Source organism: Pithys albifrons, chromosome 23 (assembly GCF_047495875.1).
Source record: "Pithys albifrons albifrons isolate INPA30051 chromosome 23, PitAlb_v1, whole genome shotgun sequence".
Taxonomy (NCBI): domain Eukaryota; kingdom Metazoa; phylum Chordata; class Aves; order Passeriformes; family Thamnophilidae; genus Pithys; species Pithys albifrons.
Window position 1 is genome coordinate 4020340 of NC_092480.1, and position 1082371 is coordinate 5102710.

General features: G+C 49.8%; 10 protein-coding genes across 32 annotated transcripts; 5 read left to right on the forward strand and 5 right to left on the reverse strand.

Moving 5' to 3' along the window:
- The first annotated feature begins 13208 nt into the window (after nt 1-13208).
- Nucleotides 13209-48900, forward strand: B3GAT1 (beta-1,3-glucuronyltransferase 1). 5 transcript variants are annotated; one of them, XM_071576039.1, is made up of 7 exons: nt 13209-13691; nt 32898-33033; nt 33172-33318; nt 36018-36526; nt 38931-39227; nt 44946-45063; nt 46276-48900. In XM_071576039.1, the coding sequence occupies exons 3-6, from the start codon at nt 33207-33209 to the stop codon at nt 45030-45032; spliced, it is 1005 nt and encodes a 334-aa protein (XP_071432140.1). In that variant the 5' UTR covers nt 13209-13691; nt 32898-33033; nt 33172-33206; the 3' UTR covers nt 45033-45063; nt 46276-48900. The 5 variants fall into 5 exon arrangements, with proteins under 5 accessions (XP_071432140.1, XP_071432138.1, XP_071432139.1 ...); XM_071576037.1 differs by having other exon boundaries at nt 32898-33016; XM_071576038.1 differs by having other exon boundaries at nt 32898-33016; nt 36054-36526.
- Nucleotides 48901-49367: 467 nt separating this feature from the next.
- GLB1L2 (galactosidase beta 1 like 2) lies at nt 49368-70929 on the reverse strand. Of its 2 annotated transcripts, XM_071576035.1 has the most exons (20): nt 70715-70929; nt 67233-67292; nt 65839-66036; nt 65553-65621; nt 65141-65236; nt 63606-63714; nt 63234-63326; nt 61629-61710; nt 58938-59002; nt 57956-58040; nt 57245-57382; nt 56559-56639; nt 56248-56354; nt 55705-55851; nt 55253-55324; nt 54339-54417; nt 53103-53190; nt 51525-51639; nt 50527-50643; nt 49368-50105 (listed from the first exon to the last, which is right to left on the reverse strand). In XM_071576035.1, exons 1-20 carry the CDS (start codon nt 70795-70797, stop codon nt 50019-50021), a joined length of 1971 nt encoding a protein of 656 aa, XP_071432136.1. In that variant the 5' UTR covers nt 70798-70929; the 3' UTR covers nt 49368-50018. The 2 variants fall into 2 exon arrangements, with proteins under 2 accessions (XP_071432136.1, XP_071432137.1); XM_071576036.1 differs by lacking the exon at nt 67233-67292.
- Nucleotides 70930-72301: 1372 nt separating this feature from the next.
- ACAD8 (acyl-CoA dehydrogenase family member 8) lies at nt 72302-79967 on the reverse strand. 2 transcript variants are annotated; one of them, XR_011699613.1, is made up of 11 exons: nt 79834-79967; nt 78886-78986; nt 78336-78505; nt 77562-77671; nt 77222-77298; nt 76813-76950; nt 76035-76170; nt 75846-75943; nt 75467-75619; nt 73964-74098; nt 72302-73150 (listed from the first exon to the last, which is right to left on the reverse strand). XR_011699613.1 is itself a non-coding variant. In XM_071576293.1 (11 exons), exons 1-11 carry the CDS (start codon nt 79913-79915, stop codon nt 73098-73100), a joined length of 1221 nt encoding a protein of 406 aa, XP_071432394.1. In that variant the 5' UTR covers nt 79916-79965; the 3' UTR covers nt 72302-73097. The 2 variants fall into 2 exon arrangements, 1 of the variants encoding a protein (XP_071432394.1); XM_071576293.1 differs by having other exon boundaries at nt 73964-74066; nt 79834-79965.
- A 27-nt stretch (nt 79968-79994) lies between these two features.
- On the forward strand, nt 79995-85087 carry THYN1 (thymocyte nuclear protein 1). The gene is made up of 8 exons (XM_071576294.1): nt 79995-80122; nt 80737-80805; nt 81754-81983; nt 82434-82502; nt 83164-83256; nt 83884-83979; nt 84598-84748; nt 84855-85087. The coding sequence occupies exons 2-8, from the start codon at nt 80763-80765 to the stop codon at nt 84899-84901; spliced, it is 729 nt and encodes a 242-aa protein (XP_071432395.1). The 5' UTR covers nt 79995-80122; nt 80737-80762; the 3' UTR covers nt 84902-85087.
- Nucleotides 85088-85876: 789 nt separating this feature from the next.
- VPS26B (VPS26 retromer complex component B) lies at nt 85877-96586 on the reverse strand. Its single transcript, XM_071576249.1, has 6 exons — nt 96088-96586; nt 92240-92396; nt 91278-91442; nt 90343-90518; nt 89567-89709; nt 85877-88871 (listed from the first exon to the last, which is right to left on the reverse strand). Exons 1-6 carry the CDS (start codon nt 96308-96310, stop codon nt 88725-88727), a joined length of 1011 nt encoding a protein of 336 aa, XP_071432350.1. The 5' UTR covers nt 96311-96586; the 3' UTR covers nt 85877-88724.
- Nucleotides 96587-96659: 73 nt separating this feature from the next.
- NCAPD3 (non-SMC condensin II complex subunit D3) lies at nt 96660-126059 on the forward strand. The gene is made up of 35 exons (XM_071576358.1): nt 96660-96737; nt 97921-98075; nt 98738-98900; nt 99793-99968; nt 100056-100229; nt 100596-100657; nt 100919-101006; nt 102343-102476; nt 103210-103282; nt 103566-103688; nt 103845-104100; nt 104730-104792; nt 104967-105050; nt 107759-107832; nt 108741-108875; nt 109614-109834; nt 111342-111533; nt 111862-111959; nt 112075-112190; nt 114215-114322; nt 114844-114955; nt 115043-115150; nt 116473-116711; nt 117387-117466; nt 118704-118841; nt 119162-119295; nt 119443-119642; nt 120091-120201; nt 120616-120771; nt 121512-121681; nt 121892-122022; nt 122128-122205; nt 124906-124980; nt 125082-125142; nt 125224-126059. The coding sequence occupies exons 1-35, from the start codon at nt 96677-96679 to the stop codon at nt 125333-125335; spliced, it is 4461 nt and encodes a 1486-aa protein (XP_071432459.1). The 5' UTR covers nt 96660-96676; the 3' UTR covers nt 125336-126059.
- Nucleotides 126060-127097: 1038 nt separating this feature from the next.
- Nucleotides 127098-161137, reverse strand: JAM3 (junctional adhesion molecule 3). Of its 2 annotated transcripts, XM_071576379.1 has the most exons (9): nt 161059-161137; nt 134867-134932; nt 133937-134050; nt 132982-133134; nt 132568-132770; nt 132123-132222; nt 131646-131775; nt 130225-130279; nt 129494-129612 (listed from the first exon to the last, which is right to left on the reverse strand). In XM_071576379.1, the coding sequence occupies exons 1-9, from the start codon at nt 161108-161110 to the stop codon at nt 129577-129579; spliced, it is 909 nt and encodes a 302-aa protein (XP_071432480.1). In that variant the 5' UTR covers nt 161111-161137; the 3' UTR covers nt 129494-129576. The 2 variants fall into 2 exon arrangements, with proteins under 2 accessions (XP_071432481.1, XP_071432480.1); XM_071576380.1 differs by lacking the exon at nt 131646-131775 and having other exon boundaries at nt 127098-129612.
- A 34438-nt stretch (nt 161138-195575) lies between these two features.
- On the forward strand, nt 195576-243034 carry IGSF9B (immunoglobulin superfamily member 9B). Of its 8 annotated transcripts, XR_011699611.1 has the most exons (23): nt 195576-195852; nt 203466-203663; nt 204705-204851; nt 206351-206502; nt 207633-207750; nt 208523-208664; nt 208771-208916; nt 211241-211383; nt 212221-212361; nt 213608-213724; nt 215312-215404; nt 215508-215658; nt 216493-216616; nt 219362-219537; nt 220147-220373; nt 220564-220648; nt 221959-222120; nt 222865-222910; nt 224201-225832; nt 225942-226007; nt 226237-226549; nt 227348-227393; nt 233991-234023. XR_011699611.1 is itself a non-coding variant. In XM_071576207.1 (22 exons), exons 1-22 carry the CDS (start codon nt 195789-195791, stop codon nt 234741-234743), a joined length of 4344 nt encoding a protein of 1447 aa, XP_071432308.1. In that variant the 5' UTR covers nt 195576-195788; the 3' UTR covers nt 234744-243034. The 8 variants fall into 8 exon arrangements, 4 of the variants coding, with proteins under 4 accessions (XP_071432308.1, XP_071432305.1, XP_071432306.1 ...); XR_011699609.1 differs by lacking the exons at nt 225942-226007; nt 226237-226549; nt 227348-227393 and adding exons at nt 234520-237222; nt 237533-243034 and having other exon boundaries at nt 233991-234112; XR_011699610.1 differs by lacking the exons at nt 225942-226007; nt 226237-226549; nt 227348-227393 and adding exons at nt 234520-235174; nt 235267-243034 and having other exon boundaries at nt 233991-234112.
- A 67079-nt stretch (nt 243035-310113) lies between these two features.
- LOC139682186 (opioid-binding protein/cell adhesion molecule homolog) lies at nt 310114-606236 on the forward strand. 2 transcript variants are annotated; one of them, XM_071576261.1, is made up of 8 exons: nt 310114-310373; nt 497023-497107; nt 580024-580256; nt 589902-590027; nt 590260-590394; nt 590474-590594; nt 591266-591417; nt 603383-606236. In XM_071576261.1, exons 1-8 carry the CDS (start codon nt 310313-310315, stop codon nt 603481-603483), a joined length of 1014 nt encoding a protein of 337 aa, XP_071432362.1. In that variant the 5' UTR covers nt 310114-310312; the 3' UTR covers nt 603484-606236. The 2 variants fall into 2 exon arrangements, with proteins under 2 accessions (XP_071432362.1, XP_071432361.1); XM_071576260.1 differs by lacking the exon at nt 310114-310373 and having other exon boundaries at nt 496846-497107.
- Nucleotides 606237-608745: 2509 nt separating this feature from the next.
- On the reverse strand, nt 608746-974518 carry NTM (neurotrimin). Of its 8 annotated transcripts, none has more exons than XM_071576242.1 (9): nt 974236-974518; nt 747740-747824; nt 658078-658310; nt 636479-636604; nt 617437-617571; nt 616696-616816; nt 614985-615136; nt 612080-612112; nt 608746-610567 (listed from the first exon to the last, which is right to left on the reverse strand). In XM_071576242.1, exons 1-9 carry the CDS (start codon nt 974309-974311, stop codon nt 610467-610469), a joined length of 1062 nt encoding a protein of 353 aa, XP_071432343.1. In that variant the 5' UTR covers nt 974312-974518; the 3' UTR covers nt 608746-610466. The 8 variants fall into 8 exon arrangements, with proteins under 8 accessions (XP_071432343.1, XP_071432345.1, XP_071432349.1 ...); XM_071576244.1 differs by lacking the exon at nt 974236-974518 and adding an exon at nt 931648-931719; XM_071576248.1 differs by lacking the exon at nt 974236-974518 and adding an exon at nt 754822-754898.
- Between the last annotated feature and the right edge of the window lie 107853 nt (nt 974519-1082371).

Genomic DNA, 1082371 nt, shown 5'->3' on the forward strand with positions numbered 1-1082371 from the left:
GGTGTTTGAGGATGTGCCCAGGCCAAGGATGAGCCCAGGTCAAGGATGTGCCCAGGTGTTTGAGGATGTACCCAGGCCAAGGATGTGCCCAGGTCTGTGCCATGGGTTTCGTGCTCCAAACCCTGCAGTGTGCAAGGCTTCAGGAATGAAGTGCTGAGTGTGTGAGGGGGGTGACTTCTCCTGATTAGGGATGTGAACCCACTCCCCAACCCAAGATGATGTGGGAGAAGGGCTCTCAGTCCTGCTGCAGTAGGGGAAGGTGATCTGGTGCTGGGCTCTGGGTGGAACTGCCTCCACAGGGGGGATCATGTCCTACCCCTGCCACCAAGCGTGGCTGCAGTGGCCTTGTTGTCCAGCCACGGGCTTTGCCACAGCTCCTGGGCTCCCCAAAGTCTTGCTCTGCCTCTGGAGCTTGTAAAAATTGCCACTGTGCATCTTATGAGACATCCCATTTGGGACTTAGCTGATGCCACCAGTATTAATTGTGTAGATGTGATTTCTCTGCTGCAGGAATACATTTTTTGAGGAAAACTGGATCTTCAGCTGGTTCAGAGAGTTTTGGACTGTTTCCCACGGTGGTGATTAACACCAGCAGAGAGTGTGTGCTGTGCTCCTGCCTCTTTTAGAGCTCCTTCAGACTATCCTTTAGTTCCACATCCACCCAGGGCTCATCAGAGGGTACTTGGAGAGTGATTGTTGATCTAATTCTCAATTTCTGGTCTTTTCATGGTCTGATCTAAACAGCTTTTTGGAGAGCAAACAATATGCATATTTCATGCAACTCAGTTCAATATCTGTGTAATTGTGAACGCCCTCCATGGGGCTGTGAGATGCTGCTTCAGTGAATCATTTCAGCTGACAAACAGGGAAACTGAGAATGAATGTCTGAGCCTCCTTCAATCTCCTGCTCTTCTCCTTCTGCTCCTTTTCCCATGTCTGGGAGCAAAAGTTTGACAGTCAGATGATCTGATCTCTTCCCAGCAGAGTTTCAGGTCTGATTTTGGGCTTTGGGCAGTTTCTATGGGAAGGCCATTCCCAAGAAAAGGTTTCCTTTAGTCTCCATGATGCCTGCTGGAAAAGGTGACTGCTTTAGCAGGGACTGGAAACCAGGATGCAGGGATGGGCTTTGTGCTGAACCCAGGTAGGGAATCCTCGAGGCTGTAAATTCCTTAGGCATGCAGATGTTTAAGCATATGTATCCTATCACTGGGGCCAGCCTTAATGCTGGGGAAAATGTATGAGATGGTAAAACCCACATTATCTGGGATTTAGGATGTTTGCTTTGCAGAACAAGGGATTAGAGAATAGAAAGCTGAAATGACCATCTGTCTGCAGAAAAAGGATCCCATGAATTCAAATTTTCACGCTCATTTCCCCTAATCTGCTTGACTCTATTTGATATCTTCTATCAGAGCTGATGTCCTTGTGCCCCAAACAGGAACAGAGTTCATTTCTCACAAGTGAAAGTTTTCTCCCACTTAAGTGTTTCTCCAAGGAGTTGTGGGGTGTCTGTAGAACCCATTTACTGATCTGTCATTCCTGAGTTTTGTTCCCCTCTGTAATTTTAGTGCTTTCAGCACCTTCTGTCTCCAAAGAAAGAGAGCTGTGAGCATGATCCTGGGTTGGCATTGCAAATACATCTATTACTGAAATGCAGTTTTCTCTGGGGTGGAGTGACTCACACTGTTGAACCCCCTCACTGTACAACAGTTTAGTCAGCAATGTTGGGTGTTTTTCTACCACTGCTGTCAATTTTTGCCATGTGATTGTGAATCTGATGGCTTTTGATGTTCCTCTGTTCCTGGAAATGTAGGAACCTTGAAGTCTTGTTTTAAAATAAGCTTCCAGGCCTTGTGGCTAGAGAGATGAAATCTGGAAGTGGGTTTAAAGTGTAGCCTGTGGGTTCACAACTCAGAAAGCTTAAAGCCCCAAGCTTATTAATTTTAAATCTCATTATTTTTAAGAGCAAACTGTATTTCCCTTAAAATAGCAGAGTCATAATACCTGCAGGGAGCCAGCAGATCCTTGGTTCTGTGTGGGGCTGTGCACTGGGAAGCCTCTACTATCACAGCTCATACAGAGGTGTAATCAGGACCTGGCAGAAATAAAGTTCTTTGTTTTTAAACCTTTCCTTGCTCACTTTCTCGGTGGATTTAGTCCCCCTGCCTGGGGGAGTTTGATTCAGTGTATCTTCAGCAAGACAAAGAGGTTGCAGGGCATTAATCAGCCCTGGTGGAATGGTTTGTAGCTATGCTGGTATTAGCATGTGCTCCCCAGGGGCTCACAGGTGTCTTCAGAGTGAACCACCAAATAGATTGGGGTTCTCACCCCTGTGCAAGGCTCTCTTGCAGCACAGAAGCTGGAGAATTTTTTATTATTATTTATTGCTATGCTGTGTGCTCTCCCTTCCCTTCTTTTTTTAGCATTTCCTTGTTTACAGCAAGGTGAGCCGTATTTACAGTGCTGGGGAATCTGTCAGGAGCTGCATTCTGCTCATCATCTGTTTCTTCCCCATTTCAGAAAGCAATTAGCAGGCAGAGCATGAGAATAACAAACTGTGCTGGAAGGGGCTGCTCACCCAACTGTGCCGAGCAGAACAGCTCTGCCTGTCAGCTCTGGGGGCACTGGCAGCTCTGACACTGGGCACAGCCTGCAGACAGAGTGCCCTGCCCTGCCAGGGCAGCAGAGGAGGGAACAGATCCACTGCTGGGCTTTAGGGAGCTCGAGGAGGATGTTTAGGGGCAAAATTTGGCAATTAGGGGCACACAGTGCAGAGCTTGGTCCTTCTTTTTTCAGTATAAGCTGCTGAGTTGTGTGTGCAGACCTTGAGCGAGCTCTTTTCATCTTAGAATCAAGGCAATAAACTTTTGTGCTGACTTGTGCTATTTCAGATGCAGCCTGGGCTGAGGTAACATGTGTGACTGAGCTAGAAGATGTAGGACAACGGAGTAGTGTTTCAGAGACATTTAAAAAAAAGGCAGCTACAAATCTAAGTTAATATTTTACTTCATTTGCATGGGATGTTTCACTGCCCTTGGAGAACTGTGCTGAGTCTGGAGGCTGGATTCAATCAGGGAAGGGTGAAGCAAAGGGATTTTAGTCTGCTTTAAGTGCAAATGTCTGTGCAAACTCAAATGTGGAGCTGCTACAGACTTTTCCATTATTCATATAGGAGGTGTCTTGCTCTAAGAATGGACTTGGTATCTCCAAAACTCAGCCTTTCCTTTATCCACGTTCTAAAAGAGAAGATGCTGTCTGACCCCCAGGGATGAAGGACCAGAAGGAAAGGAGAGGAGAGAGAAGATGCTGTCTGACCCCCAGGGATGAAGGACCTGAAGGAAAGGAGAGGAGAGAGAAGATGCTGTCCGACCCCCAGAGATGAAGGACCTGAAGGAAAGGAGAGGAGAGAAAGAGCATCCTCTATCCCAGGCTTTTGGGTATTTCCTTCCTTCACAGGTTTATTGTGGTGCCCGTCCATTGAGCAGCTTGCCTGAAAAGCAGGCCCTCTTCATCAAGCTTTGCATCCAGCCAGCTCCCTATAAAATAATAATCACAGCATTTAGGATGTGAAACCCGTGAGTGTCGCCCGGGGGCAGACGGGCCCTGAAAGGGAGAGTTAAGAGTGTTTGTTCAGAGCAGGGAGGCAGCAGTGGATGGAGCTGAGCACAGGAGACAGCCCTGAGCCTGATGCTTCCTGACGGGCTGTGGCTGCTCCCTCCATCAGCTGCTGCCTGTGGGGATCCATCAGGAATCCCACCACGGTGTGAGAGTTGGGCTGTGAACCTCCAGTGCATTGTGTGTGTGCACCTTTGAGAGTGGATGCAGAGCTTGGTCTCAGATAGGGACTGAAAGGCAGAATTCCCTGGGATGGGGTGGGCAGAAGTGCCCTTTGGTTAATCCAGGAACATTTATGGAAGTAGTTTCCCTTGTGGGAATGGTGCTGTGCATCATAAGGATGAGAAACAATAGTCTTTTCCAGGCTGTTTCCCAGTGGAACCTGCACTTTGCTCCTTTCATGGCAAGGGAAGAATGTTCTTCCTGTCCTGTCAGTCTGTTTCTCAGCTGCTGGTGGGGGATGCTCTCATGGATCAGAAGTGATCAGGGCAATATTTTGTTTACCTGCACAGACAGGAGCTGCTGAGCTGTCACAAGCAGCAACACCACAGTGTGGTGTCTCACGCTGCAGCCTGACCTGCAGGGAAGTGTTGGGACCAACCAGACCCCCAAGCCCTTCTGGTTCGATTGCCTGTCTGGTGCTGGCACTGAACAGCTGCATTTCCTGGAGCAGAGAGGGGAGGAGAAACTGGCTCAGCATCGGACACAGCATTAAACTGGGTGTTTGGAAGGTCTGGGCACACTTTGGGCCAGTGAGAGATCGTTCTCTGCGCAGCCTGAGCAAGAGTTCAGCCCCTGTTCCTGCCTCTGCCTGTGAGAGAAGCACTGCAGCAGCTGTGCAAAAGGGCTTTGAGATTCAGCAACAAAGGGGTTATTTAGAAGTGAAATGTTCGTTGTTTTTGTGGTGGTGTGTTCCTTTCCCTGGCAGAGCAGCTGCTGGCTGTGACTGCCTGCACAGCCCTCACGTCCACGAGCACCATGGACAGAAACTCTCTACGTGCTGGAGCAGCGCGGCAGAAAAGCAAATCTCAGCTCTGCATTCCTGCAGAAAGAGAGCACGCAGGTGTGTCTGTGCCTGGGTCCAAATGCTGAGCCTTTTCCTGCCTGTGTGTATGTCATCAGTGTGTGGGGGGAATAAGGTTGCTCTGTGTGTTCCTGCAAGCACTGCAGTCCCCGGGGTTGCTCTCAGGCTTTGGGATGTTTCCTTGCTGCAAGGACTTGGACAGTCCCTCACAGGGACTGTGGTCTGTTCACGGATGGAGCAGGACATGAGCTCACTTTTGGCTGGTCTGAATTAGGAGATTTGTCTCTTTCTAGACAGGAATGAGTAGCTGGGGGACAGGGGAGGAAAGAAGAAAGGAGTGTTAATAATCAGAAAATGACAGAATGGCTTGGGTTGGAAGGCACCTGAAAGATCATCTTGTTCCAGCCCCGAGTGGGGGATCCACCAGCCCAGGTCCAGCCTGGCCTTGAACACTTCCAGGGATGGGACATCAACACAATTTAACAAATGTTACATTTCTGTGTATGAAAAGGCTCTTGGGTAAGCTGCTAGCCATTTGAACAGCACTCTTAATATAGTGCAGTGTCTCAGAAACACCAGCCATGGATTTGCAGTGCCTGAGATGGATGAGATGGCTCTTCCACTTCCACCAGAAACAATTTATTTGCAGGGTGAGGCTGTCAGACCTGCACGAATGCTGCCAGGATAAGCTTTTGTTTGGTTTGTATTTCCAGCTTCTTCAGCCAAAGCAGCCCTGCTTGAGCCACAGCTTTGTTCTGAAAAGAATGACATGGTCAAAAGGCAGATCCTGTTCTTGCCTGCCAGCTCTTCCTGCCTGGTGCTGCATGTGTTTGGCAGTGTGGGATGGCTTGGAGCAGAAAGGAGAGCTGCAAATTGTTGTTGCTTGTACCTCCATGGAGAATCCAAGCCTGATTTTTCTCTTTAGCTGGGAATTAGTTTGGGGAGTGACTCACTCTGCTGTCAAAGTAGCTAATGCTGCCTGCAGAATTATCCTGGCCACTGCAGCCTGGACTCCCCACTCACACTGTTCCAGTTATTCTTGGCCATATTTGTAATTTGTAATTGTAGTTGCTTTTGCTTTGCTGCTTGCTAAGCTAATGAGGTGATCAACAAGAGAGGTGGGAGAAATTGGGAAAAGTCAGAAATCTTTCATGGCATGGCCAGAATGCCAGAACTCATCCTGGTCCAGCTTGTGGCATCTTTTTTTTTTTGCCAGGAGAGATCAAACACCATGAGCTTTGTATCTGCTGTCTGTAGCAGATTAATGTTTCTGTTCCACTGGAGCCTATGGCTCAGAAATAGTGACCTGGTGAGACACATCAAAATAGTGCATGGAAAGGTCATGATAACAATTACAAGAGAGCAATAAAAGCAATTAAGTATTCACAGCAGCTTATTCCTTTGTAAGGGTGGAGATCTCCCATTTCAGAGAGGAGCAGAGGTCAGGCTGTAGAAAGGTGATGAGCAGATTTGATGTGGCAGGTGATGGATTCCCTGACTTGGGCAGGGTGAGTGTCCTTCTCGTATATGCTCAGGGTGGTGCAGGAGCAGCAGCAACACAGATTATGAAGAAGTCTTCCCCTCCACCTGCTCTGAAGGCTGTGAGGCAAAAAGCAGCTGGAATTCCTTGTGCAACAAGGGAATTCCCAGCGGTGGTAATCCCAGCTCTCTTTTGGGGAGCAGGAGCAGAGTCCTGGAGCTTCCAGCATCCTTAGTGGGAAGATTCACATCCTCTGTGGCTTCACCATCTCATTGTGGCACTGTGATGCCCCTCCATTCCTGGGCTGAAGAGAATTCCTCCCACCAGAGGCTTTATCTGCCGTGCTGCAGGCTCGTTCCTTCAGCTCTGCCAAAGGGTTTGTAGTCTTCATCCTCTGCTATGCAAAGGCAACGTTTTGCTGCCAAGGTGATGGTGTAACTGAGATTGAAGGCCTGTGTGTGTGCAAAACCCTGCAGTGTTTGAAATGGGAGTAGAAACAGTCGTCCTCAATCTGCTCCTTTGTATGATTCACAAGGGGACTTTGCGCCTTGAAAAGAAACCGCGAATCCTGTGCCAAAGGTAAATGTTGCAGCACTTCTGGGTGCAGTAAGAGTGTTTTCAGTGCAGGATTGATCCCTGAGCATTGGGTGAGTGTGTGTGCACAGCACATCACGTTCATCAATGCCAGCAATGGGGCTGTTGAAATGGGTGAGGGAGCAGCTCGGATTTAAGTGCCTCGCACATTTAGAGGCAGCGGCGGAGCTGGAAAGAGGACCCTGGTGCCTTGGCTCTCAATCCTCTGCTAATCACAGCTCTGGAGGTGAATGAAAGCTCTCTCCAATCTTCTGCTGCTGGTGCCCAAGGGCTGGGAGGCACACCTTGGAATGGAGACGGGGATGGAGGGCTGGCTGGGGCTGGAGAAGCCCCTTGTGCTGCCCATCTGCGATGCTGGCAGGGTATGGGCTGCTCTCGCTGAGCTGGAGGGACTGAGAGACACTCCCTGCTATTAACCCCGGGCTGCTTTGTTTACTGCTCTGATTCTCTCAGAAAGCAGCGCTGCCTCCCTTTGTGTTGCCACTGGTGGTGGGTTTTTGTTCAGCAGCAATTTCGCCTTTGTTGCCAAAGCTGCAAGTGGGGCTGGGTGAGAGGAAGTGTAATTAAAGTTTGCTCCGACAAAGGCGTTTGGTGACGAGATGCAGTGTTGCTGAATCCACAAGGGGCACAATTAACTGATAAGAGTAAACTAATTGTTATTCATATTAAATTAGGGCACAGGTGATTTGGAAAATCTATAGACACTCCCATATGCTTTGCAACTTTGCATTGCAGATTATGGTTTTATAAGGCCCTTCTGGGATTCAGATTATAGAGGCAAAGTGTGGAGCTGTATCTAAACTGAACATACTCTTTCCTGATTAACTACATGATAAAAACATAAATGTGCACATCAGAGGATTTATCACTGTTTGCATACTAATTTTTCTTTTCCAGGCACGAACACAAACGTTTTTTATAGGTCCAAGTGGTTCTGTTTAGTGGCAGCTGAGTAAACCCAGACAAGGTGATGCGATTCCTGAATTGTCACATAACAGTTTTGGGATGGGTGTTAGTAGCAGGGAATGGGGATGTGGCAGAGACACGACTTCCACAGGAGTGGCAGAAGCTGCTGAGATATTTGCTGCTGTTTTTTTTTTGTCATTGTCTGTGGATATTTGTAGGCAAGAGGCAGCAGGGCCCTTGGCAGGGCGAGGTGAGGGTTCAAAGAGGTATATTTTGCCTGCACACTCCATGGGAATGTCAGGCTGCTGGAGCTTTTGGAGCAAGTCTGCATCAGGCTCGGTTGGTTTAAAACATCTCTGAAATGAATATTTATAAATGGGACACGAAAAAAGAATCTAAATTGCTTGTGTGATCTTGGGACGTGAGATATTATGATTATTTATGCGCTTCTATGTCTCGCTTTATCAGTTCATTGTGTTGCAATCCCAGAGTGTCACAAGCTGCTCTTGAAGGAGGTTCTTTCTCAGAAAGAGCCAAAGCTGCCTGGAGAAGGAGTGGTAGCAAATGTGGGTTCAACAGGGCAGGAAATGGGGAGAGCATTTGCCAACAGCACAACTAAAGTATTGAGGGAGAGAGAGTTGCAGGCTTGGACTGGCTGCTAAGTCTGACCCCTAAAACAAAGGGCCTGTGACTTTTTGTCAAGTGGAAGTCCCCATTTTGGGATTGTCTCACCACACCCAGAGACCCAGCAACAATTTCAGCAGTGTGTTTGCTTCCTCTCCTCTCTTCTGGTCTCAAGCTGTGGTGTCCAGAGCAGAGGCAAGAGTTCCTGACCTGTATGATGGGTGTGCAGAGGGTTTGGAAACAGAGCTTGATTACAAAGCCCTGAGGATGGAGCTGGGTCGCTGGTTATGTTTATTTGCTAAGAGGGTGCTTCCCAATAAATTAAAACCCCTCGGAGAACCCTTTGGATGTCTGTGATTTAGCACCGTCTGGGCTGTGCTGGTCTCTGAACAATCTCTGCCTTGGATCCCGGCCAGGATAACGATCTGGGAATGGCTGGAGCTGGATGAGGAGTCGGGGGGTTATTGAATCACTCCTGCCAGCTCCCAGCAATGTGTTAAACCGTTTCCTTTTAGATGTTCCCCTGAGCTTGGTTCACCTACGATGGGTCTTTAACCCATGAAGAGTTCCTTCCAAGACGTTAAGGAGCACCACTGTCCATGGGGAGCTCCTGCAAACTGTGGCTCTGAACTGATGCAGGCTCTGTCTCTCAGCAGGGCAGAGAAGAGAGGGTTTCCTGTTAGACTGAGGTATCTTTAACTGGAGGAAATCCCAGTGGTAAAACACCAGGCTTGGGCTTCATTTGTCTGCCGATTTGAAGGGGAGAGCACCACCTGCTGATACAGCACCACAGCTCTTCTTCTGGTCTGCCCAACCCTTGCTCTGACCTGCTCCTAAATCTGTGAAGCATCCTGAGGACATGCTGAATCCACATCAGGGTGTTCAAATGCCCTCCATGCACCTTGATGGGGTGAGCAGCTCCTGACAGGCTGACAGGGAAGAGAGTATCTCCCCGCCTTGGCTTCAAGGTGAAAAGCAAAGCCTGTGGACTTCTTTGGCCCTTGGCAAACAACAGACTAGCAGGTGCTAGTACTGCTTGCTGGAGGATCTTTTTGCCCAGTATGGCTCATGTCAACCAAAGCAGAAACAAGGATCTGTTCCACAGAGTAGGATGGACTGTGGTACTGAAAGGGAGCACCAGCAATAGCTTGAGGGGTTTGATTGAATGGAGAGTTAACACAATTTGTTAATTTGATTTATGGGTATGAGCAACTACTGTGGGAAGAAGGAAGAAGGTCTTAGTTTGAAAAAGTGACCAGACTTTGACATTTTTTCTTCTCAGTAGCCCCTTCCACAGCCTTCAGTCCCTTTCACTCGCTTGACAAGGTGAGTGGGACCATCAAATGAGGTTCTCCTTTCCCAGTGTCAGCGTTGCTGTGAAGAGCTTAGGCCTGGCATTTCAATAACTGGCCCATCTCATCCCCATCCCATTTCTGCAGGGAGTCATATCTCAGGTCTGGCATCACAAGGTGATAATAATGTGGAGCCCAGCCTAGAGCTGAGGAAACTCTCAGAGAGCCCGAGGTGAGGCAGTTCCCATGTTCAGGCTGCCTGAGGCTGCAAAACGAGGCAGTGCTGGAAGAGGTGGCGGAGCTGTGACTGGGGCAGCAGGAGAGGTGACAGCCAGGTTAGATGGAATCGTGGGTCTCCCCAGCCCTGGAGCTGCTCCCAGCAGCCCAGCACCGTGTTTGTGTGAAATGGATCCTGCTATTTGCTGAGTATTTGCCCTTGTGCTGCTCCCTTTGCCCCGCACAGCCTCGGCTAATGAGGTGGTTGTTCATCCAGAGAGAGGCATCGGCTCCTGTCCGTGCGGGGCTGCAGCACGGAGCTCCTGGCCCTGCCAGATGGCAAGCACGGGGAAGAGGGGGAAAGGGAGCTGCAGCTCTGCCTCCTCCCGGGAAAATTGCCTGGTGGGAGTGTGTCTGCCCCGGCTCTGCCGCTGTGGAGTCGGGGAGGAGCAGACTGAGCGGGGTCAGGCAGGGCAGGCAGAGTGTGCCAGTCTGGGAGCATCTAGTTTAGGTTTTTCACGTGCCTCCAGCCCCGTGGTTACAACCCTTAAAATAAACCCAGCCTGAAGCACAGCGTTAATATTTTAAAAATGACATTTAAGGTATTGAATCTATGCTGTGTTCTCCGGGAGAGTATCTCTGTGTTTCTGTGTGCGTGCACACGCTCCGGGCTTTGTTTTCCTTTTCTAGTGGATTGTTGTGTGTATGTATTTTACTCGGGGTGTTTTGTGCTATAATAAGAAGAGGGAGGGAGCAGGGAAATGCTGCTCTGTTTATACACGCTGCTGTCAACAGCGATGCTGCTTGTTTCAGATTCCCATCCTCCGGGAAGCTCCGTGGATCCAGGCAAACAGCACCCTTCCCCCTTTATCCCGAGATCCTTCGGGAGGATTGAGCCTCTCCTCCCATACCCATCTTGCTGGCAGGCTTGCCCTCTCCTGGAATTTGGCTCTGGGGAACATGTTTCACACTCCTATTCAGCGTCCAGACAAGTCGATATGTCAAGGTTCAAAGGGACAACCTTGGAAAATGTCAGAGCAATGTCCCTGCATGGTTGTTCTGCTGCTCTGATCACAAAAAACAGCTCTGAGTGTGTCAGACTGTAATTCTGAGCCGGGGGGGCAGAGGAAGGATGCAGCAATGCCTGTGTGTGTGTGTCTGTGTGTGTGTTTTCCTCCTGAGCTTCCCTGATACTTATCCCAATGCCTTCCACCTTTGTGAGCCTTTGGAGACACAGATGCAGGGCTTGAAATGTTACTGCTCACCCATAATTTTTATAAATCTCAGGTGCAGCACATCTTTCCCTCCTCCCTGAATATTTATGTGCTTAGGCTTTGTGGCAGGAGCATTTTTATGACTTTCCTCCCTTATTTTCCCCACACCCAACCCTGAAACAGTCAATGAATGTGCCCTTTTCTTATTCCTGATATAGGCCTCAAGGGACAGCTCCTTCCTATCCATCTCCTGCATGCCATAACAGCAGCCAGGCTGGGACACGCTGGAAAAATGCTGGGTCTGAATCTACCCTTTTGATATAAGTGGACATTATACATTTTTAATAGACAAAGAGCTCAGTGAAACCCTTAGTACTAGCTGAATTGGCACAAAATTCCCAGGCAAGTAGTCTTTGGAGCTGATCTCTCCCCAAGGTACCTTGCAGAAAATGAGACCAAGGACAAAAAAAGGCCACGTTCCCTTCGATTGCAAGAACTGCCGTGTTTTGCAGAGGAGGTGGCTGAGCAGAAGCTCACCTGGCTGTGCATGAAGGGTTCTAGACTGGAACATCTTGTTCATCCACAGAGAAATGCAGCTTGTGGGAAGAGGCTGTTATAAAGCTCCTTCCTTCAAGCCTAACTGTGGACAGTCCTTCAGCACTGGCCTGGAGGCATCATGTCCCTGGTTCCAGGCTCAGCAAAGCTCATTTCCATCTGAGACAGTGGTGTGGAGTCCTTCACCTTGCCCTCGTTGAGGAGGAAAGACTATGGGAACCTCTGTCCCTGTGATGATGCAGTTGGGATCTGTCTGTGCCTCAATGGCTGTTAATTTTTGAGTAATATTTGGACTTCCAAACTACACAGCAGAAGTTTCTGCTCCCAGGTGCCCCTTGAGATGCACAAGTTAAAACCAGGGTCTGAATGCTGTAGAGTCAAAACAAAAAGGTGGAATCCCTGGTGAAGATCCCTGAGATTGCACCACACTGTGGCTCAGTCTCTGGGTACTGAAGCTTTCCACAGGAATTGGAACGTTGTGGTTTTTCCTTTATTCTTCCTCTTTTAGTAAAGCATAAGTAAATCTGTCTATATCTACAGGTTACCATGGCACTGTGACCTTACAGAGAGTCAGTACCAAGGGAGTAGATGTGGATTTGTGCATGTCCAGTGTGGAAGATGTAGCTGGGAAGAGATGGTGGTACACAGGGGGTTGACGTGGTTGGAAGCAGGTGAACAGGCAGCAGGTCAGGACAGGTAAAAGGTGACTCGGTCTTGAGCTCAGGAGTGACTTTTGGCTCATGTTAAAGTGTCCAGCTGTGACTGTGGCATTTGGAGCTGCAAGTACTGTGGTGTTCAGCCACCTCAGAGAAATCTGCTGCTGAGCATGAGTCAGCCCTGCCTGGGTTAGCTATTAAAGGGTAGGATCAGGAGATAAAACCTTGACTCTGCCCCTTCAAGCCCTGCATCCTCCAACTGGTCCCTATAAATGAAGGGAGCATTCCTTGGGTGCTGCTCCATGGTTAGTGCATAGCATAAGTGTCCTGTGTGCCTGCTGGACTTGGTGCAGTTGCCCCCAGATTAGGGGCAGTCCTGGTCACATCCAGAGCCTCCTTCCCATGGGAAATCATGTTCCTGCTGCCCTTTGCCCAGTGCCAGGGACCTGGGTCAGCTGCCAGGGTGAATATGGGGGTACCCTGCTGTTTGGGTGGGGATGGCTGAGTGGGGCCATGGAAAGATGTGGTGCTCAATAAAAGGGCAGTTGAATGAGATGTAGAATGTTACCCACTGCTTCCAAAGCCCAGGTGGGCTCAGTTGGGTGCCACCGGTCTGAGCACGGCCAGAGAGGAGTGGATGGTGCTCTGCTGAAGTGTGTGTGTGCTGAAAGTGGAGCAGAGCTCAGCCTGCCATCCTGGAGCTGGAGGAGGGAGCCTTGCAACCCCCCAGCAGATGGTCAGTGCTGAGCCTCCTCGCCAGGCACCCTTTCCCTGGCACCCAGCCCTTCCCATGCTCCGCTTCCTGCTCTCCTGCCGGGCTGGGAGAGCAACTCCCCGAGCCTGTGGCTGCGAACCCGGCGGGTGATGCCGCGGAGCGACGAGAGCAGGAACCAATTCCTTAAGGGGCCATCTCGGAGCCTTCCCTGGCTTTTCCTCCTGTCGCAGGGAGAAGTGCCCCTGCCTAAGTGGAATAAATTGGTACAGACCATTAGCAGGTCCTCCTCTGGCAGGGGGAGGCTGTCGGCAGCGCTCTGGATACAAAGCAGCCAGACACGCTCTGGCTCCTTCCTCCCGCATCCCGTTGGCCTCCTCCTCCTCCTCCTCCTCCCTGCTTGCCCGCTCCCTCCCTCTCTCCCTCTCTTTCTTTCCCTCCTCGCCACGCTGCAGAAGGCAGACCTGGGAACCAGAGGTCCACGGAGGCAAAAGGGGAGGAGGAAGGAGCTCTCCAAGGCTGTTTCTTTGCGAGTGACACAGACAGGCAGAAAGGCGATGAAGGAATGTCTTGGATGCTGCCTGGATTAAGAAAGAATACATTTTAAAACCCCACCACAAAACCGGACCCAACAAACGACGAAAAAGGGAGGAGAGAAGGAGGAGGAGGTCGCTGGGGGAGCCCACTCCGGTGGGTGAGCAGCCGCTTTGAATCGTGCCTCTGTTCCCAGGGATTAAAGCATGAATGGGAGCAGCTTCCCAGCCACGATGGAGAGAGAAGGCGGTTCAGGCTGTGGGAATAAGGTAACTCTTGCCTCTTGCAGGCTTTGCATGGCTGAGCCGAGCAGGACGGAGAGCCTTTATGCACAGGGCTGGGTGTGTGGCTGTGTGGATGCAGCGGGCAGGGAGTGGGAGGAAGCAGGAAAGACTCCAAGCGATATTTCCAGCCTTGCCCGTGTGTTTAAAGAACGCAGAATGGGTCCCGAGGGCTGCAGTGCTGGGGGTCACTATGTCCCCCCTTTTTCGGGCTGTGTGCCTGAGGACACCAAGCTGCTTTCCCTGGGGAGGGTTGGCAGGGTTATGGGGAAACACGCCCGTGTCTCGCCTCCAGGAGCTCTGCCCTCCCAGCCGTGCCCCGGGGCTCCCCTCGGGCTCTGGGAAGGTTTCCTGAGGACCACAATGGCCCCGCACCTTCCGAGCCCGACAGTGCATCCGTGCAGAAGGAGGGGAGGGAGGTGAGAGGCGACTCAGAGTTGCGTTTCTCTTCCCTTGGTCATCCTCTGCCTTTTCTTCGCAATAGAAAGGGATGGGATTCAGGAGGAGGGAGAACTGAAATCCCTTTCATTCCTGCCAGCAGCGGTGAGAGCCAACTTTGAGGCTCCTTAAAGGGAAAGGCTTTCCAAGTGCTATCTTTTGGAGGAATAGGAGATGGCTGAGCGATGCCAGAGTGATCTCTGTGTCGTGTTACATTGTAGGAATGGGTGGGGATGAAAAATAGTGACTATGGGAGAGAAAGTCTGTGGTAATCAATGAAGCTGTCCACAAATGATGCTTTTGGGCCTCTCTCTGACTCTGTTCCTGGCTCTCCAACCATGAAAGTCCAAATTTCTCAGTCAGACCAGAAAGCGCAACTTCAAATAGTGTTGGGAGGTGGCTTAGCCCAGATGTTTGGGAGAGCTCTGAGGAGACCCTGATGTTTACAGCTGTGGAGCCCAGATCCAGTTATTCCCAGCAAGCCTGGCCAGCCCTTACTATCTTTGGCAGGATCTTGCTGCTGCAATATCCATTTGTCCTGTGCTACCTGTCACATCTCCCCTCCTCTCCCTGCCTTCAGCAGCTTCTTGATGGGTCTTGGAATGGACTTAGGAAGCATTTGCTTTGGTTGCTTAAATAATGTGTCACAGAAGTCCCCACTTGTGTGCACACAGTGCAGAAAGCCACGAGCCCCAGTGTGCAGTCAATTGCTGTAAGAGCTTGTAGGAACATTTAAGGAACTCGTGGTCCAGCCTTATGGACTGGCAGACTCTGGAGTCTTTTCCATAGGTCTGTACATCCTTGCCTGAATTGTTAGTGTCCCTGCATGTCTGTCTCAATGAAGGAATCGACCAGGACTTGCCTGGAAGGTTACAGAGGTTGGGATTTCTTGTCTTACCTGAGAAAGATGGGATTAAAAAGGTGTGGGGAAAATGGAGGCACTCAGGAAAAGAGTGTAAAATACCTTTTTGTATGTAGCAGCCACACAACTCTGCTTTCTGTATCAGCCTCAAAGCATTGAGGAATAAAGAAGATGTTCTGGCAGAAACTGAATAATTGGTGAGAAAGAAGGATATTTCTCCCAGGGTAGTTAATTCTGTGAAAGGGACCAAGAGCTTTGGAAATGGCCAAAGCCAGCAGGACAGTGGGAGATACCAGAATGGGGAGGTAGCTGACCAGTATTTTAGTTTCCTGGTGGAATATTTCTGGGTGTAGGAAAGACAGAGATAAAAATGTGCAATCTGTGGCATTGGCTCTGAGTACTTTCATAAAGCAGAGTTATAAATCCCTCCATTCACCCCCCCCCCCCCCCCCAGAGCCATTCCTGGGGAAACACTGTTGGATTCTCTGGTGGAGGACGGGGAACTTTGAGTCAGTAGCAACACAGTCACAGCTTCAGGGAGAGCTCAGTCCTTCCAAACCAGGCTGGCCCGAGGAAGGTGCAGAAGAAGGGACCCAAGTCTTGTGGTATTTTGATTTTCTAGGACAGCAAAGTGACAGGTCATCCATAGAGATTCCCCTCCACATTCATGTGCCAGCAAGGAGGAGAAGGGGCAGAGCTTTCCCACTTGTGAGTTGGCTTCCCAAAGTTTCCTGACCCTTCAAGGTGGCCATAGTGGAGAGTGGACACAAAGCAGGGCTGGTGCCCCAACCCTGGAGGGGACTGTCACCTTGTATGTGTCACAGGCTGGCACAGTGCCACTGGGATCAGGACCCTGTTTGTCCTCATCAGGGCAGTGTCCACAGAGCTCCAGCCGCCCTCAGTGATGCTGGATTTGCTCTTTCCTCCCTTGACCTGTTGTGTTGTTCTGCATCTTTCTGGTTTTTCTGTGCAATTCTGCACCTTCTGAGGCAAGGAAAGCAGTGGGTGCCTCCAGGGTGCAGGGCTGGTTGGTTTTCAGCATGCTGACCCTTGTTGCATCCTCCTGGCAAACCACTGCTGTGGCTGGGAGAGCTGGTCTAAGCCCACCAGGAGACCCCCCAGCACCAAAGTGTGAGCACAGGCTCTCCCCTTGTGCAAAGCTGGCTGCTGCACATCAAAATAATGTTTTCAGATTCCAAAACAGGGTGTCTGCCCTTTTTAGCTGCTCCAGCACTCTGCTGTTGCCACAGCAGAAGCCTTGGGAGATGAAAAGAACTGTCTTTGAAGGGGCACCAGGGCAAAATTCATTTTTCACTGTTTTTTTGCAGACTTGTCTTTTGTGATGCTTTTGCTCTCTCCTGCCCTTGTTCTGTTTCAAAAAAGTTGTGCAAAAGCAGTTTTTCCTCCTTCAAACAAAACCCAGTGGGCAGATTTGAATCCAGAGGAGGACAGGGCATGGTCCTTTCTTGCATTGCTGTGCATTTTGTCTCACAGGGACAAGCAGTGCCAGAGGCTTCCAGGGCTGCTTCTCAGCAGGATCCCTGAGTTGTGGGGACACAGCAGGACTTGCTCAGCATCTGTCTCTGTGGGTCGTGCCCTATGTGGCTTTCTCACCCTTCACTTTTCCTGCAGCCCCCCACTGCATGCAAGGCCCTTGCAAGGTTAGGTGGGCTGTAGCTGTAAGTCTTGTTTGGTGCAGGTGCATTTGGTGTGGCTTCAACCCACCTGAAGGCAAAGCATCTTCTGGAAGCAATGTCAGTGCAAGGGCCTCTGCAGGGGCTGTTTCCTGGGTCCTTGTTCTCTGTAACGTGTTGCTCTTTATGCTTTGCTTGTGGAGATCCTGAATCAGTTACCTGCCATCTCCTGTTTCTCTGGTGGCAGGAGAAGTGAGCTCTGCCAAACACGAGGTCCAAAGAGGAAGGATGGATTCTCCCTTTTTCTCCTGCAATCCCCAGCTCTCTCTGGCAAGTTGACACCAGGGCTGGATTCACCTTCAGAAGCTAATGAGGGCTTTGCTGAGCAGAGATCACAGGGTGTGGCCCATAATTAATGTTCATATCCTGATTGAGACACATGGACCACCCCCAAGTGCTCCAAGTAATACAGCATATTAGTCACTGTGGAATAGATCCTCCTACAGTTTTAATGGGAACTCCAGACCTCCAGGGAACTGAGAGCTTGGGAAAAGAACTGAGAACAATCCACAGTGCTAGGGAGCAGATCCTGGTCTCTCACAGTGCTTTGTCCCACAAATTTAGCCCTCCCCCTGTTCTTGTCCCTCTCCCTCTGTGGGTATGTTGGGTTTACCAAATGGCACTTTCCAAGGCAGGTCATTTAGAAGCTCATAAAATGATTCTTGTGCAGGAGAACACCTTATGGGTACCTGTGCAGCTTTGCAGGGCTGTGTTTTCCATGCTGGCCACAGAGGTGTGTGTTCCACACTTCCATGGGACTGTGTGTTCTCCCTGTGTGAAGTTCCACACTCACTCTGTGTTTCTGTCCTGCCTGGATACCACAGAGCCTTTCAGCAATTTCCCAGCTGCTGTGGTCCCTCAGAAATCCCTCCAGCTCTCCTATCCATGGGGAACACCATGTGATATGCCTGCCAGTGACAGCAGAATAAATAGGAAATGCTCAAGATCCCCCTCCTGCCTGGATGTGAGCTGTTTTCCTAAAGCTGGGACAAGAGCTAAGCTTCTCTCTAAGGCTTTTTGTGCTGTTCCTTAAGAGCAGTGGATAGGGAATTGAAAGCTGTAGCTCAGAGAGAGAAGTCTGCTTACCCCCAAAATATGGGAAACTCTTTGCTTAAGTGTTCTGTTACTGTATAGGAAAGGAAAATAGGCATTTCCAGGGTACAACTCATCTTATCCAAAGGCATTTCTCAAAAAAAATTGGCAAAATAAACTCTCCCTGTTGATTGCAAACAGAATGTAGGAAGCAAACTCTGCTGGGAGGATCTACCTACCCCTATGGCCCTGCAGGAAACAGTGTGGGTGGCCAGAGCTCATGGATAATGAGACACTTCACTCTCTGACAGGAAAAAGGGCCATGGGGTTTATCTCAGATGCCCTGCTGGACATCATTCTGCAGGTTCCTGAAAGGCAGAAAAAAGGCTAATCCAGAAGCAAAGCCTTGAGTGTGCCTCACCTTCCATTCAGCTGGAAAGAGACCAGGAGCAAAAAGGATGGATGCTGAGGCTCTGCTCTGGATTTCATGAATGGATGGCTGTAGAGATGCAAGTGGGGATTTGGAGGGGATTTGGAAGCCTGCTCCAGGATTTGTCTGGCACACAGAGCATTTATAATGCTTCCAGCATTATCATAACATAATGCCAGCGTGATTTGGGGCCCACTTCAGCTTTCAGTGAATAAAAAGCATCACTCCTGTCACCATCAGCAGGGCAGGGATCCCCCTTTGCATGAGTTGCAGTTTTACAGCCCAAACTCTTGTCCTGGTGGCACAAAGCAAGGGCTGAGATGCCCTGGTGGCACAAAGCGAGGGCTGAGATGCCCTGGTGTGCTGCTGTGAGTGAGTGGGTCTGGCTGTGTGTGTGGGTGCTGAGCAAGTGTGACAGTGGGGTGGGTGTCTGGGTCACCTCCCCCTTGACTTGGCTGTAAACTCCCCCCTTGGTGCTGAAACATTCTGGTTGAACTCCTTAAATTTCATGCTTTGTGTTTTCCACCTGTTGAGCAGCCTCTATAGCTAAAGAAGAAATGTGTGACAATGGATTTATCTTACCAGATTCTCAGGGAATGAGAAAAAACCAGAAAATGCTGGGCAGTGACATTGCTCTGGCCACATGGGACCAAACTAGATGGTCTTGTGTGATTATTCCATTTGAATCCCATAGACTGTGACACAGAGTAAACCTGGAGCTGTGCAGGGACACTGATCACCCTGCAGTGCTTCTGCTGGTGCATCCAAGTGAGTCTTTTCCAACTTCAACTCATGTCACCCTCACCCAACCACAAAAACACGGGGCCACCCTGCAGTCCTGTGGTGGGAATCAGTGCTGTGGGGCCACTGTCCTGAGGCCTTCAGCCCATCCCTGCACAGGAGAAGCAATCAGAGCACTGTACAAGTTTTAGGTGTTCCAATGCAGGATTTTGGGCCTTTTTTGTGGTCTGCTCTGATGTGCTTTGCTCATTTTTGGAAGGGCTGTGGATGCTCTGAGTGGAACAAGAGATGCACTGAGCTTGGAATGTTCCCTCCTGCCTCCTGCTCTCGTGCCTGCCCAGCCAGTCTTTGTCATCAGCACAGGAGTAGCACTTCTGGAAGGAATTTCTTTGTGTGTAGATGAGGGGCAATGCTGAGAGAAATCATTCACACTGTTTTATTGGGCACAGGAGCCACCATCCAACACAGAGCAGAGATTACTGCCCTGCACAGTCCTCGCTGCCACGTTGGGATTCACTTAATGGAAGAGAAGCAGAACTTTCCTGGTTTGTGGGACCCTGCTGGGGCTGGATGTCTCCTTGGTGTGTGGATAACTCTGCTGGGGCCTCTGACAATGTGCTAAATGTCTCTGTCCTCCTGTGGGCACCATGTCAGTGCCCATGCCCTCCTTGCCCTGCCATCCCTCTGTCCTTGTGGGGAGCTGTAACCACAAGCCCAAGGGAAAGGTTGGAATTTGTGGAGTGTGCAGGAGGTGAACGATCCTGTGCCGTGGCCATTAACGAGGTACATTAAGCAGATGATGAGGGAGCGGCTTGACAAGGTTGTTAACTCCTGTCCCTCACCAGAACAAAGCTGTAAATCCCTCCAGAGGGATCCAGGGCAGATCTGCACTCCTTTCTGCCAAGTCCAGGCTGGGGAAAGAGCAACTTGCAGGAGGAATCCTGTCAGAGCCTGGGTGCGGTACCTGGAGCCTATTTTGGCTCATGAATAACTTGATATTTCTCCTGAATAATAGATGCACATGATGGATGCTGAGAGGCAGATCTGCGAGTGGGCTGGGGCTCTGAGGGAGGGAGGGAGACAGATGGAGAAATGCAGTCCTGGGCTGAACTGGGAGCTTGCTGGGTGCTGCAATACTGGCAGGGCCATGCAGGGATGATGTTTGGGTGTAAATCTGTGTGACTGAGGCAGAGAGGGTGCCTGTTTGGTCTTGCCTGTCTCCTGTGGTCAGCACCAGTATATTAAGTACATTATATATATTATATATAAGTGTAATATAACAATGTCCAACTCAAGCCCCAGGGCTGGGGAAGGTTAATATTTGTAATGATGCCATTTCTCTGCCTGCATGAGGTGCTTCCTGTGGCTGTGTCAGTGAGAGGGGAAAAATACTTTGATTAAATCCCAGCACAGTTCATGGTAGGGGTCAGCAACCCATGCCCTGTGTCTGACCTGGCCATCAGGCAGCTTTGGGACAGCACAGAGAGGCTGGCCCCTGAGAGCTGTGGCTTTTCTGGGAGGCACTGGCTGTGCTCAGATGAGCAGGATGCTCTCAGAGGCTGCCTCACACAGAGGTACCGAGAGGCAGCATCTTGCTTCCTTGAGAGGCAGCTTTCACCTGACTTTCTACTGGCACGTTTTGCTTCTAATTCGGGAGAGAGAAGTATCATCTGGCACAAGCCTGCCCCCCTTGAAGGGCTGCCAGCCACTCTGTGGCACTCTCTGTCTGCCTGCTCTCTCCAGCCCTGGGAGCTGCAGGAATATTCCCTCCTGCCATGCTCAGCTCCCGCAGAAGCTGCAGGGATGCAGCGCTCCAGGAGGGACTGCTTTGGCTGTGTGATGTGGGCTTGTAGGGACATCCAAAGGTTTATTCAGACAGGCTGTGATCCACTTGGATAAACGGCAGCTGGTTATGGAGATTAGAGCTACAGAAGTCACTGCTAATGAATAATTCCTCCACTGTCTTTCTTATAATAGTGGCACATTCACGAGGCGTGACTTCAACATATTCATCTTCCCAGAGCGTGCAGCTCCTGGAATGACCTTCTGTGAGGCTTTGAAGGCTCTGTTGCTGTTTGTCAGTTCGAGGAGCACCATGATTTTTCCAGGGGAAAAAATTGTGAGTGCTAAAATGGGGAGCTTTGAAAAGATTGTGTAGATTCTGAATGGGTGTGGGGACCAGGACAACTCTACCTGAAACTGGGAAGCAACATGGTGAGAGTTCAGCTCGTTCTTGGGTGGCTCAGATTGAAGTCTCATCTACCTCAGAGTTAGTTACTCTAAGTTATTAGTTACTTTATTCTCCCTAGTGCAAGCAGCCAGTGTTCAGAGAAGAGCATTGAGAAGGGGCCTGGCAGGCATAACTCTGAATAAAATTACTTTAAGCTGAATCCCTTGGCAGCAGGGTGGAGCTGGCTGAATCCTGGAGGTGGAGATGCCATCTCTGCCTTGAGCCTGGCAGACCAGCCTCAGGGAGAAGGAAAAATGGCAATAAAAGGTGCCTCTCTATAAATAAAGCCCAAAGGATGGTAGGAGGGGCGAGCTGCCTGTTTCTTCCCTTTGTGGAGGAGTGACTGTCTGTGGCATTGTGAGGATACTGGGATTATTGTTGGGTGCTGGGCTCAGGGGAACATGACACACCACAAACCTGTTGCTGCTGAACACTTTTGGGGTTTTGCACCAGCAGGACACGTTTGTGGAAGGGGAGCTTTGACCTGTGGAGCAGCAGGACCTGAGCTCTTTCCCTGCCACTGCCCTTTGGGAAATTTGACAGCTGTGAAGCCCCTGGTGGCAGAGGATTTGTGGCAAACCCCACACAAACACCTCCTTTCTTCCTCCAGTTTATCTGTTAATAATGCTGCCAACATTATGTCTTGTTGCCACCTCGTGCGTGCTGTGCCCTCCCTGGCAAGTCCTTTTTGTCTCACCCAGGCTGCTCATTCCAGAACTCTCTAAAGGGAAGAAGCTGAGGCTGCTGAAGTTATTAACTTCCCTGACAGCCTGAGTCATTGTGTGAAATGTGCAGCAGTTTGGGGCTGCAAGCCCAGGCTGGAGGGAAAGGGGGTGTGGAGTAGGTGAGTCCCAACATTCCAGTTGGGATCAGCACATGCCCCACTCTGCTGTTGGCTCCACAGTGAACTCTGGGCTTGCAAATCTTGGGATGTTTCCCAAAACAGTGTTGCACTGGGTGGATGTGGGAAAATGAAGGGTATGGGGGTCCAGGAATATCTCTTCAAAAGGGAACCTGTGGAGGAGGCAGAATGAAATTATGTCTCTGCTCTGCACTGAGAAACCAGCACGTTCAGAGAGGCTGAAAGAGAGGATTCTCCTTTTTTTTTTGGCAGTGTGACAGTGACTGGGAGGAACAGGTTTGCTGAGGTGTCCCCACTGATGTGCCACAGCCCCCATATTCATAGCCTGCATTCTGCATTTCTCATGGAGCCCCAGTCCCTCGAGCAGCAAAAGGGCTTTAGGACCACATGCAGCTCTGAGCCCTTCACAGTCCAGGCACCACGCTCTCTGTCTCAACCATCATTTCTCTTCTGGCTCGTTATCAACTGAGTCAATGACTTCAGTAACTCATGTTTTTAAAGATTAGTCATCTGTAGGAATGACATTTGAAAGACTGACAGCTCCAATCAAATCACGAGGGCTGCTCTTGTGCTTGAAGATATTTGTTTAATTAAAAAAAAAGGGTAAAATCAACCTGACTAATTAAGTGTTGTACCTTGAGATGCAGCCAAGGAAAGTACAGATGTGGTCCTAGTCACCTGAGGAAGCTGCCAGTCTGCCAGTGTGGGTTGGACAGGCCTGAAGGGAGTGTGGTGGGGCTGTGCTGTAGCAACGATGCTCTCCTTGGGCAAGGCATGGCCTGATCTCCCTCTCTGCCATGCAAGGTTGGTGACAGTCATAATAATAACGATGTAATTTGCCTGGTTGATTTGAGATGCGCCATAATTACCGCATGATTACAATATTCTTAGAGCAGCCATTACAAAACCCTCCAGTTTTTCTGAGCTCCTCAAGGGCTTGTCTTGCACCTCACCTTGCAAGTAAAACCTTGCAAGGGAGTCTGTGTGTCCGTCAGTCCCGTCTGCAGCTCTGTCTGTGTCAGATGACATGTGTGTGCTCTCACATGTAGATCAGAGCTCCTTGTTGCTGAGACACCCTGCAGATCCCAGGGAATGTTTCCCTGTGTCCCAGCTGGTTTGGTGGCAGGATGGTGCTTGGCCAAGCAGCTCAAGCTTTTTCAGGTGCTGAGGATGCTCTTGGGAAGGGCAGGGGCTGGGAAGTGATGCCTGCCTTTCTATGAGACCTCGTGTTCACTGCTTTTTTCAGCTGGACTTCATTCTGCCTCCAGGTTTTTTGGCTTCTCCATTTCTTATTTAGAAGATCTGGGATGGGTTTGGCCCTTGGGCGATTCTAAAATTAGGAGAAATGACCTTCCCCAGGCACGCACACCCGGCCATGGGATGTGAGTTGTGCTTTGCCAGCACCTCAGGCACCAGTGTTTGTGCCATTGCTGTATTTAATCTGGGAGCTACTTGGGCCCTGTGATTCCTGGCCAAAAGCAGGCAGCTATTTCCATCTCACCTCTAGAGTGAGCTGAGGTGCAGGTGAGCCAAAATAACTTAGCCCTGGGGAAGCCAGAGTCAGAACCAGGCTTGGATTGGAAGCTGGACAAACTGGAACATTTAGCCAGTGCCTTTCCCACTAAGAGCCAAGTCCCATTTCCTTGGGCAATGCTGGAATGGCTCTGGATTTATTGGATTGGCATATGGGATTTTTAGGCTCATAAAAGAAAAGAAATGGTTCCTTGGCAAATGCCTCTCATGCCATGTTATCCTGTCATGTCAAAGGTTCCCAGGCAGGCAAAAGCATCTGTGTTCCCTGAGGAGAGAAGGGGTGAGGGGAGAAGGATGAGAGCCCTGTGTGCATCCTTTGGGCAGGCACAGCAGGGTCAGGACACCCTGCCAGAATTTGGGAGTGACCAGAAATCAAAGGGAGATCATTTTTAAATGACCTTCCTGTTCCCAAGAAGGTTGTGTAGGTTTGTGGCTGCACTAATGGACTGCGGAACTGTGAGCACGAATTGATTGTGTTGCAACTGCTGAATTACAGCTGGGCATCTGCTTAATCATCCCAGATCCCCCCACTTCCCTTTCCACGCTACAGCATCAAAGAATCAATGTTAATTCCTCAGTCCCATTAGTGACTTTTGCAGAGGTCACAGGCTCTCAGGCTCTCTATGCCCTGTTTGACCACCCTGCACTGAGCAGGGATCAGGATTTGAGGCTCATCCCTTTAAAAAAGCCATTTAATAGGAATGGGAGCTGGGAATTTTTTCTGTAATGGTTGTGGCTGATTTCTGGACCAAGTATAACCAGGGAGCTGAGAGCTCTGAGTGCCATGCTGCAGCTTTGCAAGGTCTGTCCCGTGAAGCCACAAAACCTGCAGGAAATACTCCTGTGGCTCTGTGCATGGCACTGCTGCTGTGACATAAATCCTTTTCTGCAGCGCTGGGGAGTGCTGTGATGCTGGAGGGTCTGTTGCCTGGGCAGCAGCAAACAAGGGCTCTGGCTCAGGCTGCTTGAACAGGGTGCAGCAGTTAACCCCCAGCCCTGGCCCTGGCTGGCTTGTGTGCAGTGCAAAGGTGCTTTGCAATAAGGCAGGAATTTATATGTGAATTTATAGCCCAGAAGCTCCTCAGTTGAAATTCCCTGTGTGGCTGCTCTGAGTGCCTCTGAAATACAGAGCAACTCGTTTCAGGTTCCTCAGCTGCCTCGTGAGCAGCACGTGTTGGAAGTGGCGTTGGGAGGAGTGTGGAGGAGATGAGGGGTGTGAATTGAATTCACTCTAGGCAGGAGCTGCCTCAATGTGCTCCCACAGCACGGGATGCTCCTGGCTGCCTGTCCAGGGCACCTCACCCATGTACACACTGTCCAGCAGCTCTGACAGCAGCTCCTGCAAAGCAGTTTCTCCTTCAGCTCAGTCTTCAGGGACTTGTGCCTACAGCAGCTGTTGTTTTCAGAAGTAATGGAGAATTTGGATGCCTGCGTGTTTTTAACTCAGCCTTCAAAGAAAATACCTTAAGATACTTGATTTTTGCTATTGCAAAAAAGAAAAGTCGTGCTTTTGAAAACTAAATCTCTATTTAAGGTGTTTGGAGAGCTTGCTGTGGTGGGAGAGGGCAAGCTTGCTCATAGCTCTGCAAGGCTTCTTTTTTCCCCTTTCTTTTATGTGTTAGAATCAGGTTATTAATAACTCCTTTTAAATAGAGCAGGATTTATTTTCTTCCAGGGGTAGGCAAGAACTCAGTAATTAAAGTAAGTGCTGATGGCAGGTGTGGGGCTGGTGAGCTGCTCCCAGGTGATGCTGAAAGGTCTGTGCCCTGCCCTGCTGTGCTTCTCCAGCCTCGTGTCCCCAGTGAGTCAGGAGACAACAGTGTGTGGGAGGAGAGCAGCCTCATCTCCAGGTCTGGGATTGGGAACAGTGGGAATTGGGAGGCAAAATTAGGGCTTTTGTGTTGCTGGGCACAGCTCTTCTTGTTTGATGGTTGTGACCTTTCCCAGGGGCCAGTGGAAGGGAGGCAGCTCCCAGTGTATCCCACCAGCGCAGGGTTCCAGATGCACCCACAGAATTCTTCACCTGATTTCAGACAGTGTGAAAAAGCCTGAGTCTTCTCTCAGCCACCACCAAAAGCTGTAAAGTGGTGGTGATGTAAGACAGTGAACATCACAGTCTGCCTTCTACAGCCCTGTCCCTTCTTTCATCACCCTGCTCTGTTATACTTGTTTGGCTCATTCCGTGAATCCAGGGAGAAAGGAAAGTCCACAGGGGGCCTGGTGTTAGCTTGGCATGTCTGCCTGAATAACTCAGCCTTGCAGATCCTGAACCAGTGCTGTTTGCTTGACCTGCTGCTTGGAAAGGTGAGGGTTGGTCCTTTGGAAAAGTGAGGCTTGGTCGTTGTGACCTCTTCTAAGAAGTATCACATGGCAGCACGTGTCTTCAAACCCCTTGGACAAAGCATATGCAAAGCCTATTATGGAGCTGTGGAATTCAGTCCAATCATGTTGAAATTGGGTCATCCTTTGTTAATGTCACTTTTTAAAATCTCTGGAAGTCAGCGGTGCACGAAACACTCAGTGCAGTGCAGACCACAGAGGTGGAAATGGAGAGTCTGGAAATGTGTCTGATGCTGACAGTGCTGATGTGATGTGAGCTGAGCAGAGGGGATAACTCAAGGTATCGCTTTGTCACCACTTAAGGAGACTTGATGGAGAAGCTCTTGGATGAGCTAATTGTTGGAGCACTCTTTTCCCAGCACTCATTCAGCATTCACCCCCAAGCAACCTTAAAATCCACTAACTTTTCTCTAAGAAAAACAACTCCCAGTTGTCTTTCTATTTTGGAAGTGGGCTGTAAGTCAAACAGCTTTTCATCTTGATGGAGATGCTTTTTAAAAACCATGTGTGAAGTGCAGCCATTTATCAAGAAGGATTGGGTGCTGTAGATACTTTCTCATCCAAGACCTGAGTCAACCTCCAGCTTTCCTGGCTGGAGAAAGTCCTGCCAATCCTGACTGGCAGACCAGGGCATCCTCTGGAAGCAGAAAGGGCAGAGCCCCTGTGACTGACAGCATTCCATCGTACTCTCCCGGACATCAAGGATCCACATCAGCCTCTATTGCCAAGTGCTTGACACATTTTGTCCTTCTGCTTTGTTTAGCACAATAAGATTGCAAAGCCCTTTCCAAAGTAACTTAATAAAAGGGTACCTGCCTTTTCCATCCTTGGAAAAGACCCCTGTGTGTCTTTGGAGCAACGAGGAAAGGAAGTGCAGTGCCTGCAGCCAAGGATCTCAGAGAAACCCTTGGCAGCACTTGGGCACTGTGGAGATGATTGCAGTGTAAGAACCTGTACAGCAAAGCAAACACATTTAGGACAATGAATGAGACCTTTTAAGGCCTTAGCAGAGGATCTGCCTTGCCTTTGGAAGCAGAGAGATCTTGGGACTAGGCAGTGTAGCAGCCTAGGAGCAGAACCATCACATCTCCTGTCCTGTTGCTAGTATGGGGGCAAGATTAATCTGGAGAAGAGAAAGTTTCTGATGCTTATTAAAATTTGGCTGAAGCTCTGCAACTCAAGGGTTTATATGTTTTCCAAAGTGGTGGGTGGTTCATTCTAATTCTGGATATGCAGTTTATTCACATACACAACTAATCCTTTTTCGAATCCTGTTAAGTTCTTGTTCTTCTTAGTATCCTGTGGCAATAAGTTCCAGAAGCTAATTGTGCTTGTGTTGAGCTCCCTTGATCCACTTTACTCATGCTTGCTTTAAAATTTAAGTGTTGTTCTGAGAAGCTTGGTTAATATTATTTTTTTCTGTGCAATAATCTGTGTTCTTGATCCCATTTGTTGCAATGGGGCTCAGGGGCTCAGGCTGGAGTGGGGTGGCAGGACAGGTTTTGCCTCAGCTGTTGCAAGGTTGGGGTAATTTTGTGCCTCAGTTTCTGTAACAGCTTGGAAAATAGGAGGAGGGACCCTGTATATGTAGCCAAGGCAAGTGCAGTGACAGAAATGTGGTTTGTAGGTGAAGCTGGACAGAAGTATTGAGTGAACAAACAATCTCCTAAAACTCAGCTTCCTTACCAGGCTTTTCCAATATTTCTGAATTTCTAAAATTCTGGAGGAAAGAAAAAAAAAAGAAGGGATTATTTCTCTAATTCTTACCACAGGAATTATTTTCTTTATTTAAAAGAAGACAACAAACACTGAATGAAGAAATGATGCAAACTCTCACCCTCTGTCACAACCCTGGGCTGCACTGGCTCCACAGTTTTGATTCCAGGAATGAATCCAGGTCCCCTCTAGCTGGAGGATTGCTAAGAGTGGTCTGAAACATTTCTAGATCATTCTCCCTCCCTTTGTTGACTTGCAGTTCAGGCTTTGTGTTGCTCGAGCTCAAGGAGGGTCCTTTGGTCTGGGCTGCAAAGCCTGTCATGTCCCCTCAGCTGGGAGAATTTGAGGTTGAAGGCACCACCTCTTATTAAATCCTCGAAGAAGCAGCAATTCTGTGTGCTCATTACTCAGTTCTGGCTATGTTCTGCTTAATAACTAAACAGTAATTAGCTCCACAGTTTTGCTACTATACTTATAATAGCCCCCATTAAAGTTATGGGGTTTTTAGGCAGTAATGGCTTACAGAGTAATTAACGAGCAAGAGGCTTTTATTACTACCTTTATTTTTAGACTGTGTTTTACAAGTCTTTTCTGCCAAATACCAAAATCTTAGACAGAGGCTTGTTGTGCCCATCCCCTGGTGTGGAAAGGAGCAGGGATGTGTGTGGAGCCCTTGGAGCTGGCAGAGCCCTGGTTACAGAACCACAGAATCCCAAAGTGGAGTGGGGTGGGTTGGGAAGGACCTTAAATCTCATCCAGTCCCACCCCCTGTCATGGGCAGGGACACCTCCCACCAGGCCAGGTTGCTCCAAGCCCTGTCCAGCCTGTCCCCTTGTCCTGACCCAGCCCTGTCCCCTTGTCCTAACCCAGCCCTGTCCCCTTGTTCTGACCCAGCCCTGTCCCCTTGCCCTAACCCAGCCCTGTCCCCTTGTCCTGACCCAGCCCTGTCCTCTTGTCCTGACCCAGCCCTGTCCCCTTGTCCTGACCCAGCCCTGTCCCCGTGTCCTGACCCAGCCCTGTCCCCGTGTCCTGACCCAGCCCTGTCCCCGTGTCCTGACCCACCCCTGTCCCCTTGTCCTAACCCAGCCCTGTCCCCAGTGCTGTGCTGGGGGATTGCAGGGGAGGGCTGAGATCACTCCGTGCCCTCTGCTGAGCTCTGCCTGAGCCGGGATGTGAATTCAGCAGGTTTTTGGGTCGCAGGGGTTGTGCTCCAGCTGCTCAGTGGATTCAGGTGGGCAGAGCAAAGGGACCAGCTCTGGCTGGTGCTGCTCCAGCATCACTTTTCAGCAGGGATCAGAACCACTTCCTTTTACAAAAGCGAAATGAACCCTGTGTTAGACTTTTAGGCGATACTTTGCCCGAGGGGAAAAGCTATTGGTGAGAATATACTATGTATCCTGAAACGTGTTTATTTTCTTTGTAAAGCTTTTGTTGCAGGTTTTGGCTGTGTTTGTTATTTCCTGGCTGGTTTGCAACACAACTGTTTGATATGTTTGTTTGGGTTTTTTTCGCGTGTGTTTTCCTTACATCTAGACATTGTTTTTACTCCAGTGCCGTGTATATAGATCCGAATTCAAGTCAAGCCGTTCTCCAGTTTAACATTTTTTAAATCACTTCTGTTCAACGTGGGCAAACCAAGGATTAATGACACTGGGGCTGAGCAGCCCCAAAGGAGGGAAGAAGGTAAAACTGACTATAAAGGTTGCAGATCAAATTAGTGCTTCCTATGGCAAGTGTCAGAGCTGATGCCAATTAAGTTGATTTAAAAAAAAAGAATCTTCAGATTTAATAATCCAGCATGTTACTAGCACGTGCCTCCAGGATTTATTAGAGCTGTTTTATTAGATGAGTGCCCTTTCCATCCCGTCATGCCTCGACACCATTGCCCTCTGCCGGAGGATGGGGATCTCTTTCACCGTGTGGCATCTGATTCTTTCCAAACCGTGCAAAACACCTTTGTTTTAGAAGTATTTTAACCCCAAAATCACTGACTTTTGTGTCTTTACCCTTATTTTTTGAAAGTGGAGGGAAAAAAAAAAAGAAAGTGTACTTCTGTAGTGGGAAATACAGTTTGATTTTTTAAATTGATGTTTAAATGTGTTCCTCATCCTTCTTTTCCCTGTGGAGGAGGAGATAGCAGAAGCCTAAAACTGACAATCTGAACAAAGCATGTTTTGTTTTGAAGTTTCCAATGGGAAATGGAGGGTGTTATTATCTTGGGGAAGGGGTAGAGTGAATGCCTTGAAGAGGAGCATCATTTTTCCCAGCCCAATTTTTGGCTGGTGCCATAAACAACAACAAAAAGCATCATTTGGCTTTAGCAACAAGGGATTTTTGGGATGCAGGGCAATCCTTCTGCCATGGGCTGTGAAGCTGCAGCTTCTGTCAGCAGCAGTGAGAATTCACAGGCTACCATGTAATTCCTGACTGGTGCTGTTCCCAGGAGGAAAAGGATTTCACCTTTGGCAGCTTCAGCGGGTGGCAGTGAGGGGGGAATGTGGCTTTGGGACACTGGGGACTGGTGTCACCCCGCACCAAGGCCCTCGGTGGCGCTGATGTGCTGAGAGGGAACACGCTTGAAATACTTTGGATGAAGGTTCTACAGTGCTCCCAGCAGCCCCAGGGGAGTTCTTACCATGTCCTTCACTCAGGCTCCTCAGGGTCATCAATAAAACAAATCCCTTCAGGAATTAGCAGTGAGCAAATGCCTTTGCTGCGGGGCAGAGTCCGTGGTACTCTGTGGATGCTCCGTGGATGCCAATGGGCAGCTTGGGGTGCAGAGTGTGGGTCAGATGTGGGGTCAGGCTGGGAGCTGTGGCTCCACGTTCCCCCCATCTCCATCTCTAATTGGGCTCCACGCTGGGATCGTGTCCCTTTGGGCACAGAGGACATTAATCACGGCCACGGAGCGCAGGGGCTGTGACTCACATCTGCAGCTCATGGTGCAAGCAGAGCTCAGACAAACCCAGGGGGGCATGGAAGGGGCCCTCCCCTGTGCCCTGGAGCTCCCTGCTGCCAGCCTGAGCAGAGCTGTAGGGCAGAGCTGCCAGCTCTCTCTGGTGGGGCACGAGTGGGCTGTGCTGGCCCTTGGCAGCTGGAGCTCCACAGTGACAGCTGATTGACCAGGGAGCTGTTAAATGCTCCGCAGCAAATTAAAAGGAATCGATGCTGGAGAGACCAGTGCATAAATCGTTGGAGCCTGCTCATTTTCCCCTGCATTGAGGGACTGGAAATCAGAGCAGCACCCCAGCCCTAAGGTGCCCATTCTCCATCATACCAAGCCCAGGGTCAGCCTGTCCCATGGGAGGAGGCTGAACTGAGTCTGGATTGGCAGGAGGCAGGCAAAAGGCATCTTTAAGGTGGGAGTACTGTGTTTAGAGGAAGCTGCCCTTGACAAACAGGGCATTTGATGCGTGCCAGCCCACTGGGGCAGCTTGCCAGATGCTGGGAATGGACTCTGAATGGTTCTTTTAGCCTCCCATTTCCTCCTGCCCCTTTTCCAGCAGCACAGTCCTTTCCTTGGTGCACTTGTAGGGAAGGCACTTTACCAGGCGAGGTGTTGAGGCTTTTCAGCTGCCCCTCACAGCTCTGCCCTACAGGGATGCCCAAGGGATGTGTTCCAGCTTTATTAGAGGATGCAGAGGGTGCCAACACTCCGTGTCCTCTGTTCAGGCACCGACAGCACTGCAGGGACAGCAGTGATGAAGCCAGATGCTCTTTCCCGAGGGCACTTTGGCAGAGCTAGGCCAGTGGGATTTCTCTGGCCCTGAGAGCTCTGAGAGCTGGACAGGGATGCAGCAGAAGGCTGTTGTTTGCTGGAATAATTCTTTCTCTTCCTCCCTGGTTTATTTTGTCTGGATGAGGCTGCTTTCACCAATTCTGAAAAAAAAATTAAAAAAAATAGAGACCTCTGAATGGGGAACTGGCTGTTTGCTGGAGCTGACTGGAAATATTTTGAGTTCAGTTTTTGTATGTGTGGGAGAAAAATGGATTCACTGAAACTTTACTTGAGGGACATTTGGTGGTTTTTTAAGGACAAAGCCCAACCTGTGTTCTCTTTACCCCTTGTTTTCCCTGGTAAATTAATACTTCTGTGATTGAAGAGCTAATTTGGAAGAACCAGGTTCTATCCAGCAACTTGAATATAAATATTCCTTTAGAAGGACAACCTGTCAGTTCTTGGAGCCATTTCACTACAAGTCTTCCAGTGGGCTCAGTGCCGGAGCCTAATTGTACAGCCCAGTGGCCAAGGCATGGCCAAGGGAAATTCAGATCCATCCAATTTGGGCTAATCAGGGATTTGAACCTGGATTTCTCCATGACTGCCCCAAGCAACCCAGAAAAAGCAAGCTCAGGGAAAACATTTGCCAAGTAGCATCATATCTATAGCCCAAGCTCAGGAGCTCTCTGTGATTCAAGGAAGGGATCTGATAATTTCCAGGTCACTGGTGGTGACTGCCCAGGCAGTGGCTGTGCAGTGGGAGATCAGTGCTCTTCCCAAGGCATTCTGCTCCCTGCATCCCACAGCAGAATTCCTGGGCTCTCCCTTGCCTGCACTGCAGCCCTTTTAGCAGCTGACTAATGCGTTGCCCCACATGGGAGCAGTGGCACTAAACTGCTACCCATGTTTGCAAACTGCCCACCCTACATGGCCCTGCAAAGTGCTGTGCTTTGCTTGCCAAGATACTTGGATAAAACACAGTCTGCTTAAATCTTGTATGTGCTCGGGTGGAATCAAACTAAGCCATTGTGGCACTTTAATATACTCCAGCTGCAGCACCTCTGAGATGGAAGAAATGAACCTGAATAGGCCCTTGGAAGCCTGAGCTAAAATGCCAGTGGGATGGGCTGAGCTGAGGGTTAGTGATGGGCAAAATGTGGGATGACTGTGCTCCCAGGAGCAGAGGTGCAGTCACCCCGAGTGCTCTGCCCTGCTGAGGAACAGGGTCTGGAGGGTCACAGCCCTTGCTGATGTGTCAGCCAGTGATTTGGTCATGATGTCTCTGCTCTTTCCTTGGGCTTGGGCCTGGCAGGGGCCGTGTGACTTCTGGTGAAGCTCCTTTTCCACTGGGAATGGTTCAGACACTGTGGCACTGATCAGCTTTGGCTTGGCTGAAGCAAGGGCCTTGCTTGACAAGTGCATGCAAAGGAAAGCAAGGCTCAGGACACCCAGAATGCATCTCCCTGGAGGGGTGGGACACATTGCTGCTGCTCAGTGTCCCAGCTGGATTTGTTCTCCTTGAGGATCTTTGTGAACTCTGTGAAGCAGCTCCCCAGTGCTTTCCTCTGCCTACTCGCCTTTGCTCTGTGTTGCAGGTTTCCTTCCAAATGAATCCCTGAGGTTCCTGCTGGCAGCTCCAGCAGTGCCCTGCAGAAGTGCCCTCCTGCTCCTGGTCTCAGCAGCCGAGGCCCCTCCAAACCTGCTTCTGCAATGGGTGGGTTGTAAGCACTGGTAAGACCCATGAGTCGTGTCGCCTTCGCTGCTCTCTCCCTCTCTCGCGTTCTCTCTCTCTGTCCTTGTTCCTTCTTGCCCATTTATTTCTGTTCTCCATGTGCTCTGCTGTTCTGTCTCTGGGGTTTTCACTGTCAGGTAATGAGGAGCTGTGGGTCCAGTCAGTCTTGGAGATGCCGAAGAGACGAGACATCCTGGCTATCGTGCTGATAGTTCTGCCCTGGACACTACTAATCACCGTCTGGCACCAGAGCACCATTGCCCCACTGCTTACAGTGCACAAGGGTGAGAGAACTCAAACCAGCCCATGCCAAGTCTGTGCATCCCTCCCTCGCCCTCATCTCCTCTCTCATTTCATTTCTTCATGGCAGCCATGCTCATCTCAGCTCCCAGACCATGCTCATGCAGGAGCTTCCCCACTTCTGCTGTAGGGACAAGCCCAGAGCTCATAGCAGTTCTTCAGAGATATCAAACTCCAAGTCATGGGATGTGCTTACTGCACTTGGAGAGCTCTTTGTGGCCTAAATCCAGAGTACCGCTTTTCTTTGTTCCCTGACGACCCTTAAGAAAGGATTCCCTTCCCGCTGGCCTTTTCAGCACTCTGCACACAAGTTATTCCAGCAGGAAAGCTGCAAAAAAACAGAGCAGAGGGAACAAAGCTGCTACTTGAGACAGGAGGCAGAGAGCACTTTTTAAGGAAAGCAGCAAACTGGAGTCCTTGCGCTTGAAGGAGAAGGCAAGAGCCAGATCTCACCTGCCTGGAGTTGCAATGCTATGAGAAGTTGGCTTCCACATTACCTGTCCCACATTGCAGTTACCTGAGCCCTGGCCCAGATCAGGTGACTGAAGGAAGTTCGGAGGGAACATCAGAAGGGTCTTAGTTTTGATCCCATTTACAGTATCATTATCTAAGGGCTGGGGAGCTCGTGGGGGCTGGAAGAAGCCACGCTGCTTTCTGCCCTCTGCCTTCTTGGTTCTGCCCTTCTGCTGAGGGCAGGTGGGTCAGCTGGGGAAGGCTCCTTGGAGGGGAAGAAGGCTGGCTCATTGCCAGGTCCCTTTCATCCTCCCTGGCCCTTTTCTCTAGTGGATTCTCTTCCCTTTTCCTTTTAATGTTTGTCCCCATCTTTGTTGCTTGTCCCTTTGCTGGACAGTCTGATGTGCAGCTTGAATTGTAGGAAGTTCAGGGTCTGTCCCAGGCAGCTTTACCTGTCCCCTGACAGTCACCCATGAGGCTTTGGGTGGGGAAAAATAACTGTGATATCCCCTTTGAAAGGTGGACAGTGTTTTAGTGGATAAGGGAGCTACTGGGCTCTAAAACAGGACTTTAAAGACTACTAAGAATGTGCTGTCTGCCTGTATAGCATTTTGATTTACTGCCCTAAAAACTGGGAGCTGTTTTCTGTGAGTGGCCACTGAAGTTACAGCAGAGACTGCTCTGCTCTGACTCAGTCTGATGACCTTGCTAAGACAGTTCTCTGCTTCTCTGAGCCTCCAGTGGAAAGTGAGTGATGATAGAGACTGACCTGAAAGCTCTTGAGAGAAATCATTTTATTCCTGTGAAGCATTTCTGAGATCCTTTGGTAACAAGTGCTGGAAGGGATGTACATCTGGAGATGCCCAGAACAGCAGTGGTGCCACATGCCAGGGTTTGCAGCTGAGCGTTTGACCTGCAGGGGTTTGCAGGGACCGTCCTGGCTAATTACTTCTGTGTCTGTGTCCAATGCATTTTGCAGATTTATTTTTGATTTCATTCCAGTGCTTTCTGCTTTCAGAGAGCTCTGCTAGGTGATGCTGATGTGCTTTAAGATAGGGACTGTGCAGGACACCTCATCCCTGTTCCCTCCCCCAAATACCCACCTCCCTTTGCCAATGCTATGGAGTGTGAGACCTTCATTTGGTTCAGGATCAAAGTCAGTGGAGGTGGAAGAATAACATGCTAGGAAAAAACCATAGGTAGTACCCTGCTGGGTCAGATCTAATGGCTGTCTGTTCCTGTTCTTTCTCATCTGAGGTTCCTGGTAGTAGCTGGTTTTGCAAAATCTATGGCTCAAAGTGTTTGGTGCCCACTGGAGAGGCAGGCTTACATCCTGAATGGAGGTCCCCCTTCATCTCTGTAGACTGTGGCATTCCTGCTGCTTCTCAGTGGAAACTGTGGAAGTCGCACCCTGGAAAACCAAGGGGTGCAACAACATTATATTTTCCTTTGAGCTGATGGTGGACAAGTCTGTTTGCAAGGATTTTACATGTGTGGATCAATGTATCTGATCTATGTGGTGTTCACTGTTCACATCCACACTGCTGAATGGGCTGTTCTGTTCAGAGGCTGGTGGGATCTTTTTGAGGAGAGCTTAGTCAGAGGAAAGGGAAAGTCTCTGCAGGAAAAAGCCACAATTACAGGCTTTAATTTCTCCTCTCCGTTGCTGGATTTGAAGTGTGTCTTTCCCCACTTCTCTGTGCCACATCTGTGCCTCTCAGAGAGCAGGGGGGCTCTGCAGTGTCCTGCCCAGATGCTGCTGCTGGGGATCTTCACTCACTTGGTGTTTTCCACCACTTAGTTCCCTGCCTCCCAAACCAGGTGTTCCAGTGCCTGAGAGCAGAGTCCTGTCTCACTGTCCATGGTGCCCAGAGCACTGGAGCTCTTCAGGAGTGATGGACCATCAGTCCATGTGGCTGTGTTCTTCTCTAGATCTAACTGGTCTATGATCCTGTCTCTTGTGGGTGCTTTTTGAAGCTGTTTATTGTGAGCACTCAGCAGTGTTGTCCTGGGCTCTCCAACATCGTTCAGTTTTCTAACAGCAGAATCCTCTTCTCTCCTGTGTGTTTGTCCCTGAGTCCTTTATTTATTTATGTACTTATTTATTAAAGCCTCCATCCGAGCTTGTTTCCTTTCCTCTGACCCCACGAGGGTGACCTGCTGGCTCAGCTGGGGGGTGTCGCAGGCCTGAGTCCATGCAGCTTTTTCTTCTCTCCATGCCCTTGCCCAGATGATGGTGGTGACTCCCAGCGTGATCTCGCTGCAGGCTTGGACTCCAAGGAATACTGCCTGTCGGACCGGGACATTGTGGAGGTGGTGAGGACAGAGTACGTGTACACGCGCCCGCCGCCGTGGTCGGACACGCTGCCCACCATCCACGTCATCACACCCACCTACAGCCGGCCCGTGCAGAAGGCAGAGCTGACCCGGCTGGCCAACACCCTCCTGCACGTGCCCAACCTGCACTGGATCCTGGTGGAGGACTCGCAGCGCCGCACGCCGCTCATCACGCGGCTGCTGCGCGACACGGGGCTCAACTACACCCACCTCAACGTGGAGACCCCGCGCAACTACAAACTGCGGGGAGACATGAGGGACCCCCGCATCCCCCGCGGCACCATGCAGAGGAACCTCGCCCTGAGGTGGCTCAGAGAGACCTTCCACAGAAATAACAGCCAGCCTGGCATTGTTTACTTTGCTGATGATGATAACACCTACAGTCTGGAGCTCTTCGAGGAGGTAAGACCCTACTGAGGGAAGGTGAGCACTTGGGGGAGGTGGAAGATGTGCAGGTGATCACTGGGAGAAGGTGGAAGATGTGCAGGTGATCATTGGGAGGAGGTGGAAGATGCTGTGCAAGTGATCACTGTGGGAAGGTGGAAGATGCTGTGCAGGTGAGCACTGGGGGGAGGTGGAAGATGCTGTGCAGGTGAGCACTGGGGGAAGGTGGAAGATGCTGTGCAGGTGAGCACTGGGGGGAGGTGGAAGATGCTGTGCAGGTGAGCTCAGGACATGCTGTGCACATCGTCTTCTCAGCTTGGGGTTGGTCTTGTCTGGGCAGTGGTCCCACTGCACCCATCCTCAGGTTTTTTCTGGGGCTTCTCTACTCTGTGTGTGTTTCCCAGAATCAATGTGAAATAACAGGAAGCCCAGTTTACCTGTGGCAGCTCCCACTGTAAAGGAAGCTAATGGGGAGCTGCCTTCCCTGTGGGAAGCCTTGTTAGGGCTGGAACATCCCCTGCTGTCCAACATGTCCGTGCAGAAGCACGTGCCTAGCAAAGGAACATCAGCCATCCTCCTTTCATGCTGCACCCTGGAGGAGATTTCCAGCTGGTTCCTGATCTGATGTTATTCACCTTCCTTATCCAGCACTTGGCTGTCTCTTAATTCCTGTCAGTTCTTGTCCCTCCGCAGGACCTTCCCCAAGATTCACACCCTGTCCCTGAGAATGTCATCCTGATGTTTCTGGAGCTCTGGCAGCCTTGGGGCTCTGCCCACTGCCCTGGGGAGCCTGGTCAGTGCCCACCACCCTCTGGGGGAAGAATCTTTTCCTGAGATCCAACCTAACCCTGTCATGACACAACTTTAGGCCATTCCCTCAGGTTCTGTTACTGGTGCCCACAAAGAAGAGAGTTTCAGCATGTCCTGACATGTTGGGCTTGAGCAAGGGAAGGTTTCCATGTGCTTTCTCACCTTTGCTGTTTGTTCTATTCCATCTGGGACTTTAAATGAAGCATTTCCCTCTCTGCAGGTTTGAACAGTCTTACAGTGTCAGGTACACTGTTCCTCACCTGGCTTCCAGCTCAGAAATTGCTTGTTCCCTTGCTCTCCTAAGGCCACAGTATTGTATAGAGAGGCAGGGAAGGGGCATTGCTCCCATCCCCACCAGTTGCCAGTTTTCACACTAGGGATCTCCCACCTCATACATGCCTCTTTCCCTTCCCTAATGGCTCTCACTTTCGCTTGGACAGCCACAGGAATACACACGCTTTTAAAGCTGAAAGTGAATTCAGACTGAATTTCCTTCTTCCCCAGTTGCCTTTGAGGTTGCTCTGGCAGCATCTTGAGGCAGACTCCACACATGAATAAAGCAGAAAGGGTTCCTTCATTCACTTGTGTGCTTTGCTCGTAGAGGCTTCTCCTCTCTGATATGTGTCTGCAGTTAAGGTCACAGGGAGCCAAGGAAATGTGCTGTGAAATGCAGGAGACACACATTATTGTTCCCTGTGGACAGGCACTGCCGTGAGCATCTGTATAATGCAGAAGGGCAAGTGCCAGAGCTCTTCTGCTCTCCTTTGCAGTAATTAGCAGTGATGAGATTAGCTCTGGGAGATCCCTGATCTAAGAGACTGAGCTGAGAGCAGAACGGGAGGCTGAGCCTGCCAGAGAGCAGGGCAGGGTGCTGGGGGTGAGCTGAGCGGGCAGACTGGCATTCAGAGCATCTGCCTTGGCAAGGGCAGGCATCTGAAATGGCCTCTGGGGGCTCTCCCCTATTCCTGGAGACTCCAGGGACAGCAGAGGCATCCAGTGTTGTTCTGGTGGGTAGAAAGCACCGTCCTGCATGCTGGGAGTGTCTGGAGAGCTGTGCTTCCCAGCTGTCCCAGCTTTACTCGAAGGATGCCTTTAGCATTACTGTGGCCCACAGGCTGAGGCTGCAGCTTAAATAACTTAGTAGAGACCACCTTTCTTCCTAGATATGCCACTCCTGCCTTCCCAAGGTGCTTCCCTCCTGTGTCTTGATTTCCCCAGCTGCCCCATGTGAAGCCCCACAGCTCTAAAGACCTTTGCGCACAAAAAAAACAAACCTCTCATAAATCTGCAAGATGTTTGTTATGGCACCTTTGTCCTTAGTGCTGAGCTGAGTTCTGTGGCCACCCATTCCCAGTGCTGTTTTAGCTGCCACTTTGCTCCTCCAGCTCAGGGACGTTGTTATGGTTTAGCCTGGCAAAATGCCAACTGCTCAATGGAGTCAAAGGGTCTCCTCCCAGGGAAAGGGAGCCTTTTACAGGTGAGTGGTGATGTCCCAGCCCCAGGGGGTGTAACCCAAGCTCTTGGCTCCAGCTGTTCATTTCCAGATGTGGTGGATGTGACGCACAGCCCGTCCTTTGTACACCCACGTGCCCTTCTGTGCCCTTGCCCCCAGATGCGCAGCACCAGGAAGGTGTCGGTGTGGCCGGTGGCCTTTGTCGGGGGTCTCCGCTACGAGTCTCCCAAGGTGAACTCTGCAGGGAAGGTGTACGGCTGGAAAACCGTGTTCGACCCGCACCGGCCCTTCGCCATCGACATGGCAGGCTTTGCTGTGAACCTCAGGCTCATCCTGCAGCGATCTCAGGCTTACTTCAAGCTGCGAGGGGTCAAGGGGGGCTACCAGGAGAGCAGCCTGCTCCGGGAGCTGGTCACCCTCAACGACCTTGAGCCCAAGGCTGCCAATTGCACTAAGGTATGGCTTCTCCTCCATGTGTGGATTGGGGGTTGCAGGGGTGAGGAAAAGGCATTCAGTCCCATTATTCAGTCATTTCATAGAATTAAAGAATATCCTGAGTTGAAGGGGATTCAGAAGGATCATTGATCCAACTGAGATTAGCTCAGTTGGTTAAAACGTGGTTGTAATAATGCCAAGGTCATGGGTTCAATCCCCTGTATGGGCCATTGACTTGAGTTGGACTTGATGATCTCTGTGGGTCCCTTCCAACTCAGAATAGTCTGGGGTTCTCTGAACTGCTGGCTGTGCACTGGGCACCCCAACAATCCCACCCTGTGGTGTCCCATCACTCTGTGAGCCCTGTCAGCCTTGGTGCTGTGACCACTGCCCTGGGGAGCCTGTTCCAGTGCTCAACCACCCTCTGGGGGAAGAACCTTTTCCTAACATCCAACCTAACCCTCCTGACACAGATCCAGCCATTCCCTGGGTCCTGTCATTGGTCACAGAGAGCAGGAATCAGTGCCTGCCCTTTCAGATTTCTGCAATGTCTGTGCTGTGGTTGTCCACAACAACCTGGATCTTTCTGTGTCGGAGATAAAAATGTTTTAATGACTGGGACATTGCTCCAGGAGGCTTTCAGGAAGCTTCATTTTGGGAGGATTTTACTGCTGTCAATTGACTGGTAGTTCTTTGACTGTACACACTGCAGGAGCCACCAGGTCATGGAGCAGGACCCCTGTGCTAAAAAATGTAGGAACTCAGAACACAAGGATGGTCCTTGCCCTAAAGACTTTCCAGTCTCAGATGAGAGACAACAGATCCGTCTGGGATAACAGGGAACAGTGTGAGGCACAATGAGACAATGCTGATTTGTGTGACAGGCATCAATCAACTCTGTCAAGGGCTTTTGAAGCTTTGTGAGTGGGTCCTTTGAGTACTGAGGTGTGCAGGGGCTCCCTCTGAGGTCACAGTCCTCCATGTAGCATTTTTGTCTGAAATAGGCACCAGCAAGGCTGATTTAGGGAATCCTTGTTGCTTAATTATCCTCCCAGGATTATTCTTTTATTGCAAATAAGTTGTTCCTGCCAACAGTGCCACTGTTGGATCCTGGTCTCAATCCCTTTTTGGGATAGGAAAAAAATTGTGACTAATACTCTTTATCTCTGCTTTCCATCTGCACTGTTCCAGAGCCGAGGGAAAAAAACAAGGATCTCAGGGTTCAAGCAAGGAATCCAGGATTAAGGGAGAGGAGCTGAGGGGAAGGAGCAAATTTGTTTATTATCTGATACCTGCTGTGCATCCTCTTTTAATCCACCTGTCTGTGGTTATGGCTATCCAATGGTGGGACAATTAACACAATCAGTCTCCCAGGGGTGGGAAAAGAGATTGGATTAAAATTAGATCTCTGGGTTTGGGCACTGTGTGCCCTCCTAGTTAACAGGGAAGCACTGGCTGGAAATAAATGTGTTTCCAACAGGCCATGGGAGATGGACAGGTTGCTTTTAGTCCGGTGTACAGAAGATTAGGGGTGTTTACTCCCTGGCCTGTTATGCAGTCCTTGGTGTATTGTCCCTGCTGTAAGTAACTGTTGGAAAGAAGCTGTGTTAAAAAGCTGGGGAGAGGAAATGACGCTCCTGGAGGAACACAGGGAGGAAGGAGAGGAAGGAAAAGGTTGTTTCCAGGCAGGAGGAAACAAATGGTGCTGTCAGGCAGGCGGCCGTGGCCGAGCTGTGACACAGGAGCTGCAGGCCAGGGATGGGGAGGGAGCAGGGATTGCTGCCCAGCATCTGAAGCAGACTGTGTTTCTTTTCTTGGCTGGGCTGGGGAGATCTTAGAAGGGTCCTTGTTATGAACTGAATGCTGTGTGCTCCTGGCAAGCTCTGAGTGCAGCTTTGCAGGTCGGGCTGTGCCTCTGCCTTAGCTGGTGCCAGCAGCTTCCATTTCCCAGTTGCTGCTTTGCTCACCCATTTCAGCACGAGCAGAGTCCAGACAAGCAGCAGAAGTGGACAAAAGTCAGTTGTAGTCTGAGGTCCTCTCACCCTGGGTTAGAAGCACAGACTTCTCTCTTGCTGTGCTGTTGTGCTCCCGTCAGTTGTCATGGTTTGCTCCTGTTAAACACCTGTTTGCAGGGAGGTTTACATTAAAAATTATGATGTGCTTATATAGAGTCATTAAGGAGGGATCAGAGAAATATGGAAGATAAGCATAGACATCTGTTCTCCAAAAATGCTGCCTTTCCCAGTCTGCAGTGCTGCTACTTGTGTTAGTTATCAGAATTCAGCCCACAAATGCACTTTTCTGCAAAAAGCTTAAGCTTAGACCAAAGGCCATATATCCTGCTTTGGGAACTGCCCAAAATGAAGGAGAGAGTAAAGGACATCAGTATTAGTTGATGAGGAGAATGTTATCGCTCCTTATCAGGAAGGAAGGGTTGTAATGAAACAAGGCTTTGTTTTTCAGTGTATTTTAGTGTTCTGCTGCTTCTGCATTTCCCCCCACACACCCCCAAACAAACCATCCTCTTGTCAATCCACTGACACAGAAGAGAGGTCTGAAATTCTGTGTTCCCACCAGGCTGATGTAACTGGGGGACATTCTGCTCCCCATTTTCTATTAACACCTTGAGAAAACAATCTGCACTGTGCTCAGCCAGCATCAAAGGAGAGACACTGAGTGGCCCCAGCTATTGAAAAAGCCTCAGCTTGGGCTGGCACAGGAGGGCAGACCACAAAGTACAAGGTCATTGGAAATGAGGCATCTCATTCCAGCTGCTCCTGGAGCCACTTGTTTCTCCAGGGAGTCAGGCAAAGGTGGGTTTCCTTGGATGGGGCACCTTCTGTGCACTCAGGTGGTCTGGGCAGCAATTCCCTGGGATTGACATGGTGGTTAAAAGGAGTTGTTCCTGTTCTCTCCTTGTCTCTTGGCTGAGTAAAATCTGAGAGGAAATCTGTGGGCTGGCAGCTCAGTGTTTGGGTGGAGCTTGTGGAAGGGGTTTTCTGGCAGCTCTGCTCTGGCTGGGAATGGTCTGTGAGCTCAAGGCAGGTGTTGGTGGGCACTGTGAATGCCACAGGCAGAGGGACAGGTTGTTGTCATGCACAGGCTGGAGAACAGGGAACAAACCTGTCATTTCATCTTGCTCTTTTTCTTCACATTTCATCCATTCTCCCTTTCAAATAACAATCATTGAAACTTTCCACAGAGGGTCTGTGTGCCTGAAACTCTGTGATCCCTTCCCACTTCAACCGTACTGTTTGCTTTTTAATTTCCTGTTGGAAGACAATGAATTATTCTGTATGGAGATGAGGCTTTGTAATCTCCAAGATCTGTTTTGAGTCCTGTGATTCTGAATGGCAGGGTTGTAAATAATTGGAAGAGTTTCTCAGAAGTAGAGCTCTTTTAAAGTGGAGTCCTTTAGGTGACCTGTATGAAACCACTGCTCAGGGGAGCCACATACTTGGTCGCCCTCACTGTTTGCTCTCTTGGTGTACAAGCCAAAGCTTCCCTGAGGCATCAAACAGGCTGCTTGTGAAAAAATCAAGCACTGGCTGAGAGGAAAAGCAGGTGTTTCTGTGCTAAATGATGACCTCCCTCCCCCAGGAAAGTGCACAGCATGAAAAATGGCTAAAGCTGCTGTATCAAGCCTCAAACTCAAAAAATGGGCCCATTTTAGTTAATCTAATCTGTCTTTCCTGGCAGTTGGCTTTAACACTGCAAAAGTGGGATCCACTTTAAGGCAAAGCTGATAATGTGTCCTTGTGGTCTTGTTTATGGGGTGTGTGGTTGGAGTTGCTGAAGTGTGAGTCCCATCACTGGGCCATGAGGGTTTATGTGTCAGGAGGGGAAAGAGCTCTTCCCTGCTCCTGCTGGGAGGGAGAATGGGCTCCAGGAATTCTCTAGCACCTGGCCTGAGTCAGGGTTTATATATTCTGTTGTTGCATGAGGACTGTAACTGATGCCTGCAGAGCCCTGAGAGCCACTTGTGAGACCTGTTTGGTTTTGCCTTTTCATGGGGAAGCAGCGCAGTAATTGCAGCAGCGCTGCTGTGGTGGGTGAGCAGGGCTTGGAATAAAGGGAAACTTTGATGAGCAGGCTCAGAAGTGGTTGTGGGGAACGATGAAATGCTTTTTTGGACCCACTCCAGCCAGCAGTTGGTCTCTACTGCCTTAGCATTAGGCAAGATTTAAGCCTTGCACAGGAGGTGAGTGCTCACATCAGAGACAAATTTGGTCAAACAAGCTTCTTGGGAAGGTGGGGGGTGCTCCCCTTGAACCAGGAGGGTTTGAAAAGTGCTTTGTTCATCCTTTAGAAACAGAGCATGCCCTCGTTTTTCAGAAAAGCAGGGACTGGGTGGGAATGGTTTGCAGACACTTGGATTCGATGTGCAGAGCATTGTCATAGCAACCAGAGGGAAACCCCTGCAAGGCAGGAAATATCAAGGCACAGGTGAAGGGAAGCAGGAAACCTGCTCTGAGAGGATAAAGCTGCTCCCAGCAATCCAGGTTTTAGGAGCAAAGCAATAAGTATAATTGAGTCTAGTGAGGAGGAGAGTATTTTAAACAGCTTCCAGAACCATCTGAGCCAGCAGCATAGCACAGCAAGTAGAAACTATTTACCTGTAATAGCCCCCCTGAAATGTTCAAACACCTCATATTTTGCCAGTTCTCCTCCACAGATGTTGATCTTTATGAAATTTTGCTGCCAAGACTGAGGGAAGCTTTTAGGAGAAGTTTCAGTTATGTTTTAAGCAAGTTGGAGAGGGTCTTTAACTTGACACCTGGTACAGAATAGGGGGTGGCAGTATTCCAGAGGAATTTGGAGGGGCAATTTAGAGGGGATATAGTAGGGTAATGGGTTATGAAAGGGCTGTGCCAGCCCAGAGCTCATGGGAAGAAGGGATGATTCTGGAAGCAGCTCCTGCCTGGTGCAGCTCTGAGGCAGCAGCACTGCAGCAGCAGTAAGTCCTCAGCTCAGTGACACTCTCATAGCTTTTTAGGGTCTGGAAAGAACTGAAAAGTAAAATAGAAGTGACAGCAAGGTTAGGGAGTGGACTGATGTCTCCTCTCCAATAATGGACTTCCAGGGAAAGTGAAAAATTTGCAGTGAAAAATTCATTTTACTTTTCCCACAGCCAAAGGCAGTGGTGGTGATGGGAACAGCTGGTGCTGCCCCTACAGCTGCCTCTTCCCTCCCATTCACCCCCTCAACCTGACCTGAAGTGTCAGGAATTTGCATTTCCCTTCTGAGCCAAGCAAGTGGCTCCACTGGCCAAGGATGCAGCAAAATCCCCTGTGTGGGCCATTGACTTAAGAGTTGGACTCGATGATCCTTGTGGGCCCCTTCCAACTCAGAATAGTCTGGGATTCTGTGAACGTGATAACCAAGAACCCAAGCAAGGCTCTGTGGGGAAACATGGATGTGATTCCCTGGTTGTGAGGGAAGTGCCTTACACCATTGGAAGGTTGATGAGCCTGTTGAGGAGGGTGGTTGGTAACTACATGGAAGGAGCAGGTTAATGTCCCACGACAGCACTCTGTAAAATGGGTAATTTCTGTGCACTGTGCATCTTGCAGAGCAGCAGCTCTGCCTAAATGAAGGTTTATGCAAAGCCCCTCTCAGCGCTGAATGCACCATTAGGCTCCAGGGTGGCTGCTTAAATTGCACTATTGATTTAATGTGCAGGAATATTTGTTAGTGCAGTGCAGAGGTGCAGCTAATGACTCCTGCTGGCTTCTTCAGATTTTAGTCTGGCACACAAGGACAGAAAAGCCCGTGCTGGTGAACGAGGGGAAGAAAGGATTCACAGATCCCAATGTGGAAATCTGACTGTGCGTGGCTGAATGGAGACCAACACCAGGTAAGAACACGTGTTTTTTACAGTAATGAGAGGCTGGACAATGGCAGAAAAAAGATAACAGCTCTTTTTAAATGTGGTTTTTTGTTTCCATTTTTCACATCTTTGACCTTCCCTTACTGCTAAACTTCTCAAGACCATTAGTTAACCACTCTTTATTTAAGTTATTCTATCTTTTAAGATAAGCTGCCAAAGGGGAAATACGTGGTGAGAGGTTGAGAAAAAGAGGAATGCAGGGACTGGAATTTAGATAGAAGTTACACTGTTAAAAAAAAAGCCTTGTCTAAACAAAGAGGTTGCCTTATTAACTGTGCTAACACAGCTAAAGCACAGGGGTGAAGGGTGTGGATTCATCCACCCCTTAACACCTGAGGAAAGCTAAAGCAATATCAGAAAAGGATTTTTAAGTCAAACAGAAGCTTTCACTGAAGGAAGAGTCTAATGTTTGTCCATATAAAATCCACCTGGAGTCAGTGACAAGGTAGGGAAGGTGTGGATTAAACCCCACCTGAGGTGTTTGTTTATCTAAGGTGGGCATGGAGTCTGTTCCTCGGTGGAAAGGAGGAAAGAACACACACACTGATGGCTGACATGCATTTGTTCCTGCCCTGGCTCCTCACCCTCATTACCTGAGTTACCCCTGGTGCATTCAGCCTTCTGTATTTCCCACGGGCACGCTGCAAGTGGTTTGCAGGAGTGAAGGATGGGCTACTCACTTGTGTTTGCATCCAGGCTATGGAGCTGTGCTTCATTATCATGAGGAAAAAAATAAATGTACAACTCCCTTTAACTGGAGTGCAGAACAGGGCCTGGAGGGGAGAGGAGGTTGCTGCTCTCGAGTACAGAGAAAAGCAGCAAAGGGAGGGGGTAGATTTGCTCAGCAGTGGTGTATTTTTAAGAGTAATGAGCTCTCTTCTGGCCCATTCCCTGAGGGCAGCTGGATGGAGCCCTGGCCACTGCAGGGGCTGCTTTGTGGCCCTTGGCAGGGCAGCAGGAGAGCCTGCACCACGTTCTCTGAGCTATATATACACCAGCTTTGCAGAGAGGCCGTCGCTCTTCAGCGCTGTCACAACTGCTGCTCCCCAGCCCAGTTGCTTAGCAGCAGAACTCACAGATCTGCAGGCAGAGCTGGCTTTTGGGATGGTTCCAAGGGGTAGCAGCTAAATGCAGCGAGGCAGAAGGGCAATATTCATGCTGGTTGTGTCTCTGTTGCAGGAAATTTCTTCATGCACAGCCTGCAAGGTTCCTCTCCACAGCATCCCACCAGCCAGCCAGGCAGGAGCCAGGACCTCTGCTGACTTCCAAGAGTTTTAGTGTACTGAAACCAAGCAACACTGCATACATAGACCCCCTGGACCCCCCTGCCCTTCCTCCTGGACTTGGAGCAAACCCAGATGCTCCAGAGGTGGAGAAAAAGCACAGAAAAGCCAGGACTGACGTGAGCTCCAGGCCAGGAGCAGCTGCCTCGCGGGATGCTCGGTTTGGGAGAAGTGCACCTGCACTGGAGCCTGGCCCAGCTGCAATGGGGGGCTGCACTCAGGGGCTGTCTGACAGGACCTGAAGGCCAGGTGGGAATGTCCACAGGAGCGTGTTGGCCCCAGTGACTGGTTTTCCTGAGACACACAGAGCTTGTGTGCGACAGCCTAAGCAGCTCTCTGTTCGTGGAGGGGACAGCTGCCTTCTGAGATGGCACCTTAGCCCTTAATTTTAAACCTACTTTAACCAGTGTTTATTACGCTGCACAAGACAGGGGGAGGGGGGGAAGGCAAGGCAGGTTAGAACAAACCCAGTAAGTATCTCTGTTCTCTTTGTATTCCCTCTCCTTTTCCTTTATTAGTTCAATGGTTTGGAGGTCACTCTGACTTACCTTTGTGTTCATGGAATCACAGAAGTGTTTGAGTTGGAAAGGTCTTCTGCTCAAACCCCCCTGCCATGGGCAGGGACACCTTCAACTAGACCAGGTTGCTCAGAGCTCTGTCCAACCTGGTCTTGAATATTCCCAGGCATGAGGTATCCCAGACTTCTCTGGACAACTTGTGCCAGTGCTGCACCACCCTCCTGGTAAAAAAATTTCTTCCTTATATCCAGTCTATCCTTTTTAGTTTAAAACCATCACCCCTTTTCCTATCCCTGCTGAAAAGTTTGTCCCCATCTTTCTCACAAGTACTGAAGAGATGAGAGGGTCTCACCAGGGTGGGCAGAATCACTGAGCTGTTGATCATTACAATTCACCACCCTCCCTGGATGGAGTTGTGTTTACAGCACATGGCTCTTTATTCATCCATGCCAAAATAATTGGAAATGGGGTTTAATGAGATTGTTAGGGATGTACACCATAATATTCACCCAGATCTTGGTTCTGTTTACCCTGATTTGGTTCATGTCAGCATTAGGTGTGGGATTCTCTGGAGGGTGCTCCTACAAAAAGGCAAATTTCAACTCTTAAAAAATAAGGTTACCTGCTTAAAACTAGAGGTTGAATGCTGAAAGGGGATTTTAGTGCATTTCCCATTCAACTGGAATGTATCCTTCAGCCCAAGCCATGCTCCTGCAGAGCTACTGGCATGAAAATTTCCCAAGCCACCTTCTGATGGACAGAGCAGCACCCTTGGAAAGGGGATCCTGTACTTAGTGCTCTGTTTCTCCAGCACCTGGCCTGAGGTAGGGTCAAGCAGAACATTAGTTGCCTCTTCCGTGTCCTGTAATATCAAAGGAGCCAAGACAGAGTTGGCAACAAAGGGTGTTCTCTGATGAAATTGTGTTTTGCTTCTCAGTGTGAGACACAAGACTGGGCAGTGCAGAAGAGGGACTTGGGTGCTACCACCTTGGGTGACTCTGTTTGAGACTGACAAACTTTCTGAGAACAAATTGAGGTACAACATGTCCCTTTGCAAACCCCCCAGATACCCTCCCCCTTCATAGCTGTTGTCAAACCTTTGATCATCCCCCCCCTCCCTGCTGTCCCTATTCTATCAAAAAGGTCTGAAGCACAATTTTACCTTTGAACTGAGGGAAAATGTAATCCTGGAAATAGACTTGGTTATTTTTAGCCCTAACAGGTAGAACTATTCAAACACTCTGGGTTTGATTGTTGGCTTCAGGGTGCAGAAGTCTCCCCTTGGACTAATGACATTGTGTATTTCCTGATATTTCAAAGGAAAATATTTTTTGTAAGTTATTTTCTCCCACTGTATATCAGAACCATTGGGGAAAAGTTGCATTCTTTAGTTCCCAGCCACAGAAGCCTTTATAAAACTGTTCCTTTAGATGCAATGGCTGAAGCACTACTTGGATGGAAAGTGTTGGATGCTGCTGGCTGCTCTTTGGGAACGGGTGTTGTTATCCTGGATTAAAACAGTAGCTCTCTGCACTCAAGCAGATTTATCCTGTTGTTGTACTGGTTTTCCAAGCTCACCTCAGTCTGAAAACCCCACAGTGGAAAGAGACATTTTTCAAGGACTACCACGTTTTCATACCATTTAAATAGTTTCCAATTGATGTCATCTCCGAGCTGCACGTTTTGGTTCACTGATCTTAATTCCAGTCTCTGCTGGGTTGCAACCTGCCCTCCTTGGAAGGAAATAACTTTCAGAAAAATGCAAAGGATGGAGTCTTGAGCACAGCCCTGTACATTTGCTCTGGTCACACGAGCCTGGGCCCTTCCAGCTTTCCCAGAGGCTACTGGGAACAGAGATAGGTATGCCCAGTAGGACCAGACCTGGCCAGGATGGGGTGTGTTACAGCTGCACTGTCTGTTCTCAGTTTTAAACAAACTGTATTTAAATTTGTTAAATAAAATGATGGTTTCTAAGAGCCAGGACACCCTGCAACTCCATTACAGAGCCAGTGCTGTTGGTGTTTCTCTCAGAGCCTGAATCCTGTTCCTGGCACAGAGAGCAGGGGCTGAGCAACTCCCTGGAGGTTCTGAACAGATTCACAGCTTCAGTTTGATCTCTTGCTCTCCCCAGAGAGACTGTAGCTCCTCTGTGACCTGGAGCTGGTGAATTAAAAGAACTTGTCATGTTTACCTAAATCCTGAGTTTCTGTTTGAAGGAACAAAAAGAAACCAGGACCCAAGATCCCACAGCAGGTTTAAGTAGAAAATATGGATGTGTTCCCATTTGTAACTATGTACACAATCCCTTTGCTTCTATCCCAACCAAAATCTGATCCCTGCTTGTTTTACAAGAGAAATTTCATTTTCAGTGCTTCACAGTGTGAGCACGTGTGGAGAGAGGACTGGAAGACTCACATATCCTTTTCTCCTCCTTGGAATCTCTCATTCCTGCCTGGCCTCAAATGTAAGGATTTGACAGAAGACAAAACACGTTTCACTTTTTAAAACTTTTTTTTTCCCTTTTGAGAGAGAGACAACCTCCATAGTAAAACTTAGTGGAAAAAAGCTCAAATTAAAAGTCATTTGACAACCACCTTGGCTTCCAACAACTGAACAAATAATGGCCTCTTCACAGAGAGAGGTGCTAAAATCTGCCTGGAAGCACAACAAAATGGTTTTCCACACCTGATTCCCCACATGTCCACCAACTATCTTCTCCCTACCTAATTATGAAAACAAGGAGGCCAGTAATAAGACATCTTTAAAGTCACTGGAAAGCTGAGCTCAGCTTTCAACTCAGATGGCTTCAGTTCTTTCTCTCCCTCCCACCTGCCTCCAGCACCTTTTAACTCCCCCACATTCACCAGATGGTCCAAAACATGCACAGCCATCCAGGCTGTGGGTCCTCAGTAGTCCAGGGAGATGAGCTGCTGCATCCATCCATCCATCCATCCATGAGAAAACGGACCCTGCTTCCTTCGGGGCCCATTCCCTCCTCTGAACTTACTGCCAAAGAGCAAATCCTTTACCTGGGTCTAGTGGAGATTAGCATGCCCATCATGGCCCCAGACATGCAACCAGGAATGTTCAGGATGAACCAAACATGGGAAAGCAGCTCTCCTCAGTCCACATACTGGGTCCTTCCTAAATAAGGGATGTCCACAGACTGGATTATCCGTCCCGCCGTGCGCTCTTCGAAGATGACAATCTGCACGAGACAGGGAGAGGGAGATTCCTTCACACAGAGGCTGAGCTGCTCTGAGGATTTTTAGGAGGAAAAGGCACACAGCAGGGGAAGGAAGCATCATTTAAAGGGATCAATTAGTGTGAGTCTGAACAGTAATTTTGATTCTCCTTGGACACCACGTGATGCAGAAACAAACCAGCATCACAGCAGGTTTGTGTTGGTTTAGAACTTGATGCAGCGCTTTGAAGTTTAGCTGCCAACATCTTAAGGGTTGTCAGAGCCAGAGTTGCCTCTAGAGCAGCATCTTCCCGAATTTTTACAGCTCTGAGGAGGTAACCTTCTCCCTTTACTGTGCTGGCTTTCAGCTAGAGAAGGATAATCAATACCCTGGACATGTCTCTTTGGGGCAGGATCTTTAGCAACACAACCCATTTCCTCTCACCTCGTTGCCTCCTCTCCGTAACCAGGGCCCAGGAAGGTACAGAGTTTCCTGAGGTCCAATTTTCCAGTAGCGGCCCAGGTTCTGCCCATTGACAAACACCACTCCTTTTTCCCAGCCCTGGAATTGAGGCAGAACATGGAATTACTGATGCAGCTCTGCTGCCTCGTTAACATCCCCACAGGAAACTAAATCTGCTTTCACACTTGCATTCTTTCCAGCCACTTTCCACAGGTTTTCTGCTTGCTTTCCCTGCACAAATCCCTGAAGCCAGGAACATTTAAGTAAGCCCTGCTGAACAGGAGTTATCCTTAATGTACTAATTAAAGGGATAAGGCTTTCAAAAATGTGCACTTCGTGATTTGTGCTTGTACAGGAAACTTCATCCTTTTGAACAGACAGGCCTTTATTCCTTCCCAAGCATGGAATATCTCCCTTCACCTTTCCCAGGTGACAGAAATACTTTATTGCTGCTGACTGGCATAATTTACAACAAAGCCTAAATGGGAAAGTGAGCAGTACAATAATGATTGGTATAAACCTTGGCTCTAAAGGAGGGAAATCAGAGGAGAAAGTTTAATAATACTTAATATCTCATCTGAAGTTCAATGCAGGAGCAGAAATCTTCCACAGAAGGATGACAGGAATTCTAACTCCTGTGCCACGTCTCCAAAGAAGTGACTCTTTCTACATCAAGAAGACAGGGATAAAACTAGTCCCTCCTTTATTTTTTGTGCCCTTTACTCCTCTAGTAAATAGCAAATAGCATTTGTATGTCAATAAAAAAGACTAAGTGGTCTTTAGTGGCTCTGTAGGGTCAATATTGCACAGATGGAACAGAATTACCTGCCAGATGGACAAGACTTCTACACCCCCAGAATAATTCTCCAAGACCAGAGGAAGACTAAAGACTGGAGAACTACAGAGTTCAGTCAGACCTAGTGCACAAGTGTCTCTGACCAGCTTTTTTTAGATCTTCATCAAGAAAAAACAGGACTTGCCTGTAGCTTGAGGAAAGTGTCCTGTGGCTGTTGCTCTATCCACAGCCTTCCACGGAAAAAAGCTGGGCCAACAAAGTAATCTGGGACTGAGCTCCATCCAGCAACGTGCTGCAGGCTGAAAGAGAGGGACCCACTTCAGACAGGGCTGTGCTGGTGCTGCCTGGCTGTGTCTTCATGATCCACAGCACTGGGAGCCCAGCCTGGGGTACAAGGGAAGGGTATCTGGGGCTACCACCACCTCTGATACTTCCCAGCAACATAAAATGCTTTTTATAAGAGCAGGTAGTGCCAGGATTCAAAACAGAAATTGCTGCCCCTGCTCCTGTCCTGGAACATGAACACATCCTTGCAAGTTTGCAGTAATATGGGGGAATCTGACATTATTTCTTACCTGTGGCACCAATCTGGGAGGAGGGCACAAACAGAAGGGGAAATAAGGAGTGGAGAATCCCACAGAAGCCTTTGAGCTTCTGTCAGAACATGTTCCTGCCGACCCTTAGGAACTGCATCTCTCCAACTCAGGGAAGTTATTGATCCAGTGCAGCCTGACTGCTACTGAATTATTCAACTAAAAGCCTGTGACAGGTTCCTTTCACAACACCCCACTCCCTCCTCCCCCTCAGGGACTGAAAGCTGATTGTGTTGCAGTGCTGCTGGTCAACAGCCAGGAACTGAGGGCAGTGGTGACTAATCTTGCTTTTATTTGGCCATGGCAGCTCACTTGCTTTAAATGTTCCTCACTGGAAATAGTCCTCTAATACCCTGCAGTCCAAAGGTTGTGAGTTACCCCATCAATAAGAATCCTTCAGGAAGCCCACCAGCACCTGGTGAAACTGTCCTTGGAAATTTCAAAACATGGAGTTTTTTAATTTTAAAACCCATTTCAGTTTAATGTTGCCTCTCTCCTTCCTACACAAAATGGGGGAGCTGTGGAATCTTTGGGAGATGCACAGAATTTGATTTCTGGTATTAACAACATCACTGCAGAGTTTCTCAGGATTGTGGCCAGAGTCCACAGGGCTTAAATATGTGCTAAGATTATCTGTATCTGCTGTCAGAAACTCCTGGATGTCCCCCTGCTAAGATTTCCTTTCTTGAATTAAAGCACAATAACATAAAAGAGAGGAAGCCATCTGGGTTGTTAATGTACTATTAGTAGCTTTCCAGAATTAATCCATCCCTTGCAGTCTGAATTACTAAATATATCACCCATATAGGCAATTTCCAGAAAGACCCAACTTTTCCAACATGTGGGTGTGTGGGGACCCACTCCTGTGGGTAGGCCTTGCTTTTACTTCCCTGACCTAACCCTGTTGTACAAGCAAATCTTTAAATCCTGCACAGTGAGGATACATTTCATTCCAAATAATGGTATGGATAAACTAGCACTATTTTCTGGACTATTTCAGGCAAATCTATCAGGAAAGAACTTCTCAGTGGAAAAATCCACCTCCCTGCTGTTACCTCGTGTTGCCTTTCTCAAACATTTAGCTGCTCCCTATTAGATTTTGCACTGCTGGTAAACAGGTGGTTTCAAAGGGGAAAGAAAAAAACCATAAATGTTTAAATCCCACAAACCTTTTCATGAAGGCAGGTTTCATCTCCAAACTGTAAATCTTGAAGTTCCTCAAGGGGGTTTTATTCAAGAAGACATCCCCAATTAGGCCTGTGAGAGCAATGAGGGTAATGAAGAGTTGGAAAACAGCTAAAGCTGATGGATATTCCTATCTGAATGCAGGGAACAGCAGGGGATGGAAAGCAGCCACACTCTACAATGGAATTCGAGCCCATATGGTCCCATTGCTCATCCAGATTGAGTGGGGAACATTCCTATACTTTGGCCTCTCCCTTCTCCCCTTGGCTTCAACTCACAGAGTCATTCCTCACCCTCCAGGCAGAAAACACTGTTGGCACGTGCAGCAGGTGGGGATGTTGGTATTGTTGGGGTTTAGTTTATTTAGACTTTTTCAGAGCAGTGAATCAGTTACTTCTCCAATAGGCACAGCAAAACATGACATGGGCAAACACTGATGCCCAGTGCTGACCCAGTGCTTTCCATTCAAGGATCTTAAGGCACCTTCATTAGTAATTTACCTTTAATACTATCCTGTTAAAATTATTTTTCCTGTAGCAGGCAAAGCTTGGATCCTGCACTTGAGGTTGCCTAAGCAGCACAGAGGCTTTATGTACATCTCCTGCATTAAATAAAATCAATGCAGTCATGTGCTTAGCTCCATTAATCTATTTTAGAAAGCTTTTGCATATAGTTTCCTACTAAAATAGAATCCTGGGGTTTCAGCTCCACAGTGACAGACTTGAGCATTTCAGTACATTCTGCTCAACAGGATGCAGTTCACTCCTGATATTGTGTGAGTTTTTAAACAGTGTGATCCTCCAGTACCAACCCCCCAGGGGAAAAAACAGATTAAAAAAGGTATTTTCCATCTCTCCCTGTGAAGTAAAATGCTCACAGAACAAGAGAAAGGGAATCTGAACATCACCTAGGAAACCCAGAGCACAGTAAGATTCATTGATGGCCCTGGGTTTAGCTGTACCCCTATAAAATAAGAAGCTTTAATGCAAGGCATTAAGCAGCCACTGCTTTTCATCTGTGATCCTCCAGACAGCAGGGGATGAGATTTTTAAGCACATTCCCTCCATCACACCATTCCCCAGCAACTCCCAGTCATGTCCAGCACCACAAGAGCTGTACTGGGCCCTTAGCTGGTTCTGTGCAAAGCACACAGACAGTTCTGTAGTGTCTAAACTCAGAGAACTCTCCAGGACAGTTTGAGAACACAGAACTTAACCCACCTTTCCTCTGTTCATTCAGGGCCAGGCCATAATTGACACGGCCACGGTTCTCCACCAGGAGCCTCAGCTGCCTGAATCCCTGCAAAAGCAAAAGAAAGAGCATCAGCTGCACCAGCACTGCCTCAGCCTCAGTGCCTGCTTAGCAGAGGAGTTTCAGGGGGCAGGTGGCACCAACACCTTTGGCAGCTGCCATTTCTCAGTTTATTAAAGTTCTGCTACTGCGGTTACAGAACTGAGGAGATCTCAAACTTTGCATAGAAGTTTTCTGGGATTTTCTGTTGAATTTTGAAGTTCCATTTTGATATCACCCAGAGAGACAGAAATGGAGTCTGACACAGGACAGGCTCATGCCCTAAACCCTCCCACAAGCCTTAAGAACAATTAGAGCATCCACCCCTCACCTATTCCTGGAGCCACACACAGCTCTGTTGACATGTGGTCAGTCAATACATTGCCTTAGAGTCAGCTCTTGGTAAGACTAAACTTAGAGCCAAAGAGACATTCCCCTTAATTTAATTTGAGACTCAGAAAGTGCAAAAGTCTCTAAACCCTCCTTAAAACTTGCTTTGTGCCTACATGGACTTACTCTGCACAATGTCCAGGTACTCTATTGTCAACATTTGTGGCTGTGGCAGGAAGGCTGGAAAGTTTTGTGCAGAGAGACTACAATAATTTGAATTTTCTCCATGGAAAAGTATTCAAACCCCACTTTTCCTTCACAAATAGTACCTTGGTAGTGAAATCACATTGTATTTCACCAGTGAGATAGTGTGTAATTTGGGTATAACAACCAATCCTTGCTGTATCAGTCTGCCTGGGTGAGATGGGAGGTGCCTTCCAAAAAGAAATCCCTCTTTAGTCACCCTGGCTCTGTAATCCACACACTGGTGCTGTGAGGAACCCCAGTTAGTTACCTGTCCCTCAGGAATGGAGAGCTCCACTGTGTTGTAGTCCAGCTCACCCACATACACAGTGTTAACAAACACCTGCAGAACAGAGCACAGGACACAACAGCAACTGCTCATCAATTATATTATAACCATGTGTTGCATGTTATATTTGGGGAGGAAATTGTCTCTGCTTGAAACCAGAACTCAGTGTCCACAAATGTGTCACTGACTTAGTCCAGATGGGAAAAAAAATCTCAGTATTTCTCAGAATGTTCAACATTCTGATTTTTGAAGATATTAGTAAACTGCAAACTCAAATTTAATTATAAGGATTGGGGGTTAGGTGAGAACTGGAAAGAAAGAATCACACTCCTAATAATCTAGAAGTTCACATTTCCCCTCATTTCCTGCCTAGTTGTCCAGACCAAAGCATTTGCACCCACCCCAGGTGAGTCCCAGCTGGCTCTGCCCCTCACCTGTGCTCGGTCACGGACGTGGTCCCTCGTGTGCAGTTGGCCACCACCAAAAATGACACTCTCATAGAGCACATACCCATAGGACTGCCCAGTGCTGTCGTTTAGATGCAGATTCTCCATATTAACAGGTAATTCTGACTTAATGGGCTGCAAAGGAGAAGCAAATTTAATGTCAGGAGTGGTTTCTCAGCACTGACAGGCCACAGAGAGGCAGCTCCTTTCAGACAGGTTTCCACTCTGCCCCAGGGAACATTTCCCTGGGAGTCTCCTGGGATCTGGTCCAACCCCAATTCCCTCCTGGCTCTCTAAAAGCTACAGCAAAGTACCAGAAAAGGGAGCCAAGGACTTGCAAAACTGGAATTCCAAGAGAATAGAAACAGCAGTAAAAAAATTGAGATAAAAGATTTGCTGCCTTTGCATATCCTTGACAAAACATTCCCCAACTTTCTCCTCAGGGGATAACAAACCAGTGCCCTAATTGCCTTTAGCACCTAAGAGGTGATGCCTTTTAGGTCTGAGATGCAGTAAAACATGGGTTACTACCTGTAAAAGAGATGGCAACACATCCCAGAGAGAGATGTACTGATGCAACAGGATTGCACCATATGATGCCTTGCTCTCAATCATGGGAGGCAGAGGAAGAGGCTGGCCTGGGAGGCAAAGAGAGAGAGAAAGATGGAACAATCATTTCAGACAACACAGATTAAAGCCCCTTCAGACCTTTAGTCCTCCCTGCCATCTCCTGGAAATATCACCCAGCCAACCAACCAACTCCAGCAGAAGGACCAGTTTACACAATTCCCTCATTTAACAGTGTAAGTAGAACAGTATTTTGGTTCCTGATTTATAATTACCAATGATCATGCTGAAGAGTTGTCTGAGCTTGAAAAATTTGGATGTGTAGTCTCCAGCCTCTGTCAGCACAGCATCATAGTCTGGAAAAGCAGCACATGTGATTTAACAACAGACAGCAGCTCTGGGACAGCTTTGTGCAAGAAGTAAAAGCCCAAAACACAAGCAATGTCTATATTATGGAAATCTTTGCACTTTAATCTCAGTGAATGTCACTAAACAACCACTAATGTGGAGAGGAGCCATTCATGAAGGAGCAACATACTTTCAGAGACTTAATTTGCACATAATCCAGAATTTCACACAGGATAAAGTCAACAATTAACCACTTTTACAAAGGGCTGTTGGGATGAGGAGAGATTTATGGTACAATGTGACTGGGTAAAATCAAAAAAACAATGGTATCTTGGATCACCATCTCTCCCTAGAAAAAAGAGAAGAAAAATCATCATCTGTGATGCTTCTATTTACAACTGTGGGGATCCTCCACATCCTAGAATGGGTTTGGAAACAGGAAACACTAATGTAAACCCTCCTTTTAATCAGGTATTTGCTTCTGAGCTCATCTCTTTATGGCAAAGTGGTTCTAGTGACCATTTCCCAGGGTTTCTGTCTACTGTCCCTAGCCCGGGGTAGTCAGAGCTGCACTGCCACCACAGGAGAACAGGCAAAGCAGTGACAAACTCACCATAACTGGTGACATCTGACTTGTACTCATCAGCTTCCAGAGCCCCGTTCATGAAGCCGAAGTTGGTGCCTCCGTGGAACATGTAGAGGTTGATGGATGCTCCTGTTTTGAGGATGCTGGCCACAGTGTTCACCATTTCTGCAAAAGAAGGGCAGTGCCAGGGGGGCACAGACCACAAAGCTGGGCTGGGACACTGCCAGGAATTCAAGGCAGACACAAACGTTCTGGTCCCTGTCAGTCAGTCACGCCTGTGCAATTACAGTGATTTCTGTTGGGATTTCTATCTTGCCTTCAGTAAGGGCTGCACATCTACTAACACTTTGGGACACATTAATACATTCACATAATCCTCCTCTCTGAGTGAAAAAGGGTAAGGTTCATGGACTCAAGCTGGAATTTTGCTTTTAAGCAGAGGAGTTGTAAGGACTACTCAGCCAGACTCCTAAACTGAACACACTAATGACCCAATTACAAAGACAATTGCAGGAGCATAAGAGAGTCATTAAAACAGACTTATAAAGCTCTGTTTTCACTGCACTTTAGATGCCCTGGAGGTTCTGGAGCTGTTGGTTTATTTTTTTTAGTACTAGTCTTCCTAATGAGCCCTTAAACCACCAAGAAGGTGCTACATTTGGAAGAGGTTTAAATTCACCATATTCCCACAAAAGGTAAAATGTTCCCCTGTCTGCAAGAACAGAATTTGGAGCTCACCATCTGCATCAAAGACATAGTGAGGACCTCCCCAGTTATCAAACCACCCAGTCCAGTACTCCATCACCATCTTTGGCTGATCTCTCTGTGTCAAAAGAAAAAGAGAGTTAAAATGGATTCAGAGAAGTCTTGCACTCAGCCCTGTTTTCTGGAGAAGCATTAGTGAAATGGTTTACAAGAGTGTTCTCAATTGGCACAGAAAAAAAAAGGCAGCTAAGGAGCTCTGGACATGTGAGGAACAAGATGCTGTGGGACACCAATGCCCAGAAAGGCAAACAAAGCTTTGTGCCTCTGCACAAAGCAAAAACCACAGCACACAATCAGGTGATACCAAACAATTCTGGATGCTGTTATTTGGTAGAGCTGTAGCAAAATACACAAACCAACTGTCACTGTTTAGTTTCTGCTAGGAATACACATTTATTAATGTCTGCTTATCTGCCATGCCACTGCCAGCTGAGAGTTTGCAGGTGCAGGGCAGGCAGTGCCTGCCAAGGTAGAACAGCAGACCTTAGCTGTTAATGCCTTTTTAATGCTGCATATGGTGTTGGCAGGGAAGAATTAGCCTTTGCAGGAATTAGGTCTTCATTAAAGGCTCTGCACACAGAGCAATTGCTTCCCATTTGTCACCCCCTGCCAGCTCCCTTAGCTCCTGCAGCATTCCACCCAGACAGGACAACATGTGCTGCCACTCCAACCTCATGGTCTTCATTTCCTGGCAATTTTGCCTTTTATTTGATAGGAGCTTTATCTGATGCCACAGGATTTGGCCAAGGTAAGTGGCACTAAAGAAACTCGTGTTTCATTAGGAGAAAACAAGTGCCTGTAATCACCTAAATGTTCCAGGTACAGAGCAGCTCTTGAAAACACATTTAACCAATCTATCCCCAGTAAACCAGTCACAGAAGGAATTTTATCACCCTCTGGAACAAAAGCCCTTAATAAGGAAGATCTGGATGAACAAAGTGTTTCAGCATCTTACCTGTACTGTGTCCAGGTATTTCAGTAGCCCAGGTTCCAGTTTCTGAAAGTTAACAGTGGCCAGTGCTATTGGGAAAAGAAAAATGTATTAATTTAGACTCACACAAAACAGGTAGAGGACCCTCTCTTTAGGCATCAGCCCAGTACAAGCTCAGGGGGAACTGGAACATCTTCTGAACACCAAAATAACCTCCTTAGAAATTTCCCATCAAAGTCTTTGCTTGGTGTGCAGAATCCAACTGGACCACAGAACACGGTGGAATCCTTGCAGGCCATCATTTAGCTCTGATGTTCAGAGATACTAGAAAGAGAGAGCATCAGAGCAGCTCATGGGGTGTCACCAGCTTTAATTAGAGCCTGGAAAGGACTTGGAGATCCTCAGATAAAAGGCACCACATAAAGGCAAACTTATCTGGATGCCCCACTGATCTCTCAGGCTTTAGCTGCAGGAATTGCTACCCAGGCAATATCCCACAGCTTGTCATGTCTGTGGGAGTGAGTGACAGAAACCACAGGATAAGTGAACCAGAGAGAGAGTTTTCTGTGCTTCTGCACCATGCAGAGCAGGGGAACCAACTGTGTGTGCTGCAGGATCTCCAGGCCCTGGGGTGGGAATACCTGTCTGCAGGACAGAAGACACTAATCTGGGATCAGTGTCACAGCCTCTGGTACACATTTGAACCATTTTCCTGCTCTTCTAGCCTGTGGTCACATTGATATTTCTCCCAAAGAAACTTTGAAAATGCAGGAGCAATGATATGATTCTGTATTAAAAATTGACTTCTTACCAGAGAGCTGGGATCAAATCCAGCCCCAGTTGTGTCAGACAGAGAACTTCAAACAGAATATTTACAGAAGAAAAAGCTCACTTCTCACTATTTATACCTTGATTTTAATAGGCTGACCTATGTACTGTGCTGAGCTAAAGGAACTGGCACAGAAAACATGAAGGCAGAACAAAATAAAACGTGGATTTAGCACTGATGTAACACATTAATTGGCAAACCTGAAGGAGAACAAGCCCAACTCTGCTTTTCAAGCAGATTAACAGCACACCATGAAAATGGAGAGTCAAAGAGTTATTCCTCCTCCTCACAGGATGAACTTGCCACATACACACAGCTCCCCACTGTGGTCCTGGAGGGACACCAGAGGCTGGATTTTGTCACCAATAAGCCCCAGAGGAGCTGTCCCAGGTCAGATCAGAGCCACCCAGCTTGCAATCATAGAATGGGTTAGATGAGACCCTCATCTTGTCCCTGAACCATGGGCAGGGATGCCTACCACTAGCCCAGGTTGCTTCAAGCCCTGTCCAGCCTGGCCTTGGACACTTGCAGGGATGGGAAGTGTTTCTGACTCTCCTTTAGCCCCTTCCTAAACACCCACTTGGAGCCTGTTATTCCACACATCTCATCACTGACATGTTGACTCTGATGAGCAGATTGTTGTGACATCCAAGGGCCAAACTGGTAACAAAGAGCCCTCAGTATGAACATGCCAGAAAAGACAACTCCAAGCAAGCAGGTGCTCTGAGGCAGGAAATGTTCCCTCAGGAGATGAGGGCTAGGCAGGGATTTCCACCTCAGCCCTTCTCCTGCCAGCTCTCTGGCAGGGAGAGAGTGACTCTGTGTGGTCACAGCTGAAAACTGCTGCACACCCAAAAAAATCCAAATAAGAACATCACCCTCCTGGTGAAGGGCCATGGACTTCACTTACTGAGTTTGTCCCTCTCATACTGCCATATAAATAAACAAGAGAAGGGAAAAAAGGAGGGGAAAGTCTCTCCCTTTAATCATCTCCATGTTTGTGATTAGAAAATTAACATTATTTACAACTGAGAGATGACAGGAGCACTCAAAATCTGCACCCTGAAAACACTTCATTCAGAGAAGAAATACTCCCCAGGACCACAGGGGAGATCAGAGGCCAAGGACAGAGAAAATCTTGGCTGAAATAACCTGGAAATCTGGGAATCAGTGTCACACTGTGCCCCAAACAGCCAGATTTAGGGCTCAGTGAAACTCAAACATCTGCACCCCTATTTCCTCACAGGGGGAGGAGGAGAGTGCTAAGCAGCACTTTTAAACTTTATTAGAATTACATTTTTTAAAGAGAAAGTGGACACCCTTTTGCATTGTGCACATCCAATACCCTCCTTTTGTCTCCCTAAAGCTGTTCACCCCAAAACAAGCTTGCTGAGAAGACAAGGCTGCCCCACAAACTACTGCTAAACTTACAAAATGTACATTTCAGAATCAAGGTTTTGATGGATTCTTTTCTTCTCTTTTTAATTGCAAAGCAGCTATTTCAGGAATAAGTTATCACTGTTAGTAACTGCTGAGGTCCTTGTTTAATACATATTGAAATGGAGCACTAAGTGTATTTTCAGCCTTGTAACCTGGTGAAACAACAAGAAATGCTGAGTGCTGCCATCTCCTGAGTCAGTGGGAAGTGCAGATGTCCAATCCTGTGTTACACCTTCCATGGGAAAAAACCACCTGAGCCTTTCTGGGAAGGGACTGGGCTTGTTCTGGTGTGCACCATCCAGCCAAGGGGTCCCTCCTCTGGGGTGCAGCCCCTGCCACAGACAGAACACACTTGGTGGGTGTAGCTTAGGGGATGAATGTCCTGTTGTCCTTCAAAAGCCACATTCCAAGCATCACAGCCTTACCTTGTCTCTACAAGCACGTACCTCCTTCCACCAGGCCAAAGGACAGCCCATTCTTGTTGTCTGAGGTCATCAACAGCTCCACAATCCCTCTCTTCAGCAGGGCCTAAGTTAAAAAGGGGAAAAACCATTGTCTTAACAGCCTGAGGGATGTGTCAATACACCCTTTCATGGGACTGTTACCTAAAAGAGTGAGATAAGGACAGGGATTTGAGGTTTTGTGTGAGTTGTGGGTGTTTTTTAATGAGTATATTAATTCCAGGAAGATTGCAACTTGGCCATATATGCTAAATGTGAATTAATCACCTTGCCACATTCAAAGCCCGAGGCTCAAACCAGAACAAAGAATAGGAGCCCCACCTCACCTCAGATCCCACTCCAACAAAAAAGCAATCCCTGCAAATCCTGCTTTCCCAGTTTCATCTCTAACCACTGCACTACACTTCCTGAGATGCAAATTGCATACAAGCCCAGAATATGATGAAACAGCACTGTAAAAATACACCCACAGGCCTGGTGAGGGACTGTGTCCTGACAAGTCTGTGAAACAGCACAAGCTCCTTCCTCCCTGAGCCATGGAAAAACAGGGATGAATTTGCACTGTTCAGAACCCCCAGAGTCTCTGTAGCCCATTTAGGGCTCTGCAAAGCATTCTGGCATTATCTCTTTAACTTGTTTGTATACACACTTCATATTTAACGTTGTAAGCAAAGTTAAATTACTCCATGAGATGGAGTTAGTTCAGGAGCAGGCACAGCTCTAAGCAGATTAACACTCCTCCCACGGGATTTATTTGCTTGAAGAGCCTCTGTACACCTTGAGCAATAGGACAGCCTGAGCCTCAGGGTGCTCAGGGTGAAGCTGGAGCATCCAAAAAGTTTCACAAGGATCTGATAATGCTGGAGCAGGGAACATACATTTTATAGCATGTACACACCAGATGGGTGACCTCCCTCACGTGCAGGAGAACGTTTAAGCATTCAGAGAGAAGAAATTAAACAACAAACCCTGTAAGACACACTGCAGATCTTGTTATCTGCCTGCCTGCAGTTGGGGCAAATAACCAGGTCAGACTGCTGTGAGATCCACCAGGATAAGCTGCCCTTGTGGGCACAGGCCAACTCCTTATCTCCCAGTCAGAGGCAGGAGCCAGGGCACAATCTAATCTCTTTTTGACAGGGGTAAAGGAGGCATTAGGCAAATTAACCTGCCTGATGCTGAGCTCCAGATTGCACCAGTTTAGGAGTGTGCTCATGGCTTGTTCACCTCACCCTTCCTCCCACGAGAGTCAACAAAGAGAAAACTTTATCTATTGTCATCTAAGAGGAGCAAAGCAGGACTCCCAGGAGAAGCTTCTTCAAGACCAGCTGAGCACCACAAATACTCCCCATCTTCCTACCACCCTCCTCCCCAGAAGAACACAGCCTTATACGCCTGTGTTCTTATCAGCACTGAGAGGGTCACGTGCCTTCTCTTCCACTCCAGGCAGAAACATCAAGGAAATGCAGCTGGATTAAGCACTGAAGCTTTCAAGGATCACTGAAGTTATTCAGAAGAAAGAACACACTCTAAGGAAGGTGGTTTGTGGGAGAGGTTGAGCAAAGGGAGAAGTAAAAGTGGCACCATTACCATTTTGACATAGGTCATGTAGTTCGGGTCTTTGGCGTAGGAACCGTATTCATTCTCCACTTGCACTGCAATGATGGGACCTCCTCTCTTGTACTGTGGGCAACAAAAGGGACAAGTTGTTCACCATGATTTCTAATCCCAGGGATGAAAATCACAGTGACACTGGCTTGCAGGAAAGATGCACCAGTCCCAGATGGACTCAGCTCCACCCTCTCACGCTCCCAAACCAACACAGACAACCACAGCCCTTGCTGGTTCCTACAGAAAAACTGGTATTTTTGTTATTGCTTCAACCTGCTGCTGTTACACACAGCTCACACCCACCTGTGCAGCCAGGCCACGCTTATGGGGAGGCTAAAGGGTTGTACTTGCCTGGAGAGGGACAACAACAGGCATTAGGTGATCAAAATAGGCATCCACAGCTTCTGTGAAGCCTTTGTACGTTGTCCTCAGCTGCATCTCTGGGTCCTGCAGCAGCCAGCTATGGAAAGCAGCAAACAGAATGTGTTAGAGTGTCCTGTCCACTCCCAGAGATAACAGCACCACCACCATCACACCTGGGCAGGATTCAGTGGAGTTTCTGTGTCACTTGGCCACAGTGCAGGGTTGTGAATGACACCACGTGAGGCTGAGGCTGCCCATCACCTACTCACACCTTTAAAGAAGCCCAGGCTCCAGTGGCCAATCTCTTTCCCTCCTTTTTGTTCTGCATTTCAGGCCTAAACTATTTCATAAACTTACCCAAATATTTCAAGTGCTAACCTTATCTCTCTAAAGGTTACTTTGGAATTCCCTGCATTCCCAAGGGCACTCTACAACCAACTGTTCCTTCATAAAGATCCCAAACATTGCTCAAAACAAAGCTTCCAGTCATTGTTCCCATTGTTTCTACTTACAAGACTTAGTTCTGTTTGGGTTTAACACAGAAAAGGGCAATTTGTGGAAGAGCACAATATAGTGCTGTAACCATTAAGCAGAGTGAGCCTGTGCCTTCCTTGTCTCTGCAAAAGGAGGGATTAACTAATATCCTTCCAGAGGGCTGAAAGACCCAACTCCTGTCTGCTAAATGCAGCTCAGTGGGCTTACAAAATCATCAGCTCTTTATTTGCAAAATAGGAATAGTACTGTTGCCCCTTATCAGAATTTTTAATCTGCCTGCTAAAAAAATATATGGGTGATGTGACAACAGCTAACAAGAGATGCACTTCTCATAATCTAACACTCAGGTGGCTACTGGCTCTGGTCACAAGTAGCCCTGCTCTCAGTCCCTGGCACTCCTTGGCAGTTGTGATGCCCAAGGCAGGGCATTCTGAAATAATTCCCACTGAGGTTTATGTTCTGTGCAGGTAAGGAAAACAAGTGGTACATAACCTGGCACTGGCTCCACTGGGATCTAGAAACCAGACAAGTGCCAGTGCTGATGTTTTCACTTCATCTCTCAGAGCCTCTTACAGCAACCTGTTTGCTTTAGGGGGACACACAGTGTGTGCTTTAGGATGAAATACAACAGGAGGGTGGAAAACTTGTGGGTCTTTATCATTCCACCCATGTAATACAGATGTTCTAACAGGACTTTTTTAAAAGAGACCTGAGATGAAGCAAATTCTTGTATCAAGCTGCAAATACTGTTCATAACATAGTCAAGGTGAAACAGCAACAGAAGATGGGTTCCCCCAATTCTGTTTTCTTGCTGTAAGCATTATGCCATAACAGTTATTATTTTAAAGATAAACAAAAATAATAGAGGAACTCAGTAAGATAATGAGTATTCACCCACTTTAGGAACATAGAAAATAAATATCCCCATCCAGCAGCCAACCATTCCAAAACAATTCCTTTGGAGGAGGCTCAGCTGCATGATAAGGGGGTTGAGTTTGTCCCCTCAGCTGAATTCTTTCCACACTTACCTGGGCAGACCACCAAGGTCCCACTCTGAGCAGATGTAAGGTCCAGGACGCAGAATCACCCACAGCCCATTTTTGGCTGCCAGGGAAAGGAAGGCCCTAGAGATTCAGAGAGCAGCATTATTGTCTGCCTGCAGAATCCCTGCTCCACACACTCCTAATGCTCCAATCACCATGAAATTCAGGCACCAGAACCAGAAGGGAATTGCTTCATGAAGCACCTATGCTGGATTGGTGCTATACCCATTAAATTCCCAGGACTCCAGAAAGCAGTGGGAGGAATTAAAGTCCCCATTGCCTGATGGAGGTACAGCTTTCCTTCAGAAGCTGGAAATGACATCTTCAACCAGACCCCACGGGCACACCCTCCCACAAACCAGGAGTATTTAATAACAGAGCTGTCTGTACCACATACTCTAGATCCAGGTTTTGAGTGAAGTCAAACTTCCCTCTTTCTTTCTCATGAAGGTTCCACGGCACATACCTGAAAGGCAGAGTTAGGGCAGTGGAGGTGAAGGGCAGTGCAGTCTGGGATGCTTAAAAAGAAAACCTGAGAAAATCTTTTTTATGTTTTGTCTCCGAATAAGAAGTATGGAAATACAATGTTATGTTATGGCCCACTGGAATTAATGACAAAGGGTCACAGAGGAGGGGAGAGGCTGTGAAGGCCACAGGACAGAGGTGGGGAGGGGGACACTCACGTGGTGAGGGTGTTTAAGCCACAGGCTTTCATTTTGAGCATCCGATCCTCCCAGTATTCCCTGGGCACTCGGAAATAGTGCATTGAACCCCCAAATATGCGGAAGGGCATTCCTTCCAGCAGGAACTGGGAGTTCTCTGTCTGCAAGCCAAGGGTCCTGCCCCATAATCCCAGAGGGGTCAGCTCACTCCAGTTAAACCTGGAAGAGAGAGACACATGTGAGCACCTGGTGAAGAAATGTGTGCCCTAAGACGGGCTGCTCATTGCACCTCACCCAGCAGGATCAGCTCTGACCCTCCTGCTTCTTAAGTAAACCACTCTTTATCACACAGAGCACAGAGACTGTTCAGAGGACTATAAAGCAGCTGGAAGATCTTCCCAGGATGTGGACTTAATATTCATTTCACTAGCAGCTTCCATCCTGAATGCCACCCTCTACAGCTGAAATGCAGCCCTGCTCAGGCACACAGCATGGAACTCACTTGCTGAAAACAAAACACAGGATGAAGGAAGTTTTCACTCACAATACTTGCAAACACTTCCATAACTTATGCAATTTAAGATCTCCTTGTTTTTCAGTGGATGGCACATGATGGCTGACTTCCAGATCCTTATTCCAGCAGCAACACTGCCATCCTGAATGTCTTGTGGACTCTGATATCTTCCAACTCAATGCACAGGAAAAATAAAAACCCCTCACCTGCCCCCTGTGAACAGAGAACCTTTCCTTCAATTTAATGAACCACCCTGGATTATATTCATCACCAAGGAAGGACTAAGTCAGCTGTCACCACAGACTTACCTCTGCCCACATCGCTGCTATTAACTCCTAAATGTGTTTTTTGCCAGAAGAACTGGAGCAAAGGAGACACCAGTTCCTCAGCACTTACCAGGGTGAGCACTCAGTGCTGTCACAGCTCCACTCAGGTCAGTCCCTGCACCAAGAAACTCCTCCCCACTGCCTTACAGGCTCCCCAGCCCATTTTGGCAGAACCAAGAAAACATTTCATGCCCAAGTCCAGCTACAAGGCAGTTTCTCTGCCTCCCTCAGACCCCCCCAGCTGAATACACAGAGAGTCAGACAATAGCAGCTTGTTTGTTATCAGAGCCAGATGTGAGGAATGAATTCCAAGCTCGAGAAAGCAAGAGTGACCCACACATTTGGGAGACACATCACACTGAGAGAAGAGAGGAGCACCTAAGCCTTCAGCTGTTGGCTACACTATGTGTAAAGCAGTTATTAGCAGAGGGTGAGGGTGGCTCAGAGCTCGTGGGATTGCAAACCAGAAGCCTGCAGTGACTACCTGTCCTCTGACAAGACAAGGAGACTACAAAGGAACTAAATCTAAGATTTCCAGGGTACTGCATGGGCTGGCTGACAAGCTCAGAGGGTACCTGTGTAGCACAGCATTCTCACAGGGCTCTGAAACAACCGGCAGCAGGCAGGGGTAGTACCTGGAAAAGGAAGCCAGATTAGATATTCACTGCCTTCAGTCCATGAGCTCTCACATTTACTGCCAAAGCAGCCACAGAAATAGTGCTGAGCAAGAAGACAGGGATGTATCCACTCACAAGGTGGTGTAATAGTAACAGCTCAAGATAGTGCAGCTCAAAGCAGGAGAAATCAGTACAATATACCAATCTGCCATATTTAAAGGGTGACTGCCTGAGTAAGGTCAGGATAGGAAATACTCATCCACACAAGAAACTGGGTACAGCCAGAGAATAATGATGTGAGGCTGGGAAATGGCAGCAGTGCTCCCAAGGAATTACCAGGAATTTCAGGAGCAGGGGAGAAGGTTCTCAACCCACACACAGGACATCCTATGGCCACCTGCCCTTCTGTTCTGCTAGAACCATCTTGCACAGATTGTAACTTTTACACTTCAGATCCCAAACCAGCAGCTGTATCTACTTCTCTGTCTTGCTGACAAGTCTCAAGTGGAAAGCTCAAAGGGGTCTGGAGATGCAAAACTCCAATTTTTGAAGATTAGATTGGAAAAGATCTCAGTTTCCAAGTTGTTTCTGAGCTGGGTGGAGCCCTAAACTACCTCTGCACACAGAAGTACTGCAGACTGGTGTCAGAATGAAGGCTGTGCTCAGGAAGCACACACAGCCAGATAAAAATAAACCAATCACTTAAGCTCTTCTTAATCCTGGGCATAACTAACTTGGCACATTTCCATTAAGTTTCCTACCTTAAAACTCCCCAGCTCCAGTATTTTTTCTCACCAAGAAGGACTGGTGGGAAGTTCCCAGGCTCACAGTATTTTCAACATATTATCATAGATATCCTGAAGGCCATATCTCTTACAAGGATCTGTTCAAGTAACCTCAGAAAAAACACTTCTGTGACTCAGCAGAGCTTCATCCTGTTACCCTGAGCTGGATTGCCACAGTTTAAAGTCTACCTGGGCTCTGTGCTTCCTCCTGAGAGCAATTTATAGCTCCCAGTAGATGGGGTTTTTTCTCACTTCTATAATGACAGCACAGGCTGCAAAGAATCGTTTTACGCTTTGCTAAAGGTTTTTTTGCCTATTTTGTCCTCAGTAGCCATCCCTGGAAGTGTCCAAGGCCAGGTTGGACAGGGCTTGGGGCAACCTGGGCTACTGGAAGGTGACCCTGCCCATGGCAGGGGGTGGAACAAGATTATTTTTAAGGTCTATGTCAATCCAAACCATTCAGGGATTCAATGAGTCTATGATTTCATCTCTGCTTCAGGGAAGTCTCTTTTCTTTTTGCAAAAAAATTAGCACTCTATTCCCAAGTATCCCCAGAACAGAGACTCTGAAACTGGGAGGAACAATGAAACTATCTGTGTTTATTAGATGGAGTTTGAATGCAAAATACAATAGATGGAATAGAAAAGTCCCAGTTAACTTCTGAAGCAGAGAGCTAACACAAACCTAGCTGAAGTCCTCTCTGCAAGAGAGACTTAGCTTGATATCAAACCACCACATACCCAGAGCAGCTGGGAGAAAAAGCTAATGCAAAAGAAAAACGTCAAACCAGGGCAAAGAGCCTGGAGACCATTAACTCGCTTTGCTGATGCTACAGGATGTGCTTCAGAGAACAAGGGACTTTGCAGCTAATCCCTGAGCTCCACTGGGACCTGCTCACAGGGCTCTGCTGTTTACCCTGGGCTTCCTGTGGCCACAGGAAAGTGAAAGCTCTGAGCTGCCCTCGCTCCCACCTGGCTGTCCTGCCCCGTGTGGGGCACACAAGCCCCACTGGTGCTGGTCACCAAGCCTGGGGTAATAATCACAACATTCTGTTTATTCCCAGGTGACCTGGACAGTGGAGATAAACAGCATGTGCCAGAGGATACAGTGCTTTATGGATATGCTCTTACAGGACTCCACTGCCTTTATCAGGTACTGGTTTGCAATAATCCTCTCTAAGAACAAACCACAAACCCATGGCCAGCTGTTAAAACAATTCTGCTTCTAATTTATCAAGGCTTTTCAATAGGTCTGAGCAGCAGGCAACCTCTGACTGTGGATTTAAGAACCCATTATAAAATATCCAAGTGGCAACAAATAACTACACACTCCTTTGCCTGTGTATTCCACCTCCATGTATTTCCATGGATATTTGCATGTATATCTCCTGCATTTCACTGTCAAGGACTGAAGAGTTTCTGTCCCTTGGAAGCCACTGTGCCCCTCTGGCTGTGACATGGGACATGCTTGTCTAGGAAAGAGCATCACCCCCAGAATAAACATGATCTAAAACCCATGGGATCAAAGCTAGAATCATAGAGTTGACTGGGTTGGAAAAGACCTCCAAGATCATCAAGTCCAACCCTTGGTCCAACTCCAGTCCCTTTACCAGATCATGGCACTCAGTGCCACGGCCAAGCTCAGTTGAAAAACCTCCAGGGATGGGGAATCCACCCCCTCTCTGGGCAGCCCATTCCAATGCCTGAGCACTCTCTCTGCAAAGGATTTCTTTCTGATATCCAACCTAAACCTCCCCTGGCAGAGCTTGAGCCCATCGTGCCCCCGTGTCCTATTGCTGAGTGCCTGGGAGAAGAGACCAGCCCCCACCTGGCCAGAACTTCCCTTCAGACAGAACCTTGAACAACTTCTTGATATTACAGGTGGGTTACAGAGGAACAGCTGCTGGCCTGGAATGTACAGACATAACCAAAAGAAGGCAGAAAACAGGGTCAGACAGGAGAGGTGGGCACGGCCCCGGGTACCAAGTGCTCCATCCGTGCGGCCACCAGCGACATGGGGACACAGAATGGGCTGGAGAGAGGAGAGGGACACAACGCTGCGCCAGAGAGAGCTCCAGTCAGATCTGCCGCGGCGATTGATTTGCAAAGGGCATCATCCATCAGCGCTGCGATGATGTAAAGCCTCTCCGGAGCCAAGGTCGGCAGGAGAGCACTTGCCCAACAGAGAACCTGATTTATGGCGCTGGCAGCGGGTCTCCCCCCAGCCATTCCTTCTGCTGACGGGCAGGAGCCGTGGCCATCAGGTGCAGCCTTTATTTAAAGCCTCGGGTAATTCCTGCGCGGCCGCAGGTCCTTCCCACGCTCCCGATGGGCTGCAGGAATGCTGATGGGAGCAGGGGGTCTCTGATAACATGGGACGCGAGCACACCGAGTCCGGCCCCCCGCACGCTGATCCCCCAGCGGGGAGCGGGAGCCTTAATTACGTTAATTGCGTTGATAACCGTCTCCCCCTCCGCCGATCCCATCCGTCCCTCCATCCCTCCATCCATGCGCAGTCCTCCTGTAGCCAACCCCATTCCCGGCGGGCAGGGCCTGCGCCCAGCAGGGCCCCCCCACCCGCCCGGCCCCGCTGCCCGCGGGGACCTCCCGCCCTCCGCCGCCGGGCCGCGACCCCCGCGCCCCGCCGGGCTCTCACCTGCGCAGCAGCAGCCACAGCACGAAGAGGAGCAGCGCGGCGCCCCCGAGGCGGCGCTGCCGCCGCCCGCCGCACGGCCACATGGCCGGGGGGACACCCCGGGCACAGCAACCCCCGGCCCGCAGCGACTCCGCGGGCCCCGAACCCCCGACCCGCCGGGACCCCCCGCGGGCCCCGAACCCGCGACCCGTCGGGCGCGCTCCCGCCGCGCCGGCCCCGCCCACTGGGCACGCCCCTCGCACGCCATTGGCCGTCCCGCACGCCTCGCCCCGCCCGCCACGCCCCGCCCACCGCCTCCCGTTGGCCGAGGGCCCCGCGCGCGCGCGGGGAGGGGCGGGGCGTGCGGGGCAGAGGGGGCGGGAGCGCGGGAACGGCGGGGGGGGGGTGTCCGGGGGGAGACCCCCGGAGAGACCTTGGAGAGACCCCCAGTAGGGACCCCCGGAGAGACCCACGATAGAGAGAGACCTTGGAGAAACTTGCAATAAAGACCCTCGATAGAGGCCTTGGAGAAAGACCCTCAAGAGGGACCCATGAGAGAGACCCCCTGACAGAGATCCCTGGGAGAGACTCCCAAGCACAGACCCCCAGGGAGAGAGACCCCCGGGAGACACCCCTGGTAAAGACTCTGGAGACAGAGCCCAGGGAGAGACACCCAGACAGGCATCCAGAGGAGAGAGACACTTGATAGAGACCCTGGAGAGAAACTCTGGGGAGAGACCCCCAATAGAGACCTTGAAGAGAGACTCCAAAGAGCGACCCCCTGGATACAGACCCCCAATAGACACACTGGGGAGAGACCATGGCTGGAGATCCCAGAGAGAGACCCCCAACAGAGACCCCCAAAGAGAAACCCCTGGATACAAACCCCCAGGGGATAGACCCTGGCCGGAGATCCCAGAGGGAGACCCCCACCAGAGACCCCAAAGAGAAACCCCTGGCAGAGACCCCCAACAGAGATCCCTCAAAAAGACTCCAGACAGAAACCCCAGCTGGAGACCCCCAAGAGAGACCTTGACTGGAGACCCCCCAAGAGAGACCTTGACCAGAGACCCCAGAGAGAGACCCTGGTCAGAGCCCCCTCCCATGCCCCAGGGCAGCTCTCCTGCCCAGACAGGGGTTCTCCCCAGTGGGCAGGGGGCAGTTCCTGTCTCAGGCCCAGGTGTTCACACCCTAAACTGCCTTCACAGCCCTGCAAGAGAAATTCCCTTTGCACAATGTGCCATAAACCAAGGGAGGAGACTCCAGGGCCTGCCAGCAACAGCCTCGTGCTGGGTGGAAACTCTGAGATCAAAAAAGACCTTTGTCCAGACCTGGTCTATAATGGAAGGTGTCCCCAGATAGTCTTTAAGGTCTCTTCCAACCCAAACCACTTCATGATTCTGCTGCTAATGCTCAGTCCTCTCCCTTCCCTGCCAGGTACTGCTGAGAGAGAAGAGGAGCTGGTTGATTTAAAGTGATTAATAAAGATATTAACTAAAAAACCCTCAAGCAGAACTATTTTGCAACCCCTACATTGAAAATTCTCTGTTAGTTCTGTTTAATCACCTGAAATACCACAGAAAAAAATTATCACAACTGACACTCCAATAACATTTCCATCATTGCTTTATTGATTCCAAACCCGAGGGGAAAAATAGTTTAATTTACATATACTTTTACTCTCCTTACATGATTGACAGCACTGAGGCAACTGAGTTCAATATTTCTGTGCAGAACTTTAGTTTTTCAATTGCACTTTTGTGCTGCAAAGGCTTCTTTGAGATTAAGCACCAAGATGTGGTGGGAATATAGAAAAGAAACAGTGGTGGGGACATCAGGAAAGGTGTGCTGGGAAAAGAGGGAGAGGAGTGCTTCAACCTAAGCAAGAGGCATCCCAGTCCTGGGTTAAAAAGCCACTGCACTCTGCAGGTGGTTGGAGCTGCAGTACCTGTGCATCATCTGTTCCCAGGGCTGCTCTCAGCACCCAGGCTTGTAAGCAGAGCAATTAATTCCCTCAAACTAAAGATTTCACTCGTCCCATGGGGTCAGGCTGCTCCTCTGCCTGAGCTCCCATTCTAGTCCTGGCTCAGCAGAGGTGAGCAGCAGGTCTAGTGCTTCTGTTCCAAGGAGAATGGGTGGCAAGCAGGCCAGGAGCAAGATTTGGAGACAGAGACTTGTATTCACAGCTGTGATTTATGTCTCCAGGCTGGTGACAGCAGCTCTGCCAGGCACAGAGTGCAGCTGTGCCATCCAGCTGTGCTCCCGTCGGGATAAGGCAGGAAGACTGTTTCCACTGGGGGATCCCCCTCTCCACTCCTGGGGACAGAGTTGGTGAGCAGGGGAGGGAAACAGGCTGAGCTGTAACAGGCAAAAGAATTTTAAGGCTGGAGACTGGATCCTGGCATCATCCCTGCAGCAGATTCCTGGCCACAATCATCCTCATGACCTCGTTGGTACCTGCAGCAGGACAGGGGTGCAAAGGACAGACAGTTAAGAGATGGTCCAATATTTCCCCCCCCAAAAAAGGCCAAGAGCATTCTTCCCTGATCCAGCTTGATCCAGCTTGATCTGCAGTTTACAGCACAGAAAAGCTCTTCCCACCAGCTGAGGTGGCATTTAGGAGGTGCTGGGCCAAAACAGAGCTGCCAAGTACCAGCACATTGCTTGGGAAAGGCTTCAGATGCTGGTGCTGCTTTTTTGGGGGCACTGGGAGGGTGCAAGCACCAGGCATTGAGCAGAACTGGATTTATACCAACATCTGAGCTCTCTGCTTCACCATTTACACATGCAACACACACAAAGGCTGCAAACCCACTCAGTATTGGAAACATGTCCCTTATCAGACACCCTGGTTGTAGGTGAAGGAGGGGAAACAAAATGTCTGAGACCACACTGAGATTAGAGAAGGCCAGACACTGTTAGGGACATGATGTCAAAGAGTGCAGACAAACCACAATCACAGGAAAGGAATTGTTAGGGAGAATCATCACGTGACAAGGAGTTATGGGATGACACTGGACAGAGGCACTGCTAACAGGACAACTAAATATCTTCCTCTGCTGTAAGGCTCTTAAAATAGAGAGCAACTGCTCCAACACACCCAGAGCTCCCAGCCAGGGCACTCACACACAGGACATTCAGGGGCACCTCATGCTCAGAGCAAAACAGGACTCTGAAACCCAAGAATCAGAGTCATGTGGCAAGGAGGGGGCCTCCAGAGGGGGTTTTCTCTCCTGACTCCACTGTCAAGTCACTGATAGTGCCTCTCACCTTCCAGGATCTGGTGGACTCTGATGTCTCGCACAAACTGCTGCACTGCATAGTCCTTCAAGTAGCCGTAGCCCCCGTGCATCTGTAGAGCCTGGTTACAGATCTGAGAGGAGAATATCCCTGCTGAGGTGACTTCTGGAGGACACAGCAGTGACAGAAGCCCGGTAAGACCCCAGGAACCTGGGCTCATTGCTTTTTTGCCCCATCTCATCTCTTAAAAGCGTGATGTGACACCAAGGCTCTGCTCAGTCCCCACCTGCTCTCGCTGCTATCACGATACCCAAGTGCTGTCTCACATTAAGGGTGCGTTTGTGCGAAAAGAACTGCATGGAAACACCCAGGAACGGGTATAGAAATACCCAGGAATGGGTGTTTTTAGGGAATAAGGCGGTTTTTGCTGCATTTCTGTGGTTTGAGGATGCAAACCCGAACCACCCGATCGCCACCTGGCGCCCAGTCAGGGGAAGAGCTGAAGGACGCTGGTTTCCATGGAAACACGACTCCTATCTGTCAATTTGGGATATAAAAAATAATAATAGCAAAAACACAGAGTGCTGAGAAAATACAGTAGATTCGAAATGACACTGATCTAGGAAGTGTCAAGGGGCAGGTTTCCTTTTCCTTTTTCTTGCTTCCTGCTTTCTCTTTTAAGAGACCTTTTGATAAGGTATCAAAATGATAAAGTGTTTTTCAAAGTGATCACATATTTTTCAGTGGTCTGGGAAAGACCACACGCTACCTAGGAACGATCACTATATGCAACATGAACATTGTCCTTTGGAAATAGAAATGTTCTGCCCCCTGTCCTGTCTCCCTTCTTGGTCCCCTAGGAAGTAGTGCAGAAAGCACTGTGGAGAGACTGATCCTGCAGCATCCACAGGTGCAGAACTCTGTCTTGTAAAACACCCTGGTACTAAAATCATAGAATGGCTTGGGTTGGAAGGGACATTAAAGCTCATCTTGTTCCAATCCCCTGCCATGAGCAGGGACACCTTCCACTAGACCAGGATGCTCCAAGCTCCATCCAATCAACGCTCCAGGGATGGGGCAGCCACAGCTCCTCTGGGCAACCTATGCCAGGGCATCATCACCCTCACAGTAAGGAACTTCCTCCCAATATTTAATCTAAACCTGCTCTTTCAGTGTGAAGCCATTCCCCCTTGTCCTGTCACTACCTGCTCTTGTAAATATTCTCTTTCCAGTTTTCTTGTAGGCTTGCTCAGATCCCAGAGGGCTGCAATTAGGTCACCCCAAAGCCTTCTTTCTTCCAGGCTGAACAAACCCAATTCTTTCAGCCTTTACTCATATGAGAGGGACTCATCCCTCTGATGACCAGGGTGGTCATTGCTCCAACAGGTCCATGTCTTTCTCTCTAAATGAGACTCTGACTCAATGAACACACTTGGGTCTGGGTTGCTACAGCATCAAACTTCTTCCTACCACCCTGGGCACTCAGGAGGGGTCTCAGAGGTTATGCCACCATGTGCTGTTGGAGTGACCTACCAGGAAGCACTCGTCGGTGGCAAAGAGCTTGGCCATGGAGCAGAGCACGGCCGCGTCCTCCCGTCCCTCCTGCAGCGCCCGCGCCGCGTTGCGCACCATCAGCCGCGCTGCCACCAGCCTCGTGGCCATCTCTGCCAGTCTGAACTGCAGGTACTGCCAGCACCACAGGGAGCACGGTCAGCACCCTCAGAGGGGCCTGACCCGCAGCCCCACCGCCTTCAGGCAGCGCTCAGCCCTGAGGCGCTTCCTTGTGCAGGAAAAGCGTGTTCCTGACTTCTCCAGGGAAGACCCTGAGAAGGGAGTGATGGCACCTCTGGCTGTTTGCTCAGCAGGATCAGGCAGAGCACAGCTCTGGGGTGCAGAGCGGATGGAAGGTTACCTGGTTGTTTGCTAGAGGTTCCCCAAACTGTTTGCGGACAGTGAGGTGTTCCCGAGCCAGGAGGATGGAGGCATGGGCAGCTCCTAACGAACAAGAAGCTGGTGGGAGAAGCCAAGGACACAGGGTGAATATGAACCTAATTCAGATGAGCAGCAAGATGATCCTGCCCTCCTCCCCTGCCCCTCTCACCAATGTTTATCCTGCCTCCATTGAGCCCCTGCATGGCGATGCTGAAGCCCTGCCCTTCAGCTCCCAGCCGGTTGGCAACAGGAACAACACAGTCCTCGAAGATCACAGCACGAGTTGGCTGGGAATTCCAGCCTACCTGGGAAAAGCAGAGCACCTTCCACACTGCCTGAGGAGCAGCACCCCTCCAGCTCCTGCAGAGGACCATCCAGCCTGCACCCAACCCCTCGCTCTCACTGCCAAGCTGCCTCTGCATGGTTTGTCCTCAGTGTGGAAACTGGAATGTGTTTGAGAAGAGGCACAGATCCAATGAACCTTGGTGTTCATGAGACTAAAATCCTTCACTTAACAAAGGGATGGGTATTTGGCAAACTTCATCAAAGCTGGCCTTGGTTTGGTAAAGCCATGCCAGGCTTGGACTCCAGTTCCCTCCAAGAAGAGATCCCAAATGCTTTGCACAGACAATCTCATCAGGACAAGAGGACATGACCTCAGGCTGTGTCAGGGGAGGTTCAGGTTGTACAGGAGGAAGGATTTCTTCACTGAAAGGGTTGTCAAGGATTGGAAAGGGTTGCCCAGGGAGGTGGTGGAGTCTCCATCCCCGAAGATGTTCAAGAAACAACTGCACATGGCACTCAGTGCTCTGGTCTGGTTGACAAAGTGATGATTGGTCCAAGGTGGGACTTGATGATCCTGGAGGTATTTTCTAACCTAAATGCAACCTAAAACCTAAATGCTTCTGTGATTGATCTCTGTCCTGAACTTCCCTCAAGCCTCTTACCTTCCTCTCTTTCTTGCCAAAGCTGAGCCCTGGTGTCCCCTTCTCCAGCACCAGGCAGGAGATGCCCTTGGGGCCTGGCCCTCCTGTGCGACACATCACCACGTACACATCAGTGTCACCTCCCCCGCTGATGAAGGCCTGCAGAAGGGCACAAAAAGAAAATTTGTGTGGCTTTGGGGTGGTTTCATAAGCTAACCCTGACCCTGCAGCTGGGATACAGAGATGGAGGGGCAAAGACCCAACAGCCAGGATGAGTTTAGGGACACAGCTGTACTACGCTCTGGTGAAAGCTCTGCAGAGCACATCCTGCCTTGGGAGAATGCACAGAGAGGGAGAAAGCAGGGGATGGGCAGGACAGTGAGAGTCAGGCCCCAGCATGCAGGCAGCTTTAGGAGGAGCAAAGAGGTACCTTGGAGCCATTCAGGACATAGGTGTCCCCCTTCCTCTGAGCTGAGGTCAGCAGGGAAGCTGCATCACTTCCACTCCCTGTTGGCGAGGTAGGGAAGCAGACAGTGAAGCAGAGAGTCCAGAGCCTACAAATTCTCCTCAGGATGATACCCACTGACACCTGGGTTTGTACCATGAGAATCTCAGCAACCACCATATGCCCCTCCCCAGCTTCCCAAATGAACACAAAAAGGAACTTTTCACCTCCAGCTCCAAGCAAAGTTCATGTCCAGTTAAACTATGGGAAGTTTCCCATCTTAAAGTATGGGAAGGGAGAAGGTTTCCTGGTTGAGGATGCTCACCTGGCTCAGTCAGGCAGTAAGAGGCAAATTTTTCCATGCTACAGAGCGATGGGCAGAACCTGCTCCGCTGCTCCTCATTGCCAAAGGTGTCGATCATCCAAACACACATGCTGGAGTGGAGGGAAAGGGCAGCTTTACAGGGTGTGAACACAGCCCTGGGAGGAAGGCAGGTCACACAAGAACACCCCTGGATGGGGTGCAACCACAAGCCCTGAGGCCTGAGAGTGTATTGGGACAAAATGAGGTGTCATGGAAGCCAGGAAGAAGATCATCACCTGCCATTCACCACAGAACTGCATTAATGGCCTCAGGCTTTGCCTACTCTCTCCTAGGAAACTGCACCTGGAAGGAGGAGGCATCATCATTCCAGCTTCCTGTGCCAAGTGAGCCTGTCCCTGGACATGTCTGTACAAGCAGAACAGGGCCCTGGTATCAGCTGGTGCCTCTGGGCTCTGTCACAGCATGGCCAATGCACAAAGGCTTTTTCCAAGCAGGTTACTATCTATAGACAGCTTAAGTGGAAGGGCAGGGAACAAAATCCAGAACTTAATCCCAACTTGCATGCCACAAAGCTAAAATTACTTCTTGGTGGTATCCCAGTTCTTGTAGCCTATTTGTTTACTGCCATCCAGGGATCCTCACAGGGGTGTGTCTACTTGAGGTCACAATTTAAATATTTACATAATAAGCAGCACCGAGGGAACTGTCTCCAGCTGGATTTAGAGCCCACAGAACAGCTGTGTTTTCCATCCACCCCTCTGCAGACACACTCACTTGTGGATGCTCATGTAAGCAGTGGTGCTGGTACATCCTGTTGATAAAGCTTCAAAGATTATGGAGGTGTCAAGTCGTGACAATCCAGAGCCACCAACATCTGGTTTCACGTAGATGCCACCAAATCCCAGCTGGGCTGCCTTCCTCATGGTTTCCACAGGGAATATTTCCTGTTGGGGAAGGCATAGAGATCCCAAGTGAATATCCATCATCAGTTCAATCTTTTGGTACACCTGGGATACCAAGTCCAGTCCCACATTCCTGCAGAGTTTAAATTAGCTGAGTGGGTTAAAGAAGAGGTGGCTCCCTACACAGATACATTCCATCTTCCAGAGTAATCCAGGGTTCAGGTGACTGAAGAGCCTGGCTAGGAAAGCTTCAAGGTATTTCTGATGACTTCTCACTCCTGCTGCAGCAGCAGCTTCAATAAAAATCTCTACAGAGAAGATGACAGCCCCAAGGAGCTATCGCAGGAACCCCTTGGTGAGACCCAAGGAACACAACATGCTAAGAGAGGAAAAAGTGAGCAGTACAACCAAGGCTGTCATACCTTTTCATCCCACTCAGCCATGTAAGGAGCCATCTCCTTGGCAGCAAAATCCAGGGCAACTTTTTGGAATTCCTTCTGATCCTCAGTCAGTCCAACAGATGCTGGAAAAGCAGGAAGAGATCAGAACACGTGTCAGTTATGGGAAAGCAGCACAACCACCTCTTCCACACCTCAAAGGGCCCCTTAACTCATACAAACAGCTCAGGGTCTCTGCTGCAGAGATCACTTCTCTCTTTCTCAGGAACATCATGAACTGTGCTGAGAGCAGGGGGCTTTGGGAGGGGCTTTCTTATAATCCCCCTTTCTCTGACATATTCTTGGATTCACTGACAAGCCTGGAAAAACCGTGAAGGTCTAACAAAGGTAAGAGAAGTACAGGGGGGGAAGACCCTTATTTATGGGTTCTGTCCCACTGCTGAGCATGGTCTAACAAAGGTAAGAGAGGTACAAAGAGGGGGAAATACCTTTCCTTGCAGACATAGTCTAACAAAGCTAAGTGGGATACAGGGATGGCGAAAGATCTTTACGTGTGGGTTCTCTCCCACTGCTGGGCACTGTCCCATTGCCAGGCAGGGTCTAAAATAGTTAAGAGAGATACAAAGAGGGGAAAATACCTTTCCTTGCAGGCATAGTCTAACAAAGTTAAGAGGGATACAGGGATGGGGAACGACCTTCACCTGTGGGTTCTGTCACACTGCTGGGCACTGCCCCATTGCCGGGCAGGGTCTAAAAAAGGTAAGGGAGGTACAAGGAGTGTGAAGGACCTTTCCCTGCAAGCACAGCCCCATTGCCGGGCACCGCGTCCGAGCCCAGGTCCCTCTGAGCGGGAGCGGGGGCACAGGGAGTGGGGACAGGAGGTCTTGGACCACCGAGCCGCTCTCCATCTCCCCCCACACCGACTGCCCCAGCGGTGCCGGGGCCGGGCTCGGGGCATCCCCGGATCCTTACGGTCGATGCAGGATGCGATCCCGCGCCGCCCCAGCGCCAGCCGCGCCGCCAGCCGCGGGGCCGCTCGCCACGCCATGGCCATGGCCGGGGCCGCTCCCGGTTCCCGGCTCCCCGTTCCCGGCGGGGCAGGCTGGGAGCTGTAGTCCTGCCCCCGGCACCGCCCGCCCGAGCGGGGAGGGAGCGAGGGGAGCCGGCCCTGCCCCGGCGTTTGCATAGCGGGCACCGCTTCCGACATCTCTTCCTCCCGCACCCCGAGCATCCTCATCCCGAACCTGCGGCGGCGCGGCCGGTGAGCCGGGGCTTGGGGGGCGGCAGGCAGGGAGGGACGGAGGGAGCGGGAAAGCCTGGCATGGAAGGTGGAAAAGTTGATGCCAGCCGGCCTGGCAGGAGGAGGCCAGCTCAGAGCAGAGCACAGATGGGATGGGATGGGCCGCCCAGCTCGGCCCTTTGCACAGTTGTCCGGGTGGGGAGGGACCCCTGGGGAACACCCGCTCCAATCCCCCCTGCCACGGCAGGGTCACCTGGAGCAGGTGACACAGGAAGGCGTCCCGGTGGGTTTAATGCCTCCAGAGGGAGACATTCCCGAAGGGACTGTATCGAGCAATGCGCGGCGAGCAACAGGCTGAGCCCGACCCTCGGGGCTGGGAGGGGAGCGCTGCTCCCTCTGGCTGCTGCCCAGGGCTCTGGAGCTGCAGGAATCCAGCCCTGCTGCTGATGTCCATCAGCGCCCCAGGGTGCGGTCCCAGCCCCTGCCAGCGCTCACACCGAGAGAGGAAGTGGCAGCTCAAGGAAAGATTGATTCTCTTTCCACTCGCCCTCCAGCGCCTACACCTCCCTGCCCCAGCCAGCTGTACTTTTCTCAGCTTGCCTGAATAAACAGTAATTCCTCCTCTCGTTCGTCAGGTGAAGATAATCCAAAGAGACCAGAGATGCCTTGGCCGAGCAGGAAGAGAGACAAAGGAGCAGTAGCAGGTCTGTGCTGCCATCCTGACTGATTTAGCATCATCTCTCATTTGAGGTTCCAGCTGCAGTGAAACTACAGCCCAGCCGTGTTAACCGTCTGCCTTTCAGAGCCACATGGTTTACAGACAGCATTTCCTGTGCAGAAGGGGCTGAGCACCCATGCGAGGCCGAGATGAGGTGTATGATTAGCACAGTGATGTGTTCTGGTTGGGAATATTCATGCCCATTTATGAGGAGAATATCCAGTGCAGTTCCAGGAAGCTGATTTGGTACCATCTGAAAAAAAAAATTAAAAAAAAGAGGCAAAACCCTTGCACTTGGTGTTTAAAATATAAGATGAAAAAATTGTACAGTTGGCTCATCCATGCCAGTCATCTGCTTGATCCACTCTAGCATAAATAACCACCTTCATACCCTTTAATAATTTCTTAATAATTGTTTTTTTTCTTTTTTGTCTGGATCCTGAAGAAACAAGGGATATGAATCCCCTTCTGAACAGGTAGCTCAGTGGAGGCTTAAGATAAGGTTTCCAGCCACTGCAGTAATGGAAATAGCTTACTTTGCTGCTGAATGTTCCTGCTGCTCACCAGATCCACCTAAATCAACTTTGTAGCCTGCAGCTGATTTCTCAGCAATTAATTAAAAAAAATCAACTACCCTTCATGTGGGCAACGTGGTCTATTCTGTTTTTTTTTTTCTCCAACGACTAACTGTGACTGTTAAATTCCATTTGTGCATACTGCACACACACAAAAAATATACTTATTTCAGATGCAAACTAGAAATACTCAGAATCATTGGTGCATAATGCTGCTACCTTACCCTTAACACCTGGGGTGCACCAAACATCTGCTTCAGTCAGGTGAAACCAGCTTAAACAACTAAAAATATTTCAGCACCAGTCATTTTTCAGAAACAAAATGTGTTTTATCTGAGTGGTTTTTCTTTTCCTTTAAGATAAAAAAGAGCCTGATGCTAAAATTGCCAAAACCGAGGAGGAGACTTCAGATAATGAGGAAGAAGAGAAGTCTGCAAAACCTCCAGCTGGGAGTTCCAAGTCAGGATGGAAGAACTGGAAGAAGGCAAAGGAATCTGAGTCTGGTGGGGAGGAAAGCAAGATCACATATTGTCACTGGCTGCTGAAATCAGAACCAGAGAGCAGGCTGGAGAAGGGGGTGGATGTGAAAGTAAGCACTGACACCCCTCCCTGCTCAGCAAGGGACAGCAGCAGTGTCCCTCCTGCCCAGATGCTGAGTGACAGGATCAGACAACTCAGATTGTTTTTTCATCTCAAACCCCATTTGTCTTCCTGGAAATAGAAAGACATAATGTTGTGTTTTCCCAGGATGACAACCTTGGGGTTTCATATGTGTGATAAAAGAGGAAATCAGGTCCTCAGGATGCTTGGCTGTGGATCACAGGGGCAGCCTCTATTTCAGGCTCTGCCTTTACACCACTGCAGTGTTCCTCCTTTGTAAAGGCTTCTGCTTAGCCCCTGTGGGAAGAAAAAATTGTGTCAAGTTCATACTATAATAGAAGGAGCTACTAGCAGCAAATATTCAGGCTCAGTGTAGACAATGACACAGTGAAGCCCAGATACCTCCTGAATTAACCTGTATTTTCATTCCTTTTGGCAGTTCAGTGTTGATGACTTGAAAGCTCAGCCCAATCAGACAACCTGTTGGGATGGAGTGAGAAACTACCAGGTAAGCAGCACATGGAGAGTCACTGAAACAGCACTAGGAAAAGGGTGGCTGCCCTCACAGGTAACTGGTTCCCTCTGCCTGAAGCATTTCCTTTTGAGGCACTCTGCCTGTTTATACAGGTGCATTTTGGCAGGAGTCTCAAGTTTAAACTCCTGCCTAGTTGCCTCTAAATCAGGGGTATATTCAGGCTAGGGAGTATTAAGTCAAATCACCCAGTTTTTCTTTAGCTTAGACCAACCTTTGACACCTTTTAGCAAGTCTGTACTTACCCAAATATGCCCTGTCAGTGTAGGGCTTTCTCTTCCAAAGGAATTCCATGTGCTTCCCCTACTAAATATGATCTCTGTACTATATATGCTTCTCCCTATACAGGATCTGCTCTGCTGCCTGTTTGCTTACAGGAAATTAAGTCACTGGGAAAAAAAGTGGCTGAGCTGTTGAATTCCCAACACACTTTGTAACCAACAGGATCTTGCTCTTCAGCCTTGTTTTCACTTAATTTTATTCCAACACAAAAACATCTCTATGACAACTGTAGGAAATCTGAGTAGCTCTGCAGCACATCTACCTCTCTTGCTGTTCGTTCCTTTCCTGGCTGCTTTTAATGAAGCCCTGAGAGCTTGATAGAAAGAGCTGCAAGTCTCTTGTTTACTCCTGACAGGCAAGGAATTTCCTGAGAGCCATGAAACTTGGGCAGCAGGCTTTCTTCTACCACAGTAACTGCAAAGAGCCTGGCATCGTGGCCATTGTCAAGGTGAGTGTGCCTGTGTTCTCTTTTGGTGAAGCAATAATGGGTGGGTTATCAAACAGCTCAGTACTTGTGTCTCAGCACCAAAGGGGTGCAGGAGTTGTTCAGTCTGAGCAGGGAATGAGCCCAGGGCACCTCAGCTCAACAGTACACGCCGGACTCAAGCATCTGTCCCCAGAGAGATGGAACCACAGTGCTGTTTTCCTGCTGACATTTCAGGGCACTCCCAGCCAAGTCAAGTGTTGCTCCACACTCTGATTCAAATCTGACTCACTAAATTCTAGTCAGTTGAGCCCACAAGGCAGGAGTATAAAACCCTGGCACAGAAAAGCTCTAAGAGGAGAACTCTTTACAAAGACTGTCATCATGTACCCAATTTTCCTCTGTTGCATATTTTCCTTCCACACAGATTTCCAAAAGCTATACTGTTCTGCAGTGCTTCCACCCAAGAAATGTAAAGGAAACACATCTCACCATTAGAATGGAGTTCAGAGAAACCATGGCTGATTTTTGCACTAGGATTATTCCTTGTGTCTAGGCACAGCTTTTTCAAAGGGCATTTCATACCCTTTGCTGACAGTTGTTTTTAAACAGGTGGGACTTGTCTCACATTCTTCTCCTCTTCTGCTTCAGATTGTAAAGGAGGCCTACCCTGATCACACACAGTTTGATCAGAAGGATCCCCACTATGATTCCACCAGCAGAAAGGAGAACCCCAAATGGTCTATGGTAATGTACTGCACTAAATACAGCTGTTCCAAGCTCCGTGTGCAAGCTGAGTCATGGGAGAAGCCTCTTTGCATCATATTGCAAATCTTAAGCTTCCATCCTGGCCTGGCTGCCTTTTTCTCTCCCAAGAGAAAATCAATCCTGTTTTCTCTACCTTTACCCCTGTCCCTTCCAGGACGCTGCCAAAATATATCTCCCTGAATTTCCAGATCTTGTCTGGGAGCAGAGCTGGCCTCCATGAATGGCAGAGCTCTGGGTTAGGAAAATGAACATTTTTAAGCACCACTCTCAGTCCACAACAAACAAAGCTGTACTTTCGAGGCATGTTAAATTACAGGGAAGGGATTGATCACAGGCTGGCTACATCCCACATCTTGTCTGAGACAACATGAATGCACACTGCTATTGCACAGTGCTGATTTGTGGGACAAATCACCTGCCAGAGGTACCTGGAAGTTTTTAGCCTTGAGCAAGGAGAAGCTTCCAGGCTGCTATAAGGTGGTGCACATCAGTCATTTGCTTCAGTTTAAAATCTTTATCCCCTCCAAAGATGTTATGTGCCATCTGGAGGGTTTATCCCTGTCCAACCCTGCTCCTTTGCTGCCCATCCCTGCCCAGGTGGATGTGCAGTTTGTGCGGATGACCAAGCGTTTCATCCCCCTCTCTGAGATCAAGGCTCACCACCTGGCACATAAAGCAGATGGGGGGCCCCTGAAGGACATGATGCTCTTCACCAGACAACGTCTTTCCATCCAACCACTGACACAAGGTAAGAACCCCCTTGGACTCCGGATGCCATTCCCTCTGTGAGGGACAACTCTCACTCAGGGATCCTGGAAGTTCTACTTACAGCTTTTTCTATCTTTTTAATGCAGAGGAATTTGATTTTGTCTTGAGCCTGGAAGAGGAAAAGCCACATTAAGGACCTGAGAGCAGCACAGCTTCCCCCCAGCCTGCTGATGCCTCCTCCTCACCAGCACAGTTCTCAAGTTCACCTGCTCGGTTGCAGCACCACAATTGCACCTGCACATGGTTCTCTGACACACGTCCCTTCCTCTGACACACTTATTTTTGCTTATTTTTAAATAAATAAAGCCTTTTGGAATCAACTGCAGCAACTTGGTTTTTAATAGTGGAAAAATCTGCTATTTATTTCTTGAAGGAATAGGTACATCCTCTTTGAGATGTTTGGTTCTGGATCTTGTGCAGTTCCATGTACTGCAGAGGGACATTTTTATGCAGAAAGGTATCACTAAGTTCTGTCTAGAACAAGAAAATTTAGAATAATAGAATCATGGAGTGGACTGGGTTGGAAGGGACATTAAAGCTCATCCCATCACACCCCCTGCCTTGAGCAGGGACACCTTCCACTATCCCAGGTTGCTCCAAGCCCTGTCCAACCTGGCCTTGAACACTTCCAGGGATGAGGCAGCCACAGCTTCTCTGGACAACCTGTGCCAGGATCTCCCCATCCTCATAGGGAAGAATTCCTTCCATGTATCTATAAACCTACTCTTTTTCAGTTTGAAGCCATTCCCCATTGTTCTGCCACCACAGGCTCTTGTAAATATTCTCTCTAGGGAGGTGTATACAAAGCAGATCACAGTTAACTTCCTGCAGGTACAAATTTTCCCATGTTCTTTTAGTTCTGACATCAGGGAAATAGAGGAAAATAAAGTCAACTTGCTAATTTTTAAGCATGGGTTATCCACCAGCACATCTGCTAAGAAATGACTCAAGAAAGACCAAGGATTTCTAAGGATAGCAAAGGACCAACCCCTTGAGCATATCTGGAGAGCTGCACATTCTGGCACTACAGACAAATCTCTTAATACCCCAGAAAAAAAACCCAACCCAACTCAGCCCCAATATAAAGCATATCAGACAAACTCATGCACAGCATTTGACAGCCAGGGCTGGCTCTTTTTAATTGGAGAGACAAAAAACCCAAGTTTTAAAATACAGCCATTGAAAAGACAACGAATTAAGAAACATGTAAACACAGCAGAGGCTTAATTACAGGTTGCACTGCTTGGTTTAGTACTTGCCCACTCCCCTCTGCCTGGGAGAGAGGGAATGGCCCAAGTACAGCACAGAACCACCAGCTCAGGGGGTGCTCGAGCAGCACCTGCCCCTTAACATGCAAATGAAACACTCCTCTATAGTACCTTGTCCTGGAGTGACCTTATGCTCCAACTTCTCTCTAAGGATGCTCAGAACATCTGCTCCACCCCAGACAGAGGGCCTAGTGGGTAACAGGTTGAATGGTCCATTAGATTCAGTAAAAATGGGGATAATTTCTAAATTCTGGGAGAGAGGGGCACAAAGTAGGAAAAAAAAAACAACAACCCAAACCAATATCTAGGCTCATGCACCTTTTCCAAGAGAACCCTCCAGAAATGATGAGCAGATGTTTAACAGCAATCTCCTTACAGTACATTGTCTTGTCAATGATCTCATACCCAGCACTGATGCTGTTCAGCCAGGAAACACAACACCCCTGGGATGTGGAGATACCTTCCTCCACAGGGTTTCTGTAACACCACATGGCCTGCAATTCAGAGGAATAAGCAGGGTGGGAGCTGAGGGAAGGCCAGGGGGGTAGTTAGGGTGCTGCTGTGCTCAGCTCAGCCATGGAAAGATAGTCTGCTATCCCCAAAGGCTCCCGGTGGAGCTTCACTTGTCCCTAAAGGATTGTGTATTGCTGCCCCCAGGGAGGGAGAGAGGGAGGAGTGTCCAAAGTGACATCCAGGTTCCTCTGCCATGAGACACATGCAGCAGGTGGCCACCCCTTGCCCTGGCATAACAAGGTAGTTGTCTAGAGTGAGCTTTTGCTCCAGTCTTAGGAAGACAGGGCTCCAGCCCATGGCACAGACTCCTCGTGTAAAGAAAAGCAAGCCACAGTCCTCACTGGTACAGAGCAGAAACATGGTGTGACACAAGCATTCAGCAGAGATGAGATCATTAGTGTCCTCTACAACAGAGCAAGACTGGCCAGCTCTACTAAAAACCACAACCTTACACATGGTGAGTAAAAGATAACTTACTTTGGCAAGCAGAAACACACATTTATCACTGAAATACAGTAGCTGTCATTACATAAAGAGCTCCCCTTCCCACCCTGGCCCCATTGTCTCCACCAACACCACTCCTCTACACAAAGCAAAAACTTCCATTTCCCAGCTGCAAGACAACTGTTCTACATTCAGCTGTAGGACTGAAGCAAAGGAACCTGATTCCAGAGTCAAAAGGAGGCTGGACAAAACCCTGGCCAGCCACAAACTCAGGGGAAACCCAGGCAAATCCCACTTGATGGAGCTCATATCCTGGCACTTAGTGCAGGCTTGTCTCTCCCTCTGGTAGGAGGTCCAACCGGTTACCTGCTTGCTTAAGGGTAGCTAAGCACGATGGATGTTCTCCAGATTTGGTCAATCAAGCCTACAAAGCCACCTCTGATTTTTAATAGAGGAGCCACTTCCTTCTGGGAATGTTCTCATGAGCCTACTTAGCTGAAGACTAAAAGCAGCTTATTTTAGAAAAGAAAAACCCGCATTCAGGTTCTCAGTTCACAACACGCCCTCAGACCTCGCTGGTGACTACAGGAATGTGCCTCTGGAATCAGAGAGCTCTGCCATCCTTCCAGTTCCTGCCTGGCTTCACCAAGCAGCACACACAGGCCATGAGCTTCTCCAAACAATTGCATCCACCTTCGGTCCTCACGAATCCTCGTCCCAGAGACAACACACACATGTTCTGTACGGCTGTCTGTCAACACATAAAGCCTCCTCTGTCACAAGGACAGCATAAACCCACACTTAAGACAGCTCCAATTTCTGTCTCGCATTCCAAAAGTATTCTCTAGACCTCTCCAGGCTGGTCTGCCCCTGCTCTGCAGCAGCAACTGGGACCTGTATGAGTGCAGCAACCAGAGACTGGATCTTGGGGGCACTCAGGCAGCTGCCAGGACAAGACTAGGAAGGCACTGCTCTTGGCCAGAAGCCCTTTGCCCCCACTTCTTGCCCACCCAGCAGCATTGGGACCTTCACCGCTCTGCCCACCCTGTGCCATCTCCTCCTGCATCCACACACCTCACTCCCTCCTAACCAGCCACAGCTCCTGATGTGACACGGAGCAGGGACACAGCACAGCTGCTGCCCATGGAAGTCCCAGGGCTGAGTCACCTACAGCATCCAACTGTTTGTAGCGAAGAATCCGACACCAGCATGAAGAGAAAGAAGGGGAGGTATCAAGGGGACAACACTACACAATTCCAAGCAAGCCACGCCACAGTCTCTGAGTCCCTCCTCTCCCATCCAGCTGATCACCAAGTCATTCTCCCCTCGTGAAGATTTCAGAAAGGCAAGAAAATATCCATCCCACACAACCCCAAAGCAACCTCCACACCACTGGGAAGAAGCAGCAGATTTGGCCTTCACTTGCTCTCTCCTTCCCCACTGCCACAATGAAAGAGGAGATCAGGCAATCGGGGCAAAGAGGAGATCAGGCAGCTCCGCAGCCTCCGGACACTCCATGCAGCTGATCCCAGAGGAATGCAGTTGATTGGGAAGCACTGAGGCACCTCCAGCGCTCCAGCTTGCCTTGCCCTCCCGTCCCCTTCCCACCCTGCGAGTCCTTTGAAGAAAGGAATTAAGTCAAAAAACGGATATTTATTGTCATGAAGTCTCTGAAGTGTTGTCCTGCTCGGTGCTGCCGTGCCCGGGGGCTGCCCAGCACCTCCCTGTGCCTCACTGCCGCCCGTTGTTCTCGGCGGGCTGGCTGGGGGTCTTGGCCTCGCCGTGCGAGGACGTCCCCTCGAACCGCTGCGACGCGATGGCTGCCTGGTGGGACATGCTCTTCCGCACGATGTCTCCTTTCCTCCACAGCACCACCTCCTGCAGGGACACAGCCAAGGCTTGTCAGGGCTCGTGGGACCTTCCCCCAGCCCCACCTAGCCCCGGAGGCTGAACTGAGCTGAACTCAGCCCGTGCTGGCGTGTTCCACCCACCGCCGTGGACATGAGGCCACTTGTAGAGCCCTCACACTGTAGCCTGCTTGAAAATTTGGGCAGAACACACCTCCCTGGGGTCTGAACACACAGAGGACATCCAGGGCAGCTCTGTCCTAGTGTCACTGAATTGATAAGGTGAAGCCCAGAAACTCCACCACAAGGCAACAGAGCAGAAAAGAAGTCCCAGGTAGGCATGTTCCACACATCTCCTCACCACCACACACATCTGATCTGTGTGGACAGCCCTTGTAGACCATCTTTGCACATTCATCTCACCTGCATGGACATCCCTCCTAAACCACCTTTTCACACTCATCTCATCTGCATGGACAGCCCTTCCAGACCATCTTTGCACACTCTAATTTGTTCCACATGCCTCCCCATCACCACACACATCTGACCTGCATGGATATCCCTTCCAGACCATCTTTGCACACTCTCATTTGTCTAGTTCTTACAGATACTCAGTCAAGAACATGATTCTCCCACCATGGGAATCCCAAATTCCCAACAGGTCCTTGTAACAGTACTCAATCAACAGTCTAGAGGTCCAAGGAGAACAACAGCTTTGCTTCTCACCTGCTGTTTGAAGTAGCGTCTCTCTTCCTCATCAATCAGCACCAGATTGAGATAATAACGCACAGAGAACTTCTTATTGATGTCCCTCATCGTTGGAGTCAGCTCATAGCCAGCCAGGAAGAGTCTGATGGGGATGGACTCCCCTGCAAAGTGCACAGAGCCATCAGCATAGACAGGATGTGGATACAAACCCAGAGAGCACCAGCAGAACAGAAACTCACGAGGCCACAACTTTGTCACCGTTTCCACAAGTGGACTAACATGAGCTAGAAGACCTCAACTCCCTTCAAAACTCAGCATGCATGGTCCACAGCCAGATCCTGCCCTTGCTGACAGCTAGTCCATCTCCACTTTAACAGCACAGGAACCTGCATTGAGACAGCACTGCAGGAAAAAATGAGTGAGGTGACATTTTCTCTAGCAGGTGACTCTGCCGGGCAATAGAACTGGAAAACAGGTGGCAGAGGAGATTGGCACAGATCAAGAACATCACCTTTCTGCTCTGAGTTGCAGCAATGCCAGCTGGTGGCCCATGCCAAGAGTGAATTTATATCTGATTCTACCACTGCTTCATCAAAAGAACTGCAGCTCGTTGTGCCTCAATTCCTCCTCATAACACCAGAGAAGGAAGGGGATATTATCAATGATGTGTGAACTGCCCTGAGCCCACCAGCAGGACAAGACGCTACAACTGAGCAAACAGAAGATACTGCAAGATATTCCCAGGCCAAAAGCCTTCAGAAGAGGAGTTCTGAGGGGCTCCTGTGCCTTCTCACCTCTCACAGGTGCCCCATCCATGATCTCGTACTTCGCTATTGTGTCATTCTCGTGGTACACGTTGGGCCCAGTGCCCGTCGTTTCCCTCTTGATGATATCAATCTCCATGTGCTTGATCTTGATTCGCACCAGCAGGAAGTAGATCTTCCCCACAATCACATCTTTTAAGTGATACCTGCCATGGGAGGGAAGAAAGCACCAGGATCAAACCCTGTGCAGGGGTCCAGGGCTGGAGAGCCCCAGCTGTACATTGGAGATGGTACATCAATCACTTCCACCAGCAAACAGCCCCTCATTTTTCATCTTCTATTCCTCCAACAATCCATAAGAAGATTTAGCATCTTCAGATAAATGAAAAATGGATTTTCAGGCTGAATATCTGCAAAAAACCCCTGTGACAGCAAAGGCTCTGAAGTGAATTTTTAGGTCAATTAAAACTAACCCAAATCACAGAATAATTTAGGTTGGAAAAGACCTCTGAGATCATCGAGTCTACATTTTGACCAATCACCACCTTGTCAACTAAGGATACATTGCAGGGAGATTTGCCAGCATCAGCTGGGGCAGATGCATCAAGAGTAGTTGAAAAGTGCTGTTTCCAAATTTTGGGCCTGAGTTAAGGTCCCACTTCAGCTGTATTGCCTGGTAAGGAGCAAACACACTTTGGAGACACCTGGAAGTACTGATATGGCCAAGGATACAGGGAGTGGGAAGTTACTGCAAGAACTTCAAGCTGTGCTCTAAGCTCAGTAAGGCAGAGCTGCTGCTTCCCATTCCTTGGTCCAGAGGGCACAGCTGTGGGGCAAGAGAGGAGCCCATGGATCTGAGCTGTCTCCCAGCCTCACTGGAGCACATGGACACAGAATTCCTTTGAAGGTTCCAAACCTGCAGCAGATGTGTCCCCACACCCATCAGCTGCTCTTGAGACACTTACTTGGACTTGTTGTACTCGAACTCGATGTGCAGGCAATCCTCAATGCCCACCTCCATCTTGATGGAGGAGTTGAGCTCTGGGTAGGTGCTCAGGGTGTGCACAACGATGTCCATCTCCTTCACCACATCGTTCAGCCTGCGGCTCACAGTGGCCCGCAGGAAATACCTTTGAGGAGAGATCCCTTAGATTAGGGATGAGCAGGGAAGGACAAGGGGCTGAATGGGTTGTACTGGACTATCCAAGCAGTCTTACTGGTCCCCTGGCTTCTGGAGCAGCCAACAACCCACATTGGGAAAGACAGAAGGGAACTTTCAAATAGAAAAGCAGACTCTTCTAAGACTCCTCTCAGCTTTCATGCACTTGTGAGCCTGAGTTACCTAAGCCCAGTTTTAAGGATCTGAATAAAAGCCTGCACATGTTAAAAGTGCTGCCCTTTTTCAAGAGATTAGATCACTCCAGTCTCCACAGAAACACCTCTCTGTGCAGATCTCAGAATTTTCCAAACCCCACTTTGAAGCCAGTGACTGGATTTTAAGTCAATTGAGTGCCTTGATGGGAAATACAGTTTGCCACACAAACAAGTTACAAGCTCAGCATCTGTTTGCATACAGAGCACAATTAAAGTTGACAAGGCTGATTGCAGCAAAAATGTCCTTGTTGGAGACTAAACCAAACAATTTATTTTGATTTTTTGAATTATCAAATAAATTAGCAAGTATTTGATTGATTCAGAAGGGGCTGATTTCTCTTGTCACTCAAATGAGGCAAAACAAGTTCCATAAAACCTGATTCATGCTTATAAAATAAAGTCCTCAAAGGAAGCATTTTACAACTCAGCCACCCCAAATTCATTTGGAGTTCCATTGCAAGGATGTCTGGGAAGGGATGCTGCACTCCTGTACCATCCCAGTGAATACCAGCCCCTGCACACTGCACAGACCCAGCCAGGCAAGCAGACTCACCGGAGCTTCACGTTCTGCCCCGTGTAGGACTCGTAAGGTTTTTCCACATGTGTGAACTCGAAGTCAAATGTCTGTGATTGAGTGAATTCACCAGGGCGAGCCAGGTCCTTCACCAGAGACACGAACTCATGGTGGTTTCCTCGGTCATAGTAGAGTTCTAGGAATACAGAAGTCCAGGTTAAGCAGTGATGCTTAATCCCATGTGACACAGGTGGTTCCACAGCCACGAGCAACTCTCCTCTCCAGATCCCTACTCCTCCATCACCAATCACAGAACCTACCAAGGCTGTGGGTGCAAGGTACTGCACTTGTTCCCTGCTCTCCATCAGAGACAAGAGCAGGCCAAAACTTTCCTTGCTGAAACAGGAAGGAAAAGGTCCACACAGCCTCACCTACTACCACGAATTAGGAACTTGCCTTCTGGTGACACAGGGCACCTGTTATCAGTATTAAATATGGTCGGACTGACTGAGAAGAGGAGCTGAAGCTCACACAAACCTTTCCAAGAATTTTCTACACTGTATTCCAGTCCAAAGGCATTGCTACTGTGAGGAAAAACCACCTCTGCACCGCTGGAACAGCAGACAGTGACAGAGCAAAACAGAAGGACTAGGAGGCTTCCAACAGTTCCTGCTCATCCTTTTTCAACAAAGAGTTTGAGTGGTCTTGATTCGCATCAGGGACTAAACAGCGACTGCTGCTGCACGACTACCAAGTGTGTGGGGAGGCAGCTGAGTCAACTGCTCCACCAGCCCTGGATAATACATTAATGGCCCTGGGAGCAGGGTGAGGGAAGAGCATTCACCTTTGGAAGCACTGCTCAGACCAGCTCAAGTAACCAGCACGGTCACATTGCCTCAGCTTTTCCCACAACCTTCTTGCGTCACCAGGAAACTGCAGGTTTCCTCATTTAATGAAAGCAATCCTCCACACTTCCACCAAGTCTTCTCCCTGAAGTCAAAGCACCAAAACCTTAAAACTCTGCAATTTGCATTAACACAGCTTGGTATTACACATCACCATCAACGAAACTTGCCCTTCCCAGCCCTGCGTGTGAGCTGGTGCCTGCAGGACACCCACACAGTCCTTCTGCAAGGTGAAGCCTTTCTGGTTAGATGAGGAAACAAAAACCTCAGTCATCAGACAATCATATACACACAAGTTCAGTGTCAGCACTAAACTGTGCAGAGGAGGCTGCTGAGGGGTGTTAGTGGTGTTCAGGAACGGCAGCTCTTCCCTCCTTGAGATTCACGATGAGATTTCAGCTTTTAAGTGATGTCTGTTTCTTACAGCCCTTTGCTCACCTTATCTCTCTAATGGACATGTTGGCACTGGAAGTCCCCTCATTTACGCACAACAGCAAATGTCATCAAGCCCTTTAGGCTGGGCAGGCAGGTGACATAAATAACCAGCCCTCTCTGCACTGAATACGTGTGTCCACTGAGAGGAAAGTGCTCGCTGATGTGACAGGGAGAAGCCACGTGCCACAGAAAAAGAGGAATCAGCCTCTATCATCTTGCCATATGATGCAGAAAGCAAAAAACAAACTTGGAGCAAGGGGAAGCAAAGTCAGTGTACTGAGCTCTCTGCTACCTCAGAAGGTCATAGTTTGGCATTTTGCAGCCTTAAGCAGAGGAAGGATTGATGTGACCCACACTCAGCAGACATTAGCCTGTCAAACAGGCATAAATTATAATTTCAGGTTTTCAGAGCTATAATGTTTCCAGATTGAGAAAATAACCTGACAACATTTCAGTGTCATGGTCAGGCCACAGCAACCACAGGTGAAACGAGATCTTAGACAGGTTCTGTGCTCACCAGGGTGCAGGACCCAGAGCTCATTCTGGCCTCTGGTACCTGCTCTGGAATAGCATCTTCCCTGTGACACATCCCTTCAAATCCCGGTCTCCCTACCTGTTGAATTGTCTCACCTAGACACTGAGCTCATGGCAGGGAGAAGTCAGAACACAAGGCAAGAGATGGAGGTGAGATGGAAAGCACTAAGAAGTGCCATCAGTGGCACAAAAATCAGTGATTTATTAAAGTGGCCTGATGAGCAATAACAAAGGACTAATGTGCAGCCACAGCATAGGTATGGCTCAAAAGTTTTCCAAAACAGGGAATGAGGAGCAGGTGAGGCAGCAGAGAGGAGACAGTGGAGCAGGAACAAAGTTTGTGGTTAATTTCCACTGGCAATCATATCAATTAGGAAATCATAACCTGGGTTCTCGTGAACAGCCTCACCTACACTCCATCACTTACAGGACCCCGTTCTTTCCAAAAAGCAGAGCCAGGCACAAGCAAAGCCAGCAAAACTCTCAAACAGCAATATTGGGGTTGGGTGGGAAACCTCCAGCTCACGCTCCTTCACCACCCAATTTGCAATGCAAAGGCTGCAGGCCCATGGCTCTCAGGCAGTGATTTTGGGGGTTAAAGCCAAGCACAGAGAGCCACAGACGTGAGGCCTTGCATGCAGTCACACCACCAGGAACATCCTGAACTTATTTTGGCTTGTGGGACTCAGGCATGTCCACCAAGCATGGACAGCTCTGCTGCCATCGAGGGTGGGTGTGGCAGCTGCCTTTCCTCCACGAAAGCAGGAACTATTTAATCTCAATTGGTTACACGCACAGATAACCACAAGTTCTGAGCAACTTGAAGTCACCCAACTAACCGTGCAGGGGCGCTTGGGCACCCACTGAGAGTAAAGAGGGAATCAGCCAAGCTGAGCCCATAGTCCTTGGGAGAGGTGATGCCTCCAGGGAAAAGGTGGTGTGGGGTCAGGGCTGGGAAGGTGATTTGGGACACATGGACAAAACCCACCCACCACTGCCCTTGGCAGAGCCACTGCATCCCTAACAGAGCCATTAGGCACAGGAGAGATGCAGACAGACAGCTCATGGAGCAGAGGGCACAGCCAGGTTGGGGAACATGGCCTGGCAGCTGGAGCTGGCAGGAGGTCCAGGCTCAGCCCTGCAGCTGCAGGACAGAACCAAGTTTCACCCATTTCAGAGCTGAAATGGGTGACGGAGCAGAACTGAGAAATTAGGACAGGAGAACAATGACCTGGAAAAGGACTGGAATGCCCTTCCTTCCGCTGGGGCTTCAGCCTGGAGAACAGGCCAGGCTGCCCAGCACGGAGGGTGGAATAATGTCAGGCAGCTGTGGGAATGCTGCAGGCAGCAAAGCATCCCCTGGGAATGAGAGTAACCTACTTGGCACCAGCGAGGATCCCAGTACCACAGGGTGCAGTGATGCTCCCCAGACCCCTGGCACCAGCAAGGACCCCTCAATCCCTGGCACCACCAACTATTGTGGTACTGTGGGGTGTAGTGATGCTCCCTGGACCCTTAGTACCAGGGGGATCCCAGAGCAGTGATGCTCTCCTGATTCCTGGCAGCAGTGATGCTCCCTGGACTCTTGGAACCAGTGGATCCCAGTCCTATGGGGTGCAGTGATGCTCCCTGGATTCCTGGCACCAGTGATGCTCCCTGGACCCTTGGCACCAGCAAGCATTGTGGTGCTGAGGGATGCAGAGATGCTCCCCAGACTCCTGGCACCAGTGGGATCCCAGTACCATGGGGTGCAGTGATGCTCCCCAGACCCTTGGCACCATCAAGTATTGTGGTACTGTGGGATGCAGTGATGCTCCCCAGACCCTTGGCACCAGCAAGGATTCCTGGACCCTTGGCACTAGGGGGATGGATCCCAGTACCATGGGGTGCAGCGATGCTCCCCGAGCCCCTGTCACTGGCAAAGACCCCGGTACCGTGGGACACAGCAATGCTCCCCAGACCCACGAGAGGCACCGTGACGGGCCAACCGGGCCCGCAGGCCTCCCCACTCACCGATCTGCCCGATGAACTCCACCTTGATGCCCTGATGCTCCAGCCGCTTGTTGGGGTTCTTGAGGGTGAGCACCACCCGCCCGGACACGGTCTCCCCGTCGTAGAAGAGGAAGTATTTCTCCTTCTTGCCTTCCTCCGTCTTGTGCTCCACCCGCCGCCGGCTCTCGGCGTCGCTCAGCACCAGCTCCAGCTCCGCGCTCTGCCCGAACCCGAAGAAGCTCATGGCCCCGGGATGCGGCGCCGGGGCCGGGCGCGCCCGGACCGCGCGGCCCCGCAGTTGGATCGCGGCCGGCGCGGGGCTCGGCGGGGGATGACACCGGGGCGAGACGGGGCGGAGGGAGGTGCGGGGGGCCGCAGTGCGGCAGCGATGCCGGGGCGGCGGGAGGGACCACCGGGGCTGCGGGAGTGACCACTGCGGCACCGCCGCCCCAAACCCCGCGCTCCGACACGCCCGGCCCGGCCCGGCGCGGCCCCGCAGCGCCCGGTCCCGCCCCGCTCCCGCCCCGGTCCCGCCCCTCTCCTTCCGGGGCAGCTCCGCCCGCCACCATTGGCCGGGCCCGCCATTGGCGCGTTCGTAAATCCCGGCGGGATGGCGGCGGAGCGGCTGCGGGCCGCGCTGCGGGCCTGGCGGCTGCGGGACCTGGACACGGGTGGGGTATCTGTCTGTGTGCCTGTCTGGCTCTCTGTCCTGGTCTCTGACAGGGTCCCTCGGTCCCCGTCCCGTGCTCTGTGCCGGTCTCCCTGTCTCTGTCTTTCAGTGTCGGTCTCTGCCTCCATCTCTCTCTCGGTCTCCCGGTCCTGGACTCTCTCCCGGTCTCGGTCTCCCGGTCCCGGTTCTGGACTCTCCTCTCGGTCTCCCGGTCCTGGACTCTCCTGTCGCTCTCCTGGTCCTGGACTCTCTCCCGGTCTCGGTCTCCCGGTCCCGTACTCTCCTCTCGGTCTCCCGGTCCCGTACTCTCCTGTCGCTCTCCTGGTCCCGGTCCTGGACTCTCTTCCGGTTTCGGTCTCCCGGTCCTGGACTCTCCTCCGGGTCTCGGTGTCTCTCCCTGTCCCGGTTCCGGTCTAGGTCTCTGTCCCAGTTTAGATCCTGATCTCTTGCTCTTTCTATCTCTCCGTCTCTGACTCCCAGTTTCGGTCCCAGTCTGGGTCTAACAGGGTCTGTCAGTTTCCCGGCCTTGTGCTCTGTTCCTATTTCTCTGTCCCTGGCCTGGCCTCGGTCTCTGTCCCGGTCCCCGTGTTGGTCTCTGTCCCCATCTCTCTCCCGGTCCCGATCCTAGACTCTCCTGGGCTCGTTCTCTCTCTCTCTCTCCCGGTCCCGGTCTAGGTTTCTGTTTCAGTCCAGGTCTCTCTGTTTCCATCTCTGTGACTCCTGGTTTCGGTCCCGGTCTGGGTCTCACAGGGTCTCTCAGTTTCCCGGTCCCGTACTCTGTTCCTGGCTCCCCTTCCCAGTGTCAGTCCCTGTCCCCATCTCTCTGTTGGTCCCGGTCCTGGATTCTTTCCTGGTCTGTCTCCCTGTCTCGGTCCTGGTCTCTCTGTCCTGGCTCCAGTCTAGGTCTCTGTCCCAATCCCAGTTCTGTTCCCAGTCTCTCTGACTCCCGGTGTGTATTTCCATCTCTCAGTCCCGGTCTCTCTCTCTTAGTCCCGGTTCCCATCACTGTCCCGTCTCTTGGTCCCGCTTCTGAGCTGGGGGTCTCCCCCTGGGCACAGGATGTGCTCCCATCCCAAACTGCCCGCTGGAGTCTGTGTATTCCCTGTTTATTTCAGAGCCTTGTTTTGGCTGAAACGTTTTTGGAGAAAGGTTGCACCTAGTGCTTATTAATTTTTTTCCCTCAGTGTGGGTGTCCACGGTGTGGGATCTGGATTTCATGGACACAGAGCCTCTGGAATCCTGGATAGTAGAGGAGATCACAGCTGAGGGGCTGGACACCTTTACCAGCCTGTACTGTGCTCTGTCACCATTTGGTGCTGGGGACCCTGAGAACAGAGAGGTGAGACCACCCAATGCTCCCTCTTATTTTCTATTTGTCACTTTCATCCTGCCTCGAAATTCACAAAATATTCAAAGGCTGCCCCAAATACTTTGCCTCCATACTTGATGGAAGGCTTCAGAAGGAAGCTACTCTTGAGTTTTAATAATATATTGATAATTTAACATATTATTAAATATATGTGGTGTTAGATATTATAATTATTACAACATAGAATTGTAGAATCAGTTGGGTTGGAAGAGACCTCTGAGATCATCAAGTCCAACCCTTAATCCAACCCCACTGTGATCACCAGATCATGGTACTTAGTACCTCATTCAGTCTCACCTAAAAACCTCCAGGGTCGGAGAATCCACCACCTCCCTGGGCAGGCCATTCCAATGCCTGATCACTCTCTCTGCAAAGAACTTCTTCCTGATATCCAACCCAAACATCCCCTGGCAGAGCTTAAGCCCCTGCCCTCTTATCCTACTGTTGGTTGAGAGAAGAGACCAATCCCCACCTGGCTACAACATCCTTTCAGGTAGTTGTAGAGATATTTTAAAATATATAACTTAAAAAGGTTGGTTGCAGTGGTAGTTGTTAAAATCTGAATAATGGCTAATTTTGGACAGCTATGTTGTTATGGGGTTTCTCACTATTCCTTACCTGCTTTGACTCAGAATATCTGGACCGTGTTTGCCGAGAACAGCCTGTCCCCCCAGGCTCTGGTGGCTGTGCTGCATCACTTTGTGCACACTGGGCAGCACAAGAAAGCAGGTGCACAGCAGAGGGTGTATGGTCTGCACGCAGCTGGGCTGTACTTCCTGCTCCTGGAGATCCCAGGTGAGCCACAGGGTGTGCCTTTTTACTGCTGAATAAAGCATCCCTTGGGCAAGATCAGGCTTCCCTCATTTATAACAATTCCAGGTGGAGCTGGTGGTGGTGCTGGCACTGTTTGCTTGATGTCACTGAAATCCTTGGGGGCCCAGCTGAGCTGTGGTGTGAGTGTTGAGTATTATGGTCTGATGGCAGCTTGGCCTCTTGTCACAAAGGGGTTTGGTGACCTCAGTCCAGGTCTATCCTGTGACAAGGTTGACAGAGGAGTCTGCACAGTGCTCAGAGCTGGGACCACACAGATCCCTCTGGCTGGGCAATAATACACAGTGAAGGCAGGAGCCTATTCCTGTTCCTGCTCTGTAAATGGAGATGATTTCACTGTGCAGCACGTTTGGATGAGTTTGTTTGTGAAAACAAAAATATTAGTTTAAAATTATCAGCAGGTGGGGTTTTGCAGCAGGTTAGTTCACAGCAGAATCCTTTTGTATTCAAGGCTGAGACATGCTCTGAAGTTTTGCTGGTCTTCATAGTGCAGCTAGAAGGGGTCAGTCAGCTGGTGATCCTACTGGATAGTGTCAGCACTGGTGACACATCATCCTGGTGCAGTTGAGCTTTGTTCAAGCAGTTATTTATTCTTCTCTTGAACTTTTTTAGGCTCTAGGACAATATCTATGGAGGGATCATAGAGTCACAGACTGCTTTGGGTTGGAAGGGACCTTAAAGCTTATCCAGTCCCACCCTGCTGCCATGGGCAGGGACACCTTCCACTAGCCCAGGTTGTTCCATGCCGTGTTTAGCCTGGCCTGGGACACCTCCAGGGATGGGCCACGATACCCACATGATTTGGTTCTCTCTGTGTTTTGTCTGGAAGAGGACTGATGTTGTCTTTTCTGTGCAGGCAGCATCGCTAACTGGATGTTCCATCAAGTGATGTTTGATAAGTGTCTTTACACCCTGACAAAATGTTGGCCTCAAGAACTGAGGAAAAGAAAAAAGGTGCATGCTCAAAGCTCTCAGACCAAGGCAAAAAGAAATACAAAGAAGGAAAAACGAGCCAGGAATGACAACTCCAATGTAAGATGTTTGTTTGATCTCTTCAGATATAAATCACTATTAATTAGCAAATTGTTGACCAGATGTTTCTCTTTTCTACTTACATAGGTGGAAGAAATATTGGAAGAGGAGGAGGAAGAGGATGATGAAAATGTTTACTTATCAACAGGAGATCTTCTTCAAGTTCGCGATGCAATCTTTCTTCTTTTGAAAAACTTCTTGAGGCTTCTGCCCAAGTTCTCCCTAAAGGAAAAGCCTCAGTGTGTGCAGAACTGCCTGCAGGTAATAAAGATTCAACTCAAGGAACCTTGTGCCCCCTAACACAAACTTTGGGGGCTGCAAAGCACTCCACATGGAGGGCTGGCAGCCCTGCCTTTCTCTGACTGGTTTCTGATGAGAGTGTCAGTGGAAATGTGGCATGGGATGTGTGCTCAGGGTCTGTCTCCTTTGCTGGCTGGTGCCAGGTGTTTTGTCCGTAGAATCATAGAATGGTGTGGGTTGGAAGGGACCTTAAAGCTTATCCAGTTCCACCCCCTTGCCTTGGGCAGGGACAGCTTCCACTGGACCAGGTTGCTCCAAGCCCTGGCCAGCTTGGCCTTGAACACCTCCAGGGATGAATGAGCTCAGCTTGGCTTTGTTCCTTCGCAGGTCCTTGTTGAAATGACAAGCTTTGAGCCAGTGGTGCACGAGTTCCAGTTTTCATCAGCAATGTGAGCAAATAACTCTTAATGTTTATATGATGCTCTGAACAAGTAAAGCCCTCAGTGCTTGTGTTATTGTTCTATTTTTATGGCAATGAAAGCAATGAATTCTTTTTCTGAAGATAATTATAATGTGTTCCACCTACTAAGAGCAAACAGCATCTTGTGAATATAGAATATTTTCGAGTCAATGAGCTATTTTAATTGTAATAGTTGTAGTAACTGTTTCTCTGATGAGAGGTGAAGACATTTATGTGCCTTTTTTCTTAGGGATGTTAATAAAGCCAAGTACATTCCTGAGCTGGCCTATTATGGACTGCACTCACTGTGTTCTCCTTTCCATGGTGCAGAAGATAAGGTAAAAGTCAACAACATCTTTAATAGCCTTACAGCAGTATTGAGAAGGAGTAGTTGTTTCTTTCCTTCTCTGCATATTATTTTTGCTTGCATGGTTTCTTTACTTTTCACATTGGTTTTCCTTTTTGTGCATGTGCAGGTCTTTGCTGGGTCACAGGAAAGTTGGGGGGGGGTTTTCCACCCCAGTCCTTATTCCCTTTGGTTTGTTTGCTGGTCCATTTGTGTGCAGTGAATTCTGTGCTCTGGTGACTCCTGTGGCAAATGAATCGAAAACAGGGGATAGCTGCAGTGGCGTTAGAGCTCTGTGTCTTAAAAAAGAGAATTCCAGGTTCCTACATTCGCCTGGAATGTTGGCATTCCCTGCTAGATGGAGCTCCAGCACTGCCTGGCAGCGTGTGTGGGGTTGGGCTGTGCAGCTCTGGAGCATGATGGGCTGTGTTATGTGCAGGGATGGTGAGCAGGGCTGATTTTTGTTCAGGGCATAGTCTGTGCTCGTGGAACAGCCAGTTCTACCACAAATGTGTCTGCAGCTTTACATTTTTATTTGGTTAAATTCCAAGCAGTCTGGGTCATGTCCCACTTCTCTGAGTGCTGCTCCTGTGGATAGGACTTTGGAAGTGTGGGTTTGACCCTGCTGTGTCTGTGTGAACCCACCTGGGCCAGTTCTGAGCCAGCAAGGCTGGGTATTGGCAGCTGTCTGGTCAGGAAAGCCTTGAGCTTAGAACACACTAACGTGGTGTATTGCTGAGTGCCTGCCCAGCTTTAACAACAGCCTTAGGCCTCTATGCTTGTCCCTCTTTGGTTTCTCACTGTAGCAGGAGCTTTTCAGAACTGTTGGCATTTGTGGAACAGGAAGATGTAGTTTCTCCCCTTCCCAGACCTGCCTCCCCTTCCCTGCCTCTCCTGTTTGCTCAGAGTGTCAGGATGGTGAGGAAAGCTGTGTTCCCAGAAGTGTGGCAGGAAGGGAGCTCCAAAAGTTCAAGTGCACATGGTGGTAAAATCATGCTTTTCGTTTAAGATTCTTCTGTGCAAAACCTAGTGAATTTCACCAAATTCCACATGATTCTGGGGAATTAAGTCCACAGCTTTGGAGGGGATCTGTTGATGCTTTCAAGAAGCTCTTCTTAGGCTTTACTGAACTTATATGAGAACATCACAGCCAGGAAAGATGTTGTGTGTACTAATGAACAGGTTCTCTTGGAATTACACTGGTAGAAACCATACTTTAACATGTGCTGCTGTTTTGATCTAAGTTTGTTTGGTTTAGAAGTATTTCATTAATTATTTCAGAAGGCTTATCCATGGAAACAAACCTCAAAATTACCTTTCCTTCCCAGACCCTTCGGTGTGTCTTCCAACGACTCCTCAATGTCATTCTAATGGTGGAAAGTGGTGGGGGATCCAGACGTGAAGTCCTTCCCATCACCTCAGCTGTGACCAGTGCCAGGAATCAGGCTATAAAATTCATCAGGTGATGTACAGAGCTCTGGCACTGCCCTCCCTGGCTATGGCTGCTCTTTTCTTCTCTTGCCTCTGCTTTGCTGTGGAGTTGATAGAGGGATGAGACAAACCGGCACCAGCTTTGAAGTTGTTTGTGCAAATGAGGTTTAATTAACATGTCTGTAATGGGAATTTACTGAACTTGTTGGCAGAGGGGGAAGAAGATGCTGTTTGACAAGAAAGTGGCAGTGAGTGGGGAGACCCATCTTCTGTGTTTTAATGTGTGTCAGTTTTTTAGGGCTTATGTTTTATTACAGAGCACTGTAAAGGAAATGAAAGTTTAACATGGAGTTCATTTCTCTTTAGTTCTTTGCTTTCTCCTGTTAATGATATGTTTTGCCTAAGATTATCATCCCCCCTGTTGGAGAATCCATGTGGTTGTAAAGTGTAGTTCGTACAGAGATCCCCAGATAACATACAAAAGTAGATGGAGAACAAAGTAGCTTTTTTCTGTTGTTCTACTCAAAGAAAGGTATTGGAAGAAATGTTTTCTGCCTCCAAGGCCAGGGTAATGTGGATTGTAAGCAGGACTGTAAATATGGTTCTTTGGTCATATCCTGCTGCACTAACCCCTGTAATTCCAGAATTCCCACTTTCCTGACTTTACAAATGTATTCCAAATGGAATGTCCTTGTCTTGATTTTGTTTTTCTCCTTTGTTGTAAACCAGCCTTATTAAAATCTGCCTTTTTTTCTCCTGTGCAGTTCTCTAGTAGATGAACTGAAAGGAGCTGTATTTCCTGTTCTTCGGATATTGCTGCAACATATCTGTATCAAGGTATGCCAGGCTTTACTGCTTCTGGAGCTCAAGAACTCGTGTGGATGCACTGGAATATCTGTAATAGTCAGAAATCTGTTTCCACAATGTTTTGTAAGGAATGAAAAGATGTGATAGTGAAGTAGTGGCCAAGGGAGCTGTGATTGTTCTCCCAGCCAGTGCTGAATGTGACCATATCACCTCATTAAATAAAAAAATACTTAGCTTAAGTTCTGAAATGCCTTTCTGGCTTCCAGAGCAGAGCATTGAAATGTCACACCATGCACCTGCCCTTGTCTTTCAGGTCCCAGACAAGGCTGATTATCGCACCTATGCTGCCCAGGCCCTGGTGACTCTGCTGAATAAACTGCCTTGTGTGGAGTTCGCTGAATTCATCTCTTGGCTTTATAAATACTCACTTAACAAAGTAAGTGCATCTCCTTGATGCTTTGAAGATGAAGGGCTCCATATCAGCACTGAATAGCAGTGTTACTGCTGGCACCCAAAGGCAGGTGAGCTGAGTAGGCAGTGCCTGTGCCTTTGCTTACATTAACAGAGCACTCCTGTCCCTTTTTTCCAACAGATTTCCTCCTACAGAGTGTTTGCTCTTGATGTAGCCTTAGTTTTGCTGGATGTGCCAGAGAGGAACCCAGATAGCTCCTTGTCCCTGGATCAGCAGAAGTTCCTAAAGCACAAGTTTTTAGTGCAGGTCATGGTGTTTGGCCGGTGCTCAGACAAAGCCCCCATAGTCCGGAGCAAAGCTCTGAGCAGCTTTGCCCACTGCCTGGAAATAAAGGCTGCTGCTACCTTGGACAGCACACAGGACTTACTGCAGAGCTGTAAGTATTGGGGATGCATCACAGAGTGACAGAATCACAGAACATGCAGATTGGAAGGGACCCACAAGGATCAGCGAGTCCAACTGCTGACCCTGCAAAGGACCATCCCCAAGAGTCACATCAGATAGTGAAAATAATTCTTGAACTTTCTAGGGAATAATTGCTGTGAGGTAGGAGTTGTCAGGCACTTAAAAACTGGCACATAGTATTCTTATGTATTGTGCCATAATGAGAAGCAACAGATGAGTCTTTTTACTTGTGAAGCCTTATATGTGGAAGGGATTTATTCTTGTGTATCACTTCTGAAGAGATTCCTTCATGAGCTCTCTTTGAAGGATGTTTACAGACAACTGAAATTGCTCATTGGGAAGAAAAAAAAGGCAGTTCATTCTTGCCTGACAGCTGATTAAATCTTGAGTTGCCTTTTGCTTCTGCTAAGTTGTTCTGTTCGTGACTGGCATTCGCAGCTCCCTCAGGTGTGCTAAAGGCCAGATGGCACAGCTCAGAAGTATGCACAGAGCATCCTATGGTTAGATTACTTGCCTGAAAAAAATTTGGAATGACAGAATACCCAGAATTAAAACACTTGGTTTGATTTCCTTTTTTTTTCCCGTTTCTTTTTTTGGCAGCCTCTGTCCATACAGTGTTGGAAGCAAACACAAACACTGCGAGTGTGACAGTCACTGCTGAAGGTATAGTTGTTCTTTTCCAGTAAGTCTCAGGGCTTTTTTGCCATGCCATTTCCTAAAATTAGACCTAATATGTTAGAGCCTCATGCATGCTGTAGGTTTCAGTTTTAACACTGAACCATCTTGCTGGGTCAACATATGCCTTTATTAGTCTTAAACTTTTATCTTTCCTTTCAGCTGTGTCCAGCCATCCACTGAAGACCTTACCTACCTTCAGAACTATTGAGCTGACAGACAGCAGCAATACTTCTGGGCTTGATGGTATGTCAAAATTAAACCAGTCTCTTCAGATTAACCATCCAAAGCCTTAATTGAAATTAGGCTTTCTGAAATGTATGCCGTGTCCATTTCTCAAAGGAAGTGGAGAGAGGTTTCTGTAGAGCTGTTAAAAAACACTTATGGGTGATGAAGGGGGTAGAAGTGCCAGCCATAAAGAAATACTATTCCCACTCAAGTCTGAAAAACACATTTTAATCTTGAAATACTGATGTTCGTTTGTACTAATGTGGTGGCAACACTTGTTGAAAAGCAGGTAATTTATTCTTTCCAAAAAGGATGGTAAATGATGTGGGATATAATACTTGGAGCTCCATAAATTTCAGGGTAATTAAATCTCTTGCTCCAGTGCACAAAGAACTAATATATTTTGCTACATAAAGCACAGCACCTTTGAGTAGCAACGTTCTGTAGGGAAGGATTCATTTCTCTGCAGCATCAGGTATTGGCTGGAGTTGAAAGCAAAGTGTCACATTAAATGTCCTGATGCAGCTTGGCAAGCTGGTTCTAATTTGTTGATAGCATGAAATCAGCATGTAAGTTGGCTTTTGTGGCCACGATGTTCCTTCTTTAAATCTCTTCCTTTTTTTTCCTCTTGTGTGTAAAAGCTTTTCTTCCTAACCTTTAGGCCTCTGCCAGTATCTCTGCTCTCTGTTTATGCTGTTCACCTCCCTTGAACTGCTGACAATTCAATTCTCTGCTTGGTTCACATCCTGCAGTTGTGTCTTTGTTCCACGTCTCTCTCGCTGCTCTTCACATGGGATCTCCCTCCCTATCTCCAGGAGCCAGGCTCCAATCTTCTCCATTGAAAGCCTCCTTTTGAAAACATTCCACTGATAAATTTCCTTAATCTGCTCTCTCAGATAGAAAAGTCCTCCAGGCCACTCAAGGTATTGTGTATTCCCTGTTTAGTTGCAGACTCCTCGTGCCAGAGGATGCCTGGTTTTGTATCCAATACCCAGCTGAGCATACACTTGGCACTTGGCAAAACAAATTAAGAAAAGGCTTGAATGAAAAAAGACTGTCTGGAGCTCAAGAGGATTCTGGAATTCAGGGCTCTCCGAGTCAGTCAAGGTGCATTAGCAAAGCTGTCTGGCACACGCCTGTGCTTGGCTTATGCCTCTGCTAATTTTGCACTTCTCTGAAGACCAAACAGCTCATATTTTAAAAGAGAAATAAATCTTGGCTGAGGAGAGTCAGAACGTGCTAAATGCTCAAGGGCAAAGATAAGAAGGGCGGGGATAAACTGCAAGGTGAGGTGTGCACTGCAGAATTCCCTTTTTCCCTTGAGAGTTCTCAGCCCTTTAGAACTTGGGTTTTTGTTTGTTTCATTTGGGTTTTTTTTCTCCTCATTTCTAAGTCACTGTGAGTAAAATGAATGTCAAAGTGTGCTTATTTTAGCAGATTTGGTCACCTTCTGTGCTCTTTTTGTCCAGCTGCTCTCAAGACGAGGATGGAATTGCACCATTAAGACAGATCAAAGTCCTTTTGCTTCCTTTGATAAAAATGTATTTTTAAACTAGTTTTGATTAGTTCCCTGTGACTAATCCTATTTCTTAATGGCAATGAGATGGATGTCCACATGAATCTCTTTAACAGATCTCCAGATTTGGCATATGTTTGGGAAATCTAAATTTAATGCTGTGAGAAATCTAACAAATAGCAATAAATAGCAACCTTGAAAGCACTGGTGAAATGTTTTAAGTCATTATGACCAGTCAAATAGTCCAATGATTCAAAAGGTGAGAAGTAATTAATGGTGGCTCTGTGCATTCACTTGTGTGTCATTTAATAAACTATCACCTTGATGATGCATTTTTTCTGACAACATGCAGAAATAAATATGAACATGGTTTTGGAAAGTAAAATTTGAGCCCTGACTTGACATTCAGGAGAGAGAGATGTGTTCTGGTTTCCTTGTAGGCTCTTAAGTGGTTCTTTGCAGCTGCCATTCTGCAGCCTCAAGGAATTCATAAACAGAGTAATTTCCCCTCTGTGAAACACAGCAGTTCACATATGAATTCTTGGTATTGTGTGGAGCTCTGAGGCAAAACTCACAGAAGGTTGTGGGTGTTCTCAGCTCTGTATAAACCCATTTTGTCTCTGTGCTGGATCTGTTTGTCTGTGCTCTGCCCTCCACCTGCCCTTCCCACAGGTAGCAGAGTTACCTGTGCCACAGGCTTTTGTTAAAACTGTGCATGAATCATTTGAGGAGCTTTCAGCCTGTGATGGTAACCCAACATCTTTTATGTAGGCAAATAAAGAGGTCAGAAATTACAAATTCATAGGTTTTTTTGCTGTGTGCATGAAGTAATTCAGTTTATCCTTTTCTTTTGTGATATATTAAGATATATTTTCAAAAAAAAAGCACTTGGAAAATTTGGTTTGTTTTTCTTTCTGGTTTATACCTTGTTCTGGATTATTCTGGGGGGTTTTAATTGTGCTTTGTTCAATCTTTTTCTGTTGCCCTCTGGAAGTTTTGGGCAGCTGTCTGTGGCTGTCCCATCCCTGGAAGTGTCCAAGGCCAGGTTGGATGGGGCTTGGAGCAACCTGGTCTAATGGAAGGTGTCCCTGCCCATGGCAGGGGGTGGAACTGAGTGGTGTTTGTGGTTGTTCCCAACCCAAACCATTCTGGAATTCCATGTTTCTAAATGAAGATGTGGCTAATTTCTTTCTCTCCTGGTTTTGGGTAGGAAAAGAAGTCATGGCTGTGCTGAGAGTGAGAGCTGGAGATGAGAAAAGCAGTGTGAGAAAATCTGCTCTCCAGGTACAGTGAGCTTTGCATCCTTCCCTATTCTCAGTGATTACCCAAAATGTCACGTATATAAATAATCAAGCCACAGTTTTGTAGCAGCCTCTGTCACTTTACCCACTTGTAGCTTCCTGCTCCCTCTGCAGAGTTCCTCCAGGCCTTAAAGACCTTGTTTGCTGGTTCCTGATAAGTAAATAATGCAGGCATAATGATGGAAATTTTTCTGGTGCTCTTGCTGACAGTCTGTTATTTTGTCATTTGCAAAGAGAGGCTCTTGTCAAATGTCAATAGGCATTTCAATTAAGAGACTTCCTCATAAACTGAAGCATATTAGCTGCTTAGTTTGTTTTGACCTTGTTAGCAGAGGGATTAGGTTATATCCAGCCTCTTTTAGAGCTTTGTGTTGCTTTGCTTGTTGCTCATTTTTTTAATGAAGTCATAGCTTTTAAAGGGAGATGCTCCAATGGAAATTTCCCTATTTAAAAAAATAGGTGTCTGCTGCTGACTGCTTTCCTCTGTTAGTCCTCTTCATTCCAGCTCTTCCCCCTCAGTTCACACACTGATTCGAGCTTCCCATCAAGGCTTTACAATTCTTGTTTTTATGCTTTTTGATTAAAAATAAAAATAAATCCCGTCTTCCTTTTAAGCTGTAGCTCATACAAAGGGACACATTATTTTCAGGGGGAAATTGTGGCATTCACCTTACCCAAGTGCTATTACAGAACAGGAATGAGTGAAGTGATGTTTTCTGTTTCATTTTTACATCTGCCTGTGCCTGGTGCTCATGAATTGCTAATGTGCTGTTTCCCTCTGGGTGAGATGAATCTCTAGTTAAGGTTGGTAGGGGGTAGATTGTCTTTTTGATTTGCCACCCAGCACCCTTGGCCTGTGTTCCCAACCAAGCTCTGGTGTCTGACTCGCAGGTTTTTATGAACATCCTGAAGCACAAAGTGATCCCTTGCTCTGCAGAGGACTTGGCCACTCTCCAGGAGCGGTGCCGGGACCCGGCGGTGTCCGTTCGGAAACAGGCCCTGCAATCCCTCACAGAGCTCCTCCTGGTGAGGGAAAACTGGAACTCTGGGGCAGACCAACATGGGCAAACCGTGGGTTAAAAGGAGGAGGAACCAGAGCGACCAGTTACTCATTCAGTGAATCGCATTCCATGACTCTGTTCTAATTTTCTTCATTCCCTTTTGACTCGGAAGTCATGACTCATCCTGATACCTACTTGTGATTTATGGAGAATGCTTCCAACTGTTGGGAGCACTGATTTTTTTCTGGCTGTTGATTTATGTGTCATGAAGAAAATGTTTATGTTGCTGGCCTTCTCAAGTTTGAAAAAAAAAAAAGCAAAACCTGAATCACTTTCAGATGTAATGTGTAGATGATAGCACTGCTATATTTTTCTTTCTTTTCTATTTATTCACAGAGGGTCTGTAACTCAGGCTTGGAGCACAGGGTTTATATTAAGCAAAGCTCTTTTTTTTAAGTGTTAAATCATCTGCTGTAGAGCCTTATTGCAATACTGTTGATAATTCTTTATAGAGCTAAAAACAAAGTATTGCAGTACTTTAGCAGAAGCACCAGGTATTTATCATAGATATGATCAAGTATCTTGTGATGTCGAGGAGACACAAGTTCATCTGTCCCACCTGCTGTCACATTGCAGTGCTGGGGTTTATTAATATTCAATTTCAGAGTTAATAGCAGAGTCTGAAGGCCTTTGCTGGTCTAACCCACACATATAGGAACCTCTAATGATTTCAAAATGCTTCTAATACGTGTGTTTCTCTCAGTCTCAGGACAGCAATGTTCTAGTGCAGAAGGCATGGTTAAATGGAGTGGTGCCTGTTGTGATGGACGCAGAAAGCACCGTCCAAGAGACGGCCTTGCATTGCCTTGATCAGCTCATGTTAAAACAGATAAAGTCTTACAATAAATCCAGGAGGGATGATGGGAAGCAGGAGCTGGCATGGGGTCTGCTCACACTCTTGTCTTCAGAAAGCCAGGACCTGAAGTAAGTGCATTTTTCCTTCACTGATGGGCTCTGGCTTTTCTGAAATATCCCAATATATGGGATGCTTTTTTTGCCTTTATTGTGTTAACATTCAGGGATAAGATCCACATTTGTTTAACTTTTAATCCTGCTAGAATACACAACTTTTCCTTTACAGAAAGAAATTGCCTCTTGACTGGAGGACTAAGATAAGAATATGAGTTTGTGTTCTCATTCCCTGTGTGGCCACAGATTATTAGGTATCACAGTTGACATACTGTTAAAATGCACATGCTGTCTGTTGTGCAGGGACAAGAAACTCAATTTCTTGGGGATTTCTTTTAAGCTATTTAAATTCCCTGCTTGAAACAATCAGTGTAAGTTCACATTACTGCTAGGGATGGAAACTAGGGATGCTCTGTCAGTTCCTGGGGCAGAGTTGCTGTTGAGCATGGACAGGCTGGCAGGTGATGAGAAGAGTTCAGTTTTCCTTTGTGTCAAGTGTTTTCACTTGCTGCTCTTGTTACCTGTGCTCTCTCCCTGGACTCAAGTGTTGCAGCCTGTTCTGCATGCATTGATAGCACATGAATATTTAAGTCAAATGGAGGTGTTCCTCTGACAGAAGTGAGAGAGGATATATAAAGCAAGAACATCACCTTGTATTAATTCTTATGTACAATATGTTACTTGTCTTATGACAAATCGAATTATTCTGCCATTTGCAGAATGCTGTGGGAAGAAGCAGGAGAAATGGGATGACACACAGTATGACAAGGACACAACATTGATTAAAGACAGCTGTATGTTTATTAGTCAACAGGGCATAACAGCTCAGAAATAGAAAATGAGGTACTGGTGGTGCTGCTGTGCCAATCTGGGGGACTGTCAGTGCTCTAATTTGGGCTATTTTGTAACGGGATTTGTACATTCATGGCACCACCTTCTTCCTGACCTTAGAGTACCCTCAGCTTGATAAATCTCACAGCTCTTCCACTGTGAAGTAGATAATTAGGATTAAACAGAAAAATGACCAGGGTATGATGCCTTAACATGACTCTCCTGTCCCATTTTCCCTGGAAGTGTTCCAGACCAGGCTGATTGGGGCTTTGAGCAACCTGATCTAGGGGAAGATGTCCCTGTCCATGGTAGAGGGTTGGAATGAGATGATCTTTAAGGTCCCTTCTAACCCAGGCCATTCTGTGATTCTAGGTATTAAATAACTGCTGGAAAGTGTGTGTTACAGATTGCTGCAGTTATATTTTCTTGATGTGTTGTGGTACCGGTTGGACCTTCTTAGTGCCCCAGAGATGCAGAAATGCCAGGGCTGGAGTGGGTCAGGGTTATGAACTGGAAGACTGAAAATATGTAGCAAATGTGTAAATTTTGAGTGTGAATAGTGGCAATGCCAAGGGACAGCAGCTTTGTATTGTTGCCCAGCATTTCCTGGACAGGGATGCTGGATTTTCCTGGATTTTACCAAGTGTTTTGTTAATTCCTCCTTTAAATTCCTTTTCTTTCTTCCCTGTAGCCGTTACTTGAACAAAGCTTTCCATGTGTGGTCCAAGCAGAACAAGTTCACCTCCACTTTCATCCATGATGTCATGTCCCATGTGGAAACAGAGCATGCTGTGGCAGCTTGGATGCTGCTTGCCAAGGTGGCAGGTTCTTCACCCAAGCTGGATTATTCCAAGATTGTTGAGTCCTGGGACAGTGTCAGCAGGTTTGTGGGGGAACTTTATTCTGCAGGGAAGAGGTGGGAGTGAAGAAGAGGACCAAAGTAAGGGAGTACTTTGTGTTCTTCCACAGGCAGATTGCTGTTTAGCTGCTTAGATCACAGCTCTTTCTTCAGGCAGTGGGTTCTGCAGCTGGGAGGCAAGAAATGGCCTCAGATTTGTGCAGTAGCCAACTCTTCCCTTAAGCTTTTTGAGCTTTCATTGGCTTTGACAGCTCTGCCTTAATAATGCATGTCCCAGATGAAAGGATTTTTCAGCTGTGATTTGTTCCTCAGCTGTTGTTCATGTTGGCTTGGCTGCTCCACTGTTTTTCAGGCAGCAGAACATGAGCACTGGTACCATAGGACACATCCTGTGTGTCATCGGGCACGTGGCAAAGCACCTCCCAAAAAGCAGCTGTGAGAGGCTGACTGGTGAGTGGCCCTGAGGAGCTGCAGAGAGAAAGGCCTCATGCCTCTCCTCCCAGCAGTTATTTCTCCTCTGCAAGCACTTAGGAGATGCTCACTTTATGTGTGATCTCATTTCCAGATAATATCAAGTGCTGGCTGAAGGAGTCTCAGTGTCCCTTGGAGGTGATCAGCCCTGCTGTGGAGACCCTGCAGAAGCTCTGCCATGCATGTGCAGATGTGCCAGAGGAGGCACAGGTGGGACTTAAAATATGCCTTTTAAAATAGCTTGTTCCCCACCTAAGGGGGCTGTGTCTTGGAGACAGCTTCTCTTTCCAGTCTGTGGGTTGATTAGTTCTAAAAAAGAGGATCTGACTTCATCATCTCAAGCCTGTTCTGCTCAGCTCTGACTTGCTTTGCTGCAGTTGTGCTGGAGAACATCCTGTAGCTAGGGATGGACTTGTAAGGAATCTTCTTTCTTCAAAAGTATTTCCCCACACACCTCTGAAATATCTTGCATTTGCCTGCTGTCCAAGTTTACAGAACTCCTAAAGGAGACCTGTTGCTGTGTCTTTATCATAGCAACTATTTCTCAGTCTTGGCCTGGTTTGAAGCCATAGATTTCCACCCTAATCTCTTGACTATTCTGCAGCAGAGCTGCTGGACATACACATTTTCTAGACCTCTTTCATGGGACTGAGCAGCGGGTTAACTTCCACGTAGCTTTTTTCTGTGCCATTTGTTTTATGCCTCTCCTTTGCTCTACTCCCATGGTGGGAAGTTAGGCCATATTTTGCTGGTAGAACTGAGCACAGATCTCTGTCCCTAATGGTTTATCTGTGTATGTTTTATATTTCTCTTTGTAGTGGGTTGACCTTGGCTGGACACCAAGTGCCCACCCAGCAGCTCTTCCCTGCCAGAAAAGGGAAGAGAGAATAAGATGGAAAACAACTTGTGGGTTGAGATAAAGCAGTTTACTAAAGCAAAAAGCCAAAGCTTGAGCATGCAAAAGCAAAGTGGAAAATAACAAGGTGTATTCCCTGCTTGCCATCAGCAGCAATGTCCAGCAACATGTAATGATTTCTTAGCAGGCAGCCCTTGGAAACAAGGAATGTCTCCCTTCCTGCTCCTTTTCCTTGCTTTTATATCTGAGCTGATGTCGTATGGTCTGGAATATCTCTTTGGTTAGTTAGGGTCAGCCAGCCTGGCTGTGTCCCTCAGGGGTCAGTGCTGGGCCCAGTGTTTAATGTCTTTACTGATGATCTGGAGGAGGAGATTGAGTCCACCATCAGCAAATTTGCAGATGCCACCAAGCTGGGGGAGGGAATGTCAATGTCCTGGAGGGCTCTGCAGAGGGACCCAGACAGGCTGGAGAGATGGGCCCAGTGCAAGGGTTAAGGTTCAACAAGGCCAAGCTGGAGCTCTTCAACCTGAAGAAGAGGCTCAGGGGAGACCTTCTCACTCTCTACAACTCCTGGCAGGAGGTTGTATCCAGGTGGAGGTTGGTCTCTTCTCCCAGGCAACCAGCAGTAGGACCAGAGGGCAGAGTCTTAAGCTACACCAGGGGAGGTTTAGGTTGGACATTGGGAAGAGGTTGTTCATAGAAAGGGTGATTGGGCACTGGAATGGGCTGCCCAGGTTGGTGCTGGAGTCACTGTCCCTGGAGGTGTTTGGGAAGAGGCTGGATGTGGCACTTGGTACCATGGTCTAATAGACAAGGTGGTGTTGGTCATAGGTTGGACTTGATCTTTTCCAGCCTAGTTGATTCTGTGATATGTATTTGGTTTCTTAGTTACCACTTGTAGATGGTGGGGAAAACAGAAATGATGCTTTATATTCACCACAGTCTAGTAGATAATCAGCTCTTCCATTTCCCTTTCATCCCTTGGAATTCACATCATGTTTTCACTGTCATGGAACTGCACTTTCCAAGCAACATCTAAAAATTAACACAGACACCTCCAATGTGTTGGGTGTACATGAAACAGTCGCCTAAATCCTTTTTGGTTAAGTCTCTGTGATTTCTATAATGATGTAAACTTAGGCCTGTGGATCATTAAAAGCCAGATTTTCCAAGGTGTTTTAACACTTGCACACATCCCTTGATGTGCAGGAAGAATTTTAAAGCTGCAAGGCACTGTCAGATTGATCTTTAATGGGATCCAGATTATTAAAAGAATAGAAGGACTTTGATATTAGAGATTCATGTGTGGACAGATATTACAACTACCTTTTGTTTAATTAATAAAGTGCTGAATTAATTTTGTTTAATTATGGAACAGAAGCTGCTCAACCAGGTGTGTGGAGATTTAGTATCCACCTGTGAGAGGTATATTTCGAATATAGTCTTCAAAGAAGATGGAGCAGAGCAGTTGCAAGAAGATCTCTTGGTAAGTTTGGTTCCCCTTCACAGATTATTCCAAGGATGTAGGTGTGCTTGGAATTGGTGTTCCTGAGAGTTCATGCCCATAACTGGGATAATAGGAATGTGCCTGCCTTGTGTGTGTAATGAAGTCTTCTATTAATTGGCCTGGGAGCATACAACAGTTTTATACACCAGCAGTTGCTTTAAGGATATGATACCCCATGTATTTTTAATAAAATAACATGTTTTTTCTTTGCTTTTTCCACTCAGACTTCTTAGATGAGCTGTTTGGGGAACAAGTCTGTAAAAGGCATGGAATGCTTTGAGGAGTATTTCAGTATTATTAGAAGTGTGGGGGGTTAGAGCATATTAAACACACCCACCCAGAATTTCTGTTTCAAAGCCTCACCTTCTGTTCTCCAGCCACTGCCTTCTTGAAAGGACTGAGGGAATTTGAAGTTGTTTTTGGAGAAGTACCAACTCCTGCTGACTTAATTTGCAGCTCAGCCATTGCCTTTTGACTGCAGTGTTGCTTTATCTCTGCAGGTGAGACACCTCTTCCTCCTGGGTGAGACTGCCCAGCTGTGCCCAGCCAAAGTGGGGAAGCACATCTTTCTTCTGGTTCAGTCCATCCTGGCTTCTGTCAAAGAGGACCAATGTGAGGCATTCCCCTTCCTGCCTTCAGCTCTGTATTTACAGACACCTTCACCACGACATGTTTTCATTCCTACCTGTTCTTTTCCAGTGTCTAGTTCTGGAAATAGTGAGGAAGTTCCAGGTTCCCAGCCACTGTCCCAGTTTAGAGGCTCTGCCATGCCCCCCGTGGTCAGAGCTCATGCATTCATTACTCTTGGTAAGTGCCACCCTGTCTTCTTGTGTCTCAGCCTTTCTGATGAAGTTCTGCCCAAACTCCTGGAGAAAACGAGGCTCAGGGTGGACCTTACCACTCTACAACTCCCTGGAAGGAGCTGGAAGCTGAGTTGTGGTCAGGCTCTGCTCCCAGGTAAAAAGTACAGGATGAGAGGAAATGGCCTCAAGCTGTACCAGGGCAGGTTCAGGTTGGACTCAGAAAGAATTTCTTCATAGAAATGGTTGTTAAACATTGGCATGGGCTTCCCAGGGAGGTGGTGGAGTCCCCATCCTTGGAGGTGTTCAGGAAATGACTGGATGTGGCACTCAGTGCCCTGGACCAGTTGAAAAAGTGGTGATGGGTCACAGGTTGGACTAGATGATCTTAGAGGTCTTTTCCTAAATAATTCTGTGCAAAGCTGTGTCAGTTGTGACAGATAACCACAGCGCTCTGTTTGCATCACTTCAGCTCTCAGCTTTTAGCAATGCAAATATCCATGGTAACAAGTTGGGCAAGCCATAAAAACCCTGCCAGCTCTGTGACTGCTTCTCCAGGTGGTTAATGCATTAATAGTGATCAATAATTAGCAGTGTCCTTCAGAGCTGTGCTGTCCTTGTACTCAGACCTGGCTCCTGTCTGGCTGAAGGATCATCTTGCATATAAGATGCTCAGCTGAGGATGAAGAAAACTTGGTGCTTTTGATGTAGTTTAGAGCAGAATGACTGTACATAGTTACTTCTTCTCAGCATGAGTGAGGAGAAGCCTAGTCAATCTGTCTCCCCAGGATTATGAGGAGTACTAAGTGCAAGTTCTGGTTTTTAATACCTCTGTAGTTAGGAACAAGTTTCTTCTGTTGGAGATAGACAGCATTATTCTTTCCTTAACTGCTTTGGAAAGTTGAATACCTTTGTACAGAGCTTAGAAACAGGGAGAAGTGATGTTAGAACACAGGCTATTTTATTTTAAGTTGGTTCAGTGATGCTCTCAGAGGTGGGTGTCTCCCTGCTTATGCCTATGACAGCTGGGGCTGTTCTTTTTAGCTGCTTTGAATAATACCCTGTACACAGAAATAGTTTGCTGTGAAGGAGGGAATTTGGCATAGAGACCCACTCTATAGGTCTAAGGGGAGTTTGGAAGAACTTGAAGTACCATCTCTTTGAGAGATCGTGCAGATTGCTCATCAAGTTCCAGCATGAGTTTCTTGTTTATTCCCCTGTTTACTTCCTGATTCCTGTCTTGGCTCACAGTGGACTGGAAGGAGGCAGTAAGCTGGGCTGAGGTGGTTGGGATGGATCATGAATTCACAGTCTTGTCGTGTTTCACAGGTAAATTGTGTTTACAGCATGAGGATCTGGCAAAGAAATGCATTGCAGCTCTGGCTCGGGAGCTGGAGGTGTCACAGGATGTGGCTGTCAGGAACAATGTCATCATTGTGATGTGTGACCTGTGCATCCGTTACACATCCATGGTGGACAGATACATTCCCAACATCTCCTTGTGTCTGAAGGACCCAAATCCCTTCATTCGGAAGCAGACCCTGATCCTGCTCACCAACCTGCTGCAGGTACCTCTGTGCTGGATCCTGCAGCCTGTCCAGTGCCTGTGTTGCTCACACCTTGGTTAATGTGCACTCCAGAACACTTTAAACTCTGTATGTTGTTGCTGCTTGTTTTGCTAGCTAGGCAGAAACCATATCAGTGACATTCAACACAGCTGGGTAATGAGATTATTTTTAGTCAGTGGTTACCTCTTTTCTCGTTGTGGTTTCTTTGAAGTCCCTTCAATCTCACTTCTCTGTGAATGACTATAACAAGCACCACAGCACCTCTTTCTCCTGCTGTCTCTGCTTGTTGTTCTGGAGATGTGAATGTTGAGAGGCTCAAGATGTTTATCCTCACAATGTTCACATGAAGTCACTCAAGGCAGGCTTGGAGTACATTTGACTCTGAAAACAGTGTCTGCCTTTGGGTGGGAGAACAGATTATTAATTTTTCCATTTTTGGCTTGAAACCTGTGGTTAACCTGATGCTGTTGTGGCATTTATGCTGCTTAAAACATTCTCCCAAACACTGTTGTCTTGGGGTTTATTTTGTGCACCTCTGTCTGAGGTTTTACAGCTGATTCCTTTGCCTGATGCACATGTAGGCTCCATCAGATACTGTCTTGACTACAGTTTGAAAGGTCACACTAAGTTTTCCTGGTTCAGCTTGATAATTTGTTTTCTGCTGATTTCTGGCAGGAGGAGTTTGTGAAATGGAAGGACTGTCTCTTCTTCCGTTTTGTCAGTGTCTTGGTGGATCCAAACCCAGATCTTGCCAGGTAAAATCCTCACCTGGGAAATAATGGAGGAGTTGAAGGTCAGATGTGCTCAAAACCAGTCTCAGCCCTGCACCAACATGTGTGAAGAAAAACTCCAATGAGAGAGCAGATTATCCTGTTAATCTCTTCACTTCCTCTGTCATTCAAGCTTTAGGGTCTGCAGGGTGGGAGTGAATCTCTATCAAAGTAGGAAGTTGTGTGTTCTTGGCTGTCTTCAAAACATGCAGCTCTGCTCTATTTAGTTTAGTTATCCAGAAAAAAAGGGAATTTTTGAAACAAGCCTTTATGAAATCTTGTGGTTTTCTCACAGGCTCTGTCCCAAGTGCTGATTTTCTTTTAGGACTAGGATTAAATATCTTTTTTTTTTCTTATATGACATGCCCTAGCTTTTCAGCCTTCTGAAACGTTTTGTAATGCTTTGACATGTCAGAGGAATTATGCATCCTGGGTTTGAGTGCATGTTTATGGAATTTCTGTAGGTTTCAAAGTCTCCAGCTGCTCTGTTACCTGAGAAATGAGTGGGGCATCTCCAAGGATGGGAGATGATGCAGGGATGAGGGATGCCGGATGCAGAGGTGGTCTGCACACCTTGCTGCTTGTTTCTGCCTGGAACAATCAGTCTCAAGATGGATTTTTTTTTTTCAGGACCATCAACCTACTGTCACTTACTAGTGCATATTCACATTTTCTTTCCAGTGAGTTTTTAATATCTAAAAATGTCTTTCCAGTAGATGGTGACATTGCAGCATCATGTTTCTACAGAAACATGGTGCTGCTTCTTTGGGAGCCTTTTTCCTTGCATCTGCATTCAGTGACTGCATCCAGATAAAACCATGTTCTTCAAGTCTGGGGTTGACTTGCAGCTCTTGCAGGACCTTTGGTGATTACCTTTTTGCTAATTACTGTGTCTCAGCCACAGTGGAACTGAAGTTATTTAAATATTGGGAGTGTTGTGCCTGGATTCGGGTTCAGATTTATTTCTGACTGTTTGCTTTAACGGCCATGAAAATAAGTAGGATTATGGATGCTGGAAATGTCTGTCTGGATGAAAAAAGGCTGAAAGTCAGTGGGCTGATATCCTTGTTCAAGCCCAGATGGAGCTGGGCAAGAAATAAATGTGGTACTGAGGGACATTTGGCAGAGGAAAACCATCCTCCTGCCGTGAGAGCCCTGTGCTATGTTTCAGTGGTGGCTTTTAGAAACTCCCTGATAAGAGCTTTCTTTTCCTCCTTTCCAGGTTTGGAGAGTTCTGCCTGGTGCATCTCTTATTGAAGAGGAACCCTGTCATGTTCTCCCAACACTTCATTGAGTGCATCTTCCATTTTAACAGCTATGAGAAACATGGGAAGTACAACAGGTTCCCCCAGAGTGTACGGTCAGTTGAGCACATTTCTGTCTAATTTTTTGCTAAATTATGGCCTGTCTTGCCATGCAGCTTTCAGTGGCAGCAAAGCATTTGTGTCACTTCACAATTACATATGCAGCAGGGGGAAACAGTGTTAAATTGTGTCCTGCCTTCTCTGTGACACTTCTAGGAGGACTTGTGTGTAATTTGTGGGGCTGTGTGGTGTCCTAACAGGTTTATGGGTCTTAAAAGTGACATGCAAATATTCCTCTCTGATTTAAAGTCTTATTATTCCTGTGAGTTGGCATAATGTGGCCTGGGGCCTTGTAAAATGTCTTGCTCTGCCACAGGGCCAAGAATCTCTTCTCCCTGAAGGGGAAAGATAACAAAGAGAAGAGGATGCGAATCTACACGTTCCTGCTGGAGCATTTCACAGATGAGCAGAGGTTCAGCATTACAACCAAGATCAGCCACAACATCCTGGGTAAGGCCTGTCTTTAAAAACCTGGCAAACAAAGAACTAGTGCCTGTAAAAAAAAAACCCTTAAACTCATCCAGGTGTGTTATCCTGTCTGCCCCTTCACTGCTGTTTCTGATAAAATACTTCTTATTCCTTCCCTCTGTATTCCAGCTTGCTTTGTGGATGAGGTCCTTCCACTGGACATGGAAGCCAGTGAGCTGCTCTCAGATACATTTGCAGTCCTCAGCTGCAAAGAAATCAAGCTCTCAACTATGAGATCAAAACCTGAGGAAGACCTTCAGCCTGATGAAGATGAAATGGCCGTGGCCAATGCTGTCATGCAGGTGGCACAGAAAAAGCTCATCTCGCAGGTAAAGGGCACTTGGTCTGGTGTGGGAAGAGGGATGGGCACCTGTGGGAACTCTGTGTCTTGTAAAAACAAAACATTAAGGCAAAATTCGTGAAGAATGCTTGTCCTTGAGGTGGAGTGATGAGAAGTGCATTTCCTCAGAAGGCAGTGAAGCTGTGCTAAGCTAAATTTATCCCCCAGCTCTCTTGCTGGTAAAGCATTTGAGCACAACAACGTTTGGTGCACTCTTTGGGGTAATTTGGCTTCAGTGTGAGAACTGAGGGACTTGGTGATGTATCTGAAAAGACTCCTCTTAGGTTAAAAGCCTCTGTACATGAGTAAGAGCAGCCTTAATTACAGTAATTCCCTTGCTGTGGAGGGATAACTCCTCTCACTTAGGCCATTCATCTAACCAGAGTGGCTTCTCCTTTATTGCATTGTGTAACTGTTTGTGCTTTGTTAAAAAAAAGGTTCAAAAGAAGAATTTCATAGAAAACATCATCCCAACAATCATATCATTGAAGTCTTTGATGGAGCAGAAGAGGATCCCAGCTCTTAAGGACCTGATGAACTACCTACGGGTAAGGAGAAGTGTTTTCCTGCTGGTTTGGGGGTTTTAATCCTCTCTGGAGTTAATGTGTTGGATGTGCAACCAGTAACAGAACGAACAGCCTTCTCAGAGGGGTATTTAGCAGACATATGATGGTGTGCCACTGCCACTGTGTTAAATACTGTAGGAGGTGGAGGGATTTTAGATAAGGATCTCTGTGTGTTACGTGTGAGCCTCCTCAGTGGAACGTGGGTAGGAAGCCTGAACGCTGGAAAAGCTTTTTCATGCTCTGAAGTACAAATTGGAGTTGAAACTCTTAGTCTGTTAAAAACACCTCTGCTCCACCAACTGGTATTTCCTTTTGCGCTTAAGCAGCTGTGATCTGAATGGGGATGTGAATCAGGAGAGATTTCTGAAAGGGTTTAAACATTCCTTACTGCTCCAGGAAATGATGCAAGATTACAGAAATGAAATCAAAGACTTCTTTGCTGTGGACAAGCAGCTGGCAGCAGAGCTGGAGTATGATATGAAGAAATATGAAGAGCAGCTGGCGAGGGCAAAGGAGTCAGACCTCGAGCAGGTCCCGGCAGCACAGGCAGAGGTTGGTGTGCCATTAACTCTGTAAGTGTATGGTCTGCTCTGCTCAAATTTGTGTGCTCACAACAACCAGGCTCTCTCTGTGGACCCTCTTTCATCACTTACAGCAGAATGGTTATGGAATGTTCTCATATCTCTTCACATTTCCTGGCAGCAGCTTTGCTTTCAGAGTCACTGATACACTCAGAACATCAACAAACAACACGTGTTGGGCAAAGAGGAGCAGCAAATTATCAATGTGGAAAGAATTTAGTTTAAAGGGGAAACTAAGACTAATTTGGGTCTGGTTAATTACTCTGTTCCCACAGTGATAGACTGGTCAAAGGGTTCATTTTGTCTGACTTTTAAGTGTCTACAGAGTGGAAATTCACCCCTGTCCTAGTCATGCAGATTCTCTTTTAAAGTCAGTGTAAAGAAATAAGTGTGTGCTTTAGTCAATTGTCCTGAACTATTTTATATACCTACCTTAAGATGAGAACTTCTAGCCTGGAAGTGCATTTCTCTGCAGACTTTAGAAGAGCAGCTATATATAGACCTCTGAACTCGGACATATGTGTCCCAGCAAACCTTTCTGTTAACTTGTTAAAATTTTGGCCAATAAATTCTTCCTCCCTTGCACCCCTTTATATCCATCACACAAAGGGCAGTTCTATATCACACAGCATGCAGGTATAAGTGTCTTGTAGGATTTTCTACTCTTATATTCATTGATATATGTATGATCTTTTCTCCTGTTTTCCATAGCCATCTCAGTCTTTGGAGAGAGCTGCATCTCTTGGTGGCCAGAATAGTAACACTCAGTCTCCTGCAAGTAGGAGACAGTCCTCACCACCTGGAACCATCCCTTCCTCTGTGCCTTCTGAGCTGGCTTTACCTCGTGCTGGTGCTCTGAAGGAGCAGCTACTGGGTCACAGGTATGGGCTTCTCTTTGTTACCTGAGAGGATGCTCTGCAGGGCTGTTGCTTTGCTGAGTGGTTTGAAAGTCACCAGTGTTGCAGCATAATCTCCTTTACCTTTGGTGTTTAAGATAAGGGATCAGGAGGGATCAGGTCTCTTCATTGCAGGTATCTCATCTGGGCTTGCAGAAGGAAATCCCTGTTTCTGTCATGTTTTTTTGTCCTCAGGGCAGCATCCCTGAGCACATTGGCCATCCTGAACTCTGCCAGGAAGGCCATAGAGGACCGGAACAAGCAATGCAGCAAGAGTGTTGGAAGGAGTTTATCCTCTGTGTCAGGCACAGCAGGCAGCAAGCAGGGTAGGAACATTGCTGCAAACTGGACTGGGTCTAGTTCACACAGATCTAGTTAGAGCCTTGAGTCTTGAATACATTTCTGTGTTCAATTTTCCTTGCTGTTTTTAGTGTCCTTTCAGAGCCTGAACCAACAGTCCTCTGAAGACAACGTGGAAGTGGCAGGTCGTGCCATCAGCACTCCAGAGCGTGAGTAAAATCCCAGGGAGCCCTTCCCAGACTGGGCTGAGCACTCTGAGAGGGGTATCAATGCACAGCTCCTCTGCAGGGCTGAGAGAATCAGTCATTGATAGGAATCAGTCAGTGACAGCTTTGGATTATTTATCTAAGTAGTTGTAGTAAAGAAGAACCATTCGGAAATTGGTGGTTTCAGCTGAACGATGTCCATGGGGAAAGGACAGTCCAGTAGTCCCCATGTGCATGTCACAGGGTATTACAGCATTGAGTTGGGGCAGGAGAGAATTTATTTTGGGATGCTGAAGTAACAGCCACTGCCCTTTCTTCCTTCATCATTCTGGGGTGCTGAGGAGAAATGTTGTTATTCCTTACCAGCCTTCGCTGCTCAAAGTGTGCAAGACTTGCTCTCCTTAGCTCTGGAACCAGAGCTGAGCATTTTTAGACTGAATTACAGAACCTACTGCAAAGAGAAATAAATCCTCAGTCCCCTTTTCATCCCTCAAGGGGATTTCTATTCTCCAGAGAGGATCTGGGGTGAGCCACAGCCTGCTTCCAGAGCTGGCAATGGGCTGAGACAACTGCAGGAGAACAGAGATCTGCCCAAAGGCATTACCAACCTGCACAGTAATAAAGTGTGTGTGTTCCACACTAAACTAAACTGAGCTTTGGAAAAGGCATGATGTGGCTTTCTTACTGCTGTGGATTTTGAAGTAAAAATACACAGAGAAGAATCTCTGATAGACAAATTGGGATTGTCTGCTGTGCTTATGTCCAGCTGAACTGCCTTCTCACAAGCCCTGACCATCCAAAGGCAGGTTTTGTTGGAATGCTTTCTGACAGCCCTGCAAACACAAGAGGCAGTTGTAGTAAAACACAAATGGAGCTGAGTTCCAGCAGGAGATTCCCTTCCTTTCTGTCCATTTTAGGGCATCTCTGCTGTAGTGTGAGTTGTGTGATGGACACCCTCACGTGCTCTGCAGAGAGCTCCCCATAAACTGGGTGTGTGACAGGTCAGCTTTCATTAGGCTTTGGGGGTTGTTGTGGGGAGGGTCTGGTAAACCCAGACAGAACTGTCTGAGCTGTCTCTGCCTGTGTCTGCACCCCACTGCCCTGCCCACACACAGCAGAGCAGACATGGAGCCAATAAGGCAGTCTGGCAATACCTGACAGCCCTGAGCAGGCACAGTGGTGTGCACCCACTGGAAAACCTGATCCTGCTCTGAGTTGTCTGCCTCAATGTTTCTCTTTGCCCGAGCAACAAGCAGTGATCTTTGTGCAAAAAATATTGGGAATGTGTTTTTTGGAGAGCAGAAATCTTCAAGCACCATGTCTCTGGAAGCCTGCACGGCTGTTTCTCTTAAGCACCAGATGGTGAAAAAAAAAAAGAGGAAAAATGTTAATCTGCAGTGGTACTAGTGCTGAATTCCTGCTTTGCTTGGAGGCAGCATGTGTCCTTCAGCAGGGAGACAAACTGTACAGAGCAGGATCATCACTTCAGTTGGTGTGTGTTGAGCCATCTGTATGGTGGTCTCAGGCTGAGAGACAGTCAGAATAAAACATGTTTAATTCTCTGGTATATCATTCTAAAACTATTGGAGATGCAGTTCTTTGTGAACAGTTTTATACTTCAGAAGTTGGGAGCAGCTGTCCCTTCTTTTAGCCTTACTCAGCTGTTCTGGCTGTCTCTTCCCTTTGGGACTCCTCAATTCCTGCTTGTCACTTTGAGAGTGGTTTAAGTGGGTCTGGGTGAGTGGGGATTGTGCATAAACACCTGTTGTGAAGGTACCACCTTTCTGTACTACTTGATGACCCTTTCTTTTCCTTCCTCCCTCCTTCCTTTTCCTCCCTCCCTCATTACCCAGGTAACTTGTTCAGGCACACACTGCACAAAGTCAGGACACTGACACAGGTCAGCCCTGACCGATGCACAGAAGAGATAAGGCAGATGGATCAAGTTGGATTTCCACTCTAAGCTTCAGTGATTCCCTTCCAGGATAGGGCAGGAGTTAAACAGCAAATGCAGTTAAGCTGTAAAGAGAAGTCCTTTTAGCTGAGCTTCCAACTCCTGCCCTATAAAACACTTCCTACCTTAATTCCTTGTGAAAGGTTCTGGGAAACATGAGCATAAAACAGAGCGTTGAGTTAAGTAAAATCTGAATATTTTGACATCTCTCCTGAGATAAATGACAGGAAAGAGACAGCTGACAACTAGGGCCTATTCAGGCAAGCTAAATTCTACCCAGCTCCCTTGTCAAGTGATTCCTCTTGTCTGGCTGCAGGCATCTCATGGAATGGCTGCTCAGGCCCTTTGGCTGCTCTCAGGGGCCCCAAACTCTGCCCTGACCAGGCACAGCAACTGGCCTGGCTCAAAAATCTTGCTGTGAAAAGATGGCAAAGCTTCAGTGGAAGGTCTGGCTGTCCCTCCAGAGCAGGATAAGGAGGCACACAATTCCATTTTTAAGTAATTTCCTCAGCACAGGAAGGCTGGAGTGTGAGGCTGATGTGCACAGGGGCTGGGTGGGAGACACTGAGGTCTGCTGGGCTGGAAAAGATATATATAAATATATATGTGTGTGTGTGTTTGCAATTAACTGGATTTACTTACTCTGTGACACTTGAGTATCCCACAGCAGCATGCCTTGCCCTCTGGCTGTGTCACAAGCTGCCTGCTGATATGTGCTGTATTTTTTGGTTGTTTTTTTTTCTCCCCAGAGACAATTACTGACTTGACTTTTGGTGCTGGGGTCAGTTACATCAGCTCGATGCACACACCCGGTTCAGCTCCAGGCAAGTCATCTCTGGCATTCTAACTTGAGGTGGGGGGGGGGGGAAAGAACCCCAAATCTGTGGCATTCTGTAAAATATGAAAATATGTGTATTCTTTGCAGGGAATGAGGAGGCTGAGGATAAGCCAAGTGATATTATCTGTTTGACATCGCCAGAGAAACCGTAAGTTGAACACAGTAATTGCAGGGAGAAAGGCTGGTCGAGTGCTTGGAAACAAATGGTTGCTCTGCTTCCTTCTTGCAGCCCATCCCGACCTCAGGAGTGGAAAGTGGAATCCCCAGCCAGGAAAAGGAGCAGCCAGAAAGTCCCTCTGCGACGGTCCCAGCGCAGAACCCCCCTCAGAGCAGACAACTGAGCCTTTCACTGAGCTCTTGCACAGAATCCCCACACTGCCTGAGACCTTTCCCTGTGTAATTATAAATTGTGAATACATGTCCTTCCTTAGCTATCTATTCTTAGTTGGCTTTTCCACAAAACTGTCCAGAATATGGGCAGGCTAAGCCTGCATTAGCACATATATGGATTATAAGCTGCTGCTCTTGACAAAGCTCACTGGAGGGCTGGAAAGCTGCAGCACAAAGAGAAGTTTGCTCTTCACTCTCAGGATGTGTAATTTGTCCATTTGAAAATGTGAGGGCATAATGTTGCCACAATAATTGCATTTATCACAGCTTGCAGGGCAGTGAGTGGCTGGCCTTATTCACTTGATCCCTCATTGTCCCTCTGGGTTATATAATAGAGTTGCTTTAATTTGATAAAAAGGTAAACCAGCTTGTCACTGCCACACCTCTAAATCTGGTAATTGCACGCTACATCACCTCTTATTTGTTGTGCAAACTCCTGTGTGTATGAAACAGCCTTAATGTTCTTTTTATATGGAATATTTCCATTCTTGAGCTATGTTATTTCCAACTATTAGCATTTGATGAAAATAAATGGTTACAGAATTAATTCCGCCCACACTGTCTCCCCTCTTGTTGAGCTGACAGAGAAATGATTTTTTTTCTATAGATTTCTACAGCCTCTTAAGTCTCTTCTACCACATCATTGGTATCTGGGGCCCTCAGTTCAATTAATATTGGACCCAGGAGCTTTTAAATAGAGACTCTAATTTGACTGCAAGCAGGATATGACTCAAATGAAGGGGGGTAAATCAGAGCTGTGTGCCTTGTGCAGGTAACTCATAAATACACTGTGTAAATGTTGGAATCTGACCATTCCTGAGTCTCCCTGAAGTTTATCTGTGGTTAACTTCCATCACAGAGCTCATGCTGGGGAGAAATGTCCCAAGACTAGTCCTGCTATCATCACTCCTCTGTGTGAGTAGGAGCCCAAAGTGCTTTGCATCAGCCCTGGTCTTTCCTGAGGTGCTTTAAGGGAAGGGCCAAACCATCATTCATGACAACTTTTCAATGATGAAGAATCAGAAATAGAGAAATGTTCAAGAAAAAACTGATTAACAGCAACATACCTTGGACTTTGTCACAGAGCTCATGCCCTAGATGTCATTGACACCTGAAACACGAATCTGTTTTATTCATGCTGGTTTGTCTTCCTCAGGCACAGAGCAGACTTTGCTGCATGAGTGGAAACAAAGGCACGTCCCTCCTACCCTGGAATCCCATCATTTGCCCTCACTTTCCTTATTCTGTTTTGAAGATCAGAGAAACCTTCCACTGAGGTTAAACTTTATTCCCAAAATCAAAGTCAAAACCTGTGAACACAGGATTTGTGGAATGGTTTTGGCTTAAGTGATGGTCAATTATGGCCCCATCCATTTATTTTGTACCTTTTCTCCTGCCTTAAAATACTACTAAGCCCCTCAGAATGGTAACTTGTGATAGTTTATTTCCTACTTTGTGCTTCTGTTGTTTTTGTTCTGTCCTCAGGTATTTGAGATGAGCCCTGTGTGTATTAATGAATCTTCTCTAGAGAAGAATCAGGAATAGAGAAATGTCCAAGAAAAAACTGATTAACAGCAACATACCTTGGACTTTGTCACCTTCATCCCAATACAAATGAGTGCTCTTGACAGAAGAGACCTTCCCTTATTTCACTGAATTGAAAACAGAAACCTCCCATAATATGGCTGCTTAAACAACACAACCAAAACCAAATAAAAACCCCTACAAGAATGCTTTATAGCTTGGTATTTATGTAAAACATTCTTGGCAGAGTTAAATGTAATACATTAGTACAAACCTCAATATTATTCACAATGATACAATGAATTCCATCCATCAGCTCTCATGAGCTGTATAGGATGGGGGGATCATCTCCCCTTCTCTCGTTAGAGATGCCACTGTGCATTTTAGAACTGAGAAAAGTAAGTTTTGATTCTAAGCTTTGCTGGTTTTTCACAGGAAGGCTGCCTTTGGCTTCTGGTGAGACTGGATTGTGCTCCCATAGTACCCAGAGCTACCCTGATTCAACCCTTTCCTCTCTCTCCCTTATTAAAGGTATCCTTGAAGCAGCACAGAGAAGGAGCAGTGGATATCCAGAGGGTGCAAAGGAATGTCAGAATGATTAGAGGCAGCAATCAGCACTGGGTGGCTTGGCTGAAGAGCTTGTCTTAGGAAGGTAACCAGAATATAGTTGCAAAATAGCAGTGGTAATGTCTGAACTACACAGAGAACATCTGGTTATTGCTGCCCCATCCTTACTTTTACTTTCATTAGCAAAAGGACAAGTGGAAAAGCTTTGCTTAGGCAAAACAAATGCAGCAATGGCATGTCCAGCGAGGGCCTTAGGAACAAAGCAGAGTAATGCAGAACACTAAAAAATAACACTGACAGTCCAAATCGTCAAGTATCCAAAATACTGTATAGAGGAAAAGTTAAGACAATTCAATTTATATTGGAAATACAAGAACACTAAATTATGCTACATTAAAAAACTTCTTAAACCACAGCACAGTTCTAGTGTTGCATCCACATCTTGTATCACCCAATGCCGTTCAACACGATCAACGTGGATCTTTTCATGTGTTCCCAGCTATTTTCCCTCAAGCCAAGAGAACCAGATTCATTTTCTTTTTTTCTTTTACCATCCCTGGAGAAAAGTTTCAGCTGACACTATGAAAGTGCTTTGGTGTTGAGCTTTTGCTTTCCCAACTCCACAAACAGTGGCCTTGGCCCTGTAGCTTAAACCTGTCAGGTTGCTGTAGCTGTCACACTGTGTTAGTGCTTTAGGGAACTTGCAGAGGGGCAGCAAACATTGAAGTCACTCTGTCACCTCGTTGGAACTGAATCCAAAAGCCATCCCTGGGTATTTCTTGCAACAACAAAAACAAAGTGTTGGTCACTGGCAAGAGAAGTTTTCTATATAAAAAAGGTTGATAGCTCCTGCCATAAATTTACAAAAACTATCCCTGAGTGACTCTGTTCTGTGTCTGGTAAGACCTCTTGTGACAAGGAAATGACTGAAGCTGGTTTAAGAGGAAAGAGATGCTGTTCCACCTGCAGCTTTTTAAAACAGTTTGCACTAATACTGATATGCTCTGACAGTGCCATATTAGAGCAACATTTGAGCTCCTCTCTGTAGCTTCAACAGTAAAAAAATAGCTCCATTACTTAAACACTGCTGGCATCACGTATTTACACTTTAAATAGAAATGTTACCTTTTCTGAAGTAATCAAAATAGATCTTTGCAAAAAATTTAGAATGTGGGGTTTTACAAAAAGAAATTGAGAAGGTAAAAAAAGCTGGAAGATATCTCAGTACCTTTTATGGCAATCTTAGCCCAGGAAAAGTATTTGGCTTTAATTTTCCTGAAAGGGATGTCTTAGCACTTGTTCTCTGCCTCCCCTCTAAGCCTCTTTCAGCACAGAAAGACGCAGGAGGCAAGTCTGCTTTGTGCAGATTAGATGGAGGGGTTACCTGCGTGCAATGAGTTCTCTACAAAGCAGGGAACAGAAGCAATCCTGGCCTGGTGGGTCATGTTAAATAACAAGAATTAAGTTTACACAAGGGCTGAGAACATAAGTGGTGTTGGCTGTTCAGAGACACCCCCCCCCAAGCTGCACCTGAGCAGTCAGAGTCAAGCACAAGACAATCACAAATGCATAAAAGTCACCAGCCAGGCCTTGGGCATCAGCATCAATGAGCTGCTGAGAGGAAAACCCCTCCTTGCATGGATAAATCTCACTCTTTGAAGTCCATCTACTGCTGTATCAGCACCTTGTTTTGTCTACTAGTAACTCATACTAGTAATGTCTACTACACATTTACCTAATGCTGTTCCCCTGGGTGGTTTGCACATTGTGGCTATGTCCCTGCAGCACAAATAGAAGGCAATTCCACAAACTTCCACAGCCCAGTCTCTTGGGAAGTATTAAAATGCTTCCTCAGTCCCAGGACAGGTTTAGGTGATCCTGTTGGTATCTCCAGAGGAAGGGGAGACGCGAGTTGGGCAGTGAGGAGTTAACTTGAAACTTTGGCAAAGAAAAAAAAGATATACAGATAGCTAGCTATCGAGTTCTTGTGTGTTCCAAACTCTTCCAAGCGCACTTAATTCATCTTTTGCTCTTGCTTTGAGTTCCTGGAGGAGGTATTTTCACACTTGCTTTTGCTGGTTTGCAATATTCTTTTGGCGTCCTATATGACAAATGAAGACTTGTGTCTGAAGTCACCCTGCAACGAAACAGTTTGAGAGGGAGGAAGGATTGAGGAGCTTTCCAGGCAACTCTTTGTTCCTGCTGACCCCCAAAAGGTAGATCCAAGGTGTTTAAATAAAAGCATTCTCAGGGATCCCCATCTTCCAGCTGGGAAGGAGGAGGGCGGGACTGGTTATACTGGTGAGATGCTGCTCCTCCTCCCGCCCTCACACAGCAGGCAGGGGACTTTCCCATTCCATCATCAGTATCTCTGCTAATGGGAGAGGCTTTTTCTGGTCTTAAGCTTAATGATCTACTCAAATCCCAAAATACAACTTCTCTCGTAAAAGCATCATGTCCTGCCCACTTAATCCAATGAAACTCATCCCGAGGGGGTCAGGCCACGAGATAACTCGGAGCAGAGCTGCCTTTGATAGTTCCTGGCATCAGCCACTCCAGGCAACTTAAACTGTTCATCATTTCTAAGCAAATGACTCAGCCTTCACCCTTCTGTTTTCCCTGTGTTCTCCAGCCTTGCTTCGGAGTGGAGCCCACTCTGAAAAAGTCTGTAGGCCCTAAAAAAGCGAGTCCTCTGCCCACCCTCCTCCTCTCCCCAGCAGAGAGATGGTAAATGCAAATCATTTGTTACCTCATCATCTGTCCGGATATAGTTAACGCAGTCAGGTTTTGCTGGAGTCTTGTAGCTGAAATAAAGGGGGAAAAAATCTCATTTCTGGGACAGGAAGACTGCAGGATTTTAGAGGGGAGGTGCTGAGAAAGATGGAAATGAGGAGGAGCAGCTGAATGAAAAGCAAGCAGAGAGAAACCCAGTTTGTTTCTCAAATGAGAGGTTTATTCCATCATTTGCCATGACTGGGATTTTTTCTATCTCCCCTTCAGCACATGGTAAAAAGATTCCTGCATGTTCCCACAAGACTCTGCAAAGAAATTAACTCATTCTTTCCTGGGCTTGCCTGCTCTGGTCCCTATCACTACCTTTCTGTGCCTCCTGCTCTGTTTCCTGTGGCAATTATAAAGTTCATTTTAATCCTTCACTGCCAGATGCCTTCAGCATTTTTCTTAGTTATAAGGAAGCACCACTTGTTTGCAATCCCACTGGAATTCAGGATTTATATACAACTGTCAAGTCCAGTGCATGCCAACCCTCAGCTGCATTTAAATAGGATATTTGGAGCTTTTTCTGAAAAACAAACCAAACCAGAGAGAGGAAAAAAAGAGAGGACTTGTGCTGAAAAGCAACATTTAGCACAGAACAAATCTATCTGATGAGAATATGGGTTTACATTTGTTATCTCTTCTGCAGACTCTGTAAGGACATCGAGGCTTGTCTCTGATGCTAATGCTGTTGTTTTTAACATTTTAATGTGTGCTCTAAAATGGTTGTTTTTCATGCCAAATTTAGGTTCTCACAACTAGTGAGATTTCCTGTGGAGAGCCTGCTCTTCTGCATACATTCCCTGTGCATGTCTTGATGCTTCCAACTAATTGTCCAGTGTGCTTTGATCATTAAACTGAAGACCTCGTTATGCCAACAGCACATGATCTATTGGAAAAACACCTGTAGGCTTTTAATTGTGCTGGTCCCCTCTTTCCCATGCAAATTATGAGGCTATTACAGCACAGCTTTCATCCTCTGGCTGGTCTTGGCAGCAAGCACAAGGGGAGGAGCCACACCAAAATTCTCCCTTAGATAAATACTATCCATCCCTGGAAGTGTCCAAGGCCAGGCTGGATGGAGCTCTGAGCAACCTGGTCAAGTGGAAGGTGCCCCTGCCCATAACAGGGTGTTGGGACTAGATGATTTTTAAGGTCCCTTCCAAGCCAAACCACTCTGTGATAATTCTATAAAATAAAACCTGGATGGTGCAGCATTTACAGCAGGGAATTGGATGTCTCAAGAACTGGGTTGGCCCAGGGAATTAGGAAGAAAGGTATCTGAGTCAGGCACTTAAATACCTCTTAGCCCCCAAATTTTGGTGCCCTCCAGACTCCTCCATGCTGGCTGTGGGTGCAAGGACTTGTCCAAGAACACCTGAAATCCCAGCTTACCTCTCCCCGCTCTCTTTGCCATTTGCAAAGTATCCCCTCCTGTAGGCACAGCAGATCCCAAGAGTGATGAGCACCAAAACTGCCAGGACCACCAGGACTCCCACAATTATCCCACCAATATTGAGGTCATCTGGCAAAAAGAGAAGCCATCATCCAGTATTTCTTTAAGGCAGCAATAACATTCTAGCTTTACAGACACTAAAATGACATCTCTCAAACTTTTTAAGCAAACCCCAGTAATTCATAGGGAACTAGTGAGTCCCTGATTTCAAGATTAAATCTGTTCATGATCTGAACAATGTTTTACTGTTTCCCTGAATTTTTAGCTTATTTTTATATTCCTGTGCTTGGGGCTATAAGAATGCAGGAAAGACTTAATGCTCTGTGATGTCTCCCTTCATTCCTTATGGTGATGGCATTTCATTTATGGTGATACATCAACCAGCACTGATGAAAATTGTATGCAGAGCTACTCACAGACTTCCATCTCCTGCTCCTCACACTTGGCAAAGCCAGCATCATTTGTTGCTATGCAGGAGTAACGTCCTGTGTCCCCTTTGTGCACTGCATGGAAAACCTGCCGAGGAGAAGAGGACAAAGGGAAGGGAGTAGGATGTGAGAAACAAGGCACTGTGAGGGTATTAACATGTATATAGAAAAGTAGCCCTCCTGGCCTTCAAGGTGAGACATCTTCCCTCTTTCTAATCATGTATGTGGTATCACAGCAGTGATCAAAACCAAACTACTTGGATCTCCTTCCATCAAATCTTGCCTTTCTCAACCCACCCAGATCCTAAAACAGCTCACTTTATTCAAATTATTCCTTCTTGAAAGCCTGGCAGTGGTTTTTTTCTATTATAATCAACCTTAAAAATAACCTATCCATCAAACTAAGTCTGGATTATGTCTGTCAGAGCATTACCAGAGTGCCTGTGGCAGGGTTCAGGGTGTAGGAGGAGTTGTGGGGTTTGGCATTCGATTTCGTGTCGGGGGATAAAGGTTCGCTGTTGCGGTACCAGCTGTAAGTGGACTTTGGGAAACCTTCATTCTCGTGGCAGTGAAGAGAGGCTGACTTGCCAACAGGTACAGCTTTAGGCACAGTGCATCTGGGAGTCATGGGTTTCACTGTGGGAAGACACAAACCAGGTGAATTAACAGCACTGCTGAGCAGAACTAAATAATTTCTGACACGTTTTCTGTAACTACTAGGAAGGCATCAAAACTTTGCATTATTTGCAGCTGGTTTTAAACAGCCTCCAGACTGTTTGGATGCTGGAGGGGCCCACAGAGACCCTTCTGTGACCTCTTGCAGAGGTGTGTGGGTTTGCTGCAGTACCTTGGACTGTGAGCTGGATGTTTATCTCGTCGATGGTCTTGGTGTCGGAGGGGGCGGCCACTTCGCAGCGATACGTGGCCGTGTCCATCCTCGTGGTGTTCTTGATCACCAGGGATGTCCGGCTCAGGATCTCTGCCCGGGTCGCAAAGTCTCCTGATGTAGAGGAAAGAGAGGAAAAAAACAGGCTGGTCACACCTTTTGGGCATATAAATCAAGCAGTTGTTCTTGGACTCTCTGTGGAGTCAAGGGAACTACCTAAAAGGAACTTGATGCTTGAGAGCCACAAAGGAAAGCAATGCTGCCAGCCATGGAAGAGGATGAACTGGAAAGCACCGCTCCAAATGTCAAAAACTGTGGCAGAATCCAACTTCCAAGGCAGCCTCAGGCCTTGTCTCCTTTGGAAGATTGATTTGGATGTGGCTGTTGGTCCCATCTAAAGTGCTGGAGTATTTCCAAGTGGAGCCAAGCCCTACTGGCATTGAAGTTTTCCTATCAAGCCAAAGAGTTTGCCTCTAATCTCATGCTCCCAGGATGCTGCAGAGCCCTGTGACAGCTCAACATACACATCCCTTCTGAAGTGCAGGTGGAGCCCTCAGATCTCATGTGGAAAGACAGGAGGGGTCAGTGCCTGGTCCTGAGAGCCCAGACACCCAGAGACCATGCAGGGCCCAACAGGCTCTGCAGAAGGGAAGCTGGAGCATTGGCTTTCCTACCCAAGAAGTGTCTTTTACCTTCTCCAGCTCTCTGTGGCTCCCTACTGTGACCTGTCAGTAATGAGGGCAGGGAGGAAAGAACATCCTGCTTTCTCTCTCCATTCTGCACTTTGACTGCTGAACTCTGTTCCAGAAGAAAGCAGCAAGACAGCCAGAGCTCCTGCCTTTTGCAGACTTGTTTGTTCCCCACTGTATTGCTTCTGAGGCTGTTTTGGAAATCTAAGAACAAATAATCTTCATACCCTGCATTTTGTTGTCAAAAAACACGTAAGAGGTTTCGCCATCTCGGATTTTCTTCCACTCGATTCTGGGATCTGGTGTTACAGTGGATTTAATGATGCAGGACAGCTCAACACCTAGCAGGAAAAATAATGGGGATACAGATTAATAGGAAGCAGCTGTATTTTTGCTCTGCTTTAAGCAGTCTTGCTCAGTGTTTTATTAGGAGATTCTGCCCACAAAGCAGAGCCTTCTCTTTCATCTGACAAACAGAAACACTGCTGGGTTCCAGGAGCTATTGGGGAAGATGGATTTTGGCCAGCAAAAATAATAGTCCAGCAGCTATCAGCTATGGAGAGAAATGAACACACTGTTCTCTGCAGGCTGTGACTTATGGCAAACAAGCCCTCATGACAGGGATTGCCCACAGCACTGTCCTGCTGCTGCTCAGAGCTACAACGTGAGTCAGGGAGGCACAATCTCCCTGGGCAGTGGCTGGTGATGGACTGAGACCATGATTCCTGGGGACAAATCCAGCAAACCCTCTCCCCTTTAAAGCTGGCACTGGCATCTCATCTGTACAGAACAGGACATCACAGCAGGGCTGAGAGGTGGCTTCTCAATGTTCCAGTGCACATCTAAGAGGGCCAAGATAAAACAGAAATTTCCCAACTCCCTCTTCGGTATATTAATTGCAAGGCAACTGTTTTTCCTTCTTTTGGGATCCAGTTCAAAAAAGCACTTAGGCACACACTTTACAATGCCAATGGCTTACAGGGGACCTCAATAAACCACTTCAATCAGGGTGAAATACAGACATATTCTTAGGCTGTACTTCTCTGAATCCCAGGCTCTCATAATCCTGTCTCCCCCAGGAAACCAGATGCCAATAAAGAGAATTCTCCCCCAATTGTCTGGCCTGATGCAACTCCCCAGGCAGCACAGCCACTCACTTTGGAATTCCTGCACCACGGGCTTGGTGTTGCTGGATGTCAGCTCCACAGCCAAGAGTCTGCAGCCTGGAAAAACAAACAGAAGGTAATAAGAAATAGCACAGCTCATAAGTCACCCAGCCAGAAACACACTGCCTGCTGAGAAATCATCTCTGAGCACTGACTTCCCCAGATAAAACCCTTTCCTGGCTCCTAAAGCTGCTCCAGCAGGACTAAGTTTATTTAGGAGTTATGGTGTAAATACAGGAAAATATAATTGTTAGAAGTAGCAATTAAAAAGGAGGATTAACATAATGGCACAAAGGCAGTGCCAGCACAAGCCATTTCCTTGTGCCTTGTGTTTACTTAAATGGTAAAAGAACTCTGATAACACACAAGTGAAAGTCTTATTTTGCAAATTAATTTGATGGTCAGGAAAAGAGAGGAAGCAGAACAACCCCAAGAGATCCAGTCAGTTCCTGGAAATGGAAAGTGCCAGGCCTGGCCTCCAACACATGCTGATTACATCTGCAAGTATTTCAAGCATGGCAATGTAAAATGTGAGATGGGAACTCATGAAAGGACTGTGATTTGTGAGAAAACAGGAGTTCAGCTCTTTGAGCAGAGCCCCAGCCAGAGCCACCCTGGCACGAAAGCTCAGCCATGCAACACTGTGAGACATCCCCATACCACCAGCTTGCTTGTTCCCTTCTTGCTCTGAGCACCAACATGTTCCAAATTAATCCAGTCATTGTCCCTCCTTCATGTGCTATTTTATTTTGAAAAGTCTGCCTTCCATGTGCCTTCTGTTGTTCACTCCCCCAGAGCAGGTACCAACAACACTCACGCTCTTCTGGATACCCAACTCACCAACAGCTCCCAGCAGGGAGAAAGGAACAAGCAGGGAATTCCCAGCATGGCACAAGAGGAAGAAAGTGAACCAGACAGGAAAACCATGCCTTCATCACAGAGGGTATTTTGGAACTGCGTGTTCTGGTTGTTCCAAAGCCTCTCAGTCAGACTCTGGTGTTCACAAAACAGGCTGCTCCAAAGCCCTGTCTTACAGGAGGAGGCCACAGACTGTAATTAGTGCCAAAACAATCAGCTACATGGTCTGCTGTGGCCCCATGTGCAGCTTTGCTGTGGCAAATCCCATCAGAAGCTTGTGGAAAGCTAAGGGAGGATGGATGCCCACTGACCTCACTGGGCATCCATCAAACAGCAGGTTACAGATGATGGGAACCAGTGCCCTGGTGACATGGGAGACAGCTAAAGGTTAAGACTGTCTTAGTCAGAGTAAAACATCACAACAAACATGAGTAGAAAGCAGAAAAGGCAGCTGAAGGGAAATGTGGAGAAAGAAATGATTTGCAGCATCATGACAAATTCCATGAAATTCCTGTGCTGGCTTTCAGCTTTTGGAGAGAGAGTCTGACAATGCAGGGGGAAAATTCCTCTGGTGAAGAAATACCCAAGAGCTACAAAGTCACTCTCACTGAAAGCTCAAGGGCCTTCAACACCTAAAATCCTTCCAGCAATTTTGAAGTGTTCCCTGCTGGTTCCTGTCCCTCATTGTTTGTTAAATGCTGGCACTTCCCTCAGAGTCCTGGTGCTGATACCCCAAAGACCACCAGGGACAGCTGAAGTTTGGCAAGGTTTAGAAGCTGCCTTTGTGTACAAAATCATTGTTACTCACACAAAAGCCACTGGCTGATGCAAACTAATTGTTGGCCAAGCCAAAACTGCTCTTGGCAGGACCTTTTCACCCTTCCTCCTTCTGCACTGGAGACAGTCATGCAGATTTGGGAGAAATTTGATATCGAGCTCAGATGACTGGTCTGGGCTGTGGTCTGGACTTTAATGTGTATCTGGGAGAAGTCTCTGTTCATCATAGAATCATGGAATTGTTTGAGTTGGGAGGGACCTTAAAGCTCATTCAGTTCTACCCCTGCCATGGGCAGGGACACCTTTCACTAGCCCAGGTTGCTCCAACCTGGCCTTGGACACTGCCAGGGATGGGGCAGCCACTGCTTCTCTGCCCAACCTGTGCCAGGGGCTCCCCACCCTCCTTGGGAAGGATTTCTTCCTAATATCCAATCTAAACCTGTACTCTCTCAGTTTCAATCCATTCCCTCTTGTCCTGTCACTACATGCTCTTGTAAGGAGTCCTTTGATCCTCTCAGGTGTTCTGTTGTGATCCTTGCTTTGCTCCCTCCTGAGCACAAACAGGTTTCACCAATCCCAACAAACCCCCAGAGCACTGGAAGTAGTCCCAGAAGACTTTGGGGACTTTTCAACAATGGTGCAGGGACCTCCATACAAATAAGGCATTTGATGGCCTCTGCTGTGAGGTTCCTGCTCCTGGAATCAAGAGGAATTTAATGGAGAGCCAGGTCTGAGCACTGAGCTGATCTGAGGAGATGCTGGTTGGCCTCCTGCTCAGGCCAGGTGGCTCTGAGAAAGGATTTGGCTCAGCTTTCAAGAAGGGGGAAGCTGTGGGCTCTGCCTTCTTCACAGACAGCACCTGCTCCATCAGGGAACTGAGTTATGGAGACACTTCCCAAATGATGGGATGCTTCCAAAATCTGGAGAGCACCTGAAGAGCCACAAAAAGCAGCTTCCACAGCACCTACCTGGCCTGTGCAACCCTACAGAAAACTAGAGAAAGAAGGGAAGAGAAAGGGTTCCTCATTGCTTAAAGGAAACCTGTACCAGTTTGGGTTTTGTTATGCTCACAGAAGATATTTTATAGAAAAATGTTGCCCCATCAAAGAGACATCACAGTACCAGTCCTACTGAGGTACAGCTGCTGCAGCTACAATACCAGTTCAGTTGCAGGAGGGGACAGTAAAACCACAATGTTGTGATGCTCTGAGGGAGTGATGACTCTAGAAATATTCACTCCAAGCCAGTGGGACTCCATCAGTTCCAGCCCCATCTCATCTCTCAGAAATTGTTCACAGCAAGCTTTTTCTTCCCCACTAAACACAAGAGATTCAGGTCTATCCCTCAGGCACAAAGCAGGATGACAACAAATTTTAGACAGAAGCTGAGTCCTTGGAGACTGTGGGAGAGGTTCTGACATTATTACGTGTATTGACCGTGGGCAGAGATCAATGTGGCTGCTTAAATCACTGCTAAGACAGATTTATTCTTCTCTCTGTCGCAGAATGCTGCAAGTAGCATGTTCTAAATTACAAGAAGGTGACAGCAAACCAAAACAAAAACCTCAAGTGACCACACAAACTGTGGAGTAGGAGCAGAATGCCTTTCCAGCTCTTTTTAGCATTCCTTTTTCTCCAGCCTCCCTGGGGCTGCAGGACTCTGCAGCAAGATCCAGGGAGACTGGAGTGCTCCCCACATGTTTGTACATCAGTGCTGGGGTAACCTGTGCCCTGTCCCACTTCCCTGCTCTTGGCAAGGGTTGTCTCTTTGGTGAGCACACTTAAAGGTTGCTTTGTTTTGTGTGTTAAATCATCATTACTGCTTAAGCCAATACTCAAAAGGAGTATTCCAAAGTTGTTCCTTTAGGCCTCCTTCAGCCCAGTGTAAATAATCAGCAAAGGTTTTGTGTTATGTAAATCTCACTTCAAAGGCACCCAGGGTTTGGAGAACAGCAGGAACAGCCACGTATTCCCTTTCCAGAACAGCACATGTGCCACAGCAGAGGCACCTACCAGATCTGTATGTTCTGCATCCCTGAATTCCAACCGGATCTGTATGTTCTGCATCCCTGAATTTCTACCAGATCTCCATGTGCTGCATCTCCCAGTTCCTACCAGATCCCTGTGTGCTGCATCTCCCAAATCCTACCAGATCTGTATGTTCTACACCCCTGAATACCTACCAGATCTATATGTGCTACAGAATCAGCCAGACATATGGTTGAATCCCAAATGTCATCAGTCCTCCAAAATAGAATCCAGGACAAGGCAGTGAAGTCTATGGCATATTCTTATGGCACTTTTTTTCTTCAGCTAAAGAGATCCAGCCCATGCTTGTTACTGTGACTCATGTTATCTGAATCATTTTAAAATGCTATACTGAAGGGAAAAAAAAAAGCTTTATAGACAACTTGATGTGTTAGATCTCCTCTCTCTGTACTGTTCAAAGCCAAGCCTGACCTTCCTTCTCTTTCCATCCTTCTCTCTGTTTGAAAACTCTGGGCAGAAACTTGAAGAGGGGGTGAAATGTTCCTGAAGAACTGCAGGCAAAGTAAAAAGATGACCAGGAAACAGTTGGGATAAGTTGCTGCCAACAGTCTGTGCTGCAGCATCGCTCGATATCGCAGTTATCTGATACGGTAATTTTAGTTAATGCACTGTCAGGCACAAGCAGTACAAAACCACGCAGCTGTATTTAAACACCTGCCCACTAAACCAACAAAAATATGCCGTGCTTGAGGTGTCCATCATCACTAAGCCCTGGCTTGATTTGCAATTCAAAGCGTGTCTAAGCCATGTGGGAATGCTGCGATAAACCACATGCCTTGTTAAGCATCTTGGCTCTCCGGGTGGTTACTCGGTGTACCAGGAGTGCTACCGAGTCAGTGATACCTCGTTAGGTGTTAAAACATGTTAGCTGAACCCTCTGCATGTCAGCACGTTTGTGGCTGCCAGTTTGGAGGTGTCCCCGGAGCGTCCATCTTCATCCCAGGAGCGGCGGTGCCAAGGCCAGCCTGGGCATCAGCACAGGCAGGAGAGCTGTGGAGGGCAGAGCCCAGCACTGTCCCTGCCTCTCCAGGGTCTGTCTGTGCAGCTGGCTGTGAAATGTGGGGGGAAACCCCAGAGCAGGAGCAGAGGAAGCCACGCAGAGCTGGTCTGGATAAGACAAGGAAGGGGGAGGCTGGGTTTGTGCCCTCAGCTTATTTTGAGGAAATCACCATAAGCCCTTTCAGGAACATCTGACCATCTGCCTCGAAATATCCATCCTTTTGTCTCCCAGGGCTCCAGGCTCTTTATCCCCCCTCCTCTCTACCCTCAGTGTGTCTCGTTGTGATTCCACAATGCAACTTGTGCCAGGTGGTGTAGGACAGACAACTCAAAACAGCACAGGAATGAGAGACCAGAGTGTGTTTGGCATTTTTTGGTTATGTTTTTTGTTTGGTTTTTTTTTTGTCTGTCTCTGAAGTTTCAGGAATAGCTCAAGGGACTCAAAATATACTTGTGAAATGTGAAGACTGGACTTATAAAGGGTGCCTCAATCTTTTGTAGGACTCAGTCTTAACTTCCACCCCTTGCCTCCAGCCCAAGGAGCTGGTTCTGGGTTTGCTTTGGCATCCAAGTGGCAGGTTAAAAGCTGGTGGAAGGGAGCAGGCAAGTGGATGGACCATGCTGGGCTAAGGAAGCTGCATGCCTTTTTTATTCTATTTTTCCATGGTGTCTCCCCGAGATCTGCAAGCCAAGCCTTTTCTCTGCCCTGCTGGAGAACAATGTAGATGTGCAGCGAGTGATTAGTGAACAAAAGCTTAGGAGTGTCTCCGTTCAAATTAAGTAACAGATGGACCTGGTCTGTGTGGGAGCTGATAACAGTTATAAAAAGGCCATCACCAGACTGTGGCCAGCCCACCCTGGAAAAAACCCACTCAGTCGTAAATCCTCTGTGCTGTTATAGCTGCTTGTGCTGGTAAGGCTTTATTTTTACCAGCTATCATAAACCAGCAGGACTTATTTTAGATGCATGGCTTGTACTGCTCAGCTAAAAGGGTGCCAGCTCCAAACAGAGGAGATCTGCCCGCCTGGGCAGGGAGCAGGAGGCATAATTAACCCAGAGAAGGCAACTGCAACATTACAGAGCAGTCTCTGGCATTCCACATGGTCCTGGCTTTTGCTTTCCTCCTCTCTTAGGTAGCTCACTGGTGGCCCTCTCTTCTGAAATGCTGATCACAAGGGCCTGCTGGTCCCAGCAGGACCAGGACCCTACAGGATGGAGCTGTGTGGAAGACCATCGAGTATTTGTGTTCATCTGAAGATGTAAGAATTTGGGATTTTGCCCTTAATTCCCTCTCTTCCTGCTCACCAGCAGAGAAGGTGATGAGATGCCTGACTTTCAAATAGAGTGTGTGCAGTTCTGGAATGAAATTTTAACCTGTTTAAATCTCCTGATTTAAATCTTCTGACTTCAACTGGGACCTTAAAGACCTGACTGTATCTGCTGCAGAGAAGGCTCATTAGCACCCAGGCCATGCACACAGTCTTTTTCCCCTCCTTTCTTCTTTTTTCTTTTCTCTCTCCTTCTTTTCTCCTTTCTTTTTCTTTTTGTCTTTCCCCCTTTTTGGACAGGAGGATTTACTGTTCTCCCTCCTAATGAGACAGCAAAGCACACCCACCCTCAGGAGTGAAAAGGGTTTCTATCAAGGAGATATGGACCCCTCTCAGAACAAAAGCCTCTCTGCAAAGCAGCTCCTTCTGCCTCCAAACATTCCTCCTGTCTCCCATGCAGGGAGGGAAGCGTAGGAGTTGCCTGTGAAGACCACACAGAGCTTTCTGATGGTTTCCCCCAGCTTAGTTTCATCATGTTGGGATGCAGCTGCAGACAGACTGTCTCAAATCACCATCTGATCAGGGCTTCTGGAACTAAGAGTTTCACAATCTCTGCTTGCTGTTGTGCTCGTGGCAGTGCAGCGTGGTTGGAGATGAGATATTAAGGTCCTACACCTCTACACCTTCACAGAGATGAGACAGCCTGTTCTCAGGATCAGATCCACACGCCACCCACTCAGCAATCTTTAGGCCCATGTTAGGATGAGGCATCCTGAGCCATCCTGCAGAGCTGTACGAACAGGCAGAGCTCAAAGTTATGGTCTTAGCCTAAGCCTGAGCTCTTGGTTGGACCTGCCGAGCTTGGACCTCGTCCTCCAGCAGATTCTCACGCTCTTCTCTCCCTAAAGGAGCACAGATGCTTTAGGAGAGAGCAGAGGTGAGCTGGTGGCTGGAAACTGAAGAGAAAGCTCTCAGGCTGAAGGGCTTAGCACACTGATACCATTTCATTAAAACAGGTTTTCACCTGTCCCAAGAGACCAGTTCCACTGAGGGATCCACACACGGCTGCCATTCATGAGGACTGACACTTAACATTTTGCACATGTGGCTGTACAAGCCTTGCCCAACATCTTAATCTGTTAATATCTGGTCCTAGCCCTCCTGTTTTCCAAGCTCATCCCCTGGTTTCTGGCTCTTTTCCTGGAAAGGACTGACTGTACGTGTTAAGATGGGAAAGAAGCAAAATTTGTGTGGATGACTAATGCCTAATACTTAAAAGAGATTAAGATGGAAGCAGCAAGAGCTTGAGAGTTTCCAGCATGTCAGATTGCATCTCCTTCTGGAATATATTTCAGGCCATCTTCAGATCTAAGAGAAGATGGAAAGAGTTAGAATTTGCTCCTCAAAATCTGCCATGAAGAGCAATGGAAAGGGAACAGAAAGGAAACATGAATAGGAAAGCTGTGCATAGAAGAGGCTGTTACTACCAGCCCTTGCATTGCTGAGTTACTTCTCCCATTCAATAAAAAGCCATGAGGCTGAATTGAAAATCTTATTTTCCTTGTGTAAACAACAGGGAACAGGGCATGGCTTCTACCACTAACCAGAGGATTAAGTCCTGTCCAGCTCATTTCTTTTACCTTGCTGGCCTCTGAGGTCAAGCCCCTTACACAGATGCTTTGGGCTTCCAATGTTAGGCTGACTCTCCAGGAGGGACAAACAGGGGCAGGTGGCCTTGCTGTGAGGCTCTGAGGGATGGCCATCAGGCAGGAGAGCTTCTAACTACAGCTGCACCAAGGTTTTGGCAAAAACCAGAAGGGAAATACAGCTTACTTGACCAGGAACATACCAAACCAGTCACACTGTGCTGAGCACTGGTATGGCCATTTTAATTAACAAATGGACAGTGTAATTTACACCTTCAAACTGGGCTGGCTCCCAACCAATACAGACCATTAAAATCAGTGCAGTCACAGAAAATGGGACATGAGGGGATCCCAGGAGGTCATTTCATCCCCACCTCTGCTTTAGGGCATGAAAACCCATGGGATACAGCTGGATAGGCCCCTGGAGCCCTGAGGAACCTGAGGGTCTCACATGCAGGGCTTCCCCATGATCATCTTTATCTGTACAAGTGCTGTACATTTCTCACTTGAGCCTCAATCGCTTCACATTCAGTGTCCCCTATAACTCAGTAAGTTTGTACAGTTCCAGTTCACTGGAGGAAAAAACTGAGGAATGAAAGTCAGGAAGAGCAGGGAACACGTTATCTCAGCCAGCAGTGGATATGCCATTCTGTGTGACCTGTTTACCAGATGAGAGTGCCTTGCAACAGCAACTCCCAGGAACAAAGACAGTGAGCACTGAAGAGAAGTGGGAATTTTTTCAAAGGGCACATTTGAAACCAACCCTTCCTGCCTATTCCCACTTGCCTTCCATTGTTTCCCAGCCCCAAGAAGTGCCATGCAGGCACATCCTACGTTATTTCTCACTTCAGCAAGTCCCCTTCCTCCCCAAAGTGGCAGATGCTGATACCAAATTAGTGCAAAGTGGGAGGGAACCAGCAGATAACTGTCACAAGAGCCAGGGGCAATGGTCCTGCTCCTGTCCTCTCCCTTCCTCCCAGCAGGACTCTCCTTGCAGCACAAAGATGCTGAAGGATGTCTCCAGGACAGAGTGGGGTCAGCAAGACATGGCAGGGACCTATGGCCAGGATCAGGGAGACAGAATGAGCTGCCAGGGAAAAGGGGCAAGTTCCTTTATTTTTGTCTTGTGTGGGAATTTGACTCAGGGATTGCTGAGAAGCTCATAAGCCGGGGTGACGTTTTCCAGGCTCCGTGCCAGCCAACGCACAGACTTGATCTCAGCAGGTATTTGACTTCCACAGGAGCTGGGATGCTTGGTACCTGCCTGACCCTGGCTTTTGATGAGGACACACATCTCAAAAGCTGCCTGCACTGCAAAGACAGGGACTAAGCGGATATGCTATCAGCACCAGGCTTTGCACTACCCCTCAGCGTCTGGCTGTGTCCCAACCATCAATACAGAGACTTGCAGGGGTTTAGCCTCTAATCCTCTATTCCTCTGTCTGTGACTCTAATCTCCTGATCCTCCAGTCTCCTCCAGCTTGACCAGCAAAAAACAGGGCTGAAGTTCTGCTTATCAGAGACCAACCATGTCATGTTCCTGTGGAAAATGGGAGTTGGGAAGAGAGCAGCAGTCATCAGAGCCATGAGCTGAGAGTAGGCTGGAGAAGGGAACAGGAGAGGGCGTGAGCAAGCACACAGAGAAATCATTTATGACAAGACTGAAAGCAGCTCTCGTTTTAAGAGCATTTCCTCCAATTTTACAGTATAATTTTTGTCTTCTTTTGTGTATGTGTAATTCTAGCCCCGGGTCTAAACCACAATTGTCTCACTAATGCGCCGCACAAAACATGTACAAATGAACGTTGCAAGGGACTGGCTGCAGGCACTGAGGGAACATCCACATCTGCCTATGAGCGTGAGACCAAGAGCCTGTGATTCCACTGCCATCATTCCAGGCTGGAGAGGTGGGGCTGTGCCTCTCTGAGGCAGCTTTGAAGCTTTGCAGCGAATCTGTCAGAACAAAGGATGCAGCTCTACAAGGGGAAAAAGGCATCCAGGGGAAAGCTGTGTGAGCCATGTGCAGGCCTGGGGATGTGTGAGTTGGGGGAATGTGATTTTAGGGGCAGCACATCTGAGCAGACTTACCTTGTTAACATCAGGCTGTGCAAACCTGCACAGGGAGAAGCGCCGCAGGGTTCGGTGGAGATTATTTTCTTAGGAAGTGCATTGGGGAATTAAAGGGAGCCCAGATGAAGTCACAGACAGATAAAAGATGAAAAGCATGACACAGAGAGCTATTAGGGAGATGCTGGCATAAATGAGCAGGGGAAGAGGGAGGAGAGCAATGCTGTGTCAGAGCAAAGAGTGAGGACAAAACCCATCCTGGCTTGTCCCAGCCTGGATTCCAGACCAAGGCGAGCTCGTTTACCAGAGCAGAAACGAGCCTTGGCACGGAGGGGTTAAAAGAATACTTGTCCTGGGGGAGTTGAATTAGCCACATATCTGGGAACTAACTTCTCCCAGACCCTGTCTTGTTTTCCTCTTCAAACATCATCTGCTGCTATTTTTAGCAGAGAATTTTCTCAGCTGAACGCTCCCAGTTCAGTCCTGGTCAGAGGCCCTTTTCCCAGAGCCAGCCCCAGCAGCACGTGCTGGTCCCTGGTTAAGCTCAGCTCTGCTCCACTGTCCTGCCAGCCCTGGGGTTTTTGTGTCACATTGCCAGGTCTCTCCTGAGGAATGGGGGGCACCCCCATCCCAGCCTGGTGCAAACATGTTAAATGCCCTCACAGTCCCTAAAAAGCCAGGGGGGGCTGCAATCTGGGCTGCAGGGTCAGAAACAGCTAAAGAAGGGGTTAGGGGTTACACTAGACTTGGTAACTTGCCTGCAGGGTTTAGGAGTATGAATGGCAAAAAAGGTGGGAAGGAGATGGAAAGAAATGATTAGGCTGATATTAATAACAGGATCTGCTTCTCAGCACTAAAATCTATTTGGATTCATTCCAGTTCCTCCAAGGGAAACCATGGAAGCCTTTATTGTTCATAAAAGTTGCAACTAAATTCGGACTGTATAAAGCTTAAGGAAATACCTCTCAGAGGACAACCCTGCCTTGGCTGCTGGAAACAAATGAGGAAACTCCCTTCCTCTACTCTGCTTTTCTTGGAGCCTTTATTCCTCCTTAGCCAAAATCCCAACCTGTCCATCAGCCCATCCCTCCCTGCCCTGGCTCCTCGCTGCTCAGCCTCCAGCACAGGGAGTTATCTGTCTGCCTGGGTGCAATTAGGGATGTGTCAGTGGATGTCTGGGGTGGTTCTCACAGGGAAGCAACGCTTGCAACTGCTTTTATCTACAGCTTGATTTAATACCTGCCTGCCAGAGATCAGCATGTAAATCAAAAAGCCAGATCAGGGCACACGGATGGACAAATTGAGTAAAACACGAACAAACCTCTGGCTTGTCTGTGCTAATGTGCAGTTCAGGCTGGGATACCCGGGAGGACTGAGCACTCTGGATGCTGGGGATGAAGTCCAGCAGCGCTGGTACAGCAGAGCCACAGTCAGGAAGGTCCCTCTAACAATGGCCCCTTCTTGGTCAGTGTATCTGTTCCCTGTGTGTCTTGGAGTCATGTCAGCGAAGCAAACAGATTGGGAACATATTTGCACTCCCCACAGCAGTACAGAAGCCAACCCTGACACAGAAGAGCAAGCTGGGCTCTTTGCTGCTCCGTGCCTCGGTGCCAAGTTTCCAGCTCAGCTTGAAACCTGTGGCTGAGCCCTCCTTTGGCAGGGTCAGGAAACAGTCTCCTCTCAGCTCCTGCTTGCAGGAGTTGGCAGCTGGCTCCAGGAGAGGGGAGCCAGGCTGAGCTCACCTGAGCACCCCTGAGGGCCCCCAGGTGACACAAACCTGGCACGGTGTGGCTTTTCCTGGCCACGCTTGAACAAACAGGGCACAGGCCAGCAGGAACCCAGACAGATGCTGCACAAGGGCTTGTCCCAGTGGCAAGAGCTGCCTTCAAAAATCTCCTCCAAGCCCTGCAGGAATCCCAGGAGCCCCAGATTTCTCTCTTGACCTCCATGTGCACATTCCAACACATGGCACTTAACCTTTGAGGCTCCTTTGAAAATCCCAGTGCCAGCGTTTCACGGATGAGTATGTTCCCCCTCACATCTGCCCCCTGTATCAGATGCTGCCAGTGCTGCTCTCTCTGCTGGCTCTGCTCCCAGCTGAAGGACAGACAATAGGCATTTGAATCCAGTCTCCACTTCCCCTCCCAAACAGCCCGGGGGAGATGGCAGATCAGAGCTGAGACAGCACTGAGAGCAGGGCTTGCCAGCCAGCGACAACTCTCTCTAGATCCCAGCCTGCCTTTGCTTTCCCTCCCAGTGCCACTGAACCACTGGCTGCAGTTGTCACTGGGCACACAGGCCAGCTCTGCTGGGCAAGACCTGGCAGCCTCCAGCTTGCCAAACCAAGGGCATCTTTCCTCAGCAGTGCTGCTGCCAAAATCCATTGTCATGCTGGATATTCAACTCCCTGGCCACAGGACAGATCAATGGTCCTCTCCTGGACCTCCCTGCCGTGCCAACTCACCTGGAAACACAGCAGCCACCTCCTGGACCTCCCCTTGCTCGCTCTTAAGAGCATCTTCCTGCAATTAACTGCTGCAGGCAGTGTGAGGGGCACAGAGAGGAGCAGTTCCACCTGCAGGAGGTTCGACAAGGGTCCAGCTCGTTTGGATCCTCCTGAAAAACCACATTCTTCCATCTTTCTAGAAACAGCTCTGCTTCTGGAGCCATTCAGCTTGTTTGGCAACACTTCGGCTGCTTCAGAGATAACAGAGAGTGAGAAAAACCTGTCTGGACACCATTTGCCTTACATGGACTGCCACTGCCACATCAAAACAGCTCTTCAAACAAACCTGCAAACTGGCCAGGTAATAATCCCCAGCCATCCTGTGCCTGCTCCAGCCAGAGGCAAGGACCCATCCCATCTTGCTTCAGAGCTTTTATCTCTAATCCAGAGCCTTCTGACGATAAGAAGAGAGGTAGGATGAAAAAATCTCATTACAGGAATATCAACAGAAGTTACCTGAGTTCACACTACCCAAGTGGGGCTACATCCATCCTGCTCAGCACCCAGGCACCAGCACCTCACCTGAGCAAGCTGCAAACCTCCAGCTCCTTTCATACACACTTGTCTCTCTCTTACTCTTGTGCTGGATCCCTTCCCATTCCAAACGCATGTGCATGAACACTGAGCAAGCTGTGCTACAACCTGGAGATCAAAAAATATCTTCCCATGGCACCCAAGGAATAAAAGGTGGTCAGCTCAGGTAAATGCTCAAATACATTAAAACCAAGGCAGCTGGAGAGGGGTTTAGGTTTCTTGGCCAAGTTACTTGAAGTCACTGCTGTGGGGAAGCACCTGGCACTAGCATCAAGCACTGACCCCATACAGCCACCACAAGAGCAACATCTAGCTCATTATTTTAATAAGGGTCCTTTGAAATACCTTCTGTGTGAGAGACAGCTAAGAAAATCCCGTCTGGCTTTATTCTGTCTCAGGCAGAAACAGCCTTTATTTAGCAAACTGCTGCTAACAGCTCTGTCTCATTAGTCAGTGTTTAGGGAACCAGGCTGCAATTGTTCTGAAGCCTGGCATTGCAGAAAGAGCCTTGATAATGAGGTCTACGGGAGACGATTCCTCCTGACAGGCCCACAATGACCTAGAAATCCTACTTAATTCCCTGTCACAGAAAGTGCTGAGTAACAGCGAGGTGCAGAGGCTCTGGGGGCTGATGCGAGAGGGAGCTGCAGCCTCTGTTCACACTTCAGAGCCCTGGGGTGGGAAAGCCAGCCCTGCTGAGCTGCAGCATCCCAGAGAAGGCTGAGGGGAGGCTTGTGGGGCACAAAGATGGGGTTTGCAGGTGGAAGGTCTGTACCCTCATCTGCAGAAGACTTGGCACCACACAGAGGGCTGGGAGCAGAAGTCCCTGATAACACAACAGGAGTAGGCACTTGGAAAAGCCTGGCTCTGGGCAGGGTTCCCTTGAAGCCCACTCAACAGCAGCACCGGGATGTGGACCTGTGGACTTCTCAGTGCACCAGGCACTGTCTCCTCTGGATCTGCTTGCAAACTGTGCCAAAGCCCTGCCAGAGAACTGCCTGACTCAAACAGCACAACTTTCATAGAATCATAGAATCGATTGGGTTGGAAAAGCCCTCTGAGATCATCAAGTCCAACCCTTGGGCCAACTCCAGTCCCTTTACCAGATCATGGCACTCAGTGCCACAGCCAATCTCAGGTTAAAAACCTCCAGGGATGGGGAATCCACCCCCTCTCTGGGCAGCCCATTCCAATCCCTGAGCACTCTCTCTGCAAAGAAGTTTTTTCTGCTCTCCAACTTCAATTTCCCCTGGCAGAGCTTGAGCCCATCGTGCCCCCTTGTCCTATTGCTGAGTGCCTGGGAGAACCCAGCTCTGTTCCAAGGTCTGGCACAAACAGGAGCTCATCAACTCCACCTGCACAGCCACCACTGCCACCAGCAGAGATTGTGGAGTGTCCTACCATGGAAAAAGCCTCTCCTGCTACATATTGGAGTTGCACAAGGGCTGCCCCTTCTGCCAAGGACATGGGATGCACAGTGTGAGTGCTACGGAGGTGTTGGTGAATTTTTGACTTGTTCTGCCTCAACCACTTCCCCCCTTTCCCTCACGGGGACACACAACAGGCTTGGGTGGCAGAAACACCAATTTCAAGTGGTTTCTTTTCAACAATCAGCACATGTTCATGGCCAGGAACCTCTGGGCTGGGTGGCCCAGAGCCAGCTAGGCCAGAAGATGAGGTAGAGGGACCCAGCAGGAATGTGGGCAGGATACAGCTGACCTTGAAGACCACCCCCAACACAGACCCTCACAGGCATGTGCCTGCCACCTGTTTCAGCCAGCAGACGAGGGACTCAAGCAGGAATTCTGGAGCTGAATGCACAGTCTGTTCAGGAGTGATCTGAAGCCCCCCACCCACGTGAAGCTGATGGGTGCTGTCCCCAGCCCCTCGCACAGGAACGCATTTGGCACATCACGTGCCAGACTGCACAGGCAGCCCTGTTTAAAGCACAGCTTAAAACTGTCAAAAAAAGAAATGTGGGAATGAAATCACCAGCCGAAACAGTGTCTAGAGGCAAGCCAAGCCAAGTCCCTCGAATGTCAGCACCAGAAGGAGGGCTCAGAAATGGAGAACCCAGCTCTCTCTGCACCAGCTCTGCTGGCGCACACAGAGGATCTGCCTCAGAGACATGAGGAAAAGACATATGCTGAGAAGGGAAGGACCAGCTTTATTTTACCAGCCTGTGTTCCCACCAGAGATGTGCTTAAAAGACTGCCTTGCAAAGTAGGAATTAAATCCAAAGGTGCCTATGCATCTTCCTTGCTGTCATCCCCTTATCAGTTATCTCCAGCCTGCTCTGAGCCAGAAGATGAAAGGATCGTAACATCACTTATCTTCCCACTTAAGAACATGCTTAACAGCTTGTTCCTAAAGAGGAGGACACTCATGCCTGGGGAAGCAGCTGTAAATTCTGCAAATGGGCTTCCTTGCATTTCTTTGAAGGAGCTACTGCTTCTCAATGAGGGACACAGACACCAAAAGGAAACTCGAAAGAGGGAAGCCTTTGTAGCAAAGACAGACGTCCAGAACACGAAGCTGAGTGACAGATGTGAGACATGCCATGTGTGCCTCAGAAGTGACCGAGGATGAGCCAGGAATTGAAAAGCTCTCGGGAAATACGTAAGCAGCCAGAATTGTGGCATGTTTGTCACTCCAAAAACACGCTCTCCTCGGGACCGTGCAGTGCCACGGCCAAGAAGGAGATGCCCTTGCATGCTGCAGGCACAACTGCTGCATCCAACCCAGCTCCAGCTCCAAGAGTTGAGGCCAGCCCCCCTCCCACATGTCTGAATGTGACCCTCATCTCCCCTCTTTGTAGAGCTACTTGTAATCATATTGAACCTGGGTCCAACTTGCCTTTGTCATTGAATTGCTGAGTCAAACTGTCAGAACAGCCAAACAGGATCTGTTCCAAATATTTGCAGAAAGAGGAGGATCAAGGAGCCTGCAGCAGAACACCAGGAGCCTGCCCAGGCGAGGAGAACAATCCCTATTGAGGACCAGCAGCGGGATGCTGGTGGGCGATGATCACGCCTTGGCACCACATCGGGAAGAGACTCCAAATTCTCATGGAGCACCAAAGAAGAGCAATGAGGCTGGTGAAGGAACTGAAGCACAAGTGCTGTGGCAAGAGGCTGAGGGAGCTGGGGGTGTTCAGCCTGGAGAAGAGGAGGCTCAGAGGTGACCTCAGCACTGTCTAGAACTCCCTGAGGGGAAGTTCTGGCCAGGTGGGGGTTGGTCTCTCCTCCCAGGCACTCAGCAATAGGACAAGGGGGCACGATGGGCTCAAGCTCTGCCAGGGGAAATTGAAGTTGGAGAGCAGAAAAAACTTCTTTGCAGAGAGAGTGCTCAGGGATTGGAATGGGCTGCCCAGAGAGGGGGTGGATTCCCCATCCCTGGAGGTTTTTAAGCTGAGCTTGGCCGTGGCACTGAGTGCCATGATCTGGTAAAGGGACTGGAGTTGGCCCAAGGGTTGGACTTGATGATCTCAGAGGTCTTTTCCAAGCCAATCCGTTCTATGATTCTATGAAATAAACTGGAATCTGGAGTCCCTCTGTCCCCTGGCAAAGCCCCAGTGCTCCAGCCCTGCAGACTGATCAGCCCTGGTCATAGCTCAGCTGTTGGCTCAGGGAACTCAGGGAGCAGCTGAAAAAGGGGGGGTCCCCGAGTGCCTCCGAAGCTGCTGCCAGTCCCAGCACAGACTTCAAAGGGCTTATCCTGCCCTGTTGTGTGGGAGAGCATGTGGTGCCCGTGGCTGAGGACAGCTGTGTGTTGGCCAGGCCCACCAGGGGATTTCTGATGGGAGAGGAGCGAAGTTGGTACCTGGTTTAACCTCCTCCCCAGCACGCACAGGGCAGCTTTGCACTGCCCTGGTATTTATGGGATGTTGAAAACTGGCCAAAATGAAGGGAAAACACCAGCTCCATAAGGATGCTCACCAACTCCACCAGCCAGTTCTGCTTGAGGGAGAACCCATGAGGCTCAGGAGGTGATTGCAAGGCACTCTGCCCTTCATCTCTGTGATGAGCAAGATGAAATAAAATTTGCTTTTCAAATTAAGTTGCTAATAAAGCTTTGAATCAATTTGATAATTAAATAAAGATTATGCTTAAGTAGGGTTAAGTCGATTGTTAAAATTGTAAAATATTTGAATGCTTAACCACAAAGTCATGTCTGTATCTTATGACCAGTGGGGCTCTTTCCATCTGAGTACATCAGAAGACCTATAACAACAGGAGGTGGACATATATGGGAAAAGCTTGCTTAGAGATATGAACCACACATGCCCAAAGTACCTGAGGAAGACTGGCCATCTTCATCCCACGACCACCCAGGACCACCCAAAAGAGGGAAAGAGGAAGGACCTTCCTGGTTTCGTTCTTCAATTCTTGCAAGATCAGCAACTTTGTGCAGGGGTTGGGAAACGAACCCGGGGTGGGGGGACTGCTGAAAAAGGGAACTGGAAAAGTGTATAAGAAGGTGGCAAAGAACTTGTAACCCTTGAGGACCTGGCAGAGTAAGAAAGCCCCCGGATGCCCAGCGTGTCTGCAGCACACTGCTTTGCTCATTAGCCTATCTTAATAAATTACTAAAATCTAAATTCTAAAATGTTTCAGCTCAATGATTCAGGCTAATCACCTGTAACACTCTCCACATTGCCAGTTCAAAGGCAATCCCATCAGCTCCAGCCAAGCTGTAGCCACCTAAGAGTTGTTTGCTCCTGCACAAGAAAGGAGATAAGCCATTGCCTCTCTGCTCCCTGAGAAATCAGAGCAGCCCCTTCCATGTACACTGTGTGCAACCTCAGCAGAGCAGCCAAGACCAAAGAGGGAGGGAAAGCAACAATTCCTCTGCTGTAAGAGCCTCTACATCAAAAAGGAGATCCATGGGGGGTGAAGCCAACATGTTTTGTGGCATGTGTGTCCACATCACACTAATGGGGAGGTGAATCACACTACTAAGGGGTTCTATTACTCCTTCCACCTTGATTTGTGGTGCTAAAACATCTCAACAAGCCACTCTTCTAAGGACCAAGGACTTCCACAGGCTGTGGAAGTCAGGGCTGGTCCAGAGGTCCAGAGCACAGAGCTGGGACATCCTTTTCTGAGATGCCCTCACTACTACAGAGCGGATGTTTTCCAGGCTCTAAAAATAACCAACTCCAAACAATGTGGTGGGTCATAAAGAAATATTTATCTTGCAGCTTTTGCAGAGATCAATACAGGAGAAAAAGATTAAAGCAAAGATTTAAGTGTGCATTAAAAATAGCTGTTGATAAGTTCCTTTGAGGGGATAAAAGCTATTTCACAGAAGCAGCAAGAGCTGCAGGACTTTGCAACACCTTCCCTGCTGTGGAAGCTCCCGGAAATCATTCAGGAGAGGGTTGGCAGTCAGAGCCTCGGGAGGAAGTCCATTAGCAGGCAGCAATCTCCTTAATGGACCCTCGGGTCCATGGAAGAGCTGCTATGAACACTGGGGCTCTTTCCACTGCTGTGATTCAAGCTCACACAGCCATTATCATCCCACACCCCCAGGAATGCTCCTCATCTTTATGGCAGCCCAACAGCACCATGAATTAATCTTTTGGGGAGCTTACAGTGAGCGAAGGCACAAATTGGTCCAGAGTTTTTGCTTTTTTCTTTCTTTTCTTTGGTAGCACCCAGTGAACAGCTCTGTGAGCAGAAGCCACGCAGGCAGCAAGGGTAACATCCATCAAACCTTTGTTTTTCAAGGATAACATCCCAGCAAAACAAAAATACTGTCTCCATGGGTGATTTTGGGCTAAAAGATCAAGCAGAGCCTTGTACATTTACAAGCAGACAAAATCATTAAGTCCTCTGCTGTGCAACCAGCTCCACTCCAGGTCTGAGAGAACACGCAGCCACCCCGGAGAGATGAGAAGTGGCAGGAACTTTCTCCTGGGAATAAAAAGCAGGACTGCTGTGGAGAGCACTATTTCCCTGTTAAAAGGCAAGCTTGGCTCTCAAAACATCTCTCCTCTGTGACCTTGCTTGCCAGCCTTATTCTGTATTGCTAATGAAACCCAACTCCTGACTTACTTTGGATACGTGGAATTTTATGCTTCTCCTTCAGCAACCACTGAAGGACTTCATGGCTGTACATCTGGACAAGAGTGCCAAAAATGGCATGGAAATTAAGGGTCTCAGGTGGGGGAGTGAGCAGGGAAGTCAGATGCTTTCAACAGGCATGAATTTTTATAAGTATGACACTCCCACCCTTCAAAATAGGGCCTAAAAGTGTCCCAATTTACATCCTCTCTGCAAAATACTGGCCACTTACATAAGAAATTGCCCAAAGTTTATTAAGACAGGGATTTTCAGAAGAGGTCATGGGCATTAGAAACCCAGCCCAGTAATTGGAACAAATCCCCTTAGATTTCAGTGGATTTCTCCAGCTCAGCAGAAAATCTTACCTAGGCTACCAAAATATATTTTTAATAGTGTGATTAAAAAATCTCAAAATACTGTTGAACATTTGTCAACTGCTGCCTCTTCCCACATGCCAAAGACACAGTAAGTCCCTGGCATGTTGCAGTTTTAAAGCTCAGTGTCCTCACATGAGCCAGCTGTGCCCAAATGAATTCAGAGGACTCTTAAAAACCCGCTGATCTTACATTTGTGTTTAATAATCAGGTACATTGAAGGGAGTAGTTTTGAGCATGTTCTGGCTTTAACTCTGAAATCCCTCGGATTTATGACTTAAAAAAAAAAAGAAGAAAACCTTGAGCATTATCTGAACACAATTTAATTTCGCCTATTTCTGCTCTGAAAAACCTTCATTTCCCCTTGTACCTGACTCTGTGGTCCATCCCACGAGGACACCACAGGACCCAATACCTTGTATTATTTATACTGACAGGTGATTCTTGCATGACAGAACAATTCCCACTAATTTTTGGAGCTTATCTGAAGTACCTGTGGGCTGTCAGGTTACAACATGTCTGTGGCTTCGTTTCTTTGTAATTAATTAATGCCATGCCAGTGTTGACTGGACTCCCATTTGACAGCTCTCAGCAGTTTACAGGTGAGTTCCTGGGAATCTGACCCAACTGTGCTCAGTGCAAATTGCAGAGATGATTTTTTAAAATTTATTTTGGTTTTATTTTTTGCCAACTCCCATTTATAAATTTGGCTTCTGCTGCTCTTTCCTCTGCTGCTTTTCTGGTTTGGAACAGGCACCAAAAGCAAATTCCTTCAATACCCAACACAGCAGAGAAGGAGCTTGAAGATCTGCAGAGGAACAGCCTCTCTAAACCTCATGATTCAGGGACCCCTCAAGAAAAGGGATTTTATCCCTTCTCCATAAAATCACATGGTCTTTACTAATTTTTAATCACAACTTTGTATTTTATATTAATTTTTTATCTTGTAGCCAAGTTTGTCAGTGATCTTAACCATGCAGAGCTTTAGACAAAGAGGAATTTAACCCTGTAGCTGTAACATGAACTTTAAGAAACAACCCAAAAACCTTGTTTAGATTAGAAGCTGAGCAGTAAGAAGTAAATCAGAAAGCCTGTCTAGATTACAGGCCTGAAGCTGTAACATTATTTAGTTAAAAGGAAATATAGAGCTGCAGAGATAAGAGTAGCCCATTAGAGCTGTTAAGAGACACCCAAAATATATTGCTTAACTTTGGGGAGGAGCATTCAGCAAGTATATAAACCTGGAAACACAAAAGTCTCGTTGAAAATGTCTTTGGTGGAATTATCCCCCATGTTCCCAGCGCTGAATAAAAGGAAGAATTTTGTTCTATTCTATTGGATTTGATTGGTTCTTAATTCACTCACTTTTAGCAGGTTGGGGTTTTTTTCTAAGACATTTGAAGACATTGGACATTTGAATTAGACATTGGCCTGGAGAAGAGGAGGCTCAGAGGTGACCTCAGCACTGTCTGGAACTCCCTGAAGGGAAGTTCTGGCCAGGTGGGGGTTGGTCTCTTCTCTCAGGCACTCAGCAATAGGACAAGGGGGCACGATGGGCTAAAGCTCTGCCAGGGGAAATTTAAGTTGAAGATCAGAAAAAAATTCTTTGCAGAGAGAGTGCTCAGGCATTGGAATGGGCTGCCCAGAGAGGGGGTGGATTCCCCATCCCTGGAGGTTTTTAAGCTGAGCTTGGCCGTGGCACTGAGTGCCATGATCTGGTAAAGGGACTGGAGTTGGACCAAGGGTTGGACTTGATGATCTCGGAGGGCTTTTCCAACCCAATCCATTCTATGATTCTATGGGTGTGGCATTGAGTGAGAATCCACCACATCTTGATCCAACCTTACTGTGATCCACCACATCTTGATCCAACCCCACTGTGATCACCAGCCCAGGGCACTCTGTGCCCTGGGCTGGTGATCACAGTGGGGTTGGATCAAGGGTTGGACTTGATGATCTCAGAGAGCTTTTCCAACCCAACCCATTCTATGATTCTATGATTCTAAGGCCTGCCTTAGGATGCTGCTCTGAAGAAGAGGACACCAGCTCTGTTCTGCAGCTGTCCTGGTGCTGCCCTCCCAAGCCTTGTGCTGGACAGCTGAGCTCCTGCACAGGAGTCACACAAAGCTCCCTGACAGCAGCAAAGGCAGTCAGAGGGATAACAGGACCTCAGCTGGCCAGTCCTGTGCAGGAAACATCTTTAATATACACCTCCCTCCGTGCTTATCCCCCCAAAGAAGCTGCTTGACCTCTAAAATGAGAAACAAAAGTTTGTGAGGAGTTGGTTATCCCTGTGACCAACATTCTGCTGAAGTCCATGGAGTGCCTCAGTGTCTTGTTGCCCACAGATATATTTTGGGAAGTCTCTACAAAAAAAAAAAAAAAAAAAAAAGAACTAAACTCTCCAAACAACATCTCACATCTCACCTCAGGTTATTACTGTGGGTGTCAGTGCTCTGAAGGGTCATAAGCAAACAGAGACCTGAGCTTTCCAGCCAAAAAAAGGTCCAGTCTTTATGTTATTATTTATTTTTCTGAAACTGAAACCTCTCATTTCCAGCAGGGAGTTTGAGAACTGTGACCCAGCAAGTATTTTCTCTGCCCCAAGCCCAGCTATTGACAGAACTGCACCCAACAGCAACCCAGGCCCTTTGGGTGAAATTTCAGACTATGTCCAGAACATTCATTAGTGCAATTAAAGCCAATAACTGGTTGTTGGGCTATGTCTGACTCAGCAAAGGGCTGGGGTTTGTTGCACACACCCTCACTTCTCCACTGCAAGGATCTGATGTTTAGTGGTTGAATCTGGTTTAGATCCTGTGTCTCATAAAAACATGATACTCCCTGGGGGTTCAGAGGGATGGCAACCAGCCCTTATCAATCGGGAACAGATGATGCAGTTCATATTCCAGTCGATACAGAAGCCAGATTGAGAATGTAATTATCCTAATTAACTTTATATCTGGAAATCATCTCCTTTTTTTAAACACAAACAGCAGTTTCCAAGCAGGCCACCAGCTTTTTGCCAGAGCAGTGGTTTTATCTTGTTGAGGGGCATGTTGGCAACACACTCTCCTGTTTTGCAGACAAGAACTCTTGAGGATTCAGGATCCTGTTGGCCTGTGGAAATCTTTCCCTCTGGTAACTCCCTCCCACCACTCCAGGCTGGCTCTGCAAGGAGTTCACGAACCTTCTCCGGATCATCGGGGCTTGATGCAATCAACTGTGAAGCATTAGCTCTAAATATACAACTGGGAGGCCAGTTCTGCTTCAACACACAAACACTGATGGCAGAGGATGAGAAAGCAGCCAGCCCAATTTGCAAGAGAAACTTGAATAATAATCCAAGCAAGCCGGGAGGAAAGCAGGAGCAAGTGGGGGCTAATCATCACTTTACCCTTTGCAGGTGACTAAAGTTAGGGGCAAACTGGCAGCTGGTCACCCACAGCCATCACTTAGAGCAGCTTTTGCCCTTGTTTGTGGAGCTAAATGCAGCAGCTCATTCCACTGTATTTACTTGTTTAGGTGATTTTTTGGCAACTCAACACGTGTCCCTGGTGCAAACCCTCAGTGTGTGGACAGATAATTGAAGAACAGCTGCAGTGGGGCCAGGAGGCCCAGAATTCAACTTGTACAGTGAAAATAAACAGTAAAAGAACCCAAGTTCACCAGCAGAGCAACATCTCAGTCCACAACTCTTTCTCCTCCCTAAAAAAAACACATTTTACTCTGTGAATCCATTTCAACCAAGTAATTGCCAGAAGTATTCAGGCCAAGAGGGAATGTGCTGGTGTCACGTTCTTTATCAACAGCTGTAAAGGAGATGTGCATCCAACTACTCTTTGGTGGCCATGCCAGATCCTGCTTACCCAAATAGGAACACCAAGCCCTTCCCAGGAATTTTTTTGAAGATGTTTTTAAGCATCTGATTTTGGCAGGGCTCTCAAAGAGGTTTGTCCCAGTTTTTACTGCCTGTTGAAAAGAAAGCAATACTGCAAATACTTCCCATCAGAAAATACCAACAAGCAACTTGTCATCACTGCAAGAGAGCTAACAACATTTCCAGCAAGTGAGTCTTGGCACTGACAGCTGACTCGGAACAGTTGTTGGTGGCTGGGACAGATGGACTTCATATATTAAAAAAAAAAAAAAAAAAGGAAATGAGAACTACTACTCCATAGATTTTAAAAAGCCTTTTGCAAAATCCACCATATTACAGAACCCTCAGAATTAAATCAAAAGGAGATTTGAATATAATGAGCTTTACAACTGAAATGTGCCTTGGACTTGAGGTATCTCCCCATCAAGGGATATAAAGTGTCAGCATGTTTTGTTTTCAATAGGAAATACTTGAGAGTTTTGGGAAAGGTCTCTACAGCTCTGCCCTCGTGAAATCCTCAAAATCCAAATACTTGTTTCCACGAGAGACCTGAAGGTAGGACACAACACTGATACCAGTTGTAAGCCCCACTTCCATCACTGCCACTGAGAGTTTCCACTGCTTTAATTATGACCATGGCATTTCCCTGATGTGCAGAATCTTTAGATGCTCTTAGTGCCTAGAGCTGGGAATGCTCTGAGTGCTCCATCCATGCTTCACTGGCTCTGCTTCATGGCAATGTTTTAAGGCCACGATCAAGAACAGGGTTTGTTCTGGCAATAACAAGGCAGGAAGAGGCAACTCCAGCTCGCAGCGCTTGGAGTCAAAGCAGCACCTTATCATTTAGAGCAGGTCAGAGTTTGCCAGCTTGGGATCTCAACATCTTGTGAGCTTTGTCTGCTTCTCTTCACGCCTTTTTTTTTCTTTTCTCCAAGTAGTCAGCTGGCACAAGCACATCCCTCCAGTCACACTCCCATCCCACTATCCAGCACCAGCCCTGCAGACTTCAGTATATACATATTTAATTTTACATCCTGCTGACAGTGTACCCTGACTTCATGGGGTGCCCCCAGTACCAGTCGAGTGTAGTGGAACAAACCCTTTTATTCTCAGCCTCACTGCTGCCCACACTTCTGGGTTTATGAGCCCAAATTTAAAAATTACTGGAAATCAATACAGGATGAGGCAGTTTGATTTGGTCATAACCCTTTGAAATTAATGGAAAGTGAAGCCTGTTACCACTTGGTTTGCTCATCAGATAAATGTTTTCAGGCAGAGGTGTGAAACTAATGGTGTTTGGCTGTTTTTAGCAACTACTGAGTCTCTAAAGAAACGCAGAAATATCTGTAGCTTGTTTCCAGTCTTCCTATCTTTTAGTCTGGATTCAACAGGACACTGGGGCGCTGCCCATGAAACAGAGGAAGGAAATGGGGCACCTTTCGACCCTTCAACTGTGAGGAAAAGTTGTGCTAAGTCTGTTTTTCCCATTCAAAGGGAGCAAGTGAATCCAGAGTGAGCACCTGGAAGCCCGGGTGATGCTCCAGGATTAGGCATTCCCAACTTCTCCTGCTGAAACTGCTCCTGCTACAAACCACAGTAAAGCAAATGAGCAGCAGACCCTGGAGCGCGTGACAACCATCTCCTCATTGCAGACGAGTGTCAGAGTCATCTTCTCACCCCTCCACTGACTGTTTTGGTAAATAGTGCCCCAGCCTCACTTTATCTAAGGCTCTGTTTGGAGTCACGGGAGAATTGTTTTTTGTCCTTAGATAAACTGTTTGAAATATTTCAATACACTTCAGCCTTGACTTGACCCAAAACAGTTGCTGGTGAGTCTGTACTGCGTTCATGGGTGTATTTTGGTACTCAGGGGCTGGTTGTCAGCCCAACCCCACTCCATCCCATCTCCTGCTCCTGCCATCTGGGTGGATGGAGGGGAGGGACATGCGAGCCCACCGGCTGCTGTCCCCCTCCTCATCCCCCCTGCTATTAATAGCCAGACAACAAATGAGCCCAAATTCATTCCTGAGCGGAATTAGCAAATGTTTTTGCAATTAAAACTGCAAACATTCATGCGGGGCCCCCTGAACAATAGGCGCCTGTGCCTGGTCTTGAATAGGCACTAGTGTCCGTCCTGCCTGCCTGTCGAGCCTGCACATTCCTGGCACCCTCAGCCCTGGACCCGCTCCTTGCTGAGCTGGGTTTTGGGATGTTTCCCCCGGTATGTCGCGTGTGTGTATCCCACGTTCCCTGAAGCACCACGCTCCCGTCCAGCCCCGTCCCGTCTCCCATCCCGGCGGCTCCCACCGCGTCCCCGCATCCCCCCGGGGTCGGGGCATGGCATCCCTCCCCTCTCCGCGGCGAGAGTCGGGGCAGTGAATCCTTCCCCGCACTTAGCCTCGCACGGAGCCGGGACAGCGCATCCCTCCCCTTCCCCGGGATACTACCGGCACAACGCATCTCCCCCTTTCCCTGGAATACCCACACGGACAGCGCATCCCTTCCTTTTCCCGGGATGCTACCGGGACAACGCATCTTCCCCTGTCCCTGGGATATGCATCGGGACAGCGCATCCCTCCCCGACCCCGGGATGCTACCGGGACAACCCATCTCCCCCTTTCCCCGGGATGTCCACCGGAGCAGGGCATCCCTTTTCTTTTTCCGGGACCGCGACTGGGGCAGCGCATCCCTCCTCTCTCCATTCCCCAGGACCCTGACTGGGGCAACGCATCTATCCATTTCCTGGGCATCGCGACCGGGGCAGCGCATCCCTCCTCCCTCTGTTCCTCTGGGATCCGGACCGGGGCAGGGCATCCCTCCTCCCTGTTTCGCCGGGATCGGGACCGGGCATCCCTCCTCCCTCTGTTCCTCCGGGATCGGGACCGGGGCAGCGCATCCCTCCTCCCTCTGTTCCTCCGGGATGGGGACCGGGGCAGCGCATCCCTCCTCCCTGTTTCGCCGGGATCGGGACTGGACATCCCTCCTTCCTCTCTTTCTCCGGGATGAGGACCGGGACAGCGCATCCCTCCTCCCTCTGTTTCTCCGGGATGGGGACCGAGGCAGAGCATTCCCCCGGCCGGGGCGCGGGTGCGGCGGGGCGCGGGTGGCGGGGTGGGCACCGGGCGGTGCCGGGGGGTCTGTGCCGGCCGGGACTCACCGAACAGGGACAGGAGCAGGAGCCGGAGCAGCTCCGGCCGCCGCAGCGCCATGATGGGGTGTGCGGAGCGGAGCCGAGCCTGCGCAATGCCCGGGCGGCGGCGGCCCGGGGGCGGGGGGAGAGCCGAGCCGGGCCGGGCAGTGCGGAGGGACCGGCCCGGGGGGCGGGCCCGGGCTGGGAGGGGAGGGGGCACCCACCGCACCCATCCGCATCCCCGCACGGGGCGCGCCCCGGCAGCCGCAGGGTGGGGAGAGGGGCCAGTCCCGCCACCGGAGCTACTGGAGGGAGGGCTAGGCAGAGGGGATGATCCCGGCAGTGGGATCCCGGGAGAAGGGATGATCCCGGCAGTGGGACCCCCGGGAGAAAGGATGATCCCGTCAGTGGGACCCCCGGGAGAAAGGATGATCCCGGCAGTGGGACCCCCGGGAGAAAGGATGATCCCGTCAGTGGGACCCCCGGGAGAGAGGATGATCCCGGCAGTGGGACCCCTGGGAGAAGGGATGATCCCGGCAGTGGGATCCCGAGAGAAGGGATGATCCCGGCAGTGGGACCCCCGGGAGAAGGGATGATCCCGTCAGCGGGACCCCCGGAGAGTGCGAAGAGGGGCCGGTCGCGACCGCTGGTTAAGCGCCGTGGAGGGAAGGAAACTCGCCCCGAAAAAGGCCCTGAGAGGACTTAAAGTGCTTTTGAGCTGGGAAGTTAGCTTGAAGGCAAGGTTTTGGTTTTAAAATCCATCCAACTTTTGTCCAAAGAAGGTGTTTCCCTCATGCAGTTAACAAAAACTCCTAAAAAGAGTGATTTCTCTGATAGTTTTCACTAAAAAGCCAACTCATTGAACTGTGAATTTTACTATAAACTTTTAACAACTTAAAGTAAACAAGAAACACAAACAAACAGCTGGGCAGAGAGTGGTGCTCTTGAGGAGCTTTCTGAGTCACAGGATGGTTTGGGTTGGAAGGGACCTTAAAGATCATCTAGTTCTGACCCCCTGCCAAGGGCAGGGACACCTTTCCCAGTTCCAAACTCCCCGTAATGGGCACGAACACCTTCCCCCTGTCCTCATGATGGAACAAATTCTTTCTTACATAGCCAAGTGGTTCTGCCCTAAAAAATGGCTTTGCACAGAGAGCATTGGGAGCTGCCCTGTAGCCCTAAAAAGTGTTCCAGAACCTTTTCCTTTGATTAACAGAAAGGAACAAAAATTATCAGCATAATTGAGGGACAGTCGCCTCAAATTCAGCGAGTCTGCCTGGCTTAATGCTGGCTCATGCATCACTGACTGTCAGTAGTGTCTGATGAGGATGTAATTAAGAAGCTGTTGAAGATCAAGCAGCTGGAATGAAAGCCGAGTTCTCCTCTGGTCTGTAAACCAGCTCGGTAGAGCTGGCAGAAGTTAAGGGATGTAAAAATGTATTTAACTTGATAACGTAGCAGATCTAACTCAAGATGCTAATGAGTAGATTTAAAGGGCTGATCTGAGCCTGGTGAAATTAATGCGGGGAGTCTCATCAATTCTAATGGCCAGATGGGATGTTTCCCTGAGGATGAAGGGGAAGGAATCGCCTAATAAGACTATATGGATTAAAACCTGACTCTAGGGCTGACTGGGCTGGGCCACTGTTGAGTAAGGAATCATTTTAGCACAGTCCCTTTGGACTGCCCTGACAGGAGATGTAAAATGTGATGACAGAGAATATAATCAGCAATAAAGTGCAATCACTGAGGTGTCAGGATCCTTTTTAACTTCCAGCAGCAGCTTCATCAGGGAAGAGTGGAGATGTGACAGAGAAGATGAGAAAGGATGAGAGGTCTCTAGCTGGACTATTCTTCTCGTGCTACTGGAAAGAAGAGAATTATTTCAGTTTGGATGGTGCTTGGAGCAACCTGGTGTAGTGGAAGGTGTCCCTGCCCATGGCAGAGGGGTTGGAATTGGCTGAATTTGGGGTCCCTTCTGACCCAAAACATTCTGTGATGCTCTGAGTGGGGATGAGCCATGCTGGGAAAGCCACAGGAGGACTGTACTGTGGTGTGCTGGCTTCCCCAGGCCATCTGGGCCACTCGAGAGGGAGCTGGATCTGCACTGAGCAGCTTTTCTAAGCCTTGGTTTACCTCTCCAGGCTGCTGGAGCTTGGCCTAGGAATGTGTTGAGGGTATGTTTGTGAATAATTAATGCAGACAGAGGCCAAGTTTGGAGTCAACTGGCAAAGCAGATATAACCTTCATGGATAACACCAGGGCATGAAACCTTGAGCATCATCCTGGATATCCATTCCCCACCGGATGGACATGCCAATTGCTTGTCTCAGGCAGATACAACTTGTGCCAGCTCTTCTCTTTGTGCTGCCTCCGTGGTTTTATTGCAGCCAGGTTCTGTCTTTTAATCTGCCATCACCACTGAGGAGCCATTTGAAACGTGAAACTCAACAAGCTCAAGGAGTCACAGTAAATGTTATACAAGAATTGTAGTGCCCATCAAACTGGGACGGCAAAGCTCTGCACTGTAAAACATTGATTTTCACACACAAACGGAGCTCCCATTTCGTTATTTAATGTTGAAACGAGTAACTAGAATAGATTACACACTGAGAGCAGCCCTGTGTGGCTCAGGGGTGTATTCAGGCAGGAGGAGGGGCAGCACAAACCTACCACTTCTATGATTTCTTTGTTCTCTGAAGAGATTCCCATCCATGCTCAAAACCAGAAAACTCTGCAGGGTGACAGGAAGGGAGCACAGGTCCTGCCAGGGAGCCTTCCAAGCTCCAGGAAGGCCTGTGGTGGGCAGGGATGGAGAACAAAGTGCTGCATGGTCTGGCCCAAGCAGAGACAATGGAGAGGTGCAGGAAAATGCAGTGAGACCTCACTCTTGGCATTTGTAAGAACAAAGGAAAGGTAACCAAGAACTAAACTGGGGAAAAATAACACCTTAAGGATTTCTAAAAGTTCTATGGAGTGTGTTGTACACCAAGTATTTGGGATCTGGAAGCAGCTGAAGGCAACTCAGAGAAAATGGATTCTTTTGATGCTTGTAGTGCCTGGAGGCCCAAACTGAGGTTCAAGCCCTGCTGGGAAGAAGCTGCTCAAACTTGTAACAACAGGCTGTGCCTGTCACGATGAGTTTTCGATAGCAATCCACATGGCAGACAGGAATGTGATTATCTGAGGCATCAGGGCTCCAAGGACTCTGCCAGAGAGCTGTGCCATACCTTGTGTGTGGAGGAACAGCCTGTCTGAGTCCTCAGGGCTGTCCATCTGGACCTTTCCCAGCCATCAGGTTTGTTCCAGAACTCTTCAGCTTTGGTGCTGTGATTGTGGCAAGCTGGTCTGCTGGGCTGGGAAGAAGGAGGTCCTGGCAGAAACCTCCACTGGAGAGAGGATTTGGCTGCTCTCAGAGATGGGAGCTGGTTGTTGTACAGTGGTGGGGGACAGAAAAGGATGGTTCTGGGAAACTGTGTTTTCCCAGGGGGGAAATGCCAGCAGACACAGTTTTGTTAGATTACCTGAGTATCTCTGGAGCCACCTTTGTGCATGACAGAGGGAAGGTCATGGGTGATGTAGGTAATTGGTGACAGAATCAGCCGTCAGAGAGGGAAAGTCTCCCCAGAGCTGCATGGGATTAACAGGAGCTGTGTCCCACCCCTGACTGGTTCCCTTTTGTATGACAGGACCTCTGTCTAACCAAGTAGAACATTTGGAAGCAAAGTCCTGCCTTGTCTTGAAGAGTTTCTACAGTGACTTTAGGCTCTGCAGGTATGTATTTATACATATCACTCCTGATTTCAGGATCTCAAGGCCTTTTGCAGATATGCCATTTACCCAGATCATGCTCAGCAGCTCTGGGAAGAGATGCAGGTATCTGGCCTGTGTCCATCCCTCTTTCACACCACTCCTGCTGCTCGGGCAGCTTTTTATGGATGGCCTGATGCCACAGTGCCTCTCACTCCTAGCTGAAGACAGCATCTCTTTTTTTGTCTGCTGGAGTCTAGACAAGCTGTTGATTCCGTGGTGTCACAGACCATGACCCTACTCCTACACCAGTCCCATCATTTTCCCCTAGTTCATTGCTCAGGCATATGCTCATCTATTTTGAATCATTTGTATGTGTGAGCTGAGTTGCTCCTAATCTCGTCTCCCTCCCGGGGCGTCAGTCACACTGGCATGTGCCTTTTCCCTGTCTGCCTCCCCTGTTTATGGACTATGGATATTTTTAACTCTACCCTCTAATTAGAGGTAGTTTTCTCTGGGTATTTTGTGCACAAGGGCTCTCACGTCTGTGGTCAGCAGGGCAGGCAGTAAGCACTGGGGACTGGCCATGCAGAGAAACCTTCCTACTAAATAAATACATTCCCAGCAGCAGGGACTGGGAGCTGGGGAAGGCTGGCATTCCTCAGGGGTCTGCCTGCAGCGTGGGGGGGTAACAGCTATAAAGAGGAGCCAGCTAACCCCTTGAGACAGGGCCACAGCTGCCTTCTCGCCCTGCAGCCCACTGCTGAGCCTGCTCACAGCTCCCTGCAGCTGTCCCCGTGCTGCACTGGGAGTGCTCCTGACCTGGAGGAGCCACATCCCTGGGGATGGCCCTGAGCCGTGCTCATTTACCCTGTGCTGGTCCAGAGATGGAGAACAGAGCGATACTAATCAGAAAAGGCCTTGAACCAGGTGCTCCAGCCAGGAATCTGCTCTCCTTGGCTTCCCAACACCATCCTGCCCACCTGGTTCCAGCATCCTCCCGAGCCGCAGCCTGGGTGGAAGCTGTGATGCCACCAGCAGGCAGAGGCGTGAGGCAGCCGTGGTTGGTGCGAGCAGTGCTTTTCTCTCCCTGCCAAGCCAGCAGCATCTGGCTGGCCCACGGCAGCGAGCACCCCGTGCCGCACATCTCCCTCAGCTCAGTTCGCAGCCAAGTCCTCGCTGTGCTGCCCCATCCCCCAGCAAAGCCGAGCTGCAGATTCCCGGCCAGCTGGGCATTATCACGTTACACTGCGCTCTCCGGGGACATGGCACATGGCACCGGCCCCTGCAGTGGCAGGTTGGGCGCTCGGGCTGCTCACCCAGCTCAGGTCTTGGCGCTGCCGGACGTGTCGCTGGCAACAGCAAGCGCTGCTTCCCCCAGCCTGGGACTGCGGGAGGAGGTGGATACAACTCCCTTTTCCTCTGCCTGGGGTGTGGGAGTACGAGTGTACTGTCAGAGGGAAGGGGATGTTCCCCTCCTGATCCCACCTAGGTGCTGGTTCACAAACACACTAATCAGTGTTAGAGCTAATGCTTTGTTGAATTTATCTCGGTTCTTGTTATATAATGAGGGTTACAGAAGGAAAAACGTTTGTCTAAGGAGGGTGAGGATGTTCTGCAAAGCCCAGGGCTCACACAGTCCTGATCCCAGGCTGCTCATGCCCCGGGGCAGAAGGAGCTGCTCTGCTTCCATGGCAGGAGGGGATTCAGATCTCCAAATCCACCTTCCTTTCTCAGTGCCTCTCACAGCCTCCCAGCAGACCCATCCCCCTGTAATCCCCTTTGCTCCTTCCCTTCCTGAGTCACTGTTTATTCTGGCTCGGAGGGCTCATGCTGCTGTGGTGGAGCAGCCTTGTCTCCGGGCTGAATTTTCCAAGCCCTCCAAGATTGTTTTGACATGCCTGACTAGCAGTTAACATGTCAGCCAAGGGTCTCCCACTACCCAGGCAGCATCTTGCTCGCCAAACATCACAAGCCCCCGGGGCAAGCAGTTGGCCATGCAAACACCTCCCACACACCCACAGGCCTCTTGCACTGCTTTATTGTTTAATAAGTGCCTTGGGTTTCACCATCCCAGCTCTTTTCCATGTGGATCCCTGGCTAAAGCTGGTTTTCATGGCTCTTAATGGAAATCAGTCATGTTCTGGATTGGTAACTGTACTCAAGTGAAGTAGTTTCTTAAAGGAGTCAAGGATTTAATTCTTGGTCTCACAGGTACCTGTTAGTGCTGTTTTCTTGTCCCCATCTACCCGGTGACTTAACCAGGTGATGGGCATCCCATGCCTCTGGATCTGAAGCAGTGAGAGGGGAGGGCTTGTCTCATGAAATGAACTTCCAGGCTCCCGTTGTGGCTTACAGGAACAAAGATTTCTTGGTCTGAGGCCTGGCTGTGTCAGGACTTTGTCTTTCAGGAGGGCTGAGAGGAGGAAGGGGGACTTTCTTTGTGTCACTGAGTGCCATCCTTGGTGCCCTCTCTCCCACTGTCCCTGGGCAGCCTGGTGAGAGCAGTGTCCTGCTGCCTTGCAGTGGAGTGCAGTGCTTGCTTTGGAGGAGGAGCAGGGCCTTAATCTCTGCCAGTCGAGTGGTGCTTGCAAAGACGATTAGACATATGCCAGCTAATTCATAGTAAACAGGATGGAGGGAGAATTTGCCACTTATAAATGGCGGATGAGCAAGCCCATCATTCCTGTCACTCTTGGGTAATACATGCTGACATAAGCCCAGTTTAGCTGCAAGTTTATCATTGCTAATCTTACTGGTCCATGCCTCTCTTTTCCATCCTCCTGGCATCTTTCTTCCCCTTTCCCTGCTTTGCCTTTGTCTCCCTCACTCCTGGTACAGCATCTTGGGGGCAAATTTCCCAGCAACCCTCACCCTTCTCCCAGTACCTTAGTGTCAGCTTGTCTTCCAAGGAATGGCTTTTCTTCTCCTGAAAGTGTCCCTGTGCAGATTATAGCCACAGGGAAATCACAGGGTTTGGAGAGGCAAATTCCCAATGTCATTGTAACTTTCAGCCCCTCTATTTTCCTCTCTGCCCCTGTTGGTGCTACTGCTCCCTGTGATGCAGCATGACCCAGGTGCCTTCCAGATGTGCTTGGTGTCCTGTCTCTGATGTCACTGATGCCCCTGCATCACACCGATGTGGGGTTGGGGAGCTCAGACAAGTGGGGAGACCCCACGAGGTTTGGCCAGCTGTGCTTAGCACTGGAGCCAGCCCAGCCTGGAGTTTATCTGATACTTCCACCCAAAGAGACACTCCCGTGAGGTCCATGTGACCAGCACCACAGGCAGGTTTATGCTGGAACTGCCCTGGTGTTTGGAGAGCCACGTAGCCAAGCCAAACACCATCCTCTGCTGTGCAGGGGCTGGAGCCACAAAGCCTGACCTGGATGTGGGGATAGAAAGCTGGATGGCAGCAGCAGGACTGGGGACTATGCTCAGCTCTGGTGACTCTTATCTCTGCCCCACTGAAGGACTCTGGGCTCACTTCAGAGCGTAGCAAATTCAGCCAGGATGCATAGCCTGCTCCCAATATACCTGTCTGGATGCTACAGGACAGTAGCTTGAGCCAGGCCAGCTACATTTTTCCTGGAAGTCCAGTTGGCTTTCCTTCACAGTGATGATATGCTTGTCCAGGCTGTCCTTGCTTGACTGAGCCACCCACACAGAATTTGTGGCTTTTTGTTGTGGTACCTATCAGAGATGCCTGAGAAACGTTGCCCTGCTACACTGCCTTGTTCACACTGTGAGTGTTTCCCATGTCCTGCCTGGCACTCATCCCTTGAATTGGATCAGCTGGAAAAAGGAGGTCAGAGACAGGAATCACATGAACCAAAACCCTCCCCTGGGGCAGGGTGATGGGAGGTGCCTTCAGGTAGCTTGGGGCAAGAGAAGGAGTTCGAGGCCCTTGCTGTCGGGCTGAGGAGAGCAGAGCATCCTTCCCCGGCCGAAACACCTCCCTGGAAGCAGGGGCTGAGGGTGCAAAGCCAAAGAGCATCTCTGGGACGAACTTGTCCAGCCCAGGAGTTCCCCCTTGTGGCAGGAGGCTCGGACTGGTGTAGCGGGTATGGGCGTGCGGGGATCTGCCGGGAGAAGGTTATGGATGGACTGGTATCTTCCAGGAGATGATGGCAATGGGTGTGCGGGTACCATCTGCCAGGCTGCAGAGAACTGGCTCTGGGTTGGCTGTTCCTGTGGTCGCAGGGATGCCTGGCTGGGCTCAGCAGAGCTCCGAGCTGTGCATCTCCACCAGCTTGCCCTCCACCTCATAGCAGGTGATGCTCCAGTTTGAGTACCTGGCACTGGGCACCTGTGCATCCCATCCTTGCGGGAAGGCTCAGGGATGCTGGGGGACAGACCAGGGCAGGATGGATGAGTTACCCACAGCTTAGTGTGGGTAACTCCCAACATCCACATCTGTAATTGGGGCCTACAGCAGAGCTGTGTGCCACAGCCAGGACTCAAGACCCTGACTCCTCCACCCATACCCACCTCCAAGTTGGGCACAGCCTGGGCTTCCCTCTTAATGTAGGCAGTGAGATACTTTACAGCTGCTGGCTTATGTTTGTGGCTCCTACAGCAGCCAGGAATGAAGATGGGGCCACTGCAGGCTCCCCTGTGTCAGGTCAGGTGTCTGCACAGCCTCTCTGGGCCCCGTCCCTGCTTGCTGGAGCCGAAGGGAGCCGGTTCCTGTGATGAATCAGCACCTCCCTGCGATGCTGAGCAGGGCTCCGCGGAGGCGAGCAGTGCCCGGGCGGCATCGATGTTTATTAATGACTGTATTGTGGATGCTGTTTAGTCACTGCTCCCACGGAGCCCGAGAGGCAGCCCCAGGGTAGGAAGCTGCTCCACCATCCTCGGGAGACATCTGAGGCACCCAGGCACCGCTTAGCACGCTGATATCCAGGTCCCACGAGAGGCCTCCTGGTGCTGCTCCGCGCTGGCTGGCGCGTGGCTCTGCCACCTCCCCTCCCTGCAGAGCCACGGGATGATCCCTGCTCCAGACATGAGGAAACTGAGGCACGACCAGGGGTGACAGCAGGACACAGCCTGGCCGTGCTGATCTCCCAATGAGCAGCGGTGCTGCGGGCGCGCCGCCTGCATCTGGTGCATCCAGGGGATTTATTAACCTGAGAGGGATGCAGATTTAACCAGGAAAAATGTGAGCAAAATCATTAGAGGAGGAGGGGGGATAGTCCTTAAAGTGGGTTGCCCAGTGGGGACAGTGGTCAGCTGGCACAGCTCTCCACAGTGAGGATTTTAAGGCTTGGGTGCTGTTATTAAATTCCCCGACGGGCGTTTTCCCGCTCCACCATCTGCAGTGCCATGAAACTTGCATGAGATTTGAGATGAAAAGTCTATTTCTTTGAATGAAGTTTTAATAAGATCAAATTGGAAAAAGAAAATAGTGGCTCTTTTCCTTTCCCTCCTGCCCCCCTTCACTGATTGCTGTTGGATTTAGTCTTGTGGAGGCAAAAATCCTTATGTACTCGTGGGGGCCTGGGTTGGGTGGGTCTGGGGTTCTCTGCAGGAGTTGGTGAACTTGGGGACTATGAAAGCTGTGTGGTTGCCACAGAGGGGGCTGTCCTGACGTTCAGGGCGGTGGGGGCTTCACAGCCTAAAGCAGGGGTGCACACTGGCACGGGGTGCATGGACTAAGTGACCTTTAAAGGTCCCTTCCAACCCAAACTGCCGATTTGAGAAGCAGTCGGTGTGGGACCCTGCTGGTGTGGGATGCAGTTGGTGTGGGATCCTGCTGGTGTGGGATGCTGTTGGTGTGGGATCCTGCTGGTGTGGGATCCTGCTGGTGTGGGATGCAGTTGGTGTGGGATGCTACCGGTGTGATGCTGTCGTGTGGGATGCAGCCAATTTGGGAAGCAGCCAGTGTGGAATGCTGCCGGGGGGAATGCTGTCAGTGGGGGAAGCTGCCGCGGGGTGGGGGGATGCTGGTGGTGGGAATGCTGCTGATGGGGTTGCTGGTGCTGGGAATGCTGCTGACGTGTGATGCCATCCCTGCCCAAGGTCTCCGGGCGGGGCGGGGCCGCCAGGGGGAGCTCGCGGCCGCGGCGGGAGCTTCATCCACCTCTGAGCATCATCATCATCGTCATCATTGTCATCATCGTCATCATCATCATCACCATCATCCCCGCCGCCCCGGGGCTGGGACTCGCTGCCGCGCTCCCGCACCTCGACCCCGAGCTGCGGCTGATCCCGGGCATCCTCAGCACGGTGTGAGAGCCCCCCACGCCCCCCGAGTGCCTGGGACCTCACTGCATTCCCAGCATCCGGCAGCGGGGCCCCGGACGGATGCAGCGGAAAGGCCAGGGAACTGGAAAGAGCTGAGCTTCAGTCAAGTCTGATCCCGGGCGGTGGGGGAGCTGCGTGGCCCGGTTTGTTCTCAGACGGCCACGAAGCCCAGCTGGCATCTCCTAATTGCCTGGGTAATGGCTCGGAGCACATGGCTGCTCCCCACGTGCTGGCAGCGAGTGGCAGCGCCGTGTCACTGCTCTCGGTGCACGCCCTGGCCGAGCGCCGGGACGGGGCCAAACGCCCTGGGGCTGGAGCCCAGCCCCGCAGGAGCCTGCCGTCTGCTCCCTGCCCTCTGCTCCCTGCCCTCTGCTCCCGCTGTGCTCAGCACCTCCCGGGGTCTGCAGGTGGGTCGGGCTCCAGGAGCAGGGACGGAGATGTCTGACAGCAAGGGGAAACTGAGGCACATCCCAGCACCTGTGCTGGGAGGGAAGAGCAGGTGGACTCCAGCATGGGGAGGGCAGCCCGAGGGGCAGGATCAGGAGGGAGCAGTGCCCAGGTCTGCTGTTAGCCCTGAGTTGGTCTCAGTCCTGTGCCAGCCATGCAGGACAAGAGACTGTGTTGTTTCACAGTAGCCCCCAGCCACAAAAGCCTGTTCTCCTGCAGATCCTCTTGGCCACATGTGTCAGGAGCCAGTGTGTCCCTCTGGCACACAGGCTCTGGCATGACACTGACCAACTACAGCCTCACCAGAGTGTTAATAAACCAATGCCAGCTTGTGTTTTGATGCCAGAGGGCTGGTGCTGCCCTAGCTGGGAGGGGAGCACACAGGTACCTCCAACATCACCTCTTCCATCAGCTGGGAAGGCCAAGGAAGAAGTGAGAAGCTACCTGGAGCTCAGGAAGAGTGTTAGCATGAGTGGCAGCCCTGGAAAAGTAGGCACAGATTCAGTGCACTCAGCAGCGTGGGCTGGATCCTGCTGCTGGATCCTCCACTGTAGATCCTGAGTGCATGAAGTGCCCATGGAGATGGTGCTGCATCCATTTCCACTATTTTGGGCACGTGTCAGTGCCCTGCTCCTCACCATCCCTGCACCCCACGTGCCCTGGCATAACCAGTGGGTGGCTGAGGACTGGTGCAGTCCCAAGGAACAGGCTGAGAGCGTGATGCAGTGAGGTGAAAAGCTGTGAGGGATTGGGAGGTGCCCCCAGGACCAGCCCAGGGACCGAGCAGGGGGAATAATTGGTCAGTGGTATGGGGGCCCTCATCCAAACACCATGGGCATGGCTGGCCCTGCCCACTGGGGTGGCCCCTGTGGGTTCCCCTTCTCCATATGGCTGTGGATGTCTGGAAATGCATTTTATACCCTTGGATGGGTAATAAATAGAATCAGGCCCGTTGCCTTTTGTTTTGATTGATTCCATTTGTTCTGCATAAGCAGCTCCTTCTCCTTGCCAAGGCTCAGCTCCCGAGGAAGGAAGATGCTGAGAGATGAGGGGCAGAGAGATGGAGCTGAGCTGTGCTGGGAGGGTCCCCAGGGCTCTCAACTCTGACAGGGGGGAATCTGAGGCACCCAGCAGTGCCATGTCTGCCTCTGCAGTGGGTGATGCCTCTGGACAAGAAAGGAAACTGAGGCTGGGAAAGGTGATGTGCTGTGCCCTGGGGCACACAGCGAGGCTGGTGTGGGTCTCAGGTGTAGAAACTCCTTTGTCTGGTGCTGAGTGGGGACAAAGCCACCCAGACTGGCTAGCAAAGGGTGATCCAGCAACATCAGCCGCCCCACAGGTGACTGGCACTGCTCTGCCACCAGCACACAGGGAAAATTATAAATGAGCTTGGGATGAAAATGAGCACAGGAGCCAGGACTCCTGGTTTCCCTCACTGGCTTGGTCGCAAACAGCAGCCTCGGGCAAGTCTGGTGCCTCCCTGCCTCAGTTTCCCCAAGCAGGAGAGGCTGTTTATCCATCAGGAGCCGGGGAACAAGCAGGTTTGGCAGCAGGAGGGATGAAAGGCACTGCTCAAAGCCAGAGCAGCCTGTCCACGGGCTCCCTGTGGGGCGGCACGGCAGCGAGAGTGCGAGTGGGGGGCAGTGGGTGGAGGGCTGGATGGACCCCAGAGCACCTGATGGTGACCCAAGTGCAGCCCCACTCCCCTCCTTGCCTCGGGACTCCATCCCCGGCAGGAGGAGGGATGGGGTTAAAATTCCCCCCCCACCCCGGTGTTGCGGTGCCCCCCGGGATGAGTCAGAGGGGCCGGGGGTGCGTGTTCCTGTGCCCCAGCTGTGGTGCCACGTCAGGGGGAGAGGGTGTAGACCCGAAGGACACAGCTGCCTCCTCGCCACGTCCTCTCACTGCTCCTCTCCTCCTTCTGATTTGCCTCATTATCTCCTGAGTCATCGCTCCCACCCCCGCTGCAGCCACCGCCGCCCGCAGCCGGCACCGCGCAGGGCTGGGAGCTGCCGAAAGGCGAGGGAAGCTGCGGGCTCCTGTGTGTGACCTCTCGGTCTTCGAGGGTGTCCCGATGATTTGGAATGGGGGTAGCAAAGGTGGGCAGCGCTGCAGAGCATCTTCCCTACGCATCCCTCTGGATGCCCACATGGACATGGGGGAGTGTGGCTGCTCCTGCCCAGCAGGGTGAGATCCCTGGCATGGTGCTTGTCTTGCAGTGATGCTTTTGGGCTGAGATTGAGGCTTTGGCATGCCTGGCAAAGCTGCAAGCTGCTTCCCAAGCCCTGCACGGATCAGGAGCCAGAAATAGAGCTGGTCTGCTCGCTGCTGCCCAAATAGGTCCCGATCCAGCTGCTGGCGTTGCTGAGAACACACTGGCATGTTCCAGATCCTGGGTTTGGCATGAGCAGGCTGTGGTGGATGCAGGACATGGCTGTCCCCACCAGGGAGCCCAGGGGATGCTGCAGAGGTTCTGCCTCTGAAGGTGCTGGGATAAAGCAAGGCCAGGGCTGGCTCCATTTTGCTGCTGGGATGGGAAATACGGCTCTGAGCTGAGTGGAAATCCGAGGAGGTGCCTCTCTCTCCCCGTGGCCCTTTGGCAGCCTCTTCCCAGCATTAATTCCTCTTGCCACTACCAATTTGTGGCTTATTAATTCTAATTCGAGCTCTGCTGATTTCCTCTCCCAGCCACCGCTCCTCGTGCCGCCTTTTCCCAGCAGACCGAAGTGCCCACAGCGGATGCTTCAGGGGGATTGCAGCCCCCACGTCTCAGCTTGGTTGTGTGGGTGCAGCAGTTTAGGTCTCTTGTCGGAAGGTGTCTTCTCCCAGATCTTCAAGTGTCTCCGTGGCTCGTTGCCGGCTCAACATGACCGATGGCAGGACGAGCTGTGGTGGCTCAGAGCCAGGCTCTGTCTCGCAGACTATTTTGGAAGTGCCCTGGCCCTGGGCTAACCTGTCCATCACCCACTTATGTCTGGAAATCTGGGCCTGGGCTCTTCTCCCATCTCTTTCTGCTTTATGCTTTGCCTTTATAACTAGGTCAGAAGTCCTGGAGACCAGAGAGCAGCAGACTGGTGGGTGGTCATTTCCCATCTGCTTCCACTCCCTTCTTTCCTTTTCCTCCTGACTTCTTGGCAGGAAGATTCTCCAGCCCCCTCCTCTTCCTCAGGGCTGTGAAGGGGTGAGAGCCACCGTGTCCATGGGATGATCCAGGTCTGTTTTCTGCACAGGAAGGCACTTTCAGGCAGTAAATGGATTATGGCCCCACAGTCAGGGCTGTCAACTGCAGCCACGGTGTGCACTTGGGACAGTGGCTGAGGGAAGCCTGTCCTGGTATGAGAATCCCTGTGGTGCAGACATCCCTGAAGGTGTTCCCCACCCAAACATGGATGTGGGGATCTGGAGGGGCACTGCTGGGGTGCAAAGACAGTGGTGGCAGTGGCCACGGACATGGCAGGTGGGATAATGCTTCAACAATGCTGGAGTTGAGTGGGGAATGCTGAATCAGCCCAAGGGTAGTAGCAGCTGAGTGACAGCTACAGAGCTCCCCAGAGCCTGCCACACACTGCAGAGGGTCAGGAAACCAAAGCCTTGGAGATGCTGTGGCTTCAGGCTCCGAGCAGAAAGGCTGCTCTCAGGAGGAAGGACTTTAGTGGGGATGCAAAGGCCACCTGCTCACAGTGCCCCGTGCCAGCAAGGACTTGGTGATGTTGAAAGAGCGCTCAGTGATGGAGACAAATCCCTTGAAGCTCTTGGCCCCAGTGCCCCAGTTTCCCCTCAGGGGGATAGTTCTTGCCCCAGAGTGGCAGCCCCGGGGCAGTGCTGGGGTGTGGGGGTCCCACAGCATCCGGCTGTGCTGGCAGCCGTCGGGAAGGCGTCAGAATCCCTCCGGGAGCGCGGGTGCTCCAAACAGGCTTCCCTTGTGCAGCGAGGCCAGCGGGCAGCTCTGACCCTCCACCGGGGAGCAGGGAACAAGGGTGGCTGTGTGTGCCCACGGCACTGCCTGGCCCACTGCCCCGACACGCATTCCCGACACGGGCAGTGCTTTCCGGGCTGCCGGCGCTGGCATGCACCGAGTCAGGGGGGTTGCTGGCTACTGTAGGGAGCTTGTTGTGGGGTTGGTTTTTCTTTTGTCCTTTTTTCTCCTTTTTTTTTTTTAATTTTATTAGCTGCCTTTGGGTGTCTTTTTGAGCAATTAATCTGGGTCATGACATTCGCTGAGCAGATCGGAGAGCCCGGGGCTCATTAGCACCCGGCCGAATGTCGCTGGAGAGATGCTCTCGGCAGCTCCGCGGCGCTGCCTGCTTGTTATTCCGGGCGAGTCGGGGGCTGCGGCAGCTGAGAGTCCCCTCAGCAGAGACCCCACTGCACTGCTGCAGGCAGGGGGGGCAATGCAGGGTGGTCAGGGTCTCTCTCCTGCTGTGGTGGCGTGGCTGGTGCAGCCGGTGATGCTGTGCTGGCACTGGGGTACCTGATAATCATCAGGCTGCACGGTGCTGCAGGGCTCAAGGACTTTTGAGGGTCTCAGCCTCCCTACTTTGGCTTTAGATTGACTTCATTCCCTTTCCATCAGCTGCTGGAGTCCTCAGAAGTGACCTGCAGTCACTGCTGCGTCGGCACCAGGAGTGTGTTTGATCCTGACAGCCCTTTGTACGAGCTGATGCTGCTCTGGTCCCCTGTCCTGGCTGGGGAAACTGAGGCAGGAGATCTCACCTGGCCTCAGTCCCACCTCCTGCCCTGCCTGTCCCTGCCAACAAGGGAGGAACAATGTCTTCTTGGTCAAATCCACTCCAGCTGCTGTAGGGAACTGGTCTGCGATTCCCCAGCTAGGAGTCATGTCCGTCTCATGGATGCTTCTTCAGTGGGTTTGGCCAGATTTTTCTTTAGGTTTCCACAATGCATCATGACCATGAGCTGCGCTCACAAGCTGTCTTCAAACCTCCCTGGAATTTTCACCCCAAGGCTCAAACCTTCACCCCCATCCTGCTGCCGACCTCCTGCATGGCCCAGACCCCTCCATAGGCCTGGGGACCGGGGATGGCGAGGAACCTCCGCGCTCCTGGCTGGCTGCGGCACAGCATATGTGCTGGGATCTGCTCCCTGCCTGCTGTTTATCCGCTTCCTTCGAGTTAACTTATGTTTCCATCGCTGCCCATCTGTCTCCTTCTCTTCCTCTCTTCCCTCCGCTCCTTGCATGCTGGCAGGCGCCGGCAGAGCACGGGGTCCCCATCCCCAGCAACTCCAGGTGACCCTGGGGGGTGGCAGGCATTTCTCTTCCCTCCATCACTCCTGTATCCCTGCAGGGCACTTTCTGGGGGGGATCCCGGTTTGGGTGCACTCCAGGCTGGTCTCTGGCTGTTCCCACCATCCACTATTAACTCCAGTAGGAAATTCTGTCTGTAGGATCCCCCTCATCCTTTAAACCTGGAGCCACAGGGGTTGTGTTGGTGCCGGCAGCTCCTTCTCAGCCTTCCATTCCCTCCCTTCCTCCCTCTTCCTCGGCTTCCTCCACTCCTCAGCGACGTCTCTCCCATCCATTCTGCACAGTATTTGCTCTTCAGATGTCTGTGCCTCCCCAGCTCGCGGGAGGGAAGCCCGGCCCCGCTCCCACCCGGAGCCCGGTTATTAGGGATACCCAGGCTTCTTCGGGAAACACAAAGCCATCGAGAGCCGGAGCCAACATGCACCTGCTTTCCTTGCTGCTTCAGAAAGCCCTTGTGGCTGCTGCCTCCCACTTCTTCAGCTTTTATTTATAGTCTGTCTTGCTCGCGCTGGGGATTTTTTGTTTCTTTTCCTCTCCCCGGCGCAGCTGAGCTGCTGATCTTGTAGCGCTGAGGAAAGGCTTCTCCCTCGGCTTGGCTGCACAGCCATGGAAGAGGGACTGGAAAACAAATTGGGTGCCCACAGGAGCGTCCCAGAGCCTCCTTACAGTGCTCTCTGTCAGCGCTGGTCTCTCCCAGTGGGTGGCCAAGGGGGTTGTGCACCAGGTCAGTGCTGGTGGCCATGACCCACATTTGGGTGCTGTCAGCACAAGTGGCATCATCATCCTCACTGCAGCACAGGGATCTCGAGGCCCCTGCAAAGGACAGACCAGGCCCTGAGGAGGGACATGCCTCTGGCTGGCTGTGCTGCTTGTCACATCGGTTTGGTGACACCAGTCAATTGCCTGTTGGGAACTGGGCTGAGACCCAGCAAATTCATGCTGCCAGTGGCCCTTCAGGGAGTTGCTGGGCAGTGATGGGGCTGGTGTTTGTCCCTTTGCCAGCACTTCCAAGACCTGTCCTCTCACTGGGGCACTGCAGGATGTCCCTGTGTCCAGGGCTACCATTGGATGCTCTCAGACAGGAGACACCAACATCATCCTCCCTGTCTGGCAGTGCTGTTGGTTCTGTCAGAAACCTGGGGGCTGGCTGTTCCCAGTGCACCAGCCTGCCATGTCCCACAGGGAAGCCACCAAGGGCTGCAGGGAGTCACTAAAAGCCGGGCTCTGTTCCTTTGTGCAAAAATAAGCTCACCACGGCCACAGTCCCTGCTCCTCCCAGGGAGGAGGTGGCAAGGGGACACAGCAGGGGGAAGGGAAGGGGGAGAGAGGGAACGGGGGCCATGGACCGAAATAAGAGTCAAAAATTAAAAAATCAAATCAAATCACAAGGCAAGAGGCTTGCCATCTGCCATGTGGGTGCCGGAGCAGGAGCCACCCGCCAGCCCTGCACCGCTGCCACAGTCTGGGTACTGCCAGTGCCAAGTGACTCAGCACCGGGAGGGAAGGATGCTCTGGGGTCCTGCGGGGCTTGACCCTGGGCACCCCAAAACATGCCCTGGGTGGGATGGCCAGGGGTGAAACTGCCATCCCATGGGCACCTGCTGGCTGGAGCTTTGGGCAACCCGACACCACTGGGGTCAAACCCTTCACACCTCGGTGTTTCCTTGGGAAGGAGGAAAATCCAGGTGGAAGCAGAGGCTCCGTTTTTCAACAGGAGCCACGTTTCCATGGCACCCAGTGGGGAGGTGCTTCTCCATGGACCTAATGATTGGCGGGGTTCCCTCCAGGTGAGGGGAGCCCGGGGTGCCCCTCCACCACAGACACGGCAACCCGGGGTGTACAACCAGGAGATGGCCGGTCAGAGGGTTCACAGATGGGCACCGATGCCATGACTCCACGGGCAGAGGTGGCATCGCATGATGTGAACCCACTGAGTGTCACCCCCGGGACGCTGCCCCAGCTGAGGGGGCCACGGGTCTGTGCCGGGAGCGCCGTATTCCCGGCTAACGCTGCGTTCCCGTTTAACACACCCTGTTCCCGGCTAATGTGGTGCCGGCACGGGAGACAAAAACGGGATTACTCACTGCCGGGGAGGAGCGGCTCAGAGCATTACTCAGCCCCGCCAAAACCGGCTCTATTCTTTGTGCATCAACCTGGGGGACCAGCAAAAAGCAGGAGGGCAGGGGACGGGGATACTCATTTTTCCTACGAAGCAATGACTGCCCACCCCTCTCCAGCCCCCTCCTCCTCTCCTCTGTGTCACTGGAGGGACATCAGCCCGGAGGGATGCTCGGGCAAGGGGCTGTGCCAGCTCCGGAGGGGATGCTGCAGCCTCCAGTTCTCCACGTGCTGCTTCGTAAGGGCTAATTGGAGATATTAATACAAGAAGGAGATGTAGGAAGCTCATGTGGCCTTCTGCACTCCTCTCATCCCCCAGCTATCTCCAGGTGGCTCGCAGAGGATGTTCCCAAGCGCCCAGATGTGGAGTACAATTGAGGCTGGAGTTTTGCCAGAGTTGGTGGCTCTGGGCACAGCTCCGTGCAGGCGCCTGCGTCATTCCAGTGTGGAATTTTCTGGTGGGCCAGGTGCTCACATTGCCCCCTCCTGGGAAGAAGGAATTTACTCCTGGCTTAGAGGATTTTTTCAGGAGCTCTTGGTGAGGGCGATGCTAGGATGGATGGAGGCACTAACGGAAGAGCGCTGGAGAGGGGAGGCAGGGGAGAGGGATGAGCTGCTGGAGGATTTGCAGCCACGGATGCTGCTTCTTAATGGAGGAAAATAATCAATATGGGTTGAAGAGGGGAAGAGGATTTTAACGGGGGGAGCACATTTCTGCCTTGGGTTGGGAGCACAGGGATTCCCATGGATGAGGGGAATGAAGAGGGACAGTGTTCCCAAAGGCATGCCCAAAAACAGGAGGAGAATATGGGATGGGGAAGGCTGCAGGAGTGACAACAGCCCTGATGGGAGGCACCTGGAGCCTCCCAAACCCAGGAGAGCCACAGCTGCAGAGCATGAAGCTTTAAAGAGGGGAGGAGAAGCCATTCTACCTTTCCAACTTCTCTGACATGGTCCTGTCCGTTCTGGTGATTCCATGGCTCTCCTGGCCAGGTACTGGGATATGTGATGGGAGATGAGCTCACTGTATTTGGGGGGTGCTGGCTGCAAGACGGTGTTCCCTCCACTAGGAAGCCATCCTTGGTGTGTGCATTGGAATAGGAAGAGTGGGCAGAGTGGATCCTTCCCCCAGCAGGACTTGGATTTCAGGTGAGGAGTCTTCCTTGAGCTCCAGGAATGTGACACAGTGACCTCTGGGCATGGAGTGGCTCCTCCAGTCTGTTACAGGAGTCCTACTTTGACATGGCTTTAGTTATGGGCAGGAAAATGTGCTGGTGTTGCTCAGTATGCAGGGAAATTGTTTCTTACTCAGTTACCAGACACAAAGGGTAATTTTGGGCTGGACCAGACCTCCTCTGACTGGTTCAGCATTGCAGCTCCTGCTCGTGCCTCTCTGCAGGGTCATGCAGTGCCCTGGCAGCCGTGTGTGTCTCCACGTGGCTTTGCAGGCACTAACGAACATCCCTGAGCTGTGCTCCCCGCTCCTGGGGAGGAAAACCTCATTATCCAGAGAGATGGATGTGGTGGCGTGTTCTCAGCTGCCCCCTGGCAGAGCTAGGCACTAGGTCTGGATGCCTGGGTTACAGCGGTGCCTGGGGAGATGCTTTTGTTCAGAAATCAGCAGTGAATTTGGGGGATTCAAGTCCTACCACTCTGCTGCAGCACCCCGGGGGTCTCCTTACTCACTACATCACTAATATTGCTCCTGTAAATGCACCCTCAAGCACCTACAAAGCAATTAAAACTGCAGCTACCCATAAAAATTAATTGTGCAGTGTAACGTTGCTCTCTCATCAGTGAGCTTGTCCCTGCTTGACCCGGGCAGGGGGACCCCTTCCATATTGAAGCCCATCTGAGGGGAGAGCTGGGTACCTCTGCATCTGGTTGCCCCAGCAACTGCCACTCTCTCACAGCATCCATCACACCAAACATTCCAGAGCCATTATCATGCCTTGGGTGCAGCAGGGCCACGGTGATGGAGCGCTGCTGGGGGATAAGCGTCGCCCGCGTCACCTCGCTATTTATCTCACAGTGGTCATAAATATCCCCTGGCAGCTGCGTGTCCCACTGCTCTAATCCCCTCCTGGTGCTGCTCATGGGCAGAGTTACCCGAGCACAGACCTGTGTCCATCAGAGGCTTGGCAGAAAACCAATTAGAAATTTTTGAAGCGCAGTGCTGTTAATTGCCTCCATGCTTGAAAATTAATAAAGCATTGAGACTATTGTTTGACTCTGCCTGTGTGTGCATGGCCTCAGGTGTACCCTAGGAATGTTAGAGAGATTCTGAGGGATGGGAGGAGTTGTGGGGGTGATGGGGAGAGGAGAAATGTGGGTTGTGGAGCCAAGACCAAGGCTTGTGGGTGCCCAGTTACTCTGCCCATTCCTCATCAGTATATACTATTAAAGAAGAAAGTGGTTTGAAAACTGTCCCTACTTTTTCCTCTCTCCAAGATAATCTTTTTCCTGTCCCCTAACACCTAACTGGGCTCATAATGGGGGACTCCTGCTCCTTTTCTGAGTCTGCACCACTCTCAGTCTGGTACTTTGCATTGTTTAAGGACTTAATTTTAAGTGTAAAAACATGCTGTTAAAATAGATTGGATTTTTTGGTGCTGCCTAAAACTAAGCAGGGTCTGAGGGTCAGAGCTGCAGGTGTCTGGAGCTGGGCTGATTTATCCCAGGAATGCTTGGTTTTCCCTAATTCATAAGGCTTTTTTTCATGTTTTTACAAAAGATCCCCATGGTTTTGGCTCGAGCATCCCTCCCGAGGGGAAGCCCAGCATGGTGCTGTGGAAAACACCCGCTCAGCTTGGAGTCTTGTCCTCATCCAAGGTTTTGCAGGGAATGCCTGGAATAAGTGTGAATCAGCCGTTCTAAAGCAGAGTGAGCTCCAGCATCCCCCCCAGGGGCTGCCTGGGGTGGCTCCCTGTCTGGTGCAGGCAGCTTTCCTGCAAGGAATGGCTGGTTCTCTTGGACCCCCTCAGGCAACCAGCTGGGAATCTCCAGATTCACCAGTTTTAATGGCTTTGTGTGGAGTTTGGAAGCAGCATCTTCATGCCCTGTGTTATTGCTCTGATGATAAAAGGCAGGTGACAGTCCACGGGTATTTTAGGGGAGGAAAGGTGTGTAGGGCAGTGCTGCTGCAGGAAGGGGATTGCTGTGCCTTCCCTGTTCTCAAAGGATGCTCAGGTTCTGGGAGGCTTTTCCAGCTGACCAAATGTTGGTCATTTCCCTGCCATGGTTTACACTTTGGTGGGACTGATCCTGGGGGTGAGAAAGGGAGTCCCTACAGGTGTTTTCCTGCATCCTTGGCTTTGTGTTGCAGGGATGCTCTGACTGTGCCTGGTGCCACATCTCCCTGTCAGTGCTGCAAAGGATGTTCATATATTCCAATGCTTTTGCAACTCTGACAGGGTTCAAAGAATTGTGGCTGCATGTTTGTTTCCATTAAAATAAATAAATGAAATCTTGGGTTTTTCCTCCCTTTTTGCTGATGAGTAGTCAGGCCTGGGTGGGAGAGGGAAAAGCAAATGGTAGTGGAGGAAGGAGCACACGGGGATGGGGCCATCAGCTGAGGGTTCCTGCCCTCTGAACCATCACCTGGTGAGATCCAAGTGCGTGGAGCTCAGTGCAGCCCACAGAGCAGGAGCCCCCGGGACCGGAGCGATGCCCCTGCAGAGGCTGTGCTGCACAAAGCCTCGTGCAAGGCCACCGTGTCCTTGTCAGCCGGGGGTGACGCAGGTACGTGTGACTGCTGCTCCACAGCTGCTTCCCCTGTGGCTCCGAGCTCCGTCCCACCTTCCCCGGTGCCGGGAGCCGCGGAGCCGTGCCCGGAGCGCCGGCGGAGCTGCAGCACAGCAGGGAAGCGGCATTTATTTGCTGCGACAGCTTTGCAACAGATTCCTTGGCGAAGCTGACTGCAAACTGCAATCCTAAACTGTCGGACGGCTCCTTTTTCCAGCCTGGGAGTGTGAGAAACAAATTTGTTTGGGTTATAAAAACATATTAAAAAGCAACACATTTTGTTTTGCATTATACATAGTTCTTCATGCCAATTTTTTTTTAATGACTGCCATTCTAATCCCTTCCAGACAAAGACGTTTCTTAATAACTTTTTGTGGAGGTAATTGCTGGGGAGATGTTTTGGAGCGGCAGGCAGGGAGCTGTGGGTTGCACAGCTGCAAGTGATGGCTGTGCATTGCTCAGGTATGGAGGGAGGAAGGATGCAAAGCTCTTGAGTGTTTCTAGCCCTGAGAAGGATCCATACCTGGTGCCCAGAGAGGTGATGCCTGATCCTTGGGTGTTTGGAACAATGTGAGGATGTGACGTTTTGCTCATCATGTGTGCCCAGATAGTTGACACCTTGATGTACATATGTTTGATGTCTGTAGTTCTCCACTGGTTTGCTGACTGTTCCTTAGCTCTTGCCAGATTCTGGGAATGAGTGTCTGGCTTTGAGGAGCATCTTATGGGTACCACCACCAGCTTCTTTACCCCTGAGCTGGGGCATAGTCACCTCCTTTGGGTCCATGTGATGTTTAGGACCTCCAGCAATGGGTTTCCCTGGTAGGAAAAATGTGTTAGGTGGTGCAGGTGGATTTGGACCCCAAATCACTTGGGATCGATCAACTCCTCATTCTTGGTCTGAAGATATTTGTGGTCCATCCTGGTGTCCCTCCAAACCTTCTTTGCAAACAAGCAGGTCCAGACTTGTTTTTCCAACTCAATGTCAGCTGCTCTTCAAAACAAGGCAAATGCCTGTGGGTTATTTTTTTTCAAACGGCACTAAGTTTGATTTGTAATTAAAACACTCCATTTAATTAGGCAAATACCACAGAATCTTTAGAAACATGGCTATTTTTATATATTTACTCCCCTTGTGTTTTTCTTAGTGACTGGAGTTCCAATTAAAACAACCTCCTTATTAAACTGTTGGCTCTGAAAACCAGGAACTAAAAATACTGCAAGGCCACCAAGATACACTCCTTATCTCCACATCTTTACCTTGGACTGTTGCCTCTGCATTGGTTTGTTCCCTGTGAGTTTCTAGAGACACTCTCATGGAGTTGCTGTAATCCTGGTGCTTGACTTTGGCTTTCCTCCATGCCTTCTCCTACCCTGTGCTAAAAACTGGCTGGCTTTGGGCTCAAAGCAGCCTGATTGGGATGGAGGGATTGATTCCTATGGGGCTGGGAAGGGGTGTTGCAGAAGGTTTTATCCCCCACCATAATTTGGGGAGCCTTTTGAGGTAATTTCACCCCAAAAAGCCCTTCTTGTCATGCCTCCAGCTCTGAGACGATGCTTGCTGTAGCAGGGCTGGGGGAACAGCTTGCTTTCACTCAAAACATTTCTGTGTGATACATGCATTTGCAGTATAGGAACAATAGCCATCCTGCCAAGCTAAACACGAGCTGTTCCTGAAGTTGTTGGCATTTTGCTTTTTGCCAAAGGTCTGGAGAGGAGGTGGGTAAACAGCCATTAGCTCTGAGCTGCAGCTTGGAGTTTGGAGAGAGGGGCTCGGGGTTCGAGGAAACCCCCTCTGAGCACCCAAGTTGTGGCAACAGCAGCAGCTGTCGCTTTGGAGGTTGTGCTGGGGAAACTGAGGCACAGGACCTTGGTTTCAGTGCACAAAGTATGTCTGGAGAACCTTCCTGGCCTGGTCTGCCCCAGCTGCTGAGCTCACCCCCCCAGGCTCTGTGCTTGCTGTGAGCTCTGTTTAACGGGGAGGTAATTTCCCAGAGGTGCCTGAAGTTGCCTTAATACAAGCTGTCAAAATGATGTACAACTGCGCCAGGCTGCCTCGCTCCCCCTGCCTCTCCTGTGACAATTTTGTCAAAGATCCTTTTTGAGATGCTGTTTTGACGGGGTGCTGATGGCTCCTTCCTCATCAGGCACTTGCGAGCATCGGTGTCCCTAAACGTGCTGAGTGGAAGCCGCTTCTTTCTGTGATAATTAAGAAAAATGATAATAACAGGTTTAAAGGAGAGCAAGCAGGGGTCAGTCCCGCTGGGTATGTTGGCAGGTCATGATGCTCACAGCCTGCAAAGGCCAGAGGTAGCACCTCCTCCGTGGGTTGGGGTAAACCAGCTTTTTGGGAGCATTCGCCCTCATGTGTTACACCTCAAAGGGTCTGCTGTGGGCATGGGGATGGGGCTGCCACACTAGCAGGGAGCTCCCTTGGCTCATCTTAATAGCATGAGAGGTTAAAAATAAAAATCAATGAATGCCAGATTATTGAGATGGGATTAATATCAATTTTGAACACCCCCCAACATCAATAATGATCCAGCATAGCCCAGCTAATGAGATTGGGAGCTTCAGCAATCAAGGCAGAGGATTAGAGATGATCAGAATAAATCCCAAATGATGAGGGACGTTGCCAAAGTCTATCCTTGGAAGACCCCACTGCCATGGAGCTGATCCTGGGGGATACTTGGGGCTTGCTTTGCTCTACCCCAAGACTTGGTTGATTGACCTGGCTGTGGGTTTGGACATGGGCTGCAACATTTTATGCCTGGTTGGGTGTTGGAGCCCAAAACTCTGTGACACCTCAGTTTTGCACATCATGGTCAAATCCCACTTGTCCACCAGGATCCCATGGGTTCCCACCTCCACCTGCCTTGAGCTTCAAGCCTAGATCAGGACACTGGGACACTTAGACATTGCCTAAATGCCAAAGCCTGTTTACCCACAGCCCTTGGGTAGCCCCAACCATCTTCTCCCACAGCCACCCAAAGTCTCCAGCTGTGCTTTCCCTTCCCGGTTTCCAGCTTAATCCCCATGCGTGTTTTTAATGCCTCTGCATATCTCTAAGCTCCTCTGTACCCAGAAGCCAAATGCTCCTTGTAGGATTCAGATGTCTCCCCTGTGGATTAGATGGGATGGCTGCAAATTCCTTGTAATTTGCTCACACGGGGTCTATTATCTGCTCCTGGGAGGCACTGGAGGAGGGGGCTCAGGGTGGCCCCCCTCTGTTTCCCATCTGTGTAACGCTGGGCCAGTGAGGGTTTTAGCCAGTGATCCCTTATCGGGGCTCTGATTCAATTATTCCCCACTGCAGCTTTGCTGGTGGCTACTGGGCAGCACTGAGGTTTGTTCCTTGTGTGGTGTGATGGAGAGCAGCCTTCTCCTGGAGCACAGCATCCCCATCCCAGGCAGGGCTGGAGCACAGCATCCCCATCCCAGGCAGGGCTGGAGCACAGCATCCCCATCCCAGGCAGGGCTGGAGCACAGCATCCCCATCCCAGGCAGAGCTGCCCTGATAAGCTCTCCTGCCCAGGTTAGCTGGTTCATCAGACATCTGTGTTCTTAAATATTACTGGTACTTAACTGAGGTGACTGGGATGCAGGGATGCAGGCTGGGTTTGCTGATTCAGCAGGTTAAAGGAAAATCCTTTCTCTTGCAGCTGGGAGTGGGAGCTGGGCAGAAGCAAGGGAGTTTGTGGGAGGGAAGTCCTTTGCTGCCAGGGATTTCTGTCTGGTTGAGGCTGTATGGTCCAGGAGCTTGATCCCTGATTTTCTTGTATCCAGGGGTCAGAGAACAAGGTGGTGGTCCAGAAGTTTGATGCCAGGTTTTCTTGTATCCAGCTCTCAGAGAACAAGTGAGTTGGTGCTTTCAGGTCCTCAAAGGTGCTCACCTTCTCCACATGGCTCTAGGGATGGAGAGCATCAAGTGAGGGCATCCCTGTGCATCCCACGTCTCGCCATGTGTGGTGGCATCCCCCCTCCGAGACTGCCGCCGCCTTCCCGGGGAGGGGAGCCCGGATTTGTCTTTCTAATGCCTCAGTCAATGGCATCGATTGGGCTGGAGCAAAGGATCGATCGTAATTTGGTCGGAGGGCCCGGCGCCGGGTGCGAGGGAAGTAATTAGAGCAGCAGAGGAGGCGTGGACCGACTGCTGCGAGGTCGAGGCGGCCGCCGGAGCCCATCGCCTGAGGAGGGACAGCAGGGAGGGCGAGGGCCCGGCTTCTGCTTCCCCAGCAGCCAGGCTATCTTTTGGTACCCAAACCCTCTGCCAGGCTGGCAAGAACAACGGCGTTTACACTACTGAAGGCTGAATTCTGAAGCTGAGCGTTTTCCTGACGTGCTTTCCCTCCCTCTTACTGCTGGAGCAGCAACTACAGCCCCACAGAGTGATTTTCCTCAATTTGGGCAGAGGCGTGATGCTGGGAGGTACCTGCAAGGGAGGGGACCCACTGCACTCCCCAAGGAGTGAGTGATGGGGGTCCCTTCAGGAATCAGGTCTTGCTTAAGGTGGGGGAAAAGGGGGACAATTTCCTTGGAGACAAGGAAACCCACTAAGGAGCCCTGAGCTGGGCTGCAGTGCTGAAGCTTTCCCAGCTCTCCCTTGCCCTTCAAGCCTGCAACTCACTGGCAAATCCCACCCACACGGATGGAGCCTGCTGCTTTCCCCAGCCCTGCCTTTGCAGGGGGCTGCGGTGAAACAGCCTTTCTCCTCTTCCCCAGCAAGAATTATGGGCCATCTGGATTTCAAAGGCAGACGGGCAGCTGGTTTATTTGGAAGCTGTTCCTTGCAGAGGGAAAAGAGGGGGCTTGTGCCTGACAGACACCCCCAGCTTTGTCCTCCCATGCTGTCCGTGGGGATGTCGGGGAACCACATCCTGCCTGGGCATTGGGGGGATATCTACACATATCCAGGCTTGGGAGAAACCTGGGGCTGGTTCCCAAAGCTGGGTGGGTGGAAGGGAAGGGAGAGGAGGATGTAAACTTGGGGAAAAGGTCAGGCATGCTATAAATAAGTGGCATCCGGGGAAAGAAATGTCAGTGTGCGGCAGTAGAGACACACCAGTGCCCGGGATGGGGAGGGAAATGGTTGTTATCTAGGGGATCAAATCCATGGGAATCGGGGCCAGGGTGACAGTGGAGGGGGCTCTGCCTGAGTTTGGTGGATCAAGGCATGGCTGTCGTGCTGCCCTGGTTGTTATTGGTGGTACTCGTGTAGTTGAGTGGAATTGGGGCACCTGTCAAAGTCTCTCAGGGCTTGGAAAGTTGTCTTGCTGCTGCCTGATGGGGAGAACAGGCTGGAGCTGAGGATTTCCAGCTGCTCTGCTCCCAGAACCCATCCTCAGAATAAATAGTTTGATAGATAGATAGATAGATAGATAGATAGATAGATAGATAGATAGATAGATAGATAGATAGAAGAAAGAAAAGAAAGAAAATAAAGTTTTCTGGTCCTCCTGCCTGAGCTGGGAGCTCATGGGACAGGAGGATGCTAGAGGAGTAAGCAAGCATCCCAGGGAGGAGGTTGTTTTGGGGATGGGGGAGCATCAGCAAAGCAAAGTGTAGTGCTACCCACGCTCACATCCCTCTTCAGGGCATTCCCTGGAGCTGTGCCGACCCTTCCAGGGGAGCGAGGCTGCTCCTGGGACTGATTGCACATTTGTCCCCAAAGTGGTCTGACTCGCTGCCTAGTCATCTTCCCGCAGCCCTCTGAATGCAAGGCTGATTGCTGCCTGGCGGGAGGGAGCCCGGGGAGGGGGGAAGCTGACTGGGAGCCAAGCCCAGCTGCGGGAAACGATGCCGCCACGCTGCTCCCGGGCCGGGCTGGCTCGCCGGGCTGGTTTCAGCGGGAGCTGAGGACTGGCCAACTCGTCTCGCTTGAAGGGATCGTTTTGAGAGCTGTGCGTCCCGATTGTCCAGGACCCCCGTGTCCCCGGCAGAGCCCTGGGGGGCTGTCTCCTCTCCCTCTGATGGCTGATTGCCTCATATCCCCTGGGAAAGCCATGGCAGGGTAATAAGGAGTGACCTGGGGGGTCCCCGGAGCTGCAGATTGGTGTCCCTGGGTCTCTGATTTCTGGATGGAGATTTCTTCCCAATGGCTGGGGATTTTCTCCCTGTGGCTGGTTGCAGTGTCACCTGCTCATTGCACCTTGGTCCCCTGAGCCCCCAGATCCCACCTGATCCAGGGAGGGTTTGAGGCTGTTGTTGTGATGCCCTGAGCTTGTGGACACAGATTGCTGAGTTGGGAGCCTCCAGTGGAGCCAAGCTGGGATCTAAGTGGAGCACAACCCATCCTGGAATGGGCATACTGTCTCCTTCACCCCTTCATTGTGGCACCAGGGCTGTGGCTGGAGGGGACCATGGAAGACCAGTGGCCTGTTTTCACTCTTCCTGGGCTCATGTGCAGGAGCAGACAGCTTGGAGGGCTGTGGCCTCTGTCAATCCTGTTACAGGTTGTCAGGCTGTGGTTTGCAGGAGGTGAGGATTTGCCCACCTGCTGTGGGGCAGGGAGCAGCAGGGAGTTGTGACTGGAGGGCCATGGCTGGTCCCCCTGGCAGGTTGGACTCTGCTTCCCCCTCCGTGATGCACCCTGATTTGGGGGTTTACTTGGCATGGCCATGGGAAAAGCGATCCTGCAGGGTCTGGTCTCCGGCTGTTGAGTCTTCAGGGGCCCCAAAGATGACCACTTTGAGGGAGGAAAGTGCAGTGGCTGCTGCAGCTTGGGCAGGGAGGTGCATGGCTCCAGCCCCTCGCAGCCGCTGTCTGCTCCCCTCGAACAAAGGCGGCTCTGAGCCTCTCCTGCCTCTGGGCACTGCACAAGAGAGCCCTTCTCTCCAGCACCAAAAGCCTTTTCCAAGCCAGGCCCCCCTTTCTCGGGAGGGCTGCAACACTCTTCACTGCCCTCAGCCAGCCCAGCTTGGCACCTGCCTGCCTGTGCCCCTCCTGGGCTACTGTGGTGTCCAGCTATGGAGGGGACCCCAACAGGCTTGTCCCTTCCTGCGTGTCCTTGTTGGTGGCATTCTAGGGGACATTCTAGATTGCATAGTCCTGCATCATAGTGCTCCCTGCCTGTCCTTGGGGAGCAGGGCTCGGGGATGCACAGTGTGTACGGGGGTGATAACCAGACCCCAAAATTCGGGTGGTACCAGGCTGGGATGGGCATTCTGGCCACGGGCCCCAGGGGGCCCAGCACGGCCGGCAGCAGCAGAGAGCAGGAAAGGGGGAAGAGCTCCTGCGCTGGTAATTACGGACGAGGTTGATGCCACATGATCCAGGGACGTCAGCAGAGTGTGTCACAGCTGCTGACACGCTGCATGTGCAGGGGCTGGAAAGGATGCCAGGGCGAGAGGTTGGAGCACCGGCACAGCAGCTTGTGCCCTGCAGTGCTGAGCCAGCCTTGCTGCCCGACCTTCACTGAGTCACCTCTCCTGCCCAGCCTGCCATGGCACCTCTGGAGTGGCACAGCCTGTCCTCCTCCCTCTGGGAGTGCTGTGGCATGGCAGAATCCCCGTGCCTCAGTTTCCCCACTTTGCAGAGGGAGTTGGTAGCTGAGCAGCTGCTGTGGATCTGTGCCCCTCCCCAGCAAGGAGACATACACACTCTTTTTGGGGAACGTTCTAGGGGAAGCAAAGGCAAAGTGTGGTTACTCATGGCGATGACAGTGCCTATGACAAGTCCCCCAGCCCCCAGGAGCACGTGCTGTGCCTGTGCTCCTGCACGGGGAGGTGTGTTCCCAGTGCCAGAGAGGCCCAGTGAGTAATAGGGTGGGCGGCAGTGCTGGGCTGCAGTGGGGGGGTGGGAGCACTGGAGGGGGCTGCAGTTACTGGCACTGAGCAAAGAACACCCTGTCATCCTTTTAGGATTGAAGGGAAAACTTCACAAGCCCTAGGAGTGCTGGGGGGATGAATGTGCCCCACTGTGGGACAGGAGGATGTGGGGTTACTATCCCGGTGTGGGGACAACCTCCCTTGTATGAAGGGTGAGACTGATCTCTTGTCTGAGGGAGGAAACACCAGCTCATGGTGGCTGCTGTGGGTCTGGGGTCTCCAGCCCCACCTGGGCTGTATCTGCCTTAGCCAGAGTCCCACAGAGCAGCACAACAAGGCTGACACCCCCAGTGTTGGCTTTCCCTGGCTGGTGCTGGGACAGGGATGCCCTGCGCAGCAGAGAGATATATTTTGGCTGGAGAAACAGGTGATGAGATAAGGATGGGGTATCACATTACAGCAGTCGGATCCTTCTTTGAGGTTAATAAGACAAGACAGACAATTGCTGCTGCTTGATCCAGGGAGTGCTGTGTGAGTGAGTCTATTAGTGGGTTGATGAGTAATTAGCTACGTTGGAGACCTGCTAACAGGAGGAGAAAGTTGTTACCGTGACTCAACTGACCCCTCTCCACAGAAGTTAGTGTGTCTTTTCTGAAATACCACAGGTGGATTACTCCACGACTTGGATGTACAGCCGAGAAAGCATGGCAGGGTGTTCCTCCTTGCTTGCCAGCTGGAGTCACGCGGCGGTGATGAGCCACCGGCAATAGGAGAGGGGCAAGGAGGGAACGAGCCTAACCCCCTGGCTCGGCGTGAGTCGAGCCCATCTGCCTGCTTGTCCTTCACTCCTCCGTGGAGGGGGCTTTTTTTGATCTTCCCAAAAAGCAGCCTCGCTGTGTACACAGCGACACTGCAGGCTGGCTCAGCACTTCCATTCTCATCTCCCAAATTTTCAGAGTTTATGTGTGTCCCTGCCCTGCTGCTCTTCCTCTCTGTAGTGGCAGGGATAGGGTGGGCTCCCTTCTCCCGGTCCCAGCACAGAGAGGGGAGGAGGTGACAGCTGGGCGATGTGGGATGTTGTGAGACACCGAGTCCCACTTTTGGAATGTGGGCCGTTCCTTCCCAAAGTACAGGAGGCAGCTCTCCCAGGAGATCAGGTGTTGTGAGGCTCGTGACTCCACCATGCAAATGCTGGAGGCTGTGAATAATCATGTACTTGTGCAGGGAGACTCAGCCCTGCGTGGGCTGGAGCATCCCGCGGCCAGGTGGGAGGCAGTAGGGTCCAGATTCCCGCTCTCCTGGCTGGGGCACTGGCAGTGAGGGGTTAAGGGGAGAGAGGCAGTAACCCATATCCTCAGAAGTCCCATTTTCAGACCCTCTCCAGTGTCAAGTAGTTTTGCTGCCTTGTGTGAAGTCTGACCCAGAACCTCACAGCTGGATATCTCTGAATTTTCAGCCTGAGCTGCAGCTCGTTCCCACTTTTCTTGTGCTGATACTCAAACCTAAGCCTCTGTACTTCTTCCCTGTTCCCAAGAACCAAGTCCCAGAGATATGGCAGCAGGGCTCAACCAGGGCTGCATCTCTCCCAGATGACTGTGTGTGATGGAGAGAGCTGCATCCCCCAAGTCTCTTGCTCTTGTGCTAATCTGAGAACTCCCGCCTCATCTGTCAGAGGGTTGGGGTTTTTTCCTAAAAAAAGCAAAAAGCAATGACATGTTAGGCAAAGTGGTGAATTTATCACTGGGCAGTTGTGAAGTGACTCAGCTGTCTGTGGAAGGCTCTGCTCACTGTGGCTGTGTGGAGGTCAGGGGCAGCCCTGGGTCAGTAGCACAACAGACAGGTAAGGCCTAGGTCAGTGAAATGCTGCTGCCAGACCTGTTCCAGCCTGGAAAAAGAAGGGCTCACCTGTGGTTTGGGAAGGTGCCAGCCCCAGGGCTACCTGCAACCTGTGGGAACTGCAGGGATGGAGACAGGATGGGATATGTGTCAGTCTCGGGTGTTTGTGGCTGATTTAGTTCCAGCTTATCCCCTGGCATCTCCCATCTCAGCATGGAGGGCTCTCTGCCTGCCTCCCACGTGGCAGGCAGGAGGTGGCCATGTCCAAGGACTGGAGTGCTCCTTGCCTTGCCATGATTCCTTCACCCGCTTCTGACTCTGCCACCACAGACTGACGTGCAAGTACATGGAGTGCCCTGCTCATGTAAATAAACCCAGCTATAAATAGAGGGAGAGAAGTGTGAAAACAGTGGGGAATGGATTTCATAAAACCAGCAAATTAGTCTGGAGAAACAAGGGTGTGAACTGACAGCCATGCTCCAACCCAAGCTGATATTTCCAGTTTCCTGAGAGATGTTGGTGAGGCCCCTATGCTGGGCTTGGCTTGAGGATGAAGACACTGGGACCAGAGCTGGGTGCCCCCATCCACCAGGGCTGCTGATGCCCCCTGGGTTGGGCTGTACTGCTGTATGTGCCATCAATGCCCTTAATGGTTTTTTTTTCCTCTTTGAAGTTGTTGCAAAACCCAGCTAAAGGCATGGAGATGATCTGGCTGGTGACACAGACTCCAGCTGGCCCAGAATATATCAGCTATGTCCAGCTGGGCGAGGGTAGATGGAGCTCTGCCAGCCTTGAGCTTCCTCCTTTGAAGTCACTGGAGGATGGCTGGGATTTTTTGGGTGCTTTGAAGGTGACAGGTCTGGCAAGGGAAGGGTGCTGGCTGAGGGGCTCTGCCCTCCCAGGCTGCTGCAAACCAGACTTTCAGGAAACAGGAGAGCAGCTTGGAGAGCAGAACTGCCCCAGCACAAGGGTCAGCCTTGGCTGTGCCAACCCCCCGTGCAGATCTGCAAGCTTTCACTTCAGACCTCAGCACTAAGAGCTGAGTCAGGCTTTTATGAGGTCTTGGAATTTGCTAGGGAAGCAAACTGCCTGGGAGCTCTCGTGAGCTCAGGCTGGGTGGGGGAATGCTCCCGCCTCCTGCCCAGGGCATGCCAATGTCTGACCCTCACTGAAAGTAATTCCAGGCAGGAAGTGTGCGATGCTCCTCAAGCTCCCTTATCCTCTGCAAAGGTTGTGGGGTTTTGCCTGTTTACAGAACGCACGTGGGAAGAGCTGGGAAGACCAGCAGCTACTCAGACCTCTCCCCAGATACTCTCCCAAAGGTGTGGGCAAGGGCAAAATGGTGAGTGCTGGAGACAAAACCGTGTCCCCCCTCTCTGTGTGAGCCTGTCCCCTCCTGGGCTGGCTGTCATCTCCGGGGAAGTTCAGTGGCCCATTTCTGTGGCTGGCACGCTCCTCGGGGAGCCAGCCCGGCTGTTTGCCCATCTGGCATCACCAGGTTTTTGCAGGGAGGAGAGGTGGACTGAGCATGAGGGGACTTTCTGTTTTCTACCCATTTTCCATTGGAGTCAACTCCAATTCTCTTTTCAAATGGGCTGTGACCAGTAGGGGACAAAGGCGGAGGGGACAGGGTGACACAGAGCTGTCACAGGGGGTCAGGGATGGGGGCAAGTGGTGAGTGTAGAGCAGGAGCAGGAGAGGTGGCACAGGTGGTGCAGATGGTGCAAGGTGTGCCAGTGGCACTGAGCCAGTGCTGGGTGTGTGATGGCAGATGAATGTGACACCAAACTGTGGGGGGTGTCAAGGAGGTGACTGAGTGATGCAGGCCCTGGCAGAGGTGACAGCAAGCTGGTGCAAGGGACAGGTGTCATGTCCGTCCCAGGCTGGTGGTGATGACCCTGGACCTCTGCCAGGGCACAGATGGTGGCAGGTATGTTACCTTGAGCTGATGTGAGGGTACAAGGCTGTGGTGGCACCAAGGAGGTGGCAGGGAGGTGAGCCCAAGATGGTGCAGGGTGGCAGGGACAGATGGCACAGCTGATGTTGGTCAGGGCAACGTGGAGCTGGTGTGGGGGGCAGGTGGCTCAGCTTATGGTAGGGAGGTGACCCTGTACAGACACAAAGTGGCATCTGCGTGTCAGAGGGGTGGTGTGTGGCAGCAGGGGCTGGTGGCAGAGCTGGAAACAGGGAGGTGACACTGAGATGGCTCAGGGGGGCACTGGAGGTGACACTGAGTTAATGCAGGGGCACATATGGGGATGGGAAAGTGTCGCTGTGCTGGTCCAGGGGCACATCTGGGAGCAGGAAGGAGATGCTACACTGGGTGCCAGGACACATCTAGAAACAGGTAGGTGATATTGTACTGGTACAAGGGCACATTTGGGGAATGGGGAGGTGACCCTGAGCCAGTCCAGGGGCACATTTGGAGATAAGGAAGTGACACTGAGCCAATGCAGAGGCACATCTGGAGACAGGCAGGTGGTGTTGTACTGGTCCAGGGGCACATCTGGAGACAGGGAGGTGAAACTGCCCGTATGGTGGCACATCTGTGGACGGGAAGGTGATGCTGAGCTGATGCAGAGGCACATCTGGAGACAGGGCAGTGATGCTGTACTGGTGCAGGTGCACATTTGGGCATGGGGAGGTGACACTGAGCTGATGCAGAAGCACATCTGGAGACAGGCAGGTGACAGTGTACCTACTGGTGCAGGGGCACATTAGGGCATGGGGAGGTGACACTGAGCCGATGAGGTGACACATCGGGGACGGATAGGTGATGCTCTACCAATGCCGTGACATATCTGGAGGACAGGGAGGTGACACTGACCCGGTGTGGTGACACATCTGTGGACGGGTAAGTAAGTGATGCTCTACCGGTACAGGGCACACATCTGTGGACGAGGTGACACTGACCCGGTGTGGTGACACATCTGAGGACGGGTAAGTGATGCTCTACCGGTGCGGTGACATAACTGGAGGACAGGGAGGTGACACCGAGCCGGTGCGGTGACACACCGGAGGCAGGGCGGTGACACCGAGCCGGTGCGGTGACACACCGGAGGCAGGGCGGTGACACCGAGCCGGTGGCCTGGCACAGCCGGAGGCAGCGGGGTGTCGCGGTCCGGCGCAGGGCACACCTGTGCCGAGGTGGAGGTGCCCGCCGGTCCGGCGGAGGTGACCGCGCCGCTCCCGGCAGTGCGCATGATACTGCGGCGCGGGGGCCCCGTGCGCGCCAACCCACCTTGAACCGGCCCGGGCCGCGCCGGCGGCCAATCACCGCCCACTCCGCCGGGGCGCGGCCAATGGGCGGCGGGCGGGGGCGGTGCCGAGCCGCTAAAGGGCGCAGGCTTGGCTGCACCGCGCGGCGGAGCGCAGGTGCGGGGATGGGGATGGGGACGGGGATGGGCGCGGGCTCAGCGCAGGGCGGCCGGCCCTGAGCCGCCCCTGAGCCGCCCCTCCGGCCCCGAGCCACCCCGCCAGCCCCGCAGAGCCCTGCCCGGCCACGGCCGCCCCGGCCCGGCCCCGCCCCGCCCCGGCCGGGCCGCCCGGCGGGCGGAAGATGCTGCGCACCGGGGGCCGGTAGTACTATGATTTGGTATGTGGCCGCTTTGGTAGCAAGTGTGCTCGGCGCCCGCGGGCTGCCCGTCCAAGGTGAGTGGGGCCGCGGGGTGTGCTCCGCCGGGGTGACCCCGGCCGCCTGTGTGTGTCCCCCCCCGCGCCTTGCACCGGCTGCGGCGGGGGGATGCGCATCGACCGGGGGATGCGCATGGACCGGGAGGGATGCGCGCACCGCGGGGGGCATCACGTCCCGGGCAGAGGGGACCGGGAAAGGGTTGGAGGGAGGGGAATGCGGCTGCGGAGGGGCTTGGCGGGGTTCGCGTCCTCCCCGCTGCCGGTGCGGGGACCGAGCGCTTTCCGCTGCGGCGGGGCGCTGGCGATTCCTTCATCCCCCGCTGCCGGGGGGAGCCGGGAGCGCCCGGCGCATCCTCCTTCCGCAGGCGCTCGGCGGGGCTGGCCGTGACCTCCCCGAGGGCAGCGGCTGCAGCTGGGGAAGTTCGGGAAGCCGCGCTCTCGGTACGGCTGAGCCTTTGCCCAAGGGTTGGAAATTCCTTTCGGGAGAAGGCAAACGGGTGCGGGTCCTGGCGCGGGGCTCGGCTGGCTGAGTGTCCCCCGCGATCAGAGATGGACAAGGATTTCTCGCATCCATATTTTTTCTCTCATCCTGGGGAAGCGCTTGCGGCAGCGCCGGGGGTGCGGGCGGCGTTTGCCCTTCCCTGCAAGGGTAGCCCGGCTGGGCAAGGAGAAAAGCAGGAGGGATTCGTCGCGCTCTCCTGCAGTGCCCCGGCTGCGGGTTTGGGGGTGACTTTGCTCCCCCCTCGTCCAGGAGAGGCTGCCCTCCTTCCCCCCACTGCAGGCTGGCTGCTGTGCTGGGGTAAACTGAGGCACAGGGTTGTCCAAGGTCAGGAGGGAGACGGCGGTGGGGAATAACCCTGATTTTCCTGCTTCTTTTCCTCCAGCTGCCAGCCCCCTCCCACCTCCTTGAGCCATCCCTGCAGGTAGAGGGGAGCTGCCTGCCGCTGGTGCAGCACCGTCCTCCCTCTCTGCTGCTATTTCCTCGCTGGGCACGGGGTCATCCCTGCATCCTGGTGGTCCCTACTCGGGATAAGACCCAGGAGCTGTGCCCTGGGTGTCACTGTGCCCTGCCCATGGGGATGCAGTGGCTGCCGGCAGCAAGTGATGCCTGGCTGGCAGCCACTACCACTCCCCTCCCTGTGGCAGGGGGGAGTGCTGGCTCGGCGGGCATGGGTGGGCTGGGAGGGGGCACTGCCAGGGTGCTGCAGTCCCCTCCCCCCCCCAGTTCACAGCACTCCTTGAGCCCACAGGGTCACACCTGCACCCTGCCACAGTCCCTTGGCATCCTTGCCTGGCAGTCAGCTCCTTGGAGATGTGGGGGGTGTGTCAGGAGGGAGCTGTCCTTTTGGGGGCGATCAGAATGGGGGCTGCCCCATTTGGGGGTACATATCCCCTCTTACTGAGCCATGGCTGGCTGCTGCCTGCCTGAAATTCATGCTGCAGTGTGGTGAGGCAGTGGTTTGCAGCAGCGGTTTGTGGAGGGATGCTCTGCCTGGGAGAGGAGCAGAGCAGGCGAGTTCAGCGTTTGGGAACTTGGAAATACCCTGGAGCCGTTGGGATGGGGCTCTGGAACTGGTGCTGGGGTGGGAGTGTGCCGGGAACCCCCAGCACGGGGGTGCTGTGTGTGTGGAGCAGCATGTGCATGATGAATGAGCGCGCTGTGAGTAATGCGTGGGTAGATGCCTGATGAGGGGGTGCTGTGGGTCGGCGTGGTCCCTGTGCAGGGCTGTGGGGGGAGAGGAGCCCACAGGACTTGCCACAGCTGCTGCAACCCCTTAATCCTCTCGCTGTCTTCCCCTCGTGGGGAGGCTGGTACCCTGCATTGCTTTGGAGCAGAGCTGGTGCTCACCGTGTGCCGATGCCCTCTCCAGGGCTTTTGCCCCTGCTGTGGCCTTCCTCCCACACTGCCTTCTTGCCGAGCTGAGAAGGAGTAGCACTGTCCCTGGCCCCTCTCCGAGGGCTTTCCAGGCATTAATCGGCTCAGAGGAGGAAGGAGGGTGCGTTATCCCCTCTTATGGCATGGGGGAGGAGAGCCAGGACGTGACCGCACTGGGAGTGGGTGTCAGGGGAGGGATCTGGCCTCCTGGCATTCCCAGCAGTGCCGTCACACTGAGGGGCTTTTCCTCCCTCTCCCACGGGTGTGACGCTGTGGCACCACACGGTGAGTGGGGATGCTTGTGGATCCAGCAGGCGGGTTTGCAGAGGGAGGATTTGGCTTCACCAGCTCCAGGCAAGGGCTGCTGTGGAAGAGGTTCTCTGGACACCACGGCGGGCGACGTTCCTGGCACTGACCTTGGCCGATTGGAGTAATTCGGCGCGGTGGTGCCGGCGCTGCGTTCCCTACTTGCTCCCGGTGCAGAGCTGTTGCACACAAGGGATGGTGCCTCTTTGGCTGTGGAGGGGTCTGGACTGTCAGTTGCCGGATTTGGCATGTGCGGCTTTGGCTCCACTCTCTTCTGGCAAGGGGATGGTTTGGCAGCGGGAATGGCCAAGGGCGTTGGTCCAGCTCCCTTTCCATCCTTCCCTGGAGGATTTCTGCTCCTCTGGACCTGTTGGATGGGAGCGCTCAGGGCAGGGAGGGATGTGAGTGCCTTGGTCGATGACTTGGCTTGCCGGAGGGGTTTTGTGGTGATGCTTTCGCGACTCAGTTGCCTTTTGACTTGGAAGATGCTTCACCGGTGATGGGCAAACCCTTCAAGTTCCTCTCCAGAGCTGCATCAGGGTGGGACAGCTCCTGCTCACCTCCTGTCCTTCATCTTGGAGGTCATGCTGTCAGGCTGGAAGAGAAGCCCTGCACATGGGCGAGCAGCGGGTCCAGCCCTGTTTCGTGCCACTGGCGGAGTCCTTCCCTCTTCCTTTCCCTGCGGTAGGCATTTCCCGAGCTGGGAGCCCTGAGCGACCAGCTGGCCTTTGGAAAAACAACTCCCTTCCTCCTGCTTCATGATGGAGAGGCTGGCGTTGGTGGGAGGGCTGCCTGAGCCAGGAACAGTGTGATTCAGGAGCTGCTGGCGGGCAGCTCGGAGCGCTGCCTGCATCCCAGTTTCCCAGGAAGGCTGTGAAGTCACCAGGATGGTACATACTGCTCTGTGAGGAGGGCAACGGGCAGCCTGCCTGTGGGTCTTAGTGCCATGTGGGAGTGGGCTGGGGGGCACAGCACCCTGGCAGTGTTCTCCAGGTGAAGCAGGTCTCCTCTGGGATGAGTTTGGACTCCAGCCTCCCACTGCAGAGGCTTGTTCGGCCCCGTGGCACGCAGAGGGAGCTCACAGGGAGTGCACAGGTAGCTGCTGGTCGTTGCTGGGAGATGATGGCTCCTACGAGGCAGCTGCCGTGTGGCTCTTGAGGATGCTTTACACCAGGTGGTGTTTAGAGGGTGAGGGAATGCAGGAGACCCCCATGTGGGAGTAGGGTGACCACAGGGAAGTAATCTTCTCACTTGCCCATCTCTGTGCCTCTCTGCCAACGTGTGCTTACCACGTGCTCTCTGAGCTGCTGCCCAGCCAAGCATGCTCCCACCTGTGTCATTCCAGGGAACGTGGACCCACCATGGGCTGCTGTGGGGCAGCAGCCATGCATGTATGCTCCCCTGGGGTAGCTGCCAGCCTGTGCAGGGATGGCATTGGTGGTCCCACAGGATACCCCTCGTGCCCAGGAGCAGGGTTCAGAGTCACTGTCTTGCTGTGAATGGGGCACCGAGCCACCCCTCACAGCAGCTAATCCTTCTCCTCGGCTGGCCCCGCGTGACCTTGAGGCATGTCACTTGACCTGCGCGCTGCCCTCCATCCATCTGGAAAATCGGGTTTAAAATGCAGGAATCGCGCTGAAAGCCCAGATGCTGCTTTCCAGCTGGGGGAGGGGGCGAGGGCTGTGCTCCCAGCCCCTGGGGCTGCCTCCCATCAGGGGACAGGCAGATGCTTTTGGGGGGCTGTGGGTACCCCTGGCCATGGAGGGGCGGATGAGGTTTGCAGTGGTGGGGGGAACCCCCCAGAAATATTTGGGGGGGGCTGTTCAGGTGGGGGGCAGGTGCCCCATGCGTTGCTTCTTCAGTGGGATTCCTGCAGAGCGTTGTCCTGTCCCCTACCCTGGGCTGCAGTCACCCCCCTCCTCATCTCACAGCCATGGCTGCCTGCTCTCCTTCCCTGCTGGCCTCCATATGCCACGCTGGTGGCCTTGTCCTCAGAGATCCCTGCCATAGCCCGCCTCCACCGATGTGAGCGGGATGTGTCAGAGCAGATCTCGTCTCCGCGTGGCAGGAAGGAGAGGTCCACGGGCTTGGGGCCTCGTGCCTGGTCCCCCAGCCATCCCCATGGTGGGACAGGGATGGGGATGAGTGCCTGGGGTAGAGGGGCAACATTGGAAGCAGATAGTGGTGCCTTTGTGCCCATTAGCAGGCTGCAGGCAGATGGTAGGTCAGGACAGAATCACCTCTCTGACCTCAGAGCATGGGTTTCCCCTGTGCCAGGCAAGACAACCTTCCCAGGTTTCCTTTGGAAACCTCTCTGTCTTGGCCACAAAGCATTTACAGGAAGGATCCTGCTTTGGCGAGTGCACCTGAGATGCTGGATACCTTCAACTTCACTATGTCCTGTGGCACCATATATCTCTGCTCTTGGGATGAGAGGAACTGGCTGCCCAGATATCCAGGTGAGGGTCTCCCCATCCTTGGCATTGCCATCCTGGGGAGCCCCATGGTGGCACCGTCTCAGTGGTGGCATCCTTCCCTCCTCTCCCTTTGGGATGCTGTTCAACTCCACCTCCGCATCTTGTATTCTTGCCTCCTGGCACGCGGCATGCTTTTATTTTTCCTGGATCTGCTTGGATGACGAAGCCTGTTGATTACTTGTTTTTCTTTACGAGGCATCCCCCAGCTTCACGTGAGCTCCTGCAATGAGGGGGATGTGGGGTTTGCATCCCTGCAGCTGCTGCTGCTCCCTGATGTTGACCCTATTTCCAGACTTGAAGCCCCTCTGAACTTGGCTGGGAAAACCAAGTGGGTTTAAAAATACTCTGTCTATTTGTGCTCTGTTTCTTCTGGCGTCTGCGAGTTGTTTTCAGGCGTTTCCCTACAAACGTGGGGGTGAGAAACACTTGGAGTTTAGAGCTGCAGCTTCCGTCACTCGCGTGCCTTCTTGGCCTGGACTTGGGATGAAAACCTGGTCGGGGATGTGAGCGCAGGGTTGCGTTGGGGAGTTTTGGACACTCGAGGAAGGTCTGGGAAACATCTCCCCATTGCTTTCCTGCTGCTCTGGAAGCAGGGACAGGAGGGCACGGGGCCGGTAGCGGGGCGGGTGGCAGCTGGGGAGAGCCGGGGGCCGGTTATCTGTCGTGGCTGCCAGTCGGCCGTGTGCGTGGGGAGGTGATGCTCAGCCGTGCGTGCAATTCCCCACCGGCCTTGCGATCAGACACCGGCGCTCAGAGCTGCTGGGCCTGACCTATTTTCCTATGCCCGGGCAGCCCTGGCCAGCCGTGGGTCCAGTGGAGTGGCTGGCTCGTCCCATCCCCGGGGACGTCACCCACTGGTTTGCTGGGGAGCCAGTCAGGGAGGGGATCCTGGAGTCGTGTGATGCCTTGGCACCCATCCCCAGGGAGTCTGAGTGGCCTCTTGGGCAGGGAGCTGCTCCAGCTGGGCAAACATCAGCATCCCAGGCTCCATTTGGTGTTGAGGAGCTGGAAACCAAGAAGCTGCCTTGGTACCCCAGGAGCTGGTGGGCTGGAGCAGGCAGGGGACTTGGAAAAGGGCTGCAGTGCTGCCCTCTCCATCCTCTGCTGTCCGTGGCGTGAGGGCTGTGGCTCTGAAGGCTGCGAGGTGCTGGGGACCCGCTGGCTCGGGCAAGGCGGCCAGGGAAGCGCGTCCTTGGATGCTCTTGAGCAGCACGTGACAGCTGCTGTCCCCGATCGGCGCAGGAGGACCATGGGCAGGGAGGGGGGTTCCAGCCCTGCAGCGCAGCCCCCCGGGATGGGCGCAGCGGGGTCAGGACGGGCTCTCACAGCACTGTGCCGGGGCGGCAGGGGAGGGCTGACACCGTCCCTGCTGACAGGGTGCGAATGCGAGCTCATTGGCGATGCAGCGGTAACGAGGGATGGAGAGGTGTGAGAGTGTTGTCGGCGTGGTGCAAAGTGGGGTGCGTGTGTGCATGCACACTGCACGTGTGTGCTTAGCAATCCCCCCACCCCAGGGCGGTCTGGGGGTCCAGGCAGATCCGTGGCTGTGCAGGACCCCCTTGGCAGGGCCGGGTGCCTGCAGTGGGCGTGCAATGCAGCGTCTGCTCCTTGCAGATGGTTCGCAGCTTTGCACCCCGGCGTCACCCGCCCCGCTGCCACCAGCCAGCCCTCCCAGTGGAACAGCCACCAGTGCCCAGTTTTCCGGTGGTGTGGAGGCTGAGGACACTTGGATGACCGTCACTCTGTGACCCTCTGCGCTGGCACACTTGCGTGTGCCCTGCGTGAAGCCTGGCCAGCTCTGCCCGCTGCCCTTCCCACGGGGACACTCGGCTGGTGGGGCCCGTGGGGTGGCACATCACGGGCCTCTCGCCGGTACGCGCTTGTGCCAGAGCCAAAAATAGCCGGTGATGCTCGGCTCCCGCGGCGGGGAAGCGGTGATGTCACTCGCCGCCAATCACCGGCGGCCCCGAGGAGCAGCGCGGAGGAGTGGGAACGTGCTTCCCCGAGCATCCCTCCCCGAGCATCCCCCCGGAGCAGGCGGTAGCCGCGTGTGCCAGGAAAATGGGGGGCCCTTCCTTGATGGGAGAGGAGATGTGGGTCTGAACCTAGTTTTTTGGGGATCCCCCTCCCCTCCTTTTGGCTTCCCCCCAGCCCTGGGTTTCCCTCTCTTTCCCTTTCTGAACGCTGTGCTGAGGATGCAGCTTTGCTGCTGCTGGCAGAGCAGGATGACGCCAGGCTGCAGCGAGCACAGCCGGGGTGGAGCAGCCTGGGAGCTGAGACCGAAGTCCCCTGTAATTACCCAGCTGGGAGGAGCAGGGTGACAGACCTGATGTGCAGGTCGCAGCCGGGTTTCAGGCTCAGTGCTCTCAGGGATGCCCAAGGACATGTTGACTTGGCTGGGGCATTGCTGCTCCAGGGCCTCAGCCCACCCTGGCAGCTGCAGGAAAGCTGGATGGGTTGCTGGGCTGGTACAGCAGAGCTGTGGTCAGTTGTCCCTGTGTGCTCAGTCCTGCTCGCTGGAGGATGTGGGGGCACAAACAGGGCTGCTAAAAGCAGCTTTTTCCCTGCCACAAGGATGCAGGGTAGCCCTGGTGGTGCTGGTAGATGGGGAGCAGTGCTAGGCATGCTCTGTGCCTCCTCTATTGAGACCAGGGGGTTCCCCAAAACCCCTGCAGGGTCTCTGGGCAGCACCCCTGCCCTGGCACAGATGTTGAGAAGCTGTCCTGGAGCAGTGAGTGCTGATGGCCACTTTCATGAATCTTCTGATTGCTTAGGGTGGCCCTGGAACTGAGTGAAGGGGCTTGGGGACTCCCCCTTGGTCTGGGGGCAAGGAAGACTCAGGGGCTGCCCTCAGTGGAGACAGGCAGCTGGGGACAGGCATCTCCTCTGCTGTGGCTCTCCTGGGGGTCCCAGCCTGATGCTGGGATCCAGCGGTGGGATCAGCCACAGTTTGTTCCTTCACCTTCTCACAGGTGCCCTCGGCTCGAGGGAGGAGCCCGAGTTCGTGACCGCTCGCGCTGGCGAGAGCGTGATCCTGGGATGCGACGTGATCCACCCGCTCACGGGACAGCCCCCTCCTTATGTCGTGGAGTGGTTCAAGTTTGGCGTCCCTATCCCCATCTTCATCAAGTTTGGGTTTTACCCTCCCCATGTCGACCCAGAGTATGCTGGTGAGTCTTGGGGGTGCAGGGGGACAAGGGGGACGTGCCGGGTCCCGGCTGCGACACAGCCTGGGAAGTGCAGCTCCGCTCCATCCGTTCCTCTGTCGGAAACCAGGCGGGCTCTGCCTCTCGTTGCTCGCTTTCCACCCAGTTGGTTTTAATTAAGCAGCAGCGTTAGGAAGCCAGCTGGGCTGCGTGGGACGGGAGCAAGCGAGGCAGAGAAACCCAGGGTGACGTGTGGTGGCGGTGGCTGCTGCTGCTGCCGCTGTGCCCCGGAGCAGCTGTGAGCCTGGGGAGGGATCCTGCGGGGATGGAGCCAGGGCCACGTGCTGGGTGGAGGTGACAGGTTGAAGCTGCAGAGCCCATGTGGCCGCTTGCCAATGTGCTGGCTGTGACACGTGACTGGTGTCCTCTGATGGGGTCTGTGTGCTGGGGACCAGCCCTAAGGAGGCTGGTGTTCTGGGGCAAACCCATTTTGGTATCCCATTTGCTGGGGAGAGCTGTCCTGGGGTTCTTCCCTGGGTCTTGCAGGGCTCTCCACCCAGATTGTTCCCTGAGAAACGCTGCAGCAGGGAAAATATGCACCACTCAAGCCTGGGCTGAGCCCTGCTAAACTCAGCTCATGAATGAGTGATACGACAGCCCAGTGGTGGAGGTTTGGGCTGCTTTGCTCTTGACCCACTTTTTGAGTCTGAGCTGTGCACCAGGTCATCTCAGGGCTGCCCTTCCTTTTGGGAGTCTCCAAGGCTGGGAAAAGCTTTGGGGCACGCCTGCGTGCCGGCTGTACCACCGCCAGCCCCTGGCTGGGAGCAGAAGGCCGGTGTCACTGCAGGCAGACGCCGCTCGAGGCACCTTGCCTGGCCATGGCAGCTTGGCTCTGCCGTCCCCAGATGGGCGAGTGTGTCACCGGCTGGCCGTGAGCGTGCCGTGAGGCTCCACCAGCCCCAAACCGGGATGGGGTGGGATGGGATGGGGTGTCCCCTGTGGCCATGCCCTGGGGACTGCCCTTCTGTCAGGGGACTGTCATGCCAACGCTGTGCTCTCCCACAGGCCGGGCCAGCCTGCACGACAAAGCCTCCCTGCGCATTGAGCAGGTGCGCTCAGAGGACCAGGGCTGGTACGAGTGCAAAGTGCTCATGCTGGACCAGCAGTACGACACCTTCCACAACGGCAGCTGGGTCCACCTCACGGTCAACGGTGAGCAGGGCAGGGGGCTGTGGCATCCCCCCAGTGCCACAGTGGGATTCCTGATGGATGCGGGATTTCTGATGGATGTGGGATTCCTGATGGATGCAGGATTTCTGATAGATGCTGTACCTCAGTGTCATCTGGGCCTTGTAGACATGCAAGCCTGAAGCCATCCAGGCTGGCTGCTCCAGCCAGGGTGTGACTTCAAAAGGGACAAAGTTTTATTAGGGATTCCTTGGTTTAATTACACGAAGCTTGTTTAAAGGAGAGACATCAAGAACCAGGGCTGGGAACGAATCTCTTCTCAACAAACAGATCAGAAAATCAAATCTTTGTTTTCTTGAAATTCAGATTTGCTCAAATTACTTTTTCATTTTATTAAGGCCGTATATTAAACTAATTAGCAAATTGTCATTCTCCACATCAGGAGAGATATTTATTTTTAGCCCAGCAGCAGAGCTGTGTCTCTCCTGCTGCAGTGGGGTGGCTAGAGAGGAGATCTGGGCACCAGCAGCTCCTAGCTGGTCTTGCCTTGACCTTGAGCAATTAATTTAACCTTTGGGGGGACGGCATGGAGCAGAGCCACCTAATTGAGCCCAATTAGTGAGCAGGAGCTTTGCAAGCAGGGCTGTGCAGGCCACTGGCCCCATCCCTGCCTGCTGCCCTGCCTGCCGTTTCCTGCTTTCCCCCTGCCTGCTAATGAGCTCCGAGGGCTTGGGAAGGAGGATGAGAGGAGGAGGAGGAGGATAGTACATGGATCACCTCCACCACATGTGCAGATCCTGCAAACCACCAGCTCAGGAGACTGGAAGTGGCCCCAGATACCCTGTCCTTCCTCTTAGCAAAATGGGGGCAATTTTTGGGTTTTATACAGCACAGGGTGTGCAGGGGCTTAATAACAATATAATAACCATAATCCTTCCTGCTCGAGGAATTGCTTTCAGGGTGAAGGCTGTGGCTTTCCCCCAGCGCATTACAACACTTAATTTTCTTAGGGGGAAAATAAAAATCATTTGGGGAGAAACAGAATATAATTCTTTATTTTTCCTTTTTTCCCCGAGCAGATTAAATTGCCAACCTGTCTTCCTCTAAAGTGGGCTTTAACAACCGCGGGTAATTAGGGGCGGGCTGTAATCCTGCCAGCCTCTTTCATCAGGAAGGAGCCTTTCGATCTGCACTGCGGTGTTTTCCCATGTTTTGACAAGAGCGAGTTAATGTGCAGCAAGGGGGGGACTTTGTGCCATGCCCTGGAGCTGGTGGGGAGGAGAGGGGACAGGGCTGGGGTGCAGTGTGGCAGCTCTTGGTCGGTGTCCCCAGGGGCAGCTGCTGTGACAACCAGTGTCATCCCTGTCCCTGCAGCTCTGTTCGCCTTTGGGGTGGTCGCAGCCCCGCCGTGGAGATGTGCAGGGTGTCCCTGGTGTGCAGGCAGCAGCCTCCTCTCTCCCCCTGTGTCCCCCCCAGACCTATGGGTGAACCAGGGGGTCACGGTGGTCTCCTGTGCCCCACAGCTCCCCCCACCTTCACGGAGACACCTCCGCAGTACGTAGAGGCGAAGGAGGGCAGCAGTGTCACCTTGACCTGCATGGCGTTCGGGAACCCCAAGCCCATCGTCACCTGGCTGAGAGAGGGAGACCTTTTGGGTGCCAATGGCAAGTACCAGGTAGGTGGGGCACAGAGGCTGTGGTGGGGGCTGCTGTGGGGACTCCTGGGTTCGTCACTGGCAGGGACAGTATTGACAGGGCCACAGTGGCGGCAGTTCTGCCATGCCTAAAGCCAGAGGTGCTTTCTCAGCACTTTTCCATGCTGAGATGCCTGTTTCCCGCCTCCCCATCCCTGCTGGGCAGCAGTCTGTGACACTGCCTGCCCTTGGGGGAGAGCTGGAGGCCCCCCAGGTGCTTGGGACAGCCCTGCTCCTGAACCCAAGCTGTTCCCTGTAGACTCATCCCGGGGGCTGGGACCCCAGAGGTAGGATGGGGGCTGCAATTTGGGAATGTGTGTCCTGCAACAGGGATGGATGCAGCAGGGGTTTGAGCAGGGAGGATTTCCCCTCCTCCCCTCCCCTTCAGGACCCTTTTTGCATCCCAGAGGCTCCTAGGCAGAGATTCCCCCCTGAGCTGTAATTGGTAAATCAGGCATTGGAATCAGCGCAGGCACTAATGAGAGTAATTAGGAATCATTTGTTACTAATTGAAATAGAAGGATGAGGCAGAATGAGGTGGGGGGGGAAGCCTGGCTGGGAGGGCTTCTTGTGCATGGGGGTGCTGCAACCCTGAGGGTGATGGTCCCTTGTCCATCCATCCTCTGCTGTGTCCCTGAGGGGGAATCTGTCCAGTCCTCTTCCAGCTGTGAGGTGTCCCCTTGGTGGGAGGACAGTAACCAGGCTGGGGTCTCCACCTCATTCCCTACCCTAGCTGGTCCCTGAGGAGCAGGGAATGCTCCAGTGAGGCATCCTGCTCCTTGTGAAGCACCCTGAGGTGCTGGGCTGCTTGGCAGGAGCCGTTTGGATCCTGCTGCCTGCCAGTCTCGTCTCCAGGAGATAAATGCATTGCGATGGTTATTTATTTATTTTATGATTTATTTTTTTTCCCTTCCCCTTGGCGTCGAGCACAAACGCGTGTGTTGGTTTATTAATATCCGAAGCCTTGCTGAGCGGGGAAACCCGTTTCTCATCCGGCCCTAAAAGCCCCGGCAGCTCTCCGCCGTGGGAAGCAGGGAGGCAGGGAGGGTCTTCTCCCATCCCTCTGGGGGGCTCCCTGCCCACGCTCCAGGGTCTTCTCTTGTCATTCCCAGGTGAGCGACGGGAGCCTTACGGTGCTCTCCGTCAGCCGGGAGGACAGAGGTGCCTACACCTGCCGGGCGTACAGCATCCAGGGGGAGGCTGTGCACACCACGCGCCTGCTCGTTCAAGGTGAGACCTTCCAGCCCCTCCAGCATACCCCAGGAGCACTGGGAATGGGGACACATGGACCCACAGGGCTGCAGTGCCACCCCGGGGCAGCCCGCTTGGCATCGTGCTGGCTTGGCTGCCCTGTGGCTCCACATCCTGTTTGTGGGGTGGAGGAATCCGCTTAATTGGGACACAGCGGTGGCTGTCCTGATGAGCAGCCAGACCCTGATGGCAGCTTGGTTTTGTTGGGAAGCGGGGAAAAGATGGAGGCTGTCATGAAGCGCCTCGTCAGACAGTGGTGATGCATGACAGGCCTCCTGCTCCTCGCTCCCTCTCTTATTAAATAAATCTTTAATTAGGTCAACAGCTACCGGCAGAGAGGGGAGAGCAGGGTGTCCTCTGCTCTGCTTTTGTGGCGGTGGTGAACTGCTGGCTCCTGGCAGTTTGCTCTGTTCCCCCTGGATTTTTCCTGGGGGTGATGCTATCCTGGAAAAGTGCTCAGGATGAAGTGAGGCGTGTAGTTGAGTGCCCTGAGAGAAGCAGAGCCATGCACCACAGGCATGGACCCCCTCCTCAAAGCTGTAGAGATAAGGGAAAGGTTGGGAATAACAGGGGCACTGTGGCCCTCAGACAGTCCTTGCATGCTGTGATCTTGGGAAATTGGGTACAGCTCTGCCCCAGAGCCCTCCAACAGCTCCCACCAACAATGCTGTTGAGGAGCTGAGCCAGAGCAACCTTTTTGGAGATACCTGTAGTGGTGGGCATGACACTTTCCTCTTTCCCCCTGCTCCAGGACCTCCCTTTATCGTTTCCCCTCCGGAAAACATCACAGTCAACATCTCCCAGGATGCGCTCTTCACCTGCCAGGCCGAGGCGTACCCTGGGAACCTCACCTACCTGTGGTACTGGGAGGAGGAGAACGTCTACTTCAAGAAGTGAGTTGGCATCTGTCAGGGCAGCTGGGAGTTGTGCCAGGAGCTGGGATTGTGCTGGGCGTTGCCCTGGGTCTCCCAGTGATGGTTCTCTCCTCTTCTCTCGCAGCGACCTGAAGTTGAGGGTGCGGATCCTGATTGACGGAACGCTCATTATTTTCCGTGTCAAGCCAGAGGATGCTGGAAAATACACCTGTATCCCCAGCAACAGCCTGGGCCGCTCACCATCAGCCTCTGCCTACCTGACAGTGCAGTGTGAGTGCGGGGATGGGTCTGGGATCGGTAACACCTGTCTCTGAGGCAGCCTCAGAGGCTCTGTTGTCCTGGTATGATCCCAGGAGAATCAGGGTGATGTGACAGCAGCCTTTGGATGAGCGTGGAGTTACCTTCAGCAAAAAGCTGAGAGAATCCCACGTGGATTTGGGAGACAAGAAAGCAAATGAGCTGAACATCCTGGGACTGGTGTCCACCTTTGTGGTTTTTGTCTCAGTGAGCATCATCCGACTGTTGCTGCCAGCACACTGTCATCCTGCTGGGAAGCACCAGATCAGGGCTCTTGGTCTCAGCTTGTATATTTGGGTGCTTATTCTGGGGCTTTGCTCCTGTGGTGTGGTTGTTCTGTGAGCTCCATAGCTTTGCGTGTCACATTTTTCAGACGGTAACTGATCTAAACAAGCGGAGGAGAAAGGGCTGTAGCAGGAGCGCTGCTTCCCACGCCTGTTCTCCCGGAATCCCCGGGCGGTAATGGGTAGTGTGCCACCGGCGTCCTGTGGCATTCGACAGTAATGGCCTCAATTGCTGCCACTCACAATTGCAATATTGCTCTGCTGTAAAAGGCTGCGGCGCTTTTATTTTATAATGAAAGACAGGGCTGAGCAAAGTGGGCTCAAGACTCGGGTTTTCCAGGCTGAGGCAGAGCTGCTGCCTCTAAACCTGATACTGGTTAGGGGGGAGCTGCTGTGAGATGGGCTGGGAGGTCCCGTTGTTTCCCTGTGGGGATGGGTGAAGGGGCAGAGTGAGCAGAGGGTGGTGTGAGTGGTGCTGGGCGCAGGAAGAGGCGTGATTTGGGGCTTGGATGTGCCTGGCTGGGTGGCTCTTGGGAAAGCCTGTGGCCTCAGGCCATTAAATCTGCCTTGCTGCTAATCCAGGACCGCTTGTCAGGACTGATAACTGTTAAAAATAGCTCTAATGACAGGAAAAACAGCGTTTGGACAATCTGCTGTTCAGACGCACAAGGAAGAGTGGTTGGCTTTTGGTGCCACAAACCCTTTTCCCCCTGAGCAAACCTCATCCATATGGGGGCTGATGCTTTGGGAAGGAGCTTCCCACTCACCAAATTGGATGGGGCCACATCTCTGGGTCATTAGTGAGCAGGGCTGGCCCCCGGCCAGTGACCTAGTAGTGAAAGGCTCGATCCCATTACCCTCTCCCGCACTGCTGGAGTCCTTGATTACATTTCCTAAGAGATGGAGTTAAGCAGAGGGGGGTAAAGCCTGCTCCATATGTGGTGCTTGGCAATCTGGGTTACGGTGCCATTGCCGGGGGTGCACAGTTTGGGCGAGTGGATGGGGCAATGTGTTTCAGCAAGGAGGCAGCAGAGTTCCCAAACTTTGTCTTTTTTGCCCCAAGAAAGCAACAAGGAAAGGACACCCCCCCATCTTCCATCCTTTCCTACTAAGCACTTTGTCTTTGCCCCCCACTTGGTGTTACTGCATCAGCAGTGCAGAGATGCTGCACCCCCAAAACCCACATTCATCCCTTAACGCAGCGTAAACCCCGTCAGGATTTTCCCATAACCTTGCCCTGCTGGTGTCTAGACAAGATCGTAGAAATACTCACTCTTCTTATTAAAAGTAACCTTTTTTTTTTTTTCAAAAAGCTTCTTATTAAAGAAAGTCTAGATTCTCTCCAACCCACTCGCACTTAATTAAAAAGCTCTTAGAAGTGCTGTTAATGACACATTCTAGACTGGAGGATTGCGAGACGCCTCTCTGCGTGGGTGGTGCAGCATGGGAGGGGGGTTAAATGTGTGTTTTAAGGTTTTTGCATCTTGGAAAAGGTGGAGGTGGTTGGTGTTCAACATGACCCAGCCTCAATGAGGCACGAGCCATGAGTACGAGGAGATAAAGGAGGTAAAGAGCTTATGGCAGTCTGACATAGGTCCGTTTTATCATCTTGGTTGATGCTGATGGTGTGTTTTAAGGCTTGGGAGTTGAAATAGTTTTGATTGCTGGTGTGTCAATCCACAACAGCATCACACCTTGCACGTGTTTCACCATGATGGAGCAGCTTGGGCTTCAGCAGGACAGAAGTTGGTGTGGAATTTGGAACAGGCATATTCTCATATTTCTTCATAAATGCAACTTTTAATGAGCCCCAGGTAGGAACACCCTGGGCATAACTAAAGCTTCTCAGAAATGCCAGGTATTACAGTGGATTTGTGTGTAGAAAGCCTGTGGGAGCCAAGGTGGTGTTGGGTTTGGAATTCATTACAAAAGTGGTGTAAAATCCTCTGAAGCCAAACTGGGGGGAGACATGGGCTCTTTCCCTATGCTGACGTGGTGCTGCTGCTCTCCCAGATCCTGCCCGTGTGGTGAACATGCCCCCCATCATCTACGTTCCCATCGGGATACACGGATACATCCGCTGCCCAGTGGAGGCAGAGCCCCCGGTCACGCTGGTCAAGTGGAACAAAGACGGGCGTCCCCTGCGAATCGAGAAGGTAACAGAGCCCCCAGGGAGAGACAGAGGGGACTTTAAACCCTTGTGTCCTCAGGAAAGCACCGCCAGGCACCCTGTGGGTTCAGCTTGTCTGTCAAGAGAGAAGTCCCGCTGGTGGGATGACTCTGCTTTTCCTTATCAGCTGTGGGCAGAGTTAATTCAGGTTCTTGTGTGGAGCCCAGGGCACCTGTAGAAACACTGTGTTTCCCAGATCTAGTGTGTGCTTCCCCCAAAAGTCACCTCCTGATGGCCCTGGTTTATTTTTCCAATGGCAACTGATGTTAAAAGACCCTTTTAACAAGTCTCTGCCTTCCTCTAATCGTAATCTGAGCAAGGATATTAGACATTAAATATTTAAAGAAAGTACTCAATATTTTAATTTTTTTGCTTAAATGTTAACAATTTGAAGTTTTAATTCTATTTAAATCTGTTGCTGATTGTGGCTTCCTGGTCCTTGGTGCCCCCAGCCCCTAAGGTGGAGTTGTCTTGTCCACTCCAGGACCAGTTTTATTTAGGATTAGATTCTGATCTTAAATCTTTTGGGCTGCATGGAAAAACCTGGCTCTGTGTGGGGAGGAGCGTGGCTTCAAGATAAACCTGTTGAGTGCATATGGAGCAGGACAACCCTTCCCTGAAGGGGTATGTTTGGATGGGCTAATCTTGCCCAGGTGTCCTCTCTCTGCAGTTGAGGAGATGGCTTGGATGCTGGGAATGGGATTGGGTATCTCCCAGGGATGTGACAGCCACCCTGGGCGTAGGTGGGGGGCTTGGCTGAAGGGAAGAGAACAGGCTGTGGTGGGTGTAGGATCAGTCAGCTCCCTGGTTCTCACTGCTGCAGTATGCTGGCTGGAACCTGCTGGAAGACGGGTCGATCCGGATAGAGGAGGCAACTGAAGATGCTCTCGGCACTTACACCTGTGTGCCTTATAACGCCCTGGGTACGATGGGCCAGTCTCCCCCTGCCCGACTGGTACTGAAGGTAACTCACCTGCTCAAATCTGGTGTGTTTTCCATGAGTAGTGCCAAGAGCAGCTCCTGGGGTTGTGGGGGAAACAGCAGAGGCTTGAGGGTGAAGGTGTGTCTGTGCTGTGGATGGAGATGTGCTTCCCACCAGGACAGGCAAACCCTGAGGGCACCCTGTCTGGTGTAGCTGGAAATACCCCACTGGAGCAGCAGCACGGGTTTCAGCACGAGCTGGATCAGCTGGTGTAAGATAGTATAAATTATCAGCTGTGTAAGAATATAAGGCTCTGGTACTGCTGGACCAGGGTGCTTTGAGGAAACATCTCCCTGAGATGGCCTTTTTGCCAACAAAACACTTAGCCCTGCTGGCCTGGGCTTGAGTTCAGGAGGATTTTAATAAATGGATGATTTGAGCTCCACGTGCTCTGGCTGCGTGCGGAGCCTGGGGCGCACTGGGCTCCCAGTGCAGCTCCTGGTGCAGCTGGGGTGGGAGCTGCTGCCTCTTCCTTCCCTGAACAAGAAGTCCTGTGCCTGTGAGCGGCAGTGATTCATGGTGTCTCGCTGAGGTTCACACAAGCACGCCTTGTGTACCAGACACACACATCCGCTGGGGCGGCTGCCGAGGCGAGGAAACCAGGTTGATGTCTGATGTGATGTGGGTGGGTGTTTTCCTCCTTTAAGGAGGTAAAATCCCAGATGCTGTTCAGCCTAGGGAAGAGGAGGGGGTGTGGAGGCCTCACAGCAGGCTTCCAGTATCTGAAGGTGGCCTGCAAGGAAGCTGGAGAAGGAATCTTTGTCAGGAATTGTAGAGCTAGGAGAAGGAGAATGGGTTCAAACTGAAAGAAGGGAAATTTAGATTGGATAGATGGAAGACATTCTTCCCTGTGAGGGTGGGGAGGCCCTGGCACAGGTTGCCCAGAGAAGCTGTGGCTGTCCTATCTCTGGCTATGTCCAAGGTCAGGTTGAACAGTGCTTGAAGCAACCTGATCTAGTGGAAGATGTCCCTGCCCATGGCAGCAGTTTGGAACAAGATGAGCTCCAAGGTCCCTCCCAACCCAACCCATTCTGGGACCCTGATTCTAGGCCTTAGTGCAGTGGGTCTTTGGAAAGAAGGGGCACCTTAGCATGTATTTTCCACGCAGCTTTTGTTGCAGTGCCTCAAGATAACCCAAAGTGGGGATTTGGTTGATTTAGAAAAGGGCTGATTTTGACGATGAGAGTTGGGGTGGGCTGACACTCTTTGGTTTTCCCTTTGGCTGCAGGACCCCCCCTATTTCACGGTGCTACCAGGCTGGGAGTACAGACAGGAGGCAGGGAGGGAGCTGTTGATTCCTTGCGCTGCTGCCGGAGACCCCTTTCCCATCATCGCCTGGAGAAAGGTACCCCGGCCTGCCAGACAAATCTGCAGTGCCTTTGGCTTTTGGTGAATATTGCAGACAGAGAAGCCACACTCTGTCCCGGTAAGAACAAACTGCAGGTACAGCTGCTTCGCTTTGGGCTGAGCCACTGCCGTCCTGTCCCGCAGGTGGGTGGGGGAAGCCCGGCTTGTGACCACCGAGTACTGTAACCCCGTGAAACCATCACGGCAGCATCCACAAAGCTGAAACACTGCTCCCACCCCGGCCTCCCCCTCCTCTTCCTCGCCAGCACTGCCCACAGGGCACCTTCCTCCTTGTCTGGTCACCAGCAGGATGTGGCAGCCCCAGCAATGCCGTTCTCAGGCATGGATCTCTCATGGATGTGACACCAGAGCATGTCAGGGGCCTCTTGGTTGTGTTTTGGCAAAGGCCTGAACCAATCAGCAGCTGTTTTGCTGCACCATGACTTGAAAAAACCCTGGAAAGAGGCTGTTTTAATGCTGCTGGACTGGATATAATGATTGCAAGATGTCACTTTTCATAGAGCGAGGTGTGGCAGCACAGTCTAGTCCACCTGCAGCCTTCCCTTTACTTCCCACCTTTATTGCTCCCGTAGGAAAGTCACTGTACAGGAGACCTCCTGGGCTACTTGGCCCCCATCAAGATCTTATCTCAAAGTCTCCCATCCCCTTCTTAGGGCTCCTGAGAGTGAGCAAGGTCCCAGTGTCACCCAGTGGGCACCGTCCCCAATTCTGGTGGCATGAGATGCTGTATCTCTGAGTCCCTTTTACCACCTCAAGATGGACCATGACTTGCACAAGTTGCAAATGACCTGCCTGAAGCTTGTTGGCTGTTTAGTCTTTTTCTCCATCTTATTTTTCTCTCCCCCACTCATCAATCTCATTCAGGTTTCTTTCCAGTCCCACTTATGCCTTCTGGTGTTCCTCCTCATATTGCTGGGATGAGCCCAGAGCCACAAACTCCAGACAGGGCTGTCTTGGACTGGGCTTGGTTTCCCAGTGTGGCAGAAGCAAACTCCCTTGCTCCACATCAGCCCACCAGTGCTGACCAGTCTCTTGAAGGACTCCTGGGCTTAGCAATGGTAACCCCATGTGTCCATCAGCTCATCCTGCAAGGCATTGTTCTGTGGGCCCCAGTGTTCATCAGCAGAGACCCCCATGTGAAGAACAGCTGAAGAGGACTCAGGATTTGCACAACTGTGGCTGATGGGCATAGACAAGTTGTTACAAGATCTTTCTGCTCATCTTGAGAGACTCCAGCCACCTCCACACGCCATCCTCCCACATCCACATGGGGCCCTTGCTGCCCAGACCTCTGACACAAAGGGTCCTGCCTCTCATCTGCTGCTGACTGAAGCTGAGGTGCAATTTGAGCATCTCCTGGGGCAGACAATGCCTTTCCAAGCCTGGGAGGGTGTTTCCTGGGGTGGCCAGTGTGCCTTGTCCCCGCAGCCGTTTCAGCTTTGGATGCTGGAGGTTGAGCCCTGGCGCAGGGCTCAGTGTCCGTGCGAGTGCCGTGGGGTTTTCCGCTGGTGTGTGAGTGCTGGGCACAGCCTCCCTGACGCATGCCTCTCGCGTTGCCCCTCAGGTCCTCTCGGAAACGGGGGAACCGTCTGCCTTGCCACGACTGGAGAGACCAGATTCCCTGCCGGTGGCCGGCGGTGTCCCCTGGGCCGCGCAGGTAGCTTAGTGACCCCGCCGCCGCCTCGCCCTGCCCCACAACCTGCTTCTGAGTCATGTTTTTTCTCTCTTTGCCCGGCTCCCCATCCCACTCCTTGCCCAAGGTAGGGAAGCCCAGCAGGAGCAAGCACAACACGCTGCCCGGCGGCACCCTGCAGATCCGCTCCCTCGGCAAGGACGACCACGGAGAGTGGGAGTGTGTCGCCACCAACATCGTCGCAAGCATTACTGCCAGCACCCACCTTACCGTCGTAGGTACGGGCAGGGAGGGGAAGGGGCCCTGTGTACAGCCCCCCAGGCAGCCTGTTGGCAAGGCAGGAGGTGGGGATGCTCCCCATGGAGAGAACTGTAGTGACAGGACAAGGGGGAATGGCTTCAGACTGAATCATAGAAGCATAGAATCAATCGGTTGGAAGAGACCTCTGAGATCTTTAAGTCCAACCCTTGATCCAACACCACTGTGATTACCAGATCATGGCACTGAGTGCCACACCCAGTTTGATCTTAAAAACCTCCAGGGATGGAGAATCCACCACCTCTCTGGGCAGGCCATTCCAATGCCTGAGCACTCTCTCTGGAAAGAATTTCTAATATCCAACCTAAACCTCCCCTGGCAGAGCTTAAGCCTGTGCCATCTTGACAAAAGGTTTAGATGAGATATTGGGAAGACACTCCTTACTGTGAGGGGGGTGAAGCCCAGGAGCAGGCTGCCCAGAGAATCTGTGGCAACCCTATCCCTGGAAATGTCCACGGCTAGGTTGGATGAAGCTTGGAGCAACCTGCGGATAGTGGAAGGTGTCCCTTCCCATGGCAGGAGGGCTGGAGAAGATAACCTTTAAAGTTTCTTCCAATGTAAACCATTCTATGATTCTAAGAGCAATTTCTCCTTTAAATGTTACTTACTGGCAGAGCTGCCTTTTTCTTGGCAGCTTGTGGACACCGTTGTCTTGCTGCTATTTCCAGCAGAAATTCAGGTGGCCTTCGGTGTAAGAGGAGTCCTTTGGGGTCATGGCTTGTGAGCAGACCCCTTTCCAGCCCCCTTGCCTTTGTGATCCTGCTCCCCTTTAACCTGTCCCCTTGTCCCCACAGGCACAAGCCCTCACGCCCCGACCAGCGTGCACGTTGTGGCCGCCATGACCTCAGCCAACGTGTCCTGGGAGCCCGGCTACGACGGTGGATACGAGCAGACTTTCTCAGTTTGGTACGGCCCTCTGTGAGTCATCCTGGCATGCTTTGCTCTCTGCTTCTTTTCCTTTCCAGCCGACCCGAGCTTTGAGCAGCCGGGGGGGAGGAGGGTGGTGAGGGTGGCATGCCTGGCACTGTGCCCCTGGGCATTGGGTTCCTTGGAGATTTGGGTGGTGGTGGGATCATGTAGTTCTCATATTTCCTCTCCCTCCTGTCCTGGCCACTACCTGTCTGCCCCAGCAGGTTTTAGTCTCCTTGTGGTGCAAGGGAGGTGCTTTGCATTCCTGTAACTCTGCCTCTGGCATCTAATTTCAAGATAAACTGTTTGTGGGGCTTAGCAGCCAGGGAGAGAATGGAAAATGCAACCTTTAGAGAGTGTGTCCTGGAAGAGCTGTGACTAAGCAGAAATCATCTCTCCTTCCTCTGTGGCTCCCTGGAGGTGGTTAAATCCCAGCTGAGATCATGACCAGCCACTGTGAGATGCTGGCTTGATCTGAGCCCCTGGGGCATTGTTCCCAATGCCCCTGTGCCACCTGACACTCAAAGCTGGTGGGTGCATTCCACCTTCCTGCAGCTCAGCCCTGTGCCTTTCCCCTGGGGCAGGGGAGGGCAAAATGCAGCTGCAGCAAGATTGGGGTTTTCTTTGGGCTCTGTTCTTGTTTTCCTGTGAAGAGTCATCCTTGGAAATGTGGAGGGGGTGATCCCTTCCCTTCCCTTCCCAGGTGTGGGCTGCCATTCTTCAGCCTTTCCTCTTGCTTGCTCTCTCCTTCCTTGCCTTAATTTGCCCCGATGGAGAATGCTGATAGGAGAGAGCGAGACGCTGCCTGTAATGATTTCTGCTCTGCTCCAGCCTGAGGCTGGGCAGTCTGTCTGGCAATGGAAAGGAGGAATGGATTGAGCAGAGAGGGAAAACGAGGGAATGAGCTGAGTGGTGCAGACCTTGCTTTGATGAAAATGTCCTTGGGAAGGAGTGGTTAAACCTCTGTGCTCTGGAAATGTGGCTGCTTCTGCAGCTGCTGCCGCTCTTGCTCTACAACCTGCTGCCGAGTTCCTGCCTCCTCAAAGCAATTCCAGACCCCACACTGGGGAGAGCAGCCAGCAGGGAAAGGTGTTTACACCAAGCTTGCCTTAAGGATTTTATAGGAAGCTGTGGGGATTTTGGATAGGGAGGCATTGACCTGTCTTGCCCTGACTGTAGGGTGTGATACCTGGGGACTGTGCTGCTCCCTGGGACCAGGGATCTGTGACAGTGCTGGATCATGCAGTGCCACCCAGAGTGCTGCCCATCCATGTATTTTCCTCCCTGCTGTGGCTCTGGGATGCTGAAGCAAAACATGGCTTCATTTCCTGCAGATTCATCCTCCCCTCCTGCTGCTGTGGTTGTTGAGGCTGGAAAGGCAAACCATTCTCCCCAGGGCTGGCTGAGGCCACCACAGCATCCCACCTGCACATGTGCTGTCCCTCTGCAAGGGCTGTCTCCCATTCCCAGGAGGGATTAGTGTTGCGTTTCCCCTCCAGCCTCCCCACCCGCAGCCCCTTGCCCTTCTGTACGTGCCTGCACCAGCACTGGGGAGGAGAGATGCAAAGGCAGTGGGTTAAATGCTGCAGGGAAACCTGCTGAGGGGCTTCTCTGCTGCCCTCCTGCATCTGCTGCTGTGGCAGGGGATCCTGGGATTTGTAGTCTCAGCTGGAGCTCTGGTGATCCAGAGGCTTTCTGCTTGGTTTGGTGGAGGCACACTGCAGGTTCATGGCTCCCCACTGACTTGCTTCTTTCCATAGCTTGCTGCTGCTTCTTCTCCCGCCTCACCTTTTGCTCCCTCATCAGAGGCATTATTTCTCTTTACTTCATATTTTACCTCCTACTCGGTGGATTCCCCTGGCTGTGAGCTGGTGGCTGCAGATGTGTCCCCTTACCTACACAGAATAGACCATCTGCACTAATCTTTCCCAAATCCTCCTACTGAAACCTGCAGCTGAGGGCTCAGACTCCCTGAAGCGTCTCTCTAACACAAGCACCAATACTTACTGCTTTGGGATGTGGGCTCTTCCACCAAGATGCTTCCCAGCAAAGTTATGACTTGTGGAGGTGGCTGCATGCTTGTGGGTGCTGGGGTGGCACTGGAAGATTTTTTCACCCTGGGTTTGTTGTTTTAGACCCCAGCAGAATGGCTGTGTCCTGCTCTCCCTGCCAGCACCTCTGCTGCGCTGCCAAGCCCTGAGTGATGCCCCAGGCAGTGCTGGCAGCCCCAGACTTGTGCAAATGTGGCAAAGATGGGGATTGAGTTAAATGTCTCTTGTGGGATGACATGTACAGGGCTACAGCTGAGGGAAAATTTGGCTCTAACTCAGGAGCTGTCGAGGTATAAATGGGAACAGGGCCTGTCTCCTGCGTCAGCCGTCCCCTTTGCAGCTCTCATGGAGCCAAAACGCTTCAGCTTCCACTTTTGCCATGGGAATCTGAGTTCATCTCAGAGCAGGGCTGGTGGCACTGCTGTTGTCCCTGACCCTGCTCAGGGGTGCAGGTAGTGCACAGTAGAGGGGAGAGCTGGTGGCAATGTCCCTCTGAGCTGGGGGATGCTGGTGTGACATGATGGGAAGGTGGCCTGTGCCAGCTTGTGGGTGGCAGTGGCTGCCCCACGTCCATACACATCACTGCTGTCAAACCGAACCATCGCTCGGGAAAGCTCCATTTTTGCTCAAGAGATTAATGCTGCCTCTTTGTCCCCCCTGTCAAAGACACCTTCCCTGAGGATGCTCCCTTCTCTCTTGCCAGGATGAAGAGAGCCCAGTTTGGCCCCCACGACTGGCTGTCTCTTCCTGTGCCAGCTGGTTCCAGTTGGCTACTGGTGGATACCTTGGAACCAGAGACTGCTTACCAGTTCAGTGTCTTGGCTCAAAATAAGCTGGGCACCAGCTCCTTCAGTGAGGTGGTCACTGTGAACACTCTAGGTAGGTCCTCTGTGGGCACAAGGGGAGGGCAGGGGTGGGATTCAGGAGGTCTGTGGGGAGAAGTGCCCCATGTGTCCTGTCTGCTGGGGATGGAGATTATCATTTATCAGCAATAGTTTCCAGCCACGTAGAAGATAGTTTGTGAAGGGTCCTGGGTGAAGCTGGGTGCATGAGGCTCCTGAAAGCTTGTCCTGAGAGACAGCGTGGGAGGGCTGTACTGTATCAGTCACCTTTCAGATCTTCCTTAAGTTCAGCTGGGATCAGGAGGTATTAATAGAGCACAAAATCACTTGTACAGCTCAGAGCAGGAGAAATCACAAAGGACTCTGGGTCCTGCCTTGGGGCTGTCTCAGGTGGAGGTGGGAGGAAGCAGGAGGATTTTTAGCACTGTGCCTCTTTTCCTGGAGTCACGGCATTGTGAGTCCCTGCTTTTTGAAAAAGCCACTTACCTATTTCTATGATAAGAGACCAGACTCCTGAGATATGCCCTAAACTCCTGGAATGTGGGAACTGCTACAGTGGTCCTGCTGCTGATGGGGCACATGGGAGAACGTCTTCTGTGCTTCCCCTGCCCCATCTCAAAGGTGTCCCCATCTGCTCTGTCCCCAGCATTCCCTGTAACAACTCCAGAGCCTCTGGTGTTGGTTACCCCACCGAGGTGCCTAACAGCCAACCGGACACAGCAAGGCGTCCTCCTGTCATGGCTTCCTCCCGCTAACCACAGCTTCCCCATCGACCGCTACATCATGGAATTCCGCGTTGCGGAGAGGTGGGAGATCTTGGACGATGGCATCCCAGGGACTGAGGTCGAGTTTTTTGCCAAGGACTTGTCCCAGGTAAGCAAGGACTGCCCACACCATACCTAACTCAGTGACCTTTGACTTCTTTTCCAGCCTTAATGATTCTTTGATAAGAATCAAAGGGGAAGCTTTAGGGGTGGCTCTATCCCTGTGCTGGGGTCTTTGAGGAGCTGGGTGGGGCTGAAGGCTGCAGTGGGGGATCTGACAGATGTGTTTGGTGTTTCAGGACACCTGGTATGAGTTCCGCGTCCTGGCGGTCATGCAGGATCTCATCAGCGAACCCAGCAATGTTGCTGGGGTGTCCAGTACAGGTGAGGGGTGGCTCCTGCTTCTCTCCCCAGCTGTGGGGCTGGTGTGTGGGCACACGCTTCTGGTGGGTGTTCAGGCTGCCTCCTGATGCAACCAGAGCAGGCAAGGACAAACTGCCCCATTTAGCCCTTCCCAGGGAGCACGGTGCTGTCAGTATTTGCCGGCACATCCCAGCTCTGCGGCGAGCCTGGAGAACAAAGCTCGGGCCGGGCACTGCGCAGCCTGGAAATGGGAATGAAAGGTGGAGAGAGGGAAACGTAGCACTGCAGTGCAGGGTCCACAGGGAAAAGAGCTTTGCAACGGGAGACTGCAACACGCTGCAGCTCATGTGTGTACCCTGCGCCTGCTCCAGCTCGGGGGGTGCTCCTTGAGCCGAGGCACAGGCGAGGGGTGGTGGTGGCGATGGGAAAGGCGGGGGCAGCAGAAGGGGATGGAGATGCGGCGAGCCCTGGTTTTATGGCTCTGGTGGAAAACCCAGCTCTGCTGTGCTGTGATGCAGCGGTCTCTCTCTGCCCCCAAGTGGCGCCGGTGTGGTGTGATCTTGCTGCAGCCTCCCTGCCTGCTGCCCTTTCTCCTCATGCCCGATTTTGCTGATGGGGTTTGGCAGATGCCCTGGCCCCAGGCAGGTGCTGTCCCAGGCTGAAAGCCGGTGCTCCAGCTGATCCCATGAGCGAGCACACAGCAGGAGCACTGAGGTGTGGAGGGTTTGCATCTGCAGGGGCCTGCAGCTGAGGTCTGCTGAGGGTTTGGTTGTGCTCCTGGATAATGAAGGGGTATCACGTGGGTTTGGAGCCCAGTTTTCATTGTAAAGCTGAAATGAAGCGCTGACAAAGAGGTTCAAGTACCTTGTGCTGCGGCAGTGGAAATTTTTAGCCAGGAAATAGCTGCAGGTTTGCTTCATTTGTGTGTGTTTAGACATAAATCTGTATTTCTTTGGTTTGGTTTGGAGGCTTCTTCCGTGGGTGTCCCATCAGCTAAGGCAGAAAGTTTTGTCAGATTGACTTGGGCAGCCTGGTCTAGTTGAAGATGTTCCTGCTCATTGCAGGGGAGTTGGACTACATGGCCTGTAAAAGCCCTTTCCATTTCAAACTCTTTTATGATTCTATGATCTGGAGTGAGGTCACTAAAACCCTTGGCCCTGAAGCAGCACTGACTCCTCTCCCTGGGTGGGCTGGCTGGCTTGGAATCTCTTTACAGAGATTATCATCCTGACATACAGTATCATTCCTGGAGAATACCATTGCCTTCACACACTGTGGTAGGTCCCTGAGGAGGTCAGCAGGCCTAACACCCAATTGTGTTTGTCTCCCAGACGTATTCCCTCAGCCTGACCTGACGGACGAGGGTCTAGCCCGCCCGGTGCTGGCTGGCATCGTTGCCACCATCTGCTTCCTGGCTGCTGCCATCCTTTTCAGCACACTCGCCGCCTGCTTCGTCAACAAGCAACGCAAACGCAAGCTCAAGCGCAAGAAAGGTGAGTCCATTCCCAGTGTGCTTCCTTCCTCCTTCCCGTCTCCTCCTTTCTCCCGCTTGGTTGTGTTGTGGTCGTAACCTTCTTCCCTGTGTCTGTCTCTTCTTCGTCCGTGCGCGTCCTCAGGTGAAGCCCTGACTTGATCCCTCGGCGGTGCCTGAAAGCGCCCGTGGTCAGGAGCGGGAGAGGCAGGGTGGGTGAAGAGGCGCCAGAGAAACTAGCCTGGGAATTCCGAGGGAGCTCTCCCACGTGGTGATAACTCCTAGAGCCGGGGGTTTAGGGCTGGGCTGTCCTCTGGGACAGAGATGAGGGATATCGCTCGCCTCCTCGAGGTTCCTCCCCTCTGGAGCTGAGCTCTCCAGCTGCTCCCAGCCTGGAGCGGGCAGTGCCCGATGGCCGCGCTGGGCTAGAGAAGACCCCGCAAAGGAGACCCTGCTGCTCTACTTCCCAAAAACTGGGACTGCAGCCTCCATGCAGGAGCGGCCGGTAGGGAAAAGGGCAGCTGGGGAGCTGGAGAGGGCAGGGAATCGGCTCCTTCTCCTCCAGCCCCCAGGGCAGTGGCAGCAGGACGGGCAGGACCCTGTGACGGGAGCTGTTTGTTGTCAGCAACCATTAAAGCACTGGAGCAATGAAACCTTGGCCTCTTGTTGAGTGTCTTTTGTTGTCTTGATGTTGAGTCTGTCTTGTCTGTGTCGTCTTGCGCCTCCTTAGCGTTCTCTCTTCTTTCCCCTTTTTATTCTCTTCCAGACCCTCCTCTCTCGATAACCCACTGCAGGAAGAGTTTGGAGTCCCCGTAAGTATCTGCCTTAGATGTGGCACCAGGCTGTGGGTGTTCAAGGTGCCTCCTTCCTAAAGTTATTGCAATGCTCAAATGGAAATATCTCATCGTTATTTGGTTGCTTCTGACAAGTTGTTTTGGGTGTTCCCTGAACTTTTGGGAGCACAGCAGTTCACAAGAGACAAATGGGCTTTGGAGCACAAAGCAGCAGGGACAAATGCAGCAAACTAAGCTAAGAGATGACCCTGTTGGATCTGTAAACACTGACCAAAGCTGGAGTTGGCTGGTGGAACTCAATGACACACCAGCTTGCTCTTTAGGAGAAGGACTAGCTTGCTGCATAGAGTACTCCCTGCCAGCTCAGTGTTTTTGAGTCATTCTCTGTTGGCTGTGTTTTTTCTTGGGAAAGTCATCTTTTCTCATGAAGAGCACCTAGCTGAAGCCTCTTTCCACTTATGCCCAAAGGTGGTGGATCATGGTGCTGCAGTAGCCACAGCTCCTTGTGGAGTCCATCAAAAGCAGATGTGGCTGCAAATTAGTGGGAACATCTTCCTGATGGGAGTGTGAGATCCTGGGATGTGGACACCTCATGCTTTGGCTTCTGGACCATTGCAAAATGTCCTGGTGCTGGTGGATCTGAATCTTGTTTTTTGCTGGTTCATCCACTGCACTGAAATAACCTGCACTGTCTCTCTTGGATCTGCTACATTTTGCCTCACAACCCTGTTTGTCTAAGGCTTTCTGGCTAGGGATGAGGGAACTATTCTGATGCTCTCTCTCTTTCGAGGCTCTCAGCCCAAAGTCTGAGTGTTAAAGAGAAAAAAAGTTGGTCTGAAATGATCTGCAGCACCTCCAAGTGAGATGCTGAGTTCTGCAGGAGAGGACATTTGCTTGATGTCTCTCCTCTCAGGGCCTTTCCTGGGCATGAATAGCTCAGGTGAATATAGGAAACCTTTGAAGGAGTTGGACGTGAGCTCTGCAGCTGTCCTTTGTCCCACTGGGGCTGTGGAGCTTGTTGCAAGGTGTTGGTGGAGGTTATTGCAAGGTGTTGGTGTGAACTACCTACCCCAGGGGGAGATGCCAAGTGTCCCAAGCTCGCACCCAAGGAGCAGGGATGTCGTGTGCTGCTGCTGGCAAGACTCTGCCATCCTGGTTAGCCCTGCTCATTTCTCCCAGCGGTTCCTCTTTTAACAGCTGGTAGCACTTTGTTTTCCGGATACAGAGAGTGGTTCTTCTGGGCAAGAAGACCTCCTTTCCCCTTCAGGTGACCGTCCCCTTTCTCGGTTTTTCTCCCCTGTGGTCCAGGTTGTCTTCGGGAAAGGTGAGTCCCGAGAGCATCCGCACCCTCCGTCCCCCCTCGGAGTCCTCTGACGACCAGGGTCCACAGGCCAAGCGGATGCTGAGCCCTACCAAGGAGAAGGAGCTCTCCCTTTACAAGAAGACCAAACGAGCCATCAGCAGCAAGAAGTACAGCGTCTCCAAGGCGGAGGCCGAAGCTGAGGCCACCACCCCAATTGAGCTCATCAGCCGCGGGCCCGACGGCCGCTTTGTCATGGACCCAGCGGAGATGGAGCCCTCCCTGAAGACACGGCGGATCGAGGGCTTCCCCTTCGTGGAGGAGACGGACATGTACCCCGAGTTCAGGCAGTCGGACGAGGAGAACGACGACCCTGTCGTGCCCACCTCGGTCACCGCCCTGAAAGCGCAGCTCACCCCTCTGTCCTCCAGCCAGGAGTCCTACCTTCAGCCACCAGCATACAGCCCCCGGTTCCACCGGGCGCTGGAGGGTCCCGGCGCCCTGCAGGCCACTGGCCAGGCCCGCCCGCCGGCCCCCCGGGCTTTCCACCACCAATTTTACGGTTACCTCAGCAGCAGCAGCCCCGGGGAGGTGGACCCACCACCCTTCTACATGCCAGAAGTCAGCCCGCTGAGCTCGGTCATGTCCTCCCCACCGCTGCCCCCCGAGGGGCCCTTCGGACACCCCACCATCCCCGAGGAGAATGGGGAGAACGCCTCCAACAGCACGCTGCCCCTGGCCCAGACCCCCACGGGGGGCCGGTCCCCCGAGCCCTGGGGCAGGGCCGAGTTCCCTTTCGGCAGCCTGGAGCTGGCCCCCGCGCCGTTCCCCCACCAGCTCCAGCCCTGCGAGGCAGCTGAGGGCTCCCAGCCCACCGGCTGCCTTCCTCGGGGGCCGCCCCCCTCCTCCCTCCAGGTGGTCCCTGCGTCCTACTCGGGCATCCTGCCCCTGGAGGCACCAAAGAGCTGGACCGGCAAGTCACCGGGCAGGGGTCAATCCTCCGTGCCCGCTACCACCAAGTGGCAGGACAAACCTATGCAACCCATGGGATGTCAAGGGCAGCTAAGACATACCAGCCAAGGTATGGGCATACCCGTGTTGCCTTACCACGAACCGTCCGAGCCCGTCGGCCCCAGCGGCACAAGCACATTCAGTCTGGACACCAGGTGGTACGAGCCCCAACCCCGACCTCGGCCCAGCCCTCGGCAGGTCAGGAGGGCTGAGCCCAGTTTACATCAGGTGGTGCTACAACCTTCAAGGCTTTCTCCTCTGACCCAAAGCCCCCTCAGCTCCCGCAACAGCTCCCCGGAGCTGACCGCCCGCGCCCGGCCCCGGCCCGGCCTCATCCAGCAGACGGAGGTGTCGGAGATCACGCTGCAGCCCCCCGCGGCCGTCAGCTTCTCCCGCAAATCCACGCCGTCCTCGACGGGATCCCCCGCGCCGAGCAGCCGGGGGGACAGCCCCAGCTTCCGACCGACCACCGCCTTCACCCCCGTGACCCCCGGCTTCTCCAACTCCCAGGGCTCCTCCCTGCCCGTGGACACCATGGATGTTTTCGGAGACATCCCCTCTCCAAGGAGGGCTGGCGAGGAGATTCTCCAACCAGAACCGACATCCACCACCACGGTAGCCGCCACGGGGTAAGTGTGTGAGCCCCATGGTGCCCTTCTGGCCCCTTCCTGGCTTCCCCCACCCTGCCTCACCCGTTCCCTCTGATTCCCTCCCTGCCATCACCATCCCAACTTGTAGGGTCTCTCTGGGCACGCTGCAGCATCCCTTTTGGAGACGGCGTCCCGCGGGCTTTGCTAGGCAGAGGTTGGTGCCGTGGGCATGGGTTGCATGGCCGCTGCCCAAGAGTGCTGGGTTTTAGGGAGGCAACATTCCCAGTGCCGGTGGCACGTTTGCCTCCAGCCTGGCTGCTCCTTTGGGAATCTGGGAGCACTGTGACTCGGGCTATGGGCCGTCTACCAGGTGTGCAAAGACCTGGCTCCCGGCTCGCTTAGGTAAGTGTCCTGGTGTCACTGGAGGTTGTTTCCTCTTCTAGCTGCTGGCTCTTGGCTTTCTTCGAACGTTAGGGCCGCCGCCGCCGTGCCTCTTGTCTTCCTCCTCTTCCTTCCCGCGGAGTCTAGAGAGCTTTAATGCATGACAGAAACAGCTAATCACGGTCACCGCCCCACCTGCAAAAGGGATGCTGCAGCCCCAGGACGCGGGCAGGGAGAGATCAAGGACTTAGCCACACCAGCAGCATGTCAGGAGAGGAGGAAAAATAAAAATAAACTAAGCCCAGCGGAGATCGAGAGGCTGCCGGCACGTAAGAGGGATGTGGCTGCACTAGAGAGTAGCGGCTGGTTTTCCAGGTACCAGGGTTGCTCCAGGCAAAAGCGTCTCTCTCTCCTCTCTCTCTTTCTCTCTGTATTTATCCTCTTTCCTTCCGTCTTTCACAGCACCTTAGACCCCGTAGCCGTGCTTTCGTCCCATCCTTTCGTCTTGCTTCATTTTGGCTTGTTGTCTGGTGGGGTCGAGCCCCCTCCTCCAGCTTGTGGCAGAGAGGAGTCGGGGGCCGGGGCTCCGAGCCCCGTGGAGCCGGTGCGGTCGGAGGTGTATGGAGAAGAGGCGTGTGTTTTGGGGAGGGGGGAGGCAGCGTTTCACCCCGCAGTGCCCTCCGCATTTCACTCCCTCCCTCTGGTACCTGGAAGCGTTATGGCCTTAGAAAACCCCTCCGGCACTGCACGGAAGGCAGGAGGGCTCAGGGGAGAGAGGATGGGGAGGGAGAGGAGCTGAGCGAGCCTGAAATGACTTCTGTGTGCCTCTGGAAAACCCAGCTATGGAGTGATGCAATTAGGTGTGTAGCCATAGGTCCATGTCTCCTGCAGGGCACTCCAAGGAGACCCAGCTCCAGGACAGAGCCATGTTAGAGCAGCACTGTTGTCTGTGCTTTTATGCAGTGTATCCATTCGCTTCGTTGATTATCGTTTTCGTTTCTTCTTTTCCTTTCTCTTCTGTTTCTTTCCCCCTTTCTTCTCCAGCCTCGTTTCGTTTGTGTTTGTTTGGTTTCTTTCCCTCCTTTTTCCTTTGGAGTTGTTGACGTGCTGATGTGTTGCGGAGCTCGGCTCCTTGCGGGTGTTGATAACTGCTTTGTTTTTGATTAATCTCAGCTATCTGGGCAGTGTTGTCGAGACAAGCTTCTCCTCAGCTCAATAGGTAAGGGTGATCCATGTCCGAAAGGATGGTGTGGGTGCTGTGGAGGGTGGCTGGGAGCGGGGCATGAGAGGGAACACGGAAGGGGCTTTTCCAATACCATCTCTTCCTTTAAAGGGGAATAAGGAATCCGAAAACAGTAGGAAACACCTCTGGACGCACAGTCTCTGTGGCTTTTGGGTTTCCCCTCCCAGCAACAGGTTGCTGCTCCCCTGCTTTTGGGGTTTGGGGTTTGGGACGAGCCAAGCTGCTCTCTCTCCATGGCTATCCTTCCTTTCTTAGAGGACAGTGACACGTGGCACCTTTGGCCCTGGCAGGTATTAGGAAGGTGTGTGTGTTGAGGTAGGGTTGTCCTGGATGATCCAAGCCAGGAGAAGCCCACAGCCACCCCCTAGAACCAGGTAAAACAGCCATATCTGGAGCAAACACCTGCAGACAGCTCAGAGTGGGGCTTCAAAAATCAGTCTCCAACTGCAGTCCAGCACATGGAGAACTTTGTTTCCAGCAGTACCTGGCTCTGTTTTCTTTTTCTCCAGTCTCCTCCCATGGAGGATGAGAGAAGTCTTTCTCCCAGGACAGATTGTATGCTTGGCAGCAGCATAACTATGGCTTCAGGCTGCCAGAGAGGTGTGTTTTCTCCTTCCCCTCACAAGTGTAGTCATGACAAACCCCCTCCCTCTCTGAAATTCTCGTTGGAGAAATCTTTAAGACTTCTTCTAACCCAGCTATAATTAAACAGTCCTAAGCAGATCTTGAAAGACTCTCCCAAGAAAATTCCTCTTGGTCTGCCTTCATGAAGCTGGTTTCCTAGATGGCCATGGGCATCCCTGGATCTGGGATGGAGTAATTGGAGACAGTTTTCAGGCCTTAAAAGCAGAGAATGTCACTGAAAATGCTAATTCCAGATAGTAGTTTGTGACCTTAAGGATTGGGAACACTGACCTGTTTGGCTGTCAGCCAGGCTGGCTATGAAAGGAGAGGTGAGATTGCAGATAGGAACATTTTTAGGGCCTGACTATGCCCAAACTTCCTGGGGATGGGTCTTAAAAAACTTAAGCCTTGTTGCCTTGAATGGAAAGAGTCAAAGTCCTGCCCAGTGCTCTCCAACAGCCTGAGGAGCTGTTTTGGACTGGAAAAGAGGCTCATGAGAGAGAGATGGGATGCCTAGAGAAATCAGCTTGTGTCGTGATGATTCCAGGAGAGGGAAATTCCTCCAGCTGACCTGGAGGGTTGTCCTGGGGTGGGGAGAGTAGGAGAGGTGAGGAAGGAGTGTTGTGTCATGGCGATGAGAGCAGGGACAGGCTGTGTGCTCCGTGCAGGAGCTCAAACCCCTCCAGTCTGAGCCTTGCAGCCTCCAAAGCTCTTGAACACTTGGCCACTTTCTTCTGTTTTCCCCTGCTGATGCCAGAGCAGGGTATCCCCTGAGGAGCAAAACTGGCAGCAAGCCTTGGTGAGAGCTGGGCTGTGCCAGGCTTCTTGAGAAATAGGGAAGCCTTCTAGGAGGATCCAGCTGTTTATTCTTTTTTTTGTGGCACTTCCCCACTCTGGGAGCATCAGGGACATGAGTGAACATGGCTTTAGCACAGCAGAGGTGAGTCCAGGCTCGTGTCTGAGTTTGGTGTGGCTCTTGCACAGATCCTGGCTGGTTCCCATCTCCAGTGCTGGGTGCTGTGGGCTGATGGATTTTGAGGAGCAGGACACTTGCTAAGGAGCAGCCATGTGTCCTGCTCCGAGATGCTGCTGGGAGGTGGAGTTGCAGGAGCAGCTCCAGAGTCATTATCCCCAAAAATGAGAAGCCAGAAGAATAAATCTCAGCTAATAAGCGAGGAATCCCGTAAAGAGCCCAGCCAAGTAATTTCTTGATGGTTTGGGGTCATAAAATTGTCAGTGCGTGCTGAGCGCAGGGATTTTATACCACACCAGCCAGATTTCTGTGCTGCAGTAATAAAATCTGAGAGGAGGACAGGGAGAGGCAGCGTGTGGGCTCGGTGGTGGCTGCAGCGTGGTGGCTTTTGTTGGGTGAAGCTCAGGTAGTTTTTATGGGTGGGCAGGGATAAATAATGCCATTACTGAGCTGGCATGAGGAATTTTCCCATCTTCTTCTCTTAGGATGCAGCGTGCATCTCCTAACAGGGAAAAGGGGGCTGTTGTCTCCCTGCAGAGGGAAACCCAAAAACCACAGACCAGGCACCAAGCTCCCTTGCCCCTTGGCATTGCAGCCTGCCCTGGGTGGCCCCTCTGGCCTCCCCTGCCAGGACAGCACTGCCAGTGCTGGGAGTTGGGGGGCTTGGCCGTGGCGTAGAGTTGAGTGATGAAGGGACATCAGTGCCAGGAGTGCGGGAGGAGCAGCACCTCTCGCTCCCCGCTTGAAAGAACACAGGTTCCCCTTTAAAGACTGTCCATGTGCTGGTCCTCTGCATGTGTTTCATGCCTCCTTCCGCTTGGAGAAGTTGTGAGTCCGCTTGTCTGAGTGCGTTTTTCTTTTCTTTCTTAAGTATTATTATTATTATTACTATTATTTTACTTTTCTTTTCAGTCTCTTTAATTTACTTATCTATTTTCTCACTCCTGTTTTTCATTTATCTTCCTCTCTCCCCTCCCCTTCCCTGTGACTGTATCCCCCTCTTCCTCTCCAGTCCGGCCCCTTTTCCCTCGCCCTCTCTCCTCTCCGTCAGCATGGTGGTGAAGTCCGTTGTGTAGACGAGTTGTGGTGTCTGCAGACCTGTAGAAGGGACCCCCTTCTCTGGTGTGTTCCTTCCCTCAGCCACTTCCTCCATCATGGTGGTGCCTTGGCAGCAACAGCTCTGGGGCCAGGGGCTGTCACCACTGTGTTTCTCTGGCACCAATCTGAAGGATCTCAAGCATTCCGGGATGGAGGCAGCAGCCAGAGCTGCTTCAGAGCAAAGTGGGAATTCTGACTTGCAGGAGCCTTTTGTAGGAGGATTGAGCTCTTCATCTGAGGAGGATGAAGGGCTGAGACACAGTGGGGTCCTGTCCAAGTGGATGCTCTAACTGGTCCAAGTGGATGCTCTACCTCATCCCAAGTGGATACTTTAACATGCCCAAAGTATTTCTGGATGTCAGTGTCTTTACTCAAGGAGAGAAGGAGATAGGGAACGTGTGTTGAGACCTCCACAATATATGTATTGTGCCCTTTAATCTCCTGCACTCTTCCTTTATATGGATTCCCCTTTTGTGGGGAAAGAGGTCAGTGATGCTTTCAGGGGTCTTCTCCTTTACATCTTTGCTTGGTATGTGGAAGGACATTTGATGAAGAGCAGCTGAGATGTCTGTTGAGTTGGATACTTCTTCCCTGGGTACTTCCTCCTGTCCTGGGGTTCTCAGAAGTTCCTCCATACCTTTTCAGCCTCTCCAGTCCATGCAACTCAGACCCTGGCTCATGCAAGAGGGTTTTCCTTTGAAGACCTGAGGAAAACTGCTGCTCCAGGTGTTTGTGGCACCTCGCAGAAGGCTTGTGTCAGGAGTTCACATGGGCTTCTCAAAGTTCCTTTGTATGGCTCTGCACTGAAGTTTCTAGAAGAAGTTTGCCTGCCTCCTGAACCTTTCATCTGTTGGTATTCAAGGTCTCCCTCATCCATGGGCAGATGCCCAAAATGTTAACTCTGGGGACAGGAAGAGGCTTCTGGCTGAGCTTAAAATGAAAACTAATTTGAAATAATCAGAGCCCTTTGAAGAAATAAAGGGTGGGTAGAGCAGATAAAATTTGGCTGGTGAGTAGCATCGTTCTGTCCTCCTCTGTATCTCTTCCTTGCCAGAGGTCAGACAGTATTTATGGTGACACATGGGTTCAGCACACTCACTGTTTATGTTTGTGTGTATAAATACGAGTCCAATTACGGAGAACTAGTGGAAATGAGCTTCAGGCAATTTCCTCATAATCCCTCGCGTAAATCTGTCTAATTTTGTCAACATGCCACAGTAGCATCTTCTTAGAAAGAAAAAGGAGTGGGAAGAGGAAGAGACTTCTAAGAATTGAGCTTTAATAATATCAGCAAATATATGGGAAGAGATGGTAGAAATGAGGTGCTGATGGGCAGGATGGAGGCAGGATCACCGAGGTGATGGTGTTTACGGCTTGCACACGTGAGCTTCATGATGATGGACTGGAGTGGCTGAGGCCACCATTAGCCAAGTACCTGCACGAGTGTAACTCATGGAAATCATGGAAATGGTGGATATAAATGGGAAAAGCCTGTTATTGACCATTCAAGCAAGAATTGCTGCAGGGAATCCTGTGCTGTCAGACCTGTGGGTTGCTGTGGTCCTACTCAGAACCATCATGTGCGTGACTGTCCGTGTTGGTGCAGCTCAGTGACTAGAGTGGGTGTTGTGCCCTCTCATGAGAGGCTGGTTGCACTTGGGAAGAAGGTATTTATACCCTGCAAGTGTAAAAGTTTTCTTTCTGAGGAGGGAAAGCTCTTGCCTGGATCCAGCCAGTGGGACTACCGGCATGTCTAATGAGTTGCTTCATCTTCGGCTGATGTGCTGCTCTGCTGGGAGCTGGAACAGGGGATCTCTGGGAGCTGGAACACAGACTCTCTGGGAGCTCTCCACACATTCATGTCTGTTGCAATGGGAAATATGAAAAGTAGCTTTTCTATGCCCAGTGTTTGGGTTTCTGTTGCATCTGCTGTGCCTCAGCTGCTTTGTCACCTCACACTGCACTTCCCTGGGTGCTCTCCAACGCTTCCAGCAGAACTGAGGAGCTTTGCAATCACACGCATCTTCAAAAACAAAGCACACTTCTGCTCCCCAAGGGGAAAAATCCCTTGGGAGCTCTTGCCTGTGCACTCCAGCTGAAGTGTCACCGCTCTGGAGCTGCTTGGGTTGCTGGATGTGAAGTGTTGCTGTCCTGCTGTGCTCTGTGCTGGTGGCACAGCCTCTACCTGGAACCCAGGGGAGATGAGATGCTCCAGACTCCCTGTGGGTGGGTGTACTCTTATACCACAGCCTGGGAGTGCGGGTTCTGTGCTCCAGCCCATGTGTTTGCCCCTTCCCTGCCACTCCCACCAGCATCCACAATGTTTTTCAATGCTGGGTGGGTCACATCTTACTGAGAGACCAGTGACCTCATCCACAGAATTTTGGTGCCAAAGCAGGAATCTAAAGATGCTCATGTTGCCTCCTTGCAGCTGGTCAAGGCAGCTCCTCTGCCTGCTCATCCTGCTGCCCATGGCTTGCAGGGTTTGCTGGTCCTTGCCCCAGTCATGGACACCTGAAGATGTAGGAGCTGCCGTCAGCACTGTCCTCTGCGTGGCTGCTTTGAGGAGGTTTGGTGGCTGACCTGTGGTGACCGAGCTGTGAGAGCAGAAGAGAGTCATCTCCTTTGAAGATGAAGGCACACTGGTTTAAATTTCCTTTCCTCCCTGAAGCCTGGCTTCAAGCGTTGGCTTTCTCGCAATAAAAGATGCTTTGTGGATGGTTCCCCTGCCATCTCTGGACACCTTGTGTACAGATTGCTCGTGATGACTCAGGTTGACCTGTGGCCTCAAACTTGTCCTTCTGTGCCATTAGGACTTGGTGCAACTTGGAGAGTCATGGAACTAAAATGAAGAATGGGAAAGACATGGGAAAGCAGCAAGAGGGGGGGATGCTGTGATGTGTTATAGATAAGAGCTGGGCTGCCTGCTCTCCTAAGGAAAAGGTTTTCCTCTAATGCTCTGCTCTCTACAGCAGTCATGCTTTCCAGGTCTTGGATGGGAAAAAACAGGTACAGTGAAGGAAATAGAGCAAAAAATCCTTTTGCAAAGGGGAGACTGTTTCACCTTGAGCTGGTTCCTGTAGAAGAGTTCCTCAGGGGCTGAACCTGGGAAGCTATCCCTTGCAACTGCTGGCTCTCCTGCAGGAAGCACCCCTTTGCAAGTCCCCTCCTTGTCTTTGCGATGAAACCTTGTCAGTGTTTCCATCTCCAGCTCCCAGCCTCTCGGTGTTCCAGGGGCAGATGCTCCTGTGCTGTTGGCGTTTCTGTTGTCGCTTCTCACAGGGACCTGGGAACGAGGTGCCTCTCCCGGCTCTGTCGGTGTTTGCCCTTTACGTCCCTGTCTGTCATGTGGCCCCTGGTTTTTTTGGCTGTGGGAGCAGGGCCATCAGGATCCTGCTTCCCTGCTGTTTGTGGCGCCGGTGTTGTCTGCCACGGATGGCTCGTGGTGCCCATCTCGATGCTGCTGTGCCGCTTCTGCCTGTCTCTTTCTCTCTCTCCATCCCAAGGGGTTTCCTACCACTTCCCAGAAATACCTTATCGGACATAGGATCTGCCCCGTCCTGTTTTTGTTTAGCAGTGTTGGCATGGCAGGCAGGTGAGCTGGGCTGCCCATGTTGGACATGGCCGGTGGGACCGGCTGGGTCACGGCAATGCTCGGCAACATGGAGAAGACGTAGGGGCACAGCGGGGACGCCTCGCTCCCTTCATCCCGCGCTCCAGCACGCCTGGCTGGCCCTGCTCCCTCAGCCCTGGGTTTCTCACCTCTTCCTTTTCCATGGCACAGCTGGCTGGGGTTGACCAATCCCCCACCGGGGACGTCCAGAGCCCCGAGCATGGCTGAGAGCCGCTGACGGCGCCTGTCTGCTTTTCCTTCCTAGAAAACGTCCATCTCCGCCCGGGGACGCTGCTGCACCTGAGAGGCTCGAAGCTCTGAAATACCAGCGGATAAAGAAGCCCAAAAAGTCATCCAAGGGCTCCTCGAAATCCAGAAAACAACCCAGTGAGTGTGAGGACCCCACGGTCTCCAACAGCATCCCTTCTGTCCCACTGTGGGCAGAGCTTGGGCAGGTCCCTGCTGGCTCCAGCACTGGGGGTCTCCAAGCCCATTCCTGGATGCTGCCCTTGTTCCCTGCCTCCCAAAGGGATGGCTCCTGGCGCTGCTTGCCTGTGGGTTGTCCCTCCCTTGCTCCTCCAAACCGAGTTCCTTTTCCATGCATCTCCCTTCTCTAGTAATTTATTTTGGATTTGGAGTGTTAATTTCATTTTCCCTGATGCCTAAAACATGCTCCCTTCTTGCCAAGCGGCGGGTTCAGGGCCAGGCTTGCTGTAACCTCCGTTTTACAGCAAGCAAAGCGCTCTGCCCTGCTGCTGGCTCTGGTCCCATCTGCCTTCTCTCCCCCTTCCTAGACGGCTCTGCCTCCCAGGTTCAGCACCCTCCCAGCTCTCAGGTACTGTCTCCTGACGAAGCTGTCTGCCTCCGCAAGAAGAAGAGACACCCTCGTCAGGACCCCTTCGCCCGGCTCTCGGCGCTGAAGGACGACCTCTGCCACCGGCAGCTCCCCGAAGACCAGACAGCCATTCTCAACAGCGTGGACCACGATGACACCAGCGGGCACGCCACCCTACTTTAGCCTGTGCTGGCCCCAGGAGGTTGAACAGGAGCGGTGGAGGGAGCTGTTGGGGATGGAGGTGGTGGGAGAGAAGGGGGGACAGCCTTACGCTGCCGCCTCTGCCGGGGGGTTCGGTGGCTCGCGGCGGGGACGAGCTGGGGGGACCCTGGGGCAGACGGGGAGGATGCTTTGGGCTGGGTGCTCCTCAGATTTGCTTCTTCCCCCACCCCAAACAGCTTCAGTGGTGGGGTGGGAAGGGGGGCGTTGCACCTCGGGTTTGGTAAAGATCTCTAGGCTTCAAAGGCATAGATGGAGCTTTTGACATCTGCGTCCGCAGCGCGTGTTTAGGGAGAAAGTGTGGGATTGAGCAGCTGGCCCTCAATCGCCGGAAGAAATTAAATGACACAGGGTGTAATTAATTGACAAGAACCTAATGACCCAGACGGGAACTGGTAATCCCATGAATCTGATTGTGATAAAAACATGACAAAATAATCCCAGGAAAGCTGTAATTGTGAAAATCTCCCTGCCTCCCCCTTCCCAGCCTCCTTTGACGTGAAGATAACAGCAAAACCATGCGTGACATCTTTCCTTACCTATCTCTGAAAGGGAAAAGCCAGAAAGACCCCGAGCCTTCCAATCAGTCTGAGATGTGAGAAATCACCCTTTGTCTGTGTAAATGCATTCGAGCCTCGGTAATGCGTCCTCGGTGCTGTGCGAGCGTGCGGGTACGGGGCTGATCTCACACAGGGGTGTTTCCCCCTCCAGGTACAGTGTGTGCCAGCTTTGATGAGGGTGGGTTTGATTAATTCTTCCCGACGCTCTGTATGTCACAGGCAAATGTTCTTCGGTGCTGTGTAGCAATGTGATTCCTCACTATGTGATGTTTAATCTTTACTCGTAACTGCAAACCAGGGAGACGCAGGCATGTGAGCGGAGGGGGTTTGGCTGCGTGGCCCCAAAAGCCTCGGTCGGCAGGTGCTGAGCCCAGGCCAGAGCAGCTGGAAGTGCCAGCACTGCAGATGGACATGGATGGCCACGCAAAGCTAAGCCCGGCGTTTCGCGTCAGCTTGAAATCTGTTGCTGCTGGTTCTACCATTTTCCCCTCCTTCCCCCTGCTGTGACACCCGCCGGGGTTGTGTCCCTCCCTTTGTCCCCTCTCCCCCTTGGTAATGCTGTTCTACTCTTCACCAGAATGTATTTCCTCTTCAAAATACTTAGGGTAGATTTGGTGGCTGGTGGTTTTCTGGATTGCATAGGCCTTTTTTTTTTGGTTTGTTTTTAGCAGGAAAGGTGGAACCCGCTCCGAGAACAGCTGGGCTCGCTTTCCTGCTCTGCCTCCACTCTCTGACTGCGTGGCCTTGGGCAAGTCACTTAACCTCTCTGTGCCTCAGTTCTCCCATCTGTAAAATGGGGATAAGTCATATTTGAGCACTTTGGACAAGCACTTGGTGGCCTATAGACTGCAAGTGCTACATAAATGCTTAGTGCTGATACCAAGCAATCCCTACCTTTAAAATATTTAGAGTTGTTTTTTTTTTTTTAGTTTGAAGTGGTAAAATCAACCTCTGTATCCAGGTTTGCACAGTTCTTCCTCTGCGGTAAAGTGCTAAACCCTCCAGCCTGCCTGGGAATAAAACACCAAGTGTTTCATGTAGATATTCTTGCTTTGAGTGGATTCAGGCTGTAGAAAAAGTGTCAGGAGAACTGAAGAGCCTGCAGGCATGTTTTTGCCCCAGGCTCTCTATTTGCATATGAAACTTTTGTTTATTCCCAGGTAGAATTGCCAAGAGATTCTCTGCAATCTCGCCTTTAATTCTGCTTTGCCTTGGTTTTTGCTCTTGCTGCTGGTTGAACCTCTAAGGGCTGAGATGTTTGGAGAAAGACGTGAGCTCTCGGTTGTGATCCGGCACTCTGGCCACGCCACGCTCCCCAGGAGCTCTTAGGTCAGAGCCTATTTATTGCCCTGCCTCAAAATATCTGGTTCTAGAGGTTGTGCTTCCTCTCCCAGCAGGATGCTCGGGAATCTGCGACACCTAAAGCAGAGCACTGCGTCTTTTCCAGTCTCCAGGCCCTGAAAAAGGTTTGAACCACTGGACAATGAATCCTTTAAATCAATAATGAGATATTTCCAAGCTTTAACAACTTTATGTAGGTGGTCTTCAAACTGTCAGCAGGTTTGTCTCGGGAAGGAGGGAGGGTCTGGCAGAAATGTCCCTCTCTTTCCAGCCTGCACCAGGGCTTTTCATTGACGTGACGAGTGACCTGATGTAAGAACCTCAACTCTCAGAGTGAGAATTCAACTTTGCTAACAGTATGACTGCGAATTTCTTTTATTTGAGTGTGTTTTTAGGGTTTTCCCTAGAACCCTCTCGGATCTGAATTGATTTAATGCCATTCTCCCGCTCGGCAGCGGGGAAAACTCTGCCTGGCTCACTCCAGCTCGCCGGTAACTTCAGCTGGGCTGCTCCCGATGGGCCGGGCTGCTCCTGACGGACAGGTGACCATCAGGGCTGGGGGAGGTGTGGAGTCTTTGTGCTGGCCATGCTGTGGCCAACTTGCTCTTCCTTTCGCTCTCGTTGCCTCAACCTCTCTAACAGAGGGTTGCTTTTCCCTTTTGAGTGCTTTCCAAACTATTTACGACGCCCGTTCAGATGGGCAAGGCGCTGTCTTCAGGCTCTTGAGGTTGCTACCTCGGGACTGTGCCCCATCCTGTCTTTAGGAGCTTAGAGGACTTGGAGTGCAGGGAAGGTTGACGGAGCATGCTGGCTTGCTGGGTCCGTCTTTTGAGAGTTGTTTTCCTTTTGCAGGTGTTTTGAGCCACTGGGCTTTTCATGGTCTTCGACCTTTAGAGGCTGGAGCTGCAGCCCTCTCTCTTTCAGCCGTGTACCTGCCACGCTGCTGGAGTGGGAAATCCCGCCCGGGCGCCTCGTGGAAGCAGCTCTTCCTAAAACCATCCTTACCTCCTTTCCCTGCTAGACCAAGTTACCTTCCAATAGACTCGGGCCGTGCTTTGGCTGACTGGCTCACCTCTTGCTTTGGCAACCTCCTCGCTTCTCCCAGCCCTCTGGTTTCCATGCCCTTCAGGGGTCGCTCCTCTCTCCTCCCACGGACCTGGGACATCGAAGCCGTGTCAGACGATGCCAAATGCTTCCCCCATTTCATCCCCGTTTGAACTCCGTGTCGCTTTGGTGGTTTGCAAACACAGCTGCTGCTGCTGCTGCTGCTGTTGCTTCATTTTTTTTTCTTTCATGCTGCAAAATATATCTTGATTTTTATCTTCCTGGGCCAAACTCTCTTATTTTATAAGCTGGTCTGAGGTAGACGGCTCTTTCTTTACCAGTAACTGTACAATTCCTCCTTTTGCACATTGCAAACGCGATGTTTCATTAGGTACCTTGGCAAATCCTGGACCATGGTGAAAAAATGCCTCTGAATCAAAAGGATATTTGTCCCTGGGCACCTCTGAGGCATCAGTGCAGGGGAGCCAACCCATTTTTGGGGGGTCCTTGCTGGTGCTTCTGCTTGCAGGGTGGCCACTGTGGGGATGCTCCAGTGCCCTTTTCATGCTGCTATGGGGGTTACAGGATTTGGGCACCCCAAGCTGGGGGAGATGACATGGAGAGGTAGGTACAGGGTGTTGCTCAGATCCCTTGGAAAGAGAGGATGGTAATGGGATGTCATCCCTTGCAGCCTCTCCAAAAAAACCTCTGCATCCCAGAGCAGGTATAGAAAAAGGGCAGGGAAAGCGCTTTGCCTGCTTTTCCAGCAGGACTTGCTGAGCTCTCATCCACATGTTTTTAAGGTGACTTTGCCATGCAAACCCATCAGTGTTTCGGTTTCACAGTGTTGACATGAAGGAAAATGCAAGTTGCTGTAAGTGGGGGGAGAGGGAGCATTTAGGGCTTGTTCGTGGGGCCCTGTTTCTGTGCCTGGTGCTAACTGCATCCAGAGTCACTTGGAGCAATGGGTCTCTAGGATGGGGGGAGCTGGAGGGTCCCAAAGTCTCTTCCCAGTACAAACCTCAGCATGGTTTGTGGTCTGCCCCCCAAACAGAGGGGTCTCCGTGAGCTCCCAAGGTGGTGAGGGGTGTCTGTGAGCAGGTGATGCTTTCCCCAGGGGGATGTTCATTCCGGCTGCTTTGTGCCAGGCACCTGAGACTTGGAGACTGATTTTGGCCACTGCTGGGCTCCAGGTTGTTGATGTGGTGTTTATCACCTGGTCAGCTGGCTCGGTGCCACCAGCTGTACAGAAAGGCTGGAGGTGACTGTGTTTGGATATATAAATATAAAGGGAATATAAAGGGAATAACAACTTGCTGTACCTACCTCCAGGGGTGTTGAGGTCTCTGGATTTGGGCTCAGCAGCCCAGACACAGTCCCAGCAGGGCTTAGTCATGTCTCATGGCATCAGGGCATGACATGTGTTCCACACTTACTGCAGCTCACACCTTGCAGCCTGTGTTAGGACAAAACCCTCCTGGCATTTTGGTTTCTCCTCTTGCTCCAGGCAGTGACGTAGATTTGGGAGTTCTCAGAGTTTTGGGTTGGTTTGAGCTGTAGCTCTTGTCTGGGGGTATTTTTCCATGAGGCTGGACCTTCAGGGATTTCCACATGTCCCAGGTGGGCTCACTGCAGCCCTGGGCTGGCGGAGTTGATGCTTTTTGGTGGAAGGAATTCTTTTCAAGGAACTGGAGGAAAATGCACTGTATATATGAGATATAAATAGGTAGAGAAGTGTAGGACAAAGGTAGATAGGTTTGCAGAATTCAGTAGATTTGCATGTTGGGGGTATGTGTGTCTCTAGGGGAGAGTTTAGAGCTGTGCTGAAGTGGGGTTTATTGGGATGGGCAAAGAAGGGAAGGGGCTGGGAGCAGCCAGAGCCTGAGGGGGATTTGGGAATGGAGAGGCACACTGCAGGTGTGACCTGAGCTGCATCCCTGCTGCACACAACACATCGCTTTTTTTATCTCATTATTTCCCCCTTCCCCCCCATTCTTTTAGTTTTGCTTTGTTCATTGTCTGTGACTCACCCCTGGGCTGTGACATTGAGAAGCAGGAGGGACAGATCCTCTCCTCTGTGTGTCCGACGCACGTGGGGCGTGACATGGGATGTGACATGGGAGGAGGACGTAACGTTGTCTCATCTCTGGTGCCATCGTTTAAAGAAAAAGCTGCACCACGCAGAAACCTTTCCTTCAAGTCCCTCTAGATGCTGCTCTCTGGTTACTCATGTGAAAGCATTTTGCTTTGCATCTCTTCTTCCCAGGAAAGCATGAGTCAGAAAGGATGAGAGAGGGGTACAGCTAAATTTGTCCCTGAGCTGAGGAATGCAGCACTGGCTGTGCCAGCCGGCCCCAGCAGTGACTCCTTGGAGGGACAAGATGTTCTTCACAGTGTCTTTATTTTAGACTTCATTAGCAGGACTTTGAGGATCTGAGGCAGAGAGGGGATTTGGTCAGCAGTGATGCCAGAGCCAGTACTGGTACCAGGTACAGAGACAGCCAAATTGAGGCTGGATTCCCACCACTCTCCGGGAGCCCATCCCTGCGCTGTCTGGGCACAGGGTAACCTTTAAAGAAAGCAGGATGTTTACTCCTATATCCCAACTTCAGCTTAATTTTGGGGTTTTTTTTTCTGTTTCTATGGATCTTGACTCCTCTCTCCCTATGTTTGCTGGGGTGGAGAGCTGGGAAGCGTAGTTGTTCCTGTTGGAAGTCCATTGGGGAATGCATGATCCAGAAACTGGGGGCTGGGAAGCAGCAACCAGATTTGGCAGCGCTGGTGCCAGCAAAAGAAACTTAATACTGCACTTAATCCCCATCAGTTGGTACATCCCCATGTGGCAAGGACTGGGGCAGAGCTGCTGGTGCTGGGAAAGGGCTGCAGGTGGGAGCCTGTTCCCTTCCCCTGGTCACTGAGATGAGGAGGGGCTGCTGGTGCTGGGAAGGGGCTGTAGGTGGGAGCCTGTTCCCTTCCCCTGGTCATTGGGATGAGGAGGGGCTGCCCAATGCTGTGTTTCCCCCATTCATTTGTTTTTGACCTGGCAGGTTTGTGCTGCCTGAGCTGTGTGTTCCTCATCATTGTGTGGCATAGGCAACTTCCCGGTGGTACCTCAGGACATCCCCAGTCCCAGGGCTTTGGCTGATTTTTGATATGTGCATGGATGGAGGAAGGACCGTACCTGGGGAGGGGGTGGGCAAGAGAAAGGGGGGGCAGACAGGCTGGTCCAGGTTTTGGGGGGTTCAGATGCAGAAAGCATGTGCTGTAGTGGTAGCTAAGGATTTTTGTACTGGTTGCAGTGGGGTGGGAAACTGGCATCCCCCAGGGAGGAGAGTTTGCCCAGATTTTGGCTTTACTATAAAAATGACACTTTCTCTCCAAGAGGGGCTTTTATTCTTGTCCTCCTGAGGTTGCAGGGGACCAAGAGGGCTGCAAAAGGGGCTGCCCATCTTCCCAGAACTGAAAGCTCCTCTAATTTCCACTCACTCCCCACCCAGCACTTATATTAAAATAAAATTAAAAAAAAAAGACTTGAGAAATGAGCCCCAGTATCTCTGTCTAAAGAAATGATATTGGTGTATCAAAACCACATTGTACATAAAATTAAACAAATATATATTTACTTTCTATTTTAGAAGGGGGGGAGAATAAATATTTAAAATAATTCCTTAGTAATAGGTGTCAGAAACTTCTGTGCAGCATGAAAGAGGCTGTCAGAGGTGGGGAGAGTCTCAACAGCAGGAGCAGAGCGAGTATTTTTACATTATATTGCGCTTCAGCTTCTCTGCTTCTCCATCCACCTATAAATAGACAAAAATATATATACAAATATATATATATATAAAATTATATATATCTAAGTCACATAGCTGTTTTATTTTTGTATCCATGCCTAGTGCTGTTTGAGCAATATGGTGGCGAGGGAGAGGAGGGCTGGGCAAGGCTGGGGGGCTTTTAGGGCTCTGAGGGATCTGCCAGGTCCAGCTGCCATCCCGGTGTCGCTGCTGTTTGCTGTCACATTGCTGTTTCAATAGGGAAAAATACTGAAAAGGGAAAAAGTCTTGGGATGGGGAAGCCTGGGCCTGCTACCAGCCTGCCCAGGGCCATGGCGAGGTGGTGGTGTTTCCACCAAGGGCTGCCTTGGGCTTTTTTTCCAGAGAAAAAAGACAAATCTCAGCTCCAGGGGCGCTGCTTTCAGCAGGAAGGATGAGGCCAGCTGCGACCTGGGGAGTGGCACAGGATGGGGGACATGCTGTGGGATGGGGTGCCCACACCATTACCTCGCTGGGTGCTGTTGGTCACCCCTTCTCAGTGCCCTCATAAATCTTGAGCATTTCTGAAACCCTCCTGTGGTTTGTGTAGCCCCTCAGAGCCCCCTGGGTGTCCACATTGGGATTCTCCTGGTCCCCAGACCCGGCTGGAGCAGGGATTCTTCTCTATAGGCATGTCAATACCTCTACAACAGAGCATCTCTGGCCATCAGGGTTTACCTGTGCTGTGGAGGCTGCTGGTACCCACTGGGGCAGGATGGGGGGCTCTCCCTGCCCGGATGGGTGGCATGTGGGGCTCTCCCAGTCCCCATGGTGAAGTGGCATGGAGCCCTGACATGGTGAGGAATGTGCTGGGGATACTTGGGGCTTTTCCTGCAAGGACCCGCCGGACCCCCTTCCCTGTGTCCCCATGGGTGGCAGAGGGGTGAGGAGCCAGTTTTGGGCCTGAGCAATGCCAGGGATTGGCAAACCATTCCTTCTGCCTTTGTTGGGGCAGGATTTGGGGATGGGCTTTGGACAATGGCGACCAAGGTTTCTGCTCTCCTTGGGCTGTGTCCTGTAAAACGTGGCTCTGCAAGGATCCAGATTTTGGGCTCAGATGTCTCCAAGGGGATGGTGGCACAGACCCTACGTGCTTCCACCCCTCTGGAGCCAGGCAGAGATCCCTCACCGAGGTCATGCCATGTCCTGACAGGCTGAGGCACGAATGTAATCCCGGGAGCTGCCCCCTCACAGCGGCACCATGTCCTCCGTAGGTGTCACCTGTATTTTCCATGATATTTCTGTCTTCTTCGTCGGGTTGGGGAGGGTTGGGGGGGATGTTTCTAATATCAAGCCAAGATTTGTTCAGCACCAGTTCTTGATATCGAAGCAAAGCATGTTTGGTGGGACTAACTTGCATTTATTAGCGGTAAATACATAAGTGAGTATTTTATATGTTTAAAAAAAATAAGGATGTAAGGAGAAAGAGAAGGGATGAGATTTCTCACCTGGTTGGTGTCCAGGCTGGGGGGCTGCGTTTTCCCCCTGCTGGTGGGGCTTTGGGGTATTGCTGGGGGTGGGCAGGGGGGGGCGGGCAGCTTTCTCCTTTCCCCATCTCCCCTGGAATCACTTACAGAAAAAAAAACAGGAAAAGGAAAGATATAAATGTTTACAAAGCACACTTTCCACAGTAGCGTTAACCCTCTGGATGCCAAACAGACACATCAAGGGCTGCTCCCTCTCCCCCGTGTGCCGACGGGGGGATGAAGGGGTGGCTGCGCCCACAGCATCATCATCCTGCTTCCCGCCCTTTGATTTGGTTTGGTTTGGTTGTTCCTGCATCCCTGCCGCCTCCATCCACGCGCATCTGGCAGGAGCTTGCTTGCCTGGGGGTGTTTGCTGCCTGCCCCCTCCCAGGCTCTCCCTGCTCGCACGGTGGGAGCTGTGGGAAGCGCCTGTCTCCGCTCGGGGAGGTTTGGGCTCAGTGGGAGATGCTGGCACACTCTCCCTGCCCTCCCAGATGCACTTTAAGGCCACCTTCCCTTTTTACCCCTCTGTGGGGCTGGCAGAGAGCAGGCAGGGGATGCTCCTCTGGCCCCAGGGTGTGCAGGACCTTCCATATGGCTGTGCAGACTCCAATTCCTTGGCATTCCCATGTAGGAAAGTCCTATAGAAACCCTCCTGGAAATGCCTACGTTGCCGTAAGGTTTCCAAGCCATCCTTTGGGCATTTGGAGGTCACACCTGCACACCAGCTCCTAGGGGAGCATCCCTGCATCACACAGGGAGCATCCCCAAATACCCTGGGGAGCATCCCTGACTCTCCTGGGGAGCCCAGACTTTTTAATCCCCTTTTAATAGGTTTGTAGACTCTCTGAACCCTCGTAGACCTCCATAGGTAGCTCTTGATTTAATTCCCTTCTAACTCCATAGTGTTTTCCCCTAAGGCAGGATTTTCTTCCAGGCCCTACAGGTCTCTGGTTGTGTGGGACAACATTTTCCTCTTTTTAAGAAGAATTTCTTGCCTCTGGATATAAAGACTAGACCATCCAACCTCGTTTCCATCTCTTGAATGTCGAGTATTACAATGTATAACACACGTTAGGGTGCTCTTTGGTGCTGTTTCAATGGTAACCAGTGGAACTGACTTTTTTTAATAACAATAACAATAAAAGAAACTTTAGTACCGCTGGTTCCATAATGTTCGTTGTTGTGACTTTTTTTTTTTAAAGTTTTGTTAGGTTTGGTTTGGTTCTTTTTTAATTCTTTTTTAATTTTTACTAAACAGTGAGTAGCGATCAGCTGCCGAATCTCTGTGGTGTTGATTTTAGTGAGTGGTGGCTGCTGCGAGCCAGGTGGGCTGTGTCACACCTTAGTGGGATTTGGGATCGAGTCGCTTCGTTTTGGAACTGCACACAGCAAAACTAGTGTTTGATGGGAGCCCAGACGGCAACTAGAGGGTTAATTTTTGAACTTTCAGGTACGTTCCTCAGAAGAAAATAAAACTAAAAAAAAAAAAAAGGTACAAAAAAATAAGAGAAACAAAACACTATTTTTTCAGTAAGCTTTTTTTTTTTCTGTAAACGATTTACAAATAAATCTGACATGATGGTGCTGTACCAAAGCCTTATACGAAACTTATTCCGCGCTCTATATAATCTCTCTGTATCTGTATTGTTGCTCTGGGCCTTTGCCAGGGCCAGTAAATGCCAGCAGGAGGGACCGGTGGCCACGTGCTAGGCATCGGCATCCCCGGGAACAGCCCCAAAGCTGCTCCGGACCGTGGGGAGGGAAAGCCAAATCTCAGCATCTCTCCCCAGGGGTGTGATGAGGGGCACAAGTGGGGGTCCCTCACCCCAAACTCTCCTTCCGACTGGGTGCTATCCTGCCCTGGGCAGGGAACCGAGACCTCGCCGGGAGCGCTGCCCGCTGCTCCCGGCATTCCCACTGCAGGCAGCGGCCGGCGCGCTCCGAGCTGGTCTCCAAGGGGATAACAACCCACTGAGCCCCCTCATCTGGGGGGATTTTACATCTTCCAGATCAGCCCGACCTCTGCAGTGCTTAGCCAAGGCAGACCTCTGGCTCTTGCCCTGCGAGCCCTCTCCCTGCTGTTCCCCTGGGGCCGGCTGGGAGCTGGAGCTGCTTTGATAGCTCTAAGCAATAATCCCACTCTGCCAAGAAAGTTGGGTCCTTTTGGCTCTTGGACTGTTGTCAGTTAATGAGTAAATGCTAATAAGCCAACAAAAATTGGAAGAAGTGAGAGTTTGAAGCCCTGCCTTACTGGGAGTAGCTGGTCCCTCGGTCTCTGCCTGTTGGGATTTTAAGGCCTGCTGAGTACTTAATTTATCGCCAGTAACATTGCATGTTCATAGGTTGACTTTTTGGGTTGTTTTTTTTTTTTAATTATTTTAATGTGCCCACTATAAGAAATTCTGGCAGTGTTGCAATGTTACGTACAACTAGCCATGCTGTAGGAGAATGATGGGTTTTGGAATCGATTAACTTGCTCCTCATGTAACATTACCCTGCTTCAGAAATGTTTTGTATTTTGATATAAATAAACATTTGCTAAAAAAATATATCTATAAAAAGACTTCTTGCTGTCAGTGATTTGGGGAGAGGGGCTGTGGGGTGGGGTGGGCTGCCCCACAGGTGTTTGGGAGGGGGTGCTTTCCCCTTGGGATGTGCGAGGCTGCTGGGCTGTTCTTTGCTCTGAGCATCACATGGGGTGGAATGGAGCGCCCCAAATTATGTTTTCCCACTGGGATTTGCAGCATGGCCCAACTGGTGCTCCAAGCTGAGTTGGGTACCAGAACAAACACCCATGCTCAGATCCTGCTTTTTAAAAAGATTAGGAAGTGAGAGAGCCCAAATGCATCTGACAGGGTGATGCTGGGCTGTGAACCAGGTGCACTGCTCTCCCCTCAGAGTGCAGGGAAGCCACTCCCCCTGATGCCACAGCTTCCCTTTCTCATCCCCCTCCTCTAGCCAGGCTGACCCGCTCTCCCCTCCCCTTTGCCTGCTGCCTTTGGGGATTTTTTGCCACCTCTTTGTCACTGATTCATCCGGCAGCACCTCCCCTGGTAATAAAGTCCCTGTACAGCGATGGAGCGTGTCCAGGACTGTGCTGTGTGTGATGCCACATTGTCCCCAGCCTTGCCGGTGGCCGTGCCACGAGGTGGCAGTGCCGGCTCGGCAGTTCCCGGCGCTGGTGATGAGAATGGAAGAAGAGACTGCCTCGAACATCTCCAGCATCTCTGTCCTCTGTGTATCCACTCACAGGGCCGGGATGGAGGGGCCGCTTCTGTCTGTCTGTCCTCCTACTTGCCCTCAGCTGCCCCGAGTCCCTGCAAGGATGGGTTTTAGGGGCTGGCTGCTTCGGGAAGCTGTGCTGCCCTTGCACCCCTTGGTGTATGGGAGATAGAGCTCAGGGCTGTGCAGCATCCTTAGGTGCCAGCTCCAGGGCTTCCCAGTTAAACCCACAGTGAGCAGGGATGCAGCTCAGGGCAGTGTAGCATCTTTGAGTACCAGTTCCACGGCTTCCCAAATAAACCTCCTCCCTTGGGGGGACCAGGATTGCTCACTAAGGCCACTTGCACATCCTTTGCCACCCAGCTTCGCTCCAGCCTTGGTGAAGCCCTGTAGGAAGGAGGAGTGATCTGGTGTTACAGGAGAGCTGATCCCCACTGCGTTAGAGGAAACTAGAGGGCAAATAGGAAGTGGTTGGGCTGTGACTGAGGTGTTTGTGCAGCTGTATGGTGGTGCAGGATCTGACCCAGGGGTGTGCAGGTCACAGGCTGGAGGGGCAGGATGTCAGAGGGATGAGGTACCCCCATGCTCCCAGTGCAGGTGGGCAACCCAGCTGTGCTGATGGCCTGAGGCAGGGTCTCTTGTCAGTGCTTTTCAGCCTCACAAGCAGGGCTGGGGCTGTGAGAGTTTGGGCTCTCTCCAAGAGTGCAGGAACTGAGAAAACTACTTGAGCTGCAATCACCAAGCCAAGGTGTTTCCAGCGGTTTGAACATCCATGCCCAGGTAACAAATTTGTTTCACCTCCCACTTCCCACAACCAGGCAACATTCCTTCCTCTCCTGTGGGACTCTGGGTCTGACTCCTGGCTTTTTCCCATCCCAAACCTCTGCTGCCAGGGTGGGTGATGCTGGCAGGGAGGCAGGAGGTCACAGTGATGAGGGGATGTACCTCCTGCTCCAGGGGAAAGCTCTGTGCCCTCCAAGGCAGGAGGCACCGTTACTGCTATCAGTGAATTATTGATTGGATTTACCGCCATGGCTCTGACAACACCATTACTGGCTTTGACTTCATGTTTAAATCATCACTCCAATAGCTCTGGAAGATGCGATCTTTTATTTAAAACACACTCAGTGGCTCTTTTTGATCCCCTCGCTTGATGTACTGCTGTCAGAGGGAAGAGACCAGTGGGTGCATGGCCATGGGAACATGATCCCTGTGAAAGGGGATTTAAGGTCACTTCAGCAAGGGTGAAAGAGCAGAAAACAAACTTCCATCTCATGCTTGAGATGAAAGGCTGCAGGTAACAGGGAAGGTGAAGAGCTGCTGAGGCTGTGCCATCCCCTACATACTCCTGCCCCCTGCTCCACCTTCAGCCCCATCCCTGCTGCATCCACACACATCCCTGTGGCTGATGGAGCAGGCGGGGAACATCTCCAGTGCTTTGTGCTCCCAGCTTGCCCCACTTGCTCTCCCACACAGCCCCTGGCCATTGCTGTCCCTACTCCCCATTCCCAGTGCATCCCAAGCTCCCAGCCCAGCCTGGCTGGAGATACTGCGCCTGTGCCTCCTCTCTGCTGTGACCTGGCTCTGGGATGTGCAGGGCAGCCATGCTCTGGGGCTGCAGGTTTGGGGGCACAGCAATGGGGGCCAAAATTCCCTTCTCTTTGGGATGCTCTGTGCCATGCCCTGCCTGGGAAGCAGGAGGGTGGATGTGGGGCTCCCTCTGGCAGGACAGCAGGGCTGTCTGTCGAGGCAGTCTCCATGTGTCTTTTTATCAGCTTTACCATCCAATATTCCCTGGCTGCTTTGTCTTTGCTTTACATTTATCAATATTACCAGCTGATCCTCCAGTCCCCCTCTGTGGGTTTATTAATATTGCCCTCTGATCTGTGGGAAGCATCCGTGCTTTATATTCCTGCCCCATCCCCAGCTCCTCCAAGTCCTGATGCCATGTTTAATTAGATTTTCTCCTTGGCTCAAGCAAACACAAATTGAGCTCCTGCTATCTCTCTCCTGGGCTGAAGCTGGTGCCTGTCTGAGGTGGACAACGTCCTCCATCACATTAATATTCTGGTGCCAGAGCACATCTTGGGAAGGCACAGTCTGGGAGGGCTTTGCCTGGGGAAGGGTATTATTTTTAATCTTCCCCCATCCTGTTTTGGCATTTGACCTGGCAGAGAAATATCTTTTCCAACAGGATCAGGGTGGCCAGATTGAGGGCTTGTGATTATGAAGCAGCTGAGGGTCCCTGGATCAGAAATCAGAGATGCTGCTGTCCCCACTCCCTTAGAATTACCCCCATCCTGCTGCTCTTGGGCCATTAATGTAATTTTCCAAGGAATCTTTCTGGGCTTGGCTTTCTCCAAGTCAGTGGGGATTGGTTCTGGCCTCTCCTGCTGCTCCATGGCAGCCTTTCCACATCAGAGGGAAGGAAAATTGTTTATGCAAAGTTTGTCAGTCCCTCCAGGCACAAAGGCAAACGCTGATTGTTCTCCAGCTATCTCAAATCTTTTTGCCAGTTTTCAAAATTAAAAATTTTCCCTGCGTCTTGCAGACATATTTGACGTTTGTGCTTTGATTTCCAGCCTTGTTGTCCAGCAGGTATATTATTATTATTATTATTATTATTATTATTATTATTATTATTATTATTATTATTATTATTATTATTATTATTATTTCCCCCTCATGGATTTGTTCTCCTGCCACATTCTCACACTCTGTGTGTTTCTTTTCTCCTAGAGAATACAGGATGGAATTCGCTCAAGGGATGCTCATGTAGATGCTCATACAGGGACCAGAAACCCCTCCTGGGCCTGAATCTGCCCTTTCTCATCCAACCTATGATTCCATGGGGCAAAGACCTTTTTGTCTCTCCACCCTGGCAGTCTGTTGTGCTGCTGGGATGCAGGATCTGCTCCCTGGGTCTTTGCCTCTCCTCTCCCAGCTACTGCCCCCGGAGTGTGCTTGTCTGAGTCAATAGAGAGCTAATTAAGCTATTTATCTGGAAAAAGCAGCCACTCCTGGGGAGCACTGCTGTTGGGATGAAGGAGGAAGGGACACAGCAAAGGCAGGAGCCAGGGAAGGCTGCCAGCAGCCCCTGGGAGGGGAGGACTCTCAGCTGGGAGCTGAGCAAGGTGGGTACCATCCACAGGGTCCCCTGCCAGGATGCCCAGGCCAGATTCATGCCTTCTGTACCCTGCCTGAAGCAAGGCTTTGATGATGCTGTGCTGCTAAAATTGCTAATAAAGTAATTTTCCATCTGAGAAGTTGGTGTTGATTTATGTAACACCCATCATTCCCAGCCACAAGGAAGAACAGCCTTCGCTCCTGGGTGAGCAGAGCCATCCCACAGCTCTGTGCTACCATGTGCAGAAGACCCAGACCCCTTTTTACCCATCACAAATTCCCCTCTCCAGGCCTTTTCCTTCCTTGTGTTTGTCTGAAAGATGAGAAGGAAATTCCTCTGAAATCTTCCTTTTTAAAGACCTGGATCCTCAGGTCAAACCCATCCTGGGAGTATGGGGGGAGGAGATGGACTCCCTGGACCAGAGGGGTTGTCTCCTCCCTGATGTGATGGCACCAACGCCCCTGGTTCCATGAGCCCACAGCACCTGTGAAGATATTTTGCTGGATCATCCCCATATTGATCCACAATGAATGGAACAGCGTAAAAATTTAGGGGAAATATATTTCTCTAGACAAACAGCAGTAACCCCACAGTGAGAGGAGCTGGGGGTCTGTGCAGCTCAGCTCTGACCCCAAACAGAGTGCCCAGAGATGGGTGAGTTGGCTGATGTAGCATTAGACACATGCAGAGGGTTTTATCCATTGCTTTGTAGAAGTTTATTGGGTTCTGGCTGGAGTTTATTCTCTGAGGCAGCAATAGAAGTTACTTTCGTGAGGTAGGGATGTGTTCTCACCCCTGCAACATGTCAGAGTGTGGAGCATCTTTGAAAACCCCAAACCCTAAAGGAGCCTCACAGGTGACACTGCAGGTCAGAGCAGGGACAAGGCTGGATACCAATAGGGAGAGGGAATATTTACCCACCCCACACCCCAAAATTCTGTGAGTTGCAGGAAGTGATGGATCACAGCGCTGGTGCTGAAGCTGAACACACAGCTCTGCACCCCAAAAGCACATGGGAGGGGGGCTCAGCACTGCTCACCACTTTGCACAGCCACAGCTCCGGGTCTGTCTGGGCCAGCCTGGCAGGAGCTGCCCCATTTGCATATTACTGGAGAGTTTATGAATTATGCAGCCACCACGGCAGGTCCAGAGGAATCGGCTGCAACATGTGAGTGCTGGAAAGCATATTTATCTTTGTGTCTTATTGATTTATTTTTCCTCTCCTGTTTTTTCAAGCTTGAGCAGCTGCAGTGAGGAAGGGAAAACAGTCCAGACGACCAGGGGGCTGCAGTGGGACAGTGTCCCCTCCCCACAGGCATCAGTCCCATTGGGTTTCTCCACAAAGCTGAGAGCTGCTTTGTAGAGACCAACATATCCTGAGTACTCTGCTGCTTGTTTTGGTGGAGCAGGAACCTGGGAATGTCTCAAAACCAGTGGGGAATAATTTCTGGTGACAGCAATGCTCATGAAGTGTGACCTGAAATCTCGTGGTGAGAGGGATGGCGACCAAGAGCTGGTCTTCCATGGGAATCATCACAGGCTCCTAAACATGAGCCAGGCTGTGAGGACACGTCAGAAAATTCATCCTCATCTGGGTAGAAGCGCAACCATCCATTATCACATTGTCTACGCTGTCTTTTTGTCCATCCATCTACCCTTTCCACTCATTAACTCCACCATCTGCTCCTTCATTTGTCTCCTATCCTGGTCAGTAAATCATCCCTGCCTTCCATCTCCATCCATGCATGGGAGAAGTACTGCTTGGTCCCCTTCTCCACCCAGACCCCCACGGCCACCAGCCTGGTCTGAGCTTGAAATTCAGGGCTCCATCCATGAGGGAAGCTCCCAAATCCCTTGGGGCTTTATTTTGGCTTTATTTTACCTCTTATGATGGCTCCAAACACTCAGGAACTCAGGAAGGGAACAGGACCTGCTCTGTCCCAGGTGATGGGCTGTGAGTACCACTCACATCCATGCTCTACTTGCTTTCTCCTGATCCACTGAAGCTTCCTCTGCTCTCAGCTCTCCCAGCTCTGCCCTTCTCCCCCCGGGCAAGAAAGGTTAACTGAGATCACACAGCCAGCCGGCTGCCCAGATTCCTGCTCCCTGGGGCTAATTATGGAACAACATTAGATAAAAGTCAACATATGTTGTAAAAGGCACTATGTATCAGCGCCTGACAGCTCCTAACAATGTGCTCATGTAACAGCTGTCAGACTGCAATGCTTGAAAATGAGTAATATGTTGATTTATGGATATCAGACCTGCCCTTACGTTCACCAACAGCAGCACGCAGGGCCCGAGGAGCAGGACGGGCTGTTCCCTCACACCAGGGCATGAGGAGGCCTCGGCTTGGTGATGTTTCCTTTCCAGATGTGCCCATGTTTGTGGTGCTGTTCCCACCAGAGCTGTCTCTTCTTCTGCCTGGTGCTGCCAGAGGCAGGAGGAACTGGCTCCTCCTCATGGGCTCAGAGAGCAGTGAAGTTTTGCCCCTCCACTCTGGTGATATCCCACCTGCAGAGCTGCCTCCAGCTCCTGGGTCCCCAGCACAGGAAGGACATGGAGCTCTTGGAGCGAGTCCAGAGGAGGTACCAAGATGATCAGAGGGATGGAGCAGTTCTGCTATGGGGGAAGACTGAGAGAACTGGGATTGTTAAGCTTGGAGAAGAAAATACTTCAGAATGACCTGACTGTGGCCTTCCAGTACCTGAAGGGAGCTTACAAGAAAGATTCCTGCAGAGAGAGTATTTACAAGAGCTTGGAGTGACAGGACAAGGGGGAATGACTTCACACTGACAGAGAGTAGGATTAGATTAGATGTTATGAAAAAATCCTTCCCTGTGAGGGTGGTGAGGCCCTGGCACATTTCCCAGAGAAACTGTGGATTATGCCCCATACCTTGAAGTGTCCAAGGTGCCAGGTTGGACAGGGCTTGGAGTAACCTGGGACAGTGGAAGGTGTCCCTGCCCATGCCAGGGGGTGAAACTGGGTCATTGTTAAGGTCCCTTCCAACCCAGGCTATTCTCTGATTCTATGATTCGTTTCTATGCTATTTATAATATTTCATTTCAAATGCAATCAATAAATATGTGCAGGCTCCATGAAACCTTCTTCCCACCTCAGCCCCTCCGTGTTTCAGGGCTGTGCATGATCAGACCTCCATTTTCTTTAAACCAAGCCCTGGGTTGTTTCAAAGCCCTGGGCTCAGAGGGGAGATTTTGGCATCAGCTCTCAGCCCCAAATCACCCCTGGGAGAATTGGTACTGTGCCTGCAGCTGGGGTGACCTGGCAGGATGTACCCAGGCTCCAAACATGCTCCCAAAATCCTTGGATCTGAGAGAGCAAAGCCTGCACTGGGATCACTCATGGCTGGTGACACCCGTGCACTTCTCTGTCCCCATATGAGACCCCTGGACTGTGGCAATAGCCCAGACCTCATCACTTTATTCTCTGTGGTCCCCAAAGCTCTGTATTTTGGGGTGGAATAGAGTGGGATTAGGGCTTGGGCAGACTTTGGAATATGGGAGTTGTGGTGAGATGATGGAAGGGGAAAAATCTCCCCAAATCCTGTCCCCCATCCACTGCTCTCCTCCCACTTTTGGACTAAGACTCTGCTTTTTTACTGTCCTCTTCCCAGCTAGGATTTAGGGGGGGCCTGAACCATCGACATTCCCACTGCAGCAAAAGGCAGAGGTGCAATCCAGCTGCTGGCAGAGTTCATTAGTGGTTCACACTAATCAGTTTTGTTGGGGAATAGGGAGGGAAATTCCTCCTTGGCTTTATTAGGCACGCTTGGATGGATGCTCTCAGGTATGGCTGTGCCTGAGGGGGTCCTGCTTCTCGTTGCTGTGGTGATTCTGCTCAGATCTGTGGTCTTTTGGCAAGGAAAGAGCTTTTGGGAAGTGTTTCTTTGGGCACAGCCTGGCTCAGGTGGGGCTCTTGGGGAGGCAAGAGGGATGTGGGGTGTCCTGTGCTCCTGCTTGGCCTGATAAAAAAGCTCCAAACTCATGTAATGTAAAATATAGATGTGTATTCCTTTTTCCTTCTTGTTTTTAGCAAACCTTAAGTCTTGATGAGTTGTATAATGGAGATATTTTTTCCTGGGGATGGGATGGGACTGAGTGTTTCTGGTGGAAGGTGAGTTTTGCTCTCTTGTGTAGTGGGAAACATAGTCAGGGACACAGGGGGACTCCAGGGAATAGGATTCCTATTGGGAAGGCAGTGAATCCAAAATTAATTTGGGGTGGGGATGTATTTTCAGCTCTTAATGTCAAGAGATATCATTTTTAGCTTTTCCAAATGGTGATTCCAAGGAGGATTTGCATTGCTCTTTAATTTATTCCAGGCATGTTTTCTTGCATGTGCGTGTTGGTTTTCCAAGCTTTTCATGGAGCTGCTTTCCTGATTTTTGACAAGAATAAAGATATGATCCACACTTGTTCTGACTCTTTTTTTTTGGTGCTGGGGTCTCATACCCTGTAATAATACTGCAAAGTTTCCAGAGTTGCAGAGGGAATGTTTAAATCCCAGTCAAACTGCTCATTTCATTGAAATCTGAAAATATAATAAACTCAGTTATATCACTTTATAAAAAGTAATAAAAAAGAAGGTTAATGTCCTTCCTCAACTAGCAGCCTGTGTTTTTTAATCTGCAAAACAATAATGGAAAACTCCATTTATGGAGCTGCAGAGTGGGTTGGACTGAGCCTTTACAAAACCTCACATAAGACTAAATAAACTCTGGCTCCACTGCAATTTGCTCTTTATAGGCTGATATTTACCAGCCTAGCAACTACTCGACTTTCTAACTTGAATATATTTCATTTTTTTAATACATATTCATTATTTACAAACTTGTTTCCACTCTCCAATTTTTGCTGCTTTGTGTGATTTCTCGTGGGAATTCTTTTAATATGCAGATTTCATAGGAAATATTTTTATATATAGGTGTTTTGGCTATGCAATTATCTTGCTTCTATTGTGTTTAATTCCAAATATAACTTTTAAATTCCCCAGAGAATGTATCTATTTTGGGGTTTCACCCTCTTGGAGAGGTTGTATCAAGTGTAGCTCTGTGTGGGATGGTTTTGAGGGAGAGGGTGGATGGGGCAACCATCCCAACCTCCACATACAGGATGAGATGGGAAACAGCTCCAGGATGTCTCATTTTGCCCCTAGGAGAGAAATAAAACTCTGGGAATCTCTGCCTTGCCCCTCTTTGATGCTCAGATGGAGAACAGGATCTGGTGACCACTGGAGGTGTGAGAAGCTCTCACAAACTATATCAAAAACATGTGCATTAATGAGTTTATTTTTCTTTAATGGGCTTTGGACACTGAGCCTGGGATTCATCCAGGGCTGGACCAAGAGCCTTGTGGCATTTGGAATGCAAATCACCCAGCCATGCCTTAATCATTACCACCGGGAGACAATTAGGGTTAAAATATAGATTTTTTTTTCCATAACAAGGGCAAACTGTAGAGAAATAAAAAGAAGAAAGTCTACTCATTTCTATCAGCCTGTTGCTTTGAGGAGGAAACAGCCCCAGCCCAGAGATCTGCCCCAAAACAGGGGCTGATTAGGGGAGAAAAGTGGGGTTTGGGGGGCTCCCCCACCGGGGCTGGTCCAACAGAGATCCCCCCTGGCATGAGAGCCCAGCAGCAAAACGGGTTAGAAACAGGGAAACTCCTCAGCTGTGCTGGAATGTGAGCGAAGGTGCAAAGCAAAGGGCGAGGGAGGGGAACAGAAATGGCCTTTTCTGCGTTTTTATGATCTGGGGGGTTTATGGTCGAGGTAAATTAAATAAGGCAGGACTGGAGGCTCATTCAGCACTGCCCGGGGTGATGCAGGGAGGGAGGCAGCGGATGGGGCTGGGGGGGCTCCCAGCACTGGGGGGCCCCGGGAAGGGCAGCAGGGCTGGGCAGTGACCAGAGGAGGGCGCTCCTGCCTCGGAATTGCCCTGCCCAGCCCTTGCCCAGTCCTTGCCCAGTCCTTGCCCTGCCCAGCCCTTGCCCAGCCCTTACTCTGCCTCCCCTGCAGACCCTCCACCACCCCCAGGGGCAGAACAGCCTGCCCAGCCCACCTCTGCCCCCTGCACACCCCACAGTGGGCTCCTGCTTTACCCCCAGCTTTGGGGGTGTTGGGGGTGGCAAGGGGGGGTTCCCCCATCACATCCCCAGGGGTGGCTCTGCCCCTCCAGGGGTGCAGGGGACCCCAAGGCTCAGCCAGGGAGAGGACAAAGCCAGCACAGCGGGCTCCGTGCCAAGCTAGAAGACTGAGTATAATGAGGGGAAAAAAGGGGAAAATAAGGGAAACTAGGAAATCAACACAACAAAGTTGACTAAAGCAAATATTTCCCTCCCTGCAGGAGGGAGCTGGGCTGACTGGAATGCTAAAAACACCCCTATTTGCATCTTTTTAAATAGGAGCCGATAAAAGCAAATACTCCACTGCCAATAATTATAATATTTTAATTGCGTTTCTTCAGGGCTTTTGTTTTTTTGGAAAGACACAAAGGCTGTGTGTAAACTGGCAGGAATAAATATCCCTGTTGGGGTGGGCTTGGGTGAGTTTTAGGGGGTCCTTTATGTGCCCCCTGGGACCTGCAGCACCCCCGGGAGTCAGCTGTGACCTGGGGGAGAATCAGGGGGTGAATTTGCTCCCCTCTGCCAAATTCCTGATTGCACTTCCACATGCACCTGCTGGGATTTTACAGCACCTTTGCAGCAGGTGTGGCTTTAAGATCTCCTCCTCCCAACACCCTGAATCCCCAGGTTTGGGCCCAGGGTGGGGAGCTCAGACCATTTTTCTGCTGCCTGGCAGGGAATTGCTGCAGGGAAAAAAGAAAGGTAGGAATAAATGATCTTAGAGGTCTTTCCTAACCCAAATGATTCCTGAAACCCGCTCCCCAATTCCATTATGGTATGAAAAATGGAGCCTCTTGCTAATAAATGGGTGGTTTGGGGTTTGGGGTTGATATATCCATGCTTTTATTTATTTTTCCATGCTTTTATTCCGCAACATATTTTTCACTTGCTTATATGGGGAAAGTTAGAGAAAGGAAAAAGGGACTGAAGGGGAACAGGAGCAGCGTGGTCTGACCCAGGTTTAGTCTCCTGCTCAGTGTTGCTTGTGGACCAACTCCAATTTAACCAGGATTGGGGGATCCCAAAAGCACAGCTGTTGATACCCTTTGTGGGGCAAACTGCCCCTTCAGGCCAGTCCCAAGGGCTCTGTTCCCTCTGATTTGTTCAGCCAGGAGGCACAAATCCAGAGGGAAGCAGGGTTCATTAGCTCTGGCTCTCCTGGAATGGCTTGTTTTAATTAGGTTTTAATTTCAGAAAAGAAAATGAAACTTTTTCCTATTTTAGTGCTTTGGGCTGATATAATATGGAATTTCTTGCTGTTTTCTCTGTGTTTGGCCCCCAGGCAAGTGGTGGCTGGTGGGGTAGAAGTGGGGATGGAGCAAGAGGGGATTTTCCTTTCTTTCTCAGGTGTGCTTTCCCCTGTGCTCCCAGGACACAGAAACATCACCCAGAGCTGTTGAACCCCCTCCTGGCCCTTTCCCATCCCATTTCCAGCCTGTCCACCAAATCAAGGCGAGCTGAAACCTTCAGGTCTGGTGCAAACAAACCTCAAACTGGCCTTTGTGCTGAGGGGTATCAACAGGGTCTGTTTCTTTTGGGTTAAAATTAATTTATCACACCTGGGCCGAGGGCTCTGCTCACACCTGCAAATAAACCCAGGCACGTCTCATTTGTGTGCACCAGAGTCCATGTGCAACAAGATATTTGCAGGGTCAGGGACTAATAATTTAAACTGCTGAGCAAAATAAATAAGTGTAAAGCAAACCCAAACCCAGAGCACCGCAGGAACAGGCAATATTGTTTGCTTTTCAAATAGACACACAAAAAATACAAACAGTAGCAGGAGGGATACAGAGATTAAAATTTTTGTAAAAACAAAATAGCAGCAATCCCACCAGGAAGTGGTGTTTCCATTTTGTATGTGCATAAGATTAGCAACACTTTGCTGCTTGCTATGAGCATCCCTCTCTCCCTTCTCCTGGGAAACTTTAACAAAAAAAAAGGAGACCTTTTTGGATCAGGAAAAAAAAAAGATTTGAGATTTCGTGCAGAAAATATTGACTTTTTAAATTGGACACTGCCTCTGCTCTGGCCTGGGAGGCAGCCAGGAAACATCTTCTTTTTCACTTTTCCTGTCCAAAAATTGAATTAGATGCTTTCCTTGCAAATCTTCATGTGTCTAAACTTGGTATCCATATGGCCATGGAGGGAAAAGAGGGATGTCCTGGGTCCACAACAAGGAATTCCAAGCCAGAGGGGAGCAAGGTGTGCAGCTGGATGGACATTGTGCAGCCAATGCTGATGCTCCTGCTGGGCTTTGTGTCTTCCCCCCTAAATTGTGATTCCTGGAGTGTCACCACGGGGATTTTCAGTCCCAGGTCCCCAGGTAACATCTCAGGGAGCTCTGTCATCCTTGCAGGTGCTTCCCCTCGGCAGAGGAATATTTTCTGCCTGATGTGTTTTGAAGACCTGTGAGTGTTTGACTTTTGCAGTTTCAAAACAGAAAAAAAGGCTGAAATTGATGGTTTGGCTAAGAAAGAGCTCCAATCTATTTCCTTTTCAGTTTCCCTTTTGCCATTTAGTGACTGGATGTGGCACTCAGTGCTCTGGTCTAGTTGACAAGGTGGTGATTGGTCAAAGGTTGGACTCGATGATCTTGGAGATCTTTTCCAACCTGCATGATCCTGTGACTTGGTCAGTAACATCTTGTCCAGATTCTTGGAGTCACTCCTGAGTCCACAGGGCTTCTCTTTTTTGCTGTCATTTATCCAAAGTGAGCTTGGAAACAGGAAGAGCTGGAATTCAGGGGTTTTTTTGGATGTGGTGTGGATGATACTGATCTCAACCCCAGCCAGCCCCAGAACCCAGACACCAACTCTCCTCATCGCCCCAGCTTTGCTCCCCCTGGGCCCCCGCTTTCCCCTGGGACTGAACCTGAGCCAAGATGTGCTGGGTGGGATCGTCATGGAGCTGCAGCAGGGCGGCTTTGACAAGCAGATCCCACCACCATCCTCACCTTCCCCACGAGTGTTTGTCGCTGGTGGTGGCTGTGGGGGGCCGGCAGAGCCCGTGCCCGCCCCACCACAGGAGGCTGGAGCTGGCATTTGAATAATGAATTCTGTTTAAGACTGAAAGCTCCGAGATCCATCTGTAACAAGACTCAAAATAATTACAGCTGATGATTGCCTGGTACCTCAGCCAGAAAAAACAGAACAGATTTTGGCCGCCAGCAATTACAAGCAGCACCCGCTTGAGCACAGGGAGAACTTTCTGAACGAATTCATGAATACATTTGTGTGGATCAGGAGGGATAAGGATGGGGTTTGGGGTGCAGGAGTATGGGGAGGGGGTGTCTGCATTTCTGTGGCTCCCAGAGCTCTTTTCTGGCAGGATGATGGCACAGGTGTCCCACTGAGGTGTGTCTGCAGCATCATCTGGGGTTGGGAGGAGCAGAGCATCCATATCCAGATTGGTGCTTGCATGGGGTTGTTACAACATACCAAGATAAGAATTAGTGGACAAATGGGGAAATAGGATTAAAAAGGAAAAAGTGTGGCCAAAGCCATTCCCAGGACCAGAGGGGTACCTGGATGTGGCAGAGGGGGGATGAAGAATTTTGGATTCAACTCTGCCAAACACCTCCCCCCTGTTGCTTTGGGTTTGTCTTGTTGCTTTGCAGTTGAGGGCTGAGCAGACAAGGAAGGTTTGTCCATCCAACACAACAGTGGATGTTGGGCTGGATGGCTGCTGAAAATCCATGTGCTGTCCCCAGCACAGCCCCGCGTGTCTCCCGGGCTCAGATCTGCCTTTGGTATAATGGGGATAATTTATCAAATAGTGAATAATACGCTTTCCTTCTTCCATGTCTCTTCCACGTATCATTTCAACCGACTGAAAATTGTCAAATTAGACTATTTTCCTTGACTGTTCCATTTAGGAGCAGGGGGAGCTGAAGGCTTTGATAATTGCTGTGCGCTGCACTGACGTCTTGTAAAACACGCAGCGAGTAAAAATGTTTTTGCCCAAGCCGGTGAAAAATAGGCTTCCTCTCCCGAGATTAGATGCTGATGGTCTTTAAAAGTCTGTTTTCTTTGCCCCCTGGAGCGTGGCTGCCCGAGCCTGTCTGTGGCTGACGTGGGGAAGCCTTGGCCGCCAGCAATGCGCGTCGCTTGGGGACTGTAAGTACACGGCGCTATCGCCTTTTCCCATCCGCCAAAAATGCTTGTGCTTGGAATTGTCCCGCCGTGATGCGTCTGTATTAATCACTGCTCCCTTATCTTGTTCGGCTCCAATCTACAAGGATCTGCTTAGTTCTCCTCTGCACCTTAAATTCTCTTTTATCACAACTGGTGTCACCGCCGAGCCTGCAGACGGTTGTAGCGTCTTTCCTCCTGCGGTTGGAAAATGTATGTGGAGACTCCCTGCTCTGACCCCATCCCAGGGTTTTCCATGGGATGTGGGACTGTTGTACAGCCAGGCTGGACTGGTGTTGGCATTAAGGAGGATGTGATGGGCTGTTGTGCATGGGTGTCTCTACTCTGCAGCTGTCCTCGTGCTCATGTGTGACCATGGTGGGAGGGATGCTGCTGGTGGGAGGGATGCTGAGAGCCTTTGGGATGGTGGGGCAAGAGCCTCATGTCCAAAAATCCAACATGATGGGGGATCTGGGTGCCATTTCAAGCTGTTTCCTCACCCCCCTGACCAGAATGACCTCTCTGACTGCCCACTTGTGGTGCTGAGTCCACGTGGAAAGAGGAAAGACAAAGCTTGGAGACCTGATGCATCCCTGGATATTTCCATATCTGGGGCATAAAACATACAGCAAGGTCCTGGGGTGCTTTTCCTTGGGGAATCTCTTGCAGTTGTACTTCCCATCCAAGCTAAGGTGAATGCCAAACCAGAAAACCCTTTATTTTACACCAAAGCAGCATGCCAGCCCTGAGTAGATATGCAGGGACCTTTTGTTGGCTCTTCCTTATGTCTTGAGCTGATCTTCTATTGCCACTGGGTTTTTGCAGGCCCTTTATTTCTGTTGGTATTAAGATGTGATTAAGATTCTTCTTCAGTGATCCAAGTTATTTTTTCCCTTTCTATCTTTATCACTGGAGCTGCTTAAATAAAACAGGACCTACAAAATGACTCCAGGTGCCCAATTTGAATTATGATGATTCTGAATCAGAATCACTAAGGTATGAAAGAACCTCTAGGAGTCCAACCACCACCATGTTCACCATTAAACTATATCTTCAAGTGCCACATCCACAGGTGTTTTGAACACTTCCTGGGCTGGTTATTCCACCACTTCCTTGGGCAGCCTGTTCCAATGCTTTACAACCCTTTTGATGAAAAAAAATTTCATAATATCTAATCTAAACCTCCCCTTGTGCAACTTGAGGCCATCTCCTCTCACCCTGTCCCTCTGCACCATCATGTTTTGGGATGAAACACAGGGTGCTGAGTCTGCTGTCCTGATCTGATGGCTTCCCACAGCCTCTCCTAGAAATTTCTGTTTAAACCCTGCTCCTTCCCAGAATACAGGAGCTGCTTGGGCAATATAGACTGTGCAGCTTAATGGGGACCCAAATAAACGGAACAGCTGGTTAATCAGTTTGAGTGGCTGGGAACCAGTTTACCGTGCATTAAGTGTTCTTTGATTCTGTTTAATTGGGACATTGCAGAGACCCTGACGTCCAGTAATAAGGACAGTGGGAAGCTGATCAGACAGCTCGTTAACACTCAATTAATGCCGCTCAGTACGGCACAGCAGTAACTTTTAAAAAATGTATGTGCTCAGCCGAGGTGGAATGGGATTGCCAGGGCAATTTCCAGAGGGTCTGATCCGAGGCTGCCACGTGGAGCTGCGGTGCCTGTGCGCAATTGAAGTGGAATTAAAAGTTGAAGTGCAATTTTTTTAGGTGAATGCAGTCACTTTACACGCTGTGGAATCAGTTCATTTTTAATTTATAGGTGCAATTAAAGCGCACTAAGAATAAAAGTAATGAATCTTTAGCTAACTGACCGTGATTCTTCTGAAAACTCTTTTTGTTCCTCCTGATGTGGGTGATACAGGCACCTGGTGTGCACAGAATCATATTAATAGTCAGCTATTCCCCTCTGCCCTCCTTCCTGTCAGTCCTACACAGGCTGAATTCACCTCACCTGGATGTGCCCTTGCCATCCCAGCTTTGCACCCACAGTCACAGGAAACTTCAGCAGCAGGTTTGGGTTGAGTTTTGACCTGAGCCCCAAAGGTGATTTTCTGCCCGTGGTATTCGTTGAGATGCAGAAATAGAGCAAGGGATGACAGATTCCTTCCTTCACCCCGCTCCAGGGATCTGTCACCTCCACTGGGCATGTGTGATGAAAAGGGGCATGGCCCTGGGCATCTTGGGGTGGAGTGTGGTGGTGTGACTCTACTGGGAGCACTGGAAAGGATTTGTGTGGAGAACTGTTCACTGGCAAAGGTGAGAAGGAGCTTCAGCTGTCAGAAGAGGCATCTTGTTCTGCAGTAGCTCTGGAGGGTTTTCCTGTGTCATGGGTGGAGGAAGATCTCAGCTCTCTCTCCCAGTCGCTTTCCCCTCATTTCCCTCCAGCCAGACTATGTCCAGCATGGCTGGAGAGGTAATTGCCATCTCTGCATTTCCCTAATGAGCTCTGGGTCTACTAATGAGCCTATTGCTCCTCAGCAAAGCAGGTCTAACAGAGAACCTGTGCTCTGAGGGGGCCACGGCTTTAATCAGGGGATGGATCTTGTCCCCTGTGTGGCAGGAGGGGGACGACTCCCTGTTGGCCACTCAGTTCTCCAGCCATTCATGGCTGTCAATTGTGGATTCATTTAAGGGTCTGATTCCCCCTTCTTTATTTTCTTCCCTTTTTTTCCTTTCTTACATCTGCACAATCAGCCATGCAAAAAATTACATGATTTTAGAGATTCAGCTGACTCCAGTCTTGGATCACAGGGGCTGCTTAGTACCACTATCACCATTCAATTAGCCCTGTCACACAAAAGAGACATGCTGGAATAACACAGCCTTGGGAAGAAAAGGGGCTCTGTTCTGGGAATGCTCCATGGGGAGCATCAGTGCTTTCCCAGCTGTGCTGGTCCTCAGCACATCCTCTGCCCACATCCACTGGGACAGCAATGGGAACCGGGTTTGGGAGGTTGGGTTGAGCTGGACCATGCCAATAGATGCAACAGGTGAGGATTTAGCTGTTGAGTGCTGCTGTCTCCCAAACAGGTGCTTTGGTGTTGCTTTGTTTGCTGGTTGTGTGTCTGCTGCAAAATCCAGGGTGGATGCAGGGTGAGCCCATCCATTTGGAGCATCTTCATCCTCATGGGGGACAGACCAGCCCCCCTGCAGCAGCAGTCCCAGTGTGCTGGGGCTGGAGAAGCCCTGGCATCTCCTCAGCTCTTGGATGTGCCCTGGAGGATGCTGTTGGAAGGGCCCCCAGCCTGTAGCTGTATTTTTGTCCTGCCTTTGCAGCATTCACAGGTGGGCTGCTGAGACGGGGGTGAGATCAAACACATGGCTGGAGCCAACGTGGGGAGGCGGCGTGAGATTTTCCTTGCAGTTTATAGACTACAAAAACCTGCCTTTCCAACACTTTCCCTCCTTCACCACAGAAAGCTTCAATTATGATGTTAAAATGTGGTTTAAAGGAGAGGCAGGTGCTGCTGCTGAGCACACTCATCAGTCCCAGGACCAAAGTGGGGCCAACCCTGGACCTCTCTGGCCATCCCTTCTCCAGGTGGCTGAAATACCATGTCATCTATGTCAACTCTGTCATTCATGATCAAAAAAATCTGTCTTTTTAGTATGGTGATGACTGAAGATAAATCTGTTGCCTTGAAAGGAGAGGCAGAGGGTAAAAGAGAAGTTATTCTTTTCCTTCCACCTCTGCCCTTGAGCAGGAGCTGATAAAATCCTAAGGCAGGTCTCTGCTCTGCCAGGAGATCACACTCCACTCCAGCTTTGCCCAGGAGCCATGTGGATGAAATATTAAGCACTGGGGCTGGAGCAGGTAGCCCAGGAACAATCAGATGAGTAGTTAAAGGTCTGGTATCCTGTGGGGACAAGCATGATTGATCAGCCTTGCAAAAATAAATAACCCGGTCCTTTAGATCTATGTAGCAATTTTAAATTTTTAATAAATCTCTGTGTATAGTGAAGGATAAGTCGTCACCCTGCATTCTGTGCCTGTGATTCTCTGGCTGAATTTATCATGTACTGCCTTTTGGAGACTTCACATCCTGCTGATAGGCAGTTTAACTCCCATCCCACCTTTACCTTGCTGAGGTGTGACACATCTGGGCTGGATACTGGCCTGGCTGGGGATGCTCCACCTCTGAATGGGGAGAGGCAAGATCCCAAACCTTGTGCTTCTGGCTTTTGCAGCCCGTGGTGTCCCCAGGTTTGCAGCAGGAGGAGGGATAAGGCCTAAAATGCAGCAGAGGGGTGTGAAATCCTCCAAAGAGGGGCAGCATGTGGAGCAGAGGCAGCTGCTGGCTGTGGTGGGAGCAGGGATAACACTGCAGCCTTCCAGGCTCAGGGGAATGATGGCATGAGCTGAACAGCATCTGCAAACTAATCATGGCAGGGGCTTCAGTGCAGAGTCTGGGCTCCCTCCACCCATCTGCCTGTTTGTGGTCAGGGTGTGAGGGGTGGTGCAGCCCAGCAGAGCTGCTCTGTTTCTGCTGGGAAGAGCAACAGGGGTCCTGGGCAAAGGGTTTGCTCCTCTGGGAGAATGGAGGTGGATCAGAAGGATCCAGGTGCAGCTGAATTGCATGAGAGGGAAGGACAGGATGTATATGAAGGCAAAATGTGCCTTTCTTGTGGCTTGGTGTAGGACTCCAGGGAGGTGCTGTGGGGCAATAGGGCTCCCCTGGCATTTCCAAAGGTTTGCAAAAGTCTTATGTCACTTTTGTGCCATTTTTGTGCCACACAGCAGTAGTTACATCCTACTATGTCCCATGTGAACATAACTGGAGTCAAAGCTCCATCCCACCCTTAAGCATGCAGAGGGTCTGTCATCCTTCCCTTATGGAAGCAGTGCTTCCCAGGGCAGTGGATGAGGTTCCCCACTCTCTGCTGGGCTCTGGCAGCCCAGGGAACACAAGCACCACATTTGCAGGGCTCTGATATTTGCAACTTGAAGCCCAACTGTTGCTGGATGTGCATGTTCTCCCTGGGAAGAGATGCAGTTACAGAGCACATCCCAGCTTGGCAATACCAGCTCCATGCTTAGCAGGGAGGTGAATCCAAGCTAGGAATGCTTTTAGGTTTTATTTTTACCTTTGCTGTGGGAAAGCCTGTAAAATCTCCAGAGCCATGGCAACGTGGATGCTGCTGTTCCCCCACACTCGGCAGGGCTGACAGGTCTGTGTGTGTCACCTGCACAGGAACTTTGCTCCTGCTGGAAGCTCTTGGTGGCTGTAATTAACTTGTACTTAAGCCCAGATAACTACTGATTTTTGGAGCTTTTGGGAGGTTTTTTTTGTACAATGTGTCTAACAGCCATCAGTATTTTAAAAACTTGAGCTGGCAAAAAATTCCCATAGTTGTAGCAACCTCTGGAGTAGGAGATCTGTGCTGGGTACTTTGCTGATTCTCTCAGCAACTGCTGTTAAGAAGGGAGGAGGAGGTGAGACCTGAGGTCAGCTGGACATGAGCTGAAGGAAAACCTTCTTCTGCTCCTCTTGTAATGTGGCCTGTGCTCTGGGGCTTGGGTGGTGGATTTGGGATCTCCAGGGGGAGGCAGTGGGGATGCCTGCAGGTATGGTCTGGGTGCAAGCCCTCATTGGCAGCCCCAAATTTTTCCCTGCTCATGCACAAGAGCTCATCTCCTGCTGCTCTTCCCTGCAGAAGGACAGGCAGGGAGAGACCTCAGCTCCACAGAAGGTCCATCCTTCAGCCATGGCACAAATAGTAAAAGTGGCTCTTGCCAACAGCAAATGGAGCCCAATGCTGTTTGCAGAGACCCAGCCCAGGCGAGAGTGGACAGTGAGCACAGTGCGGTGACAGGCAGAGGGAGCCCCAGGCTAGAAAGCAAAGGGACGAGCAGGGAAAGGTGTCGGAGCCATCCAGGAGATGTGCATGGCCCTGGCACAGCAGTGGGAGCCGATGCTGCTGCCTCTGGGTGGTCCCAGCCTGGCAGAGCTGTGATATCCGACCCTTTTAAACACCTCTGCTCTTTAGGAAAACGTATTAAAAGCAAACATCTCCTGGCTCTGCAGCAATTGAGAGCTATCACTGGAGCACCAGGATGCTCTTTAAAGCCTTGTGGGGGAGGAGAGAAGCTAAAAGTCCAGGGATGAGGCCAGCCAGGCAGGATGAAATACCATTTAACAGTGAGCAGGTTTGCCTTGGGCATCCTGGCAGGCATGGCAGCTCCTTGGTGGGAGATGCTGACGCCCAGCTCTCATCTCCTTTTATTTCCTGATGGCATTTTTTAACCTTTCAGAGGCTGGGAAAGCCAGCCCTGCTATCAGCACCAGTGAGGATGGCTGGGGGGGCTTTGGGTGACCTACAGTTACTTTTTCCCCCCTGCATCTGAGGCAAGCCCTGGTAACATTCTTAGTGCCCCTTCCTCTGCCACAGCCAAACAAGGAGCCAGGGACCTTTTTTCTTGGGTGAATTTGGCCCTGTGAGAATTGCAAACCTTCCCATTTGTTTTTAAACACTCTCATCAGCAGGGCCCAGATCTGGCAGCCAGATTCTTTGCTCAGGTTTAAACGAGGGATGGCATCCCTCCTGTGCTCTGTTTGTTGTCTCACTTCCTCTGATCACCAGCAAAGATGATTTTTTTAGACATCCTGTTTCTTGCAGATAATATTCCTCCTTGAGCAGTCCTGCTTGGGCTTAAATAGGTGAGGTTTTGTGGGGTATGTGTGCAGATTTTCCTGAGCTGCAATGTGGTGAGGGTGTGGGGGGCCAAAATTCTGTTCCTGGGAGCAAAAAGGATTCACAAGGAACAGGGGGTGGAGGTGAGGAGGTGGAGCAGAGCTTGTAGGGAAGGTGATGACTGGGAAGGCAGCGTGGGGTGGGCGAAGGTGATAACATCAACCCCATGCAGGAGGCACGGGATTCCCAAGAATCCCGCGTGTTGTTCTCCCAGTTTTTTTGGAAGGCACAGTACTTTTGGGCATGGTTTTGCTCTGCTGAAGCTCCTGGAAGCTGCTGTCTGACTTGTCTCACTCCTGTATGGCCGAAAAAGTGGTGTGAGTGGTATCAAATGCTCTCTCCGCTCCTCTTTGCATCCTCCCTCTTGTGACTGTATGTAAAAAGCCCCTTTCATCTCCTGCTTCCTTTAGCATTTTCAATCCCATTCTTTTTTCCCTCCTTTTTTTTTTTCCATAAAACACAAAATTTTTGAAAACGAAATGAGAGAGAGAGAGAAAAAGAAAGCCCAGATGCAAGTTTTTTTTGCTCATGAAAAGGGAAGCATGGAATACAACAAATTAAATAGCCACCCACTGAGAAAAAAGGGATCGGAGCGAAAAATGGGCAGGGGGGGATAAAACCCAGATGAAAAAGGCAGGCTGGTGCTGGAAGATGCCAGACAGGTCTGGGAATAGAGGCATAGTGTGGTGGTAAAATAATTGTGCCCCTTCAGCTGCAGTCCACCACTCGCTTTCTACCTCGCTAACCCAAGCCTGCCATCCTCTGTTAGCTCCTGCAATATTTTATCCCCCAGCCCCAGCTCTGTTTCAGCAGCGATGGAGAGGACTGGATTAATTAGGAGAGATCTCTTTTACACAGCCAGCCCGGCTCTGCGGGGGGAAGGCTGGGAACTATTTAAAGGGATGAAGATGTACTGCAGCAGCTGCCATCTCTCTGGCTGGTAATGTGCTCACTCACCTGGCTGAAAATTCATCTCCTTTTGCCCTCTGCCAGTAATTCCCTGCAAATAAAAGCTGGTGAGCTCTGGGTTGAGCTCCAAGGCTGGGCCATGACGTGGCTGGGCAAGGGGGTTTGGTGAGAGCGGATGTATGGGAGGAAATGGGAGTGAGATTTCTCTGGATGAAGCCTGGGACCCTGCAGAAGTCCTGCACTTTCCTCATGTTTTTGGTAGGGGCTGCAGGTGTCCATCCCCACAGCCAGGATGGACCCAGCCCAACATCGCTCCCGCATCTTTCAGCTCATTAAGGCCCAGCCTTGCCTTCGAGTGACACAGGTAATGAATCCTCTGCAGGGTGCCTGCTGGCTTTAATAAACTGGAATGAACTGAGGATGAGAATTAACCTGGCAGGATTAGCTCGCTCTGCAGCGGGATGCTGGGGATGTCTCCTCCCGGGTCGTGACGGGAATTTCAACACCTCCCCTGCCCACGCCTGGCTCCCAGCTGCTCTTCCTAAAGCATCCAGCAGCTTAAACCCCTCTGTGAAGCTGGGGAGGAGCAGCCAGGGGGGCAGCACCCTGGTTTGGATGGTGCCTTCATGCCTGTTTTATCCCTGAGCATAGGGAGAGGAGCCCCATCCCAAGTTTGGCAGCTGCCAGATGTGCAGCATCCCAGGCAGGTTGGCTTCTGCCACCAGCCTCCCTCCTCCAGAGCAGGAGAGGAGCAGGTAGGATTTAAGAAGCTCTGTGTGTGTGTTTGGGAGGTGTTTCAGGCAGCACATAGGACTGGTTTTGGCGAGGGCTCCCAAAACCTGTTTTATTATGGCACTTGTATGCGGACTCAGAGAGCCTCATGCCTGAAAACCCTGTAATTACACTGCATTTGCTTGGGTCTTTTGGCGTTTTATTTTCAGAAAATGGCTTTGTAATGCAGCCCCCCTGCAGGGCACACTCCATGGGGTGGGATATGTGCTCCATGTCCTAAAAGCCAGTGGTATGGCTGTGGGGGAGCTGGTCAGGCGCTGCAGCTGTGCTGGAGCTCCCTGCACCACATCGGGGCCCTTGACCCCATCTTTGGTCTGCCAGGGGGCCAGAAAAAGGCTTTTGTTTAGCACAGATTTTGTGGGAAGCTTCCCTGCTGCCCTGGTTGTGGCTGGGATAGAGTTAATTTTCTTCCTGGCCACTGGTATAGAGAGGTGTTTTGGATTTAGGGTGAGACCTGCCAGGACACATCACCCTGCTCTGTGTCATCCTCCCTCCACACCACAGGTCTGTGGGCAGAGCTCATCCTGGAAGCTGGGAGAGCCCTTGGAGGTGCCTGGTTGCACAGATGATCCCTTGGGGCATGGGGAGAGATGCCATCTGATGCAGCCCATCCCCTTGGGAATGGTGGGAACAACTAATTGAATTGCACACCTGGCTCCCCAGGCAAAGGGATGTGGGAAAGGTGGTGAGGGGTGGCACCACTGCCAGCCTGGCACAGTGAGCATCCAGGGAGCCTTGCTTTTTGCCAGGCTGCTTCCCAGCCAGGCTGGGAGCTCTGGGAGCCCATGGTCTCTTCCATGTGCATACTAATGTGCTCTTCCTACCGTAGAGGAGCCTTTCCCTGGCTGAGCTTTTAAGAACAGACGTGAGTTTTGAGAAACCCTTGATGGCACTGCTTATAATTATAATGTGTAATGGAGAGTCCAGGGGCTCATTAGCTTGTTCTAAATGTTATATCAAAGCTTTTGGGGTTATTCCCCACTTTCCTCTACCTTTGTGTGGGTTTAGTGATGCTGCTGTGGCTTGGGTTGGGTCCTTCCTCCTGCCCACCCACTGGGGAGCAGGAGAAGAGAGGGACAAGGATTGTAGATGTGGAGCAAACAGCTCCTTGTGGCACCACAGCCTGGCTTGGAGGCCCACCAGAGCCATCCATAATTGATGTCACTCAGGCTGTAATGAGCTCCCAGTCCAGGCTAGGAAATCATTTGCAAGCTGATCTGGATTTCCATGGAATGGGCTTGTTCATTGAAGGGTTTTTTGGGTTTTGTGACTCTTATTAAAATGTGAATGTTTATATCTCTGCTTAGATGGTGGAGATGAGGTTTAGCAAGTGGGGAGTGGACACCTCATGCCCCGGTACCTTGTCACCAAGATGCTGAGGTGGGCACTGTGCTCCTGTCCCTTGGCATGGGGACAGATGTGGTGGCAGCCACCTGCTCCTGTGCTGGGGCTGCTGGGGACTTGCAGAAACAAACTCAAGTGTGAAGATGGAAGTGGAGGGAGCCTGGGTAGTTCAAAGAGTTTTGAAGAAGATAATTTGTGGTGGGAGGAGAGGGCTTTCAACCACTCCGAGTGCCAGTGTTCAGATTTTCCTAGGAAAAACCAGGATATCACAAGGCTACATCCCAAATGGCATGCAAGGCCAGGCAAGGTGGCTGTGCCTGCCCACTTTTAGCCTTAAAACAGAGGTGCAGTCTTTGATGAGAAACCAGCCAGGAAGGTTTTCATTCCAATGCTGGATTTCAGGGACTTGCAGGAAGGTGCCTGCTTTTCTCTCCCAACACTGTTTGTGAAAGGAGAAAAACAATCAAGAAAAGCAGGGAGGGTGATGTTCTTAAATCCACTGGGGGTTTGGGAGGATATTGTTTGTGCTTCTTGAATAATGGCTTTTGATATGTAATAATATATTGTGCAGGTTTTGATGGCCAATATTGCATTTATTTTAAATGATATAATCAGCTCTTGGCGTCTCAGTTGATTTAGTCAATTAAGTTTTTAACCTCATGTCTTCAATCTCATCTGTGAGTAATTTAAATGGGGTGGTTTTAATGAAAGTACAGCTACCTGTTCATTTATCCAGGCATATCACTGCCCTTTGGATGTGTGCTGGTAGGGACAGGAGATGCATTTTCTCTTCTGCATGGAAATGTTTACCAGTGCTAAGGAGACAATACAGTGATTGGCATTAAGGAGCTGTAGGGATATTTTTTTTGTTTCCAGCAATCCAAATATCTCAGATGCAGCAATTTCCAGAGCAAAGTGTCTGTGCATTAAGGCTTTTAGAAAGGACAGTGGGGTTGCCTCAACTTCTTAGTTGTGTTTAACCCCAAGAGAAGAGAATAATTAACCACACAAATCTGATGGATGTTCAGCATCTCAGTTACTGGTGCAAATGCCATGATTTGCTGTGGTAATTATGGCAGCTTGAGGAGACCAGGCACTGCTGGGGCTGAAATTCAGCCTCAATTCCCTTTGTGCTGTTTGGGAAACTCATCACAACGTGCCCTACAGGAGGTGGCACCAGGAGTCCCCTTCCCACCAGGACTGGGTGCAGGGTGGTCTTTTTTGAAGCCAAGCTTAGAAGCAGTATTGGCTTTTTGTTCCTATCTCATAGGCTGACAAACCTAAAATACTTTTTTATTTTGTTTGTTTTAAAAGTAAAAATACTCTGAAGGGGCGTTACATGAGGTTTTCTCACAGAAGGCAAACCTGCCTCCCCCTGAAAACATTTGTTTTAAAATTTTCAGTGGCAAATGCAAACAGTTTTTGATAAAAGCATTTCTATTCATGAGCAGTAGCTCAGAGAGATTTGCAAGAAATAAATAGGTTTTGGCAGCATAAAAGTCTCTGTTGAACAAGGGGATGGGGAAGGTGTGAAACTTGATTTTGTATAGTTTGCCCATGGAATTTCAGCGAAAGTTCCTCAACTGAAGTGTCAGGGGATATTTTTCCATCAAACTCAAGCTCAAATCTCCTGATGCTGGTGAGAGCTACAACACTCTTACGTTAATAATCATCATCTTGGCTCTTAGAGTGCTTTGCTCCTTGGAGATTTGTCTCCATCTCAGCCTGGGACATGTTTGCTGGGTGTGCTGGAGAGCTGGCCTTGAGCTCCATCCAGATTTTAGCAGGGAAGGTTGCTGTGCCTCTTTGAAAGGTGATTTCTCACTAAAGACTCCACTCTGTTAGTTCAGGTTTTTAACAAACTCTCTACATGTCATAAAGCAGAGAAAGCAGGGACATATGTTTGAAGCAACAGTGAGGTATTTATTGTGCAGTCCCATTGGTAATGCTGCATCTCCACTTGACCTGGGATGAAGGTCACTGGGGCAGGGTGGGTTGTTGTTCTCTTTCGTGGTACAAATGACTAGTAATTCCTAGCTGAGGGTAAATGAGTGAGTAGCATATCAGGAATTCACCAGAAATTCATCAGAAATCTCTTCCTTTCAGCATGGCCCCTGCTTACACTGAATTCTCAATTGCCCTGGGGAGTATCTCATCTCAGAGACATGTGGTGTGACCCCCAGGCCTCTTGTTTGGGTGGTCTCATGCCAGGTTTTCATGCTGGGACTGGCTCTGTGCTGCCCTGACTCTCCCAGCTGAAGTTTGGATCCCTTTCCCTTGCTAGTCTGAGGCTCTTTCTCTCCCTGCTGCTGTGGATGAGATGGAACTGATGATACTTGGAAGTGTGAGCTGAGCCGGCCGAGCAGCTGCCCTGCATGTCCACGCTGCTTCCCTCTGTGTTCCTTCAGTGCTCCTTATAAGAAAGCTCAAATTTCTTGAAGGCTGCATAAAAAAGAGTATTTCCATCTCTGGCAAGGAAGCAGAAGGATCCAGGGATGCTTGGAGCTGCCTTGCTACCTCCAGCTCCTCAGCTCTTCCCCCACATCCACATGGACACAGCTCTGTAAGGGAAACGGGAGGAGAGGCACCAGCACCACTTTTCTTTAAGCAGAGATTTGGCTGTGGCTCTGAAAGCAGAATTAGAGGTAGAGTTTAATCATACAAGCTCTGAAATATGGGAGATTAAATCTTTTTAAGGAGGGCAGCTAAGCACTTTATTTTCTGTGCAGGAATCTTCAGGGGGTCGGAGACCAGAGAACTGGATTTAAAGCTTTTAAATTACTTTTTTCTTCTTTTCTTTTTTTTTAACAAGTTGGGTTTTTTTTTTCCCCCACAATACACAGTTGGACAGGATAGACTTTAAAATGATGGTTAAAAAAGACAGAAGGAGAGAGAAGGATGACTGGAATGGAGATGCTTGTTTAAAACAGACATTAATAATGTTGTGTTGAGTAGTCCGGCCACATTTAATCCTTAAAGTGCAGGTCTGCTCTGGGAAGTGATTTTTTGGGAAGGAAGGAAGCCCTTTGAGGTGTTCCATGTAATTTCTTCATGTCATTTGATGACAAATTTACTGCCATGTAGTAATGGCAGAGATATTTGCAGCCCCATCCCCTTTCCTGCTGCAGCCTCCAGGGGGGCTGGAGATGGTTGTGGATCCCAGCATTGCTGGGTGCTGTGGACCCCCCTACCTGGGGGCCCAGGGCTGATGTTTCAGCTGAGATTGGCATTCTCTGTGGAACTGGGTTCTGTTTTTCCCAGCCAGGCTCTGCCTGCCAGCTCCCCAAGCCTTGCTCAGGGGAATTGGTCCTGTTTGGTTGCCTCTCACACAGGCTGCTCAGGGACGTTTGCTTGTGTTTGCCTTGCGTTTTTCTTAATTTCACGGAGCTGAGGAGATCGATGGGAAGGTAGGCCTGGGATTTAAGGCTGCCTATAGCATGACTCCGTGACTGATGACCCCAGCTCTGCTGCTACTCTCGAGGGTGGGAGCTTGCAGGGCTGCCGGTGCCAGGGACTTGGTGCTGCAGGACAGGTGACATCCACAGGAGGGATGTTGCGTCCCTCCCGCGTGTGCTTCTGTCTGGAGACTGAGGGATATCCATGCAGGTCATGATGGAGTGACAAGTCAGAGAGGCTGAGTTTTGCCCTGGGAGTCCTGCCTGGAGTTGCAGAGCATGGAGAGCTGATGGGACCATGGCCTCTGGTGTCAGCAGAACAGTGCTGGAGTCTCGGTACCGGCTGTATCGGAGATGCTTGTTGCCATAGAAACACCCTGTGGCACTCCATGCTTGGAAGGAGGTGGCATTGGTATGTTGGCAGGAGCCCAGTGTGGACAAGATGCACTCCAGCAGGTATTGCTGCACTTTTCCCACCTGAAGGGAGTGTCTTTGGTCACTGGGTGTTGTGGGTGCAGGAAAGAAGGGTTGGCGTGGGTGTCTATGCTGATGGGGCTCCAAAGCCAAGCACTGAAGATGGTGAAGGTGATGGAGAGAAGCTCGCTTTGGTGGTGCTCCATTGTCTTCCTTGGTACAGGCAGCAACAGTGCAGTGTGTTCCCATTCTCTGTGCCAAAAGCTGCTTCACCCTGGTAAAATGGTTTGTGTAGGCCCAGCTGTCCCCAAGGAGATCCCTCTCCATGCCTCAAGCTGCGTGGCAGCCTCTGCTGCCCCACCTCATCCCGAGCCTCCTCACCCTTCATTTTAATGGTGCAATTCCACCGACCAAATGAGGCGACTTCAAACCCTCCCCTCGATCTGCCAGCTAATTAACACTCCATTAACTTAACGAGGCTCTCCCAGCCACCCTGGACATGGATATAGTGTGCAGTGCTGCCAGGCGAGGGAGAGGTGGGAGCCAGGCTTGGCTGGACCTGGGGCTGCTGCAGAGCCCTCGTGGCTGGGCAGGGAGAGCTTTTCCCAGGGATCTTGGAGCTGCCGAGGCTTTGCTGTGCTTTTGAGTCCACAGTGGGAATGGCCATGGATGGGGAGGGGCTGGCACTGCCAAAGGAGCTGGGTGTAGTTGTGATGTTGTGTAGGCTGTGATGCTCCAGCATCCTGCACAGCCCTGTCTGTGCCACTGCCCCGTGGCCAAGGGGGATGGAGTGGGATGCACTGTCCCTGGGAAGAGATTCCCACCTTGCTGGGTGCCCAGGCAGCACAGCAAGCCCTGCCTCAGACAGCACCAGCTCCCTGCCAGGCTTTGTTTGTTGACTGAGTTAAATTTGCAATTTCATGGTTTGGTTACAATGAGTTTAGTTTACAAAATTCATGAGCTGTTAGGAAGTGTTGAGAGGAGGAGTGAAAAACACGACTGAGTCAGTGGGGATGTGGCTGCACATGACAGTGGGGTCCTGGCTTGGGCACAGCGTGGGATGGGCATGTGAGAGCCTCGTGCAGGGGTGCAGAAGGATGAGTCCCCACAGGAGGAGAGGTGCTGGCTTCTCCTGGTGACTCCTGCTGTGTCCTGACCTGCACAAGAAGGAAGGTTTGCAGAGCCCCATGCTTTCCTTGGGTGGCCTTCAGAGAGCCATTGGATAAACAGAAATCTTTGCAGGGATGGAGCTCAGATGCTGCAGCGATGGGGCTTGGGGACAGCAGGGCTCAGCCTGCTGGTGGAGAGACCCTAGTCCTGGTTCAGAATATGAATTGGTGGTTCTTTGGAGCTTTGGTGGGAATCCACAATGAGCTCCATTCTCTGGAACACAGAAGGGCTTGGACAGGGTGAGGCAGCTCATTCAAGGAGTCACTACATGGGGAGTGGGCTTGAGCCCATCACTTGTGCAATGAGCTGGTTTATGCCCTTGCATTTGACTTTTCCCAGAGATTTCAGCCTCTCTTGTGCATTTGGATGCTGCCTTGGAAGCAGTGCATCCCCCAATCCCACCCTGCTCTCCATGGCTGCTGCATCCTCCATCCCCCCAGCAAAGGCAATGCCCCTCCAGGATTCCATGCCAGAGCTGCTGATGTGCTGCAAAGGCAAAGTGTCAGGAATTATGTAAGCAAATAAAAGCTAATTAACACTGGATGCTGAGGAACTCAAGGGGAGGAGGAAGGGGAGGGCTCACCAAACAGTACAAAGCCATGGGGTGCTTGTCCTCCATGGCAATGGGTGCAAGTCCATGTGCTGCCATGGCTGGGGATGATGTTATTGTCACAGGAGGAGGCTGATGTACTTCCTTACCAGTCAGAAAACATTCCTGGGCTCCACTGGAAATGCCAAGCTGTTGAGTTTTGGTGTTTTACAAAAAGAAACTTGTTATTAGGCACTGCATGGTCTGTCACTCTGGGAGGTTATTCATAGACATGGGTCACAAATTGCCACCAAACCCCCATTTTCTTCCAGTGTTTGTTGCATTGTTGAGTCCTCAGCATCTCAGATCTCAAAGGCTTGGTAGCATCTGTGCCTCTCTCTATATGGATGTGCTTAACAAAGCCTAAAATTTATTGGTAGGACTGGTAGATCAAGGCAGGCAACTGGATCTGACCAGAACAATCCAAAAGCTGTGAAGGGGAGGTGACCCAGACAGAGCCCTGGGTTTCATTCTGGTAAACTCTCCAGCAACATTGTCCATGAAGAAAGCTTGCAGTTGCTCTGTCTGTTCTTTTACATCCCTTGGGCTGTAATTAGTATATCCTTAGCTTGCTGAACTCTCCATTTGCAGCCATTCAGCATGTAAATATTTGCCTGGGAATCCATTGGGCTTTTCTGGGAATCCTCATGGCTTAAATACAGGATTTCTCTTTCTCAGGAATATGACATATGTTGATATACAAGAGGCAGGACCTAAGTGGGGTTCGTGGTCCTTTGTCTTGGACATGGGGTCAACATGGCTGGAGCCTCTCTGGAGGAAGGTCCCCCCCTTGAACCTTGCTGTTGGGGCACATCTTTTCCATCCAAAGTTTTTAATCACCTAATTTGTGTTAAGGAGTATCAGTGCTTCGTTTCCAGCTGTGCTAGCACAGTAGACGTTTCCTTGTTAATGAATTCTGGACTTGAAACATCTTCTCTGAGTGTGTGGGGACATGAAAGCTCAGGGAGGGGATAAGACTTGAAGATACCTCAGGAAATTGGGGGTGAGGGCAGGACCAAGCACAGAGACAAGACCACCTGCAGATCACGCTGCATTGTGCTCAATCCAGTATCCAAATTTTAGTCTTTTAAGAGGATTATCAGGTGTCTGTTTGAATTACTCTGACATGAACAGTCACTCAGAAAATGTACATTCATTTGAAAGGTCAAGTACATCTGATTTCTGCGTTTGGTATGCAGGGGCTTATCCTTTCAACTTTCCCTTCCTTAATGAGATTCTTGTTTCAAAGAGCCACGCTGTGCCCAGGATTTGACGGAGTCAAGTGTGGTGGAGATAGTTTTTGTTATCATGTTTACCCTTTTATCTCCCTGTGCTTTGAAAGCTTCATGGCACACAATAGGGATGCAGCAGGATGCCCAACCAGGGCAGGAATGCCAGCAAAATGAGCTACTTTGGGGGAGGAGAGATGGAGATGTGCTAGTGGGGTGCTGCATCACCAGGAATTGTGATTTCCACACAGGAAGGCAGCCAAATGGAGAGGGCTCAGAGCCTTTGACGAGACCCCCAGTCCCCATGGAGGGCTGGGCAGGTGGTGGGGTGTCATCAGCTCCCACAGAAAGTGTGGAGGAAACACAGCCAAGTTTGGCCTGGTATGGCAGAATTGTGTTCCTTGATTAAATTAATGTGTATTGATATTTCTCCTGTTGTTTTGACTTCACAGGCTGTTTAAATTCAGGCTTGTCACAACAAAATACAAAGGAGGTTGCTCGGAGATTGATTATTTTTTCTTTAATCCTGTCTCTGAAGAAGAGTATTTTAAATTTTCTTTTTTTCCCCTACTTACTTCCAGGTTGACAGCCAGAGGAGGCTGCAAACATTAAAACTGTTGCGCAAATAATTATGTTAAAACACCCAGCACACGTTATGGAGGCAGGAGCTCCTTGATTGGAACGCACGAATCAATTTTCTGCGTCACAAAATTACTGACATTGGAGTTTGCTTTGGTGATTTATTCCCTCCAATGACGATGCTGTGACTGCCAGCCTACTTTCCCCTGAGAGGTTTTTTTTTTGATGGGTGAAGCTTTGGTCTCCTCTTTGCTGTCAGTGCTGTCTCCTCCCTGCCTGTGCGACGGTCCCCTCCGCTGCTTAAAAATAGAGAGGCTTTTATTCAAGCTGCGTCCCAAAACGCTCCGCCAAGTTAAATAATGTAGTCACAAAACCAAATATTGAATAATGACTGAGGGAAGGATTAAGGGAGACAGTCAAGGAACAAAAGAGAGATTCTCAAGTGTTTTGAACACAAAATTGAGAAGGCACAGATGCGCAGGAGGCTTTTCCTCTCTGCGGCCAGAGGACACAGATTAAAGGGGTCCCCCCAGGACTGTGCACCCCCAGGCAGCTTAAGATGCATAAATACCTCCTTAAATCCAACCTTTTCAACAAACCCGGCTGGTTGGAATTTCTGCTGGAAATAAATCTGTAGAATCATGGAATGGTTTGAGTTGGAAGGGATCTTAAAGCTCATCTCATTCCTACTCCCTGCCATGGCCAGGGACCCCTTCCACTAGAGACCCTTCCTCTAGAACTTTTCAAAAGAATGTCCAGGGAAAACTTCTTGTTGTTGTTGTTTGGTGGGGTTTTTGTTTGTTTCTTTGTGTGTGTTTGTTTGCTTGTTTTTGTTTGTTTGTTTTTTTTTTTTTTTTCCCAGTGGAAAGTCCCATGGAGTCTTTTCTGGGCTCACTTTTTGGAAAGAAAATTTCATTTTTCTCCTGTTCCTTTGGAAGGCTGCAGCCCAGACAGCACCATCAGCCCCAGTTCTTACTCAACTCTGGTTTTGCGGGATGATTTAAATACAAAATGCCAGGGATGGGGGGGGAAAAAAAATCACAGGCATTTAATTTCTCATGCAACTCGTGGGATTTTTCAGATCCACCTCTAAGCTGTTGCGTTGCAGTAACCATGGGGTGGGTAGTTGTTGGATACTCATGTGGTGAGAAAGAAATAGAGTGAAGGAATGAGATTTGATGCTGCACAGAAACTTATGTAAATGTCTTCTGTATAGCTCGGAGAAAATCCAGGACTCCTCTAAATCTAAGAGTTGGAAACTCAGCTGGGAAACCATAAATTCAGTAGATGTCTTTTCTTCAATAAAGTTGAAATATTGGCCAGGGAAGAAGCATCCATGTTTTGCAGGAGGAGTTACTGGACCTTCTGATTGTTTCTTTCTTTATTTTCCAGCAGGTTCAGAAGCGGTTGAAATGTAGCTCAGGATAAATTGCAAGGTGATGATTTACATGACAGGTGACACTAGAAAGCACATTATTCTAGGAAGAAGCATGAGATGGGATATATTTACTGTTACTGCCTGTCTGGGCAAATTATCCACTCTCAGATGTCTGGCATGTGCTTGTGTAGGAAATGCGTGTGTCCAAAATAGCTGATAAAGTGGATGGAGGGAATAACAGTTAATAAATGCAACCCCCCCAGGGCTATGGCTGCATCCCTCATCTGAACTCTCTTTAACTCCTTCTTTGGAGACAGTGGTGCTGGGCATGGTCTGAAGTGTAGAAGCTGGTTTGGAGTTAGGAAGCACACAGACAAATTCCTTGCTGCTGTAGGGGTGTGATCAACACAACTTTTCTCAGGAGAAGGAGAAGGATCTGTATCTGAGGGGACAGCAGTGTTTGCAACCCTGTGTGTTGTGATTTTGGAGCTACAGAGGCCAAGTTCTCATCTCACTTCTCTTACTTTCCCAGGCTATAATGCCACATCCCACCAGGGAAACTCCTCATCTGAGATCAAGCAAATTATGCTGCATTGGCTGCTACTCTTCTTCAGCCTTGTCAGGCTGGCTGTGATTTTATATTTATCCCTCTTCACTTTATATTTCTTACTGATGAGTAAAACAAAATAACGAAGTGGAGGTGGTAAACTTTAAGCTCATGCCATCCAAGGGGACTGCAGCTCACAAGCAGGGAAGGTTTGGGAATTGCAGTGCAGTTTTGGAGCCCTGACCCCCACTCTGGTATCTGGTTGTGACCCTCCACATCGGGACTGCTTTAGGCCATATCTATTATGCTTGGATTGCTTGTGTTTCCAGAAGGCTTTTTTTCCCTCCCCCTGGGGCTGTTTGCAGGATGATTGCTTTTTATTTGTGTGTGTGTGTGTGCCTACAGAGAGCTCAGGATCTCATCTGGCTTTTAAGGATATACTTCTGTTACCTAGCAGGTATTGTAGGTGGATGTGTAAATGAGTATCCTCCTGTTTACATAGAAATGGATATATAGTATAAAAACAATTTACTTGTAAAAGATTCATCCTGCCTGCAGAATATGTTTGAATCTTAACACAAGACAAAGTAATTTAATCCCTCCCAAACCCATATGTTGTTTGCTTCTCCTTTTTTCCAGCAAATTTTACCTTCATCAAAAGATAAATCAATTTGTAGCAGCTATCGGCAGCTCTTTAAGCTGGCAAATTGAACAGCTTAATTAGGGAAAATATATTAAAGGATCTGAGAGATGCTGACCTGTTCAGTGCCTCCTCTTGGGTACGTGTCTGCATGGTCTTGCACGTGTCTGGGGCTCTGTAGATCCCCTCCAGTTTGTGTTTTATTTGATATTGTGTGGTGTGGTGATGGCAGGTCTGGTTTCACTGCCCTGTAAAACCTGGTGCTGCTTTCCTAGGCCTGTCCAGTTTGAGGATTTGAAAGTTTATTCTATTACATTTAAAAAAAAAAACCCCAAACCAACAACCAATTTTTTTTTTAATATTTGGGGGATCTTCCTGAGGCACTTGGCTGCTGCCCAATGTCTGTGAGCATCCTCAGTCTGACCGCCTGGCAGTGCCTGCCTGGAGCACGAGATGCAGTGATGGTCTCATAGTTTACACACACAAACAGAATAGAAATGGTTTGGAGCACCATTTCCCAAAGATTCCCTCTCATTCAGTGCTGTTCATATGTTTTGTTTGCACTCAGGAGAGGGGGGATGGAAAGCAGCACCCGATAAAAGTGCAAACTGCATGAGTCAGCCTGAATCTGCTGTTGTGCCTCGCTCTTCCCATTAGCAAATACCAGGGATGAGTGTGTGGGGAGGTGGGTATCCCCTCAGTCCTAAATGACAGCTTGTTTCACTGCTAAATTCATTAGTAACGCTGCTCTGATGAACACTCCCAGCCCTCCAGGCTCAACCAATGCCAAGCACTCCTGCCCAGCATCCCTGTGTGTCCCAGAGATCCAGACAGTGGAGTGGCTGCTCTTGGTCTTTCCATGGGGATTTGTCTCTGCTGGTGGCAGAAAGCTGCTGGGGCCTCAGTCCTGCTAGGAAGTGGATTTTGGAAAGGAGTTTCCTGCTGCTGCTGTTGGGGAGGATGAGCTTGGCTATGATCTGGTTTTCCAGAGCTGTGCTTTGTAGCAGGGCTTGCAAACCCAACCTCTCCCTGAGGCTCTTCCCTTGGGTGGTGTGTGGACACTTGGAGATGAGCAGGCAGTGGATTGGCTTCAGCAAATCAGGTCTTCTTTTTGCAAATGCTGAGAATTCACTGATGTGAACTGCCCAAGGCTTGTAGGATGGCAACTTCAACTTGAGGTGCTGAGATAAAATAGAGCTGATACCAGGACAGCCTTGCTCAGAAGGAAGAGCATTGTCAATGCAGACTGAAGTGTTCTCCATCTGTTCCTGTGCCTGTTAAGAGCCAATATTAGATGGCTCTGCTGCAGTCTGGGAACTCATGGTGAGTGCTGAAGGCAAAAGCTCCATGTGGGAAGTTTTTCCCTCCTTTGCCTTGCTTTAGGTTAACTCACACCCAAACCAGCCAGGCCTTGCAACACTAAGTGTTCCTGGTGATGTCTAGTAGTCATTTAACATCCTCCAGCTCTCCCAGAAAGGACAGGGATGAAAGGGGAAGGTGAAACAACTGGAAGATCTCCTTGTCATCAGCTTGAAAGTCTCCTAATAGCACAAGAATTGGTTTTCTTGCTCTTGGAGCTTGTAACACATGACAGACCTTGAGGTTTCTCTTCTCCCAACTCTTTTCTTTTTCTTTTTTTTTTTTTTTTTCTCTGCAGCAACAGAGAGGAAGTTTTACTTCTGAGGAAAATGATGAAACTTAGAAAACGAGAAGAGGTCTTGTGACAGGCTAACACCTCAGATTGCTTTGAACTTGATATTGAAATATATATACACAATTTTATTTCTTCCTTGCAGGTGGCTTACTCTGTGGTAGCATGTGGGGATCTGTGCCCAGCACCACACGTGTGTGTACATGCACAGTTATTCTTGCCTCAGCACAACGATTTCCTAACGATCTCTTACCCATCCAAGACAGATTGCTTTTCATGGTTCAGTGGCCGCAGCTCAGGCATCCATTTTAATCAATAAAACAGTCAAAGGAGTGAATAGATTTACTTGTTTCTGGTTTTTTACATTTAATTGAAAATTTTCGAGTGATTACAAACAGAGCTATTGTATAGATTGTGGAGTTTAGAAGACAATAAGTGCCAAAAGAAAAATGTCCCTGGAGCCCAGACTCTTCCCATCGTGATGCACAATAGATGGTGGTGGTTTGTGCCTGGCCTTGTCCTTTCTTCTCCTTTCTCAAGGTTTGTAAAAAGCGGGATGGATTTAATGGGGTTTTATTCAGACATTGCAGGGAGTGTCTGCACCGGTCTGTGATGAACAACATTAAATCCTCTTTCCTGTGACGAGGGAGAATGTCCCTTCACACAGAACACAGAAGTTCGAAGTGAACCCTGGAGATGCATCATCCCATCAGCCACCTGGCCATCCAACACGTGTGAGAACAGGCTGGAAAAACTCTCTAGACCCAACAAAAAGGGTTTAATTGTAATGAGAGCTGATTGAAAAGCGGTATCAGGGAAAATGAGCTTTTGGTTATGAATAGGGGGAAATATATTTTATTTTCTGTTGTGTTTTCAGCAATCTTTCCAGCCTGAGTCTCTGAGATGACAAAACCATGTCCCTTCTTCAGTGGGAAACCATGGAGATAAACAATTGGTGAATAATACTTGCTAGTACACAAAGGTGGATGCTGCTCTGGTATTTATCCCTTACTATCATGCAGGTTGAGACTTCCCCACTGCACTGGAATATTACATTTAACTATTTAATCTGTTCAACTTGTGTATCTATAGGTGGGTCTCTTTGTGGAAGCACCACATATATAATAAGTCTCTTGAAATTTGAATAAACACGTGCATGTAACAACAACTACCTGATTTGTTTCATGGTCTTGGAGAAGGGGTCTCCTGGACCCCCATGGTTTCTGAGTTTGCAGCTTGGATTGATGCCTGAGGAGCTTTGCCCTATCTTCTGGGGATTCTTTGGGAAAAATAACAAGCCATCCTGTCTCTCTGCTTGTAAATTTAATAAACCTGGAAGCAGCACAGCAGCTGAACATATCAAAGCAATAGACTGTTAACTCCAATGCAGGAAAACTTTAAAAATAGTCATCAAGACCCCTGCACTCCCTGCAAAATGAGATCTGATTCCTCTTTAAGTTGTTTTTAATAGCTGGAATTACTGAAGATTGGTGTTACCAGCTAATAGTTTGGGGAGCAAGCTGCCTGTTTGGTGCCCATGGTGATATCATTTACACTGGTATTCCTGCGATCACCTCTTGAGCACACAGGTCTCCCTGCAAATTAAAGCTGAACCCTCTGTGCTGGGTGTGCTCTGCCTCCCAGACGGGCAATTTCCTCGATACTTTTATTGTCATCTCTGATTTACTCAGCTTCATTGCCTGCTGGAAGCATATTTGTTCCAGCATGGGCCAAGATGTGACTCCGGAGGAGCCGCTGTCATCCTCCATCTAGTCAAGGGCGATGCTGCTGTCAGTTCACACTAAGTGTGGCTTCCTCCCTCCAGCCCAAACCCAGGGTGCAGCTCTTAGGAAAGGCTGGTGGTTCCAAGCTTGGAGATGCCTTCAGAGAAGAAAAATGGGTCCTGGGTTGGTTTTGTTCACCTAATAAGTAATTTTTGTCTTGCTTGTCCCTTGTAGGACAGGGCGAGACGGAGAACCCTGATGAGATGAGGAGCAGTGAGCAAACACAGCCTGTAAAACAGTTTTGCTGCCACTAAAAAAGATTCATGGCAATTCCTCTCTTAGCAGCATTTTAACTCTTCATCCCCATAGCATTTTATAGATTTGGGGTGGCTTTTCCCCACTGCATATTCCTTGCCAAAAGGAAATGAAGGTTTTGAGGAAGAACAAATCCTTTCTGTGATTTTCTTTTCAAACACAAAATCAAATTCCCCTTGAGCAAAAGCTTCAAATGGAAAACTCTGACCAGCCCAAATTAGGGGGAGACTTAATTTACTATAGTAAAATACTTTGAGAGCTGTAGATGAAAACTGCAATTTAAGTGCCTAATATTATAATTATATACCGATGTGTTTTATTAATGGGATTGAATGCTCACAGCTTTGTAGTAATGAGCTTTTTTGAAGATCCATATAATAGAGTTTTCTGATGGGAAGGACCCCATCATGCTGTTCCCTCTAAAAAGCACCTTGAAACTCACAGAGTAGTCAGGGACAGGGTTAATTCATTGACATGAGTAGTAATTAGTTGTGTGTCTCCTGGAGGAGCCCTTCCTGGGGAGGAAGAGGAACCCAAAGCTCCACTCGCGGCGCCGTATGGATGATGTGGATCTTATTGTGGTGGGACAAGTGACTCTCCAGCAAATGAAGTGTTTTGGGAACCTTGGAGATGAAAGGTTTTGTGTTGACAAATTAGCACTTAGCAGATTGCAAATATTAAAGATCTGTGGGCTTGAACAGCATGTACGGTCGGTCCTTTCTAACACGGGGAAGAAATAATTTTCCTGTCCTCTAACAGTATTTTGAATCTACTTCTGATAATGAATGGGGAGAAAAAATGAAACCTTGAGTGTTTTTCTGGGCCAGAGCACTCCCTCCCTCCCCCAGGGTTAGGCTGGGTCAGTTAAAATGATGCTTATTTATAACTTGCATATTCCATGTGGAAAAAACCTGAACGATGCTAACCCACATTTTGAAATGAAGAAAGTCTTTAAGACAGATTTCAATTTTAAAGAAAGTATTGAAATGGGATGGTCTGATAATTTAATTTTTTTTCCTTATTATTAATTTATCACAATTCACTTTCCTGGGAATGAATTTTGACTTGGAAAAAGCAATGTGTCGTATTAATTATATTAATAGCCACATTAATTATATAACTGTTAGTGCATAAGAATTCTAGGACTGAATAGGGAGAGCATTGAAAATAAAGAAGCAAATTGTTGAGCTGTTATAGCGTGAACTGGATGTTCCTTACCAGGTATCTTTTGACAAGAAAAAGTAATTTTTCAAACCCCACCACAATGCTCTTTACAAATCCTGCTTTTCTCTAAACACTCTCCTTCTATGCGAGAGCGTAATTAGCTTTTGTTAACTTTTGTATGGGCAGTTTCCATTCTGCACTTTCTCTGGATACTGTGGCTGCTTTTCTAAAATAGCTGCAAGTTTTGTTTCTTTCCCTGGCATCTTTAGTCTGCAATTTTCATCAAGAGAAAAATTCATGTTTGGACTCCGCTCCCTGGTTAGGTGTCCTTGATGCATTTATTTAGGAAATGCAAAGCCAGGCTTGTGTTCACCCTTCTCCCTTTGTTAATTAACCCATTGTGTATAGTCATATTTTATTTGGCAGCTTGACTTGAGTGCCCAGCAGGGAGATGAGCCACGAGAGGAGAAACGGGAGCTTGGTTAATAGTTGGGGGTTTGTAGCTTGTTGATGTTCCCTAGAACATTTGCTCCTTGGCATCTCAACCTGGATCCTTCCAGGAATGATGGAACAAGGTCTAAGGAAGGAGAAGGTTGGAAAATGTGGGTGCAGACAGAAAAATGGGATGTAGAGTGAGAGACTTACCCTACTGTTGAGTGGGTAATGTGTCTGCATCAAAGAGAAAAATCTTTGGAACTTCTTCAGGGCAAAACCTACCTCTGTCCTCCCAAGGCCAAGAGACCATGCCTGGCTTTCAGCATTATCCTTAATCACTCGTGGCAAGCTGGGTTTCATATGGGTGGGATGGCAGGAGATGGGAAGATCCCTGTTCCATGCCTTCTCTGTCCTCGCCTGCATCCCTTCTGCTCTTCTCATCCATGGCCTCTGTCAGTAATGAGGTGGGAAGACTGGGCAAGGAGACAGCTCCAGTGCCACCCCGTCCACCCTCTTATTATCCGTACTTATTACATTGTAATAAATTGAACCATTCCACTTCATTATTTCATATTTGAGGAGATTTATAGATTGTCCTGGTGGCTGAAGAGGCAGTGATTAAAGGAGCAGTGTGCTAATGAATGAGCCTCAGCACAAAGCCTTTTTAATTAATGCACAGCCCAGGGGCTGTAAACGCCTTGCTGATAACAAGCCTGGCCCATTCAGGACATGAACTGACAACTTTGCACAGAATGAAGGCTTATGTGGAGACATGGGTATGGTATTGAAATGGCAATTAAGGCTAATAAAATGATTTGTCTGCCTATCCATCGCCCTCCTTCGGAACGCCCGGCCCTTTCTCTGCCTCGAAAGTAATGGCAGGTGGAGATCTCATTTGGCTCTTCCAACCTTCCTTCGGTGATTTAATTTACAGCCTGGCTGCTGCATCTGTTCCTTCACGTGGCTCTTTCAGTCACGTTAGAGATGGGTTTTCACTCCAGGGTATTCTGAACTAGCCTGAAATTTCCCTGAGTCAGATTATTTTGTCCAGTGTTTTCCATTGGTACTTTTTAAAAGCTTTTCTAATGGACTGTCTTGCTGGGAGAGGAGGCAGTGAACTTGCTGGCAGTTGTTGTCCATCTATCCATTCATCCTTGACTGTGGGCTGGTCAGAGTGCTCAGCTAAGCAGAGAGTGGGTTCAGACAGCTCTGGGATGGGAGGGAGCCTGCCAGGATGAAGTGTCAGCTTGCTGTAGGATGGCCTGAAACCTGTCCTGTTTTTTGATGGATTTTGTGTCCCCTTCCTGTGCCTGGGGGGGTCAGTACAGGCTGCTAAAGGCTCTGTGCTTCAGAAACAGTGACTTTGAAAAAGTGCATTAAGGAACAAGTCAATGCTTAAATAGTGTTGATAAAGTGGAAGTTCCTGTTGTCCTTGGAAAGTTCTGGGGCACATGAACAGCATTAGGCAGGCCACTGCTGCTCCACTCAACTTTGAGGAATTACCCTGGTTTGTGCCAGATCCTGTGTGGTGGTGCTTTGGTGGGTTTAATGCTGCGCTCTGGGTCAGCATTGCAGCAGAACTCCCTTGATGGGTTCAGTAACACACAGTTATCATGAGCTGAACCCCACCAGGCATCACTGATGCTGTACAAGGCCAGATAACTCTGGAGCATTTGGGAATGCTCTGCACCCTTGAGCATCCCCAGTGGCTGATGAGAGATGAGAACACAAAGCCCAGCACCATCTCTTCTTAGCGGGATTCAGCTTCTCCATTTCACCTCACTGAATCCCTGACAGGTGAAAGCACTATTTATCAGTAAGGGATGTGGGAAGAGGAGGCATCAAACTTTTGAAACAAAATAAAAAACACCCAAAAACCAAAGATATAAATGATGCTGCTTGTGGCCTGCAGATTTAATGATATTTGCCCACTTGATTGATGAAGATGATGAACGAGCCTTCGTGGCCTGTTGAGGGTGAAAAGTCTAAGTACCAGGATGGAGAGTAAATCAATCACTTCTCGCTCCCCTGCCAGATGGGTTCATCAGTTAACTGTGGCTCCCAACTGCGCCGTATATTACCCCTGGCACGTCGGCGGTGGCTGCCGACTCTTCTCTGCAGAGATCGATAACCCATGGCCAGTTGAAGGAACACAACCTAAATGAAACCACCAAAACTCCTCTCCAACTTTATTTTTGTGTCAGATTTTGTTTGCTAATACACATGTTCCCATAAAATGTCTCACAAGGGTTGGCCTGGATGGCTGGGCCATGCAGTGCTGTGATCTTCAGGGTCAGGTAGGAGACATGAGCTGGAGCATGTTCTGGAAAGTGCTGTTGGTTTGTTGAAGAATCATCTTCTCCGAGTGCTGGCAGTGAACTTGTTCTTTTTTCTATGTCTTTTTAAGGCCTTTATTTAGTATTTGAGCACTTGTTCATCATTTCCATGCTAAAGCCTAGAAGGTGGGGATGAAGAAGGGGTCTGTCCCTGCTTTGGGCAGAGGGATTTGGGGTGTAGGAGTTGAGGGTGGGATTGTCTCACCCAGATCAAGCCTGCAGTGCTGGACTCCTACAGCAATCAGAGGTCTCATCCCTTTGGCATCACAAGACATGTCCTCTACGTGTCATCACAATGTTACACTTTCTTTGGGCCAGGACTATATCTTTATTATTTTGAGAAATATGTACCTTACACTTGGCAGAAGTCCATGAATTATTTGAGGATGTGTTGGTAAACAGGGTTTGACAAACAGTTGCTCAGAACCGTGTAACAAGCTCAGGACTTGGGATGTTCATCAAAAGTTTTGGGGTTTTATATTTCCTGAGTTCCACCAACCTTGTAAGCAAAGCCAATGTGATTTATGGCTTTGTGTTATGTTCCTGTGAAACTCACAGGATTTTGATATAAAATTCTCCTGGCTTTAACTATCAGGTTTCACCTGAGTCCTGTTTTGGAGGCCGTTAATTCTTTATGTTGTCATTTCTGAAGACCCTTTTACAGCAGGAGCTCAGCATTATATAGCACTTAATAATGGGCATGTTACACTCCAGAGTAAAGATCGTTCCACCGTGTTCAACCCTCTCACAGTGCTCATTGCAACTGCTGATGGCCAGGACAGATGTGCACAGTGTTTTGCAACGTATTTGTGTAGGGAAGTGCCATTCTGCTCAAGTAGTTTTTGGGTTGTGATTTACAGCTTGGAGGTGTGGGGGATTTTCACACCATCTGAGCTCAGTTGTCTAATAAAGTCCCAGTTGTGTGAGTGGAGAAGGAGAAGCTGTGAGATGCCCTTGGGAGCAGTTCACCCCTCTGTTGACTTGGTCCATTGACCTTCCCAGTCTGTAATCAGGACTCATTGCAGATCTGCCCTTAATTACCTGGCCTTAATATTATGAGTTTAAGGTCTGACTCAGATAGAGATGCTGTCACATGCAAAGGTCCTTGCCAGCCATGAAGAGCACGATAGGAAGAAAAGGAAGGAGGATGTTGTGGTGATATAGGGAAGTGAGAGCTGAAGTTCTTGCCAAAGGCATGTCCAGACCCAGAGTTTTAAAAAGGGAGATGTTGTGGGCTGGGCTTGGTTCCTGTCAGAGCACATGCAGAACCCACACACTAAACTTTCAACCACAGGTGATGTAAAAACAGGAGGAGGGGTGAATTTCAGGCAGGGCTTGTGGACAGCACTGTTTTTTCCTCTGGATGTGCTGCAGACTCCCGTGACCTTGGAGATGTTTTCAAATCTCTCTTTTCTTCCTGTATCTGTGCTTCCTAGGGCAGAGAGCATCTCTTACAATGTGTACTTAATCGAGGTTTCCCTCTTGTTTGAAGTTTCTGGGCACTGGTTTTGCTATCAAGAACAATCATGATGGCAAGAGACCAAAGACAAAGGAATAATTCCCAGGAAAAATAGAGCAGTGCTGCTCTCCTGTATTGGTAATTCAGGGGTAAGGAATATAGATGAGTTTTAACAAGAAATAATAAGTACTGGAGAGCTTCAGACTGCAGTTGTAGTGTGGGTTCATAGCTGGTGTGTGATGAAACAAGCTTTGCTGATGCCCTTGTTGTCCTTTCCCTGGTTGGGAGGTATGAAGGGGAATACAAGTGTTTCCCAGGAGGTTCTGTTTGAATTCACAGGGATAGTGCTTAGAGCAGGATTGTGAAATGGGCCCTGAATCACAGGCAGGAGCAGAGGAGCTGGGGAGAGCCATCTCCTCAGTAAATCCACACAGTACCTAAGCTGCAAATACGTGAACTGGAGTTTTTCCAGGCTGGAATAGGTAGCTAAATCCAGGATTTCTATCCAGCCCACCACAGTCATTAGAGAGGGCCTTAAACTCATTCTCTCCTTTTCATTAGCATTGACCATTAGCTCTGGATAGCCGTGTTATTGATATAAATGTCTTTGAAACCTCCCGAGCTCCAGGCTTTGACGGATTTCATAGGCTGGTTGGGGAAAGTGTTTCTTTTCATCAGTTTTGAATTTGTCACTATTTCAGTGGAATCAAAGGGGACTTCTTGTGTTGCAAGGCAGGGAGGGTAGAAATACCAGATGTACTTTGTCTCTCTCATTCATTAATTCATATACATTTATCATAAGACTTCCTATTTGTCTCCTTTTTAAGATAAATAATCTCAGCCCTTCCAATCCCTTGTCATAGGGAGACAAGAATGATTTAGGGACCTGGGAAAGTTCCATATGACAAGGGATACAGAGACTGGTATGTTAAATCTGGCCCTTTCATTTTTGGAGGATTGAGAAGATGGGGATGACTGGGCTGAATTTCCTGGTTTCTCTCCAGGTGTCCCATGGCTAACACAGGGACAAGTAATTGGATACACATCTGTCCACCCCCTCTTTTCTGCTGCTAACACATTTCTGTGCTGTGTTAAGTGTGAATTTAGTATGGAATAAGATACATTTGATAGGAACTGTCTGAATGGCCTCTTAGGTCCCAAACGCAGAATGTTTGAGCCATTTACTCTGTAGGCATGTTTTATAACTTGGCTGAGGTTATAGCTGTGGTATTTGTCTAAGATCTGATCTAGATCTCCTGTAATTGCAAGGTGTCTTCTAGAGGATTTGGAAGAGCTGGGCTGCCTTATTCCTTTACTCCTAATTTGAAGGTTATGCATCACTGTTTTTCCCTGGAATACAATAGTCTTTCTTGGGATACTCAGGAGGATCAGAGGAGGAATTGCAGCAGCTCTGTTTTAGGGTACTAATCCTATTGTAAATCCCAGCATTTGTATATCTCTAATAATAATTCCTGGCACTTGAATGGTGGTTTACACACACCCGTAAAGAAATAGGGTAAACACTGAGCTAATCCTCTCAGTGCCCTGGGAGCAGCAAGGTGAACAACTAGTTAATGTTCGTGCAACATTTGGGGTGGGCTGGGGCTGCTTTTGCTGCCCTGAGCACAGCAAGGACCCTGAGAGCAGGAGGATGCCAGGAGGGGTGTCTGGACAAGGGCACAGCTCACCTGAGGGGTGTCTCTTGCAGCACCCTCAGTTTAGGAGCTGCCTGTGAGCTCAGACAGAACCAACTGTTTGAGAAATCTCTCCCTGCAGCCCAACCTAATCTGTCCTGTCAATCCAGTGCTCGCCTTCCTGCGCTTGTATTTAGCACCATTGATTTATTGGATTGCAGGAATATTAAGAACCTCAAACTATTAGTCCTGATTACAACTTCTTGGCGGCTTCATCATTCCATGTGTCTTGCTGTGCTCTGAGGGAGACACATCCTTTCACTGGCTCTTGGCAGCTCTTGAGCCTCAATTTACCTCTCTCCTCCTCTCTGTCTTCTCTTTGTCCTCCCAAGCTTTCCAGAATGTGCCTTTCTTGGTTTGGGGGGACACAGTGAAATGACACAACTTTCCCAATCTGAGATGAACTCCTCTGTAGCAGAGCCAGGGATATGAAGTTGGTTGTGTCTTTGCCCTGATGTTCCCAGTGCATTGGAACTTCCCTCATTTCAACTCTGCTGCTTCCCATCTCTTTGCTTTTTTGGCCATCACCAGCCCTCCTGCAGTTAGCACTGACTTTTCTCTCCTCCTTTGAACGTCCTCTTTGAAAAGCTTTTGTCTTAGAGCAGCCTGCAGAATGTTCTCCCTTCTCATCCCCTTTCTGAGTCCTGGATGCTTCCAAAAAGAAATGGGGTCATCCCAAATACAGATGGGAATGCATTTAGCTCCTCTGGAGAGATGTAAAATTGACTTGCAAGGAGGTGCTGCAGTGGCCCTGGTATTGAAGCTGGCCTGGATGAAGAGAAAAACAGTGAGGGAGGGAGGGAGCAGGAAATTTGGGGTGAGAAAAGTGCTGAAAGGAACAGTCTGTGCTCGAAGCTGTGCCAGGGGGGTGGTGTGTGCAGGTGGACTGGGCTCCCCCTGGGCTCCAGCTGGGGTGTGAGCACAGAGAGGCTGCTCAGAGCAGTGTGTGACCTTTCCCATCACCACCAGGATTTTGGGGGTGTGTGGAGGGGCTGCAGCTCCCAACCCTACACTCTGGCTGGGCTGTGTGGGGATGGAGCAGAGCTCGTCCCTGTTGGCTTTGCAACCCTTTGCTCAGTTTTCCCCTCCTGTAGGGAGCTGTGGGGTCACAAAGGAGCCTCCTGAGCCTTCAGGGGTCACTGGTGCTTATTCTCACTGATATGGGCTGGTGGGGTCCTGCAGCACCCTATCCCTCTGCTCAGCAGCTGTGCTTTGCAACAGGGGGCAAGACTTCATGGGCAGGGGGGGAAATGGCCTAAGAGGAGTTCATTATTTGAGGAAAGAAGAAAAAAAAAGACTTTCAGCTGAAAGCTCCACATTATTAAGATCAGAGTGGCTCCTACCTCTGCAGGTCCCCTCTAAATGATGCCAAGTACTGCAAAGGTCCCCCAAAATCTGAGTGGCTGGTATCCAGCTCCCTGCCTGGGGTTTCCAGCTGTGTGATGCGTTTCAGAGGATGTCCTGTCCCATGCTGACTGTCACAGGTCTGAAAAGAGAGGCAGCAGTGTCCCACCACCCCCATCCCTCCTCCTTCTCTTCACTGGGGAGAGAGCTGCATCCCAGCTACTGGGAAAGGGGTGTCTTCCTCCATCAGGACCCCATGTGTTGTCCTCATTCCTGAGCCTCCTTTCCTGCCCTCCAGAGGCTTCATGGTGAGATAAAGAGTTTCAGCTCCAGCCCTGTCCATCTTTCATCACTCACAGCCTCAGAAATATTCCTGAGGAAGGGTTTCCAGTCTGCTGGCTCGAGGCTGGAGAACTCGTCTGGGCGAGCTGCTGGTGAGTAATGGCTGGGGTGTGCTCCACAAGGACCTGGCCCTCTCCCTGTGAAAGGCTTTCCATCATGCTTCCCAGCCCCGTGGCCACGCACTGCTTTAGCCTAATTACAGCAGCACTGCTTAATACACTGCAGCCGCCAGCAGGAGGGGATTTCTGGGCTTCTACGGCATCTCCCGGCTTTTACTGCTCCCGGAGATGTCTGACATGTCGAGGGGCAGAGGGTACTAACTGCTGGATGTCACAGGGAGGTGTCATAGAATCATAGAATATTCTGAGTTGGAAGGGTCCCACAGGATCATTGAGTCCAACTCCTGGCCCTGCTCAGGAGTCCTCAAGAATCCCACAATGTACCAGTTGTGGAATTAGCATTGCTGAAATGCTTCTTGAGCTCTGTCAGGTTTGGGGTTGTGACCACTGCCCTGGGGAGCCTGTTTAGTGCTTGACCACCCTCTGGGGGAAAACCTTTTCCTAATCATCCTAAAAACCATCCTAACAGGACTGATCCTGTTTCCCATTCACCCCTTCCAGGGCAGGACAGCAGCGTCACCTAAAGCCGGAGTTTTGGGCACTGGCAAATGGGAGCAAAGGGCACTCTGGATGGATTTAGATGCATAAATTAGTACTGAACAACTCCTCCATCCACTTCCACCTGTTGTGCTGTCCTTTCTCTTTGCCCCCCTTGCTCCCTGCTCCTGCAGCTCAGTGCTGGTGCAAACACGTTACTCACGGAGCAGCCAGCCCGCTTAAGGACCTAAATTTATTTCATTTTCTAAACTGCAGCTGGGAAAAAATAAGGAGCCATTAGGCTGTCAGTTGTCAGAGCTTTACAGGAGCATCAACACATCGTGTTTTTCTTTACTGAGACATTAAATGTGTCAAGACCTGTGATGGACTGTCTGGATCAGATTCAGAGGGCAGATGGGATGGTGAGCGAGGGCAGGACGGATTTCTCTGCTCTCCCAGTACTGCTGGGCTCCAGAGTTGTAGGAGCTTCAGGAGTGCTGCTCTTTCCAGAATGTAAGGACAGTCCTTCAGCTGCTTCACCTTAATGGGACCAGTCAATCAGGTGTCTGCAGGGATGTTAGCAGGTAATGCTGAGGCTCGGGTGCTTGGTCCTGCTGGCATCACTACACGAAGCAGTTGGTGCAGCACTTGTGGGGAGAATTTGGATGCTGCCCCAGCCAGCAGACAGGAGCATTTCTCCCCATTTTCTCCCCTTCAGGAAAGGTTAATGACTGCCTGACCACAGCAATATGCTGGGGCAGAGAACTGACAGGGAGAGCAATGTGGAAATCGTGACTTAAGCTAAGGAGAATTCAATGTGAATGTAGGTTTTAGTATTTTTCCAAGTATAGCTGGACTTGGGGATTTAAACACAGATTGGACGTGGCGCTGGGTGCCATGATCTGGTAAATGGACTAGAGTTGGACCAAGGGTTGGACTCGATGATCTTGGAGGTCTTTTCCAACCCAATCCATTCTATGATTCTATGATTTTGTTTCTCATGAGTTTGTCGCATGCCCAGAAACCTCCCAAAGCCTTGAACACACAGGGCTCTCCAGAATGCAGTGTTTGGTCTACATGTACATGAGATGTGTGGCAAATATTTTACATCAGATGCTGGCATATTTGCACTGGCACTGACTGCATTATGTGTGAGTGATGAAAGGCCCTGTATAAATATGATGTTTCCATTGGTATTGATTGCATTATGATTGCAATTACATTTGCAGTGGAGCTGACTGTATTATGTGTGTCATTAGATTGGCACTCATCATTAGTGCTTGCCTCTGGCCACTTTGTTTGCCTCGAGTTGTGTCTGGAGGAGGAATTGGGCCATGGAGGCAGAGAGGCAGAGGCAAGGCTGGTTTGGGGATGCTGTGATTTCCCAGCAGCACTGACCTGGCCAAGGCAATGCCCTGTGTGGTTTCTGGACTTAAGCAGGTCTTCCCACTTGTGCAAGTGACTGGCTGTACTTTCCTGGTTATCACTTCTCAGGACCCTCAGCTGGATGTCCCCTCACAGATTGGGTGGCTGAGCAGCTCTGCTCTCCTGGCAGCTCCCACTGCTGCCACAGTCCCTTCCTGGGTCATGTGTGTTGTGACAGGGACCTCTAAAATTCCAAGATGCCATTTAAAAGTTCTTCTTGCTCCCTGTGCCAACTTCATTACAGAACAGAATTTCCTTGGATATTTTGTGTAGTAAAATATCTCCTCGTCTTTGATTCAACCTCTTTTTTGTGTGTGTGTGTTTTGTGAGGGGGTGCTGCGGGCTCAGAGGCAGTTTTGATATTTTCCAAGTCAATATCCTTTCCTACTAAGAACAAGATGTAATCTGTGTGTGTGCATGTTCTCAGGCTTGCACGGAGCAAGCATCGGGTTCCTGGAATAGGAAGAAAGGGATGTGCAGTCCCCAAATGCAGCAGGGAGCTCTGACATTGCCTTTTACTGGTCTCTGAAGCTGATGAGAGGATTGTCCTTTGCTCCCCTGCCCTGGAAATGTCATCGTGGATGGGGAGGGAGTTCTGTGCCTGCTCCTTGCCCGAGGCTGAGACAGGCTCCCTGGAAAATTGATTAGGAGCAGATGCTTTGAGCTCAGGAAGAGTTTTCCCTGCCTGGGCAGGTGTTAATGGGAAAGGTTACAGGTATGATGGGGAGTGAGGACTGGAGTGAGAAGGGCAGATGGATAAGGCAGAGAGTAGGAAGGATGGGAGAAGGTGAGAGGAACAGGGATGTCTGTGGGGACTTTCTTATCTGCTCACTTAATTAGAGGGGAGCTGAGATACCAGCATGGTGACCCCAACCTGACCACCCCTGAGCTTTGAAGAGTGCTGGAGGTTTGCTCTGGACTCTGCTTCTGACCTCAGCCACTGCCCCAGGGAGTTGGCCTAACATTTAAAGAAAGGCAAAATAATTTTAAAAACCCCATGAAGGGGGTGAAAATGGTGAGGGGGAGGCAGGAACGAGAGAGGGACACAAATACACTCCCTCCCTGACAATCCACATGAGTTTGAAGTCAAAACATTCTGTGCATGTCTGCTTTTTCTCTTCCCTCACCACCTGGTAACTATTATCAGATGACAATTTATTCCAGGCATCCTCCTGGGAAGAGATTTCACAAGCATCAAGATTTTAAATCCAGAGAGGGCCATGATTAACATGGTGTGTGCCTGAGCCAGAGCACGTTCCTCCTGGTTTCCCTCCTGGGCTCTGCACCTTGTTGCTGGCTTTGTGTGTGTCCCCCTGGCAAAACCTTAAGATTTGGCTCTGAAGTTTGAAGTCCAGAAGTCTCTGCTGGCCCTTGAACCAGCTGTCCAGGAAGAATCTCCAGCTACAGCTGGGAGGGGGAAGGACTCTTGCAGTTTAGCTGGGAGAAGGTGGTAAAGGTGTTCCTGGGAATTTTGTCTTTTGTAACCTCTGCAGGTTTGCAAGGCAGATGTGAATTGTTGCTGTAGAGGAGCAGGTACATGGAAGGAGCATCTGTGTTTTCCTGGAAGGAGAGAATTCCCTCACCAAGCCTCAGCAACCCTCAACATGGTTGTCTCTGATTCAGGAGTTTATCATCGGGATAAATTGATGCATCAGGCAGTACCTTTTGTCTTAGCTTTGCCTCAGAGGCTTATTAATCAAATTGTTAACTATTAGAATATTACTCTGCTGGTACTGACTCAGTAACAGGTTGCACTGGGGTATTGTAACTCCAAAACTTGTGTATCTTATCAGAAAGGACTGAATTTCCCTGTGTATTATGGCTTTCTTAACCTTCTGTCCTCAGGGAATTATTGTGCAACCTTCCCCTGGTGTAAAATCCCACCCCAGCTCCTCTTGCAGTCACGCTCTGCCCACCCTGCTTCCCATGCTCCCTAAAAGTGCCTTCCTGGTGCTGCACCCAGGCGTGACTCACAGGGCTGTGCACACCTCGGTGCTTTGCCGACGGTGAAAATAGACTTGTCATGTTTGGTTTGGTTTGGTTTCCAGCAGATGTATTCACAAATAACTTCATTTGATGGCAATGATGGGGAAAGAAAAGAAAATCATCCCGATGATTTTCTGAATGTTATCCAATGATCTACAGAGCTAGTCAGAAATTTAAAAAATAAAAAGGGAAAGAGAAAGATGGAATTGTGAAGAGTTTGACAAGTATGTCAGTATTTCTTGAACACATTACAGCACATAATTCAATTGGCTTGAGTTTCTAGTGAGCTTCAGTGCTGGCTCCTGAGTGCTGAGGCAGGGGCTGTGCTGTCCGTGTTCCCAACACACAGTAAAACACAGGAAAAATCATGGAGTCTTTAATATCACTCCTAGTGTTTCAGGAGGGAGGGATGTGATCAGATCAGTTCAGTCTTGGCAGCCCATGGATTGTCCCTTCTGCTCAGTGTCTGCTGCCACAGCTGCAAACCCCAAAGTTTACAGGGCTTGGCTTGGTGGCACCTGCAAAATCCGGTGAATGTCCACCTGGATTTTCTTCTGGCCTGCTCCCAGTGGGAACCCAAACCTCCCAAGTGGACTGAACCCAGCAGGAGGAGTGAGGGCAGGTGGGATGGGGGGTTAGTCTCCGCAAGCATCCCATGGCTCTGGTGCCTGGGATGTGCTGGAGCTCCTTTCCCCTGCACTGCAGCCGCATTGAAAACCTGCTCAGGTGCCTTTGGCCGCAGGAAGCCTTTGGAGTGCAGATCCCAACCTTCTGCAAGCAGGAGCCAGGCCAAAAGATCCATGCCTGGTGCATCCCACGGGAGTGATGCTGGTGGTGGTTTGTGTCTCATATAGAAAGCAGAGGTGCTGGGTAACTTCAGCCAAGGGGCTGCTGTTTGTGTCTCCATCAAACTGGATTTTAGTTTGCTGTTATTTAAAAGCTGGATTTGTTCTGCTGGCAGGCAGTGGGCGAGGGAGCAGTGCCTGTGCTGAGGGGCTGTGTCACTGCAATGCTGGATAAGGCAGCATGAAGCAAGGAGGTGGAAAATACAAGTAAATAATAATAATAATACAAGTGAAATAAAAAATGATGCCATAGGAAGATTTAATGCAAATTCCCTTCCTGTCCTGGCTGTTTGTTTGGTGACCAACTCCTGTGACATGGGGTTTGTTCACCAGGACTGGGGCTCTGAGATGGGACAAGGAACGTGGAGCTGGCTTGGGAAGAAACCTAATGCCCTGTCTGAGGGCTCATCTCCAGGTGCCTGGAGGCATAGTGTGAGACTTTGTCTCTTGTTTAGAGAGCTTTGGCTTTTATAAGTTCAAAAATGAGATGGCAAATTGAATTTATTCATGAGCATGGAGGCTCTCTAGGGTTTCCTCTTTAATTCAGTAGACTTGCTTTAAGGGACTCTGTTTTAGCAGAGAAAGGATGGAATTGGTGCTTTCATCTTTCAAGCTGCCTTTACTGGTGTTCCCCCCTTCCTCCTGACTCCTGCAGAGTCTGTCCCAGAGCAGAGATGTCCCTTTCTGTGGTTCCCATCCCTTGTCCTTGTGTGATGCTGTGTCTGTGTTTTTGGGCAAAGCTTCTCTCCCTGTACAGCAGTTTCAGTCTGGAGGGGCTGAAGCAAAGCCCACCAGAGTATTTGGCTCTGGTGGAGGATGCAGGACTATGTTTCTCCTTCCTCCCCACCCTCTTTGGAGCAAGAGCTGTCCTGGGGAAGCAGGGCTGGCTGGCAGCTGGCTCTTGCCACGTGCTGTCGGTGCCATCCGAGCAACAGGCTAATGGGTGCCATATGGGATGAGCAGCCAGGCTGGCAGTGGCTCCCACAGGGAGCCCCGAGGGGTTTCCAAGCAGTGACAGGAACAGTCACAGGCAGAGGGACCTGTGAGTTGCTCTTTCATGGTTCAGCAGACTCTGTTTCCACCTGGTGCTCTCCAGGGAGTTCCCGTGGGCTGCAAAGGGTGCTGTGGGCAGGGAAAACAGGGGCTTTTGTGGGATGTGGGGCATTTTTGGACAGGATGAGGGTGTAAGTCAGACTTGGAGCACAAATATCTTCTCTCCAGATTTTGGGAGATGCCCGTCCCTTTTTCTTTTGCATTGCTGCTGAAAACTGGAGGAGGGTGCAACTGAAGGAGGGGAGACAGAGGCTCCTTCAGCCTGTGAATGCAGTTTGGGTTGGTGGTGGTTTTGTCTCCTGTTTAACCCAAGGAAACACAGCGGTTTGTTAAGCTCAGAGGGCTGTGCAACAGTGCTTGTAAAAACCATGGAAATCAGCTGCATTTTGCTGTGCTTTGGGTTTTGTTATGAGCTGAATGTCAGCCTGGGTTTGTCGTCCCTCTGGGAGCATTGGGAACTGGCAGGCGAGAAGGTGCAACACTAAAATTCATTGCCTGCTGAGCTTGCTGCTGGCGTGTGTGCACACCTCGCACTCAGAGCAAATCTCTGGGGCTGTAAAACCCCCGTGGAAGGAGGTGATAAACCCCCCGAGACTCCTGGCAGAGCTGCACCTCCCCAGCTGCTCCTGCGGTAATGGGACTTCCTGACGCACGTCGAGATCTTTACTGGGAAGGTGCCATTGAAGGACAAAGTCTGATGGAGTTTGGATCTTAATGTTTTACAGCTCCCCTGCCTTCGAACAATGCCTAAAAATACAAGTGTATGCAAATTATAAACTAATTTAGATGATGGAGCATGGGAATATTGCTCATACTCCCCAAGCATGGCATTTCCAATCATATCTTCGTTTCATTTTTAAGCAAAGAAATCATAATCTTGACATGTTTATCATTCAGTGCCTGCACCAATTATCTCTTTGGGTTCATTCTATAGTTCATAGAACTGATAGATTATGATCATGTTGTTAGGAGAATTGTGCAGTCATTATTCCTCCAGCTGGAGGAGAAGTTGGAAAACAATTATGAAGAATGATTCTCCTTTGGATTGCTTTTGGAGTTCATGAAATAGGCGAGTTCCCATTACTGGGGCCATGAGCTGCAAGGCTCCAGCCACTGGTGGCTTTGAACTCTGATGATCCAAACAGGATGACTTGCAATGCTCATTTTCTCCTGCAAGCTCTGGTTGTAGCTATTCTTTTTTCATGGGGTGATATCAGAGAGATGGATGTTATTGGCTGCACAAGGGCTGAACCTCTGAATGATAATTTCCAGTTTAATTACAGCACAGGGTGGTGGTGATGCACCAGTGCTCACCTTTGGGGTTAGAAACTGAGACTCAAGGCTGTGCATCCAAATAACACAGTGTTGCCATCCACATGTAGTTTTGACTCAAAACCAGAAGAAGTGTGGTTCCCTCAAATTAAGCATTGTTTTCTTTCAAGGTCCTTAATGAGACTCAGGAGACTGAGACCCTCCCAAAGAAAATATTTGCAGGAGATGCTGCTAAAGGAGTCCTCTGGGAATTTGGGGGTTGAAGGAAGCAGGTTCCTGGGGGAGAGCTTTTCTTTGATCCCCAGAAGGAGCTCTCTAATCTCATCCATAAACACACTTGGGCAGCTCGAGGGTGATCTGGCAGCCTTTCTTCTGTGACTGATCCTCCCCAGAGGAACACGCTGCCTTTCCACTCCTCCCTTGCCCCAGTTCTCTGTGCACACCATTGAATTTTCAAGTTACTTGACCAGAAGGCAACAGAACCAGAAAAATGAATGTCTTGTCAAGGCATCATTCCTATGCAAGGATTTTGCTTCCTTGTCTCTCCAGGGCTTTCCTTTCCCTCCTCATTTCCCAGCTGGTGTTTAGGACATGAGCAAAGGGCTTTACCCAGAGCCTTGTCTGTATCTGTGCTTATCCAATTTGGGACTGGATGAAACTTCCTCTCCCCCAGGCCTCATTTTGCCTTCTCAAAGTGGTCAATACAAATGCTTGAGCAGAACTATTTATTTAGGACTGTACCTGTCAATATTTATGTAGCCTGTAGCTGGCTGGGTATTGCAGATCAGCGTGGGGAGTGACTGACGGGCAGAATTAACTCTCCAGATGTGAAGTGTTCTGTTCTGGGGAAGGAGGGAGCAGCATTTGAGGGCGTTTAGTGATTTTTCAAAGCCTTGGAACGACAACTTTCCTCCCTGCTCTGATCACACTTCCCTCCTCCTGCTTTGAACTTCTGGCTTTTTCCTATCCACTCCTGCTCTGGAGGCTCAGATTCTCCTTTGGGGCAGGGAGAGGACCATGACCAGAAGGTAATGTGCTTGCTATGACACCCTCAGTTCCATTTGGGAACAAATCTTGCTTCTGCTGTTAGTTATTTTCTTAGATTACACGGCCCATAGCAGAAAACCCTCAATACTAATGCAAAAAGGATTCATCTCCTTAAACTAAGCTCATGCTTTAATACAGAACCTGTTCTTATATTCTTGAGCTGGGTAGTGGTGCCAAGAGCCCTTAAAACTTTAGAGGAAAGATGGAGAAACCAGCATTAGTATTTATTATTTTCTAACACCTCCCACCCCAAGTTCCCTGAGTTAACAAGCTCCCCATAGCTCTCTGCTTGCTGGTATTTGGTAGACTGATAAACACATTTTATTTCTTTATAAAGGGGAAAGATTGTTTACAGGTTTTAAACCAGAATGGAAATGCTGTTTTCTGTCAAAAGTGTTTCATGAACAAAAACAAAATAATGTTTAAAAAGCAGTTTGAGAGTCTCTTTCAAATGAAAAACTGAAGGGCTGGGGATAATAATAAATGCATACAAACCTGAGGTATTAATGCTTATTAATGAACTTAGGGAAAAATAAAATGCAGCTGAAAGGAGAATTTTAGGCCTGGCACCAAAACCTTTGTAAAGATGGTGCCAGATCTCCATAGGAGATGGTCATATCTTCATGGAAAAACAAATAAAGCCACAAAATGTGCCTTTGCAGGGGAAAATAAGCCCTGGGCATTCCAGACCTAAAATGATGTCGTGTTAAGGTTGGTCAGGGGAAACTCCTTCTGGGTAGAAACCACCTGAAGTGTTGGCTCTGAGGTTCTTGCATCTTCCTCTGTGGTTGTTGTAAGCAATGTGACATGTCTGTGCTTAATTGCTGCTAATTGTGCTTTCCTTAAAGTGTGCTTGACTACTTTTTTAACATTAGACAGTAGCAAGGGAAACATTTCTGGTGACTTCTCCTTTTCCTTTCAATTATTGGTGCAAAGATACAAATAACTTTTAAAAACAGGTTCTCTGACAGCACATGATGAGTCAGGGCAAGACTTGCTTGTCTTGAAAAGCAGGTCCAAGGAGAACACTGGACATATTTCCGATTGCTTCATGGCCAAACCCATTACAAAATAAAAATATTTCCAAGTGCCAGAGGAGGGAGCCAGCAAAACATAGGAAATCAGAAGGTTTCTGCTTTTTTTAATGTCTCTTTTCCTAATGAAATCAGAATAAATTGAGCAGAGCAGCACTGAACTTCGCTGTCATTTCAGAAGGAGTTGATAAAAGTGGTGTCAGTGTCTGACTGATGAGTTGGAAGCACTCACTTTAAAAATCAAATGTTTGTGACTTTTTATCTTAGAGGACAGAGCTTTCCAATCTCTGCTCTGCCCATCTGCTTCAGTTAACTTTTTGCAATAACCTCAGGGGTTATTTTTGGTCTCTGGTCTTTTCCCTGCTCTTACAACATGGAGTTATCCATGAGGATAACGGGAATTTTGCCTGAATGATGCAAGTCAGGGCCTGTCACGGCTCACCCCACAAAACAGAGATGGTTTTTGCTGATGAACTCTCAAATGGGGTGCACAGTTATTCATGGCATCACAGAATTATTGGGGTTGGAAGGGATCTTAAAGCCCATCTCATTCCACTTCCTACCATGGACAGGGAAACCTTCCACTAGACCAGGCTGCTCCAAATCCTATCCAACCTGGCCTTGGACACTTCTAGGGATGGGTAGTCCACATGCCCCATGTTAGCTCCACCAACAGCTCTTCTTGCTACTGCTGCTCCCTGGAAAAAGGAATAAGGGAGGGGATAACCCTGGCATGGAGCTGCCCTGCTGCAGCCTCCCTTGTCAAGCAGATTTTGGGTTTCCATGGCAAGACGTGCTGGGGTGCAGCTCATTGCTGCCATGGGGAATGGGGGGACCACAGAGCTGCCTGGAAAAGCTGGGGGAGGCAGGGAAAAGGCCATCTGTGAGATGCCGGAGGCGTCTCTCCACCCCGCAGAGTTGCTGTTGGAGGCACGGACGCAACGGGAGAGACGGAGAGAGCCGCGCCCTGCCCCGCACAGTGCAGGCCTTGCTGGGAGGTGGTTCACCCAAAATGTTGGGGTGTGGCCCCAAAACTCCTTTCCAGTGTCTTGGGTGTGTGGGAGATGCCACTGCCACTCATTTTTGGGCCTTGCCTTTGGATTTACTTGTGCTCCATCCCTGCCGTGCAGATTCCCGTTCCCCCTTGCAAAATGCCTGCGCCGCATATGAAATGGAGGAGATAAAATTACAGGATCTGAAAATTGGCCGGGCTCTGTGCAATATATAACATAACAGATGGTACTCCATGATGCCTCTGAAATATCTGTGCAATAGCATTTTAAGAAACTGATATAACTGATCAGGCAGCATATGGAAAATCCTTTTTGTGCTGCACGAGGGTGCAGTGCCCCCTCTCCCGGCACCTGCTCTCCCTCCCTGAATTAGGGGTGATGAGCATCTCCCATCTTTAATGGGAGATGTTCTCACCACACATCTGGGACAGGGCTGCAGCTGTAGCATCATTCCAGCAGGAGTTAAAAAAACAAAACCCAAAAGGAAATAAAGTTGTTTTCATCCAGGAGCACAGTGAGAACACAGTGGTTTGATGGGTTCTTCACAACCTCCAGGATGTCCTTTCCATCCCAAGGATGGAGCTATTTGTACAGAGTTTGTCACAACCCAGCACCCCTTCTGCTGCTCCTGGTTGAAAAGGGGGTCTGGATCACATATTTCCCACCTCCCAGTGCCTTATGCAGAAGGCAGCGGGTTTGTGGGTGCAGCCTGGAGCAGACAGACCAGTGGAATGCTCCCAGAAGCTGCTCCTGGTTGAGGGGAAGGACCTCCCTCATCCCCTTGGTAGGGGGTGTCTCCATCTGGGCTTTGTGATGCTGCCTTCAGTCCTTTATGCCCCCCCCAATTCATCCAATTTCTGATGCACCTCATGTGCTTATCTTGCCCAAGCTGTCCGTGGGCTGCCTCCTGCTTTCTGCACATCTAAAGCTTCTCCTGCCTGTTTGCTTTTCCCTGCTCCTCTTGCTGGCCTGCTGCCCATCTTCCTGGCCTCATCTGTGAGCTGATCCTCTGTCTACCAGAGAGGACAATATTTTCTCTCCTCAAGGCTCAGCTCATATTCTTTAAGGTGCTTCAGGGTCATGGGATGAAAGGCTCCTTGCTGGTTCTGCAATGAGCCCAAGTTGAGCTAAGAATAGATCTATAAACAAGTCAGAGGGAAGGTTTCCTCAAAGAACCTCTTGGGACTCTTGGAGTATGTTATTGCTGGAGGAGTCATTTTCAAAGGATATGTGGATCCTGATGATCTCTCAGTCTGTGGGGTGCCTGGCTTTGCAGTGGGGTGCAGGCACATCTTCTCCCAGCTTGTAGGTGGGTTTTAGTCCCAAGGAGAAGCATTAGTGTTGGACATCTCACAGCCAAGGGAGCAGAGGGAATACTACACCCCATGGTGGGATGATGCAGGAAGCACCTGGTGGGCCCTTGTTGGGATCAGGAGGGATGAAACCAACTCCCTCTCCCAAACCATGTCTTGCTGGATGCCTTGGGAGAGGAGTGAGGGCCGGGATGAGCTGCATGCCTGGGATTTTTGCGGCACATGAGCCGCTCTGGCAGGAGCCACCACGCTTGGTTGCTGCCCACGCTCGTGCAGAGAGGTATTTAGAGCTGTCAGTCTAGCGTGCTGTCTGTCTGCTCACCCACCCAGGGATCTATAAAAATTCAGGGTGTATTAAATGTCTGTGAAGGCCCTGCTGATGAGACCATGGCTCCTGATGCAGTTTGCTGTCCTGGATCCCCATGTCCAGGTGGAGAGAGTTGGGATTAGAGTCTGAAATGTGCAGCTCGGTCCCTGTTTCTGGAGTAATCTACATAAAAGCTGAAAGTGGGAATCTTGCAGAAAGCAGACTTCCCTCCTTTGTCTTTCCTGACTTTGTCCTCTGTTATCTTGACGGCTTCTGCTTGCTGCTGTGTTGCTCTTTAATCTGGAGCCCTCTGTTCTTACCTGAGCTACAGAGGCTTGACGAGGAAAGCCACTGAACTCAGAGAAAAATGAAAAGAAGCAAATCTTAAAAAAATGTTTTCTTTCTCTCTCACTCTTAAAAAAATAAAAAGAAGAGAAAACCCAGCCCCCAGCAGCACACAGCCAGTGAGCAATGCCTGAGTTTATCCTTGAACCGTCTCCTGCTTGTGGATCAGGGCTGCATCATTTCTGCACTGTTTTATTTTCTTTTCCTCTGCTCTTTCCCTGACGTTCAGTCATTTTGATCAAAGGTAGGCAGACGAAAAACTCTTCATTCTCAACCTATTGACTGGGAGAAGGGAATCCTGCCCTGGTGCTGGTGGGAGTGTGTTCAGAGCTGATGGGATGGGGAGCCTGGAGCAACGGGATGTGTGGAGATTGAGGGTGGTACAGAAGGAATTTGATGTCTGTGTGGAGATAATGTTTTGTACACGACAACAACGGATAATTACTATGATCAAAGATTTGTGTGAGGGTATCTTGTGTTTCATCACTCTCTGGCACAGGCCCATCCTCCTGACGGCTGAGGAGGGGAGAAAACTCCTTTGCTGGCTTTTCCCACCATCCTCCTTCCCACAAGGATTTCTCCAGGAGAGAGGGAGCTCTGGGCGTGGGTGTTTGGGCTGTGGTCTGGGAGTACCTGGGGGTGTAGAGAGGGCCAGCTTTTTCTAAGGAGTGCCCACAGAGGACACGAGGCAATGGACACAAATTAAAGTACAAGAAATTCTTTTTAAATGTAAAAAAGCTGTTTAGGGAAGTGGTTTTCAAACACTGGAACAGGTTGCCCAGGGATGCTGGGGGGGTCCCGACCTCATGGTGCTGTCACGTTTGCCACTGCTCACGGGGTGTCGTTGGAGGTGCCTCATCCAGCACACGGCTGGTAATGATTCTTGACGGGAATTAGTACCCTGTCCATCTGGCCCCGTTCTGCCATCTAACAAGAGGAGATAAGTGCACTTAACAACACACCAGCTCTTGTTCAGGCCCCTTCTTCCCAAGCCAGAATCAATAGCAGGTCTCTCCAGCTTTTAGAGACTTAGATCCCATCTTTTCATCTCTCTCTCACTCATTTTTTCCAAGCAGCATGAGCTTGATTTTTCTTTTTTTTCCACACTGCGGAAATTTTCCCATTCTCCCTTTCATGTGAACCTGCGTGGTGTTTGCCCAGCCAGGGCTGCAGCTTGTACACCAGATAAGAAACCACACTGTGCCTGGGTTCCCCAATCCCCACCTCCATCTCATTCCCAGTTACGAGCTCTCCCGCAGCCGCCTTTATCTTCAAAGTGCTTTACAAACACTAATTAATCCCCCCAGCACCCTGCTGTGGTAGGTGATGGAGAGCTGTTCACCCTCACCCACTCCTGCCAGCACCCCAATTTCTCTCCCTGGGTTTCCCTCCCCTGGAGCATCCCTGTTTGCTGCCCTGGTTTTGAGGACCAGGATGCTCTCCCCAAGGAAGGGGTAGCAGGACAGTTGGTGTCTGTGTCACCAGGACTGGGGACCTGGGTGGAATGAGCCTGACTGATGGCAGTGCAAACAAACCTCAAGAGATGAACAATGCTGGTTGCTCCATCTCCTCCCAGGGGAGGTTGGTCGGGAGGGTCCTTGTAATCTCCATGCAGAGGCTGGGGAGGCTGGTGTTTGATTCACGGAATCTCTGAACAGTTTGGGTTGGAAGGGGCCTTAAATATCTCATTCTAACTCCCTGCCATGAACAGGGACACCTTCCGACACCAGGTTGTTCCAAGCCCCATGCTGCCTGCTTACTCCTGAAAAAAAAAAAACCCAAAGAAAATAAGAAACCAAAAAAAAAAAAAGGAAAAAAGGGCTTTTTTTCCCTCCCCTCTACTTGCACGAAATGCAAATCAATAGCTGTTGTATTCACATTCTAACAAGATGTCAAGGAGAAAAGGGTAGCCTTTCATTCAGCAGAGCGCACACACACACACACACACACACACACACACACACACACACACACACACACACACACACACCCCCCTCGAGGGAGGGGACTGGAAGGAGGGAAGGGGGCGGGAGGAGGTTGTGGGGTCTGCTCCGGGCGGGCACTGCAGAGAGGGCAGGGAGTGAAACAACAGGCATGGCGCGTTTGGGATAGTGTCTTTTCTCCGGAGCCCTCTGCCACCCACCCTGCTCATCCCAGCCCTCCTGCACCCCTTCCTGCCCACCACAACCCTCCTGCAACCCTTCCTGCCCATCCCAGCCCTCCTCCACCCCTTCCTGCCCACCACAACCCTCCTGCAACCCTTTCTGCCCATCCCAGCCCTCCTGCACCCCTTCCTGCCCACCACAACCCTCCTGCATCCCTTTCTGCCCACCACAACCCTCCTGAACCCCTTCCTGCCCATCCCAGCCCTCCTGTACCCCTTCCTGCCCACCACAACCCTCCTGCAACCCTTCCTGCCCATGCCAGCCCTCCTGCACCCCTTCCTGCCCATCCCAGCCCTCCTGCACCCCTTTCTGCCCACCACAACCCTCCTGCACCCCTTTCTGCCCACCACAACCCTCCTGCACCCCTTCCTGCCCACACCAGTGCTCTTACTGTGCTGCCCCCAGAGTCCAAGGGGAGTAGACACCCATCAAGGCAGCAATGGGGCTCCTTGCAAAGCCACAGCCCTGTGGAGAGGTGCCATCCAGTTACCTTGGACTGGTCTGGGTTAGGGGGAGGTGGGTGCACAGGTTGTGGAATGCCAGGGTTGGGAAGGGGGCAGGCAGGTGGCCAGGACAAGGGTGGTGGCCTCAGGACCTGGAGGAGCAGGGAGACAGAGCTCTGAGCATGTGGTCATGCAGGACTCTGTTGAGGGATCACCTCCAGCAGCTGGGACCAGCCCAGTGGAGGCTGCTTTGGTGTCTGGGACCTGGGGATGGGTGGACAGACATTGAGATGGAGCATCTGTGATGGGAGCAGGGATGCTCCTTACCCTCTGTTCCTGCTCCTGGGGTGCTCTGCCCCCCTCTCCCTGGCTGTGCAAACAGAGGGTGAGGAAACCTCTGCTTTGCTGAAAATGTGTTATTTCCCCCAGAGACTAGTCTGGTCCCAGATGTGAATATGCATTGAGACAGCTGGGGAAAAAAACCCTCTGAAAACACACACAAAAATCATGTCTAAATGTGCCCAGCGGACCATAATGTCTCCTCTCAGATCGGGTGCTGCCTGTCAAATTTAAATATGCATTTTAGATTCCCTGCTTGATAGTGAAAAGCAAACAACCCCAAATATCCCAGAAAAGCTCCACCAGCTAAATACATATTTATACACCTTTTTATTATGTGTCTTGGAAATCAAACAAATGAAACAGGCCAGTGTCTGGTCAGTCCTGCAAAGCTGGTGAGCAGTGATGGATTTGTTGGCCTGATCAAAGCACATTTGTTCCCATTTTGCAGATGGGAAGGCAAAGGCATCAATGTACTAAAGGTCTGGTCCGAGGTCACTCTTAGACCTGCACTTGGCAATTCAGGTGCCAGCCTAATTGGCCCAAATAGATGTAAGGATTGCAGCTAAATGTGTGCTGCATTTGGGTAATAATCATTTGCTGGTGGGGGAAAAAAAAAGCATAGGGGAAAACTGTGGTGGGAGGAAAAAAAAGTAAAAATGTGTTGTTTTGAAATTTACCCAATACAGCTTTTCAACTCAGGTTTTGAAAGCAGAGCAACATGTTTGTTCTGAGACCATCAAACATTTCTGTTAATTAGAAATGATTTCTTTGTTCATTTCCTTTAGTTCCTTGAGGATAACTTTATTTCTCTTTGCCTTGGGTAGATTCAGAGCTCACTGTGTGGGTTTTGGAGAATGAGCTGCAGCCAGACGGTTCAGCTGAGCCCCAAAACAGCTTGGTCCCCTCTGGGGACAGATGTCCCTGTCCTGGGCTGGCTGGGAATGATGCAGCCACGTGCCTTGCCGCCCTGGGAAATCCCAAATGCCTTCTTGCAGCTGTTTTCCCAAAATACTTAGAAAGCAAAGGATAAATTTGCTTCATGGCAGCTGTTGGGGTGTCAGTTAAAGGGAGATTCAGGACAGAAATATCCCCATCCTCATCCCAAGCTGAGGGAGACACTGGGCTCATTGGTTTTTGCTCAGTGCTTGTGCAAAAATCAGATGATTTAGCTCTTTCAGAGGTCAAGGTTACTTCAAACAACATAACTTTTAAAGAACAAAGCCCTTAGTCATGTTTTCCTTGGCACATTCCTAAAGATGTGGGTGATGGGATGCCTTTGGCAGGTAATGGGGGAATATGGTTGAGTTAAAAACTTTTAAAAACTCATGTTTTCTTCAAACAGAGTAGAAAATGAAGAGAGATTAGTGGCTAATAGTTGGAGAAAGTTTGTCCTGGTGATGTGTGCTCAGCTCCCATCCCTTGCTGGGTGAAGGAACTCTCTTCCAGTGCATGATGGATGTAGCTTTGTGCACCAAAACCACTCTTCCTGCTCCTTCTGGTGCTGCTTTGAATGGAAATAATGCAAGAAGAGAAGAATGTACATGGGGAGGGATGCAGTGGCAGTCTCTCTGATTAGTGTGTGTTGAGCTGGAACAAGTGGGTGAGAGAAGTGGGGGAAAGAAAGAGAGAAGGGAGGATGAATGATCAGGGTTTTGTGGCTGGATTTGAATGCCAGGTGTTTGGTGGCAGAGAGGAGCTGAAGAGCTCTGGCCCCAGCTCTGTAGCAGATTGGGGGAATTAATGTTTGCAGCCAGGTGTTTGTGGATGCATCATCCCTCCAGGAGCCATGCACGTCCAATGCAGAGTGTCTCTTACCCAGACATTCCCTGAGATGATGGTTTAATGCAAAAAAGAGTCTTCAGGGAAAAGAATCCAGGAAACTGGTGTGTCCTGGGCATCCAGGGCTGGTGAGAGCATGCCCAGGTAAAATGGCACAGAGATTAAGGTGAGGAGCAGGTGGAACCCTGGAATGTGGCATGTGGAGGAGTTTGTGGGCACTGCTGCCAAAAAGCTTTGGTGGGTTAGCTGGAAGTCCAAAGTACTGGGCTGAAAGTACTCTTGGGCTGGCCTGGCACTCAAAACCAGACCTTTAGCCCTGACCTAGTGGGGAAAGAGATTGTTTTGAGCAAAACTGAACGTTTTAGTCTGTCTTCAAGCATTAAAAATGCTTACTGTTTATTTTTAACAAAGCTGCAATTAATGTGAAATAACAAAACATTTTTTTTATTTTTCTTTAGAGAAATATAAAAAAAATAGTGCTGTTTCTTTGGGAAACTTAGCTTTGCAAGCTTTTTTTTTTTTTTTTTTTGTCAATACAGCAAACTCAAGCCCTAACTGGCAAATGTTTTGATCTGGGGGTGGCTGTGGGAGGGGTGGACATGGCAGGGGCAGCTGCTGATGCCAAGCACTGGGGATGCTGAGGGCTCAGCAGGGCTGTGGGAGTGTACCAGGGGGAGGTCTGGGCAAAAGGAGGGATCAGGGGCAAACTGTGGCAGCCTGGAAGGAAAGGAGAACCTGAGGAAAACTCCTGGGCCTTGGTGCGAACAGGACAGTGTCTGGCAGGGGGTCTGCAGGAGCAGATCCCCTGAACTTGATGTGGTTTTGGGGCTCTGTGAGCTGCTGAAGGGAAAAAAATATCTCTGGTTGGGATGCACAGTCAAGATTGCTTCTCTGTTTGAGAGATTTTGTGCGAAAAACACCCACTCATGCAAAAAAGCTTGGATTGCTCCCTGGTTTGCCTCTCAGCAGCAGGCATAGCTGCTGGTGCCTTCCCAGGGAGGGAAGCAGAGGGCAGAGTGAGCCAAGGGGCTGGAAGCCTGGGGCTGCCCCACCAGCCACGGCCAGTCTGGGGACAAAATAATTCCCCTTTGCAGGCGGCTGGTGCAGAAGGAGTCGGTGGGACTGTGCCTGTCCCCGCGCAGGGCTGCTCCCTCCATCGCGGGTACCAGCTGGTGCTGGGAGGGATGCTCGGGGGGTCGATGCCTGCATTTAACTCCCTGACTGCGGAGTGAAACCCGCAGAAGAGCAAGTGTGCGTGTGTCAGTCAGCGTCCTGAACCAATGGGTGCCTGGTAGGAGGTCTGCTTTCCCCGTGCACGCACGGAGCCTGGTGCTCCTTCTGCTAGTTGTGTGCGTGTGTGTGTTGTGTGCGTGTGCAAGGGAAAATCAGAGACACTGACTGCCTGCTCCCATCTCTCTCTCTCCAGCTCACTAACTCAGTCTCCCTCCCTCTGCAAACATTGGATTTAAACCTGCTCAGAATTCAGCGCAGACGAAAGCAGCGGCGGCAGCAGCAAGAAGCAAGCAAATCAGCCGCTCGCCTACCGCAGCTCCAAGATGTACCATCCTGCCTGCTGGATCGTCTTCACGGCCACCACTGCCCTGCTCTTCATCCCAGGTAGTGCGAAAAGCTTTTCCTCCAGCGGGTGGGGGGCTGCGGGCTCTCAGGGTGGGGAAGCCGAGCGGTGTGTGCGCGGGGGACCCCCGACTTCATGCCCACTGCGCGCGGGTGCACACACGCCGGCAGGCAGCGAGTTGCTCTGCAGCAGGGCATTGCCCAGTGCCCCCACTGAGGGGGTTCAGAGAACCGTGCTGGACCCCGAGGCGCTGAGCCGCCCGTACCTGAGCAGTGCAGGCACCTGCAGTGGGGGCTGGCTGCGATTGCACAGCTGGGCAGGGTCCATCCCCTCGGGCAACCTCTGGCTCTAAACGATGGGGTCACGCAGTTTTTTCCCCCTTCGGAGTTGGGCACCTGCTGTGCCGTCTCTCCTTTGAGAGCTGTCATGCTATTCCCTGTGCCTTCCTTCTTCCTGCCAGGCAAACTCGGGCGCTTGCCCCTCGCCCGCTTTTGCAAAGTGAAAATGACCTCCCCTCGCCCATCTGGGCACCTGAGGGGACCGTGTTGGTGCCGCAACCTCCACGAACCGAGCAGGTTGCTCCCAATATGTGGGTTGGCCTCGTCCCCATGGCTTTCCAGGGTAGGATGAAGGGGGAGATGCTGCGTTTGGATCCAGGGCTGGCTCCGCGCTGATGCTCGAGGGGCAGCGAGCGCAGCCCTGCGGTGCATCCACGAGAGGGTGATGGGGGTGGGCAGCAGAGCTGAACGCGGCGGGGGAGGAAGTCACCGGGGTGTTTTTGATGATGATGTGCACTTTCAGCAGCTGAAAAGATTATTGTCCCTGTGCAAGCAGATGGGAACTGGGTGACGAGGCTGGGATCTGATCTTAACCCGACGTGTTTTCATGACTACCAGCGAGGATTCTGTTGGACTCGGGAGGGCAGGGAAAGGCACGGCTGGCATTTCAGCGGCTTTCCATGGTTTAGTTCCAGCGCTTTGCTGTGCGGGGTTGGTGCGTGTGGCTGGGGAAGGGTTAGCTTATCACAGCTGGAAAACAGCTCTTTGCACAACTGTGCTGAACACGAGGGGACTTGGGCTAAAACTTGCTTGTGGAGGCTCATGCCATGCGACCGTCCACATCCTGCTGTCAATCTGCAGCTGGAGTGATCCCGGGACTGATGGGCTGTGGGATTGGAGTGGGATGGGATGTGGGTTGGCCCTGGAGTTAGCGCTGTTCCCTGGTTGGGGAGTGGTGGTGGAGAACCCTTGACAGCAGAGCCTCGAGCTCCTCAGCAACACCTGAAACCAAAATGGTGCACCTGTAGTTTAGTACGTGAGCACAAGGGTGATGGTGTGGCTGCGAGAGCTGCCTGACTATTACAAATGCAAAGGATTTTTTAGTGAAAATATGATCTGCAGAAAGATAGGGGAGGTGCGCCTGGTGTGGGGGCAGATGTGCCTCACCAATGCTGGGCTGAGTAGAGTGTTGGCTCTTTTATGAGGTTCTCTGGGTTGCAATTGCAAAGGAATGGATGGAAGGCAGGCGTGTGGGCCAAATGGGAGGATGTGTGACACTTGATGGGCTGTCATCAAAATGTCCTTAAGCTGCAGGAGCTGGCAGAGTCCTGACACAGCGCATTAGCTGTTTGCCAGTGCCCTGCTGCAGTTTCCTCGAGATGTGCCTGCTTGGCCCAAGGCCTGGGCTGCCTTTGGCCTCTGTGTATGTCAGGGAAGGAAAATGCCTGTGCGTTTAAACCCCCAGTAACTTGGGAGAGGCTTCTTGATCCACACTTATGCAGTTGTAGCTTTCCCTTCTTACTTCTATTTAAGCAGCAATATCTGCTTTGCCTTTGCATGCCTCTCAGCCAAACCAGCCCAGTACTTTGCCCAGCTGGGCTCAGCCCTTAATCCATCAATCCAAAACCTTCTGTCTGCCCTAGAGGAAGTTCCCTTCCAGTCACTGGGCTGCTTGGTGCTTTGCCTTCCTGCCCCACCCTGCCCGTTTGCTGCCTCAAAGCCCAGGATTTGAATGCCTCCTATCCTTTCTATTTTTCCATGTATGGCAGAGGCTGGATGTTTTCCCTCCCTGCCCAACCTGCCCCAGCATTGATTTCAGTCGTGGTTTCATTGCCATGGGCTGGAACACAAGTCATGTTGGCAAAGTCATGGGTGGCAGAGGGAAGTCAGATGTTCCCTGCTGGCCCTTGGAGCCTGCACCTTCCTGAAGTGGTTTTTTTTGGGCTGTTTATTATTTGCAGGCATAATCCCAAGTGTTTTACGCAGGTGACGCTCCCCTGGGATATGCAGAGGCTGTTTGTGAAGTGCAAACTCCTTCCCTTTCCGTTTTTATCCGAATCCTGCGGGAGTTTCACACGGGGTGGTTAAAGTGAGAAGGAACCTGCTTTTAGAAGGTGTAATTAGAGTGAAGGGAAACATCACAACTTGAAGGCTCCTGCAGAAAATAGCATCACAAAGTTATTATTAGCTGTAATAGCTTATTTGCCAGTTTTTCCTTTCTTTTCTCCCACCTCTGTCCTTCCCCCTCCCTTATTTTTGTTAGGAAAGATGCATTTTTCCCATTGGAGCTCATGTCGTCTCGTTACCAATTTACTCTCATGGAATCTAAAGACACAAAAGGTTAATGCAATAATGAAACCCTGACCCCTCTGGTCATAGAGAGAGTCTTACTCTGCAGCTTTTTATTTCTTTGTAAGACAAGTTTCTATCTAAAATAATTTCGAAGGCTTAGTGCTGTTGTCATCTGGGGCCTTGGGGAAGGCGGGTTCCTGGGCATGGGTTGCTCTCTGAGGTGGGCCCTCTGATGGGAAGGATGCTGAGGATTTTTAATGAGCCCAGCACTGCAGGATAGGGAGGTGAGTGGGTAATTTAATTGTCGAGCTGTTGGCAAATGCTTTGAACTGCTGGGCATTGTGGGTGCTGCTGTTTTGACGTGAAGGTGGGCTGTGATGCACTGGAGAGTGAATTCGGGGCTGAGGGGAGTATATTTGGCTAATCTGCAGTTATGGTGTGACATCATGGCTCTACAGGTGGCAAAAATCAATGCTCATCAGCTTCTTCAGACATTTATATCCTTGCCTTTTTCTGGCTTGGGGAAATTACTTGTCATGGCAGCGGCTCCTTTCAGAGGTCAGAATTCTGGCAGTTCAGGATGAGATGGACAATTCTGTTTTTCACTGCTCCCAGCTTCTGGGATCAAGATAAAGCTTGCAGAGCTTGGGGGACTCCTCCAGTGCTTTGCTATCACCCCTTGCACCTGGGATCTGCTTTCTGCATCCTCCCAGAGACTGTCTGTGCAACCTCAACCTTGTGGGGGCAGCCTGGCTTTGGTGGTGATTGTAAAACCTGTCTAAATTTATAAAACAGACATTGCAGGTGTTAAAAACACCTTTCCATCCCTTCCCAAGAGGGTCCCTGCTGCAGGAGCACACTTTCCCCACAGCCTGTCATGTGGCCATCACCCCTGTCCAGCAGGGGTTGTGGAGGGCTGCTGATCCCTGAGACTAAACCCAAGAATAAGTACCTGGAGCACATTAGTTCTGCTTTAGTGCCATTTCAATATGAGCAAGAGGGACTTAAAAGGGATTTTCTATGCTCTCCCAAAGGCTGGGGATAGGTGTGGACAAGGCATTGCAACCTTCAGTCCTCCATGAATCAGAGATGCCGAGAAAGAGGTCCCAGCAGGATCATGAGCTTGCACTGGTGGGCATAAGCCCAAAAGCCCTGCCTAGTCTTCCTGTGCCAGAGGCTTGGGTTATAGTTTCCCTGTCAGAAGGTGTCCTCCATCCTCTGGCACTTGGGACAGCGAAAGATGGAGTAGATCTCTTGGAGGATGTTTTATTCTGCTGGGGAGGAGCAGCACTTGCTGTCATTCCCAAATGACATGGGGAGGGAGCGTGATGGGAGAACAGGGACACACAGCTCTTGCTCCGTGCAAATCCCCATGGTGTGAGTTTCCAGAACAGTTTACTCTGGGGGCTGTGGGTTTTGGGGCCAGTGCCTTTCAGGGTGCCCCAAAGTGCTGAACCTTGCTTTGCGTTTTCCAGCAGCTTCTCTTTGACAGCCTCTCCTTTGTGCATTCCATGGTTGCAAAGGGCTGGGTGGAGGAGCTTTTGCTGGTGCGAATCCCTGTGAAAAGCTGAAAAAGGAGAAATGTTTCAAAGGCACCGATGGGAGCTGTGTGCCTTAACTGGCGCCTTTGAAAATCTTCTCCAAAGGCTTGAATATTTGGTTATGGTGAATTTTGAGCTGCATAAACAGCTGTGTTCATATTTTACACTTGAATGTGCAATTTGAAGTTTGTGCTTTGCTTGGTTAGAAACTGAAGTCGCTGAGTGAGGCTGTTGGGGGGCTGTTGATGAACCTCAGCACATTTTGGGGAGGAGCAGAGTATTCAGGAGGATCCTTCTGCTGCAGTCAGGTGGGGATAGAGGAAAACTTGTGAAGTTTTCTCTGTAACATCCTTCATGACCCTACAGTCATCCTCAGTTTTGCAGGACTGTCCTTTATGCTCCTCCATTAGGAAAAACCGGACACTTCTCTTCCTTTCCCTTCCTGCCTGAATGTCTCCTGAGATGCTCTCAGCTGCTGGTGTGTGCAGGGTGGGGAATGATCTCAGCTGTCACACTTCTCCTTTTTGTTTAAACTTAAAAATAATAACAGCTTTGCTGCAAAGCTCCTTGCCTCCCAGTCATTTCTCCCTAATGAAGGCACGGTACTTATAATTACCAATGCGCAACAGCACATAACAGAGGTGGCTTTGACACTTGCTGCTCCGTGGGTGGGTTTTTCCAGGGAACTCCTCTTCGTTTCAGGCTTAGAGGAAAGAAACACTTTCCTGCCTGCTTTTTAAAAGCTTTGGTAGTGCGTTATCACCCTCTAAGGGTGACCAGGCAAGGTGGCTAGTTAGGTCTAGAGAGGTAGGAATGGCTGGGGATGCATTGTCCTTGTTAATTGATGGATGAGTGAGCCCAGGTGTCCTGGACTCTGGCTGAATGGGAGCTGTTGGACTCTCTAGTCCCAGCTTAGGCTCAGAGAGTGTGGGGTGGCAGGGGCAGTGGTTTGGGACACTCAGATACCTGCAGGGACCTGTCAGTGTTGAGAGCCACCTCCTTGGGAGGAGCTGTTTTTGGGAAGTTGAACCTGTTGCCTGTGCGGCAGAATCATGTGCACCCAGAACACGTGTGAGATGAGGCAAGGAAGGGGAAAAAGAAGAGATATTTTTAGGTTTACTTTTCTGTGAATTCAGCGCTAGTGAAAAGTGCTGGATTGACAGCACTGGAGACTGAATCGGGATGCAAAGCACAGGGAAGGGGGCAGCCCAGCAAGCTTCCCTGAGAGCTCTGTGCTCCAGGATGGGATGCTGGGACTGCACCTCATCAGCTCAGAGTGTCTGGGCAGCAATGCCATCCGGGGTTTCTATTGCGTTGACAGAGCTGGGTATCCAGAGGATATGGGCTTCCCAGGAAGGCAGCTGGGGTTACCTGTGCTTCACGTGGCTTCATCCTTTGTGGCTCATCCCATGGATTGCTCCTCATGGCTCCTCAGCCACATGAGGACCGGCTGAACCTGCAGCAGGAGGGCTTGGGCTTCCTTCTGGTCCTGCAGCACCCACTGCCATTTCCACTAACCAAATTTTCCAGGCATGTTTCTTTCCATGCTCTTTGCAGAGAATGGAAGAGGAGATCTTCACATGGGGCTTTGGCCCTCAGGACAGCTCCAAACTGGTGAGACTGGGCTGAGCCAGCCTGCCTGTGCCCCACACGTGCTCTCTGAGCAGAGTTTCTCTGCTGCCCCCCTTGCCAGTTCTTTGCATCCTCTCACTCAACTGTTTACTTTGGGCTTTTGTTTCCTGGACTTGTTGCTATGCATGCAGCATGTGGAAGGAGCTCCAGCGAATATAGGCCACACTTTGATTGTTCAGCAAGCTGGAAAATGATGATTATAATTTTTGACAGAAGGGAAGGAGGGGGAAGGAGATCTCTGGGCTTTCAAATCTGCTCTGTCATAAGCAGGATCTTGCAAGGGTCTTCTGATGACTTCTCCCGCCCCAAAGGAAATGGCGTTTGCATAGCAAGAGGGGTTAGAGGGAAAATTCCTCTCTTTACAAGGTCAAAGCAGCACTTCTTTCATCAAGCCTTCCACCTTGCTCAGCGGTCCTGTCACAGCACATAAGCCAAATGTGCTTGGTGTTGGCCAGTAATTGAGTGGGAAGCCTCCAAGGGAAACCTGGATGCTGCTAAAAAACCCACCTTCCTGTGAGAGCAGTGCACATGGAGTGCATCCCTCGGGGTGCAGAGGTGCTGGCTGAGCACTGCCCACAGTGCCAGCCCCAGGGGACATGGACATTAAGGTCCTTAAAGTCAACCTATGCGTCTTGGAACTGTCTGGAAACAGAGCCTCAAAGATCCCACAGACTTAGATCCCATAGGCTTGTCCTGAACAGGCAGCTTTTTTTGGGACCACACCACCAGTGGACCTGTTTCATCACATTCCTGGGTGGCAGCAGAGCCCACAGAGACCTTGGCTGCTCCTGCCGTGGCCCTTCCCGACTCAGCAATCCAGTCCATTGGCATCATCTGCGCAGTCCTCGCTGGATTTTCTCATTTATATTTATTTTATTTTATGATGTTGGCTAATTTCCACTTGAATTTTTTCGTTGTTTATTTTAATGCGCTCACTTCTAATGAGACTAATGACATTTAGTCTCTGTGGCGACGCATTTTAATTTGGTCACTGAAATGTCAGCACGACACAACCTCCTCCTATCTCCCGGTGACAAAAGGCACCACAAACAAAGGGGGTCTGTCCCTGGCTGTCCCTCACCCTCCTTATCTTCTTCTTCCCAGGGACGGGCCAGGACTTTTGGCAAAGCCACCCTCCTGCCATCCCCTCCTCTGCTGGCACTGGGGGAGCGCGTTCAGCGGCCAAGTGCTGCGAGGATGAAAGGCGAGGGCTGCCGGAAGCTCAGGCTTTTGAGCCGAGCCAGCGCGACGTAATTAATCAGATGTCAAAACCTCTAAGCAAAGTTAGCTTTGATCGGTGGGAAATCTGTCAAATAGGTTGTTCTGCTGCCCCCCCGTGCTTTTCTAGCTCTCTCTGCCCTCTCTCTACCTTGCCACCTCTCCTTTGCGTGGCTGGGGTGGCAACTTCCTACAGCCAGGTGGAGCTTTCCAGCTTGTGAAGTGTGGACCAGCATCTCCTTGCTCTCACTCAAGCTGACAGCAGGGCTGGTGCCATGGGCATTGCAGGGTTGGGAATGGGGCAGTGGAGAGAGGGCTGGGGTAGGAGTGCGTGGGCCAAAGGAGGATGTAGACACTGGGAGAAGCTGAAGTGCTCAGATGCTGCTGTAGGAAGTTGAAGAGCACTCTGGTGCCCACTCAGGGTGTCAGGAGCAGCCTAAACCCAAGGAAGGCAGTACTGTGATCCCAGGTGGCTGTGCTGGAGAGAAGGCAACTTCCCATTGTTCTGTTGTACTTGAGTCCTCTGAAGATGTTGAACCTTAGAAGCCTAAGCCATTTTGCTTAAGAATGAGTCCTTTTTTTCTGCAATCTGAGTCCAAATACAGCTGAATTTGATCTGTTCTCCTTTGATCTGTTCCTCCCTCACTATTCTATGTACCAGGAGCGGATGAAGATTAAAGTTTGCAGTTTCTGAGCAAACTAGGTTACTCATCACTGCACGATACCCAATTACCTGCTGATACCTCAGGAGTGAGAAGGTATTGATCCTGCTGGGATTTGAACTTGTTGAACCAAAGACTGGTTATTTCAAATCTGTTGCTTAGGACATGCCGTTTCCTTGAGGATTCAAAGCAGGATGCAGGCAGTGTTTCTGCACCACGTGGGCTGGTGGGAGGTGGGTCTGTTGTCTCTGCCACATGGGAGATGACCAGTAAGTGATAAATAATAACATCTGTACTCTCCACAGTACGTGAGGGATATAGATGTAATCAGTTCTGTGATGTACCAGAGGAATATCTCCATTTGACTGGAAATAAGTCCCCAGAAGCTGAGTTGCCCCCCATGTAGGGGGGCTTTCTGTGCCCTCTCTGCTTGCCACCTCTTTGTGAGCACTGCAGGCGGCAGAATGCCTTTGATGGCAGCCCCTGTACCTGCCTTCCTCCTGTCTGCTGTGTTCCCCATCAGAAATAGCCTATCAATTAAAAATAAACCCAAAATTCTTCCAAAATTACCTGGAGAGACAAGGCCAGGGGGTCTGGATCAAAACACTTATTACTGAGACTCAGTGGTATCAGGTCTCACTCTCGCGTAGTGGTTGTTTCCAGTAGATCTTAAAACACTTCACAGAGAAGAGAAATTTCATTGTACCTGTTTTTTGTAGACAGGGAAGTCAAGGAATAAAGAGGGAAAATGACTTGCCTGAGGCATGTGCAGAGACACGTGTTAAAAGACGTGTCCTTGCTGTAGCTCCAAATCTGAAGTGGAGATTTCTGCACATTTTTCCATGTAAAACAGTGGGCTTTGGCTTCCTCCTTTGAGAAATGCAGGAGAAAGTGCAGGATCAATACACTGGGTGCTAAAATTGCTCTGCTGGGCTGACACAGAGATGGAGCATCACGGGGCTCTTGGATTTGCACTTGTGTGACTGTCAGAGCAGCAGATGCCCCAGTTAGTGCCACCAGCAGGAGAGGCTGTACCACAGTTCAGGCGGAGATGTCTGGAGGTAGGAAAATTTGAATTCATGATTGGACTGACTTTTTGAGTCAAGGGGCACCCTCTGCTCCTCTCGAAGCTGGCAGGAGGGCAGCATGTGATTGATCCCCCTGCCCTTTCATGCTGCATCTTTGCCTGTCTTCCCCTGAGGTTTGAGAGTGATGATCTTTGAGCTGAAAGCAGGAGATGAACAGAGGAGAAATTCTCAAGCACGCTCTTCACTCAGCCCTTGGTCTCCAAATGGAAATACTCTTTGGAATTTAACAGAGAGCATGAATTTGTCCTGTCAGTGCCTGCCCTGTGCTGTCTGTGTGCTGCAGCATCCTCTGGCCACTCCGAGGCTGAGAGCCAATGCCTTTGCCAGCCTTTCCGTATTCTCGGGATACTTTATCTTTATAAAGCTGCAATAAGTGGACAGTATAATATATTTCAGTTTTAATAAGGTGTTGCCAGTTGCACACACTCCACAAAGCAATTAGTGTCAAAAGCAGCTAAGCAATGGCGTGGCGACGTAATTCGGCTGTTTACCGGGCTGGAGGATTTATGGGCAGTGCTGGTGGAGCCGCGGTCACAGCTTGGCTGGAGATGCAGCAGGTGCTGCACTGGCTTTGAAACCATGCACCTCTGAGCTGCTCAGAGCCCTGCTGGGATGTGGCAGCTCTTGGGACAGAGGCATGAGCAAGCCACTGCTTCACTGGTGGCCCCCCAGCTCTGAGACTCTGAGAGGGGATGTTGAGTCAGATGTTCCAGCCAGGTAGGCACTTGCTTAAAATTTGGACTGAGAGAACCCTCTTGCCTGGAAGAGCTTTGCAGCCTGAGGTTCTCCTCATCAGGGAAGGGGATTCATAGAATCACAGAATGGTTTGTGTTGGAAGGGACCATAAAGATCATCTCTTCCCACTCCCCTGCCTCAGTCAGGGACAACTTCCACTAGACCTGGTTGCTCAAAGCCCTGTAGAGCTTAGTTTTGAATATCTCCAGGGGTGAGGGGAAGTCTAGAGAAGTCTGCAGTGTCTGGATCAAAGGAAGACTCTGGGCTTGGTTGGCACATAAGCATTGTGCTGATGAAGGTGGTCTGACCAGCTGGGTGTGGACAGGACTGGAGAGGGGAGTTTTTGGGTCTGGAGAAGGCTTTTTTGCATTCTTCCAGCCCATGTACCTGGAATTATCCAGAGATGGTGGAGGCCATACTTGGTGGTGCTGTTTCACATGAGAGTAACCCCATTTTCTATCCTAGGCATCTAGGACTTAAGTTTCATTATTTTCTTTTTTAGTATCAGGGCATGTTGGGCAAAGAGCTTCAGTGAGCTCAGCCCAGGGAAGTGCTTATCTCTGTCTCCTTCCCATGAACTGAACATTCCCGCTTTTGTCTGGGGACTCTCTGATCATCACAGGCTGTACTGTGCAGTTTTTACAGTCTGTCTGTGTGCTGATCTCTCTGCTGAGGCAGACAGCTCTGCCATCCTTCCAGAGCCCTCCCACCCTGATCTGACTGGGTTTTCACTGGCACTCAGGTTTTCAGGGGCTTGACCCCCAGTCCTTGGCTGGCACTGGCTTTGTGGGTGGACAGATCGGAGTGTTACTCCAAAGAGTGGTGTGGGTGGAGGTGTGGCTGTGCCAAACGAATAGATCAGGCTGCAGATGCTGCAGAGTCAATCCAGCCTGGATCTGCTGCAGGGAAGCAAATTCAGGTTGTGTCAGATCTGTCGGATCTCATTTCGAGGGTCTGAAATCAGCCTGTTGGGGGATACACGTGAAGGCGCCAGCTCGGAGCCGCTAATGAGTGAGGTGTGAGGCCAGGGATGCAGCCGAGGGGTTCTGCATCCCTCGTCCCCAGCTGCCACTGCCTCTGCACACCTAAACCTGCACCTCTCATGGCATTTGCCATCCCAGCCTCTGGGAACGCCTTCACCTTCCCCCACGGAGGAATCTGCCACAGCATTTGGTTTTTAGAGTGAGCACAGGCAGTATTTCTGAGCCTGTGCTCCTGCTTGCTCTCCCATTCCCACCCCCCACTTCTCAGTTCAATAAAGTCCCAGTTTCTTGGGTTTGTTCTCCGAATTGAAAGCCTTCCATTTTCACACCTCTGTAATTGGTGCTATCTGTTGAGAGAAACTCTGCAACTCCAGCCAGCCAAGGTCAGGAGGAGCTGAATTGAATTAAAAGGAGCAGAAATTGGTTTGAGGTGGGCAGAGGGCCACAGGGAGAACTATGCAATTTCTCTCCTCGGGGCTCCTGATGAGCAGAGCAAGTGGCAGCTTCCCATCTCAGCCCGTGGGGGGCTGACATTGGCCCACCCACGCCTTAATCTGCACACCGAGGTGGGCACCTCTCAATTGCAAACAAGGAAATGAAACCCAGCATCTCCTCCTTTTATCTGGTCAGCAGGACAGGGCTCTGCTCCTCTGGTTCCTTGGCTTGGATGCTGGCAACTGTCACTGAAATGACCTTGTGGTGATTAAATAGAGCAAGAAATGATGTTTTTAATAAAAAACTAAAGCTGGGATACAAGCTGATGTCTGGGAGATCTAAGATGCTGGGTGTTAATACTACCTGTAACTCAAACCCAGGTTGAAAACCCCTGGTGCCGTTGGACTGAGTTAAGGATGAACATCCCAGTGTTTGGATCACAGTTTCCCAGCTCAGTCTCTGCTGGCTTAAGCTGGCATAAAACAGGAGCAACCTCAGCCAAAGCCAGTGGATTTATAGCCCTGTGGTAGAGCCATGGATGGAGGGTGTGCTGGGAAGTGCCATGTGTGGAGTTGTCACAGGGGAATAGGTGTGATGCTTGTAGCTCTTACGGAGGTGCTTGGAAATCTTCCCACAGTTTTTTTTCTCTCTTGAAAAATGTCTTTTTCGTCATCTTCACTCACAGAATGTGTGAGCACTCTTGGCTTGGCTCTGGAAAGTTTGTCTTGAGGATACTGTTTCTAGGAGCAGGAGGAGACTCATCCCCGAGAGTGCTGTAACCTCTGGTACTTGTGCTGCCCTCAGCCCACACAGAATCCTTCCTCCCCAGGGCAGGCTGGGCTGGCTTTTGCTTTTGCAGCTCTTCTACTGAGTATATAATTAGTTTTTATACAGGATTTGGCCCCAGGTCTTCCCCAGCCCAGCTAAATGTCCTCAGCTCTTCAGAAATAGAGCCGCTCTCGCTTTGGTGCTGGCTTGGTGAGTATTCAGAGTAGAGTGGCTCCAACAGGACAGCACAGAAAGGGGGAGATGTTTCAAATGGTGCAATTTCAAGCAACAAGGGAACAATTTTCTGCCCACTTCTGAGCTGGAGCAAAGCCCTTCCAGTCTCCCTTTCTGTTGCTTCCCAGCTGGGCTGGCACTGGGGATGTACAATTTATTAGAGGCAGCAAGAAGGCACGTGGCCAAGGTAGCCTTGGAGGATGCCAAGCGTGGTACCACGGCTGCCCAGCTGTTTGGAGGATGTCCCCAGCCCCATTTTCCCCCCAGGGGACCCAATGCTTGTGATCCTGCCATCCCCTCTCCCATCCTCGGGCAGGAGAGGAGCCAGTGGCACGGCTGCAGCCGGCAGAGTGCCCTGCGACCGCCCTGGGCCCCTGCTCTGCCTCTCTCGTAAATTATACAAGCCCAAGCCGATGTTCCCTTTTAAATTGACAAAGGCAGAGACTGGAGCCCGGGGAGCCCTCTGACCCCAGAGCCCTGGTCCATGAAAATTACAGGCACTGTACAGCGCGTTTCCTCTTGATGTACTTGCAGTGGGGAGATGCTGGTTAATTTGCCAGGACTCAGAGGTGACCTGGGTTTAATAAAGAGGATTAATGGATTTGAGCTAAAGGTCTCGGCTGTTTGGAGCTGATAGCCTTCTCCTTCGAAGACACTCGGGCAAGGCAGGGCTCAGCCTCTTGCCAGCAGAGGTGGAGGCAGCGCTGTTAAAGGAGCGCTGCTGTGTGGGCAGGGAATTGCCTCGGGGTTAATTAGCAAACCCAGGTACCTCGACCCATCTCCCCGGGCTGGGCAGTGCTGCTGTGAGCTGCCAACCTGCCTTGCCTCCTGCCTGTTATTCCTGCAGCAGAGCGGGGAGGCTGGTGCTGCCCTGGCATGTCCCGTTCGCATCTCCTGGTGTGCCATCCCTTAGGGCAGGATACAACCAGATGGCCAAGGACAAAGGGCATGACAGCTGGACACAGAGCTCATGCAATGCCTTTTGCTCCAGTTTTGGGGTTTGATGCTGAATTTGGGCTCAGACCTCTTGTTTCAGCAGCTCACCCCATGCTGGTTTAGGAGAGCAATGCCCTCCAGCGAGTACATCCCTGTGGCAGTGCTGAACTTACTGAGACACTGGGCTTTGTACCGAGTCCAGCACTGCTTCCCAGTGGTTTACACTCTTCCTCAGGGAGGAGAGGCAGAGTTTTAGGGATGGGGATGGGCTTATCAGCTGATTCTACAGTGGCAGGCAGCCCGGGAGCAGCAGAGGATGTGGTTTGTCTCACGGCTGGACACCTGAGCAATGTCACAGCTGGGTGTAGGGATCGAGGTAGGGTGGAGAAGGAGTTTCTTGCTTGGGGAGGAGGAGGAGGATGCCCATGGAAGGTGTGAGGGGTGACAGGGCTGCATGCTGGCTGTGGGGGACTGCAGCTGTGTGAGGGCAGTTTGTCTCAGCGGATCTGCACTGCTCTCCCTGCAGGAGACCTCCTGTGCTGTTCTTGTAAGGGTTAATGACATCCCTGTGGGAACGATCCCATGGGGTTGGTAAAACCCGTAGCAGGAGAGATGGGCTGCCAGGGGCTGTGATGGGGGACAGGCTGAGCTGAGCTGCCTCCATACCCCCCTGCTCTGCCCTCTCACTTAATGTTCCCAGCACGCAGAGAGCAATGAATTCCCCATAGCATCCCGCTCCCTGGCCCTGGAGTCTCTGGCGATATTCCCGTAATAAGTAAGTGGAGTACTTTGGACAGGAGCAGCGAGGGACTGGGCCAGTTTCCCTGCCGGGAAAATGCATGCACGATCAATGCAATCAACTCACCCTTCAGGTCCTTTTTGGGTTGGATGGAAGAGATGCTCTGACTGAAACCCATTTATTGAGTAGAGAAGGTGCAGTGGAATTACAGGCTGTAGCTTTTATCAGCTCCTGGCTTCTGCTTGTCTTTTCCTTATCCAACAGCATGCCTAGTGTTATGAAGCATTATTCTCTTAAAACTCCATTTCTCCTCTTTTCAGAGGGGTAGGGAAGCACTCAGCAATTCATCCTTTGCCATCCACGGGTGGAAATGTTCAACAAGAGATCCTGGTGTGGAGCTGGATCATCTCTAAATTATTATTTATCCCTCGAGGGCTGGGCACTGACCTCTTACCTTGGTGCTCAACAGGGAATTCCAAACGAACAATTTCCTTGCAAAGCTGAGCATCAAGTCAGAGCCAAAACCATTTACACTCCTACCAATACATCCCAGAGCTCTTTAGGACAGGAAGGGAAGGTATTTAAAGTATCATGGAGAAATTAAGTACAGGAGCTGGAATGAATGATTCAACAGAGGCACTTAAGTGTGATGCTCTCTTATAATGGGTCCCAATGTGCTGCTGGATCCCAGGTGGAAATTCTGGAGGGAATTTGTGGGGCTGTGCATGGCTGCACAAACCCTGAGCATCCTTAGGATGAAGTCAAATTTTGTCCATCTGTGCATGTGATTTGGTCACTTAGGCTGATGCTAGCAATTTTTTTTGGTCTGGGGACTCTGTGACCCATGGGGAATTTTTCCCTGTAAGGACAGGCCTATTTTCAAGTCACTGCTGAAATGAAAAAAAGGACAAAACTCCTAAAACCTGTGACTTTGAGTCATTTAATCTCCTGTGCTGCTCCTACTAACCAGCCACCACAAAGGTCAGAGCAATAGCCTTTCTGGCAAATAATCTTTAATGCTCACAAGTGGCTGGGACTTGTGGTTTGTCCCACATCTGCTTCCTCCAGCAGCCTGGGAGAGAGGAGCATCACCTCCACACCATCCTCCTCCTTGGGAGCTGTGAGGGCAGGCTCCTGGCAGGACTGTGTCCCTGCCTGCCACGGTGAAGCTTTTCTGATGTGACATAAGAGATCTGGCTAATGGCCTTGTTCTGCCTCCATGTATCCAGGGGGCTGGGGACCAAATTTAACCAGGCAGTAGCTGGGCAAAGAGTCTATTTTGGTCAACACCGGGGACTCATCCGGCATTCAAAGAGCAGCTCTTTGGTCCTGCAGCCTCTTCCCGAGGCTGCTTCCCAGGAACGCCCTGCCTTTGGATGCAAAGAGCCACTTTGCAGTCAGGTCAGGTGCTTTCCCTGGAGCTCAGCCCAGCGCTGAGCCGTCCTCGCCGAAGAGACCTGGGGGTGCCGCAGCGGGGACCCCCCTCTGCAGCGGGGTCTTGCAAATGAGCCAGGCTGCACCAGGGCTGCTGCCTTAATGCATTCAGCTGGCATTGTCTTCCCATACCTCTGCCTGTAATTTATCCCTGGGATTGCCATGTATTATTTAGCTCAGCGCTGGAGATGCTGTTTTCGGGAAGGAGTTGGGCAGAGCATCCCCCACTCCAGCGCTCCTGGGTGGTGCCTGGGAAGTGAGCAGAGCATCTCCACGGTCCGGCCCTCTGGCCCTGCACTGCTGCCGTGGCTTTTCCCGGGAGAACTCTCATCCCGGGCAGCAGACCTAGCGCGAAATTGCTGTTCACCCCTGCAGCAGGAGATTTAATTATCATTAGCTGAGCTTGCACAGCTCCACGTGCTGCCGTGCAGCTGCGAGTTTAGCTGGGCCTTTTAAAAATCCAGCTGCAATGTATTTATCTTTTCCTTACCTTTTCCTTGTATTTTTTATTCTTTGCTTCATACAACAGCTTTGCTTCAATGTTTTGGGTCAGTTTGGCAGCCTGCGAGCATGATGCATGCTCAGAGAGGGAGGAAGATGAGTATTTCAAGGAGTATTTCAAGGAGTCAGCTATAGCAACCTGTGGGCATGTTTAAAATATGCAAGTCTCATTCCTAGGGACTGGGCAGTTTTTGCAGGATTTGATGTTTATTTTATAGCCTATCAATTGCACTGGGATAAAAAAACAGAAGTGCTCAAAAATCCTCTTTTTCTTGTGAATGGGAGTCAGGGCTGTAGTGGGTGTGGGAGGAAGGGAAGAGATCCCCAAGGAATTTCCTCCTGTGGGCTGGAAAAGCCAAACTCCCTGAATTGCCCAAAATTTCAAGGTTTTTTTTTTCAAGGTCCCAGCAACCCATGCAATGGGTTACCAAAACCCAGCCCAACCTCTCCAGGAAATTGATGCCTTTTAGCAGAACTTTGTTCACAGCAGCATTTTCAAAAAAAAACTTTCTTTTGTAACCTCTTTTTTTTTTTTTTCTTTTCTGGCCATCAAAAACCCACTTTTGCTGGGAAGTCCTAGGCAAATCCTCATTTTGTGGGTCAAATCCCTGGCATGGTGACCTTTTCCACTGACTTTTCCCATCCTTGCCCCACCCAGCCCTGGAAGCTGCTTTCCCCCCATTGCCAATAAAGGCAAACAAAAATTAAATCTATAATTATCATTACTAATTCCACTTAATTAGTCACAAGCCAGCAGCCAAATTGGCTTTCTCATAATTATCAGATAAGCAGTAAGCACATCTCATAGATTATAATTAACACTGCTTAATTAAAATCTAATATACATACACCCTTTCCTCAACATATGCCTAATTGGGTTCACAAACAGAAGGGGTGTGAAAACCCCGTCCCTGTTGCTCCCCCAGAGGTTTGTTCGATGCCACTTTTGCGTTAAGTTGGTGGAACGTGGGATGTTCTTCCTTTGCTTTCAAACACCTTGGCTCCAAAAAAAAAGTGTCTCCCTGCTGCACGATGAACTCAGACAAGATACTCTTCTGACTTAACTATTTTTTATTATTATTGTTATTGCTCCAGCTGTGACCTCTCCATAATCCCCTGTCGACGCCGGGTTCTGCAATAATAAAGCAGCTTGAATAAATTACGCTTTCAAAGGCGAAGGCCGGATTTTGGCGCTGAGCTTTGGAAATTGATGTCTCTCTTATTCCCTTCTTATTTTCCTGAGCTGGTTTGCGAGAGGCTCTGAGGCTGCAGTGATGCTTCTTGGATGGAGGGAAACTGTCCCACTTGTTTGCACCCTCCCTGGTCTGGGTGTCACAGCAGGGACAGCAGCTGCGTGCAAGGAGGACTTTGGTAACCTCCAGGGCTTGGTTGATGCTCACAGGTGAGAGCCCACACACTCAGGTTTATGTGCTGGGGTTGCTTTTAGCTCCTCTTTCCTTGTACTTGATGGAGTGGCTGCAACTGCCTGTGGATGGGGAATCAGTGTCTGAGCCAGCTCAGGCATCACCAAAGCTTTGGTGTCCCCTTGCAGGTGGCCTGAGGAGGTGACTTGTGAGCAGGGCACTGTCTGCCAGCACAGCCACTCACCCTGTCTGACCTTGGAGCAATAATTACATCGTGTTCCAGGTAGCTGTGCTCCCATTCCCAGATAAATTCTCGCCTGTTTGGCTGCCTGAGAGAAGCAGAAACTCCTGATAGTGCTGATTATTAATGAGATCATTTGCCTGCCAGTTTTTGCTGAGCTCATATCTGACTGGGGAGTTGATTCACTGTGGGAGATGTACAAAATGTGATTTCTGTCTCAGAGATGCTGAGCTGGGCTCCTTGCAGCTGGGATGGAGGGGGCTTCTTTCACTGGATTTAGTCCCGATGAGGACTCCTGGATGCAATGCCAGAGCTGGAGATTCTCCCTCTAGGCAGGGCAAGGTTGGGGCATTATAAGAGCTGGTCCTTGGGAATGTGGGGCTTCCATGGCCAGAGCATCCCAGCCGTGGGTGATGCCAGGGCATCCCAGTGCTCTGTGATGTCAGCTCGTCTCCAAAGGCCTTTAATGCGGCGGCTGTGGAAAGGAAAGGCTTGGCACGTATTCCGGTGTCGGGGGAGGATTTGCGGATTAGAGATGTGTAATTGTATGTAGTGCATGACAAAACAAAATAAGTGGCAAAAAGAACTCGGTCGTATTAGGAATTCAAAGCAAGCATTAAGCTTCTCTACATTAAGGAAAAAAAAAAGCCAGGGAAATGCATGAGGCAAAATCCCCTTTGCTCTGCGCAGCCTTCACTCCACGAGGAGGTGCAGCCTGGATGCAGGAGCTGTGGGATGAGGGATGCTCTCCATCCATGGGAGAGAGGGGCCAACCACTTCTGAAAACTTTTCCCTCCCAGCTGCCAGCCTTGGATGGATTTGCTGGCCGGGGAGAGATGTGCATTTGGAAAATGAAGGCGAAACATGGCTGGGGCTTCCTGGCTGGTTTTTCTGGCAATGCTGAAATGTGTTGGAACAGCCAGGTGCCTCGAGATGGTGGTGTGGTCCGAAGCTGGCTGCAGGAGGGGCTCAGCTGAGCCCCCTCTCCACTGCAGTTGAGCATCTCAGCAACCAGTTGCTTCCCAGGTTTTCGCTCGCCCTTTCAAACCCCTTGTATGCTTTTGTCCATGGGGATTTCTCGCCATCGTAAGATCTTCTCAGATTAAGTAAATAATTTCACATTAGCTTAATTAAGTCTAATAGACTCATTAGTTCACTCTTTGCGCATGTTCCCAGGGGAGGATGGCCGTGAACTATGGAGAGTCGTTGCAGAGAAATTCTGTGGCATCTTGAAGGCCGGTGCTGGCAGTGGGGAGCACAGCTCCTGTGGGAAGGGTTGGGGCTGTGAGGTTTAGGAGATAAGAATTTACATGCTCGTGGTGGCTTGAATCACGGGCAGGTCTTTCCTGCCCAAAATGCTGCTTGACTTCAGGATGGATGGTGGCTCAAGTGTGGCCGTGCCAATGGCTGCAGGGTCCCAAGCAGGAGTGGGGTCCAGACCATCCCCTGGTGCCACAACAGCCTCCATGCCCTTGGAGATACCTTGGCCTGCTTGGAACAGGGTAGCACCATCCCACCACTTTGGCAAGGTCACACTTTGGAATGATTTTTTTTATGTTTTTGCAGCACTTTTCTTACCTCTGCCACTACCAAGAGGTTTCTAAGCCCACCATGCTCAGAAGCATGGAGGAGATCCAGGGGTCCTGATCCAGTGGCAGGGTTTGGATGGTCCCTTTGGCTGCTGCATGGGATGGCAGGTTGTGGCAGGAGTGTCTCCTGGATTTGCTCAAAACCTCAGATGTGGGGCACTGAGTGACCAGTGGGGGACATGGAATGACCAGATGTTGAGCAGAGAAGCAGATGTGTGGGGAAAAAAGCTGTTGCTGCCCTGGAAGGAGGGTGATGAGGAAGGAAAAAGTACTAATGGAAGCTAAAATATGTGTGGGTGCAGATGTTTGCTGGGAGTGTATCTGTTTGCAGTAGTGGAGGGTTCTGGATGCTCTGTTACCTGCTGGTGCTTTGCTCTGAATTACACTGTGGTGTACAGGGCATTTTTATGATGCATTTTAAAGTTACATCAAGGGCATTGAGAGCATATGGGTAGGTGACCTCTTTTTTCATTTGCATAAATCTAAATAAATAAAATAAATTTTGAGAGAGGAAGGCAGGGACCTGCAGATCTCTTCATTCCGGTGGCGTGTTTCTATCTCCTGCACACAATGCCGAGGAGCAGAAAGCACAGAAGCAGGAGGTAGACATCTGGTTTCCCTTTCAAAAGTCTTGCCTGTTCTTTATTTATAAAGAAATTATTGTATTTAAAGCCAATACTCATCTCTTGTACCAGCAGAAGAGCAGAGATAGATGGATAGATTAGAGGGAAGTGGATTGTGCATATAAATGGGGGTTAATTTGCTGACTCTTTGGAGAAGTGAAACCTGGCTGAGAGCTCTGGGGTTTGGAGGTTCCTGGGGGTGTTTTTGCCTTCAAAAGCAGCATGAGACGAGCCAGTCCTTGCCAGAGGGATGCTGAATGATGGTGTGCCAGATACCATCCTCTCTCCTGCATGGCAGAGGGGCACAGGGAGTGCCAACAGCATCCCTTGGGCATTGGAGGGACAACCCCTGCTCTACTTGTGGCTTTGAGACTTGTCCCTCCAGATCCCACCCATGGCATTTCTCTTTACCCCCTGGCATAGCCTGACTCCTCCTGGACAGCAGGATTTGCTGCTGGCAAGGCATCAATCCAGTAGGGATGGGAATGGGGAGAGAATAGATTGAAACGCTAAAAATACACCCCGCAGGAACCAGCTGGAGCCGGTGGAAACCTCAAATGTGCACCTAGAGAAGAAGAACACAATGTTTCATTTGTTTTGTTTTATTTCACAAGAAAAATCTTCACAGCCCAAACTGTCACTTTGGAAATAATTTGTGGCTGAGGATTTCAACACCCACTCCAATGATATTTTATTCTGACCCTAAACAAAATCAATAGCTTTTTTTTTTCCCTCCTCCTTTTTCTTCTTCCTTGAGAAAACAGTATTTTTCAGCTCAGTGGAAGAAGAAAATAGATTCTGCCCAGTGTTGTTAAAAAGATATTATAACCAGTGTCTCTGGAAGTGTAAAAAGTACATGATCTAATATGTCTGAAGCAATTCTGAAAGGCTGCTTTATTTAGGATAATGGAGAGGCAGCAGTAAACCTCATAATCTTACTGGATAAAGAATACAGCAGGAGGGTTCTGAGCTGCAACATTCTGCCCTGGCTGCTTCTTTTCACCTGTCAGAGCCAGGGACAGCACCCACTGACAGCCAAGGAGTTTGCAGGGGTCCTATTTTAGGTGTGTAAAGCCCCCGTAGAGAGGGGGTCTGAGATGTAAAAGTATCCCTGGGAGGGTTAGGACATCAGGGATGCTGGTGGGGGGTGTCTGTGGCACTGATGCTGCATTTTTTCATGTTCCCAACCTCTGAAAACAGAGACAAACCTTCAGCAATATTGTTCCATTGGTTGCCTTTCTCGGGAATTACAGGAATCTTGCTTGTCAGAGGGGAGGCTAAAAAAGAGAGAGAGAAAAAAAAAGAAGAGTCTGATGAATTTTAAAATAAATTATAAATTATTTTTTTAATAAATTATGAATACATTTTCTCTGTCAGGATTTGAGACTCTCTGCTCTGATCAAAAAGTTTCCGAGTGTGTTCTCTCCCCACTTACTCAAATGTAGATGTGTGCATTTCTGCTCCTGATTTTATTTTATTTTATTTTGATGAATTTTTTACTGCACCAACAACAAACACTTTGTTTGTTCTTGACGGGCATCGAGGGAGAAAACTTCTGAAACCCTGCTCAAACACTTCACTTGCAATCAGGGTGAGCACTCAGAGGATCCTCTGTGCTGCCACAGCCCCTCCAGCACTTGGCCAGAGAGTGGGAGAAGGGAACAGGGAAAAGGGTGGAGAGGAACAAGGGAGAGTGGATGGAGCTGGTGCAAGGTGGGCTTGGTGTGTACCACCAGCCCCAATGCTGACTGAGGTTGTTTGTGCTGGGAAAAGTTTATTGAAAGTCTTTCCAAAGGTCTGAGGTCTAAATCCTTTGAAGGAATGAGTGATGCCACCTTACTGGGTGGTTTGTATCCTCTTGTCTCCACACCTGAGCTTCCAAGAGCCCAGGTTTTGTGTCTGTGCCAGGCTCTGTCTCTGTTCTGGTTTTACTGCTTGAGTGCAGGTAAGGACCCAGTTCCTTACAGACACTTCCTCCTTCTGCCACCCAAAACTGCTGCCCAGTGTCACGTCCTTGGGCTACTCATTGGACTGGATAAAAGGGACGTGATTAGCCTTCCCTTCAGATGGTGACAGGGGCAATCACTCTTGCAGATTTTAATTAAAATGTTTAATTAAACACAGTTCTGGCAGGCAGAAAAGTTAACACCAATCCTGGTTGAGTCCCCAGACTTGGAGTTGGTGGGAGTGGAGGAGAGGAGGAGATGGACATGGAGGAGATGGATTGAGCTGCCCATCAGTAACACGACGGACTCCTGTTCAGAGTGTGCAGGTCACAGGAGATGGACATGGTCAGAGGGACACGTGTGCTGGTCATTCACTTGTCTCTGGTGACAGAGGGGAATGGCAGCTTCCTTGGACTTCCTGCTGTTGGAGGCTGGTTCTTTGCCTTTTTCATAGCAGTGGCTCATCTTTTCCAACCTCTACTGAAAGCCCCAGGTCCTTCTCAGCAGCTCCTCTGCTCAGCTCATCCCTTTCCAACCTGCACCAGTGTGTGGGATTATTCTGTTCCAGGTGCTGAGCTTGGCACTCTGCTTGATGTCACAGATACTCTTCAATATTTTGAAGAACACAGCTGCTCCTATAGAAACAAATCCCTGAAGTCTGTTGAGGTGTTTAAAAATCATTTTCCATATGGAGGTCCCAGAGATAACAGTGCCTGAAGAGGCAGAAGAGCCAAGGCAATGGCTGGACTAATTGGCTACTGGTAATTGTGCAAGGACAAAAAGATCAGTGAGACAAGACCTGTCTGTGCTGGGTTTGGAATCTTTTTCCTTGGAAGCACAGGTCTTCCACACAAGTACCTCCAAAAAAGCATCATAAATCAGTTCCTGAAATAATTTGTTAGGATGGAAGGAGGGAGGGGGGGAAACAAATTGGTAGAATTTACAGCCTTTCTCCAGAGAGAAAGCTCTTGGTGCTGTGCTCCCTCTAACACCTTTCCATGTGTGTGTGTCCTCTTCCTGCTGGTCCCACAGCAGCAGGGACAGGAGGAGCCACCAGCCTGGGAAGGGGCCACCCAGCTCCTCCAGAAACCTCCCCTGAGAGCGTGGAGAACCTCCCTAAAACCTTACCCCATTCTGTCACCTCTCCTTAGGCTGAAAGGGAAGTCAGGAGAGCCCAAGGAATGCAGGGAGCTGTTGGATGTCTCCATCCCCAGCTTGCAAGCGCTCTGCTTTTATCACAGGCTTCTGCCAAAGCTCTCCTGCTTCTCAGCAAAGGGATTTCCAGCCCTCTTAGCTCCTCGTAGTGCTTCTTTTGCCATTGCAAAACTCCATTTTGTCTGAGCTGAGTGTCTTCTGGCCCCTTGCTGTCCTGCTGCAGGTTGAGGCCATCCTTACCTCATTCCCAAGATACTTCCTCCATGATGCACCACTCTGACTCACGATGCATGTCCAGGAAGCCACACATCTGTAAACTTCATTAATACCTATTAGGATTCAAGCAATTTTCTTTATTTCTGAGTGTTTCTCCTTAATTAGACACTCAGTGTCCTGACGTATCATTGTCAGTGCTGTGTTAAAGCTCCATCTCTTGCACGCCTTGGGAAGGGAATGCTCCTGGGTGAGCTGGGCTTTAGGACTCCTGTGTTGGCAGTGGGGTGAGTTCTTAATTTGAGGGTCATAGTTGTCATTTCAAAACTGGTGTCCAGGTTTAATGAGAAGCTGAGCAGCTTTTCAATAGTAATAATAAAGTAATAACTCAAGAGAAGCTGAGATTGCAGGGGAATAGCAGGACCAAGAAGAGCGGAGTTACCAGCTGGAGAGCAACATGGTCTTGTTACCCAGTTAACACCTTGTGGAGCTGGGGAATACTTAGCTCTGGTTAGCAGGAACCCCAGGGTGAGTGGCTGAGCATTTTACAGCTCATGGTTTGGTGTGAAAAGCCAGGGTTCACCCTGAGTGGAGGATGCAAACACCGTCCCCGGTCCCTGGAGAGCACCGGTGCCGAGGTCAGCCTTCTCCATCTCCAAGGCCGGCTCCTGCACTTCCCCTCTCCGTGGCGATCGCTGACGTGTTTATTTCTCTGATTAATGAACTCTGCAAATTAACCTCCACGCTGCTCTGTAATTGCTATTAAGGCTTCAAAAATCACTTAAGCGTTTCCGGCGCTCGCGAGCCCATTCCGTTCGCCCGGCCAGCGCCGTGTGCTGATTGCAGGGAGATAGAGCCTGGCTCCTGACCTCCACGTTTACAATTAATTATTGCATTCAGCACCCAAATTACCCCTGGTCTCCACGTGCTCAGCTTTATCTCTCTGCACACACAGGCTTGGCTTTTAATTAAAGGTCCTTCAAATTAAATGAAAACAAATTCAATTATTGCCTCTCATTGGAACAGCGCACTGCAGACTCCTGACTATACTTCTTCTATGGAGAACCTGTAGACTGTTGGTCTCCAATAATCCAGTCTGACTAAATTTGCCTGATCTGCTGTTTTCCTTATCATCAGTTGAGCTGTTTTCTCACTGTCAGGTCAGACGTGGCCTTAACTTGCAGAGAAAGCAGAGTTTTTAATGGTGTTGTCCTCTCTTGCCTGCATCTTCATATCCTTGCCCTTCAAGGAGAAGATGCGCTTGTATTGGGTGAAGGGGTGGGGTCTTCATCATTAGTCTTCATTCTGGCAGCAGTGGAAGGGAAAGGACCCCAACAATGAGGGTTTGGTGCTGGATACCTGACTGCCAGGCAGTGGGAAGGGCCTTCTCTCAAGGGACTGTAGTGTTTCGAGATGTAAAGTGTGAATTCCTCCCAGCCCCACATCTTTAAAGGAAGTATCTCATGGGAACAAGGGCAGTACTTTTCCAGAAGTGTTGGCACTTGTGTTACTGTGGCTGTGAAAGCATCACAAGTTAGAGTTATTTCTCATGGCCTTTGGTGTGGCAAAACCCAAGTGGCTGAGAAGGTTTCACAGCAAGGGGATACCTTGGGAAAGCTTGGCCCAGTCAGGAGCTCTTGGCTGGAGATGAGCTTTGTTTAACCCAAATGGTGCCTTCCAATGCCCAGGTGCCTTTTCAAGTAATGTCCTTGTCTCCTGCCCCCTCCACCTGCAGCCCTCCAGCCAGGATTTCTCAATCAGCAAAGCATTCACCTGTCTCGCACACGAGTGATCTCCTAAAATTTCCTTGTTCATTTCCCACGTGAAGGAAAGAGACAGAATATGGCTCTGGCACTGCTCTGCCAAGTGGTTCGGTCCCAGTTATTATTTTTTCTCCCTTTGCACAGTTTGTGCCATCATCTGTGCTGGCAGGAGCTGGCAGGAGGGACCAGCTCCAGCCTCGTTGATGCAGAGGAGGAAACCGTCCAGCGTGTGGAGGAGGGGAAACCAAAGTCAGCAAGCGTGCCCAAAAACCAGAAGGATAATTAACGTCTGGGGTAGGACTCTCTGGTGGTGTAAATTAGCAAAATCTCTGCAGCGTTTTGCCAAGTAACATCAGTGGATGATCAGCCTCATTAGCTGCACCTATGGAAAACTCTTCCCTGGATCGCAGGGGCTGCGTGTGCCCGGTGAGGACACGGGCACCGGGCAGCAATACCACGCGTGGGTGAGTCGCAGGGATGCTTTGCCAGCACGGTTCAAAAAGCACCAGCCTGCGCTTTCCGGAGCAGCCAAACTCCTCATAAGTCTCCCGCTGTGCCGAGGCTCTCTCTGTGCCGCTCTGTATGGAAATAACCCGAGATTATATTGCTCTTTAAAAGGCCGCAGTGATCGCTTTTATTTTGCCAGCAGCCAAGCGCGGCTGCCTCGCGGTGATTGAAGGTTAGGCTGCTGTGACCGCCCGCTCCCCCAGGCCAGTGCCTTCCTTTCCCCTCCCAGGCTCTGCTGGGAGCTTTCCCTGTGTCCCTGGCTCCCGGCTGGGCTCTCTGCTCTCTCGTGGCTCTGCTCACGCCGTGACATCTCTTTTCCAGGTCTGCGCAGGGTGACGATCGAACTGAGCTGTGCATTAGGAAGCGGGATGATTCCCAGCATCCAGCCTCAGCGTGGGGCAGAGGGAGCATCCTGCAGCACCTCCACAGAGGCTTTTTCCCCCCCTTTTGCCTCTCTCGCCCAGCCTCTGACCAGTGCAAAGGCATCGTGGTGACATGAGCAGCGTGGCTGCCTTTCTAGCCCGTGGTGGGCTCCGGATGGATTCGCTCCCTCAGAATGCTGGTAGAGAGAGAGGGAGAAGTGCCTGTAAATAACCACGATGCACACACAGGCTCTGTCCCTCTGTGCCACTGCTGCAAGGGGAGGCGAGGAAGGCAGAGCCCCTGGAAAGGGCGAGATTCAAAAGCCTGGAGGAAGGGAGGCAAAGGAAAGGGTGGGAGGGGTGGGAGCAGTGGCGGTGCGAATGGATGAGTGCTCGGGAAGGGACTGGAGAGGAGCAAACACCGGAGAGCCGGAGCGAGCTCATCTCGCCTGCCCGCAGGGGTGCCCGTGCTGAGCAAGGCGGCTCTGATGGCATTTAATTTGCTGCTGGTCACCGTGTCCTGTGGCTCACTCGCCTCCTCGGGGCGGCAGCAGAGCCGGTGCCTCCGGGTCGAGGAGCAGGGCAGGTTTCAAAGCCAGGCATCGCTTTGTGGGTTGTTTTTTTTTTGCTACCACCCGGCGTTTGGACAATTATTAGTCTAGAGCAGTCGTGGAGGATTTTCTGCTTCAGTTCACGAGTTCCTTCTTGCTGCACAAACACTCTGGTGGGGAACCGATTTTCTCTGTGATGTTCCTGCAGCCGCTGAGATGTCAGCTTGGTGTCTGGGGTATCGCAATGAATGTCTCTTCCCCATCAAAACCATCTGGAGTGCTTTAATAACACAGGGTGAGATCCCAAGGCAACACTCCTGTTGCAGCTGAGGATTAAGATAGGATGTCAGAGTTTGTGTCCAAGGGACTTGCATTTTTCCCTTACCTGCAACATCATCGTTCTGTCAGTGATTCTCAAGGTGTTTATCCTCAACACTTGCCTGCAAGGCCTGGCATGGTTGGCATCCTCGGGCTGTGGCTGGGGGAAATCAGGCACAAGGGGAAACCTCACAGCAGCCTATGATTTCCTCATGAGGGGAGGTGGAGGGGCAGGCATTGATCTCTTCTTGGTGGTGACCAGTGACAAGACCCAAGGGAATGGCTGGAACTGTGTTAGGACAGATTGGATATGAGGAAAAGGTTCTTCCCCAGAGGGTGGTCAAGCACTAAACAGGCTCCCCAGGGCAGTGGTCACATTCCCAAGGCTGCCAAAGCTCAAGGAGTGTTTGGACAACACTCTCAGGGAGATGGTGGAATTGTTGGCATGTCCTGTGCAGGGCCAGGAGTTGGACTGGATGATCCTTGTGGGTCCCTTCCAACTCAGGATATTCTGTGATTCTCTGAAATCACTTATCTGAAGATGGGTGGTTGGAGAGGAGTCCTGACTCCCATCATTTCTGTGCCAGCCTTTTACTTTTCATTAAATAAATGCAGTATAGGGAAGAAAATTCTCTGTGCTGAGCATCAAAGGGCTGCTCCGTGTGCTGGGAAGCCCAGGAGTGTTGGTGCCAACCAGAAACACGGCTGAGGGTTTTTATCAGTTGTTTTGTTTTTCTGGTGGTTTGCAGTGTGTGGAAGAAACATCAAAGTCCAAGTTCAGGTCTGACTGCAGTCAGGTGGAACAAAAAAGTTATGAGGCATTTAGGAAAGTGTTTGTTTTGGGCTTGCATTTGCCTTGAGAGGCCCATTTCTGAGTGCGAGCCGTAGTTTGCAGCACAGTGATGGCAAAGTGTGGTTTATAGGCCTAATGGAGCAAATTTGTCACTGGAGCAAGGAGGTGTGACTCTCCTCAAGTCATCAAATTGTACCCCTGTTTCTGCAGACTGCTGTTTTTTCTCTCCTTTCCCCCCCTTTCCTCCTCTATCCATCACCACTCGGCGCTCGCTGCAGTGATTTCCCCAAAGTCATCTATCCCGAGGCTGTGCCATTAACACGCCGGCTTCGGCATGATGGGTTTGTTTGTTCTTGGAAAACTATAAATATTGCTGAAGTAATGGCTTAGAGGATGAAGCTGGGCCATTTTGGTTTGTCTGGGCCCCAGGGGGCTGAAATGTAATTAAAAATAAAGAAATAACTAGTGCTGGGAAAGGAGTGAAGGCATTGGGTGGGATTTTGCCTCAGTCTCCATCATATACCTTGTCCCTCCCACTCCTCTTGCTTGGCACTGGTGCTACATCTTAGCCAGTTCCCTCATCCTGACTTGTGTCTCAAGCATCCCCTGCCCTCAACAAAGCAGAGAAGGGCTAGAAATATCCTCAGGAGAAAAGTTTAGTGGTTGCAATATGTAATTTGGCTGCCATTTGGAATTTTACCAGAAGAGAGTCTTTTTTTCTGGAGCATCGTTTGGCTTCATTGGGGTTTTTTGTGCATTTGTACATGTACATCTAACAAAAGTGTTACTTGGGATGAGGGCACAGCTTGTTTTAAGCCATCTCAGCTTCTGTGACTGCAGTGTAGATGTAATTTTGGTAATTAAAGTCAGTGCCTCTGTCTTCTGGCAGAGGGATGTCTGTGTGGTGCAGCATTGCAGTCGTGGGTGGTATTTCAGGAGCTTTCTGGGCTTTAGAAGTGGTGGGTCAAAACACTAAACAGGGTTTTCTATTAAAAATGAAGTGTTGCTGGTCTGTGGGTCCCCACAGAGATGATGTGGATGAGAAATGCTGGAGGGTACCTTGTCCTTAGGCTGGATGTCCTTACCCCAACAGTATCAAAACACCCTCTTTGCATTTCAGGTGCCCTCTCAGAGATTAAAAACAAAGATCACTTGACTTATCCCATCAACCCTCCACTGCAGGTAGAACAAATATTTCCTGGGAGTTGATTGTGCAGGATGTTTTGGCTGGTCTCAAAGGTTGGACTCGTTGATCTTGGAGGTCTTTTCCAACCTAAATGATTCCCTGACTCTACTGATGATGGGGGCATAAGAAATGGCAAATGGAGATTAGACTATGACCTATTTTCAAATGGAAAAGAGTCTGAATTCCTGGATGATTTTTGATTGTCTTGGGATGGGTTTTGTTGTCTGGGGCCTGGGTTTTCCAGGCCATTGAGGTCGGGTGAAGATGAGTGTTGGTGTACTTGTGAAATGCTGCTCTTCTCAGCCTCCCTGAGACCTCACAGCTCTTTCTGCTTAGGGCAGAGCAGCTTGCTAAGGAGTGAGAAATAAGTTGTGATCCCAGAGGACGGCACTGCCACTGCTGCTGGAGAAGGAGAATGTGGGTGGAAAAAGCTGGGCTTTGCCTCCTGTTTGCTGATGGAATCTTTTCCCCACTGGAGAGCAGAGGCTAATTGCTATTTGTAGCCATCCACATCCCTTGCTTCATTAGCAGGTGGACACAAGATGGATAGGGCTGTGGTGCACCTTTGCCTCCTTGGGAGATGCTCGGCTCTGAAGGCATTTTTGCTGTGAGAGATGGGATTATACAAGGAGTGTTGCTTTTGCCATCCTCCCTCTGGCACCAGAGTCCATGGCTGTGTAGTGAAGCAGAGAAAAAAGGGAGATAAGATGGAGAGAGAGTGGTGTCCAGAAATGAGTTAGACCTGTAATAGAGCATTTTCCTTGGGAGAGGCTGTTACTGAAAATCGTTGGCTGTTACAATGCACTGAGAGGAGGAATGAGGCAGTGGGTGTGGGATAGGTTTGCATGGGGAAACTTGATGGAGTAAAGCCTTTAAAAGAGGCTTCTCAGCATGGCTGATTTGTCTGGCAGTCAGGAAGGTGGGTTTTGCCTGATTCTGCCAATTTTCCATGTGTACCTTGAGCACTGGTGATGCCTTTGAGTGTGAGCCCCTGGGGCAGGGTTGCACACACATGGGTTTACATCACTCTAAATACAAACAAAGCCAAGAAAATCTTCCCAGTGAGCCCAAACTCAGTTTTTTTGGCCCAAGGCATGGCTAAGGTTAAATCTTTCCTTTTCATCCCTGTCTTCTGTGAAGACTGGACGACTTCGCTAAGTGTGATTGGAGCAGTTTGTTTTTAAGCTCCACATAAGCACTATGCTGGATTTATAGCGTTTTCATTCTTTCTGAATCGACCCACTGGGAGCCATTAAACTTTTATTGCTCTCTGCAGTTGCCTGGCCAGAGCGGGATAGAGCAGCCCTGCTGCTGGAATCGCTCCGTCTTCGGCTGCCAGGGTTGTGTTGGAGGAAAGGGACACCAGGGAGAGGCCATGCAGGGCCACCCAGGGATTTGCTCATCAGCTATAGGATGCTTTGGATGATGTGATGGTTTTCCCAATCCTCTGCAAGGCAGAGGAAGATGTATGAGTACATTCTCCCCTGGGTCTTGCTGTTTCCCACTTCTGTTGACTGACAATATCTCTGCTCATCTTTAAAAGCTGGGAATTCAGGAGATTTAAGACGATTATTTTCATTGCATCCTGAGACTATTCATCTTATGAAGTACCTGTTGCACTGATGAGGACCTGGAAGTGTGTCCTCCAAAGGGTGCCCAGAACCACTGGAGAGGTTCACGTGGGTACTGTCTGATCCTTAACAAAAGGATCCTGCCTTTTTATGGGTGGGAAAAATTCATTTTATAGTGTGGGAAAGGCAAAACATGGATGCTGCAGCCTGAGCTACCTGACTTGGCACTCTCTTGGCACAGGGAGAGAGAAGAGCCTCCCTCTGAAAGCATTTTTCTCATCACAGAATAGGTTTTCAGGGTATGTGAGCTGAGGGCCTTGCCCAGGTGCTGGTCGCTCTCCAGCAGTGCTGAAGCTGATGGATGGCTAAAGCTGGGGAAATGTTTCCTACCCAGGAGAGAAGAACCAGAATAGGAGCACAGTTAGACCAAACTGAGAAGGTGGTCCCTGACTTCATGTTGTAGCTGCTGTCCTTCAAACAGCAGCTGGAAGAGTTTCTGGTAGGAATTTGCCCTGGCACTGCAACTCACTCTTGCCAGACCTTCCTCACTGTGGACTTTCTCTCCAGCAAGGCCCTTCTCCATCAGAAAACATCACTTTTTGGCTGAACTTTGTACAACCCTTTACTCGTGTTCCCATGAGAGCCCTCCTTCCAGGTCAGGGATCAACCACCCCTGAGGCTCCAATATCCAAACCAAAACACTGAGAAACTGAAGTTCTGCAAACAGAAACTGAACATCCCAGCGTGGACACTTCCCCTGCGGAAGGAAGGTTTGCGTTATCCTCTCGTAGCTCTGAGAAGGCCAGGCTGGGCTACTTCTGTCGGCATGTTTTCTAATTTAATTACTTATCCTTGTCTCAAATTGTTTATGGTACACTAGGCTATTAAATGTGCCATAAGCAAATGGCTCTTGAAAGAGGAAGAGGATTTATTTGTTTTAGCAACCACTCCAACAAAAGTCTATTTCCTCAGCTAATTAAGATTCCATTCGCTAATTTAAATGTTATGCTAATTAAAGCATAAGTCTGAAACTGTAAAAAGGAACTTAAAAAAAAAAGAGGGGGAGAAAAAAGAAGCAGCAAGTAAGAAAGAAAACTGGTTGGCCTTTAGAAATTACATTAAATTTATTGTGTTGTTGTAACAATGGTGAGCAGAGTAATTATTTCATTTGCCTCTCATGTGCTATTCATGCTGTTGCTTTTATTCATTTCCCCCCATTCTCACACTTCATCTCATTAACACCCGTTCTCTCCCCTCTAATGGGCATCATCTTGCAAAGGTTTAAGATGAATTGTGAGTGTGATCCCTGTGTTTCCCGGAAAAGGGCCACACTGAGAGTATTTGAGCTTGTTTGTCTTCCAGCCCAAACTGAGACAACGCTCCGCGGCCAAACTCACTTACGGAGTTACATTGTGCTCACTTTAATTAAAATATAAATAACCCAGTTTTGGGGAGGGAAAAAAACGAGCAAAAGGAGCAAGGTCTGTTTTGGTTTGTGTTTTCTTTATTAAATCTGGCTATATATGCAGGGGACTGGCTCCTATCCTCAGTTCACCCGTTGGATTCTTGCCATGTAACTTGGGAAATAGTATTGCTGAGCACTTAAAAAGGAGATTTAATTCACTGGAGACTTTACTAAGACAAAATCTCTAAAAGCCAGGTTGGACAGGGCTTGAAGCAACCTGGTTTAGTGGAAGGTGTCCCTGCCCGTGGCAGGGGGGTTGGACCTAAATGATCTTTAAGGTCACTTGCAATCCAAATCATTCTGGGATTCCACGGTTTTTGAGCCCAAACAAATATATCAGGGAGTAGGGAAAACTTTGTCTTGAAGGAGGAAACCGGACTTCCTGTTGTAAATTTGGCTGCCAGTCAATTGCTCACTTTCCCTGTGGTTGGTCCCACTGAGGTTCATCACCCGTTGGGCTGGCATGGCCTTGGGACAGGCTGGGAGCTGCCAGGCTGATGGGCATCAGAACCACAGCCTGAGCATCAGCTCCTTGCTTTGATTTTTGCCTTGCCTGGGTCAGGGTGAGACTTTGAGGTTTGCTGGAACCTCCCGAGGCTGGGATGAAAAGGCAGAGCCTTCTACAAAGTGCAGAGAAACTGAGTTATCAAGTGTGTGCCTGCACTGGAAAGGAGGTAATAAAAGGAGAGGGGGAGATGAAAGATGAGCGAAGGGAGGCCCATCTTGCAGGAGCAGGACATGAACACCAAGATGAAGGTTGTAGCAGCCCCAGTCTTACCTTCCTGAATGGCATCCTTGCAGTTAGGCTCCCCTCCTTCCTCCACTTCTCTCTTTGTCCCCCAGCCCTGGTGTGCCAGAGCCTTTCCCCACTCCTGGATGCTCCATCTTCGGGGAGAGGATTGGCAGAAAGTTGCTTTTGCAGTGTTGTCTTGCTGTGTTCATATTATTAATAATGAAAACCAGGCAGGAGTTTATTATTTTCCTTTAATTTATGCATTTGGAGTTATTTAAGAGAAAACCAATTAAGATTCCCTGATGAGCCCTCCAGCTCTCAGTGGCTTTGGGAAACACTTGCCATGAACTGCATTCAATCTGCAGCCAATACTTTTGTGTGTGGTCCTGATAAACACGTTTGGGTGACACTGAAATAACTGCAATGTCTCCTCCTGCCTCCCCAGCCCCAGTCCTGCTCACTGCCACCACCTTGCCTGGCACGCTGAGTTCCTTGGTGGTAGAGGTTGGACTAGTGCAAACAGGAGTTTGTGGAAAAGCCAGTGTGAAATTCAAGGCAGGGCTGGTTGGCTTCCTGCCCTTCTCGTGCTGTGGATTGTGAGTTTTTAGCTGTTCCAGAGCTGTGGGATGTTGCCTTCATCAGCTTGGTGTGCTGCTCTGGATGCTGCAGTTGCATGTAGGAATTCTTGGGGTGTTGTGCCATGTCTGTGGAGGGATGGGCACTGAGGGATGCATGTTCCTGAAGCAGCAGCTGGCTCAACCCTTTTGCCAAACACCAGTCTCTCTATCCATCCCTAGGTCATCCCTGCAGCTGTGCTCCAGCTCTGGAGCATCCCCTTTCCACCTTTCACCCCCTCAGTCCGGACCCACGAGCAGCACCTGCTGTTCCCACCCTAGTCCACAGATATATTTAAACTTTGATCTTGATGGGAAGTGACTGGTGCTACATTAAAGCCATATGTTTTCCATGGAACGGCGAGGACGTGTAAGCTCAGTGATATTCACATCTAGAGAGAGCTGGGAACTTGTAGTGCCACCCACGCTTGGTATTTCTGCCGGCTCTGCGAGGCTTACACAGCTGTGGAAGGCAGAGTGGGAGCGAGATCTTCTGCTTAAGGGATTTTGGAGAGAGAGATGGATTAGATAGATTTGATGGAAACTGATAGTTTATGAAAATGAATTCACCTGCATCTCAATTTGGTTCTTGATGCACGGAGACAGAGAAGAAAAGGAATAAAAAAAGGCAAGAGGCGGAGAGAGAAAACAATCTGAAGTTAATTAAAGTGCAGTTTGGATGTGCTGGACCATTTTCTTTTTAACTGTTTAAGCAAGTGGGATCCCTTCATACCAGCTTTCCAGACAGGAGCAAGCAAAGGGATGCTGCTTCTTGGGATCTCTCTTCATCTCCTTTGACTGTTTAATCAGCAGCTTAAGGGGATGAAGTGGGACTGTGTCAAAAGAAGTGAGGAGAACCATATTGGCCATGGGTACTTGGCAGTGTGGAAAAAACTGCTGCATTAATCTCTGAATCTATCGGAAGCATCGTGACAGGAGTGGAATTAGTACTGCTCATCCAGCACTCAGCTGGAACAGAGTACCATCCCTGCTGGCTGTCACACTGCTCCGTCATGTTGGGCCCCTGGAAGCTCTGCAGGAAGCCACAAGTTGCGTGGGAATAAAAAAAAAAAAAATCCCTTTTTGAAATTTCCCTGAGTCACCAGGAAGATGCCAAACCAGAACTTGGTGTTTCTGTTGGAGACAGGGGGGTCAGGGACAGTCCATTCAAAATCATGAAGCTTTGCAAAGCCGGAGCGGGGATAATAGGACTGTCCCTGTTTTGAAGAGCACAGGAAGAGTCACAACCTGCTTTTCAAAGATTTGTGGTAGTGTAAAGGTGCCCCTGCCTCTGGTCAGACAGGGCATGGGCAAGGGTTTGCAGGGAGCACCTTTGGAGTGAGGCTTGATGGGCTGTTGGATCTTGGTCTGAGCGTTTCCAGCTGACAGGGCTGTTGGTATAGCTGGCTCTGGAACTAGTGGGAAATCTGACTTTTTCTTCCATCTGGATGCTTGAGCAGGGCCTTTCCTTTCTTCCCTGTCATGGAAAACTCTACAAGCAGCCTCCCATCCTGAGGAGCTTGTGTACCTCAGTGGTGAAATCCTGTCAGAGAGGTGCCTGGGGGATCATCAGAGCAGCAAATCGAGGAGCTGAACCATGTTCCTCATTGCTGTCTATTGATAGTCTGATTGCTGAATAACTGTTGGCATTGGAAGGCCCAGGCAGCTCCTCAAACTCCCCATGTCCTTGGGCAAATCTCTTCATCTCTGTGCTTTAATTCCTTCATCTAGACAACTGGAATAATAACCCTTATTTCCTCTCAGCTTGTGTCACTCTTTCAATGTAAATAAGAAGTCCTTTGGGCAGGAAGTGTCTCTGGGAACATGTCTTTGGAGGTGGCATTATGTTTAAGAACAAGACGTTTATGGCAGGACTGTGCAGCTCCAGAGAGCATTTTTCAAAGGAGAATGGGGAAAAAAGTCAACACAAAAAGTTGAAAACAAAATTTGTGGGTAAATTAAGGCACGTAAGTCTGGCTTTGGAGTGTGAGGGAAGCATCTGCCTGGTTGTTTATCAAAAGGGAGGTTAAGAGGTGATTTGGTTGTGGTCTGTATATTTCTCTGTGGGGTAGAAGTTACTGAAAATAGACAGGTTTTTAATCTAGCAGCAAAGAGGGTGTGAGGATCCAGTGTTGGAAGGTGAAGCTGGACTCATTTACAATAGAAGTGGTGTCCAATTTTTGAAGGGAGGGTAATTAATCATTGCAACGACTTACTCTGAACCACAGCAGGGCTGCAATAACCTGTGAGCTTTAGACTTAAGGGAGATGTTTCTGAGGGGCTTTCAGGAGCTGCAGGGAAAGTTGGGAGCTTGTGCAGAACCCACCAGCTGCAGCACCCTGACATCCATGGGGATGGAGACAGTCTCATGCTGGCTGTTCACCTCCAGAAAGATGGACCTTGCTTGGACAAGAGTGTTTTCATCCCATTTTGGATGTGTGCACAGTGCTTGGGTGTCCCCAGGTGCACAGAGCAATGGTGGATGCATTAAACTCTAATCACTGCCAGGCCTCCAGGGATCAGCAGAGTCATTGTGTTTTTTTCTTTCCTTTCAAAAGCATTTTTAAAAATCAATACAAATAAATAAAGAGGCCATAAATCTAGGAAGACACCCACAGCTCCCTCTGGAGCCCTCTGTTTTGTGGGATGGGTTAAAAGGTGACAGAACATTGACCTGCCCAGACAGATGGAAGGATGCTGGGTCGGTGCTGGAGCAGCCAGTGCACCCTCTAAGGTTGCTGCAAAGGAGACTCCAGAGGGGGTGCAGTAGTGAAGGGGTGCAGTATTTATATTTTGTGTCTGGTTTAAGGTCTAGGGTATCCCCAGCTGGCCACTTACCAAGGGAAAAGCCTGGCTTTAGGAGCACTGACTTGGAGGCAGAGGCCAGGAATTGCTTGAAAAATAAGACCAAGGTGGGGCAGACCTGAAAAGCCCCTTGTCTTTGCTTCCCTGACCTCATCTGGTCAGACTTGCTTTGTCAGTGCCTGTGTTGCAGCTCTGGGGGCAAAGGTCACTCCCAGTCTGATTTACTTGTGCTGAACAGCATCACCTGCCTTTGGTGTAGATGGGTGGAAGTGATGGGCACATTTCTGCAGGGGAACCCATCCAATCTTCTCTCACTTCACATCTCAGCAGGAGGGGTGTTTTGCTGGGAATGGATTTGGAAATATCTACCTGTCTCTGGGAACTTGGGGTTAATACTGAAGTGCCTTGCCCTGCTGATGAAAGCTAAGTGGGAAAATGTGGGTTAATTGTGCATTGCAGTGCAGTGGGTCATTCCCAGTGCTCCTTCATCCACACTTGATGGTACAAGCTGGTTAAAGCTCTTCCCAAGGGGCAATATATTCTTATAGAATAGAAGATGCTATGTGTACCCCCCTCTGCTCAGGCCAGACAAATTCTGTCTAGGGTAAATAAAGCACAGGAGGCAGTTGACATGGGCTGCAATTCCCTTTACCTGAACACTGTGTCGTCATCCCTGTGGTGTGTGGCAGAGAAGCATCTCTGCCTTGGCAAGAATCCTGCTGAGGGGGAAAATTTATACATGGCACCTCCAAATTTATAGCTGTGGGTGCAAGGTGGGAGCAGAAGGTGTTTGGGGTATCCTTGCTGGGTCCCTGGGAGGAGAATTCATCTCTCTGTGTGCCCAGCGTGATCTCAGCAGGTTGCATGGCTCTTTTGACCCCTTGCCCACCTTCCCCCTTGAGGGAGGCTGGTTGTTTCTGGCATGGAGGGACTTCCTCGGGCTGGTTGTGCAGCAAGTGCTGCTCTCCCTGGTAATCATGGACTGTCAGCAGCCTGTGGAGGGGAGTTCAGCTCAACACCAGCACTGCAAGGACAGATAATGGTAAATAACCAGCAGCTGTTGGGGAAGGTTGAAGTAAAATAAATGGATCCAATTTTCAGTCTTTCTCTCTTTTTAAAATTTTTTTTTTCTTACTCCATCCTTTCTTCCCATTTGACTTTAGAGCAGCTCAGGCTGGTGCAGCATCAGCAGGATTGGAGAGCCCCGCACCTAAAACTGAGAGTGCCCTGGTCTTTTACTTGAGTCTGCACCCAGGTCCCAAGATTTTAGGTGTTGAGGGGAGAGGCACAGAAGCAATCTGACTTCTGGCAGGGATAAGCTGGGAAAGAAAATGTCTAGTTGCTGCTAAGTGGATGGAGGAGGGGAAAAGGGGCTCAAAACGTCTCCTAACGTCTTAAATAAATCTTTTTCCCTAGTCTTGCTGCCCACACGTAAACAAAATGCATTTTCAACCTGTTCTTTCACTATCTTTGACAGCACAGTGGCAGTTTTTGCCAGAAGTCCTCGTGGGCTGTTGGTGGAAACGTGGTGGTGGGAAGCGAAGGGTCCCTGTGCCCTGCGGGGGCTGCGGGAATCGCTCCAGGCGCTGCTCGCTGACCTCTCCTTCAGGCTTTGAAATCAGCGTGAAAAAAACCACAATAGCTTCCCACCTTGTACATCCTCCTTGTCAAAACAGAAATGTTTCTTTCAGGACCTCACCCAGGACTTAAATGCCTCCAGAAATTCCTCTGCAGCAACTCGGTTTTCTGTCTTAAATCCAGGAGCTCTGCTGTCAAGCTGCTTTTCTTCCTTCCCAGCATCTCGTTCTCAATACTGCCCACTGGCTTTGGGGAATGGGAGGATGCAATCCTGATTATCCTCATGGTGTTTTCTGCCAAGCCTTGGGATTGCATATTCCCAGCAGGGAAGAGTAGGTGCAGTCACTGCTTCTGCTGTTGGTTTAGGATAGGGGAACCCTGGACCCCCATGTCCTTTGTAAAGTATTTTTAGGGCCACACTGAGGTGCTGCAAGCGATTGGGATGCTTGATGCGGGTGCACCCGATGCCATCAGGGACTGCCGGAGCTCTGGGTACCCACAGGTGTCACGCCAGCCCCTTCCCAGCTCCGCTCAGTTTCCCGGGACTCAAGAATGACAAATATGCAAAGCACGGTGTAATTAACCACGCCATGCGCTGGCTCATTAAGCGATTGCTGGGAGCAGAGAGAAAGCCTTGCTGACAGCCCCAGCCCGGGCTCTGAAGCGGCGCTGGCAGGAGCAGGGGCCGAGGAGGTGACTCATGGCCAAGCACAGCTTGATGGCGAGCGCGTTTCCGATGCCATTCCGGGCTCCCTCCCCGCTGCGTGAGCCGAGCAGGGATGCAGAGGCACCCGCAGCCTCTCCCGCTCAGCTGTCCGGTGCTGCAGATAAGAAATAAAATAAACATCCATTTTCCAGCCGTGCAGGCTCTTTAAGCCCTGATTGCAAGCAGTGTGCTGTCTGCTTTTTCAAGTTCTCCTGCAAAAGCATGTCAGGTTTCCTTGGAAACTTCTGAAACTTCCCGTCCTTGGCGTGAATCCTCAGTGGTGTTGAGGACATGGCGTGCTGCAGAGCAGGGTTGGGCTGGTGAGCCGTGGTGTTGCCCTCTCTGTTCCTGGGGGTTGCTCAGGGAGAGCTTTCAGGGCTTTTTGGGATGCTGTGTGTGTGGTATCCCAGGGAGAGCTGCCTCTGGGGGGGCATCATCCCCACTGCAGGAGCTTTACCTGGGGTTCACCTGCCAAGACTGTGGGGTGGTACCTGCTTTTGAGCCCTCAGAAAGACAAGGGGAATCAGTAAATCAAATATCACAGGGGAGTCAGTAAATCAAATATCACAGGGGAATCTTCTCAAACAGCAAGGTCACCTCCAAAAAGAGGAGAGATGAAGAGGCTCTTGGGCACCTTTTTAAGCAGCTGAAGAGTTTTCCTCAGCTCAGAGCAGGCAGCCCTGCTGACCTTCCCGCCCCATGCTCAGAGGGGAAGAGCCCAGGCAGCTCTTGGGACTCCAGCAAGTGATGCCCAAACTCTTCTCTCTCTTTTGAAATCTGAATTTCCTATAAAGCCTAAGCACAGACGTCCAGTTAAAGGTGTCTTCTGCTGCACAGTCCTAAGGAGATGAGAAGAAAAAGGGTCTTCTCTCTCTTCTTTAAGGCTCCTCTCTCAACTTCATTTTCCTTGAGCCTTGGAGTGAAATTCCATAAGGGCTCTGTGAAAGAGCACTAACACAAGACTCTAATTTCAGGTGTGAATATGGAGACGTTTTTCATTAGGAAGCATATGGTGTTAAGGTTAAAAAAAAGAGATGAAGTTTGACAGCTAGGAACAAAGCAATGAAGTAATAACTACAGGTGGGCAAAGCTTCCAGCAGCGTTTGCAAACAACAAAACCAAGCCAGGGGCGGTTCAGATCCAAGTGTTATTGTTACTTATTAGAGTTGGTGGAAAATTTTTCTGGGGAATCAGGGTTTTTTTGACAAAAACTTGGGTTTTCATCAGAAGTGAAATTTCCATGGGAAGTGTTCACCTTCTGTGGGAAATTTGGGCGTGTAGTAGGAGAACAAAGAAAGAAACAAAGAAGCGAAGAAAGGAGTCAGAAAGGAGCTGAAGAATTTATTTGTTGAGTGATGGATGAAGCTCCCCTGCAGTGCTAGTGCAGGTCAAACACAGACTGGAAAAGTAACTGATGGATAACCAGGTGGTTGGTCACCTTCAGCTCGGGGGGTGCAAGTACTTGGCTCCATCCCTGGTGTCAAACACTGGTCTGATCTCCCTGTTAGAGCAACTTATACATACATAGCAACTTCCCCATCTATAACAGAGTGTTTCCTTCCTTCTTTCCTTTGGGACTTTGTGGAAGTTTGCTGCCTCCTCATCTTCTGCTTTATCCTATCTCTTGGAAGTGTTGCCTAATGGCTTGAGATCTGGATTTGAATGTCTGAGAGGCAGCTGTGCTCTAAAGCATCTTTTATTTCTCTTTCTGCCTAGTAAAATGGGGTTAAATATATTAATATTCTTGGTGAAATACTGGGGGAGATGCTGATTAAAAGCATGGGGATGGGAGGTGGAGTGTTGCGTCCGGCCTCTCATCTCTCCTCAGGGCTTTGGGAGAAAGTGGAGCTGGGGAGCCAAATGTCATTGCTGAGGCTTTGCTTTCTTCTTGGCTCTTTGAATGCCGAGTCCCGAGTGGCGTCGCAATTTATGGTGAATATTTTATACCTCTAAATGCTGTTTTGTGGGATTCTGCTCGTCTCTCCTGCTGTGCCTCCGTCAGCCTTGGAGGATGGCTGCCTTTGTTGGGAGTGTCAAGCTTGACGAGACGCCGCTTTTCCAAATGGAAAATTCTATTCCTCTGCCATCCAGGAAAATGGTTTCCTTCCTGGAAAGGCTACTCTGTTGCTTAAAGGAGGTTTCATGGCTGCCAGGGAGTCACCTGGAGAAAATATGTCATGGGTGACCTTGAGATAAGGCATGGAGAGGTGAGTTGAGGGAATGGCTTCCTTGTGTTTTTGACTGGGAAGAGCTTCAGGGCAGGGCAGATTATTGAACCCCCAAGGTTGTTGCCCTCCACACACCACTTCCATTAGCAGGCAGGGCAGGGTGGAGAGTGAGCCAGCACTGGAGGGGCTGATTTCTCTACAAAAGAGAAAAAGAGTGCTTTAAAAAGAGAAATTGGAAAGCTGTACATATTTAAATGGGAAGATAAATGGCATGAGAAACAAGGCACTAAACAACCAAAGTCAGGAGATCAGATTGGGAATATGCTGCTTGTTTTCCAGTTCCAGCCATTACCTCCTGCTTTGAGCTGGATAGATCAGGCTTGGTGCTGTGTATTCAGCCTGGTGATAGCAGAGCCAGCCCCACTGTGTACCCCTGCAATGCAGGGGCAGGATGGAGCCTGGCCAGCCTTGCTTTCTGCCTTAGAAGCTGGAGCATCACACTCCACAGGTGGCTACATCCCGATGCCCTCAGCTCCCACTGCGTCTGCACAGGGCTTTGACTTTGGGGACCTGCGGGATGAAAGGTGCCACAGAAACACCCGTTTTATTAACACCATGGAAGGTTGCCAGTCATAATTAAAGCTGTGAGAAGCTTGGCGGTCTCACTTCACAGAGCCTGGTACAAATATTTCTGTTGGGTTTGATCCATGCTGCTTTGGAGCCTCGTGGTTTCACCTTGTGCTGCCGAGCTGTGTGAGGTCTCCGAGAAGAACTTGGTGAGCCCTTGCCGAGGTGCAGCAAGGCAAGTCTTACGTGATGTGAACACTGATGAGCTGCCCAAGTTGCCTCTCAGTGGGCCATGGTTTTCTTGCAAAGTTAGGATAAATTGGATGGGAGTGAAGTAACTTGGAGAAGTCAGTCAAGTAACGCCTTGTGTGGGATTTCACCAGGATATTTCCCGCATAGTTCTCTGTCTCGGAGAGGAGGAGTGTGGGGAAGGAGGTGGGGAAGGAGCAGACTAAGAAGAGGAGGCAACCTTTCATAGCTGCGTAGAGATCTCTCCTCCTTCTCCACTCTTGCACAAGCCATCTGCTGCAGCTCAGCAGGCTTTAGCCCAGTCAAACTGTTTTCCCTTTCATTTGTTACTGGCAAATTCAGGCAGGTGTCAAAGTTATAAACGCACCATTTTGGAGAACCTTTTTACAAACATGGTTTCTCAGGGGACTCGGGGTTATCTTAAAGCACCCACTTACAGCTCCCTAGAAGTCCAGCTGTGGTAGTAGGTGCCCAAGTTTCTCCATAGTCACTAGGTAGACATGGGTGATCCAAAAGTTACTGCCCACTGTTTGCATTTTTCTGTTTGTGGTAGAGGAAACTTGAAGGATTTGCTTGACTGGGCACCTTTTCCTAGGGAAGAACTCACTGAGGTGATGCTTGGTGAGGTTTTAGGAGAGGATCTGCTTCCTCTTTGAGCAACATCTGAACAGAGAGACCAACTTAGAGCTCTCTTCAGGCTCCTACCCTTCAACTTTGAAGGTGACTTTAATCAGCTCCTAAAGCAATTGTCCCATCTTTGGCAAACTCCAGGGAATTGAGATGATGACTTAACCTCCCTACAACAAAAACATTTGGTACAGGACATAGTAACTATGATATCATCCTTGTGGCAACAGATGACTCATCTCTGAGATGATGAGAACCTCCCCGAAATTCTTAAAAGTCCTCTCTCTCATTGAGCCCAGGCTGTTGGATCCAGCCTACAGACACAATCCTGCTGCTCTTCCCCTCTGTTCTGGAGTTAAACATATCCTGTAGTGCCACAACCACGAATTGGGTGTGGGTTCCTTGAAAGCACCACCTTCTTCCTCAACAGCATCTCCCGAGCCGTGCATGCAGGGGGGTTAAAAACGAAGCAAGAGATGGAGAGCTCCTTCCATCTGTTGCCCACCTCTCCTTGCAAACGAGACGGGAGGGTGGCACGGTGAGTGCCTGCATTGCGGCAGCGCTCCCGGCGCGGGCAGAGCCAGGGGGGCACGGCGGAGCGCGCGCCCGTGGGAGGCCTGACGGGGAGGGTGCTCACGCAGGGTATTTTTAACGCCGCTCCCTGAACGTGCAGTCGGCACAGGCAGAAAGTGCCAGATTGCCAACCCAGCCAAGAATTTTGGGCTTACGAGTTGTCGGGGAGGGAGCCAAGGCGTGAATTCAGCGTGCGGCACTTTTTTTCCAAGGGCTGCATGGAGAGGGCTGGAGCATCCCTTGATAGACTGGTCCTCCTGCACCACACAGAGGACATCCCTGTGTGCTCCCACTGTGGGCTTTAGGTCAGTCATCCCCTCCAAAATATCCCCTGTTCAGAAATCCCCTCCTCACAGCCACACTGTGAGACCCTTTGCCTCAGCCCATCTCAGGTCCCTGAGGATGTTTATGTGCCAAAGTGGTGCCAGCCCAGCTCCTGGTTGCCCCCCAGAAAGGGACAGCTGACAGCCAGGAGCTGAAGCCAAGCCAGCTGCTTCCTCCACTGCGGCAGAAACAGGTTTTTTGTTTGTTCCTGACCTAGAAACAGGGCCAGCCACCTCGAGGTGAAGAGCTCTGCATCCTCTTACCCATCCCTGGAGCCTTTTAATCTTCTGAGCTGAAGATCTTTTGATCTGAGTAGCTCTGTAGTGTAGCCCAGGCTGGCCAGGCAGTGTTGAATGTTTAAAAACCCTGTGCTGCTCTCACTACAGGGGAATGATGCAGACTTAAAAACATGTCTATGGCTGGGCTGAGCTGTAGGGAAATGGCAGAGGACAAGGACACCTGCCAGAGGCAGGTGCCAGTTAGTGTAATACCCAGAGGTTGTTCCTGTGTTGTCACTTGGAGCAGTGCCTCAAGTCTAGAGCAGTGTCCCTGGGGTTTAGGGTTGCCCTCCAGCAATGGGGCAGGAATCAGGAGTGAATCCATCCCTGCTGACCCTTTGATTTCCTTAGGAAGCCCCTGCCTGGCTCTCAAACTGGCCAGCAGGGCCTGAGTATCCCCAGGCATGGTTATAAAGGCTTGGAAAGACCACCAAGGATCAGGAATTGCTGTCCTTGAGGTGCTGACCATGCTGCATCCCACAGATTGTGCTGTTTGTGGGACAGTGGCAACTGATGCTGTGTCCTTATACAATCACCACCAAAAACTCCTTTTCCAGCCTCCAAGGCTTCACTCAGAGTTACCTCTTCAGCAGCCAGGAGTACTTTTTGTAGAGCTGTTATCTGCCTGCTCCTGTATGCGCCCAGTGGCATTTCAGCTGCTGAGATGTTTGTCTAATGCTTCTCTTTCTTGCTGCACATAGGCCCCATTTCCTGGCAGTTCAGTGATTTTAGGGATTACTGCTGTGGCTCGAGGAGGGAGCTGTGGCCTGGCAGGGCATGACCTTGGACTCTGACCTTACAGAGCCTTTGCACAGCATTTGCTGCCTAATGAGGCTGAGACAGCAGCTTGAGAGCTGCGTGGCAGAACGTTGCAGGAAGATCAGCTATTATTGGACTTGGTGCAGATGATTCGAGTGATGATTTGCTTCTCTCTCAAAATACAATTAGTCACTTCCACCAGCTCAAGGGGGAGAGCAAGGGCCTGAACTATTTGTGGCTTCGTGCTGAGGAAGCAGAAGAGCAAGTCGTCCTGGTCTGGACAACTGCAGATGAGCTTTGCCTCATGATGGCTTTTGTTACTGATGCTCTGCCCATGCTCTGTGTCCACCTTTTTAGCACCTTTACATTTGCAGCTGTGCCCCAGGTGTTGGGTGAGGTGATGGAGGCAGAAGATGGGCATTGATGGAACCAACCAGGTCCATCCACAACATGGCAGCAGGGGCAAGAGGGGAGAGAAACCACTTACCAGAGCTCAGCACAGAAGGGCTGTTGTTTTGTTGTCCACTAGACTGGAGAAAGGCCATACGCAGTCATATTTCTTCCCTTCCCTCTGGCTAGTGGGGGTGGGATGGTTTGGATCAGCCCTGCCCTTGGTGCTGTGCCAGCTCTGCACCCAGGACTGTTTCTCTCCTCAGCAGGAGCTAAGGAGCAGGTTTGTCAGCTGGCAGGCTGCCTCCTCGCCTCACAGAGGTGTGCTGGCTGCAGCTTTGCTCGTTTGTAGGTGAGCTCTGGCTCGGCTGAAGCCAGCAGAGTGATGCCCTGTGCCAAGAATGTGAGATTGTTCCCAGTTTGGGACCCAGCCTCGGGTGCTTTAAAGGAATTTTCCTCTCTGTGTGCTGCAGTTTGCCTTCAAACGCACCTGGTTGGCAGTTGCTGGGAGTGTGAAAGCACCTCAAGTCAATTGGTGTTTCTGAAAACCTTAATTAAGTGCTTTTTGCTTCTATTGAGCCCCTGCCCTTAAAAACCAGCCTTGAAATTGCAATACATTACCGACACCTTAAGGTTTCTTTATCATCTTAACTTTTTGGTTACAGGTTCTTTCTTACTAGAGGAATCACTTCTCCCCCCTTTCTTCCCTGCCTGCCAACCTCTGCTCCCCCTGGGATCTCCCTGGGATCTCCCTGGAAGGGGTGCCACACATCCCATCACTGCTGAAACCTTTCCACTTCTCACTCCTGCCAGACTGGCTGTAAGAACAGGGTTAGAGGGATTTTTTCAGGCTAGTGGGGTGTGCTTAGGTTTGTGGGCTCCTGGGGCTTTGGTGTGGGCAGATCTTTGGGCTGAGTTTGGCATCATGATAAGATCTGGATCCAGATGAGATTTGTAGGGTTCCTACTTTTCTTCAGCCTCCCTTTCCCTGCCATGGGCACGGACCCATCCCAGTGCCATGATGCACAATGCTGTCAGCAGCTCTCCTGCCCTGGCTGCTCTGTTGTCTTCCCTCTCCCTTCTTCTCCTCTGATTACAGCAGTCTATTTTTTTAAGCTGTAACCACAGTGCATTGTGAATTTCCATAAAGGACGTGTTGTGGAAGGGAATTGTATTGTGTATCCCGGCTGTGTGCTTCCTTTTAAACTATACCCCTGTCACCAGGCAGCTTTCTACAGGTTGGTTGCAGAGTGAGCAGCTGAGAACCTGTGGGAAGACCCAAATGGCACTTAAATTATATTTGCTCTTTGATTTTGAAGACATTTAGTACCATTTAATAGAATCAGAATGCAATTTAACTCTGCCAAGTGGGGGAGGCTGCCTCGGGAGAAGTGACACTGCCATAGCTGGGGAAACAAAAAAATTTAAGTGAGCAAAACAGCAGGGTCGCGTTTACTATCCGGATAATTATTATTAAATAAAGAGCAGAGTGGGACCGTGTCTATCAGCTTCTCTGAGTGGATTTAACCACTTCAGGGCTGTGTGATGCTCTGGCTTAGGAGCACTCAAGGGGACACCCCAGACGTGGCAGCTGAAGAGGCTGTTGTGGTGTCGTGTTGCTCATCAGCCGGAATTAACCTGGGAGCTTTTAAGCAGAGGCTGATTTTAGTGCACACTCCTAATGCTCCATTCCCCCGGCTGGGCTCGCTCCCCCGAGCCTGCAGCAACAGCACTTGAGTGCCAATATTCTTTGCTCCACCAGGAGCTGATTATTAAAAAAAGGAATGTAGGAAAAGGGACGTTTCTCCAAGACATGAGCTGTGAGCACATCTAGGAGACAGCTCTGCAGGAAGGTCTGGCTTTCCTGCCTCCTATGTCTGGCTTAAAGGATGGTGAAGACTTCTTGCTTGACTTTAAGCAATCTTTTTTATTTTTATTTTTTCCCCCTTTTTTTTTCTTGTTTATTTGGTTAGTTGTTTTTTCCTGTTGTTGTTTGGGGTTTGTTTGGATTCTTTAGTTTGTTTGGTTTTTTAAGTTGTTTTTTCCTGTTGTTGTTTGGGTTTTGTTTGGATTCTTTAGTTTGTTTGGTTTTTTAAGTTGTTTTTTCCTGTTGTTGTTTGGGTTTTGTTTGGATTCTTTAGTTTATTTGGTTTTTTAACCTTAACCTGTCCATTTCAGCCATCAGAATGTCTTAGGTTTGTCAACACCAAGTTCTCTGCAGGCTGGTGAGGAACAGTTGAGCCCAGCCTGGCTCCCTGGCAGTGCCCTGCTTAAAGTAAGGTTTTTGGGCAGGTCTCCAATGCAGTGAGACAATGCTGTAGGAGGACTATTTCCAGCCGTTGTTCCCTGCCTGTTTAAAGGAGATAATAGCCCTTCCCAGCCTCACGAGGTGTTTGCAGAGTCTATTAAAGATGGTGAGGTTCCTAAGATGCTCTGCGGAGCAGGTTTGAGGCTGGGAAATCAGAAGATTGTCTTTTTTATTGCCTGCCAGCTCTGCCTGGCACCTGGAAATCAGATTGAGTTGTTAGAATCTATTTTTGTCTGAAAACAATTACAGTAAACTGGGAGATAACTTAAGTATGGTAATGATATATTTCATTCCTCAAGCGTGTTTTAGCCAAAGCTTCTTACACAGCAGGGAAACACTCCCAAGCTGCAGATGTGGAAAATGAGGTACTGAGGATTGAGGTGATGGTGATCACCTTCCCAAAAAGGACTTGGAAGTCTTGCTCTTACTGTCCTTCAGACCCATTTGTCATGGACAACAGCTGGTGGACCAGCAGGTCAACAGACCCCAGGATGGATGAGAGTTGTGGGGAGGAAAGATCCCCCTGCAAAATGATCAAGAGTCATCTTCTGGTTGTCCAAGCCATCCAAAATCCCTGGTCACAGCAGCTCTGGGTGTCAGCAGGGACGTGCTGGCAGAGGCCACTGGTGGCTCTGAAGTCTTTGGTTGCCCTGAGATGAGTTACCCCTGGAAACCACTGAGTTCTCATAGAGCACTGTGACAGATGCAGATCCCCATCCCTCCACTAGTAATAGGTGTGAATTTATGTCTGCATCTCTCAAATAGCCTGATACGTCCAATCCTTCTGGATAAAGGCGAGGGATTGAATTATTACCAAAGGACAATATTTCATTTCCTATAAGTGCCTTAATCTCGTGAGTAAATATTACAGCTTTGTGCTATAATCCCTAAGCTGGTATATCTCTTCCCTTCCCAGTTACCTTTTGTGTTGATTTACATTTAATATGTTGCCATTAAATCTCTTTCTCTCCCTGAGGCCTATTATAAGTGCAGTATTTATTCTGTTGAGTCTTTTTTAGTCACATTTCTATTGTATTCTAATGGGCTCACACAAAAGACTGCCGGGCACATTCCTGAGATATTTGCATCTTTTTCTTCCCTATTTTTGTCTGGGCTGCTGAAAACACATGCTGGTTTGGCCCTGCACCCAAGGTAGCATTCCTCATACTGATGAGGTGCCTGCAGGAAAGCATCTCTGCTAATTCCTGGGCTTTCCTGGTCTGCTGGTTCTCCGGCTCCCAGGAGGAGCATCTCACCTGGTAGAAAAGTGCATCCTGATCTGTGGGAAAAACTGGATCAGCCAGGATGATCTCCATCTCCTCCTTTCATCCTTGGGCTCAGGGTTTGCACAAACAGAAATGATTCATTAGTCTGGTACAGGAGAGGTTTTCTGGAATTTGCTGTCCAAATTGCTGGGGAGAGGGAACAGGGTCTAGTCTTTGACATATAGCACAAGAGGGTATTTGTCCACTACTCATTTAATGACTGACCACCTAGGTATGGTCCTAATTAACCAGCTCTATGTGCTTAGTGATTATTTGCAGGCAGGAGGGTATGGTTTGAGAGCTGCCCAAGGGGTAGTTTAGTGGGGCAGATTAGAACCGATTGTGCAGGTCTGCAGTACAACAGTTTGGGGAGAATATAGGGGACATTTCTGCCTTGTTCCTGCTGTTATAGGTCTTTCTAACTCTCTTCTGGGGTACCTGAGGGTCTCTGCAGCCACCTGGCAGTTTGGGGGTCATAAAGGTTTTTCTGAGCTGGGGTGAGAGATGGTGCCAGGGGGTTGAGTTCAGGGAAGTTCAGAGGCTCTGGAAGGTGGTGGAGGGGGACAGCTCTGTGCTGTCTTGTGGGATGGAGGGGCTCACCTCCTTTTGCTCATGGAAAGGGAAAGAGGACATGCACCCTTGAAAGCACCGTTCTCAGGGTCACAGAGAAAAGCAGCGAGTTCTGTATTGCCTCATTTTTCCTATGTAATTTTCCTTCACCAGCTTAATGAAACCCCTTCCCTTTCCCTGCTCTCACCATCTGCCCTCAGCAGGCACTGCTGATCCTGCAGCCTGCCTGATTTTTGGGTGCCTTACCCCTGTTTTTAAGAGTTTGGACAGTTGGTGTGAGAGTTTGGGGGGTTGTGCTGCCTGGGTTTCTGACTTCCATGAGCAAATCCCTGTATTTTCCCATGTCCCTCTTCTTTTCTCTGCTGTCCCCTCAACATAATAGCTTTGCTCCTCTCTAAAGCACCTGGATCTCTGCAGATAAAGGGTGCTCAGCAGAAGCTATTATTATTGTGATGCTTTTATTGCATAGAGAGACTGAGATATTAAAGGACTCTTTCACCTTAGGCTTTTAGAGGTAGATTGGCCAGAGCAGATTTGGGTGCAAACATCCACCCCAAGAGACAACCTGAGGCAGCAAAAAGAGCTGAGCTCATCTGCCTGGGTGGAGGAGAGGCTCATGCTCAGACTGCAGATTTTCACCAGCAGTCTGAATGTCAGCTCTCCTCTGGAGCATCCTTGCCCACGGGAAGCAGGGATGAACTTCCCTCATTCCCTGCCTTTGCAGAGGGTTGTGTTGTTTTGCACAGAGCCCCACAGACTTAAACTGTAGATAAAGCCTGTCCCACATGGCTGAAAAAAAACATGCAATATATTAAGTGGTCTTAATCAGTTTAAAAGATGTTCAAACTGGGATGCCCCTGCCTTAAATCACCACCACCACATTTACTAGGGACAGGTCTTCTGGCAGAGTCACTGCCAGGTCCTTCCTGGGGCCACTCCGGCCATTAGGATGGATTAAGCATCCCAGACTAGCTGGCCTTTCCCTGTGTGACTCAAATCTGGGATTAAGGTTCTGCAAGATGCAAAAGAAAACAAGCACGTACAAATATCCAGGGGTAGGTACAAAATGGCTGCGTTTGAGCTGTGCCAGTGAGGAACAGCAAAGGAAGGAAAAACAAATGTTGGCTGTTGGGGGACACACGGCAACTATGCTTTTATCTCCTTTAAAATCGCTCTGCTCTGTTTGGATTTTAAATCTTCCTTCCTCACTGGAGTCATTCTGCTACTCAGCGCAAAGCTGCCAGGGGAGTTGGGGGAAGAAGGGAAAAAAATTAATTGAATCCTTACGTTTGAGTGATGGCTACTCTGAGAGCTTGTCAACCTGATGGTAAATCTTGGGGGTGTTAATTGCTTTGAAATCCCTTTCCTCTCGTCAGCAGTTCCCCACCTTCCATGCAGTCCCATCTCGCTTGTTTGCAGCCCACGGTGAGCTGCCCGTGCACACCTCCGAACACCAAGGGAAGGCTTGGGGTGAGAGGGAGAGATGCCTTCTCCTTATTCGCTTTCCAATGGCTCCTGTTTGCTGATAAGGTTAATTGATTTCTTTTGCTTTAATTAACGAAATTCAATTTCCACTTAATGAGAAAGATTTTGGTGTGACACGTGTAAATGGCAAAGCGACGAGTGCCAGGTGAGAGGGAAGGGAGGGAGCAGCTTGTGTGGGCACCCTGCCAGAGGGAGGTGGGGGTCCCTCACCCTGGACATCCTCCTTGTCTCCCCACTGTGGGATGCAGCCTGTTGCTCCATCCTCTGTGCTACCCAGGTACATCACCAGATGCCCTTTACCATCCAGTGTAACTTTGACCCTGTTTGCCAGAGGATTGACTCTGGGATGAAATCATAGAATCCCAGAATGGTTTGGGTTGGAAGGGACCTTAAAGCTCATCTCATTCCACCCCTTGCCATTCACAGCTTCAGGTAGACCAGCTTGCTCCAAGCGCTGTCCAATCTGGCCTTGAATGCTTACAGGGATGGGGCAGCCACAGCTTTTCTGGGCAACCTGTGCCAGGGCCTCCCACACATCGAAGAGGCTTTGCCAAGACCTCGGGTGGGCTCTGGAAGAGGTTCCCATTGGGCCTGGGTGAAATGCCATCCCCAGGCACCAGCAGAATCGCAGCCCCACATGCCCTGTGTGCCCCAGCCAGTGGCACATGGGCCCTTTCCTGGCCCTCAGCTGCCTTGTTTGTGCTGAAACTGGTATCAACAGGAGAGGAGGGTGGGGGGATTGAGGACAGCTGAGAGAGAGAGTCACTTCTCATCAAGTTGATCAATCTTTCTGCTGTTGAAGCCTCTCAATGAGTTGAATGTGATTTTCTCAGGGTGGAAGTCGATCGCTTTCAATTTTCAGCATGCAGAACTGGCACTCTATCAAGCTGTTGCCTTGCATAACCATGATTGCTGCTGGTGAGGGCTTCCAGCACACCCAGAGCTGTGCTGGGGAGGGGGCTGGATGTGGGCAGCACCCCCTGCCTCGGCCATGGGGGCTCTGACCTGTTTGCTGCCAGCCAGGGTGGTCCCTCTGGTGACTGTGTGGGACGGGCTGCTGGGAAGAGGAGGGTGAAGCCTTTGCTGTGGTGGGCTGTGAGGGGACCTTTGTGGCAGCACAATGCCCTTGTGTCAGTTGATCACCCCAGGATTGCAAACCTGGAGCCCTGAGGGTGTTAAACTCATTGCACGTAAGACAAGGGCTCTGCAGCAGTATGGTCAGGGAATGGGAGAGTGCTGAGTGGGGTTTACCTGCCTGGGAGTGTGGAGATGCTCTTGGCTGCCCTACAATTCCCATTTCTCAGGAATCCATCCCGGAGGAGGATGCAACAGGTGCCAGAGGGTGTTTGGGACAGTGTAGGGGGGAGTGTTGTCCGCAGCCTGGGGGCTGAGTGTGGTCCCTCAGCCTCGTGCCCACCGCAGGGGCCAGAGACTGCAGATAAGAGAAAGTGATTTCTGGTTTTAATTAACTGAGCTTTCATTTAAGGATAAACAAAGGCCGTGTTTGTGTGCTGACAGCTGGCTGTCCTTCTGGGTCAGATAAGAAGGCAAGTTATTGCCTCCAAGCTGTGAGAGGGACCAGGAGGGAGTCCAAGAAGCGGGAATGTGAACAAATGCCGAGTGAACCTACATGCCGGAGCTGGGATGTGCTATTGTGTATGTTAAATAGTGATTCTTGTGCCTATTCATCTGCCTGCCTCTGGGCAGGAGCTGCTGTCCTGCCATTGTCCCAACAAATCCCTAAACCAGTGGCAAGCGTGTTGTGGCTGCTGTCCAAGGTTTCCTTTGAGAAGGTGGAGTGATCCCGGGGGCTTTGCTGGCTTTGGAAAGGATGGTTGTCCATCCCTGCATGAGAAGTGTGATTTCTGAGGCTTGCTGGTAGCCCTGAGGCTGCAAATGTCCCCAGGATCTGCTGCAGGGAGAGGAGGGAATTGCCCCAAGGTCAGGAACTGGTTTTGTTTGGCAGCTCCTGGGCTTGGTTGGAGCAGAGGCTCCTTCAGGAGGAGGCAGCAGTGCCAAGGGAGAATGAACCTCCCTGGCTCAGGATCACCTCCAAGATGGACAATATGTTCAGAGGGCTGAGAAATGGCAGCATTCACAGCCTTGTCCCCTAAACAAGGCATTCAGTGAGGAAATGGGCACTGCCAGGTCGGCAGCAGTCAGTCAGTCACCTGCTGCTGCAGGGAAGGAGCAGTTAAAGTGATGGAGTGGGAACACCTCTCCATGGCTGATGATTCAGAAATTCAGCCAACCTACAGGGCATCTTTCCCCAGTCTTGTAAGAAAAAGGTGTTCTTAGCTGTTGTTCACTGCTGTGTTCTGGCTGAGCAGAGACTGGGGAGTGGCAGATTTTGGCAAGGATGGGCAGCGTGCAATGCTCCCTGTAGGTACCATACACATCTTGTAGGTATCAGTGTGCACTTCTGGTGAATCCAAGCACCAGGACAGTGACCTCCAGGTCTCTGGAGCTCTTCACAAGTGAAAGCAAACAGCTGGTTTGGCAGGGTCAGCAGATGTGCTGCACATCTGGGCAGGGGACAGGGAGCTGCGAACCTCCTCCTCCACACGTGATCTCTGCAGGTGAGCTCAGCTGGAGGGAAGATTGTGCCGGATGTTTTCTGAGCTAGAACATATTTGCATGAAGTTTTCTGGTAGGCCAAGGCTTTGAGTTATCTTTGTGAAAAATCCCAAAGCAGAACCTGAGGTTTTTCAAACTATGGCTGCTGCCCACTATCCCTTCAAAACTAAAGCAAGACTATGTTCATTTCTTAGCTAATTTTTTACTGAACTTCTTCCTTGTTCTTTTTTACTGGAGAGAGAAAAGTAAACAAAACTTAAATGACTCTGTGGGATGTGGAGGGAAAAAAGTTTGTTTTTCCTTTAATCTTCAGCAATACATGTTGGCAGTTTCGGTCCAGTTCCAGTCTTGGCACATTTTCTTCTCGTGCCTAATTTAAGGTGACCGCTGTAAGATCTGCTCTGGTTTCACATTCCTCAGCCTTGTGTTTTTGCACTTCCAAGACTGTGTGATGGATCTTAAGGAGTCTGCATTATGCAGCCCTGTATCCATCTGTTGTCCTTACAAGTTAAACAGCCTGAAAAAAAATGGATTAGAGCCTCAGCTCCTATAATGAAGCAGCAATTTGTCTCCAGATCCTGATCCAGGTGTAGCAGAGCTAACGAGCCGGCTGGCCTTGAGCATCAGAAAATGTTAAATAAGTTTTTTGGTGGAGAAAAAGTTTGAGTGAGAAGGAAAAGGTGATGTTGGGAAAAGGGATGGAGGGATGGAGAGCAAAGGCAGGAGAAATGGGGCGGTGGGATGGGGTCATCCCTGCTGAGCATTGGCCATAGAGCAAAGGGGAGTCTCTGGTCAGGCTGGACATGGAAATCATATCCAGCATCTTCTCCAAGGTATCTTTGAAGGCAGTTGCAAGAAGCTACTGACCATCCAGTGGTGCCACATGTCACTGGGAGCCTGCAGGGGAGGGGAAGGTCCTACTAAAGCCATCTGGTTGCTTTCTCTACAAGGGGATGCCAAGGCTTGCGTGGGCCGAGTCTTTTTAGCATCTCTCACAGGGTATGGATTAATGGAATGGTCCCCCCAATGCATTCCTGCAGCTTTCCAGAAGAGCAAGCAGGATTATTAAGGCAGGTAAAAACGGTGGTGAGAAAATGAGAGGAGAAGGTCTCATTCCATTATGTGGGAGAAAATACTTCCCAATTAAAGGGAATGAGCTGAAAGTGGTGTGTGTGTGTGGGGGGAGTGGAAGGGGGGACTATGCAGGCTCTTGGGAGAAAGACTTGCCTTCAGTGGGGCTGATTTTCAGGCAGAGGAATAGAAGAGGGAGAGGATGGATGGGCAGGATGGTAATTCTGCTGGGGGGGTAATTTTTTTTTTGTAGTGAGGAAGGTTTGGTTCTGAAAGCGAGAGGCGAGGGAGGGGAGGCCAGGTTGATGGAGATCACGTTTCATTCAATTTGGAGAAAAGGAGAAGGAGAAAAGAAGATGAGCCTGAAATGAGGCTTAATTTTAATGAAGAAAAATTCTCTGCTAAGTAAGGAGAGTTGAAAGGGAGGGGAGAGGAGGGTTTGAAAATGATAGGAGTCTGACACGCTATTGTGGTGGAGAGATTTCCTTTTCTTTCTTTTCCCTTTGGTTGGGGGAAAAAAAAAGATAATAAAGAGAATGAAAGGTAGAGGAGAAAAGAGAGGAGAGATCTAATAAATGAGTTGCAACACCTGAGAAGAGGTCCCTTAGCTGCTGGGGGAGGTGACTCTGGGGTCCTGCTCAGCACTCCATGGATGCAAATGGCTTTTGTTCCCCTGTGTTCTTCTCTCCATGATGTGCTGTCCTGCTGGGGCAGGTCAGGTCTCAGTCCAAGCCTTGTAACTGATTTTTCACTCAGAACTGACTCCTTTAATGGTTACCAGGGGACCTTGAAGTACCCCAGGGCCACCTGATGGATGGGGATGCAAAGAATGATGAACATACAACCTTTGCTGCTGCTGGGGTTGTTGTGTCTCTGCTGGGGTAGGACTTTTGGGACTCACTGCCAGAAGTGTGGTGGGAAGGACTGATCCAGTGCTGGGCAGTCCTGCATCGTAGCTGGCATATGAAATCAAATCACTTACTGACACCCAGGAGGAATTTCTGGGCCCTTGAGAGTTGTCTGTATGCTCCTGGTCATTCCCAGCTACTGATTTCCATTAGAAGTTGTTAAAAATACATGACTGGTTTCCTTTGCATTATTTTCTTTGTCTTCTAATTGCAGCACCTTGAACACAATTGTGGCACAGTCACTGTCAAGGGGAGGCTCTACAGGGGACTGGTGCCAAAGTGCTGCCTCAGTGGGGTGCTTGGCAGTACTGAACCTGCAAACCCCCTTTTTCAGTGGTGTTTTATTGCTCTGGGGGCTGGTTTCAATGCACCAGGAACCTCTCTGGTCCTTTGGCACGAGCTCTTCAGATATGCTTGAAATGTTTGGCTGAATGGTACTTGCTGTTGTCATTCTGGCTGCCCTTGGTTTGGTGGGAATTACTGGGTATTTCATGGATTCTGTTTCCATCTGTTTCACAGATTTCTGCTCCTTCCCCAGATCTCCTGCCTGGCTTCTGGCTGGTGGGTACACAGGCTGAGAGCACACAGGGAACCGCAGTTAAAAGCTCATCTCATCTTCTGCACAATTCACGCTGCAGACCTTGGTTGGTTTAAGGCTTATTAAAAGAACAACACATTCTCTGGGGACAAAGAATTCCATCTTGTTTCAAAATGCTTTAGTGTTTCTGGGTACAAATCCAAGTGCTTGGCAATAGGTGGCTCAGGTGAAGCTCACTCTCCCAATTTACTTCTTGCTCAGGTGATTTTGGATTCCTGCAGACTTCTTGTTCTTGATGAATAACACTTGGTAGGTGTTAAAGTAGTATTTGTGTGAAGCTTGCTGGAGGAATAGGAAGCAAATTGCCTGCAGTTGCTGGATCGTAATCAACAAGCAAACAAGAGACACTTGGGCAGCGCTGAGTTGCTCCCTCCCCTGGCCAAGCTCTTACCTTCCTCTTCACCAAAGTGATGGTGCTCCAGAAAGGAGTGAAATGGTGATGATTTCATTTTCTGTGCTCCGTCATTTTCCCCCTCACCAGGAGATGTGGTGAGTGCCAGCCTGTTTCTGGAATGATTTCTTAAGTGGTGTGGGAAGGTTGGGAGGCTCTGGAAATCTCTGGTTTTGTTCAGCCATGTAAAATTTTCAGTTCCCTCTGATGAAGCCTGAAAAGGCATTAGGAGAGTATCTGATCTGTGGCTTCTGGGAAGTAGTTCTGAAATGGAGTTTGTAATCTCAGATTCTGGACCTTTTTTCTCCATAATCCAAGGCTTAGATCCTTGATTTGGTGTGGATGAGCCCCTCCTGTTCCCCTCTTCCCCCAAATCCTTTCCCTTTGAAATAACACCTGCTCATATCCTTGTGCCTGTCATGGGGAGGCAGAAAGAGCTTCTCATCACAAGGAAACGCAGTTCATTTCAATCCCCCCCACTGCCACACATCCTCTTCCAAAATACTGCATAATGTCAGACTAAATCCTTATCAGAAATTTTAATGAGCAAAATAAAACCTGAAATCTGTGTGATTAAAATCAAATCTCCCCTCTTCTGCTCTGCTGGAGCTGGCTGCCAAAACAGGGGCACAACGCTGACAATGGGAGGCTCCTCATATTTAATTACCTCTGGCTTCATGTGTGCTTAAAAGAAATGTCCTGTGGCCCCTGCTGGGGCTGTGGAAAACCTTAAAGAACAAACAAAGGGTGGTTAAAGTGGTATCCACTAAAATGTGCCCAGTGAAGCTGTGGCTGTCCTATCCCTGAAAGTGCCCAAGGCCAGGCTGGATGGGAATTGGAGCAACCAGGGATAGTGGAAGGTGTCCCTGCCCCATGACAGGGGGTGGAACAAAATGATCTTTAAGGTCCCTTCCAACCCAAACCATTCTGTGGCTGGCTGCTGCTCTGTGCTGGTGGGGATGACCCACTCCTGGCCTTGGGGAGAGTCCAGTATCTCCAGGGATCTTTAGGGACAAACATTTGCCAATGTTGACCCCAGGTGTTGCTTTTTCTTCCCACACAATGATGGTTTTAATGCTTGTGGAGGACTTTTCCATGGGTGATGGTTGCCCATGGCTGGCCTGAAGACACTCCATCTGTCTGCTTGCCTCTCTGCCAAATTTCTTTTGATTTCTCCTCTCAGCCTTGCTGCACCTGTGCTGCTTAGTGCCTGGGTGTCTTTTTCTGCCTCACAGAGATTCCCTTTTTCTTGCCTCATCTACCTGTATGTCCTTGTAGACATGTCACAGTCCTCTGTAGTTGCTGTTAGCCAGGTGCATGTCGTGCTGCCAACTCCCACTACCCAAGGCATCTCCCTTCAGACCCAGAGTGGGGCTCATCAAAGCAAGAAGGAATGAATCCTGGAGGCTCTTGCTCTTTCTCACATCCTCAGTACCATTCCAGTTCTGCATCCTCACTCTGTGCATGGAAAAATCCACCTTTCAGCCACTTATTTGAAAATACAGAGTCCACTGTGCCTTTCAGCCTCTCCTGGGCACTCCTTCAGTCACAGGTCCATGCAGTGCTGCAGTGAATTAATTGACTTACTTCCCTGTTTCTTTCATTCCTGGATTAATTCCTTAAGTACCTTTCAAAGCCACCATCTGACTTTCCCAAAGTGTCTTGAATTATGTCTTCACCTGTATCCTCTGTCGTTTGTCTCCTTCCAAGAGGCTGTTTCATTTCATTTGTCCTTCGAAGGAAGTGGGAGCATATTTCATGAGCCGTAGAATTGAATCAAATAGAAGAGAGCAGGGAGCACTCACCTGAGCTCAGACCTTTCCCCACCAGAAAGAGAAAGAGATAATTAAGAGATACTCAGGAGGTGCAGCCAGCTCGTGTTTCTGGCAGGAATCCTGACTGAGTATCTCTGTCTGCTTTGCCCAGAATGCAGGATGCCTAAATTATCATAATTTAATAGCAATAATACGAGTATCCAGATAGGAATAAGCTAGAACAAATTCTGGGATGTGAGTAGGAGAACTTTGGTCAAAATGACCTTGATGTGTCTTAAAACCTGATAAGCCACAGTGACTTGAGCTGGTGAGACAGTAATGAGGTGAATATATGCAGATGGCCAGTGTCCTCCTCAGTTCCTGTGACATTGTTCCCAAGCAGGTGGACAGGGCTGCTGTCCTGACTTGTCTCGTAGGCAGCTGGCTCTGAAACGGTGGTGTGACGGTGGGACATCGACTCCTCATTGCTCTTCCCCTTTCTCTTTCTTTCTTTTTCTGTGTGATTTGAGAGGCAAGAGCAATTATGCCAAGATTAGAGTGCTAATCACCATTTGCAAATGGGGGAGTTATTTCTGAGGAAGCAATAATACATTGAGAGAAAGTGTGGCTTGACTGACTGCACGTCTGAGAGGAGCCATACAACTGTCATCCTTCAAATGTTCGTCTCCTTGGCCTCATGAATGTGATGTTGCTGACATGTGGGTCAGAAATGTGTAAAAATCATCAGAGAAGTCCTGTTTTGATTAATGTCAGCATGGCCAGATACTCTGCCTGGCTCCATAACTAACCATTCAGCTTGTTGAATGTGCTGGGACTAAAATACTGGTGCGCACTTCACTTGATGTTCTCCAAGATGTTTCATGGGAAGGCTGGGCTGGAATAAAGCAAATCCTCTCCAAAAAGCGTAGTCAAACTGGCTATGAAAGGAAGGCATTGCAGAAACTGGCACAGTACAATGCCATGCCTGCAGTCCCCTCATCTTTGTGGGGGGTTGCAGCAAGAATTTTTAATGAAAAGGAGAAGAAAAGAGGTGTCTTGTTGGAATTTCCTGTCTATTCCCACTGTCCCAAAAGTTAAAGCTCTCTGGGACTGGAAACATGGATGCTGCTTGGAGGACCAGCATCTCCTTCCTTCTAATTTCATTTTGTTTGACAATAATAAAATACATCCCCACAATTAAATCCATATTAATAGATAGAGCTACACAAAGTCATGGGGGCTGTTGAATTAAGGTCCAGTCCTGCTCGGTCCTCAGTGCCTTTTCTTTGTACTTGACTGCAGTGGGGGCTTGAGAGTTTGCAGGCTCTCAATGTGGAATACTCAGAACCTTGAAGAGTTGGGGCTTTTAATTTGCAGATCATCAAAGGCAAACCAATCCATCAATTATCAACGCTCCTGCTTGCTGCTGAGTAAATGAGAGTATTACAGCGTATCAATTAGTGGCATCGGATGCCCTGAAATGGTAACAGAGGAGCTTTCCAGACGTGCCTGGCATCTCTGGCTGCAAACTGCAGATGTGTCCAAAAGGGGTTGTGGGGTTTAGGCTCTTGGGGAAGAGGAGATGCTCCAGAGTTTGACTTTGTGGGGAGGAAAAAGAAAATGTTGCTGCTCCCATGTTGGTCCAAATCCCATCTCCTGTTCCAGTGTTGCAGCTGTTGTGTGTGGTTGGTAGTTGGGGTGGTTGGTTGCTGAGGATCCAAGTACACGTGGAATGCAGGGATATTTTGGATGGTTTGGTTTTCTTTAAGATATTTACTTCTGTAATACCAGATCAGGATAAAATCCACCTAAAGGAGCAGCATTTCTCTGCACTCTGTGCTCTCTTCCCCCTCTTTTCCTCCATGTTTGGGGTGTGACATGAACAGGTTCATGGGAAATGCTAATCTGGATTTCCAGTCGCAGTGGGAGCTATCCTTAATTCTTTAATATCTGTTGGGAACGTGTGTACTGGCACAAAGCTGAGTCCTGGGCCCTACACCAGTTCTCAGGGGTGGTTTGTCCTGCATCACCCTTAGTTCATCGCCACCAGACTCTCATTATCTGCTCAGATTGATGTACTTTTCTTCCTGTATCTTATTTATTTGTTATTATTATTTTGTGCATTGAGCAGAGCTTGGTGAATAACACATTTTTCTGCTCATTTTCTGGATGGCAAAATTCCTTTAAAAAAAACAAAGGAGGGGTGGAAAGCTCAGCCCCTCCCCCTGCAAACCCCACTGTTCTGTTTTGATTTCATTTATTTAAATATATTCCCAAAGGGTTTGAATAAAACAGAAGGAAACTCAGTGACAGGCCTTTGAACTGAATGCTCTGCTTGTTTTCATGCTTCAGCATCTTGAAGTTGTTCAATTCTTCCCCTTCCTGAAACAATCCAGTGGATTCAACGCAAGAATTGTTTGGGGGTCACGAAACCTTTGCTTTTTCAGACAAAGCTTTTTGATAGTTTATGTTTCTTTTCCTCCTAGTTAATAAAAAGAAGGTCTTGTGGCTTTTCATGACATGGGAATGGAGGAATTTTGCCATTTTGTTTGCATTGCTGCTGCAAGGAAAGGTGCAACAGAATCAAAGGTAATGAGAAGGGGTTAGAGAGAAAGTCCAATGAGGAGCAGCTGAGGGAGCTGGAAAATCGGAGGGTTGGAGGGACCTTCTTGCCCTCTGCAGCTCCTTGACAGGATGGTGGAGATTGGGCTCTGTTCCCAGGACAAGAGGAAATGGCCCCCAGCTGTGCCTCTGGAGGTTCAGGTTGGACATCTGGAGGAATTTCTTCATGGAAGGAGTTGTCAGGCATTGGAAGGGACTGCAGGAGTGGTGGAGTGCCCATCCCTGAAGGTGTTTGAGAAACACCTGGACGTGGCACTCAGTGCTCTGGTCTGGCTGATGAGGTGGGGATGGGTCACAGGTTGGACTCGATGGTCTTGGTGGTCTTTTCCAGCCTTACTGATTCTGTGAGTGACGATGCAGGTGTTAATTTAGCAGCTGATATCTTAATGCCTCAGATGCATTTTGCAAACAATTTCCCCTTTGAATTCCTATCACTGGTGGCTTTTAGGATCACCCTTTCCAAGGGGAAACTGAGTCACAGCAGCTGGGCTGCCCAGGGCTGTTGGGACAAGGTGTTGAATCTGTACATTGGTTACATCCAGCTGTTTGCAGCTGGCCAGCTGTGTGTGGGGAGGGATGTGCTGAAGTCAGCCTGGAATTGTTTTGGTGACCTTTCTGGTGTCCTGCACCTGACGATCCCTCCTCCATGTCCAAGGACGCCTGGCAGGGCAGCATCACTGGGCTTGCTGTGTGTGCCTAAGGTGCAATAGCCTTAAACATTCCTGGCATGTGATATTTTTAAAGAGCATTCACATAGCACTTCTCTTAACAGCTACAGCAGTGCACCTGAGGGATTAGAGCTGATCTTTGTCACAAGTGTTTAGTGCTTGATTCACATGTTTATTATATATTTCAGCTAAATTGGAGTCAATAAACTCTCTGCATAAATATAATGTCTACGAACAAAACACACATCCCCTCCCCAAATAGGCCATTTATGATGCAGGAGCTCTTAAGGGTTGCAGGGATGTCTGATTCTTATTTCTCTTGTAATTGGCATTAAAATATAATACCCTCTCTTCAAAGAGAGGCTCCCATACTGTGAAAATGCCTTTTCTGTCCAGGCAGAGGCCAAATAATAGCAAATTATTAGCATGGAAAATATTTAGAACAAAACAAAAGGGAGAGGGGGAAAAGGAGGAAAGAGGACTCTGAATTATCAGAGCTGATCCATAGCTTGCAATCTCATACAATTTGTCTTTTGAATACACCATATGAACCAGCTATGAATAATATCAGTCAATTTAACCCAAAATCAATGTTCTTTTGTAGAAGTGCTTAAAATCTAAGTGGAAGGGAAAGCTTTGAAGCTGCCTATCCTTTGGTAAACGCACTTACTCAATGTTTGATTTTTGCAGAAACTCCCTCAGTCTCCCAGTGCCTGGCTCAGCACCTTCATTAGGAAAGCTGATAAGTAATTAGCAAATGTGTGGAAAATAATTAATTTTTTAAAGTTTTTTTTTAAGAAAACAATGTTTTTTCTCTCTGTGGTTGGCACACAAGGCTTCCATGAGCCTTGTTGCAGCTGGGTTGTGTACCAGCTCCCTTGGAGTCGTGTGCCCTGTCTGGGAATTGCTGGGGACACGTGTCCTCTGGCAAGGGCCACAGACGTCTTGTAGGAAGCACGATGCTTCCTTTGTCTGCCTGGTGCCTCCAGGGAAAGCCCATTGCTTCTCCACCTTGGGAGAGCTGCCAAGGCTGGGAGTGCTGGCAACCATTTGCTTCTCAGCAGGTTGGCAGGCTTGTGTCTCCATGAGGGATCCAGGCAAGCCAGGTTGGCTCCTGCTGCCAGATTAGAGGCTGCGGCACGATAAAGACGTGCAAAGTGGTTCCCTTGCCTCCTTTCCGGAGGGAAGCTCGTGGTCTCTGGGATAACTGCACTGTGGAGGGGGTGGCTGTGCTGGTGTGGCTCTCCTGGCTTTGGGCTGTTGTCCCCTTGGCTTCACTTCTTGGCTACTGCTGGTTTTCTCCAAGCCAAATTTGCAGCCCAGGCAAGAGACAAGTCCCCGTGCAGTGCAGATGGTTGAAACCCCATTGAATGAGATGTTTAGAAATGGACGGGATGTCACAGCCAAGGAATTGAGCCTGACAGGTCGCTGTGGAGGTGCCCAGCGACCCCAAATTCTCTTTCTTGAATCCCAGTCAACAGTGCTGTGATTCAGCAGCTGTGATCTGCAGGGCTGGGAGGATTAAAAGGCCGCTTGGTCTCACTGAAAGGATTTTGCCTATTTTGCTCTCATATCTTGGCACCCCAGGCTTGCAAGTGCAAGTCTTTCTCCAAAGCATCCCCAAAGGAGATCCCAACCCCACTGGGGATGAGATCAAGGAGGCTGTATGATGTGTGTGGAGTCTCACTGGGGGGGCTGTGGCAGAGCAGGAGAGTGACTCCTCTTATCCATAGTCCAAGACTCCTCTTCTGTCAGTAACATCTCTGGTCTTCCAACCTCTTCCATCTACTTCTTTTACTGAAGTGGTCAAGGCTTTAACAAGAGGATTACAGGATTATGGCTGGGGGAGATAAAGGTGGAGCTTGAGCAGCTTCATGAGATAGTTTTACTCCTTTTGTGGTGCCCTGAAGATCCACATTTAATGGTGCTTTAATGGAGTGAAACCTTGAGGATCCCTCTGGAGGAGGAGGTGGTGTACCTGTTCTTGTCAGTCCTAAGGTATCAATTACTCAAGTGAAAGGTTTTGTTCTCCCTCTTTGTTTCAATCAATTGTTGATAAATAGCTCAGTGCTTGTGATGGATGTTGTGATCAGAAGTTTGAACTTGCCCTGGGCCTGTCAAATTTGATATATATCAGATGTCTGCACTAATTTATACAAATGCTTTGCAGTTCTAGAAGAAATTAAAACCTTGAAGCACAAGAGTTTGCCCAAAAAAAGGATTAATTGTCTTGTCCCTAAAGACCTTGTGTTATTTCAGGTAGATGTGACATTAAAGCCTGGGGAACCCAACCAGAGTCAGGGTCCAGCAGCACGTGAGTTGTATCCATGTATGGGAAGACAGTCTTTCTTTCAGAAAGTTTATTTTGAGTTAAACACAACCCTTGGAGTGGAAGAAGGGAAATATCAGAGTGCCATGTCTTGCAGAAGGGCATGCAGGTGGTTGGTAGCGTGGCCGTGTGTATAACCTGCTCACCTGCAGCTTTGTCTTCACTAATCTGCAGCTTTCATTTCCCAGGCTGGCATTTCAAGCAGGTTAAACACAAAAATCAAAAAGCAACTCGCACTAAATTCCCTAAATAAAAACATTTTGTGGCTTAGCCTACTAATAACTGGATGAGCGAAGGCAGCACTCAGTGAGAGGGACATCAGGAGGTTAATATGCGTGCAGCTGGTTTGGCCAATTGATTTCTGTGACCATTAAATTCCACTTCTGAGAGCCGTGCACACACATTTCAGTGGATAGGGCTTGGATAGCCGTGTGCTCCAAAGAGTGCTTGAAGCTTTGTTTTACCTGGTTTACAGGAAATAAGATGTTGCTGGTGAAAGGTGCTGGAGAAAAACACACAAGGTTGGGTTTGTTTGTTTTTTTTTTTCTTGTTGTTTTTGTGTTTTAATTGGCTGGCAACTGTCCCCATTCTCCCCCCACCCAGATCTTATTTAGTTTCAGTGTGTAATTCCATACACAATGCGCACACGCTGAGGTGTGGTTTCAAGGTCTTAGCGTGTTTAGCAAATATTTCAGCCGAAACGATCTGTTCAGCTGTTACATTGATTGCCAAGATTACAGCACGACAACAAACATTATTTGGGGGATCGGAGACGAAATTACAGCCCACTCTCTGCGGCGTCTGCAGCGAGGAGCAGATGCACCGTTAATTTTGTGCTGCAATGGCCATTACCCGGCGCAGCGGTGTGGGATGCATTTGCATCCCAGCCAGCCGTGCCCGATGGTGCCGCCGAGAAGGCTGCAAACCCCGTCCTTCTCTGGAAGGATCCACACCATGCCAGGGTGTTTTTTCACCACTGAGGGCTGTAGTGGTGAAGGCCAAGGCAGAGCAGGTGGTAGAGGTTGGCAGAGTTGTGTTGGATGGTTGGGATGCAAAAAGTGGCTCTTGAAACAGCGACAGATCCGCAGCCGGTCTGTGGAGCGTGGGGTGGTGGTGCTGGCCATGGTGCAGGTTGGGTTTTCCATGAGAGTAGCTCATCTTGGACTGATGGAACAACAGCATGACCATAAACCTGTTTATTTTGGAAGGAGTAGCGGTGGGCAAATGGGGTGTTTGCTCCGTGAGCTGGCACAGGGTCCCCTTTGGACATGATGGGGCACAGTTGTGTTAATTTGGGACTCAAACTTCTGCTGGAACCCAAATCCATTGGCTTGCAGATTGTGTGGAACTCAAGTTGGTGGAGGAGTTGGGCTTTGGCTTGTGAGACCCTCCATCCCTGCAGGATGGAGCTGGGCTTTGGCTTGTGAGCTCCCCCATCCCTGGAGGGTGTGTGAGTGCTGCTGATGCTCACAGTCTGACCTTGAGAGCTGAGTTGGAAGCAGCACAGCTACCAAAAGCAGTGGAAACCAGGCCACTGTGGCCTCAGTTTCCCCATCTGTGCAGTGGGGAGTGTCCTGCAAGTGTGCAAGGAGCCACATGGAATGTGAGCAGGGTGTGATGTGTGATGTTAGGGCATGGGGACATGCTGGCATCCAGGGTGCCAGGGAGGGACCACAGTGAGGAGAAGGCAGCAGCGTTCTGCCCTGTTTTCTGCTCCCTGTGTGTGCTCTCTGTGCAGATGATAAAGCTGAGGAGAAGGATGGCTTCCTTCAGGGAAAGGAAATCTGACTTCTGTGCTGTCCTTCCCCATGGCTCTCACTGTGGCGCCTCCCCTAAATACACACTTTTCACCTCTCATCTGTGAGGAGCAAAATATCTGCTCTAACATGTGAAGCTGGTGCATGCAGAATGAGGTCACTGCGTTTGATCTCATTATGAACATTTTTTTTATGGTTGAAAGGTGAATATCAACCGTGTAGTGGCCACAGAGGAGCTAAAAGGAGGAATATGCAACCTGGTGTATGTTACTGCTTTGAAGTTTGGGGCAAAGCTTTGCAGTCCCAAGGACAAGGCTGGTTGAGGACTCTCTGACCTTGAACGTGCTGCTCTGGTCCTGCTGATGCTCCCAGGAGGTTTCTGGCAGAGGAAAACAGCCCAGCTAGAAAAGTTGATTGAATGACATTTCTGTCCTGATGCTGGCAAAGGGGTCACCCTTCTTATTAAAGTTGGGTTTATTGATAGCTCTTCAGGAGTCTGTATAGAGTTAATAAGTGGTTAGCAGATGTTAGAAGCATATTGCAGATATTAGTGGTAGATTGGGATAAATCCATCAGTAGATGCTGCTGCTGGTGACTACAGACACGGACACGAGCTGAGCAGTGGCTCATTGGCGGAGGATTCAGCAATCCATTACCTGTTAACTGTTGGCCTTTATTAATCCTTATTTAACTCCCTGTTAACCAGCCAGAGTCCTTCTCTGGGAAATTTGGCCTGAAATAACACCAAGTACACAAATCTTTCAACATCTCTACTAAAATCTTGCCTAGCAAGAAATTTGTACATTTGATTTGTGCCTTTGCCTTGAATCCTGCTCGGAGCTCCCTCCTCAGCCCATACCTCCTATTTATTAAGCAACTCTGTCCTTAGAGTGATAGAGGCACAAAAAGGTGATCAAAGAGAGGTAGGAAGATCAAATATTAAATTTCTGAATGTTTTCTGCTAAGTGACAGCAAGGGAGCCAGGAATTGAGCATCCAATATTGCTGCTTTCAATGGCTTTCTCTTCCAAATGTCACCATGTAAAAATAAAACTGAAGGGAAAGGGAAAAGCCAAACAGCAAGAGGGACACATCACAGATAAATGGCACACACCCCGAATGCTAGAATGGTTTCAGTAGCTTTTATAGGAGCTGCTCCCATCTCAGGGAAGTTAATGAGTAGCCAGTTTTCACTGCCTGCTGGGTAATGTCAGGTCTAAAATACAGCAAAGCCTGTCTGAGGCAGCTGCTCAAGGGAGCAACAAATACAGGTTGCTGGCAGAGACTGCTCAGAATTGCTCTCCACGGCCCTGGTCCTCTGCAGTGACCAAGGAGCTTGTCTGCTGAGTGAGGAAAGATGACAAAAGTGGTGTGGAGCAGTGTCCTTCTCTAGCCAGGAGGTGATTCTGCCTTTCTCTGTTGCCTCTGGCTCTTGGTGGCCCCCTCCTGCCATCCTAGCTGAGGTCAGTGTAAGGGTGTCCCTCACTGCTTTTCTTCTTTCTTCTGGAAGGTCTTTAAGCATTTGAACACCTCAATTTAGCCTTAATTTGGGGTTTGTGCGGGGTAGAAAGGAAGGGAAAAATTCTGCTGGAAAATTATCTGGAATTGTTATACAATTATTACAGACCTGGTACTGACACTTCTGATTTTGTGTCCTACCAAGCTGGCCTGTGTGACCTGGTCTCCAGGTAAAATTTCTGCTCTACTGTCATTTCTACCTTTGATTAAGTCAATCATCTGGAGATGAGCTGGTGTGACCCACATGGTCCCATAATTTCCCAGGGCACTCCTGGATCCTGTTGCTGCCGTTCATTGCTGACCCTCCTCAATCACTGGTGACCATGGGCTCTAATTACCTGCCATGTGGCCAGTTGGGAAGTCTATGGGAAATTGCTGGTTTGGTGTGATGATGAGTTTTCTTGCAGCTTAGTGAAAGTGTGATGAGTTACAGGTCAGTCCCTCTCTGTGCTGGAGGAGAGAGTATGTGCTGGGATTGAACTCAGCTTCCAGGAGAGGAACATCTTCATTTCACAGCCATTTTGGTAATACTTCTTGGGGGTTTGAGCATCTGTGGGAGTGCTTTGCACCCTGGGGATGTGCTCCCTTGTATCTACATGCAGGACTTCTGGGGCAGAGAAGAGGTCCCGATGAGAGTGCAGTGATGCATCCTGGTGGAAGGCATGTACTGGGGGATGTTTCCAGTGGTGAAAGCCCCTGCCAGCAGCTGCTGACAGCCCAGTGGTCATAAGATGGAGTTGGGAGCAGAACTGAGGTTTGCCAAGTGCTGTTGCCCACCCTTCATCCAGCATGAGAGGAGGTCCATCTGCATTTCTGCTGAATAACGGAGCCGGTGTGGGGGAGCGTGGGTGGGTGGAATGTCGCCGGTTTCCATGGCATCTAAGTGCTTCTGCAACGCTCCAGCTCCATGAAATGGGTCGGTGTTATTATTCCCATTAGACAGATGGGAAACTGAGGTGTGGGGAACTTGGGAACTGAGCTGGACTTAGTGATGCTGTCCCTGTTTTGGGGACACAGCTCTAAATGAGGAGCTGAGTGGGGTGCTGGTGGGGATCTGGAAATCCAGAGGTGTACTTTTCCCGTCTGAAACACTTTCCAAAGTTCAAATAGGAACTTTCAGAGATGTTTTTGTGACTGCAGTTGTTTGTAATAACTGCACTGGCCTTCTCTGGCTTTTTAAGCCATGTTGTGCCTCTTGCATTTGCTTTCATTTGTTTATTTATTTATTTTTATAATCCCCACTTCACAGAAGGGATCTGCAGCAAAGGAATTAGTGGCCTGTCAAGGCAATTTCTCACCCTTTTCACCCAGGACATCTGGTTGGTTTACATTAGGGATATTTCAAAAAATAATTGTTTAGAGCCCATAATTCATTTATATTCACTTCAAAACATTTGTGTGTGACTTTGCCTCTTTTGAGTTTTCCTGAGTCTTAGGCATTTTACTGGAATTATTTTGTTCCTAATTACCTCTATTTTTGATAAAAGAGAATTAAAAAGCATAATCAACATCCCCCAAGTGTCTGAAGTCAGACAATTGCAGAATGGTTCATTCCCAGCAATCCTATATGTCATGAAGACATATTTTTTTTAATCTTCTCATTTCTTTATTGTTTATTTATACAAAACTCATTGTATATTTTACTTTAGCATTTTGTATATATATTTCATCTGTTCCTCTGCCACATTGAGGATGTTTATATTGAGTTTCACGCTCACTTATGCCCAGACATAGTTTTTGCTTAACTGACTGACACAGCTTTAAGAACCGTGGATGGTTATGTATTGTGTCTCCAATTTCACTTGGGTTTTTTATTATTATTTTGAGCCATTTCCAGTCACTGTAGCATGCCACCACTTTATAGCACAGGCACTGTTTTAAATATCCGTGTCTTGTTAGAAATAATAAAGCTTTAAAGTGTTATTCTTGGAGTATCTTTAGCTGGTAATGACCTTTCTACTTCTGCCAAGCACTCAGGTGAGGGAAAGACACGGTGGCTCTTTATTACCAGAGAAGCCTAACTAAGCTGCAATTGCCAATGTCAAATTGCTCGCGAGCTGTTTGACCTCCTATTTACTTCTAATTTCTGCAAGCTTTTAGTAAGAGCTGCACTAAATCAACTTGTCATTTGATTTCGCCTTTTGCAACCGTCGCTGAAAGATTTTATACTTATGAGCATTAGGGAGAAACTGCCTAAAACTGCTGAAGGGAGTGCATTGCAGTTTGCAAGGTATGTAGGAAGCTGTTTGGGGATGTAAAGGGTAGAAACTGTAGAGCAAGGGCTATGGGAGAGAAGACACAAGTTGATGTCTGGCCTGTGCTCCCCTAACAAGGGAAAACATGGACTTCTAGCAAGGTCACAGAAGGGGTGAGGTTGGAAGAGACCACAGAGGGTATCCCCTGGTGTGACAGAATCGTCCCACAGCACGTGGCACAGGATTGTGTCCAGACATTTCTGGGATATCTCCAGTGAGGGAGACCTCACACCCTCTGTGGGCATCTGTTCCAGTGCTCAGTCACTGCACACCAAAGAAGTTCTTCCTCATGTTCAAGTGGTACTTCCTGGGCATCAGTTTCTGCCTGTGACCTCTTGTCCCATTGCTGGGCCCCCCTGAGCAGAGCCTTGTCCATGTTCTGGCCCCTCCCTGCAGACAGACAGACAGACATGGATGATGTTCCCTCTCAGCTCTGTCTTCTCAAGGCTGAACAGCCCCAGCTCCCTCAGCCTTTCGTCTGGTGGACCCGCTCCAGAAGGTCCATGTCTCCCCTGTCCTGAGGAGCCCACAGTTGGACACAGCACTGCAGATGAACCTCACCAGGGCTGAGCAGAGGGGCAGGATCACCCCTCTTGACTTACTGGCAATGCTTCCTCATGCACCTCAGGATCCCATTGGCCTCTTGCCCCCAGGACACACTGCTTGCTCAGGGACAGCTTGTTGTCCACCAGGACCTTCAGGTCCTTCTCACAGAGCTGCTCCCAGCCTGTCCTGTGCCTGGGGTTGTTCCTCCCCAGATGCAAGACCCTTCATTTGCCTTTGTTGTGTGCCACCTGATGGGATTCCACATTCTTTCTTACTCCACGGTTTCAACACAATTTATTCTTCTCCCTAAGTGCTGGAGCTGCAAAATCAAGCTGCATTCACCCTGCTTCTTAGCTCATCACTAATAATAAAGATCCTTCAATGGGAGTCGAGTTGACAGTTGTGCTGAGGACAGTCATCGCGGGGGCCGGCACCACGAGCGAGGACACGCTATTGTTCGGTGTGAACCATTGTACCGACAGAACACAGCTCCTTCAAAGGCTCTTAAAACGCTGCTCAGTTGTTCAGCTTCTCAGTATCTCTGTTAGGGAGCCAGCGTTCAAGGTTTCCTGCAGTGGGGGAAGTGGAGGCATAGGGAGGATGAAAAGGGAGATGGGAAACAAAGCAGCGATCCTGGTTCCTGTATCGCAGTGGGCTGTGTGAGACTGGTTGCATTGAAGCCTTGGTCCCTATTTTGTCTTGGTTCCCCTCTTTTGGAGGGTTGCTGCAGAAATGTTAGTCTGGTAAGTGCTTGTGTGTTACAGTGTGTGGGTGCTGGGTAATGTTACCAGTGAGCTGCTTTTCCTGAGCATTTTGAAGGGCCTGATATTACACTGATGTATCTGCGCTTGCAAAACGGTGGCAAAAGGTGTTGTACAGAAAACTCACTCTATTACAGTATTTACTGATCTATGCATGCATAAAACCACTGCAGAAGGCAAAGCTGTAACAGGTCCCTTTAGCAAGTATTTATGGCCAAGTTCTGCTCTATCATTGTTCCCATTCTTCTTCCTGTCTCAGAGGTGTGTTTTGCAGGCAGAGTTCTCCTTGGAAAAACAACCCAGGGAGAAGTGTGCTTCATCCTGGCATGGTCACTTGGCTGGATTTGGGGTGCAGGGTTTGCCTGAGCCTGGGGCTTGCCTGCCTCCCATAAGAGAAAAATACTTTTGGAAGCCTCCGTGTCCAAGGTCTGCTTGTTCAGAGCATCCAGAGAATAGGACCAACAAAAGACAGAGTAGCAATACAGGATAAGGTTGGGAAGAATGATTCCTGACCTGTTCCACTGTGAAGATAAGTGGGGTGTAAAACTAGGTCTGTATTTGTCTGAAGGAGAATTGGTTTCCAGGGATAAGCCGTGCCCTGGTCAGCACCTACCGAAGTGTTGCTGTCACCCCTAATTGGGCTGTTAAAGCCTAAGAGAGCAAAAACCTAATGACCTTCAGAGAAACAAAGCTTGAGAGAGGAGGAAAGATGGGGAAGTGTCTGGGCAATCTGTGACCGAGTGCTTAGCACCAGGTGCCTTGGAAGTGGGGAAGATGAGGGTGATATCTGTCTCCAAAGAGATGGCAGCGTTGTGAAAACGCAGCAAAGTAAATCACTGCTCCCTAAGCAGAGCCAGCCTGTATAAATCAACAATAATATCTCAGCCCTCGCTGAGTGCACGTCTGAGACACTGTACTTGGCTCCAGTCACTGTGTTACGAAGGAGGAAATTACAGAATAAGAGAAGGTGAGAATTAGGGCAATAGGACCAGGGCTCTGTGAATATCAGATATTTTTCTTTTATAGCACTTCTGAACAATTGGGGTCAGATTGGTTTTGATTTTTTCTATAAAATCAAAGTAACACCAAAAATGAAATATCAGGCAGTGGGGGAAAAAAAGCCCAAAGCATTTTGAAAAAAATCACACCCTTCTCCAGACATGGGCTTTGTTTTTCTAGAAGCCAAAATCCATTCAGTGGGGTTGGCATAAATTCACTCAGAGCTTCAGCATACACGGGGCAGATTTCTGGTGATGCCAGTTCTTGCTGGCTTGGACTCCAAAATACATTGGAAAAAGGGCAATGGATGGAGGATCAGACAAACCTCAACCTTCTCTGTGTAAGATGAAAAGGGAGAGAGCAGATGCTGGATGCTGTGGGAGAGGAGAGCAGTGCTGGCTGCTGCTTTGGTGGGAGTATCTTCACAGAAAAAGCTGCTTTGGGCTGCAAGGGGGTCAGATAAGGCAAAGGGAAGGAGAATATTAGAAGTTGGTTTGATGCACCGTAGCTTTTAAAGGGTCTGGACCTTATAAGGGTCTGGATCACAAGTCTGTTGAGTAGCAACTGAGAGAGCTGGAGAGACTCAGTCTGGAGAAAAGGAGGCTCAGGGGGGACTTCCTGACTCTCAACAACTACCTGGAAGCAGGTTAGGGCCAGGTGAGGTTCGTTCTCTTCTCTCAACTGGCAAGTGACAGGACAAGAATAGATGGCCTTAAGTTGCACCAGAGGAGGTTTATATTGGATATTAGGGAAAGTGTCTTCACCAAAAGGGCTGTAAGGCATTGGCACAGGCTGCCCAGGGAGGTGGTAGACTGACCATCCCTGGAGGAATTTAAAAGACATGTGCATGTGGCACTTTGGGACATGGATTAGTGGTGGATCTGGCAGTGCTGGGTAACAGTTGGACTCAGTGATCTCAGAGGTCTTTTCTAACCTAAATCATCCTATGATCAGCATTTCTCAGGAAGACAGGCTTGCTCTAGGGGTTTTCCATAGGGCAACATGACTCCTCTGGCCATATTTAGTGTGGGTGGCTGCAGCAGCAAACCACAAACCCTTCCAGTCTTGAGGGATTGTGACTTTCATCCTCTCTTACCAGCGAAGGTGGGAAATGCACTGTCACTGGGTGATATGTTCATAATAAGGTTCCTTTACTAATGCTCAGTAATGACCTTGTAGGGGCACAGTTGAGTGCCTTGTCATCTGTCCTGATCTTATTACAGGCGTCGGCAGGATCCCGTGTGCCGGCTTGTGAGCTCCCCTTTATCTTGGTTGCCATCAATATCGTGCTCTGCAGTCGTGCAGTCATGATGGGCTTGTTCCCAAGGGCCTCAGATATGTCTGAAACCCTCTTCGTGACTTGCTATTTTAGGAGTCGCATTTATAAGGAAAAAATAGACAGTTGCAGTAGACCAGCTATGTCTTTCCTATCAACAGCAGATATATCAGAGATGAAGTACCCTTTCTCCTTCCTTCTGCTGGTGCCACGCAAGGGAGGAAATCCTGTTGATTCATGGGCTGGTGGTGGCCATTGGTTTCAAAGCCTACTAATCACAGGTATTAATGGAGCCAACTGGAGAAGTGGGTCAGCCTGAGTTAGAAGGAGAGGGTGTCACCAGGAAGAAAAAGGAGGGCAAAGCTCAGAGATGATGCTACCAGAAGGATTTCTGCAGTCAGAGCCTGGGAGAGGACTGAGAGGAGAAAGGCTCTTGTATCTTCACGACAGATATGAGCAAACATCTTGGGCTGTTGTAAATGGGTGAAATTGAATTGCTTGCTTGCTTGTAAATTTAAAAAGATAGTGTGTTTCTATCAATAACTGGAGGCTTAAATAATAGACTTTAGTCTGACTACCAATCTCCTTTCTCCATTTAGGGAGAAAGTCTCTCAGAGCAGCGGGGAAGTCTCCACGCAACATCTTGTAGCTCTATCTATCACATACCTTATCAGTGGGTGTGCTACAAGTTCTCGTACCGAGGCATCTTTTTCTTTGTCTCTTCATCCTCTTCCCTACTTCTGTTTGTGGTTTCTATAACGCTGCTTCCAGGCAGACAACACAGTGGCTCAGCCCAAACTGTTGCTCAGATTCAGCCATTGCAAAGGAGCTGGAAGCAAAGCTGTGGGTGTTTGTGTGTGTAGAGAACAGGATCCACACCTGTGTCCATCCCAGTGTGGCTGCAGGAGTTTCTGGGATCTAGCAAAGCCAAGTCTTTCTCCTTTTAGGCACTCAATCCCCAGCGTTTTACCTGACTGTGTGCTGTCCCATCAGTGGCTTTTCCCTGAACTTGGGACTGCTGAAGTGAAGGAAACCCATCTGGTGTGGCCTTGCTGCACACTTTGGAAATGGGATTCCAACCAGGAGCTCTCCCGTTGATGCCTCAGCTGAGCCATTTTGTGCCCCTGCTGCCACACTATTAAAATAAGCACGAACTGAGAATTAGTGCAGCACAGTGGAAGGGACAGGCAAAACAAGTCCGAGGCTCCAAACAACAAATTATTCTTGAATCAAACATCTCATTAATGGCTGCAGTGTTGCCACTCTGCTTTGCATAATTAAGTTTCATGGGGCGTTACAATTAACAGTTGTGCCGCAACGTAGGTAGGAACAATCTCCCGTTTATTTACCCTGGCTGTATCTGAAAGTGCTGTGTGGTGAATAAGACGCATTTACAAGTAGATTAGGGTGCATTCTGGGTCATAAATTGAGTAAGGCTGTAATTGCTTTCCAACAAAGGAGAGCTGCAAATAAGACAGGCCGCCTCTTTTTTTTTCCTCTCCCCTCCTGGAGCCCCTTTTTTCCTGTTGATGCATCTGAAAATTCTCATCCCCAGCTAAATAACACAGTTATGGCATTGAAAACCTTGTAGAAGCTTTTTCAACTTGACAGCTCCTACTCTGTAATATTTCAAGGCATATTTTCCCCCTTCTTCTTCTCCCTTCTTGAGTCTCCGCTGCAGAGACTTGTTTTAAAACCACATATTCTGGCTTTGTGTATTATCAGTCAAATATCCGCATGTGCATCCATGATGGGGAGGGAGAGAGGGGAGATGCTTGGGTTTCAGGCACTTGGAATTAACTGGGAAAGAAGCCAAAATGTCATTAGAAGCACTCGGATACGGCAGAATGCGAACCACCTCCAGCCTATATTCAGATACGAAGGCAGGCCCAGGAATTAAACATTTATCAAGGCTGAGGGATTAAAGCCTGACCACAAATACTCCTCTTGGTGAAGGGCTTTCCCTGCGAGGAAGGAAGGAGAGTTAGCAATACCGATTGCTGTTGAGGAGCACGAGATGCTCTCGCTGCCTAGAAACTCTCTAGGCCAAATGAGCTTTTCTTGCTTCAAATATTTCTTAATCGTACTTTCTTATAGGATTATGAAGAGGCTGGTGGAGAATGTTAAAAAAAAAGGCTTTTTTTTCAGCCTCGCGAGTATTTCTCGGGTGGTTGGTAAGACTTGGAGCCGGAGTAGCTCAAAAAGGGAGAGAAAATTCAGCTCCCAACCAATTCTGTTCCTCGTTATACACTTAAGGAAAAGCTGCCATTTCCTGCTAAAAACCCATTTGTCTTGCAAATTTCTATAATGAGCAGATTTTGGAATAAATACCATGTAATCTGCAGTGACAGTTCTCTCATTTCTTTTTTATTAGTTCAATCTTCTCAGCATCTGAAACACGTAGCAGTGGAGTCTCAGAAGAGGTTTAGGCAGCTCTGTGGGAGTTTTTTTAACACCTTGGCACACAACCTTGCCACTCGCTCTCCTGATGCATCCCTCCCCTCTCTGTTACCTTCCATTTATTTATTCAATTGTATGTTTTAGCAGCATCTGTCCATAGCCCCAGGCACCCTTTAAGTAATTTAGAGTACACAGAGCCGTGCATTAGCAAGACATGCCCAGTCACATCATCCTTAATTCCAACAACAGCCTATGGAGCAACAGCTGGGTGGGTACAGCCCCCACCTTGCTTGGTTTTCCTTGTTTCCAGATGCCTGGAGGAAAAAGAAGTATGGGCTTCTCATGTATCTCCAAGGGGTACCTTAATATTTATTGTACCCATAAGGCAATATTTTTAATTGGGATTGGCAAGCATGGAATTTCTTTGTCCAAGAGTTGGTCAAACTGGTCTTTCTGAAAGCAAAGGATGACCAGTTGTGTTTGTCTCATGTCTGTGGGCTGGAGATCAGGTAGGACATCATCATCTGTGAGGATGAGTTGCTGCATGTAGAGCTTGGGAAGGATGAATCCTGAGCAGTTTTTTTTGTCATGGAGTATGACATCAGGGTTGATGTTGGAAATATTTGGTGGCACTGCCTTTTTGGGGCTGAAGAGATGGAAAGCACAAGCTTAGACCTTTGCCAAGCATGGGGACTGTTGGGGAAGAAAAAAAAAAACAGTGTAAAAAAAAGTAGGGAGTAACTTTCCATGTTGATTTAAGTTTTGGGATGGGAAGAGGCAGCTCTTGCCTTTGGAACTGAGTCCTCCTGTTCTGCTGGCTTGGGTAGGGGGATGGAAAAAGCAACTGAATGAAACTGTGAGCAGTAAATAAGAAAGCAAACAGCCCACAGAATGGCCTTGTGACCATGTGCCATTCAAGCTGACCTTTACCAAAGTGTATTAAAAACTGGAGCTTTTCCCTTTGTGTTTCCTCCAGCCTACAAGTGAATTACAAATTCCATTGCTTTTAAAATGCGTTGTGTTAAAATACTGGGTGAACTTTAACTTTTTCTTCTTTTTCCTCCTAGGTAAGTGGCATTTACTTAATGTTGAAGTACTTGAAGGTCCAGAGTGGGGATGTAAAACATCCTTGTCTAGCTGAAGGTGACTTGTCAGGTAAACCCAAATGTTTTTGTTTCTCCTTTTACCCCCATGTCCAACCCAAGCTGTTTTCTCTCTCTCCTGATGTCACTGAAACAGGTTGATATGGAGGGAGGGGAAGGGTGTGAAGGTGTGTGAGCTTCATTTCCAGTTCACTGCTTTGAAGAGCTCAGTTGCAGTTTGGATTGGCAGCTCTGACTGTCTCCCTGAAGGGCTGAGCATCTCAGTGCAGGAAGGTGTGAGGTTCAGAATCCCTGGAAAGGTGATGCTGAGCTGTGCTGTGCTTGATCCAGCCAAGTTTTTCAGCAACACTGCAAACTGTCACAAAGCCCTGTTGCCATCGTGTAGTTTTGGAAAGCTTCAGAGCTGTGTTTCCAGGAAAATGATGCTCGTGCTTGCTCTCACCTCCCTCTGACCTTTCAAAGCACACTGCCTGCCTTTGCAAAAAACCCTCACGTGCCTGACTTTGAAATATTTCTATCGTACAGTGATTTTCACACTCAATAGCAGTTCAGAGCGATTTTCTTCCTCAAACCCTTTCAGCCCCAAACCTCCTGTGAACTGGTATTTTCTTTGCTGGAAGCACACCCCTTGTTTCCTGCAGAGCCCTAAAAAGCCTGGGTGAGCTGTGCATGAGCCACCTGGGATGATGTGCTGAGCAAGGTCTCACTGTGTCGTATAACTCCCCGTGGCTCATTCCCTGTGTGTCACTTTTCCTGAGGTCGCTGTATTATCTCACCCTGGCAGATGCAGCGAGCTAGAAATACAAGGCTATTTGCAATGCAGTTTATTAAGACGTGTTTTAGAGGTAGTTTGAGGGAGCACTGGTTGGAAATGTTAATCATCATCTCTGACAATGTATTGACCTGCCTTCTGCCTTACCCTGCTGCCTCGGGGAGCTGGAGGGGGAAGTGCCAGCCAGGATATCGGTGTGTTCCAGCTGTGCCTTCCCCCCACAGCCCCTCCTTCAGGGTACATCACTGTTGGCACAGGGAGGAGAAACTTTCTGCCTATAGAAAAGCAGCAGATGGGTGGGGAAGGCAAAGGAAAACAAGCACTAATTTATTTTTTTACTTTTAATTTTTTTTTTTGGACCTGGTAGTTTTCTTGCTGGGAGAAGGGAGTAATCTGACTTCTGTGGAAACAAATGATATTGCATGCCTGCCATGCTGCCTTCTCCTCCTCCACCAGAAAAAGGTGTCATTATTTTTCTCCTTTTGTTTTAGACTTCTGTGAACCAAAAGGGCTTGAGGATTTTAATGGTCCATCTCAAAGATTGAGAGGCCCTTTATGTGTCAAGCCACAATCCCATCCTAGGCTGTACTGGCCTCTGTTTGATTTTATGAAGCTTATTTTGGATAGATGGTATTTTTATAGCTCCTGCCTTGCTTCACCGATGGCCATATTGATGTAGCGCTACAGGACAGGGCTAATAAATAGTTTATAAAACTGTAGGTTCATTCTCCCAAGTGATGTAGGGCTGTGTCTGAGCAGACTGCAAATCACCGTCCCGGTGATGCTGAGCCTCTGCACGGCACAGCCCCGACAGAGCTGTGGCACACCGAGGGGGAGGGAGGAATTAAAGCAAAGCACAGCTTTCTCCAGCTGAAACTTGTCCAGATCTTCCCTCACAGTGATGTTGTGCCCCAGCAGCGGGTTGTGGAGCAGCCAGCTCGGAGCAGACTGCTCTGGTCATTGCAGGAGCATCCCTGCTCTCAGTCTACCTGTGGATTCTGTGGAGATCCCATCACTTTGGGAAGGTTTTTCTTAGGCTTCCTAGAGCCTATCCCATGGTACTATTAACAAAACCACCTTTTGCTGGCAGCACCTTCTCTATTTTATGTAGCTTTGTAACCCTTGGGATGAAAATTGCACCAGGTAATGCGAGTTTGAAGTGCAGTCCTGGGGGCAGATGACCTGTTGATGACCTGTGTCTGACCATGGCATCATGGGGCTATGCAGATGGGGAGATGTATGGAGGTGCTTGTTCTTGTTGCCATGGGTATTTCTGTGGTGTCCTCAGACATGTGGCTCTGGGTGCCCACTTTTGGCTTTGCCCCCTCAGCTCCACCGCTGCCAGACACTTACCAGGGGCGTTGGGTGGATGTACTGATGGGGTTGGTGGGAGCTGGCTCAGACCCTTGGAGCCCTTGGGAAGGTCCTTCCCTGCTCTGTTTCTTCTAAATGCTCATATCAAGAGTTGCCTTTAAGTCTCTCAAGTGCTGAGGTCTGGTATTTGCTTGGCTTGTTTTTCATTCTTCATAGCTATCGTTTCCCTTGTCCCCATGAGCAGTGTGTGTGAAAATCCACAGCTGTCTGCTGACATCAAGGTCTTTATCCTGCTGCTTCCTTTCAGGATTAGAAATACAAACCTCCCTCATTTCTCCCACTTTGCAGTCTTAAAACACTTAGGATTGAAGAGCTGATGAGGCTCTGTCTTCGTGGATGGTGGCATACCCTCTAATAAGACCCTAAAGGGGACATGAGGCATCTTCATTAGTCTGTGCTGAAGCTGAGTTTGGGTTCTAGAAATGCAGGGATTGATTAAAGTCTATGTACAAAAGGCAAGGGGGGTGATGAGTGTCTGAGTTGTACCCACACACATATATATTGATTTTTGTCTGCATGGTCTGGGCTCGTTTTGTAGTGATCTCTGGGCATTAGCTGTCAAAGAGGGTTCTCCTGTCATCACTACAGACTTTATTCCTTTGCAGAAAGCTCCAAAGAAGGAAAGAAATAAACCCAACCCACAGCCTTCCCTGCACCCACTGTCCACACCCCGCTAGCATTTGGCAAATGAGAAATATTAAAGCCATATATTTTCCTGCTGTGCTCAGTTACCACGTTGTCCTTTTCTTTGGAAAGGAAATGCAGTTGGGAAGACATATGGAGGTGCTTGTTCTTCTTGTTGCCATGGGTATGTCTGTGGTGTCCTCAGACATGTGGCTCTGGGTGCCCACTTTTGGCTTGGTCCCCTCAGCTCCACCACTGCCAGACACTTACCAGGGGTGATAGGTCCATGTTGCTGATTCCCTCCTTCTCTAAGATGCTTTTTGTACTGTTTCAGGATAATTTTCCCTGTCAGCTATAAAACTTGAAGGTTAATTTGACTATTACTATTCTATTACCTGTGCTCTGATGTTGTTACAAGGGCTACTACAATCACTGCAGGGACTGATATTTCTTTAGGTACTTCTTTGTCACAAGCAGGTTCAGTCTCGCTTAGGGACATTCAACCTGCTTTATCCAGGGTGAGCTTAAAGCACCCACAACCTCCAGAAAAGTATTTGGGGTGTGTGGGAACGGCCAGGCAAGAATCATAGAATCATAGAATGGATTGGGTTGGAAAAGACCTCCAAGATCATCGAGTCCAACCCTTGGTCCAACTCTAGTTCATTTACTAGATCATGGCACCCAGCGCCACGTCCAATCTGTGTTTAAAAATCTCTAGGGATGGTGAATCCACCACCTCTCTGGGCAGCCCATTCCAATGCCTGAGCACTCTCTCTGTAAAGAATTTTTTTCTGATATCCAACTTAAATTTCCCCTGGCAAACTAGAGCAGCTCTGCAGAGATGATGCATCCAGAACTGGGATCTGCTGAAGGACATCTTGGAGTGAGTGAGTCTTGGGCTCCTGAGGAATACCTGGATGAGTGGGTGATAGATATACAGCCATACTGCAAGGATACATTGTGTTTGATGCCAGTTTGCGCAAGGAAAGGTGGGAAAAGACCCGTGGGGGCTGTCACATCTTTTAATTTGTTCCTTGAACCAGTGTAGGACAAATTGACGTGTTGGCGTAGGAATCCTTAGGCTGTCCCTGCTTGTTTTGTTCCTTGTTATAACCACCTTATGGTTAAATTTAAAAGACTTCAGTCTCCAGATAGCTCAGCTGAATGTTTTTTTCTTTAGTACTGAGCATAAAAGAGAAGTGCAGCCCTTCAAGCTCCGCAGTAGAGTTCAATGAGAAAGAGAGATTTGGAGTCGATGCATTTATTAGTACCATTAGGGCAGAGGAATGTGCACAGATACATCGCCAGCTCCACGCTTGAAACTGGCATTTTTTTCCCTCAATTTAGATTGCTCTCAGTCTTTCTGTGCTGATACAGGAAAGTCCCAGCATGGGATGATGAGATCAAGTGCACATTGGTAGCAAATGCAATTTGTAAAGCGTTGGTTGGATAAATGACATTGTGTATAAAAGAAGTGTTGCAACACAGCCGTGCTAATGCAGCCATGTGACACCAATTTAATGCATTTTCCCCATTAAGCTGCTTGTTCAAGACATCTTTGGACCATTTCAAGTACAGCAGTGGTGTGTAAGGCCTCTATTTTCTGAGTATTACTCATTTTGCAGCTAACAGATGTCAGTGTCTATTTGTCCCTTACGGAAAAGTCCCCGTAAAGTTCAATAGGGATTAAATTTGTCAGGCTCTATAGAAACATAACAGGATTCTATGGAAATTACTCTGCAATCCTATAGAATGTAATAGATAATCTCCTCGTCTCTGGAGGTATTTTAACTCTTGCATAATTGCGGACCAGAATAGAAAATCTCCATTAAATTCAACGAGATGGTTCACAAAAATCCTATAGGAAAATGATAATTTTCTATTAAAATCAGTGGGACTTTTTCATCAGCACGTTGGTATTCATTGGGAGGTTTTATTCATTTGCCAATCCTACTAAAAAGTGTTTTGTCAGGAGGCTGATACTCGCTTTGTTCTAGGGAACAGTGATTTGTGCATAAATGATGCTTATGTCCAATGCTCATATAATTTATGGCGAGGCACTAAATTCCCTTTCAGAACAACTGGAGCAGGATGAGGCTTTAAGCCCTGCAGGGAGGGGAAGAAAAAGATGTTGCTGGGGATTTGGAGAAGGGGTCTGCCAGCAAAGACACCTCAGCGTCCTGCTATTGTGTTGTGCAGGTCTTGGGCAGCTGCTCAGCGGATCCAGGCAGGGCGTTGTGTGCATGCACGGATGTGCCACAGACACAAGCTTGTCCCTGTCATCTCTCTGGCTCCGGCGCTGCTTATCTAAAGTGTTCAGCCCAGGATGCTGCAAATTAATGTTGGATTGAAGCTCTGTTTCTGTGAAACTGCCCGTGGCTGGTTTGAATGGCTCTGCTGCCTCCTGCATCCGCAGGCTGGCTTTTTATGGCGTGGCCTGGGTGGTGGGGCATCGGCTCTGCTGAAATCCACGGCTTTGCTCCTGGAGGTCGCTGCCTCTGCCTCGTTGCTGGTGGAGCTCAGCCAAGCCATGGGCTGGAGCAGTTAATTAGGGAGAGAAAGTGCTACTTGGCTGCAGGGGTGCAAAAAGCCACCCCTGAAAGGATTGTCCTGCTTTTCTCCAGCCTTGGAAGGTGTTGCTGTGCATGTTGATGAAGGCAAAGCACCCAGGTCATGGGAGCGCTGGAGAAACACTTCCTACGGCTCATCTCCTTTATCCAGTGGCATCTCTGAGCACCACAAGAGTCCTGTGGCATAGAGGCCACCTCACAAGGGAGGAAACGGCGGGTGGAGGGTGCTGTGCCTGCAACCACCTCGGAGGCTGGCTGAGGGAGCCGAGCGCCGTTTCTGCAGTGGTGACATGGCAGTGTGATTGTTCTCTTCGTGGTCCATTGTGTAGGAGGATGAGTCATCTTGGAGAAGGGAACTGCAAACTCCTTGGGGGGTATTTGCAAGGGATAATTTCAGCAGGGAAGGTCGCTGTGTCTTAAAAGGGTGGTGAACAACTCATCAGCTCGATGTTGGCTCAGTTGGGGACACTGCAGGAGGGACAGTGTCCTGTCCCATGGTTGTGGTGGCCAGTGTGTATCTCCCCTCAGCACAAACACCCTGTGCTAAGGCATGGTGCAGGCTTACACCCAGTATGCACCTAGAAAAATTTTGGGGCAGATTCAGGGATTTTGGTTAGCACATGAAACACTGCACAACTCTATCCCTCCCTGCAATGGGAAACAGCTCAGGGAGAAAGGTTTGCTTAGCAGAGATGGGATCAGCTGATAAAATTGAGAAGGCCCACAGCCAGGACAAATGTGATGCCACAAGGTAAAGGTCAGGATGTGCCTCACAACAGGGCGATGCACAGAGAGCAGGAGCCAGGTCCAACTCCAAGTGCCTGCATTCCTTTGCACTTCCCTGGTGCCAAGGCTTGCGCAGCGCAGACTATAAAAATCAATTGACACAACATATGTAATGGTCTCATTTACTGGCGGATAGAAATGTGCGTAAATCTGGCATTAAACATGAGTTTACACTGCTCCCCTTCTTGGGAGAGCAGTGATTGACAGCGCTGTGTAAATGGCAGGAAGACGCCGGTAGAAGCTGGGAAACATTTACCCTTCAGAGAGCCATGTGTACATTGGAGAGTTGCCTCGACTCCCTGTGCCTTAAACACATCTGGAGGCATCACTTCTATCCCAGTTCCTTGCTGTTGCTTACAATTAATACCTTCATGGTAACAAGCAGTGTGTGGAGAAGCAGCCGTAGCTTCCATAAATTATTCCCGGTGTTTATTTCCCTCCTGAGCCATGTTGTTCCATCTCAGAAGGTGCTGGAGCAAAAGCTCCTGCAAAACCGTAGTGTAGCAGCAGGTATTCCAACTCCAGAGGCTGGGAGGCTGCCTGGGTGAGTCAGGGCTGGCTTCTCTTGCTGTGCCCATCAGCCAGCTAGTCCGAGAGAAAATTCAATAACAGCCATTTGAGATTAAATTCTGAGCACTTGAGTAATCTAAAGCCAGCGAGGAGTCGGTGTCTCAGCAGTCAGTCAAATGGTCTGGGCTGTCATCTTATTAGAGGGAAAGAGAAACTTTGATTTAACCCAAGACCCTTAATTTTCACTAATGTTTCCTGACTCCCACTAGCTGTTACCATTCCACGAAATCTTTGGGTTCTAAAATTTGTGACTTGCCTTCAGAGTTTGGACTTCTCGGGCAGTTTTCTTTGATGAGAGGATCTGTACAAATCAATTAATGGAGGCAGGAGTGGGGAGTAGTGGGTTGCATGGGCGTCTGGTGGGGAAAGTGCTGGAGCAAACTCCCTGGGATTAAAGACAAGGCAGATGCCATTAGCAATGTCTGTGGATAATGGTGTAGGAAGGGAGGAAATAACCCAAACCTCAGAACTTGATAGAAAACCTGGCTGAAGTTCCTCCCTGCCCTGGTGACATGGATTTCATAGCTTTGAATCCTAGTCTGGATTTAACTTCCTGGGTGTCCTTGTCCACCCCTATCCCTGCCCACTCCTCAAGGCATGTGCTGTGTTAAACTGCTGCCATCTGATCACAGCCCTCCAAAGTGCCTGGAAATTAATTACAAGCTTAAATACTACCTTGACCTTTAACTCTGCTCTGTACAGAGTGAAGTAAAGGTTTTGTCTCATCAGAAGGACATCTTTCTGAAGAGGGGGAAGTTCTTTTTTCCAGTGGAATCCATTTTCCTTTTAATTGTGCAGAACCAATTGTGAGAATCAGCCACGGGTCTTCACTTTATACATTTATTTATTTTGTTGCCCATTCCCACATTTGACAGAGGATGGTGTTTTTTTACCCTTGGAGATGAGCTTTAAAACTAATCCTGGGTATCCCCTCCACTTTTTCCCCTGTGCTTGTGAGCTGAATGGGTCGTCAGCAGAGAGGTGTGAATTAATTTCGATGTCGTAGCGCTGGAGCTCCAGCTCCACCACCTTCCCCCTTCGCTGCAATCCTTCCCGAGCTGCTCTCTAGCTCATCTCACCTCCTTCCCTGCTATTCTTCCTGCATTTATTGCCTTCATTTCCATAGCTCGTCGGGGGCTGCATTCTCACACTCCTGCTCCCCTGTAATGTGTGACCCAGATAGCGCTTTCTTTTCGGACAAAGGGATAAACAATGGCTTCCCTAACAATGTGCTTGGCTGCTGCTCCAGCTGAGCGGGGCTTGGATTTAGCATAAGGGAAATATTCCCTCAGAACCAGATTATCTAAGGTGCTCGGATGCCCCCTATTACCATAGGATCTGAAGTCTTGTGGCTTTTGAAGATGCTTATTTTCCTGTTAACCCTGTGCTGTTATCCTTTTTCATAAAAGGCTGGGGACAGAAGCATCAAGAGTATAAGGAAAGCTCTGGGCACAGGGCCTGGAGTGGGTTTTTTTTTTGTAAGATTGCATTGATTTTCAGGTAGTTATGCTGGGATGAAGGATGGAGGTGGCTGGGCTGAGTGAGATGCTGCAGGGTGTTAACATCAGGACTATTTTGTGCTGTGCCCCTTCCACTCAGACCCTATCCAAACAATTTTCCCTTCCCTAGGAAATGCTGATATCCCCTCCCCAGCTGTTCGAAGCTGATGGAGCTCCACTCCATTGCCATTCATGCAATCACCCCATGTCTGTGAAACTCTGAGACCTTTTGGAAACTCCAGGGTCCCTTAAACCATGTCCTCCTTCCTGATGGGAAATGACTGGCTCCTTGTCAGTCCCATGCACCGGGGGACCTCCTTCCCCCACCTTTTCAGGGGCAATAATTTACAGTGCCATGCTGCTTCCTTTATCTCCGTTTATACTCTCTTAATGTGGTTGGGAATCCACAAATTCCCTTTTACGCTGTTCTGAACGTAACCTACTAAACCTTAATCATGGTTTGGGGAGTAGTAATTCTTTCTTTTATATGGCTCCCTTTTTATTTTTTCCTATATAATTTTTCCTTTAAGAAAAGATCATTAATCCATGTTTCTGAGCCTTCCCATCAATCTATAATTGAATCATATAAAAAAGACTTGATTTTACATCTGTATAAGAAAGAATTCAATTCTCCCTAATGCATGTAGATTTATAGGTCTAAATCTCCAGATTTCTCTTAATTTTATTTTATTTTTAATAACCAGCTTGTCTGGAGTTATCTAAATTATACAGTGAACCTGAATATGCTGTGATCTGAGAAGATCAGTAATGTTTTCTGTAGAGGAAGTGCCAAAAGCTTAACAGGCCCATCTCACAGGAAAACAAAACCACTTCTGATAGCTCTCTAACCTTGGTGTGTCGGGAAGCACCTCTCACTGGCACCTTCAAAGGATGCTCACTTAATTATTGCATTTTTAGCACCGTATTGCACTGCAGGGCTTTCCCCTCTCAAGTCTCAACGCTGCTGTCACCTCCTCCTTTAAAGGCACAAAGGGGGAATGTCATGCCTTGCTGGCTTGGTGGGCTGAGATGAGAAATTCTGCCTTTCCAGCCCCAGCTCTGCCACCAGACTGGCTTTTAAGCCTGGGCTGAGTTAGTTTGTCACCTGGTTCAAGACATCTTCTCTTCAATGCAGCAGAGCCCAGGCTTTGTCTTGCCTTGCCTGGGGTGGCCACCAGGAGCTGTTCCCAGCCTGGACTTTGGATGAATGCAGCTTAAGAGCTTTCAACACAGTTTTAGCATGCTCAGACAGAGAGGTTTATCCTGTGGCTGTGCTAAAGGGAAAGGGAGACAGGGACCAACTAACTTGCACTCGAGTTTATCTGTGAGTCTTGCAGCCCTCTGCCAACCTCCTCTGATCTGCAAAACACCAAAGAGCTTTTTATTTTGAAGTTGGGGTTGAGCTGGAGCATCTATGAGTGTAAGGCCTCCAGGGAGGCAGTAGCTTTTTCTAATACAATAATGCATCTCAAAAATACGGGGTGTGGGTGGTTGGAAGCTTCAAATGCTGTTGGGCTTCTATCCCAGTGGCTCAGGTGGCCCCAGTTTTAAAACTGAATGGTCTCAGCTAAAGGGTGTTGGACTTTGATGGTTCTTGGGTGTTCCCTCCAGCTCAGGATAGTCCATTACCTGCCCCAGCTTTGCCCTCAGTGAGATCCCACCTTGGCGGTGCTCGGACATCCTGAGGAGTTGTCTGCTTCTCCTTCCTCCTCCTTCTCTTTGCAGCAGAGGAGGAAGACAAAGGCAGGTAATTGTGCTGTCTCTGCAGACAGTAAACTCCAGCTGGGGTGTCCATTTTAAGCGCTGTTTGGAGCCTTGACAGTGACATGCGTGCGGGAAATTGCTCTGAATTCCGTCAGCCTCCACTGTGTTTAACTCCGGGGAAAGGTGTTTGGAAAAGCAATGCATGTAATATTTGTTCCGAGTTTCTTGTACTGGGAAGAAGAGCAAGAGCCCAGGTTTTGCTGTACGTGCCTTACCAGCCTCCAGCCCTGCCTTTCCTTGCAGGCTCCCAGTCCCATCTGTTTGAGCTTTCTTGCACTGATGTGCTTTTCCTCTATTTTCCTGCCATGCCTGTGCTGCAGATTCCACTCTTTAAGTGAGATGTGGGAAATCTGTTTGCAGGTCTCCTGCTGCGTCTCCTCACTGTCCATCTCTCCTTCCAGACATGCCCATTTCCTTCCCCTCCCTCTGTCCATTCCCTCCCTCCCTCTTTGGCCAGCAAGGGAGGGCTGGTGTTGAACAAAGGCCTTTTGGGGTGTTCAGGAGATGGGGTAATCACAGGCTGGGGTTGTTGAGTCCCCTGGAAACTCCCTGAAAGGGAGTACCAAAGCAGGATTAAAATCCTGGGCAGGTTTCCCTTGGCCTGACCCCCTCCTTGTGCTGATGTGCAGGTTTTGTGTTTGGATGTGATTACCCAGATAGCCTAAGAATCCCCTGGCTCCCAGTGTTACCAGTTGCTAGGGAAGTTCCCGAGTCTGTTGGAGCACTTAGAGGTAAAACTGCTGCTTGGAAAGGCTGCAGACAGATTTGTGCTCCCATTTATTTTATTCATTACTTTTTCTCCCTTCATTCTCCTCATTGCTTTCTGAGTTTCAGATGGATTATCCAGATTGCAGAGCCCAAACCCTTGCCTGCCTGCCAGGTCCTTCTGTTCCCTTCCAGTTCATTTCTTACAGAGAATGTTGCAGCCCCTTCTTTTCATGGGGGTTTGAAAGTGCAGAAACAGCTCTTTGAATCCAGGTATTGGGGGTGTCAGGGATGTGGTCACCTCTAGGACACCTGTTTGTCCCACCAAGCTCTTTTCTGGTAGGTGAGGATTTGTTTGGCAGCAGAAAGAGGCCAGAGCTTTGCAGGAGCCACTGGGGAGGTTTTACAGGTGACTTCTTGCTTTGCTCTCTCCTGGGAGGGAATGTCTCATGCAGGAATGCCTGTACTGTTTGCTCCAGCATGGTCTCTCAGGGATTTTCCCTCCTGCTGTGCCTTTCCAGGGTTATCCTTGAAGTGCTCCTGCCTGCAGCCTTCCCTGAGCTTGCTTTTACCATGCCTGTGATCTTTATGGAGAACTTTAGGAAACAAGCTGGCTTTGAAAGGTAGAAAGGGAAGGGAATGAAGGGACAAAGGATCCCAAAGTCACTTTATGTCCCCTCATCCATACAAATGATGAGCTGCCCCCACCAGGAGCTGTCAGGACCCCCCTGGCATATGGGAGTCCCATCAGGGCTGGAGTGAGGATATTTCCACTAGTAATTTCTCCTGGATGTTACTTGGAAAATTGCAAGTTGGGAGACTGTAAGTGCCATTGCAGTAAGAGAAGGAGAGGAAGAAAAAAAAAAGAAGTGTTTTTTCCCCCCAGTGGAGTTAGACTCAGGAATTTGGAAACATGGTTGAGTAGTTCACTCTCCAGCTCGCTCCTTTGACTCAGCACACAGGGGATGTTTTCCTCCCTTGGAAGGGAACAGACATGACCATTTTATTTCTGTATTGATTAAAACCAACAAACATCCTTGAGTGATTCTGTACTTCCTTAGGTAGAGAGAGAGAACAAAACCCAGGTCTTTGTTTGCTCATCAGCATTGTGAGGCTTTGCTCTGGCTGCCTGCAGTGCTGAGAAGGAAGAGCATTTCATCACTGCCACCAGTGGGGTCCACAGAAAGGACCGAAAAAAGTATCTGCTCAGCCAATGTTATAAAAAAAATTAAATTACTTTCTTGGCTGGGGTCAGAGTTGTCAAAAAGGCAGTGTTATCTACTGCCTGTAGCCAGACTGTGGATATAAGACCTGCTTTTCAGTCTCAGAACATTGAGCAGGTCACTTTGCTCTTAGCCTGCCTCAGTTTCCCCATCATCAAACTCTGCTGTGCTCATTCCAGCATTTAACCTTGTTTTGTGTGCTGAGCTCTGTACCTGGAGATGAATGTGCTTATAGAAATGCACAATAGGCAGATATATCTGCATTAGAGAACAGCAGCATTTCACTCTCTGCATCTTAAACTCAAGGTGATGCCCCTGGTGATGTTCCTGTGGCTGTGAGCCAGATTTGGGTCCCCAGCCCACGAGATGCCATTTAGGACCCCACATAGGTGAACACAGATGTTAAAATGCCTCCTTGTGATCCTACAGCCCTGACTTGCTGGTGTTTCTGTGGATGATGGATGACTCCTGAAGAGCTGAGATTCTTTGAAATGTTCTGCTTGCTGTCAAGCCCTCTCTCTTTCCCTGTCTATCCATCTCCTCAAAATAACTGTGTTCTGCAGCTCTCTTGCACACGTGTTCAGCTGCTCTGTGGGGAGATCCTGGAGTGGGATAACTGCAGGACTGCACGGATTAACTTATTAAAAGCGGCATTTGTGATGTTTTTTTCCTCCTGATGGTCTCAGAGCAATTTGCTGAGGTCTCCTTTACACATGGGGAAAGCAAAGCAGAGCCTGAAATTGTGCAGTGAGTCAGGAGCAATTTGGAAATGGAACCAAACAGTTCTTCCATCCAGGGGTCATGTTCCTTTCTAGGGCTGAGAAGAGCAAAATGTGCTTCAGAGTTCAGTAAAGAGGTGTGTTGTGGGCCCTGAGGGGAACCTGGAAGCTGCAAGATGACAAAGTCATCATGTCTAAGCAGTGATTCTGGCTCCATCCTCCTCCTCTTGCTGCGTTTCTCTCGTTTGTTCTGCCCCTCTGGGAGTCCAGCTAAGGATGGAAGAAATTGCCTGGAAAAGCCATCAGCCCACGTCTAATTCCCTCCTGAATTGCTGTTTCAGGCTCTGAGAGTTTGTATTAAGCCTGCAACTTTTGAATAACAATTTTGTTTTCCATCAGGAGTTGGTTTTCCCAGCTCAGAAGGCTCTTGTGGCACACCTAAGCACAGCTCCCAGATTTGGACTTGATTTCCCTGCTCAGGTTATCTGGAGAAGTTTTTCAAGTATTGAGACATGGGGTTGTCCACTCCTGCCAGCCTCTGCTTTCCTGGCACTTCCCAGGACTGGTTCCTGGTGGGCAGCACCTTCATCTGATGGAGATCAGAGCTAAGGTGAAGCACTGAGAGGAGCAATGCTCCTCACCTCTCTTCCACACAAGCCTCTCAAAACATTCAGCTGGCCCAAAATAGGTAATAAATCAGCTGGAATTGTTAATATTAAATATCATGAGAAAAGTATCAACCTTGGCTTCCCAAACCTCTGGGTACTTTTATTTTAATTATAGGATGAATTCCTTAGTTTGAGTTTTATTTGGGTAACTTTGCATGAGCAAATCTGGTCAAGAGAGTGGCTCTGTGCTGTGGTTTGTTTGCCAAAAATCCTGAATATTGTGGAGCTTGTAGAAATGATTATTCTTCCTTCAAAAGCTTGGTTTTTAATGGGTGGGAAGAGCTGGGGTTGCAGACAGGACAGAGCCTGGGTGGTGTCTGGAGCATTCTCCATAATTCTCCCCTTTGCTGCTCTTTCAGCTGGGGGTGTTGAGCCTCCCCTTCCTCGCTCGGGGTGACGTCTGCACTTTAATTAGCAACTGCCACTTCCCCTGCGGGAAAGTCCTGTAGAGTTTCATGGCAATGATACTAATGAACGTCTGTGGAAGTTGTTCCTGGAACATATGGCAATGAATATTTCTGTTGGGTTTGTGTTGCTGTCCCACCGAATGCTGTGACGGGGAGATGTTTCCCCGCTTTGCTTTGAAAGTCAAACACTCGCACGGTCTGTAGTGTCAGTAGGATTTTTCCATAAAGATGAAAGGTGTGAGGAAAAAGAAAAATGATTGTAGATCCTTAATTATTTTTGAGAAGCCTTGGGCACCAAGGAACAAAGTTCTTGCCTCCTGATCCCTTCCTACCCACAACACATGAATTTGGGATCCTCTCTGTCATTTTCAGAGCTGCCATGAGCTCCACACACTTCAGGAATTACACCAAACCTATGGAATAACCCAAACCAACTTGGTTTTGGCCCTGTTGTGGTCTAACTTTTGGTGTAACATCATTCCATGTGCCATCTGTTTTACCCTTTGCCTCCAAACCCCACCTCAGTGGAAGCACCAGCCCAGCAGGATTTTCCCTGTTGTGGTGGCATGGGAAGAGCTGTTTCCATGCTCAGCCACCATGTCTTGGCATTGCAGTCATAGTCTTTTGTCCAGAAGATAAACTGCAGAGTCGTCTTGTGCTGAATTCAGGGTCTGATCTAATCCCTGGAGATACTGAGAGGTCCTTCAGGGGCAGGAGGCAGTGCCTGTTGAGAGGGTGTGGGAGGGATGCACAGGATCCAGAGCATATCCCACTATTTTGCACTATCCCAGGTCTCACTGTAGATGGAGTCACATCCCTGGTCATGCCAAAGCTCAGCAGCTTGTGTTGCACATCCAAAAGAAAGGATTTCCTGTGCCTTTTTGGGCTGGTGAGCAGTGGAGAGTCTCATTTGGAAGTGCTGTGATGGGAAGCTTGTTCCAGGGACTTGAGTTTCTCCTGAGCTGGTGTGAAACACTTGGGCCCTGGGAGCCCCAAGGGATACAGGAGCAGTCTGTGTGACACCAACCAAGCTGCTGGCCTCTGTATCCCAAATGTTTCACTCCTCAGCAGTCCCATATGACTTCCCTGCAAGTCAAAAGCTCCACCATGGTTAAAGGTCCATCATCTGCTGCCTGATGAGCTCGGTGTGGATCACAAGATGCAGTGGACATGTTCAGACCCACAACTGCAGCCTCATGTCGGATCCTGTCACTCCCTTATTTTGGATCTATCTGTGCTGGTGTGCCCGACTTGCATAAAAACTTTTCAGGGAAAAAGCTGTTCCCTGTGCACCAAGCCCACTTCTGAAAGATGTTGTGTAAGCTACTTGGCGAGCAAGTAAGTAACTTTTGCATTTAGACTGTAATTGGCTTTAAATTCCAAAGGTCCATTGCTAATGATATTCAGAGCGTTTTAATTAAAGGGGCACTGTCAAGTACTTCCTTTATAGTTTTCCTTTTGCGTGATATTTTTTTTTCTTTTGGAAGCTTCAAGGTAATAATTAAAGTAATTCTCTGCTGATTTTGTCCTTTTCTATTTGGCAAACTTTGATCCATTATTATTTTTCAATGGAGATGAGATTAACATGGCCACTTTTGTTCTGCGATCGTTTCAGTTCAATACGGCACCGGATTGTGCTGGGATCTCCCCGCCCTCCTGCCGGTGGCATCACTTGGTGGTGACATTGATGCTGCTTTGGGGAGGGCAATGACATTGATGCAGCTTTGAGGGGGCTGCTGAGGCAGCTACAGGAGCTCGTGTTCCCACTTAGAGTCTCTGAGCTGCTTTATCCACTGTTGGGAAGAACCTGAATCTTCAGGGAAAGGTGGAGTTTAGAATTCCTCAAAGTGGAATGAAGATAAGCCTTTCCTCTCCCTCACCAGGAAAACCTTTCTTTTGTATATGTAATGGTATTTTCCAACAGAAAAAAAAATGCATTTGCAAGGTGTCCGCTCATAAAAGAAGCCATCTCATGATCTAAGTTACAAAGATGCTCAGTTCTAAGCTGTCTCTCTGCAGTTTTCAACTCCAGGCTTAAATTGGGGATGAATAATTTGTCTAGGACTTCACACTCCTCGGCTTCCCTGCTTGTTAAAGGGGACTAAACAGGGCTGAAGGATCGCAGCTGACTGTCCTACAACTGGGGGCTGCTGCAGCAGCTCAGCTTACTCTGTGCCCTTCCCTTCCCACGCATCTCCTCCTGCACAGAACTCAGGGATGTTTGTCCTGCCCATGGCCTTTTCCTCAAAAGTGCTGCCTGGGGGAAATCTGTGTTTGTGGTGGGAAAGTGAACCTGCTCAGGGAGTGGGTGGGATGAAGCAGGAATGTTTTGCCTGGCTTTCAGGCAGTGATGTGGCTCCCATTAGCCTTGGAACCCCATGAGATGGGGAACAGCGACCAAAAGTCCTCTGCATTCAGCAGCTGCTGTTTTGTCTTCCCTAGAGCAGCCAAGTGTGGAGAGTGCTATTTAGATCTGAGAGGATAAGGCAATAACCATTTTAAGAAAGATATTCGCGGTGGGTCAAATTTTAAACAATGAGAGTGTTTCCACATGGCAGCCTCTGCCAATTATTGCTTGTAATTGCTTTCCCTTTGGAGCTGCCTTTGCCCTTTCTGTTTTATAGGAGCTGCTGTCCCCTGTCCACCCCATGTGGCTTCTTCCCCACCTCATGCTGGGCAGGGGCACATTTACAGCAGGGTTTGTTGCAGACACTGTAAACGGCTCGATTGCATCTAGAGGGGTAAAGGGCTCCTGCTTCCCATCTCCTGCATCACATTATTTGGCAGCTGGTTACTGCAGCAGCGGTGAATTCACACAAGGTTCATGCAGAGGTGTAGCTCAGGGCTGAGTTGAGGCAACCAGCAGCTTGTTTTCTCCAGGCAGGGAATGAAGATGCCAAGAGGTGTATCTGAAGGGAGTCAGGGCTTTCTGGAGCATCCTGTGCTCCCTGGGTGGTGGTACCGTGCATGGGAAGGGTCCCAGGTGTTGCAGGTGAGCACAGAAATCCTGACTCTGGTTGTGCCACAGAGAGTATTTATGAACAGACAAGGAAGACAGCTGGGCTTTGCATTGGGCTGCTAACAGCACCTGTGGGGTGCAGCACCTTCTCTGAATCCAGCACTGGGAGTTTAGGGAGTGCTTCACTTGGTGGGTGAAGTGACAACCTGCCTCTGTCCTCTGCTAAGCCACCAGCCCTCGAGGCCACGCTCCCATTTAGCCCATTAAAAGTGGCTTTCGTTTTCTCTGCTGAATCAATTTCTCAGTCTTTAAATGGTACCTTCCTTGTGCTAATCATACAATAGGACTACTAATGAATGTCTCAATTATTTAATGTTTGAATCGAGTAATTGTTTTCTTGAGGTAGCAAATTGAAGTTTTCAGGACGAAAAATACCATCCTCACCCCCGTTTTTTTTTTCTACTGCTGCATAATTAAGTAATTGTATAGCCAGTGATTTAATAGCTACAAGATCAGGAGTGACATATTTTATTCATTTTAAGCAGGACTGTTTCTCATTTCTCCTCTTTCCCTCCAGGAGAAACCCTGGCCACCCTCTGGGAAGGCTGGGGAACCAGCTGCAAAGCTTTACCATCGCCTCTGCCACGTTTCTGTCGGTGTTTAAAGATTTTCTCTTCTGTGCTGAGCTGCCTCTCATGTTTTCTGCCAGCGGGTGCTTTCCCAGGAGTCCTTGGAGGGTTGTTTTGGAGGGATGCTTTGTGGGTTTGCTGCCTATCACTGACTTGTGTCCTGTCCTTCCATGTGCCCGTGGGCTGTGTCTAAGGCACTTGGATGCTCCCGTGGTTTTTGGTGTATATTTGGAGAGAAGAGAAGAGCCCAGGCACTCAATTAATTTAACTGGGAGCTGTTTCTGCAGACAGTGACTGCAAGACCCCCCCAGGCAGTGCTGTGACCAGGGGGTTTACCTCCCCTTGGAGGAGACACCCACCCTGACTCAGAGCGTTTGTCACAAATCATCCCCGTCGTGCTGTCGGAGAGACATGCAGAGTGACAGTCACGCTTGTGAAAACCTCTCTACTTGTTTTAAATAAATAAAGAAGTTAATCACTAGGGAATTACCGTGCTCAGATGTTGAGACATCCTGGGGATGAAAAGAAGTGTCTAAGGAACAAGAATATTTAGTGTCGACTGAGCGTATATCTGAATTCCCCTTATTTGTGTGCGTGTCAGCTGTACATGGTGGGGAGCAGGAGAAGGGCTGGGTGGTCTGTAGAAATAATTCACCTCCCCTCCTTTTTCATCCACTAGTGGACAGACTGTGGTTTCTTCAGAGCCCGTGGACATAGGTGGGACTTGGTCTGTAGTTTGTTTGCAGTTATCTGCTTGAGAGTAGAGACTTTTGTAGCCATAAAATGCCCTGATAAAAAATGGATGATGTGTCATATTCTTGTTCTCCTGCCAGAGACAGAGTCCCAGGCAGGCTGTGATTGCTCCCTCCTTGGATGAATGCAACGTTAAGCTGTGCTCCTGGCGTGAGTGTTCGTGACCGTGAAGCCGAAATGGGCCTTTCTTGGCACCGTCCCCGAGATTTCAGACAAGTTCCCAACAGCCAAAGGATTGGCAAGAGCGCTGGCAGAGGGGGAACACAAATGTGCTGTGAATAGGCATCGGAGGGAATTCATTAACAGAACTTAATTAGCAAATTCTAAGTGGCAGCGCTCCGGGGAGGAGCAGGGCTGGAGCGATCCGGGTCACAGCGAGCATCCCACCAGGCAGATGGGTGCAAGGCAGGGATGTGCACACAGGGATAGGCATGCACTGAGCCTTCTGGAAGAAGCCACTTTTGGAGGAATTAGGTGTGGATCTGCACCCTCACATCCCTGTGTTGCTGCTGTCTGTGACAGAGCCTCTGTCTCCTGTGACAGGGTTAAACTCCTGTGACGGCGAGTGATCACTCTCCAAATGACAAATGAGCCGAGGGTGCTGTGGCATTGCAACTAGTTTTTCAAGGGCTCAGTCTTTAGTTAAAGAAATAGTGACTTGCTTGTAATTATTTAGTTAAAACCTTGTGTCTGGGGCTGCTTCTTCTGCAGCATCACGTCTGTCTCCAGCCCCAACTTCACACTGCCCACTGTGGAGTCCACTCAGATTGGTCTTGGTGGCCTCAACCCCTGTGAAGCCCTGGGGATGACACAGCCCTGAGAGGTGCTGGTCACACTTAAACCCAAACAGGAGTGGTGGTGGTGTCTTCACAGCCTTTCCCAGGTATTTTAAAATGCTGCTTTCCAGTGTCCTTATTTAACACACACATTGTAATTAAGAAGAATTTCCTGTACTCCTCTGGGGCTCACAAGAAATTTGAGAGCTGGAGGGTTATGTTAACATGCTTGTTGAAAAGGAGAGGTCTCCTTGGCAGAGCTAAATAGGGCCTAGACACCAACTGGGACAGCTGCAATGGTGGAGGACCTTTGAGAAGCAAAAGTGTGGGATGGATTCAGGCATGTGGGAGAGACTGCAGGTATCTGCCAGTGGAAGAGGAGGAGGGGAGGTCAGGACCCTTTGCTTTGTGTGAGAACACTGAGCTCAGGTGAGCACAAACAGCATGTGGGTTGCCTTGCCCCCATGTCATCTTGCAGGTTTGGCACAGTTGGCACTGAATTTGGAGAAAACTGGTGGGTGCTAAATTTGAGCTGTAATCTCAGCAGTGTTGCTGATGTTTGGGCAGAGGAAAGGACCTTTTTTTCCTGTATTATCAGCTTGCTTGTTTTTTTCTTGCCTTCTTTTTTGCTCAGCTTCCCACTATGGTTATTGAGAGTGGTAGGAGCTAGCCAGGGGTTAGATAGGAAAGAGAAACTGGGTGAGGCTTCACCTGGGAGCAGTGTGGCCTTTTCCTCAGTGGTTCTGCTGCCACAGCTGTGTGCAAGCTGTGCTTCTGCACCGTGCCTCGTGTACAGCCGTGAGACCCCTGACATATCCCCAGCAGGACTTTCCCCACAGCTGCGCTGTGATGGTGAGAAAGCCTGGATTTATGTGTCCTGACTTCCACTGCCCTGTTCTGCTACTAGTTCTTGCCTCTTGGCTGTGCATGACCCCATCCTCGACTCTTCCCCGAGTGTCTCTGTCACCACTGGGTGAGTTACGGAGTGTCCCCGGCGATAACTGTTACCAGATGTTTACACGTCTTGAGATGTCGTCGCCAGGGCTCCATTTCTTATGCCTCATTTCATGAGGAACACTTGTATTTTGCAAAGTTTACTTCCCTCCCTGAAGTCAGCTCTTCCCTGGGGCCTCGCTGTGCCGTGTACTCACGTATTGCAGCAGCGGCTTCCCGTGGTGGGGCACTAAGAGCATCCAGCTGTGCTCAGAGCATCCAGCTGTGCTCCTCAGCTCTGTTTGGGCACCTGAGGGGTGGTTTAGAATTAGGAAGTGTCAGAGGGAGGCATGTTACAGAACTCCCATCCTTTTTCTGGTGGCTTTCCCCCCAGGTGAGCTCTGTGGGGGAGTGTGTCTGTAGTGACAGGACTGGGCACAATGGGCAGTGCCCAGATCGAGAGAGGCCACGTGCTTTGCAGGGAAAGGACAGCCTGGAAATCCGCTCTGATGTGAAAGAAAAAAGAAAGGCATTGTGTTTTGAGACATTCCCCACATGCAATGTTTTTGTTTGCCTGTGTCGCAATGATCTCAATTTAAATCCTAAATAGATGTGAGTTAAATAACTTCTTGGAGTTGCCATTAAAGGCTCTTTCTCAGGTTTGTTTCTGTTTCTTCCTGAAGGTGAAAGCTGCAGGAGTCGCTGGTTGTCTTAATTTCACCTTGAGTGTTCTTGGCTGCAAACTTGTCATGTTTGGCTTCGTGGAGATGATGAAATCTGAGATTTCACTCGTGAAGGTTTCACTCTGGTGAAAATCCCTGTTGAATGAGGAGCGTGGGATCAGACCCCTCATTTAGATCAATGGTTCAGGAAGGGGGAAAAAAAGAGAGAGATGAACTTGGAGCCTGTGAAGAAAACCTGGTTGGGGGATAAGGCAGGAGAGGGAGAGCTGAGTTAATGGAAGAGAGATATCTCCAGCCTGGAAATGGATGAAGGGAAAGGGAACATATCACGCCTCGTCCTCCTGGGATTAATTTTGAATATCAAACGCTTGATCTCGAGCTGTTCCTCAGGCAGCCGGTCATGTTCCTGTGAAAGCTGTATTTTGAAAAGAATTTTTCTGATGCTCTAAAACAGAGGGAAGCAAAGCAAATGACCTTATCCTGCTTTGCATTATGTCACACTCGATGATATTCTTTTGCAGTACTTGCAGATAGCCTGACACATCGAGGCAGACAGCCCCTTATTATTAAATCTGTTTGCAAATGGGCTCGGATTGCCCTTCACATCCACCCCTGGTTATGAGCGGTGGCAGCCCGTGGCTGCAAATCCCAGGTCCCCACAAACACCTTCTCCCCACCTCCCCACTGAGCTTGTCAACACTTTAGGAATTAATGAAGAGTCCTATGGGAAAAGGAAAGGGCTTTCTCCCCGCTGTGTTAGTGATGAAGGGTAATGCCCTTTTCCTGTGGGTTCTCCCCATCCTCCCACTGGCTCTTTGGGCTCCACACTGAGCTCATGACCTTGGGAATGTCTCTGTGCAGCCGTCCCATAAATGACATGGAGTGACCCAGTCCCTGTTCAGCTGTGTCGTGTCTCCCTCTGGGTCAGATCAGGCCAGCGACGCTGCACTTTGCAGTCGGTCAAAGCTGAATCAATAGTGCCTCACGCTGCTGAGCCGGGCTATTGCTGCCACGGCTATTCCTCCCTGCAAGGATCCTGCTTCCCTGCAAAAGACAGCCGTATTCGCTCCCATTTCCATCCGTTCCTGAGTAAATCCCCCATGCAAAGCACCCCTGTCCTCTGCATCCCTCGATTTGCCTCCAGCAGCAGTCGTTGCAGGGATACAGGGATGCTTGGCTTCTTCATGAGCTCAGGGGAAAACTCTCCCAAGGGAAAATGAAGGGAAAATTTCCTTTTCTAAATCCAGACCGTTGGTAATTGGCCTCAGACCTCTATGAGGAGCTGTCGTTAAATAAATACAAGGCTGCCCAAAGCCACAAATGGGAAAGACTCCCAGGGGTTTCGCTTTAGCCGCTGTTCAGATCCTAATACATTTCATCCTACAAGCAGCTCTTTGGGCTCCAGTATTTGAGTTCACATCTGATGGTATTGCAACACATCTGATATTCCCTGAGCATCACTTAGAGCTCCTGGCAAAGGCTCCCAGGGCCTTTGGGCACTTCTGTTCAGACATCACCTGTCTTCTTCCAGATTTGTTGGTTTTCAGTGTCAGTGAATTTGTGCTTTTCCTTATGGGAGAATAAATAAAAGGCACCACTTAACTTTGTTTTTCTGTTTTGCAATCTGTTTTTTTTTTCTTTTATCCTCCTCTTGAGTGATGCCAAATGAAAAATTTCAGTGTGTATTGAAATATATTTAGGATCAGATTTTTATGTTGTTTTTCCCATCCCTTTTCCATACATTTGTCTGTCCAATGCTGAAGACAATGTTGCAAGTTGAAAATGTTGTTTTCTTCCATGATAGCACCACAATATTTCCAGTTATTGTTCTCTCTCCCTTTCTCTCCATGTCTTGCTTTCTTGGCCACCATTGTCTGTTGATCAGATGTTTTTGTTAAGTTGTCCAGAGTGATGTGTGGGTTTTTTCCTTCCCCTGAGTGGTTACAATTAAGTTAGAATCCATCAATGTGTATGAGTTGTTGGAAATGTTGCTTTTGATAGGCATTACCTTGTACTTGTCTGTATTAAATTTCAGCTGTCATTGTTTTCTTAATTGCCTGTGTTAGATAATGTTGAATTTCCCACAGTCCTCTCCTCCTGACTAAAATGAATAGCATTTGTATCACAAATGCTTCAAATTTGACACCTTTTTTCCCCCTTGCCATTTAAAACTTCACCCTGGCTTGGCTGATTTAATCTGCTATCAATTTCTCATCTTTTCAGACATTCCTTTCTTTCCTTTCTCTCCCTGTCCATCTGCTGTCCCGTTGGCCTCGGGGTGTTTTTGCCCTGGAAGGAGGTGTTATGTACACCTTGGATTACTTGGATGGGTAAGGAAAGCTCCATTTTCCTGACAGTGAAAGGGTGAAGGTGTAGCACAGGTGGTGTAAACCCCCCAGGAGCTCTGGGACATGGGTTTGGGTTATTAAACCATGATTTTCTCTACCTTGGTGACTTAAATCCAGCTGATATGTGTGTTGTCTTGTGTGCTCCCTGTCATGTCGGTGTCATTTTTGGGAGCTGCCAAAAGGTTGGGAGAGCCATGACTCAGAAGATGTTGCTTTTATTTTTCACTCTCCCACATCCCTGCCTTGTATGGCTTTTGACAAGCTGCTGTTCTTCTCCAGCTGCCGCTCAGTTTGTGTACTTTATGCTCCAAATTCCTTGTTCAAATGACATCCCTTCACAAGGCATCTGCAGGAAGATGGTTTTTATCTTCGTAGCCTGCTGCTTCTTCAGGGGTACTGGTTATTATTAATTAAGACATTTTTGAAGGTCTAATAAATAATAACAGCTTTTCTCAAAAGTACTGTTGCCTTCCTCAAAGGACTCTAATAGATTAGAGAGGGAGGACTTTATTTTCTGAAAGCCATACTGTTTGCCACATCATGTTCATCTGGAGAGTTTATTGCAACTTTCAAACCCCTAATTTAACAAGTTTACTTACTGCTGAAATGAGCCTTTGAAGTCTGGAATTATCTGTTCACTGGGAAAGCAAGGAGTGATCATTTCCATGCCAGCAAAAATTACTGAGTGAAATTGGGTGATAATTTTAGTCTTAATTTAGTTTTCAATCGATGGAAGTTTCTTGATATTTTTAAGTGATGTGAAAGGATCTCCTCGGTTCTGTGTTGCCCAAAATAGTCTACTGCAGGAAATTAAACCATTTGGTACCTTGGCCTTTCGGAGAAACCTGTTATGGCTTTTCTCCCTTTGTAACATCTCGTTGAGGATGATCTGGATGCCACATTAGCTGATTGGCAGAGCAGACCTTCAGAAGGGGCTGGAGGGCCATAAAGAGGTGGAGGGACCTCTGGCATTGCTCCTGAGGCAGATGAAAGGCACAAAGAGAGTTTATGGACCCATCTGCAGGAGGAAGGCAGCAAACTTGCCGCTTCAGCAGAGCTCAGTTGAATCCTCCCCAGTCAGGGTAGATCCAAAGTTAATCGCTAGGAGGTCTGTTGGTATTTTTATCACTGCATTTATATTTTATGGAACCATCTGGTCCCATTAAAACTTTGAAAGTCAGCTTAGATCGTATTGAGTTTCCCGGGAACTGAGGAGTAAGAGTAGGTGAGATGAGGGGTTGAAAGATGGCTCATTGCAAAGGGAGCACTGACAAACAGACTGTCAGGGTGAGAGGAATGAGAGTCATTTTGAGTGCAGCATTTAAACCCTGAGTGCTGATGGGGCTCCGTGCTGTGCCTGCCCTGCAGGTAACTGGTTTTCCAACTGCAATGTCCCTGTCCAGGGAAACACCATCAGCAGCATCTCCTCTGAGGTTACTCGGGGAGAAAGGAGACCTTGTAACTCTTTGTGACAGCAATGGTGACAACTTGAAAAACGGCTAAACCTGCAGGCCAATGCCCTTCCTGGGCAGGTTCTGCAATGAGTGGCTCCAGGACATCGATGTCTCCAGCTGGGTCCCATCAATGGCCCATCCTGGGCCTGTGAATGGCCCTTCCTGGTGGGGTGCACAAAGTGGTCCAGCGACCTCATTTCCCACCTTGCCTCCTGTCTCTCTTCAGCTTTGCAAAGCTGGGTAGTGAGGTGCAGTCAGGAGAGGAGCTGCAGCCCTGGCATGGGAATGTTCTGTGCTCAGGTCGTTGCTCTTGTGCTCCAGAGGTGCCAATCCTGACAGCAGAGCAGCTGTGGAGTCATCAAAGCTTGGAGCCTTCCCCTTCTCGTTTCGGTGTTTGCTCTTGGAACCTGTCAGTCCCTTCCCCATCCTGCATGTTGCCTTTCCAGGGCTATGGGCTGGAAAACCGGGAATGGAGGGGTGTGCATGGAATTAATTGCCTTCTGTTCAACAGCACTGGTGGCTTTCCCAGGGCTGGCCTGGCTCACACTGAGCCTCACTGGTGGTCCTGTAGTGTTGACCTGGGACACAGGTGGTTACTGTGTGATTCATCTGCTTTTCCATGTCTTCCCAACATATTTGGTGATGGGAAAGGCATTAGTGGATGTTTTTGTTTTTAGTGAGCACCTCAGGTTTCTTGGTAATTCCACCACTTGCTGCTGCCTGAGGATCTTGCAGCACCATTGGATGGTAACTCCTCGCTCTCCAAAGGATTAGAAGGAGTGTCTGAAAAGCCCTTTGAGAGTCAGAAGAAGGTGCCTGCAAGGGAATTTGCTGGTTTCTTGGCAGAGGGAGACTTTTGCGGACCAAGGGCACGTCCTGTTTGCAATAAGGGATATTTTGTGGTGGTAACTTGGCCAAGCTTATCTTGGTCACCATTTTGTCTCTTGCCCCAAAGTATCCCAGAGCTGCTGATAACACTGTGGCTTTGGGACTGCTGCTCTTGAGCATGGTAAAGTTGAGTGAATAATTCATGGAAGCAATTTATTCATTGAATTCACCAGTCTCAAGCTTTGGGCTGTGTCTGCTGGGCAAGTTGTTATTTCCTTCAATTTATTAGTCGTGGAGTAATATGCCAATATACAGTGAAACTTCTGTACTAGAAAGCATTTGTAATTCAGAAAGCTGGTGAGCTCAGGTGGGCTGATGTGGGATGGGGTCCTCCCCCTCATAGGGCTGTGCTGAGTATTTTTGGGAAACATCCTTAGGATGCCTGGAGGTGTTGCTGCAAACATGGGGAAGCTCTTTGCTGATCCGCCCTGCTCTGCTGGACCTGTGAGGGACTGTGGGTTTGGGAGGAATGGGGGCTCAAGCTGTTAATAGCCTTAAAACAGTGTGTGCACAGGGCTTTTCATTCACCCTCCACTCCTCAAAGGCCGGGGGAATTGCAGCTCCTGTTATTATTTAAGTGGCTTTCCAGCTGCTCCTTCTCATCCTGTCATCTCCCTGCCTGTCTTTGATTAATGACCGGACCATCCGTTCCAGCGCTTCCCTCTCTCCTTCACTTAATTCCCTATTTTTTCCCCCCTTTCCCCTCCACTTCTATTTTTTTTCCTCACACAAACTGCTGATCTAAATGTTCAAAATAAATTATGCTGAATAATGGATGAAGACAGCTGCATAATTTATGGTGCCACAGGGTGAGGCGAAGCCCTATGTGCTTTTCCTGTGTTTCTTGCCCCCCTGTGCCATCCTCTGCCCTTTCTCTGAGCAAACCAGGGAGGTGGTGGCACCTGGTTTGCTGGTGTCTGCTCTTCAGATCCCATTTTGAGTCAGAGAAGGGATTTAACACGCAGGATGATGCACACAGGGGTGTTGTGACCATGGGAGATGTGAGGTGCTGATGTTCAGCCTATCAAAGCTGGTCCCTGCCTGCTGGGGCAGAGATAACATGTTTAATTAGTCACCCATGACGTTCCCCTCCTTTTGCCTTCCTGCAGCAGGGTGGTGCTGCTGGAAAACATTTTAAAATCTGGAGGCAGGGGTGGATTTCTTTTGGGGTCTTGCTTTGCCCCAAGTGTCAGCAGGAGAAAGTCTTCTGGTGTTAGTTAGCATGATTCATTCTGGCAAGCTGAGGCAATTTCTTCTGACTTTTATATTATATTCAGAATTTCTCTCCATAAGGATATCAGATATAATTATAATATGTTGAAATGAAGTACTTCAACCTTATCAAAAATAACATTTTGATAATTTTTCGCTGAAAATGTCAACACAATCAATAGGTTCTTGCAAATGTTTTCATTTCATTAAACTCAGCAGATTGTTCTGCTGGCATGTTTTAACCCACACTAAATATCCTTTTTTCCATATTGGGATGAACTTAGATAACAAGGTTACCTTTACAAAGCCACATGGTGATGAAGTAGAGCTTTTTAGCAGCAGTCCTCCATGTTCCTTATAAAAGGATGAAAGAGTGGCAGAGATGACTGAGACAGCGAGGGAAAGAAAAAAGGAGAGACACAGAGACATCATTTTTCTCTCTCCAAGTTTATTATCCCATCCGTTTGCCTCTGTCTTTCTCTGATGTCTTGTCCATCAGCCGGGAAAACCTAATTCTGTAAGAAATAAATACAACTTGAGTAAATTAAGTGAAAAGGCTGCACAGAACCCAATTACTCTCTGTCCCCCAGACGCTCAAGAGCAGAGTTCATTTCCCTGTAATGAGCACTGTGGTGAGTGACAGCCTGGCAAAATGAGCTGTGGTTTCATCCAGGGGCAAAGACAGGGATGTGGGGTAGTTGGGAAAGGTTCTGTACGTGTAGATGGAGATGTGGGAATGCAGAAACCTTCCCCTGGTAGACTCCAATTCCTTGACCAGCTTTGTTTGGCTTCCTGATGGAGTTATCTTTATTGTGGAACCTGTTTGTTGCTAAAACTTGGAGCAGCAGAGGTGGTTAAATGTGCCCAAGTGTTTCAGAGTTTCTTGGTTTCATTTGCTTGAAGGTCTCAGTGTTGTGCAGGCACAGCCATTCCCTGCCAGGAGGGAAGTCTGGGAGGACTGCTGGGGGCACAGAGCACTGCCTTGCAGCCCATGGGAAAAAGTACAAAAAGATTTAAAAACAAATATATGTGGCATCTATTAAGTGGTGTGGCTGAAGAATTGACCTGGGACACAGAACTCAACACTGCTCAGTTGCAGCCCTGACTGTGTGACCTTCAGCAAATGGCTTTACAGGCTGCCTCTCTCTTCCTCAGCAGCACATCATTTTGCTCACTCTTCTCCTCTGATTGCAGGCAGCTTTGGTAAAAGATTTTGTTCCTCTGTGTGTGTATTGAACTTGGCACAAAAGCCTCTCGTTTCAGCTGTTGCTGTAATATCTATGGTGTGCTTTGTGAGGAGAAGGAGGGTGTTGGAGTAAGGCAGGAGGGAACCCACACTGAAACCTCTGCTTGCTTTTCTGTTTGCGTTCGTAGGACTAAAATCAAGAGCTGAAGTCAAACAGAGGTGAGAGTGTGGTGGGCATTAAGATTTTATAGAGGAGTGAGGGGGGTGCCAGTCTCATGTAACACAGGAATCAATTTGGTTGCTGTGACACTGCTGATGCAGAGTTGACATTGTCTGTTGTTACCATAAAGATGAGGATGAGTGAATTTTGCCCATTCCCGTTGCCTCTTTGCATACATAGACTCCTTTATGCAGCTTCCTGAATATTCCTCCAGCTCCACAGGGATTATCCAGGAGAGTGGATGGGAAGGGCTATCACCCTACGTGTCCCTGCTGTGTGCTGGTTTGAAGCTGGGGATGCCTGCAGTGAGGCTGAGCCAGCACAGCTTGTTTTCAGGAGCCATTGTGGTGCATCAAGTAATAACTGCTCGAGAGAAGGAACTTGCAGTGCTTTATTATGCGTAATATCCAGCCGGTGAAAGACAGCTGCTGCTGCTCTATGGAGTATTATATCCCCATAATCAATATCGGGGAGGAGGAACTGTTGGGCAACCTGTTCCCTATTATGGGCACTTAAGCAATGCTTGGGTTGACAAAGAACCTTGTACCAACTGCAGGCAGCACATGTTCAACATGCTTCTCGTATATCAGGGAGTGATCCAGCCAAAAGCCCAGATGCTCTTGACAGCTAACTTTGGAGAGGAGCTGATGACAGAGCAGCCTTTCAACCAGAGGAGCCTCCTTTTCCCTTGGATACTTGGGGATCTGAGCAGGGAGACTGATGGTGGTATGCAATTAAGTCACTAAATATCACCCAAGCAGGCGACTGGAGTGGTGTGATCTGATGTCAGGTGTGAAGGCCCAGGAGTCAGGATGGCTGGGCTGCTTTTCTGGCACTGCCACTGATTCATTTTGACTTTGAGCAAGTCATTTAATCGCTCAGTAATTAATCCTATTCATACAGCTAAATTGAGTACTGCAAGGTACATGAGCTCTCGCTACAGGCACACTGTGGCCATTCAAAAAAATCACAGCAACACCTAGAATAGAAGAGAAGGTGTTTGATTTCAAAGCATCCCGGCCTGCCACTTGAATCCTTCTCATCATGTACCTATAAAGGGCCCATGGCAGATCTCTGAACAGCTCTGCTTCCTTACTGCAGGGAGGAGTGATGCCCACAGGCCAGAGCTGGGAAATCCATCACCTACCTCAGCAAATAAGTGTTAATGAAGTTCACAGGGAGCCTGGTAGGGATGGTGTAGAGAAACAGCAGATGATTTCTGCTATTTTTGCATTGATCTTCTCCCTGGCCCTTTGGTTTGTAGCTGGCACAGCAGCCTCAGGACCTTGGTGCCTGTGCTGATGTGACCTCCTGCTCTCCCAGTCCGTGCCCCATTTAACTGAGGAGCTGCCGGAGTCAATCAGAGCCAAGTGTTTGCAAGCAGGGCCAGCGCCTGGTGCTGAGTGTTTTTATTAGCTCAATACAAACTGCAGCAGAGCACTTATTGATTCCAGTGATCCATTGCCATCAGTAACATCATTTGTAAACTTTTGGGGAAGCAGGAGTGGTAGCAGAGCCTGCTGTATGATCCCAGTCGCTCAGGCATTCAAATTACCTTTATCAAGTGGAGTATTTACTCTCCAAGACTTGACTCCTGACTTGTGAGTCAGGAAGCAGCAAATGGGTACACAGAGCTGCAAACTCTGTCTTTGCCCATAACCCCAGGTTTGCCAAGGGGCTGGAGGCCATGAGTGTGCTGCTTAACCTCTGTCTTACATGGGAAAATGAGAGACCTCTTACATTTTTATGTGCCCTGCCTTGAACTAATGCTGTCTGGAGAGATTTTCTTGTGCTCACGATAAGTAAAATGAAAGATCTTTGGACCTTTAGCTGCAGGGCTTAGCTCAAATTCCCCTGCTCCTGGCAGACCCCTGTAATTGTACTGTGTCTCTCTGTATATTTATGCAGATACATTGTAAATCAATGTGCTACCAAGTGGACCAATTTATTGACTAAAGCTGCTGTTTGGGAGTCCATTAAGGATGTTCCATTGACCAGATGTGGCACCACTGCCCTACAAGGGAAGAGTTCCCCCTCTTTGGCTGTTGTGGATATGGGTGAGGGATGTGAGTGAGTGGGGCTGTTCATAGACAGAAATATCTGCAGTTCTGCATGCACACAAAAATTACTTCTGGGAAGCTGGGATAAGCATCTTGTTCCTTCAGCTTCTGAATGTGACAGATCTCTATCACTTAGAGGAGTTTCTTGCCTAATAGTGGCAGTAGATCCACTGGGTTCTCTGGGGAAGCAGCAGGTTTACTGCAAAGTCAGGGCATTTAACTGGGATTTACAAACCCAGCAGGAGTGTGGGTGCTTTGTTGGAATGGGAATTTAATACCCGAGTTCCCTCAGGTGACTTAGAAAGTTTTGTTATGTTTTTCAGAAGAAGGTTTTACTAAAACATGGAAAACAGGCAGTAAATGTGTGTTACCAGAAAAAAACAGTGAATTTGGATTGACTGGCTTTTAACTTATTAGCAGCTGTGGGATGTTGTGGCCCAACAGAGGATGCAATCATGAAATAAAGCTCTGGTTATCCCCTTCTGTGCAACTTTCACCTTCAGTAGAGTTGTCAGATTGTTCAGTACAATTTAAGAATGCATAAATCCCCGTGTAATTTTTTTCTTGCTACATCTGTAGTAAAACTGTTTAGATGGTGGGCCAGTGTGTACTTTTAGAGATGCTAAATTGCATTTAGAAAGGGGAGTAAGAAAAGGAAGAAGGGGAGAGCCAAGGTGGCAGCAGTGATACAGCTTGGCTGGAGCAAGTGATCTGGGCTACTGGCTCATCCTTATTATAGAAACATCAACTTTCTGTCCCTGGAGGCACACTACCAGACCATTGCCTTCATCCCTTCTTCAAATGGACCTTCCTCTGCCTCCTGTCTCTGCCCTGGTTGGAGGTGGTGATGTCTGGAGGAGTAATTACTCCAGGGATAACGCTGGACTCTGAGATGGACTGGGAGCCACCTGACACCATCTTGCCTCTGGTCCTGCCCTCCATGGGGAAATTTTAAGCATGTCAGAGCGATGGCTTTGCACAGATTCCCAGCTGATGGGATGCATGTTTGGGCTGGCTGGCTGGTCGGGAATTCATTAGGAACTTTTGTGTTTGCAGCTGTCTCTCGGATTATATCTTTATTGATCCTGCCTGCCCATGACCAATGGGAAATATGAGGAAATGATGAAGCTCTTCTGAAGGGGAGTTCATAATCTTGCTCAAACAAAGCCAGGCCCCCAGAGAGAGGGATGAATGGCCTGTGTGTAGCCTATTTTGAGACAATATGGCTATCACATCTTGTTCCCCTTGTTTTACTGGGATAACATTCAATTACCCCGCCAACAGCAGCTTCCTGCAAGGGTTGTTGAGACAGCTAATTGCTTGCCCCAGTTACTCCAAATGAGAAACCCAAGTCTGCTGTGGGGCTATCTGGGGCTGAGAGGATCAATGGGATTGGCACCAGTTTTAGGACTCTGCAGTGGTCCCCTAAAGACGTGATGTCTTGAGGAGGTTGTGGGGCTGGGGGTCAGCCTCGACCCCAGTTCTGCCATGGCTTTGCTGCTTAACGATGAGCAAATCCCTTTGGTTTGTGGCAGGGTTTGAGCAAATCACTTTGGTTTGTGGCAGGGCTGTGGATGCTGGCTGGGAGGGTCAAGGAGCTGGTAAGTTAAACCAAAGTTTCTATTCCCTAAAATTAGCAGTGGGTGGCCCACTGGGACATGTAGGAGGATGAGCTGGTGGCTCTGTGGAGTGCAGTGGATTATTTGGGCTCTGCTGCCCTCCCTGCCAGGCCTGCCTGCCTAAGTACCAGCAGTGCAAGCGTCAGCATGTTCTGCAGGGAAGCTTCTTTACAGCCCACGTTGTTTGGAGTGTGCCTGGACAGATCTTTGCAGAGCTGTCAGTAGGTAACAGCTTTCACTTGCTATTAGCCCAGGTTAGGTTTGTGCTGCACCCCAGAGAGGTAAAGCCCGAGCAGCCCCATATCGATGCCTGACAGCACCTTCCTATTTGTATATCTGAGCAAGGAGACAACGTGTGAGACAACCACACTTAGCCCCTGCCAAAGCCAAGCACTAGAAAAGTCCCTGATGTATTCAGAGAAACACACTGTCTTGCTGTGTCTGCTTTGGAGAAACCTTGCTAATCCTTCCTGAAAAGCCCAAAGGGGGATCCAAAGCAGCTTTTCATTAGCCAGACAAGCCCTACAAGTTCCCCAGCAAAATACATACAAGGGAGCGATGCTGCTGCAGGCTGAGTGACAGGGGAGTGTGTGTGGAGGGAGTGAGGGGGCTGCAGCCTCTGTGCTGGGTAGGGAGAGGGATGTGGATGCCAGCATTGTACTTGGAAGGGGCTGGGAGCTTTGGAAGGGGCTGGGAGCTTTGGAAGGGGCTGGGAGCTTTGGAAGGGGCTGGGAGCTTTGGAAGGGGCTGGGAGCTTTGGAAGGGGCTGGGAGCTTTGGAAGGGGCTGGGAGCTTTGGAAGGGGCTGGGAGCTTTGGAAGGGGCTGGGAGCTTTGGAAGGGGCTGGGAGCTTTGGAAGGGGCTGGGAGCTTTGGAAGGGGCTGGGAGCTTTGGAAGGGGCTGGGAGCTTTGGAAGGGGCTGGGAGCTTTGCATTGCCAGGACGGGAGAGCAAAGTTAGAGTTCCTCACTGGGACTATGCCGGTTTTGGGCATCGCATGGGGCTGCGAATCTCAGCCTTTTCCCACTGGAGCCCGTCCAGGCTCATTCCTGGATTCCCTAATGATGGATAGCCCTCAGTGGTGCCTGCAGGCAGGGCTGCTTGGCATGTTCCTCTGTGCACGTGCAAACAAGCTCCCCCTGACGTAGCACCTTTATGGCAGAATAACCCCATCCATCGGATTGGGCTGTTTCTTGCTGAGCCAGTACAGCTTGTACAGGAACTGCGTGTAAACAAGCCCAAACTGCCTGGAAAGCACTTATTTACACTTCCTGCTGCATTAGAGAAGGGATGAGAGTTCATTTTTCGGTGAGGCTGGCTGAGCTAACACTGATGTGGGTATATCCTCAGGACCACCAGATGAGTGCAAACTGCAAGGTCATTAACTCACTGTGCACACATGAATACTCTGCTGCTTGTTCTCCTGCTGAGTATCCATCCCTGAGCTCCTGTCTCTGCCTTCCTCTGTCTCTCCCAGCTGATAGACCCCTGAGCTGCAGCAGGTTAGATCCCACCTGGGATCAGGCTAATAAGTGATGCTAACAGGTTGTCAGCTCTGTGGCTGTAAGAGGATGCGTTTCCCAGGCTGTGGTAGCTAAACCCAGATGGACGTGACTTGCATGTCCACAATTCCCCTCTTAAGCTGCAAGACTTGCAGTAGCTGAGAGTGCTCTGGTGATATCTGCAGGCATGGCAGAAAATCGTTTTCGGTGGTGGAAAGTGACTTTGCTGTATGGATAAAATCTTGTGAAATTACTCTGGGGTAAGAACAATTTGTTTCAACCTCCATCTCGCAAGATACTGATGTTGGAAGTGTCCAAACCTGCTCTCCACGCACCCATTTTAACTGCTGGGTTTGGGTTTTTATTGTTGTTTTGCATGGGTGTGCCTGTGGCCCTGGGGAGGAGAGACTCATGAAAGCAGATAAAGGACTTTTAAATATGCATCTGCAAAAGTGCCAAGAGAAGAGGCCAGGAGAATACCTTGGGGACATTAAATCCCTGCTGGAGAAGTAGATAGATAGATAGATAGATAGATAGATAGATAGATAGATAGATAGATAGATAGATGTTTACACACACATAAATGTATATATGTGTGCTTATATGCTCATACATCGACATATAGGTATATAGATATATAGAAAGAGTCCCCACTGACACAAGGAGAGGAGCTAAAGAGCAATATTCATTCAGATGGCTTTCCTTGCCATTCCAGGGTGGTTGTTATGGTGCTGTTGGTGTGTAATAAAAGACCTTTCAGTGCTGAGGCAAATCAAATAACCTCACACAAATGTGAAGGTGTCTGGATGGTGATTGTCCTAATGAAATTGGTGATTCAGCTCTGGCTCTGTGTATCTCCTTTCCTTCTCTTAAGGTGCTTTTTGCCAGTTCATGGATTGATAGATTGATGCCCGAGTGCCCTTTGTTATGGGGAGCTTATCATTAAGGGTCTGTGCCTTGCTTGGAATTGAGACTAAGCTGGGCATTTCTGGCTGGGGATATTTTAGGAAAGATTTATGAATTTTATGAGATGGACCTAAGTAGTAGATAGAAAAGGCTCTGGGTAGGTAAAAAAAGTATTTCTCTTGAAGAATATGAAAATATTATGAATCTAGTCATCTCTTTCACTCTAGAGGCAGCCCATGAAATCTTAGAGCTGGAAGATTACTTGGTAAATGTGCCACAGGGCAGTGTTTCCTATACACTGTTGTGCCTCCTCCTCTCTTACTCCCTCTCCTGGTTTGACAGGGCTGAAAAGACTGTGAAGGAGAGCAAAATGATTTTTCTGGTCTAAGGGAGCTCCAGCCTTCCTTCCTCTGTCCCCACCAGCACGGCCTGTGTCAGTGTCCTTGGTCTGGGCAGCAGGAGAACTGCTGATACTCTGGGGAACTGAAGTGTCTAAGGTGCTCTGGCAGCCCTGAGCACTGGGATGTTGGTCCAGTTTGGTGTACCTGATGGCTCCCAGTACCAGATACTTCAGAGAAAGGTAAACAGAACCTATTATGATCACTTACCTGGGAGGGATTTTGTCTGCAGATCTGTCAGTTAGTGATGGACTCGTGTGCCAAAGCATAAGGGTTTGGATCCCCACTGCATTTTTATCTCTTCTAATATAACGATGAGCTTCCTTGTGGGTCTCCTCCATCACTAATTTCTATTTGTGCTCCTCCATCATCTCATGGCTCAAACTAGCCTTGTCAGAGGCAAAGTGGGATAAAAAGCCACAGACCTCTCTTGTTAAAGACATGCTTCTCTGGGTTTCCTGAGGGCTCAGGGACTGCATTACCAACACTCTCAGAGAAGCAAATGCACTTTGTACAAACCATTTAACCTCTCCCTGCCTCTGTTTACCCTTTTAAAAAGGTGTAATACCCGCAGAGATGCTGTGAGGATCAATTACTGTTTCTGTATTCTGAGATCCCAGGGTAAAAGGGTAGAGAATTATCCTTGCCAGTCTGTCTCAAATATTGTTTTCATTAAGATTAACACTCTTCAGTAAACAGAACCGTTAAAGCTGTATTAGGTGTTTAATAAGTAATATGGAGTTGTTTTCCATCACGGTGCCTTTTCATGGAGAGCTGTTGGGTAATGCACAGTAACAGGTCTGTTGAAGTGAAGCATCCTGCTCTAATTGCTCTTCACTGCGTGTTTGATTAGCAGCACTTGGGGTTACGTGAGGATGATAGGGTGGACCTCATCAAAATTCCTCATCTCAAGGGCACAGAAGCAACAGGAGACACAGGAACAGCATCAACAAGTCTGGGACTTGTTGAGTCTAAAGTACAGAAGCTCCACTCTGCTGTGCATCCAGCCTCTGAAATCTGGGGGGAGGCAGATCAGGGCAGATGGGGTGGTGTGGGACAGCAGAGAGCTGCAAATCCTCCTCATTCCTGGGAAATCTAAAAAAACTCTCCAAACCAGCATAATAAAACAGGTGCCGTGTTTTCCCCTTGCCTGTAGGCAGTGTCTGTGCAGCCTTGGCATGTGGTTAAGAAATCAGGGCTGCTTTAAATGGGATATTCCCCACCAGAAATGGGGAGTCAAGTGGAGCTGCACTCCCACTTCCCATCCTTGAACTCAGTGGGGATGGCAGAGTTCACAAAGGGAAGGTTTTCTGGTCTGCTGCATCAATGACTCTTTGATTTTTTGTTGGTTCCTGTGCCCCCAGACCCTGCCAGGCCAGAACCTCTCAAATGCTCCTCCTCCTCAATTATGAAGACTGTCCTACAGTCCTGACCATGTGAAAGGTCTCTGTTTCTCCCAATGTCTGAGTTTTTCTTGCCCAAACTTGGCTGACAGAAGCCATGGGGTTGAAGAAAAATAGAGTTTTAAAAGCCAACAGCCAGAACCGGGCACTCAGCTGGGTCAAGTGCTGTGCTGATTTACACTGGCTGAGGTTCTGGCCCATAATCTTTTGTGATCTATCATAAATATTGTGTTGATTTAAAATGAAAAGGTCTGTCTCTAACTTGGCTGAGCCTTCAGTATAAATACTGCAAGCTTTGGAAAACCACTTCCATCTTGTCCTTGCTGCCTGTGTGGACATAACTCTATCCTAATGTTAATAGTTTGGTAACAAAAGGGCTTGTCATTACCTGCAATTTTGCTCAGTTTTGGAGGGATTTCTTTGCAGTGGGCTGGTGTGGAGGCAGACCCATGACTTGGGCTTCTGCCTACTGCATCCAGCTTACTGAAGTGCAAGCCTGGAAGTGACAGGGACATTACACCTGTGATTCCCAGCACGCCCAGAGTTACCTGCCTTGGCAACTCGGACAGCTTTTAAGTGAGACTGACATTTGAATAATATATACGAAAGCCAGTTGAGTTGCTGAGAAATTACCTTAGTCTGAGAGCTTGCCCTGACACGGTTTGGGTGCAATAGACCTGTCTCTGGCTTGAATCCTGGGTGGCATTCCCAATCTGGATGAAGACAGCTGCGTCCTTTGGCTCTCTGTGGAGTGCAGAAAGGCAGGCGTGAAATGACAGCTCCTGTAAGCCTTTGGCTTCACATCCCTTCCCCGGGGAGTTGCGTACTGAGATATCACTGACTCTGAGTTCTGCTCTCTGCTAAGTCCCGAGGAAATCCCATTCTGCCCACCAGCCAGAAAAGGAGTCTGCAGGATTTCTACCAGTCTGGAAATAATGGGAGAGTAACACCAATTAAGAGGACAGGCTCAGTCCGTCTCCTGCTGCTCTGTGGAGAAGATCAAGGCAGGTTTGTCGCCGTTTGAAGGCTGGCCTTTGAGAAAATTGTCAGTGAAGATGTTCTGAAATCGCTCCAAACCTTGTAAGTTGCTGCTGCTGGGAATACATAGTGGGAGAGTGGAGTCTCATCTGAAGAGGAGCCAGCAGGGAGCCTGGAGAAAGGCAGCAGAGCTGGCTCACCATGGGGGGCCAGTGGGAGTCGACTCCCAGGATGATGTGCCAGGAGGAGAGGGTTAAAACTGGCAAGAGAAAAGCTGAAGAGGTTGAAGCAGGAGCGTGTGGGACCAGAGCAGCAAGGGCAAAGCTGTTTTTTACCTTGGGCTGGGGGTGAAAAGAGGACATTGTTTCACTCTAAGATGATCTCTTTCCTTTTCACCTCCATCTTCTGGAGTGGGGTGAAGGCTGAGGAACACAGATGGAATGGTACAATTGCTCACCCAGCTTTGTCTCCAGACTGGTAGTCCAATATAGAGCTGACATTTAGCCAGGCATTGCATGGTGAGAGCTCTCTGGGAGAGGAGGAGAGACACAGCGATATCTCCATCCCATTGATGCCTCTTTAGTGAAGGTCCATGAGCATCTTTGGGCATCTGTGACAGCAGCCTGGCATAGTGTCCTTAGCTGGACCTCTCATGGCTCTGTTGAGGGATGGAACATGTGGGTGAAACCACGGGGTTTTTTCCATAACACAAAGACCCAGCAGGTGCAGCTGTCCCTGAGCCACCAAGCCATCTTTGCCACCTTCTCCATCACACAAGCTGGGAGGTGCCAACAAGGGGCTGCTTGGGCAGCTTGTCAACCTGCAGCCCCTGTGGTTTGCAGCCTTCTGGCACTTTGGATGGAGCTGCCCAGAGCTCCTCAAGTTCAGCAGGTTTTGAACAGCCTGTTTTCTGCCACTGTAGTGTCGGGGCAGCTTGAACTTCCAGGGCCCCAGCAAACTCCTGCCAGCCCCTGGAGAGCAGTAAGGCCCAGCCCTTCAGCCCAGGATCTGGCATTGATGTGCACCAGGATTTGGCTGCTCTGAAACAAGTCAGTGCATCTCAGGAGCAGCTTTATCCAAGTTCCCTCCCAGGCTGCACCAGGTTAAGCTCTCACAGTGCCTGTGTTAACTCCTGGCCCTGGACTTTGGCAGAGGGAATGCTCATGGAGAGCAAGAGCAGTGTCCATTGCTTTCCAGAAAAGGATGCAGTCCCTGTGCTTCAGCGTCTGGTGTCTCTTCACCTCTGACCCAGTGATTTATTTAAACTCTCATTACGGGGGAGGCCAAGCCCAAAATACGACTCCAGCACTCTGCAGGGCTGAATTAAATATGTGCCGTTGCTTCTTGCAGGCTCTTGCTGATTTTTGTGCCGGGAGAAAGCTCAAACAGATGGCTCAAGTGCCACTCTCGCTGTCTCCTACCTCCTTCCTAAATAAATGAGTGGTGCAGAGGAGAAGTTTGGGGTGTGTAATGTGCTCTCAGGGTGTGCAATTTCCAGGCAAGGCTGAGGCTGCTGGGGTCAGTGTGGATGTTGCTCTTACACCTTCTTGTCTTGAGATACCAGTTAATTTATGCAGCACTTGATCAGACTCTCATTACTGGGAGATTCAGCAGGGACAGCTAGCATGGGCATTATTTTATTTCCTTGCTCCATGTTCATTTAGTTCAGTAATTTCTCTCCCTCAGGAAACTGTGGCTCAGATGCAGCATCTGGGTTTTCAGTGAGGTCCGTCTTTATTTTAAGGTGGCAACAGGCATTTGGCTTTCCATCTGGGAAAACCACCCCCACTCCTATCGCCCCCACATTTGGAAGGATTTTCTTCCTATGGTGATGCTGGATGCTGTCAGTGAGGGTGATACGTGGGAAAAGGTCAGGAGCAGATGCAATCTCTGCCATGCTGATATTAGGAAAAGTGTCTTCCATCAAACAGGTCCATGTCCTGAGGACTTTGGTGGCATTGCCATCCACTACTCTGGGTTGCAGATGGATGCAACCACCATATCCAAGGGCTTTGGCCAAAGACAGGAGGTCAGGGTGGGTCAAGTCCCATGGAGAGATGTGCTCTGCTGGAGCTTGGCTGTCATTCCCTCATGGAGACTGTTGGCATGTCTGGCATGGGACTGCAGAGGGAGGGAGGCAGGCAAAGGGGATGCAGGGAGGGACAGCAGCCGCTGGTGGAACAGAAAGTGCTGACATAAATTAATCAAACGAGGCATCTCACAAGATTGAATTAGATCCTGATTTATGACTGCAGTGCTGCTGCTTCTGCAGTTCCAATGCTCCATGCTTATTCCTCACCCCCTGATTTATGGGGAGGCTACTGCTGGGAAGGGGCCCCTGTGGAAGGAGTGGATGGATGGATGGTGTTAGCAGCTGGGCTAACACCAGCCTTCACATCCTGCTGGTCTTCAGGATTTCACCTGTTCAACTGCTGTATCAGCTCAGTTTCGAGGTGTTTTAGATGCATCATGTAGCTCTTGAAAGAGTGATGCCTAGAACAGGACGGAGCCTAAGTCCTGCATCTTGTTCCTCCTCTGCCTACTCAGCACCACCAAGAAAACCCCTACTTGCACCTTCCTGTGCAACCTTCTTCTCAACTCCTTCAGGCTGGCTTGGCTTGAGTGAGGCTGGTTTATCTTCTGAGAGATGTTTCTACTACCCGGGCTTCAAATCCCTTCATTCCTAGTTCCCTCTGAGAGCTCCTGTAGCTACTGCCTTCCTTGTCATGGCTGTTGAGGGGAGCATGATTTGTCAGGATGTGTCCAATACGTTCACATGCTGTACAAGGCACCAGGTTATCAGAGCATGAAGTGGCTGAGCACAAGCAGCTCCTCATCCTTTGCGTGCACAGGGGAGCCAGAGTAGCTTGAAGGAATGTGGTGCCAAGGTGGCTTCACAGATATTTCTGGGGACCTCATGCCCAAGAGGAGGGAACAAGAGGAGATAAAGGGATTGGTGAAAATTGAGTGCTTTGGCAGAAAGTTGGTGTGTGCTCACTGGTGAGCAGGGAAGGGAAATCCCTTGGACAGTGTGGAAAATATGAATATATAGTTTGTGTGGGATGAGTTAGAGAAGGAGCCTGAGGAAGAATGTAGAGGGTCTGTGGAGCAGATGAGGACAGGAATTAGGAAAGAAACAAGCCTGGTGTTCCCTACCTTAGGGTTGTCTTTTTTGCCTGCTATCCATATCGGATTCATTCAGCTTTTACCATGTAGGAAAAGCATTTTCCAAAGAGCCAGCCCCTTCCCTGGCAGTGACAGCCCCTCTGTGTGATGACTGGGGTGGGGAACTGGAGGACTTGGCTTCAACAGAAGGGCAGTAGCCCACAGCCTTGTTTGCAGGGCTGTTCCCTGGGTACCCAGCATCAGAGACGAAGAACAGAAACAGATCTTCTGTCTTCCTGCAGCGTATTGATTTTTTGCTCCCTGCTCCGGCCTTTTGCTCGTCCTTTTCAGCAGCTGGCGGTGAAATGAAATATAAGGTTTGAAAAACTAAAAATACAAAATGTGACAGCTTCATTGCTCCGAGTGATGGTATTTTGAGGGGAAGTGTGACCTGAAAAAATGGAGGTGATGCCATCCTGGGCTGTCTGCACTCACTTGGCGAGGAAGGGAACAGTGGAAGGAAGGATCTCGGGGCTTGGATGTGGGGTTGTGTCACTGGGAGCAACCCTAATTCTTCTGCCAGAGGCATCTCTGTCCTGCTTCGGAGGTTTGGGAATGAGAATGGGTGTCTGCAGTCCCAGGACATGGGATGGGTCAGTCTTGTCCCTTCCACATGTTTGTGTGGGTCTACTTGCCATGCCCCATGTCCCCACCTGAGCAGTGTAGGTTGTTCTAGGACCCTGAGGTGATGGAAGCAGGGATAAACCTAACACCCCATTGCTGCTTGTGCTTGGAGCATGTTTTAAGGCTATTTACAGGCTTTTGAGTGGTTACTAATTAGCGAGTGCCGCAGCTCACTGCGACACGGCAGCCGCCTTCGGTCGGAGAGTGCCCAGCAGGGTTTAAATTACTTGTCATTTGCCTTGTTTTCCTTGGCCATTTGAATGGTTGACTCTCTCCTAATTGGCATCATAACCGCTGGGGTGACACGCTCAGAGGCTCTTGATTGGATTCCTTATCTTTTTTGGAGGGGGGGAAGCCTGGTGGATGCTGCAGAAATTAAGCAACAGGATTTAATTCCTCTGCATTGTTTGAGAGACAGGCGATGCAGAAGGGAGAAATCCCTTGGGTTTGCCATGTTGGGGTGAATTCAGCCTGAGATTTGCACGGTGAGGTAAAGTTTAGGCATGAGAAGCTTCATCCTCTCTGTCTTCCCTCTGTGCTGTGGGCTCCTGGCCTTTGGGAAGGTTCTGCAGAGGTGGAGGGCTGGAAGAGCTGTGCAGTTTGCACTCTTGGGCTGTACCAGCAGGGATGGGTGATCTTGGAAGGTGTTTCAGGGTGGTGGATGGATTCATCTGTGCACGCCTAGAAGGGAATTACACAAGCAAAACCCTAGAGCAAGCATAAAATCTGCCCCCATGCTATAGTGAGCATTACAAAGGCTGTGGGGCTGGAACTAGATCATGGAATCACAGAATGGGAAAACCATCTAGTTCCAACCCCCCTGACATGATCTTTAGAGTCCCTTCCAAACCAAAGCATTCCATGATTCTGTGACTGTATGGGATGGCTGGCTCTAATCTAAGCTACCCATCTTCTAACTCTGGGTTTGCTGGTGTGCTGACAGACCCAAGGGGTTTAGAATCCACGTGAACCCTGGGGAGTTCCTGTGAGAGCCGAGCTCAGCAGGGCAACATTGTTGTTATTAAATCCGATGGCGATGAATGGGACATGACACCTGTGTGTATGATTCAAATCGAGCCATCCCATTACACGGTGTAAATCAATAAACAAAATGTAGCCGCTGACAGCATTTACCGTTCCCCCTATTACTGCCAACCAGCCCATTTTCTGTGCATGAAAGAGGCATTTACACCCCATTTACCTGTGCTTTGATGCGGGATCCTGTTCCCAGGAAGAGGGGAAGCTTTGACAGGTGACATTAGGAGAAGGGGAGATCTACAGCGCTCATTTGCAGAGACCTGAGCCGAGGGTTGTGAAACACATCTTCACCTGTTTGTGCTGTCCATCACCATAATTGATGATGTGCAGGGCTGGGAAATAGAACTTGGACAGGGGTGAGGGGATGCTGGGGATGCTGGGATATGGCTGTGCTGGATCATGGCCTCAGGAGAAGAGGGAATGTTGTTTCTCCTTCTGTCCTAGGTGGGGAATGGTCTTTTTTCTCAAGCTGTGTCAGGGAGAGGAAGGACAGGGAGAAGCAGACTGGGACACGCTCCGAGAGACATCACTCTTGGAGCACCTCGACTGTCCGACTTGATTTTATTTAATGGGCTTCGCAATCTGGTGATTAATCTGGTAATCACAGCAAATGTACAGTCATGGCTGGCAATAAAATATAACCTCAAGTAGATACAAACTCTCTTTTTCTCTTTTTCTTTTTTTTTTCCTCGCTGAGAAATTGTCAGTTGATATCTCTTCCCTTTATGAGAGACGGCAGGACGGAGAGGGAGATGCATGTGATGGGAAAACCTGAGCCCTGCTGGATCTCTGCAGGGCTCAGGAAACTTCCATCTCCTCGCTGGTGCAGTGGGGCTGAGCAGTTCCCCCACCCTGAATTTAGGCAAAGTGTTTTTTGGATAGACATGGACAGGGATCAGATCAGCTGCCCTTGGCACTGCAAATTGATAGTTCTGTCTCGTTTCCTGGAACTCCACCAAATGGCTGGATTACTCCAAAAAGCACAAGAAAGGTCTGTCTTTCCCTCTGCCTGCCTTTGTTGTTGCTTGATTTTTGTTGGTGTTTTGCTGCTGCAGTTGGCTACGTGGATGAAAAGGGCAGTTTGTGGCCGAGAGGGAGAGACGTGGTTAGAAAACAGCAAAGAGGAGCAGAGATTTTGCAAAATGTACTACTTGGACATTTTTTCGTCAGGATAGGGACATAAATCCAGGCATGTTTTTCACATTCCCCATCACATTTTCCTGCAGATTTCCACCAAAAAAGTCCCTTAAGCCTCAAAAGGCGGCTTGGCGCGAGACAGCGCTGGTGTTGATTCTGGAGGAACAGTATTCCCATATGCTTTGCTTAGTCCAGATCTGCTTCCAGTAAATATCCTCAGCAGTCGGGACTGAAGTTCAATTCTCTGCCAGTCATCCTCATCTAAGACTTGCATTTATTTATCCTTTATAATTCCCTTGGCCAATGTCTGGGGCAACTTCAGTCCTTCCTTTTCCTGGCTCCTTGAGCTTTTATCGTAACCCTCATGGGAATGGGGAGGTGAGGAGCCTGTGTTCTGGTGCTGAGGGATGCAGGGGATGGGGCTGGCATTTCCAGATGACTCAATGCCAATCCTGCAGGCTGGAGCCCATGGATATGGCAGGGAGCAGCCTGTCGGATGGGGAACAGCACTGGAGCTCAAGCAGGAAATGGGAGAGGGGATGTTTCTCATTAGAAAAGGTTAAATATATCAAACCGGGGTTGTTTCTTCTTATTAAAAGGGTCTGGTTTGATGCTTCCTTTTTAATTAGGAACAGGTCAAGGAAGATTTGGAAGCCTTTGTGTGATTGTCTTTGAGCTGTTTCCACACTGACTCAGGAGCAGTTTGCATTTGTGTGGAAGGGCCCTGGGGCGCTGGGTGGGAGCAGTGCCATGTCCTCTCTTGGGGTGCCCGACAGAAAAAATAGCCTTGGACTTGATGAATTTCAAACCAGAAAAGCTTAATGTCATCCAAACAGTGCCTACAGACTCATTAAAACTCCTGGAAGGTGACCCAGCTCTCCTGCAGCAGCCAGCAGGGAGGGGAGCTGCAGGTGTGTTTACCTGCAGGCACTGGGAGCTTTTGCACCCTCTGGCACCAGCTCCATCATTAGTATTGCCTGATTTCACTTTGCCACCTTGGGAAAGATGTTTTTTAATGCCTCAGTGTCCTGCCTGCCCTCCCCTGCCCTTCTCCGGGCTGCTGAGCACCATCTTTTAACTTTGAAGGAATTGTCACCCTTCTTCCCCATCTTTCCTTGGCTGTCTGTCACCTTTTGCTGCCAAATTTCCTGGACTGTGAAATGAAGCTTTTATTATCTTCCGAGAAGGGGGGGCGAGGAGGGGGGGACAGAAATTAAATTAGTGAAATTAAAAAGATGATGATGATGACGACTGTAACCCAACTTCAACCCTTTTCATTCCACCTCACGCAGCGAGACAGCAGGCTGTGTGCTGGGGCTTCTGCTTGGATTGCTGGAAAGAACCAAACTTTTACTTTCAAATTAACCTGTCAAATCATATATTTATAAAGGAGTGGAAAGCAGGAGAATGAGGGTCCCGGATATTCCCACGCATCAATTAAGGGGAAAATTAATTACAATTTACTGGCGTTACCACATTAGAGCTCCCTTGATTGGAGAGCAGCTCACTCTGTGCTCTGGAAAAAGTTAAATTAGGAGGTTTGGAGGGAGGGAGGGGGATCCTGGGCTGTTTCTGTGGGCAGGCAACCCTTCAAGAGCAGCCATTTGGAGCTGATATCTCCTCAGAAAAGCAGTTTTGGGATGTGAGGGCATTGGACACTTTGAAAATTGTCCATTTGACCTTTACACAGTCAGTTGGGGCTGGGGCAGGGAAAAGCTGGTTCTCCTTGTCCTTGTTGGCATGTTTCATGTTTCACCCTATCCTGGCACTGCATCCTTGGGTTGAGGAAATCTTTGCTTGATCTCATTGCCAGGCAGTTCCAGAGGACCATCAGATCTTCCATGTGTTTATTCTGGGGATTATTGAATATTTAATAGGCCTAAATTAGTGCTGGAAGGAGCCCCCAGGCTGTGGTTCCCCCCGGTGTCCCTTGTGTGGCTGCTAAATGGAGAGACCTGGAGAAATGAGACCTGGGGGAATGGCTACAAAGCTGCTTTTCCTTGGAAAGCCAAGCTCATCCCTGCTCCAGACCTCAGGGCCATTAGCAATTTGCTGCTGGAATAAAAGATTGTGGCACAGGCAGAAGCCACAGGGTGAGGCAAGGCACAGCCACAGGGATTCCATCCAAGCTCACTTTATTTTGCACCCTCAGGCATTTTTGTGCCATGGAGGGAGCAGCTGCAGAGGGGGAAGGTCAGGGAAGGCTTTGGTAGGGATTGGGAAGGAGGGGAGGCAGATTGTGTGCTGCATGGAGAGGGAGGGATTTCATGAAACTTTAAGGAAGTTTGGGAACAGATGAACTTGGCACGTGGCCACCTTACAAAGCCTGCTGTGGGTTGGGTTTTTTAATATTCCTGGCATCATGCGCAAGCAAAGATGAAGTTCATGGGCTCAGAAATCCCAGAATCAGAGGTCAAAACTCAGGCAGTGATGCAAAATACTGAGGTGCCAAATCCAGACTGTGAATGAAATTGTGTTGCTGGAAATCACCCTGGGATAGAGTTGGCATCCTTGGAAGCTGGGAGCAGGCTTTGCCTGACCTGAGAGTTCTCTCACTGTGTGACAGTGCCTGTTTCCAGGCAGCTGAGACAGGGATACTTAACATTTGTCCTGGGAAGGTGAGTTTGGGTGCTTGGAGCAGTGATCCAGGTACTGGGACCTGTCCCAGCCAGCTCAGTTTCCAAGCCCTTGCAGAACAAGGCTGGTTTATGGCCAGAGTGGGCCACCTCTTATCAAGGACATTGCAGCTGTGGCAGGAGGTGCCAGGGACAGTGTGGGAGGGAGGGAGAGCCCAGGGCTTTGCTCTCACTCCCTGTGTACCCATGCCAGGGTGGTGGAGAGCAGGATCCAGCCTCTGAGCTGCTGCTGTGCCTGGGGCCACAGAAGCTGGGGAGGCTTGGGATGGATACACTGGGAAAGAGGCTGCCTGCAGTGGAGGGTGTTGTTCCCTCCCTGTGAGCTGTCTTGGCCAAACCAGGTGTTTCTGGGATTGTCCCCTCCATGAATTTCTCACCAGATTCCTCTTCAGTGACTGGCACTTGCTGCTGCCAGTGAAACCAGCCATGAGCCTGTGTGAGCTGTCAGGAAAGCTCCTGGCAGCAGTTGCAGGCAAATTTACACCAGTGAAGGATCCAGCCCTCCTCAGGAGCTGGGGGTGGGAGAGGTACCAGGGTTAGGGACCCCAGAAGCACAAACATCCCTGTGACAAGCTGTTTGAAGCCGAGTTGATCAGAGAAGGTGACAGCCCTGCCGCATCTGGGAACAGTTTCTGTGTCCTCCTTGCTGACAGGAGGAGTTTGATTCCTTTAATATTTGATGTGTTCTGTCTTTTGCAATGTTTGTTTTTGGCATTGTGGGTTTAGACTTAGTTTTTTTCTTTCTTTTTTTTTATTTTTAAACTACGCTGTTCCTCATAACCAGCTGCCCATTTGCAGTGTGGGTGGGAGCTCTCTGTAGGAGCCAGGGAAAGGGCAGGCAGTGTGACAGCAAATGTGACACTTAGGTGCCTGGAAACTCTGCCTGACCTGTGAGATTTCTTCTTCTTCTCCCCATCCACCTTTCCACCTGGAGTTAAGTGTCTGCATTCTTTCTATGTGCAAGAGGAGGCACGGGGTGCTAATAAAGCTTTTCCTCCTCCTGCACTCCTGTGTTACTCTGCTTGAAGCTGGGAGAGAGAGGTGATCTTCTGGGAAACTCTTGAACCATCTTGTTTCAGACCCCTTTGTCCCAGCCTAGGCCCTGCTCCCACAGGATAACAAGCTGCTGGCAGCTCCATCAGAGCCAACCCAGCAGCTGGGTGCCCACGGGCTCAGCACAGCAGCTGTGGCAAAGCACTGGAGCATAAATCCCACCTGCAGGACACCCTGGTTCTTTGCCTAGTCCCATTCCTGCTGTAGATGGGCAAAGCTCCCACCTGGAGAGCAAAATTTCCTGCAGTTGAGTTAATTTCTGATCTCTGATGGCTTCCTTCCTTCTCCTGGGACATCCTTGTGGAGGCAAACCTTCATGTGTCTTGAAATGCTGAGCTGAGGCTGCCTCTCGGAGAAGAGAGGGCAGGGCAGTATGTGCCCCCAAAATTGGGGGAATTTTGGGTATCTTGTGTACAGAGAAGCCGTTGTGGAGTGTCAGGAGAGTCCCTACAGGCAGCAGACAGGGTGGCTGTACAATTCAGATGGGCTCCTGGAACAACATCCAGGTCCCCTCCAACAGGAAGCTTTGCTGCCCCCATTCCTGCTGGAAAGGCAGGAGCAAGACCCCAGGGAGGAGGAGCACAGGCTGTCCCAGGCTCAGGCTTGGCACTGGCAGGGTGAGATCTCTGCCACACAAAGGCTTTCCCTTGTTGACATAAATTTAAGTGGGTGCTGCAATTACTGTGGGCTCTGACATCTGAAAGGAGTGGAGCCACCCTTGCTGTAATTCATTGCCACTCTGATTACAAGGCAGAGTAGGGAAAAGTCAAATTATACAACAAAGCAAGAAGAGAAAGGGAAAAAGTCATGCCTTGCCAATGGAGGTCAGGGTGCTGCAGGGCAGGACGGGAGGCAGAGCTGCCCCTCTGCCCTTGCCATGCTCAGGCAATGTTGTCCAGGCTTCTGTTAGAAAGTCTTGCCTTGGGGCATGGTGGGATGGAGAGGTTCATCTCTGCAGGGTTTGGAGGTGTGGGTGCTGGTGTGAGGCCAGAGCAGAACGAATCCAGGGCGTGTGCCCATGGGCATTTGCTTGGGCAAATTTCTTATAAGTGGTTTGTGGAGAAGTGGGGCTGATGTGGGAGTTAGTTGGGCTGGATGGGGATTACTGCTGCTTGGCTGCAGGTCAGGCAGACAAATCCTGCTTTCTGGTTGCTCTCCGAAAGCCCAGCACAACGTGCCTGACAGCAAAGCTGTGGCTTGAGCCTCCTAAGCTGAGGAGCACGAATTTCCAAGTGTCTGAGCTGTTGGCCATCTCTGCCTGAGGGTTCTGGACAATCTAACTCCAGCTTTGTGCTTTTGAGACTCTCTGCCTGTATTTCCATGGGGATTTTGCTCCTGCCCACCAGCTGGGAGGAGGGGGAAGGCACTGCCACAGTTGGCTGCTCCTTTGCTCCCACTGCATCTCCCCTTATGCCCCTGGAGTGTGTGGGAAGGGACCCTGGGTAGCCACTGCCCCTCTTCTGCTCTTCTCTCCCTCCTCCTTTTGCTCCTTTCAAGGTGCATTTCTACATCTGTTGGATGTGGCAAAGTGCCAGCTCGGTTAATTACAGTCTGCTTACCTGAATTCCCCTGTGGAATTCCAGCTGGATAATGGTATCCTTCACTGACTGGCCTTAAAGAACCACAGGCAGCCAGATCCCTCTGTCTTTGGGTGCACATATGGGGTTATGATGCTCAGAGCTCCCCAAAGGCAGTTGTGGTTGTCCCTAAAGGCTTCCAAGCCAGTGCCGTGCCTGTTCACTCTGGGATGGGTCTGGCATTCATATGTCCAGGAGAGCAGCCACCAGGGATGGTGGCAGGTATGATACTTGAGAGCAGAGCTGGAATCCTGAGCATTGTAGGAGGTGGATGAATGCACTTCCAAGCTGCTCTAATGGTTAAGTGGACAAGATAATGTGATACTTTCTTTTCCTTATTGGCCCAACTGATAAGTTGTTAATGCCGGCGATTTCCAGCAGCGCCTGTGATTTGCATGGATACAATAGAGAGAGATTTTCATTATTTTGCTTGATCAAGAGCTGCTGAGAGGAACTCAGTGCTGATTTTGTGCACTATTTATTGTCCTTCATTAGCAGCCGGCCGGGAGCTTTGTCCCACCTCAGCTCTGTGTCTCTCCAGCATATCATTAGCACAAGGGAAGCATTTCACGTGCGTCTGGTTGGATGATAAAGTTATCGACATCCACAGTTACTTTGCTGCAGTTGTGGGCCCTGGATCAGGTGTTTTTGGAGGCAATGTCTGTGATTTTTATTAACAAAAGTGCTCACCTACCACACACCGATGAGAAGAGAGTCTGATGTCTCAAGAAGAGCAGTTCAGGAGGTGCTGGCATGAGAGGTTCTCTCTCCATCATCCCCCGCTCTACCTCTGGCCTCTTCCACACCTGCCAGGCTGAGGAAGGATGCCATGAACCCCCTGAATTTCTTACTCATTCTGTGCTGGCCTCCACCTCGGTGATCCCTGGGGAAACAGCGTGTTCCTGCAGACCCTGCTTAGCTTGTACACTAAAGCAGCTTTTCTTTGCTTTGACTGATTTTTCCACACTCTCTCTCTGGAAGACGATGTAATCTCTTTCCTTATTGACAATCACAGCAGATCCTTATTGAGAATACATTCCAGGGGCAATGCTGCAGCCCAGGAGGGAGTTGGGCCGTCAGGTTATTGAAATCCCATTATTATTTGGGATTGCAATTCCTGTGTGCTCATGAGCTTGATGAGAGCAGTGTCCTGTGACCACTGTGAGGGTCCTCAGTGATGCAAATTACTCAGGAAGGGTTTCCCATGCTCTGGCATCCCACTCTATAAACAGCAGAGGCTTTGGTGAGCTCCTGTTTTATTGGGAATGAGTTCCCTCCACCCTGTTCTCCAGAGCTGTGGGATTCAGGGCTGCTGGCAACAGGATTTGATATTCAAGGCGTAGGGGCATGAAAACATAGCCTGAAAGGTGTCAGTCCAATCTCACTGGCCTTTGTGCCTTTATTTATCTGAAATCCCACAGAGCCATCCTTCACTGCAGCTTGGATCAAAATTCATCTGATTGTGGCATGGGTTTTGCAAGGCAGTTTTTTTCCTTAAAGCCCCAGTTCTTGTGGTGGCACAGGAATCTCAAGCTGCCTTCTCCTTCTAATGAGAAAGTTTCTCAGGAGTCTTTGGAGGTGAAGCAGAGCTTTTCTAGGGAAAGGAAGCTATGCTTCCAGGCAGGGGTTTATTGCCCATAAGCAGCTTGCTTTCTCCTGTGCCACTGAGCTTGTCCATGGGATGCTCTGAGCCAAGCTCAGCCTTGGTTATTGTGCAGAGTAATCATATAGGTATCTCTTTTAAACTAGGATTGAACCAGGACCAAGAAGCAACTCTGCAAAGAATCAGCCTCATATTTTCCACCCACCTCCTCTTATCCCATATTCTGCTTTGGAAAGATTCAGAGAGTGCAATACCTGCTCCCTCCAAGCCATGGGAGGACCTGGTGTGCAAGGTGTGCAGGCTGGAGGCTGCCCAGGAGCTTGGCTTTCCTTCTGGCTGCTTTGCCTTCATCTCAGACAAGGTGGCCTCTGGAAATGCTTGCAAGATCTCGGCAGGTGAAGGGAGCACACTGGGCATGGCTGAGCCAGGGAGGGAGGGTCGTGCAGCAGCCCCGGGCGCTGGCCCTCCGGCATATGGTGCTGTTGTGCCTGGGTGCTTCGTTTTAAAGAATTATCAAAGAGCCCATCCATCTGGGCCCCCTCACTGCTGCCGGCACGGCGGGGCACCGAGCAGATGGTTTGCAAACAAAACAGCTTCGGCTCAGGAGGGGAAGGAGACCTGTCCAAAGTGGTGTGTGGCTGTGGCTCGGCACCGGCACCGCGAGCTGAGCATCTTCCCCAGGATGTGCAGGGGTGTGACTGAGCAGGCAGGCTCTGTGGCTCTTGGGGGGTGCTTGTGCCCCTGCAGACCTCCTCATGGCTGCACTGTGAAGGCCTGGGTCACAAATACTGCCCTGCAGAGCTGGCTGGGAGCTGCTTGTCTCCTCTGCCTGGAGTCTCTGTTCTCAGACACAAACACTGCCCACGGGGTCCTGAATGTGAGATCATTTTGCAGAGGTCGGTGGTGAGCAGTTTAGGGAATGGCTGATCTGCTGCTCGTATTACCTGAGCCTTCCCAGAAAATCCTTCAGCCATCCAGCCGCTGACCCTGAGATGTGACAAGCTCACAGCTCTTGCCAATAAAGTAGCGACTCGGTTTGAATAATATCTGACAATTACGTGCTGAGCCCCAGCATTATGCAATATTTATGCATGTGTCTGGACTGTAAAACAGTGATTATCTAAAAGGAGTAATTGTTTGCAGTCTTACACTGAATTTCCTTTCTTCTTTGGCCTCGCAGAGCCACACTGTTAATCAGCAGCACACACACCACTGGTTAAAGGCTCCCACTAAAACCAGACCCACGATTAGCCCAGCAGGGGCTCTGTGGAGTGTGTTGGTGCAGTGGCACGAACTGTGTGCGTGGAGGTTCTTTTTACTGCCTCAGGCTGTTGGATTGCTCTTGCTTGGAAAGGGAGGCAGGTGAAGAGGGTCCAACACCCACCCCTTCTGGCTGAGCTTGCGTGGGAAGAGGGCTTTGATGTGATGAACAGCAAAGTCACACCCTGGGCAAGAGGTGCCTCGGCAGAAGGGCTGAGCCTGGGTGCTCAGCAATTGGGGCAGTGGCCAAGCCCCCCTGCTTTCATCCTCCCTTTCCCTCCTGGACACTCAACTGTGCTCCCGTGCCCTTGGAGTGGAGCAGTGATTGAAATCTCTCTTTGTTCCTTGCCCCCTCTGCCACAGCAGCAGTCTTTTAGTTTTTTCCTCCCTTCTCTTCTTTTTCCAAGTGTTGTTTGCTGTCAACCTGGGCCAGGGAGGAAGTCAAAGCTGAAGAGGCAAATGTGGGCTGTCAGATTGCAGGGGTGGGGTGAGAAGGAGAGGGCAGTGAGTCCTCCTGCCCTGCCAGCAGCTGGAGGAGGTGCTGCAGAGCACATAGAAGCCTCCGTCATGCTGGGGCCAGAGGGGTGATGCTTCTTTCTGCAGTAGAGGAGAGAAGTCTCTACTTTGAGAAGAAAATAAGCTTTTCCATCCCTTTGGTGCTCTGCAGAGGTGGCAGAGGGGCAGCAAAATGTTTTCCAGCTTGCACTCCGTCCCCACCCAGTGACAGCGTGGTCACAGGATATATCCCACTGTAATTCCTGCAAGGATGCTTGGATTTGAGGTGGAGGAAGGCTCAGGGGACCAGGCAGCAGAGACAAACAATGTGCCTGGTCAGCAGAACAGGCAGTGGAGCTGGAGAGGCCAGGATTACTGCTGCCACAGCTTGTTAACATAAACTAATACAGGCTGCTGTGTTGGACACAGGGAGATAGGAGGGAGAAAAATGGGAAGCGTGTGCAGGAATAAGGGCCCGGATAATGAACCTGGCAATGAGAATGCAAAGCAAAACAAAACAGGAAGAAATGCTGTTGTTGCAGAGTCTGGGCTCTATCTGCCCCAGCTTCTTGCTGGTTTTCAAAGACTTTTGTCGTGGCTGGGATTGTGCTTTCCAGCAATACTGAGATCCCTGCTTCACACCCAGAGCTGTGGAAAGAGAGGAATGTCCCATCTGAGGTCTCAGTGGCACTAACCCTAGTTCAGCCAGGGTGCTCCATCTTCACAGTGGGGGTTTAAGCAGGGCAGTGCCCCCAGCACCTCCTGGAACTGGATCTTACAGCAGGAGATGTGATTCCCATGACCAGGATGGGTTGTGTGCCCTTTCCAGTCCATGCAGAACTAGTTCCCTGCTGCTAAAGTGGTGAAATGGCTTTGGTCAGTGCTTTGGGTTCCTGCAGCAAAGAGCTGAGCAAGGGCTGTAGCTGTTCCTGAGGAGTTTGGGGTGAGGGGCTCCTCACCCATGCTGGCAAGGGAGGGATGAGGCAACGTGTGAGGGAGGTCTAGGATGTGCTGTGTCAGCAGATCACCACACTGAACTGCTGGGTTGCAAGAGGACAGGTGATCTCCAGCCCCGTCCTTTTTGGGTATGAAAATCATAGAGGGGATTTTGCTGCAGCATGTGGGACCAGATGCCCTCCCCATCAGTGCAGGCCCAGCCCTGCTGTAAGGCAGAGCTGCTTTTATGAGATGTGCTGCCTTCTTGCCTGAAGGGTCCTCCTGCCTTCTCACAGGTCCCTCAGCCGTGGACAATTCATCTGTTTTTATGGTGATGACGGAAGAATCCAATCTGCAGCCTGTGGCTGGAAAGTTCAGAGCCACGCAAGGCTGGCTGGGGAGGAGAGCAGGTTTTATTGATGGTCTGGGCTCCTGGATGTTGTGTGGGAGGAATCTTGTTAATGGGTCCCTTGGGCCATTGCCTCCTGACTCTGCCATATCTCCTTATTCGCCTCAGCTCCAATGCGGCGGTTTTGGGGTTGTTTTGGGGTTTTTTTTTTTGCTCTATTTTAGTGCTGTAAGGCCTTTTAAAATTGCAGCAGGCAGGAAGGATGTGGGACTGACCAAGGCACTCCCAGTTCTTTCCCATCTCTCTTGGTGTGTCCTTCAGTGTCAGAGATCTCCAAAAAAGATGTCCTGGGCTTCGTGATGTGGCTCTGACAACAGAGAACGATGGCCTTGGCTCCAAGGTGACCAGGGAGCTGTTGATGGGGAGCAGCCCCATCTGTCTCTGGTGTCAGTTCCCAGGGGTGAAAGGATGATCACTCACTGCTCACCTTCTCAAAACCATCCCCTGGCCATGCTCTGCAGCTGGAATTGTGCATCCTTCTCGTGGGAATGCTTGAGCCTTCCTGAATCGGCGTCACGGGACGTACAGATCAGGCTCCATCTTTCTGGCCCAGTTTTGATAATTAATTGATAGTTGAAAATGTTTGACAAACAAACAGCAAACCGAAATCAAACCTGCTCACGTGTGCATTAACATTTCATGTCGCCTTTCTTGTTTGTTTGCTTTTAAATCACAAAACGCTGTGATACATTTTTAATCGGAAGCGCTATTGGCTGTTTCCATCACTCTTTCAATAACTTTCTTGATGAAAAAGAAGTTCAATACAGAAACATAATGGGATCTTTTAGGAGGTGGGCGATGGGTTTGTGACAGCCGTTTTCATTTCTACAAAGGACGTTTTTGTCAGGCAGAAATATATTTAAAAACATGCTCATTTGAAGATACTCTCTGAGCTCTCTGGATGCTCTTTGATGGCTTTTGGCATCGCAGGGTGGCACATGCTGAGCTGTGTGTGGTGGGAAGGTGGGGGGTGATGACTGATTGTGTTTAGTGTCCCCAGGGCAGGGTCCTCAGCCCCTCGAGGGTTTGTTTCCTCCATTCCAAGCACATCTTTCAGCCCTCCTCAAGGTGTTCTCAGAAGAAAATCCTCCCTGCTGGCTAAACACAGCCACTTGCAGACAAACTGCCTTATCTTGAAAGCTTAACTAAGGTTTTTTCCCCTCTCCTGTGAAGACAGGAGATGAAAGGCATGTTTGTGTGTATCTGTGAGTTTGCAACACAGTAAATAGTGGATAGGGAATATTAATACAGGACTAAACCCATCCCTGGCATGAATCACAGGGAAGACATATGTTGCAACAACTTTCCTAAGGGGGTTCTGGCCAAGGTAGATACCAAGTGATCCCCAGAGGGAAAGGAGGAGGGAACGACAGCTCTTTTCTCTCCAAGACTGATGTAATTAAAGAGTTATAATGTCCTTTAACTTCCTTGCCCTTGGCACTGTTGTGCACTGGCAGATTTATTTATTATTTTTTTTAGCACTGATGAGTGACTAATGGGGTTCATGTGAAGAGGCAGGAGGCCCAGAAATACAGTTCAACAATTTATTGAGAGAACATTATAGTATTTCCCTGGGAGTGAGCATCCATCCATCCATCCATCCATCCATCCATCCATCCATCCATCCATCCATCCATCTTCACTATGTGACTGACTTTGTGGCTGAGCATGAGGTTAAACCCACTGTCCTTCCTGCTGTTGCTTAACACACTGAAATTTGTCGAGAGAAGCTTATTTTAATTTAATAGAAAAATACATTATACATAATGCTCACCATAATTTTCCCTTTGATCTGAAGGAGAATCTACCAGTCTAATGCATCTGCCCAACCCAGCCCAGATACCTGCAGATTTGTTGCTGCATGGCTTAAATAATAACAATAACAATACCAGTAGCAATAATATCCTTTGCTGCTGTCCTTGAGTGACAAAGATGATGGAAAATGAAGTTGTAGATAGCTGGAGATGACAATGTGAGTATGCTCTACCCATCTTCCAGGTTATTAGCAGGTGTCAGTCACTGGAAGGAATCTAATCATTTCCAGACGCAGTGATGTCTCCGAACATCAGCCGTGGTGCTTTGGCTGCAGAAAGCAAATGGTTTTATGGGCTCAATTCCCATCTGTACTCAGACTTGTTGGAAGGGCTGTAATGGTGCAGAAGTCCGTGGCCATGTTGCGTTATCCACTGCAGTGGGATCCTGACACCACTCCTGGGTGTCACCGTGTCACCAGTACAACACCCGCTACCTGTTGCTGTTAAGGAGTTTCACCACCCATACTTTCATACCTTGTTTTGCTACCATCCCTTACCCAGTTGTCCATCCTGTATCCTTGATTAATTCAGGAGAGGTGGTGATGGTAAGACTGTGGCCATTGAGAAAGGGGGAGCACAAGACCTCTTGTGGAGCAAGTCGTGGAGGGACAAATTCCTCCCTTGGATTCATCACCCTGGATGAGTAGTGGTATAAACACTCAATAATAATTCCTTTTTGAGTGAACATGACACCCATGATGGGTGTCAAGGCTTGCTGCCATGAGGAGACTTGCTCCCACGTGCCTTTCCCGGAGGGTCTGCCTCGTCCACAGAAGCCAGGGAACCACAGGAGTTCATTGTTTTCCAAGCAGGTGGTGCTTTGCGAGCTTGAAGTGAGCACCAGATGGGCAGAGATGATGAAAGAGGCATTGGCGTGAAAGGCTTCCCTCTAGGGTGTTAAATATTACATTCACCGAGCCCGCCGAACTGTTGAAACCAATAGAACTAATTAGAGAGCCGGGGCCCGGGAAGGACGCGCCTTGGCTGGCGGCTGGAAGGGATGCCAGATCACACAAAGCCCTCCCTTTGTCTGCTCCAGCGTCTCAGGTGTGCATGGTGGACAGGGCACGTTGTCCTTTCGGGGGATGGCAGTAGAAAAGGAGTGTGTCCCCTGTCATGGGGCTCACCTTCCAGTAGGAATGAGGGCTGGGAAGCAGAGGGGTCAGCAGAGTTGGTTTTCCCCCCGTTTTAATCTGCTAAGCAGGTTGAGAAGATCTCGTGGGTGTTTGCCCGTGGAGAGCTATGCTGTGTCCTCATGTGTGAGGTCTGTGAGGAGTTTCTGGGGGCAGGGAGTAGAGCAGGGCTTGCTGGGGTCGCAGGGGCTCTGGAAAGCATGTTAAAGCCACTGTCGCTGTGTGCCTGCTCCTCTTCTTTGGTGACAAGCCAGGCTTTGTAAGCAGAGCGACCTGCTGAACCCATGAGCACAGGCTGAGCAGTGACCACGTGGGTTTGGCTGGATTTCAGATCTTGACCCTTGACTATCGTGTGCTGCTCCCCAGCACTGCCCTCCCTGGGTTTGATGAGGGGCCAATGAACACCACCATGCCCCACTAATTCCGTCTTTCCCTAGATTTCTGTCTCTGCTGCAGAAACTCCAGCCTTGGTATGCGTGAGAGCCGTTGCCACGTTGTGAGTGAGAGTAAATCCATTACTGTGCCCTTGTCAGTGCAGGGTCCTGTTCTCTTAATGGGCTTGTTCAGTGCCGTGTGCCAACAGCTGCCCTGGAAAGGGGCAGAATTATCCAAGCCAGCCCATGCCATCTGTGCCCTCAGTCAGAGCTGCTTCATCTCTTTGTGCTGCAAGTGCCCCTCTGCCTCTCCCTCCCTGGCAGCCCTTGCGATGGAAATAATAATAATAATAACAACAACAATAGCAATAATAATAAAAGAAAAGGAATTAAGACAAGTAGGCAAACATAAAGATGAGTTGTTGCATGGCTCCTGTGCTGATTCTGATCTCAATGTCAAGGGAGCATCATTCCAGCCTAATGGCATCTTTCCGTGAGAGCGCTTTGTAGCAGTCATAAATAAACATGCGGCTGAAAGGCACGATAACAAAAAAATGGAAACTGAGGCGCCCGGGATCTTTATTATTGAGGGGACAAAGCATCTGTGATTAGTAGGAACAGGGGAGAGGAGAGGGTAAAAATAAAAGGCAGCCGATTGTGTTGCTGCCTTGTCCATGTCAAGAGAGGATCTGGCTGTGGTAGGTTGACAGGTTGTCTGGATAAATAGTTTGGGGGCAGAACACACATTTCTGATGGAACTTTTCTTTTTTACAGCCAAGATCAGGAGCTCCAGAGGTACTGTCAAGGACGGACGAAGCTCTATAAATCAGGACAGGCTTTTTTGTCTGTCTGAAAAGTCTTATCTCGGAGTTCGTCCAGGCAATTTTTTGAGGTCTCTCTAGCTTCCTCCCTGCTCCTTATCAGAGCGCCACAGCTTTAAATGCAGATAGATACCCTCTAATGGAAGCACAAGCCAGAGCCCTCACTCCTTGTAAGTGCCAGCTCGTAATTTAGTTGTGTGCCCTTTGGCACCGGTGCATCCATCACGGAAAGCAGAGGCAGCATCACCACCTGTGGTGGCAGTGGGGGCTCAGCCATGGGGAGGGGACCCCCATCTCCTGCCCTCCTTAGTCAGGGATAAGCCATTTGTAAAATGGGCTGGGACCAGTGGGTTTTTCAACTCTGCAGGAATGAGAAAGAAATCCTCCTTGGTATCTGAGGCAGCAGGGTGGAGATGGACAGGGTATGGAGTGGTTCTTGAGCAGTCATTTCTCTGAATTTTTTAGTTTTTCTCTTGCTGTGTCTTTTTTTTTTCCCACCACCACTTTTTGTATTTAGACCAAATGATCTGGGAAGGAAGGGCTGGGTTTTGGCTGGCTGTGGTCCAGAGGGATGTCATGCACCCGGAATCAGAGCTCACTGGTTTGAAAACCGACACGAGGTTTGATGGGGAAGCTGTCAAGCCACCCCTCGGCTGTGGAGCCCTACCCAAACCTCCTGGAACCTTTTGAAAATCACTTGTCACCTTCTCTAACAAACAGTGCACGGCTAATGGCGACACTTCACCATTCCCGACAGCTCCAGATTGTTAATTCCGCCTGGTTTTCCCCCCTGAATAGCATTTTGCCTTCTGGCTAAAGCAGCCGTGGCTCCATCAGCCCGGGAGCTCCTCACCTGAGGACATGTGAAGGGGCTTTAATAGGTTTTTTCTCTTTGCCCCACTGGGCTGTGACCGAGAGGGGAGACAGAGCTGCCTGAGTCACTAATTGCTTTGGCCCTGCAACTCCCGAATGATGGAAAAGATTAAAAGGGAAGGAAAACAGCCATTCTATCTCTTTCTTGAAAAAACTTGCAGCATGAAAGGCTCATTAACATCATTAATGTTTCATTAACCTCTAGCCAGACAAATAAGCTGGAGGTAATTTAACAGTATAGGGAAAAGCAAGAAAATTAAAAATTACCCAGGTGTAGGTGACATTCTCCAAGTTTACCTTCGCTGTGCATTTTGGAGAGGTGTGGGCTCTGCTGCCTCCCTGCCCGGGGCTTGGAGCTCTGCCAGCGGCTCTGCCTGCTCCGAAGGGCTGCGGGTAATAACGAGCAGGGAAAGTCATTGATTGTGACAAAATGGGATTCATTTGAACACAGCAACATCTGAAATCTTGCAAAGGAACGTTGCTCTGCACAATACCGCCTTGAAAAAAAAGACAAACCTGAAATAAAAAAAAGGAGAGGGGGGAAAATCGGTGGCTGCAAAATTGCTTTCTTTGTTTGGGTAAAACACTTTCTCCCCTTGTTAATTTTGGTGGGGGTTCATTTGATTTTTATCTCTCCCCAAGTTTACATGCTCCTCCTTCACCCTGCTTCTCCCAAGTCCATATGAGTGTATACACATAGGGAGAGATTTATATCCACTGGTTGGGCTTTGTGACCCCAGATGTAATTCATCACCTCTTTCTCAATTGCCTTCCCTTTAGCAAGACCTCTGGAATGAAAGAACATCATTAGTTCCTCCCCAAAATCCAAAAGTGGGTTGAAAATGTAAAGAAATGGCAGTGCTTTTTGACTCTTTGCTGTAGTGTATTCTGGTGTCTTCCAGAATTGTCTAATTAATCTGGGTCATCCATGAGCAAGTGATAAGAGGCAGTTTCTGCCTATAAGAGAGTAGAGAATAAGGAAAATCAGCCAAGGGGAGATGTGTCTCTTCATCCATCCCACCCACAGTTGCAGAGGGATGAAGGTGACTTGCCCAAGGTCACACAGAGGAGATCACGTTGGAGCTGGGAGTTGAACATGTGCTTCTCATGGATCCTCATCCTCTGGTTTCCACTTGTTCTCCTGTCCCACAAACCAGATCCTGCACAACTTTGCAAGCTTTGTCTGTTTCTGGGTAATTTCTGCTTTGTGGTCCTTGGACCAGCCAGTTTCCCACTGTTGTCTGTGGGGTAGGAGGAGAACTCTGGCACTTTGTTAGCTCTAATCCTGGCTCTGTCTTTGGCTTGGGATAAGTTGCCTGACTTCCATGGCTCTATTTTCTCTAGCCACAAGGTGTGCATAACTCTACAGAGTTTGAATTAGTCCTTATAAAGAGCTTTAAGTGTGAAATACAGTGTTAATGCCATTTTTTGTGTCTTTATCCACTCTTGCCCGGTGTTTATTGAGAGATGAGATCTCAGCCAAGTGAGTGGATGTTTCTTGAGCTGAGGTTGTGATCAGGCTGTTGTCTGGCACAAGGAAAGGATGGAAGATGCTGAATAACATGGAACCACCAGCTCTAGCTCTTCACTCTTGTTTGCAGCAGCCCCTTGAGCCCCTGCACTGCTCAGGGACTTGAAAAGCTGCAGTGTTTTGTTACAGGAGTCTAGTGCGAGTCAGCACGAGGCCTCTGTATTTCACAGGTTCCCCAAGCAGCCCGCAGGCACAAATAACCTTTATGTCATGCTCTCCACTGTTTATGTAAACTTGGCTTCTGCTTGTTCCTGTCAGGCTGTGCCTGTGCTTTTATTCCTGTGAGGATGGAGTGGTAGAGAGAGCAGGTAGAATTTTCCCATGAATAGGAGTCTCCCACGTGGGCTGTGAAGGGGAACCAGCAGAACAGGTAGGACAGAAGCTGAGCTGGATGTTTGTGTCCCTGGTGCAGCTGCATGTCTGTGATGACAAGGACTGTGTCTGCAGCTGGGTACTGGCAGGCAGAGGGCCCTGCCTGCACTGGCACACCTGTCCTGGGGAGGGATAGTTGGTGTGATGATGGGAAAGGTGCTCTCCTTTGGATGCAGCCTCCAACCTTGGTGAGATACCTAATGCAGGCTGAATAGCATAACCTGCAGCTGCAGGTACAGATGTGGACCCATCTAGCCAGATGTGCACGTACTAAGTCTGATTTTCTCTTTAAGCAATGCAGGCAAGCCTGGTAAGATCCAAGGAAAGTCTTTAAGCATCTCCAATTTAGCCTGTGTGGTACAAAACTCAGCCAGATTTCCTGGGTAACCCCATATTTAGGAGTTGACCTGAGACTTGTGATAAGAGGTGGTGATTTGAGGTGCTGTTTATGAACAGTCATGAAGGACTTTCTGAAAATTTGGGACCTTTTTTTTTTTGGCTTGTTGAGCCCTTTGAACAAGGAGACATTCAAAAATCACTTGGAGGGATCTTGGTCTAGTTTTGCCATCATGAAACAGCACAGAGTGAAACACTATAAAGATCATTTTTATTGCCATCTATCAGTGTTTATATCTGTATTTCCATCCTATCCTTTTGACAACAGTGTATGAGCAGCCAGGATTTATCCTTCCTAGCTAAATCTCTTTCAACCCCATGCAAGAAGGCCAGGAAACGATTTGACAAAAATATATAGTTCACCAAAATTATTCAACCCTCAAGCGCTCAGGTTTAGGTCAGAGTAAATTTGGAATAAATATTTGTTCTGGTTCTTATCTTAGCCAAGCTGATTTACCCAGCAGCAGCTGATAACTCTTTTTAAATTCACTGCAGAATCAGCTTCTTCCAAATGCTTATTCCCCCTTCTCCCCCATGTCCCTGCCTGGGTTTGTTGTCCTGGGGTGGCCCACATGGGTATTGGATTGCTGAGGAGCTCTGCAGGAGCCTCAGCTCTGTGGTTTTCCAAAAGGAAAAACATGCATAGTAAGTGCATGGAAATGTCTTTTGTAATAGAATTTCATCAAACAATTAGGAAGAGCTTCCCCAACTTTTCTTTAAAAACCCAAATTGGGAACAAATATTTAACTTCCACAGAAAATAGTGTTTAGCTGCTTTGTGATGTTTTTTCACTTGTTCACATTTTAAGCAGATTTTTTTTCTCTCTGAACCTCAGCATTTCCTTCTTCGACAGCAAATCTCTTGAGGTGGAGAGTGCTTTGGAATAGAGTTATTTACCCATCTCTCTCTCTTTCTATGAACAGACTTTAAATGAGCTGAAAACCAGAAGCTGCACTTGTACCAGCTCCTTCCAGCTCTGTGGCTGTGCCATCCCTGCCCATCTGCATTTCCCGCATCTGCTCCTTTCTGGGTGTGGTGCAGGAGGGGATGAGGGGCAGCAAGGAGAGTGGTCTTGGGGCATCCCTGCCCTGGCTGTTCTCATCCCTGCCCAGATCCCTGCATCCCTGCCCTGCATCTGTGTCCTGGCTGCCCCACATCCCTGTCCTGACTGCATCCCTGCCCAGACAGCCACATCCCTGCCCTGACTATTCTCATCCCTGCCTGGCTGCCCACATCCTGCCCTGCATCCCTGCCTGGCTGCCCCACATCCCTGCCTGGCTGCCCCACATCCCTGCCCTGCATCCCTGCCTGGCTGCCCCACATCCCTGCCCTGCATCCCTGCCTGGCTGCCCAACATCCCTGCCCTGCATCCCTGCCTGGCTGCCCCACATCCCTGCCCTGCATCCCTGCCTGGCTGCCCAACATCCCTGCCCTGCATCCCTGCCTGGCTGCCCAACATCCCTGCCCTGCATCCCTGCCTGGCTGCCCCACATCCCTGCCCTGCATCCCTGCCTGGCTGCCCCACATCCCTGCCCTGCATCCCTGCCTGGCTGCCCCACATCCCTGCCTGGCTGCCTCACATCCCTGCCTGGCTGCCCCACATCCCTGCCTGGCTGCCCCACATCCCTGCCCTGCATCCCTGCCTGGCTGCCCCACATCCCTGCCCTGCATCCCTGCCTGGCTGCCCCACATCCCTACCCCAGCTGTCTGCTTCATCCTTGTCCCACCACCCTTCATCCCTGTCCCAGCTGCCCATATCCCTGCCTGGCCACCCTGCATCCCTGTCCCAGTCACATCCCTGCCCCACAACCCTATATGCCTTCCTGGGCAGCCTCATCCCTCTGCCCTGGCCGCCCATATCCCTGCCCTGGCACTCTGCATCCCTGTGCTGGCTGCCTGTATCCCTGCCCCTGTGGCCGCATCCCTGCCATGCTTCTCTGCATCCCTGCCCTGGCAGCCGCATCCCTATCCCGGCCCCGCATCCCTGCCCGTGCCTGGGGAAGCAGCACCATCTCGCGTCGGTTCGGAGCCGGCACAGGCGGTACCTGCGTGCATCGCACCTCCTGCAGAACCCGGGGAAGTGCCGGCACTCTCCAGCACCAGCCCTTTCCCAGCTGCCTTATTCCACCCTCTCAGCACCTGGATCACACTTTCCTCCTTTTATTCCTCTACTGTTTTGCAAGGGCAGGGAATTCTGGAGTGGTACAAACGTGCATCTTATTTCTTTTTGCTAACTTTCAGGCCTTGCAGAAGTGTTGAGGTTTATTTGCTGCTGCTCACACCTTTTTTATACCACCTTATTTTATACCTGCCTGAAATAATAACTGCATGTAATATAATTAAGACTCCTGTTCTTTTTGAGGTGTGGTTTTCAAGAGTGTGTAGGACATTACAGCACAAAACTACAAGGGGTTGCCACACCTTCTAAAGGAGTTTTATCCCCTGTAAAGCTGCTGTCACTTGGAGGTGGTGGGTTAAACAGGTTCCTGATGAAACCAGGGCTGGGGACAGCATCAGGTCCGAAAAAGGTTGTTCTGAGTGGTCTATTTCTAGCACTGTGAGATGGTGAAAGGCAAAGTCTGCGTCACTGCTCCTGCTGGTCAGGAGCTGTGTGTGTTGTGATGGGAAGAGGCTGCAAAGAGCAGGACTTGCAGCCCAAGGCCTGGAGATGGCAGATCTGAGACTTAACTGGGTAATTTCTTTATTTTTAGAGCTGGAATAAGGTTTTTTTTTTTAGAGCTGGCATAATTTTTTTCTTGTGTTGGAAACAGCCTAGTTCCATCTGACACTGAGATGCTGTTGTCTGGAAACAATCACCTTGCTCCCTGCTTGGGAATGATGTCATTTGAGGGGAAATTGTGGCACATTGTCTTTAAAACAGCAGCTCTACCCTTTTTAAAGAAAAGTGTGTTTGGTGTGCCCCAAAAAGTTCTTGAAGCAGAAAGCTTGGAGCACACAAGGTAAGGGAAGCTGCTTGCAGCACTGGGGATTGGAGGCAGCGAGTTTTTCCAGGCTGAAAAGCTGTGAAAAAAAAAATCAAAGAAAACATTTGGAGAAACAAAATGCTGCAGCCTCCTTCCACCAGCAACTGTGTTTTCTTTGGCTCGTTCAAATTGAGATATTTGCATTTGAAACACACCTACATATATACATATATTTATAGATAGAGCTCTAGAAGGTGAAACTTGTAGTTTCAGCAAAAAGACTAAAATAGCCTCATGGTGTTGCTTTTAGTTTTCCATTCTGGCTGGTAGAGAGTCTGTTACTGGCAGAAGGCTGTGTGGAAAATGCCAGACTGGATCAGTCCAGTCCAGTATCATTCCTGTAGTGGATCAGAACAGTCCAGAATCACCTTGGAGAATAAATCCAGTTCCTTCTATGACCACACTCTTTTCTTCATCATGGCAGTTAGACAGCAATGACCCTGGGATGCTTTGACCTGGGATTTTAGGAGCTCTTTGTAACCATCCAGCAGCCAGCTCTACTAATCCACCAGGGAAAAGAACTCTGTGGAATGCAGGGACTCTTCATGGGATGCAGAAACTCCCTGTGTGACGCAGAAACTCTTTGTTCAATGAAAGTTTGCTCAGAACCCCTCCCTGGAAGCTCTCCTGTGCCTCCCAGCATCCAAGACATGCTCGAGGGATGAGGCAGGTCCTCCCTGGGTCGCATCACCAGGGAGATGGCAGTGGCTGCAGGATGGGCTGTGCCAGAGGGCCCAAACTGGGGCTGGATATTGACATTGAAAGTTGGCTTTTTGAAAGGCACAGCAGCCTATGCTTGCTGCAGAGCTAATTATTATGCAAATTCATGCTAATAAACTCTGCCTTGTATGTTGTGGAGAAGCTGCCTTTCCCGGTTAACATACCAGTAATGAGAGGTAGATTTGTAATTCAGATGCCGGTGGTAATATCCTAAATTACTCCGTGCTGTAATGGACTTTATTTCTTTCTCCCCTTGGCTCTCCCCCCAGTCCAAATGTCAATGCAAATCTGTTACAACTTTGCATATTTATTGCAGATGTATTTATTGTTGATAGAGGGGTGAGACCCTCAGCTAAACAGCTCCTGCTGGCACTGCTGTGGTGCCAGGGGGCTCAAGGTGTGGTTTTACCTGTCACAGTGCTCTGAGGTATTTGCTCCATTTCCTCTGTTTAATTTTTTTCTCCCAAGGAACAGCTCCATAGTGGGGAAAGCACATGTTCTTTTTTTATTCATTAATTCCTTAGCATCTCTCGGTGTGTGGATTTACATGACTGCTTATTCCCTGAGTTGGTAGAGATAACCAAGGAAGCACGGATCATTTCCAGACTAAGCTAGGATTTAGGCCTAAAGCTAGTGAACTGAGGCTTAGATTAGATGGCATCAGGCCCCTGTAATCTGTCTCTGTAAGGTTTTGGCCCAACTTTGTCATCTTAATCAATGGATAATCATGCAAGTCAGCTGTGCTTGACGTTTCAGCTACTGTTGGACCCCTGCTGAGCCACAAATACCCTTCTGTTACTCAGTGTCCCGTGTAGCACAAATGTAAGTGCAGGTTTCTTTCTGCAGCCATGAAACCGTGCTCAGAAAATCCTGATTTGAGGCCATCTGACAGGCAATGAAAAGCAAAGCCATCCCCACATTGCTCTGTGAGCTGCCAGAGGAGCAGGGACTGTTTTAGGCTATCGCTCTCCGCTCGCTGAACAGAGGGAATGGGACAGGAGAGTTGTGTCCTCATGGGTTTAAGCCCAGTGTGGGCTCTGATCTTACTAGTCTTGGCTTTCTGCTTGCTCTGAGCTCTGTTGTCATTTTCTTTAACTGTGCTGCAGAAGAGACAGCCCCAAAACTTGGGAGTGTCTGTGGCTCTCCTTGTCCTTTCCATCAGTATGGACAAATTGGTGATGCATAAAAATTGGCTTTTGGGGAGATACTCTCTGCCTCTGGCTCATGGGGTGGTTATTTGGGGAACGGGAGCTGAGCTGGATCTCACCAGCCCGTTGCAAACACGCTGTGTGTGCCTAAGGCTGTGCATTCCTCATGGATGATGGATTTCCTTCCCTGGGTTTGCTCCAGTCTGGAGTCAGAGCATGTGCCCATGTTAAAATAGCACGAGGGACTGGAGAGACTGCTCTGGGATGAGGCCTGGAGCGAGTGTGTGAGTGCAGAGAGAAGCAGGAGAGCCTCCAGGCCTCCCCAAACATACCACAGAGGTTTTTAAAGCCTTTGAACAATTTTTCTTTGCTTCCATTTGCATTCTGGCTTCCGAGAAACCACCTGGGTTGAGGGCAGAGACTTCTGAAAGGGACTGGGGAATGCTCTGCAGCCCTGCTCCTCCTCCTCTCCATGGTGTCCCTGCATGGACAGGCAGAGGGGTGGTCACTGCATAGCCAGTTCTCTCTCAGTCACTGTTTGCCATTTTTTCCAAGGCCAGACTGAAATAGTCAGAACCAGCCTCAAAATATCGATGAGTCACCAAGGAGCAAAGGGCTGCAGAGCAGAACCCAGTGTGCAGCCTGTGGTGGGTTATTTTAGACAGAGAGTAGCCTTGAGGGCTGTCCAGTGTTCCCAGCCCTTGATTTGCTTGTGTGGCCCCTGCACAGCCCCTCTGATGTGCCCTGACTTCACCTCTGTGCTTTGCAGGCTGCAGTGCATCCTTGTGCATCCTCCATGCATACTGGCATGTGTGAGGCATCCCATGAGGATGCCAAGTGTGCTTTGCCAAGTGTGCTTTGCACTAGGCAGGGTGTACCCAGATCCAGACCCACGAAGGCTGTGGATACGTGTGGATCCATGTGGGTGGGCTGCGTGGTGAGGAGCTGGGAGTGGTGCAGTGCTGCAGCTCTTCCACATGGTGCTGACAAAACCCCACAACAGACACAGAAGCCTCTGGATTCTCACTCCACAGGCCCGTGTTGTCCTGCCATCCCTCTTAGAGCTTGTAGTTCCCCCATCCCACTGGTGGCAAAAGGCTGGCAATGCCCACCCACCCCACAGTTGTTCCCCTCCGAAGCAGGAGTAAGACAACTCCATGGACACAGAGAAAGAGCTGCTTAGTTGGATATTTAGGCTGTAGCTTCAGCTCCCTGATTGTGTCAGGGTATGGAGACCCTGGACGATTCCCTGCTCCTGTTGCTCCTGGCTGTGGGGTCAGGCTGGACAAGGTGTGTTTCCTCTCATTTTCAAGTCAGAAGCCAAGGCTGAAAGGGCACATCCATGCAGGACACAGCCCGAGGACTGTTTATGTGCTGCAGACTTTGGGTGAGCTTGGAGACAGTTCTGGGGTGGCAGAATCAGGGGGTGAAATCTCTTCCCATCACTGTGTATGCTGCACTTCACTCAGGAGCAGCCAACCTCCCACTGAGTGTCTGCAGCAGTTTCTTAATTGCTTTCTTAACTTCGTTACTCCTGTTGTGTTGGCAGTGCCCTGAAGCAAGGAGTCCCCCAGGTGCATTCGCTCTTGCATGCCAGAATTAGCTTCTTTTATTTAATTTTAAACAAACGGAGCGTCCTGTGAGTGCCTCCCGGCATCTGCCGCGGAAGGGGCAGAGGGAGCGCGCGGTTAATTTTGCATGTGCCGTTCCTTAAAGACCCGCGTGTTTCCCGGCCTTTGGAAAGTTTCTCATGTTTCTTGCAGCTGTCCTTGGTGACCCTGAGCGAGTCAGGCTCTGTGGCTACAAAATGAAGCTATGAATACTTCATCTCTCCCGACATGTGTCTGTCTGGTCTGGTTAGAGCCGATGCTTTTCAGTGATGGTTCTGGTGGATGCCGCTGTCAGGCAGAGCTCTGAGCAGGGTTTAAGGGTCTTAAACTGAGACCCAGGACTGGTTTTACCTGGGCAGAAGTGCAAGGTGGCACATCAAGGAGCCCTTCTCTGCCACACCTTCCTCATATGGCCTTGGCTGTATTGTTTAGCATACCTGTCCCTCACCTTCTCCCTGCTTGGAACCATGATGAGATGGAATTAGGGTGGTAACTGGAGTAATCCAGCATGGAAAGAGCAGGGAAGGGTCTCAGAAGAGTGTGAACCAGGAGGGAGAAGGGCTGGAGGGTCTCCTCACAAAGTTACTGAGCTAAGGGCGGCGAGCACGTGCATGTTTTACATAGAGCGCTGAAATAATTTATGGAGAGCTTCTCCCTTTCGGCAGGGGAGGTGGTCAAGATGAGCAAATAAATCTTTAAAAGAATAATGTTTTCAAAATCAGGCTCCTTGTCCTCGAACCCTTTGATGTATGAGAGCAATAGTAGGTAGGACACATAGTGAAATATACATGAGATCTCCCTGGAAGAGAATAGCGGAGTGGAGAAAATATTAGTGTTTACATCAAAACTCAATTGGAGCACTCGTTTCAGGATGATAGTTTATTATATTGAATCCAATTTAGTCCCAGAAGGATGTTTCTTCAGCAGGTGAAACACAGGCTCACTCCCCATCTCCTCCTGCTCTCTGTACCTGGGTGCTGCTGTTCCCCCTGCCTGATTCATCCTCTCCCTTTTGCTGCAATTTCAGGATGGTTGAAAAGGGAAAGGGAGGATCTCATCAGCTTTTGGGCAATGTGCTGTTTCTGAGAGTCCTTGGGCTTCTGTCAGCTTGGGATGTCTTGACCCCAGGATGGGAGAGTTGTGTTAGGAGATGAGGGAGGAAACCTGTGGTGACGTGGAGAGATGATCCTTAGGTCCCTTCTCTCTGTCCTGCTGGTTCCAAACCAAGTATAGCCCTGATTAAAGTATGGGAGGGACTTATTCCAACTCCCAGCACTCTCAGGAGCTCCACACACCTCTGCTGAGCCTGGAGCAGGTCACCAATGGACTGTTTGCTTGTCTCAAGGTATCCTGATATTGCACAATGTGAAGGGAAGAGAAAGGTGTGCAAGGCTCAGCATCCTCCCAGAGCCCTGAGCGATGGGGCTGGGAAGGGCACTGTTCTCAGTAGGTGACCCCAAAAGACCTGCCTCTTCTGCTCAAGCTGCAGTACATCTAAAGGTCTGCAGTCCTGCTAGGTGCACATAATACGATTTTATTAGCAGTGGGTGCACAAAGTAGCTTTTATTGGCAAAATAGCTTTTATGGTACTGGGTGACAGGTATCTTTGGGCAGAGGATTCTAGGGGGCTTGCCTGAGTATTTCCTCTTCACCATGCAGCTGAGGTGACAGGGGGCATCCTGGCTGTGTGGGATGCCTGGCATCACCCCACAGCTGTATGTGAAGCCCTGAGCATCTACAGCAGCACATCTGGGCCGTGAGTCTCTTGGTGTCCGGCTTATTCAAGGTGGAGAATATTGTAGTGCCTCCAGGGCACATGGCGCAGAGAAGTCTATCATTTTGTTTACTCTTCTTTTTCTCAGTGCATTTTCCTCCTGGTTATGAAGAGCTGTGTCAGAACTCCCTCCTGCCTAGTGCATTTTTTACCAGTCTATTAGGCGGTCAGGGCGGTGTTTGGGATCTAACTTGCTCTTGAATAATGTTGGCTGTAATCTGTGCACATTTCCTGGGCTTTCAGTGGATGCGATTCCCCAGGGCTGGGGCTGTCGCTGTCGGGGCTGGCAACTGTTATTTGCTTTGCAGGCAGAGGATGAATGCCCTCAGCAGTGCTACTGGCTCTGTGAATGGTTGGGCAGGAGAGGATGCCCTGGGATGGGTGTCCCATTGGACCTGGATTTTCTCCGATTGCACAAGAACTGAGCTCTCCTCTCTCCTCCCCTTCTTTGTTTCCTGATGTGCAATTAGTTGTACGTATGTAAATTACGGAGCGAGCAGGGGCAAGGGAGGTGAGTGGGAGATACTAAAAAAAACCCAAATAATAATTTATTCTGATGCACATGTTGGTTTTGGTAACCCTGTTTCTCTCAGCAGCCCCCGGGGTGGAAGGAAGGAGGCGGCAGTGTAGGTGCTGGGCAGCAAACGGGATGCAAGTCTGAGATTTTCAAAGTCACCTGGGAGATTGGGATGCTCAGTTGCCATTAATTTTAATCAGAAGAGGACATCTGTCTCGTAGCTGACTTTGAAAATACCAGCCCAAACTTTGTCTAACCCTTAGTTCTTTCTCCACCTGTTGCTGTCTCATAACAATGCTTTGATGGCATTTTGCAGTAAAAGCAGCTTTTAAACATGCAGTTGCTTCCTAAGCAGCTGCTGGGATGGATTTATAGAGACCTTGTTAGAGGGAAAACACAGCTTTTTTGTGGTTCAGACCTGCTGAAGGCAGCAGAGAGAACACCTCTTGTTGTTTCTGATGATCAAGACATCAGCTAATAGAGGGTCAGGAGTATCTCGGGCGGATCTTTAATTTATTCTCAAAATTGCCAAGAGGAGAATAACTCACATTCTCCCAAGTTAACTCATTCCTGCTAGGGATGTGGTCTTTCTTGGGAACTGGCATCCCAAACTGGACCTTTGCTGCTGCTCCTCACAGCCATGTGATGGTCAGCTTGTATTTACCTGGAATTGACTGTGTATTTGCACACCTGGCCCTACTGTCTACCCAGCCTTTGATTTCTTCATCCTGAGTGTATTACTTTGCAGTTGTCTTTATCGAATTTCATCTCACTGATTTTCTTTCTTTCTTTTTTTTTTTTCCTTTTTTGTCTGTTTGTCTAATTTATCATGAGTATTTTCAATTCTGCTCCTCACTTCTGGAGCGTTCCAGGCTCCTCTCTCCAAGATCTCAAACACTTTGTTCTTTATTATCCTCATCACTGCTGAAATATAAAGCAAATAGACTCTGACCCATGGCAGGCAAGGAGAAGCCATTTGAAATGCCCTCCTTGGTGATGGGGAAGTGCTTGGCAGCTGTTCCTTGTGTTGGTTCAGGCGATGACACTTCCACCCCTGGTGCTGCCTGAGCTTTCTTCCCAACTTCACTCATAGCGGATGTCACATAGGACGATGTCAAGCACTTTAATGAAGTCAAGGTATATCACATCTGCTGCCTCCTCCCCTCCGATCCATGAGACCAATTACACCGTCAAAAAAGGAAATTAAGTTGGTTTGACATGATTTGCTATTGACAAATCCACAGTGGCTGTTCCTTATCACTCCATTATCTCCTCAGTGCTCCCAAAATTGATTGCTGTGTAATTGGGCCACGCGTCTAGTGGAGGAGAGGGCAAATTGTGCACAACCCCTCGGGCAACCAGGGAAGTGGAGGCAAAAAGCAGTTTTCCTCCTTGCCTTTCATGTTTTCACATCCATATGTGCTGCCTTGGACATGTTGCCAGTGCTGGGGAGGGTGGTGGGGACACCTGGATGGGTCCTGCCCTCATGCAACGGGTACCTTTGGTAGACATCTCAGTCCTTTCCACTTTAGTGGTGTCCAAAAAGGGCTCTGCACTTGGTTACTCAGGGATTTATGGGCTCTCAGGGAAAGCTCAGCATTGATCGAATTTATCCCACTGACACCCAAATCCCTGGAGACCTTAAGCAGATACTGAGGCAGCTGGTTCTGCAGCTCTGCCCTCACTGCCATCTCCCTCCACCAACTCCTGTGTTTACTCTTCTTATGAGCACCACGATTTAGTTTTATGACCCAGCGATCAATTCTCCATCAGGAGCTCTGGAAAAGCTACTGATGTGTTTCCAATAAATGGAACCTCAAGGAAAATATATATGATCCTGTCCTGTCCCTGTCTCGTTTCCTTCTGCATCACACCCACCCTCTGCAAACTTCTCCAGGAGGCAGAAACTGGGGCTCATTGTTTGTTTGAGGCATTAGCAATGAGGGGATATCGATTCCCCGGGGATAGGAGGATTGGTGGAAAAGGAAATTCATGCAGCAGTCACTGGTGAGGCTGAAGACAAGGAGTGTGTGCCATGGGTCTGCAAAGAGCAATTGCTCTGAAGGCAGAAATGAAACGAGTGTCAGGGAAAATAACCGGAGGCTGATGTTAATAATTAAGCTTTCTAATGAGAGCATTAGTTTTTCTCCAGTGGATGGATTCAGCCTTTCGCTTCCTGGTATTGTTGTGTATAAACTGAAGTCATTTTTTTACCTGCCTTTGCTCAGGACAAAACACAGCCCAGGCAGTGATTCCTCCTCTTGCCTTCTGGGCTAGACAGGCCAGAGGAGGATGAGAACTCTTAAATGGGAATGGGAACTGAGGGAGAGCTCACAGCAGTCTGGAGCTTCCTCAGGAGGGGCAGCACCAATCTCTGCTCTGTGAGACCAGTGACAGGACCCAAGGGAACAGCTGGAGCTGTGCCAGGGGAGGGTCAGGTTGGATCTCAGGGAAAGGCTCTTCCCCCAGAGGGTGGTGGGCACTGACCAGGCTCCCCAGGGCAGTGGGCAGAGCCCCAAGGCTGCCAGAGCTCCAGGAGGGTTTGGATGACACTCTCAGGGGTAGGGTGAGATTGTTGGGGTGTCTATGCAGAGTCAGGAGTTGGACTGGATGATTCCAGCTTAGGAATATTCTATGATTCTATGTTATTTAATGTACTATTGCTCCGTGGAAGTTCAGTCCATCCTCTGTGACTCTCCAGTTTCCTCATCTGTAAAATGAACTTCAGGAATCCTGAAGCTGGGTGAATTTTAATGAATTTTTATTTTCTATAAACAATCTGGTGGGTTTCGCTGATATTTGCATCTATGGTGGTAGGAAGAGGGCGGAAACAGGAGCATCTATTATGCAGCAGGGTTTTTTTTTCTTTCCTGGAGAATATCCAAACTCAAACATTTTTGTTTGAAATTGGTACATCAAAACATTGCAAATGCATTTTGGTACAACGCACCAGTTTGATGAAACAAAGGAAAAAATTCTCCATTTCTGAATTTCAGCGTTGTGGAACTCGTGATTCCAGAAAAAACCTTTCAACTTCTCACCCTATCTCAAGATGAAAACAAATGTTGAACTACTGAGATTTCCCAGAGGAAGGAAATTCTGCTTTCCTAACACCTCTAACACTTTTTGTTGTAAATCATTTTGAGCTCTGCAGATGAAAAGCTCATGGTAGATGCAAAATATTGCTGCTTTTTATTTTATTTATTATTCATCATGATAGTTCATGCCCAAAGAGGAATTCATATTCTTTCTTTCTTATCTACTGGGACCTGTGAAAACCACCCAGGCCTGGCTGCTTGTAGTTGTAGAAGAAATGGGAAACTCATTAAAGTTTCATTGTTTCTGGCTTAAATTGTTGGCTTTTTTGACCAGCTCTGGTGGACTTCACTTTGCCAGGACTGGCCACTTTGTTTGTGCTTATGGCATGTTGCAGGAGGGAGCGTGGGAAAAGGGGAGACCCTGTAGGATCCAGGGTGCTTGGGTTGGGAGAGGAGGAGGTGGCTGATGAGCTTTGCTAATTGCCAAGGTTTGCAGATGGCTGGACCACCTCTTTCTGGATATTGTGCCAGTGGATTTGCTTTGGCATAAGGCAGACACAGCCCCTGCTCCTCACCAGTCCCAGAGGGCACAGGTAACTCTGAAGGGGGATATTAAAAGGACATCTGGCAAAGTGCCAACATGGCAAAGGAGGGAGGGAGCCTTCAATGAAGTTTCCCCAAATACGCAATTAATTTTGACTTAATAAGACATTTATTGTATAATAAACAACAACTGATTCTATGAAAAAATATTTATTGAGGATTTACGGCTGAGTAATGAATTTGTAGCTCAGTTTGCCTCGACTGGATTTATTTACATAGCAGTTAAACCCCAATCAATAATATGCTTTTAATAATCACTGTATTTAAGTAGTGTTTCAACAATACACTGTAATTAGGCTATGAATTCTGCTGTAATTCTTTAGATTTAGTATACTTTGGGGTTCAGAGTCTCTCCTTGATCATGATGCGAGTGCTCCATTAGCGTTAATTAAGTGCGTGCCAATCAAGAAGAGAATAAACCTCACTCTGTGCGAGCCGTCGGTGAATAGCAATTGGGTAGTGGGAGGGAAGCAGCTCGGGCTTCCCGGGGTAGATACCAACTGTTTCACTTCAGCATCCTTCACTGGCTTCTGGATCTTTGGATCAGTCAGCACTGGGATCAGCTCCTGGTAGGAGATGCAGGGCAGAGACTGGCACTACTGATGGGCACATTCCATCCACCTGTGCCACACTGTCCTCTGATTTGTGCCAAAATAGCCCCCAGCCAAGGCTATATCTGTCTTTGAGATTAAATTGCTGTTTTATAGATGTGTAGCTGTGACTCTGCAGAGCTCCTGGAGTCTCTGGGAGTTGTGTTTGATGGGCATATTTGTTGTGTCTCTGCGCAAACCGCTCCTGAGCTGAGTGATGTATCACAGAGGATGGAGGATGTGGATGCTCATTGTGGTGCTGATGCATGTAGGTTTATGTTAGGTGCAGGGAATGAATCCTGCTTTCCTGGCTGTTGAGTTGCTGGTGCAAGGCAAGTGGCTGCAAGGAGGTCTGGTGCTTTGCTTCCTTCTACCTGAGGGAATTTTAGGTTGGATTTTTAGCCAGGTTTAATATTCTGCTGAGTGTGGCTGATAAATGTGAGCGTGGAGTGAGTGCACATTAGAGGACAATGCTGCAAAGTTTTACTCTATTCTCAAGGCACTTGGAAGACTTTCTAGATGAATCACACTCTAAATTCACATTTTTCTCCTGCTCTTGGACTGTCTGTCTGTCTAATCTCTCTTTGTCTCAGCAGTTGTACCTCCTGTCTCTGTCTGCAGCCAATGGTATCGCTCCTGAGAAGGATACGGGTGTGTATATTTAGAAAATGTCTCCTGCATTCATCTCCCACAAGGGACACTTGAAATGGCTTTGGAAAAAAAAAAGAAAAGCCCAAAAATATGGCCCTTCACTGTCTTGCTTCTGCCTTGTTAGAACAGGGCCTGAGGCAGGAGTGACGCCAAGGGGCCACGTGTGGTGGCAGTGCTGGCAGTGCAGGAGGTGATGCACTGAGGAATATTTACTTCACTCGGAGAAAAAATTCAGTGCCAAGGACTTACTTTCTTTTAAATTTGGTAAATCATCCTTTGCAGTGTTTCAGTGTGGCTGGTACAGGGGTGCAGGAAACAGGGAGAGAAGTGAGAGGTGGCAGCTGTGTAGGAAATTGAGAATAAACCTCCATTATGGGTTAAAAGCTCCCCATGAGAAGCTCCATGAGAGCTTTCCCAGGAAAGGTGTGGAATTGGGAAATTAGACTAGACAGCAGACAGGGAAGAAGGATGCAGCATGTTATGGTAATCACTCTTCTTAATTGCTTTGACTCCAATGACCAGTCATTTCTTATCCTAACAAAGACATGAGAGGCATTTGCCTCTGACTGCAAAGCAAATCTCAAAGGAAGTGCCTCTTCTGGTCCATCATGGACCCAAACTGCCTTGGACCTGCCAGCCTCAAGGTGGAGCCAGTGTTGGGACATCGTGGTGACGGGTCCAGGGAGTCAAGGACCCACGGGATCTGAGCCTGACAAGCCCAGAGGGGTTTTCCTGGAGTGAGAGGTCATGCAAGGCCTCAGTCCAGCCACCTCCATTCCTGCTTAACCAAAGTATAGAGAGACCAGGCAAGGCCACTGCCAGCAGTATTTTACCAGCCTACTTTGATCTGAATAGAATCCTGATGCTCAGCTACACAATGTGCACTGATTCCTCTGTAAATTCACAGACTAAACCCGCCAGGAGTGGGCAGAAAGGTGCCTGCTGCTTTTTGGCTGGGCTTGATCCAGCACAGAATAATTGCATTGACTGTTTCACTCTGAGCTTGGCAGTTCAGGGCTTAGAAATCCCCCACAAAAGAGCCCAGCATATAGAAACTTGACTTAGAGTCCAAAGCAAAGCTGCAACTGGCAGAAGTGCAGATCTTCAGGCTCAATCAGATGCATAAAGACAGGCAGGGCAAGCTGAGATGGGAATATGTTGCTTCAGCTGTGCACTGAAAGCTGCTGAAATTTTCCATATCAGAGACTTGCTTTACAAAAAGGGATAGTCTGGCCTGGGGTTTGCAGGGAGGAAAACAGCAGTGGTGACGACAGCAGCAATAAAAAGCTCTCCCTGCTTTCCACACTGGTGGGAATTGCTTATTTATGCTCTTCCTGTGACTTTCCAAGCCAGTTTCTCCATGTATAAGTCAAAAGCATCTGCCCCTTTGCCCTTGGTATGTCCCAGGCTCCAGCAGTGTCACTGGTGCCAGTGGAATGGTGTGTCTATCCCAGCCCATTGCCAGTGTGAGATGTGTTGAAGCTCAGAGATGCCTGGAGAGTATTTCTTTTGTAGAAAGGGACTAGTTGAAGCAGTTGTGGATATTTGTTTAATTCTGGGTTTTTACATGGCATGATAATTTTATGCATTTTAATAGAATCCTAGACTGATTTGGATTGGGAGGGACCTTAAAGATCATCTTGTTCCATCCCCTCCCATGGGCAGGGACACCTTCCATGAGCCCAAGTTGCTCCAAGCCCTGTCCAACCTGGCCTTGGACATTCCCAGGGATGGGGCAGCCACAGCTTCTCTGGGCACCCTGAGCCAGGGCCTCACCACCCTCACAGGGAAGAATTTTTCCTCATTCACGTGGTGATTAAATGAGCAGCTCAGCTACAAGGGAAAAATATTGCCCATGTTCTGAGTTGTGCTGGAGATCTTCAAAAAGAGTCTGAGAAGAGAAATGCCCAGTGTTGCTCTGCAGGAGATTTTTAACTAGTCTTAGATACTCAATCTGAGTGGGACAGGTCGTGTTTTGCCAGGGGAAAACTTTGCTGATGCCAGCACCATCTTTCCCTCCAGTAAGGAATCACTGGCCCAGCTTAGATGTGCAGTTGGGCAGCTCAGCTGGCCCTGAGAGGACTTTGGCCTCCCTGCTGCATTATAATTCCCTCAGCATTGCAGTAGCGATGGACACTCGGACACTGGTTGCATTAAACATGGGGTCAGTCATTTCCCTGCCTTCATTCTTTGTCTGTAATTCTGCATCTAATGGCAGCAATTAGTCACTGTCCAAGAAGGGATGAGCAAGCTCCTGGCTCATCCCTGCTCTCTGACGGATCTGCTCCTCCAGAGGGATGGAAAGGTCATTAGCTGAGGGTTAGTTATTGATCGACTTGGGGGAGAGGGGGTCCAGAGGTGAAGCTCAGCACCTCACTTAAACGATGGGCCAGGGAAAGGAAAGAAAAATAGGCTGGCAGCAGCCCCAGGGAGCTCCCAGCCACCGTGCCACAGATGCAAAGGACAAATTCTTATTGATTAGAGAGGTGTTTTTGGAGGTAGGTTATTTCTTTTCCCTCCCTAAAGCAGGGACCAATTATGGCTGTTGAGTGGCAGAGACAAATGCCAGAAGTACCACGCCTGGATTTCCTCATGCCATCCTGTTGCTCCTTATGGGAGGGTTGTAAACACCCACTGTGCTAAAATGAGCACCTTGTACTGGCTGGGAGAGAGAAATGTGTCCCAAAAAAGGGGGACAAGGCTGGGTTTTGTACACACTCCTCTGCCAGTTGGGCAGGAGCAGTTCTGCACCATGACTTGCAAAATGGCACAGAGGAAAATGAGCAAGGAATAAGTGTAGTGTCTCTTGTCTAGGGAAACCATGAATCAAAGGAAACCCTGAGACCAGGGTGGTGCTTTGGGCAGTGGCTGTGCTGGAAGGGGAGGAGAGAAGGTTCCAGGGCTGATTTGATGATTCGATCAGCTCGTTTCTGGCACTGACTTTAAGTTGTTCAACAGATGAATTAAGGTCATTGCCAAGTTCCTTGGAGGAATAAGGGCCAGGCTCACACTGGGGCGGGGAGTTGGGGGGAGTCTGGATCTTCCTGACCATCAGTCACACCTCATGGCCTGTTGAACACCCTCCAACCTCCTCTTTCATCACAGCCATGTCAAAAAGAAGAATGAGGTTTTTGACTATGTCCACAGGGCTGATATATCACAGCCTCCCAGCCTGGTGGTGCAGGATACCCTAGATCTGTTTGGGTTGAGTTTCATTCTCTGCCCAGGTCCAAGTGTCCCTCCATGGGTGTGGAGACAGTGGTCTTAGAGAGACATCAGTAGTGATGCTTCCTGCTATCAGAGCTGTTCCTTAGGGTCTCAGAAGTGTTTCCTATTTTCATCATTCCTCCTCCCTTCTTGCTGGAGTAGCTGTGTTTCCCACATGGCAGCTGGCTGTATTCCCTGAGTTCTCCCACTCCTTTCTCTGGAAAGGAGGTGCAAAACCATTTCTGCTCCTCCAGGTCAAGAGCAGCACATCAAGACAGGGCCCAGTGGACAGCAGGAATACTGGCAAGCCCACCCAACCTGTGCAGGCAGCACTGCCAAGGTCTGTCTTGATGCTCCCACTGGGATCACTAATGGCCAAGCTCAGCCCAGGTGGAAGTAGGCTTGGAAAAAGGAAGAGTAGCCAAGTGGGGGACACCTGTACCCTTTCCATGTTCGTGTTGTCCCCACCCTGCAAGTGATGGAGTGTAACCCTCTTCTCTGTAGTGATTATCCTGTTCTTGGAGGCTTCTTTGACCTTCAGCACCAGATGGATAGTGCTGCGGGCAGGCAGGAGGAAGGCTCGGGGAGCGTTGCCTTCAATACGGCTTCGCCCTCCTGATTTATACGGGGGAGAGAGCGGTGCTGATGCACGCTGCTGCTCATAGATTATCTTCATTCCAGCAGCAGTCAGGCAGACAGGAGAGGTAAACGGAGAGGTATCCGCCACCCTATCCGTCACCTTCCCTCCGGCAGTGGCGGGCGCTGCCGCGGAGCTGTCTCTTCCCAGGGAAACTTTTCCTCTCCATCAAACACCGCAACAAAAAGTCATATTGTGCAAACGTGTCCATACATCTCTGCAGAGCTTGTCACAGCTGTGTCTCTCTTGAGCCTCCCTGGAGGGCAGGGAAGTGGGGATGGGAAAGTGCTGGAGTCTCAGGGGAGCAGGAGTCAGGTTTGAAATCTCTGTTCAACCCAGGGTTGAGGTCTCTGTTCAGCCCAGGGCAGTGCTGGGACTTGTGGCTGTGTTTCAAGGTATGACCATTGTAGTTCAACCAACAGAAGGTAAATCGAAGGCACTGGAGACCACTGTGATTTCTTGCATTGCTTTTATTTTATTTTCCTCTCCTCACCTCCCAGGCCTTAGTTTCCTGAACTGGGATTAATCTTAATCTTACTTACCCTCCCCCTAGGGGAGTAGGGAGGCTTGTTCTGTTCATGTCTGGAAAATGCTCTGAAATCCTCTGATGAAAGGTGCTGACAGAGCACTGAGGATTTCCAGGATTCACGGTTTTAGGTAAATAGAGAGGTGGAAAGCAGGGGGCGGCTGAGGAGGAGGTGTTGTCAGCTTGGTGGGGCTTGGTGTGCCAGGGGGAACCAGCAGTGGGATCCCTGTGAGATGCCCCCATACAAAGGACACTGAGAATCACATTTTTTAGAGCAGAAAGTAGAAAGTCTTGCGGCTGCGCCAGCCAGGAGTGTCTCTGGAGGAGCAGTGGGAAGCCTGAAGGCAAGTTATACCTTTCTTCTCTGTCTGCCTCTGAGAACACATGAATTATCCAGCCTTCCTTCACCACCTGGAGACCAGGATCAAACCCAGCTATGGAGAGTTCTGGTGTTTGTGCCGAGGCTGGGCAGACATGGGGGTGCAGCTGGCAAGGTGTGGGAAATGCAGGCATGAAACCAGAGCTCCCTCTTGGAGAGCACTGTGTGCTTTGGGTCTGAATTTAATTCCCCCTTTTCTTACCTTTTTTTTTTTTTTATCAGGCTTTAGATCTCTGCACTTCTACTTTTTTTTTAACTATAAGCTGTATGTAAAATGTGCCCAGTAGCCCAAACATAATGAGTGTACTCAGCATGGAGCCAAAGAAGTGAATGTGCAGTGAGTGCAAAGTCCAGGTCTGCAGGTTCCCAGTGCTGCACTAGACTTCTTGGTAGCTCCAAACAAAGTCCTTCCACCTGAACCTCCACAGGCTTCAGGAGAGGTGGGAGATTGTACATCCCAATCTTCCTTAGCTCAGGAGGTCCCTAACACCAATCTGATCAGCATCACGTGGCCGAGCAGCCTGGGCTTGGTACATTCAAAATCCCCCTGCAGCATAAGATGAACAAAATTTGAATGCCTGGTGAGCAGCAATCCATCGAGCAGGAGGATATATTGCTCCAAATGGAAATAATTTCTATTGCTAGGGAAGAGAGTGGCCTGTTCTGAGCTATTGCACTGGGCTGCTCAGTAATTTGAGCGGTGCAGATGGGAGCACAGGGCCTTTACTGTGGGAGAGAGCTCGAGTCAGGCTGTTAAGGAAGAAACATAATCAGAAAGAGCCAGGAAACATCAAGATCAAAGTTGAAAATAATTTACATTTCATCAAGAACTTGTGGAAAAAGGACAAGGAAAAAAACTAGACCCTGTCGGTTATGCTGGGTTTTCAGCAAGAGGAGTATAATTCAGGAGGAAAACACTCAGAAATTGACTTTTCCCTGTATTTTCAAAGTGAGAATTGACTGCTGAGCCGCAAGTGTTACTTGAAGTGACATTTGTGGGCGCATTGTGAATACCCTCAGGCAGCAGAAAGCCTTGTTCAGCACCCAGCCATGCATAACTTTGAACCCCACAAAGCTCTTGAGAATGCTCTGACAGAAACATGGGATCCAGGTAGTTGGAGTAGATGGTGTTGAGGTTGTCCATAAAGGCTGGGTGCTTTGTGAACTGCTCCCAGCCTTTTAGCTCTGTTTTTGGGGCAAGGACAGCCCTTAGCATCAGTGAATCCTCCAGTGTGCAGAGGGAGAAGTGGAGACAAGCAATGCATCGATGGGATGCAGTTTGTCCTCCTGCTCAGTTTCTTGGAATGTTCATGTATCGTTCCTCTATCTGTAGCATTTTAATGCCTTTATAAAACGTTTCCTGACGACAGGGAGATAATTTGGCTAATGCAGCTCTGCACAATTAGGTTCAGTTAACATCATGTTCCTGCATCAGATGCCCTTTCCTCTCGTAGCCTGTTTTTCATACACGGGGTAAATATGTTTAATAATCAATTGGCATGTTATTAACGCACAATAACGATCTCACTAAATCGAAGCTCAGTCTTTATTTGAGACACTTACAGTAAATATTGACTGTTCTGCAGAATTATGGCAGAGCCCTGAGCAGTCTGTTCCAATGGGAACAGGATCCATTTTTTAATACTAGTTATTGATTTGTAGCAAGGAAACTGCCTTGAGGCATTGGTGGTTTTCCTCCTCCCCTGTGAGCTATTGGGAGGTGATGGACATGCACCAGGGAGACAATTTCCCTTTGCTCCATCAGTAATGCCATGGCTAAAGATGGGCAGAACTGGTGGGCATTTCTCCCTCTTTGAAGCTTCCCCAAGGCCAAGGTCACTCCTGTCCAGTGGTGCTCACTGGGAACAGCTCCCTGTCACCCACCAAGGTGACAACTTCTTGCTGTAAACGTTCTAGTTTAATTTCCTGCCTTTAATTGCTGGTAAGGAACAAATAAAGGCTTGTTTGGACGTTTGATGAAGATTTCTGCCAGCTCCCATTTTCCTGCTGTCCTGTGACCTGTCTATGCAAAGGAAGGTTGATGAGAAGCGACACTCACTTCTCCTCACACACCCCTGGATGATGTGGCACCAGCATCTCCACATGGATGAGCCAGCCAACGTGTGTGTGACATGTTTACAGCCCTGCTGAGATGATCCACTCTCTTCCTCTGGGCTCTCCACACCTCACTATTTTATCCTTCTAATCAGGGCCAGCCTTTGAGACTTTTTTCTGTGCTAATCCACAGCTCCATGGAGTGAGCCCAGTTCTCCTGCTTTGTTCCATTATTTGATGGTGGTCCCACCAGCTCGATACATTAGGCTGCTTTTCCAAGTGGAATGAGGTTGGTTTTTCTCCAGTGCTTACAAAAGCCATAGGAATAGCAGACAGATCCATTTTCCACTCAGCTGGGAGAGGAGATGGAAGTTAGTCACATCCCATGCAAGATCTGTTAGTGCAAGCCTGTGATAGAGCAGGTCAGGTTGATTTTCCCTGATAATATCTTTAAAGAGCTCTGTGTTCTTCCACAGAGAAAGGTTTGAAGGACAGTTGTCTCTCAGGGCTGTGAGTTACCACGTGTGTACAACACACATGGAATTCTTTGTGAATGACTTTGCAGATCATTCTCAAGGTGGACAAATTCATTTGTTGAAGATAGTGAGGGCCAAGGAGCACGTCTGTGCCAGGTGTGTGAGCATGGAAGCAGGGATAGCTGTCCATGCCCTGAATCCAGAGGATCTTCCAAGTGTGGACAAGCTGTGATGCCCTGTTAAGGAAGAAGCTGATTCCTGAGCCATGAGCTGGGGCAGGGCTGTGCCTTGGCCATAGCTTATTGAGATTTGAAGTCCAATGGCGTGGCTGACTGTCTGTGTATATTTATGTAGAAGACTTTGCATCCCTGGAAGGTGCTGTTGCTTGTTATTTTGACTGATTACAGGAGAGTGACTGTACTACAATAGCAGGAGCCACTCATTAGCTTGGGCGTAGCACGAGAGAAATCGGCAACTCGTTCCAGCCACATCCGCCCCTGGAGGTGAATATTAAACAGGAATTGATCCTGGGTAATGAGAACACAGCCCGGGCTGCTGCGATTAGCACTGGTTGAATTTTAAATAGTTAATTATTTCAACAGGCAAAATGAGCTTTTTGGGCTGTGGGGGAGCGTGTTGTGTTTGGGGTGGCAGAGGTACATGAAAGGTTAAGTGTTGGTGTGATGGCATTGAGTGGTTTTGGAGGGCTGGGGGGGTCATGCTCAAAAGTCTTGTGTTCATATGGTGTGAGTGTGAGCAGGGTACACCTGGAATGCTGCCTGGAGAGTTCTGGAAGGGGCTTTGATCCAGATGAGGAGGTAGGTGGGCAGCATTTTGGGGCTGTATATCTTGGAACAAGGAAGTTTTGGGCAGAGTTCAAAGACCTGCTGGAGATGAAGGTCCGTGGGCACATGTGTATGTGCTGTCCCACCTGAGTGTGCAGGGTCCATTTCCAGTCTCTCCATCCTCAGGGCAGGGAAAACCCAGAGGAACAGCCTTGGAAAGCTGCAGTGGGAACATCCTGAATCCAGTTTTTCATGCATTCCCCCATCTCTGCTGGCTCCCTTCATCTGGAGCACTGCACAGAAACAAAAGGAAGGCGAGAGAAGGTGGTGAGTGCCAGGGGAAGGTGTTTTGTCTGCCTGGAGACAGGGGAATTATCCAGCTTGAATAAATACCTTTCAAAAAGAGAGGAAAGGCAGAGAATTTCGCCCTTCTCCTTACCCCACGCCTCCCAAAATACCAAATCACCATGATTAAAAATTGACTCAAATGGACAAGCAGGCCCGGTAATTGATTGTGGCCTTTCATTCTTGCAGCCACACTTAATTAACCTTTAGACTCAAATACCAAGCACTGGTTAGACAGAAAGGTGCAGGCAGGGAGGAGGACGACAGTGCCTATTGGGAGGATCCAGGGCTGTGACAAGTCCTTTGGGGTGAAGATGCCTGGATGATGCTCTGGGTAAAAGCAGGCTGTGAGATAACACAAGACTTGGATTTGGAGGTTTAGTTCCCTTTACCAGACTGCAGAAGGCAGAATAACCCCTTCCCAGATCTTCTTTTTTCCCCCAGTATGTTCCAGCTAGCCTATATTTCATGTGCTGTTACTGATATTTATTGCTTAGGACCATAATCAGGAGCTGACACCAAGTTGTGCTCAGCTGTAGGAAACCATTGGGCTGAAAACTGCACCAGTGGCTTGTTTGTCTCTGTGTGATGAGTGTTACCTCGTAGAGGTGGGGCTAAAAAATACAAAATGTCTGGCAATGAGTGCTATAAATGGACTCTCTGCTAGTAAAAAGCTTAGTTGAAGGGTGATTTCTTACCCAGTGTGTGTCCTGTTAAATCACTCTCCAGAACTGAACCAAAAAGGTGTTGAGCTGCAATTCCTGTGGCCTTGCTCTTAGGGAGGGGTTCAAAGTATATTGTTTGGTATGAGAATCTGAGGCAGCCAAGGATAAATATCCTGCCACTGGGGCTGTGTGGAGCTTGATCCTCCAACAGCATTACCTCCTCAGCAGACCTTCCCTGAGGATCTGTGGAAGAGTGAGTTTGGGTGCAGAATGGGTATTTTTGTCTCTTTGAAGACCTTCTTGTCTCCCACACGTCCCCCTTTCCTTTCATCTGCGGACCTTGTGCTTTTATGCTGATGATCATTAATGCAGAGCTCCTCTGGCCTCCTTACAGCAGGAGTTGTCTCCTCTTTGTGCAATGCAAACGTGCTTTGACCTGGAAAGCTGTTGCCAGCAGCAGATGGAGCAGACCTGCAGGCCCAGCTGGTCCATGCCCTGCCAGGTGCTGTGGATGCTTTGGTTTTTAAAGGCTTTGGTTTAAAGAAACTTCAGGTCTTCCCTGAAATTGGGGATGTATCAGAGGAAACTTGGGGCGAGGCATCAAAAAGTGTAATATAAATGAGGTTATTCATTTCAGCAGAGACAAGGATGAAGGATGAGGAGGCTCCGAGTGGTTGATCTAACGAAGGTGACGTGGCTTTGAAACTCTCGTGTAGCGTCAGTTCTGGTTTCTACATCAAGCTCTGGTTCAGGAGAGCAAATTTGGAGAGTACAGCTGAAATCCAGAATCCTGAATACAAAATATATGGCACAATAATAGAAAAGGTTCCTGTAGGAACAGTGGCAGCTCTTGAGTGTCCATGGGAAATGGTTTGCTTCCAGATATGTAAATGCCTGAGCATCCAGGAAGCTTGGTCCCAAATTTTTCGATAGGGCAGCGATGCCTGGGTTTGGCTCCTACTCCAGCCTCTGTGACAGGACTTCAGCTGGGTCCTACCTTCAGCTCTTTCTGTATTCATCTCCCTTCGACCAGGGGCCTCGTGAGGCTTGGAGACAAATTGCATTTGTGCATATCAGATGGAGGCTTTGGGAGTTCGAGCAGGAATTCTCTGCCTTTTGTCTTTTATCATTAGGAGTCAGGGATGGAGGTGACAACAGAGTCATGTATGAATGCAGAGTAAACAAAGCTGTGTGTGGGTGTGATGACATGTTTCTTTTGTCCATAATGTATTCATCCTCTGAGTGCTCTGGGGTTATGCATTTAATTTGTTGTGCAATTGGCAGCTTTAGAAGTACTTAAGCATCCAGCTCTCCTTGCCTAAAAATAACTGAAAAGCAAGTGGGTTGTTTTTTGTGTTCAGGACGAGGTGGGCCAAGGAGACAAATGTGTTTTGCAAGCCAGGAATGCAGCACAATCCTGACAGGTCCACCATGCTTTTATGGTTATTTGGGTCTTTTCTTCATCCATTCCCCAGTTAAAAGCATCTCTGGCCACAAGCAGTTGTAAGGGAGGAAGAGTAGACTGGTGGTTAAACCACCAGTGCAGGATTTAGGTGATTTAGGCCGAATCTCTCGTTTTGTTGCTGTCTTTCTGTGTCATCCCAGTCTCTCTGCAGTCATAATATCACCACTTCTGCACAAGAGGGTTGCAAGAGTAAATATATTAAAGATTGGGAGGCATTAAGGCGCTATGGGAAGGCTCCTGCATAGCAAGAAAGCGAGCACTGGCAAATCTCAGCGGCTCAGAAGGTCGACAAAAGCAGCCTCAAATATATTATTTTTAATATCTCATTATGTCTGAGTCAGCTGGAAGATTTTGAATCGTTCTTGTCAGGGAGAGAGACGTGCCTTGTCAGGTTAGAGAATCATAGAATCTTTCAGGTTGGAAAAGACCTCCAAGACCATTGAGTCCAACCTGTGACCCATCACCACCTTGTCAACCAGACCAGAGCACTGAGTGCCATGTCCAGTCGTTCCTTGAACACCTCCAGGGATGGGGACTCCACTACCTCCCTGGGCAGTCCCTTCCAATGCTTGACAACCCCTTCAGTGAAGAAATTCTTCCTGATGTCCAACCTGAGGTCCAAAGCAGCGGTTTTGAGTTTGCTCCATTCGTGCTGTTGGCTCTGTCTTTCATTAGAAGCAGGTCTGTAGTGGTATCTCAAGCCCAAGGTGGATCCTGTACCCCTGGTGTTGGTAGTGCAGGCTCTCTCTGGCTTTCTTTGTTGGTACAAAGAAATGAAACATGAGCAATTCAGATCTATATAGACCCTGTGAGACTGAAGCAGCTACCAGCGAAGAATCAACAAGGCCAGAGCTGCTGTTGACTGGTAAATGAGAAATTACTCCCTGGGAGTTCTCAGCAACTTCCTGTAAGTTTCTCATGAGAACTCTTCAGGTTTCCCACAGGACTCTGGAGATGTACCTGAAAACAGTCAGGATGATTTCATCAAAACACTGGGCACTTGTGAGATACGGATGATAACCAATTAGGATTTGTAGTTTGATGGTGTGAGATTCAATTTAGCCAATAGAACGTAGACTTATCCCTATATAAACCGTGTGCAGTGTGTAATCAAGGTCTTTCACCATAAACCATGATGGCTTGTTGTGTGAAGTCCATTTCCTCCACGTAATATTGTTTACTTTATCTCTTGACTGGGAGACTGAGGATTTTGAGATAGTCTGGGTGCTTGGCACTCCTCAAAGTCGTGCTCAAGGTGCTGCTACCCACCATCATCTCCAGGTGGGTTCAGCTCAGCCATGCAGTGGGTGATGCACAGCTTGGACCTGGTGCTGCCGTGGGCAGCAAGACCTGCCTTGGTTTTTGCTTTCAGAGCTGCTCCTGGCCCGTATTTAGCAGCAGCATCGCTCAAAAGCACTTTCTGAACCCTCACAAATGTGTTTGTCAGCTGATAACGGGGCTGAACTTTTTGTTTCAGATCCCATAGAAGTTTCGAGCTGAAAAACCTTGTGAGCCCAGGGCCTTAACCCCTAGAAAGATTAAAATTCCCTACCCCTACTTCGCAAAGGCTCTGAGAGTCTGTCTGGCAAGACAGGTTCATTAACAAATTAATAGAATAATCAGCGGGGCTTTGTGTGCGTTTTGTAGATAAAAAACTGGTAACAGCGTTCTTTGGCTCTTTAATGGACTGATAAGAGCCAACTATCTGCTCCATGGCGGGTCTAATCACAGAGATAACAGAGGTTAAATCAACTGCGGGCGCTGGCGAGGGGCACGCAGAGGGAGCTGCTTGGCGGGGATGGATGGAAGAGGAAGCTCAGGGGTTTTAAACAGGATGAAAGGGAATAGCAGCAAAGTTAGGGAAGTAAAGGGAAGGGAGAGAACCAGGTGCCAGCCCTGTGAGTACTTTTAGGAGCACTGTATGAAGTCCATAAGGGCTGTGCCTCTGGGAGGCTGATACAGTGGAGAAGTTGATGGTTGGGGTGTTGGGGGCTCCTTCTGCTCTCAGGCCTTTCCGTGGGGGTTTGTACAATGAACAAGTTCTCCAGAGAAGCTGTGGCTGCCCCATCTCTGGAAATGTTTATAGCCAGATTGGATGGAGCTTTGAGAGGAACCTGGTCTAGTGGAAGGTGCCGATGGCAGGGGGATGGAATGAGATAATCTTTAAGGTCCCTTCCAACCCAAATCATTCTCTGACTCTGTGATTCTTTGAAAGTGGTTGCCAGCACCTTCTCTCTATGATAAGGAGCTGGTGACAGTGTGGGGTGTGTTTCTTAGGGGTCCAGCAGGGAAAAGGTGGAATGGGCAGGTTCTCCTACTGGCACAGCAAAGCCAAGGTGCTTCATGGTCAATGGCCCCACCACTGAAGGTCCATGCAGAGCCAGGTGTGAGCCTTGCTATGAGAATTTTAAGCTCCATCTTAACACCAAACTATCCCAGGCTATGCTTAGCTCTTACCTGGCATTCCAGCCCAGCATCCTCCTTGTTGCACCCCAGGGGCCAAACACAGCAGGAGTGAGTGGCAGCTAAAGTCAGCCAGGTTGGGTAATGCTTCCTATTCCTTTCAAATCAAGGGGTTTTTGAACAAAACCCACAGCCTATCTCCTCTCCACAGACCTCCTGCACCTGCGACTTGCAGCAAGTGGGAGCAGCCCTCAGGTTTGCAAGTGGCAGAGCTGCACAAAACGATGGCTTTCGCAGGAGCATCATTTTCCCTTCATAAATTACAGACGTGTGCTGAAACATTGATGGCATTATGAGAGACATCCCTGGGCCTGCCTCAGGAATGCAGTGGTGGGGAGCAGTCAGTATTCGGGGCTCGTTCTGCTTTCTTCAGCCTCCTCGTGAAGGTTTTGGGGTACATCTGGCACCCAGACACCTCTGCTGCTATGTCATGCCAAGGGTGGAGGGTTTGTCCTGGTATCACCTCCCCAAGAGCAGGTTGTGGAAGAGGCCACAAAAGGGCTGTGCTGGGAAATGCTTGGCTCTGTCTTTCCCTGAAGGACTATTAATTTTTACAATATTTGCTTTGTTAAAGAAAGGACGTTGTCAGCCAGCTTTCAAGTGATGTGTGAAAGTGACTCTAATAAGATGTTCTGGGGAAGTCTGCGGGCAGCCCCGCCTCTCCATCAAACTTCTCCAGGGCTTCTTTGAAAGGAGCATCAGCAACCTTGATCCTCCTCCTCCTCCACTAGCGGAGACACTTTCCATGCTCGCTGCAAACTCCTCTGGCGCAGGGAGCCGGGGGTGGGAGGGCCGGGGAGCCGGGCTTGGGGGATAATTGCCTGTGTCTGGCTGCTGGGGAAGAGAAACGAGGAGGGGGTGGCACAGAGGAGTGGGAGTTTTCCTTGGAGAAGCAGCTGCAGCTCAGGGCTGGTGCTTGGCTAATCAGCGCAGTGAGGAAGAGGCTGTAAATACAACCTGGATCTTCCTCTCTCTAAAAGCTTATGGGCATCCTCCTGATGTCTTATGCTGGAAAAGGCCTTCAAAACAGTATTAGCGGAGAGAGATAGATAAAGTAACCCCTTTATTAGAAGTTTCTAGGTGCACAATAAAAGTCTGTGTGTGCACCAGCCAAATGTGACAGTTTTTATAACTTTCAGTAATTACCATATTTGATGACTATGCCCAACCCATGGTACCATTTTCCCCTGGTGCCCATGCTCAGAACTCCTCAGAATTGCCCCTTGGAGCCCCTCCAAGGTCTCTGAACCTACTCTATTGTTTAGACTACAAGCTACCTGATGGTTTCAGTAGGAGTTCCTGCAGGTGTCCTACAAACAGCGTGTCCTTGGTAATGTACGTCTGCCAGAATGTCAGAATTGTGTGAGAAAATGTTTACTGACTTCTAAATGCTGCTTAAAATGTGAGAGACTTAGGAAAACTTATTCAACTTATATAACTCTATGAAAATCTATAAAATACATATTAAAAGCCTTAGGCACCACTTCAAAGGAATCTCCTCCCTTCCAGCATCCTTTGGATGGACAGGAATGCTGAACCACAGTCTGCCATCACCACCAGCATGTCCTCTCTCAGCCTCTGTCCTTGAGTGATTTGGTCTCCCTGGGGTTTCCCTGCCATCCTGCCTCTCTCCATGGCACAACACTCTGCGTGCCTGGCTCTCCCCCTACATATCCACAGCACACTGCCATGTTTGCCATCTTTTCCAACACCAGGAGGAAGGGTTGATGTTACTTGATGTGCTTCTTGTTGGGCCATTCCCTTGTATTATAAGGAAAAGCCAAAAGCAGCCCCCAAGAAAAGTAAATTCTGGTCAATGGCGTGTCAGGACCAGTGTGTGCAACCCTGGGATGGAATCTGTGGGTGGAAACCTTCCTGGGTAAACTGTTTTCGGGGATTGTGTATTGTCTTTGCAAATATTGAAGGAATTAAGTATTGATTAACTAGTTAATACTGTGCACTGCTATCCCACCTTTCATCCCAGAAACTCCAATCCCATTACAGTCGTTAATGAGGCATGAACACAGGGTGATTTGCCTGGTGAAGGGGTAAACTGAGGTACAGTCCAAGCTCAGCAGAGCTCTGCCTTCTCCTTCTTCTCCTCCTTTTTCCACTGTCCATCCCAAAGGGCTGGAGGTCTCCAACTGAGCAGGTCTGTTAAAAAACCCATCAAAACTATTAAAATCTAAAGAGCAAACAGAAATGAGCAATAAAAGGCCATCCCATGCCTTGACTCCATCCCTGGAGGGATCCATGCACCCCAGGGGCGTGTGAACTTCTGGAGGGGACTTTTATGAAGTTCTTGCAAGAGGGGAAAAAAGGAATAAATAAGTACAATAAAAGGCACAAGGAGGTAGGAAAAGAGCCCAGTTTCTGCATGGGGCAGTGGTGTGGAGGTGCCATCTGATAGCCCAGAGCAGTCTCTTAATTTGGGGGTGAGGAGCCTTGACACTAACTCTGGCAGTGACAAACTGTCTCTTTTTTTTTTCTTTTTTCCCCAATTTATAAGGGTTCTGGGGCTGTTGGGAAGCTTAATTAATTAGTTAAGATGTTTTCCACATTGTGCCTCCCCTCAAAGGCTTCTGACAGTAAATTCTCATCAAGTGGAAGATCTAATAAGTGCCAATTATTGAAGTTTGCTAATTGCCAACTAATAATAATGCTGATTAATAATGCTTTTAACAGCACTGCTGATTTCAAATGTGGGTACATGTGCTACAGCACCATTGATTAAAATGGTCATTTCTTCTGCTTTGTGGCTAAGTGGGGTAAAAATGAGGTCGGTGGCATTTTTTTGACCAAAGGAGCACATTGTTCTAACCCTTGTCAGGAAAAACCTCTGGAATTCCTTAGGAAGATATTTAAAAATGAAGGGATAAGCACGGGGGGATAATGCATCGTGGAGAAGCAGTTCGTTCATTTCCTTGACAAGTGTAATTTAATTTTAATTATTTATGATTCTTCATAGCCTGCTCGTAAATGTTCTGTAGGATATTTTGTAAAACTAATGAAGTCTTAGTAATAGGAGACCTCACTCGAGCCCTGCACGGAGCAGTGGGAAGATGCAGCTTGTCTCTCACCTTCTGGTAATTCCATGTAGGACCAGGGATGTTGTGCAGGATTATCCTTTAGGGATCCCACCCAGGTGGAGCTGCTGCTGCTCTGGGTGTTTGGGAAGTGGATCCCAAATCTTGGGTTTGCTGTAAAACTTTTTCCTTTTGGAGCTGTAGTGATGGGACAGAGTTGCAGGGAGAGGGGAGGCTCACCCTTATTAGAGCATCCCACACCATCCCATGGGGTTTGTGATCCCAGTGGATTGGTTATAAAGTGGGTTTTCCCTCTAAATTATTCCTATTTTGATTTTTACTCCTAAACTCTTCAGAGGGTAAGGAAACAAGGAGAGGAAGCGAAGCCACTTGGCTTTGAACTTATCCACAGGGGAAGAAAAAGTGTGTTCCTCAAAGATCCTCCCTCTGGCATGGAGAGGAGGGATCAGGACAGACACGGAATACCGACATTCCCGGCTGCTGCGGATGGATCCACTGGGCAGGCGTGCCCACAACAGCATGGGGCCTTGAGTGGAAACCTAAATTTAAATGTTAAAAAGCTTTTGTTCATTACTGGTGGCATTTCCTCCCCCTCCCCATTTGTCACTTGGAGCGGAGCTGTGACTCTTTTAATATCAAACAAATAATAAGCTCCCTCTAAAGTGATTTTTCTGACAAGGAGCTCAATATATTAAACTTTATCTATATTTTAATAGCCAATTTCACACCAAACTGCCTTCTTAATAATGTATTTACCACCTGGGGATATTATTCCAACCCATCTGGAAAGAATTGGAAATTAACTGTCCCTAAACTGAGTCTGTGTGTGCTTTAGATGCAGCGGAGATAACAGCGGTGTCATTCCTAGGGGAAGTGGGGGAGGAAGCTCATCATGCACCGAGCAAAATGTCAGCAGCAAAGGCAATAGCTGGCGGGGAAACGAGTGCTCTCCTTGCAACCGAGAGCCCAGCCCACCTCTGGAATATTCAGCCTCTCTGGGAGGACCTCAAGGGCCTCTTCTATGCTCTTAAGAGCGCAGGGGTTTGGTTTCCAAGGATTCAGCATGGATGCAGGGCTTGGGGGAGCACCAGCATCGTGCCTGAGCTGCTGCTGCTCGCCTGCCACTGTGGTGTCAGGGTCCCACAAGTGGGCACCCAGAGGAGGGGAAAAAGTCCTGTTTTCCCAAGCTGGGGCTGCTAATGGGAATTTATCTGGTCAGGCAGTGTGTTTAACTCGCTCTGTTTTGAAGTGGTCCTCTCTGATCCCACCTGAATCAACAGTGCAGCCCAGGCAGACTGGAGCATCCCCTCTCCATGTGGAAGTGTCAGGCTGTGTTTGGAAAATATCACTTTGTTTAGTCTAAGTAGTATATGTAGTTTATTGTTGCTTTTTTTTTTTTTTTTACTTCCTACAGTTTGAAGGGGTTGGACAGTTCTGCTCCCCTGGCACTTGGTTCTGTGTGAAAAGAAGTGGGAGGGTCCTGCACCTGTGGGCCACTGTTGCCTCTTGGTGCTGAAATGTCATCTGTCCCCTCCAGACAGAGCCTGGCAGGAGGAAATACCACTTATAGCTCCTTTACCCTCCTTTTAGTAGGAGGATGGTGGGGTGCCTAGCCCAGAGAGCAGTGTTGCCCTAAGCAAAGCTTTGCCAAGCTGAGCTTAAACCAGAGTTTAGAATCATGGAATCCCAAAATGGTTTGGGGTTGAAAGGGACCTTAAAGCTCATCTCTTTCCAGTCCCCTGCTATGGACATGCAATGGATATGTCTCAGGGAGGGGACACCTTCCACTATCCCAAGTTGTTCCGAGCCCTGTCCAACCTGGCCTTGGACACTCCAGGGATGGGGCAGCCACAGCTTCTCTGGACAACCTGTGCCAGGGCCTGCCCACCCTCCCAGACAAGGATTTCTTCCTAATATCCAATCCAAACCTGCTCTTTCTCTGTTTGAAGCCATTCCCCCTTATCCTGTCACTGCAGTTCTTGATAAAGAGCCACTCTATAGCGTCCTTGTAGGCCCTTTCAGATACTGGAAGGAATTTTGCCCGTATTTCTTATCGAATATGAGCCTATCAGGGTCTGTGTAGGTGATGTCACTAATTCCTGGCTGTACAGAGCATCCCTTGCAGTGAAGGGATGGCATTGCTGGGACATCCAGTCCAAGCCAGAAGTGAACTTTCCTTTCCTCCCCTAAACAAAAGCTCTTCCCGAGCCTCCCAGGTGTGTTTTGTGGGAAAGACCAGCTGTGGGGTCAGGGCTATTGGTTTTTATGCCAGACCTGGTCTTACATCCCTTGGTGATGGCTGATAAAGGGTTCACAGAGCAGAGACAGCACTGCCAGCATCCCCATGGATGAACAGACCTCCCTCACACCACTCTGCTCAGCTTTGTGAAAAATCACAAAGACTTCCATTGTTTTAAAGTTTCCCTTGCACGTGACTGTGTTTGGAGGCTTGTTTTTATTATTCATAAATTTCTACCAGACAGCACCCGCACCAAAGCAGATTAATCCTCAAAGTGTTTCCTTTTGTTTTTAAAATAATTAAGGGCAGCTGCTACTTAAAGTCAACTAAAACATCCCAGTTTTAGATAAAAGTGTCTGGTGTTTGTTGTTGTAATGAAGTAGTTTGACACAGAGATGAAAGTCTCTGCTGTTTGTGTTGTAAAAACTGGGTTTGACGCCATTTTTGAGCAATGTCAAACTGTTTCCTTACATTTTGAACAAGACTTGCTTTGATCTAGGAAAAAAACCACCCAAGATGTTTCAATTGGAATGGAAAAGCAGCAGCTCTTAATGATTTTAAAATAGGATCAAATGTTTCAATCATTATGTTATGTCACATAATGACATCCCCGTAGCTGCGCTGTGTGATGCTCAGCGTTGCATTTAGTATCGGGAAATGTTGTAGAAATAATTCAAAATAATCTAAAATGCTGAAATGAAATAGCGAAATTGCAAAGTGACTCCTTAAAGCATCGGGAAAAGGATTCCGGTTTCTGGCAGTTTTAGAGTTGCTGAGCTTGTCGGAAGAAAGTGTGCAGGGTTTTTTTTTTTCATTTGGAATCTGAACAAAAACAGAGCGTGGAGAAGTTGAAAGCACCTTGTGAAATGGAAATTCTCCAAATCGACCCATTTTGGCTGTGATCCTGTTCTGCTCTGGAGTGAGGGAAGCACTGGGGAGGAGGAGGAGTGGGGCTCTTTGGGCTGTGGCAGCACCCAGGCCGTGTGGATCAGGGCTGGACTGGTCTTGGATAGAGTTGGGAAGTGATGTGTTTGTGCATCCCTGTGCCAAGCCAGGTGGTTTGGGGTAACTTTGCTTTTTTGCTGCTTTTGCAATTTCCCAGTGAAGACGCTGGGAGGGATGGAGGCAACAGGGTGCAGGTTTCCTCTCTGCATTGTCCAAAGGGCTTGTTGCTGTGGTTCCTGGGTCCTTGGGTGTTGCTGTTGTGTATCTGGGAGCAGGTGAGGTGACGGCCACCTCTGTGGTGCCCAGATCATCATCTCAGCACAAAGACAGCCGGGTCAAGGAGGAGAGGTGCATAAAGGCTGCTGTAATCCTGCAAGGGGAGGATATGAGTGCTGACAGTTACCTGGGGACCCGCAGATACCAAAATCCCTCACTTAATCAGACAGATAACAGGAGCAGCTAGAGATGAGGCAGGAGCAGGAACCACCAAACAATAGGAGCCAGCCCCCCCTGGGCCCTCGTGCTGTGAGTGAGATAATAAACTATATAAAAATCTGTCACTGTGCGATAAGTGATGAATTAGAATCAATTATATGTTTAAAATAATAGACCTCCCCATGGTGTTCCCCTCCAGAACAGTGATGGCTCCTGCCTGGGCTTGGCAGCAGTGATGGCACTTGCTGGCACTGTCACCATCAGGGCTGGGACACCTTGCACAGGCAGCTTTGTGGCACTGGAGAGCTCGGTGTGGTGACAGCTGAAATCAAACCTGGCAGCTAAGATTTTGGCATTAAATTCTGGTCCCAGCAGAGCCACGTGTCTTGTGTGGATGCAGTGGGGATCATGCCATGCCTGGTGCAGTGACCTCCAACTCATTGCTCATCTTTATTTGTAGTTTTTAGAGACTTACCATTTTTCCTGCATTATCGGCCACTTCACATGTGGCCTTGCTGCTGCTCCCTGCATGGAGCAGCTATTTCCGAGCTTCTGAGTGCTGTTCTGCTAAATAACACCGCTTGAGTGTGTTTTTCCTCTCCCTCAAATGCCAGGAGGACAGGAGAAGGTGTGAAAATGCAAGATTAACCCTGTGAATCACCCATCAAGTGATGCACGGTTTGTTTTCTGAGTGCTGGGCTGGCAGGAGGGGGAGGCATCCAACTGGATTTCCCTGTTTGTACAGGTTGGATGTGATGGATGGTAAATATTCCCAGCAGGGCTCTTGCAGGGTGGTGGGATGAGTGTGCCTGTCCAGCCCAATACTAAATTTGGGTTGAAAACAGAGATACTGCCCAGAGAAGCTGTGGCTGCCCCATCCCTGGAAGTGTCCAAGGCCAGGTTGGATGGGGCTTGGAGCAACCTGGGCTAGAGGAAGGTGTCCCTGTCCATGGCTGGGAGGTGGAACAAGATGACCTTTAAGGTTGCTTCCAACCCAAACCATTCTAGGATTCCATTATATTTGCTCTTCTCGTGATGTTGCTTGTAAAGGGGCTCAGGAGAAGGCTGGGGCTTGGAAGAACATCTCACCTGGAGGTGGTGGTTGTATTTATGAGCTGCTCTGGTTGGGAGTTGGACTTGACTATTTTGAGATCTTTTCCAGTCTCAGTGACTCTAAGCTAGAATTCTGTGGTTATTTTGGTCCTTGCTTTTCCTGCAGAAATTGCAGTGTTGTGACTTCCCATGGACTGGCTGCAGAAGGTTTGGAGACCACTAGGCTCAGTCTGTGTCTTTCCTTTCTGAGCACATTTCCAAACCCAGACTTTCCAAACAAACATATAACCTCATTTGTGTGTTCTCAGGTGGTTTTGTAAAGCTTTATGTTGCTCTAATTAATTTGATGTTTTTCCCATTGAAGGGAAAGGCTGTTTGCTGCCCTCCTCCAGCCACATCCCTCTCCATCTGCGAGCTGGGGAGTTTCCCAACTCCCTGCCCTGTTGGAAGGGAAAATATTCTTTGTCCAACAAAAGTTGGATTGGAAACCTGTGCCTAGGCTAGTTTGCTTTATTATTTTGCTAAATAGCACAAGTTGCAGCCATAAAGCCCCTGGAAGCCTGTGCTAAGCAGGGGCACTGGGACCAGTGCTAATGGATTGAAGCGAGCGGCTCACCAGCCACAGGGGTGCCCTGGGATTTCCCTTTTGAATCTTATTTACATTCGGACTAACTATAGCTCCCAAGCTTGGCTATAAATAATTTCTGGGAAAGAGTTGTCTAATTAAACGTACAGCAGCAGAGAAAGTACTTTTAACCACAACACTGGTGTCCTAATGAACGTAATCACTGGATGGGGACAGCTTAGGAAACAGAACTTGACATCTCCCGATGGAGGCAGAGAGATGGAGGGGAAACATACTTGGGGAGAATTCCCAATCAATATTTAATTGTGTAGCATGTAATCTGCCTTAGTATTTTTTAAAATAAAATTAAAGCCCTGCAGTAACTGGAGAACCTTTAAAGCAGATTTGAGTAGGGGGAGTCTCTCTGTTTTTACGGCTGTCAGGGGAGGCAACAACATCTAACTACCCCCATAGGCATGGAAATTGTTCCATGGCTGGCAAAATGGTCTGAATTCAGGCTTTGACACATGGATTTACAGCTTTCCTCCATCCATCACAGTCCTCCTCCCTTTCTGGTGTCTCAGTTTCATTGTCTGTAAATGGAGAATACAGAAATCCCCCCAAAGCTCGCAGGTGTAGTTTGCATCTCTAATGTGTTCTGAGAGTGAGAAGTCATCAAGTTATTCTTAATAATGGATATCCATAGAATTTCGTAAGGCATGCAGTGATAGAACAAGGGGGAATGGCCTTAAGCTGAAGGAGGGCAGATTTAGATGGAATATTAGAAATAAATTCTTCCCTGTGAGGGTGGGCAGGCCCTGGCACAGGTTGGGCAGAGAAGCTGTGGCTGCCCCATCCCTGGGAGTGTCCAAGGCCAGGCTGGACAGGGCTTGGAGCAACCTGGGATAATGGAAATTTCCCTGCTCATGGCAGGGGGTTGGACTAGATGATCTTTAAGGTCCCTTCCAAACCAATCTGTGATTCCAGAGTCAGCCCTGTGCCACGGTGCTGTAGGGGTAAAAGACACTGAGAGCTGGTGGGGTTGGGTGATGGGCAGAGCTCTGTACTGCAGACACATCCAGGTAGATGCAGGGATACAGGCTGATCCTGAGGCAGCAGAGAGGCTCCTGGGCAGGGCCTGATGCTCAACTGGAAGGTTTTGGCTCTGTGTGGAAGTAGGCAAAGGCTGGGACATGAAATTAGAGGGCCACCAGCATAAATTCATTCATCTCTATTTGGAGCAGAGATATTGATTTATGCTGCTATACCCGTAGTACCAGCATGGAGGAGGATTTGGGAATAACACAGCCTGGAATACACATTCACCTGTTTTGGTGTGGTGGCAGCAGAGGGATGCTGGTGGTGTCTGTCTGTAGCAGCTCAGACAGCACTGCCCAGCACCTGCTGAGCACTCACTCCATCCCCAGGGGATTCACTCCGGCTCTGCTGCGATTAATCTCATCGGCCACTGGATGTCAATGTTGCCTCGTTCAATTACAAGTGAGAAAGTGGATCTTCAGAGAGGGGGAGAAATTCTGTTGTCAGAATAGCACAGGTTGGATGTTGTTTTCTTCGGTGAAGTTGGTTATTAAACACCATAGAGCCTCGTACGAAGGTACTGAGGAGGAATCAGTTCTTGCTCTTGTTTTGCTCAGTCAGGGTGGGATTTGGTCCTGTCTGTGTAAGGACTAAACCCTGATTTGGGACAAAAAGCCTCAGCAGGATGAAAAGCTGGATATAAAAATGTATCCCCTTCTTTGAGGCACAGCTGAGCAGTTGGTGGTTGGCATCACGCCCTTACAGGGTGTTCAGGAGGACAGAGATGTGTTCCTTGGAGCTGGGTGCAAGGGGGTTTGAGGACATGTAGTCAGAAAATCCAGCTCTGGAAGGGGAGGGCTCTCAGAAAGCAGATCTGGATTTAAACATTGCAGCTTGGCCTCCTCCCTGTTATCCATCTTCCAGCCAGTCACAGGGAAGCAGCTGCATCCTGCCAAGATTCATGACCAAGAACGCCTCTCCCCCACCTCCTCCCTCCTTTCCACAAATATTTTAAAGCCAGGCCCCAGGTTGGGAAGCAGGTGCCTATCTGCACAGCCAGATGGGACATCTGTGGGGAGAGCAAGATTCCTTGGGAAGTGGGAGCCCTGAGTTGGGATGCAGGTCTGTAGGTATGACCTTGTATGGTGAGACCCACCTCAGTCCTGTCCTGTGTGACGTGAAACCACTCAATATAGACATTCCCACAAAGAAAATGTGGGGTTACAGAAGCTCTGTGTGTCCTTCCTGTGGATAAAACATCCCTGGGAACAGGATCTGTGGGATGGTGGGGGCTCCCTGCCCTCCCTTGTGCTTCTGCAGCAGTTAAAGGCAGGACATTGCTCCCTGGAGCTGCCAGCCTTTCTTCATAGCAATAAAAAAGGAAGGAAAATGGATTCATGGTTTCCATCCCTTTGGAATTATTCCCCCCCTTTTCACGTTGAGTTCATTTGAGCACGTTAATATCTCAAATTTAATGATAAGTCTAACGGAATTCATTTCTAAGATAAATAAGATGTTATTAGTACATTAGTAGCAAAAAATGTGCAAGGACACTGCTAATCTAAGGTGAAAGTGCCTTCCTGCGTGAAATTTAATTAGCAGATTGTGTTCTATTAGTGACTTTTATGGGGATTTCATGAAAATGAATACAAATATGATCCAGGCAGCCTCTCCTGTGAAATGAGAGCCTCGCTAACCTACCCTCCTTCTTCCCACCAGGAAAGCACAGATGTGTGTCCTATCCCTTTGCCAAAGGGAAATTTTGGAGGCAGAAAGGCGGCCTATGGCCACCTTGCAGCTTAGGGATGAGACTGAAGGGTGTCATGTCAGCTGAGTGTGCTCACAGCAAGTGGAACAGGGTGGGGGAATCAGAAATATCCCATCTTTCCCCTCTGCCTGAGCCAGCAGCTGGTTGGAACTGCTTTTCCATAAAAAAAGCAGTGATGGTTATGGAGATCTCCTCCGTGCTCGGAATTTTCTCCATAGCCAGATGTCCTGCAGCAGGCAGCAGTGGTGGCAGAGGATGCCAGGTCCTGCCCAGGGTCCATCTCAGTGACAGTGTCACAGTGCCATGTGCTGCCAACCCTCTGCATCCTGCCGGCCTGCTGGCATGTGGGAGCTGCAGGGGAATGGATCCCATCCAAGAACTTCATACATCTTTTAAAGACTTATGGTCGCCTCGCAGGCCCGAGGGGGTTGTGCAGCTGTCACTGCCAGCCTGGGCTGGAGTCACACACTGCAGAGATGTGCTGGTGTCCCTTTTCCTCCCGGCTCACCTTGCAGAGCCAGCACAGCAGGGACTCCTTGAAGGAGCTGTGGAGGTGACACTGGTGCATCCTCCTTGGGTTTGTGCTGAACACCAGTGCCTGGGGTGTTTCTGGACCTGGAAAACATTCCCATGCTGTGTGTAGTTTCAGGAGCTTATAGATGGCTTGTAAAGGAAAAACATCTTGTCATCAGCAACAAGAAAGGAAATAAATAAGAGGTTTTTCCGTCTTTCCTGGGAAGACTGTCTTGCACACCCTGCTTTGGGAATAGCTGTCACTGTGGCATGGCCTCTACCATCTGATCTAGGACCTGCTGGTCCCAGTCACTGTGTGTGGCTCAGGGATATATCACAGAATGGTTTGGGTTCAAGGGACTTTAAAGCTCATCCACTTCCACCCCCTGCCAAGGGCAGGGACACGTTCCACTAGCCCAAGTTGCTCCATGTGCCATCCAACCTGACCTTGGACACTTCCAGGGATGGGGCAGCCACAGCTGTCCCTCGGTGGTGCTGCTCCCTGCTCCTGGGACCAAAACCCAGGGTGAGCTTCTGCCTCATCCAGAACCTGTAGCAAAACTGCCATTGGCTCTGGGGTGACCAGGAGGTTTGGACACCATGTCACTGGCTGCCCATGAAGTCTTTACTGGAAGATGCTTGAGAGTTGGAGCTCCAGGGGAGCAGAGAGCCACTTTGTGCCCTGAGAAAGAGCACAAGAGCAGTTGCCTTCCCGCTGGCTGACCTGTCCCACCCCTTGTGTTCATGCAGATTGAATCAGTGAGCCCTGTGATGCTTTTGAGTCTGGAGTAACTGTAGGAGGCATCTGCTGGTGATTCCAAAGATCCTTCTTTCCCATCTGTGGGTGCAGGATCCGGCTCTTGCCGATTCCTTTGCTGAACAGCGAAGCAAATGCATGGGGAATCATTACTCATGCAGATGATCCTCACAATTCAATAGATGTAATTAGGAGAATGATGGAGGAAATTAGCACTTTCTGCGGGTTTATTAATATTAATAAAATGATTCCATGGTTAAAAATAATAATAATACTAATAATATTCATAAAATAAATACATAACTGCAGAAGAGCTCTGCCCAGCTACTGAACACCAGGCTGCTCCAGGCAGTGATCAACCAGCAGCTGGAATTAGTCTTCAGGTTTTTTTGCTCTCACTAAAGTTGGTGTCTTAGAATGGGTGGAGGCATATTTGGGGTAATTTCTTGCTTCCCACTTTTATCTTCCACATTAGATAGAAAAGCTAAAGCTCAGCAGATCCTTAAGGCTTTGGGAAGTTGAGTGACTTGTCTTTAATGTGTCATTGGTCTTGAAAATAGGATGTTTTCTGAGAGCTGCCTCTACTGCCTGTTGTCCTCTTGCTTCTTGCTTTATAGTGGTCCTAGGAGGAAAAGTATTCTCACACAGACTTGGTGTAACTTGGGTTCCTGGATCTGTCATGAAAACCCATTTCCAGGTTGCTCCTTCAGTTGTGTTTTCCATTCCCTCTCGTGGTGATCACAGCAGAGGACCATGAACCTCTGCCCCCAATTTGCTGTGTAACCTCAGGAATGTTGTTCAGCTCTCTGTGCCAGATGTGCCAGAGTTTTTGGAGGAGGTTATTTGCAGAGGGTGAGGAGATTATCAAATTAAAGATGGCACAGAATGTTATTAACGAAAATACATGACAAATGTATTTAAACTTATAAAAATTTAATTAGAATTTTTGTTATTAAAGTACCACTACAAGTGCTTTCTGAAGCCCTCTGCTTTCTATGGAGATCAAGGCTGCTTCATTATCTTGCATGCTAAGAGGAGAATTTGGGGTTAGAAAGAGAATAATTGCTATCAAGTGGCTTCTGAAGAAAGCAGGAGGGCTTTCCTTTTGGATTTTATGTGCAGGATGAGGCCTGGCTGTGCCCATGGGAATGCCTGCCTAGATTTGATTCTGTTAGGAAGGCAGTAATGAGGTTTTGCAGTATCAAAACACTTTGTTGGCCCAGAGGGACCTCTGGAGAAGTTCAGTGCTGGGCTGGGGACTGTGCTGTCCCCTGAGGATGGTGGCAAGGGCAGGAAAGATCCCAATGAGCTGTTGGATTTGCAGCTCCTCCATCCATGGCAGTTGTGTGCACCCAAAAAGCTTACAGGGGGAGAAAAGGAAAGGAGCTCAGAGACCCATGGAGCTCCCAAGCTGTGTGCTCCCTGCCCTTTCCTCCATGGAACACCTCACATCTCCCTGCTTGGGGCACAGGGGAGCAGCTCAGTTTGTTTTCACTCCACAGGGAGCTGGGAATTTGCCAGGAACAGCTCTCTCCTGGCTGACCTGATTGTGCTGGCGCTCCCGAGTTAGAGATGCCAGTCTGGTGGGTGGTGCCAATTCCCAGAGCCTTCTACCTCCTTCTTTATTTAAATGGGAAAAGATCAGAGCAGTTGAACCCTTCTCTTTAATGAGAGATTCCATTATATTAAACGGTAATTGCAAAAAATCAGTTTCTATAATTAAAAGGAGACCTCCCAGCCAGGCATGGAGGTTTCCTACATCTCCAAAGATCTCCATCTTCAGCATCTTATTGATGTGCATCGAGAGCCAGGTTGGGAGTCGGATGGGATTCCCTCTCCCATCCACCCTGGAGCCATGCCCAGTGCCATATATCCTGCACTGTGCTGGAGCTGGAGAGGGGAGGCAATGATTTCCATTCCAGAGGAATTTGCAGGGCTGGCAGTTTTAAGGAGGGGGGGAAAGCAACCCTATCTCCCAACTTGTAAATTAAGCGGATCTAGTTGGGAACTGTCACTGCAGGAGAAGAAATATGAAACCTCTGGGGTCATGTATGCAAAGTAATTTTTCTGACTGTAACTCTGCTTAAAAGTAAGGATATGATGGAGATGCTCAGAGCATTTTAAATGGACACAGCAGAGACCTGATTCAGTTCCAGTGAAGTCTGGGCAGACTTTATTGGGTGTTGGTTTACCCTAAACTTGCTTCGACCAGAGTTTAGCACGTGACTGAGAAATAAATTTGTTCCTTCTGCTTGTTAACTCAAAATACTCTTAGATGAAGGAGAAGGAATAGTTTTCTTTTTTAGTATTTTGGTGGGTTTCAAGGCATGAGAGGGAAGATGTTGGTAGTGTTGAGGTGAGACACTCCCCACCTCAATCCAGGGTGCAGGTGGGCTCCACACAGAACTCAGGATGGATCAGGTCTCCAAGTGATGGGAACTGGGCTCCCTGAAGGGGTAGTGGGCAGGGTTAAGGGTGTTTTGCTCATCGGTGCATCCCTTGGGAGGTTTGTGGAGCCATTTGGGACACAATTGTGTCCCTGAGTGTGTTGCTCCAGGGCACAAGCAAAGGGAGAAGGAAGGTTTTGGAGCTCCCTCTGCATGGCAAAGCTCCCACCTCTCTTGGCCATTCTCTTGGAAGCAGGAGGTCTAAAACATCCACGTCATTCCAGGCAGCAAATGTAATTCCTTTGGGTTTGTTTGGAGAGATAGACACAGGGCAGGGTGTGCTCCTGATATGTTGTGATGTGGTTCAGTGGAGAACGACATGCCAGGTTGGCCAGCTGGCCTCAGGAGACCCTCCTGCTCTTGGATCAGGAATCCTATTCCAGGGGAGGATTTCAAGCACTCAGGTTGCAGCCACTGTAGGGACATCCAGGGGAAAGTGCCGCTTTTCTGCTTTCTTAGGAATGTAGGGAATGCTGCAAATTCTCCCCCATAAGGAATTAATAAAGCTGGGTTTGGTGGCTGATTGAAGACTGGGCAACTGTGAGTGCATTCCTGTATGTATCCATGAAATGTGACCTCTAGTTATTCAGGATTGTGGTGTGGTGGGAGGAAATTTGGATGGAGAGGAGACTGACAGCCACACCAACTTTTCCTTTTCCTCCCTCATCTCCCTTCCTGCCTCCCCTGGATTTCCGTGGTGTGAGATTTTTCACCCCGTGCCTTGGAAACAATATCTCGGAGGAGCTTTGGAGCCATTTGTTTTCCATTTAATTGGCTAGTGGGGAGAAAATAACGAAGGGAAGTCATGCAGGGGAAGTTCTCATCGGTGCTGTTTTTGGCAACAGAGTCACAACATCCTAAATTTATTTATTTAATTGCATTATTAAAAGTATAAATAAAAATAAATCCAGGAGAGCAGCCGGATCTATGCTTTGCATCTCTAAAATAGAACCATAAATGCCACGGAGCACTGGGGGAATGATTTATTAGCCTGTTATGGTGAGTGACTGGGATGCTTTCGATGGAGTCCTTGCTAATTTCTAACAGCTGCATTAAATCACAGATGCTATCAGCTATTATAAAATAATCACCCAGCGGTCTGCGAACCAGCACGAGCCCAGGGTCAGTGCTGGAGCCCTGCATTTGTTTCACATCTCAGCCATTCCGATTCCTGCGAGGGTGGGAAATAAATAGGGCTCGTAGTGGCCTCATTTTATCATCCAGGAGTTGACAATAAATAAAAACCTCTATAAAACTTTTTCGCTAAAAGGAGTTTCGACCGGAATTTGCAATGAGAGGGAACCTTGTTTTGTGCTGAAATCTGGCCGTGTGATGTCAAGACTCCTGGGTGCTGTTTCCAGCTCAGAGAGGGAGCTGAATTTGCTGATTTATGGGGCAGACGGAGGATTTCAGGGTTTTGGCTGCAGACAGTGCTGGATGGAAGGTAGAAGATCTTGTGGCTGTAAGAAATGTCTGTCTTGGCTCCTCCGCCTTTGCTTCTTGCTGCTCTTTCAGACAAGTCACTTAAATTTCCCTACAGCTCCACTGCCTTCCTCTGGTTTGACAAATAACGTGTGTGTTTATGTGGCTGGGCTCCGGAGGGGGTTAATACTTGGCCTGGAAATCTCTTTAGAAGTGCCAATTTGTAGCGACAGAGAAACAACAATGAATAGAAGAGCCTGCGAGGACCAGAAGAAGCGAGCGAGCGGCTGCTTATCAGGGTGGTGGCTTGCAGAGCCAGCAGCAATAGCAGGTGTAGTTGTAAAGGGTGAAGGAGATGAGAGAGGAAAAAAAAACCCACCACAAATAAATAAAAATAAAGCAGTTAGGAAGAAAATGCCACCCATCTGCAACGCTCATATTTTTCTTGACAATTTTGCTTTATGTTAGAACAGCTGCTTAACATGACAAACACCAGCTTTAATAACAAGGAGCGGAAGGAGATGCAGGGATGGAGCTCTCTGGCTCATCATTTTCTCTAATGCTTTGCCCTGGGGATGAATAACCCTGGGCAGGGTCACCCTGGTGTCCTGCACCCACCTTGTGCAGCCTGGGAAGAGCATTTTGGACCCTGCGCTGGCTGTTTTGAGGTGGTTTTGAAGCAATATGTCCTTGTTTGAATTGATGGGGTAAAAGGGGGTTTGCCCTGAGTGTGGAAGAAGAGCCTCAGGGCTGTTTGTTGGTGAAGGAGCCAGCGTGGTTGCTCCAAGCCATGTGTCCATGGGGAATGGTGCATGAAGCAGTGCTTTGGAGGGACCCTGGGCTTCCAGGATAGCCATGGGCAGGTCTCTTATTTCTCCAAAGGTATTTGGGTTCCTTTGTCTTTTCCTACCTCATTATTCTCTCTGCAAAATGGGATAATGGGCTTTGCAGCTTGCAGGTTGTTTCCCTACTGCGGTATCGGGGATTGTCGGGTTGTCAGCAACCTGGAGATAGCAGGGAGTGCTGACAGCAGGCAGAACTGAGGCAGTGCTGTGTACAGAAACCTTGCTCAGCCTTTGAAACCGCAGTCAAACCCTCCCCCAAGGTTACTCTTCCTCATAAAACACGCTTAGTTTTGTTTGCTGCAAGCCTAGAGTTTAATCCTAGGATCCAGGCAGAGCCAAGCTTTGAAGAGAATTGGGTTGGACTCAGAAGCGAATGGCTCAGGCCAGGCTGACTCTGAGAGATGGATTAAAACTGACCTAGGAAGATGGAGATGTTCCCATCCACACCCTGGCTGTGCAACTTGCATATTTATCTCCTTGTGCCTGATACCGCTGGGAATAAATCAGCAGTGAGACATGCAGGGAGCAGATCCACGGGCTCTGAGAGCAGGGACCTGCACCTGCACTACCCCACAGCTCCAATCAAACTCACAGGGAAGTTTTCCAACCCCAGAACCTTCCCTCACCTGATGTTTTTTCTCCCTCTCACTTCAGCACTTAGAAGCAAGAATTTCAAAGGTGAAAAGAACATCATCTGCACTGGCCACAGAAGGGAAAGACTGAAAATACTGAGAATTTTTATTTCTCCTGGGACCTGCAGCCTGAGAAGCCTGGGTAGTTCAGACAGGCTGAGAACAAGTGTTTAGACCTTGGCCTGTTTAACATGACTGCCAAACCTGCCTGGCAGTGCCACGGAGGTGAGGTGGGCATGGGAGGAGGTGTGGAGAGGGGGAACAGGGTGATTTCCTCCCCAGTTCTGCAGAGATCCCATTTGGCTCCCTTCTGCTCCCAACCCTTCTGCCTCTTCCAGCAGCAGCACAGGCAGGATCTGAGAGCTCCCACAAGCTGCCCCATCAGTGAGATGTTCTGAAGGTTGGTTTGTGTTGGGTGGTGGATTTGAGAGAGCGAGTGGATGTGTAGGTATGAAAATCAGAATGGTTTGTGTTGGAAGAGATCATAAAGCTCATCTTGTTCCACCCCCCCTCCTACAGACAGGGACACCTTCCACTATCCCAGGTTGGCTGAAGTCTTGTCCAGTGTGGCCTTGAACATTTCCAGGGACAAGGCAGCCACAGCTTTTTGGAGCAACCTCAGAAATGAGTGTGTCAGGGCAGAGGCAGGACAGGCTGCTGGGCAGGGTGAGAGCCATGGGCCATTTGGGATCATCTTGCCCACGTTGGGGGTGGAGTAAGAGTAGATTGTGAGCAGGTGGAACAAGAGCAGCACTTCAGCCCTTGTGCTGCAGGACACAAGCCATTGATTGCTGGGGAATACAAGTTTTCAAGCCCCCATTTATCTCTATGTAATTAGGCATGTTTTTCTCTTCCTCCCTCTCCCTTTATCTTTAAATCTTGCTGTCTCGGCTATTCTACTGATACCAAAAAAGGTCTAAGGTTTGGTCTGGGCAGGAGCAGGGCCATGCAGGGCACCAGAGTGTGCAGTCACTCATCTTTACATCACATGGGGATGGATTTGCTGAGAGGACCATGGCAGTAGGTTGTGTAAGCCCAGCCAGCTCCGTGATGGGTGGCCCTTGTGTCATCCAGGTGTGAAAAATAACATTGCACACTGAGGAGGACGGGCAGATACTATTTTCCTTTCTCTCACCTTTTAAATGTGTGCTTGAGACACTGTTTTGAAGCCTCCCAGTACAGCCTCGAGCATGGTGTTTCCCTCTCCCAGCATGGAATTCAGGTGGCACAGCTGCTCTCTGATCATTCCTGTGCCTCTGTATTTTGTAAATAAGCCCAGAGGCAACGTGATGGCTTCGTGTTTAGAAACAGGATAAACAGGGCGATGTGATATCTATTTATTTGTTCTTTTATTAGTTCAGTGCAGTGCTCACAAAACACTTTGCAAGCGTGTATGAAATGAGCCTTGTAATGTTCCCAGGAGAGGGAAGAAACATTCCTGCTCCACTTGGTGAGTGGGGGAAGCTGAGGGCTCTGAAAGTCTCACTGCCTTATCCATGGCCAGGGTGAGACCAAGGTTGATACAGGAGTAAATCCCAGATCCTGTTTTCCATTTCCAGTCTGTAATGACTGGTAGGACTCAAATGCACATCGCAGTGCTGAGCCATCTGTGGCCAAGACCCCCTTTTTCTGGTGTTTCTCCTGCTCCTGCACTGATTTGGGAATGTGATTGTGCCTCCACTCCTTGTCCCAGTGAGAGGTCATTAGGTGGAACATGAACATGATACTAAATAGGAAACCTGGAAACCTGTCAAAGCCAACTTGCCCCAAGAAGCTGTGGCTGTCCCATCACTGGAAGTGTTCAAGGCCAGGTTGGACAGGGCTTGGAGCAGCCTGGCCCAGTGGAAGGTGCCCCTGTCCATTGCAGGGGATGTCATTTGTCAGTGACTCTCACCATCACAATGAGGAATTTCTTCCTAATATCCCATTTAACCCTGCCCTCTGTCACTCTGAAGCTGTTTCTCCTTGTCCTGTCACCTTCTGCTTCCCAGGGATATGGGAGATCTGGGGTTGAGCTCCTGGAAGCATCTCTTTGGCAGAGAATATGCAATGCAGTGAGGTTTTTGTTGTGCTGTTTTGTTTTGTTTTTTCCAAGACAATGTCCTTGGTGAAGCAGCTGAACTTTGGCATGTTTTGATATGGAAATGTTTTGGCAATGAAGCAAAATGTCACATGTCTGTGATGGCCCCCCTGCCCCTTCCCTCCAGAGTTGGGTTTTCAGGGAAAGAACCCACATGGGACTTGAAAATTTGCCCAAATGTGCTAAATGTAAATACCATCAGAAATGGCAACAAAATATCTTGGCACTGTGAATAAAATCTTAACATTTTGCTTTCCTTAGACAAAAATAAAAAAACAACAAAAAACCCCCATTCTGAATGGTTGTCAGAATTACTGCTGGAAAATTAAATCCTCGTTTTCAAGCTCTTTGGTAGATGTTGTGACGGTTCTGCTGCTCCCGGGTGTCCCAGCCCCCCTGAGCTTTGCTTGAGCAGCACTGGGTGTTTCAGAATTAGCATTTTTTTAATTCTTTTAATATTTGGTGTAATGAGGGAGGCTGCTTTTAGCTGTGCAAGGTGGGTGTCTTTGGAGCTGCCTCCTTTTCGTAGTTCACTTGTCAGGTTTGCAGGCAGTTAAATGTGCCATATCCCTGGGGTTCAGCTGGGGATTGTAGCTGAGCATTAAGTGTAAAGTAATCCCATTAAAATCCACAGGGATCACCACGTTGTGGGTCCTCCTGAACCATGACCTGCCTTTGCCATGCTGTCATCATGACTCCACGCTGGGTTTGTGTTGTCCTGGAAGGATTTTATGGAAAAGGGAAGGATTTGTGTGTGCATTGAGGGCATGAGGATGGTGTTGGAGGGGCTACCTGGGCACTGGCAGCTAAACCAGCCCTGATTTGGGTATTAGTGAGAAGCTTGAGCCTCCAGTTTTCATTTTGTACCCAGCAGAGCTCAAGCACCACGATCAATGTGAAGAACAGGCTGCGCTTTTTTTTCGCAATTACCTCAGCGGGTTTTTTTTCTTTTGCTAAATTCATGCGATAAAATGCATTAAATGTAACAGCACGGAAAATAAAAGTTCAGTTTGCAGAGAGAGCCTGATTTAGTGTGAAGATAAAACAAGATAAAACAACTGGAAAAATTAAGTGGGATAAATAAATTCTGCTGGGGAGAGGCAGAGGTGTGAGAGGGAGGGAGAGCTGTGCGTGTGCCATTGACCTGACAGTGGTCAGGGCAGCTGTGGATGACATTCCTAAGGCTTTCCTACTGGGAAAGGGGTGATGCTTTGCTGTACCTCCCTCCCACGTGCCAGAGGATGCTCAGCTTTATCCCAGGACTGTGAGATGTGGTTCTCCCCGCCCTGCTGGCTTGCATGGGGTGTGTATGTTCCTCCTGTCTATGTTTGGTGCTCTCCCTTTTGGGTGAAGCAACAAGAGTGTTCAGCAGCAAATGGGAAAAGCAAAAAATGGGGCGATGGGGTGTGGGGGAAGAGGTGTCAGGATGGTTTGCCAAATATGCCAGGGAAAAATTAGCAGCTGCAAGTGTGCAAGAGAAAAGGTGGAGAAGAAAAGGGGTAGGGACAGATGGAGAGAAGGAGGGAGAGAACGAGGAGGTGGGAGAAAAGGGAGGAGGGGATAATAGTATGGAAAGAAATTAGTTAAAAATCTTATAGCCCCGAGCCCAGACACCATCTGGAAGGTGCAGGATACCAACAAGACTCAGCGCTGCATTCACCATGGAGGTGTTACATATGTCTTGGCCAGGTAGGATGGCCAAGATGTTCAGGATTAGAAATTTCCCCAGGAGAGAGATGCCTTAAAAGAGCCCAGTTTTGGGAAAGAAAGTGCCAGCAGCTGTCTGCCAGCTGGGGACCAGAGAGGAGCTGTTGTCTTTGAAAAAGCTTGTTGGGGGTTTCCAGAGGGAGATCTGGAGAACTTCCACTTCCACTGGTGCTCCAGGGTGAATCCCTGGGAGCAAGGATTAGCTCTTTGATTAAACAAGCCCAGGGCCTCCAAGGACTTGTCTTCCTACAGCTCTGTTGGGGTTTTGCTTTCCTGGGTGCAGCATTAACCCCTTCAGCTATGAACAAGGCTGAATGGCTTAGGGACAGCAAAGTTCATCTCAGGGAAAGGGAAAAAAAAAGGAAAAGAATGCTCTTTCCCATTATGTTTGCTTAAGATTTAGTTTTCTTCACCTGCTGAGGACTGTGATAAGGAGAAGCTGCTGTCCTGGGGTGAAGCCCACCTTGCTGACACAGCTGTGTTCATGCTTCTTAGAATTCTCCTACCCAAACAAGCTGAAAAGGAGTTAGAAATACTCCTTGGATCTCTTTTGGAAGAGGAAGCTCATGAGCAGGAGGTGGCACTTGCTGTCCAAGTGCACAGTGTCCTGATGGTGTTGCAGTCTCTCCATCCCTCACTGCGCTAATCCCAAGGGAGCTGGACTCACTCCCTGCTGCACAGTGAGCATCTCAGCATTCCCTGAGCTGTGTGGAGAGGGGGAAAATAATCTGGGAGAAGGAGTGAGGCTGGAGAATGAAATCCAAGGCGATCCCAGTGGCTGCCGGCTGCTCCCCAGTTTGGTGCTGGAGCAGTGCTGTGGCTGAGCTGCCTCATGGCCCCCAGGCTCCTGTCCCTCACTAATTACTTCCAGGCCTGTACTCTTGACATTTGCAAGCTCCTGATTAGAGCAACGAGGGAGAAATCTCGGAGGGAGAGGGAGGCCAAACTGCACCACTAATAAAAGCCGAGATTGACAATCGGCTGGGAGGCGAGAGCCGGGGAGGTGGAGGGGCTCGTCCTTGCCGGCTCGGTTTCTTTCTGAGCCTCTGGGATGATGAGAGAAGGTCAGGGCTTGTTAACGTCACTGTGAGGAGCAGGATCCGCCACTGCCATATGCCTGGTGCCCCCAGGGCCTGTGCCAGCCTTGAGTCCCTCTCAGTTAGGCGATATTTTTAGACATGGACCTGAACTGAAGCCACCCTCTGCAACCTCAGGTCTGCAGACTGTCTCGGTGCAAAAGTGCCTCTGCTTTCGTGTCTGCTGACTTTGTGTTTCATGCAGATTTTGTAGCCTCCTGGATTTCAAGTTCCTTTTCCCCTTGCCCTTTCCTCCCTCATGTCCTGGCTCTCTCCCTTCATTTTCTGGCAGTGTGCTCATTCAGGAGGTAACGTTAACCACAGCAGTGGGACTGGGACATATTTGTGATGGGGAGGCCCAGAAGAAGGGGGCAGGAGAGGCTTCTCTGACTTGCCTGCACCACTGTTGGATGCCCAGAGTGGCCTCTGGAATGAGTGTGGTTGAGACATAGCTCCTGCAGTCTCCTGCATAGCCGTTCTAGGCTGTTGGGTCCCTACCCAGTTAGGTAAATGTGGATAACATTAATTTTCCAGCCCTCTCTTTCCCATTCTTGATGCCCCATATACTCTTACCTGTGCCCATCTGTCTGTAGCAGCCAGTTTAGTTATCTGTCTGTCTGTTTATGCCCTGCCTTTACATCTGTTCATGGATTCATGGCTCCCCAGCCTCCTCAGAAGCTATTTCTGAGGCAGGCAGGCTTTTTTTGCCCCTATAAATCTTCTCTTGCCTGAATTGCACTGGCTCTGGCAGGCTTTCTGCTACACAAGGTCTGTGTCTGCAGCTTCCTATCCCAAGGGGTAAACACCATTTTACCCAGCAGAGCTTGTGGTCCCTGCAGCATCCTTCCCCCTGGTGCTCATCCTGCTGCTGGATGAGGCTCAGCAGTACCTGGGGTCAGGCTGTCTTGCTGCTGAGGGCTGTGTGGCTCCTTCTGCTGTTGCTCCCTCCCTTCCAGCAGACACAGTTCCTCTATGCCAGCATGGGAGCAGATCAGGAAGGAGATGGCGTGTCCTTCCTCTCTGTCCTTCCCCCCAAAGTATCCCTGGTATTGAAGCATCCAGCCAGTTTAGGGTTAAGCCAACTTTCCATGAGCTTTCTGATGGAAAACTCAGCCCTGCTTTTCTCCATGCTTCCCTTGGCTCCTAGGCTGTCCTATTTATCCAGGCTGCAGCGAGCAGCCCTCTGGTGCCTGCAGCCATAGCTGGTGCCAGGAGCCAGCACACAGCTCTGCAGTGCTAGCCCGTGGCTAGTTGGGTGTTCAGGGTCACTGCATCCCACTGCCATGTACAGACCATCTGCTGTGCTGGTAATTGGGGTTGGGATCACTGAAAAACCCTTGCAAAACCTCGTCATCAGTTTTAACAGCTGTGTTTGGGGCTCTGGATGAATTTGGGGCCCTGAAATAGCTAAAATGCTTTCGTTGATGGTTATTTTCCTTCTTTAGCTCCAGGAAGGAGCAGGTTCCTTGTGATACATCAATAGAAGAGGCAAGATGCCCTTTGGAGGAAGGCACCTAGCCGAGGTCCAGCCTGGCTTGAGCATGAGGAACTGTGTGAGGAACACTGTGTGGGGCTGGTTTTCTTTTATAGGCACACACAGATGTGTCTGGATGGTTATCAAGATCTTGGTGCCCTCAGTTGCTCTTTAAGGTGGGGTGGAAAGCCCTTGGGCTTTCCTACTGCAAGGTTCTTGTGTCAAGGAGTTGGAACAGCAGGAACAGGGCAGGGAGATCCTCTGGAGCTGCCTACACCATCCTGTGGGACAAAGATGTGGTGGCAGGACTCTGTTTCTCACAGGGTGAGAAAAGTGGTCCCAGACCCACACGAAAGATGCACCAACTGTGAAACTGGTCCCAGCCCTCGCATCAACACATCAACAGGTGGATGCAGGGATAGACGTTGGGGTGTGTGAGGGTGCAGACATCCTGCTGCCCTTGTGGCGAGCATCGGGGTAGTCTGAGGAAAACCCCCTTTGCAGCGAGGCTGAAGCGGTTAAAGGGTGCGGGATGGGGATGTCTCTCGGCTGGTGGGAGCCCCTGTCCCTCTGCGGGAGCGCGGCGCGCCAGGGGTTAATGTGTGTCCTCGGTGCGCATCCCGCCCCGCTGCCTCCTGCCCGCCCGTGTGCGGGGCTCGGGGCGTGCGGGAGCCGAGGCGCCGGGCAGCGCTGGAGCCGCTGCCATGACAACCCCGGGGATGCTGCCGGCCGGGGCCGGGGTGCTGCCACCCCCCTGCGCCCCCCGCGCCCCGCACTGAGCCCAGCCGGGGGCGGCCGCCGGTCCCGCGGGGGGGCCCCGCGAGCCTCTCAGCGGAGCATCGGGGACATCACCTGCAGCTCCGCGGGGAAGTTTCGATCTTGCGCCAGAATCGGCATTTTGGGGAGCTTTATTGTTTATTGTTATTATTTTCAAATTCTCCGTTTCCCTCTATGATTTAAACAAAAGCGCAAGAGCCGGCGAACAGCCCAGCCCCGGCCCGCTGCGCCCCCGCCCCGGTGTCGATGCCGCCCTCCCCCTCCTGCCACAGGCACTCACGTTTCCTCCGTGGGTTATAAACTTTTGATGCCAGATCTCCGCAGCGCCTGCCCAGCTGCAGCTGAAAGTAGCGTCTCCAGCAGCCACACATCTGTGACCTTCATCTCGTGCTCCGCACCTTCTCTCCTCCTCTTCCTCCTCCTCCCCCCGGCCCTCCCGTCCTCCTCCCTCGCCCGAGGACAGCGGGACTCCCTCCGATGCCGCTCGGCAGGCTCAGCGCTCGCAGCCAGCCTTGCCGGGGGCTCTCCTGATCTCCGTGGAGCTCCGCAGCGCTCGCCCCGGTGGTTTTGCTCCCCCCCATCCCTCCTCTCCACCCGCCCCTTCCCCCTTTTCGCCTTGTCGGGTGTGTTTTTTGCCTGTTGGAAAAGTCCCCGCTGCCCAGGATGGGGGTCGGTGGGTGCTTAGCCCTGCCCTGGAGGTGCCTGGTCGTCCTCTGTCTCAGGCTGCTCTTCCTTGTGCCCGCAGGAGTGCCCGTGCGCAGCGGAGATGCCACCTTCCCCAAAGCCATGGACAACGTGACAGTGCGGCAAGGGGAGAGCGCCACGCTCAGGTAGGAGCAGCTGGACGGGGGGCTTTGGGGGGTGTTGGGCGAGGCTCGTTGGGGGATGCTCTGCGCCCAGCGGGACCACCAGAGGGTCCTGGGACCAGCTGGAGACTTTGCACGTGTCCCAAGGGCTTGTCCCTGTTGTGGCAGGGGACACCTCGGGTGGCAGGTCGTCCCCATTGTGGTGGGGGACACCCTGGTGGAGCGGTTTTGTGGGGATGGGCACACCGGTGCTGTGCGGGCTGCAGGGCAGGGCTGGCAACCTCCCTCGGGGGCTGCGGGTGCCAGACGAGGAGCTGCCACAGGGGCTTGCTTAGGTGGCAGACACTGAGAGAGCACTGCCTGACACTCCCAAAGTTGTGCCTGTGTGGGAGGGGAGAGGGGTCCAGCCTGCACTGCCAGTGGGTTTCCAGGGCTGTGATGCCTCCGAGGTGTCAGTGTTTTGCCTTGATCACTTTATAGTCTCCGCACGAATCCATTAATATCAAATCAATCTTTTACTCCAGGGGTGCATCTTATGAATTCTGATGGATGCTTTCCCTTACGTTGTTTGCTGTAGGAGAAACACAGGCAGCTTATATGCAGATGGGCCACTTCTGTGCTGCACAATACAGCCGAGCATCCCTTTGCATTCCCTGGATGAGTTACAGGTGTACATGGTGCAGTGCCCAGGTAGCAGAGCAGCTCTCCATAAGCATCACAGCAGCATGTCCAGATAAGCAGAGAGCAGCCCAGCCTTTTCTGGGGGGCAGTGGGGGCTCAGCTTGTGGCTGGGCTTTGGGGCATGCTGTGCATGCCTCAGGCAGCCTCAGGAGGACCTGAGCTGGTTAATCTGGGAGCTCTGGGACTTGGGGAAGGAGTACGGGGATGGTGGGATGTGAGCGTGGAGCAAGCGAGCCTGGAGTTAGTCTGCTGGTTTCTCTGCAACAGCAAGCAGAGTGTGCCCCCCATAGTGGGCTGGTTCCTCCCTCACTCAGACCTGGACTGACAGGGCTGCAGCAGAGAGCAGCTGCTCTTCCCAGAGCCAGGCACGGGGATGGCACAAGCAGAGCGTGTCATGCTCTCCGACAGCAGCTGAGCCAGGGATGAGGAGCTGATGCTGGATTGAGCAGAGGGGACTCTGCTTGTCTGGGTGGTCAGGCAGGCTTTCCGTGGCTGAGGGGGGCTTGGTAGGGGGAAATGTTTGGTGCATAATGTGGTGGTGGGAATCAGACTCTGGCTGGAGGCTCTGTGAGTTCCGTGCTGCTGAGAGAGGCGTTGGTCTCCTGTCTGCCTCCTGCCACGGTGACTGCCAGACTTTGGGATGCTGCCAGTGCCAGGCACATTCCTGTGCCTCAGTCCTGCCAGGGACCCACTGGGACACATTTGTCATCGCCCCATGTAACTGGGGGCCGTGGCACAGCTGGAGAGCAGAGGGCTCTGTTTCCTTGTGCTCTTCCTAATTGGACTGCAATGATGATTAACCTGAGCTTCAGCAAGCAAGGCAGTTTAAAGAAGGACAATCCCCCAGAGAGGTGCCTTTGGCCTTGGTGCTCTGTCTTACTGTTGGAATTTGTCTCCCTGATGAAGTGTGGGGTTTGAGGCTTTCTAAGGCAATGCTGGTGGAGGTCAGAGCACGATGGGTACGTGCTGGTGGGAGGCTGAGCCCCTTCCCCAGGGAGCCCCCGCAACTCCAGCCAAGTCTGCTGCCAGCAGAGGGCTGACTTGGATCTCCTTTTTTCTTTTTTTTTTCTTTTTAAGCTTCTGTCCTCTTTTCTGTGCTGTTTGCAGGAGGGGATGTCTGTGAAGCAGCCAGCCCTAGAGTGATGGGGTATTTTCATAAGAAACTCTGCATCCCCCATGTGCTGGCACTTAGAAGAAGCCCCTACCCCCAAAACACCTGCTCTTTACCTATTTCCCCTCTTGGCATCTGCTCCTGCCCAGGCTCTCTGGTGCATCTTTTCCATGATCTCACCCCTCCCTTTTCCTCCTCAAGTCCATCTTTTGCCTGCTGCAGTCAGTTTTCTGGCTTCCAGATCCAATTTGCTCCCAGTCTGCCCCATCTCTTCTGGTGTTGCTGTTTCCCAGTGGTCCCACTCCTTTTATTTCCCTGGAGCCTCTGGGTAGCAAGCAGCTTTCCATCTTTCCTTGGGATCTGAAGGTGGGCAGGGAATTGCACACAGCAAGCCAAAGAGGAGCATCAGCCGTGGGTTGAAGGCAGGAGCCCAGAAGTGGAGAGTCTCAAGGGTGGAGTTGGTGTTTATTTGCAGGCTGTGGTACCCTATGGAGAGCCAGGAAGGGGAAGCCACCTGGGGAGTCTTTCCACGTGGGTGCTGTTTGTGGTAGATGGTGTTTTCTCCTGGTGAATAGTCTATGCATCACAGTACGAGCAATGTGGTGTCCTTTGCTGTCCTCCCTGCAAATGACATTTGGTGCTCAAATGAAGGAGTTGGGTTTGGAAAATCTAAGGTCTGTAATTCCAGTGTGTCTCTCTTGCATAATTATCCCCAATCCTGTTATGTCTGGAGTGGCAAGGTCCTCTCTCATCCTTCTCCATCCTGGTCACGAGACAGGTTGAGCTTGCACATTTCCCTGCAGGGCTGGTGGAGCTTTTTGCTTCCCCAAATCAGCTCTTTTACCACCCGTTGCATTGCAGAAGGGAGATGTAAGAGAGAGCACAACTGTGTGCAAGTGGTGGAGGAAGCCTGGGGGCTTTTCAGGCTGGTTGTGGTTTTCCTGTATTGGATTATGGGCACTTCCATTTCCAGCTCTCCACCCTTTTTCTGTGGGAGGCTCAGCATAATCCTTGCAGAAACTCAGGCTCCATCTACAGGCAACTCATAGGTCATCTTAGATCAGCAGCAAATAATTTTGCTGTTTTAAGCAGAGATTGTTGATAATTCACTACTTTTTATTTTAAGAGCAAACAATTCCCTTAATAGTCATGCACCTTTCCTCTCTGGGGAACTCAAGGCACTTTGCAAATTCTCTGTGTGCTATTATAAATAAAATCAAACTGCCTCTTTTGTTATTTTGCCATGAAGTGGGGCAGGTGTGGAGATGGCAGCAGTAACTTGTGTTCCCCGCCAGTCTGGAACATGAAACAGAACAAGGAGCAACTGGTAACCAGCAGGGAGGTTGAAGAAGGTCACTTTCTAACTTCTCAACTGGGATTTGATGTGGAAACAAGGATTAAGTTCCTGTTTTTGGGAAGAGTGCCATTGAGTCTCAGCTTTCTCTGCTTGTTGGACGCGTGCCCTGGGGTTGCTGTGGGGGCATCGCTGGCAGGTCATGGTTGGCAATCCTGATGGGTTGAGCCTGGCTGGAAAGCTTGGTTGGGTTTTAACCCAGGTGCATCACAGTGGTGGATCTTCACCAACAGGCAAATATTCAAACAGTGTTAAAATGGGGATGTAAACGGGATCATCCTGCTGTGCCGCCGGCAAACCGACCTTTTATAACAGGCATCAGTGAAGTTCATAAAGACATAAACCAACAGCTGCTCAAAATTTCAAGGCTTTATGGTTTTCTCTGTATTTAAGAAATATTGTGGGGTTTTATTTTAAGGGAAAGAGTGTGTTTCAGTAGTAGGAGGGAGTAGCTGGGAGGTGGAATGTGCTGGGTTGTTTCCTTGACTGTTGCCACAGGGACACCAGGATTTGGGAAGGCTCCTCTATTGCCCTCAGCCTCAGTTTCCCTGTCTGTAAAATGGACCCAATAGCAGTGGTTTGTCAGGGATGGTTAGAAAAATGAGTGTTCATAGGTAGTGCTGAGGTGGTACAAAAAACATTTGGCATGTACAACTCGGCTTTTCTCCAAATTAAATAATACAGAGATGCTTTATGTGTGTATTTAAAGGCAAATTTTCAAGTCAAATCCCCTGTGCTTGTCTGGTTTTGGTGAACCCGTGGCCTCCCCCATTGCTTGTCCATGAAGGAGAGCAAAAAGCCAGGATAGCTTTGCTCATTCTCATAAGCTTCTGCACTGGCTACATTCTGCCAATTAGCGAGTATGAGAACAATTCCAATTAAAAATAAAAAGCCCGAATAAAACATCACGAGATGCTGTTCTTCCATTTATTTTTGCAATTATCGTTTTAATTATTTCTGACAGTGCTGCTTTAGTTCTTTTTTTTTTCTTTTTGTGTAATAACCTACCGCAGTCTATTCTCCAGCACACGATGAGACCTCAGTAAAGTACAACCAGCAGGAGCAGGTGGCAGGACCACAGTCTGCAGACATAGGTCTGGAAAGTCAGGAAATCAGGGGGTTTTGCCTCTTTTTTGGTCAAACCGCCGGCGCTTCGTGTACCTACCTGTTAATGGGGGTTGTGACACTCACCTGCCGACCTGCAACGTGCAGCCTCGTCCCTGGCAGAGAAAAGAAGTGTTAATGCAGCCACGTCTCTGCTGTTAAATCCTTGCTGGGAAGCGGGAAGAGAGTCACCGCTTTTTGTGTGCAAATGCTAAAAGCCTGGGGATTAGCGAAGAGCAGATTAGCGAGGACTTGCTCCATCGCTGCCCCTTTCTTTCCCCCCCTCTCTTGCCCAAAAAGTTTTCTGGAGCAGCTAAATATATACCTGCCGTTTCCAAGGTAGAGCTCGCTGCGTGGTGGAGCTGTAATTGGCGACTCAGTGAAATTACAGCCAAGGATTCTGGCATTTGGATCCTCCTGGCTGGCATAATAATTTGTCCCTAGGTAGCTGGTATTTAACTTGTCTTATCTGCTCCTGATAGTTGTAATTACAGTGCCCGCTAATTTCACTGTAATATTGCAGCCGCTGGAAGGGTGGTTGGAGTAAGGTCGGGGGGTTGCAGGAGGGCTCCCTCCTCCCCTGCCTGCTGCACCAAGGCATGTGATGCTGCCAAAATGCATATGCTGAGATCCTGGAGCTGGTACCCAACCTTCTGGTTGTGCCCCCTTCCCTCTTTGGTGGGACTGGAGCAGCCTTGCAGCCCCTGCCACAGCGTTGTCCTTGCTGGCATCAGGGAAGGACATGCTGGAGGGAGTTTAAGTCCTGATGTCCTTGATGTGATGTGAATCTTGGTGTCCATCTCGTGTCAGGGCTTGCTGGTTTATTTGAGGTGACTGCTTGGGTTGTGCAGGGAGAGGCTGGTTGTCCCCAGTATTGGTTGTCCCCAGTGTTGGTCGTCCCTGATGTTGGTTGTCTTTGAGGTTGGTGATCTCTGTGGTTCATTGTCCCTGAGACTTGTTGTTCCTGTACTGGTTATCCCTGAGACTGGTTTATTGTCTCTGAGATTGGTGGTCCCTGAGACTGGTTGTCCTTGCTCCAAGAGTGCAGTCCAGCTGTGCAAGGTGGAGATTTGGGGGTGACTTGGAGGAGATTCAGAACTGGCTCTTGGGGGATTCACCTTCAGCCCTCAAGGCTTTGGCTGCTGCCTGTGCCAACACCTCTCCTGCTGAGCCAGGCAGGTTTTGGTGTGTTTGTAGGACTGGACTTGAGCTCGAGCCTTGCTGACACAGGTTTGTAACCAGAACTCTGGGGCTTTGCTTCAGAAAATCCTGTTCTTGAGAGCACAGTGAGCTGGTGGGGTGTGCAGAAGAAGGAGGAGACCCTCACTGTCACCTCTCCAAGGGACAGGATGCCAGCTCTGAGAAGGTCCTCTTCCCTAGCAAAAAAACCGACCCCCACGTGAAGTTTTTAAGCTCTCCTAGCCAGAAATAGTTCCAAGTAGTGATATTTACCTCCAGGGGATGAGACGGAACTGTTGGTAATCCTTTCACTATAGGGTACACGAGATCATTTTGCAAGGATAATAAACTCCCTGGTAATAGCTGTCCTTCCCTGGATCACGCACGGTGCTCCAGGAGCTCAGGTCTTTGTTTCTGGAACAGGATTAGGTGTTAATGCTGCAAAACAAAACGGGGGCACAGTGTCTGTCTTTCACATTCCCGGCTTCCGAGGAGTTTCTCTGTTCCTTCTACTGCTTTCACAGTTTGCCTCCTCCTTGCATTGCTCAGCCCTAAACTATGGATGCTTTTTACAACAGCTGGACATATTGTTTTAAGTGATAATCTTTAGATACTGCAGCCGAGCAGGCAGTTCATAAGAAATATCTGATTCGGTGACTATCACTTCTCCTTCTGTCCTTGTGAGCAGCCTTTGAGGGTTAGGATGTGCTGGTTTTTCTTCCTTTTTTTTTTTTAATGAGAAAAATAATTTCCCCACAGCCCCTGCCAGCAATTTTTAGCCTGTAATGGGTTGTTTACTGCAGGTTTGATTTGATGTGTAGGTCTTGTCTTCCCTGACAGACAGAACCCTTGAAGGTCAGATCTTTAGTGCAAAATACTCACATTTTATACTTCTGTTTTTCTGTGACTGTTTCCCAAGATTTCCTTAAAACGAGTTGTTTCCATGACTATATTCACTTGATGGACTTGTTCCTCAGGATACAAATGGGTCTCAAGTCTGTTTCTGTTTGGAGGGGGAGGATAATGAGAACAACTGTTGTGGTGCAAATTGTAAACTTAAGATTTTTTTTTTCTAATCCTCTTAAAGATCAGTAAATTGTGCCCATGTTGATGAGGCACTTTGTGCCATCTCCAGTGCTGGGGGGTTCAGACTGGGGACACTCAAGGAAATGTCACACCAAAGCATTTTACTTTTTCTTCTCTTGGAGTACCAAGGCCTGTGTGTGGTGTCACTACTAGGATGGACTTGGAAAGAAGAGGAATGGGAGGCCAGGAAGGGGAAAGTGGAAGAACAGAAAGAAAAGGTGGGAGGGGGGAAAGAAAAATGTCAGGTACAAGAAGCAAATGGGTAAAGGAGAAACCAAAGCCTTTGAAAGGATGATGCAAGATAAAATCTATGACTGGTAACTCCCATTGTGTGTCCAGCTGGCTGGACTGAGATGTGGGGAGCTTTGACTTCAGCCAGCTGGTACCCAAGTCCCAAGACCAGTCCCAATGGGACGGTGCATTACCCCATCTCCTGTTTTTATATTTTCCCTGTGTGTGTGCATGTATGTGTGTGTGTGTGTGCATATATATAAATATATATATATATATATATATATATAAAAATCTAACAAATTTCTAACCCATATAAATCCAATTACCCATGTTTTGCCTGCAGGGAGCGAGGGAGATTAATGTTTGGTATTTTGGCAGGAATGTAAAAAGAAATAGGTGGTAATAACAATGAAGGCTCATAAAAAGGAACCGATAGTCGTGTCTGCACCCAGGAACCCGCTGTAATTCCTGTGGGTATCTGTCAGCAGGTTGTCCTGCTCCCGTGGAGAGGCAGGGAAGAGCCAGGAGTGCTTCCTGGCCACCTGAGCATGCATCCTGCCACTGCAGGAGACATTAATGTGGTGGTAATAATGGAGCTGATAAAGAGAAATGGTTTATGTCCCAGGGCACCTTCTCGTGACAGATCCTACTCTGTGTCAGGGCTTGCTGGAGCTGTGGGAGTTGTTGGTGTTTCCCCATTTTGTGGAGAGGGAAATGAGTCCCAAGAAGGCAGGATGTGTGTGGAATTTTTTTGGAAGGAGAGGTGGGAAGCTCTTCACCCTCTGTGATGAGTCTGGGGTGATTTTGGACCCTGCAGATCTGCATTGGAGTGACAAGGCCTGGAGTGTTTTGGGTAGGAGTTGGGAGTACCAGAGTTGTGCTCTCATCATTTTTTTCCTCCACTCTGAACCCTTTCCTGCAGTGCCTCTGTATGCTGAGTATTCCCCAACTCTTTTCCTTCCCTTGCATGAACCTGAGCACGAGGTGAACCTGCATGAACCTGCAGCTCTCAGTCAGGGGACAGTAGCTTTGTTGGAGGATGAGCAGTCACTGTGAGGCTTTTCCCATCATACTGTGCCTTTGCTTGGCTTTGTTTCTGTCCCATGGTGACTGCAGTCATGAGGGTGTTGTGCTGTCAGCCACCTTTCTCCCTCAGCTTAAACACTCTGGAGCCAGTCACTCATCATCCTCCACTGAGACACTCCCTGTGGTGCCAGGGTGAGGTTCCTTGGTGCTTTTGCAGTCCCCTGTGTCACGGGTGGCATCCACACTGTTCCTCCACCATCACCTGTGGTCACGTATTAATCACAGTTCAGATATTCCATCCCTACGGCGGGTTCTGCCTTCTCTGCAGGCTTTGCATCAGGCTCCTGGCTCTCCCTTTATTACCACCACTGGTTTTATAACCCACTTTATCAGATGACTTTTTTTTTTTTCCTTTCTTAAAGAGCATAACCCATGAGCAACTCATCATTTCCGAGAGAGGGAGAGTGCCGTTAGCAGGAGGGCAGGGCTCCATGCTTGCACCTGAAATGAAGAGCTGCTTTACCATGGTGTTGCATTTAATTCAATCAAGGCAGTTAAAGCCGAGATTTAAAGTCCTTTGTGTGATCACAGGAGTTGTTCCGATGCGGCTGCAGGTAGAAGGGAAGAGTGAGCCCATTTCCAAGGAGACTCCAAGTAACTGTTGGAAGCAGCCAGGCCTGGGGCTTAGTGCGGCAGCGGCCACGGTGGGAAGCTGTTAGCATTCACATTGCATCCCATCTCTCTCTCTGTCACCCTCCCTGCTCCTGCTTCTTATCCCCATATATGACTTTAAGTAGAATTGATTAGTCTGGCTCTCCTTTTTTTTTTTTTATTTTACTGGGGGTAGGGCTGTTTTTAATTAATATTCTTAACTGTATGATAATTGCACCGACTGGTCCCATCGCTGTCTGAGTCACCCTCTCCTCCCTTGTTCTTGCAGGAAGGCTCTTTGGACTTAATTAAAGTTAGGGATCCAGGGCTAGCAGGAACAGCGGGAGTCTTGCAGGGTTTTGATGAAATGATTGCTGTGGGGGAAGCGCCTGTTTTCCTTCCAGAGCCATAGATTGTGATGCTGAGACAGTGTTACGACCGTCTGGTTTGACCACCTGCTTTCCACAGGCCACTGCAGCTCATCCTGCATTTCCCATCCTGTGCACACAAACCCCTCCTGGACATCCCAGCCCTTGTTTTGGAGTGAGAGGAGCCCAGTTTTGGGATGTTGCCCTTCCCTGAAGGGAGCATGTGTTTGACTTCCATGTGCCCATCACCACTGGGGTGATGCAGGTCATGGTGGGGGATTTTGGAGTGATAACAGAGAAGCTGAATGGACTCGGTGGGTCTTTTTTCATCTCAGGTTTCAGTGCTCATGCTTGCAGACAGCACTGCCACCAGAGCTCAAATGCAGCCCAGGCAAGAGCTTAACAAGCTCCGAGAGCTGTCCAGAAAGTTATCCTGACACCAAGTGACAGACTCTCAATTGATATCCTCTGGAGACTTTAAACTCACTTCTGCGAGGTTTCCAAAGCTGGTTTTGTCTCATACCTGAAGGATCCTTTATCTGCTGCGATGCCTGCCCTGCCTCATCTCATTGCTCTTGACGTTTCTCTTTGGTGCCTGCTGCAGCTTGGGTAAACTCCGCTGCAAAACTATTTAAGAAGGGTTTCTCTCAGTCTCTGCTTTGCTCTTGCAGGAGTTCCCATATAAATTGTCTGGGCTGGTGCTGTTCCTGCTTGGCTGTGCAGGGAACTGGTTGCAGCAATGTCAGGATTGTGGCTACTCATCCCAGAGGGCAAGGGGTGCTCCAGACTACAGGGCAAGGTCAAGTAGTGTCTGGAGTGGGAAAGGGAAGAGAAACCATCCTGAGAGATCACTCACCTTCCATCCTGGGAAAGCTCTGGGGCAAACTAGCAAAATCATTTGTGATCAGCTGGGATAGGACAAGAAGTTGTGCCACAGCCAGCAGAGATTTGTCAAGGAGAAATTGTGTCAGAGGAGTCTAATCTCCTCTGTGTGAGGGTGTAACGAGCCTCGTGGGCAGGGAAGAAGCAAGAGATGCCTCAAACAGTGACCCAGGCAAGGCTGTAGCTGCTGCCCTGGGAGCTGGTGGGAAACCTGAGGTGGGAACCACTGCCTGGAGGTGCTGGGGGGAAACAGGCTGGTCTCTGTAAGGTGTTTCCCTGCTGCTGAGATGCAGTTGAACATAAACTCTGTTCCCAATTGGTAGGAAAAGCCATCTTTGCAGTAGTTTCAGGCTGCAGCAGACTGGTAACATCCTGCTGGATGGCACAGAGGCTTGGGGAACTGTCTCTGTGTCCTGAGTGACCTTGTGCAAGAGTGTCTGTCCATAGCATCATTGTGCCATCAAGGACTTTGGAGGCTTCTGAAACAGCAATGTGCCATTGCTGATGTCTCATTCTGGACCCCCATCCAGAGGTGCCCCATGTGAGAAGGTCCACGGTGGAGCATATTGGTTTTCCTGCCAGGCAATGGGGATTGCCAGGTGCTGCAGGATGGCTGCTGGCTTCATCCTGCTGCCTTCTGCTGCTGTTTTGGGTGGTGGTCCAAAGCAGCAGTGCTTCTCCTCCCCTCCTTGCTGAGGGGCCCGTGCTCCAGCACCATCACAGGGCCAGGCAGCCCTGTGTACCCCTTCCCCAGTCACCCATCAGACCCATTGTGCACAAGAGAAGCTTTTAAGAGGCAGCTGGGGCCTGCCCAGACTCTATAACCGAGGCTGTGGACTCTCAGAGGTGCAGTTGAAGCATTTTCCTTGATTTTGCTTTTATTGCCCGGTAAATCAGGTCTGGGGCCAGCTCATCTGCAGGAAGCAGCTCCATTTACTGAGAGGTGCTTTCCTTCCACTGTCCCTCTCCTGGCCCACAGCCCCAAGCCAGGAGCTATCCAAGGTGGCCTCCTTTGGGAGGAATCCCTGACATTGGCATTGCTCTCCCACTCCTGTGCTTTGTCCTGCAATTGCTGAGCTTGCAGCCGGTTTTCAAGACTGATGCTGCACTTAGCAGGGTGCTGCCAAACCCACGGAGTCCAGCAGGTTATTTCCTTTCAGAAGCCATTTATCTTTTCCCTTTCAGACGCTGGGCTTCTGCCTCTCATCTCTGGTTTTTCCTCCCACGTGGGAAGGAGCTCAGTCTTCCCAACCCTCACAAATTACTGGTGCTGGGCATGGGGTCAGACCCCATCCTGGAGGGGAGAGGCAGCTGTGGAGGGTGAGCACTATGGGCAAGGGGGTGGGAGGGCTCCACTGGTTCTTTTCCACTTAATATTTAGGGAAGTTTGCGCCAGACTTCAGCTCCTTGTGCTGGTCTTTTCCAATTGTGTTTAGATGAGTTTGCTATACGGGTGGGTGGGATGCCAGAAGGTGCAGAGCTGGGATTTGAAAGCTTTATTTCAGTAAGGAATGAACAGTTTGTGTTTCTTTTTGGTGGTTTTGCGTAGAGTGAGAGGGAAGCTGAAATGCAAAATGTCAGATGAGAACTTCAGAAACACCTTGGGATTTGCCACCACCTCTCACAATAATCTTGGGGACCTCACTTAACTTGAGGCTCCAGATTTCCTGACTTTGTGTTCCTTTGAGGGACTCTGAGCCTTGGGTCACTTGCACACTTATGGAAACTCCCATCTAAAAGTTTCCTTGAGGTGCAACTCTTTTTCATTAAACACTAACTTAATAGTACAGGAGAATGTTGTGTGATGGATATTAAAGTTTAACAACTGTGTGTATCTATTACCTTGCTGCTAAATCTTTATATGCCTTAAATAATCAATTGATATTTAATTAGCATACAGTACTATTACTGCCTTCCTAAATCTATAATGATAAACCAAGTTACAAGTTATTGGACGTTAATTACTATCTGATGATTAGAAACAGCAAGACATTTACCAGCCTCATCCCGGATATAATCCAGCGTGTCCATGCACTCTCCCGAGCTAAACTGTGCTCCCTGTCTCCTAATAATCAATGGGTGTTCAACATGCAATATTTGTCTAATTAGCACTAAATTAAATCCTCATTGACAACACTTCAGGGTAAGAGATCTGCATCGAATATGATGGATTAGACACGGAAGGGCTGTTATTGTAAGCAGGAGATGTGCGTGTCATTTGCTTTGCTTGTCATGGCTGGCACTTGCCTCCCTCTGACTGTCAGCCTGGTCCTGGGGGGACCAGTGATGGAGCGATGCCTGGATGTTGGATTGACAGTCCCAGAGACCCCAGGTCTCTTTACTGAAGCTGTAGAAACCAGCTCTTAGTTCCCTCCTCTGCAAGGAATCACTATCCTTGCTGTGTCAGGGATGTTTCTCAGCACCCCTTTTCCTGCACCTTCAGGATTTTACAGGTGGTGAAACCTCCTGAAGCTTGAGCAGCTCCTTGGTTCCTTCCCAGCACCTCCCCAGGTTCTGATTTACTCTCACCCACGGATATACATGTGCCTCTACCCAGGAGGGTGGGTCTGAGGGTAGAGCAGGGGCTTTCTGCACCTGGGGCTTTCTCTGCAGGCAAAGGGCTGATCATCTGTCATGGGCAGGTGTTTCTTTTGTCTTTTGTGCTACCACCAAACTTGTCTGGGAGACTGTGTAGGCTCTGTTTGGGCAGCGAGGATCATACAGATCATAGAATGGCTGGAAAGAACCTTAAAGCTCAGCTAGTTCCAACCTCCTGCCATGGACAGGGGCACCTTCTGTTGGACCAGGTTGCTCCAAGCCCCATCCAACCTGTCCTGAACACTCGCATGGATGGGCAGCCACAACGCAAGGCGTTTGAGTCCATAAGTCTGAGCTTGGATCAGGGATGCTGGGGGAAGATTGGAGGGATGTGGGAGTGGGAGCATCCTCAGAGCCTGGCTTTGCATGGAAAACCCCCTCTGGGGCTGGTGTCTCGCACATGGAAGCACCTCCCTGCACTTTGTCAGCATCCATGGGAGCTGTTTTGCGAGAGCAGCGGGATGGATTCACAGCCGCCGGCTCCTTGCGAGACTCAGCCTGTCCTTCACACTCAGCGTGGATGTAATTAACTGTGCTGATGGGATGTTATGCCAACAGCAAAGCAGAAAACACCGGAAAATGAGTCAGGAGTGATACCAGGGCTGTTCAGCATGGAGACATGGGAATGGCAGCCAGAAATGCAGCTCTCCTGCTCTCCTGCCACACGGCATGTGTGGGAGCATCCTCCCTGCAGCCTCCCTGCCTCCAGTGAAGGGCAGGGGCCAGCTCTGGAAAGAAGCAGTGGGACACAGGGAACCTCCCTCAGGGTCTGGCATGGCTTTGCTGTAGCATTCAGGGGAGATACATGGTCCCTGGGATGTGTTTTTCTCCCTGATGCATGATGGATGTGTAACTTCCAGCTCTTAGTCCCCTCCTTTCAATCTTCTGCAAGGAATCCTTGCTGTGTCAGTGATGTTTCTCAACACCAGTTTTCTGTGCCTTCAGGGTTTTACAGGTGGTGAAACCTCCTGGAGCATGAGCAGCTCCTTGTTTCCTTTCTCTGCCCCCCAAAATGCAGAACCCCACTGTCTGGGATGTGTTCTGCACTTGGCAGGAGGTGGGATGACAAAGAGGAAAAATGAAAAAAAAAAAAAGACTTCCAATTAGCAATTGAAATTGTTCTTAAAAGAATTTGCCTATTCTGCAAGGAATGTCTAGTAATTGATAGCAATTTCTAGCAATTAAATACAAATTAATTTGTGCTACCGAGAAGAAGCTTATTTATGGCTCTGTATTTATGGGCACTCCCTCTCCTTAAAACTATCGTCATTGCTTTTGATAAGTAATTAGAGTTTACTGAATAATTTCCCAATGTAGGTATGAATTTTAAATAATTTTTAATACCTTGCAAGCGTTTCATTGTATTGCTGAGTGAGGGATTATCTTTATTTATATTGTAGTAGGGCCTGGGGGCTGGGACAGGCACTGTGCAAGAGTCTAGCACAGAGATAGTCCCTGCCCAGAACAGCTTGTTTTGAGTTTTATGGCAGCAGCAGGATCCTGAACGTGCTTCCAGGAAATAAAGGTTGGTTGGAGTCTTTTCTCCCAGTGCAGCACAGGCTTCAGGCAGTGACTTGGATGCAAATGTGTTTCTCCTGCCTTGTGATTAAGGAAAAAGTAATTCCATACTAGTAATAGTAATGGTTAATCACTTGGAAGAGGAGGGTCAAAGCCCAGACCATGAGGTGGTGAACGCAGATCATGTGTTTTGGTTAGTTAACTCAAGTTTTGGATTATTAGAGCAACCTGGTCTAGTGAAAGGTGTCCCTGACCACAACAGGCGTTGGAATGGGATGAGCTTTAAGATCCCTTTCAACCCAAACCAGTCTTGGATTCCACAATTTGAGGTGCCTTTATTTGCTTTATGGCTTTTCTGAGGTGATCCCAGGTCATGGTTGCAAACTTTTAACAGTGCTCCTACAGCTCTACCAATGTTCTTTTGGCTCTGTACGAGGTGAGATCTTCATATAATCCCATTTCCAGGACTTGTAGATTTGATAGAAGAGGGAAAAGCCACAAGTGTTTAAAGCTGTGGGTGGGAGCTGGTGGTGTCACATCAGACACAGAGAGAGCTCTGACCAGAGGAGGTGATTTTAGGAAAGCTGTGTGTCCCAAGCACCTTGCACTGAATGTGATAAGCCCCTCAAAGCATCAAGTGGATGCTTGGCAGGGCAGGACCCTTGTCAGGATGGCGTGGGAGGGAGAGATGTCTCCTGCTGTGTGATTTACAGAGTGGGGTAGTCATCTCACAAGTGCTGTAAGCATGAGAAGTTGGCCAGGCTTGAGGGGAAGGTGCTAATTAAAGCACATGGCAACAGCATCCATGTGAGGAAGATTCTGGAGACAGGGAGGAAGCCGACCCCGGAGAGCAGGCGTCATGTTCAGAAGTGAGATTGGAAGCTGGCAGCAGCGTCTGGGCTTGTGGTGCCGGGTAGGGGTACACTCCAAATGGGGACTTTGTGCCCTAAATCTCTTTTAGGGGTCCTGAGGTGAGTGTTGTTTTCATTGAGGGTAAAAACTCAAGCCTGGGAAACCTGGAGAATTAATTATCCCATGGTGTTAATGTGTAAGGACAGCTTTGGGATTTGCCACATGTACTTAAGTTATAGCTGAAGTGCCCATGGGCTGTTTGGAGCTTTGAGGCTGCTTGGACCCTTTGGAGAATGGCAGAGGTGCCCTTCCCCATTGCTGCTTCTGTCCCCTTTGTCACCTGCAGGAAGGAGGGTCAGCCCCCACCTCTGGTTCAAAGTCTGTGCTGATCCTGCCTGTGGCTGCACAGCCTGTTCTGGCTTCATTACTGAGCTTGATTAAATGGTACTTGTACAGCCAAGGGTTGGGAAAACACACAAAGGGACTTTTCTAGTCATCTGAGGCACTTGGATACCGTGGAGACAGATGCTGAAGGGAGAGAGAGACGTGGCTTGACATTGCAGTCGTGGTAATGAGATGTAACCCATTAGGGCAGTGTCCTTCTAGGATCCAGGTGCCTCCAAGGGAGGGAGAGGGTTCAGACAGAGCCCCAGGACCTGGAAGAGGCTCTGTCTGAAGAGGAAAACAGTGAACTGAGGAGTTATCCTGTCTGGGGGAGAGAGTGCTCTGGCTTTCTCAGGGAGTGGGGTTGGGAAAAAATGAGAGCGAGACTGTTTTGGCCTCAGGTTTTCACTTCTGTATCTTGTTTTATAGAGTGTCTGTGTGCAGCCAGCAGTATTTTCACACTGTTAAAGTACATGGAGCTGGGTTTAACCAGCACCTTGTGGGCTGTGCAGGTGCTCCAGCAACATGAGATGAGTGTGGGGCATGGGGTGATGCTAAGGAAGGAGATGACTCCTGTCACCTCTCTGTGAATCCTCAAGTACAATGTGGTTTCCCAGACTATCAGATCAAGCCTGTCTTTAAGGGGCTGGGAAAGGCTGTAGCAGAAGGTGGCAACTCATATTACAAAGCAGCAATGGGTGAGTTTGGCCAACCTGAAGATGGCAGGTCTGGGACAGTCCGTAAGGGCCACCCTGACTGTGATATTAAGTAGAAGTCTCAGCAGGGACAGGCACGTGAATGACTTGTAAGGATGAAGAGCAACTTCAAACCAGCAGGCTCATGGTCTTGAACTCTTCACAGTCCAATTACTTTTGTGCCATCCTCCCTGTGCTGGAGCAGTTCGGAGCTTTTCCTCCCTGCCCCTACAAACCTCATCGTGCGCTTCACTTAAACATTTTCCTTTTACCCATTCCCTGCTGCTTCAAGGGTCTGGGGCATGGCAGTGCCTTTCATCCCTCCTTCCTTGTGATGATTCAGAACTTGTGGCTTTTGGCCTCTGCACTCCGGGTCTCTGGTTTGTTATAAGCTGTTGTGAGGTGGTTTGTGGTGCTCAGGTATGCAGAAGAGAGATGCTGTGGATTCTTTTGGGTTAATGAACTTCCTGACTGCAAAGGATGAGACTCAGTGACCCCTCAGGTTCCCTCTGGGAGGTGTGTAACACCCTCTGCTCTCACCCTGTGAGCTGAGTGTGCTGGCACCAGGCTTGTGTCTGGACATAGAGATCTTAGGAGATGATGGAGACTTTTTACTGTGGTCTTTGATGGCCTTGCTCTCCCTTCTGGCAACTCACTCATTTGTGTGATTAACTTCACATCCCAAAAGTCACTGCCTCTGTGAAGCTTCGGGGCCCTGCCAGTGCTGCTGACTGCTCGAGTGCCCTGCAAGCCTCCAGACAGGGGTCAGTGAGGCGGCTGCTGCCAGAGGAGCACGAAGGCTCTGGGTTGGAAAACCAAGAGCACTTCTCTGCTCTTTGATTGTGGTCTGAAGTGCCTGCAGACTTCAGGGGGGGTAAACAGGAGGTTTGGGAATTCAGCAGCCACGTGGTGGCTGAATATTTGTGCTGGAGCAGAGCAAGGCAGGGCTGTGGTGGGATAGTGGTAGGTGCCAAAATCACGGTGTGATGGGAGATGATGGTGCTGCCTTCGCTGAGGGTGTGGTGAGGAGGGTGGCCCTGCGGGAGGGGGAGGAGCTGAGCCATCCAAATCCCTTCTGGAATGATCACAGTTAAACTCCCCTGGCAGGATTGCTCACCAGTGATTCATGAGCCTTAGTGATAGGGCGGTTCTCCTTTGCTGTCTGCAGAAATAACACTCTGGAAATGGGAGGGGGATGTGTCACCCCCCAGGGAGATTTGGGTGGCTCTGAAGTGCCACCACTGGGATAACCAACCAAAGCTGGGGGTCCAGAGGTGGAGATTTGCAGGGTAGTGTCTCACTGACCATGCGTGTCCAAGGGATGCTCCAGCAGTGGGTGGACTCTCCGGTTTGGGTGTAGAGGTGTTTGTCAGCAGCTGCACTGGGATTTTACATTTCAGACCAGAGGTCTTGAACCTTCTCCATTTGTCAGCCACAAGCAGCACCTGAACCAGACAAAAACCAGGCAGAGTGAGTTTGCCAGGTCGGAGCCTCCCTGCCTTTATTGCCATTTTCCTGACAGCCGCCCGTCCCTCTGCCAAATGAAAATTCCACACACGGAGCCAGTTGAAAACATCGATTAGCTCTAAAACAATTATTATTTTTTTGAAATGCCATTTTATATATGCAATAACACAACACAATAATCCTGGGTTATTTAACAGAGCATTTACCATGAAAATAGTCATTACTCTTTAAACGCTGCTGACTGTACAAGCCTCTTAACATTAAATGGCAAGTGAGGCAGAAGTCTTGTCATCAGAAATGCCACATCCCTCTGAATGTATTAGAGACACTGTCACTGGGAGGCTCCCTGCTTGGCTGAGTGGTATTTCCCATGCTGGGGAAGCTCTTGAGATGGGGCAGCCTGTGGAGCATGGGGATGTCATCCAAATTTTGGTTGGTTTAGGCACAGACATGTGTTGGAGAGAATCAGGTGGGTTCAATCCCATTTTACTCCAGCCCTGTGGCCTCCATCCCTCTCTTCTTCAGCTTCAAGCTGTGCCAGGGGAGGTTCAGGTTGGACATCAGGAAAATTTTTCCACAGAAGGGGCTGTCAGGCATTGGAATGAGCTGCCTAGGGAGGTGGTTGGCTCCCCATCCCTGGAGGAGGTGTCCAGGGAATGACTGGACTTGGCCCTCAGTGCTCTGGGCTGGGGAACAAGGTGGAGGTTGGTCAGAGGTTGGACTTCATGATCTTGAAGGTCTTTTCCAGCCTTAATGATTCCATGATCCTGCACCATCCTGATCTCCAGGGGTAGGAGGTTTATTTGTTATCCAGCCTAAACCCAGCAGATTTAGCAGTTTTAATAGTCTCAGTAGGGCCTATCATAATGCACAGATAAAGATATTTTTTGCTGCTAAGTCAATAATGAATTTAATAGTAAATTCTACTTTTCCCCCCATTTTGTGGTACAAGGGAATTGTGCTGGATGTATATTATTTACTTACTTATTAGACTTCTCCTCACTACCTGGCATGAGCCCGAGGGAGCAGATGGAAATGCCATTCTCAGGCTACCAAAATCCTTTGGTTTAAGCAAAATAGTTGTGTTTAAAGATTAATTTAAGATGCTTTAAAAATTGAGCAGGCTATTCATTTTTAATATTGATTGATATTATTATAAAAGATTCAGCTGCAACTCTTCTCACCAGGACCTCTCTTGGCTCATAGACAGCGCGTTTGTCTGCGAGGGACGGGGCTTAGTTATTTTTAATCTTTGATACTCGTTCTTGTGAAATTTATGGGAAGCGCCGTCTCGTGTCTGGCACATCAGAGCATCCCAGGCAGGAGCTGGGAGGGCCTGGGGAGTAGGTGAAGCTGGATGAGTGGCTGGTGGGGGGTTGGAGTCTCTGTCTCTGCTGGATGAAGGGGAAGGGTTGGTATCTTATTCCAGCAGCATCATAGAACGGTGAGAAAATCTTCTTTAAACTGGAAAGTTTGATGGAAACAACTGGAGGTTTAATGGAAGGTGAAACAAATGCTGGGGACCTGAATAGACAGAAAATCTGCCCAAAACAGCAAGTGCATTTTCTTGTGCTTTTTGCAAACCTCCTTTATTTTTATATTATTTAATATTTTTTTAATGTAGAAGTGGAGAAGAAATACTTGCACAGCAGCACCTCTGTTGCATTGGCATCCTTTGATAGCATTTTGTTGGAAAATTGGGAACACAAAGCAGGCACCCCAGCCCTGGAGGAGCTGAGTTTGCAGCTGAGGAAAAATTTCTCCAAATTGCATTTATTTCACAGACGTGAAAGGTCACAAAGTGAAGGGAAACAAGAACTGTATTCAATTAGACAATTTGATCAAAATAAATCTGTCAAGATGGCATTCCTGCTGAGGAATCAATTGACTTGGAAAATGAAGGCAGCAGCTGCTGCTGTTGTTATTATTGTTGTTATTATTATTATTTTAAATTAGCTCCAGTACCTGCCAGGAGTACCTGAGCTGGAGTGCCTGAGTGGTTCACATCATCTATCACTCTTATTAGATATTAATACATCCTCCCCCGCCTTGCCTTTAGTGCCCTGTTAATGGTCAAGTGGCCCCAGAGTGCTTCCTGGGAGCCTGATAGGAATGATTAGTAATGAGAAGGGATGGCGAGGCTTTTTTTTTTTATTTCCAGGCAGAAGGTTGAGGGAATGAAAAACATGATGAGAGAGAGACCAAGCAAGCGCAGACACGGCTGATGTGCTTGGTCAGACACAGTTCTTGGTGGCTCTAAATCAACCTGAGTAATATTTCAGCATGTTCCTCTTTTCTTTTTTTTTTTTTTTAATAGCAGAGAAGGTACCTAAATAATTGATTTTATGGCTGGGAACTGGGAGGAAAGGGGTTTGTCTCCCCATGTCACTGCTGCTCCTGCCTCCCTGGGTGTCCTGGCTCTGACTTGGTAGCACTGGGGGTTGTCCCCATGCCTTGGTGGGCAAAGGAGTTTGCCAAGGGGTGCTACAGGATGGGGCAGAGGAACATGATCCATCAAGTTGGAAGCTGAGAAGAGGCTGAGGTGGGCAAAAGCTCGGATGAGGTGTTCCCTTGGGGAATAAATGATTTTGCAGAGGAAGAAATCCTCCTGTTGGAGAGAACTTGAAGCCTCCACAGTCCACTCCATCATCTGAACTATTTAAAACGTGACTTGGTAGAGCACCGGAGAGTAGAGCAAAGAAACAGGGTTGCCCCAGCTGGGTGAGAGCCTGGAGAACTCTGACAGATCCTTTGGTGCTTCCCTTTCTGCTGCTGTCAGCCCTTGGCATCGGCTCCTGGGGATGTCCTGCCTTTGAACGTGCTGTATGGGGAAATCAGATGTGAAGGTTCCCAGGGCAGGCAGATAGAAGTGTCTGGGCTGCCTATGATGGGAAAAGTGATGAGAGAAGTTTCCTTCATCTTTTACCAACTGGGGTGTTTTCCTTTGTATCAGGCAGCCTTGAGAAAACCCACAGAAATGAAGAAAAGCCACCAACCTCCTTTAAAGTCAGCCTATATCACAGCAACCTACTGCTCTGCTTCTCAGCTGCCTTCAGCTTAGTGCACCTCATCAAAGGCTCTTCCCATGCCTTGGGCACCTTGAGACTTGGGGGCAGGGGATGTGCATTCAGAGCCAGGCTGAAGATGCACTTGCCTTTGCACACCCTTGTGTGCAGGTGATCCAGGTGGGATCACTGCAGGGCAGTGTGGCAGGTGAGGGACCCCAGTTCTTTCCTCCTCCTCCCATTGCTTCAATTTTTATTGACTGGTGATGACAAACTGGTTTATGGACAGATCTTTTATACCCGCTAGGACTCGGCAGTTATTTTTGAGATGATGCTTTGCCTCAGAATCTTCCTTCCTTCATCCTTCATAAATCTTGAGCGAGGCTGCTGCATTCCGACCAAGCTTAATATTCTTCTTGCAGATCTCTGCACCAAAATGGCTGTATCCCAGCAGGGAGGGGTTGGTGGATTCCCCTCCACCCTTTGTTCTGTTCTAAGGGCAGTTGTGAGACTTGGTGTTAGGGTCTGCTAAAGGGTGGGGGGTCCTTGGAGGGGGCAGGATGGTGCTACCTTGGGGGTGTTTTGCATGAGGATCCAGTGGGTGGATATGAACCTCTTCTCTTCCCATGAGGGTGTGGATTGTGAAGAACAGGTTGAAATATGGAGATGGTGGTGGCAGTTAGGGAAGAGCAATGACTAAAATAAAAGAATAGGGAGGGAATAGAAAGAGACACTTATTTTGCAGCTGTCTGTTACTGTTGTTGGATTTTTTTCGTGTGAAAAGCAAAGGAGAGAATCCAGCCCTCTTATTTCACCTCTCTTCCACTAATGCATTTGGTTGCAAAGGACAGATCCCATTCACTTGGCCTTTCTCCTCTCCTCATTAACTCCCATGACCTTGGGGCTGTGGCAAGAGCAAAGCGTTTATCCCAACAAAAGGATTATCAAAACAAATAACCAGAGTTTTCAGAAAGGTCGTGTCTCTCACAAGCCCAGGCAGAGACAAAACCTCTTTGCTCAGCTGAGTTTGGACTGGCTTTTCTTCCCAACGTGTCGGGTGATAAATCCCCCATTCTGTCACCTCCTCTGTGAGCATCACTTTTCCCCACTTTTCCTGGGAACGTGAGGAGTGGATCAATGCACTGTACCCCAGGGATGTGTGGAAAGCCCCATGAGACCCTGGTGTTGTGCTGTTATTGCTGTTTTCCCTTTTCCAGGGCATTCCAAGTATCTCCCAGAGGGATATAACCAACAAAATAAGCACCCAGACTCCCTGTTGAGTGTTCACTGGAGGAGTCCTCCTTCAGACAGGCTCCATGAGATGAAATGCACTTTTGAGGGGTTCAAAATCATGGCAGAAGCTGCAGATTTTTGAGCAGGTCTTGGATGTGGAGAAATTAAGGGTGCTCAGTGGGATATGAAGACAAGGTGCAGGTGTCCTGGGAGGTGGTTCCTACAAATACACCTGTGTGTGTAGGTGTGTGCACAGATAGGGGGTTCCAAGATAAGCCTCGAATCTGTTGCTCTTGATTTTGAAGTTTAAAATAATAATTCCCTCTAATTTTCATGTCCTTTGGTATTTCCTCCCTATGGACTGCACTGCTCTTGTATAGTTTAGGTTCGGCTTAAGGGACAGGGGTTGTCCTCAGTTTATCAGGCAGCACCTTCTTTAGCAGATGGCTTTTTTTCCTGTTTCCTACAGCAAACATATCTCTTCAGTGCTCTGACCGTGTCCTGCTTTCAGTTTCTCTGCAAAAAAAAAAAGCATAAATACATGTTTGGTGATGCAAATGAACGTGTCTGCTTCCAGTGAGCCACTTTGGAGGCTGTCAGGAGCAGCCAGGCATTGCACACCAAAGTTTTGAAACCCAAGAGCTGAGCTGATGGCAATGCAATACCTGTCTGGTGGGAGAACAGAGCTGGCTCACTGCAGGAGGCTTTCTCACATGCAGGGTGAGATCCTGGTTGGGATCTGAGCCGCCTCGGCTGCTCCACGATTCCCTTCTGCTCCTCTTGGTTCCTGCAGCTGGGGAATAAAAAGCACCTGCCTTTGCTGCTGCTGCCTGAGTGAAGTGTTATCAGGTTTTATTCTCCCTCCTGTCTCCCTTTTTCACACCTGTGTATCACAAAACTGTCTCCTATCATCGCATGCCCTGCGAAACTCTCCCGGAGCGTTTATCTTTCGAGAGCGATAGCGGAGGATGTGATTTTTGAGGCTGGCGTCCTCCCTCTGCCTTTCATCCCTTCTCTTTGACATGATAGAGCATCTCCAAAGTTGTAAAGAGCATCTCTCTTTGTGTAGGTGCACCTGCTCCCTGTGTGTCGTGGGTGGGTGTGCTGTTAGCATGGGGAAATCTGTGAATAATTTACCACGCAACCAAAAGGACCCGTAAAGCTTTAAATTATTAACACAGAGTTCAGTTCAGAGGAGAGATGTTGGAGTTACTTGCTTTGGCTGGGGGCTCTGCCTCGGAATTGGGGTGGCAGGAGTGGCTCTGGAAAGGTTTTCACAGGCTTGCACTGATGTGCAGGCTGGAAGAGCAGAAGCCAGTGAAATAAATAATTAAAAAGATACAGATAGGTGTAAGAACAATCCCAAAAGCTTTAATTATATAAACTGGAGGTGGCCTTCCCTGGGAAAGAGGAAAAAAAATAATGGCCTTGTGTTGCATTTTCTTTCATTGCCTCACTTAATTCTTTGGAAGGCAAAGGACAAGGAAATTCTCTCTCCTTTCCAGGGAGCTGGTGTGCGGCAGCCCCTTCCCAGCCCAATCCAGGGATGCAACACAACAGCCAGGGATGTTCCCACACGTGTTTAATCTGCTGATGCTCTTTACCTGCATCTGTGCACGGCTCTGTGATTCCCTTTGAATCAGGGACCCCAAGCCCAGCCAGCAGCTGCAGCCTCAAGCCCAGGCCAGGATTCTCACCCCAACCCCTGAAATTCCGTCTGCTTTTGGCAGGTGGAGAGGCAGATTGAATGCTGTGCCCCATCCAATCAGCTTTTGGTGCCATAACAGCTGAGTGTGAACTGGTGCTGAAGCTGAATCAAGTGCTGCCATTGAAGGGGCTCAGCCGGCTTATTTCCTTCTTTTTTTTTTTTTTTTTCCCGAAGCACACCGAGAGCTGGGAGTTAATTCTGGAAGCGTCACTTGCACAAGGATGTTTCTGGCAGGCTCGGGGTTGCTAAGTGTAGCTAAGTGCCTCGAGCATCCCTAACTATTCGGCTCCTTCAGGTTTTTTTTTTTCTCCATGAAGAGAAACTTTCTGAAGAGGGAAGCGAGCTCAGTGAGCCGTGCTAAATAATCCCGTCGGGTGCTGCAGGAGGTGCCACCAGCACTGATGTGTGGGGGCTGATGTGCTGCCTGGGCTGGCTCTTTCCCCAATTTCACTGTCTCATCTCCTTTGGATCATTTTGCTGGCATCTTTGGAGTAGGGAAGTGTTTGGAGCTGAGTGTTGGTGAACTCTCAGGAAGGAGGCAAGTGCACTTGGTGCCTCTGAGATACTTCTGGGCTGAGTTCCCTTGCCTCTGGTCATGCTGGAGCATGGATGGGATGTGCAGGGCTGGAGAGATCCAGGTGTCAGTGGCACCAAAGAGACCTCCACCCACCCCTCTCTGTTATTCTCACATCCTCTGGGATGCTGGGTGTGCATTAAAGCAGAACTGGAGTGGGCTGAGCCCAGTTTCTTCTCAGGAATGAGGTGGATGGTACCACTGAGGGCTCTGGAAGAAGGAGCTCATTTTTGGAGTGATGTGATTTGCCTCTGGTGTTTTCAGGAAGGATTTTTGTAACTGTTTAAACCTGGTAAATTGCTAATTACTTAACAGCATGTTTCCGAGAGAAGTATAAAGAGAGGGCTCCAAAGCTTCTAAGTGGTTTTTAACAAATACAAATTTCATTTTCCATTAGGAATTTGGAATTGGTTTCTGAGGTGGTTGAAGCTGCTCTTTGTAGTTGTTTTAGGTCCTGTTTCTGCAAGTGTGGGAGCTGGCCCTGTGTAATGCAGATTGAACTCCAAAACCAGGTTCGGTTTGGTGGCTGCTTTTGGTCTCCTGGCCCTTGGGGTAATGTGTTGGGGTCCCAGTTAGGCATGAAGGGGGCTAAAAAGCCTCACTGGTGAGGGATCATCCCTATCCTAAAACTCCATGCATTTCTCAGCTATTCAGAACAGAAAATACTCTCTTGTCCCTTTCCTTTTCCACCGTCTAGTCCCATTTCCAAGGGTCCAAGAGGCAGTGAAAGACCTGTAGCCTCTTCTCCCTGCCTGCCTCTCATGCTGCAGAATACAATAACAAGCTTCAGCTCCCCTGACCATCTTCCTAGAAGCTTATTTATACCTCTGCTTAGTGTTGATTCAGCTCCCTCACATCCATCGCTCAAATTCACAAGAGCCCTTATAGAAAGGAGAGATGAAAACCACCCTATCCCGCTCCTGCCTCTCTTTCTTTTATATTTTCTCTCTCCTGCTTGCTCACAGCAATTGCCTCCGTAGTTTTGAGCACTGGGAAAAAGTTGTTGTCACCAGATGTGATTTCAGAGCCTCTGTGTGAGCTCCCAACCCCTCTCCCGCTTAGGGCTGGCTTTGCAAAGCGAGGAGCCGAGATTAGCAGATCCCTGTCCCTCAGAGAGCCCACTGCCCACATCAAAGAGGAGAGGAGTAAAGGCCCAACAGGTGCCTCCTCGGCCTTTCCAAATATCCCACTGTCGGCACATTTGTGTTAGGTATTGATTTCTGTTTAATAGAATAAGCCAGGAGAAATCACACCCTTTGTTGGCGTTCAAAGGATAAACCATAAAAGCCATTAAGAAGTACTGTAAGCGGCAGGATGATTAATGAGACTTTAGGTGCATTCCACTGACTGCTCCCAGATAATGTCTTTGAAAGATCCTGTTGCTTCTGGCTGTGATTCAGAGCTATTTATTTGCAAGGTGAGGCTCTGAGGAGCGGCGCTTCCCGCCCTGCCTGATACCGTTACGGAGACAAACTGGATGCTCCTGATTTCCCATCTCCAGAGGGATGTTTTTGCATTGCGGTTTTGCTCGTCAGCCTCGTTGAGATACTGGGGAGGACAAGTGAAAGATGCAATGTCTGCCCTCAAATCGCTGCTCTGTGCCTGTGGTGAGATGCTGCCTTAGGGAGGGAGAGCTGGGGGCTTGTAGGAAGGAAGCCCTTATCGGGACATATTGATCCTGTTTGGGTTGTTTTTCTTGGTGCTCCCGTGTCTTTCTGTGGCTCCCTATCTCTGTCCAGGGGAGCTCTCTGGCAGTTGGGCTGTCTGTGATCCTGACAATGCTTGTGCAACCATAAATACACGCCTGGTTTCAGCCTGGACAGAGCTCATGGCTGGGTGCTGCTGCGTCCAGGGTTGAACCCCCGCCACAAAATTTGTCTGCTGGGTCTCTGTGTGGGTCAGTCCCACTGTCAGCCCCAAAGCCATGTGGGTCAGCATCCCACTGTGAACCCCAAATCTACATGGGTCAGCATCCTACTCTCAGCCCCAAAGCAACGTGGGTCAGCATCCACCATGAGCCCCAAAGCTATGTGGGTGAGCAACTTAGCACCAGCCCCCCAAATCCATGGGGGTCAGCATCCCACTGCCAACCCAAAGCCATGTGGGTCAGCATCCCACTGCCAACCCAAAGCTATGTGGGTCAGCATCCCACTGCCACCCCAAATCCATGGGGGTCAGCATCCCACTGCCAACCCAAAGCCATGTGGGTCAGCATCCCACTGCCAACCCAAAGCCATGTGGGTCAGCATCCCACTGCCACCCCAAATCCATGGGGGTCAGCATCCCACTGCCACCCCAAATCCATGTGGGTCAGCATCCCACTGCCTCCCCAAATCCATGTGGGTCAGCATCCCACTGCCAACCCAAAGCCATGTGGGTCAGCATCCCACTGTCACCCCAAATCCATGGGGGTCAGCATCCCACTGCCACCCCAAATCCATGGGGGTCAGCATCCCACTGCCAACCCAAAGCCATGTGGGTCAGCATCCCACTGCCAACCCAAATCCATGGGGGTCAGCATCCCACTGCCAACCCAAAGCCATGTGGGTCAGCATCCCACTGCCAACCCAAAGCTATGTGGGTCAGCATCCCACTGCCACCCCAAATCCATGGGGGTCAGCATCCCACTGCCAACCCAAAGCTATGTGGGTCAGCATCCCACTGCCACCCCAAATCCATGTGAGTCACCATCCCACTCTCTTTCATGGCATCTTCATGGATTTTCACTCTGTGGGGTCCATCAAATAGGTTTTTCAGGACCCCCCTGTTTTTCAGCAGATGGGCTCTCCATGGCAATCTGAGGAATGGTTTCTCTTCCTGGATAAAACCACAGGAGCAAAGTGAGACTCAGACCCAAGGTCTAATCCATTCTTTCCGCTTTGCTTTTCCAGCTGCCCAAGTTGCAGACCCTCAAGGTGTGATGTGTGGAGGGATGGAGGTGCAGAGCTGCTCTGCAGACAAGGGCTGGACAGCCCCACATCCCAAATCCCCACCTGCTCTGCCAGGTTTCTCTTTTTCTTTGGGAGGTGGAAGTTACTGCCGTCACAGCAAATCCTGTTTGTTTCTAAAGCAAGCCCATATGCAGTGAAATAATAAACAGAACACAAGGAAACAGATAAGCAGAGTTTAAAAACAAACAAACAAAGGAAAAAAAAACAAACAGAAAAACTGCACTTGAAATGGTGGGTTTTTTTCTACTTGGATAAAAAGATTCTTCGTGCAGTGGGGCAGGATATGGGAGCAGGGATTTTCTGTCAAGGGAGCAGGAGCTGCCAGAGTTTGTCATCAAGAATAATAACAAATAAATTATGATTGGCAAACTGACATTGAGGGGATAATGAGGAGATAATCCAGTGCAGCAGAGGAGCAGGAGCAGGGGACCAGGCAATATCCCATCTTTAATGAACAGCAATGCTGCTGGTAAGAGGGGAAGGACACAGTTCTGCTGTTTCCTTCCTCAGTGGCTGTGCTGCAGCTACAGCCAGAGACAGAACCCACCTTACTTGCATGGAATTGGTTTCTCCCATGAAACTTAAAGATAAAACTCGGCTGCTAAATTGCTGTCACTGTTTTAATTCTCCCTGTCTCGCCACCTCCCCTCTTCCCCCACCACCTCCTCCTTCTGCTTTTCTCCTTTATTTTTGTCTCCCTCTTTCTCCTCTCCTGTGCCTTTCCTCCATCTTTGTTTTGCTCTGTCAATCTCTTCCTTTATTCTAAAGCTCCTTTTCCTTCCTCCGCTCTCCCATCTCCTTTATTCCCTTTAAATTCATTGCTGCTTCCCTCTCCCAAGCCCTCCTCCTCTCTCAGCATCCTCTCTGTTGCCGCCAGGCTTTGCAGCCTCTCCTGAGGGCCCTTTGCTCCTCCAGCTCTTCCCACAACTGATTTATTGGCTCACTTGGAGAAAATTTGGGCTGGATTTGGTTCCTCCAAGATGCTGCCAGCAGCTGGGGAGGCACTGAAAGGGCACTGGGTATGTTTTAAGGATAGTGATCAAGTGCTGTAGTTTGGACCATATGTTTGGAGAGGTTTTAGGGTCTTTTGGCTTTCAGCATCCTCTCCCTTCCGTACCTGCCCTCCACACGTGAGCTCTGGAGCAAGGTGCTCTCCAGGCTTAGCTTCTTGCATACACTCAGCACTTAATAAGCAATAGTTAGTAGTAAAAACGTTCTGTGGAGGGATGTGGGGGGTTGGGAGCCCTGAGGTGGGGGATTTATAATGTTTATGAGCTCTGGGTTTGCCTCTGCCACTGACTGCTGCCGGAGATTTAGCAAATCCTTTAATCTCACTCCTTCCTCAGTTTCTCCAGTCGGTTAAGTGAGGATAATGAGCCATAACTAACTTGCAAGCTGTCGTGGGAACGATTTAATTAGCAGCTGATCTTGCTAGGTGCTGTGGGGCTTGGTTTGCATCCTGGTATGGGATTCAGGCACGAGAAGGCTCCAAGGGGCTCAGGACCTGCAAGATATTTGCCTGCCTAAATACCTTGGGTGGTCCAAGCCCCAGCTCACATGGCATCTCCTGCAGCATGCAGTGCTGTCTCCTGGGGAAGGTGCCATCCTCAGTCCCCTGGTTGTGCCCCCTGGCAGTGAGCAGGGGGTGCAGAGACCTCCCTCTGCTGTCCTTTGCCGTGTGTTCTGCAGGCAGTCCCTCTCCATCCCGTTCTGTGTGCACGGGGGTTAATTGCCTCGTGCATCTGCCAGCCGCAGGGCTTCCCAGCCAGCACTGCTCTTCCAGGAATAGAGGCTCTTGCTTTTCAGCTCTCTGTCATAAATCCAAAAAAAAAAAAAAAAGCCAGGAGAGAGAAAGAAGGGAGGAAATCTATTCCTTCCAGCTGTCTCTTGCTTATGTGGCCGAGCAGATATGTTGGTTTCATTTGAAATGGGCAGGAGGAGAAGCAGAGGTGGTAAAGAGTGGTGCATGGATGCTCCTCAGTCACAGGGGTCAGCTGTGGACCCTGCCATGAGTGTCTTCCATCCTTCCTGCTCATTATCCAGCAAAGAACCTTTCTCTTTCTGCCATCACGATGTTTGTTGCTTCCTTTGGATGCTCTGTAGAGCTTGGCTGCATTTCTGTCACAGGGTGGAGAAAACACTGCACTTGTGAGATCTGATCTTTTCTGGGAGTGAGTGTGTCTTATTATGTCCATTAGTTTTAAGTTGTAACCACATAATGGGGATTTGTTGCTGTCCCCTTCTCCTTGCTGGGGCTGCCCTGCCTGTGCACTCCCCCTTCATTCCAGAGGATTAGCTGACACCAAAGCAAACCACATCCACTGTTTTCCTTCTGTCACTCTGCCTTAGTCCCTTAACAAATGCAATTATATTTCTTGTGCACCACCTTTTTCCTCAAGATGAGCCCATGCTGACTTACAGTTCCATTCTCCCTTCCCCTGCCAAAAATGCAGGGGAATGGTGTTCACATAAAAGCCTGTGAAAAGCAAGGAAGCCCTTGAAATCTCACCCCAGAGTGACCTTTTTTCCCCTTCCCCTGAGCAGGCAAAGGGCATCATGTAACCCATCCACTCAATCCTGTAAATCGTTTTTACAGACATGTAAAATATCGGTGAAAAATACTTCATCCCTTTAAAGAGAAAAATAAACAGCTTCTCTCATCATTATACAGTTTCTGGGAAGAAAAACACAGTTGGTATTGACAAAGCTTAAAAAGGGGTGGGGGGAGGATGGAAGAAAAAAAGAAACCCAAACCCAACATGCTGAACTTCTCAGAAAACAACCTGCCTTTGATATTTACAGATGTGTAATTTGCTCCTTGTCGGATTTGGTGTGAACTCGTCAGCAGAGCTGCGTGTGGGCATGGGGAGCCAAAGGCCCTGCTGTGTTTCAGCTTCTGTTTGTTGGCTGGAAATCTGGTGGGAACTGTTGAATGTCTTGCTGGTTGTTGGTTCTGTCAAGAGGGTGATGCATTGCACCCTAAAAAGTTATCTGAAGGGTGATAATTTAAAGAATCACAGAATGTAGGTTGGAAAAGACCTCCAAGACCGAGTCCACCCTGTGCCTGATCCTCACCTTGTCACCCAGCCCAGAGCACTGAGTGCCACATCAAGGAACACCTCCAGGGATGGGGACTCCATCACCTCCCTGGGCAGCCCCTTCCAATGCTTGACAGCCCTTTCAGTGAAGAAATTCTTCCTAATATCCCGCCTGGACCTCCCCTGGCACAGCTTGAGGCCATGTCCTCTTGTCCTGTCACACAAGGGTGTTTTAACAGTTGTTCTAACCCAAACCTTTCTATGGTTAATGATTAGGTTTGACGATTTTAGAAGCTTTTTCCAACCTCCCCGGGTTCTCTGATTGGGGTAGGTCATCATTCTTCATCAGCCTTGGTGGCAACTTTGAACATGAACTTGCCCAAGGTACTGGACTTCCCAACAGCTGCACTTACCTGAACTCAGTGCTACCCTGAGTGCTCAATGCAAGGGGCTCACCTGGGGGTTTGCACAACTAGTAGTCTTTTATCACTCCAAAATTCCCTTTCCATCAGCTGGGATTGATTTCAAGATGTGAACTTGACTTCTCTTCTGACCTGCAGTTGACTGTGTGCTCTGCTATGTTTCAAAGTACTCTGAGAGCTGTAGAAATGCGAGGCCTTGTCTTTTGCCATTGAAATATTTTTATTCTTTCCCTTTCCTGGGTTTATTGCCTTTGAGTTTTGCTGGTGCCTTTGAAGTAGGGATGAATTTTAGCAATGGAGTTTCATCTCGAGGTGTGGATCCATGCTCAGAGGAGGGAAGCATTCACTGCATTTTCTTTTTCCATTCAGCCTATTACAGAGTTGGAACCAAGCTGTGAAATTCAGATGTAAATTCCTCCTAAGCCACCACCAGGCACAGTTTGATCGCGTGGCTTTTAAGCTGCTGAGCACGGATAGTCGGGATGGAAATACTGGGATTGCCTTCCTTGGAGATAGGAGCGACCACTGACTGTGGTCCCTCTGCATCCAGAAACAAGGTGGGATTGGGATTGGTGTGAAGCCACAGTCTTTCCATCTCCAGCTTCCCAAGGTTGGGCTTTAAAAGGTTGTTCCTACCTCTGCCTCTAAAACGAGCAGTCAAGGTTAGGAAATGATGGGAGGCAACTGTGATTCTGGTGGGGAAAAAATCCACATGATGCCCATCATCACCCTGAAAGCACCTGAAATGCTTTGCCTCCATTGCATCCCCTACGTTGTCTTTGGGCAAGTGGGATTTCCTCGTGGTCTCGCCGGCAGAGCCGCCCTCAGCCAGCGGCTAATTGGCCGTAGTCGCAGCTTCCCGACTCGCTCCATTTATATCCAAGAGTGGGGATTACTGGGAGCCAACTGCCTCCAATGGCAGCTGCAGAGGAACACAGAGAGAGAGAGGGGAGAGCAGGAAATGAGCCGTGCAGATGTTGGGAAGTGAATTAGCCTTTAAGAGTGTTTTCCATGGCGAGGCAGCACGGCAGCCGAAGGAAGAGGGAGCAGGATGCTGACAGCATCCCTCCAGCAATCCCTCATATTTACTCAGGGATTGAGATGAGTTTGTTCTCTTCTAGCGGATCGAAGGCTATGGAGATCGCAGGGCCTCCTAAGGGTGCGTGGCAGGGATAATAATAAAGAATGAGTCAGGTCTTCAATATTTTACATGAAGATACTGGGCTTAAATAATAAAGGAAGCAAAATTAATCAAGGTGTATCCGAAGGGAGAGGTGTGGATGTTCCAATGCAGGGAGCTCGGGAGCAGCTCAGGAACTGTTAATGTGTAACAGAAATGAAGTTGTTCCTAAATCCACCAGAGAGGAATCTCTAGATGTTGTTCCTCTTCCTTTAAACAGTGTCATTTGTTCTGAGATTTCGTTACCGGATTCACTGCTGCTCAGCAAGAGTTGTCCATGACCAAGAAAGAGACTTCTCTTGGAGAAGTCATGGTGCTTCACAGTCCCAGTCATTTCTGGTGGATAGAAAAGGTGAGGAAAGGTAAAAATTGAAATGTAATGGAGTTGAGTATCTTGAGTGGCGCCGAACACGTGCAAGTTCAGGCTGGGCTCTGGGAAAGGGCAGCTGTCTGAGGCACAGAGCTTCCTTTCTCTGCCCTCCATTTTCATCCCTTTCCTTCCCTCCAGTGCTGCTGTTTCTCCTGCTGATCTCTGCCAACCTCACATCATGAGGAGGGGGAAGGGGAGAGAAGCAGGACAGATCCCATCACATCTCCCTCTGCGTTTGGTACTTCTTTGGAGCACAGAAGCCCAGGCATGAAAGCACCTGGACTTATTTCCATTTAGATAGTTCAGAACAGCCTTGTGGGCTTAGATGTTCATCGTCCTTTGACTTTCAGTGGGTTTTGGCTCAGACTCCTTTGCAGATCTCGGCTTTAAGCCTCGCAGCTTTGCTCTCCAACGAGGGCTCCGTTTAACCTTTCCTCTTGTCTGAAGAGAGCACATCACATTAGCCCATGCACACAGATGGAAAATTGAAGAGGACCTTTGCCCTTTCCCTTCTTCTAACGTAACGACTCAGGGATCCCCCGGAAAGGCTGGGTTTCCCTTATGAAGCAGTTGGTGGCAAAAGAACTACGAGGTAATTGGAAACGTAGCCAGGTTTGAGATTAAAGTTGTTCCATCAGCTGAGACGTTCTCGGAAGGTTCCCCTCTGGCTGATTTACATAAAGCTCCCAACCATTTCGGGAGGAGTGTTGGGAATCCCATAATGCAAATAACCCCTGAGCCTATATAATCAAACGCCTTCACCTGATCCAGGATGAGCCCAGAAAGAAATTTGCCACATGTTTTACCCAGCTCAGCAATGTCTCCTCTGCAGACGGAATTGCTAACAATATTCCGACCTGTTGGAGCACAACATTGAAATGTATAGAAACAAGACCCGCAGCCACGTTCTGCAATTCAATCTCATCTTTATTGCAGTGGTGGAGGTGTGCTGCATATTAGAGAGCAGTTTTTTCCCCTGACTAACCTTGGCCAGGTTTCATTACCAGTTCCTGGCTCTGCTGGGAGGTCCATCAACGTGGGTTTCCATCCTGGCTGGGGATGGGCTGGTAACTTCACGTCAGTCTCCATAAACGTTATCCTGCAAAATCATAGAATCATTTAGGTTGGAAAAGTCCTCTAAAATCATTGAGTTTGAAAGGCTGAGAGAATTGAGATGTTCAGCCTGGAGAAGAGAAGGCTTCGAGGTGACCTAATTGTGGCCTTCCAGTACCTGAACGAGGCCAACAAAAAACAGAGAGAGAGACCATTTACAAGTGCCTGGAATGACAGGACAAGGGGGAATGGCTTCACACTGAAAGAGAGTGGGTTTAGATTGGCTATTAGGAAAACATTCTGCCCTGGGAAGCTGGTGAGGCCCTGGCACAGATTGCCCAGAGAAGCTGTGGCTGCCCCATCCCTGGAAGTGTCCAAGGCCAGGTTGGATGGAGCTCAGAGCAACCTGGGATAGTGAAAGTTGTCCCTGCCCATGGTAGCAGGTTGGAATGAGATGATCTTTAAGGTCCCTTCCAACTCAAGCTGTTCTGTGATTCAGTAACCAAAATGCCCAGCTTGAATTCTCACCAATGACCAAATGGAGTCAGGGATGATGGGAAAGAACATGCTCCTACCTCCTCTGGATTATGGTGATGTTGCTCCACCTTCAGGATCCCTACACAGAATTCCCCCTGCTGAGGATCTGTGCTCTAATCCTCTCTCTTTTCCTCCCCCCTACTTTTATCTTCTGGAGAAGAACAATATATCTCCTACCCGCCTGGTACTTCCCTTTCTGTTCCTCGATTGAATTACACAGAGGGTGCACTCGAGTGATTTTTAAATCTAAATGAAAATGTGAAGAACCCTTTGCCGAGTCCCGAATCTTGCAATAAGGCAAATTGTTTGACTTCTTCGCACCCCCATCTGGCCCTAATTGATTCTTGTAAGCCAACTGTGATTTCCAACATGTTCCAGTCAGAGAAATCTACTGGCACTAATTCAACATGGTGAGCACTGGTTTGCTGTTTAATGCAACGATGAGATCCATGTCCCTTTCAAGGGAGGGGAGTGCACGTTACCCCCTCCAGCCACAGCCAAGCAGCAGCTCCAGAGCAGCTTCAGCCCAAAACTTTGTTTCCAAGGATGGGAAATTAAAACTTTTTTATCCTTCTCTTCTTGTTTCTTTCTCTCCTTGTATACCTGCAGCTCTTTCCTTTCCCACAGAAATCCCATGGGAGAAAGCTGCTCTTTGGGGAGCAAAGATTAAAAGCATTTTAGATGAGGCTGTGTTTGCCATATTCCTGCTTGTGAACCCCAGGATGATTTGGCATTTGGATTCAGCCTGTGGTTTGGGTAGAGGTTGAATCCTGTTTCTGTGCAGTGGCTTCCCTGAGCCTTATCCCTGCTGTGCACAGCAGGGATCCAGGGCTGTCATCCAAGGATGCCTTCACTCAGCATTACAACTTGTATCCTCCAGAGCCATACTATGAATAGAAGGGTGGCTTTGCTTCCTTTTTTTTTTTTTTAAACTATGCTAAAAATCCTGACTTTCTGGATATCCTTGGCTTCTTAATAAATGAGCTGAGAGCATGGACCTCTGGGCCTCATCCAGCTCTTATGCTGATCTCTGCTGGGAATAGCTGGAGGCCCCAGAAGGAGTTCAGCCAGGTCTTCGGAGCCACAGAGGAGCCAGCTGTAATTTCTCCATCCCTACAGCTTTCTGGAAGTGTTAACATTTATCTCTTTGCTCTGGGCTTTGGATGTCAGTGAAGTGGAAGCTGTTTACCCTGATCATTGTATTTTAAACCTGGAGCCAGGACTGTGCTGGTGGGAATATAACTACAAGGCTTTTCCACTGCAGTGGGATAAGTTGTAGGAGAATCACTTGTGGAAGGGGGTTTTCATGGATATGAGGTGGGTGTCCCTGCTGCCTTCTACAAGTCTGTAAGAAATGCTGTGTGGCCTGGTCATGGTGATGTGGGAAAACATTCCCTCACATCAGGCTTGACATCAGCACAAGGATGTTGCAGTCGTTGTCTTGTTCTCCCCTTCCCAACCTCCTCGTGGAGGAATTTCTGGCTTGCCAGCACTTGGTTAGAACAACGTGGTGTTTTAGGGCTGCATGTGATGTGACTGGCAGGTGACAGGCAGATCGATGGCAGTGACTGACAGAAATCCAGGCTCCCAGTTGGAGATGACAGGTCCAGCTGACACGATGCCATGCGTGTGGGCTGCTCCTCAGCCATGCTGGGAGGAACAAACAGCATTGCCAGCCTTGGAAAGTGCTTTTTAGTTGTCCAGCAGTTGTTTGCTGTTCTGTGGTGCTACACTTGCTTCTCCAGATGCCACAAGATCGATCTGCCTTGGCAAGGTGATGGTTGGAAGCTCCTTTTTGACTACAGTGAACCAGCTGAGTTGACACCAGGAGGGCATCGTTGGCCTTAGCATGTCACATTGGCCAACAGCAGGTGACTTTTCCAGACAAAGCCCAGGCTCAAACCTTCCAAGGACTGGGCTCATAGGGAGTTACTTGCATGCTGGCAGCTGTGTGTGATGGATGAGGGACAAGCTTTTCTTCTCCCCAAAACCACCTAACTCCAGCTCCAGAGTTGTTTGCTGTAGTTTCTCCTATGTAGCCACGCTGAGATGTAAAAAAAATAGGAAAAAAACAGATGTTGGAATCAGTGAGATGAGATTTACATATATAGAAGGGCTAAAAAGCTTTATTTTTGTTTGGTTTTGTTCCTCTTTGTTTGCTTTCTTACTTTCCCGAGTGTTTTCACATTAAAAATTCAAGATATGTCTGTCTTCTATTTTCTGGGAGGCTCGGAGGACATCTGGAGAACTTGTTAGGATTTTGTTGTTTGAGACACGATTTCTTAGGAGGCTGAGGGGTAGCTCTGGCTGTTTGAAACCCCACTATTGGGGGCGGATTGTGTTGTCACCTCCTTTTCAAATGCTTATTTTGGAGAAAAGCTCGTGAGAGAGATGTCCTTGTTAAACCCTGCACCGTGAAATAATGGCTCAGAAAACCTCCAATTTGGGGGAACCTCTAATGAGCCGCCCCAGGAGGCTGAGCTCTGTTTTGTCTGAGGTAATGTGAAAAAAGAAGAGGCAAGTCAAGTAGTGAAAACATTTTTTCAGTTCAAAAAATAAGAGAACAGGCAACCTCAGACCCCGCTTGTCTGTATGCGCCGCTTGTAAGTCGGGGAAAAAAAGGCAGCACCCTGCTTTTTTCCATTAAGCTTCTTCTATAATGTATTAATAGAGAATTATATCCTCGCTATAGGATTATTAAAAAAGAAGGGAGATAAAAATGATAGAAATGAATCCGTGCGCTATTATGCGGATGACAATAGATACACTTAAGCCTTCTAGCCCTGACCTTGGCACATGTTTCATCTCAACTCGCAGAGAGGCTGAAATTGATACGCTGACACTTACCATTAATATGAAGAACCATCATCTTCCCCCAAGAGCTTGAGGGGGTGGGAAGGATTTTGCCAGTGCTGTGAGGAACAGAGAAGGGCCTCTTCCTGTCCTGGAGCAAATCTTCGTGTCCCTTCTGTGATTTTTCTTCTCTTTTGTTTTAATTAAACCTGCTACAGAAGTTTCTGTGCAAGGTGTGCATCTGGGTGCTGTGCTCTCTCCCTGCCCTGAGCTCCCCACTTGACCATGAACTGGTTTAACATTGAAAAGCCCATACAGATCTATCCCAAATGCCACCTTAGCAATCCAAGAGGACCTTACCTCCAGCTTCTCACAGTACATGGATATGCAGTGGTTGGGTGCTAGAAAAAAGACTGTGTGGGCATGAATGAGACCAAAACTGAGTTGATCATCCTCCCTCCCCCACCCCCCGGCCATATATTCAGCAATTTGAGTCTTCCAACATCTGGAGGCAGCTGTGCATCCCTTGCAGAAGCACAGCAGAGGTGATATCCATAGTCCTCATCCTCTCCTGCAGCATCTCTCCCATGGGGAGCCTGAAAAGGGAAATTTGTTTTCTAGTAGCTTCCTCTGGTCTCTGCAATAGGAAGGAGGGCAGGTTGCTGCTGTGGATTTGAGCCCACCAGGAGTGTGAGCAGATCCGTCATGAGCCTGCTAGAGCTGGATGGAGCTGGCTGGTATCTCTGCCTCCCAGGCATCCCCAACCTGGATGGCTTTCCCATACTCAAGCTGCCAGACATCACTGATGTTTGCCACAGCCCACTGCTATCCACATGGTGGAGGCAAAAGGTTTCCACTCTCCTTTCCTTTCTCTAACCAAGTTTGTTTAGCCCTTAAGCTCCTGTGAGTCTTGAGAGGGAGAAAGAGCTGTGTAATGTAGTGACAGCTCTGCTCTGTTCCTGCTAATGCAGATGTCATTTGATCAGCGTGATCCTCTGCAACCTCTTCTGAGGATTAATAATGAAGAATGTTTTGCTGGAGTGAAACCTGAGGAGCAACAGACTTGGTTAGTTGAGCTCTTCATGTGGGAGCTGGCTGCAGGGAGGACTTCCAGGGAAAGTGACTTGTGGTGGGTGTTTTCTTGGGATCTGAGCTCCTGAAATGCTGCCCAAGGAGGGGCAGGATGCAGCAAATGCAGCGATACAAGGGAGAGAAGTGGAAGGCTGGCAGCTTTCCTTCCACTGGAGCTTCCCCATCACTTCAAAAGGGGGATTGACCATGGCACCTCCCCATCTCTCTGCTTTCAGGCATCTCCATGGGACGCTCTTGTGCTGCTGGTCACATGTGGCTGTGGTGCTGAGTGACCAGCTCGAGACAGAGCATCCAATCTGGCCACAAAGGGATAAATGCAGGATGGCTGGGAGGGCACATAGGAAGACTTCTCTCCAAAGCCCTCAGCATGGTGGCTTAGCTGCCTCTAAACACTGCATGCGCTTCTTTCTTTCTTTCTTTCTTTCTTTCTTCCTTCCTTTGTCTCTCGTTTTATTTATAACTCTGGTTGGATTTTTTTAATTATTATTATGATTGCTCCTGCTGAGCTGTAAAGTCAGTGAGCAAAAAAGAAAAAAATACTAGGGCAACCGTATCAGGCAAATTGAACTGGCTTGTTATAATCAACTGCTGCTGCTGTATCCTTGGCTTTCCATGGCTCTCTCTCCATAGTCCCCATGTACATATAGATGCTCTCCCTCCTCTCAATTTCAGTGTCAAGAACTTTATTGGCATGACAAGATATAGTGTGTTGCTGGAGTTAATACAGTCTCAAGTGTGTATGTCTGAGAGAGGTTTTCACAGTAGTAATTGGGTTTTATACAGTGTGTCCAGTTCTATATTCGGTGGCTGAGGCGCAGCTATATCAGGAAGCCATTTCTGCCACCTCTGCTTGAATTATGCAGATGGTTTTTTTCCTCACTTCTAAGGGTGAAATAGAGGCAGTTGTGAAGTCAGTTTGTCCTTGTCCCCCGTGCTCTGTGGCTGGAGGGGAGACCTCCGCTCAGCCTTGTAGGATGAAGCTGTGCTGGCATTGCTTGTGCTCCATCCCTGCTGGCACTGGGATACCTCCCCATGGAAGCAGATCAAGTGCAACCAGTGGGATTAAGCGTCCAGAGTGGACTCAAGGGTGTATTTGCCCTCTGTGCTCAGATATTGCTTGGTCCAGGTGCAGGCTGGGAGGCTGTTCTAGGAGAAGAGGTGCCTGATTGATCACAGAATCCCAGATTGGTTCAGGTTGGAGGGAACCTTAAAGCTCATCTTGTTCCATCCCCTGCCATGGGAAGGACACCTTCCATTAGACCAGATTGCTACAAGCCCCATTCAGACTGACCTGGAACATCTATATGGCTGGGACTTGCTCCCTTCTTCCCAGTGTTGTGACCTCTCTTCTCCCTCCCCTGCCTTCTCCATATCTTCCTTTCCCATCCTCTTCCTTTTCCTCAATTTGCTCCCTGCTTATTTCCCTGCCACAAGACTTCCCTTGTCCCCCTGTGTTCCTGCTTTGCCCCACGGGGGCATATCCTGGCCCCACATCCTCAAACACCTTGGCAGGGAGAGGGATGACACATAGGCTGTTGTCAGAGCTAAGAGAAAAATGGGACCGAGGACAGCCAGTCTGTGAGACAAGGAGCCTTTGCTCCAAGAGGCGATGAAAGGCAGCAGAATTGGAAATTATTTTATTTCAATTAGATTTTAATTAGCTCCTGTCTCCCAGCCACTGGATCAGTCGACAAATAATTGAAAAGCAACAATATTTGCATGTGGCGCCTGGAAGAAAAGCTGTGTCTGATCTGTGGCAGGGAGGCTTTGGGGAGATAATTCCCAAGGTCAGCTGCTCCTCGCTGGTAGTTCAGCGTGGACAAGTTTCTTGCAAATAACCCACTGTAGCCTCACACTAATTTTACAGTAAATTAATGCCAAGCCGGCATTTGTATGGATTTAATTAGCAGGCAACACAAACTTTTATAAACCTTTTGCAGTGGCAATTTAAACCTGATTGCAAAGTTATTAAAGGCAGCCATGGCAGGCTGCTTCCAGGAGTCTGCAGGGACCCAAGGCAGGGGGGCACCACAGTATTGGTGCTGCTGGAGCTCTCCATGCCATGGCAAAACAGGAGGAACCCTGTTGACTCTCTGGAGGTGGGATCAGGGGAGGGTTAGGAAGCACCACCTGCCTGGTGTTTGCTCTGCAGCTGCAACAGAGCCTTGCTGGTCATTCCTCCTGCTTTTCCCAGCAATTTCCATCCTTCTGGGATATCAGTTGGCTGTCCAGTCTACCCCAAACTGCTCTTCTGGCCATTTCCAGGTGGTTGCCGCATGGTTTTTACAGTGGCTACAAATAGTTGGAGGCAGTGCAGCCCATAAAAGCCAACTCTCCCCTCAGCACAGGCAGAGCAGTTTATGAGCAGGTCTGTTGTCTGTGGCAGGAATGTGTCATGTGATCCCAGAAAGAACCTGCTGGAAATCACAAGATCATGAGTTTCACAGTACATATCTATGGCTGGTGTCACAGATAATTAAAATAAGCGGGTTAGGAGCCTCAGCTGGGTGTGTGGATTACAGCTCCCATATTTCAGGGTGGGCATGGGTGGCTTAGAGCATGGAAGAAATAACCCTGCAGCTGCTGGACAGGCTGGATGGCCCTGCTGAGGACATTAAAAATATTTATACAGTCTGGAATGATGGGAATCCTCTTGAAATGCCTGCAGAATGAAGCCATTTCTTATTTTGCAAATAATTGCATTTAAAATCCACCTATATCTCTATATGTATGTGTGCATGTATAAGGGAAAATGCAATTCTTGACAGAGCAGATTTAATTGCCAACCTGCCTTTGTAAGAAATGGGTAATAGCAGCTTTTAATTACATTTGAGGCGTTTGTGTGGTGAGTCCAGGACACCTCAGCAATCAGGCAGAGGGATTCTGCCCTCCATCCTTCCCTCCTCACATGTTCCGAGGACAATGGCAAGTCATTAAGGAACTATAATGGGAAAAGCCATATCTAATGATTACATTCTCTTTGCGAGGCTGGGCGGGTGAGTAACCACTGGGGTACTTTTTCTTCCCTTTTCTCTTTGCTAATAGCCTTGCTGGAGCCGGTGGAGCCTGGCCCAGCTGCCGGGCTGCTGTCGGCTGTGCTTGGCTTCGGGTGCCGCGTGATTGAGTGCCCAGCCCTGTTCTCCTGTCTGTTGCACCGTGTTGATCTGGAGTCGCTCCACGGGCTTGCATTTGTCTGACATAAATGGGAGCAGAGCCTGGCCTGCTTCAGCTCCCTTCCCTGGTAGCTGGAAGAAGCTCTGATTAATGATTGATTGCTGGTATTAATTTGCTGCGTGTAAGAGGTGTCCAAGGACAAGGCTGAAATGGCTCTTGCGTATCCGAGGGGAGTCAGAGAGAGCTGTCGGCTTTGAGGGGAGCTGTGTGCTGGCAGACACCCTTCTTAGAGTGGCTGGGAAACACAAACCCCTTTGGGAAGGGTTTGATGTGACTGCTCAGTCGCTGGAGAGTTACTGTCTCCTTTGCTCCTCTGTGCCTGTACCCACCTTAGGTCCCTGGAGACACAGCCTGGTTTTCAGAGGTGCTGTGCTGGTATTTTTCCATGCAGATAGAAACTATTGGCGTCCAGCACCTTTAATGTGGAAATGAGATGTTCAATGTCGCCTCTGAAACTCCAGGTATGTTGGCACCCATCCTGTGGGTTCTACAGAGACAGTGGGCAGGATGAAGATCAGTTGCTGGCATCTTTGGAGAAGCAATTTTTAAGGACTTGGTCAGAGAGCTCAGCTTTGAGGTATTCTGGTCTTTGAAAAAGTGGCTCCACTAACCAGACCCTTCCTGTTTCTGACCTTCTGGTCCCTTCTATCTTGATCTGGATCAGGACAAGGTGGGAAAAAAGAAAGAGGAAAGGGAAGTGCTAAAAAAAGTCATGAACACAAGAGTAGAAGATCTGAGAGATATTTCCAGATGGATGTGGGTAGGAAAATACTATTTGCATCTTGCAATTAAAATAAATCTGAGCAGGAGAGGAGATGGCAGTGCTGAGTCTGTTGATGTGTCTGATGAAGCAAAGCTGATTCACCTGGAAGCTGACACAGCTGTGTTAATGTGCTGCAAACACCAGCTCCTGCCTGCCTGCCTCTGAGTCAGCCCCGGTGGGGACCTGTCACCTGGGGGGTATAAAAGCTGTTGTCTCCCAATTGACTGGAGATGGTTCCTCTCTGGGTTCCCACGCACTCACCCAGCTCCCGCTGCCAGCCAAAGGAGCAGCACCCACCAGGGCTTTCCGTGGGCTCCATTAACTGTGTAAGCATTTCAATTGCTACCCATTACTTTGTTTTGCAGGATCTGGGCACGTGTGCAGAGGAGCGGGAAGAGGGAGGGATGGGGATGTGACTTTTTGAGTGTAATTGCAGTGATTTACCCATTTGCTGTTGGGAGCACAAGTGAGTTGGCAGGCAGGGGTCTGATCTTGTCTGTTTGCATGAGGCACAGAGCAGTAGTGGCACTGCTGTTTGGGACTGAAGGGGGGAGTGAAAACCCTTGGCATTGGGAGTAGAGGATTCTCATGTGCCCCCCTGCATGCTCTAAAAATACCTGTCAGTAATCAAGCTCCTGCCGCTCGCCTTTGTGTCTCCCTTGCTGCTGGTGCTCATCAGTCCCTCGGGTATAAATAGCAGCACTCCTGATAGAGCCACTCACTCTTTTTTTTGATGTCCCAAGTGCTCTGGTGGTGCTGAGTGTGATGGCACTGGAATGGCACCCAACCAGGGAACCAGCTGTGGCACAATTCCTACTGGGAGAGTGGGCCTTGAGCACTCACTCATGGGGTGTTCAGTGGGAGAAATGCAGGGGTGGAAGGAGATGCAGGGCAGGGAGCAGGGCTTGATGCTGCTTTTTGGGGTCTTTCTATGGCCTGAGCTAGAAATGGATGTCTGGTGTGTTGGATATTCTTGAATTGTAGAACGGTTTGGATTGCAAGGGGCCTTAAAGACCATCTTGTTCTCACCCCACTATCCACTAGACCAGGTAGCTCCAAGCCCTGTCCCACCTGGCCTTGAACACTTCCAAGGATGAGGGAACCATGGCTTCTCTGGGCAACCTGGGCCTCACCAACCATTAGAGAGAAGAATTTCTTCCTAATAACTAGTCTAAACCTGCCCTCTTTCAGTTTAAAGCCATTAGTTCCTGTATCCTTCCCCACCCCACATCCTTCAGGCTTGGGGTTTCAGCTCCCTGATAGAACTTTCAGAGCAGCTGGAGAGAGAAGGAGCAGATCTGCAGATTAGTTCCTCACCCTGTGGAGCAGGGCTGGGTGTTTGTGTGGAGCTGATCAGAGCTCCTGGAAAACCTCCCAAGTGCTGCCTGTGGGACCCAAAGGCAAGAGAGGGAGATGTGATCTCATTTTTCCAATATGTCAGAAATTGTTATAGAAAAGAGACCAATCGATTGCTCTCTGTGTCCACTGCTAGACAGAACAGGAAGGAATTGGATTAATTTGCAGGAGGGAAGATCAAGGTTAGATATTTGGGAATAGCAGTCTCTGCTCCAAGGATTGGAAAGTGCTGGGAAAGGATAGGAAGATAGATCAGTGTGTCTCATGACTGGGGGCTTTAGGGGCAAATCAGTGGGGTGGATGGGATGGGTCCAGCTGGTGCTGCTCCATGGCGGAGTCTGGGACAGTCTGTAAGTGGTGGCTTCCCAGTGTGACGTTGTTCCACACCCCAGACATGGGCACAGCAGAGGAGGGGGCTGTGATACAGTGCTTATTAAGCAATTGCTGGGGGAAGCTGAGAGGGTGTCTTCAAAGTGGCTGCTGTGCAGATTTCCTGTGCAAACTGTCTCGCTGAAATCCAAATGTCATCAGTCATCAGCAGCTGAACAGCCTCTGCGAAACCTCCGAGTGGGACGTATGCACTGGTTCATTACAGCTGTCATCCTGCTGGTGCTTGGGTTTATTTGTGGCCGTGGTGTTGTTCACAGAGAGCCTCTGCTGTGCTTTTTGGACATGAACACTGACTCCGGGGGCTGGGAGCTGGGAAAAGTTTCATCTGCTTGATCCAAAGGCAAAGGCTCTGTCTGCACCCACCAGAGTTTCCTGAAACCATGCAGGGAGGGAATCATAGACTGTTTTAGGTTTTGAAAAGACCTCTCAGATCATTGAGTCCAACTGTTACCTCGGCATTGCCAAAGCTACAACTAAACCATGTCACAATGTGCCACATCCACATGGGTTTTAAATCCCTCCAGGGATGGTCTCTCCACTTGAGCAGCCTCTGCCAGGGCTTGACAGCTCTTTTGGTGAGGAAATCTTGCCTAATATCCAGTCTAACTCCCCTGGTGTTACCTTGGCCCTTCTATGCAAGCCCCTGCTCTCTAGCAAGGGCAACAACTTCCTTTGCCTCTTCCTTACTCACTTTTCTGCAGGGATTTGGAGAAGATGGGAACTTGGCAGAAGGATTGCATGAAGAGGGGACAGGAGGGCTTTCCAAAGCTTCAGTCCTTATGGGAGCTGTGGCTTGGCTTTCTCCTTTGCCCGGTGGTAGGTTGGAGCTGATGGTCAGCCCTACAGTGTCCCCTAGGGTAGCTGTCCAGCTGTGACAGCATCTCCATCACTTAATCACAAGCCTTCCTGCCTCTAAGAAGGAATTTCTTGAGACCTCCTTGGGCAGCAGAGAACTCAGCATCCCCCATGTGCCTGGATACTTGCCTAAAATCTTCTCCTGTGGTCCGTTGCAGGGTTAAAACATACTCCCCACTGCAATCAGAGAGGGGATAAAATGTGGAGGGAGGAGACCTAATGGGTAGGTAATTAAAGGACGTGCCAGGGATAGATGAATGAATAGAGCAGAGGGAGGATGTGGAGGGGCTATAGAAACACATTAATACATGTATGAGGAAGGGAGAGATGGGTGAGGAGATTAATTTATGATCATTGCTGTCTATTATTATTCTGAGTCAGACACTCGGATCACATTTGGAAAGTCTCCAAACCTGCCCCAGTGCCATGAGGTTAATACAGGGCCAGTGTCTCCACTGAGATCCCCTGGGCTCGGAGCCGGATTAGGCAAACCTTGGCTGAAACCTGAGGTGGGCAGATAGGGCAGTGAGAGATAAGATGAGGCCTTCTTGGCTGGGATTAGTGAGTGATGATACAGGCTGGCACCAGCTTGGGGTCATCAGAGCAGCATTATCATCTGGAGTGGTAGCAGTGGACTTACTTTAGGAGGGAGAAAGCAGAGCATTGTTGTTTGTGTGATGGGATAAGGTGGGCTGTTGGTTGGTTGGTTGTACTCCCTGCCTCCTGGGCTGGCTGGATTTGGCCACTGCATCTAAAATCCCTCTCTGTTCATGAGGTGCTTCAGCAGTTGGTGGCAAGTAGGGTGTTCAGAAACCTCTGCAGTCCTGCTGCTGGCCCTCCTTTGGATTTTTGTAGGTCTTGGCTGAGTTTCAGGAATTGGGGAGTGTTGAAGGACTCTGTGGTGTGTGGATCCAAAGCTAAACCCACAGGGAGAGGTTATTTTGTTGTTTGTTGTAGCTCAGGGGAATAAGCTGCAGTGATGCCAAAGCAGTGATATGGCACATTCTCAGCTTCATTTCCCCACAGGTTACATGCCATGGAATGACCCTTTCTCCTTGTTGAGGTTAAACAAGTTGCTTGCCAGCAGCTCCATGCCTTGCCATTGTGGTTTCAGAGGAGGTCTGCAGCTGTGTGCTCCTCAAAGGGTGTTCAGCAGCTCAGGAAAGACAAGCAGTACTTCACAACAAGGGGTGAGCCAGGATACTTGTTGAAAACCACAATCATTAGATGTGCTCCTCCTTGGAAACCTTCTGAGCATTTCCTCTGTCTCATTCCTCCTCTGATGCACAGCTTTTCTTTCCAGCTCCACAGGCTGGGTGGGCTGAGCTGGATTTCCTTTTCAAATGATATAGAAAGGCAAAGAAAACCCCAGCCAGACTGGAGCAAGACCCCCCCTGGCCCCCAGGCAGGGAAGGGTGTTGGGAAGGATGAGGGCTCATCACTGTTTGTTTATCCCCTGCTTTAATAATCGACTGATTAAGTTGCATTTTTATTTGGTTTCAGTGGCAATCAGATTGAGAGCTGTAATATCCACTCACACCTCGTAATTACCATTAATTTCTCTCTTCTCCATGCAAGGCAGGGACAGGGTTGGCAGAGGCAGTCGGCAGTGCAGGCGAGTCAGATCCCAGCACTTGGCATGTTGATGAGCAGAGGAAGAGCCCCCTCCTTGGCCAGGGGCTGAGACAGGAATCAGAGAGGAGTGAGAAAGGGTGAAGAACAGGGGAAAATCCACCTTAAATCCCAGACAAAGGCACACCCGGCAAAGTGTCAGAGTCAGCACAACAGGCTGTGCGAGTCTAATTACCATAACGATGTGAAAGAGCCCAATCAGCAATCTGGGGCTAATCTTTCATGTATTACAGGTCTCTCTTTCTGAGCGCTCCACAGCTAAATGCATTTTTAATGAAGATATTCCTAGACTCGCAGATAATTTCCCACTCTTTACAAGAAGGGTATCAGAGCTCATTAAGTGGGTTGTTCTTCTCTTTATATATATATATATGTGTGTGTATCTGTGTGTGTGTGTATATATATCCCAGTTGTTCAGGAGGCCAATGTTGGTGCCAGCGGCGGGAAAGGGAAGATATTCCCTGTTGCAAGGGAGGGAGGGAGGGATGTGGTAGAAGGACCACCTCTCACTGGCAAAGTTTGCTTCTCCTGTGGGTTTATGTGCTTTTCCCCTCTGGTGCAGCCAGCATGTAATCAAATATAATAAAAAAGCAGGATTTGGTATCAGGGGGAACAGACAGTGTTGGGATGAGGGTGCTCTGAGAAGGATGAGTTGAGGTGAGGCCAGACCCTCATACTGTTATTGCAGCTTCAGCTATGGCTGTTGAGGGACTCTAACCATGTTATTGCTCTGATGGTGATTTCTCCTATCACTTCCTAAAGTGCTGTCAGATGAAATCTGACTGGACATTAAGGGAGAAGCTGTGTCTGGCCTGCAGAGGATGATATATTTGGGGAGGGAGAGCAGGGATGTCTCCTCCTGCTCCCCAGGATCTCAGCAGAAGCTTTTGTGGGGAGCAGGGGGGAGGAAAGCAAGGGAGATTGCCTTTAAAGCCTCAAGACAGCTGGCTCCTGACAGGAGGAGGACGTGGAGGGTGTGTTTCCAATTATTTCTGTAGATGGGGCTGAATCCCTAGAGGGGATGAGGAACCGGGAGTCAAAATGAGATCGAGGAATTGCCGGAGAGAAACGGGAGCGCTGATGGGTCTCGTCCGGGAGCGGCTGTGTGGGGAACGTCATGGTGCTCAATTATAACCTGCCTGAAGGGGAGAGGCTTTGAACTTGAGGGAAGAAACACTTGCTGTGAGCTTGCAAGCGGGAGGGTGTCTGAAGTGTCTCTGATGCTGTTGAATCGCTGGGTTTTCTCCTGGGCTATGCATTGCCAAGTCTTTTTTTTTTTTTTAGCCTCAGCATTAGTGCTGGGGGCTCCTTCCTGCTTGGGATTTAGCTTGTAAACCTAAAAATGGAAAGGCCTCTGGAGCGTGAAACTGTTTGAATGCACTCTGGAGATGGGCTGGAGCGGCGATGTGTTAGGTCTGATCCCTTGCTTTTGGTGTGAGCCTTGCAGGAGCTCACTTTGGGCTGTGGCTGAGCCAGACTTGGTTCTTAGGTCTGGGTGTTCACCTTGGGTGGCCAAATTTCCTGCTCTTATGGAACCTCCTTCCAGCTTGCAGGAAAGTTTGTGTCTGCCTGGACTCATTTCTGGCCTCGTTCCTTCTTACTGTTGCAGTTATAACCATATTGTGGAGACTGGGGGATAAAAGGGGTAAAAAGCTTCTGTTCAAGGCAGGACCAGAGGTTTATGAAGAGAGTGTGCTGGTGAGGGTGCTGGGAGCAGTGGCTTGTACATCCTGAGGGAATTATTTCACTCCTCAGACTGTCCCAGGGAGTGCCCAGTGCAAGAACAACTGGAGACTGTGGGCAGCAAGGGGTTAAAGTGAGAGAGGAGTGAGGGGAGGACAGCAGAAGTTTGCAGGGATGATAAACACCACCAAGGATGATTTTCTCTCCATGGAACAGGCCATTGATCTGTGATTAGAGTAGCTGAAGCTTTTATACTCAGTGAGGTAGGAAATTACATCACTGTGGGTTCAGAGGTAACAGAAATTGGGGAGAGCGACAGGAGAGGGAAGAGCTGTTGGAGCCTCTCAGAGGGGCTTGGGAAGGTGAGGAGATGCTGGGTGTGGATGCAAAGCTTTGAGCACTCTGAAAACATCCAAGGGTCTTCAGCTTGGCTTGGCTGCTCAGGTTGGGACAGTTGAGGCTTTCCTGACTTGTGAATTGAATATTGGTCTGGTGTCTTCTGTGCTGTGGGCAACTTGTGGTGTCCAAAGCAGGTCTGGAGTCACCGCTATGACCTGGAAGTGGTTTCTCCTGTTGGTCCTAGAGGTGCTGCTTCTGAAGTGGATATTAAAGCCTCATGGTGGGCTGAGGTTTGTCCCAGGAATAAGCACATGGAAACATCACACCAGTCCATTTGCTGCTGGTGTCTCTGGCCCCAGAAACACTCCAAGTGATCCTTCAGAGTTTGTGCCTCTGCTTGGAAATGCTCCTGTAGCTGGAGTCCTTCAAGCACTGGAATTTCACTGGAGCTGGACTAAAAATAGCTCGTGGAGCTGGTGCTCGTAATGCTGTGCTTTGATACCACGCTGAGGAGTGAATAGATTATATGTGTGCTTTGGTGCCTGCTGTAAATAACTGGCTCCTGGAGCCAGGTGGGTATTATGGATTAATTCAGTAATTGGTCCATCTGGAGCATCTACTTACAATATCAATTTTTCTATGTAGCTCCTAATATCTTGAAAGGAGCTTTAGGAAGATGCACACGAATAACCAGGAAGGGAAAACTGGGGAGAGCTAATTTAGCAAGAGGATGGAGAGGAGGAAGGTCAGGAGATGAGCCCTCAGGTAGGTTGGTAAAGGGTTACTCTCCAGCAGATCGATCACGTGTAATTTGGCCTTGCTCTGAGAGAAAAAGAAATAACAAAGGTAGGACAGATTAAATAGAAGACAAAGGCTGAGCGTGTGATTACAGCCCCTCCTGTCCTGCTTTTCCCTCACCCTGTGACTGCAGCTGTACCTCTCATTTTCTGCCTGTTATTTTGTCTCTGGCCTCAGCCCTGTGGCTTCTCAGCAGGGTGTTTTAAAAATATGATATGATTCCGTTGCCTTCTGTGTTTGGAGACCCATAGCAGGCACTGACCTTTCAAGTCTCTTCGTGATTAAAGCTCTTATTAATTTCCTGTGGGGCTGCAGACACTCTGAGGCAGTAAAGTGTTGGGAGTTCATTAACATGTGGGGCTTTAATTAGTCGGCAAGAAATCCCTCTCTGTCCCGATTTGACCAAGGAAGAAAGAGGAAGGATGGGTAAAAAAAAGAAAGAAGAGAGAAAATGATGTTGAAGTAAAAATAGTTGCTGCAAATGTCTTCACAGTAGGAATAGATTTCAAGGCTCACGATCTATTTATCAGGCACTTTAGACCTGTGTGCATGTTCCCCATACAAACCATCAGCCGTGGCTCTTTATAGAGAGACGTGGGGAGAATCATCCCACTGGCACCTGGAGTAGTAAATAATAGTGGCAGGAAGGGAATGAGGAGAAGGGTTTGAAAAACAAGCCGAGTGAGCCTGTGCACAGCCTGATGCTGCCATGGGAGTGCTGCCTGTGCCAGTTTTACTCTCCTAAACTTCACTGGGGGTGCATTAGGACTGCTGGGAAACCGGGGGCGATGAGCTTTGGTGCAGTGGGGTTTGATCCATAGGGGCACTGTGCACCCAGCATCTGTTGTGGAGCAGAGCACGGCAGCAGCCCAGAGGTGCTGGAGTCGTGGGAACACACCGTCAACACGTGGTCCTCATATTTATTTAAACCTTGGGGGGAACGATCTATGTTTGATTGCCCGGTTGATCTATTTGTGACAAGTGTTAAAACACATGTGCATTGATTTTCTTTGAGGAGCGTATTTCTAAGGGTAATTTAATAGTGGTGTTGAGCATAGCTCTTGCTGGCCAGGGAGGAGGTGGAGGGAGGGGAGTGGGGATTAGATGAAGAAGAGAGAGACGCTAATGGCGTTTTCACAATGCAATTGCTTAGGTCAGTGAAAAGCTGTCACAGTTTAATGCACTTGCTTGTTGAGGATGTTATCATATACAGGATTAAGCCATTCCAAAACATGAAAACAAGAGCAGCTTGTTAGTGAGGGAAGCTGTTAAAGAGCTGTTCTTGCAAAGTTACGATCTCTGTGTGGAGGGAGTTACGTTGTGCCTCTCCCGCTGCCCTCCAGCTGCTGAGACTGCAGGGATGCTCTTGTCTTCTGGGGCCAGCTGGTCTTCATATCCCCTTTTCCTGGAGGATTAGGTCCTTGGCATTTGACCCTGGATCCTAAAGGGTCATTAGGTAATAGGCACAGAAAGGCCAGAGCCTTGGCATGGGTGAATCCATGTGCATTTCTTGGCTTCAGGCTGAGGCACCACATTCTGACAAGCCTTAGTGTGGTGACCAACATCAGCAACTGAATCTGGGGCTCTTTAGGTGTGTTCCCCATGTGCCAGGGACAGCAAGTCCAGTGATTGTGCACCATCTTCCTGGAGCCTTATGTTTGCTTTTTGGCTCCTGATGAGGAATAAAACACATTCTCCCAGCCTGTGCTAGGGTCTAAATTTAAGCTGGACTTTTCCAGGTGAAATACTGTCCGTGGTCGTATCCACGCAGCCACCTTGTCTCTTGTGGGGTTTCAAAGCCAATACTGGGGGGACAATAACACAGTTCATCACACAGTCAGGGGAGGCTCTGGCTCTCTCTTTCCCGGCAGCATTGACTCCACAGAGCTGACAGGAGCAGAAAGCATTACAAACTTGTCTGTGTCACCCCAAATCAGCAAATCCAGCTCTGAATATGTGGGGGGAGCTCTGTGAAATAGGATGGAAAGGCCGTACCATCTTCCTGTTGCTGCTTTCCATGGCAGGTTATATTTTAGTCTATCCCCTCATTAATGTGTAAGCTCTTCTCTACCGTATGTAATATTTAGCTCTCCATCCAGTCTAGTCTGAAATGTTGAAAACAATGGAGCATCTTCTCCTTCCTCCTGGGAGATGGTTGCACAGCCCTGTAGATCTTGGCATCAAGAACTTTTTCCATATTTATACTTGACCTAAATAATCTCTCTCTCTCAAATAGCCAGGTTTTGCCCTCTGGCACCTATACCTCTTCTTTAGAGTTTTCACACTTGAAATACTTATAGTTGCAATAATATAGGTACCTTTATATGTATTTTAACCAGGCTATAAATCCTGCTAGTTGACAAGGTTATTGTTATCTGGCTTCTGCCATGACCCACTGTTAAAATACATGACACAAATTACACAAAACACACCATACAAGTCACTTTTCCTCGTATGAAGCCTGATAAATATTAATGGCCCATTGCTGTAGTTTTGTGCTGTGGTAGTGTTGGAGTCAATGAGGTTGATCTGAGGCACAGTAATTGCTGGTGGACATGGACCCCAGGCAGCCACTAAATTAGCTGTTTCTCCAAGCACAGTGCACTTCTGGAGCTCTGAATTGTCTTGAGGGGTTTTAGTTTGGCCTCTGCTGTTTTGAACTCTGTATCATAGAGGGGAGACAGAGAGGATGAGACGAGTCAACCCAAAAATTCTCCCTGTGGTGATTTGTCCTCACTTGGGTCACCTATAATGTTACTTTCTTGCATTCCTCTGTGTCATGGATGGCAAGGCAGTGATGTGGATGTCACCTCTGTCCCCAGGCCCTCATGCCCTTGGGACACTTGGCCCCCACCTCCTTTTATCTCCCCAGTCTGAATTTTCGGCGCCTGCCTCCTGTAAATGGCACTGTATCTGCTGGAAATGTGATTCTGGTCAGTAGCGTTGGCTCCGTCACGCTTATCAGAAATACATTATCAGGTGGGGATTAGACAGAACCTCGTACTTCTCTTGCTGTCCATGCCAGGTGAATAATGAATAATGAAAATTCCCAGGACCAGAGACAAACACACTTGACAGGCAAGGAAGCATCGGTGCTGCCTTTCACTCACTTTAATGTGACAAACGTGGCTCCTTTGGAAATCTTTCCACTCTGTTCACCATGGTGTGGCTTCTTCTGCAGGTTTTTTTTCCCTCCTTCTGCCTACCCAGTCTCCCAGCCCCTCTGCCATGGAGAAGGGAAGGGTGATTCAGCTGAGGGCTGCGTTGTGTTCATGTAGAGAGCTGTGTGATCTGGGTCCTCATCTGCTTTGCACTTTGATGTTGAGCATTTCTCCCCTGTTTTTAGTTAAGCTTTCATGGCAGAGACATTGCTTGGCTCACACAACCCTCGCTTCTGTGGCCAAGTGAGTTTGGTGCAGATGAAAGCGAAGGGACTGTCTCTCCCAAGTACATCCTTCAGTGCTGACCTTCCCCAACCATTATGGTTTTGCTCCTGCAGGCACTCTAGACCTGTCCGTGCCTTGTCCTCTGCTGCAGATACCCTGGTTATCTCGAGCCCTTGCCCTTTTGTCAGGGTCAGTGGATGCTCAGTTTTATTGTCTCGTGCCATCAGCATCATCTCTCTTACCTGCCCTTCCTCAGCCATGGAGAGATCATGCACTTCCCCAGGGCTGACTGGCCACTCTTTCAGCTCTGTAAGTATGTGACACAGGAGGACTGAGCTCACTGTAGGAACAGGAGCAGCAGGTCGTACTGCAGCATTCCTGGGCTCAGGGAGAGGTTTCCTGCCATCCTGCCATCACTGTCCTCTGTCTGCCTTGTGTCATGTCTTTTCTGTACAATTCCCATGTACAGGCAGGAGGATCTGGGTTACACAGTGATGTACAACCTGGTGCAGGTGGCTGCGAGGGAGCTCCAGTTCTCCCAAGTCCCTGGATATGCTGTAGCTTCCCCCAGGATGTTGTGGTTGACCTGTAGAGTAGAGCCCTGATCACAAACCAGTGGGGCCACAAAGAAGGGATTTCTTCCTGCCCAGGTATGGGATTTTTCCTGGCACTCAGGTCTGGCCTGCCTCTTGTCTCCTGTAAATCAGCCGTGGCGATGCCATCTGTAAGGGCTGTCTACACAAGACGTGACTCCAGCATCGGAAGGTTTTTTTCCTGCAGTTGTCATCTAGAAGCAGGCAATAAATTTTATGGACCAGGGTTTATTGAGCACAGAGGATGAGGAATTGAGCTGCCTGGCTCAGATCTGATGCTGATGTTCTGGAAGGAACAAGTGCTTTCAGGCGAGTGCTTCGATCACTCACAGCCCACTTTTTGGAGGAAGTCAAATGACTCTGTCCCATGCCAGCATTTCCTGGGGGAGTGGAGAACCCCGGCACCAGCCATGCCCTGCCTCTGCCTGGTCTGTCATGGGTGACACCCGTCTCTTTCCTAGCCTGGATCTTCTAAAAGGCATCCAGCCTGCTGCTGGGAGGGTGTCTGGGCTTGGCACTGGTGGTGACAGTCCCTCTTGACGCAGTTCTCTTCTTGGACGCGTTACACAAACTCTGTGACTCCAGCTCTTCCCCCTCCACCCAGCAGGGAGGGAAGGAGCTGTGAGCCCGCATCACATCTGCTGCGCAGTGTGAGGCTTTGCCAGCGAGATTCCTGCTAATTAATGTCAAACTTATTTTAGCAAATAATGCACATTATCTCGTCCTGTGGAAAGGGGTTGGTGCCAGCAGCGATTGTGGCGGCTCTGGAGGAGATGCAGCTTCAAAGCACTGGGATGGGAATGTGCTGGGGAATGGGAAGATGGGGTTTGCTGCATGGCATGAAAAAGCTCCAGGGGTTTCACGTATGAGACTCTTGGCCAATGATTCATAGGATCGTAGAATGGCCTGTACTGGAAGGGACCTTAGAGCTCCTCTCATTCCAAACCTCTGCCATGGAGAGGGACACTTTCCAGTGAACCAAGTTGTTCCAAGCCCTCTCCAACCCAGCCTTGGACACTTCTGGGGATGGGGCATCGAGAACTCTGGGCCTCACCATCCTCACAGTAAAGGATGTTTTCCTAATAACTAATCTAAACCTACTCTTTGTCAGTTTGAAGCCATTCCCCCTTGTCCTGCTGTTCTATACTCTTGCAGAAGTCCCTCTCCTTTCTTGTAGACACCCTTTAGTCCTGGCCATACTTCCACACTTATGAAACCAGTTTGTGCCACTTGCTCAAGCAAGAACAAACTGGAGTTTTGAAGCCCCTCCTACAGACAGGTTGTGCTCCTTTGGTCTTTTTCTGTAGCAAGAGGTTTATTTGCTTTTCACTTCAGCACATGGTCCTCCTTATATAGGAAAGCTGGAGGAAGAGGCAGAGTGAGCCCCAGTCCTCTCCTCCCCTCCCAGTGCTGCAGTATTCACTAATTGATGCTTGTGGGGGATTTTCCAAAGCACATCTAGTCGGCCACTGCCCCAGTTCCCTGAGTCTCACAGAGCAGAGATGAGCTGGTGATTTATTGTTAAGGCCAGAGAAAGAGAACTCTGTGTCTGACAGTGCTTGCAGGGGTGCTGCTGCAAGCTGAGGCAGCTCACCTGTTTTAGCAGGGCCAATATTTCAAAGATTGCCACTGTTAGCTACCTATTATCACCCCCATTTTTCATATGAGTCAATTGAGGCATGAGGAGAAAACAAGCACATAGATAAGTGAGCCAACAAATATCCAGATGTCCTGGCATCGAGTCCTGGGATTGAACTGTTTTGACTGTGGGATCTCCCTTTTCCTTGTCCTTGTCAAGGCTGTTGGTGCCACTTTGTGCACCTCTGAGGTCTAGATGTGGTTTATCAATAGGATTTTAGAGGAGTTGGGTTGTCCTACAGGTCTAACACTACATTACGGAATCATAGGATGGTTTGGGTTAGACCTTAAAGCCCATTCAGTTCCACCTTCCACTGTCCCAGTTGCTCCAAGCCCTGTCCAGCCAGGCCTTGGATACTGTGGATCATCCACAGCTTCTCTGGGCACTCTGTGCCAGAGCCTCCCCACCCTCAATGTAAAGAATTTTTTCTATCTATCAAACCTAAATTTCCCCTCTTTTGGTTTGAAAAACTGAAATGTCTTTATGTATTGAATATCTTTAATTCTGGACTCCATTCACCTTATGGAACAGTTACAGTTGAAGGTAATGAAAGTTGTTTGCTCCAATTAATGGCAATTTCCATTATTGTGCCATTTTTGTATAAACTGTCCTGAAGGTCATGGTTGAGACCAGGTGACCATTCCAGGCAGAGCAGTGTCTTGGGATAGCCCAGAGGACACGCTGTAGCTGGAGGCACAGGAAGAGCAGTGGGATAGCTGAGGAAATTCAGGACTAGAGCTTGGAGGAAAATTTCTTTCAGAGCATCTTTTCCCCAACAGAAAAAGTCTGCCTTTGTCAAGAGAGACTCTGACGTGGGAAACATCTGTTCTGTGCTAAAAAAAGGGGAAAAGGCGGAGAGAGGGAAAAACTCCAGAATATCATTTCCCCCTCCCCCTACTTGTTAACTAGCAAAATGGAAACAAAAGAATAATTGTGAGCATATGGGGTGAAAAATAATAAGCAGGCAAATAAAGTAAAATGATGTTCTGGCTGGGCAGCTATTTTTTTGGATTTTGTTTCATTTGTGGATTTTCTAATTGGTGTAGGGAGGGGATAATGTGTCTGGACCATGTACTGTCAGTAAAACAGACAAAGAGAGATCAGTTAGGTGAAATTAGTTGTGACACACAGGCTGGACATGAAAATAGCACTGGGAACTCTTGACTTTGGGTTGAAAGAGGGGTGGCACTTCCCACCTGCCTCATCAGAAGTTGTCCATTTAGCCTGAAATCAGCCTGCTTTTCATTAATGGAGCCACACATAGTGTGAATTCTGGGGATGTGCTGTGGGCTAAGACTTGGACTCTTGTGGGTCTCTTCCAACTCAACATATGATGGGATTCTGTGAATTACCCCCTGCTTGCCCTCCCCTGGGTGTGAACCCTTCCTGGTGCCTCACAGTGGAGCAGAGCTGCCTCTCCAGCAGGGAGATGGTGAGCGTGGAGCAGCCCGTGGTTCAAGGCTCGCGTGAGAGAGGAGCACTACACGTGGAGTACTCTTAGCAGATGCCACAGCTGAACTTTCTGCCTCACTTGAAGCGAGCAGTGTTATTTCTCTGCAGTCTTAGAGGAGGGGGTTGAGTGAAGGCAAGAGCAGGAGCTGTGATCTCGCGTAAGTGATAGCACATCAGGCGGAAATTAAATGCTGCTTCAACTTCTCCCAGGCTGCTGCTTGAGCAGCGCCTGGGGATCATCTGCCCTTCGTTTTGTTGAGCTTGTCTTTCCCTGGGTGATGCCATGCTGTGTGTGCCCAGACAGGGACAGGAGTGGTGGTGATAGCACTGAGGAGAAGGCATTGTGTTTGGTCCAGGGTTTGGTGGAAGCGCTTCCCACTCACCTGCTGTGCTAATGCACCTGTTTGTCACTGTCCCTTCTCCTCCTGACAAAGTGATCCTGTGTTTCAGGCAGAGAAGAAATCAGTCTTCATAGCTTGAGAGGAAAGAGGGAAGGGAAACAGCTCAAAGCCTGCAGGAGGCAGGTATGATGTGATAGCCCTCCCTGAATTTCAGCATGACAGTGACAGCCATTAGAGGGATGGCCTTTGCCAACTGGGAGCTGAACCTCGGTCATGTCTGTCCAGTCTGGTAATCCTGGAAACCATCCATCTTGTCACTGTGTGTGCCCGTGCCTGATGATGGTCCTTCCTCAGGTCTCCTTGGAGGAGCAGAAGGAGGCACCAGGGGCATTAGAGGGCCACAGGACCCTTGCGCCTGTGTGACTGATGATGCTCTGGGTGTGCTGGCCTGCATCTTCCAAGGGCACCATGGTGGCCCAAGGACCACATGTCCTGCAGGGTGCTGGTGTTGCTGCCATACAGAGCCTGTGAAGGTGGGGCACAGGGCCCTGCCTGGCTCCCTTGCTACTGGATCCAGGTCTCCAAAAATACAAGGAACAATTTCAGTTTCCCCTCATGTCTTCCCATCCCCCTGGGTGAGTTCTCCCTGAAACCTCCAAACTCAGAGCTCCATTCCTGGCACTGCAAGGCTTCTTGTTGGGGTTGTGGGGTTGGGATTCTCTTCCTTCCCAAGGGCTGGAAACTTGCCTCTGGCCACCTGGCGTGCTTGCCTTTGGAGTTGCAGCTTGTCCTGCTCATTAGCTCATAAATAATATGGACCAGCAGCGTTCAGTGCTAATTAATTTTGTGAACTGAACCAGGGTGAATGGGGTAATTGCCCGTGGCGCGTGTGGACTGTCAGGTGAGCCCTCCTGCTTTTGCCCTCCTTGTTTACCAGCTCATCTCTGTTTATTTTAAGAAGCATTTGGTCCCTTCTCCATGTGAAGAAGAAGAAGCATGTGATCCAACCCAGAGAGAGCGCAGCAGGCACTGAATATTAAATTAAAACACATCCTCACTTATACACAAAAAAAAGCCCAAGCTGGAAAGGTTAAGAGCTAACAGAGATCCTCAGAACAGTCTCTGTCTGTTTGGAATGAATTAATCAGACCATTAAACAGATCTTTTAATCTAAAGTATCCCTTTCATTTCAGTACTGTGTAAAACAAAGTGACTGGAGTATTGAGGGAAGAATTTGCCATCACTGTGCCTTATTTGTATTAGGGAGGCAGGTGGTGCTATGATTTTTTCCTCCCTGTCTTCCTCATTTAGAAACAAAAGTGGAATTGGAAAGAGCACCTGAGCTGGGACAAAGTGGGCATGGGAAAGGATGGAGTTCCCAAGGATCCTGAGGTGTTAGTATGTCGTGGGCAGAGAGTGTTTGTTTATCTTGAGGAGTAGAACAAGCACAGGAAGAGGCAAAATCTCAGCTGGAGATGAGTAATATGTGGGAAGTGTGGAGTGTCAAAGGCTTGGGATGGTGGGGAATCCACTGAGCATTACTGAGGTCTTGGAGCCCAGAACAAACAGAGAGTTGCTCCTGCAAAGGCTGAAGGAGCTTATTAGTCAGAGGCAGAGCTGGGGAGTCACAGAGGGGGTGGTAGATGCTCAGAGATCCAAGCTCCAAACTGTGCCACAGGCTTTGTTCAGGCAGGGAACTGAGCATCCTGCTGTCCAGGAAGGGTCTGTGAGGATGGATGAGTAGCAAAGTGCTCAAAAACTGTGTGCTACCTTGGACAACTCATGGTTTGCACAAGAGTCACTTTGAGAAGTGCTGGGGCAGTTCAGTTTTTAAAGGCATTTGTGAAGTTGGTGGTGCTTTAAGCTTCCCATTGGCTCAGCTGGTAACCAAAGCTTTAATGTCCAACTCTTTGGGATGGCACAAAAAGCAGCTCAAAACTCTCTGGGCATGGACTCTTCCCTATATTCTTTACCCTTCAAACAGTGCTTGATGGGGTTTTTAAAGCCTTTATAGCTTTTTTCCCTGGTTGAATCTGTGCAGGGCTGCTGGGACCTGAGCTAGGAAAGGACTGTGGGCACAACTAGTGCCCCATATTTTGGGCCTCACTCTGGTCAATGCACCAAACATTTGAGCAAATACTACTATGACCCTCACATCTGGTAGAGATAAAGGGAAGGCAAACCCAGGTAAAATCAGGCAATCCTGTTGCAAAGTCAAATGTATCCTCTTTTTTTTTTTCCCCCCTTATTATTTTTTCCTCCCTTTTTAATACACTCTTCAAAGCTTGCTAAGATTAAGTGCGCGATTTATCTTCGCCAAGTTTGAATTTTAAAAGGAACAGCCAACTGTGTGATCGTATTATTAATATTTATACCTCGTCACAGAATGTTGACAGATTAATTATGCAATATGGTATAAAAATCAGCAGGCAGCGTGGGAGGGCAGTGGCAAAGTTCATGTATTAATAACACAGCGGGGTGGCTCGCACGCTCCCTGGGTGGCTCCCTGGTATCAGCACTGCATCCCGTGTTCATCCGAGGCACCTTCATCCCGTGTGAGGATGAGGATGCTGGCAGTAAGAAGGGAAAGACAAATAGCAAAGGTTGAAGAATCTCCGTTGCCCTGGGAGACTTCTGATGACAGAGTGGGGTGTGAAGAGCTTGTCAGCCATTTTCGACCTGGTTTTGGCCTGAAGAGCATCAAGAGGTGACTCTGTGCAACAGAGACTCTGGATCAGGAGTTGGGGTTTGCTATGAAGTTGTGGCTTTTGTCCCTATCTTGTCCCCCCACTCCACCAATTTGCCCTTCTCTTAACAGGTGGTGTCAGCCTGTCTTGCTAAAACTGCTTTTCCCTCACATGTACATGGTGGAGGGTGCAGTGCTGTCCTTTTAGGTCTTGACCAACATTGGAGAAAGGTTTAAATCATCTTTAGTGGACAAATATGAGATGGATTGTTGTACAGAGAGAGGCTTTTGCTTCTCCAAGAAGCCAACTCAGGTCATTGGGAGCAACGTCCAAGAGATTTATATAGGGAAAAATAGACAATGAGAATTGTGTGAGCCCCAGGGGTGGGAGCAGAGTCATCTGAGAGCACCCTTGTCTTGTTTGCTGTCCATCCTTGGATGTAGTGAGAAGCATCCAGGCCGTGTTGCCTCTCGGGATCTTCTCCGCTGGGAGATGTTGTACAGCTGATGAGCCCGATCATGCTCTGGGGCCTCTCTATCCATTGGCATTTGATGAGATGGATGTTAAATGAAGATGGGGTGTGTGGATGATTCATGCCAGCCAGCCCGCCTGGACAGCAGGAGTCTGTGGCTGGGAATAAATCCTTCAACCTGGAGCCGATGACGTTTGCCATCAGCAGAGCTGTCTGCGCAGCTGGGACAGCTCACACTGTCCCCTCCGGTCACCCTCGGTGTGAAGAAAAGCTCACCCTCCCAGAGCCCTTTGGGGTTACTATTTCTATCCCAGCCTCTCTGTGCCCAAGTGCTGCTCATTTTGATTTTTTTGTTAATGAATCTTTTCTCTCAGTGTGTCTCGGGGGGGTGTTTTATATGAAACGATTTGCCTGATCCTTCTCAAATAATTTCCAGCAGCATTGGGATCAGGCTGTAGGGGTGTATTTAGGCTGGTTAGAGGGTTTCTGTCATAGAAGCTGTGGATTTGGGAGGGGCAGCAAAGTATATCTTTCCCTTCTCTCCTATTATATCCCACTCCTGTTCTGCCCTGGCACAAGATCTTTCATGAAAAAGCCCATCTATGTGTGGCCACACTATGAAGAACAGCCTTTGGGGAGATCTGCAGAGGCATTTCAAGACAGATATCCCAGTTCCAGTGAGGTGTTTAACCTGCCAGACAACAGAGAAAATCATTTAAGGTGGCTTTTGAAAGCCTTTCTGAGGATTTGCCTTCTCAATTTCCATTCAAATGAACTTTCCCTCTTCCCCTGTGTGCAGCTTCCTGATGCCTCTTTTTACAGCCTTGGCCTTTCAATCTTAATTAAAAAAATGGAAAGAACAAAGGCACAATTGAGCAAAGCACTTCAGCAAATGGTTAAAGTAACAGATTTTCCTGGGCTTTCAGTGCAGGCTTAGGGTGTTTCAGGACTTTGCTCTGTGAAATTGGGGTCCTAAGGCTAGTGATGCAAATCCCTCCAGCTTTTTCACCCCCAGAAGCCAGACCACATTGATGGGAAATGTTTTGATCCACACAGAGCAGGTTCTCATCTCAAAAACTTGAGGTATGAACGGGTTTTCCCCTGTTTTAATGGATTTCTTTCCTAATTGGGATGGAAACAAAGACAAAAGCCTTGGAGTTGTTTGGAAAATGAGTTTTCTGCTAATGGCAAAGTTGATCTCCATCAGGGCAGCCAGGCAAGATTTGTCAGCATTGCCTGTCAGATGCATGGAGAGCACTTAAGTAGATGGGAATATGGAAATGTAAAGGATTGGCTGTTAGTGAATGGAAATTGGGAGCAAGGTGTGAGGGGAATGGCAAGGAAACTCCAAAACGCCAGCAGACAGAGCCGTCCCCTGCAGCTTCCCGATCGGAGCTGGATCTTCCTCCAAGTTCCCTCCTGCCTTTCCGGATGATAAACGGTGGATAATTGATTTATTCCGGCCGTGACCCACCTGGCTTTGTGCTGCCCTGCTTCCCCCACGTGCCTGCAAGTCTCTTTCCTGCCCCTGCTCCACTGCTTTCCCACCATGCAAGGACACGGTGGCTTGGCAGGGAGCAGATGGACAACCCATCTTGTAGACATCAAGTGCAGGAGACTTAGTGCTGAGCTCTTTGGAGGCTGACGGCTCCCAGGACCCCGGCACGTTGTAGGGAGCATTCAGGAGAGGGCTGTTTGCCAGTGGGAAGGCGACTTTTGCTGGCTGAAGGTCCTTTTCCAAGAAGCCCTCAAGGTTAAAGTTGGATGCTCCTTCCAGATGGTCTCCATCTGATGCATCTCATTACGGGCTTGAGCTGCCTTGCATTCCCGGCCTCCCAGTGCCAAGAATAACAAGGAATGGGAGCCAGCAACAGCGATTGCTGCTGTTAGAAGGGCATAAGATGATTTAAGGGTCAAGACAAGACCATATGGCCCATCAAGGTCCTGTCGTAACAACCCGAAGGAATATAAAACAACTTGTGTTAGTGATCACCCTTCCTGCTTCCTCTCAAGGCTGTTTGCTGTAACCTTTGTGAGAGCAGTTCCCTGGCTCCATCTTGTTCTGATTTATGCCATGAGCTGCTTTCCAGTGCCCTGTGGGTCCTCTCATGGTGTGTCCTCCCTGAAGGGCAGGTAGGAGGAACAAAAGCATCGTGAGGTCTGTGGCTATGGGTTCAGTCCTTGTGTCACCATTCCTGGTTTAGGGAAAGTCGGTAGACCTGGTGTGTGCAGCTGTGAAACTAGGTGTGGTGTGGGAGCCCTTTCAGCACCCAAAGGTGTGCTGGAGCATTTCCTGCTGCTGCTGAGATTTCTCATCCTCAGATTAGTCTGAAGTGGCCTATTGGTGTTATTTGATGGCTCAGCCCTCTGCTGTCTTCAGCCCCCTCTGCCCTCAGCCAGCCCAAATGCTAAGTTGGATAAGCTGCAGCTGGATGGTCTTTTCTTGAGATTTAGGTGCATCTGGAGTGTGCTCAGCTTGTTGACTTCTTCAAATAGTCTGGGGCTCCCCTGTGGCCTCCCAGTCTTCCTGTACCAAATTCTGGTACAATCAGCTGCCAAAGTAACACTCATTTTGCTCTCAGGGCAGGAGGGACCCCAGCCCTCAGTTGGGAGAAGGGTCCATGTGCATCCCATCCCTCCGAGCCCAAGGTGAAGTGAAGCATCTTGGCATAACCAATCTGAGTGCTGTGGCAGCACAGATAAATCTGTGTTTCTGAGAGGGGAGTTGATGCTTTCTTGGAGTGTCAGCAGCTTGGCAGCATCGATGCTCCTGTTCCCAAGGCTTTTCCCCAAAAGGCATGTGTGGGTGTCTGGGATCATTTTGGCAGCCACACCTTGGGGCTGTGTCTTCTTGCCCCACCTCCATGTCTCTGTCCCACTTTGGAGCTGCTGCTCCCTGCTCAGCACTTGTCCCTCAGTCCATTTGCCCAAGGGAACACTTACAGCACTGACCTTAAAGAGCAATTTCGGGCAAGCACAGAGCAGCTCAATTGTTCATAAACCTGACATTTATGTCTCGGAGATTCTTCCTCTGCAGGATACACTGCTCTTTATGATTTTATCAAATAAAATGCCCCTTTGCCCCCAACCAACCACCTCCTCCTTCCCTGATGTTTTTGCAGGGCAATCATTGTGGAACAGAATGCACAAAGGTTTCTGCTTGTCCTTAATGTTGTGGCACGGAGAGGGTTATGGAAATGGTTGTGCAGGCATTAGTGAGAGTGGAGGGATAGGACTGAGCTCTGGGCCTCTAATGTTGGTAATTACTGAGCAGGGATTAGGGACTGCACTGCACACACATAGAGAAACAGAGTATTAAATGCAAACAGATCAAACTACCTGATGGACCCTGAAAGTTTATTCCTGTGATTTTTCACTGCTCCACCGAAATGCTTCCTGGGCTTTCAGATCAGTTCCCTGCCTGTCACAGGGATGAAATGCTGGTTACTGGGAGGATTTGGAAGGAGCATTGTTGTGGCAGCCCAAAGTAGCTGCTGATGAGGGGGCAGGGGTAACTAGACAGGATGCAGGAATGCATCTTCAGCTTCTTACTCACTGTATAAAGGCAGAGCAAAGGCTGCAGCTGTGGCCAGAGGTACCTGTGAATTCCAGTCCCGACACAGTGGGAACAGCAGTGACCTGTGACAAGGTGCTCTGCTCAAGATTGCCCAGAGAACTTGTGGATGCCTCATCCCTGGAAGTGTTCAAGGCCAGGCTGGATGGGACTGATGTTTCTCCTTCCTCGTGGTTAGGGGGAAACAGCATTTCCCTGCTAGTAATAGTAATGATTAACTACTCAGAAGGGAAGGGTCAAAGCCCTGACCATGAGGTGGTGAACAAACATCTTGTGTTTTGATTAGTTGATTTAATTTTTGGATTATTTGAGCAACTTGATCTAGTGGAAGGTGTCCCTGCCCATGGCAGAGGGGATGTAACTAGGTGATCTTTAAGGATCCTTCCAACCCAAACCCTTTTGGAATTCTATGATTTCTGTGATTGTGTGATCTCCTCTCTGTGCTGATCCTGTCTCCCAGCTCCTTCCCACTCACCACACAAGGACACCCACTGGGTAAACAAACACCTCTTACTCTGCTGACCAGGACATCTTCTATTTATTAATACCAACTCCACATGGAGAGCTTGCTACCCTGGAAGTGTTAATTGGCTTTCCCCCCCCTCCTCCCTCCCATTATTTTTCCGCCTCGCTCTTTAGAAGGTCTCTGAACCAGGAGATCAATGCCTCCTGCTAATCCGCTCTTCAGCAGCTTAGAGAGGCACCACAGAATACTCTGTTTAATTCTCCTCTAACACCTTTGCTAATCATCCTTTCCAGCCCCAGAGCCCCAAGCAGGTGGTGAGGGGAGAGTCCAGTCAGGATGTGCAGCAGGAGCTCATTTACACCCGGCACGGAGACCTGGCAGGACACACACGGTGTGGTGGGAAGAGCAGGGCTGGAAGGGGGCAAGGCAGTGGGACAGAAACAAGGGGAAGATCCCTTGGGATGAGAAACATGGAATCAGTCTGCCAGCTGTTTGAATGCTCTTGGAATCATGGAATCATTTAGGTTGGAAAAGACTTCTTGCTGCTTCCCGCTGGTGTTGCTTCCTATCTTGTCCTTTCCGTCCATGCTGGAGATACAGGTTGTGTTGTGAAACAGTGCAGGTATAGTGATAAATGTTCCTCTTGGCTGGTCTATGCACTGCCCTGGAGACTGTGAGGGCTTGTTAGTGTGGGTTAAATCCCCAAATCCTGGGATCTGAACCAAGCTATCTCTCTGAGAGGTTTTCCCTGTTGGCAGGGAGATGTGGGAGGACCAAGGAATGTGCAGTGACCTCCCACATTCTGACGTGGACCTCTAGCAGAACCCCATGGAATCATGGAGTCACTAGATTGGAAAAGGCCTCTAAGATTGAGTCCAGCTGTCCGCTGACTTCATCAGGGGGCTGTGGGCACTTGAAGCTCTGCTGTTGCGTTCCCAGATTCTTGACATCCTGTGCTGTGGCCATGCTCCCCTCTTTGGGAGCAAGCCTTTTCTGGGGTCACTTGGCTTAGATGCACCTCAGGCTGCATAAACAGCCCAGGGTCACTCTGAGGGTCAGACAGTCACCCATAGGTGGCAATTGTGCTTTGACTCTTTGGTTCATATTGGACACGTTTACCAGAGGTTGTGTCTCCTCTGTGGAGAACACAGTGGCCCGAATTTAGCTGTGAGGACCTTGCTAAGCATTTCCAGCTCTGACTGCTGTGATCCAGCTAAATGGCTGCGAGCAAAAACCCACGTGGAAATGAGAGTGCATACTAATGAGTTGTGTTGCCAAAACCAGAAGGAACCAACTCTACAGGGAGTTGGTACTTTTTTTTTTTCCCTGCTACCCAAGTTCAATAGCAGTGAATTGCATATTTCTCTGAGGCTTCTCAACAAACAATTTACAGTGTAAATATATTTGTTGGCATGCAAATCACTTTGCATTATGAGTCTTGATTAATATTATAATGTGTTGATGAAAGCCTCTAAGTGGTTCTTGGAACTAAAGTTCCTGACAAAGATCAGCTGTTTGGGTGCCCAGTGTTTGTGAAACATTAGATTAGGGTGATTTTTTTTTCCTTTGTTTTTGTTTCCCCCCCACCCCCATGTGTGTTGTTTAATGGGTTGTTTCTTTCCCCCTCCCTCTGTCTAAGATGCTGAGTGCAAAGTGGCAGTGGCTCTTCAAACCAGGCAATTAATTAATGCAATCAAGCTCTTCCCCACTCCACTTCTGCTCCTCACCCCCATGTAAGTGGGATGCTGCTGTGGGGATGGTCCTCAGGCCCTGGTCCTGCAGATGCTGGGGAGGGATAGGATAAGGGATACAGGGTTATTAGCAATTCTTGTCTGTGATGGTAGCTGGGCTGGTACATGAAGCATTGAGTCCATATGTAGACAGAGCTGCCCAATTAGCAGCAAAGCTAACAAGGTTTGATTGTCTATGGAGCCATCCCTGGGGGCTTTTTTCCTCTGGGGCCTCTCTGGTGTGGAGGAAGGTTTGGGCTCAGTCCCTCAAATTCTGCACCACAAGGCTCCTTTCCCTCATTTCCCAGCACTTTCCAGGGCTGTTCTGATGTTGCACCTTCCCTGCTGGGACAGTGCCACAAAGCACCAAAGTGTTCATTGGAGGGTGCTGAGTGACCCCATCCTACCTTTGGTGCTCTCCCTCATGGCTACATCCCCATTCCTCCTGCCAGCTCCTGAAGCACCTGGAAAAACCACCTTTCCCTCCTCCACCCCATGCCCCTCACCCAAAGTGAGGGTGGTGGGTCACCACTGGGGAAGAGGTTGCATTTCCAGCCCCTCTCTGGCATTTGTTTGTGTAGACGGGACAGTGTGGCAGTGACAGGTTTTGAGAGCCATCCTTCCCACTCTGGCTTTCATGACAGCTGCTCTCACCGCTATTTTCCTTCTAACCTTTGGAGCTGAGCTCCCAAAGGTGTCAGGACAAATGCCACTCGTATCAGCGTGGATGTGCTGGGAGATGATGCCCAGGCAGGCAGGAGCAGAGAGAAAAGGCAAGAGGGGGAATAATAACCCTGTTTAGCAGGCGGCAGAGCAGGGTTTAGTGACAGCCTCAAGTTTTGATCTTTGTTAACTGCTGTTTTGCTCAGAGACTGACAGGGAGCACCATGAAATGTGGAGTGTTCTGCTTGTACTGCTCTGGAGAGCTGTGCAGGTCGAGCCTGGCTCTGCTGTGACATTCCAGGCAGGAAGCACAGGGCACACTGAGCTCCCCTGCCTCAGGAACAGCCTGTTTTGGGGCAGCAACTCCCCTTTCAGCAGCTTCCTATACTTGAGCCAGCTCCTGGACTTGCTGTCCTCTACTTTGCTGCAATTCCAAGTGGTTTTCTGCCGTGGCTTGTGGTTCATCTGCCTATCCCCAGGGAGAGCAGGGTGGCACAGCCATCCCCACCCTGCTCATTGCACTCTGAGCAAGGCAGGTCATACAGAGGTCTTGGAGTTGGAGCTGAGCTGGGCAGGGAAAACGCAGACACCTAAAGGAGAGACAGAGAGAAGGGGGGGAAAGAGTGACGAGCACACACGCTTTAAAAGAACATATTGCCTTTTTTTCCCCTTTCCTTTTCTTTTTTTCTGAAAGCAGCTGTGCCTTTTTCCAGCACTTTTAACTGGTTGCCAGGGAAACAGAGCAAGGGAGAGTGGAAAGGTTAGATGGATATTGGACGAGGCTAATGCACTTGTTTCAACCAAGAATTGGCAGGTGCTTAGGACACCGAAGGTCCTGATAACTCCTCATTTGCACGGCTCCTTTGCAGAGCCTGGAGTACCTCCCTACCCCTGTTAATTGTGTTTTAATCATTTGCAAATTATAATCCATCTCCATCAGGGGATCTCTAATGGTGGCTTTATGGAGCGTGCCCACATGTTCCTTAGCCCTTCTGGGATACTGGGGATGAAATATTGGGATACTTGGGCCCCGTTGGTATGGGTGGTCTGTCTTGAAGGGAGTTTGATGCCAGCAGAAGTCCCGCTGGAAAAGGTGGGAATTGCAGCTGGATGATCCAGACATGCTGGGAAAAGCACTGGAGGGATCTGTGTGTGTTTGGCTGGCTGCTTCTCCCAGCAAGGGGCTGGCATGGGAAAGGTGGTGATGCACAAGTCCAGTAAGTGCATTCCCTTACCCACTTGGTCATCCCCAACCCTGTGGGGTGTTGGCAGAGCTCTTGGCATCTCCTTGCCCACTGGCAGCTCCTAATCAGTCCCACAGGGTTGCTGGGACCCATCGTCCTTGTGGTGTTTGAAGTTCCACTTGGCTTTTTCACGTTCCTCCAGGTTAAAAACCCAAAGATAAATGCCTCACTATGGATTTTTGTTGCTGTTCCAGCGCTCTGAGGGCTTTTTTCCCCTTCTTCCGCTGGAGGTTTTGTTTTTGTTTTGCGTCTGTCTTGTCTAAAATAGCAGCTCTGTCTACGGAATAACCAAGGGGCCTGAAACTCGGCTGTTCAGGATGAGCGTCACATCTGGGCTGTGCGAGACACAGCGAGCGACAAATAGCTGCCGTGTCGTAAAGCTCAGGCTCTGGAGAGGCAAGGGTGGCTGCTGAGGCTTTTATTGCATTTAGCTTCTGTAGGGTTTTCCTGGGGGGAGGGCAGAAGGGTATTGATTAAAAAAAAACAACAAGCTAAACCTCACTTGTGGGTGTGAAGGTGGAAGGAGTGATGGTGTGATGCAGAGGGTCAGGGCCTCCAGCTCAGCCCCCAGTACCCTGAGCCTCATCCTGCAGCTTTGGTGCATCTATTGCATCCAAGGTGATGGATAATGGGGTTCCCTCCTACCTGGGGTGAACTCAGGGAACATTTCCCTCATCTTGCTACCCCATCCAAAACTCCTGGCTGAGTCCTCTCAGGCCAGCTCACAGCCAGGTCATGGAAGACGGGAATATGCTCTTTTCTGAGCCAGGGAGGCAGCAGGATTTAGTCCTTGCCCAGGGCTACAAATGGAGTTACTCACTGCTCCTTCTTGTCAGCAGCTTCCCAAGCCTGCTGCCTCTCCATCATTCCTGAGTGATGGGTACCAGGCCAGCACAGAGATGCACAGCACTCATATCCCTATTATGACATTGTTGGTGTCACAGCTGAGCATGAGGGACTGGAAAAATGTCACTTCAGGCATTAGAAAATGTCTGTGCCTTTGCCACGCTGTGGTTCTTGGTCCAAAGTGCTCTTCCACCCATTAGTCCCAGTTGGAAGTGTCTCTGCATTCAACTAGGGTGTCTCAGTGTGGGGTTTTTAGGGAAAAGTGTGATTTTAGTCATGATGGAAGGAGCCAGGCTGGCAGCCCTGAGACACGCAGCCACTCCAGCCATGGCACAAATGTTGAATGAGCTCTGGACCTCATTGTTCAGGGCTTTCCTCTCTCCAGTCTGCACTATTCCCTGTGCTCCAGACCACTACTGGCACACTCTGCCCTGCCAGGTCCTTCACCAGCATCTCCCCCTGCTTTGGAGGGAACCTGTGCTAGTGAGAAGAGAGGAACTCACCCTTAGTCACCAGCTCTGTTAGGAGGGATGTTTGAGCATCTGGCACCTGAATGCCACCACTTTTCCCATCCCTTCCGAGCAGTACATGGAACTGACACTACTACAGGCAGACTTACACCCACCTGGGCTCTAGAACTGGTTGCTTGGGAGGTAGTGACCTTGGGAGCAGATCGAGGGACTCCAGTCTCTCCCATTTGCCTGGTCTCATCCCCTCGGCAGCAGGAATGGCTCTGGCAATGTGTCTCAGCAGTGCCAGGGCAATGGGCTCCCCAGCGAGCTGGTATTATACTGCTTGAAAGAGAGATCAACAATGGGAAAGGGGGTGGGAAAAGAGGAATGATTTATGAGGCTTTGCTTGGCCAAGCAGGGCATTCTCAGCATATTCCAAAATAATTTAGCATCATCTATTGTGCCTGCAGCAGGAGCTTGTTGCGGAAAAGGAAAAGAGAGCAAAAAAATCCACCACATAAAGAAGCCAGAAACCCCCTTGATGGGATGGTTAGAGCTTGAAGTTTCTCTTTTCCTGAGGGCTGCTGTCTCCTCTCCCCAGTTCTCTCTGTAAATCAAACTGCCAGTGTCGGATCGGCAGCTCCGTCTTTCCCGCAGCCGCTTCCCCGAGGCCTCCCCGTGCACCGAGGGGACGTAATCACCACCTAGAACAGCTTGAAGGACACAAGCGCAGGAGCCGAGAGGACGATTTGTAGTGAATAATTTAGTGGATGAATTTAAAGCTTTTGTTCTCGTAGCAAATTACCTGCGAACTGTACGGGAAGGTTTTGATCACACAAAGTCATTTTGCATCGGCTCTCTCTGCCAGCAGACCCACCTACCTGCTTCGCTGGGGTTTGAACCAGTGTGTTTTTCCCTGCACATTGGTGTGTTTTGGGGGTGGGTTGGACCCATCATTTTGCTGGCTGTGGTTTTAATTACTGGCATAGAATTGCCTGTCTGGGTTGTGCTGGAAAGTGGAGAGTGATGTTTTTAAATAGGAGTAATTTGAGAAGTTTTCCTGTGTATCCGGGGGTGTCTGCGCAGCCCTCAAGGTGTTTTGCTTCTAGGTGGAAGGAGAAGAGATGGGCATGGGGCTGGAATGCCCAGGCAGGGATGAGTACCAGTGTTGGCATCCTGGGATGCACTGTGTGGATGCTGCAGTTGGGGTTGTCTCCCCTGTTGCTGGACGGTCTGTAGTGATAGAACAAGGGGGGATGGATTTAAACTAACAGAGGGCAAGGTTTGATTGGATATTCAGAAGAAATTCTGCTCTGTGAGGGTAGGGAGGCCCTGGCACAGGTTGCCCAGAGAAGCTGTGGCTGCTGCATCCAGGAAGTTTTCAAGCCCAGATTGGACAGGGTTTGAGCAACCTGGTTTAGTTGAAGATGCCCCTGTTGCCCTGTGAGAGGAGTTGGAATTTTATGATCTTTAAGGTCCCTTCCAACTGAAACTATTCTGTAATTTCCCCTTCCTCACTGTGGTAGCTCTCTCATACCCTTGAGAGGTTTTCCCTGTCTTTGTGCTTGGTGTGGACAGTCAGATTTGGAGCTGTGTATCTCCCCATGCTCACTGCTGAGTTTGTTTGGAGCTAGGGAATTCAGCAAAGTGCATGTGAAGGAGGCTGCAGCCTGCCCAGAGAGAGCCACATGAAATGAAGTTGTATCACTCTCTGAGATCAAATTATCCTTCTCGGCTTTCGGGGAGAGGACTCGCAGCAGCCCCATGTGAGAGCTCACTCCTCCTCCCCCTCATCTCAGTTTATATCCCGGTCCCCCGGCAGACTGGAAATGCTCCCTCATCAGAGCCTGCTCTCTGTGCTAATGGCCCTCTATAAATAAGCCCCAGGAACAGCGATAGAGAACAATCATAAAAGGCAGGCGCATAAATTAAAGCCGATGTTATAATAAACCAGACAAGCCCTTCATCGAGGGTTTTATGTTTCTCCTTGAGTCGGCAGCTTTGCCAGCAGAAAATGATTTCCATGTGCCTTGGCCCAGTCCTCTGTCTCCCCACTCTGTAGGTGCACATGAGGGGATGGCAGAAATAGTTGGCATCAGCATCCCCCATTTTTGGCATTATGGGTATAAAAGCTGTAGGAATTTCTCGGAACAGCTCTCAGAGTCCCTTATTCATGTCCTTAGGGTGACGACAGGACCGTGGATTTACTGACAGGGTGGCTTTGGCCACTCTTCGTGGTTATAAATGAAATGGAGTGGCCCTGGGTGGCTGGAATTCCTGAGAGCTCAGCCCTGCACCTCCAGAGAAAGGTGGTAGTTGTTACATTCACCCCAGTGAGCTGCAGTCAAACCTCCTGGAGGGAGATGCTGGTGCATAAAGTAGCAGCTCTTGAAACGTGGTGCCTCCGAAAGGCCGTTCCTTCCCCTTTGCCCTGGAGTGTCTCACCCAGTGGAACAGCACGCACTGGTGGCTGGCACGCAGGCTCTGTGCCGTGGCTCTGGAGTGCCTCAGGAGTGCTGTATGTACTGCCCCCAAACTCCTGCCTCTCCCAGCGAGTTCATAACTGTCTCTCCGAATCACAGCCTGGATGACTGAAACTTGGCAGAGTGAGCAGGAGCAGCAGGCAGAGCTGCCCGCTCCCAAACTACAACTTCCCTGCGCTGAAGTCATCCGGGAGATGCAGCAAGTTGTGCTGCAGGCATGGAGACAGTCAGGGCTGTTTCACAAGCAGGAGTCAGTCTCCTGATTCTGAGACACAGTGTGATGCCACATGGGGAGCCTTGGCAGAGCTTGTGTCTCAGTGAGGTCCCACCAGCTCAGGCTGCTTCCAAATCCTGTGTGGACACTTTGGATCTGAGCTGATGACCCTGTGAGCTGGCAGTGAGGGTGCAAACTTCTGTTCCTGGCTCTGAGCTTGCTTTCAACCTGCCCACCTGTCCCTCGTGGTCCTTTCAGCAAAATCCAGAGGCAGAGGGGTGTGTTTTGGCAGGGAGATGTCACCCTGTGCCTCTTGCAGGAGACTCTGAGAAAAACAAGAAGAGAATTAGGGCCATCTAGCTCATCAGCTCATCATTTGAGGTTAAGAACAATTTGCAGACACATGTTCAGCTCTGACTGAATACATGTCCAGCTTTGTGTGAGGAAGGAAGATGCTGTGCAGAGTTAAGTGCATCTAAGGGCAGCTTAAGTGCATTTTCTGGGTGCTGTACCACAGTCTTCCTCCTATTTGACGGAGCTGCAGCACATCCCGTGCTAGTGCAGGAAGGTGATGACCAGGTGTGCCTGTGGGGAAGGAAGGGAGGGAGGGAGACAGGTGGAGGCAGAAAGGGAGGGATGGAGAGAGAGGATGAGCAGGTGGGCTCTGCACTCCCTGGCACGCTCTGGCCTGAGCTCCCCCTCGTGTTCAGCCACACATATTTCTCCACTGCTCTCCTGACTCTCCTCTGTGAGTTATTGCAGGGATGTTCCATTTTTCCTGCCATGTTTGCGCCAGAGAAGGCAGATCAGATCCCCACCGGGCAGCCCGCTGGCTCCTGGCTTACTTCTCCCCACAGCCGAGGTTTCCCCCTTTCTCTGCAGTGTAATTGCAGCACCTCCAGCCTTTCTGAATATTCAGGCCATAGCCAGATGCTCAACAAGCTCTGGCAAGAGCCAGAAATCCATAGTTTTGATCGTGCTGCAGACATGCCCGGTGTGTCTTGCAGGGCTCCCTCAAGGGGCAGAGGCTGAGATGTGCCGTGCGGTGCCGGAGCAGCACCGGTTCCCTTCGGGGGCTGCCGGGCACTCCCTGCCACTGCTGCTGCTCATCAGCCCCTCGCTGGTCTCAGGCAGTGTCGTTTTCTGCTCCATTTCCTCCTCCAGCTTCTGGATCCCCCTCCAAGCTCTCTGCTTTCTTCTTCATCATCCCGGCTGGGATAGGATATGACTGCAGCCACAAAGAGCCGAGATGCAGCTGCCCTCGGGGCGTGTTTGCCCACATCACCTGTCGGAGCCTGCATGTCCTTGGAAAAATATGTATTTCAGACCACTGGGGTGCTAATTTGCAAGGCCCATTACTCAAAGGAAACATTAAAATGGCCGTCCATAAAGCAGAGCCTTTATCCGTGCCTCTCCCTCAGTGTGAACTCCCCGCGCCAGGTATAGGCTTCCTGTCAAGCCCAAGAGCCAAAAGCAAAGATTTATCGAAAGGTTCCCTGACTCCGACTTGCATTTTAATTATGTCGCCACCACCCTGTGCTGAGAATAAACTCAACGGCTATTGTGTTATCCTCGCTGCATCTCTCCCATTGAATGCTCCGTGAGAGACGTGGGTTTGTGGTGTCCCCAGTGGGGACCCTCTTGCATTCCCACATCCTTTCCTGTCTGCTTGCCTGTGGGGATCAGCAGAGAGGCTTCCTCATCCTGAAATGATGATCTGCACATAAGGTTGGGAGGGAAGGATGTGAGGAGAATGTCCTGTGCATCTCCACCTCTCAGTGCCTCGGTTTCCCTTTGTGTGGGAGCTCCATCTCTGCCTCTTCCAACCCGTTGAGTCTGCACAGAGGGTGAGTCCTTGCCTTGCCACGCCACAGCCACCTTGGTGCAATTGGTTTGGGAGGCAGAGAGCAGGGCTTGGTGTGGTGCTGGAACCCAAATTGTTTTTTGAAGAGCTCGATTTCACACTGGGAGCGAAGCTGTGGCACCACAGGGAATTGAGAAGCCACGCTTGTCAGGGAGGAGATGCACTGAACTTGTTTATTTTCCCTTTGTATTTATGAGCTGGGGTGTGTATAAATACTGCTCTGCCTGCACCAGACGACACCGGTGTCGTGCTTCCAGCGGGTGCAGAGTTTGACCTGGCACTTCCCGACGGAAGAGATGCATATTTATTAGCCAGGCAATGGGTGGGGATGGATCCCGTGCTCACTGGCCTGGCAGACGCTGCCTCAGCAAAATGAGGGTTATTATTAAAATAAATAAAAGCGAAAGCCACTTGGCCATCTCGGTATCTCCCGTGCTGACTTCACACCGGAGCCAACTTTTCCTGGGATGGGAGAGGTGACCATGGAGGAGATGCTCCCTGGGAAGCTGCCAGCTGTGCAGACTCCAGCTCTGTGAGCTCCAGGTGCTGCAGCTCATCCCCTGCCTCAGTTTCTCCATCAATAATAGTGACATATAGAAGTGACGTAAGTCTCAGCCTGGCAGAGTGTGAAACTCTCCTTTCATTAATAAGCACAAAGTGCTTTGATATTTTTAGGTGGAAGTGCCACGTATTGATATAATATTACTGTACCTCATTTGACTTCTTTTTCGATTGCAAGCCCCCTCTTGATCCCGTTACCTGCAGTAACAGTTATCTGGCTATATTTTATCAACTGAATATTTCAATTAAATTACTTTAAGGAGGAAAGGAAAAAAAAAAAAGCAGCCTAGGCTGAAGTTGGAAATGATCACTGTATCACTCCAACTTCCCTACATTCCCAGAAGGTTAATTGAAAGGCAGCCATCTTGGTGACGTTTAGACAAATGAGGATAATTATGTGTTCTCCAGCTCTTTGAGAGGTTAATTGCTTAGATGTACGAAGACTTGAAGAACAAAGAAGGAATAAATCAGAAGCAGGACTATGATCTGATAATGTAATTTGAGATATTCACGTACAACTCAAACAAATAAACCCCCTAATTGCATGAAGCTGTTCGGCCCTGCGAGGTTACCAGGATCAGGCTTGTGGTCCTCAGGGATGCTTGGGGAAGGGAGATGTAAGCAGGAGAGGCCTTCACCTGCCTCCAGTCCAGGGTGTCTGTTGTCATCTCATGCTGATGATGACTTCTTTATCTGGCACTGGAGATGACTTCTTCATCTCCAGACTGTCGCCTGGCTCCTTAGTGCCTGAAGCATCCAGCCCTCATCCCAGGAACGAAGAGGTGAGTGGAAATCAGATGGGTCAGGGAGGCACGGGAGCAGCGAGCAGAGGATTCCCTCTGGTGGGTTGTTTTATTTTGCCTAATTGCTGGTGAAATTCCTGCAAATTGGCAATTACATTCCTCAGCTGATGGCTCACCCAGGTCATTTATGGATCTCGCATTTGGCAGGAGTGCTTTACGGTGTTCACCATGAAATATGGTTTCACTTCCAGTGTCAGGATTTCCCTCTTTTTAGGGGTTATTAGTTCTGTCTGCAAGAATTTCACACCTAAATCTTGTGGCAGTACTATCATGAAGGAAGCTGGGTTTTTTTGACTTTTAATTCACCCTGCTGGACCAGTTTGGGATTTGGTTTTTCCATCTGTCAGCCCCTCCATCCTGTTGGAATAAGTACACAAGGTGCTGGGAGCAGCTTACAGGTGTGAGAAGTGCAAATGGAGCGAGTGAATTTTCCCCTCACCTTTCCCTGCCCACTGGCACTACAGTGGGGGGTGCAGCATGGAGCCAAGACCCTGGAAATTTGCAGCTTTTATGGAATTCTCACGGCTGTGTGAAACACCAGAGTGTCCAGCCAGGATCAAATACCACTTCATTTTTCAGCCAGGAGGGTCAGGGTAATGGTGCTTTTTTTTCCTCCACTGAGAGAGAGCTTGAGGGTGAAACATCTTCATCTGGAATCTCCTTCCTCCTCTGCTCTGTCTCTGGGGAAGCTGGAATTGATTTCAAATGAGCAAATGCTTTCCCACCCCTAATGTGCAAGGAGCTCTGAGCCTCGGCCTCTGAAACACCATTGAGAGGTTTTTCTGTCGATCTGTCTGGAAATGCAGTTTAATTCTCTGCATTTGCTCCCGTACTGTGCATTAAGATACAGCAAGTTTATCCAGCAGTCCAGCTGTTTTGAAGATAATTACTACAGAACTCAACCTGATGTAAAATAATCCTCCCGGGCAAGCAGCCAAGAGCCTGAGACTTATCCTCCAAAGACTGAAACCTCTCCATTACCCTTAAGAGCTGCAGAGATAGCGGTGGGTATCTCATGACAAATGTATTTTTGGTGGGAATCAACAGTGGGATGTGAGAAGAGGTTTGCTTTCCCCCCTGATTTCTGTTGGGGAGGGTGGTGCACCTCGACTGATGGAGAGCATGAGGAGCATGTGTGATGGGGACATGGCTGGATATCCATCCAAAGTGCCTTTTGTGCTGTTTTTCGTCCCACATGACAACACCATTCCTCTTGCTGTATTGTCACCACTGGAGTGGCTTCAGACCAGTTTTCCCTCCTTGCAATTCAGAATCAGGTGTGTCCAGTGGCTTTGATCCGCCTTCTTCTCTGCAAATGTGCCCTGCTCCAGGTTTTAGTCAGCCTGCTGTCATCCTTTCTTCTTTTGGAATTCTGGGATGCTGCTGGAGCCATGGCCACATCCTCCTGGGGTGAAAGTGTCCCCTTATCCAACTGAGGTGGAGATGGTCACCAGTCCCATCAGGATGGCTGATTCATAGCAGTCAGAGCCTCGTATTTCCATGTGTTAATTACGGGTACTTACCTGCATGTCTGACAGCAAAAGTTATTCCTCCCTCTCCTTGCCCAGGAAAGTGGCTGGAAAAATCTAGGTAAAAAGTCAAGGGAAAAACCCCAGCCTCTAAACCCTGGTGCAGGCATGGAGGACTCCGGGTTCTCAACTGTTCACCTCTGCTAGTGATAAACCTGGTGTTTCTTCTCTTCTTTTGATTGGAGAACACTAGAAATCAGCCGGGGTGCAGGTGCTGCATTGTGTTAGATTATCACTGATTGAATCGGGCACTGATTGAGGCTCAGGGCTCTGCTGAGAGCAGGGCGGTTCACTGGATTGTGTCCCTTAATCAGCACCCTCGAAGGGTGCTGATTCTGTTGGTGGGTGTCTCTCGTTGGGTTTTTTCTCTGCTGGGAGGCAGAGCAGAGCTTGGTGTGGGGTAGAGGGGCAAATTGGCTTCCCTGGTGAGAGGACAGCTCTCTGCTGGTGTTTCCTAGGACAGTGACCCAGGATAGAGGAGACTGAGGGGAGAGCTCAGTGCAGTCTTGAACATCCTCATGAGGGGCGGCAGAGGTGTGGGTATCAATCTCTTCTCCCTTGTGACCAGCGACAGGACTCAAGGAAATTACATGAAGCTGACTCAGGGGACGTTTAGCATATCAGGAAAATGTTTTTCAGCCCCAGAGGGTGGTTGAGCACTGGTACAGGCTGCCCACGAGTGGTTGCAGCACAAGCCTGACAGAGTTCAAGAAGACAATGCTCTCAGACATGTGGTGGGATTCTTGGGGTGTCCTGCACAGGGCCAGGAGTTGGAATTGATGTTGCTGATGGGTCCCTTACAACTCATCACATTGTGAGCCTGTGAGATTGTGTTGTTTTGGTGGTAAATGCTGTTGAATGGTGGTTGTTTGGAGACAAGCTGGGAAGATATCCCAGTCTTTTTCAACTTTATAGGATGGTCTGGTGGCCACAAGCAAGCTGGAAATTAGTGCCTGACTTTGTCAAGGAGAGAGTGCAATCACTAGGGTACCATTTTGGGCAAGGAAAGATGCATTACTGCATTTTTTTCCAATTTCTGTGGTTTTCCTGGCCTGGCTGCCCCTTCTTAGTGCCTTCATTTTCCCTTCTCTCTTTGGGAGATCAGATGTGGCCGCCAGCATCGACTGACTCTGATGTTCACATTTACGTGCCACCTGCTCTATAAACATTCCCATTGATTTGCTCTATCCAAAGACCTCCCACTTTATTTCTTTTGCTGCTGCCTCATATTTCCTTATGAAGATTTCTCTTAAGCTGATAACTGCTATCAACTGTTGGGGCTTAGACTGATGCCTTCTGACCTTCCCTACTGCATGTGGGGGAGCATCCCAGCACTTGGAAGTGGATATGGATCCATTGTTGTGTCAGAGCAAAGGACTCATGCTGGGAAGATCAGGTGGTATCTGGGAGCACCTGACCCTGTCAGGCCCCCCTTCCCCTTGCCAATGATGTTGTCAGGGTGATGTGTGTCCCTACAAGCTGGAAGTGAAAGCAATGAGGAGTGAAAGAAGGGCTTTAGGAACCAAAGGCAAAGCCTGGCTCACATTAGCAGAGCTGACTGTTTCTGGATTTGCTCGATGTGGAGCATTAATTCAGAGAATCTTGTGAATGGCTTTGGGGAGGAGATGGGATCAGTTAGTGGGGGCACCGTGCAGCAGCTCCACCTCACTGGGTGTCCTTTCCTTGTTCAAACTAAGGTTGGTTTCTAAGCCACCTGCAGCATGGCTCTGCCTGGATCAGGCTTAGCACTGTGCTGTGGTACCTGGGTCCACCGCTGAGACCAAAGGCAGGCTCAGACCCCTGCTCCCCAGATTAACATCAGCTCAAGCTTGGCAATGACCTGGCCTCAGGCTCAGCCTTTGCATCCCCTGGCTTGTCACAGAGGCCACCCAAAGCTCTGTAAATGCTGAGTGCAGGCCAGGCAGTGTTTTGTGTGGCATGGCCCCCTCAGGGACCGCACTGTGAGCATTGTCTTGACTTCTGATGCCTCGCACAGACGACTCCCGCCCTCCTCATCATCTTGTTATCATTCTAATGTCTGGGAGCTGCAGTCATGGACCAAAACACCATTAAACTATCTGAAATGGAGCAACTCGACAGCCTCTGCCCTCGCAGGCTTATTATCTTTGCAGATGGATATTTTATATTTAGCAACCTCTAATGTATCAATTTGGGCTTTGATTTTTCACGGGGAGCAGCTTCTATTCTGGTGCTCGGTGGTGGACAAACTGCCACCACAGGGGAACTGGTGGGGAGAAACCCTCCCTGGCAAGTCCCTGGCTTCTGGAGAAGGCAGGAGGGTCCTGCAGCCCTCACAGGGATCTAGGGAGGGGGTTGTTGTCAGGGAAGAGGTCTGTAAGTGGTCTGGAGTGTGTTTGAACACCACTGGGAGTGCTCATGGAATTGGAGCAGTTGTGGTGGGGCCAGGCAATTAAACTTGCAGAGAGCAAGAGCTGGCGGCTTTGTGGGAGGCGGTGGTTGACTGGTGTGTGGTGGGGAGGGAGGGATGTTATGGAGGAAAGGAGAAGAGTTTTGGCTGTCCAAGCTCTCGTGTGTCCCATGCTCCTGGTTTTCCCACAGAAGACAGGTGTGGTGATGGATTGGGACTTGCCAAGACTGGATGGGAGGTGGTCATGCTGGGTGATGCCAAATGGCAAATCCCAGGTCCCCTCCATCCTCAGGGCTCTGGGATGGCATGAGGATGGTGTGGAGCTGTGCACCCAACATCCAGGCACCAGAGTGGTTGGAAGAGAGGGGAGAAGGGACACTTGTGGGTGCCTCGTAGAGGAGACAGGGTGCCAGCAGTAGGGATCAGGAATAAAGACAAAGTGCCTGCCACCCTCCATGCCAAGAATAAATATCACGAATAGCAATGATGGGAGCCCAGGTGGTGCAATCCTGCCCTCAGGAGCTATGGATCACAAGCCATGGATACCAGTGTCCCTATGGATAATGTGGCAGGATACATTGTTGGGAGAGGATTAGAGGAGCCGCTGCGTTTTGATGGCCTGCTTCTCATTTGCATCTTTAACGAAGTGGGAGCCCAGCCAGGTTCTGTTCTTTTGTGTTTACTTCTGAGGAAGTGTGTTTATTTCCGATGATTACAAATAAATCTTCTCTGCCTTTGCTCCAGCCGCCCAGAATAAAGAGCATTTGGAGCCTGTTAACTGTGTAACCAGGATGAATATTGGAAGCAAAGGAGAAATCCCATTAGGAGTCCCCAGCAAATGTAATTAACAATTTCTTCTCAAAGACAAGGGTGTTTGCTCTGCCCCTGTGACAGGTATTTTTGGTTGGAAGCTTCCCAGGGTGAAGTATCACCCAGTCGCTGTCGAGGGGCTTCGCTCCCGATCCGGGTGAGCTATTTTAGCCACTGAAAACTGGGTCAGCCAGCAAGTTTGCACCTGGTTTTGGCATCTCCATTTGTCATCCTGACGAGACACGCTACCTACAGGAGGAAAAAGCAGTTTAGGGTTGAAGGGCCATAGAGAAGTTTAAAAGTGGAGCATTGTTGGTTTAAATAAGAAAACAGAAGGGGGCTGAATGATAGAATCATCAAATATCCTCAGTTGGAAAGGACCAGCAAGGAGCGTCGAGTCCAACTCCAGGAAAACCCACAAAATCCCCCCATGTGTCCAAACAGGTTTGGGCAACATATTTAAGTTGATCTGTAGATGAACATCTTCCTCCAGCCTCTTGGCATGGCCAGAGGACCGATGGTCTCAGCTCTGCAGGTACAAACATCTCTCCTGGATTTCTCAGGATGCACATCTACATTTTAGGGTCCCATCCAACCCATACCTGAGGATATTTTTTACCCATGGGGACTTGTTTTATGCTTCCAACTCTTTGTGTGTCATTTATCCCTCCAAATCAATTTCAGAAAATTTGTACCAACCCTGGACAAAATATTTCCCTCACCACAGGGCAGGTGTCAAGGGCAACCCCAGACTTCACCCTCGTGCTTGGACGAGTCAGCAGTGCAGGAAAGGTCCGTGACGTGGCTGGGAAAGGCAAGGGATGAAGGTGGAGGGTTTTATGGCTCATCCCACATGTAGGAGAAGCCCTGTCAGTGTCATTGATGGGGCTGGGCAAGAGCCTGCTGTGGGAGCGACACAGAGGTCTCTCCTAATAGGTGCAGGAGGAGGGAGACGGTCACTTTGTACTGCTGAACACAAAGAGCACGTCAGCGGAGTTATCTGTATTGTTGACACTAAGTGAAATAATTCCATGGCAAACTTCAGAATTAGCATTTAAGGATGAGGAATAGGGGCAATTAGAGGGGAAGCGGCACAGCGCCGGTGCCCCCAGCTCCCACCCTCATGCATCTTCTCACGCTGCCACGTTCGGGTTCATCGCCCTCATCTGTGGTGGAGCACTGGGATCCCTACGGCAGCTCTCGCCCTCCCACAGAGAGAGGGGATTAATTTGGGTCTCAGGAGATGAAGCCTTCGAGAGGCCACGTGTATCATTGTGAGCGCTGTGGGGGCTGATGCTCGGGCAAGACCCAGCATCCAAAGCTCCCCAGTGAGCTGCTCTGGAGGACAGCAGTCATTGCTGGAGGCAGCTGAAGGGTTACAGATTGTGAAAAGTCTCTGCTCAAAGGCAGTGAGGGTCTGAGTGGGATGCAGAGATGGTGGAGCATGAAGAAGGGCTGCGTGGGGGAGCCGGGACGCAGCATGTGCCAGGGGCTAAGGTTTGGGCTGATGATACCATTCCCAAGATATTTCCCTTGGTTTGCTGATGTGTTTTCTGCAGGTGGACTGCAGAGCCAGGATGTGTTTCTTTTCCTCCCATCTGACAGGCCCTTTATTGTCTTTTGTCCCTTCTGGACTCGTAAGGTAGAGTTTCTAGAGATGGATACGGCACCCTCAGGAGACTGTTAATGGGGGTTTGTCTTTGTTTTTAATTAGATCCCTTCAAGGCAAAACCTCCTGGCCTGCTTTATTATCCAGCTTTGTCAGAGCTTGTCTGCTTTATCTAAACACTTTGCAGAAGTCTCTTTACCTGTTTGCTTACTGGAGACATTATCATAATCCTGGTCAATTGGAAATGGGTAGCAGAGACGGCTCAGCAGACAAGGGAGCTTAGCTTAGCAGCTAATGGAGATCGCTTTCCCAGACAGGCAAAGAAGCTGATGAGGTGCTCCTTGTGCCAGGGTGTCCATCAGTATTTCCTTTGTAGTGCCAATTGCCTGGGCACGGGAAATCTGTCAGAGGGAAAGCAAGGTCAGCTTAGTAGGTGCCTCCAGGTATGCTGTGTGCTCTGTGCCAGCTGCTGGATGGTGGCTTTTCTGCTGATGGTGGTTCTGACACATTTCCAGGAGGTGCAGGAGGGCTGGTTTTTTGAAAGAATGTAGTTTGTCTGATCACCTCTAACTGCATGGGACAGCTTGGGCTTCCACGGAGAGGAGCACGATGCTGCACAATCAGAGCTAAAGGGACTTGGTCCTAAATTGCTATTGAGTTGCTGCAGCAATGGAAAAGTGAGCTCAAGGAATGGGGAGAAGGAGCCTTTGCCACCTTGTTCTTGGCATGAATTCATTAGAGGGGCCTCCAAGTTGCTTCTGCTCCAAGTGATTTTTAGACACCAGGCACGAACCAGGGAGGGCATTGTTGTCCTTGCCCTCCCTCATGTGACTGTGTCTCCTTGTGTGCTTATGCAGGTGTGGCTCTGAGATGTAAATACGAGCTGTAAACACAGAATGAGCTACCCCAGTTCCCAGGTGTCCCAATCTGGCCTCAGATTTCCCTGGGAAGCACATCCCTTATGCACCAGCCAAAGCAGGGCAGCGTCAGTGGAACGTGCTCAGCGCTGGCACGAGCTTCTCATATCCCTGTCACTTCAAACCCTAGTCCTTGTGCTTCACCCCTAATGAGGGGACCCAAGAGCACCTCGCAGGGCTGTAGTCTGGATATTTATATGAGCACAGACATGCAAGTTGTCTGTTTTACATATTGCTGCCCTGATTTTTCAGTGCACGCAATGAATAATTTACAGAAGCCGTGTGTAAGTATCTCTTTATTATTCATTATAATGAAGTGAGACAGCAGTAATAGTCCACTAGACTGGAATCCCCCAGGGCCGAACTTAACTTGGCTGTGCTTAGCTCTCCCCCAGTTAATTTGAACGGAGTGAGGGCTCAGCTTCCCTACAAGGACAATGCCTGTCTGCCCGTGGTCTGGCAGAGCAGAGCCGGTGCCAGGGCATGTCTGACACCCAGGCAGGCTCCCGGCATTCCGGCGGGTGTGGAGGGCCATCCGTCTTTCCCAGCGTCCGTACGTGACGTGGCTGGCAGAGACGTACAGCTCCTGCACAGGGAAAGTGACTTGTTTGTGGGAGGATATATGGCTTATTCCTCTGAACTGAGCGCCCGGGGGGACCCTCAAACATGCCAAGTATCTCCCTTCCCTCCGCCCGATTAATAATCTCGATCGAGGTGACGTTCTGCAATCTCGGCCAGGGAGGCATATAACACCTCCAAAGTCTGGGCAGGAGAGGTGCTATGGTGGGGACGAGGACAGGAACAGCCTTCCAGCCCTTGTCTGAATTTACAGGCACGCAGAGAGGGACTCGCATGAGTTCCTTGATTGACTGTAGGTGCCTTTCCCTACAATCTCCGCTGCACAAAGCTGCGGCAGCGCTGCCACCACAGGCAGTAGCACACACCTAGCTTGGTTTTCCTGTTTTTCTTTCATGCCAATAAACAGCTTCCCTACTGTGGTCCTCAGGTGGGGAAGGCGAAGCTCCTGAGGGATGCCAGGCTCCTGATTTAGCTAAATGCTCGATGTTTTTGCTGCAAGTGCCATGGAAGCAGCAGAGAAGGCCACAAGTAAAGAGATGGAGAAAAATCTATCAAACAGAACAGAAAAGCCATGTTTTCCAGGAACATTTTAATTCCTTTCCCCACCCCCCATCCTATTCTTTGCCAAGTGTAAGTCAGCGCTGTGGACCGGAGCTGCCGAGCTCCCGCGTGCCTCGGAGCGGGGAGGGTGAGAGCCAGGCAGGAAATAAATAATGGAAACGACCGCGTTGTGTTTTCAAGGCACTTGTAGGATTTACAGCTGCTTATCCAAATGTTCCCTTCCCTTGCCTGCGTGCTGCCTGGGCTGTCTCTGGCTGTTTCTCTTCTTCCGCTCTCCCCGCGCGTGTGCCGCGGCCCCTGTCCCCGTGTATATCACCCCAGGGATGGCTCGAGGGCCGTGCCAACGAGCTCAGCTGTCAACAAGTTTTACAGCTTCATCTGAAATTCTCAGTGCAGAGCAAGACTGAGGAGGGGGTGGTGGAGGTGAGGGGGGTGTATGGATAGTCTGTGTGGCTCATGGAGGTCAAGTGCAACAAGAATTTTGTCTGCGGTTCCCCAGTTGTGCGTAAAAGAAAAAGGGAGTTTATTTCTGGTGAACCCACTGTTTGTATGAAATCCAGGTGATGGGAGGATGTGGGGCAGGGTTGTGTGGCTGTGGCATGTGTCATCTTCATCTGGCAGTGGTTGGGAGCCAGCACTGCAGCTCCCATCCTGCTCCCACCTCCTTTTGGGGTCAGGGGTGCCCAGTGTGTGTTCTTTACAGAGAGAGTGTTCAGGCACTGGAATGGGCTGCCCAGAGAGGGGGTGGACTCACCATCCCTGGAGGTTTCTAAGATGAGACTGGACGTGGCACTGAGTGCCATGATCTAGTGATCAAAGTGGGGTTGGATCAAGGGTTGGACTTGATGATCTCAGCGGTCTCTTCCAACCCAGCTGATTCTATGATTCTGTGGCTCTCACTGCACACCAGGTGTGTGACGCTCTGTCTCTCCCGCCGCAGGTGTACTGTGGATGACCGGGTCACACGGGTGGCGTGGTTGAACCGCAGCACCATCCTGTATGCCGGCAATGACAAGTGGTCTATAGACAACCGCGTGGTCATCGTCTCCAACACCAAGACCCAGTACAGCATCAAGATCCACAACGTGGATGTGTACGATGAGGGCCCCTACACCTGCTCTGTGCAGACAGACAATCACCCCAAGACTTCTCGTGTCCATCTCATCGTGCAAGGTAGGTCTGAACATGCCTCGTGCACTTCCTGGATAGCTTGATCTGCATAGCTGTCTGGACTTGTGAAGGGTTTGGAGGCCCTGATGGTGATGGTGGAGATGGAACCAATTGCAGATATAATCAGTTGCTTCAGGAATTGCGTGGTGTGCTGGTTTTGGCTGGTATAGGATTAATTATCTTCCTAGGGGCTAGTATAGGGCTGTGTTTTGGATTATTCTAAACACAGGGTTGATGATATAGAGCTGTTTTTGTTATTGCTGAGGAGTGTTTACACAGAGCCAAAGCCTTTTCTGCTTTTTGTACTGCCACTCTGGCAAGGAATGTGGGAGTGCATGGGGAGCTGGGAGGAGTCACAGCCTGAACAAGTGACCTAAACTGACCCAAGAGATACTCCAGACCATATGACATTGTGCTCAGTATATAAAGCTGGGGGGAAGGAGAAGGAAGGGGGGATGTTTGGAGGGATGACATTTGTCTTTCCAAGTCACCATTGTGTATGATGGGGCCCTGCTCTCCTGGAGATGGCTGAGCACCTCCCTGCCCATGGGAAGCAGAGGATTAATTCTTTGTTTCTCTTTGCTTATGTGTGCAGCTTTTCCTTTCCCTATTAAACACGGGAACAGTGGTGTCAACAAGTGCCCACTGTGCCAAGGGGTAGATGGATGGGCATTGTGTCAGCCTACTATGTTGCAGCATTGTCACATGGGGCAGAGGACTGAGATGGGCTGGTGTGCTCTTCCTCTCCCCTTTTCCACGTCCCTGCTGTGAATTTGACCTACCTCTGCTGCTTGAGACTGTGTTGCTCAGCTCACTCCATCAGGATCTTGTTAGTAAGGTGCTTGGGCCCATGTCTGACGATGTTTCAGGAGAGCTGGAGGCAAAGCATTGCCAGGCATGGAGGAGGAGCAGATCCCAACAGCACGAGGCTCTGTGATTTTGGGAGAGGCTGGACTGTGTGTATGTTGAAGACATCATGAAGGGCTTTTGGCACAGGGCTTCATAGAAAACTGTGTCAATGTAGCAGATGCTGTTGGGTTGCAAAGAGACATCCTGAGGCTGTTCTGATGGGGGAATCTGGGTGCCCATAGCACTCCGATGGATGCTGCCTCCGGATCCTTGTGGCTTTGCACCAGCTACTGGCTTTTGTCCGGTCTCTAGATTAATTTTTCAGAGTTAGTGTTAGTTCAGGTTAGATAAAGATAATGAAAGTTTCCTAATCCTCTTAAAGAAGATTTATTTGGCTGAGTAGAAAGCTCTCGGAATACAATAAAGCGTGTATAAAACCAGGACCTAATCTTTCCTTTAATTTCAAACAGCTGATGGGTATTGATTTTGCAATGAGCAAATCTGAAAACTTTCTCAGCCTCAACATGTCTCTGAAAAGCCCCCAACAGAGTTATGTATGTATTTATGTATCCTTCTCACTGGGAGGAGTCAGGGGTTGATTGTGGCCACTATCCAAGAGGTTTTCCTGCCCAGTGTCAGTGAGAGTGTGTTGGGAAATGCTGGATTATGTCCACCAAGCTATGGTGGAGAGGGGAGAGCTTGCCTGAGGAAGAGGGGAGCAGAGCTCTGCTGGGAGCAACACTACATCCCCTTGACTGGAGCTCTGCTGCTCCCCCTTTTTGAGCTGCCTACGAGCTGTCCAACTGTGGAGTTTAATCTGTTTGTCCTGTCTGCTCTCTAATCATGCTAATCCATCCTGTCAACACCAGTGGAGTATCTGAGTGCTTTGCACCTAATGAAATCAGGTGAACTGGCAGTGATGCTCAGCCTCTGATCTCCTCACTGCTCTTTCAGGGTGATGTAGGCACTTGCCAGACTTGGGCAAATGGAGGTAAGAGATGGTTTGCATCCAGAGCCAGTGTCCAGTGGTGAAGCATTCCTAACTGTGCTGGGAAATTTTTTTCCTGGTGTGAGCAAGTCCTGTTGAATTCCTCCTGCTGCACTGATGGCTGTGATTCTCAGCAGTGTTACTCATCCACAGCCAGAGAGGAGCTTGGATACAGGCACAGGTCAAGTGGCCCATGCTGAGCAGTGTCTCTATTTCCCTTTCAATGTGTTAAGCCACACAGTTTGTCTGTGAGAAAATCCATCTGTAGGTGGCACAGTGATGTCCCTTTCATGGTGGTGGCCAGAGAGGCAGATCCTTTTGTGCTCTGTCCCTGGTTCAGCCTGCAGAACAGAGAGTTACGTGGAGAACTCACAGCAGACTTCCAGTATCTGAAGGAGCCTACAAGGAGGCTGGAGAGGGACACTTCATCAGGAACTGTAGTTACAATGAGTGATGGGTTCAAACTGAAAGAGGGGAAATTTAGGTTAGTTATAAGGAAGAAATTCTTCCCTGCGAGGATGGGGAGGCCCTGGCACAGGTTGCCCACGGAAGCTGTGGCTGCCCCATCCCTGGAAATGTTCAAAGCCAGGCTGGGTGGGTCTTGGAGCAACCTGGTCTAGTGGAAGGTGTCCCTGCCCATGGCAGGGAGTGGAATGAGATGATCTTTTAGGTCGTTTCCAACCCAAATCATTCTAAGATTCAGTTTTACTGCAGTTTCTTGTTGGCTAAAATGTGCTTTCTGGAGGTTTTCTGTGAGGGTGAATAACATATTTGCTTGACACTGGGAGGAAGGATGCAGTTTTCCAAAGGTGCATTTGGTCCTTGGCTGTTACTGCAAGCAGAGCACACACTTTACAGGGATGGGAGCAAAGCTCTTTCTGGCCTCAAAAATGTGGTTTAGGTCTGCCCTCTGTTTGCTGGCCTCACTGTGCCAGTGAGCTGACAAACAGGCAGTAATGACCAGTTAGCAACTGTATTCAGGTCAATTAATTTCTATTTGTATTTTGCAAAACTATAAGTTGGCCGGAGAGAGTATTGATTCTTTGTCCCTGTATTCAATTGGGTTTTAATTGTGCTACTGTGGGGCTTGGCCTTCCTTCCCAGCAACCCAGCAATAAATCTGCCAGGGAATCGCCGTCAACACTAAATGTGTCTCTTAGTAGCACTATTAATATGTCTCTTGCATTGGTTCATTGCAACAGCCGTTAACAGGGTTTATAAGAGCGTAGATGGCAGGAAGCCAGAAGGCTTTTTTTTGTCTCCCTTTTCCTCTTTATTTGCAGGCACTGCCTCATGATGAGGCGATGGATGATTTCACGAACATGCACGGGGCTTGTGGCATGTCAGTGTGTCCTGGGGAGGGCTTGGAATACAAGAGAGAACACGCATTTAATCTCCTATAAGATGAGGCACCTGATCTTGCCCTAGTCATAAACAGCTTGAGTGGAGGGTGTCATGGAGGTGGACCTTGGTGAGCACTCCTGCCTCTGGGATGAGCCCTGCAAAGCCCATCTCTGCTCCTGGAAGGTGCAGACTTGCAATGAGTAGTCAGGAGAACTTACCTCAAAGTGCCACAAAATGGTTTTGGAGTGTAGGAGACCATAGGCACGTCACAGCTGTGCCTTCTTGGCATGGGCCGTTTCAGGGTGTACTTCAGTCTGAAATGAGGAGCTCAGAATCACTGTTTAGGTGGAGGCTGTGACTTTTGGAACCTGTCAGGTGGAGATTTTGGCAGTAAACATTGATATTTGCCATCCCTACCTAATACTGGTCTTTGTTATTCCTCAGATGTCCTCTGGTTCTGATTTATTTAGAGAACCTTCTCTGCACTGCTTTAATCCTACTCGCCATGGATTTTTCATTAAAGCCTCTTCCAGCTGCCAGACTTATTACTGTTAGTTTCTGGTTGGCACAATCCATTTTCCCATCTTGATGTTTGCTGCTTTCCTCGCCCTGGGGACCAGGACAGGTTTTGGAGGACCATGACCTTCATTTACAGTAGTAAGGTTATGGTTGTGTGGTGTTTTTCCAGATGCTCTCCTGGAGCCAGTCCTGTGTCTCATCTGCCACCTCTCAAAGCAGCACCAAAACAGCCATAGCCTTTCAGTAAGTGTTTCAAAACCAAACTGAGTCTTTTATTTTAACTTCTGATAACAACTGGCTCCTGAAGTCTCTGAAAGGGCCACCCCTACCCCATGCCAGCCCTGTTGAGATCTTTTTCTTCAATGGGAAAAGGCTGGGAAGGCGTAACCAGACTCTTACCTCAACCTTCCTTCCTCTTTGAAGAAGCAGAGGATGGGCAAGGGAGTGAAAATGGCCAAATGAAGGAGATGCAGTAGGGATGTGGCAGCGAATTTAGAGGCAAAGAGCCCAGAGAAAATCTGGAAGGAATAGCAAAAATTTAAGAAAGAAGCAACTGGTGTGTGGGGAAATAAAACCAAAACAACACAAAAAAAAAAAAAAAAAAAAAGGATGAGAAGGAGAAAAGCCCAGACTTGTAGAACAAAGGGAAGAGGGAAGGAAATGTGCACACACAGAACTGAGAATCAAAAGAAGAGAAGGCAGCAAAGGGGAGAAATGAAAGTGTAATGAAGGAGTGAGGGCACTGAGAGGTCTGGAGAGAGGAAGAGTCCAACTAGCAGGAAGAAAACAGCCCTCAGCGTCCAGGCAGAAACAATCACTGACCTCAAAGTGGGTGGCATGACATGGTAACCCAAAATCCAGATGAGGAGATGGAGAAGGGTCAGGATGGAAAGGACCCAGCAGGTGTCCTCAGGCTCCCTTTCTCAAGGCTTCTTGAAGCTGGTGAAAAGGAGCCATCAGGATGTGTCACAGGGACCTGGAGCCACTGGAACAAAAGCACAGCAGCAGATGATTAATTACTGCAAAAACCGAAAATGGGGTAGAGGAGGGAGAACTGCAGAAGTTGTTTCCCCATTATATTTCCGAACAGAAAGAACGTTTTAGCGCGCACACAAATAGCTCCCTGGGAAGCACTCTCACTTCCTAATTGTTCATAAATTTACTGACAGGTGGTTACACAGTAGGTATAACACTGTGAGTTTCGGTTTTATGGCTTTCCCTGTCTCAACGTGAAAACCTGGAGAAAAAGGATGCACAGCGAGCAGTCGGGTGACTCCGCCTGGGAAAGGGTGCTCGATGGCTGTGTTTAATTTCTGTGATTTCCCTTCCCTTAAGCGTATCACACAAGGAGTATTTTAGTGGGGGAAGTTTGTGAAAAGGGAGCACTCAAGACCCAGAGAATGGAAAGGGAAGATGTAAGTGAAATGGAGAACACATGAGGCTGTGGCACGTCACTTGCTTGGCAGGGAAATTTGACAAAAATCACTCTGTTGACCAAACTGCAGCTTTCAATGTGCTTAATCCATTATCTCAATAAAATCAGCTCTGATGAGCCTCTCAGACTGGGCTGTCAACAGAATGGGTTCGATCAGAGGTAATAATCTTTGCTGCCAAGAAGCAACATGTTATTAAGACTCTTGATGTCACCTCCTTGTGCCAGCTGCTTCCCCCAAAGACCACATGGGACATGAAGTGTTTGTGCAGGGTTACTCTGTGTGTCCTTACAGGTGTCTCCTGCACCCTGAACCCAAAGATGAGTTGGGACAGGGAAACACATCCATTTCTGGCTTCAGCCTGAAGCTGTCTCGCAGGTGCTCCATTTAAGGGCATCAGCCCTGAACAGGAGCTGTTCCTGGGAAGGTCTCATATTGCTGGTGCCTTCAGCAGACACAGGGACTGGGGGAGGCCCCAGTGCTGTCCTGCTGTGCTTCTCATCAGTGAAAGAGATGGAAAGCACAGGCAAAATGTGAGCTTTCAGCATATTTGCCTTCTTTGTACTTACTTTCTGTACGCTAATGAGACCTTGCACAGTGACACCTCTGACAGCTCCATCCTGCCTATGCCAGGAAGGCTCATGCAGAGCTGGAGGTGCCTGGGGCTATGGGCAGCTGGGGTGCTGAGGAAAGAGCTCCAGCAGGCACCCGACCCCTGCTAGGGTGACAGTCCCTCTCCCTGGCTGTGACAGCATCACCTGTCAGAGGGCACAGCTGGACACTGCAGCTGGAGAGCTGGAGGAGCAGCGTGAATGCTGTGTCTCCCCAGAATAGGTGTCTGAGAGAGGGTGGTAAGTGAGGTGCCAGGGCAGGAGCACAGCATGTCATAGGTGGGACAGTGACCATGGAGGCTGTCACCACCCTGCAGAGCATGGAGATGAGATGTTCTCCTCTGCCGTCCCTAAGGGGACCTGTCCCCTGAGTAGAGGTGGGCAGGTGGCAGTTTAAAGAGCCCATGGGTATCCATTTTTTATGTCCCCTTATCAGCATTGTGGGAAGAGGTCTCTTTTAATGGATTAGGAGCTAATGATGTGGAGGAGGGCCATCAGTTGCATGTGTCAGCCGCCGTGCTCATGCAGGCTCTCCGCTCCCAGGCGTGCAGCAGTAATGATCTGGCAGCTAAAAATAGTGCAGGGCCGCAGCGGCGAGTGCCTCTGGTAGGGATCGGCGCTCCGGAGCGTCCGGGGATGAGTCAGCCAGCACGAGGCCATGTGCGTCAGCGTCATGTGTAGTCACCCATCACGCAACGCTCACCCATGTGCGTTCACTTCCCGCACAGTGTGGCAGGGAAGAGGTGTCCCTGCCGGCATCAACCATCCCTCCTCATGCTTGGGTGTCCAGGAGTGGCTCACGAGTTCTGAGCTGTCCCACTGCTTTTGTCCCCAGATGGGGCAATCAATGCAAACCCGTCACTGGTGCCCAAAGCAGACAGTGGGACTGACAGTGTTTGGGAGAGTCCCAGAGATATCCTGAGTATGGCACATACCATTAGGACACAGCAGCCTCAGCGTGTGATGCCAAGTCCAGCCCCACAGGGCAATTGCAGCCCTATCTGGGACCTGAGGAGAGAGATGGCACCTCACAGTCCCCACAAATGGTGGCAGGCACTGGCACACGCCTGGGCCCCGATGGAGAGCACGAATCGGTGCATCGCGCGGTTCAGGTCTCGAGTGGTAAAGGAAGGAGATAAATCACAGGCTTATTGTTATTGAATTTAGTGGCATCGCTTTCACATTCAATTTCTCTCACCGGCTTTCCAAACAAACAAGAAATTACAGTGCAAATGTATTTTTTGGCTTACCAAACCTTCTGCATTAACTTCCCCGTGATTAATATTACACGGGGTTGCCGAAATCCTCCGCGGGCTGCTCGTCGCTCCCACGAGGCCGTGTCGCTCCTCGCTTCCTCTGGATTTATTCTGTATTCAATTTGCTTGTAGTTTTAGACTTTTACAAGGAAGGTGGGACTAGGGATGAGGGGAGGGGTGGAGATGGTGTTCTGCCCTATTGCTTTTCCCCCAGCAGCTGTAGGGGCAGAGGGAGAGAAATACAGAGAACCAAAGGTAATTCAGGGAAAGGAGGCTGTCAGCAGGTAAAAGGCTAGGAACAGTGTCCACAGTCATGCTGGAGGGCTGTGAGGTATTATCAGGGCTGCCTGACCCAGAAGGGGAACAAGAGGGTTTATAGAGGATGGAGAGCATTTGAACTCTGTGCCCAGCACCGTTTTCAAGCTGTCTCCACCTTGAGTCAAGGCAGCTCTGGTGGGATGTGCATGTCAGGGCAACCTTGCCTGTGCCTTGGCTATACCTGCCTCATGGTATTTACATGGCATGACTGCAGTTTGGGTTAATCCACACAGTCGTGTTTGCCACTAAACTCACCCTGCCTGCATCCCTGCATGGTCCCAGCTCCCATCTGCTTCTCCCTTAAGATTAAGTCCTCCCAAAGCAAAGGCAGTGCATCCTTGAGATGCCGTCCTTGACAGCCCAGTTGGTGGGATCTATAAAAATGTAATCAAGGTCCTCAGATGTCCTTCTCCAAGTCCTGGTAACCTCATAGGCAACGATTGCTTGTCGCAGCAGGTTATCGAGCGGGTGGGGTCTCCACGCTGTCCGTGAGTGTCCCTCCACTGTACATCCCTGCAACTCTTCAGGGCATTCCTGATTGGATTAGGGCAGGCAGTGACACTGGGGGGGTTGGGAAGTGCTGTTCCCCAGTGTGGCACCTACTGGCATGTCTGTGTCAGCATCCTTTGCTAAGGGATGGGCTTTCAGGCTGATGTGTGCATGTGTGTGGCTTGGGGTTTTCCGAATGGGAGCACTGGGACCATAGTGGTTATAAGTAGTGGTAATTTTTTTCCACAAGAATGAAAGTATTTCTGTGCCTGGGAAGGGGGGCAGGCTCACAGCTCTGTCCAGAGCACCTGTTTCTGTGTGTACTTGTGGTTTGGGAATCAGGGAAAGGGATGTCAGCCATGAACTGGAGAGGGTTGGGAGGGCAAGGAGAGAATGATGACCATGATTTTGCTAGTGCTCTGCATCACTTACCATCACTTTAGTCCAGCTCCATGGCATGTCTAGGCAGGAGCACACAGGGGAGAGACAGGCTGCCATATGGAACAGGGTCCACTAATAGTGCTGCTGTCTTTAACCAAAACTGCTCACGAGGAGGGCTGGTTTGCGGGCTCATGAACAGCTGAAAAATGTCCAGTTGTGGGAAGGCTTGTCCTAAATGTTCTTGTGGTTTCAGATGTTCCTGGTACCAATTTGAGATGCTGTTACGGGAGGGGAGAGGTACAAGGCTGGTGGTAATAAGGGGTAATGTCCTCTCCTTGTCTGAGTGAGGAAGGGCCATTTGCAGCCTTCCCAGAGCTCGTAGTGTCTGCGCTGTTGGAGTTGGCCGGCTCTGCTCCGAGCGTTAACTACATTTTCCAGCAGTCGCCGGCACACACTTTTCATTTTTGGATTGCTGCTTTCCCCTGAAGGACTCAGACAATCTCCCTCTGCTATAACAGACTGTACTTCTATATTAATGTGTCAAGTTGCTGGGAAATTTACTGCTTTGCAGAAGCCATAGGGCTGCAGAGACTGTGCCGCATCTTTGCCGTGACTTGTCCCACTGTGCCGCCTCTCCTGCTCTGGGAGAGAGGAGAACCTCCCCAGGGGTGTGAGGAAAGCCTCCCTAGGGGTGTGAGGAGAGCTGGGCAGCCCTTACATCCCCTTCCAGTCTGTGCTGGTGTCAGCCATGGTGGGTTTCAGGTGATCATGCTGGAATCCCAGTGCTGTGGGAGAGCCCTGGGTGCAAGGGTTGGGCGTGTGATGTCACTTCAGCTGGGGCTCCTGGCATGTCATGTGCTTGGGGAGGGGGCACAGGGCATAATTTCTGGCATTGTAGGTATGGTGTTTAGTTTGGGGAGGGTTGTTTTGTATGGCATCACTCCCTCCCTGGGGTGCAGACCCTTTTGGGGGCTGTGTCCAACAGCCCAGAGCACCAGGAAGCAGCATCGGTGAACAGGCTTTAATTGCTTTTTGCCATGGCTGGGGATATTTATAGGAGCAGAGATTGCCAAGTTATTTATTAAATGGAGTATCTGGGGATAGAGGAATATAAATCACCGTGGCCGGTATTGAATGGAGCAGACGCTCAGTAATTTAAACAGCTTTAATAAATATGCTAAAATATGAGCCTTGTTGCAGACCATAATGAGAGCTGGTTATCAGGGTCTGGGCCGTGCAACGGTGGGGCTGGCACAGTGAGTGGACCCCTCCTTGCCTTGGATTTGTGCTCAGCTCCAGTCCAGGATACCAATTTGAAGATGTGGAGTTGGCGACTGGACAGGGTGACAGGGTGGACACCTATGGCCTGCTATGGAACAGGTCTCATGGCTGGATCCTCCTAGCAGAGCCTGGTGAGGTGGTGTGTTGATGGTGTCTTTGGTGGTCTTTGTGTCTTGCAGTGCCCCCCCAGATTGTGAACATCTCATCGGACATCACCGTGAACGAGGGCAGCAGCGTGACCCTCATGTGCCTGGCCTTCGGGAGACCGGAGCCCACCGTCACGTGGCGGCACCTCTCTGGGAAAGGTGAGACCATGCTTGAGCCTCCTGGCTCTGAGGAGGGGTCTTGCTGGCCTGTATGGGGTGGATGGATGTCCCCATAGAGGCGGCTGGGGTGGCACTGAGGTCAAGTGTTGTCCCAAGCTTTCTTGCAAAGGGGATGACAGATGCCCAGGTAGGGGGTGTTGGGGAGGGCATGGATGCAGGGGAGGTCCTGGTGTTGTGGGTGATGGTGCCATGTGTTCAATAAATCTCCCAGGGCAGGGCTTTGTGAGTGAAGACGAGTACCTGGAGATCACGGGCATCACGCGGGACCAGTCCGGGGAATACGAGTGCAGCGCCGTCAATGACGTGGCTGTCCCGGACGTGCGGAAAGTCAAAGTCACCGTCAACTGTGAGTGCAGGGGATGGGGGGATTGTGGTGGGGTGGGTGCACATGGCCCAGTGTGACACACAGCACTCTGTCTCCACAGACCCACCCTACATCTCGAATGCCAAGAACACGGGCGCCTCGGTGGGCCAGAAGGGCATCCTGCAGTGTGAGGCCTCAGCTGTCCCCGTGGCGGAGTTTCAGTGGTTCAAGGAGGACACCAGGTGAGGGACTGCAGAGGTGGAGGAAGATGAGGGGCAACCACAGCCTTGGGGCCAGAGGATGACGAATGGAGAGACAGAGGGAGGTGATGATGCCTGAGGGCATCATGGAGAAGAAGGCTGGGATCAACTCATTTTGGTGGGTCTAAGGGCTGAGGGAGTGCTCAGGGTTGTTTCTTCCGCGGGTGGTGGCTGTTGAACTTGAGTCAGGTTGATATGGGTTAAGGGATGGAAAGTATGATAGTGCATTTGTCTTGATGGGATGTGCAAATTCAGAGAGGGAACATGTGGGTGTGACCAGTGACAGGACCTGAGGGAATGGCCTGGAGCTGTGTCAGAGAAGGTTTAGGTTGGATATTAGAAAAATGTTCTTCACTCAGAAGGTGGTTGGGCACTGGAACAGGCTCCCCAGGGCAGTAGTCACACCACCAAGCTTGACAGAGCTCAAGGAGCATTTGGATGATACTCTGAGGCACATGGTGTGACTCTTGGGGATGGTCCTGTGCAGGGCTGAGAGTTGGACTCAGTGACCCTATGGGTCCCTTCCCACCCAGAACATTCTGTGATTATATTATATTGCTGGTGGGAAGCAAATGGGTGCCTGGGGAGGGGATGGATCTGTCCCAGAGCCCCAGCCCTGTGCTCTCAGCACCATCACCCACATTTCCCTGCAGGTTACCAAACGGCCTGGAGGGTGTGCGGATCGAGAGCAAGGGCCGCCTGTCCACGCTGACCTTCTTCAACGTCTCGGAGAAGGACTACGGCAACTACACGTGCGTGGCCACGAACAAGCTGGGCAACACCAACGCCAGCATCATCCTGTATGGTAGGTGCTTGGTTTTTTGCAGTAAGGTGAGATGAGGAGGAGGAGGAATAAGAGAAGGAGGATGGAGAGGAGGAGGATGAAGAAGAGGAAGAGGAGGATGAAAAGGAAGAGTTTGAAGAGGAAGATGAAGAGGAGAAGAAGGCTGGTGGATGGCCAGTAATGGAGTGATGGAGCAGAGCTCTGCCTGTATTTGGTGTTCCTGGTCCACTGAGGTGCAAAAGCCCCGGGCAGTGAGGTTCTACCAAGAGGACACTTCAGAAGATGAGATCTGTGTCAGTCCGATGCAGGGTGCACAGCAGAGTTGGCCAGCAGTTGGCTGAGCCATGACATTGCTGAAGCAGAGCTGTGAGGAGGGGGCCCTGCCCAGGTGAGCACACACTCTGGGTGTGTGGGGTGGGATTTTTCCCATGTTTTCTACTGGCAGGGAAAATCAGTAATTATGTTGTACTGGTAGTAGGACAGGTGACACTGGCCACGGTGGGTGTTCATGTCATGCCCTTGTGATGAGGGCAGGAAGATATTTGAGGAGTGGTGGACTGGACAGTTGTCACTGAGGAAGGTGATGTGTACCTGTGGCATGTCCCTGTGGCATTCTCTCAAGCTGGGATGGGGCTGTCATGATGCAAAGGTAGACATCAGGAGCCTGCCTTCCCAGCAGGGCTCTGGCATTAGAGAGAAGGTGGAGTCAGGCAGCAGATTCAGGGAGGTGTGGAGAGGGAGGAGAGTGTCTATGCCAGATGGACTTTGGCAGCATCAGGTGCACAGTGGGAGCAAAGCTTTGCACTGTGGTGGGGGCCTGGGGAGTGTTTGGTGATGTGGCTTTGGTTGCGGGGCTTTGGCAACACCCACATGGCTGTAGGGGTTTTGGCTCCAGTCTGTTCTGTTGTGTTCTATACAGTTGTGTTTAGGTGTGGTGTGTGGTAATCTGTGGTGTTGGGTTAGGGGCTGGTTCTATCCTTTCTCTTCTAATAAATTCTCCTCTCCACTGCCCTGATTTGTACTCTTTGGGACAAGGCTCTGGGGTGTATTTCCTCTCCTGTTCTGCTCTGTTCTCTCATGTTTTAATCAATGAGGTGATTTCTGGCATGTCCTGGTCTGTTGTGTTCTATCCTGCTGAATGGGCCAGTTGAGCTCTGTTGGGATGGGACCTGCTGTGGGTTTGTCTTCCATCCCGATCTGGTGTGTGCAGTGGCCTTTGGGCAGCAAAGGGTGGTGTGGGGGCAGGAGGGTGGTCCTGCATGGCAGAGCTCCTGCAGGTGACACCAGTGGTCTCAAGGCCCTGGAGTTTGTATCTGGCAGCTTCTCCCTCTGTAGTATCACTGAATGGTTTGGACTGGAAAAGCCCTCTGAGAGTCCAACCCCCAGCACTGCCAAGGCCACCACTAACCCATGTCCCCAAATGCCACATGTTTTCGAACACTTCCAATGAAGAAAATTTCTCCTAATATTCAATTAATATAATGTAATGTAATATCATACAGATTATTCATAATACAAGCATATATATTACATAGATATAGTAATAGATTCTCTATATGACTAATAATTACAGTTTAATAATAATGTTGGTATATGTTATTATATATCAGTGTATAATTATTATATATTCTATATACCCATGTAATTTATATATTATTTAAATTACAGTATATCTACTAGGTATTATTTATATGGGTAGTAAAATATTTGACATAATCTGTTTTCAGGAATTTTTCCTTCTCTCAGCATTTAATGTTGCTTTTTACAGCACAGCAATCCTCTCATGCAGATTATTAATTGATACTAACATGCAAAGAAAACAAAATTTCACCTTGTTTTAATAAATTAATCCCCAAAATAGGTCCAACAAGCTGAAGTGAAGTACATTAGAGGTGATTCCATAGCTGACAAAGCAAAGATATTAAAAAAAAATCCATAAAAAGTGAGTTTAACCAACTCTCCCTGCCTTGTAGCAACTCCTGTTAGTAATGGTATATTCCTTGAAATACTAATACTCCTTTACTCCTTGTTTTATATAAGGAAGAGTAGGAAGTGCCGGGTCCTGCACTTTGGCCACAACAACCCCCTGCAGCGCTCCAGGCTGGGCACAGAGTGGCTGGAGAGCAGCCAGGCAGAGGGACCTGGGGGTACTAATTGACAGGAAGCTCAACATGAGCCAACAGTGTGCCCAGGTGGCCAAGAAGGCCAATGGGATCCTGTCCTGTATCAAAAATAGCGTGACCAGCAGGACCAGGGCAGTGACCCTTCCCCTGGACTCTGCCTTGGGGAGGCCACACCTTGAGTGTTGTGTTCAGTTCTGGGCCCCTCAGTTCAGAAAGGACATTGAGGTGCTGGAGCGGGGCCAGAGAAGAGCAACGAGGCTGGAGAAGGGACTGGAGCACAAGTGCTGTGGGGAGAGGCTGAGGGAGCTGGGGGTGTTCAGCCTGGAGAAGAGGAGGCTCAGAGGTGACCTCAGCACTGTCTGGAACTGCCTGAAGGGAAGTTGTGGCCAGGTGGGGGCTGGTCTCTTCTCCCAGGCACTCAGCAATAGGACAAGGGGGCACGATGGGCTCAAGCTCTGCCAGGGGAAACTGAAGTTGGAGATCAGAAAAAACTTCTTTGCAGAGAGAGTGCTCAGGGATTGGAATGGGCTGCCCAGAGAGGGGGTGGATTCCCCATCCCTGGAGGTTTTTCAGCTGAGCTTGGCCGTGGCACTGAGTGCCATGATCTGGTAAAGGGACTGGAGTTGGACCAAGGGTTGGACTCGATGATCTCAGAGGTCTTTTCCAATCCAATCGATTCTGTGATTCTATGAAAATATTTATTAGTAAGACAGCAAGAAATCTAGAAAGCAAAAGTTAAAACTGAAAATATCCCATTAGTTTTCACATGGTTATTTACCTGCACCAAGACTGAAGCTTGTATTTGTTTTTCAAAGGATATTGGCACATCCTCTGGATGTTGCTGTGTGAACACCCAGCATACCTAAAGCTGTTTTAGTTTCATAACTTTTAATGGAGAAAAAGGAAAACATTCTCATTTGATTTTCCCCCCATCTTCCATGTGTATATTGAGTGAAACACTGGAGCAGTGAGGAGCAGGCCATGGAGTGGGCTCAGGGAGGAATTGAAGCAGGTGGGATTCTATCCCTCCTCTAGGATTGCGCTTTTTTCATTTTGTGAACATGTTGAGAAATTCAACAGCTTGTCAGTCAAACTGCAGCTTCTTGGAAACACAGGGGAGAGTGGAAAAGATGAGCTGTGTGGGGAGTTCTCTTTGGGTATGTGCGTGGTGTTTCTTGGACAGTCTCTACCAGCCTTTGCCAAAGGGGACGGGAGGACAAATGGTTGGAAGTCTGCTAATTTTTTTGTTAAAATTTTAGTGTCTGGCTTCACTTTTTGGTGAGCACACAGCATTTTTTACTTGCTATCTATATCTAGAGATAGGGGGGAGAAAAACTACCCAAACCTGGCCCTTTATATTTCTTAGGTGAAATCCCCCATTCCAAAATGGGAGCTCTTGGACCTTTTATTGGTCCTTTCCATTGAAGGTATATTGGAATAAAGAGAGGTGTAAATGTTTTATAAAAGATGCCATCTGCATTTTTCCAGTGTTTGTGGTTTCATTTCTGTTCTGTAATATATATGTGCCTGATGATTTAGATGAGTTAGCTGTATATAAGTTAAGTGTTAGATGTGATTTAAACCAATTATTTTATGGAATAGATAAAATCTTCCATGCTTTATTGTGCACTCTCTTAAGAATCAGCAGCTTCAGACTAAATACATAAAAGCAAGGGAAAGCAATTATGTCTTTAAGAATAAGTGCTCTGATTCAATATTTAAGGGACTGCTTGACTTAAAACACTTAAAACACTAGTGATACAATCCCAGAATGGCTTGGGTTGGAAGAGTTCTTAAAGCTCATCCTATTCCACCCCCTGCCATGGGCAGGGACACCTTCCACTATCCCAGGTTGCTCCAAGCCCTGTCCAACCTGGCCTTGGACACTTCCAGGGATGGGGCAGCCACCCTGTGCCAGGACCTCACTACAAATGATTACAGTTTTGCAAAAAACTAGAATTAGTGCAAAATTTATGCAAAAAAAAAAAAAAGAAATAGCATCTTTGTCTTGTTCACCCATTGCTGTGCAGTCTTTGTGGTTTGAATGTTTTTGTGTATTTTTTTGGAGCGCACAAACCAGTAAATGGACAAGCCCATGAGATATTGCAAGTGGAATATGAGATATTACAAGTAGAAATCAGTGAGGAGAGGAGAAGGGGGCAGTGCTGTTTTCAGGGAGTGTAAGTCTGAACCAGATCTTTGTACAGGAGAGAAAGTAATTACCCCACATCTATTTCTGTGCATTACAGCAACTTGGAAGGGCACGAGCAAAAGCTCTTTTGTGTCTGCCACCAGCACTGCTTTTCAGGTCAAGAGAGCAGCTCACACCTCATTTCATCATTCTGCAAGTTGCCATCTGCCATTATTAATACCCCACAAGAAGTCTGAAATGTGTAAGCTCCAAAGTGCTTCCACAGAGCCTGGGAATCAGGATCCCCAGGGTTATTTTGCTTCTGGAATCTGGCTGACATCTCCGAGGTCGGTGGTGACACACAGCTGCAGCCAGCCAGGCTGGGATTGGTGGAGGGCACAGAAGCTGTTGGGTGGGGAATTTCAAAGGCTTCCATGCTTTCTGGTCAACAATAAAATTATCTTTTCCTGTTAATTAAGTGTAATACACTGTGTGAATGCTTTGGGGGGAGCAGGGCAGAGGTACCTTGGGGGAATGGCTGAGCAGAGTTGGTGCTCGGTGGCTCCCTGGGCTGGGCCATCCCTCTCTGCAGCATCTTCTGCTCCAGGCACTCCTCAGGAAATAGAAACTCTGCTCTGGACACAGCCTGGGAGGGCTGGGAGTGTTCACCTGGAGAAGCGAAGACTCTGGGCAGACCTTAGAGCCTCTTCCAGGGTCTAAAGGGGCTCCAAGAGAGGTGGAGATTGGTAACTCTACCCACCTCTCTGGTAGCCTCTTGAGGTAGTAGAAGGTCCCAAAAGGTCTCCTGGGAATCTTCTAGAGGCTGAAAACACCCCCAGCAATCCCAGCTTGTCTCCAGACCAGAGCTGTTCCAGCCCTTGGAGCATCTTCTTGGCCTCTCAGCAGGTGCTGCAGCAGCTCTGATTCCTTCCTGTATGGGGGCCTCAAATCTGGATATTCCATACTTTTGATTCATATTTTTGAGCTGTCTGGTCAGGCACAGGATCTTGCTATGGAAAGGTGGCAAAAGAAAAATCCATAATTGTCCACCAAGGAAGTCCTGATTATCTCCAGTCATAGTGTCAGAGGAACCATTTAGAAGTCAGCCATGCAGAGAGCCAGACCCATCATTCTTCTCTGGATACAGCTATCTTTATCCAATAAAATGAATATAAAATGAAACAAAATGAAATAAAAAAAAGAATAAAATAATAAAACATCCTTGGGTTCAGCTGGGGGGAAACTTAAGTAAAAATTAAAACTCAATTTCACAGGGAAAAATGGTCACAAAATTCACAGCTCTTTAAATATTATTTTAAACCTGGATCTTCTGCTTCTTACTAGTACACAGAAATTTTTAGTTTTCCTTACACTGGGATGTTTTCCACCAAATAAATGTTTCTTTTGTGGGATGATGCTTAGCATGGTCAACAATGTAGTTCCAAAGGGGAGAGTCCAAGTCAAACAGAGTATGTCAGAAATCCACACCAGAGAGTGGAAAGGCTGGATGGACATTCCATGAGGAGAAGCAGCCACCTCTCCTTGAATTAAAAAAGATGTGAATATTAAAGCTTGAAAAAAAATAATCTAGTATTCATCATAAGAGCATTCTGAAAGAGAAGGCATCAGGGAACAGACCAGAGTGGGAGGCATGGGATTCAAGTGTGAAACTATGGAAAATTGTACACATTACTTGGCCTAAGTGGTTGATGTCAGGTAACATCAGTGTGGTCCCCAAAGAGTTTCACCCTGACTAACCCAAATGACCAATAGTAACCCAAAATTCTAGTTGGTTGGGGATACCTGAGGTCAAACTCAGTCTCTACAGAGCACTTTGGAGGTTACTTTAGGTCAAAGAATCTGCCTTTTGGGGTTACTATAGGTCATTGGGGTTACTTGAGGTCAAAGAATCAGCCTTTTGGGGTTACTATAGGTCATTGGGGTTACTTGAGGTCAAAGAATCAGCCTTTTGGAGTTACTATAGGTCATTGGGGTTACTTGAGGTCAAACTCACTTTCTGCAGAGAACTTTGGGGTTACTTTAGGTCAAAAAAATCAGCCTTTTGGGGTTACTATAGGTCATTTGGGTTACTTGAGGTCAAAAAATCAGCATATTGAGGTTACTATAGGTCATTGGGGTTACTTGAGGTCAAACTCACTTTCTACAGAGAACTTTGGGGTTACTTTAGGTCAAAGAATCTGCCTTTTGGGGTTACTATAGGTCATTGGGGTTACTTGAGGTCAAAAAATCAGCATATTGAGGTTACTATAGGTCATTGGGGTTACTTGAGGTCAAACTCACTTTCTGCAGAGAACTTTGGGGTTACTTTAGGTCAAAAAATCAGCATTTTTGGGTTACTATAGGTCATTGGGGTTACTTTAGGTCAAAGAATCAGCCTTTTGGGGTTATTATAGGTCATTGGGGTTACTTGAGGTCAAACTCGATCTCTGCAGAGCATTTTGGGGTTACTTTAGGTCAAAGATTTAGCATTTTGGGGTTATTGTAGGTCACTGGGGTTACTTGAGGTCAAAGAATCAGTCTTTTGGGGTTACTATAGGTCATTGGGGTTACTTGAGGTCAAACTCACTTTCTGCAGAGCACTTTGGGGTTACTTTAGGTCAAAGAATCAGCCTTTTGGGGTTACTATAGGTCATTGGGGTTACTTGAGGTCAAACTCACTTTCTGCAGAGCACTTTGGGGTTACTTTAGGTCAAAGAATCAGCCTTTTGGGGTTACTATAGGTCATTGGGGTTACTTGAGGTCAAAAAATCAGCATATTGAGGTTACTATAGGTCATTGGGGTTACTTGAGGTCAAACTCACTTTCTGCAGAGCACTTTGGGGTTACTTTAGGTCAAAAAATCAGCCTTTTGGGGTTACTATAGGTCATTGGGGTTACTTGAGGTCAAAAAATCAGCATATTGAGGTTACTATAGGTCATTGGGGTTACTTGAGGTCAAACTCACTTTCTGCAGAGAACTTTGGGGTTACTTTAGGTCAAAAAATCAGCATTTTTGGGTTACTATAGGTCATTGGGGTTACTTTAGGTCAAAGAATCAGCCTTTTGGGGTTATTATAGGTCATTGGGGTTACTTGAGGTCAAACTCGATCTCTGCAGAGCATTTTGGGGTTACTTTAGGTCAAAGATTTAGCATTTTGGGGTTATTGTAGGTCACTGGGGTTACTTGAGGTCAAAGAATCAGTCTTTTGGGGTTACTATAGGTCATTGGGGTTACTTGAGGTCAAACTCACTTTCTGCAGAGCACTTTGGGGTTACTTTAGGTCAAAGAATCAGCCTTTTGGGGTTACTATAGGTCATTGGGGTTACTTGAGGTCAAACTCACTTTCTGCAGAGCACTTTGGGGTTACTTTAGGTCAAAGAATCAGCCTTTTGGGGTTACTATAGGTCATTTGGGTTACTTGAGGTCAAAAAATCAGCATATTGAGGTTACTATAGGTCATTGGGGTTACTTGAGGTCAAACTCACTTTCTACAGAGAACTTTGGGGTTACTTTAGGTCAAAGAATCTGCCTTTTGGGGTTACTATAGGTCATTGGGGTTACTTGAGGTCAAAGAATCAGAATTTTGGGGTTATTATAGGTCACTCGGGTTACTTGAGGTCAAACTTGATCTCTGCAGAGCACTTTGGGGTTACTTTGGGTCAAAGAACTAGCCTTTTGGGGTTCCTGTACGTCATTGGGGTTACTTTTGGTCCATTTCCATCTTTAGGGACCGTGCTGGGCTTTGCTGAGTTCAGCCAGTTTGAATTTGGGGTTAGTTTGTGTCACTTACTCCAGTGTTGTGTCCAGACTTGACCCTGAGGCTGTGTCCCTGTCAAGCCTCCTCCTCTTATGTTTCCTACCACGGAGCCCCCATGTTCTGTTGCTCTGTCACTCTGGGGTCCCATGGTGGCTGTCATGTGAGTCCCACCCTCACCCCATCTTGCCTGGTGCCTTTGAGTTCTTTGGCACCATGAGTTGCTCATGATGAGCTCCCTGACCCTCCCCTCTCTCCACTGCCCTCTCCTGGCTGTGCCCCCTGACTCTGCCATGCCCATGTCCTTCTTTGCTTTCTGCACAGGAGCTCCTCCTGCATCCAGCTTTAGTAGGAGAAGATGTAGATACTGACCACCTGGAGCTGAACAAAGTTCTCCAGCTCTGTCTCTTCTGGCTCCTGAATTTCTGTGTCCCTCTGTCCATTCCCACCTTTACCTTCACCTCTAGCACGTGAAGATTTGAGGAAATACCAAAAAGACACCAACACTGTTTCAAACTTTAAACAAGTCTTTACTAGACTGACAATCAGTAACAGCACAGATCACCCAGGGTTAGGCCTTAATCATCCTCAACACACACGTAAATGATTAGTCTTCAATAAACTTGTTCTAAATCAGCCAGAAGTCTCAAATAGGGGAGTGCTGGTAGGAGGGGGCAGCAGTTGTGCTGTGGGGCTGTGGTTTGTGAGCTGTTGAAGTGAGAGGCAAGAGCTTCTTTCACTTTGTGCTGTTGAATGTTGGAGCTGAAATAGGAAAAGAGACCTTTTAAAGGTCACCTAGTCCAACCCCTCTGCAATGAGTAGGGACAGTCCTTCTTGAAGGACCATATGTTTACCTGATGGAAAATGTCAGGAAAAATCTCATCCTGGGGATGGTGCCAAGACTTATTCTAGACATATATACCCTCAGACATGAGTCACTGGATAGGCTTCCCCCCAGCCGGTCCCCAAGACTTCCTTATGTCTTCAGACGTGAAGAATTGGACAGACTTTCCCTCACTAATTGCTGTTGTGGACCATGAGAAGTGAAGAGCAGCTGTTGTCTTTTCCTGAGCCCTCCTGGAAAGAGGGGCTTCAGCAGCACCGTGGGTGTGGGCACATTCCCATTTGTCATGAGTCCTGAAATTGAAAAGCAGAGAGAGAGAGGTTCTAAGTTCTTCATGTCCATGTGTCTTTGTCTCTCCTGGAGAAAGGTGAATGTTGTCTGGAATTGGGAGTATGGAAGTGGAAGGCATGGGAATTATTTCCTGGGATGGAAAGGAGGGAAGAAAAGCAAGAAAAGCTATTTTTTGGTGCATGTGAAAGGAAAGGACTGCTTAGCTCTGTAAACATTTGAGCCATTCCTATGGCTCCCACTGGAGCTGGGACTGTCTCCAACACAGGCTAAAGAACCCCAGTCATTATTACACCCACTGATTCCTTCTTATCATTATTAGACCCACAGATTCCATCTTATCATTGTATTCAAGAGCTCATGAGAGAATAAATCCCAGTCTTGCCATGTTTGCTTGAGTCCAGGTCTCAGAATCTAAGGTTGCCTTACGGGAAAGGAAGGAAATGGGGAGGAAAAAGGACACCAAATAAGAAGAGGAAAAATGAAAGCAAGCAACAATAAACAACTGCAATAATAAATAAGCTGAACAGGGGCAGCCAGAATCCACGTGCACTCACACCTCAATGCCCAGGTACAGGGGCTTTAGTAAAGCAGAGCCAAAATACTTTCTGGGAAGCTCAGCTGAGTTGCTGAGTTCCTCTCTCTGTCCTGGTGGGAGCCATCCTCCTCCAATCTAATGTGGCACTTCACAGGACACACAGGAGGCACATGATGAAGTGAAACATCTGCCTAAATTTCACAATCATCTCTAATTACTCCTTTATTTTGTCCCGGTGTCTTCATTCTTGTATCTTCTGTAGAGGATCTTTACAATCGTTATAAGGCCAAGCTGTCTGACACCAGGATAAATTCTTTCTAACCAAAGAATACAGTTAAGAGAAAATATTTGGATTTTTTTTTCCAGTTATGACCCAGTATTTCAGTTTATTTCCTCTCTGACTTATCTATTTGGGAACTTTCCAACTCAACCAGAATGTGATTGCTTTAGGATAGATTATGAGATATCTAAAAAGCATCATTAAATCAAAGCCAATAACCAGCACAGAACTGTGAACCAGAAAACAGTAATGAGAATTAGTCACACATGAAAAATCCACTTCTATAGATAAAGGTATAGATAAACTGTTAGAGAAAAGTACACATTTAGCAGGATTTCAGCAGGTGTAAATACATAAAAGGTTAAGTCTAAGCAGTATTTAATATTAAATCTTCATAAATCTTCACTGTTTTTGTAGATTTGGTTGATGCACTGCCATAGTTAGAGGGGACAAAAAGAAAGAAGAGGGAGTAGCAACAGATCTGAGGGAAAACCAAGCTCAAAAGCCCTTTTCCATTCTCCCTGTAAGGCTCTACCTGCCTCTAACAAATAGCTGGGGGGTTCCACCTTTAATATCACGAGGTCTATTCAGCAAAGAAATGTCTGATTATGGCAGAGCAGTTCTACCCCTCTTGTATTATCATGTGCTCTTACAATCAATTTTATATGAGCATGGGCATGACACAACTTCTTGCTCATCACTCAATCTTCCCATCATTTTCTTTACCTTCTGGCAGGGCTTGGATTTAACGTCTTGGGCTCTCCTTTGCCTCTTCCTGAAATAAGATAAATGTTCACAAAAAATTCAGTAGATAAAAAGACAAGGAATGACACCAGCCTGCAGAATTTAGTGTAACCGCATATAATTTCAGAGAATCACAGAATGATTTCAGGTGGAAGAGGCTGCAGAAGCACTGGGGAGGGACTTCTGACAAGGGCATGAAGTGATAAGACAAGGGGGAATGGATTTAAACTGAAAGAGGTTGGGTCTAGATTGGATACTGAAAAGAAATTCTTCACTTTGAGGGTGTTGAGACCCTGGCACAGGTTGCCCAGAGAAGCTGTGGCTGCCCCATCCCTGGAAGTGTCCAAGGCCAGGCTGGACAGGGCTTGAAGCAACCTGGGATAGTGGAAGGTGTCCCTGCCCATGGCAAGGGGTGGAATGAGATGGGTTTCAAAGTCTTGAGAGCATACTCATAATTGGAGAAAAATCCCATTTACTTCACACTTCATCTATGCCCTGAGCTTTGATGCTAAGACAGCTCAGCACTTATTTCTCTGTATCTTCAGAACTGCCGTTTGTGTACTCAGACCTGTAACTTCCCAAAGTGCCTCTCCCCAGGCATAGGGAGTGCAGGCAGATCTGTGTCTGCTCCACTTCACTCACTCTGCTTGGCTGTCTCATTTCATCCTGACTGGCCCCTTGTGTGCTCTGCAGCCCAAATCGTTCTGAAATAACCACCCTCATCCAACAACAATCAACAAACGTCTGCTCCAGCCCACGAACCCGTATGATCAGCCTCCTTCTTGCCTGACTGCCAAGAAGCCCCCAGTGAAGTGACCCCAAAGCGCACCTGCGTACCTGAGACTCCACATCTGGACAGTGCCATCTCCTGGGCCAATGACCCTTTATTGCCGGTCACAAGTTGTGCCACTTCTGAGCACTGGGGTCTCTGATCTCAGTGGCTCTCACATGGCTGTTTGCATCAGAACTCTCCAAGGAGGGCAACCTCCAAGCATGGTGGGATGGACTGGCTCCTACCCAGGGCATCCTCTTCCTCAAAGAAGGACTTGCCACCCCAAAGTGTTCCTCAAGCTCTTTGCCTGCCTCCTCCACTCCTCCTCAATACCGACTGACAAACCCACCACCCCTCAAAGAGGGAGCACAACACCCTGTGTGAGCTAAGGGGTTGGGATGTGAAGGGGACAGGGAATTGCAGGGATAGTGGGGAGTTGGGTTCTCCTTCATGTTCTCCCATTGTCTCACCACTGACCTTAATGCTGTTCTTTCTTTTCTCCCCTGTCCAGGGCCCGGAGCGGTGCACGACGGTGGCAATGCAGCATCCCGGGTGGCCGCCGGCCTCTGCCTCTGGGCCACCCTCCTCGCTCGCCTCCTCCTCGACTTTTGATAAGGGAGCGGAGGGTCCCGGGAGGCCCCACCGCGCCTCTCCCCCGCCGTGGGCTCTGCCTGCCGCGCCGCCCGGGGACTCCTCTCCGTGGGCCGGGCGATGCGCCGGAGGACGGGCGGCGGTGCCGAGCGTCCGAGGATGGCCCCGTCTCCCACGTGCCGGGATCGTTCTCGCCGCCAGTTACGCTGTACAGACCCCACCACGTGCCACCAGACTGTCACCTGCCACTGCCACCCCCAGGGATGTGGCCTGGCATGGATGGTGCTCCTCATCTCCAACACGGGGCACATGGAGCCGTCGGGGTGGGTGCTGCCCAGAGCCTTCACCGGGGATGTCCGTCTCATCGTCTCACTAAGCCACCTATGCCCAAAAAGACCCCAAGGTTGAAGCCCCCTGGCTCTGCCTTCAGCCCTCTCTGTCCTGAATGTCAGTTCTTGTCGCCAAAGCTCCTCCCTAAGCACTCCCAATGTCACTGGCCTCCCACCATCTGCCTCTGCTCCTGACACACCGCTTGCTGGCCCTTTTGGAGAGGGTTACCTGACACAAGCAGTTGTCCTTCAAGGGTCATGCACTTCCCACTACTCTTTCTCCCAGCTAACATTGGACCCCTCTGCTTCCTGATAAACCCCCTCACCTTCCTGAGGGCACAAGGCTGCTCTCCCAGAAATGTGAGTCCTGGGGATGCTGCCAGCCCTCATGAGGACTAGAGCCTTCTCGCTGCATTGGACAGCCAGGTCATCACCCCTTCTTGGTCTGGATCCCTCCTGCTCTGCTGCTGCCCCCCTGATGGCAGGGGCTGCCCTGTGGCTCTCACCCTGATGCGCTGCCAGCACTTTCTGCAGAGGCTCCTCTGGGCTCGTTTTCCAAGCACTTTCCAACCTGCACATCAAAAGCACAGCACCACCAACACGGGGCAGAGGCTCCAAACAACACAATGAAACACCAGCTGACAAAGCCCTTCTGCTGCAGCTCTCACACCAGTGACCATCTGCATCTCTGCCTCTCTGAGACCCCTGAGCTGCAATGTCCTCACTCTGCCTTCTCTCATGCCCATCATGTGCCCCTGCCTGAGGAAAGTCTGATGTGTTTGACCCTGTGGAGGCAGCTCAGGCTGATAATTTGCTGTACTGGCACAGCAGGGACAGGAGTGGCTCTGATCCTCCCTGCTGTGACATGCCTGTGACACCAAAACAGTTTGCAGCCAGACTCTGCCCTCTGCTTCTTCCAGCCACTCTGTGAGCTGCTGGTGACTGTGCCACCTCCCTGCATATGGAATTGTGCTCCTGATGGCACCATGCAGCATGGACCCCCTCAGCTGGTACATTGTGGCAGTCCCAAGCCTTCCCAAAGCTCCATGGCCACCCAGAAATGCTTTGGGGCCACTGCCTGGATATGAACATTCTCATCCTGCTCCTGAAAAGTCACATCACACCAGACCCTATTCCTGTGACAGGGAGACTCAATTACAGCAAGGCACTGAGCAAGCACACAGAGCATCCCCTTTCCCGACCCTCCACCTCCCCGTGCCTTGTCCCTTCCTTCTCCCTCCATAAGTGAGATGACTTAAGAGCAGTGGCCACGCACACGCCGTCCTCCCCATGCAAACTCTGCTACTGCCAATCCTCCTGCTTTGTGTGGCTATGAGGAAGGTGGGGTGACAGTCCTTAGCACAAAAAATGGAAAACAACACCCCAAGCCAGAGGCCATGATGGGCCACCACTCCGTCCTCTATGCAGCTTTGCCAGTCTTCATCCCTGCTCTTAGTGGGCTTCCCGGGACCTGCTACAAAACTCTCAATGGATGTTCCCACACCCCATCCTGGATGTTCAACATGTACCATGGCTGATGGGCAAAAGCCCCCTGCCCTGAGGTGGGGGCTGCCCTGGTGCTGGCCTGACACGCTGGGTTACCTGATGGATGGGGATCCGGCACTGACTGGGTGAGTCCGCGTCCTGCGGTCCCTGCGGTGCTGCTCTGCATCTCCACTGGCATCCTGGGAAGATGGCACTGGCAGTGATCTGGGTCCTACTCCATGGCCCTGGGCATGTTTACTGAGCGGGGATGGCACCATCTTCAGCCAGCAACACGCACATCCTTCCCCAGGTGCCCGCTCCAACAGTACCCTTGGATGCAGGAGACACCTTGCCCTGATGCCTTCACTGGTCTGTTTTGCCCCACAACAGCCCCCTGCTGCCTCCCCATGCCCCTTCCTTGGTCAGCCCCCGAATTCTCTGTCCCTGCAGCAGAAATTCTGCAGAATCACAGGGTCAGAGGCCGTGGCATATCAGAGAGTGGCGGCGATGATGAGACACCACAACGCACACCGAGGCTGGCAGACCTGGCACCAGGGCTGCTCCCATCCTTCTCCTCCCCAGGTCAGGTGGGCTCCCCTGTCCTCTGCCAAGACGGCGTTCGACTTTGTCGTGCCATGTAACGTGCCATTGTGAGGAACGTGTTGGCTGTCTGAGGCTGACCCCACTGGGTGTCACACCCTCTTGTGACCACTGCTCTCCATGATTGGATGCCTAGGGGGTGGCTGGGCACCCAGGGTGGGGGCAGTGTGGCTCCTGGGTCTCTCCTGCTGACGGCCACAACGGCCAGTCTTGAGTTTCTGTCGATCATTGTATTCCAAGGGTGGCTATACTACCTGAGATTTGTGCATGTTACATTGTAGTTGTAACCTTTTCTAATTCGGCAAGAATAAGAGATGGTTGTGATTGTGCAGTGTATCAATAAAGTTTGACGAACTTTGTACCTTCGGGGCTTTGCTTCACGGACCTCACACACCCCAGAGAGGGATGTGGTGCTTGGCACCCTCTGTGCTGAGCCAGGAGGGCTCTAAAATGCCTGGCACCTGTAGTATCACCCAGTGCTTGGTTGGACCCTCTTTTGATCATCCTCTATGATGGTGACACTTTGAGCCCCACAGCTGGGGGCACGCTGCTGTTTGGGCCATCCCTCAGCCCTTCCATGCATCTCCCATGGGAATTCCACCCACTCCCATCCTCCATCTGCCAATGACAACGTACCTGTTGCAGAGCTGCTGTAGGGAAAGGACTGTCTTTGCTCTCATTGCTCACCTATGTCCAGCAGAAGCAGCTTGATCAGGGGCCTCTTGTCCATGAGTGAACCATTTGCAGCGTCTTCTCCATCATCTCGCAACAATGCTTGTCCTGACAGCTAAACCCACCCCTTTGAATAGACACCTCTCTGGATGATGCACTCCCAAGGCTGGTTTGCTACTGTTGTGATATGACAGTGCATGACAGACAAATTATCTTCGTCAAAGGACAAAGACTACGAGACCAGGACCAGATCTGCTGTGCCCCTCAGCATCTTCCTGACATGGCTGTAATCTCACCCTGAAACCACAGGGCTGGGAAGAAGCTGTGGGACCTGCTGCCAGGAGACTGGGGGCTGTAGGAATGTGTCAGACCCATCAGAGTATCACTCGCTTTGAGACCTCCCTTCACCTTCCCCAACTGGAAATGAAAAGTCCAGTCCCAAGAGTTTATCCTCAAACTGCACAAGAAGCCACCCTGCTGAGCAAACAGCTCCATCCTAGCATCACTGCAAGTTGCACATCAGGGACATTTCTGCTGTCCCCTCAAGTGACCCCTGCAGAAAGGTAAGTGCTTTCCAAAACCCAATGGCCTCCCCAGAAAAGGGATCTGGGAGGGGCAAACAACCCTGCCTGCTTTCCTCAATGTAATCTGCACTGAGTCCAGTATGGGTGATTACCATGGGAAACTCTGCTTTGAGCCTCTTTGAAAAATACTTACTGTTTCCCATCTTAAAATGCTGGTTCTGCTGGATACCCAGTGCTGGACCTGCCTTCACTAGAGGGAATTTCCTACACATGCACAAATACTCTGACTCACTCATGGCATATCCCAATGCCTTTACAGAGTACCAAGAAGGCAGTGCAGCTCCTTTCCACTGCAAGCCCAGCCCTGGGACACCTCTCCATTTCCCTTTCCCAGGTTGAGTGGGATTTTTCTCCATGGCCCTCAGCAATGCTCAACCTGTGCCTGAGGACAAGGACCTCAGCTGCCACATCCAGAGGGATGAAGGGCATATTTCAGGGCATGACCTCCATCCCTCCCCACCACCAAGAGACACCCTTAGCTATGTCAATAAATTGATACATAAATGCACCCATTGGGCCCCACCTCTCTTAACATCCTCTTTGTCACCTACAACACCAAAAAAGTTGTTACAATTACAGAGAGAAGGTGAGGGAGAGAGCCCCTTTGCCTCCATACTTATCCCTGGATCTCTCCCTGCATCCCCCAAGCACTGGGGCACTGCCAGTCCTACCAGGCTTGCTCTACTGTGGCTGGCTGGCGCAACCTGGGAGTCCCAAGACCTGCACAAAGACCAACACCATCTTCTCTGCCATTCTGCCACTGCTGCCTATGCCCAGCAGTCCTGTCCCCACACCCATGGTCCTTTGGGATGTGCCACAAAGCCTGAGCACAGTTCTTCCCCTTCCCTGCACTGGTATCACTCGGACACTGCCTGTCATGCCTTGAGGCAGTTCCTTGCCATCCCTTTTGCTCTCTCCCTCTTCTCTGAGCTCATCTCTTTGGTGACACATACTTATCAATAAAAAAACCACACAGAACTGTCCCGCCATCACTAACAATCAGCTTCTGATCCTACAAATGTGTGAGATGGCTTGAAGAAGCTGACACCCCGAGGCTGAGGATCCAACACGCTAAGCAAGCTGCCCATCACCAAAAACCCAAGACACCTACCAAGACAAGGCTCCACAGACAGCAAGTTTCACCTACACCCAAAGTCCATCTTGCCATGCTTTACCTGTACAGTGTTTCATGGAGGACCTGGTTTCCCACATCCATCTCACATCACTCTCTCCTTCCCACGTGGGATTTGCTTCAGCTGCTCCATGAGCATCCCCTACAACGCTGTGCTGCTGGGGCAGAGAGCCACACACTGAGTTTTTGAGATATCAAGTGGGGTCCTGAGCAGGGGAATAGGGCACAGCTGTGCCTCACATCCTCTCCATCTACTCACCAAAGCCTTACCTGTGATGGCATTCCTGCTGGGCTCACTGGTGAGGTCCAGGTGCCACTTTCCACTGCTCTCCTGGCCCGTTGCAATGACTCGGTGCGCCCACCTGTCATCCCCCCTCCAGCACCCATTCCCACACCCTTCCCTGCTCCCAGCGGCGCGAGGGGGGAACAGGGGGCGGCCCTGGCCACCACGGCAATGAGCACCACAACCAGACGGAGCGGCCACATGGAACAATCGTTTTAATGGATAGGCAGAGAGAGCCCCCTCGCCGCCCGCCTGCCCACGCCCGGGCCCCCCGCGTGCCCCTGCCGCCGGCCGCAGGGAAGGAAAGGAAATCAAAGGAGGAAAACCGACCGCAGGAGAGACCCCCACCGAAACGGACCGCGAGTCAACCAGTCCCACATCTCAGCAGAGAGCTCGGCCAGGAGCCGGTTGATTCACCTTATTTTCCTTATTTGTGTTGGGGTTTTTTTATATATATATATATATACACACACACGCACGCGCACACACACACATATACATACACATATATATATATATATATATATAAAAAAATAGAAAACTGAGCTATATAGATCTCCCTCTGTCCCTTGGTTCGCTTTATTCTGCCACAAAGGGGCCGTGGCCACGCAGCACAAAGCGATGGAGAGGGCCCTGGTGTCCCCCCACCACCCTTTGTCCCCGAGGGCAGAAAGACGAGAGGGTTTGGGGATGTGTGGACCAAGACGCTTGTCTGGTCTCGTTGAGGACTGATACACACCTAACTCCATATACAGCATGCAGTAATGGCAGCGGAAGGACCCTGCTGGGAACCGTGGCTAGAACTCTAACAAAAAAAAATTATATATATATATATATGTATATTTATATATACTGTATATATATATCCCATAAAAAGATTCAGTGTCTCCCTCCGCCTCAACGCGTGGTAAGTGTTGCCTGTGCCCTCGGCAGAAACTGTCCGGATGACCCCTTTTTGGGCCGGTTTTGGGGGGTTTTCAGCACAGGACTCCTCCTCCTCCTCGCCGGGCTCACAAACCTCCTTGGCTGGTTGCCTCCTCAGCAAACAAACTTCTTCTCTCTGCTTGCTCCCCCTCTCCTGGATTGGTTTTTTTCCACTCTTTTTTTTTTTCTTTTTTCCCCCTCCTTTTTTTTTTTTTTTTTGCATTTCTGTTTTTTAGGAACTAAGAGTTCTAGGCTCGTATCAGAAAATACAATTAATAAAATTAACCATGACTCAGAATCCCTTATCATTCACGATGTCCGCGGATGGTATGATGAAAGCGTGGCTCGACGCCGGTCTCCTTCCTCCCTTTCCCTTCGTGGCGGCGTGGTGGTAACTCTTGAAGATCTATATATCTATACATACACATATATGTATACATGGGTATATACATATACATATATATATATATTCTGAAACACAAGTGGCGGCACAGTCCATGAGAAGAGGGGAAATCTCAGCCAATGAGAAAACCGGATGGAGGGTCCCGTGGGAGGGAGCAGGCGGGCAGGAGCGGTGACAAGGATGGAGCAGGGGGGAAGTACCCCATTCCAAAAGCCCTGTCCATCCTCTGCTCTGGCCCGCGGCAGAGAACAGCAAAAACAGGGGGAAAAAGGGGTGGGAGACACCCCAAAAAAAGAAATATGTTGAAAAGAAAAAAGACTTAGTCGTGTTGCGTCTTCAGCAGGAAGCCTTGGATTATTATTTTTTCCCTTTTTCTCTCCTTTCCAAATTCCTGTTGTGGGGTGGGTTTTTTTGCATGTTTTTCTTCTCTCCCCTTCCCCTAGGTGGCCTGGCCGGATACTCTCTCAATTCTTATGATTATTTTCAGAAACGGTGAACACATCATCTTCTTCTTTTTCTTCTTCCTCTCCTTTCTGCTTGCGCTCGCTGGCCGTGGTCGTCGCCGCCGCTACTCCGCGGGCCGGCTCTCGGGTCAAAACTGGCGGGCGAGTTGGGCGAGTGGGAGGACCAGGAGCCACACGCAGCCTCCTCGTCGCCACGCGCCGTTGTTCCCGTCGTGCACTGCACCAGGGCCTGAGGAAGGGAGAGAAACACCCATGTGGTTACTCACAAAGTCAGTAAAACCCCCATAAAATCTTAAATAAAGCATAAAACCAACCAAATCACACTATTTGGGCGGTGTTGCGCATGGTGGGATTGCTCTCCAGACATCCCTCTCCACCTGTGCTGCGCTCAAGAGCGTGGCAGCAACTATGTCCATCCTCATTGACCCCAGTTTTTGGGACAAGACCCACTGTGGTCACTCCTCATCCCTAAGTCTTCATCCCAAGATCACTCTCTGCGCATCACCACCATCCAACATCCCTCAGCCCCCTTCACCCTCCTCCAAATTTGTCCCGAGTTTCCAGTCACTCTTATAAGGGAGATGACAGCTTTTGCCCAACATACTCTGCCCACCCTGGGACAACCACCCCACTTGTGTCCTTTGGGAGGGTACAATAACCACCTGCCCACCCAGCAGAGGCACCACCAGCAGCACCACATTGAGGACTTGGTGTTTTGTGCCTCTCCAGGGTCTCTGTGGGGCTCATCATGGGCCCGGACTATCTCAAGAAGAATGAGATAGGATGAAGAGGGTGGTCAAGAAGAGGCAAGCCTTTCCACGCCTTTGGGGATCACAGAAGGTGAGGAGTTCATAGATCAGCAAGGGAAAGGATGTGGAGAGTGTCTGATCCAGTGGCTTTCACCAAAAGACCCCAGACAGTTGGCCAAGGGGAAGACTAGGTGGGGAAAAGACCTCAGGAAGGCATCCAGGCTGGTGTCCTGCCTGAGCAGGGGTGCCCACAAGGTCTGATCCACACATGCTCTTGAAATCCCAGGACATGTTCCCTCACTTCAAAACCCAGCTAGGGCACTGAGCACCACTACCCATCTGGTCTCGCACCAGTAACACTCTCCAGCACACTCAGACACCTCACAAATCCAAGCACCAAATCCAGATCTCATGTGCTACCTCCACAGCCCTCCCGATGTCTACAATTCATCCCATGGGGTGTCCACTCAGTGCATCACAAATGAAGCCACCCCAAAATCAAGATGACATCAAGCCAGTTGGCCGGACAGTAAGATTGCATGGCCAGGAGTGACACCAGGAAGGGGACCAAATGCCTGTCTATCCATACCACAACCCAGCAAAGAGGCACTAGAAGCATCCCAGAGGAGGAAGGACCTGCCAGAAGACCCACTGAGGCAGCAACACAGGGAAAGCTGAGCACAGAGACATCCCTGCTTTTGCCCTCATGATGGAGAGGGAGCAGGAGACCACAGGATGGGGGCAGGCATGCAGAGGGCACAGAGCACCACCAGACAGGCATAGTAGGCTGGTGGGGAGGAGGCAGGATGGAGGGGCAGCTAAGAGAGCCCTAATTCATCCCTAAACCAGTGAAAGCAGTGGGGTTGTGGGGCAGGAGGTCCAGGTGGCTGATGTTGCAGCTTTTGCCGAGATAAGCTGGGGTGGGAACCAGAGGGGCCCAGGGGAAACAGTGGGGGAAGCACTGGCATTGCAGGGGACCCCAAATTACTGACCTTTCCAGGGTGTCAGAGCGGTAGTTTTCTCTTCTAAAAATTAAAGAACAAGTGAAAGTTAAGGCAAAAGGGCAATGGAAAGTGTAGGCTCGAGACGCCTCCCTCAGCCTGCCCTTGACCTGGGGCCAGGAAAACAAGTGGATGGGGTAGCAAGTGGGATGTGCTACCCAAATCATACCCCCATGTTTTGGGGCCACGGTCCCCCCATGTGGAGGGGAAGTTGAGATGAGCCAAATATGGGCTCCCAGACCTGTCAAAGTCGGGTTGCACCCTTAGCAAAAAGCAAAGCACAGGGGCTGGGATTTGAGGGATGTGGGGGGTTCAGCTCTCCCCTCTGGGTTTGGGGCCCATCCCTCTAGATAACCCTGCAACATCCAAAATAGATATATTGCCTGGCAGCAGCCTCTGGGAGTGACAGGGTGAAGCAGAGGGCTTGGTTTTCTCCCCAGCTCCACAGAACGAGGCAGTTTCCCTGAACACTCCATCACATCCCAGACAGCACCAAATGAGCCGCTGAATGAGACGGCAGGTCTGTAATAACGAGTGCTACATGTTAAATAAAGCACTAGTTGACCTCCCTGAAAAATTAGATTAAAAAAAGGATTAAAAGATGAACGCTACATTAGCCTCTTGCACAGCCCCAAAAAGGCTCCTTTCATGGTACCTGCACGGATTAAAACTCCATTTGGGGGAGAAAAAACTTCAAAACACTCACTCAGCCTCAGGGAAAAGGGAACACATACACAATTGTCCCCCCAAAACCTCACAGAAGAGACATTTCATGTGCCACAGGTAGTGCAGCCCTTGCACCCACTTCCTTCTCATCTTTCATCATGATAAATAAAGACATTAATCCCCAGACTGGAGGCATTGGTTGCTTAGGGACAGGTGACACATGGGGCCACCACATTGCTGGTAATTAGAGGGGATTGTTCCTGGGGGTGTTGTGGGTCCCTGCACCAGGAGATGGGGGAACCCTGCATGTCACAGTCCTCTAAGTGAGCTCTCACCTCCAAGGGAACTTAATTAGTAAAGACTGAACAGATCACTCAGTTAATGTGGCTTATGGAAATTAAGGGTGGCCAAAGGACTGCAATTTCATTCTCTGATGGGACTCATGGTCAAACCAACAAAGCTAAGGGGGTAATAAAATAAGCTTAGCCTTCTGTGGGATTCTTCCCTGCCTCCCACCTGGCACTGCCATCACAGCATGAGTCTCACAAATTGCTCACAGCTTAGAAACCTGAACTAAGAACTCATCAGCAGGGAGATGTCATCTTTACTTTTGGGCTATTCATCCAGCCTGGATCTGCAGATGTCAAAGAAGAGCCCCTGCTAATTAAGATTTTAACCTCATAAACCCAAAGGAAGCCTACAGCATCACAGCTCAGGATGTACATGTGGCTCAGGTTACACTGGGCACCCAGCATGGCCACCCTCTGCCTTCAGCACAGACTGAGCCAGGCCTGGGTGGTCTGCAGTGCCAGAGGTGTTGGTATCCCTAAAACATGGGGTTATTGGACCACCAGGAAGGCTGGAGGGGGAGGAGAACAGAGATAGTTCCTAAGCAACGCTAATGATGGCTTAGCACAGGTAAATGTTTATCACGTACAGCACAGAGTTTTTTGGGGGACCAAATGGGTGTTAGAATCAATAACATCCAAGGTTAGCTCTATACTGGGGCTGCAGGCACAGAGCTGAGCATCCAAGATGGGATGGACTCCTCTGTCATAACTCAAGGGAACCTGACACAGATGCCCATACTGTGGCAGGGGAGGATAAGCCTCTTCTGTGATGCCACCCTGACCCCACATGTGTGGGGTGTGGCCCCTGGCAAAGCCCAACATCCTCTACTCTCCTTAAACAAACTGCTATCCTGGACCACATACAGCCCCTCCCCAAGGATGGTGAGACACAGACATCACTTCCCAGGGCATCCACATGCCTCACATGATCTGCTGCTCCAGCACACTCAGCATCCCAACATGTATTGTGGTATTAACACTCCCAGTGTGCTCTGCATGGACTGCCTGCCCTCAGTCACCACCAAGGGGCCTGGGGATGAGGAAAACAGGTCAGGTCATCTGCTCTACTCCCCTCCAACCGTACAACAAGAGGCAAGGAGATGACAAGGCTGAGCAACCAGGTGGGATGGAAGAGGACAATGTTGGAGTGACATCAGGAGAGGATGGAGGTCCTCAGTTCCCACTTCTTCCACATGGTTCAGCTGTGAGAACCACAAACCCCCATATCTCCAGCAAGGAAATATCCCCTGCAGTGCTCAGGGATGAGATGTGTCATCCATTTCTGGCTCTCAGTGACCATGAGAGGGATCTGGAGAGCATAAACCCTGCACTGGCTCTGCTGCTGCCTGAGGAGTCTTCACAAATGTTGATCAATCACAGCCCTTCCTGGCACGAGCAGTGTCACAGGGATTGCTCTCATCCCAGCTCTGGCATGCAGGGAATACAGTGCTGGTACAAAAGTACAAACCTGGGGGACCTATTCTTTCTCAGATGGGAATGAGGCAGCAAGGACTCTGAAAGCCACCTCCTCCAACCCAGCAACAACACCAGAGGATGCCTTCACACAGATGTTCTCCTAAGTACTCATCAGAGCAATAAAATAGAAACCTGCAGCCAAATCCTAACCTTGCATTGATGGTGGATCCCAAACACGTATGAACAGTGACTGACATGGTACATGAATCTGAAGGTAAGTTTGGAAGCTCTCCAATTTCCTGAACTTACCATGACCTCCAACCCTTGCTCTAGGGCAGCAAAGTTTAGCAGCAAATGCACATCTCCCCCAAATGACATGGGAGACCCTCTCCACACCTCTCCCATCAGTGGTCTCACAGTTAAGCCATTCCCCCTCCCTGTCTGGCTCCCTCAGCCCTACTCACCATAGAGGATCATGCTGGCATTGGTGTTCCCTAACTGGTTGGAGGCTACACAGGTGTAGTTGCCATAGTCCTGCTCAGAGACGTTGAAGAAAGTCAGTCTGGAGAAGAAGGCTTTGTTCTCCACTTTCAGCCCTTTCTGTCCTTCAGCCAGCCTGGGAGAAAAGCAGAATGGAAGAAGGTCATTGGAATGGTGTTAGGAGGAGAGGTGCCTGAGATTTTCCATGGCCCTGGTTGTGCTTGCAAGAGGGGACACTGATCTTGGGAGAAGAGGGAGAAGGGAAGGTATTAGGAAAGATGTGGAGATGGATGCTGTTCTGCTGAGCCTCCAGCTGCCAACCCACACCATCCCCATGCTGACTAGAGGCATCGTCAGAGTTGCAGAGTCTCCAGATGGTGCTGAGGCTTGGAAATGCTGTGCACAGGGAGGGATGCTCACAGGCTAGCAAGAGAATCCAGGAAAGGCTCATTCCCACCCTACAGAAGAGCCTGAATTCCTTCTCCTGTTCTCAGTCTTCCCTGCTCTGCAGGATGCCTTCTTGCATCCTCCTCTTCCCTTTTCCCTGCGTGTCCCTGATGGGTGACAGAATGGGCACCCACCACAGCAGGGAGGCTTCTCAGCCAGCACAAATGCATTAACCAAATGTTTGGACTTCCCTGAAGGGGTGTCCCCATCCTGCTCTGCTCCAGTGGCTCTTTTACTTGCTAATTCCTCATGGGAGGTTCCAGATCCCCATTATGGTCCCTGCTGAACACTGATCAGGTGCTGAGCCTGCTCCTACCACTGCTCCACGAGCCCTCGTGATCTGACCTACTTCCCAGCAGAGCCTTTCATCTGCCACACAAACATCCTCCTCTTTGTACACTCTGCTGCTTCTTTCCTCCCAAACCAGGGAAGGCAGGAGGCCTCAGCCTCCCTCCAGCTTTTGGAGCATCTTTTTTGGCTAAAACACCCCTCTTTATCAGTGACCAGTGTGGCTCGGCCTGTGTTCGGCCACACCACAGTCCCTCTGGGCTTTCCAGGAAGAAGTAACACAAAAATTGGTTAAAAACACTTTGCCTGGGGTCAGAGAGAGGCATTTGCTCCGGAATGAGTTGCTGCCCTGGGCTGTGCTGCTCCACTTCTCATTCCCCAGCCACGTACCTGTGCTGTTGCTTTGGCAGAGAACAGGAGCTGCTGGTTGACCTAAAAGGGTGGTTTTCACCCCAAAGCAGAGCAGGCTGTCTCTGGGGCCTAGCAAATCTGTCTCTTGACCAACACCACATTTCTTTTGCCTTTCTAAGAGCTGCCTTCTGGCCAAAGTATTTAAAGAGATGACAGAGGTTTCATCCACTCTTAAGTGCTTGGATTTGCGCTGCCAATATCCCTCTCTCCTGTTATGTTTCACCCAAGCTGGGATTTACCACACCACCTTCAAACAGAGGCAGGGGCAGCAGTGGTGCTGCCATGATGGAGGCTGAAAGAGGCTCCTGGAAAAGCCCCCTCCCCAAATATCCCTCATGTATTTTCCACAGTGTTAAATATAAAGCCCTGGAATAGGTACTGGCTGTGGATACTTGAATTTGCCCCAGACAAGCACAACCTGCTGCTGTTGGGGGGACCTGCCTTGCTACCCAAACCAGACTTGTGCCAAGGGTTATGAGCTGAAGCTGCTGGCAATGGGTGCAGCTCCCACAGGGACAGTGTGTGCCCCTTGACCCCCCAAACTCTTACCGCTTGTCATCTTTGTACCACTGGAAGTTGGCGGAGGGGACAGCAGAGGCTTCACACAGCAGGATCCCCTTCTGCCCCACAGGCACCCCAGTGCTCTTCGCATCCGAGATGTACGGTGGGTCTGTGGGAAGGTGGGAAACCTGGGGTCAACACCCAGGAGCCTTGAGGCATCCTATCCCTCCCCCTTGCTCCTCAAGTTCTCCTTTCTTTCCCTGCATGTGGGAAGGAGCCCAAATCATCTCTGAGCCCATGCTCAGCTCCTACCACTCTGGTGCTGCTCTTCAGGGGGTTTTGGGCTTATGGGGGGTCTTCTCCAGAAACTGGAGCTCCTCAGCTCTTGGGCACCACATGTGCACTAATGGGGTGACCAGAGAGGGGTTTAGGAGGGTCTTCACCTCTGTCTGAGCATGAAATATGCTGCTTTCATCCTCTCTCTCATTTTTTCTAAAGGAAAAAAAATTCTATTTACTGCTCACTTCTCTCCTCTCCCTGGAGGTTATCAGCACAGCATCTCACCATGGGCAGAAAACTCAGGTTGATGGAGACAGCTGAGGAGGAGGTGGTGGGAAAAAAAGGAGCTCAAAAAGAATAGGAAAATAGGGCAAAACACCACCTGCTCAGCAAAACTGCTGCTGCCTGTCTTGCTCTGGGGCCCAAAGCCTGTGTGTGCCCCATCGTGGGGGCAGCACAGTGACCCCCTCCAGCCTCAGCCCTGTCCCCTGATGACCCCCAGCTACTCACAGTTGACGGTGACTTTGACTCGCTGGACAACGGGCGCTGAGACATCGTTGGAGGCGCTGCACTCGTACTCGCCCGACTGCTCCCGTGTGATGCCCGTGATCTCCAGGTACTCGTCCTCGCTGATGAAGCCCACAGCTGCAGAGACAGAGGGGTGAGTGATGGGGAGGCACAGCAAACCTGTGCCCACCAGTCAGTCACCATCTGCCACCATGTCACTCTACACTAGGACATCAATCCTGCGCATCCCAGTCTGGCATGCCCATATGCATCCCAAGGAAACTCCTAGGAAGGTGTCTGAAACCACTGGACCTGTGTGGCAGCCCCAGTACTACTGAGAGCATCACTTGCTGGAGATAATGTCCATAGTGTGGGCATGGTGGGCAAAGTAGTCCTTGCCAAACCTGCACCCTGAACAATCTGAGCTCACCTCTGCTTGGCATTAGCACATCCCTCCTGCAGGGAGGTACCACTGGGCCCACCTGGCTCTACACAAACATCCCTCTCTATTTTTCAGGCTCAGTTATTTCACAGCAAGTTTACTCTGATTAGTTGTGATGCCAACATCTCCCTTCACCTGCAACCTTTCATCCCTGTGCCACTCCAGGCTCATTTCTGTGGGGGTTGCACTTGTCCCCCTTTTCCCCTTTTGAGCTGCAGTGCAGCTCCTGGTTTCACTCAAAGCCAGAAAGATGCAATCAACAGCATTTCCTTCAGTGTGGCACCATTCAGCCCCCATTCCTTGCAGGAAACCTCTTCATTTTGAACCAGCCCTGGAAACCCACAGCACTGAGCTGGCCAGACACAGGTGTTGGGGTGCAGGATTCCCTGGTCCCCCAAATGAATGGCACAAGCAACTTTTTGCAACCCCCAACAGGAACAACTTCTCCTTTCCTTTTGTTTACATCTCCTCACTGGATCTCCCACAGCCAGGATGCTGTAATTGCTGCACGGAGCATCTCTGAGCCCAGTGTCACACTTAATATTCCTATAAATTTTAAACGGTAGTCCTTGGTACATATGTGTGGCAATTGGTGTCATATTTTAATTAGGCTTGCCCTACACCATCTGAAATTAATAATAGCTCGAATTACCAGTGTAATTTATAAATTAACATTGCTGCAGCATTAGGAAATAAATTAGCTCTGGACAGCTGTTTCTGGGAGTGAGTGCCAATGGCAGAGAGGCCAAGCACAGGTCCCTGGTCCTTGGGGGATGCTGTGAGCTCGGCCAGCCCTCGCTTCCCACCCGGCTCCTGGAGTGACCTGATGGGCCACAACTCGCTGTGCTTGACCAGTCAACCATGTGCATCTTGCTCCTACAAATGCATGCAAAATACACACGTGGGAGGCTCCTGGAAGGGCACACACTGCCTGCATCCCACAGGCTGATGCTTTAAGAGCATCTCTTCCTGTGGCACAGGAATATCCTGGTCAGACTCCACTGCTCACCATGGAAATCACACAGGGACCTGAGCCAGCACTGATGGCATTCCTGGCTCCACACAGTGACCACCCCAGATACCCTCTGGGATCCTGCTGCTGCAATCCCAGGTGCCACTACTGTCAACTCAAACTAGTGCAAATATGCTCAGCCACGATGAAATCCCACCTTGGCTCTCTCTCCCTACACCAGATCTCAGAGCTTCTGTCTCCACACGGCATTCCTGGGACTTCACACATCCACTGCTCCCTTGTACACTCAGAGGTGAAAACAGTGACCCTGTGCACATAAGTGTGTGCATCCCACTATCCCAGGCTGTCTTAACTGGGAAAGCAGCCCTGTGAGCTTCAGAAAGAGGTCAAGTGAGTTTTCCCATTGATGAATTGTTGACATCCACCCACACCCTCAGCCCTGTGCTGAAATTCCCACCCGAATGGCTCACGGTCCAAATCGCTGAGCTCATCAGTACTTAGGGCAACTTAAAGGTGAGATATGAAGGCGTTACCCCAAAATCAATATCCTTTGGAGACACACAAATTACAGCATTACGTTCAGCAGCCTTGTGGCACTGCAAAAAAAAGGAGAAAGGGGGGGAAAAAAAAAGTCCCTTTTGTGGCTGACCTAGAATCGGCTTCTCTGTAGCACAGCGCTGCCTGCTGATAAAGCAACGACACAGCCGGTGGCCTTCAGATGCTCCGTGAACAAATCTGACTCTGGGTTGTGCAAAGGCTCAGATAACACTGCTTCCCAACTAACCAAAGGCCCTTCCCAAGTTCCAGAGCTTGGGAATTAGCTCTTGCCATAGTCGAGCCATAATGTGCATCCCCAGTTTGATGTGGGAGCAAAGCAGCTCGAGTGTGTTTCATTCCCCAGCAAAAGGACTTCATTAAAGTAACTGTGAGGGTCAGCTTTCCCCCTGAAAAAGCTCAGGAAATTGGGGGATGAAGGTTTCCTCTGTGCCTGTGTCACGCTGAAGTGTGAGATAAGTGCAAGGTAATCAGTCAATGGAGAGGCAGAGCACAGAGTTCATGGTCTGGAATCCACAGGATTTCAGCTGCAGCCCATCAAAACTGGCACACAACACACCCTGGACTGAAACAGAATGCTCTGAGCCAGAGCTGACACATGTTTTTGCCCTGTGCATGACCTGGTATAACTCACACTCAGATGACAATAGCATTAGGAATACCACCCAGAGGCTCTCGCCAGATCCTTCTTCCTTAGTCCCAGCTACAGCATCCCAAAGATTGAGCTGACACAAAGGATCCCTGCCCATCTGTGGAGCAGGTGACACCAGGGGATCAGGACACCATCTGTGCCCCCCTCCTGGACAAGGGGCTTTGCAGGGAAACTGGATCTGAAAAGCTGCTTCTCTGTGGAATCACACCCTGGGAGCACCTGGACCTTGGGGATGTTCAGGGCAGGGCTGCTCCAGGAGCTCTCCCAGAGGTGCCAGTCCTGCTCTGCCTGAACTGATGGTGGGAACTTTCAAGGCTGTCTCTGCTTGAGCACAATTAGGAGGTGAAATATTGCAGGAATTAATGGAGAGCTCTCTCATCTCCTCAGGAGCTAAAAAACCAGCACAGCCAGCACCCATCATTATTATTATTAATACTAATAATATAATACAGGCCAGAAATGGAACAGCCACGGACAAGGCACAAGCATAATCCTTGCTCATCAGCCAAGGATGATGAACTAACCCAGTGTGAGCCGGGGAGATGGAAAACCAGAGCCTGAATCCTTGTGCTCAGCGAGCAGGAACCTGCACACAGACCAGCATGGACTATTTAGGACTTGCTCTGCAGATCTCCATAAAAAACCTCAGGGAAGGGGAAGCCTGGCCATCATGGCAGTGGAAAGTCATAGATGTGAGATCCTGGTCTGGCACAGAGCACCAAGGCTGACCCAGCAGATGGTCTGGGGTCCCACAAAGCTTGGATGAGATGAGGTGCAGGCAGATGCCTTGTGCATCCATATTCCTTCCCTCACTTCTTGTTTTCCCCTCCTGCCTCATCTCCCTTCTGACTCCTCCTACCTGTTTGCTTCCATTGAGCCTCTGACAAGATAATAACTCACCTGAAAGGGAACACATGTTCCCAAATTAATTACATGCCACTGTCCCTTGGCTTGCTGTTGCAGCCATGTTCAGGTCTCTAGGACACTGCTCACACCTTTCCCTGGCTGAAGGCTGCCCGTGGTGCCATTCAAAAAGCTTTCCTGAACTTCTTTCTTATGTCCATATCAACTCCTGGCACCTGAGATCAAGCAAAGCCCTACAGAGCTGCAACATTTCTGCTTCTAAAGCCCAAAGGCACAACCTCAACACTGGTCCCACAATGGGGTGCTCTCTGGATGCCCAAAGACCCACCACCAATCCTGAAGTGCTCCCCTGCGTGCTACACCTGCTGCTGCATTTTCCAGGCACCGATCCCACGAGCCAGGACCAGCCGAAGAAAGAGAATATTTTATGGAGATAATTTTATTAAAATGTTTACAACAATGCAGATATTGACATCTGGCTTCAATCAATAGCACAATTTATTGTCCTTCAAGGTGAACATTAAGCCAAGCTGCCCATTAGTCAATATTTACCTCCAAGGTCTATAAATCTTTATACGGGCTTCAGCGGATGTTGACAGCAGCTGATTCCAGATAAGTAAAAGTAAGAGCGTGAAACATTGCTCCTTTTGGAGGTGAAATAGTAACTAGTTAATTACAGTCCCTACAGCAATTCTCAACTATCAATTTATGGCTACTTCTGGCAATAAAAATTAACATCGCGCAGACTCCCAGCTCCAAGTGACGCACTAAACCCAAGAGCCATCTATTTCACACGTCACCCCGATGTGCTGCTGATGGCCATCCTATAACAGTTTATAGTAAATAAATAAAATGCACAAAGGTAATAAGAGCCAATTGCTGGCACCCGAGACCTGCTTCACCTCTGCTTCGTGCAGCAGCAGGAGGTTTAGTAGCATCAGAGCAGATGGGGAAGGAGGCGGGGGAAGGAATCACCCCAAATCACTCCCAAATCCCACTCAAAGCACACAAGGCACAGCCCCAGGCAGGTGGGCAAACAAGAGCTAAGGCTGCTTTCTGCCAAACTGGGGGATACATCTGTTTCACCTCTTATTAACCACTATTACTCACTTCTGATGGCTCAATTAACACATAAGGAACAAAGTTCAGGCATTTCTAAAATCCCCTTTCCCGTTTTTGTTTGATCAGGTGAGTGACCTCAGCTAGGGCAGCTTCCCCTCCATGCACCCCCTCTTTCCATCTCCCCTGTGCTGAATTAAGTATGCCACGCTCTGGTGGACAGAGACTGGGGGTAATTAACCTGCTGGAAACCATCTAGTGCAATCATTAAAAAAATGATTTTTTTTTTAAGATTACTCTATCGACCCAGGCAGGCTCCTCTCCTCCTCCTGTGAATATTGCATCCCTGTGCCACAGGCTCCAGCCCATTTCCATCTGTGTCCCCTGTTAGAGGAGCAATCCCTTTAGGAAACACACCTACATGAGATACAGGGCATGAACCTCCCCTTCTTCATGTTCACAAGCCTTCAGAAGAGGGACCGTAACCCCAGAAACGGGCACACGGCATATCAGAGTCTGCGTCGTGCTCACACGGGGCCAAGCCTCTCTCTTTTTGAAGTTTCCCGATGACAAGGAAAGAAATCTCTCCTCTGACATGCTTTTCCATGTTAATTAGCGTGTTTCCATGGCCTGATGTTGTGCGAGGCCCCAGGGGATGGTGCTGCCTGGCACTGCACAGCGCTCAGGGATGTGGGAGCTTGGCAGTAGCTCCCTCCACTGCTGCAGTCTGGGGTCCCTCCTCATCCTCATGCCCCAGGGGTAGAGACCATCACCAATTGTGCCCAGTGTCACTAAGAAGAGGGCAAATGTTTTCCTTCCTTGGACCTTTTAATTAATTGGATTTGGGGGCACTCTCACAGCCAGCTTTGCTCCTTGCCCTTGTGCGTGGCAGCACAGGCTGTGAGGGAGAGTGGTGGTCATAAAGTCCTTCCCATAAAGTCTTTCTTCTACACTGATATTTGTGACCCTCCTTGCACATGAACATGCAGTGCTGTGGCTTCTCTTCTCCTTCCAACTACTTTGGGCTCAGAGATTCAATGGTGCCTTGTTTTGGCTCGAGATACAATGGATGACCCTCCCAGGCACAATATTCTGCTGACATTAGCAGAGCTGGCTATTTCTGAGGGTCCCAACTCTGGCTTCCTGTGATGAGAGGGTCAAGATACAGGCACCCTGCAAACACACCCTCCAACCTGGAGCCATCACAAAGGCAATGGCTCTGCAGCCAAACCTCCATCTTTGCTGCCAGGAAAGACATTTTCTTCAGCTTCCTGCTCATCTCAGAGCTGGAACTGAGACAGGGCCTACATTTGTTGGTACACTTGTTCAGTGAATCCCTGAGACCACACTTGGGGCTGGTATCTCATACAACAACTCTAATAATTAACTTTTAAGTGCACACATGCAACAATCAGTGACTAAGACACTGGGACCTGTGACTTGCAGAGACCCTCCAGATGCCACCACATCTCCTGGTCACCCAGCTCATGGTTCCAGCCTAGAACTCACATTGCCATCGACTCCACAGACAGCCAAAGCAAGGCAAAGAGACTACCAGAGGGGTAAGGTTAGATGGGAGATTGAGAAAAAATTCTTAGCTGTGAGGTTGGGGAGGCCCTGGCACAGATTGCCCAGAGAAGCTGGCCCATCCCTGGAAGTGTCCAAGGCCAGGTTGGACAGGGCTGGGAGCAACTTGGGCTGGTGGGAGGTGTCCCTGCCCATGGCAGGGGTTTAGAACAAGACAGTCCTTAGGGTCCCTTCCAACCTAAACCATTCTGTGATTCTCTGCCAAGCCCTTCTCTGCGGTATTCTGGGGACACCTGCCCAGCCTGGTCCCCTCACCAATGCTACACAGCTCAGCCAAGTCTGCTGAGCTGTCCATTATAGCCCCATTGTGAAGAGTTTTTAGCTTAAAAGTCCTTGAAAGTTTCCCACTGTGACTCGTTAAACAAGATCTTTTTCACTTTCCCTCTATTCTCCGCTAACAATATTTATACTCATTTCTTTTATTGAAATCTATCTGCCGCCTGTTCTATTAAAGCCACCTGAGTGGCAGCTCCTATTCTCTGGGAGCCTGCAGCCCATCTATTCTCCAGACAATGAGGTACAAGCAGTCTATCTTCTATTGTGCTTCCCGGCCTTCGGCTCTCAAATCTTCCATCTCAAAAAGGCACGTTGGAGACACCTCCATGCAAAGGATTGGAATCCCAGGCTGTGGGGGCTCCCCGGTGTCAGCTGTGCCTGCTGCCCTCCCTCTCCGGGCGAGTATCTCCAGGGAGATGCTGCTGTGGTCCCTGTGATCCCTCAGGGATGCTTCTCCCCCATCCCTGCACATCCTTAAGCACGGTTCTTTGCCGTCAGACGGCTGCTGCACACGCTCGGCTCGCTGCTGCCGGGATGTTTGCACGTCTCAGACAACTTATTTGTTACCGGGAATAAAAGAGGAGCATTAAACCTTTTGTTTGTGAGAAGTAGTTCCTTGGGAAATAAATGGATTATGGAAATTAATATTTAAAGAAACAAAACAAAACAACTCGGGGACCAACCACCCTTGAACGAGGCTCTAACTCAGGAGTAAATGAGTCGAATAAAGAATGAGCCCTTTTATTTCAGCGTGTGGGAGAGCTCGGAGGCAGCTCAAAGCTCGGCAAACTGGAGACAGCAATTGTTCTCAGCCCCTACCTCCTCCTGGGGTGCTGGTAAGGACACTGAACCCCAAGAAAAGGTCCAGAGGACACGTGCCACCCTATTAGAGCAAATAAGAAATGGTTACAGTTCACAAAGCACTTAAGTGGTGTCAGAGCTGCAGCACAGATGGGTGTAGAAATCATTAAAAAGCTGCTGTTCTTAATGATACCCACCCGTTATCCCAAGCATGACCTGGACACCTTCCTCCTCAGCCCATGGAGGTTGAGGGGGTTGCCCTTGTGGTGACACCAGGAGAGGCTGATGCTCAGCAAAGGTTATAACCAGCAGGGAGCCACTTCCCATGCAGTTTTTCTGCATCCTTGCAGGAATATCTGCAAAAGGTACATGAAACCCAAATCCTGAGGCTCCCACAGAGCCAAGCCCTCTCCTGAGAGTTCCTGAGGAGACAACACCTCCCAGCAGCTCTGTGCTCCTGCTTGAGCACTGACACACTTCCTCCCATGCTCAGTCCAAATGAGACGCCCAACACAAATCCTCTCTCCTTTCTTTCCTTCCTCCTACTTCCTCCCCGCAATTTTTTCCCCCGTAGCTGCTTCCAAGGTGAGAAAGGACAGCGTTGCTGGAATGAAAGATTCTCCTGCGTGCCCTCTCCCAGCAGCGGCCTTAATTCATTTTTCATGGCCCCTTGCAGTGACAAAAGCCGCTGCTTCTCTCTTGTAAGCGTGCGCCGTGCAATAAGTCAAAGCTGATGTGCATTTTCCCCCTGGGTGCCGAAGCTGCGCTTCTGATTTAATTTGTCCTGTTGTTTGGCGCTCAGCCTTTGCCGGTGAGTTCCTTTGGAAAGGCAGGAAGGTAAGGCTCCATCCGTGTGGAGGGGCTGCCTGACAGATGGGGTGCAGTGGGTAGTGGTTAAATAATTTGCTGCAACGATACCAAGATGTTGGAGAGTGACAGATGCTGCCGGAGAAAATGGCTCAGACAAGCGCACGCATCCTGTTTGTGGGAGCGCTGCTCCTCCATTAAATCCTGTCGCAACTTGGCTTTCCTGGAGCTCATCCCATTTCTGGCAGCTTTCTCGCTGGCTGTAGGAGAAGCTGTGGAGCGCAAGGCTTGGCAAGGACAGAGGCACCAAGAAATGAGGTTGCTCCTGCTTGGTATCTGCAGGTGGCTTGTAAAGAACCCGAAAAATTTCCACAGGAGATCCACCACATCCCTTCCCAAGCACAGGCCCCTCTGTGCAACCAGCATTGCTCTGCAGGAGAAAGCATTCCCAAACCCAGCCAAACTCGAGGCACCCTGCTTTCCTCTGGATTTGTGTGAAAAAGAGCTGCTGGCTCTGGACTGGAGGGTCCCTCTGGCTGGAAATTTAAACCCTCAGGCTTTCTCCGTAGGACAAGCTCTTAAGAAGCAATTGCAATCCAGAGCGTTAAATGGCTGTAACTTCAGTTAAGCTGCATTTCAGCCGCATTAGGGAAATATCCCTTGGATGGGAAGCAAGTGGCATAATGGCATTAGAGTTAAAAAATAAGCATCAAGTGCTGACTAAATCCATCCCCAGCACTAGCAAGAAGTCATGGGGATCTGGGAAACTTTCCCCTCTCCACACATATCCCTGCAGGCAGCTCACAGAAAGCCCAGAGGCCGTCCCTGCCATGGCTTTCTGCAAATGTGGGATATTTTCCATCCCTCTTTTTTTCCCCTGGGACCCTCTGACCCCACTTCACCCCCTGGAGATGTCTGAATCATGGCAGGGTGAGACTTGCTGTCGCCTCTCCATCATCTTTATCCCATCTTTATTTTTCCAGACACGCTATTTTCCAGCCCAGTGGCCTTGCTCTGTCCCTTGTGTTTTATGGCACTGATGTCTCCATTTCTGCAGGATCACTGGCAATATTGTGGCTTATTGAGAGAAGCCAGGAAAATGCAGGGGTGATGGGAGGGATGGATGTGGGGCTGTAGAGGGCTGGTGAGGATGTCTTGAGCGTGGTGAGGGAAGATGGAGAGTGGGAGGTCACGCCAGGAATTGCAGGGATGGGTGATGCTAAGGTGACTAGAAGACAGGAGGAGTGAGACTGGACTGAGCCACCTCACTAGAGCCCATCATCCTCTCCTCAGGCCTCTGTGAAGGTATTAGCCCTGCTACAGGAGCTGGGAGGGCAGCGAGAGGCATTGCTTTGCAAGGGAAAAGCCATTTTAAATAACAGCAGTGTGTCACAGGAAGGGGAAAAACCCATGGGCTACAGCATTGCTCTGGCTTTAAATTATACTGTAGGAGAATAAAAATAAAAGAGAGGAAGACAGAGAGAGAGGCCAGGAGGAAAAAGAATTGCCATTGTTTTACCAAGCAGATGGGAAAGTTCAGGGGATCAGAAAAAGACTATTATTATCTTGACTCGACCAAGAGAAGATGGGAAAGGAAGAGGCATTTTTTTCCCTTGCAGTGAGGAATGCTGTGGCTGAAGTAATTTCAGCAAAGAGTCGTAAGGAAACGGTGCCATCAGCTCTGGGCAGTGCCCGAATCATCACCATGGCCTGGGTACAGCACCACAATTTGGCTTTCTTTGCCCCATTCCCCTGGCAGTGACATCACATCCTACACCACTATTGCAAGGACAAGGGGGTACCAGGGCCCTCATCCCCCACTGCCTCCAGCTGCACCAATGTGCCAGCTGTGCTGCCAGATGTGCCCACTGCCAGTGGCACTGCAGCTGTGGCACCACCACTGGTCCCACCACCTGCCCAGCTGCAGGGCATGACCACCTGCCCCAACTACCCAAATTCCTGCTGCCCTGCCCCAGAGACCCTTTGCTTTGCTACAAGCAGTAAAAGAATACAATAAACACACAATGAATTTCATGCTGGGTGTGTAACAAGAGCAGAACATGATTCCCCCCCCCAAAAAAATCATCTGAAAAGCCCATTTACTGTGTCTGTGATAGTGTTGCAACTCTGTGGCTGCTCACTGCTGTTCCTCAGCTGTGGGGCAGTCGAGTTGCTTCGGCTCACCAGCACATTTCAGCTCCTTGCCCTTACAAGCACAGCAGCATTTCTCAGCTTCACCAGAGACAAGGAAACTCTCTTTCTACTCGTGTTCAGGCCAAGGGAAGGGCACAACCCCAAAGCCCACGGCAGTGACCAAGCACAGTTATCAACAACTGATTTACAAACTGGAGCAAACACTGGCACAACATCTTCCCTGACGAGTATCAAGGTCATGAGACAGGGAAATAAGGAGGTGGAGCAGAGGTCTGCTCTGTTGAAGTACCCTTTGCCCACCACATCCACCCTGGAGCCAGTCTCTGCCACTCTCCCAGTTTTCTCCTTTTCCCTCTTCCTCCCTCTGCCACATAGTCCTTCCCTCAGTCCTTACATGTCACCCTGTCACCCTTTCCTCTCTACACCCACTTCTCTCCTGCACCTCTGGGACAAACAGGGGCTGGAAACCTGCCCTGCCTAATCCCATGGCTACTGACTCCTGGGGCACTTAATATTCACGACAGAGAGAAACATTTCACGGCGAATTGGACGCACATTCAACTGGAAATGGAAATTTTATGACTCTTCTCACTCCGCACTGCAGATTACACCAGCTGAGAAAACATGGAAGCAAATGAACAACCTGTGAACTGTAAAGTATATTAATAATGAAATCACAGCCCAGGAAATGAAGGCTTTATTCTGTTTATATTCTGCTCCATTAATGGAGAGTGCTTGCACTGGCTCCGCCCCATTAGCCGGCAATCTGTGCCCCAGGAGGAGCACAAGGACAGTGCAGGAATGGTGGCAGAGGGGCAAAAACCTCCTTCCCACTGGGAAGTTTGCCTCCAAGCATCTCCCTGTGCTGCTTCCAACTATTGACAGTGCAGGTGGGTGAGCAAGGGGGATATCTTTGGCCTCAGCACGCTGCCCCGGGCAAGCCTGGGAACAAGGTTACAAGGCAAGGAATAGAGCAAATGGTGATGCCAGGAAAAAGAACAAATTTGGGTGGAAATCAGCTCCAACACCACCAGGAGCCCTTCAGCAAGGTCCAGCACTGGGAAAACCATCCACATGCAGCCTCATGCACTTTCTCCCTGTGCTGCTCATTCCCATCTCCTGCCTGCTGAGTTTTGAGCATTCCCACTTCCCCAGCATCCTTCCCACTCCTTGTCACCATATCCCATCTCTCTGGAGATGGAGGTGCCCACCCTATTTGGGCACTCACAGCCCCAAGGCCATGCTGATGGCCATGGGAGAGCAGTGCAGAATGAGCCAGACAAGAAGGGCTTGTGCAAATAAAGGGTCCCAAGGGATTATGGACCCCTTTCACTCACAATTTAGGAATCCCATGTACTTTTGAGGAACTTTTACAACCCATATTTGGAGACTCTTTTCATCACCAGTTCAAGGGTCCTTAGATGTTCTTGGGGACCCTTTTCACCAGTTTAGGGGTCCCAGGCCTTTTTTAGGTCCCTATTCCTATTACAGAGACTACAGTGGCAGCGCTGGGTGGCCAATTGGACTGGGTGATCTTAAAAGTCTGTTCCAACCTTGATGAGTCTGCGATTCTGTGAAATATTGCAGTGCTATTCCCCCCACACACAGCCCTGCCCTTGGCTCAGCAAACCTGGGCCACATGTCAGACAGCCCAGCTGGGCTCTCTCCTCCCCAAAAACAACTGCAGCAGCTTATGCAAAGCACATCATGGGAGCTAAAAGGAGCCAGAGCAGAGTTTTCTATAGCTGGAGCGACCTGGTGTTGACAGAATGGGGACGCATTTCCACAGCTCAGATTTTTATAATAATACCTCAAGGGAGTCGCTGGCAAAGTTTGGCCCAAATATAATTAGTTTGCACAGCTATTAGGGGCTGATAAAAGGTTTTAATTTGTGTGGAGATCTCTGGAATCTCAGGCACTCTCTTCCCTTGCTCTTCTCCAGGCCAGCTGAATGAAAGGAGAGTCCCAGGCAGGGAGTGACACAAAGACACACATTTATCAGGGAAGGAGGGAGTTGTGTTCAGCATAAAAGAATAGATGGAAAATCCAACAATCTGACAGTGGTGGTATGTTGGGCTTTGTCTGCCTCGTCCCACCACACCAAAGAAATAGTAAGACATTCCAATCTTCCCGTGGGGTGATGGTGGGAATGCAGAAGGGATGCAGAGCACAGCATTTGCAACACCACAGAGGGTCTCACCTTTGTGGGAAAGGTAGTCAGTGAGCAGTGGGGTAAGAAAAGGGTTTAAATTTGGAGATGCACACAGAGATTTCTGCTTTTTCCCCCCAGCTGGGCAGTAACTGGCTGCTTCTCCATGGTGCCATGAGGAGTGAAATCCTGCTCTGCCTCCGGCAAGGAGGGAAAGTGACATTGCAAAGCTGCATTTAGGGAATATTCTGAAGCCAAGGAGGTTTTTTTCCCCCCTTTTCTGAAGGGAAAGGCATCGCCTCATTTGTAGCTGGAAGGGGTCTTGTTATTTTCATACCAAGCTGCATATTTTAAAGGTGGTTATGCCAAATATGTGAACAAATCAACTCCAAGAGTTCATTTCCACCATGCGGGGAATCAAAAATATTACTTTTACACACATAAAAGTACATGATCTCCCATTGCTTTGAAAAAGCATCAGAAAGGGAAATGCTAAAAGGAGCTACTCATATGGCACACTGAGTTTTAGTCACTCCTTGGGGAAAGCAAAAGCTGGAGCCCATGACGTGATGCCACCAGATTCTGGCTCCTACTGGGCCAGATCCCACTCCCAGGGGAGCAGATGGGGAAGCTGCTGGCACTCCATGGGCTAAATATTCACCCTGCTCCTGTCAGGGTCTTGTTGCTGGTCATAGCACATCTCCACACCCTTCTCAAACAACCCTGGCAATGCCCATTGCCTCCTTCACCACAACCACACACAAAGTAGTGTCCATCCCAAAGTCCTGCTTCTCCACGACCACTTCAACCTATTTATTTCACCTCTTTAAACACCCTACATGATACAAACAGAACTGGACCACCTCTGACCTGGCCTGGCTGATCTGTCCAGCACAGACTGATTAAAGCAGTATCAAAACCGGTGGCAGATTTACAGGTTAACGGTGATTTAGTGGAGAGCGCCGCAGCCAAATTAATGCCAGCTATAATGTAGTTTACCTCATTAAACAATGCACACCAAGATCCTGTCTGTTGTAAAACAATTGGTCTCTGAAGCCTAGTGTTCATCTTCCAGGGTTGCTGGGAGATAATAAATGGGTAATATTCCGGCGATAATGGTAATGGAGTCACGGCTCAGAGCTAATATTATGGCAAAGCAGTAATTATTTCAACAGTAAACAAGGGGACGGTTGAGCTGCCGACAGGATTGGAGCCGGTTGAAATGCTTCAGTTAATAGAGCTGGAGGCCAGGCCTGCAACTGCCTCTTGGAAGGAGGACAAGGTGCTTGGCCACTGAGAGAGTTGGTTGAATCTCTACTGAGTCACCTGGCCATCAAAAAAGACAGGAGGGACACATGCAACAAGGTGGGGTGGGACAGCATGGTGGCCATCCCAGCCCAAACCAACCCAACCCAACCCATCAGCAGAGCTCACAGATCTGTGTTCCATCCTACAGCCACAGCAGGACTCACATTCCTCTTTTGACACACCACTTGTGTTGTTGGCTCACACAACATCTCCAAAAGAGACAAGAGGCAGTGCAGAGACACAAGACCTGGGAAGAACACAGAAGCAGCCTTACACAAACCATCTGCTCCCTCCTAGAGGTATTTCCCTGATAAAAGGGCCATCAGAGAACACGGTGCTCTGGGCTTCAGTTAATTAGGTGACTTGAGGCAGGGTTAAAAGCAGAGATCTCATGTGACACAGAGCTGATCACAGTGAGGGACAAGGCAGCACAGAAGCAGATGGAGATTTTCCCACCCAAGTGGTTCCCTCTTCTCTCTGGAGCCAAGCTCCAGATCTTATGTCCAGCCTACAAATATTCCATATCTTGGGAGGATTCTGGAAAAATTAAGACAGCAAGCCAAGTGCTTAATGGACAACTCTCTGAGAAGGTGTCCCTTTTCTAGGGACAAGCAGATCTTTGAGCTGGATATTTTTTGCAGTTGTTTGTCCTCTTGTTTTAAGCCCCGCCAAGAGCCAGAGAAAATCAATATATCCAAATATACCAGACTTCTCCCAGAGTCCCTGTGCTGCTTTACTGCTGATGTATAGACAGATGATCTCATGAGACCTCTGCCACATCAGGCCAGTGTGTCTCATCTATCTTAAGTGCATATACGAGCTGTGATTACTGCTGCGTCCAAGAGCCTCACGTCTGGAATGTATTTATCCTCCCATCGCTTCCAAAAGACAAGGGACTGCCATTGTACCTCTTCCAGGGAAGCCACAGAGGTTAAACAGACTGATCACAGGGGATATCCGGGACATAGCAGTGTCAGGATCCTCTGAGGATCTCCCTTGTCTCTGCTTTGAAGTAACAAGGTGGCATCTGCCCCTCAAATGACAGCTTGGACTTAGCCCAGGACTCTGCACAGGATCTAGCCTTCAGCACCCAGCCTAATCCTGAGATTAATGAGGGATTCCCACTACAGAGACCTCTCCATCAAACCTCTCACAAGTAAATACACCATCAAGCCAAACCATAATGTTTTCCTACCCTGGCAGCCGCTGTCTTAAGCCTCACACCAAAATCCATCATAGTACAGCAATAATCAAAAACCAATTAGACAAAACCATGGCAGAAAAGTCCATCAAGGGCTGTTAAGGATGACGACTTGGATGCATCCTCTGGCTCAGGATGTCTGTGTGTGGCCAGGCAGATGAACCATTGGAGGAACCCACATGCACTCACCAAGTTTAACACCCTTTCCTTGTGCCCCTGGCATGGCAGGATAACCACACTTGTCTGCCCACAGAGCCCTCCCCCTCATGACTGCTGAGCCATGCCCGCTTCTCCTGGTAGAGAGGCTGCTGAGCCTTCATCCCTCCTGGAAGATCCCTCACTTCAATTCCTTGGCACATTTCCTGAGCTTAATGGGAGGCATGACGAGTCTCGTGTCTGCAGCACAGATAAATATCCCCTGGACAGCTCAACATGGTGCCACTCTCTCTGCCAGGGCTTTGGCGTCACCCTGAGCCCGGCAGCCTGGGATGCCAAGAAAGCCCAGGCTTCATCTACCAAGAAACAAAAACCGGCCTGACAATACGACAATTGCCATGACAACATCAGAGTTACCCCCCCAAAAAACCAAATAAAAAGCCCAGTAACTATGGAAACACCTGAGTGACCAAAACCAGGCTAGTAACTAGAAGACCTCACTGCAGTTTACAGATGGCATCAGTACCATGAGGCTGAAGGCTGTAATGCATCCAAAACCTGAAAACACAGAGATGCTCAGCACCGAAGGGTACAAAATGAATGTTCATGGGCACACACAGTGCTGCCTTTCAAAACCCTGAATCCAAGTCCTCTGCACAACTTCCACTGGAAAGATGCTGCTGCTTTCCTGCTGGATGTTATATCCAGACTGTGGTTATGCAGATCCCTCTCTACCCTGCAGTGGATGCATCTCATGATTGCCATCTCAATAATTTTGGCCTCACAAGGTTGCCAAGAAAGGATGAAGCTACCCCATCCCATGCCAGAGCTTGGCATCCCAATATGGTTTTGGTGAACTGCATTTTGAAGCCCCAGTGACTGGCAGCTCTGCTGGCACTTGTGCTGCCAGTGGGAGCGTTCAAGCCTAGGACAGAGCCTCAATGCAGTCAAGCCTCCTCTGGAGAGGCAGAAGAAACTAACTCCACCAGCTCCTCTTCTTCTTCCAACCTCAGACTCTTCAGCTGCATTAACAGGACAGCATGATCAGTACAGCATTACTGGAAGAGGAAATAAAATAGAACAGAGTTTGAGGCAGAGGGACAGAAGATAGGCTGTACCACAGTTTGGTTGGACTGGTCATGGGCTCACAAGACCTTTCTCCAGAGCCAGAATTCTGTTTTAGCTCTTGGCAGGAGATGGGCACAGGTAGGGCCAGGCACCACACAAGGCTCTGGTGATGGAGGCACTGATGGGACCAGCACTTGTGTGATTCACTAGCAGAAAACCCTCTTGCTCAGGTTCACTGAGCCCTTCAGTTATACCATGAAAATGCTGCCCTTATCCCAGCTGCAGAAACTCTTCCAGCCTCCAAACTGGAGCCTCAAAAACCAGCCTAACATCTCCCAGAACATGGCAACCACTGCAGACAGGAAAATTCATCAGAGCTTACCAGCCCAAGCCACTCAACATATTCACTGGAGCAGAGAGGGAAAAGCCAAGCAGTCAGGGGAGCCTGGAGTGGCCGGAAAAGGATCCTCAGTGAGATCAGTCCCTGAGGAGCTGGGCTGCTCTTGGTGTAAATCCTCTGAAAGACCCAACCATGCACTGCCATGGTGAGCAAACACTCTTATTTGCTCCATTTCCCACCAAGAGCCATGCCATGGGCTCATGGCTGCCAAGGAAATAATAAAGTCCGTGAAGTGCCTCTGCACAGAGCAGCATTCGCTGGCATGGGGACGGTCCTTCAGCTCCTGGTGTGTCCGTGCCTGGCAAAGACAGTGCTGGCACAGCCTGTCCCCATCCACTGCAGAAACCCTTAAATTATGCACCAGCATTCCCTGAACCAATTTCCCCTCATCCCTTTTCTGCACCACTCCAAGCGAGACGGAGGAAGACGGTGAGAAGGAACAGGATGCAGCTCACTCAAGACTTCCCATGGGATGAGTAGCAGACCAACAACTGAGAGAGGGGCCAGCAGCAAGCTTTGGGTTTTGTCTGCTCCTGGCTCTCCAAATTAGAGTATATCCTACTAGGAAGAGGGATACCATCCCAGCATCTGCTATAGCATCTCTATGCTTCTTCCCTTGCCCTCATTTCAGTCCTCATGCTTCCCATCCTCATCTTTGCTGTGTGTGGTGAATGCCAAATGGAGAAGTAGAGGTTCCCCTTGGTGGCTTGGCAGACCCACAAACAGAGGAGCTCCCCATGGAGACAGGCAGCCATGGAAGTTGTCCTGGGCCACCTCTGGGCTCAGCACCTCCATCAGCAGGAGACTAGGCTCAAGTAAATCTCTGTGATCATTTGTTCCCTTTGAGTTTTGAAAGCAGAATGCCTAATCATGGCCAAAATCAGGAAAGAGCTGCTGCTGCAAATTACTCAGCGCCACAGGTAATTTCTGATTAGCTCACTCTTCCTCTCCTGGTGCATCCTCAGTTTCCATAGCAGCTAAGTCCTAAGTAAAATGGAAACATCTGGTTCAAGCACAGGTAAAGATTCCCTGGGGAAAAAAACCTGCTGGATGGCAGCAAACATAGAAAATAGCCCTTGTGTAAGACAGAGGCACCAGGAGCCGGGAGCCTGGTTAGAAGAGGATGGATGGTGTGTGGGAGAAGGCAACAAGGGGCATGGGAGTGGGAGAGGATGGTCCGGGGGGAGCAGGAGGGAATGTGGGAAGGAGAGTGGAACTGTGGGGAAAACAAGATGCATGTGAAAAACAGGCGGTGAGGAGGCTGAGCAAAACAAAAACATCTTGTCAGGGTAGACAAGGGGAAGTGGAGGAAGAAAAGGCTTCAAGGTGGGAGCACATGGACTGCCTCGACCCTAAATGCTGCCTGGTGGTGACATACACTGACAACTTTGATTCCATAGAGAGACATTCAGGGATGGGGAGGAGCAGATTTGCACCTTGGATTTCGTCAGTTATCCATGCACAGAACTTGAAGGAAGCCACCAGCTTGGAGGCAAGACCACCTACAGTGGATAAGCCAACACGTGCACTGGGGGAACGGTTTGTACAGAGTCTCCTGTCAAGGGAAGAGGCTGTGCTGCCACTGACTCAGCTCTCTCTGTGCCTGGGCTTTGGAGAGTGATGGATCAGGCCCAGCCATTCCCTACAGCGCAGACAAATAGCAAAAAATCAATGGAGCTGCAGCGAGACACTGCAGCCATCGCCAGGCAGCGAACAGGGAGAGCAGACACGGCGCCATCCGTCACTGCTGCCCCTGCGCCGCCTCCTCCGGCTGCCGGACAGCCTGGCCCGGTGTCCCCGAGGAGAGCTTGAGGCAGTTGTCTGGAACAACAGCCCACGTTGGAAAAACCTCAGGGGAAACACGACTCTGAGGTGGAACTGAAGCGCTTAGACAGGATCAGAGCCAGGCAGTGCCGCTTGGCCACACAGCTCATCCCACCCAGAGCCCCCGGATCTCACCCCCAGCTCACCCACAAGACCCTCACAGACACTGGGGAATAACAGGGCAGCAAAATGCAAAGCAAATGCCAAAAAGCAGCTGGGAAAAGGGTTTGAAATGACACGGTCCCGAACGCATGGGAATTTGCTTCCCAGCAGTCACACCCACACAGTTCTGCTGAGGCTTTGCTTACCAATTAACAAGGCCACCAATTAATGCTTCATGTGTTTTCCTGCTCATTTGCACTATTTACAATCTTCCTTTGAAGGAACATGTAAGAATTGCCTGAAAACTTTTCAAAACAGGGCCAGACAAGCACATTCAACGTGCAGTGGAACTGCCCTGTGCAGTAACTCCATAATCCTTGTGGGTCCCTTCCAGCTCAGGATGTTCCCTGATTCTATAGAGTCTCTGAGCACGACAACCCCAACCCTGCCACCTACAACCACTCCTCCACCTGACCAAAACCATAAACTGTCCTTCCAGACCACCAAGATGGATGTTCCTCCACCAAAGTCAACAACTCCTGGGTTAAGTCACATCTTTTTGTTCACTTCACCTTCTCTATGCAACTGAATCAGCCAACAATGTCTCCTCTGTCACAAAAGGTGCTGTGCCCTTCCCAAAAGATTTCTGGGAACATTTGGTTCTTACCTTTGGGTGAGATATGTCTCCAGGTGATTGTTGGATCTGGTCTGCCCGTGGCTATGCAGCTGAGGCTGACGTTGCCGCCCTCATTGATGGAGATGTCAGGAGAGATATCAATGATTTTCGGAGACACTGCAATGACACAAAGAGGAAAAGGAAATTGAAACCGGTTCTGCCCCAACTTAAATCTCAAACTGTGGGTGAAGGAGACTGTATTTCCATCCTACTTCCACCTCAACAAGCTATGCAGTAGCCCATCAGTCTCATCTGTCTTGGCAGGAACTCACAGGGAAAAGAGGGGGCAGAGAAGATAGGACTGAAGTGGGAAAAAATTGTAGCCAGAGGGGATTCAGTCATTTCAGGGAGGCTTGAGAAGCAACTCCTCAGCATCTCCACAGTATGTGAGACAGTGCTGCTTCCTACCCTGCTTCCAGCACTCCTTGTGTCCTCTCAGCCATGACAAACCCTTCCCAGCACAGCTGCATCCTGAGAAAACACCATCCACCCCTTCAAACTCCTGCAGCCATGCAGGATCTCTGACAGGCCCTTGCAACCAGAGAAGCACCAAGAGGGGCTGGGCACGAAGACAATGAGCCTACCAAGGAGCCTCGAAGTTCTACCACCATGCAAAGCAAGGGCAATTCCGTGGGGATGAAAACCATCCCACTGCATTGGCATTGCCGTCATGAACACTCGGGAGAGGGTCAGATACAAGGGGTCCAGAGCTAAGGAGAGGACACGTGCAGGATGTGGGGAGATGAGGAAGGGACTGGAGAGGGATGAGAAGCAAGCAGGGAGTGCTCAGCTCCTGCAGCTGTGTGAGCAGAGGACACAATGTGGCTGCTGGGGAGGGCTGGGATTTCCAAGAGCTCCGTGGTGAGGTTGTATGAGGAAAAACGATCGGCTGCTGTTATCAGCCTGCACCTGCAGAACATAATAAAGACCATCACCTCCCTGGGTTTATTTCCAGGCTTTCTCAGGAGCCTGGCAGTGCATTGGCACCCGCTGCGGCGCTTTGCAGGAGAGCCACAAATCACTCGCAAAGCATCCCGCTCCTTCCACCCTTCCTGGGTGAGCCCCATTCATCACCCCACTCGGAGCTGCAGCCCAGACCACTGCAATGCCCCTATTCCTGACTTGGACCCCACTCCTGAGCATCCCTTCCCTGCCTCTCCCCACCTCCCACACCTTCCTGGGTTGTGCTGAGCCAGAATGACTGCAATGGCCTTGCACGCAATGCCTCTGCTGTGCAGGTAAGTAATTTATTGATCCGTAAAGCACTCCAAGATGCTCTGGAAGGGATTATGTCATGCCAGCGCCGTGCAATAAAATAAAAAATGATGGATTTTTTGTGAACATGATGGTGATTTAGGGTTTGTAGTTGGAAGTGTAGTTAAAGTACATTTTAAGTGGAAATCAAGGTGGGTAATGAATTATTCTCTGTTTTGAAGGGCTTCTGGGAGTTCATTTTTTTGCTGCTCTGGGCATGATGGCTAATCTGCTAATCATGCACTGGAGGAAAACTATGGATCAGATGCTCCCAAGCAATGGGGCCTCTGGGACAGGACAGTGGAGGGCAGAAAGACAACACCAAAGGAAGCATTAATGTGCACCAGTGTCATTAAGGGGACAGCACAGTTCTCCTGGGAGCACCCAGAGCTGGAAGAAGCTCTGCCTATGGCCAGGTATTCCATTGAGGAGAAGCAATTAATTACAATAGTGCTGTGATTGCCCTGCCGTGTTCCTGCTGGGACTGCCAGCCAAGAAATCCACGTGTGCTTCAAAAACACAGAGCTTATGGGCTGGACAACAAAAATAGGCCAAGGGGGTATTACCACTGTCATTTTGGAGAGGTGGAAGAGACAAGCAGAAACAAGTGGATCACCCACCATTGCCTGGGAAGCAGCAATAGCTTCCAGCTCTAAGTTCCAACAAACTAGAGCAGCATCCATCATCTTTAATGTGCTGTTTGCTGCAGCACAGAGGAACCTTTCTGATGTTTTTAACTGCTGAATCCACATCGACCCAATTCAGCTTGTTTTGCAAAGACTTTAAAAAAAAAATTAAGTCAGACTTTGAGCCACTATGCTGGGACTGCACAGATGGGTTTGCTCCCACCCAGGTGAAAGACAAAAATCAACTGACCAGATTACAAAACATAATTAAAGCAAAATAAATGTGGGTTTCATTGATGGGACAAGGGGGAATGGCTTTAACCTTAAGAGGGTTGATTTAGAACAGATATACAAAGTTTTTTACAGTGAGGGTGGGCAGGCCTTGGCACAGGCTGCGGCTGCCCCATCCCTGGAGTGTTCAAGGCCAGGCTGGATGGGGCTTGGAGCAACCTGGGATAGTGGAAGATGTCCCTGTCCATGACAGGAAGGTGGAATGAGTTGGTCTTAAGGTCCCTTCCAACCCAAATCATTGCAGGGTTCTATGAAAAGCAACTCAAGCTGCTCATAAACCAGGGAAAAAACTCCAGCAACTCTGGGACACTCTCAGGGAGACGCAATTTACTGTGTCCCATCTGGAATGAGAAGAGGCAGGACTGGCTAGGAAGCAAACCAGAGCAACAACATCATCAAAGCTGTTAACTAACCCTGGAATGAACTGTGCAGTGGTAGGATTTAACACAGTGGTTATGGTATGCTAATTAAATGTTTGAATATTTAACCACACGAACTACTCCAAACATCTTTCTGGAGACGGAACAGGTGTGTTGTAAGGCTTTTACTACACTGGGGAGGGAAATCTTAACAATGTAATCCAAGAACATATTTAATATTATTTAACAATCACCACTGCTTCCATTCCCTCCTCATTAAAGGGCTTTCACCATCAGCTGGCATTTCTGCAGTGCTGGGGCAGAGGAGACATTTCCTATGCCGAAAGCAGGACGCAGATGGAGCTGTGCCCCTTTGGGAATGAATAAATAAATAAAGCTAAGTAAATGCAGGCTTCCCAGGCGGGAACCCTCTCCTTGCGGGCAGTCCTTTTGTGTTCAGCATCTCTCTTGCTCAGAAGTGATTAAACATGGCAGTGTTGGCCAAGCTACTCCAGTGACACAGCACAGATTTCCCCAGAGGCAGGATGGTGGTTTATTGATCCAACTTCTTTTTCCCTTCCCTCCCCATCCTCACCATGGTGCTGGGGGAGGTCTCTGGACTGGTATCAGCCCTCCACAGGTGCCCAGGGTGTGCCCCTGCTTTGACTCCTCACACACATGGAGTCTCCAGGACAGAAAGCAGCTTGCTTAAATATTTAACCAAACCATATGGCGCGTTCCACGTTGGAGGGTGTTCAGTCAGGTGATATATGTCCTTACGGATACAAGCATATGTGCTTGCCTCCACAGATCCATTCCCTGGTGCACAGACACCCTTCTGCCACTGGCACAGACAATATCCCTGCCTTGCTTTCACCTCCAAACACCCGCTCTGGAGCCAGAACAGGTGCAAAAGCTCACATACCTCACAGCATTACTGCACACAGATCTTCACATCCTGGGAATGCTGCAGGGCTCCCATAGCACCACACCACCTCCTCTGCTGCCTCTGCTTGATCCAGCTGATCCCTGATAACTCCTCCAGCTGCCTTTTATAGCTTATCCCAAATTACATAAACATCCACAGCTTTGCCTCCTCACTCAGGCCCTGCCATCTCCATTGTAATTACCTCCCACCCTCCTTGCATACACTGACCCTGCTGCTTGCCTGGGCTTTCCTCTCCCTGACACACCTGGCACCCCAAATTTCAGTCATGCTTCAGACACAGAATCCCCTGATTATGAGGGGAGTGTGAATGTGGAACAATCTCTCCTCCAGAAACTGGAAGGGCAACCTCAGATCAGCCTCACCAAGCTGGTTGCCTTTTGAGGAGTAATTGCATTTTCTGGCCTTAACTATCTCCTTTCTACCCACTTCTGGGAGCCAAGGAAGTTATGCAGAAACACACCTGTGACCTTTGCAGATCTGCAAATGTGGGGCTGAGGCAGAGCAGGTGCTCACCCCAGCGAAGGGGACTCAGCCCTCAGCACAGCCCGGGAGCGAGTGGCTTTCCTGGTAAATCTCGCAGTGCCTGCCTCCCCTTCATAAAACATGCAAACCTCCATCTTCCAGCACGAGCAACATCTGCTCCAGATCAAAGGGAACAACAAAGAACAACTATAAAAGTGTCTGGAAGAAAGAGAGGGAGAGTCAGACTTGTGTTCTGCAGGCGATCTGTGATGTGCAGTGGCAGCTTCCTGAGCATCAGCCTGACGCTGCTGCTGCTTTAATAACAGCTTCTTACTGCTGTCAGTGCTGACTTCCCTGTGTTTTACAGAGTCTGCTACCACAGGTCCTGCCTCTGGCATTCAGCAAGGGCGAGTCCTGGGTGTCCTGGGTATCTTTCCAGCAATGCTACAAGTCAATCCAAGCCCACACTCCAAGATTGGAGGGGTCTGCCAAAGCCCGTTGGGACCAGGAACAAGGCAGGGACCCCAAAATCGGGCTCCAGGTTGTAACCAGATCCAGGCTGGGAGAAGGTACAGTGCCCTGGCTGCTGCAGTGTCAGGCACTTCCATTGTGCCTTCTCCCTCTGTGTTCCAACGCTTTCTGCTTTTAGGGAGCAAATTTAGAGTCCTGCACCTTCAATTAAAGGTGTGTTATAATGGGCTTTTAAATCAGTTTGTGCTCCTCTAACACAATTATAATTAAGGGGAAAATGGAGAAGGCCTTGTCCTTCCATCATATCCTCCTTCCATCACATCATCTTCCATAACATCATCCTTCCATCACGTCATCCTTCCATGGTATCAGCCCAGCTTGGGAGCCGTTTTGAGGATGTCCACAGGGTATGAGGAAGGGCAAACACAGCCTTAGAGCCTGTTTGGTCATGTAGATTTGTACACAAACCCCTTGTGGGTTCCAATCCTGCCCCCTGGAGCTGCCTGGACCCTGGGTTGGCACCATCACCCTCTTCCCAGGCTGGGCACAGCGATTGATCCCCCTCTTCACAACCCTTGCAGCAGGCAAAGCCATGAAGAAAGGAGGCTGGAAACGAAGAGGACATACATAACGACCTTAATAAGCAATTAATAAATAACTAATGACAATTGCTCGTTTTAAAGCGAGGCGTAATGAGATGTGTCATACGGCACCGAGATGTGTCTAAATGATTTCCCAAGCAGGTTAACAGCTCCTGTTGCAGCAAAGCTTGGAGGACACGAGATTTTTTTACACCCGTCTCTGCAGCAGGTTATACGGCACAGCATCACAATAATTCAGGGGAGGAGGGGGGAAACAAGACGTTCCCAATCATTCATTAGTAAAGTATTTGTGAATGTGGGTATAATTCACCACATAAACAGCAGGGTTTCTGCAGACAAACTTTATAGCTAAGTGCCAAAAGGGAGCCCAATCTGATTCCACTTACGACAGCATAAATCAGCAATACTGCTGCAGTCAACGAGGGATACACCAGAATAAACATGGCACGATACGAGAGGCAGGTCTTCAGAGCAAGGATTTTTTTCCTGACTTTTGGATGGGTCCAGGTCTCCAGCCTGGATGAAGAGTGGCTCCCTAAGGAGTCAGGGTGCTGCCTTGCTTGATTCACTCCCCTGCTTTCAAGACTCTGAGAGGATCTGCATCCTTTTTCCTACCACAAAAAGGAAGAAAACCCCTGACACGAAGCCCCACACCTGTGGGGACCCAAACTAGAATTTGCTTACATGACTCTTAATAAGCAGCTTTAGGAGGAGGCAGAAACTCTTGCTCAGGTTTGGCAGAGTTCTGCATTCATGTTACAAAGCCCAAAGGAAGTCATGGCACTGCTCTGGGCTTCATTGTCTCCTCCAAAATGAGTCCAATGATGTTGAATGAAAAGGAAATAAGAAGAAAGATGTAAAAGTAAAGTTTTTGTTTTATTATCCATGAAGAAATGCAGCCAAACAAGGAGTGTTTGGCAGTTCAGCTCCCTGTCTAGACAGATCTCATTTTCAACTCCACACACGCCGCACGGATCTAGTTTCCAGTTTTTGCACCCCAAGCCACCTGGGATTCCCCCTGCAAGCCAAGCAACGCCTTATGAAAGGCAGAAAATTGAAGGATCTTGAATCCTTAAGACACCTGCATCATTTTTCCAGTGTTATTGACACCTCTCCTCGAGGCACGACAGCCTCTCTCACAACTGCCTCCATGGTGACCATCAAAATGACAGTGACTCTGTCACACCCTACTCAGGGGACAGAGGGTTCTCAGCTCCTCTCATTCCACCACGTCACTGGGTGCCAGTGAAGACCCCTGGGGAAAAGCCCCTGCGTGAGAACAAGCCACGTTGTGCCGACAGCACCCCAGAAAGTTTGAACGCGACTTGTGGTTAATACAAAGCTTGTCAAACTCGTCACCTCAAACTGCTGAATGTCTTTATTAGATTCCTTTATCTCCCCCCGAGATTGGAGGGACACGCCGAGATGATTCTCGGAGGAGATGTCATCATCCAGAAACTAATTAAAGGCTGCGCAGGAAGTCGGGCCATGCACACTCTGGAGAACAAAACGCATTAGCAACCCGAGTGGAGGAAAATATTACAAGTGAGCTTCAGATCAGAAAGGGCAAGAGAGGGGTCTGACAGCTGCTCTCCTCTCCCCATCTTTCCTCACGCTCATCCTCACACTCCCTCGTCCTCAAGAGCTGTCCCCCAGCAGAAACTCAGGGTTGGTTGGGACCTGAGGGATGCAGGGCAACCGTGGATCTTTCCTCCAGTGTGTCACATCCTGAGAGAAAATCATGGTTTGTGGAATTTCCTTTTTTTTCCATGATAGAAAAGCCTCCTTGCTGTGGGTCAATAGGCTGCAGAGAAGGATGGATTGATGCCTGCTCTGCCACAGTGCTCCTGGGCAAAACCCTCGGTCTCACTGGGTCTCATCTCTCCATCAACCCAATGACAAGGATTTCTCATCCTTGCATGCTCATTAAAAAGACATCAATGTATAAAATTGTAAAATACTCAGAGCCTATAGCCACAGGGACTGGAGGTGGGGACATTTCTGCATGGGGACAGTCCTGCCAGCCATGGTCTATGTGTAGGTAGAACTTACCCAAGGTGAGGTGCACAGACCTCATTTAGGACATGTTATCTCAAGTGAGGATGTGCCTATAAATAGCCCTTCCCAGTCAACCTGGAGTCTTCCATACCAATCAACACCAAGTATCCATGACATGGCTCATTTGGTTCATCAGCACATGCTGTCCTGCTAAAATTCTGCACAAAACCTCAGCTCCTCTCCCCTCAACCAGCCAGAATGGCCATGTCCCATCCTCCTGCTCTCCACTCAGCCCCTGGAGAATGGGGGGGCTCTCCTTGTGCTCCCTCCCCCCAGCTCTCTGTCCATGAGAACGGGCATCATGCTGAGGACTGAGCTCTCTGAACAGCTCCTGTGCCACTTTACTCCTGAAAAGGGACCTGGCAGGAACAAAGAAGCTCAAACATCCTTTCCAAAGATAAATCAGATGCTCTAATGCAGCCTGCATCGCCAATGAATGTAGGGCAGGTGTCTCTGAAGTGAAGTATTAGTTAAAATGATGCTCTTTAAATTACATTTCGGCTATTTCAGGCAGACAGGTTGTGTGTGGGTTGGGCTGGGTTTTTTTTTTATGATCTATCTAGAGGCTTAAAAAGACACAGAGAGAAATAAATCTCCCTTCCATTAAAAACACACTATGCTCTTGCATATTTGTTCTTATCTCGGCGCTCTCGCACTCGTGTTCCCTCTCCCTCGGCTCGAGCACAAAGTAAGTGTTTATGATTACACTTTCCACACTAACACTCAGCTAATTCAAGGAGCCACCAGCCTGTGCCCAGGAGGAGCGTGGTGGCTCTGCCACCCTCGCAGGAGGATGAGCTGCAATTTCCGGAATGCCACACTGGACATGAGGGCTTTACTTCAAAAACCAGTGAGATTCACGCTGTTAATGTGAAACTGAGTGAAAGCCCCAAGTTTTGATTGAATTGCAAGTCTACTTGGATCTTCAGAGTTTACCCATGCTCTTTTTGCCTCATTTATCTATTTACATCCCTCCAATGCCATCACTGCCCGTGCCCAGACAGCCCCTCTCCTCCTGTCCTTCCCAAGCTCCATCTCTTTCAGTTACCTCTTTGTGCTCTAGCCAGAGACTTTACCTCTGCTTGGCCTTCTTCCCATCTTTGCCTTTGATTCCAGTGAAAAATTAATGGATCAGGCAGAGAGCACAGCCCTGTTCTTCTCTCATTAGGTGATCTGAAGGCTGCTACTTATGACCAGGCCCTTTGTTTGTCTGGGAGAACAGAGTGGGAGAACAAAGCTTATGAAGTGGGAGGTCATTAAGGTACAGGAGTTCACAATGAACCACAGGTGAGCTGATCCATGCCTCCACATGCTGCCATTCCTCCTCTCCCTGTGGGAACACATCCCTTGTGACCCATCCAGCACTCCAGCAGAGGCAGGTCCACCTTTCCAAAGCTGCCAGGAACAACCAGGAGGGAAAATATCAACAGGCCAAGGTCCATGTGATGATGCTCACTATCCTTCCCATGCTTTTAAATGTGGATTATCCCCATTGTCAAAACACCCTGGTGAGATAAGGGAGCATTATTATTGCCACTTTATGGATGGAGAAATGAGACCAAATGGCACAGCAGTGCCTGTTTGGATCAATGCTCTGCAGCACCTGCTTTTCAGGCTCTGTGGAGCTCAGAAAACCATGGAAAAGGACGGTGCCAGGGCAGGCATTTCCAATGGTCTGCATGGGGAGAGAGGACCATGGTTAAGAATTAACCATCACAGAGACACAGCAGGATATCCACGTACACAGAGGGACTGGTAAAATTTCAATACCAAATTTCAACCCAAAGAAAGCAATGTCTGTCAGAGTGAAAGGCAAAGGAAAAGGAGGGAGTGATGGTCCCACAAGGAGGGATATTGATGCGCCTGGAGAACGTGGGGGCTGTTCTTTTCCATGAGGACTGCTCCTTCTTTTCCCATTTCTCCTAAACAAAGCCCTCGAGCCTTCTTCTTGGCCACACTGATGCCTATGAGAACACCAGAAAAGCCACAGGGAGTTATCCCCCCTAGAGCATCCTTAATTTCCCTATTTGTCTTCCTAACATCCAACCTCCCCATTGGCACTGCCTATTCCCTATGTGCTCCTGCTTTTCATGGAAGGACTATTTTTACCCCATTCTTCCTATGCCTTTTTCCTCCCATTTAATCATTTGGAGGCTTTTTATCCACACTTTCCTTTCCTTTCTTTCCCCTTCCCCTTTCATTTTTAAAACCTGTGGTTCTCCGATTCAAAATCATTACTGTTTTTAACTTGACTCGAGCCTCTTAATTAAGTTACTTTCCATTATTTTTTATCTAGTCCATTTGTCTCCATCCCCCTCACCCTCCCTCATTCTTCTTTTCCTCCCCAAGGCAGGCTGGGTATGAAATCTTACATTTCCATTTGGCTTACAATCACTTTGAATTTTTAAATGCTATTAAATTGGATCACACCAGTCACTGGACTGGAGTTGTCGAGCTGTGATATTTACTCGCGCCAGTCAAAGGGAAATGAAATTGTGGCTGTGCAGGGGGGAGGCGTTGGGGGAGCAGAGATTTATTCTGCCCCTGGTACTTGCAAACAGGCACAATCCCTCCGGATTTTTCAGCGAGTTCAAAGGAAACTCTTACGCTCAACCATGAATGTATTGTAATGTCTTTAATAAATCAATTACTTGTTGGCAGGGAAGTGTCACTGCATCTCCAATCCTTGTAATCACCTCAGCCTTGCTGTGTTTTAAGTGCAGGAAAACCCACGGAGGGACACAGGGAGCCAGAGGCATCATCAGCGCAGGGCAAAGCAGAGAAAGCACCACTTGGTGCCAGAGGAGGCCAAAAGGTGCAGTAAGAATTTGCATCAGGTCTAAATATATACAAAGAGTGATCCCCAGCACCAGGACAAGGACAGCACAGTGTCCTTATCCACATGCACCTCTGTGTACCACGGAGGGACCCGACCAGCACTGCACGGGGCTCACCCTTCCCAGGTCAGCTCCAGGGATGCAGAGGCTTGGGAGGAATGGCCACAACAGGCTCACTGGAAAAGGTGCTGCAGTAATAGATGCCTTTCCCAGGAATTCAGCCCATGGCAATGGGAGCAGCCCTTGTTCCTGCCAGCCCAGGGCTGAGCATCCCTCACTATATTGCAAAAGAGCATTTTCCCACCATCACCAGGAGCGACACAACCATTTGCTGCACTAATTCAGGCCCTGAGTTTTGTGCTCCTGCTTCAGGAGAGTGCTGTATTTCAATTTTACTAAAAGAGGCCTTTTCCACTTGAAAATTTGCTAAAGAGAGCAGGATTTGATTACAAAGCAGCCCTGGCCAAATCCAGCCCCTCCTCCTCCTCTCTCTCTGCCGACAACATCCTCCCCTCCACAACAACAATCATCTGAGCACAAACAGACAACGGAGCTTTTCAGAAAGTAATGAACTCTGGTTGGAGCCAAGGCAGGAAGGGTTTAATGTTCAGCACAGAAAGCTTGGCGAGGCCATCAATTATATAGCCCTGCTGCTGAAGGAGTGAAAAAAGGGAATATTTCAGACAGACTTGGCCAAAAAGAAAAGATAGGGAAGGAAATCACTGTGAGAGAGATTTAATTCCACTAGCAGAGAGAAGTGTTTGCAAAAGAGGAGGAGGATCAAAGGCTGAAGCTCTCGGGCTGCCTGCAAGGAAGAGGGATTACAAGGAGGGCAAACCATAGTGAAGACATCTCTGTTGATGCCTTGTCTCAAGGCTGGTCCAGGCATGGAGAGCCCTGGGCACAACCTGGGGAGTCTTTTGGCTTTGGGGGCTCAGTGATGGGGGGGCTTTGGCAGAAAGGAGAGTGGACTGAGACCAGCTCATCTCACCTCATGTAGGACAGCAAACCAACACAGGCTCTGCAACCTCTACTGCCTCATCCCAAATCCTGCCCAGATGTTCACACAAGGTGCTACCAAGGAAAGGAGAAGTGAAATCTTTTGGGCAACTGTACAGATGGTGTGATGGGACCCGTATCCTAGAATGAAACATCACAGAATCATGGAATGGTTTGGGTTGAACAGGATCTTAAAGCTCATTTTGTTCTACCCCCTGCCGTGGGCAGGGACCCCTTCCACTCGACCAGGTTGCTCCAAGATCCATCCAACGTGGCCTTGAACATTTCCAGGGATGGGGCAGCCACAGCTACTCTGGGCAACCTGTGCCAGGGCCTGCCCACACTCACAGGGATGAATTCCTCCTGCATGAGTGTGTGGGTTCACCTAGAGCAAGACGACCTTCCATCCTCTCCCCTGTACCCAGTGTGTCTGTGCTGAGCCCTTCCAGGGATCCAGTCATGAACTAAGGAACAAAACCACCTCCTTTCTGAGGGATGAGGTGAAGGGATTTCACTTCTGTCTCACACCAGATGCAGAAAATCCAAACCAGAAATATTTCAAGACCATTTTTCCATGTCTCATCTGAAGGACCACATTTCCACATTTTTCCAAAGACCTCTGCCTTTTTGTTCTCCACTTTCCACTTCTCCTCCCCTTTCTCCTTTCTAAATCTCTTCCTTCTCCATTGCAGCACCAGAACAGAAAGGAAAATGAGATCACAACTCTCCTGATGTTTCCATGCATTTCCCCTCTTCCCAGCTTCAACCTCTCCTTCAAAATCCAAGCAGAACACTGAGGAAAAAAGCACATTTTCCATCCAGTTCCCCCCTTCATTCTCTGAATGACCCCCACCAGCCTGTCCTCAAGCCTGGGGATGTTTAGTGGAGGTTTTCTAGCCCTCGGAGGTGGCAGGGCTGGGTGGCTCTTCAGCAGCTGTTCCCTTGGCCTCTCCTTTATCTCCAGCATTGTGTTCACATCTGTTTCCCCCTCTGCCTCTTTCCCTGCTGCTGGGAGCCTGCTTTTAAATCACTGCTCAGCACACCAGCTGCCAGGCACAGGTTCCATGCCCCATTTGGATGGAGGATCCAAAAGCCATTTGCAAAACTCTCTCTGCCTTTTTTTCTTTTTTTTTTTTTTTAATTTTCTTATTTTTTTTTAATCCTCCTGAACCTGCCAGCACTGCCACACTGCTTTCCCCTCCTCCCTTTTGGCTGCAGAGTTCTCTTGGCTCTGGAAACATGTTCAGACACCTGGTTGCTGGCAGCATGGGGTTTGGCAGAGGTTGGCTCATGCAGCTCTCTGATAGGGAAGGGGAGGCGAGTGGGGGTCAGCAGGACCCACCTTGGCTATCAGGAATGTGCTGGTGGCTACTTGCACCACTCCTGGCTTGTTGGTGGCTTTCCTGGTGCTGGTGGCAATCACACCATCCACATCCCTCTGGCTTTGCCTGCAGTTTTGGCCAAGGCCATTTCTGGTTTTTTGAAGTAGAAAAGCACAGACTTGTGCAGCATCACCCAGGAGCTGGAGACACATTTAGGACAAAGCACTGCCATCTGTGGCTCCCTCCCTCGGCAGAGTTCTGCTCCTGAGCGTGGCAATTTTGGCAGAACAATGCAGCAAAAGCCCCGGGGAGCAGAGCTGGTCACTCCCACGCTGCCCACACAGTGGATCCAGGCAAAATTCCCATTCCAGATTGCAAACTCCCCATGATACCAAAAGAAGAGAGGGCAATATCATTCCTGCAGGCAGGAACATACAAAATTCCCTGCAAAAGCTTGGCTGATGCCTTCCCAACCTCCTTTCACTCATCTTCTGTGCAGGATTGCAAGCCAGGATCCCCATGGATGGCACCTTCATGGCAAAGGCTACATCAAACAGACAAAAATCCCTTGGGAAGAGCCCTTTGCTTCTGTCCTTTGACTCCTCAAGCCTCTGCAACAGGTTTTGGCATCTGGACTTGCCTCTAGAGAGACTGGCTGGAAAAATCAGTTCTAAAGGCCAAAAAGAAGAGCCAGATTAAAGTATCAACTCTGAATTTATGCTCAGGACTTAAGGTTTAATAATGCAACAGAAAATCAATATTTAATAAAGCAAATGATGGAGAAAAACAGTGAATGGGAGATGAGCCGCTGCTCGTGTTTTCAAACATGTAACCCCCGGAGGAGCCGGCTTGGCAGGATGGATGTGGAACCAGATTGGCACAAAGAACTGGCACAGAGGATGCCTCAAGTCCCACTGATTCCAGCTCTGGTGCCCACGGGGGCTCACGAGTCTTTTATTAAAGGACAAACAAGGAATTACTGCAGTGGTCAGAGTCCAAATACCCATGGAGAGAGATCAAACCTGAGGCATGAGGGGAGCTGAGCAGCTGCTGCACTGAACAGGCCCAGACTGGGGCTGGGCTGGTGGAACATGGGCAGGGAGCAGCAAAGCACCCAAATTCGGGTTCCAGCAGCAGGAAGAGCTGTCAAGGGATGGGGGTCTCCTAAAAAGCCAGGAGGAAGCACAGGGGCTCAAAGCAGAGGAAAAATCCCCACCTGCAGGTCAGGAGAGGAGGTGTGGGTAGTTCCAGTGGGCAAGTGGGGCATCAAGCCTGGCTGGCAGGTATGGTGGCACAGCAAGAACCCATCCCTGGGCATGATAGGGATGTAACCCTGGGCATGGCAAGCACACATTCCTGGGCACAGCAAATCTGCATCCCCAGGCAACAACTGTGCATCCCTGGACATGGCAAGTGTGCAGCCCTGGGCAGAAAATGCACTTCCCTGAGCATGGCAAGAGGGCACGACAGGCATAAATCCCTGGGCATCACAAGAGTACACCCCTGGGAATAGGAAGCACACATCCCTGAGCAAGTAAACGTGCATCCCTGGGCACGGCAGGTCTGCATCCCTGGGCACAGGAAGCACTCAGCCCTGGCCAGGGCAAGCACACATCTCTGGGGGTGCCGGGCATGGGCAGGATGAGGGAAGCTCCGCGCTGTCGGGGACAGATCAGCAGCTCTGCCTCCCTCCCCTGGAGGCTGGAGAAAACTGCAGCGAGCCCCTGCATGGCACAGAGATGTCACCTGAGCCTCGTCACCCCACTGCCTGCACTAAGCCTGTCCATCCCTGCTACAATTCATCCTGTTAGCTGGGAAAGGCGAGAATTTTCCCCATGCCCACCCCAGCATGGCAGGTGCTGCCTGGGGCTCACAACCTGGGGTGCACAAAGACCTCTGTCCCACCTCACAAAGTTTGGGGACTCTGGATAAATCCTGTAAGCAAAGGAGACTCTCACTTGCACAGGAATAGGTGCCCTTGGATGAAACCCCCTCCTCTCACTCCCCACGTGTGCCGGGTTCTTGCCTGGCCCTGCAGCACAGCAATAATTTGTAGCTTGCGCCGGGATCCTTCACATTGAAAGATGACATATAAATATAAAATGTTATCACTCCATAACAGCCACATGCTATAAAACGCCAGGCAGAAGGATCTGGAACTAGATGGAGACAGTGCTTTAAATCCTTCCCTGCAGAGTTACTGCCGCTAAAACAACAGATCTGCTCCAAAGAGCTCCAGCAACGGGGGGAGAAGAGGAAAGACCCCGATAAAAACACCACAATTGTGGAATTAGGTGAATAAAGGATGGGATTACAGCGTGACCTCCCCGTGCTGCCAGCCCCAGGGTAGCAGCAGCACCGGCACGCTGCTGACGTCTCCTCCCATTCATCCCCTGCTGTGATTTTCGGTGGATGCTCCGTGTTCCTGTAGTAACAACAAAGCGCTGGTACCAGTGTTACACTACAATGAGTTGACTCTGCTCCCGTGGTTACGATAACAATGCTGTTACTGTAGTAACATTACAGAGTCGAGGTCTCACTGTTCTACCCTTAATTTTATTGTCGTAAGATTAAATTGCAATAATGTTATTGAGCCACCATTAGCGTTGCCATGGCAACAATAACATTAAGGTAGAGCTATCACATTACAGTGGTCCAACCGTTCCACCACAAATATTTTAATGTAGTAAAACAAAAGAGATTACTGCAGTAACATTAAACTGCAGTGACCTCATTAAACCCCCACTGGCTTTATCAGCCTGAACAACACTCCTCTGGAAACCACACGTGGCAGCGGGAGGTGCCCGATGTGCATCCTGGGTGCTGCTGTGCCACCCCTTTGGTTGGCAAACCCATGGGGAAAGAGGGGGACTCATCATGTAGCAGGAGACCCACAGATAACTCCAGTCCTCCCTGCTTGGAGAGCTGCTGGCACAGAGCCACTGACCTGCTGGATTCACTTGTTCTGGAGAAGGGATGAACACAGTCAGTGTTGAATGGCTCTGGGTTAGGAGGGTGACCTCTCCCTGAAAGCCTTTGGAGAGGACAGGTGAACCGGGATAACAGGAGCTTGTGTGCTCAGAAAGGCTCAAAGAGCAGCAGAGTCTTGTTTTCTAGAAAGGGGGTGATTAGAGGGTGACCTCCATGGCTCTGAGGGAGTAACACAGTGAGTTTCACTGAACTCACCTCAAAAGCACACACGGCTGAGGGGAGGATGGAAATAGTGGAGCCATGAGGGTGTTGGAGGTGGGAATGCCCCAGCATCAAGGCACAGGGCAGCTGGGTGGGATCACAAAGGGTTCATGTCAGTGCTGCTCAAGGGAACCCAGTGACACGGAACTATTTAGTGGTTCATCGGGGCAGGCAAACAGAAATTGGCCACAGCCTGGTGTACATGAAAAATAAAACCAGGAAGGAAATAGAATTGGTTTGTGTGTCCTATGAATCACTGGATCTTCTCTCTCCTCACTTCACTCTCCTGCCAATTATTTCTCCTTGGGGAGAGGATACATCCTCCTATGGATTTGGCAGTGCATGGCCTGCTCACATTGCTGGGGTGCCAGGCAAGCCCGGAGGGTGCCTTGGGGAAATGGGTTTAAAGTGAAAGCAGAGGTTGATTTAGATTAGATACAAGGAAGAAGTTTTTTATAGTGAGGGTGGTGAGGCCCTAGCACAGGTTTCCCAGAGAAGCTGTGGCTGCCACATCCTGCAAGTGTCCAAGGCCAAACTGGACAAGACTTGGAGGAACCTTGGATAGTGGAAGGTGTCCCTTTCCATGGTAGGGGATGGAATTAGATGACCTTTAAGGTCCCTTCCAACCCAAACCAGTCTGGAATTCTATGTCTTCCCTTCATCCTTACTCTCCGTGACCAACTTGCTCTCTTTGTAACAAGGTTAATGTACTCAAGCACTGTTCACCTCCCCACCTTCTCCTTCTCTTTGCACCAGTGGGCTCACCCACATGCCCTGGGAAGGAGCAGCATTGGTGGGACATATCCCTGGTTAGATCCAGCATGCCTGGCTCCCTCCAGCAGCAGCATGGACATGAAACTGGGGCAGCCTGAAGCTGCAGCAAGGGCAGAATGTGAGCCCAGAGCAAACACTCTTCCAGTAGAGACTCTGGAGTCTCTTTTCCCCCCTGCTTCCACCCCACGATATAATTGCTAATTAATAATAACGTTTAGCTCTCAGATAGCGCATTCCATCTTCAAAGACCTCTGTCGACATTAATGAATTAATCCTCATCAACCCCCCTGTGAAGTAGGTGACAATTATTATCTCTGCCTCACAGATGTTAAACTGATTTGCAAAGAGGTCAAGTGACTTGGGGGAGGCTGAAGGGAGCCTGACCGAGTACGAGGCCACTCCACAAGGGACCATGGACAAGCACAGCATGGAGAAGCAAGGACTGGTAACCTTGAGGGGGGAGACAGGGAGATCCAGGGGTAGTCAGGGATGTGGGACATCAGAGATGCTCCCGGGGGCAGAGCAAAATGGGGATAAAGAGCCAAAACTAGGACAGTGCGTGAGAGCGTGTGGGAGACCTTCAGTCCTCCACAACAGCCCTGATACAAAAGGAAAAGATGCTGTGACAGAGGGATGGTGATTAGCAACAAAAGAGAGCCGGGAAAGGAACACATCAGTCAAAGGAGCCGAGAGTGCCAGCAAAGCGAGGGAGGATTTCGATTTCGTGCCATTGGTTTCCTCCCCTCCGCCGGTTGGGGGGGCTCTCCCAGCTCCCCACATGTCTTTTAGAAGGTATTATCTAAACCTGCTTTTCCTTCTGGAAGGAACTGTTGCTCCCACGGGGCTAAAGGTGTGGACACACCAGTAAAACCCATGCCAGAAGCAGGGGAAACATCATGTCCCATGTGAAACTCCAGCTCATGGTCTCAGATGTGACCAAAATCTACACATCCTCTGGGACTGAGCTACCCAACAGCCCTGGGCAAATCCCTTTGCTGCCAGAACTGGTGTCTTTGGTGGCACGGGGGACAGACCCGGACCCACAGTAAGGTGATGATGACTGCAGGGACTGAGCCTTCCTCCCAGCCCCTCTGCTCACAGCAAAGGTGCTTGCCCTGCACCAAGGCAGGAAAATGGCCACAAAAAGTTCTCCTTGTTGTCCCACGAGTGAAAGGGGCTCGTGGCATCAAAGGAAAATTAATTGGGCAGTTTGGTGGCTGAAACAAAGCCGGCTGGGGTGCTGCAGCCCCACTGTTGGCTTTATCTTGCCCACACACACCTTGGCAGTGCTGCTTCCAGCACAGGGAGAGGTGACACCGGCAATGCCACCTCTGCCCCTGTCACCCCCTGCCACCTGTGCCCAGAGGCCCCCCCACTACTCCACCGAGCAGGTAATTAACTCCCAGACAAAGGCAGGGATTTGGAGATTAACCTGGGCTCGGGAAAGAGTGGGAAAACTCATTTACACCAAACAAAAGGGGAGGGGTGATTAGTTGCTCCAGTGACAACAGCAAGAGCCAGATAGGGCCAGGGAAACTGATAAAGAAGCGAGAAAGAGCTAATATCCCCCAGTTGCCTGCTTTTTGCCTTTTTTTTTCCTCCTCCTTTCTTTCTTTTTAAGCACTAAAATTCCACCATTTTCTATCATGCAAATTCGTGTGCCTAAGTGAGATTAAACTCTGGCAGGCGCTGTGCCTCCTTCCCCAAGTCCATTTCCCACGCTGAGATAAGGCCAACTTCCCTTAATGCATCTTACAAGGCAGTGGGAGTGTTTCGCAGACACACATTGGAGACGGCTTATTATCAATACAAATAAGAGCTTTCCAGATATCGGCCTTCTCCTGCCCCCTCCCCTCTCTCTTTTAAATCCAGAAGCCCAGAAAACAGCTTAAATAGCTGAAGTGTCCTGCAGGGAGAAGGGGAAGGCTGTGCCTGAGCTGCTGCAAGAAGTGGGACTTGCTAAGGAAACCAGAGTGGGATGCAGGAGAGGAGAGGAAGGGAAAGCATCGCTCCTCGGAGGACAACGGGGCTTAAATCCTCTTTCTCACTTTGGGTTTCCACCTCCTTTCAAGTTCAGAGCTTGTCTATTGCAAGTGGGGCTTTCCTGGATTTTGTCTCTTTGGGATTTACACCCACAAACACCTCACCCTCTCCAGGGTCCAAGGCAGACTCCTGCAAACACAGGCACTGCTGCTTCCTGGTGCTCTGTCTGGTCTTAAGGCAACTCCTCCTAAGAAGGAACGAGTGCTGAAGGAGTGGGACCACCTTCCAGACCCTGCTGATGACATGGATGCTCCCTGAGCTGATCATTTGAGGTCCTGGAATCTGGGAGAGGAGATCCAGGTGCTAAGAACCTCCTTGTCCTTCTGGCAGCTCTGTTGTTGGCTCACATCAACTTGGCATCACCAGCCTGACCCCATTTAGAGCAGTCCCCAAAATAGCAAGTCTGAACTTTGATGCATTCAGTGCCAAGGGTCTGTTGTCTCATTTCTGGACTCATTTGTCCCACATTAGCACAGAGGCACCGACCTGCTATTCCTGGATCAGTGGCAATCACCTTTTCCCTTTTGTACCAGGATTTCAAGACTGACAAGTGCTACTGAAAGCCTGACCGATGAGGAAAAGTGGCAGAAAGAGAACTTGGATGGTTTCAGAAAGAACTTGGCTACAGGATAACAACCTTCCCAAAAGCAAAAGGTTATTACAGAGGACACTGATCAATTGTTCCCTACTTCCTCTGGGAATAGGCGGAGAAAAACTCCACTTCATTTGCAACAATGAAGCTTTAAGTTAGATATTAGCTATACATTTTCTAATTATAAAGGTAGCAAAGCGGTAGAATAGATCGTCTGGGGACACTGAAGAACCTGCTTTGTTAAAGGTTATCAAGAATAGCTTTCACAAGTGTTTGGCAGAGATGCCTCTGCCTGGTCGCAGGGGGATGGGTTAAATTAGCTCTTGAGGTGCCTTCTACCCACCTATTTTGGGATCTTGGCCATCAATAGAGCCAACCTAGAAATGAATGTGCAGCAGAGTGGTTATCTTGGGGTCTGGGTGTTTCCAGCTGATTCTCTCCCACTGCCTTTTAGGGGATAATTCCCAACCCTCTTTCCCTAAAGAAAACTTCTTCCACTCCTACCCCTCTCCTATTTTTTGCTCTTTCCCCCATATCGCTGCTTTCCTCCAGCAGTCCTCAGCCAACTTAATGCCCCACAGCTCCTCATTCCCTCTGTCCAAAGCTTGTTTCCCAGGGATATCCCCTAAACCGGGGGACAAGAAGGGATGCTCAACATGGCCTGAGGGTGTCAGGACTCTGGCTGATACGCACCCATCCTGCTTGCCTGGGGGAGCAGCAGGGTGCTGAAATCCTGGCTGGAAGAGGAAGAGCTCCTTGGCCCCTGGAGCCAGTCTCTTTGGAGAGCAGAGTGCCCCAGGGCACGATTTAATTGCATCCTGAGAGGCTGGAGTGCTCCTGCCTCCAGAGCTGTGCCCCCAGGCCCTTTCCTGGTGCAGCAAAGTCAGGACCTGCTTAGAGCAACCTGAACACCTCCCTTTTTCTGGCTGCACCTGGACTAAGCCTGTTTAAAAGGCAACACCCCCTTTCCCACTTCCTCTCACTGCTTCTCCTTTCCTGTAAGACTGCAGGGAGGGGCAGAAGCTCCCAGAGCCATGTGCTAAAGTGGGCACATCCCTGGAATTCGGTGCTTTCCCAGGACAGGGACAAGCACCACTTCCCACAATCTGAGTGTCACACTGGACAGGATTATTCCAGAATGCATATTTATAGACCCCATTTTCCAAGGCAGGAAAGGTAATCCGGGCACCCCAGTCAAATCTTCATCAAGGTCATTAAGGCAGGTTTCCCTTTAATTGGAAATTATATTCACTTTCATGTCCTGCTCTGAGAAAGGGCTGGGTGAGTGAAGCAATAGCTCTTCAAATTAGGGGGCTCGCTCTCCAGAGCCAGAATTTCTGCCGGCAGCAATGAGGATATTCAGCATATTATAGGACTGAGCCCATCACTGAATCCTCCTGTACTTAACTGTACCACTGCAAGGAGTTAAGCTCTGACCTTTTCTGCCAGCCCCCAAATATCTCTTCCTAATGATAAAGCGAGACACGGCAGGGATGGACCTGGATGTCTGGTGATACAGGAAATTTAGGTCAGGAAACGGGAATCAGAAGAGAACAGATAGAAATTGTCCTGCATCACCCCAGCAACTGATAGCGACTTCAGAACTTGCAGGTGATCGACTTTGGCTTAAGAAATTCAGGCAGGTAATAAGAGATTGCAAGATAAACAGCCAGAACTTGGGCTGGGAATGCATCCGCTTCCCCTCCACGGTTAATGGAGATGGAGAAAGTCCAGCTCTGTTTAACTGGCTTGATTGCCCAAAGAGCAAAGGGAAAATGAAAAGAGAGGGAAGAGGGAAAGAAAGGCCCTGGGTTTGGGTTTTTCCCCCTTTCTATTCATTAGGCTGTCAATAATGCTCAGGCCTGGCATATCGACGGCGGATTAGCTCAACCCGACTCTGTGTACAAGACCAATGCCTTTTTAACCCAGCTTGTTTCCAAATCAATACCCCCATCAGCATTCGAAAATTAGCCCAAGACGAGATTCCAATACACAGGCTGGTCTGTCATGTTAAGAGGGCTCCTGGCCAAATCACAGAAGAAGCAGCAGGAAAAAAAGGTTGCTAGCAAGGGATTAGAAATTTTCCATTAATCTTCCCTGAGGCTAAGAGCTCACCAGGCCCCCTACATCCCACCACCAGGCTCCCTGTTGTCCAGCACACATCCTGCCACATGGAGACAAGAACTATATTCCATGAACATCCATCTGCTTGACCATCACCACGCTTGTCTGCCTGCACTCAAGAGCCCACATGTGCTCACACACTTGCTGAAGAGCACATGTCTGCACCCACTTAGCCACCAAAAGTGCTCCAGAACCCCATGCTGGCCTTCCTCCTCCTCCTCCTGCTCCCAAAAGTATGGAATTTCAACACACAAACACAAATTGTTGCTAGGCATACAAACCCCCGCAAAGCTCACAAATCTGCCAGTTCTGTCTTTTCCCCAAACACAAGTTTTACTTCAAGTGATGCCTCCAGCGTGGAAAACAAAAACCCATCAAAATACAACAACAAAAACAGCAACATGGGTTTGCCAGTGACTGTGTCGGGAGGCAGAGCTGCCTGTATCAGAGCCCTGGGATTATGCCAGGAATTTTGGATAAATGCACTGCCCAAGCTTCACTGCGACACTCCAAGCCTCTTGATCAGACTATGTTTGCACCAAGTTGTGTAGGAGCAATGGGAGGAGACACCTGGACAAAAGTAACAGAAAGCAAAGCCCCAAGTCCAACCCTCCCGTGAATTCCTTTCTTCTTACCTTGCACAATGAGATGGACACGTGATGTCTTGGGGTGATTGTCTGTCTGCACAGAGCAGGTGTAGGGCCCCTCATCGTACACGTCCACATCCTGGATCTGGATGCTGTACTGGGTTTTGGTGTTGGCCAGGAGCACCACCCGAGGGTCCAAGCACCACTTGTCATTGCCAGCATAGAGGATGCTGCTGCGGTTCAGCCAGGCCACTCGGGTGACTCGGTTGTCCACGGAGCACCTGGGGAGAGGCAGAGAGGTGACCCATCAGTGTGCTGCTCTTGGGTGCTCTCCCTCCCTTCCCCAGCCCCCCTCCTGGTCCTCTGGGAACTAATTTTAGCTTTGCTGTCAGCAGCAGTTTCAGAGACCAAGTGCTTTCAGTGTCCAAAGAGGACAAGGTCAGCACTTTACGTGCGGTGCTCAGGGCACAAATATCCATCTAAACCGGTGGCTCCAGAGTTTTGCCCAAGAGCTTCACACTGTTTTCAGACACAGGGAGGTCAGAGCCTTGCAGTACCAGCCAACAAAGCACCTTTCACTCCTCTGTTCCCATTTACTCCTTTTCAAACACAGACATAACCAGAATGGAGCCAAACCCTCCACCCTGAGTCCAAACCACTCATTTTTGGGAGGCAATGAAGGTTATTACCTCCTGCCCAAGCCCATCACTTGCCATTCTCTCTGTAGACCTTCACATCCCTGCAGCCAGACAAAGAAATGCAAAGCAGCACTGGGAAAGCAGCTTGTGCTGTTTTAGAAAGGAACAAGGAAAATTTATCTCTGGAGAAAGCCAGCTCTGACACACACCTCTAAAGAGAAACCTTGAGCATCCAACCATTTGTCCTCTCTGTCAGCCCTTCCTTCCCTACCCATCAACAGCATTGCTGCACCTCCCTCACTGCACCTCAACCCAGCTGAGCATTTCACTTGTTGAGGGATGTTTTGGAGCAAGAATGTCAAGGAAGACACTGGTACCTTCCTGGGGACAAGTTGTCTCATCTCATTCAGCCTCTTTTTGGAGGTATCTCTGGCCCCAGTGATTACAGCAGAAGCCAAATTAACCCAGTCAGCCTCAACACACAACATTTGGAGCTTAGGGGTCATGGATTCCCATGAAAAGACAATGTGAGAAGGGTTGTCTACAGCCCAGAACACCCCTGATTTGCCAGTACCCAATTCCTGTACCATCCTCCCACTCTGGTGTGAAAAACATCTGATAAATTAAACTATTTTACTGCTGTTCCATAATGATATTACGATAATAATAAATTAAATGTGAGCAGATTTTTATGATCTACATTAAAAAAAGCAATAGATTCAGCCTGGGCTGAACACCAAGAACTTGGCTCTTGCTCTGAGCTGCATTACAACTTGACTAAAAAACCTGAGAGTTTAGTTGCTCAAGTTGAATTAAACTGGAAATTTCTTCCCAGAGGATGGGTTTAGTCTATTGAACTCCAAACCTCAGATCTGCTGGTAGCTCAGACCTATGGGGCACGAAGAAAATGAATTGGATATTTGGTGTTTGGCTTTAGTTCCATGAAATAGGCTCCTGTGGTGGTTCTTCTACACAAACACAGGGGTGTCCAGGGCTGGGTGATGAGAAACCAGACGTGGCTTGAATTTCTGAGGCCAGTCCCTTCTGCAGATATTACCCTTGGGGACCTGTAAGCAGGCTGAACTAAAAATATATATTTCCTCTCTCCTCCTCCATGAAATGCACCAGCTTGGAGATCCTGGGATAATAATGGAGCCAGCCAGTGTGCAATCCAAGCATTCCCCCTATCACATGGGCATTTAAGTGCTTTTGAAAAGCAATGGGGCTCAGGTAACGCATGAAGCAACAGTGAAATAAGTGCTTTTGCCCTTCACAGCACCCAGGCACAATCTCTTCTTATCACCCAGACACGCTTCCCTGTCCCTGGGATCGGCAAGCTTCAAGCTGCTATTTGATATTCTTCTCTGCCTCTGAAAGCTCCTGAGCCAATATATATATATAAAATAATAAAGCACTGAAACAGGTCCTGGGAAAGGGGTGCTTTGACCTCTGGAAGTGCTGGGCTATTTGGGGGACGGCAGGTTGTGCTCCTGCCTGAGCTCCTTCCAAGCACTGTGTTCAACCTGCTCCTCCTTGCACAGGCTCCAGTCGGCGTCCCCATGGCCAAGGCTGGTCACAGCAACCCAGTGCTCTTCCAGCCCCTCCATCTGCTCCCTTTTCCCTCCTCCTGCAGATTCTCTCTCCAGCAGCCCAGCACGGGGATGGGAAGCCCTGCTCTCCCACACACACAGGCAGCCAAGTGGAAAGCCTTTGGCTTTGGCCAGGAAGCCACGCTCCAGGCACAGGTAGGGAGCAAAGACACTGCCAAGCCCCCCTTCCCACCTCACTCCTGGCAAGGGGCAAAGCTCTGGGATGCCTCCTCCACCTCACTGGAAGTTCTCACTTTCCCTCTTGCCCCACAATGGGCCAGGGAGAGAGGGAAGGGAGAGGTCCTTGGGGTGCTGGAAAACAGTGCTTGCCTCCAAAAAGATGATCTAAAAACAATTAAGCACAGATGAGGTAAATTTCTCTCTCAAGATCCTTAATTCTTGTTTCATTCCTGCGATGGCAAGGACTTTTCCTCCAGGAAGATGAAAAACTGCTGTCAGCCAGCACAAGGAGGAGATGGTGCTGCTCTGGATACTGCTCCCTCTCTCTGTTGTTTCTTTCCCAGTAAACCCAGAGTCCCAAGCCTCAGGGTTTCTCCCCTGGGAGATGGGAGCACTGCTAACTCACCACTGCTGCATCATCCTGGGGGCAGGCAGGGCTGGTCTGCAGAGAGATGCAGCTCCTCATGCCACAACACACCCCCTGCTGCCAAATGACTCCAAATGACCACAAGTTTGGGCATTTTAGAAGTTAAATGCATTTCCAAAGGGCAAGAGCTGCATGTCTACATCCTCCCTACCTCTCCCAACCTGCTTGTTCCTTCCTTTTCCCCACAGTCCCAGCTAAATGGCATGTGATGGGTGCACATGGGATACAGGCTGGTGCTGCCCTTTCCAGATCCATCAACATCTCCTGCAGCCAAAACTTCTTGACTTTGTTATCCACCTTCTTTTACCAAGCTGATCCTTTAGGGACTGGCTGTGCTCCTCCAAACCATCATCCCCACAGCCTGAGGGGCTGAGATTGTGGAACTAAAGGGTCCCATGGGTACAGCCAACAGTCCTTGCTGCAGGGACACCACTCAAAGACAACTCAGAACTGGAAAAGCAGTGCCATAAGGATTCTGCCACCTCAGGTGACACAAGCACAAAAATAAGCAGGGATGAAAATACCAACGAAGCCCTTGGTGGGGACAAAACAGCCCCACAAACAAGTAGCAGGAACAGATAAGCAACAGGGTGCTGAAGATGAGTGCCCTGACCACTGATCCCACCCGTGCCTCAGCCAGCCCCTGGTACCTCCCTGCAATGCCAGCACAGACACAGATGGCACATGCCAGAAGTGACATGCCCTCCTGAATTCCTCTCTTTGCTTTCACGAGTTTGCACACAGCAAATGACGGGAGAAGAGGTGGGTTGATGGTGGGGGGAAGGAGGTTTTTAATTACTGAAGTGCAGTAATTGGCACACAACACTTTTTTTGTTGCCTCTTATGCAGATTGCTGGTGTTCCAGAGGGCTGGGCTGGAGAGCACAGATTGTCTCAACCCAGCAGGACACACAAGAAATGAATAATGTTAATTAGAACTGAAAAGAGCTCAGCAAAATTACCAACCTGATTGCTGCTTTCATTGCAATTATAAGGGTACAAGCTCCATCACAGGGAGGCAAGGACAGGGCTAAGCCTGTCTTACCCCAGCCAGTGTGGTGGCCCAACCTGGGCTGTGACCAACCTGGCCCTCCCTGAGCTCACTTCTTCCACCACCACCAAATTTTCACAGCATGCCCACCATAGAGAAACCACTTTCCCAAATCCAAGCCACTTAGTGGAGGTTCACAATGGCACTGGCCCACCACAGAATTCTTCATGTTTAAAAGACCTTTAAGACGATCAAGTCCAGCCAATAACTCAGCACTGCCAAGGCCACCCCTAAACCATGTCCTCAAGTGCCACATCTACTATCAAGATCCATCAAGCTACCATCCTTAGATGTCTTCTCTTTTCCTTCCCAGTCTAACTCAGCAATTCCCAGACATCTCTGAATTTTGAATCAATCCCTTCCACACCAGCAGTGTTATGTCTCTGCTAAACCAGGCTGGAAATCAGGAATAAGCTTGGGGTTCAGATTAAAACTGGGTGCAAATCCTCCCACTCAGACTGGGCAAGGAGACAAGGTGTTCTGGCCCTGCCTTGTCTCCAGCATCTCATGTTCCAGGCATCACCTTTCAGCCTCTGCTTCACCAGCCAAGCTATAAATGACTGACTAAACCAGCCAGTGCCGGAGGCAGGAGCTCCATATCTCAGATTTATTTCTGTGATTATCACATTTTATTGTTATTTATTAGGATTAATTAAAGGCTGGGCTGTGAACAACTCAATCCCAGTCAGGCACAGCTTTCTCACTCTCACAGACTTTCCTATGATGTCTAGAATAGAACTCTGGCCACCAATTCCTGAGCAAAGGGAAAATTGGAGTCAGACTGTTGCGGAATAGGCACGGCTCATGATCCCATAACACTGGGATAAACACCATGGACAGCCTGAGGTGTGGCTATCACATAGAACGTGCTCTGGAAGCTTTTTTACTATTAAATATCAAGCCAAACCTCTTATTTTCATAACACAGCCTGGTTTCCCTGTGTTTGCTGTATTGGGTTAAGTCATGCACCAGCAATTTCTACCAGTCCAGCCCTTCTTCAGCAGGATTTACAGCATCTGCTCCCTTTTCATGCACATCCCGACTGGTTCACTCGCACACACTCACTGCAGCACCGTCTGCTCACACACCTCAACATCCCTGCTGGATTAAAGGGCTCTGTATGCTTGTCCTGCTGAAAGCCTTGAGTGGTCACCAAGGGGCAGGAGGCTCAGCCCAATGGCCGTATTTGGGTTCTTGGCATTCCCTTTCTCACCTGCACCCCAGTACCACCTCAGCCATCCTGCCTGCACTGCAGGATCAGCTGGAGGGCATCCCTTGAGCTCACGTTGACGCGATGCCACCAAAAATACAGCCAGAGGAGATTTTCACAGCACAGGGTGGCTCACAGGTCTGAAAAACCTCTTCCTCACACAGGGAGCCTGGTGCCTGTCAGGCAGGAGCTGACCCAATGATTAACTCAGCAGCAGGGTCCAGCAGGAAAGGGGGGGCCCTGCTGGGGCTGGCGCCTTCCTCCTGTTCCCTCTGACAGCAGCTGGAGCATCTCCAAAGGCTATGGGGTGAGGAGGTGCCCTCAGATCAGCTGCCACCCCACTGCCTCTTCAAAATCACACTGAGCTGCTCAAAAGCAGTGCTCAGACATGAAAAATAAAACCCCTTTGTGCTTCCCCCTCTTCCCAGCCCAGACAGTTTTATGCTGATTGTTGCAGAGGGAGTCAGGGCTCTGGACTGGGAGGTTCTGCCTTTCCCACCTGCACATTCCTGCCCTTCATTCCTGCCCTCTGCAAGGCTTTAAAGATATCTGGCACCTCCCTGCCAGGGAGTGTGAGTTAACTCATGTTTATAAAGTACCTGATCTCCTCAATTGAAAGTTTATACATGCAAATGATTCACACTAATTACATTAATAATAATACTGGGCTCGAAAAGATCCGCCTTGGTTCACTGCCCGGGATTCTCAGAGCTGCAAACAACTCCCAGTGCGCTGCCTTAGCCACGGTTATTGGCAAATGCCAAGGAAACAGGAGGAAACCGGACTGGGAAGGAAGGAAGAGCTGCAAAAAGAGCTGGAGCTCCTGCTGATGGAGCAGCCACAGATCCCATGAGCCCCTCTGTGTGCACCCTGATGATCCTGGGAGACTCCTGTGCCGGCACCGAGGGCTGGTGCAGAGCAGGCAGGTCGTGATGCAGCAGGCAGGGATGGCTTGTCTGGAAAAGTCTTTATCTCTCTGCAATGCAGCAGTGCACCAGCACCTTTCCAAGTCCCGTGCTCGGCTCATCCAGCCTTTCTATTTATCCTCCTATTGTCTCTGCTAACAACAGGGCTCTGCACATCTATAGCATCTTCCATCTCAGCATCTCGGCGCGTGCCACAAAACATCAATGAGGGCAGTGGCTCCCAGGCCGCACAGTGAGGAAAGCATGACCCTCATCCCAAATCCCACCCCTGTGGCTGACCCCGTGGGGCACCACTGGAGCATGCTCCTGACATCTGCTTGGGTGCCCTCCAAAAGCGCCAATGGTACCAGGGAACAGGGGTGATCCAGCACCAAAGTGCCTGTGGGCAGCTGTGCAGGGACATGGATGGTTTGCTAATGATATGGACTCCTCCAGGGAGCTCCTGCAGCATCAGGATGCTGCACTGAGCTGCAGGACATTTATTCCTCATGGTTTTCTCCTTTCTCATGTTCCCAAAGCCCAAGTAAAGCTTAGGCGGCTCCTGGAAGCCAGGAGGAAAACATATGAGGGTGAAAGCCCCGGCAGTCTTCCAGGGTTGCTTACAGAAAGATCCTCACTCCTGCTGGTAGGGCAGCAGCCCAGGCCAGGCTCTGGCAGCTTCAAAGAGGTGTGGAAAATGCCACGGGAAGAAAATAACTCTGTAATGATCTCATCCTCTCCCCACAAGCATTACAGAGCAGTTTAAACCCTGGAAAACAAGGTGCCCTCATCTGAAGGGGCGTGGAGAAGTCATCTCCAAAAAACTGCTGGTCTTTCTCCCTGCTTGGGACTTTCCTCTAGAAAAATGCTCCTCCAAGCCCTGGGCTGAGCCACTCAAGCCACCCCAACATCGCCATCCTTCAGCCCCTCTGGCAGCTCCCGCTCTGCTCCTCCCGGCTGCACTCCCAGCAGTTACCGCCGATCCCCGGCGCTGAACTCGCTCCATTACGAGCCGTGCCCCCAGAATAAATCCTGGTTCTGCTTTGCCAAGTGACACTAATGGCCCCGGAATAAAGCGATGCCATCCACCCCAACGGGAGGCAGAGGAGCGCGTTTAACTGCGCACACAGGCAAGGCACTGCTGAGCTCAACTGCACTGAAAATGTATTCCAAAGGAAGCGATGCACTTAACTTATCACAAGTGGGAAATTATCACTGAAGTGGCTTTTCCTTAGAAGTTGAGGCACAAAACAGGAACGGCGAGGGGTGAGCACTTTCTGCCAGGGCTGTGGAGAGAGCAGGAGGAGGGAGCTGGGGGCTGCTGAGGGGTGCTCTGAGGGGAGGAGCAGGGGGCAAGCGGGAGGGAGAAGTGCTGCAAACAGAGGGGAGAAGAGCACTGATGGGGACAACATGGGGAAATTAACCCAGGGAAGGGCACAAGATCAGGAATCAGGTTTTGAAGGCACTGGCAGGGCTGCCCAGGACACTAAACACAGGGCTGTGATGTGGGGATGGGGGAAGCTTGCACTAGTCCTGACTAGCTGAGTCTACATGGAGTCATGGAATGGTTTGGGATGGAAGGGAACTTACATCTCATCTTTTTCCAACCCCCTGCCTTGGGCAGAGACACCTTCCACTGGCCTAGGTTGCTCCAAGTCCTGTCCAACCTGGCATTGAACACCTCCTGTGTCGGGGCAGCCACAACCTCATGTAGCAAATCTATACTGTTTTACTACCTATAAATATACCATATTCATCTATATATTCTCTATCTATCTATACTATCTCTATATATACTATACCATCTCTATAATTCTAGCCTGGGAGTAATTGCAGGTTACAACACCCCCTTCCCACGCCAGCTCTTCCTCACGCTCCTAATTGTAATTTCACCACGACACTCAAGCTCATTGTGCTGGTAGATGGGGAGGGACAGACAGAATGAGGACAACCAGCAAAGCCATAAAATTAGAGTAGATAAGTGGTCACAGCAATGCAAGGCTGTGTGGGAGGAGCAAGGCATCCCAAACCTCTGGGGATGAATTCCCAAGCCTTGCAGTGCCATGCACAAGGTGATGGGGAAAGAACCTTTCCTTTTGGCAGAAGACCATGAGTAGCCAAGAGAAGAAGGTAAACTGTGCCTCTTGCTCTTTCTTCTCATGGACACCAGCCCTCTATCAAGAACCTACCCATCTTACAGACACTCAGAACCACAGAGCCAGAATTTCACCCACCAGAAAACCAGAAGGTTGTTTGCCACATGCACAAAGTTCAAGTGCTCATCTCATGGCTCCCATCAGGATGGGATGGGGACTTGTCCCTGAGAGAAGGGGCTGGAGAAGCACTGGCACAGTAAGGCAAGTGGAGAACCAGAGGCAGAGAAGGGAAGGACAAGAAGGATATCAAGGAAGGAAACATGATGGAACCAAAAGCAATGGGATCTTCCCCAGCCATGCCATGGCCTCAATACCCAATCCTCATTTATAAAACAGCACTAATGAGGCCAGAAACAAAAGAGTGAGGGAGGGAAAGGACCCTTCCCAGAAAAGACCCCCCTTTCCTTCCCTCTACCCTTGAGGACATCATCCTTAAAATATATTTCATTTCACAGCTGCATTATGGTACCACAAAATCCTGCGAATCCAATTTAAGAACAGATTACCTCCTCACTTACTTCATTTGAAGCAATTACATGTTAATTTTCATTGAGACCAGCCTAATGCATACCAATCTGATGCTGCAATCTCATTTGAATACTTGAGGGAACGCTAGTTGGGCTCTGGGCTCTGGAGGCTCATATTTAAAGGGCCACTTCACATTTCTTTACCCTTTTCCCCTGGTTATTTATGCTCTTGTCACACTTGTAGCACTCCCTCCCTCCCTTCTGGGTGTTCCTAACAGCTGGTGCCACTCATGAGACCAAGTGAAAATGCCAAATAAGTTTTGCTGCAAGCCCTGTGTAATGATGCTCTGTCCATCACCAGCCCAACCCCCAAGGCAGGACCTTCCCCAGGCCCAAATGCAGTATTAATCATGCATTTCTCCATCACTAAATAACCTTCCAGCACCAAAGTCTCTGGAAAACACTTGTTGCTACTGCACATGTCTCAGCAAAGTGACTTCTCCTCCTCTCAGGCCAAGAACAGCCTCCACCATGTTTCTTGCTGATGGTTATCTTCAGCTCCCTCATGCTCACTCCAAGTCTTCTATCTATCCACGCCTGTGGTATCGATTGGTGTCTCGGACACCAAGCTGTGAGTAATTAATAATGCCAGGAGAGTGTGGATTCAGCTCGGGGTTGAGCCATGGAGGCACGTGGCCTCCTCTCGCTGCACACATTCTGGTGATAAGCATTCATGTTGGAGGCTGCACCTTAATTAGATTTTTCAGATTGCAAAGGGCCCTGAGACACTTGTGCAGACACCATATAAATGTATATTGCATTGTACTGTAATTAATCCAAGGTGACGGAGCCAGAGCAAGGGATTCATGGCAAGACAACCAGCCCCAAAACTTCAGCACATCGCAGAGCTCAAGCCCACCCCATGGCCCAAACCATTGGCTGCAAACCAAGAAATCTCCCTCTTCATTCTTCCCACTGAGTGCTGGATGACCAGAGACATGCTGGACAACAGGGACATCCTGAAAGCCAAAGGTTTCCTGGTGCCTCCTCCCCAGGCAAGGCTCCGCACCATTAGGCAGACACCCTTCCCTGCACACGAGCAGTTTAACAGTCAGAGAGACAACAAAAAGCACTAAAGACAAGCAGAGATTAATTGCAGCTCCTCCTCCCCAGAATAAATAATCGATTGCATCAGGCAGGTGTCTGTGCTGTCGCTGAGAGCACTCTGATGTCACAGCCCTGGGCTCTAGACATTTGCATCCCACATGGGACAGCCAGGATGCTCCAGGGGCCCTGAGGGATGTGATGGAGTGAGATAGGAGAAACCCTTTGGGGAAGGAGTCTGCACTGAGGGTAGCTCAGGAAAGGTGCAGGAGGGGATGAAGTGACAGAGAAAAAAATTATTGTCTGAAACAAACATCACTCAATCTCCCAAATCCTCCTGTGCCTCATGCTGGAGGGGTGGCTTTTGCTTGCTGGGAGCTGTGGGACTGTTCCCCTGGCTGTTCTGAGCTTCTCTAGAAAACAGAGATGCACAATCCAGGCTTGGACAGTGCAGGGCTGGTCCTTGTGCCACAGATATTTTTCCTGCAGCAGAGATGCTCTGCTGACCTTGAACACACACAAAGATGGAGGTGAGTTTGGTTTGCACCCGACTGCCTCACCCTGACACTGCTCCCTTTGTCCTGGGGCAGCCAAGAGGTTCACACACAATTGGAAACTCCTTTGATTTCAATTACTGCAATAAAACTGCTGCTGCTTGAGCCCAGCAGCTTCTGACTGCAAGAAACCACCACTGGCACAGCAGACCCTTTATGAGCACTTGCTGGGCTGGACAAGACCCCCAGGGAACATCCTGGCTGCTCCAAGCCCCACAGGAGCTTGTTCAGCAGGTCCCAGTGGAGGGTGAGATCTCCACCTCCCTCTAACTCCCCACAGATATGATGGTTCAGCCTCAACTGTGCCCAGGGGGTAAAAAGCCCTTTGGGAAGGGAGCGAGCTGATCTGCCACCACTCTTGTGGAATGGTTTGGAATGGAACGAGGATGGAATGAGTCGCAGGGCTCCTCAGGGTATGGTGAGAAACCAAATAATCAGGATTCAGGGGAGGAAAGGCAGTTACCTGGGTAACAGTGTGCTGCTAATACATCTGCCACCCCGCAGGAGTGCCCGGCTGCTTCCCAGCTGTGAACCCACAGCCCAGGCTGCAGCTCCACAGCATCACGGGGACAAACACATGAGTGCTTTTCCCAGTGCTCTTCCAGGCTGGGTGGAAAAACAGAGGTGACCCCACACCTGAGCCCTGCCCTGATGCAACCCCAAAACATGGGTAGCTCTTGGCAGTCCATCCCCACAGCCCGAATGACAGAGGCCATCACTGAGATGACATCCAACAGCTCAGCTCTCCTGCCCTGGGTACCATCCTTCCTAATGGACTAGCCATGTTTTTGCCTACTCCATCTCCCACCACACCCTCTGTAGCAAGCAAGGAAGCAGATGCCTCTGCTGGCAGGCACAGATGCCAAGGTGACACAAGGACATGGGATGCTGGTGACACCAGCACCCAACCGCTGTGTCATCCTCTTGCCCCAAGGCCATCCCCACCCCTCTATGGGTACACAGGGACTGCAGGACCCCCCGCTCCCCATCCAGCTGCCTCCTTGTTCAGCAGATGGAGAAGCACCAGCACTCCACCTAAAGCAACATGTCTATGGTGGTTTGGGAACAGGCTTTCAAAGCACCAGAAGAGACTTTGCCTGTTTCCTACTGATCCAACTCAGTCCCTGTATGAGCCTTTGAAAACGTGTCCTTTATAGTTTCCCATTTTGATGTCACATCTGTAAGAATATATGGTGGGGCTTTTTTCCCTCTCCTCATCCTCTTCTTTTTAAGAGGAGATATCACACTTTGAACTCTAATTTTTATTTATTTTCTTTTCCTAGAAAAGGGCTGATTTCCCACTGAGCCTGGATGGAGAAAGAAAGGGGGGTGGGGAGGAAGCCTTCAAAAAGTGCCCAGATTTAATTTTTTATCAGAGGAACAGAATGAAAAATTTGTTGATGATCAAACAGATTCAAGTACCTTAAAAGAAAGCAACTGCCAGCAAATGGAAACTAGTTAAGGAATTACATGAAAGACATGGGAGATGCTTGAGAAGCAGAAAAGATGCTGTAACCATGTGGAAAGTCAAACGCATCAGTCCCAAACCACTGAAGCAGCAAGAAGCAGGAGGTGAAGTATTTGCTGTGCACCAGCAGCAGATGATGGGAGAGCTGGAGGTTTGCAGAGGTGCTGAGCTGACTCAGAACAAGCGGCTGCCGGAGGGAGTCCAGCCCCTCTGAACCAGCACCCTGAGAGGTTCTTCCCTGCTCTCCTCCCTGCACAGCTAAAACAAGTGTAGGCAGCCAAATAAAGGGCTGCATCACTTTGAAAAACAGCACCCCAGGGCCTCTGTGTTTTCTTTTTCCTCCCTGGCACCTTCCAGCTTGAGTGCGCTCGGTTTATAAATCTGAAGAGAGTGGGATTGTTTGCCTTGGGTTTTTTTCCCCTTTGCTTTGGGTTTAATCCACTGGCAGCACTTTGCAGCTCAGGTTGGGAGCTGAAAAGTTTGCAGAGCCCTTGGGCTGGGCAGTGCGATGTGGGGAGAGTGATTTAGGGAGGGGAAAAGCAAGGATAAGAGAAGGAGGAGAGGGCAAAACCAGGGTGGCACCAACAGCCTGCAGTAGGGTCAGAGGTGGACAGGACTTGAGAGATGGAGCCAAATCCATCCTCAACTCTAACCTGCCTTCCCAAGCTCCCACTTTGCCAAAGCCTTTTAAGAGGGCAGCTCCTATTGCTTCCTGAACTGTGACCCACCCAGCTTAGCTTGGAAATCTTTTAAATAGGAAAACAGAGGCAGCATTTGCTTTCCTGCAGAGCCAGTGGTGAGCAAAGCCCAAGGGTTGCATTAGATTAGCAGGCGGCTCCTCCGAAGGCATGGAAACTTTGATCATTTAATATGTATGCACCGTGTCAGAGCACACAGGTCTCCAAACCCCAGTAAATGTTTTATTAGGGCAGCTCTGGCTTTTATACCCAAGCCTTGCTCCTTTTGGACTCTGGGGATCTTGTTGTGATTGGAAAGACAGTGCTCATCATCTCCCTCACTCCCAAGAAGGGTCGTGCAGCTCCTGCCTTGCTTTTCCCTCCCATCTCACTTGAAGTGTATTAGAGCCCAGCAGTCTGAATGATGGCAGGAGCATCCCAAAAAGACACCCTGACTTCCTCAGAGCATCTTCTTGCATCCTGCAGGGAGCCTCAGCGTGTGGACTCTGACATACCACTGATCATGGTGAGAGAGCAAAGGAGAGGAGAGGAGACTCTTCCTCCTCCATAACTGCCTTGGGGACATGGTTTAGTACTGGGCTAATCCTTGGACCCAACAATCTTAGAGGCCTTTTCCAACCTCTGTGATTCTATGGAAGTGGCCACCATGACAGCCTGGGGCTTCTAACCCCATCAGGACAGGACAGAGCCAGCCACCCTCACCAGAAAGCAGGACCAGAAACCTCCTCTTTGGAGAGGAGACTTATGACTGAACTATTTCAGAACCAATCCCAAACCTCCCCCGAGCACAGAAGCAGGAGCAGAACATCTCAGTGTTATCAGAAACAATTTTTTTTTTGCACAGGACTCACAATGGCTCAAATTTGGAAATTAATTATTCCCAAAGCAATTATTTGTTGTTGAAAATGTCAACTTTGCTGGAAATTAAAAAAAAAAAACCAAACCACTAAACAGCATCATTTCCCCTCTGTGGTGCCACACTCAATTCAAAATGGATATAACCCTGCCCAGCACTGGATTTCCAGCTTTCCAAGAGCCAGGATTCAGATTAGGAACCAGTGTATGGAAAGAGAATGGGGCAGACATAACCTGGGTGCACAAGGTCTCCTCTTCAAAGGACACTGGGTCAGGATCAGAAATCTGAGTGCACAGCCCAACAAGAGACATTCTAGGGGGAAATGACACCACCTGTGGAATTAAAGCAGCTCCCTTTTTTTTTTCCTGATTCTAAAAAATATTTACATCCAAAATAGACGAGAAAAGTCTAGTGCCAAGAAAATAGGGGATTTTTATAGATCCCCTTTCTGCAAGAAATTACCAAGACAACAAGTCACTAAGTTCTGAGAAAGGATTTGACATTTTTCTGAATAAAAATAGCACCTGAAGTGGCATCACTTAGGATTTCACCTTATGGGCAAATGCTGCTGAAGCAACCAGAGAACAAAACCCTTCTCATGGGTGGCAAAAGTCGCCTGTGGGTTCCCACCAGGGACACCTCATTGTCTCCACTGTTCTATAGGATTTCACACCAATTTCCACAGAACTCTCTTGGTCTTGTCCCTGTGAAGTTTCATTGGAATTTATTTGCCATAAAGGAATTACAACAAGCAGGAGTTGTCTTGTTTCAAGGCACACACGCACATCATCAGCTCGGAGCAGAACAATGACCCCCGTGGTGCCATCCGGCACGGTGAGGGGTTTTAGGGGATTTCTGGATTAACAGAGCCAGGCTTTTTTTTTTTTTTTCCCAGGTGCAGCCACTTGTGTTATGAGATTTGCCTGTAAAAATACACTCCAAAAATCCAACCCACTGGGATGCTGCTGCTGAATGCAAGAGCAAGAGGCATGGGGGTGGGTAAGTACCTGGTGGGAAGGGACCACCTGGTCCAGGCAAGGATGCATCTCCCAGGGACACATCCTCTGGCACTTCTACCTTTAACTTTTTCTCTTAAAAGCACAAAAAGCACCCAACCCCCCCATCAGACATGTGCACACAGTATCACACCATGAAAAAAGGAGACCAGAGGCCAAGAAATAGAAGGGAAAGCCTGGACATGGAATGACTGAATGAGGACACTGGGATTTTGGATAAGCATTATGACCATGACAGCTTTCTGCATTTTCCACCTCCAGCAGCAGGAAGCCCTGAGGAGTGTGGAGAAAGGCAGATGATGAGGTGTTTCCAGCACCACAACCACTGCAGAGCTTATGGGAATGTTCCCACCGGCTGCATCCCATTGGATGAGATCCGAGCCCTGCCAGGAACACGGATCCATCTCCTGGAGCTGACAGCAGGATGCAGCCCAGCTGCACCTCTCCTCTCTGAGAGAGATCCCATCTCCACAAGCCACATCCTCTCTTCCCCATGACTGCTAATTAACACCCAACCTGTTCGCTGCCTAACGACCCCCTGCCACATCCCAGGCATTGACCCAACGCTGCCTCCCACGCCTTGGGATGCTCCGGGCAGGCAGATGGACAGCAAGGAGGAGGAGGAGGAGGAGCAGCACAATGCTGGAGAAGCAGGAAAGGGAAGCAAGGAGCCTTCTGCCAGAGGCTTTGAGCATTGCTCTCTGCAGCCCCTCCGGCGAGGCCGAGCTGTCCCAACACACCGCGCTGCCTCATCCCTGCCAACGCTGAGCTTGACCCTCTTTATCCAGATGGCCCAAACCTTCCAAGCACTGAGGCTCCTGCAGTTTTCCAGGAAAATACCCAGTGGTCTCATTACATCCAAACCCTCCTCCTGTACCATAGCCCAGAAAATCCACTCCTTCTCTTTGCATCCAAAAATCAGAGGAAAAGAGGGGGAGACCAGCAGGGAAAGGTGGGGATTTCATCTATCCAGGGGCTTTATTTCTCCTCCTGGTTTAAAACCTAGAATACGAATGTGTTTATTTTTAAACTGAAACTCAAACTAATCATTAGCAGGAGGCTTTCAAGTCAAATGTAGGTCATGCAAAGTGATGGGGGATAATAGCAATTGTTTCAGCTTCAGGAAGCACATAAGTAATGGAGACTCCCTAGTTGTCCAGCTTGGTTAAGCACTTTTAACACAAAATTGGACATTTTTTGACCTTTATCCCCTGTCTTCTGCTTGGTCACCCTCTTCTCTGGCACCCAAGGAGTGCTGGATCAGTGCTGGGGACCCCACTACAGAATCCAGCAAGGGTTTGCAAGGGCTCAATGCAGAGGGTTGAAGCACATCCCACACTCACCTCAAAGAACAAGCTGGAAGCGATAGGGGCAATATTATAAATATTATTTTTGATTTTTAGAAAAGACAAGAATCATGGAGACTTCAAAACCAGGGATATACATGTTATGCTGCTCCTTAAAACAGAGCTGGAAGGATGGTGAAACCTCCCTCCTTCCTCCCAGCCATCAGAGCTGACTTAACTCACTGCACAAATGAACCAATCTTTGTGTCCATTTCTGCTTTAAGAGAAGCCTTGAAAATAAGAAAATCTTGGGATGTCAAGAGCTGTGGATCCTCAGCAGCTTTTTCCCAGTGCCAGGTGCTTGTGGGCAGCAAATATCAAAGCCAAAGCCCGGGAAAGTGAAACATGGAGTTTACACGTAAGAAAATGTTTGGCAGCAAGAAAATCTTTGTGTTGCACCCTGTTGGAAGGAGCAGGATCAGGAGGGAACTTCTCCAAGCCCACCCAAGTGCCTGAGACAACACAGAGCAAATGTAACCTACTTGCAGGCAGCTACGATCAAGGCAAAACTCAAAGATTGCCAATTAAAAACACGGAATGATTTTGAACAACAAACAAATCTGAGGACATTGTTTGATCGTGCATATTCTGCATGAGAAGAAAGAAATGGCACAAAAAAGGAGGCTAAAAATAGGCTGGATGCTGCGAGCCAGATCCTCAGCCCAGGGAAGGCACCGGCTTCGGGCAGTTATGCAGCTTTACTCACGCAGCCGTCATTGTTGCTGAGTTCTGATCTCTATTCAAACTTGGAAAACGTTTTCTTTTCCTGCAAAAATACAAGAATCTCCCCTCCACCCTCCCCATCTTGAAGCTCATCTCTCCTAAAGCAGCTCACATGATGATGATCAAAAATAAGCCCTCCAAGCCTAAGCTCACTAACATTCATTTCTCTCCTGCTAATGCTGGACTTCTTACTGTTAATCCTTAAATATATCCTTAAATAAGAATGACAGTACCTGAAGCACCTAACAACCCAGTATCATAAACAGAGACAGCCTCTGCATTCCTAATTTAGTTTGCCACAGAAGAGCTGACACTAATCCCAGATCCTGAGTCCCGGATATCTCCAACGCAAATGCCATCGCCTTGCTCACCTTGACATTACAAAGCAGCCTGAACTTTCCTTGTCCTGCTCAACTTTCAGCTGGTTGTTTGTTTTTTCCCTTGTTTCATACAAAAGCTGACCCATGTCAAACTCAACCTCTGGGGCAGGGGATTAAGGGAAAGTGTCACCTTCACCCTGTGTGGCTCATTTTTCAAAGAACACCAGCCAAGAGTGAGGCCAGGGGTGGGAGACTGGATGAAGTTCCTGTGCACCAGACAACAACCTGTTTGTGAAACACAATGTCTTGGGCCCAGATCTCCTCTAGGAGCTCTCAGTATGGTGGGTAAAAAACAGGGGAAACGGACACAATCACACTGGCTTGTCTTGGCCACTGCACCAAAAAACCTCATTTTTGCAATTTCTGTATCTAAGGCTCCAGTTTTCAAAGGGCTCCAGACCAGCACTGTGAGAATCATACACAGAAATGATACAAACTCCAAATGGTTTGGATTGGAAGGGACCTTAAAGCCCACCTTGTTCCACTCCCTGCCAGGCGCAGGGACACCTTCCACCAGACCAGGCTCATCCCAACAGTTTCAGCCATGGGGCAAACACAAATTTTCTGCACAACCTTTGCCAGTACCTTCTATTCAGCAAGAGCAAATGAATTTGTTCCCAAAATACCAGGAACCTGGGTAAGTGTGTGCACTTACAGTGCAGGAAAAGAGTGCTTGACATTTTGCAGGGGCTCCAGAAAGAAAGGAGAGGCTTTACAAAGTAGGGCTTACCCATCATTCCTGGGTGAATTTTCATCTTCCTCTCTAAAAAGGCCATCTGAAAACAAAAGGCTACAAGGAACTGCAGCAGGAACCAAACCAGTGACTCTACACAACCTTTAACAGGGAAAGCAGAGAGGAGGAGGAGGGATTTTAGCAAACTGCAGCCAGGATTTAACTCCACACCAAGTTTTGAGGCTTGCAGGATAATTGCTCCCATCAGTGAGGGCAAACAGGCTGCAGCTGCAAACCAGGCAGGAGCCAGGGACAAGAAATACCACCAGAGCAGCGAGAAGAAGCATCAGGTGCCAACAATAAGCCAGGCACAAGCCCTAAACTTTATTGCAAGGATTCATGGACCTGGCCAGCTCCAAGCTGGAGAAGAGAAGGTGCCAAAGCTCATCATCCTGTCATAGCCATCAGCTGTGACCGGGGACGGGCAGTGTCCCTCTGCAAAGCATCTGCTGCCGAGGTGCTGTGGTCAGAATAACAAGGCAGAGCAGGGGCTTTGCTCCTGCTTTCTGCAGATTTGCATTGCATAAGCTCTGGGCATCCCAGAGCTGAGTAAAGGGATGGGGCTTTGCAGGCCAAATTGGCTCCGCTGTGCTTTAATGTATTGACCCACACTCTGCAGGGTGGGGTGTCTACCAGGGGGTTTGGGAGGCTGACACCCCAACATCCATGTACTGGGGAGCATCCCAGATCCATGCTGGCCTCAGTGCCCTCCCCACCGACTTCTCACATCATGTGGATAACATGAGCATGTCTTGAATGGCAAAACAGGGCTTGGCGTTGCTTTGCCTCAAAGCCTTGCTTTGATTTTCATCCCGTGGCAAAACTGAAAGGATAAGGCCTGCCTTGCTCCCAGGTAATTGGAGAGACTGGGAGTTATACAGTGCTTGCTGCAAAGCATCAGGTCTTCCAGCCCAGAAATGCTCAGATTTAGAGACAGACGGATGCCCTCAGGGCTTACACCTCTGCAGGACACGACAATCACGCTCCAAAGGGCTGGTGCAGCTGCACAGAAGAGACACGGGTTTCCAGTTTGATACCTATCACAGATAAGCAGCAACTGCAGGCTGGGAACGGTTCACTTTTCAGGCTTTTGCTCAGAGCTGGGATTTTGCTTTGGACCCATCCTCAGCCAAGAGTGAAGTGGAACAAAATCACTACAAGAAAGCATTTGGTGTCTCCGTTTCTCTGGACAAGGTCTGGTTCCCCCCTGCACACTCCGGTGGCTCAGGAAAACAAAATCCTGCTCCTTCTGTGAATCAGATCCCACACACAAATGGGAACTGCCAAAAGGCTCCAGCACTCACCAGCAATTTCTGCTGGAGGGAGGAGACTCAGATCTAAGTGTGTCTGTGCTATATGCAATTTACTTCCCACTCAAAGACTTAAGAGGGAATAAGGGCACTGGGCTGTGTTTGACTTCTGCTGGACCTGTTTTCCTCCCTGGATGGAGCATGAGGAGCTTTGTTCTACCCCATAACACATGAGGATAATTCCCAGCACTGCCAAACTTTACAATATGACCAAGTACTCCATAACCTCTCTTATTGTCCTTTTAAGCCCCTGCTCTGTCTCATATGTGGTTATACAAGAGCCTCGGCTTTTATTAAGGAAAAATAAACCCTTGGCGCTCCTCACTCTTCTCCTTCAAAAAACCCACCAGAAAACCCCAAATCAAACAAAAAGGCCCAACAAAGCAACAATGAAATGCTTCAGAAACCACTTCCACTCGTCAGACACACGGTTTTAGAAGCAAGGCTCTGGATTTGGAATCTGTGAGCTCTGCCATCCTTACTCCACACTGCACAGGAGCCCCTAAGAACAATTCTTGGGCTCCTTCCTGTCTTTAATCTGTCTCAGCAGGCACAATAAACAACTACAAATGGAATAACAGTATCAGAACAGGGGGCTGGGAGGAGTGGAGAGGAGATGCTGTAATGCAGAGAAGGCCTGAGATACCAGTGAAGGCTTTTAAGAGCCACACATGATAATTATGGTGTTAAAAAGCTGTCAGTCGAAGGGCTGGATATTAAATGGAATTGGCTTGAGATGACAGGGCTGAACTGGATTTTAAAAAATTATTTATTAAAATGCTCTGGATACAAATTAATGTTCTTAGTTCAAAATGTATTATTGTCTCTCTGGCTTTGATCTGTGGAGCACTTTGAGCAATGAATGGGAGAGGTTGTCAAATCTCCCTCTGCTCTGCTCTCTCAGTGACTCCACATCCCTTACTGAGATGCTGCTTTAGAATTTCCTTCAGCAATACCTTCCCTCACATCCCCAGGAAGATCTGCACTGCCATGGCCATTCCCTGTGTTCTGGAGTGAGGCTTTGGAAAGGAAGCACCAGCACCCAGATGGGGCAGTTGGCCAATGCTTGGGATGGATGGCAAGCTTGCCAAAGCCAGGGAAAAGGCCAATGACCAGTGTTTTAAACAAGTCTGGGATCAAAGAGGTTTGCCCAGGGAAAAGCACCTTTGGGAAAGAACTTGGCTCTTCCCTCCTGCTGATTTCAAGTGACCACCTGGTCTAAGGACACCAGTCTGAAAGAAAATAACCGACTTATACAGTCACTTGGGGTCTATCTTGTCCATAGGTTTTAAACTGAAGGAGAGTAGGTTTATACTGGATATTAGGGAGAAATCCTTCCCTGGGAGGGTGGGCAGACCCTGGCACAGGTGCCCAGAGGAGCTGTGGCTGCCCCATCCCTGGAAGTGTCCAAGGCCAGGTTGAACAGGGCTTGGAGGAACCTGGTCTCAGGGAAGGTGTCCCATGGGCAGAGGGGTGCAATGAGGCGAGTGTTAAGGTCCCTCCCAACCCAAACCATTCAGGGATGCAGAAATCTGAGGCTGAGGAGTGTTGCCCATACTCAAGTCAATGGGCTGGAGAGATCAGGATCAGCAGCACCGTGCACTTATCCATCAAACAGTCTGGATGAGGTAGGACAACTCCAAGCTGCCCAGGAAGATCCAGTTCCAGCTGTGTGTGGTGGTCCCTTACCAACAAGCACAGGCAAATCTCTTTCAGTGGAAACTCTAGTGTGCACTTTTGGGCAAGCCCATCACTGTCCTGCACCCTCAAACCACACCTGGGGCCAGGGAACTGCTCTCCCCTCTCCAGCAGCCTGGCTCATCCATCACAGACAAATCCACCCATTGCCTCCAGCACCACCATCAGCTACATGCCTTGGCTCTCTGTAGAGTTCACTCTACTTGGCTCCCAGGTCACCTCCTCCCTTCCCGCTTTATCTTGTCCTGTTTTTTACTTTTTAATATTATTTTTTTTAACAATGTCTGTACAATTTCTCTCTCGATAACGGGCGAGTTAATTAAGCCGTGATCTCCTGGAGACAGGTTGCTACAAGGAGATAAGGAGCAGCTTCTGTTCACCATAAACAGCTGTGCTCCTCACCAGCTTCTGGGGATTTGCTGCTTTTGTACAGGAGACAAAACAATCATTGCCAATTAAAGCTGGACATCGTATTTTCCCCACCATCAGTGAGTCTCCTGACGTCACCTTCCCCAGGATCCTTGCAGAGGAGTCAAGGGTGCAGCAGCTTAGGGGAAATTAATACCTGAAGTTGCAGTGGGTCAGATAAGGTGTTAATTCAACACAGGGCATGGCTTGAAGGACAGAAACAACTGCACTTCCAGTAGACTTGTATGATAATGGGGTTTGGTGGATGGGTGACACTGAGCCAGTGGATTTGAAAGTGCTTTGGAGGGATGGAGCTGGAATTTGGAAGATCCCACAACACTGGAGAAACAGTCTGGTGTGAAAAGGAGGGAATTAAATAAGTAAAAGGAAGAAGCAGGATGCTGAAGAAGGGAAAAAATCTGAGCAAGTTGAAACAGAGCAAACAATTTTGCTCTGCTCAGTGTGAATGGCCTTTGCTCAGCACCCTTCCTGCCACCCACTGCAGAACCACTGATTTTTACCAGTTTTCACTGGTTTCAGCAACAGGGAGTCACCAAAACACCACCATGGGCCCAGAACCATAAAATAGGCACAACCACCTTGGCCTCACTCTGCACCCAAGGCTGGACAGCAGCAGCAAGGGGGGTCCTGGACACGCACAGAGCTGGACTCCTGGCTCCTGCCACCAAGGTGCTGCTGAATGCTGGACCACAAAAATCACCAAAAATGGCAGGACCTGAGACTTCTTTACTTCTGGATGCTCAGTAACCTCCTCTTGGGCAGCTTTGTTGCCAACACTGACATCCTGCCTCCAGACTTGTATCCTGTGAGCCTGGTTTTACTCCTTTACCCCATCAAATCAAGTTTAAACCTCTAATTCCTGCGCAAAGATCCTTTGAGACAGGGGTACCCCATCACAGATCCGTGATCACAAAGACCCCAAATTTTGCCAGTGACAGCCAGGAATTGATCTGCTGGCCCTTCTTACTTCTTCCCTCAGTATTCTCTCCAACTGGCAGGATTCAGAAGAGCTCCTGATTCCTTAACCAGACATCCCAAGGCCATGGAGTCTCTCTTGATTGTCCTTGGACTTCTTGCTGCAACTTCATCGCTGCCTATTACCAGTGACATGCCAGGAGCTGCTCATTAAACACAGTCACTCTGTCTTGGGGGGGGGGGGGAAGGTGGGGGTGTTCCTTTTTTATTCCCCTTGAATGTGGCTTTAATGACTTTAAATCCCTTCAACCCAATTACAGCTCTGTATCCTGATTAGGGACTGAGCTATTGTGCACTGGAGCCATTATCTGGCGGCCCATAGAAAAATTAGTACCTGGAGAGGCTGCACTGGGAAATAAATCTTTTCCTGACATTTTAGGACCAATTCTTGGCCAATTAGAGCACACTTTGCCTTGTAGGTAATGTGTATCCAAACTGCTCTCCCTGCTGAAAAGGCCAAGCACAGAACAAGTGTAATCCATGCAAAAGAGGAGGAAAAATCACCCGCTGCCAATGAACTCGCCAGTGCTCCCTGACAAGTTATGTTCACACTGCAGAGAGCTCCCTCTCACCCCAAGCCATGGGGCACAGAGCAAAAAAAGCTGCTGATCTTTGTGCCACCAGCCCCATCCCTCTGCTCTCCTGCTGCTCTTCAGCCATGGGGTGGGTGCACCCTCTGGGCCACCTCCTTAGTGTCTTGGCAAGGTGGGAACAGCCTGGCCCTTCCTAAAGGTGAATTTTGAAATAATCAGCAGTCCTGACCACCCCTCTAGAAGAAAAGAGCTGAATGAAGAGCTCAGACCACGGCAGAAATCATTGGCCATCCCAGCACAAAACCTGAGCTCAGCAAAGACCCAAACCCCTGAAATTCCCCACTCACCACCAGCTTGAGACAGAAACCTGAGCTACAAAAAGCAACTGTGCATTAATGATGTATCTGCACTTGGTTCTACAGTGACATCCTGGCTGTCACTGGCATAGCAGTCCAGCTGTGCTGGTACTGATGGCACAGCTGGACTGAGCCAGTCACTTGGCAAATTAAATCAGTTCCTGGCACTGTCTTTTAACACCTTCCTTGCTCTCCCACCCGAGGAGGCAGAGGGAGAAGGGATGGAGGTTCTGTGGGATCATCAGCACTCGGGGAAGCTCCAGAGGGAACACACACACAGGATGGATCACACACAACCAGCTGTGGGGTCAAGTTAATGGTGCATGGGCATCTTGATGAAACTTTTTGTCTATTATAATACTAGTGGTGAGCAGTTAAATTCATCCCTGGTGAGAAGATGATCATAGTTAATGGAATTAATGCAAGGTTTTAATTTGCCTCTCACTGCTTGGTCCCAGCAACTCCCCAGCCTCCAGCAGAAGCACCAAAAAATGATTTTTGGTCTTTCCTCCCCTGATACTCATGTATTTCTCATCCCATTCACCATCTGGAGGTGGGAAAACCCACCAGGCCTCCTGGCTCTGATAATCAGGAAACCTGGTGATGCAAACCCAAGCTCACCCTCATTTCTGGAGCTGAATTTGTGGACCTCAACATGTGGCCCAGTAGGTTCTGGGAAAGGACTGGGAGAAGGAGATGATGGCAGCTGAAAGCTCACATGGCCACAGAAATCACCAGCATCTCCTCTTTGTGCAGGAACACCCAGGGAACCACCAACCCTTGTGTAAATAAGGGAGAAATAAATCAACACAGTCCAAATTTTGGGATGCAAACTCAAAAGCAAAAAGGGTTGAGGCTGCTGGAAGCACTGCAGGTGGCTGGGATGACTGAGCCATCAAGGGCCACACATAGCATGGAAAAAAAAAACATGGAAAAGCTGCAAAACCAAGTCAAGAACCAGCCAGGAAAAGTCTGATCCAAATAGACTGGAACAGCAGAGAAGGGGGAAAGCAAAACAGTATTAAAAAAAGCAGTGGTGTGTTGCTGAAATGAGATTAGAACAGTAACAGGTTCACTCCCATGCCAGCTAAATCCCCATTAAATCAGATTAATGCAGATGGTCTTTATGGGACTGACCAAGGCGTGAGATCAATATTGTTGTTTCACTGGGGGAAGGAAAAAACTCGTCCTGTCTGACAAAAACACATCATTACTCACCTACAGCAACCTGCACCTTGCTCAGGACTAACCAAATCAGGTGGGACTGGCTAACCCAGACCACCAGAGATGGCATCTCCCAGTAACCTGGAGAATAAAAACCTGAGGTTTTTTCCTTTCTTTGAGGGAGAAAATCTGGGGTTTTCCCTTGAAAGCTCCATGTCCTACAACAGGGCACTGGCTGGGATGTCTCCCAGAATCTACTTCTAATCCATCCAGAAATTTTCCTGTGTCAGCAACACAGAAAATCTGCATCCCACTCTAAGTCACATCCACGGTGATATTTTCTATGATTCCCCACTCTGACTAAACCTGCTCCCACTTTTTGCTGTGGACAGAATTACCTTTCCCAGCAGGGCAGGTGGGGGGCATTGCTAGAACTCACCCCTCCCAGCCCTCCAGATCCACCAAGTGAATAAAAAGGGAAAAAAAGAGGATGGAGCACGGAGGAGCCTGGGATTATTGTCTCCTGGAGCCATTACCCAAGGCCTGCAGCACAATTAGCACCTGGAGAGGCTGTGCTGAGATATAAATCCTGGTGACATTTCAGGACTGGTTCCTCGCCAATTAGAGCACCCTGGCTCTCGTCAGCAGGCTCAGCTCCACAAAGGCCAGTCCCAGAAGATGGGAAAATCCATCTGGAATGAAGACAGAGCTGTGCCAGGAGGAGTGGAGCTGGGCATCTCCCCTCCCTGTGCTTCTGCATCACACCAGGCACTGGGAATCATCTCCACTGGCTGCCCAGAGCTCAAAAGCCCAACCCAAATTCCCAGCCCAAGCTTTTCCCAGAGTGTGGAGAAGCCCCCAGGAGCTCCGGCTCCCTCTCTCCCCATCTCATCATTAGGGATGGATGAGATGCTCTGCAGAAAGTGCTATTTTTGTTACTCAGTCCTGGGTTTGCAAAGGGAGAAGCACCATGAACACACCAATTCCTCAGCTCTTTGGTCTGGAGTTTAACTCCAAACTCTGTTTAAAACAGTCTTTCCCCACAACCTTTCCTTTACATTTGCTTTATACCAGCCACAAACCCGAAAGCTCAAAAGCAAACAGCAGACTGCTTTGGTTTTACTGAGGCAAGACAGTAAAATCCAGTCAGAATATTTTCCCAGATTTTAAATCCACTGACATTTTGAAACATTTCGCTTGTGAGCTCAACGCAAATGATTTTTTTTTTTATTTTTTAGGATACCACCAATCCAAGCACCATCTCCAACCTGACCTGCTTTTTCCAAGCTGTTTGCCCTGCCCTCTACAAAAGCAAAGTTTTCCATCCCTCCTCCTGTTCTAAATTGCTGCCTCCAAGTGCTCTTTCAGGGTGGATCTCTCATGGATCAGCATTAAATCACAGAATCCCAGAATGGGTTTGGTTTGAACAACCTCAAGGCTCATCTTGTTCCACCCCTTGCCATGGGGAGTGAGACCCTCCACTATCCCAGTCCAACCTGGCCTTGAACACTTCCAGGGATGGGGCATCCACAATTTTTCTGGGCAACCAGTGCATGAGGAGGCTGAACCATAAGAATTCTGTATTTTCATAGCAATGATCCTGATTTCCTACCTTTGACATCCTCCCATCAAACTCACAGCACTGCGGTTTGGGCTGTGAGAGGTTCAGGCACACAGAGCTCAGCCTTGCTGTGGAATCCTCCTTGGCGCTCACAAAGCTAAAAATACTCCTAAATTGCTTCCCCAGGTAGTGTTCTCCCATCCCTCGGGGGAAATCAATCACAGCATCAAAGGGAAGGAGCTCCAAAGGGCTCTGGCAGCGCCGCACACGCTCGGAGAGAGGCACCAGGTGGAAACCCTGCAGTCAGCAACCCCCTCCCCAACTGGGGGTTTTGATCTTCTTTTAGTGGTTTTGTTTTGTTGGAATTTTTTTGTTGTTCTTTTGTTTTGTTTTTTAATTATGTTATTTTTAAAGTGATATTTTTTTTTAAGATTTGCTGAGGAGTGTGCGGCAGAAATCTCAAATTTAATTTAATATAGCACCTCCTCCCTGCCTGGAAATGGCTTTTCTTCAAGTCTGATAGTTCCATCCTTTGGCTACCATCACCTCCTTCTCCCTGTCTTTCTAAGGGATCTGGATTACTCTTGTTCCACACTTTATTTGTGCTCCAGCACCAGCAAAGACACACTAAAAGCTGCTGGGATGGTGAAGGGATGCAGCAAGGCAAGCGAGACGGGGAGAAAACAGCACACATTGTTTTTTCCTTCTCTCCATCCAAAAGACATGCTGATTGGATTCACTTTTTATTTGTATTTATTCCCTGGCAATCGGTGATGGACATGGAAGTGACAGTGACACTGAATAGGAGGCAGCTCATAAATACCAGCATTAAAAACCAACCCATGTGTGGGTGCAGGTGCTGTAAATCAGCATCTGTGCAGCACAAGAACCTCATTGGACAACATCCCTTGGGAAAACCCTCCATGTACAGTGTTAATAGAACAGGGAAGGCACTTAAAATCCAAATATTCCCATTGCTTTTACAAGCCCATGTGTGTTGAGGACACAGGTAAAGCTCCCAGAGCAACAGTTCAACTTGGAAATCCAGTTGAATGAGCACTGAAGGGATAACCTCCCTGCTCAGGTGTCCTTTTCCCCCCAGAAAACCACATCCATGCAACCCACTCCTTCCTGCAAGGGGCAGAATTAGCCTTGAATACATCCCTCCTGCAAGCCAAGAATTTGTTAGTCTAAATATATACTAATTACACATCACTGGAGAGAGCAAGAAGACCCTGCCCGGCCTCATGAATGCGCCTTGATTGGCCTCGCAGGCTCTGCTGTGCTGTGTCCTAACAAGCTGTGGTGTGTTTGCTGATGGGAAGCTGGGCTGGCTTTGGGGGCAGCATCAGGCTGGGGATTAAAGTGCAGGGAGGCTCCCTGTGAAATCAGCACAGACCTTGCCTGCAATCAGGGACACTGAGGTTGTGCTTGTGATTAGCTCAGAAAAACATCCCCTTAGGGAGGGGGGCACTTAGAACCTGCCTGTGTGCCTGTTCTGCAGTTATGTAAAGTGATTCTTTGAAGCAATATTTGATTTCTCGCTGAGAAATGCACCTCTTAAATCCTTCTGCCTCAGTTTTGAACAGGTTTGGGGAGCCTGATGTTGGGGATGAGAGCTCGCAGGTGTCTGATGAAAACCCTGTGTCTCTAGGGGGACAAATTGAGTATTTATGTTGTCTGTTTTAAGAGATTTTCTTAAGAGAAAGGGAAAAGAAAAACCAGTCCCACTTGACCATGCCCCTGGATTCAGCAGACTGCTATTTAATCCCACTCACAGTGTTTTACTCTGGGCTTAGTAGAGTCAATTTTAAGTGTTGTGGTCACTAATAAGTGTTACAGTCACGTATCACCATGACTGTAGAGCTGGTAACAACTATGCTGGGATGGGTTTGCTCTGGGAAGCAGGACAGCATCAGATCAGGGACTGAACCCAGCACAGCACGATGGAGGGAAGGGACAGCAAGCCAAGACAGAGCCTGGATCTCCTCATTCCCAGGCAGAGCCTCCTCCATCAGATACCTTCATGCCCCTCCAACCAGCACCTGAAATTAGTGGAGGGACAGGTCATGGGCACAACAAGGGGTGACAGACCTGGAGCTGATGGAAACTTGTAATAGAGGAACTTATTTATTCTGCAGGTGACAGTGCACTGGAACAGATGAATCTCAGAGGGTGTGGAGTCTGGATGCAATTCTGTGCCATGTGCTCCGGGATGACTCTGCTCGAGCAGGGAGGATGGACCAGATGTGGTCCCTTCCAACGTGACCCATTCTGTGATTCTGTGACATTCAGAAAGCAGAGACTCACAGACATGACCAGTACGAGCAAAGTAAACACAACTACATCTCTTATCTTCCTCAAGCAACTTGGAAACATGGTGGTCTCTCTTCCCTCCTTCTTCCTCTGCTCTCCAACCTGTGCAACATCCCAGCAACCCCTGACCCTGCTCCTCTGCTGGTGATGACCATCCCACCACCTGCAGTTCGAGCACACACACAGAGCACTGCACTTTCTAAACATGACCTACTACCTTGCAATTACTGACTGTAAGAGGAGGACTGGAGCTGTATTGACTTACAAAGCCCACACAGTTGGAATGCAACCCAAACAAATCAATGGCATATTTAGCCAAATAAACTGCTCTAGCAAGCTGATGACTCCAAGACCTCCTTGTATTCACTGGTCTGGAGGCACATTAAGTGGAATGCCCAGTGGTTTGTAGGCTGAGCAGTGTTAAAAGCATCAGGCAAATTAATGCAGTGACAGGACAAAGGGGAAATGGCTTCACACTGAAAGAGTGCAGGTTTGGATTGGATATCAGGGAAAAAAATCTTCCCTGTGAGGGTGGTGGGGTTTGTCACAGGTTGCCCAGAGAAGCTGTGGCTGTCCCACCCCTGGAAGTGTCCAAGACCAGGTTGGACAGGACTTGAAGCAACCTGGGCTAGTGGAAGGTGTCCCTGCAATGAGATAAGCTTTAATGTCCCTTCCAACTCAAAGCACTTTGGGATTCTGTGATAACGTTGGTTTTTTGGAATGGTTTCCACATTAGTAGAACCTCAAACTTAAATTGCTCCATTGTTCAGTCCATGTTGGGATCCACCCCCAATTATTCCTACTTCCCCATGAAAATCTAAGAATGAGAAAGGGTTGGTGACACTGTTCTGGGACTCAAAGCTGTTGGAGAAACACAGATGGGAAACTGAGGCTGTTGAGGAGGAGGAGATACCAGGAAAGAGAGATATTAAAGGAGAAGAGGGAATAGAAGCAAATACAGCTCAGCTCTTCCAGAAAACCCTTTGAAATAGCAAACCCAGTCACTTTTTGCACACCATGGCTCCCAATTTCAATTTTCAGTTTAAGAGTCGAGGCAGATGTTGGACTATTTGCACCCCAAAACCGTCTCCCTTCCCCAGAGAAGCCAATCCTCCCACACAGACTTGCAGACTCTGCCATGGATGGGGTCAGGTTGCAACAGGCACTGTCCAAGCACTGAACAGGTCCTTGAGCAGGCTGGATCTGTTCTTCCTGTATCTTTGTGTCCAGGGAGCAAAAATATTTCCCACACAGAAGCCACAAATCAAACAACCTGAGTACTTGAGGTCAGCTTCTCCAAACCTTTTAAAAAATATATATTATTAAACAGGCACATGTCAACAGGGAATGTAATTTGGAAAGAAAGACCTGAAATGTTTGTTTTGCAAAGTGGTTTTGGAAATGGACATTTTCCAGGCTTTTTAATTTTTCCTTTTCTTTCTGTCTTGGCTGGAACTCTTCACCACATTTGGCAGGGCTTCACAGATGGCGCTGGCCGACCCACAACTGAATTTTTCAGAGAATAAGCTATTTGTCCAAACGAAGAAAACATGCCCAGATTTTCCAGGCTCCAACCCTCTCCCACGCTGCTCTCCCTGCCACTGCAGCCCTTGGCTCACACTCCCCATGGGATGAGGAGTGCATGGAGGAAGGCTCCTCAGGAGAGGTGAGGAGTGATTCTTTCATCAGGAGAGGGATGCAGATGGACAAAGAGCATCCCTGGCAAAGAGAATGCCCTGCAAGGACCATCCCTTACAAGGAGCATCTTCTGCCATGAGGAGTGAATGACACAGCAACACCCAACACCTCCCTGCCATTACCTTCCTGTGGGAATGAGGGAATATTTGCACCCACAGGGCTGTTTCCTTGCTGAGCAAGTTCTCCTGGTCTCTGCTGCTCACAAACATGATCCAAAGCTTGGCCTGGGTGCACAGAAATGGTTGTGATTTGCAAGTAAACAAATGTGCTGGTTAAGATTTTTCTCTATCGCTGGGCAAATCCTCTTTGAGTCTGAGCCTCTGGAAGCAGAGCCAGTTCTGGGGACTAATCCCAAGAGCTCCTATTCAGCAAGCTCAGCACTGAGGCTGTCAGGGGGAGGGATGCTCAGGAGATGCAGGTGCTCAGCACCCATGGGGATACATCCCACCAGCATGCCCTGATCTCCAGGAGAGCAGGGAGATGTTTTCTAAGGGCATTTAGGAACCTTTTTGCAGGAAAAGGGAGACAAAGAGCTGCCACTCAGCCCCTGTGCAGGCAGGAGGGGAAGAACATTCCATGATTCTGTAAGACAGGGATGCCAGCTGCTCCCTTTCCCACTGCAATGCCAGAATCCCAGGGAGCCCAGAGCTCTCCTCACACTGCAATTCCCCACTCCCCCAAAGCCGTGACACCACAGCCTCAAAAGGACCATAGAAATGGCTGGCACATGGTTGCTCCAAGACCCTCCCCAAAGGACAAAACACCCACCAGACTTAATCCCAATCTCCTTAATGAAATAACACTCAGTCCCTGATCCCCAGTTAGGGAAACCAGGAGTGTTTATCCATGTCTGGGATGGGAAGCCTGGATCCTACACACACATGTTGAAATCCCCGCTCACCTCAGATTTCCTGCACTTTCAGGGGCAAGACATGGAAATGATGGTTTGCACAAGTATTTAAGGCCCTGGAAAAAGCAAGCAGGCACCCAGAGGGATTCTCAAAGAAGACATGAGAGTGGGAAAACCTTTCTGGAGCTGACCCTGAGCTTCACCAGCCCCTCAATCCACACCAGCATCATCAGGAGCAACACATGAACGGCTGATGAACAGAGCGAGGAGCGAGGCTCTGATGGAGCCGGGTGGGAGTCACACATGGCTGTGCCGTTTGAGCAGCTGAGGAACGAGCTGTCGGTGTTTGCTCACAAACAATATGCTCATCAGGATTTGGCCTCGTCTCTCAACTAGAAGATTTCCTTATGGAAGTTTCTCCACGGGGAGCAACGCTACAGAACACGCACGGCAGGATCAGTCTGGCAGCCAAAGCTCCCAAGGAAAAGGCATGGCCAGTGCTCCAGACACCTCCTTTCCATCAATCTGTCTTTCAATAAGCTAAATATTGCCCTAAATAATTAAAATATCTTTCCCTCCTTGCCTGCAGTGCCCTGGTGGTGCTGTTCCCCTGCTGGTTTTGTTCTAGCAAAGGCCTAACAGAAGTTCTTGCATGGTTTTATTTTTTTTTTCACTTTCACTTTCAAAAAAAAATTAAAAAATCAACTAAAAATCTATTTCTGGTTATTTGTGCCTTTGCTTCCTGACAGGTTCACACCTCTGATGTCCCTTCAGAGGATGCATCAAACACTTGTGATGTGCCAAGTGACCTGGATGAGGCTCCAGCTGAAGCTGTGAGATGATACCCAGTGCTGGAGAAGCAGATGCCACCCCATTCTCCCAGGAAACCCAATGGAGCCCCAATCACCTGGAGGGGAGGAGTCCCAGTTTTATGACTGGCACAATGCACAGCCCAAGGAAGCAGGATGATCATGGCAGGCAGCAAGCAAAGTCTATTTATTTTTTAAACCTAAAGGACAGATACAACTTGGCAGTGGAGCCTGAGCACAGCAGGAGCTCAGCCTGGAAGGAAAACACCCTCCATCCTGCAGCAGAGCCCCCCAACCCTACCTGCAACGTCAATTTACTGCTTGGCTTTATTTGTTGGAGAGAAAATTCTCCACCCATGAAGTCATGTGGGGAGGAGGATCATAAATCTGCCAAACTGCTGCTCCTGATGCCTCCCCAGGCCCAGAGGGGTCCCTGTGCTGAGGGAGCCACAGGAGCTCCATGTTGCTCTTCCAGTGTCTGCCCAACTGTGGAGAGTTTGCACAGCTTGGGAGGAAATTACCTCTTCCAACTCATTCTTGCAGTTGCCAGCTTTTCCTTTTAGCCCCCTGCCTGTGCTTCTTGGAAGACCTTTCCCCATAAAAGCAGTGGAGCAGTGATTGTGACATCCAGGGACCTCAAATGTTGCTATTTCCAGAAATGTCAATAAAAAAAAGGCAAAAAGATGATCCTCTGAGCGCTGCAAAATTCACCCCTTGGGGCTGCCTGCAATTAATCTCAATTTCTGCAGCTCCCAATCCTCCATCCCCTCTGGATCCAGCCAGTGGCTCCTTCAACTTCCAATTTACAATGGGAATGGTGATACCCCTCAAGCAGCAACACTTCTTCTTTAAGCCACAAGATGGGTTTTCCTCCAAGATGTGGACTGGGAAGCCAAAGGGGCCTGGGCAGCCCAAGGCCATGTGCTGTTCCCCCCCTCTGCTGCTGTTGTGCAGCATCCCATAATGTCATGTCCATTTGCAGATTGCACTTTATTGGTTTTTATTTGGCAGCCTCGCTTGACTCTGCCCTTTAATTTATCCATTATACATCCTGATTAATTGGCCGATAAAGCTCTGTCCAGTTTTTTAAAACAAATTCCCAGTCCATTTGCTTTTAGTGGAACTGCGAACAAGCAGTTTAACTCATTACATTATAGCACTCGTGCCTGAGGTCCCCTCTGGAAGCAGATATTTCAGGATCATACATATGGAACACAGCTCTGATCTGCATTAATAATCCCTCCAAGGGCTGGGGCCAGTTAAGAAAAGCTCCCACTGGGTGGGAACAGACCCTTCCTCGTGGTTGTTCTTTTCCCAGGAGAGTAGAAACTTTTCTACCTATGCAGTGATGCCAAGTTGCTGAATAGTTCCCATAAAATCAACTTTTGCACCTCTTTTATTTTGGGCTTCATAGCCCAGCTATCTTTATTTTATAAGGAGCCACCTCCAAGCTTCTTTCCTTCCCTCTTTTAGGGCTGGCAAAACATCTCCTTAAACCAGAACATCTCCAAAGTCATTCCTGGAGCATCTTCCCATTTCTCTTCCGTGGTGCCACCTTCACAGCCCTTGGTGGCATTTCCATCACCAGATTCCTGGCTGGAATCCCTCATTCCCTGATACCTTCATACACCAACATCTCCACCTGGGCAGTGTTTCTGGAGGAGGATTCCAGCCCTTATGGCAGATTCCTCCTTGGGCATCCTGGACTCCCACACCTAAACCCTCAAATCCCTCTTTTCCTCAGCACCCAAAGCCCCCAAAGTGAATCTGCCAGAGCCTATCACAGGTGCAAATGAGGAATGACACACACAGAGATGGAAGCGAGGGGAGAAAGGAATTAATTCTGCTGGGTTGACTCTTCAAAAGCATGAAAGGAAACAAGAAAACTATCAGGAAAGCAAACCCCATTTCCCCTGAATATGAAACTAGGAGTGAATAAGAGATGGACTTCCACAGGGTGCCTTAATTCCTGCCCGTCAGCCTCGCTGCCTGTTCTCCCCTCCAAATGTTATTATCCATCACTCTGCTGGCGTGAACAGGACTGGGTGCATCTCTCCGTCTCAGTAGCTCAGCTGATAAGCTTGACAGACCTGGGCACTGGTGACAGCATTCACATTTCCAGTGGATAAAGTGCCATTTACATGAGGCAAGCGCTGGTGATTTTCCATCAGCCAGGACAGAATGAGGATGGGAACAGCTTGTAAGCTTCCCTCTTTTTTTTCCTTTTTTTTTTTCCTGTTTTCTTTTTTTTTTTTGTTGGGTTTTTTTTTCCTTTGGTTGGTTGTTTTGTTTTTTGGTTTGTTTTTTTTTTAAGGGCAAAATCTGGACTTTCTCCTCTGCTCACATTTAAAAACACCACCACGAACAAGGCCCTGGCTCTGATTAGAATTCCCAACATGCCAGTGTTTGCAAAAATCTCCAGCCCAAAGCAAAATAAGCTCAGGGGAAACTCTGGCAACCCATTATAGCTGGCTGTTGTCAGGGGGATTAGAGGGGAATTTGGCATGCTCCCCTCTCCCTTCCTTCGGACTCATGGCTTATATTTCTCAAGGATCCTTCTTCAGCCCACACTGCTTTTTTCTGACGAGTTGGGTGGTTTTTAATGTTCCCTTTTATCTTCCTGTCACCGGCACTTTCTTCACCATCGTTGCCTTCTTCAGGCAGGAACAACCAGGGGCCAGTTCCCACAAGGAAAAGTGGGGGGGCTGCAGAAAATGGGGGATTGAGACACATTCCTTTGCTATCAGTCTCCATCCACCAAATTCTCCATCCTTCCACCCCAGACAAGCTGGACTGTTCAATCCTTAAGAGTCCAGTTGATCTCCTTTTTTCCCGTTCCATCACACATGAAGGAAGGAGGGTCTGCAAAGCACGGAGTTATCCCCAGGGATGCCTGAGGGATGCAGCAGGGATGCAACTGAAGCACCAGGGTGTGTGGAAGAGCTCCAAAGCTCACTCCCCAAACCCTGCTTGGTGGCTAATTCCCCCCTGGGCTCAGATGAGTCACATCTCCAGCAGTAACACCACCCGACACAAGGAAAACTCCATCCCTGGCAAGAGTGATGGAAGCAACAAAGATCTCCAACAGCACTGATAACACCAAGGTCATTGTTTTAAGAGCACATTCCTCTCTGACAACCAAAACCTTATTGACTTGATTTAAAAACAAAGATATTTATATTTTTTTAATTTTTTAGTTTATCCAAAATTATTTACTGGCCTGTTTCAAATCAGGGGTCCCAAAGCCAGGAAGGTGGATCCCCATCCAGCAGCTTTGTTAGCTGGTCACTGTCATGTTCAGAGGACGCCCTGCCATGGATGGAGCTCCATGGAGGAAATGACAAGTGGAATGAGCACAATGACAGCAGCCTTGGAAGGTCATGCATGGAAATGCTGGAGATAAGGGCAATGAGAGGACAAAACTTCCTGGTTTGGACTTGAACATGAACAGTACAACTGATTAGAAGATGAGAAATCCTCTTAGAATCTTTTCTTTAAATTATATTTGCAGGAAGACTCAGCATTTAAGAGTTTTATTAGGAGAATACTAAACCCACCTATTGCTCTGCATCTCCATCTGCCTTTCTAATAGGAAAAGTATCAAGGTGAAAGGAAAACACTACATTTTTGCTATTAGTATTGTTTCTCTTAACTCTCCACAAGCAGCAACCAAGCATTTATATGAAGGGCTGTGGGACACAGCCTTGCCAAAGGCAGGGAATATGGAAATACAGTAGGAACAGGAGGTGGAGCAACAACAGTGGAATGGGAAAAGGATGAGAGATTTCACCTTATTTCTGCCCCATTTCTTCCAGGTACCAGCCCATCCCTGCTGTAAAGTCCTCTGCTTGGACACCTGCCCAGTGTTGGGGACAGTATGGATGCTCCAAGTCATTTTCCATGGAATTCACCCCCAGCTACAGCCTTTGCCCTGCAGGGCCTGCCTTCATTTCACACTTAAATCCTTGCTGGAAAGGGCAGCATCTAATTCCCAGCTATCCCAAGGGATGCCTCTGGGTTCCCAAGGATGTTATATAAGCCCAGGTCCTGTATCCAAGGAGAGGCTGCTCTTCCCAGGGCCAGGCACAGCTGGAGTGGGAGGCTGCTGACCACGGGAGCTGAGTGGCAGCCGTGGGGTCTGTGCCTGAGCCATTAATCATGAGGACACAGGGAATGTTCACAGTTGCTCCAAACAGGCAGAGAGCCAGTCATAGAGGAGGAGGAGGGAGATCAGAGACCCTTTTTGCCTTCAGGGCTACTTCTAGAAATGCCAGAAGACAGGAGGAGCCTTTGGCTCTATCCCTGGCTTGAGCCACTCCAGCACAGCCCAGGAGCTGCCGGTCCCAAACCCAAATCCTCCTCCTTTCCTCCTCCCTGCAAAGCTCCTCCCGATCCACAGTGGCAGGAGCTGCACAGGGAGGGCCCATCTCACCTGTGCCTTTGCATCTTCCTCTCCTCAAACCTTCCCCGGGCCAGCCCCTCAACATCTGCTGTGCTGCTCCTCCTGCCCCTCACCTGCTGTTCACACAGACCTTCCCACCCGTCTCCACACCAGCAGCTGCACTGGATTTTTCCAGCAGCCTCCTCCTCCTCCTCCATCCAACCCTGGAGAGCATTCCCATTCTCACATCCTCCTGCAGAGCATCCCCATTCCCACATCCTCCTGCAGAGCATGCCCATTCCCACATCCTCCCACTGCTGGACACAGCGAGAGCTGCAGATGCCTCAATCCCAACCCTCTGATTCAGCTACAGAACCAGGATTTGGGAGACACGATGTTCAACCCTTATTTAATTCATCCAGAGATCAGCCCAAAGCCCCTGCCTGACAGGGGGACGGTGCCCTAATATCACAGATCCTGGGAGAAAAAGCTAATTTGCTACTATTTATATTAATTCATACAATCTGTGCCTCAAATCCTAACCCGTGCAAAGGATACCTCAGGAATTCACAAACCTTTAGGGATACAAATACTGCACAGAGCACGACAGCCTTGCAAACTCTACATGATAGGTAAGAAAATCGACTCTCAGCCTCATCAGAGAAGGCTCCAGAGCCCAAGTGAGCTCTGAAGCTCCAGTTTTCCTTGGATTGCACTGCAAGAAAACAACTCCCCAGAGTCCAGACTTACAGCCATGTCCTCAGCTGTCTCCCCAGCCATTCCCTCCCAAAGTCTTTCTTCTTGTCCTGGTGCTAAGGAGGGTGATTACTCCTTCCTCCCAGCATGCGACAGAAATGTTTGTGCAGAGAAAAAAAATCCCCCCAAGTCAGTACATTAATGTCCTGCAATGAAAAATAGATCTGTCTAAATATGCTCAAGGTAATTCAGAATACATTTGAGGTGATTTCAGGCTCTAAAGTCTGCCTGTAACAGCATTTCAGGCGGTGTTTATCAGTGCTTTCCCCCTGCACTTGCATTTTTTTTTTCTCCCTAGTTATTTTTAAAACATTTGCACAACAACAGAACTGAGTGATCGCAGCTAAGGGTACAAATCAGCCTCACAGCAGCCTCTCCCAGCGCTGGAAATTTTCCCTTCCCATTTCCCCAACCCAAAGCTCTGCCTGCTGCAGGTTGAGGTTGAGCTTAGGTCAAGGCAAAGAGCCTGATCCCTGTCCTAGAGCTGGAAATGTGCAACAGGATCCCTGAATTCAGCCAAATTTTAACCTGAGTGATGTGCAGAGATTCAGAGTGACAGCAAAGGGCAGTTGGTAACTTTGTGGCTCTTGCACAAACAAGAGGGAACACCTTTCCCAGTGGCTAAACCTGAGGATGCTCCCTGAGTTTCTACAGGATCAAACCCTCCTCTGGTTTCAGCCACCCAAGCTCAAAGTCGATGAAGGATAAACCTTCCCAAGCCAAAGCACGCACAGGGTTGGGTTTATCCCTGGTACTTCCTGCTGGGAAACATCCCATGAGATGAGAGGGAGATGAAAGTCTCTATGGGTGCCCTGGATGCCATTCCAGCTCTTCCCGCTGATTCACCACAAGGAGACAGGAGGTTGAGAGCCATCCATCCTGGAAATAATCCCTCAAACAGGCTGGTTCACACTGCAAAAGCCCATTACACCCACAGAGCTTTGGGGACCAGCACCATGGGCCCCTCCAAGCTGCCAAAAAAAAGCCAATTTCCTAATTTAGGCATCCTCTTTGTGGAGAAGAGCAGAGTTTGGCTGCGGGGCAAGGAACCCCAAGCAGAACAGGCATTCAAGCTCCTGCAGGGGGGATTTTCCCTGTAAGACAAAGAGAAATCAGGAGACTTGAAGCCAGTTCAGATGGATTACCTGTGGCAAAAGCACCCGGTGCAGATCATGCCCTGAGAACACACTGCGGCAGAGGAGAGCTGGGCACACTCATCCCCTGCTCTGAAGCAGGAGCTTGGAAAAGAAACAAAGAGAGATGGCTTTGGGCTCAAGGGGACCCATCTGTTTTCGAGGAGTATTTATTTATTTATCAATTAATGTATCTATTCTACCTTGTGCTTTTGCACCATCTTGAAAACAAGGAGTCGTAATATCCCTCAAGCAATTCTGCCCCTTATCCATCTGGTAAACAGCCATTCTGCTTTATTTTCCTGGTCGCTTTTCTTTTTTTTTTTAAAAGCTTTTCAGTCTCTAACAGAGCTGAAATCCACCAATTCCATGACAAGGACATCACCGTTAATGATGATAGCAGGAATAATGACAAACACTCCAGCGGATTTCAACTCATTTCACAGCCACCCATCTGAAAAGCCAAACAAGGTGCTAATTTTAGGGAGTAAAAACTTGTAGAGAGAAGCCGAGCTCTTCCTCCAGTCCCAAGACAAGCCTTTAGCAGGGTTATAAATAGGAGGCAGCAATGCCAGCACCTTTCCTCCCGGTAAATACAGGATATCACGTGTGTGTGCTCGCAGTGACATTTTCCCAAGCATCTCGCAATTAAACCCTTTCTCTGTATAATCACCGAGAGCTTTTGCAGGGCCGAGCCCGGCGTTTGCCAGCAGAGGGAACCTTCCCATTGCCGGCTGGGAGGCGGAGGGACCCTCCAGAGCTTCTCTGCAGCAGCCAATGTTGTTTCCCTTCGCTCGGCTTTGGGATCGTGACACATCCAAGGACCTCTCGGGACTTTCCGAGACACTCCAATAGATTCTGAGTAGGGGCAAAGTGCCTGCCAGATGGAAATATTCCATTTTCGGGAGTGTGCACAGGTAACAAATCCAGCCCCGTGCCTAAATCTCGTCATTGCAAAAACCATTTGCATCTCCCTGGGACACGTCCCTGCAGATCCCACCTATTCTCAACACAGGAACTGCTACCAAGACCCCCCAGCAGCCCCCAAAATCAAAAGCAGCCTCTTCCCCAGGTCAGGGGAAGCATAAAAACTTTGTACCCCCGGGCAGAGGGTCTCTGCCCTTTGGGGGAGAGGGAGCTGCTGCCTGAACCCCAAATTGATGCCTCCCAGAAGTGAATCCCACATCCATTATTCCTGCTGCTCACCCCAGGCTATAAAACATTCCTCTTTAAAAGTTTTCAAATAAAATAGAGCCTCTAAACAAATGACACAGGGTTAAACTAGATCTATTTCCCAGCAAAAAACCCTATTAAATTATAAAATATCTCTATTCCCCCCTGAATGACTGCGCTGGTGCTGCAGCTGGAGGCAGGGCCAGGGATGGAGACACAGGGAGGATTTATAGCCCCAAACCCTCCAACAGTTGTTCACAGCATCAGCTCCCTGCACATTATAAACACTTCCCATTCCCATCTCCTGCACGGATTGTACTTTGCAGTTATGAAGTTGTTTCCACTTTCTCCTCCCCCCCCCTCCCTCCTTCCCTACTATAATATTTAGTCTGCAGCTCTGCTTATTTACATACTTAATTTCAGTTCTGTTTGCAAACACAAATTAGTTTTGTGCAATTACTTTGTGCATGGACATGGAGTTTATCCGCTTCAGTGGTTTAACAACGCGGGAAGTGACTGCACAGGACCATATGGCTCCCGATATATAATCACAATATTACCTGCAGATTAGTTACATAAGGGCTGCCATGGAATTAGTGCAGTTCAAAGAGGTTCAAAGGGAAAGGAAGGGGGGCAAGGGGGGAAGGGGGGGGAAAGGGGGAAGGGAAAGAAAGGGGGGAAAGGGAAAGAAAGGGGGGAAAGGGAAAGAAAGGGGGGAAAGGAAAAGAAAGGGGGAAAAGGGAAAGAAAGGGGGGAAAGGGAAAGAAAGAGAGTAAAGGAAAAGAAGGGGGAAGAAGGCAGGAAAAGGAAGGGGGGAAAAGGGGAAAGGGGGGAAAGGGAAAGAATGGGGGGAAAGGAAAAGAAAGGGGGGAAAGGGAAAGAAAGAGAGGAAAGGAAAAGAAGGGGGGAAGAAGGCAGGAAAAGGAAGGGGGGCAAAAGGGGAAAGGGGGGAAAGGGAAAGAAAGGGGGGAAAGGAAAAGAAAGAGAGTAAAGGAAAAGAAGGGGAAAAAGAAGACAGGAAAAGGAAGGGGGACAAAAGGGGAAAGGGGGGAAAGGGAAAGAAAGGGGGGAAAGGGAAAGAAAGGGGGGAAAGGGAAAGAAAGGGGGGAAAGGGAAAGAAAGGGGGGAAAGGGAAAGAAAGAGAGTAAAGGAAAAGAAGGGGGGAAGAAGGCAGGAAAAGGAAGGGGGGCAAAAGGGGAAAGGGGGGAAAGGGAAAGAATGGGGGGAAAGGGAAAGAAAGGGGGGAAAGGGAAAGAAAGGGGGGAAAGGGAAAGAAAGGAGGGAAAGGAAAAGAAAGAGAGTAAAGGAAAAGAAGGGGAAAAAGAAGGCAGGAAAAGGAAGGGGGGAAAAAGGGGAAAGGGGGGAAAGGGAAAGAAAGGGGGAAAAGGAAAAGAAGGGGGAAAGAAGGCAGGAAAAAGGAAGGGGGGAAAAAGGTGAAAGGGGGGAAAGGGAAAGAAAGAGAGTAAAGGAAAAGAAGGGGGGAAGAAGACAGGAAAAGGAAGGGGGGGGAAAGGGGAAAGGGGGGAAAGGGAAAGAATGGGGGGAAAGGAAAAGAAAGGGGGGAAAGGAAAAGAAAGAGAGTAAAGGAAAAGAAGGGGGGAAGAAGGCAGGAAAAGGAAGGGGGGCAAAAGGGGAAAGGGGGGAAAGGGAAAGAAAGGGGGGAAAGGGAAAGAAAGGGATGAAAGGGAAAGAAAGAGAGTAAAGGAAAAGAAGGGGGGAAGAAGGCAGGAAAAGGAAGGGGGGCAAAAGGGGAAAGGGGGAGAAGGGAAAAAAGGGGGAAAAGGAAAAAAAGGGGGAAAGAAGGCAGGAAAAGGAAAGGGAAGAGAGGGGAAAGGGGGCAAGGGGGGAAAGGGAAAGAAAGGGGGGAAAGGGAAAGAAAGAGAGTAAAGGAAAAGAAGGGGGGAAGAAGGCAGGAAAAGGAAGTGGGACAAAAGGGGAAAGGGGGGAAGGGAAAGGAAGGGGGAGAAGGAAAAGAAGGCAGGAAAAGGAAGGAGGGAAGAGGAAAGAAGGGGGAAAGGAAAGAAGGTGGAGAGGGAAAGAAGATGAGGAAAAGGTAAAGAAGGAGGAAGGGAAAATTGGGGAAAAAGTAAAGAAGGGGGAAGAGGAAAGAAAGGGGGGAAGGAGAGAGGTGGGAAGGGAAAGAGGGGGGAAGGAAAGCCAGGAGGAAGGGAAGGGGAAAAAGGGGAATGAGCGGGGAAAGGGGAAGAGGGGGAAAGGGAAGAAAGACAGGAAAATGGAAAAAAGAGGAGAAAAGGAAAGAAGGGGGAAGGAAAAGGAGGGGAAAAGGGAAAAAAGGAGACAAGGGAAGGCAGGGGGTGAGGGAAAGGAAAGAAGAGGAAAGATAAAGGGGGGAAGGAAAGAGGGAAAGGGCAAGAAAGGGGGGGAAAGAGAAAGAAATGGCGAAAAGAAAAAGATGGAGGAATGAAAAAAATCTGACAGAAGGAAAAGAGAAAAATTCAACAAAAAGGAAAACTAGTAAAGAAAAAGGTGGAAAACAAAAAAAAGGATGGAAAAGGAAAACGAATAGATAAGTAAAAAAGGAAGGGAAAAGACAAACTAAGACAAAGAAAGCAAAGGAAAAGGATTCCCTGACTCCACAATGCCAGCAGTGTGGGAGAACAGAGCTATGCAGGAAATTGATTTTATGACAAAAGTGAAAAATCAGGTGAAAAATTGTTTGAGTCAAATTAAATATTTTGTTCAACCAGAAAATAAAGGTTTTGTTTCATTGTCAGGTGTTCTCTGTTTCAGGTAGTGGATTTCTTTAACCTCAGTAACCACAGTTTGTTACATTTAGCAAAAAAACCACAGTAATTGAAACAAAATCCAAATTTTTTTCTGGATTTTCTGGTTTTTTTTTCCTTTCCCTGACCAAAAATGGGTAGCCTGAGCTCAGTTCAGTAATTCCAGTTGGCCCAGACCTCCCTTTTCCAGGGAAATTAATATTACCATGAAAATCTGTGATGGGGTAGATGGAATTCTTAAGGTACAACCAGAGCATGCAAAGACATGGAGGGTATTGGGGAGGGGTTTGCAACGATTTTCCACATTTTTTCAGGTTTTTTGGGTGGGTTTCTTTTAAAGCCAAACTCTGGATAGGCAGAGTTTGCTGGGAAGTATTTTAACCACATGTAAGACATCAGTGATCCCTAATGCTCCCCAAAAGGAGTCAGTTAAGGCCAGGTTGGAAAGGGCTTGAAGGAACCTTGTCTAGTGGGAGGTGTCCCTGTCCATGTTGGGTGGAATGAGATGATCTTCAAGGTCCCTTCTAACCCAAACCCCTCTAGGACTGTATGAGAAGGAAATCTGAGGGTGAGGGGTATAGCCCACCCCAACATCAGTGGAATGGGGAGATCAGGACCAGCAGCACTCTGGGATTCTAACAGGAAAAGCTGTCCAGAGCTGGTGACTCCACAAGGGGTGGTTGGACTTTCTCCTTCATTCTCACTCAACAGGACAATTGGACCTGGGATAAACAGACTTCCTAAGGACAGTGTGATGTATCTAAGAGATGGTGGCTCCTCCATAGCCCCTCTGCATCCCCTCTGCAGCTCCAAGGGATGGGGAGAAGGGACCTGTTAATCACAGGAGCATCCTGGTGGTGCCAATCCCCTCCTGGTGGCACCTCCACCACAGCTCAATCTCCACGGCCCATTTCACCACTGGCCTTTCCATCCAAGCAGTCAAAGACTCTGCGAGTGCATCATATTTTCTGCTCTGCTAAGAACTGGTGTAAGAGCACAAATTCATTTCACGAGCCGTGAGCAGCCTCCGGATTGCAGAGCCTGGAGCGCTGGGAGCCCCTGACCTACGCACACAACATTCCCAGGCGGATCTTCCCACAGCCCTTTCGGGTGCTGGAGACTCGGAATCCCTTCACAGCTTCACCTCTTCCCATGAACATTGCAAAAAAGCTGCTTTTTTATTTAATTCTCCCCTTCCCCTGCCGCTTGCAAGACGGTCTTTATTTATATAACACATTTCACATCCAAGACATCGCTGAGAGCTCTACACAAATATTAATTACCAAGCCCTAGGTGGTAAATTATAAATATCCGTTCTCTCCAGATTAAAAAAAAAACTCCAGCGTTTAATAATAATAATAATAAAAAAGACTGCACTGTGGCACATAAAGTGCTACATGAAGGAGCACTCCTCTGCTCCAGGGCTGCAATAAAACACAGCAGACCCCAGCAAAGCTGAAACAGAGGATGACCGAGGGTTGGTGCTTAGTGGTCAGGCCATCAAGCAGGTGCTGGACATGCAACTGGGCATTTGCAGCCTTGGAAACACAGCAAGAGGATGCAGGGAATTCAGTGCAAATACTGATGGGTGGGAGCAACCACTGGCAAACATCTGGTGCAGGGGGTTTGCAGCCCCTGAGCATCTCCTCTGCCTGGTCCTTTATCTACCAAGTGGAAAATGCTTCCTCGTGCCATCTCTGCACATCCCATCTCTCAGGCAAAGCAGGGCACCATCTCTCTGCTTGTCTAACACTGATTATACCCAGCAGGATTTCTGTGCTACACGAGGTGTCAGAGTCCTGACAATGCGATGATGGACTCGCCGGGTACAAGGCCAAGTGTAATAAGGCAGCAGCTGCTTTTCCACTCTGCTCTGGGATCTCTCGTCCTTGCAGAGCACAATTTTGGGGGTTATTTGACACTTCTTGCCCAAGTAAAAGCTGCCACAGGTGACAGCCATGAGTAGGCACAGCAGAGACAGGACCCTGGAATGACAAGAGACATGAGGTGGGTTCTGCTCGGCCACAGAATGGGACAGTCCCCATCCAAACACAAAATCATGGAATATCCTGAGCTGGAAGAGACCCACGAGGATCATCCAGTCCAACTCCTGACCCTGTACAGGACACCCCAACAATCCCACCATGTTCCTTGAGCTCTGTCAGGCTTGGGGCAGTGACCACTGCCCTCGGGAGCCTTTTCAGTGCCCACCACCCTCTGGGGGAAGAACCTTTTCCTGAGATCCAACCTGAGTATCCTCTGACTCAACAAAACCATAACCAAGTAAAACCCAATGCACATCCAAACTCTAAACCCTTTTGGTTGCCCAGGACCTCTACCATGGGAAGCAGATGGATATCTAAGTTTTGGATAGATAGATAGATAGATAGATAGATAGATAGATAGATAGATAGATAGATAGATAGATAGATAGATAGATAGATCGATCTCCACCTTTTACAACTTAAGGAGGAAGAGGCAAAGTTTCCACCTCTCAGTCTTCCATCTCCTACCCCAATGCACATCAGGCCAGGCTGCCCAAACCCAAACATCTCTGTTTGCCCCAGCAGCTCTTGTGGGCTTTCCAAAACTCACCAGGTCTCTCCCAGCACTAAAACAAACCCTCCAGGCACAGTTCACGTCCCAAATCCCAGAACAGGAGCAGTTTGCTGCAATTCCTGGCTCTGCACCCTGCCCAACCCTGCTCAGCTTTGAATTGAGTGCTCAGCTACATCACTTCCAAGTTGTGGATGGCAAACAGGGCACCTCATTTAAGGCGTGGAAATTTTTTATTTTTGTTCTTTAATTTTGATTTTCTTCATTGCTGCCTGCTGGCCTTCCCTTTTTTTTTTTTTTTTTTAATAAATCAAAGCAATCACTGAAAAGGACAAAATTCCAGCTTCCCAGAGTGGGAAAGGCAGGCAATCAGAGCCAGTGGAAAGGACATGCCAGGAGGTCAATGAAGATGGGAAATAACATTTACCTGCCTGGGGCTCAGCAAGCCCAGGGTACTTTGCCTGGCTGTTTGAACAGTGTGTGCTCCTCCTTCCCTTTGAGTGCAGTGAGCAGCTGGTCTCTGAGTAAGGGAACCTGAGGATAATAACTCTGGGATGATCACTGGAGCAGCCTCATGGTGCTTTGGTGTGATTTCTGCTTGCAAAGTCCATGCAGCTGAATTTATACACAGGGGGTGTCTTAATGACTTGTCTCTGTCCACCACGCCAAACTCCAGGGATGTTTTAAAGTCCCTGAGCAGCAATCTGTCCCCAGCCAAGGCTGGCAGCTCTGCCAGGGGCAGGCAGGAGGCTGGACACAGCACTTTCCTCCTGCTGCCCTCATTTTGCACAAAATATTAAGCAGAAATAGGCAGTGGCTCAGTTTGCCACCTAATTTCAAAGGCTGGTGCCTCCAGCTGCCTCTTCAAACCACCCTTGCAGAGGAAGGAGGCTTCATTTGGCATTTGTTTAGCAAGAAAAAGCATGAGTCCTACAAAAAACCCATGAGCAGGATGTCATAACTATTTACTGCTCACCCACACGGGATTGCTGCTGCAGCATTTTCCTCCCCAGCACACACATCCCATTCCCAAGGAATCAGCCAAGCACGACACATCTCCAGGGGAGAGACACAGGGAAGGACAAGAGGGAAAACATCTCCAGCTAGAACACTATTTGATTGTAAATGAACTCTCTCATCTATCCACACAGAGAGTAACCATTATTCTCCAACAGACTGGAGGTGTGACATGGAAAAATCTCAACCTGTCCACTTTTTTCTACCTCAGCACAAGGCCCTGGAGGGAAGGAAAGATTTTGCCTATTCTACCTACCATCACCATAGCAGAACAGATGGGTCAAACTGGGCTACCAAAGTGCCACCTCTCCCTCTACTCATCCAGAGCCCAGAATCTGGATAGTTACATAACTCCCAAGGAGCAGAACAAGTAGGATGTCCTACAGACTATGGTACTTCCAGAGAAGAGCAACGAGGCTGGAGAAGGGACTGGAGCACAAGTCCTGTGGAGAGAGGCTGAGGGAGCTGGGGGTGTTCAGCCTGGAGAAGAGGAGGCCCGGGGAAGACCTTACCACTCTGTACAACTGCCTGAAGGGGTGTTGTAGCCAGGTGGGGGTTGGTCTCTTCTCTCAGGCAACCAACATCAGGACAAGAGGACATGGGCTTAAGCTCTGCCAGGGGAAGTTTAGGTTGGATATCAGGAAGAAATTCTTTGCAGAGAGACTGCTCAGGCATTGGAATGGGCTGCCCAGAGAGGGGTTGGGTTCTCCTACCCTGGAGGTTTTTAAGGTGAGACTGGACATGGCACTGAGTGCCATGATCTGGTGACCACAGTGGGGTTGGATCAAGGGTTGGACTTGATGATCTCAGAGGTCTCTTCCAACCCAACTGATTCCATGATTCTAAGACATACAGGGAGCAGTAACACCACCCGTAGCCAGAATGATTTTCTCCCAGTCCTGATTTCCCTCATCCTCCAACCCCAGCTGTGGTCAGTGGGTCCAATTTCACAGCTGCTCAGTTCCAAATTGGACTTGTGCTTCCCAGCTGTACTCCCATTCCTGTATTTGTTTGCCATCAGCTTTAATTAGGAGAGGTTTCATTGCTTGGCACATCCAACCCTCTGCTCCAGCTTCTCCAAGGCCACCTTCCTCTCCCACTCCATGCTGAGATGTTTGAAATCTTGAAGCCACTGCCTTGGATCCATCTCCTCAATTCCTGCCCTTCCAGCTGGGAAAAGGCAAGGAATGAAGGCACACAGACCCCCAGCCCAGTGTGGGCACCTTGGCCAGGTCTCTCCCTGCCTGTTCTTGCCGAGCCACGATGCAGAACTGAGCTGGAGAAATCAAAGCTGATTCCAATCTTATTATCCAACACGGTCCTATCAGCTGAGACAGCGACATTTATCACATTAATAGGAATGATAGAAGAAAACTGGGATCCTGTCCAACAAGAGCACTTTATCACATGTTGCACTGTCTTACAAATCCAATTATCACCAGCCGAAGGTCTTAACGGCCCTCCAAGAGTGGCTCTGGAAATCTTAAAAGACTATCAAAGCACTTGTCCAGGGCCTGCAGCATCATCTTTGCCAAGGCTTGGGAAGAAGCATCACGTCCTATTCAGGAGACTGTAGCAGGTTTATCCCAGAAAAAATGGACAGGTATCACTAGGAAATTCCCACCATGGCATGGGAGAAGGAAGGACAACGCCAGGTGCATCCAGTCCAGCTGGAACACAAGGGAGGGAAGGCCACCACCAACGGAGCAGGGATGAAAGCAGTGCCTTCCCAGGGGTGTGGGGCTGCCTTGGGATGCTGCCCCAAACCTGTGGGATTTAACCATCCGAAGCCTGAAGTGCCACCCAGAGGAGAGGCAGTAGGAGTTTGCTCTTCTCCCTGGTTTTCCAGATCAAGGAGAGCAGCAGGAACAGACCTCTACAGGCACAATCCCAGGGGATTTTGCTGCTCTCTTGGCCTTCTGGCCTGTCTCCCTGTGAAAAGACTTGAGAAAAGCTTTTCTCAACTCTCATTGAATAAGTAACAGGCAACCCAGCATCAATCCCCTTACTTCCCTTCAGCTGCAGATACTAAGGTTGCATTCCAGCTTGATCCCAAATGATTTTTTCCCCCATTTTCATTACTGCAAGAAAACAAAAAAAAAATTACCTTTTCCTCTCCTTTCCCATTGCTGTAATGATTGTACCTTAAATAATTTATCCACCCACCATCCTTACTCCCTTCCTTTCCTTGCCATTACCTAAGGATATTTCAGCATTCTTCCTTCTGTGCCACTTCAGCTGGTCAGGAATGACAACCAGGAGAATTTGTCACAGCAGGACAGGCTTTTCGTGTCATTCTGCTCCACTGAGCAGCCAGAAACAAAAGCCTAGTTTTGCCATCTCCCATCCCACACAGTCATTCTGCTATTCCCCAGGGCACACGTGGCATGGAGACACCTCTGGAAGTGACCACGGGTTAAAGCATCTGGGCATCATTCATGCTTCACCTTCCAAAGGCTCCTTTGAGCTTCAGCAGGATGCTGGGAGGACAGGAGTGGGAAAGACAAGGTGCAGGGCAGTGGAAAATCCCATGAGCAGCATCAGAGGAACAAATTCTGCTCCTCTTTGCGCTTTTCTAGTGCAGGGGTCGTGTGGGTAAAATAGGGGAGTGTTTGCTTAATTCTGGCTTCTGTGAGAGGTGCTGGGGCCTTGGAGAGGGTTTGGAGGCACCTCATCCCATCTCAAGGGAGTGGCAGCCTCACCACCCTGGGTGAGAAGAAACAGGACAAGTGTCCCCTTGGGTGCTTGAGCCTTTGAGGGGCCCTAACAGCTCTGCCAAAGTCTGTCCTTCATCCTGTTGCCATCAACGCAGGCAGATTTATGGGATAAAAGTAGAAAGCAGGACCAGTTTTGCTGGAGCAGAGGCAGAGGTGACACAGACTCAACCAGACAGGGCTAAAGCATCCCTTGGATCCTGCCAGAGAGGGATGGTCCATGGTCAGGGCAGGAGACGGGGACTGTGGAAGGGACATATTCTCTATCTATGTCTGTCTCTCTGCAGTGGCGCATCCAGCTCTGCCATTCCCGGCACAGGAAGGACATTGATCTGTTGGTGCAGGTCCAAAGGAGGCCACCAAGCTGAGCAGAGGGATGGAGCACCTCTCCCTGTGAGGGGAGGCTGAGGACTCAATCATCCTTGTGAGTCCCTTCCAACTCAGCATATTCTGGGATATCTATAGATAGATGTAGCACAGACGCCAATTTTATGGGCACTGAGGCCTTCCTGGAAGGCTGTTCACCACCTTCCACATGCACAGCAGGCCCCTGTAATCTGGATTATTTCTGCCTGCAGAAATAAAGCTGCCACAAAACGAGCTTTACCCTCCCAAGCCCTGCAAAGAAGAGCAGCTGCCGCCTCCCATAATCTCCACCGGCGCCACGATGAACTAATGCCCCCCAAACCCACAGAGCCAACGTGGGAATCTCTCTCCTCATTCCATTTCCAGGCATTGCTGCTAAATAAAGCAACAACCAGGCAAATTACCCCCGTTCTCTGCAGGGTCCCCCCTTTTGTGGCCGTGGCACAAGAGAGCAACGTGCTTATCCACACCTGAGCAGCATTACCAGTGCCGGGAATGAGGGGTCTCCATCGTGCTGCTCGTACATATTTAAAGTGATTTAATGCTTGTCATTCATTATTAACCACGGTTATTAGAAGGATGCCTAAGAACACATGGAGAACGGGATCTTTGCCTGGCTAGACACTGCACTAACACTGAGCAGAATAAAAAGATCTCTTCTAGGAAAAGCCCTGCTCTGATGAAACAGCAGCACTTGCAGGAAATGTTGGGGGATTCTGGGGGGCAGGGTAAAAAAAAAGTGACACATATTTTATAAAAGCTTTTCCAGTTCTTAATCCTGATGTATTTCATGGCTGTGTTGTCCCAGCAGGACCTGCTGCCCTCTTCTTACTCACACTGAGGTGGCCTGAGAGCCCCTATGAGGGGCAAAGGCTTCACTGAACAGGTTGAGATAACAAAAACACTCCCTTCCTCCCAGCATCACCCTCCCAAAGACTCCTGGCAGGGATAAATCCAGTGAATTCACAAGGCAGTGGGGAGAAAACCACACATTTGCAAAGTGCTGTCGATGTTCAGGGCATTAAAGAGACATTTTAATAAGCACCATAATGGAAATTTATGTCAGGGTCCACAAAATAATACAGATGGCGGTTTATGCAGCCCTTGTATTTAAAACAAAGTAAATTATATGATCCTAAAACAATAGATGAAATTATAAAGCATATAAAGAAATGGAACATATCCAGGTTTTTCTCCAGCAGCACAGGAAGGACTCAGCTCTGCATCCCTGCACCAGCATCCCACCACTGGATGCTGCCCCTTACAAATCACTTTGGGGTCTTCAGTCATTCTTAATTAAAACAAAAAGAAGCTCTCAAGGCTTGGATAAGAGGAAGGACCCTCTCCGTGGGGTGAGGAGTGTTGGAGGAGCAGGGAGGTGGAAATGAGAAGGGGGAAAAAAAGAAAACAAACTACCAAAAAATAGGATTTTTGAAAGTGCAGCTTTAATCTTTTCAGAAATGATGGGGCTTTGGTAGAGCAAAGATGCACATCAGACATCCTGGAGGCACAGCCTGAATTTAACCCAGGTGCCTTGTCCTGGCACAGCATCTGTGACTGTGCCAAGAGGAGCTCCAGCTCTCCAGCCCTTTTCTCTGCCCTGGGAAGGCTGAGGGACCTCGGGGTGGATTGGGAAACGAGACACAGTGGAATCTATTGCAATCCCCTACTACCTAATTGGTAAAATATCTCCCACATCCCTTCATTTTGCACAGCTGTGGAGGAAAAGAGGAGAAAAATCCCAAAGCTCAGCCACAGTATGTTTTTAAGCCTCTTGAGGTTTTGCTTGGCTTTGGGGATGGCAGGAGGTGCCTGGGCTGGGTGTTCAATGCAGTTTGTTTTCAGCCCATAAAAGCACTTTCCAGGTGGATTTTCTTCCATTTCCACAGAGCCCTGGGCACCGATGCTGAAAGCTCTGCTAAGAGGAGCTGTCAGGGCACATTATCCAGAGGGGCTGATGCCTCTGGAGGAAGGAAAGTTGAAACTATGAGTGAGAACAAGGAGAGGTGACCACCAGACAAGATGTGTTTTAGAAGGGAGAAGGACACAATCAAAAAGGACATGATCAAGAATTTTAAAATCCACCTGGAGATTTGCTGCTTGGTTTTGGATGGACTGACAGCACCCCAGGCTGCTGTTTTAGCAGGCAGGGCACTGGGATTTTTCCTTTTGCTGCAGCCACCAGCCAGTGGCATTGCCTCTGGAAAGGTGGGATTTACCCTTCCAGTGGGATTTCTATTACCATGTTGCTCGTATCAATGGCAGCTGTCTAAGGTTGTCCTGTAGCACGAGTCCTCCTAATTCTCTTGAACATCTGGCACTGGCTGGGATGAGTTTCCCTTGGAGATGCTCCCTGTTGATCCCTGATGAGGCTCAGGACCTTTGCACCCACCAAAAACCCACTTGCAGCTCTTGGTCAAAGAGATTTTGTCCTGAGCCCACAACTGGTCCAAGTAGCAACAAAACAACATTTTCCAAAACTCCAGTCTGGGTTGGGCAGGCCGTGGGAAACCTGATCTGGTGGATGACACCCCTGCCCATGACAGGGGGTTGGAGCTCAGTCTGTAGGATTATTCCAACCCAAACCATTCTGGGATTCTATGAAAATTCCCAGTGAACTCTTTTTGAACTCCTGCAGCAGCCAGGCTCAGAAATCAGCAAAACCAGAGCTGGTGCTACACAACCACAACACCCTCAGCTACCTCCTCATTGAGGCCAAATTCCAACACCCCAAACAAGGATGGAGGGGCACAAAATTAGCCACCCCAAAGCAGGGTGATTATCATGACCTGTGCCTCTGGACAGCCACTGCCAGGACACAGCAAGAAGTACCAAAATAACCCACTTTTGGGGATATCTGTTGCAAAATCCCATTGCTAAAAAAAAAAATCAGTTTGTTGCTTGAAATAGATTTCATGGCCCTTTTGCATCTGTTTATTTGTTGGGGTTTTTTTAATTTTTATCAGCCTAATATAATCATGGAGAGACTCAGTCCCTATGCTGAGTGCTCAATCCCTGCAGACCAAGTCCAGCCATGAGACAGAAGCAGCCAGGAGGGAGCACAGCAGCTTGTCAAGGGAAAGAAAGTTAGCAGAGCACATCCCTGGGGGAGGAGGAGAAGGAGCAGGAGGAGGAGGAGGACAGCAGAGGTGTCTCCAGGACTCAGCTCAACCCTGCAAGTCACTGTGGCTTCCCCCCTGAGGCCCCTGTCATCCCTCAGCTCATTTTACACCAGTTCAAGGATCAGCAGCAGTGGGAAGGCTGGATTTTTAATGCCTGCAGCCTCAGCTTTCACCTGGCAGAACTCTGAGGAGCTCTGAAAGCCCTTCTTGAAGGCTCTGAAGGTCTCCCTAATTGGCAGCAGGAGCAGAGGGAGGCTCAGGGAAGGTGTAAGAAAGCTGGTTTGGGCACCAGAAGTTCTGAGGGTGGCAGGACTAAGCCCTGTCCTCGCTAATTAACCCCTGAAATTAATGGAGTGTGTTAGTTTGGTGCCAATACCCCAAGAAAGGCAAACAGAGCACAAACTCCAGGGCTGGTCAGTGAGCAAACCAATCCTTCTTGGTAAAGCTGTGGCTGCTCCGTCCCTGGAAGTGTCCAAGGACAGGCTGGATGGGGCTTGGAGCAACCTGAACTGGTGGAAGGTGTCCCTGTCCATGGCAGGGGGTGGAACTGGATGAGCTTTAGGGTCCCTTCCAACCTAAACCCCTCTGTGACTCTATGAAATACCACCCAAAGGAGCCATTTACCCTTTGCTTCTCCCTCCACTCATCCCTCCCTTCACCCTTCCGTGCCATAGAATTTCCCCAAAGGGATCAGGAACTGGGAAATGTCTTTGACAAGAAACAAGGTGATATTATTGGCATTACTGAGTGATCAGAACGACTGGCCCAGCTAAGTCTTTGCTATAATCCATTTATTTTTCTGCTTTTAGAGTTTTGATCTCTTCGACCTATTGGATACATATGGATTTCTACCAACCCAAGCAGGCACAGGAGGGAAACCACACACCAGGATGAATTTCTACACCATGCTGCAAACAGGGGAAAGATAAGCAGCTCAGTCCTGAGGAGCTTGATTTGGGGAGATAATAAATTAGAGCTCCCGGGCAGGAGGAATTGAAACATCAGGGTCTAAAGACCATCAACGCTGATCATCCAACAAAGGAATATTCATCTCCTCCGTGCAGGCTCCCTGAGGTTGGCTGAGCATCCTTTAAAATAAAATCCCACAGACCTGAGTACCAGGGACAGCATTACCCTGACAATGTAAACACATTAAGGAAGCAAAGAGTTACAAGCTCAGATGCCGAGTGTGGCAATCACGTCCGAGCTATTTAGCAAATAACGTGGAAAGAAGACATGATGGATAAAGACGAAATTAATGACTGAACTGGTGCTCAGTGATTATCAAGAAACTAGTGATGAGGACCTGATTACATTCACAATGGATAATAAAGGCTTGCCCCAATCAGTAATATATATACTCAGGGCTTCAAAAGGACTCATTTCCAATGCGGGGGAAAATTATGGGAGAAATTGGCTGGAAGGAAAAATGTCAACAGAGAAATGTGGGCTCGTAACACAAAACTTATTAGAGAGCCAAAAAGTCAGGACTCCGCAATCCAAAAAAGACAATTTTGGCTAAAAGCCCTATTCTTATTGCTAAAGCAGCAATCAAGCATAACACAAAAATAAAAGAAGAAATAGACAGCAATCAATGTGCATTAGAAGTTATGAAGTGCATTGATAAGGGAAGCTAAAAACACCACGGGGGAGGCAATTGCTGCCTGGCAGAGCCACGGAGGGGGTGGTTTAACAGCACTAAACCCAGCCTAGCCCAAGGCAACCAGTCCCTCATCCCCAGCCTCTCCCAAGGCAGCTGGTTTCTCTCTGCTAAAGGGCATCATCAGGAATGAATCACCTCTGAGACTGCAGGACACTCTCTGCAATTCCAACCAGGACATTCCACTCCTCTGCAGCTCCTTTCAGAGCAGTGGGTACAAGGATAGTTCCCACCCCTATGGTTGGTGTGCCCTTCATGCAAAGCATGACCTCAGCACTGTCTGTAACTCCCTGAAGGGAAGTTCTGGCCAGCTGGGGGTTGGTCTCTTCTCCCAGGCACTCAGCAATAGGACAAGGGGGCACGATGGGCTCAAGCTCTGCCAGGGGAAATTGAAGTTGGAGAGCAGAAAGAAATTCTTTGCAGAGAGAGTGCTCAGGCATTGGAATGGGCTGCCCAGAGAAGGGGTGGATTCCCCATCCCTGGAGGTTTTTAAGGTGAGACTGGACGTGGCACTGAGTGCCATGATCTGGTAAAGGGACTGGAGTTGGACCAAGGGTTGGACTTGATGGTCTCGGAGGTCTTTTCCAGCCCAATCCATTCTATGATTCTGTGACTCAAACAGAGCACCCAAAACCCCAGCACCTTTGTCAAAGGGCACAGATCCAGATCACCACCCCAACAAATGAATTCACAACCATCCCCAACGGTCTGACCCCAAATCCCCCCATTTTGACTCATATTGTGACCCAGAACTCTTCATCCAAATGTCAATCCAAGCCTTTTCCTGTGCCAGGAGTGAATTCATCACTAACCAGCACGAGGGTGCAAATCATCTGGGCTGATGCCAACCCCACAGCACTAACATTGGGAAAGGAGGAGCTTCCCAGTACATTTTGTCTTAGGAACCCTCAATCAGTTTTAGCTCAGGTAATTACAGCTCACCTCCCCAGCTGCTCAAGCAGAGGGAGACACCCTTGTCCTGCACGTCCCTGAGCGGCTGAGCTGGAAATGCTGCGCGCTGACAAACAGATGTGCCAAGCCTGGATATTATTGTAACGTCTTTCAAACAATTTGTATCCCCAGAACGCTGGTAAAGAGATATTGTATGGCAAATAAATTAAAGCATTTGGCCATAAAGCCAGTAATAGAGAGAGAGAGAGAGAGAGAGAAAGAAGCACAAACATTGGAGGAGAGAGAGGTTTTAAACGAGATTAAAGAAAAATGGAAATCAACAGGAAAAGAAGGAATCCTGAAAAAAAAAATATTACAGAAACAGCAAGGATGTGCCTTTCTGGGATTTGTGGATATGGCTCAGACAAAAGGGCAGCCCATTTGTGTCAGTCTCATGAAAAACTCTGAGATGAGAGGTTAAACCCTCATAAACACCTGGAGAAACAATAACAGTGGAAAATAGAAAAGCAGAGGAGGTGAGGAGTGAGGGGAGTTGCTCCATGCCCTCTCCTGCCTGGCTGAGCTGCCCCGCTCACACCTCAGCCAAAACAGGAGGCACAGGTAGATTGATCACTCACACTGCTGCTGCTGTTTGCTCCTGAGTCCCTGAGATGGCTTAAAAAACATTTTTATTAAGCCAGATGGAGAGAGGGGGAAGGGAAAGAAGAGGGGGGGAGGGAGATCCATCTATGTGCCAGGTGCCAACAAGGGGGAAGGAAGAGAAAAAGAGAAATCAAGCGTGGAAAATAAGAGAAAATGTAGTTGGAGATATAAAGCCTGTCAAATTGGCTGCAAACAGTAACAAAAGCAAAGGAGAGATAGTTTTCTCTTTAACAAATGCTTTGATCAGCTGTAGTTGATATAATTACTATATAAAGCTACAGCAAGACAGAAATAAGACACATTTATCTTCAGAGAGCAAAGAGAACCTTTCTGATCGTTTCCTCTCCTTGCCAAGCTGTGACAAGCAGGTCCAGGCTGGAAGGTCACACAGCTGAGATTTGGCTGGTCCCTTTCTGAGGGGACATGAGACCTAAGCCTGGTCCGTGGGACCTGAGATTGGTCCCTTGGGCTTGGCTTTGCTCATCTGTCCCCTGGGAGCCAGCAGAGTTCTGACAGATCATGCCAAGCAACAGCCTGGGCGATGGGCAATGCCCTGGGCACGTAGCTGGGGAAAAGGAGATGGTCATAGCAATGGAGGAGGCCACTGGTATGGGGTTTTCCTCCTTCTGGTGAGAACCACTTCAGAGGAAAGGTAGAAACATCCCAGAGGAAAACTGTGGCTGTTGAAAAGCCCACGGGATGAGAGGCAGGGAAGGGCTCAGGGAGAGCAGCACAATTTACAACCAGAAACCAAAACCTGATCTCACCATCTCCTGAACTATGGAGAGAGGAGGAAAACAGTCAAGGAAATTTCCATTACAGATCCAAACACTCAACTCACTGCTTCAACCACTCCATGACCCCAGCTACACATGCTTTGCCTCCTCCCGTGACGCTGACCTTCACCACATCCCTCTCATTGCAGCAGCTGGGGAGGGGAGACTCCCACCAAGAAACCTCTTCCTGCCCCAGGTATCGAGGAAAGGCAGGACTCATCCCAAGCATTCCTGTCCTCAGGTCACAGCACTCCCTGAGGTGTCATTCTATACTTACCAAACACCACATTTGAATTTGAACCGCTCTTATTTATTTCAGTCTAGCCAGGTAAAGTCAAAAAGAAAAACAAACCCACAACAAGCCATTTCTATGAAACATTTCCCTTTTGACACACTGACATTGCTCAATTGAATATATTTCAGCCCTCAAACCCTGCCAAGCCCCAGCAACTCTGATCACAACCACCACCATACACTGGTCTGTCCCTGCCTTGTGACAACCAGTCGAGCATCTGTTTGTGCACAGAAAGCAGGGACAGCCCTGTAATGCCACTGAGATGGGAATGATCATGGAATTCTGGACTAGTTTGGGTTGGAAGGGTTTGGTGGGATCAGGGAAGGTGGGAACAGGGATGGAGGCCGTGTGTGCATTATGCAGGATGAGTGATGGAGCAGAAAACCATGCCCAGGGGAAGCCAGAGCAGCACAACACTCAGCAGGGTGTCCTGTAACAGGACAGCCAAGATGTGTCTGACAGGAGCTGGATGGTGAGTGGTCCCACACGGACACCAGACCAACTGCACACGGAGCACACACATGTCCCTGCACACAGAAAGGGGGGCACAGCCCCTCTCTCCTGTCACATGCAAAGCCCTGATTTATTTAGACTGGAACAATTTGTCGTCGGCTGTAATTTTAACTACCTCCGTGCTGAGGAGCCAATCAGGGTTTGTGCTCATCGAGGCTTTTATGAGTTCCCATAAAAGCAGCAAAATGAAAACTCAGGGGCCCTTAAAATATACTCCGCGGGTTTGTGCAGTGCAATTGGAGGCTTTTATGACTCCTGTCAGGGCTTTTATGACCCTGTAAAACTGTGCAGCGGCCCAGCCTGCGATGAAAAGTGACCTCAGATGTCTTAAAAGCCTAAATGGTCCTGTACATTTACAAGATCTGGTGGGTGAATTCAGGGAAGCCCTGGGGGACGTCACCCTGGCTCAGCTCTGCTGCTGGGGAGGATGAGGGGCAGCACCACCACAGAGCCTCAGCATCTCCCTCAGAAAGACAAACCCCGTATTTTTCCTAAAATATGGGGGGAAATAAGCAGTTTGCCTCCTGTCACAGGCCATGGGAGATGTTCTGCCAAGGCACGAGCTCCCTGGCTCCACATAACACGATTTGCAAACCTAGCTGAGCTTCAGAATAAGTGAGTTTGATGGCATCACACTCTCTCATTTCCCAACACAAACACCACTTGATTTAGCAGAAGCAGCAGGGTTTTGATTCCCCCCCTTAAATGAAGCCAAGACTGCAAGATTAGGGATGCAGCAGGGAAGCAGAAAGAAAACCCATCAGGCAGGCAGTGACAAAGAAGCATTAATAAACTGCACAAGGTACCAAATGCCATAAAGAAACGGGAGAAAGAAGAGCAAAAAGGACAATACAAGATCCAGAGGTTGCAAGATGCTTGGATTTGGTGCTGGGAGCCAAAGCAGAAGCACATTGGGTCACTAAGCCACAGAATGACAGTAAATGATGCAAATAAAACCAGTAGCACATCACAGAGAGCATTAGCAAAACACATGCCTGATCCCATAAAAAAATAAGCCATCTCCCCATGCTCTCCTGAGCAGGAAAATACACCACAGACTCTTAAAATAAGAAGAGTTGCTTCATGCATGAGAAAAATGTGAGTATATCAGCACAGGAAAACATCCAGTCTCCTCCAGGCCATGTCTAAATATGTGTTTTATTGCTCTGAGAAGGCAAGTGAAGAATCACAACCCCAGCTGGGTCTCATTCAGTGATGGACAGACCAAGCTCATGCCCAGGCAGTGGCTTTGCAGCATTTCTTGGTGAACTACAAACCAAATATTATGAGCTGGCAAGACTGATTGAATCCAAAAAGGACAGGACAGAACCATGACCAGCAACAACCTGCCCAAATTCAGAGCTGAAACTGGGGGACTTTGTAACTCAGTGGGAATTTTTTCATGGGACTTCAGTAACAACCACAGATCATCACAGGCTGATTTGGGTGGAAAGGGACATTAAAGACCATCCTGTTCCACTCCTCTGCCATGGCAGGGACACCTTCCACTATCCCAGGTTGCTCCAAGCCCCATCCAACCTGTCCTTGGACACTTCCAGGGATGAAGCAACCACAGCTTCTCTGGGCAACCTCTGCCGGGGTCTCCCCACAGTCCTACTCAAGAATTTCTTCCCAATATCCAATCTAACCCTACTCTCTGCCAGTTTGAAGCCATTCCCCTTTATCCTGTCATTCCACATGCTTGTAAATACTCTCATTCTCTATCAGCCTCTCCCCTGGGTGATGCTGGGACTGCCAAACTAACATCTCTCCCCCCAAACTCTTATTTTTTAATATAATCCTCAACCCAAGCTGTGATGGCCCTGATTAATATCACTATCAAACAGACCCAACTTTTGATGGCTATTTCATGTTGCCTCCACTTCCCTCCATCCCTTGGGCAGCCTTGCAGCTTCAGCGTGGCACAGGAAGATGCAGAGAAGAATTAATTCCATGAAAAAAGGGTCAAAAGGGAAATGCCAGCGGATCGGGGAACATGCCAGACTTGCCAAAATCCCACAATCCATCTGGAAGTGTTCCTGAGCAACTTTGCACACCCAGCAAAACCAGGGGTTATTCAGCCTGGAGAAGAGGAGGCTCAGAGGTGACCTCAGCACTGTCTGGAACTGCCTGAAGGGAAGTTGTGGCCAGGTGGGGGTTGGTCTCTTCTCCCAGGCACTCAGCAATAGGACAAGGGGGCACGATGGGCTCAAGCTCTGCCAGGGGAAATTGAAGTTGGAGAGCAGAAAAAACTTCTTTGCAGAGAGAGTGCTCAGGGATTGGAATGGGCTGCCCAGAGAGGGCGTGGATTCCCCATCCCTGGAGGTTTTTCAGCTGAGCTTGGCCATGGCACTGAGTGCCATGATCTGGTAAAGGGACTGGAGTTGGACCAAGGGTTGGACTCTATGATCTCGGAGGTCTTTTCCAACCCAATCAATTCTATGATTCTGTGATTCTAAAACACAAATCCCACGGTAAAACCTGGGTTGAGGACGCAGGTTATTGGTTATTAACAGTCAGGGCAAACACATGGAAAATCAGAGTAAGATGGAAACAGAGAAACTGTCTTTATTTGCCTTTCCATCTCCCTGCTTCCCCCTCCTGGGTTTTTTTTTTTTTTAGGAACAGAGCATGGATGTGGAAAATAGCCTATTGAGCCCACTTCCCCGCCTCAGAGGAGCTGCAAATGTGATCCTTTGCTAGCTCAGACAAAATCTGCCATGCTACATTAGGCTTGATAGCAAATTTGCTACTTGCAAGCTTTTATCAAAACTGTATATCTTAAAAATCTTAATAATGCCGAGCTTTTGGTTGGCCTTCCCAGCTGCCTCCTCCCAGCCCTTCACATCCCTCTCCCCGCCGGGCGCTCGGAACCAATTCCCAATTTGGAGCTCAGCGTTTTTTAGGCGAGAAAAAAAAGAGCAGGGAGTGCTGGGGTGGGGGAAGAAATCAGGCAGATCTCCATGGCTGGAATTTATTCTGGTGTGGAGACGACCGAAGGAGGTCGGAATGTTTCCTCCATCCCGCTCGTGACCTATTTGCAGGACTTACAAGTTCATTTCTGAAGGAACAAGCCATCGACAGGCAGTGGAACAAATGGAACAAGCTCTCCAAGGGCTCTCCAGCCACGTTCCCCAGCGGCTGGGAGGGTGCAAGGGCTGGTCAAAGATGTGTTTGTTTGGGTTTTTTTCCCTTGGAATTGCTTGTAGGGAAAAGTCTTTCTCCTCAGCCACTGTGTGATGTCTAACAAAGGCTGTGCATGTGCCGGAGCCCCAGTCTCACGGGGCTGCTGTAACAGTTGCTCTCTCCTACCCAGCCACCTCTTTTAATGAAATTTATAGAAATTTAATATCTCTGAGACCTCTTTCCTTCTCTCAAATTGGGTGGAAATTGTCCAGGAATTGGCCAAAGGGCTCAAAAACTACAGAGGGGTGGGAGTGGGGAAGGCAGCCAGACAGGGGCTGTGTGATTGCACAGACTCCTCTCTGGAAGGATCCAAACTAAAAATCAATATATTTTTCCTTTGTCACTCTGGTTTTTATTTCTTGTTTTGTTCTGTTTTGTTGTTAGGAAGGTGTTTTTTACAGAGGAGAATTCCTCATGTAGTATTTTCTATGGCAAACATGTGATGGGAAGCTCTTGGTCTGCATTGCTTGGAGCTGCAGGACACCCTTTGGAAAGGGGATGTTGTCAATTGGTCCCCCACCTCCTCAACACTCAATACCTGGAGTTTTCCCCAAATCCCACTCTCACAATGTCTTAACCCACAAGGAAGGTGATGGAAAAGCAGAGGTTTGGTGCCTAAGAGAAGCATAAAGGCCCTAACTGTTGGTCCAGTTGGAGGACCAACTCCACCAGCTTAAAAAAAGACATTTCATCTCCCAAAATCTCACCCCAACAGACCAGCATCCTCAGCAAAAAAAGCTAATCCAACCTCAAAATTGAGAGAAAATGAGAAAAAATCTTTGGTGGAGCTGTTTAAACCCCTGTTCCATCATCATCTCCAACTGCAGGTGAGGCATCTCGAGCCAGACTGACCAGGTTTTTTGGTTCTGGAGTGAATGTTCTCACCCAGCAACGCCCTGAGCCAGCTGGGAGCTGAGGGGTTTCCTTGAACGATATTAGAGGGATAATCTCCTCTCCTGGCTCAGGAAGCAGAGGGGTCTTAACTCCATTACCAAAGTCGGTCGAGCAGATGGACACAAAGCTTTCTAGGAACATGGATGCTCTGCAGAATTCCATGAGCTAAGCAGGGCAAACACAAAGGAAGCCATCCCAGATTGCTGGAGGGCAGTGCTGAAATGCACAGGACTCTGCTTAATTCCTAATGGAAGTTTGTTCAAGCTTTAGCAAAGGGCAAAGTCTTCTCCCCCTGCAAGGGCATGATGCTCTTGCCAAGTACAACAATATCTGGATTTTGTAGCTTGCCCAGTTCCAGCAGGCCAAATCCTCAAATAATACTTAAGGATATTCTCTGAGGCTGGGCTGAACATGGAAAGCTGCTGTTGGAGCTCTCCAGCACTTCCTATCCAAGGAGCAATGGTGCCTTGGCAGGCTTGCCTGGAATTAAGCTTCCAAAGGGTGGCTAATGAGATTCCTTCTTCTCCTTTCAGCCCCTTCAGAAACGCCTGATTTAGGGTGAGACCTTGTGGACTAGAGGATTTTTTTTGGTTCTCCTTATAATTCTAAGGAGGGAAAACATCCTGAGGATCTTTTTATTCTGTTACAGGGTTTATTCCAGGTATTCAAATGCCCAAATCCACCCACCCTGATGTTTTCCTCACCACAGACAGGCAAAGCTGCCAGTGTCTCCTTCCACTTCTCAAATTGATAGCTGAGCATGAAGCTGTCGAGTCTCTCCCAGACGAGGCAGCGAGAGGAGTATTTTTCCTCCATTAACCATCTCACTCCTCCGCTTGACTGATTAGTTACTACGCAGGATCCTCTGGATTTCCATTAGGAGGGAAGGCGATGACAGAAACCCGTATTTCTGCTTAATCTTGCAATTTGTCACTTCTCTTATAAAGCAAACAATCTGCACACGCACCACATCCCTCTGGGAAAGGCAAAGGTGCATCTACACAGGCAATTCCCGAATTCCACAGGGAAAGGGGTTCACCCCAAACCACACTGCCTTTCACTGTCCCTCTGGGCTACTCCAGCATGGTTTGCCATCCCATGTTGTTGTCAATCAGGGAGCTGTCACCCTCCATCCCCCAGCCACGCTCCACAGGTTGCAATCCCAACGAGGCTCCGGTCACAGCCACGCTCCTCCAGCGGCACCGATTTTCTGGAGCACAGTGACCAGATAAGACCTTTATCAGCTGACTCTATTCCATAAGAGGGAGAACACAGGGTGAAATTCAAAGAGGTTGGAGTCTGACTTCATAAAAAGGGCTGATTACCCACTCCACGAAGCGAAGCAAAGCACGGTGGCTCCCTGAGCCCTCCCTGTTCTCCGTGCCAGCTCAGAGAAGGGATGCTTAGCCCTGTTTCCCTATCCCTCTTTCCCAGCCAAGTGACATCTCCATCAGAGCTGTGGAGGTCCCCCAAACCTGTTGCTCCCTGCCTGGAGTTTCTCAGCACAAGATGTGGAACAATGTCTGTCTTTCAAATGCTGCCAGAACTCCAGCAGGAAAGGAAAATCCTTGAGGAATTGAGGTGCCCTCGAGCATCTCCTGTGGGAGCTATTCCTTGTCTGGCTGTTCTGCTCCACACGTGTCTCAGGGAGCTGAGGACGTGGTGTGGCACAGACCTGCATGTCAGCTCTGAGTCTCCCTTGGAAAGAATGGCTTCTTCTATTTCCCTGAGAGAGAGGAGCGAGCACACACCGCACTCACACAAAATCGATAAGTTGTTGGGTCTCGGGGAACAGCTCTTTTAATTACAGCTTTGCCCTGTGCTGGGCACAGGGTTTGAGGCTGGCAGTGGGTACCTGCAGTGCAAACCAGGGAGGGACAGTCCCTGGGGGTGTACAGGGACCACTGGGGATGGTGGAGGCAAATGGGGGAATTAACCATTTCTCCCAGTGCACTCCCAGTCCTGCCTCAGGACTGTCCAGATCTGATGCAACCCCTGCCTCACCTCACCCTGGTGCCACCCCCTGCCTAGACACCAACTCGCCTCCTTTTTATCATACAGGGAATTAATCCAAGGAACTTTTGCTGCCGGCTTTATCCATCGAATTTATCTGCTCATCTCTCCCATCTCATCTCGCATTCCGTGCAGCCTCCCCTGAGCTGCAGCTGGTTTGCAAGCAGCAGGAATAAAGCCTGACTTAATACCTGGGAATGGGGAGCAGTGCCCTTTTCTAGGGAGCAGCAGCCGGGGTGATCCCTTTGCAAGGGGCATGGGGATGCTCCCATTCCCACTGGGCTTCTCCAGGCAAACAGGCCACTTGATCCCCCCCAAACCACAGCCAGAACAAAGGTGAGATCTTTGCCCTTAGTCTCCCCTGGATTCATCCAGCTCCCCCATCCCTCCTCCTTCTTTACCTACGTTTCCAAGTGCTGAGTTACTATCAAGGAAGGTTTAATAGGATCCTGGATTTTAAAGCCACTGACAACACAGTCTGGGCCTTTTATGGTTAGTAATGAATAAAAGAACTCAAATCACCTTTTTTTTCTCTCTCTCTTAACAGTCTCTGCCTACAAATTAAAGTCATTGTGCTTCTCACTCTGTCTCGCTCCTTTTGTCTTCCTCCAACACCATCCAAGCCCATGAGGCATTAGTCCAATATGAGCCCTGCTTCCCTTTCCCCACCAGTTTTCTTTTTATTTTGCAATATTTACCCCTTTCTAATCTTCTCACTTCTTGCTCTTACTTCCATTCTATCTTTGCTCCTTCCTATCTTTTCCTTTTTTCCCCCCCTTTTATTATCCCAAATTATCACGGGAGCGATGACATTTTGGAGCCCCACTGCAGAGTGAAGCCCTTGACTCCTTTCCCCAGAGCTGGCAACAAGCCCTTCACGGTAGAAAAAGCCAAAATTGCTACTATCTTGTCACCAATTCTGGTTATTTTTAGCACTCTTTCCCTTAAAGCTCCAGCTCCCCAAATCATGTGATTACGGCATGAATCTTATCTCCGATCTAAAAAAGTTTCATGCCCTCACAGCTGCCAGAGAAGTGCTGGGAAAGATGAGTCAGACTTTCAAAAAACAGGCAGAAAGACTGAGCTTAACTGCATCTTGCTGAAACCGTAACTCAGGGGGCACCTAACCCCGCTTATTAAATGTTCCTAATTTTTAATTCAATGCTGGAGAGAATTAGCCATTCAACCACTGCCGGGTGGCTTCAGAAGCCTCCCCGTTACCTCACTTAATTGAGACAGCACAGAAGATCTTCATATCCTTTGGGTGAAGCGCTGGCTCTGCTGGACACTTTTTCATTAGCGTCACCATAAATAAGATTTCAAGCCTTGGCATTTACCACAGGAGCAGGATGAAGAAATCAACGGGAAGACAAAGCCTTTTGGTAACCACAAGTGGATTTCAAGGCAAAGCCGACTCTCTTATCTTCCCATTTATCTTTATCCCATTGATACAGCGCTATCGCTGTCCGGCCCTATCTGATGGCACTAACAGCTCTATTTGCGGCTCACAAGGAGATAGTCCCGCTCCCTCCCCCCTTTCCAGCACATTTTGTATGACAGGAATGTTACATGCCCTTTCCTTTCACTTTTTCACCTGGCCTGGACTCATTCCGAATTCAGAAATTACCAACCTCGGCCAGTCCTAAATAGCACGTGGTTAACTGGGAATTTTAATATATAAGGCAAGAAGAAAAAAAAGGACAAGAAGAGGAAAAAGATGAACCTTCTGATCTCCATCTCATCTCCCTACCAATTCCTCCCTGTCTCGTATTTACCCTTCTCACACAAGTTTTCCTCTGTAAAGCATGAGGAGATGCACTGAATGGCACAGGATATTTAAGTACACATTTCACCATCCTACTGTTATTTATTATTAATAAAATACTGCTAACTCTGCCCTTGTAGGCACCTCTGTGAGGGAAATAGAGTTTGTAAATACCCATAAACAGATTCCCAGCCATGCTCCCTGAGATTAGCTCAGTTGGTTAAAACTTGGCTGTAACAATGCCAAGGTCATGGGTTCAATCCCATGTGTGGGCCACTGACTGAAGAGTTGGACTCGATGACCCTTGGGGGTCCCTTCCAACTCAGAATAGTCTGTGAATCTGTGAACCTCTCCTTCCCTGTGCCATTAACAAGAGGACATCCCTGTTTTTCCCCTCTGCTGTTCATGCCCCTTCTCCAGCTTTTTCCAGGGAGGATATATCTGGGTAGATGATTCCTTCACCCCCACACGAAACTCAGTCTCTTCAGATGAGCCCCAAAATACATTTTCCCACCTTGTGACTGAACTTGAACCTCCTCCACTTCACGCTCCTTCCAAAATAACCCTGAGTTGAGCAGTTCAAATTAAAACAAGAGCTGTGTGTTTGTCCCCCATCATTTCAAATGACACACTCGAAAAGAAAAAGCCATTTTTGGCTTATTTTTCCATGCCTTCCCTTTCCCCTGAACAACTTGAGAGCTCTGGTATGAATGGGAAAATGATTTGAGATGGCCTAAAAAGGCATTATCACTTCTTCAGGAAAAATATGTATGGAATTTGGTCTGGCTGCCACAGGAAAATGGATCCCATGTCCAATTGGCTATAAAGGCAGATCCATGTAAGACATAAACACTTCAGGGAAATTAGAGCAGCAAAACCTCCCTCCAAGCTCCATCTGACTCATGGGGGCATCACCACCAAGGCCACTATTGCAGTTCTCAGTGCAGGGGACACTTTGGGTCTGTCTTTAGGGACCAAACCCTTTCCACACAAAGCCTCCAGGGTTTTGGATGTGTTATGTGGGCTCCACAAAGATTCACCTTCGAGCACAAGAATTTGTTGAAGCGTTGCTGCCTACCAGGATATGGCTGTATGTAAGGACAGCTGATGGCCGACATTTATCTTCATGACTGAAGACTGCAGACCTCAGAACATGAGAGGCAGAGTTAGTTATCTTCTCCTTATCCATGATTGACAGCAAATGTCAGGAAAGATTAGTTATTCTGCATCATATACATGCCACGCATGTTTTTAATTCTCCTACTGCTCCAGTACCACTTTCACTCGCAGTTGTAATAAATCAAATGTACTTGCTCTGTGTGAAGAAGAGACTCTGCAGTTGAAGAAGACCTGCTGGTCACCTCTGTACCCACTTCATGTGTCTTCAGCCCAGTTAGGGAGATCCCTGCTCTGTATCTGTGCTCACAATAGCTTAATTTTGGTTAAAACTGTAATTAAATCCATTTGCTATTTGTGCATTGCCTTCTATCATGATGGATCCAACAACACAAGGTGATAAATGAGTTGCTGTACCCAGCAGTACAACACAGCCACCTCTGGGGTGAAAGTCTCAGAGTTTAACAACCTGATGTCACTGAATGGCAATTTAGGACAGGCACAGAAAGCCACACAGGAAGAATTTAGAAAACAGCAACGGTGAAGTCTGGAAGGCACTACAGGTACCACCTCTGCCAGAAGAAATAAACCCCAACTCTCTGGAATATGGTCATGAACACGGAACATGAACTTTGGGTTCAGCTCATTGCAGCAGGGTGGCCTGTTGTGAGGAGAACAAACCCAACGTGCTCTGTGAAGAACACATTAAGATGTGTTAATGCCCAGGTTAAATCACAGCTCTGGGATTGAGCTAATTACAGCTTTGGCATGAAAGGCAGCAAGTTCTGCCGTGGCAGTCAGCCCTTCCTGAGGGTGGGATAGAAGGCAGTGTGCCCCAAACTCCCCTGGCCATCACAGGGAGCCTTTTCTCATGCTCTGGTCATCCTTAGACCCACATGGTAGACCAGGGCTGGCAAGGAGTCCATCTCACCCAAGCTCTTCCTCATTGTACATTGCATCACTAAAGGTGCTGGACCTACTGTCCTCAAGGCATTAAGTCTTATCTCTGCTCAAGAAGCAACAAACACAAGTGATACCTTCACCTTCTACACCCTGTTTCCTGGTCACCTCTTTGTATCACCCCACCCTGCATGGGCTTTGCTGTTCTCCTTATTTTGGGGTCCACACCAAGCAGCCCCTCATTGCCCCAGCCAACCAATTCCAACCCAAAGCAAACTCTGCCTTTATGCCAAGGTGGTTTTCATCTGTTCTTCATTTCATCCCCTGTGTCAGTGCTGGGCTTTGCAGCTGGAGGAGAAGCCAGCAACATCTCCGGGGGGCACCAGGTCCCTTCCTAATGGCTTTCATGTCTTCCTGTACCTTTAAATAATTGAAATCTCTTTGTTGCTAAGTACATCCAAGCAAGAGGGCACTAAAAGTTTTAAACCTCCCTTGGGAGACCAGGGCCAGGAAATCTACACAACTCACAAGATGTCCTGCCACCAAAGTACCTTGTCTCCTGAAATGAGCCTGACTGCGCCGCTCCCGGAGCCGCTCAACGGCTGCTCTCCCAGGGTGCTTGTTCCTACTCCAGGAAAGGCATCCTCCTTGATTCCTAACAGCCTTTTCAAATCTAGTTTAAAAACTCATTCCAGCATCGAGCATGATGCCTACAAAGTGCTCCTCCAGAGAGAAGTGGCAGCAGGGGTGACACGAGGCTCCCGTCAGCCCCAGAAAAGCACAGCACGGAGCTACACGAACGTGGCTGACCCTTGTAGCAACTACATCACACTCCTGAAGCATGAGCAGCATGGAGAGCTAGCTCAGATTTTCTTCCCCAAGGGAAAGAAGACCTAAAAGGAATATTTTCTTTCCATATGAGGATGGAAACTGTAACTGTGAGGGGTCAGGACATTACAACCAGGAGCAAGGTACCGGTCAGAGGAGCAAGGGGACAACTCGGGGTGCTGCTCACTCTGGAGGGTGTAGCTACTCACCATCAGCCCACCTCGAGTCACTCAGCAACAGGATGCCAGAAAGGCATCACTCAGCTCCAAAATCAGACCTAACAGCTCGCTCTCAAAGTCCACATCTCTTGAGATTTGCCTCATTAAATAATCTTTTCATTTTATTTGAAGACATTGGAATGCTCTTAAAGACCCCAACAGCTTGGTAATAATCCCGAGGTGCTGGGTACACATTCCTCGTGTTAGAGGAAGAGGATGAGCACTGAAGAGCTGCCTGGGCATACAAGGATCTCACAGGAATGACCCCTGACAAGTGTCCTTTGCTGCAACCACCAGCTCCCACTTCCGATACCTAAATCCCTGTGCATCACTCCTGATGTAAATAACCATCCATTTATAACTCGTTGTAATTACCTGCCTATTTCTGCGTCCCGCCTTCACAAGGTAGTCTCTCTGCAATTATAGTTAATTGCCTTGATTGCTACTGCATATTTCAAGAAAGTTCAGAAAAAAAAAAATGTACCACACAGGGAAGTTTAACAATGAGCCTTATGGGGAGCAGCACAGGAAGAGTTAACACTTGAGGCATTTATTTCCAATTCCTTCCACCAAAATAAGCCCTGTGGATGGGAAAGTCCTTCCAGTGCCACACCTGGTGAAACTTTCTTTGGAAATAAGTCCCAAGAGGCAGATGAAGCAGCCCCTGCCAGGCCTCTCCAGGTGTTCTTGGCGTCACGGTGCTATCAGCAGGTTTATATCCCATTAACTACTATAACTGCAAATACTTTCTAACCTGTAATTAACTCATCCGTGACCAGGCTTTAAATTTCCCAGGGTGATGAGCTCCATGGGAGGAAAATAAAGTAAGCAAATCCCAAGGACTTCCTCCCCAAATCTAAGCAACACTAGGGCTGCCTAAATATTTCCCCTGCTCTGCCACAGGACCTGAGCCTGGGCTTCAACACAGGACCAAACAGCTCTAAATGCCACCATAAGCCATCAGTGTCCTCAGCTGCCCTCTGCTCCTCCTCCACTATCCCCACCCAGTGCCTTGTGCCCACCTCCTGGAGCTGCTCCTATGGTCTTACAACCTCCCCTCAATGGGAAGGTCAAGCAGACCAAAGGCTCCCACCAAACCACAAATCCTCTGCTCACCTTCCTTCTGAAGGGACATCAATTACTCGGGGCTGTCAGGATGATAAGGCAGCCCAGCCTCCACAATAAGGAGGATATTCTGGCTAATAACTTCCCATTAAGCTCCTCAGAGCTGGATGTTTTCCATGGTTTTCTTCAGGGCTGCTGCCAGGGCTTGTTTGCTCTCCTTACCCAGCTAACTCTTGAAGGAATATGGCTTGAGGCACTGTTGTAAAATGAGCTCTCCACCACCAGTCCTGCTGGAAATCCTTGGCAGAGCTGGACAGAGAAACCACAGACTCTGAGTTTTTGCTCTGATTCCAGCTTAGCCTTCCTCCTCCAAAGCATTCAACACAGAAGATTTGAGAAAATAATAAAAGAAGTGGAAGAAACCTCTTATCCATCACTTCTGGCTAAGTTACTGCCTGCAAGCACATTCCCAGCATGTGGCAGGGACAGCCAGGTGGGGATGGCTGGGATGTTACATCTCATTTTTGATCTCCTTTCACTAACCTTCAAATGCCCTTCCCTACGAACTGAGAGGTGAATCTCAAGTTTAGGGGTAGTTTATGATGCAGAGCTGAACATCCACATTTGCATCCCTCCACTTCTTCAACTCATCCTTCCCAGCAGCTTGTCCCCTTCCAGGGCCAACCACCACATCACCACACCCACCAGGATGAGAATAGACCCTTCCTTCTCTTCCTAATCCCCTGCATCCTTCCCCTTTGGAAGTACCTGCATCAGGGATGCTCTGGGAATGACCCCAAAGCACTCCTTGTCCTATTTCTCAAGAGTATGGAACTGGGCTGGACTTGTGGGGGTTGCCTTCACCTCGGGAAATCTGCTTGAGGAAAAAGAAATCTCCTTTCCATTAATGCTTCATAAATTTTTTACAAGGTTTCTGCTAAAGGGAGGAAAACAAACAGAGCTGGTGTCGGCACCCAGGCACTCTGGAAATCAAACATTCTTTCTCTAATGCATTTTTTTTAAAACAGCACCAATCAGGGAAGCAATCAAGCACGAAACACACAGCTCCCAGTGCCTCCATTTCCAGCATCTGAATTTCTCCCAGCTCATTCCAAGTGCTCCCATTGGCCCCACAGTGGCTACAACAGCGTGTCCCACCAAGTTGCTGGAGTAGCTGCAAGGGTGAGATGAACACCAAAAAAACACCCAGAAAGCCAAGGACAGCACAACCTGACAGGATCCTGATCTACAGGAGAGATTCTCTGATGGAATTAATTAACTTTCCTGCACCAGCATCCCGAATTGGAGCGGAATCGATGAGCACGGGGACTGTGAGCACTTCCCAAGAACATGAGGATGGGTGAGGGAGTGAGGAAGCTCCTGTCTTTGCTTAATAAAACAGGAAGCTTTCCATCCACCACAGCATTAACAACTCCTTCATTAAAAACCAGAGCCTTGGCTGGTTTTCCAGCAGGGAATGGTGCAGCACAGCCAAGTGAGCAACAAGAGGTTTGCCATTAAATCAGCAGCTGAGGTCTAGTCCAGGCAGAGACATTTGGAAACTGAGTACCTGAGTCAGCTCAAGACCTGTCTAATAAGTCTGGGAAAATGTCAGAGGTATTTCTGTAATGTTCACTGGCCAAAAAGACCCAATAATCTCCTTTTTTCTCCTTCTTTCTTTGGTTTTTTCCAATGCCTTCCGTTTCACAGCAGAAACATTCTGCTGCAAACACACATCGCTCCCAAAAATCAGCCTTGTTCATAAACAGTATATTAAAAACCAACCCCCCAAAGAAAACTCTGCAACTGAATACAAAACATGGTTATTGAAGAGCTGTGCAGTGACAGCCATGAGAAACAGAAAAGTAAAGGGGAAAGGAAGTAAATAAAGAAAATGCTGAGAAAAAAAACCCTGCTCAGAACTCAGGAGACATGAATTGTCTGAGGTCAAATGTGTAAGGATAAAATATACATAAGGTTCATAAATCTGTACCATATAGAGAGATACAATGCTAAGTAAACATTGGTTATTTTGCAAAACTTGAAATTAAAAAGTCTCTTTTCATCCATAAATGGGGTTTGATCTCTTCACCTGCCACAGGTTCAGAGGAAGGAAAATGTGGATTTTTTTTTCCTGAACAACTGCACAGAGCTTTGGGATAATTCCCAAGGGGTGGGAAGGATACAGAGAAAGCTGGTGATGGAGCCACCAGCATCTCAGGCACCTTTGCAGTGAAATCCTGGCACTTGCTGCCTCAAATCCCTTATCCCTCCAGCCTCTCTTAAACAAAACCCATGGAGAGGAATGAAACCATTTTGACAGGAGCAGGATCCCATTTCCCAGAGCCTGCTGACATCCCAAAACCTCACCCTGGATCCCACTACTCACAGCCTGGCCATGCTCCATCCCTAAGGGAGCAAAAGCAGAAGAGCAGCCAAATAAAGCCAGAGGAGATGGTTTCTCCCATCCATCTCCCCCCTGGATATTTCAGAGTTATCTGTGGGTGTCTAAGCTGATTAAGCAAATAGGGAGGCTCCCAAAACTCTGGGATAACACACTGGGGATAAGTCAGATTAGGGGAGCTTTGTTTCCACCTCATATTTCTCAGACACTGGGGATTCCCCTCAACACTGATGCCCTTTCTAACATTTGGTTATGGTGTATCCACTAACCTTTAACTATGTTGTTATTTGATGAATGTTTGCTGGGCAAATTATCCACTATTACCTTTCCTCTATTTTTCTTAACAACATTTGGGATTTTGAACCAAAAATTCCATCACTTTTCCCGTTTAATTTTTTTTAAATATTTCTTTCCATACCTTTCCTGCCAAAATTTCTATGACAGAGTCTGTACACCCATTTGTTCCTTTACTCCATTCTACCTTCCTGAAGCATTAGGAATATTTCAACTAAACATTTTAATGCACCTATTTCAAACCCCTCCTAATCCTATTCCCCATTATCTGGACCCATTTCTGTGCATCTCCCAGCCAGAGCTGCTGAGCTTTAGCAAAGGGAGATGGGAGAGAAACACACAAGCCTAAGAGAAAAGAAGAAAACAATAGCAATAAAACCTTTGCTGCCTCCATGCCTGGCTCTGGAGAGGCCGGGGGGCTGTTTAATGGATGTCAGTTCTGTTTCCATTGAAGAAAAGGAAAATCAATGAAAGCCTCTTAGGCAGGCAGGGCACACCCAGGGCCCTTCTTCCCACTCACCACCCCAGCCTGAAACAGGCTTTAGATCCACACTGTGCAACACCTAAAGCAGAGCCAAGCAGCCCTCTGGGTTCCTATAGGGCAGGAGAAATAGGATCATCACCCTCCACCTGCAGTTGTTCACTCCTATGGATTTCTGGGGTGGGAAGATCCTCAGCTCAAACTGCTACACTGGCAGACACCCCACTGCAGATGCAATTATAAAGCAAAAATTCTCCTTCCAACCACTTCTGAGGTTGATTTTTTTATTGTACCCCTGTGGTTTTGCCACACTGACACAAGCAGTGCTTTGCTGGCAGAAGGGACCCGCTCTGGGTGGTCTCTGTAGAGCTGGAGTTGGATTTTTCCCTTTACTGCCTCAGTTTCAGCCTCTCATGCAGAAAAGATGCAGCTCAGACATTTCGTTAGCACTAAAACGAATACTAATGAACTTGCAGGTTGCTGGGTGAGGCACCTAATGACAAGCCACATGCAGAATTGCTCTGCTGAGTCTCCTGGAAGTTAGAGGGATGAGACATAAATGGATGCAAAAAAAAAAAGAATCACCAAAAATCCCACTACGTGCTGTTTAAAGGTAAACTGGTGGGAGAAATGAACCCAGCTCAAGAGATGTTACAAGGCAGAGTTACAATCTACTAAAAAGATTACAATAAATACAATGATACAGAGAAAAACTGGTTCTAACCCACAAAAATAGAGGTATAACCTGGCATTCCTGCTGCTCAACACCCTCTCTTGGCTCTAATACACCTGATCCATGTTAGGCATTTCCTATTTTGATCCTGTGGCTTCCTCTCAATGCCTGGGTTGGGATTTATCACCTTGCTATTCAAGCTTAGCCATTGGGACCCCATTTTATAGCAAATGGAGAGAAAAAGGCACTACCAGGACACAATCTGTCTGCCCTACTTTAAACATCTGCCTTGGACTGGGATGAATTGCACCCTCAAAAGGCCCATTGCTGTCCAGAAACTACAAAGGGGGACTGGACAACCATGCTCAGACATCCATCATCTCAGACTCCTGCAGTTTCAGGAGCAAGTATCCCAGATTGCTCCTGCTTTTCTGGACTCCTATGGAAATGCCAATGGATCCAGAGCCACCAGCCTTTGACATGACTTTTGCCAGTTCCTTTGCTTTTCCTCTCTTCTGACAGATGCATTTCATGCTGCCTTAGCTCAGATCCTTCTGTAGTCAATGACAAGACTCTGGGAGGTGAACTCATCCCTCTCTTTCCAAGACCTGCTTAAATCAGGCATTAATTTCTGGATGCCCAAAGCCAAGATGGATCTAACTGGGAACACAGAATCATGACACAGAATCACAGAATCATGACATCCATGACAGAGAATCATAGAATCATGACATCCTGACCACAGAATTGCAACATCCATGACATCCTAAATATGGAATCGTGACGTCCATGAATGAAATCAAAGCATCTTGGTTTAAACATACTCCTAGGGGAAGTGGCTGGTGATGTGGGCATGTTGCTCTCCCAAAGGTAACACCTTATTCAGCCTGTGAGGTACCTCCCAGTCCTTGCTGGGGGAGTCCTTCAGCAAACAGCTGCCCGAAAATACAGCTGCAGCATCTCACTGTAAGGATCAGTGCCTTGGGAAAGTATGGATGGGGCTCATTTTGGACAGAAAGACACATGTTGCTAGAAAGGAAAGACAAGGCATCACATCCTACCTAAAGCCATGTCCATCTCCATTGAGGAGCTTCCTACAGTACCAAGAAATAGACTCATGTCCAATAACTCTTGTGCTGGGGAAAGGTTGCATATGGATTCTGTTTTCCAAGCTGCCTTGTATCCAAATAACATACCCTGATACATTTTTAGCCTTGAGTCCTACTGGGATGGGCTTATTCAATCGTGCTCTTTGCCTGCACACCTCTGTCTAACAATCTTCCCCAATAATTCCTGAAGCCTTTGGCCAATTTTAACTAAATCTGACAGAGGAACAGATGGCTCAAAGACATTAAGTACCTGCAAGTCTAGTGCAGATAGGCAGCCAGGTACATGAGAGGGACTCTGTGAGTGCCCCCACGGAGGAAAAGGCTGCAGGAAAATGAGATTCATCCTCATCTGAACCTCAGAGAATCCACTCAGCACAAAGACTTTCCAAACGTCCTCACCGCGGGCGGCAAATCATTGACTCCTACTTGGACCTAAATGAAGCAAGTTTATAAGAATCCTGGCTTTATTGGTCTCTGTGCCAGTCAGAGGATGGATTTTGCATATGGAATCAGAGCCTGTGTGACAACTCAGACAAAGGAGGGAAATCAGCAGCGAAGGAAAGTCAAGTCGCTGTTGGCACCAAGGAACTGCTGGAAATCCTGCACCCACATCTATCCAAAGGCCTCAGATGCTGCAGACAGGGTGAAGGATGGCTCATGCACCAAGTTTTGGGTGGTTCCTGCACCAAATTTTGCTTGGCTCCTTGGAAAGACATGTCTTGCACCAAGGCAGGGCACAAAACACATGATCTTGGCGACACCGCACTCGCACGGCAGACGCCAGTGATGGAGCTGCTCATCTATTTCCCATCAATGTAGCTTTTTAATGAGGGAAGATGGCTTTTTAATAAATAAAAGCTTTCACTAAAAATAGCTGCAGGGTCATCTATAATCCCCTGAAAACTTATAAAGGTCTAAAGTTGAGACACAAAGCCCAGAGCAATAGTTAATGAGGGGGTGATGAAACAGGGCAGCCACTCCCAAATCTTTCACAGCCAAAAAAAAAAAATACACAACACCTTTTCTGCACACACCTGCAAATGCCTCACCTTCCCAGCACCAAAATAACATCAAAAGCATTTTGCAAACTAATATTCCCAAATTCCCAAAGCTTAGGCAAGTACTATTGTTCCTATTTCAACCCAGCGGGTGGAGAGAGGCAAAGAGCAGCAAAATGACTTCATTGCAAACAGTGAGCGGGTGGCACAGTGAGGATGGAGAATGCAGAGCCCCCCCGTGCCCTGCCTGAGCCAAAACCAGGGAGGGATCAGGCACTGAGCCCTGTGGCCACCTCCCCTTTCTTGTCTATCAGCACCATCTCCCCTCTCCTCCAAGTAAAGCAGATTTGTCCACAAAATCAGCTCCGGGTGGCGCAGCCTCGCCCAGCAGGTACAGATGGGCTCGCTGATCAAGATGAATCATTTGGCACATTAAAATGACCTGGATGCAACCACAGAACGGGCTCTTTGCTCAGGGACTCCTCCAGGGTTGGGGCACAGGGGGAGAAAACAAGAGGAGCCTCCGAAACAGGGAGGACCCCACATCTGGCCCCTCCAGCTCGTGCCCCCCCTCCCCACCAAGGTCTGGCTTGTTTGCTTCCCCCAAGCCCCCTCCCTGCTCTCAGACAAGGTTAATAGGGTAGAGAGAGAGCATCTGTTTAGGAGAAGGTTATCAAGTGAAAGGCAGTAACGCAGCCTCCAAACCAGCTTTTCATAGCCTCTTACTTATTATTTAATTTGGCTCCAGTACGTGGAATTAGGCTAATGGCTGTTAAGTGGTTAAGGCACGCACATTGTCCATCTGCCGAGAAGGCTCCAGGCCGTTGTTCTGTTTCAAAGGCTAAGGAGGAAAAATAATATGAGAGTTGCATGCTGTTAGTTTGAGAGCTCATAAATGCATTTTTTCCCCTCTTTCCCTCGCTTTTTTATTTCTTTTATCTCCTGTGCTTTGCCTGTTGCAGCATTAGGAACTTCTGGAAAGCGAGTTAGTGGCTTTATTATTTTTTTTGTCATTGCTCTTGTGCTTTTTTTTGCCTCTATTTTTTTTTCTAAGCAAAGGGAAGGGTGAGCCAGCCCTTTCCAGCAATGCCACAGCCACCAGCTGTTGCAGTCTTCCCATTCAGGCAAGCTCAGTGCAGCATCCCCCATTTGAGAGCAGGAGAATTAAGCACAAAATCCTGAGCTTTTGTCTCTTCTCCTTGACACCAGCACTGGCAGCTTCTCTCCACCAACACAACATCACTGCAGTTTTCCTTACACACAGTCTGGAGCTCTCAACCCTCCCCACCTGCACTCCTTGCTGCATTTAATGAGTAGTTCCACACATACCATGCAAGACATGTGGTTTCCTACACATTTTAAACCTTAAATGATGCAAGCTCGAGTCTGGAGCTCCCTCTTCCCTTGAGTCCTGCATACAACCAATGCTCACATGGATTCTCAGGTGTCTTGTACAAGAGTTGAGCTTGTTCTGTCATTATTTCACATGACTAGCGAGGTCTCGACCTCTACCTGCGTGTTTTCATGGAAGTTGTAGGAGTGTAACCTATAAAACCTGACTGAAATCAGCCAGCTGACTCACAGAAGTCAGCAGGAAGGTGAAGGGAAAAGGGACACTCTGTGGAGGAAGAGAGAGATGACCTGTACCTTGCTTCCATGAATTCACTAAAAGGTGGGAATGCCTTCTAGGCAAGCGAGCTGCAGAAAGAGGGTGGCAAAACTGCATGGAAAACCTCACCACAATTCCTTAGAATCATCAAATCTCTGAATTGTTTGGGTTAGAAGGGAATTTTAAAGGTTATCTAATCCAACAACCCTTCCACTAGCCCAGGTTGCTCCAACACCTGTCCAACCTGGTCTTGGACACTTCCAAGGATGAGGCAGCTACAGTTGCTCCAGGGAACCCATTCCAGGGTCTCACCACCCTCACAGGGAGGAATTTCTTCCCAATATCCCATCTAACCCTGCTCTCTTTCAGTATAAAGCCATGAGACAAGGGAAACTGCTTTCCCAGAGAGCAGATCTGGGAAGGATCAGGCTCTGAGGAGGAGAACTGCAGGCAGGAAAGGGAAGCAGAGCCCTCCAGCCACTGCAAAAAAACAACAGCCCAGCCCATCTCTCTCCTCTATGTAAGGGCTGAGCCATCTCTGAGCAAGGAGGGTTATTTATGGGGACATGAGGAAGGAGAGGCAGCTGAAGAGCATTTCTCATTTCCCTCCATTACTGCAACAACCCCACTTGAAATCGAACTTTATTTCTTCCTTCTCAAGCCAGGAAAAACTAAATAACTACATACCACAAACAAAGTCAGCCTTCCATCCTCATTATCCCTGATTTTGCCAGAGGTTAGCAGGGTGGTTTGGGACTCACAGCAGGAGAAACAAGCAGCAGTTGGCACCACCAGGAGAAAAGATTAGAGCATTTACCAACGGGCTTGTCCCCTCACCTCTCCCAAAAGGAGCCCCCAGTGCTGCTTTTCCAATGAAATGCTTTTCCAGGGTACAGCTGCGGCATCCGAGTTTGCCATCTGCTCCATCTCTCTCAGATTTATCCCTGTGTCCTGCCTCTCTCCACAGGTACCTGCAGGAATTACTCCTCCCCAGCTGTATCTTTGTTCACAAGGTACACAAATATGTATTTATATAAAAATATATTTACATGTATATGTATGTTTTTAAACTTATCTTTTAGGTCCCTTGCAACCCAAAATATCTTCATATATACTTTCTTTTAATATTAATATTTATATTTATATACATAAGGGGTTGAAACTAGACTGTCTTTAAGGTCCCTTCCAACCCTGGCCTTTCTGTGATTCTGTGATACCCACACACAGATTTGCTCTGTGTGTGTGACAATAACCAACCTGTGCAGAATGAATTGTGCTCAGGGAGTGGTTTCTTATAACCCTCAACCCCCCAAATTCCCACCCCTATATTCATTTTGACACTGCTCTCCTGCCTTGCTGCTGAACTTACCCCAAAGTGCCATCCAGGCTCTGGTTTTGGGGGAAAACAATGAGGAAAACAGGAAATTAAGCTGAGAAGTGCTGCTGGTGCTGCCTGACGGGGGGATCAAGTGGCTGCACGCTGGAATAACCACCAAAGCTCAGCTCAGAGATGCTCAGCCCATGTCCTGCAGCTCTGCACCTGCTTGTGCTGAGAAATAACTGCCCAATGTGCAAAGCTGCCTGGGATTATGGACAAAATTCCCGGAAACTTGCCTGGATTTGGTCGACTGGTGAGGAAAACTTGTGCTGGTTCAGCAATTCCCATCGTGGGGGGTGGGCTTGGGTAATGTTTTCATTTTACACTGGCAAAGACCCTGCTCTGACACCTTTGTCCCTGTTGTGCTGCCAGAGCTGCCTGTTCCTCTCACAGGCTGTGGGAGAGAGGAAACCATCCTAGGAAAAGTCTGACACCAGGAGAGTTTTGTGTGAATAGCATATCCCAGCAAATCTGCAGGATAGAGAACATCTGAAAACCAGGTTAAGGGATAAATACTGACAAGCCCTGACTGGAGAAAAGAGTGTTCCTTCAAACACCTGCATAAACTGGAGGATTGCTACTGTCTTCCCTCTAAATGCTGCTGAACCAGATGATTGAGCCACATGGAAGAGCACAAGAAGGATGTGATTCCCAGGCTGAAGGACTCATGGGAACATTGCCAGGGTTTTACACAGTGCCTTCAACCTGGCCTGAGTGTGGGGGGCTTCCACCTGAATCTGGGGGAGCTGGCAGGGCAGGGTTTGCAGGAAACATCCTTCAAGGAGTCCTTGGCATTAACACACTACCAGGGAGCATATGCAAGGAAGGGAAGGATTACAGCACTTTGCTTCTGATCATCCCTGGTTTGGAGGGTTTTCTTGGCCTTAGTCACCAGCAAATTTGGCAAGAGGTTTCCCAAGCACTGAGCTGGCAGTTGTAGGGAAGAGGGTGGCTTTATCCAAGACATAAAAATCCAGGGAGATGGCTTTGAACTAAAGCTGATGAGGGAAAAAGACAAAAAGGAAATATCTCTGTGGGCACAGCAGCTGTTTTGGAGGCAGCAGGGAAAATTTGTGGAGAGAAGAATGAGCCCAGAGAAAAGCTTTTCCCAAGGCTGCAGGATCACAGTGTGGAAGGAGGAGACCTGAGGAGGATAAACTCCGTCTTTCCTCTGGTTCCTTGAAGAAAAAAGGAAGTTTTGACCCCACTCCTCTCCTCTCAGGGGAACAGGGAAGGAGGATGAGATGCTCACAGCCTGCAGCCTCACCAGAGGGATGGGAAATTGCTCTGCTCCTGCTGGGATCTGCAGCCCCAGCCACTGTGGGGAGTGATGGATGAAAGGGAGGGAGAGGAGGAGGAAGCTGCGTCTTGAGGCTCTGCAGCAGCAAATGGCCTCAGCGATTAGAACTGAGTGGGCAGCTGTGGATCACTCTGGATTTTCTGCCTGTTTCATCACTAGCAGTGACTCAGGAATATTCTCCATCGCCCTCAAGCGAGGATATGATCATTTTCTGCCACTTGAGATGAAGCTAATTTTACAGCAGCTTAGAGAGAGAGAGATGTCATGTGCTGATTTCCACAGTGCCTGCATCACACACCGCTGCAGCACGGCCAGGCTACTGGTGCTGGGAGTTAAACCACCCATCACTGGGAGAGAAAAAACAGGGAAAGGGGAATTGGAGCTGCAGGGGTCCCTGAAAGATGAGAGGGAAAAGCAGAATAGGATCAAGAGTTTCCAGCAAGGAGAAAGGAAACAGCATCCCTTCTCCAGTGGGTTCATGGAATCACAGACTGGTTTGGGTTGGAAGGGACCTTAAAGCTGATCTCATTCCTCCCCACTGCCAGAGGCAGGGACACCTTCCACTAGACCAGATTGCTCCAAGCCCCATCCAACCTGGCCTGGAACACTTCCAGGGCGATAGAGCAGCCACAGCCTCTCTGGGCAACCTGTGCCAGTCCTGTTCATTAGGAGGAGAAGCATCCAGACTGTGTGAAGGTGTGGAATATGCTCCTAATGAGACAACTGTGCTGAGCAAGGCTGATGGGCAGAGGGCAGTTCTCAAATGGCAGATCTCACCATTCAGATCCAACCAGTTCCAGAGACGCTAAATTTACTGAATCCAAAGCCTGATGAGCAAGGAGCCCTTTCTTTATAGAATCATAGAATGGATTGGGTTGGAAGAGACCTTAAAGCTCATCTCATTCCACTCCCTGCCATGGGCAGAGACATCTTCCACTACACCAGGTTGCTCAAAATGAAAAGCATTCACAGTGCCAGTGCCAAATTGCTCCCTTGGCACATCAAATGCTGGGTCTGGCTGAGCTCCCCAGCCCATCCTCTCTGTGCTTCCCACGGAGCTGGGATGAGATGGCAGCGCAACCAGTGCCACCAGCGGCACTGCAGCTGGACCGCCCGGGCTCCTGGCTGGGAACCCACCAGCCCTATGGCCACACTCAGATGGCTTTTCCTGCTCCCTGCTCAGGCCATTTATTTAGCGTTGAGAAGCAAAAGCTGCCTTCACACCAGGCCCTGGCACTGCCTCGCCGAGCCCCCTGCGCGACGCCGCCGTCTCACGGCCACCGCCCGGCATGTGATTCCTTGACAGCCCTGGCTTTGGGCGCTGACTGGCAGTGGGAGCTGCATTTGCAGGGGAAAGGGAGCAGTGCTGCCAGCTCTTAGTGACAAAGGGAGTGTTTATAACAGGCGCGGTGACAGCTGTCCGAGTGCCACATTTATTTACAAAACGTTAGTTAAATTACTGACAGTTGGCGCTGCGAAGGGAAGCTGAGAGGAAGAGTTGACATCTCCCCATCTCCTGCAGCCCCGTGGTGCCTCTCAGCAGGATCACAGCCTCCCTTCCCACTCTGGGTGGCAAAGGCTTGTGCACCACCTGCACCTTCTCTCCTTCCCTTCCCACCAAACCTGCACAGGGTCATGCTGCACTTCCCAGCGATCCCAGAGGGTCAATCCCATCAAGGGGGAGGGGTGAAGTTTCTCCAGGTGATGGATGCACTGTCACCAAGCCCTGACTTTTTTTTTGAAGGACCAAGAGGATCTTTATCACCCTGGGATCTCTTCAGCCCTTGACTGAACAACTTCAGTAGTTTAGATGACTTTGGGCAGTGCCATTTGAATGGAGGGAGGTCGCCAGGATGGCCAAAAATGTCTGGTGTGCTGTTTTCAGACTCACAGAGGTGTCTGAGGTGAAGGCCCCACGTCTGCTAAACAATGTCAACAGTCTGCACGCTGCTGGCTTGGAACCAGTGAGGAAATTGCAGCTGCCACCTTCTGGGAGACAAGGACAACAAAAAAATTTAGGAGCCCATCTGACACGCACCAGTGAAGGCATCTCCTTCGACCAACCACTCCATGACGAAGCAATAACAACCCAAGAAGGGATTTTGACCTGCTGACCACAGAACTGCTTAGGTTGGAAAAGGCCTCCAAGGTCATCAAGCCCAACTATGCCCCCAGCACTGCCAAGGTGTCCCCAAGTCCCACATCTACATGACTTTTAGATCCCTCCGGGGATGGTGAATCCACCACTGCCCTGGGCAGCCTGAGCCAGGCCTTGACAACCTTTTTGGTGTAGAAATGTTTCCCAGTATCCAACCGAAACCTCCACTGGTCCAACTTGAGGCTGTTTCCTGTTGTCCTAATGCTTGTTACTTAGAATCGTAGAATCACAGAATCAGTTGGATTGGAAAGGACCTCCGAGATCATCAAGTCCAACCCTTGGTCCAACTCCAGTCCCTTTACCAGACCATGGCACTCAGTGCCACGGCCAAGCTCAGCTGAAAAACCTCCAGGGATGGGGAATCCACCCCCTCTCTGGGCAGCCCATTCCAATCCCTGAGCACTCTCTCTGCAAAGAATTTCTTTCTGCTCTCCAACTTCAATTTCCCCTGGCAGAGCTTGAGCCCATCGTGCCCCCTTGTCCTATTGCTGAGTGCCTGGGAGAAGAGACCAACCCCCACCTGGCCACAACTTCCCTTCAGGGAGTTCCAGACAGTGCTGAGGTCACCTCTGAGCCTCCTCTTCTCCAGTCTCACCTTAAAGATGTCCAGGGTAGGAGAATCCACCCCCTCTCTGGGCAGCCCATTCCAATGCCTGAGCACTCTCTCTGCAAAGAATTTCTTCCTGATATCCAACCTAAACTTGGGAGAAGAAATCGACCCCCATGTCCTACCCTGACATGGAATACAAGAGAGGGAAGAGGCTTTAATTCCAAAAGTACACAAGTCAAGGCCAACAGACACCTTTGTCTCCTCGTGTTTGCAAAGGACTAAATCACATCACTTACACACACACACCATCAGGGCACCTCCAAACTGCTCCCTCCAGTGCTGCCACGTTCTGCCCTGACTCCCACACTGTGCAAGTTTGCTGAGCAAACAGGGGCACGACGTGCCAGTTGGAAATTTGGCTGTGGAAAACATCATTCAGCATGAACTTTGTCTGATTCAAAGCAGAACAGCTCCTTCAAGTAGTAGAAAGCAATAGGAGGGATGAGGTATGATGGAAAAATTGACCCCAAAACGTAAAGCAGTTCAGAGGTGAGCAGGGAAAGATTTATTTTCAGCTAAAGAGAAACTGTGTGTGTCCAGAAATCCTTCCCTTTGAGACTGAGTGAAATCAAAATCTCAGTATTTCCTAAAAGACACTTTTAAATCCAAAATCTTGCTTTAGCTTAGTCAGGGAACTTCCTGTAACATTTGAAAAGATGCTTCATTGAACACATGAACTCAGATAAAAGGGAAGAAATACTATTTTTCCATGCAAACCCAAACCTGCACCTTTCCCAAAGGAATTCTAAGCCAAATCCTTTCCAGTCAAGGTACACAAGTAAAAAATGGATTGTTTGATAAAAATATCTGGGTTTGAAATAAAAAAAAAAAGTGTTTTCGTGTGTAACAAATTATAGAAGTCTGAAATTGTTGAATAAAAGTAGAAAAAGGTGCTCTCCCAGCTCCTGCTGGATTGCAATAGAAGAAAAGGAACTTGGAAAACATTTTCTTGAATTTCCACGTAGGTCACCCTTCTTTTGAGCTCATCAAGACCTTTCTACTGGACGTTAAGAGAGGAAAACGAATGCCAGATGATTAAGGTTATCCTCATTTTTTAAGGTTCTTTTAAGGAATAAAGTCTTACACAGAATTTGGAAGACTTAGGGGTAAGAACCCAAATATACCTTCAAATGTCACTGCTGTGCCTGTCTGTAGGCCCAAAGTATCCTGAGACTTGGAAGTGGCTCTGAGCCTGGAGCTGCCCTGCTTTCCTTTCATACCTTTGAGAATTTGCTTTTCTCAACAGTTTCCTCTCATGCTTCTTTTTAGAGATGTGCAAAAACCACGAGGCTGAAAACCACGCTGGTTTTGCTGAACTGAGGATGTGAAGCTGGGAAAATAATGATCCCACCACGAAAAAAAATAATAAAAGACTCAAAAAATCCCAAGTAATGAATGTTTGGATCATGGCCGGGGCTCTGCATGTGTCTGATAAAACAGACACAGGTGTCAGAGCCATTTATGGTTGCAGGCACAGAGCCGGTCAAAATCTCCCATCTCTGGGAAAAAACCCTGTGATATTTCATCAGCTGCTCCTGTTGGAAGGTGGTTTTATCCCTTATTTACTCTGTCCTCATTGACATGCAGAGCTGGGCTCGCTCGTCTCCTGTTTGACCCTTGGTGTCCTTTCCTACCCAACACTCTCCCCAAAGGTGTCCCCACCTCCAGGCCAGACTCAGCTCCCAAACCTCCTCTCCATCTCCCTGCCACTGGTTTTCCCAGGGGAAAACCCAGCTGCAAAGTCAAGTCTGCCTTCAGCTTTTCCATACCCACCCATCTGCCTCCTCACTTTGCATATAAACTAAGGACTGTTTCCCAGCATGACTGAGGTGGTGACAGCCAACACTGCTCCCCACCAGATGAAGAATCCTTATTTTAACCATGATTTTTTAATACACACATGATTAAGACGCGCTTGGAGGTTCAGCAGACGCTGCAGCACCCAGACAGCCAAGCCCAAGCCTCAGACTTGGCTCCTTCACAGCTTTGCACCTCGGAAAACCAAACCCAAGGAGAGCAGAAGGTATTTCCCGTTTGCTTTGCAAAAGTGCCGCATGAAACAACGAGCAAACCCTTAGGAGAAGGAATTCCACATTGCTATTCCACACACAACCCGTTCACAGTTTGTACTTTGCAACAACACTGAAATGCTGCCTTCCAACCTGATCCACAGTCCATTACAGTTGGGATAAAGACTTGTGGAGACATTAATGAGGGCTGGATCAGCCCCTTTGCTGGTATAAATCTCTATTGCATCGATGGGATTGCATTTTCCCCATTTGCCTGTTTGTTTGGCTCTGGATTCTCATTACAATTTCTATTAGTCCAGGCTCCCACTGATGTGGTTGTAGATTAGGTCCTTCCTGACTTTTTCCTCTTTCCTTCTGAAGGAAAATAAGGGTGTCTGAGCTCAGACTGGCAGGATTTGGTGAGTCTGGGGAGATGAAAAACAATTCTGTTTGATTAAGAGAAGGATTTTTCCAACAGCATAAATTGGAGTAACTCCAGTGAAGCCAACAGAAGTGACAATGACTTGGGTAAGTAGATGACCCACATCCCCAGGTCAGCTCTGGTTAACACACACATGGAGCTGCCAGTTCATGACATGCAATGCCAGCAGCACTGTGCTAGTGGCCCAAAGGACTCTGCCAGGGTGGAACAGGGACAGCACATCAGGATGGCCAAGGAGCAGACGGGAGGTCCCTTGGACTGGCACCCACAAGTGCTTTGATTGGCTCATGGTTATGTTGAGGCAGCTTCTCAGCAGCCTCACAGTGGCACTGCTTTTGCTGGTCCCAATACCCCTGATTTTGCTTCAGCTCCTACCTAACCGTTCACCCACCAAGCGGCTATGCAGCACCCCAACCATACACCACGTACCCCTGAAATGACAATTCCCTGGCACATTCAACTGATAAAAAGCTCCCAGCAGCCTCTTCAAGCCCCAGGCAAGGGCAGGACATGGGTGGACACTCGAAGCATTTTCCTTCCAGAGGGATGCATTCTGCCACAAAAAGATTGCAACGCAAGCAGATGACTCACAGAGCCAGAGAAAGGAAGTGTTGCAATTGCCATGCACGAATCAAGACATTTATAGGACCTGGGAGGGCACCCAACGTCACACAAGGAGGCGACACAGTGCTAAGAACTGTGAACATCCATTTCCTAACCCTGCCTGAACCATCAGAAGCACCACCCCAGCAAACCACCACTGGCCAGCTGTCACCTGTGAGGCTGCTGACCTCCCTTTCTCCTCATCCCTTCCCATCCCAGAGGAGCAGCATGAAAGTCTGTTTGAATTAAACCTTCTCAGAGCTGATAGACTGGAGGTGCTCAACACAGGATGGAGGTGACAGCTCCAGAAAAGCATGTTTGTCCCTTAGGAGACCCCAACCCAGACATCTCCAGTGAACCAGAGGCAGCAGCTCTACCAAGAGAGCTATAAAGGGAAACCCTCCTCTGGCACAGCAATCAGGAGCTTGTCTCATCTCAGATGGAAATTGCACTCAGGATAAAAAAAAAAAAAAAGGAATAATCCATGCATATGACATTTTTTTCCCCCCACTTTAAGCTGATTCCATCTCCGAGATGGGAGAGAGGTGGCAGAGATTTGCTGACATGCCACTTTAGTAATAAACTCCTCTTTCAAAAACATGCCATCGCCAGCAAAGCAACCGTCTCGTGAGCCACAAACCGCCGCGAGCGCCGCACGTGGGGCTCCTGCAGCCCTTCCTGCACAGCATTCCAGGAGTGTGGGAGGAAAACCCTGACCGGAAAGGAAGACCCAGCAACAATGGGAAGAGGAGAGAGGCAGGGGTGAAGCAGCACCGTGCAGGCACAGGTGCAGGAGAACATGCTCTGCCCCTTCTCCACCCTAACACAGGAGGAGTCAGCACAGCCCTGAATTTATTCCTTCACCCTCAGGACAAAAAGTAGAGGTTTGGAGGAGAAGTGTAAATGTTCTGGATACTGCAGGAGTTAGGGGGATAAACTTTGGTTGGTCAGACATGAACCAGCAGCTTAGCTCCATCCTCACAGGACTGCTGGGGGCTGCTCCCAGCCCAGCCCAAGCACTCAGAATTCCTTCCCTACTCAGGAACCAAGGAAAGCAAAGGTATTATACCTTGGCCTCTGCAGCCTGCAAGCCTGAGCTCTATCCCCCCAGTGTGGACTTGGGAAGCAGGCAGGGAATTGGGAAGTGAGCAGTGAAGCAACCAGGTGTTTCAGTGTGTGAAATAAATAACTGTAGCAGAATAAAAACTACCAGATACTGGGCTGGGAGACGATTGGAATGGGATGACTTTTTCCTGGGAGCAGGTGTGAGCCCTGGGGAGGGATCTGGGCATTGATCCAGCAATAAGGAATTTGGTGGTTGTGCAAGGATAGGGGAGTTGGCCAGGGAGGGCAGGGGATGGGAATACAAAACTTGGAGTGTTCTCTGGGGTGCTGGTGGGTGGGACAGGGTGGACAAACAACACTCCCTTGTGGGGTTATTGCAGCTTAAAGTGGGAGTGGGAGCCAGGAGATAAATGGACACAGAGCTGTGCAGACACCAAAGGAGGTTTAGCAATCAGGGTTGGACCCTTTTATGAACAGCCTATGCCCTGTCTGGCTTTTCTTACTCACTCCAGGAGCCCAGCCCTGCACTGGACAGCGCCCTGTGAGCCCCTCATGACTCAGTTCTGAGGCTACAGGGATGGCAAACATGGCTTTCCCAGGAATAGAGAGCCTGGAGTGGGTTTCCCTGACTCCCAGCAGGATTGCTGCTCTCATTGACTGCAAACCACAAAGACAACTGCCCAAAACCTCAGCAGAGAATCACCCTCACTCAAGCCCTGGCAGGAGCAGCATTGCCTCGGCATGGAGGGAGACACAGGAGCTCTCCCAGGGCCTGTGTGCTGGAACACACCACACATCCCCTGGAGACCATCCATATTTCTCATATTACACAATAAAAACACAAAAAAATGCAAACTCCTGTGAGTAAAGGGGAAAAGATGGGGCAGCAAAGAGTCACAGAAAACAGACCCATCTCTGAAAAATACTCTTTTCTGCTTAGCAAACAAGCACTTTCTGTTTGCACCCATCAAACAAACACGCTTGATTTTGTTTTGTTTCGCAGCCAAGTTATCATTTCTCCAAAATTATTTCAAGCTCACAACAGGGGCCAAATAAATTTGCAAAGCAGGCTTAGGTAAACCATGGCAGAGCTCAGTGGTGAAGCACATAGCCCTTTTCAAAGCCTGAGTGGAAACCATGGGAAACATCAGGGTTAAAAAAGCTTTGACTCATGTTTAACTCAGATTTGACTTTTAGTGTTGGAATCAAAGGGGGGAACAAATGAAGGCGTCACATCACCCTGCCAAGAAAGCCAGAGATGGACAGAGCAGCCTGTGAAAGTGGCCCCCACCCTACAGCCAGATCTGTTCATCATCTGCCTGAGGCACCAGTGAAGTCGGGGGGACTAGTGAATTTGGGGGACCCCAATGAATTCAGGAGGGCACCAACGGGTGTCTGTGCTGCTGATGGGAATGTCAGAGCCTCGCCGTGCAAAGCGCTGACTGATGCCAATTAAAGGGAAATCATAATCAAGCCATTTGTTTTAGTGCCGAGAGAGCTGCTCCAAAGGTCTCAGCAATGCCTGGACTCAGTTCAAGCACTGGTTGGAAGCTCAGAATGGGTCTTATCCAGCATGAGCTGCTTGTTATTGACAGGCAGATGCTGTCTGGACATGGTGGGAAGGGATGAAGATCAGCCTCATCCTCACAGTGTGGCCTTGTGAGATCGAGCAGGACAGACAGCTCTGACCTTCACAGGCACACGAGCCCTCGGTGTAACCCCAAGATCAGGTACCAACACATCCATCAATAAAATCACTGAGCTGTTGGACCCAACACCCTCAAACTTTTCCCCTATTGAACGATTTTGCTGCACCCAGGAGCAAATCCTACCCCTCTTATCCTAGATAGTAGTTTTAACCCAACATCTAAGCCCAGATTTGAATTTAATACAGTCATCTAAAGTGCTGGTACCAAAGACATGTCTGTACCCTCCAGCAGACACATCATGAGACAGAAGGAAACATCTGAATGTCTCCAGTGACTCTGGTCCTAAACTGATCCCCTGCAGTGGATTGCACGGAGCAAAGCCCGTGCCCTTTTCAAAGGAGAAGTGTCCTTGCAGCCTTAAATCCAGCTTCTTTTCCAGCACTGAATTCACTCTGCTGGGAGGGAAAGAGCTGAAAAGAGGTTCTTGGCAGGGCACCACTTCTTGACAGCAGCTTGGGCTCCTCAGCACCTGCCACCCCCATAAAATAACCTATTTCCAACACTCAAGCCCTTTCCCTTGGGAAAAAGGTGGGCCAGGACTTCCCAAGTGCTTCAGAGGAACAGCAACTTCTGCTGCTGAGTTTTCAGTTGCTGTCCCTTTTGTCATCTGTGACAAAACAAGAAGGGACCTCTAGAAATATCTCTCTCCTTCCAAATTCTTGGCTGCAACTCTCCAGCCTCCCACCTTGCATGGAAATGAGTAGGATTGGATTACACCTGATTTTTTTTTCCTTCCCTGACTGCCACCCATGCAGGGCTGGGCAGGAGGTGGCCAGAAGCATCGTTGGGGTGTGCTGAAGCCTTTGTAGCAGCATTGCTATTCTGCACAAGTTAACTCCTCCACAACAGATCGATGGGTGTGCTGGGCTGGGAGGGGAACAGGCAGGAAGATTCATTCCTCCTTGATTTCCTCTGGTTTTCACATGCTTATCTTCTCCCAGCTCCTGCCACAGCACAGCATGACTGGGACCAACCAGGGGATGCAGCAACATCCCACTGCCTGCCAGGCTGACTGCTCCCACCTCAAACCAGCAGGAAAACATCCCAAAAATTCCAAGGCAAAACACACTCCTCCACCTCTCTGTCACCAAAGCAGTGCCGAGCTGGTGGCAGCAGAAAGCCATTAATTTCCAAGAGCAATGCCTGCTCTAGGGCAGGACAGCAGGAGTATCATCTGCACAGTGGGAAGGGCATCAGCTCAGTCTGTGTATCCCAGTCCTGTCTCCTGGGGTTTGTATGGATGAGGCACCTGCCAAGGGACATGGGTATCCCCTGCCACCAGAATGTCTTCCCATCTCAACTGGGATGTGCCTATGGTGGGTCTGGGATGATGGCACATCACTGCCCTCCCTCCTCAGAGCCACCTCCCAGGGACAGGATTTGTCCCCCTTCCCACCAAACCTCCCAGACAGAAGGCAAGAATCCCTCCTGCTGACTCACCCCAGCTTCCCTTTGTTCTCCACTGACACTGGGTGACCACTCAATGCCAGGGCAGAGGACCTTGATCCAGACCCTCAATCTGTGCCTGAAGCCCTGTGCAGACCCCCACCAGAGCCTCTTGCAGTAAGTTTGCCAAGCACCCACCCTGCTGCTGCCACCCCCTACTACGCATTTTGCTTCCCAGACCCTCAGTAACCCAACCCCCTCCCCCTCTGGCACCCCCATGGCAGCATCTGTAGGATTTTCAGCACTTGGGAGAATGAAGTGATTCAGGAAAGAAAAGGGGCCACCACTTTTTTTAGCTGAGCTCAGTGAGGCAAATTCCTAAGCGAGACACTCCCTCCTTCACCCTCGACCACCCAATTTCCAGCCTCTTTGCCCAGTCGTGCCATGACGCAAGGCAGATCCAGAGCAATGGCCACAACACAGCTCCCTCCCTCCTGGGAGCACGCAAGGGCTGCGGGGGGGACGAGAGAACTGGCTGCAAACAACTGAGTTGCAGGAAAATTCCTGCTGAAATACCCCCGGAGGCTGTTCCCCTGCCCTGGCTTGGCCCTGCTCCACAGGCTGGCGTAAAGCAGGAGTGCGGTGCCACCGCACCCACCCAGCTGGCCCCGCAGATGTTGGTGTCACCCATGCAACGCCCCGGAGAAGGGAAGTCGCTCCTGAGCACGCCGGAGTTGCAAGCGCCGCTTCCCAGCGCTGCAATTAAAACCTGCCTTTTGATTTTTAATGTCCCTATCACACATCCTCTGGGATGACTGCGCCCATCTGCTGCGAGGACGGGGACGAGTGTCTGGGCATAAGATGTCCCAGAAGTTACGCTGGTCAAAATCACAGATTCCTTGGCAGTCCCTGCATCCCCCAGGTTGCTGCTGCAGGTGACAGAACCCGGTGCAACGCCCAGCCCGAAATCCCCCTCCCCAGGGAGTTAAGGCTGGCAGGGAGCATCAACCTCTGCCTCTGGAGCAAGGGGATGTTTAAGGAGTGGAGCATCCACCTGCCCCATCCTGCGTTTCGCTGTCCCAGCTGGTCTGAACATGAGGAAAAGGAACAAAACCACACCGGGGGTCAACAACTCCCTCTTTCCCCAGGCTGGGGTGGTCTGACACGCATGAAGATTCTCTCGGTGCTGCACCCCTAGAGCAGAGCAGGATTTATCCGCACCGAACGCGGCCAAAGTGCCCGAGCCACGATACCGACAGCAGGAATTGCGCCCCTGCCTCGCACCGCTGTGGGGCAGGGGACCAAAAGGGAATCACACTCTCCTGTTTTTCACCCCCCAGTAACTTTTCCGGAGAGAACTGTGGGGGCTGAGCCCAAGCCCAGTGCGCTGGCACTCCAATCTCTGGGCTCGCTGCCGTCTTGTACCTCCAACCGACACGGCGCATCCCCCGTGGGGAAACTGAGTCACGTTCCCAAAGCCACCATGCGACCAAGACCCCCCCAAAACCCCCCAAAGCCCCCCGTCCAGCTGCTCCTACCTGAGCGTGGCGCTCTCCCCTTGCCGCACTGTCACGTTGTCCATGGCTTTGGGGAAGGTGGCATCTCCGCTGCGCACGGGCACTCCTGCGGGCACAAGGAAGAGCAGCCTGAGACAGAGGACGACCAGGCACCTCCAGGGCAGGGCTAAGCACCCACCGACCCCCATCCTGGGCAGCGGGGACTTTTCCAACAGGCAAAAAACACACCCGACAAGGCGAAAAGGGGAAAGGGGCGGGTGGAGAGGAGGGATGGGGGGGAGCAAAACCACCGGGGCGAGCGCTGCGGAGCTCCACGGAGATCAGGAGAGCCCCCGGCAAGGCTGGCTGCGAGCGCTGAGCCTGCCGAGCGGCATCGGAGGGAGTCCCGCTGTCCTCGGGCGAGGGAGGAGGACGGGAGGGCCGAGGGGAGGAGGAGGAAGAGGAGGAGGAGAAGTGGCAAAGGTGCTGGGCGAGCCGGCTCTTCGGGCAACAGTCCGAGGCTCACTTGGGCGAGGAGGCGCCGGGGGGGCCTGGCTGTACCCCACTCCCGCACGCTTGTCCCGAGGCAGTCCAAAAACCAGTCAAAACCAAAAAAACCACCCCCGAGGCGAGCTAGCAAAGGTGTCCAGGCGCAAGAAGGCACAGCGGGCAAAAGCCTCCGGGATGCCCTGCAGCTCCTCTCCTCTCGCCCCGCTGTCGAAGGGCTGATCCAGGCGGGATGCAGGATGCAGGCTGGGGATGGGAGGACGGCGGGATGCAGAACGCGGGTCTGTCAGGCTGCCGGAGCCCCTGACTGGGCTCAGCGGCGGGCGGGAGGGGCGCGGGGCGGCGGCAGCACCCCGGCCCCGGCCGGCAGCATCCCCGGGGTTGTCATGGCAGCGGCTCCAGCGCTGCCCGGCGCCTCGGCTCCCGCACGCCCCGAGCCCCGCACACGGGCGGGCGGGAGGCAGCGGGGCGGGATGCGCGCCGAGGACACACATTAACCCCCGGCGCGCCACGCTCTTGGCAGGGGGATTTCAAGACCCCCTTCTTTCCCCCTGGCTGCTCCCGCGCTTACCTGCACCCCGCAGTGCTTTCCTATTTGCCCTCGACCACCTCTGCGCCTTTCCCATCCCAGGCGGCAGCGCCGCTGTGCAGGAGGGGAAACTGAGGCACGGGATAATATCCCCCCTTCCCCCCAGCCCAGGTGATGATGATGAGAGGCAGGTGCGTGTCCTGCTGGTCCCCTGCACCTCCTGAGCACAGCGTGAGCTTAAGTGGCAAATTCCTCCCCAGCTGCAAGCACGGTCCCCGTGTACTTTTTATCAGCTCATAATTTAACAAATATCACATTTGCTTATGCCGAGTAATTCCTCCTTCTCTCCACTAGTGGCTAAACACATTAATATTTCCAGGCACAGTTCCGTGCTGGGGAAAAGGTGCTGGGGAGCATCCTCAGAGCAGAGAGTCCTGAAGCCAGCAATCAAATCGCAGGTTTTGGGCAGCTGCACCCCTCAAACACCCTCAGCTGCAGCAGCCCAGCCCTGGGGGACAAAAGGCCTCTCCCACTTGCTGTCCCCAGTGACTTCCCTGCTTTGCCTTATCCAAAAATCCTCCCTCCATTCCCCACCAAGTGCTCGGCAGCTTTTACACGATACCAGTGTGGGGGTTTTTGTCGTTTTTGAGTTCGCTGCCAACCTGAGCTGGATTCAAACCGGTGACCTAGATGTGAAAGGATCCATAGCCTGTTACTAATCCCTGGAGTCTCCGAATCCCCTGTAAACTACTGCTTAATTCACTAACTGTGCTATTTAATCTCTAAAACATTATGAGCTGTGCCGGGCAGAGGAAACACTCCATCAAATAAAGCTTTATTACTATTGTGCGTGCTGACGGGTCATACGAGAAGGGGATTGCTCTGCAAGTCTCTACTTTTTCCTTGTCTAGAGGTTCTCTGCTCCTTGAATTTAGCGCTGGTGGGACGTGCTGCCTCGAGTCCTGTGTTTTCCCAGAGGAAACAGCAGCTTTCCCCAGCACTTGGCAGGACTTTAATCCCTGCAATGAACTCCACCGGCTGATCTGGCAGGGGAAGGGTGAACGCTGCATTCAGCAGATCCTTCAGGGCCACAAATTACACAGGAGGGGTCTCTGAAACCTCACTGTATAAAGAGAGACCAGCAGAGGCAGGGTGGAAGTCTTTGTGCAGGGTTGTGGGATTGCACCAGGGTGTACAAGTCAGCAAAGAATACAACACACCTCTCCTGCTGGTTGCTGCAGCATCCCAGACCTCTGGAAGGATCAGGACCCTGCTGTGATACCTACAGGACCATCACACAAGAACTTGCTCTTTGTGAGGCTGTTCCTTTGGATGGGCAGAGACCATCTCCTGTGTCAGCAAAACCAGAGGGATTCCAATAACCACAGCCAGTTAACCTTTTAACACAGAATTCAGGCCTGGATCGTCAGGAACATCTTAAATCATGAGAAAAAACACCTCCCTGCACTAAAAACGAGTGAGGTTGGGGCAGAATGTGACCTGCTGAGCTGTTTCAGCCTTTGCCAGGGCTGAATTTGGCCCACTGTTAGATCATCAGCAGCATTGTTTGAAGATCCCAAGGAATTTACATCCAATATGCTCCTGCATACTAAAGCCCAGCAGAATCCCTTGCCTCCCTCCCTCTCTTGCATACATACAATGTACATATAAATCAGCCTGTCACAGCTCGTCTCTTTCCTGACAGCTGTAATTGCTTCGGACTATAAAAATATCTATAGACAATAAACACAACGCGGGAAAACAGCAAAGAGAAAACCAAATCAAGGTTCCTTTAAATAATTCAGTTGCTCCAGCAGCAGAGGAGCCAGCAACTGAGTCCAGCTGTGAAGGTTCAGCAGCGAGAGAAAGAGAGCTTTGTAGCCTCCTCTGGGGATGAGAGAGTCTTTTTTCCTTCGCTGGGTTTTGACCACAGCAGCAGCAGAGTTTGCCGCACACGGGCTGAGCCCATCTGAGCACCAAACAGCCTCTCACTTTCAGCTCCTTCCCTTTCTTCCTACTTAGGTAAAAGTCTCTCTCTTTTTTTTTTTTTTTTCACTGCTAGCAACAGGCAGGAGACGGACAGAACGAGCACAGGCACTCGAGGTGTATATTTATCTCCGTATCCGTCTCCTCAACCTCCTCCTTCCCAGCAAGGCTAAAGACCCCCCTCTCCTGGCAGAGACCACAAACAGGGCAGCAGAGCAGCAAGGGCTGGCTGGCTGGCTGGCTGGCTGGATGGATGGATGGGAAGGGATGCAGCGGCGAGGATGGAGCCGAGGGAAGGATTTTCCCCTCGGGTGGTGGCAGGGATGATGTTAAAAGCATGAATGGAGAAGGGGTTAGCAGGGTTTGCTTCCCAAAGGAGCATTTCGGGGAGGGGGAGGCTTGCAGGCAGAGCAGAGAGCAGGTCAGTCCCAAAAGTGCCCCACAAGGAAGAACTATGGATTTTGGCTTGCTGCAAGGACCCTTCAGCAAACACTGCCCCAGTCTCAGACGTTTTTCTGCAAACCCAAGCCTTAAGCAACTAATCTACAGATCTGAGTGGCCCCAAAGGCCAATACCCAGGTGCAAATTTGCAGTTAAAGTTCTTCTGTCATTTGATGCTGCACTTTTTTCTGTTTTCTCAGAAATAGCTAACACAATTCTGCCATCTATTTCACTTGTTTGCAAGTTAAGTCAAAGATCCTCCCATTCATATCCCTCCCTTCAAACCTATATCCATACAATCCTCCACCTCCCCACACCAACAGATTTCATTCCTGGAGAACAAAAAAACCTCCTTCCAGTAAGTAGGTCACAGCAAGGCAATTTCTACAGCCAGATTCCTCTTTTAATTCCTTTTTTTCCCTTTTCAGGAAGCTGATAGATGGCAATCTATAACCCCAAAGTGGAAATTTATTTTTAATCTGAAATGGCCAAATATGATCAGAAACATAATTTATGCTCGAGACATCCTCGTTCCTTCCAAATGAAAACATGATTTTATAACCCCAGCCGTGCTATTGCAGACCCACATTATTCTCCAATAAGCTCCAAGTTGCACAAAAAGTGCTTAATTTTCTTGGCATTAGTCAGGTGAATGACACACGAGTCCGAGGGAGCTTTTCCTAAATAACTGAGCCCTCCATGTGTACAACCATTCAAAGCTGCAAAGGACGTGGGTTCCAGCTCCGCTCACTGACTCATTTATCCTCTCGTTAACGGTGGCCCCAATTAAGAAACAATGATTAAGAGCCTTACTTGGCTGGAGCCATTTTGAGCCCTTCTCGCCCCAAAGGCATTTCCTGCTCCGAGCTGGAGAAATTGCCTGTTCAGGGCTGTTTCTAGGGCAGTTTTTGGAATGCAAGCGGCATCCTCAGGGGTGCTCAGCCCTCAATCCCAGCAGTGACTCCCGGCACTTCACAGTGTTTAAAAACAGTGCAGGAGACCCCATTAATCCCTGCTAGAGATGCTGTTAATATTTAACTGCAGTTTAGATAAACTTGCAGTAACCATCCTATTAAATTTCAATAAAATGTGCTTTTGGGAGCCTTCCCCTACAGCCACGCTGGGATCTGCTGCCCTGCTCTGCCTGCACTTTGCACCAAGAGCCTCGCAGTAAAAAAGGAACATTTTGTTTGCCCTTTAAAAAACTGCTGGGCTTGGGTTTGTCGCTTGCTCTCATCGTGCTCAGGGACTTTGGAATTTTCAAGCATGAGTTAACTCATTCCAGGGCGCCCCTGGCTGAGCTGCCAAGGGGCTGCAGAACCAGGAGCCCTGAAAAAGGTTGCAAATCTGTCCCAAACTGGTATTGCAAACACAGCAGAGGATTAACCTCCCTGCAACATCTCAATAGGTAGCTGAGAATGCACCACCAGAGGACAAGGAAAGGCAAAACACCCCATAGGGCATTGCCAGCCCTAAAATAGAGACATGCAGCAACACCCTCAAGGATGCTGAACATCCTGGATAGGGCTTGGAGCAACCTGGGCTGGTGAAAGGTGTCCCTGCCCATGACAGGGAGTAGAACAAGATGAACTTTGAGGTCCCTCCTAACCCAAACCATCCTGTGATCCTTTGTACATTCCAGATGGACCAGGCAGGGCTGCAGCTTGGACATAATATCAGGAGGATTCACAGCAGCCCTCAAGGCCTGGCTTTTCCCTTGGGATTACTCCTTTCTCCCACAGTCCTCAGGGTCTGGGCCTTTTACAACAGCCCAGACAACACAGTTTAAGAATCAACACCTCTGTGCATCCAACAAACATCTATGCAGAGGGTTAAAAAATGATGGAGGAGCTACCAGGCAACGCTGGCACAGTGAGAATTATGAACTGGGATTGATCCTTGATACAAATCAATATTGGTTTTACATAAATCTCTTTCTTGGGGCTTTGTTGGGAGGTTATGGCACTGTATTAACATGCAAAAAAATACCCTATACACTCTCTCTGCACCCACAGCAGAGTTTGATCAGCACGGATCAGGTGCCAGGGACAGCTGATGACGTGGGATTAAACCATGTCATTAACCATCTAACAGCACTTTATAGAAGTGTGACATTAGCCCAGAGATCTACAATTCAATCCAGCAGGAAGTGAAAAGGCTTTAAAGAGCTGAATAGGCTGAAAAGCAAAGCCAGACACTGCTCAGGTCTCACCATGGATAATTGGGAGCTCCAGCACAGCTCCCTCAAATGTGAAAACACAAGACTCTACCCCACTGAGGCTCTGCCCTGGATAACCCTTTGGAGAAGCAGCTCCAAGAATTGTTGTGCCTTCTGAGATGGTCCCAAGCCTTCTCCAGGTCATCTGAATATCACACACACAACCCAAACTGCAAGGAGAAATAAAAAGATAAATGTTCCTGGCCCACCATCACATCCACCCCACTCCACCCACCGGAACGAACCTTTCACTACCAGAAAGCTGCTCAGTCCCCACAAAACAGGCACCCAGAGAGGTGCAGATAGTTCAGTTTATACCTCTCAAAACCAGGGGGTGAAATCCAATCTTTCCTTTCTGACTCCCCACCAGCCGCAGCCAAAAAGGAGCTTTTTCACCTCAAACAGCACCTTTGCAGCACTCATTGTTTTGCCAACCTGATTCTCTGAAGTCACAAAATTGCTCGAGGAAAAAAAAAAATCCAGGCTCTCCGCTGTCTGCCTGGATCAATTTGAGTTTTGTCACTGGTCTTCTGACCCTCACGGCTCTCTGCATTCCAAGAATAATATTAATAATAGTCATGCCATTAAGCAAGATGCTTGGTTTGAATGTGGAGATTTTGAGGAATGATCTCATAAATTTAATTCCCGGGGTACCATCTTGGAGCGTTAACAGGCGCAGTCGCCTCTGAATTCTGGGAAATGAGCATAATTACATGGAGATCGACAAGGCACAAATGCCAAGAATTCTGTTAACCTTTAATACTGCAAAAAAACTCTCCCCTTGTAATTATCTCTTTCCTTTGTCTTAAATGTTACTGATGAATATTTAGTGGGATAAGCAAATAAAAGGAGGATGAGGGGTGCAAGGAGGTGCAGTTTTCTGTGGGATGAGGCTGAAAATCTCACAGAATCATCGTGGGTTGGGGCAGGATGGGAGGCCAGGCCACCAAAAATGGCACACGAGGCAATGACACCCCTGTGGTGACATGAAGTCATGGCAGAGCCAGGGGAGGGGACTGTGAGTTACACCAAAATCTAGATTAATTCCCAGCACTGCTGCACAGGCACTTTCATCCAGGTCTGTGGTGGGCATGGAGTGATCCAATGACCCTCACTGGGATGGTTTCAGGTGCCCTTGCTCCAAACAGAACTTTGTCTTGGAATAAAACTTCCCAGGTAAAAAACACATCACCTTTCAAACACATCCTCCCTAGGGCTGCAAATGGCACTGCCCTCTTGCTGCACATGGAGTCTGATGGAAAGAAGATTTTCTCCCGGTGTGAACTGCATTAATATCTGTCACCACTCTGGCATTTCTGCCTATAATGATGAAAAATATGTGCTGAGAATGCGGGGTGCTCTCAGCATCGCCTCCCTCCCCATGAAGAGAAATTAGAAGCAGCTGCTCCTTCTCTCATCCTCTTTCCAGCCCCACAACGTTACCTCGGGAAGCTGATTCTTTGGGAGATGGCGTGGGGATGAGCCAGCCTCGTGACCTATCCACATTCCAGCTGTGCCTTGCTGCACACAAGGGCTCAGCTCTCCCCTCCTCAGAGCTGGAGACTGGTGGAAAGGTCACTCTCCTCTTTTAATGTCGCGTCAGAGCGACCGCTGTGGGAAGGAGGGAAGGAAAAAGCCACATCTCCCCTGCTGGATGGAGGATATCCAGCTCCGTTCTGGAAGGAGGGGGCCAGCAGGAGGTGGTTGGACTTTAACAACCTGCACCGTCAAATGCTTTCAGAACACTGTCCAGGAGCAATGGAAAAGGTGGAAGGAGATTCCTCCTGGATTTCAAGGTGTTGCTTCTATCCACATCCCAACCAGCAGCCGGTTGGAATGGGGAAGGATGCAGCGAATCTCGTGCCATGGGGGATTGCAGCACACCCTTGTGCTTGCCCCAAAATGCTGCAGGGATGAGGATACCCTATCCATGAGTGTGCCAGCTCCAGATCCCAAATTAACCAATACTCCCTGGGCCTCTGAGGTTGGGAGCTGGTCCACCCCGGGGTCCCACAGTCCCATCAGAGAGGTTGGGTGTCACAGGAGAGGCTGGAGCAGTTACAGAGCAAACTTTCCCTCCAGCCTCAAAGCCAGACCTTTCCATCCTCCCTCCTCCCTCATTCCAGGAGGAACGGAGCCAAAGCAGTATTTATTCACAGAAGACCAGAGAGTAAAATGAAATAAAAGAGGTTGCTCATTAAGTCCAACACTTGCCCCTCCTGGGAGGGCTCTGAGAAACTCACTTGCAGTTATGGAGAGGAGAAACACGTGTCAGAGCCCAAAGCCAGGGCTGTTAACAGCAGCAAGGGCTCCAAACTCCTTGAGAGAGATGACACCACAAACCTGGGGTCCCAGCAGCCCCATCTACTGCCCTGGCTACTTCCAACCTCAGAACATGGCAAATGTTCTTCCCACTCCCTTCCCTTTCCCTGCCTTCCTCTGGAGAGAGCTTTCTAGTCTCTAAGCTGCTTTTATGCCCCTTTAAAAGGTTATAAAAGCTGTCTTTATATTCCAATAAAGGGATATAAAAACAACCTTTTTTGCAGTTCAATAAACGTGGTTAACTTTTCCCCCCATTAATACTTTTTTGCCTCAATGCCACGGACATGGATGAGAATGGGGCTCTGGGAATCACATCCCGAGGCAGGAGATGGCAGAGCATCCCAAGAGAGAAGGACCAAGAGGCCACAGAGGGGGTAGAGACAGACAGAGACAGGCATCATGAACTGATTTGCTGCCCAAAAAGGAGAGAGAGATGAGGATACAGCCTCGCTGGATACTGTGCTGGAGCTTTTATCCAAAGGGAAAACCTCCTGGAAGCTGGCATGAACCCAAGGAAAGGCTGTGCTGAGACAGAAATTCAAGTGATGAACTATATAAATCAAGGGACAAACACTTGCCCAGCAGGGCTTTTCCTCTCCTGGGTAAAGTCCCTTTGGTCACCATCCTTGCAGGCACCAGAAAGCCACAGCACCCAGGGCTGTGCCACTTTTCCTCCTGGGTGACAAGGGACAGGTCACTTCACCTCTCGCTGCCAACCCCCTGCTCTTGGCAACATCATTTAGACCTCCTGGGTCAGGAACTGCCCTGTCCAGAGCATCAGTGCCACACGGAGCCTGACAGGTCCCTGCTCCCCACGCAGCCTCCAGACACGGCTCTAATTATTATTTACCAATTGTGCAGCCATCCCGTGGCTTGCAATCCATCTTTCTCAAAAGCATCCTTTTCCTTGGAAGAGGATCTAAACCCATCCTGCTGCTGGTCCAACAGCCTCTCCGGGCATTAAAACAAGGAGGTTTATTATTTTTGGTGACAGCCTGTTCTGCAAGGTGAACACAACTCGTATGAATCAAAGCGACTTGGATTTCATTCATCATCCCCCAGCAGCACCAACATGAAGGGCAGGAGGGGTTTGGCTGTTGAATGCAGAGCAGAGGAGTGTGTTTATCGACGGTGATCTGTCAGTGATGGGGTGCTGGGCCCGTGGCTGCTCGAGGGAGAAGAGTGGGGGAGATGTGAGTTTATAAATAAGGCAAGTCTGGAGTGAGCATCAGGAGGCAGAACTGAAGTGCAGCACCAAGGCAGTGAGAGTCTTCCCAGACTGTGCTCCCATTCCCTGACCTCATTTATCCCTTCCTGCCCCTCCACACATGCTGTGGGATGGGGACCAAACTCTGTCCAGGGCAGGAGCAGCACAGATGATCTTATCATAGAAGCACAGACTGGCTTGTGTTGGAAGGGATCATAAGGATCATCTTGTTCCACTCCCCTGCCATGGGCAGGGACACTTTCCACCAAGCCACATCCAACCTGGCCTTGGACACTTCTGGGGATGGGGCAGCCACAGTTTCTCTGGGCAACCTGTGCCAGGGCCTGCCCACCCTCACAATAAGGAATTTCCTTGTAATATCCCATCTAACCTTGGCCTACACCGAGGGCCTCCTTGCTCCCAGAATCCGGTCCCAGCTCACTCCTGCCCACCCAGCAGGAAGAGGCTGAGCCCTCCCTGCCACAACCAGGTAATTAACCTGACTAATTGCCTTTACCAAGCTCTTTTTTAAGGCTGCAGGAGAACGATGAGGGTGAAGGGAGAGGGTGAGCATCTGGGGCTCCCTGGGGAATTCAAAAGCATTTACAGTCCCTGGCTTGAGAAAATCCATACTCATCTTGGCTCTGTGAGGCAGGGCTGCCCTCCCAAGCTCCTATTAGCAATTCCCAATCATCTTTTATTAGGCCTGCATTGATTTGCTGCTCATTTCGGTGGGAATGCAGAGCTAAGAGCCCCGAGCTGGTCTCAGCCAAGGAATCCCGGCGTGGAGCCGGCAGTGCCGAGAGCAGAGCTGTGGGAATGCTGAGCCAGGCTCAGCCATGCCATGTGCAGAGCTGTCCTTTCCAAACAGACTTGCACATTCCACAGAGCTGGGAAGCAGGTGGGGAAGAGGGATTAAGGGCAGGAGGGGCTGGAGGCTCCTCTTAGTCTTTATTCATGGAGTTCCTTCCATGCTGGGGAGGGGGATTTTGTCTGTCAGGGATTTCTGGAGCCCTGCCTGAGAGAAGTTATCTGGATCCCACACTCCAAACTCCAGCCCTGCAGAGCTGCCTGGGCCAATTATTACCCCCTGGGAGAAACAGTCTCCTGACACTGCTCCTGTTTCCAAGCCAACATTTCCATGTAGCTTGTGAAACACAAATTCTGTTAGGAATCATCTGAATATTTTGTTCTAATAATGCCATAACACCAGTGTACCCATTAGCACATACACGGAAAGGAGTATTTGAATATCAAAACAAAATGAATTTACAGTCTTTTTTTCCCCCTCCTGGCAATGGCATCACTGCTAGTTATCATTTTCCAACTGTTTGCACCACAGCTTTTCCATGCATGTCCCTGCTGTCATCAAACCTGCTGCTCCCTGCACCCCGTGTCCTCAGATAACCCAGGATGTGCTGACATGGGGACAAAAGGACCTCACAGCCCTCAGAGGAGAGTGGATGGGAAGGAACAGTGTGGCAGCTCTGCAGAGGGGATGGTGGGAAATGCAAACCTGAGCGTTTCTGATCCCTCTGCACCCAAATCATCAACTCATCCCATCCCAGCACCACTTCATCCCATCAGAGAATCCACCTCATCCCATCAGAGCACCCATCTCACCACAGCACCCACCTCCTTCCATCACATCGCCCACCTCATGCCATCACAGCGCCCATCTTATCACTCACCCTCTGCACCCAACAGCTCCTACCTCATCCCATCCCATCACTCATCTCATTCCACCACGGCATCCACCTCATCCCATCACGACACCATCTCATCCCGTCACAGCACCATCTCACCCCATCACGACACCGTCTCTCCCCATCACAGGACCCAACTAATCTCACCACAGCACCCATCCAACTCATCCTAGCATCCATCTCATCCCATCCCAGCATCCATCTCATCCCATCCCAGCACCCACCTCATTCCATCCCAGCACCCACCTCATTCCATCCCAGCACCCACCTCATTCCCTCTCAGCACCATCTTATCCCATCCCAGCACCACCTCATCCCATCAGAGCACCCACCTCATCCCAGCAGACTGAGGGGTGAGGGATGCCCCAAACCCCACAGTTTTGTTGCATTTAGACAATTATTTCTATATCTATGTTTTAAAATGCTCCTGCATTTAGCAAGCCAGAGTCACTCCCGAGGCGAGCGGCTCCCAACGCCTGCGGTGAGGAGGATGAAAGGCAGGGGCTGCATCCTTGGATGTGCCTCACTTCACACAGAGCAGGAGAAAATCCAGGCACTCTGAAAACCCTGCCCCAGATCTGCCAGCACAGAAACTTTCCCTCTGCTTTGAACCAGACAACTGAATTCTGTCCCCAGGAAGCAGCTGCCTCTGGGCAGCATGAGACAGGTGATGGGAAGCGGATCTGGGATTTAGGAGGGGTCCAGTGCCTGCCTGGGGGGTGACTGAGCTGATGCTGTGGCAGTGACTGTCACCCACCCAGGTGATGCTAAAGGCTGTGGTACCCACGGCCCTGCAAGGGATGGGACAAGGATTGAGGGAGTCTCCCAAAATTGCCCTGCATAGGGATGTGAGTAAACCAGATAAATTACCATCAGGAAATGAGGTTTTGTTCTAAGCACGTGTTCTGGTGCCAATTCCAGGCATGTAAGAAGTAAAGTTGGTCTGATTTAGAGGGTCTGAGAGCAGCAGCTTTTCAGCTTTGAGTCAGACTTTGTATTATTTAAGTGTCTGCTGCCCATTTTCCCCCTTTGCTTATTTTCCCTCCAGGCAGTCAGGGAAGAGGACAGGGAGACGGAATCTGGAACCTCATGAGATGAGACGCTCTATAATAACAAGCTTGCTGTTGTATTCCTCCTTCTGTCCCCATCAGGGACTCTGGTGCCCCACACCAGACAGAGATGCAGGGACTTGTCCCATGCTGAGATGGGGCTGTCACAGCCTGGCACCCGCCCTGCCTTTCTCCTGGCACCGGCGCAGAGCGAGCAAAGGGAACGGGCCAAATTCCTCCCTGGCGTAGCTTAATTAAAGTCAATGATGTTACACCAGGGATGAACCTGGCCCACTGTCCCGAGCTGGAGACCACAGCAAGTCCAGCTGGCAACTCAGCAGCAACAGGAAGGATCCCTGGCACCGGGAGCGGCACTGGGAACTGTGGGAGGCATTTGTGAGTGGGAGACAGACTCAATAAACCCAGTGCTAAGTAAACCAGATCTGTAATAAATAGCAACAACCAGCATTTCACCTCTTCCAAATGCAGCAGAGAACCAGCCCAAATTGTCCTCCCAAGGCCCATGAGCAGTGGGGACATTTCATTAGCCCTCTTACACTGGCAGGCAAACAGGCACTGGGAGCTTAATAATAATAAAAATCCATTATGTTACAGAGCTTGTTGTCTGTGTATCCCAACTAGCAGCTCTAAAAGGCAGGGAAATGACTGGGCTGGTTTTAATGTTGGGAAGGGGATGAAGGTGGGCAAGAAGGATGGTAATTAGCTTTGGGTCACTCGTCAAGAGGAACCTGAAGTTTGCTGAGTGATGTCACTAAGCCACGTCCAGGCTGGGTTGATGGGCTCGAAGCTGCAGGCAGGGTGGGTCAGGCAAAATGCTTCTTCACAGACTTGAACTGGATAAGTTTTCACAGAGTCATAGAATCATTATGGTTGGAAAAGACCTCCAAGGTCACCAAGTCCAACCTTTGACCAGACACCACCTTGTTACCTGGCCCAGAGCACTGAGCGCCACATCCAGTCATTCCTTGAATACTTCCAGGGATGAGGACTCCACCACCCCTCTGGGCAGCCCCTTCCAATGCCTGACAACCTTTTCCATGCAGAAATTCCTTCTGATGTCCCACCTGAACATACCCTGGCACCATTTGAGGCTGTGTCCTCTTTCCCTGTCACTTGTTACCTGAGAGCAGAGCTCAACCTCCACCTGGCTCCAACCTCCTGTCAGGGAGTGTAGAAAGTGAGAAGGTCCAACCTTCTCACAGAGGGATCTGTGACATCTTGGATCCCTCTGCCCAACCAAACCCATGCCAAGAGATCCCAGGGAGGTCTCACCAAAATTTAACATGGCTCTGTGCTGAGAGCACGAGGGATGTGATTGCCCAGCAATCACAGTGTGATTTCACCCCAGCTACGCTTCCCACACCCGTAATTTCCACTCCACTCATACAACTCCAGGGCTTCATAGCTGCAAATTAATTAGAGTGTAAGTGCAAAATCAGTGGTGCCACTGAATGTTAAAAATATCCTTCCACAGTGACCAGGAATCCAAAGCCACAATTGTGGGGATGCAGGTAACCTTAGAGCTGAAATGGAGAACAATTCCAGTTCTAGGGGCTAGTGGGAGGTGGTGAGGTTATCCAAAAGCTCAACCACAGTGTAATCACACTGTATTCATCAGGTAATTACAGCCCTGCTATTATATGTTCCAACCCTCTGTTTCATGCCTAATCCCATGAGGTACATTCAGAAGGATAAAAGGCAGCAACACTGGATGTGGATTGACAGGGACAGCAAAAGGAGAGCAAGCAGGAATGGAAGTGCTCCAGGTGTCCAGAACCATCACTAACACCCAGACCAGCCCCACGGACATTCCGACCCCTCGATGCTCCACGGAGTCACACCAGGCAGTGGAGAAGGGCTGAGTTCGGTTGAGTGGGATCTATTGAGGAAGTATAAACATTTATCAAAAGCCAATCTGCTTCTGGAAAGCAGAAAAAGAGGTTACTTCGGATTAATTTTTCACTTCAGAAGCTTTATGGGTGAGTTCTGAAAGTGTCAGGTCGCGACGCTTCAATATTTCCTGACGGAGCAGCTCGAGCGCCGGTTCCAAACGCCTCTGTTGGGATTGGCAGGTAATTTGTTCCCACACGTTTCAATTAAAAATTTCTGTTGGCTCATCTGTTTGGGGGGGGGGGGGGTCTTAGGAGGAGGGCTGGAGGATTTGGAGTTTTTGCTTATTTCCCAATTTCTGTAATTTTGGTGCTTCACAGGCTACTTCATGGTTGAACAGGGAGGAGGGAAACCTGAAAGTTCATTGCAGAGAGAGCATCCAGCCCTGGCTGAGGGATGAGCTCATCCCCAGGGCCTCTTCCCCCTGAGTGTGCCATGGTCCTTAGGGCATTGTTTTCAGGTGGAATCCCCATCCCTGGAAGAATTCAAAAGCTATGGAGTTGTGGCACCTGTGGAGATGGTTCAGTGGTGGATGTGACAGTTCTGGTGAATGGTTGGACTCAGTGATCTTAGAGGGCTTTTCCAGCCTACATTATCCTATCCTACCCTACCCTACCCTACCCTACCCTACCCTACCCTACCCTACCCCATCCCATCCCATCCCATCCCATCCCATCCCATCCCATCCCATCCCATCCCATCCCATCCCATCCCATCCCACCCTATTCCAGGATTTCCAGGGCTTGCCTCCACCCACACCAGCACAGGGCTTCTCTTCCAGCAGACTGGGTAAACATTCCTTGGATTAACATCCACCCAGCTCTGTGGGGTCCCATTTGGATCTTGAGTGCTCCATGACCTTAATTAACCCTATCCCATTTCCAGGCCAGCCCTGATGTGCCTCCCAGGTCTCCTGCTGCTCCCTCCTTCCACCTGATCCTGTTTTCCTGGTATTATTTGCATTCTTATTTCCACAGAGGGTGGGAAGATGTGGACACAGCAGGGAATGTGTAGAACCATATCTGTGGTGGAATTCAGCAAAGTCTGGAACAACCCCATCCCTTTCTTTGGCACAGCATGGAAAATAAATACTATTCCCTCGGCACTCCCACAACATTTAAGCAGAGCAGACATGTGGGCATGAAAATCCAATCAGATGGGACACAAACTGTGTTTTTGCCAGGTTCTTTTTGTTGTTTGGGTTTAGTTTTTCCTTCTTTTTCTTTGTTTTAAGTCAAGCTGGACCAAATTCTTCATCATCTGCTTCTGCAGAAGCCGCGCAGGATTTGTGGAGCCACAACAACAGAGCAGGAGCAAATCCCTGTGGGATGCCAGAACACATCCCAAGGGAGAAACTCATAGAGTTGTATCCACGTGGACTGGCTGCAATCCCTCTGGGAGCAGTTTCACTCAGTGAAATCCATCCTTTTCGAAGTGCCAGCACTCCTGCCATGGGAAATAAGGGCTGAGCCATTGCTGGAATGGCTTCCCCACCTCCATTAAGGGCTCAGCTAAGCCATGAAGCCTGAAAGTTGATTATATCTTTCATTAGGAATGACCGAATGATGTTTTAAAACTGGAAAATGAACTCGCAGCTAAGAGGAAACACTTTCTTGGCGAGGCCGCAGAGCAGGTTCCCCACGGAATAGATGCAGTTGTGAGAGTCAAAATTAAATTGATATTAGAACATTTCCTGAGGGGAAAAAAAAGTCATACTCTGCCTGCAGAAATGGCATCTCACACAGAACTGACGAGGAAATGGAAAGCCACTGGAACTCAAATATATATATATATATATATATATATATATATATATATATGTTTAAATGAAAAAAAAAACCTCCTCTAACTTCCCCTCTCAGCAGAAATCCCCAAAATGCAAATTTTCCATGGAATGGATTTTTTTCCCCCCTTGTTCAGCTAATGCAAGGACATTCCAGCTATTCCCAGCTCCTGAAAGAGTTATCTGGGTTTACAAACTCCCTGTAGATGGGACACAACATGGTAAGTTGTCTTGCAGGGGTGACTGGGGGTGTGGAGGGGCTTCCTGCTGCTTCCCAGCACGTCTCTCTGGCCAGCAAGGACAAATCCTGGCTTAGACAAACCACTGAGCTCCTTCCAGGCAAGCAGCCATCACCTGGATGTGGATATTCCCAACTGAAAATCAATTTCTCTGGGGGAAAAAAACAAAACCAAAACCAAACCCAAACCAAAACAAAACCAAACAGAAACAAAACAAGAAAACCCCAACAAACAACCAACCAACCAAACAAAAACAACAGAAAATATCTCAGTAATTTTGCAATGGGCACCTGTTGGGGGAAAATGTGCACTGATGGAAGATGGACTCTGAGCAACCTGGGCTAGTTGAAGATGTCCCTGATCACCACAGTGGGTTGGATTAGATGAGTTTTAAAGTCCCTTCCAATGAGAACCATTCAGGGTTTCAGAGGTGGCTTTTAAATCCTTGCATGCCATTCCCTGGTGTGGGTTTGGGAATGGGCAAATGGAGCAAAGCAAAAGATGTGGATGTACAAGCATGAAACAGGGATGGAAACAGGAAAATCCCTTGTGCATCAGCATCCTTTGTCTCTCTCCAACGTGACAGAAACATCAGGAGCTTGCACGTTGCCATTTGCATTCTCAGGGAGAGCAGGGACAGCTCCAGCCACATTCCCAACAGGAACCTTCGGATCAGATTAGCAAAAAGCCGCTGATGGCGACAGTTGCTCTGCTGCTCCTGGTGCCTGCTCACAATTCGCTGTCACAGCCCCTGGAAAGGGACACACGTTCCTTCAGTGTTTGTGGACTGCTCAGACTAAGGAAAGGTGGAGGATCTGTGGGGAGCTCAGCCTGGAGGCAGCTGGAAGGACGCTGCCAGCACCCACTGGCTCCCACCCTGCGGCAGCGCTGCCGGCCACGCTGATGTCCCAGCCCAGGGACACAGCCCTGCAGCCCTGGCTCTGCTTCAAACACCACCTCTCCCTTATTTCCTTAAATAAAAGCCTCCAGCATGTCTGGCCTCCTCTAGGGATGAGTGGCAGCTCCTCATGCTTTGCAGCTGCAACACGGATCACCCCTCCACCACCACAACCACAGCATTGCATCCCTTCAGAATTCCTCCATATACCCAGAACCCCCCCAAACCTTCATTTTGACATCTAAAATAAAAACAGTCATAATTAAGATGGGCTGGTTTTATTAGCTGACAGATTCCAAACGTATTTCCATGTTTTTTCCTGCAATCCCAATATCTCCAAGCTGCTGCTCCACCAAAGCCTGGATTCCTCTGCAATCACACGGTGCCAGTAACATTAAGAAAAGCATCAACAGTGATGAGACCTTGGAGACCTGCAGTAAAAACAGGAGGGTTGGTAGCACTGCACACATCTGCTGCCAGCAGCATCCTCCACACCTGATTCCTGCTCTCCAGGCTGTATCCAAAGGGGTCATGGCACTGTCAGGGAGCCCCATGACACCCACCCATCTCAGATTTAACAGAACCATTGCCAAATCAGGACTCAGAGGATGGAAACTCCAAAAACACGCTCCCGAAGGCGGCTTGTGCAAATCTGCACAGCAGCAGGGACGCAACGGGGTCATAAAGGGAAAAATTGGTGGCAAAGTGGAGCCAGGACCTCAGGCCGATGCTCTGAGAGGGAAGATAATAAAAAGGCATCATCCCTTCACAGTCAGTGAATTGTTGCTCCAACCCGAGGATCACAGACAGGCTCGTCTTAACGGAGCAGTCAAGTGAAGACATTTCCCAGCCATTAAGTCGAGCGATAAAGCGCCCGCAGTAAAGTCAGGGAAGTGGAATTTATCATGGCACCATACAGATTGTAGGGACGGGAGAGAGGTGGTTTGGGTCAACAGGGTGACCTCCTGTGCTGTCTAAAGATCCTTCCCTTCATCATCTCCATTAACATCCTGTCTCTGCACTGTGGCTGGCGCCTGGATTCCCTCCCTGGGGACTCTCCCCACTCTTGCCTGACTGGGGGGAACTTTCTTAATGGCCAAGCACAAAAACTTCCCCTTCCTTAGCTCCAGGCCACTGCTCCTTGTCCTCCCACCTTTGGAGACCATGAATAATTCTCTTCATTTCCAACATTGCCTGGAAGATATTTAGAGGTTGTGATCTCTTCCCACCTCCTCAGGAGGCTTCTCCTTTCCTAGACTGTAATTTAGGATTAGAACTGGGAAATCCAGCCTTGGGATGAGACTGCTCAGGGAAGCCACATCCACCTGGAAACTGCCAAGGAGGGAGTTTTATCCTGTCAATGACTCTTGGTGTAAATCCCTGCAGGAATCAGCCTGTTCCTCCCAGCCAGTGGCACAGGTTAAAAGTCTCTGTTGCCCAGAGAAGCTGTGGCTGCCCCATCCCTGGAAGTGCCCAAGGCCAGGCTGGACAGGGCTTGGAGCAACCTGGGCTGGTGGAAGGTGTCCCTGCCCATGGCAGGGGGTGGAATGAGACGAGCTTTGAGGTACCTTCCAACCCAAACCATTCCATGAATATATGACTGTATGAAATCCTCCTTGATCATGGTCTTCAATAAGTAAATAAAACAGTTTTAAACAATGACATGCACTAAGGGAAATTTGGGGCAGTCAGGACTGGCAGAAATCCCCCCAAGCCCTGTGATCTGAGAACTCCTCCATTCAACTCATTTTAGGCAGGTTTTTGTTCAGGATCAATGACCTTGTTTAGTCCAGAACCATCCAAGCCCAGCAACCTGCAGCACAGAGGATGTTTTCTTGCTGTTGGTTGGTTGCAGTTATTCTCATTCCTGCCTTTTTCTATTTCCTAACAGAGACAGCAGAAAAACCATCGGGAAGACAATTCCCAGGATGATTCCTGCCTCATATCAGAGGAGCCAAAATGAGCAGATGAAAACTCTGCAAATGTTTTGCAAGAGAGCAGGAGCCCTTTTGAAGATGGCTGATTTCCCAGCACAAACATCTCATCCAGCCCTGCAAGCTCTTTGCAAAACAGTTTAAGCCCCACAAAAAAACCCCAACAGCCACCAAAGAAACCCAAAAACTGTCAAAACACTGTGAAGGAGGTTGAGTTTTAATATTTGTTTCAAAAAGAACCATCAGCACCTCAGCCCAGCAGACTGGTGAGTGCATAAAAGTACCTGTGAATCAGGTAGTTGGTGTTTCTGCCTTCTCTGTGCCAAAGCCAAGTGGTTGTAGTGCTGCTTGTTGGAGGGACAGCACAGGGTCACCTCACCCAAAGCCCCCCAAAACCCCGTTGCATGCAAAAAGTGAAACCCAAAAAAGAGCTGAACCCAAAATATCACAGAATCATGGAATGGGTTGGGTTGGAAGGGACCTTAAAGTTCATCTCATTCCACCCCTTGCCATGGGCAGGGACACCTTCCACTATCCCAGGCTGCTTCAAGCCATGTCCAATCTGGCCTGGGACACTTTCAAGGGGCAGCCACAGCTTCTCTGGACAACCTGTGCCAGGGTCTCACCACCCTCAAAAGGAAGAATTTCTTCCCAATATCCCATCTGTCCCTGCCCTCTGGCACTGGGATGTCATTCCCCCTTGTCCTGTTCCTCCAGGCCCTTGTCCCAAGGCCCTCTCCAGATCTCCTGGAGCCCCTTTAGGCACTGGAAGGGGCTCTGAAATCTTCCAGAGCCTCCTCTTGTCCAGACTGAACCCCCAGCTCTCCCAGCCTTTCTCCAGAGCAGAGGAGCTCCAGCTCTCAGAGCCTCTTCTGGACTCACTCCAGCAGCTCCACATCCTTCTGATGTTGAGGGCCAAAATTTTAAGGTGATCTTGATGCCATGCTGCTTTTCTCTCCCTGCCAGGCTTCTCTCCACCCTCTTCCTTTCCCTCCTGCAGCCTCCGCTGCTGTCCCCAGGTCCCCCTGATCCCCTCTCCACCTTCTCCTTTTCCCTCCTGCAGCCTCTCCTGCTGTCCCCAGGTCCCTCTGATCCCCTCTCCACCCTCTCCCTTTCCCTCCTGCAGCCTCTCCTGCTGTCCCCAGGTCTCCCTGATACCCTCTCCACCCTCTCCCTTTCCCTCCTGCAGCCTCTCCTGCTTTCCCCAGGTCCCCCTGATCCCCTCTCCACCCTCTCCCTTTCCCTCCTGCAGCCTCTCCTGCTGTCCCCAGGTGCCCCTGGTCCCCACACCCCTCCTGGCCAGCCGGGGCCCCTCTGGCACTGCCCATCCACGTGGATTGATGCCAGGAGCTCGGGGAGGGGAGGCTGTGGCTGTCTTGCCCCGTTTCCTCCTCTCCACCTGGCTGCTCCTGTGCCCAGCCCTTGCCAAGAGCAGCGAGGTGAGGGGAGCGGGCGGCGGTGCCGGATGGATGGGCAGCGACTGCCAGCACAGCCAGCGCTGCACAGACACTCCCAACCAGCTCCAGGGTGTCTGCCAGCTCCAGAGCTGGTGTGGTCCCAGCCATTCCTCCTCTCCCAGCCCCTCACCCCACCTTTCTCCTGCAGAATCATCATTCTTGAGGAGGAACAAACCCAAACCACCAGACCACGCTCTGCAGGAGGAATATGGATGGTACCAAAGCACTTGCCAGGCTCGACCTGACTGAAACCAGGCTGAGGACCCAAGTCTGAAGTCCCTCCTAGGACTTGCTCTGGACATATCCCAGCAGGGGCTTTACATCCAAAACACTCTGCAGGAGTCTGAAGAAGCACAGGACCCACTCACACATCCGAACCTCCAGAGATATCCATCCCAAGCTGCTGCCCATCCCTCCAGCCTCCCTCTCCTTTCTCTGCATTCCAGTTCATAAAAGCCAGCTGGGAGGGAGGGGTGGAGGGAGCTGCTGTTTTCTGACAAATCCAGAATGCAGCTCTAGTGTTTATGAGCATCCCCTCCCCGTGCAAGCGCTGGGGGAGGTTTGGTACCCCGGGTGCAGCAGGCTGGGGGTTGATGGGATGCAGCAGCTAATTTGCACTAATGGTCCCAGAAAGGCAGGGAGTGCTCTCCAGAGGAGAACACACTTGAGCAATAACCTAAATAGCTCCGTGTTTCCAAGCACAAAGTCCTTGAGGAGGGAAAAGAGGCCCTACAGTTGAATCACAGAATATGCTGGGTTAGAAGGGACCCACAAGGATAACTGAGTCCAGCTCCTGGCTCTACACAGGACCAAGAGTCACACCCAGTGCCTGAGAGGATCATCCAAACACTCCTGGAGCTCTGGCAGCCTTGGGGCTGTGCCCACTGCCCTGGGGAGCCTGGTCAGTGCCCACCACCCTCTGGGGGAAGAGCCTTTTTCTGAGATCCAACCTGACCCTGCCCTGGCACAGCTCCAGCTGTTCCCTGGGTGCTGTCCCTGTCCTGGCACAGCTCCAGCCATTCCCTGGGTGCTGTCCCTACCCTGGCACAGCTCCAGCCATTCCCTGGGTGCTGTCCCTGCCCTGGCACAGCTCCAGCTGTTCCCTGGGTGCTGTCCCTACCCTGGCACAGCTCCAGCCATTCCCTGGGTGCTGTCCCTGTCCTGGCACAGCTCCAGCTGTTCCCTGGGTGCTGTCACTGGTTCCCACAGAGAGGAGAAGAAAGTTGTACCTACACTGAGGTCTCCCCTCAGCCTCCCCTTCTCCAGCTGAACACACCAAGTGCCCTCAGTGTCCTCACATGCTTCCCCTCCAGGCACTTCCCCATCTTTCTTGCCCTTCTTTGGACACTCTCTAATGGGTTTAATGCCTTTTTTACATTGTGTCACCCCACACTGTCCCAACACTGCAGGTGAGGCTGTCTCAGTGCAGAGCAGAGTGGGACAATCCCCTCCCTTGCCCAACCGGCGATGTTCCCCAGAACATGGCTGGCACTCCTGGCTGCCAGGGCACTGCTGGCTCATGTTCAACTTGCCATCTACCCCACCTGCACCAAAACTTGGCTGGGAATGTTGGAAAAGAGCTTCCTGGGCAGGGGAAAGCATCAGATCTGCAATGTGGGGAGCAACTCTTGGAAGAAGCCAGACCAGGGCTGGACACGCAGCTCCGCTTTCAGTGCCCACTTGGACAGACTGATGGCAGCCCTGGGAAGAGCCCAACCCAGGATGTGTTTGGCTCCATCATCAGCCCAGAGCAAAAAAGTCAGGCCATCTGTGCTGCGACAGGTTGATATAGAGGGTGAAATGCCTAAGTAAAATTCCACAACAGGGCATTAAAAAGATGTAATAAAATATACACGAGTTATTAAATATTGTCATCAAGATGAGCCATAAATCAGAGATTTTATGGTTTCTGATTATAAATTCCATTTATTCTGTAAGCGTTTAAAGAAAGAAAAATGGAGATTCAGTAAAGATTTAAGCTCAGCCATGATGATGCTGATATTTCACTGTTGCTTGGGGATGTCACAGTTGCGGGAGCCCAATGTTGGGTGCACTGGGTTGTCTGGAAGGATCCTCCCATCCTGACATGCCAGGAAAATTCCCAATGTCCTTATGGACACCACTGCAGATACTCCCCACCTCCCTCCCCACCCTGTTTATGGGCTGCAAGACACAGCTCTGACTTTCACAGAGAGAGAGAAATCAACCTCATTTCAGGGAAGGGAAGGGAAGGCTGAAAACGATGAGTGTATGTGGGAAATACTTTCCCCCTTTCAAATGCCAAGAGAAATATCAAAGGAATTGCTTTCTTGGAAGGACTCAAGGGTTCAAATAAATCATCAAGCGTTGGGTGATGCCACAGCAAGACAGTGAGGCTTCTCTTGCAGAGGTGCCACCATGAAGAAACATCAGGAGATACGAACCCTCTAAAGTTTTCCATAGGAAAGCAAGGAAAGGGACTATTTTGAGGAAGACCTTGGCTCAAAGGCAGCCTGAAGCTACCAAAAATCCCACTCTGTCCTGGTATTCTACAAGCAGCAGTACCCAGGAGCCTTGACAGCCCTTGTGCTCCCTCAAAAATGAGTATTTCCTATATTTAATGCCCATTCCCATTTTTCAGCATCACAAAGCAGCACAAACTGCTCCTTCTCCAACCCTAAAATGGGTTGACTCGGTCCCCAACCTGCATTTTTCAGCTACGACAAAGCACACACCTGATGTACAGCTTTGCACGGGCTGTTTCCGTTCACCTTAATCCATCCCCATCCTATTGCAGTTCATTTCCAGGGGAACCAAAGCCCACGGACACAGATCCATAACCTCAGCCATTAAATCCCATCCTTCAGATAGGCTGGGTGGAAGCTGGACCACAGGGCAGATCCTGTTTAATTAGGGCTCGTAAAACCAGCTCAGTGCTGCACTGGGGAGTGGGGCTGATTTGCAGCTGCCTTTAAAACCAAGCAGGGTTCCTGCTTCAGCAGTTTTCCCAGCCAGTTTTATGGCTACAACAATAAAGCCAAATAAAAAAAAATAAAAAAGGAGTTTGAGTGCCAGGAGTTTTAGTGCCGAAGCATCTGATAACGTCATGGCAGCTTGTTGTGGGATGGAGGGAAGGAGAGCACTGGGATGGGAGGGGAGATGTGGATGAGCTGCAGGAGGGAGGCAAACCCAGCCTTGCTAAGCCTTAACAGCTTCTCAATGGGGAGATAAGACACGTTTAAAATGAGCTTTGCTGTATTTCCGAATAGCCTGTGTGAAGGTTTATGTCTGGCCAGATGAAGCAGTGATGGGCTGCCAGGCTGGGGTTTATGAGGGGCAGAATGGAGGGGACCCCACTGAGCCTCAGCTGGAGGAAAACACTGGGATAATATAAAGTCCTAGAATCCCCAAATGCCTTGGGTCGAAGGGACACCTGCCACTGTCCCAGGTTGCTCCAAGCCCTGTCAAACCTGGCCTTGGACACTTCCAAGGATGGGGCAGCCACAGCTTTCCTGGGCAACCTGTTCCAGGGCCTGTCTACTCTCAAAGGGAGGAATTCCTTCCTAAAATCTAATCGAAACTCACTTTCTTTCATCAAAACCCATTAAAAAAGCATTTATGATTATTTTATTATTTTAATTTCTGAGTAGAAATGCTGCCTTTTCTGCCAAACTCCTCCCAAGCATCGCAGGCTGCACCTGAAACACTGTGTTGGGGCTTTACAGCCTGGTGTACATCCCTGGGCAAGCTCTTCCAGCTGTTTGCAGGTGGAATCCACAAGACAAGGAACCAGGCTGTGGGAAAAGCACAGGGATGAGCTTATTCCTGATGCTGAGCCTCCTAAGTGCAGCCTGCCCCCCCCACAAGGTGAGCTGGTTGCTTGTGAGAGCCCTCCCAACAGCCTCAGGCACAGGCAGACAATCCAGGTGGGCTTTTGGAAGATGAACTGGCAGGTCAGGGGGAAAAAATGAGGGGGAAAGCAGCACATGAGGGTTCTGGGGTAGGGAAATAGGAGGATGGAAACCTCCCTCAATGCCAGTCAGGGCAATCCAGAGCTTCCCTCCCCGAGTCACTGGCTGCAGCTTTGGGTAAAATGTGATGAAGCAGCTTTATGCATGAGAGAGGCCAATTTAAAAGAAAAAAAACCAGGGCAAGTGTAAGGAAAAAGAAGAACAGAGCGAGACTGATGGGGTCAGGGCGCTGTTAAGGATGTCAATACCCATCACTCACCAATAACCTTCCTGTAACTCCTGACCCCGCCGTGGCTGTCGCGGAACCGCAGCAAAATTAAAACAGAAATGAAGCAGCATCAGGTCCTGGCGAGAGGAGGCAGCGGCTGACAGGCAAGGTAAGGGCCTGACGTGCAGACAAGAGGGGGCACAGTGCTCGGCCACGGCGCTCCCGGGAAAAGTGCAAGGGATGCAGGATGCGGCAGCGGGAAGGGGGAGCGGGTGGGACGCGCTGCCAGGCACAGCGGGGCATGGAGGAGGAGGGGAGTGAGGTTTGGCTGACAGCAGAGGGAGGATGGAGGTGAGGAACTCCCTGGGAGAGAGGAAGGACAAGGATGATGCACCCCAAGAGCTGAGGCTGGTGGAGGGAGGATCTCTCAGGGAGAGAGAAACGACAAGGTTGATGCACCTCAAGATCTGAGGCTGGTTGAAGGAGCATCTCTCAGGGAGAGAGGAAGGATGAGGATGATGCACCTCAAGAGCTGAGGCTGGTGGAGGGGAGATCTCTCAGGGAGAGAGGAAGGATGAGGATGATGCACCCCAAGAGCTGAGGTTTAGGAGGGAGGATCTTCCCAGTGAGAGAGGATGAGGATGATGCATCCCAAGAGCTGAGACTGGTGGAGGGAGCATCTCTCAGGGAGAGAGGAAGGACAAGGTTGATGCACCCCAAGAACTGAAGCTGGTGGAGGAAGGATCTCTCAGGGAGAGAGGAAGGATGAGGATGATGGACCCCAAGAGCTGAGGCTGGTGGAGGGAGGATCTCTCAGGGACAGAGGAAGGACAAGGCTGATATAACCCAACAGTTGATGGGGAGACAGCGGTTTGTGACAGCCGATGGGGTTACAACACAATCACTCTGTGCTTTGGGGGATTTCTGCTAAAAAAAGGCTATTTCCTCAGGCTCCAGGTGGGTTTTCATGCAGTCCTGCATGACAGCCATCCATAAAAGTAGCAAAATAAGCAGCAAACCTCCCTCTGCAAGGTCTGAGGCTGCTGCAGCACGACCCTCCCCTCTCTTCCTGCCCCTGGCTCTCTGTGCAAATTTAAAGCATGTTCCAGATATGGGCTGACCTTTCCAGGACACATGAAAAGGCAAAAGGAGAGCTGGAAATACACAGAAGGGAAAATGTGCCTTGCAATGGAAAACAGACTGTGCACATCCCAACTAGCAGAAGAGGGCAGATGGAGGGGAAAGGAGTTCTGGCCTGGGATCAGTCCCAACCAAAGCCAGATCTTCATGTCAATGTTCTCCCAAACCTACAGGTCAAATCCCAAGGTCAGACCCTGAGCAGCTGTAACCCAAATGCACATGGGATGAGTTTTCTGCTGAGCAGACCTGCAGTCACCTTCCCTGTGCTCCCCCAGAGCTTTGAATCATAGAATGGTGTGGGCTGGAAGGGACCTTAAAGATCATTCAGTTCCAACCCTCTGCCATGGACCCAAAAGACCAGTCTAGTGAGGGGCAAAGCATGAAGCCCATCAGTGGATTTGCATCCCTAGAGCTAATCCACAGTGATCTCTCAGCTATTTAATCACAAGTGGAGATACTGAGAGAGATAAATCCCCTGAGTTGGCTTATGGAGCAGCCCATGGCCAGTAGACCACGGGCCAAGTCTCTCCAGCTCTGTCTCACCCACCTCATGCAGTGGGCAGAGCATCTTTCTCCCTCCCCATCACACAGAGACCCGCCTTTCTCTCCCAGCACTCCCTCCCTTAAACTGCTGCTGTGAGAAAAGGAGGACAAGCTCACTCCCCCAGCCCCAGCAGTTCTGCACCACACCAGGCACAGCCCTCGCCAAGAAACAGCGCACAGGGGGAAGGCAATCAGGAGAACGGCGGGAGCTGCTGTCACACACAGACAGCAGCAAACCTGCTGGGATGGCAAGGACACAGCCTCCTGGGGCTCATCCTTCCCCGACATGGCTCTCTCAGCTCTAAGCTGGGCCAAGGTGAGGGTTCCTGCACTCATAGGCATGACCCTCCTTCCACCTCCCAGCCCGGCACCGCATGCAGGATCAGCTCCGGCTCCTCTCTGCAAGACATCCAGAAGCTGAGGCAGAGCTGATCCATCTTCCCTGCTGAAAGAGTGTAAACAACTCAGCTGCAGGCTTGGAGTGCAAGAGAGGACACGCAGTTGGAAATTTTAAGGGCCAATTTACTAGGTAATTTACTAAACACGCTAATAATTGACATTGCAAGCACCATCCCGCTGTCCCCAGCTCCTGCCTAACATCCGTAGCAAGAGGGAGAAAACAGCTTTCCCTGTCCTAGCAGCTCTGCAAAGCCTCCTCTGCCAGCCAGAGCCTGGATGCCATCTGGGCAGCCTCGCTCTGCTCAAGCCCAACCAACACAACAGCAACCCTGGCAAAACCCAGGCTGCTCATTAGTATGCATATTTCCGAGTGCTGATTCCACCTGAGGATCTGTGCGAGGGAAAGGTGTGTTGTAATTACCACCTCTTCCCTAGCCGTAATTAAAGACAAACTGAAGGGAGTTATGCCCAGGCTCTCAGTTTCCCTGAAGCTTTTCCCCATGCCAGAAAAACAGTTCTGCAAGAAAACTCCCAGCAGCTTCTTGGAAAAAGGCAGCAGCTCAGCCTGGAGGTGCAACCTGTTTCAGATTATGGTGGTTAGGCTGGACTTGCCATCCAGCCATGAGGAGAGGGGTGATGTCCAGGTATCCCACATGCTTCAGCCACCTGTTTCAGGAGGGAATGAACTGTCCTCTCTGTGAGGACAAAGACCATGGAATGGGTTGGGTTGGAAGAGATCTTAAGGATCATCTCGTTCCACTACCCAGTCATGGACACCTTCCACTATTCCAGGTTGCTCCAAGCCCTGTCCGACCTGGCTTTGAACACTTCCATAGATGGAACAGCCACAGCTTGTCTGAGCAATCTGTGCCAGGGCCTGCTCAGCTTCACAGGGAAGAATTTCTTCCCAATGTCCCATCTAACCCTGTCCTCTGGCAGTGGAAGCCCATTCTCCTTGACTAGTCACTCCAGGCTCTTTTGCAGCTCCCTTTGAGCCACTTTAGGTACCAGAAAGAGCTAGAAGGTCTCCCTTGGTTGGCAGATGACCAGGTTAGACCGAACACCTACAATTTAAGTGACTAAGCCTGGGTGTGGTGACCCCCAACACACACATTTATCAGTGCTGGCATCTCTTCACCAATGGAAGCTGCGTGTTCAGTCCTGAAAGATGTTCAACAAACCATTCCAGGCCATTTATTCCCTGCACAAATGGGAAGGATTTGGGCTGTTTGGTCAGAAATGCTGTTCTATTGGAATTTAAAACTACCCAGGGGAACATGTTGATTTTGACAAAGTCACCTTTGTGCTTTTGTTGCCTTGATTCCTCTCATTTTAATTCCAAGCACCTTTGCTGGTTTATATTCCCATCTACCCAACCTTTTGGGAAGGTGCTTCCTTTCCTTCTCCCCATTGAGAAACTCCACTTTCAGAGCAGGAAATGAAATTCAAAATTCAAACCCCAATTCAAACCTAACAAAACCTTGGCAATATTGTCAGTGACTCAAAACCAGCCCAATCCTGGGCACTGGAGAGACCCCCCACAGCCAGGTGCTCAAAGGACCAGTGCACATCTTTGAATTTATTTCTGTCCTGCACCTGGCTGGATCTACACATTGGAAATGAGCATGAAAATGTGAGGAGCACTAAGTGACTCCATGTGCTCAAAGGTCTCAACAGCCCTCTCATCACTCTTCCAAGAAAAAAAACAAACCAAAAACCTCCTCTCAGGGTCCACAAAGGCATTTAACATTGAACATCTTCAGCCTGAAAATCCCTCCAAACTTGTCACTCACGGCAACCTGGGTCACAGTTTCCAATTAGTTATTCACTTGATTAATTTTGCCTCCTTTTGCCTGTGAGTCCCTGCAGGCACAGCACATTTCTGGGGTGGTGATTCCAGGGATGGGCTGGAGCATTCCCAGTCAACGGTGCCTTGATGGGAGCACAAAGCCAAGCCACCCACAGCACCCTGCAAGCTGGGCTGGGCATGGACACAAGGTCAAAGCTCTTGCCCACATGCTTGGGCAAACAAATTCCTTAAAAAATTCCTCTGCTGGGTGTAATGACCTGGTTGAGACATCAAATCCCATGTCCCTCCTCCTCATCTTTGCTATCACACACTCAGCCCTACTCTACTGTCTCCAATGGCACAGCAAAATATTCCTTTCAAATTGCTGGGATTTTTTCTTGGTGTTGGTTTTCTTTCTTTTTCTTCCATTAGGAGACATGTTCATTAGGAAAATATCAGAAACCTCTGGGGCAGCTTGTGCTTCTAACTCATTTTCCAAATGTATAATGAGCCAGGAGTAAATTTTTTAGGGTGAATTTAATTGACCTTTGCAGTGGCATTAGGCAGATTGGCTTAAAGTCTATTAGAGCATAATGTAACCTGGTGAGATTTTAGGGAAGGTTATTGGAAAAAAACGGTGGAGTTGGACTCCTTCCCTCCCTCCCTCCCTCTCCTTAGCTTTCCTCACAGAGGAAAAGAAGGATGGCTGGAGAATAGAGAGGGATGAACAGAAGGGGAGAGCAATGAACAGACGGGGAGAGAATTAAAAAGGAGAAGTGAGGAGAAGAGTAGGAGGCAGAGAGAGGGGAGCAGCTCCAACTGGCCCTGGGCTGCGGCGGGTTTGGCTGCTGGGGGCCGGGCCACCGATGGAGCAGCTGGTCCATTTGCTGGGTGACACTGTGCCAGCTTGCACCAGCTGAGGATCAGGCCCTCTGGCGATGGAAGATGTCCCAGCTTTGCAGGAAACACAGGAATGCAGATCCAGCACCGCTGACAGATGTCGGGCTCGGAGCTGCCTCGCTCTGGATGCCACAGCCAGGGCCACTCGCCCGTGAGCTGCTCACAGACATCCCCGGGGGCACATTAAACTGTCCCTGCAGAGCCTGGGGCAGGCAGGGCAGTGCCACATCCTGGCTCACATCCAGGAGGATATGTCAGACCTCCACTATTGCTAACAGGGGCTCTCCAGGGGCTGCTGAGAAGCAGCAGAAGGTGAAAACCACGGAATTTTACTCCCGTGTGGAGAAACAGCACAGCAAGAAGGCACCACTCTACAAATCCATGTCCTGCACACCCCTGAGACTCTGGTCTTGTGCTCTCAGGGCACATTTGGGACCCAAATGTCCTGTGGTGTGACTCCATATGGCACACTGAGGCTCCAAGCACCCCAACAGCCCCAAATAGAGTCACGAAGACATAGAATTCCACAATGGTTTGGATTGGAAGGGATCTTAACTCATCCAGTTCCACCCTCCTACCATAGGCAGGGACACTTTACACTAGAGTGGGTACCTCCAAGCCCCATCCAACCTAGCCTTGGGCATTTCTGGGAATGGGCAGTCAACAACCTCTCTGATGTATATACATATACACACAGACATATATATATATATATATTTGACCAGCAGTTGTTAAAAAACACCCATCCCTTATGCCAGCAACAATTTTGCATGGTCTGGGTGCAATTCCTGCCTCCTTCTAGCAGCTGTGCAGAGGAGGTCCCTACTCAAGGGCAGCACTCCCAGTCCAAGCCCTGTCTGGTGCACCAGGGAGGGGGAACAGCACCTCTGCTCTGGACACTCACAGACCTCTTGGATTTACATTAATAAAATTGCAGCAATCAAAGGCCTCAGGGCAAGGGTGGGTGCCAGGAAGCTGGCAGGGCAGGGAGGATCCCACCCTTCCCTGTTTCACAATGCCAGAATGCCAATCTCAGGTTGTGTTTACAGGTAAATTGAAATCCCAGCCTGAAGGAACCCCTGGGATTGCCTGACATCCCAGAAAGGGCTCTGATTCCCAGGCCTGCTGGACTCATCCCATTTACACCTGCTCACTCCTCGAGGCTCCCGGTGAGGTCATCCAGGAATTCCCACCTCTAACCTGTCACTGCTATAGAACTATTTCTCCTTTGGTGTTTTTGCACCAGTCTATAAACAAGGGCTGGCAAATCAGCCTGGGAAAATCTCTGGGTTGTATTTTGAAATATCACTTGTTTTCTGAGTCTTTTCCCCACCCAGCCCTGATTATCTCAGGCACTCCTTGTCCATGCAGGGGTGGGGTATGAAATGCCAGGCTGACTCCAGCCCACACCATTCCCACTCGCTGAGCTCATTCCCAGAGCTGAGGAGATGGGGTGCAATTCCCAGGGATGGGTGAGCAATGTGACACTGAGAGCCCAGGGCTCAACCTGGCTACCCTTGTGCTCAGGCTGGTGCCCTGATGTTGAAACCATCCTCCCTTCTAAGCCCTACAGCCAAAACAGCTCCACCAGGATGCTCTGCTCTGCGCCAGAGAGGCAGCTCTCACTTACTTTCCCCCTGCTGTGACATAAATGAGATTCCAACATCCCAATTTCCAGTTACAAATCCTCCACCGTGCACTGACCGGTGCTAAATGTGCCTGTGGCGCCGGCAGGGCTTTACTCCTGCAAAGGCTGATGCACCAGCTGGGATGTGGGAAGCCTCTGGATGCCCTCCCTGCACCAAACCAGCCATAAAAGGGTTACCAACCTGCTCTCCTTTCCAAACTTTGCTGGTTCATCCCCTGGGAGGCTGCAGGGAGGGAGAGAAGGGTTTCAAAAGGCAGCCGGAAAATGAGAGAGAAAAGGGGAAGGTTTCAGCTGGATGCAGTGAAATGGAAGGCTTTGTGGTTTTGGAAATTAAGGGTGTAAGGAGTCTCTTTGTGCTAAATGCTCTGGATGGGATGAAAGTAAATAGAGCTCAGCTGGGCAGGGGAGTTTGGGCGATGTTGAGAACAATTTTTAGCCCCGTTAGATATTAATTTCCCAGCCATCATCCGCCTGTCCTTGGCCTGTTTGAAGTGCTCAAGGTTTCAGGCTTCAAAGGGCTCCATGCTGGCCACTCACACAAAGCTCAGGGATCCGTGGGGAGCCACATCAGGAGGCTCCAACCCCGTGTCTCAGCAGGACCCTCTCCCTGCTCCACCACCCCCTCCATCCACCGCCAGGACCATCCCAGGGTGCAGCTCCTCAGGCCACCCTGCGGTGAGTTCATCGGGTCCCTCCAGCAGGAGGGACTCAGGGAGGGGGGAAAGGCAGAGCAGATGAAAGCACTGACCCACTTTGTGGCCCAAAGCTCTCATTAAAACCCGACCACATGTCCACAGGCGCCTGGAAAAGCCTGTGGGGTCAGAAACCCCATCCCTGCCTCCCTGTCAGTGCCCGAGCACCTCCCGAAATCAATGGAGCTTTGTTGGGTTGCGTCAGCTAACGAGGATAAGGCCATTTATTGTTTCAGCGGGGAAAGGCTGACCCACCACAAAGAAGGCCCTTTGCCTGACTCACAGCAAATATCTGGGGGTTTTCCAGGGTGAATTGCCTTTGACAAGAGGCTTCTGTCCTCCAGCAAGACACAGTGGTCCCCTCGGGGCTGGCAGTGGTCCCCTCGGGGCTGTCAGTGGTCCCCTCGGGGCTGACAGTGGTCCCCTCGAGGCTGGCAGTGGTCCCCTCGGGGCTGACAGTGGTCCCCTCGAGGCTGGCAGTGGTCCCCTCGGGGCTGTCAGTGGTCCCCTCGGGGCTGTCAGTGGTCCCCTCGGGATTGACAGTGGTCCCCTCGGGGCTGACAGTGGTCCCCTCGGGATTGACAGTGGTCCCCTCGGGGCTGTCAGTGGTCCCCTCGGGACTGGCAGTGGTCCCCTCAATGCTTCTTCAGAGCCCCACCGAGGGCATTCCAATGGTGCTGGGATTTGCCATTCCTGTTGAAGCACAGAGCAAGGCAGAAAATTCCCAATTTCTTGTGGGCAAATCAAGGCATGGCTGACCAAAGAGCAAGAGGCAGAGCTCAATTTGAGCCAGAGCCAGGCCAGGCAGAGCCCTACCATCTGCCTACTGCAAACCCAAACAAGCTGAGGTTACTTGATTGAAACAGCAAGTGCATAAATATCCAATAAAATAAACAACAGCCATAATTAATAATAAAATAAAAATAGCCTTTCCTTTCTGCTCCTGCACTTTGCAGCCGCAGCACTCAGGGCACATCACACACCAGAGTAACAACTAATTATAAGCACCAATTACGATGATAATGAAATAATCTACCTTCCAAACCTGCCTGCCATTAATTTTCCCTGGCTGTAAAGAAGGTTGAGGGCTCACACCGGACACAACGAGCAATGTGGATGCACCTGCACCCAGCTGTGTGTCACAAATGCAGCAGGAGTGGGGCCAGGGGCATCTCACACCCTGGGACCCTCCCACAGCAGTTCCTCAGGTCATTGCTCAGAGAAGCTGTGGCTGCCACATCCCTTGAAGTGTTCCAGGCCAGGCTGGAGCAACCTGTTCTAGTGCCCATGGAAGGAGGTGGAACTGGATGAGGTTTAAGGTCCCTTCCAACCCAAACCATTCTGTGATTCTATGAAAACCACACACTATTTGGCATTTGTGAAATGCCACAAGGATTTGATTTATCTCCTCTCACCGAAGTGAAGCTTTTCTTTCACACCATCGACAGACAAAAATGAAGGGGGTGAAGGAGGACAACTCGGATGCGACGCCGAGAAGGAGCGTTTAGCCCTTCCCAGACGGTGACTCAGGGATGGTTTGTAAGTCAGCAGTCAAGCAACAGCCTGAGTGATGAAGCACTTGAGGTTTGCACTTCAGTCCTCTCCTGACTCAGAGGCATCTTGCTCTTGATACCGGCTCATCCCGCGTGAGGCTGTGCCTGATCCACGTCTCCCATGGGGAAAGGGGCACTAAAGATGCTGCTGCAGGGTCTGCTTGGCTTTGGATCTGACATGACCCAGGAATGTGTGGTGTTTAACCCAGAATTCAAACTATGAGTTGGGTTCATCCCCAGCAGTGTGGGCAGGAGATTCTCCCTCCCCGATCCACTTTGGAGAGAACCTCCCGGGGCTCTGTGTCCAACTCTGGAGTCCTCAACATCAGAAGGTTGTGTGAGTCCAGAGGAGGCCATGATGATGCTCCAAAGGCTGGAGCAGCTCTGCTCTGGAACCAGGCTGGGAGAACTGAGGGTGTCCATCTGGAGAAGAGAAGGCTCCAGGGAAAACTCAGAGCCCCTTCCAGTGCCTAAAGAGGCTTCAGGAGAGCAGCAGAGGGACTTGGGATAAGGGATGGAGGGACAGGACAATGGGAATGGCTTCCCACTGCCAGAGGGCAGGTTTAGGTGGGATATTGGGGAGGAATTCTTCCTGGGAGGGTGGGCAGGCCCTGGCACAGGTTGGCAGAGCAGCTGTGGCTGCCCCATCCCTGGAAGTGTCCAAGGCGAGGCTGGACAGGGCTTGGAGCAACCTGGGATAGTGGAAGGTGTCCCTGATCAGTGCAGGGCCATGGAATTGGATGATCTTTAAGGTTCCTTCCATTCCAAACCATCCTGGGATTCTATTCTTGCCTTCAACTGCAGAGGAGCTCAGTCAACCCATTCCATCAGTGAGCCCCAAAATACTCCTTAATCTTGTAGAGATTGAAGATCTCAGAAGTCTCCCCCAGATCTTGCAGAGAGCCACCAAAGCACCACATTTGACCTGAAAGGGAAAACTTATGGGGCTGCAAAGATGGAAAAGCAAAAACTCTGCCTGTAAGGGAGGGGTCAGAAGACCCTCATGTGCCTCAGGGAGGATTTTCCCAGTGCAGAAGCTTCTGAGCCGTGAGATGTGCTGCAAACCCCAGGGCTGGGGCTGGAGTCATGGGTGAGCAAAGCCTGGAAGATTGATTTTTTTTTTTTTTTTTTTTTTGTTTTCGATTGACGGCGTGTTTGCCAGAAAATGTCATTTTCAGGAACCGAAACTATCTGTGGATTCAAGTCAGGTTTAGCGAACAGTTTTCGCAGAAAAATAAATAGAACGGGGAGAGGAGGGAGCTGCAGAGAAGTCAAAACATCTCGGGGATGAGGTTTCTTGTGTGTTACATTTCAATCTCTCCCTTGAAATGTCATTGTCATTCCAAAAAATTGACATTTATCTAAAAGGTTAAAAAAAGGCTACGCTAAGGGAAGCATATGGGCTGGATTTCAGGTTTGCATAAACTGTTTCATTAGGATTTGACAGAAACACAGGTTTTAATCCACTGAAAAAAAGAAAACAGCTCCCAACTTTTCTCCGAGGTGACCCCAAGCCAACGTTTCTTTGCTCTGGCCACCAACCAAGCTGTGAAAAAGAATTAAAAAAAGCCATTTTTCACCCAAGATTAGTCATGAAAAAGAATTAAAAAAGCCATTCTTCACCCAACATGAGGTTGGGAGAGCTCATGAAGAGATTCCCACCAGGGGGAATCCTCTGGAGTGGGATGTGTGCAGAGCACCTGGAAAGCCATCCCAGGTTTCAGCAGCTATCAGGGAGATAAACCAGCATGAATCCTTGATGGAGAATCTTAAATCCCAGAAATGTGGGAAAAATGGGGCTGAATCATGACACTTCCGTGGAATAGAAATTGTCCCATTCATCCTGACCTTGACCCCAGATCCCAGGAAGACCATGGAAGAACAAGGACCAGCTCCCACAATTTAATCCTGTGATTTAATCCCATGATAATTATAATATCATGATTCCAGGCTGGTTTTTTAGTCCCAGACCATGGAAATCTGGACAAACAACCCCTTCCCTGAGGCAGAAAAGGCCTTTTCATCCACTCTCTGAAAGAAAAGAACTGGTCAAAGTCTTGATTTTCTGAATTTTCCCCTACACTGATGTAATGCAAATAAAAATTACAGGGCCAGGGGGGAATGATTGACTGGAAAATAGAGGGAAAATTTCTCTGTGGAATGGCTGGTCAATGGGTCTTTTGTGATCTATCAATCTGAGATTTGCAGCAGGAGGATCACTGGAGGGGGAATATTCAGCCCAGCTTTGGGAAGATGTTTGCTCTCCCCTGCAGCTCTCAGGGCTGGGAATGTGGTTCCCCCCAGGGGAAGGACTGAGATTCCCAACTCCTTCCAACTTCCTGCACAGTTGGATCCCAAATTCCCCCCCAGAGCAGCACCAGCACCCTGAGGTGTCCTCTCAGCACCTCCTACCACAGCACCTGAGAGGAAGAGACTTGTTTTCACAACCTGCTTCAAAAAAGTCCTGCTTCTAAATTCACTGCTCCAACGAGTTGGCATCTTCCCAAAAGTGCCCAAAATTCATAGAATTCCAGAATCCCACAATGGTTTGGATTAGAAGGGACTTTAACTCTCATCTCAGTCCACCCCCTGCCATGGGCAGGGACACTTCCCACCAGCCCAGGGTGCTCCAAGCCCTGTCCAACCTGGCCCTGGACACTTCCAGGGATGGGGCAGCCACAGCTTCTCTGGGCAACCTGTGCCAGGGCCTGCCCACCCTTCCAGGGAAGGATTCCTTCCCAGTATCCCACCTAAACCTGACCTCTTTCAGTCTAAACTCAAACCAGAGCAGAGGTTTTAGCAGCCAGAGTGCTGGCAACACTTCTGATCTGAGTGTCAACTCTGCAGTAGCTCCTTTCTTTCTCTTTTTAATTATTTAGCTGTTTCTATTTTATAATATTTATTTATTCCTTTTCAAAACCAGCTTCAAATTCCTTCGAAAAAGGCTGTGTGTTTTTCCAGTCTGTGCTTGGATGACTCTCAGCCCCCTGACAGAGAATCTATAGGTGCTAACAAAATACAAACGGATAATTAATCACCATAATTGTGGATTGGGTGGCTTTTATTCACTTCCATCTCCTCTGAGGTGTTCCTTCAAAAGAAAAGAGAGGGGGGGAAAGTCTGGTAGAGAAGAGAAGAAAAGAAATCCCCTAAGCCTAAGTGGGCTGCACAGATTTATGGAGAATTAGTTTAGTCCCAGGGACCTTGTGACTTGAGAGTCCAACCAAACTCCATTCTTGGCTTTATGATGTTTTCAAGCCCCCTCAATGCAATTATTTCCTTGTCTCCCTACAGCCCATCCATTATTCTCTATAATAATATGTTTTCTGAAACTCCTTTCCATAAACAACCAAAGCAGGCAGTGAGAAACCTCATTGTTATTGATATCATGTCACAGCACCAGAAAAACGGCTCCTGGAAAATGGACTGTGAATGGAGATGGTTTCAATTGAAAACATCCCGACCTTTTACATCATTTCAAGATAAATCAAGCACAGGCTCGATGATGTCACATGTGGAAATTTAACCTCAGTTGTTATTTTAGGGGAAAGGCTGAGACAGTTTTCTCCTGGATCCCAAATTGCTGATGGGAAACGGGTTCCTAGAGGAGTTTGTTTGCTCCTTCCACTGAATGTGGCCCCACACCATCCCTCACCAGCCACAACATTTCTAAAAGCAAAAGGTTTCAAGCTTATTTTCCCTTTGAACACCAAAGAAATGCAAGGAAATTGCACAGCAACCAGTACAATGTGGTTCTTCACCCAACACAGAGAATAAAATGCTCAACAGCAGATGCACCACCTCGCTCTTGTTCCAGTTGAGAGCAACAATCCTCACCCTCTGCAAAGCATCATCCTGGGGGGGTCCAAGCCCACAAATCCCAATATCATAGATAAAATCACAGCAGTTGCCCAGTGCAACTGGTAGTTTCAATGGCAACATCCCAAACAAAGGGTTTGAGATGAGATTTAGTGCCTTAACCTGCTGCTTGTAGCAAGGATTATCCAAAGGCTGCAATTATGGAGGGCTGGATGGTGGATTTGTGGAGGTTGGGAAGGCAGAGCTGGGCTAGAGCTCGAGCCACATCAACCCTGTCCTTGCACTCAAGCACATGGATCATGTGCAGTCAATTAATTAAATAGTCCAGTTATGGTGCTGCCAACATCAAATAGGGATTAATGAACTTTCTACACTTTCTAGTTAGTTCCAAGAGTATGACTGACCCTCCACCTGCCCCAAAGATCATCCATGTCTCTAAAAATTTCAGGTGTAGCTTAAATCACACTGAACCTTGAAAACAAATCATAGAATCAGTTGGGTTGGAAGAGACCTCTGAGATCATCAAGTCCAGCCCTCGATCCAACCCCACCTTGATTACTAGATCATATGGTGAGGACTATGGAATCAACCTAATCATAGATTCAAGAACAAAGATTTCATATTAAAAGATCAAGAGGGAAAATTACTCACTTGCCACTAAGGAGAGTGAAAATAAAAGCAACAACACAGCTGGAAGCAGCTCCACAGGGTGAGATAACTGATCCTGGAGGCCCCACATCTTTCCTCATCCTCCTGTTTATTTTGACATTTCAGCAATAGGAACATCCAGGCAGTGGATTTGCTCAGGCACCAGATTTTTATCATCCTAATCATGGTCCAGGACCAATACATGGAAACATTTACTGGTCCAGAAAACATTTGTGCTGTTCCAGTAACTAAGCACTTTTGAAATACTCTTTTCCACTTGATTGTAGGAGCTGATAGCTCAGGAGCCGCCAGCCAGAGATTGATGCTTCACATGTCTGAAAGCTCAAACTCCAAGAAGAGGATACAGCAAAGGTTTCCAGCTCTAGTGGTTTTCATAACACCCAGCAGCAATATCATGTCAGAACAGCAGCTGCAAAATCTGGCCTTCAATTATTGCCAACTTCCAGTTCAAGGAGAGCTAAATCCAGGGGTGTGGTGCAACCTGTTGTAAAATGCAGCTCAAAAAGGGCTTTCATTTTTTTTTTCTCCCCTCTCTCATACATATTTTGGGAGCTGAACTGGATTAGAGACCGTGGAGTTCAAAGGTGTGCATGGCTGGAGGCATCACAGAGGCATAAATGGTGTGGACAAACAGAACCTTATTGCTTTCAACCCCAGTCAAAGGGAGCTTCAACCTTCCCCAAACCTTTTCCAGGGGCAAGTGGGACAGTAGAAAATAGCTTGGCTTCCTACCTATACTGATTTAACTCAGGAAAAAGACAAAAGAGATTCATGATGTGTTTGGGGAAGACAGTCTTGTTGCCTGGACAAGCTGTGGCTGCCCCATCCATGGAAGTGTCCAAGGCCAGGTCAGACAGGACTTGGAGCAACCTGGGCTAGTGGAAGGTGTCCCTGCCCGTGGAAGGGGCATGGAATTAGATGTTCTTTAAGGTCCTTCCAACCTAAACCACTCTAGGATTCTATGACCTTTAATTTGCTTGCACAAAGGTGTTGGACACTACATGAGCAGGACTATGTGACCATGTCCTGACACTGCTGCCCTGAGCCTTTTATTCCAGGCTTTCCCACCATTCCCATCAAGGTTTTGGCAGCTAAAACTCACCAGATTCCACACATTTCCATGGCACAGAGACATTTGGAGCGCAGGGCTGAGGAGCTTTCCCGCTGCACTGACATGTGCAAACATGTTCTGAGCAGTTTTGGGAATTCAATGACATCCCACGTGGCTCCTGCAAAACCTCCCAGCAAAAAGTTTCATTTCATGTCACAGGAGCGCCCTGTGCTGAGTATGAAACAGGAGCTCAGGATTGTCTAATGCTATCACTTTTGCAAACAAAATGAATGATTTTCAAGGCCTGGAATCATCAGATTCCTCTTCCCCAGGGGCTCATGTTGGGTGAGCACCAAGTTCTGTCAAGCCACGTGGGAATTTCATACTCCAGTGATATAAGAGATGATATTTAGCACATGGGGAGCTACGTGAGGACACAAGAGAAAGGCCGTGATGAGTTGCCATCAATCCACAATGTCAGAGGCCAGGAGACAGAATCAAACCTGACAGCCTGGAGATACCAAGTCACACAGTTTCACCCTGAGAGCCCTGGAGCAAACAGAGGGACTATTCCCTTGTGCTCAGCAAACATTATCAAAGCCAGTAACTTCCTGCTGATGCGACGGATGGGGTTTAGTGGGACAATCAGTCTTGCTTAAAACACTTCAGGTGATGATGAATTCACCATTTCCCCCACATAATCAAGGGCTAGCTTGGTTTGCATCTGGCTTCTGTTTCACTGGAGTTCAAAAGATGTATTACACAAACCAGCCTGGGTTTAGGTCATGTATCACTGACATCTCCATCCCAAGGATAAGGCTGTGCCAGCAGCTACAAGAAAAACTCCTCTTCCTCCAAACCAGCCTCTCTCAGTGCTGGGACAGAAGCCATCCTAGCCTAGGATTAGTGAAGGGGACATGTCCCCACGTTGTCTTAACACCAATCTCCACCTTGGGAAGCTGTGGAGAATCTCCATGTGCTTCTTGACACCTCCAAGCCATTAAGAAATCACAGAATCCCAGAATGGTTTGGGTTGGAAAAGACCTTAAAGCCCATTTAGTTCCATCACCCTACCATGGTCAAGGACACCTTCCACTAGACTAGAAATGGAGCAAAAGGCCCCCAAACCTGCTGCAATGAGCAAGTCAGACCCAAAGCATCTGGGTCCAGTCTGGGGCAGGGAATAAACCACAGGCAAAATAAATAAATAAGAACCCAATCTCCATTTGGAGGCACTAAATTCCCACTCCTTTCCAGATGGCTGGGAGATTTCTCCCAGGTGGTAAATATATTATTAAGAACTCATTTCACCGTGAAATTGAGTATTCTAAACACAGACAGAAGTTAATATATTAGGACAACCTGTCTGAAAAACTCACGTTGGAGGGAATTTATTTTTGTTTAATATAAAACGTGGCACAACACACATGGCCCTCCTCAAGCTGCACCTTGGCAAGAACATGAGTTCATACACTGGGGAGCTCTGCTGCAACAAGACAAGTGGCACTGGGTGAAGTCCCTGTCACCTCTGGGGCTTGCCCAGCCATCAAGGACAAGGACACTGGGAAGTGGTACCCGTATAATGGCTGGGATGCTTCTCACTGAGCATCTCAGTGCTGTTATCCTGACACTCCTCAGGAGTCTCCTTTGCTTACAGGAAACAAAATCGTGGTGATAATAAAGATTTACTGCTCAGGGACTTTAGTCCACTGACTCAGAAGAAAAAATTCAAGCAACATGACAAGGACACGAAGAATATCTCTCACAGGGGAATCATCTAGGTCAGAAGAGCCCTCTGGACACCCCTGATCTAGTCCCCCACTCAAAGCACAGGTAGATTTCAGTCAGAAGTTGAGCCTAAACTTCCTCTGGATTTAGATTAAACCTACACCTTGAAGCTCTTTCCATTTACACACCAAACCCAAAGTTGTGGGAAGGTTGGAAACTCCAGTTACCAACTGCACAATTCATGCATGATTTCTTATTAATCACTGACTAATAAGAAGATGCCTAAAGTAACATGTTTCCTACAGCATGTTTCCTATTTGAGCCAATTGTTTGGAACTGGGTAATTATTGAAAAGTATCCCAGATATTTTTGGGGAGGAGGAGCAGCATAATTTTGCAAATTGGTAATGAATGAGCCTCAAAGGGATGATGAATACTTTGTATTGCTTAGTTTGCTTCACAGCCCTTCTGTCAAGGAGCTTCAGCTTTGCTGTGGCCTAAGATCTGCCCAGGAGAAGGTCAAGAAAGGTGACCTTTTCTTCCCAGTCAATAGCAAAGGAGGAGAGTCTGACTGCTGGACACACTCAGACTTCAGAGAGTGTCTTCATTACAAGCCCTTCTGGAAAAGCACAGATGGAAGAAACCACTGCAAGTCTATTAGACTTTAACTTCTTCCACTTTAATTGAGCTTCCAATTAACTTCCTTTAAGCTAAATGCCTCTATCTTGAGTAAAGTGACCTCTTTGTAGACCTTTGTTCCAGGACATGCATGGCTTGACAGCACCTCAGATGAACACTGAGCTCTTCCAGGAGATGTCCCAGGATTCCTACACTAAACAGGCTGGAAAATGGGTGTATGTGAGCATGGACAGGCAAAATCCAGTCTGGACAAGTTGTCCTTTGAGAAAGGAAACTGGTGGAATGTATGTGAGAAGGAAGAGAGCATAGAGGTCCAACAGAAAACACATGAAGGGAAAGAGTTCACCCACCCTGGAAAAAGCTGAACATTTCAAAGAGCCACCACCTTTCCTAGACCTTGGGAAATTTCCATCTAGGGAAATACAAATCCCTGCCACTCCTCCAGACCAGCCCAGTTTATCAGGAGCAACCCCTAAATCCCAGTCTAACCTTCCTGCTCAAACCCAGTGCAGAAAAGCCACTTGAACCCTAAAAAAGCCAGTTATCTGCAGTAATAAAATCCATGGCCTCTCTTGGCAACCAAATACCCAGTGATGAAGCTGCAGACTTGGCCTCTGGCTCTTTGTCTCAGACTCCTCTCAGAGCCATCCTGCTGCAGATAAATAATTAAACACTCATTGGAACGGGGACCTGAACACACGTCTCCTCCATCCCGGCTGAGTGGCTGAGCTGATGGGCTATAAACTCCCTGCTGGCCCAACAAACATTTATTCATGCAAAATGGAGCAGCTTCGATGAAAGAGAGTCAGAGCCATGCTCTGTCCTTGTGCTCTTCACAGAACTCCCCCAGGAGCAAACACTGACGAGGTGGAGATGTGGCTTTGTTGGCCAAACTCAGAATGTTTTCATCTCTTGGCTGAACAGGTCATTCCAAACTCAACCATACAAGGAGAAATGACTGTGATGATCCAAGAGCAATTCTTATAATCACAGAGTCACAGAATCACAGGATGTGCTGAGCTGGAAGGGACCCACAGGGATCATGGAGTCCAACCCTCAGCCCTGCACAAACCCATCCCTGAGGGTCACACCCTGTGCCCCAGAGCATCATCCAAACCCTCCTGGAGCTCTGGCAGCCTTGGGGCTGTGCCCACTGCCCTGGGGAGCCTGGTCAGTGCCCACCACCCTCTGGGGGAAGAGCCTTTTGCTGAGATCCCACCTGACCCTGCCCTGGCACAGCTCCAGCCATTCCCTGGGTGCTGTCCCTGCCCTGGCACAGCTCCAGCCATTCCCTGGGTGCTGTCCCTGCCCTGACACAGCTCCAGCCATTCCCTGGGTGCTGTCCCTGCCCTGGCACAGCTCCAGCCATTCCCTGGGGGCTGTCCCTGCCCTGGCACAGCTCCAGCCATTCCCTGGGTGCTGTCCCTGCCCTGACACAGCTCCAGCCATTCCCTGGGTGCTGTCCCTGTCCTGGCACAGCTCCAGCCATTCCCTGGGCGCTGTCCCTGTCCTGGCACAGCTCCAGCCATTCCCTGGGGGCTGTCCCTGCCCTGGCACAGCTCCAGCCCTTCCATGGGTGCTGCCCCTGCCCTGGCACAGCTCCAGCCATTCCCTGGGTGCTGCCCCTGCCCTGGCACAGCCATTCCCTGGGTGCTGTCCCTGCCCTGACACAGCTCCAGCCATTCCCTGGGTGCTGTCCCTGCCCTGGCACAGCTGCAGCCATTCCCTGGGTGCTGTCCCTGCCCTGGCACAGCTCCAGCCATTTCCTGGTTACCAGAGAGAAGAAATCAGTGCCTGACCCTTTGTTTCCCTTCATGAGGAAGCTGAAGATTGTGATGAGGTGTCTCCCTCAGGGAGAAATATTATTATTATTAAATATTAATACAATTCACTGAGGAAAATATTCCCCATCTGAGGTGCTCAAACTCAGCTATTTGGAGAGCTGTGCTGGAACACATGGTGGGATTCCTGGTGTTGTCCCATGCAGAGCTGGACTTGGGTAATCCTTGTAGGACCCTTCCAGCTCAGGAAGTTCTATGATTCCATGACTATTTAACATGAATTGCCATGGTGGCCTCTTCCAATGATCATCAGAGCCACCCAACTCTTTGTAAACTCCACCAGTCCTTCAGGATGCTACAAAACACCCTTTAGGAATCACTCTTATTAAATCTGCCCTTCCTCAGTTTGCTGGTCCATGTCAGCAAATCAAATTCCTAGAGAGAATCCCACTTTAGTTTGGATTCCCTTCCACCTCCCTCCTCCAGGGGAATATGGGATCATTAATCCCATCCAAGGAAATGGGACTTTTGCTCACATACAGGAACACATCTGAAGCTCCTGCAAAAAGTAACACCTTACCTTGGTGCTCTGTCATCATGAAAAATGATTTGGGGAACAGTTTTAGTCTTTTTCTTTGATCAGTAATTCATTCAAAGCACCAAAATGAGCTCTTAGGAGTGGTTGGAGTTCACTTTACAAAGGGAACAGGGGTAAAATAAACTAAAATACAAAAAACTCCCTCTGTGCAGACATTCCTCCTACAGATCTGAGTGCTAATGGTGTTTGACATGTTGGTAATCTGCCCTTTCTTGCCATAATTCATTTAGTGTGGTTCTGCTTGATTATTGTACATTTTACACAGGGATGCACAGGAAATGTTGCTGCTTTTTTTGCCTCCTTAAACAATTTTATTCCTTCTAGAAATGGCTCGTTCATGCTGCCCACATTCTGGGCTAGGGAGGGAAGGGAAAAAGCAGAAATCAAACAGAAAACGGGCAGTGAGAGAACAGAGAATAAATGCAAAGAAGGGAAAGGAGTTAAAAAACAATAGGAAGGGAAAAGAAACTGAGAAATTATGCAAATCAAAGAAAATAAAGCCAAGAGCCAGAAGGGCAGAAAGTTCCATGGATTTTGGGAGAGAACAACCTACTTCTGCCCAGAGACTGGAGCAAAGGACAATCTAACTAGTGAAGACTCATTTCTATTTATTTTCCACGGATTTGAGTCCTCTTTAACTGAAAGCTCAATGTCATCTCCACACTGACAGTGTTTGTGACATTAGACATGATGCTCTTCTGGAAATCTCCACAGTTTGAAAAAATCTGGGAAGAAAATAACTGTTCCTGCTCTATAAAAATTTTGCCCTTTCCCATGTAGAGAAGGAGGGGGAAAGAAGCCCTAAACCAAAATTCTCAAATTACTTCAACTCAAGCAAAAGTTGGGCCAACGTCAACATGAACTTTAAATTTTAACTTTTTTTTTTTGCTTATTATCTGAAACAAAAATTCAGCTATGCTTCAATTTTTTATTTTGAGCCAGAAAATCACTTGTTTTTCTTAAGGAAAAAATAATTTTAAAATCTTGCAAAATGGTTTTATTTTCCTGGTATTTGTTAGTTTTACTCAAACACTCCTTTGAAACTGGCCTGTTCTCCTGAAAAGCTGATTTTCCTCTGCCAGCAGGTCCCACATTAAGAAGAACAAGCCACTTTCCATCTCATATTATGGCCATTCCCACTTTTAGTTACAGGACAAGAGGGAATGGCCTTAAGCTGAGGGAGGGAAGGTTTAGATTGGATATTGGGAAGAATTTTTTTCCCTATGAGGCTGGTGAGGCCCTGGCACAGGTTGGGCAGAGAAGCTGTGGCTGCCCCATCCCTGGAAGTGTCCAAGGCCAGGCTGGACAGGGCTTGGAGCAACCTGGGCTGGTGGAAGGTGTAATTTTCAAGGTTCCTTCCAACCCAACCCATTCTTTTTTCCTCTCAACTCCTGAGCAACCATGGCAGAAGGGAATTCCAGGCCAGCTCCATGAATCTCAGCCCATCCTCAACTCCCCTCTTGCAAAACAGGGAAGGATCTGGTCCCTCAGCTCCCAGCATCTTGGGATACATGGATAAATGGATGGAGAGGAGATAGCCAGAGTCCCCCAGGGGGGTGACCAGCGACAGAAATCTGGATAATCCCCCCAACCTCTTGGCAGTGGGAAGGAGCTGCTTTGCTCCCAACCCATCCCTGATGTTATTAAGTCTCTCTGATGGTTTCGAGCTGCCTGGAATCCCCAGTTAGTTAATAAAGAAAACGAGAGATGCAACAATTGTTTTTGCTTGGGCTGCCTTGTAACGGCTCCATCTCTCAGCAATGAAACAAAAGGGGACTAATAACACCCTGCACTGCAAAAGCAAGTGCCAAGGAAGAGACAGAAATCAATTATCCGGGTGAAATTCAAAGGCAGAGGAAGTGGCAAACACGTCCACATCAGCAAACAGCAGGAATAATCCCATTAACACGGCTGGGTCTCCCTCGCGGGAGCACCGAGACACGGAGAGGGAGGAGAAATAAAAGCAACAAACGAGAAGTAGCCTCAGCCTCGGGGGGAAGGGATGGTGGGATGGATGGATGGATGGATGGATGGATGGATGGATGGATGGATGGATGGATGGATGGATGGTGGGATGGATGGATGGACAAATGGATGGATGGATGGATGGATGGATGGATGGATGGATGGATGGATGGATGGATGGACGGATGGATGGACAAATGGATGGATGGATGGTGGAATGGATGGATGGTGGGATGGATGGATGGTGGAATGGATGGATGGAGGGATGGATGGATGGAGGGATGGATGGATGGATGGATGGTGGGATGGATGGATGGATGGATGGATGGATGGTGGGATGGATGGATGGATGGATGGATGGATGGATGGATGGATGGATGGATGGATGGTGGGATGGATGGTGGGATGGATGGATGGATGGATGGATGGATGGATGGATGGATGGATGGATGGACGGACAAACGGATGGACGGATGGATGGATGGATGGATGGATGGATGGATGGATGGATGGATGGATGACACCAGGGCATGGCTGAGGGCAAGAGGGGGAGCTGGGGGAATCAAGACCCTGAGGGTCAGGTTGGATCTCAGGGAAAGGCTCTTCCCACAGAGGGTGGTGGGCACTGACCAGGCTCTCCAGGCAGTGGGCACAGCCCCAAGGCTGCCAGAGCTCCAGGAGGGTTTGGATGATGCTCTGTGGCACAGGGTGGGACTCTTGGGGATGGGCCTGTGCAGGGCTAAGAGTTGGACTGGATGATCCTTGTAGGTCCCTTCCAACTCAGCATATCCTGTAGAAGCCACACTTCCCGGTCACTGGATGCTGGGAAGGGCAGCAGATGGTTAAACCATCCCATCTTTCATAAGACCTGCCAAAAGGCAGCATCCTAAGGCTGGAGCAAACCCCCAGGAGGGATGAGGATGCCCTCAGGATGCACTGCTGCTCCCCACAGCACCCTTTTCATCCTGCTCTGCAGCAGCAGAGATGCTGGGCCAGTACCCTGGAACACACCCAGGCATCACCAGCTGTGCCAGGTCTCCCCACAGTTTCTCTGCTCTTTCAGTTGATCCACTGAAAAACTTTAAACTCCATCTCTCACTGTTTTCTACTGGCATGTCCCATCCCTGGAAGTGTCCCAAGGTCAGCTTGGATAGGGCTTGGAGAAACTTGGTCTCATGGAAAGTGTCCCTGCCCATGGCAGGGGGTGGAATGAGATGATCTTTACGGTCCCTTCCAAGCCAAGCCATCCTGGCATTCCATGATAAATCAAGGCAGGATTGCTGGCTTGAACCAAATCATAATTAAACCCCCTGAGTCTGCCCTGGTGGCACAAACCTCAGCCAAGTTATTAATCCATGTTTCCCTCATGGGGTAGTTAGACCCAAAGTGGCTTTGACCCTCTAAAAACAGGCAAATTGAAGCCAGTGTATCCATTAGAACCAGAGCAACCCTGAGTGCAACCAAGTTTTGGACTGCAGGGTCCCCCTTGAGAAGACACAGGACAGGTGAGGGGATGGCTACAGTGCTCCTGAAAGTGTCCCCAGGTGAAACTCCACCCTGCAAACCCCAAATCCAAAAAAAAACCCCTCCATTTTTCAGGAATGATGTTCTATGAGGCACTTCCAGTGATTCCACCAATGCTCTTTCCCTGGAGACAAATTCAAGGAGCTACAGAGGGGAAGTGCAAGAAAATAAACCAGCATCAACTCTTCTTTATTTCCTTGTCATTTCTTAGTGCTTGGGGCTACAGAGGGACAGAGATGTTCAGTTCTCCCACATCCAGCAACGTTTCAAATCCTGTGACCCTCTATTTTATCTCAGGAACCCATCTGGGCAAGGACAGGTTAAGCATAATTGTTTGTGCAGCCCTCATCCAGCTTCCCAGATAAAATTTATTGCTCCAGCATAACTCTTTATTTTTTTTTCCTGAGCATCTGCTGCTGGCAGCTTTTGGAGATTGGACACTGCACTGATCTGGTCTTGCAATCCCCATTTCTGCTCAGAAAAAGGTTCTCTGGAGTCTGGGAGAGTTAATGGGAAATGGGATACACACCATCTTCCAAGGATTTAAGATCAGAACCAAAAGGAACTCAGGAAGCCAAAAAAGTCTAAAAAAGCCTAAATCCTTTTGCCTTCACCCCCATGGCTGCTCTACCTAACAGAGCTCCTTTGCCTCCAACTCTGGCTCAGATCTGTGACCACTTTATAATTTATAATTGTCACCAAAGATGACAGAGCAGTTCATAAATTTAAGAAAAAAAATAGTCCTTTTCAAGGATAATTTTAATATCAGGCTTTTCATTTAAGGAAAGAGCAACTCAAATTAATTCCTGGAATTACTGAGCTTTGCCTGCTCCTCTTGGTCCATCTGCCTCAGGATGGAGAGTGAAGCCACAGCCCCAGACAGACCCACAACACAACTCCACAACAACTTAAAATACAAGATTAAAATACAGTCACTTAATCCCCTGCAAAGCCCCTTAAGTGTTTAGATCAGAGTCAGCTCACTTGGTGCTTGATCAACCTGCCTCTAAAAACACCACAATTTAGGCCCTTCTGAGGACTGTCTGGAAGGCTGAAAAGAGGGATGGGATCAAAGGCAACAAGGACCAAGAAGATGAAGGTAAATTCCTTCAGTAAAACCCATTAGGGAGCAAAGGCCTTGTATAACCTTCTCTTTCACATCCATCCCCTCCCTTGGCTGCTCCCACATTCTTCCACCAAACCAGCTTTTCTCTTCCCTTGCTCATCCCTCAAAGTTTCTCCATGAGATAACTGGGATGACTTATCCAGGGGTGGGCCCATCAGCTTCCCTGGAGGTATTTTCACCAGGGACAGGTCCACTGCTGGTGTGTGTGACAGCACAACAGCTTTTAGCTAGAGAGGGTCAAAGGGGAGTTAAATCCTGATAAAACCATCCCAAAATGGGTCTGTAACCTCTTGGTCTCCTGCAACCCTTCCAGGCTTCCCATTTGACCCCAGAAGCCAAAGCTTTGCTTCTCCTGACCTTTCCCAGGCTCCCTACCAGCAGCTCACCAAATCCCAATGGCATTATCCTAAAAAATTAAGTCTAGGATGGTGTTACAGAGCACAGCCTGGATTTCTAAGGGCTTGCAGCAGGAGGAATGAAAACAAAACATCCTCTGACAGTTTATTTAGGCCGAGCTCTCTGCTCTGCCACATCCAGTTTGTATCATCTCCCAGCCCTATGTTTCCCTTCTTCTTTTCTTCTCCTCCTTGCTTAAGTCAACCAAAATTAGAAGGGGTATCCTGAGCTACAAAGGGAACTCCTGCATCTGTTCTGCTCCTGACATGCTCAAGTGACAACAGGAGTCTGGGTTAATGGAGCACTGGAGCTGGAAAAGCAGGTTTGTGCCATGGGACACGCTGAGCCCCGGGATAGCAGAGCTGTTCCCAGCCTGGCTGCAGGATGAATCCACCTCCCTCTGCCTCTGCCCTGCAAGGCTGCCCCAAAGAACACCAGGAGCAGCTCCTCCAGAGATAAGAAATAACAGGATTCATCTTCCTGAGGGTGTAGGAGCAGCACAAACTATTCTTGCCTGTTGGTAACACCACCTGGAGCTGTTCTGCCTCCCAGAGGTCTCTGGGCACATTAATTATAACCACAAGCACTAATATGTGTGTATATATATGTGTGTGTGTGTGCTCAAACACACCCAGAAACACACTTGGTTTGCAGAATCCACATGATCCTACAGCTGTATTTTAGTATTTCAATATCAGGGTCAGGGTGAATCTCACTGTCTCCCTCTTATCTTCCCCCTGCATACCAGTGCTGTCAATGCCATCGGCAATTTTCCATGGAAATGAGCCCATCCATCACTCCCTGCTCTGCAGTGCCTCACTTCCAACACTACCATGGAGTTACACCATTAAATCTCCTGGCTTTACAATATACATCATGACATATTTGACATCAATCAGCTATGTCAGGCTGCTCACTGTAAACCAGGAACTTGCTCTGCATTCCAGCTCTGTGCACAGTGATTAAAACCTTCTCAGCCAGGCTTCCTGATTATGGTGATAAATGGCAGCACCTTCCCTTCTGACTCAACACTCACCCACCCTTCCCTGACCACCCCTAGCCAGGCCAGCTCATCCCAGGTTATCCGTGGGCACTGCTCACTCCCTGTCTGGCTCTTGAGTCTTTCCCATCTACCTCTCTGCCAGCACATTTGTTTCTCCTGCAGTTCCCTCTGTCCCCATGTCCTTCAAAATTGCAGCTTTGACCACCTCTAGAGTTTTGGTGAAGCATCAGAAGGGACATTTTTTGGAATGACTGTGACCTGAGCAACCTGATCCAGAGGGTGGAATAGGGTGGAATCCCTGCCCATGGCAGGGGGCTGGAATTAGATGATCTTTAAGGTCCCTTCCAACCCAAACCATTCACAGACTCACAGAATCCCAGACTGTTCTGAGCTGGAAAGGACCCACAAGGATCATCGAGTCCAACTCTTCAGTCAATGCCCCACACAGGGGATTGAACCCATGACCTTGGCATTGTTACAGCCAAGTTTTATCCAACTGAGCTGATATTCTGGGATTCTGTGACCTGGATGGATGTAGGTGAGTCAACAGTTACCCAAAATCATCCTCCATGTGCACAGCCAACACCTGAGAGCCTTCCACAGGTCTCCATTTACGCTCAGAGTGCCAAGTGACTTTGGGCAGACACACCATAATCCTCCTTCACGCAACATTGTGCTTTGAGGCACCTGAAAAACCCTGTTCCGATTGTCAGGGCGACTGATCCTTCCCTAATCCCATTTGCTCCCTGAAGAATGAGCGACTCTGCCTGATTCCTGAGGCTGTTAAACATCAGGTCTATCAAGGCAGGAACCAGATTCCACACACTAATGCAAGTTGGAGGGGTTGGCTTCAGGCCACTGAAATTCTGCCTTCTACTTCATTTTAGTCTTTCTCTGCTTGGAAACTCAGGAAGAAGAATTTAGTTGGGCAAGTCTAGACTTTTGTACCTGTTCTGCGGATGGGTTTTTTGTCAATCTGCCTGAAACTGCAGCAAATCAACACTTCAACATCGCAGGGAGACAAAATTTACAGGAGCATGTAGTGGCAGGACAAGGGGGAATGGCTTCCCACTGCCAGAGGGCCGGGTTAGGTGGGATATTGGGAAGGAATTCTCCCTTGTGAGGGTGGTGAGGCCCTGGCATAGGTTGCCCAGAAAAGCTGAGGCTGCCCCATCCCTGGAATTGGGATCCAAGGCCAGGTTGGACAGGGCTTGGAGCAACCTGGGATAGTGTAAGGTGTCCCTGCCCATGGCAGGGGATGGAATGAGAGGATCTTTAAGATCCCTTCCAACCCAAACCAGTCCATGATTCTGTGACATTTTGTATCCCACTTCCTTTTCTGGACATACTTCTCAAAACAACCAACCTTGCTAATAACTCTGGTCCATGATTGAAACCACTAAAGAAAATGTGATCACACAACTAAATACCCAAACTTGAGCAAAATAAACTCTTATGTCTTGTACCATCCTTTGGGACTTTTCCAAGTGGTCTTTCTGCCACCACATCACCTTCTGGGCACCTGAATCCCAAAATATCCTGAGATGGAAGGGACCCACAGGAATCATGGAAGTCCAGCTCCTGACCCCACATAGGACAACCCCCAAGAATCCCACATGAAGACAGAAGGAGCTCAGAGCTGATGTTCTTCCCATCCAGTGCCTTGTAAATGAGGCATGGAAATCATGGAGATCATGAGATGAGGCTTGGAAATCATGGAAGAAACCAGACCGGCAGAAGAGGGAGAAAGTTTACAGCTTGCTCTCATTCCTGGGACATGCACAGAGAAATGATCCCTCCTTCACTGAAAGATGAATGGGCAGCTGTACAGGTTATGAGGGAGGTTTTATTGCAGATCAATAAATCTGTGTCACAGACCCCATCTGGAGGGAGTTTTAATTTAAAGAAAAGAGTGATGAATGCTGAAAGACAATAAATCAAAAAGTTGTGAAATCCCATCGGCATTAACCTTCTGTCAATGTAAACACGGGCTCTGGGACAGGGGTGGGGACAAGAGTTTGCTGGACCTGGATATCAGGAACATCAACAGGGATCCAGGAGGCAGGAGAAGCCCAGGATTTATTACTGTGCTGCTATCAGAGATCAACAGGTGTCAGGAGGAGATGCCTCTCAGATCCAAATCGGAGAGAAAAACCAGAAAAAATAAACCAGGCAGAGTTCACAGCAACAAACTTGAGACAGGACTGACAGCAAGAGGGGAAGAGCAGAGATTATCTCAGATCTCTGCTTGAAACACAGGGAAAAGAGTTTCCTCCCAAAGGCCTCCTTTCCATCATGGGGCTCTCTCCATCTGCCAAGCTCTGGCTCAGCTCGGAAATGGAAACCAGCCCAAACTAACCCAAATCTGGTCAAAGGCAGTGACAAGGAGGACTCTATTAAAGTCAAAAGCCCTCAGGGAGAGGTTCCAGAGGAAGCCTCAGGTCCCCAGGGAGGCTCCATTAAAGTCAAAATCCTTCAGGGAGAGTTCTAGTGGAAGCCCCAGGTCCCCAGTAGGGATTTCCAGCTACTCTGTGCTGTTGGAGGTCAGACTTGGACAACTTGGCTTTGCTCCTTGGAGAGGCCAAGACCTCCTCTGCCACTGATTGGAGATGAAATCAGGAGCCTGCAGCCCATCTCACACATCTGCACCCCCACCCCTTCCCTGAGCCCCCTGCCAGCCACAACACCTCCAGCTGATGGAATGAGACTCATGGGATTGCTGGGGTTGGAAGGGAGAGCACCAGACAGAAATCTCCCCAGCCTGGAGGTTTCCAAACATCTCAAACACCAGTTGCTTTAAGTTTTGGAAATCAGCTCTTTTTTCCAAATTCCCGAGCTGTGCTATTAATCTTATCTTCCATTAGGCAAACGAGAGCTTTTTAAAAAATCCAATTTACTTTTCCCCCCGTATACACTTCAGGTTAACTTTATTTTTCACGTTACTCAGCTTGAACTAAGCAATAATCATTTCCAGATTAATGATGATAATTTCAAACACTTTTCAGAGCAGGCATCTTAATATCCTCTCTGACCAGCCGAGAATTTCCTGTTCTACAACAGGATTACATTTAGGAAGATTAAACGTGTTTCTGTTTCGCTCGAGGCGGTGGGGACGGGGACTTGGTGAAAGACTCTCAGCAGCAAATCCCCATCCAGGAGAAGCTCAGGAATGCAAAACCCACGGTTTTTCTTTTTCCCCTAAAATAAAAGCAGTTAATTGTTAAAGGTACAGTCCTGTAGCAGGTCCTGGAAACAGCCATCCCTCTGGAAAAATCATAGACTCATGGAATGGGTTGGGTTGGGAGGGACCTTAAAGCTCGTCCAGTTCCATCCCTTGCCATGGGCAGGGACACCTTCCACTATCCCAGGTTGTTCCAAGCCCTGGCCAACCTGGCCTTGGACACTTCCAGGGATGGAGGTCCACAACCTCTCTGGACAACTTGTTCCAGTGTTTCTGTGCTCTGACAGTAGATTCAAATGCTACTTTTTATTCCTAACTCCACTAATTTAAGCCCAAAAAGCAAGTGCTGCCCCACTAAAATGTTTGTTGGTTCTGCAGGATGTTGGAACAAGGGAAAGACTCATCCGGTTTGGATCCTGGAGCTGGGTAAGAGCCTCAGCTCCACCCTCTAAAGGGGAAAATAAGGCCAAGGGGGTTGATGCTGTGGCTTAATTGATGCTTAAACTGAAACACAAATTAATTCCCAGAGGATCCAGTCAAGCCAACTAAAAGTGTCTCATCCCAGGGGGCTGATGTTGGCGAGATTAGAAAAATCCCACTCCTGTATTCATTCTTGCTTCTAATGAATTCAGGTTCCTTTCAAAAGACAAATACTATAATAAGAGAGGATATTTCACATTGTTTCTCAAGGGCTTTTTACAGGCTTTGAGCCACCAAAACAAGAGAGAAAGCACAGCAGGCACTTCGGCAGCAAAAGGCAAGCTGATGAGGTGATGGAAAACACGGAGCAGTTTGGATGCACAGTTGATGCTCCTGCAATTCAGGAGATGATGGGAGAAGCAAAATGAAGGGGTAGGTGAAAAAACCAGCAAAAATATGAACAGAAACACACCATGGAGCTCCCTGAATTAAAATTACACTGAATTATTGCTGCTTTTCCCTTGTGCCCCAGCTCGGACCTGCCTTGGAACAGCCGCGACCAAAACCCCACTGCTCTCACACATTTCCCCACTCTCATCTTCATCTGAGCAGGTCAAACCACAGCAGACATTTCTGCACTCGAACAAAACCAGCTTTGAGGTGTGGAGAAGTAAAACCGGTCAGGAATTCAGCAACTTTCACTAATGACTCGAACATCACCGTAATCAGCGAGCTGGTAACGCTCCCCCAGCCTTGAGCTCCCAGCAAAGGGAGCGACGCTTCCCCACTGCAGCTCAAAGTGCCCGGGGCCATTCAGAACAGGACAGTCTGAAAAACAACTAAGGGAAAATTTTAAAACCCCAACAAATCCTTCAGTCAGATGTGAAGGAGCGACACTAAGGCAGGAGAAGTCTGTGAACACAACCCCCCGTCATCATCAGTGTCACTTCATTCCTTGAGGCTCCTTCCATAGCCCCATTTCTCCCACAGCCCAACGCAAGAAGGTGAGAGAGAAGTGGTTTTTCCCTGCTCAGACTCAAAGCTTTGACAGAGAGGCAGAGAGGGAGAGTGAATATCAGCACATCAGCTTTTTGGGTCACCATTAAAAAGGATCATGTGAAAGGAGGTCAGATAAATATTTAACATGGTTATTAATATCTGCTCCTAATTTCATTCCTCCTCCTCCCCCTCTCAGCTCCTCCCTTCACTCTTCATCTCTTCATTTGATGCGGTTGATCCCTTTTAAGAAGGTCAGGCGGGATCATAGGATGGAGGTGGCTGGGAAAGGGGGGTCAGAAAGAGAGAGCTGTCACCTCCCTTTGGGGAGCACGGCTGGAATTAGGCTCAGCTGGCACTGGATGCCCAGGAAGCTGTGATAGCCTTGGATTTCTCCTCCCCAGTTCACAGCAACGTTCAGTGTGGCTTCAGCGTGGGGTGTAGTGGTGGAAAAACAGGGCTGGAGCCCCAAACACAAGGACATGGAGCTGCTGGAGCAAGTCCAGAGGAAAGCACGGAGATGCTTCAAGGGCTGAAGCTCCTCTGCTCTGGAGCCAGGCTGGGAGAGCTGGGGCTGTTCACCTGGAGGAGAAAAGACTCCAGAGAGACCTGAGAGCCCCTTCAGCACCTAAAGGGGCTCCAGGAGAGCTGGAGAGGGACCTGGGACAAGGGATGGAGGGACAGGACACAGGGAATGGCTTCCCACTGCCAGAGGGCAGGGTTAGATGGGACATTAGGAGGGAATTCTTCCCGTGAGGGTGGTGAGGCCCTGGCACAGGTTGGGCAGAGAAGCTGTGGCTGCCCCAGCAAATTGCACCACCTTCATCAGTTTGAGATCTTCACAGGTGCTTATCATGTTGGGTTTCTGTATTTTTAAGCTTATTTACAAATTTCTCCACACACACTCGTGTGGTCTCCTTTGCATTTTCCTGTCCCACACTGCCATCCTGCCACCATTTCTTAAGATAATATTCCTCCAGGGAGACAAGAGAAGCACCTCATCCAATTTCCCTACACAAACAGGGTTTGCTTGGGGGTCTTTGCACCTTGACCTTGGAAGAGGATGCCAAGAGCTTCTCATTCCCTCCATACCCCCAGAAACTCATTTCTCCTGATGTCCTCACCCTGTCCACTGGCTGCCAGGCTGCCTCAGAAAATTTACAGCTCTGTTGAGGAGAGCTGGATGACTTAGGGCCAGGTCTGGGTAAAAATAAAAGGATCCTAACTCGAGCAGATATAAGTCATCCTTCACCTCACCGAGCCCAAGGAAAACAACAGCAAGATAAATAATTGTAAAAAGGTGGAGAAAGAAACTCACTTGTCTTGTTTGGGTTTTAGATAGTTTGTCCCCAGTGAAAAAAAACACCAGTTCCTTTGCCACCATGCCAGGAGATGTGGGATCCCTTCCATCCTCCAGCATTGCTGGTGTTCAACACCCAAAGGCACATCCTGTGCCCAGGGATTTCAGTTCATCCTTTGGCTTTGCATTATGGAAAAACCCCAGGATGTGCTGAGCAACCAGCACAAGGGTTGAGGAGTCAAGGGCTTGAATATCAGGTCCAGGCATTGATTCCAACTCATGGAATATCCCCATCCCAAAATGCAGGTCCTCATTGCTCAGGTGGCTCCAGATCTTATTGACTTGGCACTGCTCAAAGCTGCTCCAAAGGCAAAATTATTCACCTCTTTCTCTGAGTTTTCCATGACAGTGTTAAAAGCTCCACAGAGACCCCACACATCATCTTTGCAGCCCTTCCTCCACTTCTCTATTTTCCCTGGTTCACAACAGGGAGCAAAGCCCCTGGACCTTTGGTATTTCAGTCTCCACAGGAAAACTTTGCCAGCAGCAAAGGAGAAAATAAGAATCCTGAATCCAAAGGAGCATCCAGGGGGATGAGGACGACCTTCAGGCAGGGATAAGGTAAACAGTTCAGACCCACAGCATCTGAAGTGGAGGGTTGGGATATTTACACACTTGGATTCCAGCATCTAAATTAAGAAGTCAGTCTCCCTCAGCAAAGATGTGTTGCCAGAGAGCTGCTTTTCCAGGAGGTCACCCAAGGACACGCCTGCTTGCTGTGGGATAAGGGGCTCTGCCAGGAGAAGTCAGTCCTGATGTTCTGCAGGATGGCCCTGATGGACCAGGAATAGAAAGCTCAGTGGGAATGGCACCCTGAGGACCCCAGTGCTCCTTGGAAGTCCAACTCAGTCCTTGATTATTCCACAGAAGAACATCCACACACCATTTATGAAACCAGCCCTTGGGATCTAATTTCCAGCCTCTTCTCCCTCCCATCCACCCTTCTCTGTCTCCAGACCTCCATTCTCCATCCCAGCCATCCTTCTCTTTCTCCAGACCTCCATTCTCCATCCCAGCCATCCTTCTCTTTCTCCAGACCTCCATTCTCCATCCCAACCATCCTTCTCTTTCTCCAGACCTCCATTCTCCATCCCAGCCATCCTTCTCTTTCTCCAGACCTCCATTCTCCATCATTTTTCACTGCCCAAAAGTTCTGCTGCTAAGGAGGGATTGCCATGAAAACAAGACAACCCTTCAGGTGGGGAAAAGCACCCACATACCATCCCCTTCTCCCAAAATAAATAAATAAGGGTTTAGAAATAAAGAGAGGTGCTGAGTGTCACTTGAGAGGAGTGTGGAGGAGAAATCAGGGCAATTTCCTGTAACTGGAATCAATGCCCAACTTGCCAGCTCGCAGCAGGGCACTGCCATTAATTCCCACACTTCTGTGGGAGCCACATTCCCATTAAAGGGGCCAATTTCCCTGATCAACAGACAGCTCCGAAATTGGGGCTTGATAGATCTGATCAGGGCTGAGTTTGCACAGGTTGTGATTTTGGCCAGGAAAACTGGGAGAAAAAATTGCCCTCAAAATCCTCTGGTCCTGGGAAAAGGGAGGAGATGGCCCTAATCCTGGCACCATCCCAATTATCCCAGGTGGATATCACTGAGCAGCAACGTGCCAAGGGAATGGGATGGATTAATCACTGTGAAAACAAAAATGTTATTTAATCAAGAAGTCCAGCCATGCCCAGGGGGATTGGCAGAGCTCCTTCCAGCCCCAGCTCAGGACAACCAAGCTGCTATCCAGGACATCATTCCTGCAGTTTTCTCCCTAGTATTTCCAGGCAGAGGATCAATTCCTGCACAACAAATATCCCAGAATATTCAGGGCTGGTGGGAAGGTGCTGCTTATCCAGGATGCTCATGGAGGTATTGCAGACAGACTGATGGATCTTCCTGGAGTTTAAAGTCCTGGGACCTTTGGACTGGAAGGAAGGAAGTGCATGGAAAAGGCATAAAAATCAGGACTCCAGCTTGTTCCACTAGAGCCTTGGGACAGGGATTTTTGGGAACAGATGGCCCTTCCTCTGCTCCTCCTGCATTACAGCCTCGGGACAGGAATATCTGGGAACAGACAGATCCTTCTCTGCTCTTCCTGCATCACAGCACTGGGACATGGATATGGGAACAGGCAGATCCTTCTCTGCTCCTCCTGCATCACAGCCCTGGGACAGGGATATCTGGGAACAGAAAGCCCCTCCTCTACTCCTCCTGCATTACAGCCCCAGGACATGGATATTTGGAAACAGATGCTTCTCCTCTGCTTCTTCTGCATCACAGCACTGGGACATGGATATGGGAACAGGCAGATCCTTCTCTGCTCCTCCTGCATTCCAGTCTTGGGACAGGGATATCTGGGAACAGACAGATCCTTCTCTGCTCTTCCTGCATTACAGCCTTGGGACAGGGATTTTTGGGAACAAAGAGCCCCTCCTCTACTCCTCCTGCATTCCAGTCTTGGGACAGGGATATCTGGGAACAAACAGATCCTTCTCTGCTCCTCCTGCATCACAGCACTGGGACAGGAATATCTGGGAACAGACAGATCCTTCTCTGCTCTTCCTGCATTCCAGCCTTGGGACAGGGATATTTGGGAACAGACAGATCCTTCTCTGCTCTTCCTGCATCACAGCACTGGGACAGGGATATTTGGGAACAGACAGATCCTTCTCTGCTCCTCCTGCATTTCAGTCTTGGGACAGGGATATCTGGGAACAGACAGCCCCCTCTCTGCTCCCCATCCCAAAGCAAACCATCCCCTTGCCATCTCTCCTGGAAAGGGCTGTAATCCCCCCTGAGATGGGGAACAGGATTGTAACTCCCACCACAAGGGATGAATATTCATTTCAGCATTAAGTCCCCTATCAGGACCTCCATACAGGTGGTATTAAGAGCAGATCCCTGGAGAGTTTTGTTTTATCCTCCCTGACTTGGAGACACAATAGCTCACTTAAGGAAAGCTGATTCTCTCTGCTGGGGAGTTGGAAGCACGTTGGAAAAGGCAACACTCAAACTACAGCCTGGCAACACCTCTCGTGTCTCTCCCTGTCCATTCTCGGATGCAAATCCCTGTATCAGCCACTCAGTTGGGGTTTGGAGGTGGGATAAAAAGAGAGGAAAAGTATTCCTGCTATGGCTGTGGAGCCAGGACAGCCAAGCAAGAAACAAACCCTCTTTGCAGGCCTGAGCCAAGCTCCCAAGTGCTGGTGCCTAATGAAAACATTTGCAATTACAATGATAATATTATGATTTTAAGAGGAATTAGATTCTGCTGACCTAAATATTAACTGTGCAGCAAGTCTGGCTATGTGGACTTCCACAAAGAACACTGGGGAGTTCTTTCCCAAGGATTTCCAGAAGCATGGGGTGGGAAATGGAGTGATGGGACAGGAATCCACCCCAGATCTGCCTGTGTAACACGCTGCCTCTTTCCTCACCTTCACAAAAGGGATAAAAAAGGGTAAATGGAAGCATTGAGAGCATGGAATATTTTTCTCCTTTAAAGAAAAACAGGAGCAATCATCACCCAAAGTTGTTGCTCTCGTCTGAAATTGCACAGTATTAAACTCCTGAGCAGCTGTGACAGGTGCTGGAGCAGCAGCATCCGTTACCAGTTTGGTTCTGGTGAATGCTCCTCACCCACGTGCTCCTCCCCAGAGCCTGGTTTACTCCTCCTCAGACACTGCTCTGAGTTTGGTGCCTCTTACCCCAGGGACTGTCACAGCATCCCCATCTGCCACCCCCATCAGTGTCACAGATCCATGCAACGGTTTGGGTGGGAAAGGACCTGGAAGATCATCCAGTCCCACCCCTTTGCCATGGGCAGGGACACCTTCCACTGTCCCAGGGTGCTCCAAGCCCTGTCCAACCCGGCCTTGGACACTCCCAGGGATGGGGCAGCCACAGCTTCTCTGGGCAGCCTGTGCCACGGCCTGCCCACCCTCACAGCCAAGAATTCCTTCCCAATATCCCATCTAACCCTGCCCTCTGGAAGTGGAAAGCCATTCCCGCCTCTCCTGTCTCTCCAGGTCCAGGGCCACCCTCTGGGGGAAGGGCCTTTTCCTGAGATCCAACCAAAACCTCCCCTGACACAACTTCAGGCCATTCCCTCAGCTCTTGTCCCTGGTCATGCCACCAGATGGATCATCCACCCCGATGATTTGAGTGGCACAGAAGGTGGTTTGTGTCTCTCTATCCTCAAGGCTTCACTAAAATAATGGCTGAACACCTTTGGGATTGGATGGAAATATCAGGAGAGGAAATATCCATGTCTGGAGGAGCAGAGGTCTCCTCACCAGTGGCCTGGCATTCCCATTTCCATGGATTAACAGAGGCATAAAACACCCCAGCTCTGGCCTGCACAGGGATACAAATGAACACGAGGTCTGATGGTGCTCCTGCATCCAAAAACCTGTTTGCTGGAGATCATAGCCTCTATTTATCAACAGATATGAAGCTTTTCCTGCTCAAGAAACCTCTTCCCCCACCAGGCAACTCGTGGGGGATTGAAAGGGAGCTCAGTCTCCATCAGGGAGGAGGTTAATTACAGCTCCATCATCCCACCATGGACATGCTGCAGCAAAGGTCTGCTGAGAAACCTCTTCCCTTCCCTTTGGCTTGTAAAGATGAACGTGTCTAATCCCTCCTGTGCTATTCAGAGAGCCCTGTGAGCCTGAGAAGATTCATGGCTGGTTTCTCACAGTGCTGCTCTTCCTGCTAACGATGCCCTTCCCACTAATATATGCCAGATGGGATTTGCATTAGTCAGAAAGGGGCACCATAAAACGGCATAGGGAGGAGGAGAGGAGCCTGCAGGCAATAAAACACCTGGGAGAAGCACTGCCAGATAAGAAACAAACCTTGGTCCCCCCCAAAAGGCTCTGTCCTCCATGCTGAGCCACCCCACTGCCAGCAGAAACTCTCTTCCTCTTGGTGTATCAGGAATTTTACATCCCTTTTTAAGTTCTCCACACCAAAAAGGCTGCAGAAGGTACTGGATGATGACAGAGGTGGAAAGTCCAAGCATCACCCAGGGGGTTCTCCCTCTCCCTTCCTGCCCAGCCTTCCTGAGCAAAAGGGTGGACTAAACACATCATTTTCCTGCTTCTAAACATGTATCCTAAGCCAAGAGATGGAGGAAAAGGCAACAGGAACTGGCAGAGCACAACCAGCTTGGATGTTGAAGGTGCAGGTTGTGACATGAGTCTCTGCCCCAGCACTGCAGGGAATTGTCCAGAAAGCTGCAGGAGGAAGAAATTCCCTTCTTGTGGTCAGATGGCAGCAGCGAAATAAAAACAAAAACCTTTCCCTCTCAAAAGAATGGGGGAAAAAAAAAAGAGCAAGAAGAACCAGGAGCAACCTTTAAAAAAGGTGCGTTGTTTCTTTCCGCTTTTTTAAATGGCATCATATCAAAACAGCCCATAAAAAAATGAATCTGAGTGTGTTTTGTAAATTATAGATTAGCCAGGAGCAATCCTTCACTACAAAGCTCAGTGCCAAGTTGCAATTCCAGCAGCGTTTCAGCGGAGCAGGCTGGGCAGGAGGTCACAGCAGTGGTAACAGTGTGTTCTCTCTGTATTATTATTATTCCGATGCAGAAATAATAGCAGTGCTCTGCACAAGGCTGGTGTGTGGGGACACAGAAGGTGGGTGGTGGCATGTGCAAAGGAGTGAGGATGGGGCTAAAATTGTTCTTTATTCCCTTTATCTGGCCCTGACTAACTGAAGGTGCATGTCATACACAGCTGGGTGTAAAAGAAATCACTCCTCTACCTCCCCCTTTGAGTCCATCTCTGAGTAATCTGAGATGTACTTGCAAAATCAAGGTCTTATGACTGAGTGGGAGGGAAACTACTGCTCTAAATACAGAGTTTGGGGCATGAAGCTGAATAAATGCCTGTGTGTCTGGGTTGTGAGCAGTCCTGGGGATGGAGTACACGATGTGGTACCTGAGTGGAGCATCACTGATGTGAGCAGCTGCTTTTGGGGTTTTATTTCGCTGTTCTCTGCAGGTATCAGATGAAGAGGTTAATATTAAAGGCACCTCATGCTAAAAAGGGGGTCTGAAAAAATAGCTGTATTGGGGGGTTCTGCTCATTTTCAGGGAGCTTTTATTTCTCCTCCTTTGTTTGCCAATTCTTTTTGAACACGGGTAGCAGAATTGGCCAATTACCATAATTGGGTCACCCCTAAAGACTGTGATAGACACCCAGGGCAACCTACCAGAGAGAATCTGACTTATGGCTCATTATTAGCAGGAACTTGACAGGTTATTTCAGTAACAGGCAGCAAAGGCATCAGAGCAAAGGCACTGGGGAACACCCAGGGCTGTGCAGCCGGCGGGGCTGGAGCTCAGCTCAGCCACTGAGGGTGCCACAATGTCACCTACAGGCACCTCCTTTGATCCATGGGATGGGGGACAGAGTGGCCCATGTAGTGGTGCAGTAGAGCTGTAAATATATATATATAGAGAGAGAGAGAGCACAATCCATGCTATCCATAGGTTGGATGCTGTCCCAGTGCACAGGTTTCAGCTTGGAAAAGTGGCAACTCCCAGATGACTCCAAGATCCCAAACATGGATCAGCTTCATCCAGATCTGGGCTTTACCTCAGTTTTTGGAGATTTTTTAACATTGCAAGGTTGGCTGCTGGGTTTTGTGATGAGGAGGATGGCTACCACCAGATCCTGGTCCTTGCCCATCTCTGGCCTTGGCATTCTTGGGCTGAGAAGGTCAGGAAAATGTAGAATATCCTGAGTTGGAAGGGACCCATGAGGATCATTGAAGTCCAGCTCCTGGGCTCTGCACAGGACCATCCCAAGGATCCCACCACATGACCAAGAATCAGGTTTTCACCTACATGGGGCATGAATAGACACACCCCCTTTGTAACAAAGCTCAGAGGGGGAAAGGAGGAAAAAGCTGCCTTCCAACTGAACTCCTACAGACTCCTCCAAAACCCCCAAATCCCGATTTTCCCCTCCCGTGACACACCATTTTGCCCCACCAGCACCAAGCATGGATGAATTCCCTTCACCCCATCCTTTCCAAGGAAGGATCCTGCTCCCCTTCCTCACCACCACTATTAACACTCAGCAGAAGTGTCTCCACCCAAACCATGCCCAGCCAGACAGCTCTGCCACAACATCTCTCCCTCTCCCCAGGACTGTGGAATCAAGAGGGAACAGATGTTTTAAGGACTTCATAAAACCATGAAGATAAAAAAAAACACCCACCCAGCACTTTCTAACAACCCCCCCTGCTGATGGACTGGCACATCAGAGATAAATACAACCACCCACAGAAACCCCCGGATGAATCCCTGCATTGCATTCTATATATATTTTGTATATAAGTCTGTGCATATATACATTTTTTACTCATGTGAGTGTGCACATATAGAAATAGTGCACATATAGAAATAGTCTTTTTCAAGACTAAAATTGCTAAATTTAAACCATTATGACTAAAAGAGTCTTCCTTCCTGTCTCCTACCCCTTCCTTTGCTCCCATTAATCTGAGCAGCTCCCCCATGGCTCGTGTTTCCCTCTCTCCCCTCCCTCCCTCCCACGGCTCTTGTGTCTCCCCAACTCCTCCCCACCACTATCATCTCCCCCACTAACTCCTCACCAAACTCCAATGAGCATTTCTAATTAGAGTAATTAATTTTCTGCCCAAGTTAATAAGACTGTCTGCAGTTGAGAAATAATTGGACTTCCCAAACACCAATATCCCCTCCCTTTCCCCCCCTCTCTCTGCTGAGAGTGGCTCCTTAATAACTCAAACCCTCTGTTTTTTCACCCGATGGTTTTGCATTTCCAGCGTTATTTAGTTTTTTCATTAACACTCCAACACCAGCCTTTCCTTGCCTGGGAGACACCAGGAGAGCAGTGTGGGATGAGGGATGCTCTGACTTGGGGGGGATCCTTTCCAAGAGGCAATAAATCCCTTTGGGAATCAACAAACAGCTCCTCCCATGGTACCAACCACCAGATTAATTGTTCCCACACCAGACCCTGCAGATTATTCTGGAGTTCATTGAATCACAGAATCACAGAATGGATTGGATTGGAAAAGACCTCTGAGATCATCAAGTCCAGCCCTTGGGCCAACTCCAGTCCCTTTACCAGATCATGGCACTCAGTGCCACGGCCAAGCTCAGCTGAAAAACCTCCAGGGATGGGGAATCCACCCCCTCTCTGGGCAGCCCATTCCAATCCCTGAGCACTCTCTCTGCAAAGAATTTCTTTCTGATCTCCAACTTCAATTTTCCCTGGCAGAGCTTGAGCCCATCGTGCCCCCTTGTCCTATTGCTGAGTGCCTGGGAGAAGAGACCAACCCCCAGCTGGCCAGAACTTCCCTTCAGGGAGTTGGGACTGATTTTGGTGGCTGGTTCTGTAAAAGAAGGTTTTGCCACCAGAAAACTCTCCATTTTATCCCCCAGGTAAGGTTTTCTTAGAGATAAGACCTGCAACACATTCCAGGACTGCCTGAGGAGCCTTTCAGTGCTCTGGAGCAGATTTGCAGATGTCCCTCCTGCCACCCTTGGGGACAACATGGTGATGTCCCAATGCACAAACCCTTCAGCCTTTATGTTCCCCAAAGCCTGAGATGGTCTGAATTTCCATGATGCTAAGCCTGGATACATAAATTTTCCTGGTGGGAAAGGATTCCAGAGCATCACAGGTGCTGGAGCTCCAAGGTGGGGCTGCAGGTGCTGATCCCTCATCCTTGAGCCCGACCACCACACAGGCTGAAGGTGGGAGGTCAGACAGGACACCCCTTCAGATTTAGCAGCAAAACTAAATCCTAAAGCAAGTTCACAGGGGGAAAAAAAAAATCAGAACAGTGACAGCACTGGAAAAAATATCTCTGTTTTAAAAGCATTAATGGAGCAGGCAATTCAACAACTTGCACCCCAGAGCACCCAAACACTTCGACTTTATAAAAGAAAATGGTTCAGTGACAATGAACTTCAGCGTTTCAATGAAAAGGGCCTGTCAGGTTTGGAGCAGAGTGAATCAGGCCATCAGAAGAGGCAAATTCACATCAACTCTGACTCATCACCAAGGCAGAGAAGAGCAAAAGCTTTGCATGTTTTTATCAATACAACTCCAGACTGAGAGAACTCGGCTCACTGAATGGGAGGATTTCATGTCCTGACATCCTCAGAGAGTCTCCTCCAGGTGAAATTTTGGCTGGGGCTGCTCAGAAGAGCAGAGGAGATTAAATCAACGAGCTGTCCTGGCTTTAATACCCTAAAATGGGCGTCCTGCCTCTCGCTCCCCCCTGCTAATCAAATGAAAGAAAGAAGATAAAATGCCAACCACAAACGAGAGATTTGCAGCTGGGGGATCTAATTCCAGGAGGCTGCAGGCCATAAAAAGAAGGGATCCATTAGCATCCACTTACCTGCCATGATGAAGTGACCACGATAAAGTGCACAGGATTAAATAAATTTAAGTGAATCCCCTGACGGCATTTTTATGGGATTGAAAGAGGTTTTATCCACTCGCAACCTCTATCCTCGGAGGGAACTGATTCAATAAAAACCAAACCCACTTCATCTGGCAGGAAGGGGAAAAAAAAAATACACAAAAACTCCGCAACATTTACAGAGTCACTAAAGCAGTCAGGGAAAAAAATTAAATATAGGGCAAATCCCTGAGTGGGAGAAATGCGCAGAATTCTGCAGCTACAGCTCAGCTCCATCATTTTAACTTCCAACTTTTAATGCTCCTTCCCTCCCTGGGGCAGGAGCAGGCAGTTCCTGCTGCCAGGCACCTCACACCTCCTACAGCACTTGGAGTGAGGGGAAAAAAGGATTTTATTTAAGAAGAGACTTAGTGCCATGGTCTGGTAGGCAGGGTGGTGTTGGGTCAAAGGCTGGACTTGGTGACCTCAGAGGTCTTTTCCAATCTGGTTGATTCTATGATTCCATTTGATGATTCTATTCTATGATTCTGTTCTATGATCCCTCCAGCTCAGCACCTAAACTGCTCCTTCTACCCAAGCCCAAAGCAGCCTGGTTATTGTAAACTCCCTGCAATCTCCTCTCCCACCAGCCAGGCCAGAAATAGGTCTCACTCCCATCTGCCAGCGAGGATGGGAATTAGTTCCTTCCCTGCTCCACTATTTTGTGCTGAGCTGTGCAAAGGGCTGCGCCGAGGCTGCTGCTGCCTGCAGATAACATCCCTCTGCTCCCCGAGGACAGCAGTGCCATTTGCCATCCAGCAGACTCCATCTGCTGCCACAGCCAGTGTGCATCCCAAACACTGAGCATCCCAAACCCTGAGCATTCCAAACACTGAGCATTCCAAACACTGAGCATCCCAAACCCTGAGCATTCCAAACACTGAGCATTCCAAACACTGAGCATCCCAAACCCTGAGCATTCCAAACACTGAGCATTCCATACCCTGAGCATCCCAAACACTGAGCATTCCATACCCTGTGCATCCCAAACACTGAGCATTCCATAACCTGATCATCCTCAAACACTGAGCATCCCAAACACTGAGCATCCCAAACACTGAGCATTCCATACCCTGAGCATCCCAAACACTGAGCATTCCATACCCTGAGCATCCCAAACACTGAGCATCCCAAACACTGAGCATTCCATACCCTGAGCATCCCAAACACTGAGCATTCCATACCCTGTGCATCCCAAACACTGAGCATTCCATATGCTGGGCATCCTCAAACACTGAGCATTCCATACCCTGTGCATCCCAAACACTGAGCATTCCATACCCTGATCATCCTCAAACACTGAGCATCCCAAACACTGAGCATTCCAAACACTGAGCATTCCATATGCTGATCATCCTCAAACACTGAGCATTCCATACCCTGAGCATCCCAAACACTGAGCATTCCATACCGTGTGCATCCCAAACACTGAGCATTCCATATGCTGGGCATCCTCAAACACTGAGCATCACAAACACTAAGCATTCCAAACACTGAGCATTCCAAACCTTGAGCATCCCAAACCCTGCTGAGCATCCTCAAACACTCAGTATCCCAAACCCTGAGCATCCCAAACCCTGCTGAACATCCCAAACCCTCAGCATCCCAAACCCTGCTGAGCATCCCAAACACTGAGCATTCCAAACCCTGAGCATCCCAAATCCTGAGCATCCCAAACTCTGAGCATCCCAAACCCTGAGCATCCCAAATGCTGAGCATTCCATACCCTGAGCATCCCAAACTCTGCTGAGCATCCCAAACCCTGAGTGTTCCAAACCCTGCTGAGCATCCCAAACCCTGCTGAGCATCCCAAACCCTGCTGAGCATCCCAAACCCTGAGCATCCCAAATGCTGAGCATTCCATACCCTGAGCATCCCAAATGCTGAGCATTCCATACCCTGAGCATCCCAAACTCTGCTGAGCATCCCAAACCCTGAGTGTCCCAAACCCTGCTGAGCATCCCAAACCCTGCTGAGCATCCCAAACCCTGAGTGTCCCAAACCCTGCTGAGCATCCCAAACCCTGCTGAGCATTCCAAATGCTGATCATCACCAAACACTGCTGAGCATCCCAACCACTGCTGAGCATCCCAAACCCTGAGCATCCAAACACTGAGCATCCTGAACCTCAAGCATCCCAAACACCAAACATCCCAAATGCCAGGCATCCTGAACACTCTGCATCCCACACACTGAGCATCCCGCCCCACTAAGCCCCAGACACCAATCCAGGGATGAAATAAGACCTCCTGGAGCCCCAGGGCCTGTTCTCCTTGGTGTGGCCTCAGCTTCCCCAGGTGAAAAGCAAAGCACAGCACAGAGGGCCTCATCTCTGCCTCCTCAGCTCTGAAAGGGAACTTGCATCCAACAGCATGGCTTGGGATTCAGTCTGGGGCTGTCAACCCTTGGAAAGCCCCAAGGACTTCATCCAGACCAACCCTTCCCTGAGCCATCAGCAAAGAGTGATGACACCACCAAATGGGGGTATTTCACTGTGAGATGAAGGTGAGAAGAGGGAGGAAAACCTGGGACAGGGGTCAGGCACCTTTGCTGTTCAAAACAGAGACATTTGGGGTCCTTTCCACCCGAAAGACATCGCTGAAGGTCAGCAGAGCAGCTCCAGAGACACACATCTTTGAGCACTCCTGTATCCCTCTGCACCCTCCACCTCCAACCCTGTTGTGGGGCATTGGGTATTGCAATAAATCCCATTTATCTGCCTTGGATCTACCTCTAGATGGATCTCCCTCCAGGAAGGGCTTCCAGGGGGGTTCAGCTCCTCCCATCCAAGCCATCCCCCCTTTATCCAGCCCCCCAGATCTGTCTGCCCCAAATACATCATTAACTCCACCTTTTAGAGCCCTGTCCGGTCTCTCCTGAATTATCCAAGGAGTTCAGAGAGATGGGGCTGGGGAAGGAAAACCTCTGACCTCCAGAAGACTCAGCAACAAATTCCAAGAGCCCACAATGAAAAGTAATCCATAAATCTGGCCCCAAACAGCAAATATTATCGATTCCCATCAGAGGAAGAAGAATAGGAATTAGAAACTGGTCGGAACAAAGCCATTTTCCTCTGATGTACATGGAGGAGGGGGAGAAAAGCCATTTTAATTACTGATCAAAAACAAATGACTTGCATCTGTCAGGACTTTTTTTATTCTTCTTATTATTATTTTGGAAATTGCTTTTGTAGAATGACTTAAAACCTCTTAATATATTTATAAGGAAAGAAAACACCCATAAATGCTTGGAATGCTGAGCCAACGAATTAATTAACATCAAATTACTGGTGGTTACTCCAGCTTGATACTAAACATTGCTCCCCTATTATGTGGAGGACGGACAAAAAAATCTCTTGCAGCTGTTAATTATTTCAATTATTAATTTTACTTAATAATTCATATCCCTTTCCCGACCCCCTGGAGTATGTTACAGTATCTACATTTCTTCCTCTCCGTCTCCATTTCTCCCTCACTCCACTTTCAGCACGACAATCCATCACTCCACAAGGTTACTGGCTTCAGGAGAGAGGGGATTTTTTTATTATTATTATTTTATTTTATTTTTTATAATCGACAGTCATTTCCTCAGAGAAATACCTGCTCTAGAGAAACAATAATAAATCCTTAAAGGTGAACTTTGCTGCTTTTTTTTTCCCCCCTCACGTGCTGCCTTTAAAGAATAAAAGAGTAATATGTCTTAAAAAAAAAAATAAAACCACCCTCTGAGAGCCCAAATCCTCAATAGCACAGACATGCAGAGTGAATTACGAATAAATCCACTTTAAAGTCAGGCAGGGAGGATTTTTTTAAGCACCTTTTAGGCCTGGATTAAGGTTCTCAGCATCGTCCAAGGCTGTGCTTGGTCCATGGACCTTCCCAGAGATGTCCCCAAGCCCAGGGGACAGCAGGGAAAGGGAAACTGAGGCAGGAGGTGTCACTAAGGAAGTTTATTAATGGATTCATCAGAGAAGCTGTGGATGCTCCATCTCTGGGAGTGTCCCAAGCCAGGCTGGACTTGGAGCAACCTGGTCCATTGGAAGGTGTCCCTGTCCATGGCAGGGATGGAACAAGCTGAGCTTTAAAGTCCCTTCCAAGCCAAACCAGTCTGTGACTCCCACACCTTCCCATCACCCTGCTGCTCTGAAGGGATCTCTGTTCCCCAGGAACTCCTCATTAGGTGAATACAGCCCTTAAAAAATACAAAAGGATAAAAAAAAAAGATACACTCGCAGCTTTTTGCTATTTTATGCCTCTTCTCTCCTGGTTTTTAAGGACTCAGCATCTGCCTTTGGAGCTTTTGTGCTCACCCACCCTGAATAGAAACTTACTTCAAAGGGAAAAGGAAAATTGGGATTACAGCAGGACTATCAGCCAGAACATCAGGAAAGCTGGCTTGGCTTTGGAAGGTGGGAAAATACTCTGTGGATAAGGGTGTGCCCTAAATAAAAGCCCTCCCACCCCCAAAGGGAAAGGCTTGGAAAAATGGGGGGAAATTGAAATTAAAACCAAAATATATATAGATTCACATCCCTATATATATATTTTTTTCCATAAACCAGTTTAATCCTACAAACACTTGTTGCATTTGGTGCTGTTGGGGTTCAGAGATGTCACAGAATTCAGGATTGATCCACCAAACCACCTGCTGAGTTTATCTGGAAATTAATTTCCAGATCAAAAGGAGGCTCTGTAGTGACAGAATACAAATGGGAGATGGTGGAGGATGGAGAAAAGGATGAAAAACCCCCACAGTCCTGGGGTATTTCTTGCTCTGGAGGGGATTCCTAATTCTGATGGGGATTTTAGGGAGGAGAAAGGAGGAATTTAGTGGTAACTCTGGGGCAGAGAGTCCCAGATTTGATTCCAGGAGAAGTGAGAGCTCCACACCCCAAAACACAATAAAGGCCCAAATCTATTAATCTTCTCCCTTGATCAAGAGAGGAGAGATAAAACAATGTTTGATGCTCTTTGCTGATCTCTGGAGGGCAAATCAAATCCCACATGAGGGGAGCAGCAGGCACAGAGATACAGCTCCAAAAGAGACAATGGAAAATAAATAGGATTGCTGGTTTAGGGTTGTTTCTGGGAGGGAGGGAGGGAGATAGGGAGGGAGATAGGGTGGGAGATAGGGAGGGAGGGAGGGAGGGAGGGAGATAGGGAGGGATGGAGGGAGACAGGGAGGGAGGGAGGGAGGGAGGGAGGGAGGGAGGGAGATAGGGAGGGATGGAGGGAGACAGGGAGGGAGGGAGGAAGGGAGGGAGGAAGGGAGGGAGACAGGGAGGGAGGGAGGGAGGGAGGGAGGGAGGGAGGGAGGGAGGGAGGGAGGGAGGGAGAGAGGGAGGGAGGGTGGGAGGGAGACAGGGAGGGAAACAGGGAGGGAGGGAGAGAGGGAGGGAGGGAGACAGGAAGGAAGGGAGGGAGGGAGGGAGGGGAGAGGTTGCTTCCAAAAGATGATTTTTTTTCATTAATTCACCTATTAAATGTGAATAACAAGCTCTGATTAGTTGCTGGATGGCCTGAGGGGCATTTGAATATTTTCCAATGGGACAACAACAGTTTAGAGTCTAAATATGACAGTTGAGTGGCTGATACTCTGCCCCCCATCACTTTTCCAGGGACACCCAAGTGCTTCACAAGAACAACCCAAGTTTCTCTCACACCCCTGGCAGGCAGCAGGTAAAAATCAGTCCCATTTTGAACAGCTGGGGAAACTGGGGCAACAAAAATGGGAAACAATTTGTCCGTGCTGGCTCAATAATGTGACTATAAAAGGAATTTGAGACCACTTTTCCTGGGTAAGCACTAAAGCTCCCTCCCTCCTCGAGAGGCTCTGAATAACTGTGTCACTTTTCCTGCAATTTGCAGAGGCCACACGCTGTTCCTCTCTTCCCCTTGCTCCTGCTGATTGGCATTTCCATCTCAGCCATGTGGTGTTTTTCCATTCTCCCAGGGAAATGTGGCTCTTTAGGGGCTCCTGGTTTGTTCTTCAACAGAGAGGGGGCTGGAAATCAGAGGGCAAAGCCCAGCAGTGCTGGAGGGAGCAGACATAGCCCCTGTTTGCACCCAAACCTCCAGGAAATCTGCATTTTCCTCCACTTTCTCCCTTTTTCCCCAAGCCCAGAGCAACATGTACCTTGGGGCATCACGGTGGGTGATCCCATTCCTGCAATTCTTCTCCCACCCTCAGCTCATCCCGAATTTCCCACCACCTCACTGATGCAGGGAACCAAATCCTGATGTTTTCTCCTTGGATTGAACTTCATGACTTTGCCTTTTCCTGCCTGGCACAGCCCTGGATCCCAACCCAACACTGGATACAACCCTAAAATAAGAGTTACCCTGGGGGTTTCTGCCCCTCTGACATTCCAGCCCCAAAGCTGCTCCCTAACAGGGAACAACATGCACAGCACCAAGATCATCATCCAAAATGAGCTTTTCCAGCCCACTCAAACAACAAACTGATCCCACACAGCCCCTCCAGAGCCCCTTTCCTTTAAGGGAAGGACTTGGTTTTGGAGCTGGGTCTTTTTTTTCTTCCCCCTCTTTTTCCTCTCAGGCCCGAATGGTTTAACGAGCGTCCTTTTGACCTAGGAAACTTAGTTTTAATTTTCCTCTCTTTATCCAGAGAACAATGTGTCCTGGGGGCATCTTTGAGCACAATGTACACTTTCATCATCAAAACAAATGCTAGAAATACCCATCTGCCACGTTATCAGAGCGTGCTGGCTCAGTGAGCCGGACACTGCTTAGGGGACAAGGGAGGCTTTTACTCTTCTCAAAGTCAGGAGTGCTCCCTCTAAGCTCTTTAGCATTAGAGATTCCTGTGGAGACGGGTATTAGAAGCTCCATTTCTTTTTTCCCTAGTCAGGAATGATGGGAGATGGAGCATTCTTTGGAGATTTCTGTCCTGTGGGGGAGAAAATAAGAGCGGATCCTCCATCAGTCATCGCGGCAGGTGCCTTGGAGGGCCTCGGTTGTGCCTTGATCCCCGGGTGATGCTGCTCAGAGGGAGGGATGGAGCAGCAAGCTGGATCCAAAATCAGGGACTGAAGGTTATCCAGGGTGGGCAAGTTATCCAGCAAGGCTCCACCTCAGCTTTCTGTCCCAAAAAGGAAGGTCACAACTCTTCGCTGATTTATTTTATCATAGAATCACAGACTGGTTTGAGTTAAAAGGGACCTTAAAGCTCAGCTTGTTCCACCACCTGCCACAGTCAGGAACACCTTCCACTAGCCCAGGTTGTTCCAAGCCCTGTCCATCTTGGCCTTGGACACTCCCAGGGATGGGGCAGCCACAGCTTCTCTGGGCAACCTGTGCCAGGGCCTGCCCACCCTCACAGCACTTGGATTGCATCCCTGGATCCTGAATTCCAGCTGATGTGTATCAGCTCCATTTCACACCCTCTCTTCTCCAGACCTTCTCCAGACCTTCCCAATTCCCCCACCAGCAGCCAGATAACCAAGACCATTCCATGCCACCACACTGAGCTTCCCAGGATTTGCCTCCTTCCCTGAATCCACCCCCTCCAAGGAGCTTTGCCAGCCTCAGTCTCCTCTCCATCTCAGACTGGAATAATTTGGAATAAGTTATAATAATAGTAAACATAGTAAAAACAACAACAAATCAAACCTGCTTTGTTACTCCCCAGGCACAGGCATTTGTCTTCCAAGCGACAAAGTAATCACATTTTTGGTTCTAATTTATGACGTGCATTTCAGTCGGTGCCTTGGGGCGTTATCACAAGTCACAGCCCCAGCACGCCATGGGAGGAATCCAGGCTCTTAAATCCTCACCTCCTTTAGCTCCTCCACCTGCCAACAATTCCTAAGGCATCTTTCCCCCTGGTCTGAGCTGACTGCAGCATAACCCAGGCATGGCATCCCTGCTGAGCCCCTGGGAGCACCAGTCCCATGGAAAGGAGCCTCCCAAAACCTGCTCAGAGCTGGGCTGGGGTTAATTTCCTAAGGAATTTGCATGGAAAGGCTTATTTTTACCTATTAGATTTTATGTTCTCCCTTCAAAAGCCTCAAAACTGTTGTTACTGTTTATGGGACTCTGACACACACAGAGAAAACCTTGGAAATATGGAAAAATACAGTGGGTTCTTCCTACCAGCCATGTCACCCAGGCAGCAGCAGGAACATGTGGGTGAGAACCAGGTGATGAGAGGGATGAGCAGCTGGATCTTGGGGGAATTTGGGGTGTGGTTCAACATCTTCCTGGCTGACTTTGGAAGGATGGAATGGGAAGGTACAAGGCTGCTGGAGCAGTAAAGCTGTACCTGCTGGCAGCTGGCACTGCCCAACGTCTCCCTCCACACCAAGCAGGTATCAGAGATTCCAGGAGAGATCTCCATGCTCAGGGTGCTTCCATAGAGAGTTTTTCCCCTATTTTGTCCACGAGTTCACCTGTGAAGGTACAAGGCTGCTGGAGCAGTAAAGCTGTACCTGCTGGCAGCTGGCACTGCCCAACCTCTCCCTCCACACCAAGCAGGTATCAGAAATTCCAGGAGAGATCTCCATGCTCAAGGTACTTCCATAGAGAGTTTTTCCCCTATTTTGACCACGAGTTCACCTGTGCTGCTGGGATTTTCACACAGCAGTTATCAGTTTGTGCTTAACTCAGTGAGGAAGGAGCACAATCACCTCTGCATGGGGCCAGAATAAGCACCGAGCCTTTGCCAGGCTGGGAAAGGGGAAGGAAACGGGATGGGGGTTATTTCCTCCCCCAAGATAACACCGAGAGAAATCTCTGCTGCAAACCAGAATAATCACATTTCTTGCCAAGGAGCACAAGCCTTTTGGCAGGTCGGGGATGGATCTCAGGAGCTGACATGTCTCTCTGCCGTCTTCAGCTGATGAAGTGTCAAATGAGATGGAACAGAAAGTGAGACCCATCTGGGGAAGCTCCAACAGGCTGATTGATACCAGGAGGAGGAGGAGGAGGAGGGTGAGGTGGCTGGAGCACCGTGGGGACCTGCTGCTGGTCATTCCCATGCTCAGGAAGGGGAGGCCAAGGGCTGATTTTGGGCTTGCCAGCCCTGAGCACTGAGGTCACTCCTCTTCCTCCTCCTCGTCCTCGTCCTCGTCCTTGTCCTCGTCCTCCTCCTCCTCCTCCTCCTCTTCCTTGTCTCCCACTGGCCAGAGCGATGCAGGAGCAGCCCTGGTAATTGTCAGTGCAGTCAGCAGTGACAGCACTCACAGTCCTCAACACAAACAGCAATGATCATTAATTACTGTCCTTATTCATTAGCACAGAGGGCTCCGGGCAGGCTCCTCTGGAGCTGACAGGTGGCTCAGGGGGCTGTGGGTGCAGGGCTTGGCAGGACAGCTGGTTTGAAGAGTTTGGGTCAATGCTGGGGTTTTCAGCACTGCATGGGGAGGAAGGAAATCCATGACTCCCACCCTTGGGTCACGCTGACTCCCCAGGTCACTGCACAGTCCCTGGGCCAAGAGCTGCAATGGAATCAAGGAGAGGGATGGGCATGGAAGAGCAAAAATGCACCTGGGGATCACTGGAGGGGTCTACACCCCCAGAAAATGGGGGAGTTGGTCAAGGGGAGAAGACACATCCCCACCCATGCCCACTGCAACCCATACAGGGATTAAGGAATTTCCAGCCTGACCTCTGAACTGTCCCAGCTCCCTCCATCCCAACAGGCCATGAGCAGCTCCAGGAGAGCAGAGGGTGATGTGAGGGATGAGTTTTCCTAAAGGACCTTAAGGAATTCCGTCCCAAGTAAATAGAAATGTCCTTCCAGCCCGAGGAGAGACCTTATGTGTGGGGGTCTGGATAGTCAGGGACTGGGGCAAGGCAGAAGACCCACCACAGGACCAAACCCAAAGAAAGCCAAACACATATAGCCATGAGGTGCTGTGTTTCATGATACCCTTTAACAGGATCAGCAAAACAGGGCCAGCATATAAAATACAGCTGCTCTGGAGATCACAAAAAATACTTTAATCTGCAGTGGCTTCTCACCTCCAGGGGCCTGTGAACTGGTACACTCTATGTGCTTATTTAGCTGATCCTATTAAAAAGGTATCAGAATAAAGCAGAGGGGAGAAAAAAAAAGAGAAGCCTTCGTTGTGTGAACTGAGCCAGAGAAAACTTTCCCTCTAGCAAGACTCTGGCAAAAATCCCAGTCCCACTTCACTGGTGCTTTGAAATACAAACACGAGGATCTGCTGGTCCTAAAGAGCAATTGCCACTGCCCTGGGGCTCACTGCCCATGGGAAGGTCCTGGAAATGCTCCTTGGAGCTTCCTTGGAATGGTCATCACAGCCTGTGCAAGGAAAAGCTGGGAGAGAAGGCAAGAGGGAGATGTGAGAAAGCAGGAGCATCCTGTCCTCAGGGAAGCCCCAATGGGTGAGTGCCTTGGAAGAAATAAAGCACCAAAAAAATCATGGATTTTGTTTCTGACCTGGCAATGAAGCTCCCCTGTCCCCATCCCTGTGTCAGAGCCCGAGGGCAGTGCAGGAGGACTCTGTCATGTAGCAACATCAGGAGGTGGCTGAGAGAGTTGGGAAGGGAGGGAGCAGTGCCACGCCAGGGAAGGATGCTCAGCAAAGCCACTGCCTGATAGAGACATCCCAGAGTGACTGTGCACAAGGGAGAGAGGCAAGAGCTGCCTCACAGTGCTAAAACCAGGAGGAAAAGCCACAAATAAAGGCAAAATACAAAGGCAAGATGGAAAAACAGCCTTTTGAGTAAGTTACCCAGCATCAGTGGGAGGCAGGAGGGGCTAATCTCTGCTCTGGAAGGGTCTGCTGCCCATTAGGTTTGCTCCAGCTGCTGTCACCCAGCTCCTATCAGCCTGTTGCTATTGGAATTTTTTATTCAAGATATGTTTGGACAGGTTTACACAGCAAAGGCAATAAAGCAAAGAGCTCAGGGAGGTGTGAGAGGCACAGTGAGGTGAGGTGGATGCTGGAGCCCCAGGCACCACACACAGCCCTGGGATCATTTCAGCCATTTCTCCAGCATTTCCTCCTGCCCTGTGAAAAGCCCAGTAGCAAATTTTAGGGAAAAGAAGAAAAAAAGATGGCAAATCCCAAAGGGTTCCCTAATTTTGTGTAAGGGGATGAGACCCACACACCAAAGTGTGAAGGGATAGAAGTCTATTCTGAATAATAACTCATCGCTATGGGATGACTCCTGGAGGAGGAGACAGTTGGGACTCTGGACACCTTGGAAAACACTCAGACAAAGCCCTACAGATCACCTTGACAAATCCTCAGGATGTTTGTCACACATGCTTCCCACAGGGATGGAGTCCAGGAGTCTCAGTCCCCAAACTTATGCCCAAGGTTCTCACCAGCAATATCCCCACCAACCACAGCTCCTGGTACACTCTGGGGAAGAGGAGGGACCTACCTTGAAACCATCAACACACCAGCAAAGAACCTGCAGCTTGTCAAGCCCTTAACACCAATAAATCCACCTTGAGAGAAAGGTAACAATGTTGTTTTGGGACAAGTGAGGTTTTAGGGCACAGTTTGCCCAGCAAATCCCTGAAACACAACCATGAGCTGGAACTTCCTCTTGAATTCAACCATATTATGGCTTACACACCACAAAACATCCAGCTGGACTGAGGAGTGACCAGGACTCCTCCTGTCCCCATCCCTGGGCCAGCCTGGTGGGAGCTGCAGCTGCTGGTGCTTGGGGCCAGTTCAGCCCCGATGTCTTCCACCAGCTGAGAATAAAATTGAAAATCCTGCAGCTGTGACACTCACACCACACCCCACGTGGGATGCGGGGACAGCAGCGCTGGTGCCTCCAGCCCTGACCTTTATTTTCCGTTAATGGACCCGGGTGAGTGTCGGCTGCGTCTGAAGCTGCATAAAACGAACTGAAAATAAGAGGGATAAACAGCAGCAGTTAAGGCTCTTTTCCACACTCCCACACTCCCCCCTCCCTTGTCTTTTTTCCTGGAGGAATGCTGAACCAACTGTAGCAAAGTTCTTGACACACAGTGAGGGGCTCCCAGGCACAGCTGAGTCGCTGGGAACCAGCACCCTGCTGGTGCCAAAGAAGGGAAGGCAAACCCCGAGGAAATGTGGCTCCACAGGGCAGGTCTGCCAGTCCCCAGATGTCAGAAAGCATCTGGATCAAGTGTGAGCAGGACAGAGCCAGTCCATCCCCCTCTGGAGAAAGATGGAATTAAAAGGAAGTGAATATTCCATGGCAGGAAGGGAAAGGAAAGGAAAGGAAAGGAAAGGAAAGGGGAAAGGAAAGGGGAAAGGAAAGGGGAAAGGAAAGGGGAAAGGAAAGGAAAGGAAAGGGGAAAGGAAAGGGGAAAGGAAAGGAAAGGGGAAAGGAAAGGGGAAAGGAAAGGGGAAAGGAAAGGGGAAAGGAAAGGGGAAAGGAAAGGGGAAAGGAAAGGGGAAAGGAAAGGAAAGGAAAGGGGAAAGGAAAGGGGAAAGGAAAGGAAAGGAAAGGAAAGGGGAAAGGAAAGGGGAAAGGAAAGGAAAGGAAAGGAAAGGAAAGGAAAGGGGAAAGGAAAGGGGAAAGGAAAGGAAAGGAAAGGGGAAAGGAAAGAGCAAAGGAAAGAGGAAAAGGGAAAGGAAAGGAAAGGGGAAAGAAAAGAGGAAAGGGGAAAGGGGAAAGGAAAGGAAAGGGGAAAGAAAAGAGGAAAGGGGAAAGGAAAGGAAAGGAAAGGAAAGGAAAGGAAAGGAAAGGAAAGGAAAGGAAAGGGGAAAGAAAAGGGGAAAGAAAAGGGGAAGGAAAAGCCAAGGCCAGGATGATGGGTGAGACTTGGAGCAATCTGGGCTGGTGGAAGGTGCCCCTGCCCATGGCAGGGGGTGGCACTGGATGAGTTTAATGCCCCTTCCAACCCAAACCATCCTGGGATTCCATGATTCTCCCACAAGCCCCATGCTGAGGAAGCCAGAGGAGCTCAAGGGCCTCAGAGCACCATCAGGACCACTCTCATTTGGGCTTTTTTACACCCAAACTGTCACCAGAGGGAAAGAAGCCAGCTCAAAACTTTTAAAAACATTAACCTTCGCTGGTATTTGCAGAGCAAACAGGGAACTCACGCAAATTAAATGGCAATGTGTTGCTTCCTTCTGCCATTCCAGTTTTAGGGAGCCTGGCTTAGGATTCCAGTGCTAGGCTGCTAACCCTTTAATACTTTAAATCCAAGCTCATCTCTCAGCCAGGCCTGTAATTTAAATTTAACAGGATAGCAGCCCCATGTTTAATAAATAACTATTGACTATTTAAAGAGCACCTGGGTTGAGGTTTCCCACCTCAGGCTGGGCACACAAGTACAAATACACAGTGCCTATTACTGCCTTATTAAACCTTAGTCCTAGGCATGAGCTTAATAGCCACTTGCTATTTAATTAGCCAGGGAGTTCAAGGCTTATTGGGGAAAAAAATTAAATGCCAACATGACTGTAGCTCTGACAGCTCTGGGAAATGGCTCCTCCTTTCTTTTTGCTGTCCACAGAGGGAATGGACATCAAGGAGGGATCAGACAATCTCTGAATGGTTTGGACTGGGAGGGATCTTAAAGATCATCTCATTCCACTCCCTACCATGGGCAGGGACACCTTCCATAGTCCAGGTTGCTCCAAGTCCCATCCAACATGGGCATTTCCAGGGCTGAGACAGCCACAGCTTCTCTGGGCAACCTGTGCCAGGGCATCATCACACTCTCAGGAAAGAATTCCTTCCCAATATCTCACCTAACTCTCCTCTCTCTCAATTTACAGCCACTTCCCCTTGTCCTGTCTCTATCTGGATTCATGGATTTGGCAAACACCAGCAAGGAGGGCTCAGGGCAGGCTGTTACACCCCCCCCCTGCTCCTCCAGCAGCTGTCCTGCTCCTCTTTGTCCCAGCAGACACACATTGCTGGTGGGCAGGGGTTATTCTGGCCGTTCTTTGCAGGATTTCACACTCCCTTTTGCTCCATCCCAGCGGACGGTGCCATCTGCCAGCGCGTCACCCCGACAGCCCATTTTGTCAGCGCCACGCTCGGCGTCACTGTGAAGGTGACACTTTCCAGGGGGCCTGGCTGTGGGCTGTGTGTGCCTTCAATTTATGCACAGAGCAACTTTAAAAAAAAAAAAAAAAATTAAAAATTCAAACCCAACTAGAGGAGACTTTGTGAAAATGGTCATTACAAAAGTCGAGGCTTTCAGATGTTGTTATTGTTGCAGATAGCCCAGAGATAAGGGCTGAAATCAGGGCCCTGCTGTGCACTTCACAAACATGCAAAAACCAGCCCTGCCTCCAGAAAAGGGCTGTGTTTGCTCTGAATTACAGCACAGAGGAGAGTGGGTGCTAAGCAGAATGTCAGATGTCTTATCAGGCATTCACACCAAGAGATGTTAACTCTGAAGCCTGCTGATGGCAACCTAAAAGTCATTGTGGTGTTTTGGTCAACATGTTCAGCTGTTCTTCGGCTGTAGGAACAGCCTTCCTTGGCCTTCTGCTTCCTCTCCAAGTTAAGGTCCTTTAGCACCCAGAAACCAATCCAAAAAAAGTGATCAGATGGCACCAACCTCAAGAATTAACTCACACAGGGTAGGGCACTATAAGCCTGGCCCAACATCCTCTGCATCATCAGCTTCTCCTGCTTTTCCTTCTCACTCACTGGGTGGACACAGGGTCCAGACAACCTTTGCAAAGCTCCAGCGCTGTTGAACCAAATCACCACTTTCCTGACATGACATTTGTTATCCCTAATTACCAGCTTGGCTTCATTTTAAAGTCATTTGCACTGATTACTCTGACTGCTGCCTTGGGTAGTCAATGACTTAGATTAACTAAGCACAGCAGACAGAAAAATATTTTAAATATATGTATATTCACCTAAATTCCTTTAATGTCCTGCTTTGCAGCATCTTGGCTTAAACTGATGCCCAGTTGTGCCTCTAATCTGACACGAGCTCAAAGAGCCTCGTGGCATCAATCCGCTCAATTCCCTTCAGAACTGTGTAAGCCCTCGATGAAGCCCCTTCTTAATCCCCTTTTTGCCAGTCATTACAGGGCTGGTGTCTCTACCTCAGCCTGGATCAGAGTCCCCATGTCCCCGTGGAGTTGCCTTTTGTTCCCTTGGCTGCTTGGTGTTGCTCCTGCAGCATCACCGAGCCCGCGGTCACCTCCCCTGGTGTGGTCTGGCAGAGGGGTTTGATGCACTGACAAACTGCTGAGCCTTCAGGGTGGGTTGGATCCATAATTCCAAGATTTTCAGGAAAAGCAGCTGACAATAAAATTGTAATTTAAACCCACAAAAGGGAAGAAGGTTGAAATTCTCGATGTTAAATTCCAGATTGTGGCAAACCCATAGCAGAAAATAAATTCCCTGGATAAGTGTGTGCTTTGAAGATGGACCTCAACATCTCTCCCATTCCAGTTCCACGTACCCCAGGACCTCTCACTGCATCCACCCACATTTCATCCTCCCTAAAATCCCTGCTGCAGTGCAGACACCCCACTTCTTGCTCCAGAGGTGATGTCAGCATTCCTGATCTCACTCTGAAAAGCCACAGATCCCTCTGGCTTATCACAGAATGGTTTAGCTTGGAGGAGACCTCAGAAATCATCTAATTCCCTCACCCTACCCATGGCAGGGACACCTTCCAGGAGACCAGGATGCTCAGAGCTCCATCCAACCAGGACTTTCATGGCCTTCATGCAGGTAGGAAGAGGTTGTGGAACAAACCCTGAGCCAGTGCCTCTGCCTCTGCTTCCTGCTGGGATGGACTGCTGTGCTTTAGCATGCAACAAACTCCTTCCAGACTTGGCATCAGGAGGAAAAGCAGCTGCAAGAGCCCTGGCCAAGTCTCGGCAGGAGGAAACACGCCTGAGGCACAGGTCATAAACACACGTGCAGAGAGGCTGCTCCGAGGACGAGGAGAAATTCCAGCTCGGCAGAGCCTGATGGCAGGAAAGCAAACAAATGGCTGACCAGCAGGAGCTGCTCTGCCCATGGTGTGTGGGAGATAGGAAGGGCTTTGGCCAGAACAGCCAGGCAGCTGCTTCCCAAAACGGAGGGGAGAGGCCCCAGGGATCCCTGTGAGAGCAGCACTGGGTGGGAGAGGAGGAGGAGGAAGAGGAGGAGGAGGAGGAGAAGGAGAAGGAGAAGGAGAAGGAGAAGGAGAAGGAGAAGGAGAAGGAGAAGGAGAAAGAGAAGGAAAAGGAGAAGGAGAAGGAGAAGGAGAAGGAAGGAGAAGGAGAAGGAGAAGGAGAAGGAGAAGGAGGAAGGAGGAGAAGGAGGAAGGAGGAGAAGGAGAAGGAGGAAGGAGGAAGGAGGGAGAGGAGATGATGCTGCCTTGTTGGATGCTCAGCATGGTTGCACACAGGCAAGGACAACGTGGCATTGGCAGGAGAAGAACCCACACCTATAAAGAAAATGCCTGAGGATCCAGGACACAGTGGAGACACCCTGGGATGGGCTGGGATGGCACGATGCCCGTTAGAGGTGCAGTGATTTCCCACACAAGGGGTTAAGAAGCCCAGGATAAGGCCATGCCTGGCAGCATTTGAGAACATCCCCTCACCCCTTCTCTGACCAGCTCCCACTTCCCGCCCCATCAGCGCTTCCCTGTGTCCAGAATCTGAGCCCTGCAAGAGGGGATGGAGGGGCTGCACTGCCATCCAGGGGGGACGACAGACCAAAGGAGGGAGGAGAAGAGCAGGAGGGCCAAGCCAAACCACCTGCACAGGCAGCGCATCCCAGACTGAGGATGGTCAAGGTCAGGGAAGAGTTGTCGCAGCCACGCTCGGAGAAATCACGTTCCCCCAACTTATCTCTTCTTTTTTTATCCCCAAATTCTCAGCCGAGATGACGGGGTGAGAGCCGGGAGGATGCAAGGTGAGGACCACGAGCCTCTTCCACGGCTCGTTTCCGCCATCTAGTGCTCAGCTCTCGGGCCACGATCCCGTCAAAGCGATCCCATTCCTTCCATGGAAAACCAGCCGAAATATTTCACAAGCATAAAGCTGCCCAGAAAAAAACCCTCTATTTTTCCAACGCAATTCAGACCTGGCCCTTGTGCACCTGAAGCCCAGAGAAGCAGATGGTCATAAATACTCATATTTTAACTATTTTTAAGGAGCATTTTTTGCACAAAACCACAACTGAGCAATCCCTTGTTGGGACAGAAAACATCCAGGGAGGGCACACAGTTTTCAGTCCATGAAATCTTGTTTTCTTCTCCTGCTTCCCATACCCCTTTTCCTTGGCTTTGAGAAATCTCTGAAAGTGCCTCAGTTTCCCCAAGCAGAGAAAAACTTCTCTCTTTAACAACTCAGAAAACTGTCTCTGGTCCCACCTCATCAGTTTGCTGGGAATTGTAAGGGAGGGAAGTCTGCCAATATCTTCTTGAAAGATAAATGCCTGATTGAATGTTTTCCATAAGATCCATGCAACGGAAAATCAGATTTTGATGTCCACCAGCGTGTCCCACATCAGCACAGATATTTGCTAACTCATTGATAGGGAAAACACAGCAAGTCCTTCCTGAAACCCAGGGGTAAAACACTGGAGCAGGTGGCCCAGAGAGCTGGTGGACTTCCCATCCCGGGAAGTGTCCAAGGCCAGGTTGGATGGGACTTGGAGCATCCTGGTCTAGTGGAAGGTGTCCCTGTCCATGGCAGGGAGTTGGACTGGATAACCTTTAAAAGTCACTCCAAACTCAAATTTATGATTCTGTGATGCCCTCTGAGAAGGAGCACAGGCTCCAAAACTGAGCAGGAAGAACAGCCCCATCCCAGTGTGGAGCTGCAGCAGGAACCAAGAACAGCAGAAAATGCTGAACCAGAGCTCAGCTCCCCACGCTGAGCCTGTTTGTCCCTGCAGGATGCTCAGCTGCTCCAGGCAAGGCAGTGCTGGCTGCAGAGGGTGGTCTCCAGCAGCCCCTGATGTCCCCAAAGTGCCACCAGGCTGCTTTGCTGTGCCACAGGAGGGCATTGCCATCTGCTGACAAGTCACAGCCCTGCATGCTCCTGCAGCAAGCCCTGCCTGCTCCTGCTGCTGGGCTGGCAGGGGCTTCCTGCTTCCCTCCTGGCACTGCTCCCACTGGGGATGGAGCCCAGCAAGCCCCAGGGGTGGCATCCAGCACTCCAGGCAGGGTGATGCCCCTGGTCCAGGACGCTGCCCAGGACCATCCCAGTGTGGGAGAGGCAGCCCCAAGTACCAGCAGCAGCTTCTACTTACGAGTGAATAATCAGCTTATTACAGATTCAGATAGAAAATCATAATATTTGCTAATCACAATATTAATTTCTTGCTAATTGGCTGCCTGATGGCACAGGCAGAGCAAGGGGGCACCAGCTGGCTGCTGAGGCAGTGCCTTCCCTGGCTGCTCCACGGCACTGGAGGGTTTGGCTTTCTCCAGCAAAGTCCGGTGCAGAAGTTGAAGTCCCCAATTTCCAGCACGGGAACAACTTCCAGTCTTTCTTGCCACAGAGATCCTCACCCTCCACTGCCCTGAGGGCAGGAGGAAGGGAAGGGGTCAGAGTGAGGGCAGGGAAACTGAGGGAGAAACCACAACTGCACATAAATTAGGAGAGGAGCAAAGCAGAGGACTCAAGATCTGAGCAGCATTTTGACACTTGCATCCTCTTTTTTTGCAGCATTCCATCATGAAGCCAACACCACCACTCCCCATCCCACTCCAGGACTGTCCCCATGTCCCCTCCTTTGGGGACAGGACCTGGGGACGAGGAGGGAGGCAGTTCTGCCCCCTTCACAGGTAACTCCTCTGTGCCAGCCTGTGTGACATTATGCAGGTTGGATGCCAGGCAAGGCTGATCACAGAGTCATTGCTGCTGCTGCTGCTAATGAGGCCCTTAGGCTAATTAAAAAGACGAGTAGAACACAAAAACATAATGAGGAGCCAGTTTATCAGTCAATCGGAGGACATGAATACGCCAATAAAAGTTTGAACTGCCTCCTTGCTGCCAAGCATCCCTCGGCCAGGCCCAGCACAGGGCTGGAGGGGGACCAGGGGCTCCCCAAAAAGCCTTTGTGCTTCCCAGCTGCTGGTCCGGGACAAAACAGGGGCATGAGAGGCTGGGAAGAGTGTGCTGTCTGCTCTCTGCCCACCTGGCACGGGGTTGGCTGCTTTTACTGTGCAGAGGATGGAGGGCAGGAACAGCATCTAAGAGAAGGGCTTGGGTAGTTCATCCTCTTTGGAGCTGGACAGCTCCAAGAAATCCAGAGGGACGTTGAGGGACCCCTCAGACCCAGCCCTGTGACCCTACACTCTGTGGGCATCACACTTTGCACCCACTGGAGGACAGCACTGATGTTTCAAGGCTCTTCCCTGCGTGTGCAGAGCTGCTCAGATCCCTGCCCTGGATCCAAGAGGATGAAGGATGCTGTGGGAGCCTCCTGCCACCAGGTCCTTCAGGGCTGTGCTCTCCTCCCCCAGGGTTCACATCAGCCTCTAACCAGGTGGAACAAATGGGCAGGAGATGCTGCAATCCCTCTGCCAGTGCCTGATTCTTGTTATTAATATTAACATTATTATTATGATTCTCCCTATGGTGGGCTCAGGGAGTGAGAATTGGAACATGAGCACCTCAAGTGAACCACCGGGGTGGCAGTGGCTGATTCCATGACAAAGGCACCCAAAACTATGGAAAGGTCCTGCCTGACCCCAGCATCATCCCACAGCCCCCACCCAGACACCCAGCCCTACCCCCTGCACCTCCAAGCCGAGGTCACAGCCGGTTGCTGGTTCTGGGGGTGTTTTTGTTGGCAAATTCCTTGCACAGATTTCCTCGCTCAGCTCTCCCGCCCTGCTCATGGATGAGCCGGGAAATCTCAGGGGCGTCTTTGTGATAAACAAATGTAAGCACTTCTACCTAAACAGCAGCAGCTGGAGCTGCCGTGTCTGGGCACCCCAGGGCACTCACGGCACAGGGATGCAGGGGAGGAGGAAGGATGGGACAGAACTGCTGCAGGGTTGGGCATGGAGAGGGGCAAAAGCAGCACTGGAGAGAATGGGGGGAAATGGGAGGATGTCCAGCAGGAGTGAAGGGATTTGGGAAGTCACCCCTTCTTAAGGTTATCCATGGACACTCAGTCACTGCCTGCATGTCCAAGCACCTGATTTCCCATGCCAGCCCCTGATTATTGCTGTGCCACACGTTCCCTTGCAGGAGAGAAATTCCAGATCTATCACAGGAGCTGTCGGAGGCTCCTCCTGAGCTGTGATTCATTACAGAAGGCAGATGCTTTACAAGAGGAGGTGACAACGCTTCATTCGAGGTCCCTGTCCCCAGGACTGGGGCTGGTCTGTGCCCTGAGCTGCTCCCCACACCCAGATATTGAATTGGCAGCGACCACCCAGGCAGGGGACAGTTGGCAGAGTGGCACAGGATGGCTCTGCCTGCAGGAGATGCTCCCTGCAGTGCCCTCCTTCAACCCAGTTGCAAAGATTTCCTCTTATTCAGATTATTTTTAGCACTTTTCTTTTGTACCACCCCAGAAACTCAATGTAATTAATCCCATCAGTGCATGATCACTCCCTAAACTCACCCCTGGGTGGTCCAGACCTGCCAGATCCTAAACAGGCAGAGAGACTATTTACAAGGGCCTGGAGTGATAGGACAAGGGGGAATGGTTTTAATCAAAAAGAGGAGAGATTTAGATGAGATATTGGGAAGGAATTCTTGCCTGTGAGGGTGGGCAGGCCCTGGCACAGGCTGGGCAGAGAAACTGTGGCTGCCCCATCCCTGGAAGTGTCCCAGGCCAGGCTGGACAGGGCTTGGAGCAACCTGGGAGAGTGGAAGGTGTCCCTGTCCATGGTAGGGGGTGGAACTAGATGGCTTTAAGGCCCCTCCCAACCCAACTCTAACACTTCTGGGATTCTATGATTCTACGACCCCCACTTGGGGAGGGGGAGCCCCCCATCTCCTCTTGGGAAGCCCCCCCTGCAGCCCCAGCTCTGCCCCCCCCCCCCCCCCCCCCCCCCCCCGCGGGCCAGGCAGGCTCCGAAATGGAGATGCTAATTAAATTACACTGCCAGCCAAAAACTGCCTCGTCAAGTAAATAAATAAATAAAAATTAGAAGGTCATCAAAGTTGTGTTTGGAGACCAGCGCATTAGCATATATCTGCATAGTAATGAAGGGAAAAAAGGGCCATTTAAAGAGAGCTGGTAATTTACTCAGCCAAGTAAACTTCATTACCTTTAAGTAGCGCCCACGACAAGCACTAATTCACACCTTTAACGACCCTGGCACAGATGGCAGAGAGGGACGGGGGAAGGCAGGGGCAGCCAAGGTGCCCTGGACCCCCGGTGGGCTCTGGGCGGTGCTGGGCGGTCACCGCAGCACCCCCAGCACCCACAACACCAGGGAATTTGGGCACAGGAGGGTGTCAGTGCCAAAGCTTCACGTTCTGAGGGCGCCACAGCTGGACTGTGGCATATGGAGGGGGGTTTGCCTCAGGTCTTACATCCCACTGGGGGCTGAGCTCCTTCTGAACCACCCCCAGAGCACAGCAAACCACTGCCCCTTCACACCAGCGCCACCAGTATCGCGCATCTGGCGCCGCACAGAGCCCCGAGTGGGAGATGAGGAAAACGGGGCTGCTCCCTCTGTGCCTTTGGATGCTCCAGCATCCCGCGCATCCTCCCAAGCACTGGATGCTCCAGCACCCCGCGCATCCTCCCAGGCACTGGCTGCTCCAGCATCCCGCGCATCCTCCCAAGCACTGGATGCTCCAACACCCCGCGCATCCTCCCAAGCACTGGCTGCTCCAGCAGCCCGCGCATCCTCCCAAGCACTGGATGCTCCAGCACCCCGCGCATCCTCCCAAGCACTGGATGCTCCAGCACCCCGCGCATCCTCCCAGGCACTGGATGCTCCAGCAGCCCGCGCATCCTCCCAAGCACTGGATGCTCCAGCAGCCCGCGCATCCTCCCAAGCACTGGATGCTCCAGCAGCCCGCGCATCCTCCCAAGCACTGGATGCTCCAGCACCCCGCGCATCCTCCCAGGCACTGGCTGCTCCAGCATCCCACGCATCCTCCCAGGCACTGGCTGCTCCAGCACCCCGCGCATCCTCCCAGGCACTGGATGCTCCAGCAGCCCGCGCATCCTCCCAAGCATTTTACACCTTGTAGTACCCACCGGAGCCGTGTGAGGCCACCACAGCCCCGCGCTGCCATCCCTGCCTCTCTCCCAAATGCAGCAGCCCATTTCTCCAGGCTGTTAGGTGTGTATTTATTTCCAATGAGGTCAGGAGTATCAAGGTTTTAAAATAACGTATTTTCCCTTGTTTTCTTCCCAGATCTCCCACGAAGCGCTTCCGAAGTCAATTATCTCCCGGAGGCTGCGCTCCCTGCTCGGCTCTGGCTTATCAGCCACACCAGGGGCACAGAAACCGGGCTGGGGAATGAAGGATTGATGGGAAGCAGGAAAACACAACCCTCTGATGGGCATCTGAAGCCTCCAAAATGACAATTCTTTGCAAAAGACAACCGGCAGCACGTGAGTGCTTTGAGAGCCACTGGCAGGGGAAGCCCAGCTGGGAGGGTTGGATGTGTCTTCCAGGTCTTGCTCCCACACTGCATCCCACCTCCAGCTGTATCCAGAGGTTAAATTGTCACAGTAGAAGGAGGGGAAATGTGACACAAGCATCCCAAGGGTGTGTGGCTGTTCTCTTCTTTAGGGCAGAGCTCTTTGCCCGATAGTTCTTGCAGATTCCCCCCTTCTCCCTGTGGCCTCCTTCCTGGGGATTCAGCACATTTTACCAGGATAAGGGCTCTGCTTTTCCTATGGGCTCCATCCTCAATCCACTGAAACCACAGATTGCTTTATTGGACTCAGAGAGCTCTGGAGAAGAGCTAAGAGAAGCAGAGTCATGGCAGGAATATTAGAGGAGGACACCACCCCACTTGGCTGGCCAGGACCCCTTCAGGGAATTTCAGGTTCAAGTCCCCTCTCACAATCAATCAAACTGATATCTCATCCATGAAACCAGGACAACGTTCTCATTCTGCCCTTCCCTTTCTCCTTTCTCCTTCTCTTCCTTCCCCTTTTCCTTCCCCCTTCACTTCCCTGTATTTCTATGGAGCACTTTTTTTGCCGCGTCTCATTTCATCCCTCATCAGATGCTTTCCCAGCACATAATCCCAGCTTGTGAGGCAGCCCTTGCAGAAAGGAGTAAATCCTGTTTGATCCATTCCTGTGCACTTTGAACATGCAGAGGAGCACCTGAGGCAGAACACGGGCCCGGGTGCGGGAGGTGCTGCGCTCCTTAATTACCCGTCCCGGAGTCCTTTAGCTCCGGCTGGAGCGCTTTGACACGGCTATTCCTCAGCTTATTTCCAGCCTCCTTCTCTTTCCCTTTGACTGAAACACTGATATAACGAGCCAAGAATTCATGAAAAACAATAATGTTTTTAACAGGCAAGGTTGGTGTTATTTCTTTGCTGGAGGGAGTCCAGAGAAGAGCAACGAGGCTGGAGAAGGGACTGGAGCACAAGGGCTGTGGGGAGAGGCTGAGGGAGCTGGGGGTGTTCAGGCTGGAGAAGAGGAGGCTCAGAGGTGACCTCAGCACTGTCTGGAACTCCCTGAAGGGAAGTTGTGGCCAGGTGGGGGTTGGTCTCTTCTCCCAGGCACTCAGCAATAGGACAAGGGGGCACGATGGGCTCAAGCTCTGCCAGGGGAAATTGAAGTTGGAGAGCAGAAAGAAATTCTTTGCAGAGAGAGTGCTCAGGGATTGGAATGGGCTGCCCAGAGAGGGGGTGGATTCCCCATCCCTGGAGGTTTTTCAGCTGAGCTTGGCCATGGCACTGAGTGCCATGATCTGGTAAAGGGACTGGAGTTGGACCAAGGGTTGGACTTGATAATCTCGGAGGTCTTTTCCAACCCAATCCATTCTATGATTTGATGATTCTCCATAAGACAACAGCAAGGACACTGGTGGTGATTACTGGGAATTTCACGCTGTGATTGAGGGTCTACAATGAGCACGGATCATTCACTGACTGCGTTCAAACTAAAGAGGGTGAAATTTAGGTTCAATATACAAAAAAAATTTCTTCCCTGTGAGTGTGGTGGGGCTGTGACACAGGTTATCCAGGGAATTTGTGGCAGCCACATCCCTGGAAGTGTCTAAGGCCAGGTTGGACAGGCCTTGGAGCAAACTTGGCTAGTGGAAGGTGTCCCTACCCATGGCTGGGAATGGAACGAGATGACCTTTAGAGTCCCTTCCAACCCAAACCATTCTGGGATTTTATTATAAGATTCTATGTTGACATAAGAAATTGGATGAGAAATATGGTGATGCAGCCTGTTTCTGCCTCTAAAAAGAGATGGTTATGGATTTGCATGCTCAGACAGGGCCATCTAAGCAGGACCACCAGCGAGCTCCTTAACCACAGAGGGTTTTTAGCTCTCCATACCCATCATATTCCCTCCCTCAGGAATTATGCAGGTTGGACATGGATCCCCCAGATGGGCACCAGCATTAACACAGCTTGAACTGATGTGGCTGAGCCTGAGGCACAGCTATACAGGGGCTATTCGATTTATTTTTATTTGTGTTGTGTTAACCAGACCCATCTCAGAGCAAGCAGCTCGTTCTCAGAGACAGACCCTTAGAAGCAGCAGAGATATTATTATGGAGTATTTGCATTGCCATAATACATGGTTGGCCCCATTACAGCACTTTCTGAGCATCTCATAATTACAGATGCCTGTAATCCTCGCAACCCTCTGCGAAGGCAATGTACCACTATTGCTTCCCATTAACAGCCAATGATCTCCGATCCGGGGAGGCAAAGAGACAGAATAACACTTATACAATGCTGCAAGTGCTCAGCAAGATTTACAAAAACATCAGTGTGGGTACCTGACTCGTTCTGCTCCTTGGATAAAACCCGCCCAAGGCATCACAACTAAACCTGGTCACCCGTGGCACTGACTTAAAATCCTCTAAGAAAAGCATCAGGCAGAAGCATCACGTCCACCAGATCCATCCCACCTGCCCTGGCAGCTGCACTGGGAGGAGTCATGGGTAGTGCTGCTGGTTTAAAACGTGGTGCAGACACTTCTCCTTCCATTCCTCCCTAGATACCCCTCCTCTCCCTTCTCGTTTCATCCCTCTCCACATCACTCTCCCTTGCCTTCTCCTTCCATCCCTCCCGTTCTCATTCAATCCCTCGCTGGGTACCATTCCCTTCCCTTCTCCTTCCATCCCTCCCTTTCTCCTTCCATCCCTCTCTGAGTACCACTCCCTTGCCTTCTCCTTCCATTCCTCCCCGTCTTCTTCCATTGCTCCCCGTGTACCCCTTCCTTGTCTTCTCCTTCCATCCCTCCCTTTCTCCTTCAATCCCTCGCTGGGTACCACTCCCTTCCATTCTCCTTCCGTCTCTGCCTGGGTACCACTTCCCTTGCCTTCTCCTTCCATCTCTCCCTGGGTACCACTTTCTTGCCTTCTCCTTCCATCCCTCCCTGGGTAATTCTCCCTTCCTTCTTCCATTCCTCCCCTTCTTCCATCCCTCCCCATGTAGCCCTTCCTTGCCTTCTCCTTCCATCCCTCTCTTTCTCCTTCAATCCCTCGCTGGGTACCATTCCCTTCCCTTCTCCTTCCATTCCTCCCCGTCTCCTTCCATTGCTCCCCGTGTACCCCTTCCTTGTCTTCTCCTTCCATCCCTCCCTTTCTCCTTCAATCCCTCACTGGGTACCATTCCCTTCCCTTCTCCTTTCATCTCTCCCTGGGTACCACTTTCTTGCCTTCTCCTTCCATCCCTCCCCTTCTCCTTCCATCCCTCCCTGGGTAATTCTCCCTTCCTTCTTCCATTCCCCCCCTTCTTCCATCCCTCCCCGTGTAGCCCTTCTTTGCCTTCTCCTTCCAACCCTTCCCGGATTCCTCTCCCTTCCCAACTCCACCATCCTTTTTCCCCAGCTCCTGCCATGAAAGACACGGCTCCAGACAAAGTTGTGTTGCAAAGTAATTGCACCTGGAAGGCAGAGCTGCCTCTGCGCCCAAACACCGGGCGCTGCCGCTTTGAAATCTGCAAGAAATGCTCCGGAATACATTGGGAATAAAAACAACAAAGAGGAAAATTGGGACAAGCCGCACTAATACAGTGGAGGTGGGAGCAGGGAGTAGGTGGAGTGTGGGGGTGGAATGATTCTCCTTATTCCCTCATGAGATATATAGACATACATATAATATCTATATAATTTTGGTTTTTTAAAGAGATGTTCCTGCTTTTTTTCCCCCTTGAATTCCAGCCTGGTTTCCAATGCTGCTGTGCCACTAACACCAGTGGAATCCGAGGCATGATCACATCTCACAGGGATGGACCTATCCAATTTTAAACCACAAAGCAACAATGACCAAGCTACAGTTAGACCTTGGTCGCCAAAATCCTCACAGCCAAACCCCTGCAACCCCCATTTGCAGAGTGACAGAGATGAATAATCCAAATCCTACTTCCCAATCCTCCTTTTTTTTTTTTTTAAACCCCCTTAGGATGCAATTTTTTGGATTGACATTTCTCCTGGCATGGAGATCTGGGCTGGGAGGCACTGAAAGATGGGGGATTAACTCAAGCAGACAGGGATACCCCTGGAAATCTGTGCTGTTCCCTGGAAATCACTTGGCTGTTCCCCTCATGTGTCACCTCACAAAGGTGATCCTGCTTGGAGCTCGACATGTTATCACCATTTCTTTTTATAATCCCTTTTATTTTGTTTGCTAAAGCACCTCACTTCAGTAATAACTTGGAGGGATGTCTTGGGATGCCAAATAACAAAATGCATTTCCGAAGCGGCTTCATAATTAATGTTTGCATCGTTTATCTTTCATGGAAAGATTATTCTGACTAACGAGGTTCTGGGCCACTAATTCATTACAGTGCCTTGTCACTTCCTGCTCCTTCTTATTACCCAGAAATAGACTCATTAGTCAGAGTGCAATGACAGGGAGAAATTGTGTTCGTTAATTTAATTCCTCTTCTCTCCCTTTCTGGGTCGGTGTTTGTCCAAAATCAGGGATTAAAAGGAGAGGGAGGAAATATGACCTGTTGTGGTTCTCGGTGCTTCCCCTGTGTTTTCCCATCTCACTCAGCGAGGCAAAGCACTCCTGAGTTCATCATTTCCCTGCAGTAACAGACACATGCAGGGATGGCTCATCTCCCAGGGTTTGAGCCTCAAAGCTTTTCCAAGGCCTGGGAAATGCTGGATTGCTGTTGAATTTCTCCCATCAGCCACACTCGAGGGATGCAGAGAACCAACTACCCCCGACTTGGCTGGAGCTGAAGCAAAGCAACCCCCACCAGATCCTGCTGAACCCACCCCCTTTCCACCCATCCCTATAATAGAGTTCCCCTTGGGGATTCCCCACCTCGATGTGATGGAATTCCAGCTCCATATTTCATGATTCCCCTTTTCTGTTTCCTCTCACTGCCTTGCTCCCAGTGGCACTTCCAGCTCAGCATCCCCAAAAAGCCAAAAGAATCATAGAATTACAGAATATTCTGAGGTTGAAAGGACCTATAAGGAGATTGTTGATTAAAAGTTCCTTGATCTCTGGCAGCTTTTTGGGCCATAAGGGAAGTTGTGGCCAGGTGGGGGTTGGTCTCTTCTCCCAGGCACTCAGCAATAGGACAAGGGGGCACGATGGGCTCAAGCTCTGCCAGGGGAAATTGAAGTTGGAGAGCAGAAAGAAATTCTTTGCAGAGAGAGTGCTCAGGGATTGGAATGGGCTGCCCAGAGAGGGGGTGGATTCCCCATCCCTGGAGGCTTTTCAGCTGAGCTTGGCCGTGGCACTGAGTGCCATGATCTGGTAAAGGGACTGGAGTTGGACCAAGGGTTGGACTCGATGATCTCGGAGGTCTTTTCCAACCCAATCCATTCTAGGATTCTGTGATTCTGTGATTCTTTAACCATTTTCCTGGGGAACCTGTTCCAGTGTCCGAGGGATCTGGTCATGGGCAGCAAACAAATAAATAGACAGCCAAGAAAAGGGGGAAATAGATCCCAAATGGGAAAGGAAAACAGTCACCAGCTGGGGCTGAGGAAGAACCACTCTAAGGTTATTCTTCCACAGTATAAGGGGGAGCTGCAGGGACAGACATGGGAAATTAGAGAAGAAGGAGCAAAAGCTATTTAATCCCCTCCTATATGAGCTAAAATCTGAGCAATTCGCACAACACCTGCAGTATTTAACACGTTTGATACAGCAAAGCCAGGACCCAGCAGGGCACCACGATGGGCACAGGCTCCAAGGCATCCAGTGCCAGGGCTGTCAGCAGGGAAAGGGTTAAAAGCCCTTGGATTTACACAGGTGTGGCAGCACGTTCGTGGTTTTCCTACAGGTAATTACAATAATTGTGGAGTGTAAACACTTTACAGGAGAGATCAAAAAGAAGGGTGTGAATGGGAGAGGGGCGAGGACAAGCAAGATCAAAGGAAAAATTATTAAAATCTATATAGTGCTGATTTCTAATTCCTGTGAAGTCTGACAGCGGGGCTGGAGGGGTGAGGGAACGGCCTCGGCGCCGCGTTCATCTCTCAGCCCATATAATTCCACATTTTTTATTAAATCGTACATAGAAACCTCCATCCAGCACCGCCCCAAACCCAGCCCTCGCCATCCATCCGTGCCGCAGCACCACGGGGCACTTCTCATATCCCGACCACACTGAGCTCACACCACACTGAGCCAAACCACACCGAGCTCATCCTTTTGGGGAAGAAACTGCCCAAATTTATTGTTTTTCCAACCAAAACTCTCGAGCTCGGGACTGCTTTGACTTTGCGGTCCCCCCATCAGCGATGCTCTAATCTGCGCTCGGCAGGAGGATCCGCTTCTCCCTGCGGGATCGGCTATTAACAGTTGACGTTTCGTTTAAACAAAGCCTTGAGATTGTCCAAATATTTGCCTCAAACACACTTGGTGTGTTGCCTCTCAGCTCTGCTCCCCTCGGGGGTGTTCCGCTCTGCTTTCCCCATCCAGCCCGGGTCCCGCTGCCGCCGGGAGCGCAGGGATGGCATCTCAAGCATCACCAGATAACGCAGCGAACCTCGAGCCTACTCATTGACTCCCTCCCTCGCCCCGAAACAAAACATCAAAGCGAAGGAAAAATTATCTTCTTGGAGCAAAGTGGGTTTTTAGTCATTTACTTTCCCTTTTTATTCCGCAAATCCGGGCGGGAGGAAAAAAGAACACCCAAAGTTCAACATGGAAATCAGACCGCTGACTTTTTTTCAAACCTTCCTTTTCCTCTCAGCTCCTCCAGAAAAAGATTCAAATTATACTGTTAATACAACTAATTAAGTGTTTGCAGGAATGTGCTTCAGCTCCTTGTCTCCATCCCTGCTTCTCCAAAACCTCCACACTGGAGCAGCAAAACGTGCTTGGAAAAGGGTTTGACACTTCCTTTTTGGTAATAAACAGCTGGGAAACAAGGCTTAAAAACCACCTCCCTTACAAGGAACAACAACGATCTCTGAGAGCCCCAGGGAGCAAAACTTGGGTAGGATGTCATGGGTAAAACAACTTCATATAGACCTGTGGTTTCCATGGCCCATATTTATTGTCTCCCAGCCTCTTTTCCCAGTTCTGCCTTCCATTTGAATAAAAAATTTGCACATTTCCACGTGTTTCCCCAGCTCAGCCAGAGCCAGGCTCTGGGATAACCCTCTGAGCATCATCACAGCTGAGCAGGGAGGGTGGGACTGTGACCCTGTGGTCAATGAGGATTACAAGGAGCAGAACTGGAGAGGAAAAATAAAGGAAGAGCTGACAACAAGGGCTACTGCCCCACACTCATCCGGGCTCCACAGGGATTCTGGGAGAAAGGATGTGCTGCTCTTTGCTTAGGAAAGGATTTTTGCTGTTGATCACAGGTGATTTTGCCCCTTCCAGACTCCCAGCTCAGCCTTGCAGCCACATTCCTGCTCAGCAATACCGTGTCCTGCCCATGTTCATGTGGCTGTAAAGACATCTTGCTGCAGAGCAAAATGGGGCAGGAAATAATAATTCTTCCCTGGCCCTTCCTGGACGGTGCCCAGGGCATTTGGGGCTGTAATTCAGGTTTGTCTTGCCAGGCCAAGTTTCCAGGAGAAGTCAGCACACTCATGGAAGATCAGCCTGGAAAGGCCCCCAAGAAATTACCTCATTCCTCCTGCAGATCATCAGCAAAAATAAATTATCCCAGATATTCCCATGATGTGGTTCCCACATGCAATAGCCCAGAAATACAAGAGTAAGGTGGGCCCCATCACAAGGAGCTTTCAGGGATGAGAGGGATGCACAAGAAGATGTTCAGTGTCATTGCAACTCATATCCCAGAAGCTGAGACAGCATTTCCATGTGCTAACTGGACATATTTCCAAATCCATCATGTTTTTTCCCCCATGCCAAAGCACTAAAACATTAATAAAAGGCTTCAAAAATGCCAATAACACTAATAAAAGGCTTCAAAAATGCCAGCAATCCACCACATCCATACCCTTGATCCTTGGCACATCCAGCCCACCCAAAACCCACAGCAGCACCCAAAACCCAGGAGCAAATCCCATGCCCACAATCCTGCCCCCTGGCATGTGCTTCTCCTGCCCACCAGCATCCCCCTCTGCTTCCCAATGACTACCAGGAAGGCCCTTCCTAAAGATTTTCCCTATGGATTTCTCAAAACTGGACACAACAGAGGATTTGGGATGGCTGAGTGTCCCCCAAGGGGTGTATCCCTTTCCTGGAGTGGTGGCAGCCCCACCTGGAGTCACATACCTGGACAGCTTTTGGATCCCTCTCTCCTGGTGCCACCAGCAGCTGTGCCTGTGTGGCTCCTTCCCTGCACGTCTTATCCCCCCCTTCACTTAAAGAAAAAAATAATCCAACTTTGCCTTAAGGATAAGTAGAATAAAATGTCACTTCCCTATTAGGGGGAGAAAAAAAAGAGAGAAGAAAGAGGGAAAGTATTACACTCGTATTCTTTGAAATCAGGTCAGCTTAGAGCTTTGAAATGGCAAAAATTGAAAGATATTTTCCTCCCACTTCCCTTCCTCTTTTTTTCCCCAACTCTTTTAAAGGACTCTCTACTTTCAAAGGCTTCCTTGAGTCCAGTTTTCACTCTGGTATGGTGTTTTTTTTTCTCCCTGCTGAGGCAATGCCACACTGTGCACATGGCTGCTTCCCCTTGGAGAGAGAGAAGGAAAGAGATGGAGAAATACAAAATAATAAATAAAGGAGAGGAAATCAGAGAATCCCACAATGGTTTGGGTTGGAAGGGACCTTAAAGATCATCTGGTTCCACTCCCCTGCCATGGGCAGGGACACCTTTCACTATCCCAGGTTGCTCCAAGCTCTGTCCAAGTGGCCTTGGGCACTTCCAGGGATGGGGCAGCTACAGCTTCTCTGCCCAACCTGTGCCATGGAGGGATTCACCTCAGTGTTACTAAGCTGAGCACTTTGGTGGCCTCACATCCCACTTAAGTGATGGGAAATCCAAGCCCAGGGGGAGCCCTGGAAGTCTTGCTGCTCCTCCTGCAACTCAGGACTTAATGAAGGGCTTTCTACAGCTCATTCCTGAATAATTTAATCCAAAATCTCCAAACCCCATCCTTTCCAGTGCTACCAGCAGCCCAACAGGCCCTATCCCTGCAGAAAGCTGAGTGCCAAAAAGAGATATTTGTTATTAAAGAGCAGCTTTATCTCCCCCATCCATCCACCTGCCCAGCTTTACAGCACATGGATGAGCTCCCTATGGAGCACCTCAAACATGTGGGAATGCACAGCCTCACTTCCCAATGGGAAGGGGAGGAATTTCCTCTCATCCTTCCTGATGTCTCTGCAAAGCATCTGCAGCGCCGTGTGCTGCCTGAAGGGGAAAACCAAGGGTGTGTTTAGGACGTGGGGGTTATTCATTCAGGCTGAGCAGTGCCTTAATTCCCACTGGGAGCAGGTGGAACAGCTGTAGGACCTTTGCATCCATCCATATGCCTCTCCCATATGCTGGGATGGGGCAGTGGTGACAGGGACAGCCTGAATGCAGCAGCACGGATGCTCTGGAGGGAGGAGAGCACGTCCTGCTGTGTCCTGGGCTCTGCAACACTCCATCCCTCCTTCTCTGACTTAATCCTACTTCCTTTTCCCTTCTTTTTCCTATTAATTTTTTTAAAAATGCTTAGTTTTTCCCTCTCTCCTACCTTAGAGGATTCAATGCAACAAGAGCCAACCAGGACAAGGGTTGATACCTGGGATATTGGGGAGGAAGAGGGGCTGGGAGGAGGGAGAAGGGGTTTGGGATAGTCAGGGGTCTTCTGGTGTCTTCCAAACCCCACAAATCCTGCTGGGGCTGTAGCTGGGACTGCTGGAGGGAAGCTGTGAGGAGCCAGGAGAGTTGTGCCTTCCCCTCCATCCCTCTGGAATTGCAGGATCATGGGAGATTTGCAGGTTCATGGTTGATACTGAGTGGCACACACAGAAAAATCCTTCCTGCTCCAGACTGGCCCAGCCCACTGTCCTTGTGGTGGGCGACAGGGTTTTATTGCAGAGCACCAGACTGAGACGGCCCAACATTCCCTGTTCCTGACGAGCATTCCATCACCTCCAGCACCTCCAGCCCTGTGTTCCAATGTCACAGTTGGCTGCCAGTGCTCCATCCTCACCCCCCTCCTCCTCCTCCCCACCTTGATGGATCCACAAACTGGGTCATCCCAGCCCCACCTGCTGGCCCTGCACCCCCCTTGTGTGAGGACATGAGATATAAACCCTTTATCACAGACCTAATTATCCCAGACTATTCTGAGCTGGAAGGGACCCACAAGGACCATCGAGTCCAACTCTTCAGTCAATGGCCCACACAGGGGATTGAACCCATGACCTTGGCATTGTTACAACCAAGGACCTGAGGTTGATCCCTGCTCAGAAGATACTTCACAACTCCATTCCAGAGTTGACAAATGAACCCCACTCTAATGAATTACTTGTTCTAACACCATCCTGAAATCAGGAGTGGTGACAGCCTGGCTGCTCCTGTTCTCCTTCAACTCCCAGGGTCTCCCCACTTGGAGCTTTAGGGGCAGAAGAGGCTGTGGTGGTTTCCCTCTTCTCCCTGGTTAAGGGTTTGGTGCAGGGAGGTGAAGGCAGGGGTCAAGTTCAGCTTCTTGCCATGGAAATCAAGTAAAATCCATGGAGCTGCAGCAGTGCCAGGCACAGCAGAGCCATCGCTAGATGGGGACAGAGTCCCACTGACGCCGGGAAGGTGCCCAGCATTCCCCAGTGCGGGCACTGGGATGCTCCAGCACCGCGGGGAGGGATCACAGCCCCTTCCCACTGTCCTGCTCCACTCACCACTGCAAAGCCTGAGTAGGAATGTGATAAAAACCCTCTGGAATAAAAAAAACAAGGTGAGAGGAAAAACCTTTTCAGCAGGAATGTGTCCCCCCACCGGGTGCCCGCAGCATCCCCACTCTGATCCTCCTCTGCTTCCCCAGCAAAGTGCTTTGCTTTGTTAGCAGCTTCCGAAGATCTCCCTCTCCAGCAACTATTCCTTTGAGAGGAGCTCTTGTTCTCCCTCCTCCCTGCTTTGTGGCAAGTTTTCATGTTTATTGTGGGGCTTGGGTTGGTGTTGTGTTTTTTTTTTTCCTTTTTTTCTTTCCTTTTTTTTTATTTTCAGAGAGCATATTTATTGATTTTTCACACTGGGCAACGCAACACGTTCTGCACTTGTAGGGATCTTCATTTGCAGGACCCACAGGGCTCCCTGCCATCCCTCCTGGAACAGGGAGGAGGATTCAGGGACAGAAAATCCATGACAGCTTTAAAGTGTTGCTCCTGTCACCCAGCAGGACGCAGGTCCACGGCAAGCACATGAAAAGGATTCCTCTTTTTCATTTTGTACTGAAAAAAAGGGATGTGTTTTTCCTTCTGACATAATTTCCTGGTTAAAATCCTGCCCTGCAGCTTGTCCATGATGAAATCACTGCAAATGACCCTGGGATGCTGTGGAGGGTCTGCTCAGCCCAGCACCAAGGGCAGAGCCACTGACCACCCTCCCTATGGACAACTGAATGAACATGTTTCTCCCAATTCTTTGTTTAAAACACCCCATTTCCAGCCACAGCAAAGGGAAGGGATCCTTCCCAAGGAACAACACGGAGGATGTTGCATCCCTTAGAGAGTATCATTGCTGATCTTCAAGCACCAACCCCCTTTTCCAACATCTGTAAGTAAATCCAGGGTCTGAGCTGCCCCTTTGACCTCCCCTATTCCATCGGGACAGGAGATTTCTGGTCCTTGTCCCCTTCTAGGCTTGGAAATCTCCCACAGTCCTACAATTCCAGAGGGATGGAGGGGAAGGCACAGCTCTCCTGGCTCCTCACAGCTTCCCTCCAGCAGTCCCAGCTGCAGCCCCAGCAGGATTTGGTGGGGTTTGGAAGACACCAGAAGACCCCTGACTATCCCAACTCTCTCCCTCCTCCCAGCCCCTCTTCCTCCCCAATATCCCAGGTATCAACCCCTGTCTTTGTTGCCTCTTGTTGCATTTAATCCTCTAAGGCAGGAGAGAGGGAAAAACTAAACATTTTTTTAAAATTAATAGGAAAAAGAGGGGGAAAGGAAGTAGGATTAAGTCAGAGAAGGAGGGATGTGCTGAGCTGTAGCTACAATCAGTACCAGGGACTTTGGTTCCTTTCTCTGCAGTTTCTTCAGGGCTGAGGGTGATAAATAAAAGCAGGATAACAAATTTGGGCATGGAGGGCTCAGGCACTGGAGGAAGGAGGATCCCTGTGTACAGAGACCAGGAAAAGGCACATTCATGGGAGACAGAACCACCCACAGCCCTGAGGAAACTTCTAATTTCTTCCCCCTCACCGATAATTTAATAACCAATTAATATTTAGTCAACAAGTAGCTGTGCTAAATCCAAGGAGATGGATTTCACAGGAGGGCTATTTCATGTTAAATGAGCACTGACTCATCAGCAGCATTTACCAAGGATTATGGATTAGCTGCGTGCCCAGTATCCATCACCACAAATCCAGCAGGGATGTGGCTGCTGGAAGGGCTGGAATGTGGCTATTCCATGATGGGGGAGCATCTGCAGCCACTTCCACAGCCCCTCTGAGGGGTCCTGTCACACAGAGCCCTATCAGGGACATTTCCAGAATGTCCAAAATAGAAGCCAAAAGGTGACCCCAACCAATGATCCCAGACATTTAAAGCTCTCCCCAAGATAAGGCTCAGCACGGAGCTGGGAGTGAGCAAAGTGGATACTCAGCAGGAGGGATGGAGGGCAGGAAAGCATCCTAATTACCAATCCCTGAAAAACAGGGCACACAGCATCACATCCTGCAAACATTTTGTAGAGGAATCCCTCCCTGAAAGTGTGTTTTGCCAAGGCTGGGTTGTTTGTTCAAAGCAGAAAAAAACCACCAAAACCACAAGGTGGGTCTTTCCACCCCTGGAAGTGTTCAAGGCCAGGTTGGATGGGGCTTGGAGCAACCTTGTTTAGTGGGAGGTGCTTTGCCCATGGCAAGGGGGTGGAATGAGGTGGTTTTTGAGATTCTTTCCAACCCAAACCTTTCTAGGATTGTGGGATTCCACAATTCTAGGACACAGGAATGTTGGGCTGTGGCAGACAGTGTGGGAAGCATCACCCTTCTGATGAAAAGGGAAAACTCATCCCCTCCAGTCCTGACTCTTCTCTTCCCAAGGAAAGAGCTGAGCTAAACACCAGTGACCACACACCATCTTCCCCAACTCTCCTGCAGCCCATGCCTTTCCCATCCCTCTGGGAGGCAGGGTGGGTGTCCTGGGATGGGGTAGAGACGGGCTGTGTTCTGCCTCTTATCGGGGCTGCTGCTGCTGGAGGAGGTGATTAACTCCCTGACCTGCCGAGCTTTAACGCGACCTCCGAGAATAGATAGAATCTTGTTATCTTGTAATGAGTTTTATGGCTTATTTCAGTACATTTTGGCCATGTTTCTCCAGTGATTAGGGCAATTATCAGCCTGTGCATTTCAGGATTATGAATTATGGAGCCTCTGAAAGGCTACAGAGATTTAATATCTCTCCCAGCTTCCCTCTGCCTCACTTCTTTCTGTTTAGAGCACGGCAATGATAGCACAGTAAAGGAATTGTGTATCAAAGCTCATCAGTGGGATCCAGCCATTACAATTAATAACACGGGACATTTAACATTTTGTCCCCCAGGGGTGCAGGGCACAGTCACATCCCTGGGGTACCACCAGCAGGGATGCAGGTGATGCCTGTCAGGGGATGTCCTGGCCCTTGCAGGAGTGAGTCACAGATTCCAGGCTGGGATTTGGGGGATGTCATTAATCCCAAGGTGGTTAAACACAGGCTGTGGACACACCACCCATCTGACCCAGCCTGTGGCTATTTCAGGGCTCCCTGGCTCACCTGGCTGGGGACACCCAGTTCTACTCTTGGCCCTCTCCCTGGAGTGCCCTGTCCCATCTGAAGCTTATTTAGAAGCCTAAAGCCCCTGAGCAGCTTAGGGCTGGACTGTGCACTCAGGATTAGCAGCTGGAGAAGGGACGCCCTGGGCTTGGACCTGCTCTGGGCTGCCCTGAGCAAACGGCATGGCCAGGCTGGAGCCATCCACGTGGGCACCAGCACAAGCCCCTTGCTCTCCTAAGGACCTCAGTAGGCTTCAAAGCACCTCGAGAAAAGCCACCAGCATGACTTTGTGGGAGGGAAAATTGAGGTCCAATGTGTTGCTGGGAATGAAATCCACTGTCAGCTTGGAGCTGGAGGATGGGATGCCCATGCACAAAACCAGCCTGAGCTGAGCCTGAACTGGTTTTGTGGGAGGGGAGGGCTGTCTGGGGGTCTCCTGGTTGGATAAGGAGAGTGGAGAGAACATCAGCCCTGCCCTGGATCCCAGCCCGTACGAGCATGAACCCAAAGGGGGATCCCTGCCCGAATCCAGGCTTCCACATGCAGAATCCGGATGCACCAAACCCATGCCCAGCATCCCCCCACTGAAGGGCTTCACTTCACAGCCAAGAAGCACAAAGGACATTTGGATGCTCTTGTGAGCTCCCAGATCCTGCTTATATATAAAAATAATCTGTTGTGTGTCCCCTGATTGCACTGGGGACAGCTGAGGCCAGGCTGGGCCAAGTCCTGCTGCCATCACCCATCCTTAGCACCATCCAGATGGAGCCTTTTAACGGTCCTGATGCACACTTGGTTTTATTTTTATTTTTTCCTCCCTGCAAATGATCACTGGAACTTGATGGCTGCTTGGGAAAACACAGACGGCAGCAGAAACCTTTCGGTGCAGGGAGCTGTGCTGGCTCAGCTTCCTCCTCTCCCCCTTCGTGGGGATGTGGGTGCTTCTTCCGCGCAGGAAAACGTAAAATATTAATTCTGCATCGAAATAAAATTAAGCCTTTGGAAATGAGCTCCAAGAAATAAAGTCGTCGCTTGAGTTAATTAAGAAGTGATTATACGGCGAGGCTGCAATAAAAGCTCTGACGATACAGGACACACCGAGATGCTGCCACAGGCAGGATGGAGAAGGAGCTGGACATCATCCTGGGGAAGGGATGGGGGAAAGGAGCACCTGGACTGGCCCCAGCTCTTGGCCTGTGCTCTTTGCTCTGCTCCATCCCGTCTCCATCCCTCGCCCTGCTCCGTGCTGGGCTCGCCTAAATCATTCCACAAAGCACTAGATGCAAAAAATATGCAAAACCAGACGTCCCCCAAGGGGTGCAAGTGCCTCTGCCCTCCACGAGATGACAGATAAAATCCCCTGTTACTGGAGGAAGGTAATTTGACATAACAGCTGTTCTGACATTCTCTCCCTATGGATATTGCCTGCAATAAGAATGCAAATCAGCGCTCTTTGCACTTCTCCTGGAGAGCAACTTTCACCTGAAGGGTGGAGAGCAGTTCCAAAAAGGGAACCCATTAACACCTGGCTCCTCCCAGCCTCGACTCCCAGCTCCCTCCACCCCTGTCCACAGCCACCCCGGGAGTGAAACCTGCACCCTGGTGACTGGAGCAGCAGGAAAACGAGGAAACTTGTCCATATCTTGGCAGTAAAACCACTGCTTAGCACCTTGCCTCAGTTTCCTTACTGTAAAACCCAGAACCACAGAATCATAGAATGGATTGGGTTGGAAAAGACCTCCGAGATCATCAAGTCCAACCCTTGGTCCAACTCCAGTTTCTTTACCAGATCATGGCACTCAGTGCCACGTCCAGTCTCAGATCAAGATGCCCGTGGTGGTAGAAGACCTGGAGATGAGGCACAGACAAAGGTTGCAGACAGCACCAGCTTGGGGTGACTCCTCCCTCACTGAGCACCATTTCTGCAATTCAAAATGAAGCCATCCATGTACACACCATTCCCTGGGCCCTCCCATCCTCTGGGATGACTGACCTGGCCCAAGCAGGAGGAACCTCCTCACTCTCCCTCCCCATCACTCCTCTGCCTGGGCAGAAGATGCTCCGATCCTTGAGCACCAATGGTGAGTGCCCTGCTGCTTTCTGTGTGGCAGCCACTAATTATCCCGTGAATTTCCGGGCTCCTGGGATGCACACAGATGGATATCGAGCTTAACAGCAGCCTCAGAACGTCTGCCAATCATCCCACAGCAACACCTGGTGGGTGACTGACCTCAGTGGCCTTGTAGCAACCTCCACTGCAGGATGGACATCCCAAAGTGGCACCACAGCTCTCCAGAGGGGACAAGGGAAAAGCCCCCAAGCCCCTCCACTCCAGATGGGAGCCATTCATCTCCCCACATCCACAGGGACCCAAAGCCACGTCCATCTCCCACGTGCCAACATATTGCCTGCCACCCCCTCATCCAGCATTCAGGGGGGCTTGCTCCCTTCTGTTGATGATATTTTACTTTGTATAATTAAACCTTAATGAGAACAGGGACCAGAGCTTCCCTAGTGAGTCTCCTAACCCCTGAACGAGGGAGCCACTCAGATTCCTAATTAATAAATACCTATTGGTATACAAAGCAGAGAGCTGTGAGCAGGAGGCCAGCCCAGCACCTCCCATTTGCCAATGTCCTTCAGCACTTCCTGGAGAGCTGGGGGTTCAAATTCCCAGGAAAAAAAAAAAAAAGGAAGAAGGAGGATTGATTCCCAGGTGGCTGCTCGAAGTCCTCAGCCACTGGATTAAAATCCAGTTATCACCACTCCATTGCTTCTGTCAATTTAGACTTGATTTTTTTTTCCCTCCTCCTGCAGTTGAGCATTTTGATTAATTCAAATCACATCACTCCCAGACAAGTCACACAGATTTACTATCCACTGGAAAACAGTTGTACAAGTGGGCTGAGGCTGCTCCGTGTCCAAAGATCCAGGTTTGAGCTGCTCCAGAATACAGAAACACCACCTTAAGCTTCAACTCAGCCTTGGTGAGCTCTGGGGGAGCCAGCCTAAGCCAGAGCATCCCCAGCAGCTCCACCAACCTCTTCAAACAAGCCTAGAAAACAAATGCCACAACAAAAGAGATGCAGGACTGAGGAATGTGCAGCCCTCTCCATCCTGGAGGAGATACCCCAAGGCATCCTCAGCTCCAGAGGGTGATGGATGGAAGACAGACACTGGCAGTGCAGGGTTGGGGTTTAGACCTTTAACAGTGTCTGTTTTTACCATCCTGCATCCCAAAACGTGTCCCTGGTTTAGCTTTGCCAAATAAATTAAAACTGTCAGCAGGTACTTTACTATTATTTTGAGTTAAGTCGATAAAGGAGCAGCTCTTTTTTTTCAGGACAGACACCCCCCAAGGTGCTTCTCACCACAACAACGCTCCTACAAACCAGGAAAAACTTCTAATCCCCCATCCCACGCAGGGAGCTGAGCCCCAGAGAGGGGAATTTGACAACATCTGTGGCAGAGAAAGAAAGGAAAATCAGGTTTCCTGAGGTCTCCCAGTGAATGGGCCACCCTCACTCTCCAAACCAATGAAAGCCCTGAAAATGGACACACTTAAACAGGCTTAACCCTCCATTAAATCACTTCAGTCTCACTTGGTAATTTACTGTTGCAAGCAAAATCAATTTAAGCAAAGGTTAAACTAGTTCTGTCTGTATTAGGAGTCTGCACCATTTTAAATAAATTGATTTAAAATCAATTTACTTGATTTTGTGCAACTTTTCTAATACAAGCAAAGATGTTGTTAAGCTCAGGTTGAATTTTGGTCGTTGCTTGCCTTTCCCAAATGATGTCAAATATCAAATTTGGATGATAATTTTAAGTAATAATAAAGACTCCATAGTCAACCCAGCTTTAAACAGAGTAAAAAAGTCATGGGGCTCTTCCAAAGCATTGCCCAAAGTTTTCTGGGAAGCACAGAAAGCTCCAACCTGCTTTTCCCAAGGAACTAAAGGAGAGTCAATACACAAAAAAAAAGCTTTTCATTTCTTTGTTCCCCATCCTGGGTTACTGCCCTGCCCTCTGGTCTTTGGTGGTCGTGATTGTGAGCAGGTCCAGGTGTGGCATCAAATTCAAAGCATCTTTAGCATGATGAGGACTTAATAATAACCCATGTCTTCAGTATCTGCAAAGCCCTCTCTGAAAGGAGGCCATCAAAGCACCCTATTGACAGCCTTGTCCCATCACCAGGGTAGAAAGAGGAATAAAAATAGCTCGAGATCAGTGGGAGGAAAAAAACCCACCAAAGTCCCTTCTCTTTGTCGAACAAAACCGACCTCTCATCCCACGAAGAATAACCCCCAGCAGACTCCCAAAAGCTTGGAAGACACAGGGAACCATTTGATTTTCACCTCTGGGCTGCATAAAATGTTGAGGAAGGACCTTTTGTGTGCATCATCATCCCTAACCCAAAAATTCCCGGAGTGTGAGGAGCCATGGAAGTGGCTGGGAGGGACATGGCAAGGGAAGGGGTTGCACTGCAGTCCTAAGGATGTGCTCTGGTGGGATGAGGATGGAGGAGTTAGCTGGAATTGGGGTAGGGGAGGTCTAATCTCACCCCCAAAGACTCCTTGGTGCACTGAGATCTGGGTTACCCATCCCTATCCCTTGGGAACTGCAAGACCTTGCCAAGGTTTCTGCCCTGCATGACTCTGAGCCAGATGACGTGATTCCCTGGAGCAGTTAATTCTTCCTGAGGTTTGCTAAACTCTCAGCCTCTGTAATGACTTGGGGCAGGAGGTCTCGTGGGGTGATTGCAACACTAATAAAATTTTACTGTGGATATAAAATTCCCCTGTATCAAGCTTAATTTGGTTTATTTTCAATTCCATGGGACATCCCTTGGATGCTGAACTAAGAGAGAGTGAGGAGGAGCCCCAGGTGACCTCCCCGCCATCACTGACCCTCCCAGGAGAGAAGGGGTGTCCTGTTGCCCAGAGAAGCTGTGAGTGCCCCATCCCTGGAAGTGTCCAAGGCCAGGTTGGATGGGGCTTGGAGCAACCTGAGATAGTGGGAGGTGTCCCTGCCCATGGCAGTGAGTGGAATAAGCTGAGCTTTAAGGTTCCTTCCATTCCAAAGCAGTCCATGATTCCATGAACACTGTGAAACACTCCAGGGAAGAACTGAACTATTTGGCAAACGAGACCCTGATCCCAGTGTCCTGATCCTCTAATTCCTTCTACCTCTCCCATCCCCAGTGAGAACTAATTCCAAGTCCTCTGATTTACAGCTGATGATGCAGAGAGTGAAGTGCAGAGATTGGCTTTTCTTCCCCAGCTCTACAGGATGGAGAGGAAAAGGCTGAGAGCAGAGTGGAGAGGATTTGTGAATTCAGAGAAGGGGGCTGAGGAGAGGACAAGGTTGGAAATTTCCTCCTGGCAGCCCCTTTCAAGAAGAGTATTAGAATTTATTTTCAATTATACACAAGAATAAGCTGTCTGCAGTATAGTTAACTTTCAATTTCAACCAATTTTCGACGCATTCAATCACAGATGCCTCAGTGATTAAGAATCTATGTTGCAAAACAATTCCCACTTTGCAACAATGCAATCAAACAGATCTACAACTCATAACCCATTATCCAAGAGTTTTTCAGCTCACTGGGGAAGTGAAATGGGATTCACCAAGCGTGCCCTTTCCTTACCCAGCGAGCCCCCAAGCTCATTTGCAAACAGATCTGTGACTCAAAACAACCCACATGGGGATGATTTTTTTTCTGTGGTTTGTGTCGCTTTTCCTCCCTCTCCCGAGATGCTGAAGTGCAAGTGTGGTGTGCAGGATGCTGTTTGCAGCTGCTTGGGAGGGCAGTGAGGGGCTGAAGGGGGGGTTTCCATCACCCATAAGAATGAAAGAATGGTGAAGGCTTTGAAAAAAAAGTGCTTTTCCCCCACCCTTTTGCATCTTACAGTGACGTTCCGACCAACACGCAACCGGTCACAGCCAGCAACACTCTGGACCTCTCCTCACCCTGGGCTCAGTGATGAACCCCCATGTTCCCCTCTCCTGCTGCAGTTCCTGGGAAGGGGGGAAGCTCTCCCAGGATTTACAGGCTGCTGGTGGCTAAAGGATGTCTCCTGCCTGCAGCCCCAACAAGCACCGGATAAATCGAGCCTCTGTATGGCGAGCACGCCCCAGGGGCAGCAACTTCAAACCCAAGATGTTTCCTCTCCTGAGGCTGTTTTAAGTAGATAAATGTGATTCAGAGAAGCACAGACCCCCCTAAAACCCTCAGGAGCAGAGCAGCCAATTATTCCTGCTCTCAGAGGTGCCAATGTGTCCATCTGCTATTCAGTGCACGGAGAGTGACTGTCCAGTCCCGCTCACAGGGACCTCTCAAAAGGCCATCAGGTCCCTCTGGGAATGGACAGGTCACAATTGAAGATGTTGGGACTAGAAGGGCTCAGGCTGATGGGAGAGGAGGAGGAGGATTTTAAAGCTCACTCAGCCTGGAGGAGAGGCAGTAAAGCAGCTGAAGGAAATGACTTTCCTGTGTGAAGCACCATTTTGTCAAGACCAAAGTTGTCCCTGGGAAGGAGTTGATTTTGAGTCAGAACCATCAGGAAGGAAATAAAGGGCATGAGGGACCAGGTGTTTGAAAGACACACTTTGGAAAGGCAAAGTGGAAGCACCACAAAACATCTGCACAGACCTCAAATTGCCTCCCTGGGCTGTTCTACCCTATGGAAAATGCACTGAAGATCCCAAAACCTCCTTGTTTTGCCCTGATTTGGGACAGCAGGCACTGATGGGATCCATGGAAGCAGACAGACATTCCCACCAAGGGACATCCCTGGCAGGGGATCCCAATCCCAAGGGAGCACACGTGCACCCCCTGCACCAGCTCCCCTCTCTCTTTGATGCTGACAAATAACAATTTCAAACTGGGGAAGACACCTGGGAGAGCCGAGGCACTTGTGCTACAAGATAATTAGAGATTATTATAATCGAAATTTCATTGCCACATCAAACTGTGTCTTTTAGCATTAATTAATCTCCTCTCCCAGCCTCTGAGCACTCCCAGCTCCAGCGCTGTAGGACACCAGCTTGTCAAACACACCAAAGACTTGCATCTCATTACCTTATCAGAGGGGCTGAGGGGAGCCAGGGAGCACGAGACACATTCCCTGGCACAGCCAGGGACGTGAGGATGCCTGAAAACCCCCTCCCTGGTTTGCAAACTTGTCAGACAAGGCACTCGAGGGATCCTCATCCCCTCCTCACATCCCCCTTCCTCTGCCTGGAATAGGCTTGGAAAAGATGCTGCATCGTCCCACTCCACTGTATGACCTTGAATAAATCATAAATGAAAACTGACAACATCCTTGCAGGGAATGGAGTGCTCATTCCTTGCCTTCTCAAGTGAATTGGGCTCTGAGGAGTCAATGCAACTACGCTGCTGTCTCAGTTATGGAGGAAAAATTCCCATTTAACATCCCATTCCCAGCTTGATGGATGAGATCCCCCTCCTTCAGGAGGTTTGGGGATGGAGTGAGGCTAAATCCAGTTTTCTCCATGAGGTTCATGGCAGCTGCTGGATGAGACCAGGCAAGATGAACACTGAAGATGTGGGAAGCTTGAAACAATGAGACCTATTTTGACACTCTCAGCACCTCTGGAAAAAAATCAAATCAAACAAAAATCCATGTGCAAGGGGAAAAACCTCAGCACAGGAACTCATGCCATGAGCCAGGCACACAGTTCATCCCTTGTAACAGTGGCTGAAGGAACTGGACACCCCCAAAACGTGACCAGGGCTGTGTATATATATTGGTGCTACGCATGAAGTGCTGTATGTTCTAGTCATTGATCCTCCACTGCTTTCATACCTCAGCTGCAAATAAATATCCTGTCCCTTGTTTCCACCTCTCCACTCCCCCTTTCCCCATTATTGGCTTTCTGACGGAAGGCTTTAATTTATTCCCCCTGCCATCTCTTTGTGCTGCTGTTTTCCAGCACTTTACACCATATATTACCCACCCTCCTGTGTCATTTAACTCCACAAAGCGCTCGGAGATACAGTTTGCTTGAAGGATGCTGGGGCCATTAATCCTGATTCCACAGCCCCGTGGAACATCCATGGCATTGCTACTGTGCTCACACACAGCCCTCCTTGGCTCCTTCTACATTGATACTCATTAATTTAACACCAAATTAATAAAATCAAGCCCCTCCTGACCACTCGTGGCTTCCAGTTATCCAGGCAGAACTTTGTGGTTCCAGCTCCAGGAGAACATGGGGAGCAGCTGGATCGTGGCAAGCAGAAACCACCACGGGGAGGGGAACACCAGTCCCCTTCATCCCCAAAAATGGGACAATGAGAGGATGAAAAACATCAACTCCAGCAGATCCTCTCTCCTCTGAGCCGCTCCTGCCACGCTGCCTGGAAATTGCTCACCAGAGGGAGAGCTTTGATGAAAAATAGAAAGGGATGGGAAGAAAAAAAAAAACAGTGAAATGAAAAAATGTCATTTCTTTTATTTATTTATTGGGATATTTCCGCGTGGGGAGAGGAGGACGGGCATGATTATTCATTGGATTCCACACTGGTGGATCCGCAGGGAGACGCCGCCGTCGCGCTGACACGTCGTTAGCGTGTATTAATTATGCTGGAGGGTGAGAGATGAGAGAGAGCCCCTGTCTCAGAGAGCTGTGACTTCAACACAACACCTTCCTGCTCCAGCAAAGGCAAGGAATGAGTGAGTCCAGTTGCAGGAAGCAGTCCCTCAAATGCTGAGTTATCCAGGCTGGAAAAGGCCAACAAATCCCAACCCAAACCCTTGTGCTCCTGCCTGTTCCACAGCAAGCAAGTGTTGGCTTCATTTAAAATCAGGTCTGTTTTCAGCATCACTGGCACACCAGCAATCTGTGCCTCCCATGGCATTTTAGAATCATAGAATGGATTGGATTGGAAAAGCCCTCTGAGCTCATCGAGTCCAACCCTCGGTCCAACTCCAGTCCCTTTACCAGATCATGGCACTCAGTGCCACGGCCAAGCTCAGCTGAAAAACCTCCAGGGATGGGGAATCCACCCCCTCTCTGGGCAGCCCATTCCAATCCCTGAGCACTCTCTCTGCAAAGAATTTCTTTCTGCTCTCCAACTTCAATTTCCCCTGGCAGAGCTTGAGCCCATCGTGCCCCTTGTCCTATTGCTGAGTGCCTGGGAGAAGAGACCAACCCCCACCTGGCCACAACTTCCCTTCAGGCAGTTCCAGACAGTGCTGAGGTCACCTCTGAGCCTCCTCTTCTCCAGGCTGAACACCCCCAGCTCCCTCAGCCTCTCCCCACAGCACTTGTGCTCCAGTCCCTTCTCCAGTCTCATTGCTCTTCTCTGGACTCGCTCCATTTTCCTTATGCATGGACAATCATGGGACTATGGAATGGTTTGGGTTGGAAGGGACCTTAAAGCTCATCTCATTCCACCCCCTGCCACAGGCAGGGACACCTTCCACCAGCCCAGGGTGCTCAGAAGGGAGTGAGTGATCCCACCAGGAAGGATATTTTCCTGTTGTTACTTCGCTGATGGGGAAACTGAGGCAGGAAACTGCCCTTCCCTGTGCCCTGTGATTCCTGCCTGCTCCTCCTCTCCCGAGATGCTCTGGAGATGCTGCATCCCAATAACTCCTTGTTTTTCTGCTGCATGCCCAGTAATTTTTAGCACCCTGGCAGGGATGAAGCACAAGGTTTGTGGGGAGAGGTGACATCTGTCATGGGAGCACCTGAGGCAGGTGGAAAAGCAGCTTTTTTTGCTGGAAATCCAGATCTGAGCGAGCTGTGATGAAGGGAAGCTGCTTTTGTCCACCTTCTCTGGCCTAATAAAACCTCACTCCCACTAACTTTTCAAAACCAAGCAAGAAGCAAAGAGCTCTCAGCCCCCACCTCCTGTGAGCAAACAGCCACAAAACCCCTTGGGATTTGCAAATAAGTCCATGATTTCCCAGAAACCTCACAAGCAAGAAACCATTACCAGCCCTCCAACAACAGGGTGACCTGAAATCCCTACTTGGATTCAAGCAAAATGCTCAAAAGTCATTATTTTTGGAGAGGGTAGAGTCAATTTTTTGAATTCCCAAGAGAAAGGGAGTTGTTTCGGAAGCAACAGGTGCTTTCTTGTCATTACCGAAGCCAAAATAATGACCAAGGTGCCCTGAACGCAGCTCAGCATTCCCAGGATGAGGAGGAGGAGGAAGGGAAGAAGGCTGAAGAGAGCTGGTTTTGTGGTTTAGTTGGGTTTAAAAAAGAAAAAAAAAATCACTATAATTTAAAGGCCAAAGCGCTAACGAGAGCACAAGGGCAAGAGGCGACAAATGCCTCGGTGAAAAATACAAAATTACCATTTTAATGGATGAGTGTTGACTCCCTGGCTCTCCCCGGGGAGGCCTGTTTGATTTCCTCAGCTTGTTAGCACAAGGATTTGACACAAGCGATTAATGCTGAGTTCATTAAGGGGGGGGGGAGTCCTTTTTGCTTCTCCACTGGATTCAGCACAGGCAAAACACAGCAGGGAAGGCACAGGGATCGGTGGGAAGGAGCTGCTGCCCCTGAGGGTGCAGAGGATGGGAGCAGCTCAGCACAGCAGTGCCCAACAGCATCAGTCCCCGAAATGCTGCTTATTGTAGGCCTCAAGATGCAGATCTCTGCCCTCAGCATCCTCACACACCAAAGGGAAGAATTACTCCCCTTTAGACCCTCCATCATCCCAACAGTTACCAGCTTTGATCCCAAAGCCTGAAAATAATCAACCACCGTGTTCCCTGGCAAGCTCCCAGCTCTGGAGAGGGGAGAAACCAAAGCAGAGCCCTGGGAAGAGCTGCCCTTGCCCGCGGGCACCTGGAGCATCACTGGCAGAAGGCACTGTTGGAGCAGAGTCACCAGCTGCAGGAACACACATCTGGCCCTCGGCAGAGGGGCGAGGTGGGCACTGTGCCCACGGCTCTGCCATCCCAGAGGGCATGGGCTGCATCCAGCCCTGCTCTGCCCACAGGCACTCCGAGCACCAGCTGCTGTCCCCAGCCATGAGCATCTGTCCAAAGGGGAAAATCAGCATCATCCTTTAGAAGGAAGGCAGAGCAGTGCCATCCAGACCCAGATCCTGTGCCAGATCTGTGCCACGGCTCAGGGAATAGCTCCATCTGACACTGCAAGGTCAGCTCCTGTATCCTCCCCCAGTTCCAGGAGCTTCCCACTGGCCACAGCACCTTGAATTTGGAGTTTCCTACCCAGGGAAAGATCCCTCTGGCACAGCTGGGAGATTTCAGAGCCTTTGGAGAGAAAGAAGGAGCGAGCAGGGATCAAACCCCCTGTCCAGGGGGACACTTGGAGGAGCCAGGGCTGCCTGCCCTGAGCCAGCAGCTTTCCCCTTCCTTCAGATAAAGTCCCTGCTCAGCAGGAGCAGTTTGTTTGGGCTTTTTTTGTCGAGGAAGCACAAGCAGAGGTGGGAGGTTAAGTCCACTCTGCTGCTCTTTGCTGGCTCCCCGGCCTATTTGGCAGATGAATTCCTGCACAACAGGCAGCATTGAGGGATGAATGCAGCTGCTGCTGGCTGGGCTCTGTCCTCTCCCCCGAGCTCAACACAAGGCTGGGGATGTGCAGAAACACAGCATCCCTTTCCTGCAGCTCCCCACCCACCACTGATGCTCCCACAATCCATCCAAGGGATGTGAACCCACCGTTATCCAGCTCTGCACCAGAGAGGAGCAGCAAGGCAGTGATGAGAGGGAAGTGATTGCAACTAAAGAAGATTGATTCTATATTTTTTCTTTTAAAATTAAAGCCCCGCCTCCATTTCCCTTCAGCTGCTTCCCTTTAATCCTCTCTCCTCAGGGCTTTTTGCTCCCCAAGAAGGGGGTTGTGGTTTGATATCCTGGAGAAGCTGGGAAGGCGCTTCCCAGTCACAGCTGTGTCCTTTCACATCAGCTCATGTCATTGGGCCATTACCAAACTATGATGAGCATCCTGAAGATTTTTTTCCCCCTGTATTCCCCAGACACCCATAGATCTCTCTGGATGCTCAGAAGGGGCATGAAGACATCATCAGCTACAGCAATTCCTGGTTGCTCTCCGGGGTGGAAAGGCTTTTATTTTTGACAGGCAATTAGCTTTGTGCTGCACTCTGCATTTTGCAGCACGGTGCTGGTTTGGGCCTGGGGACAGTTGCCAGCTGGGGTTAAGTCACAACAAGCATGTGATGGATGTGGGATGTACCAGCAACATCCTCACCTCCCAAACCAGCCCTGCTCTGCTGGTTTGGAATCCATTCCACTGGGGAAAGCTCCTCTCTGCAAGGCTCTGTGTCCTCCTTCAGGGCTGGCAGCATGAGGAGAGGGGCTGGGACATCCCTCACCTGATACCTGGGCACAGCACAGATGCCCAGAGGAGGCAGAGGAGTGAGCCTCTGGCAGAGCTTCCATGATCCCATCACTAATGGGAAAAGTCAGGATGGAAAGGGACAAGTGGTCAAACATCACACATCAAACATCACATTCTGCACCAGGGACATGGACTGCACTGGGAGCCAGGCTGGGTACAGATGCACAAACCAACTCTGTGCAACCTGGTCTAGTGCAAGGTGTCCCTGTCCTGACAGGGTGGTTGGAATGAGATGATTTTTGATGTCACTTCCAACCCAAACCACTCTGGGATTCTGTGAAACACTCACTTCACCCTCAGCTCTGCACAAAACACGTGAATAAACTCCGTGCACAAGCTCTCCTCAACCCAGAGCTCACCAGGAGCTCGGATTGGAGCAGACTGATATCCCCAGCCAAGCTCCAAGGGGCAGATCCAGGCTGGCAGAGTGAGCTGGATGCAGGAAACCCCCGATGACAAACAGCATCAGCACCACGACACCAATTAGCTGCTCTGAGAGGTTAAGACAATGCAAGCCCCGTCCCTGCCAGACAGAAGATGCCAAGGGAACGTGCTCTGAAAGGTTTGGCCTCCTTAACATCTCTCCAAAGTAATTCCACTTGTAACTCATAAAGCTTCCCCAGCCGACTGCGCGGGGCCTGCCAGCTCCTGGATGAGACAGACATTTGTGTGAGATACACAAAGCCATTTAGCTGTTCAAAAGCTATCAGCACTTACATGCAAGGTTGAAGCAGGACAGATTCTGCTGCATTCAGGGCATCAAAGGGGATTATCCGGGAAATGATAACAGATTTTAATTTAGATCCTCCAAGATGGGTATTGGGGCTGGGCAGGGAGAGGTAGAGGAGGAAAGGGGGGGACATTGGAGGGCAGGGTGGGGGAGAAAAGGAAAATAAATAAGCAAGGGGAGATTGCTGATTGCAAAAGTTGCTTCCAGTCACTTCCCACACCGACCACGTCGCCATCCCTCCTCCTGCCCACACTCCTTCCCCCCTGACCCTTCACAATTCCAAGGGGAACACTGACCTGCAGCCCCCCACCCCAACCAAACATTGCCATTTCTCCTGGGCACAGCCTCCATTCCAACTCAGGGATCTCCTTTCCAGGCAGGAGAGGGAGCGGCTGCCCATCCGACTGTGACTCCGGATATCAGACAGTCTATCAACGGCTTCTGGGTACATTAAGTTCTCCTCTGCAGCGAGATCTCAATATTCCTGTCGTCCCAGCCTGATTTTTCATGCAGATTTAAAGAGCTTTACACAATGAACACCTCTGCATCTCAGACACGCTTCGGTTTATGTATTTTAAGTTATGTAATTTCAGAGGCAGGGTCTGAGCCTTTCCACACAAGGGAAGGATGGATGAAGGTATCTCCAGGCACGATCAGAGCTCCTTTTTGGAGATGCTGGAGGCCCTGCTCAATTTTGAACACTCCCCCAAAATCAAAACGTTTCATTAAAACCATAAAACCAGCAGCTTTGTCTTTGAAATTGCTGTAATTGAAGATCCATGGCAAACCCTTCCAGACTGAGGAATAGTTTTAAGTCAATCCCAACCCTTGTTTTGTTTTTAGAAGCAGCTCTTGCCTCCTGTCCTCTCTTGCCACATGGCTTCTGTGCAGGTTTTGCCTTTCTATTTCCGACAGTCCCAGATGGGATCTATGAATAAAACTGAAGAGGAGCTGGAGATTGGCTCCGAGTCATTAACGCAGCAAATATAGACTGTGCTCAAGATCTCAGGCATGGAGGGAGGGGGAGAGAAGCTTCCACCTCTCCTCTGGAGGAGGGATCCAGGCTAATGTGGAATGACACATCCCTGTCGACACAAGCAGAGCAGAGGGGAGACTTCTTGCCTTTTAGCCCCCAGATAAAATCAGCAGGTTTAGAAAATGCTCCTGGCTATGCACGACACAACTTTCCTACACAAAATGCCCATCTCTTGGAGAAAAAACCCAAATATCCCAAACTGGATAGGCAATATCTTTTGCATGTGGAAAAGTGGGGGTTTTTTTCCATGGAGTTCTGTAGGATGCAACACAAGTTCACCCTCTGGTTTGACATGGTCTGCCCAGAGACCTCTGCATCCCACCAATCCACAAAAAACCCACTCACCAACTTATCCAAGAGGATAACTCAGAGCTATATTCAATTCTATTGATCAAAATCCTGGCATTTTGTCAAGAAAAACTTCTTGGCACAATTTCTCACCCCTCTCTGCATCAATGGGCCTGGGGGGATTAGGAGAAGAGTCAAGCCCAAGAAATGCACTCGGCATCCCCCAAATACCTCCAAATGCTCCACCTTCCCAAGCCAACCTGCAGGACCCTGAGATCAGCTCAGTTGGTTAAAACTTGGCTGTAATAACACCAAGGTCATGGGTTCAATCCCCTGTGTGGGCCATTGACTGAAGAGTTGGACTTGATGGTCCTTGTGGGTCCCTTCCAGCTCAGAATAGTCTGGGATTCTGTGACAGATCTGCCAGCACGGCCTGTGCATGGACTCAGGTTTATAAAATGACTGCAAAGCACCCAAGTGTGATGACCTGGCTGTCACCAGCCCCACCAACACAACCTGGAGACAGGACAGTCCCTCTGCATCCAGGCCATCGAGGTTGAGCTGATGTCCAGGTCAACATCACGAGACCTTCACCTAATGAGAACCCCTGAAAACCACCCAAACCCACAGCAGAACCTCCCCACCCACCACAACCCGTGTGGTTCATGGAGGAAACCCCCCGTTCCCCACCCTGAGCAAACCCACCATCCATCCTCCCTTTCCCTTCTCGCCAATTAAAGCAATAAATAAAGGTGCAGGAATCTCATTTCATTTTTAAGGCAAAAGGCACGAAAATGGAGAGTGAACAGCACTGCTGGGAGGCAACAGGGGCTGTAATTAAACCCTCCCCCTCTTTATGTTTTCCCTGTTGTTCTGAAGGCCTGACTAAAATGCCCTGAAAAAGCTTCCACCACAAAAGCAGGAGAAAGACCCCCCTTCCCCTCCCACTAAATGGAATGAAATGGATTTTTCAAATGTCATGCTAGTATCCACTTAATAATACATTTTCCTATAGACAGGACAATAATATATATTTTAATCACTTTTCTACAGGCAAATAAACGGCATGGAAGCCTGGCCTTCACTGGCGCTTGGAAATTATGAATTTTTCAATAACCTTTTCTATTATTCATCCCGTGTTATTCCGTAACATTTCTATGTGAGGAATGTGCTTGCCAGACACTTTATGAATCTCTTCTTTTATTTATTAAACAGCAAGGTGTCTCCCTGAAACCCCTCCTTCCTCCTCTGGAAAGATGTTGTCAGAGGTTGAGCAAGGCTTAGGACACATAATTACACCTTGGGCATTAATAATTCCACCTCCCAACAGAGTGGCCACGTGAGCAGCTCCTGGTTCAGCCCCAGGTGGGTTTGGGGCAGATGAAGAGGATAAAATGCAAAGTTTAGGGAATCATAGAATCATAGAGTCATAGAATGGATTGGGTTGGAAAAGCCCTCCAAGATCATCAAGTCCAACCCTTGATCCAACCCCACTGTGATCACCAGCCCAGGGCATGGAGTGCCCTGGGCTGGTGATCACAGTGGGGTTGGATCAAGACATGGTGGATTCTCACTCAGTGCCACATCCACAGAATCATAGAATGGATTGGGTTGGAAAAGCCCTCTGAGATCATCAAGTCCAACCCTTGGTCCAACTCCAGTCCCTTTACCAGATCATGGCACTCAGTGCCACGGCCAAGCTCAGCTTAAAAACCTCCAGGGATGGGGAATCCACCCCCTCTCTGGGCAGCCCATTCCAATCCCTGAGCACTCTCTCTGCAAAGAATTTCTTTCTGCTCTCCAACTTCAATTTCCCCTGGCAGAGCTTGAGCCCATCGTGCCCCCTTGTCCTATTGCTGAGTGCCTGGGAGAAGAGACCAACCCCCAGCTGGCCAGAACTTCCCTTCAGGCAGGGAAGTCCTTTTTTTCACTGATCCTCCCCCACCTCAGCAGACCATCCACGCTGCAGCTTTGCCAGGTGGGTGCACACCATGTGCAGCACGGGGAGGGATCAAACAGGGAGACACCACTTCCAACACCTAATACCAGCTTAATTATCTGATGATATCTGTGCCTTACGTCTCTGCACAAGGCAGGAACCTCAGCAGCTGAAGGCAAAGATCCTCTGATGCGGCCCAATTAGGAATAAAGATCCGACACTCCAGAGCTGGGTGGTTTATGTGCACAGCAGAAAAAAAAAAAACCAGCAGAGCAGACAAGGAAGCAGACCTGGAAATAATCTGAGAGCTGTGCTCATGGATACCCACGAGGTAATGGTTCAAAAGATTTATAATTTGGAGGCAATGACCTCGTGGGGGTAGAGTGGGGGGTGCTCTTCTTGCGGCAAGAGGGACCTTATTATTTTGCAAATGACATCTCCATCACAAGGCAGTGCTGAAATAGGATGAATAAATGATACATGGAGGAGCTTTATGCAGATTCTTGGTGGAGAAAGAAAAGATATATAGAAAATAGATTTCTCATGGTGTCCCCCTTCCTGTCCCCGAGGTTCAGATCCCGGCATTGCTGGGGAATTGAAAAAATAATAAATAAATAAGTCAAATAAGATGATGGACAAACACTGCCTGCAGCTCTGCACTTAAGAAAGAGGAAGAAGGAATTTTAAAATGTGATGCTCGATCTACAAGCAGCTTTGGCAGCTGAAAGCAGGGGGAGCATCCCCAGGCACAACCCTGGTCTGGCATCTGGGGACCTCATCCCACACACGGAGAACTGGAGTTCCTGGGGCTGGCCAGACTCAGATCCAAGCCCCAATTCCTCAGCATCTTTAATCAGATGATCCCTCCTGCCTGTCACAAGGACACAAGGAAGGACATCACCTCAGTCCGTGGCCAGGAGCCTGTTTCATACCTGTTCAAATACTGATAACTCCTGCTCCACCTGCCTCAGGTGCCTGTGGGCTGACACTTGGCAAAGGCTTTCTCTGATAACTCCTTGTAATCAGGATGGGAAAACATCCCCACTGAACCCAGAAAGAAAAAAAAATAAAAAAGAACAGATTTTTTAAAAGCAACAGAGAGAAAAGGTTGGTGACAGGGACTGTAATGGATTTTCTGGGGCGGGAAAGGCTTTTGGTACAACTTTTTGTTGTTGCAACAGTGGCTGGAAATAGAGGAATTGATTGCAGGGCAGGGATGCAGCTCAGCATGCCAAGCCCGGTGTGCCAGCAGGGAGAGCATGTCCCTGCTCCAGGGTCCTTGCTGGGCAGCCCCAAGGGAAAAAAAATCATCCTAATACTGTTAATGATATCATGGCAATGTGGGAAATCCACAGGCAGAGGCAGCATCCAACTGCAAGAAAAAAGCTCAAGGAAAATCAGGAAAACCTCTGGGAAATCCATTTTTTTCCATACCATCAATATGATGAGGAGACCCACAGAGAAACACCAGATCCTCAGGATGGCAAGGGCTGTTTCTGAGGCACAAACCCTGCAGTGTGAACTGAAGTGACTATGGGCACAGAGTGGCACCAGTTCCCAGTGCCCTCGTTAGCCAGAATTCTGATTTCATTCCTATTTCATGCCCAGCACTGGTTATTTTTAAACCTTCACATCCAACCCAAGCAGAAAGCTCAGAAGATGGGAGGCTCCAGCCAGGCCAGGGAGAAGGAAGATCCATGGAAAACAGCAGCAAGGAAAGGGTGAAGGAACAGGAGAGGAGAGAGCAAGGAGGGCTGGGACGTGATGCCATAAGAAAGGATGGGCACAGTAATCCCAGCGTTCAGTGTGGATGGTGAGCACTGGAACTGTACTAAGATATCCAGGAATCTGGCAGATTCCCACCACTGTGAGGGTGGGCAGGCCCTGGCACAGGTTGCCCAGAGAAGCTGTGGCACTGGAAGTGTCCAAACAGGTTGGATGGGGCTTGGAGCAACCTGGGCTAGTGGAAGGTGTCCCTGACCATGGCAGGGGGTGGGACTGGATGAGCTTTAAAGTCCTTTCCAACCCAACCCATCCTGTGATTGTATGGTCTGTGATCAGCGGGGTTGGGAGGAGGAAGTGATTCCTTAAGGAGGCATTTTCAGGTGGACAGAACAAGGAGTGGCTTGGAGACAAGAGGAGGAACCTCCTGAGATGGTGGGGTCACAACCCTCAGGCACCAGCATGGAAAGCTGACCTGATTTTCCCAATCCCACAAGCATTTCTGGACACCTAAAACCAGATGGTCCCAGGTGCAATTCCCTCTGTAATTCTACCTGAATTACACACAGCTGAAGGCCACCCAAAATTGAGGTGTCCCAAATCCCAGTCCATTTGCTCCCAACCCCTTTGCTCTCCATCTTTTTCCTTGCCTTAAAGTTTCTGCCAACTGGGTCCAACCTGAGCTGGGGGAAAGCAAAGAGTTGTTGGTGAATCTCAGGACAAGTGGGAGCCTCCAGTAAAATGAAATGAAGGTACCAAACATGTTATAGTGGCCAACATCTCCAAAAAGATCTTGTGGATCTGGCTCCATGTGTAAAAGAAATGGAAAAATATTCCAATGTGCTCAACAAGTTGGTTGTTGAGTTCCTCAGAAATGCAGGAATTTGTCCAGCAATCCACGCTGAGCACTTTGGGAAACACAGACTGAATTAACCACTTGGAAAACAGTTTCCCAGTCCCTCTGAAGCTTTCCCCTGAAACGACAGCTCCAACTTTTTAATGGCACCCGGAGTGTTTTCAGCCTGGTTTCCTGAGGAAATGAGCCCCTCACACCGGCAGTGCCTGCCCAGCCATTTCCTTCCCACATCCTCCACTGCTTTCTAAACCTTAGAACCCATTTCAATAAAATCTGATGGAAGGACACATTTATCACCAAGATACAAGTTTGGGGAAAATAGGGAACTAGTCAGATGAAAGATACTATTAATGCTTTTACCCAGAGAAAGGCAGGACTGTGAATTCAACTTCTTTTAAGCATCAGAAAATTGAGGACGGGTTTGCTCTCGAGACACAGGCACAGGGATCCAGGAATAATTATTTCTGCTGCTCATGGAAATAGCTCTGTGTGTGTTTTTTATATGTATGAAATCAACACCAGAATATTTGCCTGGATAAACTAATCGAAATTGCTTGTTGGATGAGTTCACCGGCTATAAAACCCTGCAGTTACAAGGTATAATTACAGCAGCTTTTATTTTCCTCAACAAAAAAAGTCTTCATTAAAACAGAGTTAAGGTTGTAAACAGATCATTAATTTATAACAACATTATCAGATGGGTTACAGTTATTAAAAGAGCACACACCGAAGAGCCAGGAAAGTAAGGAATGAAGGTTAAAAAAGGCTGGAATTTGGCAAGCTGAGTTTCATAAATCCCAGCCCCAGCAGCAGCAGGGATATTGCAGCAAGGACACCTGGGGAGATCTGCATTATGGATGGGCTGGTGGGAGGCTGGAATCACAGAATCAGAGAATGGATTGGGTGGGAAAAGACCTGCAAGATCATCAAGTCCAACCCTTGGTCCAACTCCCGTCCCTTTACCAGATCATGGCACTCAGTGCCACGGCCAAGCTCAGCTGAAAAACCTCCAGGGATGGGGAATCCACCCCCTCTCTGGGCAGCCCATTCCAATGCCTGAGCACTCTCTCTGCAAAGAAGTTTTTTCTGCTCTCCAACTTCAGTTTCTGAGATGCTCCCAGAGCGGACACGGTCACGGAGGTTCCCCGAAGGTCTCTGGAGATCTGGAGCTCTGGTCTAGTGGAAGGTGTCCCTGCCCACAGTGGAATGAGGTGGCTTTCAGGTCCCTTTCACACCAAACCATTATATGACTCTCTGATTCACCCCACAGGCAGCCCAGGGGGCTGAGCCTCACCCTGGATGGCACTTCCTAAGCCTTTTTGGAGCTGCAACTCATCTCACTTGGCAGGATGTGCCCAGCGGTGCCAGCCCCACCTGGAACCCTCCAGCTGCCCACACATCCCCCAGAGCAGTGACAGCCACGGGGATCACACCAGCAAAGCTACTCTCTTCTTTGGGAGGAAAATCTCAGTTTTACTGCCTGGGGAGAGCAAAGACCAGCAGCAGCACTGACTCCCAGCTGAGAGGGACCACGATGGGATTCCACCCAGAACTCAGGACCTGCCACCTCCCTCTGCTGCTCAATTCAAGCAAAGGTCTCTCCTTTGGGCAGCAGACCAGAGCTAAGAGAAAATGAGGGTGAGTACACACAGAGCAGGGGAAATCACAGGAATTCAGAGAAAATAGGGGTTTTCAGCTGTTTGCTTTCCCTCTCAACCTCGGGTTTGCTTTCCTTTTATCTATTCCTTTATTGTAAGCACAAAGCATTACCTATCTCCCAGTAACTCCTGGAGGAGCCCAGAGCTGAATTGATGGACCCAGCAGAGAGGAAAGGAGCTTCCCACGTGTCCCCAACCCCAAGAAAATCTGGGATTTGGTGCCTTGCCATAAAGCAGGACAAAGGCACAACCAAGTCCCTCATGGCCCTCCTGCCTCCCTTAAAACCTGTCTCAGGTTTGCCTTCAGTGCATCGAGTAGAGAGAGAGAGAAATACAATCCTGGAAAACCTTTTAAAGCCTGCACAGCTCTCCCTTGATAGCACGTTGTTAAAAGGGATGTTATTGTGAGGGGACACAGTGAATCTATACAGTCAATGCTCCAGAACTTTAGTGGCAAAACAACTCAATAGCCTCAATTGACTGCATGAAATTCTATCATTTTACCACTACAAAGAGAGAAGGCAGGAGGAGAAAGAATAAATAAGAGACTACATTGCATTTGTCTTTCGCTACCTCCCTGGGCAAGAGCATCTCAATCCTTGTCCTTAGCACAATGTGAGCCAACTCCTAATGGCTACAACAAAAAAAATGAAAAGCCAAATACCTCTCAAATGCATTCCCACACTCCAGAGCTGCTCTCCTGACTACCACAAAAAGAGCAGCCTCGGCAGCACAAAGACTCCAGCGTCATCCCCAGGCAGCTGCCTTGATTACCACCTTCCCTCTGATGAAGATGACGTGGGATATGATTAAAGATGCTCTGAAAAGACACACAAGTAATAGAGGAGAACTTTTTCCCTCCTTTCCCCAGCTAGGTCACTAGGTGTTCCTCCTTAGAGGCTCATTTCTTATTCCAAATTTGTCCAGACCCTGCTCTTCTTCATCAGCTGAAGAGCCCCGAGACCGCCGGCGCCTCGATTGTTCCTCTCCTGCTGATTGGGCTTTGTGGCTCTTGGGAAGCTTCTGCCTGATGGCAGGAATCTGCCTGCACCCTCCACTGCCTGCACTTGAGGGGGCTCCAAGGCCTGCTGGAGGGTTCAGAACATCACAAAGAACCAGAAAGTATTTCTCTCCTAAAGCCAAACCCCTGCTTAGCTTCTTTTCCCCCTCTATCTTTTTTCGTGCTGTACATTCAGGAATTCAGCTGCTTTTGCCACAGTGATGAGGAAAGATGCCAATCACTCTGAGCTGTCCTCAATCCATCTGCAGGAGGGAGAGAAAAGATGCTTTTATTTGGGGGAGCACAATCCAGCAGCCAGGTCAGTGGGCTGAGCGAGCAGCCAGGTGGCATTTTTGGGGGAAAGTCACAGCACTGCCCTGGTTCCCCTCCCATTTTTCCCCCCTTTCTGCCCTTCTCTGCCATCTGACACACAGGCTGGTTCCTTGTCCCCCATCCAAACTCCAGCTGCCTCCCTGCAAATGCTGATGAGCGATGCCACCGAAACCAGGGCATGCAGGGCTGAACATCTGTGCTTCCAGGAAAACCTCTGGATTTAGGGAGTGAAAACCAAGAAACCCTCTGGATTTAGGGGGTGGAGAAGGGAACAGCACAGGCAGCAGGGCTTTGCTTCAGTCCCTCTGTGCCTCCAGCCCTCTGCCTGACCCAAACTCCTCTCCCCAGCCCTGGGATCCATCCCCATCCCCTATTCCACAGAGCCAGCGTGGGATCAGCACACGGATGCCAGGAGGGGCTGTGCCAACATGTGCAGCTTCCCCCGTGAAAGGCAACACCTGCCTGGATACCTCATTGCAGGCAATTGATATTCTACCAAGCATCTTTGGAAAATAATCTGCAAACAAGACGCTGCAGGCTATAAAATCACTCCCTCTCCTTCTCCTTAGATCGCAGCTTAATAAAAGCGTAACACGAGGCAGGCGAGGAAACGGCCACACTTTGCCCAACCACATCATCCCTTTGTGTATTATTAATGGGTTTCAAGTTGTACCAGGTTTCCTGGGGCGGGAGGGAGAAGGGGGTCTCTGGCTGTGCAGGAGAGTTGGTTCTTTTCCTTTCAAGGTTTGCTAAGAAAAGTCTCACTTAGCAGAGCAGCAGAGAAAGAAGGTGGCACTTACACCTCTGGCTCCCCGCAATGCTCGCGGTGAGGATCGATAGGGAAAGTCATTTGGGGCTTATCTCTGCTGAAGGACACGAGGTGGAGGAGTTGCAGCCAAATCAGGTGGAAAAGGCATTGGGAGAATGGGAGAAAGGAGGTGCAGATCCAGACACAGCAGTTTTGGAGAGCAGAGTGGGGCCTGAAGTGTTACACTGGTGTTTTACAGCTGATGCCTCTCACCCAAAGCTTTCACCAGCACTCCTTTGCTACATAAAATCATGGAATTAGGTTTGGAGGAGACCTTTAAGATCTTGCTGGGTCCCTGCTGGGTTTGAAGCAGCTCAGGGCAGAGATCTCCTCCCTGATCACCACAACACATCACACAGGGACTCTGGTACAGGTCTGCAACCTCCTCCCACCCCTCAGCAGGGATGTGGTTTCAGGGACAGGCAGAAGCATCTCCAAAAGCCCCCAGAATGGACCCAGCAGCTCCCTGGATGCTGCAGAGCCCATTGGAGAGCAGCTCTGAGATGCTGAGCACTCCCATCTGAGGGGTTTCTGCATCACCTGGACTAGGAAGGCTTTTTCAGTGGGGAAGAAAGGCTTGGAGCATCCATCAGAACCCCGGGAGCAGCACGGGCAGGAAACCAACTGCTGAGGCTTCTGATAATTTTCCCACTCCTACTAAAAATGTGCAATGTATTGTCTGTTTGGGAGCAGTTGAAGTTGCTTCATTTCATACAGTAAATTAACCTGATGTCTTTAATAGGGGATTTTTATTTGGTGTCAAGCCCCAGCTGTTACCCCAAACCTTGGGACTCCAGCTATTGAAACTTCTCCCTGGATACGGAGCCCAAAGTGCTGCTGGGGCAGAGGGTTTGGTGACACTCAGAAATAAATGGCTCAATCATTTCTAAACACCCCAGCTATTTACTGCTGCCACCTGACCCAAGAGATTTCTGGAAGCAAAACTGCTTTGTAGATTTACCCAATGGAAAACAAGGCACTGGGAGCCCTCCTGGAGTGCAGACCCTTCCCCAGCTCCTGCAGGACATGTAAATTCCCTCTAGGATTCCCTCCCTAAAAACCCTGGCCAGGGAGAAGATCAAGGTTTTCTCTCCTGGCAGGGCTTGGTCTCGACTTTCTTTCAGACTGAAGCCCAGATGGGAGCTCAGCTCCTGGGCTGGAAACTGCTCCTCTTTGTGACAGGGATGAACTGCAGGACGTGGCCAGGCTGATTCCAGATGGGCAAATATCTGCCCCCTCCACTCCCTGCTGTGGCTACTGGGCCTCTACAGCACTTTAATGGGACCAGAACTAGTGGCCAAGCTGGGAGTTCACCAGCCCTTGCTCTGCCAGAGGCACCAACTGTTGAGATTAAAAACTGTCCCTGAGATTTTAAATTTCTGAGAGGGGATGAGCAGCTCCTGGGGAGCAAAGATGTGGCAATTTCTTTAACCTGCATGAAAAAAACAGCAAAGTGGCAACCATGGCTCTGAGCAGACACTTTCTGCAAGGCAAAACTCCTGCACTCCAGAGGATCCAGCTCCCCTTCTTTCTGCCCCACTCCCTCCTCCTCCTGCTTCCCATCCCAACCACTCTGCTGGATCCACGCCTGGTTAAGCAGCTGACAAATGCCCTCAATTCATTTTCTCCTTTCCCCTATCTGGGGTGCCACTGACATTTTGATATTTCCCTCTGAGATTATCCTTCACATAATGAATTTTCTCCCCAACCCTTCCTTTTTTTTTTTCTTTCTTTTTTTTTTTTTTGGTGCCTTTTGGCTTTGCCAACACCCTCTCCCTCTCAACTCCGCCGACTCCAGGAGCACGCCCGACACAAGATGAATCGCCCGGAGACTCCTGGTGCATCCTTCTTTACACTTCACATCCTCCCCCCACCCATGAGAAATGAGTTTTTTCCTCATCCATCATAAGTCAGCGTGACAAGGCTGTCGTTCTCTGCTGCTGCATCGTTGTATCATGAGCCTCTCCGTCCCGCTTGGCTGAGCAACCAGTTCCCTGCCAGCAGCTGGGACCTTTCCGAAGGGCTTTCTCTTGTGTCGGGAATTTGGGCACGGAGAAAAAGTTATTCCGGAGCTTTTCCAGCCTCCAAATTGCTCCAGTTACATCCTGAGTGGTTCAGGTGGTGTTAATGGCAAGGAGGAGCCCTGGAAGGAGGAGCTGGAAAGGGAAACACTGAGGGATGGAGCACCTTTATCACTCCCACGAGGTCTGACTGTGAGCCAGGAATAGCTGTCCACAGATCCTGCCTTTTTATCCCACTTGTCAATAAGAAAACCCCAAACCTGAGCAATGGCATCAAAACCAAAGGAATAAAAGGTAAAGTTGCCAATTCTCACCTCTCCAATAAACTGCAAGTGTTTCACTTCAATTTTCCTCCTGTAACATCAATCAGAGCAGAGAATTTCTGCCTTAGGTACTATTTGATAAAGGATATTTTTTCTGGCAACTTCCACTTGCTCAGAAATTCCTCTCAGTTCTGGGACAGAGGGAATTTGGAGTGGTGAACTCACCTACTCTGAATTCAGGCAACACAAAGCCCATCAGAAAGCTGGAAACTCCTGCTGACTTTAGGAGCAACCCACTGCTTTCACTTCATGCTGAGCATCCTTCCTGGGAAAGGCAGTTTTGTGGGAGTCTGGAGAGGCACTGGCAGGGGTTGGAGTGAGGATGGCAGGGACAACAGGGGGAAACCACAGGCAGGAGAGGGGCAGATGGCTCTGTGCTGCCTGCTGCCACCTGGTCCTGCATCCAAGCTTGTTTCCATGACAATTGCAGGTAATTTCAAGTCATGAAAAGAAAGGCAAGGAAAGCTGTCCAAGAGAGGTGGAGAAGTGACAGCCCCGTTGTTGGGACTGGACCCCCGTGGGCAACGAGGCTGGAGAAGGGACTGGAGCACAAGTGCTGTGGGGAGAGGCTGAGGGAGCTGGGGGTGTTCAGCCTGGAGAAGAGGAGGCTCAGAGGTGACCTCAGCACTGTCTGGAACTGCCTGAAGGGAAGTTCTGGCCAGCTGGGGGTTGGTCTCTTCTCCCAGGCACTCAGCAATAGGACAAGGGGGCACGATGGGCTCAAGCTCTGCCAGGGGAAATTGAAGTTGGAGAGCAGAAAGAAATTCTTTGCAGAGAGAGTGCTCAGGGATTGGAATGGGCTGCCCAGAGAGGGGGTGGATTCCCCATCCCTGGAGGTTTTTCAGCTGAGCTTGGCCGTGGCACTGAGTGCCATGATCTGGTAAAGGGACTGGAGTTGGTGCAAGGGTTGGACTTGATGATCTTGGAGGTCTTTTCCAGCCCAATCCATTCTGTGATTCTCTCAGCTCTACTGGATAAATCACTGCATTTTGTGTCACCCTCGTGGTGAAGAGCCTGGACCCCTTCCCATGCCAGGTCTCCACAGCACCTGCCCCCCTCAGTGAAGCCACGCACAGTTTGGAGAGTCAGGAGCAGGGAAGGAACATTCCTGGGAATCCCTCACAACAGAAGCAGGAAAAAGCTCCCAGCCATCCACCCTCTTGTCATTCCAAGACAACCAGCTCAGCTGGGAAAAGAAGATTTAAGTGTGTTTGCTTCAAACCCCCCAAAGTGAGTTCCCTCCCACCTGCCATGATCTCCTAAGTCAGCTCCTTGGAGCACTTGGGCAAGAGAGGAATGAGCCAGGGAATTGTGCTGCTCTCACCCTGCAAGGCCAGTGCCTGGAATTACCCAGCTTGGATACCATGATTTCAACCTGCTAGTTCACTTCCTAATTTCTTTTATCTGCAGGCAAAGATCTTTCCACCCCAAAACGAGAATCCCAGTTTTCCAATTCCTTATTCAGCCTCCTGCAAAGAGCTGACTCAGCATTACAGCGAGCAGGAAACCTCTCTCCCACTCCCGAGGTCATGGAAAAACTTTGCAGCTCTTTAATGTCACTCCTGAGCACTGGACAGTGTCACAAATGTCACCTTGCAACGATGGAGTAAACTCAGAGTAAACAGTGAACATCCATCCCCTGGGTGTGCAGTCGAGCCAAAGCCCAGAGATCTCCAACTGCCAACACTTCAAAGTCACAAAGGCAAGATATATATATATATATTTTATTTTTTTTTAAACTCTCAGGCTCATTAGTCCAGTTCAAGCTGTGTTGCTCCACTAGAAAGGGTCTGATGAGGCTGGTTTTATTCCCTACTGGTACCTTATTTTTCCCTTTAACTTTTGGAAGTTAAAGTTTTCAAAGAGATCTGCTCAAAACTCGCCTTCTGTAAATCCATATTAACTAATTCCATGCAAACCTGTGGAAGGTGCTCCCAGTATTGTTGATCCCAAACCTTCAGCAGGAGTTTAGTCCTTAAAAAAAAATCAGATTGGAAAATACTGGGGTGGTTTTTTCACCTTTCTAACCTAGAAGCTGCTTTTGGTCTGTGCTTTGGAGTTGTTTTCTTGCCCCAAGGGAAGAGAAGATTTCTCCCTGCCATTCTAAAATCCTCTATATGATTGCAAAGGCTGGACACTTAGAGAGAATGGGAGAGAAATTCAAGTGCTGTGGCAATACCTGCTGAATGCAAACTGCAAAATAATTGGGGACTCGAGGTGCTCGTGGCTTTTCAGAGTGAAGAAATAACTCTTTTCTAGGAATAATCCCCCAAACAAATCATTCCTGAGCATTTGCTCAGACAAGTTAGAAGGAAAAACAGAGATGCCCCAACAGGCCAGTCGTGACATACACAGTGCAAGAGGTGGGAACCTCCCAAATGAATCAAAGCTGCTCATCCTGAGCCCAGGAGAGGGGCAGAGAGGGATGGGGAAGGTGGGACTCAGAGGGCTTTTGGGGACACAGTCACGAGCCTTGTGGGGTGGGACCTTAACCCTAAAAAGGATGTGGAGCTGCCAGAGTAGGACCAGAGGAACCAGAGGGGTTGGAGTCCCTCTGCTCTGGGACAGGCTGGGAGAGCTGGGGGGGTCACCTGGAGAAGAGAAGGCTCCAGGGACACCTGAGAGCTCCTTGCAGTGCCTGAAGGGGCTCCAGAAGAGCTGGAGAGGGATTTTGTAGTACCAGAACAAGAGGGAATGACTTCCCACTGCCAGATGGGATATTGGGAAGAAATTGTTCTCTGTGAGGGTGGGCAGGCCCTGGCACAGGTTGGGCAGAGAAGCTGTGGCTGCCCCAGCCCTGGGAGTGCCCAAGGCCAGGTTGGACAGGGCTTGGAGCAACCTGGGCTGGTGGGAGGTGTCCCTGCCCATGGCAGGGGGTAGAATGAGATGATCTTCAAGGTCCCTTCCAATCCAACCCATTCCATTATTCTGTGATGCCACGAGTCTGTTTCTGGCACGCTCACACATTTTGCAAACTCTGCTGGGACATGCACAGACCTCACCAGCTCTGCCTCCACCCGGGCAGGAAATATCAGCTGCATTAGCAGCACAATCTCAATTCCATCTCCCTCAGGACAAATGCAATTCCTGGCACTGCAGGAGGTCCAGAGGACCCAGATTTACATCTCTCCAGCTGAGATGTTTAGAGTGAGAGGCAAGATGTCCTTCTCACCCATGTAATTCCCTCCCTGCTCTGGCAGGTGACAGATACACCTGAGATGGTGACAGCTCTCGCCATGCTGTCTTAGGAATGGACACTCAGGAATCCCAATCCTTCCACTTCCAGAAAAAACCCTCAGATCTCAAAAACAATCATCCCTAGAGATCTCACAGCAGTTCCAAATCCTGCAAGTGAAGGAGACAGACACCCCTGACTTTCTGTCCCATCTGAGCCAACTCCTGCCCATCACTTCCCCCCATGCCCCATCCTCACCCACCTGGTAGCTGCAGGCAATGCCCAGGGTGCCCCAGTGCCCCCCACCTCCTTTTTCCCCCACCAAGGTTTGATATTGTGAGGGATAAACAGCTGGAGAAGGACATAGAGAGGGAAAATCTCCATAAGGGAGGTGATGGAAGCTCCACGTGTCATGAGCTGCAGCCAGCAAGGCTAAATTGAGCCTTCAGGCCCTGCTCCTCCCAGGAACAGGAGCAGGGGAGATTAATCAACAGAACCATCCTTGTCCTTCTTTTTATGGTTCTTTTTTCCCAGCGATGTCTGAGCACAGCACTAGACCCAGGATCAATAGGTGGGGAATGTGGGTAATAACTGGCCTTTAAGAAGACAGCTGGGACCTGCATGTCCAGCTCGACTACAAATCCCAGTCCTGCCTGACAGGCATGACTTTGGCACACAGTCCTCTCGAGGGAGGTCACTGGAGAGAGGCCAACAGCCAGAGATGCTCCAAGGACTCAGTTCCTCTCTTGGCCCCCACATAAGGAAGGGGTGCAGGACCTCAGTTTCATGGAGCTGCAGGAAGGATGGTTGGAATCAGACCCCAGAATACAGAAGGATGGTTGGAATCAGACCCCACAATACAGAAGGATGGTTGGAATCAGACCCCCAGAATACAGAAGGATGGTTGTAATCACACCCTCAGAATACAGAAGGATGGCTGGAATCAGACCCCAGAATACAGAAGGATGGTTGGAATCAGACCCCACAATACAGAAGGATGGTTGGAATCAGACCCCCAGAATACAGAAGGATGGTTGGAATCAGACCCCAGAATACAGAAGGATGGTTGGAATCAGACCCCAGAATACAGAAGGATGGTTGGAATCAGACCCCACAATACAGAAGGATGGTTGGAATCAGACCCCCAGAATAGAGAAGGATGGTTGGAATCAGACCCCAGAATACAGAAGGATGGTTGGAATCAGACCCCACAATACAGAAGGATGGTTGGAATCAGACCCCCAGAATAGAGAAGGATAGTTGGAATCAGACCCCAGAATACAGAAGGATGGTTGGAATCAGACCCCAGAATACAGAAGGATGGTTGGAATGAGACTCCCAGAATACAGAAGGATGGTTGGAATCAGACCCCCAGAATACAGAAGGATGGTTGGAATCAGACCCCCAGAATACAGAAGGATGGTTGGAATCAGACCCCCAGAATACAGAAGGATGGTTGGAATCAGACCCCAGAATACAGAAGGCTTCTGATCCATCCATCCTTTCAAGCTCTTCAACACTCCATCCACTATCAGTACCCACCAGTCAGTGTAAGATAAATATAACTCAGGTTTGCAAAGGAGCCACTGGGACAGCTTGGGATTTTGAGGCACCTGCAGACCAGGAATGGTTGGAGAAGGATTTTGGACAAGGGCCTGGAGGGATAGGACAAGGAGGAATGGCTCCCCACTGCCAAAGGGCAGGGTGAGATGGGATAGGAGGGCGATGAGGCTCTGTCAGAGGTTGCCCAGAGAAGCTGTGACTGCCTCGTTCTTGGAGTGTGGATTGGATGGGACTTGGAGCAACCTGGTCTAGTGGAAGGTGTCCCTGCCCATGAAGGGGGTTGGATCAAGAGGAGCTTTAAGGTCCCTTCCAACCCAAACCATTCTGGGAAGGTTCAATGATGAAGACAGGGAGGAGAGCACAGCCTGATGGGTCAGACCTATGAGCATCATCATCTTCACTCAGAGCCCACAGCAGTCAAAAAAAACCAGCACAAGCCCTGCACAAGCTCCTCAGCCTTATCCTGAGCAGCCCCAGAGCCTCAGAGCTGTTCTGATCCAGGTGGGGAGGCAGCACAGCCCCCCAGGAGAAGCACCCACCCACCTGCAGCACCCAGTGAGGACAGGGCTGAGGGAAGGGACAGCCCAGCAGGGATAGCAAACAGGATTCCTGCACCAGGAAACATCCCAGCTGGATCTCCAAGCAGGCTGGGGGCTGTGTGTGACCTGGAGTGATGGTTATTATGCGAGTCAGGCAGCTCTGGTGACAATCCCACATCTCTCAGAGGCAGCACAGGTGGCTGCCTGCACCTGGGAACGTGTGCTGGGAATCCAGGGCTGCTCTGGGAGAGCTGCAACCCTCGATGTGCTTTTTTCCATTGACTCAGGACCTCAAATCCCCTCAAAATCCTTCATGGCTCACTGAGACTCCACTCCACGAAGCTCCACCAAGTTTCAGCAGAGAGCAGCCCCTCTAAGGGAGCCACCTGAGACAGGGCAAGCCACGCAGAGAGGATGGACTTAACTCATATCCTGGCCACCAAAAGCATCCCAAGGCCTGGCTAATGACCTTTCCCATCCTGTCGAGGCATTAATCAGCTTGGAGTGCTGATTTCCAATGACTTCTGGAGGCAGGCAGGCTCCCTGGCCCTGGACTCCTCCAGACCTCTTTCTCTCCTCATCAGAGTTACTGTTTTGGGTAATGATGAAGCAGGAGAATTGATTTGAAGCCTAATGAATAATCAGCCACCATCAATAATTGTAATCACTAATCTGGTGCAATTAGAGGCAATTATAGTAAATGCAATTTCCTCCCGAGCTGCTAACGAACTGCAAAAATATGAATTGACTTGAACGGGCTGCCTGTGATTTATGCAGTCGCAAGATCAAGGCTCCCATTACGCCAACAAAGGCTCTTAAAGGGACATGGAAGTTGGTTTGTCCATCCCACAAAGCCCTCAAACTTTAGAGGCCATTCTAAGCAGCGTCATAAAAGGGATGAAATCCCCTTTTCCTCCTCTTTCCCACGTCCCATCCCCACATCAGCCCCTGCAAATCCGTGCCAGGAGAAGGTGCCACATGCCACGTCCATGGGGAGAGATTGCCACCTATTGGCACATCCATGGGGACGGTGGGGGAAGCAGCACCATCCCCAGATCCACAGCAGCAGGTTCGTGGCACTCTGGAGATGGAGGAGCAGGTTTCAAGTTGCCCTTTATCCTCCCGATGCCACTAAAAACACAATTTCAAAGCGCCTTTTAATTTCAAGTGCCCGGGATAACACACACCAGCCTCAACTGGCAAAGGTGATAAGCACAAGAGGGGGATCTTAGGAGAGTTTCTGAGATGAAAAACCAGCTCGTGAGCACCTTTTTTTCATCCCAAGCACAACAGAAAGGGAAAGATCTTGAAGAAAAGCACAAACCTCATCCCAAAAGAGAAAAACTGATCACAATGCCAAGAAGTGAGTTGAAAAAAAGCCACAAGGAGTAATTTAAGGAATCTGGGGCAAGTCTCAACTTCTCCATCTATGTGGGAACTCTGCAAAAATGGATTTTACACAGAAATTGTTGGATTTTGACATGGGTGGTTCTAAAGAAACCTGATCTAGTGGAAGTTGTCCCTTCCCATGGCAGGGGTTGGAATGAGATGATCCCTAAGATCCTTCCCAACCCAGACCAGTCTGGGATTCTGGGATAATGTAGAGATTCATCAGATTTCCAGTCTCAACTGCATTTGATGACAATCCATGGGGAAATTGCTGTCACTGGGCAGATCCACACACCAGGGCACTGCAATTCCATGGCCTGTCCATCCCAAGGCACTCAGCAATAGGACAAGGGGGCACGATGGGCTCAAGCTCTGCCAGGGGAAATTGAAGTGGGAGAGCAGAAAGAAATTCTTTGCAGAGAGAGTGCTCAGGGATTGGAATGGGCTGCCCAGAGAGGGGGTGGATTCCCCATCCCTGGAGGTTTTTCAGCTGAGCTTGGCCGTGGCACTGAGTGCCATGATCTGGTAAAGGGACTGGAGTTGGACCAAGGGTTGGACTTGATGATCTCGGAGGTCTTTTTCAACCCAATCCATTCTGTGATTCTGTGGATGTGGCACTGAGTGAGAATCCACCATGTCTTGATCCAACCCCACTGTGATCACCAGCCCAGGGCACAGAGTGATCACAGTGGGGTTGGATCAAGGGTTGGACTTACTGATCTTGGAGGTCTTTTCCAACCCAATTGATTTTGTGATTCTATGATTCTTATCACTCTCTACAACTCCCTGATAGGAGGCTGTAGCCAGGTGGGGGTTGGTCTCTTCTCCCAGGCACTCAGCAATAGGACAAGGGGGGCTCAAGCTCTGCCAGGGGAAATTGAAGTTGGAGAGCAGAAAAAACTTCTTTGCAGAGAGAGTGCTCAGGGATTGGAATGGGCTGCCCAGAGAGGGGGTGGATTCCCCATCCCTGGAGGTTTTTCAGCTGAGCTTGGCCGTGGCACTGAGTGCCATGATCTGGTAAAGGGACTGGAGTTGGACCAAGGGTTGGACTTGATGATCTCAGAGGTCTTTTCCAACCCAATCCATTCTATGAGACACAAACCAGCCAGACTGGACATGCAAAACAACCTGCCTCGATGAGCAGCCCCCCAGCTCAATGCCATCCTTCTCCTCACAGTCAATAACTTCCACTCTCCTGGCAGTAAATCTTGATATTCACCTCCCCAAAAATCAATAGCTGCCTATTATTGGTCTGTAATTGCTACAAAAATTTAATCAAGGGGCAATAAACGCAAGGAACAAGTCCATTGCAGCAGCAGAACTTCAGGCACAAGGTATTTCACTACCCAATTATCCTGACTTTTCCTAATATTATTTATTATTCAGGCAACTACAACGCCCCAAAGACTCAATCTCAGCTCTGAACGCTGTTCCTGTACAAGGAACAAACTCCCAGAGTTGCCCAAACCACTCGCAAGGCAAAGCACCAACTGTATCATCCAGAAATGGATCCAAACTGCTGTGGAAATGATCACTGCAATAAATCTGTGTCCAAAACCAACCCCTGAGTGAGCTGGGAGAAATGAAAAGACAAATGAGAGACTCGTTCCCAGAGGAAACACAACTCAGCAGGAACTGGGGGAAGATGGGGATGCTTTTTTGAGGTGTGTTTTGGAAATGCAAATCGGGTTTCTGTGCAAAATTGCTGCTTCTATGGAGATTATTGGATCAAATTTGCCTTAGAGAGGGAAAAAAACCCCAAAACATTCAGAGAGAAAGGGATTAAAATCCTTTGTAATTTCCACCCAAATCAGTTCCAGGAGTTGTGGGTTGTTTGCTCTCCTTTCTTCGTTTGCCTAAATCTTACAGTCAAAAAAAGAGGTGAGGGAAGATGGCAGGGACATTAAACCAAACCCACATGTCTTTCAGAAAAAGAATAATTGCCATTTCTGACCTGTGCTGGTATCACTGATAATTTCTAAGAGGCTTGAAGGGATGTGAAACATTCCCAGAGCTGCCACTTGGAAAAAAAAAAATCAGATTTCCAGTTTCCTGTATGCTCTGACCCGGAGATCTCTCCTGCCTCATTCTCCACTTGCCTTTTGGGCTTTCAAACTCTAATTTTCAAGCTTCCCATAAATCCAGCATGTTTATGGCACACCAAACTCCCCATCCACGTGGGGACTGAGGCAGGGAGTGTGTCACAGACCTGCTCCCAGCCTGACAAGCATTTCCTTGTATTTATGAGCACTCTTTGGAAGTTTCTTCAGGCAGTGAAGGGTCATTTTTGCTTCTCCTCTTCTCCAAAATTCCTCTCCTATTGATGCCTTCCATCACCCTTCCAAATGCAAGGAGCATAAACAATTCCAAACCACTCTATTCCCATAATCATTTCTCCCCCCTCAAAACTGAACATTTGGGCTTCAGGGTTTTATGCCCAGGATCTAAATAAAGCCATCACATAAAACCCTGGAGAAAACATAACCACAAACAAAAGCACTAAAGCCCCACCTTAACAGATCCTATTTAATTACCCAGCAACAAATGGTGCCAACACTCCAAAGGGGCAGGAGGAGCACAGACATCTCCAAACCCTCTGAATCTCCAACTGCAAAATGTCTTTGCCCACAATGACTTGCACAGCCCAGCTAAAACCTGCTTAAAATTCCATTTTCTTTGATCACTCCTGTATTTCTCATTTTATCATTTCCCCAAGAACTCTCTTGTCCCCTCCTGCCTGGTCAAAACCCCCAGAAAAGCTTTTTTAGGGCTGTTCCTCATTGATCCAACCACAAGCCCCATCCCACCCAAAGCAGAATTAAACCCTTATTTTGCTGCAAGTTGGTAAAAACTTGGCTGTATTTCAAATCAGACCCGAAGCTGAAGTTTCCTCCAAATGTTTTGCTGTTGGGCAAGTGGAGCATTTCATTTGCACACAACAATAATTCCTGTTTGCTCCAGTTTTCTGCTTCCCAGTTCTGTAGCATGAGATGCAATCCGAGGGAAAATAAAGCAATTAAAGGAATTGTGTGGAATTCCCAGACAGCCACAGATATAAATCAGGTTCCAGAGGGTCTTGGCACTCAAACTACACAATATTTGATTTCCTAGAGTGGGTTTTGGGTGGGTTTTGTTGTTTGGGAAGTGGAGTTGGAGCTTGGATCTGCCCATATTGGTATATAAAGAGTGGGATACCCAAAGTAGCAACTGAGCTCCAGCACTTTTCCTATTCATGAAACTTGGATTTATTCCCTGTAGCCTAAGGATCAGGTTTAGTCCTTCCTCAGCCTCCTGCCCTTTCCATGGTCATCCCTACCTTTACCTCCTCCTCCCAGAGCTCCCATTCCAACCACCCCAACCATGTTCCCTCCTCCCCGTGTAGGAGCCGCCCCAAGTAATCACAAAGCAGCTTATTTTTAATTGTACTGAAACTAAATTGTTATTTAAACTTCAGATCTTGCTTTCCTCCCCTAAGACCCCTTTAATTCCTCCCAGATGTTAATTATGCTGAAACACAAAGCTGCAAAACTCTCAGGCTGGCTGAAGGAAAAGCCCCTCCGGGCAGATCCTGACGGGAAATCGATGCCACCACCAGAGGTGGATCATTTACATCCATGCCAAGTTTTGGGAATGGGAACCACGTCCTTATCTACAGCACAACAAGGACAACACTTTCCAAAGGATCTTGATCATTTTAGAGGTCTAATTCCCATTGTTCCATACAATTCCCAGTCTAAGCTCCACTAATTTTCAATGAAAATTTGTGGCTTGACAAATCTATCCCAGAATTTGGAGGGAAACCTCCAACACATCAAAGCTGTTGTGTCCTTGGTGTCCACACCAAGTTGACCCCCATCCTTGGTTGACCCCCAATTCCTTTTTCCTTGCAGGTGATGAGAGTGCTGGAGCCAGCAATGATTTAACTGAGCAAATTTGGGATAATTTTCATATTTATTTAGAATTAAATGATCTAAAATGAATTTCAGGTTCCTTCCACGAGGACACGTCGATCTACTGGGAGATCCCTGCCCATGTCAGGGGTGTGGAATGAGATGAGCTTTAAGGTCTCCTCCAACTCAAACCATTCCATGATTCTGTGATCTCATTATGTTAGTTGGTTACACAAGGATAACAGTTTCCCATTACATCTTGGGGACTTGGGGAAGCAGAACTTGCATCTCCTTCTGATGTGGTTTCTGCTTCTGCTGTTGGATTACTTTGGTTTTGGGATTGTTTTATTCTTTAAATACCTGCCACAGTAACTTGTGGCATTTTGGTGCCTGACTTGATAACCCTTAGGATATGACAGGGAATGTGAAAAGCAGAGAGAAAACAACTGTTCTTTCTTCTCCTCCCCATCACAGTTCAGCAGCAAATATAACCCAGAACAGATTGATTTGTCAGGAGGAGAGAGACAGCACATGGTATTAAGAAATTACAAACTATTAGAGAGCTTTAAAAGCCAAAAAATTGCTACCTATAAACCATTGCCCTGAGTAGATGCCAAACCCTTTGGAATTCACATGGCACAGGGATAAAACACAGGTCCTGCAATCCTTATCTGGGCTAAAAATACCAGAAAACGGGGCCAATCTCCCTTTTTAAGCCCTGTTTCCATGCCAAGGCCTCAATAGGGATGCTCCAGCTCTGATTTCCCTCCTGCTCATCACAGCTCTTCACAAATCAAAAGCATTCCCAATTTATTCTTCTCCTTTCCAAGCTCTGCTCTCCTCTCATCTGCTCAGCCTCGCAGAAAGCTCGTTAAACAATGCATGGGAAGTGTCTGGAATATAATGAGCAATGGGAGCACTGGGAGGGCTGTGCCAGTGGCAGAAAGGGCTCTGCAGCCCCAGGAGGCTTGGCATGGACCAAACCCCACCTCTGGAAGTGGCCATTCCCTGCTCCAGGTGGGATGAAGTGGTTCAAATCCCTGGGTAGGTGAGTTTAGTTATTCCTCTCCCTCCTGCTGGCAGAGAGCAGGTTGTTTGGAAGTAAATCCATAAAAAGAAGGTTGAGGAATGTAAGAGAGCAGGATGAAGCCCAGGGGAGCTTGGGAACTGCAGAGGGAGAACAGCCTGAACTCCTGAGCAAAGGGAAAATACAGAGCTGCCATTCCCAGGATGTTCCCGCATCACAGAATCACAGAATGTGGAAGTTGGAAGGGACCCACAAGGATCTTCGAGTCCAACTCCTGGCCCTGAACAGGCCCATCCCCAGGAGTCTCCCCATGTGCCCAAGAGTGTTGTCCAAATGCTTCTTGAACTCTGTCAGGCTTCACCTCTCTGCTCTCCTTCAGCCCCAACCCCCAAATCACCTTCCCTATGGTGGAACCACCATCCCTGGAGGTGCTCAAGGAAGGTTGGATGTGGCACTCCAGTGCCATGCTGGGGATCAGACACAGATTGGAGTCAATGACCTTGGAGGTCTTTTCCAGCCTAAATCATTCTGGAATTTTGGGACTCAGCAGCTCTGTGGAACTGCCATGGTGGAACTGGGAGTGGTCAGTGCACTCCCTTCCCGCATCCCACCGTGCACAGACACCCCATGGGCACACAGCCCCTCCTGGTGCCCATCCTGGTGTCCACATCAGCTCTACCAGCCCTGCCTGACAGATCTGAACCCACTGCACTCCCCAACATTAACCTCCTCCCCAGTCCCTGGAGGAAACACGACTTTAGCCTAATGTGTATTTAAAAATTGAATGTGTGTACACATTTCCAAACTCCACCATGCAGACACGGCTAATCCACTTCCAGACATTTTCCCAATTATCCCAGGGTCTTCTGCACAGCCCATTACCCTCTAGATGTGACTAAGTGCTGCATAAACAACCCTCTGCTGCGTGGCTGACACTTAAGAGGACAAGTGGAAGGGAACTGCATGCAGCAGGACAGCGAGTGGAGCCGGAGCAGTGGCAGCAGGAGCTGCCCCCACTGTGAGAGCCACATCACTGGCACATCTGGGCTGCTTTCCCACACTGGAATCCCCTGGAAAAGCCACCTCAGTGGAAAACTCCCACCTTGCCCACTGCTGATGTGCTGCCTGGTGGGGTCAAGTGGAATTTGGGGTTTGCAGGAGATTGGGAACTCTGTGGAGATCACCCATGTGGTTCCATAGATCTCGTGTATGAGAGGACTCCAAGTAAATCCCTAATTCCTTGTCTATGTGGAAAGCACTTTCCATATATCCCTGCACCATAAATGCCTGTGCCATGGGCTGGGGGTGAGCAGAGCCACAAGAGGAAAGCCTGGCATCCAGAATATCCATTCTGCTTTCCCTACCAAAACCATGGTCCTGCTTCCCACAGCAGCTCCAGGACATTGGAGGAGGCACCTCTGGGCGGGTGAGGGTGATGTCCCAGGACACCCTCCATCTCTCCATGGCTGGTACCAGCACAGCCAGGCTGATAATCCTAATCCTCTTTACAGGCTGCTTAATGCAGGGAATCCTCACAGCCCCTCTCTCTGCCTCCTCTGCTCAGAGGTTCCAGGAAGAAACTCCCTTCTTCTCTGTGGTGACCAGTGAGAGGACCCCAGGGAAGGGCTGGAGCTGTGTCAGGGCAGGGTCAGGTTGGATCTCAGCAAAAGGCTCTTCCCCCAGAGGGTGGTGGGCACTGACCAGGCTCCCCAGGGCAGTGGGCACAGCTCCAAGGCTGCCAGAGCTCCAAGAGGGTTTGGATGATGCTTTGGGGCACAGGGTATGACTCTTGGGGATGGGCCTGTGTTGGACTGGATGATCCTTGTGAGTCCCTTCCAACTCAGCATGTTCTGTGGTTCTCTGATTCTTAAACTGGGACCCATCCAACATTCTGGATCAGCACCTTGAGCCCATCCATCCCCACCCCACCAGCTCCAGATGCCATCACGTGCTTTTCCTTCCCCTATCCCTCCTTCCTATTGTTTTTAAAAGCAGTCAGACTGTTAATTAAAAAGGCAGAAATCAATTGCCCTCATCTTCCCATCAGAAGCTCCTCTGCATTCCAGGATTAAAGCTGGTTCCTACTTTAAGTCAATTAGAGATAAGGGAGAGCTGACATTTCTACAACTTGCCTTATCAAACTGCTTGAAAACTGCTCAGATTAAAATGTAAAAAGATTATTTCCTCAGCTCTCTCTGCCTCTCTTCTTTTTTTTTTTTTAATAATTATTCATAAGAAAGCTGACAAACTGGTGCTGATGGTGTGATACAGCCCTGCTGCTCCATGGGGCTGATCTCAGGACCATCCAGTGGGATACTGAGCTCCCAAAAAAAGTGGGAAGGAGGCAGAGAGTCCTCACGATTCAAAACTCAATCCCTGTGAGCCACATCCTGACTTCCCATCCAAGAGCTGCAGGGAAAGGGTCAAAACCCTGGTCTGGATCTGATCCTAATGAGGCTCTGCTCAGCCTAATTAGCTGTAGGCAGGAGGAACTGGGCTGGGAGGTGGGATGGAGGCCAGTGAGCACATCTGAACCCAGCACAGGGCTGGAATGCTAAACACAGGTGGGGACAGGGACAGGGACAGGGACAGGGACAGGGACAGGGACAGGGACAGGGATGGGACAGGGACAGGGACAGGGACAGGGACAGGGACAGGGACAGGGACAGGGACAGGACAGGGACAGGGAAAGGGACAGGGACAGGGACAGGAACAGGGACAGGGATGGGACAGGGACAGGGACAGGGACAGGGACAGGGACAGGACAGGGACAGGGACAGGACAGGGACAGGGACAGCGACAGGGACAGGGACAGGGACAGGGACAGGGACAGGGACAGGGACAGGGACAGGGACAGGGATGGGACAGGGACAGGGACAGGGACAGGACAGGGACAGAGACAGGGACAGGGACAGGGACAGGGACAGGGACAGGGACAGGGACAGGGACAGGGACAGGGGCAGTGATAGGGACAGGGACAGGGACATGGTCAGGGACGGGACAGGGGCACGGATAGGGACAGGGACAGGGACGGGGACAGGGATAGGGATAGGGATGGGGCAGGGACAGGGACAGGGACAGGGATAGGGATGGGACAGGGACAGGGACAGGGACAGGGACAGGGATAGGGATAGGGATGGGGCAGGGACAAGGACAGGGATGGCGACAGGGACAGAGACAGGGACAGGGACAGGGACAGGGACAGGGACAGGGACAGGGATGGGGCAGGGACAAGGACAGGGATGGCGACAGGGACAGAGACAGGGACAGGGACAGGGACAGGGACAGGGACAGGGACACTGCTGGCACTGCACAGGCTTTGTCAGCAGTACCTGGAGCTGCATCCACACTGTGGGAATGCAATGCCTGCACTGGGATCTCCTTCCCTGCATCACTCAGCTCCCAGTCCCCAAGGCTTTCCTGGCACTGGGAGAAACTGGTTGGAAACAGCTCAGCATCCAGTTAGTTCTGCTGGTAGGGAGTGACTGTATGAGGTGAAACTGTGGCATCTCCCCAGTCCATCCACCAGCCCCAGTGAGGAGAACACAGCAATCAGGATCCTCCTCAAATGCAGGTTTAGGGAGATAAAAAAAAAAAGGAAAGAAAAAAAAGCCACCAGAAAATATTAAAGTTTCATATCACAAATGGATGGGGGATTTTTTCGGAAATACTCCAAGTGTTAGAAGCAAACTGCAACAGCCACAGAGGGATTTCACTGATGGTTTTCATACTGAAGAGGAAAAAAAGTCTCATTTCAGCCTCAGCTGCAGGAAGCAGAAGCTCTTTATTGCTGCAGGCAGAAGTGCCACCTCCAAAGTCACCAAGTGGGAAATCTCCATGTCAGGGACAATGAGTGAGACGTTCCCTGGGATGGGATGGACCCCCAAAACCTCTTGTTCCCCCAAGGCAGTGATTCCCTGCCCTTGGAGCAAGAATGGATTCGTGGGAATGGCAGGGTGGGAAGGTCAGGAGAACATCTGGATGGTCCCCAGCAAAGGGAGGGGGAGGTGGGAGGGGAGGGATGGAGGGCTCTGCTTAGGTGTGCAATAAAAAAAAAAAGGAGGTGGGAGAAAGGGGAAAAAAGAGAAGCAAAGAAAAAAGGGAACAGAAAAAAGGAAAAAAAAAGAAAAAGGGAAAAGGAGAAAAGAAAAAAGGAAAAAAAAGAAAAAGGGAAAAGGAGAAAAGAAAAAAGGAAAAAAAAGAAAAAGGGAAAAGGAGAAAAGAAGGGAAAAAAGGGAAAAGGAGAAAAGAAGGGAAAAAAGGGAAAAGGAGAAAAGAAGGGGAAAAAAGGGAAAAGGTGAAGACAAAAAGAAAAAGGGGAAGAGAAAAAAGAAAAAGGAAAAATGAGAAAAGAAGAAAGAAATAAAAAGTTAAAAGGGAAAAGGGGAAGAGAATAAAAACAAACAGGCAAAGAGAAAAAAGAAAAATGAAAAACGAGAAAAGAAGAAAAAATAAAAAGGGAAAAGGGAAAGAGACTAATAAGAAAAATAGGAAGAGGAAAAAGAAAAGGTTAAAAAGGAAATAAAAGGAAAAATAAAAAGGAAAAAGGGAAAATGCAAGGAAAAAAGAAAAAAGGGAAGAGAAAAAGAAAAGGAGAAAAAAGGAAAAAAGGAAAAATAAAAAGGAAAAAAGGAAAAATAAAAAGGAAGAAAAGGAAAAAAGGAGGAAAAAAGGGAAAAGAAAAAATGAGAAAAGTAAAAAAAGGAAAAAGAAAAAAAAAAAGGAAAAGATGAGGAGGAAAATCGGAAAAAAATGAAAACATTCCTGGGAAGGAAGTGGGGACAGAGGACAGAGCCCAGGAGCTGCCATGGGGGGCTCCCAGGAGGACACACGGTGCAGCCTCTGCTTCCACCAGTGCCTGAAAAACCAAAGGAAAGGCAAAAAAAACTCCCAAACCCGAGGAGGGCAAAATGCCCTGAAGTGTCTGGAGTGGCCTAAAGCACCTGGGCCTCGGGGATCCCATTCCTGGCCCTGCCCATCCCTGTATCTGCCTCAGTTTCCCCACAGGCACAGGGGGTGGAATCCTCTCCACTGGCAGAAGGATTTCATTAAGTTAAAGCCTTAAAGATTCATAAAGCACTTGTGAAAGCTCCTGCATAGGAAATATTCCAATGTCACTGCAAACGTCAACTCTAACATATTAAACCTCTCTCTCTCTCTTAAAAAAATAATAATATGAGATTATGTCCCAGGAGGAAGTTTTCCCACTAGACTTCTCTATTCTTATAGAAATGATCCAGCATCACTTAGCAGCTCATAAATTCCTTCTCACATTAAGCAGATATTAAACATGTATTTATAAAGGTTTAAACAGATCAGTTCACTTAATTTTCAGTTCGCCTTCAGGCACAAACTGGTGTGTTTCAGTCAGGAGAAGGTCCTGCTGTGGCTGAAGGAGGAGGCTCTGGATCAGACCAGGGGAATGTTTCTGAGGATACACAAGGACCAGGATCAGCAGCATCTTATGGCCCTCTGGGACAGCACTGATGGATAAAAATCCGTCATGGAAAAATATGGGATTCTGCACCTGAGTGGGACATAAAGTCAAGCACGGGATGTAATTCTCCCATCTGCTTTCAACAAGGAATAAAATCAGTTTAATTCCCCCAGTCAGGTGTATGGATCAGAGCCTTGACAAGCTGCTCTCCATCCACCAACCTGACTTAAATCACTATTATATTATTCCTGATTATTTAATTATTTAAAAAAAATTCCCAAGTGTTTGGTCAGTTTGTTCTAACTGCCCATTCCAGTATCAAGTAGCAAAACATCAATATTGAATACTGTGGAAAGGGATATTGGGAATATCAATATTCATACTGGGGACTGGAAGTTACTCTGAGAAGGTGAACTCCTGCCCTGGATTGTGGAGGATCCTCAAATTCCTTTATTTCAACACAAAGTGATCACCTCTCCCTTGAAACCAAAGGCTGGGACCACCAGGCAATGCTGTTCCACCTCAAAAAAAGCAAGGACAGAGCAAGCAGAGATTCCTGTAAAACCCCAGGATGGAATTCAATGGGAAACTCTCTCCAAAGAGCATCCAGGCACTGGAAGAAACACTCCCTGAAATTTCTCATGGTGAAATTAAGCCTGATCTCCCCAAAGAAACATCACCTGAAGGCCTTTGCCTAAAGCAGGCTAAAAATGGGGGAATTCAGGCACGTTCCCTGGGTCAGGCTTTGCTTTTTGGGTCCATTGGTTTGATTTTTGGACGACAAACACGGACACAAAACTCATTCTTGTGGAGAAGTTTTGTCTTAAGTGCCACAAAGGGCTGGATTTGCTGAGAAAATCGAGGGTTTAAAGCTCAGTAAATAGCAGAGAAGGACACTGTGACCCAGGAAAAATAGCCAGGAGGTCTCCTTGGAGGGCAGTGAGTTAAGTCAGAGCAGAGAGAACAACCTCAGATCTTCCCTTCCCATCCACAGGCTCCCCAAAGCAGGTCCTGAGCTGAATCCCTGAGCAGGAACAGCAGGAATCCTTCCAACTGTGCTGCTCTGCTGGGGAGCAATTAGGGAGGAAGGACAGGGAGGAGAAATGAAATGAATTCCGTGGTTGTGTCCCCCACGGTGGGCATGGGGGGCACGGCTGTGCCAGCCTCATTCCTGCTGCATAGGAAGGGGGATCCTTGGGATCAGAGAGGGAAGCAAAGAATTAATGACAAGCCCTGGGATGGGTGACATTGAGAAGGTGAATTCCAGCTACAGGTTGTGGTGGAGCCTCAGATCCTTTTAGCCAAGAAAAAATTATCATTTCTTCCTTGAAAACAAAGGCCAGCAAGGGCTGTATCCAACCCAAAACATCAAGGACAGAGATTGGCATCCTTATAAAGCCCAGAAATTTGGCTGAGGCAGGGTGAGCAAACCTCAAGCCAGCTTTCCATCCCTAATCCTCTCACTGCTTCCAAGGCATCCACAAAAGGCTTTAAAAATAGCAAACACAACTCCATTATTATCATATAAAGCCATCTATGAACATAATATTCCTCAAATGCTTCAGTTGGAAATTTCTAGGTGTGACAAAGATTGAGTGTTCCTGCCTTGGTGAGAGGGATACAGTGGGAGGAAAAGCAGAGAGATTTATTCCCTGGGGGGGAAAGTCAAACATGTAAATTCTCTTCCATATGAAATTCTCAGACACTGAAATCTGGGGCAAAACCTGGGGCAAAACTCTGAAACTGAATTTCCTTCATTTCGCAGAATATTCCCAGGAACAATCTTTTGAAATCACTGAATGGTTTAATTTTGGTTTCAGTGGGTTTTAATATAGAAAATAAGACAAAGAGACAAGACTGGGAGAACCTTCCAGTGCCTAAAGGGCCTCCAGCAGAGCTGAAGAGGGACTTTGGACAAGGGATGGAGGGACAGGAGAAGGAGGAATGGTTTCCCATTGCCACAGGGCAGGGATAGGTGGGATATTGGGAAGAAATTCTGCCCCATGAGGGTGGGCAAGCCCTGGCACAGGTTGGGCAGAGAAGCTGTGGCTGCCCCATCCCTGGAAGTGTCCAAGGCCAGGTTGGGTGGGGTTTGGAGCAGCCTGGGCTGGTGGGAGGTGTCCCTGCCCATGGCAGGGGGTGCAGCAAGATGATCTTCAATCTAAACCAATCTGGGATTCTGTGATATCCCAGCCTGTGGAAATTACACCATTGCTGACACTCTGCAAAAACTCCAGGGGAAAAGACCTTATCAGGTATTTTTATTCCACTGTCACTGGTGATGGAAAAGCCTTCCACCATAAATTTGCTGCCCAGAACTTCTCAGGTTCTCAAAGAGGAGAAGCAGAGGAGCCTTTCCATGAAACTCAGCAGGCAGCATCATGCAAAGACAGGAGATTAGACCCCTCTTTCCACAAGGCATAATTAACCTTTGGCACTGAGGATCATTAAATAGGAGAACTTAAAAGAGAACCAAAATGCTGGAGGACTTATACAAGCCATGAGAACCTGCAAAGCTCCACAGCAGAATAAAACAAGCCCTTGTGCTTTCAGAGTCAGAAAGAAACTTCTCCAAGTGGGATGTGTTGGCAGTGCTGGTTTAATGGCTGGACTCAGTGATCTCAGAGGTCTTTTCCAGCCTCAATGATTCTGTGAAGCTTCTTGGACCATTCCCAGACTCACATTTTACAGAAAGAGGACAAGGGATGAGCTGGCCCACTGATCCTGCAAGCCCCACGTTAGTCCAAAAGCTGAGAGAACTGAGAACCAACATGACAAGCCCCTCGTGCTCCCGTGACAGGGTCATGGAATGTGGCACTGCCTGTCCCTTTTAATGAGTGTTAATGCTCGCCCTTCATCTCGGTGGCCATGGGATGCCAACACATCTCTCTGTTTTATGCCTCTCCATTCAGTTCCAAGAGACATTTCTTTGGACATGGAACGTTGTAATTTGCTCTGGCTCCCCATTGCGAGTGGCTGAAGTTTGAAAAATCACCCAGGGAGTGATCAAACACTTCATAAAAATAGTCAGGCAAATGCACCACTACCTTCTCCTCAAGAGCCATTTATAGGGGCCAATCCAAAAGGCACTGAAGTCAATGGAAAGACTCCTGCAGAATTCAATGGGGTTTTGATCGAGTCCTTATTGTGCTATCCATAAGAAATAGGTCAGATATTTATATATAGTCTTGAAATGTTGTGTGCCACCACGCTGGCACTTCGCCTTTTTGGGGCACAGCATCACTTCTTGCCGTGCCTGCTGCAAACCTGAGGGCTTTGCAAGTGCAGCTTCCAAATGTTCCCCACTTTGGCACTGCTGCCATGGTGGCTTTCACCCTCTGCTGGCCCTTCTCCTGCATGAAACACACACCAGCACCTTCCTTCTCTGCCCTGGAAATGGTTTCATGCCCAGTTTCCACTCCCTTTGCAAATGGATAATGCAAATATGTGGAATTCACAGCTAGGGAATAACAGAGGGCCTGGAGCTGAGCAAGAGCCTGAGGTGCTTAACAAGACCCACTTATTAAACCAACACACCCAAATGGGGACAAACACTCTATAGAGCATGAACTACTTCAGCTTTAAAAGGGCCTGTTCCAGCCTAATCTTAAATATATTCCAGATCAAGTTGGAGTCATTCACCCTCAGGTGTTTTCCAGCTTAAACATATCAGGTTTAATTCATATAAAACCAAACAGGGAGACAACTCTTGTGCAGTTGGCACGACCTTCATCACCCACACCTTGAGAGCAGGACTGCAAAGTGTTCCCCTTATTCTGCATTCAGGATGTGCTGCTTTGTGATAACTTGGAATGGGCTTCAAGAGGGTTCAGGGTGTATTATTTCAACTGAACACCCACTGAAACAGTTATTTGCTACCAAAGTCAGTTCCTTCAGTCCCAGTTTTAGTTCAGATGAGGCTTTAGAATCAATGTTTTCTGGGGCAACAAACCTCACCTTTCTTCATCTGAGGTTTTGGAGCACTGTGAGATAAATAAAAGCAAACCTCAGTCCTTTAAGCCATTATTCATAAGCTTAAATTTATACAAGTGAATCATCCCCCTGAAAGTGGTAATACCTCTCATGCACTCCGAGTGAAATAAGGGCTGTTTACCAATTAGGAGGACTGCAGTGGGTTTAGTCAGTGTAGTTCCACGTTAATTATTTATAACACTTTGCAGTCCTACTAGTAAATGTACAGTAGCATCTCCTTTAAAAATAATGAGACCTTAGTCCTGTGCAAAGTCCCTGCAGCAGCTGTTATTAAAACTTCATTGAAGCCAGAGAAGGAATGGATGGGTTTTTTTTTTTGCATCTGCAGCGTGAGCAGCAAAACTTCTCCCGAGTCGGATTTAGCCTTTGCATCCTTTGGTCCTTTCAGGAAAAATCAATGGGGGAAAAATAGCAGCATCTGAGGTTTTCACAAGTCCTTTTAGAACAAGAAGAAGAGGGGGAAAAGAGGAAAAAAAAAAGGCACTTTGGGATTGTGTCACTTTAATGACTCGTCATTTTAAGCCCCCAAGGAGCAGGAGATGGGTGGGAGACTCTGAGGGGCCCTGATGGGGCTTGAGGGAGGGGTTCGTGTAGGATCAGTTTGGCTGCAGATAAGTCTCACTCCTTGGCATGGATTTGATGCAGCAGCTGTTATTAAAACTTCATTGAAGCCAGAGAAGAAATGGATTTTTTTTTTTTTTGCATCTGCAGCGTGAGCAGCAAAACTTCTCCCGAGTCGGATTTAGCCTTTGTATCCTTTGGTCCTTTCAGGAAAAATCAATGGGGGAAAAATAGCAGCATCTGAGGTTTTCACAAGCCCTTTTAGAACAAGAAGAAGAGGGGGAAAATAAGGAGAAAAAAAGGCACTTTGGGATTGTGTCACTTTAATGACTCGTCATTTTAAGCCCCCAAGGAGCAGGAGATGGGTGGGAGCCTCTGAGGGGCCCTGATGGGGCTTGAGGGAGGGGTTCGTGTAGGATCAGTTTGGCTGCAGATAAGTCTCACTCCTTGGCATGGATTTGATGAACGCTGGGCATGGCTTAAAGATGAGATAATCTGCTCAATTTATTCTTATTATTTATTTGCTATCCTTGTGACAAAATGAATTATGGTTCTGCACTGAGCCAGAAGCAGGGATAAAGTTACCATTGGGGAAGGATATGTCATTGTAATGGTATCTCTGCTTTTTTCCTTCCCCTGAATGAAATCAGCACACTGAAAAAAATACTTCACACATAACCTAGAGGAATCATTTCCAGACAGCACAGGGGCAAACTGAGCCTTTTTGCTTCACTGTACAAACACAATTACTACAACAGCAGCTTAATGCAATTGTTTATACAGATGCCTCGTGTTTCCAACAGCCAGGAAAGTCCTTGTCTTTCGAGGAAGCCACACAGGGCTCGGCAATCCTGTGCTAGAGGTGGGACTGGGGAGAAGGGGGTGGACAATGGGGCTGATCTGGGGGGTCTTGGTGATCCCCACTCTCCCCAGCCTCACCTTAACCCCTCCTTCATCCCAGCTTGGCCTCACATGATGTAAGAATTGAAACACAGAATCATGGACTCATTTAGGTTGGAAAAGCCCTCCAAGACCACTGAGTCCCATCCTACTCCCAGCACTTCCAAGGCTACCACCAAACCACGTCCACAAGCACCACATCTACATGGCCTTTCCATCCCTCCAGGGCTGGTGACTCCTCCACTGCCCTGGGCAGCCTGTGCCAGGGTTGGACAGCCCTTTCAATGATGAATTTTTCCCTAATATCCAACTTAAGCCACCCCTGATACAACTTGGGGCCGTTTCCTCTTGTCCTGTGAGGAGAAGAGACCAACCCTCACCCAGCAGGGGAACATTTCCCTGCAGCACATCCTGGCAGTGCATAAACCCAGCAGCAGCACCAGGGTGATGTTCTACATCCCACAGCCCATTAATTCCCTATCAAAGGGGTGTTACAAGGGGAAGGGTGTTAATGACGGAGCCTTTGAACAGTCTCCTCCTTGGGCAGCCGAGGATGCTCCAAGTACTTAAATGTGCTCCCTCCACGCAGTGCTGGGTATTAACCCTTCATCAAGGCTTGATGTTTGTTTTTCCTTGCATAAAAGAAAGGCACGAGCCCTTTGAAGAGCTGAGCTGTAAGAACACACAAGGTTAAAGCCCTGAGAAGTCCCGATCAAGGAGCCGCCTGGATTACAGCCAAAGCTGCGGCAAATTTAGAATCACGGAATCATAGAATGGATTGGGTTGGAAAAGACCTCCAAGATCATCGAGTCCAACCCTTGGTCCAACTCCAGTCCCTTTACCAGATCATGGCACTCAGTGCCACGGCCAAGCTCAGCTGAAAAACCTGCAGGGATGGGGAATCCACCCCCTCTCTGGGCAGCCCATTCCAATGCCTGAGCACTCTCTCTGCAAAGAATTTCTTTCTGATCTCCAACTTCAATTTCCCCTGGCAGAGCTTGAGCCCATCGTGCCCCCTTGTCCTATTGCTGAGTGCCTGGGAGAAGAGACCAACCCCCACCTGGCCACAACTTCCCTTCAGGCAGTTCCAGACAGTGCTGAGGTCACCTCTGAGCCTCCTCTTCTCCAGGCTGAACACCCCCAGCTCCCTCAGCCTCTCCCCACAACACTTGTGCTCCAGTCCCTTCTCCAGCCTCATTGCTCTTCTCTGGCCCCGCTCCAGCACCTCAATATCCTTTCTGAACTGAGGGGCCCAGAACTGAGCACAACACTCAAGGTGTGGCCTCCCCAAGGCAGAGTCCAGGGGAAGGGTCACTGCCCTGGGCCTGCTGGTCACGCTATTTTTGATACAGGCCAGGATCCCATTGGCCTTCTTGGCCCCCTGGGCACACTGTTGGCTCATGTTGAGCCTCCTGTCAATTAGTACCCCAAGGTCCCTTTCTGCCTGGCTGCTCTCCAGCCACTCTGTGCCCAGCCTGGAGCGCTGCAGTGGATCTAAACACAAAGAAATAGGTTTTTTGGGGGGAATCCCACCTAATTCCATCAAATCCTCTCTGTCATTCCTTCCCCATCCTTTAAACATCTGACAAGGCCAATCGAGCGCGCCGGGCACGGAGGGAACGGCAGCGCCGGGGCTGGAACTCTTAAGTTCATTAAGCGTGAATTATTATTTGAGCCGGCCTCAATTTTCAGCAGCAGAATTAGACATTCCTAAAATAATGTCCCTGACACATGCAGAAAATGGGCTTTATGGCTCTAACCTTGAACTCCACCAGAACTCCCTCCTCATCTGTTACCCTTCCACGGGCAGGAGACGGAGCGCGGCGCCGGCTTCACCTTTAATTATGCCAAGTATTTAAGGGCTAATGTTCATAGAGGAGGAGTATACGAGGCAATAAATGGCTTTTTCGGGTGATTAAATGCCCAAGCAGAGCAGAGACACTTGATAAGTGCAAAGGCCATTTGCTCAGTTATGGTCCTGGCAACGTGAACTTTATTCCCACTTCTGGACGAGGAAGGGGAATATTCAACAAGGTGTAGAGAGGGAAAGAAAACATCAGAGTGTGTTTATATATTAAATACATACATTACATATATAAAATTAATCCCTTTTTCTTCACTGTTTAATCATTGAAGTTTGTCCAGAAGTTTAAGTGACGGGTGGAATGTCACAAATCACCTGGATCAAGGAGGGCTCCATCCCAAATTCTTGCTGCAAGGAACATAAATCACCTTCCCCTACAGATCCTTTGGAGCAAGGAGAATTTAAACAGGGTTGGGAAGGTTGACTGATGGTCTTGGCTCCCCCAGGGGCCACCAAGCAGTGTGGAAGGTGACAAGGCAGCCCTGGAGACAACAGATGGGACCTAAACTATGGGAGCACCAGGTTTGGACAAGCCTTGGGCACCAAGAAATGCCCCACTGGGTCTGGCTGAGCCTTCATAAAACAGTGTAGCGAGGAAAAAAGTCACCTTTAAGTCAAAAATTTAACTTTTTCAACTACTTCAAATCAGTTTAGTGCTCCTTCTAAAATGCTGCACTGCAAAAATGGTTATTTTGATTTTTATTTTCTTGGAAATGATGAAGAGTCCCCAGAAACATCTTTGCATTAGTGATTCCTTCAGTTCCAGCCAAGCTACACGAGCAGCTTTAAATCCCCCTCTCACCACGTGTCAGCAGCACAGGAAATCCATAACTCCACTTTGCACCAGGTCACTTCCAACCAGCATGACTGAGGACACCAGGAGGCACCTGCTGCCTCACCACGAGCTTTTCCTTGCTGTAAAATCACACAAAGAATCCACGTCCTCCTCAGCCTTTTCATTTCCTCCCATCTCTGCTGAGCCCCCAAACTTGCATGGATACCCCATCACCCATCCCACTGGTTCTTTCCCAAGAATAAATCCTCATACACAACAATTTGCACTGTTTTTCCTTCCCCTGAGTTAATAATTGGAGTTCTCTCTCCAGGAGGACACAACCACTGCCACACACAAAGCCACAATCTAATTTATCCAGACCCTTTTCATAACTCCCAACGCTCCATTATTAGGGCAACTTTATATTTCTCTTGCAGTCAAAGGCCACAGCCCTGGTCACCCCGTGTTTCAGACCATTAAGAGGTAAGTTAAACAACATTAGACCCCAGAGGAAATTTGAAGGCCAGGACTGCTAAGCTTTTGCTGCAATGAAAATTGATCTATTTGTCTTATTTTCCATTTCCCGTCAAGCAGAGAGTTTGCAGCTCCTAACAAGGCTTGGCCATGCACAGCTTCCATATCCATCATCTCCTTGCTACAGGATGCTTCAGACTCTTCCAAGCTCAACTATCATAAAAAAGTCAGTTAAAAATACTTAATATAAAATTATTCAATGGAAAATCATGTTAAGGTTCAATGAGAGCTTAGGAAGGTCAAGAGCAAACGGCCTCAAGTTGTGCCAGGGGAGCTTTAAGTTGGATACCAGGGAAAATTTCTTCATGGAAAAGGCTGGATTAGGTTGGTCAGGGAAGTGGTGGAGTTGCTACCCCTGGAAGGATTTAAGAGATGTACAGATGTGGCACTTGGGGACGTGGACAGTGGTGGCCTTGGTTGGACTCGATGACCTTAGAGGGCTTTTCCAACCCAAACCATTCTCTGATTCTCTTTTCCCTCCCCTCCTTCCTTCTCTTCCATACAATCCTTTCTACAAATAAACCCCACAGATCATCACTACAATCAAATTTTCCCTCTGGATAAAAAGCAGGAGCATCCCTTTTGGTAGGGACAATATCAAACACTCCTCTCCAAGCCAAATATTCATCTTTCTCCTGCCTTGCTTGTCCTCACCGCTGAGATGTTTGTTGTATTTGTTTCCCCCCTGCAGAAATGGATGTTTCTGTTGAAATCCCATCAGTTTGGGATATGTTGCCAGCAGTGCCCAGTGCCAGATGCTTCAGGAGCTGGAAAATCCATTCCAGGGCCCATCTACTGCACTGGGAGAGGCTTTTTTTTCCCTCTTCAAAGCCCAAATCCTTTATTTCCTCACTTATTGGTGAGCAAATGGATTTGGCCACTGCCAGCTCCTTCTCCTGCTTTTCATCTTGGTGTGCAGCAAAGCCTGGCAGATTTGGGCAGGGGGATGGAGATATCCTGAGGGTTAAAGGGCATGGAGAGAGTAGGACCTACAAAAAAACAGCTACACAGTTTGCAACACAGGGCCAAAACATGGGATGATTTTCAGAAAGTCTCACTCTAAGACTAAAAAAACAAGGTGACAGGACAGGATTCATTTGTTCAAGGGATTTATTCCCACTGGCTTTGGTGGGAAAAAGGGAGCAGGGGGAGATGCAGCCCAGGAAGTGGCACTCAGTGCTCTGGTTTAGTTCAAAAGGTGGTGATGAGTCACAGGTTGGACTCGATGATCTTGGAGGTCTTTTTCAATCTTATTGATTCCAGGTTTCTATGGTTTGGAGAGCCCCTTGGTACAGGAGAGGACATTCCACTCATTCCCATCAAGGTTTGTGAGACATCACATCAATTCCAGCCCTGCTCCAACACTCTGGGAACATGGAGAGCTGCAGCCACCAGTGTGAGTGGAGAAAAACTTGGGAATTCCAGAATGTGGGGAATTTGGATCACCCTGAGTAAAACACTGCCTGGTAAGTGTCTCCCTCAGCCCTCCTTGCCCAGATGTGTTCAGGCAGGATGGAACAGCAGGGGAAGTCAATCCTGAAGTGCAGCAGATGGTCCCAATTTTGCTGTAACCAGCAGCAGCTCAGGAGCTTTTTTCCATGGTGTTCCCATGTCCTGGCTGCAAAGGGTGTCCCTACCAGGGGCACCCACCTCCTCCACCTCCTCCCTCTCCACCTCCTTTTACAGCCACAGCTCTGTGCAAAAGCCACTTTGCTGCTATTTTATTTTCCCCAAACACATCGCTTGGTCTAAGAGAAGATATTTTCTCCTGTCACAAATTTTCCCTCAATAAAATGTGACATTTTCCTGCCTTCACCCATTTATTGCACAACCCCAGCTCGTTCTCCAGTGCCAATTCACTTGCAGAACTTTTCAGGTTTGCTTTATTTTTTAATTGGGGAAAGAAACTCCTTTGCTTTGGTTGCATTCTGATGATTTAAAACCCTGGGGCGAGCTGTTTAGAGGCAGCCAAAATTCTGTTTAGTGCTCTCCACATCCCTCTTCAAACCTCAGTCCTCCTTTATAACCTTGGAAAAATCACAGGGGGATTATTCCAGGGGTTTTTATTAACTTGGACCACACGTTTCCCCTCGGCTCAGCTGCCTGTAAAGTGGGAATAAAGGAGAGCTCCTCTATTACCAGTGGGGCAGGTCTGTCTCTCACAATCAACCCACGCAGAGCTTGGCAAGAGGATTCCTCATGTCAGGGTGGGGACTTCTGGGCAGCTGTAGGAATGTGATGACAAATAAGATTGGGGAGAGAGGTAGATGAGATCTTGTTAGCTCTGGGCAGAGGTGATAATAGATAAGATAAAGCCAACATGCCAAGGCTGCTGTAAAACAAGAAGGGTCGGGCCAGTCTCCTGTACCAATTTGCAGCAAAGCACCACGAAAGCCCCGAGAATGTCCCAGGGAAATTGGTGCTACTCTGAGCAGAGCGTGGGGAGCTGCTGATTTAACTGATGGCACAAAGTGTGGAAGCAGCTGCAAGGAGCCATCAACCTGTGATTGCCCAGGAAAATAATCCTGTCTCCGTGTTCCCGCGATCAAGGCTGGAGAAAAATCAATCTGGAGCTGAGATTGGATACAGTGATACAATATTTGTGGTGCTGGCACTCCAGGTGGGCACTGCCCGCTGAGGAGGGGGTGCTGGTGTGCCCCGTGGGTGTCAGAGTGATGCTCCAATGGAGTGGGATCCATTTGCACCCACGGGATGTGCCCACTCTGCTGGCCCTGTGCCACCCAAGGGATTTAGTCCAAGGCCAAAAATGCATCACCATCCTATAATTTCATCAGCATTTCCATTTGCATGAACACCAGGCAAGGAATAGGGTCCTAAAGATATAACACACCCTGAGCTTCCCTGCTGTTCCAGGGGGCTTCCCTGCTGTTCCAGGGGGTTTCCCTGCTGTTCCAGTGGGCTTCCCTGCTGTTCCAGGGGGTTTCCCTGCTGTTCCAGGGGGTTTCCCTGCTGTTCCAGTGGGCTTCCCTGCTGTTCCAGGGGGTTTCCCTGCCTTTCCAGGGGGTTTCCCTGCTGTTCCAGTGGGCTTCCCTGCTGTTCCAGGGGGTTTTCCTGCCATTCCAGAGGATTTCCCTGCCCAGGGCAGGTGTTCCATGCACAGAAACCCTGCAGTGGGCACTGCCAAGAAAACGCTGTCCTGCCATGCCACAGACTTACTGGTGCCACTGTCCTGGGTGGAAAAGGCAGCTGGGATGTGACCTTCAAACTGGAATCTTCCAGCCACCCCAGCCAAGGCTGGTGACAGAGGAGACACACCCAGGGGGTAGCAATGGAAGGGGGGAACAAATAGGTCCTTCTGGAGCCTTCCTGGGTTTATTGGGGCTTAGCAATGCCTTTAAAGCAACATGAAGACCCACTGGGGACCCACCTGAGATCAGTCACAGAACTGCTCCATCTCAGCACACACGTGTGCAGGGAGGGCATGGAGGGAGCACGGAGGGTGAGCCCAAAATGCAGACACCAACCTAGAAGCCTGTGGAAACAGCCAAACCACCCCAACAGCCCAACCCCCAGCACTGCCAGCCCAGCAATTCCACCCAGTCAAACCACGATGATGACCCAAAACCTGGGAAAGCAGCAGTGGGTAATCCAACAGATCCCCCTCTGGAGCATCATCAGTGAGGGCAACCCTCCCACCCCAAGCCCCCAGTCCCCTCCATCTGCAGCAGAATTTATAGGGCTGTCCTGGTGACACAGCAGCTCCGTAACTGCAGAATGGCAGTTGTAAAAAATCCCATTTGCCAGAGTATTAGAATCCTATTAGCGCTCCCGGCGGAGGGATAACGCCGGCCCTCCTGGCGGGATTAAAGGGACCAGGACTCTGCCTCTGCAGTTTTATGGCCCTCTCTCCCATTTGCTGATCAAACTGACAGATATAAAGCTGCAGGCAAGAAGTGTCCTTGGCCTATAAGCCCCACGATGAGAAAATGCCTTTGAAGCAGCACAAGTGCCAGTAAGCAGGTGCCAGCACTGCCAGGAAAAGGAAAGGGGCCATTCCTTCTTCCTCGCAGCATCCTCTTCATCAACACTCATTTCAGGGTGGAAGATGCACAGGGACAGAGTAGCAAGGGCAAAAAGGCAATGTCTCCCACACCCATCCCCATGCAAGGTTGGGTGCTGCTGGCATGACCCAACAAACCCTGTGTCATCTCCTGGCTGTTAAAAGGACCTGTTTTCACAAAACACAGGGATTGTGTAATTAGCAGAATGACCACTCATAAACATCTAGTGATTGTCTGGGAATACTGCAGGGAAAAATGGCCATTTCATAAAATTTTACCCTATTTCTGGAAGTGTTGGATGGGACTTGGAGCAACCTGGGTTAGTGGGAGGTGCCCCTGCCCATGGGATGTTTTAAGGTCCCTTCCAACTCAAAGCATTCTGTGGTTCTGGCCACTCACACCAACACCCTCCTTACACCTCAAACCACCTGCAGAGAAACCTCACAGTCTCCTCCAACACATCTCCTTGTCATGAAAAATATTCCCCACTCCTCAAGTATGACTTTCCTTCTTTTTGTGGCCTTGGGCACAAGGATGCACAGCCAGAGCAGGGCTGAAAATACCTCAGCACAAAGACAGGCTGGATTCTACTCCCTCCAAAGTCAAAACAGCACAGAGGTGCTGCCAGGGCACGTGTGTTGTTGCCTTTTGGGATCTCCAGGGACTTGCCTGCCCATGGGAAGCCTCACACAGAGGAGACAGCGTGGGGCTGGACCTGGCAGCCCTGCCAGCATCCCCCTCTCTCCAGGTTCACCAGCACAGCCCAGCTGGGGAGAATAAATAAATAATTGTGGACTGCTTGCTCAGCACTGCTGTAAATAGTTCATGAGTTCCAGGAGATTTATTTCCTACTTCTCGCCTTAACGAGCCCGACGCTGCCATGGAGAGATGGGAAGGGTCACACTTTGCAGCCCCAACCAGCGTTTTTTGGGGGGATCAGGGAGTCCTGTGCTGCACAGAGCTGTGATTCTGGGAGCAGCACCACAGCCCCACCAGCACTGGCTCATCCAGCAGCCCATTCCCAAAAATAGGAATTACAGATCCACGTGTCAGAGTAAATGCTTTTCCTAACCCTCGTGGGTTTGTTTAGAGGTGCTTGGCAATGATCCCTTGTGCTGCCTTGCCCTTGAGATGGCTCTATCCATGAGCCATTGGGAAGACCCTTCCCAAGAGATTTACAGTGGGGTCTCACAGAAACCCCAGAGGCCCAGTCAGGCTCCCAGGGAAACTGTTTGTCCCAAGGGATTTGCAATGCCAAGAGGACACAGGAAGCATTAAGGGCTAATGAAGAGGTATAAGCGTGGCAGCCACCCCAGGGACAAACACTTAGAGCTGAGGGCTGCAAAAGGAGCTGACTATTCATCCCAGCTTTCATTTGCAGATCCTGCTTTATTTCCAAAGCAAACTCAGCCAGACTGAGTTGTTCCACCAGAATTTCTCCCATGCCACCTCTCCCTTGGAACCATCTAACAAAGGGACCAGCAAAGCGTGTGAGCTCCAGCGGGCACCCACCCCCTCCTCACAGCAGAGCCAGTGCTAGAAAGGCTTTATCAATCCCTGGAGCCATCCAGCCTCCCCTGCTAGGTCTCTTTATTATGTGCCTTGACATTTCCAAGGGTTATATTTCCGCCTGTGAGAACCATCAGTCCAGCAGCACAGAGTAATATATGGAGTAATAGAGTCTCAGCACAGCAGGTTTAATCTCATATTGCTGAAGCCCCTGGTGTCTTAGCTGAAGTAAGTTTGTCATTAGGAATTCCTTTCTCCCGACCTTGTTTTGTTTGGGGTTATTATTTTTCCCCTAAAGAGAAGAGAAACACTCCAGATTGATTTATGACTTTCCCATCCCTTCCTGTGCAATGCAAACTGGCAAGGCCCAGCCAGGAGAGGAAGGGAGAGAGGTGGGAGAGCCCAGCACTTGCTGTCCCTGTCAGCCAGCACAGTGACACTGTGCCAGGGCCACCACCAGCTGGGTGACACCTCAGGGACCCTCTCAAGCCCTTTGCAGAGAAGATTCCTCAGCTTCACCCCAGCAGATTTACCAGCAGTGCTCAAGAGCCTTGGAAGATTAATGATCAGCTGTGGTGTGCTCGATAAGAGGGCTGGCTCTGAAGGGGCAAGGCACGGGAAGGGAATATAATTGGGATATTTTCCACAGTGCCAACTTGGATTGGAATGGAAAAAGCAGTAAACAGGCCAGTGAAGACTGGAAAATCAGAATTCCTCTTTGCCTTTTTAAGGCTATCCAAGAGAAAGGGGTTGAACACCCAAAAGGTGAAAACTTCCAGAGCAGATTAAAGATGCTCTGAAGGAAATAAACTGCTTGGACAGGAGAGAGGCCCAGCCTTGCCACACCCAGGGGTCACCTTCCTTCATCTTTGGAGCCTCAAATTCACCTCCCAGACCAACTGCAGCACATGGGAGAAAATGCCAGCATGAAACCAGTTTGCTTTCTCTGAGTGTCCCAAACATCTGGGAAACCATAGAATAGAATCACAGAACCATAGGTGATATGAATAGAATCATAGGCTATAGAATAGAATCACAGAGCCATAGGTTATATGAATAGAATCATAGGCTATAGAATAGAATCATAGAATCATAGGTTATCTAGTCCTGCCATGGGCAGAGACACCTTCTGCTAGAGCAGGTGGAAGTCCTCTCCTGCTGCCTGTGCATCCCAGCACATGGCCATGGTTGTGACAGCCAGGGGAGCATTTCAGCAGGAGCCCAGAACAAGGCTTGAACACGTGTCAGTAGATCCCTAATGCCCCGAGGGCCCTGAGGGTTTTTCAGGCTGAAACACAAAAGCCAGGATTAAATCAAGCCCCATCCTGGGGCTGGCAGCCTTCTGGAGCCATCTAAGGGCAAGAGGGCCTGTGGGACAGAGCAGCTTTGTGCTTTGCCATTGCATGGCTCCCAAAAGGAAGGGATGAGGGGCAGAGAGCTGGGATGTGGATCACCTGACAATGCCAGATCCCAGCTTGGGAGCCCCATGAGGAGAGTCTGCCCATGGCACCCACCACAGCCTCCAGCTCCTCAGAGCCTTCCCAGAGACCTGGGGCAGATGAGAAATACTGCAAGGCTTTATCTCAGGCCCCCAAAGCACAGGAAAATCATGGGAAAAGCTGACCATGCCATCCCCAAACAGAAGCACAAAAGGATTTGGGAAGCCTGTCCACACTGGGGGCCTTGGAAATAGGTTTGCTCTGTTGTAGGATCTCTACTCCTTGCCACATTTGATTGCTGCTTTCCCCTCAAGCATGGCCATCCCTGGGATCAGAGCTTCATGGAGGGAAGAGATAAAAAGGTGCCAGGAATGATGCCAAAACTCCTTAATCCATCCAAGGCTGACATTTCCCAGCTGAAATCTCTGTCTCTGTCAGAGCAGGAGATGCTCTGGTAGGTACCAGCTGGCAAATCAGAGGACATGGACACACTGAATGCTTCACTGTGATGCCTTGGCCATGCCAAGGAGCTCAGCTGGCCTCTGCAGGCTCAGATTTCCATTTGGGAAACTAATGGCAGGAGCTTGGGGTGCTTTGGGGGGTCACCCGGGTGCATCTGAGCAAGCAGGAGCCACGTGGGTTTGCTGAAGTCATTTGGGACAACAAATGCTGCTGGAAAAACCCAATGGGAGCTTCAGAGCAAACTCATTTCATCTCTGCACCAGCTTTTAAAGCCTCCAGGAAGCAGCAGGTATGAGCTGGAGGGAAATGAGGCTGAGCTGAGCACGACATCCTCCTGTTTTTGGGATGGGCACCTGCTGTGGGCCCTAATGCCAGCTCATCTTAGCTGGCCATGGCAGCAGGAGGACACCACAGGCTCATGAATATGCAGAGACAGAGCCTGAATTAACATCTTTAATGAAACAATAACACAGGTGAGAGGGTTCTTTGCCTGCCCATGGCTTGGTGGCTGGCAAGCACAGGAAAAAAGCTGTGCTGGAGAGGAGTGAGTCTTGGACAATGCTTGGCAAAAATATTCTTCCATCCTCCTGGCATTTGCACTCGTCTTCCAGCCCTGTGCCCATCAGGAACCACAGGAAAGACACCTGTGCCAAACCTATGGGTATGGGGGCAAAGAGGCCACTGGGAGCATAATGCCCATGTTGAGGGTGTGTTGTATCTCCCAAACCATGAGGATCAGACCCAGCCATGCTGGGGCAGCTTGGGAATCCCAAAATAGCATGGCTGAGACCCCCAGGTGAGGCTGTAGGCTCATATTCCCTCAGATACCAGGGCAGTGTGTCCCTCTGATGGGATAAAGGGATCCTCTCTCAGCATTAAACCAATCACTGCCATGTTGATTACATTTCAATTAGCACAGATTCCATGGGATGGTGGGCTGGGCAGGACCAGAGAGGCCATGACAGGGCTGGTGGAGCTGCTGATCCTGCCTTACAGAGAGAAACACAATGCTGTGCCCCTTGCCATTCAGAATTCCTGGGAAAACCTGCCTGAAGTCTCACTGTTAGAGCCCCTTTTCCACGAATCCCAGCCCTGCTGCATATTCCTATTTTCCCAGCTGCTTTCACCCTTCCCAATCCACTCATTTTTGTGCCAGGCAGGATGGCAGCCAGTCCTTCCCTGGGGCACTGGGGCCAGGGCTCAACCTCAGCTAAAGCAGGAAGGGGTTTTCCTCCTGCAGAAGTGATCCCTGTCTTTCCTTCCCCTGGCTCCAGTCTCTCTGTATCCCAGTGCCAGGAATCTACACAATTTCATCTACACCAGCAGCCCTCTGAGAGGCTCCAGCTCCATCAGCAAGGCTTTCCACAGGGATGTGAGTTCAGGATTAGTGACCTTTCCATCCCAACCCACCCCTTGGATGCTGCAGCATCGCAGCAAAGCATTTCCCTGTGCTCACTTAAGAGCTGGTGAGCACAAACCCCGGCTCTCCACGGGGTTGAGAGACCCTTATGGAGCTGAAGGAGGCTGAAGTTTCTCCTTTTCTTTTGTCAGGTCAAATTTACTGCAACAGGAGAACGTTTCAGGAGAGATTTGTCATTGTTTGTGGCAGTTTGGAAAGCTCCTAAATATGCTCTGTGCAATCCTGAATGTAAATTGAATAGAAGGAAAAGCAATTTGCGAGGCATTAAAATCCCTCTGCAGGTTCCTTTGAAGTGATCGATGTCTCAAACCACGATGTTATCTTGACGTAACCAAGTTGGGCAAGTGCAATCCAATCCCTGAAGTCATTCCCTTCACAGGTAACTTATCTACCCACAGACCACATTCCCTCCTGACCTCTGTGCAGGCACTGCTGTGCCTGCAAACTGCTCCACTCCCTGTCTCTCAAAGCACCTTTATCACAGAGAAAGGGAAGGGGTTGGGTGGGGGGGAAACAACCAGAGCCAAATTTTAGGATGGACCTGCCTGGCCTGAGCTCCCACTGCAAAAGGAGACCAGAACCACTTTTGCTCCTGGTTTTTCATGGTACATCAAGGTGGCATCCCTGAAGAGTGGCACTTATCAGCCTCGTGCAGCACATCCTCAGCTCCAACCTGCCAACCTGCACCCCCATTCCCTGGGGGAGGGATTTTTTTGGAGGGTTTTCATTGCACAGCCTGTTCTGCCAGATTTCAGGACGAGGTGACACAAGGCCTAAGGCGACATGTGGGATCCAGATTTATACTCCTCAAACTCCAGGACTGTTCCCACAGCCTGTGCATCTCCACTGGGAAAAGGTGTGTGTCCACTGGCTTAAGGATTATGGAGGTTTAAGAGCTTTTATGAGTTTTCACAGGATGGGAATTAGCAGAAAGAGTGGATGGCTCCAGCAGCTCTTGTGCTGAACCTCTGCTTAAATGATAACTCTCTGTGATGCTCTTCATAGAGGAAACCCTGGATTTTGGATTCTGATCCTCAGGAGAGCACACCAAGTGCATTGTGTTGGTTTTGGAAATTAGGGAATGTGTTGTCCTGAAGGTGGATGAGGAGTAGACAGGGACTGGCCAAATGGCTTCCCACTGCCAAAGGAAAGGGTTAGATGGGATATTGGGAAGGAATCCTTGGTTGTGAGGGTGGTGAGAAGCTGTGGCTGTCCCATCACTGGACATATCCAAGGGCAGGTTGGACAGGGCTTGGAGCAACCTGGGCTGGTGGAATCTGGGCTTGGAGCAACCTGGGCTGGTGGAAGGTGTCCCTGCCCATGGCAGGGGGTGGAACAAGATGATTTTAAGGTCTCTTCCAACTCAAAGCATTCCAAGGGCAGCGTGGTGGCTTCCCACAGCGCCCACCAATCCACCCAGAAGGAACAAGGGGGCCATGTGAGCTGGGTGTTGTTCAGGGCACCACAGGAAGGAGCTGAGCTGCTGAACTGATGAGCAGGATACAAGAATTGGGATAGAGCAGACAATGATCCATCGAGCCGAGGCATCCGCCTCCCCCGGTGACCGCTGCTCCCGCTGCTCCCGCTGCTCCCGCATCCCGGGGCTCCAGGCTGCAGCAGGAAGATAGGAGATGATTTCTCTGCAAGGAAAGTTCCTTCCTAATCATATTAGCTCGAGCTGGGCCCGTGCCCTGCAGCAGCAGCAGGTTGGTATCCATTTCAAAGCTTTCACATATTAAAATAAATTTACTATTAGAGCTGCGGAGCATCTTGTGCATGTTTAAGCAGGGAGGTTTTGGGGAGTGGGTTTGGAGTCCCCAAGCAAGGGGAGAAAGCAAGGAAGGAGTGAGAAAAGAGGGAGGTGAGGGAAAGGGTTAAGGCTCCCTCCTTCCCTCCCAGCCCAGGCAGAGGAGCTGCTCTCAATCAGTGTGTGATTGCAATCAGCAGGAAGGTGCCGTTTGCATTAAACAGAGCAGACAGAGGGAAAAAAAGAAAGGACAGGCTGTGCAATCTGAAAAATTTATGTAAAAATCACAAACAACAATAAAAACCAGCCTTTTTTTTTTTTTTCCTCCCCTCTGCTTCTCCTTGTTATCATTTTTCCCAAGGGCAGAGGGCTGGGATGGAGCAGGGAGCCAGCCCTTCCCAGTGCTCCTCTGCCTAAATCCTCCCCATATCCAGCCTTGCAATCAGTCTCCTTTACTACTAATTTTCCCTCATGTTTTTTAATTAAATTTGCCGCTTCCTTCAAATACCAGGCAATGAACCATCCACATTTCCTCCAAATACCCTTGAAAATGTGGAATCAGGCAACTCAGCTCGATGACACCCAAAGAACCATCACTGAAGAGGCAGTGCCCAGAGCATCTGTGGCCACAGCAGGAGACAGGGAGAAGAATTGGGGTAAAACACGGAAAACTTGGATTTTCAGCATGTTCAAACTGCAGTAGCAGCACCCAACCTGCAGGTTAGAACTTCAGGAAGGAAAGGTAACAGCAGTCCTGAAGATGGCACTCCTGGGCTACCCTTCCCAAGCCAATCTCCCTTCCCGGCTCTCCCCAACCAGAGGGTGCCCAACACCCTGAACTGAGATGATCCACAGTTCCTCCAAGCTTGACCAGGCTGGCTGGGAAATGGGTTCTTCCCACCCACCCTCCCATTTTTAGTTTCAAAGTTAGCTCCTGACAAGGGATTTGAGGCTGAAGACCAAGGAAAAAAAGGATGAGAAACTTGAGGACTGACAGTGTGTTCTGTGAGAAGGCAGAAAAAAAGGGAGAAGAAAGATGTTCTTTCATCGATTTGACATTTGTTGCGTGTTGGTTTCTCTCAGCAGCATCTCCTGTCCATGCACCACGAGGCACAGGGGCCACCCTCTCCATTTATTCACCTGAATCCCCTGTGCCCACCTGGGACCAATTTATTGCCTCCAGACTCCACGGGGATTGGATGAACTACGACGGATTTGCTCAGCGTTTCGCTTTGAGGGCTGAGGCTCGTTTGAACAAGCAGCTCAAAGGGAAGGGAAAGGGCCTTTGAAGCCCCCTGTGGTGTGGGACTGCATGAAAAAGCCCCCTGAGACCTCACTGACTTGGCAACACCCTCCTTCCCTTTGTGCCAGGGCTCACTTGTGCCTTCATGGAGCATCACTGAGAACTCAGGACTGAGCCCACACAAGTCCTTGTTGCTCCACAGGGTTGGTAGAGCCCCAAGCAGGCTTTGTGTGGAGCAGAGAGGACTAACCCCACCTCAGCTGGGCTGCTGAGCCAACAGGAAGCCTTGGGCCGTCACCCTCCCACCAACACACCTTTCCAAGTCAGCTTCCAACTCCAGAGGGGCTCAGGCCACCAGTAGTTGAACTGGGACAAGGGGAAGACTTTTGTGGGCATTTGGAAGCAATTTGATCAATGATACTGAGCAAGAGCCCATTCTAAGATGCATTTTCGTGCATCTGAAGCTCCTCCACACTCTCAACTGCCTCGGACTGGCATTCCAGCTTGGTATTTAAAGGGACAATCAGCTCATCCCAAAGACGAAGGGGGATGGTGGGATGGCAGAGTCTCAAGCCTTGGGGGGTCAGCAGAAGGATCATCAGGCACATTTTTCCCCCTTGTCCTCACACCACCTTAAGCACCTTGACTTGGGGAAGCATCAGGCCCAGGACACTACTGGCAGCAGGACTGCAGTGACAGGAGTGGGCAGGGCTGGTGATAATCAAACCTTTATGAGGCTCATTTATGTATTTCTCTCGCCAAGCAGTGGGTGTCAGCCTAAGGTGAGCGAAGCAGCCCCGCCCTGGGGACGGCAGACAGGGGGATACGTTACTGAGGAATCTTCCCTGGGTAAGCAGAGGGCTGGGCTGGCTGCTCCTGTGCTCTATGCATTATTTATAGCCCTGCCGAGCTGCCAGCCCCTTTATCTGCCTTCCAAGGGGCTCGGGAAGGAAATGAATCTTTGACTCAGCAATTTTTATCCCAGCCAAATGAAAGAGAAATACACACACATATATCTATCACTCTATATATATTTAAAAATATATAAACGGAATCCACTCTGGGGAGGTGACAGGGAGCTAATCCAGCCCTCCAGAGGCTGCAGGTATTGGCTCTGGGCAGCTCAGAGGGAAGAGGTTTAGCTTGTACATGAATTGTCTGCGGCTCTTCCCCTTCTCCTGACCTCCACCTGTCTGTCCTTAGGCTGAGCACAGCCTAAGCAAACCCAAAGCCCAGCCTATGGGAGAGCTTAGGAAGTGCCAAACACACTCCAGGTGCTGCCATCAATTAAACAAATCTGCACGATGCATCACACGAATAAATAAATAAAGAAATTCAGATGACTGAAGAGCTCCGTTTTTTTCCTGGCTGCACATATACACACATGTACTTAAAGCCAATTTTTCAAACAATAAAACACTTCTTTTTTTTTTTCTTCTGCATGAAAAAATTCATCCTGTCTCACAGCCATCTAAAAAGCAAATAAGCAAACAAATAAATTCTTGGTGGAACACATCACCCAAATCATCACTGATGATCTTCACCACACAGACACAATTTCCAACCAGCCCTCAACGCCCTTATTGCTCCTACTGTGGGAGCCAAGAGTGGGTCCTACATCTATGAAGATAAAACAGTGGTAATAAAATAACATTAATCAGCATTCTTGGAGAAGCAAGGAGAGGGACTCAGCCTGTTCTAAGTCCCAGTAGGGTTTTTTTTTTGGAGTATGGACCTCTCTGTTAGTGCAGGGATCCATCCAAGCCCCATCATGCAGCACAGACACCACCAGCAGTTAATTATCACCTCTCCCTCTCTGCATCCAGGCTCTTTAAAAATAGTTCTTTTAATCAGGGCCACTTCTCCCACTGGGAGCTGATGTGCAATCCTGGCACTGGTTGCAAATGGGTGCCCCAGATCTATTTTGGGCTGGGCCAGGGAGCCCCTGGGGCTGTGCCTCTGGCAGGTTCCCATCACCAGGCACATTGCTCAGGGTGGGAGAAGGTGCTGGAGCTGCCTGATCCACAGGGAGCATCCCCTTCCCTCAGGAAGGAAACTGCTGAGCTGCTGGTTCCTGCAGGTGAGGGGCTGAAGGTCCCTGTATCCCTGTATCCAGGTAATCCTGGGATCCAGAACCACTGAGAAGGGATGCTGGAGACTTTTGCAATATGTACCATAGAGATAAGCTGCATCTAGACCCTGTGAGTGGGGGACCAGCTCCTCCTTTCTTTCCTTTGGAAAACTCCCTTGGAAAACTCCCTCCTGGCAAATTCTATCCATGATAAAAGGTGGGAGAAGGGCTGGATTGGATGGAGCTTTGAACAACCTGTTCTGGTGGAAGATGTCCCTGCCCATGGCGGGGGTTTGGAGTGAGATGGTTTTTGAGGTCCCTTCCAACCCAAACCATCCTGGGATTCCATGATAAAGGGTGTTCCTTGTCACAACTTTCCACAAGGCTTTTCCCATCCCAATGGGAACACAAGCTAAAACACCACAATGGGTTTTCCAAACCCCAGTGTGAACTCAGCCACAGCTAATTATTGGGGACTAATCCACAACAGAATCCTATGAAACACCATAAAAAAGGATATAATGAAAGACCATCCCTAAAAAAAACCAAACCAACCCACAACTCTTCCCTAAGCTGGTTTTTTTTGGAGGGCAGACGGTGGTTCAGATGCTACCACTGAGTCTTCCTCGCCCTGCCGCCACCATCCCGGGGTGCCTTTGGCTCTGGGACAACTCTGCTCCACCAGCTGGTGGGGAGAAAGGTCGACCAAGTGACAGCCAGCACCGCTCACGGTCTGAAATCCATCACCAGACAGGTGGAGCAGGCTGGGGTTGGCTTTTTGTTTTGTTTTTGAGACATTTCCTGCCCGTAAAAGTCTTGCCTGGTACCAAATCCCACCCTGTGCCACCAACTCTGCACGGAGGGGCCTCGCAGAGCTGTTATCAAAGATGGGAAAAGCCTTAAAATAATTGAAAAGGTAAATAAAAGAGAGCCGTGGCAGCAGAATGTGGTTGGCAGTGCCTTCTGCTCGTTAGGAAAGGGGGGCACTTAACACTACACAGACAGCAAATTAGCCTTTAATCATCGCCTGCCTTCGCTGGGTTTTATCTGCCAGCGAGTTGCAGCCCCGGTGCCTCCCCCGTGCCGGCAGCCCTGGGGACTCCAACTCGCCTCCTGTTTATTCCCCAGCTGCTTTGTTGTCTCAGATCAGCAGAATAAGGGAGCCGTGACGGCAGGAGGAGATACTTCTGTGCAGCCAGCCAGAAGTTCACACAGAAAATTGATATGCGCCGCAAATTATTTTGGATGATTTACTGGAATGAATTAACTCGCGGTAACGCGGAGAAAATTCCAACACCACCATGGACAGCACTGCTCCAGTTCCAGCCTGAACGTGGGGGAGAGGATGGCAGGAGCTTGGGGAGGGCACTGAGCAGGGCTCAGTCTTTCTGCCTGTAAAAGGGGGTCCTGCTGTGGCTCTGGGAGTTCTGATGTGCATGGAGTTGGTGTTTGGATGCTTGTAGAGCCTCCAGGTTTGGGCTGTATCCTGGAAAAGCAAACCAAGCCAACGCAGTCGTCCCAAAATATTCATCTTGGCTACATCCAAAGCAGTGTGGGCAGCAGGGAGAGGGAGTGGGTTCCGTTCTGGTGACAGCCCACTTGCATTGGGGTCCCTGCGCAGGGAGGACATGGAGCTACTGGAGTGAGTCCAGAGGACACCATGAAGATGTTCCAGAGCTCCTCACTCTGGGGACAGGCTGGGAGAGCTGGGGGTGTTCACCTGGAGAAGAGAAGGTTCCAGGGAGACCTCCAGTGCCTAAAGAGGCTCCAGGAGAGCTGGCGAGGGACTTTGGAAAAGGGCCTGGAATGACTGGAGAAGGAGGAATGGCTTTCCACTGCCAGAGGGCAAGGTTAGACAGGATATTAGGAAGGAATCCTTCCCTGTGAGGGTGGTGAGGCTCTGACACAGGTTTCCCAGAGAAGCTGTGGCTGCCCCATCCCTGGAAGTGTCCAAGGCCATGTTGGAAAGGGCTTGGAGCAACCTGGACTGGTGGGAGGTGTCCCTGCTCATGGAGAGTGGGACTGGATGATCCTTAAGGTCCCTTCCAACCCAAACCATCCTGGGATCTCTGATTCTATCTTTGCTTACTAAAGGGCAGCAGGATGGGAGGTGCCCCATGGATGGCACCCCTTGCAGACCCCCAGTTACACATGTGGGCAGTTTTGAGAGGGGTAGGAGCACCCAGGGAGGACAGGGCCTGGTTCCACCCCAGCTCAGCTCTGCTGCCTTGGCTCAGTGTGCAAAAAGCAGCAATAATGCCACCGACTGATCTTTTTGCAGCTCTTTTGAAATCACAGGATAAAAGACTCTGGGCTTAACACGGCCAAAAGGAGCATGTCCTGCTGGGACAGCTCATTCCTTTGTCCACACGCCCTTGCCGTGGTGACTTCTGTGGTGCTCCCCAGCCACCAAAGTGGCACCAGGAGGGATCCTTGTGACTCAGATGCCCACGCAGGGCTTGGTGTGACTGACAGGCAGCTCAGCTGAGGGTTACACTGAGTCAAGAGCATTTAGGGATTGCTCTCAGGCCGGGGATGTGCCCGGCCAGCCCCGCTCCTGCTGCCACTCCGCTGACTTTGACGGGCTTACAAGAAGGATGAACTCAATCCCTCAATCCTGGATTTCCCTCCTGCCACCTCCTTCCCAGCACTAAATATGATCAGTAGGTCTGTTGTGAAGATGGAGTCCTCTTGCACAGGAGGCAGACTCAACCACCACCCAAAAATGGCAAAACCAAGATGAAAAGATGCTTCCACTCCTTTACTTAGAGAGAGGAGAGGAGGAGGAGGTTGGCTGCAAACTGTCACCACTTCTCTTCTGTCCTGGGATTGCTCCTAACCCTGCCTAATCCCTTGAGTAGCTTAAAGCATCCACAGGGATCTGCTGCTTTACATGCTGAGCCCTGCGAAGCCAAGAACAGCGAAGGACACAGCCCTGTTCCCATCTGGGGATGCAGCTCAGCATCCCATGACTGAGGATTTCCAGGAGTGAGGCAGCACTGCCCACCACAAACCCCATTTTGAGGAGGAGAATATGGGCTCCCACCCCTCCTCCAGCACAGGACCCTGTGCTAAAGGCAATCCTGCTTTCCATCCTCCATGATTTTCATCCTCTAGTCATCCTGAAGCACAGATGTCCATCAGACAGGAGTTATCCCACATTTGCCTCCCTGCCTGCCTACCAGGGGTCCCTCCCTGCAGGGCCCCCAGCCCTGCCAGGCTCTGTTTTCCCATGGTCAGCCCATGTAATAGCCTGTACATAACCACCTAAACGCTGCAAACTCTTTGAAATAAGCACGGAAATTGGTTTCCAGGCTCCAGCAGTTTCTAAATAATGGATGTTTAAGATAATAACAAAAAAAAAATAAAAAGAGAAAGCAAGTGACATACAAAGTGGTTTCTAGAGGGGAAAAGAAAAAAGGTGGAGCATATTCTCAACAAAAATCTCCAGGAAAACCTGAAGCAGCACAGAGGGACCAAGAGGCTCTGGCTGCAGCTGCTGATTTAACCCCATGCTCCTGTGGTGGAGAAAACCTCATTTCCCTGTGCTCCCCTCTCAGCTCCTCCTCACTTTGCATTCTGCCTCAGTGGAGATGTAATATATTCTGTCAGTGCAAGATTTGGGCTGAAAAATGTGCTGGCCTTGGGGAGATGTCTGGATTGGACTGGAGAGGAGGGATGAGGAGGGAGTGTGCCCAGAGCAGCCACACTCAAGGGAAGGGAAGAAACTGGGAAAGCATCAACCTTTGCCTTTCTCCATTTGCCAAAAGACATCCCAGGCTGCCACTCCAAGGGAAGGTTGACTCAGCAGCTCATTCCTGTTGGTAGGACTCAGTTTCAGCCACAAAAGCAACAGAGTTTGTCCTTAAATCCATAGAACTTCCTTAACACTGGACTTGCAGCTGGGGTGCATAAAGGACACCTCCCAGAAGATCATCGGCAAGAAAGAGGTCTCTGTGAGCACAAAAAGGAGGATTTTGGAGGCTGGGAACTGCTGGGCAACACAGGAAGGAGACTGTAGGAAAACCCATGAGGATGGAGGGGCAGTGAGTCCCCATTCCCTGCCTGCTCTGTTCCATGCCCTCATGCCAAGGGGAGGGAATTTGCTCTCCCTCTTCAACAAGCACCAACAACTCCCTCACCAGTGACCACCCTTCAAGTGAAGGGATATTTTGGAGAGCTGAGTGATGCTTCCCACATTCCCAGCAGGATCTCCCTATGCAAAGCCATCCAAGCAGCCCTGGGTGCCCTGGGGGCAGTGGCACCGACAGGAATGGATGTTTGCTCTAATTACAGTGAGCGTGTTACCTTTATGTGTCGCCCAAATTACCCAGACCCGCAGCATAATTCACTCAAAGGGGCTTTTTCACCCGAGTCAGCAAAATGAAGAGATTCAATTACAGCCTTTGACTGGGCCTGCTTATTGTTATTTATAATACAATACATCCTGGCTGCTACGGAGAGAGATGTACAGGTGCTGAAATGTTGGCTGTCTTGCCAGTTAATTGAAACGCTGGCGCCTTGCTAGGATTGCTTCTCCAGGCCTCCCTGATGCTGAGTGGTGGCATCTACCTGCTGTACCATAATAGAGAGGCACTGCCTCCAAAGGACACCTGTGGCAGGAGCAGAACCTCTTAATAGGCGCCAACTCCTGCGCTCCAAACCCAACAGCTACAATGGAGGGTTTCAAATGAATCCTGGAAGAGTGCTTGGAGCAGAATGGCTCTGGTTTTCAAGAATGGCACAGGGGGGATCCACAGCCATTTAATCTGAATGGCTTCAGACCCAGCTGCACTTTGTAAGCAGAGGGATGAATATTTCTTTCTGCCCTCTCACTGCTCCACCTGTGAGGATGTTGTGCTACCTGAGTCCTGTCTGCCCCTGCCTCGCCATTAGGGAAAGGATGCCCGGGGCAAAAAGGAGCTCATTAGGTGGTGCTGGGGGCAAAAAGAGGGAGGGGAAGTGGCTTTCCCTCCCAGAGCAGGATGGGATTCACCAGGTTTGTGGGAAGAGCTCAGCTCGGTGCCAAGGATTTCACAGCTTGCCCAGAGCAAGGCACAGAGGGATAATTTCCCAGGTGTGCAACATCCAGTGCCACTGATGTAGAAAGCAAACACAAGCCTGAACCAGTATTTCATAGAATCATAGAATGGTTTGGGTTGGAAGGGACCTTAGAGTTCATCTTCTTCCACCTCCTGCCATGGGCAGGGACACCTCCCACCAGCCAGGTTGCTCCAAGCCCTGTCCAACCTGGCCTTGAACACTTCCAGGGATGGGGCAGCCACAGCTTCTCTGGATGCCCCTATTTCACTTTGGTGGAGAAGCTCAGCTGCCCAGCACCCCCAGCCCTGGGGCCAGCACACACATAACCAGGGATGCTGATAGTGAGCTGGGGTGTAGCATCACCTGCAGCCCTTTGCTGGGCTGTCACGTGGTCCTGGGTGCTCCATGGAGGGGTTTGGGGCTGGCACAGGAGTTTCTGCACAAGGATTTGCTGGTAGCCAAGGAAAAGAATCAAAACTTGCCTTGCCTAAGAATCACAGAATCATTAAGGTTGGAAAAGCTCTCTAAGATCATCAAAGCAACCAGCACTACCAATGCCACCACTAAACCATGTCCCCAAGTGCCACATTCACATGGTTTACATCACTCCAGGGATGGTGACTCCAGCACTGTCATGGGCAGCCTTTGGCAGGGCTGGACAGCCTTTTGGATGAAGAAATCTTTCCTATTTCTAATCCAAACCAGGATGGCTTTGTCTTTCTTGGCCACCTGGGCACACTCTGCCTCATCTCCAGCATTCACACAAGTGCTCTTGTGCTTCCCCCTGTAGTGCCACCGGTGGAAATAAACCCAACAGGAAAGCAAATATCAGGTGGAAACAGAGGAAGGATCACTCAGGAGGGGAGACTTTCCAAGTCAGCAGGCAGGTGATACAACATCCTTTCTGCTGAGTTTTCAGTCCTGCTGGCAAACACTCACCCAACCTTATTATTATTATTATTGTGTGCCTATAACGTGCTTCAGTGACCTGAAACAAAGCCGTGCCTTTCAATGGGAGCCATTTGAACGCCTCTGAATTTTTCCCCTCCCACTTTACAAACCATTCCTGGCACGGGCTCTGCTCCAGGCAGCCCCATCCATGGAATTCTGCCTGCCCTTGTCCCTTCCAGCCAGCTCCTCGCTGCCTTTTGATTGATTGATCGGCGTGGCAGCCTAATAAGCGATAACAGCACATATGACAAACTAAACAACCATCTAATGAATTGATTGACATCCGAAGGATTTGACTTGATGCACAACCCCAGTCACAGATAAGGTTAATGAGGGAGAAATTAAAATGTAGCTCAATGGGTAATGAATACAGCATGTGCCTTGTTGGAACACATGCCAGATCCATCACTCTGAATCAAGTGGTGGGAGCAATTTCTAAATTATTTATTGCGCCCCTCATCCTCCTGTCTCGAGGGAAGAGGCACTTGGACTGACTTTTGTATTATTTCTGTACATATATATATATATATAAAACTGTATCTCTCTATCTGTGCATTGTGAGCATCCATAGCCAAAGAAAATTGCTTTGAATTTTGCAATTTTCATGTGGGGTTTTTTTTTCCCCTTTTTGTAAACTCAATAGCAAAAAAATACAACAATCCAGAACCTGTCATGCCATTTGAATCATAATAGCTACAAATTCACTCCTCTGAATAAATGGAGAGGCTTATTTATCAAATATATACAAGATGTCTGTCTAGTTGTTAACACACAGAGGTATGAGTAGGCAGAGGAAATCGAGAAAGTTTACATATTCACTGCTGTCTCCAGGGACCTTCCCTTTCCTCCTACTTCTTATTCCCTCTCCCTTCCCCCAGTCACATCTCCAACTTGCTTTGACTTGCTCTGTTTTTCCTCTTTTTCTCTTCTTTTTTTTTTTTCCTTAAATGTGTCAGGCTGACAAAACTTGGGCTGTCAAAACTGATCAAGAGATGAAGTTGCCACAGGAGGGGAGAGAGATTTGCATGGAGATGCCTCCCCCCATGTCTCCCTGCATGGGAGAGGATCTCCCTCGATAGCCAGGGGACTGTCAGTCTGCTGGAAATACTTGATTATTGCGTGGATTTATTGCCACTTTAGGAAAGGGGAAAGCGGATTCACTACAAGTGGGTCTATCCTGGTTTTCAAAGGGCCAGATGGAGAGAGAAGTCAACCAGCATCATATGGACTATTATTTATTCCTGAACTTTGGGGTATTTGGAGCAGTGACTACGGGATGTGTTGTCCAAAGGGGGATGAGAAGTAGACAGAGACTGGGCAAATGGCTTCCCACTGCCAGAGGGGAGAGTTAGATGGGATAATGAGAATAAATTCTGCCCTGGGTGGGTGGTGAAGCCCTGGCACAGGTTGCCCAGAGAAGCTGTGGCTGCCCCATCCCTGGAAGTAACCAAGGCCAGGCTGGACAGGGCTTGGGGCAATCTGGTCTACTGGAAGGTGTCCCTGCCCATGGCAGGGGGTGGAATGGGATGATCTTTATGGTCCCTTCCAATCCCAAACCATTCTGGGGTTCTGTGAAATGCAGAGCCTGCATCCAGCCAGGAAACATCAACTACAGCCTTTCCCTGCAAAGCTGAAGGACACTCGTGGCTCCAGGTGCTGAACCATCCACCAGGACACCTCAGCTGCTGTGCTGAGCATCACCTGAGGAAACCATCCCTCCAACCAGCTCTTGGGTGAATCTACGAGTCAGGGAGAGCCTAATTACCCTCATCCTCATCAGCAACCTGAGACAGCCAAGCCAACAGGTCTGAGCTTTGTTTTCCACCAAATCCTTTCAAACCGGTGCCCGGCTGCTGTGGGAATAACTCAGTGCACCAGTGTGGAGCCAAAGCCTGTGGCAGGTCCAGGACTTCTGTCTCCATCCCCAAGTCCTGCCCAACAGAAAGCCCAGCACAGGCAGAACGATGGATACACAACATCCCGTGGCTCCCAAAGGCAGGTTGAGGTCACAACTCCTTGAGGATGCTCTGAAAACATCTCAAGGGCCTCCTGCCCTTCCATGGCCTGTGTGGGATGAAGGGGTCACTCCAGATGCCACCACAGAAGGCGCCTGAGCCACGGAACGCTCCCGTTTCCCACCAGCAGGAATGTTTGCACATGAACCAGAGCTTCCAGAAGGCTCAAGTGAAACATCCACATTTTTTAGGTGCTCGTCTGAACCCATTAGCACATCTTAATTGCTATCGGCACAGAGGAACGCCAGACTTTTGCACGTCTGGAGTCTGTCTGCCTGCTCGGGGAGAAGGGAAAACCATCGGCGCGCAGTCCCGATCCTTCAGGCTGGAAGTTCGGGCTCCTCCGTGCACAATCTGTCCCTGGGGCTCCTCAGCTGTTTGCAGGAGGAGGCAGGGACAGGGAAAGGAGCCAGCGCTCATCTCCCAGCCCTTCTCTTGGTGAAGGCGCCGGGTCTTGCCAAAACGCGCTGAGCACGGAGAGACACCTCGCAGCGCCGCAGACCCCCCGCACTCCCGTGCCATGGGGCACGTGGGTTCCCCCAGAGGTGGGAGCCGAGGGCTGGCATCTCCCTTCCCACTGCCGGGCAGACCCGACCGCAGCTGCCGAGGAAAACTCGGAGCTGCTGCAGAGCATCAGTTCATTTGTCATCATGGAAACGGCCAGCCCGGGGCAGCGGCTGCGGGCGGAGGAGTCGGCAAGTGCTGCTGGGGGTGATCTCGGCTTCTTCCTTTCTTTTTTTTTATTTCGTTTCTTTTAAGGAGATTTCATTTAAAAAAAAAAAAGAAGCTGCCTTGATAAGGAATTTACCAGGGCAAAATGAGATTACACCGGAGATCAGAGTAGCTAAAAGCAGCAGTTTGCTGGGGACTCAGAGGCTGCTGCTTATCCTATCTCTCTATCATCACATATATCCTTCTATCTAATCTATCTAGCACCATATATACCCTTTAGCTCGCCAGCTCCCACAATCCCTGCCCTCCATCCATCATCCACCTATTCATCAACACACATCCAGCTCTATCTACCTCGCCATCACTATAAATATCCCATCCATCCATCTCTCCCAATCTATCTCTCATCAGAGAGACCCTTTCCCTGCCCACCTGTGTGTATATCCACACATATATCCATACACACCCCCCTTTGTCTGTCCATCTGTCATCAGCAGAGCTCTCACCTCCTCTCCCCCATCCCTCACCGCACGTTTCCTTTGATCTGCCAGCCCATCCATCACCACCACTCACTGCCAGGGCATGGGGTGACTGTCTTGCTCCTTTTACTACCCGAGGGCACCAGGTATTTCCATGGATCACTGGACTCACACCCCAGCAAGCAGCAGGTTCCCTTCTCCCACACTCAGGTTCCCTTCCACCCCCTGGCAGCCCTGGAGTGGGTTGGTGCTGGTAAAGGTGGTCTTAGCCAGTCGTGGAGCAGATGGAGAGCTGAGCTGGGCTGGGCTGGACCTGCACAGGGAGGAGGAAGGACAAAGCTCCTGGTCTGGGCAGGAGCAAACCATGAGAATGTATAAAACCCAGACAACCATGTACAAGGAAGGTGCTGAGCACCTTCTGCAAGGTGCAGCAAGGATTTAAAGAAAATCCTGATCCCCACACTAGGGATGAACATCAGTGCCCTGTACCTGCCCAGATCCTGCCCAGCCCCTCTGCCAAGTGCAAGAGGAGAGGAATTTTCCTTGCACAGATGCCAGGGCTCCAAAAATCCCATATTCCCTCTCCAAATCAGCCACTGACCAAATCACACGGTAACCTGCCCCTCTCCCACTGCCAGGCTGGGCTCAGCACCTCCAGACTGCAGCCAAAAGGCAGCTTAGGCTCAGGCTGGTGGGGGGAGGACTCTGCCCAGTGGCACCGAGCTACAAAATTTGCCAGGGAGAAGAAAACACCCAAGCGGTGCTTAAAAACTGAAAGCTGTTACTTTAATTACGGCCTTTCTGCTTTATCACCAATAGCGTTTCTCACACATTCATCAGCAAACCTGGTAATAAATCAATCGCGGGTAGCCAGGAGCTGCAGTCTGGCTCCTTCCCTTTCTCTTCCCTGCTCCCTGCGAGCTCTCACCCCATTAGTATGCAGTCCAGCACTGCCAGTCTGTGCATTCCTCACCGGCTTTGGGCTGGAGCTGGTAGCAAGCAATGCCCCCAGCACAGATTTCACACAGGCAGCTTTGGCTGTGGGCAAGGCTGGCACTGGTGGAGGGCATGGTGGACGTGCCTGTGTCTCCCAGGGCATGTGCACACTGCTGGAAGGATATTTCTGCATCCACAGGGGGTTTTAGGGTGGGGGGAATACAGGGAACTCGTGTGCCACATCAGCTGCTGATGAGTTCATGCTCTGTCTGCTCCTTGTTTTGCACCCAAAATTCTGACAGCATGGTGGGAATTCTGCCTGACCCCCACCTTGGGAATAAAATCTTTTCCATGCATGGACACAGGTCCCAGAGCACAGCCCACCTGACAGGAAACTCAGGGCTGGGGGGGAGAACCACATAAAGATTGTTTCTTTGTGCCTTTGCACTTGAGGCAGCCACGGAAAGCTGGCTCTGCTCCTGTCCCAGACCCCAAAAAGCCACATTTTCAGGCCAGCTGGGATGGTGCAACATCCAGCCATGCTGCACCTGAGTTGCCAGTCCTACCCCTGCACACACCAGTTCCAGGGGAGGATATTGCATCCCCTGACTGCCATCACAGACCCCAGAGCTGGCCAAGGGATCCTGTCTGGATTGCTGGAGGGGCTGGAGCAGCATTCAGCGGGCACTGAGGATGAGGAGGATGACCCCAGCTGAGGAATGTGTGCATGGGCTGTTTGGCACTTGCCCTCTCCTCAACCTACCGCTGTCCATGCAGCAAAACCACCACCAGCTCTGCTGCTGAAACACAAATTAAACAATTCCAAACCCTTCATTTCCCTATCACCTCTCAAATCTGGTTGGGTTTATTTTTCCCTCCTATTTGAGTGTTTCTGAGTTCACTCTCCATTAGCAAACCCCAGAGGCACCATGGCAGAGGTCCTGCCCTCTCCCCTCTTCCCATGCTGGTACCTGCAGCTTCCCATCATCCCTGTGAGGGCTGCACAGATGTGCACAGCAGCAGTTCAGATGTGCCCAGGGCATTGCCAGGCTGCTGGTGGGTGATGAAGAGGGAGCATCCTCTCACCTCCCCAAATGAGGAGATGGGCTCCCTCCAATTCCTGCAGCAGCGAGTCTGCAAACCCAATTGACCTTGAGCAGTAATTGGCTAACTCTAATTAGCACTCCCAGCAGAGGCAAAGGAACAGGAGGAAACTCTTTCCAGAGGAGGTGGCCAGGGGAAGAGGAGCAGCCATCCCTCCATGCTGTGCATTTCTGTGTGGATGAAAAGACACATCTCTGTGTGTACCTTGGAAAATCCCTTCCCTGAGGCTCATCCTGGGACCACAGGCACAGGGAGGGCGTCCTAAGGCACAGAGACACTGCACAACCCAGCACACACACACAGGGAGGGCATCCTGAGGCACAGGGGCACTGCACAACCCAGCACACAGGGAGGGCATCCTGAGGCACAGGGGCAGGCACTGCACAACCCAGCACACACACACAGGGAGGGCATCCTGAGGCACAGAGACACTGCACAACCCAACACACACACACAGGGAGGGCATCCTGAGGCACAGGGACACTGCACAACCCAGCACACACACACAGGGAGGGCATCCTGAGGCACAGGGGCACTGCACAGCCCAGCACACACACAGGGAGGGCATCCTGAGGCACAGGGACACTACACAACCCAGCACACACACAGGGAGGGCATCCTGAGGCACAGGGGCACTGCACAACCCAGCACACACACAGGGAGGGCATCCTGAGGCACAGGGACACTACACAACCCAGCACACACACAGGGAGGGCATCCTGAGGCACAGAGACACTGCACAACCCAGCACACACACACAGGGAGGGCATCCTGAGGCACAGGGGCACTGCACAGCCCAGCACACACACACAGGGAGGGCATCCTGAGGCACAGGGGCACTGCACAACCCAGCACACACACACAGGGAGGGCATCCTAAGGCACAGGGGCAGGCACTGCACAGCCCAGCACACACACAGGGAGGGCATCCTGAGGCACAGGGGCACTGCACAGCCCAGCACACACACAGGGAGGGCATCCTGAGGCACAGGGACACTACACAACCCAGCACACACACAGGGAGGGCATCCTGAGGCACAGAGACACTGCACAACCCAACACACACACACAGGGAGGGCATCCTGAGGCACAGAGACACTGCACAACCCAGCACACACACACAGGGAGGGCATCCTGAGGCACAGAGACACTGCACAGCCCAGCACACACACAGGGAGGGCATCCTGAGGCACAGGGACACTACACAACCCAGCACACACACAGGGAGGGCACCCTGAGGCACAGGGGCAGGCACTGCACAACCCAACACACACACAGGGAGGGCATCCTGAGGCACAGAGACACTGCACAACCCAGCACACAGGGAGGGCATCCTGAGGCACAGGGGCACTGCACAACCCAGCACACACACACAGGGAGGGCACCCTGAGGCACAGGGGCAGGCACTGCACAACCCAACACACACACAGGGAGGGCATCCTGAGGCACAGGGGCACTGCACAACCCAACACACACACACACAGGGAGGGCATCCTGAGGCACAGGGGCACTGCACAACCCAGCACACAGGGAGGGCATCCTAAGGCACAGGGGCACTGCACAACCCAGCACACACAGAGTCCTCCAGGCATCTTCCTGAGATCTCCCCATGCAGGAGTTCAGCTCCAGCCCTCCCTGCCCAGGCTTTGCAACTCCGTCATGCACCAACTGTCTCCCTCCATCACTCTCTCCATATCTCGCCCTCCCACACCAACACACACATTTCCCTCTGCTCCTCCCCTCCTCCAGCCTGGCATTAGGAGCTCCAGGCTTGACATTTTCATCTCTGGTTATTTACAGGAGGGCAGATCCGAGGGAGCGGTCACAGGTGATTTCCTCTCGCTGCCGGCTCCGCTCCGCAGGGGCCAGACACCTCACTGCAGATATCGTTAATTCTGCAAATCCCCAAAGCCCACCCTCCTGCCACCCTCATCCTGGGCACTGTGGAGACACAACAGGAGAAAGCTGACAGCAGCCAGAGCCCTGCAGGACCCGCTGCTGTTCTGGCTGCTCTTCCCACAAAGCCCCAGGGGGAAGGAGAGTCCCACAGGCTGGATCCTGCCTGGTCCATGGGCAACTAGAGCAATTAGGAGGGAGCAATTAGGACATGCTTCCCATGTCAAAATTGCTAGGGTCATCCCAAGCAGTGGAAAGACCAGAATCCAAGGCTGGTGTGACTCCTATGGGGGGAGGTGAAGCCAAAGAGCATCCCTGGCAAAACTAAACCCAGTCCTTAACATGGTTTCTTTCAAAAACAACCAACTGATATGAAGTGACTGCAACCAGCAGGAACTGAAGGAGATTCTTCTGCTATGATTCCACCAGGAGCTGCTGGTTAACTGGAAAATCATGGCACAGCTTCTCTTTGGAGCTGCTCCTGCAGTAGACACACCTTGGCTTCCAGCTCAGGTGAGTTCCATCACCTGTCACTGCCTTCCACTTCTCACAGGAACAGGCAGTGAAGAGATGAAGTCGTGCCTGCAGCCACCAAGCTGCTGTTCTGCCCCTGCTGGTACACCCAGCCTTGAATCCTGATGCCAGTGATAAATCCCAATCCATGAGGAATGATGACCCAGAACACTCATCACCATTACCCAGTGCAGCAGTGCCCAAGCTGGGCTGGGCACGATCCCATGAGTTGGGCATCAGCTACACCCAGAGTACAGATCATCAAACTACCAACAAGGTCCCAGTAAAACCCACTGCTCCTGGCTCCCTTCTCTGTGGGAGCAGGATGGGAATGTGCCATCCCAGCAGGCTCCCAGCTCCCATGCTGGCAGCACACCCAGGAGCTCACCAGCTGCTGCTTTCTCTACCTAGTTGCCTCCCTGGCCATAACTGCTCCTTAATTATTTAATGTCTCTATAACACCTCGAGACTTTGCATTGGAAGGGAGATGAACTGCACGACCTAAAATGGGTCTTTTCCATCACAAACTCCTTGCATTTTATCCTGGGATGAAAGGAGCTCTATTAGGCAAAGCATCAGTATTATTAGATTTCCTTGGAGCCCTAACAAACGGATATTAGATTATTACAGCAGATGCATTTCTAAGGCACTCACCACCAGAGTATCTGAGCATCAATTACACAGATTTAGAGATTAAAAAATGCTTTCCCCGGGAGAAGAGGGTACAAAACCCCTTCTCTTTTTGCCTCCATTCCCCATTCCTTCCCAATACATTCCCCTCCCTCCCACTGCCTTCTGCAGGGCTGGAGCTGCTTACGAGGAAAGCTCTCGGGTTGACGGGCAACTCTGCAATCTTTGAAACATCTGAAGCAGCGAAAGCTTTTTGTAAAGACTGGCAGGAGTCAGCTGAAGAGATTTCAATGTGCAAATGGACATAAAAAGATGCAAGAGGGGGAATGAAACGCTGGATTTATTGTTCTAAGGACAAAGGATTTGCTATTAGATGAGGTGACCCCACGGCCTGGCTCCAGCACCTACAGGTCACAGTGCACAGAGAGCCTGTCCTGCTTTTGGGGTGAAAGGGAAAAATGGAAAGCAGTTCAGGTTTGCCTGTTCTGATAAGGTCTCTGATAATTCCCTGCCTTCCTATTGCCATTATGCTGACCCTTAGCAACACCACAGGAATTGGGCTGGATATTGAACACACAAATCCGCAGCTGGAAGTGCTTAAAGACTGAACAGAAAAGATCAAAGTTAGAGAGGGGGAAATATGGAGAAGGGACTTGGCCAGGATCACGTGGCTGGGACCAAGCTGTTCCTCATCCCCCAGGTCCCAGCACACACAGGGACCACATCACTCCTGCCTAACTCAGCCTTTCTTGCCCTTCCAGCTGATCTGGCAACAAAAAAGAATAAATATCATGATGAATAAATGTTCTTTAATTTCAACAACTGGCTCCAGAGATTGTGATTTGGCCCAATTTCAGAGCAAAGCATCAGATCCATTCCTTTCATCAAACTAAGTCCATTCCAACCCATAGGTGGTTCACCCAGGTGGTGCTTCCAGCCCCACAACAAGCTGTCAGAATGAGCCAAACCCAAACAAAATCCCTTAATTCTCTTTCCAGACCAGGATCCCATCCCTGGTGCAGTTTCCCCCTGCCTTTGCAAGCCCAGCCCAGCTGTTTGGCTCATCCCAAAGCCCCTTCTGCATGGCTGGAGGAGACAAAGTTGGCTGCTCCAGCAAGCCCAGCTTTGTGTGTGGGCCAGAGCAGCTGCTGGGCAGCAGGAAAGCAGCCCCACTTCATTCAAAAGCTTTCAAAAGCACCCTCTGCTCCTGTCCATGGGCAGGACACAGAGCCAGGATGGGGGGCTCCCCCTGCCATCCCAGCTCTGCCCCTCCAAGGCTGGAGCTCTGAGTGAGTCACTGCTCACAGTGTGACATCTCAATGTATAGATCACACAATCCCAGAACAGTTTGGGTTGGAAAGACCTTAAAGCTCATCTCATTCTACCTCCTGCTGTGGGCAGGGACATCTTCCACTAGACCAGGTCCAACCTGGCCTTGAACACTTCCTGGGCTGGTATCCACATAACCCTTCCAGTGGTCAGGTGCAACCTCCAAGCAACACAGCTCTTGGCATCCAGCTGACTTGATACCACTGGGATGGACCAGATGTCCCTCTCTGTGGAAGCTGCCAGCCCTGGAAGCAGGTCCTCAAGGGTTCAACACTTTGCAGGATAACTAGGAAGGTCCAGCTCATCAGTAAGGTGATTTGGAGGTCCCCATGATCCTGTCACCCTCCCTACAGGGAAAACCTGCATGGGAGAGAGGAAGGAGAGCCAGGGCTCAGCCTGAGGGAGGCTGAGGGAGGGGGCTTGGCATGGACAGAACCTTGTGAAGAGGGAGGGAGCATGAGCAGGGGGATTTAGGGCTGTGTCAGAGCAGGGCATGGTAGCAAAAGAACCACAAATCCAAGAAACAGAACATTCCTCCTGTCCCTGACTGAAGGATGCTCACAGCACATCCAGTCAAGGAGTCAGCACAGAGGGATGGGATCCAACACTGACTGTGGATTCCAGGCACGGCCAAAGCTCAAATGTTAAACAACAAACCCCACCTCTCCCCCCTTCTGAATGATTTCACAAGTTACAAGGTCAATGTGCTCGCTCCTCTCTCGGGCAGAGACGCAGTTTGACCTTGTGCTGCTGCTCTAAGCAGGGCTGCAAAGGCACTTTCTGACCCCAGCAGGGGTCAGGCACCAGTAACATTCCTGCTCATCTCCCAGATCCCTGTTGGGCTCCAGCTGGAGCCAGGGGATCTCATTTCTAAAGGCCCCAGGGCTGCAAGTTCCCTCCTCCCCTGCCAACCCCATGCACTGGCCACTCCAGGAGCATTTTCCTACCTGTGCTGGGGCAGAAAAGATATTCCAGAACATCACCTGCCCTGCACAGATTTATAAAGAAAAGGAAGGAAGTCCCCAAAGGTTCAGAGGCCTGTCTGTCCCTCCTCTCCTCCAGCCTCCTCTCCATCAGAAGCATCTCTCTGTGTTTCAGGAGCAGCCTCAGAAATCAATGCTCACTGAGTCACAGTTAGATCCTTTGGTTTATTTATTATTTTCCCAGCTTGAACTCAAACCTCCTTCCACGTGGTGAGAGCTGGGGATGAACCACGCAGAGTTTCACACACACAAACTCTGCAGGAGGGATGAGGCAACACTGAGACACAGGAAGGGCAGGAGACCTCCCCTTCCATCACATTCCTTCAGATATCTCCAGGAATCCAAAGTCCAGAGTGGTTTGGCTGGGAGGGATCTTAAAGATCATCTCATTCCACCCCTTGCCATGGGCAGGGACAGCTCCCACTGTCCCAGGTTGCTCCTAGCACTGTCCAACCTGCCCTTGGACACTTCCAGGGGTGGGGCAGCCACAGCTTCTCTGGACAAGCTGTGCCAGAGAGGAGTGACCCAACACAAGTCAGTGACCAGGTGACAGATGAAAGATCTGAGAGAAGAAGGGGGTCTCTGCACACTTGCTGTTGAAAAAGGGATTTTCTGAGTATTTTTCCTGGATTTTGCATCACCTGAGATGTGCCCAACACACCATTCCTGCTGCAATTCCCTGCTGTAGTTCCCCTGGGAAGGTGGGATGAAGGAGAAAGGCAGGCAGTTATGAAAACTCCCCAGCAGCAAGGACAATGGGGCACCAGGGCACGTGCCCTGCTTTGATTTCTTCCCCAGAAATGTCTCTCCATCACCTTTCTGCTGATTATGTTCCACCTTTGCCCCAGACAAGCATCCAACATTTGGGGTCAAGGCTGGATGTCAAGGGTCATGGGCAACATCTTTGAAACAGGGAGGCAGGACCGGCGGGTTCTCACGGGCTCAAGCTCTGCCAGAGAAATTGAAGTTGGATATCAGAAAAAAATTCCAGAGAGAGTGCTCAGGGATTGGAATGGGCTGCCCAGAGAGGGGGTGGATTCCCCATCCCTGGAGGTTTTTCAACTGAGCTTGGCCGTGGCACTGAGTGCCATGATCTGGTAAAGGGACTGGAGTTGGACCAAGGGTTGGACTTGATGATCTCAGAGGTCTTTTCCAACCCAATCCATTCTGTGATTCTGTGATTCATCTTGGCTCTGCTCACAGTGACACTGGGCAGCCCCCAGGACCTTCTGCAATGGGCACCAGCTCCTCACACCCCACAATGGGAGGGATCCAGACCCACCTGGGCTTTCCCACAAACCTGTCCCACATTGCAGAGCCCTCTCACTGTTCCTGGCCGGGGCTCCCCTCGGCAAAGTTAATGGCAAAGATGGAACACTGGAGCAGAAAGCAACAGTCAGGGTGCTCTGGAAAATCCAATTGCCACAATAAAGAGCTGGTGGGATTTCTCTGTGGAAGAGGGCAGAGAGGGGCAGGACGAGGGAGCAGAGCGTGTCTCAGACAATCGCTCCACCGTGCGAATAAAGAGCCGGTGCCGACATCTGCTGAGAAACACCTTTCCCCATCCACACTGAGAACTGCAAGCTAATAATATCCCATCTCTCCTCCCCCCCCACTCCATCCTTCTCCATCCCTCCCCCACCCAATTACCGAGCCTGACATTATCCGTCATCTTCCCTTTGTGTCGGCGAGAATCCAAACGCAGACGCCGGGAAATTAATAATAATTGTTGTGTCAAAATGCGGGATGTAATCAGGATGCAGCGTGGAGGCTAATACAAACACAAACAAATGGTATTTATCCTCCCCAAAGATCCCTCCCCTCCCTTCCCTGAGGGCCACTGATGATAATACTCATGGAAGAGATGAATCAGTGCTAATATAGGGATTAGGAATAGATCCCAAACCCCAGCCTGGGCCGCAATCAAAAGGAGCGCTCTTAATTGAAATTAGAGCTGGGATTTGGGTGCCTCTGCAGAGATGGGTTAAGCCCATCGGGGCTAAACAGAAGGCAAAATAAAAATAGCATCTTTATTCGAGAACAAGAAGGTGGGAATGAGAAGGAAAAAAAAGATCCTCTCTGGCTTGGGCACACCTGGTTTGCTCAGCCCTGGCTTTGGAGCTGCACTTTGTCCCCGCGCCGATTCCCGCAGGCAGGGCACAGACGATGCTCCCACTTCTCCCGCAGGCATCTTTCTGCCTTTGCAGCTCAAGAGCAGGTTCAGAAAGGATATTTCAAGATCAAACTGTGCCTCCCATGCTCTGAGGGAACCCAGGGCAAGCTGAGCTCGGGGTCCTGTTCCCGACTCTTTCCTGAAACTTTTTAGTGCTCTGCAAGTGAAACGTGCTCTCTCCCCTGATGCTCACGCCAGCAAAGAGAAGCACTCTGGCTTTCATTCCCTTTATTCACAGGCATAAAAGGAGTGGAAAAGACCACTAGAAAAAAGGCACAAGTCCTGCTTTTATTGCTGCTTCATCTCCCACATCCTTCTGTTTGCCAGGGCCACCTGGACCGATATCCTCAGCAGCAGAAAAGCAACTTCACCTCCTGCTGCCTCATCCTACCAAGCCCATTTGAACATCTCCCATTTACACAGAGACCTGATTTCTTCCCAAATTCCAGGCCCAGGCAAGAGGGATGCTCAAGAGCTGGATGCTTAATGGCAGCATCTCACTTTCTCTCTTTCCAAAGGTTTTGGTGACAACTGACTCCTCTTACTGTCTCTCTCCCAGCCCTACACATCACCCTGAGTGTTCCCTCTCCATGGATGTTACTCAGAGAAGAAGCAGGCACAGATTATTCCCATGAGCATGTTAGCAATTCCTGTGCTGTATTTCCAAGTTAGATCTTATGTCTAAAAACAGGTTTGTAAATTCTTGGTTTGAGAAGGATGCCACAGTCTGTGCCTTCCACCAGAAAACACAAACCCAGACTGAAAATTGGCCCAAAATAAACACCCAGCTCTAAACCCTCCTATTCCCAGCAAAGGTTGGGATTTGGCTCTGACCTTCACCAGTCTCACTTCAGCCTCCACAGCAAAAAACTTTGGTGATTTTTTTTTCCCAGGCAGCAAAATCTCATTTCCAGAACCAAGAGACAGAGAGAAAACCCTCTGCAAAGCTGCCTGTGAGCTGTGCAGACTTAATTCATCTCCTCAGTGGCAGCAGGTCCTTGAGGGCAACCCAAGGGCTTGCAGGTCAGGAGAGACTCAGTGGAGTATGGCCAGTTAGAGATGACTTAGATGCATTCCCATTCTCTGGTTAAACTTTGTAATTCTCCACAGTGTCCTCTCCAGGCAAAGCTGGCAGGACAGCAAACACAAGAGTGTCCAAAACCACAGAGGAACAACTCCTGCTGCTGCTGCTCCTCACCCCAGGATGATGCTGTGGGTTTTACAACCCTCCCTGCATCCCAGCCAGCCTTTGATTTATACCTCCAGGCTGCTCTGTGGACACCAAGCTCACTGGAGGGCTGTAATGACCAACATTTCAGCCAGTGATTGGTTATACACACACCAGGGTTTTGAAGACCACCCAAAACCTCCTCAGCAGCTTTAGTTTGCACATTCAATTACGAGCACACCAGGATTAGCCATAAGTCTCGACTCTGAGAGCAGCTCCCAGACTGGAAAAGCCTGGCTCATCCCACACTGAGCCACTGAATCCAGCACAGGTCTTGAGCCTGGTCCAGGCATAAATTGATTTTAAACACAAGCACCATGGAGAAACTCGGTGTTCCACAGCTGGAGCAGCCCCTCAGGAGCTGGGCACGGACAGCTAAATGAGCTCCCTGTGGTCACACAGCAGGGTGAGGATTCATCCCATCCAGCTCCTGCTCCCACAAACTTGGCTAGCTGGCAGCAATCTGGCTCCTCCAGCAGGAGTGGAGGTTGGTGCCTCTAAAAAAGCCCTGTTTAAGGATGATGGGAAGGTGCTTGGGCTCTCCCTGCTCACCACTGGACACGGGGCTGGAGCACAGCCTGCACACCCCGAGGGTGCTGCAACACAGAGAAGCCCAGAACGGCTTGGGTTGGGAGAGACCTCAAAAATCACCTCATTCCACCCCCTGCCATGGGCAAGGACACCTCCCACTAGACCAGATTGCTCAGAGACTCATCCAGCCTGGCCTTGGGCACTTCCAGGGATGGGGCAGCCACAGCTTCTCTGGGCACCTGTGCCAGGGCCTGCCCACCCTCCCAGCCAAGAATTTCTTTTCAATATCCAATCGAACTCCACTCTCTGTCAGTGTGACACCATTAATTTCTCCCTAATATCCAATTTATACCTATCTTCCTCCACTTTAAACCCATTCACTGTTCCACCTAAAGAGACTCAGTAGGAAAGCAAAGACCTGACAAGTCCTTGTCCCTCCTGCCCCCTCCAAAGAAGCGCTTTATTCCCAAGCTGATTGTCCTGCCTGTACAGCACATGTCCACTCTGTGGGCATCCCGAGGCTGGCCACATTCCAGGTCCTTCTCCTGGCTCTACCAGCCCCTCACCAAGCTGGTGTTGTCCCTGTTTGCTCCCTCTGGAGTCACAAATTGCGCCAGAGGAGCCGGGCAAAGCCCCGGCAGCTCCGCGGCAAATCCGGCGCCCGCGGCGGGGCCGCACCACGGATCGCTCCCGGCATGAAAATTCATTCATATGAATTTGGAATATAATACCTGACACAAGATGTATCACTGCTGCCATGCTGCAATCCCAGATAAGGACACAGCAGTAACAGATGGAGGAACAAGGCACTTATCTTGTTAGCTGATGGATTTATCTCTCCTTCCCCCACCCTTCCCTACATATTCCATAGTGTGCAGAGAGCCACGTTCCTCGGCAGAGCAGCATATGGAGCACGAATTGATTTCTTCCTAACACCCCCTCCACACTTTAATTCAATAAGAGCTGGAGTGGCGGATAAACAGCTTGTTGTGCTAGGAAAATTTCAAAACAGTCAAGAAAATGTCAAACTGTCTTTTTTATGAGTGCTTTTCTTTTGCTTTTTTTTTTTTCCTTTTTTTTTCCCCTTCCTTTTCCTTCCCCCTTCTCCTCAGATGCTCAACAAGGATCTCGGTGTCTGGAGTGAACAGTCCTTCCCTGGCAGGCACCTGAACATCTCCTGTCAGGCCAGTCCATGGCAGAAAGTGGCTTTGGTCCCATCCTTGGATGGGAGTTGGGAACAGAGTGGCTCTGGGTAAAAGATTAGGCAGATGGTTTCATCTGGCAGCTTCCTTAATCTCATTATTGGAGATGGTGGAAGTTTTTAATGTGATCTCTCCTTCCTTCTCTACCCTCACCCCATTCAAATTGCCTTTTTTTCCCCAAAAAACCCAGACATGTTTCCTTGGCGGTTTCTTTGTTAGACATGAATAAAAACTTCTTTAAAAAAACCATCCCATTTTTATTTTTGGTGTCCTCTCGCTCTCTATTCTTTAACTCTGAAAAGAAGAAATTATTAGAAAGGAGGAAAAAGCACTACTGGATGTTTCCTGGTACTTGCTTAAAAATATGGAGCACTTTGGAAAGGGCAGGGACGTGTTTCAAAGACCACAAGCCACCTCATGTGCTCCTGCCCTGGAATCTGCTGCTCCAGCAAACCCAAACAGAGGCTGGAGCTTTGGGGGTTTATTTAGGGATGTGAAGATCCAGCCCTGAGGGACATCAACCAGTGTGTCCCATGCTCAAGGGTCCCTGCTGGCCTCCAGACCTCTCCCAAGCACCTTCCTCCAGCTGTTCCTCCTGCAACTGCCTGTTTTCCACCCTACAAATCCACCAGGAGCCTGAACCTCCTCCCAAACGCACCACCCCATCAATCCCCTCCTTCCCAAACCTCTCCACACTTCCACAGTTTGTTCTCCTGAAGGATTCTCACAAGATAAAAGCCTGCAGGGCTTTTCCTCCCTATCCATACATCCATTCAGCAGCTCATTTCCCTCGAACTTCCCTGCAGAGCAGAGACCACCACACTCCCAAAGCTCAGCCTGGACCACACCTGGTCCTCAGTGAGCAGCTCTCAGTGCTGAGGAAAACCATCTCCAAACCTCAGTTTGGAGGAGGAGTTGGAGCAAAGAAGAGCAGTCCATGAAACTGGTTTCATATTTTGAAAGAGATTGATGTGAGCACAGGGAAATAAAAGGGGAATGTGCTCCCAGATATGACATGAAACCCAACGGATTCCCAACAGGAAAACCTCCCTTAACTGAAGGAATGCAAATGTGCCCCTTAAAGAAAGCAAGAACTGCTTTGTTTCCTTCAAAACTTGTCCTACAAAGTCTCAGCATGGACACAGGAGGGACTGACATGCAGAGGACACCCTGTGTACCCATGGAGAGGTGCCAAGGTTGGCCTCAGCACCCTGGTCAGGATATGGCACCCCCTTTATCCCACCTCCCCAGAAACTGCTTTTGGAAGCCAAACCACAAACCAGCACCCACAAACTCCACCCTGGGACAGTTTCACCCACTGGGGAGCAGAAATAAAGACAGACAGACCCATGGGACAGGCAGCAACACAACACTCGGGGTTGCAGATCCCTTCAGGATGAGTGTGTTATGTTGCAGCAGCACATGGACCTGCAGCAAGGTGGGTCAGACACACCAGGCATGAGCTGGGATGGTCTGGGTGGAAAACAGACCCACAGGAACATGCCCAAGGGAGGAGGGCTCAGTCCTGCTGCTGGGACAGTCTGGGTGGAAAACAGACCCATAGGAACATGCTCAAGGGAGGAATCATAGAATGGATTGGGTTGGAAAAGACCTCCAAGATCATCAAGTCCAACCCTTGGTCCAACTCCAGTCCCTTTACCAGATCATGGCACTCTGGAGGGCTCTGTCCTGCTGCTGGGATGGTCTGGGTGGCAAACAGACCCACAGGAACGTGCCCAAGGGAGGAGGGCTCTGTGCTGCTGCTGGGATGGTCTGGGTGGAAAACAGACCCATAGAAATGTGCCCAAGTGAGAAGGGCTCTGTGCTGCTGCTGGGATGATCTGGGTGGAAAACAGACCCATAGGAATGTGCCCAAGTGAGAAGGGCTCTGTGCTGCTGCTGGGATGGTCTGGGTGGAAAACAGACCCATAGGAATGTGCCCAAGTGAGAAGGGCTCTGTCCTGTTGCTGGGATGGTCTGGGTGGAAAACAGCCCCATAGGAATGTGCCCAAGTGAGAAGGGCTCTGTCCTGTTGCTGGGATGGTCTGGGTGGAAAACAGACCCATAGGAATGTGCGCAAGGGAAGGGGGCTCTGTCCTGTTGCTGGGATGGTTTGGGCGGCAAAGAGACCCACAGGAATGTGCGCAAGGGAAGGGGGCTCTGTCCTGTTGCTGGGATGGTCTGAGTGGAAAACAGACCCACAGGAATGTGCCCAAGGGAAGGGGGCTCTGTCCTGCCGCTCCCCACCTCGCTGCCATCGCCTGGCGCTGCGCTGGAGGCGAGAGCCGCCTCCCCCCCCCGGCTCTGCAGCAGAGCAGAGCAGTGCAGAACTGCAGGCTCCTGCAGGAGCCGCCGTGTTTAGCATGCAGGAGACAGTGCCGAGCAAAGCCCCGCTCGTGCCTCGGTGCAGCCGCCCCGGAGCGGCACATCGCGGCTGGAAGGAGCCGGGAGGGGGGGTGGGTGTTGGAGCCGGAGCAGCTCTTCCCATTTAGCTCACGGTTGCAAAGTGGGGATGGGGTTTGATGCTTCATCTCTTTGCCTCAGTTTCCCTCTGTTCTGTGAGAGAATCCCAGGTGAGAGCGTCAAGGAGCTCATCTCTCTGCTCCAGGAGCGTCAAGGAGCTCATCTCTCTGCTCCGGGAACATCAAGGAGCTCATCTCTCTGTTCCAGGAGCGTCAAGGAGCTCATCTCTCTGGTCCAGGAGCATCAAGGAACTCATCTCTCTGCTCCAGGAGCGTCAAGGAGCTCATCTCTCTGCTCCAGGAGCATCAAGGAGCTCATCTGTCTGCTCCAGGAGCGTCAAGGAGTTCATCTCTCTGCTCCAGGAGCATCAAGGAACTCATCTCTCTGCTCCAGGAGCATCGAGGAGCTCATCTCTCTGCTCCAGGAGTGTCAAGGAGCTCATCTCTCTGCTTCAGGACCATCAAGGAGCTCATCTCTCTGCTCCAGGAGCGTCAAGGAACTCATCTCTCTGCTCCAGGAGCGGCACCTCTTTGCTCCATCCTTTCCTCCCTGCCAGCTCACACCAAGGAGCCCCAACCCAGGCACCCATGGGTGTCGCACCCAGGCCAGCACCCACCCCATGCCACAGCCCCAGGCCGAGCTCTCCCCCTCTGCTGCAGGCTGGGGCTCATCCCTCCAAGCCTTACCTGCCACTGGCATCCCCACCTTGCCCCTTTCTCACCTGCCTCTGTGGTCACACCAGGGAGGGACCAAAGCAGGGGACAGCACACCAGCACCAAGGGTAGCCCGTCCCTGCTTGATGCCAGTGCCTCTGATCAGCTCCAGCTGCCCACATCCACCTTCCACCCCCCAAAAGGGCACAGCGACCCCTTTCTCCCCCCACCCAGAACACTTCAAACCTGCCCCTTTCAAGAGAAGCTCTCACCAAGCACCCAATTACGGCTCCGTGGCCAAGGATGAAAAGCTGCTCTCGGAGCATCCTGTTTTCTCTTTATTTCCCCCCTCTTTTCAAGATTCCTTTTCCCTCCCTTCTCATGAGGTTAAAGAGCTAAAGACCAACTCAGAGGCAGATAATAGAGTGACAATGCCTCATAAAAAAGCAGCAAGGCTTTGGAGAGAGCTGGCACACGGCGCATTAGGGATTTCTGTGGAGGCAGCTGGGAGTAACAGTGACCCTCTGAACTCAATTTGCTCCACGGCTTGAAAACTAAGGAAAGCCTTTGGACTGTCAAACTCCTCCTTTGGCCTCCAAGGGTGGCTGCAGACTTTGGATGAGCTTTTGGAGGCTCAGTGTGCCCCTTACCCCACAGCTACTGCTCTTGGTTCATACCTGGGTCGGGAGGTGGCATCCCAAACACTGCAGGGATGTGGGATGAGGTGCCAAAGGGAGTAAAACCCAGAGGATGGGAGCAAGACCCAGAGGATGGGAGCAAAACCCAGAGGATGGGAGCAAAACCCACAGAAGGGGAGCAAAACCCACAGGTTGGGAGCAAAACCCAAAGGATGGGAGCAAATCCCACAGGATGGGAGCAAGACCCAGAGGATGGGAGCAAAACCCAGAGGATGGGAGCAAAACCCAGAGGATGGAAGCAAAACCCACAGAAGGGGAGCAAAACCCAGAGGATGGGAGCAAAGCCCACAGGATGGGAGCAAAACCCAGAGGATGGAAGCAAAACCCAGAGTATGGGAGCAAAACCCAGAGGATGGGAGCAAAACCCACAGAAGGGGAGCAAAACCCACAGGTTGGGAGCAAAACCCAAAGGATGGGAGCAAATCCCACAGGATGGGAGCAAAACCCACAGGATGGGAGCAAAACCCAGAGGATGGGAGCAAAACCCAGAGTATGGGAGCAAAACCCAGAGGATGGGAGCAAAACCCACAGAAGGGGAGCAACACAGAGCTGTGGAGATGTGTATTTATACATTAAAATTACTTTCCTCACTCCACGACCCTCCTGCCCCAACCCAGCAAGAGCAGAGGGACAAGGGGGGGAAAATGGGGAAGGTTTGTGCTTCATGCAAAGAGCTCAGTGCTGCTGAACAAACCCATCACTTTCCCCTCTGCTTTTTTCTTCTTTTCCTTCCTTTTTTTTTTAATGAGTAGAAAATTCTTCCCACTACGCATTAGCGCCCAATGTAATGGTGCACAGCATTTTTCATTTATCATCATAATGCCAGTCAAACGAACCCCCTAATAACATAAATGCAAGAGGAAAGCTATTAGAGTTTATTTGTGCAGTGGCTTTGAACTCGTCCCCACTGCTCCACTGGAGGGGATGGATGGATGGAGTTGGGATCTTTAGGACCTTTCATCCTCAGCTAACCAGAGCCTTACACACCACTGTAACCCTGCATGTGTTGCTGTGTTGGCTGAATTGCCAAAATAGAGACCTAAATATTTGAAATAATCTGTGGAAATGTTCCAGGCCAGGCTGGACAGGATTTAGAGCAAGCTGGTCTAGTGGGAGGTCTTCCTGCCCTTGGAAGGGGATGGAATGAGATGGGCTTTAAGGTCCCTTCCAACACAAACTGTTCTGGGATTCTGTGACCTTTTGTGCCTTTCCATGGGTATGATGTGCTCCAAGTCAAGGGACTGGGAACAACACACCTGGTTTTAGTGCTCACCTTAAGATAAAGGTCTCCAAATCCTCTGCTTGCTATTCCTGCCGTGCATTCCTGAAAACAGGCATTTACTTTCCACAGCACACACTGCCTGGACTCCCTATCCCAGCATATCCAACAAGAACCTTCAGAGCATCTCTGGGGCAGCCTAGTCCAGACCTCCTCCTCTGCCACCCCCAGCTTGGGGAGACCAGCCATGCAATGGCTCTGTTGGTGTTGGTGAGGCTCATGTAGGGAAACTTCCTTTTAAATAAAAACACTGGGAAAATTCGAGTCATTCATCTATAGAGCCATTCCCATTGTTGGGTTTCCCAAGGATAAGAGGGAAGGGCCTCAAGTTGCTCCAGAGGAGATTTAAGTTTGATATTAGAAGAATTGCTTTATGGAAAGTGCTGTTTTACCCTGGCACAAGCTGCCCAGGGGAATGAAGGACTTCCCATCCCTGGAGGGATTTAAATATATGGACATGGCATTTGGGGGCACAGTTTAGTGGTGGGGTTTGGTAGGTCTGGGGGAACAGATGGACTCAATGATCTGAAAGTTCTTTTCCAATCACAACTATTCTGTGATTCTGTTATAGTTCCCCCCTGCTTTGCAGTCCATCCTCATCATTCCAGGTGTAGCCCTCAGCATTCCCCAAGGTCTTCCAGCTTCACTTATCCCACACCTCTCATCCCACAGCTGCTCCGTCCTGGAGAGCCACGACAAAGCATTTCATTTTATCCACAACAATTTCCTCATTAAGCCAAAATTAAATGCGTATTTCAAAACCTCCGAGTGGGAGCAAACTGTTCAGTCTTATGCTTTATTAAACCCAAAAATCTTTGTGTGGAAAGAGCCTTGGTGCCAAATGACAGCCCTGCTGATGGGGCTGGGCTATTCCCAGCCGTGCCATCACCGAGCTGTGCGGTGCTGGCAGAGAGGACCCGCACTGCGGAGGGAAGCACAACGGCCCCGCCTGGCAAATTAGTTTACTCATTAAGTTAAGAAGCCTGTTTTGCTCAGCTTCTACAAATCAGCATGTTGAGCAGCCAGGAAACTTCCAGGGAAGGATTGCTGCAAACCAACAGGAGCCCCTGTGTGAGAGTAAACCATCTTGCCTTCAGTGGCCATCAGAGCAGGGATAATTCACTGTGTGTGTGATACTGGGAAGAAAGTCTTTATGATAAGGGTGGGGAAACCACACAGAGATGTGGTGGATGCCTTGGAGACATCTCTGGAAACATTTAAGGTTAGGCTGGATGGGGCTTGGAGCCGCTTGTCCCCCACTGGTGTGACTGGAGGGGATGGATGGAGCTCAGATCTCCTTATGCAAAGCTGTTCCTCAGTCAGCCAGAGCCTGTCCTTACAGACCACTGCCAGCCTGAATGTGCTGCTGTATCGGCTGAATTCTCAAAATAAATACCTAAATGCCTCAAATAACTCATTGCAAACAGCCTCTGAGGTCTGTGGGAGTGTTCCAGGCCAGGCTGGATGGGGCTTGGAGCAACCTGGGCTAGTGGAAGGTGCCCCTGTCCATGGCAGGAGGGTGGAACAAGGTGGGCTTTAAGGTTCCTTCCAACCCAAACCAGTTATGAAGGGATAGCAAGAAATCCAGGCTCACTGGATGTAGGGGAGCACAGCAGATGTACCTTGTGGTCTATGCTGGGGACAAGGTGCCATCAGTGGTCTATGCTGGGGACAAGGTGACATCAGTGGTCTATACTGGGGACAAGGTGCCATCAGTGGTCTATGCTGGGGACAAGGTGTCATCAGTGGTCTATACTGGGGACAAGGTGCCATCAGTGGTCTATACTGGGGACAAGGTGACATCAGTGGTCTATACTGGGGACAAGGTGCCATCAGTGAAGCCCATCTGGTGGTGTGGAAGAACATTCCCATGCCAAATCCAGCAGGTGATGCCAGGGATCCGGCTGAGGTGGAGAGCTGGTCATCAGCCCCCAGCTCATCACCTGCCCACAGCCAGAACCAAACAGCTCTGAATCAACTCCCTCTCTGCTCCCAGAGCCCTAAAAAGCAATAAAAATAACCACTGATAAAATCTAGATATATTTTAAAAGCTCCAACCCTGTCTCAGTTTGCAGTCGAGGGGCTCTGGGTCACAGAGTCTGCAAACAACTTCCCTGGGGGCAGAGGAGCAGAGGGAGCCAAAAGGGGTGGGAGACAAAACTTGGGTGGAAAGAAGATGACATGAATTGAGAGAAAGGACCATGGCAGAGGAGCACTCACAAGAGGGGAAGACAATAAATCCCAGGGAGGCAGACAGAGATTAATGACTGTTTCCCAGACACGATAATTTCTGGACATCCATTAAATTTAATATCCTCATGGGCTACTGAGAGGCACTGCAGCTCCATGGCAGCAAGGAGAGGTCCTGGAGGGCTCTGCAGGACCCAGCAGGGTCAGCACATCTGCCTGAGCTGCTCTGTGATTTGTTTTCCATCTCAGCACAGCTCCAGGGTGGTGTCTTTGCCTCCCCTGCAGCAGCACAGCCAGCTGGCACAGCTGGGCACCGGGGCCATGCAGCACAGCCAGCTGGCACAGCTGGGCACCGGGGCCATGTCCCCAAGCACACGACAGGCATCTGTCAGTGAGCCCATGTGCTCCCTGCCACCCTGCTGGCAGGTGGGGACACCCCTGTGGCACTCTCAGCCCCGCTGCCACCAGCTGCAGCTCCATCACCCCCATGAAGGTGCCAAATTGCACCCTCTGAGCCCATGTGGTTCCTGCCACCCTGCTGGCAGGTGGAGACACCCCTGTGGCACTCTCAGCCCTGCTGCCACCAGCTGCAGCTCCATCACCCCCATGGAGGTGCCAAATTGCACCCTCTGAGCCCATGTGGTTCCTGCCACCCTGCTGGCAGGTGGGGACACCCCTGTGGCACTCTCAGCCCTGCTGCCACCAGCTGCAGCTCCATCACCCCCATGGAGGTGCCAAATTGCACCCTCTGTGGGTGGCTATCCAGGCATCAGCTTTCCATGCTCCAAAGAGCTGGGGGGAGGCTCAGCCCCCAGATCCCTGTGTTTAACACCAACCCAACACAGGAGCCAGCCAGGGTTTAGCTCCACCATGGCTGGTGGCAGCACAAGCAAAGCACATCAGTGGTGCTTTCTCAGGGAGGGGTAAATCCCTTATTTTCATACCAGACTTGAAGGGAATAGGGTTGTTTTCCTGAGATATTTCAGACTGGCTCTGTTGTTGCAGTCTCAGCCTTCACTGAGGGTCTCTTGGTGCCATCCAACCACTCTGCAGCATCTCCACGTGTGCACCCAGGCCTTGCAAGAACCACATTTGAGCTGTCACAGCCTGGGCTTTCCTGTTTTCAGAAAGCTAACCCAAATCCCAAGGGAAAGGGGTATCTCACACATGACCTCACAGAAACCACTCACTCATAAAATTCCATAATGGTTTGGGTTGGAAGGACCTTAAAGTTGATCTTATTCCACCCTTTGCCATGGGCAGGAATGCCTTCCACCAGCCCAGGTTGCTCCAAGCCTTTTCCAACCTGCCCTTGGATACTTCCAGGGATGGGGCAACCACAGCTCCTCTGCCCAACCTGTGCCAGGGCCTGCCCACCTTCATAGCCAAGAATTCCTTTCCAATATCCCATCCAAAGCTCCCCTGCTTCACTGACACAGATGGATCTGCCCCAGCAACCCTCACACTCTGCTGAGACCCCTCAGCTCGTGACTGCAGCTCCTCCACAGGTCTTGTCTCTGTTCTGAGACAGCAGCAGCTCCAGGGTCAGACAGTTCCCCCAGCACTGCAGTCCCTGTCAGCTCCCCACCAATATTTCTGGGCTCTGCAGAATCCCTTTGTTGACATTTAAAGGTCTTGGACAATGTGGCCCCACACATCTTTGTTAGGGAGGATGGGATTCACTTACCCAAACCTGCTGCCTTAAAGTTCAGAGTCAAGTGGAAGATAATTTTGCCTTCTCAGCTCTGACAGCCACTGGCTTGGTGACAAACAGCATGTCCAGGTCATGTCACAGCCCATGGGGTTTGTCATAGCCACCAAAACCTTCTGTTCATTGGCTTGGAAAGTCATCCAGTCCTTCCCACAAGGAGCTGGACACATGAGGGATGTGCCACATGGTTTAGGTAACCAGCTGAGGTAACCAGGATGCCAACAAACTGCCCAACATCCTCATCTGGAGCAGGACACAACCAGGAGAGCTCCCAGCTCAGAGTGAGGCAAGGAGAGCATGAAGAGGCTGAGAGCCAAGGGAATGGGATTCCATCCTTGGGAAGCCTTTATCCAACCAGGAACCAAGGGACAGAAGGACAGAAAACACAATGTGGCAGGGCACAGTCCCTCAAGCCCATGTCCAAGGGAAACATTTGGGAAAAGCCTCAGGTTCCTGCCTAGAAAGGAGGGACTGAAGGCTTTGAGGGGACAGGTATTTTGAGTGAGGGCAGCAATGAAACCATCAAGTTCACAACCCAGTGGAAAAACACTGAATATGAATAATGGACTTCAAAAGGAAGATTTCAAAAAATTCAGGAAGCTGGTACATGGGTTCTCCTGGGAAAATCACCACAAAGAAGGGGAGAGCCTGCAGTTCCTAGAAGAGACTACTACACACACAATAGCACACAATCCCCGTGCAAAGGGAAGGTGGGAAGCACAGGAAGAGGCTGCTGTGGCTGAATCTGGAGGCTTTAAAAGGCCTGGGAATAAAAAAGGAATCATGAAAAAAATATGGAAACAGGGGCTGATAATTAGGGATGGGTATAAGAGAATCACAGTGGCATGGAGGGATAAAGTCAGCAGCACTGACATGCAAAACAAGTTTCAATTAGCAAGGGATATGAGAGGAGAACAAAAAGGTTCTTGGATTTGTTCAAAGGAAAGGGAAAAGGACTGTTGGGTCTGTCACCAGGCAGGGAAGGAAAGCACATGGCAGAGATCTTTGCTGCCCTGTTTGATTGTCTCTGTGCAAAGGGAGGTGTGTGGTGAGCAGACATGAACAGGGAGATGGATTTCCCTGGAGCAGGGAGGGAAAAAGGGGTTAAAAAAATTAAGCTGGCAGAGATTGAGAAAGGTCTCTGGAGAGTGATGAAAAATCAGGCAGAACTGTCACCGAGCCACCAGCACTGCTCTTTGGGAGCCTGTGGAGGCCAACAGCAAGGGCAAGAAATCTTCATATCTTTAAGTAAAAAAACGCAGGAGCTGGAGGCAATGAGCTCGGCTTCAATCACCAGGAAGATACTAAAACAAACGATGGAACCATCATAGCTTGTAAGGCCCAGGAATTTAATAAAGTGAGGGAAAAAAACCCCAACACATCCACCACCAACACGAGTTTGTCAAGAACAGATCATGTCAAACCAACCTAATTTCTGCCTTGACAGGATAACTAGACTTGGTGGATAAGAGGAAAGCTGTAGACATGATATACCTTGACTTTAATAAGGCTTCTGATGCCGGTCCCACGTGGCAGCGCCGAGGAAAGTGAGGCAGCACAGCGTGGATGGAATCGCTGAGGCTGGGGGCACAGGGAGGAGGGAGAACAGCCTGTTGACAAAACACTCTCAAAGAGCTCTTATCTATTATTTACAACCGTGCCAGGAGGGCAACCTACAGCAGGATTCCTCCAGGGTCTGTCCCGAGTCTGCTCCCTCCAATATTTGCATTTAACTGTTTGTATTCCTGAGCCAGGAGCAGGTTGATTAAAATTTGGACATGATGCCCAGCCAGGAGGAGAGGAGGGGCTGGAAGGGCTCCAAGGGTAGGACCAGAATCTCAAATCTCCTCCAGGAAGGAGTGTTAGGAAATTCAAGATGGCCAAGGGTGATGTGATACAGTCAGGGAGGAAAAATCAAAAAAAAAAAAAAAGGGGACCAGGAACTACAGAGGCATCAACCAGGCTACAAAAATGGCAAATCTTAATGTGAGTGTTGTAGAAAGGACAAAGGAGAGTCGTTTTGCTCCACCTGGTTTAAGGCAAGGGCACAGCTGCAAGGACTTCATCCCGACCTGGCCACCAGGCTTTCAGAAAGCTAAAGGTTAAGTCACTGCCACTGACCACCTTCTCACCTACCCACTGACCTGTGCTGAGGGTCACGTTCTTTGCCCGCCCTGAACTCTGCAGCTGGATGGAGGTTCCCTCTCTTCTCAGAACAATTAAAGTGCCTTTGCCACAGTGCAAGACACGCAGCTCTAATCGATGCACCGCCATCGATCTCGCACGTTCCAGCCACGGCCGAGCTGGGGAGGAGAATCCATGGAATAGCAATGAAGGGGGGAAGACATGCAGACAACTCCAGGGAAAGATGAAAGGCACTGGGGTTTGCTCTGTCACTAAATGAGAAGATTGAGGAAGAATTGACAACCCTCTTCCCTTCCATAAATATCATATGCAGGAGGCGAATAATTAATTGCCACATCCCTTCAAAGAGGCAGAAGAAAACAGCCTAATTTGCAGCAGAGAAGACTTTATTTGGGAACTTGGAATAATTTTAAGGCTTGTGAAAGCACTGCAGAGTGGTATCTCAGTCACCCATCAAGGAGGTCCCACATGAGCCCAACTTCAGTGCAGGGTGACATGAGCCGGGATCCCACCCAGCCCTGCTATTCCTACAGAGGTCATTCACCCTCAGGCTGTGACACTGCAGCCTCTCAGGCTCCATGGATGTGTTGCAGCAGCATAAACTGGACCAGGGGCTGTTTCCTCCCACTGGAAAGTACAAAATCTCTGTGACATCCATGAGATCTGTCTCCAAGTTCCTGCTCACCAGTGGGAGCAAGAGCTCCACCGTCCCAGACAGTGTGACCCCACAAATCACAGCAAGCCACACTCAGCACTTTTATTCTTTATTGTTACAGTTCAGACAGCTCCATTATTTATCCAGATTACTTATTCATGTTCCATTTCCAGGGACAACTCACTTCACTGGATAGAGAGATCATTGTTTCTCCATCCCCCAGCTCCTGTCCCACTTTATGTGCTATTTGGACACGGTGCCACCACTGCTCTTGTAATGGCATTGCCTTTAACTAGAGAATCATCTCCTCCATCCCAGCCCATCACAGGGTCTCTCTCACACCACTCAAGGGTTCTGACAAGGGAAGGATTGAGAAAGCTCAGCCCAAAATGACAGCTAAGCCTCACACAGTGACTGACAGAAGCGCTGAACGTTTCCCGAGGCAACTCAATCAGACCAGGTTTTCTGGCCATGGTTAAAAGCTAAACCAATTCAGACAAGTATCACTCCATCCTGGAGGGACAGCGAGGGTTGGTCATTAAGAGCAGAGTGGCTGCTGCCTTGGATTAAATAGAGCTATCCAATGTATTTCCACATATCACCCTCATTTCAAGGCTGCACCTCAGAGGGCACACGGACCTTTATTCTCTCTGCAAAGATTTGGAGGCTGAAAGGTTATCGTGGTGGGTAAGTGCCTGTCTCCAAGCTCAGATCACACCACTTCCTCCCAGGTCAGACCTCTGGGCACAACTCTTCCTCCCAGACAGGTCCCTTCAGCCAAGCTGAGTGGGATTGGTGGCTCCTAAACCCATCCAGCCCATGAAACACATCCTGCTTCCCCTGCAGGGCTCAGATCCCCTCTGCAGTGCTGACATTAAATGTGCACCCCTGGTGAGAGAGCATTTAGAAAAGGAAAAGTATTTCTAAGGGCAAACACACACAACAGTCAGAAATTGTGATGCTTCTCTGGCAAGCCCCATGTGGATCCCACGCCTCCAGGTACCATCAGCATCAGCTCAAACCCACATCTGCAACATCTGCCCTCTCCCCCACCCCTCCCCGTGGCACAAACAACTTCCCCAGGAAAACACTGAGGTGGGAGGAATAAAACCCCCTCAGAACAAGTGACTGAATTCCCCAACAAAACACTGAACTGTTGGGAAAAGGAGGGAGGTTCCTCTGAGGAGCAGCTGCAGTCAGAGCAGCCATGAAGGACAGACAGACCTCCAGACACACAGCCCTGCCTGCCAGACACAGCTCTGCCAGGTCTGCACTCACTGCAGTGGGTTCTGGGCACCCCAGAGGAGCAGCAGAGCTGAGGCTGCTGCTTCAGAAAACCCTGAATGGAGTCACAGAATGAATCTGTTGGAAGGGACATTAAAGCTCATCCTGTTCCACCCCTACCATGGGCAGGGACACCTCCCACCAGCCCAGCTTGCTCCAAGGTCTTGGACATTTACAGAGATGATGCTGCCACAAACTCACTGGGCAACCTATGCCAGGGCCTCACCACACTCAGAGGGAAGAATTCTTTGCCAATATCCCACCTAACCCTGCCCTCTGGCAGTGGGAAGCCATTTCCCTTGTCCTGGCATTCCATCCGTTGTCCCCAGTCCCTCTCCAGCTCTCCTGGAGCTCCTTCAGGCACTGGAAGGGGCTCTGAGGTCTCCCAGAGCCTTCTCTTTTCCAGGTGAACATGCCCAGCTCTCCCAGCCTGGCTCCAGAGCAGAGAGATCCAGCCCTTGGAGCATCCCCATGACTGAGCCAGAAACCCTCTCAACTCAGAATATCAGCTGCAGTGATTTTTAGTGACTTGCACAGTATTTCACTATTCTTTTTAAAAAATCCGGGGCAAAAGCAAGAACTGTAACTGACCCTGTGTGGTCATCCCTCCTCTCTGGCTTAATCACAGACATCCTCCCGTGGTCATCACTGACCTCCTACCACCACATCACCCCCTCCATCTCATCACCCACAAGCAGACATCTGTTTCCAAGTCACTTTGTAGAGAGCTACAACAAGCATAAACTCCTAAGAAATGACATCTGAGTGCATAAATACTCCCAGCTCCAACTTCCAGCCTCTTCTCCGAGTCGTCCTTTGAGGTTCAGCACAGCATCGATGTCTGAGAGATGCTCTAATCAGTGCATCTAATTTCAAACACTGCAAGGACCATGTTGTGCCTTGGGATAAATGTGAAGGGCTGCCATTGAAGCAAAAGAGAGGGAGGCACTTCAGAAGCTGGAATTTGGCCTCAAAAAAAAAAAAAAACCCGCCACTAAAACTAAAATATTAGAGTGCATTTAAAAACATAATAAGGCAGATTAGCAATCAAACCGAGCAGCTTGCTGGGGGACTGATAAGTGGGGAGGGTTCCAAAGGCACAGACCTCTACTAAAAGAAGCCCAAAAAACCAGCCTTGTTTAGCGTAAAAAGCGACTTTTGATGCAAAAGCCAGCGTGGAAATTCATTTTTTCTCATGCATTTTCCATGAGAGAACAAGCCCAATCAGCCTTGTTTTAAGCAGCAGTGCCGAAGCTCCCACCCGGAGGGTTCTGCCCTGGGAGGGCTGGGAATTGCCCAGTGACTCAGAGCACGATGCACACCATGGCCTCACCCCTCCTGAAGGTATTCAAAGCACTTTTCACTCATTCAGGCAATCACTTGACCCAACCTGATCCCAACTTTCTGAAGTGTGAAGTGGAGGAGCTGCAAAAGTCTTGCAGCTTCACGAATCCTCCTGGAATCGGGTCTTGGAGTGTATTTGCTCATGAAAAGTCATGCAGGAGACACCTTTTGTCTCAGCACTGCCCTAAAACGTTGAGTAGTCAACTTCTGGGGAGGAGTCAGCTTTGGGATTGGGCTGGGGGAGGGTGTGGGGAAGGATGGGGAGGATGGGGACAACTCAGTGCTTTCCCCCAAAGATTTTCTCAGCATCTTTCCCAACGATTCTCGAGACATGAGTAACTACAGAGACAGTGACATGTTGAGCTGCAGAGCCTGCAGTGCCTGTTGCTACAGCTCCAAACCTCTCACTGCCTTCAGAGAGAAGCATCAGTGGGTTCTGAGACCCATCAAGCTTCCATGTGGCTACAGCTCAGCAAGGGGTGACCCAGGGCCACCTCCACCAAGACCCTCTTCCACCTCATGGTCTCCACAGCTCCTGGCATTGCAGAAATCCTCCTGCACAGGAGAGCTTGGCAGTTGCAGTTCCCTGAGAGGGCTCTGCTGAGCTTATTCCCAACCAGATACAGCAGCTGGAATTTGTCTGGTTTAGATTGGACACAGATGGCATCTCATACATGAGATCTTGGAAGTTTGTACAGTAACCATCTCATAGAGGAGGGGAAGGTGGCTCATTGAAGCCCAAATTTCACCTGTGTTAGTCCAAAACGTGGTCTGTTAAATCTCTAAAGTGTTTGTACAACTCATGGGACCCCTCCCTCACCCCACCAAAGCCCTCTAAAGTGTCAAAACTCTGAGGAGCATCAAAAGGTGCTTATCGTGACAGGGCTGAGGCTTTGTGGTCCAAGAAAATGGGATGGGAAGTGTTTCTCCCATAGGACCCAGGAAGGGTTGATGAGTAACCCCCATGCCCTTGTTGGTGCCTTCAAGCTCAGGATATTCTACAGCTCTGTGATAATCAGGATTCCTGTCTCATCTTCCCAGCACGATCCAAGTGTTTTTTCCAGGCTGATCCTCCCCCCCAGCACATCCCAGGTTCATGGGGTGCTCAGCTCCCTAAAAACATGGGGTGTCCAAGCCTTGTCCCTTCAGCTGGGGTCAGGGAGATTGAAAACATAAGTGTATAATCCTTCCAGGAGTTAATTAAAGCACCCATCCATCCTTCAATCAAACCATTAGCCATGGGGTTTTACAATTAATTATTTGGAACCAAATCAAACAAACAAACAAACAGAAGACACAGAACGAAGAGAGAAAGCAAAGCAGAGACAGGGCACTCCTGCAGCAGGGAGGCTCCTCCATGTCTCCCAAAGCAAGGCAGGAACTCCTTGGAGCCAGGCAAGGCTGTGCTGGAGGTGGGGACCCTCATTTGAGTTTGGTGTTATCTCAAGCTCCTTCTGTGCCCTTGGAAAAACCTCTTTGTCTCTCCTTGCTGTACTGCCAGCCCCTCATGCCACGACCCACTGCTGTGCCATGCCCTGCACACCCTCCTTTGCCCTTGGCAGAGCCCTGGAGTGTGAATAAACCACAACTAAATGATTTACAAACTATGCAGCAGAAAGCACTCCCAGCACTGACTTAACCCCCCCAAAACATCTGCAAGACTTGGAACAAGCTGAGAATAGTCTGGAGGAGCCTTTCCACCTGGATGCCTGGGAAGGACTCCTGAATATTGCAAGGAGGGCAAGCAGCTCTTCTCCCTCTCCAGTGGAGGCTGTGTCCCAGCTGAAGCTCTCTGCCCTAGTTTATCTCCTCTTTTCCATGATCTCTCTCCTTTCTGAAAGCTCCATTCAGCTCAGGTGTGCGAGGAGAGAAGGGGAGGTGGGGAGCAGAGAAGCATCCCTCGTTTTCCCTTCTGTCTTCCCTTGCATTTCTTTTCCTCTCCTCTCCTCTCCTCTCCTCTCCTCTCCTCTCCTCTCCTCTCCTCTCCTCTCCTCTCCTCTCCTCTCCTCTCCTCTCCTCTCCTCTCCTCTCCTCTCCTCTCCTCTCCTCTCCTCTCCTCTCCTCTCCTCTCCTCTCCTCTCCTCTCCTCTCCTCTCCTCTCCTCTCCTCTCCTCTCCTCTCCTGTCCCAGCCTCGCTGTCCCTTATCCCCAACCCTCCCCACTCCCCATCAAGCCAAGGTTTAATGTCTTTCCATCTCTTCCCGGGGAAATTGCAGCGAGGCTGCCGCCTGCTCGGGTGGAACACGCTGCTTTATATGCACCATAAAAGGAGAGGACTCTGTAAACAATATTATTTTTAATAAAATCCCAGTCTTTGGCAGGCCAGCTGCTTTTGTGTCTGTCTTAATTTAATCAGACGATCGGCTCTCTCAAGCAGCGAGAGGGAATGAAAAGCATTAGCAAGGAATCAAGGAACTGGTGAGGAAGAGACATGATTTCCATCAAGTGCTTTCTGGCCCAGTGTGTTGCTATGTGAGCAGCACCAAGTTTTCAGGAAACAGATTCCCCAAACAACTTTGTCAAGGTGCAGGAAGGACATGAGCACATCTGGGCATTCTGCAGAGCTTGAAAAAGGGCTGAATAAAGCCAGGCTTGAAGATATTTTCAGTCAGAGCAGGTCCCTGACACTCTCAGGCACATGGTGGGATTCTTGGGGAGTCCTTGGGGACTCCATAACCCTGATGGGTTCCTTCCAACTCAACAGATCCTGTGATTCTCTACCTGTGGCTCTCCCTGGCTTCTAAACCCCCCATCCTCCCCAAAATGGGGATTCTGCCCAGTTTGCTGTGCCTGCAATGCTACTCCAGCCACATAAACCAGCACCAAACAGCTCCTTGGCCATGGCCAAACCCCAAACCAGCCCCATGAGAAATGTTTTTACATGTGTTGGCTCTCTGACATGTCAGCACTCAGCAATAGGACAAGGGGGCACGATGGGCTCAAGCTCTGCCAGGGGAAATGGAAGTTGGAGAGCAGAAAGAAATTCTTTGCAGAGAGAGTGCTCAGGGATTGGAATGGGCTGCCCAGAGAGGGGGTGGATTCCCCATCCCTGGAGGTTTTTCAGCTGAGCTTGGCCGTGGCACTGAGTGCCATGATCTGGTAAAGGGACTGGAGTTGGACCAAGGGTTGGACTTGATGATCTCGGAGGCTTTTCCAACCCAATCCATTCTATGATTTTGATTCTATGACTCAAAATCAAACCAATACAATGATAATATTAAGGAAGACACATTAAATTCTCCAAATATATCCCTGAAAATCCAGTCAAGGCTGGATCCAGGGGAAAAGCCTTCCCTAAAGAGGTGTGGGGAGGAGATGAAACCAGCAGCTGGAGCAAGGGGAGAGGGAGACCAACCCTGAGCAGCCCTTGACAGGCAGCATCACAAGCAGCAGCTGAATTTGAAAGGTGTCACTTCCAGACAGCCAAAACCTGGCAGAAGCAGCTGATTTTGTGACACTTCTGTTCTTCAAGACCAAGCAACAGCCAGGGAGCATCTGCCATGCACAGACAGCTCCTTCCCCTGTTCCAAACCACCCAGAGGCTCCACTGCCAGCAGGCTCAACACTTGGCCATGATGTCCTGAGCCCAAACCAGCACAGATGTGATCCCTTCCTCCTTCTCCTGCTTTTTGGGGGGAGTTTTTTGGTGGTTAGACCAGCCTGGAGCAAAGATCAGGACCTCTTGGGTTTGGGAGCAATCAAAGGTTCCTCTGCTCTGCTCCAAGCCACAAATCCCCTAAAAGAGTAGTCCTCAAAAATCTGGAATAATAAGCACTAATTACAGACACAAAGTAAACAAATTAACGGATATTTACTTGTTTACTCAGTCACCAAAAAAATGTTAACGACTTAACATGTATTTTTAAGATATCAAACCGTGCTCAGGCACAGCCATAAATATCCCCAGCAAAGCAAATATGGTGCTCAGCGCTGCAAAGGAATTAAAATTAGTATTTAATTACGAGAAACAGCTCGAAGTTCTTTTGCTGCCATTAATCACTTTCAATTACGAATGTAATTATAAGTCATCTTTTCTCTTTGGGTGGTCGCTGCTGGGACCTGAAGCAGTGACCCTCTGCTCCAGAGGGGAACACCCCGCCTGGCTCACCACATTCCGCCTCCTCGCCCACTGCGCTGATGGGATCCATCAATTAGCGCCTTTCCCAAGCTCCTGAGGGCATGCAAATAAGGAGAGAGTGAGGAGGAGGATGGAGTTACTTCATCCCTTTGCTCTCACTGATTTGCACATTACCCACCCGTGGCAGCACGAGAGCAGAGTCAGGGCTACCGAGATGGATAAATTGATGTGGAAATACTCCATCCTCCAGTCACTAAAGGATGAGATGATAATGTTATCTCTTGCCACGAGGCAAACCAAAGGCTTGAGAGTTGCTTCCCTGCGACAGGAGTCGCTGCAGTGGGGACGTGTGGCAGCTCACTCCGTGCAGGCAGAAGCTGAGCCTGTTCGAGGGCACAGCCAAAAACTGCCCCTCTTGGCTCTGCTCTCCCCCTCCACCTGGGGCAGCGTCACCTCCTGGCGTTATAACCCAGAGCATGCTCATGCAGAGGGAATTTTCAGCTATGGATCAGTTCTCTGGGGGATCTGCATCAGGAGTCTGCAAAACGTAATTAAGAGAAGCAAATTTATTAGCCCTGAGCTCTGAGGTTTTTGGGTTTTTTTTTTTTTTTTTTTTTTTTTTTTATGAGGGAGGTGGCACTTTTCTTCTGGGCGACTTGCAAATCACAAAAAAAGAAAAAAATGCTGGAAACTCCCACTCTGCTCAGTGCTCAGCTTCCAGTATCACTCCAGACTCCACTCCAGGAGTTTGGGATGTGGAAATGATGGTTGCAGGAAGTGAAAGAAATCCACGAATCAAGGCAGCTGCTGGCAGACCTGGACACCCCTGATAACCCTGACACCCCACCACTGTTGCTGCCCCCCAAATCCTCGGTCTCACAGCCTGTTCCTGGCACTGCACAGCACCAAAGAGGACCAAAACCACAGAAGACACCGTGGAAAATCAAGTGGAAGTGTTCCCTTTTGGTTCCCTTGGTACTCCTGCACAGGGAATGTGATCAGACCATCCTTATCTTGGTGGGAACAGTTGTTAGCAAGAATGAAATCATCCAGTCCTTTTCTTTTTGAAATCCAGCCACATCCTTTGGCTCCAGGAAGCAGGGGCAGTGACATGTGCTGTTTTCATAAAAAGCCACAAGACAACACTTTTCATTGCAGTAAATTCCCTTCCCTCAAGCGAGGAGTGAAAGAAAGAGGTTTCAAGGACGAGAAAAAATTTCAGCCAAAAGAGAAGGCTGAGCTGAACTTCTGCCCGTGTGACACTTCACAATCAGAAGGGGGCTGGATGATGACAACTCCTGCTGCTTTCATCTCTCTCCTTCTGTCTCAGCTCCTGTGAGGAGAACAGGAACCATCCGTTGAATTTCCACATGGACACGACGTCCAGCAAGATGAGTTAGCAGGGAAAGCCCAGCCCCTGGAGGATGGACACTTCTCTCCACACATCAGCCAAGAATCCAAGGAGGTCTTGAGCCAAAACCTCCACATGTTTCTCCCAGGAGCAACTCGTGACCAGCCTGGAGCTGGGAATACTCTTGTTAGGTTGGAAATTCAGCCAAACTGGAGACAGCTCTGCAGAGGGACTCAGAATGACCACTCAGCTCACAGGGCCTGTTATGCCCATCAAGAATGTAACTGTAATTAAATTACATTCCCTGTGTGACATAATTGAGATGAAACTCCGTGGAGAGGGTTCTCCTTGCATGGTGTCTCCAGGCATTGCCCATCCTGGATTGAAAAGTAAGTCTGTGAGAGAACTTGTACCTGTGAAATTGGGGGCACTTTGGGTTGTTGGTGGGGTGGGGGTGCCCAGGTAGGTTCTGGGGGTCACCATTTGTCCCTAAATCCTCTCTGCTTCCCAAAGCTGTTGTTGGTAGTGCCACAGATCTCTCCTCATTCCCTGGAACTCCGGGACAGGAGGTTGGAGCCATGTGTGGGGCTTGGGCTCTGCTCTCAGGGAACAAGTGACAGGATAAGGGCAAACAGCCTCAAGCTGTGCCAGGTTTAGGCTGGATATTGGGAAAATTTCTTCACGAAAAAGGGCTGCCCAGGGCAGTGGTGCAGTTCCCATCCCTGGGAACGTTCAATGAATGTGTGGATGTGGCACTTGGGGAGGTGGTTACTGGTAGTTCTGGGCTGATGGCTGGACTCAATGATCACAGAATCATAGAATGGATTGGGTTGGAAAAGACCTCCAAGATCATCAAGTCCAACCCTTGGTCCAATCCTTGATCCAACCCTTGATCCAACCCTTGATCCAACCCTACTGTGATCACCAGCCCAGGGCACAGAGTGCCCTGGGCTGGTGATCACAGTGGGGTTGGATCAAGACATGGTAGATTCTCGCTCAGTGCCACATCCATAGAATCACAGAATCATAGAATGGATTGGGTTGGAAAAGCCCTCCGAGATCATCAAGTCCAACCCTTGGTCCAACTCCAGTCCTTTTACCAGATCATGGCACACAGTGCCACGGCCAAGCTCAGCTGAAAAACCTCCAAGGATGGGGAATCCACCCCCTCTCTGGGCAGCCCATTCCAATCCCTGAGCACTCTCTCTGCAAAGAATTTCTTTCTGCTCTCCAACTTCAATTTCCCCTGGCAGAGCTTGAGCCCATTGTGCCCCCTTGTCCTATTGCTGAGTGCCTGGGAGAAGAGACCAACCCCCACCTGGCCAGAACTTCCCTTCAGGTAAAGGGAAGGCCTTAAAGGTCTTTTCCAACCTTAACAATGCTGTGACTGTGATCCTCACCTCATCCTCCCTGGGCTCTTCCACCACCTGGTTTCAGATCCACACCAAGCCCCGAATTCCCTGCTAGGTCCTCCTCTCAGCCAAAGGTCAGCCCAGAGGATGACAGAGGAACGTGTTGCCACCTGGGTGGACGACACACATGGCGACTTAGCACCTGAATTAAGCAGGCTCCATCCTGTGCTGCCTCCTAATTAGCAGGCAGGATTTTGCATCCTCCAGTCCTTGGCTGAGTCCCCCCTTCCCTCTGCTCCTCGCTTGTTCTGTTCACTGAACTAATTGCCGAGCTCCTGCACCCTGGGTGTCTGCTGCTGGTGGAGAAGATTAGTATTTTTACAGAGAGGGGGGATAAAAAAAAAAGAAAGATTAAAAAAAAGATTGTGTTTTTTTAAAGCAGATGAAAGGAGAGCCCAAGGAGATGTGCATTTGACTCTCAAACACGCTCCTTCAAGTCTCCCTCAGCAGTACTTAAAGGCGTTTCCAAAGCAAGACTTTATGAATGCAAAATGAACCCGGCGCCTTGTTCCTCTGCCACAAGAAAGGGGAAAAAAACCCTTATCTTTTATATACAATATTTCCTTTCTGGCTGACACTGTGCATCATGCAATGCTCCTACCAGCCCTGCCTCACACACCGACCTGACCTTCACAAAGTCACAGGGACACTGCTGGTTCCCAGGGCTGGAGCAGCAGCTGCTGGGCAGGGGTCAAGGAGCTGGGATGGATCCAAGCAGACATGAAGGGTTTCTTCTGCTGCTTTTGGAAAGGGCAAGGTGAGAACACCACCAATGTGGGAATGTTGGAAGTCTTGCTGTGATCTTGGATGACCCAGTCAAACCTGGGATGTTGGTGGATGTAACACCCTCCAGAGAGCTTTCATAGAATCACAGAATCAGCTGGGTTGGAAGAGACCTCTAAGATCCAAGTCCAACCCTTGATCCAACCCCTGATCCAACCCCACATGATCTAGGCACTCAGTGTCACATTCAGTCTCATCTTAAAAACCTCCAGGGTTGGGGAATCCACCCCCTCTCTGGGCAGCCCATTCCAATGCCTGAGCACTCTCTCTGCAAAGAATTTCTTTCTGATATCCAACCTCAACCTCCCCTGGCAGAGTTTAAGCCCCTGCCCTCTTGTTCCACCGCTGGTTGCCTTTCTCTGGACGCAGGTCAGTCAAGAGGGATGGAGGACTGATGAACCAAGAGGGAAACACCAGAAGCCCAGTAAGTCAGAAGGACACAGGAGAAAACACCCCTCTGACCATCCAGCCCTGCAAACCATCTGTACCATCAACTCTGCCTCACCAAGGGTTCCTGGGGGGGTCCTCGTTTGGGTGTTCAGCTTCCAAAGTCTCCCTGGTGCCATAAGGAATGAGCAACAAGCACATCAATGCATCTAAACACCTTTGGCCATCTGGGCCATCAAGTCAAGACCACCCAACACTTTCCCAAATGGAACCAACAGCCCAATCCAGTGCCAAGATTGATCCCAGCACCCTCACTGTGAGCCCTTACTGGGGATTTCCAGCAGAACCGCCTCTCCCTACCTGTGGAATGGGAAAGAAGTGCCTTTAGTGTCACACAAAAGGCTCTGAGGAGAAGCTGATCCACACTCTTGGGAAAACATCCACCCAAAGGAAGTCTTGGGAGATTTAATTAGCTCCAATCTGTGCTGTTTGAGCTTGTTAGGTGCCATATAATTGCTAAATATTATTATTATCTCTGCAGGTACAGCAGTTTGTTAGGATAATGATAGTGATTGACATTTCCCTGGCATCTTTCATCCCAACCAGATCCCCTATCACTCCATTATAAAACACTCTTCTGCCTTGATCCTCCATATGTCTCCAAACTGTCAACAGGATCACAACCAGCTCCGTGGTGCCAAAAGAAATTAAGGCAAAGTGGCTCATGGAAGTTCACAGGAGGTATCAGAAGCTGAGCAAGTTCAACTTTATGCTCAAGAACACAAGTTGCACAGGTATAGATGGCACAGACAGAAATATGAGGGCTCTACTTCCACATCAACATGGAGCAAAGCTGCAAAAAGCACTCCTGGCAGCCACCACAGCACCCAAACCCCTCCCTAGTCCATGCCCACCCCCTTTTCCCAGCAAGCAACAGTGGGTACCACAACCCAACCACCACCATGAAAAATGTATCCCAGGGACAGCAAAGCAGAGGGGCCACCGAGTGATTAATTGGAGACTATCACTTTGGGATAGGTCTCTAAATTCTCATTAAGTCAGGTGCTGAGGCATCACACATTAATCCAGAACATTTCCCCTTCGGCCCAAACAAATAAATAACTCGTGTATAATTCAGGAAGGACTGGGTGGAGCCTTCTCTCCCCCTCTCTCCGTCTCCTTCCAACTACCCAGTGAATAAAACATCGCCCACAAATCTATTAGGCTAATTTTAAATCCTGACAATTTAGCAGCACTTCAGCAAGATAAGAGCCATTTATTAAAAGCCACAGTTCATTAAGCCAAATGCTGCTGGCGTATTTACTCAGAGAAACGGGGCTGGGCTCGGCTCTCACCCAGACCAGAAGGCCCCAAAGGAGCAGGAGTGATGCTATTTCACCCAGAAAGGAAGGTCAGCATGAACCTTCACCCACCCTCAGCCCACGTGGGGCTGTGTGTGCTCCCCACAGAAGGGGCTGGGTGTCAGTGCTGACTCATCCCCCCTTGGATGAACACGGAGCAAGAGACACAGGATGTGCTGGCAGGTTTGTCACCCAGGGCTCTGACAAGTCTCCAGGAGCTCTGTGAGAGGAGCAGCTCACACAGCACTGTGTCTTACACCACCACGCTGTAGGACCATTCCCAAAAGGATCAACACCCCAGTTGGGATCAGACACCGCTTTGGAACCGTTCCTGTTAATGGCAAGCACAGCCTGACTTTGGAGAGGGCTGATTGCTCCCAACCACAAGCCAGGAGAGGGCTACTGAAGAGCAACTGCTGCTTGCCAAAGGTATCACATCATACCCAGAGCTTTCCTCCCTCCAAGCTGCCTCCTGACATCCCTGCTGATCCCTGTGCTGTGCCAGGGCATCAGTTCCCAGGGGCTGTGATGATGACAGTGGGTGCTTTGGGATGCAGGGACAGCACTGAGAGGCTCCTGCTTCCCTTGGCAGAGGAGATGGACTCACTGCTGGGATCAGCCCTGCCCTCTGGGATCAGCCCTGCCCTCTGGGAGCTGGGATTTTTGTGAGCTTTCCCGAGGGATGAGTTTGATGCTCCACCCAAACCAAGACACAGCAACCACAACCTGTAAAACCACACACAAGCCCACCTTATTCCACCAAAATGTGCCCTGTTAAGACCTGCTCAAGGCAGAGCAGACATGGCCTCACCAAGCTCTGCGCCAGCATCGAGGAGCTTACTCCACTCAGGAACCACGTGCACATGGAACTGGATGATTTTCATGCTCCTTTCCAACCCAAACCACTCCAAGAGTCTCTGATTCTTGAGCTCCCAGCAGCACAGGGGTCTCTGCAGGTGAGCAGGGATGGCAAAGGGCTGAGGATGGAGCCAGGAGGGAAGGAGCTGTGCCAGCATCAATGATCTTACTCCACTCAGGAACCACGTGCACATAGAACTGGATGATTTTTAAGCCCCCTTCCAATCCAAACCATTCCAAGATTCTCTGATTCTCAAGCTCCCAGGGGTCTCTGCAGGTGAGCAGGGATGGCAAGAGGCTGAGGATGGAGCCAGGATGGAGGGAGGTATGCCAGCATCAATGATCTTACTCCACTCAGGAACCACGTGCTCACAGAACTGGATGCTTTTGATCTCCTTTCCAACCCAAACCATTCCAAGAGTCTCTGATTCTTGAGATCCCAGCAGCACAGGGGTCTCTGCAGGTGAGCAGGGGTGGCAAAGGGCTGAGGATGGAGCCAGGAGGGAAGGAGCTGTGCCAGCATCAATGATCTTACTCCACTCAGGAACCACGTGCACATGGAACTGGATGATTTTCATGCTCCCTTCCAACCCAAACCACTCCAAGATTCTCAAGTTCTCCAGCTCCCAGGGGTCTCTGCAGGTGCAGGGACAGTAAAGGGCTGAGGATGGAGCCAGGAGGGAAGGAGCTGTGCCAGCATCAATGATCTTACTCCATTCAGGAACCACATGCTCACAGAACTGGTTGTTTTGAAGCTCCTTTCCAACCCAAACCACTCCAAGAGTCTCTGATTCTCCAGCTCCCAGGGTTCTCTGCAGGTGAGCAGGGATGGCAGGGGGCTGAGGATGGAGCCAGGAGGGAGGGAGCTGTGCCAGCATCAATGGTCTTACTCCACTGAGGAGCCATGTGCACATGAAACTAGTTGATTTTTAAGCTCCCTTCCAACCCAAACCACTCCAAGATTCTCAAGTTCTCCAGCTCCCAGGTGTCTCTGCAGGTGAGCAGGGATGGCAGGGGGCTGAGGATGGAGCCAGGAGGGAGGGAGCTGTGCCAGCATCACTGCGAGGAGCCGGCAGCAGAGGGCAGTGGAGAAATCCCATCTGGCAGAGTTTGTGAGTGTAATTCATTCCAGCGGGAGACATCCAAGAGACTTTATCAAGTGCAATTGTCCCACTGCGCCTTTCACCTGCACACACTTGCAAGACAGTCTGGAGTGACTACAGAGTATCCCTTTACAGTCAGAGCTGAAAGGAGCATTATAAAGGTGAATTAACATTTAAAAGGAACGTAAAAAACCCAGAACTGTTCTAATGATGATTAATGGGAAGCTATAAGGGAGGCCGTGACCTCCCAGTGTCATTAAATGGATTGGCAGGTTTCTGAGCATTAATTATAAATAGCCACAGGAGTTGGAGTGCTTAGCAGAACGATGATAAATCCGTGACACAGGCACAGGGACAAGGAGGCAGGAGCGTGGGGAAACACGTGCCTGGCTGTGCACACACATGGCTGGGTGTGCAAGGGAACAGGGGTTTGCACGAGTGTCACACACAGGAAGGTGGCAAAGAGCCAAAAGAAGTGGCAATGAGCCTGTCTGAGGATACTCCTGGGTTTGGGTGGATAGAGAAATGGGTAAATGATAAATTAGGCGCCGCCACTCAATCACATTTTCTAAATGTTTTATATCTCCAAAGCTATCAAAGCAATATTCCTTTCTGGCCTTATTGGAGCCATTTCTGGAAGGCAATCACTTCTGTTTCTCTGGGGATTTGAGCTGAACTGTGCCTTCGGGGTTTTTTTCTTGCTTTTTTTTTCCCCCTCCCCTTTCTATTTACTCTCTAGCCTGTTACCAAAGCAGGGTCAGAGCTTGCATACAAATAGGGAGGAGGAGTGAAACACAAACAGCCTTGAACCAGTGATGAACAGACCAAAAGTGCCTGCAAACTTCTCCTGGCAAAGCCACGACTGCAATAACCAGGGACCACGTGGATTTTGGCAGCTCCTCTGTTAATATTTTCTTTGCTTTAATGTGCATTATTCCACAATTGCTGTGATATTATGGAGAGCTGCATCCCAAGGCACTGCTGTGCATTACCTTGGATGTGCTGAGCCACCCAGACTGCCTGGGATTTGCAGTGCTGTACCAAGGGGATCACTATTCCAAGAGCCCTTGGAGAGATGCTCATGGATTAAAGCCCAAATCCCTCTCTGCATCTCACAGGGATCCAGAGGCACAGCCACAAAGGGATTTTTGCTCCCCAAAGCAGGAGGTGGGGGGTTGCAGGAGTTCACTGGACAGAGAGGGTCAGCAAAGTGCCAGAGCCCTGGCATGGAGGGTCTGAATCACCGTGGGATGAATGGAGAGAGGAGCTGGGGCTCGTTAATGAGCTCTGCCATTGAACCACATCGACTGTGCAGGGGGAGGCTCCTCTCGCTGCCAAAGGCAGGAACAAAAGGCTCTGGGGGAGATGCCAGAGGGGCAGTCCCATTCCTGGGCATCCAGACACCCCCTCTTAGCATTCAGGAGGGAGGCTGGAGGCTCCCAGACCTGGCACAGCTCAACACCATCAACCACATCCCATCACCCAGCAGAGACAGCAGCCCAGCATCCACCAGCTGAAAATTCCACTGGGATTGAGATCCCCATTTCCTCCAGCACTTCTCCCACCCACTGTTGGTTTCTGCCCACTCTATGAAGAAGCAAAAGCACAAGCCAAAATCCCCTCTATGGAAATTAAAAATACTCCTGTTTAGATTTAAGTCTCATTACCTCGCTGGGCTCTCCTGCATTATTTCAACTGATTGGAAAATGGTGGCAAAGGCACAAGTTCTCCATACAATTTTCTCCCCATCCCATTAGTTGCAATACAATTACAGTGAATACATCAATTCTTCGTCCCAGCAGCTCCTGGAAAGAGCCACCTATTAAAAGCTGGATATTAATGGAATTGTACACCCAGGATTAATCGGGCTGTGTTGGCCATTTCCATTTCTCACTCCACAAGTGCTTTTGTTTGCTTAATAGGCTGAAGTAACTTGAGAATGACACAACTTAGAGCCTCCCCCATTTGCTGTGCATATCACCAGCAAATTTAATATCCCTTCCCTCACCGGGGTCACTCTGGGATAAAACCTGGCACGTGCTGCCAAGGAAATCCAACCCACAGGGCTGGGGAGAGGCCAAGGGGCTTTCTGCCTTTGGCAGAGCCAACAAGGGGAGATTCCTGATTGATCCAAGGTTTTAAACCCAAGGAGAAATGGCAACACCAAAAACCCTGCCAATGAAAGCCACGGCACCACTGGAATATCATCCCAGGGGCACTCTGATGCCCCAAAGAGCATCACTCCCCAACCAGTTTGAGGAAGGGGGTCTCCTCCAGCCTTCCCCACATCCTGGGAAGCCCCAGCCAATCCCAAGCCCGTTGGCCAGGATCATCCTCGCAGCTGGAAGCAGGGATGCTGTTTCCCAGTGCAGATATTCCTGTGGCAGCAAAGTCAATGCATGTTGAGGCACGGTAATATAGTATGACTTTCCCCTTTAATGGAATTTTTCTAGCCCACTAGGAAAAAAAAGGCTCCATTAGCCAGACTACAAAGGCTCCTACTTATTAGTATTTTAGAACAGCGGCAAAAACATTTCTTGAATCTAATTATTGCTGACAAATATGAAAATTGAAATCAAAGTTAAATTTTCAGCTACAGTGCCTCATTCGGCAGCGGCTCCCAGCGATTGCATCAACACATTTATTCTGCTGAGCAGGCTCTGAGATTGGGCCCCCCCTTCCCCTGCAGCCCACCCCTCCATCTTCACAGGCATTAACTCTGACATATTCATCTCAACAGCCAGGGCCACGAAACCAACTTCATGTTTACCAGTTGTACACAGCCCACGGATTGGAGCGAGGCTTCCAGAGGCTGCAGGAGCAGGGAATAGAACTTGCTGCTCGAGGAAGAAGGGAACAGACCTTGCTGCTTCTTTTTTCTCCCCTTATTTTCTTAATTTATTGTTATTTATTTCCAACTTCGCTCTCTCCGATCCCCTCCCAACCTGCACTCCAAAAGAGGGGATTTAAAATTCCACAAGGCAGAGGATGAGGAAGGGAATGTGGAATGGAGAGGGAGGGGGGCAAAGAAGGGGGAAAAAAGAGCAAAAAAAGAGCAAAAAAAAGAGCCTTGTCAACATATTTCCTTTCTCCTGCCTCCCCCCCCCCCCCAACATACTGTAAAAATCAATCCCCTTTGTCATTTTGCTCTGCTTGTGTGAATGTTTAATGGCTGTCGAGGGAGATAATGATTGCTGCTAGGAAATTCATTTCAGATTTGCTATTTATAAAGTACTTGGTGCTCAGGTGGGAAATTAACATAAGGAAGGGGGAAAGGGACCGAACCGGGGAAAAAAGCAGCAGCAGGAGAGGAGGGATGAGCTGCTGCAGGGCCGGCTGGAAGGGGCTGGAGCCCAAAGAGGAGGATGTGCAACTCATCCCACCTCTCCTGAGACAGAGGGAAAAGGCTTGGATGGAGCAGGGATGGCCACACTGGGGATATAGAGGGATAGAGAGCCCCTTCCCAGCATCCATGAAGGACACGGTGCCAGGTGGACTTTGAAGCCAGTGATGCTCCCCACACACCACCCCCAAACACATGACCACCAATCCCACCACCACCAACTCCCTCTCCAGCCCCTCATCCCTCTGCATTAACCCCTGACCTCCTCTCCCTGCTCCCTCCAAAGCCCATCCACCTGTTGCCAGTGCTGGATTTCTGAATCCCGAGGGAATTCCCATCCGCGGCGCCGCCGGATCCCGCGGAACACGCTCTGTCATTGAGTTGCTAATTCCTTGTCTCAGAAGTTGCTTTTCACTTTCTGATTTTTCAATAATAGGCTTGGTACGAATCCCTTAAGCTCCAGAAATAAGCTGAAAACCGCTTTTCCAGCCATTTACATAAACACAAGTGGATCAGAAGGAATAATCATAGTTTATGCATTATTTGGGGGCTTTGGAGACAGTGTCTGATGTGATGTCAGCTTCTGAAGCCCAGACCAGACAATGGGAAGAGCTGACGTGCAGAAAAGCAGCACAAAAAGTAAACAATAAATAATACACCCTTTTTTTTTTTCGTGTTGTCTTCAATGCCAAGGAGGTTTTGGCTCCGCCGCTATCCCGGCCTCTAATGGATCATGGATCCTGCTCCTCGCCAGCTTTGTTCCTAAAAGGGCTTCATTAAGAGAGATGTCATTTATCCTAAATCCGAATTCACCTCGTGCCAGCCAGCCCTGCTGCTCTCCTGTGCTTTGGCCCACTATCAAAACCCCAGTGCTGGCTTTGGGAATTGACTTTGGAAAACTAAGAGTCTGACAGAGGCACCCTCTGATCTCTAAATACCATCTGTCCTGCAGAAAGGGAATAAAAGCAAAAAACACCCAGGCCAACCCAGGAACTTAGTGCTGTTCTCCAGATAACTCCTGCAAGAGGGGGGGAAAAGAAGCCCAAAACACTTAAAAAGAGCGAGAATATTATGGTATTAATGAGCCTTGCTTTGCTTTCAGGGCTTGTCACACTTCCAGTGAGGCAGGTCAGCTTTGGCTTTCAAACCAGCTCTTTGAATCAAGAATTCCGTTCCTGGTGAAATGGAAACATTAGCAGAGGATGTGTTTTGAAGAAATAACAATACAAAATGGAACAAGGCTGGAGACTCCAGGCTCTTTGATACCACTGCAATACGGCCTTCAGAGCTCTTTCTGTTTGGTTTGAAATCACTTCACAACTTTGTACATAAAGCTCCGAATCTGAACCAAAAAAAGAAAAAAAAACCGTTTCAAAAATCAATCCTTATTTTTCCCAGAATTTACTTTCACCGGGAATTTGTGGCTGTTCTTTTTCACTTGAATCAGAAAAAAAACTAAACCATTCTGCTTTATTTCTGTATTGCACAGTTTTTCCTGTGGCATTTCCCACTCCTCGGCAGCTGCTGCCTCCACTGTGAGTCATGGGAGGAGGAGAACCGGCCCCATGGGTTGAGTGTTTGGGGTTTTCTGAGCTCTTTCCCAACTTAAATCAGAGTTTCCCCAAGCTCAGCAATATCCAAGAAAAGACTCCATCCCTGGAAGTGTCCAAAGACAGACTGGTCAGGGCTTGGAGCAACCTGGACTAGTGGAGGGTGTCCCTCCCCAAGGCAGGGGGTCATAACTGATGATCTTTATGCTCCTTTCCAACTCAAACCATTCTGGGATATTTTCCTGTTATTTCCCATAAAATTCTCCCAGGCACTCAGCAATAGGACAAGGGGGCACGATGGGCTCAAGCTCTGCCAGGGGAAATTGAAGTTGGAGAGCAGAAAGAAATTCTTTGCAGAGAGAGTGCTCAGGGATTGGAATGGGCTGCCCAGAGAGGGGGTGGATTCCCCATCCCTGGAGGTTTTTCAGCTGAGCTTGGCCGTGGCACTGAGTGCCATGATCTGGTAAAGGGACTGGAGTTGGCCCAAGGGTTGGACTTGATGATCTCGGAGGTCTTTTCCCACCCAATCCATTCTGTGATTCTGTGGATGTGGCACTGGGTGAGAATCCACCACGTCTTGATCCAACCCCACTGTGATCACCAGCCCAGGGCACAGAGTGCCCTGGGCTGGTGGTCACAGTGGGGTTGGATCAAGATTTGAACTTACTGATCTTGGAGATCTTTTCCAACCCAATTGATTTTGTGATTCTATGATTCTTATCACTCTCTACAACTCCCTGATAGGAGGCTGTAGCCAGATGGGGGTTGGTCTCTTCTCCCAGGCACTCAGCAATAGGACAAGGGGGCACGATGGGCTCAAGCTCTGCCAGGGAAAATTGAAGTTGGAGAGCAGAAAGAAATTCTTTGCAGAGAGAGTGCTCAGGCATTGGAATGGGCTGCCCAGAAAGGGGGTGGATTCCCCATCCCTGGAGGTTTTTCAGCTGAGCTTGGCCGTGGCACTGAGTGCCATGATCTGGTAAAGGGACTGGAGTTGGACCAAGGCTTGGACTTGATGATCTCAGAGGTCTTTTCCCACCCAATCCATTCTGTGATTCTGTGGATGTGGCACTGAGTGAGAATCCACCACATCTTGATCCAACCCCACTGTGATCACCCCACTGTGATCACTCTGTGCCCTGGGCTGGTGATCACAGTGGGGTTGGATCAAGGTTTGGACTTACTGATCTTGGAGGTCTTTTCCAACCCAATCCATTCTATGGTTCTGTGATTCTGTGACTCCTGCTGACCACCTGCTCCCACCCTTCCTCCATGCCAGTCCCACCACAGTCCCAACAGTGAGAACTTGGCACGAGCCACAGCTCAGGAGGTGGATGGAGGTGCCTCACATGAGGTGCTGAACAACCTTTCACATCCCACCCATCTCCAGCGTGTCCTCAGTGCTGCTCCACCTTCATCCCTCTGTGCCCACCTTCCCCATGCGGATGCTGTGCCCTCTTCCACCAGTGCTTTAAGGGAAAGACTCCAAGCAGCAGGAATCCTGGGATCCTGGATTCCCCACAAAGCTGCTTTGAAGCATTTTGGGGCCTCAGTGCTCCTTTTTGGGCTGCCCCTGATTAGCAAACAAAGCATGTGGGAGCTGGAGGAAGGGAAAAGGGGGAGGAGGTGAGGATGCCAAGAACTGCACACTGTCTTTAGTGGGAACAGCCAACAGGACAAGGGGGTCAAGGGGTCAATTAATTTACAAGAGCTTCCAGCATTAGACATATTAAGTGTTGAGCACATCAGAATTCCACGATATCCTTCCTGGCAGCAGAGCCCAGCAAAGGCAGCACCTCGGATTGATTATTAACCAGGAGCAAGGGGCTGGTCCAGGAAGGAGCAGGGAGAGAGGGGCTGGCTCCTCCCAGCTGGCAGCCATGGCTCCAAATATTCCAGGAGCTCTGGAGGTGGGATAGCTGGAGGGTGCACCAGAGCCCTCAGAAGGCTGGAAGGTGTGGAGTGCCCCAGGGGATGCAGTGCCAGAGATCATTCCTTGTCATCTTTTTTTTTATAGAATCCCAGAATGGTTTGGGTTGAAATAACATTAAAGTTCATCCTGTTCCACCTCCTGCCATGGGCAGGGACACCTCCCACCAGCCCAGGTTGCTCCAAGCCCTGTCCAACCTGGCCTTGGACACTCCCAGGGATGGGGCAGCCACGGCTTCTCTGCCCAACCTGTGCCAGGGCCTGCCCACCCTCCCAGCCAAGAATTCCTTCCCAATATCCCATCTAAGTCTGTGTCCATGGGAAGCCATTCCCTGTGTCCTGTGCCTTCATCCCTTGTCCCAGGGCCCTCTCCAGCTCTCTTAGAGCCCCTTTAGGCACTGGAAGGGACTCTTAGGTCTACCCAGACCCTTCTCTTCTCCAGGCTGACCAACCCCAGCTCTCTCAGCCTGGTTTTTGCCTACAAAAGCTCATAGATTCCACTAGAGGGTTTTTCCTGATCTCCATGGTCAAATAGTTATTCCTCACATGATGTTTCTCAGGCTGGGAGAAAGCTGGAATTCACCTCCCCTGCCTGGCTGGAGCTGCCTGGGAATCAGAGCTCTCTCCAGCCACCTCCATCCCACTTTATCACAGGAAACAGCAAGCCCTGCTCACTAACCTGGCCCAGATCTGTCAACTGATCAATTTTTCCCCACAGGGGAAAAAATAAAATGGGGGAAGAAATCACAATATGGGTATTTTTAAGTGAAAACTGTAAGAAAAATACATGAAGCAGACACTTCCAATATTCAATGCACTTGTCTCAGTCAGAGGAAGGCAGAAATACCACGAGTCAGGGTTATTTATTATGCTGGTCAAAATGTACAGATGGAAAAGAAAAAGCAGCTTTTGCTAAGGAGAAGGATGTCCCCAAACTGGGTGCAGCCTCCAGAGCATCCAGCAGCACAGTCTTGGACAGAGGAATGGGACCTGTGATGCTTATGAAGTTTAGTTTGGCCAAGTGGGGTTTTTTTTCTGAGCTCACAGCTCCAACCTGATCCCCTCTGCTTATCAAACTGGTATTTACTTCCCCTTGATCAGTCAGGGAGGCCCATCCCAAGTGCAGGAATGGCAGAGCAGTCCCACACCACCTCAGACTTCCACTACAGAATCCCAAAATCTGGCACTTGGCTCATTTTGGACCCTGTTTGAAGCCAAGAGCTCAACTCCATGACAAAGTTTCAGCTTCAAACCTTTGCTGGGAACAGCTGAGGTGATTCTTTTTTGCCTCCTCATGTTCCCACTGTAGACAACCACAGGCACCTTGTCCACCCCTGGATTTCAGAGAAGAACAATGAGGCTGGAGAAGGGACTGGAGCACAAGTGCTGTGGGGAGAGGCTGAGGGAGCTGGGGGTGTTCAGCCTGGAGAAGAGGAGGCTCAGAGGTGACCTCAGCACTGTCTGGAACTGCCTGAAGGGAGGTTCTGGCCAGGTGGGGGTTGGTCTCTTCTCCCAGGCACTCAGCAATAGGACAAGGGGGCACGATGGGCTCAAGCTGTGCCAGGGGAAATTGAAGTTGGAGAGCAGAAAGAAATTCTTTGCAGAGAGAGTGCTCAGGCATTGGAATGGGCTGCCCAGAGAGGGGGTGGATTCCCCATCCCTGGAGGTTTTTCAGCTGAGCTTGGCCATGGCACTGAGTGCCATGATCTGGTAAAGGGACTGGAGTTGGACCAAGAGTTGGACTTGATGATCTCAGAGGTCTTTTCCAACCCAATCCATTCTATGATTCTATGATTGATGGACAGGAAGCAACTCATTGTCTTGAGATGTGTGTCAGCATTTATGGCACCTCACACATCTCCAGCCCACAACTGGAGCTCCTAAACCTGGTGTAGCTTCAACACAAACCAACTCCAGCCCCTGTGCCCCAAAGCCCTGAGGTTACTCATTACACACTCATTACACTCATTACATGACAGCAATTTGGATGGAGATCCCTCCATGTGTAGAACCACTACAACAACTTTACTCCTCTCTCCATCCTGCCAATCCACTGCTGTGCAACCAGCTCAGGGCAGGGCTGCTCCCACCTGCAATCCACCAACCCAGCCCAAAATTCCCAACATCTGGGGGGCCATCCCAGAGTTTTGCACAGCAAAAGGTCTCCTCAGGTCCCTGTTTGCTCCACTGAGTCTTAAAAATGTGCCAATTAATCCCACGTGCTGGCCTGATTTCCAGAGGTGCTGGTACGTGCTTGGAATCACCAGGAATGACGGATGTTCAGCCACGCTCCAAATCCAGCCATGGAGTGCATTCCCTGCTTTTATGTACTGCATGGAACTGGTTATCTAATCATGGAGGTATTGATTATTACTGTTATTACCTATTAAATAGCTATTTTCTGCTGTTGGGGTGAATATCACATTTTATTGACCCGCAGAGTAACTATTAACCACATCTAATATTTTTTTCCCGAGAAACAATAAATCCAGGGATTCACAAAAAGATGTCGATACACCTAATTTTTCTTATACACATTCATTAGTGCAATTAACTTCTGCAGGAACTGCCAGAAGGTTTCCTCTCCCTTCTTCACCGAGGGAAAGTCCTCTTAGGATCCAGGTGGTGATCCCAAATCCTGCCCTTCCTGAGGAGAAGCACCCAGTGTCTCCTCCCTATGGAGGTGTCTCCAGGCCAGATCCAGCCTTTCCATCCCACCCCAGCACAGCCTGAATCTCAGTTTGGGAATTATTTGCATCCCAGCCCCATCTACATCTTTCACATGAGGAATTCTCCGTGTAGGATGTTGACACATGCTATTATTTTACACACCTATTTCAGCTTCTATGCTTATTAGAATAAAGTCTTTATGCTAATTTGTAAATCAAATTCCCATAATTCTTGGCTTACTGATGTTAAAGGCCCAGCTAAATCTTCTCTGACCTTTTAGCCTGGTTAATCCTTTTACGTGAGGCTGAGGGAAGAGTTTCCTCAGCTCTTCCACCCCTGAGTGCTGGGCTGGGATTTTTTTTGCCTCTCCCTCAAGGAATTCAGGGGTAGGGTGGGAGTCAGGGACACCAGGAACACACAAGACAAGCCCTCTTCTTTCAGACAGTGCAAGAGGGAAGGGGAGATGCTGCTGCTGGGTCTCTATTTAAGGATATTCAGGATTTTTGTTGCTATTTCAAAAGCACACAGAAGGCACAGAGCAAACACAATGAGGGCTGTGTTGCCAACCAGCCACTCACTTCCCAATGCCCAGGGCTATCCCAGCCCTTGCAGATTCCACTCTTTCCATCTCCTTTTCCCAGCTGGCTCTGTCATTCCCATGAGTCAATAGACAACTCCACCTCATTCCCAAGGGTTGGAGAATCCAAGGAAGCTCCCTGGCCTTGCCCTGCACCATCAACACCAACAGCTCCCTTGATGTCCCACCACTCTGGACATTCCAGGGCCCAGAGAGCTCCTTCCCAACGGGCACAACACTCAGGAGGTCCCATTTTAGGGCCACAATTCCTCAAAACCAACAGCAAAACCCTGGAGGACCTACAGATGTTTGCACAAATGCAGGTGGCCAAACAATTCTGAATTATCCCACTTCACGCTCCACTTTCCTTTCAAGAACACTCAGAAACCACTTTCCCAATTGTTTGTATGGCTGTAAATAGGGAAATGACCTGGGGGATGGATGGGCTGAAGGAGAGGGAAGGACAAGTCTGAAACTATTTGGAGGAGACTTGTGCAAAACACAATAATTTTCACATTTTCAAACACAAACCAGCTCCACATCCAAATGAAGGAGAAAAGTTAAAAATTCAAAAAAATACTGTGAATATCAGAAGAATTAATGTCACAGCAGCACATTAATGCTGATATTTTTATATTCACTTTCAGGTGAATGATCCCAAATTCCTCAAAACTCCCTTAAAAGGTTTGTGCTAAAATGCAAAATTATTTTTGCTGGGTGGGTTTTTTTTTTTAGTATTTACTGACTCCTAAACACAATTATGCAAGAAAACCTCCCAGGGTGTCTCCTTCCCTCCACCAACCCAACGTCTCCCAGCCTAAAAAAGACCCAAATCTTCTGCTGCCAAAGGCTGCTCTGTGCAATATTTCACCCATCACCCCGTGACTCTGCCCTGGGTGCCCTCCAGACCATGGAACAACGTGGATTCCTGTTTTCCCTCATCCCAGCAGTGACTCAGGGACTTCTGGCACTCACATCAGACTCCTGCAAGGCAGGGAATGGGGGGATTTTAGGCTTGGGGGGGCAGCACATTCCTCCACACTCTTTTGCTGCCCAGGAGAATTTAAAAAAAAAAAAGAAAAGAAAAAGAAATAAATAAAGAACTAACTGCTTTCTGATCTGTAAGCTTCCAAGTGAGCAGGGAGAAGAAGCAGAAGAGATGACCAGAGGCAGGGAATAAGGCTGCAAGGAAGCCAAGTCAGGAGCCCCAAAGCAAGCATTAAAAATAATGAAAGAATAAAAGAATAAAATATTGAAATAATAAAATAAATGAAGCGCAAATCCTGAGCAGGAGGAGAGAGCAGGGACAGGGGCAGCTCCTGGGGTGCCCCAGCCTCTCACCACCCCACCTGGGCTCCCCGCAGAGGTGGCAGCCAAGGGGGCCAGGGCTGCCATGCCCAGGGAAGCCCCTGGCATGCAGGGAATGCCAGGCAGGAAGCAGCAACGCTGGGAGAAGGAGAGGAGGGAGCGCGGGAGGAGGGCGAAGCGGAGCGGTGCCTCTGTGTGTGCCGTGCATGCCAAACAGCCGCGCCGGGCGATGCCACACGCGCGGGTGGCTCTCGGGAGTGGGCCCAGTCTGCCCAGCAGGGAGAAGTTTGTGCTGGGAGATCTCCAGGGGCTGTCCCAGCTCACACCCCAGCCCCACAGCACAGCCGAGTCCCGCTGCAGAGCAGCCCAGCTGATGGATCAGGCACGGCTGGTTTGGGCACGGGGGTGCCCAGCCCCTGTTCCCAGCCCTCGGTGGGCACCTCGGAGCAGCGCAAAGGGGTCTGGAATCGGCTGTGGAGAGGGAGATCCAACCCCACGGGGTGCACCCATCCTCAGGAGAAGCCACATCCTCACCCCTCGGGGGTGCACCATTCCCTCCAGAAGTGCCTGAATCCCCCCGGGGGTGCATCCATCTCCCTGTGGAATATTTGCATCCCTCCCGGGGGTGCATCAGTCCCCCCGAGATCCCACCCAGAGGTGCACCATTCCCTCCAGGAGTACCTGCATCCCACCCAGGGGTGCAGCATTCCCTCTAGGGTGCCTGCATCTTCCCGGGGGTACATCCATCTCCCTGTGGAATATTTGCATCCCTCCTGGGGGTGCATCAATCCCCCTGAGATCCCACCCAGGGCTGCACCATTCCCTCCAGGAGTACCTGCATCCCACCCAGGGGTGCAGCATTCCCTCCAGGAGTGCCTGCATCCCCCCGGGGGTACATCCATCTCCCTGTGGAATATTTGCATCCCACCTGGGGGTGCATCAGTCCCCCCGAGATCCCACCCAGAGGTGCACCATTCCCCCCAGGGGTGCCTGCATCCCACCCGGGGGTGCACCATACCCTCCAGGGGTGCATCCATCCCCCCGAGGAGTGTCTGCATCCCACCCGGGGTTGCATCCATCCCCCCGTGATCCCACCAGGGGTGCATCCATCCCCCCGAGGAGTGTTTGCATCCCACCCAGGGGTGCATCCATCCCCCGAGGATTGCCTGCAACCCGCACCAGAGCCCCGGGTACCAGCCGCCCGCCTCGCACGGCACAGGATCCCCCCCGGCGCATCCCCCCGCGCATCCCCCCGCGCATCCCGGGGCAAGATACGGCTCCATGCTCTCCTCCCACGGAGGAAACCCCGCTTCCACAGCCCCTCCAGATGGCTGCGAGGAGCCTAACGCGAACTGACAGGCTCGGCGCTCCCGGCCAGATGGGGCTGGCTCCTGCCGCCGCTTCCCCTCGCGTCTTTTCCCATCGCTTTTTGCTCTTTTTTTTTCCCCTCGCACAGCATCCCCCTCCCTTCCATCACCATCCCCCGCCTGGGGTTGGGCAGCCACGCTCATCCGGGACAGGCTGGACCAGGACTTCCCAACTCCCAGCCCGGCGGGAGCGGGGCTGCACCGAGTTTTTGGGACGACCTTGCTGGAAAAGCAAAGGCGAGGGGGACGCACAGAGGAACAGCGAACCCCCCGGACCCTCAGCCTGTTGGATGCATTGATCCTGCAGGAATTACACTGGGATGGCAGAGTCGTTCTGCACCTCCAGAAATAATCAGGATGCCATAGGAGAAGTGTCCAAGCCCCCATCCCCCGAGCCCGATGCACCGGGAATTCCTCCGCCGTACCCGCATCCTCACCCCCTGCAACTTCACAGCGGGCTGGGGACCCTCTCCCGGCTCTGTCCCCGCTCTGGGGGGGATCCTCGTCCCCGCTCTGGGGGGTTCTCCCCTTTTCAGCCCCCCAGAGGTGCTGCTGTGGGACGGCGCATCCTCCGCCCGCCCGGGCTGCATCCCCGCGGCATTCCCTACCTTGGGAGAGGAGGAGCGCGGCCATCCCGGCGAAGATCACCCAAGAGACGGGGTGGTGCATTCTGGCCTGGGCCATGTCTTTCTCCTCCTTCCCCACTCACTGCCGGGCGGGGAGAGGTTTAAAATCCAGCGTTTCCCGGAGCAAAGCGCAGGAAGGTGGAGGGTGATGATGGTGGGGTGGGGGGGAGGAGGAAAAAGGAAGGGGGGAAAAAAAAACCAAAAACGGGGGGAAAAGCACCGAAGGGTGGGGGAGGAGGAAAAAAAAATCAAAAAGAAAAAAAAGGGGGGGGAAGGGGGTCGGAAGGGGTTGCAGGTGCGAGGACAGGCGCTGCGTGCCCGCCGCTCCGGCCCGCACACGCCGCCCGGCTGCAACACGCCGCCGGCCGCGCACGCAGCCGCCCCCGCGCCGCACTCATTGGCTGCGGGGCCCCCCCGCGCCGGCACCGCAACCCACCGGCACCCGCAACCCACCGGCACCCGCACCCCGCAAAGTGCCCCCCGGCACCCGCATCCCCCCGGCACCTGCACCCCGCAAAGTGCCCCCCTGGCATCTGCATCCCCCCGGCACCCGCAACCTCCCAGCACCTGCAACCCTTCGGCACCCGCACCCCACAAGCTGCACCCCGGCATCTGCACCTCTCGGCACCTGCAACCCCCGGCACCCACATCCCGCAAATTGCCCCCTGGCATCTGCACCTCTCGGCACCTGCAACCCCCGGCACCCACATCCCGCAAATTGCCCCCTGGCATCTGCACCTCTCGGCACCTGCAACCCCCGGCACCCACATCCCGCAAATTACCCCCTGGCATCTGCACCTCTCGGCACCTGCGACCCTTCGGCACCCGCACCCCGCAAACTGCCCCCTGGCATCTGCACCCCCGGCACCCGCAACCGCCTGGCACTCGCACCCCGCAAAGTGCCCTCCGGCTTCTGCATCTCCCACCACCCACAACCCCCCGGCACCCGCACCCCACAAACTGCCCCATGGCATCTTCACTTCCCGGCACCCACAACCCTTCAGCACCGGGACCCCCCTGGCACCCTCGACCCCCCGGCACCCGCACCCCGTAAAGTGCCCCTCGGCACCCGCACCTGCCAACACTCACAATCCCCCGGCAGCCACACCCTACAAATTCTTCCCTGGCATCTGCACCCCGCAGCACCCGGACCCCGCAAATTCCTCCCCAGGATCTGCACCCTCTGGCACCTTCAAACCCACGAACTCCCTCTTGGCATCTGCACTCCTGGGCAACTCCCCACACCCCCTCACCGCTGGCATCTGCAGCCCCCAAACTGCCTCCCGGTACCCACACCCCCCTGCCCCACTGGTACTGCACCCCCTGGCACCCACAGTCTCCACCCTCCCCTCTCCACCCTGCCATCCTCACCTCTATTCCCACCGGCTTCTGAACCCCCCAGTACCCACCCCCCACCATCCCTTGGCCCCTGGAGTCCCCAAACTTCTATCCAGGACCTGCATCACCCTATACCCCACCCTGGCATCACCAACTTCTCAAGCCTGGCACCCCAACAAACTCCCTGGCATCCCTCAACCCTCCAGAATCTGCATGCGCCTAAACTCTCCTTCCCCTGGCACAAGCACCTCCCTGAACTCCCCCAGTATCCACACCCCCCATGGCTTTTCCCCAGCTGGGAAAGGGGGGTGAGCCCCTCCTGCAGTAACTGCAGCAATGCCATGACTCAGTTTCCCCACCTGGGTGATGGTGGGAGGGAAAAACAGCCACATCCCCCTTGTCCCACCTGCCTGTCCCCAAAGGAAAAGGTGCACCTGCTTTTGTGGGGTTGATACCTCCAGGGAGAGCCCCAAGAAGCCTTTTCCCCTTATACCCCTAATCCCATGTGGAAATTGCTCAGAAAGGGAATAACTCTTCAGTTTGTAGCAGAAATCTACTTTTAGTCCAGATCAAGGGGTTTTTTTTTCCATGTTCATCCAATTTCTCACATCAAGCAGCATCTGGGACACTTGGACCCAGTGTAGGATTGAACACACTCCTGTTACTGAAACTCTTTGCATGTGCCAACTTCTGGTCCAAATTTCACAACAACAGAAACAAAATAGACTTTTCTTCAACTCAGGGTTCCCCAAACCTCCACATCTGTCCTCACAACAACTCAACACCCACATACCTACAAAGAAAAGGTTCTCGAGACCAAAACTTCAAGTTATTTTCACCCTTTGTCCAATGCAAAGAACATTTGACGTTCTGAACCCCAAGACTCTTCTTGAGCACAACCTAAATAAAAAATATCACATTAAATATTATTTTCATGAGTGATGAGGGTGTCTTGTTTCGTTGCCGGAGGTGACTCACAGCCCCTTCAAACAACATCACAGCCAGGAAAATGACAAAGAGGAAAAAAAGAATTAAAAGATATCTTGGCTTCTTATATTTATTCCTCCTCAGAGGCTTCCAAAACTCTGGGCTGTTCACTTTGCAACTCAGAAGAAGACTTGGCTGCAAACTCTTGGAAATCCAGATGTGTTTCTCTCTCTGCTGCCCAGAGAGACTCACTGAGTCAATTCCAGGCCACTTGTTCCGCTCAGGGGAGGTGACAAACCACAGGGGCAGGTCCCTCTGCTCAAGTCCCATCAGCAGGTCTGACAATAACAATCTTCTCATCACAAACTGGCAGCCAGGAGGGATTGGCAGCTCTGGTTGGGTGTTCCCACCAGCCCTGTTTGATGGCTGCATGTCCCTGCCACCATCCAGCCAAAGGGTCCCACTGTCCCCACCCATGAAGATGCATTTCACCCATCCTTGGGTGTTCCTCAACACCTCCAGGGCTGTTTCCCATGAGTTTCCATGGGGGATTTTGCCAAAACAGAAGGTGGTGTAAAGCTGTGACCTGACACAGAGAGCTTCCAGCCCTCCTTCCTTTTCCCCTTCCAAGGCTTGGCTGAATCCATAGACCTCAAGGAGGTCCCACGGATCCCAAGCTCTTCACCACCACTTCCTGGTCCCAGAGCCTCCACCACCTCCCAGCTCATTAGGATGGGAAGAACTAATGACCACAGTGGCACTAATGACCCCATCCAGGGCAGCACGTGGAGTTCAGCAGGACATTTCTCTGGAAGGAAATACAGATATGGGGTATTTAATGTTAGTCCTACCACCTCATGATGTCAATGCTTGGGGGAGTTCCTCCAACACTTGGGGGAGTTCCTCAACCAGGAGCAGCCTCCACCCTGCCAGAGCCTCCACCACCTCCCAGCTCATTAGGATGGGAAGAACTAATGACCACATTGGCACTAATGACCCCGTCCAGGGCAGCACATGCAGTTCAGCAGGACATTTCTCTGAAAGCAAACACAGATATGGGGTGTTTACCGTTGTTCTTACCCACCTCATGATGTCAATGCCTGGGGGAGTTCCTCCAACACAAACCCACTGCCCCAGCAACCTCCAGCCAACATGGAAACCCTTCATAAGGGGTGAGGATTCCAACTCCATCCCATTCCCACTATTCCCTCAGCACAAATCACCCCCAATGAGAAGCCACACAACAATTGTTGCCACCTTTGGCAACACTCCTGCCTTTGGCCCCCTTTGCTGAGCCAGCCTGTGCTTGGAGCAGCTGCAAGTGGTCGATGAGGTCAGTTTGGTTTATTGCCTCCTCATTAGGCTTTACAAAGCACAACTTCCCTGCTTATTTGCCTAAGCAGGGAGAGCAGTTTCAGACTGGCCCTCTGCAGTCTCTGCTCTTCCTACAGATTTCCTCAATGCATTATTAATCCACACAGTTCTGAGCACAGATATTTACCTGCTGCACCAGAACGGCTCTTAAGGAGCCTTCGGCTTGTGGCTTTGTGGAACATCAACTTTTCATGTTGAACAGCAGGTGATGTTCAACAGAATGCCCTGCAATAAACACCTAATATATCCATTACACTCGTCCATATCTGTGTGCTGGGCTGATGGGAACATGCAGATAGCAGGGCTGCACTCCTGAGATAGGGATGGGGGGAACAAGTTATTCATTGGAAATCATATATATATATATATATTTATGTCTGGTGTGAACCAGGGCCATCATCCCTCTGTGCATATCGAGCTGCAAAAGGCGCCTTTTGGTAGAAATTCCTGCAAAATTAATACGAAATTAATTTTTTTTTCTGTCCCTAAATCTCCATAAAAGCCCCAAACACAACACCTTGGCTAAAAAGTCTCCAGGGGGAAAAAAAAAGTGACGTGCTGCTTTGCAAGGGAACCTCTGACTGGCTCTAAAAGGAGCACTGTGACCTTGCTGAGCAGCACTGCATAATTTTTAATAGACATTTTTTGCTGGAACTGACATACTCCCAGGCGTGGTTTTACTCCACTAACATTTTTTTTTCCAGAGGGAAATGCCATGTTTCATTGGGTTTTTTCCATATACATCCCTATAATTACTGTATGCATTACAAGAGCATTGGCAAGCCTTTGATAAGATCCTGCTCCCATTATGTTCCACTCTGTGTGTACACCTGGTAAAAACAGTCCCTCCCCTGAGCTCTTCGAGTCAAAATAGAGAAAGCAGAGCAAGGTATTGAGACAGGAGCAAATTACTTCTTGTTTTAGGGCAGGAAAAATAAAGCTTGGGAAGGCTAAGTCACCTCGTGAGGCCAGGAAGGGAATTTCCAGTTCAAGAACTGAACAAAAATCTCCCAAATTTTAAGTGCTGGAGGGCTCAGCTGCTTCCCATCCAAAATCCTTCTCCTGGTTCACCAGCACAAGGGCAGAGTTAAGGGAAAAATCCCACCACTATATTAAAATATCTGAGATAATCCTGTGCAAAATCCCCTTTTTCTTGATGAGGATGGGGGCGATTTAAAACCTCGATCCCTTCCCCAGCCCACGTTTCCATGCCAAGGAGTTCCAGCAGCCCCGTGCCCTGTGCCCAGGACACACAGAGCCAGACAGACGTGTGCCCACGGATGCCCAGCTTCCCTCCTTTAATTACACCTCCTACGGGCGAGAAAGATAAGCCCAAATGGAGCGGCTGCACCAAGGGAGGAAGCCCATAAGTTATTCATAAGTTCAGGCTCGAGCTCTTCTCTTGCTTTCACTCCATGACACCTTCAAAACATATTATTCATCTGGTCTTTTTTTTTTCCTCCTTTGGGAAGAGAGATGGTAATTGTAGTAAATATATCACTGCCAAGTCATCCTCGGAGCCTCGGAGGCTCCAGGAGTAGGATCCAAGGCAGCAGATTTGGGATGTCTGGGATGCATGAAGGACATCCTCAGGCTGCCCTGGGGAGCAAAGCACCCCCGTCCAGCCCAGCCCCAGGGTGTTCATCACCCCCAATGCTTTTAGGTATCAAAATTCAAACCCTACCCCTCCCATCACCTCCCACCATGAAATTATTTGGGATAAACCCCTCACAATTCCCACTGAGCACCTGCAAACAGCTCCACGAGGCACATTGTACATGAGACTTTGCCACATGGGGCCCAGCAGAGCTCAGACTGGGACACTGGTGCTCTTGGGATGCTGCTCCCTATTTTCATCCCATTCTGGTGACTTTTGGACAAATTTTGGGTTCTGTTTCTGTCTTGCAATGAGAAAATCCACGCTCACCAGCATCCCTGCCTGCAGAGAGCCTTTGGAAAGAAGAGCCACAGCTCAGAGGTTTTGTTTGCCCTCTCAAGGCTGTTCCAGACAGAATAATGCTCCTGCCAACTCAAGCAGCTCTCCTTGAGCTCGAGAGGTTACTTTTTCTGAATGCAGCAACACGGATCCTCATCTCAGCCCCACAGCACAGAGGATTTGTTGTGTTCCAGTGCAAAAATAACCCTGAAAGCATCTTCAGTGGGCACCCCAGGGAGGGGAGGGCTCCGGCATCGGCACAAGGCGCCTGAGAGGAGAGAGAGAGACGGGGCATGGATTTTATTTGTCCTCGATTCCCAGGGAGGTCATTTACTGCAGTGCCCCTGGCACTTCCCCAGCCCTTTTGAGCACATTTGATTCTTGTGAGTTTTCTTAATCTCATCTCCTTCATTGGTTATTGCTCTTTCAGTGCTGAACTCAGCAAGATCGGCCGTGTTTAGAGAAAGATTAGCGCTGAGTACATTAAACACGGTAATGCCACGGACTGGAGGGCACTGGGTCACCACCCCGGCTCCAAACACCTTCCCAAATCCCCTGCCTTTGGCTGAGCTTGCTTTTAGCTTCACCTGCAATGCCTCTTAGAATCACAGAATCATAGAATCGATTGGGTTGGAAAAGACCTCCAAGATCATCGAGTCCAACCCTTACATTCCAAAACCTTCAAGGAACCCTTCGGAGAGAACACCCACACCTTATTTCCCATTAAAATTTAACCTGGAGTTGGGCTTGATGGGATCATCCCATCCAAGTGGAGATATTTTATGACTGCTTTATGATCATAGAATCATAGAATTGATTGGGTTGGAAAAGCCCTTCGAGATCATCAAGTCCAACCCTTGGTCCAACTCCAGTCCCTTTACCAGATCATGGCACTCAGTGCCACGGCCAAGCTCAGCTGAAAAATCTCCAGGAATGGGGAATCCACCCCCTCTCTGGGCAGCCCATTCCAATCCCTGAGCACTCTCTCTGCAAAGAATTTCTTTCTGCTCTCCAACTTCAATTTCCCCTGGCAGAGCTTGAGCCCATCGTGCCCCCTTGTCCTATTGCTGAGTGCCTGGGAGAAGAGACCAACCCCCACCTGGCCACAACTTCCCTTCACTCAGGGGGTGGCCAAGCAAGGCCTGTCACATGCAGAGTTCTGGAGACATCCACACCCTCATTTGCACCTCAGCACTGCAGAGGAGCCCAGGTAGTGCCCTCTGAAGGTGCTTCAGTGGCCTGTGTGTCCAACAGCCAGAGATCACAGACTCACAGAATCAGCTGGGTTGGAAGAGACCTCTGAGATCATCAATCCAACCCTTGATCCAACCCCACTGTGGTCACCAGCCCATGGCACGGAGTGCCATGGGCTGGTGACCACAGTGGGGTTGGATCAAGACGTGGTTGGATCAAGATGTGGTGGATTCTCACTCAGTGCCACGTCCAATCTCAGGTTAAAAACCTCCAGGGATGGGGAATCCACCCCCTCTCTGGGCAGCCCATTCCAATCCCTGAGCACTCTCTCTGCAAAGAATTTCTTTCTGCTCTCCAACTTCAATTTCCCCTGGCAGAGCTTGAGCCCATCGTGCCCCCTTGTCCTGTTGCTGAGTGCCTGGGAGATGGGTGGGACAACATGATTTTCACAGCAGGAGCAGAAAGAAGTGGTGGATGGAGAAGGGTCTGGATCAGCCAGGGACAAGACAGAATCCTGAAGGAGCCCACCTAGGTCTGGGATACACCTTCAAAGGTGTATTTAGCTCAATAATAATAATAATAATGAAAGAAGTAGCAAGTTGTGAGAGGATACAACAGCTGTTTGTAAGTAAATAAGGAATAACATCAGGAGAAGAAAATCATTAAGATAACAAGCCAAGAACTAGTTGGAATGAGCTGACCCTGAATTATTCAGGATGGAAATGAGAAATTTCACCCCATTAAAGGAAATCTTCATGAAAACATCAACTCTCACCTCCAGTTAGTCTAAAATACCACGGAGGTGATGGAAGCCAGGAAGGACTTATTGGGTTGTTTGGGTTGATTCCCAAACTTCTCAAAGCCGCAAGGCCAGGGGGAGCAGGGACTGCAATCCATGTCACAGAATCCCAGACTATTCTGAGCTGGAAGGGACCCCCAAGGATCATCGAGTCCAACTCTTCAGTCAATGGCCCACACAGGGGATTGAACCCATGACCTTGGTGTTATTACAGCCAAGTTTTAACCAACTGAACTGATCTCAGGCTGTCCTCACCCAGTGCACAAGGGTCTGCCACTGGTTTTACCTGGGGAAATTTTCTTCTCTAGGAAATCTTATTCTCTAGAAAACTTTATTCTGCAGGTAACATTTCTCCAGGGATTTTATTTTCTAAGTGGATTTTCCAGTTTCAAGCACCACAGACACAATCCAAGGAGGTGAGAGCCTCTGGAGAGGTGCTCAATGGCCACTCCCTGCTTGGTCCCACCATTCCCTCAATTAATCCAACTGGTTTCCTCCTTATTCCAAAGATACTGCAGGGATGTTTTCCAGCCCCCACCCTCCCCAGCACGTGCAGTCCCCATCCCACCACGACTCTTATCTCGGCTCTCCTCCTCCTCTCGCTGCTTTCCAGTTGACTGGATGTGTGTTTGCCAACGGATTAGGAGAAGGCAACAGGTCCACATGGGGCAGAGGCACCGCTGGATGGGCAAAGACTCTGCCAACAGATGGCTCAAGGAGACAGAGGATGTTTCCTGCCTTGTTCCTGCTGCTGGGCTTGACCTTCCTGACTTTCCTTTGTCCTTTTCCCCTCCTCGAGCTCCCAAACAGCCTCTGCAGGGCTTTGAGAGTGAAGACAAATACTCAGCCACCTGCCTGGCTCTGTCCAGGATACCTACCCTCAGATTTTAATATTTCTAACCATCACTTCTAAACTGATAATGGGCTGTTAAATTTTGAGGGGGGAAACACTTGCACAGCTCTTTGTCAGCCCCTCTGAAGCTCAGGGTCTCTGTGAGCCACCACACCAGTTGGGCTTGTGGCAATACAGAAACCTGCAGCCACCTCGATGTCCCAGGTGATCCCACCAAGGCACAGCTCACCAGGAGCTGGGAACACACAGAAAGCCACCAGATGCTGTTTATTGGTGAATATTCTCAGATCTGGAAGGTGCAGCAGAGCTCCAGGCCACCCAGTTTTGCTTCCAGTGAGACACCAGCCCAGCCTCTCATCACCAGCTGACCCTTGGCAGGTCTCAAACATCCTTTGCACTCCAGATGAAGGGAAAATAAACACTTTCTGTGATGGAAAGACCCTGAGAGTCTGTCTAGGGATTTTTTTTTTCCATCTAATTCACATCTCCCACTCTCCATCTGCCAAAAGAGAAACCCAGGTAAGGCAGTGCTGGAAGGAATGAGATTAATTTTCCCCAAAATAACCCACATTTGCAATTTTAGCTTCTCCAGCTCATCCTGCCACCCCAAACTAATTGCATTCCCTCCATCCTCCCTTCCTTCTCCCCCATCCCAATCTTGGGAGGCTCCTGGTGTTATTCAGTACAAAGCACGTTCAAGATTAGCTCTGCAACCTGCCTGGCTGAGTCAGAAAATTGAACATGGTGGAAAAAGAAAGGGGAAAAAAAAAAAAGGAAAAAGGACAAAAAAGAAAGGGGGAAAAGAAGGAGCCAGCTCTTGTCAGGAGAGTGGTAGTACAAGGAAGTAATTTTTCTCTCCCCATTTCAGTTGGACATTGCTGTTTGTGTCCTCCACATCCTTTTTTTCTCTGCTGTGCAGCTGGAGCACTGGAGAATTGGAGAGGGGAGGCACGGAGGGGGGGAGAGGCAACAGCAATTGAAATTGGATCCTATTGAATTTTCAATAGGACACCAAAATATATCCATATTTCAGGCGGAGAGTGCACGGATATAAAAGTCAACGGAGGGATCTGTGAATAGTCACTTTCCAGTAATTACAGTGGGGGGAAATCATCAGAATAATGAGCAGTTGCTCCCAGAATATTCAGGGAAATGAAATGCCGAGTGCTGTTTATTAAACAGGGCTTTATTTCCAGTTTAGGGATGGAATTAGGTGACGAACATGCAGCATCACTGAATGACTGCAACAATCTGGCATCATGAATGCTCAGGGTGCTCTGCTCATTCCCTCCTTTCTGTCCCTCTTTCTGCCTTTCCTTGTGGTTTCCTCCCTCTTTCCCTTCCCTCTCAGCCTCTGGAAGGGGCTGTCAGGCAGCTCTGATGCCACAGGAGGAAGAAAGGCTGTCCCTGCCCTCGGATTTCAGCGCAGGCACCACGGGATGCCAGTGCTGGACCGGAGCAGCCAGCAGGAATCAGAGCCAGTGATGTGGGATGGCACTGGGAGAGCCAGAAACCAGAGGGACACCCTCAAACAGCTGCAGTTTTCCAAAGCTTTGAAGTTTGGTTGTTTTTCTTTCCTCACCAACATCCTTGGAAAGATGACACACATCCCACCTGAGCCCTCACACCTCCAGCACCGCCTGGAACTGCATTGTGTGCTCTTCCTGCTGCTTTTTCAAGGGGATTCTTCCAACCTGGTTAACTTACTTTTTCTTTACCAAGAGCATCTCCAAAAGGCTCTGCAGCACAGGGGAGAGCCAGAGCACGACCCCCAGGTTGGAAAAACCCACTGGGAAAACCAGCAGGAAGAGCACACACAACCCATGAAGGAAAACCAGGTGGATTCTGAGAACTTGTATTAATTTCTCAGCCTAAATGATGTTTTCTGGCACAGTTTTGTGAAGTAGAAAATAAAGATCAAAAAGTCATGGAAGCCTCAGAAATGCAGACCCCACGAGCTGCTTGGGACTGTTTCTGCTGTCCCCACATCCAAGAGGGGATTTGAATGAGGATGTTGCATTTGGATCCCAATGAAGAGCAAAAAGCACAGAAAGAAGGGCAGGAGCCACCAGGGAAGGAAGAGGGGGAGCATTAAGTCTGCATCATTCACCTCCTCCTACCAACTCTTCCCCAGGAGCTTCCTCCCAGCAGCCTGGAAAATGGATTGACTGAGGAAGGAGAGATGAAGCTTTAAGGAGGTGGAAGTGCCTGTGTGTATATGCACATGATTTAGACCTCTCCAAAGATTTCCCACTGTATTTCACATCATTTACATTTCTAAACCTCTCCCCTTGCAATGCAGGAGGTGAGAGTAAATGAGACAGGTCAAAAGCTTCATAAGCTTTGAAATATCTCCAGGTTTTTTAAATCACACTTAAAATCTTCCAGTTCTGGATGGAACAGACTTCCCTAATGCCAGGCAGATGAAACCACACTCCCCAAACACTTGGCACCTCCCAGACACGGGATAAACCACCCTCTGTGCTTTGAAAAAGGGATCTGTGCCCTTCAGGTCCACATCAGGTTATAATGAGAAAACCCTAAACCTTGGAGAAAACCAAAAGCAAAACTAAGGTACCTCAGGGATGTCTTTGTCTCAAGGTGGAACAACATCCAGCATGGCCAGGAGAGTTGATGTGGCTTCAAACCAGCCCGGCCCTGCCTGCAGAGAGAAGAAGATGCTCATTCTACACAAGGTGAGGACAATGTTACTGTTTCTTGCTGTTTCAGTCACTGGGGGCACAAAGAAAACTGGTTTGGGCAATTTTATATGAGCACAACAAAGTGGCCCAAGGAGTTGCAAAGAAACTTCCCTGTTGCACAGAATCTGGAGCTGGAAAATGCTATTTTTGGGGTTAGTTTTTTTGGAGGGATAACACGGAGCATCCTCCAGGATCTCTATACAAGGATGCAGGAGAAGTGCTTGGCTTGGTAGATGAACAGAGCAGGGAATTCTGGCTGTGCCCCATGAAAACAGGAGCCCCAAGTGACCAGAACCACGCTATTAAATGTGGAGATAAAATAACACTCCTGATTCTTGACAGCTCTGCCTCACCCCTCCATCCTAACTCACAGTTTCTATTCACACTCTGCAGTTCACTGGCCTCTGTTTCCCTGCACCACCTCTGCTCTGCAGCAAAACTGACTTCCAGCATCAGGAGAAAAAATAAAACCCCTTAAAAAACAACAATGAAGCAAAGATCCAACACAATAAAAATAAATTAAAACCCCTAGAGGACACTGAGGAGAGTTGTGGCTCCTTTTACTGCATTTTCCAAGGTGCTGTTTAAACACAGACAGGGGAAGGTGCATAAATACATCAGCTCAGCCCTCTGGCCCTGCAGGAGCATTGGCAGAGCACAGGGAGTGCTGGGAGCTGGGATAATTATCCCTCTGTCTCTGCACAGCCACAGCCCAGCCTGGGATCTGCTCTGGAGCAGCTCATGAAGCACAGAATATTCTGAGTTTGAAGGAATGCACAGGATTGTGGAGACCATACAGGGAGCAAACCCACGGCAGCCCCACACAAGGGGAGTCCAGCCCTGAACTCTTCTGGAGTGGGAGAGATGAGAAATTCCTGGGCAAGATGATACCGAATTCCCTTCCCAAACCATCCTGGATGAGAAATTCCTGGGCAAACTGATACCAAATTCCCTTCTCAAATCATCCTGGATGAGAAATTCCTGGACAAGATGATTCTGAATTCCCTTCTCAAACCATCCTGGATGAGAAATTCCTGGGCAAGATGATTCTGAATTCCCTTCCCAAACCATCCTGGATGAGAAATTCCTGGGCAAGATGATACCAAATTCCCTTCCCAAACCATCCTGGATGAGAAATTCCTGGGCAAGATGATTCTGAATTCCCTCCTCAAACCTGGATGAGAAATTCCTGGGCAAGATGATTCTGAATTCCCTTCTCAAACCATCCTGGATGAGAAATTCCTGGGCAAACTGATACTGAATTCCCTTCCCAGACCATCCTGGATGAGAAATTCCTGGGCAAACTGATACCAAATTCCCTTCTCAAATCATCCTGGATGAGAAATTCCTGGGCAAGATGATACCAAATTCCCTTCCCAGACCATCCTGGATGAGAAATTCCTGGGCAAGATGATTCTGAATTCCCTTCTCAAACCATCCTGGATGAGAAATTCCTGGGCAAGATGATTCTGAATTCCCTTCCCAAACCACCCTCTGGTTTGAAAGAGGGATCAAGGTGGAGTTATCCAGCCCCCATGGATACAAGATACAGACTTTCATCCCACTCCACCCCCTGCCATGGGCAGGGACACCTTCCAACATCCCAGGGTGCTCCAAGCCCAGTCCAACATGACTTTGGACACTTCCAGGGATGGGCACCCACCTGGGCACCTCTCTGGGTGTCTCACCACCTTCACAGCAGAGAATTCCTTCCCAATTAACCCATTTAACCAACCCCTGGCAGTTTGAAGCCATTCCTCTCCTCCTGGGCAATCAGCCCATTCCCAACACGCAGTTTCAGGCAAAGCATCCTCATCTCATCCAGATTATCCCGATGGAAAGGGACAGAGCGCTGTGGGGACACCCCTGGGAGATGCACACTTGGAAATTCATGGCACACACATGGATGGAGCAGCAGGGGGAGGATAACCCAGGGCTGTCCTGCTGTGCCCACGAGCTCAGCCTCCTCCTTCCTCTAAGGTGGTAACACTCAGCACAATAAAGGTTATTCCAAGCCAAAGTCCCTCTGGATTTGGGAATCTCGGGCACAGGTGTTCAGGCTCTGGTAATTGGGTGAGTCATTCATTAAGGGAAATGCAATTTCAAACCTATTACATTCTTTAAAACACAAAGCTTTTGATTTGTCCCACCCGTTCCTGGCCCAAGCCCAGGGCTCTCCTGTGCTGTTTCTGCAGTGGAGCAGCACGACCCAAGCCCTCCCCTCTCCCATTCCTTGATTCCTGCTGGCTTGAAAAACCTTCCCTGGGTTTGGCAAAGCCCTTTGAATAGTTATTACAAAATAACTAAAAAGGGGGAGTTGGAGAAACCTGAGAGGATAAAGAGGATACATCACCCCTGTCTATAAGGATGGATTGGGTGATAAAACACAGCTGGGCTGAAGGACACCAAGAAACTCTTTAGCCTTGTGGGGAGAGAGGAGGGAGGAGCAGTTTGATCAAAGAAAATGCCAGGTGGTTCCTCCCAGCAGGGCAAGAAACTGCAATAACCAACTCCAAAGTTAAAGACAGACAAATTAAATTCAGCACAAACGTTTAGCAGCAAAGGTGATTAACCTTTAAAACCCCCCACCAATGGCAGTCCTGGATTCAGCATCTCCTGAGATCCTTAAATCAACCCCGAACACCTTTCCAGGAGATTTATGTTGGACAAACACCAAATCCCAAGCTCAGGAAAGAGGCATCTAATGACCTTCCAGGGCCTGTTTGTGTGATCTACAAGTCCCTTCTGGCCCGAAATTCATCGTGCTGCTGCTCGTTGATCTTGGGAAGCAAAAACCTGCAAGGCCAAGCCTCAAACCAAGACTCAAAGTTGGTTGTTGAAGTTCCCACCATCTCCTGAAATTCCAGCTAAACCACAAGGAAATGGGAGAAAGGCTCAGTGGAATTTCTCCCTCTTTGCTGTGTCCTCCTGCCCAGCTGGAGGTGATTTTTGGGGAGAGTAAAGCACAGAAGGGGGGCTGGAGAGATTATTCTTGGGAATAATTGGGAATACATTGAATTTATTGTGAATGTAAATATCAGTAATAATATTACTAATAATAATAAATTTATGATTGTGATGATAACTATGATGATGAAAATGATAACAACAATAATAATAACAATAATGACAATAATGACAATAAATATGGTGATGACGAGGACGATGATGATGATGAAATAATAATAATAATAATAATAATAATAATAATAATAATAATAATAATAATAATAATAATAATAATAATATCATTAATAATAACAATAATAATAACAACAATAACAATAATGACAATAATGATGGTGATTACGATGATGAAATAATAATAATAATAATAATAATAATAATAATAATAATAATAATAATAATAATAATAATAATAATATCATTAATAATAACAATAATAACAACAATAACAATAATGACAATAATGATGGTGATGACGATGATGAAATAATAATAATAATAACAACAATAACAATAATGGCAATAATGATGATGATGATGACGACCACGATGATGAAATAATAATAATAATAACAACAACAATAATAACAACAATAACAATAATGGCAATAAGGATGACGATGATGATGATGATGAAATAATAATAATAATAATAATAACAACAACAACAATAATAATAATAATAATAATAATAATAAATAGTAATGATAATAAATAATAGTAATAACATCATCATCATAACAATAATAATAAAAATAAATAGTAATAATAAAAACAATAGTAATTTAATAATAATAAGAAGAATAAATAGTAATAATAATAAATAATAGTAAAAATAATAAGAATAACTAGTAATAATAATAAATAATAGTAATGTAATAATAATAAATAGTAATAATAATAAATAATAATAAATACTACTACTACTACTACTAATAATAATAATAATAATAATAAATGATAATAATCATGTTCTAGGTCCAATTTTGCAACTCCAGACAAGAAATAAGTCAACCCAAGCAGCTGCCCTGGCTTTGCCGGCACCCAAATACTGTGACAATGGGTGGCTCTGTGCCCTCAGTGTGGGCAGGCACCAGGACAGGTTGTGCTGCTCCTTGGGCAGAACAAGCAAAGACAGCAAACCCACTTTAGGGCAGTGTAATTGCCACAGCAGTGGAAGGTTTGTGTACACAGACCTACTGGCAGAGGGAAAACTCACACTCCCAGCCAATGTTAGAGCAGCAACCACTCCGAGTGCCAAGCTCTGCTGTGGCCCCTTCCCTCTGCCTTTCCTCTCCAAGATGATGCCCTTGATTTGCTCTTGCCCTGAGCTCTCACACTCGGCGATTCCCAGCACTCACTGGAGCAGTTTGGAGCTCACCTCGTGGTTACTGTGCTGTGCACCATCCAAAAATCCCCCTGGGCTCCTGCACAGCCTGAAAATGAGAGGCTGGAGTGGGGGGGATGGTGCCCAGGACATGTCCGTGGTCACAGTGTTGGGTGAGGCGAGTTTCAAACACCCAAATTTGGCACAAACTTGCAGGAACGGCCTTTGGGTTTCACCTGCACTTCAAACTGACACCTGCAGATTGCACAGCCCAGCCCATCCTCCTTCTCCTCCTCCTCCTCCTCCTCCTCCTCCTCCTCCTCCTCCTCCTCCTCCTCCTCCTCCTCCTCCTCCTCCTCCTCCTCCTCCTCCTCCTCAGGGCTCCCTTCACTTCTGGTCTCAATCAGCATCCACTTTCCCCGTGGCACTGGAGGAAGACAGGAGTGATGTCTTGTCCACCCCAGGCTGGGAGGGGCTGCATTTCCCCATGGCAGAGTTGGCATTTCCCCGTGGCACTGGAGGAAGACAGGAGTGGTGTCTTGTCCACCCCAGGCTGGGAGGGGCTGCATTTCCCTGTGGCAGAGTTGGCATTTCCCCATGGCACTGGAGGAAGACAGGAGTGATGTCTTGTCCACCCCAGGCTGGGAGGGGCTGCATTTCCCCGTGGCACTGGAGGAAGACAGGAGTGGTGTCTTGTCCACCCCAGGCTGGGAGGGGCTGCATTTCCCCGTGGCACTGGAGGAAGACAGGAGTGGTGTCTTGTCCACCCCAGGCTGGGAGAGGCTGCATTTCCCCGTGGCACTGGAGGAAGACAGGAGTGATGTCTTGTCCACCCCAGGCTGGGAGGGGCTGCATTTCCCCGTGGCAGAGCTGGCTGGGGACCTGCAGTTGGCAGCATCCCTCTGATCCAAGCAAGATCCGAAACGGCGCTTTTGGAGAGCGACCAACAGATCTGTGGGACCTTGTCCCATTGTTTATCCACAGCCTGACTTCCAACAAAGTCACAGGATACCCTGGGCAGCCCTGAAACACTTTTGTCTCTCTGATGGGAGCCTGGTACACACCCATGGTACCCACTGAGTTCCAAACTCCAGCCTCCCTCCCCCTCCGGCTGCCGATTCATCCTTTGCCCGGGGATGCAGCTTTGCTTCTCCATGGGCAGCAGATCCAACGGAGAAATCCACAGGCCAAGGCAATCTGGAAACAGCACCTGACTCTGCCTGCTTGGAGCAGCTTCCAAGGAGTTTTCTGGCTCTTGGAAAAGCCAGCAAGGACTTGGCTTCTCCAGCCCAGGCAGGAGGGGAGAAACCCACATGTTTCCTTGTCCTCTTTTTCCCTATCCAGCCCCAGGACAAGGGGACAAGATGCCCCTGCAAAGAAACAAAATCCCAGCATGGAAAATCCCCCAGGAGACTTGGCAGGGCTTTCCCAGGAGGAGGGAGGGAGCTGAGAGCTGGAGCCTGCTGAAAACATACCGAAGGGGTAAATTAAATTCATTCATCTCATCCCAACTCACAATGGCAACGTTTTCACCCAACACACACATTTCTGACAATCAGCTTAATTTACTTCAATAATAAATGAAAAAGGGAAGTTTCCCTTTAGAACAGAAATCAGGGCTAAGTGCCACGGTGCTTTTTGTGAGGATTTTTTTTTTGTTTTTTTTTTTTTTTAAAGCAAACTCTGTTCAACTCATTCTCTTTAAATAAAATGATTCCTCTATCTATTATTCATTTGAAATACAGAAGGAGGACACAAGGGACTGTAGTTTGTTTCTGACACCTCTGGAATAGTTTTTAGGAAGACAAAACGCACAGAGCTCAGGGGTTTGGTAGTTGGGAGCCCAGCACTTGCATTTCCTCTGCTTTGTGGTTTTACCATCACTCTGGTGCCTCCATGAAAATCTTTGCTCGCTGGGATTGATCAAGACCAGCAGTTTGTGTCCTGTGCCTGCACGTGGGAGATGCAGCTCTGCAGGGCATGCCCAGTTTTATACCAAACCATGATGGCTGTGACTGTAACACCCCAAACCCCTCCAGTTTCAGGCAGGAGATTCCATGGGGAAACACTCCTTGGGATGCAGCTCCTGAAATTGGTACCTCACACCAGGTACCAAGAGCATCCTCTCAAGAGCAGCTGCAGACCTGTCTCCTCATCTCAACCTGCAGGTTTCACCTTCATCCTCCCCATATATTTTTAATATATAGGAGGTACCCAGGGCTCCCTTTATCAATGGAGAGAGAGAGCAGCACCTCCAGAGGGCAATTCATCCACCCAACCTGTCTGGGAGGAGATCAATGGCCTCTGGAGATGCCCATTTCTCTCCTCTGAGTAGGAGGGAGCCTCAGGCAACAAACCCTGAGCGTCGACATCCAACTTTTAGACATTCAAGTCAGAGCAAATTAATCCAACTCATTACTGGGGCCTTTAATTTTTGCTGGCTTGATTTACAAGTGCTTGCTCAGCACGTTGGGTCCCAATGTCACAACAGAGAGGGGACCCAAAGGGTTCTTTGTCCTCTTCCCACCTCGGATGTGACCATCTATATCTGCCACACACTCACACTATTAAATACAGATAAAATAAGAACTATTCTCTCTGCAAACTTTCTCTTGGAACTATAAAAAGTGCAAATGGTTGATTAAGGTGCACTGTACCAGGGTTTGTAACACACTTGGAGATGACAAGCTCTTTCTAAAGGAAGAACAGATCATTATCCTCATCTTGGAGATGGGGAAATGGCTGAGTCATGAATAAAACCCAGGTCAGGAGCCTTAACCCACTGCTCTGTCCATGGTGGTGTCCTGGGCTGATCCCCAGCAGGGTGGGCAGCACCCTGGGGTGGGGATTCTCCCCCTCTGCTCTGGTGAGACCCCACCTGCAGTGCTGTGTCCAGCTCTGGAGCTCTGTGGAGCTGCTGGAGATGAGTCCAGAGGAGGCCACGGAGATGCTCCAAGGGCTGGAGCCCCCCTGCTCTGGGACAGGCTGGGAGAGCTGGGGGTGTTCACATGGAGAAGAGAAGGCTCTGGGAGACCTCAGAGCTCCTTCCAGGGCCTGAAGGGGCTCCAGGAGAGATGAAAATGGACCTGGGACAAGGGATGGAGGGACAGGACAAGGGGAATGGCTTCCCACTGCCAGGGGGCAGGGAGAGATGGGATATTGGGAAGGAATTCTTGGCTGTGAGAGTGGGCAGGCCCTGGCACAGGCTGGGCAGAGAAGTTGTGGCTGCCCCATCCCTGGGAGTGTCCAAGGCATTGGAGCAATTTGGGACAGTGGAAGGTGGCCCTGCCCATGGCAGGGGGTGGAATAGGATGAACTTTAATGTCCCTTCCAAGCCCAACCAATCTGGAATTCTCTGACTCCAGCAGCAGGCAGGATGCCAATGGCTTTGCCTGGCACAGCAGAGGCTCTGGCGCTGCTCCTGTGCCCTCTCTGCTCCAGCTGAGGGGCCCACACCCCAAGGACAGCTCCCAGCCCTTCCCTGCAGTGGCTCCCCACGCTCCTGTGTGGCACAGACCCCCTGCAGCCCACGCTGCCTCCACCCTGCATCCCAACTGGATGCCCTCCAGGGCCTCATTATGCTCCAAACCCCCATCCATGCCTGTGGGCACATTTCAAGCTGTCTCCCATCGCTTCCCTGAGACAAATCCAGCCCTTGGCTATTCAGATTTTGTTAATTGCAGCTATTCCAGAGGCACAATGGAGCAGTTTTTATTCCTCCAGCTTTGTGCTGGTGCAGGTGGATCCCATTTCTGGCAGCACCTCATCCCTGTCCCCCAACCCCAGGCTCAGGTGGGAACCTCCAGCTGAAAGGGGGGCTGTGGGAACATGGAGGAGGTGTCTTCTACAACAAGCAAAGTCAGGACATCTCCTGCCTAACGCAGATGCTGCTGCTGCCACCCTGCCCGACCTGTTCACTCAGCTGGAAATTGCAGACTAACCTCTCTCCAGCTGGGAATGCACTTCCCTGCTCTCAGGGTAATGAACCCCAGGTCCAGAAAGCAAGTTCCCAGCCTAAATGTCCCTTTAGATGCCCTGCCCGGGCTTTTTTTTTTGTCCATCCACCCACAGGCTACTCAATTAAAAGTTAATTTTTCCCTCAGCAGCACTTGCTAAGCCAGTGCAGTTGGAGGCTCACCCAGGGCAGCTGGGGCAGGGCTTCCTTTTGGCCACGGTTCCCCTGGGCTGGATGTTTAAAGTAGCTCTTGGATGAGGCTAAGAGGGTTATTTTGCTGTTTTTCAGTGGAGACTCGTTCTTCTGGGAGAAATTTTTACCAATTCCCAAGGATTTTATGTTTGTTCCTTCCACCTTGAGAGCACTGCAGCTGAGGGAAGGCAGGCAGGGAGCTCTGCAGGCCATTTGGAGCCTGGAGATGCAGTGATTTACTCCCAGAGGGGATGGAAAAGCAAAACTCAATGCACTGGAGAGTTGAACAAAGCAGAACCAACAAAACTCATCCCTTCTCTTTGCATATCCCATTTCACACTCATTCCATCACTCCTCCTCTGTCCTTTCCCTGTTCCAACACTCCCAGTTTCATCCCCTGTCTCTCACACTGGTCTCCACCCCCGTGGTCCCCACTGCTCTGCCCAGCAGAGCTCCAGCTTGGCTATTGATCTCTTTTTGGGGGCTCTCCATAAACTTGGGTTGTAAAGGCTTCATTAGGCTGCCTCAGAGTCATTACATCAAGTAATGGGAAACATCCATCTTCTCCTGCTGCTCCAGCAGCCTATGGAAGTGGGGCTGAGGGATGTTAATCAAGCTGTGAAAATCATTGGCAGCTCATGAAGGAAAACCCTGGGGGTGAAGAGAAACCCTGGGGGAAGGTTGTGGTGGTGGCTAGGACACAGAAGATGCCAGAAGTTTCATCTGTATCCATGGAGCCAGTGCCAGGAGGCTCCATCAGTTCCTCTGCAATAACAGATTTAAGAAGGGAGAACCCACCAGATCCCAAATCTTCCCTTCTACCTGGGAAAGGGAAAGCAGAAGGGATTTCCAGGCACTCAGCAATAGGACAAGGGGGCACGATGGGCTCAAGCTCTGCCAGGGGAAATTGAAGTTGGAGAGCAGAAAAAAATTCTTTGCAGAGAGAGTGCTCAGGGATTGGAATGGGCTGCCCAGAGAGGGGGTGGATTCCCCATCCCTGGAGGTTTTAAACTGAGGTTGAACATGGCACTGAGTGAGAATCCACCATGTCTTGATCCAACCACATCTTGATCCAACCCCACTGTGATCACCAGCCCATGGCACAGAGTGCCCTGGGCTGGTGACCACAGTGGGGTTTGATCAAGGATTGAATTGGTGATCTCGGAGGTCTCTTCCAACCCAACTGATTCCGTGATTCTGTGATCTCTGGCTGTTGGACACACAGGCCACTGAAGCACCTTCAGAGGGCACTACCTGGGCTCCTCTGCAGTGCTGAGGTGCAAATGAGGGTGTGGATGTCTCCAGAACTCTGCGTGTGACAGGCCTTGCTTGGCCACCCCCTGAGTGAAGGGAAGTTGTGGCCAGGTGGGGGTTGGTCTCTTCTCCCAGGCACTCAGCAATAGGACAAGGGGGCACGATGGGCTCAAGCTCTGCCAGGGGAAATTGAAGTTGGAGATCAGAAACAAATTCTTTGCAGAGAGAGTGCTCAGGGATTGGAATGGGCTGCCCAGAGAGGGGGTGGATTCCCCATCCCTGGAGGTTTTTCAGCTGAGCTTGGCCGTGGCACTGAGTGCCATGATCTGGTAAAGGGACTGGAGTTGGACCAAGGGTTGGACTTGATGATCTCAGAGGGCTTTTCCAACCCAATCAATTCTATGATTCTGATTCTAAGCTCACTGGGGGCTCTGTGTGGAGCCTTGGGAGCCAACATTCCAGATTGAATCCAGGCTAAACCCTCCCTGTCCCTCTCCTGACAGTGGCAGCCACATCCCCAAGCTCCCAGGTGAGCTGTGACCTCCATAAAGTCACACTCCAGAACCTCCACTTTGGCCCTGCTAAAGGAACATCCCTTATTGCACAGCTCCCACACAGGATATCAGATCCCTCTCTCTCCAAATTGCCCCAGAAATTAACATTTTTTTACGGATATTAAGTCCAGGTACTTGCAAGAGCATCTCCAGAAAACAAGACAACAACAAAACAAACCCGAAATATAAAAATTAAAAAAAAAAAAGAAAAACAACTCTCAGGAAGCGGATTTAAAAAAATTAAAATAATCAATATTCCCACAGCAAGAAGTAAACAAGCAGATGGATCCTTATGTCTCAGCTCAAGGCTGCATCTCCCAAAGGCCTCTCAACTCCTTGGGCACAAGGAGCCAACCAGCCCAACCCAAGCTCAACAGAACACAAAGAAATTCAAACGTTTTGCCTTAGATCAGGTTTCAAGTGCTCAGGAACGAGCAGATTTGAGACTCAAGAGCAGCCTCTAGTTTCAAAGGCCAGTACTGTGCTTGGCCCTGGACCCTCCCCAGCACCAGAGCAGTTCTGCTGTCCCTACAAGTTGTCCTTGCAGCTCTCTTGGAAGCAGAGCACCTTTTTGTAGCAGTCCTTGCTGTGTTGTTTCAGCAGCTGCTGTCTCCCAGGCTGCTGGAGGAAGAGATTAATGCTTTAATTATCCCATCTGAAGGCTGGGAGGCTGAGCTGGGGCTGGTATATGGCACTGGCTGCTGGCACTTGTGGATCTGGAGGGACTACACACTAAAATCAAGCTGGAATCCAAGTGAGGAATAAAAGTGGAAAAAGAAGTAAGACAGCAATCGGAATAATGTGCTTTTAATGCCCAATATCTCACAGCCAGCTGGGGCTGGGAATGAAAGCTTCCTGCCTGTGGCAAGTGGGGGATCCTGTCTGCTTGCAAAGACTTTCTCATCTCCATCCCTGGTGCTGCAGGAGGTGCTGCATGAGAAACTTCCTGCCTTTGCTCCATGTTCTGGAGCACATGTGGAGGCAGCTGATCATCCTCCTTCCCCTCCAGACAGCTCAGGGATGCATCCAGCTGCTCCTGAATGCCCTGCCTTTCCTTGGACACAGCCAGAACTGGGACTGAGGGCTGCTGCATCCCTGGCATGGATGAGGAGCATCTAGGAGAGGACAACCAACATGTGGCAGCTCTGGTGCTGGCTCCTGGCACAGCTGGAGCACCACCAAGGCTGGTTCTGTAGCCCTGCCACCTCCTCATCCCTGCCATTTTCCTGCTTTCCAGTTGCACTGCTCATTTTTCTCCCTCTGCCTTCCTTCTCTCACCACCTCTTAACCTATTTTTCTCTCCTCTCCTCACTCTTTGCCATCCCTCTCTCTGCTCCCCCTCCCTCCTACTTCGGAGGAGATCAATGGACTGGGAATGCTGACTAGGGAATTAAATCCAGCCAGCCTGTCTCTTTGAGAGACCTCTCACTAATCAGCTTGGATGGCTTCCTATCCCCCTCCACTGCACAGAGAACCTGCCACGAATTCCTCCAGCCCTGCTCCTTGTCAGCCTGCACACAAGGAGGCAAATGTCTCTCTCATCTGCTCTGCACTTGCCTTTTCCTTTTCATTCCTGGATCAAGCAGGTTGGAGGCAATAGCAGGACTACCCTGCCTGCTCCTATTTTCTCTCTGAGCTGTGATCCCGACTGGAGCACTGTCCATGAGTGAGTAATTCCATCCTCTCAGCTGTGGGGTCTGTCTGGAGCACGTGGGGCTTCTGTGTTCTGGCTTGTCTCTTCTCAGAGCACAGCTGAGCAGGAGAATGGTGCAAATCAGGCTTTTCACAGCCCCATTTATGCTCCTCTGTGTCTTTCAAACCAGGAGTTCCACAGGAATTGTGCCTGAGGATGTGCTGCAGTGCCTGAAAGCTCAGGGAGAGGGGATGCTCCAAAAAACCAAGGGCAGGGCAGAGGGAGAAAACCAGCTCAGCTCACAGAGAGCTCTCCAAGCCCAGCCTGAGACTGCAAAGGTTCTAAATCCATCCTTGATGTCCATCCTGCTGCTCTGAAACCTGCTTTGACCCCAAACCACATCCCACTGCCTTTTCCACCTCTGCTTTCAGAGAGTTCTGAAAAGGTTTGGTTGGGAAATGTTGAAATACTTATTTCTGACATTTCTGCTGCCTGACATTCCTGAACTGCAGGATTTAATTTGGGCTTTTTGGGGCTGGATCAAAGCAGCAGGTCTGGATTCAGTTCCTGCAGTGCAGGAGAAACATGGACAAATGGTGGGGGATCAGGAGCCCAAATGGAAACCTGGCCCAGGGGGCCCATGATCCCAAATATGATCCCTTGGGCACAGCAGATGGAAACACACTTTAATATTCAACTAAAAGAAACCTTTGGACTTGCTCTGATGAAACAAAACGTACCAAGTTCAGCCACCCAAAGCCGCTCTCGCTTGAGCCCTTGGAGCAAAATAACCCAGAAGGAGGGAGGGGAACACCCAGTCCTCATGAAAATAATTAAAAACAAAAGTCAATTTTGTAGCATCTCTGTGTTTCTCAAACAGGCAGTCCCAGGAGCAGCCCTGCTAATGAAGCCTAGCTGCCTATGGATCGCTGTCTCACGGCTCAATTCTCTGATGTCTAATGAGGTGCAAGCTCTGATCAAAGTTTTCCCCCACCGTTGGGGAATTCCTAACAATGCACTCATGAGGGGATGTGCTCATCCTCTGAGGCTCTCCAGGATGAGCTGGAGCTGCTGTCACTGCCTCTCCTCCCACAACCCTCTTGCTGGGTGGTTCCTCCTTCCCCATCAAGCTGCCCACACCAAACCTTTGGGTGCAATTTGGTTGAGAAGAGTCAGAAATATCACAGACTTGCTCACACAGAGCCCCAGGGGAGCTGCTTCCCCAAAAATCCACCTGTGAAGAGCTGGCCAGACACTTCCCAACCTGGGATGCTGCAAGGTGGGAGCTTGAAGTGTTCACACAAGAGGGGAACATTTTGTGAAAATAGTGGTAGGACAAAGGGGAATGATTCAAAACTAAAAACAGAGATTTAGATTGGATATTAGGAAGGAATTTTTACCTGTGATGGTGCTGCCCACAGAAGCTGTGGCTGCCCCATCCCTGGAAATGTTCAAGGCCAGGCTGGATGGAGCTTGGAGCAACCTGGGCTGGTGGGAGGTGTCCCTGTCCATGACAGGAGGGTGGAACGAGATGTCCCTTCCAACTCAAACCATTCCATGGTTCTGTCACAGCAGCAGCACAGAGCCCTTCCAATCAAACCCCAGCATGTCACCACCACGGATGCAGCATTTCATAGAATCATAGAATGGATTGGGTTGGAAAAGCCCTCTGAGATCATCGAGTCCAACCCTTGGGCCAACTCCAGTCCCTTTACCAGATCATGGCACTCAGTGCCATGGCCAAGCTCAGCTGAAAAACCTCCAGGGATGGGGAATCCACCCCCTCTCTGGGCAGTCCATTCCAATCCCTGAGCACTCTCTCTGCAAAGAATTTCTTTCTGCTCTCCAACTTCAATTTCCCCTGGCAGAGCTTGAGCCCATCGTGCCCCCTTGTCCTATTGCTGAGTGCCTGGGAGAAGAGACCAACCCCCACCTGGCCACAACTTCCCTTCAGGCAGTTCCAGACAGTGCTGAGGTCACCTCTGAGCCTTCTCTTCTCCAGGCTGAACACCCCCAGCTCCCTCAGCCTCTCCCCACAGCACTTGTGCTCCAGTCCCTTCTCCAGCCTCGTTGCTCTTCTCACTTGGGTTGGAAGAGACCTCAGATTATCAAACCCAACCCTTGATCCAACCCCACTGTGATTACCAGCCCAGGGCACTGAGTGCCCTGGGCTGGTAATCACAGTAGGGTTGGATCAAGACATGGTGGATTCTCCATCCCTGGAGGTGTTTAAGAGGACACTCAGTGCCACATCCAGTCCCTTCTCCAGCCTCGTTGCTCTTCTCTGGCCCCGCTCCAGCCCCTCAAGATCTTTCCTGAACTGAGGGGGCCAGAACTGAACTCAATATTCACAAACATCATCCCCTTCTCTCCTGAGCACCCCAGGCAGAGGGAAAGCAGGAGAGTGGGAAACCAGAACAGGTTTCGGGTGTGTGGGTGGGGAAGACCTGCTATTTGGTCCGAGGGGAGGCAAACAAGGAGCAGCAGGAGCTCAGCAGCTTCTGGTCCTTTATTAGAGCAGAGGATGTGCCTGATGCAGAAGTAATTCCCGTGCCAGGCTGCCCACGCAGGATGCAAGGGAGGTGAACCCAACTGTGCACCAACATGTGTACGACTACGCCTGTGTGCCCAAACATGCATGCAAACAAGCTCTGCTCCTCCAAACCCTCCCATAGGCTCAGCTCTGCATCCAAATGAAGCAGGATCACTGTTTACCAGCATTTCCAGAGCTTGCTGACAGCCAAAATACAAGATTTCAGCTGCTGAGGCCCTCCCAGGACCATCGTGTTTCTAGGGCTGGCTTTTTAATCAGCCTTTCCAGTCACTGGCAAAGATGGCAGGGACAGGTGGGACCGAGCAGGGCAGCACACACTGTGCCTTGCTCTGTGCCCGCTGTGCCCAAGGCTGATGGGTTCAGACAGAGCCTTTGCAAGCCCTCACACCACAGGAATAACCTCAGCAGACCAGGAGGGGACATAAAGGGAGTGGAAATGGAGCTCTTTCCCAGCCACAGAGCCGGGGCTGTTGCAGGAGTGAGAAGTGCTCGAGGCAGCATGAAGATGAAATTCCCTGCTCCGCCATTCCCTCCCAACCCAACTCACAGGGATGTTGCTCTGGCACCACTTAAGGAATCCCAGAATGGCTTGATTTGGAAGGGGCATCAAAGATCACTCAGTTCCACTCCCTGCCATGGGCAGGGACACCTTCCATTGTCCCAGGCTGCTCCAAGCTCCATCCAGCGTGTCTCTGAACAGTTCCAGGGATGGGGCAGCAACATCCCAAACCATCCTGGGACTGTGTGATGACAAAGCCCTGGTGAGATGCCTTGAGTTGCCTCCAGGCACAGGAGCTCACACTGCAGAACAAGGGGATGTCTTTGGCTCAATGCAAAGCAAACCAAACGACCCAACCTGTGGCATCAGGTCAGGGGGGAGCTGGCACTGCCAAGGGATGTGCCAGCCCTTCCTTGCTCCAGCCCTGCATGCTGACAGCTGTCAAGAGCCTGGCCAGGAGGGTGGTTTGCTCTGCCCTGATAGGAGACAGACACACTCCTGCTCTTGGGGCTGGCAGCATCTGCTCCTTTCCATTGCTGTTCTATGTGAGCTGCCCAACACTCACCTGCCCTTCCAAGCCCCCTCCTCATAGCTGATGCCCACCTGGCATTCCAAGGAGTAGCAAAGGAGGCATTAGTGCATCTGCCAGGCTTGGAGACCTCTGAAACGGGCACTGCACTTGACCCTCATCCTCCTAATTACCAGTGCAGGCATTAAATTGCAGCCTCTTATTCATGGACAGGTGTGTGTCTTTGTCAGAGGTCCCTGCTTAAATCATCCACCTCGCCTCCAATAACAATGTTAATGATGCTCAGAGCTGCCTCTGGACTGTAAAACATATTTCCCTGATGTTTGTTCAATAATTCCCCAAGAATTAAAAACATCTATTACCGGCTGCAGGATGCAAAGAGGCCCCTGGAGCAGAGATCAGGTTGTAACTCACTGCAGGGGCTCAGCTGATGCTGCAGATGATGTTATCTGATGTTATCTGAGTGCCAGGCCCTGGCACTCGGGGGGTTTGACTCAATACCAATGTGTGGGCACTGCAGCAGGATCACAGCACAGCATGGAGGGTTATCAGTCCCTGAGGTGCTCCAGGGACACCACAAATCCAGCCTAGAGGAGACTGAGAGGAGACCTCACTACAGAATACAACCTCCTCAGGAGGGGCAGAGGAGGGGCAGGCACTGAGCTCTGCTCTGTGGGGAGCAGGGACAGCACCCAGGGAATGGCTGTGCCAGGGCAGGGACAGCACCCAGGGAATGGCTGGAGCTGTGCCAGGGCAGGGACAGCACCCAGGGAATGGCTGGAGCTGTGTCAGGGCAGGGACAGCCCTCAGGGAATCGCTGTGCCAGGGCAGGGACAGCACCCAGGGAAGGGCTGGAGCTGTGCCAGGGCAGGGACAGCACCCAGGGAATGGCTGGAGCTGTGCCAGGGCAGGGACAGCACCCAGGGAATGGCTGGAGCTGTGCCAGGGCAGGGACAGCACCTAGGGAATGGCTGGAGCTGTGCCAGGGCAGGGACAGCACCCAGGGAATGGCTGGAGCTGTGCCAGGGCAGGGACAGCACCCAGGGAATGGCTGGAGCTGTGTCAGGGCAGGGACAGCACCCAGGGAATGGCTGGAGCTGTGCCAGGGCAGGGACAGCACCCAGGGAATGGCTGGAGCTGTGCCAGGGCAGGAACAGCACCCAGGGAATGGCTGGAGCTGTGCCAGGGCAGGGACAGCACCCAGGGAATGGCTGGAGCTGTGTCAGGGCAGGGTTGGGTTGGATCTCAGGGAAAGGCTCTTCCCCCAGAGGGTGGTGGGCACTGACCAGGCTCCCCAGGGCAGTGGGCACCGCCGCAAGGCTACCAGAGCTCCAGGAGGGTTTGGATGATGCTCTGGGGCACAGGGTGTGACTCTTGGGGATGGGTTTGTGCAGGGCTGAGAGTTGAACACCTTGTGGGTCCCTTCCAACTCAGCAGATTCTGTGATTCTGTGATCTCACTACCACTGATGTTATCCCAAAGCACTGGCTCCATTAGCCAAAACATCCCAAAAAGTGTTGTCCTTGCTCTGCATCACTCACTAATTCAATGGAAAAAGGAGGCAGAAAACCTGCTGAGGAAAGGCAAGGCATGGAAGGAGGGAGGAGGACACTGTACCACTCGGTGGCACTGAGGGAAAGGAGCCCTGGTGTTCCCAACCTGCAAAAACTACCCATCCATCAGCCAAATCCTCAGGTGTGGAGCACATGAAAGAGCTGCCTCGATGTAAACCACTCCCCAGAATAGTCCCCATGCCTGTCATGACTTCTGGCAGCTCGGAAATGTTGTTTCTGGAAAAATATTTATCCTGTTAATGAAGCCGAGGCAGCAGCAGAGGCCCCCGAAGGTCAGAGCGGCGCTCGCTGCAATCAGCCCCTTCTCAGCACCCGCTGAATGGGGCTCTGATTGCACATGCCAATCAGAGCACTCAATTTTCCCTGCCTATTTGGGAATTAAAACATAAAGGCTCTTTCCCAGACACTGCATTTAGGGGTGGTTTATATAACATAATCTGGTGGGCAGAAAGCCAGATGGTTTCGGAGGGTAGGATGCTGGAGTTGAGTGACTTGATGGAGATGGGAAATACATCTTAAAACACACACTCCAGGGAGATTTAAGGCAGGAATCAGGGTGAAATCCATGGAAATCCTCCTGGTGTCCAGGACATGGGGTTTTCCTGCAGGTCCTATCTCTGCCTCAGGACTGAGCTGTTTCCAGTGGCCACCAGCCAAGCTGCCGGTCTGGTTTCTACTGCCTGTTATTTTTAATTATTATTGGTATTTCTAAGCATCTCTGCGTCTCACCCAAACAATGAGACAGTTGGAAGATCAGCAGGCAGGAGGAGAAATGAAAACAAACTAATCCAGGCCTGAAAAATAAAAAAGCTTCCCATCGTAAAACGCACGGCGCTCAACGGCTGCCTGGACTCGTCCCGCAGTAAGAGCTCCTGATTTCCATTTAAATCATCGGAATTAAAGAGCAGCTGAAGTCAGAGCATCTGCCTCAAGATTTCTGTGCCTTCCCATGGCCCCACGAGCACAGCTGTTTGCACCAGGGGTGGAGGAGGGAGCCACAGAAGCAACAAAGACTGATGGAAATCAGACCTGAGCTGGAAATCAGCACCTTGCAGGTTGCCAGTGAGATGGGGGTGAGATGGCACCACACTGAGCTGTGCCCCAAGGGGACACTGGGGTGGCAGGGAAGTCACCTTTTGTCCAGGGAAGGGGTGGAATCATCATCCCTGGAAGTGTTCAAAAGGCATGTGACAGTGGCACTTGGGGACTGTGGTTTGGCACTGCTGGGGGAACAGTTGGACTTGGTGATCTTAGAGGGATTTTCCAACCTTGATGATTCCATGAGAGCACACAGAGGACCAGATTTTCCCCATCTCCAGGCTTCTGCAGACTCCAAGCAGGAATTCAGCATGTGGGGGTTGAGGGAGGTGTCACTACCCACTCAGATGGCATTTAGGAGATGTGCAGAAGATATTGCAGAGCTGGAAAGCCAAATTCAGCAGGACAGTGGACTCACTCCCTCTGCAGCCTGGAATGGAACCCCAAGGCAGTTTTGTCACCCCTTTCCCAAGGTTGTCACTTGTTCCCTGCATGCTCAGAGGATGTTTTGGCAAGCAGGCATTGATCAAATCAATTGGGATCTTTTCCAAATCAATTGGGATATTTTCTCACTCAGGGACAGAGTTTTTCCTCACTTCACTTTCAAATCAGCAAACACTTCCAGCCCTTGCCATCCTGGGAAAAGGAGGAGCTGAATGCAAACCTTACCCAGGGTGGGCAAAGCCACCCAGGAAGGCCAAGGCAGGTGTGTCCACTGTTGGGATGGCTCTGATGGGGGATATGGGATGGCTCTGATGGGAGATATGGGATGGCTCTGATGGGGGATATGGGATGGCTCTGATGGGGAATATGGGATGGCTCAGATGGGGGATATGGGATGGCTCTGGTGGGGGATTTGGGATGGCTCTGATGGGGGATATGGGATGGCTCTGATGGGGGATATTGGATGGCTCTGGTGGGGGATTTGGGATGGCTCTGATGGGGGATTTGGGATGGCTCTGGTGGGAGATATGGGATGGCTCTGGTGGGGGATATGGGATGGCTCCGATGGGGGATATGGGATGGCTCTGATGGGGGATTTGGGATGGCTCTGATGGGGGATTTGGGATGCTCCAGTTGAGAGCCAGAGCTCAGACAAGAATCACCTTGTTGGCAGGAGGAACAAGAGTGACAGCCAGGTCCATGTGGAGGCACCGCGGGGCTGTCTCAGCAAGCTCCACATCCCAGCAGGAACATGGGAATGTGGCAGCCTCCTCCATGTGTGACCCTCAGGGCTGTGTCCAACACGCCCATCATTTCCATCCTCTGCTTCACAAACATGGGGAGGGCAACAGGGATGTAAGGAGGGAAAGAAAAATATTGATATCGATCCTGAGGGGCTGGAGCAGGGCCAGAGAAGAGCAACGAGGCTGGAGAAGGGACTGGAGCACAAGGGCTGTGGGGAGAGGCTGAGGGAGCTGGGGGTGTTCAGCCTGGAGAAGAGGAGGCTCAGAGGTGACCTCAGCACTGTCTGGAACTGCCTGAAGGGAAGTTGTGGCCAGCTGGGGGTTGGTCTCTTCTCCCAGGCACTCAGCAATAGGACAAGGGGGCACGATGGGCTCAAGCTCTGCCAGGGGAAATTGAAGTTGGAGAGCAGAAAGAAATTCTTTGCAGAGAGAGTGCTCAGGGATTGGAATGGGCTGCCCAGAGAGGGGCTGGATTCCCCATCCCTGGAGGTTTTTCAGCTGAGCTTGGCCGTGGCACTGAGTGCCATGATCTGGTAAAGGGACTGGAGTTGGACCAAGGGTTGGACTTGATGATCTCAGAGGGCTTTTCCAACCCAATCGATTCTATGACTTGATGAGTCTATGAAAAATGAGAAACCCCAAGGAAAATAATCCTACTTCCTCCCCATCAGTCCCTTTTCCCCAGGAAACCTCCCTGAGCCTCCTGCATGGAGCTCCTGCCAGCACACGGATCATGCACCTCGGAGAGAGCTGCTGTTTAAAGCTCTGCTTTGATGACAGCACATGACACAGACATTTCAATCCCCCCCACGAGCCACCCTGATGTGTTTCTGCTCATTCATTCCCTTCCCTCTCATCCCACCGGAGCACACATCTGCTCCCTGATCTTGCCACTGCATGGCAACACTGCTCTCGAGTGCCTGTACTCCAAAAAAAGGCTTTAATTACAGGATAAGAGAGCCCATCAGATCTCTTAATTTAGCCTGGCTTCTTATTAATTAAACCACAAGGCATTTAAAGTAGAAAAGTGGGGGTGGGCAGCTAAAAGGAGCCCCCGGGGGGTGTTTGGGGAAGGTAAGGGATGTCTCTGCTCCTCGAATTCTGCCCCGGGGTTTGGGATGAGGAAAGTTGTGGCTCCAGTTCAATTGTGTCACCAATATGTGGCTGCCAGTAGGGAGCAGCACGGCAGCTCTTTAAAACACTGTTGGGAGCATGGGACAGCAGTGGAGAGGTGCTCCTCTGGATCCTGGATCCCCCCTGGATCCTCGGGATATCCAGCCTTAGAGCTCCTCCCGCTCAGCAGGATCCCTAAAAATCCCTCCACATCCAACAAGTCCAGGGAACTTCAGCTCACTCAGTCGGTGAAGGCACCTCATCCCAAAGCTCAGCACCTTCCCTGGAGGTGGGATGGATGTTAATGGGTGACTCCAGAGGGCGCAGGGGGAGAGGCTGAGTGAGCTGACACAATTCCCAGGGATCTCGGAGCCACTGTTTGTGTGTGGGCACGGGAGCGTCTCTATCTAGCCTGGGTACTAATCCAGCAAGCAAATATCCCCTGCCTGGAGCAGCCTCTGTGTGTGCAGATACCAGCGAGACCTTGGAGAAGAAGGATAAAATAGAAAAAAAAAAATAAAAAATCCAACCCCAAACCCAAAACCTTCCTCCGGCATTCATCATTTTAATTAGTGGAGCTGTGCCTTGAATCTCAATGGGAGATTAGAGCATAAAGAGAGCCAGGCAGAATAGCACAAGTGTCTCCTCTCACTTCAGAAACGAGCAGAGCTGCCTGGGAAATTATTAGGAATATTATGTGTCCCATTTCCAGCTCAACATGCACATCCTGGGGGCTCACCCGGCAGCAAGGATGGTTTCAAGCCAAGTGACATTTCCAGCACCGATGTCCTGCCAGATCATTCACCCTCAGGGCTTGGTCCTTCATCGCTCTCTCCCTCCTCACGCACCCAGATGTCCCTCACTGTGCCCCTGGCACGGCAATGGAAATTCTGAGAAGTGAAGGAAGCTTTGAGCACATCCAGCCCCAGGGCACTGAGTTGCCTTCCCATCACTCCCACTGAATCCATTGCCCTTACACCACCTCAAATAAATAAATAAATAAATAGACTCCAAGACTTCCACACCCCAAACGCCCTCAGATAACCATAAAAACCTTGAGAGTACATAAAAACACACTCCCTTTCTTTGCCCTTTGCCAGCAGCTGCCTTGTTTGCTCTTATAAGGGTTAAAAACTTCCTCAGAGGAGATTCAAGCCAGGATTTCCCATTAAATACTCCACAAGCTGAGGCTGCACAGCCCTGACTGGGTTTGTGCATCTGCTCCGAGCACAGGCAGCCCTAAGGGAGCACTCCTGCTGCCCTCAGGGGAGAGATAACGGGGTGGCAACACAACCCCACCTCCAGCAGGGACTGTAAATTGTTATGACCCATCCAATTGCTCGAATAAAGAGCGAGTGAGCAGCAAGCTGGAGAATCACCCCAATTTGTCTCCCCTAAAAGCCTCCTCGGTGTAATCTCATTTCTTTATTCAAGGCTCCTTGGCTCGCTGGAGCTGTGCAGAAACACTGCTCTGCCTCCCTGACCAGGTTTGCAGCTCTTTCCCTATCGCTGAGTGGAAGTTACTGGAGTAAAGAGCATTCCAGGTGTTATCACTTTGTGCTGAATTGGAGGCTACAAACGTGTTCACATCCACTCAGTGCTCCGAGAATAAAATAGAAATGAGGCAGCACCGACTGGAAATTCAGCCAAAAATGCTTTCCTGAGGTTAAAAGTTCCAAAGGTCATACAGGAAGGAGTTAAAGCTGCTCTGGGAGTTTTCACACGCTTGTGTGGGTTTTTGACTGGCACCTGCAAGGGAAGCACCTCAAGGCGACATCCCAGGGAGCCTGGCACTCCAGGAGCATCACAGAACCACAGAATCACAGAATGGATTGGGTTGGAAAAGACCTCCAAGATCATCAAGTCCAACCCTTGGTCCAACTCCAGTCCCTTTACCAGATCATGGCACTCAGTGCCACGGCCAAGCTCAGCTGAGAAACCTCCAGGGATGGGGAATCCACCCCCTCTCTGGGCAGCCCATTCCAATCCCTGAGCACTCTCTCTGCAAAGAAGTTTTTCCTGCTCTCCAACTTCAATATCCCCTGGCAGAGCTTGAGCCCATCGTGCCCCCTTGTCCTATTGCTGAGTGCCTGGGAGAAGAGACCAACCCCCAGCTGGCCAGAACTTCCCTTCAGGCAGTTCCAGACAGTGCTGAGGTCACCTCTGAGCCTCCTCTTCTCCAGGCTGAACACCCCCAGCTCCCTCAGCCTCTCCCCACAGCACTTGTGCTCCAGTCCCTTCTCCAGCCTCGTTGCTCTTCTCTGGCCCCGCTCCAGCCCCTCAATCTCTTTCCTCAACTGAGGGGCCCAGAACTGAACACAACACTCAAGGTGTGGCCTCACCAGGGCTGAGTCCAGGGGAAGGGTCACTGCCCTGGGCCTGCTGGCCACGCTATTCGTGATCCAGGCCAGGATCCCATTGGCCTTCTTGGTCACCTGGGCACACCTGGGCACACCTGGGCACACCTGGGCACTGCTGGCTCATGTTCAGCCTCCTGTCAATCCAACCCCCAGGTCCCTTTCCCCCTGTCCCTCTCCAGCCACTCTGTGCCCACCCTGAGCTGCTGCAGGGGGTTGTTGTGGCCAAAGGGCAGGACCTGCACTTGGTCTTGTTGAACTTCATCCCATTGGAATCATTCTGATGCTCCAGCAGCATCCCAGTCTTCCAGCAGCATCCCGGTGTACCAGCAGCATCCCGGTGTTCCAGCAGCATCCCACAGGCTTCACCAGCTGCACCTCCATCCTCTTGGTGCGGGTGGAGCCACCTTCTCCCTAAAAACCCCCTCCAAACCTTGGGGTGGAAATGCTAATCAGAGCTACTTATGCTAATTAGAACAATTCCCCGGCAGAGAGGACGTTCCGGGAAGAGCCGCTTTCGGAGCGCAATTTGTAGATCGTTATCGCTCGAATAAAATCAGAGAACTTTAAAACAATTGGAAATGTTGAGTTTAGACCGTCTCCCCCTGGGATATAATCTGGGCTTTAATGATGCCGCGTGTAAGTAACGCTGAAATCACCGACAGGGATACATTCCCAGCGCGGAGAACAGAGCCAGGAGCTGGGATTGTGGGAATAAACCCTCGCAAAGCAAAGGGAAAGCATCGTTAGCCAGAGGCAGAGGCGCTTTCATCCTCCCCGCGGGCGGGGAAAAGTCACCTCGGTCCCTTCAGCCACTCTTTGGCAGCACCTGAGTGATATTTGGAGACTTTGAAAGACTTAAGGGTGGAACCGGAGTCAAACTGGAGGTGGGAAAAGCCTCGGAGACCTCCCATGGGGTGAAAATAACAGGAGGAGTTTGACCCTAAATTGAGAATTTATTAAAAGGCAGAGAAAGCATCTCAGCACAGGAGTTTGTGTCGATCCAACTCTCCCTGCTCAGCCCTCGCCACGAGTCTCCATCCACAAAAATCATATCCCTGGAGCACAGCCAGTCTGGAGCAGTTAAAAGGACTCAAAAAACACAGTCCTCTGACTCCACACATGGTCCCTCACCCCGAGCAAATCCGTAATGCCCAATATTCATCCACTGAAAACACAATCAGTGAGGGCAGGGCGAGGCTTGGCGAGCCCGGAGCTATTTAGGAATAATAATGGGAAGGTTGCCCACCTGCCTTTCCAAAACCAGCCCCATTAAGCCACGGGGAGAAGGGATGCTCACGATGGCAGTGGCTGTGCTTGCGTTGTCTCATAAATATTTAACAGCAAGCACTTTGGAAAGAGGAATGTTATTAAGGCTGGTGTCGTCTGTGGCTCCAAATGTGACCATCCATCAGATGTTGCCAGTCTGGTATGGAAAAAAAAAAACCCTCTTAGAGCAGCCTCTGGCAAAGCAGCTTCTTCAGGGGGATAAAAAAACAACTTAGGAAAGGAAAAAAAAAGGCAGGGAAATAAAGTAAGATCAGGAGTTGTAAAGCCCTGGGGAGCTGTGTGGGAACTGTTTGAGTGATATCCTACAGGTAGCTCAGACCTTCACCACCACCTGCAGCTCAGGGAGGGAGGGCAAAGGGGAGGGGGGAGGCAAACCCAGTCAAACAGAGCAAACCAGCTGAAATTCAGTCCTTTGCAGCAATTTGTAGCATAAACACATCGTTGGGTGTTAATTTTTTTTCCTTCCTGATGGCAAATTAATCTTTTTATTTCTGTCGAAGATCCTGTAATAGTATTTATTGCAATAATAATATTTATTTATTTATTTACTTTTACTTTGTGTTTTATTACGATGCCTTTGACTTCTTTTGGGGTCTGGTTTTCTTTTTCTTTGCACCATTGATACAATTTGCTTTATCCCCACCCTGACAGCCCCAGAGGGATGGAAAAGGAGTGTTCCAGCTGAGAGCAAACCTACCCAAGCCCCTTCCCTGCAGGTTAAAAACCAGGCTGAGCTCCCATTCACCTTTTGGAGCACCCAGAAATCATGGAGCAAACCCAGCTCTTGATTGCTGAACCCAGTATGAGTTTTTCCAACGTTGAGGATCAAACCCAAGAGCCCATCCTGCCCCAAAATATGAATTTATGGTCATATCTTTAGATCTCTTGAGCTGTTTCCTGCCAGGCTCACCCAACAGGAATAAAAACAAGTGGTCCAAGGACACACAGCCTGGAGGAGCCCAATTTTGTTTGCAAAAATATCATCTCAAGTCCATAATGTCCTTCTGAACCACACAGCCCTTGCCAGGTGTTTTCATCCATTCCAAACTGCTGATAATTCCTCTTATTGGGATTCCACAACCTGATCACTCACCCCCACTGCAAAATCAGGGATGGTTATAGTGGCTCTTGCTCATTGACCATCTGAGCAGTGACTTATGGAGTGTATTGGAATAGGAAACAGGACTATTAAGGCACTTGGCAATATGGCAGGAGGAAAAGCAGCCCGAGAGTTCATCATTTGCTTTATAAAATATTGGAAATTACTTTGATTCCCTAATTATCATAATGAAAACCTGGGGAGAGGATGTGTGTGTGGAAGGGAGGGAGGGCTGGGGAGGGGATTTATAAGGCACAATTCTCCCAAACAAGGGTTTGGATGGCAGGATAACCCCGAGTCCAAAGGTTGGGGGGATGGATCCTGCATCTTCCCACCCTACATACCCTTGGCACCTGCAACAGGTGGGTCTCTGCTCCATGTGGAAACCTCTGGAACATCCAAAAAACTGCAGGAAGCATCAAATGGCTGACCCAGGGCTCCCTCCTCCCATATTTCCCACCTGTGCACTCCAAAAACGCTGCTCCCCCTGTGACCTCAAGCCAGGCTCAGGCAATACCAGCCCTGCTTGTCAGTCCCGAGTTCATTTAATCCCTGTGTGTGTTTAATTCCCCACTCTCCACATTTCCCTCCTCTATCACTTTTCACAGCCTGTCAGCCCCGAAATCCCTTCCAGAGCAGGCACATGCCATCCCTGCTTAGGAATGCTGCCAGCTCCAGCAGTCAGAGGGCACTTCCCGTGTCCTCCACGTGCCTCTGAGCATTCCTGGAGCCACAGACAGCCCAGCAGGCAGGGGTGGCACCACTGCATTCCTGGAGCCACAGACAGCCCAGCAGGCAGGGGTGGCACCACTGCATTCCTGGTGTCACAGAGAGCCCAGCAGGCAGGGGTGGCACCATTGCATTCCTGGAGCCACAGACAGCCCAGCAGGCAGGGGTGGCACCACTGCATTCCTGGTGTCACAGACAGCCCAGCTGGCAGGGGTGGCACCACTGCATTCCTGGTGTCACAGACAGCCCAGCTGGCAGGGGTGGCACCACTGCATTCCTGGTGTCACAGAGAGCCCAGCTGGCAGGGGTGGCACCACTGCAATCCTGGTGCCACAGACAGCCCAGCTGGCAGGGGTGGCACCACTGCATTCCTGGTGCCACAGACAGCCCAGCTGGCAGGGGTGGCACCACTGCATTCCTGGTGTCACAGAGAGCCCAGCTGGCAGGGGTGGCACCACTGCAATCCTGGTGTCACAGACACCCCAGTAGACTGGAGAGATGGGCTGATTCGAGTGGGATGAAGTTCAACAAGGCCAAGTGCAGGTCCTGCACTTTGGTGACAACAACCCCCTGCAGCAGCTCAGGGTGGGCACAGAGTGGCTGGAGAGGGACAAGGGGAAAGGAACCTGGGGGTTGGATTGACAGGAGACTGAACATGAGCCAGCAGTGCCCAGGTGTGCCCAGGTGTGCCCAGGTGGCCAAGAAGGCCAATGGGATCCTGGCCTGGATCAAAACTAGCGTGGCCAGCAGGCCCAGGGCAGTGACCCTTCCCCTGTACCCAGCCCTGGTGAGGCCACACCTTGAGTGTTGTGTTCAGTTCTGGGCCCCTCAGTTGAGGAAAGAGATTGAGGGGCTGGAGCGGGGCCAGAGAAGAGCAACGAGGCTGGAGAAGGGACTGGAGCACAAGTGGTGTGGGGAGAGGCTGAGGGAGCTGGGGGTGTTCAGCCTGGAGAAGAGGAGGCTCAGAGGTGACCTCAGCACTGTCTGGAACTGCCTGAAGGGAAGTTGTGGCCAGGTGGGGGTTGGTCTCTTCTCCCAGGCACTCAGCAATAGGACAAGGGGGCACGATGGGCTCAAGCTCTGCCAGGGGAAATTGAAGTTGGAGAGCAGGAAGAAATTCTTTACAGAGAGAGTGCTCAGGGATTGGAATGGGCTGCCCAGAGAGGGGGTGGATTCCCCATCCCTGGAGGTTTTTCAGCTGAGCTTGGCCGTGGCACTGAGTGCCATGATCTGGTAAAGAGACTGGAGTTGGACCAAGGGTTGGACTTGATGATCTCAGAGGTCTTTTCCAACCCAATCCATTCTATGATTCTGTGATCAGGCAGGGAGGGAGGCAGGGGTGGCACCACCGCATTCCTGTTTGATTTTGGGTGGTACCACTGGGGGAAATTCATCTTTCCTTCCTTTTGCCCAGCACTGTTTGACAGTAAATCTCTACATGGATTTTATTTTGTGGTTTGTTGGGGGTTTTGGTGTTTGTTTTTTTGTTTTTTTTTTAAATAATTGCAGAAGTCTGGAAGGGACTACAAAGCTCATCTTATTCCAACCCCTGCCACGGGCAGGGAAATCTTTCACTAAAGTGGGTTAAGACAAGGAAAGTAAATCATGGAAAGAGGTCAGGACCTGCTCACCCATCACTCCACCAAAAGCCACATCCCCACCTGGGAATGTAACCACTAAAACCCAATGGAGGAGGTGGTGGGAAGACTTCCCTGCACTCCAGCACAGCTCAGACCCCAACAAACCCCACCCTATGGCAATCCCCATCCTGAGAAGCTGAATTCCCCCCCTGGAGTCAGAAGAAAAAAGCCTTGAGGGCAGCAGGTCTGAATTCAACCCTTGCCTTTCACAAGGTCAAGAAAAATCCCACAATATATCAGAGTTTTGAGAGTCCTAAATGAAGAAATTGCTTAATCTACCTGGGGGATTGCAGCTCTTACATGCAGAGCTATAAACAAGCAGCAGCTCCAGCTCCAAGGATGGCACAGGCAGAGAGGAGCTGAGACTGAATTGACAAGTTGTCTCTGCTGCCCTTGAAACTCAATTTGCCGTCGCTCACCTCGTTCCAAATTAGCACCGAGAGGAGCCTCGGGGCTCTTTTGGGGCTGTTACACAACACCTGGCTGGGGGGGAGGTTATCCTGCTGCAGCAGGGGTAGGGAAGCTCTGGACACTGAATTCAGGGCCTCACATGGGATCAAAGCTGCCTGAGGGGTTCAATGATGGGGCTTGGAGCAACCTGGTCCAGTGGAAGGTCCCCATGGCAGGAGAGTTTGAACCAGAGCCAAGAACCACAGAATGCCAGAATGGTTTGGGTTGGAAGCTCATCTTGTTCCACCCTTATTCAGAGCTCCCCTCACAGCAACATCCAGGGATCCATCACAAAGAGCCCTTGGGGCTGCAAGATCCTGTTATTGCTCCAGAGGAACCCCAAATTAAAAAAAAAGAGCTGCCTCTGTAGCACACACAGAAATTTCCCTCCATGGTTGAGCCACAGGGACTGGCAGGGGATGTGAGAACAGGGAACTGAGAATGCCACCATGGGTTGGGTTGGAAGGGACCTTAAAGCTCCTCTAATTCCACTCCTACCATGGCAGGGACACCTTTCACTAGACCAGGTTGCTCCTTGGACACTTCCAGGGGTGGGGCAGCCACAGCTTCTCTGGGCACCTGTGCCAGGCTCTCACCACCCTCCCAGGGAACAATGAGAGATGAGCTTCATGGTCCCTTCTGACCCAAACCATTCCATGACTATGAAATGAGGGAGAAATTCAGGCTTTTCCCACAAACCTGCAAAAGGTGAGTGCATCCCATAAACCCTCTCCTGGAGGCTTCAAAGGGATGAGCACAGAGCTCTGCACAGGGCTGGAGTTTCTGCCTGCTCAGAGTGGGTGGGGATGGCTCCAGGAGGGAGAGATCCTCCAGATTTGGGTGCAATTTGTTTTGAAAAGGGCCCTGACAAGAACCAGGCTCAAACCACAACAGCAACAAACGTGTTCAGCTTCCAGGGAATTCACTTTGTATTTTCAAAAGAGGAGTTTTCAATAGCTACACATGGGCTGCCCAGAGAGGGGGTGGATTCCCCATCCCTGGAGGTTTTTCAGCTGAGCTTGGCCGTGGCACTGAGTGCCATGATCTGGTAAAGGGACTGGAGTTGGCCCAAGGGTTGGACTTGATGATCTCAGAGGGCTTTTCCAACCCAACCCATTCTATGATTCTGTGTTTGTGGCACTGAGTGAGAATCCACCACATCTTGATCCAACCCTACTGTGACCACCAGCCCAGGGCACTCTGTGCCCTGGGCTGGTGGTCACAGTGGGGTTGGATCAAGGGTTGGACTTACTGATCTTGGAGGTCTTTTCCAACCCAATTGATTTTGTGATTCCATGATTCTTATCACTCTCTACAACTCCCTGACAGGAGGCTGTAGCCAGGTGGGGGTTGGTCTCTTCTCCCAGACACTCAGCAATAGGACAAGGGGGCACGATGGGCTCAAGCTCTGCCAGGGAAAATTGAAGTTGGAGAGCAGAAAGAAATTCTTTGCAGAGAGAGTGCTCAGGGATTGGAATGGGCTGCCCAGAGAGGGGGTGGATTCCCCATCCCTGGAGGTTTTTCAGCTGAGCTTGGCCGTGGCACTGAGTGCCATGATCTGGTAAAGGGACTGGAGTTGGCCCAGGGGTTGGACTTGATGATCTCAGAGGGCTTTTCCAACCCAATCCATTCTATGATTCCATGAAAATACCTCATTTCTTAACCTCCCTGCTGCCTCCCAGGACTTCTGGCCCTGATTCATCAGCAAAACCCCAAAATCCCACCTGGCAGAGGCTCAGAAATGTGATTCCCTCCCCTCCCCACCCCACCCCAGCAGCCCCAGCGCTGCCTTCCCCCATCCCAGAAAACGCAGCATCCCAACCCCCTGCGGGGAAACTCCTGCTGCTTTATGTCACCCAGGACCCTCCTCCAACCCCATCCTGACTCAAAGCATTCCTGGGGGAAGCCCTGCACCTCCCCACCAGCACAGAGAGCCTTTGACCGCAGTGTGTGGTGTAGAATTTGACTTTGAGTGACGATCACAGAGCGTGTTCATTTTGAGGCTGTTTTATCCCGTCTCCGAAGCTCACGGGGAGTGCACCTTGGTGTCAACAGGACTCTTTTGTCTTTGTAAGCTATTTTGAGGCAAAATATCTGTAAATTACTTCCCCAAACCTCCACACAAGCAGATCATGCAGAGAAAATAGGCTTTGCAGGAATGCAGTAAATTGTTTCTGTCACACAAGGAAATATAACCAATGGAAATCGTTATGGATGAGTCATTATGAGAGGGACCGAAAAAATTAACCTTCATCCATTCCCTTCCTCCCGGTGCTTGTGCCAGGGAGAAGGAAGGTGGGGAGCACCTGCCTGGTGAGGGCAGAGGGCTGAGGGGAAAGTGGGATTTGCAAGCAGGTACAGAGAGGGAAAAGTGGAATATTTGGGAGAGGGTGCAAGGATTGGGGTGCAGAGGCTGCTGCAAAAGGAGCGACGCATCAGCCCACCCCCAAATGGGAAGGGAGGCTCCAGGGAGGGGAAGAATCTCTGCTCAATCCCATTAAGCAGGAGGGGGATGCTCCTTTGCAGCCATTACACGTTGATTTTGTCTATCCCTGCATTCAAATCCCACGAAAACATCGGGGGGGGGGGGAGAGCGAAGGAAGGTGAAGCAGGGGCTGTTCCCCCTTCCTGCCACCAAAGCACATCCCAACACACCTTTTCCTGCTCCATCCTCTGAAAAAGCAGCTTAAACATGCAGGTTATATATTTACCAAAAGGGTATTTTAGCTTAAATACACAGAAAATAGAGAGGCAAAGCAGCAGGGTGGGCCAAGGAGCTCTGCCTGCGTGGGAGAGAAGCGGCAGAGAGAGGAGTAGTGTGAACACGACAGAGGAAAACATTCAGCCCACACATTTGGGATCCAAAGTGGTGGTGGCAACTCTGGCTCGTGCACCACCCAGCGCTGCTCCAACCCCTCCCAGAATCACAGAATGGATTGGGTTGGAAAAGCCCTCTGAGATCATCAAGTCCAACCCTTGGTCCAACCCCAGTCCCTTTACCAGATCATGGCACTCAGTGCCACGGCCAAGCTCAGCTGAAAAACCTCCAGGGATGGGGAATCCACCCCCTCTCTGGGCAGCCCATTCCAATCCCTGAGCACTCTCTCTGCAAAGAATTTCTTTCTGCTCTCCAACTTCAATTTCCCCTGGCAGAGCTTGAGCCCCCCTTGTCCTATTGTCGGTTGCCTGAGAGAAGAGACCAACCCCCACCTGGCTACAGCCTCCTGTCAGGGAGTTGTAGAGAGTGATAAGAATCATAGAATCACAAAATCAGTTGGGTTGGAAAAGACCTCCAAGATCAGTAAGTCCAACCCTTGATCCAACCCCACTGTGATCACCAGCCCAGGGCACTCCGTGCCCTGGGCTGGTGATCACAGTAGGGTTGGATCAAGACGTGGTGGATTCTCACTCAGTGCCACATCCACAGAATCATAGAATGGATTGGGTTGGAAAAGACCTCCGAGATCATCAAGTCCAACCCTTGGGCCAACCCCAGTCCCTTTACCAGATCATGGCACTCAGTGCCACGGCCAAGCTCAGCTTGAAAACCTCCAGGGATGGGGAATCCACTCCCTCTCTGGGCAGCCCATTCCAATCCCTGAGCACTCTCTCTGCAAAGAATTTCTTTCTGATCTCCAACTTCAATTTCCCCTGGCAGAGCTTGAGCCCATCGTGCCCCCTTGTCCTGTTGCTGAGTGCCTGGGAGAAGAGACCAAGAGAAGAGACCAAGAGAAGAGATCAAGAGATCCTCACCCCCAACCAAGGGCTCTGTGTTTCCCTCCGTACCTGTGAGCTTTTATTCCAGAGGTTACAAAAACTGAGGAGCCAATCCACTGGCAGAGTGGCAGATAACGATTCCTCGTGCAAACAAGGCAGCGGAAAAGGCTCAAGTGTTAAATGTTCCCTAATGTGCAGTAATTGATTTCCATGTGTGCACTAATGGGTTTGGTCACATCATGCACCGATGGCTCTGACATGGGCTCTCGCTGATGTTACAAACACGGTGAGTCGTTAGCAGAGTGCCCAGGAATGAGGCCTTTAATAGCCTGACCCCTGTGCCCTGTGCCAGCTGCCCAGCACAGGCAGCCTCCAAAATCTTCAGTGCTGGGTCATGCTCAAGGACTCAGCCAGGAATGTAACAGCTGAAAGCTGCTTGGAGAAAAGAAGATCTCATCCCGAGTTATATCCCAGATATTTGCTCACCCAGGTGGGATTCCCATCCAGTCAATCTCCTTCCCAGGCTTTGTCCATGGTGGTTGCATCTCCCAAGGTGTTGCAATCCCACCTCAGGGATGGGCAGGGGGTGGTAGCATAGAATTATGGACTAGTTTGGGTTGGAAGAGACATTAAAGCTCATCTCGTTCCTCCCATGGGCAGGGACACCTCCCACTAGCCCAGGTTGTTCCAACCTGGCCTTGGACACTCCCAGGGATGGGGCAGCCACAGCTGCTCTGCCCAACCTGTGGCAGGGCCTCACCACCCTCACAGCCAAGAATTCCTTCCCAATATCCCATGTATCCCTGCCCTCTGTCAGTGGGAAGCCATTCACCTTGTCCTGTCCCTCCATCCCTTGTCCCAAGTCTCTCTCCAGCTCTTCTGGAGGCCCTTCAGGCACTGGAAGGAGCTCTGAGGTCTCCCAGAGCCTTCTCTTCTCCAGGTGAGCCCCCCAGCTCTCCCAGCCTGGTTCCAGAGCAGAGGGACTCCAGCCCTCAGAGCATCTCTGTGGCCTCCTCTGGGTTTGCTCCAGCAGCTCCACATCCTTCCAGGTCTTTGCCTCCTCTAGAAATCACCCTCTACATCCCACATCCCAAAACTTTACAGGTTCCTGCAGCCATTGCAAGCACTGGTGGGAATAGAAACATTCACAGAATCATGGAATGGGATGGAAGGGACCTTACAGATCATCTCACTCCAACCCCCATCAACCCCCACTGTGTCTCCTGTTGTGGGAAACACCAGCTGAAGCCCAACACCACCTCTTGTCATCCAAGGCTTCTCAGAGGGACCAAGGCAGTCACAGAGGGTTGGAATTGTTTCTTGTTGGCTCTTTCCAAGCCTTGCAGTGGTGTTAAAAATCTATTCTTTTCACTCAGGCGCTGCAGCTTCTGTCGAGGAGCGATTGGGCTCCTGTCCATCAGCACACGGAGAGATTGTGCAGAGAAAATTGCATTCAGCAATGGGGGATTTAAGAGGGTGCTTGTTCTCAAACAGGCCTCCAATTAATTAACTCAGAGGAAGGGGCTGCTCGGGGTTTGCTGAGTCTTTTCTGTGTTTTCCTTGGCGTGTTTAATTTGTTGGGTTTGTTTCTTTCTTGTTTTTCCTGTTTGTCTTTAAGGCTCTTTGCAGGGTGATAAAGCACAGGGAATATATTTACTCAGCAGGGGATTAATTGGCAAACAGGCAGGAGGAATGGCTGGGCCAAGCCCTAAATTCCACCCTGCCAGCACCAGGAATGGAAAAGCCATTGGTGGCCAGCCTGGTGTTGGTCAGATTTTGGAGCACAAGAGGGTCAAGATCCTCTGGAAGCTGCAGCAGGACAAGATTTTGGGGCTGGGACTTTCATTTCAACTCTTCTCAGGTGAAAACAGGGCAAACTGCCAAGCAAGAATGGCATAGCCATGAGGAATCATAGAATGGATTGGGTTGGAAAAGACCTCCGAGATCATCAAGTCCAACCCTTGGTCCAACTCCAGTCCCTTTACCAGATCATGGCACTCAGTGCCACGGCCAAGCTCAGCTGAAAAACCTCCAGGGATGGGGAATCCACCCCCTCTCTGGGCAGCCCATTCCAATCCCTGAGCACTCTCTCTGCAAAGAATTTCTTTCTGCTCTCCAACTTCAATTTCCCCTGGCAGAGCTTGAGCCCATCGTGCCCCCTTGTCCCATTGCTGAGTGCCTGGGAGAAGAGACCAACCCCCACCTGGCCAGAACTTTCCTTCAGGCAGTTCCAGACAGTGCTGAGGTCACCTCTGAGCCTCCTCTTCTCCAGGCTGAACACCCCCAGCTCCCTCAGCCTCTCCCCACAGCACTTGTGCTCCAGTCCCTTCTCCAGCCTCGTTGCTCTTCTCACTTGGGTTGGAAGAGACCTCAGATTATCAAACCCAACCCTTGATCCAACCCCACTGTGATTACCAGCCCAGCACTGAGTGCCCTGGGCTGGTAATCACAGTGGGGTTGGATCAAGACAGGGTGGATTCTCCATCCCTGGAGGTGTTTCAGAGGACACTCAGTGCCACATCCAGTCCCTTCTCCAGCCTCGTTGCTCTTCTCTGGCCCCGCTCCAGCCCCTCAATCTCTTTCCTCAACTGAGGGGCCCAGAACTGAACACAACACTCAAGGTGTGGCCTCCCCAGTGCTGAGTCCAGGGGAAGGGTCACTGCCCTGGGCCTGCTGCCACCCTATTCTTGACACAGAATGCCCCAGAATTGGGTGTGCAGCAGGTGGGGGCAAGGCTGAGCTTGGAAGGAGCTGGGAATGCCTTTTACTTGGATTGTGGCACGTGGCTGAGCTGGCTCAGAGCTGTTCCACAGGATATGACAAGGGCTGCAGGACCCTCCACTCCTCCCTCCATGCTTTGGTCACCTGCTGGACAAGAAACTCCTCAAGACATGGGTGGTTCTTTCATTTTCTCAACAACAAATACAGGAGGGTTTGGCTTCAGATGGAGCCCCACCACCCAGACCATACTCCAGGAGAGAACATTCCATGGGTAAAGAGAATTAGCCATTGCTGTTGCACATGGAGAGTGGTGCCCAACTGATGGAACCACAAGGATGAGCTTCAGAGGACTTGGAGAAGCACCACAGGGATGTACATGACTGTGTTAAAAGCAGGTCTCCATGGCTCAGTACAAGGAGCACAAATTCCCAAATTTCCAATGGAAACACAATCCTCAAGAGCAGATGGAGCCCAGAAAGCTGGAGATGCACAGCCTGTGGTGACCCCAGCACACAACACACCCCCTGCTCCTCAGAACCCCTCCCCAGATCCAACCACAACACCCAGCCCTGACTTTTCCTTCAGACCCAGACAGCTCCATTTCAGGGGGTGACAAAGGGCCCCCCCCTGCCCTCAGCCCTAATCTTTCAAAGGAATTAATCTTCCAAGCAATCCGGGCCCAGCCACAGCTCAGGTTTGATTTATGAGTCGTGGTGGCAGCTGAGCTGCTCTGACAGGGCAGAGGGGAAGTGTTGGGGGGATGAGATCAGTGCCAGGAGGAACCTCCCCAGAAACAGGTCCCCAAACCACAGCTGGGGCAACCACCCCCTCTTTGCCCTTGGGAATCTCCCACTGTCTTGTTTTCTTCCTTTATCTCCAAAAACAAGTTTCAAAACCAAGTTTCTTTCTTCCACTCAGTTTTTTTTAACCAAGAGTCGACCTCAGCAGTGGCACAACAGCCTCATGCAGGGCTTTGTTTTCCCCTCCTAACACCACCCCCTACCACAAACTGCAGGAGAATCTCCAAGCAAAACCAGCAGCTGGACCAAGGGGATTCTATTTCAGTGAAATAAAACATTCTGATGGAATTTTAAATGAGAAAATGGTGATGGCCCCCACGAAATAATTTGATTTTGGTGAATCTGTGTTTTCATTTTGAAAACTGATTCATTAGGAAGTTTTTTTTCCCAACCAGCTCTAATCAAAGTGCTTTAGGCATTTCTGAAAATTTCAGTCTGAGCTTCAAAACAATTTAATTTGTGTTATAAAGCAGCCAAGTTTATGACACAGAGACACAGCGAATGGAAGCACTTCCTGACTTTGCAAACACTTCAACTTTAAGAAATTCAATTAAGGGTAATGTGGGAGAGTAATTTCAAAAGTTTCTTTCCCGAAGTACAGAAAGTATTTTCCAAGTCATCTGAAGGCAGACTTTATAAATGTAATATAAGGTTGTCATCTCCACGCTTACAACTTGCTTTTCACCACCACCATCTCCATTTAAAGTCTCTCTTGGGTCGTGAGCAAATGAAATAAAAGAACTCACTTCTGTTCGTGCAAACTCCAGTGACAGGATCCTTACAGAGAGCATTTCCAAAGGGGAAAAGGCACAGAAAGGGGGGAGGAAAAAACCAGAGGGAAAACTGGAAAGGGAGTGAGAACATCACGGGAAATGCTCATTCCAACAAGGGCCCCATTCACCCGCTCTCGTCTCTCCCTCCAGGGCTCGTTCTTGTTCCATCAGGGATTGACAGCATCCCTTCCCTCCAGCCATTTCAATGGATTGCAAAGCCAGGCCTGATCTCTGCCAAGCTGTAATTTGGGATGGCAGCATGGTTGGCCTTTGCAGAGAGGAGGAGGGGTGTGAGTTGCTTCCTGGAGATGATAAATCCATGAGATAAAGAAGCCCAGATCACGGGCATGGAGCTCGGAAAGCGTCTGGTGGCACTGCAGGGAAAGGGGTCACAGCTCCACTGAACAAAGGGGAGTTGGACAGGGGGCTGGGAGGGACTTCAAGCACTCCTCCTTATCCCACCCTGGAATGGCCACCTAATGTCATTCCAACACTGGTCACAGAATCCCTGACCATTCTGAGCTGGAAGGGACCCACAAGGACCATCGAGTCCAACTCTTCAGTCAATGGCCCACACAGGGGATTGAACCCATGACCTTGGCATTGTCACAGCCAAGTTTTAACCAACTGAGGTGGCTCCAGCCATTTCAATGGATTTCAAGAGCCAGGCCTGATCTCTGGCAAGCTGCAATTTGGGATGGCAGCATGGTTGGCCTTTGCAGAGGGGAGGAGGGGTGTGGGTTGCTTCCTGGAGATGATAAATCCATGAGATAAAGCAAGCCCAGATCACGGACATGGAGCTCGGAAAGCGTCTGGTGGCACTGCAGGGAAAGGGGTCACAGCTCCACTGAACAAAGGGGAGTTGGACAGGGGGCTGGGAGGGACTTCTGGGTCAAGCCCTCCTCCTTTTCCCACCCTGGGATGGCCATGAAATGTCATTCCAGCACTGATCACAGAATCTCAGACTATTCTGAGCTGGAAGGGACCCACAAGGACCATCGAGTCCAACTCTTCAGTCAGTGGCCCACACAGGGGATTGAACCCATGACCTTGGTGTTATTACAGCCAAGTTTTAACCAACTGAGCTGATCTCAGGGTTGATCCCCTGAACACCCTCACGTGGGAAACATCTCAAACCACCAACCAGGAAGACCATGGGAAAAATGAAATATCACACCCCTAAGTACAGGGGGAGCACAGATCTTGCCTGAAATGCTTTCAGGCAGCTGTAGGGATGTAAAAACCTGTGCCAGGAATCTGCTCTGCTGTCCAGGCTGGATGCAGATGATGGGGCAGTAGGGAGGGACACACTGTGGACTGTGCAGTCCCTGCTGTCCCATCATCTCCTGACATTCCACCTGCAAGCATCCCAAGTAAAGGAGTGGTGTTAAACAGAATTGAGGTCTCCCAGTGGAAAGCATTCCATAATGGTTATTTTAGGGATTGAGGAACACACAGAGGGATCTGCAGCAAAGTCTGAGACCCCACAAAAAAAAAAGACAACAAACCTGGAACCTACAGGCATCAGTGAATCAGCTGCACTGCAGGAGCAGTCTCAGCTTAGGGTAGAGTCATAGAATAGTTTGGGTTGGAAGGGACCTTAAATCCCATCTCATTCCAACCCCTTGTCATGGACAGGGACACCTTCCACTATTCCAGGGATCTCCTAGTCCAACCTGGCCTTGGACACTCCCAAGGATGGGGCAGCCACAGTTTCTCTGCCCAACCTGTGCCAGGGCCTGCCCACCCTCACAGGGAGGAATTTTTTCCTAATATCCATTCTGAACCCTCTCTCTCCCAGTTTGAAGCCACTCCCCCTTGTCCTTTGCATCAGGACCAAGCCAAGAGCTAAGCTGGGACCACCACAACACGGAGAAGCTGCTTCCAGCTGCCACTACCCACAATTTCTCTCACTGCAGGTCCTCCTGTCCCCTCCACCCTTATCGACCACCCAGTGCTGCCAGAGCACCAGTCCAGCCTCAAAGCCCCTCAGATCCAGGGATGGGAGGGGATGCTCCCAGCTCAATGTGCCTTTTGGGCCACGTCAATTAAGGATAAATTTAAGTTAATGAGAATAAGTGTCCAGGCAGGGCTTTGCATCGATTTGGTTAAACCAATGTAAGAGAGCAAGTGCAGCTGTGGGTGTGTGGATTGCTCCAGTGCCCCCTGGCACTTTGCCCCCAGCCCTTCCTTGCTTAATTCCGGATGGGTTTTTTCACATGAAAGCACCGAATTTACAAGGTTTGGTTTCGTTTTCAAGTAACGATGCTCACCCTGGCATTTTATGGAACACAACCACTGTGTTTCCTTTTGTACAGAAAAGTTGGGAGATAAATTGCAGATGATTCAGTAAATAACTCAGCCTATGACCTTGATGCTTATTGATTCCTCAAGCTGTTTATCTTTCCTGTGTGCTCCCCAGCAAAAACAATTATCACTTAATTATAAAGCAGCTTGGCTTGAGGGAACCTGCAATTGGCTGGCACGGGGTGAGTTCAGCCCTGCACAGCCCCGACCCGAGCGACTGTTTAGGATTCAGAGCCACAAACTTCATTATTTTCTTCCCAGCTCATGTTTTTCCCCTCGTTTTAAAATCACTTAAGGATGTTTAGCCAATCTGGGTGTTTGACTGAGCGAATGTTCACCGTGGATGGGATCGAAACTTCAAGTGCCAGCACTGGAAAAGGGGGGGAAAAGGGAACTGGGATGAAGCACAAGGAAAGACTGTTGGATTTGGGAATCAAACACCTGGGTTGTTCTCTCCTTCAGTGACCTTGGGAAGAGAATTTTTTTTTTCATTGCCTCCCCTTTCTCTCTGGCACGAAGGATTCTTCCTGCTCTTCACCCAAGTTTCCCAAATCCAAAGGGATGGGAAGAGTGACAGCTTTGGCAGCGCTGCAGCCACGCACGCCTTTGGAAAGCACTTAGTGACATCCATTAGCACGGGAAAGGGAATTAGCATCTCCAGCCCAAGGCAGGAGGAGGGAAAGGAACCTCCCCCTGCGCTAGAAACGAAAGATTGGTAATTTTTATGCTCTTTTGGGCTGTGTCATCCTCCGGTGAAAGGGGGTGGGGGGATCTACAGAGGGATCTGGACAGGCTGGAGCATATCCAGAGAAGGGAAAACGGAGCTGGGGAAGGGGCTGGAGCACCAGGAGTGACCGAGGGGACAGCCTGGAGAAAAGCAGGCTCAGGGGGGACCTTCTCACTCTGGTACTCCCTGACAAAAGAGGGGAGCCAGGGAAGGGTCAGGATCTCCTCCCGGGGAACAAGGGACAGGATAAGAGGAAATGGCCTCAAGTTGCTCCAGGGGAGGTTTAGGTTGGCTATTTCTTGATGGAAAGGATGGCAAAGCCCTGGCACAGCCTGCCCAGCCCTGCAGGGATTTAAAATCCCTGTGGATGTGGCACTTGGAGACACGGTTTAGGGTCGGGGTGGGTTGGCAGTGCTGGGTTAACAGTTGGGCTCAATGACCTTGAAAGTCTTTTCCAACCCCACCGATTCCATGACTCACACTCCAGACTCCCTAAATCATCAAATCATAGAATGGATTGGGCTGGAAAAGGCCTCTGAGATCATCAAGTCCAACCCTCGGTCCAACTCCAGTCCCTCTACCAGATCATGGCACTCAGTGCCACAGCCAAGCTCAGCTGAAAAACCTCCAGGGATGGGGAATCCACCCCCTCTCTGGGCAGCCCATTCCAATCCCTGAGCACTCTCTCTGCAAAGAATTTCTTTCTGCTCTCCAACTTCAATTTCCCCTGGCAGAGCTTGAGCCCATCGTGCCCCCTTGTCCTATTGCTGAGTGCCTGGGAGAAGAGACCAACCCCCAGCTGGCCAGAACTTCCCTTCAGGCAGTTCCAGACAGTGCTGAGGTCACCTCTGAGCCTCCTCTTCTCCAGGCTGAACACCCCCAGCTCCCTCAGCCTCTCCCCACAGCACTTGTGCTCCAGTCCCTTCTCCAGCCTCGTTGCTCTTCTCTGGAGAATGGGCCTCTGCCCTGTGAAAACCCAAACCCCGAGCAGAGACGCTTCATTTCCCAGCACCAGATGCTTTTCCCCTGCCAGATCCCCCAAACCTGCCCCTCTCTCTCCTCTTCCTCCAAATCTCAACACCAGCAAACTCGATTAGGGGCTGCAGGACCCTGATGTGATCAGATTGAGGCATCCAAGGCAATGAGAAGCAGCAGCAGCAGCAAAAAGCACAAAGCAGACAAACATCATTACACACCATAAAGAAATAAGAGACAGGGAAATGCCTGCAGGGGCAGCTCTGCAGAGCTGCCTGGGGACACCACCACAGGAGAGGGACCAGGACAAAGCCACATGATGGCACTGCCTTTATCAGAGCCCTCTGACCTTGGCAGGTTGGCAGCAGTGCCAGTGCAGCATTTCCCAGGCACTCAGCAATAGGACAAGGGGGCACGATGGGCTCAAGCTCTGCAGGGGAAATTGAAGTTGGAGAGCAGAAAGAAATTCTTTGCAGAGAGAGTGCTCAGGGATTGGAATGGGCTGCCCAGAGAGGGGGTGGATTCCCCATCCCTGGAGGTTTTTCAGCTGAGCTTGGCCGTGGCACTGAGTGCCATGATCTGGTAAAGGGACTGGAGTTGGACCAAGGGTTGGACTTGATGATCTTGGAGGTCTTTTCCAACCCAATCCATTCTGTAATTTTATGATTCCCTGTGCAAAACTGCTGTCTAACAGCATCATTGCAATGCCACTCAGCCCAGGGCAGAGGTGTCACACCCTGGGCAGGACACGATCACAGAAACACAGACTGGTTTGGATTGGAAGGGATCTTACAGCTCACCCCATCCCATCCCATCCCATCCCATCCCATCCCACCCCACCCCACCCCATCCTATCCCACCCCATCCCATCCCATCCCACCCCACCCCATCCCATCCCATCCCATCCCATCCCATCCCATCCCATCCCATCCCATCCCATCCCATCCCATCCTATCCCATCCCATCCCATCCCACCCCATTCCATCCCTTCCCATCCCATCCCATCCCGTCCCGTCCCGTCCCATCCCATCCCATCCCATCCCATCCCATCCCACCCCACCCCATCCCATCCTATCCCATCCCAAACCATCCCACCCCATCCCATTCCACCCCACCCCATCCCATCCCATCCCATTCCATCGCATCCCATCCCATCCCGTCCCGTCCCGTCCCATCCCATCCCGTTCCGTCCCATCCCCTCCCATCCCATCCCATCCCATCCCATCCCATCCCGTCCCGTCCCGTCCCGTCCCATCCCATCCCATCCCATCCCATCCCATCCCATCCCATCCCATCCCACCCCCTGCTACACCTCCCCCTATCCCAGGTTGCTCCAAGCCCTGTCCAGCCTGGCCTTGGACCCTCCCAGGGCTGGGGCAGCCGCAGCTTCTCTGCCCAACCTGTGCCAGTGGCTAATCAAGCACTTTGCATAATTACAGTAGCATTTTCTAATATCTCAAACGGAATAAAAGGAGATTTTGGTCTCAATTGTGGGTCCTCCAAGAGTTTTATGCCATAAAGGAGCTCCTGGTAAAACTCAGGACATGGACCCAGCTTGCCTGCAGTGCCCAGGCTGTTGGTTTTAATTAATTCCTGCCTTACAATTTGGAGCAGCAAGGATTGCAAACAGATCAGAGCAGAGGCTGATATCATTATTTATAATCAGTACAGCTGCCCATAATTACCCCTATTCCTTCCACTCACCAAACAGGCATCCCAAAAACCATTCCTGCCCATTTTAGTGGGGTGGTTTTTTATATTTTAAAGCAGTTTAAGGAGTGAAAATATCAACACCCTCCCTCCAGCTCCTCTTTCCTCCCCATGCAGCCTGGATACATCTCCCCAAAGGTACAAATATCCTCTGCATCTGCTCCTCAGCTGCTCAGCCACATGGCAGGAGGATATTCCCCATCCTCGTGTCCCCCCAGACAGGGGTTTTATGGCCCTGTGTTGCCCAGGAGCAGCCCAAGATCTACAGTCCCTTTGCAGGAGGGGATTGTCACATTCAAAACCCTCTAAATGCTTAAAAGGGGTTTCGTTTAGAGGCTCCTGCCGTGAAGTGTCTTCGAGGGCCCCAGATTTATTATTTCATCAGAAGATCAGAGAGGGGAAGTTTGTAGGTGATCAAATAGGAATTCATTAGAAGAGACAGTAGGAGAGGCTGGAGAAACTGTTGGATTAAATAAAGTGGAACAGAATCCCTGGTGACCAGGAGGGATGTTTTCCCTCCTGACCAGGCACCACTGGCCACAGGGCCATCAGCAGGGAATAAAGCTGGGGAATAAAGCCCCTGGTGCCAGCAGGACCCACATCCCATCTCCTGATTCCTGAGAGGGAAAGGGAGTGTATTTCCTATCAGATTTCACTATAGAGCAAAGATTTGGAGAACACCCTGAGGTAGATGATGATGAAGGGGGAAATGCCTTGAGATGGGCCTTCATTTGGTTCCTGGCTCTGCTGCAGATTCCATGGGTTCATTCTGCCTCTGAGCCTCAGTTTCCCCATTTCAAGAGCAAGTCTCATAACTCTGTTTTCCCAGACATAGAATTATGGAATCATAGAGGTTGGAAAAGCCCTCTAAGGTCAGTCATTCCAACCATCCACCACTAAACCAAGGGCCACATCCCCATGGCTTTTGAACAGCCCCAGGGATGGTGATTCCGTCACTTCCTTGGGCTTGAGAGCCCTTTCAGTGAGGAAATTCCTCCTAATATCCAATCCCCTTCCTGGGATGGAGATGGAGTTGTCCAAAGCTGGGAGGAGTGGACAATAATCCAGAGGGCTGTGCAGCCCTCCAGGACCTTGATAGGTTGGAGAGATGAGCAGACAGGAACTGTTGGAAGTTCAGCAAGAGCAAATGGACCTGGAGAGGAACAACCCCAATGAACCAGTCCAGGCAGGGAGTGACCTGCTGGAAATCAGCTCTCTGGAGAAGGACCTGGGGGTCCTGGTGGGCAACAAGCTGTCCCTGACCAGAAGTGTGTCCTGGGTTCCAAGAAGGTGAATGGGTTCCTGGGGGCCATCAGGAAGAGCATTCCCAGCAGGTCAGGGAGGGCATCCTGCCCCTCTGCCCAGCCCTGGGTGGCACATCTGCAGGGCTGGGTCCAGCTCTGGGCTCCTCAGGACATGGAGCTCCAGGAGAGGATCCAGAGAGGGAAACAAAGATGCTGAAGGGCCTGGAGTGTCTCTATGAGCAGGACAGGCTGAGGGAGCTGGGGCTGTTCAAAGGGCACCTCCCCATGGCTGGCATTGCCTGCAGGGAGGGGGCAGAGCACAGACCAGGCTCTGCTGGGGTTGCCCAGCCATGGCACAAGAGGAATGGGCAGGAACTGATGCTCAGGAAGTTCCACCTGGACAGGAGGAAAAGCTTCTTTATGATGTGTGTAACAGGTTGCCCAGAGAGGAGACACCCCAGAACTGTCTGCACACAATTCTGTGCCATGAGCTCTGGGATGACCCTGTCAGACCAGATAACCCTCTGTGGTCCCTTCCAAACCCACACTCTGTGGCATCACCTGGTGCTTTCAGCTGCAGAAAATAGTCATTTCTCCCAACACTGCTGGGGAGACTCCACTCAGGCCTGACTGTTGGGAGCTGCTATTCCATGCCATGCCTGTGCCAGCATTTGTGAGTTGGAACACGTCAGCCTCTCTCTGCCTCCTTGCCCCCCTCCCCAGCCCGTGGCAGCTGAACAGGCTGCAGAGCCTTCTGTTCCCGTGCCACCCCCAGCACCTCCCTGCTCCTCTGCAGCTGTCAGCTCACAGGCTCCATCTCAGGAGATCAGTAGGAGGACATGAATATACACCAGAGAGAGAGAGAGAAATGTGCTCAGGAGGGTTTTGCTCCTGCCTCGTGGGAGCAGGTCGGGAATGGGAGGCCCCTCCCTCAAATCCTCCTTCACAAGAGCAATGTCACATCTCCAGGGTCAGGCCAAGTTGGGGTTAAATTCATTAAGGCAACTTTTGTGCTGGCTGAGTCTGCAGCCTGCAGGAAATTGCTGTTTTATTGGGGTGGAAATGGGAAAGATTTACTTGCTGCTACAGAGCCACTGGAATTTGGGTTCCCACCAGCACCTCCTCTGCCAGTCTGGGCTTGGGAACTTCACCCCAGCAATGTCAATGTGTCCACAGCACCAGCTCTGTGTCCCCTGCCAGAAATCACCCCTTGAACCTGCAGGAACAGCCCCATCCCGAGGGATTCAGGTGGGTGGATGGTGGTGCTGCCCCCCAAAACAAACCAGCAGCTTCCATCTCTTACAGAACCTTCAGATGAGGTGAGCCAGGCTGGAACATCCCTGGGCAGGGCTGGGATACACAGGGATGGTCCAGATCCTTTAAATGAGATAAGACAGTTTGGAATATCCCTGGGCAGGGCTGGGACACCCAGGGATGCTCCAGAACCTTTAAATGAGATAAGACAGTTTGGAACATCCCTGGGCAGGGCTGGGACACACAGAGATGCTCCAGAACCTTTAAATGAGGTAAGAGAGTTTGGAACATCCCTGGGAAGGGCTGGGAGATCCTGGGATTCTGCTCCAGAGCCTTTAAATGAGGTGAGACAGTTTGGAACATTCCTGGGTAGGGCTGGGACTTGCAGAGATGCTCCAGAACCTTTAAACAAGGTGAGACATTTTGGAATATCCCTGGGCAGTGCTGGGACACACAGAGATGCTCCATGTGGTGATGGAGAGCAGAAAGGCAGGAGGGAGGGAGGTGCTGTCACCAAAACACCAAACAAAGTATCACCGAGTGACCTCGACCTCCAGCTGCCACATAGAAAAAGGCAGGGGAAAAAAAGAGGAGGAAAAATAATGTTTTCACTGCTGGCACCTCAGCAGAGACAACACCTGCTTCTGCTGCTCCAGACTCAGCAAAACTGGGCTCCCATCCCTGGAGGGTGCACACAGCAGCCCAGGCAGACACAGAAATCAATGCCCATCGATCCCTAAGCCAGGAATTCATAAACTCCTCTAAAGGTCAAGGATTGATTTTTCGCTTTCTGTAAAAAGAAGAGACTCCTGCCATCAGCATCCTGCCCCCAAGAACCCCCTCTGCCCCTGCTTCCCTCTCTGGCAGCTCAAGGCACCACTGACACCTCCCTGAGTGTGCACAGACACTCCCTGTGTGTGTACAGACACCTCCCTGAGTGTGCACAGACACTCCCTGTGTGTGCACAGACACCCCCCTGTGTGTGCACAGACACTCCCTGTGTGTGCACAGACAGACACTCCCTGTGTGTGCACAGACACTCCCTGTGTGTGCACAGACAGACACTCCCTCTGTGTGCACAGACAGACACTCCCTGTGTGTGCACAGACACCCCCTGTGTGTGCACAGACAGACACTCCCTCTGTGTGCACAGACAGACACCCCCTGTGTGTGCACAGACACTCCCTATGTGTGCACAGACAGACACTCCCTGTGTGTGCACAGACACCCCCTGTGTGTGCACAGACAGACACTCCCTCTGTGTGCACAGACAGACACCCCCTGTGTGTGCACAGATAGACCCCTCCCTGTGTGTGCACAGACACCCCCTGTGTGTGCACAGACAGACACCCCCTGTGTGTGCACAGATAGACCCCTCCCTGTGTGTGCACAGACACTCCCTATGTGTGCACAGACACTCCCTGTGTGTGCACAGACACTCCCTATGTGTGCACAGACCCCTCCCTGTGTGTGCACAGACACCTCCCTGTGTGTGCACAGAACCCCCCTGTGTGTGCACAGATCCCTCCCTGTGTGTGCACAGACACTCCCTGTGTGTGCACAGACCCCTCCCTGTGTGTGCACAGACACCCCCTGTGTGTACACAGACCCCTCCCTGTGTGTGCACAGACCCCTCCCTGTGTGTGCACAGACCCCTCCCTGTGTGTGCACAGACCCCTCCCTGTGTGTGCACAGGGAGCTTGGAGAACAGAAGTGCCAGATGCGTGAAGGTGCCACCTTAGCTGGCATCTAATAGTGGTGCTGGTTTTGTAGTAATCATTTAGTAGTGATGTCCGTGTGCCTTTAACTCCTGCTCATGGGAGGTGCTGCCTTTAGGGGTTTTGGAGGGAAGGAGCAGCTTCCCTTCCCACTGATGCCCAGGGGCTCACCGAGCAGGACCTGATTTATTCATTTCAGGACCTCCCTCAGTGGTTATTTGAACTCTGTATTCTCACAGGGACCTAAAATCACAAGGCATTTGAGTCAATATACAGGAGATTATGATAAAAAAGCTTTTCTGAGCATCAGAGTTTGATGGGGAGAATCCCAGAATGGTTTGGGTTGGAAAAGACCTTAAAGATCATCCAGTTCCATGGGCAGGGACACCTTCCACTATTCCAGGTTGCTCCAAGCTGGCCTTGGACCCTCCCAGAGATGGGGCAGCCACAGCTTCTCTGGGCACCTGTGCCAGGGTCTCACCACCCTCACAGCCAAGAATTCCTTCCCCTATCCCATCTATCCCTGCCCTCCTTCAGCTTATGGCCATTCCTGCTGTCCCTGGACAGGAGGAAGAACAGCCAGAGGAACACCCAGCCCTGGCACATCCTCCCACATGACCTTGGGCAGAGCATCGAATCTTTCTCCACCTTTTTTTCCTGGTGCTTTGACTTTGGGCCTGGATTTTTTTGCCTTACAAGGGGTTTGGCTACACTTGAATGCTCACTTTAAATTATTTAATTGCCAATTAAATCAACATGCTTAGCATACTTTCATGGGCTGTGGGGTTTTCTCTTTTTTTGTCCCAGCTAAACATGTTCACCTTAATTAAAGGAGTCTGCAAGTCATTGCAAAGCCATCGTGTCCTGCCAGCTCAGCCTCAGCACTGAGGCATTTGTGTGCCCACCAAACCAATTTGGCATGATTGGCACTAAGGGATGGGACCTTCTGTTCATTAGAGGCTTCTAAACTCCACCAGGCAAGAAAATTAAATCTGCTTCAGATGGGAGGAGAAGGATGGATGACAAAGACAAGGATTTGCAGCAAAGGGAAAGGGAACGGGCTGGTTTACAGAAGACACAACATGTGGCACATCCTGAGGCAAAAAGGGCAAAGTTGGCCATAGAAGTTGTATTTTCAAGTGTTTACAGATTTTCTGCTTTTTACCAAGGAGTTTTGCCCTCTGTTTATGGTTTATAAAGCACTTGGTGTGTTTGGGATGTGATGCTCAGTCCCTGCTCCCCAAACACAGGGAGGGACCCACAAAAGGGACACACAAGACACTGATTTCAGCTCAAAGTCTTCTGTCACACTGAAGGACTCAAATGTGGCAACACAAGAGGATAAAGGGGATGAAGGAAGCAGAGATTTCCCAGTTTTCCCAGGAAAAACAGCTCACCAGCCCATCAGAACCCTGGGCAAGGCTCCCACCTGCCCGAGGCTGATGCCACAGGAGTTTGTGCCCCTTGTTACAAACAAAGCAGCCACTTTTTTATCTGTCTGTGCTTGGAAATCCCTCCAAGAAGAGGCCAGTGGTGACCAGGGCTGGACTGGGAGAGGGTCAGACCCCAACCAGTCAGCCCAGTGGTGCAAAGGGACTGAGAGGTGGGATGCAGGAATGTGGGAGGGATGGTGGGTTGTTACCTGGGTGAGTTTTAGGGGAGGAAAGAAGAACTAAAACATCCTACAAATGAACCAGAGGGACACGGAGGAGCTGGTGGAACACTTGGCACAAGAACCTCCAGCCCAACCTTCTCCAGCCCATCCTGCACAAGCACTGAGGACAATTTGATTGACAAGAGCAGTGCTGTGCCCCACAGCACCCATGGGAGCAGCCCAGAGCTGCCCCAAAATCCTGCTGGGATCCCTTTCCCTGTAGGGCTCTCAGAGTCTTTGAAGGTGAAACCACCAAAAGTTTGCAGGAAAGCAAAGTCTGAATGGCGAAGGGATTTTTTTTTTTTTTACTTTTTCTTTCAAAATTGTTTCAAAAAAGCTGTCAAAAATGTTTAATTGATGAAAAGCTGGATTTCCAGGGAAAGGCATGTTGGAGCAGTGACACTGATAGCCATGTGAGTAGAGAGGCTGGGGCTGAGTGAGAGGAGTGGGTGGGATGAATACATTAGAGTTGCAAATGCAGGATGAAACAAAGCCCTCCAGCAGCTTAAAATCTTTCCTAAAAGTGAATTTCACTTCTTGGCCTGATCAACAGTTCACACAGAGCAGAAATACAAGGACCACTTTGTATTATGTCCCTTAAACACACATTTTAAGGTCTCAGGAAGGGATGACCTGACATTTCCCCAAAAATTAATCCTCTGTCCCAAGGCTAGTGGAGACCTGGATTTCAGCTGCCTGACAAAGCTCATGCCAAGCAGCTTGAAGGTGGATTTGCTGCTCCTGTGCCAGGTGACACAACACTTTATACACATTACTAATATTTTCCCATCTCTTTTGAGCAGGAGATGCTCATTCACAGAATTCCAGAGGGATGGGGGATGTATCAGTGCTCTGCAACTGGTGGGAACCAGCAGCCAGCCATGGTGGGATTCCAAATCCTGCAAGCTCAACTCCAGGAGAGCTCAACTCCAGGAGAGCTCAACTCCAGCTTTGATGTTGCAAAACTGGAGTTAAAACGAGCGAGGCAACACAAAGAGGAAAGGGAAGGATTGAAACATTCCCTGGTATTTTCAGAGCAAAACTTCTTTTTCACCCCCACACCTTATAAATCATGCAACAAAACTACAAAGCAAGAGATGGCTGTGTTTGACTAATGGGGCTGAGCTTTCCTCGGAGAGGAACAGTTTGACCTCAGGTTGTCAGCATTAAATAAGACAAAACCATCAGCCACGCTCTCCTTTTTTAATCAGAATCTCTGTCTCTGGGTTTCCCCCCCCTCAAAGGGCCTCATCTCTGCAGGTTGATGCTGTGAGTGACCCTTCCCCCCAAAAACAGGACTCTGAGCCACGTTAGTGTGGGGTAAGATAAAAAGCAAAGGTCCTTTACTAACACAGGCCCACAGCCCACAGGAATACAGGATGACATCCATGTGTCCCAGTTCTTGTTTCCATGGCTTTTATAATAAGATCCCTCCAATCATTGCTTTACACATTTCTCAGTCCAGCCCCAGTCCCACCCTTGTCCAACCCCTGGAATTGGGTCTGGGGTCATCAAGACCCTCTGTCTTCATCAGCTCTTCTTCCTCGGGCACACAAAGGTCTCTTGGAGTTCATCCAATTCTGGCTTTTGGGTCACTCTGACCTGTGTTTATGTTTCTTTTAAAGGCCTTCTGATATCCTTCAGCTCTACCTTGGAAAGGAGTTTAAACAGGATTAATTAACTAAAGGAATTTGAGCTCCGTGTTCTGGGACAGGGGTAGTGATAGAAAGGCATTAAACTTAAACTGTTAGAAATATTAACCCTCTAAAAATCTACAACTGCTGTGTTCCTAAAATCTACAAAATGTGAAAATCAGAAATCAAAAACCCCTTTGGCATCAAGGTGCATCTTCCCAGGGTGTCTGTTTGCTGTAGGAGCCATAAAATTCCAGGAGTGGCTGCAGACACTGCTCAGACACCCACTCTGTGCTAAGGGGCATCTCCCAGAGTTCAGATTCCCACTGGGAAATTCATGGAGCATCAACTGAAGAGGGAAATTCATGGAGCATCCACTGAGGTGACACGAGCAGCTTCCAGGAGTGGGATCAGAGCCCTTGGCATGGAAAGGGATTCCTGGCAGGGAGTTTGGATCCACTAATGGGCTCCTTGTGCTGCCACGTTCCATCTGTGCTTGGAAGTCGCTGTGAGAAGCAGCCAGGGGTGAACTGGGTTGAACTGGGAGAAATCCAGACCCCAATCAGTGAGCCCAGTGGTGCAAAGGGGCTGGGGTTGGACAGCAGGGCTGGGGGAGGGTCCTGCTGTGTGGGAGGGGTGGTGGGTTGGTGTCTGAGGGGTTTCTAGGGGAGGAAAGAAGGAGAAATGAGACCATTCTGCAGATGGGCCAATTGCATGGAACACCTGGCACCTGGAGCTCCATCCCTCTCCAACCCTTCCTGCCAGGATCTGTGCCATGGCATGGGGCACAGCTCTGGGCAGCCCTTCTTGGAGGAAACATCAGGTCTGCTGAGTAAGACACAGCAAAAACCTTACAGAGCTCCTGGAAGTAATGAGGGTGGGCACAAACCCGTGCCCAGACCCTGCCAAGACACCACAGCCCCCACACTCCAGGTTTCCAGGGCCTTTCCTCAAAGGAAGTGCCAGTTCCCAATGCCCCAAACAGCCCAGTGGGAGTGTGACATGAGCCTGGAGGACTCTGGGGGACACACTGAGATGTCCTTCAGCTTTAGGTGGCAGAACAGCCACCCAAAGGTGGTCCCTGGAGAAGCCAAGTGTTCAGTGCCACCCCTGCACTGACCTCGAGAGGCTCAAGGCTGGTTCTCACCTGGAAAACAGCTGGAAAACAGCTGGAGCAGGGATGAACCTCAATCTGTGCAGCTGAGGGAAAGGGTTGGGCTGTTCCTTAGTAGTCAGTGTGTCTTCACATGGGAAAAAAGCATCCAGGTGATGCCTGAGGGACCTGAATCACCTGGATCTAAATCTAAACTTGGTGTAAAGGGTTCTCTGACAGTGTGTGCAAAATAAGATTGTTCCTATCTTAACATCTTCCTCTCCATTTTCCCACACAGGGAAGGCATTCAGGATGTTTGGCCTCCTGAGAAACCTCCAAAGAACAAGCCACCAACACGAGAGGTCAGTTAAGAACAAGTGCCTGTGTTTCTGGGGCTGAAAACATGAGCAGAACAGTTGAACCAGCTGGAATCCCTCCCTTTAAAATGGCTTTTTTCTTGCACCACCCTTTCAAAAATCCCCTCTGTAGCTGGTTTTGTAGAAAACACAAACCACTGGGAAACAATTTGCCTCTTTTTTTTTTAATTTCTTTTTTTTTTCTGGTTGAAAACAAGTGCTGAGTGAACCACCTGGGTCAGCACAAAACCACGTTGAGGGATGAATAAAATAGTTGCTGTGAGCAATTTTGCCCATCACCACTGCAGGCCTGGCCCAAAATTACTCCATGGACTTCCAGGCCATTCTCTGTGAGGGAAAAAACTAAATATTATTTACCAGGAATAATCCAAGGGGATGGTTGTGCAGCCCAGACAACCTGGTTGATGCTCCATCAAAGGCTCTGCAAGGTGAGGGTTGAAAGGAGGGAAAGTCCTGCCTGAGTTTGGTGGGTTTTGGAGGTCAGAGATGGACCCCATGGCCAGGGGGGTGTGGTGAGGAGGAGTTTGGGTAGTGTGTAATGGGAACATCACCCTTGAAGCTTCTTCTCTTCTCCCCACCCAACCTCTCCATGCCATGAGCACCCAGCACTCAGAGGGACCCACTGCAGCCCCTTTGCTCCTACAAAACCACAGAGAAACTCCTTGGAGGCCACAATTTGCCCTTTTTTAGAGCAAATAAAGTGTTCAAAGTGCATCAAACCTCACAGCTGCCCACAGGGCACCAGGGATGGAGGGGAAAGGAATCCTTCAAGGAGAAATGATGGGCTTCTCCTCTGCTTCAAGAGGTGGACCCAAAGCCAGGAGCAGAACAAGGACCACCCTCCTCTCCAGGTGATGCTCAGCCTTTCTTTCAGAGATAAGAAACCCAAACAGCCCTTGAGAGGATGCACTGAATCAAAAATATTATCATTTTTAAAGCAAAAAGGAGGGGACACAAGCACAGCTCAGATCACTCACCACAGGTTGTTCAGTTTGCACCTTTTTCCCTCGGTTCATGCAAATTATGAAGGGAAAAAAGTTATTACAGGAGAGAATTTACTCAAGATTAATCTGCCAGTGGAATAATTGACTGTTTAGCAAACCTGCAGCCAAAAGTGATGGGAAATTCTCAGGCACTTCCCTTCTGCAAACTGGGTCCACTCACAGGCACCTTAAATAAGATCAACTGGAAAAAGTCACCAAAGCACTTCTGAGTTTCTCAGCCCCTGATTAATCCCAGTTCATTATTCCTGAGCTCAGCGTGGGCATCCAGGGCCAGTCAGGATCGATTCTGCTTCCTGATTTTCAGCTGGTCAGTGAGAAACATTTTCCAGTGACTTGTCCTTTGGAGAGGAGCCAAAAGTGGGACAAGAAGGAGGGAAAAATGAGCCCAACACAGGGTGGGTTTGGAGGGAAAATGAGCCCAACACAGGGTGGGTTTGTGGGGAAAATGAGCCCAACACAGGGTAGGTTTGGAGGGGAAAATGAGCCCAACACACATGGGGTTTGGAGGGGAAATGAGCCAAACACAGGTTGGGTTTGGAGGGAAAATGGGCCCAACACAGGGTGGGTTTGTGGGGAAAATGAGCCCAACACACATTGGGTTTGGAGGGGAAAATGAGCCCAACACAGGGTGGGTTTGGAGGGGAAAATGAGCCCAACACAGGGTGGGTTTGGAGGGGAAAATGGGCCCAACACACATGGGGTTTGGAGGGAAAATGAGCCCAACACAGGGTGGGTTTGTGGGGAAAATGAGCCCAACACAGGGTTGGTTTGGAGGGAAAATGAGCCCAACACAGGGTGGGTTTGGAGGGAAAATGAGCCCAACACACGTTGAGTTTGGAGGGGAAAATGAGCCCAACACAGGGTGGGTTTGGAGGGGAAAATGAGCCCAACACACATGGGGTTTGGAGGGAAAATGAGCCCAACACAGGGTGGGTTTGGAGGGAAAATGAGCCCAACACAGGGTGGGTTTGGAGGGAAAATGAGCCCAACACAGGGTGGGTTTGGAGGAAAAATGAGCCCAACACAGGGTGGGTTTGGAGGGAAAATGAGCCCAACACAGGGTGGGTTTGGAGGGAAAATGAGCCCAACACAGGGTGGGTTTGGAGGGAAAATGAGCCCAACACAGGGTGGGTTTGGAGGGAAAATGAGCCCAACACACGTTGAGTTTGGAGGGAAAATGAGCCCAACACAGGGTGGGTTTGGAGGGAAAATGAGCCCAACACAGGGTGGGTTTGGAGGGAAAATGAGCCCAACACAGGGTGGGTTTGGAGGGGAAAATGAGCCCAACACACATGGGGTTTGGAGGGAAAATGAGCCCAACACAGGGTGGGTTTGGAGGGAAAATGAGCCCAACACACATGGGGTTTGGAGGGAAAATGAGCCCAACACAGGGTGGGTTTGGAGGGAAAATGAGCCCAACACAGGGTGGGTTTGGAGGGAAAATGAGCCCAACACATGTTGGGTTTGGAGGGGAAAATGAGCCCAGCACAGGGTGGGTTTGGAGGGAAAATGAGCCCAACACAGGGTGGGTTTGGAGGGAAAATGAGCCCAACACAGGGTGGGTTTGGAGGGAAAATGAGCCCAACACAGGGTGGGTTTGGAGGGAAAATCAGCCCAACACAGGGTGGGTTTGGAGGGAAAATGAGCCCAACACACATGGGGTTTGGAGGGAAAATGAGCCCAACACAGGGTGGGTTTGGAGGGTAAAATGAGCCCAACACAGGGTGGGTTTGGAGGGAAAATGAGCCCAACACAGGGTGGGTTTGGAGGGAAAATGAGCCCAACACAGGGTGGGTTTGTGGGGAAAATGGGCCCAACACAGGGTGGGTTTGGAGGGAAAATGAGCCCAACACAGGGTGGGTTTGGAGGGAAAATGAGCCCAACACAGGGTGGGTTTGTGGGGAAAATGGGCCCAACACAGGGTGGGTTTGGAGGGAAAATGGGCCCAACACAGGGTGGGTTTGGAGGGAAAATGAGCCCAACACAGGGTGGGTTTGGAGGGAAAATGAGCCCAACACAGGGTGGGTTTGTGGGGAAAATGGGCCCAACACAGGGTGGGTTTGGAGGGAAAATGGGCCCAACACAGGGTGGGTTTGGAGGGAAAATGGGCCCAACACACATGGGGTTTGGAGGGGAAATGAGCCAAACACAGGTTGGGTTTGGAGGGAAAATGGGCCCAACACAGGGTGGGTTTGTGGGGAAAATGAGCCCAACACACATGGGGTTTGGAGGGAAAATGAGCCCAACACAGGGTGGGTTTGGAGGGGAAAATGAGCCCAACACAGGGTGGGTTTGGAGGGGAAAATGAGCCCAACACACATGGGGTTTGGAGGGAAAATGAGCCCAACACAGGGTGGGTTTGGAGGGAAAATCAGCCCAACACACGTTGGGTTTGGTGTCTCATAATGAGGTGCAGGAACTGGATGGTTTAATCGAGACCAAACCAGGCAGATTGGGAAGGAGGGGGCGAAACCCCCCCGAAAATGAATTCCCTGCGAGACGCAGCTTGCCAGAGTATCTGCTTTGTGACACCTCCTGCGAACTCCGGGAATGCAAATCGCGTCCCCACCTCTGCGGCGACACCGAAAGGCGACAAGCAGGATGGCACCAGGCAGCCACCCAGAATGCCAATGAGGCTGCACGGGCACCATTCCCGCAGCCCCTGCTGGGGGTGGGCACAAAGGGGTGGCTTGCACAGGACAGCGGGGTGCCCTCGCAGCCAGGAGGGACATCCCTGCCCTGGGGGGCATCAGGCAAAGCGCTGCCAGCTTTGAGTGCTCACCTTGAGTGTTTTGGGTAGGTTTGGGCACTAAAATGTAAGAAAGACTCTAAGCCATTAGAGAGTATCTAAAGGAGGGCAAAAATTGAAGGTGAAGGGCCTGGAGGGGAGGAGTGTGAGGGCACTGCGGGCACTTGGTGTGTTCAGCTGGAGAGGAGGAGACTGAGGGGAGACCTCAGTGCAGGGACAACTTCCTCAGGAGGGGCAGAGGAGGGGCAGGCACTGAGCTCTGCCCTGTGGGGACAGGGAAGGGCTGGAGCTGTGTCAGGGCAGGGACAGCACCCGGGGAAGGGCTGGAGCTGTGCCAGGGCAGGGAGAGCACCCAGGGAAGGGCTGGAGCTGTGCCAGGGCAGGGAGAGCACCCAGGGAAGGGCTGGAGCTGTGCCAGGGCAGGGACAGCCCCCAGGGAATGGCTGGAACTGTGCCAGGGCAGGGACAGCCCCCAGGGAATGGCTGGAGCTGTGCCAGGGCAGGGACAGCACCCAGAGAATGGCTGGAGCTGTGTCAGGGCAGGGACAGCACCCAGGGAATGGCTGGAGCTGTGTCAGGGCAGGGACAGCACCCAGGGAATGGCTGGAGCTGTGCCAGGGCAGGGTCAGGTTGGATCTCAGGCAAAGGCTCTTCCCCCAGAGGGTGGTAGGCACTGACCAGGCTCCCCAGAGCAGTGGGCACAGCCCCAAGGCTGCCAGAGCTGCAGGAGGGTTTGGATGATGCTCTGGGGCACAGGGGGTGACTCTGGGGATGGGCCTGTGCAGAGCTGAGGGTTGGACTCCATGATCCCTGTGGGTCCCTTCCAGCTCAGCACATTCTGGGATTCCGATTCTGTGGTCATGGTACCCTGTGGGGGGTGAAGGATGGTTGAGGCACCCAAAATCCTGCAGGAGGACAGCAGGGTGAGGACACCTGCCAGGGGCTGCCTGTCCCCTCCCTTAGGCTGGCAGAGAAAAAACCCACTGATTTTCAGAACAGCAGTTCAGCAGCAGATGCTCCAGCAGGGTGAACTCCACAGGTCCCTTCCCATCTCCAAGCCTCAGCTTCCCACTGGAGCAAAGGGAATTCTCACCCAGAGGGGAATCCCTGGACTTGGCTTCTTGCACACACAAAGCCCCCAGACAGCCCAATGCACAGGGATGTGTTTCTGCAGCCTCCACAAACCACCCTGACACCATTTTCCCTCTAGTCCCAGGTAGCAACACTCAGACCCAGCAGATTTCCAGCACTTGGGGACATGGTTTAGTGGTGAACACAGTGCTGGGTTAGTGGTTGGTCTTCATCTTAGAGGTCTTCTTCAACCTTAATGACTCTGTCACCTCCTTAGTCCCCCCATCCCTTGCCACACAGCAGGAGCACTGGGCAGCCCCCACAACCCAAACCCCAAGAGCCTCTTCCTGGCACAGCAACCCCATCCCCACCTCTCCAACCCCCTGCCCATCTCTGGCCATGGCTGCGATCCCACAACGTGCCCACCAAGCACAGAAACCCAGGAAAGTGTTAAACATTTCAGCAGCACAGAGCCAGGTGGCAACCCAACCAGAGACCCTCCATCTCTCCCTCTCCAGCCCCAAGGAGACCGAGAAGTGACTGAATGACTCTGGCAATTAACTCCCTTAGTCTCCAACCCGATTCCTTTTAAGGTAAATTTGCCGGCGTTAATGGAAAAGGGTGTTTTGGTTTTCCATCACCTGCCAAGTCATTTAAAAAATTGTTTTCCCCCTTCTCCCCTCTGCATTCACGACTTAATTGCAACAGCTCTTTGACAGCAGATAGGTTCCAGTGGGCTGCCACTCCAGATGTCAGGAACATGTTAGCAGGAAGGGGCCCTGTAGGATATTTATGGCTTTAATTCCTCGGTAGAGGGTTTTGTTCTGTCATGCGGTGACACACGAATTGCTACTCATTTGATCCTGTATTTCCACATCAGTGACACTTCATGAAGGCCTCCTGGCTTTGCTGTACTGTCTGCAGAGTTGTGGGTCCCTGCTCTGCCAGCCCTGCCCTGGGTGGCTGGAGATGCCTGGAGGGCTGTTCAGCAGCTGAGCTCCCTCCTGGGCAGCCTGGCAGGGGGGAGTGAGCTGAGAATTGGGCAAAAAACACCCAAAAGTGACTGGAAAGCAGCAGCACAGGTCATTGACCTCCTCCTCTCTATCCTTCTATCCACAAAACTTTGTGGGGCTTTCTGCTGGTTTAAAGGTAAACTGACAGAAGAAACGAGCCCAACACAAAGAGATTATAAATCAGAGTTATAATTTAATAACAATATTCCAATCAATGCAATGGCACAAAGAGAAATTGGGTTTAACCCCCAAAGCCCAGCAGTCTAACCCAGCCCCCTGGGGCACAAACACATGGGGGTTTGGTGGCCCCTGTGCTGAGCCCCACGTGGTTCCCTTTAGTCCAAAGGCAAAGGAAGGGACAAAGCTGTTGGTGCAGATGATGGCACAGTCTGGGCCAGAGTGGTGGCTCCTCCTGGCCAGGGGCTGCTCCTCCTCTGCATCCAGTGAGTGGTCCCAGAAGTGCCCAAAGCCCCAGATTGTGTTCCCTGAGGTTTGGGTGGGAGCCCCCAGTGCCTCCCCCAGGGCAGGGAGTTCCACCCTGGGGGATCTGACTGTGGCAGTCAGGGGGGATTTTGGAATGGTTGCTGGCCCATGGGCAGAGCTGAGCCCTCAGGTGGGTGTGGAGGTGCCAAGGAGTCCCTGCAGGGCAGTTCTCCCAGCTCCTCTGCCAGGCTTCTTTCCCAGCCAGCTCCCAGCCTGAGGGCTCAGCTGTGCCCTGGGCAGCTGCTGCCAATGGGCCATTGGGAACAGTTGCTGGGCAATGGCCCAGAGGGTTTAGAATGCCCAGCTTTGGGCACACCCACACAGGGACAAACTGGGCCCACCTGCTCAACTGGGACAGGCTTTCACAGTGACCCTCCTGTTCTCTGCTCCCAGAGCTGAGCCCTCCCCTCATCCTGCAGCCAGGAATCTCCAGTCTGGCTCCACAATCCCCAGTGAAGACACCAAGATGCACCTCACAAAGCCACACCTGCAGCTCAGTAACACTCAGCAAGTGATGTAGAGCCCTGAGCTGATCATAAATACACACAGGATCAACCCCCAGCTCCAAACTGCTGGAATATTGGCAGCTTGATCCCACATCTGGGAGCAGCCAGCACATTAAGCAATTACTCTTCACACAGCACCACTCACACACAAACCTGTGACAAACCACTCCATAAAACACGGGAAGATGAAGGGAAGGGACTCCAGAAAAGCTGTGGCTGCCCCATCCTTGGAAGTGTTCAAGGCTAAGCTGGAACAACCTGGTCTAGTGGAAGGTGGAGCTGGAGCAAGATGAGCTTTAAGGTCTCCTCCAACCCAAACCATTCTGGGATTCTGTGATTCCCATTTGGACTGGAAATGGGCTAAGGCAGGTTTGCCAAAAAGAGGAAAAACCACCCCAAAATCCCACTGTGGTCCCCACTGAGCATATTCCCTGTTTTCTGACAGAGGGAAGGAGCTCTGCTGCTGAGGAGAGCCCTGTGTTTGGGGATGGCTTTTCCTTCAGCTCTGACAGAAACCAGCCCTCTGCTCACAGAGAGCCATTCCCTGCTCCTCTGGGACAGTCTGGGAGCCAACACATCCACCCAGCTCCTGCTCCTTAATCCAAAATCACCCTTTAAATTAAGGAACATCCCAAGAGACAGCAGATGGTGTGTGATGGGACTGAACCCCCTCCTCCATCCCTGGGCACCGAGGGCAGGAGCAGGATGGGAGATGATGTCACCCTGACCTGCCAGAGCAGTGAATTCCCACCATTTCCCAGCTCTGAACTGCCTGAGAACGGCAATAAATAAAAAAGATTCCTCCTGCTTTCTGTCGGCTGCAGTTTATACACAAAAACAAACACACACAAACACTGCCATTATTTTGCCAAAACAATTAACTCGGGAAGCACCAACCCTCTGCTTTCCTCTCACCATTCTGGGAAGAAATTGGCTTTGCTGAATGCAGGGGTTTGATTTTCCCTTCTCCAACAGCCACATCTGCAGGCAGATTGGGCTCTCCCTGCTTTCCCTGGACAAGAAATCTTGCTGGAGCATTGAGATTTCCCTGGCTGATGGAGCCACAGCCTGGGAAGCTCCAGAGTGTCCTTCCCTCCATCAGCACATCCCCTTCCACCAGGCAGCTCACCAGCAAGCCCAGGAAAACGGGATGGGGAGCAAGGAAAAAGGCTGGAGAGGACTGGGGGTGACAGCACAAGCCAGCCCAGCTCCAGGTCTTCTTGGAGCACATCAAAAATGCTGTGGTTACGTGATACAAAGCACCAGCAAGGAATGAAGTCACCGTGCCATGGAGGAATGAAGTCACTGTGGCATAGAGGAATAAAATCACTGTGCCATGAAGGAATAAAGTCCCTGTGCCATGGAGGAATAAAATCAGTCTGCCATGAAGGAATAAAACCACTGTGCCATGGAGGAATAAAATCAGTGTGCCATGGAGGAATAAAATCAGTGTGCCATGAAGGAATAAAGTCACTGTGCCATGAAGGAATAAAGTCCCTGTGCCATGGAGGAATAAATTCACTGTGCCATGAAGGAATAAAATCAGTCTGCCATGAAGGAATAAAGCCACTGTGCCATGGAGGAATAAAGCCACTGTGCCATCAATGAATAAAGTCACTGTGCCATCAAGGAATAAAACCACTGTGCCCTTGAGGAATAAAGTCACTGTGCCATGAAGGAATAAAGTCACTGTGCCATCAAGGAATAAAACCACTGTGCCCTTGAGGAGTAAACTCATTGTGCCATGGAATAAAGTCACTGTGCCATCAAGGAATGAAGACATCGTGCCATCATGGAATAAAGCCACAGTGCCATTGAGGAATAAAGTCATTGTGCCATCAAGGAATAAAAACACTGTGCCCTGAAGGAATAAAGCCAATGTACCATTGAGGAATAAAGTTCCTGTATCATCAAATACTAAAGTCATTGTGCCATGAAGGAATAAAGTCCCTGTGCCATTGAGCATTAAGGTCCCTGTGCCATCAGGAATAAAGTCCCTGTGCCATCAGGAATAAAGTCCCTGTGCCATCAAGGAATAAAGTCCCTGTGCCATCAGGAGTAAAGTCCCTGTGCCATTGAGCAATAAAGTCCCTGTGCCATCAAAGAATAAAGTCCCTGTGCCATTGAGCAATAAAGTCCCTGTGCCATCAAGGAATAAAGTCCCTGTGCCATTGAGCAATAAAGTCCCTGTGCCATCAAGGAATAAAGTCCCTGTGCCATTGAGCAATAAAGTCCCTGTGCCATCAAGGAATAAAGTCACTGTGCCATCAGGAATAAAGTCACTGTGCCATCAGGAATAAAGTCACTGTGCCATCAAAGAATAGAGTCCCTGTGCCATCACACATTTGCTCAGTGGTTTCAGGCACGTTGACTTTGCCCCAGCCCATGTCAGTGAGTGCAGCTCTAACAGGAGGGAGGTGTCCCCTGAGTGCCCAGGGCAGTGTCCTCACAGAGCTCAGGGCTCTGCTGGCCTCAGCATATTGAATAAATCCTGGGAAAAGAACTGGGAGGGGACATCAGCCCTTTCAGAGGGGAGGAGGGAGGATGGCAGAGCCATGCAGCTCTTCCAAGGAGTGTTCTGCAGAGAGCCCTGAGCTCCTGGGTCAGGCACAAGGAGTTTGGGGCTCTCAAGTGGATTCCTCGTGCCTGGGGACTGTGATGCTGAAGGGGCTGCTGCTCAATCTCCATGGAGAAGTGGCATCAGGAGTGGCTTTAAACTAAAAGAGGGTTAGATGGTCAGGAGAAATCCTTCCCTGTGAGGGTGGTGAGGGCCTGGCACAAGCTCAAGGCCAGGCTGGATGGGGCTTGGAGCCACCTGGGATAGTGGAAGCTGTTCCTGCCTGTGGCAGGGGCCGGGACAGGATGAGCTTTAAGGTCCCTTCTCAACCCAAACCATTCTGGGATTCTGGAACATCACAAAAGCCCCACCACTCCCACCAGCACAAACTGGACCCACACCTCTCCTTCACCCACAACCCCTCCAGCACCTTCTGTGTCCCAGGCATGGAGCCCTCTGGGGGCTCATTGACTCCTTTTCCCAACTCTTCTCCATCCTCAGGCACGGCCATTCCTCTTGCAGAGGATGCAGAAGAGCCATTCAGGCTTGGGCTATTAATTAAAACCCAGTAACACTAATTTTACTGCCAAGCTGGAAGATCCTTACTGCATTTTATTAGGTAATTGCCACTTGTAAGGGGCTTAAATTGATGTCTTTATTAGGCTATGCAATCCAGGATAGTTATGATAATAACTGAAATCATATCCTGTAAATGTTCAGTCAGCTCCAGACATTGCTCCAGCTGAACTGGGAATTGCTTCCCACTCAGAGACTCCAATTCCAGGGCACAGACACCCCAAATTTCCAGAAATAATGTGTTTCTGGCCTATGTCTAAGTGAGGTGAAATGGAAAACCAAAGGGAAGTCAGGACTGGCCTCTGCTCGCCCCAAAATGTTGGATTTTCACTCTTTTTTTTGTGTTCCCTTTGGATCTGTTCTCCAGCATGGGGAAAGGAGGCACCTGCAGTGCTGAGCCACTCAAAGCTGAGCTCTAAAGCCAAAGCATTTGGGTTTTTAGGGGAGTTTTGTCCTCCTTCAGGGAGCTGATTGGTGTCAATCTGCATCTCCAGGTCTCTCTTTGGAGGGATAACATTTCCCAGCAGATCTTGTGCACCTTTCCCTCAGGAGAGACCTTTGGAAGGTGCTTTTCACTGGAGCATCTGAGCACATTCCAAACATGCCTTGGATGTGTGTGAGAGCTGGTTGGAATATTGGGGAGAGAACTGGGATAGGGAGAGGAGAGGAGAGGAGAGGAGAGGAGAGGAGAGGAGAGGAGAGGAGAGGAGAGGAGAGGAGAGGAGAGGAGAGGAGAGGGAGAGGAGAGGAGAGGAGAGGAGAGGAGAGGAGAGGAGAGGAGAGGAGAGGAGAGGAGAGGAGAGGAGAGGAGAGGAGAGAGAGAGGAGAGGAGAGGAGAGGAGAGGAGAGGAGAGGAGAGGAGAGGAGAGGAGAGGAGAGGAGAGGAGAGGAGAGGAGAGGAGAGGAGAGGAGAGGGATTCCAGGGAGAAGCAGAGAACAGGGATGCCAGGGAGGGGAGAGAGCAGAGATGCCAGGGAGGGGAGAGAGCAGGGATGGCAGGGAGGGGAGAGAGCAGGGATGCCAGGGAGGGGAGAGAGCAGGGATGCCAGGGAGGGGAGAGAGCAGGGATGGCAGGGAGGGCAGAGAACAGGGATGGCAGGGAGGGGAGAGAACAGGGATGCCAGGGAGGGAGAGAGCAGGGATGCCAGGGAGAGGACAGAACAACGGTGCCAGGGAGCAGCAGAGCTGCCATGGTCACCAGGCAGCGATGACTAAGTTTAAAAAGCAAACTCAAATTAACCCAGGAGGTTTGAAACCTGGGAAATTGCAGGTTCCCTGCACTAACAGGGGCCCGGGGTCTCCCGTTTCCCACCAGGCTCCTCTCACGGCTTGTGGCAGAGCCGACCCCGACTGATACATTTACAGCGACAGAGCAAATAACCGCCGGCAATGAGAGGATTCACCTGCGAGGTGTTTAAAGCGATTCCCCAAACAGGGCGCGGTGTTGCCATCGTGAACAGGAGCCTCAACACCTCCTGATTTCCCCCTTCCCGCCCCCTCCGCTTTCACAGCCGGGTGTCCCAGCTATTAGGGAACAAAAGGAAGCTGCCTTTTAAATCTCCTTGGCTGGGGTAGATAGATGGTTTCTCCTCCGAAGCTGGTTCACATAAAAGCATCTCAGCACGGGGCCGTAAATCTGCCCCGCACCAGCTTTTATGGGAGCTGGGCCGGGCCCAGGACTAAATTACCATTTATTTGTTTGCTGCCTCCAAATGTTTTTATAAAACACCATTTCTGCTCGGAGGGGAGGGCTGGAATCCCTGAATGTGCTTTGGGAGGGATGGGCAGAGCAGAGGTGCCACCTCTGAGCTGATCCATCCATGGGACGCCAGGGAGGGACTGGGCAGAGCAGAGGTGCCACCTCTGAGCTGATCCATCCATGGGATGCCAGGGAGGGATGGGCAGAGGTGGCACCTCTGAGCTGATCCATCCATGGGATGCCAGGGAGGGACTGGACAGAGCAGAGGTGCCACCTCTGAGCTGATCCATCCATGGGATGCCAGGGAGGGACTGGGCAGAGGTGGCACCTCTGAGCTGATCCATCCATGGGATGCCAGGGAGGGGCAGAGCAGAGGTGGCACCTCTAGGTCAAGCTGAGGTGATCCACCCATGGGATGCCAGGAAGGGGCAGAGCAGAGGTGGCACCTCTGAGCTGATCCATCCATGGGATGCCAGGGAGGGATGGGCAGAGGTGGCACCTCTGAGCTGATCCATCCATGGGATGCCAGGGAGGGATGGGCAGAGCAGAGGTGGCACCTCTGAGCTGATCCATCCATAGGATGCCAGGGAGGGATGGGCAGGATGGAGCTGATGGAGAGTCAGGAGCCTCATCCTGCAGCTCCTGAGGGTCTAAGCTCCCACTGCTCTCTGAATAATTACACAATAAATAATTCCCAGCACCCCCTGAATATCCCTGAGTTCCACAACTTCCATAAACTGAGGCACAGAGTGGGTTTTACTTCCCAAAATCCTCGTAGTAGACGAGCAGGAGGTTTGCTCTTGTCTCCCCCCCACCCTCTGAGGCAGCACCTTCACACCCAGGAGCAGTTATTGCAAGATAAAGGGAATCAGGGTTGGGATTTAACCAAATGTTTTGCCTCCCTTTCAGGCTTTTATCCTTTCTATTTGTTGGAAAAGGGAAAAGCAACATTTCAAACAGGAGGTCAGTGGAACCAAGTGCTGCTTCCATTAATAATTGAGACTGTTATGCATTTTTAAACTGATTTTCTTTTCCCAGACAAACCACAGAAAATGGCCAAGTGTTTGAGGTTTCTTTATGAAAAGCCTCCCCTGGTTCCTGCCTCCAATCCCGGGGTTAGCACAGTAGAAGTGGGATATCCCCAACCCACTGTGGAGCTCCTGGATCAAGCACAGCCCCATCCTCCTCCTCCTCCTCCTTCTTCTCCTCCTCCTCTTCCTTCTTCTCCTCCTCCTCCTCCTCCTCCTCCTCCTCCTCCTCCTCCTCCTCCTCCTCCTCCTCCTCCTCCTCCTTCTCCTCTTCCTCCTCCTCCTCCTCCTCCTCTTCTTCCTCCTGCTCCTCCTCCTTCTCCTCCTCCTCCTCCTCCTCCTCCTCCTCCTTCTCCTCCTCCTCCTCTTCCTCCTCCTCTTTCTCCTCCTCCTCCTCCTCCTCCTCCTCTTCCTCCTCCTCTTCCTCCTCCTCTTTCTTCTCCTCCTCCTCCTCCTCCTCCTCCTCCTCCTCCTCCTCCTCCTCCTCCCCCTTCTCCTCCTCTTCCTCCTCCTCCTTCTCCTCCTCCTCCTCCTCCCTCCTCACCCTCCTCCTCCTCCTCCTCCTCCTCCTCCTCCCCTTCATCCTTTACAGGTTCCTGCACCAAGGCAAAGATCCCAAGGAAGAGTCAAACCCTGTTTTCCCCCCAGGCAAAGCCCTCAGCCCTCCCTCGTTGATCTGCTCTCCACAAAACCCTTCCCTTTGCCTCGCAGGTGGTTTTACAGCCTCCTGCCCCCCTCTTCTAATAATCAATATTGATTTTCCTGCCTCTGTTCTTATCCCAGTGAAAAGATTTATCTCCTGGTTTCGCAGCACGTGGTGGTTTATAGCACAAGCCCTGAATTTTTCCTCCTCCTCGGGATAATTATCTGTCCCCCCTGACGAGCCAAGGGGCTAATTCCATATTGGAAAATGATCATCAGCTTTTAGGGAGAGGTGTTTAGGTCATGACCAGGGGGGACACTGGTCCAGCAGAGCCACGTCCCTCGTGGCACACCCTTGGCCTTGCTCTTTTCCCACTTATTCCCACCACCTCCTGCATTTTAGGCTTTTCCATCAGCCCCAGTGCCAGCTGACCCCTGTGGCACCACGACTGTGCCACCCCCTGCCCCCAATTAGCAGAGCAGCCCATGTGAAACACACGCTTGACGTTGATATGATTTAACATTAATAACCAGGTTTCAAATATTTATTGCAATGGCTGTTTTTAATAAATATTTCATGAACACCAATTTTTTTCCATTTTTTTCCCCCTCTCTCTCCATCCATTGCCAGCTTTGTGGCCTTAATTTGCCTTAATGAGAATAAAAATCACTCTGATAAATTGCTCCTTTGCAAATGCAAAGGACGTGAGAGCAACACTTTGCCTGAGTTATTTCTCATGGAGAGCTGGAGTGCTTGCAAAGAGATTCCATGGGATATCTCCCTCCTCATCACAGCCTGGAGCATCCTGGGCTAGTGGAAGGAGCCCTGTCCCAGCTGAGCAGGTGTGCCCAGTTTGTCCCTGTGTGGGTGTGCCCAAAGCTGGGCATTCCAAACCCTCTGGGCCATTGCCCAGCAACTGTTCCCAGTGGCCCATTGGCAGCAGCTGCCCAGGGCACAGCTGAGCCCTCAGGCTGGGAGCTGGCTGGGAAAGAAGCCTGGCAGAGGAGCTGGGAGAACTGCCCTGCAGGGACTCCTTGGCACCTCCACACCCACCTGAGGGCTCAGCTCTGCCCATGGGCCAGCAACCATTCCAAAATCCCCCCTGACTGCCAGAGTCAGATCCCCCAGGGTGGAACTCCCTGCCCTGGGGGAGGCACTGGGGGCTCCCACCCAAACCTCAGGGGACACAATCTGGGGCTTTGGGCACTTCTGGGACCACTCCTTGGATGCAGAGGAGGAGCAGCCCCTGGCCAGGAGGAGCCACCACTCTGGCCCAGACTGTGCCATCATCTGCACCAACAGCTTTGTCCCTTCCTTTGCCTTTGGACTCGAGGGAACCACGTGGGGCTCAGCACAGGGGCCACCAAACCCCCCTGTGTTTGTGCCCCAGGGGGCTGGGTTAGACTGCTGGGCTTGGGGGTTAAACCCAATTTCTCTTTGTGCCATTGCATTGATTGTGATATTGTTATTAAATTGTAACTCTGATTTATAATCTCTTTGGGTTGGGTTTGTTTCTCCTGCAGGTTCACCTTTAAACCAGCACAGTTCCCATGAGGATGGATGTTGTACCACATGAAACCTCCCACCAGATCTGTAATCCCACAATGATTTGGGTTGGAAATCTAAGCCTAACCCTAATCCTCTCCCTGCCATGGACAGACACACTTTCCACTATCCCAGGTGGCTCCAAGCCCTGGCCTTGGACACTTCCAGGCATGGAGAAGACACAGTTTCCGTGGGCAACCCGTGCCAGGGCCTGCCCACCCTCCCAGGGAAGAACCATCTGCACAGTTCAACCAGAAGCATCTCACAGCTCCACCTCACCAGAGGAGGTACCATCACTGCTCCTGCAGAGGACACAGCCACTCCCTTGGCTCTCAGGACCAGCCCTTGAAGAAGTTGAGTGCAAACCTTCAGTGTTTGTTTTCATTTCTTTCCTCTGTCCCTCCCTCCGCGATCGATATCATCATTTGAATAAAAATGCACTATCTACAGCACCAAATGCCACACAGAGAATACCAATTGCACACTCTGCCTTGAAGTGAAGCCATGGAGGGGGAGAACAATTCTCCTGGGGAGCAAGAGGCCATCAGAGCCCGAGAGCAGCACGTGCTGAGCCGCGGGAACAAAGAAGAAAGGCAAGCAGAGAACCAAATCCCCACTTCAAAAGCCTCCCTGTTTCAAAGCATTGCAGGAACATTAACTGGCTTGTCCTGCCCACACCCCTTTGTGGGAACACTCATGTTTTCTGTGCTGCAGCAGCCTCAGCCCAAAGCTTTGTGGGCTCTGCAGTTTGAAGGTGGTGCAGCCAATGCTGCTTCAGCAGGGGAATGAGCAGTGGGTGCCCTGGGTGCCATCCTGCCCTTCCCTGGGTGGGCTCTGCCAGGCTGGAAAAGGGAAGCACAAGTAGTTTCTTCATAAATATTAAAATTTAGATTTAGTCATTTATTTTTACCAGATTCCAGTACCTGAAGGGGGTCCAGAAGAGCTGGAAAGGGACTGGGGACAAGGGATGGAGGGACAGGACAAGGGGAATGGCTTCCCACTGCCACAGGGCAGGGATAGACGGGATATTGGGAAGAAATTCTTGGCTGGGAGGGTGGGCAGGCCCTGGCACAGGTTGGGCAGAGAAGCTGTGGCTGCCCCATTCCTGGGAGTGTCCAAGGCCAGGTTGGACAGGGCTTGGAGCTCCCTGGAATAGTGGAAGGTGTCCCTGCCCATGGCAGGGGGTGGAATGAGCTTTAAGGTCCCTTCCAGCCCAACCCACTCCATGTTTCTATGGCTGGGCTGGCACCTGCCTGTAAATACTGATCACAATCCCCTGTTACAAAAAGACCTGGAAAATCTGCCTGGAAAATGGGCTATTGCCCCAGCTGAGCCCATGGAAAGGCCATGGACTGTTGCATTGCTCTCTCCTCTCTAGGACAGACATTTCACTGCTGTTTCTTGCTCCTTTGTGGTTTTGAGATGAGAACAGACTCTCCTTTTTCTGTTAGAAGTATTTCCAGGCCTTGTGATTGAGATGAAGGCAAAAGGCATTGTCTGAAACACTTGTAAAGACTTCAAAAATAAACCTGTTTGTGGTTTTGGTCTTTTACTGGTTTGTGGGGTTTCATTTTAACTAGTCCAGCCTGGAGAGGATGTTTAAAGGTGAGGTGCTTCAGCAATACTATTTCTTCACACCCAAAGGATGGGAATTCCTTTCTCATTCTGCATTCCAAGCTGCTCCCAGTGCTGGGAAGTGTCTTCTCCAGGGTTGGATGTGGCCTTGACAGAGTCCAGGTGAGGCTGTTACCTTGAGTGGCTCCTGCAGGGGGTTGGGAGTGATGGAGTGTGCCATGGGAGCTGGCCAGCTCCAGCTGACAAGATAATGAACTGCTAAATAAAGCAGGGGAGAAAGGGAAATCCATGATAAATCCACCTCTCATGTGCCGTGGAGGAGACGGATAAACTCCCTCCCTGCTCCTGACAGAGGGATTTTTCTCTGCTGTGACTGTCACAGGAGATGTGGTGAGGATGCTGCTCCAGCCCTGGCCCATCCAGCCCTGGGAGACAGACAGACAGACAGACAGACAGACAGACAGACAGACACAGGGCTGTGCATCATCACCCATATTGGATTGTTCCTCCTGGAAAGCCAGGAATGTCTGGGGCAGAAGTGTCCCCATGTCCCTTCATAGGATGTGTCCCTTCATAGGATATGACCCTTCATAGGATGTGTCCCTTCATAGGATGTGTCAGGGATGTGTCCCTTCATAGGATGTGTCCCTTCATAGGGAGGTGTCCCATCATAGGGATGTGTCCCTTCATAGGATGTGTCAGGGATGTGTCCCTTCATAGGATGTGTCCCTTCATAGGATGTGTCCCTTCATAGGGATGTGTCAGGGATGTGTCCCTTCATAGGATGTGTCCCTTCATAGGATGTGTCCCTTCATAGGATGTGTCAGGGATGTGTCCCTTCATAGGATGTGTCCCTTCGTAGGGATATGTCCCTTCATAGGATGTGTCCCTTCATAGGGATGTGTCCCTTCATAGGATGTGTCCCTTCATAGGATGTGTCAGGGATATGTCCCTTCATAGGTTGTGTCCCTTCATAGGATGTGTCAGGGATGTGTCCCTTCATAGGATGTGTCCCTTCATAGGGATGTGTCCCTTCATAGGATGTGTCCCTTCATAGGATGTGTCCCTTCATAGGGATGTGTCCCTTCATAGGATGTGTCCCTTCATAGGATGTGTCCCTTCACAGGATATGTCAGGGATATGTCCCTGCAGTGCTGCTCCATGACTGCTGAGCCCCTGTGATTAATTTGGGGGCCAGAGGGCTCTTGTCTCTCTCTCTCTGGGATGGGAGGTCCTTCCCCCTCCTCCCTTGCTGCACAGTGGCTGAAGCTTCTTCTCCACCTGATGCCCCAAACTGCAAATCCAAACCCAGCTCCCAAACCCACATCCTGCTACTCCTGTTTCTTCCCGTGCTCTCTCCACTGGGCTGTGATTCCACCTTAAATTCTCTCTGAAATCACAGAAAGGCCCGTGCTGGGGAGATGAACCGGGATCAGAGTGGTTTAGGAGGTGGGGGGTTTGGGCTGGGGGTCACTCACTGCTCTGGCTGTGCTGGCAATGCATTAATGGAGGGGCAGGGAAGGAGCTGAGGTGAGTTAGAAAAGCACTTTATTGTGTGGAACAACAGGGCAGTGCCAGGGCAGTGCTGGGAGGTGCCACTGGAGCCAAAGGGTGCCCAGAAAAGTGCCACAAGGATGTTCTCAGAGCGTGATGGAGCCAGGCTGGGGTCAGGCTGCTCTCAGCAGCTCAGAGAAGTTGGCTGCTCCTTTTCAGTGCACTCCCAACCCTTTTCTGCACGTCTGATTAATAAATCATGCAGTTTGCCCAAGACTCCCTCAGTCCCCACCCAAACACAAACACTCCCGTCACCACCACCCTGCGACTGGCAGAGCTGCTCCCTCTGACAATCAATTACCCTCCGGAGATGGAATTATTGTTTAATGGCTTTTGGAACAGGCTCCTGCTCTGACATTCATCACAATCAATAATGCATCAGTGAGGACAAAAGAAATTACCTGCCTCCTGCTAAGTGAAAGGGCCCATTGGTATTCTGCAGGGCCCCTCCGTGCCCACTGAGCCGCAGCCACGGGTGGATCGTGCTGGTGGCATGGGGGGCACCTGCCTCTGCCTCAGCTCCTGAAACCTTGGCTGCAACTTCATTCTTGGTGCTGCTTTCAGCAGGGCTGGCTGTGGGAGAGGGGATTAGGGATGGAGGATGCCCAGTGCAGCAGGATGGTCTGCCCTGGAGTGTGGGCAAGCAGCTCTGACACTGATCTTTAACCACCTTTCCAGTCATGCCAGTCCCAACACATCAACTCCACAGCACAGGTGCCCTCCAGCTGCCAGGATTTCCACCCCAGCCTAGGAAACACATCCCAGCTCCACAGCACAGGTGCCCTCCAGCTGCCAGGATTCCCAGCCCAGCCCTGGAAACACATCCCAACTCCATGCCACAGGTGCCCTCCAGCTGCCAGGATTCCAAGCCCAGCCCTGGAAACACATCCCAGCTCCACAGCACAGGTGCCCTCCAGCTGCCAGGATTCCCAGGAAACATCCCAGCTGGATTTCCAGCAAGGCACAACCTCAGTCTTAACCTTATCCTTAGGAAACCCTGTCCCAAACCGTTCTGGGAGACTGTCAGTGGTGGATTGTTGAATTGTGCTAAAATCAATCTGACATATCAACCCCAAATTAACATCCTGGATAATGAGGCAGAGATTTGGCAGATGAGGTGCCAGGCTGACCTGAAGACACATGACACAAGTCACTTTGGAAGGGATTGTAATGGAAGTTCAGTCTCATGTTTAGGCTTCTCTCTGAGAAGGAGTTCAGAAAGCAAGAAGGTCCTTTCAGAACCTCGTGACTCAACTCTGAAGTTCCCACTCTCCCTGAGGGATGGAGTGTGCTGGAGAGGGTGTGCTTTGGGACAGGGTTTCCTTAGGATAAGGTTAAGATTTCAGTTGTGCCTTGCTGGGATGTATTTTAAGGGGATGGGATGGGAATTTTAGCTGCTGGAGGGCACCTGTGGTGTGGAGTTTCCACAGAATCCCAGGATATGCTTGAGTTGGAAAGGACCAACAAGGATCATCGAGTCCAGCTCCTGGCCTTGCACAGGACCAACCCCGAGAGTCACACCCTGTGCCCCAGAGTATCATTCAAGCCCTGGGGCTGTTGAGGCACTGGGATGGCTGGAAGGGTAGGCAGGATCATGGTGGGGGCAACAAGGAGGTGCCCAAACTGCAAAGTTCTCCCTGTCACAGATCCCCTCCTGAGGGATTCCTGCTCCCCATGGCTGTCATTTGGTCCTTATCTCTGATACCACAGGAAGCTCTTTGGTCTTTCCTCAAAGTTCAGAGGGCAAAGCATCCTCTGAGGGTCAGCTGGGATCTCTCCAGCTCCTGTCCCAAGGTGGGGTGTGACATCCCTGTGTCCCTTCAGCCAGGGCTCCCAAACATTCCAGGGCCTCAGCAGGGAGTGAAGCTGCAGCCTCGGGGAGCATCATTTCAACCCAGCAATCCCAGATAAACCAGTGGTTACAGTGACCTGTGTGTCTGCAGGGAAGGTGTTCAGCCTTTGAATAATCAGCTAAAAAGCCCAAACACTCCACAGGTAGAGGATGATGCTGGTGCTGCTTCCCTTAAAGAGCCTTTGAAGGTCCCAGTCTCCCAGAGGATGCCATGGCCATGCCTGGAAGGATCTCAAGGTGATCAGGCAGCTTAGTTTAATTTCAAACATCCATCCCAATTAATGATGAACTGAGGAGCTTATTCAGCTCAGTGCCCTGAACACTGTTTGTCTTAGAGCCACTTGATCCCTATTTTTTCCCACCTCAGCTGCTGCCTTACCCTCAGTGTAGTTCTGGGAGCTGGGATCAAGGTGGTGCTGGATCAGGTGGGATCAAGTGTTCTGAGCAAGGTGAGTCTCTGCTGTAGAACTCAGAGCCAGAGAAACTCCCCTTAAGTTGTTCCTTTATTGCTTGAAAAATAACATCTTTAATAGGGAGCTGTTTCTGCAAAGAGTTTGGGAATTTGGCAGCCTCTGGAGCTCCCCAGGACAGAATTGGCTCCCACTGGGACACAGTGTATGACCAAAAGCACTGAATGTCCTGATTTCCCCATTCTGGCTCACCATGGGGCTCTTTGCTGCTGTTTTGGTGCCTTTTTCTTCAGAGGAACAAGCCCTGAAGAGCCTCAAGTGCAGCCTCGGTGCTGTTTGGTCCTGAGTGACACCACAAGGGGAGGGCAGAGCAAACTGGGCTAAAGAAAGGCCTTTCTGGGCTTTTTCTTTTCTTTTTAGAGACTTTAAATTGTCTCCTTGCTGAAGATGGGATGAGAATGCAAAATGGGTAAAGAGAAGCCTTTCTGTGGTCTGGGACTGTTCAACCTGGAGAAGAGAAGGCTCCAGGGAGACCTCAGAGCCCCTTCCAGTGCCTGAAGGAGCTCCAGGAGAGCTGGAGAGGGACTGGGGACAAGGGATGGAGGGACAGGACAAGGGGGAATGGCCTTAAGCTGAAGGAGGGCAGGGTTAGCTGGGATATTGGGAAGGAGTTGTTCCCTGTGAGGGTGGGCAGGCCCTGGCACAGGGTGGGCAGAGCAGCTGTGGCTGCCCCAGCCCTGGGAGTGTCCAAGGTCAGATTGGAAAGGACTTGGAGCAACCTGGGCTGGTGAAAGGTGTCCCTGCCCATGGAAGGGGGTGGGACTGGATGGTTTTTAATGTCCCTTCCAAACCAAGCTATTCCATCCTTTTTCTTTTCCCTTTTTTGGGACCCCTAAACGGCTCCTTTTGCTGAGCAGCCTCCCTGTTTGCCTTGGAGTGCATCCCTTTGGATGGAGTCCCGTGGCTTTGGGGCTTGCTGGTTAAACCTTGGCTGTAATAACACCAAGGTCATGGGTTCAATCCCCTGTGTGGGCCACTGACTGAAGAGCTGGACTCGATGATCCCTGTGGGTCCCTTCCAGCTCGGAACAGTCTGGGATTCTGGGATTCTGTGCCGTTCCTGGGCAGCGCAACGCGAAGATGCCGCAGCGAGGAGGGAGCGAACAGCGAGGCTGGAGAGGAGGGAGGGAGGAGGAGGCGCCGCGTTCCGCTCTAATCTAACATGACTTTCCCCTCTGCTGGCAGGGGCTGCGCTCGATGTTAAACATTCATTATCGTGTCAGAGCCGAGCGGCTGCCACAACACATCGCGTGTCCTCCCGCGACACGCGCGGCGCTGACAGAGCCCGCGCTCGAAGCCTCCGGAGCATCGTGGAATGCGGCGGGATGGGAATTCCGCTGGAATATGCGGCATTCCCGGCTGGAGGGCTCCCCCCGCCGCTGCTGGAGGGGTGGGATGCAGCTGCGAGGGATGCCAGAAGGAATTAAGCATCAAAATTAGCGAGAGGACGAGCAGGGTGTGATGATGTTTGCGCGTATGGGAATGTGCTGCGGGAATGCGGAGCGAGGCAGGAGGGGGATGTGGCAGCTCCAATTCCTTAGGCTCTCTAATTGAGGATGTGAAATGCTTCCTGCAATCCCGGAGTTTGGGATTGTCTCCGTGCCCAGAAAGGAAAACAGGAGCTGGTAAAAGAACTCCCTCCCTGCTCGCTGTGCAATAGGCAGGAAAACTCTTCTTCTTCTTCCCCAGGATGTGGCAGTTTGAATTCCTCAGGCTCAGGAACTGAGGATGTGAAATGCTTCCTGCAGTCCTGGAGTTTGGGATTGTCTCTGTGCCCAGAAAGGAAAACAGGCACCTGGAAAGGGAGGAGAATCATAGAATGGATTGGGTTGGAAAAGACCTCCGAGATCATCAAGTCCAACCCTTGGGCCAACTCCAGTCCCTTTACCAGATCATGGCACTCAGTGCCACGGCCAAGCTCAGCTGAAAAACCTCCAGGGATGGGGAATCCACCCCCTCTCTGGGCAGCCCATTCCAATCCCTGAGCACTCTCTCTGCAAAGAATTTCTTTCTGCTCTCCAACTTCAATTTCCCCTGGCAGAGCTTGAGCCCATCGTGCCCCCTTGTCCTATTGCTGAGTGCCTGGGAGAAGAGACCAACCCCCACCTGGCCAGAACTTCCCTTCAGGCAGTTCCAGACAGTGCTGAGGTCACCTCTGAGCCTCCTCTTCTCCAGGCTGAACACCCCCAGCTCCCTCAGCCTCTGCCCATGGGACTTGTGCAGTCCCTGCTCTCTGTGCAACAGGCAGAGAAACTCATTTTGTTCCCCCAGAAGTGCAAATCCCTGGAGTTCACTGCACAGGTCTTACCCCCAGTGTATTCCCTAAGGATATTTATGGACTGACACTGGGTGTGAGCACCAGTGACTCCTCCTGCCCCTTTCCAGCCTGATATTTCTCCCACCAGTTTTCCCCTCAACCTGCTGCACTTGGCTTTGGGCTCCACCAGGTGATCCACGGAGCAGATATTCCCAAATCCCCTTTGGAGCAGCAGCTGAGGGAGCTTGAGGGGGGTCAGCCTGGAGAAAAGGAGGCTCTGGGAGGACCTTCTCACTCTGGAACCCCCTGATAGGAAAGTTGAGCCAGGGAAGGGACGGGCTCTGCTCCCAGGGATCAAGGGACAGGATGAGAGGAAACGGCCTCAAGTTGCACCAGGAGAGGTTTGGGCTGGAGATTGGCAGAAAACTGCATGGAAAGGTTTGTCCAGCCCTGGCACAGCTGACCCACCACCCCTGGAGGGTCTGCAAAGCTGTGTGGATACTTTGGGACAATGGTTGGACTCACAGGGTTTCCCATTCCTAATGATTGGATGGTGTCCCCCCTTCCCTCCCTGTGCCCTCCAGGCTGAAGCTCCTGCAAACTTTGCCCCATTGATCCCTGGGCTGATGAAGCTGTTGAATCACCATTTGTGGTGGTGAAGTGTCATTTTTCTCCCAAGACCTTAATAGGATTTGGAACTGTCAGTTCTCTCCTGCATCTTTGCTCCTAATAATCAATATTGATTTTCCTGTAATACTTTCCATCCCCAGGCCACGGTTTATTTGTTGGGAGATCAGAATCTCCGTGAGCTTCTCAAATATTTTCCCATATTTTCCTCATGTCTCTGCCTGTCTGCATATGAAGAAAGACCCTTTTAAGATGATTATCTTCCTTTGGCTGGGAAAAAAATATGGAATAATGATCTGCAGCTGCAAAAAATTATCCAGTTTTGGTCATTTTGCTCTTTTTTTTTTTTTTAGGTGATCTCTATTAATGTGGGGACAGAGATTCCCTGGCATTGGGATCTAAATCCCACTTGCTTTAATTCCAGTCTTTTTATATTTCTTATCCTGTCCAGGGAAGAGTTTTGGCTGCTGGATTGCAAGGCCAGGAATTTTTTAAAGGCTTTTTAAACACATTTCCCTCCACGAGTTTCATAAAATTCATTGAATTCATTAAATCCTGCTGCAAGTTTATATTTCTAAGTGTTGGGGTTTTTGTGTTTTGTTTTGTTTGGTTTGGGTTTTTTTTTGTTTTGTTTTTGGTGGGGTTTTTTTTGGGGTTTTTTTTTTTGTTTGTTTGTTTTTTCCCCAAGGGGAACTGGTCTGGTGTTGTTGGGGAACACGAAACTGGTTTTACTGGTTGTCTTTAATCCCTTTCAGTGCTTTGGAGGTGACCAAGAATCCAATTGTTTTCCTCAAGACATAAAGACTGAAAACGTGGCTGATCCATCCTGTAATAAGTGAGATCCCTCTGCTGGGGGTTTTTCCCCAGGAATTTTCTTTATTTAGTGGTTTAGGTCAGATCATTGTAGGATTCAACTGGAAAAACCTCCTGTTTTTCCTAAGCAGGGAAAGATTTTTCTCCGAGGAGCCTCAGCAGAGATAACAAGAAAACAAAAGGTGATTGAGTGGGACTGAAAATGTGCCGAAGAAACACTTTTTTTACCCCAAGTGTTGGGAGGAAAAGTCGATTTTCCCATTTTTTGACAGAGGGCTGCCAGATAAGGGGCCTCCAATCGGCTCATTGAATTATAAAGCAGCGACATTTGGAAGCAGAACGTTCTGCTTTGAAGTGAAATGCTGAGATTTTTCATTCTGACATCTCCCAATTGATGTTTTTTTGGTAACTTTCTGCACACCTGGCGAAAGGGAGATTGGGGAGGAAAAGTTCAAGGCATTAAAATGCTGAATTGCTGAAGGGGTAAAAAAAAAATGGCTTTTTTTTCTAGATCCTTCTCATTAAGCCCAACCTGTCCAGTTGCTGCCTCATCTTTCCACTGCTCATAATTATGACCCTAAATGCCAATTATTTGGGGGTTTGGGGGGTGTTTGTACTTAGTGTGGCAAAGATCCCTTTGAGTTTTGCATCTCTGAACCATTTCTTGAACGTGATGCTTTTAATCCCCTTTTCCACTCAAAACTTCCTGATTATTGAAATGAGCTCCCAAGGGGGGGATGTTGCATGAGATGGTTCCAATCTCCTTTTATATAAATAAATATTGTCTCCTTTTGGGGCTGCTGAGAGAGGGATTTCTGGGAGAAAGTTTGATACATTTATTTTTGATCCCACACTATTTGATTCGGATAATGTTGCAAAATAAAGTTGCTGTTCTTGCTGGAAATAACTGGTGCAGTTGAGACACAGTTGAATTCCTTGGGTTTATTTTGGGCTCTCCTGGTTTTCTGATGTTCATCCAGGATGGAGGGAGCAGAGCACGAAATGAGGGAGTCACCACAGAGCCCAGGAAGCGTTTTGGGAAAGAAAACACATTGGAAATCTTTGATTCCTCCAAGATGTATGTGCTGGTTTCCAAATCCCTGCTGGCTGAGGACATGGAGATGTTTCCTACAGGGCTTGGGTGGGTTGGGAGGGACCGTGAAGACCATCCAGTCCAACCCCTGCCATGGACAGGGACACCTTTTGCTATCCCAGGTTGCTCCAAGCCCCATCCAACCTGGCTTTGTTTGGATTTCATCCTCATTTTCCCCTCTGTGCCCATGGGATGGGGTTTGTCTCCCCCTTTCTGCATCAGAGATGCTTTCCAAGCATCCCAAAGAGGGGGATGTGCATGGACACAAAGCTGGAGGGTTGTAAGATGCACCAAAAACTGCCCTATAAAAGAAATATAAAAGAATAAATAAAAGGCAGAAGGGAAGGGAAGCGAAACATCAAAAGGAATGAAAAGGCAGCAAAAGGCAAAGTGAAGTTCTGCCTTTCCAGCACTTTTGTGGCTCTCCCTGCACATCCCACTTGGATTTGCTCCTGGTTTGGGGCTGCAGGAGGGGCCAGGGATGGGAATAACCCCTGCTGAGAGTCCCCAGAGCCTGCACATGAAAGCCCTGCCCCCGGCACTGCTGATTAGAGAGCTCTAATTGTCTCCCTGGAATGCTGGAGCAGGAGGAACCTGCAGAGGGTTTGCTGAGCTGGCCAAGCTCTGCAATTAACCCCTGGTGGATTTGGGAAGGAAGGATCAAGGAGCAGGAGCCACAGAGCCTTCCCACAGGGGTGGGATGATGGGCTGAGCTCAGCCCTGGGCTGGGAGGGGTCACAAAGGGCCTCCCAGCCCGGTGCCTGCAGGGCAAGGATGTGTTTGGGTTAGTTTGGGGCAAAGCTTCAGCTTTAGCTGCACGTGCTCAGTAAAGCTTTTAGTTCAAGAGCTCTTAATGCTGAGCCTGAGTGTTAACTCAAGACTTCCCCAGGATCGGGGCATAAACACACAGGAGCTCTGGCTGCAAGGAAAACCCTGGATGTTTCCATCAATATTTGATAAAAGTGGGAGGTATCTTTTCTTCTGTGTATTATATAGTCAAGCTGCACATTTGCTCCAATTTGTCTGGGAGCTTTTATGGTCCCCAAAACCAGCACCATCCCAGAGTGGTTTGGGTTGGGAGGGACCTTAAAGCTCATCTTGTTCCACCCTCTGCTGTGGGCAGGGACCCTGTGCTGGTTTAAAGGTGAACCTGCAGGAGAAACAAACCCAACACAAAGAGATTATAAATCAGAGTTACAATTTAATAACAATATTCCAATCAATGCAATGGCACAAAGAGAAATTGGGTTTAACCCCCAAAGCCCAGCAGTCTAACCCAGCCCCCTGGGGCACAAACACAGGGGGGTTTGGTGGCCCCTGTGCTGAGCCCCACGTGGTTCCCTCGAGGCCAAACGCAAAGGAAGGGACAAAGCTGTTGGTGCAGATGATGGCACAGTCTGGGCCAGAGTGGTGGCTCCTCCTGGCCAGGGGCTGCTCCTCCTCTGCATCCAAGGAGTGGTCCCAGAAGTCCCCAAAGCCCCAGACTGTGTCCCCTGAGGTTTGGGTGGGAGCCCCCAGTGCCTCCCCCAGGGCAGGGAGTTCCACCCTGGGGGATCTGACTCTGGCAGTCAGGGGGGATTTTGGAATGGTTGCTGGCCCATGGGCAGAGCTGAGCCCTCAGGTGGGTGTGGAGGTGCCAAGGAGTCCCTGCAGGGCAGTTCTCCCAGCTCCTCTGCCAGGCTTCTTTCCCAGCCAGCTCCCAGCCTGAGGGCTCAGCTGTGCCCTGGGCAGCTGCTGCCAATGGGCCATTGGGAACAGTTGCTGGGCAATGGTCCAGAGGGTTTAGAATGCCCAGCTTTGGGCACACCCACACAGGGACAAACTGGGCACACCTGCTGAGCTGGGACAGAAGTCTATGGCAAGTTCCAAGAAGAGAACCCCAAGGTGCTGCCCTGCACTGCAGGAGGACACCGTGGTCACACTAAGGACACCCCCCCCTTCCTGTGCCTGCACCCCAACCCTCCCTCCTTGACTCAACCCCAGCAGGGAGATGCTCAGGAGGGGTCTGAGCCCTGAGCTGCTCCCCACACATCCCCCAACCTGCTGCTCAGCTCAGAAAACCAAAGCACATCCACTCCAAGTGCTGCTTCCAGCTCTGCCTTCACCGCTGCTCTCAACCCCAGCGACCCTTCCAGCCCTGCCCCGCCAACACACAGCAAAACAAGCCACTTGACAGGCTCCCCCCTGCTCCACAGCAGCGTTTCCCCAGCAAAGGAGGAGCAAGGGAAGCACCAGCTCTCTGTCTAAAAGATGAGGAGATATATTCCAGCTGACATCCAGCACTGGCAACGTTTTATGAGCTTTGGAATCCAGTTAGTTCGACAATATTTTACTTAACTCCGGTTTCGATTTGAAAACTTGACCTTCTCCAAGTGAACGTCTGTGTCACATTTCACTTGGCTGAGTGTGCCAAGCACCTGATTATTTATCCCCTCTCCCTTTTTATTGTTGTCCTGTTATTTGTTCATTTGTACTATTCAAAAATCAGAAAAAAAAAGATGGGGATCTTTAAACAGACTCTGGGGCTCTCCAAGGTGGGTGTCACACTTGGCAAGGGGTAACTGACCTGGAGCAGCTCCCCTGGCCAGGAAGGCTGTAAAGCAGGACATCAACCAGCCTTGATCCTTCTGGTATTGTTGGGGGACTGGAAAATTGCTTTCCACCTTGAAGGAGGGATTTGGATGCCAAGATGCAGATCAGAACCCCTCAGGATCTGGAAGTGTCTCATGGGGGGAAAAAATCACCACTGATGGTCATGGGAGAGAACCAAGGGTGGACCAAGACATCAATTCTAGCTCTGATATCATTGGGGGACTGGAAAATTGCTTTCCACCTTGAAGGAGGGGTTTGGATGCCAAGATGCAGATCAGAACCCCTCAGGATCTGGAAGTGTCTCATGGGGGGAAAAAATCACCACTGATGGTCATGGGAAAGAACCAAGGGTGGACCAAGACATCAATTCCAGCTCTGACAGCAGCAAAACACACAGACCAGGGATGGAGATCACACAGACCAAGGATGGAGATCACACACACCAAGGATGGAGATCACACAGACCAAGGATGGAGATCACACACACCAGGGATGGAGATCACACAGACCAAGGATGGAGATCACACACACCAGGGATGGAGATCACACAGACCAAGGATGGAGATCACACAGACCAAGGATGGAGATCACACAGACCAAGGATGGAGATCACACACAGCAAGGATGGAGATTACATAAATCAAGGATGGAGATCACACAGACCAAGGATGGAGATCACACAGACCAAGGATGGAGATCGCACAGACCAAGGATGGAGATCACACACACCAAGGATGGAGATCACACACACCAAGGATGGAGATCACACACACCAAGGATGGAGATCACACACACCAAGGATGGAGAACTCTCAGAGGGAAAGGGAGCAGTGGGATAAATACCAGAGGTGGAAGATCCTGCAGGACTCCCACGCCAAAGTGTGAGCAGTGAGTGACAACAGTGACACAAAACACCAACACAGTCACTTGGCTGCTTTATCCCCTCCTTGCAAACAGAAATATTGCAGTAATGAGGCTAATTAACACCTCAAAAGATGCTTCCCACTCCACATGCCTGTTTGGGACACCCATACGGACCACAGGGAACTTCTGGCTCTGGTGTGAGCTCTGCCCACCAGTCACCACAACCAGCCTGTGGTGGGCAAACAGCCCCGTGCCCCTCCTCACACCTCCTGCCCAAAGCAATACTGGGTGAGAGGAATGTGTTTTAATAAAGCAAATTGATTTTGTTTGGTTTATTCATTAACACGTCGATCAGGAATGATTTATGGCCACAATTTGCCAAATTATTTCTCTATTGATCAGCCCAGGTTTGTTTTCTTGTAGATTCAGTCAATTAGAGGGAGTCGCACTCAGGTGGGTAAATTAATCAGCCTTAAGCAGAGCCCTCCCAAGGAGAGAGGCTGGACCAAGCCTGGGGCTGATGCAAAACCTCCCTGAGCAGCTCCACTGAGGTGAGACCTGTCCTTGCAAACAGCCAGGAAAGGTGTTCAGCAGCACCTCATTCCCAAGGAAATTCCCATTCCAAAGTTTGTTCTGCTCCCCATCATCAGCAGAGTGATTCAAACCTGCCAAGCTCTGCATTCAGCCCTCTGAGCTCGACTTGTCTCTTCTCAGGATCCCAGAACGGTTTGGGTTGGAAGGAACCCCAAAGCTCATCCAGTCCCAGCCCCTGCCATGGGCAGGGACACCTCCCACTATCCCAGGTTGCTCCAAGCCCTGTCCAACCTGGCCTTGGACACTTCCAGGGATGGGGCAGCCACAGCTTCTCTGCCCAACCTGTGCCAGGGCCTGCCCACCCTCACAGCCAACAATTCCTTCCCAATATCCATCTATCCCTGCCCTCTGGCAGTGGAAAGCCATTCCCTGTGTCCTGGTCCTCCATCCCTTGTCTCCAGTCCCTCTTCAGCTCTCCTGGAGCCCCTTTGGGTGCTGGAAGGGGCTCTCAGGTCGCCCTGGAGCCTCCAAGTGAACCCCCCCAGCTCTCCCAGCCTGGCTTCAGAGCAGGGGGGGTTCCTCAGCTCTGTCTTTTTGGACACACAACTCCTGTGATGGACAGACCCACCACCCACCAGCGGAACAGGGGGTAAATTTTAGGGAAGGAACCATCCACATGGACCAGCATCACCCTTGCCCAGGGCAGGACCAGCGTCACAACTACCCAGGATCAGGATCAGCATCACCCCTGCCCAGGATCAGAACCAGCATCACTCCTGCCCAGGATCAGGACCAGCATCACTTCTGCCCAGGATCAGGACCAGCATCACTCCAGCCCAGGATCGGGACCAGCATCACCTCTGCCCAGGATCAGGACCAGCACCATACCTACCCAGGATCAGGACCAGCATCACCCCTGCCCAGGATCAGGACCAGCATCACCCCTGCCCAGGATCAGGACCAGCACCATACCTACCCAGGATCAGGACCAGCCTCACTCCTGCCCAGGATCAGGACCAGCCTCACTCCTGTCCAGGATCAGGACCAGCATCACTCCTGCCCAAGATCAGGACCAGCCTCACCCCTGTCCAGGATCAGGACCAGCATCACCCCTGCCCAAGATCAGGACCAGCATCACTCCTGCCCAGGATCAGGACCAGCATCACCCCTGCCCAGGATCAGGACCAGCATCACCCCTGCCCAGGATTAGGACCAACATCACCCCTGCCCAGGATCAGGACCAGCATCACTCCTGCCCAGGATCAGGACCAGCATCACTCCAGCCCAGGATCAGAACCAGCATCACTCCAGCCCAGGATCAGGACCAGCATCACCTCTGCCCAGGATCAGGACCAGCATCACCCCTGCCCAGGATCAGGACCAGCATCACCCCTGCCCAGGGCATGAGCAGGGAGTGCAGGGACAGCAGATTGCCACCTCCCGGTGGCTGTCCCTGCAGGCAGAGCAGCCCAGCCCCTCTGCCAGGGCTCAGGGGACAGGCACACAACTGCCAGCAAACCCTCTGGGCGTGGGTTGGTGCCACCCTGCCCCTTCACCCCCACCAAAGCATGGATGGATGGGGTGGGCACCTTCCTTGTCTGCTCCTGCTCCAAAGCAGGCAGGGCTGAGAGCCCCGAGGGGCTCAGGGGAGCCCCTGCAGAGGCAGAGAGGGTGGAATCACACGGGCTCATCTCTGCTCCCAAAACCAGCTTTTAAGCACCACTTAAGGCACTTCCCTTAATCTCAGTGGCTGCAGCAGAACCCAATAAATCACAGCACGACTCCCCCACCTGCAGCCACAACGCTGCAAATTCCACTTTTCCCAGGTTTTCCCCCCTGTGCCAGAGGGAAACATCCCTGAGCTTCACCCCCAACATGTGCTGGGGGCACAGGGAGCTGCTCAGAGTGGCTCAGGGCTCGTCTCTGCCTTTCCAAATGTCAGGGCTTGTTCTTTCCTGAATGAGATATGGATGTGGCAGCGTGATATTAAATTACAAGTCAAACAGCACAAAGGCTTTTAATTACACACCAAACACAAGCTGCTGTCAGAGAGGAGACACTGGGCTCGATGGCCCATCAGCCTGTTCCGCTCTGGCAATTCCCATCTAGCCGGGAAAATCCAAGGAAATTGGATCAGTAATGGGAATGGAGGCCCTTTCACCTCCAGCACAGCCACTCGCAGCAAAGCCATTACCCACCTGAGACCAGGCTGGGCCAGGCAGGGGGTCTGCAGATCCCGAGGAAAGCGGGGAATGGGATGGAGACCCTCTGAGCAACACCAGTTTGATGTGACAAATCCAGTGGAACCAGGACAGAGATCCCCTCAGCTCCCAGGATTTTCCATCAGGAGGGAGATGCAGACCCTCCTTCCCATGGCATGGAGTCCAGAGCAGCCTCTGGGATGAGTTCAGCAGCATCTCACTCCTTCATTGGCCCCAGCTTGGGGATATTCCCTCCTGGATCTGGGAAATCCTGGAAGTGTTTTCACTGCTCAGCATCATCTCACCCCTTCCTCATCCCCAGTTTGAGGATATTCCCTCCTGGATCTGGGAAATCCTGGAAGCATTTTCACTGCTCAGCATCATCTCACCCCTTCCTTGCTACAGTTTGAGGAGATTCCCTCCTGGATGTGGGAAATCCTGGAAGTGTTTTCACTGCTCAGCATCATCTCACCCCTTCCTCATCCCCAGTTTGAGGATATTCCCTCTTGGATCTGGGAAATCCTGGAAGCAGTTTCACTGCTCCCCCAGGGAAGATGCTGCAGCACTTTGGGCTGGCAGAGATGAAGGACAGGCTTTGATGCTGCTGTTTTGAACAGCTTCTCTCTGCACAACCAACCCCTCTTCAATTAATGTGGTTGTGTCCTCCCTGGAAGTGGAAAAGCTTTAAATTCATCATTAAGGGCAAGAGGCCACAGCACCAAGAGTTGAGGGACTTCAGAGCCACCACAGAACTGGGTGGCAAGCAAAGAGCATCCCCATTTCACCCCAACCCATGAACAACTCTCCTCCTTGCTCCATCCCCCTGGTGCAAATTGCAAAAAAAAGGGGGAAGGGAAAGGGCCTTTGAGTGTCATTTTTCCATGGAATGTTTCAGGAATCCCCACACCCCCCGCTTGGGTACCCAGGCTGGAGCATCTGCAAGCTCTGCCTCCAATCTGGAAAGGCTAATTTGTTCCACAGCTTTGTTCCCCCTCGGGAATGGGGGGTCGTTGGTCACACAAGATTGATTAAGCTTTTGGTGAATCAACGTTAATGAAAATCAACACTAATGAGTGTTGTGTTTTTTTTATGGCAGCCCCATAAAGAGCATTAGGACAGGTAAACAAAGGAACAGCCAGGCCAACCAGCGAGGTCCTGAGCTCCTCCAAGCTGCTCCTGCCTTTGCCAGGCCCTCCCATTCCTGCAGAATCAGGCACAGGATTGTTCACAATAAACCCCAAGTCAGCCCCTTGTAAGAGACAGAGTGAATTTGGAACCCCAGGATGGTTTGGGTTGGAAGGACCTCAAAGCTCATCCCATCCCACCCCTGCCATGGGCAGGGACACCTCCCACTGTCCCAGGGTGCTCCAAGCCCTGTCCAAGCTGGCCTGGGACACTCCCAGGGCTGGGGCAGCCACAGGGTGTTATCTCTGGATATTGGAATTCCCAGCCTGGGAATTGGATACTTTCATCCTTACCTACCCCCTTGGGGTAGGTTTGCCTAAAATGTAACCATGGTTTTCTTTTTGAAAAGTCTCTCCTTGCTAAACAGGCAAAAAAGTGATAAAATTCTCCCCTAAACTGAAGGTTTGGTTTCTGAGATCAGTCAGGCCACGAAACTGCAGCCAAACTCTGCTTTAGGGCAAGCAGCACCAGCCCAGAAACCTCCCTGGCTGCCCCGTGAGCTCCCAAATGCTGCTCAGTGGGGAAAAATCACAGGTTTTGGAATTGGTTTCCCCTTCCAGCCTCCAGCTGTGGCATCAGGACTGCACAGAAATGCCCAGCAAAGGGGTTTTATTTCTTCCCAAGGTGCTTCAGCCCTTCAGGTTTTTCAGCCCATCCTTCAGAGGCTCCAGATCTAAACAGGGGGATTGCAGGAGGCTCCTGGTTCCAGGACATCCTTAAAAATAAAGTCTGTGCTTGAAGTGCAGTCGGTGGGGCCGTGCCAGGGAGGGGAAAGGCGACTCCTCTGATCTTGGAAAGAGAGAACAACCAATTAAAAAGGAATTCAGCTTCTCACATAGAGCCATCGAACTCCTGGAAGACCCTGCTCTCTGCCTCGGGGCACTTGGACCTTTCAAGGACAGCAAAACTCCAGGTTTAAGCCCTTCAACTGTATTTGAATATTTAATTTTTTACCTTTTTTTTACTGCTTTGGCACCAACTCATTTGATCAGCAGAGTCAGGGCATTGACAGCTCCTGCAGTTTGAGCTGTGGGAGTTTCCTCCCCTTGAAGCACCAGCTCAAGTCACCCCAGTGGGGAAAAAAATAATCCTTTTGTTAAATATAAAAAAAAAAAACTTCTAAGGCTGAACGTCTTGCTGAGGTTTGACAGGAGGGAGATGTGGGAGGTGCCCCAGCTGGGAATTCCCTCCCTGTCACAGGGATGACAGCTCAGGGATTTCTCCCTCAGCTTCCCTCCCTTGCAGCACCAACAGGAGCAGCACCAGCTCCTGTTGTACCCTAAAGGTTCCTGCAGGTCCCACTGAGATCCCAAATCCTTGGGGACTCAGTAAGATTTTATTGGCAGGAATAAGCCCATTTAATAGCCCAAAGAAGCTGTGGCTGCTTCACCCCTGGGGGTGTCCAAGGCCAGGTTGGATGGAGCAGCCTGGGATGGTGGGAGGTGTCCCTCCCCATGGCAGGGGAGGCACTGGGTGGGCTTTGAGGTCCCTCCCAACCCAACCAAGTCTCATTCCATTATTTTTGATGGGCACTACAAGCTTCTGAACCACCCCAGATCCTTGTCCACATCTCCCAGTCTCCTCTGAGCAGCCCACCCAGCCCCTTCCTCATCATATCATAGAATCACAGAATGGGTTGGGTTGGAAAAGCCCTCTGAGATCATCAAGTCCAACCCTTGGTCCAACTCCAGTCCCTTTACCAGATCATGGCACTCAGTGCCACGGCCAAGCTCAGCTGAAAAACCTCCAGGGATGGGGAATCCACCCCCTCTCTGGGCAGCCCATTCCAATCCCTGAGCACTCTCTCTGCAAAGAATTTCTTTCTGATCTCCAACTTCAATTTCCCCTGGCAGAGCTTGAGCCCATCGTGCCCCCTTGTCCTATTGCTGAGTGCCTGGGAGAAGAGACCAACCCCCAGCTGGCCACAACTTCCCTTCACTCAGGGGGTGGCCAAGCAAGGCCTGTCACATGCAGAGTTCTGGAGACATCCACACCCTCCTTTGCACCTCAGCACTGCAGAGGAGCCCAGGTAGTGCCCTCTGAAGGTGCTTCAGTGGCCTGTGTGTCCAACAGCCAGAGATCACAGAATCACAGACTCAGTTGGGTTGGAAGAGACCTCCGAGATCACCAATCCAACCCTTGATCCAACCCCACTGTGATCACCAGCCCAGGGCACGGAGTGCCATGGGCTGGTGATCACAGTAGGGTTGGATCAAGACGTGGTTGGATCAAGCCATGGTGGATTCTCACTCAGTGCCACGTCCAACCTCACCACCCCCTCTCAGGCAGTTCCAGACAGTGCTGAGGTCACCTCTGAGCCTCCTCTTCTCCAGGCTGAACACCCCCAGCTCCCTCAGCCTCTCCCCACAGCACTTGTGCTCCAGTCCCTTCATCTCCCCACTTCCCTCCATCCCTCCACCCACCCAAAATCCAGCAACTCCCTCCCTGCAGCCACAACATTTTCTGGATGTCCCTGTGCACACACAGCCCCCTTGTATCTTTTAGGTCTCAGCAATGCATTATTCATGCACTCCCTTCTTCCTTTACAAGCTGAGAAAAATGGGGAAAGATTAATTCCCAGGGGAAAAAAAATAATAAAAAAAAAAACAAGCAGGATTGCTGCCTTTAAAAAAAAAAAAATAAAGGGCTTGGATCCATTCAAAGAGCTGCCTCCTCCAGCCCTCCTGTGTCACTGTTGATTGAGTTTCTTCCCTCTCACCTCCTGCTTCTGTTGGAGTATCTTGTCTCCTTAGTATTTCTGTGGCACTTCCTTTTCATATGCCTGAAATACACACTATTGTGTTCCGACTTTTAGTTTTTGTGCAGGGATCCCTTTCATGTCTCATCTTCTGTAAAGTCCTTTTTTCTTGGCAGTCAAGTGCATGAATGTTTGCTGCCAGGAGATTTTGCTTCTATTGTATTCCAGACATATTATAAGAATTTTTATATATATTTTTTTTGTTCTATATTGTCTGTGAGGTGTTCCATGGGTATTTTTTTTTCTGCCTTGCTCTTGCCCCTGTGTACATGAGAGCAGCATCCTCAGAAATGAGCATGGGAAGGGGTAAGAGGGCAGGAACCAGGACAACACTGGTGGTGGAATTAATTATCTTTCTCCATATTACATGTGGGTTTATTGCCAGAATTCCCTTTGCAGAACTGGGACAAGACTGGAAATAATTCCCTCTCCCCCCCAAAAAAAAAAATTAACAACCAAGAATTTCTATCCCAGTGTCTGTGAAGGGACTTCCCTGCTAATCCTGACTTAAATCACCACGGGGTTGTTTTCTGCTGCAAAGAGACACTTCTTATAACTTCACTAACAGATTTCAGCCTTACCAACAGCTCCTTCCCCTGCCCACACCTCATTCCACCAGGCATGGTTGGAAAGGGCTTGGAGCAACCTGGTCCAGTGGGAGGTGTCCCTGGCCATGGCAGGGACTTGAGACTGGAAGAGCTTCAAGGTCCCTTCCAACCCAAACCATTCCAAGATTCCATGAACTGCTTGAAATACTGGGGATGAGGAGGAAGCTGTGGCTTCTGAAGGACCCAAATCCTTCCTGCTCCTCCATCCTTTCCTTCATCCTGCTGGGGATGAGGGAGAAGCTGTGGCTATGGAAGGATCCAAAATCCTTCCTGCTCCTCCATCCTTTCCTTCATCCTGCTGGGGATGAGGAGGAAGCTGTGGCTATGGAAGGATCCAAAATCCTTCCTGCTCCTCCATCCTTTCCTTCCAGCCTCCTGTGGATGAGGAGGAAGCTGTGGCCATCAAGGACCCAAATCCTTCCTGTTCCTCCATCCTTTCCTTCCAGCCTGCTGGGGATGAGGAGGAAGCTGTGGCTATGGAAGGATCCAAATCCTTCCTGCTCCTCCATCCTTTCCATCCAGCCTGCTGGGGATGAGGAGGAGGAAGCTGTGGCTATGGAAGGATCCAAATCCTTCCTGCTCCTCCATCCTTTCCATCCAGCCTGCTGGGGATGAGGAGGAAGCTGCTCCGTGCCATTCCCGGAGCTCCTGCTGATGGAGAGCTGGGGATGGGGATGGGGAGGGACCAACCAGCAGCTCCCGGCGAGGAGGAGGAGATCAATACTGTAATTGGGGCTGTTTGTAGCACATGAACTATTGTGGCTGCAGGGGCAGCGCGGGGGGAGCAGGAGGGACCTGCTCAGCAGGGCATTGCTGCCCTCTGCTGTGCTCCAGGGGGAGCTTTGGGATGGGACATGGACGTGGGATCACATCCCAAGTAATCACAGAATCACAGAATGGATTGGGTTGGAAAAGAGCTCCGAGATCATCAAGTCCAACCCTTGGTCCAACTCCAGTCCCTTTACCAGATCATGGCACTCAGTGCCACGGCCAAGCTCAGGTTAAAATCCTCCAGGGTGCACCAACCCACATCCTGGGAGGCCATTTCAGCCTGAGATCACCCAACTCCCAGTGATGGGTCCAGTGCATCCCATCCTGCTCCCAGTGGGATGGGAGTGGAACAGCCCAGGAAGAAATGAGGTCTCTTGTACAGCTGGGATGGGGAGTTTTCCTCCTCCTGCCCAGGCCAGGGATGTGCTCATGGCAGGCGGAGCTGCAGCCACTTATCAGAACATTAAAGTCCTCCTAAGCTGCCGAGTTAATTCCTCAAACGCCCTTTCAAAGGCCCAGATAAATACAATCTGGGAGCATCTCGGCTCCCTCGGCTCCCATATCTTTAGTCAGGCAGAGAGATAACATTTCCTGCAGATTGAGACAGTTTAAGCAAAGGTTGCTGGTTAACCTTTGCAGCAATGGCTGTTTCCACTGCTCAGGTTCCCCTCCCCAGCTGAAGAACCTGTGGAGGCCCAGCTGCTGCTCCCAGGAAGCCATGGCAGATGTTGCCTCCTCATCCCCTTCTCCCCAAGGGTTATGGGGTGTTTTGTCAGAGCTGTGACACTGATGCTTCCAGGATGGGATGGGAAGTGTTGCCATTCTGTTGTTACATCATTCCCAACCCTGTGTGGACACATCTTTGCACTTCACTCCAACTCAACCTACCAAGTCATCTTTACCTGGTCTTTAGTGGCTTATTCTCCCAGTCCTTGCCACCAGAAGGCTGTAAACACCCCCCACAACGCTGCTCACACCTCACCATTGCAATGGGAGCTGTGGACCACCCTGACCTTGAGTGAACTGAGCTCCAAAAGTGTTCCCCAAGCTCTTCCCAGATGCAGCAGACTCTGCTGAGCATCACAACCTCAGCATGACCTGAGAGAACTTCACCTCAACATCATCCAAGCACAGCCCAAATCCAGCTTTCAAGACTCAGTGCTGGGAGGAGTTCAGAGAGAGGGTTTGAGCTGAAGTTGTCATCACAAGGTCCAAGCAGGACACAGCCCACCCCAGACTCCTTTGCTTGCCTGGGATGGGCTCCAAGAGCAGCAGGATTGGGTTCCTTTATCCCTCATCCCTCAGCACAGCAGCCCCTGGACAAACAGGCAGCACCACACTGAGATGGGGAACATCTCCAAAGCCATGGCTGGCAAGGGAGGGAAGGAGGAATACTGGCAAATGACAGAGCCCTTATCTTAATTACAGGCTTATTTGCATTTAAATGAAGGTTATTCTATAATTACCACCAAATGTTTTGTGTTGCAGCTGAAATACCTCTCCATGGGCTGTCAAGCTCCTTCCCATTTTCATTTTCTCTTGCCATTCTTCTGCTTTCTAATCAGCTGGCACATGCAGGGAGGGCTGCAGACAGCAGTGCCAGCCTTCAGGGAGGGGCTGGGGTGCCTCCACAGCCCAGAATTGCTCCCTGGCAGAGGGAAGGGATGCAGCTCCCTGCCTTCCTCCACCAGTGCCAGGGAGCTCTGAAGTTTGGTCTAAAGCTGAAGAGTTTCTTTGAGCACACACACAAAATTAACTCAAACTTGGTGCAGCCACACCTAATCCAGAGGGACCTGGGGGTACTAATTGAGAGGAAGCTCAGAATGAGCCAACAGTGTGCCCAGGTGTGCCCAGGTGTGCCCAGGTTTGCCCAGATGGCCAAGAAGGCCAATGGGATCCTGGCCTGGATCAAACATAGCGTGGCCAGCAGGCCCAGGGCAGTGACCCTTCCCCTGGACTCAGCACTGGTGAGGCCACACCTTGAGTGTTGTGTTCAGTTCTGGGCCCCTCAGCTGAGGAAAGAGATTGAGGGGCTGGAGCGGGGCCAGAGAAGAGCAACGAGGCTGGAGAGGGGACTGGATGTGGCACTGAGTGTCCTCTGAAACACCTCCAGGGATGGAGAATCCACCATGTCTTGATCCAACCCCACTGTGATTACCAGCCCAGGGCACTGAGTGCCAGAGTGATCACAGTGGGGTTGGATCAAGGGTTGGGTTTGATAATCTGAGGTCTCTTCCAACCCAAGTGAGAAGAGCAACGAGGCTGGAGAAGGGACTGGAGCACAAGTGCTGTGGGGAGAGGCTGAGGGAGCTGGGGGTGTTCAGCCTGGAGAAGAGGAGGCTCAGAGGTGACCTCAGCACTGTCTGGAACTCCCTGAAGGGAAGTTGTGGCCAGGTGGGGGTTGGTCTCTTCTCCCAGGCACTCAGCAATAGGACAAGGGGGCACGATGGGCTCAAGCTCTGCCAGGGGAAATTGAAGTTGGAGAGCAGAAAGAAATTCTTTGCAGAGAGAGTGCTCAGGGATTGGAATGGGCTGCCCAGAGAGGGGGTGGATTCCCCATCCCTGGAGGTTTTTCAGCTGAGCTTGGCCGTGGCACTGAGTGCCATGATCTGGTAAAGGGACTGGAGTTGGACCAAGGGTTGGACTTGATGATCTCGGAGGTCTTTTCCAACCCAATCCATTCTATGATTCTGTGACTTTGGATCCCTCTGCTGCCCTTTTGTTGCCCATGTTATTCCTGCTGGCAGGATGGGCAGACAGAGCCCAGGGAGGTGTTGGCACTGCCAGCTCCTACTCCTCCTGCAGAGGAAATAACACTCAATTACACCATTCCCAACAATGGCAGTGAACAAACCCACACAAATGGCCAAATTAAGGCAGAAAAGGAGCCTTCTACCATCTCCTAAATTGTTCCACCTTTCATCCAACCTCTTTAACAATCTCCCTGAACCTTTTCTCTCCCTAGCCAGGAGATCCACATTAACCAACCAGCCCAGAACCAGCAGCTAAACATGCCAGCACCTCTTAGAGACACAAACCCTCCTGTTTACGAGTGGTAGGAATGAAAATAGACAGTTATTTCTCAGCAGACCCACCTCCCCCTGCTCTTCCCACTGCTCAGTCCCTGCTCCTGCAGGCTCTGCATCCATCCCCTGCCAAACTCTAAGTCTCTGCCTCCATCTCATGGACAGACTGCATCTCTTCAGCTCTGCAAAGCCAATTTATTTTTTTTTAAACCTGATAAAACCCACCCAGCTCTCCCCCAATTTCACGTAGCCCCGGGCGGACTTTCAGCGTGGAAATTTTTAGCCTGAACAATTATTGCTTGGCAGAGAGTTCAGTTGCTGCAAACAGGATCTTCTAATGGGCAGTGCTGGCTATGAACAACTCGAGTTGGCTTCATTTAAAGCAAGTTCCACACCTCGGGATGAATCCCCACCCACCCCCCTTCCCCACAGCCCATTTCACAGCTATTTATGTTTAATAAGAGGCAGCAGCAGCAGAGTGGGAGATTGGCAGAACAGCCAGCACGGGGCTTGGTGCTGATGAACACACCAAACCCATCACCTCCTTCCTCCATCAGCACAGACTGAAGGGCAGAACCCTCCAGAGTCACAGAATCACAGACTATTCTGAGTTGGAAGGGACCCACAAGGATCATCGAGTCCAACTCTTCAGTCAATGGCCCACACAGAGCCCTCCCAGGAGAACCAGCTCTGACTTTCCCAGCAATCCCACCAAGGGATGCAACAGGGAGGTGCCTCTCTGCGATTTCCAAGGGCAAATTCATAGAATCATAGAATGGATTGGGTTGGAAAAGACCTTTCAGATCATCAAGTCCAACCCTTGGTCCAACTCCAGTCCCTTTACCAGATCATGGCACTCAGTGCCACGGCCAAGCTCAGCTGAAAAACCTCCAGGGATGGGGAATCCACCCCCTCTCTGGGCAGCCCATTCCAATCCCTGAGCACTCTCTCTGCAAAGAAGTTTTTTCTGCTCTCCAACTTCAATTTCCCCTGGCAGAGCTTGAGCCCATCGTGCCCCCTTGTCCTATTGCTGAGTGCCTGGGAGAAGAGACCAACCCCCACCTGGCCACAACTTCCCTTCAGGGAGTTCCAGACAGTGCTGAGGTCACCTCTGAGCCTCCTCTTCTCCAGGCTGAACACCCCCAGCTCCCTCAGCCTCTCCCCACAGCACTTGTGCTCCAGTCCCTTCTCCAGCCTCGTTGCTCTTCTCAGTTGGGTTGGAAGAGACCTCAGATTATCAAACCCAACCCTTGATCCAACCCCACTGTGATCACTCCATGCCCTGGGCTGGTGATCACAGTGGGGTTGGACCAAGTGTTGGACTTGATGATCTCGGACGGCTTTTCCAACCCAATCCATTCTATGATTCTATGGATGTGGCACTGAGTGAGAATCCACCATGTCTTTATCCAACCCCACTGTGATCACCAGCCCAGGGCACGGAGTGATCACAGTAGGGTTGGATTGGTGATCTCAGAGGTCTCTTCCAACCCAGCTGATTCTGTGATCCCTTCAGCACAGCTTTCTGTCCTGTTTTCCCTGGCTGTTGGACACACAGGCCACTGAAGCACCTTCAGAGGGCACTACCTGGGCTCCTCTGCAGTGCTGAGGTGCAAATGAGGGTGTGGATGTCTCCAGAACTCTGCATGTGACAGGCCTTGCTTGGCCACCCCCTGAGTGAAGGGAAGTTGTGGCCAGGTGGGGGTTGGTCTCTTCTCCCAGGCACTCAGCAATAGGACAAGGGGGCACGATGGGCTCAAGCTCTGCCAGGGGAAATTGAAGTTGGAGAGCAGAAAGAAATTCTTTGCAGAGAGAGTGCTCAGGGATTGGAATGGGCTGCCCAGAGAGGGGGTGGATTCCCCGTCCCTGGAGGTTTTTCAGCTGAGCTTGGCCGTGGCACTGAGTGCCATGATCTGGTAAAGGGACTGGAGTTGGACCAAGGGTTGGACTTGATGATCTCAGAAGGGCTTTTCCAACCCAATCAGTTCTATGATTCTGTCATTCTATGGATGTGGCACTGAGGGAGAATCCACCATGTCTTGATCCAACCCCACTGTGATCGCCAGCCCAGGGCACTCTGTGCCCTGGCACTCTGTGCCCTGGGCTGGCGATCACAGTGGGGTTGGATCAAGGGTTGGACTTGATGATCTCAAAGGGCTCTTCCAACCCAATCCATTCTATGATTCTCTGATTCTTCCAAGCTTCTAATCTAGTTAAAAATCTCTGGAAAGGAATAAAAAGGTTGTTAAAAAAAAAGGAAGAAATCTCACATCTCTCTTCCTTGTGCATCTCCCTCCCCTCTGCCTTCAAGTGCTCCTTGGAGTGTCTCTGTGGAATGATGTTTATATGCAGTGAGTGCTGTTGTTAGTTAATAACCTCGGGAGCGCCGAACCTCCCTAATGAAAGAGAGACACAACACGAGCTGTCATCTCAAACAAACACGCAATCAGGGTCCCAGCAACTCGGAAAAGATGATCTTCCCCAATTTCACGGGCTTCTTGCAGGAAATAGGCTGCTTTTCCTGGAGATTCTGCAGAGGTTGGGAGTGGTGGGGACACAGCAGAGCCCTGGAATTGGCTGGGCTGGGAGGGAGGGATTGTTTCTCCTCCAGAGAGGACAAAGAGGAGCAGTGGGAACATCTTCATTGCTCCTTGTGGAGAGGTGGAATTTGGGAGCTCAGGGTTTGATGGCAAAGGCTTTGAGCTCCTGATCAGACACAGCACATTTGTGCTGCCCCACAACCACCCTGCCCCTTGGAAAAGGGGGAACAGAGCTCCTGGAACTGCTGGAGATGGAAAAGGGGGGAACAGAGTTCCTGGAACTGCTGGAGATGGAAAAGGAGGGAACAGAGTTCCTGGAGCTGCTGGAGATGGAAAAGGGGGAACAGAGTTCCTGGCAGGCTCTTGGAGCTTCTGGAGATGGAAAAGGGGGCAACAGAGCTCCTGGAACTGCTGGAGATGGAAAAGGGGGAACAGAGTTCCTGGCAGGCTCTTGGAGCTGCTGGAGATGGAAAAGGGGGGAACAGAGTTCCTGTCAGGCTTCTGGAGCTGCTGGAGATGGAAAAGGGGGAACAGAGTTCCTGGAGCTGCTGGAGATGGAAAAGGGGGAACAGAGTTCCTGGCAGGCTCTTGGAGCTGCTGGAGATGGAAAAGGGGGAACAGAGTTCCTGGAGCTGCTGGAGATGCTCCTGCAGTGCTCAGGATGCTGTGGCTGCACATTGTGCTTCTTCCTCCTCCCTTTCCTCACAACCCACATGTCAAAGAATCTTGGGGTGGGTTGGGTTGGAATGGATCTTAAAGCCCATCTCATTCCACCTGCCATGGGCAGGGACACCTTCCACTAGACCAGGTTTCTCCAAGCCCCATCCAACCTGCTCTGTCTCCACAGCTTTAAAAAACCCACATTTTCCAGCCTGAGATGATTTCCATTTCCAGGTTTGAGGAGAGGTAGAAGCTTTAAGGCTACAGAGCAAAGCTGATTTTGAGCAGCTGGTCATCTCCACATTTCCAAGACCTCAATAATCTGAAGCATCAGCTCTCCTGGAGAGCCACATTGATGAGGACAATGGTCCTTTCCATGCAGACCATGTTTCTCCTCCAGGTTCACACACCTACTGATGAGGGTCTGGCAAACCACTGGGACTTGGAGACCTTGGGAGAGCATGAGTTGCCTCCACAGCCACAAACCACCTTGCTCAGACCTCACGGAGGCCGGGGGAGACCTGCCTGGTTCTACCCAAACCCACCTTTTACAGCCCTTCTCATGGCAGCCAAATCCAGGATGGATTCTCCTCATGGCTTTATGGACTGACAGTGCCTTTTGGATCTCCTTGGATGAGCTGCCACCTCTTTCTTATTCCAGTCAGAATTGGTGTCCTCCTGGCAGCCTGTGGTCCTGCCCAGCTCCCAGGGACTCCCACCTGACTGGAGAGCAGGCAGGGACAGAGCTGACAGTTCCCAAGAGCTTTTCCTTGGCTCTTTCTCCCCATAAACACCAAGAGGGATCCCTCTGAAAGCAAGATTGGAAGGTGAAACCTCCTCTTCCTCCTGGTGTCATCCCCACCAAGTGCTACCACCGTCCCCAAGGTGAGTGGAGGACGAGGACCACACCTCAACTTGGAAGGGAATACATTGGAATTTCTCCAGTGGAGCTTAGGGAGAAAAATGTGGAGAAAAGGGGTTGAGTTTCCCCTTGAGAAACATTTATTTTGGCCACAATTCTAAGCAAAAGATCCTTAGAAAAAGTCACGTTGCACTTATTGGTCAGCTCTGGCCAGGATGGGATAGACCAGGGTGAGCACAGCCCAAACCCACAGCAATGTCTGGGGAAAGGGAGAGAGGTGAGGGAGGCAAATCCCAGCAAAAACCTCTCCCTGAAGGTAAAAAGGACTAATTTCCCCCCAGAAGAGACAACCACACCCTGAGAGGACCTTGTGGAAGAGACCTGAAGCTCCAATCAAGCATAAAATCTCTGGTGACATTTAAGACAAACCAACAAGTGCTGAGGGCAGGAGGTCCATCCCTGGCTGAATGTCAGAGCTCAGGCTGCACGAGCAGCAGCTGCTTTATCTCCTCAAACAGGTGGTTGGGCTGGGAAATAAAGCACCAGGGGCCAGATCCTTCTCCTGCACCTCCATCCCTCCCTTGGCAGCTGCGGAATGACCCTGGAATGGCACCACCCAGCCAGGATGGGGCTGTCTGGAGCATCTCTTAAACCTGAATATCTCTGAGCATCAACAAGTGATGCTCCCAACCCCCTCAGCTCCAAACATCTCCACAGGTCAGGCACAGCAGTAAAAAATTATTGATTTAAATTGGCTGTGCCCTTTTGGAATCCGTTGTCGCTCTGAGTGATGTACAGATATGAGCAAAAGGACATTTGGAGCATTTTAATGCACTTTTTACTCCATTATCTCTCCCCAGGATCTTCACTGCTTCATGGGAATTACTCACATAGCAAGGAGAAGAACCCAATGTAATTAACGACCTGGCAACTCTATAATGATCCTTTCTACATAAAAAGGTCTCCCCTCTGCTATGAATAGACTTGAAGTAATTTATTGTGAGCCATATAAAGAAGAGACTGCTTTGACCTTGGGGGATTTTAAGTTGTGGTGTTTTTTTTTCCAACAACCATAATCACAAAGATTTTAAGCGATGGCCATTAAAGAAGAATTTCTAAATGCAATGTGAAAAGTGAAGAATCATCAGGAAGAGCCTTCCAAGAGAATATTAACAAGAATCCTGAGCATCACTGAGGGCTGAGATTTAAAGACTAAACAATAGAACCTTTCTGTTTCTTATGGGTGTTGCTTTAAACCTCAGTGCACCAAAACACAGATCTGGTTTTACTCCCATGAGGAGCTCCCAGGAAATTATGAAAACACAGGAAAGCCAAAGAGCAGCAGCTTCACTGCACCCTCCAGGCTGCCCCATGAAGCTGATGATCTGCCTTTTATGAACTCAGCAAGGATAAGTCACTGTTTTTATAGAATCACAGAATATCCTGAGCTGGAAGGGACCCACAAGGATCAGAGTCCAAGTGCTGGCACTGACACCCCAGCAATCCCACCCTGTGCCCCAGAGCATCATCCAAACCCTCCTGGAGCTCTGGCAGCCTTGGGGCTGTGCCCACTGCCCTGGGGAGCCTGGTCAGTGCCCACCACCCTCTGGGGGAAGAGCCTTTGCCTGAGATCCAACCTGACCCTGCCCTGGCACAGCTCCAGCCATTCCCTGGGTGCTGTCCCTGCCCTGGCACAGCTCCAGCCCTTCCCTGGGTGCTGTCCCTGTCCTGGCACAGCTCCAGCCATTCCCTGGGTGCTGTCCCTGCCCTGGCACAGCTCCAGCTGTTCCCTGGGTGCTGTCCCTGCCCTGGCACAGCTCCAGCTGTTCCTGGGTGCTGTCCCTGCCCTGGCACAGCTCCAGCCATTCCCTGGGTGCTGTCCCTGGTTCCCACAGAGCAGAGGTTGGTGCTGCACCTCATGAGGAAGCTGCAGCCTCTTCTTCTCTTCTCCTCTTCTTCTCTTCTTCTCCTCCTCTTCTCTTCTCCTCCTCTTCTCTTCTCTCTCTTCTTCTCTTCTCTTCTCTTCTCTTCTCTTCTCTTCTCTTCTCTTCTCTTCTCTTCTCTTCTCTTCTCTTTCTCTTTCTCTTCTCTTCTCTTCTCTTCTCTTCTCTTCTCTTCTCTTCTCTTCTCCTCTCCTCTCCTCTCCTCTCCTCTCCTCTCCTCCCTTCCTTCCCTTCCCTTCCCTCTCCCTTCCCTTCCCTTCCCTCTCCTTCCCTTCCCTTCCCTTCCCTTCCTTCCCTTCCCTTCCCTTCCCTTCCCTTCCCTTCCCTTCCTCCTTCCCTTCCCTTCTCCTTCCCTTCCCTTCCCTTCCCTTCCCTTCCCTTCCCTTCCCTTCCCTTCCCTTCCCTTCCCTTCCCCTTCCCTCCCTTCCCTTCCCTTCCCTTCCCTTCCCTTCCCTTCCCTTCCCTTCCCTTCCTTCCTTCCCTTCCCTTCCCTTCCCTTCCCTTCCCTTCCCTTCCCTTCCCTTCCCTTCCCTTCCCTTCCCTTCCCGGGGTTGGTGGGTGAGGAGGTGGGGAAATGCTTTTTTCCCCATCTTTTCTGGGGGTAAAAAGCTCATTTTTGAGGCTTTTCCCCTCCTTGCCACACCTTGGGGAGCTGAAGGTTATTAGTGGGAGGATGGAGCAGAAGCCTCATCA

Bases quoted from the DNA above. Each gene is read 5' to 3' on its own strand.
- B3GAT1 (XM_071576037.1), top strand. The intron at 33,319-36,017 runs GTGAGAGAACTC...GCCCTTGCCCAG, and splicing joins ACTGCTTACAGTGCACAAGG to ATGATGGTGGTGACTCCCAG. The intron at 39,228-44,945 runs GTATGGCTTCTC...TGGCTTCTTCAG, and splicing joins AGGCTGCCAATTGCACTAAG to ATTTTAGTCTGGCACACAAG.
- GLB1L2 (XM_071576035.1), bottom strand. From the start codon at position 70,797: ATGTGGCCGTGCGGCGGGCGGCGGCAGCGCCGCCTCGGGGGCGCCGCG. The intron at 53,191-54,338 runs GTGGGTTAAGTT...TTGCTCTCACAG, and splicing joins CCTGAATGAACAGAGGAAAG to GCCTAATTGGGGATGTCTTC. The intron at 50,106-50,526 runs GTGAGAGGAAAT...TGTCTCGTGCAG, and splicing joins TACGGAGAGGAGGCAACGAG to ATTGTCATCTTCGAAGAGCG.
- ACAD8 (XM_071576293.1), bottom strand. From the start codon at position 79,915: ATGGCCATGGCGTGGCGAGCGGCCCCGCGGCTGGCGGCGCGGCTGGCG. The intron at 76,171-76,812 runs GTAAGAGGCTTG...TGCTTTTCCCAG, and splicing joins TTGGCAAGAAAGAGAGGAAG to GTAGGCTGGAATTCCCAGCC. The intron at 75,944-76,034 runs GTGAGAGGGGCA...TTCTCCCACCAG, and splicing joins TGGAGGCAGGATAAACATTG to CTTCTTGTTCGTTAGGAGCT.
- THYN1 (XM_071576294.1), top strand. From the start codon at position 80,763: ATGCCTTGGCCGAGCAGGAAGAGAGACAAAGGAGCAGTAGCAG. The intron at 81,984-82,433 runs GTAAGCACTGAC...TCCTTTTGGCAG, and splicing joins AGAAGGGGGTGGATGTGAAA to TTCAGTGTTGATGACTTGAA. The intron at 82,503-83,163 runs GTAAGCAGCACA...TACTCCTGACAG, and splicing joins ATGGAGTGAGAAACTACCAG to GCAAGGAATTTCCTGAGAGC.
- VPS26B (XM_071576249.1), bottom strand. From the start codon at position 96,310: ATGAGCTTCTTCGGGTTCGGGCAGAGCGCGGAGCTGGAGCTGGTGCTG. The intron at 91,443-92,239 runs GTGAGTCTGCTT...CTCTCCTCAAAG, and splicing joins GGGCAGAACGTGAAGCTCCG to GTATTTCCTGCGGGCCACTG. The intron at 89,710-90,342 runs GTGAGAAGGCAC...TGCACTTTGCAG, and splicing joins GGATGGGGCACCTGTGAGAG to GGGAGTCCATCCCCATCAGA.
- NCAPD3 (XM_071576358.1), top strand. From the start codon at position 96,677: ATGGCGGCGGAGCGGCTGCGGGCCGCGCTGCGGGCCTGGCGGCTGCGG. The intron at 104,793-104,966 runs GTATAGTTGTTC...CTTTCCTTTCAG, and splicing joins TGTGACAGTCACTGCTGAAG to CTGTGTCCAGCCATCCACTG. The intron at 115,151-116,472 runs GTAAGTGCCACC...CGTGTTTCACAG, and splicing joins TCATGCATTCATTACTCTTG to GTAAATTGTGTTTACAGCAT.
- JAM3 (XM_071576379.1), bottom strand. From the start codon at position 161,110: ATGGCGCTGCGGCGGCCGGAGCTGCTCCGGCTCCTGCTCCTGTCCCTG. The intron at 130,280-131,645 runs GTAAGCTGGGAT...CCTTTATTTCAG, and splicing joins GGCAAAGAGAGCGGGGAGAG to CTACAAGACTCCAGCAAAAC. The intron at 129,613-130,224 runs GTAACAAATGAT...GTTTCGTTGCAG, and splicing joins ATATCCGGACAGATGATGAG to GGTGACTTCAGACACAAGTC.
- IGSF9B (XM_071576204.1), top strand. From the start codon at position 195,789: ATGATTTGGTATGTGGCCGCTTTGGTAGCAAGTGTGCTCGGCGCCCGC. The intron at 195,853-203,465 runs GTGAGTGGGGCC...ACCTTCTCACAG, and splicing joins CCGCGGGCTGCCCGTCCAAG to GTGCCCTCGGCTCGAGGGAG. The intron at 215,405-215,507 runs GTAGCTTAGTGA...TCCTTGCCCAAG, and splicing joins GTGTCCCCTGGGCCGCGCAG to GTAGGGAAGCCCAGCAGGAG.
- LOC139682186 (XM_071576260.1), top strand. From the start codon at position 496,941: ATGGGGGTCGGTGGGTGCTTAGCCCTGCCCTGGAGGTGCCTGGTCGTC. The intron at 580,257-589,901 runs GTAGGTCTGAAC...TGTGTCTTGCAG, and splicing joins TGTCCATCTCATCGTGCAAG to TGCCCCCCCAGATTGTGAAC. The intron at 590,028-590,259 runs GTGAGACCATGC...TAAATCTCCCAG, and splicing joins GCGGCACCTCTCTGGGAAAG to GGCAGGGCTTTGTGAGTGAA.
- NTM (XM_071576240.1), bottom strand. From the start codon at position 747,906: ATGGGGGTCGGTGGGTGCTTAGCCCTGCCCTGGAGGTGCCTGGTCGTC. The intron at 658,311-747,739 runs GTAGGAGCAGCT...GCCTCTCCCCAG, and splicing joins GGGGAGAGCGCCACGCTCAG to GTGCTCCGTGGACAACCGAG. The intron at 610,568-612,079 runs GTCAGTAATTTG...TCCCTTCCTCAG, and splicing joins CGCTCTGACACCCTGGAAAG to GCCCTGGTGCAGTGCACGAC.